At 44.7% G+C, this 1,153,433-nt stretch overlaps 1 protein-coding gene across 2 annotated transcripts; it reads right to left on the bottom strand.

Annotated features, from left to right (window-relative positions):
* Positions 1–204,925: 204,925 nt before the first annotated feature.
* On the bottom strand, positions 204,926–1,066,085 carry KCNQ4 (potassium voltage-gated channel subfamily Q member 4). 2 transcript variants are annotated; one of them, XM_069223287.1, is made up of 15 exons: positions 1,064,075–1,066,085; positions 640,876–640,966; positions 504,068–504,194; positions 470,726–470,901; positions 469,868–469,993; positions 468,477–468,587; positions 410,731–410,826; positions 381,551–381,639; positions 377,537–377,698; positions 373,077–373,124; positions 295,190–295,407; positions 286,117–286,219; positions 231,450–231,581; positions 210,963–211,101; positions 204,926–209,921 (listed from the first exon to the last, which is right to left on the bottom strand). In XM_069223287.1, exons 1-15 carry the CDS (start codon positions 1,064,371–1,064,373, stop codon positions 209,703–209,705), a joined length of 2,136 nt encoding a protein of 711 aa, XP_069079388.1. In that variant the 5' UTR covers positions 1,064,374–1,066,085; the 3' UTR covers positions 204,926–209,702. The 2 variants fall into 2 exon arrangements, with proteins under 2 accessions (XP_069079388.1, XP_069079389.1); XM_069223288.1 differs by lacking the exon at positions 373,077–373,124 and having other exon boundaries at positions 1,064,075–1,066,083.
* Positions 1,066,086–1,153,433: the final 87,348 nt, after the last annotated feature.

The following is a 1,153,433-nucleotide window of genomic DNA, read 5'->3' as shown; positions in this document are numbered from 1 at the left end:
CACATACACACCTTTCATTATGGTGTCAATATTCTTTGCCAAATGAATACTGGCACCACAATGACAGTACATTTACATTTGTCAACTGTGCTGATGTGTGCACATTGCAAGGGAACCTGTACCTGTCAAATTGTGGTTGTTTGAGTTGTGTGTGTGAGTCAGTACATGTATGTGTGCGTGCAATGTGATGGGCAGTGTGAGTTGGAGAGAGGTGTAGTGGGTGATGTGGTTGTGTCAGTATGTGTGCCACTTTCATATGGCATGGATGTTGTTGTGTATGTTGTGTTGTCTGTTATGTTAGTGCGTGCAGAATTCAGGTGCATGTTGTGTGGTGGTTGCTGTCATGATGTGTGTAGTTGTGCTTGTGTGTGCAAGTGTTTGTGTAGATGAGTGTGTAGTTGTGTTGGTTGTGTCATGTGTGGATGCAGTGTCACTAGTGTGTGTTTGTTGTGTCATGGATGTACATGTATTTACGTTTGCAGCATGTACTTGTTGAGTTAGAATGCCAATGTATATTGGTGTGTATTTAGTGTGTTGTGTCGTGTGTGATGCAGGGGGTGCATATGGCAAGGGATGAGTGCGTGTGTGTGTGTGACTTACCTCTAATCTACAGCCATTGTCTGATGTCCATTGGGGCCAGTGATATGCTCCCTCTGTCAGCAAACCACCGCCAGTACACTGCCTGCAGGACTGTAACATCTAAATACGGGCAGCAGGAACCTGCCGGCCTGACAGCTAGGAAGAGCACTCAGCAGCTCAGCCATAATAGATATAAATAAAGTGGCAGAAGACCGTCTCCTTGACGGTCTTTTCGGGTCTGCCGCTGACATGGATTGGCAGTAAGGCCGCCAAGATCTAAATCAGGACATACTGTTTGTAGATGTGGAAGCAACTAAGGATTGGTCTGATTTTAGCTTGTTGCACATCAAGGTCTGTGATGCACAAAGTGCATGATTTAAAGGAACTACAAAATGAGTGAAGTATGTATTTGTTCATGTTATTTATTTGTAGCTTCGAGAAAGCTCTGGGCGCTACTCGATATGGTTGAAACACGTTTTACTTACAAACATGCTTCTCGAGTTACGAGAAAATAGACAGAGATAAAAATAAATAGAAATTTACAACACAAGCATTAAAGATTCACTATTACCAGATATAAGGTTATTGAAAGTGAAATAGGAGAGTGCTAGCTGCTTAATTACTGCATCCACATGCTAGACCAGTTGATACCAGCCTTTCCTCTGCCCTTCCAGTTGGCCTTTCTGGCACTTGCAGAACTCTCAGAAAGAAATCTTGGGAAGATACATTATGCCTGAATTAGAGGAAAGTTGAAACTAAGAAAGCCTGGAAAATTGTGGATTTTGGCTTCTATTAGTGCACCCAAGCAGAATAAATACGAGGTCATCCAGTTAGCAGCATTATCAGCTTAGTGGTTACTAATTTAGAGTGCATCAGTGAATAAAATGACAGTGCCCATTGCTGATTGTGTCCAGTAACCAGTGATTGTGCCTGGACCCTTAGAGAAGGCATCTTGTGTGCAATGAATTTTCAAAAGACAATAATATAAAGTTGTTAGAAATAGGGTCTCTAGTTGGTGGTCGGTTTTCACCCTGTCCCAGTAGGGCCCCTCACTCTAGTCAGGGTAAGGGAATCATACTCTTAGGATAATCCCTGCTCACCACTTTGGTAGCTTGGCTTGAGCAGTCAGGCTTTCCTCATAGGCAATGTGATTAGTATCTGTACCCACACACACAGTAACACCATGAAAACACTACAAATAGACACCACATCAGTTTAGAAAAATAGCCAATATTTATCTAAGTAAAACAAGACCAAAATGACACAAATTCAACATACATAAGCAAAGATATGTATTTTTAAAGATGAAATCCCAATATAGCCCTTAGAAACACAATAGCTCCAACTGGTGCTGTCACAGCTTTGTGAAGGGGTCGTTCCCAAGAGTCCGACAGCACTGGAGAGGGAGTGCAGCACCAGTCATGGAGTTGCACGTAGGACAAACAATGTGTGGCACCTCTCTTATCAAATATAAAACTTTAGAGTAGTTATTAGAGAAACACACAATCAATTTTAATACAAGTTTAAATTGTCCAAACTAAGCACCAATTAAAGATTTACAGCACCTTGAAATCCATCCGTAGTAATACAGTTGTGGTCTGATGATACAATTTCAGCCAACACGTGTTTCGTCATGGGAAATTTCCTTTCTTAATATTCCCGAACGACTTCTTCGGGGCTTATTATTTAAACATGTCACCGAAAATTCATCGTCGTTGAATCAAAAAGGACAAAAGCGTATTCTCATTACATGGTAAGCTGACTCGATCTGACATCCAGTGGTCAAATGGTCATGTGTATCCGTCTTTTATATCTGACTCATATTATTGGAATCTCTGCATGCCGGCGTTGCCTGAGAATGGAGACGCCGCGACATGAGACGCACACATAGAAAGGGGAAAATACCTCTTGTGATTGTTTTTGAAAAACAATCATCCCCACAATGCATGCACCCTTGCACCATTGTATAAGGGTGTCTGGGTTGGTGCTAAGCAGCCATTTGTGGAGCAGCGCAGGGGCAGAGGACAGAAAACAGAAATGTGCCATGCCTTGTAGATAACTCACATTTCTGCCCTTTCCCAGGGCTGGAGGGTGGAGCAGCAAGGCACTTTCTGAGCCGCCCTGCACCACGAGCCTTGTAAATTAGGCCCTCAGTGCGCTACAGATAGGACAGCAATCAACGCAAGTCTTCTCCTGGGTCATAAACATGTACGCACCCCTCACTAAAGAAATTCCAGTGACAAAGCAAGGGTTTTAAAAGGATCCAATATTAGTAGGTTGAATGTCCAAGGTTGGGTACTAAAGGATAGCTATAACTGGGAGGCAGTGGGCCCCTCACGTTGCTAAGCCCTAGCTCCCTTCTCTCTGCTCCAGATTGTACAGCTACCCCCTGATATTTCCCAAGGCTCCACAAAGTCAGCAAAGGAAACCCCAGGAATTCCAAAGCACTGTAATTCTTAAGGACAAACATTTCTAACCCACAACCATTTCCAACTTGCAGTAATTTTCTGAGTTGTTGTCCTGAACACCAACATCACTGGCATTCAAGGGCAATTCTCAGTTCATCAACCTTTCTTAACTCTCAGACTCACCCAACCCCTCGCATCCCTATTACCACTGATATTCAACTCCCTACCATGCAGAGCCCTCACAACTCAAAACTCTCATAAAAACTACATCCACTAGTCATTCTCAAACACTGAATAATCGATTCACCAGGCTTTCCAAACTCCTCTGCTATTTCCACGTCAAATCCACCCACAGACCATAACCAGCCACCTGGTCATCCCTTACTTCCAGCTATTGCAAACTCATCCTCAGCTATTCCCACCCCTCTAGCAATTCCTAATGCCCAGCAATTCCATGCAGTTTTCCTTAGCCACCTCATAGTCCTAGCCTTAGCTTTACCAGGATCGCAGCTACATCTTTTACTACCAGCAGAAGGTTTCATAACCTGTTTCTCTCATCTAAAATGGCTCTCGCCCCAGAAGATATTCTTGGAACATATCTATCCCAACCCTTAGCCGTTCCCAACTGCTCGTCATTCTGAAGACCCACTTGTTTCCAATATCTTTAGATATGTACCGGGCTCTGAGTATTCCCTCTTCCAAATCTTTGAACCCCAGGTATTCTCGGCTCATCATCCACTCTACACCCACAAATCTTGCTCCTCTTATTGTATTGTGTCGCTCTTCTATTTCCGTAGTGTTTCACATATGTGATGTGGCACGCATCACATAGATGATGGGAAACACGTTCCTCCCTTGAGTGTGCTTGATTATAAGGGTGTTGATTCGCACTGTGGTCTTTGTGAAAGGGATTATAGTCTTGCACATGACACTGAGTTGTGCTCTTATTGTGTCATATGTTGCTGTATTTTGGCTTCGTGATGGACAGAAAGCAATTGTGAAGTTTGACACTTAGCCTTCCAATACATTATCGTGTTTAGTTACAAGAGTGTTGAAATGCATAGTTGACTATACAATAGTGTTTTGGTGTTGTGTGTAATTGGTGAAAGCTGCTGAGGCTATGTAATTGGTCATGTGCAGCTGATCTTATGAGTGCAGTGGGTCGGAAGAGAGACCAAATAGCTACTAATTTAATTATTTTCAGCACCTATGAGGGAGAATTGGTCCCAGCTCCAGGGATGATGTGCCTTCAGTTCTGTGGCACCACCCTTTCATGTGGTGGTGAACTATGATGTCTATTAGCAGGATTTATCTATTATCGAAGAGCCAGGTTTTTACATGCTCTGCCCAGCCATTCCTACTCCAATGCCCAGCTCAGAGAGAAATGAGACAAGCACATGAAAAATCCATATTTGTAAAGAAAGGACCTGTGCGGTAGCTCTGCCAGACGTGCCTGTAAGGCCTGTGAAAGCTTGTTGTGTAAGAAGACTGCACCTTCATCATCACTGCCCCAGGCTGTTATTTGGTGGATCACAGTGGGAGGTGAGACTAACACAGGGAAGTGATAAAACTGTTATCATTAGGAATGCATTCTTTTGTAATCTCTCAGTTACACTCCTTCCACTTAAAATGTATCTCTAACCTCCATCAAATCTTGTCTAATCAGCCAATAAATTATTTCATCACTATGGTCAACAAGAATTGCATCACACAATTACAAATAAAATAAATAACATGTTCCATGTAAAATGCAATATATGACTGTGATAAATTATTTCATCACCATCAAAAAGATCTTTGGAGTATAATTTTCTTTCAATGTATATTCATAAACAATAGCAGAGGTACTCAACCATTATTTCACTTTGCAGAGTGTGATAACAAATTCTAGCACTGTAGCGTGTTTACCGCAGTTAATTGTTCACAAGGGTCACAATATGGAGAAAGGGTAATGTCAGCTGTACATGTCTGGCAGCATGTGGGACTTTTATTAGAATAATTCTCAACCCGCACCAGAGTAAAACACCCACCGGCCCTGTATCCTTCATGTCTCTGCTTGAGTCTTTCACTAGACTTACAATGAAGGCAAATATCAGTGCTTGAGTCATTGTTATTAGTTGAGTTAAATTTAGCTTTTCATACTGTTTGCTGGTTTTACTAGATTCGCCTTTGAATAATGAAACATTTGCTTTTTTTTCCTCACACAAAAGACCTTCAAATAAAACATTTGTAAGCGTTCCGAGGGCATTATAGCCTCAAACAGTTACCTACCTCATTACTAGATCAATGACCATTAAATATTCACTACATTTATGTCCTGTCTCATTGAATCGACCTTTTATTTTGTGCCACAAGAAAATAAACAGAAAACACAGTAGATGACCAAGCAGAAAGCAGAAAAGGAAAGACACCGACTGAAAGAGAATTTCCTTGCAGCTATGGATGTCTAGATCCATCCTTCCAGCCATTTTTACTGTTTCCGAGAAGCAGTCCCGTGTGATCTTCCGCTTCTCCATCTAACGAGAGAGAAATCTGCAAGATTCTCCTTTCGTGGTAGGCCATCCAATGAAGACTATGAAAACGCTCACTGGAAAATACACAAGGTTTACTACTGTACCCCTGGGGAAGAAATGGCTCAAGCTGCCGAAACTTAGGGCCATATGCACGAACACATTTTCCCATAGACACAGAATGGGCAAAACTGCTTGCTACATCTGGCCCTTATTTACTGTTTTGCGGGTGTGCTTGAGTGGCGCAAATTGCGAGGTCTGCTGAAATTCTTGGACCACCAAAAATGTACCTCCACAGAACGCCCACGGATTGATGAATCAGAGATGGTTTCAAACCTGAATTTCATTACGCAATATGTCCCTGAAGTAAGACACCTTCTAGCACATCAACATATCAGAATTACAGTCAAGTAATTAAAAGGCCCATCCAATACCTGACCTCTTGATCAATGGAATACATTTAAGGATTTAGGGCCAGATGTAGGACGATGGCAAATTGCGACTTGCAATTTGCGAGTCCGAGCGACTCGCAAATTGCAACTCGCAATTTGCTATGCAGAACGGTGTCTCAGACACCGTCTGCGAGTCGCTATGGGGTCGCAAAGACCCACCTCATTAATATTAATGAGGTGGGTCGCAAATTGCGGCCCCATAGCGACTCAGGGCACTCACGGGTATGGAGGCCTGCTGTAGTCAGCAGACCTCCATGTCCGTGACTGCTTTTAAATAAAGCAGTTTTTTTTTTTCAAAGTGTAGCCCGTTTTCCTTAAAGGAAAACGAGCTGCACTTAGAAAAAAAACCTGAAACCTTTTGTTTCGGATTTTTTCAGGGCAGATAGTGGTCCCATGGACCACTACCTGCTCGGAAAAAATAATTTGGGGTCCAGTCACAAAGGGGAAGGGCTCCCATGGGACCCCTTCCCGTTTGCGAGTGGGTTACCATCCACATTAAGTGGATGGTAACTGCGACTCCATTTGCCACCGCGTACTGGAGTTGCATACCACTGAGACTCGCAAATAGGAAGGGAACACCCCTTCCTATTTGCGACTCTGAAATGCATTTTGCGATTCGGTTCCGACTCGCAAAATGCATTTCTGCATAGCAAACACACGTTTGCGACTCGCAAACGGCGATTTTCGCCGTTTGCGACTCGCAAACAGTTTGCTACATCTGGCCCTTAATTACAAAATTCAAAAGATGCGGTAGGGAATAATTGCTCTTAGCATGAAGGCTTTTAGCAAAAGGGCATTCAGAATAAGTACAAAATCAAAATAACTATGTCACAAGTGAACAGCAAAATTCATAGAGAAAGGGATAGCAGCCCTAGTAGAACTGGAACATCTTCTGACTCAGCCCCAAAATCAGAGACATTGGAAATCTTCTTGTAGGACAGAAAGTGCAAATTTATAACAGTGTGAACAAGTGTATCATCTTATTAGCAAATCAGAACACAGTTTTGTTAAACATCATATTGCCTTAGCACCTCAGCACTAGCTCACTACATGAATATTGATTCTGCTCACGCAATGCTAATATCATCCGGAATTGGTAGAAGAAAGCAGATACATGAAGAACAGCAAACTATTATGAATGAATAGGGTACAGTGAGGTAAAGGGAGTTTCTTGAAATACAATACAGTTTTGTCATCAAGCTAGGAAGATTGCTTCATGAACAGCAAGAACAATGCCAGTAGTAATAAACAAACATGACTCTGCTTTCTGTATGCTGCAAAAATAATGAACAGTGAAATGTGAAGGGGGAAGGCATCCATTTTGGAAAACATGGTTGCCAGGCCTAATTTGAGGACTAGTTAAAACAGGTCTGAAAAACACACTTCTATATGTCATAGAAAATCTGCTTAAAAACAATAGCACAATATCAGTTGGCTACATTCTGCAAGTTGTTAATGTTGAATAAAAATGCACAAAAATCTTCAACACAAAATACCACAAAATGATGCAAAGTAGCTCAAGGCACTTTTCTTGGCCTGCGGCTGTAGAGAACATACTTATACAAGTAAGTTTCTGAATGAAAGTTAGCTTTATTTATGATAACATTGTAAGGCATCTGTACAGATGGAAGTGCAGGAAGGTGGCAGAACACATTTTGGAAAGAACTTAGAAGCAGAACATCAACAACTTGAACAATGCAGAGCAACACTACACACAATCTTTGTTAGAAATGGGGACTCTAGTTGGCAGTCGGTTTGAACCCTGTCCATGTAGGGACCCGCTCTCTAGTCAGGATACGGGTGATACTCGCTCAGATAACCCCTGCTCACCCCTTGATAGCTTTGTACGAGCAGTCAGGCTTATCTCAGAAGCAATGTGTAAAGCATTTGCACTTAACACACAGTAACACAGTGAACACACTACAATAGGAAACCACACCAGTTTTAGAAAAATAGACAATATTTATCTGTGTAAAACAAGATCAAAATGAGAAAAATATAACATACAGTGCTAAAGATATGAATTTTGTAAGATTTACTTTAAAAATACAATTCCTTGGAGTCCATAGCATCACCTGGGGATTTCACAACGTTGTGATCAACAAAACCAGCAGTTCAGGCGGGACACGAAGTCCTGGCACAACTACGGCATTGGGAAGACCCGCAAGCAGTACCTTGGATTTGCAGGGCGTCGCAATCCTCACAGTGAGCTCAGGAGAGCGGCCTCGCGGTGTCGGTTCCAGAGTCGGTGCAGGGGTCGTTGGGCTCTTAAAATCACACGCATTGCGGATCGAACTCCGGGCTGATAAAGTAAGGAGCGCTGGTCTGGATGGTGTCAGGGCTGCAGTGCGAAGTGGGACGATGCGACGTACAGTGCCCACTGTTCACGGTGCAGGCTGCAGCTCGGTGAAGCGTCCGATTACAGCATAGGTGAGACCATGGTCACGGAGCGAAGCGGGGCAATGAGACTCCGTGTGATGTCGGCAGGTCACGGTGGAGGCCAGCAGCTTTGTTGGCGGCGTCATGGTGGTTTCTCCTCTTGAACAGCAAAAAACACACAGTGCTGAAGGACGAGGAAACTGAAGTCTTTGGTGTCCCTGAGACTTCCAACAGGAGGCAAGCTCTACTCCAAGCCCTTGTATAACTTTCTCAAGCAGGACACACAGCAAAGATCACCCTTTGCACTCTTTTCAGCAGAAGCAGCAACTGCAGGCCAGTCCAGCAAAGTAACACAGCAAAGGGACAGTACTCCTCCTCCGGGGCTTCAGCTCTTCTTCTTGGCAAGGTTCCTCTTGATTCCAGAAAGATCCTAATATCCCTTTCTGCCTTTGAAGTTAGCAAACTTCAAAGCAAAGTCTCAAGTGTTTGCAATATCCTTCCTTGTCCATGCCAGGCCCCAGATGCACACCAGGGGGTTGGAGACTGCATTGTGTGAGGGCAGGCACAGTCCTTTCAGGTGTAAGTGACCACTCCTCCCTCCAGTCCAGCTCAGATGGCCCATCAGGATATGCAGGTTACAACCCAGACTCCTTTGTGTCTAGAGGGAATACACAACGGCCCAACTGTCAAACAAACCCAGACGGGGAATCCACGAACAGACAGTCACAGAATGGTATAAGCAAGAAAATGCCTACTTTCTAAAAGTGGCATTTTGAAACTCACAATCTGAAAACCAACTTCACTAAAAGATATATTTTTCAATTGTGAGTTCAGAGACCCCAAACTCGAATTTGGCAGTATTTCACTGTTAGGACATGTAAAACACACCAATACATGCCCTACCTTTCACATACACTGCACCCTGCCCATGGGGCTACCTAGGGCATACCTTAGGGGTGCCTTACATGTACAAAAAGGGAAGGTTGAGGCCTGGCAAGTGAGTACACTTACCAAGTTGAATTGGTAGTGGCAGGTCTGAGACGTGATTACAGGGCTACTAATGTGGGTGGCACAACCAGTGCTGGAGGCCTATTAGTAGCATATGATTTACAGACCCTGGGCACCTCTAGAGCACGTTACTAGGGACTTACCAGTAAATCAAATATGCCAATTGTGGATAAACCAATCAACAGTACAATTTACACAGGGAGCACTTGCACTTTAGCACTGGTCAGCAGTGGTAAAGTATGCAGAGACAATAAACCAGCAAAAACAGAGTCCAGTAAACCATAAAAACAGGGGATCAGAAGGCAAAAAGACAGGGGAGACACACCAAAAAGCTGCCAGGTCTAACACATGTCCCCTCCAGCTGAGAGTAGGGGGAACAACCCAACCCCTGGTAGGGAGTCCTCACTAAGGTGCAAGAACCTGGACAGACCATCCGCGTTTGTGTGTTCTGTGCCAGGATAGTGATCCACTGCAAAGTCTATCCCCTGTAGGGAAATGGACCACCTCAAAAGTTTTGGGTTCTCACCTCTCATCTGCATTAACCATCTGTGGGGCCTGTGGTCGGTCTGAACTCGGAAGTGAGAATCAAACAAGTAGGGTCTTAGCTGCTTCAGTGAACAGACAACAGCGAAAGCTTCCCTTTCAATTGCACTCTAACTCTGTTCCCTGGGAATAGTCTCCTGCTAAGGAAGACTACAGGCTGGTCTAGGCCCTCTTCATTCAGCTGCGGAAGTACTGCCCGACACCATGCTCTGAAGCATCTGTCTATACCACAAACTCTGTGGAGAAGTCTGGGGCCAGCAGCACAAGCACCGTGCACATGGCCTTCTTCAGGGTGTCAAACTCAATCTGGCACGCCTCGGTCCAGATCACCTGTCTTGGCTGCTTCTTAGAAGTCAGCTCTGTCAAGGGGGCAACAATAGTGCCATATCCCTTGACAAATCTCCTGTAGTACCTGGGGAGGCCTAAGAAGGCTCTCACCTCTGTCTGGGCCTTAGGGGGGTGCCCAAGCCCAAATGGCATCAATTTTGGGTTGTAGGGGTGCCACCTGGCCACTCCCTACCTGCTGTCCCAAGTACACCACCAACCCCTGCCATATCTGGCACTTACTGGCCTCGATATTGAGGCCTGCGGCTTGCAGCGCCTTCAACACTTCCCAGAGGTGGTGCAAGTGGTCCTCCCAACTGAAGCTGAACACAGCAATGTCGTCAAGGTAGGCAGTACTGAAGTGTTCAAGACAAGCCAGGACCTGATCGACCAACCTCTGGTAGGTGGCAGGGGTGTTCTTTAACCCGAAGGGTATCGCCCGGAACTGGAAGTGCCCCTCTGGTGTTGAGAACACTGACCTCTCCTTGTCCCCCTCGGTCAAGGCAAACTGTCAGTACCCATATATTAAATCAAATGTGCTGAGGAACTTGGCTGTCCTCAAACAATCTATGAGTTCATCAGCTGTGAGGATGGGGCGGGCATCCGTTTTGGTGACGGCATTGAGCCCCCGGTAGTCCACAGAGAACCGAAGCTCTGGTGTGGCACCAGGTGCAGCAGCCTTAGGGACCAAAACCACTGGGCTGGTGAAATCAGGATCGCTGGCATGGATGGTGTCTGGGCTGCGGTGCGAAGCAGGATGGTGCGATGTGTGGTGCCCACAGGTCACAGTGCAGGCAGCGGCTCGGTGACAACATCCGGCGGTGTCGGTGAGACCAGGGCTGAGGCGTGAAGTGGGGCGGTGGGATATGCAGTGTCCCAAGGTCACGGTGCAGGCAGTCGTTGTTGTTGCTAAAGTGCTGTCGTTGGTAGTCCCAAACTAGCGGTGTGGGATGGGACGGTGCTTCGTGACCTTCACAAGCGGTGTCCACAGGCCACAGTGAGGCAGGATGCCCGGTGACGACACTGGAGTCGATGATGCTGGCGTTGGCGGACCAGGGCTGTGGTGCGGGATGGTGCTTTGTGTACCCCACTGGTCACGGTGCGAGCAGCGGCTCGGTGAAGTCGTCCGATGACAGCGTTGGTGGGACCAGGGTCGTGGTGCGAAGCGGGGCAATGTGACTCCGTGCGGCGTCAGCAGGTCATGGTGCAGGCCAGCATCTTTGTTTGTATCGTTGCGGTGGATCTCCTGTTGAACAGCACAGAACACACAGTTACCAGTGCTGCAGGTCGAGGAAACTATAGTCTTTGGTGTCCCTGAGACTTCAAACAGGAGGCAAGCTCTACTCCAAGCCCTTGGAGAACTTTCTCAAGCAGGACACACAGCAAAGTTCACCCTTTGCACTTTTTCAGGCAGAAGCAGCAACTGCAGGCCATTCCAGCAAAGCAACACAGCAAAGGGACAGTACTCCTTCTCCAGTTCTACAGCTCTTCTACATGGCAGAGGTTCCTCTTGATTCTAGAAAAATTCTAAAAGTTTGGGGTTTTGGGTCTTATTCCCCTTTCTACCTTTGATGTTGGCAAACTTCAAAGCAAAGTCTCAAGTGTTTGCAAGATCCTTCCTTGTCCAGGCCAGGTCCCAGACGCACACCAGGGTTGGAGACTGCATTATGTGAGGGCAGGCACAGACCTTCCAGGTGTAAGTGACCACTCCTCCCTTCACTTTAGTTCAGATCGCCCATCTGGATATGCAGGCTACATCCCAGACCCCTAAGGGTCACTGTCTAGAGGGAATTCACAACGTCCCAACTGTCAAACTAACCCAGACGGGGAATCCACAAACATTCACATATTGGTTTAAGCAAGAAAAAGCCTACTTTTTAAAAGTGGCATTTTCAAACTCACAGTCTAAAAACCAACTTCACTAAAAGATGTATTTTTCAATTGTGAGTTCAGAGACCCCAAGCTCCATATTTCTATCCGCCCTCAAAGGGAATCTGCACTTAAAGTTATTTAAAGACAGCCCCCATGTTAGCCTATGAGGGAGATAGGCCTTGCAACAGTGAAACCCGAATTTGGTAGTATTTCACTGTTAGGACATGTAAAACGCACCAGTACATGTCCAACCTTTCTAATACACTGCACCTTCCCCATGGGGCTATCTAGGGCCTACCTTATGGGTGCCTTACATGTACAAAAAGCGAAGATTGAGGCCTGGCAAGTGAGTACACTTACCAAGTCGAATTGACAGTTTAAAACTGCACACAAAGACTCTGCAGTGGCAGGTCTGAGCCACGCTTACAGGGCTACTAATGTGGGTGGCACAACTAGTGCTGCAGGCCCATTAGTAGCATTTGATTTACAGGCCCTGGGCACTTCTGGTGCACTTTACTAGGGACTTACCAATAAATCAGATATGCCAATCATGGATAAACCAATCAACAGTACAATTTACAGAGGGAGCACTTGCGCTTTAGCACTGGTCAGCAGTGGTAAACTGTGCAGAGACAATAAACCAGCAAAAACAGAGTCCAGTAAACCATAAAACAGGAGGTCAGAAGGCAAAAAGACAGGGGAAACACACCAAAAAGCTGCCAATCAATCAATCGATTAATTTGTAAAGCGCGCTACATACCCGTGAGGGTTTCAAGGCGCTGGGGGGGTGGGTGCTGCTACTGCTCGAAGAGCCAAGTCTTGAGCAGTTTTCTTAAGGAAAGAAGGTCCTGGGTCTGTCGTAGATCCGGCGGGGGGGTGTTTCAGGTCTTGGCGGCGAGGCACGAGAATAATCTGCCGCCGGAAGATTTGCGTCGGATGCGGGGGACGGAGGCGAGGGCGAGGTTAGCGGAGTGGAGATGCTGGGTGGGGGTGTAGAAGCTGAGTCTGTTGTTCAGGTATGATGGTCCGGTGTTGTGGAGTGCCTTGTGTGCGTGGGTGAGGAGCTTGAAGGTGATCCTTTTGTTGACGGGGAGCCAGTGAAGGTCTCTTAGGTGGGGGTTGATGTGGCAGTGGTGAGGGATGTTGAGGATGAGTCGGGCGGAGGCGTTTTGGATGCGTTGGAGGCGTTGGAGGAGTTTGGATCAGATACCGGTGTAGAGGGCATTGCCGTAGTCGAGTCTGCTGCTGACGAGGGCCTGGGTTACTGTTTTTCTTGTTTCTGTTGGGATCCATTTGTAAATTCTGCGAAGCATGCGGAGGGTGTTGTAGCAGGAGGAGGAGATGGTGCTGACCTGCTTTGACATGGAGAGTGAGGAGTCGAGGGTGAAGCCAAGGTTTCGTGCGCTATCGGTGGGCGTCGATGGGGGACCCAGCGTGGACGGCCACCATGAGTTGTCCCAGGCGGATGGGGTGCACCCAAGGATGAGGACCTCTGTTTTATCCGAGTTCAGTTTTAGCCGGCTGTCTCTCATCCAGTCGGCGATGGCTTTTAGTCCCTCGTGGAGGTTAGTTTTGGCGGTGTGCGGGTCCTTGGTGAGGGAGAGGATGAGTTGGGTGTCGTCGGCGTAGGAGATGATGTTGAGGTTGTGCTGACGGGCCACTTGTGCGAGGGGGGCCATGTAGATGTTGAACAGCGTCGGGCTGAGCCCTGGGGTACGCCGCAGATGATGTTGAAGGCTTTGGATTGGTACGGGGGAGGCGGACTCTTTGGGCTCTGCCGGCGAGGAAGTATGCGGTCCATTCGAGAGCCTGGTCCTGGATTCCTGCTGCGTGGAGGTGGGATTTTAGGGTGTGGTGACATACGGTGTCAAAGGCGGCTGATAGGTCTAGGAGGATGAGGGCTGATGTTTCTCCGTTGTCAAGGTGGCTTTGGATGTCGTCTGTGGCGGCAAAGGAGGGCGGTTTCGGTGCTGTGGTTGCGTCTAAAGCCGGACTGGGAGGGGTCGAGGATGTTGTTGTCTTCGAGGTACCGAGTGAGCTGAGTGTTGGCGATTTTCTCGATGACCTTCGCCGGGAACGGGAGCAGAGAGATGGGCCAGAAGTTTTTCAGGTCCTTGGGGTCTGCCTTTGGTTTCTTGAGAAGGTTGGCCAGGTCTAACAATCCCCCTTTTAGCACAAATACAACAAATACACAAACTATGGAAAGCAAGCTGTTACAGGATTGGAGCTACAAAATAAAAGAGAGAATGCATCCAAGATATAGCACAGATAATTCAATCAATCAATAGTTTATTCGGTCCAAGTTTGGGCCATTTGAGAAATTAAAAAATAGTCATACATACAGAAGGATAAAAACCATAGACCATCGAATAAAAAAAAGAGACGTTTAGCAATTAGTACACTGCTTATATAGAAAAAAGGTTCATAAAACTGCATAAAAAAGTTTCATAAATAATTAAGACAAGACTCTTAAAATAGTGTCTGAATCTTACCCTATACAAGACGCTAAATGCTAAAATAATACGAATCAATTGTTAAAAACGTGTAAACTATTCTAAGACAGATTTATACATAAAATAAAACATAAAAAACTACATACAATAGCTCCTATTTGCAAAAGTTAGAAGTCAACCAGTGGGAAATGGAGCCCTAAGTTAGTGAGTTCTCTTAAATAAGTTGATCAGATACATTGCATCTTGCCATTTGTAAAATTATATGTGCTAGGGAGCTATGAATCACTTCAATTGGGGTGCCCCACTAGACAACATGCTCAGAAATTGTGGGGGTGATTTTAACCTTGGCGGACGGCGGAGGCCGTCCGCCAAGGTACCGCCGCCAAATGACCGCACCGCGGTCAAAAGACCGCGGCGGCCATTCAAACATTTCCTCTGGGCCGGCGGGCGCTCTCCAAAAGAGCGCCCGCCGGCCCAGAGGAAATGCCTCTGCAACGAGGACGGCGGCTCAGAATTGAGCCGGCGTAGTTGCAGGGGTGCGACGGGTGCAGTTGCACCCGTCGCGTATTTCAGTGTCTGCAAAGCAGACACTGAAATACTTTTTGGGGCCCTCTTACAGGGGCCCCTGCAGTGCCCATGCCATTGGCATGGGCACTGCAGGGGCCCCCAGGGGCCCCGCGGCACCCCCTACCGCCATCCTGTCCATGGCGGGTTTCCCGCCATGAACAGGATGGCGGTAGGGGGTGTCTGAATCCTCATGGCGCGCCATGGAGGATTCACTGGGGCAGCGGTAAACCGGCGGTCAGAATGCCCTCGGGAGCACCGCCAGCCTGTTGGCGGTGCTCCCGTGGTCGGTGACCCTGGCGGTCACCGGCCGCCAGGGTCAGAATGACCCCCATAGTCTTATATCCTCAATAGATCGCACTAATGATTTTGTTTAAAATCCCAGACTATTGTGACAGGGTGCTAGTTCGCTAACTTCTAGACCGTCCTTCAACCGGTGGATTAAGATCTGTAATGGTTCTACTGTGGATTTTCCATGCTGCTGCCAAAAATTTTGAAACAGAACTCACTATCAGCATGGAAGTGTCATATTTACACATTCTATATACACTGTTTCGGTTTTGTATTGGCAGTGTTTTACACAGAGGAATAATCCACTTCCCTCGAGGGCATTTGTACAAAGGACAGAAAAATAGGACATGCTCAGAAGTTTCCTTGCATAGATGGCAGTTTATGCATTTGTCAGATAAAGGACTATTAGTCGACCAGCAAGCTGTAAAGCTGTTAACTGCCAATGTTCCATAACTGAACTGAAGTAGTAAAGAGCGGGCACGGGCTGGTATAGGGAGATCCAGGAAGCTTTCAGGCAGAGGTTCGTGCTTGACCAGCAGAAACTCTGCTGTCAGCCGACCTAACTCAATTGAGCCGAGCGATTCCTCATGAATTTTTTCCCAATATCGGTCTTTGATCAGGCGTCTAGCGTTACCAGGAATCATCTCGGGATTCTCCCAATAATGGGATAAATTCAGTTTAACCCAAGCCGCTTTCATCTCCCTTAGCCACCGTACTTTTTCCCATTCGTAGCAAGGTGGCAATAGTTCTTTAACTGCTGACCTGAAGGGTTCGAGTTCTTCCGTTTTCCATAGTCTAGCCCAGTACAGAAGTGGTCTTAAGTATGCTGTATCTTTAATACTATTTAGACCCAGGTCCAGTCTCAGGGGGAGCATCGGCGTGCCCTTCCCTAGTCTGGATATGTGTCTAAGGAAATTATTTTCTTTGCTTTGAAGAGTGTCCAGTTGTCTGTGAGATCCCCAAAGTTCCGCTCCATATAGGGCCGCGGCACGGATTTGGGCTTTATAAATTTCAGAGATAAGGGTCAGAGGGGGGCTTATTGCAGTGCAAGCCTTACGTCCTATCACTCCACATCTTTGGCTGATGGTTAGTGCCCCTTTCCTTATGGCTGCATCCCAGCTGCCCTTATCACATAGTCTGATGCCCAGGTAATCGTATTCCATTACCCTCTCCAGGTCAATTGAATCCATCTTTATGTTTGCTCTAAGCTTCTTGTTCGGGGCACTGTATATCATGAGTTTGGTTTTCTTAACATTTATATCTAACCTGTAATCTCTGCAGAATACCCCAAACTGGTTAACCAGATTCTGGATTCCCATGGATGATTTAGACAGGAGGATAGTGTCATCTGCATAAAGTAGGCATGGAACTTTGATCCCGGCCAGCTTTGGGGAATCATTAGTGCAATTTACTAAATACTTAATACAATTATTTATGTATAGAAGAAAAAGAGTAGGCGCCAAAACACACCCCTGTCTGACTCCCCTCTCAATAGCCACTGCTTCTGTTAGATCACCATCCTTACCGCTCCTGATTTGTGCATAAGTATTCTCGTGTAGTCGGGCGATAAGTTTCAGGAGACCGTGTGGGATACCCATATTGGCTAGTGTCAGCCATAGCTGGTTTCTGGGGACCAAATCAAACGCGGCTCTGAGATCAATAAAAACTATAAAAAGGTTGCCCCCTCCTACTTCCACAGTCTTCCATTTTATTGTTAAAAATCTTAGCACCTGATCTATGGTGCTAACTGCTGGCCTAAACCCTGCTTGTAGATCAGAAATGGCATTGGTTTCCAGAATCCATTCTTCTAGACGGGACAGAATTTGCTTTGCAAAAAGTTTTTGGAAGTTGTCAAGTAAGGAGATTGGGCGGTAGTTGACAGGGTTAGAGGGGTTACCTTTCTTAAAGATGGGAACTATCTCTGCTCCCATCCAGGAACTCGGGACAGGTGCTCCTGCAGTTACCGCATTGGAAATTAGGTTCAGATATGGGGCCCATATATCTGGGTTTGTCTTGTATAGATCGCCTGGTATTTTGTCAAGGCCGGGGGCCTTTCCCCATTTCAGTGAAGCGATCGCAGCCTTGGTTTCAGCCAAGGTAAATTCAATTTTGAGGGTCTCGGTAATCATGATATGGCTCACTTCCCTGGTAGTAACACCGGTGATCCCAGAATATAATCGGGAAAAGTGATCTGTCCACTCTACAGGGAGTATTGAAGCACCAGGCGAACGATTAGGTTCTTCACTGGCACCAGCCACCAATTTCCAAAATTTCGAGGTGTCGCTTATTTTAGCAGACTCCAGGAGGGAAACCCATCTAGATTCACCCCATCTCCTATGGGCTCTACTTTGTTCCTGTTTATAATCTTTCCTTTCTTCCCTTATATGATCTAACTGGCCTCCTCTTAAAGCTTTCAGCAGTTTGTGCTGTGCTTCCCTGCATGCAGCGTTAAACCACCTTGCGTTGCACTTCTTTTTAACTTCTTTTGCAGACTCTTTAGTAAAAAGATTTTTTAGAGAATTAAAGAATTGTGTGTGGGCTGCTATAAGCCCACCGCTATCTTCTAAAGGCTGAGATATGCGAACCATGTGATCAGCCAACTGCCTGTACACAGATGCCAAGATGGCTGTGTCGGTGCTCAGGGATTCCCATCTAACATTTCGTCTATTGTTGGTCAGTGCGAGCTGTTGTTCGTGAGTCTTGTGACAGGAGACTTCAAGTAGGGGTAGTAAATTCCTAAGAGATAAAATCAATGGCTCATGGTCGCTTTCCTCATGTTCTACAATATTAATGTCCACCATATAGCCCCACAAGCGAATGTCAAGCAAAATATAATCTATCTGGCTCTTCTGTGTCCCGCGCCTGAATGTAGGGGGAACAACCATTGCAGGCCCGCAGGCCATGTGCCAGTGTAATATCCACAACCTGATGTGTTAATCTATTTATTTTTGGTCTTTTGCTTGATACCAGTTGGGGGATACCCCAGTAGGCGTCTTCATCTTTATATAGTTCCTGGGCCAGCAAATAGGGTTCAAAAGTGACATTAAAATCTCCTGCAATAAGAATAAAGTGGGAAGGTGATTTACAAGAGAGAAAGCTGTCCAAAATAGTCAGTGTGTCGGACTCATATTTGCTACCCAGGCTCCTATTATAAATATTGATTATTAAAAGTGGTTTCTCACTAAGGGATGGTATTGATAAACCCATCAAATCGGGGCAGCCCAAGTCAATTGTTTCAATCCGACATTTAAGGGAACAGCTAAGCCATATAAGCAGCCCACCTGAGGGTCTCCCTGAATTCACCTTCGTTGCTGGAACCCAGTAACTTTTATAACCAATTCTGTATTTGGGCTCCAGTGCCCACGTTTCTTGAAAAAGACATATTTTATGTTTGTCTATAAATTTGCCCCATTCAGGGTTGTTCATTTTATTCTCCAACCCTGCAATATTCCAACTAAGAATGGTATCTAGGCCATCTGTTTTGTCTTGGGGAGGTTCAGCCACAAGGTTCTCTCTTGCAAATGGAGTGCCGTGGGGAGGTTTTATACCCTTTTCAGGCATATATATACCAGTCACGTTTGGATTTCCCGCTACAGTATCGCCCAAGATATTTCTTGCACCATCTAAATCGGGGGGTGGCGTGAGCAGTTCGAATATCTGAGATGGTGGTGAATATCCATGCTTACTGGGGTCTATTAAATCCGTGGCTAAATTGGTCTCAATCACCTTGCCCTCCTTATTTGCACCCCCAATACAAATTTCAGAACTCTGGACACAGGAGGAAAGCCAGATACTAATTTCCATCTTAGAAAGATCTGGCTGAACAAGTGCGGAAATCGGCGTAGTGTCTCTGGTGTCTGAAGTAGTGGTTTGTTCGACCCCAAAATTACCTTGCCCTATTTCGTGTGTTTCAATGTTTCCAACTATAGGGCACTTCTTAACCCAATTTTTTTAACCTTGAGGCTGAAATGAACTATTCATAGTGCTGGCTTTTAGTCAATCAATTTCAGAGAGCGAGAGCGAAAGGGGGCTGCGCCTCAGCTGGGGGTCAGGCTGCATCTGCACCCTAGTGGGACCTCTGAGTGGCATTGTTGCCCCCTTAGTGGCTGGTACAGCTTTATGAGGGTAGAAAGCCTGGAGCCTACATAGAGAGGTTACTCCCCCTAGAGGGTTAGATTGGCACACATTCAAGGAAAGCTGTTGGACAAGGGAAGGCGCATCGAAGTTAATAACAATACAGTCCCCTGTACCAGGGTTTTTGAGGGGACCCACCCAACCCACCCTCCTCACCATTAGTATTGAGGGTATCATATGAAAAGCAAATCTAGCGTATCTATGTAGCCAGTGGATGATTAACAAAGCTGAAATATCAAAACGAAAGAAGGGATACAACAAATACAACAATGACAACTTTATCATACAAAACGCTCATTTATTTTTTTAGGATGCTTTATTGATAGCCCTTATCTTGTCAAGCGTTCGAGCAACATCTCTCTCTTCACTCGTTTTGACATCACTCATTCTGCCAGCTTCTCACTCCCGCATTTGCATTCCCTACAAACACTGGAAGTCATTAGCATAGTTTCAAAATTTCTAGAGTGTGAACTATTTGTACTTGTGAAACTACTGGATGACCCGCAGAAGGACACTTTATTACAAAATTATCCGCTCTATTGATAAACATCTCAGTCAAACATGCACATCTGTTGGACTGGGCACTTTCATAGGGCTATTGAAATCCTCGAGGTAAAACTCGTAAAACACTGCATTTAGACACCCTACTAAAATTCCAAACCTTCCCATTGCTCAGTCTCGCAGAATTAGTCATGACTTCCACAACTCAATAAAGGCTAATAAAACTTACTTCCACCCTTACAAGGGTTGGTTAGCTGCTCAACATTTACCCATTACCCACAATTAACTTCACCACACTGATTCCACGTTTCTGACCATAGTATTCCTTGTACACTTCTTGTGCACTTCTAACGTTGTTTTGAACTCTGGCTGGAGATCAATCTCTTTGCATTTTAGATGTAATCAAGCACAATTTATCTTTAGTAGTCTTCCTCTCTAGGATCTTGAAAGGAATACAGCCTATAAATGTTGTGGTTATGCAATATTCCCAAACCATTCTCATCAATTCATTCATTTATCCTTTGGCAAACTCTTCTTCATGGAAATTTGATCACTATCCATAATGATGCTGTAGAAGCTTTCTAAACCACCATTACCTTCGAGATGTTAGAATGAAGTGACTTTATGTTTGATACCATTCCTTTTTTCCAATCACTTTTGAAGAAAACTGAAGACCATTGTCACGTGAGATAAATTTAGGAAGTCTTTAAATGTTACCTTTTGGCCATTTCGAGAATATGTCCAATAAAACAATAACATATTTTGTACCATCATCCAAGTCCTGTAGGAGTTCAAGGATATCGATTGGTAAAGCTTCCAACAGTGTCTGTAATACCAATGGGACACAGTGGAAGAGGAAGAGACTTGTTTGGGTCGTCTGTGGTAGATCAATCAACACTTTCTCACAAATGTTCAATGCAAGAGTGTATTTCATGCCACCAATAATGCTCCTTGATCCTACTCTTTCTCTTCAACATCCCTAGGCACCCTTTGTGATTGATCTTTAAAATGTTTTCCCTTAATAATGCAGGTCAATCAAGTCTGCAACTTTCTATAATGAACTCCACATCATCCATGAAAAATTCTCTTCTCACATCCTAATTTATTACATTTTCACTCAAACATTTTGCCCCTTCACAATACTAAAATGTATTCCTTCACATCTCTCAATAGTTCATCCTTGCTATATGCTTCAGAGCACTCATCCGTAGTAATGGGATCCATGTCAGAAACTATGCGGGCCATAGTGAAGTCACTCCAGTTCCCAATCGGACATTCTTTCAAAGATAAAAGCACTCTGATACCCACACAAACAGCCAGAAAATAAGCCTCACATGTAAACAAGCCAATATTTCCTGTTCAATGAATGAGGAAAATTCCTCAGACAATGTAAAGGATGCAAAGGCAAATGTGACTTCCTTCTTATTGATTTGAGATAAAACAGATCCTAAGTCTTTATTGCTCGCATCAGTAGTTATGAAACTTTTGTCAGAAGGATCAAAACCTTGTAGTGAAGTGGCTTTGCAAATATCATTTTTAATTGTCACAGAACTATCTTGTAACCCTAAGATCCATTTACAAAACTGTGTTTTTTAACAACTGATAAATATCATAATCTTGATTAGAAATATGTATACATATTTCTTTTTAACAAGTTCTGAATTAAAGTCTGCTAAACCTAGAACGGGACTCTCCTCATCCATATTAGTAGGGAAAGGAGCATTCATGATGGCTTCTATTCATTTAGTTTAAGGCAAAATACCTCTTTCACATACAAGATGCTCTAAATATGTTATTCATTGCACTTCAACTTTGCATTTAGAAAACTCACCTAATAAGCCTTTCTTTTCTGAAACTCTGAGAAATGTTCTTAACCTTTTGTCTTGTTCTTTCTTATTTTTTTCCAAAAACCAAAATATCATCCTGGAAGAAGACAACGCCATGCATGCCAATGAAAATCCTGTACATTAGCCATTGGAAAACTGCTATAGCAGAGGCTACAAACTGGTAATAATCAAAATGAGTAAATAAGACAGTGAAACATTTACTTTTTGGGTGTAGGAATACCAGATGGCAGGCAAATATTACATCTAATGTGATAACTACTTGGTCATGGCAAGTAAGTCACTAATCGTAGGTAACAGAACTTTGTCAACCGAGATTTTGTAAATGTAATGAAGATCTATGCACAATCCATTGGTGCATCTGGAGATGACCAATGGTACCATCCACTGTGAGGCCTCCACACTTTCAATATCTTCAATGATGCCAGCTTTTTTTGTTTGATCAACTCTGTTTACACTTCATTCTTGACTCTTAGGAGAATATTCACAGCTTTGTGTGACACCTATGCAGCATTCTATGTAAGAATCGTTCTATGTGAAAACTATTAGAGTTCATCCATAGTCCCCGAGAATACATTAGGAAGCTCTGATTTTAGGTTCCTGGTAAAACCATCCTCCACGTTTGTATGAGCTTTTTTGGGCTGCTGCGGGTCTATTTTAAGCCGCATGATTTTTCCCTTAAGTTTTTCTTCCTTTTAACTTGAAAGTCAAAGGCCTGAACCCTGCCATGGGATAGTTTCAGCTGTGAAACTTTCAGGGTGTATATTCGTAGGTTGTAGCACATTGTCAATGATCCCTTTAAAAATGTCCTTTCGGATTTATGTGTTCACAGTGGTGTAAGGTGAATCCGAATATGCAACTATGTTAATAGGGACACCACCAAGGGCTGTCGCATACACAGGGTTGCTTCTTGTATTAAGACATATTTCTAAAATATTAGATTTAACATTCAAAACACATTCACTAGCATTATTACTCGCACAACCAGAGAAGAGAACCCCACACTATAATTTTCTACTACACATTTAACTTTGGAAGACATTATTTTTTTCCTACATTCATAGTGACCAAGTATACTCTAATTAGAAGATCTTGCTTGACAGTAGGCCAAGAACAATAATGAGCTAAATGGTCCTTGCTGTCAAATCTACTGCATTTTGTCCATTGTCTTTAGATTTTTATGTCCTTCCTTTTTTCTTCATTTAAGTGTTTTCTTCACTATTGAGTGAGTTCCATTCCTTCTTCAATGACAGAGGATTTTTCTTATGCGAGACCTGCATACTACATTGTTGTTGCCTCTGCTATTTGAAGCAGCTTATGGATAGTTCAGCTTTCTTGATGATTGTAGTCACATCCATTAAATCAGAATCTCAATTAAGCCAAAAACTTTCCTAAAGTTGAGCATTGTTAGTATACATAATAACTTAATTGGGAAGATTGCTGAATTTGCAAGTAATTGTCATTTTTTGAGAGTGAAGCCACAAAGTTCCCAACAGATTAATTCAGTGCTTGCTTCATTGAAAGACATTTAACCTGTCTGTGGTCACACAGACTGGTGACATAAACTGTGAATCTAAATCTTCAAGAACTTTTTCCTACGTATCGAGTTCTAATTTTTTTCCCATCTGATTGGAATTGTGGAACCTTTTGTCCACAATGTGTGTAGTCATTTCTTCCCCTCATAGGAGTAATAGCTTTATGATCTTTATCTTCTAGATTTGATATGTAACAAGAAAAATACTCCATCCATTCTTGCCACCTCATTATTAGTTCGACAGGAGCAGGCAGGGAGGCTTGTGAAGGAGTCAGTAAAGACGTTTGTGAAGCACACAGATATGAATAATAATTGTACAAACACGGCATGTACTCCCAATGTATTGTGACTGTGGAAATATGACTTAAAGTTATCGCAAAAAAAAACTTTCCTTAGTACATTTTGGATGTATAAAAGAAATCTGAGGGAACCAAACAACTAAGCTACAATTGAGTTGAGCAATAAAATGCCATACTTTAAGGATATCATATTTTTCCTTGTGTCACATGTTGGTGAAGCTGTTTGTTGAAAATGTGATGCAAATACTGAAAAATGTACATAAACATTTTAATCTATCTATCTATCTATCTATCTATCTATCTATCTATCTATCTATCTATCTATCTATCTATCTATCTGTCTATTACCTAGGTAGCTATAGTTAGCACCTAGTTTCCATAGGAAAAGCATTTTTTGTTTTGCCTAAAACTTTGCCACAGTTTGATGAAAATTCAGGAAATTTTGAAAACTAGTTTGCCACTCACTTCTGCTGTGGAAAGTTTCAGGGTGATTTGTTAAGCAGGAGTAAAAAAAGGGGAGAGCCCAAAACATGTTTTCCCAATGCAATTTCCTGTAGGGATTTTAGACACGACTGCAGCCCAAACCATTGGATGGAATTACACCAAATTTGACAGAAAGCTACATCTTGGTCACAGAAAGCATGCTTTTTGTAAATTAGTCTGTTCAGTAGTTTTGGAGTTATTAAAGGATTTTTTTTTTGTATATTTAGGGACTCAGATCGTTTGCGAATCTACTCGTAGAGGATCTGTGGATATGGGGGAAAAGCAAGGACATGACTGGCTGGCCACAATCTGAGCCGAAAGTTGCAGCTGCCATGTTCTTTTGTACATCAAACAGGGGGACAAAAAGCAGTAGAAAACAGAGATAAGCCATCATATATATTTGTGCTCTTGACTGCAGTGCCAGAGCGTATTCCACAGTGGACATTGTAATGGGGTAGGTAGTTGCTAATTTCATGATATGTTTAGGAATTTATTTTCATTGATGGACTGTATGCATAAGATGTTCTCCTATTTTGGCCCACTAAGGTATCAGTTAGATCTTTGTATCTGCTTGATACTGTTTTGTTATATATTAGTAGGATCAGTTGAAAGTACAAAATAGCTGCCACAGATCCTTTTCTGGCTTGGTTCATGTTTGTCCTTTCTTTATGTTGATATTATGTTTGTTTTAAAAGTTTTACAAGTCTATGTCAAGTCACCCATGATCAAGGCGCTGGATTCACCGAAACATGTTAGGTGTTTTCTTGGTTGCTATCAGTATGAAGCTGTAATAAATTCTGGTGTGCATAGTCAGCCAGAGTGCATGTCATCATTACTGGGAAGCGGTGAAATGTGTTGACCCAGTGTTTGCTGCAATATTTATGCGAGACGCCTTGCCAGGACGTGCACCGCCATCGTGGCTGTCTTGGAAGTCTTCAAAAGGCTCACATTTCACTTGTACGAAACCAGTGAAACTCAGCAGTTATATTTGCTTGAGCTATCTATAACTTACGCCTCACAATGCACTGCTTATGACCTCACATATTACATCTCTCATGACATGGTCAGTGACATAACCAATGACATCATTGATGACTTCTCAAATGAGGTCATAAGTTGAGCATTGCAGGGCCATAAGTTAAAGTTAGCTCAGGTAACTATAACTGCTGAATTTCACTGGTTTTGTCTGAGTGAAATGTGAGCCTAACTATAACGTCCCTCTAACCTTTGGTTTTTCAGTGACTTTATAAGGTCTTTTTTCTAATTCTATTTTCTAACTATAATGTTCCGGTAACCTTTATTTTTTTAAGTGAATTTCTAAGGTTTTTTTTTAATTTATTTCCTAAATGTAACCACTAACCTTTGACAGTGAGTGCATAAGCGTCTCAGGAGGTCTGTGAATGGGTGTGACAGTGTTTGAGTGGGCCTGTCAGTGGGCATGTCTGAGTAGGTCTGTGAGTGGGTGGCTGAGTCTCTGAGTGGGTATGTGAGTGGGTGTGTGAGTGCCTAAGTGGGTCTGTGAGTGCATGCATGAGCCTAAATGGGTCTGTGAGTGGATGCATGAATGTTAGTGGGTCTCTGAGTGGGTGCGTGAATGTCCAAGTGGGTCTCTAAGTGGCTGTATGAGTGACTGAGTGAGTGTCTGAGTGTGTCTGTCAGTGGGTGTGTGAGTGTCTGAGTGGGGTTGTCAGTAGCTGTGTGAGTGGCTCAGCCACACATAAGCCTCACCTGCCCTTTTATTCAACAAGAGTCCATAGCCGAGCACAAGTACACTTCTTTCTGCCTCCTTAGGTAAATGTCCAGCATGTATTCTACACTTCAGTTGTATAATGGAGCACAATGAAATGTCACCAGTGACCTTGTGTGCATTTTGACAACATGATGGTTCCTGTTGCCTTCTTCTGTGATAACGTGAATCCTCTTATAGAGAGGGCAACAAGTCTATAAAGATGAAAATCTTCACCAAACAAGGGTCTTTCCTCTTAGCTATATGACGTAAGTGCTTCGTGGTTTGGTGGAGATATTCTTATATTCCTCGGTATCAAGAACACACCATCAAAATTGGTGGTAGGCACACTAGGGGGCCCTTTGCTGAGCTGTCCACCATCCTGTTAGAATGTGGGTAGACTTTTGCATTCTACTAAGTTGGACAGTGCGGGGCCAAGCGGAAGCAGCTTCCAGGTGATTTCCATGTTTATATAAACATTACATATATACATAAACATTATATAAATAACAAATTACAATTTACAATTCATGCTGATGGGGATCCGATGAAGTTCTGATAAGTTTCCAAAACTTGCAATATATTCCCCTTTGGGTCACTCAGCATGACCTCCACAATGACGTGCTCTGTGCGGAAGATGTTGGCAAAAGAGTAGAGAACATCAGAGCTGATACAAGGTAGCTTCCTCCTTGAAATGCGGTGAAAAAATGCATGAAGAGTGTGCAAGACTCAGAAGGCCACAAGAAAATGTGCTGTTAGATAAAACACAATAAGGCACCGAAATGTCACTAAAATGCTTCCTTTATCGTAATCAGCAATTATATCTGTAGTTGAATCACACTTTCCGACAGTCCCCAAACTGGCTTGATGAGCTGTTTGATGGCTCTACTTAGTGCAGTAATAATGGAGATGCATGGGCTAAATGTCCGGGGCTGCCAGCTCATTGCAATCATAGAGAAGGTACTTTCACTGCTAAGTCTTAAAATGACAGCTTTATTTGTGACAACTGTTAAATGTAGATGAAAACACAGGTAGGTACCTAAAACAAAAAGAAACATGCAGCAGAAAGTATTCAGGTAGGAACTGAGGGGCATATTTATGAAAGGGTGGCATCGCCGGTGAGTCACTTTGTGTGTTGCAGGAACGATGCAAACCTCTCACCCATATGTATGAGGCCACCCTAAAGCCTCTTTGCGTGGCTTTGAATAGCCTCATAGATATTGAGTAAGGCAAGTCAGCAAAAGTCGCTGTGTTGCCTTACTCTGCACCAGGGAGGTGTTCCCTGAGTGTTGCGTGGGTTTTCCCACCTGAGACACCCATGGATTTTGACCCTGCCCCAGATTTACAAAATCACGTAAACATGGAGAAGCCCCAAAACTTTATGCCTTCTGAGGTGAGGTGTAACGAGGAAAACACCTCTCTGAATTGTTTTTGTACAGGAAGGTAGCTCTTCCTGCACAAAAACAATCCTGCATGCAACGGAGGCACCTTTGCACCATAGTGCAAGGGTGCCTGCATTGGCACCAAGCTGCCGAATGGCACCAGTGCAGGCGGAAAGGACATTGAATAAATATGGTGCATTCCTGCCCTTTCACTTTGGCATAGGGCAACGCAGCGAGCTGCCCTACACCAAATCCCCATAAGTATGTCCCTTAGAATCCAAATACCAACAGTTTAAGTCCTAAAACATAAAAATACCTTCAAGTCACCCAAGTATCCCTTAATTATGAGTGCCTAAGGTATAATAAAATCATTGCATGGTTTGTGTTTCATGTTTTCTGTCCTGACTTATAGTGATAGGACCGTATGACCATAGAATCACCAGAATTACCCAGTGCAAATCCTGATGAAAGCCCTGTACCGTTAGAGGACACTCATAAAGAAGGTGAAACATGTTGACTAATTTGAAGGTGTTGGCACTCAAACTGATAGCTTCTTTTCTCTCCGGAAGAGCACAACGTGTCAGGATCACACCTTTTACATCAGAACCCAAGATCCTCATCTGCAGAGTCCTGCAGGGCTCATCACTCAGCCCCACACTTTCAATATATACATGACTCCTGTGGTTAACGTCATCAGATTCAATGGAATCACTATCATCTATGCTGAAGACACCCAGCTCATTTTTTCCCTCTCAGATGACACAGTCACCACCAAGACAAAGTTCAAACAAAGTATCACCAGCATGGCCAATTAAATGAAAGCGTAGTGCCTCAACTTCACACGAACATAACTGATGTGCTGATCTTTGGGAACAGGAGGTCCCCTTGGGACTCTATCTGGGGGCCCGCAGAACTCAGACCAACACCCACCCCAAATACCAATGTTAGGAACCTAGGCCTCATCGTGGACAACAACCTCACCATGAAGAGCCAGGTCAAAGTTGTCACCTCTGCATGCTTCCACATTCTCTGCATGTTACGTAAAATATTTAAGTGGCCCTAATTGAGCAGTAGACATACTACCACGCAGGCCCTAATCATAAGCAGCTTAGGCTACGGCAAGGCACTTTACACCAGCATCCCAACCCATCTTCTTCACAGCCTTCAAATCATCCAAGACACCACCTCCTGCTTCGATCCCAAACCACACCTCAAAGAGCTCCACTGGCTCCCCATCCAAAAGCTCTACCAGTTTAGAATTCTCACACATGCATTCAATTCACTACACAAGGGACCCACATACCTCAATCACCATCTTCACTTCCACCAACCCACCAGACGCCTTTGCTCATCATTAATCTCACTCACACACACCCTGCATCCATAGAAGTGGAACCGGAGGTCAATCATGCTCCCACCAAGTCACTAAATCCTGGAACAACCTCCTTCAAAACACATCAGGGCTCCTCCTCACTAGTTAAATTCTAGAAGAGGCTGAGACCTGGTTTTCCAATTCTTCTTCTTACTGGGCCATCAAGACTTCCTGTTCTCAAGCCCAGCCTCGCCACACTTCTACACTCTCCTACTCAGCACTTGAAAACCCTCACAGGTGAAAAGCAGTGCTATACAAATCCACCTTATATTACATTACATTACAGGGACACTATATCCGACACACACACACACAATATACGTTTACTATATTAAAGGCTCCCACAATAAAGGAAGGGATAACTAGGTGACCTGAGTGTATTTTTATCTTTTAGAAGTTCATTAGAAAACATCCAAAAGTGCTTGCTGGAATGTGGTTGAAATGAAATAACATTTGTAGGACACTGAAACAGTCACAGGGCCAACCTGGCCTTATCAAGTCCAAAGATTTTTGTAGATCTATGGACAAGAGACCTGGGAAATGTAGTTGTTTCCCATTGTGCAGAGTATGAATTTAACATTATGAGGAGCCTATTAATAAATTGGATCAATGATGAAGGGTAGAAAAGTATGTAGGTATTGAAGTCTATCTGGTGGACATCATTTGTAATAAAGGAGAAAAGTCTATGAGCAGTGACTTTATTTAAAAGAAGGGTATAAATTAAAATAATTACTTTCAAGATAAAGATGCTGCTATAGGGAAGATATGGGAAAAGATGGTCAAAATGTTCTGGATTTCATCCAACTCATTAAAACCTGAAACAATTGTGTTTCATTTATGGCAAGAGCTTCCTTTTTAATCAAATGATGATTGACATCTCCTCTTTTTGGTCGTTATACCACTTCCTGGATAGGCCACTTTAAATCTTGTTGTGGGAAAATAGTTGTAAGTGTATCATCTGTTGGAAGAAATTGCATTGGGGGCTAGTACCCACCTCAAATAATAATAACAGATCTTGCCCGGGCGAACTCTTAAAGTCTCTAAATTAAACAGAGCTCAACCCCCTGGTAGCTATGGCATAGATCTGACAGTCTTAAGATAGAGGTTGTGCATTTATGCAGTACTAAAACAGTAATAAAATTGAAATACAATACAATAAAACATCCCAGAACTATTTAAAATATAGAATAAAATGTAATTTAAAACGTTGCAGAAAACAAATAAACAGAACTAAAGATATACATTTTTAAGGTTTTAATAAATAATACCAAAAAGCACGAAGTGCCAGTGATAGTCAATGGTCACAGTAGAATAGGGAGTAGGCACAATTTCACACTGACAACGATGGAGTGCTGGTTGGTTACACTAACCAGGTTTGTCCAAGTCAAAGACTATACCTTATCGCTTTAGTCCCCTAAGTCCCAATTTTACATTTTAATCCACCACATGAGCACACTTCTAAAGACCCCAGGACATCAGGGGAGGCAGTTAAACAACCACACGGTTGCTGACAGAGGCCACCAGGAGGATCCAGTCGAAGTCCAGTAATTGCAGGTCAGCTGAGCAGTTGCAGAAAAAGGCTTCGTGTAGCCTGTTGTGTCCTTTTAGCTTTAACAGAAGTTCAAGCTTATGACCCTTAGAGTTGACTTCTTTGCCCTGGATAGAAGAGCAAGAGTCGGTCCAATCCTGTAGGGATCTTCTCAGCCTGCAGACAGCAGGTTCTTTCCTCTTCTGATCTTCCTCAGGTCCAGGAGTGTTCTGAAGAGGGGGGCTGGAGATGCCTCATTAATGCCTTGCACAATTTTGTGGGTGGGAATGACATCTGGGGATGCCTTGACCAATGTGATAAAAGTTCACATGATTAATCCTATCCACTATGTACATTTTCACCATAGCTAAAGTCTTTGTCCACTTTAGACTTGGGCTGTTAGGGCTGGGGTTGTGTGTGTGCGGAGTGTACTTTGGTCACATGTGCACTCACATGTAATCTTAAAATCCAGTTTTAGGCAGTCCCTGTACTCCCAACAACCTCAAAGACAAAAGTCTGACAGAACAAAGCTGACCTCTCAGTAACCAGGCGGTGGATGCAAGCACATTTTTTTCACTTTCTGGTTGCCTTGTTTAGAGTGCGCCCCAAAAGTCTTATGTAAAACCCCAGCAGACCTGTTAAGCACATCTTGACACTCCTACAAGATCTGACACTGTGGTGTGAACAAGAGGCCCTTTGTGATGGAGGCCAATCTAGCTGGGGAGAAGTGGGAAGAAGGGTGCATACTTGGGTGTTAGTTGCACATGCAGTAACAGAGTTGGCTTCATTGAAGTTAATCAAGTCCTTGGACCCAGCCAATAGACCATCCTATCAAGGGCACAACAAAACCTTCCAACAACCAAGGCCAATTGTCCCTGTACTGGGAGAAAGTTTATACCTCATTCAAACCTATTGAAATGCTAATTGCTGGCTGGCAGAAGTGGGAGAACAAAATACAGATTTATCTTCAAGGGATTTCAGGCAGGGCAAACGTAACCTTAAACATCATTGTTCCAAAATATTCATAACAAATGTGACTTCATCGGTAATTTCAGCTTTTAAGAAATATTTCAAAAAGTCAAAAAAATTACATTTGTAGCTGTTTCCTTGTTGGGGATAATATTTATTAAACTTAGGGCCTGAGGTAAAATATGGCAGACGGGTTACTCCATCACAACGGTGACGGATAGCCCATCTGCTGAAATCTAAATCCCATTATATACTATGAGTTTTAGATTTCGGCAAATGGGATGAGTTCTAAATCGGGCCCTTAATATTGTTTTCCAGTGCTTTCCTATGGAACAGCCAACCTTGCTACAGTGAAAATAGCTTTTAGGGCTTTCTCACTGTGAGGATATGTTTAACATTAAACATCTGAATATTACAATAGACGTCTACACGTCTCTGTGAAACAAATATGATGAATCCATTATTGTCACGTCAAACACTTCTCCGGGTGCACCAGGGTATCATCCTCTGATCATGGGAGTAAATCAAAACTACAAGCTTAGCTTTCCTCCTGGTGAGGAGAGAACTCCCCTGAATGCACTCTCTTTGATACAGTGACAGTCCATCACACACAGTAGATCAAGCTGTTCTGTGATTCATCAAATCAGTATACAACTTCTCAAAACTGAGTCTCACATGAAAGTTATATTTATTCTTTAATCATAGTGTCATCATCTTGTTTCAAACAAATGCAGTAGAACATTGTTACAATGGGTTAGTTGAAGCTCCTGACCAGATCATTCCATGCATTCCTTTGTCCTAATGTATTTTGGGCTTAGCCCTTCATCAGGGGAATATTTCCTGAAATATGATTTAAAATCATAAGGTTTACAGAAATAGGATCCCACCCTACCATCCAAAATAAAGCACTTAAATATATATCCTTCATTTCAGTTGCAAGGTGTTAATTGTGCCTGGTAGAGCAAACTACATAACTGGTATTGTGAACAATGCTTCTCATTATGCCTGGTTTAAGCTTGGTGTGATGCATGCTATATTAAGTCAGCCATTACTTAGAGTTATAAGGATTTATACAAATCGTGTCATGCAATCACGTGCAGCGTAACAATGGTGATAAAACCGGTAAGCAAGTATTAGTTGTATTTGAGGACGCCAACCGGGCCCGATAAGTGAGATTAGTGAGCATAATTATCATGTTGTTAGCATACTTCCTTGTAGACTATGATGAATGGGTTAATTTGGAAGTAACTACTGGGGCTATCGTACTGTAGTGAGAGCTCATAGTACCTGACGGTCAGGTAATCACAACCAGTATAAATGGGATGAAGTGGTGAAGCTAGTGTGCGTTCAAGAACAGAAATCAACCAACGCGTTTCTTGTGGTGTTAGTAACGTATCTGCAACAATATGCATTATTGTATCCCGTTCACTAATCCAAGATAAGTATGATGGATGTTCCCTTACCTAAAGGAACAATGCTCCCACTTATGTGATCCTGTTGGGTGTCCAACATGGTCGCTGTCTTGTCTTCCTTATTAACCCGGGGGGTAAACATAAAGAACAGACACTCCATGACGTCATGAGCGCCATCTTGGAACAGAATAAATGTGGCCTAATATACAAGTCATGTGCCTGAAATTTAGCAAAAGCCGAAATTCATCCACTATAAACAATATCGATATAGAGTTATCATGACAGATTTTGATCTAAAAAATGTAGTACAATGTAATGCAGTGTAATGCACATGTTATGCCACTCCATTAGAGACTTATGACTAAACTTTACGTTTGCACATCCAACCACTTACTATACCTAAGAGAATTTACAAAAACTGTGCATGTTGTAGTCCGCTGATGATCAACTGTGCAATAAAATATGGCATTAGTGAACATGTTCAAAGCATGTCATAGTTAAAATGTGCAAATAAACAATGACCAACCGTGCAATCAAGCTTGTTATTTGCAAATCAATGAAAGCAAACAGCTAAAATGTCTTCAAAGATAACACCTAAACTCAATATGGTCATTTAAAACTTTGGGAATGACAGTATCAAGTTTTTTACTCCAATACAGTTCCATTTTAAGGGAGTTCTTTGTATTATCACAGTCACCTTGGATTGGTACAGTTTCAAGGACAGGAAATCTTACTTAGCTGACGTTATGGCCATGAGCATTGAAGTGTATATCTACTGTGGACTTGTCATTTCTGTTGCAAATGTTGATCTTGTGTTGTGTCAACCTGGTCTTGATCTTCCATTCCATTTTTCCCACATAAACGAGCCCACATGGGCATTCAAGGAGATAAATGACGTTCTTAGAGTCACAAGTAGCGTTGGTATGCAACTTGATCTTGGTTCCTTGGGATGGATGAGTTATCATGCCGCCTTTTATAATCTTATTGCAGCTGCTGCAGTTAAGACAAGCTGTGGTCCCTTAATGTCTTGTGTTATCATTAGGAGCATCTTTGCTATCTAACATTTCTTTGATTTTCTTAGTTCTTTGCTAAGCGAATAAGGGAGGCAGATTGAAAAGTCCTCAAAAATCGTTTTCAGTCTGGAGCATGGACCAGCATTTCAAAAAACTACTTTTGGATCTTGCAGACCTAGTTGAATATTTAGATACAAATACAATTCTTCCTGAATCCTTTTAAGTGGTATTGGATTTAAGAAGCTTAATCCTGTCCTTGGTGTCAACGTGTTCAATAGCTTCCTGAATAACCCTATCAGGGTAACCTCATTGCTTAAATTTGGTCACCATCATATCCTTTCCAATGTTGTAAAGTCTGGGGTTAGACGTGACTCGCTTAATTCTTAGTAAGTGAGAATAAGGGAGCTTTTCATTGTGATTTTTAATGAAAAATATTGAAGTGCAACAAATTGTTACTATCTGTAGGTTTGACATGTATGTTAGTTTTCAAGAAGTGTCCCTTTCTTTTCATAGTCACATACAAAAAGGTGATTTCACTCTCAATGAGGGTTTATGTGATCATCAATAGTATTGACTTGCTCAATAGCTGCTATCAATTTAGCTTTAGGGCCCCTCTACATTAGGAAAAGCTAATCAATGTATCTCCACTATGTAAGTAAATGATGCAGCCATTCATGGTTGCTGATGATGTTGTTGAGTTCAAACTTGTGCATGAACAAATATGCATAGCACGGGCCACACAGTTTCCCATGGAAGTTCCATTCTTTTGTAGGTAGTATTTATTATTCCATGAGAAATAATTGTGGTATAGTGTGAAATGTAACAGATCAAGTAAAAGGATTTTGAGGTCTTCATGCATGTCGGAATTCATTAAGCATGACTTGCCCACCTCTAGCCCCAAATTGTGTGGGGTGGAGGTGTATAAAGATGTTACGTCCACAGTTCACAAAAAAGAACTCTCATTTTAATCAAACTGCATTGGAGCAATCTTATTCAGACATTCTGTCATGTCTTTTATGTAAGTACTCAGGCTGAGTACAAAAAGGTTGTAGATGGCGGTCTAAGTATTTCCCAAAGGGTTCATGTGTGGAATTCCATGTCGACACTATAGGTCTGAATGGTGGACTGTGAAGAATCTTGTGAATTTTAGGTAGCATATATAACCTTGGAGTTTGGAATTACTTTATGTTAGATATCTCTTGTCATCCTCAGTGATCGTACCCATGTTGGTAGCCCTGTTAAGAATATCAGATAGCACCTTGAAAAATGCATTTGTGGTATTTGATTTCAATTTCGTGTTAAACATTTGCACGTCCTCCTTTTGAAATACCATGCATCCGGCCTTATGGGCAAAGAGGCTTACTTATGGGTTGCTTAAAATATTCAAAAGGAAGGTTTAAGCCTAGCAAAAGGGGCTATTTGACAGGTAGAATTTCCAGTTAAACCCTATACAGCCAGGCTACTGGTGGTAGGCCTGAAGTCATGTTTACATTGTCACTGTAGTGGATTACAAAATGGGGCAGTCTACTTGTGACATTTAACTTAGAGACCATGGGTACACCTTAGTGTTGAGACTTATAAGTAAGTTACGTTTGCCAATCAGGAGTATATCAATTTTACCATGATGAAAGGAGGAGCATAGCAATTTGCCACTTGTTATCAGAGGTAAAGTACTCAGAATTCTAAAAAGGCAAAAGAAATTGGAGTGACCCTGAAGAAAGGACACATGTCCAAAGTTCTACATTATTTTATGAAATTTATGCTTGCATATTCTTTTCTATATTTCTTGGTTAGATTTGACAAAGTAGAGAGTTTACCTCATGGACAAACAATGTCATGTACAACATTGTTGTATTGCAATAAGAAAAGGTTCTGTGAACTATTGTCTTTCTAGAATACCTGAAATCTGTGCCTTCTAACATCTGGGAGCAAATAGAGCATTCACCACATATTCAATGCTCTTCAGTAGGACTAAGATTTCCAAAAAATTTAAATTGTTGTTTTGGCACCACTAATGACCTCTGTGTTAGCCCTGATTAAGTGATCTCTTATGTTCTTCTTTCTTTACAGTGCAAAGGACACTGCTGGGTTGAAGCTGTCAGATCTGAGTAGGCAGATATGGACAGTTTGTTAATAGCATGGTAAACAAGTGTCTTTCTTCAGCATATATCGTGACAGCAAGGGAATTGACTTTTTTGTATCATATGTCATGTTGAATATGATGTTTGTCTCAGGAATGGTTTTAAGAAGAAATCAACATACTTTGAGAGTGGTTCCACGATGGAACCAGGTCCTGACACAATAGTTCTCTCCAGTGATGTATTTGAATTCTTGTGCATTCTATATACAAGGCACAGTACTAGTGTCCCAGATGTTTTATTAAGTAACACGATGTGGGAAACTGGCACTTGTTGCAGTTACCCCCCACACTTTCTGCCTGATATTGAGGCTGACTTGACTCAGAGTGTGCTGGGGTCCTGCTAACCAGACCCCAGCACCAGTGTTCTTTCCCCTAAAAATGTACCATTGTTTCCACAATTGGCACACCTCTGGCACACAGATAAGTCCCTTATAAAAGGTACCAGTGGTACCAAGGATCCTGTGACCAGGGAGGGTCCCTAAGGGCTGCAGCATGTGTTGTGCCACTCTAAGAGACCCCTCACCAAACACATGCACACTGCCATTGCAGATTGTGTGTGTTGGTGGGGAGAAAAAGGCAAAGTCGACATGGCATCCCCCTCAGGGTGCCATGCCCACAAAACAATGCCTGTGGCATAGGTAAGTCACCACTCTAGCAGGCCTTCCAGCCCTAAGGCAGGGTGTACTATGCTTCATGTGAGGGCATAGCTGCAGGGGCAATATGCACTTACAGTGTCTAAGTCCATTCTTAGACATTGTAAGTGCAGTGTGGCCAAATTAAGTATATGGTCTGGGAGATTGTCATTATGAACTCCACAGTTCCATAATAGCTTCTCTGAATACTGGGAAGTTTGGTATTAAACTTCTCAGCACAATAAACCCACAATGATACCAGTGTTGGATTTATTCTAAAAAGCACATAGAAGGCATCTTAGAGATGCCCCCTGTGTTTTACCCAATCCTCTAATGTAGGACTGACTGGTCTGTGCCAGCCTGCCACTACCAGACACATTTCTGACCCCATGGGGTGAGGGCCTTTGTGCTCTCCGAGGCAAGAAACAAATCCATCTCTGGATGGAGGTGCTTCACACCTCCCCCTGCAGGAACTGTAACACCTGGCAGTGAGCCTCAAAGGCTCAGGCCTCATGTTACAGTGCCCCAGCACACTCCACCTAGTGGAGATGCCCGCCCCGTACAAAGCCCTACTTTTGGTGGCAAGTTGGGTGGGAAACATAGGAACAACAAGGAGAAGTGACCATTTCAGTTGGAACTACCCCTAAGGTGTCCAGAGCTAAAGTGACCCCCTCCCTGCAGAATCCTCCATCTTGGTTTGGGTGGCAGAGGCCAATAGGGATAGGAATGTGCCCCCCCAACAAAAGTAATGGACACAAGGAGGGTGTAGCCACCCTTAGGGACAGTAGCCAGGCTTCCCTGACCCCAGCTCACCAGGTTCCTGGTGACCTAACAAGAAGAAGGACTGCTTAGCTGAAATCCCAGCAGAGAATAAGGAAGACGATAACTGATTTGGCCCCACCCTATCGGCCTGTCTCCTGCTTCAAAGAACCTGCAAAAGAACAGAAACGCATCCAGTGGGACCAGCAACCTCTGCCAAGCTCCATAGGACTGACCTGCACCCACAAGGACTAAGAACTCCTGTGGACAGCGGCCCTGTCCAAGAAGAAACCAACAACTAAATACTCCAACCTCACTTCGAAACCGTGAGTCCTAACCACTCTGCACCCGACCCCTTTTGCTCGGGTCCAGGTGTCCCAGCCAGCTAGAGAGCACCCCCAGACAATTCCAAGCAAGTTCCCACTCTCATGACGACGCCTGCAGAGGGAATCCCGAGGACCCACCTGACCACGAAAGCTCCAGATGGAGATATCTGATGCCTAAAAACCCACTGCACCCGCAGCCCCCAGGCCTTGGAGAAACAGACCCCCGGTGCAGAAATGTTCAGCAATGTTCAGCAGGTGGCCATCCTCCCTGTCCAACCTGTGGTTTGCTCGAGACGACCCCCTGGACCTCGCCTGCAGCCTCTGAGTGACCCCCGTGGGTCCCCTCATAGAGAATAATTGGAGACTCGACATCTTGTTTGCACCCTGCACCCGGCCACCCTAGTGCCGCTGAGAGTGTATGTTTGGTGCCTACTTGTGCCCCCCCCAGTGCTCCTCTAAACCCCTCAGGTCTGCCCTCCGAAGTCAGGGGTACGTACCTGCCTGCAAATCTGAAACCAAGTGCCCCCAGTCTCCATAGGCACCCATGTTAATTTTGCCTACGCTTTAACCTCTGCACCCGGCCGGTACCATGTTGCTGGTGGTGGGTGTTTGGGGTTAACTTGACCTCCAACCTGTGGTCTTCCTAACCCCCAGAGACTGGAACTGTAAGTTGGTACTTACCTGTAAAACTATCTAACTTTTCTCCCCCACTGGAACTGTTTCTGAAAATTACAATGTCCATTTTTAAAACAGATTATTGCCAATATTTCCAAAACTGTATGACTTATCGATTTCAAACAAAGTACTGTTGGTACATGTGTGAAATGAAAATATATTCAAGTACTTACCTGCAACTTGAATCTTTTGGTTCTAAAAATAAATTAAGAAAATATATTTTTGCTGTAATAAAAACCATTGGTCTGGAGCTGAGTCTTTGAGTGTGTGCTTCTTCTATTGTCTGTGTCTGTACAACGAAAGCTTTGCACTACCCTCTGATAAGCCTAACTGCTTGACCACACTACCACAAAAGAGAGCATTAGTATTATCTACTTTAAACTCTGTTAAGCCTCTCGGGAACCCCTGGACTCTGTGCACAATAAATCTCACTTTTAAATAATATATACAGAGCCAGCTTCCTACAGAAGACAATCTCTTTGTTGCCAACCAATCCACCTCTTTTTGTCATGTGATGTAATTTTCTCCCTGAGCTTTTTAATGGGGTCCCTTAACAATCTACTTGAGTCTGACACTTGTGATTATCCTCCATTGATATAGTCATTTCTGTTGGGGATGACAATGGCACCATCTCTGTCAGCTGGCTGGATAATAAAGCACCATTTTCTTTCAGTTCAGTCAGAGTTTGTACTCGTGGTTTGGATAAATTGGAATTAAAGTACTTCTTCTAGGTTTCTAATTGTCCAATGGCTGACAATCTTTTCGAATGTTAGTACTGGTTTATACATCTCAGAATTTGGTGGGATTAAGGTAGATGTTTTTTGTATAGTCCTGTAGTTTCTTCTTGAGTGGAAAGTTCTTTGTAATCAACATACTCGTGCCGTCTGTTTTTGCAGAAGAAATTGGAGGTTTCTATTTTTAAACTGTACAAACTCTTCTGGTCCTGAAGAAATGTAAGACATGACTTTTGAGAGAAGGAAGTACCTATTTGGTCATCAAGGGTGTGCCAAAGATGTTGTGGATGGGACTGGAATTTAGGTTCTGTTAATTCACCTCCTGGCTTTGAGCGATGTCACACATGAGCACTGATGCACAGTGTAGGTACGGCTAGTGCTTGTAGCCACTCTGCCCTCTGTCCCCTCCCTTTTGCATGTGTTGTGTTCGGCACCTTTTGTAGGAGGCTGGACTGGCTTGTAGTGAGTACCAAGGGGTACTTGCACCTTGCACAAGGACCAGTTATCCCTTATTAGTGTATAGGGTGTCTAGCAGCATAGGCTGATAGATAATGGTAGCTTAGCAGAGCAGCTTAGGCTGAACTAGGAGACGAGTGAAGCTCCTACAGTACCACTTAGTGTCATATGCACAATATCATAAGAAAACACAATACACGGATATACTAAAAATAAAGGTACTTTATTTTTATGACAATATGCCAAAAGTATCTCAGTGAGTACCCTCAGTATGAGGATAGGAAATATACACAAGATATATATACACAATACAAAAATATGCAGTAATAGTCTTAGAAAACAGTGCAAACAATGTATAGTTACAATAGGATGCAATGGCGACACATAGAGATAGGGGCAACACAAACCATATACTCCAAAAGTGGAACGCAAACCACGAATGGACCCCAAACCTATGTGACCTTGTAGAGGGTCGCTGGGACTATTAGAAAATAGTAAGGGTTAGAAAAATAGCCCACCCCAAGACCCTGAAAAGTGAGTGCAAAGTGCGCTAAAGTTCCCCAAAGGACAAAGAAGTCGTGATAGGGGAATAAGGCAGGAAAGACACCAACCAACAATGCAACAGCGATGGATTTCCAGTCGAGGGTACCTGTGGAACAAGGGGACCAAGTCCAAAAGTCACAAGCAAGTCGGAGATGGGCAGATGCCCAGGAAATGCCAGCTGCGGGTGCAAAGAAGCTTCTACTGGACAGAAGAAGCTGAGGTTTCTGCAGGAACAAAAAGGGCTAGAGACTTCCCCTTTGGTGGACGGATCCTTCTCGCCGTGGAGAGTTGTGCAGAAGTGTTTTCCCGCCAAAAGACCGCCAACAAGCCTTGCTAGCTGCAAATCATGCGGTAAGCGTTTTTGGATGCTGCTGTGGCCCAGGAGGGACCAGGATGTCGCAAATTGCGTCAGGAGAGAGAGGAGACGTCGAGCAAGACAAGGAGCCCTCTCAGCAGCAGGTAACACCTGGAGAAGTGCCAGAAACAGACACTACAAGGATGCGTGAAATGGTGCTCACTCGAAGTCGCACAAAGAAGTCCCACGTCGCCGGAGAACAACTTAGGAGGTCGTGCAATGCAGGTTAGAGTGCCGTGGACCCAGGCTTGGCTGTGCACAAAGGATTTCCGCCGGAAGTGCACAGTGGCCAGAGTAGCTGCAAAAGTCACGGTTCCCAGCAATGCAGTCTGGCGTGGGGAGGCAAGGACTTACCTCCACCAAACTTGGACTGAAGAGTCACTGGACTGTGCGGGTCACTTGGACACAGTTGCTGGATTCGAGGGACCTTGCTCGTCATGCTGAGAGGAGACCCAAGGGACCGGTAATGCAGCTTTTTGGTGCCTGCGGTTGCAGGGGGACGATTCCGTCGACCCACAGGAGATTTCTTCGGAGCTTCTAGTGCAGAGAGGAGGCAGACTACCCCCACAGCATGCACCACCAGGAAAACAGTCGAGAAGGCGGCAGGATCAGCGTTACAGAGTTGCAGTAGTCGTCTTTGCTACTATGTTGCAGTTTTGCAGGCTTCCTAGCGCGGTCAGCAGTCGATTCCTTGGCAGAAGGTGAAGAGAGAGATGCAGAGGAACTCGGATGAGCTCTTGCATTCGTTATCTAAGGAATCCCAAGAGACAGAGACCCTAAATAGCCAGAAAAGAGGGTTTGGCTCCCTAGGAGAGAGGATAGGCTAGCAACACCTGAAGGAGCCTATCACAAGGAGTCTCTGACGTCACCTGGTGGCACTGGCCACTCAGAGCAGTCCAGTGTGCCAGCAGCACCTCTGTTTCCAAGATGGCAGAGGTCTGGAGCACACTGGAGGAGCTCTGGGCACCTCCCAGGGGAGGTACAGGTCAGGGGAGTGGTCACTCCCCTTTCCTTTGTCCAGTTTCGCGGCAGAGCAGGGCTAAGGGGTCCCCTGAACCGGTGTAGACTGGCTTATGCAGAATTGGGCACATCTGTGCCCAAGAAAGCATTTCCAGAGGCTGGGGGAGGCTACTCCTCCCCTGCCTTCACACCATTTTCCAAAGGGAGAGGGTGTAACACCCTCTCTCAGAGGAAGTCCTTTGTTCTGCCATCCTGGGCCAGGCCTGGCTGGACCCCAGGAGGGCAGATGCCTGTCTGAGGGGTTGGCAGCAGCAGCAGCTGCAGTGAAACCCCGGGAAAGGCAGTTTGGCAGTACCAGGGTCTGTGCTACAGACCACTGGGATCATGGGATTGTGCCAACTATGCCAGGATGGTATAGAGGGGGCAATTCCATGATCATAGACATATTACATGGCCATGTTCGGAGTTACCATTGTGAAGCTACATATAGTTATTGACCTTTATGTAGTGCACGCGTGTAATGGTGTCCCCGCACTCACAAAGTCCGGGGAATTGGCCCTGAACAATGTGGGGGCACCTTGGCTAGTGCCAGGGTACCCTCACAGTAATTAACTTAGCTCCCAACCTTTACCAAGTAAAGGTTAGACATATAGGTGACTTATAAGTTACTTAAGTGCAGTGTAAAATGGCTGTGAAATAACGTGGACGTTATTTCACTCAGGCTGCAGTGGCAGGCCTGTGTAAGAATTGGCAGAGCTCCCTATGGGTGGCAAAAGAAATGCTGCAGCCCATAGGGATCTCCTGGAACCCCAATACCCTGGGTACCTCAGTACCATATACTAGGGAATTATTAGGGTGTTCCAGTAAGCCAATGTAAATTGGTAAAATTGGTCACTAGCCTGTTAGTGACAATTTGAAAGAAATGAGAGAGCATAACCACTGAGGTTCTGATTAGCAGAGCCTCAGTGAGACAGTTAGTCACTACACAGGTAACACATTCAGGCACACTTATGAGCACTGGGGCCCTGGGTGACAGGGTCCCAGTGACACATACAACTAAAACAGTTCATGCTTCGAACTGAGTTACCTATAGGTGCCAAGGCGAGTTCAGGTTTTGGGTGGTTGTTCTTCAGTGGGTTACGAATTATAGTTCTGAAGTTAATGCAGAAAGCAGTGTAAGTTTCTCTTTGGCTTCTTTGCAGTCTGCACAGAGTGAAAGTCACATGTGTGCTAATTGTGGGAAATGGTGGGCTATGTAGTTGGAGGACCTCAGAAAGACATGGAGAAAAAAATACTGGGGCCTATTTATACTCTGTTTGCGCCAAATGTGCATAAAAAAGTTTGACACACATTCGGCACAAACTTTTTCCCATATTTAAACTCTGACGCCCGACCCCGCGGACGTTAAAATTCCACTGTGTGCGTCATTTTTGGATGCGGGAAACTGCCTTGCGTTAATGACATGCAAGGTAGGCGTTCCAGCCCAAAAAATGACTTTAAGGCCTGTGCGCCTTATTTATACTCCTGTGTCATTTTGATGCACAGGAGGGGGTGGGGCCTAGAAAATGGTGCACAGCCTGATGAGCACCGTTTTTTAATGCCTGGGTCAGGACAAGTGTTAAGGGACCTGTGGGCTCGGTAGGAGTCCAGAGGTGCCCTCCCCTGCCCCCAGGGACACCCCTGCCACCCTCGCCCACCCCTGGAGGACACCCATGGATGGGGGGGACCCATCCCAGGTAAGTACAGGTAAGTTGAGGTAAGTATTTTTTTTTATTTTTTTAAAGTGGCATAGGGGGGCCTAATTTGGGCCCCCCCTTCATGCCACTGTGCCCAATGACCATGCCCAGGGGACAAGAGTCCCCTGGGCATTGCCATTGGGCAAGGGGGCATGACTCTTGTCTTTGCTAAGACAGGAGTCATTTCAATGATGGTTGTGCGTCAAAAAATGGCGCAAGTCTGGTTTGAGGCATGATTTTTGCCTCAAACCTGATTTGCACCATTTTTTTACGCACAACCCCCTTTTTTCCCTACGCCGGTGCTGCCTGGTTTGAGTCTTTTTTTTTTACTCAGACCAGTCCGCTTCGCCGGCTAGCGTCATTCCTTAAATAAGGCGCCCGCATGGCGCGTAGGAATGGGGTTAGCTGGCGGTAACATTTTTGGCGCAAACCAGCGCTGGCGCTGGTTTGCGTAAAAAATATAAATATGGGTCAATGTGTCTAACAGAGTGAGAGGCTGCAGAAGAAAGTGATGTGAAGAGGGGAAGCGGAAAGTCTGAGACATTCAAAAAGCCACTACCCCTCCCAAAGACCTCAGTAATGTTTAATTCACAGTCTCATATTTTCAGAATTGAAAGATTTTAATTCTAATTATTCATGAGAAAAATGTTGTTATTCATTCATCTGATACAGCTAACAAGCAGTGTCAAAGCCAATAGGTCTGGATTTTTTTAGATGTAGGTTTTGGGTACTTTGTGTCATGTCTGAATGCAATAAGAGAAAACTCACAGAAAAGCTGCAACATACTGGTTGACTGGCACACTGTGAAGCACAGGGTTTTTGTTAACATGTTTTAAGCCACACAATTATGAAAGCCACACCATTTCGGAAGAATTCCTAGTTATGCTTCTTTGGCCATGGTCTTTATGGGCAGGGCCACTGAAGTTATACGATTGCACCTTTTCAGAGTTTTCTGCATACGTATGGATTCGCTGTAGTTTGTGGTGACCTGTTCAAGGGCGTTTGATAACTTCCTCAGGCCTCTTTTAGGATATGTCACATAATTCATCATCTGCAGCATATTTTTCAGATTTTAACAAAAATATGTGTTTCTATCCCAAACAGTTCAAAATGTAATAGAATTGTTGTGAAATATGTTGCCATGCAGTCGAAGGCACAATGCAAAAGTTGAATGGTCATCTCTGAGTTGGTTATTACTGTATTTGGATGCTAAGCTGGTAGTAACGAGATGAACCTTTGTGCAGACAGTGTTAACGTGTAAAAAGGACAACATTATGAAATAATACTATCATAAAATGTGCAGCATTAAGTAGCACAATTTGCCTTTCTTGATGCATAATGTAGTCACTCCTGTCACATAATAAGGTCCTCTACTGCTGCATAATCCAGTGGCAATTCTTATAGGGATCACACTCCCCCACACTTTTTCCTTCCACTTAATACAGTGCCATTAAGGTCAATACCTTTAAGGAAGCAGTGCCACCGGAGAGACTGTGGCATAAATCTACATGCAATTATCATTGTCCAGTTTCTATTTCCAGTCTTATTTCTAGGGGTGGGCTAAGAATTCCGCTCCACCAGTGGAGTTTGCAGAGCTTTCTCTACTCCACTCTCCTCACCGAGCTCCACAAAAACTCCACAGAGTGATGTGGAGCGGATTTTGTTCTCTCTTGATTGGACTCACCAACCTTAAGTTGGCGAGAGCAAGTGAGAGAAATCTCGAAGTTGGCGAGTGACATTTCTGAACACGAGCAGTTGCGGTATGCCATGACCACTCGCGATAAGAAAGCTGCCACTCATGTTGAGGAAGCTGACACTCGGGTAGAAAGTCTACTTGAGCAGCAGAAAGAAGTTAGTGACCAATGGCGCCCCGCGTGATGCAGTTTGCAGAGATTTTACAGCTTGGGAGAAACTCCTGGTGCTGAAAATCAGCAGGAACAGCGCAATTTACCTAATCTTCACCGCTCTTGGAACTGTGTAGCACAGCGGAGTTTTGCCGCCACTTCACAGTTCCCCATCGCAGAACTCCGTGAACTCCACCCAGGCCTACTTATTTCCCTGTGTTGTGTGTATCTACTTTTGAATTGTGTTGGCTAAAACCACTTCATTCATTTCTATTGGATACACCCACCCAGGGCCAGCCTTTAGCATGGGCGAGTTGGAACCATGCCCAGGGTGCCGATCTTAAGAAGGGCGCCTGAGCAGCCTGCAGCAGTCTCCCTCCAAACTGGCTCTAAAGAAATGTGTGTTAACTATTGTTACGAGGTCTGTTTTCTTCTTTCCCGTTTTCCCTCACCTGTCACGTACCTCTCCCATTTTCCTAACAATGACAATTAAAGATGACGAGTGGTAAGGAAGCGCAATATTGTGTTCTGCCCAGTGCGCTCTCTGAGCAAAGGCCTGTTCTGCATCCACCCTTGGAACAGCCGCACTTGTGGTGCTCCTGCCACTGGCCTGGAGGCTGTTACACATGCTACTGTCATAGTTACGGACCGAATCCTGCACTTACCTTTCATAGTTTCGGACAGAATCCTGCGGTAACCTTTCAACTATTTGTCCAGATGTATCTAGTGCATTTTAGAGAAAAATTTAAATATGACCAACATTCCAACTGTGACAGGTTGACAGATATGCACGCTGTGGTGTATCTGTAATGATTTGCTGCTGTCCTCACAGCAGGTGGCGCAGGCCCTCCTGGAGTCTGTGTAACACTCCCATGCCCTGACCCAGTTCTTTCCATTTGACCCCGTTGTTCATGCTTGGCCCTGCGCTGCTCAGGACTCCCTTCGACTCTTCTCCTTTCCACACAGACCCCCCTGCGACCCCTTTCCTATCGTGCAGACGTATTCACCTGGCTTCACTTACAAACAACACAGATGCATTGCATTAGAGGTAACAGTTGGTATTGCCAATGCTTGCTTGCTTCCATTGAGTCTAAGGTGGCTACAGTGTAGTTAATCCCTTTAGAGAACACCAGTGATGTACTAAATTTTGTCAGACAATGCAAAAGAAAAACATTTCTGTAGACAACACAGAGGCAAGTCTTATACAATTCCTTTTCACCATGCAGCAGCACATAACTTCATACCAGTACACACACAGCCACAATATGGAAGCGTTTTGCATGCTTCGACATAGCCCTTTCAGACAGTGCATCTCTTTAATCTCCTAAACATTTAATTACATTTTAGCTTTCCAGGGTCTGCCTCTTCGACAATCATTGTAATTGATCAGCCCTGTGTGCAAAAAAGCAGCACAAATATGCCTGAATACTTATTTTTTAATTCCACCACAAACAGTGTTATTTTTTAAACGTGCTATTCATATTTAGTCATCACGATGTAAAAAACGTATTCAGAAACTTCGGTAAAAGTTTGATAGACATAAATAAAATATTTTTTTGTTTAGCACGCAGAGAAAGACTGTTGGAGCTTTACTCCAAAGAATGGCCTGATTAGTTACCAGGGTGTTCGGACAAAACACCGATTTAAAAAGACTGAGTTACAGAAATATCGAGTTTTTAATATCGTGTGCAAAATATCCTTGACACAAATGTCAATGTTTTAAGGTCAGAAATATTGTTTTTAAGTTTATGTGTGTGTTTAAATAATATTTTGAATGTCTATGTTTTATATTGTTTGTGTAATTATTGTTAGTGTTTTTAAATATAGTTTGTAATTGTAAGTTATTTATGTTTTTTATTTAATTGTAAATTAATAATTTACAATGATCTAGTAGGTTTTGAGGTTTGTAGGGGTACAGAGTGGGAAGTTAATTATGTATGATTAATCTATAAATTAGTTAATTATTAATAATTATTTGTTTTATTATAAATTATATAATTTATGTAAATAACAATTTTTAAGTCTTATTTTAAGTGTAGGGTGTTGAGTTAATAGGGGTATGGGATGGGAATTAAATGATAATTTATTAATTATTCATATATTATTAATTAGGTCATTGTTAGTTAATTATGTATCTTGTGTAATTATTATAAATTTTAATTTGCATTTTAGGCATAGGTTGTTGGATTTGTAGGAGGACAGGGTTGTGAGTTAATTAAATAATAATGTATTCATTATAAATTATTTACTTATAATTAATTGTTAAATAATTATGTAAATTGTGTATATATTATGATTTTTTAAATGTAGATATATATTTAATGTGCGACTATAGTGTGGCAAGATAATGAAATAATTATTTAATAACATTTTTTTCTTATATGAAATATTTAAAAGATTTATAATCCTTTTAATTGTTTAATGATTTCTTTATTGTATATATTTAATTTTATGTTAATAGTTTGATAATTTTATGAAATGAATACTTGTATTAAAATAAGGTATGTATTCAAAGTGAAGTACTTTCCCTACTGTTTCACAGACTGGAGTGGGAATAGTAAAATCTACCCCACCTGAGTCCATCACTTTCCCTACTGTTGCACTGACTGGAGTGAGAATAGTAAATTTTTCCCTTTCAGAGCCCAACACTTCCTTTACTGTTGCATCAACTGGAGTATGCATAGTAAATATTACCCCTCCTGAGTCTAACTCTTTCCCTACTGTTACACAGACTGGAGTGGGAATAGTAAATTATACTTCTCCTGAGTTCAACTCTCTTCCTACTGTAGCACAGGCTGACGTGGGAATAGTAAATCTTACCCCTCCTGAGTTCAGGGCTTTCCCTATTGTTGCACTGACTGGAGTGGGAATAGAAAACTTAACCCATCCTCACAATGTTTTCTCTACTGTTGCACAGACTGGAGTGGGAATATTACCTTTTATCCGCCGAGTCCAACACGTTCCCTACTGCTGCACAGACTGGAGTGGGAATAGTACATTTTCTCTCTCCCGAGTCCAACACTTTCCCTACTGTTGCACAGAGTGCAGTCAGATTATTATATGTGTTATCCCTAAAACATATAGGCCCTCATTACAACCCTGGGGTAAATTCCGCTTACCGCCTTGCTGACGGCCGCCAACATACCGTGACCATGGCGGTATTCCGCCACGGGTATTGTGACCCTCACTGAGAATTCCGCCACTATACAGACACGCACACAAGGCCGCCACACCAAAGGTCAGTGATAAACTGGTGATAGCTAAACCCACACCGTTACGCCAACAGAAATATGACCCACGAATCACCGCAGCGGTCTTTCAATCACGGTAAACCATTGGCGGTACACACCGCCACGCTCAAAATACACACACATTTACAAAACAACACCACATTGGACAATTCAAACTACACACACCTGACACACATACACACACCACACCCACACACTCACACCGCTATAAAACACACACCCACAACCCTTTACAGTGAAAAAATAGACATCAGGCAGAGAGAGACAAGCCAGGAGCACCCACTCAATCAGAGCCACAGAACACTATCACCCATACACATTCACGCACATCAAAACATACCCCCCAACGTATCACCCCACACATCACCCCACACATCCTCACACATATCACACACACCACATCCATGGCACCCCAAGGACACCCCAGGTTTTCTGAGGAGGAGCTAAGGGTCATGGTGGAGGAAATCACCCGGGTAGAGCCACAGCTCTTCGGATCACAGGTGCAGCAGACATCCATTGCAAGGAAGATGGCGCTATGGCGGAGAATCATCGACAGGCTCAACGCTATGGGACAGCACCCAAGAACCAGGGATGACATCAGGAAGAGGTGGAACGACCTACAGGGGAAGGTGCTGTGGTTCTGTGGTTGCAAGACACCAGGTAGCAGTACAGAGGACTGGTGGTGGACCCCCACCTCCTCCCCCACAACTAACAGCATGGGAGGAGCAAGTCTTGGCGATCATGCATCCTGAAGGCCTCGCAGGAGTAGCAGGAGGACTGGATTCTGGTAAGTCAAATCTTAACTACTTTATCTCCCCCCATCCTACCTGCATGCCATCACAAACTCATACCCCTACACTCACCCCATCACTCCACCACCTCACATATACCCCGCCATCACAACCCACCCATCCCAATACCAAGCCCTGAATGCAACAACAATGCATGGACACCCATCACAGACCTGCATGGACATCCTCCACCGCAGCATGCCCATTGGAGAGAATCACCTAGCCCACAAAATCACCACTCACACAAGGCCAAGATGACAGGGAAATCACAATCATACAGGGAAACTCACCCATGCACAAGATGGCACATGCAGATACATTAACAATGCATTTGCATTCCCACAGGACCCATACTCCACGTCACTGGAGAGGAGGTGCCAGCCACATCCAGTCCCCCACCTGAAGAGGCCCACAGTGATGACAGAAGCTCTACACGCATGGATCAGGATGACCAACCTGGCCCATCCGGAACCTCCGGATAGTCGGTTCCCCTGCCACAGTCCCAACCCACCACAGACCCTCCCCCTCAGGAAACACCAGCATAGCACCCACCCAGTGGGCCCAGGACACGTCAATCAGCAGTGTGTCCACCACTACAGGGACCCCAGGCAACCCCACAAACCCTAGACAATCAGGGACATGGGGACAGTGGCAGTGGGCACACAGTTGAGGGGACAGAGGCACAGGGCAACAGGGAAGCTGGGAGCATTGCTGTGTGACAGGGGGACGACAGGCCCAGGGAAACAACTCTCCACGAGGCACTCTCCAACATTTTGGGAGCATACCACCATTCCCAGGAGACCATGGGCCAGATACTGGCCAAGTTGCAGGAGACCCAGCGGCTGCAGGAGGGACAGTGCCAGGGGATCAGGGAGGACCTAAAAAAAATATACACAATCCTGGTCACCATTGCAGGGGTGCTGGCTCACATGGGCAAGACCATGAGGGAGGCAGTGGCACAACAACGGCTGCCTGACACTAGCCGAACCGAGGAACAGCCTTCAACCTCCGCCGGTGCTAGTGGACAGGAGTACCCGCCACTAGAGCAACAGGCCACCAGCAGCCCACCCCATGCAGAAGGAGAACCACCCCGCAAATGGTCCCTGCAAAACGGGCAGAAGCCAGAGAACATTGCCAAGACCCCCACCAGGAAATAGGACTCTCCCGATTGTCACCCTTCTGTCCCACTCTGTTACCCAATCCACCTTGAACTGCCATTGCTCCCCTTCCTATCCCCCATTGGACAATGCACCTGTGATAACAAGAGACTGGACTCTACCCTGGACTTTCCTCCACCATCACCCCAGCCCCTTGCACATCCCCCTATACTTATGAGCACCTAAATAAACACCCTTGGAACAAATACCAATCTGGAGTCTGTATAATGATTCACATATGTATTAGTACAACATTAGCAAAGCATTGCAACGCAAATGTACAGTGAAATATACTTTAGGATGACCTTTGGTGGGCAGCAGTACACATAGCAGGAGCCAGATTGGGGCACAGAGATCTGAAAATAGGGATTCCAGAGGAAACAGTCAGTGGCCATAGACATAGGGAAAGAGGCTGCCTTGTACACAATGTCCAACAGATAACTCAAATGTGTCACTGGAAGTACTGCTGTATTATATTTGTTCTGTTGTCCACATCTTCTTCCTCTGCCTCCTCTTCCTCACTGTCCACAGGCTCCACTGCTGCCACAAGACCATCTCCAGGCACATCCTCCTGCAGAAAAGGCACCTGCCGCCTCAAGGCCAGGTTGTGCAACATGCAACGGTGATCTGGCACACCTTCTTGGGGGAGTAGTACAGGGATCCACCAGTCAGATGGAGTCACCGGAACCTGGCCTTCAGGAGGCCGAAGGTCCTTTCAATGATCCTCCTCGTACGCTCATGTGCCTCATTGTAACGTTCCTCTGCCCTTGTCCTGGGGTTCCTCACTGGGGTCAGTAGCCATGAGAGGTTGGGGTAACCAGAGTCACCTGCAAATATCGAGGGATACCTGTTAACCACACACTCAACCTTAGGGACAACCCCATCCCCATTCCCAAATTCATACTGGGTGGGGACCTTTGGCTCACCTATTAGCCACACCCGGTGCCTCTGGAGTTGGCCCATCACATATGGGATGCTGCCATTCCTCAAGATAAAGGCGTCATACACAGACCCAGGATATTTGCCATTCACATGGGAGATGTACTGGTCTGCCAAACACACCATCTGCACATTCATCAAGTGATAGCTTTTTCTATTCCTGTAACCCTGTTCATTTCTCCGGGGGGGGGGGGCAAATGCCACATGTGTACCATCAATGGCACCAATGATGTTGGAGATATGTCCCAGGGCATAAAAGTCAGCTTTCACTGTGGCCAAATCCTCCACCTGGGGGAACACGATGTAGCTGCACATGTGTTTCAGCAGGGCGGACAACACTCTGGTCAACACGTTACAGAACATTGGCTGAGACATCCCTGATGCCATGGCCACTGTTGTTTGGAAAGAACCACTTGCCAGGAAATGGAGCACTAACAGGACCTGCACTGGAGCGGGGATACCTGTGGGCTGGCGAATAACTGACATGCCGTCTGGCTCCAACTGGGCACACAGTTCTTGGATTGTGGCACGATCAAGTCTGTAGGTAATGATAATGTGTCTGTCCTCCATAGTCACAAGGTCCACCAGGGGCCTGTACACCGTAGGATGCCGCCATCTCATATTCTGCCTCAGCGGTTGAAGCCTATGGAAGAGAACGGTGAGCAGAGGGTCATATTCCCACATCTATTGCACTAATGATGATTTGTTTACTTTACAGAAACAAGATGTGAACTCGAGAGTCAGTTTATGTGCCAATGTCTGCTGTGATACAGTTAGGGGCCATGCCCTGTGCCCCCCTGAAATGGCAGCTGCCTCACCTGTGAGGAAGGACAAGTGGAAATGAGGTAATTGCGCTGGCATTGTGCGCCGTCGCGGAAGGCAGTCGATGACCGTGGCACAACTTCGCATTGGTTAAAATTGGGCCCTATGGGTTCCAGGAGCCAATGGCGATGTACGACAGCGGTGACTCTACGCACCGCTGCAGACGTGACAGCCATTTTCTATCACTTCACTCACTTGCTACCCGACCTTCAACAGGAGAGGACCTACACTGCAAGTGCTGCTGTGACCTGTGTCTGGAAGTGACAATGGCTCATGTGCCTGGGGAAAGGGCTCCTGCCTTCATTGCGGAGGAGTTGGAGAAACTGGTGGATGGGGTCCTACCCCAGTACACATTACTTTACAGTCCTCCAGACAAACAGGTGAGTACACTGTGAGCATGATGTGTGGGCCATGAATGTATGGAGTACTGTGTATGTAAGCCACATGTTGGGGGGTGCCTAGGCGTCCTGGCCACAGTGCAGCATGTAAGGTGGTCAATGTATGTGCATCAGGGGATGGGTGGGAACTAGTGGGCAATGAGTCTGACGGTCCGGACGGGTGAATAATTCCCTTTTTCACTGTCTTTCCCCTCCAGGTCAGTGCCCACCAGAAAAAGGGTTTTTGGAGTGCCATCGCCACGGAGGTGCGGACCCTGAGGGTCTTTGACAGGTGGAGCACCCACTGCCGCAAGAGATGGGAGGGCCTGCGCCACTGGGCAAAGAAGATGGTGGAGGCCCAGCTGGGGCTGGCCTCCCAACCAGGAAGGGGTGCCCATCGCTCCATGACCCCCTGGTGTTCCGCATCCTGGCGGTGGCCTATCCGGAGTTGGGTGGGCACTTGAAGGCATCACAGCAGCCACAAGGGGGTGAGTACAGATTCTAAAAGCTGACTTTGCGTGCGTTAGGAGGTATCTGGGTGGAGGATGTGGGCCATGGGTGCCCCTAGGCCAGGGCAAACATGGCAGGGTAGGTCCCTTGTTGGGCAGGCTTTGGAGCACTCCTACCCCAACAGTGTAAGTGGCCATCTATTACTGGGCAGGGTCCTGTGGGTTTCTGGTGTGCAGATGATGCGTTAGGCAATGTACCCCATGGGTTGGTGACTGTCTTAGTAAATGGTTAGGCATGGCCTAGTGCATAGGGCTGCTCCATGTGTGTTGTGCACGCCAACGGTAGTGGTGTTGCTGGCATTGACCAATTGTTTCCCTGTCTCTTCCCCCCCCCTTTTGTTTTGTCACCTTGTCCTTATGTGCACTAGCATCATCTGGCGGAGGAGCAGTGGCACCGGCGATGGAGGGAGCTGCATCCCACATGGGCCTGGAGGCCGAATCCATCGAGGGTGAGGGCACCAGTGGGATGGAGGGCGATGGGAGCACCACAACGGGGACAGGAGGGGAGACCGCAGACAGCGACTCCTCCTCCGATGGAAGCTCCCTGGCGGTGGCGGGCACCTTTGTGCCTACACCAACAACAAGTACAGCCGCCACACCCTGTACCAGCACCACCTTCCCAGCAGCCCCTCAACCTGTTTCCCGTGCCCGCTCATCCAGGAGGGTGGCATCTCCTTCGCCCAGGCACCTCAGGCCCTGCCCCAGTCAGCCCAGCTGCCCTCAGTGAGGAGGCTATTGACCTCCTGAGATCCCTCTCTGTTGGGCAGTCAACCATACTGAATGCCATCCAGGGTGTAGAAGGTCATTTGCAACAAACAAATGCATACCTGGAGGGCATTCACTCTGGTGTGGCGGCCCAACAGAGAGCATTTGAGGCTCTGGCCTCAGCACTGATGGCAGCCCTTGTCCCTGTGTCTAGCCTTCCCCCTCCAACTTCCTCTACCCAGACCCAATCCCCTCAAGCCCAGCCTATCCCAAGCACACCTTCAGACCAGCATTCACCCAAATCACCACACAAAAGTGGCTCAGGCAAACATAAGCACCACACTTCATCTCACAGGCACTCACACAAGCACCATACCCATGCAAACACACCAACATCCAATGCCTCCACTGTGTCCCCCTCCTCCTCATCGTCCACCTCCCTCCCAGTAGCATCTACACTCACACCTGCATGCACTACATCTTCATCCACTACCTCCATCACCAGCACGCCCATAACAACATGCCCCACATGAGCAGTCACCACAACGACAGCCATGCACATGTCCCCTGTGTCCTCTCCCAGTGTGTCTGTGACCCCTCCTCCCAAAGTACACAAACGCAAGCACCCACCCACCCAACAGTCATCCACCTCACAACAGCATCCAGCCCATGCACCTTCACCCAAACTCAGCAGACAGACACCTCCTACAATCACTCCCTCTTCTTCCACTCCCAAACCCTCTCCATCTTCCCATCCCAGTGTGTCTAAAAATGTTTCCTGGCAAACATTGACCTGTTCCTTATCCCTGCCCCCCATCCTTCCCCTCGGGCCAGGGTGTCCAGATCCCAGGACAGCACCTCAGCCACCAAGTCGGTGTCCGGTGTGGTACCTGCAACTCCCAGAGAATCCACCGACCCCTGCAAAGGACCAAACCATTCCACCACCTGCCAAGGTGAAGAAGGGGACAGCATGCAGCAAGGGCAAGGAGCACGACCCACCCAGCAAGGCCTCCTCCAAAACTCCTGCTGCCAGAGCCAAGGTCCAAGCAGCATCTGCCAAGGTGAGGAAGGGGCAGAAAAAGCAAGCCAAGGCACTTCAGGCCTCGGAGGCTCCAGGTGAGGGCCTGGTGCCCAGCATCAGAACCGACAGCCCGCCACTTGTACCGCGGTCAGCACCGCTAGCACTCCCCAGGACCAAGCAGTGGGCAAACCACCCACTTGAGAGACTTGAGAGACTGTGGATTTGCACTCCCCAGGACCTAGCAGTGGACGTGGAGCCCCCTCGAGGAGCAGTGGCATTATTCCATCTTCCGGCTGAGGTGCCCTCCCCCTTCTCCATCTCCCTGAGGTGCCTGTGTGTTTTTGACCTGATGCCCCTGCAGTGTTCTCTCCGTATTGAGGCAGTAGTCAAGTGTGGGTTTGGCCCATGATTTTTGGCCCAGTGGGCCACGGACATTTGAATAGGACAATATACGGCCTTCTGTACATATTGTAAATATTTGTATATACTGTTTTTCTATTTGTTACGTATATCTGCCTATTTCAAAAATATCACTGATTTCACTCAATTCCTTATGTCCTTGCGTTCTTCCAGGGGGTTACGGGGTGTAAATGTACTGTTGTTGCATGTGTGTGTGTGTATGGTGTTGTGGGTGAAGGTGGGTGTGTTGCGTGTTGCGTGTGTGTGGCACTCTCTTTTTCCTTCCCCCCTCCCCTGTGTGCTAGGTGCAGTAATCACTGTGGTCGTCGCCGCCGCCTTTGATATTCCTGCTGTATGAGGAGGTAGACCATCATGGGCAGGACCTGTGACTCGGGCTCCATTGCGTCCTGGTTCTTCGTTGAGTGTCGAGAGGTGAGTGGTTTCCTTTCCAAACACTGTTTCCGCCGTACTTTTGATGGTGTTGGTGCCGTCACGAAAAAGCTGGCGGATTGGTGGGTTGTAATGGGGTGGGTGGGACATTGACTTCCGCCTGTCTGTTGGCGGTGACCGCTGCGGTGTTTGTTCCTACCGCCGTGGTGGTCAGAGTGTTAAAGTGGCTGGCTGTGTTGGCGGTTTCCGCCGTGGTCGTGATCCTATTTTTTTTACCGCCGGCCTGTTGGCGGTATTACCGCCGCTTTAACACCGACCACAAGGGTTGTAATGAGGGCCATAGTTTTGTTTATGTTTTTCAAAATTATATTATTATTATGTTTCAGTGTATTTTTTTTTTTTAAATTAGTAACGTTTGTAATATATATTTTTAGTAAAATGTATTTTTATATAGTTTACTTTTTTATGTGTATTTAAATTGGCATGGTTTTTAATTCTTTACCAGTTTATTTGTTATGAGTTTAATTTACCTTTAAACAAATGTTAAATTATAATATAAATTAAAATTATTATTTCAATAATAGATTTACATTATATATGTATAAACAGACAGATATATATATATTTATATATATACGTGTGTGACTATATATACTTTTTATGTTGTTTACATGTTAATAATTTTAATTTTTACTATTTTTAATTATATCTACTTTAAATAGACTATATTTTAGTCTATATTTTACGATATTTTTGTAAAACGATTTAAAAAAATATTTCTATATTTTCAGTTATAAGTATAGGAAAACAATATTTTTGTGTGCGATATTTTTGACATAATATTTCTGTATCACGATATTTCGGATTTCGATATTTTGTCAGTGAACCAATTACCAGTAATCCTCATTTACACTCATTTATAAGACAGCACAAGAGGTTTGAGAGTGGGAAAACAGGACTGGTTGAGGAAGACCTGGACTAGTAGTACTAGTAGTAAAGTTATGTATTGTTCCTCTTGAAGTTCATGAGGAAGGAGGAGGTTCTCAGGTGTTTTGGGTGGTTGTTCCAGTTCTTGAATGCAACATATGAGCAGGAGCATCCTCCTCTTCTTCTCTTCTTGGTGTGAGGGAGGTGTGCTAGTGCTTAGAACATAGATCTAAGGTGTCTGGTGGGTTGGTAGAAGTTCAGGAGGAGGCTGAGGTACGCTGGACTACTTGTAAGTAATCAGGGTGCTGTACACCCCTCTCTTATCTTCCTCTTCCAAGTCTTAAGTAGCTGAGGATGTACAAAGCTTTCAATGTTATACAGTTTATCTTTTTAGCAGATAAACAGTGTAAGAGTGGGAAAACTGGAAACTGACTAGGGTGATTTGGACTAGGAGGTGTAATGAAGATTGGCAGTAAATAATCAGACCCTATTCTGTCTTCCTCATCCTAAGTAGCTGAAGACATATCAAGCGTTCAATGTTATGCAGTTTATCGGTAAGCATATAAAAGATGTAAAAGTGGGGAAACTGGAATGGGACATGGAAGATTTAGACTAGGAGTACGAATAATGAAGATGAACAACAAATAATGAGGCCCTTGCTATCCATTCCATCTTCATAGTCACAGTCTTAGGTAGCCGAGGATATACCAAGCTTTTAATGTTATGCTGTTTATCCTTAATTAAAACAATAAATGTACTTGTTTATTAAGGTGTTATTACAAAGGATGAAAGAAATAGAAAAGAAAAAAAAACGTATCTAAAAAAATCACTGCTTTGCTAAAGTCTTTCAAGAATCAAACGTAATACCCAATTCATAATATTAAACAAATGTCTACTGTGAGAGCCTTGTAGAATATCTACATGTCTCTCTTTTGGCCCCTTCGTATGTAGCTTCTACTCCTCTGCGTGGTCTATCACTTTTTCTTTCTCTATTGGACTCAATCTATTCATCCCTTATTTTTACAATGTGTTCATTTGTATATGTCTGTGTTCTTTCTTTCTTTAGGTGTCCCACTTTATCTGTTTTGTCCTGATGAGACCCTGTATTGTTTTAAAGTGTCGAAAAATCATCAACTGTGCTCACAACAAACCTAATAACGTGACTCTTTGGAATTGATGAATTAATAGGGTCAGGAGCATGGACTTCAATTTTCATAGGTCATTTCGGCTGTGTTTGGAAACCTCTTTCATGGTGTAATGTGTAATGTGTTATTGTGTGGGTCATTTGAATATCACAGTTCCACAATTGTTTTTGGAGCTTACAATATTCATATATGAACTCTGCGCAAATATATTGATGTTTAGATTGGAGTTTGTAGACTCATTATTATTATTATTTTTTGTGATAATTGAGGCTGTCCATCTATTCACTTCTTCTTACTTTTACAATGTCAATATGATTGTGTTTTTTTATCTATCATATATCCATTTATATTCCTATATGAACCACTGTATTTTAGAATTTATTGTTACAGCCTAGGTTCTTGTTAGGTAGGGCTGCCTTTGTTGCATCATAGGAAATATAGAACAATATCACCTCTACCAATCCAAATAAACAGAACATGTACAAATAAAACAACATGCATTACAAATATTTCATATAAAACTTACAGCAATGAGCTAAACAATCTATCAAGACTTTAAGTTTTGTAAATTGCAGAGCTACAACAATTGTTAGGCAATCCAATTTAGGATTTGAACATTTCTTTCAAGGAAATGTAGGTTCAACACAATCTGTTTCCCTGCTCGCCCCGAATGAAAGGTACAACCCAACAAAAACACTATTTTGCATTAAAACCAATTACAGATGTCAGTCCATGTCTCTTGCTCCTTTCTGCTCCGACCAGCCTCCCCTTCCAAAAAGTGCCCCACCATCTTTAATATCTATCTCCTCTCCTTATTCCTTTTTGCCCTTTTGGGATAGACATTTCTTTTCTGTGCCGATGGTACCCAACTTACCATTTCAATCTTCAATAATGAATATGACATTCAAACTAGATTTTATGAATAAGAAAGCAATCATAACTAGGATGTCTAGCAACTGTCATGAGCTGAACAGAGAAAAGACAGAATAATTTTTCTTGGTACAAGTCAGTGCCCTGGTCTTTCAGCTGGTGTCTAGTTTATCTCTGGTAATTCCCTGTACCCTCATTATCACCAAAGTATGTAAGGTATTGGTTTGATGATAACTTTTTTTTCCACCCAGATTTCCAAAATGTCTGCTACATCCTTTGGCCTGCTTCAGTACATCCAGAAAGTTCAGCCTGTAAATTCACAGATTCTTCATGATATCTCACCTGGAGTATGGAGGTGCCTTATACCTTGGTTTGAATAAATTAATCTTAAACCACTTCAAGACCATTCAGAATGCTGCTGTGAGGCTCCTTCCTTACATATCCATCATCATTTCATCACTCCATTAAAGGTCTTCAAACTGTGCTTTACGTGCTGTGTTACACCGGTTGGCCATCCTGAAACGATCGAACTTCAAAGAGCTCTCTCTAATGCATAGAGCCTTTCAGAACAGATAACTCAGGTACCTCTGCAGACTCCCCTGTCCCTATCTGCCCCCTGGGAATCTTAGTTCTGCCAGGGGAAGGCTAGCTACTATTCCCTCTTTTAAAAAGGCCGGACAATGTGGTTGGTCTTTCATTATTCTTGCATCTACACTCTACAACAAACTTCCAACAGCGATATGCCTGTCTTCTTCTGAGCTCACATTTAGGAAAAGCATAAGACCTGACTTTTCTTTGTGTAGCTCCTTTTCTCTCCCTCACTTTCTTTTTGTGATTTAGCACCAGGATGCCCCTTCATGTGCAACAGCGCGCTCTATAGAACATAAAAATTATTACATAACCCAAATTAGCTAGATTTAAAAATACCTTTCCCATCCAGCATCTTGTCTGTCTATTAAAAGGATGTGAACATCAATCAACAAAACATTTTTGGGTCAACTTTATATAACGTGAAAGTACTGATCTCAATGAAAATGGAGTGGTCAGTACATCTAAGTGGGTATGCGCCCCATATTTCAGAAATAGTGGATCTTCTTTCACTCTTGCAGAAAAAAGGCAATGCTAAACAAGATGGGCAGTATTATACTTAAGCCCTTATTCACAAATACAGCTTCATCCATATCTCCGTTTTACTCCCCAAATGTTTTTAGAACACACAGGTCAGAAACCAAAAGAGGCAAACTTTGCTCACTGTTTCAGGGTGTAGTAACTGAAAATGAAGTACAAACTCAGAGACATCAATTGATGTTTCACACTTCACCAACAAAGCTTATCATGATGCGACCCTGGGGCCCAGGTTTACTAAGTGGTTGCGATGACCTTGTGTCACGCAAGGTGATGCAAAGGCAGAGCATGTCCTTCCAATTGATTTACTAATTCACACACAAACACAGTTGGCTTAGTAAATTTAGGGTAACATAAGGCAGCGCAAGTTGCTGCCTTGCATCACTCTGTGTTGAACAGGCGATCTGTGGGTGGAGTGTTGGCATTCCCATGCATTCACCCATGGATTTTGGTGCAATCCCTGATTTACTAATAATAGTAAGCCTGGGAATGCATCAAAATGATATGCCTTCTCAACACAGGCATAACGAAGAAAAATATGTTTATTTCTCCTCATTATTTCCTCTTTCTGCAAGTGCTGCATTCAGCAGCATACATGGAAAAAATAAATTGCCTCAGAGGATTGTTTTTGTGCAGAAAGGTGTTCCTTCAAGCACAAAAAACACTCTTGCCTGTAAAGTAGGCCCTAGTTACACCATGGTGCAAGGGGGCCTGTCTTGGTGCTAGTCTGCAAGCAGTGTACAGGTGCAGGGAGAGAGTATAGCAGTTATGTGTCATATCTTAGTAGATATGGCACATTCCTGCTCTCTCCCTGTCACACAGCACATCACGTTGTCTTGCTGTGTTGGGTTGTGTCACATTCTAGTAAATCTGAGCCTCAGTCTCTGAAATAAATTTAGGAAAATCAGGTAAAAAGGAACTAGATAAAAGTGGCACTGGAAACCACCCTCATTTCAGACCATTCTGTACACAGACCCTGGGTGTCAAGGTGCCACTACAATTGAGGTCTTTCTGGACCCAGTTTTGTAAGTGAAGCAACATTAACACTGTGAGATGGCCTGTTATGATATCATATGTGAAAACTTTATTCCAGAGCAAATTCTGATCAGCAAGGTCAAAAGCTGCCCGGTGATCGCAATAGACCTCCTGGATAACAGCAATGCCTAGGAAGTGGTCTGTAGTAGAATGGTTCTCACTGACTCCTTGGTGTTTACGGACTAATATCTATAGCACTAGACCATCTTTCTAGATGATTTAGTTATAACAAATATCTTAGCAGTAGTATCTAATAGAGGTATTAATCTGTAATTCTGAGCCCATTGTGACAAAGACCAAAGATTATATGACCTACGAATCTCAAATGAGGTATTAATGACTTCAGGGCACCACAAAATGTCCAATGTCTAAGCCCGATATGCCTCCTGATCACTGTAATGGCACTGTAATGGCTCTGTTGCCACAGGATGTAATCTACTCAGGTGTCCAACAGGAAAGCAGCCATTAATTTAATAGTTGCCAACATGAAAAATACGCCCCATATGTTGTTGTGCAGATTGAAAAATGTGCTTTTTAGATCTCGCCTTCAACAGTGCATGAACTGCATGCACTCTGACTTGGGAGAGGTATTGTTTACAATGAAGCTCTTGGAGCCCTCCCTTTTCTTACCATTCATTGACTTAATTGTTACTCTTCTTTTCTACCTCGAAATTGGCCAGAGTGTGCACTTTTTTTTGTTTCCAGGAAGCATGGACTAAGCACAGATTGATTTAACTTACTTAATTGAGGTGATGTCCCACCAAGCATATTACAGTGCACCTGCTGGGCTGAGCGGTGGGAATATTGTAATATGAAGTTCCCTCCGGACTGCTTGGTGGGAGCAGGCAGCCCAGATTGTGCACTGTCTGCAAGGCAGAACACATTCCGAGGGTGCTGGGCAGGGCCTCCCCCTGTGGGCCACAGAACTGGCTTTCCGCCAGTCTTTCCATGGTGGGGTCCCTGCCATGAAAAAACTGTCTGAAAGCTGAGTTGGAATCAGCCAGGCAGCACTGAGTTCAGTGCCGCCTGGCTGAGTACCACTCAGGCTGCTGCCACCATGTCGGGAACCATGCTCCTGGTGGGGAAGGCAGTCTTTAGGCAGGTCCGCCCACGAGGGTTGTAATGTGGCAGTCGGACCACCTCGAGTGTGGCGGTCTGACTGTCACTACGAATATGACGGTCCTTGGACCTCCACTCTCGTAATGAGGGCCTTAGTGTTTGTTTGTAATTCACACTGTGATTGAGGTACAGGTTTCAGGACACTTCCACTGTTTCCAGTTCTTGTGCTGCTTTCTCCATTTGCTCTGTTTTCAAATGCATTTTTGGACATTGTTTTTGCTGCTTTTGGCTTACGCATACAACTTAAATAAAATGACATTTCATGTGAGCTGGATTAAGCTGCTACAATTTAGAAATGCTCACTAACAACACATTTACAGCTTCATGATTCATGTTGCTGCATTCCTATTTTTGTTGCCTTTCATCTTTTCATCCCCTTCATTCCTCATACATTTGTGTTGATTTCAAGTTTAATTCCTTGTTTAAGTTGCTTACGCCCACAACTGTACTACTCTATGACACTCATTATGACCCTGACGGTCCAAAGACTGCCAGGACCGCGGAAGACTGCCAGGACCGCGGTGGCGGTCTCACCGCCGACGGGCTAGGGGTGAAGACCGCCACATTATAAGTGTGGCAGTTTGGCCTCTGCCAAACCATCACATCCCCACTTGTACCGCCAGGGCGATTGGACAGCCGGGCCAGAGATCATCATCTCTGACCCGGTGGTCCACTGAAGACTGCCAGTGATATCATGAGTTGGCTTTCCACCAGGGTTTCCGCAACAGTAGCACCACCACACGAAAACCCTTGCAGAAAGGCTACCGGTGACAGGAATTTTTTTTCCTGTCACCGGCAGATGACTCACCCAACCCCCTCCTGAAATTTCAAAACCCCTTCAACCCCCTTCCATACGAGCATCCCCCAATCCACTCCACTTCCATACCAGCTCCTCCTCCCCACATACACGCACACACACCCACACACATCCCGCATACATACAACGCATACATACACTCATTCACCAACACTTACATTCATGCATTCACTCAGACACATACATACATGCATTCACTCACACACATTCACACAAACATTCCACCACGCACTCACTTCAACAATCATACATGCATTCACACACCCATACACACACGCATACACACACTTATTCTTCCACCTCCAGCAGCGCCCTGCAGTCAGGACACCACCAAGCCATATTACAGGTTGTAATATGGCTGGCGGAGTCCTTTTGGCAGGGCGGGGACAATGGCGGAACCTCCCTGTGCCTCTGATCGCCAGCATGACTACTGGAGGATTTCCACTCAAATTGTGGTGGAAATCCTTCAGTACTCGTAATATGGTGGTCGTAAGACTATCAGCACTGGTGGTCTTCTGGCACTCGTGGCTTCGGTGGTCTTGAGAAAAGACAGCCGAAGTCATAATGAGGGCCTATGCCCCTCTACTCTATGTTACTCCACTCAATGACACGCCACTCCACTCCACGCCACTCCACGCCCCTCTACCCAACTCTATGCTAATCTGTGCCATTATATTCTACTTTATTCTATGCCACTCAAATATACTCCACTCCTTTCTACTCTACACCACTCAACTCCACTCCTTTCTACTCTACACCACTCAACTCCACTCCACTCTATCCCACTCTGTGCCACTCCACTCCATTCTATTCCACTCCACCACTCTACTCCACAAAATGCCTCTCTATGGCACTATGGGGGTCATTCTGACCTCGGCGGTAAAAGGCCCTTACCGCCGGTCAGAAGACCGCCATAACACCGCCGCGGCCGCGGTTAACCGCCACGGTCATTCTGACCCACAACGGCCAAACCTCCAAAATTCCGTCCTCTACTGCAGCCCGCCACATCAGCGGGCAGCGATAAACTGGAGATGACCAAACCTCCACCGTCACGGCAACAGAAATACGCCCATGCCATTACGACCCACGAATCCACACGGCGGTCATTCAAACGCGGTATTCCATTGGCGGTACACACCGCGGCGGTCAGAATACACACACATCACCAAAACACAGCCACATTGGACAATTTGAAATACACACACCTGATACACATACACACACCACTCCCACACAATCAACCAACTATAAAACACACACCCACATCACCCACAAACCCCTGCGACCATAATTACTGAGAGAAGGAGAGAGAGACACAGCAGACAATCGAAAGCAAGACACACTGAGGCACACTACACCATCACACACACCACATAGTAGCACAAAGCACCACTCACCAACATACTCATCATCACATACACCACCCCACACCTCACCCACACCACCCCATGGCACCCCAAAGGCACCCACGCTTTTCGGACCAAGAACTCCGGGTCATGGTGGAGGAAATCCTAAGAGTGGAACCCCAGCTCTTCGGCTCGCAGGTGCAGCACACCAGTATAGCTAGGAAGGCGGAGCTATGGCAGCGGATCGTGGACAGGGTCAACGCGGTGGGACAGCATCCCAGGAATAGGGAGGACATACGCAAAAGATGGAACGACCTACGAGGGAAGGTCCGATCGATGGTCTCCAGGCACAACATCGCGGTCCAGAAGACTGGCGGCGGACCCCCACCCACCCCTCCCGAATTCACATCGTGGGAGCAAGACGTCTTGAACATCCTGCATCCTCAGGGCCTCGCAGGAGTAGCCGGAGGAATGGACTCTGGTAAGTCCAATCTCAACTACTATATCCCCCCCACCCCACCAGCATGCCAACCCACACCCCCACCCTCACCCCCAACCCCCCAGCACACATCCTCCCTGACAATGTCTCACCAGCACAACCCACCCATCCCAACACCAACTCCTGCATGCCAACACAAATCATGGGCAACCATCACCTAAGCATGACCACTGCACTAACCCCCCCCCCCACTAACTACCCTCACAACACCTCCCTCAAGGGAATGCCTGCACTGGGGGACAAGGGCACCCATAACACGCACGCTATTGTACACACAGAAACAATAACCAAACTCTCTTACCCCATGCAGGACCCAAACGACAACACACCAGCCAGGAGGGTCCAGAAGTGTCCATCCCACCACCGGAACAGGCCCACACTGAGGATAGCAGCTCTGTCGACAGTGAACCTGATGACCAGCCCGGACCATCGGGGACCTCTGGGCAGTCGGTTCCCCTCAGGCAGCCACAGGCCACACCAGACCCGACCCCCTCTGCCAACACCAGCACAGCTCCCACCCAGCGGGCCCATGCCTCTGTCTCTAGGACAGCTCAATCAGCGGTGTGTCTGCCACTACAGGGCACCCAGGCTAACCCAACACCCCAACAACAACAGGGACCTGGGGGCAGTGGTAGCGGGCACACCGTCCAGGGGACAGAGGCCGGGGAAAACCGGGCAGCTCGGAGGGCTGCTGTGCGACAGGGGGGGGAGGAGAGGCCCAGGGAACCCACTCTCCAAGAGGCCCTCACCACCATCATGGGGGCATACCACCACTCCCAAGAAACAATGGCGACGGTACTGGCCAGGTTCACTGAGATCCAGGCACAGCAGGAGGAACGCTACATGGGGTTCAGGGAGGAGCTGAGAATCATCGGGACCGCAATGGGGACCATCGTCCTGGCCCTCCACAGGATAGAGGACGCGTTGCGGGACCATGGTGCACCACACAGGGCCCCTGTCACTTGCCCGGACCAGGAACAGCCTACCACCTCCGCCGGCGCTAGTGGACAGGAGGTCCCAACACCTCGACAGCCCCCCAGAACCCCACCTCCTGCTGAAGAACAACCACCCCGTAAGAGGAGCCTGAGACCAAAAAAAAAGACAGAGTAGGATGTCAAGACCCCCGCCAGCAGGACATACCCCCTCAAGTCTTCCCACTGTCCCACATTGCCACCCTGTCCAACCATGAACTGCCTATGCTCCATCCTTCCACAGGCAAAAGGACAATGCACCTGTGAGACTGAGAACTGGACTCTGCCATGGATATTCCTCAACCCCCACCCATCACCCTTAGAATCACATGTACCGATATCTAGCACTGTAAATAAACCACATTTTGCACACAAATCTGTTTTGAGTCATGCTGTATTATTGACAAATGTATTACATATTACTGTTCGATTTCTGTTCTGTCAATTAGTCATGACAACATACCAATGTCAATACGCTGTATTTCATGGGCGAACCAAGCAGAAGTCAGGTACTGAGTCAGACAGCACTGAGAAGGGAAGGGAAAGGCAAAAATTAATGAAAAACATCTGTGGGGAACTACAGAAAGTACAGATGCAGGAGGCTATAAGCAATTGTGAAATGGCGTGGGTGATTCTTACCTGTGTGTTACTGGAAATACTGTTGTATCACTCTGTCCCTATTGTCTGTGTCGTCCTCAGAGTCTTCCTCCTCTTCACTCTCCACAGGCTCCACGGCTTCTACAACACCACCGTCTGGACCATCCTCCTGCAGGAAAGGCACCTGGCGTCGCAAAGCCAGGTTGTGGAGCATACAGCACGCCACGATGATATGGCACACCTTCTTTGGTGAGTACATTAGGGATCCACCTGTCATATGCACGCACCTAAACCTGGCCTTCAGGAGCCCAAAGGTTCGCTCAATCACCCTCCTAGTACGCCCATGGGCCTCATTGTACCGTTCCTCTGCCCTGGTCCTGGGATTCCTCACTGGGGTCAATAGCCACGGCAGGTTGGGGTAACCAGAGTCACCTATTAGCCACACACGCTGTCTCTGTAGCTGTTCCATCACATAGGGAATGCTGCTATTTCGCATAACATACGCGTCATGCACTGACCCTGGGAACTTGGCATTTACATGGGAGATGTACTGGTCAGCCAAACAGACCACCTGGATATTCATTGAATGGTAATTCTTCCTGTTCCTGTACACCTGTTCATCGTCATTTGGGGGGACTAAAGCCACATGGGTCCCATCAATTGCACCAATGATGTTGGGGATGTGTCCAAGGGCATAGAAATCAGCTTTCACTGTAGGCAAATCACCCTCCTCTGGGAAAATGATGTAGCTCCGCATGAGTTTCATCAGGGCAGACAACACTCTGGATAAGATCTTGGAAAACATAGGCTGAGACATCCCAGATGACATGGCCACTGTTGTCTGGAATGAGCCAGTTGCAAAGAAATGGAGGACAGACAGAACCTGCACTAGAGGGGGAATTCCTGTGGGTTGGTGGATGGGGGACATCAGGGCTGGCTCCAGCTGGGCACACAGTTCATGGATGGAGGCTCGGTCAAGTCGGTATCGTAGTATTATGTTGCGTTCTTCCATTGTGGACAGGTCCACCAGCGGCCGGTACACGCGAGGATTCCTCCTTCTCATCGCTAGTCCCAGCGGACGGTGCCTAGGAAGGAGAATATGGAGTACAGAGTCAATCCACTCACAGGTACGTACAACACAGCTTGCACAGTACAGGTAAATGTATGGTTTGATATGTTTGTATGTGTGCCATTGCAAGGCCTAGGCCTGTGTGACGCATTAGAAATTAAGCCATGTGGGCCCTTGAAATGGCCGATGCCTGACCTGTGAAGTGGGACAATGGGATGTGAGGTCACTGCGCTGGCGGGGCACACCGTGGCGGTAGGCGGTCGAAGACCGCTGTGCGAAGACGCATTGGTTAACATTGAAGCCTATGGGTTTCAGGAGCCAATGACGATGTGCGCCGGCGGTCGCGGGACGCACCGCCGCGGGCGTGACCGCCATTTTCTATCTGCTTAATCATTCGAGACCTGATCATCCACAGGAGAGGACCTAAACTGCAAGTGCTGCTGTGAACTCGGTCTGGAAGTGACAATGGCTGCTGCTACTGGTGAAAGGGCCCCCGCCTTCAGTTCAGAAGAGTTGGAGAAGCTCGTGGACCGGGTCCTCCCTCAGTATACGCAACTCTACGGTCCTCCAGACCAACAGGTGAGTACACTCAGTGCACATTGAATGGGTTATGCCTGTGTGGAGGGGGGGGATGTAAGTTGGTGGGGTGTGGAGGGAATGGGGAGTGCAACGCACGACAGATGAGAGAATGGGAACCATGACAAGGTTGGGGAGGGGGGGGCATGTACTCCAAACATGCAGATATGTGACGGTTTCTCTTTCCCACCCTGTACATGTCAAACAGGTGAGCGCCCACCAGAAAATCGATATTTGGCGTGCCATCGCCGAGGAAGTCCGGAACTTGGGGGTCCACAACAGACGGGGCACCCACTGCCGTAAGAGGTGGGAGGACATCCGCCGCGGAACGAGGAAGACCGCAGAAACACTGCTGGGGATGGCCTCCCGACCTAGGAGGGGTGCCAGTCGCACCATGACCCCCCTGATGTCCCGGATCCTGGCGGTGGCCTACCCTAATTTGGATGGGCGCTTGAGGACAGCACAGCAGACACAAGGGGGTGAGTATCCGCACATTCTCCTATCTGTATGCGCATTGGAGGCGTCTGGGTGGGGGAGGAGGGCTGTGGGTGACATTAGGCCCGGGCGCTCTCTGTAGTGTAGTCCGCTCCCTTAGGCATGGCCCTGTGCCCCCGCCCCCCACCTCTGTAGGGTGCCAAGTGCAGCTACCCATGCTCCAGCATCACACGTGCGCGTGTGTTGTCCCTAGACCTGTTTGCCTAGTCAGAAGTACTGAGTAGTGTACCCCAAGTTCGCGACTTAGTGCACGAGGCACCTTTGTCTGTCCTCTCCGCAAAGGGTATTGCTAAGGCATGCACTCAACTTTGTTTAATTTCTCCCCCCACCCTAAATCTTTGTCTTCTTGTGTTTTAGCATCATCAGGCGGAGGAGATTTGGCGTCGGAGCAGGAGCGAGCTGCAGGTCACCAGGCCCCGGTGGGCACTGACACAGACACCGAGGGCACCAGTGATCCGGAGGGCGAGGGGAGCACCACAACGGGGGCCGGTGGAGACACCAGCGACACGGACACGTCCTCGTTTGGGAGCTCCCTAGCGGGGGCGGCACCATCTGTGCCCCCCGCAACAACAGGTACAGCCGCCACCCAGCGCACCAGCACCGCCCTCCCAGCAGCCCCTCAGTCTTCGCTCCGTGGCCGCTCGGCCAGGAAGGCGCGCGTCTCCTTCGCCCCAGGCACCTCAGCCCCTGCCTCTGTTACCCCTGCTGCCCTCAGTGCGGAGCTCATTGACCTGGTGAGGACGCTCATTGTTGGGCAGACTACCCTTCTGAATGCCATCCAGGGGGTGGAAAGGGAGGTGCATCGGAGCAATGCCTACCTGGAGGGCATTCATTCGGGTCAGGCTGCCCATCAACGAGCGTTCACTGCTCTGGCCTCAGCACTGACGGCAGCCATTGTCCCTGTCTCCAGTCTCCCTCTTCTATCTGCCTCCACCCTTTCTCTGTCTCCTGTACCTCAACCTATCCCATCCACACCATCAGACCAGCCTGCACACACCTCAACACCCAAGGCCAGCTCATCCAAACATAAGCACCACAGAAAACACAAGCATTCACCCAAGCAACACACAGATGCAGACATATCAACAGTCACTACCACCTCTGTGTCCCCGTCCTCCTCGTCTCCCTTCTCCCTCCCTGTGACGTCTACACTCACACCTGCATGCACCCCAACATCAGCTAGTTCTTCCACCACCAGCAAACCCTCCACTACAGTCCGCACACCTGCAGTCACCACCCCCACTGGCATTTACACGTCCCCTGTGTCCTCTCCCACTGTGTCTGTCACCCCCTCTTCCAAGACACATAAACGCAGGCAGACACCCAAACAACAGCCAACCACCTCACCACAGCCTACGTCCCAGTCACCTGCACCCAAGGACAGCACACCTGGCTCTCATGCAACCACATCCTCTTCCTCCACTTCTCTCACCACTACTCCTACCCCTTACCTTGGTCCCAAGAAAAATTACCTCTCCAGTTTTGACCTCTTTCCCTCCCCCGACCCACCCCCTCCAACTGGGAAAAGTCCCAAGGGCACCTCAGCCACCACCAGCCCAACTACTACAGTGCAAGTGGTGCATGGCATGTGGAGTCCACCCTTTGGCGGCAGTAACACTTCGGTGAGCAGCAAGGGGACAGCCAGCCCCCCCCAGGCAAGAGGACCCGGAAATTGAAGGGCCGCCGTGAGCGGACAGAGACGGCTGCCCCCAAGGTGGTGACTCCGGCCACTTCACCGGCCACAGCAGCCAGGGGAGGCGAGGGCCCGGGAGCCCCATCTAAGGAGCGGAAGGACAGCAGGGCGGAGAGGACAACCACCAGGAGCGCGGAGCAGGAGGGCCCCACAAGCCCCATCCCGGCTGCAAGGGACGACACCAAAGGGCCCAGGACTCACTCCCCGAAGGGGCCTGACACAGCATGGTCGGAGGGCGACTGAGCAGGGTGTCCAGGCCAGGTATGACTCCCTTGACATACTGCAAGAGCACCGCTGAACAGGGCCCCGCCGTGAAGACAGGTACCGCTGAACAGGGCCCCGCCGTGAAGACAGGTACCGCTGAACAGGGCCCCGCCGTGCAGAGGAGCACCGCTGAACAGGGCCCCGCCGTGAAGACAGGTACCGCTGAACAAGGCCCCGCCGTGAAGACAGGTACCGCTGAACAGGGCCCCGCCGTCTCAAGCACCGCTCCGCTGGGCCCTTCCTGTCAAGCACCGCTCCGCTGGGCCCTTCCTGTCAAGCACCGCTCCGCTGGGCCCTTCCTGTCAAGCACCGCTCCGCTGGGCCCCGCCGTCTCAAGCCCCACTCCGCTGGGCCCCGCCGTCTCAAGCACCGCTCCGCTGGGCCCTTCCTGTCAAGCACCGCTCCGCTGGGCCCCGCCGTCTCAAGCCCCGCTCCGCTGGGCCCCGCCGTCTCAAGCACCGCTCCGCTGGGCCCTTCCTGTCAAGCACCGCTCCGCTGGGCCCTTCCTGTCAAGCACCGCTCCGCTGGGCCCCGCCGTCTCAAGCACCGCTCCGCTGGGCCCCGCCGTCTCAAGCACCGCTCCGCTGGGCCCTTCCTGTCAAGCACCGCTCCGCTGGGCCCTTCCTGTCAAGCACCGCTCCGCTGGGCCCCGCCGTCTCAAGCACCGCTCCGCTGGGCCCTTCCTGTCAAGCACCGCTCCGCTGGGCCCTTCCTGTCAAGCACCGCTCCGCTGGGCCCCGCCGTCTCAAGCACCGCTCCGCTGGGCCCCGCCGTCTCAAGCACCGCTCCGCTGGGCCCCGCCGTCTCAAGCACCGCTCTGCTGGACATCGCCATGTCATGCACCGCTGCGCTGGGTCCCGCCGTCTCAGGCACTGTTTAGTTCACTGTGCCCACCATGCCTCCTCCTTGACCAGTGGACTCTGTAATCCACCTGAGAGACTGTGGCTTTGCACTCCCCAGGATGGTCCAGTGGGCAATCCACCCACTGTAGAGACTTGAGAGACTGTGGCTTTGCACTCCCCAGGATGGCACAGTGGGCAACCCACCCACTGCAGAGACTTGAGAGACTGTGGCTTTGCACTCCCCAGGATGGTACAGTGGGCATGGTGGCTCCTCGTGGATCTGGCGTCGTGGACTCATGTGGCTGTGGTGGCTCCCCCTTCCCTTCCCCCTGAGGTGCCTGTAGTTTTGACATCGGATGCCCCTGCAGTGTTCTCTCCAAAGGACTCAGGTCTCGTGTGTGGGCTTTGCCCTTGTTTCGCAGAACCTTGGCCCACGGACATGTTAGATTCGTAGGATGTGCAGGACTTGTTACTTCAGTGATACACTGATGTGTATATCTTTTTGGTTTTTGTAAATATTTTTCACGGTTGCTCAATTATTTCCAGGTGCTTTTTTTGTACATGAAAATTTATTCCAAATTTGGTTGTGTCATTGTATTTTTAAAGGGTCTTTGTGTGGTGTCACTGAGACTTCCTGCTCTGCATTGGTGTGTACATATTGGGGGGGTGGGGAGGTCGCATATGTGTATGCCCATAACCTTTCTTCCTCCCCCCTCCCGTGTGTCGTAGGTGCAGTACTCACCGTTGACGTCTGCGCCGGAGTTCGTACTCGTGGTAGATGAGCAGGTAGACGAGAGCAGGTATGATGTTCAATTCGGGTTACATGCTGTCCGGATTCCGCGTGGAGTGTGTCGAGGTGAGCGTTTTCCATTGAAAATGTCTGTTTCCGCCGTGTTTTTATCGGCGGGGCTCCCGTCCCGGAAAAGGTGGCGGATTGGTGGGTCGTGATAGGGTGGGCGGTACATTGTCTGCCGCCTGGCTGTTGGCGGTGACCGCCGCGCTGTTTGTTTGTTCCGCCGTGGCGGTCGGAGTGTTAATGCGGCGGGCTGTGTTGGCGGTTCCCGCCAGGGTCAGAATTGCATTTTTTTGACCGCCGGCCTGTTGGCGGGTTCGCCGCCGCTTTATCACCGACCGCCAGGGTCAGAATGACCCCCTATATGTCACTCCACCCACATAGACACTCTACTCTATGCTACTCCACTCTCCACCATACCACCCAATTTTGTGCCTCTCTACTCTACGCCACTCCATGCCAGCCCACTTCATGCCACTGTACAGTGACACAATACAAATATCAAGGGGACTCTAGTGATTAGTTTTCCTGCTGGAGAGAGATGTATCTTTGGCTAGTGGCAGTGTTGACTTATTATAAAGTAGCACAGTGGGTTAATATGCCTGCTGCAAAGAACGTGTACCATGTAAATCACAGAACTGTATTTTTGTGGATAGCTCAGTTGGTTACTACTTTTGTCACAGAGATCCTTTTGGTGCTTGCAGTTCATAAATTAAAATCCTAATACAGCACAGTGACCTATGAACTGCTGTTAAAGAGCTGTTTGCAAACTTCATAGAATGGATTAAAACTTTTTTTTTTCCCGGTTTTCCATTATCCTAATGTTGCTACAAAGGGTTTGTTTGGGTGGAAATAGAGTCTTATCAGTAAAGCTAACCCCAACCACTGGGACCAATCCCAACCACTGGTGTACGTTTTAAATCCTGAGTTTGTGCTCCTCCAGGCCAAAAATTCTTAAAATATACTGCCTAAAAGTATCGATAACATATGATTCCAATATCATTTAATCTTCATTGTTTAATGTTTCATTTCCAATAGACTGATTTAAATGCATATGATTCATTGTCTCTGTATAATGTGTGTGTGATGTAAAGTGCTCTGACACCTTACTCTGGTATGAGTAGTGCTATACAAATCAAATCAAAAATGCTTTCTTCGACTTAATATAAAATCATAAAAGCAGGATACAATACAGCATAAATATGTGATAAAATCGTACTGCAGATATGTAAACATAACAAACCACTGTACGTAATAACAATTAATTAAACACAACACAAAAAAGTGTAATCAGCACTCACATGCATGAAATGATTTAAACCATGCAAATAAAAGTAAAGCCATATAAACAATATTGCACATGACTGAAATGTTTTCCTTGCATTAATCACCACCCACATAAATCTTGACATACAGCAACATATGTCCAATGAGGGTAAAGTTTGTAAAAAATAAAAAAAAAGATTTGTGGCAGTTTACTAAAGTTTGAGACCAATTGTTCACTATTGGAAAACTGGTTAAACAATTAAAAATCCCCATTCTTAACAAACCTATGCCTAGGATTTAGCATAAACTTAAGATGAGGCTGCATATCATATGTGATGAAAGTAGGTTGATTTTTCAGTAGACTAGATTTCGGCAGTGCTATACAACAATTGAAAGGTGTGTGAGAGAGGGACAAATGAGAGACAAAGGACTCTGTTGGAGGGTGGTAGTGAGGGAATCCATGGGGAAGGAGGTCATTGGAGGGTTGCCAAAAAAGATCATCAGATGTGTGCCATCACAGGTGCGATGGAAGTAGTGTGTTTTTTAAACAAAACATATGCTTTTTTATTTAAAGCTGAATAACTGTTTTTATCTCTATGTAAACTTCTCACTGTACTTTGCGAATGATCCAGACTGGGCCCTGCACTTCTTCCGTGAAACATAGAAAGTAAAGAAAAAGGGAAGGAAAGAAAGAAGGCAAAAGCAATAGGTAACAAGAGTTGATGGAAAAGGATTGAAAGAGACATTTGGAAGATTATTAGGGCAACACTAGATACATTAGTTCAATGGGTTAATCTCCTAGGGAATGAAATTCATTATTACAGTGGCTTCGCACATGATTGCTGGGTAAGAGCTGTCATCCAAGGGGGGTCGGGTGTTTTTTTTGTACTTGCGTTTTCACAATAGGTGACCCATGCAAACTACTAATGGCAGGTCTGCTATTTCCGACTGCCAGAGCGGTGCAAACTGCTCGAGTTTAACTGTGCCCTCACCATGAGTGGCACAGCCCCATGCACCGCCTTGCATGTATGTCAGACACCCCTAAGGAAGGCCTCTGCAGCCCAGGAGGCAGGGCACATTATATTTAAGGTGCAGGCATGTAAGCATGAGCTAATATGTCTCTATAGTTTCCTTTCCATTAAAGTACACTATTTTTACTATTAGTGCAGGCTGGTACATAGGATATTATGGGACTTAAGCCGAGGCAGACCTGGGATGCTGCCTCCATTAAGGTAGCATCTAGATATGTCGAGTCTTGTGTCAAACAACTTGCTTTCTCTCCCACAGCACACATCTGGTGTTGAGGGACAGCTGGCATGCACCCAGGTGACATACTAGAGGTTGCCCACCAGTTTGTCCCACTTCTTTGTGCTCTGGCCAGTCAGCCCATCCCTTTCTCCTGAGCTTGCTGCCACCAAGACAGGTTTCTGATCTTCAGCCAGGCAGCGTGGATGCTCCCATGAGTCAGAGACAAAGGCTGAGATCACACCTCCCGCCCTAAAACTAGGCTAGTGAATTGAGCCATCAGGGTGGTGACCTTCAAAGGTTTCACCACCCCTGATACCATCTTTGCTGTCACCCCGCAGAGGAAACAGCCCTCCCTCTGCCCCCAGGCCCATTTGCTGGTGGACAGGTGCAGTACTGCGCACACTCCCAGCAGGCTGACCATACCTCTAGGGTGAGCAGCCCAGGTCTGTGCACCAAATATTAACTTCTGCCATCTTAGGAGTGTCAGAAAAGAGGGTTCTGTATAGCTCAAGGTGACCTGTCCAACCAGATGCAGTCACATCAGGGGCTGATTAGCTGCAGGAGCAAGCTGTCCATTGGCCACTAGTCTCCAGATCCCTAACTCCCCTAAAACCACTCTACTCAACCCTACCCTACACCACTCCACTTTATGCCACACCACTCCACCCACCTCTATGCCACTCCACTCTCCTCTACGCCACTCTATGCGACTCCACGCTACTCTGCAACACTCCACTCCACTCGACACCACTCCACTCTCCGCCACTCTACTCTATGCCACTCCACAATACTCCAATCAATCAATCAGGCGCTTGTAAAGCGTGACTTATCACCCATGGGGTCTCAAGACTCTGTTGTAGGAATGTTGATCACTCGAAGAGCCAGGTCTTGAGATCCTTCCTGAACTGCTTCAGCGAGGTGGCCTGTCTGAGGTTGAGAGGGAGTGTGTTCCATGTCTGGGCTGCGAGGTAAGAGAACGATCTGCCTCCTGCTGTGCTCTTCGTGATTCTGGGGATGGTGGCGAGGGTGAGTTGGGAGGATTGGAGTTGCCTGGTGGGGGTGTAGAAGGTCAGACGGTGGTTCAGGTAGTCTGGTTCGATGTTGTGAAGTGCCTTGCAGGTGTGTGTCAATATCTTGAAATTGATGCATTTGTCGACCAGGAGCCAGTGAAGGTCTCTGAGGTGGGCAGAGATGTAGCTGTGGCGAGGAAAACCCAGAATGAGCCTGGCTGCTGCATTCTGGATTCTCTGTATTATTGCTTATAGTTTCTTTGTGATGGCATCATAGAGTGTGTTGTCATGTTCCAGTTTGCTACTCCACCCAACTCTACCCCACTCTACCCCAAGTTTCACTACTCTGTGCCACTATATTCTATACCACTGTACTCAACACCACTCCACTCTCCCTCACTCCACTCTCCACCACTCCACTCTATGCCACTTCACTCTATGCCACTCTGCTCTTCTTCAGTCTATTCTACACCTCTGCATTCTACTCTACTCCACTCCACTCTACACCACTCCACTCTATGCCACTCCACTCCACTATATGCACTCTACTCTATGCCACTCAACTCTATGCCACTCCACTCCACTCTGTGCCACTTTACTCTACACCACTTTACTCTATGCCATTCCACTCTACTTTGTGCCACTCCACTCAACTCTGCGCCACTCTATTGTATGCCACTCAATTTAACATCACTCCACTCAACTCTATTCTATGCCACTCACTTCACCAATTCACTCTACGCCAATCTACTTTGCTCCCCTCCACTCTATGGCACTCAATTCCACTCTGTGCCACTCTATACAACTCCAATCCACTCCACCACTCAACTCTACTCTACACACTCAATTCTTTGCCACACTACTCCACTCTACGCTGCTCTACACCACTCTACACTATTACACTAATATTAGAAATGGTAAGCGGCAACCACGCTCTTGAACAGTCACAATTTATTAACTTTGCCAGTGCTTGTTTGAAACTTCAATCGTTTGGTCTACTGGATCTGAAGGTACAGAATCCTTAATGTCAAAAGAAGAAAGAAGATGACCTGCAGCACATAATTAGCTTACACTAATGTAGAAATTCCTTATTAAAATTCACAAGTGGGTAGCGATACATGCAAATAGGTAGCAACAACTGAAAGCCCGTCTTTTTGGCCTTATTTCCATTCTCTTAGGAGGGTGTTAACACATCACAGAGATGTAAAGTGCCCAAATTTCTAGAACCACAGTACTGGTATAACTCATCATAGTCATCCTCTTGTTCAGTGATGTTAAATGGAAGCTTTTCTTCAGTAAGAGTTATTACATCCTCAAGCACAAGTCCCTGGACCAATTTACCCCTATGGGGCTTCGGCTGTGGGTCCTCATCACTAGATTGGTCCAATATAGGCTGGTTTGGTTGTTTCTGTAGAGGAGCTTGGGTTGGCGACATTTGCTGATTTTTAGCCCAACCCTAAATTGCTACAATAGTTTATTTATTCTTTTGGTTGGCTAGAGATAGAACGGGGGCTCATGGGTGCCCAAGAGACCTCAATAATACAGGGGTGACCCACAAGAAAAATGGCTAACACTATAGTGGTACGAAATGTATATGTTAGAGACAAATACATTTCTCAATTGATCAGGTTCTTTGCATTTTCAGTGGGTTTATTGTCCTGTCTGTCGGTAGGGTAGAGAGGCTCATAAAATACTAAGGTGCACACAGTTGTGTTACTGAATGAGCACTCAATCCAGGAATCGCAATTGTTACTTTACAAACTTTAGCCTGAAAGAATGATAATGGACATGAAATTTCTCGATCATATCCATGACAGTTAAGGTTCAATGAACAAAGATGAGGTCCCAAAGTAGTAACTGTCTTTTGAACAGCGACTGCTTTGCAATCCGACTTCAGTTTTGCAATGCGACTGATATTCAAATTTGCTACAGCACCAATGATCACTGACAAAGAATCGCAAAACTCCTGAATCATTAATGTGCTGAATCCTTTTGTGGCTCATTTTAAAAGGCACTGAATGCAGGCTTGGAGGCCAGTGAGGGATAGCTGACTTTCTTCCCTACATTCATATTCATAGAAAGCCCAATTTATAAGGTCTCACCTATTAGAAAGCAAATGTTCTGTCTGCCGCGAGATGTATTGCGAAGTTACAGTGCACTTAGATCCCTCTCATTGCTTACCATTGGTTGGATTTACTGTCACTCTCATCTGTGTGCTTCTTATTTGTCAGTTTAGGGGCTTTCTTTATCTTCTTGTGTTTGTCCCTCCCTTGGAGCATGGATGCGGTACTGGTGTCTTTCCACTGTGTCCTTTCCAATCACTACTTATTTCTTTTACTTTAGGCACTCCATGAGAGTTCCTGTGTTTTATTGATGTTTCTCTCATATGCTTCTTTCTCTGCTGCACACTTTGGGCCAGATGTAGCAAGCGTTTTGCATGGTGCAAACAGCAAATTTTGCTGTTTGTGCCATGCAAAACGCACATCGCGATGCACATTTCCATTTTGCGAGTCGGTAACCTGGTTACCGACTCGCAAAATGGGAATGCGACTTGCAAGTAGCAAGGGGTGTTCCCCTTCCTATTTGCGATTCGCATCACAATGTAGAATTGCTTTGTGACCGCGAACGCAGTTGCAAAGGAATTTGCAGTTAGCACCCATTTCAAATGGGTGCTAACCCATTCGCAAAAGAGAAGGGGTCCCCATGGGACCCCTTCCCCTTTGTGAATGTCTCGGAACACATTTTTTCAGAGCAGGCAGTGGTCCTATGGTCCTATGGACCACTGCCTACTCTGAAAAAATGAAACAAAAACATTTCATTTTTTCGTGTGTATTGCAACTCGTTTTCCTTTAAGGAAAACGGGCTGCAATACAAAAAAAAAAAAAAACTGCTTTATTAAAAAGCAGTCACAGACATGGTGGTCTGCTGTCTCCAGCAGGCCACCATCCCTGTGAGTGCTGCGAATCGCAAGGGGGTCGCAAATTGCGACCCACCTCATTAATAGTAATGCGGTGGGTCTTTGTGACCCCCTTGCGATTCGCAGATGGTGTCAGGGACACCATCCGGCATCCTGGTTTGCGAGTCGCAAATTGCGAGTCGCTCAGACTCGCAATTTGCGAGTCGCAAACCCGGACTTTCCTACATCTGGCCCTTTGTTCCTTGCCTTGCTATTTTGCATTTCTCCCACCTATGCCTTCTTTGTTTCTTTCGCCTCCCGTCCTTTATGTTGCTTAACCCCCATCTGCATCATCCATGTTTCTTCCATTACCCAACTGTGCCTTCTGTGTTACTTCTGCCTCCCTGCCTACTGTATTGCTTCCCTACCCACCCACGCTGTACATGTTGCTTCTGCTCCCACCTGTGCCCCGTATTGCAACACGGATCTCACCCATCAATGTGCAATACAGTAAACACCTGTGCAGTGTGTTTTATTCATGTACAACACTGGGAACAATTCTTCAAATAGTAAGATTTATTCTTACAGTGCTCAAACCCCTGGAACCAGCCCTGATCCAACCGCTCAGCTCGCGTTTTCTTCCCTACTGACCACATAACATTGTACTCCTCTGTGTCATACAATCTGTGACTGAACACATGCTAAGATCTGAACATTCCATGCCTTAAAGCTAACTATTGAACATCATAGAAAATAAACATAGCATGCTTGTTGTACAATATAACATATAATGCATAATATTTAACGAAGTGCAAAACCAGTATCCCACCCTTTAAGGAAGATTACAAGTAAACTTTTTTTTTTTAAATGTTTTTTATTCGATTGTGAAAAGACAATACAAACGGGCACCAACTCGTACCCATATCATCTGGGACTATAAGAGAACTTAAACTAAACAAACATACTATAAAGAATGGGACATATGATAGCATACATTTTCAGAACAAGGATCAAATTGATACATATGATAAAATAAGGGAGATTAGATTACAATTCCTAAAAACATTAAAATTCATTCCACTGTATTTGTTATTGCTGCAAAATCATCATAACATCTGGGTTTCACATTTAACCTTCCTTATCTAGTTATTTTCTGTATGCTCTCATCTATAGTATTAGTGTTTCTTCCGTTCTCATCTCTGGTCATTTCACATGCAGTGCTGTTGTATACATCTAGACCTATTTCTTTCCTCAGTGTTTGTGTATTTTCTTTACTATGAATGTCACTGTCATATCTCTTCTTAGGCACTTCATCAATCCACTCATAATTTCCAGATTCCTTCATGTTCTTATTCTCTAAGTCGCCTCTCTTGTATTCTCCAACAGTGCCAAGCTTTTAGCATGCCATACCTTTCCATCACTTAGCAATGCAGAATTACACAAGATTTTGACCACTATCAAAGTTTCTGAATATTTACTCTTGCCTTTTATTACTAGTCTTCCTCTTGACTTTTACATCTCCTACTATGAAACTCACTTTCTTCACTCCATTCAAAGTATCATATCTTTGTTTATATTTCCTTTGTCCTATCTCCATGCGATTTTTCACCTCAGCAGAAGACCTTTCAACCATTCTATTGTTTTTTAACCATCCAATAGTATCCTTAGTGTGAGGGACCCTTCACCTCATCAATTCAAATGGGCTATGTCCAGTCACATCGCAAAGTGCTACTGTATAGGCACTTATGGTCTTTCATATTTCACTTTCCCAGTTCACACCATTACTATTGGATAGTTCAACTATACAGTTTAGTACACTATTGAACCACTCTACATTACCGTTCCTTTCAGGATGGTACACAGTACTGGTTTTATGGCGTATCCCCACATTTTCCATTAATGTTTAAATTACTTATGAGATTAATTGTCCACCATTGTCACTAACTACAATTTTAGGTATCACTTCTCTGGAAAATTCTTCCTCCAGAAAACACACAAAGGTCTCGCAATCGGCTTTGCCTGCCACTTTAATCTCAGGCAGTTTGTAAAAAAGGTCCACCACCATAAATAAGTTTAGAAATACCATTCACACACTTCACAGGACTGAAAATGCCCACTCCTATCCTTTACCATGATCCTTGTGGAATTGTAGCTGAGCATAATGGTGGTTTTAATATGATCAAGGTTTTATTAGAACTGAGACACTTATTACAATCTCCTACTACCTTCTTGATCTCTCTGTTTATAACTGGCTACCACTAAGACATTTTGACCCTGCTCTGAGCTTTTAGGATGCCTAGATGGCCTTCATGACACTAATTAATAATGCTGGCACATAAATTCTCAGGTGGTATCAATCTAGCATCAGTGGTATCAAAACACTTGCATCTTGGGTCAACTCCTTTCAGTGCTGGAGCTTTACATATGCCATTCTTAATATTTTCAAAACTTTTGTTACATTCTTCTGATCATATGTATTTTAAGCCTTTCTTTAGCAATTACCTAATGTGGTACATTTTACTTGAGAAATTGTTTACACATTTAGCATAAAATGTTGCTATCCCCAAAAATGATTGTATTTCATCTTTGTTCTGTGGAGTTGGTTCTTTCAGTATAGCATGCACAAGTTCTGGCTTAGGTATAATGCCTCTGTGGTTGATTTTGTGTCCTAAGTATGTTACACTTGCAACACAGTACTTGGTTTCCTCAGCTGTTAATCCATACTGTTCCAAAGTTTTTAGTACAAGTTTTTAGTACATCATATTCCCCTTTATCCTAAACCCATAATTAGGATGTCATCTTGAAAAAAATGACCCTAGTCTATGTTGGGTCAATTGGTACATGAGACGTTGGAACACTGCAGCCGCTGAGGCTAAGCTGAAAGGAATGCTTTTAAATTGATAACGCCCAATACCCGAAACCCTATAGGTGTAATGAAAGCTGTAAAGTATTTACTACTATGACGCAAAGGCACATGATGACAGGCCAATGTGAGGTCTATTGTGGAAAACCACTTCACACCTTTTGTAGCTGATAACTTGTTTATTCGTGGTAAGTGAAATATATCCACAAAAATATTCTTATTTATTTCCCCCAAGTCCACACCAAACGGATGTGCCTATTTGTTTTTCTTGCTACTATGAGGGGGACTATCCAACCCCTCTGCCTGTTGCAAGCCACACTAAATGTGAAGAATAAAATGGCTGGTTAACAGCATGAGAGCAGCACCAGGATTGCTAAGGGAAGGTTCAGGAAGGTTCAGATCCTAACTTTGTGTGAAGTGGTTTTATCCATGTTTCTTCATTAATATTAGTGTAGGGTGAGCCTGAGTCAGCTGCTACAATTACTTGGACACCTCCAACCACTATTTCCCAACAGGTTTTTTCCTGTCCTGACTATTCACATCCATTAGATATTGTTGTACGCACACCACTTCGTGACTATCTGTTTCAGAACTGGTTTGATCATTCTCCTGTTCTCCCTCATCCACAACACATTTATTAACCATTGATTTCCGAAACACCATTGAATGTTGTCCTTTAATACCACATTTGACACACGTTTGTCCAACATCTGAACATTTTTTATTGTGTGCTAAATGAGACAAGTTACCACATCGGTAACATTTGCCTTTTAAGTCATCAACCCTTGTATTCGCTCTTTGTTTCCCTGAACTACTTATCAGTTTTTTCCACGTTCCTGAAGATTCCTTGTTTGATTTTATTTTGTTAACCATTTTAACCCAACTTCACTCTTACTGGTATACTACAGCTGTAACATACCTATCATTAGTTATGATTTAGTTATTATTGCAGTAATTTCTTGTAAGCTGGATTTGCTGTGTATCAACAATCTGTCCTGTAAGCTGGGCTTATTGCAATGCATAATTACTTTGTCTTGTAATAACTCATTAACTAACCCTCCAAATTTACATGACAAGCTAAACACACAGTGCTAAGTTCAGGGCTGGCTTTGGGGTGGTGCGACCCATGCATCCTCACCCGGCACTATGTTTAGAAATAACAAGAATATAAGCATTTGCTGCAGAGTTCCTCCTGTGTCCAGCAGTTTTCAGGAAACAACAAATGTCAAAATAAATCTATTGATTACTGTTCCTGTTGGAGAGAGATTGGAAGTTTATTTAGTGGCAGTTTTGACCAGGAGCGGCTCACGGGGCTTTGTTGGGGCGGGGTGGCACGGGGATGGGGAGGTTGTGTAGGGATTTCAGGGGGAGGGCAAATTAATTTTAAAATGTTTTAAAATAATCACTTACCTGCTTGTCTGCTGCAGCTGCTGCACCACCGTCTCCTGCACTACAGGCACAGGCTCCCACCCTGCTCTGCAGCCAATCCTGACGCTGCTCAAAGCAGTTCGGTTTGGCTGGGAGCGCCCAGCCAGGGTGCTCCCAGGCAGACTGGGAGCCTGTCCTTTTTCTCCCCAGCCCAGCGACTCTATTGCTGGGCTGGAGAGAGCCTACTGAGTATGTATGTTTGGTCGGCCCGAGACGACCGGCCAAACATACATGCGCACTGAGGGGGAATTTATTATCATTTTGCAGTAAAGTTTTGCAGCTGCTGATGCTGGTGGGGGGTGACGCTCCTCCGCCATAGCTGAGGAGCCACACCTGGTTTTGACTCATCATAAAGTAGCACACAAAGTTAATGTGTCTGCTGCAATGAATATGTACCATGCAGATTACAGAACTGAGAATGAATGAGTAGTGCTAAAAAAATTAAAATGCATGTCAGAGAGGAGCTATGGAGAGATGAGGGGCACTGTTGGAGGGTGGTAGTAAGGGAATTCGTGGAGATGAAGGTCAGAGGACAGGGGGGGTGCCAAAAAAGACTATCACACAGGGCATCACCAGCGCTAAAGCCGGCGCTCCCTGGAGTTGTACCCTTATGGTTTTCCTACTCTGTCACCTATTTCCCTTCTTTCTCTAAGTGTTTCTCCCACTTGTTCCATCACATTTATACTGTCTCTCCACTGGGTTTGGTACTCTATTCTCTCCAATTTTGCTAGCACTTGTTTGACTCTTAGCATGTTAGGCCACTCTTCTTCGTTCTACCTGTGCTCCTTTCCTAAGTGTCGCACCATGATTTTATTTAGTTATACATGCTGGCATCTCTATATGGATAGCTAAGTGGGTTACTGCTTTTGTCACAGAGATCCTTCTGTTATTTACAGTTCAAAAGTTACAATTCTTATATAGTACAGTGACCTATACACTGGCATCAAAGAGCTGCATGCAAATTGCATGGTATAGGTTAGAATTTTATGTTTTTTCAAGTCTTTTTTTACCTTAAGGTTGCTAAAAAGTGTGTGTTTGGGTGAAATATGCTATTATTAAGAAAGTCAACCCCAACTGCTGTGGTACGTTTTAAATTCTGGGTATATGGGGCCAGATGTAGCAAAAATAAAAATTGCGACTCGCATTTTGCGAGTTGATGCGACTCGCAAAATGCGAGTCGCAAAGTGGAATGCCAGAAAAAAAAGCGATCCGATTTTGCGACTCGCAGCCGGACTCGCAACGCTGTGTGCGAGTCCGCAGTTTGCGAGGTCGCTGTTTGCGAGTGTGCAAAAACGAACTCGCAATTAGCGAGTGGGTGTCGCAAATTGCGAATACCTTCAAAATTGCTTGCAGATGCAGCAGAACACTCCAGAAAGCATACCAGAACACCCTGGAAACACTTCCTGGCACATGATGATGACATCACAGCCAGGAAGTTAACAAATACACCTGGGAGGAGGGCTCAACAATGAGCAGTGTCTCTGCCACTCACAGTAGGGTGCTGAGGAGTGGTAGGCACAGCACCATGGACGCAGCAGGGACCAGCCAGGCTGGCAGGAGGGGCAGGAGATCATAGATAACAGCCAGGACAGATTCATGTGGCACATGGCGTTAATGTGCCACATGACTGGTTGGCATTTTCCTGCCCATGGACAATTTCAACTTGTATATAGTTTCTTCATGACATTAATAAAACAGTTATTTTTGTTCCACTTAACAAATGGTTAATAGGTGAGTATGGTGGGAGTTGACACGTACCGTCCAGAATATTGCGTTGCAATGTGGTCCCGTCTCAGTCTGCCTTGATTAGCTAGACTCCTATCCCCATGATGGCCATGTGGTTGTTCTTGCTCTTCATCATCAGGATCTGGGTCTGCAGGGGTGAGAGGTAGCCCACGTCGGGTGGCTATGTTGTGGAGGATGGCGCATGCGACCACAATTTTGAAAGCGGTAATGGGGGTGTATTGGAGGGCGCCTCCGCTGCGGTGGAGGCATCGGAATCTTGCCTTCAGGAGTCCGAAGGTGCGCTCTATGAGGTTCCTGGTCCTCTTATGCGCACTGTTGTATTGCCTCTCTGAATCATTGCTGGGTGTTAAAAATGGAGTCATGATCCATGGCCTTAGAGCATATGCACTGTCACCTGTTGGGCACAAAAGTACACTGTTAGTAAGTCCAGATAGTCGTGCACAGTGACCTGTGTGTATGTCTGCAAGGTGTATGCAGCTCTACCTAGGAGGTATCCGTCTCCAAACTCCCCACGTTCCAGGCGTTGATGTATCCCACTATGTCTAAAAATGTATGAGTCATGGGTACTGCCTGGAAACTTAGCTACAATGTCCGTGATGACGTAATGGGCATCACAAACAACCTGTATGTTGAGTGAGTGGGTACACTTTCTGTTGCGGAAAATATGTTCCAGATTAGCGGGGGGCATATTTGAATGTGTGTCCCATCTACACATCCAATGACATGGGGGAAGTGGGCAATGCCGTAAAAGTCCAGCTTCGTGCTGTTAATTTCTGCCTCATTCCTTGGTAAGTATATGAACTGAGACCTGTGCGCTACTAAGGCATCTAGGAATGCCCTGAGGAACCTTGACACTGCACTTTGGGATACCCCACCTGCCACGGCAATGACCCCCTGATAGCTCCCTGAGGACAAGAGGTGCAGTGCGCATAGTACTTGCACATGCGTAGGGATGGCGCAGCCACGCAGAGTCTTGTGTTCTAGCTGTGGTTTTAGTAAATCTATTAATTCTAGAATGGCAGCGCTGCTAAGGCAGTATTTATCATAGATCTCCTCTTCAGTTTGCTGGAAAAGGGTCTGCCTTGTTCTATATATCTTCTCCTGTCTGTGGCCCCTCCTCCTCCTCTGCTGGGCTGCGTAGACTCTCCTCCTCACTGCTATCAGGTATATGTCCGCCATCTTGAGTGACCCAGATGCCTTCTGGGTCTCCTTTTATACTTTGGTAATGGTTACCACCTGCTCTGAGTTAGTGGTAAATGCGAGTTGCAAACTGGGCTTTTTGCGACTAGTCGCAATTTGCGAGTTGCAATTGCATAAGGTTTGCGACTCGCAAATTGCGACTTGCAATTTGCGGGTCGCAAAATGGGGTCGCAACGGATGCGACTCGCAAACGGGTCCCATCGCTTTTTGCGAGTCGGAAATGGGCTTTTTGCATCCCATTTCCGATTTTGCACTGTCGCAAATTGCGAATCGGCCCGTTTGCGAGTCGCAAACGTTTGCTACATGTGGCCCATGATTCTCTGGACCCACTATCAAAATGTACTACCTACCAGTATGGATGGCATGCGGTGATGTGATTCCTACGCCTTGTAGTCCTCATTGTCTTAGGCACCGTCTCTTTTGGACTGATTTACAGATGTGTGATCCATTATTTCTGTAAAATATGTGTGTGATGTAAAGTGCTATGACGCCCTGCATTGGTATAAGTAGCACTATAAAACAAATTAAGTGAATGTGTGAGAAGAGCTATGAAGAGATGAGGGGCACTGTTGGAGGGTGGTAGTGAGGGAATTTGTAGAGAAGGAGATCATGGGGTGGTTCCGAAAAAGACTGTTGCACTAGTTGCCCACTAAGCTAAAACCGCCCCTGGCTAAGTGAAAAAGTTTGGGGAAAAGTGCTGACTATGTTTAGGGGGAAAAACCACAACGGGTCGATTTGTCACAAGAAGGGTAATTTGTTTCTGCAATCATGGACAAGAAATATCTTAGATTTTAATCAATCAAAAGATTTTATCAAGGTTTAGCTCCGGTGATTCATGTTGGGTGGAAAACTATCAAGCAAAACTGTAATTATTTTGAGGCTTTACTGTATCCCTCGGATACCCAATGACAGGGATAATTCTGCTCCATTATTGTTTCACGTTCTCAAACACTTGCCATTGAGGGAACAAGAAGGAGTATTCCATAAAAGTCACCTCACAGAAAAGGTTCGCCTTTGCCTGACACATATGATCGCTCATGACAAGCACATATAGTTGGCTGAAAGAAAGAGAAGAACAAATTAAAGAATTGCAGAAGACAACGAAAAATAGTTTACAAAGTTCACCTCATGCATTGTATCCTATTAGCATTTATAAAGTGTTTTCTAACCATAACGAGGCAACCTAAAGGGGTGGGCAAAATTTAGCTGTTGAAGAGCGCACCCAAGAGCTGCACCATATGCATGTTTTATGTAAGGGAAGGCTGTGTTTGTTTCAGGATTGACCAATTCTCCAAACAAAGAATTATCCAGAGGTTTAAGATTCAACAAAGGCTCTAGGGGCTGAGCGAACAGGATTGCATTAGCCGTGTTACTTCAGCCTGTACGGGTATAATTGAATCAGCGAAGAGTGACTATACAGGATAGCATGGTGTAACATTGTGTCCAATTGCGAATTCCAGAGAGTGTCACCATTATCAGTGACACACTCGTGAAAGGATGGAAATAAAAGGACCTTTGTAGAAAACATATTGTGGAAAAAATGCCCACTGTCTTATGCTTGCATTTCAAAAATAAGTTTTTATAATACGTTGAGACCGGAAGAAAAAGAGTGTAACACTTGAAAAAAACATGAAACCAACAATTCAGAGTGCAGACACAGAAAATGTACTGTTTTGTCTGATTGGAAAAGAGACTTACAAGTAGATAAAACACACGTTTCTGTCAGTGAATTACATGGGCAGTAGCAATTGGTGTAGTGTGTGGTCTTTAAATACACATGGGAGTCAACGTTTGCCATCATTACTGTCTAGCAAGAGACCGACTGCGTGCCTTGATGCCCTCACCTGACAGAAATCTGCCTGTTGGGAGAGAAATTATCACATGAACTGCCATTCTTAAATTACTGTAAATTCCCCTTCTGAAACTTGTCTATGGTTAACCCTTGTCACCCTTTGAAATATTTTTCTCAGTATATAAAACCACAAATACAATAGCAAATAAGTACATACATGCAATTTTTAAAGTGTCAAAATGTACATCTTAATTTTTTCAGTCTCATTCTGTTGTGAAGTTTTGTCTCCATTTTATAGACTATCTTTTGATGGTAAAATTCCCTGTAAAGGGCAATCTTAATTTGCATCTTGTCTTCCTCCTCAGGCCCTGCATGACCTCGATTATTAGCCTCCCCAACTTGTGAGGGTAAAACGTTTATTTAATTGCTGCTGAGCTCATTTCAGTATCCAGAAAAGTCAGTGTTGTTCCCGGGCCTTCATCTTCACTGGTGCAATCAACACACAGAATCTTCTGTTAAATCTTCGAAACCAATCACTCTCATTCATACGGTGATAGTGCGCACTACAAATGATTGTTAACGTAACTTAACTTAGCATAACTTGCTCTGGCCCTACTTTCCTCTTCTTCATCTAGTTTAGAAGAGTGATGAATTTTCAAAAACTACACTTGCCACAGCATCTCGAATAGGCATGGCCTTTCGTTTCATGCCAGCCCCGCACTGTATTTCTAAGAGATCAATGTACTCTGGATGCACTATAAGTAGCTGGAAGGCTGATTTTATGTCACATTTTACTAATTCTGCACCTACTACTTTTCTCACAGTTCAGCTGCCCTCTTCAGGTTGATGGACGTCACTCAGCACTCCTTGCCTTGAAAGTGATTGTTCGCTGATGAACCCTTGGGAAACAATACAATGGGCAGCAATACAACGTGTATGAGCCTACAATCTCCCAAAACCTACTTTGGCACTATGACCAAAGAGAAAATAAACATAGCTCTATTTAGGACTATGTATCTATCATAGAAGATTTCGCAATACAAAGCTTCACACTCACAGGAAAGCCTCTTGGAGCTATGGACCTTGAACAGAAGATGTCCCCAACTAATTCAATGAAGGACAGATGTGAAATACCCATGTTCTTATCTTTTTACTGAAACTGTGATGGTGCTGTCCTCCCTCAAGTCCAGAGATAAAGCTTTCCATAGCTCAGTGCCCTGAGCTCTAAATGGCCTGTTAGAAATGTTGCCTGCATGAGTTTAGATGTGGGCAAAAGCAATCTTTTTGTAGATTGAAGATTTTGTAAGAGTGCTAATTTAACATTTCAGATGCTGCCTTAGTGGTAGCTAGCAAGGCAGTCCCACCAATGGAAGGCCAGAGAGTGTAAATTGTTAATCTTCAATAGAGCACTATAACCATAAACACTGAAGATATACTCTTGACAGGCTGTGAAAATCTGCTAGTCCATTGCATATCCACAGCAACGTATTTCTCTGCTTTTCTAGTTATTTATAGACCACTGCCAAGCACTGTAATTTTCACAGATATCATCTTGCCACCAACTCAGACCGTCTCCTAAACCATAACAGCCTCCGCATCCTGGGTGACATGAACATCTGGTTTGATAACCCTCCCCCTACACACATAATAAAGAAACATTACCACAAACCTGAAAGCTCTCAACATTTTCTTAGCAAGTGGCTGGGGCTACACACACACACACACATTCAACTCGATCTTTGCCTTGCACGGACTCATCCTGATCATAGCGAACAAACCTGTGCCTCAAGGAATCACCACATTATCTCAGTCAATTTAAACATTCCCTCGGGAAAAAATGCTACCACGCCGACAGCACCCACATACCTGAATTCACATCTCAACCTGAGTCATTCTCATCTCATCATGCAACCAAATAAAAGATGACAATCAGCTATACAACTGGCTCTCCAAAGCCATTGGCAAACTCATCCCTCTCAAGACAGCAAAGCGTGCTAAAAATAAAATTCCATGAAATAATGGTGACATAAAAAAAAAATCACAAATGACTGTACTTCAGCACCAAAGGAAGGAATGCAGGAGCATGCTCAACAAATTAAGCAAAAGCCTACAAAGTCTGCATTAAGAAAAGCAAAAAGAGTACAATACTCAATCAGGATTTTCAAGACCAGGTACCTCACTAAGGATCCTTACAGAATTCTGTAACCCGAAGTGCACAAATGTCAAAACCTGTCAGTCTAAAAAAATCTGGATTTCCATTACAGATCACTTTATGGGCAAAACAATGCTGGAACTTAATATTGACAAGAAGACAGGAAGCCTGTCCATCTGGAACCAAAAATAAAGAAAAGTACATCAATCAACAGACATCTAACACTTACTTCCTTTAAGCATGTTTCAGCTTTAGAACTCCAAAACCTAAACAAGACTAGAGAACCTGTTAGTTCCCCTTCCAAGCCCCCTCCCCCTCAAACTGACTATAAAAAACTCCAGCAACTCCAGCAAAGAGCGTCGTCAACAGCTTCCTTTCAGTGGGTATCCCTGCACTACATCTTGACACCCTGCATGTCATTAACTTAAACAACATTGGCCCAGTAGACCTGGTCAGCTACAGCCCAATTCTAAATGGGCCAATCCTAAGAAAACTGACAGAAAGAGCAGCACTCACTCAGTTTTACTTAAAAAGTTCAACAAACTGGATTGATCTGAGACCAGCAAACAGGCTCCACCGAAGCAGAGGCATGGAGTTCACTATAATCATTATCTGCGGCATCTTGAGGGCAATAATGGGCATAAATGCCCCCTTTGTATATTGGATCTGTTGGCTGCATTCGACAAAGCTGAACACTGCTCTCTTCTGCAAGAATTCAGCATAAATGGGATTCCCCTTGACTGGTTTTGATTGTACTTCTCCCACAGGGCAAGCTTGATCATGCTTCCTTGTATTTCAGCATGAAGGAAAATGTAGCCCAATCCTCCACTAACAGATAAGATCAAATTCTTCAGCCTGACATGCTACATTCTGACATTCAGATTCCTGAAACTGTAAAAACCCAAATGACCAAGATGCATCAGGACTTGACTAATATTGTCACGCTCTTTCAAATGGATTATAGTTATATACATTTAAAAATAAAGATCTTGAAGTGAGGAAATTTGTAGAACTATAATCCCTCATCAGTCTCCCCCAGGGAACCTGGGGCACCACCGACAATATTGGTAGAAGTGAGAAACCTGGGCTGATTATAAAGTTCATCTTACTCCTAGTTGTGCAGTAAGCTAGGTCACAAGAAGCACCTGCACCATGTGTACCTTATAAATGGTTTTCCCAAATCTAGGATCCCTGTAGAAGCAACAGGAAATCGCCTTCCTCTTAATACCACGTATTGACTAGCTACCCTATAATTCCTGTAGCTCCTAGCAACCACGAGATGTTGCCCAGTCCCTTCCCTCACTAACAAAATCCAAGCTTTCTACCAAGTAAACCTCAAAGACATTTGTAGATCAGTACATTCTTCTCCAGCATGGCACAGGACTAGAACTTGCCTATATAATAGAAGAAATACATTGGTAGTATCACCTGTCCTATATTAGTGGCTGATCTCTGGAACTATCTTTTGATTGAAATATAAGACCTGCAGCAACCCACCTGGAAGTGAAGATCTGACCCTAGTACCATTGGTGATGTTAAAAGTGCCACACTACTCCTTTGCACTAGATCTGGGTGAAATGTACATATTTCCCTTTGTAGAAATTACGAAAAATGGGCAAACCATTATGCAATATCAGGCAAAATATCTGTCTTCTGCATTTTCTGCTATTTGTTTAACTCAAAATGTGACCTCTTGTGCAAGTTTGGCATGAGGACGCATTGTGTGCAAAAAAACATTCCTCAAATCAAATGTGACACAAACAACAACCTCTCCTGTTTGGTTTGTTCCCATTCTTCCTGTGCTCCAGTGATAGCATGTTATCCAAATAACATTTCAATTATATGATGTGGCATAATGGCATAATCTAAGGTATGTCACAAAAAATTGTATCATGAAATATCAGAAATTTCATGTGATTACCCTGGTGTTAACAAAATGTGGCCCAGGTCTATACATCATTTAATTTGTTAAATTCTCTCTAAAATAATTCATTATGTTCATGCTTATGTTAACAGGCATCTGACAGGATACTGCCTCTCTACAAGAGGAAATACAAGTTGTTCATACTCTGGAATTGTTTTCTGTCAAAGATGGGTACTGTTAAAAATGACCTGGAACTGAGGAAGACTGTGGGAACCTCACACGGTATAAAAACCACCAAGGGTGTAAAATGGAAGTTTTTGCCAGAATGCAATAACCTAAATTCCAGATCTAACAGGAGCAATGTATATTCTGAACCTGGTTAGCAGTAAACCTATAAAAAGAGCAAATGGAGTGAGAAATGAAAACAGAGGCACTGGATATCAGTACTCTGACTCATCACTCTGGTGGAGTCTGTCTTCTATTCAGGTTTTAGTGGAGCATCTAAAAACAAGATTACACCTGTAAAACCATGTCTCTCAGAATACTTATAGAACAGTCCATAAAAAAATACTTCTAGTGCTCAGATTCTCAGGAATATTGGTGAACTCTAGTTATTTCTTGCAGTGAAACATAGACAATATCTATGGGTCGGTATAACTTGTATTTCAATAATAACCACTCTCTTTTCTCTGATAATGCTTCTACCTTATGTTCTTGATCACATTCTATCTGGCTGCTTATGCACATTCTCAAACTGTAATGCAAACATACATTCAGTAGGATTGGGTACTTTATAATCATGTTAAACAATCATTCGTCTAAGAAAACTCCCACTAATTTAGATAGAAATATGTACATCACAAAGTATGGAAATATGTTGAGGACACTTTCCTTTCCTCAAGTAGCTACACAATCCAAATGGAAAAAGAAGAATGTTGAACTTGGTCCTTTCTGCAGGGTCATCCCCTAACTTTTTGCCTTCACTCTCCTGTTTTCTGAACATGTTTGTGTTGGCTTTTAGGACTCTGCATAATGTATCACTGCTTAACTAGAGCTAAAGTTATTTTGCTCTCTACTCTAAACATGATTAAGCTGACTTACACGTAAAATAAATAGACCGATTGGCTGTAATTCCCTAGTAAAGTAGTATTACCTGTACTCAGGGCCTGTAAATTAAAATGTTCCTAGTGGGCCTGCAGCACCTATTGTAACCCACTTAAGTACCTCTATAAACATGTCTCAGTTCTGTCATTGTAGCCTGTGTGTGCAGTTTGACATTGTCATTTTGACCTGGCATGATAAACCTCTGACCAAACCTCCATTTTTAATAAATGTGTCATCCCTAGAGTAGGCCCTACAAAGCCCCGAGGGCAGAGTGCGGTGTATTTATGAATTCGGGCATGAATGTTTACATTTTACATGTCATGGTAGTTAAGAACTCCTAAATTCATTTTTCACTACTGTAAGGCCTACCTCTCCCATAGGATAAATTGGGTTCCCTTATTACACTTCATAAGTAGTAACTTTCAATTGGGAACAGATAGGAAAATTGAGTCTAAATAATTGTAATTTAAAATCCTCTTTAATGTGAAAGCTAGTTGGTGAGAGAAAAGGGTAATATGTGTTGGCAGGTTGGGCCATCTCTGACTAGATGAGAAAGAGGAGCTGTCACATACCACACTTGCACATCACAAAGGGTCTGCCCAGCACACTCACAAATGGTTTTGACACTAGTCATTTCTGTCCCCAGACAATCTGGAGCCATGGCAGGGAGGCAGGAAGTTTGACGCATGTCTGGGGCTAGTGGCTTCTAGAAATATCTCCTACTTCAGAGTGGGCATCTGGTATAAATAATGGCCTTCAGACCCAAATCTTCGGTACACCTCTGGACCTGTGTATACTACAGAAGAAGGACTGCTGTGCTGCTGTGCTGCCAGAAGGACTGGTACCCTGCTGCCCTGCTGGCTGCTGGCCTGATTGCTGAGAAGTAAAACTGGACCTCCGCTCTTCATCCCAGGCTGAAGTAACTCCAAAGGTCAGCTGACTGACTTTCTGTTCTGAGCTACAAGGACAGACAAAGCTCCAGAGGCCTCCCTGCATCTGTCCAGCTGACCTGCTGTGTGGACCTGCAACTGGACCTACAACTGAACATGCTTGAGCTTGGCTGGGCTCTGCTGGAGTGAGTTCCTGATCCTTGAGCAATGAATCTCCCGTCCTGGACCTTTGGTGTGGCATCAGTGGAGCTCTTCCTCAAAGAACAGGAAAAATCCTGAAGTTTTTGGCTCCTCATGATTACAGATGGGCTTGTTTATGCCAAGATCTTGCTTCTCGCACCTCAAGCCAATGCAAAATTCCAGTCAACTCAACTCTTTGCAACAGCGACCACCAGAGACGACCAGCAACGCAAGATCTTCTTCACTTTGCGCTACACCATCAACAGCCTGCGGTGACACCCAAATCGAAAATCCACCATTGACCATCCACAATGCATGACAGGATTTTTCCGCTACATCGATGACCATCTGCGATGTCCAGTCTGCACTTCGTGCTACATCAATGCCCATCTGGGATGTTCTCTCTACTTCACATGTCCCCTCCACTCTGAATGGGGATCTTCACACTTGGCTTTTAAAGGTAACTTTTTCAGCAGGACTAAACTGCTTAATGTATGCAGCCCACACTCCATCGAGGTCAAACTGAATTTTTAACTTTTTTCTGGTCTTGCATGACCAGATAATCTTGAGTGGCAATTTGTGATCTTAGGCACTATACTTTCCCAAAATACGTAAAACTGCATACCTCTGGTTCTACTGACTGGATTTTTTATGCTTTGATCTCAAATAATTTATAAGATTGTTGTTAGAAATGGGGTCTTTGGTTGGCAGTCAGGTTACCCCCTGTCCAAGCAAGGACCCTCACCCTCACTCTAGTCAAGGTAATAGAGAATCACCCTCAGCTAACCCCTGCTTACCCTCTTGGTAGCATGGCACGAGCAGTAGGCTTAACTTCAGAGTGCTAGGTGTAAAGTATTTGTACCAACACACACAGTAACTTAATGAAATCACTACAAAATGACACAACACAGGTTTAGAAAAATAGGAAATATTTATCTAAACAAAACAAGACCAAAACGACAAAAATCCACAATACACGATTCAAGTTATCAATTAAAAAGAAAAAAGAGAATACATGTAGTTTTAAACACACACTAACACTGTTAGTTTGAAAATGTACCATGGGTGCGTCAAAAATAACTGCGCACGGGCGAGTGTGCATCAAAAAGGGCTTGCAATGCGCTGATTTCACTCATGAGCGAGACCTTGCATTGTTTCTCCTTTCGTCGGGTCGGGGCACATCGTTTCTTCTCTCCGCAGGAGAGCAATGCGTTGATCCGGTCAGCACTCTCGGGTCCTAGCGGTACTTGCGTCGGAAATCCAGCCGCACGATGATCCAAAAACCACGCAGTGCGGGTTGCAATCTCACCAGCCTCCGTCAGCGATGCTGCACATCGTTTCCCCAGCTCCGCACGTCGATCTTCTAGTTGCGTTGCAGGCGAACATCGATTTTCAGCCGCGAAGCCGACGGCACGTCGATTTTTCAGCCGCAGATCGGAGTTGCGTCAATCTTATCCCCGCATGGCATTCTGTGAGGGATTTCTTCCTCATAGCTGCCAGCTTCTCCTTTCAGGGTGTCAGGAACTGGATGGGCACCACAGGGCAGAGTAGGAATCTCTCCAGAGACTCCAGGTGCTGGCAGAGAGAAGTGTTTGCTGTCCCTGAGACTTCAAACAACAAGAGGCAAGCTTTAAATCAAGTCATTGGAGATCTTCAATCAATCAATCAATCAGCATATTTATAAAGTGCACTACATACCCGTTAGGGTTTCAAGGCGCTGAGGGGGGGGGGTTGCTGCTACTGGTCAAAGAGCCAGATCTTGAGGAGCCTTCTAAAGGTGAGTAGGTCCTGGGTTTGTCGAAGGTTGGTAGGGAGATTGTTCCATGTCTTGGCGGCGAGGTGAGAGAAGGATCTGCCGCCGGATGTCTTTCGCTGGATGCGGGGGACACCGGCGAGGGTGAGGTCTGCGGAGCAGAGCTGTCGGGTGGGGGTGTAGAAGCTGAGTCTGTTGTTAAGATAGGCAGGTCCGGTGTTGTGGAGTGCTTTGTGTGCGTGGGTAAGGAGCTTGAATGTGATCCTCTTGTCAACGGGGAGCCAGTGAAGGTCTCTTTAAGTGGGGTGTGATGTGGCTGCGGCGGGGTACGTTGAGGATCAGTCGGGCGGAGGCGTTTCGGATGGTTGGAGGCGTCGCAGGTGTTTTGCGGGGATGCCTGTGTAGAGTGCGTTGCCGTAGTCTAGCCTGCTGCTGACGAGGGCCTGTGTCACTGTTTTTCTTGTTTCTGTCGGGATCCACTTGTAGGTCCTGCGGAGCATGCGGAGGGTGTTGTAGCAAGAGGAGAAGACTGCGTTGACCTGTTTTGACATGGAGAGGGAGGAGTCGAGGATGAAGCCCAGATTGCGTCCGTGGTTGGTCGGTATTGGTGGGGTTCCTAGGGATGTTGCCCACCAAAAGTCATCCCAGGCGAAGGGGTTGGGTTCGAGGATGAGGACCTCCGTTTTGTCTGAGTTCAGTTTTACCCGGCTGATTCTCATCCATTCGGCGAAGGCCTTCATTCCCTCGTGGAGGTTGGTTTTGGCGGTGCGTGGGTCCTTGGTGAGGGAGAGGATGAGCTGGGTGTCGTTGAGGTTGAGGTCATGTTGGTGGGCTACTTGTGCGAGGGGGGCCATGTAGATGTTGAATAATGTTGGGCTGAGCCCTGGGGTACGCCACAGATGATGTTGGTGGCTTTGTAACGGAAGGGAGGGAGGCGGACTTTCTGGGTTCTGCCAGAGAGGAAGGATGTGGTCCATTCGAGGGCTTTCTCTTGTATTCCGGCTTCGAGGAGGCGTGTTCTTAGAGTGCAATGGCATACCGTGTCGAAGGCGGCTGATAGGTCCAGGAGGATGAGGGCTGATGTTTCGCCATTGTCCATTTGGCGTCTGATGTCGTCTGTGGCGGCGAGAGGAGCGGTATCGGTGCTGTGGTTTTGTCTGAAGCCAGACTGGGAGGGGTCCAGGATGTCGTTGTCTTTGAGGTGGCGGGTCAGTTGTGTGTTGACGATTTTCTCGATGACCCCCGCCTGGAACGGGAGTAGGGAGATGGGTCGGAAGTTCTTGAGGTGATGGGGGTCTGCTTTGGGCTTCTTAAGGAGGGCGTTGATTTTGGCGTGTTTCCAGCTTTCCGGGAATGTTGCTGTTTCGAAGGAGATGTTAATGACCTTCCGTAGTTGGGGAGCGATGGCTGCGTCGGCTTTGTTGTACACGTGGTGAGGGCATGGGTCTGACGGTGATCCATCGTGGATGGAGTTCATGAACTTTCGTGTCTCGGTGTCGATGACATTGGCCCAGGAGTTCAGGCGGTTGGTGCGGGTGGTGTTTGTGGGGGTGGTGCCTGGCATGGTGCGGGCAGCTGTGGTGTTGAAGCTGTCGTGGATGTCGGTGATCTTTGGGTGGAAGAAGGTGGCCAGTGAGTCGCAGAGCTCTTGAGAGGGTGGAATGTCGTTGACAATGGTGCTGGGGTTGGAGAGTTCTTTCACGATGCTGAAGAGCTCTTTGCTATCGTGTGCGTTGTTATCTAGGCGTTCTTTGAAGGAGGATCTCTTGGCTAGTCTGATTAGTTGGTGGTGTCTGTGGGTGGCGTCCTTGTGGGCCGGGAGGCTGTCAGGTGTGTGTTCGGTGAGCCATTTATTCTTATGTTTCCGGCAGTTGCGCTTGGAGGTCTGGAGCTCTTCAGTGAACCAGGTGGCTTTCTTGGTGGCTTGGTTGTTGGTGGTCTTCTTGAGTGGTGCGAGGGAGTTGGCGCAGTCGTTGATCCACTGTCTGAGGTTGTGGGCGGCAGTGTCTGGGTCGGTGGGGTCGGTAGGTGGGTTCTGGGCAAGGGCGCTAGTCAGCTGGTCTTTGGTGACTTTGCTCCAGTGGCGGCGTGGTGGCTGTAGGGTGCGATGGTGCTTGACCTGTTTCTGGAAGGTGAAATGGATGCAGTGGTGGTCGGTCCAGTGGAGTTAGGTGGTGTGGTTACAGGTGACTTGGGCGCTTGTGGAGAAGATGAGGTCAAGCGTGTGGCCGGCTGCATGGGTGGGTGTGATGACGAGTTGTCTGAGGCCGAGGTTGGCGAGGTTGTCGATCAGGGTGGTGGAGATGGCATTGTTGTTGTTCTCGAGGTGGAAGTTAAGGTCCCCGAGGAGGATGTAGTCCGTAGAGGTGAGTGCGTGGGTGCTGGCGAGGTCAGAGATGGAGTCGCTGAAAGGTGCCCGTGGTCCAGGGGGTCTGTAGACGAGCATTCCTCTGAGGGTGGTGTTGGGGTTGGTGTGTATTTGGAAGTGCAGATGTTCGGCGGTCTTGAGGGAGTCGTCCGTGTGGGTGTGGACCTTGAGGGTGCACTCGTGGGCGATGGCTATTCCTCCTCTGATTCCGTTTGTGCGATCCCTGCGGGTGATCTTGTAGCCCTCTGGGATGGCTATGGCAATGTCGGGTGCCGAGGAGTCGTTCCACCAGGTTTCGGTAAGGAAGGCTTCATCCGGGGCGGAGGTGTCGAGCAGGTCCCAGAGCTCGATGGCGTGCTTGCGTGTGGAGCGAGTGTTAAGTAGTATGCAGTTGAGGTGGTTGGTTCTGGTCTTTGGAGGTTTGGTGGTTCTGTCGCAGGTGAATCTGCAGTTGTGGCAGGAGAAGGGTCTGTGGGTGTTCCTCGGTGAGGACTGGAATCATGCTGCGGAGCGGCCAGGGTTGAGGGCGTTGAGGTCGCTGGCAGTGTAGTGGCATCTGGAGGTGCGGGGGTTCCTTGGACCGGGGGGGTGGCGCTGGGCGCAGTCCAGGCGCGGACGGGCGCAGACAGGCTTGCCTCTGGCATGCCAGCGGCACGCCCGCTGAGCGCGCCAGCAGGGCACTCACGCAGCGACCGCCATTAAAAAGGGGAGGATGGAGGAGCAGCTGGGAGGCAGGAGGCGTGAACGAATGGGGGCTCGAGGGGGGCGGGGCCGCTGGCACGCAGCAGCGGTAAAAGGAGACGGCTCGGGGGAACCGAGGCGCTGGAGGGGGGCAAGGGGTCACACAGAGCGGCAGAAAAAGTAAAAGGAACAGGCGCAGCAAGAACGGTAAACAAGGTAAACAAGGCAACACAGCAAATACAGAAAAGACAAGGTAAACACGGCAATCACAGACAAGACAAAGTAAACACAGTGATTACGAAGTAGGCGCTTACCACTAGACAGTCCAGGGATGACCAGTAGGGAGCAGCGAGGGCGGGGAGGGGAGGACACGGGGACAGCTGTGTGTCGCTGTACACGTGGGGGAGTGATCCAGAGGCCACACAGGTCAAAGGTCACTCTCCGTAGCACGCAGCGACCGCCATTAAGAAAGGGAGGAGGGAGGGAGGAGCTGCTGGGAGGCGGGAGGCATAAACGAATGAGGGCTCGAGGGGGGCGGGGCCACAGGGATGCAGCGGCGGGAAAAGGAGACGGCTCGCGGGAGCCGAGGCGCTGGGGGGGCAAGGTGTCACACAGTGCGGCAGAAAAAGTAAAAGGAACAGGCGCAGCAAGAAGGTAAACAAGGTAACCAAGGCAACACAGCAAATACAGACAAGACAAGGTAAACACAGCAATCACAGACAAGACAAGGTAAACACAGTGTTTACGAAGTAGGCGCTTACCACTAGACACCAGGGATGACCAGCATGAAGCAGGGAGCAGCGAGGGTGGGGAGGGGAGGACACGGTGACAGCTGGGTGTCGCTGTACACGTGGGGGAGTGATCCAGTGGCCACACAGGTCAAAGGTCACTCTCCGTAGCGCGCATCGACCGCAATTAAGAAGGGGAGGAGAAAGGGAGGAGCAGCTGGGAGGTGTGAACGAATGGGGGCTCGAGGGGGGCGGGGACACAGGGACGCAGCGGTGGGAAAAGGAGACGGCTCGGGGGAGCCGAGGAGCTGGGGGGGGCCAAGGTGTCACATAGAGCGGCAGAAAAAGTAAAAGGAACAGGTGCAGCAAGAACGGTAAACAAGGCAACACAGCAAATACAGACAAGACAAGGTAAACACGGCAATCACAGACAAGACAAGGTAAACACAGTGATTACGAAGTAGGCGCTTACCACTAGACACCAGGGATGACCAGCAGGGAGCAGCGAGGGCGGGGAGGGGAGGACACGGGGACAGCTGGGTGTCCCTGTACGCGGGGGGAGTGATCCAGTGGCCACACAGGTCAAAGGTCACTTCACAAGATGGAAGGCACACAATGTCCAGTCTTTTACTCAGACAGAAGCAGCAACTGCAGGATAGCGCCACAAAGCACAGTCACTGGCAGGGCAGCTCTTCTTCCTCAGCTCTTCAGCTCTTCTCCAGGCAGAGGTTCCTTTTGGTTTCCAGAAGTGTTCTAAAGTCTGTGGTTTTGGGTGCCCTTCTCATACCCATTTTCTCCTTTGAAGTAGGCCTACTCCATGCACAGATGGCTCATCAGAAAATGCAGACTACAACCCAGCTCCCTTTGTGTCACTGTCTAATGTGAGGTGCAACCAGCCCAACTGTCAAACTGAACCAGACAGGGAATCCACGAACAGGCAGAGTCACAGAAATGGTATAAGCAATAAAATGCTCACTTTCTAAAAGTGGCATTTTCAAACACACAGGGGGTCATTCTGACTCCCGCCGGCCGCGGTAACCGCAGTGCCGGCGGGAGCCGCCAGAATACCGCTGCGCGGTCAGAAGACCGCCGCGGTTATTCTGTGTTTCCCACTGGGCGGGCGACCGCCAGAAGGCTGCCCGCCCGCCCAGCGGGAAACCCCTTTCCACGAGGATGCAGGCTCCGAATGGAGCCGGCGGAGTGGAAAGGGTGCGACGGGTGCAGTTGCACCCGTCGTGAATTTCAGTGTCTGCTATGCAGACACGGAAATTCTCAGTGGGGCCCTCTTATGGGGGCCCCTGCAGTGCCCATGCCATTGGCATGGGCACTGCAGGGGCCCCCAGGGGCCCCACGACACCCCATACCGCCATCCTGTTCCTGGCGGCCAAAACCGCCAGGAACAGGATGGCGGTATGGGGGTCGGAATCCCCACGGCGGCGCAGCAAGCTGTGCCGCCATGGAGGATTCCCCTGGGCAGCGGAAAACCGGCGGTACACCGCCGGTTTTCTGTTTCTGACCGCGGCTGTACCGCCGCAGTCAGAATGCCCAAGGGAGGACCGCCAGCTTGTTGGCGGTGCTCCCGCGGTCCCCGGCCCTGGCGGTCCATGACCACCAGGTTCGGAATGACCCCGACAATGTTAAAATCAACTTTACTAAAAGATGTATTTTTAAATTGTGGTCTCAGAGACCCCAAACCCCACATGTCTATCCCACATGTCTATCCGCTCCCAAAGGGAATCTACACTTTACCAGATTTAAAGGTAACCCCCATGTTCACCTATGAGAGGAACAGGTTTTGCAACAGTGAAAAACGAATTTAGCAATATTTCATTGTCAGGACATATAAAACATATTACTGTGGGGGTCATTCTGACTCCCGCCGGCCGCGGTAACCGCGGTGCCGGCGGGAGCCGCCAGAATACCGCTGCGCGGTCAGAAGACCACCGCAGTTATTCTGTGTTTCCCGCTGGGCGGGCGGGCGACCGCCAGAAGGCCGCCCGCCCGCCCAGCGGGAAATCCCTTTCCACGAGGGTGCCGGCTCCGAATGGAGCCGGCGGAGTGGAAAGGGTGCGACGGGTGCAGTTGCACCCGTCGCGAATTTCAGTGTCTGCTATGCAGACACTGAAATTCTCAGTGGGGCCCTCTTACCGGGGCCCCTGCAGTGCCCATGCCACTGGCATGGGCACTGCAGGGGCCCTCAGGGGCCCCACGACACCCCATACCGCCATCCTGTTCCTGGCGGGCAAAACCGCCAGGAACAGGATGGCGGTATGGGGGTCGGAATCCCCATCCCCTGGGCAGCGGAAAACCGGCGGTACACCGCCGGTTTTCCGTTTCTGACCGCGGCTGTACCGCTGCGGTCAGAATGCCCAAGGGAGCACCGCCAGCCTGTTGGCGGTGCTCCCGCGGTTCCCGGTCCTGGCGGTCCATGACCGCCAGGGTCGGAATGACCCCCTATATGTCCTACCTTAACCATTCATACCATAGAAGCTTCAAACTTCATTGACATGTGTGAGAAACTGGGGCTGATTGCAGAGGCCCCCTAACTTTTTGCCCCCATTTTCCACTTTATGCTGGTGTTTTCCTGACTCTGATGGTGCCCTGGGTACTGCTAACCAGTCCCAGGGCCTGTGCTCTGTGTAAAATGGATATGCAAATTAGGCTAATTATAATTGGCTAAGTTAACCTACCTATAAGTCCCTAGTATATGGTAGGGCATGTAGGTTTAGGGACCACAGCATAGGTGGTGCACACCTAGGTGCATTGCTGAGGTGCCCAGTGTCATTTTAAAAGCAAGCCTGCCTTGCTGGCTGCTTTTAAATTAAAGTTATATGCAAATTCGACTTTGGAATTAAAGGTACTTCCAAAGTCTTAAACTACCTTATTTTTACATATAAGTCACCCCTAAGGTGTGCCCTATGTGCCCCTAGGGCTGGGTGCCATGTAACTATAAGCAGGGACTTTATAAAAATAGATTTATAAGCCCTGGTGAGGTAAAAACAGCCAAATTCGTTTTTCCCTCATTGAAGTAAATGGCCTTCATAGGCTAGAATGGGCAGACTTTATTTTAAATTTTAAAGTCTCCTTAAATGTTACATACCAAGAATTTGGTATCAAATTGATTGTTGTAATAAATCCCACAACTTCCAGTTGTTGGATTTAATATAACTAGTGCAGGTAAAAAGTTTAGACTTTACCTAAAAAGTTGCCAATTTCAGCTCTGCATTGTTTTTGCTGCTGTGCTCTGATTGGCCAGCCTGCAGCAGCTTCTGCCAGGCTACTTTGATGAGGTGTGAAGTGGCCTGACTTCACACAAAGGAATGTGCTTGGGGGAGAGAATCTCCCCTCAGCAGATGGTGAGGCAGGAAGGGGGAGGGCTGCCAAACTGGTCTTCAAAGGCAGAGAAGGACATCTGGAGCACCCAGCAACACCCCCACATCCTGCAACCCCAGACAGCTAGGTGCCCCCTTGATTAGATTAGGAGAGGGCAGGAGAGGGGTGTGTTTATGATTTTTAGCCACACCAGTGGGTGGGCTCAGCCAGATCTCTCCTCTAAAAATCAGATTCATCCATTTTGGATTTTTAGAGACTGTTGCCTTCTGGGATGGATTTTTGCCACACTTCCCAGAAAGTGGTCATCACAGGGGGACGACCCTGTCCCTGATTGGAGGACCAGGGCCCCCCTGCTTTTCACCCAGGAGCAAGGATAAAACTGGCAGACCTGCACCCACGCCTCAGATCCCTACCAGATTTCAACAAGAAAGGAACTTAAGGAGAAGAAGGACTGCCCTGCTGGACCCCTGGCCTGCACCTGGACCCTGCACTCAGAAAGACTGCACCAGCTGCACACTTGGGCTTCACCACAAGAAGGACTTTGCCTGGCTTCAACTGGTTCAAGGAGGGACTCCCTGTTTGCTACAGGTGAAAAGTTGCTAACCAGAGTCCCCTGCACCAACTCCTGAAAGAAGCGACCAGCTGACCACTGTCCAGTGGCCAAAAAGGAGTTTGCGCCAGGTGCACTCTGGGAGTTGAAGTCCGCACCCCCAAGGACCATCACAGAACTCCTGGACCCTTGGGGTGAGCTGTGGACCCCAAAAGAACCTTAAAAGAACATCTGGGTGAAGCCCCAGAAGTTTGGAAAAGATTGGAGAAATTTTAGAAAAAAGCTCCATAAAGTGACCGACTCGACGCGGAAATTCTAGCCGGCTTGCCTCAACCGCGACCCGGCCTGACTTCGTGGTTCGTCCCGGTCAAGAAAAACATCCGAAAAAAAGACTAAGTCCGAACGTAAAAAGTTGACCGGGACCTTCCAGCCATCGTATCCGAGAAGGGCTCCACGGACGTCGGATCAAGATCCAGGTTTACCCCGGTCGAAGGATTTTCATCTCGAAAAAACGACTAAGTCCGAAGGTAAAAATCACCACCGAGGAAACCGACTTCGCGTATCCGGACAAGGGCTCCAGGAGGTCGGATCCAACTGGCAGGTTCGTCCCGGGGAAGAAAAACATCGAAAAAGAGACTAAGTCAGAAGGTAACTTTTTAACCGAGGCCTCCCGCGACTTGTAGCCGAGCAGGGCTCCATCGCGGTCGGCCTGAAAGTTTGACTTTGCCCCGGTCCTGGTGCAACCAGATGACCCGATTGGCGCTTTTCGTTTCTGAGCGCTAGAAAATAATAATACTTTAAAAATTCATATCTCCGGTTCCCCTGAACCGATTTTAATCGTTTTTGTGTCATTTTAAAGATAAAAATATAAGCTATTTTTATAAATTGGTTTTGGATTTTTAAACTGTTTCCTGTGTTTTATTTAATTACTGTTTTGTGATATTTGAATGCTTTACACTTTGTCTCCTAAGTTAAGCCTTGACGCTCGATGCTAAGCTACCAAGGGTAGAGCTGGGATTAATTTACTGAGACCTAACTGTACTTTTGTGGAGGTTTGTGGCTTGTTGCTAGGTGTAGGTACCTACCTGCCCTATCAATAACCCATTTTCCAACATAATTGGAAGCAGCGACGGGATCCTGTACTTGTGTTCAATATCACGTTACAGTTTTAGATAAAACAAATTAAAAATCCTTTAAATTGTCCTAGTGCAAAAATTGTTTTTAATTTTTAATTTTTTTTTTTTTTATTAATTTGGATTAATTTAAATTATTGATTTTTTGTAATTTTTCTAAATTCTTGTTTCCAATTTTTGCAAAAAGTTTTTGTTGACACAAAACTAGGGAACCATGGAGCTTGATCTGGCTAGCCTACCCACACTGACAGTAGTCCAGCTTAGGGGGTTGTGTATTGAGAGGGGGTTGCCTGCAACCACTAATCTCAGGAAGGAAATCCTGATTAAATCCCTGACAGCATGGGCTGAGGCACAAGAGGTAGAGACAGAGGAAGCTCCAGAGGAGGAAGAAAAAGAGGAAGATGCTAACTCTAACCACTCAGGGGAGGGAAGGCATCAGACCCCAAGTGAGGAAGAGGAGGAACGGTCCTCACTAGATACAATCACTAGGGGCAGACCCAAAGCTAGTGGTAGGAAGAGGGTCCTTTCAGGAGGAGAGAACCCATCCATCAGGGAAAGAGAGCTGGAAGCCCAGCTAGCCTACATAGCTTTGGAAGCAGAGAAGCTGGCCCTAGAAAAGAAAAAGTGGGCATACAAAGAGAAAAAAGATGGAAGCAGCGATAAAGAAGCTGAGGTGTCCATGGGTGGGGGAGTTTGCCCCAGATTACCCAAGGGGGTAGTTCCTGCTTATGTAGAGGGGGATGACATAGATAAGTGGCTGGAGGCCTTTGAGAGGGCACTCCAAATGAGAAGGGTTAGGCCTCAATACTGGGGTTCCCTTTTGTGGGAGTTGGTCCCCAACTCAGGGAGGGATAGGCTTCTGACCTTAAGGGGGGAGGAGGCAGATTCATACCCTAGTATGAAAAGGTGCTTAGCCAAGAAGTTTGGTCTGACCCCAGAGCAATATAGAATGAAGTTCAGGGACACCCAGAAGGTCAGTACCCAGTCTTGGGTTGACTTTGTAGACACCTCACTAAAAGCACTGGAGGGCTGGATTATTGGCAACAAAGTTAATACTTATGAGGGGTTATACAATCTGATCATGAGAGAGCACATCTTGACCAATTGTATCCAAGAAAGGTTACGCCAGCATCTAGTGGACTCTAAGCTGACCAACCCTAGAGAACTAGGGGAGGCAGCTGATGAGTGGTTGAGAACCAGGGTGGTTGTCAAGTCCCAGGGGGGAGACTCCAAGAAGGGGGGGACAGGTCCCCAAAAACCTAAGGAGGGAGGTGGTAAGCCCACCACAGAGACTCCCTCTGTACCCCAGAACCCTAAGAAGGAGGAGAGTAAATCCCACTCCCACTCTGACATGCAGAGACAGGGAGACCCCGGGTTAAAAAAGCTCTTGGACAGTAGGGCTTGCTTTGACTGTCAGCAGACAGGTCACTTCAGAGGAGATGCAGCCTGTCCAAAGAAGGTGGTTAGCACTGGGCTGTCCAGTGTAGCCATAGAGGAGGATTCCTCAGATGATGAAATCCTCCTAGCATTGTGCTGGGAGACAGGACCAGATGGTAAGCTGGTGATCCCTGAGGGTGGGAGTAGGCACTTCCACCACATTCAAGTGAATGGGATCCCTACCACTGGCCTGAGAGACACCTGTGCCAGTCACACTGTAGTGAGTGACCGGTTAGTGACCCCAGACATGTATGTCCCAGGAAAGACAAAGAAAGTCAGGATAGCCACAGGGGAGGTCACCTCCAAACCTGTAGCCATAGTGCCCCTAGAGAGGGAGGGTATCCTTGACTGGATTAGGGTGGTAGTCAGTGCTGACCTTCCCCTAGATTGTATCCTGGGCAATGACCTCCCAGAGGTGAGTCTGGTCACAGATGGGGTGGTCGCCCAGGGCGCCCCCCCTACCCAAAGTCCTGGGGAGTCAGTCCCTACAGTTAGGAGACAGGGGTCCCCAAGAAAAGGAAAAAAGAAAAGGAAGGGTAGGCCACTCTTAAAGAGAGTTCCAGGGAGCCAAAGGCCTTCTGCCCCAGTAAGGGGGGAGCCCAGAGTTGGCACTGGTGAGGCCTCACCTGACCCCAAGGAAGTCCTGAGTAGTCAGGCAGCTGTCCAGATGCAAGGTGTTGCCCCTGCACTGACAGAAGGGAGAGTGGAAGAAGGGTGTCTGCCACAGGAGGTGGTAGCCCCCCACTCTAGACAGCAAGAGGGGTGCCAGGACCCCAAAGATGCCCCTAAAACAGCTCAGCCACCTGTCAGTGGAGAGCTTAGGGTGTGGTTCAGGGTACTGACAGCTGTCAGTAGCCTCTGCTGGGTGCTAGCCTTCCAGGCAGCACTGTACTTGGCCTGGGAGGCAGACCCCAAGGCCAATAGCAAAATAGGCCCCCTGACCCTATTGGTCATGGTGGGGTTGCTCAAGTGTTGGGTGACCTCTTTGGGTAAGCTAGGTGTTGCCCTAGCAAAGTTTGGAGTAGGGGAGGTGGGCACCTCACTACCCAAGTTGGCAGAGAGAGAGGAGGAAGAACCCCCTAGAGGGAAGTTTCAGTTTGAGTTGGGTCCTTTTACTGTTGGGATGGCTTCACTACCCAGAGGGAGTGACCCTGACAGGAGGATATAAGGCAGAGTAGGCCCTGCAAAGGGACAGCCAGTTTTCTTCACTGTCTTCCTCGCCTAACAAGCCAGGAAGACTCTCCCAGGGTTGGGCTGAGTCTCCTGGGCGTGTGGGCTGGGGGGGGGTTGTGTGAGAAACTGGGGCTGATTGCAGAGGCCCCCTAACTTTTTGCCCCCATTTTCCACTTTATGCTGGTGTTTTCCTGACTCTGATGGTGCCCTGGGTACTGCTAACCAGTCCCAGGGCCTGTGCTCTGTGTAAAATGGATATGCAAATTAGGCTAATTATAATTGGCTAAGTTAACCTACCTATAAGTCCCTAGTATATGGTAGGGCATGTAGGTTTAGGGACCACAGCATAGGTGTGCACACCTAGGTGCATTGCTGAGGTGCCCAGTGTCATTTTAAAAGCAAGCCTGCCTTGCTGGCTGCTTTTAAATTAAAGTTATATGCAAATTCGACTTTGGAATTAAAGGTACTTCCAAAGTCTTAAACTACCTTATTTTTACATATAAGTCACCCCTAAGGTGTGCCCTATGTGCCCCTAGGGCTGGGTGCCATGTAACTATAAGCAGGGACTTTATAAAAATAGATTTATAAGCCCTGGTGAGGTAAAAACAGCCAAATTCGTTTTTCCCTCATTGAAGTAAATGGCCTTCATAGGCTAGAATGGGCAGACTTTATTTTAAATTTTAAAGTCTCCTTAAATGTTACATACCAAGAATTTGGTATCAAATTGATTGTTGTAATAAATCCCACAACTTCCAGTTGTTGGATTTAATATAACTAGTGCAGGTAAAAAGTTTAGACTTTACCTAAAAAGTTGCCAATTTCAGCTCTGCATTGTTTTTGCTGCTGTGCTCTGATTGGCCAGCCTGCAGCAGCTTCTGCCAGGCTACTTTGATGAGGTGTGAAGTGGCCTGACTTCACACAAAGGAATGTGCTTGGGGGAGAGAATCTCCCCTCAGCAGATGGTGAGGCAGGAAGGGGGAGGGCTGCCAAACTGGTCTTCAAAGGCAGAGAAGGACATCTGGAGCACCCAGCAACACCCCCACATCCTGCAACCCCAGACAGCTAGGTGCCCCCTTGATTAGATTAGGAGAGGGCAGGAGAGGGGTGTGTTTATGATTTTTAGCCACACCAGTGGGTGGGCTCAGCCAGATCTCTCCTCTAAAAATCAGATTCATCCATTTTGGATTTTTAGAGACTGTTGCCTTCTGGGATGGATTTTTGCCACACTTCCCAGGAAGTGGTCATCACAGGGGGACGACCCTGTCCCTGATTGGAGGACCAGGGCCCCCCTGCTTTTCACCCAGGAGCAAGGATAAAACTGGCAGACCTGCACCCACGCCTCAGATCCCTACCAGATTTCAACAAGAAAGGAACTTAAGGAGAAGAAGGACTGCCCTGCTGGACCCCTGGCCTGCACCTGGACCCTGCACTCAGAAAGACTGCACCAGCTGCACACTTGGGCTTCACCACAAGAAGGACTTTGCCTGGCTTCAACTGGTTCAAGGAGGGACTCCCTGTTTGCTACAGGTGAAAAGTTGCTAACCAGAGTCCCCTGCACCAACTCCTGAAAGAAGCGACCAGCTGACCACTGTCCAGTGGCCAAAAAGGAGTTTGCGCCAGGTGCACTCTGGGAGTTGAAGTCCGCACCCCCAAGGACCATCACAGAACTCCTGGAACCTTGGGGTGAGCTGTGGACCCCAAAAGAACCTTAAAAGAACATCTGGGTGAAGCCCCAGAAGTTTGGAAAAGATTGGAGAAATTTTAGAAAAAAGCTCCATAAAGTGACCGACTCGACGCGGAAATTCTAGCCGGCTTGCCTCAACCGCGACCCGGCCTGACTTCGTGGTTCGTCCCGGTCAAGAAAAACATCCGAAAAAAAGACTAAGTCCGAACGTAAAAAGTTGACCGGGACCTTCCAGCCATCGTATCCGAGAAGGGCTCCACGGACGTCGGATCAAGATCCAGGTTTACCCCGGTCGAAGGATTTTCATCTCGAAAAAACGACTAAGTCCGAAGGTAAAAATCACCACCGAGGAAACCGACTTCGCGTATCCGGACAAGGGCTCCAGGAGGTCGGATCCAACTGGCAGGTTCGTCCCGGGGAAGAAAAACATCGAAAAAGAGACTAAGTCAGAAGGTAACTTTTTAACCGAGGCCTCCCGCGACTTGTAGCCGAGCAGGGCTCCATCGCGGTCGGCCTGAAAGTTTGACTTTGCCCCGGTCCTGGTGCAACCAGATGACCCGATTGGCGCTTTTCGTTTCTGAGCGCTAGAAAATAATAATACTTTAAAAATTCATATCTCCGGTTCCCCTGAACCGATTTTAATCGTTTTTGTGTCATTTTAAAGATAAAAATATAAGCTATTTTTATAAATTGGTTTTGGATTTTTAAACTGTTTCCTGTGTTTTATTTAATTACTGTTTTGTGATATTTGAATGCTTTACACTTTGTCTCCTAAGTTAAGCCTTGACGCTCGATGCTAAGCTACCAAGGGTAGAGCTGGGATTAATTTACTGAGACCTAACTGTACTTTTGTGGAGGTTTGTGGCTTGTTGCTAGGTGTAGGTACCTACCTGCCCTATCAATAACCCATTTTCCAACAACATGGCAACAGCTCCAGGAATAAAGAAGGCAAACAGATCAGCTTGGTCTCTCTGGCATAGCTGGTGTATGGGAAAACACGCTGATCCCTTTACAGCAGATGTTACTATGATTATCAACTTTCTGGCGGCAGAAGCCAGCAAAGGTACGTCCTTTCACACTATCAATTTATATAGATCCACAATTTCTTCTGCACACCCTTACATCCAGGGAAAACCAGTTGGAGAGCATCCTTTGGTCTGCCGACTTCTAAAGGGAGTAAAATTTTCCAATCCTCCGCAGCCTAAATACAGTTCTTTATGGGATGTTAATGCTGTGTTAAATTTGTTTGTTTCCTGGCCTGACAATATTTTGTTATCGTTAAAACAGCTCTCTGCTAAACTCACCATGCTTTTATGCTTAGTTTCTTTCAAACGTTTATCGGATGTTAAAACACTGGATATTACTGCTCGTCATTTTACACCCTCTGGAGTTATGTTTAATGTGTTCAGGCGTACTAAGACTAACCTTTCTTCAGTTTTTTATCCCTTTTTTCCTGATCACCCTAAGCTATGTGTTGACCAATGCTTAAATGTTTATGAACAACAGACAGCCGGTTTGAGAAGTTCCTCCTCTTCCCAACTCCTCATTTCTTTCAGAAAACTTTTCAACCCTGTGTCCTCCCCTACCTTAGCTCATTGGGTTCGTTGGATTATGTCCCTTGCTGGCATTGATACCTCTTCCTTTGGTGCCCATTCAGCTAGAGGAGCCATGGCGTCCAAAGCTTTTTGGGACGGTTCCTGCTTGTAGGTTATTCTCAGATCTACTGACTGGTCTCCAGCTGTCTCTTGGTAACCTAAGACCTTTTGGTACTAAGAGATAATTTCGATGTAGGATCCCGTCAGACAATGCAGAATTAGTCTGGTGTGGAGCATGGCCCGATGATGATGCATGAGGGCATGTGCTTCTGTAAGCGTGTATGCCGGTGTTGAGAGGTTACAATAACCTCCACCTGTTTGGAACTGTGCACTCATTATCTTTTCATCACAGATCATGGGCAGACTGAAGGCAGAGTCGTTCACATATCAGAGCAAGCCTGGGCACAGTTGAGTTGGCTACATGCAGGCCCATTGATGGAGTCACTCACATTTCAGGCATAGCCAAACAGCAGTCACTCACACTTCAGGAGTAGAGCCATTGTATGTGAGGCACAGCCTGAAGGCAAAAGTGCTCACATCTAAGGCACACCATGAAGGGAGGCTGAGGTAGTCGGAGACAGAGACAGTCAAATGCAAGGGACAGTCCCAAAAAACAGTGCAGACTAATTAACATAGGGAATGAGAATATTTGTCATGTGTGGGGACACTACAGGAAGTGGCATCTCTTTCCTAACATATCACTCACTTTAATGGAAATGGGGCTATTTTACAGTAAAGATGAGATGCAATCTTTTCTATGCTCACATCAATGGTCAAGGAGACGCGTGCAATTGCATTTTTCCCAATAAGATAGAGAGTCAAAATCTATATCCATTTCATTGAGTTCTTACCTAATGTACAGAGTAGGCTGCTGACTGTCCAGGGAAAGCACTTTGAAGCCTCTTCATGAATACGAGGCACTAAATAAATACAATTGGAAGTCAAGCAATGAAATGCAAAATATGATATATGTATATAAATATGCAAAATAATGCATATGAAAATATCTCAAAATACAAGGTAATGTAAAAAAAAGTATTTGTTTAGCACACCACCACCAAAGTGTCTTTGTGCTCTTACACCTGATCAGAGAGATGATGGCTAGAAGTCAATCAACTAGACATATGTAGATTGTGGACGTTTTCAACAGGAAGATTTTCAGGAATTCCTAACACACAACAGCTGATTTCTTGAATGAAAGAGCAGAGCATTTCTCCATTTGGAGCAGAAATTCGTTCTTGTATGGCAGTTATTTATATATTGTGTACTAAGAGATTTTTTTCTCAGGAACAGTCTTTTTTAAAAAAACTTGATTTTATTTGCAATTTTGGGTAAAAGCTTTAAACATATTTTTTTTCCACAGCTAACCAGTGTAAAACTTTGAGGGCAGGAGAGATACAGTCATATTTATTGAGGTTATCTAAACCACAAATACAAATACATCTACTTGGTATCAGCTAATGCTTAACATTGAATATTTTGGCAGTACATTCATATTTAAAAAATAATGCGAGCATTAATAAAAATGTTCTTTACTCAGATCCGCAAAAAAGTGATGTAATTATCTGCATGGAGAATTAACAATACCATACTATGCAGTTTTCCCCAGTGCAGTATTACCAGTGCTTAATTTGTGCTTGTTTTTTTTCGGTGCGGATCACCAGCACTTATTTTTGAGAGCCTGCACTTATTTTTCTGCTTCAAGCATTTACTGAGAGCAAAAGACACACATGGCAAAGACAAGGGGTGAGAAAGACGGAAAAGTGTCAAAATGGGAGAAAGCAGAAAGCTGCAAGATTGAGCTGAGGGGGCAGGGAGTGGCTGTAAATGAATTACAGTGACTTCAGATGGCTTCAGGATTACGTTGCCTGAGTATGCCGTGTATGCACATTTAATTGCAGCAGCCGTGTGTTTAAGAGGAGGGATTTGGGCACTGGCACGTTTTTATTTACAAATTAAGCACTGAGTATTACCATAAGTTTATGATTTGGGGAGGCTAAGAATGAGGTATACAATGAGCTATCAGAAATTGTATTTACACGTGTGACATTGTGCAACAAGGAGGTGAGGCATGCACATGCATATCAAATCAATCCAATCAATCAAACATTTGTAAAGCACGCTACTCACCTGCCTGGGTCTCAAGGTGCTGAAAGGAGGGGTGGGAAGATCAGCTACTGCTCGAATAACCAGGTCTTGAGGCGTTTCCTGAAGGTCAGGAGGTCCTGGGTCTGTCGTAGGTGGCCGTGGAGGGTGTTCCAGGTCTTGGTGGCGAGGTGGGAAAAGGAGCTGCTGCTGGCTATAGTTCGATGGATGAGAGGGGCGGCGGCGAGTGCAAGCTTGGCGGAGTGGAGCTGGCGGGTGGGAGCGCGGAGGTGAGTCTCTCGTTGAGGTGGGCAGAGCCCATGTTGTAAAGAGCTTTCTGGGCGTGGATGAGGAGTTTGAAGGTGATCCTCTTGGTGACTGGAAGCCAGTGTAGGTCTTCGATGTGGGCTGAGATGTGGTCGCAGCATGGGATGTTGAGGATGAGGTGTGCGGAGGCGTTCTGTATACGTTGAAGTTTCTTCTGGAGCTTGGCTGAGGTTCCTGCATAGAGCGCGTTGCCGTAGTCCAGTCTGCTGCTGACTTGGGAATGGGTGACAGTCCTTTTTGTTCTGATGGGGATCCATCTGAATATCTTGCAAAGCATGCGGAGGGTGTTGAAGCAGGAAGATGAAACGGCACTGACTTGATGGGTCATGGTGAACGATGAGGTCAGGATGAAGCCTAGATTGTGTGCGTGGGTGGTGGGTGTAGGTGCGGTTCCTAGGGTGGCTGGCCACCAGGAGTCGTCCCATGCAGAGCGGCTGGAGCCGAGGATGAGGATCTCTGTCTTGTCCGAGGTAAGTTTGAGGCGGCTCTTTTCCATCCAGTTGGCGATGGCATGTAGTCCGTCGTGGAGGTTGGTTTTGGCGGTGGCGGGGTCCTTGGTGAGTGAGAGGATCAGCTGGGTATCGTCAGTTCAGGAGACGATGTTGAGATTGTGGGATCGGACGATGTTGGCGAGCGGTGCCATTTAGATGTTAAAAAGAGTTGGGCTGAGGGATGTCCCTTGGGAAACGCCGCAGATGATCTTGCTGGCTTCCAACAGCAAGGGAGGGAGGCGGACTCTCTGAGTTTTGCCAGAGAGGAAGGATCTGATCCAGTCCAGGGCCTTGACATGAACCCCGGCATCTTCATGATACAGGCACTCATATGTCCACGTTCTCGAAATTTTGCCTTTTTTTTCTTTCTTTCTTTTTTCCAGTGTTTCACAGCATACTCAAAAAGCATTAACAAAGACATTAGGTGGAAAAGAAGCAACCTCTTGACTTTGCCAAGTGCTTCTTGTAATTATTTGCACTTTCTGCCTTCAACAGCACCAAAACCTAAAAGTAATACTTTTCCACATTGTTAAGGGAGGAAAGGTTCAATGGTGGACAGTTCCCCCATCTCCAAAGTAAAGCCCCTTTTGATCCACGCTGAAGGATAAGGATGTTGCTTGTGAGGGGATATAACAGCCCACGAGTCCACGTTTCAAATGCATACAATGGTCTGGCACATGCGAACAGCCAAGGCGAGGTATTTAAGCACATGGGTGCAGATATCAGTAACTCAGCAGGATCAGTTGCACCATGGCCTAGGGTCAAAGGGGCCAAATGCTTAATATCTGCTTTTTTTACCACCATACCAAAGTACACATTTTTTAGATCTCAGCTGGATAGCCCATTTACTGTTTCAAAGAGTCATGTAGTGTTCAATCTGTGGGCTTCAGTCTGTCCATAGGCTTTCCTTCTGATTGCTTTGTCGTTGGTCTCAAATTCTTTGTCCCCATTTGTCTATTGCATGAATGACTCATGCCTCTCCTGTGTTTGGCCCTCTCTCCAGAGAATGGACCAAGTACTTGTAAACATCCACTGATCCCATTTTGGGAACCACTTTTTCTCTTTGAAGCACTCCTTACATTGGTCGTGTTTTCAGTTCACTCGCTCCGTTCTCCACCTCTTTTTTTTATTTTGATTGCAGTTTTATATAGCAGAAGGATCACCCGAATGTATTATTAGAGCGCTTTACGTGAACGCCAGTTACCTGACACAAGTACAGATTTGTTTTTGTAGGAACAGGGAGATTAAAATCACAGGATGTTGTGCTCACGCCAAAACTGAAACCTGGTTTCCCAGCTCCACAGTCGGCAGCTCTGGCCATAATGCCACTTCATCTCCTCCTGGTCTGCACCTCAGACTGCAGAGGCTCTTTGCACTTTTGAATTTTGTTTTAAAAAACTATCACTTTGAACAAGTAGTTCTCAGTGTCGTGCCATAATGTGCTGTATTAATATCAAAGTTTCCACGCGTTAAAGAAATACACTGTTCTAGTATTTTATAAATCCTATCATATTTATGTGATTTGTGTTGCACGTTCTACATTGCAACCACTTTCAGAGCTTTGCGCTGGTGTTGTCTCTCCCATCTCTCACCATGGTAACTACAGGTCCCACTGTTTAGAGCACCTATCTCCACAGTAACTCGTCTTAACCTGGCCAATGGAAGGTGCAGTCAGTGGAATGCAGCACATCTGCTTCCCCACAAGGTATGGCAGTGCAAGCGTGATCCAGAGTGATTAGCCACTGGATCTGAACTCAGGAGTTGGGACTCAGCAAGCATTATTAACTGCGACACAGAGCATTGTTATGCCACAATTTGAGGATTTTCCCTATGAAAATATTTACCAACAGCAGGCAGCGAATGTGCTGACCTGCCTGCCTATTTCATGGGCTGATGGCATGTGATAAGACCCTTATTTATTTATTCCACTACCGAAATCAACTGAATTACGAGATGTATCAAGTGTTGACACTGAGCTGGATATTCCAAGCCGCCACCTGTCCTAGATGGTCAGCTCTAAGGGTTGCAGAGCAGCGCCTCATCTGTCTTTGTGAAACTTGACACTCTGAAGTTTGGGTTTCGTTTGGACTCCTGTAAAGAACTTCAGTAGCTTCGAGGCACTAAAATAACTAAAATAAATGAGACACAAGAAGCAGACGTATGAACCCCATCTTGCCTCATCGCTGTTCTTTAAAAGCTGTTGTTTCAGACTCTCCTCCCGCTGTCACCTGCTCCCTCCCACACACCAGTGGTGGCTTGCCCTGTACCTCTCCCACTGTCATGGGTGTTGTTTGATACTTCCCTCCTGCTGCCGTCATCTTGGTTATCCCTGCAATTATCTGTTTTTCCACTAATTGTCTGATCGTCAGCCACCTATTGTGATGCGTTCCAGTTGTGTTTTTTTATAATCTACTGCTTGAACTACCATCCGTGATGCACATTTCAACCTTCCCTCCGTCAGAACACCCGGCTCTTCCCTGTTGTGCATCTTTGCTGCGGGCTGTAGGTAATGGCATACAATCAATGAAAGCAGGCCATAATTGCTGTCCAACATTCCCTGTAAAGCCAAGTTCACAATCACAACACTGGCTGTGAGGGTTCTACAGTGGCGAGTCTCTCCTCGTCCAGAAACACCCCCCCATGCTTTTCACAACAAAGCTTTGCATCCGTCTCCATCAGTACAGCCCTAGCGGAGGAGGCGCGTCTGCACCATTCTACAACAGGTCTCGGTATTCCGCAAAATGGTATGAAAGTGTGTATTGGAATTTAAAAAAACGCTCCGGTAAAAAAAGACAGCGACAGAAAGGAATTCCAGTGACAAGCATACAAGATTGGGACACTGATGGTTACTTGTACAGATGTTAAAGCCTTTTAAAATGTTTTTCAACTCCACATAATTAAACTCTAATCAATACCACATAAATACATCCAACAGAAATTCATTCTATGCCCCATGGCAAAATTTCACATAAATACACTTCACACAATGCCAAATAAATCTCCTTAACATAATTTCCCTCAACCCCACATAGTGCCACCCCACTCAATTCAACTTCACACATTTTCTTTCCACACATGATCCACAACAAACCACGATTCCACTGCATGAAAAATTCCACCTACATCCAATTCACGCCACAGCATTCCACATCATGCCACAAAATTCAATGCAACCCCAAATAAGTCCACTCCACTGCATGCCATTCCACAACACACAATACCACTCCACATAATTACAGTACATGACACATAATACCACTCCACATAATTCCAGCACATTCAATACCATATCAATCAATCAAAAAAACGTATAGAGCGCGCTACTCACCTGTGAGGGTTTCAAGGCGCTGCGGGGGGAGGATCAAGGAGGCGCAGGGAGGGTTACTGTTCGAACAACCATGTCTTGAGGTTCTTTCAGAAGAGCAGGAGGTCTTTGGTTTTGCGAAGGTTGGTGGGGAGGGAGTTCCAGGTTTTGGGGGCGAGTAGGAGAAAGACCTGCCTCCTGTGGTGGTGCGTTGGATGCGGGGGACTGTGGCTAGGGCGAGGTCGGCTGATCGGAGGTTGCGTGTGGGAGTGTGGAAGGTCACTCTTTCGTTGAGGTAGGTTGGGCCGGTGTTATGGAGGGATTTGTGAGCGTGGATGAGGATCTTGAATGTGATTCTCTTGTCTATGGGGAGCCAGTGCAGTGATTTGAGTTGTGGTGAGATTCGTTTGTGGCAGGGGAGGCCAAGGATGAGGCGTGCGGCTGTGTTCTGGATTCTCTGGAGTTTGCGTTTGAGTTTGAGTGTGGTACCGGCGTAGAGGGCGTTGCCGTAGTCTAGTCTGCTGCTAATAAGTGCATGGGTGACTGTCTTCCTGGTTTCTGGGGGAATCCATTTGAAGGATTTTTTTTAGAGTGCGGAGTTTGTGGAAGCAGGAGGAGGTTAGAGCACTGATTTGCTGTGTCATGGAGAGGGAGGGGTCCAGGATGATGCCTAGGTTGCATGCGTGGTTTGCGGGGGTGGGTGCGGGGCCTAGGGCAGTGGGCCACCAGGAGTCGTCCCATGTGGTTTTGTTGGGGCCGAAGATGATGATCTCGGTTTTGTTGGAGTTGAGCTTGAGGTGGTAAGCGATCATCCAGTTGGCGGTGTCGAGGAGAGCAGCGTGTAGGTTGGTTTTGGTAGTGGTGGGGTTGCGGGTGAGGGAGAGGATGAGTTGGGTGTCATCTGCGTAGGAGAGGATAGTGATTCTGTGTGCTCAGAGGATTTTGGCTAGGGGGATCATGTAGATGTTGAAGAGTGTGGGGCTGAGGGAGGACCCTTGGCGGACTCCGCAGATGATCTTGGTAGTGGTGGAGTGGAAGGTTGGAAGGCGGACTCTCTGGGTCCAGTCTGGGAGGAAGGAGGTGAGCCTGTCTAAGGCTTTGTGGTGAATTCCTATGTTGTGGAGGCGTGTGCGGAGTGTGTGGTGGCAGACGGTGTCAAAGGCTGCAGAGAGTTCTAGGAGGATGAGTGCGACGGTCTCGCCATTGTCGACTTTGGTACTGATGTCGTCCGTGCATGCAATGAGAGCGGTTTCTGTGCTGTGGTTCTTGCGGAACCCGGATTGTGAGGGGTCAAGAGTGTTGTTTGCTTCGAGGAAGTGGGATAGGCGGGCGTTGACTAGTTTCTCGGCAACCTTGGCGGGGAAAGGGAGGTAGGAGATGGGGCGGTAGTTGGAGAGGATCTCCGGGTCGGCTTTTGTCTTTTTTAGGAGAGCAGTGATTTCTGCGTGCTTCCAGGGGTCTGGGTAGGTGGCGGAGTCGAAAGAGGAGTTGATTATGTTGCGGGTGGATGGTTGGGCTGACTTTGTTGTAGATGCGATGTGGGCAGGGGTCAGAGGGGGATCCGGAGTGGATGGAGTTCAAGGTTTTTTTGGTTTCTTCGTGTGTGGTGGGGGCCCAGGTGGTGAGTGTGGTGGGGGGGTTGTGAATGGGGGTTGGGTGAGTGAGGGGTGTGTGTGGTGGGTGTGTGTGGTATGAAGCTGTTGTGGATGTCCAGGATTTTGTGGAGTAAGTGGTTGGAAAGGGCGTCACATAGGGGCTGTGTGTGTGAGGGCTGTGTGTGTTTGGGTTTGGCAAGTTCATTAAGATGGTGAAGAGTTCTTTGCTGTTTTGAGAGTTGTTGTCAAGGCATGTCTTGTAGTGATCTCTTTTGGCGTTGCGTATGAGTTGGTGATGGGTGCGAATGGTGGTTTTGAGGGTGGGGAAGTTGGTTGTAGAGGGTTCTAGTCGCCATATTTTCTCAGCTTGGCGGCATTTGCGCTTTCAGTTCAGGGGTGAACCATGGGGTGTTCTTGATGTTGCGGGTCGCAATGTGTTTTCTGAGGGGGGCTAGTGTGTCTGCGCAGGTGGTGATCCATTTCGAGATGTTGTGTGCTCCTGTGTTGGGGTCGTTGGCGTGGGGGAGGGTGAGCCAGTTGGGAGTTTAGTCGTTCTGTGGGGATCTTGTCCCACATGCGGTAGGGTGTGGTGTTTTGATGGTGGTGTGTGGGGGTTTGGTGAAGGAGAAGTGGACGCAGTGGTAGTCGGTTCAGAGGAGTTCAGTGGTGTGGGTGTAGGCTATATGTTGGCTTGAGGTGAAAATTGCGTCAAGCATGTGTCCTGCTGAGTGGGTGGGTGCGGTGACCAGTTATTTGAGTCCAAGGTTGGTGAGGTTGTCTATGAGGGAGGTAGAGTTGTGGTCTTGTGGGTTTTCCAAGTGAAAGTTGAAGTCACCGAGGAGGATGTAGTCTGTGAAGGTGAGGGTTTGCAAACTGATGGTGTCGGCGATGGTGTCGCAGAAGGCGGGGCGTGGTCCTGGTGGTCTGTAGATTAATGTTCCTCTGAGGGTGGAGTTGTTGTTAATGTGGATCAGGAAGTGCATGTGTTCTGTGTTGTCCATAGTGTCTTGGGAGCTGGTGGTGACTTTGATGGTGTCCCTGTGTAGGATGGCGATGTCACCACCTGGCCTGTTCAGGAGGTCTTTGCGTTGGAGTTTGAATCCCTTGGGGATAGGGATGGCTATGTCGGGTTCTGAGGAGGGGTCGGTCCAGGTTTCCATGAGGAAGGCGATGTCAGGTGATTGTGATGAGGTCCCAGAGTTCTATGGCATGTTTGTGAAGGGAGCGGGTGTTGAGGAGCAGGCAGTTGAGGTGGTTGTGGTGGGTGGTATTGGGTGTGGTGCATGAGGGTGTTGTTGCAAGGTGTGTTCTGGTTGTGGGCTGGTGTGTGGCGGGGTTGGTTGGTGGGGGTGGGGGCAGAGCAGGTGACTATTGCGTTGGGGGTGTTGTGTTTTTTGAAGGTGGTGTTGCTGTCGTTGGTGTGTGGTGTGAGGGATGAGGAGCAGGAGAAATGAAAGGTGTGGCAGGTGAAGGGGCCGTAAGTGTGTGTGGGGCTAGAAGGGGGTCACGTGGGGTGGGGGCCTGGGTTGAGTAAGTGGAGGGTGAGGGGGGAGTAAGTTTGTCTGAGAGGGCCAGGGGAACTGGCGCTGGGCGCGGTCTTGGCACAGACGGGCACAGATGGGCTTGCCTTTGGCACGTGGCCACTGCGCGGCTGCCATAAACGGAGGGGAGGGTGGGAGTGGCAGCTGGGAGGAGGGAGGGCTGGTCGAATGGGAAGGCTGGGGAGGAGGGGCCTCAGGGGAAGCAGCAGTGGGGAAACTGGAAAAGCAAATGGTGAGGAGGAGGAGGGGGTAGGTGGGAGAGGCCGCAGGGGACGAAGCGGCGGGGAAACCGGGAAAGCAAAAGACAGTGAGGAGGAGGAGGGGTGAGGTGGGATGGGCCGCATGGGACGCAGCGGTGGGGAAACTGGGAAAGCAAAAGACGGTGAGGAGGAGGAGGGGGAGGTGGGAGGGGGCGCAGAGAACGCAACGGCGGGGAAACTGGGAAAGAAAAAGATGGTGAGGAGGTGGCGTGGGTGGTGGAGCGGGGAGCAACCTGCCTGCAGAAGCAGGGTCAATGGTTGCTCCCTGTTTCCGTGCCGCGGCTGCCATAAAAGGAGGGGAGGGTGGGAGTGGCAGCTGGGGGGAGGGAGGGCTGGTCGAATGGGAAGGCTGGGGGAGAGGGGCCACAGGGGACGCAGCGGCGGGGAAACTGGAAAAGCAAAAGACGGTGAGGAGGAGGAGGGGGGAGGTGGGAGGGGCCGCAGGGGATGCAGTGGCGGGGAAACTGGGAAAGCAAAAAAAGGTGAGGAGGAGGAGGGGGGGAGGCGGGAGGGGCCACAGGGGATGCAGCAGCGGGGAAACTGGGAAAGAAAAAGATGGTGAGGGGGTGGCGGAGCGGGGAGCGACCTGCCTGCAGAAGAAGGGTCAAGGGTTGCTCCCTGTTACTGCGCCGCGGCTGCCATAAAAGGAGGGGAGGGTTGGAAAGGCAGCTGGGAGGAGGGAGGGCTGGTCGAATAGGAGCGGGGAGTGACCTGCCTGCAGAATATAATTACTATCTGCATTTTTCCATTGCACACCACGCCACATAATTCCATTACATATAACTCCACTCAACACCACACAATTCTACACCACACTATTAATCCACAACAAAAAAATCCAATGCAACTCACATAATTCCACTCCATGCCACGAACATCCACTCCACTCCTTAATAACACATAGCTAAAAGACACTGTCATTGACAACATCAATAGCTCTCGGATTGCCAAGAACTATTTGCTTTGCCAACGCTCACATTTATGTCACCGCTAAGGTAGGCCCTAGGTAGCACATAGAGCAGGGTGATGTGTAATTAAAAGGAAGAACATGTACTTTTAAGTTTTACATTTCGTAGTAGTAAAAAATCCCAAATTGTTTTTTCACTACTGTAAGGCCAACCTCTCTCATAGGCTAATATTGGGCTTCCTAATTACATTTAAGAAGCTGTAACTCCTGATTGAGAGGAGGTACACCTGTTATGTTTAGTATCTCTGGAATTGTAATGATAAATTCTCTTTGATGGCAAAGTCAGATTTATTGTTACAATATTTAAAATTACACTTGTAGGAAAAATGGGCTAATTGCAATTGCCCCCCCCCCCCAAATATGGCCCCTATTTTGGACTACTAGATGCAGGTTTTCAACTCTGACAGTACACTGGAGTCTGCTGACCAGACCCCAGTGTTTGTGCTCATTCCCCAAAACTATACATTTGTAACCCCAACTGGCAAGGACTTTGCCCCCTTACATGTCCCTAGTACATGGTACCTTGGTGTAGGAGGCTGGACTGGCTTGTAGTGAGTACCAAGGGGTACTTGCACCTTGCACCAGGCCCAGTTATCCCTTATTAGTGTATAGGGTGTCTAGCAGCATAGGCTGATAGATAATGGTAGCTTAGCAGAGCAGCTTAGGCTGAACTAGGAGACGAGTGAAGCTCCTACAGTACCACTAGTGTCACTTGCACAATATCATAAGAAAACACAATACACAGTTATACTAAAAATAAAGGTACTTATTTTTATGACAATATGCCAAAGTATCTCGGAGTGTACCCTCAGTGAGAGGATAAGAAATATACACAAGATATATATACACAATACCAAAAATATGCAGTATAGTCTTAGAAAACAGTGCAAACAATGTATAGTTACAATAGGATGCAATGGGGACACATAGGGATAGGGGCAACACAAACCATATACTCCAAAAGTGGAGTGCGAACCACAAATGGACCCCAAACCTATGTGACCTTGTAGAGGGTCGCTGGGACTATTAGAAAATAGTGAGGGTTAGAAAAATAGCCCACCCCAAGACCCTGAAAAGTGAGTGCAAAGTGCACTAAAGTTCCCCAAAGGACAAAGAAGTCGTGATAGGGGAATACTGCAGGAAAGACACAAACCAGCAATGCAACAATGATGGATTTCCAGTCGAGGGTACCTGTGGAACAAGGGGACCAAGTCCAAAAGTCACAAGCAAGTCGGAGATGGGCAGATGCCCAGGAAATGCCAGCTGTGGGTGCAAAGAAGCTTCTACTGGACAGGAGAAGCTCAGGTTTCTGCAGGAACGACAAGGGCTAGAGACTTCTCCTTTGGAGGACGGATCCCTCACGCCGTGGAGAGTTGTGCAGAAGTATTTTCCCGCCAAAAGACTACCAACAAGCCTTGCTAGCTGCAAATCATGTGGTTAGTGTTTTTGGACGCTGCTGTGGCCCAGGAGGGACCAGGATGTCGCAAATTGCGCCAGGAGACAGAGGGGATGTCAAGCAAGACAAGGAGCCCTCTCAGCAGCAGGTAGCACCTAGAGAAGTGCCAGAAACAGGCACTACAAGGATGCGTGAAACGGTGCTCACCCGAAGTTGCACAAAGGAGTCCCACGTCGCCGGAGACCAACTTAGAAAGTCGTGCAATGGAGGTTAGAGTGCCGTGGACCCAGGCTTGGCTGTGCACAAAGGATTTCCGCCGGAAGTGCACAGGGGCCGGAGTAGCTGCAAAAGTCGCGGTTCCCAGCAATGCAGTCTGGCGTGGGGAGGCAAGGACTTACCTCCACCAAACTTGGACTGAAGAGTCACTGGACTGTGCGGGTCACTTGGACACAGTTGATGGATTCGAGGGACCTCGCTCGTTGTGCTGAGAGGAGACCCAAGGGACCGGTGATGCAGTTCTTTGGTGCCTGCGGTTGCAGGGGGACGATTCCGTCGACCCACGGGAGATTTCTTCGGAGCTTCTAGGGCAGAGAGGAGGCAGACTACCCCCACAGCATGCACCACCAGGAAAACAGTCGAGAAGGCGGCAGGATCAGCGTTACAGAGTTGCAGTAATCGTCTTTGCTACTATGTTGCAGTTTTGCAGGCTTCCAGCGCGGTCAGCAGTCGATTCCTTGGCAGAAGGTGAAGAGAGAGATGCAGAGGAACTCGGATGAGCTCTTGCATTCGTTATCTAAAGTTTCCCCAGAGACCCTAAATAGCCAGAAAAGAGGGTTTGGCTACCTAGGAGCGAGGATAGGCTAGCAATACCTGAAGGAGCCTATCAGAAGGAGTCTCTGACGTCACCTGGTGGCACTGGCCACTCAGAGCAGTCCAGTGTGCCAGCAGCACCTCTGTTTCCAAGATGGCAGAGGTCTGGAGCACACTGGAGGAGCTCTGGACACCTCCCAGGGGAGGTGCAGGTCAGGGGAGTGGTCACTCCCCTTTCCTTTGTCCAGTTTCACGCCAGAGCAGGGCTAAGGGGTCCCTGAACTGGTGTAGACTGGCTTATGCAGAAATGGGCACCAAAAGTGCCCATGAAAGCATTTCCAGAGGCTGGGGGAGGCTACTCCTCCCCTGCCTTCACACCATTTTCCAAAGGGAGAGGGTGTAACACCCTCTCTCAGAGGAAGTCCTTTGTTCTGTCATCCTGGGACAAGCCTGGCTTGACCCCAGGAGTGCAGAAACCTGTCTGAGGGGTTGGCAGCAGCAGCAGCTGCAGTGAAACCCCAAGAAAGGCAGTTTGGCAGTACCAGAGTCTGTGCTACAGACCACTGGGATCATGGGATTGTGCCAACTATGCCAGGATGGCATAGAGGGGGCAATTCCATGATCATAGACATGTTACATGGCCGTATTCGGAGTTACCATAGTGAAGCTACATATAGGTAGTGACCTATATGTAGTGCACGCGTGTAATGGTGTCCCCGCACTCACAAAGTCAGGGAAATTGGCCCTGAACAATGTGGGGGCACCTTGGCTAGTGCCAGGGTGCCCTCACACTAAGTAACTTTGCACCTAACCTTTACCAGGTAAAGGTTAGACATATAGGTGACTTATAAGTTACTTAAGTGCAGTGTAAAATGGCTGTGAAATAACGTGGACGTTATTTCACTCAGGCTGCAGTGGCAGGCCTGTGTAAGAATTGTCAGAGCTCCCTATGGGTGGCAAAAGAAATGCTGCAGCCCATAGGGATCTCCTGGAACCCCAATACCCTGGGTACCTCAGTACCATATACTAGGGAATTATAAGGGTGTTCCAGTAAGCCAATGTAAATTGGTAAAATTGGTCACTAGCCTGTTAGTGACAATTTGAAAGAAATGAGAGAGCATAACCACTGAGTTTCTGGATAGCAGAGCCTCAGTGAGACAGTTACTCACTACACAGGTAACACATTCAGGCACACTTATGAGCACTGGGGCCCTGGATGACAGGGTCCCAGTGACACATACAACTAAAACAACATATATACAGTGAAAAATGGGGGTAAAATGCCAGGCAAGATGGTACTTTCCTACACTTGGGTACCAAGGGCATAGGTGATAAAGGGATCCCCATGGCCACCGCATGGTTTTGTGCCTCTCAGGAGGACTCAGGCAATTCACTGACAGCAGACCTGCTATTGCACACTGCACGAGCAGTGCGAACTGCTTGAACTTGACTTACCCAGGAGGCAGGGTGCGGTATATTAAGAGTGTAGCTTGTTACAATTAAAGTACACTATAAGTGATAGCAGGTCCATGGGATAACATGGGACTTGCACCTGGGCAGATTCGGGTTGCTGCCTCCCTTATGGTACCACCTAGATATGTCATGTTTGGTATCAAACAACATGCCTTCTCTTCCCTGACACGAATCTGGTGTTGAGGAAAGTCTGGCATGCACCCAGGTGGTACCTTGAAGGTTGCCCACCTGGTTACCACAGTTTTACTGTGCTCTGGCTGATCAGCCCACTCTTTCCCACACCTGCTGCCATCAATGACAGTATTATGACCTCTTGTCAGGCAGTGTGACAGTCCCAGGAGTCAGGGCAATGGCCTGGATGGGAGGGAGGTCACACCTCCTTCCTTCACAGGAAGGCTAGTGAATTGGCATATCAAGGCAGTGAGTTTCAAAGGGCACATTGCCTTGGATATGCAAGCAGGATGTCCCCAGTGGAAGACAAAGCTGCACCCCTGCCCCTAGCCACATTTGCACCCGGGCAGGTGGGAAAGTTAGTTAGTCAGGGGGCATACACCCCCAGAAGGCTAGTCTGTACATCTGAGGAAATCTTCTGCCATTTTGGAAAGAGAAAGAATAGAGGGCTCTGGGTAGAAAAGAAGTCACAGCCCACTGGATTTCACCTCAGGGGTGGATTAGCCTCTGGGGCAGTAGCCCATTGGCTACTTACACTCACAATTCCTAATGCCCCTAAATCTAGGATTGAAGGGGCTCCACTGGCACCAAACCCCCAGATCTGTGCTAACTTGCATCAAAAGGACAAAAGAAGACCCACATCAACGACAACAGGAACCTGCACTAACTAAAGGCATAATACATTTAACCTGTGGCTAACCTCCAGAACTGCTTGACTGTGGCTTGTCCTCGACCAAAGACTCCTTCCCCCATCAAAAGGAACCTTTTGTGAGCCAAATGCAAGACCAGACTTCCTTGAGCTAGTGGCACAAGTCCCCTGCCCACTGCAGGTAAAAATTACTCACCGGATCCGAAGAAGTGCTGGCCATCGCGCACTCAGCTTGGTCATTGCCACCTTTACTTGTTGCTATAATTCAAGGGCACATTGCAATACCTTCATCCGAGGTCACCAGTGGCTCCTTTGCCAGGTTTTTGCATCCGTTTCCTCACCCACACTGTCTCAGTGGTAAAACCAGCAACCTCAGCTCCCATTCAGCTCCAAGGAAGCCAAGCACACCTCTGGAGGAGTTGTCCTGCCTGGTGCATCTTGGTCTAGGGGCTCACACAAGCTTAGCCCCCAGTGGGCTCCCATTAACTCGACCAGCAAGTGACCAAGTGTCACAAGTACTATTTTTCAGCACCTGATGCTCCTGCGTTCAACACCAAGAAAACCGAGGACACCTCTGCAACCAGGCCCCATAAGCCTGCTCTATTTGTATAAATTGGTGCTGGATTTCTTTTTTTGTCCATGTTGGTACTCTGAAATGCTTAACACATGTTCCTCTATTAAAGCCTAACTGTTCTTTGCAGGACTACCAGGTTTGTGCTAAGGATTTAATACTGTGAATCCAAGGGACAATCTTTGGGGTATTGTGGGAGTGTTACATAGTGAAGCCTTACCAGCCTCTCTGCATAATACTCCACTTTCCGACATCACTTTTATAAAGTTGGTCCTCCTAGCCCTGTATGCCTGCAGCCAGTCTCTGATCACTTTTCTTGGGTGGGTGACAGCTGGACTTGGTGTATTCCTTCAAGAGAGCCGCACACAATGGGAGCTTAGAATTGATTAAATTGTCCCTGATGGGTCATCTGGACAGTATGGGAGAGAGGACTTGGCAACAGCCTGACTAGGCTGTTTCCTGTTGCAACAAAGGGCGGCATACCTCCCTGGAGTGAGTTTGGAGCCAGGGCAGGAAGGGAGGACCTCTGTGCACTTCAAAGACTCCTTTTAAGTCTCTGCCCCTTCAAAGGCACCACTAGTTATAGGAACTGGACCTCAAACCCAACCTCTTAAATACACTTCTGGACCTGTGTATACCCTGCCAGGAAGGACTGCTGTGCAGCTACAAGGACTTCAGATCTGCTGGACTGCTGCTCTGGAAGAACTGCTGCCTAGCTGTGCTGACCGGCTGCCCTTCTGACCTGGGTGAGGAGGACTGCACCTACATCTCTTCAACCGAGAACCCAGAGAGACTCCAAGGGTCAGCCTACTGGTCCCTGTTTTGAAGTCTCAGGGACATAAAAGACTTCCAACCCAAATGGACTCTTCCAGTTGTGAGACTCACCTCCTAAGTGTGCCACCCCAGTCCTGGACACTGGAGCTAAATTGGCAGGTGCTGTTCCAGCAGAACTAGCAAATCTCTGCCATTGCGTAGAAAGAACAAGTGCATCTCTGTCTTTGCATTGATGAAAATGATGCATTGCTTTCCGAACCAGCACTGCAGCATTTTTTTCAGTGCAAGGCTTTCCAGTTGACAACACCCTTGAAGATGATGCCGAACTCTGGATTACAGGCGAGCGCTCATAGGAATCCGCAAGTCACCTCGATGTCAGCGGGGCCAGCTCCTCCACACAAACTCCATTGAATCTTGGCTCTGATGCATTGCCCCCGTTGCGTGGTGCACTTCGATGCAACTCTTTGACTTCGTGGAGCAAATCAACATATCTCCCCAACAGCATGGTTCGGGACCATGTAACGCTCTCATATGAGGATTTTGAGGTACTTTGGTTCAGCAGGCCCACCTGGGTCCCTGTAGTGGGCCCACGCTCCATCACGGTAGGCTAGAACTTTTCAATTTGTCCCGCTCCAGCACAACCGATAGCCCTGGTAGGCGATACTTACTTCTAAGTGCTTTTCTATAGTTTATTCTTTAAAAAATCATAACTCAAGATCTATTTTTTAAATTTTTGTTGTTTTGTCATTTTGGTCTTCATTTATTTATTAAAATATATTTATCTAACCAGGTGTGGTATCTTTTTGTGCAGTATTTTCACTGTTTTCTGGTTGAAGTGTTGCATAAATACTTTACATATTGCCTCTTGAGTTAGGACTGATTGCTCTGTGCCAAGCTACCAGAGGGTGAGAACAGGTTAATTTAAGGCGTGTTTGTGACTTACCCTGACTGGGATTGCAGTTCCTGCTTGATCATGGTACATACCTCTGTCAACCAGAAACCCAATTTCTAACAGGGTATCAATCTTTTACATATACCTTGACCTTTATAGCTTCTGTATTTTCTTGACTTGTGTAGCAATCTTTTCACTTGCCAGTTTTGTTTGACAGGTTTCCTTCTTATTGGGTGCTGTTAAACAATTTACAACAATTTAAAACTCTTGGACATGTTCCTCACTGTCTACCTTTAACCTCTGTATTAGTCATGCACATTGACCACAAATTTACAAGCCTTCTACAGGCCTTTGTCGTCATTACTGTCCTTGATTGTTGAGGGACATCTTGTCCATGTCTCCTGGGTCCTATATCACCCAACATCTGGGCCCCTTTTCTCTTGATGGGAGGAAAAATGTAGCAAAGCGTGGATCCTTTGGGGTTATTTGCATTACTTGGTTAAAAGCACATACCAAGCAAACTTAGTTGATGGTTCAACAATATATAATAGAGAAAGCAATATTTATTACATAAAGTTGTCTTTTTGCAAACAAATATGTACGTTAAAAAAGTGAATAGGTAGCAGCGAGTGCTCAGGTGATCAACATATGCAAAAAGAGGGAAGGAGTAAGCACATGGTAAAAGCACTTCATTAGCTAATACGTTTGAGGGCTCAGTAGCAGATAAGAAAAAGTTAGTCCTTTCCTCAGGCTTCCCTTTTTTATGGTTATTTTGAGTGTATGCCAAAACTGAGGGGTTTTCTACATGGTTTGCATCAGTTTAAGGTGTTGTCATCAAGACAATAAAAGTAACTAGCAGCATCCCCATAGGAAAAAAAATACGGAACTGTAAGAACTGAAGGCTTTGAGAGAGATGATAACAATATGAATTGTTTGTGAAATAAATTTTTAGAAAACAGCTTACCTATATCTTAGGTGGGAATATAACATAAGGGAAAAGTCAATCTGTTCAAGAAATAAATCAGGCAGATAGAACTTTTCCACGTATAATTAATCCAGATTAATTGTTTAAAGAAGCTAGAAAGTAAGCTTCACATTCCTACAACTGTAGACAGCAAGCATTTGCAAAGCAATGGGTCTTGCGTTTGCTTGCGTTAGAGCTTTTAATGTTGTAAATTCCAAACTGAACTTTTCTTACCACATAATTTGAAAATGAAAAGTAAAACAGTTGACATAAGCAAGCCTATTTAAAGTGCCTCGGCCAGCATGAGCACGAAAGAGAGACACAAAAGGAAAAAGAAGTTTGCTTGAAGTCAAACGTTTCGGCAAATGTGCAATTATCCATTTAACAGTGTTGATGACCAAGGCGGTAACAGAACTGCCCCAAGGAGGGACAAATGTAAAGCATTTACCAATGATAAAAAAGGATTTTTGAAAGGCAAGCCCATTAGCAAGTGATAGTGATGGGCGTGTAGTGGGCATGATTGAAAGCTCTCAGAAAGATTACACAGGCCTGAGTGCATGCACGCTCGATCTAAAAATGAGTTTTAATATGCTCTGGAGAGATGAACGCAGTCCTGGCTCACTACATACAAAAATAAGACTGAGAAATTACAAATTGGTGAAGTCACTTAAAAGCCACATGCAGTATCATGAGATGGTGCAAGCCTTTCTTTTAACGGTTGGAACAACTAGAATTAAAGATAGTGGTGTTGTGGTGCAGCAATCTAAAATGACTGATATGGGGCAACAAAACATATAAAACGTACTAAACTAATATTTAAGTGGAATGAAAAATATGAGAATATGCTCTCAACGTCAGCAACAACCTCTAAACTAGATGATACAGAGTTCTTGCTGGGTTAACTTTTGTTCAGGCAGAGGAAGTGGGCAAATGTCTTAGTCTCTCTCAAGATTACTTAATGCTATTCATCACCTTTTAGAGAAATCATATGAACTGTGTTTCTGAGTATTACACAAATTAAATTGAAACTCAATACGTGCACCAGATAGACATCGCAGAGATGGCCATCTAAGTGCTATATATACCGATTTACGTTGTCACAGTTAGTGGTGAGACTAGTAAACTGGACAAGACTGCCACTCAAAAGATTACATTACATCTTTATTTATGGATCCCAGCCAGTAATGTTTCCGTTTTGAGCAATATAAATACTCCCTAGCCAAATCTGTATCTTGTAGGACAACTGCAAAGTACGAATTAGTACACTACCCGCAGACAGCACAAAAACATAAGCGTTCTGAATGTGTAAGTGATACACTCCTCACAACTCTTAATAAATAAAATATAAAGCAACAGTCAAAATGCCTGAGACACTGGGTATCTTTTATAAACCTTAGCTTGCTCCTTCATGGAAAGAACAGATAAAAAGCTCAGAATGTCGCCTCCCAAGGCCCTTTAGTTGGGGTCAAAATCTACTTCTCCAATCCTTTAATGTCTCACAAAATTCCAGTTTCTTTTTAGGAAAATAAGCAAGCCCTTCGCCCGCTCGCACAGCTCAAGAATGTTTAAATTGAATGCATTTGCTAATGTCCCTCAGTTTGTTACATACAGCAACAGCAATGAGATGTCTGAACCGCATTAGACTGGACTTTCAACAGGGTCAGCGGAAAGATGTGATAGAGTCAGCTGGTGGGACCAGATCAATAACAAGCCATAACCAACTTGCAATGTTGAAATAAAAGGTAGCAGTGCTGTCATTGAGTTGCTAAAGTAAAGTAGGAAATGAAAAATGAGAATCAAGTCAGTAGAAACAGTCGACATCCCATTCTGGGCTGACAGTCATAAATTGTCCCACTAGGAAACAGTTCCACCCTTACAACTTTGATGCTGGGCCACAAATATGGAGCATCCTTCACACACTTCTTTGAGCAGAGAGTAGACAAATTCTAAACAAAGTAAGTCTGATTCAGCTGCTCCAGCAATGGCCTCCCCTGGTGAAGTGATATCCTTAGCTTGCCTACATGATCTTCCAGTGCCAAACGACAAAGCTCAAACTGGTGAGTCCTACTCTTCACACCTCATCAATGCAGCCTGGCCAGGCTGCCAGAGGCTGGCCAATCAGAGCAAAGCAGCAAAAACACTGCAGGGCTGAAGTTGGCAACTTTTCAGGGAAAGTTTAAAACTCCTTACCTGAACAAGTTATAGTTGTGGGATTTATTATAACAATTAATTTGATACCAAACATGTTGTATCTGTTACTTAAGGAGACTTTTTACAATTAAAATAAAGTCTCCCCATTCTAGCTTATGGAGGCCATTCACTACAATAAGGAAAACACAAATTTGGCTGTTTTACCTCACCAGGGCTTATAAAACTATTTTTATAAGGTCCATGCCTATAGTTACATTGCACCCAGCCCTATGGGCACATAGGGGTGACTTATATGTAAAAATAAGGTATTTTAAGGCTTTGGAACTACTTTTAATTCCAAAGTCGAATTTGAATGTAACTTTAATTTAAAAGCAGCCAGCAAGGCAGGCCTGCCTTTGAAATAACACTGGGCACCTCAGCAGTGCACCTATGGGTGCACTACCTATGCTGGGGTCCCTAAACCTACATGCCCTACCATATACTAGGGGCTTATAGGTAGGTTGACTTAGACAATTATAATTAGCCTTATTTGCATACTGATTTTACACAGAGCACAGGCCATGGGACTGGTTAGCAGTACCTGGGGCACCATCAGAGTCAGGAAAAGACCAACAAAAAGTGAAAAATGGGGGCAAAAAGTTAGGGGGCCTCTGCAATCAGCCCTGTTTTCTCACATCATCCTTAACACAGGACTACAAGAGGGAATTTCTCTGGCAGGTATCCAATTCTGACCACTACCTTAAATTACATATTTCTGACATTGCAGGTGCCATTATTCTTCTCACAACCAAGAGGAGAAATGCAAGCTTTCTGAATAATCAGGAATTTCTGCATTCCGTAATAAGGCCAAAGCACGTATTACATCCCCAATGATAGCTGTTCTACCCAGGATACATAAGGATCTGAATAAGTTCAGGGTGTGGCTCCGTTATTGAACCTTTCTGTCAATAGCTAGATCCCTTTATAAAACCTTATGTAGCACACACAAGCAGGGGCATAGCTTGCTCAGTTTGGGGGGGTGGTGAGCTTTAGATTTCTCAATAATCACAATGACACAGCATTAAAAAACATTATGGCCCGTATTTATACTTTTTTTAGCGCAGCATTTGCGCTGCTTTTTGACGCAAAACGGCGCAAACCTACAAAATACAATGGTATTTTGCAAGTTTGCGCCGTTTTTGCGTCAAAAAACGACGCAAATGCGGCGATAAAAAAGTATAAATACGGGCCTATATGACTAGCTGGGCGCACGAGAGGGGTTAAACATGCAGTGGAAAGGGAGAAAAATGCACATTAGTTAGGGGTACTAAGTGAGAGAAAACACAAAACTTTGTGAAATGACCAACATTTTTTAAGTCTTTCCCAAAAAAGAGAGGTAAAGACTGTGTGCGTGCGTTTTTGTCTGTGTGCAAAAACTCCAGGTGAAATCCAACAGATACCACATCATACCCGACTGAAAGTACTTGTACCCAACTCTTTATCAGGAAATAATTTTTTGGGAGGGGTGTAACACCCCAAGCACCCCCTACCCTACCTACGCTCCTGCTCAAAAGAGCCTATCTTAGGGGCAGAGTGGACTTCAGCCACAGTGTTAACTTCACCTTTGCCTCTAACACACTTGCTGCATAAAAATATACAGTGCTTTGAACAAACATCTTCATTCTGAAGTCATTCGGGTGCTTACCAATGTTCTCATCTCTGCCCATCACCTACCTCTGTGCCTACCCAAGTCGTAATTCCCCACTTCTAAGTCGCACTCCTAAAAAACGTTTTGGGATGCCAAAACCATTACTATTTTCACTAAAAAGATGGGTTTTAGACCCAATCTGTCTAATCTCCATGGGTTTTGGACCCAAGCTGTCTAATCTCCATGTGGATAACTAAGGAACTAACCATATTGTCCACATCAATAACTACAACATATTTGTGAATTAAAAAAGGTGAAATAACAGATTTAGCAAGATTTCTACGCTGTCTTTTGAAACATTCTCTTCCCAGCGACTTCCGATAATCATCCTTGAGCTTACAGTTCAAAGTGCAGAGGCTACGTTATCCGCAAGCCTGTGCAAGAAACCCACCGAGAGGAATACCAGTCTGGCCACGTGTAGCCATCACCCACGAAGCCTCAGGGACCATCTACCTCAGCTCTCACTCTGAAGACTCAACTTGTTATAAAGAAGTAATTTTTTCACAGTCCGTCTCAGGCCTCCTGATAACTAGACTGATGGAGAGGGGATATCTCATGCAACTGCGTCCGAAGACGAGGAAACCTGCCAGCTTCTACCATAGGACGCTTTGCTCACATCTAAACAGAGACACCCCAAGACTGCAGGTTAACTTGCGTGACTGAAAACACTGTCTCGAGCAATAAACTCAAGAGGGTTATTATTAGAGACCCGTCTGTCTTGAGTTTCCAAGACGGATGTTTAGAAAAACCATTGTTTTCTTTCAAGAGGTAAAATCATTCTTGACCATCTGGTCAAGGCGTGTACTCCCATTTCTCCATCACATTGATGCGGGTATTGACTCCAGTCACTGGACACCTTAAGTGGGGTTCCTTCCTGTATGGCCGGTAAATAGGATACTGCTACAGAGTGCCTTACACGTAATAATACCAAGAATACTTTAATAGTGCATGGAAACTATAATTCAGCTGACATTATTTAGGCGCTAGAAGTTGCCCGTAAACGAAACTTGAAAATACAAATTTACGAACCAGAGGACTTTGCAAATTCACATACATGCAGTTCTGGAACTGAAAAAAAACAGTGTGGGAAATCATAAATTGCGAGTCTAAGTGTGGAAAAGGAAATGGGATGGAGTCACGAGGTGGGAGGGAAGCTTGAAAAGCAGAGTCTGACAGTCAACATACAGAATTATTTAAAAAAAAACTGCAGCAAAGATGTTGGCAACAAGGGCATATGTGGCAATAAATCTGTTCTATCTTATTTAATTGGCAACAAAGAGCTTCTTTTTAACATAATTTAGATGGTTAAGGCATCTGCTACAGAGCTTTTTGTGTGCCCAACAATTTTCAGGAGATTACAATAGTGTAAGGGAACTCTAGTTCTCTGCTTATCGCAGTTCGGAGACAGCTACGGGCCAGATTTATGGAAAGTGGTGCTGCACCGAGTACAGCACCACTTTCCCTGCACCCCTTAGCGCCCCCCTACCGCCACCATGTGTGCGTCGTATTTATAATACGGCGCACCATGGCGCAGGGTAGGGGGCAATAGCGCCATTTTTCATAACGCTATTGATGTACTCTGCAGAGTACATAGGGGCCCATTCTAAACAACGGAAGCCCTTTTTTAACGCCTGCTCTGAGCAGGCGTTAAAAGTGTGTACAAAATGGCACAAGGAAATCTCATAGATTTCCTTGCTCCTTTCTTACAGCCCCCCTAACAGGGTAACGCCTCCTTTGCATACATTATGCCTGGCGCAGGTATAATGTAGCTCAAAGGGTTACAGAGTGGCGCAACGCATGCATTGCGCCACTCTGTAAATACGGCACAGGTGATTTCGGCCTCGTGGGCCACATTAAAGTAAAAAATAATGAAGCTAATGTGGCGCAAGGTGGCGCTAGGGGACTATTAATATGCCCCTATGTGTTTTGTCCAGTTACAGTTTTGACTCATAAAGTAGCTTAGAAGGCTAATGTGCCTGCTGCAAAGCATTTCATGTGACAAGAATATCACAGATTTGTATTTAATAAGGTAAGTAAATGGGTTACAGCTTTTGACACTGAGATCATTTTGTTACTTGTAGTTCATAAGGTGTAATCCTTCTAATAGAGCACATTTGTTCTATTTACCAGCATCAAGGAGCTGCATGTAAACTGTAAGTCATAGGTTTAGATCATTATTTATTTTTTCTCAATCTGTTGTTATTCTAAGATTGCAAAGAAAGGTTGCTTGGGGAGTAATCATGTTAGTACAGACAACCTCAATAATTGCATTGTGTTTGATATCCTGACTTTGATTTTATCTCAACTGTCCACTCTTAACATATAGTCCTTCATCACTACCCTGTCAGTCAACAGACTGCCAGGGCCGAAGTGGCGGTCGGACTGCCGCCAATGTGGCCGTCCGACAGACACATTATGACCGTGGCAGTACTGCCATGGTCGGACCGCCAGCACCGCCACTTTTCAGCCATCCGACAGCCTTGCGGTGCTGGCTGTTCCAATCGGGCAGGGCAGCACTGCAGGCACAACTGGGCTGGGGATTACGACCCCCATCTCTGCCGGCGTTTACATGGCAGTTGCCCACCATGTAAAGGTTGGCGGAGACGGGATGCAGGGAGCCCATGAGGGCCCCTGCACTGCCCATGCACTTGGCCATAGGCCCTCATTACAACCCTGGCGGTTGGTGATAAAGCGGTGGTAATACCGCCAATAGGCCGGCGCTAATAAATATGAAATTATGAACTCGGCGGAAACCGCTCAGACAGAAAGCCACTTTAACACATCGTCCGCCAGGGCGAAATCAACAGGCACCACATCGGTAACCACCTACAGCCAGGCAGAATCAATGTTCCACCCACTGTATTATGAGACACCAATCCACCACCTTTTCCAGGGTGGTACCAACAACATCAAAAGCCTGGCAGAAACAATTCACAGAAGGGAAACGATTCACCTCTGGACACTCAAGGAAGAACCACACCGCCATGGAGCCCGAGTTGCATGTGTCCCCTATAATCTTCTACCTTCTGCTCCACTATGAACACCAACGCCAGTGAAGACGGCCACAGTGAGTATTGCCGCTTAGCACACAGGGGAGGGGGGAGGAAAAAGAGAGTGACACACACATGCAACACGCAACACCCCCACCCCCAACACCATACACACAAGCAGATGCACAAATATTACATATTCACCCTGTACCCTTCAGGAATAATGCAAGGACAAAATGAATTGATTAAAGTGAGTGTAACAAGATAAATATAGTAGCAATACATGCATCCAAATAAACAAGTATATACATATTTACAAATGTACGGACACTGCCCAGTCCTCAATGTCCGTGGGCCACAAGGCCACATCACATAGTCCGAGGCCCCACCTCACTCCTGCAACAACACAGAGAGAACACTGCAGGGGCATCAGTTTGAAAATAGCCAGGCACCTCATGGGAACGGGGAATGGGGATGCACCTCAGCCGGAAGATGGTACAACGCCACTGGTCCTGGAGGGGGCAACATGACCATCACTCTGTCCTGGGGAGTGCAAGGCCACAGTCTCTCAAGTAGGTGACTTGCCTACTGGCTCTGGAGGGGGCAACATGCCCTGTGCTTGGTCCTGGGGAGTGCAAGGCCACAGCCTCTCAAGTGGGTGACTTGCCCACATGCTCTGGAGGGGGCAACATGCCCACTGTTCTTTGTCCTGGGGAGTGCAAGGACACAGCCTCTCAAGTGGGTGACATGCCCACTGCTTGTTCCTGGGGAGTTCAAGGCCACAGTCTCTCAAGTATATTGCTTCTCCACTGGCTCTGGAGGGGGCAACATGCCCTGTGCTTGGTCCTGGGGAGTGCAAGGCCACAGTCTCTCAAGTGGGTGACTTGCCCACTGTTTGGCCCTGGGGAGTGAAAGGCCACAGTCTCTCAAGTGGATGGCTTCTCCACTCGCTCTGGAGGGGGCATTGTGCCCAGTGAGCTTCATCCTGTGGAGGATGGGGTGAGTGGATGGCTTCTTCCACTGGTTCTGGAGGGGGCATTGTGCCCAGTGAGCTTCATCCTGGGGAGGATTGGGTGAATGGATGGCTTCTCCACTGGTTCTGGAGGGGGCATTGTGCCCAGTGAGCTTCATCCGGTGGAGGATGGGGTGAGTGGATGGCTTCTTCCACTGGTTCTGGAGGGGGCATTGAGGATGGGGTGAATGGATAGCTTCCTTTACTGGTTCTGGAGGGGGCATTGTGCCCAGTGAGCTTCATCCTGTGGAGGATGGGGTAGATGGATGATGGGGGCATTGTGCCCAGTGAGCTTCATTTTGTGGAGGATGGGGTGAGTGGATGGCTTCTTTTTACTGGTTCTGGAGGGGGCACTGTGCCCAGTGAGCTTCATCCTGGGGAGGATTTGGTGAGTGGATGGCTTCTCCACTGATTCTGGAGGGGGCATTGTACCCAGTGAGCTTCATCCTGTGGAGGATGGGGTGAGTGGATGGCTTCTTCCACTGGTTCTGGAGGGGACATCGTGCCCAATGATGGTCACAGTCTCTCAGCTGGGTGTCAGACCTACAGGATTTGCTGGGGCCAGGCCGCACAACAGCCCATGGATGCAGGACTTCACACTGTCCACCTGTGGTGATGGCATCCCAGTGGTGGTAGTGGTGGTGCTGCTGGTGGAGCTGGCAGTGGTGGGGGGAGGCTCCAGCCCTTCCCCTGCAGCCTCGGATGGCCGCCCACTGGAGCTGCTGCTGCTGGCAGTGGTGCTGGTGGCAGTGCAGGTGGCTGTGCTGGCAGTGGTGGGTAGAGGCTCCAGGCCTTCCCCTTCAGCCTCGGCGGCAACCCACTGGCCCTGCTGCTGCTGGCATTGGTGCTGGTGGCGGTGCAGGTGGCGGTGCTCGCAGTGGTGGGGGAGGCTCCAGCCCTTCCCCTGCAGCCTGTGACAGCTGCCCAATGGGGCTGCTGCTGCTGGCAGTGGTGCTGGTGGCAGTGCAGGTGGCAGTGCTGGCAGTGGTGGAGGGAGGCTCCAGCCCTTCCCCTGCAGCTTCAGACAGCTGCACCACCATGGTTGGTAGTGAGGGCTCCGACTGAGTGCCTGCACCAAGCCCCCAGTCCTTCCTGACTGCTGTTGCAGGCCCCTTGCCCTTCCGTCCTGCAGCTGAGGCTGACTCCTTGCCCTTCCGTCCTGCAGCTGGGGCTGACTCCTTGTCCTTCCGCCCTGCAGCTGGTGCTGCCTCCTTGCCCTTCCGTCCTCGATGCACTTGGGGCTGGCACCCTGTCCATCTGCCTGCCTGGTGGCCGGGATCCTTTCCCACCTGGAGTAGTTGGGGACACTAATGTGCCTGTGGACTGGTGGCTGAGGTGCTTGCCTGGGATTTGACCACCCTGGCCTGACGTGAGGGACAGGGGGAGGGGTAGGGAAGAGGTCAATGGTGCAGAGGAAAAGCTTCTTCGGGACATTGGGGCGGGAAGAGGGAGATGAGTTGGAAGTGGAGGAAGAGAGAGTGGTGGTAGGAGGTGTCTGTCTGCTGTGTTTGGGTGCAGGTGCATGGGCTGGATGCTGTTGTGAGGTGGATGGCAGTTGGGTGTCTGAGTGCTTGCGTTTGTGTACTTTGGGAGGAGGGGGCACAGACACAGTGGGAGAGGGCACAGGTGACGTGTGCATGAAAGTGGGGGTGGTGATTGCTAGTGAGGTGTGTGTGCTGTTAGGTGTGCTGGTGATGCGGGTAGTGGATGAGGATGTAGAACATGCAGGTGTGAGTGGAGACGAAACTGGAAGGGAGGTGGACGAGGAGGAGGAGGGGTCCACAGTGGGGCAAGTGGATGTTGGTATGTGTGATTCTGGATGGTGTTTGTGTGAGTGCCTGTGGGATGAAGTGTGGCGCTTGTGTTTGCCATGTCCACTCTTGTGTGTTGACCTGGGTGCATGCTGGTCTGACTGTGTGCTTGGGATAGGTTGGGGTTGAGGGAAATAGGATTGGGTAGAGGAAGTTGGAGGGGGAGGCTGGAAACAGGGACAATGGCTGCCATCAGAGAGGAGGCCAGAGCCTGGATTGATCTATGTTGGGCCGCCATGCCAGTGTGAATGCCCTCTAGGAATGCATTTGTCTGTTGCATTTGGGCTGCCAGCCCCTGGATGGCATTCACAATGGTTGACTGCCCAACAGAGATGAATCGCAGGAGGTCAATAGCCTCCTCACTCAGGGCAGCAAGGCTAACTTGGGCAGGGCATGAGGTGCCTGGGGCGAAGGAGATGCCCTCCCTCCTGGGTGAGCAGGCACGGGAAACTCGCTGAGGGGCTGCTGGGAGGGCAGTGCTGGTATGGGGGTGGTGGCTGGACCTGTAGCTGGGGTGGGCACAGAAGTGTCCGCAACCACCAGGGAGCTCCCATCAGAGGAGGTATCCGTGTCCGAACTGTCCCCTCCTGTCTCCGTCGTGGTGCTCCCCTCGCCCTCCATCCCACAGGTGCCCTCACCATCAGTGGATTCAGCCTCCTGGGCCCTGTGGAATGCAGCTCCCTCCATCGCCGGTGCCTCTGCTCTTCCGCCAGATGATGCTAATGCACATAAGGACAGGGTGACAAAACAAAAAGGGGGGGTGAGACGCAAAGGATACACTTGGTCAATGGTGCCAACAACACCACTGTTGGTGTACACAACACAATCACACACAGGGAACAGCCCTACACACTAGGCAATGCACTACCAGTCACAATGCTAGTCACCAGGCCATGGATAGGGACACCTAACGCCAATTGCAGCATAACTAAGACCCACAGACCCCTGCCCAGTAGTGGATGCCTACTAGCTTGGTTGTAGTACTTTCGCATCAGAACCCTGGCCAACATGGGACCACCCCTGCAATACCAGGCCTGGCCTAGGGGCACCCACAGGGCCCACCCCACCTGGCGCAAGTTGTATATTGGGTCACTGTACTCACCCCCTTGTGGCTCCTGTGATGCACCCAAGGGCCCATCCTGCCCCGGATAGGCCACTGCCAGTACGCTGGCCATCAGGGGGGGTCAGGGTTCGACAGACACCCCTTCCTCGTTGAGAGTCCCTCCCCAACTGGGCCTCCGCAGTCTTCTGTGCCCATTGTCTCAGGTCCTCCCACTGTTTCCCACAGTGGGTGCTCCCCCTGTCGTAGACCCCCAGGGTCCACACGTCCTTGGCGATGGCATGCCATATACACTTCTTTTGAGGGCGCTGACCTGCAGGGAAATGGACACAGGGAAAGGGATTAGTCTGATTGTCCTGCCTGTTACACTCATGGCCCACCATGCCCCTTCCCATCCCCATTAGCACAGACATGGCCCATCAGACATGGTGCACGCTGCCCAGGGCCCATCCACCACCCACCCCCTACGTGAGGCCTTCACAACACACAGCACTCCATGTATTCACGCACCATGCATCGTACTCACGGTGTACTCACCTGTTGGTCCGTAGGCCCATACAGCATTCAGTACTTGGGTAGGACCCCATCCACCAGTCTCTCTAACTCCGCCTAGGTGAAGGTAGGGACCCTTTCCGCAGTTACATGAGCCATGGTCAGTTCCAGACACAGCTCACAGCAGCACATGCAGTGTAGGTCCTCTCCTGTTGAAGGCCAGGTAGCAAGTGAGTGAACAGATAGAAAATGTCGGTGACATCCACGGTAGTGCATATCGTCACCGGCATACGTCACCATTGGCCACTGTACCCCATAGGGGCTAATGTTAACCAATGAGGAGTTGCACAGCGATTTTCGACCGCCTCCCGCAATGGTGCACAACATCAGCGCAATTACCTCATTTCCAGCTGTCCCTCCATACAGGACAGGCGGAAGCCATTTCGGGGAGAGAGAGAGGGGCAGGCCATGGATTCTAACTGCGTCACAGTACACAAATGTACCATTTGGACATCTCCAACAAAATACTGTTACAATCACAAAATGCATTGAGCTGTAGTGGTTGGAATGTTGAGATAATGACCAGCTGCTCACTATTTTACCCTATAGTTTGCAACTGCTGCGGATGAATAGGAGGTGGAGACATCCCTGTGTACAGACCCTTGGTGGACTTCGCAACAATGGAGGACAGGCACATTATCCTCACCTATAGACTTGACAGGGCTACAATCACAGAGCTGTGTGCCCTTTTTGAGCCTGATCTAATCACTGCTATCCGTCACCCACCGGGATGCCCCATCTTGTGCAAGTGCTATCAGTGCTCCATTTCCTGGCAACTGGCTCCTTCCAAGTGACAGCGGGCTTGGCAGCAGGAATGTCTCAGCCAATGTTATCAATAGTGCTGACCAGAGTGTTGTCAGCCCTGATTAAACACATGTGCAACTACATCGTTTTCCCCCAGGTGGAGGATTTGCCCACAGTGAAAGCTGATTTCTATGCAATGGGACATATCCCCAACATTATTTGGGGCTGTTGATGGAACACATATTGCATTTGTCCGCCTCCCCCCCGGCGAAATGAACAGGTGTTCAGAAATCAAAAGAGCTTTTACTCCATGAACGTGCATATGGTGTGCCTGGCGGACCAGTACATCTCCCATGTCAATACAAAGTATCCTGGGTCTGTGCATGATGCCTTTATCCTGAGGAATAACATTATCCCAAATGTGATGGCTCAACTCCAGAGGACAGGGTGTGGCTAATAGGTGAGCCCTAGTTCCCGCCTAGTATATGTTGGTGTATGGGTATGGTGTGGGCTCTAATGGTTATTGTGTGGCTAACAGTTGTCCCTCGATATTTGCAGGTGACTCAGGTTACCCCAACTTCTCATGGCTACTGACCCCTGTGAGGAATCCCAGGACAAGGGCAGATGAACTTTACAATGAGGCACATGGGCGAACAAGAAGAATTATAGAGAGGACCTTTGGCCTCCTGAAGGGCAGGTTTTGTTGCCTCCATCTAACAGGCGGATCCCTTTGAGACTCACCTAAGAAGATCTGCCAGATAATCTTGGCATGCTGTATGTTGCACAACCTTGCCTTGCGTCGCCAGGTGCCTTTTCTGCAGGAGGAGGAGGCTGGAGATGACCGTATGGCAGCAGTAGACCCTGTGGACAGTGAAGATGAGGAAGCAGAGGATGAGGATGAAGACAACAGAAATTCAATAATTCGTCAGTACTTCCAATGACACACAGGTCAGACAGTGTAACTTCACATTTCATTGACAGTTTTGTGTTTGACATTGTCTCTGGCAGGCTGTTTTTCCCACTTCTATGGCCACTCACTGTACTCTTTGGTATCTCTATTTGCAGATATGTGTGCCCCACTATCGCTCCTGGTGTGTTGACTGCAGCCAACTACAGGTCTTTCCATAGTATACATTACTGTACAGTTGAATTGCAATGTTTAAACCTGGATAAACAAATACATACTTAAATCATTTGACATACTCCATACTTGTATTTTTTCAAAGGGTGTTAATTTAAGTACTAAGAAGTAGAGGGGGTAGTGGAATGGGCTGGGTTGATGATGGAGGAAAGTCCAGAATAGAATCCAGTCTATTTGTCTCACAGATGCATTGTCCAAGGGGGCATAGGAAGCGGAGCAATGGCAGTTCAAGGTGGACAGGGTGACAGAGTGGGTCGCAAGGGTGACAATCAGGAGAGTCTTATTTCCTGGTGGGGGTCTTGCCAGTAGTCTCTGGCGTCTGCCTGGATCAATCAATCAATCAATCAAACATTTGTAAAGCGCACTACTCACCTGCTAGGGTATCAAGGCGTGGGGGGGACTGCTACTGCTTGAATAACCAGGTATTGAGGCATTTTCTGAAGGTCAGGAGGTCCTGGGTCTGTCAAAGGTGGACGAGGAGGGTGTTCCAGGTCTTGGCGGCGAGGTGGGAGAAGGATCTGCCGCCAGCTGTAGTTCGATGGATGCGAGGGACGGCGGCGAGGGCTAGGTTGGCGGAGCGGTGTTGGCGGGTGGGAGTGTGGAAGGTGGGTTGCTCATTGAGGTAGGCCAAGCCTGTGTTGTGAAGGGCTTTGTGAGCGTGGATGAGGAGTTTGAAGGTGATCCTCTTGGTGACAGGGAGCCAGTGCAGGTCTCTGAGGTGGGCTGAGATGTAGTCACGGCGAGGGATGTTGAGGATAAGGTGTGCGGAGGCGTTCTATATCTGTTGTAGTTTCTTCTGGAGCTGTGGTCCCTGCGTAGATCTACTGCTGACAAGAGCATGGGTGACTGCCCTTCTTGTTTCAGTGGGGATCCAGCTGAAGATCTTGCGAAGCATGTGGAGGGTGTTAAAGCAGGAAGATGAGACGGCATTGACTTGCTGGGTCATGGTGAGCGATGAGTCTAGGATGAAGCCTCGGTTGCATGAGTGGGTGGTGGGTGTTGGTGTGGTTCCTAGGGTGTCTGGCCATCAGGAGTTGTCCCATGTGGGGACGTTGGAGCCGAGGATGAGGACCTCTGTCTTGTCTGAGTGAGGCGGCTCTTCTCCATCCAGGTGGCAATGGAGTGCAGTCGCCGTGGAGGTTGGTTTTGGCGGTGGCAGGGTCCTTGGTGAGTGAGAGGATCAGCTGGGTATCGCCGGCGTAGGAGACGATGTTGAGGTTGTGGGATCGGACGATGTTGGCGAGCGGTGCCATGTAGATGTTAAAAAGAGTTGGGCTGAGAGAATATACTTGGGGAATGCTGCAGATGGTTTTGGTGGCCCCCAACAAGAAGGGAGGAAGGTGGACTCTCTGCGTTTGGCCGGAGAGGAAGGACGTGATCCAGTCAAGAGCTTTGTGGCAGATCCCTGCATCGTAGAGGCGAGTGCAGAGGGTGTGGTGGCAGACGGTGTCAAAAGCAGCCGAGAGGTCCAAGAGGATGAGGGCTGTGGTTTTGCCCTTGTCAAGCATGGTCCTAATGTCGTCGGTTGCGGCGATAAGGGCGGTCTCGGTGCTGTGGTTCCTACGGAACCCTGATTGGGAGATGTCCAGTGTGTTGTTGTCTTCCAGGAAGCAGGTCAGTTGGCCGTTGATGATCTTCTCAATGACCTTTGCCGGGAAGGGGTGGAGGGAGATGGGTCGGTAATTCTTGAGGTCTTTGGGGTACGCTTTGGGTTTCTTAAGAAGGGCGTTGACTTCTGCGTTCGTCTAGCTCTCTGGGAAGGTGGCGGTTTCGAAGGAGCTATTGATGATCATATGGAGTTGGGGACAGGGGTCGGAGTGAGAGCCGGAGTGGATGGTGCTCATTGTTTTGATGGTGTCCTCGTCGTTGATCTGGGTCCAGGAGAGCAAGAGGTTGGTGTGGCTGGGAGTGTCAGGGTTGGTGGTGGCCATGGTGGTGATGGGGGGTGAAGAGTTGAAGCTGTCATGGATTTCCGTGATCTTGCGATGGAAAAAAGTAGCAAGGGAGTCAAAGAGGTCTCGCGAAGGAGGGGGGGGTCTATGTAGCATGACCTGCGGTTGGTGAGTTCTTTGACGATGCTGAAGAGCTCTTTGCTGTCGTGGGCGTTGCTGTCGATGAGGTCTTTGTAGAAGGATCTTTTGGTGGTCCGGATGAGCTGGTGGTGATTGTGGGTGGCTGTCTTGAGGGCGGCGTGGTTGCTCTCTGTTGGTTTGTGGTGCCACTTCTTCTCGATTTTCTGGTATTTTTGCTTGGAGGACAGAAGGTCGGCGGTGAACCATATGGCCTTGGCGCTGGTGTGGTTGTTTGGGGATTTTCTGAGCAGAGCTAGGGTGTTGGCGCAGTCGCCTAGCCATTGTCTGAGGTTAAGGGTGGGTGTGTTGGGGTCGGTGGTGCTAGGTAGTGGGGCCCGGGGAAGGGTGGAGATCAGTTGGTCTTCCGAGATCTTGTTCCAGCTGCGGCTGGGGATCTGTTGTGGGAGGTGGTGAGTGGTGGGTTTCTGGAAGGTGAAATGGACGCAGCGGTGGTCGGTCCAGTTAAGTTCGGTGGTATGGCTGAAGGAGAAGTGGCTGCTGGCGGAGAAGACAGGGTCTACCGTATCAGCGGCGGAGTTGGTGAGCATCATGACCAGTTGTTTGATGCCGAGGTTGGCGAGGTTGGCGATCTGTGCGGTGGAGTTGCTCTTGTTGGCGTTCTCAAGGTGAAAATTCAAGTTGCTGAGGAGAATGTAGTCTGTGGAGGTAAGGGCCTGGGTGCTGATTAAGTCGGTGATGGAGTCACTGAACTGTGGGTGGGGGCTTGGAGGCCTGTAGATGAGGGTTCCTCTGAGGGTGGTGTTGGTGTTGATGTGAATCTGGAAATGTAGGTGTTCGGAGGTGTCGAGGATGTCATTGGTGTTAGTTGAGATTCTGATGGTGTTCTTGTGGACTGTGGCGATCCCTCTATCTGGTCTGTTGGTGCGTCTCTGCGGGTGATCTTATAAGCTTCTGGGATGGCTATGGCGATGTCTGGATTCGAGGAGGGGTTCATCCAGGTTTCGGGGAGGAAGGCAACATCAGGGGATGATGAGGTGAGAAGGTCCCAGAGTTCGACCGCGTCCTTTTGGATGGAGTGGGTGTTGAGGAGGATGCAGCTGAGGTGGTTGTGTGTGGTTCTGGCGTGGTGCTTGGTGGCTTGGGGGCAGGTGAATTTGAAGGACCAGCAGGAGAAGGGTCCGTGTGTGTGCCTCTGGGTGGCTTGGACGCAGGCGGTGGGGTGGCTTGGGTTGAGGGCATGGAGTTCGTCACTGTAGCAGTGACAGGTGGCGTGGGGAGAGTGCGGGCCAGGGGGTCTGGCACGGGGCACGATCCAAGCCTGGATGTGAGCAGACGGGCTTGTCTATGGCGCGGCCGCAGAGCTGCCGCCATTAAGAAGGGGAGATCGGAGGGAGGAGCAGCTGGGATGTGGGAGCGGGGAGCGAACGGGTGCGGCTGCGGGGCGTGAGGGGGCGGGGCCGCAGAGACGCAGCGGCGGAAAGGATCAGCTGAAAGCCGAAAACGGGCAGGAAACACTTGAAAAAAGCAGCGATACAGGCACACCGAGAAAAAGGCACAAAAGCACAGAAATGGCAAAACCAAAGAACAAATGGCACAGATGGCACACAAAAAAAAACAGAGACAGATACAGTAACAAACACACAATGCTCACAGAACCCACTAGACACCAGGGATGAGGCACAGACGAGTGCCTGCGGGTGGTGGAAGGCCTCGAACTTGTGGCAGTAGCAAGGGCGGGTTGAAGGGCAAGGGCACAGTTAGGTGGAGCTGTGCTGCATGTGGAGCGAGCTCCTGGCCTTAAAGCCGGCCAGGGGTCACTCATGGCACTGCGCAGTGGCCGCCATTAAGAAGGAGAGGTGGGAGGGAGGAGCAGCTGGGAGGCGGGAGCGGGGAGCGAATGGGAGCAGCTGGTGGCGTGAGGGTGCAGGGACGCAGCGGCGGGAAGGAGTGACTGAAAGCCGAAAACAGGCGTGAAACGCTCGAAAAAAGCAGCAATACCGGCACACAGAGAAAAAGGCACAAAAGCACAGAAATGGCACAACCAAAGAACAAATGGCCAGATGGCACACAAAAAAACAGAGACAGATACAGTAACAAACACACAATACTCACAGAACCCACTAGACACCAGGGATGAGGCACAGGCTGGTGCCTGCGGGTGGTGGAAGGCCTCGAACTTGCAGCAGTAGCAAGGGCGGGGTGAAGGGCACGGGCACAGTTAGGTGGAGATGTGCGGTGTTTGGAGTGAGCTCCTGGCCTTAAAGCGGGTCATGGGTCACTCAGAGCACTGCGCAGCGGCCGCCATTAAGAAGGGGAGGTGGGCGGGAGGAGCAGCAGGGAGGCAGGAGCGGGGAGCGAATGGTAGCGACTGGGGCCGTGAGGGGGGCGGTGCCGCAGGGACACAGCGATGGGAAGGAACTGCTGAAAGCTGAAAATGGGTGGGAAACGTTCGAAAAAAGCAGCGATACAGGCACAGACGGGTGCCTGCGGGTGGTGGAAGGCCTCGAACTCGTGGCAGTAGCGAGGGCGGAGTGAAGGGCACGGGCACAGTTAGGTGGATCTGTGCGGCATGTGGAGCGAGCTCCTGGCCTTAAAGCAGGCCAGGGGTCACTCAGAGCACTGCGCAGTGGCCGCCATTAAGAAGGGGAGGTGGGAGGCAGGAAGAGCTGGGAGGCGGGAGCGGGGAGAGAATGGGAGCAGCTGGGGGCGTGAGGGGGCAGGGCCGTAGGGACACAGCGGCGGGAAGGAGTGACTGAAAGCCGAAAACAGGCGTGAAACGCTCGAAAAAAGCAGCAATACTGGCACACAGAGAAAACGGCACAAAATCACAGAGATGGCACAACCAAAGAACAAATGGCACAGATGGCACACACAAAAAACAGAGACAGATACAGTAACAAGGTGGAGCTGCGCGGTGTGTGGAGCGAGCTCCTGGCCTTAAAGCAGGTCAGGGGTCACATGGATAGCAGGGAACGATTGTGGATGGTTCCCTCCTGCAGGGGGAGGTGTGCTAGTGGCTTGTTGGTCCTATGGCAGGGCCTCCTGTCCACTAGCGGCAGTGGAGGTGGAGGGCTGTTCATCGGTTTGGGTAGTGTCAGGGGCCCAGTGGTGTGCCACTGCCTCCCTCATAGTGATGGCCATATCTGCCAGCACTCCTGCAATGGAGACCAGGGTGGTGCTGATGTCCTTCAAGTCCTCCCTGATCCCCAGGTACTGTCCCTCCTGCAGCCGCATGTTCTCCTGCAACTTGTCCAGTATCTGGCCCAGCATATCCTGGGAATGTTGGTATACTCCCAGGATCGTGGTGAGTGCCTCCTGGATAGTTGGTTCCCTCGGCCTGTCCTCCCCCTGGCGCACAGCAGTCCCCCGAGCTTCCCTGTTGTCCAGTGCCTCTGTCCCCTGAACCATGTACCCACTGCCACTGACCCCAGGTCCTTGATCGTCCTGTGTTTGTGGGGTGGCCTTGGTGGAGCCCTGTAGTGGTGCTAATTGAGAGGTATGGGCTAGCTTGGTGGGTGCTATGGTGGTGTTTCCTGAGGGGAGAGGCTCTGTGGTGGTGTGTGACTGTGCCTGGGTAACCGACTGTCCAGAGATCCCTGATGGGCCAGGTTGGTCTTCCAGAACCAGGCAAACAGAGCTGCTGTCATCACTGTGGGCCTCTTCTGGGGGGGACTGGATGTTGCTGGTACCTCTTCTCCGGTGACATTGGCTGGGCTACCTGTGGAAATTTGAATGTAGTGTTATTGTTTCTGCGTGTGACATATTGTGCATGGGTGTGTTGTCCTCTATGGTTGTTGTTGCCCTGGCAGATTTGCCTTTGTGTGAGTTGCTATTTGGTGGGCTAGGTGATTCTCTCCAGTGTGCATGCAGTGGTGATAGGTGTCCATGCAGGTCTGTGAGGGATGTTGATGCATTGGTGTTGCATGCAAGGCTTGGTTTTGGGATGGGTGGGTTATGATGGTGGGGTATGGGGGAGGTGGTGAAGTGATGGGAGTGAGGATAAGAGGGGGGGTTTGTGATGGAATGCAGGTAGTAGGGGTCATAGTAATAGAGATTTGACTTACCAGAGTCCAGCCCTCCTCCTACTCCTGCCAGGCCCTCAGAATGCATGATTGCCAAGACTTGCTCCTCCCGTGTTGTTAGTTGTGGGGGAGGAGGTGGGGGTCCACCGCCAGTCATCTGTACAGCTAGTTGGTGTCTTGCTGCCACAGAACGCACCTTCCCCCGTAGTTCGTTCCACCTCTTCCTGATCTCATCCCTTGTTCTGGGGAGATGTCACACGGCGTTGACCGTGTCCACGATTCTCTGCCATAGCTCCATCTTCCTAGCAATGGATGTCTGCTGCAACTGTGATCCAAATAGATGTGTCTCTACCTGGATGATTTCCTCCACCATGACCCTTAGCTCTTCTTCTGAGAACCTGGGGTGTTATTGTGGTGCCATGGGTGTAGTATGAGTGGTGTGGGTGAGGGTGTGTGGGGTCATGTTTTGGGATGTGAGATGTCAGGTGTGTGGATGGTGTATAGGTGATGGTGTTATGTGGCTCTGGTTGTATGGGTGCTCTTGCTGTATCTCTCTCTTGTGGCAATTATTTCTAGTCGTAAAGGGATGTGGGTAGTGTGGGTGTGTGTTTTATAGTGGTGTGGGTGTGGTGTGTTTATGGGTGTCAGGTGTGTGTAGTTTGAATTGTCCAATTTGGTGTAGTTTTGTTTGAGCGTTTGTAGTTTGAGCGTGGGGTATGTACTGCCAATGGTTTACCGCCATTGAATGTCTGCTGCGGTGATTCGTTGGTCATAATGTGATGGCCGTGTGATGTAATGGTGTGGGTTTGGATACCGCCAGTTTATCACTGACATTTGGGCTGGCGGACTTGTGTGTGTGGCTGTATAGTGACAGATTGGCATGTGTGTGTCATAATATGGTTGGCGGTTATCTGCCGTGGCGGCGTTATGTTGGCGGAAGTCGGCATGGCGGTAAGTGGGATTTACTGCCAATGTCATAATGAGGGTTATAATGTCTACAAGTATGGATGATAAGTGATTCCTAACCGTTCCCACCCTCATTGTTGTTTGTAACGTTTCCTGTGCTGATTTACACAAATGTATGGTTTATTGTCTCTGTGTGTGTGTGATGTAAAGCTCTTTAAAGCATTCTGATATCCTACACTGGGATGAGTAGCACTGTAAAAGAATTGAATAAAAAACAGAAGGTGCCAATAAATTCATGACTTGTGTAATTACTGATCCACACAGATAAATGCTGCTTTTTTTTTTTTTTTACAGTGAGTGCACATTTCTTTCATGGGGGGATAGGGCATTAAACAAATTCAAAATCATGTCTCTAAGTCATTGTTTCTCTAAATTACTTGCAAAGTGATGAGCTGTATGCCTATTTTTCCTCTTGTTGCAATGACATCTCAGTGTTAGACTCCAGGTGGCTCTCAGCCAGGGTGACACTTAAACAAAAGAAGGGGTGACAGTCATTTGAATCAGGCACTTGTTTTATTCCTGTCTGGAAGAGAAATAAAGAAGTCCTCCTCGCAGCATGCAGGTTGCTGCTTCCAGTTGAATACATACAATGTGCATGTCCTGCTGAATTATGTCCCAGTGTTGGAAGAGGACACGAGTACAAATTCAGCATGTTTCCCTAGGTCAGCCAGATTCTAGATCACAGCCCAGAAATAGAAATCAGGTGGGTCATCCCCTCCACCACTTTCCAGCACTGCATACATAGGCCCAGATTTGTGTGGGCTTAGCGCCGTTCCAACGCCACATTAACGTCATTTTTTATGCTAGTGTGGCGTTGGAAGGCTAAAAACACCATGCCAAATGTACAAAGTGGCACAATGCTTGTATTACATCACTTTGTAAACCCTCATGTCACATTCTGCCTGCGCCAGCCATAATGTATGCAAGGGGGCGTTCCAGCGTTAGGGGGGGGCAAAAAACATGGCTCAAAGAAATCTATGAGATGTCTTTGTGTCAAATTGAATCCACATTTTTAACGCCTGCTATGAGCAGGCATTAAAAAGAGGCTCCCATTGTGTTTAATGAGCATCTGGGTGCTTTGCAGGATTAGAGTCATAATTAGTCCCCCTGACTACCGTCATGGTGCACCATATTTTAAATATGGCACACACATGGTGGCATTAGGGGGCCGCTAAGAGGCACAAGAAAAGTGGCGCTGCTTTTCATACATCTGCCCCATAGTTCAAACCAGAACTTTTCCACTTCGGCTTAAACTGCTTTGCCTTGCTCCAGTTCAGTTAACAATAACTGATAATGATAACAATAATAATAATAAATAATTGAACACTTAGAAACAGATAAAATTTTAATAAGCACTCCATACAAAAATGTTAGCATTTATTATGTAGCCAAGTAGCTTCTAGAAGAAACATTCGAACATACAATTTGGTAGAAAATTGACTTACAATGCTTTTTCATCACTTATTGAACTATGCAGGAGCTGCCCTTGTCTGTACACGAAATTAACATAATGAATATCGTCATAGCTATCTATGGTTGTGTGAAATTGTGAAAGTGTTTTGTGACATTTTGCAAACTTCCCAAAAACATTTGTGAAATTATGCTTTTAGAATCGAGGGCCACATGTACGTACCATTTTGCATGTCGCAAATGGCGAATCGGGCCATTTACGACGTGCAAAATGCACTTTGACATGTACCAAACAATTTTTGCGATTCGGTAAACTATTTACCGAATCGCAAAAAGGGATTACGAGTTGCAGTTAAGAAGGGGTGTTCTCTTCCTAATTGCGACTCGCAGTCCCATATATGATTGTTTTGGGACCGCGAATGCGGTCCCAAAACAATCGCAGTTAGCACCAGTGTCACACTGGTGCTAACCCATTCGCAAACGGGAGGGGTCCCTTTGGGACCCCTTTCCCTTTGTGAATGGCAGTAAAAACATTTTTTCAGAGCAGGTAGTGGACCACTGCCTGCTCTGAAAAAATGAACCAAAAACGTTGAATTTTTTGTTTTTGAAATGCATCTCGTTTTCTTTAAAGGAAAAAGGTCTGCATTTAAAACAAAACAACTGCTTTATTTAAAAGCAGTCACAGACATGATGGTCTGCTGTCTCCAGCAGGCCACCATCCCTGTAAGGGCCACCATTCCCAAGGGGGTCACAAATTGCGACCTACCTCATAAATAGTCATGAGGTAGGCACTTGCGACCCCCTTGCGAGTCGCGAATAGTGTCAGTGACACTATACAACATTCGGTTTTGCGACTCGCAAATTGTGAGTTGCAAAACCAATGTTTGATGCATGTAGCCTGAAATGTGGTGCATTGTGTGAGTTTTTTTTTCATGCATGGCATGCGTTGCATGAAAAAGTCTTGCGAGATACTGGCAGGGGACTGATTTGAGCAGAAAATGTCTCTCAGCAAGATCTTTTCTGTGAAAATGAAAATACAGTGTGAAAAGGTATGCATCATTTGCGTAGTGTGAAATTTCAAGAAATATTGCGCATTTGGTGTAACACAAAATTCGGGAACTATGTAAAGCTCGACAGGGTGATTAGAATGTCCCCAAGACATAATTAAGGCAGGCACAGAGGCATGTGGGATACTTCATATTCCATTGAGTCTCAGGCCAGTTTACATAATTTTGAAACAGTGGGTTCGGAATTGTAGAGAGCTACTCAGGCTCTCCTATACTTTGTTGCCCGCTCCGTGGCATAGTATGGAGTCTAGAATGAGGGCTGTATAGTAAATCAGGCCTGGACCCTCATGGTCTTTTGGCAGTGGGAGTGAAACTCTCACACCTAGTGTCCGTGTTGCCTGTGCACGCGCTCACGCAAATTAGGTAGCGCCGTGAAGCTGTCACCCACTAGCATTTGGCGACGAGAACGGTGCCCATGTGCTGCCCACCACACGATGGCTACACCTCCCTACCTGAGAGGCGCACCCGCAGATGCTCCTCGATGAGGTAGAACGGCCATCTCCATCTCCGGCAGGCCTCCCATTGCCTTGGAGGTCCACATCTGATGCCCGCTGCACAAGACATTGACTCCCGGCCCAGGCGCACCACGCGAACGACGGAAAGGTGCTCTATTCTGCCTGCCGACCTGCCACTGAGTTGGTGCCCATGGCAGTCCTGTGTATAGGGCTGTTTGCACGTGCAGGAGCTTGAGGACCCCTGGGGCTGCACCGCCACTGCCTGTGGAGACGCGCAGCCTCGGCTGCCAGCGAAGGAGAACAGCACAACTTCTAGGAGAACCAAAGGTGTGTCCCAATAGGGCCATCAACCAGGGGGAAGGCCTTGAGTTCCCCAGTGTGCACTAGCCCCTCTCCAAAGGCCTGCTGACAGGACTACAGTGATGGAAGCTACATCCCCTTTGCAGCCTATAGCCCTAAAACAATCTTTTGAAGTGAAATTAAATAAAGAAAAAAAAAAAGAGTTATCACACAAACGAACATCTATCATGCCCAGCCCTCTCAGCATTGGGGTAGGGATGGTGGCTTGCCCCCAAGCACCCAGTAAACTAGATACACTTTAATCGGCAACTAAAGCAGCATTCTGTGCAAGGGAAGGCTGTTGAGCTACAGAGGGCAGGAAAGTCAGTTCTCAAGCAGGATAATGAGCTCTCCTCAGGACACAAGACACTGCTCACCAATGCCCAGTGCACAATTAGGGGTCACAGTTGTCTGTCACCGCGCTACCTCCGTTCAGCCAATTGGCGGATCCCGCCACGGCTGCGCCACGATGGCGCCATTGGCTCGGCAGGCCGAGACACTACTTTCGAGCCACACAAGAGACTGATGGAGCGGTGCAAAGGTCACTAATGTTACATTTCAGGGGCGATGAGCTCTCTGATTTGTTTGAGACACCGCCAAACATGGGCAATGATGACGACTATGCGGTGGAAGCCCTAAACAGGTTTTTCGACCCGCAGCCCAATCCAGACTACGAAAAGTTCAAACTGCAGCAGGCCCAGAAAACCGACACAGAGTCGTGGACATGTTTTACGTGCGCCTACGCAAGCTAGCAAGCTCCTGCACAGGCATCAATTACCATGACAAAATCAGAGTGCAGATAATACAAGGATGCCGCTCCAAAGTGCTGCGCAAGGTGATTCTGCGGTAACCAGGCATTTCCCTTGATGACATACTCGTCCTGGTGAGATCACATGAACTTTCCAACAGCTGTGCCAAGGACATGGCCGCCACCCTTGAACGGTCATCCATTGTGCCATGCCCAGCAAAACCAAGCCTCATAAAAGACGAACAGGTTGACGCCTTCTACGGATGTCAGAACCCGCAACGCATAGCTCGGCCACCCAGAATGGAGGAAAAGGGAGGAGGAAACTGCAGCAGTGAACACCATAAACCTGGTGTGTGCCCAGGGAAAGGCAAGAACTGCTCCAAATGTGGCAACCCTAACCACTTTGCCAAGGTCTGCTGAGGTGGGTGGCCTCGAACCCGAACAACTTATGTGAGAAGAGCAGTGGTAAATCAGGTGACGCTAGATGAAGAAGCAGGGGCAGGTGCTGTAGGCCCGAATCCAGGCACCACCTCATACAAAGACAACGAAGATGAGGAAATATTTGTTGTCTCCTTTGCCAACAGACTGGATCAGAGGCAGTGGCCTCCACCCATATACACCATAACGATCAACGAAATGCCAGTATCTGCACTCATTGACATGGGGGCGTCAGTAAATGTCATGGACGTCGAACAGTGCAACAAGCTATCTCCCCCACCAGAGCTCAAGCCGTGCCGCACCACGATATATGTGTATGGAGGTGTAGAACCGCTTCCCCTCAGAGGGGCGATAGAGGTCACAGTTGGCAGCGACCAACACTCTACAGGCGCCAAGTTCCACGTGGCGGAAGGGAAGAAAGGAACACTTTTACGGAGCCATGCGGCAGAAGATCTGGAATTGGTGTTCTTCACCCGACAAGTGCACGACTCTCATGCTGAAGCAGTGCTGGAGGAGTTTCCGGAGATATTCCGTGGACTGGGGCAGCTAAAAATCAAGCAGTTTCACCTGCACGTTGACCCTACAGTACATCCTACTCCTTTGAGACACCGGAGCGTGCCGTTACACCTGAAGCCCCAGGTGGAGCAAGAACTACGGACTCTTGTGGAGCAGGGGGTAATAGAGAAAGTGACCGGGATGACGCCCTGGGTCTCCCCTCTCGTCATCACCCCAAAACCTGGAGCCATCCGTCTCTGTGTGGATATGCTCCTCCCCAACAGTCCCATAAAGTGGGAGTGCCACATCACACCCACTATGGAAGATATTATCACAGACCTTAATGGGACTCAATGGTTCTCCAAGTTGGACTTGAACTCGGGGTTACACCACCTGGAGCTAACCCCTGCGAGCCGCAATGTCACCACGTTCTCGACACATGTGGGACTGCGTTACTACAGATGACTAAGCTTTGGGGTTTCCTCGGCGGCGGGGATTTTCCAGAACGTGATACGATAAAACACTATTGGGCTTGGCTGGCGTCATCAATCTAAGTGATGATGTTTAGATTTTTTACAACACCTTGGAAGGACATCACAAACACCTGCGAGACACCATGCAGGGCTATCGGAGGCTGGACTAACGTTACACCGAAAGAAATGCTCTTTCTATCGCAACTCTATTGATTTCTTTGGCTAAATTTTTTCGAGGGAAGGACTGAAGGTTGACCCCAAGAAAGTAGAGGCCATCAAGGGGGCGTCGGTACCTCGCAATGCCACTGAGGTCAGGAGCTTCCTTGGGATGGCAACGTATTGCGGGAGGTTCATCCCTAATCTAGCCACGCTCGCTGATACACTCAGACGGCTCACAAAATTCAATACTCCGTAGGTGTTGGACACAGAGGAGGACAAAGAATTCCAGGCCATGAAAAACGCCCTCTTGGACACAGCAGTTATGGCTTATTTCCACCCACGGAAAAGAACTGAAGTAGTGGTGGACGCCAGCCCCGTTGAGCTAGGAGCTGTGCTACTGCAAGAGCATAGTCACGAGCTGTGGACGTCTGTGGCCTACGCCAGCCGAGCCCTCTCAGCAACCGAGGCCCGGTACGCACAAATTGAGAGGGAGGTGCTGGCCATTAGGTGGGCTTGGCAGCATTTCCACTTGTATCTGTGTGGAAACGAATTCAGGATGGTCACCGATCACAAGCAGTTAGTGTCCCTCTTTGGGGGCACTGCCAGGCTTGCCCCTCTAAGGATTGAAAGGTAGGCCGTACTCCTCCAGCCTTATCAGCTTCAAGTTGTCTGCCAACCAGGGGTCAACAATCCGGCAGATTATTTGTCACACCATCCCCTGCCACCACGCTCAGAGGAAGAAGTAAAGGAGGAGGATGGACGAATGGAGAGCTTTGTAAGCATTATCATGAGCATGGCGTGCCCCACAGCTCTCACGGTGGCTGAAATCTCTGACGCCTAGGGCAGGGATGCCATCATCGGCCAAGCGAAAGAGGCATTACACCACTTATCCTGGAAATAAATTATCAACAAAACACCAGTGTTTGACACCGAAGATTGTTGAGCAATGCAGCAGATATGGAATGTGAGGTTGGAGCTCTTGGTGAGTCCCGAAGGCCTCCTGCTAAGAGGGCAATGTTTGGTGATACCTTGGAGTCTGCAGGGCCGAGTGGTGGAGTTAGCACACCAGGGTCATGAAGGATCTGCGAAGACTGAAGCACGCTTACGAGGCAAGGCATGGTTCCTGGGGATGAACACCATGATAGACGACCTGATACACAGATGCAATCCATGTGCCATCACCTCTCAGGATCCTGTCCCCGCTCCTGTCGTGACTGAACCACCCAGCAGTCGACCTTGGTCTCGGATACGTTTGGACTTCTGCAGCTTTCCAGATGGTCGGCTTACAGTCGTCATGATTGACTTGTGCACTTGGTTTCCGATGGAGGAGCTGGTGGTGTCCACGGCTTTTGAGCACATCCGTCCAGGTCTTGAGAAGACATTCGCTCTCCTGGGTCTGCCAGACTAGATAAAGACAGACAATGGTCCCCCATTCCGTGGCCAGGAGTTCCAAAACTACCTGCGCTCGCTGGCCATAACCCAGCGGCGAATCACCCCTCAGTGGCCCCAGGTTAACGGAGATGTACAGCAATTCATGAGGACGGTGAATTGCGCTCTGCGCTTTGGGGGGAGTCAAGAAGAGGATGCTAAACTCTGCCTCATACATTCTTGAGGGCCTATCGGCAGACTCAGTTCTCCACCCAGAGACTGTGTACCAGCGGATGGCCACTGGCAACCCGTTGCCCTGGATGTGTCCAAGACGTAAGAGAAGTGAGCACAAACCAATGCGAAAGCCAGCAAGAGGAGGAGAGCAAAAAATCCTGATCTGCAAATGGGAGAATCAGTCATCCTAAAGGATCGTCATCCAGGTTGGAAGTTCTGCACCCCCTTCGAGCCAGGTGTCTGAATAATAGAGAAAATTGAAGGGACCATGGTGACCGCAGGCAGAGAAAGATGAAGGGTGACGCGGAACGTGTTGTGGTTTCAGAAGGTGGTGTCTTGTGAGGGCGATGCAGAAGCGGGATGAGCGGACGATGATGGTGAAGAGTTCGAAAGGGGTAGCATTTCACAACCAGGCTCTCCTCATGAATGTTCACAGAGCGACTGGGTTGGGTCCAACCGGGATCCGGAGAGGTCCAGTTCCCCTGACCTGAGGTCCACGAGCGGGTCTGAAACCCGAGGCAGGAGTGCACAGTACCACCTGTGGCCCAACTCTAACCCCAGCCAACAGCAGAAAGATTTCCTGTGCTAGAAGGAACTGATGTGTCGATTGAAATCTCTCTCTCTCTGTCTCTTTCTCTCTCTTTTCTCTCTCATTGGTAAATATCACCTATTTTGAATGTTTACAATGCTGTATTAAAAGCAGGGGGCGGATGTAGAGAGTCACTCGGGCTCTCCTATACTTTGTTGCCCGCTCCGTGACGTAGTACGGTGTCCGGAGTGAGAGCTATATAATAAATCAGGGCGGGACCCTAATGGTCTTTTGGCCGTGAGAGTGAAACCCTCACACCTAGTGTCCGTGTTGTCTGTGCGTGCTCTCGCGCAAACTAGGTAGCGCCGCAAAGCTGTCACCCGCTAGCACTCCCTCTACAGGAATATACAGATTCTTTATACTACTGACATGTATAGTGAACAGCATTGTGGCATTGCATAGCGTTTGCACAAATAGGCCTAGTAATCTTTATAGTATTAAATGCTTTATACTTGTCCATAAATGGATGTCGTTGCTGAGACGTATATTAGGAGATTTTCTATCATGTCAGTGACCCTGAAAAGCTGTTTGAGTTTGCGCAGTGTTCGGCACGTGCCAAACTCAGGTGTCAAATCTCTTAGAAGGCTAATCGCTCTAAAACAGTTGTCCTTTCAGTAGTGAGTCATCTTTCTTCACCATAATATTATCATTCTAGGAGCTTGGAGACAGGTCTCCAGCACATTAGAGGACTGATGGCTCTCAACATTTTGAACAGGTGCAGCACTATGGCTGAGATTGCATAGTGCCTGGTGCACGAGGTTTAAAAACCTTTTGAGGAGGTTGGTACCAGTGTGCTTGTTTAGAGCATGGTTATTCGGGATGTGGCTGGCTGCTCAAAATAACAATGACCTGCAGGGTTATGGCTACTTCTCAATACGTGGAAAACCACTAGTAAAGACCAATTGTAGCCCACCCTTTCAATTTTAATATAGGTCTAACAATTTAACGAAGGGTGAACATAAATTCTGACATGAGAGGACATAGGGCCAGATGTATCAAAGGATTTTACCCATTCTGTGTCTATGGGAAAAAATCTTTAGTACATTTGGCCCATAATCTCACTCAAACTAAGGAATTTATAACTCAAATAATTTCCAACCACTGGCCTGTAGTACTTTTTGATGCTTCCCAGTGCTAGAAGTGGAACACACTGATGTAGCATAACACTAGGTATGTGAAGTTTCATCTTCATAAGTGAGTTAATGAATGAATGGTAGATTGATCAACGGTTTGCTGCTTCTTCCAGGAGTTTTGTACCCCTATATTTATATCTGTTTACGGAGAGCACACAGGAATCCTTTAAATCTTCTCACTCCAGCTTAAGTGTTTCAGCCATTTGTGTTGAACCTGTCCTGCATGCGTGAGAAAACTTCGTGAAATTCATCCTGCTTTTGCCATCTGTCCTTTACTTACTATTTGTTTTAGGGAAGTTTGCGTTGCTGCAGTCCATGTTATATCTTTGCTGTGTTGTAGACCTTGGTATAAAACCTTCCACTACACAAAAGAAAACGCGATTTGCGCCACCGCTGCAGTTTTTAAAATTGACTAGACATTTTTTGTAAATTGTTAAGACGGAGGTGACCTGTAGCTCTGTGTTATGTATAACATCTTTTGCACATTCTGGCATTTAGCTAACATCACTTTGCTCCATGTTACAAATACAACACCTCCAGTCCATTCTGGCGTTTTAGCTAACATCACTTTGCTCCGTGTTACATATATAACACCTCCAGTCCATTCTGGCGTTTTTATCAGCTTCACTTTGAACCAATATTGAAACAGTTAAAAGAAAACCCACAAGCCCCACAGTGCAAGATGCTGTTGCTGAAAATCCAGGAATGACTGTTGGTATCCTATGGCATGGTGCCATTTGGCAGGCTTGTGAAATGCAAAGTAAAATTTAGCTCCAGGCGTACTGCCTTTTTGATTGTAGGCAACGAAAAGTTAAAAAGCCCTGTAGGTAAGAAGGAAAAGAGGGTCTATCAAAAGCAAATGCAAACATGTCATTGGTAATCATCTACTCCTTGGAAAAATAAACTGCTTGCTAAAGAAGAAATTATTTATTACAACAGTGCGAGCAGCAAAGGGTGAACCAGGTTTAAGAGACACTGAGAAAGGACAAGCAATGTGCCGGAGCACCTCTTTCCGAGCCAGTGCTGGGCCTAGAGTCTGGTGTGATTCAGATGGAGCTCCTCTAACACCAATGTGATGTGCCTTCCTAAAACAAGTGCAGCAGAGCTGCATGCGCTTCCATGTGAGGGTCACCAGTGAACAGTAGAACGTTTAGAGTAGTAGATGTTTTTGTCAAGTCAACCACCTCACTTCCACACGATTGAAAGATTTTTAAATCGGGTCCACCCTCCAACCTTTAGACTCAGGAGAAAGGATTGTGAACAGCCAGAAGGGAGTCTTTTTAAATCAACAGTATTCTGCTCCTTCCATTTGAAAAAAACAGCATGTGCAAAAAACCCAAACGTAACCTGTTGCCCCAACAGCCGTCAGCCAGATCTCTTGGTGTAACGAATGTACAGAAACTTTTCGCTGTTGCCACAACAGCCTTAGCACCAGATTGCCTTGGCCAAAGCCCTTGCTAAGGTTTCCCTAATTTCCAATAAATAGGGCTCATTCCCCATGAAGGAAAGATGAACCCTGTCCTGCCTAAAAAACATAGCATCTTCTTTCTTGATGTCCCTATGTTCTACCCAACCAAATTCCTTAGCCTTGCAGAACCTATGCATTTCCCTATTAACTTTCCTCCATATCCTCTCAATTGCCGAGTCCTTCAATGTACCCCGCCGTACCCGCCAGGGAACTAATGAGGTCCTGAAAACATGTGTGCCCGACAATGATCTCCCGATCAGCTCCAAATCCTGTTTCATTTGCTTCAAAATGCCCAAACCCAAGTCTTGCATCAAATCATTCTCTCCCAGATAAAGAAGCAACACATCTGGACATGGACATTGTTGTACCAAAACCAAATTAGACAAACATGGAAGCAATTGCCTCCATTTAATCCCCACCACCCCTTCACTGTATGTGCACATTGTCAAAACGAAAGTACAAGTTCTTCCCACAGGACCTCCCTTCTGCTTGCTTAGCCGACCACATAATGAAGGCGTGAGCTGCAATCCAAATTGACAGGGCAATCATAGCCAGACATGACACACAACCTAAAAAGAAAAAAAACACAGTTTAACAAGTTTCTAATGTATTTCAGACAACAATCTGAAGACCACCTGCCCAAATGTCTCACCTTTCTCTTAATGAGAAATCCAACCTGGCTGCTTCTGATGCTGCAGTAGACCTCTTCACAAAGATCTTCACTGCCCCACCCTCGGCCACCACACTTTCCACCTTCTTGCTTGTGCCTAAAAGTTCAGAACCCCTGAAAGCTAAAAAAAAAAACAACCACACCATACAAAACCTGAACAACAACACTTCAAGCACAGAATAACAGACTCCCCCAAACTTCTATTAATTGATATCATTTTGTGATATTGATCACCTCGTGAGCTGTCCCCTCATTATTTACTTCAACCAACCTGATTAAATTCTCCTACCAAACTCACCTGCAGAAGGTTTGTAGCACCAAAGGAATTTTCCATAGAAGCAAATACCAGCCAATTTTCCTGCAAAAAGCTCATTCGATGTCACATTTAGCTAGCTCAGCTCCAGGGCCCATCTTCCTTATCACAGCAATCGTTACTTCCAGCGATGCCAACTGAATCGCTGTATCTCCCATGCAATGACTGCATTTGTGGAAAGCCATTCTCTGGATACGAAAGATGGTGAATCAACCTGAATACCCCCCTCAGTCTTTTTAGGGACACTCTCAGCAGTGGAACCAAGTCTGGCAAAGGCCATGACTGGAAGGGACATGCCATTCTCCCCTCTTTAATCGCTTTCTCAAGTTTTTCTTGCACAACCTCGGGTGTTCTTTGGCTGATTTCAGGTTGTCTGCAAACCTTCTTGATCTGGGACCTTGATAGTCTCAATAAAAAACAGTTTCAAAACCCCATTTTAATAGCAATGCTTCTGTTTTTTTTTAAATGTTCTTTATTGAGGTTTCTTAGGATACAACATGATGATATAATCAACATTAAGGTGCAGACCGTTTGTAGAATGCTGTTTTCAATAATAACAGATCAGCAATTCTCTGAAAATCCCTCCCTCCCACCCCACCCACTGCTCTCGTGCTAGGTCACATAAGTAAAAATGGATAATTGATTGTGGATGGATAGTAAAAGGGAAAAAGGCAGGGTTATACACTCCTACTCTGTGGTGGCACTAACAAGGGCCCAGGGAACATCTTGCCAATTATTCCCCTGGAGGGGCACCATCCTGGGGTGCCATCAAATCAGGTAGTGTGGCCACCTATGCCCTTATTTTGTCTTCTAGTCTGTCATATCTGCAGATGTGTTTTATGTGAATCTCCACAGCAGCCGCCTATTCAGTAACATCTCTGAGCCAGTCATAGTGCTTCAGAGGGTCTGAACTAATCCATCTAGTAACTATTTAATATTTTGCAAATGTTGAAAATCAATCTGTATCCCCTTGCCATGCCCAACAGTGTCACCAGAGTATCAGAAGGAAGCAGCACATCTAGGAATGATGGTCACTGTTCTCGAGTGGTCACCTAGATCTTTGCGTATTGTAGGTATTGGCCCAGTCCTAGTGCGAAAAAGTCCATAACGTCAATCCATGAGATAAATCATCCGGCAGGATAAAGGTCTTCTAGGGTGTGACAGCCCCTGTCCTTCCACTTCTGGGTGGACATGGAGTCTTGAGGGTTGAAGGTACCATAATGACATGCTTGGGACATACGGTGCTCTATGCAATACTTGCATGACTGCCTCCTCCCCTAAGTCACAGGCCAAGCATAGCAGGTAAGGAGTGTCTGGTGGCATGCTTCTACCTCCCATCAATAGGACAGGAGAGTTTCATCCCTGTGTGAGCCATGGAGGAGTTTATTCTCCAATTTATCCTCTAGGTTCATCCAGTAGACTGCATGCTGCAAATGTGCGGCCATTTAATACAGTTCCATCTGGGGGACCTCAAGGTCCCCATGCCTCCAAGTTTGTTTAAGAGTTGTGAGGCCAACAGGTTTCCGTTTATTGGCCCACAGTAGTTCCACCATTAAGCTGTCTAGGGTTTTAAAGTAATGCTGGGGAATCAGGTAGAGAGTTAACTGGAGGACATAGAGACATCTAAGAAGAACAATAATTTTGGTGATGGTAACCCTGCCCATTAAGGAGAGCAGTAGTTCTTTCCAGAAACAAACTGAGGACCTTAGGCCATCAATTACACTCCCAAATTGAGATCTAGAAAGGTTTGAGCTGTATTGGCTAACTTGATCCGTAAGTATTTCACACCTCAGATTCCCAGGGGAGTCCTGTCCTAGAAAGTGCCTCCAACAGGATATCTGCCATGACTCCCAGTGGAACAGAGTGGATTTTGTGGGATTAACATGGAGGCCTGACAAGTAACCACATTCCTGCATCGTATTTAAGAGTATCGGGACTGAGTATACTGGTTGTGTCAAATAAACTAGGGCACTGTCAGCATATAAGGAAATCACATGGGTGGTCCATCCATCATGATCCCCCTGGGATGTAGTGTCCTGTGTAGCCCCTCCACCATGGGTTCCATTGTGAGTGCAAAGAGGAGGAGTGACAATAGGCACACTGCTTTGTTCCTCTAAGTAGCAAAAAGGCTTCCGATATCTCCCTCCCGGATCACACCCTGGTGCAAGGGACCTTGTATAATAGGTGACCCATTTAATATATTTAGGGCCCATTCCCATCCTCAGGAGCACCTGGTACAAGTAGGGCTAGTCTAATGAATTGAATGCCTGTTTGAGAGCTAAGGCACTGGAGACTTCTGGAAACTGTGGGGGCATGGAACACCAGCAAGAGCAGACGTAGATTATGGAGGTTACTCCATTGAGGAATAAACCCTGACTAGTCCAGGTGAATTAGGACTGGAAGATGAGGGAGCAGGCATGTTGCTATATTAATAGGAGTTTGAGATCTACCTTCAACAATGATATTGAGCGATAGGAGGAAGCCTCCATGGGGTGCTTCCCTGTTTTTTGTATAATTATTATTAGGGCCTCATGTATTGTTTGTGGGAGGGTCCTGATCTGGAGAGTCTCTTGGTATACCTCTAATACTTTAGCACCCCTTTGGCCCGCATATTAATGGTAAATTTCCACAGGTAGCCCATCACTGACAGGGGACTTCGCCTTCACAGAATTCATGTTTCGAATCGCTACTAGAATCCCTTCCCAGGTAATGGGTGTATCTAAGTGGGCAGAGTCAGTGGGGTCTAATGATGGAAGTGGTATTTCCACCAGATATTACTAAATGCCTGCCTCCAACTCCTCTCCCTGTCTCGTGGAAGTCTTGCTTAGATGAAGCATAAATACTTGGTTAATGGCACTTTGAGTGCACACCAGGGATCCACAAGCTGTTCAGATGAACAGTATCGAACCCTGCTGGGCTTTCTGTCTAGTCAGTCTGGCTAACATCCCTCCAGTCTTGTCACCCTCTGCATGGTGCCGCTGACAATGAGCCGTATAAACATGCTTCTCAAGGTGGAGCCAGTCATCAAGCAGCACTCTCCGACTCGCACACCATATGTCTAGTTCTTTTGAGTGAGTATGTATTTCTTTCTCACTGACATCAAGATCACCTTCATGTTGTTGGATGTTTCTTTCTAGTTGTTGTCACACACCGTATGTGGTTTTTAAACATACCCCATAAAGTAAAAATTTGATTGCCTCCCAGTCTAGGTCTCGGGTACTAGTACTGCCCCAGTTTTTTGCAAATTAATGAGATAGTGACTCCTGAATAGTGGTCTGGAATAGGGGGTCCGACAACACCTTCGCTCTCAGTCTCCACAGGATCGCAGACCAGCACCACTCGCCCGCAATGCTTACAAGAACCGGGGAGTGGTCTGAGAAGTAATAGGTGAGGTAGGAAATATCCTGAACCTCTAGTGCCTGGCTGCTTGAGACTAAGCAGTAGTCTAGTTGTCTGTGAGTTGCTGTAGATGGCCTATAACAGTAGTGTGCTTTTTCCAACAGGTGTCTCTTCTACCACACATCCAAGAGGCAGAGGCCCTGCATTAACTAGTCATGGGCTTAGTGTGGTGTCTGGGTGGGTCTCTGTCAAGCATCCCATCAAGAATGCAATTACAGTCACTGGCTAGTTTGATATCTGCATCAAGGTATTGCGATGCAGCCATGGTCAATGTGGCATAAAAGTCTGGAGAATCAATGTTGGGGGTGTAAACATGTATGAAACACAGTTCATGGCCATTTAAATCACCATGTAAGACAACATATCTACCTTCTGGATCAAGGACATGGGCTCTTTAGTGAAATGGGTCTCCCCGGGCCACCCATATTAATGCACCTCCAGCAAACCAGGATAGGATGTGGCGTAGAGATGTCCTCTCTACCTTTTGTGAAGGTAAGGAATACAGTCCCCCATGCATGTATTTCTTGTAGAAATGCTATTGACACTTTATAGTGCTTAAAATATGCGTCCACCCTGCAGCGTTTTTCATATCCAGCAATACCTCTGACATTCCATGACATGAATTTAAAGGTTTGCTCCGCTATTTCCAGTTCTAATCTGATGACCCTTAAACCAGTGGCAATCCCCATCACCCAACACCAATTCAGGACCCCAGAGTAAAAAAATGTGGACAACATTATACGAACACAGCATGTAATTCCTGAACTCTTCAGACTGTTAAAAAACTTGTATATCCCGACTCCTCCCTACTCATTGGCAGCTCCACCTTCGTGACCAATGCGGCAACAGGCCAACCAGTAATCTGCCTTCACTGCCTCATTCCCAAAACCATATATCAATATATAAACAGACTTTGAAGTAAAACAAAGCAAAACTTTTGCACTGCCCAAGAGAGCAGACCCCAACGGAGGTATGAGGCTCGAGCACTCAAGCTCCACCACTCTGTCTAAGCACCTCTTAGCAGGGACCTTCTGCCAGCACAAGCATGGGAATAAACACTGTTAGCCCCATTGAATACAGTGAGCCACCTCGCTCCACAGCCATCAAACAGGCCACTTCAACCACCCCACATCCGAATGTTCATAGTGCGTGCCATTTCCATCGGATTAAAAGTCCTTGACATAGGGCATCCCAATTTACTTGCCAGCCTCCTCATCCCACAGGGATATCAGTACTTTAGTAAATAAAGTTCAAGAGGTACCCAAATCCATGCTGTCGCTAGCTGTACCTGGATTGCTCTGATGTCTCTGGAAAGAGTCTCTTGAATCAGGAATGATGTCAGAGTTTCGCAAATTGCCATCAGGGCACGGCATGTTTCTTCCCGGTGAGCTTGATCCGATTAGACTTCTTTTGCAGATATTTCATCAACGGATGCAGGCAGATTCCCTTCGTGTGCTCAGTGTTGCACCCCTCCACTGGAGGTCTGATTTGCGTTGCAGTCCAGAGTGTTCATCCACTCACAGGTCTCTCCAGGGTTAAAGAAAAAGAGTACTCTCTCCTCGTGGATAACAAGTATCTAATTTGGTTTTTCACTGCTAGGAAAGTTTTGCGTCGGTCCTGGACTTTTTGTGTATAGTCAGAGAAAATTGAAATGGGTGCCTCTTCAAACAGTGATGACCCCTTATACGGACATGGTGGCGAATACATCTCAATCCCGAAAATGAAGAGGGAGGTGATCATAGCCCTTGGAGAGGCACCAGGTTTCGGCTAGGGCTGGGGCTAAGGCTCTGTGAGCCCTCTCTATGATGAAAACATTAGGCAGTTTCTAGAGGCATAGGGTGTTGGAAATCCAGTCTTCGAGGAATAATTCAGCGGACTGCCCATCGGCTTTCTCGGGGAACCACACAAATCTTAAGTTCTTTCTGTGGGATCTACCCTTTGCATCTTCCACTTTTTCATTGAGATGTGTGGTTTGTTTTTTGGAGGGCGGAGACTTATCATGAAAGGTCCGGACCTCTTGCTTCAGGGCTTCCGCTGTTTGCTCCACAGTGGTGACCCTATCTGTAACCTTTTGGAGATCAGAGCAAAGTAAGTGACCTTGATTGCAACTGAGTCAATTTTGATAGCCAGTTCAGCTCTGGAGTTCTGTATCTCTGTCATTAGGTCCATTTGTGTGAGGGCAAGAGTTGCCATTGCTTTTCTCCACCTACCGGTACCCTCTCCACACTGTTCCTGGGTGGACATTAAGGTGCATAGTGTAGGAGGCTGGTTCAGTATATAGCACCCTGCACAGAGTCCAGGCAACCCTTAGTGATAGTGAAAGTGGTTTCAGATAGCCAAAGCCCTCAAAGGGTAGCTGTGGAGAGCAGCTAATGCTTATCCAGGAGGGTCTAAAGCAATTGCAAATACCACATAGATCAGTCAGTGATGTACACATCAGAAAGGACCATACTAGTGTTAGAAAAATAATGTATTATTTATTATAACACAGGCACTAAACTAACTTTGGTATATCTCCTAACAGGAGAAATATACACACACAAAAATATACTTAGGAACAGGTAAGTAAAGGCATAAAATAACATGGGACCCCTATAGGGGACAAAACCATATGCTAAAAAAATGGAATGTGAAAGTCACCACCAACCAATACTACCTATCCAAGGACCCTTGGGACTGGGGAAACACTAAAACGCCAAAGGTAAGTAGCTAGGATTCCCCAGGCAACCGTGTGCAGAGTTGACATCCCGGATCAGTGTTTATAGGATAACATGGGGAAGTGGCAGCTGGAATTTTTGTGTTCTAGGACCCTTCCCAGAGGACCCCAGGAAACTAATTGGATAAGAGAGGTTCAAGAGTTCCCCCACTCGTGGATACCCCGAGAAGTGGAGTACCTACACTGGGGAGCCCAGGTGCATAGGGGTAAAGTTGCGTCGGAACCTCCCGTTGAAGTTAATGGGGATCTCGGCTTTCCAGCTGCTGTCAAGACCTGTGGCATGGATTCCGGATGAAGAGGACCTAAGGGAAGAGGGGACAAGGTCCAGACCACCTGGGGATGCCAGGGGGTACAGTAGAGCAATGTCCAGCCTTCCAGGAGATGCTTTCCTGAGGGACATTTGTCATAGAAGTGCAGCTGTGGTGTCTAGGTGATGCCACAGATCAGTGGTCAGCAGGACTATCAACAAGCTTTGGCAAATGCAAGAAACTTGCACAAAGTGTTACAGGATTTGGGGACTAGCAAGGTCCAAGGGACTTAACCTTTGTAGGTTAGTTGGGGCCGTCCCTCTTCAAGCAGGAGAGCCAGATGGAATCATTAGTGACCCCAGGAGGACCCACTGGCAGCAGGCACAGGAAGTCACAGAGAGGCCTCAGCAGCACAGCAAAGATGGATGCCCATGTCGCAGAGGTTGCAGGGAGGATGTTGTTCTTGAAGTGGAGTGATGCTGGAGGCTAGGGCTTCTTGGAGATCGGAGGCCTTCAGACTGAAGAGCCAACAAGGCTTGGCAACAGTAAACAGACGTGGAGCAGAGGGGTTCTGGCCAAGCAGCTCCAACGAAGGACCACTGTCTTCTCAGTTGCAAAGAAGACAGGTCAGACCACGGGAGAGCGGCAGAACCACCACCTGTGCTGTAGAACCTTAAATAGTCCATGGGACAGCAGGATCCACAAACTGGTCATCATCGTTGAGGTACCTGCGGATGCAGAGGAGTGACTCAATCACTCCAAGGGAGATTCCTTCTTGCTGTCCTAAGTGCAGGCAGAGTACTTGTGATGCTGGAGGATGCAGAGCCACAGAGGTTGCAGAGTCCAATGCGGAGGGACAAAGTTTCAGTAGGAGCCTTCCTACTAGTTGCAGTCTTGTCTTGGTTCCCGGCAAAGTCCAGCAGCACTTCCAGTGCCCAGGTGGCAGAAGTGTCTTACAGAAGAGACTTGCAGACGAATCTAGGGGCCCACTCTTGGGGGAAACTTAAGTAACCCAGGAAGGGGGTTGGGCAGCTTCTGCAGTGACCCACCTATCAATAGAGTCAGGGAAACTAACCTGGTGGGCTGACCAGTCAGATGCTCTCAGGGGCCTCTGCTCATCACATTTCCAAGATGGCAGAATCAAGTGCCTTTCTGGCAGAGCTCTGGGCACTTCCTTAGGGGAGGAGCTGGACAGAAGGTGGTCACTCCCTTGTCCTTTGTGTGGTTTCGAGCCAGAGCAGGAGCCAGCAGTTCCTGCACTGGAGCAAACCGGTTCATGCAAGGAGGGCACCAAATGTGCCATTCAAAGCAATCTGGTGGCACTCAGGAGCACCCCCACCCTATCCCAGAGACACCTATTTCTAAAAGAGAGGTGGTAATACCTCTCCTCTACAGGCCATTCTTTGCTCTGCCTTACCCTGCCCGTGTTAAGCTCAGTAGCAGGATGAAAGAACAGTGTCCGGGGTCGGCAGCAGCACTGGCTTGCATGCAGACCCTGCAAGGTTGCACAGGCATACATGGGAGGACATTGTGAGGAGCGCTCACAGAACATGATATCAAGCCCTCACAGAACATGGTATCAAGCAACTAACACTGGAGTCAGTGTAGTTGCATAATTCCAGCATGTTTAATAACAACATAGCTAGGTTTGGTGAAGCCACTATGTAGCTGGAAATCTCATGTTGACCAGTGTCCACTACCTACCTGAAGATGGCTTCCCTGCACTTGCACAGACCAGAAAATGTGGTCTGAGGTTTGCTGGGTCCCACTGCTCATGCAGGGAACCCTAACACTTGGGACCATGCACTCTGCCCTTGGTCTGAAGAGCCTGCCTTAGGGGTGCCTTATAGGTCAGACTGCAGTGCCCATGAAATGAGGGGAACCTTATATTTGGGGTGAAAGGTGCATTCACCGTTTCACACAGGCTGCAGTGGAATGCCTGTAGTCACAGTTTGCATGGGCTCCCAAAGGTGGCATAATACATGCTGCAGACCCTTGGGGTCCCTTGGGGTCCCTTGGGGTCCCTTGGTGTACCAATGCCCTGGGTACCTAAGTACCATGCACTAGGGACTTACAGGGGTACACCAGGATGCCAATTGTGGTGTGTAAAAGTTGCTTACTAATTAAATTTAGGGGAGAGAACACTGACATGGGGTTCCTGGTTAATAGGATAACAGGGTACTACAGTCAAAACACATTAACACCAGGCAAAAAGGGGGTGTAACTATATCGTAAAGATCCTGCTTTCCTACACATAGTATGGGTTTAGTTCACAGTCTTGTTGGATTGCGCTGGCTTGAGTACATTGTCTTTCCCCATGGCATCAGAAGAGTCAAACTTTGATTGTGAGGCCGCCCACCAGACTTCAAAGGCCCGTCTTCCACTTTCCTTTGACCAGGAGGCTTTTGCGAGGGGTGAAGCTAACTTCCGCTGACCAGTTTTAACACTGAGCACGTTCAGGGGCAGAGTGTCAGGGGCAGTCTTTGGGTGATTCCCCTGTTACTCGGGTATAGGGCACACTACACTTTCACCACAATTTACCACTGGGGCCCTTGGCAACGTTAATGAGCAGTGAGGTCAGAGTGCTGCTCAGGAGGAGCCAGCCACCAGCCCTAATTCAGTCCTACAGTGCTTCTGTTGCGGTTCAGGTGATCCACCTGGCAGAGTAGCAGAAACGATGGTGACCAGCATGCCACATCAGCACTAGGTTGCCCTCTTTAAGCTGTTGCCCCACATGCCAGTCAACAAGGGGGTAGTGGCTGCAGTCTCAGGCATCAGCGGGGGCCAGGGTGCATGTCCCTTGGTGTGCCAGTCGAGTGGAAATACACCCTACTGCACTTCAAAAATAAATCCAGGGGCACAATAGAATTGAACTCACTGTGTCTACAGTTCACAGATCGGATCCCTGGGGGGTGGTAATGGTATATGCAGTCAGTGGGGTGCAGAGTGTAAGTTCCTGGATGGGAGGCCACATCCAGGGCAATACAGCTGGGCAGGAAGAACCCCTGCGCCATCGCAGGCCAGTGAGTGATGTGGGTTTTTTGGGCTATGATACCCACAGCACTGGAGAAGGCCCAACAGCAGTCAGCAGGACACCAGGCCTGTTGTGAAGGAGGGAACATGCATCTTGTATGTCCCTGGCAGCTAACTCCCACAGTCTGAGTAAGTTTGTAGGGGCTCTGGATCTGTTGACCACCGCAGGTGGGCTGATCCATGGGAAAGGGCACTGATTGTTCTACAGGGAGGTCCTAGCAAGCACCACACTCATGCCAAGACCCTCCAAGGATCGGCTCAGGAGTGTGTCCAATGCAGCTTCAAGGGTGGGTACGCAGGCAGCAAACCCACCTGGGGGGTGGTCATCTCTGCTCACGAGGGGACACAGGGTGACCGCCCAGCCTGTGCCCAGCACACTCGGACCTCAGATCACTAGGCTGCACACTCCTCAGACCTCGAGTAAGGCCCTGATACAGACCCACACAAAGGGCTCAATAGAAGCTGCAGGAAAAGCCCATGACCTGCGGCGGCCCACACTCCAGGAGCAGTGGCGCTGTGATGGCAAATCTCATGGTGGGGCCATGTCGGTACTCCAACACCAGGCAGGAACACTTTGTGGCCTACAGTAGGGTGCTGTGGCCCATTGCTGTTAAAGTCTTCCCTTGGGAGTATTGTGCAATTAGGGCAGCACGGTGGTTTTCATGGTTGAAGGTGAAAGCTAAGCATTTTTGGCAGCATTATGATGCTGGGTGGGATAAACGTGGCTCCCGATGGGCAAAGATCTATGCAGGATATTCTTTATGCCGGAGGGAGTGCTACCAAAGAGCACCTATTCAGCCATGATACCTGGCCAGATCCCTGCCCCGAAAGCAACGCTTTGTCTATAAAGAACCGGTAACTGAATTGGAGTAAAAGTCTTTGTTTCCAGCTGGGTAAAACTCTCTTTCCTTGCCCGACCCCTCCACTGAGGTTACTTTGCTCCCCAAAGCATTGCAGCACCATGTCTGCCTTCGCTTTTTGCACACTCCTGCTTGTCTCTATAGGTTCCTATGGCAAAATCTCCTGTTGAAATGCCAACATGCCCCTCTGTTCGTTTTCTGACCTCTTCTGCAGTTTCCCAACCCCCCACAGCATGGGCTGGTCACAAAAAGGCTGGTACCTCATTGCCAGACCACTTGTCGTATGTGGAGTTCGGTGCAGTTTATGATCTACATCCACTGCACCCACAGTTCATCATCCACCTCCCCTCATGGCCTATCCAGCATCAGAACAATTCTTGCCCTGAACTCCTCATAATAAAGTAACCAAGCAAAAACCCAAATGCCATATGAGCTTTGCGGATAGTATCTATGTACTTGAAAATTGAAACAGATCATTCTGGATATTTCTCACAATAAAATGGCATAAATAAAAAAATGGTGATGTACATGTGTCAAATGTAATTGGAACCCTTGATCGCTGCCAGTTCCCACGCTTCTTCCCTTGACTCCTCTTTTGGCTATATTTCCCTGTGCAGGAAACTCCCCTTTCCAAATCTTTTCTTTCATCAAGTTAGATAAATGCACCTCCAGCAGCATATAGACTCCCATTTAAGGTAAGCATTCAAAACCTTGCCCTTAGCTGTTCTCATCTGTTTCCCCCGTTGTCTTACCATTTCCAATTTACTGTCCCCTTGTTCTTTTTTGCTCCTCAGTTCACCTCCCATCAATCCGGTGTGATCGCCTTTGTACTTGTGCACTTACAGTTACGACCTGTGCTTCAATAGCCACACCTTTATTTTCTGTGTTTGTCTGCACCCCTATATCCATGAGCACTGTTTCTTATGCATTACCCCAATCCTAAGCACCCACCACTTTTTCACACCTGGTCTTAGCCTTGACGCCGCTCCTGTCATCTTCCTACGCTTGTTTGGTCCTCTCTGTTGCTTCCTATTCCTTGCATACTCCTCTGCAGATGGCTGTTCTGACCCCACCTGGAATACATTGCTAGTCAGAGGGATATTAGTAGACCCCCTTGTCCCCTTTTTCTCTAGCATCTCCGCCTTAGCATCCTGCTAATGGGGAATTTCACCCCCTTCAAGTTCCTCTTTCTCCTCAAGATAATCCAGTTCACATTCACATCCCGACAGCCACTCTCATCAGGCCTTTTCCCATTCCCCTCACCACAATCAAAGTTTCTCAGAGAAATTGTCTTTGCCACCGCTTGGTATCCATTCCGCGTTGTCAGGATGGATGCACCACGCCTCTCCCTCTGTTCGGTCAGGGTCTTCCAGGTTGCTCCAGACCTGGCAGGGTCTTGCTCATCACAGCTGCTGTAATCCTGTAGTGTTCTCCCATGGATGCCCTGCATGTCACCCTAACCTGTGGCATCTGTGGTCCTGGACCCTACCCTGCCTACTGAACACTTCCCCTGACTACTGGCCACTTGGTCTTCAACCCACACCCATTTACCTGTCTGCGCCTGGGCTTGATGCAGGGGCTGACTTCTGTGTACTGCTGCTCTAAAAATTCCATGCATACCAAAGTTTTGCTATTTTGCACACTACTGTCTAATACCTGGACTTTGCTAAACTCTGTACCTGATCCCCATAAAGTGCTGCTGTTGCCATCATCATTAATCTTCTTTGTGTGAAAGTGCTTATTTCCCCAATCTCTGCTGATGTAGACTCTGCTGCTTTAATTTGAAAGGCACCACCGTGCCCAAAATGCAGCCTTTTCCCCCAACAGACCTTCTTCCTTACCCTCAAAACATTGGATAATAGCGTCACGCTGCTCACGCGTGAGCGCTCCACTGTCCCCTACTGTGGAAATTGCTCTGCCGCATGAGATTTTGCTCTGCTAATGCTACTCTTGCCTTCCCTGAGGCCCGCAGTGATGAAGCCGGCCACCGCGCACTGACTGGGCACTCCGGGGTGCCACGGAGGCACGCCCGACCTCTTCCCAGCACACTCCCCGCATCCTTTACCTCCCGGGTAGGTCCTGACGCAGCACATTCACGTGACGCTTCTATAGACATATCCTAGGCCTCATCTTCAAAATGTGCATTGCATGTTTTTGGCGTAGTTTTTGGCAACAAACATGCCAACACTGCAGCTGTGACACCACTCGCAGCAGAACGATTGGGCCTACCGAGACTTACCCACGCCTGAGGCAACACTCCAGGCTGAATCAAGTCATTGCTCTCAGCGTTACCGAGCACCTTGAGTGCTTTGTGAGACGCAGCAGCTTTATCTGCCAACATAAAATTTAATGTTCCTGTGAAAGCAGCAGTGGCTGGTACCCTTTGAAAGTGGTGGGGCAAGTGAAGTGACCCACTATTTTGCAAAAAAATAAATAAACACCACCTCCCTCCAAAATCCTAAAGTAAACTACTGCTCCCTGCAAAAGCCCAAACCATAACACTAAGTACAAAAAATAACACAACCACTCCACTTACATGTATTACACTCATGCATGCAATACACACATACATGCATTACACATACACTACACACTTAAAATAAAAAACTGCACTTGCCCACGGACTGTGTCCTCCTTGGTGCTCTTCTCCTTTGTCGATGCTGGAAGAGCTGCTGTAACCAATCCAGATGCTTCTGCCATGCTGTCAACCAGCATGCGAGCAGTGCCTGAATTGGATGAAGCAACCTGGCTGTACGTTCCTACCCAACTGAAAACTCCTGCTAGCCTGGAGTGTACCACCCGTCTGAAGAATCCCGGGGGAAGACATCCTTCAGGTGCCCCCATTTTCTGGCATAAGTGAATATGCGACCACATTTGTTATCATTATCATCTCTCACTATTGTCTTGAGTTTTTTTTATCTTTAAGATAAATTTGGTGAGAGTCCAGCATGTCTTCATAATTGCTGCGTTAGGGCTACATGACCTTTTCCTTTTCTTCTTTGTAATTATTCAAGGACCCCTCACAGCACACAGATATAAGCTGGGGAGTGGACCCACTTATAGGTCACCTTAGTATATTATTTATTTTAATTATTTTCACCATTTCAAAATTATGCGTAGACCTCAAGATCTTGTTACTGTAAGATCATCACTCTACTTTCCAGCACAACTTACAACCGTTCTTGTGAATTACAACCATGTCACAACACATTACTCACAGCAGTACACAACCCTTTGCAACAAGCACTGCACCGTTACTCTTCACATTATGTATATCTCCCATCTTAACATAGCTAACTTTTAACCCCTTCGCTGCCAGGCCTTTTCCCACTCCTGTGCCAGGCCTTTTTTTGCCTATTTGGGGCAGTTCGCTCTTAGGCCCTCATAACTTTTTGTCCACATAAGCTAGCCAAGCAAAATTTGCGTCCTTTTTTTCCAACATCCTAGTGATTCTAGAGGTACCCAGACTTTGTGGGTTCCCCTGAAGGAGGCCAAGAAATTAGCCAAAATACAGTGAACATTTCGTTTTTTTCAAAAAAATTGGAAAAAGGGGCTGCAGAAGAAGGCTTGTGGTTTTTTCCCTGAAAATGGCATCAACAAAGGGGTTCTAGTGCTAAAATCACCATCTTCCTACCTTTCAGGAACGGGCAGACTTGAATCAGAAAAACAAATTTTTCAATGCAATTTTGGCATTTTACTGGGACATACCCCATTTTTACATTTTTTTGTGCTTTCAGCCTCCTTCCAGTCAGTGTCAGAAATGGGTGTGAAACCAATGCTGGATCCCAGAAACCTAAACACTTCTGAAAAGTAGACACAATTCTGAATTCAGCAAGGGGTCATTTGTGTAGATCCTACAAGAGTTTCCTACAGAAAATAACAACTGGAAAAGAAAAATATTGAAATTGAGGTGAAAAAACCAGCAATTTTTCTCTACGTTTTACTCTGCAACTTTTTCCTGCAATGTCAGATTTTCAAAAGCAATATACCGTTACATCTGCTGGACTCATCTGGTTTCGGGGATATATAGGGCTTGTAGGTTCATCAAGAACCCAAAGTACCCAGAGCCAATAAATGAGCTGCACCCTGCAGTGCGCTTTCATTCTATACCGGGTATACAGCAATTAATTTGCTGAAATATAAAGAGTCAAAAATAGCTATCAACAAAACCTTTGTATTTCCAAAATGGGCACAAGATAAGGTGTTGAGTAGCAGTGGTTATTTGCACATCTCTGAATTCCGGGGTGACCATACTAGCATGTGAATTACAGGGCATTTCTCAAATAGATGTCTTTTTTACACACTCTCTTATATTTGGAAGGAAAAAATGTAGAGAAAGACAAGAGGCAATAACACTTGTTTTCCTAATCTATGTTCCCCAAGTCTCCCGATAAAAATGATACCTCACTTGTGTGGATAGGCCTAGCGCCCGCGACAGGAAACGCCCCAAAACGCAACGTGCACACATCACATTTTTTTAAAGAAAACAGAGGTGTTTTTTGCAAAGTGCCTACCTGTAGATTTTGGCCTCTAGCTCAGCCGGCACCTAGGGAAACCTACAAAACCTATGCATTTTTGGAAACTAGAGACTTAGGGGAATCCAAGATGGGGTGACTTGTGGGGCTCTGACCAGGTTCTGTTACCCAAAATCCTTTGCAAACCTCAAAATGTGGCTAAAAAAACACATTTTCCTCACATTTTGGTGACAGAAAGTTCTGGAATCACAGAGGAGCCACAAATGTCCTTCCACCCAGCGTTCCCCCAAGTCTCCCGATAAAAATGATACCTCACTTGTGTGGGTAGGCCTAGCGCCCGCGACAGGAAATGCCCCAAACCGCAACGTGCACACATCACATTTTTTGAAAGAAAACAGAGGTGTTTTTTGCAAAGTGCCTACCTGTAGATTTTGGCCTCTAGCTCAGCCGGCACCTAGGGAAACCTACCAAACCTATGCATTTTTGAAAACTAGAGACCTAGGGGAATCCAAGATGGGGTGACTTGTGGGGCTCTTACCAGGTTCTGTTACCCAGAATCCTTTGCAAACCTCAAAATGTGGCTAAAAAAACACATTTTCCTCACATTTTGGTGACAGAAAGTTCTGGAATCAGAGAGGAGCCACAAATTTCCTTCCACCCAGCGTTCCCCCAAGTCTCCCGATAAAAATTATACCTCACTTGTGTGGGTAGGACTAGCGCCCACAAAAGGAAATGGCCCAAAACACAACATGGACACATCACATTTTTTCATAGAAAACAGTGCCTACCTGTGGAATTTGGCCTGTAGCTCAGCCGGCACCTGGGGAAACCTAGCAAACCAGCGCATTTTTGAAAACTAGAAACCCAGGGTAATCCAAGATGGGGTGACTTGCCGGGCTCTGACCAGGTTCTGTTACCCAGAATCCTTTGTAAACATCAAAATTTGGCTAAAAAAAACACTTTTTCCTCTCATTTCAGTGACAGAAAGTTCTGGAATCTGAGAGGAGCCACATATTTCCTTCCACCCAGCGTTCCCCTAAGTCTCTCGATAAAAATGGTACCTCACTTCTGTGGGTAGGCCTAGCGCCCACAAAAGGAAATGGCCCAAAACACAACGTGGACACAACACATTTTTTCACAGAAAACAGAGGTGTTTTTTGCAAAGTGCCTACCTGTGGATTTTGGCCTCTAGCTCAGCCAGCCCCACGGGGGGCAGAAATGGCCTAAAATAAATTTGCCCTGGCGCCTAGAGGTTTCTGCCCCCTTAATAATAGGCCCATCTTCCCCCAGGGGGGGGCAGAAATGGCCTAAAATAAATGTGCCCCCCCAACCCCCACCCCCCCCCCGGGAGCGACCCTTGCCTACAGGGTCGCTCCCCCTGCGTGACATTGGCGCAAAAAAACAAATCCCGGTGCCTAGTGCTTTCTGCCCCCTTGGGGGCAGATTGACCTAAAATCGGCCAATCTGACCCCAAGGGGGGCAGAAATGGTCTCAATACAATTTGCCCCCCAGGGGAGCGACCCTTGCCTAATGGGTCGCTCCCCATCTCTAAAAAAACAAAACAAAAAAAATGTTTTTCCCTGGCGCCTAGATGTTTCTGCCCTGGGGGGGCAGAAATGGCCTAAAATAAATTTGCCCCCCCAACCCCCACCCCCACCCCCGGGAGCGACCCTTGCCTACGGGGTCGCTCCCCCTGCGTGACATTGGCGACAAAAAAAAAATCCCTGGTGCCTAGTGGTTTCTGCCCCCTTGGGGGCAGATTGACCTAAAATCGGCCAATCTGCCCCCAAGGGGGGCAGAAATGGTCTAAATACAATTTGCCCCCCAGGGGAGCGACCCTTGCCTAATGGGTCGCTCCCCATCTCTAAAAAAACAAACAAACAAACAAAAAAACACCCCAAAAAAAATTGCCCTGGCTCCTAGAGGTTTCTGCCCCCCCCTGGGGCAGATCGGCCTAATAATAGGCTGATCTGCCCCCAGGGGGGGCAGAAATGGCCTAAAATAAATTTGCCTAAGGGGTCGCTCCCCTTGCGTGAAATTTACGAAAACAAAAAAAACTCCCTGGTGTCTAGTGGTTTCTGCCCCCCTTGGGGGCAGATTGGCCTCATCAAAATAGGCCAATCTGCCCCCAAGGGGGGCATAAATGGCCAAATATAATTTGCCCCCTAGGGGAGCGACCCTTGCCTAAGGGGTCACTCCCCACCTAAAAAAAAAAAAAATTGATCCCTGGTGCCCTAGAGGTTTCTCGGCCTAATAATAGGCCGATCTGCCCCCAGGGGGGGCAGAAAAGGCCTTCCCAAAAAAATGCCCCCACCTGGGACCGACCCTTGCCCAAGGGGTCGCTCCCTTATGTCACTTTCAGAAAAAAAAAAGGTCTTCCCCTTCCATCCCCTCCTTGGGGGGGTTGAGGGGGGTGCATAGGGGGGGCGCGCTAGCGCTCCCCCAAGTTCCTGTGCCTTGGATGAGGTGACCTCGTCCAAGGCACACAGGAACTGAAGCCTTGAACGAGGTCACCTCGTCCAAGGCACAGAAGCGGTTAATAAGGGAATTCTGCTCCTTTTTCTACTTTTGCAAACCTGCATTAGCTACTTCCTTCTGATAAGTTGTTGTTAGTAGACAAAATATAGCCTCTGCTGCACTACTGTCTCCTGTCTCTTATTGCATGCACCTGGTGGGAAATGGTAACATCACGTTTGCAGCACTTCTTTTGTCCAAAGTGTTGTTTTTAGGGTTGAGCATGCAAGCACTCTGGCCTGCTGTAATCTCTCTGTGGGCTTTTAACCACGCCCATCAGTTTCATTAGTTCATGGGCTTGCCTTTTAAAATTCACTTGATTTCATTAGTGAAAGGCATGCATACGTCATACCTTTTCTGATGTTTAGCCTTTCCGCAAATTCACCGACAGACTAGGGAAAACATACGAGGCTCCATGTTTTCTGCATGGCTAGTGGACTACATTTTCTTTTCATTTCCTGTGCCACGTGAACCCCGCTGGGCAGCAGTCGAGCACTTTGCATGACACCGACCTTATACCATGTATAACTGCATAACTGCTGAGCAAACTTCTGTTTCCTTTTCTGTCTCTCCTTCGCGCTTCATACTCATGCGTGGCGCTTTGAATCGGCTCGCTTATGTGAAACTGTTTTACTTTTCATTTTCAGTTTATGTGGCAAGAAAAGTCCGGTTAGGACTTTACAATGCTAATAGCTCTAAGTCGAGCAAATGCGAGACCCATTGCATTGCAATGCTTGTTTCCTATGGTACAACTACCTGGGTGATTCTCACTCGGACACACTATTCTAGTCTTTGAGCTTCAGCTACTTTCACAGACTCTTTCTATGTCTATATTGGTTACAGTGAATCTCCCTTAACAAATCGTCACTGTTTAGCACGTCTTTGTATCTTTTGTATGAAACTTTGCAAACTGATGATCACCCCTCTCCTCCTTCATCTTATCTACAAAAGTATGTTCATTACAATATTTGCATATGTATTACACAGACCTGGAAAGGTCTATGCGACAAAACATAAGCCTGCTCTATCCATACCTACCAAAGTGGTCTTCAACAACTACTGTACCAACATCAGGTTCTCATCTGTGACACTGGTGGTTCTGTCATCACACAGACTTTATTGCATATGGTTAACTCTTGTGAAATTGGAAATATAAACCTCTGCAAACCTAAGAGGGAAACAATCGCCACATCTAGAAACTGTGATAAATTGCACCTTTAGTCCACTTTATCTATTATGGTCTGTTCACATTGTACTTAATATCACTGATGCATATATTTACTCTTCTTGTGTGCTCCAGACTATTTCCTAGTGTCAGTGAGTGAAACATTTCTCCGCACTCAAGTTCCACCCTTCTGGTAGGAGAGGTTCAGTATTATGTGATATCCTTGTACACGCATGTCTGTACTTCTATTGTCTGCATACTCTTTCTCATAGCCTTTATAGTAGTTTGAATATGCTGGTACCCCTTTTAACAGTGAGGGACACAGTAGCAGGCACAGGGCCTGGCTGCAGGCTAGGCATTGTGCAAAGAGGTTGCAATGCGTGGACAAATGGCACGTGCAGCTAGTTCAGTAGGATGAGCCTCTATGAAGGGCCTGGCTAAGGCGACGGCCTGCACCCAGACCAAGCTGCATACAGCCAAATGCCATCGACAACTGGTTTGATAAGACCGGCCTGCGCATAGGGCCTGTTCTTTGGACAGATACTGCATCCAGAGATTGCTAAAACATCAATGTGTAATGCAGTGAGTGTTCACAAACCCCTATATGGACATAAATTACTGCACATAGGCCCGCCTCCCAGATCACAAGCTGATATGGCTACGTTCGCTGGGCCTTTAACTGTATGTAGCAGTTGTTGAGTGAATGTCATGCCCTCTGGCGAGGTATTGTATTGTAATTGTATTGTAATCATATTTATATAGCGCTTACTACCCCTGACGAGGCGTCAAAGCTCTTTTCGGTGAGTAGCACGCTACTCTGGAACCCAACAATGATTAGTGATGGATTAGTATCGGGAAATAATGAGTACAGTTTTAGTATTAATATGAGTTAATTTGAGCCGCGGATATGAGAGTTTGTTAGCTAGATTGACTGGAGTAATGGAGGGGTGGAGGAGGAAAGAAATCCAGAAGTGTTAATTGGGAGTATATCCTTAATTTACTCAACCCAAAGGCTTGGGATGAGTAAAGGGGGATGGAGGAGGGAAGAGTATGTGGAAGGGTTAGGGAGAGCATAGTAGCAGGGTGAGATAAATGGGGAGAATTTAATAGGGTTGTGTGGGAGGTCACGGTAGTAGAGTGAGGTTTGGTGAGTTAGATGTGGAAGCGGAGGGAAGACCTTAGGCAGAGTTATTTAGGAGATGAAAGAAGTAGTAGAAAGGATTTGGGATGAGTCAGAGTGAGAATGGAGGATAGTTTGATAGAGACATGACATATGATGATGGGTAGATAAGTGTGATAAGATAAGAGCAGGAATTCATAGATATCTAGTATAACAACCCACCTAGGAGCCATGCAATGACCCACGAACATGCCAAGCACAGAAACAACATATACACATACATATATATATATATATATATATACATACATACACACACACATGAATACACAAACATATGCACATACAATACATAATTAGAACCATGGGTAAAATATACTTAGTCAAACAGGTACTGCACTTAGGGCCAGATGTACCAAAGGATTTTACCCATTCTGTGTCTATGGGAAAAAGCTTTCGTACATATGGCCCTATGTCCATGTGTGAACATCGCTTATTGCACATACCCTTCAATTTTTCACAGCAGAATTTTGCCCGGCTCTGTGCCCGCTTCCGTGTTCTTGGGCGACACAACCCACTGCACAAGTGCAACGGGATAATGCCCCAAATTGACGAGACAACAGAACTGACTGGATATGTTCTTTAGCAGGGACCACTTGGGGCAGTGGTTCCCAATCTGTGCGCCGCGGCTCCCTGGTGCGCCGTCAAAACTAGCCAAGGGCGCCGCACACAGTCTGGAAACCACTCGGAGGTGCTTTGAATCGGTAGCTTTTCATCGTGGTATTGTAAACAGAACACCCTGCATTAATTGCTGTGACCAGCGGAGGGCGCCAAAGTACCATTAATAATATCCCTATGACAAAAGAACAAAAATAGTTTCCAATAAATGATTTTCAGCAACCTGAACGATAGAATAAAGAAGACAAACTGTAAATAGTGTAGGTACAGGGAAATAGAGACAGACATGAGACTCCAGAGCGCCCAGCCTCTGTGACAAATCTGAATGTGGGAACAATGAAACCAGAGTTCATTTCTCTGGCACTGACAAAGCAAGACGGATACCAGAAAGACATAATGTATGAAGGTGTCTGAGAAGAAAAGAGAATATCCAAGAAAAACTGAAAAATAATAACTGACCCATTCTAGCACAGGAAGGAGATGTCAGAAGCAGCCTCCAGATGGGTTACATCCTTTCACCAGTTTTGTCAAAGGAGGAGATGTGGCCTAGCAGTTAGAGCTGTTGACTTTAGAACTGGGGAACCAGGCTGGAGTCCTGGCATCAGCTCCCATCCTTTGATTCTGTGCAAATTACTTAATCTCATCAGTGCTCATTTAAAAATAAAGCCTGACCCTATGTAGTGTCATCTGGTGCTCTTCTAAAGCTCTCTAATGCCCTCATCAGTTTCATCCCAATTATTTTCCAGGCTAAAAATGGTAGTACTCCCGAGGCTGGGATTACGTTCCCCCACCCGCCAAAAAAAGTAACATAATGAGGAGCCGTGGCCAACACGGCCAATAGGTCAAAGGAGCCGGGGATCGAAAAAGTTTGGGAACCACTGACTTGGGGGCTGGGCCAGGGTGTGTGTTCTTAACCCACTTCTTCCAAAACATTAGTAAATGCTGATATCACTTGAGATTTCATTAGTGATGCTATCAATGATATCTGCAATGTCATAAGTGATGTTATTTATGAAACTAACAGGGATGCAATGTGTGAAGTCACGGGCAGCATAAGGCGGTGTGTGTCAGTTTACGCAGCTTGCAATATTTCTCATATTAAAAATATGTTTAACTTTAAAAAGTTTTTACTGCATACATGCATCACACATATACAAAACGTGTATGTGCAAATGTAACAAGTGTATTTTTGATAAGCTTTTTTATAGTTTCTTAAAGCGACTTGCCTCGCATGTTTGTTGCTTCAGAGGCATGTTATGGGAACAGCAAATGGAAGGGACTAGCGTGAACTCTATAAGCCGGTCTCTGCTGCCACCTCGTGATCACAAAATGGTCGTACGCAGCAGAATGCTACCATACAATGTTAAAATAATCCGGACGGTCAATATTTTCGGCTAAGCAATATGCCTAAGAGTACGTTTGTGCTGTGAAGTGCACATAGTGTATAACGTGTCATTAAAGGCTGGAAATGTATTCAGGATTAACCAAACCTGTCGAAATGGGTAAAATCTGAGTACAGAGGAATGAGTAGATAACATCTCCCACCCAGTTCTGTGTTTTAGCCGGGGAGCCGCAGTGTAAGGGTCACACACAACAAGTTCTATAGTTGATGTGTGATGGGCTACGCTGGAGATGGGATGCCAATGACAGCCTCTTATAAAGTAGTTCGCAGGTTATCCAGAGGTTGAAGTACATAAGAAAAAGTATCCCAGGAACTGTGATCCTGAGTACAATGGGGACAGGGACAAGGATTTTGGGGGTGTGGACGGAGATGAGGCTAAAAAGAACAAAATATTCGGCAGCCATTTCGTTGACCTTTCACCTTCAAGTAAATGCGTTTAAAATTTAACGCATGCGCCTGAAATGAAAAATAAATGCAAGGTGAAGTGATCAGTGGGAAATGATTTATTCTATGTGATGAAAGCTTAATTGATAAATGGAACATTGCGAATGTCTCCGTATGTAACAAGACAGCCTCAGAACTGAATCCTAGTTGGTCCACTGGTGAATAGTGACGGGTATTTATGGTGCACTGAGGTTCCAGTTTACGACAGAAAGCACTGTGTATATGCAAGGCATTATTTTAAAATTGTGTTACGCAAAGTTTAAGTTATACTGCTGCAAAATCTGCTAAGAGATTTGGGGCCAGATGTACAAAGCATTTAAGGGTTGAAAACTCTCTAATTGGAATTTGGAACCATTGAATTGCTTTTTCATATGTACTAAACCGTTTTTGTGAGTCTGCTCTACTTAGAGATTAACACTTGCATGGCCGGGTTTACTGGGCTGTGAGGGCAGCTGCCACAGAGGCTCTAAGGGGCATATTTAAGAGCCCCAAGTGCCACTGGAGCATCACTTTACATGACGCTCCAGTGGCTCTAACCTCTGCTCATATTTACAAAGAGGTGTAACGCCACTTTTTATGATGTTACGCCGCCTTGTAAATATGGGCCCCTCCGATGCAGTTTTCTGTGTCAGAGGGTCGTGCAATGGGTGTTGCTGTGGGTGTTCCACAGCAACACCCATTGCATTTTGCTGCTTCCTCAGATTTACGAGATTTTGTAAACCTGAAGCAGCGCCAAAATCTAAGGCCAAGGCGCAACGAGGTGGAATACTTTTATTCCTCCTCGTCTTTTGCTTTTTCTATGAGTTCTGCAGCACGCATAGAAAGAGCAAAATACCAGAAATGACTGTTTATGTGCGGGAAGATCTCCCTTCCTGCACATAAACAATAATTTCAAAATAACGCTTTGGCACTTCTGTTTGTGCCCTATTCTGCAGCACATACAGAAGTGCTAAATCGCCAGTAGTGATTGTTTATGTGCCGGGAGGGATACCTTCCCGCACATAAACAATCACACCCTTCAACGCAGACATCTTTGCACGATAGTGCAAGGCTGCCTGTGTTGTCGCTGACAGCTAAATTTAGCACCAGCGCAGGGACAACACAGAGGTGCACCGTATTCAATTCAATATGGCGCATCACTGTGTTGTGAAAATGAGTGCGGCACTGCCAATTTTGGCACAGCATTGCGCTCCATCATTTTCGTATAAATATGGGCCCACGTTTCTCAGTACAGATGGCCTGACATGCAGCGAGAGAGCTTTATCTTAGGGTGTGTGTGTGTGTGTGTGTGTAAGGGGGGTCATTCTACATGTTCCCTGTCTGCACCTACGTTCCCATGGCTGTGTTATTCTCTCTCTCCTTTGTTGCTTCTTTTATTAGGATTGTACTTCATCTTCACCTGTGAAAAGATAATGATTCTATGTTTAGGAAGGCTCTTAAAAGCAACCTATGTAATAGATCATTTTCATATCTTTTTTAATGTTGCTAGTCAGCCAGGTCAGACTGGGACATAAAATAAGCCTGGGCACCAAAATTAAAGTGGTCCCCATTAGCAAAGCAGATAGCTAAAAAGTGCTAGTATCAGTTATAACAACAGTAAACATCAGCGTACCTGGCCATAAAACCAGCCCACAATTTTTAAAGAACCAGTCTTGGTGCTAATCTGTCAGACTAGCCTTTTGGTGTCTGCCTGATTGCCCTCTCGGCCAGTCCAACCCTGCTAGTCAGTTCTGCTCTAGGATGCATTTAGACGTTTGTTGCACTTTATAAGTAACAACTCAACTCATATTTTGCATGTATAGATTTTCAATATATTTAGTGGTGCCACCAGGCACTAAACATAGGCCCAGTGGCAATTATTGAGGAAATTGAGAAGAAATCACAGGTTATGGCTCTTGTCTTTTGGTGAAGGAACACTGTCACCTGATGGATAACTCAGGTGTGTGAAACCTGGACATATAATTTATGTCTAAGCAGAGACATACCTCTGCTGCCTAAATCAAAAACATCTATGACCAGTTTCTCAAAATGCAGTGTCAGACAGATGTAGAATTGGCATTAAAGTATACCTTGTGTGTTTTTTCTACCAGATGGGGTCTATACAGAGGCAGTACACCAGCATTTCACTTGTGTGATGTTGCATCACTGTGTCCTGCCTCATAAAACTAGTGTTGGTTGGCAGCAGAATGCTTATGAAAGCTTATTCTGCTGTCAAACTAAGCATGGGTCTGTCTAAAGCAACATAACTCTGATAATCGGGTACCAATGCAAAAGCTTTGCACAATGATAAACACTACTTTCTGCTCTATTTTTCCACTGTTACAATGACAAACAGGTCACAATGTTGTCTGCCTTTTGTGTCTCTCATGCCCCACTCAAGTCTGTCCCTTTCTCTAACTACACCAGGACCAGGCTAATTACTATAATTAATCAGTAGCGGCTCCCTTCGGTCACAAGGGGTGGGGCAGGTGCGGTGCGCAGGGTTGGGAGGGGGATGGGAGAAGGTAAAATGTATTTTAAAATTTATTTTTTAAAATACCTCTTGCTCCCGTAATTGCAGGCAGGCATAGGCTCCCAGCCTGTCCTGCAGCCAATCCTGATGCTGCGCAGAGCAGCATCAGGATTGGCTGGGGGTGCCCAGCCAGGGTGCTCCCATGCAGATTGGGAAGCTCTCTCTAGCCTGACAACTGTGTTGCTGGGCTGGAGAGAGCCAACTGCGCGTGTGTGCTTGGCCGAACCGAGACGGCCGGCCACCAAACATACATGCACACTGAGGTGAGTGCACAGTGCACTCCACTCACTGCTCGTCACCTCCGTGGCCCCGCCCCTTTAACAAACGAAACGATAATAAACATGGTTTATTATTTTTTTGTTTGTTAAAGGTTTTGCAGCTTCTGCTGCCGCCCTAATAGAGGAGCCGCCCCTGTAATTAATAGATACATTTAGAAACAATCATTATAGAGAATATGGTAATTCTTTTCAAAGGGATTTAGGAGACATTTCTAACACATGTTGAATTTTATAATGCACAGTGCCTGCGCAGGATTGTTATTTAAGTGTATTTGACTGTTGTGGGCTTCAAAACAGAATTGAAAGCATGGTTGTTCTTATAACATATGTTATTAAGAGTCACAATTACTGTTTCTGTTGGAGGTGACTTCCATGCAGGAAATTGCCCAACTGACACACATTGTTTGTGTTTTGGAGATTGAAGGAATACTTGCATGCTTTGCAAGCTAGAACACCATTTGTTTCAAAATTTCAAGGCAACTACCCTTTGCCGGTTCTTTAAGCCTGTTAGCTTCCTGCATGGATGTAGCTCAGTCATATCATATGGGAACTGCTCAATGTGGGGTGCTAACAGCAACTATTTTATTTTCATTTAGGAAAGCACAGATTCATAGCAGAATAATTAACAGGGGGTAATATTGCCAACTGATTGTCACTCACCTATTCGACCTCAAGAGTAATTGAAAAGCCATTAGGAATCCCACCTGTAAATTGCCAGTCACACATCCTGAAATCAGGTGTCTTAACCCACAAAGCTAGTAATATCATAGAATTACATAAGGCAACAGCACACACAGAAACAGGCAGGCAACACCTTGAAAAATCCACCAAAAATGTCCTGACCATACAAGACCTTTTTTAATGAGCACCATTTCACATCAGACCACAACTATGCTACCAGATCTAATGCTAATAGGACCAGCTGCAGTCCTTCCAAATCACCTGACCCGCATACGCACTCACTTCTAGTACAAAAACACAACACATTAAGGGCACACACAGGAGTGATGAATAATGGGAAGGGTTACAGATTTCTTTCAAAGGAAAATAAAGACATATATAACAGATGCACCATCATGCACCATCCTTCTGCATGACATATACAGCATAAAAGATGAACAGCACCAGCATTGTTAATGAAAGCCATAAACTCACATAAACAGTATATCCCAGGATCATCCACACTCTAAGTTAACAATATTAGACCTTCTGGCACTACAAACAACCCTAAACCACCACATCCTATGTGGCACTTACACAATGACAGTCATAAACGTACCACAAAAATAAAACATATGATCCTTACCACAGCAGAAATGATGTAGAAAACATTTTAAGAAAAACATGAGTTGCCCAGCCAATATTGCCATTGTGTTTTTAATGTTATTGAGGGAGAACGTCTCAATCCAGAGCACGTGGGGGGTCAGGGATACCAACGAAACACAAATGGCAGGCTTACAATGTGAGACAAACTGCAAAAGGAACTTAAACAAATGTTTTGCAGCCAGTTAGATTCACTCTCCAAAATAAAATGCCTGCTAAATTTGAAAAAGTCCTACAGAGAGCAGATGTATCTTGGAGAACGCAGCAATCATGTCAGCCATTACGCTCAGTGCATGACCAAGAACCTTTAGGCCTAAAATGTGAACTACTGTGTCTCACCACCTGGCAGCAATGTAGCAGTGATGGACGAAGACAAGGACGGGGCAGAGATTGATGGAATAGCCTCAGGCAGATTTTGGGATAAAGAAAAACATACTTTCATGGTCAGAATTGCAGAGCGCATCATCAAAGCATGGTATGATAACCAATATCGGGCATCAAATGCTAACGAGAATGCCTTAAGCACAGTTAAAAAATTACAACAGCAGGTCAGTGGATGGGGAGCAGTACCAGCGTCTGTCTTTAAATCTGTATACTATACAGATTTAGGGGGTCATTCTGACCCTGGCGGTAAAACCCGCCAGGGCCAACGACCGCGGGAGCACCGCCAACAGGCTGGCGGTGCTCCCTTGGGCATTCTGACCGCGGCGGTACAGCCGCGGTCAGAAACGGAAAACCGGCGGTGTACCGCTGGTTTTCCGCTGCCCTGGGGAATCCTCCATGGCGGCGCAGCTTGCTGCGCCGCCATGGGGATTCCGACCCCCATACCGCCATCCTGTTCCTGGCGGTTTTGGCCACCAGGCAGAGGATGGCGGTATGGGGTGTCGTGGCATGGGCACTGCAGGGGCCCCCGTAACAGGGCCCCACGAAGATTTTCAGTGTCTGCCATGCAGACACTGAAAATTGCGACGGGTGCAACTGCACCCGTCGCACCCCTTCCACTCCGCCGGCTCCATTCGGAGCCGGCATCCTCATGGAAGGGTGTTTCCCGCTGGGCTGGCGGGCGGCCTTCTGGCGGTCGCCCGCCAGCCCAGCGGGAAACCCAGAATACCCGCAGCAGGCTTTTGACCGCGCAGCGGTATTCTGGCGGTCCCAGCCAGGGACCCCCTTAATGACCCCCTTAATGTTCTTTACCGCACTGAAACTGTGCCATATCTCCCCCCCCCCCTCAGTGTTATTCGAAATATCTTCTTTACGAGCGGATCACTGGGATCGAGCACAGTATAAATGCCTCTTTACAAGGGATGAAGTCATATGGTTGCTAGATTCTGATGCAACAAAAACAATGGTAACACATGATCATGCCCAACAACCATTAACACCATGATGTTGCAAGGCACTTAAGGCCTACCGCACAAATCATCCATCAAAACCCTGACAATTGTATTGGGAACCAAATTACAATCTCATGTGAAAGTGGTAACAAGGGAGGACACAAAATTTGCTAGGTGCAAAATATATGAAATATCACAATATTGTTGAAAATATGTCCAATAGGATCCAATAGAGGTGGCCACAAGGAACACAGACAGACCAACTCACATTGCCATCACAACCTCAGATACCAATGATTGCATCCACCCAACCCATTCCTACAACCACTACAGATCAGACGTTTCTAAACATCATCACGACATACATCCCCTTTATGAGTACAAACAAACTGAGTGTAGTCAGGGTCAAAGTACAGGCAGATTAATATAATGAGAGATCCAGTGCAAAAAAGTACCCCTTTCCAAGAGACGCCACACCCAACATTGAGTCAGGAGCTGTTGCAGCACAATGGGATTGTGCCCGTAGCTGCACAGATAAGATTCTCCACCAACTGCTGACCAACATCAAAAAAGACAAACACCAATTGGATAACAGGATTACGACGTATGTGTGGATTTATGGAAACTAAATAAAGTTCTAGCCTCTGTGGGCACAGATAGTGGCCACTTTCCCAAAACGCATTCCAAGACCAGCCCGAAGGCCAAAACTATTCTTAACTTGATTTGAAAGTTGGGCGTTGCAATTGTCCCCACATGGAGACTAGCAGAGATAATACCACTTCCACGTCTGCGGTAATAAGTATGTCTGGAATATGCTTCCCTAGGGACTGAAAGCATCGCCAACCATTTTGCACAGGGTAGTAGTAGAAATATTTGCTAATAACACCTGCCAGAAAAGGTCTTTCAGTATGTGAATGGCATTCTGATTGTCAGTGAAAATGTAGTGCAACACCTGTCTGATATTGCTAAGGTATGCCATAAATTACAACAGAGTGGGCTCTTATAAATAAAGTAACATTGACAGTGGCAAACCACTCAGTATAGTTTTTAAGTACCACGATACACTAGAAAAGGAGGTCCATTTCCCAGCAAAGGTTGCAAAGTATAAGGAGGCTGCCCCTAGCCACATGTGTTAGTGACGTTTGGTTCCTGTTAGGAGTATTAGATTTTGCACACTATGCAAATCCCAATGTATGACATGTTACCTGCCAAGGTATGAATGTGGATACAACATACTGATAAAGATGCTAAATTAAAACATTATTTATGAGATCCACTTGCATTATCCAGCATTAACCCTAAACTTCCATATTATCTATGGTCCATTTCAACAACAGACACTATGGTGGTGATATCACAGCTGATGAGAGATAAACATGTTACTAATGGGTTTGCATCTCAGATATTATCCCCAGTAGAACAGCAATTCACCAGCTGTGAGTAGAGTACTTTAACTGTGAATTGGGCTCAGCTCAAAGTTCACTATATTATTGGGAACCAAAAAACAAATATTAAGACCCACCCACCCCACTGAAAGTTCTATTAGCAAGGAACTTGCATCTAGAACATTTCGTCAGAGTATCTAAATGGGCAGGTACTTGACAGAGCAGAATCATCGAGTGTGTTCCAGTCACCCCTTACCATCCAGACTGGTGTCTCATTACAGGGCACTCTTCACCAATGCACCCCACAACTCACTAATGTGTCTCAACTTGGCCCGGGAGGAATTGGAGAATTCTGGTGACTCTTGTAACATGGAGTTTGTGCCAAATTCCACAAATCGCCATGTGGCAGCATTTATTCCCCGTTCAGGCAACACAAGGACAACGGGAATAATGTGAGGCTTCAGAATGTGAGCTGGCAACTAAGATTGGTGTCCTCTAGTGTGATTTTCAGTAACTAGGAAGACGTCCTGAAAGATGTTAGAACATGGGCAGATGTTGTCAGAGGGCTGCTTCCTGAGAAGATTTTCTACTCGAAAGGCAGAAAAATCAACTAAAAAAAGAGCACAGTTCCATTCACGCTGATTTTTCAGAGCAGAACGTGCTATCATCACCAAACTTGGAGCATGAGGCGCGCATCACACATTTCCACCTTTTGCGCAACTCCGCCGAATCTGAAAGACTGGGCCACTTGAGGATACTTGTTGCCCAGATGCAGTGCTTGTCAAATATGAAAATCTGTGGAGAATAGCAGATGAAACAGTATTCCTCTATTACAGGACTAATGTAACAAAAACAAAAATGACTCTAATAAGAACCATTTGCTGCAGTGAATGGAAGGGCAGATAGCCTCACTAAAGAAGGATCTAGGTGAGGCACAGCATTTTCACATGACAAAAGTCTCAGAAATGCACCTTCGATTCACACCATCACGCAGACAAATAAACAGCAAATGACAGGAGAAGAAAAGCTTCAAATGTTAAGAAACTTGCAGAGGAAAAATGTTGAACTCACAAACATCCTAGGGAAAGGACATACAACATGCACAGGACAATGAAATCCTATTTCTCCGATGGTGGGGTATAGTGGCACCCAAACACTACACAGAATACACAGGAAGAGAATCAGAATGTGGTCACACAAGCAGATCAGTTCAGTAACGTATACTTTGTAGTACACATTCAAATACAGAAAATGACTTTACATGTGTTGTGTGAATTATAGTTTCCCCAAGGGACAAAACGCTAAAGATATGTTACTCAACTTTGGGTGGTGGCTTTCATGGGGTAAGGATCTACAGAGTCATAATGACATTTGTTTGTTTCCTTAAGACATTATCAAACACAGGGGGAAAGGTACACAGCAACCACCAGCGGAGGGACTATGGCGAGTAATATTTATGTAGACCACTTAGGTCATTTACCAAGAAGTAAGACAGGCAAAAGGTACATCTTAGTTATACTAGACAGTTTGTCTAGGTGGCCAGAGGCTATGCTAGTGATGACTGCTCAGCACTCACAACATGCAAGGTACTGCCAAAGAATATATTTTGTAGGTTCGGATTGCATCTTTACGTTTTGGCTGACAACAGATCCCATTTCAACTCCAGAACGAATGCAATGCTGTTTAAAATGTTGGGGACAGAGCTGGGATTTCACATCCCCTATAGACTGCAGAGTTCGGGGAAAGTAGGAAGACTGAATTCCAAAGTAAAGACATGCATAAAAAAACAGATCGCTCAGTAGGGAGCGCCTTGAGATCCTCACGGGTGAGTAGTGTGCTTTACAAATTCCTGATTGATTGGTTGACTAGGCACTTCATGGGAGGAAAAACTCCAACATGTCCTGAGTCAACTGTGCAGACAAAAACACTCAGCTAGAAGAGTGAACCCATGTGAAGCACTGTTTGGAAGAACCATGTCAGCGTGGAATTATTGCCATATGCCACCCCAAAACACTACAGACAAGGAGAATGAGCAGGCTTCAGATGGGTATATTAAGGAACTAATGCAAATGATACAAGAGATACATGTGCACACAGTGTAGTCGAAGGTAAGTCAGCGAACCATAAGAAAGCAATACTTTGATAAGCACTGTAGCAGGAAGAAATGAAGGTTGGTGAGCTCCATATGATCTACAGACCAGAGCAGCACCTCCCCTTCCCAAAAGTTGCCTTGGAGAGTCCTCTCATAATTGAAGATAAAGCATCCGCTGTAGTGTATCAGGTACACGTCCCAGAACTGGAATACGGATGGGTCCATATCAAAGACGTCACAGCATCTCAACCTTATAGGCAGGTCACACAGGAGGAAAGGCAGCAGGGCAGATAGATAAGCAGGACAAAAACAGAAAAGGCTTAAAAATGAAATGCTATTGATAGGTGGTGTAGACCCCCCCCCCCCCCTCAAAAAAGATCTTATTTTTCACAGGATTTGGCCAGTAACACAATCTGAGGGTACCACAATGGCCAAATATCAAAACTAATCATCGGTGACCAGCACAGGCATCATAGATAGTAGCAACACCCTTAGACTACAAGATAATGCCAGGACAAAGCTATAGGACAAACCAAAGGAATATGTTGCAGCATCAGCACACACCTAAAAAATTATGGTTTACACATTGATGTTGTTTCTTGTATATCTTGCATATTCCACTGATACTTTCTATGTTTTTGCCAATCAGGAACTACTGAGGAGAGGGAAGTATGACTCTTTGGGTGGAAAGTGTTGGTCTTTGGCCCAGACCCGTATAATTGTAAAGGGGGTGAACATTGAACAGACATCCTTGTTAAACGATGGGCCACTGCAACCATTTGCAAGGATCCAGTAGTAGTAGTAGATGGTTGTAGCCCCACCCTCAGCTGGTTCCACACAAACTCACAGGAGGGCACATTTTTCAGATGTCAGGTGAGTGAGTATGCATGGCCACGGAAAAGGTTGGCAGGTATGACCAGTTCTATGAAAAAACATGTTGATAATTATAACAAGGAAGGGTACATACCAATAACATTTACAGTTCGACAACTGACAGATAGTGAACAAGACCTACCTGTGTTTGAAAAAATGTGTTGTGAGCTGCCTTGGATCAGTTCCACCACCGAGTGAAGGGAATGAGACGATGGCAACACAAGCTAATGGCGCTAATGGCACATACATTTGAAGGATGGCCAGAGAATGACAGAGTCAGTGTAAGGGAGCAGTCACTTGTGTATTGTAACATTGGTAATCTAAATGTCTAATGCACTGGGTAACATTCAGTGTTTCTAAGTATACTACGCCTGAGAAATGCTGGCATTTACAAGGAGTAAGGGAGGAATAGCAGCAGGCATATGTACACCAAATACCTGCACCACAAATTGAAACTGGGAGAAAAAGAGAGTTATGGAATGTACTCAGTACAGGAAGGGTAACTAGCAACTCATTCGGTCTCGTTAGTAGGAACGAAAGAATAAAACAATGTGCAGGTAGTATTTAACACAGTAGACCATCAGCTGTCTGCTAACAATCTGTAGTTGAATCAACAACAAACAACTGTGAATAGGTTTCATGAAACATGAGACAACACAATACAAATACAAAAAAGCATAGTCAGGAAGGACAGTAGCAACATTAACAGAGAAATGAACTACCCTTTGGCACTTCTTCATATTGCAAAATGGGGGAGTACAAAGGTGAGGAGGATTGCTTTGGGCAGAAGTCATGCCATCACCATTGTCGTCACCTTGCATCACATAGGCACACCAATAAATGTTGACCAATTACAATCAGCTACTATCTATTTATTCCAATTTGAATCAGGCAGCTGATTGATCACTGCCACTCTAGCAGTCTCTGTATGGGAAATGATGACCATACCTTTAAGCACTCAAAATCCTAAAGAGTTTGGTCACGGTGAGCAACACATTGTATATACAAGGATACGCGGCAGCAAATGTCAGCTTGGAGGCAAGGGAAGGGAAAGAGAACATCATCTTACGCCCGGAGAAAAATGTGATTAGAGAAGACAGTTCAATGCGGCTGAATACTGACGTTTTGTGAGGTGTACGGCATATCCAGAATCGCTATAATGAGAATGAAAACCATCAGCCACTGTAGAATGCATTCACAGAGAATTTGTTTGAGCCAATCCTAAAGGATAAGTTACATATACCATGAGAGACATAAATAAGCAGTAATTATGCCACCTATACCACAAGAGACATAAGTAAGCAGTAATTTGATCACTCGCGCCATCTTGAGCCAGACATTTATGACATCACTATCCATGAAACATCCAAAAAATGGTCTGATTTGTTTTCAAAATCCTTCACTTTGCCATACCTCATAAAAATTGCTAATCTATATTTCAGTGGAGTGCATATCTGTGCTGTTGTACTATGTCTTTTTACCTTAGTAACGGTGATAAGAAGCAGATAAACGAGAAAAGTTTGGAAGAGAAGAATGATAATGAAAAATGTATTGTTGGGGAAAGAATATCACAGTAGAATGGTAATTGGAAATATAGATGCATATTCTCAACAAACATTGGAAATACCAATAGGTTTCACCAATGTTAAATCTATTGGCTTTGTCAATGTTGTTAAACATGTTGCACAGCATTTGACCGGCTGAGCAACATGGCCAAATAACATTTTTAAAAAATGAATAAGAGATATGACGTCGCTTTGACATTACAGAGTTTTTGCAATGGACATTTGCCTCAGTTCTCTTGTCTGTTGAAAATGTGTGGCTATTCACAGTTGCCATTGGTGAGCACAGAGAAGTACAGCGTTTGCGTTTGGGGAGGGTGAAGGGGTTAGTTTGGGGTTAGTTCTGAAGAAGTCTGCTGCTGCAGTAGAAAAAAGTGCTCAACAGAAGTGTGTCCTTTGTGAGCGCTGACTTGAATGGTGTGCAGATCCCCAGCACTTGTGGCATCACTGGCCACGCATTAAAAGGGTCTCTCGGAGCACTGAATGGCAATTTATTTGGCTATGAGGTTGAAAATGGAGCTCGGGGAGCAGATGGGTTCTGTGGGGTGTAGGTTCAAGTCTTGGCATTGGCTCAACATCCTGTGATCCTAGGCAAATCACTTAATACCCCATGGGCAAACAAAAAGATAAAATGTGTGTTTGAGTAACATAATGGTCTTATGTAATACACTCTTCCTTCGGGGACATGAGTGAGAGTGCAGGAGGTAGTGGAAAACAGAGTAGTGAGGAGGATGTGGTGGGTTAAAAGCAGGGGTGGGGGATTGTTCAAAACAACAGCAGCAGGCGCAGGGTGGGTTGGTGAGTTAAAATGACAGGAGGAAAAAAGACGGCATTGGAAGGAGAGAAGAAGGCGTGCAAAAAATACATAAATAAAGTGTTTAAGGGTCATGCAAATGGTGCTCATGTAAAGCAATCCAATACATTTGAGGACCCGAGTGAGGGGGCAGGAGGTGGCTTAAGGAGGGGGGTGGGTAAAACATCAGTGAGCGGGGAGGAGGACATGGTGGTTTAAATTAGATGAAGAGTAGTAAAAAACAATGGTGGGGAGTTCAACATGCTGGGGAGAAGAAGACCTACAGATGCATTCAAATGTCATGCTTGATAATAAATCAAATAAAAAAGTACCTCCATACAGTGACCACAGTAGCTTGTGTAAGGACACTGGCCAGTAGCCAATTGCAGTGACCGAAAGGAGTACTTGGTCCTAATTGCACACAATGCCATGGAGGACAGGATGGCAAAGCAGCAGAGAGCAGGAAGTGAAAGCAGACGATGTGCTGGCCAGTCAAAAGCACATAAATTAGGGCGACATTGGACTAAGCCAATGGTAAATTCAGGTAAGTAAGGGACAGGCTTTAAGTCCCTTTAAAGATTTCATTTTTAATTTACCAAAAATTTCACAAGCATAGCGCGAGAGTGAGCAAGCAGGCGAAACCTAAAATGGGCCAATGTGAATGTAATTAAAAAAATAATGTCAGCATGTGTAAAGGCAAAGGGAAGGTGCACTATAAACAAGCTAGGGGGCGCAACTTCCATGTTTATCGTTCTCTATTTTCACAGTAGTTTGTCTATTCTGAATGTCAAATGCTGTAACAGCAAATTCAGAAGATGTACCTCTCCCACGCAGTAGCTCAAATAATGTACTCTTGGTTCTCCAGATGTTGCAAAGGTTACCAGGTCAATTGTCATCTGTGCCTGCCAAACCCCTGCCAGTCTGTAAATACACTCACCCTGCCCAACCTGAAGCTACAAATCTGACAAGAACACAGAGTTGACTGATACAGATACTCCAGGCTGAATGGTCAGCAACATCTCTTGTACACAGAAGACAAAGCAGGGAAAAATATGGGGCTTTTAGAATAAACTCTGGCAACATTTGCAGATTGGTTGCCTTTCCTAATAGGGTAGCACTTTTGTTTCATGGAGCCTGGAAACAGAGGCAGACTCATAAGGTGAGTGAGGGGTGCTAAGAGGTTGTCCTTCCTTTACATGTTTCTAAAGTTATTGTTTGGAGATATATATATATATATATATATATACATAGAGAGAGAGAGAGAGAGAGAGAGAGAGAGAGAGATTTTCTTAACACTTGCTATACATCAGTGATGCTTCAATTCAACTTGATATGGATACTTTAAACCTCTGAGAGTGTATATCTTCATTTAGGAAGCAGTGCCTAGTGTGCTGCACATTATCGTAAGGTGCTGACTTATAGTCAAGTCTGATGTTTGCAACAGCTAAACTCACTCCTCAGGCTGTTGGATTCGGATCTTGGGCACATCCTATGCGGGCATTTAAAAAAAAAAGTGTTATGAGAGACCAGAATTGATGAGTGGCAAAAACAGTTGTCGCCTTGAAATGGCTTTGTGAAAACTAAGTGCTTCATATTGAAATATGTACAAGCTGCTTTTTAGTTGTGAAATCATTAATTCCCCTTTTCTTTAAAGATCTGTCAGTATCCTATAAACATTTTCAAATCCACTAAAAATGTTTGTTGCAATTGTATTAGGTTTGACCATATGTTTCAATTACACAATTTATCACTCTAGGTTCTTGCATTGGCTCTTCCCCGTTACAGTCTGTGCCACTGTTTGAAGTGTTGGCCTCATCTCCATTGATTGACATACTACCCCCCACAAAGATTGGGTATTGTTGTACCCATCCACGTGTGTGTGTTAATAAATGTAAACAATGTGTTTGCACAAACATTTACATAAATCTTGCTCATACGTGGGACCCCATTAGTTTATTTGATAAAAAGTGTGAGCACCTAGTTGGGTTATTGCTAGAAAAACGAAAAATCAATGTTGCCACTGTACTAAAAACATCTTTTTATTCGGGTCTTTTTTAGGAGAAAGCTGGCAGAACAGACACTTAATCAGATGTCAGAAAAGATGTGTGAAATGTGCATAAGGGAGTAGGTATGTTTTTTTTATTTTATTTTATTTTCATAGTGTTTTCACCAAAGGACATTAACAAATACAAATTTAAAGTGGTTCAATAATTATGTCAAAAACTGACAGAAAATTATATACATTAGTAGGGCCATTGCCTGCCCCGCCAGATGGTTTCCCAAACTGTAAACTTTTTTTTTTCTTGAAAGCAGTTTTCCTTTAAGGAACATGGATTGCTGTAACAAATAAGTTTCCAGTTAGGGAACACAAACCCACGGGTCCATGAATAATGGTCTGCTTTTCCTTGCATGCTACTGTCCCTGTATTTGTAACTAATCTCCGTGGGTCGAAAGTAGTGAGCAAATCTTCTCCACTTGGCTGTGTAACATCCTTGTGTAGTAGGTCTACAGGCCTCATGCAAGATGTCCATGCATTCTTGTGGGAGACATAGCTAACCAAACTCTAAGACCCCTCTACTAGATCACTAAATTGGGCTGCTTGGGTCTGAATGCCTGAAACGGCATTGGTTCCTGCTGCAAAGGTCCATCCTGCTGGTGAATTTCTCATGAGGACTAATGGACATTTCTATAAATGCGACTACCGGATCTGTCTGGCCCAGGTGGGGACTACGAGAATGAATACCTTGGATGGGGTAACAAAGGGGACTCGTGACATTGATGGTGAACCTGAGACTGTGGAGGGGGTGATGGTACCCTCCTTGTGGGATAAGCACTGAGGCTTGCTTGTGCTATTGATCCAGCAATCGTGCAGGTAGGGTAAGACTTGTTTGCCTTCCCTCCTTAAATGTGCAGTGACCACTACAAGGCATTTGGGGAAGAACCTTGGGGCAGTGATCACTCCAAATGTAAACACTTTGAACTGATAATGACAGCCACGTATCACAAAATGTAGGTAGCAGTGGTGGACAGGATGGATGGGAATGTGGAAGTAGGCATTCTTGAGGTCTAACGCTTTCATAATGTGACTTGCTGCAGCAGAGAAATGACATCCTCTAAGGTTACCATGTGGAAGTGCTCTTGACAGGATGTACCAATAGAGTGGCCTAGGGTACAGGATGAGCATGAAGGAGCAGTCTTTGATGGGGATGAGGAAGTAGAGAGAGTAAACCCCCTTTGCCCTAATAATGAGGGTTGGAGTAGTTCTATTGCCCCTTTTTTGAAGTAGCGTTTGGACCTTTTCCTCCAGGAGACTGAGATGCTCTCTGCTGAGGCTGTGTTTGCGGGCTGGGATGTTGGGTGTGGGTGTGAGAAGTTCTAGGCAGCAGCCAAGGCAAACCACTGCTAAGACCCACTTGTCGGATCTGGTTTCCTGCCAGTGTGGGAGCAAATGCTGTAGTCTATCCACGACAGGTGGCATGTGATCAGAGAGGAGCAGGAGTTAATGAATAATGATGGAGGCTTCCATGCCAGAGCCCCCATTGCACCCACATCTGGTGATATTATCCCTGTTGGCACCCTTGTTGTACCTTCTGTTGCTTTTTCTCATAGGAAGAGGAAGGCTTGGGAGAGGTTGTTTTGGAACCAGTCCTGAAATGGTGAAAGGAGCCTCTAAGGACAAACATTTGGATGACATCCATGGCCTTTGAGGTGTCAGTTTTTTAAAAGAATTCTTTAGTATTTAGTCAACCTGGGGCCTGATAGGGGTTTCCCATCGAAGGGCAGATTGAGGAAATGCAGCTGAACTTTGGGATTAAAACCCAAAATGTTGAGCCACCTGTGATGCTGGATTAAGTCACTAATGTTGACACACTTTGCAGCAGTATCCACAGGATCCTGGGTGCCATTTGATATGCTTCTACCCTATGACACTAACTCCCCTTCATAAACTCAGGCAATGTTTTATGAGATCCTTCGCATTCCAGTGTGCTCTGTCACACCCGAAGTGTAAGCCAACACAGTTGGGGATTCTTCAGTGAGTGGTGACCACACTTTTCACTGCAACATCAAGTTATTTACTCTTTCTATTGACAGGGGAGCATCGCCTGTGCCCTGAAATTTAGTGTTCTTAAGCATGCAATGGTGCCCCAGAGAATCTGGTCTGACCTGATCTCTCATATGGGATGATTAATGGAGGAGGATTTATACTCTTTATCGACCCTACGTGTAACCACCCTGGACTTGATGGGTTACTTGAATGTGTCTGTGGCCAATGTAAATATCCCCTTGAGCATGGGCAGGAATTGTACTGTCCACTATGATTTGGATAAGGTTTCCATAAGGAAATCATTGTCCTCATTGAGAATGTCCATATTTACTTTGTGGAAAGTGGCAGCCCTTTGGATGACCTCATGGTAGGCGGCTGTGAATTCTAGAGGTGCAAACATAACTGCATAATAAGCAAAATCTGTACCCCCACCCTGGGGAATCAACATCATAGATGTCCTATAAGTCATCAGTGGGTACTGGGTCAAAGGGTGTGTCATCAGGGTCAGCTGCGGGAAGGGGGCTGCCCTGTTCGTAACAGGGATGAGGGGAATCCTCTGGTGAATATGAAAGTGTTAAATTGTGGGGTGAGAGACTAAGGGGTGGTGGAGGAGAGGGCCCAAATGGGATAGGGCTAGTGTCCCTATCCTTGTGTTTGTTGTGTTTTGGCACTGGGTGAGCCTCCTCAAAGGTAGGCCTTCATTTGTGAGACAAAGGCCCTCATTCTGACCTTGGCGGGCGGCGGAGGCCGACCGCCAAAGTCCCGCCGTCAGGTTACCGTTCCGCGGTCGAAAGACCGCGGCGGTAATTCTGACTTTCCCGCTGGGCTGGCGGGCGGTCGCCTTCAGACCGCCAGCCAGCCCAGCGGGAAAGAGGCTTCCACGATGAAGCCGGCTCGGAATCGAGCCGGCGGAGTGGAAGCTGTGCGACGGGTGCAGTTGCACCCGTCGCGTATTTCACTGTCTGCGCAGCAGACAGTGAAATACATTTAGGGGCCCTCTTACGGGGGCCCCTGCAATGCCCATGCCAGTGGCATGGGCACTGCAGGGGCCCCCAGGGGCCCCGCGACCCCCCCTACCGCCATCCGGATCTCGGCGGTCCGACCGCCGGGATCTGGATGGCGGTAGGGGGGGTCGGAATCCCCGCGGCGGTGCAGCAAGCTGCGCCGCCGCGGAGGATTCAATGGGGCCGCGGTACACTGGCGGGACCCCGCCAGTGGTGCCGGTCCGACCGCGGCTTTACCGCCACGGTCGGAATCCCCATTGGAGCACCGCCGGCCTGTCGGCGGTGCTCCCGCGGTCCTCCGCCCTGGCGGTCAAAGACCGCCAGGGTCAGAATGACCACCAAAGTCTCTACCAGAGTTGGAGGCAGTCTTGTGGAAATCTTGCCAGTGCAGGGATAAAGATAAATTTCTGTCTTGCATCCATTTCCTCCTGGAGCTGTTGAAGAATAGGCCGAGTTGTCAGAGCCATGCACCAAGGATGTCTTTGGTGCAGATTGCTTGGTTGTCAATGCTGGTCTCGGATCTAATAGTGCCTTTGATGTGGATGCCTTGTGACCTAAAGGAGTTTTTGGATCCAAAGGTGCTTTGGGCACTGATGAAATTATCAGCACTGATGTCAGTGTCAAAGTGGAGGCTGGCTTCAGCACCGGCTTCAAGAGGATCTTCAGCCTCTGAAGCACTTTTGAGATCAACATGGTAATGCTCCTGGGCAGGTTCAACATTGACTCCGAGGTTTTTCATCAAGGCCAACCAGTGCCAGGGAGCCTTGGGGTCCCAGATGACCAAGTCTTTGTCGAAGCGCTCAATTCTGACCCCTCCTTCAGGGCAGTGCTTGGCCTCAACTCAGGGGCTTTTTTGATTCCCGATGTGTGATTCAAATTCAGCCGTACTCATGCTTTGCACCGAAGTATTCATTTGGGGTCCCCAAGGCATGGAGTTACTAGGAGCTTAGTGGTATTTGGGCTTGGAAGAGAAGATGGCTGCTTGACTAGATGATGGTTAATGAAGAGGAAGGCCAGAGGAAGGACGAACAGAAGGTCAAACAGGACTGGCATATGACATTATGGTCAGGGGACCCTGAAACCAGTCCCAGGATGCTTGTTTCTGGTCCAGGTAGGACCTGGCCTTGCAGTAAGTGCTGGACTGTTCCCATGAGGAACAGGGTCAGGACTGATTTGCATATGACTGGGTTCTAAATGGGGCAGCATGGTAAGCAAAAAAACAATGGATTAAACCCCAATCTGTAACTGGAGGTGAGTGTTTGAAAAAGTTCAGTGCTTCATCCATCATCCTAAAGCTAAAATTGCCCTAAATGGAAAGGGTATGCCCAGACGTGGATCCCGTACTCATTGTGTCTCTGGATTCAAGCTAGCGTGGTTGATGAAGGGTTATACCCTGAAACTGGTCCAAGGATGCTTGTTGCTGGTCCAGTGAGGACCGGGACTGGCAGTTTTGGCTAATCTGTTCCCAAGAGGAACCGGGTCAAGACTGATTTGTAAATAGCTGGGCCTAAACTGGGGTGGCATGGTGAACAAAAGACCAATAGACTAAACCCAGACCTGTGACTGGGGGTGAATATTTGAAAAGTGTCAGCACTCCGTCCATCATCCCTTTGTGTTGCTAAGGTTGGGGAGGGTATACACAGAAGTGGGTCCCATGCTCACTGTGCCACTGGATTCAAGCTAGCCTGGCTGATGAAGCATGATAACCTGAAACAAGTCCCAAGATGCTTGTGTCCAGTCCAGGGAGGCCCTGGTCTGGCAGGTCGGGTTTGACTGTTCCCATGGTGAACAGGGTCAATACTGATTTGCATATGGCTGTGTCCAAACTGGGGTGGCATGGTGAGCAAAAGAACAATTGATTAAACCCAGATTTGTGACTGGGGGTAAGTGTTTGAAAAGTTTCAGTGCTCCAACCATCTTCCTTTTGTGTTGCTAAAGTTGCCCTAAGAGGGGTGGGTATACACAGATGTGGGACATGTGCTCACTGTGCCACTGGATTCAAGCTGGCCTGGCTGATGAAATGTGATATCCTGAAACTGGTCCCGGGATGCTTGTTTCTGTTGCAGAGAGGACCTGGTCTGACAGTTTGGGCTTGACTATTCCCATCGGGGAACAGGGTCAAGACTGATTTATAAATGGCTGTGTCCAAACTGGGGTTGCGTGGTGAGCAAAAAAACAATGGATTAAACCCAGATTTGTGACTTGAGGTGAGTGTTTGAAACGTTTTAGTGCTCCATCCATCATCTTTTTGGGTTGCTGAAGTTGCCCTAAGAGGGATGGGTAAACCAAGATGTGAGTCCTGTGCTCACTGTGCCACTGGATTCAAGCTAGCCTGGCTGATGAGGGGTGGTATCCTGAAACAAGTCCCAAGATGCTTGTATCCAATCCAGGAAGACCTAGTCTGGCAGTTTGGGCTTGACTCATTTGCATAGGGCTGTGTCCAAACTGGGGTGTCATGGTGAGCAAAAGAGCAATGGATTAAACCCAGATTTGTGACTGGGGGTCAGTGAAAAGTGTCAGCACTCCATCCATCATCCTTTTGTGTTGCTAAAGTTGCCCTAAGTGAGAAGGGTATGGCCAAACAGGGGTACTGTGCTCACTGTGCTGCTGGATTCATGCTAGCATGGCTGATGAAGGGTGATACTCAGAAACTGGTCCCAGGATGCTTTTTTCTGGTCCAGGGAGGACCTGGCGTTGCAGATTGGGCCAGACTGTTCCTATGGGAACAATGTCAAGATTGAGTTGCATGTGGTGGGGTCCAAATTGGGGTGGCATGGCGAGCACAAAAAGTTGTCAATTAAACCCAGATCTGTAACTGGGGGTGAGTGTTTGAAAAGTTTCAGCACTCCAATACATCATCCTTTTGTGTTGCTAAAGTTGCCCTAAGTGGAAGGTTATGACTAGGCATGGGTCCTGTGCTCACTGTGCCACTGAATTCGAGATAGCCTGGTTGATGAAGAGTGATACCCTAAAACCAGTCCCAGAATGTTTGTTTCCGATCCAGGGAGTACCTGGCTTGGCAATTTGGGATGGACCGTTCCCGTGGGAAACAGGGTCAAGAATGATTTGCAGATGACTGGGCACAAACTGGGGTGGGATGGTGAGAAAAAAAACAATGGATTAAACCCGAGACCTGTTACTGGGGGTGAGTGATTGAATATTTCCAGCACTCTGTCCACCATTCTTTTTTGTTGCTAAAGTTGCCCTAAGTGGGAAGGGTATGCCGAGACATGGGTACTGTGCTCACTGTGCCACTGGATTCATGCTAGCCTGGCCGCTAAAGGGTGATACCCTGAAACAAGTCCCAGGATTCAGAGTTGAGGAAAAGACCGGCTGGGCCTAAACAGAAGCAAAGAAATCTGTGGAAATCAGAGCCTCAGCCGTGCACGTCCGAGTCTGATGGTGGAAAATAATTATCTGACATGGAGTTGGTGCACATGGACTTTGTCAGTTAAGGGAGGAGTCACTATATACCTTATGACTCAAAATATTTGTTTTAAGAAAAACAACTTGCAAATGTCCAAACCCAACACTAGATGGCAGGAATATGCAGAGCATGTGTATATATACAGCAATTCATGCTACAAACATTTATTTCTTGCATTTTCTTTAAGGGCACAACCCTGAAGGCTTATGTCTCTAAAATAACTGACTTGGTGATGAAAATAGAGAATTATCATAATGTAGATTAAAATAAATTCCAGTTTATTAATAAGAATTATGTGTCACAATACTAAGAAGGCATAATGCCCTCATTTAAGATTGGGAACCAGAACTAAGCATATGACTCCAGTGCATCTGGGTAAATATATGAAACTGATAAATGCTGTTTATCAGTAAGCGTTTATGGGAAACAGTGATAAAGCAGGGTATTCCAAAGAGCTTGCAGTGATAAAGCAGGGTATTCCAAAGAGCTTGCTGAGATTAATTCAAGAATTGCACACAAATAATCAAGCCCAAGTTATTACAGATGTGGAGGGAACCCTAAAGCAAACATTTCTAATCAACAATGGGTTGTGACAGGGCTGTTTTGGTCTCGTTACTTTTTTCATTGTTTATTGCTGACTTGTCAGCAGCACTGGTTGTGAAAAAGGGCGCTAGCCCGAAAAAGGATGAGAATCATGTGGGCATGTATTTTGTATGCCAATGATCTTGTGATTACAGATCAAATGGAGTTAGATCTGCAAAGAAAGCTGGATGCAGTTGCAAAATATTACCAAGCAAAGAAACTTGTGGTGAATTGGGAGAAGACTAAAGTGTTGTGTTTTTGTTTTAAGAAAACCTCTAGATTTAGGGGCATATTTATACTTGTTTTGCACTGAATTAGCATCATTTTTTTTAACGCAAATTCAGTGCAAAACTAACTCAATAATTATACTTTGGCGCTAGACCCATTTGACGCCAAATTTATGGCGTTAAAGTCATTTTTTGGACGTGGAAACCTACTTTGCGCCAATGAGATGCAAAGTAGGCGTTCCCATGCAAAAAATGACTCTATAGCCTTAGCGCCATATTTATCAACCCATGCTAAAATCACGCACTGGCGTTGGGGACCTGTGGGCCTATTTCCATGGTGGAACACCATGAAATAATCCCACAGGTGCCCTCCCTAGACCCCAGGGACACCCCAACCAACACCAGAGGGACAGCAGAAGATGGGGGACCCAATCACAGCTAAGTATGGGTAAGTACAGGTAAATATTTTTTTTTAAGTGCCCTTGGGGCCCCTGAATTGGGACCCCCTTCCTGGCACTAGGTGCAAAGGCCATGCCCGGGGGACCCTGGTCCTCTGTGCTGGATACTGGGGTGGTGGGTATGACTCCTGTCTTTTTTAAGACAGGAATCATGTGGTATGAATGGTTTTGAGTCAGAAAATGACACTAGGCTGGTTAGAGTAATTTTTTTTTCCTCTAACCTGCCTAAGATCATTTTTTGGTGCAAACCCCCTTCTACCATACCGCCAGCCCAACACGGCTAACGTCATTTTTTTTTTTTACACTAGCCTACCCTTTGCACCGGCTTGCATCATTCTATAAATATGATGCCCGGCTGGTGCTCAGAAATGGTGCAAGCCGGTGCTCAACTTTTTGGTGAAAAACCGTGTTAGTGCAGTTTTGCACCAAAAAGTTTAAATCAGGGCCTTAGTTCGTAGTTAGGCTTTAAAAAGTTGGATCAGCTAATGGAATACAAGTATTTAGGGGTCTGGTTCGAGGCATCCTTAAGATGGGTTGTGAATAATGAATCAGCAAAGGCTTTTGCCCTTGCCTCGGTAAGCGATCTCAAAAAATGTAATAGAGACTTTGGTGAGATGTCCTATAGACCAATGTTAAAAGCCTATGCCGCTATGATACCCTCACAATTTCTATATGGTGCTAAGTTGTAGTGTGTCAATGGTAAAAACGATTGTGACAGGGAGGAGGGGAAATGTTTAAAAAACCTGTTGTGCCACCGGCATCAGCTATGATACAGGCTCAAGGTATATTGCAAAGAGCTGTCTAGAGATTACGATTGGTAATACCTTCGGGGCAAAAAACTCTGTTCAATTTATGACTATGGCATAACTATGGCATGAAAAAATGAAGAACGGTTCTCTTACTTGGATGGGTTGCCCAACCGAAGACTGAGGCATGGATTATTAAGGATAAGAGTGGGGACTCACCCCTGGTATGGGAATTTAGAGAGAAAAAGGGATATGATGGATGTCGCCGGCAGATGTACTTGTGGCCTGAGAACTAAATGCGCCATTTTGCACATTATAATGTATTGTCTAATAATTTTGCACCTCCAGAGAACTATTCTACAACCTATCTTTATAAAATATGGTATTTGGTATCGAGCAGAAGCTATACCATATTTAACTGATATGTGCTTCTTGTACACTGCAGGCGCCATCGGAGGATTTGTGATTGCTGTGAAAAAGTTTTTTAGGGGCACCTGAAAGTGCTTCTTTTCTCTATATATGGGTTTTAACTTCTGTTTTTTTAGATATTTTAGTTATTATATGCAGTCAAGGGATAAACAAGGGAGTGTAGAGTAATGACTGCAGGTTTTAATATGGGAGGATAAAGGCCTTTTGGGTGGTTATTTATTGCATGTAACAGATGGGATGTTTTTTAAGAAGGAGTTTTATGTTGTTTAAAGACTTGTGGTCTGAATAAACATTTATTGACTGATTTAAATGCTATTAATCTGTAATCATGATTTAAAATACGGAAGCACAAAGTTACTTGTTTCAGGAATACTGGACCAAAATTAGCCTATGAATTAACTGCATCTCTCTCTCTCCTCACCTTGGACATTCCTTCTATTATTTCTTGGTGCGTAAGTCATTGACATAGAAGGCTAGGGAACTCCAACAGTTTATCCTTTGACCGTTCTTCAGTTCCATCTTCAGCTTGCATAAGTACACCAGTCAAAGAAAACATTAGTATGCCATGTGTTGACACTTTTTCTCACTTCCACTCACACCAACATATAATCCGAGAAAACCAAAAACGAAGCTGAGTCGTTCAACCTTCTACTGAAAATTTTATTGAAACCAATAAGTTAATAAGTTAATAAAGTTATTAAAGTGAGGTACTGGACTGACAATATCAGAAACATGTTGCATCATTAATCAAGTTTAGAGTTTTTAGGTTTTGTTTTTGTTCTTTCTCAGCTTGGTGAAGGCATTCCCTGCCTTCGCTCAAGACACAGGTAAGACATGGCAGACGGAACCTGGACGGAAGACTTGGTTAGTGAGTTACCTCCTACGATGCATTCAGTGCAAAATGGGGGACTTAGGGGCCTACAAGTAAGGGCACTGTTGGATGCATAATGTGCGTGGTCCATGCATAGAGCATGCAAGACATTTCCATATGGCAGGCGGGCATGGCTCCCACAAGGCATGCAATAACCTGGACGTGAGGTACCAGGCAAGCAGGGTGGGACAAAGGGTCATCAGTTCTACTCCATCCCACCCTCTTAAGACGTCATTACGTTGCGCCTTCAATAAGTGAGATGAGGAAAAGTAAATGAGGGTTGTCCGTTGTTTGATCTCTAAGTCTTCACCGGAGTGGTGATCATAGATAAAGGCTCTTACAGTGTTTACCTCCCTGAAACGGGTCTCCACTTTGAATTGCAGAGGTCAGATGTGACTGTCAGTGTGGTCAGTCAAAGAGCATAGAAGGCTTCCAGAAAAGTGAACAGGCAGAAGAGTTACAATGAATTGAGCAGGATGGAATGATTGAAAAGATGTGATTCAACTGGTGAGATTCACAGATTTGCACCAGAGTACACCAGAGTTCTCAGTCCCCCTTGTTACTCCTATTCTGACTTAAGAGCAGTTATATCCAGGACAAGGTTGGGGTTTTAAGCTGTGAGCAACATGAGTTATCTGGTTGGTCTGTAGTCCAGAAGATAATGGATGGTTTGGCTGTTGGCCAACCCACCTGTTGTAAGATTCAGAGGGTGTGGGTCAGTTTGCATCTAGGGAGATATTTGTCAGTCCACAATTCGTTTGGATTCCAAATGACTAATGATTACCGATAATTCAATTGGCTTTCATTCTTTTTACTATTGCTAATCATGCTGTCTGGGATAAACCTATCTACGAACGTCTGATACTCATATAGGGACTAAGTCAAAGAGTTTAAGAGTTGATTGTTCGAACGGAGTAATGAGAATATCCGAGAATTGACTAAATAAATCCAAAGTTTAAACCTGGGGCCTTCAATATGCTACTATCACACAAGGCTTTCTAGTCATGGCCTTAAGAATACTTAGCCATTCCAAAAGGAATTACAAGACATCTCTGACCATGGAGTCCCATTATCATCCCTTGACGAGTCACAGGGTTGTAACTGGAGGTTAGGAGTCTGTAGAAGATTCCAGTGGTTTCGTCTGCAAAACTGTGCCCACCTCCGGGTTGCAACTCTTCTCCTGAGCTTCAATAGAGAAGTCCACCTCTAGAGCAGTAACTTGTGTCTAGAGCTGAATCTGGTTGGAATGCTGCAGCCTATTTTCCAAAGTACAGTGATGTCCCCCAAAGCTGTAGTCTATCTCAAAAGCAGCAGTCATTCTGTCCAGGTGCTGTCTGTCTTCAGACCAACAGCCTGTGTCTTGACACCAGAATTGCTGACTGCCTTTTCTTATATGGTGCTAGATCAAAAGCCTTGCAGGAACCTTTAGCAGAGAAGCTGTCAAACACCTCTGACCTTGGAGGATACTGCATCTCATGCAGAGCAATAGGAGATGCCTGTGATAGATGATGTCTATAGTCTATATTAGATTTACAGTATTGCCTGCGACATTGTATGCTGGGGAACTGGTAGAGGCCACATGTGTGGTCAGATTCTCAAAGCAATTAAGATTTGATGATGTTGAATCCGACAACAAACTGAACTGTTGACAAATAGAGATTGGGACTCACCCTGTACCATGCTCTTACAAATAGGAATAATGTTTCATAAATCGACTGGCCTATTGTTATGCCATTTGGGCATAAGCTACACTGGATGCAAGGGAATAGCTTTTACACCATCTACAAGTCCCTTGCTGTGGAACTGCGGTCCCCAAATTCACTCGACTAAATCCCAAGGCCCACTTCAGAGGTCGGTTTGGCTGTTTGTATGTCCAAGACAGTACGGACACTGGGATGCTGAGCTAGCTTGCCACTTGGTAATATGCACCAGATACCACATTGTGGGTAGGAGGTTTAAGAGGACATGGAAGGGTTCCATTTAACAGATGAATGAATCAAACTGAATGTGATATCATTTCCTTATCAATTTGTTTTCCATCACTGTCACTTCTGGTCCCTCTGGTTGGCAGTTCCTTTCAATCTGCTTTCAGTTTCAATATCCCTTCCTGCCCATATGAGTACAATGATACTTACTCAAATTGATTTATGTGTTTTTTTTAGTCATTTTGATTTCAGTGATCATTTCAAATCTTCTCAATTTGATTTAAACAATTATGTCACTTTCTATAGGGTTGTTTCCATTTATCAGATTTTTTCATTTTATGTAAATGTTTTCAATGATTGGCATTTCGTTTCAACTAGATTTCAGTGAGCATGCCACTTCATGCCTTTCTGGGTTTGTAGAGTTGCCATTTTTAGGTGCCTTTGGCTATGATTTTGATTCATTAGCATCTACTTTGTTCGATCTGACTTATTTGTTTGTGGTGCTGTTTCCATGGCATTCTGAGGTACAATGATATATTTTCATATTTTGCCTAGTCAATGGAGGACACGAGGAGGGCTAAATCGCAGGGTGATGTATTTGGGGGAGCTAGTAGCTTTGGCAAGGGGTGAGGAACTAGACAGTGGGTGAGTACTCGTCTGCAAATAGTTTCCCTGGTAGACTCAAGACTTTTTAGTGAAATTGTCCTCAGAATAAAATGTCTGGGACCTTCAGAACACTGTAAAACCTAAAAGGATGGTACACAGCAGTAAAAGATGCAATTGCAAAACGAATAGTTTTTTCCAGAATTACTGGGTCTTTTGAATTGACATGAGATCCAGGACAGTGTCAATCAAATCTCGTTCATGACCAGGGATGCATTGAACAATTTTAAAAGCCTTTTTGATCAGTCTTCTAAAATGAAGAAGCCTCTTAATTTTATTCTATTTGGGAAGATTGCGGCACTTAGAATTATCATGCATTTTATGAGACTTCTGGAGAGGTTGAGTCATAGTCTTGTTTTGAATGACCTGCAGACGAAGAAATCTTGATGGTTTACATTTTTAAATCTGATATGTTGAAGATGAATCTGTAAAATCAATTATGAACAGTTTATATGGAACCAGGAAAGTTACCGGAATCAGTGTTATGTAAGACTGGCTAGACTCCTTCTACTGATAATCCTCCTCGACATAGTGTTTTGAATTTTGTAAAGGAACATTTGTTTCGTTCGCATGATTACAGCATTAAACATTTCATTTTTTTTGCGCTTAACACGTCACGTTGAGTTTTGCAAAGGTTTGTCTTCTAGCACGTGGACTTGGTCAGAACGCCTGCTTTCATTTATAGTATCCCACCTAAAGTGCCATAAACCCACATCATTAAGGTTATTCCTTCTCAGCCTTTCACCCTCCTGTCCCCAGACCACCTTGAGGTTTGAAACATGGATGATGAATATACACACATAGACAGAGACAGGAGGCCACCTGCTTAGCAAGGCACACCTCAGAACTATGAAAACACATTCATTTTTGTTGCAATGCCCCTTGGTTTTGCTTTGGGGGTAAAACTTGCATAGCTAAGGATCTCAGCTCTAGTTCCCCTGCGCCCCAATTCACACTGGGTATAGAGCTTATGGCTGCTCCTGAGTGCATAGTGCAGTGGACGTACAGGTACTTTGGGGAGAAACAGTAATCATTTGCATTCCCCCCAACCACAGTACAATGTGCTTCTCCCATGCCCAATTTCTCCCTCTCCCCCCACAAAATCATCACTATTTGTGCTATTTTCAACACAGATTTCCAGATGCGCTAGTTGCGGCTGCCGAGCAGTCAGCAAGTGCACCTGCCCGCAGGACACAGAAAAAGCAAGCAGACAAAAGGGAAAATTCCACAAATCTCTCACATCTATTCCCTGTTTCGTGCAATAAGAAACCTTGTCGTGCACAAACGCCACAGAGATGAACTTGCATCAGCAGATTCTCTGATACTCGAGAACCAATAGTTCACTTTTTTTAGGCACTTTCAAAGCGGCTTTCAACAGAGTAGAGTGGGTCATGCGCAGAGCTTCTGCTCACTTCTGTTCAATAACTTTGTGTCTTTTCAAGTACTGGTTTTTACTGCTCTGCTTTGCAGAGAGCGATGTGCACATACTGTACATTTTGTGCAGAGACGTTTTGTTCAATTGACTACCAAGGAGAGTTCTCTAGGTTGCATGCCACTCTGTTCTTCAGCTTAGAGTGAACATCTTAGAAAATTTCCATGAATTTTCTTATTTTCTTCTGAGGAGCCCCCTCAAACCTCTGTAATTTCTGGAAGATGCATAAAGTAACATAGCCTGAAGACATCATACTCTAAGGAATCCCCATAAGGAAAGTTTCCTCACCCAGTGCCAACATCTGACAGGCATGCCATCTGGATTTGTAGATTTCCTTCAATGTTTTATGGGTGTTCAGTAATGTTCCTTTTTTTTCAATAAATATACCCTTCACTTATTATTTCGATCAGGCAGATGTGTTCATTTTCTCCTGAGTGAAGAAGTGTTAGGGGAGCGAGGGGCCGGACTACTATCTGTTAGCAGTTTTGAGTCATTTCAACTGTCCTTCACTCTTATACTTAGCTGGACACTTCAGTCCATGTTTGCACTGGTCGAGCGTGAGAAGTTTAAGGTTTGGGCTGACATGGAGATATCAGCATGGTCTACAGGGCTATGGTAGTCTGAGGTGAGGTCTTGATCAATCAGTGGTATCTGAAGCGTTGCTAGTGTGAAAGAGCTGACAGATCCTTTTCGTAAGCACTGGCTATAGAATCCCAGTAACAGGTCCAGCTTTTGTTCTATGGACTGCACCTGCAGGGAGAAAAATGAGAAATGTTTACAAATAGATACAAGTCTGCAAGGCTAACACATCAGACATAAAATGTGGATATCTTTTCTAATGTGCCCATCATTTTAACCTTGCATGTGCTCTTTTGGGGCAAGGGTACAGGCTACCTACACAATCCACACCCTACTACACTTCCCACTGAATGTGCCAGGCCAAGTCATGATGTAATTATACATTAAGCATACTTTAAATATATGAAATATGGAGGCTCAGAGTCAGTAGTACTCTACAATACACTTGCCCTCTCCTTTTTCTAATAAACATAAGTACCTTCTCTTGAGGCAACCCCAGAAAACTGCCTTGGCAACATAAGCATTAAAACCACTATCAAACTAGCAGGACAAACACTGTGAAGGGTACTCATTCCACCAGAGAGAGAGAGAGACAGTTCCATCTAATATTACCAGTTGCCCTATGACCTTATGAGTCATTTATATGACCTATTAGGATTTGGAGTATCAGAGTAACGATTTCATTTATTCAGAATTTGCTCTGCCTTGGGTACAGGACCACTTAGTGTAAATTAATAAGTTTCTATAATTACTCCCCCGCCTCTTGTTCCCTGGGGAATGGGAGGTTTGACTCTCTGTCATTTTTGTATGATACGCATGCACCATCTGCTCACCAGCAGCCTCAGGACAGGAAAAGGAAGGTGAAAACATGACGTCATTAAGGGCAAGAAGGTGGAAGAGCAGGCCATTACTGGCAGTGATAGGTAGGCGAATGAGTTAGCAAGAGAAGCAGTTAGGAGAGGAAGCCCTTAAAGAAAAGCCAAGGGCAGGGTCAAAGATGACATAGAAAGCCAGGCATGCAGTGCAGGAGCAGTAAGAAAGGCAATGACGAGAGATGCATGAAGATCACTTGTGTGAGGTGGCTCAGAGTGTACACCTGATTGTGTGAGGAGAGGGCAGAAGGACATAAAAAGCTCAAATGAGGGGTCTTGTCTTTCTCCCCATGTGACGCGTGTGATGGCACCGATTCCATTGACATCACCTCATACTCACTTGCTTCTCCACTTTCACCACTCGCCCCATCATGCTCAACTCATCGGCACCATCCACATCTGTTGGTGCAGCCTTATCGCCTTTTTCACGTGACTTCTTATCTATTGCAATTGGTCCTCTTCCGATGATCTGATCCACTCTAAACAATGCAAGAAAAAAGCAACTCATTACGTGAATTGATCCATTAATTAATTACATAGTTATAGTGCACATTAGAGAATGCCTCTTGGCACTGATGACACAGTGGTGCTGAATGGTACCTGTTTTGTAGAATGAAGAGAATGAAAGACAGACGTGGTCCCTGTCAGAAGTCCATCCTTTGACTTGCATGATAAACACTTCTTGGCAGCAGGTACTAACACTGAATATCTATGCTAATTTATCTCGTCAACCTCCATAATTAATGTTTTGTCTGGGGCAATTTGATGAGATATCACTAAATTTAGCAAAGTTATTTGTAAGACAAAGACATTCACATTGCACATGTATGTCTCCTACTTGTACAACACTCTTCAGCACAAGTTAATAAATAATAAATCTTCTCGAGTTAACCTTTTTACGAGCCGTACTAATTTTTCTCATGTCCTCCAAGTCACGGCTCGCAACTCTTATAAGGAGCAGGCGGGGGCAGCGCTATGGGGAGGGGGGGATAGGGGGCGAAGGGGAGCGGGGGATACATGAAAATATTTTAAAATAAAAACTTACCTGAACGCAGGCCGTGCTGCTCCTCCGTCTCTGCTGCAGCTGGTTGCAGGCACAGGCTCCCAGCCTGCCCTGTGCCAATCCTGATGCTGCTCAGAGCTGTGTCAGGATTGGCTGGGAGCGCCCAGCCAGGGCACTCCCAGGTAGACTGGGAGCCTGTGCAGGCTATCTTCAGCCCGGCAACTGGCTGACGGGCCGGAGACAGCCTACTGCGCATGTGTGTTTGGCCGGCCTGACACGGCCGGCCAAACACACATGCGCTCTGAGGGAGAGTGCTTTCCCTCAGTACACGTCACACCCATGGCCACGCCCCTTTCAGAACGAAAGGATAATAAACATATTTTATTATCCTTTCGTTCTGAAAGATTTGCATCTTCTGATGCTGACGGGGGCGAAGCTCCTCTCCCCTTATGGAGGAGCCACCCCTGTGTCCTCCTCTTTTTTCACTGAAGAAGGCACTCGGCTTTCCAGTACTGAAGAAATATTTATTAGAGGCTGACAGGTGCAGCATAGCTAGCTAGTCTCCAAAATTACTATTTTGGGTAAGATTGTGGAGATCACTGCTATGACCAATATACTATTACCCTCTGTATATTAAAATATCAAATAGATGCAAGTCTTGATTCCAATCATTTATTGCACTGAAATCATGTCTTCTTTTTTTATGGGCGAGCGCAAAGCGATCCGTCCATAAAGTAATCTCTCTTTGGGCTTCAAACTACGCACAAGTCATGTCAGTCTCTTTCATTGGTTCCTGGGCTTGCTCTTTAAAATCTGCTTGCTTTCATTTGTGAAAGGCATGCATACGTCATGCCTTTTCCGGTGTTTAGCCCACCTACACAGCACCGGTAAACTACTAGAAACATATGAGGCTCGATGTTTTGAGCCTGGTTTCTGGACTACTTTATCAATTAATTTTCCCCGCAGTTCGATCGCGCTGGGGTTTACATAGCGCGATCGCGCTCCGTTTTTTCATTTTCAATTTCAGCGTGATCGCGCTGCATTTTACATAGCACGATTGCGCTGTGTTTTTATTCTTTTAATTTGTGTGGCAAGAAAAGTTAGGTTAGGAGTTTACAACACAAATAGCTCCAACTCGAGCAAATGCGAGCCCCGTTGCATTGAACATGCTTGTTATTGATAGGCTACACTCAGCATTACTGTGGCTTGGTTAGTTTCTACTGTTAACCACTTTTGACACCATTATTCATGCCAAAGTTTTAAAATAGGGTACAGGTCAAGGGGCAGAGGCTTTGAGATGGGCCTGCTTCGTTTTTCAGAGCAACACTTAGATAGTAGTTATAAAGAATTACACATTAATTGCTACAAGCCCCCACCAAGTTCAGCTACCTCCCCTTAACTTCATAAATTGTTTGTCTCATTGCAAGGAAGAGGGAAAGATCAGTCCTGAAGTACGTGGAGAACATGCATTTTAGGGACAAATGACAACTAATATAGACTGTAGTTTTTTTTTACCTGTTTGACTCAAAGCCAGTCAGAATTGCAGATTCACCAAACGACTGTGTATGAATGGTGCAAGAATGTAGGAATTGTCGACAGGTGCAAACTCTGCATATTTTTAATTTTTAGGTAATTTTAGAGCAATATTTGATTTCCTTTCTGGCTTCTTCCTCTCAGGCTAAAGATGTAAATGGGATGCAATGCCAACTTGCATGTGCTGGAAATTACTACCAAAGAGCATGTGCGATCTAAACTGGATACTGCCGTTCAGTTTATGCCGGGTGGAGTGTCTAAACCATCTTTACTTGTCTTGCTTGTTTTGGCAAGTCCTGTCTAAACAATAAAAATAAAAGGCCATTATTCCTCTTCAGGGGCTCTTCTTGATTGTAGGTTATTTTAAATACTTTCACGACTGCATGAGTCATCCTTACCGGGTGTTTTCAGCACGAGTCATGAAACCATCTCTCTTGGGCTCACCCTCAGGTCCTTGGAGTAAGTGAGCCTCCTTTTGATCTCTCTATGATGTCTATATTTAGATTTGTCAGTGCACCTATACTACGACGCCCGACCTTGTGGACGTCAAAATTCTGCCGTGTGCGTCATTTTTGGGATGCGGGAAACCGCCTTGCGTTAATGACATGCAAGGTAGGCGTTCCCGCCCCAAAAATGACTTTAAGGCCTGTGCGCCTTATTTATACTCCAGCGTCATTTTGACGCACAGGAGGGGGCGGGCCTTAAAAAACTGCACACAGCCTGATGTGCGCCGTTTTTTAACACCTGTGTCAGGGCAGGCATTAAGGGACCTGTGGGCTCACTTCCATGGTCTCTGACCATGGAAGCAGTCCAGAGGTGCCCTTACCTGCCCCCAGGGACACCCCCTGCCACCCTCGCCCACCCCTGGAGGACAACCATGGATGGGGGGACCCATCCCAGGTAGGTACAGGTAAGTTGAGGTAAGTATTATTATTATTTTTTTTTAAGTGGCATAGGGGGGCCTAGTTCAGGCCCCCCTACATGCCACTGTGCCCAATGGCCATGCCCAGAGGACAGAAGTCCCCTGGGCATGGCCATTGGGCAAGGGGGCATGACTCCTGTCTTTGCTAAGACAGGAGTCACTTCAATGGGGGTTGTGCATCAAAAAATGGCGCAAGTCCGGTTTGAGCCATGATTTTTGACTCATACCTGACTTGCACCATTTTTTGACGCACAGTCCCCATTTTTCCCTACGCCGGTGCTGCCTGGTTTGAGTCTTTTTTTTTTACTCTGACCAGCCCACAGCACCTGCTAACGCCAATCCTTAAATATGGCGCTTGCGTTAGCCGGGGGTGAATTTTTTGCCGGCGCTGGTTTGTGTCAAAAAGTATAAATATGGGCCCATGTTTCTGGAATTTCCTACAGTCCAGTCGCTCAGCTATAAGTGTCTAAAATATTTTTTCTTTTGTTTTGGGTATGAATTCATCAGTTACGGAGAAGATGTTAGGTACCTATAGTCCTGTTTCTGTATCGCAGGAACATTGACTGAAGTCATTCATGCTTGAATATTCTCTGCAGACCTACAAACACCTTTTGCCATAGTTTTCTTCATTGAAAACAACAGTAAATTTTGCCCCTGTCCATGGACGTAATAATGGAAACGTGTAATAGAATGGTGTCCGAGGCATCCTTTCTTCCTGAATGTAGATATACAATTGTCATGTAGGTGAAATAAGACTGCTTTGCAGCATCCAACATGCAAGACCTCTTACTACCAAAGAGTTCACGAGGATAAAAATGTACCCAGACAGGCAAACATTGCAGGTAGACTGAAAAGGAGCATATTTCTTTAAGAACCTTGTAGGCACATGTTCTTACATTGCCTTGTACTGGCAGTTGCCTCTCAGATTCAGTTCCTTTTAAGAATAGAAGGTTAAATGATTGCAGATTATCATACTGCCCACAGAATTGAACAGTACAGAAGCAGGTGGGTTGTTTATGACGTCAATAAAGAATCCTACAATGGCAAATCAGGACTAATGGAATGCAACCTTTTTTTCAGCATCACAGGATCTTCATCAATAGTCAAAAACATTTGAAAAGAGTAGCAAGGTACTTAATTTATCTTGTGGCTGTTGGGCAGAAAGTAATTATCAAATATTTGCAGATCGCATGAATGTGTATTACTGAGTAAATCACTTGAAAAGATTCCTAGGCCTTCTAGGCCTACCTTGGCTTCGGCTAGAGAATCAGACTCGATAGTGTATAGTGAATGTGTGGACTGAACTCCATGTAGCAGCTCTGGAGATATCAGAGATGGGTAAATTTCTAATCCAAACCGTAGTAGTTGCTTTTCTTCTAGTGGAATGGGCCTTGGGTTTACCAGGTAAGAGCCTATTTGCTAGTTGACTTTACATGCCACTGTCCGTCTCGCAATTCATTGTTTTGAAGTAGCTAGACCTTGTCTGATTTGTTCGTAAATAACTGTTTTGTTTTATGATTCTCTTATTTTCTTTCACGTAATATCTTAACACTCAGCTAACATCTAATGAGTGCTGTCTTCTCTCTGCCACAGTAGACGAGTTCGGAAAAAAACGTCAGGAGAGTAATAATTTGATTGATGTGGAAGTCATACACTATGCTTGGTTAAAAAAAGAGTGTTGAGAACCCTATCAGACAGAAAAACAGTACAAGCGCCTTCTGCTGACAAAACAAGTAATTCAGTAAGCCATCTTGCAGCCAATCAAAGCAACTGAAATAAAAAAAGCAGTGTTCCATGAAAAATGCTGCAATGCAGCTTTACATTTAGGTTCAAATGGTGGGCCCATTAATATACACAGTACTAACTAGAGTTGCCAAGGCAGAATGGTCTTTTTACTGTTAAACATACTTTTGTAAGTCCTTCTAGAAAATCTTTAATTATTAAAATTTAGAAGGAATACGTCTGTTGGGTCGACTTCCTGTAGACTGTTAAAGCAGCAAAATGGACCTTATAGAGGGGCTCCATAATTTGAATTTTGCTAGAAAAATTAAATAGGTTAAAATCACTAATCACTTCTTTGTTACGTGCTAGTGTTCTGGCCTTTGTCAATGCACCAAATACAGAACCTTTTCCATTGTTCAGGCAAAGAAAGATCATGTAGAGTTGTGTTTGCTTACCGTTAGAATTTCCATACATTCGGGAAGGAGGTTCATATATCCATACTATCTGACATCTGGAGCCATGCAGCCAAAATTCAAGGACTCTAGGCTCGGGTGCTGGATTTGCCCTAGTACCACCATTGTCTGGGCTAATCTGGTTTTATTCAAGTTCATCCTCAATCTGCACAGTTTCACTATCAAAAGAGTAGCCAGAAAATTGAAACAGCTCCTACTTTGAACTAAAGTGCTGATGCCACCAAGAAAGTGAGCCAAACCCTCCATACAACAGCTTCCTTGTCTCTTCCATCCATGTATTTACGCATTCATCCTTTCATCCATCCATCTACTGATATCTTCTATTTCACCTTTACATTATGTCATCCATTCATTTTTCATTCATCAGTCGATCTTTCCACATTGCATCCATCCATCCAATCTACCATCCATCTGCTCCGCCTTCCATCCACCAATCGAAACATCCACTCTTCCATCCATCCATCTACTCTGCCATCCATCAATCCATCCACTCTGCCATTCCTCCAATCACACTGCCATCTGTTCATCCACTCTACTAGCCATCCAACTTCTCTGCCATCCGTTCAACCCTACACATCCATCCATCCATCCATCTATCCATCTTCCTTGTTGTTGAAAATGATGAAACATGGATCACAGAAGTATGAAATCTGGTCCTTTATTGGAGCATCCCATCCACAGCCAACTACAGCCAACTACACTCTTCTCCTCTCAGCTCTGCTCTGTTCAAACCTTTCTAACATTCCATATTCTACATGATGTCAGACTATGACATCAGCCTGAGAGCAGAGCAAAGAGAACAATCTACATTGATTTTACAATTGATTATATACCACACTTGTTTTCCCCCTACCTTCCAAAATCTCTTCTATCTTTCCCCATTCTATTTACCCAGATGTCAATTTTCCTTACTTCTGCTTCCTCTTCTATTGATGCTGTATTCCAGCATTAATGATGACTTATTGTCTGTCGAGTTGCAGACAGACGAGGCATATAAAAGACCCCACAATACCCCTGTTCACAATTGCCAATAGTATCAATGGGATTGGAGGAAAAACATAAACAAATGATGTTGACCACTGCATCAAAATGGCATTGACCATTTGTAAGACACTGGGGTCCAGATTTATACTTGCTTTGCACCGAATTTGCGTCATTTTTTAACGCACGTTTGTCACAAACCTAACTCCTAACTTATACTTTCTAGCGCCAACGTTTTGGAGTTAAAGTCATTATTTGCTTGTGGGAAACTACCTTGCATCAATGAGATGCAAGGTAGGCGTTCCAGTGCAAAAAAAGATAATATGGCCTTAGCGCCATATTTATCACCCATTGCTAAAATTTGGCACGGGGGAAGTGGGCCTTAAATAATGGTGCTAAGCTTGCTTAGAGCCATTATTTAACGCCTGGGTCAGGGCACACGTTAGGGGACCTGTGGGCCAATTTCCATGGTCAGAGACCATGGAATGGGCCCACAGGTGCCCTTCGCTAGCCCCAGGGACACCCCATCCACACCAGAGGGACACCACCAGATGAGGGGACCCCATCCCAGGTAAGTAAGGTAAGTACAGTTACGTTTTTTATATTTTATTAGAAAGTCCCATGGGGGGGGCCTAACGTGGGCCCCCCCTACATGGCACTGGGCCAATGGCCATGCCCAGGAACATATGTCCCCTGGGCATGGCCACTGGGGTGGTGGGCATGACTCCTGTCTTTACTAAGACAAGAGTCATGTCCATGGGGGTTTTATGACAAAAAAATGACGCTAGTCTGGTTAGAGGCATTTTTATGCCTCTGGCCATACTTGCGTCATCCTTTGACGCACAACCACCTGTTCCCCCTACCCTTCTCCACCTGGCTAGCATCCTTTTTCATAACACTAGACAGCCTTACCGTCAACTACCGTCATTCCATTAATATGATGCCCAGGCGGCATCTTAGAATGGCGTTAGTACAGTTTTGTGTGAAAAAGTATAAATCTGGGCCTGGGTTATTAGTTGAGGGGGGTGAAACTCTTCTCAAGCAGAAACCACATTTCTTCTCAGGGTGAAATCACAAGCAAACCCATAATTAACCTTCGCTCAACACTTGGGTAACTTGACACAGAGCAGTCAGGTTTAAATCAGAGGGAACTTGTAAAGTATTTGGGGACTACAGTCAAAACACATCATAAAAGAGCCAAACAACAGAGTTAGAAAAATAGAGTATTTTTTAACTTAATAAAACAAGACCAAAATGGCAAAAATCCAATTAGTAGAACCGGAGAGAATACATTTTATAGATTTTAGTGAAAATAGTACCTGAAGGTAAAAAGCACCAACTATGGATATCTGGTAGCACCGGACCGGGATAACGCCACAAGCTCAGGTCAACCACTGTGGAGAGTGGGCCAGCTACAGGGACCCAGTTAGGCCCGCTAAACAGAGTGCCTTAAATCCTGGTTTGTAGAGCATTGCAAGGATCCGCATCAAAGATGCATTATGCACCCGAAAACATTTGTCAGTTCTGAGTTGCGGCAAGGCTGTGGTGCGAGGTCCTGCATCATCATCGACGATCCCGTTGACCAGGGCTTCTGTCCCTGAGGCTCAAGTCAGGAGGCCAGCTAACCAGCCCTCTGAGTCACTCTGGGGCTCTGGGTTCAAGAGATACAGGTCTAGCCCTTTTCACCCAGGTAAAAGGGCCTGTTATCAGCAGGTCAGCACAGCAAGGCAGCAGCACAGCAAGGCAGTAGTCCAACAGTGCAGCAGTCTGGCTGAGTGGCAGCCCTTCAGCAGCTCATCTGTTCTTCCTGACAGAGCATCCATAGGTTCAGAAGGCTACTGAAATGGTGGTGTCTAAGGTCCAGAATTTATAAACAGATGTGCCTTTGAAGCTGCTATAGGTTTGCCTTTGGAGTCCCCAGAAATCCTGCCTCCCCTGTTCTGGCTCGGGATTAACTACAGGGTATATGCAGCTCTTTGTTTGGAGGCAGGACACAGCCTATTCATGTGTAATGGGGTTGTGCCCAGATGTGCCTGGATGGGCCATCTTGCCAGTGATGGCTCATCCAGACACACCTAGGCACTCTACTGTGTGGGTGTCTAGGAGAAATACACAAAGTTCAGCTGTCAGCTACACCCAGTCATGTGACTGAGGTACAGGGTGCAGGCACCAAATGGCTAAGGCAGGAAAACACCAACTTTCTAAAAGAAGCATTTTCAAAACTGTTATTAAAAATCCAACTTCACCGTAAATTAGGATTTTTCATTACAATTCCAAAAACACCAAACATGAACTGGTTACTTACTCCAATTTGGAAATGACAGTTTATTAAATGATATAAGGTAACTCCAATGTTAGTCTATGGGAGAGGTAGACATAGTGAGAAACTAATTCAAGGGTTTTTCACTAAGAGAACATATGAAGCTAAAATGACATGTATTTTTTTTAAAAATACACGACCTGCCCTCTAGGCTGGCCAGGGGTGACACATGTATAAAAAAGGAAAGTCTGGGCCTGGTAAAGGTTTATTTAACAAGGTCAAAATGGTAGTTCAAAATTGCACACACAGGCTGCAATGGCAGCCTGAGACAGGTATAAGGGGCTACTTAAGTGAGTGCTAAAGGCTATTAGTAGCATTTAATTTACAGGCACTAGGCACCTGTGGTACCACTTTACTAGGGAATTACAAGTAAAATAAGTATGTCATTTTGGTGTAAGCCAATTCTACCATGTTTTAAGGAGAGAGCACAAGCACTTTAGCACTGGCTAGCAGTGGTAAAGTGCACAGAGTTCTAAGGCCAGCAAAAACAAATTCAGCAAAAAGTGGAGGGTAAAGGCAAAAAGTTTGGGGTGACCCTCCAGAGAGGGCCAGGTCCAACACCACTGAATTCTGTTATGGAGCCCAGAATGTGAGTTATTTGCAATATCATTTTTTGATGCTGGAAATAGTTCAATGGATGGTATTTCCTGTTCCCTGAAAATATCTTCTACCATTTCGTCATTCGGGACCTAACAGTCCTTTTCAGTATGTCTGCTGAGGAAATCTGTTTTCTGGTTCAGAGTTCCCAGAATGTGTATGGCAGTCAGTATGACTCCTCTGGCTAGATCCTAAACCCAGACCAATTGTGAATGCAGGGAATAGTCTTGACTCCCTCCTTGTTGTGGATTGTGGCGGCAAGTCAAAGTTATCAGTGGAATGAACACTTTCAAAGCCAGATGTATGGCTTTCACTTCTACAAAATTGATGTGGTATGTGTCCCTTTGTGTGTCCAATGGCCTTGAATTTTCAGATGGTTTAAATGGACTTCCAAACCAGACAATTATGCATCTGTTACTGTGATCAGTATTAGACTATTCTTTTCAAAATGAACTCCTTTCAAGGGATTTTTCCTGTCATATAACCATGTTAGGGACGGTGAGGCCATTGTCGTTTTTGAAGACTAGCCTCCCAATTACCTCTGTTTGGTGACCACTGGTCCGCAAGACACTGTTGTAGAGGTTTCATGAACAGATGGATAGTCAGGACTAGGTATGTGCACAATGTCATGAATCAGGGGAGTCACGCATCCTGGTAAACTGATGATTTGGGAGTACTTCTTAAATGATGACATCTTTCTAGAAAAGATGATACTCCCTCCTCTAAAGGGCACACACTTTTTTTTAAGTCTACTTTGGCTCCCAAGTATGTGAGGAACGGGCTGGCTTCTGTATTGATTTGTCCATCTTGATTTGTAAGCCTAACTTTCTTAGTAGATTTGCAGTAGTTTGAAGATCCTCTTTTGCTTGTATTTGAGTACATGGCGAAAGGCCATTCATCGAGATATGGGTAAGCGAACATCTTTATTTTCCTTAGTTGGGCTTCAACAGCTGCCATATATTTTGAAGCCGTTTGGAAAGCTGACTTCAGCTCAAACAGAAGGACAGTGTACTGGTAATGACTTTCTCCCATTCTGAATCTTAGAAACCATCTGTGATGAGTTGAGAAAAAAATTGAAAATAGGTATCCTGGAGGTCTGTTGAACAATGTCAATCATTCTTTTTTATGTGCAGGAATATTTGGTGTAATGTGAGCACCCGGAATTTTTCTTTGAGGCTGAGATTGTTCATCAACAAGAAGTTTAGAATCCGTCCCCATTGACCTGTCCGACTGACCTTTCTTTAGTACCAAGAAGTATCTTGAGTACCCGCCTTTGTTTTGTCAATTAAAAGGGACTTTTCTATTTCATGCTTTGTAGTCCTTTCTTAATGTTGGCAGGTGATGACCTAGCGAAGGTTTCGGTGTGATAGGCAGTTGAATTTCCGTTAATCATATACAGTATCCCTTCAATATAATTTTGATGATCCATTTGTGTGTGATGATTAGCTTTTACTCTTTCAGGTGAGACATCACCATTTCTCCTGCGGAAGTGGGTATCTCTAGTAGGGGTGTTGGAGCCTCAATATCAGTTTCCATAGGAATAACTTCTTCTGGAATGATACTTTTTGGGAGAATGTGATTGGTACGTCTCATGCTACTGCTGTGTTTGACCCTTCTTTTGATATTGTTTAGACTAGTATGACCATTTTGGGGACTGTACTCTCTGATAGACGTATCACTGCAGTCTGGGTCTATATTGTTGCTTAAAGAACATTTTTATTGTTCTAGGCCAACAGCTTTTATTTTATCGACTTCATTCCTTAGGTGCAACATCTCTTCTTAAGTGTGTTGTCCGAGAGAGACACCGGAAAAGGGCAGGTTTGTTATTTTCTGTTGCATATCTGGTTTCATGTATGATAATTGAAGCCATGAATTCCTCCTCAAAGTGATACCATGGCAATATCCTATAGTGGCTAATTCTGCAGAGTGCTCTGCAGCAGTTATTACTTGGTTTGAGATCTAGAAGCCTTCCTTCAACATTTCTATCAAGACTCGCTGCTGATGTTTTGGCACATGAGGAAGGAAAGACTGCATGTCAACCCATATTTCTCTGTGGTATCTCTTGTGTAGTGCTGTTTCAGTGGCATTTTTAAATAAGCAGATGCAGTGCCACTCTCAAATGGGATCTATCTCTTAATGCCCCTTTCTGGTGTTGCAGATGTATCCGGGGCAGATCTATATCTTTTTTCAGACCGCTGTAATAATGACTGAATCCAGAGTCAGATTTGCTTTCAAGAAATCCGGATCTTGTTGAGGAGGTCTGTCCTTTTTCAGTGGGCATGGTGCTACTGCCTTAACTGTAGTGGGTGTTAAACATTTTTCCTCTACTATTTCTTAAAGGCCTCGTACTAAAGGTAACAGAGGTTTTGGAGTTATGGAGGGTTTTAAGTATAACAGAGATCGATGGCTGAAGATTCTCTAATAGAATATTAAGTTTAACAGCTCCTCTTGCAAGTACTTTATGAAAAGTCAGGATGTTGTTCATTGGTTATGCTCTGATTGGAGACTGAGGAGGTGACTTAGATGTGTAAGATGCATGGGACATCTATGAAAGAATTATATCAGAATACTGATTAATCACAGAGGCACCAATTTGGTTCTAAGCGTTACAGTGGTTGAAATCGGACTTTCTACTCAGTATTTAAGCAGTGCAGTGCCACAGATGAGCAGAGGCTTGGAATGCTGACACCAGGAGCAGCTCACAGCACGTTTAGGGGGTGGTGCATGGTGGGTGGAGGGGTTGGGGGGGGGGTCAGAAAAAACATAATAAAATAAAAACCACTTACCTTCGCCGCCACCACCACTGTGCCACTCCTCTTGCCTTCACTGCAGCCCCAGGCACAGGCTCCCAGCCTGCACTGCAGCCAATCTGAACGATGCTGTCATGCTGCTGGCAGGATGACAGCAGCATTCGGATTGGTCAAAGCACTGAGCCAGGGCGCTCCCAGGCAGACTGGGAGCCTGTGCCTGCTCTCTCCAGCCCGGCGAGAGCCTAGTGCACATGTGTGTTTGGCCGGCCCGAGATGGGTGGCCAAACATGCATGCGCATGTAGGGGGAGTGCTGTGCACTCCACCTCAGTCCCTTTCGTCGCCGTGACCCCGCCTCTTTTACAAGAAAACAAAAATAAACCTAGTTTATTATTGTTTTCTTGTAAAGGTTTTGCAGCTGCTGCTGCTAGCGGGGGTGGGAGAGCGACACTCCTCTCCCTTAGGGGAGGAGCCGCACCTGGCTGACACTGTTTTTTGGCTCAATTTTGTTTGTGGTGGGTGTGGTCAGCTAATCATTTTTATGTTGCTTTTTAAATGAAGGGGACTTTTAAGACTGTGTTTTCATCTTGTGCTTTTACATCGTTTTTGGGCACTTCCTAGTTCCTCCTGATTTTACCACAGAGGTGCCATTTTGCTTTGACACGCCATAGTGGTTTGAATCTGGCTTTCTACTGTGTATTTAAGCAGTGCAATGCTGCAGATGCACAGTGAGCATGCATCTGGCAAGCAGAATGTGTGCTAAAGGCAAGCCCATCTGCGCCCATCCAAATCTGGATCACGTTGAGCGTCAGCCATGCTGATGGTTTGCTTAGCAGACTACCAAGTGTAGTGCGCCTTCCCTTTGTGTGTTCATAATTTTAATCTTGGCGAGCATTATAGTAAGGCTGGCTTTTGAAGTGTTTGGCCTGTGGCTTGGCCTTGACTGCCTCTGATGGCTGGCTACAGGGTGAGACTCCACTGCCCATCACTCAGGAAGGGTGAAGTACTTTCAGGGCTGCAGGATTTAATATTTTCAGCAGAATTGCAGGCCTATTCCTAAACACACGTTTGACATTTATTATCTGCTTGATAACAACAAGTTTGACTTTTTAGATCTTACAGAAACGTGGCTCAGGGACTCTTCCTTACCGGACATACCTTTAGCCATTCCAGTTGGGTTCTTTATTTACCACACTGAAAAGGCAGATCAGAGGAAAGGAGGTCTGCCAGTAGTGTATCAAGACACTTTTTCGTGTACGACACCAGAGCTGTTAAATTTGGGCTCATCGAAGTTCTCTCTTTTTTCTGTTATGGTCGATCCATCTTTTACGTTGTCAGGGGTGCTAATTTATAGATTCCAATGAGTCCCTGGGTTTACTTACGGATTTGCTTGGCCAACTTTCTATTCTTTGACCAAACTTCCTAGTGCTGGTCTACTTTAACCGACACATTGATGAACCTAGTTGCTCCACTGCCAGGCAGTTTGTGAGCATGTTAGAAGGTTTTATTTTGGAACAACATGTAAATATCCTCACCCACATGCCTGGTCATACTTTGAACCTCATTGTTTACCATTCGCTGAAGGTTCTTATGAATATGGTCTGCAAGTTGATTTGGTCCGACCACTTTCTGCTTCCTTTTAAGATTGCTACCAACCGGCCCAAATCTCATCTGGCCCACTTCAGAAAATTTCCAGAATTTGGTGACAGATATCGGAACCTCTTTTTTCTGAGGCTCCACAAGAGTAGAGTAGGTAGACAACTGGCTATCCAGAACCTTATATCTCATTGCTCGGGTGAGAACGATCTCTCAGAACCGAAGTAGACCATCTGCTCCTTGACGTTCAAAAACTTTAAGAGAGGAGAGGGTTTATTGTAAATGGCTTCATCATAAGTGGTGGAAGTCCTATGATAAGTCTGCAAAATTGGTGTACAAAAAAGTCCTGATTAGTTTCTGTAAATCCTCCTGAAAGGCTCTGTAATGATATTGGTGTTTTGACCACTGACTCCACGTTGCACTTAGACTAGCAGCACACCGCCACATTAGTGACCACCAACTTAATTTTGCCTATTGACTTTATTTTAGCATTAGCCACTGCCATCTTAGATGTGCAGATCTTAGAAATGCAGAGGCCTCAAGAATGTTTCCATGCCCACGTTATGCAATGTGCTTTTTGCTCATGTTTTTATTCTACGTGTCTGTCGGTTCTTTCTCACCAGAGGTTTAGGAAGATAAGAATGTGCTAGGATGATATTTATGGTATGGCAGGGAACGGTTTTGTTTTGAGAGAGGGCACCTTGGGATCTTGGCCAGTTCTGACTTGTTCCTTTCAAAACTGACCTGAAGTAGCCAGCATTTTTGAATAACCAATTGCTGAGCAAGGTGGGGTTTTCTAGAAGTCTCCTCACTGGCTTGTTTAAGGTATATAAGAGACGCAGGATTGGCGGTAGGGAGATTCAGAGACTTCAATCAGGATTGAGATGACAGTGCCTGACATCCCGTGAGAGTAGATCTCTCTTTCTCCTTCCAGCCGATCTTAGGGGTCTACGGCTTGAATCTACTGAGAGAAAGATGAAGGAGCAACTGTGCCCCATGGTGATTCATTTTTACTAATTATTTGCTTTGCATTGTGTATGGATATATATATAAATATAGGTATCTGTATCTTTGCATGTATATATTTGCTGTTTATAGATTGAAGGTTCTTGGTTCATGTTTTTGTCTTATTGCTGCACAAATTTAAATGTGCACTTTTGGTTGTACTGACCTTCCTTTACGAGCCTTGCAGAGTGATGTAATAAAGGTCTTCTCTAGACTAAGAGGTGCATTCCAGATCAGTGTGTGTGTATTTCAGTTCAGTCAGCAGTAAAGCAAAACAGGCTCCCAAGAAATGTATCACCTCTGCCATTAATGCTGCTTAAAACAAGCCTTGTGAGCTACTCAAGATTGTTAGCTCTTTCTTATCACCCTGGGTTATTCAAAATCATATTAGCCTTTCTGCTCACCTATACCAGGAGTTTGCTGACTTCTTTTCTAACAAAATTAAAATGATTTACGATCAGTACCATAAGGAGGGTATGCCTTCAGCGATCACAGGTAGGGCCTTCTCTATTGGCCCTGCGTTGTCTGAGTTTGAACCTATCTCACCAGAGGCCTCTGTGCTGTTGCTGGCCAATTGTAAACCTGGCTCTCCCCTTGATTGCTGCCCTCATGATATTTTCAAACTAGTCACATTCCTTGTTAATCCGATTCTGAACAAGCTGATGAATTTTTGGAGTCTGCCATAGTACCAAGTGATTGGAAACAGGCCCCATTGTTACCCTTGCTTGAAAAAATTAATGCTGATCCCACGATACTGAGCAACTTCAGACCAATTTCACCTTTACCTACAGTAGCTAAAATGGTGGAAAAGGTGGTTAATAGAAAACATACCCTTTATCTAGAATCAAATTCTCTCCTTCATGATGAACAGTCTGACTACTGAGCAGTGTACAGCACAGAGCCAGTCTTGGTGGAGGTCTCCAAATTAATTACGAGTAATCTTGATCAGGATGCGGTGGCGATGGTAGTACTCTTGGATTTGTCATCAGCATTTGACACATTTTATGAACCTATCTTTTTGAATAGGCTGAAGAATATTGGACTCTAAGGGCAGGCTTGGGCCTGGATTAAATCTTATATTGAAGACAAATCTCAAGCAGTATTTATCACCCCTTTTAAATCTGCAATGATGACTCTTAATTGAGGGGTACCCCAGGGGTCTGCCTTGAGCCTTACCCTTTTTTATGTTCACTTGGAACCTTTGGCAAACCTTGTAGATTCTTGGGGCATGAAGGTGGGTTCTTATGCTGATGACACCCAGCTCCTCCTGTCCTTCCAGGACAAAGTGGCAGAGAAATTCATTTCTTTCAAGCTGTGCCAGAAGTAAGTTGGCGACTGAAAAAGTGACAGTTAAATTGAATTCTGACAAAATGGAAATCTTCTTTTTTGGCACTAGTCAGTACCCTGATTCATTTAGCTGGTGGCCCTCGGAGCTGTTTGCACCTCTTGTTCCATCCTCCTGAGTGTGAAGCCTTAGCTTAAAATGTTATACCGCTTTGTCTTTTGAATCAAATGTGAAAGTGGTTTCCGCGAGCTGCTTTACAACTATGAAGTCTCTCAGGAGGATGCTGCACCTGGTTCCAGTGGGAAATGGCCTTTAGAATGCGGGCTGAGCCACACATGCTGTTTCAATGCAAGTAGAACAACGCTTGGCTAAACCACTCATCTGCCTTAAACACACATATGCGTGGTTAAGGCAGACAGCATATGGATGGTTAAGGCAGACAGCGGTCTAGCTGTGCGTCTGGGTGGGGAGAGGAACAAGAAGGATCGGGAGAGGAAACTCGAGATGCTGCCAGGTAAGTGGGGCTGGGGCCAGGTTGGGGAGGTCGGTTTTTAGGGATGGGGGCAGTTTTAGCGCTCAGGGCGGAGGGGGGTCGGGTAGAATTTTTGGGCAGGTTTTAGGGCTCAGGGCGGGGTCAGGGTAGTTTTAAGGGCTGGGTTTTAGGGCCCAGGGCGGGGGGGAGGGGCAGTTTTTAGGGGTGGGTGTTCAGTTTTAGGGCTCGGAGGGGGGCTGGGGATTGCAGTAGTTTTTGGCGGGGCAGGGCTTTAGGCCTCGGGCTATGGGAGGGAAAGGGAGGGAAAGGGGTAGTTTTAAGGGCAGGGCGTGGTCAGTTTAAAGGCTCAGGGCAGGGAGGGTCAGGGTAGTTTTAAGGGTAGAGCAGGGTCAGGTTTAGGGCTGAGGGTGGGGGAGTTGGGGGAGTTTTAATGGCTAGGGTTGGGTTTAAGGGCTCAGGGCAGGAGGGAAGGGGCAGTTTTCAGGGGTGGGGACAGTGTTATGGCTCAGGGCAGGGGGCCTTGGGGTAGTTCTTGGCAGGGGAACGAGGTTTTAGACCTCAGAGCGGGGGGAGTTTTAAGGGCAGGGCATGGTCGGTGTTAGGGCTCCAGGCGGGCAGGGTCAGGGTAGTTTTAAGGGTAGTGCGGGGTCTGTTTTAGGGCTTAGGGCATGGTGGTTGGTGTAGTTTTAAGGGTTGGGTTGGGTTTTAAGCTCAGGACAGGGAGGAAGGGGCAGTTTTCGGGGGTTGGGCAGTTTTATGGCTCAGGGTGGGTGCCTGGGGTCAGGGTAGTTTTTGGCAGGGGGCAGGGTTTTAGGCCTCAGGGTGGGGTCAGGGGAAGGAGTAGTTTTAAGGGCAGGGTGTGTTTTAGGGCTTAGGGCAGGGGGTCAATGTAGTTTTAAGGTGAGGGCAGGGTCGATTTTAGGGCTCAGGGCGGTGGGGTCAGGTAGTTTTAAGGGTTGCGGTTGGGTTTTAGGGCGCAGGGCAGGGAGGAAGGGGCTGTTTTCGGGGATGGGGCAGTTTTATGGCTCAGGGTGGGTGCCTGGGGGTCAGGGTAGTTTTTTGCAAGGGGCAGGGTTTTAGGCCTCAGGGCAGGGGCAGGGGCAGGGGTAGTTTTAAGGGCAGGACAGGGTGGGTTTTAGGGTTTAGGGCAGGTGTTCAAGTTAGTTTTAAGGGCGGTGTCGATTTTCAGGCTCAGAGCGGTGGGGTCAGGTAGTTTTAAGGGCTGGGGCCAGGTTTTAGAGCTCAGGGTAGTGGAGGAAAGGGCAGTATTTAGAGGTGGGGGGCAGTTTTAGGGCTCAAGTTTGGGGGGGCTGGGGTTTAGGCCTCAGGGCGGGGGTGGGGAAGGGGTAGTTTTAGGGGTTGGGGCCAGGATTTAGGGCTCAGTGTGTTGGGGTGAGAGGCAGTTTTAAAGGCTGGGGCGGGGAGGATTGCAGGGCTAAGGTATCAGGTTTTAGGGTGCAGGGCAAGGGGGCTTCGGAGTGCAATTTACCACGCATGTTCTTTTAGCAATCATGCTTTTACAATGAAATTTGTTGTAAAGACATGCATGGTAAAGGCATGCATGGTAAAGAAATGGTCGTGGTTCAGACCATGTTGTTTAGGCATGCATGGTTTAGGCATGTGTAGCTGTATCATAGAACTGGTTCCATTAGCTGCTCAGAAGATCATTGTCCTTTCTTTGGTCACCTCAAAGTTAAACTATGTGAATGAATAGTCTATATCTGGGTCTGCCACCCAATCTACTGCACCATCTGCAGATCATTCAAAATGCGGCTGAGCATCTTATCCTTAAAGTTTCAGCGCACCATTCAGTATCTGCCTATCTAAGCCAGCTGCCTTGGCTGTCTATTGCTAGTGGCATCAAATTCAAAGCACTCTTTTTCGCCTACGTGGCCTTGAAACAGAAAGGCCCTTGGTACTTAAGAAGAATGCTTAAGGCCTACTACCATGGTAGATCCTTGAGATCTAGCAGCTTAAAACTCTTGTATACCCCAAAGATCCGCAAGGCCAGAAGAGGTGGAAGAGCTTTGTGTTTTTAATGGCGAAGCTATGGAACTCTCTTCTAACTGCACTTCACTTTGCCCTATCTGAAAACTGCTTTCAGGAGAAGTCTGAATACTTATCTTTTTAATGCCTGGCCTGTTGTCCATGGGTTTGGATGCTTGTCTGTCTGGAATTCATTCTGCTAGCTCTGGGGTGCTTCCTCAGAAGAAGTGCATGCTTTATAAATTCCCTCGTATTTTATCTGGTGTATGATCTTGCTTGCCTACCGACAGGAGTTTAGTGAGGAGAGTTAGTTTTGCTCCTTGTAGACTCTTGTGGGGAAGTAGGCTTCCATTTTCTAATTGGAGACATGAAAGTTGCTTTTGATGATTTCCTTGGTGGAGAAAAATCAAGGGACATTAAAGAGGTCCGAACCAGACCAAAAGGTTTGATTGGCTGTAATGGTTGATAAGGTAAAGAAGCTGAATCAGGGGGTGTAGCCATTTGCAAATGACGAGAAGAGGAATAAGTCTCCTCTCTCTTATGTTTTGGTGAAGGCTAAAGATGTTTATTTGTAGTTCGAGGAAGGAAATAAAGACCAGACTGCGGGTGACTCAGGTGGAGAAAAGGTCTTTTTTTGTGTCTTCGACATTGACTGTGAGGTGGTCGATATCAATCTTGGTCTTTTCAACAGTGTTGGTACGAGTGTCATCATCGAGTCTGGCGGTTTTACTGTGAATATGACACTCTTGAAAGAGGTCTTATCGCAGACACTAGAGATTTTGTCACTAATGGTGTGACGGACGATGATTAAGGCCGATGCTTACATCTCAACAAAGATGATGGGTTTTGCAACACTGATCTTGAGTGTCTAGATGTCAACTATCGATGGTTACGATGATTAGCCAAGCCTTGAGTGTCTAGATGTCAACTATCGATGGTGACGATAATTAGCCAAGCTTTGAGTGTCTAGATGTCAACTATCGATGGTGATGATGATTCTTTTTTCTGTGACGGTGAGAATGGTGGTGGCATCTTTCTCTGCCGCGTGATTTTCTCTCACTGGATCTTCCCCAATGAGAGCCCTTGTCAGGAGGAGGCAGACTGGTTGAAGTAGGCTGGGAGGCTTATCTTTCTAGATTTCATTTTTCTTTCCTTCCTGTGCTTCCAAGTTATAAACAATGCCTCTCAGCCTAATACCTTCTCTTTCTTTTAAAATTCCTTTTGCCATGTTTTAGCAAATGTCAAATCCCTTGACAGAGTGTGATGAGGGAAGGCAGACTGCACAAAGCTTATGAAAATGGTAGATACAATGAGACATCGAGTGAAACAGTATAAATGAATTTTCTGAAAGGGAGAAAAGATGATTTGAAGTGTGACATCCATACCGATGTCCAGAGATCCTTCTCTCACAAGTCAGGAAAAGGAACTGGCTCTAGGAGGCAACTACCACTCCAAGACATTGTGGCAAGGGATGCCTCACAGGTTCTTACAGAAAACGGATCCTATTTTCTCTACCTGCATTGTAAGTCTATATGCCTGCATTTGTACTCCCAGGCATACATTGTTAATAGCTCGTATTGTATTTTTGGATCCTGCAATGCAGTGTTATTTAACTTATATGCCAACTTAATGAGCATATTCAGGAAAATAATATGCCTCTGATAGGCTTCCACTACATTTACACTATTAAATCTATGGGCATAGACATTATTTACTGCTGTTTCCATAGAAGACAACTACGCAAAAAGGTGTTCCACGGTTCACATGAAACAGAGGAGAATATTCAAGCATTCATGACTATCAATGATGCTCCTACACACAGAACCGTTCAATATCTTTGGGATTTCATCACCTAATGTTTACCTGGTTGTTAAAATATATTTGATTGTTTTACTTTGTGTCATTGTGCAGTCTTTCTACATGTACATTGTGAGGACAATGAAAAGAGTAGTACACGATTCCTAAAATAATTGTTATCAATAAATAAAATAATCTACAGCAGAAAAGGTTCTATTCCTTTCTTCACCTAGTAATTAAAGTGGTTCCTCCCTGAAGAGAAACAGTATGTCAAGTGAAAAGCAGATGGGTCCAGGGACACTTTGTTCCCACAAGGATGGCCTTGGGAAAACCCCTTCTCTCACCATCCTTCTACTGAACACTCACCGGCACTGCAGACTTTTAATTCGCCCCAGCATGTCCAAGTGTCCAGCGGAGTACTGCTCGATCACATCCTTCACATCATAGGGTCGCAAGGTCTCCTTAAACTTCCGCTTCGCCACCAGGAACTTGAGGATCCTACAGGAACAGAAGAGCTCTTTATAGGAGGCTGTAGTCATATACTTGAAACAGTAAGATAGAAGTCAAAACACTGTGGCCCTCATTCTGACCTTGGCGGGCGGCGGAGGCCGCCCGCCAAAGTCCCGCCGTCAGGTTACCGTTCCGCGGTCGAAAGACCGCGGCGGTAATTCTGACTTTCCCGCTGGGCTGGCGGGCGGTCGCCTTCAGACCGCCAGCCAGCCCAGCGGGAAAGAGGCTTCCACGATGAAGCCGGCTCGGAATCGAGCCGGCGGAGTGGAAGCTGTGCGACGGGTGCAGTTGCACCCGTCGCGTATTTCACTGTCTGCACAGCAGACAGTGAAATACATGTAGGGGCCCTCTTACGGGGGCCCCTGCAATGCCCATGCCAGTGGCATGGGCACTGCAGGGGCCCCCAGGGGCCCCGCGACCCCCCCTACCGCCATCCGGATCTCGGCGGTCCGACCGCCGGGATCTGGATGGCGGTAGGGGGGGTCGGAATCCCCGCGGCGGTGCAGCAAGCTGCGCCGCCGCGGAGGATTCAATGGGGCCGCGGTACACTGGCGGGACCCCGCCAGTGGTGCCGGTCCGACCGCGGCTTTACCGCCGCGGTCGGAATCCCCATTGGAGCACCGCCGGCCTGTCGGCGGTGCTCCCGCGGTCCTCCGCCCTGGCGGTCAAAGACCGCCAGGGTCAGAATGACCACCTGTATCTGTAACTGTGTATACCCATGAATGACATATCCACTAATATTGTGCAGGCAATGCAGCATATAGTACTGGATGTTTGTGCTGCTGCTCAGCATGACCATGCAGAATGTTGTACGGTTGACGCAACATTGCATCTCAACACAGAAAATCTGTGTGTCTACTGAACATGGCCATTCTGTACATCTGTGCTGCTTCAAATGCACTTGTCCATGCAGGCTTGCCGTTTGACTTCTACTACTGGATATGAAAGAGAGAGAACGCCCTTTATGCTCTTATTGTTGCTGCTTAGATTTCAGTCTGTATCTGAAGACACATTGCTCTCTATAATGACATTGTTAAATTTCTGAGATACATTAGTAAGAAAAAGAGACATGATGACGTACCCACGACCTATGCTATCTATAGTGTTTAACTAAGATTTTCTCTTCGGATGGTCAGTTCCATATTCCGCAGCCGGAGCCCTGCTGAGGCTGGGTGATTTGCTATTAGATAGCATGCTTAAAGATGTAACCCCAGTGGTAATTTCAGGTTAACTCAGTTGCTGCACTGGGCCAAATTCGATGGAACATTGAAGGAGGAGCTAAGGCGAACACACAAAGGGCCAGATGTATCAAAAAAGCCTTTTGAGATTAGGTAATAGCGATTTTTAAGAAATCACTTTTTCTGATTGGCAAAATGCTATGTATCATATTTGCGATTCAGTAATAGCGATTTCTTAAAAATCGCAAATGCTATTACCGAATCGCAAATTGTGATACCGGCCCCATTCGCACCTATGGGCCTGTAGGCTCATATTTGCATTTTTTTTTTCATTTCCCAAATTGCAAATTCCTAACTGGAATTAGCAAATTTGGGAAATGCAAACCCCAGGGTGCTGGGGGCCTAAGGCCCCCTCTGCTGCACCCCAAGATTTTTTTTAAGGACATGTAAGGCGCACACATGTCAAAGGGGCATATGTGCGTTACATGTCAATTTTAAAAATTCATTTTTAAAATTTGCACATGGTTACCACCAAGTTCAACTTGGTGGTAATAGCAATTCCTTAATGCCCAATTTGCAGTAGGGAATTGCTTGTTACATGTGGATTAGAAATAGGAAATAAGGATTCCTTATTTGCGATTTCATATCAAGAGAATCGCAATTTGCGATTCTCTAAACAGGCTCGCAATTTTAAGGCATCGCTATTTTAGCGATTCCTTAAATTTGCATTGCGAATGCCTTTCATAAATACTGAAAGGCATTTTTGCACCATTTGCGAATGCAAAAATGGATGATACATCTGGCCCAAAAAGAGGAGTTTTTCTCAGGCATCTCATGGGCAATGTGACCATCTAAAAATAGACTCAAAGCACATGCGTAGACATAATATATGACAGAATGGGAGAAAGAACTTAACCTGGGCAGAAAGCACGTGCTCTATACATGGGTCAAGGCTGCAAAAATCTCAACATTTTCACAACACTCACAAAATGCATACAAAATACTAATGAGGTGGCACTTTACACTGATTATATTAGAAGCCGTTGTTAGAACGCCTGAGAGTAATTGAAGGAGTTGTGAAGAACGAGGCACCACGACACAAATGGGGTAGACTGGCCCAAAGAAACAACACTGGTACAGAGAAGTCTACACAACATGATATGAAAATCTCACCGTGATGCAACACATTAATAGTGCTGTTTGGATATCCAGACGAGGACAATTCCTACCCACTTTATATGTGCCTATGACACATTTTCGACTGGCAACTAGATTGTTGATAGCCCAATTCTGGAAGGCAGAGGTGCCCCTGGCTCTACCATGGGTTTAAAATATGGAGATTGTATGCAAAGGAAAAACCTACAGTGAATAAATAGTCTGAGACAAAATGCATGCATTTGATAAAATGAGGAGCCTACAAAACATATGTCCAGACACAGAAATACTAGAACACGTTAACAGCATTTATGACAACAATGATAAGATTATTAAATGTATGTGCACGCTCTTCTACGATCTCTGACAGTGAACAATGAAGTCTCTGTTCAGGAACGTTACTTCTCCCCTGACTAGCTAGTAGCGCCCTCCCAACTGATTTATTCGGACACTGGGGATCTTTCGCTGTATAAAACATGCACGCTTTATGTCAAGACAGTAGAGTTGTGCTTTGGATTGGATCTATTAGTCTCTATGACGACAAAAATTGTACCACCGTGCATCGATTACAAAGTTTAGAAAATACAAATGAGAAAAAAAGAAATAATGATTGTACTCGGGAAGGATGTTCCCCTCATAAGTATGTTGGCAATGTGGGCAACACGTGCGAACTCAAGGTTAGATGGTTATACTGTCTACTCCTTTCTGAGTTATATTTTTGGGTGAATTAATGAATTGTGGGCTTTATTTATTAACTCTTTTACAGGAGGCTTACTTATGAGCGAGGAGTCCCTGCTCACATGCCTCTCGTGATGCCCACAGGAGGGAAGGTCCCCGGGCTCGTCCTCCTCCTTCTACATTCAGGTGGGTCACTCAGGTCGGGACTTTGCACCATGAACAGAGTTCTTGTTTTTAGTATTATTCAACTAGCATAAATAGTATGGCATACCTGTATTCAGAAGCAGGCATTTAGCTTCCAGTATATAGTTTACAGCTACTCACGCACACTGGTCTGCTAAACGTGTAAGGATACCTCTGGCAAAGCAGGGGTGAGCTTAGACCTTTTTCTATAAGCTGGGGGTTGAGTTCTCATCTTTGTATAATGAGATGTTTGAACAACGAATAACAGTAATCGCGCCCTGCCTTTTCCCCTTGACACATTTCTATAGGTCCAGCTTTATTGAAATTTATTCGGTCAAATGGTCTGGAAAAAAGCAAAATATGTTAAATCCGGTGCATTAAATACAATCCCTTTTGTTATACCCCATTTCCAAGTGAAAAGATCGGGAATAGGAAGTATTTAATGCACGGGGTAACAACATCGACGCCTTAACGTGTTTTAACTGAGTTCTGGCAGCAGAAAACAAATCTATTTGTAAACATAAGTGATGAACCGATTTGAATTCAATTTCTACTCCAGTGATTTCTTCGTTTTTGGTAGCCTTGCACAAACTCAAAACGTAAATGTGCCAGTCGCGTAACAATAGCCCCCGCAGCCCTCACGGTGCGGGGGGGACCCCCTCAGCACACCACACTTTGCACAGGCGGCAGGCCCCAGACTGGGTCCAGCGGGGAGGGAGCCTCCTCCAGGGACTTTGCAGTGGGGCCCTCCAAGTTTCGTTATGCCACTGAAAGCTGCTGGGAGAGGCAAGAGAAAAACAAGCATTTGCAATGCAACGGGTCTCGCATTTCTCCGAGTTAGAGCTATTAGCAGTTGTGAACTCCCAACCGGACTTTACTTGCCTCATTAAATGGAAAAAAAACGAGTGCAATTTAAACAAGCAAGATTGCGCTGTGAAAAAAAGAGAAAAAGTAGTCCACAAACGGGATGGAAAACAGCGAGCCTTGTATGTTTTCAGTACTTGGTTGCTGCGCTCGAGGAGGGCTAACCACCGGAAAAGGCAAGCAGATTTTAAAAGGCAAGCCTGCGAGCCAATGAAAGACACTGCGGGGCTCTGAGCCCTTTCCTAACTACTACAGCGTCTCCCAAGCGATACGCATGCGCAAGTGCATGCTAGCAGGCTTGACCCTAAAAAAACAAGCACAACACAGCCAAGAGATAAACAATGACAGCGTAGGCAATAGTAAGTATAAAAAATGAAAACTATATCAGCCAATTACCACTAAACGTGCCAAGGTTCAAAATTAGAGCAGCCAGGATAAAAAATAAAAAAAAACACAACTAAACCATTGATCAAAAATGCATACAAATCGAAAACATCACAAAAACGCCACTCTAGATAAAAATCCTTTGCCGTTTACCGAATAATCAAGAAGAATACCAGAGGAAGGCTCATCAAAAAAGAGCCTTGAAAAAAGATGAAGTCCCTAAATACAATTCAACCACTAACTCTGATTTAGGTGAAAACTCCTCTTTAGAAACCTGGTGAAAACTGTGCTTGATGTGCAAAGCTCACCCAATCATCAATCAGGTATTTATAAAATGCGGCTTATGAACCAGAGTTTCTCAAGGCACTGGGGGAAGGGAAAGGATGTGGATCAGTCAAAGAGCCAGGTCTTGAGGTCCTTCCTGAACATGATCAGAGGGATTGCCTGAGGTGGAGAGGCAGCATGTTCCAGGTCTGCGCAGCGAGATAGGAGAAGGACCTTCCTCCAGCCAATTTTTTACAGGTCCTTGGGGCGGTGGTGAGGGCCAGCTGGACGGAGCGGAGGTGTATGGTAGGTGTGTAGGAGAGGCAATGGTTGAGGAGGTAGGTGGGTCTAATGTTGTGTAGGGCCTTGTATGCATGTGTAAGAAGCTTGAAGGTGATTTTTTTGATGATCGGTAGCCAGTGGAGGTCCTCAGGTGTGCAGTGATATGGTTGTGGCGGGGGAGTCTAGCTGCAGCATTCTGGATTCTCTGGAGTCTTGTTTGGAGTTTCTTGATGATGACGGCATAGAGTGCATTGCAGTAGTCAGGCTTGCTGCTGATGAGTGCCTGGGTGACTGTTCTGATTGCTTTGATGGGGATCCATTTGAAAATCTTTCAGAGTAGGTGAAGCTCATGGAAACATGATGATGAGACAGCGTTGACGTGGCGTGCCATTGAGAGCCAAGGGGCCCGAGAGCTGTGCTCCACCAGGAGTCATCCCAGGCAGAGGGGATGGAGCCTAGGATGAGGACCTCCATCTTGTCGGAGTTGAGCTTGAGACAGTTGTCTTTCATCCAGGTGGCGACTGCCTTCATTCCATTGTGGAAGTTGTTCTTGGCTGTGGATGGTTGATGATTTGTCCTCTGTCCTGCAGGTCACAGGCCAAATTTATCAACATTTTGCATGACCTTTGCACCACACAAGGTGACAGAAAACCTAGATTCAGAATTACCAAGACATGTAAGGCCATCCTGCATGGACCTGCTTGGCTTGATAAATCTGGTGTAATACAAGGGAGAGCAAGTTACTAACTTGCATTACACTGCATGGTGGGGGTGTTACATGGGTGGAGCGTGGGTGTTCTCAAGCATCTACCCAAGTATTTTGATGCATTTCCAAATTTTCCAACACTGGTAGACCTGGGAATGTATCAGAATTGTACACCTTCCCACCAGAGGTGCCACAAGGAGAAACACCTTTATTTCTCTTCATTGTTTTATCTTTCTAAGTATGACGCATCTGCCTCTGAGGATTGTCTTTGTGCAGGAATGTGCAGTGTAAAGAGAGAAATAAGTTTGGGGGAAGCTAACCCCTAGAAGGGAAGGTTTTATTTTTCTTTTTTTAAAAGAAACATCCCCCAGTCACAGGCCGATGAGGGGTAGGGTAGTTAAGGGGAAAAGGCTAATCCTTGTAAAAACAATAAATAAAAAAATAATACTGAAAACCGAATTTCAGGACAGTTTTATAACTTAAAAAGCATGCATAAGCTAATTTTGTAAAAAACAAAACATAAACTTTATATGAAGTGTTTTCCACACAATAATTAATGTCAGTGTTCTTCTGTGAAATTACATACACCCATATGGTGGGCAAAGATGCCTTAGTACTCAGTAAAACAACAACTGAAACAGCTGACCATCTATTCTTATGGGAACCACTGTAAGTAGGACTGCTATATGAAATGTTTCTCACAACAAATCTCTTAACCATATTTATTATGTTTGAAAATAATTTTAAAGAAACCTCCATCCTAGTATTACCATAAACATATTATTAATGTTGCAATCAGTTGTAATTGCTTGTTATAACATATTTAAAATATTCCTCGAACTATAAAGAACCAATTATATTCAATATATTACAATGTTTTACTCAATCAACTTCTCTTGTAAAGCACTTCAGTTATTTCCGATAGAACCCTATGCTGTTCCAGTTCTGAGATGCCCTCGCAGGTCTACCACTGAACCTCAAACTTTACTTACAGCACCATTTGAATCAACAATCTTCTCCTCTGATGTACCTCAATTCTGACTTTCCCCACCCACTGATAATCTAGTATTAGGACCCACACACAGCTCTGTCCGTGCACTTCATTGTAGAATTGCAGCACCTGCTTCTAATTCAGCGCTGGAACACACACACAGATCCAGCAATGCACCTCAATCCTTACCTGGAGCAATGGCTGCCAATCCATTACTTGGACCCACTCACAGTTCTGCCAATGCATATCAATACTATCCTGCACCACCCACTGCTAATACAATGTTGTAAATGCACCTCCGTCCTGGCCTGCAGTACACACTGCACTCTGCCAATGCAACTCAAAACTGTTCTTTTCAACCCACTGCTAATACAATGTTGTCAATGCACTTCAGTCCTAACCAGCAGTATCGAATGAACTGTGCTAATGATTCACAATACTGTCCTGCACCACCCACTGCTAATACAATGTTGTCAATGCACCTCCGTCCCAACCAGCAGTATCCAATGAACTGTGCTAATGATTCACAATACTGTTCTGCATCACCCACTGCTAATTCAATACTGTCAATGCACATCAATCCTGACCTGCAACATTCACTGGTCATAGAGTACTGGGACGCATGCAGGGCTCTGCCAATGCACCTCAATCCTGACCTGCAACATTCTCTGGTCATAGAGTACTGGGACGCACGCAGGGCTCTGCCAATGCACATCAATCCTGACCTGCAACATTCTCTGGTCATAGAGTACTGGGACGCACGCAGGGCTCTGCCAATGCACCTCAATCCTGACCTGCAACATTCACTGGTCATAGAGTACTGGGACGCACGCAGGGCTCTGCCAATGCACATCAATCCTGACCTGCAACATTCACTGGTCATAGAGTACTGGGACCCACGCAGGGCTCTGCCAATGCACATCAATCCTGACCTGCAACATTCTCTGGTCATAGAGTACTGGGACGCATGCAGGGCTCTGCCAATGCACATCAATCCTGACCTGCAACATTCTCTGGTCATAGAGTACTGGGACGCATGCAGGGCTCTGCCAATGCACATCAATCCTGACCTGCAACATTCACTGGTCATAGAGTACTGGGACGCATGCAGGGCTCTGCCAATGCACATAAATCCTGACCTGCAACATTCTCTGGTCATAGAGTACTGGGACGCATGCAGGGCTCTGCCAATGCACATCAATCCTGACCTGCAACATTCACTGGTCATAGAGTACTGGGACGCATGCAGGGCTCTGCCAATGCACATCAATCCTGACCTGCAACATTCACTGGTCATAGAGTACTGGGACCCACGCAGGGCTCTGCCAATGCACCTCAATCCTGACCTGCAACATTCACTGGTCATAGAGTACTGGGACGCATGCAGGGCTCTGCCAATGCACATCAATCCTGACCTGCAACATTCTCTGGTCATAGAGTACTGGGACGCATGCAGGGCTCTGCCAATGCACCTCAATCCTGACCTGCAACATTCACTGGTCATAGAGTACTGGGACCCACGCAGGGCTCTGCCAATGCACATCAATCCTGAGCTGCAGCATCCGATATTAATACAGTATTCAAACCCACACATAGCGTGAAAATGCGCAGCCATTCTGATTTGCAGCTCCTGTTACTTGTCCAGTATTGTCGCCACCAAACTCATTCACACACACAGACCTGATAGACCACATCAGTGCTACTAATTCCCTTATCTCTCAGTAGAAAGGCCCCAATGCGCATTGTGTGCACTGGTGCTGTCATTGGCTGCCACTGCAGGGAGAGGGGTGACTATAATTAGTTTTGCATCACCAGCTTGTGTCTAGTAATTAGCCTTGTGCTAGCAGGACAAGGGGGCGTGGGGAGGCAGCTCATTATGGCGTCACAGCGCACAATGATGGATAGCCTCCAGGCGCCTCGTCAGCAAAGTCAAACACAGCAAAAAAGATGTCCTTTGTTGCAGGAAATGCTATCTGAGTCGAGCAGGCTTCGGAGGTCCGTCAGGGAATTCCACGCACCTCTCCCCTGTTCCCTCGCGGAGTTTTAGCTCATGTTAAGTGGCAGTAATTAGCCATGCAAAAACCAACTTGCTGACACGGCGCTCTGCCAGCAGTAGACGCATGTTTCCCTCGAACACACAACTGGCACCAAATTGCCTGCGTCTCCAAGGAGACCTAAGATTAAAGGGCACAAATCTGCACTCCATTCCCACCTTAATTATTACTGGACAGTGTATGGTGACGGTACTGTGGGCAAGAGTGACGTGTGCAGTGTAAGGAGCCAGCAAAGGCCTGCAGAGTGAGGAACTGGCTCAGGAGAAAAGGGTGGGAAGCTGACATGGGTGGGTAGCTTAAAACATTGCACTGATAGCAGTTTGAGGAGCGGCACTGGTGGACAGTGTACTGTGCCAGAATGGATGTGTCGTGTACGGAGCTGCCTACCACTGATGCATGTCTGAGAAGCTACCGGAACTGGGCATTGTGAGAATATTACATAGGTGTGCAATAGCACAATGCATTGTACTGCAGAATATATATAGTCCTTCATACGCTGTGGGGCAATAAAGCGCATTTTCAGATGGGTAGCCGCGACACCACATAGGAGTGGGTGTTTTGGAAGCCTGCTGTGTTTGTTGTGATCTTGAGTGGGAAACATGTTGGTGTCATTTACAAGTGATAAGACAGATACTCTTATTTTTCCTTGGGGTGTAGCACTACCAGTGTGATGGAGAGGGAGGTTTAATAGGCAGGTGTGGAAGATATCACTGTATTTACCTAGCGGTTATCAGTTATTCTGCAGGTCCCATGTTATGTTTCACAGTTTCTATGACGCTGAAGGCAGGGGAAATAAATGTATTTGGTCTGTGTTAAAAGTGGCCCCGTTTGGGACAGAGCATGGAAAAACTGTATAGATGGCTACACAGCATCAACATAGCCAGAGGGGAAGCGGGTGCTGTATGTGAGTAAACCAAAAAAAGAGGGCTAATCTGAGAAGTTTGAGTAATCCCTGTAACAATATGCACAAGGCAGAGAAGCTGTTAAATAATTAAAATGATGCTATGAACGGAAGGTGGTGACATGAGCAGTTGCCACTGACCAGATTTGCCTTGCAGTGTAACCAAGAATAGTCAAAGTGACCAAAGGCCTGAACTTTGGTATACCCTGAAGAAGTAGCAAGAGAAGCAACAGTCAAAACCGTCACTTTCTGCTGGAGCGGAACCTCAAGATTCAACAAACTGTATTCATATATTCACGTATGACATTCTCTCATCAAATTTGACACAAACAGCCCTCCATATGCCTCCTTCCACTTATTCTCTTGAAGGGTTACTACATCTCTAAAGTCTATGGGCTCTGTTCCGACGAAAACCCTCTAAAAAAGAATCCTTAAATCGGGACATCAATAATTAACTCAATTGACTCACTTCATAGTCACCATTTAGGGATTTACCTTAGGCTTTATTCCTAAATTCATCTATAGTCCTGTGAAGTATGAAATTGTGGCAGCCACTTGCCTTTTTCTGTATTCCATGTGGTACTTTCGTACATTCAGGGACTTATTTACAAGAAAGTGACGCATCTTCATTGATGTGTCAGATTTCTTCCAACTGCTGCACATCCCCTAATGACGCCAAAGATGCCATGTATTTACAATACAGAGCACTATGGTGCACGTTTTCACAGATGCATCAGAAGCTCTGATGCATTTGTTGGCGCTAAAGGGAAGTATTCCTGGAGTTGCATTGTTAAACTGACGCAACTCCAGCAATGCGAGGAGAGTCACATTGGAAAACGTCCTGCGTCAATTTTACTCCTGGTCTGCAAAATTTTGACATTGTGAAGTCACAGAGTGATGCAGTGAAATGTTTTAAATTTCACTGCGTCAATTCTACATGTCTTTTCCATGGAAATGCCTACCCTGTATACATTTTACCTGGTACAGGTATATTGTGACGCAGGGCTTTACAAACTGACGCATTGGGCCCAATGCATCAGTTTGTAAATATGGAGCAGCGCAGTGCACTGCTAGCGACTCCGCTGTAGAAGAAAAAATTGCACAGCAGCAGCGCAAGGGGCTTGTAAATGAGGCCCTCAGTTCTGTACATCTGACAGACCTGAGCACTGCATCTTCACCTACTCTTTCATACATGTGGCACCTTCTTACATACTATTTTCTGATTTGGAGAAATATATAAAATGTATGTTCGGTGTCATTTTTTGAACCTTTACATATTCTTTTATTTTGATTTGTAATTTTTCTAGCCACAAGTTATGTTGTCCTGGCAAATGCTCATATGGTATAAACAAATCTAATGGGGCCATTTTGTTCATTCACATTACATTACCCAGGATCGTGGGGATATTGGATGACCCTTCCAGATGAAGTCTCAACAGAGGTGTTAATTATAGTGACTGATGTAACCAGTTTTATAAAACTTACCAAATACCACAACGGGCATTCTGGTGGTAACGGGAGAAATTGCAGCCAGGAAAGAAGAGGAGCTAGTGGAAGAGTCAGGTTTTAACTTTTTTCCTGAACAAAACTGGGTAAGGAGTTGACTTAGGAGAGGTGGGAAGTGAGTTTCAAAGTTAAGCAGCTAAAAAGGAGAAAGAATGACCAACCATCCTGGATCTTTTTTACATATACATGTGGGACTGACACGAGCTTCGTAGAAGAAGAGCATAAAACACAAATCGGGAGACATGTTTAGAATTAATCTTGAAAAATATGGGTTCAGAGTAGAAAAAAGGCACTGAATTTGAACCCAGGACGCTTTTTGATAGGAGGCAAATTAAGGTCATTCAAAACACCTAGAACATTTGAGGTGAATAAATGTTTTAGAAGCTTCAGGACCAAATGAGCTGCAGCATTTGTAACTAACTGAAATCAATGCATGAGTTAATGAGGAAATCCAAAATAAAGAGAATATTTCCGTAGCTTAGCTATAAAGTAATGAGGTAGTGGGCTGTGTTTTTCTTGCTGAAAAGGGAGAAAGGGATGTTTTTTTACTGAGCATTCTCAAAAGAGACAAGCAGAAATATGTGACTTGATTAACTCGTTTAGAAGAGGAAAGGTTGTGGGCAATAATGAAGCCCACCCGATTTTTGGCTGATTTGACTGCCATCGGGTTGAGTCCCAGCTTGAGAAGCCACCTAGAGGATGTGCATTCAACTGATTGATGTCCAAAAAACACTACCTTCCTTTTGTCGCTATTAAGTCCAGGGCAGTTTAGTTTAAGACTTCTCTTTATATCTGGGTGTACCTCTCTCTTTGCGTTGCCCAGTTTATTATAAAGAGGTTTATGCTGTGTTTCGCCTGTCTCAGGTGTCACTAATGGCGGTTGTCAGTGCTTAACTTGAGCCAATTGTTGCAGGTGAAGCCCACCTTCAGTCTTTTTGGGCACCAGCACTTATTTGTCCTTATCAGACTATGACCCGAGGAAGTGAGAGAAAAACACACATGGGGGGATGAATGAGGAAAAGAAAGAAAAACAGTGACAAAGAAAGAAAGCAGAGAAGTAAAAAAAAAAGAAAGAGTGAGATAAAGCTGTAGGGAGAATCTGGTGGTAGGTGAAATAGGACTGAGTCGTATTCAAGACTACGCAGACTTGGTATTCGATTCCCCCCACCCCCGACATTAGCACTGGCAGGGGTTCTGAGAAAAAAGTTGAACCAAGCACTTATTCTTTTACAAATTAAGCACTGTTTTTTGGTATAGCAAATGAGGACAGGGAGAAAAAAACATTTTTTTTCTTGTGTCTCACGGACATGCTAAGCAAAGGGGCTATCCATCATTAAAATTCTGCGGTCCTGAATGCACAGTCAACAATTTACCCATTAAACTACATATTTTATTTTTCCCTATGACCCACAAATTTTTTATGCCCATCTGCTTGCTGTTGGTTAAGAGCCACTTTATTTTCCACTGTTCTACTGTGACTACCTTTCACTTCCTCCTGGTTTGGTGGTGAGCATTTCAAAAGCCAGTGCCATCTAACCCTTGGTCGTGTGCCCTCTACACCATGACCTTTTGAGTTGACCTCCTAAAGCTTGTGAACTTCTGTTCTTCATTCCTTGTCTCTTTTAGTTCAATGCCCTGAATCCTGTGGATTTCCACACTCACTAGCTTTTCCTTTAGGGAACAACCTCTGCACCTCAGACATCCTCCAATCATCTTAGTGTGCCCCCAGATCTTGAAGAACATTGTAAAATGTTAAAGTGTGTGTGTGTGTGTGTGTGAAGTGCATCCTATGCCAGCATCTACAGATCACACTACAGGTTTAAGATATTTTTTGCACCTGGAATATTTTGCGAAGTCTCCAACTTTTGACTTTGTGAAAAGTTCAAAGATTCCCAATTTTTCTTCACACATGCAATGATTTTTCAAAGAGAAAGTTAGTAAAGTATAACCTAGCCAAGCCAAGCATTATTCACTGTATTTGACTTGTGCTACATGAGTACAATGGGCATACTTAGATGCTGGTAAATGTATGCATGCTTTTTCTCTGGAAGTTTACATTTTTAGAGCTTTTCCATCGGCAATGCAGAGAAAAAAAGAAAACAAAGGCCTCATGTAACTAGGCCAGAATGTTGGTGCAGGACTCAACTTTAAAATAGGACAAATTTTGTCTTTAGGTCTGTGTTTTGACAGCCCAACTGTCTACTGAGCTACTGCTACCAATATACAAAGACTGAACTTTGAGCCTGCCACTTTCTACCATTGGCTTGCTTCATCAGCTTCTTTCAGCCACTGGCTTGAGAATTTGTAAATCTCGTTTTGGCTCAGCCCAGTGGAATATTCATCTTTCACCTAATCATATTTGCTGTGTGGATGTACCCTTCGACCTCCTCTTGAGTAATTACGTTGAACCCCTCAAAGGACAATGTTACACTCACAGCCCTCTCTGTCCACTCCAGCTGCCTTTAACATTCTTATGCCGCATGTATTATTATATGAAACCCATGCCTAATGGCTTTGTCAATGCTTGTTTCTTCAGTGCATTATTCCTCTCTCCGTTTAATTTCTTCATTGAGGAATAGGAATAGCACAGTTAGACCGCATGTTGTTCTCCGATATAAGCTATTAAACTCGAAAAATTGATTATTTTTCGCTCACAAATATTTCACCAAATTTTACCTGGTGCAGTCTGTGCTGAAAAAATCACTTTATGTGTGCTGTATTTTCACACAATGTGTAATCTCGATCAATGTAAGAGTCCTTTTTAGGCAACAGCATTCCTCTGCAGAACAACATTTTCAGTGTTGAAAAATTATAGATGAATTGTATACGGATGAAAAAAAGATGCCCTGGACGTAAAACTTTGCAAACCACGTGAAATTGCAGTTTTCCGAAGACCTTCCAGAAAAGGGCAGAAAACACCTTTGCACACCCCTAATTTTTACCAACCATTCAAAGCCTATGTCAGTAACTGTACTGCAATTAGTCACCTCGATGTCCAGTTAAGAGGACATAACCTGAAATTGGCTCGTATGCCCTCACAATAATTACTGTACACATCTATTTTCGCACAGGAGGTGAAGAACACTTAGAGCGGGCGCTTGGATAAGCACCTATGGTGGCGATAGAGAGTCAATCTCCCTTCCATAAAGGTTCTTCAAGTGACGTCAAGCAGAACACCGGTGCTGCTTACTCTCCCAACAAACAGGAGAACTTGATAAATAGAAGCCAAGCACGTGCTGCTAGCCTCACGCCGCGCTTCCAGGTGTGATGGATACTCTAGGGGGATTTTAGGCCCTCTCTCTGCGTCAGCTCCCTGGGAACAGGAAGGCAAGTCTGCAAGGCCAGCTTTTTCTTTTCTTCTGTGCAATATAGGTATACAGAGCTGCCAAATGTTTCACCGTGTTAGAAGGGGGCGGGGGATTGGAGGGGCAGGGTTTAGTAGCCAGCATAGCCTGATGCTCCCAGCTCCCGAGCCATAGGAAAAGCTACCAGCTCCCATTCCAAAACAAAAGCTAACTCTGCCGCGAATATCCTACGAAGGTTTCACATCCTTATTCGACATCGGCTGGAATGGGCCGTCAAGTAAGAGTTGGAAATTCATTCTGCGAAGTGGTTTCTACCTAATATTTTGTGCTACCTTGCGATATCGTCTATTCACTGGAGCCCAGTGTGAAGGAAGCCGCTATGGGTGACATCCAGTGGCATTGTGTGAGTTGGCAGGTGTGCATTAAAGCTAGGTAAGGCATGTGCTTAGTACACCTGAGTCATTCTGAAAAAATGGCACCAGTGCCACTATTTGGTTACATAATGATAATAACACCCAAACATTCTGAATCCATTTTGTAGGGTTTGGGCCACCTCAACTAAAAAGAAGACGACACTGTCAGAGGTTTCAAGCAGGTGTGTGTTCTCGATTTTCTAATGTCACACTAAAATGTGCAGAGCTCTGCAGTGTGCTTCACTGTGACCTCCGTACCAAGAACATTGGTACCCTGTGCAATGCGTATAGTGGGCCTGGGGCTTTGAGGGATCCGCACATCCCAGGTACAGCTGTCTTTTACTACCTAAAAAGGGACAGGGGAGACATTTTACTTTTTTGCTTTTATCATCATCATCACAGCATATTTCTAAAGCGTGCAGCTACTCCAAAGAGTGTCCTGGCATTTAGAGAGCAGATTCCCATACTGACCATAATCAAAAGATAGCAGAATGCAGTAAGATATTGTAGTAAAGTGCCTCTTTTTGACATGGTTAAACCCCCCCCGCACTTTTTGCCTGGTATCTGATGTGATTTCAACTGAAAGTGCACTAACCAGGTCCCCAGTGCCAGATCTCTTTCCCTAAACTGTACAATTGTTTCCCCAATCAGCAAATCCTTTGGCACCGTCCATAAGTCCCACCTAAATTGTATCCCTGGTAACTAGAGCCTGAAGTGCTAAAAAGGGTCCCTAATGGCTGCAGCACGAATTTTGACACCCTAAGAGACCCCTCACCGAGCACGACAGGCAGCCATTGAAGGTTGTGTGTCTTGGGTCAGACAAAAGTGAAAACACAACATGGCACACAGCCTGTGTGCCATGTCCCCTAACACCACATGAAATATATGTAAGTCACCCCTACACCATGCCACAAGGCAGGGTACATTATATTACATGTGAGGGCATATCTGTAAAAGCAGATTTGCCATTGCTATGTCTTTGTCAATTCACAGACATAATAAGTGGCCAGGGAAGCCATTTATATGCATGTGCTGGACCCTGGTCAATACGAGATCCCCAGCTACATGATGGCTTCACTGAAGATAGGGATGTTTGGTATCAAACATCTCATATTGATAAGCCCACATTGATTCTGATGATGGACTTATCAATACATGCACCTAGAGGGCACCTTAGAGGTGCTCCCTGAAAACCTGCCAGTCTCTGATGTGCTTACTGACAGGTTTCTGCCAGCCTGCCACCCAAGACACTGTTCTGGGCCCCTAGGGCAAGAGCCTTCTGCTCTTGTCCAGAACAAAAGCCTGCTCAGGAAGAGGGTGTATCACCCTCTCCCACAGGATGGCCTGCTGATTAGTCTTCCTAAGGCAGAAAGCCTCAAAGAGCTGCTGTCTTTGAAATGTGAATCTGGCTCCACTCACAGGAGAAAAAGCCCCCCACCGTCCAGAGTCACTTGGCACCTGGACAGGTGGGAAAATTAGCTGGTCAGGTAGGCGTACCACCTCCAGGCTAGTACCACCCCTAAGGTGGGCTAAGCCCAGGTAAACACAATTTTCAGAGGTAGCCATCTTTGAGATGGCATACCTAGGAATTCTGGGACAGGGTTATGCCCACTTTCTACAGGAAGTGATCATATAGGTGGTGTAGTGACCCTAAGGATCAGTAGCCTATTAGGTATGACCGTACACACCCCTAATGCCCCTAGATTCAGTATTTAGGGGAGCCCCTGGCACCAGAGAAGCAGATCTTGATAACCTAAGAAGACCAAGGACCCTGAAGAGCAGCAAAAGCGAACGAAAATAAAAGAAGCAGCTGACCTGGTACCAACCCCGCTGGCCTGTCTCCATCCCTTGTCGAAAATCTTCACCAAAGTTGCCTCATCCTGCAGCTGTGTCTCCAGAAACCTGGGAGGACTGCCTGCCTTCATAAAAGGCTCAAGACCTCCAGTGATCAGCGGACCGGTTTTCCATCAAACTCCAAAGAAGGGACTCTGAAGCCTCTGGAACCACCAAAATCTAGACACCTGAAGTCACTACTGCACCCGCCATCTCTGGCTGAGTTGAACTGGACCACTAGTGCCAACAAGGTTCTCCAGCCCTCCAGAGTTCGATTGCATCGTAGTTTCACCCCTCCTGGACTGTCTGACGATGCCTGCAGCTTCTATACGCAGCCCCCCTCTAGCACGAATGCTCCTGTAAGAAAAACCTGACACCTGAAGACACATTTGCACCCGTCGCCCCTGAGAAGAGGACCAAATCTGCTTATCTGTCCCTAAGCATCATGAGGCCTGAGCCCCGCTGTTGGTTCAACACGACTGGCCTCCTGGCCAGAGCCTGCAGCCTCTTTCCGCAGTGGCCGATCTCCATTGAAACACTTTGAGCAGCCAAAGCTGTTTTGTACCCTGCACCCAGCTGCCCCCATGCCACTGGTGATGTACTACAGGTGCTGCCTTGGACCTTGCTCACCTTAACTCCTGAAGACTGGCCTTGTTAGTCGCTGTACTCTTCCTGTTTATAGAACTTTTTTTTCCTCCCATAGGATAACATTGCAGAATTCAGAAATTGCACTGTGTCCACTTTTTAAAGTGAAAAGCATTCCTATTTAAACAAACTTAGCTAAATGATTTTTCTCTGATGCCTAAACATATATAAAGATACTTGCTATTTTAATAAATTGGTATGGATCTTCTTTTTGAGTCGTGTGTCTCGTTCATTGACTATTGTGTGTATTTGTGGATGTCTTACACTCCTCTGTGATAAGCCTACAGCTACCCGACCACCCTACCTCCAAATAGAGCACTTTGGGATTGCACAGCAACCCTGTCCACTCATTGGGGAACCCCTGGACTCTTTACACTTATTGACATACCACATAATGGGCCAGCTTCCTACAGCTACCAACACAGCCAAGCTTTGAGAGCTTTTCAAAACTGATGCTCATTTTCAGTCCTACAGAGCTGCACAGTGAGGTGGTTCCAAGCATGAGCTACCAAGATAGAAAAGTAGAAACCACTCCTCTTCTTGCACTTCATTTTGGGCATAAGAAGGAGCCCCTCATCAGTCTCCGCAGAGCAAAGGGCCAGAGTTGTCCAATAAGTGCTCCACCTCAGAGGGCTTAGCTTTCTTCCATGTAAAATAGGATACCAATTTCTTTGGAGGCTCCCTCCGCTTCAGGACATTATCTCAACCCCAAGAAAAAGGTACTCTAGAGTTGTGGGACCAGATAAAAGCCCTATGATCCCAGACCAATCAAATGCTTTTGAGAAAATAGGGTCAAAGATCAGTCCCACCTGATAAGTTGGGGCGGTGACACACTGAAGCAGATTAAATGAGGCCAACGTCTCCAGTAAAGCTAATGCCTGAGAGTCGGATGTATTATCAGTATAAATATTAAAATCTCCTACAAGAGTAAATTAGAAAATTAGAGGCTAAACTGGGCTATGGCCTACACTGAAGAGTTGAGAAAGTTGCCAGCATATCTCTGATAACTGTGAGGACGTAGCGTCACAAAATCGCAAGGCTTCAGCTCCTTTCAGATAAGGTAACACAAAAGTCATTGTAACCCTTGCCCCCCCTCCAGGACTTTAAGTGGGATGAAAAAAGGGCAGGTGTCTTTATAAGGAATGAGGCCTGAGAATTGTAATTAGGAATTCCTTCTAAGAGGTGTGCCTATGTAAAGAAGGGTGTGACTTAAAACATTTCAACCTAAAATCTTGTGCTCCTCAAATTGTGCCACCTGGCCAATACTTTGGTGCTTCTCTGTGAGCTTTCTGTTACTGGATCCAGACATGTCAAACAATAGCAGACATTGGAATTATACAAGGCAGACCTATTGGCTTTCCCAGTTCTTATTAGGAGTATCAGACACATGAGTAACTATTTTATTGTGAATTATTAGAATTTAAAATGTTCAAATTCTGTGAATTTCATGTTGCTAATGTTTGTGGAAGGATTAGTGGTCTTTAGTGTGTCTCAGTCACTCACATTGTTCCCTTTGCTGTCTCTTCCTATGTTAAAAACCAACACCATTTTCTCCCGCACATCTTTCTGAAATCCTCCATCAGCATATCTCACACCTCATCTCTTTCATCTTTGGCACAGCCTTTCCATTCTCTCCTGCATGTACCGTCTTGCATTGCCTTCACTTGACCATCCCCTACACCTCCACTCACTTGTAAGAATGATTGAATGAACTGCAATTTGAACCGCGCAACAGCTGCTTCCAGTAGAAGCGTCTCAGTGCCACTCAGCAACAGCTAACATTCCAAGTGCTACAATGCGCAGAAGAAGAGTCTTTAACTCTTTATCTAATGTGCCTTCTGAATTGATCTGTAAATGTTGTGTTTTCTTTTACTTGAGCCTGCTCCATATTTTGACAGTTTTGTTCCTCCTCCACACACTTTCACATAGAATCACAATAAGGATTCCACACTGTTGCTTTGTGTGCTCTGCAGAGTTGCCAAAGATTGGTTTAGCATGTGTTCCAAATACCTGTGACCCGAAGACAGCCACTGTGAGAAACTTATGCTGCCTTCAGTCTCAACCCAAGATGTCTCAATCGTGGCCCATTTTAAACACCCATCCACAGCCTGAATTCATACAGATGCCTAGAGGCGACCATATGCTGTTTGAAACAAATGACACAACATTCCATAAAAACCAAACACTCAAATAAAGCAAGATAAAGCATCACTGCCATGGATTACCTTTACATTTTTTACAGTCGTCGTTCAGAAATCGGTCAGTGTTTTTCTTGTAAAACCAGAGACATGAATATAGTGCCAAAAAGGGACTTGTTTCAAGGTCAGGTTTTAATTATTGCTGCGACTGTGACGTGAAGCAACCCACCCCACTTAAAGACCTGCCCTCCACTGCATTTAGGATACAGGATGTAGGATCACACCTTATACGTCGTCTATGGTTTATTGTTGTGTCCTCAGGTCTCATAGTAGGAAATATGCATTTCTCACATATGGAACCAGTGGGCATGCATTCTTTGTGATATGTGCATGACACACTCCCTGTGCAAACTTGATTGATGTCACAAGATGGGCGAAGAGGCGTTGAGGGGAGGCTGGCAAATGATCAACAAGGAACGTTGAATTATTAGGACCAACTAGTTCCAAGTGGAAGGCGGAGTCACTCTCGACATGACTTAGTTAGCCAAAGTAAGATGTTCAATAACCAAAACTGTATAATGCAAAGACTGACGCTTGTCAATATGTTGATGATGCTGTGCTTTGACACTGACAAACTGAAGGGGTGAACGCCTTTGACAAAAGGTTTCAGGAGCAAGCTTGCTATACTGGGCGATATTAGCGAAGCACAGTACATTGGCCTCTTAGCTGTCTCTGTTTTGATAATTTTTTGATTTCTGTGTACCAGTATGGGGGTTCTTGTCTTACTGCTTTCATGTCTTGATATGTTGATGTACCAGCATTTGTAATATCTGTGTCCTTTTGTCTTTGTGCCAAAATCCATTCTTTCTGTTCCACTGTCTCTGTACTTCAGTCCTGGTGTCAGTGTCTCCATACCCACATGAAAGGGCATAGAAGACATGGTCTGGCTTGATTCTAAGGCCCATATTTATAAATGTTTAGCGCCGCATTTGCATCATTCTTTGACGCAAAAACAGTGCAAACGTACAAAATACAATTGTATTTTGCAAGTTTGTGCCATTTTTGAGTAAAAAAATTACGCAAATGCGGCGCTAAAAAAGTATAAATATGGGCCTAAGTGTCAAAGCACAAACCGAGCAACAAATGTATTGAAAACATATGATAAAGACTAAAATGAAAACAAAAATACTTTTCAATATTTCGTATTGTTTTAATTACATATGTTATGGAATGGATCTGGAGAACCAGCCAAGGGTAAGTAGAAAATGATGCTTTCAAAGACGCCCTGAGAAGGTACTACGAGCAAATCACAGAAACCAAAAGAAAGGCCCTAGTCAAACGAATAAACATCAGCTCTGACAGCAGCAAACATATCTTCACAACAGTCAAGGATTTCACCACTCCCATAGCAGCCAAAGGCAACATCTGCTCAACTTAGAATCTCTGCAACAACCTCTCAAATTCTTTTGCAGCAAGATCACAACCAAATGAAGCAACTTCACCCCACAACCGGACCCTATGACTCTTACTAGCAGTCTCCCAGGGTGAACAAATACAACATAATAACCACATGAGGCACCATAAGCACAGAGGAAACCACAGCAATCATGAAAAGCATACATTTGCGGCCCTGATTGACACCTTTCCCCATTCAAAAAAGGAGCAAACTCCATCAGTCAGGCCCTTACCCCATCCTCAACATCTCTATCAGTACAGCCAACATGCAGCCGTCAACGCCTCCCTAAAGGAGCCCCCACCAAATTTACAAAATACAGACTGACATCCCTACTTCCCTAACCAGCCATTAACAATTGCCTCTCCAACCACCTCACCAATCACTGGCTTCTAAACCCCACACAATAAGGATTTAGACATTAACATGGAAATCACCCTCGCAGCAGCTATGGAGAACATCCGGATGATCCTCGACAGAGGGAAACCACAGCCCTCATCTTCCTAGACTTATCAGCAGTCAAAAGTTGTATCATGTTCAGTTGAAATAAAGGTTTCATGTGGAATTGCATTACTGGGGAGAAAAGGGACTCACGGTAAGAAATCAATACCACTGTCTCAAAAATGATTGCCTTAGAATACTAGTATTGTACCTTTTACCAAAAGTAAACAAATATGGAAAATGTTACTTACCCAGGAGACATCTGTTTGTGGCATGTAGTGCTGTAGATTCACATGCTTTGTATAAGTCCGCCATCTAGTGTTGGGCTTGGAGTGTTACAAGTTGTTTTTTCTTCGAAGAAGGTTTTCAAGTCACTGGATCAAGTCCCTTCTTCTCTCGGTAATACTGCGCATGGGCATTGAGTCTTTTGTTAGATTGTTTTCCCCCAGGCGGGGGGGGGGATCAAGTAAAAAGTGTATAAATATATATGTAGATATATATTAAAGAAATGAGATGTCTATGCAATGAATATATATATATATATATATATTTTTTTTACAATATATTGTACTACAATGGCTACAGGCTCCCGGGGAGGAGGGAGGGCGCATGTGAATCTACAGCACTACATGCCACGAACAGATGCCTACTGGGTAAGTAACATTTTCCATTCGATGGCATGTGTAGATGTATATACACATGCTTTGCATAGACTGTAAAGGACTCCCCCCCAAAGTAAGCGGTAGTTAGCCTGTAAGAATTGGAGTAGCTTGAAATTGTTTTCTATTTATAATGTGGCAGCTTTAAAAGTGTCTGCCATTGGTATGTTCCCTAAGAATGCCATTAAAGCTCCTTTTTCCTAGTGGAATGTGCTTTAGGAGTTACTGGTAACTGTCTTTTAGCTTTAGGATAGCAAGTTTGAATACACTTAACTATCCATCTGGCTAAGACCATTTTTTGAAATAGGATTTCCTTTGTGAGGGTCTAACAATGGCACAAAGAAATGTTTGGATTACCTAAAATCTTTTGTTCTGTCTATATAGTGCATGAGAACTCTTTTAACATCAAGGATGTGCAGAGCTCTTTCAGCAACTGAATCTGGCTGTGGAAAGAAGATTGGCAATTCCACTGACTGATTGATATGAAAAGGTGGAACTACCTTTGGTAGGAATTTTGCATTTGTTCTAAGATCTAATTTGTCTTTATGGATTTGAAAGAAAGTTTCTTCTAAAGTGAACTCTTGAATTTCGCTTACTCTCCTTAAAGTATTGATCGCTACTAAGAAAGAAACCTTCCATGATAGAAACTATAGAGTACAAGAATGCACAGGCTCAAATCGTGGCCCCATAAGTCTTGTGAGTACAATATTAAGATTCCACACAGGGGCTGGAGGAACCCTAGGTGAAATAACTCTTTTAAGATCCTCCATAAAGGCTTTTATAACAGGAATCGTAAATAGAGAAATATGTTGTCTGTTTTGTAGATAAGCAGCTATAGCTGTTAAATGAATTCTAATAGATGAATATGCCAGATTTGCTTTTTGTAAGTGTTTCAAATAGCAGACAAAATCCTGTACTGAAGCTTTAAGTGGATCAATATTTTGGGGTTGACAATAGTAGACAAAATGTTTCCATTTAGCCGCATAGCATTGTCTAGTTGTGGGTTTGTGTACTTCCTTTAGAATATCCATACACTCAGATGGAAGTTGTAGATAGCCAAACTCTATGACTTCAGGAGCCAAATTGACAGCTTGAGTGTGCTGGGATCTGGGTGTATGATTTGGCCTCTTCTTTGAGTCAACAAATCTGGTCTGTTTGGCAACTTGTGGTGTGGTACTACAGATAGGTTGAATAGTGCTGTGTGCCAATGTTGACATGCCCATGTGGGAGCTTTGAGTATCATAGTGAGTGAGGTTTGTTTCATCTTTATTATCAGAAATGGAATGAGTGGGAGAGGTGGAAAAGCGTAAGAAAATATCCCTGACCAATTAATTCATAGAGCATTGCCCTTGGATTGAGGGTGTGGGTACCTGGATGCAAAGATTTGGCATTTTGAGTTTTCTTTTGTGGCAAAAAGGTCTATGACTGAGGTGCCCCACATTTAGAAGTATTGTTGAATCACTTGTGGGTGAATTTCCCATTTGTGGTCTTGTTGCTGCGTCCTGCTTAATAGGTCCGCTAGTTGATTGCATATCCCTGGGAGATACTTTGCCAACAATTGAATGTGAATCGCCCACTTCCAAATTGCCTGTGTTAAAAAAGACAATTGAGATGAGTGTGCCCCCCCTGTTTTTGCAGATAATACATTGTTGTCATATTGTCTGTCCGTATTAACACTATCTTGTGTGCGATTTGTGTCAGAAAAGCTTTGAGTGCTAGGAATACTGCTAGTAATTCCAAGTAGTTTATATGATAAATCTGTTGGATTGAGTCCCATTCCCCTTGCATAGTGAGGTTTTTGAGATGAGCTCCCCAACCTATCAGTGGTGTATCTGTTGTAATAGTGGTCTGAGGCACAGGGTTCTGAAAGGGACGCCCCTTTGATAGGTTAGTGTAATTCCACTATTGCAGAGAACAGTGAGTCTGGCGGTCCAACAACACTAGATCCTGAATTTGACCCTGTGACTGAGACCACTGTTTAGAAAGGCACTGCGGTAGTGTTCACATGTGCAGTCTTGCATTTGAGACTATGGCTATACATGAATCCATCATTCCCAATAGTTTAATCACTAACTTTACTGTATAAGTGTGGTTGCATTGTAGTTGGGGTATTAGATTGTGAAATGCTTGAATCCTCACTGGGTTTGGATATGCTAACCCTGACTAAGTCTTCAGAATTGCTCCCAGATACGGTTGTATCTGTGATGGTTGCAGGTAAGATTTGTGGTATTTGATTGTGTATCCTAAACTGCGTAGGATATCTATGGTATATAGAGTGTATTGTTGACAAATTTGGATTGTACTGGCTTTTATAAGCCAGTCGTCTAGATATGGGAAGACATGTATGTGTTGTCTTCTGAGGAATGCTGCAACCCCCACTAAGCACTTGTTGAACACTCTTGGTGCTGTTGTTACTCCAAATAGTAGCACTTTTAACTGGTAGTGCTTCCCTGCTATGACAAATCTTAGATATTTGTGATGGGCTGGATGTGCTGGGTGTATGGGAATGTGGAAATAGGCATCTTTGAGGTCTAATGCTGCCATGTAATCCTGTTTTTGTAGTAGGGGAGTGAGTATTGTAGAGATACCATATGAAAGTGTTCTGAAAGGATGTAAAGACTGAGGGGTCTGTGATCTAAAATTGGTCTTAGAGTAATGTCTTTCTTTGGTATCAGGAAGTATAGTGAATATATTCTGGATCCCTGTTGGGATATAGGTACTATCTCTATGGCTCCTTTGAGTAGTAGTGATTGTACCTCCTGTTTTACCAGAGTGAGATGTTCCTGAGTAAGTCTATGTGAATGGGGGTATGTGTTTGGTGGAGTGGAAATGAGTTCTAAACAATAACCATGTTGGATAATGGACAGAACCCACTGGCCTGTAGTGATGTTGTGCCATTGTGGAAATAAATTTACCAGTCTTCCTCCCACAGGAGATGTGTGCTCTGTGGAAATGGTGAGAAAGTCGCTGTTTATTTGAGGTGGATGAACCTCTGGAAGTGGATGGTTTACCTCTTCCTCTAGTGTTGGAACCACTGTAGGAACCTGTAAATGATTCTATTGTGTAGAAGTGTGAGGATTGTTTTTGTTGGGAAGTTGCTGTTTCTGTGGCTGATGCTTTGAAACCCCCTCTAAACTGTGGTCTACACAAATATTATCTGTAGTGGGTGTGGTGTAAAATGCACCCATAGCCTCAGCAGTTTCAGAATCTTTTTTTAGTTTGTCTATATTTGTATCAACTTCTGGGCCAAAAAGATGTTCCTTGTCAAAGGGCATATTTAAAACAGCTTTCTATTTTTCAGGTTTGTACACTGGTGTTGATTGTTCTGGCTGCTGTATCAGCTGCATCTGTAGCAGATCTAACAGCATTATTAGATATTGCTCGCCCTTCTGTTACTATTTACTGTCTACTTTTTTGGTGCTCTGGTGGAAGGTACTGCAATGGTTGTTCCATCTTGTCCCAGTGGGCCCTATCATATCTAGCTGAGAGAGCCTGTGAGTGGGATATCCTCCAGTGATTTGCAGCTTGTGAAGCTACCCTTATACCTGCTGCATCTATTTTCTTGCTCTCTTTGTTTGGAGGAGGAACATCTCCTGTGGACTGTTGGCCCTTTTCCTTGCTGCACCAGCCAAAATTGAGTCAGGTGGTAACTGAGTTTTGATAACCATTAGGTCTGAGGGTGCTGGTTTATATTTGTTATTCACTCTAGGAGTGATAATTCTGGCCTTCACTGGTTCTTTTAAAATGTCAGATGGATGTCTGAGCATTCCTGGAAGCTTTCAGAGACACTGAAATTCTTTGTGTGTAGATGCCAATATGTTTAAGAGGAAATCTTGCTCTATATGATCTGTATGCATTTGCACATTATGATAGGCAGCATATCTGGCTATAACTTGGTTATATGCAGGAGTGTCTTCTGGTGGGGAAGGTCTAGCAGGATACAAGTCTGGATCATTTGGAAGAATGAGATAAGTATCCATGGATCCACATCCCGCTGGTCATCACTAAGATCATCCCTGTGTGTTGAGAGTGAGGATGTCTCTGGTGAAAACTGCTGTTTCATATGTGGGTGATGGTGGTGGTGTAGAAGGAAGAACAGGAGAATGTAGTGATGAAGGCTGTTTTTCTTTTGCAGCCTCTTCCTGCTCTTTGGCTTTTGAGATGTTTTTTGGTACACGTGCATCCTTTAAGGTCTCTTGAAAAGCTAATTTTCTCTTGAAGGGTATTGGAGGAGAAGCAACTATTCTTCCTGTGTCCTTTTGAATGTGCAATTTTCGCTGTTTAGCGTCCATCACCTCTAAAATAGGTTGCATGTCCAATGATTCTTGGGTAGAAGTAGTATGTTTACTACTTGTGGCTTTTGACTCTGAAGGTTTAGACGCAGAGTGTTTAACTCGAACCAAAAATGTCGGCTCTGAAGTTGTTGCTGGTTTTTTTGGCTCCAAAGATGTCCCTCCAATTTTTTGGCTCAGTACAGAGACAGCTGCAACAGTCTGTTTTGTCGATGCAGAGTGCACTTAAGTCTTTGTTCTCGGTGTGGAACCCGAAGGATGGTCATCCAACTTGCTTTTGGGATCCGACCATGGCCCAAAGGCAGTGGAGGACCAACGACCAGTGCTGGAGTCTTTTTTTGTGTCTTTGTGTGGTGTAATGGGGCAGTTGTACTCACGTACTGCGCAGAAGGTATGTCGTAGCTATCATCATCGGAGTATTGATCGGAGTCTCCAAATCTTGGATGCAAAATGCTACCCCTTGTCGAACTTCTTCCTGCACGTGTTCTTCACCGAAAATATCAGGTGTGTCTTCTGTGGACTTTTAAACGCCATACGGTCGAGGAGAGTCTTTTTAGATCTAAATGATGTGCAGGCATTGTAAGTCTCACCTTGATGATTGGGAGATAGACAGAGATTACACACAGAATGTTGGTCGGTGTATAGGATTTTAGCGTGACACCGAGGACAGAATCGAAACTGAGTTTGTTTCACCAGCTCGACATTGAAGTAGGCCCTAAAAGGGCGAGGCCCCTTTTAAGGGTGAGAATTCGACCCCAACGGTCTAAATCGGATCGACTATAGATGGGAAACTAGATCGAAACAGTACCAACGGTATTATAGAAAGGTAAAGTTCAGAAGTATCGAACCGAGGTACACCAGAGCGAGAGGAAACACGTCCGAACCCGACGGCGGAAAGAAAACAATCTAACACAGAACTCGATGCCCATGCGCAGTATTACTGAAAGGAGGAGTCACTTGATCCAGTGACTCAAAAACCTTCTTTGAAGAAAAACAACTTGTAACACTTTGAGTCCAACACTAGATGGCAGACTTATGCAAATCATGTGTACCTACAGCTACACATGCCATCGAACATAATGCTACCTCCATGCACATCAATAATCTCTACAAATGGAAGTCTATTTGAAAAAAATCATCTTATATTGATCATTTGAGGTGCCCTTTTGTAGAGACATTACCAATCTACATCCTAGATTTGAAAGACTTTCTCAGCCAAATCTTTGATCTACGTAGGGACCCTGGATATGTACTGGTCACTGTGGACATGACAACTCTACATGCCAGTTTTTGCATGAGGAAGGCTTAAAAGCATGACAACATTTTGTTAGAGCAAGACCAACCAGAATGTAAGCATGTACGATTATGTTACTAAAACTACTGCAACTTAGGGCGACTGACATGGTTATGCAAACTGACATATGGACTGGTGGGAGAAGTAAGTACTCAGTGGACCAACCATGGAAGAATATATGGAGAACATTCGACAGACAATGTATTTTTTAACGGGAATGGCAGATAGGTTGAAGTGGCAAAATTTGGGGGGATTTTAAATAAAAACAATTTGAATCTTGAACTTACATGTCACATAAGTAGGGAACAAGTGATTGTTTTGGAGATTTGTGCTGAAGTTGAAGATGATGAGATTGTAACAATTATGTAGAGAAAAACCACATCAGTAAATACTGTCCTACATACTTAAAGCTTCCATCCAGCTTCACAGAAATGGAATATACCTCTCAAGGAATTGTTGAGAGCAAAAGAAACCTCAAGTACAGAAGGGAGATTTGAAATAGAGGCTAACACTATTTTAACCAGATTCACAGATAGAGGGTGCCCACAAGAGAAAATATAGAAATTGGTGCACAAAGGTAAAAAAATAAAATGAGAGGATTTACTATTTGATTCCACTAAGAGATAGAACAACAACTCATAATACAGGAGAGATCTGATTTATAACATTTATAACAACTTATAGTTCAGAACATCAGAAAGTTAAGACCTATTCTGGATAGGCATTGGAAAACAGGCAGCACAGATCCCATTATTGCGAAGACTTTACCAGAGAGAAGCATGATCAATTTTAGAAGAGTACGATCTCAAAGTGATAATCTGGTTAAAAGTGAATACTCTGAAAGTAGACTGGTTACTATGATACCCAAGAAGAATGGATTTACAGCATGCAAAAAGTGTAAGGCATGCCAGTATGACATTACACTGGGTAATTTTGGGAATCCTTTTCAAGGCAAGAAATGTATTTTAAAAAATCAATAATGTGTACGTTAAGCTATGTAATATAGATGCTAGACTCAGTAATATGTAGAAAGTACCATAGTACAAGTACATAAGAGAATTTTCAACACTGTCCACCATAGCCAACAAGGATATTTCCATTGCAGTCCCGAAACATTTCCAGAAGGAACCCAAGAGGGCTGTAAAGTATTTCAAATATTTTGCTAATGACACAGTGCCACACAAAAAGGGGAGAGGGGTGTAATAAAAAATGTATTGTAACCTGGTTGGAAGAAAGGTGTATTGTGGAGATCAATTCCCTTGTAGCAATGGTAGTGAATATGGATGAAGAATTACATGTATTTTTGGTAAATTGATGTGCTGTCATTTGTAATCACGTTCCAATTTTCTTCTTGTGTAACAGCAGAATGTTTTAATAGGATTTTATGGAGTATTGCCTACATCTGTTTTTCTGTTTTCGTTTTTCCTTTCTTTTTCTGCCATTTCTCTTCTCTTCTTCCTTCAAATACAATAGAGGCGAATGAAGGGGAAGGTAAAGAGACTGCAAGAAGGCTAACAATCTGGTAATTTTATATTTAAATGTCTAAGGATCTCATATCTGCGAAATATAGCATGCCCACTAGGCTAGATACTAGATTTAATGATTGAGGAATCAGAATGATATACAAGTATGAAATAGAATAAAATTGATGTGAGTGTCAATGGCAGCTGCCACTTTTGTTATGAAGGACAGAGCAATATGATTCTACATAGACAGAATATGTGGATGGAAGTGACATGATATCCTAATTGATGATTTATTCAATTTGAATTCTGAATAGCAGAACTTTGGAAACCTCAACATGTATTATTTATACTGGCATGAAATGTAGACTTAAAGATGGCCACTACCTACCGAAAATATGTTGTACTCAAAATGCATCCCTGTGACATGATGTGCACATACTGTTCAAACAGTATGCGTAACAACATGACAACCAATGTAAACAAGATTGATTTCCCTAATGAAACTCATTGTCCATCTATTGTATGTGGCTAATACATTAGACCAGTGGTTCCCAAACAGTGTGCTTTGGCACCCTGGTGCACCGTCAAAACCAGCCAGGGGTGCTGTGGCCGCAGTTGCTGAGTGGAATCAGTGGTCTGCGCCACTCGTCAAGTCAGTATGTTCTCCAGGGCTGTCAATACTGTGCACATTGTTGTTTAGCGGTGAAGCTAGGTTTGGTGGATTGTTTCTGCAGACTGCAGTTCTCGTGGTGGCCACTGGGTGTCAGTATGTGCACACACCTCAGGACTTGCTTCCGGTACTCAAGCACAATGGCCCATATTTATACTTTTTTAGCGCTACATTTGCACCGCTTTTTGACGCAAAAGCGGCGCAAACTAACAAAATTTGGGGCATATTTATACTCCGTTTGCGCCGAAATTGCGTAGTTTTTTTGACGCAATTTCGACGCAAAGCTAACTCCATATTTATACTTTGGCGTTAGATGCGTCTAGCGCCAAAGTCAATGGAGTTAGCTTCATTTTTTAGCGTGGACACCTACTTTGCGTTAATTATATGCAAGGTAGGCGTTCCCGTCTAAAAAATCGACTCCGAGGCATGTGCGTGGGATTTATACTCCCGGGCAAAAATCACGCCCAGGAGTGGGCGGGTCAAAAAAAATGACGTACGGCCGCTTTTGCGCCGTTTTTTAGCGCCTGCAAAAGGCAGGCGTTAAGGGACCTGTGGGCTCTGAAGGAGCCCAGAGGTGCCCTCCCATGCCCCCAGGGACACCCCCTGTCACCCATGCCCACCCCAGGAGGACACCCAAGGCTGGAGGGACCCATCCCAGGGACATTAAGGTAAGTTCAGGTAAGTTTTTATTTTTTATTTTTTTGTGGCATAGGGGGCCTGATTTGTGCCCCCCTACATGCCACTATGCCCAATGACCATGCCCAGGGGACAGAAGTCCCCTGGGCATGGCAATTGTGCAAGGGGGCATGACTCCTGTCTTTGCTAAGACAGGAGTCATTTCTATGGGGGTTGGGAGTGAAAAAAAATGGCGCAAATCGGGTTGAGGCGCAAAAATTGCCTCAACCTGACTTGCCCCATTTCTTGAAGCCCAAGCTCCATATCCCCCAACGCCGGCGCTGCCTGGTGTACGTCGTTTTTTTTAACGCACACCAGACGGCGCCGGCGGCTAACGCCGGCTAACGTCATTCAATAAATACGGCGCCCGCATGGCGCTTCAGAATGGCGTTAGCCGGCGCTAATTTTTTTGACGCAAAACTGTGTTGGCGCAGTTTTGCGTCAAAAAGTATAAATATGGGCCTTTGTATTTTGTACGTTTGCGCCGCTTTTCCGTCAAAAAGCGGCGCAAATGTGGCGCTAAAAAAGTATAAATATGGGCCAATGTTTTTGATGCCAGAATGTTCACTGCATTTAGGAGGTAGTTGAAATTCTATGTAGATCAGGGGCCAGGTGTTTTCCCAGCCAGGCCAGTGGGCAGAGGGTGCTGATCGCAAGAGCTGTTTTGTTCCTTCTGGACTGCCCCAAAAATACATTTTAGAAGGCTGGGACCCTGGGGATGGGGTCCCAAGGGACGAGATCTGCCTGGGGAGAGAGGCCGCGCGGCCCTCCCCTCAAAACAAAAGAAGAATGTTTATGCCGGGCCCTGGGGAATGGGGTCCCCGGGGCCAAGGTCAGCCCTGGAGTGGGGGGGGACATGGCCCCCTACCACCAAAAAAATAATAATTAGGCTGGGCCCTGAGGGATGGGATCCTCAAGGTGATCGCCCTGGGGATTGGGGCTGTGCAGCCCCTCACCCCCAAAAAATGTTTGTGCCAGGCCCTAGGAGATGGGGGCCCCGGGGCTGAGAGTGGCCTGGGGAGGAGAGGCCTTGCAGGGATTGCTTGATATAGGGGTTGGCCCTGCGTATAACCTCCAGCTGTGCACAGCACAGGATTGGGTGGTTATAGAGGGGTGTATAGTAGACTGAGTTGAAAATTCTGAATCTCATGCATAAGAGTTACTGTTTTAAAGAGGCCCTTGGAGGGAACCTGAACAAATAAATCAAACTACATTACAGTGGTTCATTCCTTGGCTTTCTTCTCCATCACGAAAAACTCGAATATCAGATCACAAACCATACTTATAGTAGAACTGATTCAATGGCCTAATTCTGCAGGAATGTAAGAAGCCCTTCTACAAAGGTCTTCTGGATGGCAGCAAGGGGACACTTTTTGAAGAAATTAAATAATTAACGTTGTTATATTAGCTGCAGGTCATACGGGTCCAAAGTCACTCCCTTCCACTCCTTCTGAAAGTGAGACATCTGCACCCCATCAGGGAACAATGGTGTCATTTGCACCACCTAAGATGCTGTCCAGCAGAAGCCCTTGACAGTGTTCCAGCTGGCTGTTTGTCATTCAGCCACATCCCCCACATCAACTGCTGTTCCCAGAGAGTACACAATGTAATTAAGAGTCCAGAGTGAAAGGTAGACACTTGCTCGTATACACCAATGCATATGTTGAGGTAAGTAGGGTGTAGAATGTTGTGCAGGTTCTCACAGCACCTTTACCAACTTGTTTACCAGGCAGGCCACAAGAATAGTGCACAGGTCCATGTTACCTAGTGAAGATTTTACTGGTCAAGGTATTTTGCCTTTTGACTCCAAGTTGGGGTGCACTGAAAGCGAGGTATCTCTTTTTTTTGGCTGAGAAAGGCGGAACCACTAAAGTAGGATGTGCGTTTTCCATCCAGAGAGATCTTCCAGAGACAGGAGCTTCATTAGATGCACAAGAGTTCTTGAAGCACAGTTAGCTTGCAAGTGTGAGAACACAGTACAAAGACATGCATTATGGGAAAGCACACATAATTGTGGAAGAAGGAATCAATATCCGGGGCAGAGAGATAGCAGAGAAGGAGGACATGTAGCAGAGTGGAATTTATCTTTCAAGCGAGCACTGAGTTAACAAAGAAGCACAAGTACAGGCTGACTAATTAGACACAAGTCTGACACCCTGAAATACAGCAGTGCGCTCCCGGGGTGAGAGTTTTGTTTCTTGGAGCACCGTCTCATTCTTGGACATTTCCAGTAACTTTTAGCAGACTTTTAACAATCGTATTAACAGGGACTTTAGTACACGGACTTATTTACTATTTATTGAAAGTCCATAAGAAATATATGTTAAAAGTGACACCCTGGTCACTGCACCTCCTTCATGCCAGTTGTCAGACCATCCCAAAGAATGGGCAGCGGAGCCACAATGAAACACCGGAAAGTAGCGACTGAGTGCACGCTGGGTCTTAGGTGTGGGAGAAATGCATGATTTTCCTTCATAATACGTGCAATTTTCGTAAACCTTGTATATTGCATGAAGGGCATTAGGCTGGTCATCTGCATGACAACCAGATGCAATGGCACGTCTCTTGCACAAAAGCCATGTGGAATTCAAGCAGATGTCAGATTCATGTAACAATTGTCTTTAGGCAACAACACATCAATTTTACAGGCCCCACGCGCAATTCTCCTTTTAAACAAGTCTCTTGATGGTGACAATCATGCAAAAAAAACAATAAAATTTATGAAAAACACAAAGCACATAACCCAGAATTATGCAAACTTAGCATCATAAAAATGTCATTTGATTCTAATTAATGTCTACATGCACTTTGGAAGCGAAGCTGATACGCGACTCAAAATAAAATTTATACCAACAATTCAACATGTTATAGACGTGCAATTCATTATATGTCACTCTAATCAGCAGTTGTACAGTTTTAAATATTTGGGGCTTGTTACGGAATGTAAGTATGTCACGTTCCAGTGATGTTTCGCCTCATTGAGTTCTGAAGAGAATGGTATGAGTGGTATTGGTAACTGGAACCCGGCCAGTAGAGGATGACTGGGAGGGTTCTCCCGGAGCATGTACATGAATAAACCTACATTCAACATCTATTGTTGTGAAGACCCTTCTGTATCCGAAGAATCCTCCTCTTTAATACTGGTGATGAGGATGACTTTGGTGATTGGAAAGGAGGAAAGTGGGAGAACGGGAGAAATCATCTCAACATCAAGAGTGTTCTTTGCTGGAAACTATGAGCAATGGACGGAGCAGAGACATCGTGATAGAGTGAGTGGTGGAGATGTTGTGATCCCATGGATACTGGCTCCACAGAAGATGAGGTAAGAAAAATCCATTTGTCCCACCTCGTGCCCCAACTACTACTGTGCTGTCTCGTGGGTGGCCGGCCAGCGCTGTCCTTCAAGCTTGCAGCGCCTGTGACAGTTGCGGTTTCCCCACGCTGCCATCTTTGGGATTCCCATGTAGTAGATTTGTGAGTGCTGGTGACAGTGCGTTCATGGAAAGTACAGTCTCCTAAAGCTGGAGGGTTGTTGGTGTCCCCGTGTGTGACAGCATCTGGGTAGAAAGAGACCTACTCTCCTCACAAAAGAGAGACTGCATGCTAAAGCATCAGTTCCAGAGAACTAGGCCAACTTCCTGTAGAAATTATGCTAGACACATTGTGGCAACCATTTTTGGAGTTCGGTAAGCCTGGCATAGTAGGATAGTAAATTCACCTCGTTGGGATTATTGGCTATGTCTATAGACACGCCTTTACTATTTATGCCTGAATATTTACATTGTTAACTGAGATAGGCATGCCTTGAAGTGCCTATGTGCATGAATTATATTATTAACCACAATAGGCACGCTTTGGTTTATTTACCTGTTTGGCATGAAAGGAAGCTCTTGTCACAAGTAAGAAAGAAGCTGTCGTGGTGATTGGCACACCTTCAAGCCCAGTGCCTAGCTGGTCTACACATGTCTTGTAAGTCACCAGTCATGCACAGTTATCAGTGAAAGGCACACCGCTGAAGGAGGAATTGACTTTCAAACAAGTAACCAATATCTTAGAAGGTACTATAATTACACTAGTGATAGTTGAAAAGTAAAGTTAACATTATGAGGTTGTTATTAGGTAAACTGCTTCAAAGTTGGTCGAGTAAAATAGTGTATTGAGTGACAGTCATGCAGAATGTCGCGGCACCCCCAATTTCTTACTATCACGAGGGGAACCCAATATTGAGTGGAATAAATGGAAGAAGGTTTTTCAGAGGCATGCCACGGTTTGTGGATTGTCATTAAGCTGAATGTAAAACTGCTTTACTGTTGCATTGTTTGGTGCCTAAAGGGCAGAAAGTGTTTGATTATCTTCCTGAGGTATCTGACAGTGATGCATTGTTTGAATGAGTACGAATGGTGGATAAGAAAATTGTACAATCACTATTTGCCAAAAGTCAGTACCATACTTAAACGGCACCTCTTTAGAAGGGTATATTTGTTGGCAAGAACTCCGGGGGGAACCTGAGATCAAGGCCTGCCCCCTGCACCACCCAACACGCACCCGAGGCGCATTTAACTCAGCACGACTCCCGCTGTGCGGGATACTTTTGTTGACAAGGACACTGGGGGAGCTTGAGATCGGGCCGACTAGAGGGCCCAGACCACAACGTGGCTAGGAGGCCCGCCCCCCACACCACTCCAAATGCACCCGGAGTCGCATTTAACTCAGTGCGACTCCCGCTGCATGGGATACTTTTGTTGGCAAGGACTCCGTGGGAGCCTGGGATCAGGGCCGACTATGGGGCTAAGACCACAATGCGGCCAGGAGGCCTGCGCCCTACACCACGCCATACGCGCCCGAAGGTGCATTTAACTCAGCACGACTCCCACTGCATGGGATACTTTTGTCGGCAAGGACTCCAGGGGGAGCCTAAGATAGGGCCAACTATGGGGCCCAGACCACAATGTGGCCAGGAGACCCATCCCCTGCACCATGACACATGGGCCTGGAGGCGCTTTTAACTCAGCGCAACTCCCACTGCATGGAACGTGCCCAGGCATGTGCCCGGTCGAAGAACGGACCCATTTATGCCTGTCTGCGACCAGAGGAGGTTGGGCTGGGCCACCCGCTTTGATTGTGCTGGCAGATTTTGGAAAGGTTTAAACTTTGTTTTTCAGCTGCAACCTGTTTGGTGCTCAGCCTGTGCTCTATATTTTAAGCGCTTTAAATAGTCTTTGTCAAATATGTCTAAACTGCAAACAAGGAAGCGCAAGATATTGCCGGCACTTTACCAGCCCTTCAGAGAACGAGTGTTGACAATTTTTTAACACGTGTGGTGGGTATAATAGATAAGAAAATTGAGTTGGCTGAACTCCGCCTCTCAACCCAGCTCCCTTTCCCCAGAGACTAACCAATGACATATCAGACAGCCCTCATATGGACATATGTCCACCATCCATCTCCCTGCCCTCATCATCTCCCCAAGAAGTGTAAAGCCAACAACAAACCAATGGAAAGAACCCTAGCCCCCCACAAATCTGCCAGTGTTCTATTACTTTGGACCCAGAGATTCTGATAGCTCACTCGGGGAACGAAGAAAAATCTGTGGGAGGAAAGAAAAAGAGACAGGAACCAGTTAAGACCTCTAAGCTCTCAAAGGCTAACATGACCCAAATTTCAAAGCTGAAAATCTCCCTTAAGGGAAGTGACCAATGGTTGGATTCATTGCAAGAAAGAATGAGGGACATGATAAAGAAGAAAGCCCCGCTTACATGAAGTGCTACCCTGTTAACCTCTGATAGGAGATCACAGGGGGAGGTGCTTTTGAAATAATCTTGTGCAATGTAGCTGGTCTGCACACTAAGTTAGAGAAGCCAGACTGGGTAGGTTTAGTGTACACTATCACGTCATTTGCTGCCAAGAGACTTGGTTGTCCGAGCCCCCATTTCTAGATGGATTTATTACATACCATGTGGCAGCCATTCCATCTACTTCAGGGCGTGCTCGATGGGGTCTGGTGACATTTATTGCTTTTGGCTTAGCAGAATTCAAAGTTACCGAATCGGCAATCTCTCCATATTACCAGATTTTGCACATGACACTTAGTAAAGCCCTTTGACCTTCTGGTGGTTAATTATTATTATAACATTATAAAAGAGGCCCAGCTAAAAGAACTACCACACGATGTATAGGAAAAAGGATTTTCATGTTAGAAGAACCCTCACCCACCAGGGTTACCCCTTGGTGGCATGCTTCATCATTGGGTTTCTTCCTGCTCCGCTATGGATTGGGTGTGCTACAACCCACAGGATACATGCAAGCACTGATGTAGTCTTGTCAATGTGAATCACAAGGAGGGATAGGAGTGGTGGGGTCCTGGATGAGTTAAAAATACATGTCTCCTAGTTATTCCAATGATTTAATGGATATCTTGGAGACAGTATGATTAAAAAGGGGGCTGCGGAAGTGGGGGATGTAATGCACTTGACTTCCTGGTCTACATATTTAAGAGCCTTACCCCTAGGCTCCTCTTCAGGACCAAGGTGGACTCCCTGGTGCCACTCCTAGCTTGACTACCTCTAATGAAAGCATAAATAATACATGCTCGGTGATAAGGTGCAATTCACCTAACTAATGGGGTTAGTTAAAGGTTAAAGGAGGACAGACCAAGCCCCACAACCTCCTTCCCCCTCTTTGTTGTTGTAATTATTATTATTACATCTTTGACCAGGCAGTAACAAATATAGTAGAGGGGTGGAGGATATCCTTTGTAAAATTGTGACCAACTTAAGGAGGGAGGCACTGATTATATGGGTGTGGGATTTTAACATTGAACCTTGTGAGAACTGCACCAATACAATTTGTGGTACTTGTGATGACTTTGACAACCCACTGATACATTTTAAACACCCACCCCATGGAGAGGCTTTAAATCGATTACTTTGTTCAAGTAATCTGGTATTTTCTCAATACCAGGGGCAGAGGGAGGGGCCTCTGTTGCCCTCATTAACTGGTTCAGGAACAGGCTCTTTTATAGATCACGTTCTGATCTCAAAGGAATTGGTACCAGCTTTGTTAGAATGTAAAACGCTTACTTCCTGTATTAGCGATCACAATCCCCTAATTTTGGTGTGTCACAATTTGTTTCCAGCTAAGGCCACTGGGGAAATTCAGCGACTCCACATCTCTCTTAAGATGGAACATGGATCTTGATAAGAGAGACTGGGAGTTGAAAAGGGAAAGTGTGCTAGAAGACATAGAGGGCATAGAGTGGTTGACTCCTGCAGTCACAGCAACAAAGAGTAATGGAGAGTTGAGATTAGGCATAGATCTGAGGGAGTTGAACAAAGGTGTTGTTGTTAACAAATATCCCATTCCTAGAATAGCGGACATGATGGTATCAGTGCGTGGTTCTAAAGTTTTTATTTCCATAGATCTAAAGTCGGCATATCACCACATAGAGCTGGACGAGGATTCCAAAGATGTCACTGCCTTTGTAATACCGTTTACGACCTTTAGGTATAGTAGGATGCCATTCGGGCTCGTCTTAGCAGCTTCAGTTCTCTGGAGGGCAATGGAAAGGGTTCTAAAAAGATTGTGATGAGTCAAAATATACCAGGATGATGTGTTTATATTTGGGTTAGGTGTGGAAGAATAGGATGAGTGGTTGAGGGCTGTCCTCAGGAAGCCAGAAGGGGTGAATTTGGCAATAAAAGGAGAAACGTGTTAATTTAAACAATCTCACATAGACTATCTTGGGTATGAGATTTGTGCTAGAGGTCAAAAACCTAAAGCCAGCTTGGTTGGAACGATTGATGATTGACATCACCTGAAAGTAAGGAGAAACTCTTCAACTTCTTAGGTATGGCTGAGTATTACAGCAAATTCATACCAAACTTTGTCATGAAGAATGAGTGGATGAGAGGATTTTTTGAGGAAGGGTGTGAATTTTGTGTGGGACTAGGAATGTGAATGTGAGTTCAAATTGATAAAGCTGGAATTAGCTGCAGCCCCCAAACTGAGAAGTTTTGATCCCAGCAGGAAGTCCTGATAACTGATTTCAGTGTGAAAGGGTTGGGCACAGTGTTGGTACAAGGTGAGGTAGGCAAGGAGAAAACCATAATGTTGGCTTCATGCAGCCTAAAGTGGCCTGAGTCACAGTACTCTGTGATTTAAACAGAGGATTTGGCCATATACTTTGCAGCGAGGAAAATGAGAACATTCTTGTGAGGTTGTGAATTCACAGTTAAAACTGACCACAGGCAACTAAGAGAGATTTTTTGCAAAAATGCATTGATGCAGTGTCTGCCAGAATCACCAAATGGATAGTGGTATAACAGGAAAAAAGCTTTGTTGTTGAGTACATTCTGGGAGCGAGTAATGTGGTAGTGGATGCTTTTTCTAGGTTGGCTTCACATGGGCATGAAGTGTCAAGTGGAGATGAGTACCTGGAGGAGAAAGTCAGTATGTGAATCAAGGAAGGCAAAACAATTTCAGAGAAAGCATGAAGAGAGGCTACTGCAACTGATGAATTGATTCAGGAAGTGTTCAAGTTGGTAAGGGGTGGATGATGCAAGAGTGTTGGAGGCTGTTAAAGATGTCAGAAATTATGGAATGTGAGGGAGTAATTGCTGGAGAAGACTGTTGTTTAGATGGACAAGGTTAGTTCCTCCAGTGGCTGTGTGGTACTCATTATTGAAGTTAGCCCATGGAAGGCATCAGGGTGTTTCCAAAACCAAGGAGAGATTGAGAACCTTGTACTCGTGGCCAGGATTGCACTTGGAAAGAGAAAGGCTTGATAGAGAGTGTGTGCAGTGCATGATGAGTGAAAAGATACTGAAACCAAGAGTCTAACCCATAGTTGTTAGAAAGTTGAACACTGGGCATGGGAAGAGGTAGCCCTTGACATCCAGAATGGTGGAACGCTTCAACAGAGTCTTGAAGGAGATATTTGAATGGCCAAAAGCAATGCATTGGAATGGAGAGAAGTGAGAAAGAAAGATGAGATATATTGCCTTACTCTGCATTCAGTTACTGGATAATCTCCCTTTCAATTATTCAGAAGAAAACCCAATAGTGTGATGTCACCATCTTGGGGAAAAGTCAAGTGTGAGAAAAACAGTGCAATAAGTGAGGACTGGTGTGAGAATGAAGTGAGAAAAATGGAGGAGAGAAAGAGATGGTTTGATACCAAGAAAGATGTGAAGGTTACTAGAGTGCTGCTTGGAGATTAGGTAAGGTGTTAAATTTTCCAGACCCATATGTGTTGGGAAATTATTGAGGAATGCACTCAAGACTGCTGATACATCGATTTTAGTGGAATGGTTGTTGTGAGTAGTAGTGATGAGAAGAAGACTGGTAATGAAGAGAATGAGAGGAAAACCAAGGTGGGAATTTATTCAGAAGTGAGGACAAGCCAAAGAAATGTAAAAGCATCCAAATACTTACATGATTATGGAACGGGTGTGTGAAGAACAGCTGTGAAGAATGGTCTACACCATTGTCAGCACACAAACTGGTCTGCATCTCGCTTTTGCTCTCCATGTTGTATCTCCTATTTTAGGTGTGACTTGCAGAACGTGTTTTCTATTGTGGCAATTGTAATCCAGGGAAAACTTATAGACTCACCACTGTGGTGTCTTTGCCTCTACTTATCCACTCTTAGCTGGACCACACATACAGGCCATTCAGAAATTGCATTTTGTAGCATTTAAAGTAGTAGTTCTACAGTAATGCTATTGCTCACATAGTACAAAAAGCCAGTCAGAAACCTATATGCGGAGACCTTTGCGTCTTCTACCTTTTCAATGCAGAGATTGCAGCCAAAGTTGTGGGGATCTCACACGTAAGCCTACGATTTAGGTGTAAATGTCAGAGTGAATAGGAGGAGTGGCTGCAAAATGGGGAAAACTTGCTAATAAATGGAGATGTGTACGCAGAAGGGGTTTATTGATGCATAGGTAAGTAGGGCTTTAAAGACGGACATGATAATACAAATACCTACCCCTAAAATATTAAGGCAATTGCTAATCACAAACCACACTCATGAAGTTAGTAGAGCCCAAAAGGTCACAAAACAGTAGTAAATGTACTCCAGCCTGGCCTTGAATAAGTGCAGAACAAGACATTGTCACTCACAGGTACTGCAACACACTCTCATAGAAATTAATGGAGGCAGAAAGTTAATACGTACATACATAAATATATATACACAAGCATATGTTTAGATCTGATATAGATATATGATTTTTGAACTAATTAAAAATTTAGATTTGATCAAAAATAAAATTCTGTATTTTATAATTTTAAGGATAATTAACTTATTTTTAAAATATAAGTAAATTAAAACTTTCATTAAAAAATAAACTAACTTAAATTAACACACCTTTTAACTAAATTTCCTACATATGAATTAAATATTACAATTTTAGAAAGGGTGCTTTTTAATAATTTTGTATCACAAATAATATTTCTAAATGTAAGTAATGCATAATATATATTTAATTATCTTTTAAAAAAATCATTTGATGAGTTAATGTGCTGTATCATTTTAATATATTAGTTCTAGGTTAATAATTATTTTAAATTCATTTGCATTTTATTTTTTGCATTAAAATATTTTTAATACTTTTTTAAGGATAAATCAACTTTATTGTTTTTCCCATGCTTTACAATGGAGAGATCACCCTGTGACTAAGATCGCTGCCTACTTGTAATAAGTTACTAGTAATAACTTTAAATTAATAAATTCAGTCGTATATATATCTCCACACATTGAACTGCAGGAATGGAGACGTGTAGTTCTACACTTAAGTGTAAATCTACACTTGAAGAAGTGGACAGTGAAAAGGGTAGACATAGACTTGCATTCAGGTGGAGGAGAAGATTTGCATTTGAGTAAATCTACACCTGCAAATTTACCTTTGTAAAAAGAGCACACTGTGTGTCATCTGTGCTGGTTGGACACCATCATTGATTTGTGATTCTGGAAGCTATATGCAGGTGGAATCACACAGTACAGCACAAGATGAAGATATCTGGTATCTCAAAGCTAGATTTGGCTGCACAATTACACAGCTCATCATAAAATCTCTCTCTGTGCTACTGTGCTCCTGCACGTGTAAGCTCTTTTTACCTGAGTACCATCACAACAGCTCCCGTGCCTTTACTGGAAAATATCTATTTTAAAGTTATTTTAAATACCAAACCAAACTGTCACAAACAGCTGATGCAGAAAAGAGCTGACCTTTCCACCATCAAATAAAGCAATGAAGGCTGCAGGAATCAGATTAATACAACTTAATGGTAAGCCAATCTAATTTTGCAATGTTTGCCACTGGAACATGACACAAAGAAAAAACTGACTTGTTTAAAATCATAACAAGACATGAAATCCATTCCTTCCATAAGGACACCCCCCTCCCTGAAATAAGCCAACACTAGACAAAATAAAGATTGCTTTGACACCAGGAGCCTTAGAGGAGCTACATCTCCTGACAACCATATCTAATGAAAATATGGTTACCAGTAAAAAAAAAAAAAAAAATTAAGGCCAGACCCAATTTATTCCATGGGCAGTATGTATAAGCCTAAATCTATATTCACACTCAATATTATCCACTTGTATCACTATTGATTTTTTCTACAAACCTGCAGCACATGAATTTGACAGTAACTTTGAAAGCCATAGCAGAACAGTTCCTCAAATGCAATATGACTAAAGCTCAAATTCATAGTGATTTAATCCCTACTTAAGGATCCCAACCTACCCATAAAAGAAGCTAATATATGGGAAAATACTGCCCGACTTGAGCCCGATGACTATATAACAAATGCTTTAAGGCATTTGAATGACATTGATTACAACAGCCTGGACACTTTCAACTTACTCACTAAATCACATAAGGGAGGTTTATAGAAGTGCAATATTCTCACAAATGTGTTCCATGGTGGGAATATAACAACTCTACATATGACAATTTCTGAAAGGACAATCATGTTGTATCAGGGACACAAAGGATATTCTGTCCAAGCCACAATACATCCAATGGCAATCTATCTCCTGGCTACAATTGATATAGTCAGCCTCTATACCGTAATCAAAAAAAGAGATTGATTGGAAGCAACATGAAAGGCCTTAACAACTAGAATGTAAATTATATTTAGACCAACAAAATGATCATGGAAATGTTACATTTCTGCCTCATGATTAACATCTTCTCCGTCAACTAGTAAATCTATCTTCAAATACAACAGACACTTTATGGGAGTATAATTTGCATCTAAGTATGTTTGTGTCTTCATGGGACAGGCACAGGGAATCTAGGTCTAGGATGAAAAATTCCAAGAATATACATCACACATCTCCATGTGGTCTAGACACACTGATTGTATATTTCTAATTTGTCAAAATAAATATGTTTCTTTCATAGAGGATCTCCATTGATTGTAATAGGCACTGAATAGTCCCGCTGAAGTGTTTCTTTACAATATCTCTTCTTAGGTGTAATGTTTGCCGTTCTTCAGGCAGGCTTGCAGAGTCACTTAAGAGAGAAAAGTATTATGCAGCCTATAGGAGTAGGCAACTGTTGGACCTGGCCCTTTTTGCAGGGTTTTGCCTTCTTCCTCCTATTATTTTCTGGCCTGTTTTTGTTGGCTTTAGAACTCCGGGCACTTTACCACAGCTAAGCAGTGCTAACGTGCTTATGCTCTGTGTGTAAAATGTATTGGCGAATGGATTATCCATGATTGGCATATCTGATTTACTAGTGAGTCCCTTTAAAGTGCACTATGTGTGCCTAGAGCTTATATATCTAATGCTACTAGTAGGGCTGCAGCACTGATTGTGCCACCTACACGAAGAGCCCTGAAAACATGCCTAAGTCCTGCCACTGCAGTGTCTGTGTGTGCAGTTTTTAACTGCCATTTTGACCTGACAAGTGCACCCACTTGCCAGGCCCAAACCTTCCATTTTACTACATGTAAGGTACCCTTGAGGTAGGCCCAAGGCAGCCCCATGTGCAGGGTGTGGTGTATTTAAAGGTAGGGCATGGACTGTGTGCTTTACATGTCCTGATAGTGAAATACTGTTAAATTCAGTTTTCACTATTGCAGGGCCTATCGCTCTGATAAGATAACATGTGAATTGCCTTGAAATATCTTTGAAGTATAATTTCCCATTAGGAGCACAGAGAGATATGGAGGAGTTTGGTGTCTCTGAACTCACAATGTAAAAGTACATCTTTTGGTGAAATTGGTTTTTGAATTGTGAGACTGAAAATGCCACTTTTAGAAAGCGGGCATTTTCTTGCTTAACCATTCTGTGCCTCTGCCTCTCTGCTGAATACACATCTGAGTCAGGGGGACAGTTGGGATGTTTGTGTATTCATACAGTCACACAAAGGGAGATGAGGTGTGCCCTACATATTCTGATGGCCCATCACCAGGCTGATGGGACTTCCTGAGTTAGAGTGGTAGAAGGAGCTCAAACCTGTTCCTAAATAAGGCTGAATAAGCAGTATCAAACCCCCAAGAGTTTGTCTGGGGCCAGAAGAGGGAAAGGCAGGGTCTGAGCAGTATAAATATTTCTCTTTGAAGATTGCCTACTGCCAATACAGAAATCGGTATAAGTACTGGACCTCTGACACCACATAGTTAGAGTCCTTCTGGACTGAGCACACTTTGCCAGGAAGAAGAACTGGAAGCTGTAGGAGGGTCTGAAACTCTGCCTGTTGCTTTGCTGTACTGGCCTGCTGCTTGTGGCTTCTGTCCTAAGAGTGAAAGGTCTTGGCTTTGCTTTCTATATCATGCTTCCAAAAGGCTTGGACTGAGCTTGCCTCCTGTCAAAAAGTCTCAGGGAGATGAAAGACATCACCTACCAGGACCAAGGTTCTCTTCCTGAGAATCCTGACTGGCCAAGTGGTGCCAAATCCAATTCCTGGGCCCTTGGAAGTGAGTTCTGATGCAACCAAGAAGAAACCAAACACAACGACTCCAGAGTGACTTCAGAACCCGTGCTGCTGTCTGACTCCATGCCGCTGCCTGCACCGGAGCCATGGTCCCTGCTGAGTGCAAGAACCATAACAGACGATGCAGGCCTGATGCCACTGCAGCGCCTCCGAAGTCCTGCCACAGCATAAGTCCAGAGCGCAGTGTCACCAAAGTCAGTGGAACCTGGCTCTGACTCCGCCGCAACACCTGTGGCCCCATGTTTCGTTACGACACCCCAATGTCGATGCCTTGCATCTTGACCTGCTGGATTCTAACAAGGAACCTACACCTCACCACTGAAGCTGCATTACCTCCCTGGAACCGATGCCTCACCTCCTCTGTAGCAGTAAGAAACCAATGCCGCACAAGCTCCAGCAACGCCTCACCTCCCTGACTCCATGCAATGTCTTTGTTTCCTCATTGTTTCCCAAGGTACTGTACCTGGGGTGTGTGCGACTCTGATCAGACCATACATGCTCAGCAGGTGACAGTTGCTTCAATTCTTTTTTCCGGCTTCTGCTGACAAGATCCTGGAGGACTTAGCTCTGCCATTTTTAGCCTTTTTCTCATCACAATAGTCCAATAAAATTTGGTGACAACACCTTAGTTCGACAGTTTTCATCTCTCCCTGACTTTTTCTGATTTTTCCCAGACAGAAAAGTGAGGTACTTTGTCAAATAATATGCTTTGTTATTTGACAAGTACCCGGCCTATGGGAGAAAGAAGGTCAAAACAGAACCTCATGAAGTCTGCATCATCTGCCTTCCAGACTCTCATGTTCCTGACTCATGTCATCACTGAAGAAACTTTCGTGACACACTTTATGTGAAAGAGAGAAGATTTGTCTCCATGGGAATTAAGAGTGATAGAGGCAGCAACAGCAGGCTAGAGGTGGGACTTCTGGACAAGGGGAAGGTCAGTTCCCACCAGAACTCTTCCATCAACCTCGGATGGATGTTGGAGGTCTAAAAAGAGGTTTTCTGTGAAGAAACAACATTGGTCCCGGTCGGTGTTGAGAGGGTCGATGTCGAGGCAAGGTCCGGCTCCTACCTGTTCGCCGACAAAAGCTGGGTCGACATCAAGAAAGCAATGTCACTCAATAATAAGGCAACACCAGTTGACATCGAGGACCCATACATCATTGATGCGCAGGCTGCGGTCGATGTCGAAGAGGGTCTCAACATAATGAGGGAGTATATCAACATTGAGGCATCAGCGGAGGTCAACATCGAGGAGCAGATCAACGCCGAGGCATCGCAGTATAATGTCGGCATCAAGGGGACACCAGGAGACAAGGAAGAAGAGAATAATCAATTCACCTCCAGATTCTCAATATTTGAGAATTTATTCACCTTCTCACATTGTAGTGCCATCCTCATCTCGGTCTCCACAACCTATGCCCCCTGCTCCTCTTCCATCTCCACCAGATCTGTCGCTGTCACAACCACCGATGTTGCCTCCTACACCACCGCCACCACAACCGACATCAACTCCTCTGCCAGCACCTCCATGACAGCGCCTCTTTCTGCAGGGACAATTCCACCTGTGGAGAGTCTTGTGACGGTTCTTTCTACTTTATATTGTTAAGACTGCATATATAAAAGTCTTTGGAGAAGATGTTCTTATATTAACTTACTTTTGGTCCTGATGAAGCGTTGTGGGATCCGTTTGGACGGCTAGACGTGAAACATGTCGACCTTTGACTAGAATCCCTAGATTTTGGAATTTTCTAGTATTTTTGTTGAAAGTAATCAAGCATTGTCACTCTTTATACTTTCCTCTGTTTTTAATCTTGGTCTACATCTTATTTAGACTGATTAAATATATGACGTTGGTTTAAGGTGGATAACCAATTTTATTCCTATATCATTCTCTCCTGTGTATTTTGGATCCTTAAATACCATTAATATTCACTCCCTCCGGATCCACTCGCTACCTAGAGAGCTATATAGGTAAGAGCTCCCACAGGGAGCCCACCAGGCATTGCAGCACCAGCCTGGTGTAGAGCGTTCCCAATGATGAAGCCAGTCATCCATTGAGATGCTTGAGGGTACAACGCTCTTAGTCACTCCTGGTCGTCTTGTTGGCTAATTTTGGAACAGTGTACACTTGTTGTATTAGCATGTAAAAAGCACCACTCCACTTCTCTTTCTTCATCTGTTCCTTTGGATAAGAAAAGTAAGAAGCTGGACTCGGCAGGCCGCAAAGTCTACAGCACTGCTGCAACATCCATGAAGGTACCCTGTGCTACTGCATTCTTGGGCAGATATGGCAGATACCTCTGGGACTCCCATCAACATTTCATGGAACATTTTCCCAAAGACAAAAGAGTATTTAATGGAAATTGTCAATGAGGGTGCAGTGGTCTCCAATCAAGTAATCAGTGCAGTAGCAGATTCTTCCCTTTTAGCAGCACATGAATACTGTCAGAGAGTGGCTTTAAGGAGATATGCATGGCTACGCTTAACATCACTCAAACTGGCTTCTCAGCAACGGATCCAGAACCTCCCATTCTTAGGTTCCACTCTCTTCAGAAGTCACACCAATGATAAGACAGCCCGAATGAAAATGGAAATGGAAACCCTTAAAGCGGTGGGTTTAGAGAGACCAAAAGAGCAGCAAAAATCTTTCAGACCCTACCAAAGCTGTTTTTACCCCTGAGAGGGTTCCAACCAATCAGTGGTACTCAGGTCAATCTCAGCAACAACACCAAAGACCTTACCAAGAGTCACAAAAGCAGACAAGAGGACACTCTAAAAAACAGCCTGCTCAAGTGGGTAAAGAGGCAACAACATCCAAGCCATAAGTCCTCCCTCCTCCCTCTTCTGTTACCCACTCCGATAGGGGGAAGCATTTTTCATTATTTGGCAGGGTGACAAAACATCACACAAGACACCTGGATTCTGAATATTGTGCAAAATGGGTATTGTCTCAGGTTCACAAGCCAGCCAGTGTCCATAGCTCCAAAACCATCCAATCGCCATCTCCCATTCCACAGTCAGAAGTCAACATCTTCTCACAGAAGAAGGCAGTGAAAGCTGTTCCTTGCAAACAACAGGGAACATGCATTCACCACAGGTGCTTCCAGGGGAAAAAGAAAGAGGAAAGTGAATTCAGACCCATAGTTGACCTCAAAGTAGCCAACAAGTGGATTCATCAAGAACATTTATGGCATTAAATCAAATCTATTCCCAATTAAACCAGGGAGATTGGCTTTACTTCATCGACCTTCAAGATGCATATTTTTATATTCCGTTCACCAAAAAGTATAGATAGTTTTTGTGGTTCGTTGTGGAGCAGGACTATTACCAATGCACAGTACTCCCATTTGGCCTAAAGTCAGCACTCAGAACATTCTCAAGGTGCATGGCAGTACTGGTGGCCCATCATAGGAAGCACTGAATCTTCATCTACCCATCTCTAGACGACTAGCTCATAAAGGCATCATCTTCTCAAGAAGCCCAACGTCATTTCAACTGGACCCGCGATCTCCTTCAACAATTGGGGCTTCATGTAAACCACAGCAAGTCCACTTCCATTCTGGTTCAGAATTTACATTACTTGGGAGCCTCCATAGATACCGTGCAGGCAAAAGTGTTTCCTTCAGAGGAGACACGCATATCGATCCTTCAGAAATGTCACTCTCTCATGAAGGTATCTCAGCCAACAGTGTCGGCAGTGTCCTCTCTTCTCTGTTTGATGCCTCCTACATCTTCCTACTTCCAATCCTTTGCTTCCACATTTGGAGTCCCAAAGAATGCCTTGAGGACAAGTCAGACCAATAAAGGGACAACTAGAAGGACACGATCAAGCTGTCCCTTCACGTCAATCAGTCCCTGAAATGGTGCTGCTGTCCAGCCAATCTCCTGGAAGGAGTGCCGTTCCACCAACAAGACCCATCTCAAACCATAGTGAGGGATGCATCACTACTAGGATGGGGAGCTCACATGGATCACCTCCAGATTCAGGGCATGTGGTCTCAGAGAGAGATGACCTGTCACATCAATCTCCTCAAGCTCCCTGCAGTTCATCTATCGCTCAAGGCCTTACACCTGTCATTCATGATCCAGACCGTGCTTCTTCAGACGGACAATACAACCACCATGTGCTACCTCAACAAGCAGGGGGGAACCAGGTCCAGGCCCTTGTCACATGAGGCCCAGGCGATTTGTAAGTAGTTCATAACCAGGAACCCCAACACCAATGCAACTCACCTCCCAGGAGTCCAAAATGCTCAAGCAGACACTCTCAGCAGAGTTCTGGAAAAAAAGTCACAACTGAGTCTTGCACAACAAGGTTGCGCAAATCATATTCCCACTGTGGGGCACTCCAACCATCGACTTGTTTGCCACTGGGAAAAAAAAAAATGCTGTCGCTTCACCTTGAGGTACTTCCAACCAGGGAACACTGGGGTATGCCCTATGGATCGACTGATCCGGCAAATTTCTTTACGCCTTTCCACTGATTCCCCTGATACCGGCAGTCCTCATCAAGACAGTTGCTAGAGCAGATGTTCAAATAGGGCAGGCCTCACTTAAAAATGTGTTTGCTTAGATTGGACTAGCTATCTCATTCCTCGGTCTTCACCACCATTTTCAGTAGGGATGGCTGGCTAATCAATTCACTGCTTTTGACTATCAATGGAGATCCCCTATAAGAGAAAGAACAGTTTCTTACCTGTAGCTCCAGGTCTCTCATAGAGGAATCTCCATTGAAGCCATAAGCAACCCTCCCTCCTCCCCAGTGGAGTGGACAGAGGTACATATATCCCATACCTACATTCTAGCATCGCCTCATAAAGAACTGAAGCAACTGTCACCTGCTGAGCATGATAGGATACTGGTGGTCTCTGGGCCCTTAAATGCACAGTCTCTTATTCATATACTGACAGCCTATGGGGCTACACTGTCCTGCTTTACTTAATCTCTCTAATCCTTCAAAAAAGTGTTTTAGAAAAGTGTGTATGCTGTTTTACCATGAAATTATGTATATATAAAATTCTCTTGGCCCCTTTTTTGACTCTAAGATGAATAATTGGGCCATTGTAGCCTACTCCTGTAGGTTGCATTATTATTTTCTCTCCTAAGTGACTCTGCAGGCCTTCCCGAAGAATGGTGAACATTATACTCAAGAATAAATATTGTGAAGAAATGCTCTAGGGTACCCACACATGAGCGAGACTATTCAGTGCTTCTGACTTCAATGGAGATTCCCCTATGAGAGAACTGGAGTTACAGGTAAGAAACTATTCCTTATTTTTCTTTGCTATTTCCTACCTGTACGTGTTGCATTTTGCAGTACATGTAGAAAGAGGAAAATGCCTATGACGATTATTTTGTCCCTTCATGCAGAAAAACAATCCTCACTGTAATGCAGGCACCCTTTCACCATAGCGCAGGGGTGTCTGTGTTGGCGCTAAGCTGCACTCAGTGAGCCAGCACAGAGGGGAGAGCAAGGATGCACTATATCTTAGTAAATATGGCACATTCCTGCCTTCTCCTTTTAACAAAGCACTGAAAGTAGTCTTGCTGCATTGTGCTGTGTCAAATGTTAGTAAATCTAGACCCATGTTTGTTAGGGTCAATGAGAAGCAACTGAGTAACATCCAGCATTTGCTTTGTAGATCTACCAGGAGCACCCCACTGCATGCACTGGTTACAGGCAGCCAGATTAATCATTTTATAGGGACCTCCCAGGGGTGCCAGTAGAGCAGCTCACAGGCAAGTGCCAGTTACAGCAGCCAGGAGAAATCATCTATACTCTATACACTCTGCCTAGGAGCATCACAGGAGCAGCCCCAAGGACATACTTAAGTAATTATCGGACAAGCTAAATAGGGTCCACTCTGGAGCGACCAACAACCAGCCAGCGGTATGCACTAATTTCCTAGAGCCATTATAAATACCTTTTAGCGCCCCTCCCCCTCTCAAACTCTTCAGTTGCAATAAGAAAAGGACTCATGGGGATTCACTGGATACAGGCAACCAGGATAAATGCTATATACGTTATAGTGTCTGCCCAGGAGCATCATATGAGCAGCCCAAGAGTACACCTTGGTAATTATCAGAAAGGCTAAATATCCTCCACCCGGTGCAATAGACAACCCTCCAGCCGTATTCACTGATTCCCTACCGCGATAATAAATGGCTTTTACTTTCCACCTATTGGCAAAAAGATAAGGGCTCATGGGGACACACTGGAAATAGGTAGCCAGGATAAAGTGACTTACACAGTTAACTCTTGAGCTACAAAAAAAAATAAAAACCCTTGCCTTGAAAAATGTACAGCCAGCCAGGGTAAGTGGCCCCTGGGTTAATCCATTTGATTTGGTGACCACAAAATAGTAGACATCTTGTGCACCTGGTACTAGTAGCAGCAGTGAGGGAATGCTGTGAAAAGAATGTGATTGGAAGGTTAAGTGATTGAAGATATGAAGAGAGAGGGAAAGACTAGTATGGCATAGCTCTTAAATAGCCTCATGCCCAAGCCCCTCTCCAGAGGCTGCACTCCCGGTCCTGATGCTCTGGGAGGAGAGATTGAGACAGTCAGGAGCAGGAAGAGGAAGATGCAAAGGTCCCTGGATGATGTTCCACTGTCTCTGTCTCATCTAAAGACTGTCTCTCATCCGAAGGTGGTGAGGTCGTCTGTGATAGAAGGGTGACCCACTCTATTACATTATCGCGTCTGTGCTCTCAAATCACAGGATGTCTCACACAGTGCCAACACTCATAGCCGTATTCACCATGTCCCCATCATGCAAAACCTGTTAAAGAAGTCTCGCCTAAAATCCCTGTATAGTCAGATGGGCATAATCATATCGATCATATCAATTATGCATAACCCTAATAGAGCTCCGCATTCTGCATATTATAAAAAAAATGTTTCATAGACAGCTTCAATGAGTATCCGCCGCAAAGCAATAAATAATACACATCTGCATACACTGGCTTCTGTCGTCTCTCTTAAGAGTCCTGTAGAGACTACCTCGAGGACTCAGTTGAGCAGCCAACGGCATGAAGAAACTCTAATTATGTTACACAAATACCCTACATGATTCATCCTTATATGGCAGAGGAGGTACTGGCCAATACAGACAGTACACTTAGGTGTGTCACCAGAACCAGCATTTACAAAGAAGGAACCCACGTAATGCCCAAGGAGTGAGATAGGAGTAGACCATTGTGTACACTGGTTAGGTTTTCTATATAGTGTAGTCTTGAGTAAGTTGTCTTCAGTAGATAGTGTCAGGTCAAAAAATCAACCTTTGCTTTTTAAATATGGGAGGTGAGTTCGATGTTGAAGTTGCTTTGTTCATATTTTCTATGTATTGTTCAAGGAGTATTCAGTTCTCTTTGTTATGCCTCTGTTGGGATGGCACAGCATGTTGAGCCAATCCCAGGTTTACTTACCTTGGAAAATCTGGGATTGTGCCAATATCTATGGGTCGATGTGTGGGAATGCCCACAATCCACCCATGGATCGCTTCCCCAATGCAAAGTAACACAAGGCAGCAATTTGCGCTGCCTTGATTTACTCTGGATTCACTAAGCCACACAAAGCACACAAGGTATATCTGCGTGACTTAGTAAATTGGACTTGTGTTGTCTTGCATCGCCTTGCGTGATGCAAGGGAAACACAAAGGCTTGATAAATTGGACCCATGGTGTACAGTCTGCTAACACAGATAATCCTCCATGAAGAAGATTTGAATATTGCACTGTAGGAGTAGGTGGAGCTTCAAGCCGGGGCTTGATTGATTTAGGATTGTCACATTTGTTTGTCTCATTTTGCTTAGAGTCGTTGTGGGTATACACACCTGATTGTGACCTTGGCAGCCGCCATCCAGTACATGCCTGCGGATTTCCCTTTATTATTCCTGGGTAGACTCCAAACATTTGCTATTTATTTATTTATACATTTCTGAAGCACGCTGCTATCCCATGGGAGGATCTGGCACTGAGGGCTCGGGATGAAGCTGACTGTCATGGAAATTTTATGACTGACTGAAACAAATAGGTTTTAATCTGATGATGCAATGATAGATAATAAAAAAATAAAGTGCAGGGAAAAGGCTAGGCATTCCAATAGTTAGCAGTCAGTAAGGAAAAACTTGTCCTTCCCCTACGAGCTCAATAGATGTGAGGACACTTAAGTGGAAAGGAGTTGCTGGAACGCAGCAGTCTGTTGGAAACAGGGTACACCAGCCTCTCATGGAGAGAGGAGCAGCCAGCTCCATGAAGTGAAGGGTGGTAGATGCAGAATGCCACGGACAGAATAGCCTTAGTAGTGGGAAGCCAATGTATGATGTCGAGATGATAAGAGTTGGGAGTGGTTACAGAAAGATTGACAATAAAACAGCTGCAGAATGTTGGATCAGTTGAATATGTTGAAGAATGAAGATCAAGGGCCTAGAAGGAGGGAGTTGCAGTAACATGGCTGAAAAAATATGAAACGTGACCTCTTGATGGAGAATGATAGGAAGAAAATAAAGGACATTCCTGAGTACTTTGATGATAAAGAAGCAGGCTGGCCTAATTTTACTGGCGTGGTTGTTGAAGGAACTGGAAAAATAAAACAAAAATGCCTAGATTATATCTTGATGTGGCAGGAGTGGGTGGGTGCCCAGTTCTGAAAGTCACCAACTAGAACTCCAGATGTTGAGCTCGCTACGAAGGACTTCAGATATTTTGCCATTCAGCTTCACTGAGTTAACATTCAACCAAGTGAATAACACACTCGTACAAACCCGGAGTTTGATTTGAGCCTAGATAAGGTTGTCCTCGAAGGTGACTGCTAGCTGGGTGTTGTCTGCCTAAGCCATGAATGAGAACATTAATAAATGAATGTATAGGGCAAGACGGAGCATTAGTAGACTGCAGAGGGCAGGGCTTAGTGCTGAGCTCTGTGGGAGGTCACAAGACAAAATGAAGAAAGAAAAGAGGGATGGCGAACAACCTGAGAAGGACTGGTAAAGAAATATAGACGCTAGGGCAGGGATGAATTGCAGGTATCTAGTTGGGACAAATGGCCAATCAGTGTGTAATGCGTGTCCATGTCAAAGGCCGCACTGAGACTGAGAAGACGAGTGTCCTCTGTGACGGCCAGAAGAGCAGACTCTGTTTCATGTAAATGAAGAAAACCTGATTGCGCTTCATGAAGTATGTGGTTGCTTTCAATGAAATGTGAAAGCTACTTGTTGGCCACGAATTCAAACATTTCACTAGGGAAATGAGAGGTTTCATGCATTTCGGAGGGGGGGCGGTTTGAGATGCAGCCATTGCAATTTCAGAATTTTAAATGTATTTTTGCCCTTATATATTTGGGTTATTCGTTTTAAAATCCTAACCATTGGTCGCAGCTAATTATGTATTCATTTCAAATCTATGTGGTGGTCTTATCTAATATTGTTATTTATCTCGGGTGTTTTGTGATGCAGTAGTTTGTTTTCGCTGTTTATTATTACACATTCCTCTTAGTTCTGACCTGTTTGGAAAAGACTGGTCCTGGTGCTTCCGGCACGAAGCTGTGTCAGTAGCTCCCTCGTACTATAATTCTACAGCACCACTGAAATGGAGAAGTCTTAATAATTTGCATCTCTGCCTAATATGATCAATTGAGCCAACTGGTTGTTCTGTGCTTTGTAGAACATTTTACTGGACAAGCATGAATCAAATTGTTTTAACTCTCACTGTGACGGTCTTTCCACAGGTATAATGGCTAGCAGCGCTGCTCTAGGGTCTGCTGTCACGCCTGCATGGAGGCATGCACCATACTCTGCTTACGCTGTTGACGTCGACCTCACCAGCGCGAAGGAAAAAGAGTGAAATGTAGTCGAAGTGCTTCTGTGAGATTCTGAGCATGTGTAGCGTGGCTGAGGTAAGACACTATGCGCGACAGGTGCTGTGCCCTTATTCCAACCATTCATGCCTGCTAGGAATGTAAATAATGGAACACTTCCATTTAGATAGCGTTTAATGCACTGCAAATGTGACAGAGCAGCCATTTTGAATCAGTCATTGTGTATTCACGTGGGTTATTTATTTCTTGTAGCAAAAGGAATTGATAATGTAAGATATATTATACTGACTTTCCTTTGTATTGATATGATGTGGCACTCACCTCACAGCTCGGATGAGAGTTTTCACTGCAGGCATGATGTCTTCCACGGTGAGGTCACTGTGGTACCCCTTTTCATCCACACTGTCTTCTCCAGTGCCCTCAACTAATCACAGAAAAAAAGAGTTAGGATACCCTCTCAGAGAAAGAAATATTCATTAGCCCTCTCCCAAGCGAAGGTGTGATTCTGTGGTTAACACGGAAACAGTAAAAACACAAGGATATCTCCCTGACAAAAGGTGTGATCCTGAGCGAATCGGCTCACCTATTTTTGCCCGAGTTCACTTTTCAAATACAAAAGTTTCATGGGACAAAATAGCATGACATTGGCATTGTGTACTCACCACAACCACAGCTAAAGTTGCTTGGACTTTTGGGTAAAGACTATATGGTTAGAGTTGTGAAATCTGTGGGCAGTGGTGTAGACAGGCCCATGTGCAAGTTAAGAAATGGATTTCCTGGTGCTGTTTGCACTGTGAAATACAGAAATAATTAGGGTTCAGTGGGCCCGTGCCACCGCACCTGCTGCACCAATGGAAGCTACGCCCCTGTCGGTGGTATGGGTTCTGATGGTCACGAGCTACACGCTCTGCTCTAAATTCATAGGCCCAATGGCATAAAGCACGCCCCTGCAGACCCTGCGGCGTTTTGGGGGGTACTCTTCAGGCCGCCCCCACTGAGCCCAAAACCAATGAATATCTGTGAGATAAGGGACACTCAGGGGTACCTCATCACAGTCTGCATGGGATGGCGGGGGGTGAGGTGGGCATTTTCTGTGTTGGTCTTGGGCGGCCCAAACATTCTTAGTTTTTGCTGCGAAGGCTGCCTTCGTCACAAATGTATAAAAATCAGCTAAGTGAGAACCGTTCAAGAAATATGTTTCTGTGCAAAAGTGTGAGGTGCTAAACGGCTTCATCGTCATTTATACGGGCTCAGGTGTACATCTCCGTGCATATGTACCAATGTAAGAGTCTGGACGTTTTTTACGCATTATAGTTGTGTGTGAGATATGCCTCTGTCTGTGAGTTGTGTTACTGGGAACGTTACTATGTCAGCGTGGTGTGCGTTGGAGTAGAGATAGCTATAGGGATCTGATGTAATATAGCTGCCGGTGGGTGTACAAATATGTCTCTTAATATATTCCCAAATCGATGGGTCTGTGTCTTCGTGCACGTGTGTCAGTGGTTATGTTCTGCTGTCTGCGGGTAGCTGTTTATGACTGTACATCATTGCATTTGTATGCAACGGCGGGTGTGCGCTCGTGGGTGGACCTACGATTACATGCATAAACGTATGAGAATGGAACAGAAAGTGTCACACAAACTAGTGCTTCTTCAAAACCAGACGAATATTGCTAACAGGAACTACATTCAATCAAAATCAAAATAAATAGCAAATGACTGACAGATAACTCGGGATTGCTCCCTGCCACCCCGCTGCTTTCTTGACATGTCCGTCCAGCGGAGACAGCAGCACCGAACCACCAGGGGGAGCTCTAGCATTGTTAATGTCTTGCCCGACGAAGGGACTTAGATCAAAAACAGACCTCAAAACAAATGAGTAAGTGGCGCAAAGGAATTATATATGTGAAGAAAAAATCATATTTTTAAGTTATATTTTATTTGCCTGAACAGAGTCCCATCAAGAATGCGAAATACTATTTTTAAACATTTGCAAAACATTATACTTCCAACTTTCAAAAGTAGGATGTAAAATACTTCCACTTGAAAATCTTAAACTGAGGGATGTGCCAGTGGATATTCATCTTTTTAGATAGGTATTTACCCACATCGGTGGATATGTTCTTATTTGTTCGAGTACCTACTGTGCACGTGTGTATATGGGGCTATGTACTTGTTTTTGAATGTGCGAGTATTTGGGTGTATGTCTGAGCTAATGGACGTGTACCAGTGCGTGAACGTAAAACCCCAGTGTGCTGCTTTGTACGTCTGGTGTCCATTCTTGTGGTTGAAACTATAAACGCATATAAAACTATGTAGTGGAATGCGGTCCACCTACTCCACCGATTACCTTTTATTCTGCGTACGAAATAATCACCGTATTGTTTCAAGTCTAAAATGCTGCATAATATTTTTTGTTCAGACCTCTTCAACAGGGGATTTAAGAGGCAGAAGGAGTTTGAGGCTAAGAACAAAAAAACAGCGTACACATTTTTTTTGCCAATCAGTCTTTAAATAGAAGTATTGGGAACACACCCCTCCCTCCACCCTCTTCACGCTATGCAGATGTAAGGTCCGTGTGTTGCTATAGCATGGGCCCAGCCTTTCAGATCTAAGGTTCATTGACCAATGTACATCTGAATGGCAGCAGCTGGATCTACAGGAAGTGGAAGCCGCAGGATTGCAGGATACGAGGGCAGGAGACACAGCAGTGAAAACAGGTTTCCAAGCGACAGCAGCTGGACTTTCAGGATACTGATGTGGAGTATCACTTAAGTGTGAATGGTGCCAGAACTCAGAGCCACCTATATATTACCGTGAGTAAAGCACCTGCTCCAGAGATCTATCAGTAACCCAGATGTCGCTCATGTGATAACTAAGCAATGAAATGCTGTACTAGTCTGCCCTGCTGACTCTGTTCTGCTGGGAACGGAAGATTGTGCTTACTGCCTTCTGTGAGTGATGGAAGCTTGCTTTTCTAGTGCCAGGCGGAATTTATTGAGGAAGCAAAGACTGCCCTACCTCTGCATGAGTTGTATGTGATGGGACAGAGACTGTCCTCTGAATGCAGGACGCTGTTTCTACCCCAGGTGTTTTATTAAGAAACTGAGTTTCCATTGCTGTTGCTCCATCATATGAAAAAACAATGGATGTTTTGAACGCATTAGAGATTATATTTCCTGTGAGCCAGGGATCTTTTAAAAATGTTTGATACAAGATACTGAAACTGAGGAAGGTGTCTTATCTCTGTGGGCAATGTTAAAGTGCCAAAACATGTTGATGGAAAACATAAGCATTGTGCATTGCTTGAACTTTCTGTTTTTAATTCCGTGGTATGGAGACACCAGTCAATACATTTTTACCAAGACACAATTTTAATATAGGGTTAGAAGTTTAATAAAGAGAGAACGTAGATGTTGATATAACAGACATAACCTCACCCAAACAATGGAAACCATAACTAGAAAACTATACAACCTGTGAACTATCGTACTCACTGATGCTTCCGTCATCTAGGTGTGGAACCCGTTGATGAAAATAACTTATTAGTAATAAGGTGCCCACCCGTCCGTAATGTTAATGGACTGTCCGTAAATTAGCCCTGACGTCCGTTGTCCGTTATTGATGTCTTAACGGACGGCATTGGTCGGTTATTTTCGCCTCTTAGCTAAATGGCAAGAGATAATTCCCACACTAGATTCCCCAGCAGAAGTGGAGGGAGTCTCCTGTGTTGTGTCCTGGAGGGAAAGGCAGGCAACTAAAAAGAAATAAGCCTTCTTGCCAGGGTGTCTGTTTCCCCAAAGAAATGCAAATGTGTCCAACTGGTAAATGTAAAAGCTGCTTGGGAGGCGTTAATTGGTGGAGTCACTTGAAGCTTCCCGATGACAAGATATTTTCTTTTGAGAGGGTACTGTAAAGGTGTTCCAAGCTGAGCTATGGAGTGTGCGCTACTAATGGACAGTTATAAAAAATGTTTGCACTGGGAATACTCTGCTTATCACTGAAATCTATACCTTAGAAGCACTTTTATCTTTAACCTAAATTTATATGTACATTTAGAGGGAGCCTATATTATACAGTGTATAATGCATGTTTATAATAAAGACAAACATTGGTGGAGCATTCAGGGACCACCTAGCACTAAAAATACACGTCACTTTTCCCTGCTGCACCAAACAAGATTAAATTCTGTGGGCCTCTGGTTGCACACATATACGTCTGTAGTGATTGCATTAGCCAAAGGATGTTTCATAACATAAAACAGTGCACTTTGCACGGATTAGTTTAACTTTTATTTATTTTTCAGTTAAGGTGTGTATTATTTTATATGTCGTTACCTGACGGTGAGAGATCAACAATATAGTTACAGAGTATTTTTCTCTTTTTAGCCACGCCTTTGATTCCGCCTCTGTGCTTACTGACACTGCCCACATGACAGTATTCATCCTTTTTTTTAATGCACTTCAACTGCTGCATTGATTTAGCTCTGAGGTGGGTGAGCCAACACATTAACAAGTAGAGCCGATCCAAGGGTCTGCCTCAGATCTTAGAGCCGTGCACAAGTAAAGCCCTGATATGTTTGCTATATAAATATTACAACAAACATTATGTAAAATATAATAGCATTCAAGAGAAGTGTATTTCTTTAACACGTGAAGCACTGACATTAATCTGTCACATTTAAGTCTATTAAATCTAACACAATCTGTTGCTTTACAACTAGTATTCAGAACTCACATATTTGAAATTGCTTTCATACACATTAATGAAGAAAAAATAGTTTTGGTGAAGTTAAATATTTGCCTACGATCACAAAATTTAAGCATGGACCCGCAATTTGTCCCTGCTTTCTAATTTAACCTTGTACAAATCAGCCAGGAAATGGGTATTTCTCTTTTCTTATGCTAACGCTATGTTTTTACTTCTTTGTGCATTTTTCAGCAGTTTTTATATTGCATGAACTCGACCCAAAGGCATTATAGCACTTTTAATGAACCCCCCCCCCCCCATTACATTACACAAGGTCACATTCATGGTTTACAGGCATGGAGAGATTAAGTGCTTTGCCCAGAATCACAGGATGTTGAGCCGATGCAGAGACTCAAACCTGGTTTCCCAGTTCCAAGGATGGCAGCCCTGGCCCTAACACTATATCCTGGGGAGAGGGAAGGCAGTACGCTGAATCCACATGAAAGCTCAACTACATATGGGCTTTAGATTCCAACAAAACCTCAAGCTGAGTCAGAGCCAGGCTTCAAGCTGAAGCCAGGCTCAAGCTTTCAGTGGCTCGCCCACCTCTAGAATAGGTATATAATGTCTAAAACATCAGTGATATTAGTATATGATGTCCTGTCTTCCCTTACCTTCATTATTTTGTGAGTCCCGCATCATGCAACTGATGAACTTGCCCTGCGTGAAACCGTCTTATCCGAATGGGGAGGCCTAGCAAATGTATTGCAGAAGCATACAGTTTCTATATGTTAGTGAGTTTGAGGGTTCTAGTAAGGTAAGAGAAAGTCAGGTGGAATAACTCTGGGTGGCACTGGCTAGAATGGTCTGTAGGACACAATGAGTAGTGCAGTAAGCCCTCCTTAAAGTCTTTACAGGTAAAACCCATTTTATGCAGGAGGCAGCCAGACAGCCAGTGAAACATTAATTGGAGCTGTGTAGCTAAATAATGGCATTCTAAGTCCAGACGGGCTAATCCACCCACAGTCATGGATGGCTTTAGAGTGGAAAAAGCTATCAGGTGGTGCCCCAGCCCCCAAATCATACATGAAACATGTTGAGGCATCTGAAGAAGGAACAAGGACTGAGCAGGTGGATGTTTGGAAAATAATGTAACAACTGGGGTAGCACCACCATCTACACTAGTGCCACGTGTCCCATTACTGAAAGTGGAAGAGAAGACCCAAAAGCAAACTGGGCTTGAAGGGACCGAGTCAATCCGCCCAGATTTCCATCCTGCAAATCAGTGGGTTAATGGTGGATATTAATCCCTGGGTATTGAAATGTAACTGATTCCCAGTTTGATCTGGGCTCTAATTGTATATAAAGGGGGGGATACACTCCCATATGTTAATAAAACACTTCTTACATTATAAAACCTTTATCATATTTTTACATTTTGATTGTGTAATTTACATCCCAAAATGTTGATGAGTCTGCATGTGCTTTGGCCCTTAGGGATGAACCAGATCACTGGTTCAGCCTTGGCTTGGCTGCAGAACTATTTTGAGACCTGGGCAGAGTGGACAATTTCCTAGCACACCTTCGAAAGAGTCTGGCGCCTGCTGAATCCTTCATAAGCACGACCAGCTGACATTTGTACCAGCAGAGTTTCCCAGGGTGGGTGGATACTGATTGTTCAACCACTTGATAAGGCCTCTTCTGTTTCTCTCTTCTCTGCTGAGAAAAATCCCCAAGTACACAATAATTTCTGATACTCATGGTGAGCCCATCGTGTCTGATTTTAGGAATTGTCCCACCTTGTTCTTCTCATCCTCATTTGTACAACTCTGAGCAACAACCCTTTAAATCGGTTGCTGTGGGTCTCCCATCCGATCTCGATTTCATCTTGCTCTTTAATTCTATTTGTCTGGTATTCTGGGCTCCTGGTTCCGAGTTAAATGTAGAGTTCTGGAAGCACACTCTAGTGCTGTGAGACTACAGACAAGTTGTGGGTACCTCACATCCTGTCACTAGGTTGGAAACTGTCAACCACACGATCTGCTCTGTCTAATTAATATTTTTAGATTTAACTTTGAGTGGAGCTTGCTTGAGGTGAGCCAGATGTTTTTGTTCCACCTGTCTAGACTAGCAGATTTCACTTACCTTAATGTTTCCCAAACGGTTTGCCATAGGTTTTAAAATGTTTAGAAACATAATCAAAAATTTGCTGTGGCTTTCTGTTCAGGAAAGTTTTGGCAAATCTGGTTAGGGGTCATGCCCCTGACAACATGCTCAAAGGCATTAATTTACTATCACTAATTTACTATTGACAAGGACATAATGTGCCACTTGAATGTAGCATACCTAGAGGCAATTACATAAAGACCATAGTGAATAAATAATACTATGTAGAAAATAGTAAATAAATGCACTGATAACGTATTGGCATATGCCTCTTCTTGGATGCATACATAAACGTGAACTTTATCCCCAAGTTTTTGTCCTGAAATTCTATACTCTGTCCTGAAATTCTGTCCTGAATTTTTACACTTTGTCCTGAATTTTTTAAAGTCCTGTCCAGAATTTGCCTTCAAGTAAGGTGATCACCCTAATTAGGAGGGCGAGAGTTTGTCATCTTATGTGAGTGTACGTGAATGCATGTTCATTTTATGAGACTAGTTGTTCCTTCCAGGGTTGTCGAACTCCCTGTATGTTAATGTATGTTTACGGATAGGATAAAACAGTCTTTTAATTCCTCTCACTCCCCCCTTACTGTTAGAGCCTGTGTTGTACCTACTCTATTTCTGCAAAAAAACATGTGATATTATTGCTGCATCTGCCATCTCTCCTTTACTCATTCTTTGTTTTAGGGAAGGTTGTACTGCTGCTGTTCCTTGTTTTACCTTTGTAACAAAGCTTAGTATAATTCTTTCCAATACACAACATAGAAAACGAATTGCATCGCCAATGCTTTTTCAATGCAAGATGTGAATGAAAGAGTGAACTCTCACAAAACATTTGAGAAGAGTTTCCTTTGTGTTTTATGTGTGAAAAAAGCTGTTTGGCTAAATGGACTTTATGACTTAGTAAAACATTAAAACCTAGTTGACAAGTTGTTTTGTGTCACATATGACACCTTTAGCCAACTCTGGCGTTTTAGACAACAACACTTCTGGCATTTTAGCCAACAGCACTTTGCATGGTGTTTTTTGAGCCTATAATGACTGTGGTAAAAGCAAAACTACAAGCTCTACAATGCAACGTGCTGTTGACTGAAATGCCAGGGATGGTTGATGGTATCATATGTCATAGTGCAATCTGGCAGATTTGTGAAATGTAAAATTAAATTTAGTTCATGACTTTGTGTTTTTCCTAGTAGGCGATCGAAAGGTAAACACCCAGTTAGTGAGAGGGCAAAAGCATCCTTTCATATTCAGATACATGCAAATGAATTGTGTCACTGCTAATGAGCTAAAAGTAATTGTAAAAACAAACCTACATGCTAACATTTTTATACCAGAACAATGTGAGCAGCAGCAGCCAAATATGTACTGCTCTCCTTTTTTCTGGTGTTTTTTAAAATGGATCAACTTTCAGCTGTGGCCTCCACCCTTCTAAAGTCTTGGGGTGAGTGAAGTACGCCACAACTTCGCAAAAAAACAAAACAAAAAAACACATACCCTCCCTCCAAAATTCTAACGAAAACTACCCCTCCCACCAATAGCCCAAATAACACTAACTAAAACACAAACACTAACCTTACATGCACTACAAATTTACATACATTAAACACATGGATTAAACACACATGCATCACACAGAAAAAAAAGGTACTTACCCATGGGCTGTGCATCCTGCTCTTGTGGCCTCTGTTCTCCAAAAGAGGAAGAGCTCCCCTAACCAATCTTGATGCTGCTATCATGCTGTTAACCAGAATGAAAGAAGCACCTAGATTGGATGGAGTGTCCTGGCTGGACGCTCCATCAGGCCCAGGAGGCCTGTGCCTGTTCTCCACCCAGCTGTCTTAAGACAGCTGGGTGGAGAGCTTCAAAGTGCGCATGTCACTTTGGCCAATGCAAAGCAGCCGGCCAAAGTAATATGTGCACTTTGGAGCATCCAGTCCAGGCACTGCTCCAGCCCTCTGCAGCCAGAAGCAGAGGCAGTCCTCTTCTACCTCTGCTTCCAGCAGCAGAGGGCACGCCCATCGTGACTCTGGCCTGGTGCGCGCTGCGTAGGAAGAAATAGAATGGCAATGAAATCTTTTCATTACCATTCTATTTCTTCCTGCTCAGCTCGCAGAGTGCAGTGGGGGGGGGGGGGTGCAATGCTCCCCCACCCTCGAAGAGAAACTGCCACTCGAACCTTTAAATACACTGTTGATGTGCCCTGTATTGAACAGGTGTAGTGCTGCAAGCGCTAAACCACAAGGGATGCCAGTATTGAAAAGTTTGTGGGGTGGTCGTATTTCTGTACAGGGAGGATGTGACGCAGAAGTTCGGGAGCTGGACTTCCACTTTTAGATTATGGACAAGACTGACTTGCACGTAATTAGTCCCTGACTGGAGCGGTCAGGTAAGCAAAAAAATAATGAACACATATGAGACCCATAGTTTGCAAGTGGCTGGGATTAATTCATACAACGGACCTATTATTTTTCGTTCTTATTAGGTACATGGCACCATGCTTGAACAGACATATTCTGATCTCTCCCTTGCAGGTCTCACCATCTACTTGGGGCCGTGGCTTGAGCCGAAGGGAAGCCCGGAACCGGGTCCGGTCATTGAAACTCCAGCTCTTCTGCACCTTGGTGGAGTTGGTGGCCTCGGTCATATTCTCGGCGGTGGGAGATTGGCGTACATTTGGTGCCAGGTACTGCTTCCCGCGGATCCCCTGCCTCTGCGAGCTGCTCATCCGGATCCGGCCCTTCAGGCCGATCTTACTGCTAGCGGAAGGTCAGAAAGAGACAGGTAAGTATCAAGGGTGGAGGGATTTGGGGAGCAGAAAGTGTAGTGGGGCAGAGATAAAGAAAGAAGAAAAAGACATAGACATGACTTGACACATCACAAAAACGACACAGGTGCTGGGGTCTTGCCTGTCCTATAAGAAAGAAGCTCTCCGGGACTGAAGAACGGGTCGCCTTTCTGGGACTTTATTACTTCCAAAATTAAAAAGAAGAAAAAAGGTAACATGCTGTTGCCTAAACATGGTTGCCTTAAGCCTGTAATAAAAAAAATTAAATTAAAAAAAATGAACCTTCACATTTAATTCTAATCAAACACAGTGAGGGTATTTCCTATTTGGCAGGAGGTTTTTTTACAAGAGGAAGAGAAACCTTTTTTTAATTTTAATACACATCTGAGTAAAATGTAATTCTTCCATGTGCAAAGAAAATATACTCTTAGTTTTGAATTACTGTAACCTGAAGACATAATCTAAAAACTCATTTAAAAACACAAAGATGGCTAAAAAAAATGTAAAAGTGAAAATAAGTTGTCCTACTAGCGCTAGATCGGAAGCTCACTTCTTCAGTGCACGTGTGATCGAGAAAATGCAGTCTGTTTAAATGTCATTCACATTTTCCTTCCTCCCACAAAAGCATACAGCTTCGGCAGTGGGTCAACCTGCTTCAGCTGTTGGCTCTCTTGCAAAGAGGAATGGGAGGAGCTCAGATATTCCAGAGGCCCGCCCAGCACCCACACACAGTAAGCTCTCACCTCCCCAGGCACAGCAGCGATTATGGAATACACATGGCTCACAACAGGACCAAAGCAGCCTAAGAAGTTACACTCTTCTACAGGAAGCAGCTGATTTTATACACACCTAACCCAATAAGTGTCTCTGATGGGATTTCCTTTGCGCTAAGGTAAGAACGTCATCCTACAACAGCCTCTTGTGCGATATCCCACAGTAGTATTTTCACCTGATTTACTTAAGGGCGATTTTTAATCCTATGGACATTCTTCTGGGGGTCATTCCAAGTTTGGCGGGCGGCGGTTGCCGCCCGCCAAACTTCCCCCGTCAAAAGACCGCGGGGGCCATTTCGACTTTCCTGCTGGGCTGGCGGGCGCCCGCCAAGGGAGCGCCCGCCAGCCCAGCGGGAAAGGCCCTGCAACACAGGAGCCGGCTCCAAATGGAGCCGGCGGTGTTGCAGGGGTGCGACGGGTGCAGTTGCACCCGTCGCGATTTTCACTGTCTGCTAAGGAGACAGTGAAAATCATACTGGGGCCCTGTTAGGGGGCCCCTGCACTGCCCATGCCAGTGGCATGGGCAGTGCAGGGGCCCCCAGGGGCCCCACGACACCCGTTCCCGCCATCCTGTTCCTGGCGGTAAAAACCGCCAGAAACAGGATGGCGGGAAGGGGGGCAGAATCTCGATGGCGGCGCTGCAAGCAGCACTGCCATGGAGATTCAGCCCAGCCAGGGGTAATCCGGCGGGAAACCACCGGATCCCCTTTTCTGACCGCAGCTTTACCGCCGCGGTCAGAATGGGCAGGAAAGCACCGCCAGCCTGTTGGCGGTGCTTTCCGTCGGTCACGGCCCTGGCGGTTTTTACCGCCAGGGTCGGAATGACCCCCACTGTGTCTTCTCCCACTCAAGAAATGGTTGTGAGATCTCTCATACTAAAAAGGTCTATAATCCTAGGAATGACTTTTGAGATTTATTTTAGCCTGAGCATCCAACAGGTATCAGACCACCAAATACCCCACACCAAACCACCAGACTTAAATTACACATGCCCGAAAGGGTTCCCACGGGGTTGTGAATTTAATCAAAATACATTTATCTGCATTAGTGGACCAAGACATCTGCACTCATTTATGTTCATCAACAATGTACCCTCTTTAAACATACTGATATTTATTATTTAAATACAGTGCTTTGTTATTTAAGTTTGACATTCAGACTAGGGACATAGTTAAAAATCTGCCTCCAATAGAGCAACATTTTTATGATCAATATTTAGGCCACATTATTGATGTAAGAAGATATTTTTGTTGTTGTTGCTATTCTGGTGTACAAACGTTTTAAGTGTGCATGTGGGTCACATAAAAGGGCCTCAGTGGAATACATGCAGAAATTGTCATGTATTTTCTGGTACATGTAAACCGTTGGTAGACAACATTCATACAACATTACCCCCTCTTCGTTTAAGAGCTCTTTTTGGGATTTGTTTTATCTTTCCCTATTGCATCATAAAATATGTATTATTCAATGGGTGTAACATTTGAGCCCAAAGTACCTACATGGATCACCGATGCAATTTTTGCACAGCATCTTGAGTGTGACAAGAGATTATTTTTGCACGACTATAAAGGAACATTCATCACAGTGCAAACATGGTATACAGTAAGACTTGCGGGATTTTATTAAGGTAGACATTCTATTTACAAATACCTATGATCGCCTGCAAATGCAGGATTGAAACCCTCTGAGACACAGCAGACCTCCATCTCTCCATTCATATTCGCAGAGTGTCAAATTGGCAACCCCTGTCTCTTAAATGGGTAGTAGCAGCAATGTTTATTAAAATCAAGCATGGTGTTACTGTACATCATGAGGGGGCTCACAGCTGTTCCTCATGCAATATCACCCCCCTTTGAAGAGTTGGTATTCATGCATCTTCTTTGCAAATCACGAGGAGTTTCCATGTCTACTTTACAAGTTGCTAAGAGTCCTGTGACTCATAATGTACCTTTTGTATATTGAGAGGCATGTTTTTATGGTTGCAAAGGCTTCAGTTTCTAAATCGAGGCTTTGTGACAGCAAAAACCTTTAGTACATCTGACCCTATAGTATTTTATTCCATACAAGCGTTTATCAAGATGTTTTTATGGTGAAATCTGTCATCCAAGAATGTCTAAGTGAGGTTCTCAAGTTATAGGAATTGCCTCAAATGAGAAGTTGATTATCTTCTCAATCTCTTATAGCCGACAATATTTATTATTTTTATGCAACCAGTATTAGGGCAACAGGTGGGTGAAGTGAAATGGAAAAGTTGGCCCTTCTTGAAGGAAACCAAAGTTTTCAGTGTTCAGCCGAGACAAAGTTTCACTTTACCAGACCTATTCCTTGCAGCTGGATGTCCCACTGAAGATGGAGAGAATGAAGAGAACCGTGTTTCCCTCTGGCTCTTAGTGCCACTCTAGTCTTGAGTAGCTTTGGAAACACACACCAGCTGCTGCTGTGAAGCGGTTTACCTTTCATTATCCCGGGACACACAGCAGCAGGGAACTGAGACGTAAACTTGTTGGCAGATGGTAGACAGCTGTCTAGTGGTCTGCGACGACCCTGTTCAAATGTTGATACCACTATGGTTTGTCCCAGGTTTATTTAATCTTTGCTAGATTTGCAAACCTGGTGAAGATAAAAAGCATTTTTGGCACATCCCTGGTGATGACATTCTCCTCTAGGGTGTATCCTTTTAGGACTGTCTATCACACAATGTCTCTAATCCTGAAAGTGTCTACTGATAGTTGTCTCTTAGTTTGTGACTATGTTCTTTAGAGATTTCCCATCTGAAATACCTCCATTAACAATCTTTATAGAAAGGTGCCTCTTCTGACACTGTGAGAGTCCTCACACACGACTAGGTGCCTCATGTTGGATCTATGATGGTTTGTCATTATGAGTCACCTATAAAAGTGTCTCCACAGTGGGCGGTGGAATTTGCTTTCCACCAGCAGAATTGGTGAAATTCGTTGACTCTGTGTTATTCTTGTAATGCATAGTTCTGGCCAAATTCCACCATTTGCTGCATGGTAGATTTTTGTTTTCCTGCAAGGCTTCAGAAATACGAGTTGGTGAGCGAGATTTGGTGTCTCTAATATGATTTTCTAACGTGGGCAGTCATGATAGGTTGCAGTTAATAGGTTGCTTCTCGAGAAGATTTGCTGGCACGTCAAGTAGATTTTCCACGTGAGCTGCTGCAGCAAAATGAACTCGAATGGCCGCACATTCTTCTGCAACGCATGGTGCTGTTCTTGGTGATTTTTCTACAGTGCTCACTCTTCCACTACCAAATTGCAGCTCAATGTGCTTAATTTCTGCCTGTTGGGGGAACTCTGTGGAATCATGCAGAGTTTTTACGCAACTCCACAAGTTAGACCAACCCCTGGTCTCCTCATCCCTTCCTTGATACATGAAGTCACCGCTAACAGGATGGTGCTTATTTTGCAGTTATCTTCCATTGCCTAAGGCATCAAGTGCCAACAGAGAGACCACCTGTCACTGTGCCTCTGGTCAGACAGGCTGTCTCATGAAATTCCTCTGTCTGTGAAAACGCCTCTGCTCTTGTTCTAGTTGGGTAACTCCTGATTGCTCTCTGAACATAGAAATATTCCATCTGATGAGAGAGTTCCAGCTATGATACTTCAAGAGTGAATCAGCTCAAACCATGAAGCACCAGTTTCCCTTGTATTAATGTCTTAAACGTGTGTAAGCTAAATAAATGTTGAAGGCCCCCCCCTCTCCAACTCCAAGGCTTTTTTCAACCATTATTGTTGTCAGGGTGAAAGCAGCATGCCTATTTTCTGATATCTGACCCTTTCACAATAGGCAGGGTCTCCTGAGAGGAAGGCTGTACTTGCGAAGAGTTAGATGCATAACAGGCAGGATTTCAAATGGACTCTGACTCCAAATCACCACCTACCTGTCTAACAAAGGCCACAGCCTGTTGCGAAATTTCAAAATGTCATTATTGGTCAAACTATCTTTTATCCAAGACTTTAAAATGCCGCTCTAATCCCGGGGCAGGTGCTTGACCCCTGTTTTCGTAAACGTCATCAGGCTGGAGAAACAGTTTTGTCTTGTTATGACAGTATTTCCTGTCTGTTAGGCTGAGGCACTGCGATGTCTGGGAACCGAACCCACTGGTTAAGCAGAAAATGCACCCTACCCAGTTACTTCCTTTTCTATTACACGAATAATTCATACGTTTAAAATGTAATAGGGCTCGCTTTAATAAACTTACACAAGCATGCCAACATGTTGTTCGCATGTGTGTGCAATTAAAGCCAGCCCTTTTGGTTTTGGCATTGCTTGTTTTTCAGACGCCTTTATCGGGTAATCAATCATAAAGTGCGCCAAGGAAAAGAACGTGCACCCTTTCAAACACAAACTCGCATCTCTCACTCAAAGACTTTGGGAACTGCTCATTCGTGCACAGAGCTGTCACACACAGTGGAATGCGCGTGTCCATTAACACACACATGCCACTATATGTTGTTGTAGTGTGTAAAGATTAATCTATTAATGTGCATTAATGTGATTTCTTCTTCACTCATTCAATTCGTGCAATAAAAATCACACCCGTGCATGCTTAGCCACATTGCCTTACTTGACACTTAACATAAATGTGCATGTGCTTATGTACGCTATGCGTACACATGCACAGATAGGAGGGCAGCTCACACGTTGACATTAACATAATCAACAAAGCGGCGAGGTGTGTACATGAGCATACACGCACTACCTGCAGGATGTCTACTGTGACACAGAGATTCAACCTATTCCTGCGCGCGCGCACACACACACACACACACATATAACCAAATGGTAAACTATACCATGTACACTTGCATGAAGAAACAACATAAACACACATTCTAAGATCAGAGATGAAGTGTACACTTTCAAGCAGTCACAAGTACACACACGTACACATAGATAGTCAACAAGTATACAGACAATCCATATACATGTTCTTGCAGCCACAACATATGTGCACACACATCAGAGGGCACTGTACACTTGTATACAATCACAAAAACCAGAATGTACCAACAAATATATGCATGGATAATGAACACAGACAATTATAACTTTTTATAAGAGACATCTCCTCCCAGCACACAGCTAGAAGGAGAAAATTAATTTTACCTCTTGAATAATCTCTAATTAAGTGTACTGCTTAAATATATGAAACGCGGCATAAATGCAAATATAAATATAAAATACAGATAAGTGTCCAGCATAAAAGGAGGTATTGGGCTTCAACTGCTTCTTTGCAAAACAACAGTCGGACAACCAACGTAGGCACCCAATGTACCACTCCTCACTAGACCAAATGACAGGAACCCTCTCGAAACTGTATATGCATTCTCACCCAGTGATAATGCTACAAAATGCTGCTTTATTTGTTCTAAAAAGTTTTTTTTTTTTTTAAAGACAGACATGACCGGATATGTGGCTAAGACAGTTGGACATATCTTGTGAGAAGAGACACGGTTGGCCAATAACAGTCATAGTAGGCGGTCCATAATAGAATTTAAAAAGAGCCTACTAGGTAACTGGATATAACCCCCAACATACAGTATTAGAACAATAGTAGAAATAGATATAGAAAGAGGTTAAGTAGGCAGCTCTGACTAAGGCACAGGATGGAAAGAAGAGAGGAAAGGGGAGCTAAGGAATGGGAGACAGGAGGAGGGAACAACACCGTATGACCGCAAAGCGAAAAATAGGGATTTGAAAGGAGGTGGAGCTCACATCCTCATGTAATACAAGGTAGCAGCGCAGGCCTTATTTGGTGGCCATAAATTTGTCAAGCGTATGTCAGATTGATTGTGTTGTGCTGTATTTGCAGAAGATTTGGCCAGGTTACTTTGCGTACTTCTAAGGTAGGTAATCTATGCTCACCAGGTGTGATAAGATATGTTATTAAGTGCCTTCCATTCCAATAGAAGTATTTTGATTCCCACTGTGATTAGGTGGTCTAGGAGAGCCATATTTTTGTGCATTAGCCCCAACAGGAAATTGGTGGCATATGGGCCTAACAGTATGAGGGGGAAGCTTAAGGGAATGTTCAGTTTGAAAGTTGCCTTGAGTTGTTTACCTACGTCCTTCCAAAAAAAGGGGAGGACCATTTACATGAGAAGAAAATATGTTCCGAGTCGCCGAGTGATTCACCTCAGGACCAGCATCAGACTCTTAGAAATTCAGTTTAAAGAGCTTGGCTGGCATCAGCATCAGACTCAATGAAATTCAAATAGAAGATCTTGGATGGGGTCCAATGCAGTATATTTGAGACAAAAAACATAGGCCCTCATTCCGACCCTGGCGGTTTCAAACCGCCAGGGTGGAGGACCGCGGGAGCACCGCCGACAGGCCGGCGGTGCTCCAATGGGCATTCCGACCGCGGCGGTAAAGCCGCGGTCGGACGGGCAACACTGGCGGTCTCCCGCCAGTGTACCGCCGCCCATAGGAATCCTCCAAGGCGGCGCAGCTAGCTGCGCCGCCGAGGGGATTCCGACCCCCCCTACCGCCATCCAGTTCCCGGCGGTTCTCCCGCCGGGAACCGGATGGCGGTAGGGGGGGTCGCGGGGCCCCTGGGGGCCCCTGCAGTGCCCATGCCACTGGCATGGGCACTGCAGGGGCCCCCGTAAGAGGGCCCCTAAATGTATTTCACTGTCTGCTTCGCAGACAGTGAAATACGCGACGGGTGCAACTGCACCCGTCGCACAGCTTCCACTCCGCCGGCTCGATTCCGAGCCGGCTTCATCGTGGAAGCCTCTTTCCCGCTGGGCTGGCGGGCGGCCTGAAGGCGGCCGCCCGCCAGCCCAGCGGGAAAGTCAGAATCACCGCCGCGGTCTTTCGACCGCGGAACGGTATTCTGGCAGCCCCCGACAGGCCGGCGGCGACCGCCGCCGGCCAATGTCGGAATGAGGGCCATAGTTTGGAAGAGAGTACAGATCACGCTGTTTCTAAGTAATCCAATTGAGATGTTGGGCCAGCCTTAACAAGGCAGAGGAGGCATGTCTTTGTGATGAATGTGTTTGTACCACAATTTTTGGATGGGTGGTATCGAGTTAGATTGGTGATTATGTAAATATTTGTATATCTTAAATGCTTTGTGGCCTCTTCTTATTGAAACAGATTTGCAGATTGGAAAGGCCCCAATTTTGAAAGTTGTAACTTTTAGGAAGTCATAAACAAATCTATGTTTCCAGGGAGTGCTTCTCCTTCAAAAATGCAAAGGAACAGGGTTAACTAAGCTCAGATACCATGTTGATGCCCTTTGCTGCTCCCATACGGGGCCTATGGCTGACAAATTCACTGTTTCAGTTTTGTTCATTATTCCAAAGCAACAGGGCCAGAGGTTTCTCTATACTGGAAAAGAGGTGTTGGTCGACTAATTGTAAGAAATGAAACGTGTCATCGACATTAAGTCTAGAGTGGGGTAACATTAGTTTATACATTGTTAAAGTCACAGGTAATGAGTAAGGTGAAATAAGCTGGGGTTCGATTAGTTGCCAAGGGACGTGTGATTGGGAGACCAAGTCCAGCTAGCATACGCCATGGGCCATCAGGAATGCAGTCTAGTAATCATACCAGTTTAGTAAGTTGCATCCTCCATTCGTATATAGTAAACAAAGCTTTTTGAGGGCCTCTGTGGGTTTCTTTGAGGACCAGAGAAATTCTGAGGTCACTCTATCCACATCAGTAAAGAACTGGTTGGAAAGACGCTCTGGGGGCATACTTGATAGAAAGTTCACTAAAGAAGTTATCATCATTTTAAAGGTCTCCATTCTGCCCCACCATGTAATGTGTTTGGGTGACCCTGTGGAGAGTAGACCGTTAATTTTGTTTACTGTCTTCTGCTGATTATATGAAACTGATTCAGATAAATGATTAAAAACCATACATTCAAATATTTAGTTGGCTTGGGCTGCCACTGGAGACCCATATGCCCAACACAAGAAGGAAGACAGTGAATAGTGACAAAACTTCTGTCTTTTCTTTATTTGGCGAAAAATCAGAGAATCCTAAATCAGCCTGTATTGGAGATATGATAGCAGATATCATAGCCTCAGGGTCCTCCAATAAGATTAGTATATCATTTGCATAAGCAGCCATTTTAAATACGAAGGGAACTCCCTTCATCTCTGGATCGACGCTGATCATAACTAGGAGAGGGTGTACTTCTAACAGGAAAGGAAGGGGTCAAAATGGGGCAACCCTGTTGTGTACCTTGGTGTAGGGCCAATGGAGTAGAAGTTGCACCACTGATCTGAATTCCTGCCACGGGTGCAGCATATAATCCCATTACCATTGTGTAGAAGGCGTTGCCTAGGTTGTATTCAGTAACGACGCATCTAAAAGGGGCAAAAAGACCTTTTGAATGTTTTTTGCGGCATCCAAAGCAATTGCAAATGTAGCCGTTGGCTGGGAAAAGGAAGCCTTTTCACTTATATAGCAAAAACAAGTGGGCGTTGTCACTAGCTAACCTGCCCTTGATAAATCCAGAATTGGGAGGGTGAATTAATTCCGGAATGAGTGGTTACAATCGTTTTGCTAATATTTTCACACATATTTTCACTCCCATGATTAGCAATGAGATAGGTCTGAAATTTTTTGGGTCTAACTGATCTTTCCCCTCTTTGGGGATGACTACAATGGTCACTTCAGCCATTATACATGGTCGCTTGAGCTGCTCAGTTGGTTACTTTACAGTAAATAGAGAGATGTTTAAAAAGGGTTTTCATAGGCAGCAAAATCGTAGTCAAAAAGGTTATATAAACATTGAGGAGGAGGCAATCTGGACCAGGATCTTTGACTACTGGAATGATCTTAATTGCCTTTATGAGCTTATCCCAATCAATTGGCCTGTAAAGGGACAGCTTCCCTGACTCAGCAGATAGCATATTCAATGGAATGGATTGAAGAAAATCGAGACATGGCTCATTACTCACCGTAACATTAGGGATATAAAGTGAGGCGTAGAAGATCTTAAAGACTTCCAGAGTAATAGGGGTTCTGGATTTATGCACCTCCGGTCGATCTCCATTAGCAATGATAAGGGAGCTATTATGTTTGAGTTTGATATAAGCTGCTAGGGACTTTCTGGCCTTATTTAGATAAAAGAGCGTTTTACCCTTTTTAGCCTGAACCATTAGATGAGCTCTTTTGCTGATATCTGTATTATATTCATACTTAAGACATTTGATCTCCAGCATCAATGAAGTTTTATTGAATTGTCTATAGAGTGTTGTTTTATCGTTCATCTCTGTCTCTAGTTTAGAGTGAGTCCTTGCTATCTTTGTTTTTATTGGACATGCAGCTAATACAAACACCTCCTGAGGCTCACTTTAGCGCATTCCAGAGGTTAACAGGAGGGAAAAACAAATTCATGTTTTGCTGGAGGAAAAGATTTACTTCCTTACCCAGCCATTGCTTTTCTTCTCCAGACTCCAGGAGTTCGGAATTCATGCACCATGGAATTCTTATTGGGTGGGGAGTTGGAGAAATATTGATAGACACAGTGATTGATGCATAGTCTGCGACAAGGATCAGCTCAATGGAGGGGGCAAAGGGGTACTGGATAAGATGTGCAGAAACTAGTAAATAATCAATTCCCAAGAAAGCATTGTGAGGAGGGGAGAAAAAGTGAAATCACAGCCTGTCAGGTTACAGAGTCTCCAGATATCAGTGAGTCTTTGCACTGAACAGTGGTTAAGCATCGATTTATGGGCTTTGGGGGGGTCTATATTTGAAAGCCAACTACCCATCCAAGATGACATCCTCTGGGAGGCTAAAATCGCCCCCAAGAAGATCCTAGCTGACTGGGGTAGAGTGTTGCACTCTGGCTATGAGCCATCTACCCACTTCGTCCTGCTCAACTGCAATTATCTTAAGGCCTGAGTGTTTAGTAATAAGTGTAATTACTCCATTTTCTTTGGAAACTGCAGGAGAGCAGGCCAAGTCAGAAATCCGTGGAAAGGGCATTCTTGTAACCAATTTTAGTCTCTGGGGAAAATGTCACATCTCTCTTAAGGCTGTTACAGTATTTGAAAATCTTTTTGCGTTTTACTGGGTGGTTACGGCCCTCCATATTAAGTGAAACCACTGTCAATGCAGCCATAATGGAGGAGCCTGTGGAAATGGTAAACATACTGATAATTGTATATCAAGGAATGTCCTAGGTAGATTAAGCTTACAATAACCTGGTAACATGAGGCGAGTAGAACAGGGGTGCACCATAGGGAAGGAAGAAAGGAAGAGTACCCAAGAAACAAAAAGGTCCACTCTTAAAGGGGAGGGAAGGGAAGCAAACAGGCAGGGGAGGGAGTTCACTGCACTACCATAATTCATGAATATCTGAGTAGTAAAACCAATGTATAATAAACAGGATATTATCAAGCTGAAGGAACATATCAGAAAGGAAATCATGAACCTAAATGTTGCTGTGGGTCACAGTTCTAACAGTGGCTTCTTAGAAAGCATGCTACAGAGAACCAACTGCCCGAATAGGGTCATGCAAAAGTACAAAGGCAAAGTGACATGTATGACAAGGTCTATTTCCATAAATAGAGTGTAGCATGCACACATATGTCCTAAGCAGAGCAACAAGGATGCAATTGAAGGCCTGCTGATTGCAGCTGTAGATTAAGGTTGTAAATTCAGGCTAAGAAACCTGAGTGCAGCTGGCTGCAGGGCAATTGTACAGAAAAAAGGTATTAGAGTTATTGCTTTAGATTATTTTAGGGAAAAGCAAAATAGTCAGAGCTGATTTAAATCTCCCCTTAAAGGGTATCAAGGGGGAGGATGTCAAGAGGAGGATGCACAGGGATGAGATGAGTTCCCCAATCACGCGTGTCCTCTTTCATACTAGTCTTGGAGGAGTTATCCATAAAGATCCAAATGTCAGAAGGCTTGTGAAAGAGTTGTGTCTTGCCTTAAAAATGTATTTTAAATTTGTATGGACCAACAAAAGAATATTGAACAGATCTGTAACCGAGTCTCTTCCTGGAGCCAGAAAGCCTTTTCTTCGGGCTACCGTGTCCCTAGCAAAGTCTGGAGATATGGCTATCCTCGATCCTTGCCAGGAAATTGACTTGGACTTCTGCATAAGGGCTAGAATGAGCTTAGGATGTTGGTGCCAAAATGGTTTATAGATTACTGGGTGCAGAGTTGAGGCATACCTAGGTTTGAAAGTAGGGACTCAGTGGGCTCGATCAAGTTTGAGAAACTTATGAAAAGTGGTGTTAATTCTGATGGGGATCCAGGATTCCAGAAAATCAATCCTTGTGGTAGCAAGGTCCTCTTCTTCCTCTGGGAGACCAAAGATTCTTAAATTGCTTCTCCTATTGCGGTCCTCCAAGTCTGTAATTTTGCGTCAGAGGGAAGTGATCAGGTGTTCCAAGTTATGAAGTTGTTTTGTCTGCTCATTGTTGTGATCTTCAATGTTACTTATAATGCATGTGTGAGACTGATACTCAGATATTTCAAGTCCTTGCTAATCCCCACTATTTCTACTTGCAGGAGGTCCATATTCATTTTGGTGGATTGCGCTATATCATGGACAGCGTTTCTTTTCTTCACAATAGCTTCTAGCATTGAGGGTCTTATCTGCCTCCTCTTTAAAAGGTGAGCCGGGTAGTGGTGGATATAATTTGGACTTCTTTAGCTTCCCTTTGGTGTCTTTGTCTTTGATGCCTTTGATCTCTGCCATTTCAACTGGGGTAATGCCTCACAAGGACGACACCCCCAGTCCGATAGATGTGGCAATGAGTGGGTAGGAGCAAAAGACACCTGAACCTCCCAGAGCAGACCATTGTAGTGAAATTCAGGTAGATCCTCTGAGTTGTGCTCAGGAAGGCCACCCTTATTGGGTCGTAATAGCAGGAATTACATCAGCCTGACAGACTGCTGATCCAAGTACCCTATCACCTGATCCTGTGAGGTGAACTGTTTCATGATATTCAATGGTCCAAGAAGCTGGACAACCTAGGACAGACACCACCAAGGCAATAGTACTGAATTGCTGGATTGTTTCTTTCACCACCCCTATACTCCTCATGCTGCCACCAAGATGTAACAGAGGGTGCTTTCTTAATTCTTGGCTCTGGGGATGAGTAAAGAACAGAACATCGTAGGCTCACCAGAGGTGCTACAAGTAGGATGGGAGCCTGCAGCAGAGAGGAGTCAATCAGCCATAGCATGAAATTGGGAGGATGGCCCCTCAGGAGGCCCACTGACACACGCTCTGAGGAGACAGTGTCACACCAGAGGGGAGGCCGGCAAAACAGGCATGTTTTTCAGGACCCCCAGGCATCTATTGATCACTGTTAGTAGTTTTCTGGTAGGGGCATGAAGAATACTGCATGGATTACTAGAGCACACATGCGCCGTCAACTTGGGAACTGCGCTATCCAGAGGTAATGGAGAAAAAAGCTGCTGTAAATGGGGCACATAGGTCAGATCCAGCTCCAGTAAAAAAATCATAGGCTCGATGAGTTTGCCACTTTCACCCTGATGGTATTGCCATAGAAGGATTTAGGGCAATGGACTAGCCGGAGCTCAGGGAAGAGCTGCCATTCCATGCAAAGACCAAGGCACACTCTCATGAGGCTCTTTTTTTTAAGCTGATGTCACTAGTGCAAGAAATAAAATTACAGTTGTTTCCAGTATTTCTAGAAGTCTCAAGTGTCTAATTCATTGAGGCCTCACTATGCCCCTTAGCAGTGTGCTAGGAGGAATTACCTTTTCAATGACCAACTAAGCATGATATTTGAGACAAGAGAAATCCCACAAACATATGTGTTCAGATAATGTGGACATTGGAGAGGTGCAAGGGAACTAAGGGCCAGATGTAGCAAAGGGTTTTACCCATTCTGTGTCTATGGGAAAATGTGTTCGTACATATGGCCCTAAGTCTGTTGAGGAGAAACAGCTCTTTGTTTAGAGGAAAATATATTTATGCCACTTCCATCTCCATGTCTTCAGTGCTCTCTCAAAGGTGGATGTGAGAGAGCCCATTGCAAGAACAAGAGTCACCATCCGAAAGTAGTCCTCAGCAGTAGTCTGAATCTATCAGTACACACTTGCCTTGAGAGGATTTGCCTCAACTATGTGTACTATGGGGTTTTGGAGCAAATAAGGAGGTTGGCATCAGCAAGTAAAGGGACTAATGATTCATGATCAGGTCTTAAATAGATGGCTTTATGAAGTTGAAATGTTTTGTGGCCCATAGTGAGAAGGAAACAGCAGAAACATTGGAAACAGTAGAAAAAGTAGTTTGGTGAAGGAGCTGGAGTCTGAAAAACAGGGTTCAATAAAGAAGACCGATAAAGATTTATAGGGCATTGTATAAGTGCAGCAGGGAGAGGCAGGGACAGGTTAAAGTTTCCAAGAGATGAGTTGTTTGTAGCAGGCCTTCAAACTATGTTAAACAAGGGGAATCCCCTTATCTGAGACATTGACAAGGAATTAATCATAGAAGAGGGGATTCTCCTTGGAATCCAATGAGGTTTCCAGCAGCACCATGTCAACAAGAAGTGCACGGCAACTTCAGCACTGTATCTTTCACAACTAGCTTTTGTGGAGCGCCATATCGCTCCTGTTAGAGAGCCAGGAAGCACTGCATTGTCTGTGATGTCTGAGAAAGGACTACTTTGTCTCCAGTCACCAATGCAAAATGCAAAAGTAAAGATGTAAAGAGCTGCAAAATGACATGGGTGGATTCAGAATGTGAATGGCACATCAGACAAGCAATGGTGGATGAGGCTTTAGCCAAGCAAGTCAATGAATGAAAAAGGCTGACTCCAACCCCATGTTATGTATCTATTTTCTTGTTACTTTGAGCTGATGACATGTGGTCTGGCACACAGCATCCGCTGTCTGTAGCCATACCTAAAGCCAGGGGCATGGCCTCAGTGGGGGGCCTTGTTGGGGAGGGTTGTATGTTGTGTGACACTCCACAAATACATTAATTTATGACTTGATACTTCGGTCTGCAGACCCTGAGATGGGGCTGCTATGTCTGGGTCATTTTTTTTTATCTTCCTGATTTCACAAAGAAGTTCAAACTTCATTTTTTGAATCCAGAATTGAAACATACATAGTGACCAATTTAAAACAATTAGCAAATCTGCGCCCATTGAATTAATATTAGAATGCATGTACGTTTACCACTTTTTAGCATTCACAAACATTGCCAGTAGTTGGCTTGAAAAGCTGCACCATTGTTAGGTTTCCAGGCACTTTACTCGCAATCAAATACCCAAAAGGTGATGGGACAAATTCCTGCAAGGAGTCTAACCACTGGCAATACCTCTGGAAAGCATTCCAACACACTGGTTTTCACCCTCTGTGCCACTCTAGACAGAGGGCCTGATTTAGGCATTGGCAGATGGAGTAAAGGCAAAATGGGTGTTGGAGGATTTTGCTTCAGCCACCCTGCCTTTATTCTGCCCTCCAAATATATAGATGTTCGCTGACCCATGGAAATCTCCATACATTGGACAGTACAGCCATCCTGACGGTTCCTATCAACGTAGAAAACGTTTGCCTGACAGCACCATCAAACATGACAGCTGGCCATCAAAATTTATCTAAGTCTTTTATTTTTCATAAACAAATTCCCAAAGGGGGAGTTTGTTTTTGAAAATTTTGAAAAATAAAAGAACTCATGACCCCCCACACCATGGAATTCACTCCCATGGTGTGGGAGCCATTTTTAGGGTTGAGCGCAAAGCGCTCTGTCCCTGGTGTAATCTCTCTGTGGGCTTTTAACCACGCCCATCAGTTTGGTTGGTTCGTGGGCTTGCCTTTTAAAATTCACTTGATTTAATTAGTTAAAGACATGCCTACGTCATGCCTTTTCCGGTGTTTAACCCGCCTAAAGTGCACCGGCCAACTACTGAAAACATACAAGGCTCCATGTTTTCGGTATGGTTTCTGGACTACTTTTCCTCTTTATTTCGTAGGCAGTGCGATCTCGCTGGGCAGTAGTTGAGTGCTTTGCATGACATCAGACCTGTTACATGAATATTTGCACTTTTGCCGGTTGCCAGGATAAGCAGCGCGATCTCGCTGGGCAGTGGTTGAGTGCTTTGCATGACATCAACCCTGTTACATGGACATTTGAACTTCTGCAGGTTACATGGATAATTGCACTTTTGCCGATACGTTTTACTGCGAGCGAACTTCTGTTTCCTTTTGTGTGTCTACTTTGCGCTCATGGCGGCTGTCGGCTCACTTATTTGAAATAGTTTTACTTTTCATTTTCACTTTATGTGGCAAGAAAAGTCTGGGTAGTTATGTGAAACTATTTTACTTTTCAATTTCTGGCAATGTGGCAAGAAACGTTTGGTTAGGAGTTCACAACGCTTATAGCTTTAACTTGTTTATCATGCTCTTACAGAATGGTTCTAAAACAAGATTAGCTTTGGCTGGATACAACTAAAACATGCAGCTTCTTTGTAAAGCATAGTGTATCCAAGCAGCATGACATTGCCTTTTTCATGGGCTATGCTTCTCTGTTATTTCATACTAATATGACACACTTGGGCAGCTCTCAGCTGCTCCCTCCTGGCCTAGGCTCTTGGCAGTGACAACCTCAATGATTATTTCACCAAAACACTCCTGCACGAGTAGGTAGAAAACCTGTACACTTCTTTTAAAGTGCAAGTGATTAACGAAAATCACGTTGCTCTAACCAAGTTTTTCTAAACAGATATCTGATGCAGTGCTGAAAATGCGGAGGATCCACCCAGATCCAGGATCTGGTATTTAATACTGAGCCGGATCCGGGATCCTGCCAGCCCCAGTAAAATGTGAGCACTTTGTCCTTGTGCCATCACCAGGACACGTTCAGCAGCACGGCACTGCATGTGCTTTTCGTTAGGCGCTTCCTTTTCTCCTGCTACACCTAACATAAATGCCTCAGTTGAAGGGCCATCAGCACTCCTTTTGTCCCAGCCTTGATTCTGATTTGGGCATAAGGCAGCGCTCCCAAATTTTTTAAAACCACACCCCAATTTGTAGAACGACAAATGTTAGCAACCCACCTAGATTTAAAGGACATGGCGCTGGTGATTTTTAGGGTAGAAAGTGTAAGCTCTCTAGCCTGCTGTAATCTCTCTGTGGGCTTTTAACCATGCCTACCACACACCCATCAGTTTCGTTGGTTCGTGGGCTTGCTTTTAAAAAATCGTTATGTCTTTTCCGGTGTTTGGCCCTACTAGAACGCACCAGCCAACTACTGAAAACGTGCAAGGCTCCATGTTTTCAGCACGGTTTCTGGACTACTATTTATTTTTATTTCCAACGTAGCATAATCTTGCTGCACATTTGCCAATACGTTTGACTACGAGCAAACTTCTGTTTCAATTTGTGTGCTCCTTCACGCTTAAACCGTGGTGCTTTAAATCGTCTCACTTATGTAAAACTGTATCACTTTTCATTTTCATTTGATGTGGCAATAAAAGTCCGGTTAGGACTTTACAACGCTAATAGCTGTAAGTCAAGCAAATGCAAGACCCATTGCATTGCAAATGCTTGTTATTCTTTTACTGTCCCTCACTGCCAAGATGTAACTGGCGGTGAGGGATAGTAAAAAAAAGCCCTACAGCTGTCCATTCTAAATAGTGGAGATGGTTGGATTCATTACCTCTGACTGCACCTACTCCACTGGAGAAAGTTTGACACTGACGGAGTAAATTTTACTCCTTAGGAGTAAAATTGGAATTTCCCTGACTCAAAGTAAGGTGGGCATACCTTGAGTTTGGCAGACAGGATGCTCTGTTGCTGTTGCAATGGAGTAACTGTCTGCCAAACTCTAAATCAGCCCCGGAGGACCACCTAATGCAAATCTGTACTGACCGTGCACCTCATGGGAACAGCCCATCCCAAACCTTGGTCATATCATCCATTTATCTTGAGGCCCACTGTTTTTTTTTAGTTTGAAAATTTGAGAGTCACAACCCTCATATCGAACTGACTAAGCTACACCCCTGCCTAAAGAATCAATTTGTTCAATTTACTGTCTAATGCAGAATGTCCTGTAAGAAGAAACTTTACATTTTCCAGTTTTTCCACTGGTGGTCTAATATTGTGGCTAACTCTATCAGGTAAGATGTAAAGTTATAGGAAAGGATTAAAGTCTGAAAGGAGTCAGTGAATACGCACAATTCATCAATAAAAGTGAAAAGATAGAGCTAAGGCATATAGGATTTGAAAAGGATCAGGAAGAAGGAACGTGGGAGGGAATTCAGAAATGGACTAGGAGGCACAGGCATGACAGTATGAGATGAATAGACAAAGCTATGGACAGAGCACGAACTGGGGATGAGTCAATAACCTCTCTATAAGGTCAAATTAACAAATGCAGCACCTCCAGCAACAATAAAAAAATCGTAAAACCTTGCAACTCGGAACTTTGCTCCGCTGAATTCCCCAGAACTAACGTGGGAAGACATGTTACCCTATGTGCAAAAAGGTAGAGAGACTTACCACCTAATATACAATGTACAAATAATTGCAATAGGACCTGTATAGCCATCACCGACAGGAAATGTTTTTAAGCCATCTTTAGAAGGATGAAAATCCAAACCCACTTTAAAGGGAGAGGTCTGAGGGAAAAAGCCATATCTGATTTCTTGACAACACACTGCGCGCAGATTCATACAAAATATAATTGTATGATACAGAAAAGTGAAATATATGCATGTTCACGCAACTCTAATGTAATATTGACCAAATCGGGCACACAGGCAGTGTCCTAAATCTCACTGAAAGTGATATTGGGAAGAAGGTATACAGTGTCTTTAGAGGAATATAAGGACTCATGTACAAAAAGTATATTTTCCAATTCCTAAATAGTGAATATTACCGATTAATTATTTAGAAATCGCAAAATGTTATGTACTATGATTCCAATGTCTTAAACTGTGATTTCTAAGAATATGCTCTTTGAGAATATCGGTCCTCCTGCACGAGGGATGCATTTTGTAAAAGCCGGTTAGCATTACACTTCTCTTGGAGACCCATAAACCTGCTCCCTGGGCTACAAGCGAGGACCAAATGAACTGAATCCTGCGGAGGGTAAACTAGGCCTTCGCAGGTGTTTCCCTTTACATTCTTGCGCGTCCTTAATCTTCCTACATAGTGTTCGAACTTTCCCGAGTAAAAAGCATTAAAAAAATAAACCATGCTGTTTACAGGATTGAAACCATTGCATTCAGTGGCAATTTTTGAGATACTATAAGAGATGTGTTTGCCCTTTCTCCAGTATTTTGAAAAGATTTGTTTTTCTTTTTCCTTTTCTAAACAATACTTTGCAGACAAACATTGGCAAAGCCAACACCTTGGCACTTACTTTATAAAGAGGAGACTTATAGGAGTTACCAATTCTTTTTTTGAAGTAGAAACAAGAGTAAAATGAGAGAAGATCCTAAACAAGGGTTCCTGCTGAGAGAGGAATGAAGGGCTTCTCAGAACTGCCTAGACCTGCCCTCGGCAGTGTCTCTTGCTCAGACATGGACCACGGACAGTGCTCCATGATGGTCTGTCATCTCCTTACTTGTCACTGCTCTGAGTTTGGTACCCATTGGTAAAGGCACCCTTGAGAGTGAAGAAGATGGTGAGAAAAGGGCATGGTTGGGGAGGATGGGTTGAGGGGAAGAGACGAGAGACAGATAAGCAGGGGAGAAGAAAGAAGGGAACAAATGAGAGAAGTAGGAAAGAGAGAAGTGAGTGGAGGCAGGCAAGGTGGGTAGAGGCAGAAGAAATAACAGAAGATCGAGGAAGTAGAGTGGCAGAGAGAAAGTGTGAGGAGGGGATGGGTAATGTTCTAGAGGGACAGGGACTCGGGTGTTCAGAGGGAGAAACAGAGTGGGGGTTGTGGAGAAGTAACTCAAAGGATAATGTTATAGAAAGAAGGCTAAGAAGGGCAAGAGAGAAACAAATATTTGGACCCTGTTCACGAGTACAGGTGATATTTATCATTCCTAAAAAAACAATAATACCATGGGGTAATTTATTTATTGGGTGCAATAAATTTTACCTATTATGAGTTTGTGTGGAATAACTTGCCAATTGTGGTGTTAATGCACCAAAATCCAGATGATACAGTAAATACCATATGCTTTTCTTCTGATAAATTTTGAGATGTCTACCTGCTGAAAGTTAAGAAAAGTTGACCCATTTAACACATACAGTGATTATTGGATCTGTTAAATAAAACCAAACTCGTAATTCCGACCCTTTGTAAACAACAGGGACCAACTTGCAATCTGGCTCTATGGGTTTTGTTTTTGCTTATACACAGAAATGTACAAGCAGCATGCTGGTAGGCGTATCAGCAGAAAATTTAAGTACTGACTTGTCAAGTACTCTAGAGTTCTTTGTCACCATTGCGAGTAGGGCTGATGTACGCTAGGGTAGTGTGAGAGGCAACCACTCTCGGGCCGTGGCATCATCGAGAAAAGATCTCCGGCAAAGAGCCCCCCTTTGGGGTGTGTCCATCAGACATTGCAGCCCCGGTCTGATGAGGAGCAACGCCGATGATGAAGCATGACACCCATTTGGGTGTGTGAGGTTTTTGCTCCTAAATATTAGGACTCCTTTGCTCTCGTTCTCCTGTCTTTTTTCTTTTTTGGAACAGTGTACCTTGATTTTTGTTTCAGAGTATCTAGTTAGGGAGACTCTACACTGGACCATTATCTCTCCCTATCCCCCCATTTTTTGTTTCTAGTGTGAGGGTCAGGCATCAGCAGGCAGCTTGAGAAACTAGCACTGTTGGGCTGTATGAGACAAGGTCTTCAGTCTGAGTTGATGGCACCAAAAGGCAGTGTGAAAAGTAGCCACTTGTGGGCAGACTAACTAGAAGGGGCTGGTGGAAATGTGAAAAGATGGCACTAATGTTAAGTGTGAGGAGTGAACATTTGTGGGTATTGTGGGATTGCCATCGACTATGAAACATTCGAGGGAGTGTGATGAGTGAACTTTGGTGAGGAGTGTGAAGAGCTGGCATTCGTCAGCAGTGTGAGTAAATAATAACAGCGTACAGTGGGAATTTCAAGTAGTGATGTGCAGTGTGAGAAACTAGCCCCAGTGAACAATGTAGGAAACAGGCACTGATGATAACAGTGAGCAGCAGACAGTATTAGGCAATGTGAGGAGGTGGAACTGGAGGAACTGAGAGAAATCAACATTAGAAAGCAGCATGAAGAATTGGCAATGTAATGTGCTTGAACTGATGGGCAGAGAGAAGACGCTGCCTCGGCAGGCATTGTGAGGATTTTACATAGGATAGTAGTGGAAAAAGATAGCACAGATGGAGAGTGTGAGAAACCGGCAACACTCAGAAGCAGTCACCAATGATAACAGTGAGCAGCAGATGTTGTTGGGCAGTTGACACTAGTAAACAGTGAAAAAAGGAACAGATATCCTGGATGGAGATAAAACACTGGTACACTGATAGGAGGTTGACAATCGCGGGTAATCTGAGAAGGAGGGACTTGAGGGCAGAATAATGAGGAGCAGCATGGCCGGGCAGTTTGAAGAGCTAGCGCTAGTGGTAAGTGCGAGAAGCTTTCGCTGGAGGGCAGTGTGCTGTTCTGTGACAGGCAGGATGTGTGAGGTGTTGGCCCTCTTGATTAGTGTGAGGAGCTGGTCCTGGCAGGCAGTTTGAATAGTCCACACTGGTGTGGCTTCATGCTCTAGCAATGTCAAACAGGCATCTTCAAAGCACAAAAGTCCCTTCCAATTTTCACACTAATGATGTGCTGTTCTACAAAATAAGACTAGAATAAATCACATAACTGGATTTAATTATTATACTTGTCACAGAACAACACTAACCAGCACTCCACGTCTTGTGCTCAGCATCACTTTAGTGGGAACTTGATGCCAGTTTGTGTTTTACAGACTTTGATCTTTTGACACCGGTTTCAATAAATCCCCTCCTCTAGCTTTCACGTTCGTCTAGGTTGCTTCTCTCATCTCAATATAGGCAGACCTGGTCTTCTGATTTTGGATAGTTGATTTCTAATATTTCGTTCCCAAAAGCAGTGGACTTATACACTTTTGTATACTTTATGTACACTTTCGAATTGGTGGTGGACAATTAACTATAAATCCCTAAAGAGAGCATTTTCCCAAATAATTGTATAGAGGCTCTGCACAGCCGATGTCCATTACAGCATAGGAAACCTCACCAAGACATCGCGACAGACTCAGGAGGTTTGCTGATTTTTGTGAGGGAGCAGCAAGGAGGTGAATTAAAGTACCTCAGGCTGTTTTCAGCACAAAGTCTTTCTACTCCAAGGCCCTGCTAGCTCCTTACACAATGAAAATGTTCACACTTTTACCCGGGTGGATGTGAGCACCTTGGGGGAATAGCAAATACAGCAGTTGGTAGCGGTAAATGAACACTCCAGGCCATGTCACTGTAGCTCGGGTCCCAAGTACATCCAAGGGTACAGGACACTAGCTCGACAGAAATTAGTAAAATTATAGAAAACTGGTTGCAACATTCAAGATCTATGTCAGGAAAAGCAACACCTCTCTGGTTGAAACTATGACAAGTCAAGAAAGGAGGTAAAATACTATCCTGGTAACTCAGGAAGATCTTCACATACCAAAGGATGAGAATCTGCATGGTCATAAAATACCAGAAACATGGTACTTGGATGTCCAATCGAAAGTAGATAAATAAAGACAACCTACCGGGAAATTCAAATACAGTCACAAAGCAAAATGAAACCTGGGCCGTGTAGAAACGAGTGGCATGTCCTCATTTACCACCCCGAATATGAAGACACAGTAAGGGGTGACAATGGGGAAATGTATGCGGGGCAGGGACTTCTCAACGCCTGGAGGTGATCATAGGAGCGCATAGAAAATCCAGAATTTGCAGAAAAGGCAGCAGAAGCCTATAAGCAAGAGACATTTAAAAACTCATATGTAAAATCGTTGGCTATGTTGGCATGATGGCTTAGTAATGCTCAGCGCTGATATTTGCAGTGCTCTGAAGGTCATGATAAATCCCTGCAAGGCTGACTTAGCCTACCATCCTTCCAAGGTCAGTACATTGAGTATCATTAAATGGGGCTACAGTAACCTCTGTCACTTACAGTGCTTAGAAACAGCAGAAGAGTTATTTAAAACATCTGAGGACCTATTAAACTTTGACAAAAAATGGGGTGTAATTAAAGGATGCAATAGGGTGAGGGAGGTGGGGAAGAGTGCATGGAGTTTAGACATGTACTATGAACGTACTGGAGTGGAGTAAAAGGCAATCTCTAACACCGCCAAAGCCGTAATCTTTCCTCGCAGCGCCCCTAGGTTTGCATAGAGCCAAAGCAAAAAAAAATACAACAATCAGTGTGTCCAACGAGCAATCAGGCGACATGTATTTGTGTCACTGGGGTTGTGAGGCTGTATTATTGCACCGCTGCCACCGCTCCACCCTCCCGCACACACAGCTTCCCTTTCCCCAGAGGGTTTACAGAAACAACCTCCCGCTCAGCCTTTCCCTTTTTTGCCAGGGATGCAGTTTTCCCCAAGTCCCGTCCAGTTAAATAGTGCCCGGAGGCACCCGCTTCCCACACTCTGGCTCTGCTTCCTTCTCAGAGAAAAAACAACAATTGCAGCCCAAAATGAGCCAATTTCACATCATTAACAGCCGCTCATTTGCTTTTTTGTAGACGTTTATTTTGACAGCGTCAGCGCTCCGTTACTGGGCAGGAGGACGGAGTATTTTCATACAGACACACACATACAGATACTAGGAGGGAGAGGGAGTGGGTGCGCCCGGCCACGCGGTCTGTTGGTTTACTGACAACTACTCCTCGTCTTGGGCCAATAAAGATCAACATCTTGGACGCAAGGATGTCACCCGCCGGGCCTGAGCCGGAATCCCCTCCCTAGAACCAGGCTGCATGATAAACCTTCACACCTTAGGACCTCCCCACACCTGCATAAGACAGAAGCACCACAAATCACGTCTATCATCCTCCAGTACCCCTACCATTCCACCACAACTAACCACGTCACTCCACATGGTCAGGCACCTAACGACTGACGAGATGTGCCACATACAGGTGGCCACCGAAGGGTGCTAGCTGAGTCCACCTGAAGGACCCGACTAGCTACATGCTCCGATCATTACTATATCACCTATTGTAGGAGGCTGGACTGGCTTGTAGTGAGTACCAAGGGGTATTTGCACCTTGCACCAGGCCCAGGTATCCCTTATTAGTGTATAGGGTGTCTAGCAGCTTAGGCTGATAGATAATGGTAGCTTAGCAAAGCAGCTCAGGCTGAACTAGGAGACGTGTGAAGCTACTACAGTACCACTTAGTGTCATATGCACAATATCATAAGAAAACACAATACACAGTTATACTAAAAATAAAGGTACTTTATTTTTATGACAATATGCCAAAGTATCTTAGAGTGTACCCTCAGTGAGAGGATAGGAAATATACACAAGATATATATACACAATAGCAAAAATATGCAGTATAGTCTTAGAAAACAGTGCAAACAATGTATAGTTACAATAGGATGCAATGGGGAAACATAGGGAAAGGGGCAACACAAACCATATACTCCAAAAGTGGAATGTGAACCACGAATGGACCCCAAACCTATGTGACCTTGTAGAGGGTCGCTGGGACTATCAGAAAATAGTGAGAGTTAGAAAAATAACCCTCCCCAAGACCCTGAAAAGTGATTGCAAAGTGCACCAAAGTTCCCCTAAGGACAAAATAGTCGTGTTAGAGGGAAAATGCAAGGAAAACACAAATCAGCAATGCAACAACGATGGATTCCTGACTGAGGGTACCTGTGGAACAAGGGGACCAAGTCCAAAAGTCACAAGCAGCTCGGAGATGGGCAGATGCCCAAGAAATGCCAGCGGTTGGTGCAAAGAAGCTCTTACTAGGCTGAAGAACTGTGAATACTGCAGGAACGACAAGGGCTAGAGAGTTCCCCTTTGGAGGATGGATCCCCCACGCCTTGGAGAGTCGTGCAGAAGTGTTTTCCCGCCAGATGGACGCCAACAAGCCTTGCTACACGCAAATCGTGCGTTTGGCGTTTTTGGACGCTGCTGGGGCCCAGGAGGGACCAGGAGGTCGCAAATTGGACCTGCAGAGAGAGGGGACGTCGAGCAAGACAAAGAGCCCTCACTGAAGCAGGTAGCACCCGGAGAAGTGCCAGAAACAGGCACTACGAGGATGCGTGAAACGGTGCTCGCCGAAGTTGCACAAAGGAGTCCCACGTCGCCGGAGACCAACTTAGAAAGTCGTGCAATGCAGGTTAGAGTGCCGTGGACCCAGGCTTGGCTGTGCATGAAGGATTTCCGCCGGAAGTGCACAGGGGCCGGAGTAGCTTGCAAAGTCGCGGTTCCCAGCAATGCAGCCCAGCGAGGTGAGGCAAGGACTTACCTCCACCAAACTTGGGCTGAAGAGTCACTGGACTGTGGGGGTCACTTGGACGGTGTCGCTGGATTCGAGGGACCTCGCTCGTCGTGCTGAGAGGAGACCCAAGGGACCGGTAATGCAGCTTTTTGGTGCCTGCGGTTGCAGGGGGAAGATTCAGTCGACCCACGGGAGATTTCTTCGGAGCTTCTGGTGCAGAGAGGAGGCAGGCTACCCCCACAGCATGCACAAGCAGGAAAACAGTCGAGAAGGCGGCAGGATCAGCGTTACAGAGTTGCAGTAGTCGTCTTTGCTACTATGTTGCAGGTTTGCAGGCTTCCAGCGCGGTCAGCGGTCGATTCCTTATCAGAAGGTGAAGAGAGAGATGCAGAGGAACTCAGCTGAGCTCATGCATTCGTTATCTGAAGTTTCCCCAGAGACAGAGACCCTAAATAGCCAGAAAAGAGGGTTTGGCTACCTAGGAGAGAGGAAAGGCTACTAACACCTGAAGGAGCCTATCAGCAGGAGTCTCTGACGTCACCTGGTGGCACTGGCCACTCAGAGCAGTCCAGTGTGCCAGCAGCACCTCGGTTTCCAAGATGGCAGAGGTCTGGAGCACACTGGAGGAGCTCTGGACACCTCCCAGGGGAGGTGCAGGTCAGGGGAGTGGTCACTCCCCTTTCCTTTGTCCAGTTTCGCGCCAGAGCAGGGGCTAAGGGGTCCCTGAACCGGTGTAGACTGGCTTATGCAGAATTGGGCACATCTGTGCCCAACAAAGCATTTCCAGAGGCTGGGGGAGGCTACTCCTCCCCTGCCTTCACACCATTTTCCAAAGGGAGAGGGTGTCACACCCTCTCTCAGAGGAAGTTCTTTGTTCTGCCATCCTGGGCCAGGCCTGGCTGGACCCCAGGAGGGTAGCTGCCTGTCTGAGGGGTTGGCAGCAGCAGCAGCTGCAGAGAAACCCCAGGAAGGGCAGTCTGGCAGTACCAGGGTCTGTGCTACAGTCCACTGGGATCATGGGATTGTGCCAACTATGCTAGGATGGCATAGAGGGGGCAATTCCATGATCATAGACATGTTACATGGCCATATTCGGAGTTACCATTGTGAAGCTACATATAGGTAGTGACCTATATGTAGTGCACGCGTGTAATGGTGTCCCCGCACTCACAAAGTTCGGTGAATTGGCTCTGAACAATGTGGGGGCACCTTGGCTAGTGCCAGGGTGCCCTCACACTAAGTAACTTTGCACCTAACCTTTACCAGGTAAAGGTTAGACATATAGGTGACTTATAAGTTACTTAAGTGCAGTGTAAAATGGCTGTGAAATAACGTGGACGTTATTTCACTCAGGCTGCAGTGGCAGGCCTGTGTAAGAATTGTCAGAGCTCCCTATGGGTGGCAAAAGAAATGCTGCAGCCCATAGGGATCTCCTGGAACCCCAATACCCTGGGTACCTCAGTACCATATACTAGGGAATTATAAGGGTGTTCCAGTAAGCCAATGTAAATTGGTAAAAATGGTCACTAGCCTGTCAGTGACAATTTGGAAGTAATGAGAGAGCATAACCACTGAGGTTCTGGTTAGCAGAGCCTCAGTGAGACAGTTAGGCACCACACAGGGAACATATACATGCACACCTATGAGCACTGGGGCCCTGTGTGACAGGGTCCCAGTGACACATACATATAGGCCACAAACCTATGAGCACTGGGGTCCTGACCAGCAGGATCCCAGTGACACATAACAACCATACTGAAAACATAGTGTTTTCACTATGAGCACTGAGGCCTGGCTATCAGGATCCCAGTGAGACAGTGAAAACAGTGACAAACATCCTGACATACACTCACAAACAGGCCAAAAGTGGGGGTAACAAGGCTAGAAAGAGGCTACCTTCTCACACAACCCCCCCCCAAACGAAGGACAATAAGGCTAACCTTGGCCAGTTGAGACTTTATTGTCTAAGTGGTGATAAGTAGAGAGTAGCTCTGCAATAGACTGGTTACTCCCTTTATCATCCACTATATGGTTACTTCCCTGTGGGGATGTAAACCACCCTGTTTGAAGTTTTTTAGCTAAGCAACAATGTGAAGATGTATTTTCAGAGTTTCTATCAGTAAGTTTTAGTTTAGAGCAGTGGGAATTGTCCACTGAACCTATTTGTAGTGATGGAAATGCCAGACAGGGATGCTGTCTCAGAAAAGCCATAGCTGGGCAAAAACTTTGTCCATCTGGCTGGAAGAGAGAACAGGGATGCTGTTTCTCTTGAGTTGGAGCAGGGCAGGGATGCTGTCCTATGAGCTCCACACTAGGGCAGGGATGCTGTCCTAAGTGTTGTGAGGCAGTACAGGGTTTCTGCACTAAAGTTTCTCTGGGAGGGTTGGAGGGATGCTCCATGTTAACTAAAATGGTGTTCTTTTTGTCACCAATGTTAGTTATCCCACAGAGAGGTACTTCTACCTCAGGGAGTCCAGCTATGCCAGCTGATGATTCCCTTGGAACAGGTGCCACCCCAGGAGAGGTTTCTCCCACCACAGGAATGGTATCCTGAATGGTAGGGTGGTTAGGGGATACTGTGATACCCTTTTTACCTGTTGATGGAGAGGGATCCTGAGTTTTCAGGCCTTCTCTCCTTTGCTTTTTCATTTCAGTAGAAATGAGAGGGAACAATTCCTCAGGGATGCCCAGCATGGCTGCATGGGCATAAAACTCTACATCAGCCCAACCTGAGGCCTCTAGGTCATTACCTAAGAGACAGTCTACAGGTAAGCTAGGTGATACCACCACCTGCTTAGGGCCAGTAACTCCACCCCAACTAAACTGAATTATAGCTAAGGGAAGAAACTTAGTGGAGTTATGGACATCAATAATCTTATACTGTTGTCCAATGATGTGTTGTTCAGGAGGCACTAGGTTTTCAGTCACCAAAGTGAAACTGGCACCTGTGTCCCTGTAGGCCAAGGCCTCAACACCATTTATTGCAACTGTCTGCCTGTACTTATCCATTGTAAGGGGACAAGCAGCCAGTGTGGCAAGGCCAGTGCCACTAGGTGTGACAGAAACTGTCTTGGGACTGATTACATCAGTTTCCACTATGGACCCATAAGTGAACCCAACTACACCCTTTGCTTGACTGTTGCCAGCAGTCCCACCACTAGTACCACTACTGCTAGGGGCACTAGAGCTTGATGTATTAGTGGTGGTAGGCTCAGGGGGTTTACCTGGACAGGACTTATCCCCTGGCCTATGGCCTCTGTTTTTACACACAAAGCACCAAGGCTTTTTAATGTGTGCAGGTTGGGAAGAAGAGGAAGACTTTGTTTTATCCCCACCCTCTGAAGAGTGTTTAAGATTTGAAGTGGGATCTTTGGTTTTACCCTTATCCCCATGCTTATCTTGAGATTTTTCACCATCTTTCTTCTTATTGCCATCTTTGTCACCCCCTGTATGAACTTTTCTGTTCACTCTTGTTCTGACCCATTTGTCTGCCTTCTTTCCCAATTCTTGGGGAGAGGTCAGATCAGAGTCCACCAAGTACTGGTGCAACAAATCAGACACACAATTATTAAGAATATGCTCTCTCAGGATCAAGTTATACAGGCTGTCATAATCAGTAACTTTACTGCCATGTAACCACCCCTCCAAGGCCTTCACTGCCTGGTCAATGAAATCAACCCAGTCTTGTGAAGACTCCTTTTTGGTATCTCTGAACTTTATCCTGTACTGTTCAGTGGTTAAGCCATAACCATCCAGGAGTGCATTCTTAAGAACTTGGAAATTGTTAGCATCATTTTCTTTTACAGTAAGGAGCCTATCCCTACCTTTTCCAGTAAATGATAGCCATAGGATAGCAGCCCACTGCTTTTGAGGGACATCCTGTACAACACAGGCCCTCTCAAGTGCAGCAAACCACTTGTTAATGTCATCCCCCTCCTTATAAGGGGGAACTATCTTGTGCAGATTCCTGGAATCATGCTCTTTTGCAGGATGACTATGGGGAATACTGCTGCTGCCACCATGGGTATCTAAACCCAACTTCTGTCTTTCCTTCTCTAATTCTAAAGACTGTCTATCCAAATCCAGCTGTTGCTTCTTGAGCTTCAGTCTGGTTTGTTCCACTCTCAATCTATTGAGCTCCCTTTCTAACAATCTGTCATCAGGGTGGGTGGGAGGGACATTTCTAGATACAGAGGTATGATGGGAATGAACAGAAGGAGACCTGTCTCTTACAGAGGGCACCCTAACAGCTTGGCTAACAGTATAATGTGAGAGCACACCATCAGTATGGTGTGATTCAACCTCTGTACCAACTATGCTAGACTGTCTAGTAATGGGCAGGCTGATAAGTTTCTTTCCTGAACCTTTTCCTGGGGGAGTCCCTGGATCAGATTGAGAACCATTAGCTACTTTTTCTACAGATTGGGCACTTATGGCCTTATCCTGTACTCTAAGCATATTAATTAACAGTTCTAAGGAAGGATTCTTCCCTACACTCAAACCTCTCTCTATGCAGAGACTCCTTGCTCCTTTCCAGCTAAGGTGATCATATGCAAGTTTGGACAGTTCAACTTTTTGGCCTGTGCCAGACATTTTTAGAGAGAGTTAAAGTGATAGACAAAGAGAAAAAAGTTTTCAGAACTTTTTGGAAAGACAGAAAAAACTTTTTAAACTTTTAAGAACTTTTTGAAAGTTTAGAAGTACTTTTCAGCACTTAGAAAAGAGTGAAAAGAGGAAATGCAAAACTTTTTGGCTATGTGTATATACACTGACCTTGTTTTGTATATTTTTCTCTCATGAAAAGTACAATGACAAGAGTGGTAAGTAGTCTCAAAGCACTTATCCCACCGCTGCACAACCAATGTAGGAGGCTGGACTGGCTTGTAGTGAGTACCAAGGGGTATTTGCACCTTGCACCAGGCCCAGGTATCCCTTATTAGTGTATAGGGTGTCTAGCAGCTTAGGCTGATAGATAATGGTAGCTTAGCAAAGCAGCTCAGGCTGAACTAGGAGACGTGTGAAGCTACTACAGTACCACTTAGTGTCATATGCACAATATCATAAGAAAACACAATACACAGTTATACTAAAAATAAAGGTACTTTATTTTTATGACAATATGCCAAAGTATCTTAGAGTGTACCCTCAGTGAGAGGATAGGAAATATACACAAGATATATATACACAATAGCAAAAATATGCAGTATAGTCTTAGAAAACAGTGCAAACAATGTATAGTTACAATAGGATGCAATGGGGAAACATAGGGATAGGGGCAACACAAACCATATACTCCAAAAGTGGAATGTGAACCACGAATGGACCCCAAACCTATGTGACCTTGTAGAGGGTCGCTGGGACTATCAGAAAATAGTGAGAGTTAGAAAAATAACCCTCCCCAAGACCCTGAAAAGTGAGTGCAAAGTGCACCAAAGTTCCCCTAAGGACAAAATAGTCGTGTTAGAGGGAAAATGCAAGGAAAACACAAATCAGCAATGCAACAACGATGGATTCCTGACTGAGGGTACCTGTGGAACAAGGGGACCAAGTCCAAAAGTCACAAGCAGCTCGGAGATGGGCAGATGCCCAAGAAATGCCAGCGGTTGGTGCAAAGAAGCTCTTACTAGGCTGAAGAACTGTGAATACTGCAGGAACGACAAGGGCTAGAGAGTTCCCCTTTGGAGGATGGATCCCCCACGCCTTGGAGAGTCGTGCAGAAGTGTTTTCCCGCCAGATGGACGCCAACAAGCCTTGCTACACGCAAATCGTGCGTTTGGCGTTTTTGGACGCTGCTGGGGCCCAGGAGGGACCAGGAGGTCGCAAATTGGACCTGCAGAGAGAGGGGACGTCGAGCAAGACAAAGAGCCCTCACTGAAGCAGGTAGCACCCGGAGAAGTGCCAGAAACAGGCACTACGAGGATGCGTGAAACGGTGCTCGCCGAAGTTGCACAAAGGAGTCCCACGTCGCCGGAGACCAACTTAGAAAGTCGTGCAATGCAGGTTAGAGTGCCGTGGACCCAGGCTTGGCTGTGCATGAAGGATTTCCGCCGGAAGTGCACAGGGGCCGGAGTAGCTTGCAAAGTCGCGGTTCCCAGCAATGCAGCCCAGCGAGGTGAGGCAAGGACTTACCTCCACCAAACTTGGGCTGAAGAGTCACTGGACTGTGGGGGTCACTTGGACGGTGTCGCTGGATTCGAGGGACCTCGCTCGTCGTGCTGAGAGGAGACCCAAGGGACCGGTAATGCAGCTTTTTGGTGCCTGCGGTTGCAGGGGGAAGATTCCGTCGACCCACGGGAGATTTCTTCGGAGCTTCTGGTGCAGAGAGGAGGCAGGCTACCCCCACAGCATGCACAAGCAGGAAAACAGTCGAGAAGGCGGCAGGATCAGCGTTACAGAGTTGCAGTAGTCGTCTTTGCTACTATGTTGCAGGTTTGCAGGCTTCCAGCGCGGTCAGCGGTCGATTCCTTATCAGAAGGTGAAGAGAGAGATGCAGAGGAACTCAGCTGAGCTCATGCATTCGTTATCTGAAGTTTCCCCAGAGACAGAGACCCTAAATAGCCAGAAAAGAGGGTTTGGCTACCTAGGAGAGAGGAAAGGCTACTAACACCTGAAGGAGCCTATCAGCAGGAGTCTCTGACGTCACCTGGTGGCACTGGCCACTCAGAGCAGTCCAGTGTGCCAGCAGCACCTCGGTTTCCAAGATGGCAGAGGTCTGGAGCACACTGGAGGAGCTATGGACACCTCCCAGGGGAGGTGCAGGTCAGGGGAGTGGTCACTCCCCTTTCCTTTGTCCAGTTTCGCGCCAGAGCAGGGGCTAAGGGGTCCCTGAACCGGTGTAGACTGGCTTATGCAGAATTGGGCACATCTGTGCCCAACAAAGCATTTCCAGAGGCTGGGGGAGGCTACTCCTCCCCTGCCTTCACACCATTTTCCAAAGGGAGAGGGTGTCACACCCTCTCTCAGAGGAAGTTCTTTGTTCTGCCATCCTGGGCCAGGCCTGGCTGGACCCCAGGAGGGTAGCTGCCTGTCTGAGGGGTTGGCAGCAGCAGCAGCTGCAGAGAAACCCCAGGAAGGGCAGTCTGGCAGTACCAGGGTCTGTGCTACAGTCCACTGGGATCATGGGATTGTGCCAACTATGCTAGGATGGCATAGAGGGGGCAATTCCATGATCATAGACATGTTACATGGCCATATTCGGAGTTACCATTGTGAAGCTACATATAGGTAGTGACCTATATGTAGTGCACGCGTGTAATGGTGTCCCCGCACTCACAAAGTTCGGTGAATTGGCTCTGAACAATGTGGGGGCACCTTGGCTAGTGCCAGGGTGCCCTCACACTAAGTAACTTTGCACCTAACCTTTACCAGGTAAAGGTTAGACATATAGGTGACTTATAAGTTACTTAAGTGCAGTGTAAAATGGCTGTGAAATAACGTGGACGTTATTTCACTCAGGCTGCAGTGGCAGGCCTGTGTAAGAATTGTCAGAGCTCCCTATGGGTGGCAAAAGAAATGCTGCAGCCCATAGGGATCTCCTGGAACCCCAATACCCTGGGTACCTCAGTACCATATACTAGGGAATTATAAGGGTGTTCCAGTAAGCCAATGTAAATTGGTAAAAATGGTCACTAGCCTGTCAGTGACAATTTGGAAGTAATGAGAGAGCATAACCACTGAGGTTCTGGTTAGCAGAGCCTCAGTGAGACAGTTAGGCACCACACAGGGAACATATACATGCACACCTATGAGCACTGGGGCCCTGTGTGACAGGGTCCCAGTGACACATACATATAGGCCACAAACCTATGAGCACTGGGGTCCTGACCAGCAGGATCCCAGTGACACATAACAACCATACTGAAAACATAGTGTTTTCACTATGAGCACTGAGGCCTGGCTATCAGGATCCCAGTGAGACAGTGAAAACAGTGACAAACATCCTGACATACACTCACAAACAGGCCAAAAGTGGGGGTAACAAGGCTAGAAAGAGGCTACCTTCTCACACCTATAATGACTGCCGAAGAAGGGATGACAATACCACAGTTCATTCTAACAGATCTCTCACCTTTCTGTCCCTCTCATAAGATCTGCGAGTGGTTGATCCTGTGCTGCAGGAAATGATAATCATGAAGGGACCTGCACAGCAGATCAAACATGAAGGCATACCGTAAAGTATTACTGCACGTCGGTCTCTCAAACTAGTAATAACAGCGCCCCTGGGTGGTCATCACACATGACATGGAAACACTTTACACAGAGGCTCAGAAATAAGACAGCAGACACCCTTCCAACCACACACTGCACAGCCAGATGCTGTGAGGAAGAGGGAACGGATGTAGAAGGACTGAGAGAGGAGCAGTGAACAGGTAAGATAGCAAATAAATGGGAAGGCAATGTGAGTGGTGGTGAGAGACAGTGGTGGGGTAGCGAGAGATCAAACAGTGAGAGAGATGTCAGAAAGGGAGAAATGAGAGATGAGGAAAGAATGGTAAAGTGAAAAAATAGCTGAGGGGGTAAGGTATAGTGAGATGAGAGTGACAAAGCGGTGAAGTAAATAGAGAGAGGATGTTGAGAGAGGTGAATCAAATCAAATCAAAACATTTATAAAGCGCGCTACTCACCCGTGAGGTTCTCAAGGCGCTAGGGGAAGGGAGTTACTGCTGCTCGAAGAGCCAGGTCTTGAGCTGCCTCCGGAATGCAAGGTGGTCCTGGGTGGTCCTGAGGTTGGCGGGGAGGGAATTCCATGTCTTGGCCGCCAGGTAGGAGAAGGATTTCCCACCTGCCGTGGTGCGGCAGATGCGAGGGACGGCGGCGAGTGCGAGGTTGGCGGAGCGAAATTGACGGGTGGGCATGTAGAAACTGAGGCGACGGTTGAGGTATTCGGGTCCCTTGTTGTGGAGGGCTGTTTGTGCGTGGGTGAGGAGCCGTAAGGTGATCCTTTTGTTGACGGGAAGCCAGTGCAGGTGTCTCAGGTGGGCGGAGATGTGGCTGTTGCGGGGTATGTCGAGGACGAGGCGGGAGGAGGCGTTTTGTATTCGCTGCAGACGTTTCTGGAGTTTAGCGGTGGTTCCTGCGTATAGGGTGTTTCCGTAGTCTAGGCGGCTTGTGACGAGGGGGTGGGTCACAGTTTTTCTGGTGTTGGCGGGGATCCAGCAGAAGATCTTTCGGAGCATGCGGAGAGTGAGGAAGCAGGAAGATGATACGGCGTTGACTTGTTTGGTCATGGTGAGAAGTGGGTCCAGGATGAAACCGAGGTTGCGTGCATGGTCTGAGGGGGTTGGTGCGGTGCCTAGGGCCATGGGCCACCAAGAGTCGTCCCAGGTGGACGGGGTGTTTCCGAGGAAGAGGACTTCCGTTTTTTCTGAGTTCAATTTCAGACGGCTGAGTTTCATCCATTCTGCAACGTCTTTCATTCCATCTTGCAGGATGGTCTTGGCGCCAGTGGGGTCCTTGGTGAGGGAAAGTATCAGCTGAGTGTCGTCGGAGTAGGAGGTGATGATGATGTTGTTTTTGCGTACGATGTGAAGAAGGTGTAGGAGAGATTCAGGAAATTAAGAATGAAAACAGCTTTGAGGTAGAGAGCGAGCGGTGTGTTAAGGAAAAGTTGAGGAAAAGAGAGGGAGCAGAGAGAACAATACAGATGTAGGCAGAGAGGTCAGAGAGAGTAAAAGAGAAAGGTACAAGGTAGACTTGGTGCTTCAAAGAGAGAGAATCATGCCACAGAAAATGTACTTTTTAATCTAACTGCTATACATTTTATGTCCTGAGAGTGGGAGGGCTAGGTATAGGAGGCTAATCATGCATGCTACGTTCCCTTATAATTATGTCAAGTAGTCAAATTTAAAAAAAGTCGCTTTTTATGCAGATCATTGTTAAGGCAAGACTTTTTACTCTGAGAACCTATGCGACATTCCTTTTTTAAGTGCTACCTGTTAGTTTTCCTAACTGTGAACTTAAAATGATGTTGCTATATGTTAAGTTGTGCTATATATTCTGGGTGCTATGAGTCAAGGTTTATGTGTAAACAGTACATACATGTACAGTACGCTCCTGTGCACTGGGTCATCCTAAGAACAGTTGTGCACTCAAAGGCTTTGTAACATGTGCAATGAACATTACTGAGGATGTCTCTCTGAGTTACTACAATTCTATACATACATATGTAGAGACAGCTGGTAAACCAACACAAGGCTTAACAAACGGTACAAATCAGCTAAGTGGACTATTGTAGTCTTATTGTGGAACTGTTGCAAAGGACCACTAAGCTTCAGCTATATATAGACTGTGAAAGCTGGCCGTGTTGGTGTGAAGTTCAAATAATTTACAAAGAAGGCCCATGAGTGCAAAACGTAACAAAGAGTGTAGGAGTGCACTGTATATTGAAGGATTTATAACTTTCCCACTCACTTTAGCAAGGGACCCCTTGGAATGTGGGTCTCTAGACCATCGCCCACGTTGCCCATGCCCTTAAACGTCTCTAACACACCCTACACGGAGTAGCGCGCTGCCCATGTGGGCATGGGTTTTAATTCCCACATCACATTGTTGTAGTAAGTGCTATATAAATACGACAATACAATGCCAGCAACCATTCCATGACCTCGCTCACTTTGCTAGGCCTTTCCCTGAGCCTACCTGTAGGAAGTTGGCTCTGTATGTGCTATTTCAAAGTAAGGAATAGCATGCACAGAGTCCAAGGGTTCCCCTTAGAGGTAAAATAGTGGTAAAAATAGATAATACTAATGCTCTATTTTGTGGTAGTGTGGTCGAGCAGTAGGCTTATCCAAGGAGTAGTGTTAAGCATTTGTTGTACATACACATAGACAATAAATGAGGTACACACACTCAGAGACAAATCCAGCCAATAGGTTTTGTATAGAAAAATATATTTTCTTAGTTTATTTTAAGAACCACAGGTTCAAATTTAACATGTAATATCTTGTTTGAAAGGTATTGCAGGTAAGTACATTAGGAACTTTGAATCATTTCAATTGCATGTATACTTTTCAAGTTATTCACAAATAGCTATTTTAAAAGTGGACACAGTGCAATTTTCACAGTTCCTGGGGGAGGTAAGTTTTTGTTAGTTTTACCAGGTAAGTAAGACACTTACAGGGTTCAGTTCTTGGTCCAAGGTAGCCCACCGTTGGGGGTTCAGAGCAACCCCAAAGTTACCACACCAGCAGCTCAGGGCCGGTCAGGTGCAGAGTTCAAAGTGGTGCCCAAAACGCATAGGCTTCAATGGAGAGAAGGGGGTGCCCCGGTTCCAGTCTGCCAGCAGGTAAGTACCCGCGTCTTCGGAGGGCAGACCAGGGGGGTTTTGTAGGGCACCGGGGGGGACACAAGCCCACACAGAAATGTCACCCTCAGCGGCGCGGGGGCGGCCGGGTGCAGTGTTAGAACAAGCGTCGGGTTCGCAATGGAAGTCAATAAGAGATCAAGGGATCTCTTCAGCGCTGCAGGCAGGCAAGGGGGGGCTTCCTCGGGGAAACCTCCACTTGGGCAAGGGAGAGGGACTCCTGGGGGTCACTTCTGCAGTGAAAGTCCGGTCCTTCAGGTCCTGGGGGCTGCAGGTGAAGGGTCTTTTCCAGGCGTCGGGACTTAGGTTTCAGAGAGTCGCGGTCAGGGGAAGCCTCGGGATTCCCTCTGCAGGCGGCGCTGTGGGGGCTCAGGGGGGACAGGTTTTGGTACTCACAGTCGTAGAGTAGTCCGGGGGTCCTCCCTGAGGTGTTGGTTCTCCACCAGCCGAGTCGGGGTCGCCGGGTGCAGTGTTGCAAGTCTCACGCTTCTTGCGGGGAGATTGCAGGGTTCTTTAAAGCTGCTCCTTTGGATAAAGTTGCAGTCTTTTTGGAGCAGGTCCGCTGTCCTCGGGAGTTTCTTGTCGTCGTTGAAGCAGGGCAGTCCTCAGAGGATTCAGAGGTCGCTGGTCCCTTTGGAAGGCGTCGCTGGAGCAGAGTTCTTTGGAAGGCAGGAGACAGGCCGGTGAGTTTCTGGAGCCAAGGCAGTTGTTGTCTTCTGGTCTTCCTCTGCAGGGGTTTTCAGCTAGGCAGTCCTTCTTGTTGTTGTTGCAGGAATCTAACTCTTTAGGTTCAGGGAAGCCCTTAAATACTAAATTTAAGGGCGTGTTTAGGTCTGGGGGGTTAGTAGCCAATGGCTACTAGCCCTGAGGGTGGGTACACCCTCTTTGTGCCTCCTCCCAAGGGGAGGGGGTCACATCCCTAATCCTATTGGGGGAATCCTCCTTCTACAAGATGGAGGATTTCTAAAAGTCAGAGTCACCTCAGCTCAGGACACCTTAGGGGCTGTCCTGACTGGCCAGTGACTCCTCCTTGTTTTTCTCATTATCTCTCCTGGACTTGCCGCCAAAAGTGGGGGCTGGGTCCAGGGGGCGGGCATCTCCACTAGCTGGAGTGCCCTGGGGAATTGTAACACGAAGCTTGAGCCTTTGAAGCTCACTGCTAGGTGTTACAGTTCCTGCAGGGAGGAGGTGTGAAGCACCTCCACCCAGAGCAGGCTTTGTTTCTGTCCTCAGAGAGCACAAAGGCTCTCACCGCATGAGGTCAGACGCTCGTCTCTCAGCAGCAGGCTGGCACAGACCAGTCAGTCCTGCACTGAACAATTGGGTAAAATACAGGGGGTATCTCTAAGATGCCCTCTGTGTGCATTTTTTAATAAATCCAACACTGGCATCAGTGTGGGTTTATTATTCTGAGAAGTTTGATACCAAACTTCCCAGTATTCAGTGTAGCCATTATGGAGCTGTGGAGTTCGTTTTTGACAGACTCCCAGCCCATATACTCTTATGGCTACCCTGCACTTACAATGTCTAAGGTTTTGCTTAGACACTGTAGGGGCATAGTGCTCATGCACATATGCCCTCACCTGTGGTATAGTGCACCCTGCCTTAGGGCTGTAAGGCCTGCTAGAGGGGTGACTTACCTATGCCACAGGTAGTGTGAGGTTGGCATGGCACCCTGAGGGGAGTGCCATGTCGACTTACTCATTTTCTCCCCACCAGCACACACAAGCTGGCAAGCAGTGTGTCTGTGCTGAGTGAGGGGTCCCTAGGGTGGCATAAGACATGCTGCAGCCCTTAGAGACCTTCCCTGGCATCAGGGCCCTTGGTACCAGGGGTACCAGTTACAAGGGACTTACCTGGGTGCCAGGGTTGTGCCAATTGTGGAGACAATGGTACATTTTAGGTGAAAGAACACTGGTGCTGGGGCCTGGTTAGCAGGGTCCCAGCACACTTCTCAGTCAAGTCAGCATCAGCATCAGGCAAAAAGTGGGGGGTAACTGCAACAGGGAGCCATTTCTTTACACAAGCCCCCCCCCAGCCCACAGGCCAGGAGACTCAGCCAAAGCTGGGAGAGTCTTCCTAGTCTGTCAGGCGAGGAAGAGTAGAGGAAATAGGCTGGTTTGTTGCAGGGCCTACTCTGCCTTACATCCTCCTGGTCAGGTCATTCCCTCTGGGGAACTGACCCACTTCCACAGTGATAGGACCTAGTCTGAATTGCCTCTTGTCTGTGCTTTTAATGTCTTCACCCATTCTCTCTATTTTGGGGTTAGAGGTATCCACCTCTGCTAATCTTATCTTAGCCAGGGTCACCCCTAGCTTACCCAAAGAGGTTACCCAGAGCTGGAGTAACCCCACCATGACCAATAGGGTCAGGGGGCCTAACTTGCTATTTGGCATGGGGTCAGACCACCATGCCAAGGATAGTGCAGCCATAAAGGCTAACACCCAGCAGAGGCCACTGACAGCTGTCAGTGCCCAGAACCACACCTTTAGCTCTTCACCTACAAGGGAAGGGGCTAAGTTACAGGCTTCTTTGGGTTCAGGGTGCCTGTCTGCTGTATTAGAGTGGGGGGTTACCACATCTGGTAGTAAATACCCTTCTTCCACTCTTTCTTCTGTTAGCTGAGGAGCCACACACTCAGGCTTAACAGTTGCCTGACTAGCCAGGACTTCTTGTGAGTCAGGTTGGACTGTACCAGTGCCACTTTTGGAGTTCTCCCCTACTGGAGTAGAATCTCCTTGGCTTGCTGGAACCTTGGCTAAAGGTTGCCCACCTTTCCTAGTCTGTTTTCTTTTCTTTTTCTTCTGGGGCCTACTTGCAGTTACTGCAGGGGCAGGACCTCCAGAATCCTTGGGAGAGGACTGGCACTGGACCAGTTCCTCTCTTGGGCTCTGACTAACCTCTGGGTAGTCATTTCCAAGGAGACAATCAAGGGGGAGGTCTGTACTGACTACCACCCTTCTCCAGCTAAAAGTCCCACCCACTTCTATGGGCACAAAAGCCACAGGCCTATCAGTGACCCTGTCTGGGCTAACTCTTACTCTGGCCATCTCACCTGGGATGTACTGGTTTGAGAACACCAGCCTGTCATGCACAATAGTGTGATTGGCACAAGTGTCTCTCAGGGCAGTGGCTGGGATTCCATTCACCAGTAGGTGGTGGAAGTGTCTACTTCCCTCTGGAATCTCCAACTCACCTGTTGGGCCCTTTTTCCAGTTGAAGGCTATGAAGACCTCCTCATCTGAGGAGTCATCCCCAATGGCTACACTGGTCACCCCTGGGATTTTGCTAGGGGGTTTGTTTTTGGGACAAGAAGTGTCCTTGGTGTGGTGCCCTGTCTGTCTACAGTTATGGCACCATGCCTTAGTGGCATCCCAGTTCTTACCCTGGTACCCACCTTTGTTTTGGGTTGTGTCTTGGGGCCCACCCACCTGTTCTGGTTTTTGGGGGCCTACAGAGGACTCTTTTTCTTTGTTTCTAGTGTCACCCACTTTCTCCTGGGGAGTCTTTGTAACCCCTTTCTTTTGGTCACCCCCAGTGGAAGTTTTGGTTACCCTAGTCTTGACCCAGTGGTCTGCCTTCTTTCCCAATTCTTGGGGAGAAATTGGACCTAGGTCTACCAGATACTGATGCAACTTTTCATTGAAGCAGTTACTTAAAATGTGTTCTTTCATAAACAAATTATAAAGCCCAACATAGTCATGCACTTCATTTCCAGTTACCCAACCATCCAGTGTTTTCACTGAGTAGTCCACAAAATCAACCCAGGTCTGGCTCGAGGATTTTTGAGCCCCCCTGAATCTAATTCTATACTCCTCAGTGGAGAATCCAAAGCCCTCAATCAGGGTTCCCTTCATGAGGTCATAAGATTCTGCATCTTTTTTAGAGAGTGTGAGGAGTCTATCCCTACACTTTCCTGTGAACATTTCCCAAAGGAGAGCACCCCAGTGAGATTTGTTCACTTTTCTGGTTTCACAAGCCCTCTCAAAAGCTGTGAACCATTTGGTGATGTCATCACCATCTTCATATTTAGTTACAATCCCTTTGGGGATTTTCAACATGTCAGGAGAATCTCTGACCCTAGTTATGTTGCTGCCACCATTGATGGGTCCTAGGCCCATCTCTTGTCTTTCCCTTTCTATGGCTAGGATCTGTCTTTCCAAAGCCAATCTTTTGGCCATCCTGGCTAACTGGATGTCCTCTTCACTGGAGTTATCCTCAGTGATTTCAGAGAGGCTGGACCCTCCTGTGAGGGAACCAGTATCTCTGACTATTATTTTTGGAGTCAGGGATTGAGAAGCCCTGTTCTCCCTAGATAGGACTGGTGGGGGGGAATCACCCTCCAAGTCACTATCATCTTCATCTGTGTTGCCATCCACAGAGGGGTTGGCTCTGTCATACTCTGCCAACAGCTCCTGGAGCTGTAGTTTGGTAGGTTTGGAGCCCATTGCTATTTTCTTTAGTTTACAGAGTGACCTTAGCTCTCTCATCTGTAGATGGAGGTAAGGTGTGGTGTCGAGTTCCACCACATTCACATCTGTATTAGACATTATGCTTCTAAAAGTTGGAATACTTTTTAAGAAACTAAAACTAGTTCTAGAATCTAATTCAAACTTTTAACAAACTTTTAAACTCTAAAAGAAATGCTAACAGGGACTAACACAAGGCCCTAGCAGGACTTTAAAGAATTTAGAAAACTTTTCAAATTGCAAAAATCAATTTCTAATGACAATTTTGGAATTTGTCGTGTGATCAGGTATTGGCTGAGTAGTCCAGCAAATGCAAAGTCTTGTACCCCACTGCTGATCCACCAATGTAGGAAGTTGGCTCTGTATGTGCTATTTCAAAGTAAGGAATAGCATGCACAGAGTCCAAGGGTTCCCCTTAGAGGTAAAATAGTGGTAAAAATAGATAATACTAATGCTCTATTTTGTGGTAGTGTGGTCGAGCAGTAGGCTTATCCAAGGAGTAGTGTTAAGCATTTGTTGTACATACACATAGACAATAAATGAGGTACACACACTCAGAGACAAATCCAGCCAATAGGTTTTGTATAGAAAAATATATTTTCTTAGTTTATTTTAAGAACCACAGGTTCAAATTTAACATGTAATATCTTGTTTGAAAGGTATTGCAGGTAAGTATATTAGGAACTTTTAATCATTTCAATTGCATGTATACTTTTCAAGTTATTCACAAATAGCTATTTTAAAAGTGGACACAGTGCAATTTTCACAGTTCCTGGGGGAGGTAAGTTTTTGTTAGTTTTACCAGGTAAGTAAGACACTTACAGGGTTCAGTTCTTGGTCCAAGGTAGCCCACCGTTGGGGGTTCAGAGCAACCCCAAAGTTACCACACCAGCAGCTCAGGGCCGGTCAGGTGCAGAGTTCAAAGTGGTGCCCAAAACGCATAGGCTTCAATGGAGAGAAGGGGGTGCCCCGGTTCCAGTCTGCCAGCAGGTAAGTACCCGCGTCTTCGGAGGGCAGACTAGGGGGGTTTTGTAGGGCACCGGGGGGGACACAAGCCCACACAGAAATTTCACCCTCAGCGACGCGGGGGCGGCCGGGTGCAGTGTTAGAACAAGCGTCGGGTTCGCAATGGAAGTCAATGAGAGATCAAGGGATCTCTTCAGCGCTGCAGGCAGGCAAGGGGGGGGCTTCCTCGGGGAAACCTCCACTTGGGCAAGGGAGAGGGACTCCTGGGGGTCACTTCTGCAGTGAAAGTCCGGTCCTTCAGGTCCTGGGGGCTGCGGGTGCAGGGTCTTTTCCAGGCGTCGGGACTTAGGTTTCAGAGAGTCGCGGTCAGGGGAAGCCTCGGGATTCCCTCTGCAGGCGGCGCTGTGGGGGCTCAGGGGGGACAGGTTTTGGTACTCACAGTCGTAGAGTAGTCCGGGGGTCCTCCCTGAGGTGTTGGTTCTCCACCAGCCGAGTCGGGGTCGCCGGGTGCAGTGTTGCAAGTCTCACGCTTCTTGCGGGGAGATTGCAGGGTTCTTTAAAGCTGCTCCTTTGGATAAAGTTGCAGTCTTTTTGGAGCAGGTCCGCTGTCCTCAGGAGTTTCTTGTCGTCGTTGAAGCAGGGCAGTCCTCAGAGGATTCAGAGGTCGCTGGTCCCTTTGGAAGGCGTCGCTGGAGCAGAGTTCTTTGGAAGGCAGGAGACAGGCCGGTGAGTTTCTGGAGCCAAGGCAGTTGTTGTCTTCTGGTCTTCCTCTGCAGGGGTTTTCAGCTAGGCAGTCCTTCTTCTTGTTGTTGCATGAATCTAAATCTTTAGGTTCAGGGAAGCCCTTAAATACTAAATTTAAGGGCGTGTTTAGGTCTGGGGGGTTAGTAGCCAATGGCTACTAGCCCTGAGGGTGGGTACACCCTCTTTGTGCCTCCTCCCAAGGGGAGGGGGTCACATCCCTAATCCTATTGGGGGAATCCTCCTTCTACAAGATGGAGGATTTCTAAAAGTCAGAGTCACCTCAGCTCAGGACACCTTAGGGGCTGTCCTGACTGGCCAGTGACTCCTCCTTGTTTTTCTCATTATCTCTCCTGGACTTGCCGCCAAAAGTGGGGGCTGGGTCCAGGGGGCGGGCATCTCCACTAGCTGGAGTGCCCTGGGGCATTGTAACACGAAGCTTGAGCCTTTGAAGCTCACTGCTAGGTGTTACAGTTCCTGCAGGGGGGAGGTGTGAAGCACCTCCACCCAGAGCAGGCTTTGTTTCTGTCCTCAGAGAGCACAAAGGCTCTCACCGCATGAGGTCAGACACTCGTCTCTCAGCAGCAGGCTGGCACAGACCAGTCAGTCCTGCACTGAACAATTGGGTAAAATACAGGGGGTATCTCTAAGATGCCCTCTGTGTGCATTTTTTAATAAATCCAACACTGGCATCAGTGTGGGTTTATTATTCTGAGAAGTTTGATACCAAACTTCCCAGTATTCAGTGTAGTCATTATGGAGCTGTGGAGTTCGTTTTTGACAGACTCCCAGCCCATATACTCTTATGGCTACCCTGCACTTACAATGTCTAAGGTTTTGCTTAGACACTGTAGGGGCATAGTGCTCATGCACATATGCCCTCACCTGTGGTATAGTGCACCCTGCCTTAGGGCTGTAAGGCCTGCTAGAGGGGTGACTTACCTATGCCACAGGTAGTGTGAGGTTGGCATGGCACCCTGAGGGGAGTGCCATGTCGACTTACTCATTTTCTCCCCACCAGCACACACAAGCTGGCAAGCAGTGTGTCTGTGCTGAGTGAGGGGTCCCTAGGGTGGCATAAGACATGCTGCAGCCCTTAGAGACCTTCCCTGGCATCAGGGCCCTTGGTACCAGGGGTACCAGTTACAAGGGACTTACCTGGGTGCCAGGGTTGTGCCAATTGTGGAGACAATGGTACATTTTAGGTGAAAGAACACTGGTGCTGGGGCCTGGTTAGCAGGGTCCCAGCACACTTCTCAGTCAAGTCAGCATCAGCATCAGGCAAAAAGTGAGGGGTAACTGCAACAGGGAGCCATTTCTTTACACTACCTCACCGCTGGGTGCTGTTCCCTGATTAGACCTATGGTTAAGGCTTTTCCTCACATCAGCATTATTGTACAACCGACGAGTATGCACTGGACTCTTCCACGCATCAGCCACCAGTATAGGTGCCGGAAGTGTTCATCTAATAACTGTGCTGGGGCTATTCCAAAGATCAATCCCCTGTCCTGTTCTGTGGCTGTGCCATGTCTCCATTACCTCTGCTGGGGCTTTACGACCAACATCCCCCTCACACAGAGAGCAACTGTGCTATAAGGAATTAGAGGTGCATCGTGAAGGAGCAAAGAAGGAGTCTGTGCTATGAGGAGTTAGAGCGGAAGGAGTCTGAGGTAGCACGGGGGGCATCTGGGCAACAAGGGAGAGTAGAAGGCATCTATGAAAGGAAGAGTTAGAGCAGAGGGAGTCCCAGCTATGAGAGAGCACAGAGGAAGTCTCCTTTGAAGAGTGAGAAAGTTTGGCCAGTGAGGGAGCATAGACTGTGTCTGCGCTGTGAGGGAGCAGAAGCCGTTTGTGCTATGAGAAGTTAGAGGAGAGATGGTCTGTGCTATAAGGGAGCCTAGGGTGAGACTGTGCAATGAGGAGTTAGAGCAAAGAGTCTGCTATGAGGGAATGCTGAGGGCATCTGCTTTTTGAGGCATTAGAGCAAAAGGAGTTTGTGCTATGAGGGAGCATACAGGGAGTCTGTGCGATGAGGGAATACAAATAGAGACTGTGCTATAATGAACCAGAGCAGAAAAAGTCTATACTATAGGAGGTTTAGAAAGAACATGTGCCATGAGGAATTACATCAGAGAGAGTCTGCTATCAGGAGTTAGAGCAGAGGGAGTTTGTGCTATGGGTGAGCATACAGGGAGTCTGTGGAATGAGGGAATGCAGAGAGAAACTGTGCTATGATGAATCAGAGCAGAGAAAGTCTATACTGTAGGAGGTGTAGAAAGAGCATGTGCTATGAGGAGCTACATCAGAGAGAGTCTGCTATCAGGAGTTAGAGCAGGGGAAGTTAGTTTGTGCTGTGAGTGAGCATACAGGGAGTCTGTGGAATGAGGGAATGCAGAGAGAGACTGTGCTATGATGAATCAGAGCAGAGAGAGTTGATAGTTTGAGGGGCGCTGGAGGAGTGTGTGCTGGGAGGAGTTAGATCAGAGAGTCTGCTTTTGAAAGTTTAAGCAGAGGGAGTGTGTGCTGTGAGTGAGCTCAGAGGGAGCCTGTGCTATGAGGGAGTGCAGAGGAAGTCCGTGCTACATTGAGTTACAGCAGAGGTAGAGTATACTATGAGGGACCGTGTGCTATAAGGAGCTAGAGAAAGCAGGTCTTTAATATGAGGTGCGAGAGCAGAGAGAGCTTGTGCTATGAGGAGTTAGATCCACGATAGTCTGTGCTATGAAGGAGCACAGAAGGCATCAGTGCTATCTCTGTACCAATGCAGACCACTTACTGAACTTCAACACCACACCAGGATCTTTTCCTCTTTCCGTCCTGGGTCAAACTGTATCAAAAAATATTGTCCTCAAAAACAAGTAACTACTATTCACAAATTAGGTGATAGGCCTGGCTGTACACTGCAGGGTGGGGATAAAAAAAAAATCAGGGAAGATGTAAGCTGAACATAAAAGCAAAAGAAGAACCGTCTTTCCTCTGGAGTATAGTTTAAAAAGGACTAATGTACTTGATGATAAACACCATGCCTCTTAAACATCAGAGAGAATTGCACTGTGCCACTGTGGACAAAAGAAAGTTACTATGAATTGCATTACGCGGAGGCTACAGCCCAAACAGGCATGCAATTCAAGATTACCAACCAGAGGGAGCGCAGAAATAGTGTCATGGGGCCTTCAAAGACCTCCTAATGTTCTTTGACAATAAGACTGCAGTGATCCAATAGTCGATTTGAGCTACTCTACAAAATTTCCCCCACTTACCCATCAGCCACCACCTCATGCAGGACTTAGTTAATTTCCTGGGAAACCATGAGCAATTTACTCTTCTTTACTCCATTAATGGAATAAAAACAAGAATATTACAAAGACCCATAACACTCCACTCACATACAGAATGTGAACTTCACGTCTCACAAACATGCTTCTGCAATACCACTCTTTAAAAGGCCAAGGATAGATACAACATTAATAAATTACTAGCCATTTCTCACTTACTGAAGACCGAAAAGGCAAATCATGAGAACTGTATCTGTCGCATCCCAACAATCACGATTCTCTAGTCAACCAACCAGGCTCCAAACAGAGTTTAATCAAAGGAAATGTTGTCCTACCGAAACATGAGCTTAACATGGAACAAAACATATGATCTGGTAAATCATTGAATGGCACTGTAAACCACCCTCATCTGCAAATACCTGCCACCAACACATGTATCTTCCCATATCTGTAGATCATGTGCCCAAGGATTCTGAAATGCAATAGTCCCTAGTTGTGAAGACCCCGTAAAAAAGAAACAGCTCGATAAAGCATGTGACATAACGGAGGTTTGTGGCACTGATGCCAAAGTCATTGCGTCCAGCACTACCACAAAGACATAAGCTACGGCCAATTGCCTGCAATTTTGGTGAAGAGTGAAGACTATCCTTTTTCAACATGAACTAAGTAGAAATATTTGAGAAATGCCACTCTGATAGCCACCACAAAGACGGGAACCATTCTGTCCTATCTAATTTAAGCAAAGAGCATACACCACTCACAATTAGTCCAAACACCATCACGCCATCATCAAACAGATAAAATATAAAAACAATTGGGATGTTATTATTGATTCCTTACACCCTGTATTACATGGCCTCCGTATGTCATTTGTAAAAAAACAAAGTTACTTCAGAAATGTGCATGATCTACATAATTCACATGAATATCTCTTCTCACTTTCAGCAAACTGCACTCTCGCAGGCACAAATCTACACATCTTTAAATGTACTTTACTCAATAGACCAACAATGCTACATTATATATTACATTCTATAAGCAAAGTCCAGCTCCACGAACAAAGAAGTAAAATGTTGCAAAACTAACATGACAACTTGACTAAAAACTTGATGGCAATTAATAGTCCTTGTGTGTGACATCATCACTAATATTTAGATACACCCAATAATTTTAGTAAATGAAAATGAACATCACACATGGAATCTGCACAATATTTTAATAACAGCCATGAGAATATCATTAATACATGGCACTGTGTGAAACAGCATGAAACATTTGTGTGGACTAGATGACTGTCTCACCTGAATAAAGGCTTGAGTTAGAATTTGGAGGACAGGTTACTCCATCTCAAACGTGACAAATATCCTGTCTGCCTTTAACAAGTGCATTATATCATTTGACACTCGTAATTAGGCAGACAGAATCTAGTCATATTTGTGAGGGCTAACTCATAAGCCAAATTTGAAATCAGGCCCTAGACCACCAACACTGTGCCCCCACCGAGTAGCATGCTACACTTCCAAAAGCACTTCAGATACTTGTCTGCTATAGGGTCTGCATAAGCACCAGTACCACAATACCACAATGTCACACCAAACACCAAAAAAACAGGTTAGCAAGCTGTTCTGATTTTCCTTGATCTCTCCCAGAAGCTTACAACACCATTAGACATGCCGCTAGTTAAAATCAACAAAGCATTCAAGCATTCATGATTTCTAGAAGTACTTTAAACTGAAATAGTTTCTTTTTCTGGGGCAAATTAAAAATGTTTATGTGCAGCATTCATGATTACACTGTAGTGCTTCCCTGGGTTCTTCCCTCTCTCCCCTACCGGGATTGTTTAATTATTACATGCTCCTCATATCTCAGTTGCAAGTTCAATGAAACATCCATCTCCAGATGAGAGATGATAGCACTCAAATCTATATCCATGGAGAAAGTAACTGAGTGTCTGTTCTTTATCTTCATCCGCCGGTGTGCATCCAGCACTGGATGAGAGAAAGCTTCCTTTGCCAAAACAGAGACAGATCTGGAACTCTAGACTTGGGAGATCATTACACCACTTCACATGTTTTCAGCTGCCCAGCAAGACAATAAGTCAATTCCTCCACTACTCTGAAAGTTAAAAACTTGGCCATTATCTTTGATTTGGTCTTCTCATTCACCCCTAAAATCAAAGCTGTGGTTAAGAGTGTCACCATGCAACTCTCCTTACTCCCCAAAATTCCCACTCACTTGCCAAATGTCCATCTGATTGAGCTAACAAGATGCCTTATCACGGGATGCCTAAACTGCAGCAATATGATTTGAAATATCAGTGATGTATCATCTGTAATACTAAGGCCCTTAAGATTTTGGGAATGTTAAGGGTGAGAAGGGGTCGAGAAGATTTTTGTGTATACACACACTCACACACACACTTCATCTCTTCAACTTTTACTCTCCACCCACTCCCACCCCTGCCATTCTCCCACCCTTTAAATTAATTCACACAAACATTTATGTGTCGGAAAATCCATTTGCTACTGCAAAACCAACTTCTCTAAAGTAGGAAATTAATTTCGCATTTGTAAATAAGACTATCTGCATGCAACGTACTTAAATTTACTACAACTAGGAACAATTTGAAGATCTTTTTGTTTGGCAATTTCTTTCTTCCTTACTTGTTTTTACTATGATTGCTATGTTTTACTCAACTGCGGCGTACTGTAAATTGTTGTTTTGTGCTCCATGAGCCCGCAGCAAGATTTGCACAACGCAAAATTAAAAACAATGAATAAATGAATACAAATACACTTGAGATTTGGACGGCTGCGTAGAGATTAAGAAGTCTGTGTACACTGGTTGGGAACAGACACTACCAGGCTCCTAAAACATGCTGCAATCACTGCACACAACAAAAGTAATTCTGTAAAACACCAAGACTGATTATCTCCAAGCAGCCCTCTTGTGATTTACATGCAGATACCCAGTGCGCACCAGAAAATGCCCCCGTTTCCATGAGGCCAAGACAGTTTGGCATCAGATTCTGGGCAGACTGTGAGAAGGCCAGGGATGGTAGACAACAAACAGTCATTTTATTTTACCGAGCCTGCTCCAGATCTGCTGAAGACCTCTTTTGAGACTCATTCACTGCTCACTGGTAACTGGCGTTTTGCGTGCATGGCAGCTGCATTTCTGACCTGCGGCCTCGCCTAAAAGTATTTCTGTGGTGAGAGACAATGTTCTCGTTTGTTATCAATTACCTGGTTGCTGTACAGTGTCAGGGAGCTGGCGGCAGAGTAGCGAAGGCTGGAGGATTACAGCAGACACAGCAACCACCCACGGCTTCCAGCTCGAGGGCATTGTGCTTCCTGGGTAACATACCCTGCTCTCGTGCGCCCTGGGTGCACATTAGCAGGTCCCCCCTTAGCAGCCGCTCTGTCAAACGGGAGGGATCCCCGGTAAACAGCTCGCAAGAGGTGCCAAGTGACATCTAAGAATAGGGTGACCAGACGTCCCGGGTTCCCCCGGACAGTCCCGATTTTAAAAGGACTGTCCCGCTGTCCCAACGCTTCTCTTAATTTAAAATAAATGTCCCGTTTTGGGGACAAAGGTCAGATTATCTAGGGAAGCACAAGTTAAAGAGACCTACAAAGTATGACATTATTAAAGTATTTTATCTGTTACTGTCAGGCTACACAGTCCCCTGTCTGCTCCTAGGAGAGAGATTGGGGAGCAGAGAGAGGTGGGTGGGGGCAGGTTGGGGGTGTAGGGTGAGAAGTCAAGCCATACCTAATATTATATACTAGTCTTGTAAATGTGTGTGTGTGTATGTGTGTGTACACACACACACACACTCTCTCTCCCAAAGCTACACATAAAAACGGAACAGGCCAGATATAAAAGTGAGAGTAATGTCTTTAGTCCTTTTTTTATGTCTAACCTGTACCGGTTTTTGCTCCTCAAAATCTGGTCACCCTATCTAAGAAGCCTATCCTGAGCGCCTTCGACCATATGTTTGTTAGTGATAGGAAAACAGGAAGGAGTGCTTTGAAGACATGTGATGATGTATCTACAATGATTTCTCGAAAATGAAATAGTTTAATTATCATTACTCGAGCTTCATCACCCCCGGGAACTACTCAAATCGGGTACATTTTTTAAAATGACACCGAGGTCCATGAAATCGACATTGATCAACAAATAATAAGATCTCTTCTAGGCATGTGTGTGTGTGTTTTTGTTATGCTGGTGTTTTTCAGAAAATTCCCGGTTTTTGCATTACGTAAAAAGTGCAACATTTTCACATTTTGCATTACATAACATGTCATGTGATATCTGCCCTTGGAAGACTACTTTAGAGCATGCATGGTCGAAATTTTAAGTAAGCCAGAATAATTGGAGAAAAAACATTAATTTCAGTTTACTCTTGTGATGCAAAATTACAGAAAAATACGCGGTTACTGCCATTAGCATAATTTGGAGTAGTTTAAGGCAAATGCCTACCCAAAAGCAAAGGAACAGAGCAGCTGCTGTTGTTCCTGTTCTGCTGCATTTATGGCTATTTTCTTTGAGCAAAATGCATCCTCAGGTTACCTTTGGACGCAATTGTGCATTTTGTGCTAAGAACATAACAGTGAATGCAGGGTTGTGTTCCTTGTGTAATTCCAAATAATCTTGTGTAATTTTGCAACAGTTTTGCGGAATTACGCTACCACAGCCAATTACGCAAGTTATGTCCACAACTACTTTAAACTAGAAAATAGCTCAATAGGTAATATTGTAATGAAAGTTTTTCTGCTCGAATCAGTGTCCTGACATTAAGTGAAAGGAAGGTTTGGTTGGGCTGATGGCAGTGGGTAAGGGGCAGTGCAGTCTATAGATGGATGAATAAACAATGGATTTTATAAATGCTTACTATCTCATTGGGGTCTGCTGGAGATGGTCTTAAGGGGGTCTAGAACAGACAAGGCTTCAGAGCTGCCTTGAAGCTGGAGGAGGGTCCAGTTTTAAGATGATAGATTAGAGTGTTCACAACAAAGAAGGAGCGCAAGATCCTGACCATGCAAATTACAACTTGGGACATGAGGCTTGATTATCTGATATAAAGAGTATGGGCCCAAGCGATGATAGCAGCTAAACATCTCACTAATGGCTTCTAAACTGAGTCAAAGTGATCAGTTACGATATTTCACAGGCCCTTAAAAAGCTGATGTAGTTGAGGAAGAATGAGCCACATTTCAGGCAGCTGATGGTGACTCTGTGAGGCTAGGGGCCTAGCCTGACATGTTAATAGGCGTGTACTGGCTATAGGGCCCTTCGGTGGGCTGGCAGGCTTCTAAATAAACAAAAACAAATGGTTTTAAAGTGTGCTGAAGATGTACGTTAAAACTATTTGTTGGTACACTATTTAGAACCAAACGCCCGTAGCCAGTTCGGTGACGCTCATTAAATAGACTGCACTATTACTACAGTCTAGTGACGTACAGGGGGCGCTGCTGAGTATGGGAAGTTTCACTTTCACCTCACAGTGTGGTATCAGAATGTTCTAGTCAGAAAATCACATTATAAAGGTGTTGTGTCATAAATATCATTTACAATAATAATTCCTTATAGGAGTTAATAGAAAATGTATACCCAATGTGACTAATTTTATGTCCCTGATATTATTTATGCCAGTCGATGTTTCTGAAGACAATATTGTGACACAAAACCTTTGTTATTCATGTCTGCCTCTCTGTTTTTTATTAATTTTGTTGACGAACAAGAGAAATTACACATTTCCTTAATTACATATTTTTGAATCATTGCATACACAAGAAAGAAAGGTATACCAACATTTGTATGGCTAGCTAAAAAAACTGACGCAGATGTACCTATGCTGGCTCACAGAAAGATAAGAGGAAGCTGTAAACAAAAATTATCTGTGTCTCTGCTTCTATCGCCACATTATTCAAATAGTTAAAGGCAGCCACAACATCCAAACGTGCAGAATTTTCCCTTTTCTAATCAATAAACACATTTGAAGGGCCTATAACACAAAGTGTTCTGCTCTGAAAATATGAATATTTAAAAGCCTTCAGCAATCCAGGGGCAGAGTCAACCCACTAGTGTTAGCATTAAGAACTCCTTAAAACCACCTAGGAAAAAACGTATTATATAAAATAATTCTCAAACACAGACCGTTACTGTGGCATGCTTCGTCATAGAGCTCTCCCCCATACTTAACTGTATCAGGGCCTGCTTACAACCTCGACCTTGAGGGAGCACTTGCATGATGAGAGGGACCTTGAAATATAAGATTGTCTGCACAGTACCAGTGTCTCGAAATTCAATATGGGTCCGTGAAGCAAGATTAAAAGCAAGAAGTGATGCCTTCGACGATCTATTACTTGATAATCTATTTAGGTTCATATGTTAAAGCCACCTCTTTTGCCAACTCAAGTTGCTTTCCTCTGGACCCGTTCAGAGCCCCAGACTCTTTATGTAGTCTTTTATCTTACCAAACACATGGACTTCTACATATTGGGATAAGTATCACTCTGTCTCTACTTAGGTGGCCGTAGTTGGGCGAACCTTGTAGTCACACATTTATTAAAGGATCACACACTCTGGTCCACCTACTTTTCTTCTCCAACCTGATCAGTTTACTCCCTCGCTTGATTTCTGATGTAACATTGAAAAGCTGCTCCGGGTCATAACTTGGCATAAGCCAAAGTGTCCGCACACTGAAAGAGCTCCATAGTGGCAGCCTTTAAAGACCCCTAAATACGACCCAATCTCCGGAACTTGAGGCAATTGGAGATCTGCACAGTATGCTGTGACAACAGGTGTAGATGTCCAGCAGTTCGTGTGCCCCGGCGGCGGTGAGGGAGTGGCCAAACTGGACAACCCACAAGAGACAAGGACCAATGAAGGAGTGGAGACTGAGGGCCGTGCTGGGGAATGACTGTGCCCCCCCCTACACTTTCTGGACTACTGGCTGAAGCACTGAAAAGGAGGCGGACCCCCTGAGGAGGAGGGCACATGGATGTTACTGCAGCGAAGCTCTACTGTCATGGTGATCTGTGATCCCTCTTACCTGGGAAAGGTCTGAGGCCCGCAGAGTCGGAAACTGGTGGTGGCCGTAGAGGCCTGTGTAAGTAGGTCACAGCACTGGAGGTGCTGCCTGGGGGAGGTTTCCCCATGCCTCTCTTAACGTTTCACCTCATCCGCCGGGTCGCCTGCAGCCCAGCAGAAGTGAGAAGCCAGGGAGAGGATGCACTGGGCTTACTGTGGGCGGGCAGCGGGTGAGCCCTGTCAGCGTGGTGAAATGCGATGCCTGCGGTGAATGGGATCTGTGGCCCCTTGGCTGTGTAAACACTGGCCAGTGAGTACCCTTGACTCAATGGCCCCACTAGGTGCACTAGTGGGGATGCAAGGCTTAGAGCACAGGCCTGCAACTAGCCCCCCTTGCTATGTCCCCCTCAATATGGTGGCGCATTATGGGCTCAACTGCGGCTTAAAAGTGGGGCCTCTTGACTATTGATTTTTCTTGCCTGATATGGAACTGGTGGTTTAAAGCCCCCACCTCCCCCCTCTGTCCCCCTCTGGGCCCAACCTGGAATGGACCTGAACGGCAGTTCATCCTGCATGATATGACATGATCCTGAATTACTCCTAGAGGGGTGGGCACTGTGTATATCACTACCGGTCAAGCCACACTAAACTTACTTCCTATCACCGCCAGTGCAAAGGACCTGGTCTTGGTGCTCCAGTAAGACGGTGAGGAGAGATCCTAGCTACTATCCCCTGACAGTGGTGCCCCCTCGCAAAGGAACTTATCATGGTGAAATTTAAGGGGAACGCTGCGCCCAAACTAATAAAATGGATAACTACGCAATCCCTAGGGGTCAGGCAGAAAAAGCGGAGGTGGGGAGCAGAGTCTGCACCTGCTGGTGAGCCCTCACTGGGGGCCATCATGGCAGCGACCCAAGACCTCAAAGGTACACTGGAACCTAAGCTAGACACAGTGACGATCGATGTTGCCCTCCTGCGAGCCTACATTCAGAAAGTACGTGAAAAAGTGACAACAGCAGAATCACACATTATGCATCTTCAGTCTACCACTGAGAGACTTGAGTACCAGGTACAATCTCTCATGAAGCAGGCCACAGCTATGGCAGGGAGGAACAAGGATTAGGAGGCATTTTCTACCACCAGAGAAGACTTGGGAGTGGTTGGAGAGCAAGTGTGCGACTGGACAATGGAATGGCCGGGGAGCCAAAGCGGTACGGTGGTGTGGACACTCGGAATAATATGCTGAAGATGCTCTAGACCTCAAGACTGCAGAGCAAACTGAAAAAGATGCATGAACCATAAATCACTCTCTGCAACTAACTAGCCTACAGGCTTGGACGTTGGCAGAGGGTGTGGGGACTCTCCTTCTTAGATGAGGGAAACTGTACATAGTGAGCCCGGGGTCGAAGCCAGACAATGATGGGCTCAATTGAGGGCCTGCCTCCGTTATGGCAGGTGAAATGTTTTGAATTTGCAAAGATGCTTCAGATATAGTATTTCTGATTAAACTGGATAAAGGGTTGCAATAATATGGTCCAAATGAGAATCCTTTGGGCGGCTGAGGTGATGCCGACCACCTCCCCTGTCTGTTTGTTTGGTTGTTCTTTGTATAATGCAGTTTGGGCAACAGGCACTCTGCAGATTGGGGAGGCAGGCTTTTTGGAGCCTGCATTGGAGGGTTTCAGGATGGGAGGACTGTCTTAGTTGGGAATTAACGGTTTTCGCTGCTAAAATTGTTCTCTGTTTTTCTCATGCTCAATTGCAGTACAGCTCAACTAAATTGCCTCTTTGGGGTCTGGGCACGGGAGGAGGTGGACATGGGTCCACAGGGGGCACAACAGGGGACATACAGCCGTACAGGCATTTTATACAACTACAAATGGGACCCCAACCCCAATGGAGTAATACTTAGAAAATATGGACATGGAACGTCAACAGACTTGATAGCAAGATTAAGTGCACCATAGTGCTCCAACACCTGGGCAGGAATGCCCAGATAAGAGTCTCCTACAGGAAACACATCTTAAAGGAAATCACCATAAGGTATTGGATAGGTTTGGGTACACTTTTAATTGGCGCACGCCGACTACTCGACAGACTCCAGGGGAGTGGGTATTCTATGCAAAATATCTGTGGGCCTGATTACAACTTTGGAGGAGGTGTTAATCCGTCCCAAATGTGATGGATATACCACCAGCCGTATTACGAGTTCCATAGGATATAATGGACTCGTAATACGGCTGTTGGTATATACGTCACTTTACCGTCACTTTTGGGACGGATTAACACCTCCTCCAAAGTTTTAATCAGGCCCTGTGTCTTTTATCTCTAGCCAGGTGCGGACAGATCCCCTTGGTAGATATGTAGCACTGACAGGGAGATGGGAGAGCCTCACCTTGAACATATGCGCTCTCTAAATACCCCCTAGATTGCATACACTGACGCATACACTCGTGGTGTTGGATACCACGCTCCTTGAACTCCAGACTGGGCTGCTGATTCTGGGGGGAGACATGAATGATGTGTTAGACCCGATCATAGAATGATTCCTCAGACAGTGACAATGAGTGCTGTGGGCCCAGTGAAGGATTTTGTAACAGCTATGGGACTGACTGGCATTTGGTGGGCACACAATCCAATGGTGCAACAATATACACACCTATTTGCAGCTCATTGAAGTCTGGCACGGCTGGATGACTTCTTGACCCACACAATGCATGTTGGCCACTTCGGTGCTGCAACACTGAAAGCGTGGGGGATATCTGACCACTCACCCATAGAGGTGGTGCTTACTGCCCCCAGTAGGAACCAAATCTTACTCACTAGGGTCAATCCCTAGAACCTAAAAGATAAGACATTCAGAATGAAAGTACGTGACAGGGTGGATCAAAACGTTCAGGATAATGCAGGATCAGTAGATTCTGCCTGTGCGCTGTGGGCAGCTTTTAAGGCAGTCCTACGTGGTCATGTACAGTCCTTGATTGAGGGTCTGTGAAAGGAACAAAAGTTGAAATGTGAGACTTTGGAACATTACTGAGCTTTGATTGGGGGTCTGTGAAAGGAACAAAAGTTGAAATACGAGACTCTGGAACATTACTGAGCTTGCTTAGAGGCCCATCTTGTTGCTGGAGAATCTGTTTCTCCCCTGCTGCATCACCAGCTAGGTCTAAAGCAGCATGAATTGAGGGAGTAGGCAGATGACAGAGAGGGTGCTCATGCGCTGGCAACCGAACGCCATCTGTAGGACACTGGGGATAAAGCTAACAAGTTGCTTCCATTGCTGGAGCGGCAAGACAAAGGCCATTACTGGGTCCTTGAGCTCCTTGAGCATGAGGGGACACCACAGACAATAGGTGATGCTATAGCTGAAACTTTTGCTGCATACTACGAGGCTTTGTATGCCTCCTCCTCTGCTATGAGGAGTGAGGACTGCAGCGACTTTCTAAGAGACCTTACCATTCCGACACTTATGGCCGAAGACCAAACTGCACTAGATCAAGACCTTACGGTGGAAGAAATAACCAGGGCAGCATGAGCCCTGCAGTCTGGGAAAGCCGAATGGCCTCCCAGTAGAATTGTATAAATGTATAACAGACAAAATCGGGGAGCACCTCTTGCATATGTTTCAGACAGCCAGAAAAGAAGGGAGCCTCCCAGAGGACCAGAAAATTGCCACTGTGGTTGTTATTAGCAGGGCAAACTGGCAAATAAATGTGGGTCATACAACCCCATCTCCATGCCTAATTTTGAAGCTAAGGTCCTAGCAAAGGACTTGGTGACTAGGCTGCGGACGATGATCTCCACGGTGGTCTGCCCAGACCAGTCTGGGTTAATGTCACACAGAGGGATGTGACCAAACCTCAGTCGACTCTACGGTATCTTGCACATAACTAAAGACTCCTCCCAGGAACAGGCCACACTTTTATCACTGGACGGCAAGATGGCGTTTGACAGTGCTGAATGGACCTACCTATTTGCTGCACTGGAAAGGATAGGCTTGGCCCTTAATTTCTTGGCTGGGTCAGACTCCTATATAAGGATTCACTGGCCCGGGTGCAGGTTAACAATACTGTGTCACAGATTTTTACCCTTCAAAAGGGCATGAGGCAAGGATGTCCATTGTCCCCGATGATCTTTGAGTTTGCTCTCGAGCCCCTGGCTGCTTGGGTTCGGCACGACCCCCTGATATGAGGCAATCCAGTAGGTCAGGAGTGTGATGAAAGAATATCCCTTTATGCAGATGATATCCTGCTATACGTGACACGGCTGGAACTCTCAATTGATCGGCTCCTGCAAATTTTTCGATTGTTTGGAGACTACTCTGGTACTGCATTAACTGGGAGAAGTCTCTCATATTCCCGCTGGCAGTGGGAGGGGGGAGCCAGGGGAGGCCTGCCAACAAGGTGTATGGCCTTGTGGTGTTAAACAGCTTCAAATACTTGGGCATTTATATTACAAGGGAACCCCAAGAATTTCTAGATAGGAACTTGCTCCCACAACTAGAAGAATTTCGCCATGATGCCCCTCACTGGCAGAAACTCTCGCTTTCTGTAATGAGACACGCAGCCCTTTTTAAAATGATGACCTTCCCATGATTACACCTTACAGGATCCCCTCAGATTTTGTTTCGAAAAACTAAACCAGGAACTATGTCAATCGCTCTGGGACAGAGGTACCTCATGTACAGCTCTGCATAAAGTGCAGAGAGGAGTATAGGAGGGAGGATGAGTGGTCCCGGACATATTGCAGCACTATTGGGCCTCCCAATTGGTGTTGATCAATAACTGGGCATTTACTGAACCTGCCTGCAACATAGATTGAATGGCTGTGGGACCTGGAGGCTACCTGCCTGCCATTTACCGGAAAGGGTTGGAAGGGACTGTGCCCTTTCACACCCAGTAGGTAGTGAGAATGTGGAGAAAGGATACCAACACCTGGGCTGGGAGGGCAGGTAAACAAAACTAACCCCGCTATGGGTCTGTGATATGCTAAGAGAGGTGGGAAGTCTCAGAGGCTTTACAAAATGGGCATTGATTGGTCTCAGGCACTTGTGCGATGTATTGAGAGGCAAGGCATTTATAACATTCAAGACTGTACAAGCAGAGTTTGAAATGAGAGATTCCGAGAGGTCTGGAACTTGCAACGGGGGCACGCTCTGAGATGCCACATCCCAGAGGGAGAGCAATTGCCTCCAAGAGTCGCATTGCAGGACTGCTTGATACCCGATCCCCTGACGGAAAAGCCATCTGCCTTATCTATAGGAAACTGATGTGTAATTCTCCGGACCCACTGGTAAACCTGAGGGTCGCATTGGAACACGACGTAGGAACACCTGAAGATGAGGACTGGAGTGAGTAAATGCAGTGTCCCAGAAAAGTTGCCACATGAAGCCACTTTAGATTAGTCCAATTAAAGATTCGACATAGAACATACTATTCCTAAATACTTCTACATTGAATGGGAAGAGCAGCTATCTCTCGATGCCTAAGGGAGTGCAAGCAGGAAGGATCTTACTTTTATATATTATGGGATGGGTCCCAAAATCCAAAACTTCTGGAAGGTGTTGGTACACATTAAGGCCTAGGCCAGAGGATTAGAGGTCCCTTTGGAGGCTAAATGGATCCTCCTCAATGGGATGGGTCCCAAAATCCACTTCTGGAAGGTGTTGGTACACATTAAGGCCTAGGCCAGAGGATTAGAGGTCCCTTTGGAGGCTAAATGGATCCTCCTCAATGAGGAGTGAGGTGCAGAGACCCAGGTACCAGAGGATCTGGCTGGTGCTAGCGTTTCATTGCAAAACATAGCATTGCAAAGGCATGGGATGCCCCATTCCTTCTGCACGTGGATGAGTGGGAGGTGGATTGTGATCGGTGCCAAAGGGCTGGACATGCAGTATAGGAGGGGCTACCTGCACAAATAGGAAAAGATCTTGGGGGGATGGAACAGTTCCCAGGACATGTGAAGAAGGGAAAGACTGTGACTGTTCAAATGTGTTTGACATGTACCTCTGGGTTGTCTGGGGAAAACTGTGTGCCAAGAGACTGTATATACCATGTTTCGATGTCTACACCGATTGTACAAATGGTGTCACCTATGCCATAAGATGAACACTATCTTGTAGTGTTTGCAGCTTTACTACTCATGATTGAGCAATTTTTTTATAAAAATAGTTTTAAAGAAAAACATTAAAAAGCTGAAACAACCCATATCAATACACATTTTGCAACTCCCCTAAATAGATTTGGCTTAGTCTATTTAGAAGCCCTCCTTTAGGTCACTAAACACCAAAGCTTAACCCTCACATTTTCTGCTGTTTGTTGCTCGAGATTTGTGGAGGAGCTCTAAAGATTCAGCTGCCATAGCAGAACACTTCCTTTACGGAGCTTATATATTTTCAGCTTTTTCACTTATAAACACTATTTTTACAAGGTGATTCGGATTTCTGCACCTCCTGAAAAGGTATGTGTTGTGTTATAAAGAAAGAGGAAATCTTGCACAGTTGTTTGCAAGTTTGTATACACATAAATCCTCAATGCCATTTTATTCTTGGATCTAACACCCTTGATAAAAGGTAAAAGACTGTATGTACAAGAGTAAGGATTTTGTGGCAACACAGAAGGCTAGCATTATGCATTCAAATTTTAATACACCCTTCTGAGCAGCAAATCTTAAAAGTTCTCACAATCAGAACTCAGAACTACTTCACGAAGAATTGAACTCTCAAGTCCTCTTAAATCTCCCTGTCCTCCATTTTCTTCCCCTTTCGTTTGCTGCTTCTGAGTAGATAAATATCATACATAACAAGATTATTTTATTAAGTATTTAACATAACTCTTTGATTTACAGTGATTTAAGAGTGTTTAATCTTTAAATTATAGTGATTTATGAGTGTTTAGTAACCCCATGGGTGCAAATGGCATTTGTAAATAATACTTACTTTGGGTTAGAAATCTAGGAAAGTAAGTTTGTTTATGTGTATAGTTTGAGATAAATCATAACTTTATTTTTACAGTTTGCCAATTGTAAAGTAAATGCAAATGTAAGATATTTGATTAATGTGAGGTACAATAATAAGGCTCTGATTATATTCAAAATGTGGGAAACGGTACAGTGTTGAGCGCATGACTCTGAACGTTATTCTCACAAAATAGGGCATATTCGGCCTCTGTGATGCAGTCGCCATCTTTGGCGTGGGCAACGAATCGGGAATGACGTATTTCATCATTACACATTGCTTCCTAGGGGAATTAGGGTACATTTTAGCAACGGTGTGCTTAATGTATCTAGTTGCTTAACAACACGCTTTCCTAGGCGTCCATTGTGGAGATCGTTGTGTAGTTTGCCTGTAGCATAAAGACAATGCAACAGTTGAGGCAAATGAAAGGGAAGAAAGTATATTGCAGTGAAAAAATAATACATTTACAGGAAAATTTTGGTTTACCCTAGGAAAAGTGGGAGAAAGGTTACATTTTTTGTGGATCAATAGGAAAACATAACGAAGGATCCATGGGTATTGACAACAATAAAAGGTTATCTAATAGATTTTGATTCAGAACAAATCCAAATGAAAGAGCCCAAAGAGTTGATTTTTCAAAAAGATCTAGAAGAAAATTGTAACAGAAGAGGTAACCTGAATGCTGACAAACAAATGTGATAATAAGGATAAGGGAAGACCGGGCAGGTTATGTCAGTACGCAGTTTCTAGTATGAAAGAAAGAGAAAGTTTGGAGATCAGTTATAAATGTAAGAGATTTAAATCATTTTGTAATGTGCAGACATTTCAAGTTGGGAGGTATTCATCTCGAGTGATATGTTACAGTAAACGGACAGGTTAGTGAAAATGGATCTCAGAGAAGTCAGAGATTTTTACAATTCAGGTGGGAGGGCCTTTTATACAATTTTCAATGTCTCCCCTTCAGTTTGTCATCAGCTCCATAGTGTTTTACAAAGGGTTTGAGACCAGTATTTGGGTTTTTGAGAGAAAGGGGTGAAAGATTGATTGTTTATTTGGACGACATTTTGATAATGATTCAGAGTTGAGAAATCATTTATTTTTTGTAACAGAATTATTAGTATCTCCAGGGTTCATTGTGAATGTAGAGAAATCAGTATTAATTCCAAATCAAAGTTTAAAATTTTTAGGAATTGTGGTGGATACTGTGAGAAGTCAGTTTCAGCTTCCAGTGAAAAAAGTAAGGAAGATAAGAGAGGAGGTGAAGAATTTGATGAGAAAAGAAGAAATTAAGTTGAGGGATTTAGCATGTGTGATCGGCCTACTTTAATTCTCAATACAGGCTGTATTTCTAGGTCCTTTATACTACAGTGCATTACAGTGCATTATAACACCTCTAGAAAGTTGGATTAGCAAAGGGATTATGGTATGGGGACAGAATAAGAATGACTATGGAAGCAAAGGAGGAGTCGAAATGGTGGATGGAAGTCACAAATTTGGGATTTTGTCTCAGAGCACAAAATTGGATTGAAAGTAGAGTATTTACCTACGGTACACAACGTAGTGGTAGATTGGAATTTGAGACTTCTGACAGATTACAGTGATTGGAGCTGGAGAAAAAGTAATTCAAGAAGATTTGGGATTATATGGGCCCATTGGGGTAGATCTGTTGCTTCGAGGTTAACCTTTCAGATGAGACGTTAAACCAGATGGAGACCAGATCCAGATGTGATTGCAATAGATGCATTCATGCAGGATTGGACAAGAATCAAAGGGTATGCATTTCCAACCGTTGCCATGATTCAGAGGGTGGTATTACAGTGCAGAAACCGAAATGTCAAACAGTGTTAGTGACACCATTCAGAAAAACTCGAGCTTGGTTTCCAATGGTGTTGGAAATAGTTTTGGGGAGTATCCTTTAGTAGAGTTGAGTTTGACCAACCTTCTAGTTTGGAAAATTACAGGGAATCAGGAAGTTCACAGAACTTTCAGAAGCAGCTTCAGGGTTACTCAATGAATCTTGGGCCTCTGGAACCAAGAAAAGAAATATAAGTGCATGGGAAATATGGTTACATTGGTACTTGGCAAGGAATTTGGATCCCATGGAAGCTGATGAGGTGATTTTTTTAGCAGAGCTATTTGGCATTCATCTTACAGAACAGTCAGTTGTTATCGATCAGCTGTGGTAGCAGGATAGCCTTTAATTCAGGGAATTTCTGTTGTAAGGAGTTCATTAATTTGTAAAGTAATTAAAAGAATTAGGTTAAAAAGACCACCAAGACCCAGATATCAATCACTTTAGGATGGGAATTTAGTTTAAAGGTTGTTTCAGGAATGGCCTAGTAATAAATACTTAGGGTAAGAGAATTGTCATGGAAATTAGCAACTTTGTTGTGTTTGCTTTCATTCAGAAGGCTGTCAGACATTAATGCATTAGATATGTCAAATAGATGTTTTCAACCTTCTGGGGTATTATTAAAAATTTGGAAGAGAACAATGACAATGTCAACTTCTGTGTTTTACCCAAGTTTAGATAATTCATTGAAATTATGTGTGGTAAAATGTAAAAAAGGAATATGATGCTAGGGTGATGGTAAAAAGGTGCACTTGAGTAGATCCGTTACTGATTTCTTATGTAAAATCTTTGAAAGGCATCATAAATGCAAGCACTGGCAGGTGAGTGGAGTCCTTAATGAAAGAGGCAGGTATTAATAGGACTGAGTTTAAGACGCATTCTGTCAGGGGTGCTATGGCAAATAAGGCATTTATGTCCGGAGGGATGTTGGCAGAAATGTTTAAAGCAGCAGATTGGTCAAATGCAGATACATTTAGGGAATGTTATTTTAGACCTGTAGATCATGTTTCACTCTGTGCTTTGAGAAACGTTAAACATGTATAATGCTAGCCTCTTACCTTTCCATAAAATGATTCTTTAAGGTTAATTGTATAAAGAATCACAATTTTATTAAAGACAGATCAGCTCGTATTATTCCACCACACCCTTCCCAGTTTTTGTAGAAGGTATGTAGTATAAGTGATATAAAATATAGATTTAAGGATGTTTAAATAAGAGATGTAGAAAGATAATTAAAATATTGGGACTTCTGAAGTTAATTGTTGTTAAGAAAGTAGAAATATTATGTTTTTAACTTTTCAGATCAGTGAAAGTTACATGATGAGAATAAGAATACGAGGAAGTGCATATTAAGAAGAGAAAGATAAGAGGAATAAAATGGAGGACAGGGTGATTTAAGAGGACATGTGAGTTCTAATCTTTGTGAAGTAGTTCCGAGTTCTGATTCTGAAAACGTTTAGCTTTTGTTGCTGCTCCGAAGAGTGAATAAAAGTTTTAATAAAACTGCGATTCTTTATACAATCAACCTTTAAGAATCATCATCATCATTTTTGACTAGCTACAGGGCAGAAAGAAATGTTACTTACCTGTAAAACCGAACTTTCAGCTTGATATCTGTGATGTGTGTGCATTTAAAAGTTAGTTTCACATTCGTCTAGGAAAGCCTTTAAAAATAAATTTAGCATTTCTACACACTGTGCCACCATTAGGTTATTAGGTCAAGTTATCACGCAATCATACTAACAATTAGCTTTTCATTTTGGAGCTTGAATCATGAATGCATTTATATAAGCTGTGAAGAGTGACTAATAATTTGTTTAAGGCGCTCAGCGGTAAAACACCCCTGAATAGCTTTCATAAATACTGATTGTGCTACAAGTGCTTCCTATTTAGCAAGTCAGTCAAGACAGCAGTATGTAGTAACCACATTGCGACTTAACATATTTTCTAGAATGGCATATTACCCATTCCAGCTGCTGTAACAGACTTTCCCTTTGTGTCATGTGCTTTGGCATGCTCGGGAACTGGATTTTAGGAGTTAATAATAAGACAAGAATGTATGACACAATACAAATGTTTTCATTTGGCTTTTGTAATAGCCTTAACCTGAAATGCCAGCGTCAAGATTTTTAAAGTCTTCCGTTCTGACATTGTTGTATCATCTGCTCCATTTAGCATCCAAGGGAAATTAACTCTTTCCTCAAGTGTTTTGAGATATCTGCTGTTCTCAAACCCCAAATCCATTTATTTTACACATCTAAGGCCCATATTTATACTTTTTTAGCACCGCATTTGCGTCATTTTTTTATGCTAAACCGGCATAAACTTACAAAATACAATTGTATTTTGTAAGTGTGCACCTGTTTTACGTCAAAAAATGATGCAAATGCGGCGCTAAAAAGTATAAATATGGGCCTAGGTTTTTCAGGGCTACTTTATCTTTGGATCAACTATGATAGTTGTCAAATGAATATGAATATGACTTCTGTTTGAGGGTTAGTAACATGTCATTCCTCAAAGGTGTTTTGATTTCTCTTGATTTGAGTAGACATACTCCATGGGGCATTATTTGCTTTTAGGGAGAACTTTTATAACTAATTCCGAATGGCATGACTGTGAAGAACATAATAATACAATAGAATTGGACTAATAAAAAACACTGCAGGGTATGCATGCCTATGTGAAAATGTATAGCTCAAACATGGTTACAAAAACAAGTTGCATTTACAAAACCAGCAGTGCTGGAAGAAGACAACATTTTCTTCCCCAGGTCAGTCCCTGGGAACATGCAACATCCTCATGACTGTGCCTGCAGGTGAGATAGTGTTTGTATGACAGTCTGCTCAAAATTCCCTAAGGACGGGAGGCAGGTTTTTCACATGGAGGTTGTGAAAGTCAGTTAAAATAAAAATCAGTTTAAAGGGTGTGCTATCATTTGGTGATTGAGGCACACAGTGAAAGGGTAGATACTAGACGAAAAAATCTAAATGAGGCGATAGATGGCAGAAAGAAGGCTGTCAGGCACACATTATCTCAACCACACAGTTTTAAGAATCGGTGACCTTGTAATTTCCAATAAATAAACACTTTCATGGTAAGGAAGGAACCATTGCTATTTGTACTTGAATTGCAGGGATAATTTAATAATGATAAAAATGCACTACTAGAACTCCCAAATAGAGTCAAATCTCTGATGACATCATACTTTGTGTCACATGAAGGGGAACCTGCTGGGGAGAATCAGCACTAGTCTTAATTTTTGAATCCACAGCTTTTTGTAAATTAGAGGCTAAGGTCCTTAAGCTAACAAATGTATAGTTCCACAAATTAGACAAAAGGGCATCTGCGACTTACTCGAGACAACAACCACTGCCTCTCAGTCGAGAACTACAGCTCGCAGTGACAGCTCCTTGCACATAGGTTGGAGCCATGCCACCTTTGAAACTGTGATATCACAGGTGTTTTAGGATACGATATGCAGAACTGCAAACTATGATGTCACCATAGAGGGTTTGCTAAATATTTCAGGGTCTTGAGAGATACATAGGGAGGAACAGCCAAAACAAGATATTTCCAATAGTATTACAATTTTTGACACTGCAGGCTGTTCAAAGTTCAGCTGTTCAAGCACTTGAGCCGGCTTAACAGTGATAGGGTTTTCCACACAAGATCAACTCATTTCTTGGAGTGGACCACTGTTATTCACAGGAGTTTATTCTCATGTGGTACAATAAGAAAATGGAGTGAGCCACAAGTTAGGAGTGTGAGCTGCAATCCAATTTGCCACTGGTACCACTCTGAAAACGGACTCTTGCCAGCTGGAGAGCAAGCAATTCTCCAGAAAACCCAGATTGATCCGAGACAAGCCTGATCCCAGAAGGGCAAGGCATGCAGCCCCCAACATTTTGTGCAAGATCCCAGTGTGCTATACCTTGGTCTCCAGCCGGCGTGAATCCGAAAGAAATTCCGCTTACCATTAAAAATCTGGCTAAAAGAAGCCAAGAGCAAGATACAAAGAGGTTAGTGCCACAGGCGGTCACAACATTTTGCATTATCTTAGCAGTGACTCTTTTCTTACACTTGATCAAAATTCAAGAGCGATGTACAAGAGCTGCTGAAATGTGGTGGAAGTCACCGGCTGCTGGGAAGGCAGATTAGGCAACGAACTGTATGTAATGGAGGTGGAATGGAGCTGAGAGATCATCACATTTAAAAGGCCAGAGTTTACTATCCCCACCGTAGTCAGTCAAATAACATGGAAATGCTGGAGCTCAATGGAGTTGGGGAATTGGTATCTATAGATATTAAATGCATGTGGGAAATTACTTTTATGGGCTCCCATCACTTTTCAGCAGTTAGAACAATACTGAATTTATGCTCTGTAAATTTCTGTCTCCAGAGCTGTGTTACAGTGTATTTAGAGTTCTGCAAGGACTAACAATCTTGTGAGCAGGACTCCTTGATAACAAACAAAATGGTGGGATTGTTTGGGTAGGAAATGAGGTAGAAAGAGGAGGAGGGATGAATCAGTGAGATGGAATGAAGATGGTGCATCGTGAATAGAAAGAGCGTCTTTAAAACCAGCTTACCAGACCAGGTCTTTGAGTGTGAGAGTATAACAGATGACCAAGATTAAAAATTTGGTTGGGTAGATGGGAAAGGGGGAGCAGGAGCGACAAATTGGGGCTTGGCAGGCTAGGATGTATTGAGAAGGCCATGAAGAATGTACTGGGAGGGGGCAGGAAATTAGACGGGGGAGTACCTGTGTAAGAAATTAAAGCTTGGCAGAGATTAAGAAATTGAGGTAGCTTGAGGGGGTAAAACCAAGGTAGCCTGCAAGAGAGTCTCTAGGTGGGGGTACGGGACTGACATCTATCATCGGACATGAAAGATTTTCTGCACTCTGATCTGTTAACCTGCTGCATTACACTGATTGATACATTTACCTGCTAGACCAATAAGCTGAAGAGAGAGTTGGCAAAAATTAGAATGGGGATTCATACTTACATTGCACTTCATTTCCCTATTGTGTGAGAGGTGTGTGTGATTCCAGAGAAGTAGGAGGCTATCAGTCACCTCTGGAAGCGTCAGCACTCACACCCATAACCAGCTGCCTCTCCCTGATCAAACATATACAACTGGGGTAAAGGGGCATCTAGATGAAGAGGGAGTTATTGGGAGAGAGAGTGACCGCCAGTGGAATTGGGCTAGTATGGCGCTGAAAAATCATGGAACTCTGCTGGAGGGATTCAAAGCCCACCTAACCCTTCGACAGTTTCTACTCTTAGACCTCATCCAGCTCCCTCTATCTGATCAATACATTTGTCTGCGGGGTCCACCAGCTAAACGCAGAGGGTCTGTTTGACAAAGGATCACCACACTCGTAGCAGAGGCCCCACGGTCGTGCAGGAGTCTCCTCACTCGGGGCAAAATCTCCTCAGTGAGAATTCTCATTACGGAAAGTTTGCCCCGAGTACAGAGACTCCCCCAAGACTGCAGGGCATCCGCCACAGGTCCTGTGTGAATCAGGTTTAGAGAGGCCAAGAGTTAAGGGCTCACATGCCTAGCTACTTTCTCCCTTTATTTCCCCTGATGTTCTGAACTCTCTGAAGGTGGAAGTTTCAGAATTGAGTTAAAGTGAATTTATGAAAGAAATAGAATACTATAGCAGTCATTCTCTTGCCACTAGATATTGTATATTTGCGTTGTTTGCAGACAGTGAGATGAGTGCAGTACCCAGCACTTCTAATGTTGTACATCACGCTTTCCCGTAAAATTGGTGATAAAGAACCGACATTGTGCAAGACTGAGACACACCATGCCCTGTTCTTTGTTCCTCATTGCAAACATCAATTGCATAACAACACTCTGGAGATCAGGCATTAATGTTCCTATCAACACTTTGCCTTTACAATAGGGATGTGAGAAAAGATGTTCTCTTTCAAGTCAAAGGTTTTTGTCGGAGAAGTTATCTATATTCCCTCTCTCGGATGCGGTGGAGCTGCCACTGCAAGTTCTGCCTCCCAACCAAGAACAAAGAGCTGTTATGTTATATATATATATAAATAAATAAATAAATATATATATATATATATATATATATATATATATATATGTTAAGTGTCCTCCGATGTCCTATGCTATACTACTAAGCTACAGAAAAATGCGTTGCCTCCTAATGTGGGCTCAAACTCTATCCTCAACAGAATTCCTTCACTGCATCCCTTCACCTCCGACAGCATAATGCAATGCTGAAACTTTATCATCCTTTACGCCATGTAACTCTGTTGGGATTCTGGCGTCCGTGCAGAAATTCAGTACAATATCCTGCTTGTGCAGAGCGTGGATCATATCCCATACACCCCAGACTCCGTTTGGCTACACATATAAAACTCAGAGTCAAAAGAGTTTCTGCCCGTTAGTGCAACATAGTATTCACCAAGCAATTTTACAAACTTTGGTTAAAAGTGATGTGCAGCTGTCTTTAATTCATTTCTCTGAGCTCATAAAATGTCACTTGTTTTTTATTCAATAGACAAGCAAGTTGCATGGTTTGAAGGCTGCAATATCAAAGTCAATAGGCTCTCTCCGCCAACATATTACAAAGCAAAGGAAATGGATCCTCTCCAGTATGAATTATTCCATCATGACACGTCTGAAGTATGACATTTGCGATGCTCCTACAGTGATTCTGAGATCACATCTGCCTTAGAATAACCCATCTCGAAATGCCTCTTCAATTAAACCGTGTACTTATTCAACTATTTTACTGTGTGCAATTGCATTTCCTTAATGCATTTCTTCTTATTAATAAAACAATGCCAGCCTCATTTGTACTTCTCCCTGAGTGCAACCAAGATTGACAACTATTCATCTTCTGTTATTACGTTGTGCACGGGCGTTGTTCTTTTATTTCTTACTTTCTTACTTATTTCTTATGTGCCCACATTTTTTCTTATGAAAAACAAAATGCCACCCTTTTTATTATTTACCAATATTAACTAAAAACTATTTAATTAAATATCCACAAAGTTAAATTTATAAATAACAGAATTCCAACCTCATAAAGTGTGTTTGTACTCCCACTTGGCATTATTATTAGGTCAGTTCTTCCAAATCCGAAGCCACCTATCTTCTGAAAATTAATGAGATAGATCACGAATACCCACTGAGAGGCCTTCACAGGAATTGTGGCTTACCACGGCCAGCAGACCATCATTTCTCTGACAGCCTTTCAGTAAAGCAAACTTTTATTCTTAATAATAAATAAATAAAAATAAATAAACGCAAACGATTCCAGCTTTAAAAAGAAAGGTTTTCTTTTTTTGTTTGTTTAGGCAGTGGTCACAAGGCCACTGCCCACTATTCAACAAACTTTTTTTTTACATTCAGAACGGGGAAGGGATTTGCAAAAGGCTTACTTTGAGGTTGCAAAACATCGATACATTACTTACCAGTTCAGTATTTAGAAGGGATGCCTAAAACATGCCCCTTCCAGATACCAAATCAGTATCCATATGCAGTCCTAATTTAGGAGTCGGAAAAACTTTTTTGACTCCTACAAATGGACTAATACATAAGAAAAAGCATTTTAATGGTTACAAACTCCGAATTAGAGGATTTGCGACCGTTAAAATGCTTAAAGTGCTTAGTACATCTGTCCCTAGATCACTTTCGTTCAAATACCTTACTGTACACTCTGTCATCTTATTATTAGCACAATTAATTCACCCTCATAATTAGCTTTAAGTAAATGCTGGTAAACTGAACAAGTTATCACTCAGCTATTCAGCTTATTTTAGTTTGTTAATTTAAATGCTCTATTTTATTCCTGTTAGTAAAATAATTTGGCTTCTTTGTTTTTTTGTTTCTTTTAAGTGCCGAAGGTAAAAAAAGGGTTGTTTGATTTTTCTAAACATCATTTATCTTAGCTCATTGAAGGAATGACCTGGGTTCTTCTCTAGTGAGTAAGTTTGAGAGCACTTATCTGAGACTTTTGTCTACTTAGAATAAAATACTATGAATAAAGCAAACTGCACTGTATCTGATTACAAAACCACCGTTTTTTTAAACTGTGCATGTGAAATAAAGTGGAAAATGTCCATTATTGTGGACGCAATATTGCAGCCTAATCTCAGAGGTCCTCTCTTGCAAATTACTTAATTGGTTTCTGAGATGTAAATTGCTTGTTAATCCAGGATCTGATGGCATGATGAGACATCATGAGAGCTCTTTAAATCAGGTGCCTGGAGTCTGAGGGGACCACTTATGGGCAACCACATCCTGATGGGGTTGCGGGGAGCCGCCATGACCGCCGGCGCTTACTTGACTGCCAAACCCGCTGAAAGCAGCAGAGACTATACGCACCAAAAGCACATAGTGAAGAATCACACCCAAAGTCAAACCAGTTCACAGGCCTTGGAAACTGTTCCAAATGTAGCCCGCTCTTGCAGTTTAGCCGGTGCAGACTGAAGGGTGACAATCACACCCTGGCATCTGTGTGGCAAGGTGTGATTGCTTCTAGGAACAGTTACTTATCAAAGGAAACCCACTCTATTCATTCTTCCAAAATGTTTTTTGCACCAACATAGCCCAAATTCAGGATAAAAAGACCTATAACTTCAGTGTCTGTTTTTGTGGATGATTTGTAATGCACTGTAGATAATAAATCAGAATCCTATATTTTTTAGATGCTCTCCAAGCTGAAGTATCTACTGGCAAAGTTGCACTTGTCGATAAGCTGTCTGCCACTGTGCTGTTCCTTGTGAGGGAGGACCACTCAAGCTGCACTAACATACTGAAAGTATAGACAAAGCACAAGTTTAGAAAACATGAATGGAATGCTAAAGATCTAAAGGAACAGGCAGAAAACGGGAATACACCTTTTATTTCAGTTATCACCTAAACATGTAGGAATATTTAGGATTTCACCACATGTAATAGAGTGACACTGTTGTGACTTAAAGGGAGACTAAACATAGGTAATGAAAAATGCTCTTAAATTGTCGCCAGGTTATTTTCGACAGTACCTTCTTAGTTACTTCTATGACAAGCAATGGACTGGGCGAACAAACCTCTAGGGAAAGTGAGAGGTTTCCCAGCAGGTTGTGGACTTACATGACAGAAAGGAAGGGGTAGCGTTGATCATATTTGGGTATGTATGCGAGAATACTAGCAAATCGCCTGATATCACAGGTGGCTGCTTGCCACTGGAAAGTAGAAAAATCAAAGTCTATGTCACCATAAACAACTGAGAATCACCTATGGGTTGGTTGCCTAAGCAATGTGCCACGAAATCCTACCTTTCTCCGTCAGCCAACGTGGCATCCATTTCAAGAGGGCTGCTTCTCAGATCGACCAACACAAAACAACATGGCAGACATGATACCCTTCTACATTCATGTGAGTGTGGACGAGTATTTGATTCTCATTGAATACTAATAAAAAAGTCATAAATGTTACTTAAGGACTTTGAGCCGTGACCTGACCCTCCATGGAGACAGGAGTGTGCTGCTGAGCTCTGAATGAATGCGGGGCCCCAGAGCCATTCATCCTGCCAAATAGACGGTCTTCTGGCCGGAGAGTCATGAGGAACCGACACTCGGAGGCTGGAGACGAACGGATGCTGGTGGACGAGGCCCTGTGCTATGAAATAAGGTGGCGATGAAGTTGTACTGAACAGGCATTTTGTCGGGCAGAGGGCCGTGGCATCACTTCGAGTGGCGAGAGAGTGGGAAGCAGGCTGAAAGCATGGTGACCAACACTCTGGCAGGCTGCAAGGCGGTGAGCATTGAGGAGTGCAGTGAGGTCTGGTGAGGGCACTCCTCTTGTTCCTGAGTGTGGAGACCGCTGAGTCTGCGTGGACTCTGCCCGAGTGCTGTACATGGAAGTGAGTACACGCCCTGGTGCAGCTGAAGAGCGGGGCGCAGGGAGTGATAGGAGTGATGCGGCCGATACTACGCTGCAGGGTAACCTGTCGCATTTCCTCTTAGTAGAGAGGGAGCACAGAATAATGGCTCAGGCTCCAGCACTGAGAGTGAGCCCCCTACTGATCATAGCTTAGCGGATGAACTATAGACACCAGGATAATAACATGCAAACAACACGTTAACATGGTCCATGGAGCAAAGAAGGGCATGAGATTAATATTTACCCAGACTACACCATCTAGGTTCAAAGGTAGAGAGGGGCATTTGTACCAGTGAAAAAAGTGTTGAGACAGCTGGGACTGAAATAAGTGCTTATTATCCTGGCAAAGCTGTACGTCATTTACAAGAAAAAATCCCACTTCCTGCTACTGGTGCAGAAGACCTGGAGTTGGCTTGAACACCAAGAACTGTGGTCAGGCCTGTTGGCTGGTCTGTGAAACAACTTCAAATGGCAACTGAGGCCCGAGAAATGCGATGACCCCAGTTTTAAAAGCTTGTTGTTGTGATGTAAACAAGAAATAGACACATGCAATAGTTGGATGCTTATTTTCAGGGGTGGGTGTAATTTGCGTAATTCTGTGTAGCATAATCAAGCGGAATTACCAAAGAATTCCACACTATTATGCTTGAATTACGTAAGAAGAGTGACTCTGTGTTCTTAGTGCAAAAATGTTCCATTGCTTCTCAAATACACTTGAGGGTGCATTTTTGCTCTAAGTGCAACAAAATAGCATCTGCTCGCTCTTGCTAAATGTCTTTCTGGGGATTCACCCCCAATTTACTACTGCTATTTAGTGAGGATGTATTTTGCACTAAGAAACAGGTCTAAATAAAGGACCTCGCTTTTTCTAAATGTGCTTTCAGTGTAGGATTATTTACCCCAAATTATTCTTAATTACGCAGTAATCTCCTAATTATCAGTAATTCTCCATCAAAACGTCGCCAACAAAAATGCATGAGAGCAGAGCAAGTGAACATAGTAATGGAGGCTAAACACTGTAGTAGCATTCTCGACAACAACAAATGGCGAGCATTGGTCTTTAAGGAGGAAGCCAAGTGGTCCGAGGTCACGGGGCTGGAGCCAGATACGGAAGAGGAACGGATACAAAAGGTCACAAAGGTCACTCCGATGACGGCAGAGAACATTATCTAGAAGGTTGCCCTTCATAAGAGAGGTACTGTTATCTTATGTTGCATACAAATAAGTAGTCCCTGGGGGAGCCCACTGAGATCCTGCTGGACTAGACTGAACTGGCAGTATGCTGTAGGGCGCCAGATAGGCTCATGAGAGGATGCAGCAACCAAAGTGCTGAATGGAGAGGCTCAGAGACACTAACTGTAGCGCCAATAGTGCCTGGAAACCACGCACAAGTGAGAGTGACACACACAGTTGTAATGTTGTAACAGTTTTGGTAATGCACATAACATGAATTTTATGGGTTGTCAGTTCTAGGATGACAGCAGTTTAAGGTAGGGTAGGGGCAGTTTACAGGGAAATTCAAGGCATGCACAGACACCAAGACATGGGGGTAGCGACTACATCAATTCTTACTGGCACATGGAGGGTGCAAGGGGGAGGAGAGCAATGGACTACATGGCCTGGTATGAGGGATCATGGACCACTCCCCCTACACATTACACTGACCACTAGTAGGTCATAGGAACCACGGGAATGGCAGATGTCTACATGGTGCCCCATGACCAGAACGGTGGTGCAGAGCATTGATAAAGCCACAAGACTACTTTCAGGAAATAAGGGTATGGTCAGCAGCGTTGTTACGTTGTGGGAGGCCTACAAGGCCACAATCAGGAGCGTAGTCATCTCAGGGGAGGTAGGAGAGAAGACAGAGAGGCTAAAACCCTAACCACCTTAAAGCAGGAATTGGTACAGTTGGAGAGTCAATATAGTCCATCTTCTACACCCAGCTGAAGCACGGACTTGAGTAGAAAAGGGAGGAATATAATATATATAATAAAATACACCTACCTCGCTAAGCAGAAACAAATTTATGAGGGCGGGGACAAAGTGGGGAAGCTGCTGGCATGGATTGGTGGTATAAAGAGAGAGGGGATGCACATCAGAGAGCTCACAATAGAGATGGGGGAACAGTGAGAACAGAGTAAGCAGATCGCTGGGGCATTCATTGAGTTCATGGCAAATTTCTATAAGTCAAGGTTGACAGCCTCTGTAGAGGAAGTAAGAGACTTTGTGAAGGAATGCCCCAAAGAACAATTATGCCAGAACCAGAGACAGGCACTAGGAGCTGAGCTATCAGTGGCAGAACTGACATTGTCCATCACACAAATGCCGATCGAGAAGGCTCTGGGTCCGCATGGGCTTCCTTTAGAAAAATGTACAGAAGGGCGGTGGGCCCGCTGCACGCTATGTTTGTGGAGGTGTTCTGAACTGGGGACCTTCCAGTGGACATGCGGACGATGACTGTTGTTCTCATTCCGAAGGCCAGAATGTACAGGGATAAATTTGACTCCTACAGACCAATCTCCCTGCTTCACACAGACACTAAAGAATGGGTGAAAATACTAGCAAATAGGTTGTGTGCGGTAGTGACCCATTTGAAACACCCAGATCAAACCGGATTCATGCTGTACCACTCAACTAGACTGAACCTGCGATGGTTGCATAAGACCCTAGTCTAGGTGAAGGCATATATGGATCCATGGGCCATTGTACCATTAGATGCCAACAAGGCTTGTGAACAGGTAGAGTGGCCCATTTTCTTCACGATATTGGCAAGAATAGGCTTTGGACCACGGTATATCTGGTGGCTAAAACTGCTGCATTGAAGGCTACAAGCTAGAGTGGAACTCAATGGTTGTCTCTCTTATGAATTTTGCATTGAGAGGGGTACCAGGAAGAGATTCCCCTTGTCACTGATGCTGTTCACACTGGTGGTGGAAGCAATGGTAGAGCTGGTGCGAGTAGACACCCAGGTCTGGGGGTGGATGGGAGACATCGGCTGGGAGGAGCAAATATCACTTTACACAGATGATATCCTGATGTATTTAACCAAAACGGAGCAAACGCTTGTCCAACTGCAGAATGTCTTCCGGATATATAGTGAATATTCTGACTTTGTGATAAAATGGGAAAAGTCCCTACTGATCCCCCTGGAGGGATGGGTGCATGATGGAGACTTAGCATTGCTACTTAGGATAGAACCCTACAAATGTAAATACCTAGGCCTATGGATCACCAGGGAGGCTGCTTCCCCCTATTAGGCAAGTCTGTTGCCACTGATCAAGGGGATGGAAAGAGATGGGAAATATTGGAGTGCACTGCAGCTCTCTATCCTGGGTAAAGCGGCAGTGTTCAAAACGATAGCACTTCCCAATTTACTTGATATTCTTCAGAACAAGCCATGTAAGTTCCCGGATGCCTTCCTCACAAGGGTTGATACGCTAGTGAGAACACTCCTCAGGATGGTGGGGCAACCCTGAATTGGAATGAAAGTCCAACAATGTTCCAAATATGATGGTGGCATAATGCTCCCGAACATTAGGAAGTATTATGAGGCATCCAAGGTTAGTGCTGTGAACGACTGGGCCTATATGGCCTGGGATGACCCAGCCTTCCAGATACACAGATGGGGATTGGGTCCCCAGAGCTACATGAATGCACTATATAGGGGGGACATTGAGTCCCTTGGTGAGGCCAGCAACAGTCTTAGCAGTTTGGCACAGGTTGCAGAAGGAGATGCAGTGAGACAAGCGAGCTAGAGCCATATGTACAAACACATTTTCCCATAGACACAAAATGGGTAAAACCCTTTGATACATCTGACCCATACTCATAAAATGCCTTTATGGTAAGGGACTAGATGGAGGCCGGTGGTGGAGCTGGAAGGCTTTCGTGGGTGGGACAAAAATGGCTTATCCATGCTGGTAAATGCCTGGGATGCCACTGTCATTGTATCATTTGAACATCTGAGGAGAGAATATCAGATGCCCGAAGCACAGTGGCTGAGGTACGGCCAACGGAGGCTGACACTCCAGGGGTGTATAGCTGTGGATGAGGAGGTCCAAGAGTATTCCTCCTTGGAGGGGAGACTGCTGGATGGACATGTTCACAAAAAGCTATTTTCGTTGACATATGGGAAGTTAAGGAGGAACACACAGGGACCACTGACTCAACTGCAGGGACAATGGGAGCAAGACGTGGAGGACCTGGATGAGGAGGACAAGCAAACAGAGCTTGGTTTCCCTATAGAGGTTGTGATCAAGAAAAGTTATTGGTTGAGTCAATTAAAAGTCATTTATAGAATGTATTACACAAGAACCTTGTTGTATAAAATAGGGAAGGAAGGATGCATGCCATGCGTGATTGAATGCACATTTATGCATACGCTGTGGCTGTGTCCGTGGCTGTGCCCCTTCTGGGATGCGGTCACCAAATTTTTGGAGGAATCTGTTGAAGATCGAATAGAACTTCAGCACAGCTTGCAATACTTCTGATATGGGGGTCATCAGATCTCTTGTGTGATCAGGAAATTCTAGTAAATATGCGAAATATGCTGGCAAAGAGGGATATTGCCCAGAAATGTGGTAGCGGGATCACTCTCAGTTTCAGGGCTGGAAGACTGGCATGGAAAAATTTGCAGATACTGGAGCTCAGATAGCACAGAATAGAACAGATTGGAGTGTGGGAGGAGGTACATCAAGAGGGGAGTGAGCCGCTGAGATCACCCTGGCACAGAGCGAGAAGGTGGTTGGGTATGGTATACTTTTTTCCAAACACCGTACAGTATAACCAGAGTGACTCAGTTATAATTCTTTCTGTATTGTGTTTTTGATCTCAAACAATAAAATATTGTTTTAAAAACATTATTTAAGGGCATAGATTTCTGGGTGGGGGCTTCTTAAAATTGAAGCTATAAGGAACAGCTGCGTGTGCAGAAAATAAACTCCTGTTAAAAAAAGCTATGGTTCAAAAGCAATAAACCTTGGAAAAGAGTAAAGTAAGAAAAACCTGCACATATATAGCACATAGTTTTGAAATTTCGGCTAAACGAATTTTAATCTCAAAATTTGCTCTTTCCCTAATTTTATTCAGGGGTTGATGGAACTCACGTAGTTACATGAAAACGCCATGAGATTCCACGGCTTCTGTGAATGGCGGAAATAGGCATGTTGCGCTGCTTGTGCTGATCTTTAGCACTGGGAGCCCGTTCAGTGCTGGAAAGTCAGCACAAACCGCACCACATGGCGCGCCCAGCAGGCGTTGTTTCGCGAGTTGATTTTGCTACAGCTCGAGTAGATTTTCCACTTGAACAGCAGCTTTGTGGACATGAACAGTTGCAAATGATCATGACCACCCACACTGGAGAAATCTTGTTGGGTACCCTGCTAGCGACTGAAAATCAAGAGTAACGTGGAGTGGCAAAAATTCCACCAACTCTGCTAATGGAGCAGAATCTATCACTCATGTCTAATTTTTTCTCTTGCGATGACTGCTGTTTCTCTTTAATATTTTTGGAAACTTTGTAGAACATAAATGTCTGTGTCTCATCTAAATACTGTATTTCTTTCTATCACAAGTGTACTAGTAAGGTCAAGGTGCTTGCTTCTCCAGGACATTGTCCCAAGTCTGCTACAGCAATATCACAGATCAAAGAGAGTGAGTTTTGACACAATAAATCTTCATGGAGAAGCCAGAGTTTTCACGATTTAAACATATGAACGGTCTAATATTGAAAACAAAACTACTTACAGCATCTAAACATATAATACAGTACAACAAACCATTAAGAAACAATAGCACAGATGAGAAAAACAGAAAAGACCAGATTTGGACTGGGCTAAACAAAACTAGCCGTTAAGAGATTATCTAAGAGGCCATGCCCTCTCTGTGCTTTGGATCAGCTATAGATTGGCAATGGGTCAAGGAAAGGTGATAGATGTGCAAATGAGGGGTTACCTGAGACGCAGCCAGCGGTCGGAGGCATCTTCCTTCTCTCGCCGGTTTCTGGTGCACAAGTGCAAATGTGGTGAAGGGTGACCAACGCATGGAAAGGATGGAAGGAGATGTAGGAGCCAATAGAGAGAAAAAGAAGCAGATGACAGCAATGAAAATGGTGAGTGAAGTGGGCATCAATGCATGAAAAGGAGTGAAGAGAAACATGCTCTTTATAAAGCTTGATTTCACGATGTGTGACCCCAAACTGAAGGCAGAAAAGGAAACCTCCTCAGATTCAATTCACTTTGAGAATGTATTAAAAGTTATATTTTTCGACATCTACTTCCTGCCATGAATGTCACCAATCCACTTTTCCTTAAAATACATCAACACGACCAGTGCTGTTTTAGGAGCTTGTTGTGCTGATGTCAAAATAAAATAGACACAGACACATGCAATAGTTGGATGCTTATTTTCAGGGGTGGGTTTAACTTGCACAATTCTGTGTAGTGTAATGATGCAGAATTACCAAAGATTTCCATAAGATTTTGCGTGAATTACGTGAGAAGAGTAATTCTGCGTTCTTAGCTCAAAAATGTCCCCTCGATTCCCAAATAGAGGTGAGGGTGCAGTTTTGTACTAAGTGCAGCGGAATAGCAGGGTAGGATTGTCCCCCAACTGACTACCGCTATTTAGCGAGGATGTATTTTGCACTAAGAAACAGGCCTAAATGAAGGACCTTTTGCTTGATAAATGGGCTCTCGCTGTAGGCTTATTTACCCCAAATTCTTCTTAGTTACGCAATCAGGAGTAATATCGTAATTATCGGTAATTCTGCATCAAAACATAACGCAAAATTACCAGAATTACTACGATTACTCTGGCATAGTCGAAATTCTGCCCAGGCCTGGTTATTTTCTCCCTACAAATATTCGGCGAAACCATGATGTGGTGGTATGTTTGGTACACAGTGAGAAAACACGTTTTAAGATCTTTGAAAACGTGTTCAACTACAGGCTCAAATAACTCATTGACTGAAAAAAGGGCAACATAGTGGCCAGCTTTATCTAGATGTCAAATGCATTAGTTATTAGAACAGTTAGGTTGAATGAAGGATTTTACATTTTCTAAATAAAAGTCGTGTGAATTTCGGAATGGTCGGTGAAAATAAATGTGCGTGCTTTCCTATAGCTTCAAAGAAAGAACAGTTTCTCCTTCCTTCCGAAGAGCCCTCAGTGTGAGGGAAGAAGAAAGGACATATTTGTAAGAGATGCAAGCACATTTTTGACTAGAAGCCAATCAAGATAATTGAGTGAGTAGATCAAAGTAGACTTCCTTTGGAGGAGTCCATAAACTGCAGTCTTAAGAAGAATTTCACTGCAAAGGCTCTTGAGGTGACAATTCTGAAGCTATCTAAAATCTCTTCCACCAATGTTTCTGAAGTGATGTTCCGTGTGCGACATCCCCCTTCTTTTATAAGCAACATTTGCCTCTTTCAAGGTGTTTGTGGTGCAAAATGTCAAAGGGAGTGGCAGACTAACTAAGGATCTAGTAAACATAGCTCATGACTAAAAATCCTGTTCATTTTATTTCCTTTGAAGAAGATTTGGAATGGCAAATACTTAAAAGGTTTCAGTTGCTGCTCTTCTAAGTTGTATTAGAAAAGCTGACCGCTTTGGTGACCAAGGTAATGTTATCTACAGCATTGCCCTTTTGGAGACCTGGCTCTCAAACACACCAGTGCTATAACTTTACTTTTTCTACTATGATTAAGAAGATATGTTCCCATTTCGAGAATTCATCAGAGTTTTTCTTAAAGTGATTTTAAATATTGTGGTCTATTTTCCGTTTCTTCAGTACTGCTTTCCCTCTTATATCACTTGTAAGTGATTTATTTTCTTAATGGTAAAAACATGACATATGTGAGTGGACTGACATCAGTACCAAGCACAGACTATGAAAATTACACATTTAGAAATTACAAGCAGTTTCTTCTGTTTAGTATTGCCAATGTGTGTCACATATGCCGAGTACTTTTTCGTGGATCCACAGTTGTATCCTCCTGATAATTATTTAGCTATTTACACCCCAAAAAAATGTCATAGCATAGGAGCAAGAAGACATTTTCTCCACACTCTGTACAAACCAAAGCAACTGAAGTTTAAAAATGTTGGTTTGCTAACCCTACCTGGAGCTTGTTCTGATATTTGGAATCACCGCCTTCTTTTAACCATTAGCTGAAAAGTTATCAACTTCAAAGGCAGCGTGACCTAGACAGTAATGGGGAATGCACGAGGGACCTGGCAAAGGCTCGAGGCCTAACTCTGCTCTTTACATTCAAGCAGATCGGTTGGTAGAGAAGGAAGCTGTTTGACCTGTCTATCCATCGATTAAAAATTTCACTAGTGCTCTCTTAATTAGAACATTATTCATTGGCACTTGATTGAATAGGGAGACAATGTATATATAGTTCGATGATCTGAATGATGCCACCATGACGAATTCAAAACCCATTCATTAGAGGCTCATCAGACGTAGGTTCTCATAGGATCCTTCAAAAGTCCAGCCGCCTTGGTCTAGAACTCCTTTACTTTGCTATTCCTAGGTGGCTTGACCACATTATGCCCAGATAATGCTTGTGTTTTCATAGTGTGAATGTAATGAAGTATTTGTCTAACAGCAAGGAGCATGTAATGATCCTCCAAGTTGTTTCTTAGCTAATACGGATCTCATTTCCATTGCTTCTTTGGCATAAGCCGGAGCACCTTGGAATAGGTCACTACACAGAATGTGAGACATTCACTGTGGGCCCACTGTGTTTGGTGTTCTGCTTGTTTTCCTACTTCAGATGAGAACAACCAAAAGTCACACCAATTAGAAGTGCTGACCACCTGACTCCTATAGGGTGCGTCTCCATTGGACTACAGAATGTAAAGCAATCCACCAAAGACATAACCACTTGCTTCACCCTTGACAAGAGTATGTAACGTACTGGTCATTTCAAAATCTGACATAATTTTACTAAATCTTCTTTTGCTAGAAGGAAACTGTGTTTCAAATGTGTTATCACTATAAAGCTAGGGAGAAGTGTTAATGGTGGCGAATACACAGATGCTAATTAGTGATGATATATTAAATATTTGCTAATCTCTCATTTGTTTCCAGTCGATTTCAGAAAAAAAAACATAAAAATAAAAACTGAAATTAAATTATATTCAATTGGAAGCAAAAATTATATAAACACAAAATAGGATGATATATTACATCAAAATGATTCTAATAAGGTCAGAGTCAAAATTATTCCTATGAATATGTAGGTTTAGGTTCAGAATTTTAGTAAAGATTAGGGTCAACTATCAGGTTAGGTAAGAGTAAAAGGGGGTAAGGGGGTGAACCAAAGGTCGGGCTGATGTTAGAGTAAGCATAAGCATCATTGTATGGGCTTGTTACAATTAGGGTTTGTTACAGATCAGAAACAAGGTTTTGTTAAAGTTGGAGTTAGGTTAGTGGTTGGAAGAAGGTTAGGATTACAAACATGTTTTGAGAGCGGTAAGGGTTAGGCATAGAACTAGTGTGAAAGGTTTGGCTAGGATTTGGTGCACAGGTGGGTTTTCAGGTATATAGACACACACTTGAGAAAAATATAAAGAACATTTTTAAGGAGAGAGGAAGAATCATTGAAAATCAATAATGTTTTTATTTCACTAAAGTATCTATTTAAACTCAAGTTAATACAAAATCTGACTTTTTAATGAAAGTATTTTTCAATATAATTGTTTCTCCAAAATGTAATTTATCAGAAAAGTACTGAGATGAAATGACATACAGGTGCTGATTTTCAAGTTTGTGTGAATGGAACATGGGAATGATGGTCTATGTTAGGCCTGCAAGACTGAAAAACAGTGACAGCAATATGATGTTCATTGAAGTAGGCTGATGGTCCAGGACCAACTGTTTACCAGGGAAACGTCTGGCAGAATAGGGATATATACAGGTGGATTGAGAAGGCCAGCATCCTAATCAAATAAGCCGGTGCAGAGTCTACATTCTATAATATATTGATTGAAGGAGAAGTTGAGCACTGCATTTTGTGAAACCCCAAAAAGAAAAAGGAAATCCAACATTCTCTGACATAGATGGACAAAGGAGAAGACAAAGTACTCAGTGGACTACAAGTTGTGCACTTAAGGAAGCTTGTGATTCCCAACAAGGGACATACTTTGAAATGAGAGAGACAGGGAGTTTGAGGTACACTGACTTTTATTCAGAGGAAACAAGACTGCCTGGAAGACCATGACACACTACAGATACACAAAGAGAGTCAGGAGGCCATGACACAGGCAGAAGGGCACAATACAGGACTTATACAGACACAGTACTAGAAGTTTGAGGCAGGAGAAGGGTGGTAGGGTGTAGAGGGGTCCAGCGGCCAATGCCAAGGTAGGGCTAACACTCACAACAGAGCAACGGGAATGCCCTACCTTTCCCCCACACCGGGTGCAGGGGCACCAGGCCTCTGGGTGGAGGAGAGCGAGTGATAATGCGGAGGCGCCTCGTTCATTCTCCTCACCTCGCAGTTCCTAAGCCCCCCGTTGCGTGCACGGCTCGTAGCATGCACAGACTCAAACAGCAGCACCAGCTCTCTAGATGGGATTCAAATACATGCACAGAAATTAAACCTCCAAAGTAATGTCTGGAATGAGAAATAAAACCACACAGATGTGCATTATGGGTAGCTGTTTAAAGACACAGTATTCCACAGAGCTTCAACCAAGCTAGTAGTCAAGAGGACAAGTGCTTCAGGTCCCTCCCAACATCCTGGATATTTTATCTATCACTCGCTAAATTAATGATGAGGCAGTACCACAATATGGGAGCAATCGAAGAGCATTTTTGGGGGTCCTTCTTAGGCGGGTTTCTAGTTTTCATTTTTGAGCGTTTTTCGTGTTTCTCCTATTGTATGTATTTTAGAAGAAACAAGACCTGCATCTTTTATTCTGCAAAGTTTCTTGGTACCTGAAAATATAATTTTTCTGAGGCTGCCCTGAAAGTGATATGGCTATGACACCCTTCTAAAGATTTCGAACTGTAGCGATACAGTTTCTGAATGAAAAATCACAGTACTATGCAATATTAAGCCTATTATGCTTTAAACAGACTTTATTTTGAAAATATATGATCCTCGATAATGTATCTCACTATGTACTTGGGGAAGACAGAGTGACTGGCCCCAATCATACCCTAGTGTTGTACTATTGTGAGTACTCTGTGATTTCGCATTATGCTGGACACAATGAGTTTTTGTGTCAACTATCTTATACTCCTCAGTGTATACAGGACTCAGCAGGGGAGGCTCCTCCATTAGGGTGGAGGTGCGTTGCCACCCACCTCCACCAGCACGGCAGCTGCAAAACCTTTAACAGAAAACGCTAATAAACTTTGTTTATTATTGCTTTCTTTTAAAGGGGTGGGGCCACGGGGGTGACAAGCAGTGAGGGGAAGTGCACAGCACCCCCTCACTGCGCATATATGTTTGGCTGGCCGTCTCGGGGTGGCCAAACACACATGCGCAATGTGCTCTTTCCAGCCCAGCAACACAGTTGCCAGGATGAGGAGAGGCTGCACAGGCTCCCAGTCTACCTGGGAGCACCCTGGCTGCCCCTCCCAGTTAATCCTGATGCTGCTCTGAGCAGTTTCAGGATTGGCCACAGGGCAGGCTGGGAGCCTGTGCCTGCAGCCTGGAGTGACGAGGGACAGAGGGGCGGCGCAGCGGCTGAGAAGGTTAAGTGTTTTTTTTTACTTAATAAATTTGTTTATTTGTCCCCACTTACCCTCTCCCCTGTGCACCACCCCGCCACGCCCCTTCTGCATCATGCAAGGCGCTCCTGGGACTCAGCTCATCTTCACGCATGAGCCAAGCTAATGCAATGGGAATACTTTGGATGAAGGTCTCTCAAGGAGCAGAGATACGATCCCAGGAGATTGGTAATAGGAATTAAATTCACGTGGAAATCAAGGAGAAGATACCCCAAAGTAGAGGATATGTCTTCCACTGACAGACTCTTTCCTCACCGTGACCTCTTTTGGAAGCAAATGTAACTATCTGTGAAAAGGTTTATAAATGTGACCTGACTTTGTGGACTTGATGTGTTAAGGTGATTGATTTTTAACAAATGTGTAGTGTAGGGAAACTATGCCTCCGACCACTTCGATTCGTGGCTGAGTTGCTGAATGGGAGAGACTGCAGTTTACCTAAATTCAATCAGAGTACTAGACTTGGATTCTTGACTTCTGCATCTTGAGCAGAAGGACCTCCTCTCGCCTGGGGATGGGTTGTATTGACATCTCCCAAGGGGCACAAATTTACCAGTGTCAGGCATTGCTATCTTTTTCTGCCTGGTCCCATCAAACACAGATGCTATCAAGGACGAGGTGAGGCATGAGCGAGTCATTCCAACTTTTGGATTCGCACTGACCTTGTACAATCAGTATTCCCTGTTCTCTTGTCACAGAGCACGCATGCTTGCCTTTTCGTCTTGCATGGGTGATTCAGTCTTATCTTTTCTCACTGAGGACGCAGTTCTTGTCACACACAGTACTGCTTGTGAAATACTTTCCTTTAACTGTATGACCTACCATTTATTTTTCTTAACATGCATTTCACCACTTTAGAACCTACCACAGTGTCAATCTGATATGACCACCTACTGGCAAAGCATTTCTACTTTAGGTTGCATAAAACACATATCTGACAAATCTATGCCACTCCAACTTTAAAACTATCCTGCGCAGCTTACCGCGCGTTATCCTGCACAGCCTGCTATCGTTGAAATGTGATCTCAGCAAAGTTTATCTACTAATCTATACTCGGTTCCTAGGTGGCAGTCACAAACTGTGCAACACACAACCACGACTGGAATACTGTTTCTTTAAAATAAACACCCAACAGGGCAAGCTGCAAATAAATACACAAGAACGCAGCACAAAATGTAAAGAGTAAACGATGAAGGGCATTTGGTATATGTTGGAATCACACAGTGCGATTGAAGAACCAGCCTTGAAACACGCATAAGCATTACTCAGTTCCTTGGGCCCAAGAATGGGCAAAGCTACAGTTTAGGCAAACGGATCCTATTGTGGAGAAGGTGATGGGGTGGGACTTTACTTCAGGGCAACCCAGGATACTGGCTATTGCTTGATGATATAGGAATAGTTCAAATAATATAACGGATATTTTCATGAAATGTATAGAAAAATGTAATGCATAGGAAAATATCACTTGTTGAGGACAACATGACAAAAAATAAGTAAGAAAAAAATGAGGCTAAATATTTGAGAAAATGTTCAGCAATTGTCAGGAAGGCATCATGCAATAAACAACTTAGGAGAAAATATCAAGCAAAATATGAAAGGAATTCCCACAGTGTTTGGGAAATTCTTGCAATGTATGAGAAAATTTACATAAAATGTAGGTGCATGGCATGTAATAGATGCGATGATGTCAAATGATGCTCGGCGTACTATGTCAGAGAAATGCAGTAAAAAAAACAGAAACATTCCAAGAAAACGTATTTTTTTGTAGCGGAAATGTCCAAATACTGTATTGGAAAATGTTATTTCTTGTCTTGTATAGGAAAATATAATCTTTCTTATGGAAAAGCAAAAAATATAGAGCAATTATCTTAGCCTGCCACAATATCAATAATGTGAAGCTATATCATGTCCACTGAAATGATAACAATTTTTTTTTTTTAATGCATTCCAAATTGTGTGATAAAGCATATCTACATTTAATTGTTTTGTATTTCAAATGTGTAAGAAAACTATCAAGCACTACAAATGTTTACAAACATATAGGGAAGTGTGAATTAATATGCAGCAACAATAACTCTAATTCATTACATTTGATATGACTTCATGAAACATATAAGAAAAATAGCATGTGGAAACGGAAGAATATCACTGAATCAAGATTGGTTTTCACTCTGTGTCAACCCAGAGAGGCAGTTTGCAAATCCAGATAATTTAATGGTCAGCAATTCTTTTGGCTAGAAAAATCCTCAGATTCAATTTCACAGCACAAGAATCTGGTCACTGAATGAGCTTAAGGAATGGGATTGTGTTTCGGCAATCGGTGACTTAAATCGCACTGTGGTTCACCAGGGGTGGATCCGTCCCCAAGTCCATGTTGTTTCCATAGCAAAATCATGAATGAGGAAGGATTTGCAATGGCATGGATCACAGGGAGGGAGTAGCATATGGTGATGTAGGGTACCAATCAGATTTTATTTCGGTAAATCTTTTTCATCCTGACCCAAAGAAGAAATTCAAGTCTAAGGCAGCAAGCTTCTGTGGGTATGATGGAAGAAGTATCCATCAAGAGTGGGTAGCATGGAGGAAGCCTTGTTAGGTCATTCCCCAGAACCTTTGGTAAGTGCTACATTTCCCCACCTTAGGTCTGTTCTCACAAGCTTGTGGCCTGGCAGAACACTTACCTGAAGGATGGTAGGATGCTGTCATAGTAGTACCATGTAGCGGTCAGATAGGCTCGACTAACATCTGTTGAGTACAAGCGCCAGGCAGCCTGCCAAAAAAGAAGAAGGCGGGGACAGGGGTCAACAAGGGAAGATATCAAATACATTTCTAAATAATTTTTTGTATTCAAACACTGAACTAGTTTCAAAAATAGAAGTGATACACATGCAACCAGGAAGAGAGATTTCAACCCTAACTTTATTTTACGAGAGGTGGACGTCCCGAGCCAGCGTTAACAAGACTCAAACGCATAATAAATAAATAAATAACAACGCCTGAAATCCCCTCCTCCTATATCCCAGCCATCATCTTGTGCACCAGGTTTCCTTCCAAAATCATCTGCAGCATTTCACTTTATAGCCCTTATTTCAGCCTGGACTATTTCATGCTCTTTGAGGACATTTTCTCCCTCTCACTGGTGCTTCACTATTGGCTTCTCAAAATACCCTTAGCCATGTAGAGCAAGTGATTTCCCAATTCCCTGAGACCACACACATGTGGAATATGTTTTTATGATGTCTACTCTATTTAGTCTTACAAGGCCCAATAACCCAGGTAGATGCTGACATCTATGTATTCCCTGTTAGTCAGAGATTCAATATCTGTTAGAATGAGCACAATTAGTCTAGGCAAAACAAACAGCTGCTACTTGTAATGCCACAAAAATGGCAAACGTGGTAGCAAAGGGCATATAGAAAATAAGTTGTTGATTATTATTACTAGTTTTACTATTATTATTACTCCAGGAGAAAAACATATTTCTCTTGAGAGGCGGATCCAAATAAATAAAGTACAAGATACCGGCCCCTATTTGGACTGTAACAGGAGCAAGAGGTCACCTCCAGACTCCAGATCAGTGGCAACTCGCCTCGTCAGGAGTCAGCAGTGCCTCAAAAGTTCTCTTCCTGTCTACCGGAATGGCCGACAGCGAAGGACTTACCTGGCAGGGGAGATACAGCTTAGCTGGTCTGCCAGCAAGGGCAGGCATCCCTACAGCAAACACCTGAATACAGGAAAGGAGAGGAGTCTTCCTACCAACACAAGGGCGGCATGAGACTAAATACCCATGCTAATCACTTCCAGAGGACAGAGGTCATGTCGGGGTAGAAATCACAACACTTTAGGAGACAGAACGTGAGCTATGGGCAGGGCCACGTGAGTTATGAAAGCCTATGTCTGTGGCAGTGGCGTAGCGTGGGTTGTCAGCACCCGGGGCAAGGCAAGTAATTTGCGCCCCCTAACCTGGGGCAAGGCAAGTAATTTGCGCCCCCTAACCCGTGGATTTAGTCTCTTCCAAGATGTTGCGCCCAGTGCAGCCGGCCCCCCCTGCACCCTCCACGCTACGCCACTGGTCTGTGGCATTTTACACATAATTTGATATTTACTGCTCTCACTACATACTCCACCATCTTCTTCACAATTTGTACAATTTGCAAATTGCATGAAAAGCATTGGCTTCCATGTCAAATGGTTCAAACGTTACTAAAGGAAAGTGCCACACATAGTGCAGTGCAGTTTCAGAGCTGTTGCAGATATTAACTCGTCACCTTCCAGTTGCCTACTGTTGTCTCTAGTCAGTGGCTTAATGAAACTGGAGGGGGCCCCACTGCATTGAACATGAACCCCTCCTCCTTCCGGACTCACACAGGCCAGGTGCTGTGCGGAGGGGTGCCCTGGAGCTTGCCCCACTTCCCGACGCACATAACGTGTTAGAGAGGGGGCTGTGATCTGGGTCTCTCCGGTGGCGGAGCTGAGCAGATGTGGATGTCAGGAGAACTGCGTAGAGCACTGAGAGATGGTTACAAAGGCCCCATGTGATAGCCAGGGCCGGACTGGTCAAATAGGTATTTTACTTTCCCCGAGTTGGAGACAGGATAAGTAAGTGACTGCTTCCAAAGCTAAACAGGCTTCCACGGCCCTGGCTTCACAGCGCTTAGCACATATATTTGAAGAATTATGTTGTAATATACAGAATTTAGACCCATTACTTCCTAAAGCTATCCTTCGGGGGAACATACCATTATTCTCTGGGGAGGGCGAGGTTCACATTCAACATTCTCTCGCACAGTTCTATGAGGGATGATTTGAAGCAGGCTGGCTCTGTCCTGCAGGCATCTGTCAGCGTTTTACAGAAGGGGTAGATGAAAAGATGGTTGTGAGACTGGGTGAGGGGGGACTGAAAGCAGGGTACAGAGCGGCCAAATGGACTTGCGACTTTAAGCCGAGCAGAAAGATGGACAGAGAAGAGGAAGCTGTGAGGGGAGGTTGCAGACAGAACGGTGGACAAGCAAAGTGTGATTTGTCCTTAGAGAAACTATCCTTCCTCTTAAACGGGAAGCGGAAGGGTCATTAATTGGCAACGGTTTATCTGGAAGAGGCCACCAACAGGACACCCGTGCCTCCTTCCAAAAACATCCATTAGAGTCCTCCTTCGCGGGCTGGAGGTTTCTTCCAGGCAGATCTGCTCGCCTCCTCAATATACACACACCCATCAGATCCAGAAAAGCTCCCTTTCTCATCAATAAAACGGGGCCTAACTTGAAGCAGGGAGTGATAAATTGGCAGCCACTACTGGTGTTTGGGAACGAAAACAAACACTGTCCCATGGCAACCTGATGGAGCGTCTTCCGTGCCCATACACTGCGCCCCTCAGCCTACTGCTCCACCTGTCAGTGAAGTAGCACACGCGAATAATAATAACAAAAGAGTATTTATACAGTGCTTACGTAGTGCTGCATACTCAAAGCTCTGAAGCGCTTTCAGAAAGTGGTGGTGGTAAACACATTTCTCTTAAGGCTCTTCTCTAATTTAGTTTGTGTTTAAACACACACTCTAGATTTCCCTGCTTGGAAATACAGTTTATGTGACATGAAATATGAACTACTCCATGAATTACATAACAGAACAAAATACAGGGGAACATGTGTTGGAACTAGGGTGACGTCACCACATCATAATGTTGACTTCTTATGAGTCCTTGCCTACCGTCAGAATATACGGTCTTTTATAAGGGGACCCCGAACAATTTCACAGGCTGCATTCTCATTATATGGGCTCTGAAAAAGTGTCAATTGCAATTTTAACCTTAAATATAAAATTTCAAAACCTCTGTTAACTAGGACGAATCGTCCACTGTCAAACGGTGATGACATAGAGACCCCTAGGATATTGTGACATAGATCAGCAAAGTTAGCGGCACAAAAATTGATATTTAGTCTCAGTTTATTTTGCTACAGTTACACATTGCCTCCAAGCTGAACCTGTCTGCTCTGTACCATAGCTACCAGAAGGTTGAGCTCAGTTTTAATTAGTTTCTTTAGTCGCTCATCTTGACAAAGATTGTGATTATTACTTGAGGTGGGTGTGAGAAAGCAGCCTCTTTCTAGCCTTATTACCCCCACTTTTGGCCTGTTTGTGAGTGTATGTCAGGGTGTTTTCACTGTCTCACTGGGATCCTGCTAGCCAGGGCCCAGTGCTCATAGTGAAAACCCTATGTTTTCAGTATGTTTGTTATGTGTCACTGGGACCCTGCTAGTCAGGACCCCAGTGCTCATAAGGTTGTGGCCTATATGTGTGTGTTCCCTGTGTAGTGCCTAACTGTCTCACTGAGGCTCTGCTAACCAGAACCTCAGTGGTCATGCTCTCTCATTTCTTTCCAAATTGTCACTAACAGGCTAGTGACCATTTTTACCAATTTACATTGGCTTACTGGAACACCCTTATAATTCCCTAGTATATGGTACTGAGGTACCCAGGGTATTGGGGTTCCAGGAGATCCCTATGGGCTGCAGCATTTCTTTTGCCACCCATAGGGAGCTCTGACAATTCTTACACAGGCCTGCCACTGCAGCCTGAGTGAAATAACATCCACGTTATTTCACAGCCATTTTACACTGCACTTAAGTAACTTATAAGTCACCTATATGTCTAACCTTTACCTGGTAAAGGTTAGGTGCAAAGTTACTTAGTGTGAGGGCACCCTGGCACTAGCCAAGGTGCCCCCACATTGTTCAGAGCCAATTCCCTGAACTTTGTGAGTGCGGGGACACCATTACACGCGTGCACTACATATAGGTCACTACCTATATGTAGCTTCACAATGGTAACTCCGAATATGGCCATGTAACATGTCTATGATCATGGATTTGCCCCCTCTATGCCATCCTGGCATGGTTGGCACAATCCCATGATCCCAGTGGTCTGTAGCACAGACCCTGGTACTGCCAAACTGCCCTTCCTGGGGTTTCACTGCAGCTGCTGCTGCTGCCAACCCCTCAGACAGGCATCTGCCCTCCTGGGGTCCAGCCAGGCCTGGCCCAGGATGGCAGAACAAAGAACTTCCTCTGAGAGAGGGTGTTACACCCTCTCCCTTTGGAAAATGGTGTGAAGGCAGGGGAGGAGTAGCCTCCCCCAGCCTATGGAAATGCTTTGTTGGGCACAGATGTGCCCAATTCTGCATAAGCCAGTCTACACCGGTTCAGGGGACCCCTTAGCCCTGCTCTGGCGTGAAACTGGACAAAGGAAAGGGGAGTGACCACTCCCCTGACCTGCACCTCCCCTGGGAGGTGTCCAGAGCTCCTCCAGTGTGCTCCAGACCTCTGCCATCTTGGAAACAGAGGTGCTGCTGGCACACTGGACTGCTCTGAGTGGCCAGTGCCACCAGGTGACGTCAGAGACTCCTTCTGATAGGCTCCTTCAGGTGTTAGTAGCCTATCCTCTCTCCTAGGTAGCCAAACCCTCTTTTCTGGCTATTTAGGGTCTCTGTCTCTGGGGAAACTTTAGATAACGAATGCATGAGCTCAGCCGAGTTCCTCTGCATCTCTCTCTTCACCTTCTGATAAGGAATCGACTGCTGACTGCGCTGGAAGCCTGCAAAACTGCAACATAGTAGCAAAGACGACTACTGTAACTCTGTAACGCTGATCCTGCCGCCTTCTCGACTGTTTTCCTGCTTGTGCATGCTGTGGGGGTAGTCTGCCTCCTCTCTGCACCAGAAGCTCCGAAGAAATCTCCCGTGGGTCGACGGAATCTTCCCCCTGCAACCGCAGGCACCAAAAAGCTGCATTACCGGTCCCTTGGGTCTCCTCTCAGCACGACGAGCGAGGTCCCTCGAATCCAGCGACTCTGTCCAAGTGACCCCCACAGTCCAGTGACTCTTCAGTCCAAGTTTGGTGGAGGTAAGTCCTTGCCTCACCTCGCTGGGCTGCATTGCTGGGAACCGCGACTTTTGGAGCTACTCCGGCCCCTGTGCACTTCCGGCGGAAATCCTTTGTGCACAGCCAAGCCTGGGTCCACGGCACTCTAACCTGCATTGCACGACTTTCTAAGTTGGTCTCCGGCGACGTGGGACTCCTTTGTGCAACTTCGGGTGAGCACCGTTTCACGCATCCTCGTAGTGCCTGTTTCTGGCACTTCTCCAGGTGCTACCTGCTACTGAGAGGGCTCCTTGTCTTGCTCGACGTCCCCTCTCTCTCCTGGTCCAATTTGCGACCTTCTGGTCCCTCCAGGGCCACAGCAGCATCCAAAAACGCTAAAAGCACGATTTGCAGCTAGCAAGGCTTGTTGGCGTTCTTTTGGCGGGAAAACATTTCTGCACGACTCTCCACGGCGAGAGGGATCCGTTCACCAAAGGGGAAGTCTCTAGCCCTTTTCGTTCCTGCAGAAACCTCAGCTTCTTCTGTCCAGTAGAAGCTTCTTTGCACCCGTAGCTGGCATTTCCTGGGCATCTGCCCATCTCCGACTTGCTTGTGACTTTTGGACTTGGTCCCCTTGTTCCACAGGTACCCTAGATTGGAAATCCACAGTTGTTGCATTGTTGGTTGGTGTCTTTCCTGCATTATTCCTCTAACACAACTTCTTTGTCCTTAGGGGAACTTTAGTGCACTTTGCACTCACTTTTCAGGGTCTTGGGGAGGGTTATTTTTCTAACTCTCACTATTTTCTAATAGTCCCAGCGACCCTCTACAAGGTCACATAGGTTTGGGGTCCATTCGTGGTTCGCATTCCACTTTTGGAGTATATGGTTTGTGTTGCCCCTATCCCTATGTTTCCCCATTGCATCCTATTGTAACTATACATTGTTTGCACTGTTTTCTAAGACTATACTGCATATTTTTGCTATTGTGTATATATATTTTGTGTATATTTCCTATCCTCTCACTGAGGGTACACTCTAAGATACTTTGGCATATTGTCATTAAAATAAAGTACCTTTATTTTTAGTATAACTGTGTATTGTGTTTTCTTATGATATTGTGCATATGACACTAAGTGGTACTGTAGTAGCTTCACACGTCTCCTAGTTCAGCCTAAGCTGCTCTGCTAAGCTACCATTATCTATCAGCCTAAGCTGCTAGACACCCTATACACTAATAAGGGATAACTGGGCCTGGTGCAAGGTGCAAGTACCCCTTGGTACTCACTACAAGCCAGTCCAGCCTCCTACATTGGTTGTGCAGCGGTGGGATAAGTGCTTTGAGACTGCTTACAACTCTTGTCATTGTACTTTTCATAAGAGAAAAATATACAAAACAAGGTCAGTGTATATACACATAGCCAAAAAGTTTTGCATTTCCTCTTTTCACTCTTTTCTAAGTGCTGAAAAGTACTTCTAAACTTTCAAAAAGTTCTTAAAAGTTTAAAAAGTTTTTTTTTTCTGTCTTTCTAAAAAGTTCTGAAAACTTTTTTCTCTTTTTCTATCACTTTAACTCTCTCTAAAAAATGTCTGGCACAGGCCAAAATGTTGATCTGTCCAAACTTGCATATGACCACCTTAGCTGGAAAGGAGCAAGGAGTCTCTGTGTAGAGAGAGGTTTGAGTGTAGGGAAGAATCCTTCTTTGGAATTATTGCTTAACATGCTTAGAGAACAAGATAAGGCCATAGGGGCCACATCTGTTGAAAAAGTAGCAAATGGTTCCCAATCTGATCCAGGGACTCCCCCAGGAAAAGATTCAGGAAAGAAACTTCTCAGCCTGCCCATTACTAGACAGTCTAGCATAGTTGGTACAGAGGTTGAATCACACCATACTGATGGTGTGCTCTCACATTATACTGTTAGCCAAGCTGTTAGGGTGCCCTCTGTAAGGGACAGGTCTCCTTCTGTCCATTCTCACCATACTTCTGTTTCAAGGCATGTCCCTCCCACCCACCCTGATGACAGACTGTTAGAAAGGGAACTCAATAGATTGAGAGTGGAACAAACCAGACTGAAGCTCTAGAAGCAACAGCTGGATTTGGATAGACAGTCTTTAGAATTAGAGAAGGAAAGACAGAAGTTGGGTTTAGAAACCCATGGTGGCAGCAGCAGTATTCCCCATAGTCATCCTGCAAAAGAGCATGATTCCAGGAATCTGCATAAGATAGTTCCCCCTTATAAGGAGGGGGATGACATTAACAAGTGGTTTGCTGCACTTGAGAGGGCCTGTGTTGTACAGGATGTCCCTCAAAGGCAGTGGGCTGCTATCCTATGGCTATCATTTAGTGGAAAAGGTAGGGATAGGCTCCTTACTGTGAAAGAAAATGATGCTAATAATTTCCAAGTTCTTAAGAATGCACTCCTGGATGGTTATGGCTTAACCACTGAACAATACAGGATAAAGTTCAGAGAGACCAAAAAGGAGTCTTCACAAGACTGGGTTGATTTAATTGACCATTCAGTGAAGGCCTTGGAGGGGTGGTTACATGGCAGTAAAGTTACTGATTATGACAGCCTGTATAACTTGATCCTGAGAGAGCATATTCTTAATAATTGTGTGTCTGATTTGTTGCACCAGTACCTGGTAGACTCTGATCTGACCTTCCCCAAGAATTGGGAAAGAAGGCAGACAAATGGGTCAGAACAAGGGTGAACAGAAAAGTTCATACAGGGGGTGACAAAGATGGCAATAAGAAGAAAGATGGTGAAAAATCTCAAGATAAGCATGGGGATAAGGGTAAAACCAAAGATCCCACTTCAAATCTTAAACACTCTTCAGAAGGTGGGGATAAAACAAATTCTTCCTCTTCTTCTCAACCTGCACACATTAAAAAGCCTTGGTGCTTTGTGTGTAAAAACAGAGGCCATAGGCCAGGGGATAAGTCCTGTCCAGGTAAACCCCCTGAGCCTACCACCACTAATACATCAAGCTCTAGTGCCCCTAGCAGTAGTGGTACTAGTGGTGGGACTGCTGGCAACAGTCAAGCAAAGGGTGTAGTTGGGTTCACTTATGGGTCCATCATAGAAACTGGGGTAGTCAGTCCCAAGACAGTTTCTGTCACACCTAGTGGCATTGGCCTTGCCACACTGGCTGCTTGTCCCCTTACAATGGATAAGTACAAGCAGACAGTTGCAATAAATGGTGTTGAGGCCTTGGCCTACAGGGACACAGGTGCCAGTATCACTTTGGTGACTGAAAACCTAGTGCCTCCTGAACAACACATCATTGGACAACAGTATAAGATTATTGATGTCCATAACTCCACTAAGTTTCTTCCCTTAGCTATAATTCAGTTTAGTTGGGGTGGAGTTTCTGGCCCTAAGCAGGTGGTGGTATCACCTAGCTTACCTGTAGACTGTCTCTTAGGTAATGACCTAGAGGCCTCAGGTTGGGCTGATGTAGAGTTTTATGCCCATGCAGCCATGCTGGGCATCCCAGAGGAATTGTTCCCTCTCATTTCTACTGAAATGAAAAAGCAAAGGAGAGAAGGCCTGAAAACTCAGGATCCCTCTCCATCAACAGGTAAAAAGGGTATCACAGTATCCCCTAACCACCCTGCCATTCAGGATACCATTCCTGTGGTGGGAGAAACCTCTCCTGGGGTGGCACCTGTTCCAAGGGAAGCATCAGCTGGCAAAGCTGTACTCCCTGAGGTAGAAGTACCTCTCTGTGGGATAACTAACATTGGTGACAAAAAGAGCACCATTTTAGTTAACATGGAGCATCCCTCCAACCCTCCCAGAGAAACTTTAGTGCAGAAACTCTGCACTGCCTCACAACACTTAGGACAGCATCCCTGCCCTAGTGTGGAGCTCATAGGACAGCATCCCTGCCCTGCTCCAACCCAAGAGAAACAGCATCCCTGTTCTCTCTTCCAGCCATATGGACAAAGTTTTTGCCCAGCTATGGCTTTTCTGAGACAGCATCCCTGTCTGGCATTTCCATCAATACAAATAGGTTTAGTGGACAATTCCCACTGCTCTAAACTAAAACTTACTGATAGAAACTCTGAAAATACATCTTCACATTGTTGCTTAGCTAAAAAACTTCAAACAGGGTGGTTTACATCCCCACAGGGAAGTAACCATATAGTGGATGATAAAGGGAGTAACCAGTCTATTGCAGAGCTACTCTCTACTTATCACCACTTAGACAATAAAGTCTCAACTGGCCAAGGTTAGCCGTATTGTCCTTCGTTTGGGGGGGGGTTGTGTGAGAAAGTAGCCTCTTTCTAGCCTTGTTACCCCCACTTTTGGCCTGTTTGTGAGTGTATGTCAGGGTGTTTTCACTGTCTCACTGGGATCCTGCTAGCCAGGGCCCAGTGCTCATAGTGAAAACCCTATGTTTTCAGTATGTTTGTTATGTGTCACTGGGACCCTGCTAGTCAGGACCCCAGTGCTCATAAGGTTGTGGCCTATATGTGTGTGTTCCCTGTGTAGTGCCTAACTGTCTCACTGAGGCTCTGCTAACCAGAACCTCAGTGGTTATGCTCTCTCATTTCTTTCCAAATTGTCACTAACAGGCTAGTGACCATTTTTACCAATTTACATTGGCTTACTGGAACACCCTTATAATTCCCTAGTATATGGTACTGAGGTACCCAGGGTATTGGGGTTCCAGGAGATCCCTATGGGCTGCAGCATTTCTTTTGCCACCCATAGGGAGCTCTGACAATTCTTACACAGGCCTGCCACTGCAGCCTGAGTGAAATAACGTCCACGTTATTTCACAGCCATTTTACACTGCACTTAAGTAACTTATAAGTCACCTATATGTCTAACCTTTACCTGGTAAAGGTTAGGTGCAAAGTTACTTAGTGTGAGGGCACCCTGGCACTAGCCAAGGTGCCCCCACATTGTTCAGAGCCAATTCCCTGAACTTTGTGAGTGCGGGGACACCATTACACGCATGCACTACATATAGGTCACTACCTATATGTAGCTTCACAATGGTAACTCCGAATATGGCCATGTAACATGTCTATGATCATGGAATTGCCCCTCTATGCCATCCTGGCATGGTTGGCACAATCCCATGATCCCAGTGGTCTGTAGCACAGACCCTGGTACTGCCAAACTGCCCTTCCTGGGGTTTCACTGCAGCTGCTGCTGCTGCCAACCCCTCAGACAGGCATCTGCCCTCCTGGGGTCCAGCCAGGCCTGGCCCAGGATGGCAGAACAAAGAACTTCCTCTGAGAGAGGGTGTTACACCCTCTCCCTTTGGAAAATGGTGTGAAGGCAGGGGAGGAATAGCCTCCACCAGCCTCTGGAAATGCTTTGTTGGGCACAGATGTGCCCAATTCTGCATAAGCCAGTCTACACCGGTTCAGGGGACCCCTTAGCCCTGCTCTGGCGCGAAACTGGACAAAGGAAAGGGGAGTGACCACTCCCCTGACCTGCACCTCCCCTGGGAGGTGTCCAGAGCTCCTCCAGTGTGCTCCAGACCTCTGCCATCTTGGAAACAGAGGTGCTGCCGGCACACTGGACTGCTCTGAGTGGCCAGTACCACCAGGTGACGTCAGAGACTCCTTCTGATAGGCTCCTTCAGGTGTTAGTAGCCTATCCTCTCTCCTAGGTAGCCAAACCCTCTTTTGTGGCTATTTAGGGTCTCTGTCTCTGGGGAAACTTTAGATAACGAATGCATGAGCTCAGCCGAGTTCCTCTGCATCTCTCTCTTCACCTTCTGATAAGGAATTGACTGCTGACCGCGCTGGAAGCCTGCAAAACTGCAACATAGTAGCAAAGACGACTACTGCAACTCTGTAACGCTGATCCTGCCGCCTTCTCGACTGTTTTCCTGCTTGTGCATGCTGTGGGGGTAGTCTGCCTCCTCTCTGCACCAGAAGCTCCGAAGAAATCTCCCGTGGGTCGACGGAATCTTCCCCCTGCAACCGCAGGCACCAAAAAGCTGCATTACCGGTCCCTTGGGTCTCCTCTCAGCACGACGAGCGAGGTCCCTCGAATCCAGCGACTCTGTCCAAGTGACCCCCACAGTCCAGTGACTCTTCAGTCCAAGTTTGGTGGAGGTAAGTCCTTGCCTCACCTCGCTGGGCTGCATTGCTGGGAACCGCAACTTTTGCAGCTACTCCGGCCCCTGTGCACTTCCGGTGGAAATCCTTTGTGCACAGCCAAGCCTGGGTCCACGGCACTCTAACCTGCATTGCACGACTTTCTAAGTTGGTCTCCGGCGACGTGGGACTCCTTTGTGCGACTTCGGGTGAGCATCACGCATCCTCGTAGTGCCTGTTTCTGGCACTTCTCTGGGTGCTACCTGCTACTGAGAGGGCTCCTTGTCTTGCTCGACGTCCCCTCTCTCTCCTGGTCCAATTTGCGACCTTCTGGTCCCTCCAGGGCCACAGCAGCGTCCAAAAACGCTAAAAGCACGATTTGCAGCTAGCAAGGCTTGTTGGCGTTCTTTCGGCGGGAAAACACTTCTGCACGACTCTCCACGGCGAGAGGGATCCGTCCACCAAAGGGGAAGTCTCTAGCCCTTTTTGTTCCTGCAGAAACTTCAGCTTCTTCTGTCCAGTAGAAGCTTCTTTGCACCCGCAGCTGGCATTTCCTGGGCATCTGCCCATCTCCGACTTGCTTGTGACTTTTGGACTTGGTCCCCTTGTTCCACAGGTACCCTAGATTGGAAATCCACAGTTGTTGCATTGTTGGTTGGTGTCTTTCCTGCATTATTCCTCTAACACGACTTCTTTGTCCTTAGGGGAACTTTAGTGCACTTTGCACTCACTTTTCAGGGTCTTGGGGAGGGTTATTTTTCTAACTCTCACTATTTTCTAATAGTCCCAGCGACCCTCTACAAGGTCACATAGGTTTGGGGTCCATTCGTGGTTCGTATTCCACTTTTGGAGTATATGGTTTGTGTTGCCCCTATCCCTATGTTTCCCCATTGCATCCTATTGTAACTATACATTGTTTGCACTGTTTTCTAAGACTATACTGCATATTTTTGCTATTGTGTATATATATCTTGTGTATATTTCCTATCCTCTCACTGAGGGTACACTCTAAGATACTTTGGCATATTGTCATAAAAATAAAGTACCTTTATTTTTAGTATAACTGTTTATTGTGTTTTCTTATGATATTGTGCATATGACACTAAGTGGTACTGTAGTAGCTTCACACGTCTCCTAGTTCAGCCTAAGCTGCTCTGCTAAGCTACCATTATCTATCATCCTAAGCTGCTAGACACCCTATACACTAATAAGGGATAACTGGGCCTGGTGCAAGGTGCAAGTACCCCTTGGTACTCACTACAAGCCAGTCCAGCCTCCTACAGTGGGCACTTACCCTCTTCAACTAATACTCCAGTTTCTTGCAATCCTGTTTGGGGTGTAGGCTCGCAGGAAGGGGATATTGTTTTGGATGGTGGTAGTGTGATGGAGGGAACACTGTAGCCTTGGGTGGGTGAGACAGGATGGGGGGGCCTGCTGCAGGCCTCACTTCGTTTGGGGTGACATTGGGGTGTAGGGTCTTAGGTGGGGGAGTGTTGACCAGGGACCACTGTGACCCAAACACTTTTGGCAGGTGGTTGTGGGCTGGAAGGGGTACTAATGCCTTGGGTGGGATGAAGGTGGGGTGAAGTGACTAAACACAGAAAGCAACATGGCTTCTGAAACCTGCTCACATCTTAAACACAGAAACAAGTCATATACATCCTTCCCACACCTTAAATACTGAAAGAAAGAAGGCCTCTTTAATCTACCCAAACATAAAACAAAGAATTTGGGCTAGTGAGACCTGTACATTCATTTTCATTGAATGAGGAAATAAAATCCTCACCTTTCCACCTCAAGTTCTTACTTGTGTTTTTTCCCCAATAGATTTGTATTTTAAGAGCAAATGACAAGCACCAATGACAGTCTTGAGGTTTGAGGAGGTTTCTTGTTTCCCATAACAAGTGTCCATGCCTCCATTTTATTTAGTTATTGATCCTCATCAAAACTCTGCAAACTAACTTCAGAAAAGCGGTTTCCAGCGTCAAAATGATTTTAGTAAGAGAACTCATTTCTGACCAAACTCCCCATACTGATCCTAAAATATTCGAACACTGAGGCGATTACATTGTATCTACTACTAATGCGAGCAGGCCCGAGCACTACATGCATTGGTCCTTAGATATATTTTTATATTTTTTTTCTTCAAAATCCGATATGGAAGAGACTGGCGCTCCGCTTTTGGTTTCATAAAAGCCACCATTGAAGGCCTAGGGAGGGACAGAATAACATTCACAAATAAAATATGTCAGTGAGGGACCAAAACATTCTGCATTTACTGGTACGTTTCTTCAGATATAAGCTGTTCAGAGAACCTAGAACTCAACTATTGAACAGAGATGCCGTGAATGTATAATTTAATCATCAAGTGCACTCAGTATTGTCTATTATTGTCTAAAGAAAAGGAGAGAACCCAAGCATGAGGACAGGATGTGGTGTAACAGACAGAGGAGCTGACTTTGGAACTGGGGAACCATGTTTGAGTCTCGGTGTCGGCACAACAAACATCTTGTGATTCTAGGCAAATCCCTTAGGGCCTGATTTAGAGTTTGGTAGAGGGGTTGTTACTCTGTAACAAATGTAACGGATATCACGGGGGCGTGGCCAGCAGCCGATGAAGCCGCACGCGTGAGAGCGGAGCTCCGGAGCCGAGAACGGGGCCCAGGAAGAATCCTGTCTTAAACAAAGCCCAAAACTTAACTAAAAGCAGCCCCAACAATTGGGGACCCCTGTGTAGAAGTCTGAGAGGTGCCATGGCCCAAGAACAGTCGTACGGAAAGGAAAAGAGTTACGAGCTACACCACGCACAGATCTCAAAATGGCGGCCGCCCCGAGAAACTAACATTGCACCAACTCCCCGGCTGAAGAAGGAAAGGTGGTTTGACTCGGGGAATAATAGAAACGGCAACAGAAGAATTACGGAACGACTATGAAATCCAGGTGAGAGCGCAGAGTCGGGCAGATCGGGAGCCAGAAGCAAGGGGGAAAAGAGCTTGAACGCCGGGGCGGAGAGTCGCGCTGCAAACAACTAGCCCAGCGAAAGCACTAACCAAGAACACTTACCCCCGTCAGTGCCTTGACATAGTCAAACGCCCTCCACAACGCACACAAGGAGCCACATCAGAGAAACTAAAGCGTGAACCCTTCCCTCGCACATACCCGCCCGCCAAACTTCGCCAATCAACCTGGGGCAGGAAAGACGTAGCGACCATCACCCCCGGACCTCCGGTGACTCACACACAGAGGCCCTCCGCGAGCAAGAACCAAGTTAACGCGCAAACACCAACAATTAACTAGAGACCAGGGGGACGCAGCGATCATCGCCCACTGGACCACTGGAGACTCACGCGCAGAAAGCTATCCTCCTCTAGAGGCCTGCACTGTGCCAGAACACGGCAAAGATCACAGCGGCGAAGAACGAGATGCAGAGCGCCCCCCATGCCATAGATTGAAATCATTGACCAATAGTCCCTGGCCTTGAACTACACCACAATTGAATCAGCTGGCAGCAGCACCCATTCACCTGTGTTCTGGACAGCTGCATTGACCGGGGGCCTTTCCTTTTTTCTCCTCCCACACGCCGCCCAACGATAAGGAAAGGTGGCTCGACTCGGGGAATAATAGAAACGGCGAAAGAAGAATTCCGGAACAACTATGAAATCCAGGTGAGAGCGCAGAATCAGGCAGATCGGGAGCCAGAAGCAAGGGGGAAAAGAGCTTGAACGCCGGGGCGGAGATGCGCACTGCGAACAACTAGCACAGCGAAAGCACTAACCAAGAACACTTACCCCCGTCAATGCCCTGACATAATCAAACGCCCTCCATAACGCACACAAGGAGCCACATCAGGGAAACTTAAGCGTGAACCCTACCCCACACATACCCACCCGCCAAGCTTCGCCAATCAACCCGGGGCAGGATAGACGTAGCGACCATCACCCCCGGGCCACCGGAGACTCACACACAGAGGCCTTCCACGAGCAAGAACCAAGTTAACGCGCAAACACCAACAATCAACTAGAGACCAGAGGGACGCAGCGACCATCGCCCACTGGACCACTGGAGACTCACGCGCAGAAAGCTATCCTCTACCAGAGGACTGCACTGTGCCTGAACACGGCAAAGATTACAGCGGCAAGGAACGGGATGCAGAACGCTCTCCCCGACATAGATTGAAATCATTGACCTATAGTCCCTGGCCTAAAACCACACCACAACTGAATCACCTGGCAGCAGCAACCATTCACCTGGGTCCTGGACAGTTGCACTGACCGGGGACCTTTCTTTTTTTCTCTTCCCACACGCCACCCAATGATAAAGACAGCAAAATGGGCAAACCCAAAAAAGGAGAGGGACAAGGCCAAGAGGAGCTGATGTCCAATAAGACGCCCAGACAACCTCTTCATCCGGATCCCAAGACCACACCAACTCAACAAGAAACAACCTTGGACACGCTCCTGCTGGCCATAAGAGAATCTCGTGAAGCCCTCGAACAAAAAATAGATAATCTAACCGTGGACTTATCACTACTACGAGACGACCATCGCAAACTAACAGAAAGGGTAGGAACTGCAGAGAAAACACTAAAATTGGTGACGTCAACTCAAAAAACATCAACCATAGAGACGGTCGAGCTCACAGCTAGAATCAAAACACTGGAGACCAGAGCAGAGGATGCGGAAAACCGTTCCCGCAGGAACAACCTGAGGCTAATCGGAGTACCGGAGGGATCGGAGTCTTCCACAGCAAACATGGAAATTTTCTTAGAAAACTGGCTCAAAGACACCATCCCTTCTGAAGGCTTATCACCTTTTTTTGCAGTCGAAAGAGCCCACAGGGTCCCAGGCAGACCCCCTCCACCAGGAACCAGACCTCGCCCAATCATAGCCAAACTACTGCACTTTAAAGACAGGGACTATATCCTCTCGCAAGCCCGCGAAATAGGGGAAATCACACTAAATAATCAGCGCATAATGATATTCCCCGACTTCACCAGGGAAACCCTGTCCCTAAGGGCCTCATATAATGACTTTAAACGCACCCTGCGCGAAAAAGGCATTAAATATGCAATGCTATTCCCTGCTAAACTGAGAGTCGAACACAAAGGCAAGACACACTTTTTCTCAACCCCTCAGCTAGCAGGAGACTGGATGGAAACTCTTAACTTCACACCATCAAGCACACAGAGTAAGCCCTCCCGCGCAGCCAGCAAGAGACGAGGAAGGTCCTCCAATAGAGTATTGGTTACAACACCCCCCAGACACCAATCCTTACAGGAAATGCGTGAGGTGATAGACATAGCAGCAACCCTGAGCAAAAAAAAAACACTTGACTCACAAGCATCAGCAGACGCCTCAGACCACGACTCAAGCTGTGGGAGCTTCTCTGTCTCTTCACAAGACACCTGCACTAACCTCCCAAAAGTCACCCCCAGAACAGCAGAAGAAATCATCTAGTAACTCTTGAATTGGTCACAGAACTTTTAATCTACCACTTGATCTTCAATAGCAAACGGCATTATCCGAGAAGAACTTGTCACGCAACCATAAGTAAATAATAAACTTTGAACAATCCACCAAAGGCTACAGATATACCTCTACCGGGCCCCGGGACCGACCTAGAGTGTAAGCTCTCGGCTCTGGCGCACCTCCCACCACCAATAGGTGATAAGACAAGTTAAATGGTTTGGACGGGGAAAGTTTTAATAACCGGTCCTGGGGAGAGGGAGTTGGGGAAAGTTTTTGTTATTATCGGGGAGGAAATAACTCATGCACACACAACCACAATAGTTAGAGGAACTCAAACCAAACATAGGCCACTAAACATGATCTTACATTCTGCAGAGCACACATCTAACCCTGTCAAAGTAACACAGATCAATCTAGCCGATGTCGACACAGTATAAAATAATAACCTGGAATGTAAGAGGTCTAAATAACATGTCCAAACGTTACAAAGTTCACAACTACCTCAAGCGTAGAGGACTCCACATAGCCCTGCTACAAGAAACCCACCACACCGAACAAGAAGTCAAAGCCCTTAACAAAAGATGGAGGGGCCAAATAATAGCCACTAACTATTCCGCTTACGCTAGGGGGGCACTGATATGGATCCGCCCTGGAGTTCCCATGCAAATACTTCACAAGAGCATTGACAAAGAGGGAAGGTATGCGGTGATAAAGGGGAGAATAGGGGGAAGAGAAATAACTATAGGAAGTATATACGTGCCAAACTATGACCAAAGTAAATTTTTGGACAGACTGTCACTAGAAACAGGCCCCCTACTGGCTGGCAAAAATATAATAGGGGGGGGACTTCAACTGCATAACTAACAACTCCTTAGACAGATCACACCCTCCAATATCACAATCCCAATCACTGAAAACTGCAAAGCATTTCGTAGAATGGCAGCAACACTGGCAATTAATAGATAGCTGGAGAACAACTAACCCTCAGTCAAGGGATTACTCATACTACTCACCAGTACACGACCTACACGTTAGACTCGACACCATTTTGGTGTCTCCTGAAATAAAGAGCGACATGACTGCAGCCGAATACCTTAGTAGAACTATATCAGACCACAACCCCCTGTTAACCACTCTATCCTGGGGCAGAGAAAAGCCCACAATACCAACATGGCGCCTTAGAGCAGAAATGCTCGAAGACGAAGCGTTTAAAAACACACTACATACAGCCATAGGAGAATTTTTTTTAATCAATGAAGGAACCGCATCTACTAGATCTATCGAATGGGAGACTTTTAAAATAGTGATCCGGGGCATGTGCATTGTCGAAAACATAGGCATCTGAAAATCAATAGAAAGAGAACTTTTGCAATTGGAAGAATCTCTTAGAGACCTAGAAAGAAGGTGCCCCACACAACCCGACCTACACCCCACGCTGGTGACAACCAGGACAAAAATCTGCGCAGCAGGTACCAAACTTGCTCGCTTTGACTACAAACAATATCTAACTAGACAACACGCAGAAGGGGACAAAGCTAGCGCTCTACTAGCCTGGCTTGCGCAAACCCCCAAAAAACAAACCACCATAGTCGAAATTGAAAATTCACATGGCACACAGATATATACCCAAAAAGAGATAAATGCCGTCTTCCATGATTACTATGCCAATCTCTATGCAGCCCCCTTAGAAACATTGACCACCACCCAATTACACGAATTGGAAGCCCTCTCTGCCCCCAGCCTAACTCCAGAAATAAAGTCTTCCCTAGCGCTACATATAACAATCTCCGAAATAAAAGCAGCCATCCAAAGCATGGCAAGGGGCAAAGTTCCAGGCGCAGATGGACTTCCATTAGAATTTTCCTGCCAGTATCAAGACCTGCTAGCCCCCCACCTCTGCAGACTATATGCAGAAGCATGGAATAGCAATACCCTACCTCAATCGACTAACCTAGCCATTATGATCCCATTGCTGAAACCAGACAGACCCGCTAATGACGTCCGTTCCTACCGCCCCTTATCCATGCTTAACATAGACTACAAAATACTTAACCATATCTTAGCAGACAGACTGCTCCCACACATGACCTCATTGATACATCAAGACCAATCGGGCTTTATACCCAAACGCAGCACATCCCAGAATATTAGACGACTAACATCAATACTTCACTCCTTGCCCCCAAACATACCTAAAGCAGCAATCATTTCGGTTGATATAGAGAAAGCATTCGATAGTCTGAGGTGGGACTACTTAGAACAAGTCATGCTGAAAATGGTACTAGGGGAAGGGTTCGTAAAATGGACCAAACTACTATATACTAATCCCACTGCAAGAGTAAGAACCTGCAACTATATATCCCCCCCACTACAGGTTGGAAGGGGTACTAGGCAAGGGTGCCCACTGTCCCCCCTTCTCTTTGCAATTGCAATAGAACCACTAGCTGAAATGGCCAGAACCGGCTCCTATTATAAAGGTATCCAAATTAACAACTGGACCCATTACATCGCTCTATACGTAGACGACATGCTACTCTTCCTAGAAAACTTAGAGACAGAACAACAAGGGGCCATGAGTATGCTAGATAATTACGGAGCTGCCTCCGGACTCCGGATTAACTGGAGGAAGTCAGCCATCTTTCCACTGCACGCTAACACCTCAGAACCCACCAACACAAGAGGTCGTCCATGGTCCCCCAACACCTTTAAATATCTAGGAGTAAGGATCTATCACTCAGTAAACGACCTACTAGAAGGGAACATACAGAGAGCTCTTGGAGGGATTAGATCTAGCATGCGCTTCTGGGAAACACTGCCATTAACAGTCACAGGCAGAATTGCCCTCCTCAAAATGATAGTGTTGCCTAGGTTATTATACTATTTCTCAACAATCCCACTTATAATCCCGAAATCAACATTCAAAGAAATAGAGACCATGTCAACCACCTTCATATGGGGCCAGAGCAGACATAGAATAGCAATACAAACTCTCCAAAGACCCACAGCTGAGGGTGGCTTAGCAGCCCCGACATGGAAATGTACTACTGGGCAGGCCAACTACAATGGATTGCAAAACTGCTATGCAACCCCCCAAACACCACCGAACTGAGCATCCCTCTAAACTGCCCTATAGACAAAATAATGGGAATTCTATTGAACCCCTGGAAATCCAAATCCAAAGATAAACTACTGATGGAATGGGAGTCGTCCAAACACTGCTGGTCCCAATACCTAAAACACGCACACATCAAAACTCCATATACACCGGAAATCCCACTGTCTTGCTTGTCTAATATTTCAGGGAAACAAGTTATCCCAGGTCTCAACAAATTGATGTCTAATAACATTACTAAATTGGGAGACCTATACAATGAGGGGAAAATGCTCACCTACGCTGAATTACAGAACCAATACAACCTTCCCCCTGGCTTATTCATCACCCACAATGCCATCATTCAAATTGCCCACAAAGCTTGGAAAACAGGGACCCTCGAACCCCCCGCCCATAACAGTTGTAAAATCATTTGTACAATAGGGGACCAAAAAGGAGTAGTATCAGGAATATATAAAACATTACAAGCTAGCACGCGCCTACCATTAGTAAAACTTAAATCCAAGTGGCAAACAGATCTAGGTATCATGTGGGATGAAACTCAATGGGACCAGATCATATCAAGCATCTACCCAGTATCCAGAAATGGCAGGTTCAAATTAATAAATCTGTACATCTTCCACAGAGCTTATTTAACACCACAAATGATCTTTAAAATCTATGGTACAGATAACGCAAAATGCCCTAGATGCGCTGAACCTACAGCAGGCTTTCTACACATGCTCTGGAACTGCACTCACCTAAATGCATTCTGGGAAGGGATCTTTGCAAAAATATCGGCCTGCACTGAAAGATCACTGCATAATTCTCCAACTGCGGCCTTATTGGGGGATTTCCCAAGGACATCAGCTTTTAAAATATCCAACAAGTTCATAGATCTAGCCCTAATTCTAGCCAGACGTGAAATCACCTCAAACTGGGAGTCCCCAGCGGGTCCACAACTAATCAGTTGGAAAAACACAGTCGAGAAATGGGCGGAGGTGGAAGGATCAGTTCTAATGCGCGAAGCAATCCGAGAACAAAGACCTAGGGAAGACACCATACAATGGGACTCAATTCTGGAGAAATTAAAATCACCAGAAACATCCACCATAGAAGCAACTGTAACTACCTCGGACGCCGACACAGACTCAAATGCAGAACCCGAACAGTAAAGCTCTGCGAATGATAAGAAAGGGAAAAAGGGAAAAAAAAAAAAAAAAAAGAATACAGCAGCCGAAACCACTGAGACTCGCCAACAGAGAACTATATCACAAAATTAGAATTGCATGAGGGGATGGAGGGGGGTTTAGTTATATAAGTAGAGTAATCAATATATCATTTTTACTGTTATGTTGTAAACTAATAAAATATTATTTAAAAAAAAAAATGTTTAATAAAAATATGAAAACAAATAATAATAATGTAACGGATATCCCGTCCACTGTATTACTATCCCATAATAGCCAATGGAGATCATAATACGGAGGACAGGATATCCGTCATGTTTGTGACGGAGTAATCAATCCAACAAACTCTAAAGCAGGCTCTTAATATCCCTGTGCCTAAAAACAAAGTAAATGTGTCCTTGTGTAATGTAACTGGTGGTCCTGTAAAAAGTGCCAGTACCTCGCCAAAAAAATATACAGTCTGATTAAGATATCATGTTAAAACTGACTCCTAAACCATCATCATGGGTAAAACGTAGTAAGGATAAGGCCATATAAGAGCTAGTGAGTGTGCAAAACTTCGAAGGATTTATTCCTGAAGACAGGGGGAAGAGAAAAAAATGTACTTATGAAACTGTATTTCATTTCTGGATACCTTTTATTAGGTACTCAAAGTATCTCAAGTTGATGAAGTGAGCATTCACTGTATGCTGGTTATATGTCATCCCACATATACTACTCAAATACAACTGCATTTGTTGATTTGTAAAGAATATTCATATTATTGAACTGATACATGTGAGTACTGCAAGTGACAGGACGGGTGAAAGTAAAGGCTAATACAATACCTGATATATTTTATCTAATGAAGATTTGTTTTGTAATGACTGGCAACCTTAAGTAACTTAAGAGACCCTGCACCCACCTCCACCAGCCTTTTCATGGCAAGGTTACCACCATGAAATCGCTGGCAGAGAAGGGGGTCATAATCCCTAGTGTAGTGCTGCTTGCAGCGCTGCCCTGGCAGATAAGGACCGCCGGCACCGCCAGCACCGCCAGCCCGTCGTGTAGATGAAATCTGGCCGTGCTGGCTGTAGCGCTGCGGTCATAATATGCGCTCGGCGGTCATTAGGCCCATAGTATTCAAGCTTTAGAGTAACGTCTGCTGTCTCGGAAGCATGAAGATAGTAGAGAAGTAATGAGATAAAGAAGAAGAAGGCCGATGGGCAAAAAGTATGGAATTAACAGACAGAACTAAACAGGGGGAAACATGAGTGGTGGGAAGGAGGGTAGAAATTAAGCAAAAGGGAGTAGGAAGGTTAGGACGGTACAAATGGAAAATGGAGAGGGGTAGTGAAGTCAAGAACCTGAGAAGAGATGAATGACGGAAAGGAGATGTGAAAGGTGAACAAAGGTGTATTTTCTCTGGCCTCAAAGTTATCCTTGTCATTCTCTAAGAGTCTCAAATGATTACAAAAGACTGGGGAAATACATCTTTCGCAATGGGGATAATAATGTTTTCACAAACAATGGTGTCTTGCTCTGGAAAAAGTACACTGATGCTAATTTAGTTTACTATGTTCCTTCATTAACCCTCTTTTAGCACTAGGCTTCTGAAGCTCTCATACATTGTTGCGCTCATGCCGTGTCAATTCCTGGGTCAAAAGAGAAGAAAGGCAGTCTCAATGCACTGTCACAGAAACCGAGGCACTTGTATAATCCTGAATAGCACCATCTCAGCTCGAGCTTCACTCAGCTCCTTCTGTCACTCCCTAGCACTAGCAAAGTCCCCTTGCACTTCTACATGTTCAACTGGCAGGGAAATGTCGAAGGCTGGTGTCTAACTTAGCACAAGAAGAGGTTGTGGCGTAAGGGCCAGAGCTGCCGGCTTTGGAACTGGGGGACCAGATTTGAGTCTCGGAATCAGCTCAACAAACATCCTGTAAATCTGTGCAAATAACTTACTCTCCCTATGTCTAAAAACAAATCAAATGTGTCCTTGTGTAATGTAACTCGTGCCTATGTAAAGTGCTCCTATAGCTTTGGGTCGAGGACGCGCTATAGAAAGAAAACTCTAATTTTGCAGGCAGTTCTGTAAAAATTGTTTTTTTTTTACAAAAGTGACAATTTCGTGATTTTTGGCAAATCGCCATATTGTGTGGGGTCTGATTAAAGCCCACCCATTATTCCTGTCTTAGCGTTGTGATATAAAGAATTAATTATAATTAGTTCCCGTATAAAACAGCAGTTGTGCCATGTTTTTAAATTTACTATTTGCTTTTCCCTTGCTATTTTTTAAATCTTTTTTTATTCTTAATGTTTTACTGTGAGCTTTGCAATTGGTCATGTTTCCTTTCCCGTGAAGCACCAAGTTTGCTTTTTATGATGCCTTGTTATATACCTTCGATTCTGGCAGGTGCTCACCACCCTCACACAGGACGGCTTTCTTGTTATGTTACTCCAGAAACACTAAGGTTTGTGCCATAGAGAAGCCTGGTCTTTTTTCGTGTGGCATTTATGTTAGAAATACAGGGCCCGATTCACAGAGGTAATCTTAGACCAAAAGTCTAAGTTTAGACCAAAAGTCTAAGTTTAGACCTAAAGTCTAACTTTACTCACAGTAGAGTTAAACGTTTGGTCAACGTTTACACTTTAGGTCTTAATTTAAACCAAAAGTTTAAACTTAGACCAAAAGTCTAACTATACTGGTAGTAAAGTTAGACTTTTGGTTTAGTCTAAACCTAGACTAAAAGTCTAAACTTAGACCAAAAGTCTAACTTTACTGTTGGTAAAGCTTCAGGCCTAATCTCTTGCACCATCCAAAAAGTTCCTTAGTCACTTAAGAATTGTGCCCTCCCCCTAGTGCTGGTTGTCTTCAACCATATAATTTAAAACCACACAAAACATAGAGGCACTAACGAACACGATTCATATGTTTAAAGCACATTAATCTGTGGTAGTCCAATATATAATTGAAGAAGAATACTCCTTCACAAATAAATTATATCCATACAAACTTTATTTGCTTACCAGGGTTAGACTAGGACAAAAAATAGTCGCGGACATCAAAATCAAAGTGGCCCTTGTTAGCAAACCAGACAGCTAATAAAGTAGCCCACATTTGGAAATCAGACCAGTTCTGGACTAGTAAAGACCTGCTGTATGGATATTCTGTAAATTAATGGAGAATGCATGCATGTGTTTACTGCAGGAAATACTTGAGGCAATATCGGGGAAATCAATATTGGAAAAACTCGCCCAGTTGGTCATAAAATCAGCCCCTCAACTGTTAAAACGTTGGCCCACAGACCGATCTGTCAGACCAGCCTATTAGGCTCTGCCCTATTAGCTAGTCCGACCCAGTTGCTTATTCAATAAAAGAATATTCACAAGGACTTTACAGCCAATGCATTTTGTCCTTCAACTAAGCCATTATCAACAACTACAAATAAAGTTCACATGGATATTACTTATTTGTGAAGAAGCATTCTTCTTGAATTACATATTGGATTACAACTGATGAACTTACCTTAAACATGTGAGTTCTTTTGGATGGTGCCTGTCTGACTTGTGTTTGTAAAATATGAATCATATAAAAAAAAATAAAGAAAACATACAATAAAAGAACAGATTGGCTTACCAGCCTTGGCATTGAAGTGGACTACTTTTTAGGCAGACGTGCAAATGTGCAAGGCAAAATGCTGTCACTCACAGTGAAGAAAGACAATAGCTGAAGTGGGTTGACCCATCGTCTCAAGTTTTATGCTGTGGTGGGTGGAGGAAAAGTGTCAAGGACCCAACAACAGATTATTAGTTGAAGAGCCAAGGCCTACAGCCTCTCTCATGTAAAATTCATGCAGTGCCTGTAATGTAAACACAGCGTGCCTGCTAAAACGAGTGCATGGGGGGAAAAATCTGCCCTTTAGAAAAGGTTGCACACCTGAATTAGTCGGTGTGTCTTTCCCTCAAACTATCGTCCCTGTAGCTTTGTACACTGGCTCTCCCTGCCTGACCCGGTAGGAGAAATATACAAAATCTCTTATCCAATCGCATTTCTGCAAAACGTGTGGTAAGAAGTCAGTGAAGATGTCCTGTCAGAGGAAAGAATGAACACTCTATAAGGGAGTACTGTTTTCATTCATGCCTGACCTCCCAAGGTGGAATATTTGGAAGTAATATTTGGGGTGAATCTTCAAAGGCACTAAATTAACCTTCTCTCAACCCCAAGGTAGCTATGGCACAAAGAATACAGGCTCAACCTAGGGCAGTATGTAAAGTATTCATGTAGTACCAAAATAGTAGTAAAGGCATGACAAATGCAAAACAATAAAAATCACATCCTGAATTAGCAAAATAGGGTAAATATTAATAAACTAAATGACACCAAAATGACAAAAATCCAATAAGGGGAACCAAAGACCATTTTTAAAGTTTTACTGTTGAGTAGAAATAGCGTAAAAAATCACTAAGTGCCAATTATAGTCAATAGTCATAGTTGACAGGGACCGAGGTGCAACTTAAGGCTGACCATGATGGAGCACAGGTTAGAATTGTTACTTTCTGACTTAGGGCAAGATTTAGAATTTGGCGGATGGGAATTCACTCTTTCAGGGTGATGTCGTAAAGTACACTGTTGCCCTGAGAGAATACCCAAACCCCTATGTTAGAGATGTTTGCTGGCCCAGCGGACATCTCCAGCATTTACAGGAACCACAGTTCTGTAACTGCTTTGAAAATTTGAAATTCGGCTCCATCAACATGATGGAGTCAAACGTCAAACTTTCAAATCTGTCTTTTAATATTCAAAAGCAAAGTTGCAGAGGAGGATTTTGTTTTTGAAAATAAAAAGATGAATGACTCCTCGCCATGGAAGTTTTATCCCATGGTGTGGGGGTCATTTTATAGGGTTCATTGTCCTTTACCATCAGGTTTTAGCTGGCGGTGATGGACAGTGGACACTAGACACATGTTCGGCCACTCTAAAGAGGGCAGGTGGATACATGGCCACACTTCGTCAGGCCATTGGAGGTGGAGCCACCATCTACATACTGAAGTTCTGTCCAACTCAAAATGTGGCGCACAGAATTTCACTTTGGTAAGGAGGGTACTAAATTGCCATTGTAATTGTACCCTCACCACAAAAAGTCGAAATCAGGCCCTTAGTGTTTCAAGTCCCAGTCCACCACAGAAGTACACTTCTAGAGCCCACCAGGACCTAAGGGGAGGCCCTTATTAACACACAGGGTGTCAGACAGAGCCAATAGAGGGGTCCAATCCAAGTCCACTTTACCCTACAGTGGAAGGCCTCTTGCAGTTTGGTAATGCCCTGTGGCCACACAGGAAGTCAACCAACTGACCCTTGGAGTCCATTTCTTTGACCTGGTACAAAAGGGAGCAGGTCCAGTGCTTTAGGGCTCCTCTTAGGTTACAGCTAGTAGGTCCAGTCTGCTTCTGATTTTTCGCAGGTCCGGATAGTGTTCTGAAGTGGGTGCCTGGAGGTGCTAAATTTAACTCTGGCTCTAGCTAGTGTGTGGGATTGCCTCCTGGGCACGCTCTACCCAATGGTATAAAAGCATCCATGGATAACCCCACCCACTTTTGCAGCCCTTCCTGTTTGCCTTACTGCAAATAGCCCAAACATTCCATGTGTCAGCGTACATTCAAGATGGCAAAAGTCTTTAGCCACACTAAACTTCAGGTCTGAAGGCTGGGTGTATGTGTGTAGGGAGGGTACTATGATAATCTCAGTGTCTTTCGGCATCTAAGACCAAAACCCAGTTCGGAGTAGGTACTATTTACTCAACATCCCAGAGATAGAACTCTGGTAGGACAAAAGCAGGATTCTGCAGCAACCACACAGGGGATCCACAAGAATTGTTTTGGCATCCAGTTCTCTCCCTTTCAAGTGCACCCCAAGCACTACAAATGTCTTAACAGACCTGCCCAGCATGGTTTGACACTGCCCTGTAAAAAGGAGGCCCACAGCCCCACTCTGCATAAACTTCTGAACTCAGAGGAGTCATTGCTGTCCTTTCAGGTCAGCCTATTGTTTGCTCCTTGGAGACATTTCTCAATTTTTCACACCTATTCAAGGCTCATCAATGTCTAGGAGAAACTGGAGAACGAATGCAAATGAACTTCCAGGAATGCCAGAGAGTGAAAGGTAACTTTCTAAAGGTTCACAATTGAGCTGGATTTTTTAAAATAGGTGTTTAATTATTTTTCCACCTACTCCCATTACTGAGGTACAGTATTAGTATTTTAATTTACACTCTCCTCTCTTACAAAGTGACTGTACATTTGTGACAGTGGAGCCGTCAACTTAGCCATAAGGTATGGATTTCCTGAATTTGCCAGACATTTAGCAGTACCCAACCCCTATTTCTTTCTGTCAGATGTCCTGCCCAAGACTTATAAGACTTTAGGATGCATGGGAAAGGCTACTCAGTTCATGGGTAATACACAACAGCCAGATATCAGCATTGCTGTAGTTCAGGTTTTTTATGTAAATAAATTGGTGCAGTCACTACTAAGAAAGTGAAACACCCCTTTCTCTGAGTAACTCTTGGTGAAGAAAGAATTTAAGCTTGCTGTCTATTTTATTGTATTAATTATTTATTTAATGCTTCTATACTCTTGCAAGGCCTAAAATGCTTTTCAGAAAGCTCTGCGCTTTGTGATGGGTTTAGTTATATTACAGTAGTGCTACTACGCATGTTCTAGAAATTGCCATAAGCAAACATAAATGTGAAGAGTTATGCCTCTATCATTTTTAATGAAAAAATACAATTGAGAAAACAAATACTTTCTAATAAAATTTACTGAATAATAAGAATGAAAATAAGGGTCGTTTTAAAAAAAAAACAATATTCTAAATAATAGTTATACATTGATTACTTGTAGAACATTTCATTTAATGAATTAATGTACTGTACCATTTATTTTTATTTCCAAGTTAATATCAATTATTTTAAGTTAATTTAGAATGTTATTTTATGCTAAATATTTATTTTGTATTCTTTTTTAAATAATTGGACTTTATTTTTCCCTATGAAACAGGGAGATCCCTGTTGTTGTGGCAGAGATCTCTACCTACGTGTGAAAAGTTACTTGTAGGATCTTTACACTTGCACATTCTATTCTAGCAGGTCCCAAACCTGGTTCCCATAATTTCAGATTTAAGGGATGGAGACATGTAAGTCTGCACCTAGTATTAAACTTACAATTGGAAAATGTGAATGGAAAAAAGTGTAAAGTTACTACTAAGTATAGTCTTACCTTTACACTTGAGAAAGTCTATACAATTACATTTACCTTTCTGGCTATGTCTCTTAGTATTTAAGGCACTCCCCAGTTCTGCCTCAATTAATCTATAAAGAATAGTAAAGGAGTAAAGAAATCACAATCTCACATTAACCTTCTTGTTTCCACTAAAGCATCCTATGGTCCTTCAGCCTACATGTTGCAAGGACCCACTTATTGCAGCTCCCTTCCTACTCACCTGCTAGTCATCACTTCTTGAGCATTATTCTAGAAAAGCATTAATCTGCACCTGATGAAGATCAAATACCTAATGAACTCTACTCTCTCTTCTTCCTTAGCCTGACTTCCATTCACCCAGTTCCACACCAGGGAATATGTATTTAGCATAAATGTAAATCTGGCATTTACTGTATGTCTTGTTGTTTTATTCGTCCGGATCATCTCGGTTATCTACCTTTGGATGAAACAATCCACCTATGTTGGTACCTGCCTTTTCTTACTAAGCAGAACATTAAGATGAATGTCAACCATCATCACCCTGACTTCAGTTACTAACGTCAAGTCACTGTGGTCCAGAGGGCCCTTGTTCAGCGTTTCTGAAGCTCATCACTGCATGCCTATGATGTGCAATGCATTTACATTCCTGCATATGCACTTGGCTTACCAGTTACATTAATGGAATCTGTGTCAAGCATGTTCTCTCATAGCTTCTAAAACTGGAGGTAAAATACTAGCTGGACAGACTCAGAATACGTTGTGGGAATGTAGTGGCAAGACAGCATAAAGTAGTGACATTGTTGTTACCCTATGATCTGTTTTTTGCCAGTTTTCAATCCTGTTGAAGATAAACCAGCCAGGTATCTCAGACAGACAGAAATATTTGAAACTTGTCACCTTCTGCCATCTGAAAAAGGCAGCTCTTGACATTCTTACTCTCTTCACGTACCTGGATTAGATTAGCGGCCGGAGTTCTCCTCTTCTCAAAGTGTTTCTGCCGGTGCTGTTCCTGTACCTTCAGGGCAAAGCCAGAACCCAGAATTCCCTAAAACAGGTAGAAGAGAGACTCAGGGTTAGCTGGTGCTTGATGTGTGGTGGTGCTTTTTGCGGAGAATGAGCCCAATCAAGGCATCCTGCTTTATCCTGACTTGGAATTTACTAAATGCTCAAAATATTTTTTAACTTTTCATAATTAATATGGACGTAAACGTAAAAAGTAACCATGTTCCCATCTCAAGTGAAAATGTGGTCAAGTTCACAACTGGCAAATCTGGGGAAAGAAGTACTGCAAAGCAATACCAACTACACACAGTTACTGGCTATCAGCCACTTCCTCAATGCTACAGATGTAGAACCATGGGCTTCACATTGTCTTCGGGAAGGCATTCACCTTCATACTTTACAGTTCCTTTCCTGCGCAGGTCTCAGACATTTCTTTTTTTTTAACATATTATATTAATTTTGCATGTACTTTCTCAATATAGTCAACATGGCCCAAACAGTCAAATAATAACAAAAGGGCAATCACATAATGCAACAAAAAAAAGATCCAGAAAATGTAATAAATATTACTGCTTTGCCCTACCCAAGCCATCCCCTCAACCCCGCTCCAGAGACTCCTGGCGACTATAAATCAATAGTGCCAAAACAGAAAAAATAATAAGTCTGATAGTCATCATGGGTGTCCCCTGTCGCTCCAGGATGCCGTCATTTCCACAACCAGGAAATGTCATATTGGGTGAATGGGCACTAGGTCTATGGCCCTGTAGTCTGCCCAATCTTGCAAGACCATAGGGTGTTTCTGAGGGCAGGCCTGCAGCCCCGTGCCTTATACACTGCTACTTCTAGGCCCACACAGAAATCTATACCCTTTTTCCAAGCTGCTAATGACAGAAGGGTTGCTGCTTTCCAGACCGTTGCGATGTCTCGTTTGGCCAGTGTCAGTCCCACATAAAGGAGAGACAATTTGTGCCTGTTGTCATCAAAATCTTCCATTAAATTGAGAATTAGAAGCCTCAGGTTTTGATGGTCTGCCATGATATGACTCCACTAAGACATGTGAACACTCTTCGGCAAAATCTGTTTAGGGTCGAGCAGTTTCATATTGTGTGAATGAAGATGCCCTCTTCTGTCCCACACCGAAGACAGGTCAGAGAAGCTATTACACCCATCTGCCAAAGTTTGTATTGCGTGAAGTCCTGTGTAAGTATTTAAATTGAAGCAGTCGAAGTCTGACTGCTATGGCAGCCTCCCATGGAGAACCCAGTATATCAGCCCAATCTTAATTTTCCAGCTCACCTATATTGGCTTCCCAGGCTGTTAGTAAAGTAGTGAACCTATCTGGTAGGTTTAATAAACGCATTTGATAAAGTCTTGCAACCTTATGATCCCAAAAGCCTCCCATGAGAAGTGTACTTTCCAGGGGGGTGAATTCATGGAGATCTGACAGTGTAGTAATGGAGGGAGTGAAGGCATGTCTGAGTTGGAGGTACTTGTAAAATTGGAAACGATGTCATTGAAATTTCTGGCTGAGGATCCTGAAATGAATTAAGTACTGTGCCTTGCAAAACATCTCCCAATGAGGAGATCCCGATGAGAGCCCAGTGTTTGAATACCGATAACCGGGCTACTAGTGGAAGGAAGTTTTCATACCAGAGTGGTGTCTGCTCTGTCGGTCTGCCCCAGCACTTCTGTCGCCGGGAGTGACAACCGCCAGACATTAAGGACAGTTATAGTCACGGGGGAAGGTCAGTTGTATGCCCAGTCCCATATAAGTAGGCTGTCAGTGGGGTGGTACCCATCGCTAGTTTGTCTAACGCATATGGTGGGTTGGCCTGAGTATCACACCACCAGTCATGAACGACCAATAAGTGGGACGCCATGTAATAAAATTCTACATCTGCCACTGCTATACCTCCACAATATGTGGATTGGAAACATTTGGCAAGGGCAACTCAAGGAGAATTCAATTTACAAAACCACTTTTGGGGGACTGTGAATGGGAAATTCTGGAGTTGATATAAAAACGTAGGTAGGGAGACCATTTTTCAGGATTGCAGAGCAACCTAACAATGACAATGGGAGAACTGACCAAATCTTGATATCCTCTTTGAAATGAGTAAAAACTGATTCAACGTTTGCATTCCATACAGCTGTGGCAACTGGGGATATATAAACGTCTGAATATTTGAACCCTTGATTAGCATGTTTCAGTCCCACGGCCCATCTGAGGTCATTGGGTCCGTGGCCCCAAGACTAAATTGTAGACTTTGAGGAATTGATATATAAGCCTGAGGCTTCACCAAATGAGTGAAGGATCTGTAACAGTCTAGGACCAGTCACGGGCAGTGATGTAATAGAGAAGAGGACATCATTGTCATATAGCACAATGCGATCTGTCAAGCCATTACCCCATTGTAAACCCCAAACTTGTGTATCCATCCTCACACACATCTCCAGTGGATCCATGATAAGGGCAAAAAACAGGGGGTACAGAGATAACCATGACGTGTCCCTCAAGGTATGGAAAAGGGTTCAGAACGTGTTCCCTCAATCTGTATAGTGACTGGTAAGTCAGTGTATAATAAGTGAAAATAAGAAAGGAACTGCAGGCCAAAGTTAAGGCATTGAAGTGGGATAAATAGATAAGTCGAATTGACTGAGTCAAAGGCGTTATCAATATTGGCTAAGAGGAGCATTGTTGACTCCCCCACCCTTCCAGCCATTGCAATCACATTGTGGACACTGCGAATATATTGGCAGTTCTCCCAGTGAGACATAAATCCAGACTGATCTGGATATACCAGATCTGATGTGAGTAATGAATCTATTTGCAAGCGCCTTACCTAGTATTTTAGCTTCTAGGTTAAAAAAAGAAATGGGGCAATATGATGTTGGATCGTTAGGGGGGTGTCCCGGTTTTGGGAAGACCCCAATTTCAGCATGACACCAGTCAGGTGGGAAAATTGCCACATTAGAGGAAGACAAAATTGCTTCCGGAAGGTGGTCGATAGGTTTGGGCATGTAAACTTTGAAGAATTTGCAGGGGAACGCATTTGGTGCTGGTTCTTTACCCAAATTCATATCAGCCACATCAGTAGTGAGTTCTTCCTTAGTGAATTCTGCATCTAGAAAGTCATGGGCCATGTTCGAAGGGTCTGAAGTGAGGGAACCTCCAAGAACTCAAAATCTAGGCACTGGATACTACCTCCCTCTTGGTGTAAACTTCTCTGGAATGAGAGGCAAATCTATCCATTATGCGTTCCAGGTCTGCAAGCAAAACACCCAATTAATCTGTGATCAATGGAAGGGGGGTGTCTTGTGGACATCTTGACAGTTTATGGAGCATCTGACTAGACTTGTATCCCCATTGGTCTATTTTGCTGTGAGATGCTCTCCATGTGAGTTTTGCCTCATCCATCAAGACTTGGAGGTACTGCTTTTGAGCTAAACCAAGTTGTCTACAAGCACACTGGCCATCATCTTGACTGCCTCTGAGGTCTAGGTCTAAGATATCTTTCTCTAAGTCTACTATATGGAGTAGTCTATGACATTACTCCCCTGTGCAATAACTAATGTCTGTTCCTCTAATTGTGGGCTTCAAGGCTTACCAGAGTATCTCTGTTATGGGCAAAGTAGTAATTGATGGCATTTTCTATGTGTTTGCGATATACAGGGCAGTGGAGGTGCCACAGTGACATACATCAGCAAAATGGTTGGTGTCAGGGACCTACCCAGATATCTGGGGCCACAAGTGGACGATCTGATAACTGGGGAGAACTGTAATATCTGTGATTCTGTGTAGGCAGGGGTGAGGAATCAAGAAATAGTCAAGTCAAAAGTAGGAACCATGTGCTGATGAAAAGAACGTATATGCCTTCCACACACCCACAAGGTTTAATGCAGGAGGACAGGGGTGTCAACCTCATCACTGAGGACAAATCTTGAGGACACCATCTGTTCAGATCTGGGTCTGCGAATCCGTTCCAGTATCATCCTATGGTTATGAAGCCGTTAGGTAATTCACTCAGAGCCCTGTCAACAATTCAATAAGGGAATGTCTGAGGGGAGGGAACAAATATATTCAATAATGTAAGAGGCTCTACATACAGGGTTCCCATTACTGCTGTGTATCTGCAATATTTATCCAAGTAAGCCTGAAAGTGGGAAAACGTAATTGTCTGTCGATTCAGGATACCCATGCACCGAGCGCCACATGTAAATCCTGAATGGTAGGCCTTGCTATACCCCCATCCCATGAAGCATGGGAACTTATTCCCAAGAAGGTGTCTCTCTTGTAATAACAGGAAAAATCGCTTGGCCTGCTTCAGGACAGCCCCAGTTTCACTTTATCTAATAGGCCTTTCACATTCCAGGACACTATGGGGGTCATTCTGACCCTGGCGCCCGGTGGCCGCCAGGGCCACCGACCACGGGAGCACCGCCAACAGGCTGGCGGTGCTCCCACGAGCATTCTGACCGCGGCGGTTCAGCCGCGGTCAGAAGCGGCAAGTCGGCGGGCTCCCGCCGACTTACCGCTGCTCGGGGGAATCCTTCATGGCGGCGGAGCGCGCTCCGCCGCCATGAGGATTCTGAAAAAGAGATATGAACAGGATGGCGGTAGGGGGTGCCGCCGGGCCCCTGGGGGCCCCTGCCGTGCCCATGCCAATGGCATGGGCACGGCAGGGGCCCCCGTAAGAGGGCCCCGCAAAGTATTTCAGTGTCTGCCTTGCAGACACTGAAATACGCGACGGGTGCAACTGCACCCGTCGCACCCCTGCAACTACGCCGGCTCAATTCTGAGCCGGCGTCCTCGTTGCAGGGGCATTTCCTCTGGGCCGGCGGGCGCTCTTTTGGAGAGCGCCCGCCGGCCCAGAGGAAATGTCTGACTGGCCGCCGCGGTCTTTTGACCGCGGTGCGGTCATTTGGCGGCGGTACTATGGCGGACGGCCTCCGCCGTCCGCCATAGTCAGAATCACCCCCTATATGTAGGTGGCCTACACGGGATACGTGTGGTGTGGAACCCATATCAGTAAAGCGTATGAATGCCTATGCTGAGTGTAGGGCTGCTGGTAGATACCAGGTGGGCAGAAGCGACAGAAAACAAGATATACAAAAGGAAAAAAAAAAAACAATAATAATAATATGAAAGATTGCACATTATATAGAAACACCCAATCATCAAACCCAAAAGACTGTAACACCCACCACCTCATACTTCGAAAACATAAAGCATCTGTCGCGGAAATAGCTCACAGTAGATCCCAACAGAGGGTCTAGGTCAACATATTCCAATGGATCCCCTCAAGAACTATTTAACTATATAAAATGAGGGGTAAGTGCAACTGTCTAGAACGTTGCTTGGCCACCTAATGCATAATATATACAATGGATCAAATAAAAAGGAGGTTTTGATGTGTAATATATGAATGACCAAGTGTCACATAGGAGAGTTTGCAACAGATGCCTGGGAGCTCTTGGTCCCCGCTCCAGCAGCCTGGATGGCTGTTGAACAGTAGGAGCACCTCCAGTTGGAACAAGCCCTGTTGCATCCAGTTCCGTGAGCCTAAGCGAGCATGTCTAGTTTGTCACTTTGGGATGAATCAGGATGCAGAGGGGAGTGTGGTTTCAAGTGAACCTGTTCATCCACCCACTGAAATCCTGCTTCCGGAGTATCAAAGAAGCGGGATTGTGACTGATACAGAACCTCACGTCGGGCAGAGAATTGGAGCATATAACGGATGTTCATCGATTGAAAGTGCTGCTTGTCCACTTGAAAGGACTGGCGCTGCTTTAGAAGCCTGGTAAAATCTGGAAAACCCATGATTATGCATGACTGATAGACTAGCTTCCACTGAAGGTGAGCCTGTTCAAGGATGGTATCTCTATCCCTGTAATTTAGGAGTTTAGCCATGACTGGGCGAGGATTTACGCCCAGGGGTGGACGGCGGATGTGGACAAAGGAAGCTAGCAGTATGCATAAATCTTTTATTCACTCTTCACAGCAGCTCCTTTTAAGCAAGTCAAGTAGAACCTTGAAAACATCACAATGAATAGAACTTTCAGTCCATCAAAAACAGTCTCTCCTCCATTTTATTCCTCTTTTGTTTGATCTTCTACATATTCATCATTTTTGAAACCCTCATCTTCAGTAACACATCGTCCTAATTCTCTATACAAACGCAAAACAACATTTGATCATCAAATATTTCATTTAAAAAATATATAAACTAGAATCACCTGCAAAAAAAAAACCAAATTAAACAAAGTCTTACTTCCTACTTAATAAATCAATAGACATTTAAATTCAAAATATATATAATATCCATTCACCAACCACCTACCAATCTGGGAAGGGATGGAGGAATAGTGCTAGCCTCCTTTGTCTTTAACTAAATCTCAATTCCTTATTCAGTTAACCTATTTGAATCATAATTTTATGCCAAGACAGGAGGGTAACATTTTGCGTGTTCAAAGCTCTTTAAGGCATAACTTGAAACATGATCTACTGATATAAAATAGAACTTTCGAAAAGTGTCAACATTTGACCAATCCGCCGCTTTCAATATATCCTCCAGTCGTCCTCCTGACATACTAACCTCGCTTGTCATAGCACCCCTAGTGGAATGGGCTCTAAACCCATCTAAGTCTATACCTGCCTCTTTCATTACTGACTTCACCCATCGAGCAATAGTAGCACTCAAGATTTCATTGAATGGTTTAACATAAGAAATAAGCAAATGCCCATCTACTGCCCATCTTTTTTCCAACATCCTAGTTTCATATTGTTTCAAACATCGTCCCACACACAATTTCGGAGTGGAATCAAAGTAAGGATAGATGATTGAACCAGACATAGTTTTAGTTCTTCCACAAATTTCAAACAATACCCCTTGAGGCTGATAAAATCTTTTTGAAATTTCTAAAGCTCTAACATCAGAAACTCTTCTAAAAGATATTAGGCATAGTAAAGTTGCCAATTTCCAAGTAAGCTCTTGAATTTCTAAATATTTATTACTCAGCCAACTTAGAAAAAGTCTAAGTACCACATCAATATCCCACAAACTTTGATATTTGGATGTCGGAGGACTTTTAAGTCTAATTCCTTTCATCACTCTGCAAACTAAAGAATTTTTACCAATAGAAATTCCTTGTACCAGACAATGTCCTGCAACAATTGCCGATCTATAGCAATTAACTGTTTTATATGACAAACGATCCTGAAAAAGTCCAACCAAAAAATTAGCCACTTCTACCTCATCCGCATGTATGGGATCCAAATCCCTTTCCATGGCCAACCTAGCCAGACTTGCAGAGCACCATTGTATTTTTTCCTGGTAACTGTTGCCCATGATTCATTGAGTAACTATGAAGCTGTTCTCGAAAGGCCTGATAATCTTCCTGATCTCCTGATATATTCCATGTTAGAAGGTTGAGTAAACCCTACTGAACTAAAGGAGGCTCGTTTATGTCTACCCTTTTTAAGAGACCTATGCATGATGGAATCAAATATGGAAATCTACTGCCATCTCCAACACTGTTGGGAACCAACGCTGAGCATTCCGAAAGGGGTCAACAAACAATACAACATCTCTGTCTGTTTCATCACCTAAATCAACACTCTCTGAATCATTGTGAAGGGAGGGAAATCATAACCCTACAGATCCCTCCAATTTTGCATGAAAGCATCTATTGCTATTGCCACCAGGTCTGGCCTCCAACTCATGTACTTCTGGATCTGAACAGTCAGTCTGGATGCAAAAAAGATCCACTCTGAATGGATCCCAGATCTCTTGAATCTTCTGAAACACCTCTTTTATCAAATTCCAATTGCCAAAATCTGTTAAATGTCTCAAGTTCCAATCTGCCAATCTCCTTCTTGAAGTAGATCCCTTAATACATTTATCCCTTCCATTTTGAATTTTCAGTAAACCACGAACTGATTCAAACTTCTTAAATTTCTAACTGGTCTCCACCCCTTGTCCTTCTTTTCCACCAAGAAAATCGTAGCACAAAACCTTTTTCTTCACAATTTGATATTTTCCTGACTGCACCCTTCTCTATTAATAATCTCATCTCTTCCATGACTATAACAACCAACTCTGTATTGAAAACCAACTCTTTTGGTTCATTCTCTTGCCAAGGATAACTCATGAACTCTATTTGATATCCCCCTACAGTCTCTAGCACCCAAGGATCCCTTGAAATTTCCATCCAACTTTAAAACAATCAATCTTGCCCCCCCCCAAATTGTAAGGGGATAGAACCAGAATCTGTCTTCGTACTCACCCTGACTTGAGTTGGAAGATTGTCCTCTTCCTTTATTGCTTCTAAATTGTCCAGACCTTCCCCTTAAGGGATAGAATCCTCCTTGGTTTCCTCTGATTTTATAAGCTCCCCCGGAGTTATATCCTGAATTTTCTAACTTGAAATTTGCTCAGAGGAAATGGTGCCTCTCGTTTTGGCCCGTTCATAAATAACTGCTCTTGTAAAACACCCTCTTCATATTAAAATGAGCCTTATCTAAACCTGTAAAGGTCTGGTCATACTTGCCCAAGGATTTAACCATACAATCACCAAATAAGAGTCCTTTTGCGTTCTTAGAAAATTCTCTCTTTGCAAGGTCAGCCAACTTAGGGCTAATTCGCATTTAAACTGCTCTCCTTCTCTCTGCACTAGTCTCTCAACAATTCAATTATGAGATCCATTCCCTTTAGATAAGCATCTTCTATTAAGTCAAACATTCTGGCCAATGGCCCAAACTCATCCAACAGTTTGTCTTGGCATTGTTTAAGGGCTCTTTCTAAACCCATTCAGGGATCTCTTCCCATTTTAAATATGTAAGTAATTAATTCTGGACCAAGAATTGGAGTCATAGTGACCTTTTCATTTATTATTAGAACACTCTGAGTGCACGATGTTACATTCTTCTCTCTCCAAGGGTCTCCTTATCGAATGTTTCACATTGCCTGCAACTTGCTCTAAAGGCCATCAGTTTTTACGCCTCTGATGTCTTATATCACTAGGGTTAAACAAAATTTCACCCTTTGGATCCTTTAAAGTTGTACTTGACTTGGATTTTTTGCCCAAATAACTACCAAACTCTTCATCGATATTTGCATCATAGGATAAATCTAAAATATATTCACCCAAATCTGAATTTTTATCTTTTCCATCATAATCATCTGATGGGTTAACTATTACAGTGTTAAACTGCCTTTCATGTGTGTCGCTTCGGACACCTTCTCTATTTGAATAACGCAGGTTTCCTTTCCTTTGTGCAGACCCTTCCAAATGTCTTCTCTTTTTCAAACATTTACCACCAGGGCCTCTACACCCCTCTTCATCTTCTGAAATTGAAAAAAAAATCCTCTTCGTCATGATTAATTAAACTTCTTTTGGTCAATAACGCTTCTTTAACAGAAACTTGCTCTACACTGGCCAATCCCTCTGATATTATTTTGCCTATCAGGGACTCTTGAGTGTGTTCAGCAGAGCCCGGCACCTCCATTAACTTAGAAATAAGGTAATAACCACTTTTCTAAAATCAAACTAATTAATCAAAGTGTCACTAATATAGAGATTACCGTTTTATCTTTTATATCCACTGTTGAAAAGCCGAGGCTAAAGAAAAAAAGATCGTCTGAAATCCCCAGAAAAAAATGCTACCATGTCTCCATTGCTAGGCAATGATGAAATCATAGTGTTTTCCTCAGAAGAACCTTCTAGGAAGCAACCGCCTGTTAAAAACTACGTACTCCATCTATGTTGCTCGGTGACGTTCACACACAAGCCAATAACACTTTCTATGACGTTGCTGAACGTGTCACTGCTGCTAGCGCCGCACTCCACCAAGGTAACGTGAAGCGCATGGTGCGTTCAGAAACGACTCAACGGACCTCTCAGTTACCGTGAAGGCTCCCAGATACTTTAATTAATAGCCAATGTTTTTTAGAATTGAACTTAAGCAGAGTTCAATTCCGAACCATAACAAATCACAACAAATCACACAAAAAATACATAAATGAGTTTGAATATTCAAAACTCAAACAAAACAACACAAATTGTATCACGCCAAAAAAATACATATAGGATAAAGGTACTTTTCTGCTCAGAAGCAGCAAACAAAAGAGGAATAAAATGGAGGAGAGGCTGTTTTTGATGGACTGAAAGTTTAACTCATTGTGATGTTTTTCAAAGTTCTATTTGACTTGCTTTAAAGGAGCGGCTCAGAAAAGTGAATAAAAGATTTATGCATAATGTCAGCTTCCTGTTTTGACATAAAATCCCCCGTCCCCAGAGGACCTTCCAGGCCCCAGTCGTGTTGGCTATGGTGTCGCTCCATCCACTCTACTCCCACCAGATGTGGGGGATTCCCAGAATAAAGCACGGCCAGAACGAGCCCTCACTGGAGTACAGCTAGACAACACTAGCCCCAAATGAGCCGGAGTGCATACCCTCTCCCAGGCAGGGCATGGGCAGCGTTCACAGCTGGTCATCTCCCCCAGTCTCCCCCAGTCTCCTCCGACACCCGCGCCCAGATCAACGCACTTCAGTCTCCCACCACCAACACAGATCGGGCCCACGGCCACCGCCCTGCCACACACCACAGGGCCCAGTCAAGGGACCCACTCTGGCATGACAGTCCCGACTCCTGGCCACAACCCAAGACGGGGACTAGATATCCAGAGAGGAGGCTGGCTGCAACGCCACCGCTCTGATCGCTCTAGAGGTCGTCGTAGAGACAATGGAAACAATCACCAAAATGGCCCAGGGCTCACTTCAGGCTCTGGTAACCTCTGGCGTGGTGTGTGCAAATCCCAGAGCGTCTGCCAGGCCACAGCCCCTGTCAGCTCCATCTTCTGAGGCACAAGGGGAGTGGGATGTGACAAAAACTCCACACAGTCCCTGGGTGTTGCATTAGGTTCCCAAAAGAGAGAGTAGCTAGTCTGTCCTAGGCGTATCTTGGCAGGATATGGTCCAATGGCAGTGGTCGCATGGAGCTGCAGTAAAACGTGGCTGCCATGTTTGGTGGTCAAACAACGCCCCCATTCTCAGGCATTTCTGATACAATCTGAACAAAACAATAGATGTAATCAGTCTCCAACAAATCATTAACTGGAGTCTCATTGCTCAGAACACTTTTCCTGGGATGCGACATCTCTTCTTAACATGCCCCCTCATAAATAGACTAATAAAAGCACTGAATTCAGAATCTACTAAATAGGCTAAAATAGAAGGAGAATGTGTCAAATCACCGAGCTATAACACCCATCCTCAATGCACATTTTGGATTGATTGTCTTCAAATTCGTAGTGTGTGAAGGACGTTTGCAAATCTAAGACTGCAAAATTATTTCTTACTATTTCAAAATCAGAAGGCAAGGTGAGAGGGGAGGAATGAAGGCTGGGAAGAAATGTGGGATAGGGAAAGAAAGGAAGGAGGTAAAAGTACTTAGGCAGGAATGGCGAAAACGTGGGAAGAAAGGTGAGGGTGAGACTAAGAGGGTGCAAAACAAGAGGAAGGGCAGCAGAAGAGTAGGAGACCAAAAATTGGCAATACTGATAGGCCCGATTCCTACTGAAAATGCCTTTTCAAGTCACTGATAATTTTAGGCACTCAATAAGTCTTCATGCACACACACTCTCGCCATCCTTATGCTCAGACATCAATTGATCCAACCAGTGGCTCATTCTTGCATTCACCAAATTATCTATACAGATTGAAATGGACACACCAATCTTAAAAGTATATGGAATATATATTAAAAGATGAAAACTAAAAATGATGTAAACCTAAACGTGGTTAATATGTTTGCAATAAAAAGAATAAATGAAACATTGCATTGTGTATTGCTGCTGTAAAGTTTCAACACAGCTGCAATGATCAGAAGCAATGTGCTCTCCATCTTGTAGCAGTAAAACCAATGATATATTATGAAGTATCCTGCTCCAAGATGGACGCTCTGAAAACTTTGTTGGCCATCTTCAAATGCTAAAGCATGCAGTGTGTCAGTGTTGTAATGTTTCTAAATTTTATACCTTCTAAATATTGTGACTTCTCTATAATCATAAACTACAGACAATACCACTCAAAATTGGCTGCGCAGTTTAGAAATACTGGCCGCAAAAGAAGCCACACACTTCAGATAAAAGGAGCAGAAAGTTGAAAAGGCACTTAGAAAAAAAATAAACAGAAGGAAAATGTTGAAAGGAGGCATATAAAAGGCAAAGATGGAAAGGAAAAAAAAAACACCAGATTAGAAAATGAATTACACTAATTTTCAAGTGGCTTTGCAGATTAATAGGCAAAGTCCTACACCTCACAGAGCAACAAAGACAAAGGCAGAAAAGGCTGAGCCCATTTCCCAAAGCAGTATGCTGTCATTCAGAGAACCAGTATGTGATTGGCGCTCCAACAAACAGACTACAGCTGAATGAAAGACAGTGAAATACATTTACGGGGGCCCCTGCAATGCCCATGCCAGTGGCATGGGCACTGCAGGGGCCCCCAGGGGCCCCGCGACCCCCCCTACATGTGTATATGCATGTACAGCTTTTTTTAAAGTTGTTTTATGAAAAGTACCTGGCAGACAATTACACTGACCAGGTCCCCTTAAGAGTGTCTAGCAATGATTATCAAATTGCAAATCATCCTTCCAGTGGGTTTCTCAAAGAAAGTAACCGACATCAAAACCCTTGATTGCTAGAGTAATCTATGTGATTTCATATAATAAAATGCCTGTCTACCGGCATTAACACAGAGTAATATCAATCATAAAAAATAAGTCAATCTTGCTGTCTTTGTAATTTTTCATAGTGAACAGATCGGACCTACATCATCTAACATAACTTTTCCCAATGAATCAATTAAGCCCATAACCATTATCAACGGGTTCATCTCCATAAACAACTCTGGCTTATTATAATGTGCACAAGCTCTTTCTACAAGTCAACAATATCAAGTATAAAGTCATACAATCAGAAATATGTCTACAGTTCATGTTGCCAATACAATATACAACCACTACTAAGAGAGCCTCACAAGGATTCGCTTAATATATATCTCCACAAGCAGGGTTTTGCCAAAGAAGAAACCAACACCAGATCCTATGCCTTTTATAGTAATATATGAGAATCCATGTGATCCAACACTGGTCTACAGGCTTTAACGTGGTGTGAAAACAATCCACCCTTAAAGGCATATTAGCTTTTTACAAAACTTTTTTACGCTTGAATGACATACAGCACTAACAGTTTTGAGGTAGAGTATATTACTTTTGACTTTCTCAATAAAGGCATGCTCAGCACTGCTGCACTTAACAAACCCAACACAATATAACAAACAAGGCATAGCTGATGTCAGGTCCCTGTATAATTAAACATCCAAGGAGAAGCATTCAATTTGTGTATATCATGCTAACTATTGAGTGCCTCCAAGTAGATATTGATAATCTTTGGTGGTATGGCAACAGAGTTGGAGCCCCATTGGTTGCTGGAAGACGTGTGACTCATCTGTCGTCAAAGTCAGAAAATAGATAAACGAATAGCACACAGCCAATCTCTGCATAATCTTGTAGAAGTGCTAAAGTGAGAGTCTATGCATGTATTATATGCTAAATTCGAGGCAGTTTTTCGCAGTACTATTTTGGCGACCTAAGAGTGTCTGTAATCTGTTTTGGTTTTAGGTGCTACAATCATTGCATCCCCATTGAGAGATTCACTTCAAAAGGCCGTCGATGGCGCCAAAGTTGATTTCCAGGACATAACCACCTGTTTCTTAGCAAAAAGCAATGCTAAGTCTGGATTTGCAGCCTTATCTCTTTTATATAGTCCCGATATATTCACTTCTAGTGAATGAGAAAAACTTCTGCCAGTCATTTTGTGTACTTTGTTCTGAAGCGACTTCCAGAATGGTGTAAGTTCCGGGCAACTCCAGAAAAATAGCTATATCAACTCCGGTCTGATGGACTCTAGGCCAGTCTCGGAAGACAGCAGGATATTTTCTGTGCAATTTATGATGTGTTAGGAATGCTGTGCAAGGTATTTTAAATTGGATCACTTTGATCATACATTGCTCAAGAGCTTTGGTGGATATTAGAGTTTGCTCATTCTTTAGGTGCCAGTTGACTGTTCAAGTCATGTTATCACAGTTCCCTTAAATGAGAGATGTCTATGTTAGATTGTTGTATAATACAATGATTAAGAATGTAACAGCTTTTCTGGCTCTGCAGTATGTTAGCATGCGTTGCAGTGTCTAGCGTGGGTGGTGCTGCATTCCCCTACTTTCAGATAGATTTTATTTGTTAGGTTAACGCACCCTAATTTAAAAACTGACCTACCAGCACCTGTATGTTCTGTTGTAGTTAATCAAACATTAGTCATTTATCATTATCATACAAGCCATCATGTGGGTTTATTTCTGCACAGTTCCAGCCCTGTCTGCCTAATGTCACTGCTATGTTACGTAACCTGAGGTGTATCCACAAGGGAAGTTCAGGGGAGTATGCTGTTTTTGTTTCGGTTCGAAAAATGATTTTTTTCCAGCAGTATCTGGCAATGTCAAGTAACCTATATCATTGTTGTGACTTGATTATATTCTGCATTACTACAGGTAGGTGTTTCTAAAATTCCAGAGAGTCCCATGCATACTAGCTCTTCCAGTTGCGTATTCCCCATTCCACCGACTGCCCACTGCAACTACGCACTCAGATAGTAAGTTCCATAGTGGGGGGCAGCCATCACCCCACAGCAATCTGTTTCCCTCAAGATCCTGCCAGGCAACACACTGGGACATTTGCACAGAGGTTTGAGAGACAAGGCAGGATGACCATTTGGAGGTAGAGTATGGTCTTTTTTAATGTTCTACACCCTCCACAGACGTCCAGCTACAGTGACAATTGCACAGTACATATGCTCTTAGTGCTCTTCCTTATATCTGCCTTTTGGGTAGGAACATTTTATGATGGTAAGCCACAATCTACAGCCACTAGGTTTTATAATGAACATGAGCTGACCCTACAAGTACTTACATTCGTATTACTAAAGTCTGCAATGCATATTTCCCAGAGGTCCAGTGTATATATGCAGATCAGTTTATAGCTGGACCGGGCAACACCAATATATTCAGGATACAATGTCATCTGCTTATAGATATCACTTTTGGCACTATGGGGTCATCAATCTCAGTTTCCTCCTCATCTGTTCCCAGCTGTTCTGTCAGGGTTCAAGTCAGAGTCCTGAATAGGTGATTGCACCAGGTCCCACTGACTAACAGCATTTAGTACTTATTGTTCTGCCGCTACAGTCTGTTTTACTGTTGGTCTGGAGAACTTCAGCTGTTGATCTTTTTTCTTCTTGTTGACCTTTGTGGACTCTGGGTGTCAGAAATGGGGTCTCTAGTTGGCAGTTGGTTTGCACCCTGTCCAAGTAGGGACCCTCACTCTAGTCAGGATAAGGAAGATACCCGCTCAGATAACGTTTGCTGAAAAATGCCAGGGCACACCAAAGCAGTCCACAGAAGTCTGTGTAAGTATTAGAATGTAGTCCTGAACGCATCTTGTGATTGATTAAGATTTAGTCTTTTCAAAGTACGATGCTCAGATAACCCCTACGCACCGCACCCCCTTGGTGGTTTGGCATGAGCAGTCAGGCTTATCTCAGAAGCAATGTGTAAAGCATTTGCACATAACACACAATAACACAGTGAAAACACTACAAAAGGACACCACACCAGTTTTTGAAAAATAGCCAATATTTATTCATATTTATATAAGACAAGACCAAAACGAGAAAAATCCAACGTACCATAATAAAGATAAGAATTTTGCAAGAATGATTTAAAAGTACAGTTCCTTGAAATCGGTCGCTCCACCTGAGGCTATCATGGCATCATGATCAACAAAACCAATAGTTCAGGCCAGACGCAGAGTCACAGGCCAACTACGGTGTAGGAAAGACCCGCAAACAGTACCTTGGAAATGCAAAGTGTTGTGATCCTCGCTATGAGTCTGGAGAGTGATGACGCTGGCTTTGCAGTGCTGGTTCTGGAGATCGGTGCGGGTCGTCAGGCCCTTGAAGTCACACGTGCTGAAAATCGAACTCCGGCCTGATGAAATCAGGAGCGCTGGCTTGGATGGTGTTGGGGCTGCTGTGCGAAGGGGGACATTGTAACGTGCCGTGCCCCAAGTTCACGGTGCAGGCAGCGGCCCGCTGATGGTGTCCAGCGGCGTCAGTGAGACCAGGGTTGTGGTGTGAAGCAGGATGGTGAGACCTGCGGTGTCACCAGGTCACGGTGCAGGCAGCGGCATCATCATTGCTGAAGGGCTGTCACCGGTGCAGCGCGGGACGGGCTCTGTGCTAACAGGGATGCCTGGTGACTACACTGGAGTTGATGGTGCTGGCATCGGTGGACTGAGGCTGCGTTGCAGGACATGATGGTGCTTCGTGTACCTCACGAGCAGTGTCCACAGGCCACAGTGCAGGTAGCAGTGCCGGTGTCAGAAGGAGCTGTGTCGTCGGGGATGTCCAGGCTGTGGTGTGAGCAAGGCGATGCCAGAGTGTGGGGCGCACAGGTCACGTTGCAAGCAGCGGCTCGGTGGCGGCGTCAGATTGTGGCATCGGTGACACCAGTGTTGTGGTCTGAAGCAGGGCGCTGCTGCTCCGTGCAGCATCAGCAGGTCACGGTGCAGGCCAGCGGCGTAGTTGGCGGTATCACAGTGTTTTTTCTTTATGAACAGCACAAAATACACAGTACCCAGTGCTGTAGGCAGATTAAACTGAAGTCTTTGTTGTCCCTGAGACTTTCAACAGGAGGCAAGCTCTACTCCAAGCCTTTGGAGAACTGTCTAAAGCAGGATACACAGCAAAGTTCACCCTTTGCTCATTTTAAGGCAGAAGCAGCACCTGCAGGCCAACCCAACAAAGCAACACAGCAAAGGGGCAGTACTCTTCCTCCAGCTCTTCTACTTGGCAGAGGTTCCTCTTGATCCAGAAAGATTCTAAAAGTCTGGGGTTTTGGGTTCAATACTTATATCCCTTTCTGCATTTGAAGTAGGCATACTTCAAAGGAAAGTCTTTGTTATTGACAAGATCCTGCCTTGCCCAGGCCTGGCCCCAGACACACACCAGGGGGTCAGAGACTGCATTGTGTGAGGGCAGGTACTGCCCTTTTAGGTGTAAGTGACCACTCCTCCCTCCACTCTAGCCCAGATGTCCCATCAGGATATGCAGGCTACACCCCAGCTCCCATTGTGTCACTGTCCAGAGGGAATTCACAACAGCCCAACTGTCAGTCTAACCCAGATGTGGAATACACAAGCAGGCAGAGGCACAGAATGGTTTAAGAAAGAAAATGCCCACTTTCTGAAAGTGGCATTTTCAAACTGACAATCTAAAAACCAACTTTACCAAAAGGTATCTTTTTAAATTGTGAGTTTAGAGACCCCGAACTCCTGATTTCTATCTGCTCTCAAAGGGAAACCGCACTTTAAGAATATTTAAAGGCAGCCACCATGTTAACCTATAAGAGAGACAGGCCTTGCAACAGTGCAAACCAAATTTGGCAGTACCTCACTGTTAGAACATGTAAAACACACCAGTACATATCCTACCTTTAACATACACTGCACCCTGCCCTGCACCCTAGGGGTGCCATGCAAGTAGTGAAAGGGAAGGTTTAGGCCTGGCAAGTGGGTAAATTTGCCAAGTCGAACTGGCAGTTTAAAACTGCACACACAGACACTGCAGTGGCAGGTCTGAGACATGTTCACAGGGCTACTCATGTGGGTGGCACAACCAGTGCTGCAGGCCCACTAGTAGCATTTGATTTACAGTCCCTGGGCACCTCTAGTGCTCTTTACTAGGGACTTACGAGTCGATCCACAATTCATATATTTTTGGGGTGGCATCACCTCTCCCCATCTTGAAGGACTAGTGGCTTTAACATATTTTCACAATAAATAAGTCAGACCTACAGTTTTTGTCATAAGTCTTCATAATAAGCAGATCAGACCTACAGGATCTGACATGAAGTTTCCCAAAAGAACCAATCAGTGATGTTTGAGAAGACGTCAGTTATTGGGCTGACATCAGGCAAGCCTTGGCAGCGGTAATAGTAGTCCATGATTACTTTGTCGACTGCAGGTTGTCCAGAAGTGGGTAGAGGGAGGAAACTTGGTGAGAGCCTCACTGTCACGCCTGGGGTGCAGATCACCAACTTTCTTTGGGCTCACTCAAGAGGGGCCCGACGAGTTGCACTTTTGGGGATGCAGTACGATGATTCTTCTGCAGGTTGCAGGTGTTTGGTACCAACAGACAGGAGAGTCTGCTTTAGTTTGTGGCATCCACTGGATTCCCTCTTGCTGGAAGGAATGAGTTTTCAACACGGGCACATGTGGCTCACACAGTTCCAGTATATGGTATCCTCAGGGCACTTAAGTATCCTCGATTTGTGCTGCAGCGGAGTCCTATTGTCGGTGACGGTGTCTTCTCTGTGCCTCTTATTGGATTCAAAGTCAGAACGGAGGTTCTGGGGCCAGGTGAGCCCCTTAAATACTGGTTTAGGGGGCATTAAGGGTATGGGGGACATTGGCAATGGGCTGCTGTCCCTGTGGCTAGCCCACCCTGATATGATGACTTCCTGGAGGAATGCATCACTTTCCTACCCAGAACCCACTATTACTAAGGTTTGCAAACATTACAGAACCTTCCCTCGGCTGGACAGACCACCTAGCCCACCTTAAAGATGTGGCTAGCTTTTTGGGGGTGTGCGCCTCATCAATAGCTAATTCTCCCACTTGTCAGCTTGGTCAGGACTTTGTCCTAGAGTGGGGGACAGAGTTTAGATATCAAGGGTGGTGAAGCTTTTCAGGCTCACTGCTTTAATTACTATAAACACTAGCCATCCTGGAAAGAAGGAGGTGTGACCTACTTCCTGCCCAGGTCCTTTGTCTCCATCCTTGGGGCAGTGTTAGTATGACCAGCAGGAGGGCAGACTCTTGTCTTGGCGGCAAATGGCTCAGGAGAACCCACCAAGGTAGGGGAAAGCTGGTATTTTGGTGAGCATCCGCTAAGGACGCCACCAGGGTACATGCTAACTAATCCTGGGCACAAGAATCTTGCTCAGGGTTAAAAAGCACAGTGTTTGATATCATTTAAAAGCTATCACAGGGTCATACATTCTTGTGCATATAAGTAAACACTCATAACCTCAAGGGTTATAGGAGACCTGCCTTAGGGGTGACTGGCCTGTGCTATGGGCAGTGAAGGGTCTCTGCCTGCACTTGGTGTGGGCAGAATTGAACTTGAGCAGACAAGTGCTTGTGTAGGCTGACATGGCAGCTCTGCAGGCCTGGCCTTTATTTGGGTCACAAGGGTGGCACAATCAGTGCTGCAGCCCTGGTGACCCCTTTACCATCCCTGCCTTGGGTACCACAGGTACCATTTACTAGGGCCGTACATGGGTGGTAAAGTATTTGCCAATTGAGTTTTCAAAATCTCAGTACAATTTAAGGGAAAAGGCACTGGTACTGAAGTCTGGTAAGAAGGTCTCAGTACACTTTCAGGTCAAAAGCAATGGCATCCAGGAGCAAAGAGCGGAGTGTGACCATCCAAAAAGGGGAACTTACAGCAGGAAAGCAATATACACCCCGTCTGAAAAAGCCCTATCAAGAATTATCCCACTTTAAATAGTCCTGTAAATTTGGAAGTGAATTTTGAAGGTTTTGCCTGGAAGTGATAGAAATTTCATGGACTTCTTGATTCCTTGGGAGGCCTGTCGATGTTGATTTGCCATTTTCTTTTAAACTGTCTTGGTGGTCATAAAATGGCAATAATTAGATTGCTTGATGTGTCTAATGTTTTTGAATACATGACAGACTGAGATAACCTTAGCCGGGTTTATGCAACGAGGAAGCATATGGTGGTGAAATTCAAAAGTACCAAAGAGAAGAAAGTTGTTATAAGCAGATCAGCCATCAATTAGATGATCCACAAGGAAACATCTGAAGTATTGTTCAATTGACTGATTCAGTCTCTCCATTTGTATCAGTCCCAGGATGGCAATTTTCAAATTTTAAGTGAACAATCCCTGCTTGATTCATCAGCTTTCTCCACAAGGTGCCTTAAGCTGTGTACCACTGTCTTTAAAGATAGTAATTAGGAGTACACAAAGTCTGAATATGTTTTCCAAAAACAAATGTTAATATGTATAAAGCAGTAGGCTGTGGCATATAAGGGAGGAAATTACATAATTTCCTATCATAATCTACCTCTATTAAAAAAATGTAAATCCAGAAGAATCAGGAAACTCCAAAAGCATGGCTTTGGTTGCTGAGGAGTGGGTAATGGTTGTCGAAGGACTACAAGCATTGTGTGGGAATTCTTGGACTAGATTCAGATGGTACATTGCACTACATAGTTTTTGATGGTTGTCATAATCTAAGGCCACCAAATCTATTGGGTCACATGAGCCCACATCGTCCCTTGTCCTGGTTCCCATTCCACGGGAGTCCTATAACTTCCATTCAATGCCTGTTGCTGTAAATCCTCTCTTGGAACATGTAAAGCATTTCCTGAAACAGAAAGGTGTCAACTCACTGTTTCTAAATGGGTTCCTTCTTTATCCATGCCTATTGATCCATATTCTGAAAACTCTTTCTGATCTTGGTAGGGAAAGTATTGAGTACTTGATCCAGTGAACCAGAGATTTCTAGGATGCTGGGGGGGGTGTTTCTGAATGTGATATGATCTTCTAGAGTTCAGGACTATGCATCTGCCATGCTATAGATTTTTTGGTTGACAGTTGACCTTATTGTGAAAATGAGATAAAATAGGAGCCATCACACATATCTTACCTTGGTATATTTCATGATGTCAGGCAAACTTGATTATTGTGGTCCATCCAATTATTAGTATTTCTTCCTCAAGATAATGCCACCAATGTGACAATCCCTCTATAAGGTCAAGACCTATTGGTCATGTATCATGCAGTCTTTCTCAGTGTTGTCAGAGTTTTAGAGCAGAAGACCACTGGGTGAATAACTTCGGGTTCCGGGTGTCTGCGAGAACACTGCTCCTACTGCATATGAGAAGTAGGTTCAGGTGAAATTTAAATTATGCTGATGTAATTCCCATAATTTTGGGAATTTCACTAATGCTTGTTATCATCATGTTGTGTACTGATCAGCTAAATGCTCCTCGAAGAATTAGTTCTGAAAAGATCTTGGATGTTTCAATCTAGTCTAAAAAAACAAAATGATGGGGGAAGGGTAGATATTTCTGATAGAGATTTAAATGTAACTCTTAAAAGTCAATATAGGGGAGCTATTCGCCTGAGGCCTTTCAGATAAAAAAGATGGGGGTTCCTACGGATACAGAAAAATGTGTTCTGAATCCCTTTTCCATGTTCTCCTGTAAGTACATTCAGATCATTTTATCTACCTGTACTATCAAAGGATATATTTGAAACAGATAGATATAGCTAGATAGCTAGATAGAAACATAGATAGATAGATAGATAGATAGATAGATAGATAGATAGATAGATAGATAGATAGATAGATAGATAGATAGATAGATAGATAGATAGATAGATAGATAGATAGATAGATAGATGGGGATCCTGGAATTATGGCACAATCATCCTACTGCTAAGGAGGCAAAGTAACAGATCCTGTTTTACTAACCAAACCAGAGCAGTCTCTGTACAGTGCAAGAAGATTGATTATTTTGCTGGTTCCTCTTTTCTTGTAACATGAGAGGACTTGGGTCTGGAAGTGGAACAGAAAGACACATCAGTGGTTGACTTATCTCCTTCCGCTGCCTCAGATAACATGTCTAAGAGCAGTAACTTGATGCAAAGGCACAGGAAGAAACACTCCAATTAATCATTGGATTATGTCTTCTTAGCCAGGATATTCCGAGCACAATAGTGAAATCTGGAGCCGCAATGAAATAGAACTGCATTACTTCCAGATGGCCCGCTTCAGTTGCTATCAGTAATAATAGTATCTTTCATTTTATCAACCCAAAAGTAATGGTGTTCAATTTATCCTTTTAGAGACCTTCAGTCTGTCTTTACTTTGAACAGTAACTTGTAAACTTTATTGAAACGTCTGATCCATGAAGTGTCCCGAAATCCCAGAGTCCACCATATCTATTATGTATTTTGAGGGCCTTTCTGGATCATTATAGGTAGACTGGGGTAGAATTAAGTGTTGCTCAAGACAATACATCTGCAGGCATAAAATTCATAGATGGAATCACTCGTGCTCTGTTGTTCATGAAAGGGCTACCCCATTTCTCATGTTCTTAGAACAACACTTTACAAACTGACCCTTCTTTCCACAATAAAGATGGAAAACCTCCTTCTTTTGTCATTTCTTTTTTAATGAGGTAGAGACCCTCTGACATCCCTCACCTGCATTGCTACTTCACTTGGATCATTTTCAGTTCTCCACTGAAAGGTGGAAGAGATGGGAAGCTTCACTCAGCTGTAAGCCTAGACACATTCTTTTTCTAAGGAAACTGACTCACGTGTACTACGCAGCCAGTTGCTACTGGGTAGTTACAGTTAGGACTGTGTTTCCACAGGAAATGCATTTTGTGTTTTAATAACTTTGGTGCTACATGATTAATCTCTACAAAACTTTCAGAAAAGTGATACTTTTTGACTAGTTTTCACATGGAAAGTTTCCAGGTGATCTTTGAAGTGGGGGCTGAGAAAAAAGAGGGGCCCCCTCCCTGAGTCATTCTAAGCCCTGTGGAGCCTACCCCCTGGGGCAGAAATATCCCAGAAAGGGTAGGACGGGGTTGCATGGCTCCCCTCCCTGAGCCTCTAAAGGTTTGTGGACCCAATCCCCTGGGATCACTAGATGAATTAAAAGGATGGGGGCATGCACCCCCCCCCCACACACACTACAGGCCATCCCCTGAGGCCAGCTCACTAGCTTTGTCCCTAGGAGTCCACCTCGGCGCAGGCAGGAGAACCTTTGTTTGTTCCCATCTGGAAGGAGCATTTCTGAATCTCCTGCCATGCAGGAGCAAATACAAAGTCTGTTCCCAGGAGGCGGGAGGTTTAAAAATGCTCCCACCAGCTGGGAGCAGACTTGAGATCTGTTTCCCTGCCTCCAGTGATGCAGCACCCACTATACACTTTGTTTAGGGCTGCAGGGGGAGTCCCAGGGCCGCTGCAGAGCCAGACAGCTCACCACATGCAGTAGGAGCTGGCAATACTCCCATCCACAGGAAGCAGCTACTTATGCTGTTTCCCTGCCTGCAGTAATGCCAGCTTCAAATAATGAAGACCATAGGGAATGGCTGCATCGCCCCCTCCCTTTTATGTGAATCTGTGGCCTGAAGCAGTGGGGTCCCAAAGGCCTAATAAGACTTAGAGAGGAGGAGGGGCCTTGCCCTCTCTGCAGGGTCAACCCCAATGTCTTTTTGCCTTTTACCATCCACTTTTGGCTGGATTTTTGTTCTTGCTGGCCTTAGCACTCCATGCATTTTACCAATACTAACCAATGCAAAAGTGCTTGTGCTCTCTCCCTAAAACATAGTTTAACTGGTTTATACTCGATTGGCATATTTAATTTACTTGTATGTCCTTTGTAGAGTAGTATAACATATATCCAGGGCCTGTAAATTAAATCCTACTAGTTGACCCCCAGAGCTTATTGTGCCACCAACCTAAGTAGCACTCTAAAAGTTGTCCCAAGCCTGATATTGCAGCCTGAACGCAGGGCCACACTGCCATGTCGACTTGGCATTTAAACCCCATTGCCAAGCCTTAAACTCCCCTTTTATTACATATGAGCAACCCCTAAGGTAGGCCTTAGGTAGCTTATAGGACAGGGTGCTTCGTAATTAAACGGAAGGACATGTACTTTTAAGTTTTACATGTCATGGTAGTGAAAAACTCCCAAATTAATTTTTCACTAATGTGAGGCCTACCCCTCCTATAGGATAACATTGGGAATTCCTTAATACATTTATTTGGCTGGAATTCCTAAATGAAAGGAAGTAGATTTATCATGTTTGGTGCCTATGGACTTCTAATGATAACTCATCTTTAATGGTAAATTCAGATTTATCATTACAATTTTGAAATTGCTACTTTTAGAAAGTTACAATTTTTCTGCCCTTTGTGCCGGCAACTTGTCTTGGGTCACATGACTTGGTGCAGCTGACAATTAGAAGTTTGTGAATTACTTCCAGACAGTCACATAATAGTGAGATTAGCAGAACGTGAATGGCCCATCAACTAGCAGGTTAGAGGGGAGGGTGGAGCTGAGCACAACCCCACTTGCACCTGAATAGGCTGTGTGCTGTCTCCTCACAAAAGGCCTAATGACCCTGTACTCTCAATGCAGCCAATTTGGAGCCAGGGGAGGCAGGAAACTCCCTGAACATCAAAGAATCCTTCCAGAATCTTCTCACACCTTCTAGTAGCAGGGCACCAGAGTATAAAAATAGGGCTCTCAGACCCACTTTTCAGCTCACTAATGGACCTGTTGAAGGACTCTTGGAGGACTGCCGGCTACTGTGACCTGCTATGCACTCTTCCAGACTGCTGCTCAACCTGGAAGGACTGTATTGCTGCCTATAACCTGCTGTGAACCCTCAAAGACCAGGCCTGCTGTTGAGCTCTGCATCTTCACCTGCACCCAGGACTTCCAGAAATGACTCCAAGGGCTGGCCTCCTGTTCAGAGCCACAGGGACTTAACAGGCTCCCACCATCTTGAATCCGCACCTCGACCCAGCCTGGGTGAGTCCTGAACCCCCAAGACATCTCCATCCACTCCTGGACCCTTGGTTGTGGTGCTAAAGGTGCCAAGATAGCCAAATTTCAAAACTGAGGACTTGGGCAGAAAGTGCTCTTCTATGCAGGAGGAGACCAGGACCAACCTGCTCGCCTGTCAACCCAAGGTGCATCACAAGTCAGATTGACTTTGTGGCTTCTCCCGCTATTGTCTCTTATGCAGCAGCAAATCTGTTTCAGTGGTCCTTCGCCAGAAGGGTATCCAACCTCGTGGAATTGTTTTTGGCTACAGCCTTCTGCTTCATCCCGCTTGAGATTTTCGACTTCCATTTTGGCAAATGTTTGAAGGTAAAACTTTTCACTGCGGCTCAGCTCCATGACTATCCAACAATGACGTTCCCTCCTTGGACACTGCTGCAGCCTTGCCCCAGTGAACTTCTACCTTCTTAGGTATTTTTTATTTAAAAATGTACTAAGTCCGAAGGTATGCTGACCGGGTCCAATCCACTTCTTGTATACGAACCACGCTCCATCACAGTCGGCCTTGACTTTTGACTTTGCCCAGGTCTAGTGTGACGAGATGTTCATGGCGTTTTTGAATTTTAGGCACTATTTTGATCTACAACTTTAAAAATTCATAGAAAAACAGAAAATTTTAATAAATCATTTGACATCAAAATGACAAACTCCAATCAGTAGAACCGGAGATATGCAATTTTAAGATTTGAGTGAAAATAGTGCCTAAAAGCACAAAAGGCCAATGGTGGTTATGTCGTTGTGCCATACCTGGACAAAGTCACAAGTTCAAGCTGATTGCAATGGAGCACAGGCAGGATATAGGGACCACATTAGGCTTGCTGAACAAAGGACCTTAAATCCTAGTTGCCGAGCATTGCTAGATGCCGCATCGAGGATGCGTTGCACAGAGGTAGTTCTGAAGGTCCGTGGGTGGTGATTTGAGGTCCTGCATCTGAGAAGCATTGTGCAGTGGTGGTTCTGATAGAGCCATTGGCGGGGCTTTTGATGCAAGGTCCTGCGCTGTCATCGAGGATGCCATCCATACAGGCTTTCTATGTGAAATCCTGCATCAGGGATGCGTCACACAGCAGCAGTTCTGAGAAGCTGTGGTCTGCGATGCGAGGTCATGAGTCAGAGATGCATTCTGCAATGGTGATTCTGGATTCAGATGTGTGAGCAAATGTGTTGTGCTGCATCTGTTCTGCCCAAAAGAACCCAGCTCGACTGGCAAAGCACCTTCAGGCCCACATCCAAGGGTGGAGGAGTTGGGTGGCTCAGCTTGGGGGAGGTGGTGCAAGACTCAAAGCAGACAGAGTTTAGGTGCTGGGTTCAAAGTGGTTGGAGTCTTTTCTGTCCCTGAGGCTCTGATCAGACTGGCAGCCAACTAGTCCTTGAAATTACTCTGGTGGTCTTGGGTTCAAGATGCAGGTCCAATTCTTTTGACTTTGGCAGCACGGCAGTAGACCTCATGGCAGCAGAGTAGCAGGACAGCAGAGTTGCAGTCCCTCTTGCAGCAGAGCAGCTCAGCAGCAAGTGTACTAACGAGTTGGGACTGTGGGTCCACTAGTTATACTTCATGCTAAGTTTGAAGTAGGAAAAGGTTCTAAAGCTTTCCACCTCAAACATTTTGGAATTTCCTGACTCCAGGTTGTTTGGGGACACAAAAAACTAGTGTAAAACCTTTTGTGAGTGTGCTGAGGCCGAGCCTTTGTGATGTCTAAGTAAGGTAGGTGACAACCCCTCCCCCTATCAAGCCAGAGGTGGCCCGTCCTGCAAACAACTCTTGTCTCATAGTCTAGGAGTAATACACATAGGCCAACTGCTAGGTACATCTAGGCATGTGACCCACAGTACAGGATCCAAGGACCAAATGGTTGGGACAAGAAAATGTCAACTTTCTAAAACTGGCATTTTCAGAACTGTGACTTAGAATTCAACCTTAGCATTAAAGAGGGTTTTTAATTAGAATTATTTAAACACCAAGCTCAACATTCCTATCTGCTCCCAATTTAAAGATACCATGTATTAAATGTAATGAGGTAAAACAAGGTTATTCTGTGGGAGAGTTGGGCCTTGCAGTAGTGAAAAATGTACTTAGGAGTTTTTCACTACCAGGACATGTAAAAGTTAAAAGTATATGTCCAATGTATTTAATACACTACACCCTGCCCTATGGGCTATTTAGGGCTGATCCTATGGGTGACTTATACATATTTAAAAGGGAAGGTTTGGGCTTGCAAAAGGTTTAGTTTGCCAGGTCGTAAGGGAAGTTTAAAACTGCATACACTGTCTGCAATGCCAGGCCTCAGAGATGTGCAAAGGACTCTTGAAGAGGGTGGCACAATGAGTGCTGCAGGCCCACCTGTAGCTTTTGGTTTACTGTAAAGGGCTCTTGAAGTGGGTGGCACATGCAGTGCCACTTTACTAGGGACTTATAAGTGAATTAAATGTGCCAATTGGGTGTAAATCAATGTTACCATGTTTTCTGGAGTGAGCACAAGCACACGGAAGTCCTAAGGTCAATAAAAGTGAGATTAGCAAATAAATGGAGGAGTAAGGCAAAATGTTTTGGAGAAGACCACCCTAAGGCTGAAAGGTCTAGCGTCCTCCTGAAATGGCATAACAAGGATTCTCAAAGTTCAAATCTTCTGGGGTTTGTCCCGGTTGAAAACAACACCAAAACACTTATGGTAATCTTGTAACAGAATACCCGTCTATAACCTTTAAGTGTAATAAAAACCCACCCTTAAAAGCCTCCAGGCTTTCACATAAGTTTTGCATAGTAAATGTCAGGCCTACTGCGTTTGTCATACCTTTTCATATTAAACAGATGAGACCTATAGCCTTGCTCAGTGGAGTGTCATCATAATCAATTCAGTCCCGCTGTATTGCCATAAGCTGTCGCACAAGGTAAAAAGTGCAACAGAATCACAGTTTGACAGCAAAACCACACAATTTCTGCGAAATCAAAATCTACACCCACAGTAATCAACTTCTGGGTGGATCCAAAGCTCCTGTCTGAGTAGTGTATCTTACATGTGTTTTCTGTTGATCCCATAAGGTACGGAGACCACTGCACTGTGAAGCTAGGACGAAGCAAGATGCAGGAACTAATGGCCTGATTTATATCTTGGCAGTTAGAATACTCCGTCACAACAGTGACAAAGTATACATATTGCCAAGATAAAGGACCCCGACCCTAATTAGATGCAGGTGGACTATAGGTTTAATCACGGCAGACACTACTCTGTTTCCGCCCTGATTAAACCCCTTTGACAGCCTGACAGAGTAAGAGGTGTCAGGGGCAGATCTCCAACTCTATGGTCGTAATTAAAGTTTAGTTTCCACTGCCTGCCACCCCCAGGATAGCCCCTGGTGGTAAGGGTCCGTAAAAACTGCTAATTGCTCCCCTCGTCATGGTAAAGGACGCTGCTTTAGGATTTTCTTTTTTTTTAATAAAATCGCAATAAGTTTGCTGTAGGGCTCTGTCACATTGATGGGCCGTGCACCAACCGCCAAAAAGCATTGGCAGGAAACTACAGTTCCTGCAAAGGCGTTAAGATGTGACCGCCTGATTGGCAGTCATTTCTCAGTTTTGCTGGTGGCCCCTCGGTCTGGGTGACGGAATCATTTATTCCATATCCTTGACGAAGAAAGGGGCTGCCCGCCAGCATCTAAATCAGCCCCAATGGGTGGAAAAAAGACAGAGCAAGAGGGGGATAATCTGAAGTGAGAAGGAAGGTAGGGATGAAGCAAAAAACACCTGTCTCTTTCCTGTCCCATATATTCCTATGTGGCTCCTAACTTCTCTGCCTACAAAATTTGCTAACACTGAAAAAATGCTTGTGGGACACACATCTGAGTGTGTCCTTTCTATGGAAATCAAGCCAGTCACTAATGCAGACAGTCCTTCTGCTCCTCATAAAACTGTCTGAATGAGATGTAACTATAGCACTCTCACAATAGGACATAGGGTTAAACGAGCAGCACTCCTAAAAGTTGAGTTGGCACTAAGTGGCAATAGAGATCTAAATAATACAGAGGGAAATTGGTACAGAGATCACAGATACAATTAGCACTGATACGGCCCGCTGAATTGCCATAAATCGAACATTTCCCTCTCTTGTGGAATTCTGCGAAACAGCCTCACCAGTTTGGAATTTCTGAGGCGATAAAAAATAATAGATATGATGTAATTTCAGACTTTATTTCTGGAAACAACGTACTGAAGTTTACAAAAATAACATGAGGTCTCTGAAATATGTCACTTAATTCCTGAAACGGTGCCTGAAATGTCACAAACTGACCCGTGCAGCCCATGTTTTCTCTAATACTTTTCTCTCTTGGGCTCTCTCCAACGCTGACATGGAGAGGTATCACTGGCTTTCTAAGACCATCTGTATCCTCCCTTAAAAGCATAAGCTCTCTTCTTTCACACAAGCTCATAGGTTCTTTCTCCTACACTCACAAACAGTGACACACACAGACACACAAGGGCAGAGACTGTTGTATTTTTCAGGCACATGCTCCTCTATCACAAACACTGTGTTCACTCTGACGAGCATTACACACGCCAGATACCAGACGTGTTAACCTTACACTTGTTTACTGTGCTCCCTCTTGTTTGTTTCTCACAAAACACTGAGCCCCTTCCATACAATCACACACAGTGAGCGCTTACAGACACTCTGGCATGCTTAGGGTACCCGTTCACCTCGTAATGGTACACTCCATCTTCTCTTTAAATCCCACTGCACTCTCAGAAACACATAATCAGTCTCTTACAAACACACGTTGAAACGGCGCTCTCTTTCATGCTTGTCTAAAGTTTCCCTCTTCTTTCCCTCACGCTCTCTCTCTCCATTTCATTCACATGTACATGCGCTCTGTTCTTGTGTGAAACAAGGCTCTCACTTTTACACAGGGGTGGGCGAGGAGAGCCAACAGAGTGACAGGGAGAGCCGAGCAAAAGCGGAGCCAAGGGTTGCTCTTAGAGTCTGTGCACCAGCCGAGCCATGAACATGTTCGCAAAGTAAATCAGACAAATATCACGTAAAACATGATAATGGGGGTTATTACAACTTTGGAGGAGGTGTTAATCTGTCCCAAATGTGACGGATATACCACCAGCCGTATTACGAGTTCCATAGGATATAATGGACTCGTAATACGGCTGGTGGTATATCCGTCACTTTACTGTCAATTTTGGGATGGATTAACACCTCCTCCAAAGTTGTAATAACCCCCAATGTCTCTTCAAAGTAAAAAAAAAAGTTTGTTTAACACATGGAAGCTTTGATGTTAAAACGTCACATTATAGCACTGCACTGAGAAGTACTTACTAAAAGTGATAGTTTTTAAACATGAACCATTAGTGAAGTATGGCAGTTATCATCTAAACCATGTAAGTGGCCAAGAATATAATTGAGCAACACTGTCTATTAAACCAAACAATAGATTTTTATAAACGTTATTCACATAGTTGACTCTGCTCCCATATGCGATATTGAATCGAAAGGAGTTTTGGTGAAAACATATTTGCCAAACATCACACAGTGTAGGCTGAGACCACGATTTATCAGGTTTACTGGTTTCTCTTTCTACAAATGACCCTCTATAAGGGTATCTATTTGTATTTCCTTTTCTTATGCTAACGCTTTGTTTTTATCTCTCCCATCATTTTTCTGCAGTTTTTATCTAGCACAAACTCAACCGGAAGGTATTGGAGCGTTTTATGTGTGTAGCAGGTATATTTCACACGGTCATACCATGTTTTTGTAGGCACAGGGAGAATAAGTGATTTGCCCAGAATCACAGGATGTTAAGCCAACGCCGAGACTTGAACCTGGTTCCAAGTTCCAAAGTCGACAGCTCTGGTCATAACTCATAACGGCACATCTTGGGTACAGGGAGAGTGGCAGGCAGAAGCCACATGAATCCTCGGCTCGTTATGTACTCTTAGTTCTAACAGGACCTCAAGCTGAGCCAGGGACAACTTTCAGACTAGAGTCTGGCTCGAGCTTTCAGTGGCTCACCCACCTCTACTTAAAATACTTTTTTTTTAAAGCAGGCACTGTGTTCTCAAAGGTGTGCTTGCCCTTTCACTCATAAAGATGGGGTTCTGTTTTTTCAATAGCACACTTGCACATGGTATTTTGCCACAAGCACAAGTTCCTTTGGTTTTTCGGGTACCATACTGTTAGAAATGGGGTTTTTGTTTGGCAGTCAGGTTGCCCTCTGTCCAAGCAAGAACCCTCACTCTAGTCAGGGTATGTCACACACAATCCAAAATTATCCTGTGTCCACCCTCTGGTAGCTTGGCACGAGCAGTCAGGCTTAACTTAGAAGGCAATGTGTAAAGCATTTGTGCAATAAATCATACAATAACCTAATATAGCACCACAAAAATACACCACAGAGTGTTTAGAAAAATATATAATATTTATCTGGGTATTTGAAGGTTAAAACGATCAAAGATGCAATATGAATTTGTAAAGATATCACTAAAAAGTGATATGAAGCGTCTTAAGTCTTTAAAAAGCAAACAAAGTCTCTTTCAAGCACAAATTACCTGGTTTGGAGTGGAAAATCTCTGAAAAGGGCTGCAGAAGAAGAGATACGTGGAAAAATTGTGTGTGCGTCGATTTCTCCTCCGCTCACAGGGACTTGCGTCTTTATTTTTCACACAGGGAAGTCGTGCGTTGTTTTCCGGCACGCGGACAGTCTCTTTCTGTGGGTCGCAGGATTACCAGATGTCCCGGGTCTGTGCGTGGATTCTTTGGCTTGTTTTCCGGCTGCGTGTCGTTCCGCGAGGCTGTGCGTCGAAGTTTCATTCTCACAGCAGGCGTCGTGTCGATTTTCCCTCTGGAAGTCGGGCGGCGTTGTCCTTGCGTCGTGTCGATCAGCGTCGGTGTGCGGCAATTTTCTCGCCGCAAAGCATGCTGTGCGTCAAAATTTTCGACGCACGAAGAGTCCAAATGAAAAAGATAAGTATTTTTGGTCCTGAGACTTCAGGGAACAGGAGGCAAGCTCTATCCAAGCCCTTGGAGAGCACTTTTACAGCCAGACAAGAGTTCAGCAAGGCAGCAGGCCAACAGCAAGGCAGCAGTCCTTTGGAGAAAGCAGACAGGTGAGTCCTTTGAGCAGCCAGGCAGTTATTCTTGGCAGGATGTAGTTTCTGGTTCAGGTTTCTTCTCCAGCAAGTGTCTGATGAGGTAGGGCAGAGGCCCTGTTTTATACTAAATTGTGCCTTTGAAGTGGGGGTGACTTCAAAGAGTGTCTAAGAAATGCACCAGGTCCCTTTCAGTTCAATCCTGTCTGCCAGGGTCCCAGTAGGGGGTGTGGCAGTCCTTCGTGTGAGGGCAGGCCCTCCACCCTCCCAGCCCAGGAAGACCCATTCAAAATGCAGATGTATGCAAGTGAGGCTGAGTACCCTGTGTTTGGGGTGTGTCTGAGTGAATGCACAAGGAGCTGTCAACTAAACCTAGCAAGACGTGGATTGTAAGGCACAGAAAGATTTAAGTGCAAAGAAATGCTCACTTTCTAAAAGTGGCATTTCTAGAATAGTAATATTAAATCCGACTTCACCAGTTAGCAGGATTTTGTATTACCATTCTGGCCATTCTAAATATGACCTTCCTGCTCCTTTCAGATCAGCAGCTGCCACTTCAACAATGTATGAGGGCAGCCCCAATGTTAGCCTATGAAGGGAGCAGGCCTCACAGTAGTGTAAAAATGAATTTAGGAGTTTTACACTACCAGGACATATGAACTACACAGGTACATGTCCTGCCTTTTACCCACACAGCACCCTGCTCTAGGGGTTACCTAGGGCACACATTAGGGGTGACTTATATGTAGAAAAAGGGGAGTTTTAGGCTTGGCAAGTATTTTTAAATGCCAAGTCGAAGTGGCAGTGAAACTGCACACACAGGCTTTGCAATGGCAGGCCTGAGACAAGGTTAAGGGGCTACTGAAGTGGGTGGCACAACCAGTGCTGCAGGCCCACTAGTAGCATTTAATTTACAGGCCCTAGGCACATATAGTGCATTCTACTAGGGTCTTACAAGTAAATCAAATAGCCAATCATGGATAAACCAATCAATAGTACAATGTACACAGAGAGCATATGCACTTTAGCACTGGTTAGCAGTGGTAAAGTGCCCAGAGGTCAAAAGCCAACAACAACAGGTCAGAAAAAATAGGAGGAAGGAGGCAAAACGTTTGGGGATGACCCTGTCAAAAAGCCAGGTCCAACATGACCCCCTACCAGCCTAAAGCCAGGGGAGAACAATCACTATCCTGATGTACTTCCCTGTTTGAGGCGACAGAACAAGGACCCAGGCCCACAACAGCAGGGGCATGCTCCAGTTCTTCACCTTCCTGACTCCAATTGGAACCCTCTGTCCATACTCTCAGGGTCCACTAAGCCAACCCATGGGGAACCTTTCTCCTTACCTGCGGATACCATCTGTGCAGCACCTAACCTTACTTTGCTCACAGATGTATCACAGGAGTAGGATAGTACCACCAGGGCCAACACAGTGGTGTTGCCCACTCTACCCCTGGGGTGTGACACTTGTCCCCTCCCCAGGGGTAACTCTGTCCACCCGGACAGCAAGCCACAGTGGTTACTGACAGCTGTCAGTGATGAGAGCCAGGCCCCAGGCCTCTCAAATCTCTCCCACCACTGTGGCTGTGGAGAGTGGGGGGCGGTAGCCCGAGGTGCTGGGCACCCTTTAACCACTCTCCCTTCCACCAGGTCAGGGATGACAGTCTGAACCTGGTCCTCCCCTCTGTGGCTCTGTACCCTTCCTGCTGGAGCGGGACCCCCAGAGTCCAACATGGTCAGGGTGCTTATAGAAGTTGCCCTGTACCATTCCTCCACCAGCGCAGGGCTGTTAACCTGCAACTGGCCCTCCAACCTAGGGTCTGTACCTTCAGGTTGGACTAGGGCCCGGGGTGAGGCTTCCCTCCCCCTGCCCTCCCTTCTGGGGTCCAGCACCCTCCAACTAGGAGTGGCCTCCTCAGAAGACAACATGGTAGGGGCACTGTTATCAGTAGCCCCTCCCTCCATGTCCGGGGGGACACCCTGAACCTGGTCTTCCAGCCCAGGGTTTGTACCCTCATACTGGATCACTGCCTGGCAAACCAGGACTTTCTGGGGGGCATGCCCCCACCAGGTCAGAGTTTAACCTCTGAACCTGGCCATCCAACTCAGAGTCACTACCCTGAGGTTGAACAATTGCCTGGCACCCCAGGACTTTCTGGGGGGCACACCTACCCCCCACCAGCTCAGAGTTTAACCTCTGAACCTGGTTATCCAACCCAGAGTCACCACCCTGAGGTTGGACAATTGCCTGGCACACCAGGACTTTCTGGGGGGCACACCTACCCCCCACCAGGTCAGAGTTTAACCTCTGAACCTGGTTATCCAACCCAGAGTCACCACCCTGAGGTTGGACAATTGCCTGGCACACCAGGACTTTCTGGGGGGCACACCTACCCCCGCCAGGTCAGAGTTTAACCCCTGAACCTGGTCATCCAACCCAGAGTCACCACCCTGAGGTTGAACAATTGCCTGGCATGCCAGGAGTTCCTGGGGGGCACACTCACCCCCCACAAGGGACATACCGTCCCCAAGGGCCACACAAGAGTCTGGTTGGCGCAGGTCTCCCGACCTCTGCCCATCCGGCAGAGTCTGGATCTCCCCCAAACCAGAAACGGTTTCACCTGGGTCATTCCTGGGGGGCTCTGCTTTCAGAGCTGACCCCTGACTCTCCAGGACCTCCACTGGGGTACGCAACCCCCTCTCAACTCTCTGTCTGGACCTCTGCACCCCCTCACTAGGAGTGGTACTGCCAGACACCAGAACTGGTGGGATGCTGGCTACAGTCACCCCCCAAGTTCTTCTGACACTGCGGGGCCTCCCTCAACAGGTGTCCCTACGATAAAGGCTTCCCTCCTGGCGTTCCCTCATGGAACCCTCTAGGACCTGGGACCTACCTGGGACACTATAATCCTCTCCCACCTCACTTGGTTGAGAAACACCTAGATCACTCCCTTCAGGAGCACCCCCAAATGACTCTTCAGACTCTCTGGTATTCACCCAGAAGTCTGAATCCATTGTAAGCTCCCTGGGGTCAGAAAACTCACACTCCACCTGGCGTTGGCGTGGCTCTGGAAAAAAGGACGAGACGTATGCGCTCCAGCAATTACATCACTCTCCCCTTCACATGTATTAACCACAGTACCCTTCACCCAACCATCCAGTCACTCAGCCTTGAAAAAGCACTCTACATCACCCTCCTGAGACTGGTGGGACAGTATCTGACTGTCCCCGACACTCAACCCATATTCTTCTGGGATGTCTCCACACTCTATATCCAGGACGTCCACCAGGGCTGAACCCTTTTCCCTGTCACTCTCTTCTAGAGCCAGTAAAGTGTCCCTACCCCCAGTAGGAATATGACTCCCTGTGCCAGTTCCCCAATCCTTCTCAGGGTCCCTGTGCATAACGGGAACTACCTCATACCCTTGAACCGCCTGGGGTGTGTCAACTCCCTTCTTCAAGTTGGGCACCACATCTCTGGGCTTGTGCGCTTCTTCAGCAGTACTGGATGCAAGATTGTTGCTGCCACCATCTGAACTGGACTCTGCCTTTCCGGCCTCCAGTTTCAGCTCTTCCCAGCTCAGCTCCTGAGATGCAATCCTTTCTTTTTCCAGGGCTAAGAGTCTTGCTGCTTCAGCCCTTTCAATAAAGTCATCTGGCTCCTCCAGCTCCCGCTCTCGAGCTAGGAGATATTCATCTCTCACTGGTTCTCTTTCCTCATCTGAGTAGTCTTCCTCCCCATCTGAGCAGTCCTCCTCCTCATCTGAGGAGTACTTAGTCATTTGTTTTTTTTGCTGCCTCTTCCTCTGCCCATCTTTCTTCCCCCAGGTTATGTAGATATCTAGCAGTTCCATCTTAGTGGAGCTCCTTGATATAGGAAGTCCCCATTTTCTGCAAAGCCTCCTTAGGTCAGCCTTAGTGAGGGATTCAGTAGGCACAACGTGTGACACACAGTAGATACCCATTCTCAAACTGATAAGGTATCACAGGCAAAAACACAAAATCCAAAGTCCAAAATATCAATAATATATCCAGGAGGACATCAGAGAACCAAAAAGAAAAAAGATGAAAAATCAAGTTGACCTTCAACTGTGGGTAGGTAGTGAAATACTTAGCTACTGTATGTCACTGCACAAACACAAGTCCTATCCTCACCGCTGATCACCAATGTTAGAAATGGGATTTTTGGTTGGCAGTCAGGTTGCCCTCTGTCCAAGCAAGAACCCTCACTCTAGTCAGGGTAAGTCACACACAATCCAAAATTATCCTGTGCCCACCCTCTGGTAGCTTGGCACGAGCAGTCAGGCTTAACTTAGAAGGCAATGTGTAAAGCATTTGTGCAATAAATCATACAATAACCTATATAGGATAATATAGCACCACAAAAATACACCACACAGTGTTTAGAAAAATATATAATATTTATCTGGGTATTTGCAGGTCAAAACAATCAAAGATGCAATATGAATTTGTAAAGGTATCACTAAACAGTGATATGAAGTCTCTTAAGTCTTTAAAAAGCAAACAAAGTCTCTTTCAAGCACAAAGTACCTGGTTTGGAGTGGAAAATCTCCGCAAAGGGCCGCAGAAGAAGAGATACGTGGAAAAATGGTGTGTGCATCGATTTCTCCTCTGCCCACACGGACTTGCGTCGTTATTTTTCACACGGGGAAGTCGTGCATCGTTTTCCGGCGCGCCGACAGTCTCTTTCTGTGGGTCATGGGATTACCAGATGTCCCGGGGTCTGTGCGTGGATTCTTCGGCTTGTTTTCCGGCTGCGCGTCGTTCCGCGAGGCTGTGCGTTGAAGTTTCGTTCTCGCGGCAGGCGTCGCGTCGATTTCCCCTCTGGAAGTCGGGCGGCGTTGTCCTTGCGAGGCCGTGCGTCGAAGTTCTGGTCATCCCGAAGGCGTCGCGTCGATCAGCGTCCGTGTGCAGCGATTTTCTTCGCCACGGAGCAAGCTGTGCGTCGAAATTTCAGCGCACGAAGAGTCCAAATGAAAAAGAGAAGTCTTTTTGGTCCTGAGACTTCAGGGAACAGGAGGCAAGCTCTATCCAAGCCCTTGGAGAGCACTTTTACAGCCAGACAAGAGTTCAGCAAGGCAGCAGGCCAACAGCAAGGCAGCAGTCCTTTGGAGAAAGCAGACAGGTGAGTCCTTTGAGCAGCCAGGCAGTTCTTCTTGGCAGGATGTAGTTTCTGGTTCAGGTTTCTTCTCCAGCAAGTGTCTGATGAGGTAGGGCAGAGGCCCTGTTTTATACTAAATTGTGCCTTTGAAGTGGGGGTGACTTCAAAGAGTGTCTAAGAAATGCACCAGGTCCCCTTTCAGTTCAATCCTGTCTGCCAGGGTCCCAGTAGGGGGGTGTGGCAGTCCTTTGTGTAAGGACAGGCCCTCCACCCTCCCAGCCCAGGAAGACCCATTCAAAATGCAGATGTATGCAAGTGAGGCTGAGTACCCTGTGTTTGGGGTGTGTCTGAGTGAATGCACAAGGAGCTGCCAACTAAACCTAGCAAGACGTGGATTGTAAGGCACAGAAAGATTTAAGTGCAAAGAAATGCTCACTTTCTAAAAGTGGCATTTCTAGAATAGTAATATTAAATCCGACTTCACCAGTTAGCAGGATTTTGTATTACCATTCTGGCCATACTAAATATGACCTTCCTGCTCCTTTCAGATCAGCAGCTGCCACTTCAACAATGTATGAGGGCAGCCCCAATATTAGCCTATGAAGGGAGCAGGCCTCACAGTAGTGTAAAAACGAATTTAGGAGTTTTACATCACCAGGACATATAAACTACACAGGTACATGTCCTGCCTTTTACCCACACAGCACCCTGCTTTAGGGGTTACCTAGGGCACACTTTAGGGGTGACTTATATGTAGAAAAAGGGGAGTTTTAGGCTTGGCAAGTACTTTTAAATTCCAAGTCGAAGTGGCAGTGAAACTGCACACACAGGCCTTGCAATGGCAGGCCTGAGACAAGGTTAAGGGGCTACTGAAGTGGGTGGCACAACAAGTGCTGCAGGCCCACTAGTAGCATTTAATTTATAGGCCCTAGGCACATATAGTGCCTTCTACTAGGGTCTTACAAGTAAATCAAATAGCCAATCATGGATAAACCAATCAATAGTACAATGTACACAGAGAGCATATGCACTTTAGCACTGGTTAGCAGTGGTAAAGTGCCCAGAGGTCAAAATCCAACAACAACAGGTCAGAAAAAATAGGAGGAAGGAGGCAAACAGTTTGGGGATGACCGTGTCAAAAAGCCAGGTCCAACACATACTATTTCTCTAGCTCAGACATACTGTGCTCTCTCTCTCATATAAATACTGTTTTCTCTCTTATACACAGTGCCTTAAACGGGCCAGTACTAACCGGTACTGAGTACCAACACTTGATAATGTTCTTCGTATGAGTATCAGAACTTTTATGCTGCACAAACTGCTGCTACTCAGTGGGGCAGCAGGGCAGGTTCAGTGGAGTTAGAATGTTCACCAGGTGCGCTCAACTGCTACTGATGAGGTTGAGAGACTGGAATGTTTATGTGAAACACTAACAACTGAGCACCAGTGCAGCCCTACAGACACTAATTACACACACATCTTATCTGCCACTCTCCCTCTGCTGGTGCCAATCTTCCCCCACTCCACAGTACTGGTCATTAGCGGAGCCAAAACGGGACAGCGAATTGCTTTTCCAGCATGCACTAATGATACCGAAAGCGCATCAGCACAATAAAATGCACTACATGCTTATCCGTTACAGCTGTGGTTCACAAACTGTGCGCCGCAGCACCATGGTACTCTGTCAAAACCACCCCGGGATGCCGCGGTCACAGTTGCTGAGCGGAGACCGCGGTCTGCGAGACTCATCAAGTCAGTGTGTTCTGCAGCGCTATGTTTGTTGTTGTTTAGCTGTGAAGCTAGGTTTGGTGGATCATTTCAGAAGACTGCAGTTCTTGTGGTGGGCACTGGATGCCAGTATGGGCAAGCACCTTAGGACTTGCTTCCTGTCCTCACATCCCATGTTTTTGATGCCGGAATGTTCATTGCATTTCAGAGGTAGCTGAAATTCTATGCAGGTCAGGAGCCAGGTGCATTTCCAGTCAGGCCTGTGGGTGCTGATCAGAAGAGCCGTTTTGTTGCTTCTGGACTGCCTGAGTAGTCTAGGTTGGAGATGCTGGATTTTGTGCATTTGGAAACAAGGGGGCAGTGATGGGCAGTGCGCAAACAAGGGAAAAATGTGGGGTTTTCTGGGTGTGTGCTTTGTGGCCGTGAAATTTATTTGTATGTTTTGTGAGGGCATTGCAAGGAACATTGCAGACATCAAATGTGGCAATTGTGACAATTTGGTTTGAAGCCGACTCGTTTGTTGTTTCCTTCTGGTATGTTTTGTATCTGTATCACTGTGCAACCAATGCAGGCTTGTTTGTGTCTTTGAACATGGTTCACACACGTTCTCAGTTGCATTTTTCGGCTTCCAATGCTGGCTTTCCCAGAATGTATATATTTAATCTGGAAAGTGTTTTGTAGCATGCTGTCGGGCATTGGTGGTGTATCAGATGCGGGATGTTTTCTGAGTTCAGTGTTCACCCTTGAACAGTGTGGTGATCTGTGTGTCATGGGTTCATGCCCAGTGTGGGTGGCTTAGCTTTCCATTCTTCAAGAGTAGGTGGGTTGAGTACTTTGGAGTCTTCGGTCACGTGGAAGAGCATCTGGTCTACTGTAGTGTGGTGGGGACCAAGTGGGCATTGTGGCCTTCACCAGTTTGGGGAAACAGTTATGAAGGGGTGTTCTGCCTCGGTTGGTCATGCTCAAACATGTATTGACTGGTGGTATCCGTCTCCCTGGGTCAATTGTCACTGAGACTCATAGACAGGCGAGGGCTTGGCGGGGGAGGCATCCTCCATCGACGTGTGGGCCTCTGAGAGATGTTGCATACTTATTCAATGATGGTTTAGCACGGTGGTTCCCAGGATGTGCGTTGCAGCACCCTGATGCCCCTGGCAGATATTGGCTGGGCGCGCACAAGCAGCAAACAGATGCGGTCACTACATGGCCCAAGGCTGCACAAATGTTGTGAAAAGAGAGAGTAGACATATCCTGGCTTTGTATGTCTACTAAGAAGAGAGGTGGGTTGGTGTGGGTTGCTACTAGGTACCCCACCTACTGAATTGCAAATAAAATAAAAAAAGCCATGCACTGGGCTCACTTTCCCCTCTCTGATTACTACAGCTCAGGGCAATAGCAGAACTATACAGGTCGCACTGGCTGAAAGGTTAATCAGCAGTGCAAGGAGAGCTGGTATTTCAGGTCAGTGTGTGGAATGTCTTTTCAGCTGTTTGTGAGAGGCCTGCTTTAGAGTCTGGTGGGATGTTTTTTACTGTTGATTTTTCTGATATAATAAACTTTGCCTGCAGCAACCACCAATGCATGCAGTCCACCACACCTTACAAAACACCTACACTGCATTTCTGTACAAGTTCAAAACTGTCCCAACTCGAAAAGGTGGGCCACTTTCTTAGATATCTAATTAATTATGGAGGTTGCCTTTATTTTGGTGCCTAGACCCATTTTCTATCCAAGTTAGACCCTGAGACCTTCCTAAGATCCAGACCACAGAAATTTCTTCTTGGCTGAGGACAGAATCATCCACCTGTAAAGTATTGTGTAGGGACCCTTTCCCGTCTGCACTGCAATTTCAAAAGCCTTGATGGTCCTTGGCCTGTACTGTATGTGTAAGCCATCCCATTCTTGGGAAAGGAAAGGCAATTAAGACAGGTAAACAGATGAGCACTGTGAGGTATGAAGAGAAAGCAGAGGGGGAAGTCTGAGGAGGCCCAGTTGGTGAGAGGAGACCAGGAACTGACAACTAATTAGGCTGGGACTGGTGGTCACTGACTGTCAAGGAAAACCGCTGAGGATGTTAGAGCATTTCTGGACTGGGTCCCTGTCTGAAGGGGCCCCTCAGACAGATGTAGGCTGTACCTGGTAATCTCTGACACCTCAGAGGAGGCTGGAGGTGGTGTGGTGTGATGGACCGGGTGCAGAGAGCTGTTTGGTCTGCCGGCTTGGGGGCCGCACTCTGATCCTACACTAGCACTGCCCCGAAGAGGAGTTTGTGGAGTGCACTTGCTGACTAAATGCTGAGAGGATGGTAAGTGGGGCCCCTGGAGTGTTTAGGGCTTTCACCGCAGAGGGAGCCTGTTGGTATCGACTCTTATCCCTGGGGGCTGCAGTGGGCCTGAGTGAAGGAGGAGTCAATGTAAATCCCCCAGTAAGCCTTAAGACTTGAGAATCATCAAAAAGCAGCAGGAAGGAGGGGGTGTGCGGCCTCTATCCTCCTCCTTCTCTGGAGTACCTCGAACAGTAGGTGTTACACACCATAGCACAAGTGCCTCATAGGAGGCCTCATTGGAGGTGGAGAGAAATGGAGGATGGCATAGCTGGGTTGACTGACTGACCAATTGGCTTGCCTTTCGGGCTGCCAGAGTAGTTTCTAGACCTGGGCGGAACTCGCAGAGTATCACTCTGTGAAATTCGATGGAGTTACATCAAGTGGGCGGAATTCAGGCACACTGCGCTGATTGCATTGATTTTCAGTGCTCGGAGCTTGTTCTGCATTGTAAAATCAGCGCAAATGGTAGAGAGCGCTGCTTCTTTTTGCCATGATAGTAGATTTTCTATTCGAGCAGCAGCTTTCTCAACGCAAACGGTCGTGACCTGCGCAACTGCTCGTGCTGAGAAATCTCCCTGAGAGGTGTTGTAGCGCTTGAAAATCACGCTAATGGGCACAAATTCTCATTGCGCATGCCAACTTAACATTGGCGCGCTGCAGTGAGAAAAAACTCCACCTTGGTGGATGGTGGAGTTTTGCCAGAAACCTGTGCTCCAAGCAGAGCACAGAGTGGGAAAAACTCTGCGAACTCCACCGGCAGAGCCAACTTTTTCACCCACCCATAGTAGTTTCAAAATGAATACCTGTGACCAAGCCAAGTGCCCAAGCAAGTGAGGTGACAGATGTGAGAACAGCAAAAGGCTGAAGGGTCAGGGTGAGGCACTAAATCTGTCCCCTTCCCCAATAGCACGCAGCTGTGCCTAGCTCCCAGTCAAAATTTGTCTATAGTTTCTGCGGAGGTGATGAAGAATCACAGGCTTTAACTTTAACATGGTGGGGGGGGGAAGGGGCAAGATGATCCAGAAAAATACAATGGACAAATATGCAGCCTCTGCAGCATCCTTGCAGGAACAGAGAATGCCCCTCAGTACCCTAAGTCAGATTCAAATGTACTGACCTTCTCAGGGACTTGCCAATTGCAACTCTATCAGATGAGGGCACGGCCACTCTGAAACAAGACTTGACAGTTAAAGAGAAAGCCAGGGCCATCCGAGATTTGCAATTAGGGAAAGCGGTGAGACCCAATGGGCCCGTGTCCGTCACATTTTTTGTTCGATGATGGGGCGGTTGACAACAGGGTGTCCACTATCGTATTGGCAATGGATGCCTCCAAGGCCTTTGATACACTTGAATGGGATTGCATGTTTGAAGTACCGGAGAGGCTGGCAACGGACCTAACTTCATAAGATAAATCTGTCTTTTTTTATCAAGGCCCAGATGCCCAGATCAGGGTGAATGGGGTGGTGTCTCAGACCTTTGACCTACAAAGAGGAACCAGGCAGGGCTGCCCAATTTCCACAATGATTTTCACCCTGGGTCTTGAGCGTCTTGCTGTGTGGGTCAGGGGTGATCCCTCAGTACGGGGAATTAGCTGGGGTGAGACCTGGGAGGACAGTATTACCCTATAAACAGATGATATTCTGTTCTATGTCACAACCCCCGCCCCCCCCTGGACTATATCTAGATTTATGTAGATCCTCAAAATATTTTGGATTAGTCTGGATACCCCATTAATTGGGACAAGACTCTCATGCATCTGATAATGAAACCCATGCCCCATCAGTGGGAGATTGTACCCATGTTAAAGGTCGAGCAGGGGTTTAAGTACTTGGGGATATAGGTTACGAAAGACCCTCAACTTTTTTACTGTTGAAACCTAACCCCCTATATTAGATCAGTTCGCAGCTGACATACAACATTGACAATCCTTGCTGCTCTTAATGTTAGGTAGAGCAGCAGTGTTCAAAATAATGGCACTTCTGAGACTGATCTATGCCCTCCAGAATGCCTCCTTTCTGGTCCTTAGAACAAAGACATTACTCAAGCTCCTTCTCTGGACACAAATACCTCTCTAGAAATTGACACGTGGAAGATGCTTTCCTTACCCTCCCTCTGACGTCATGCTTACCCTCCCCTGACGCCATGCTCGTGCCCCCCCTTAGGCATCACACGCCAAAGGAAAGCCACAGGGAAGGACGTAGCTGCTGGTTCCTGCTGCTTGTTAGTGAAAGACTTCAGCTATTCAACCTAATTAAACCTGAGGCCGCCTCTTTTTCCAGTTGAATAAGCTTGTGACTGTCTGCCCACTGCTTCATTTTTGGCTCTACTGTGGTAGATTTTGCTTGATTCTTCTGTTGCCTGCCCAACGCTGCAGCTACTGCGGCTACTGCTGATACCACTGTCTCTGTCTCTGTCTCTGCCTGCCGTCACTGTACCCGGCTCACTCGTGGAAATGGGTGTGCACAGGTGTACAACAGGGTGTCAGAGGTTGGCAGAGCGGTGAAGCAGTAGAGCGGTAGGTGTGCTGCTTGTAGCCATGGCTGCGTGTCACAGAGCTGTTGCAGCAGCTTGTGGGAGTTGCAGAGTCGTGGAGGGTAAAGCCTTAATCGGTTGTTTACAAACTAGGCTTCTGACTCCTTGGCTATAGTTCCATCTGTTTCGCTATGGACGGGTCATCAGTGCAGTGTTATGTGTAGAACCCTGATGAGCCTCACTGTGCACCATTTGCATCTGTCATTTGTCATCCTTCACAGTTCTACAGTCTGGACAGCTGGTCAGTTGGACAGTTTGGAGTGGTGGTGTGTTGAGGCGGCAGCTCCAGCAAGACTACGGGGAAGGGCAAGTGACCACTATTGCTATACTCATGCATTGCTTAAATTAATACTGTTGGTACCATCATTAATTTAGACTATTTAGTTCCAAAGAGAGTTCTAGCTTTCTGTTGATACCTTTCTCTTAAGTCTGATTGTGTGACTGTGTGAACTGGTGGGTGCCACGGGGAAATGTAGAATCCCTCCTGGTATGACAAAGCCTTCATCGTGCACTACTATGTAAGCCTTCTTACAAAATGCTTTAGGGGTTATAGAGAAGAAGATTTTGCTTCCCCAGCTTTGGATTCTGGGTCTGCTCTTTCACACATGTCAAATGTGGCTTGTGTGTGTCAGCCTCTTGACTCACCTTCCCCCCGTCTCTCCGTTGCCCTCCTGTTTAATTTTGGTGCCGAAATTCGGGTGGATGTCACTGCAGAGGATGGAGTGGGAGATCAGAGGAATTGAATCTGTTGTACGGAATAAGACCTCTGGCACAGGAGGGAAAAGGAAGTCTCCTGAGGTTGTGACCAAATGATTCCATTTCCAGGGATAAGGATTTGCTGGAAAGCATGCTGGACTCCTTGTATGCAAAGCCCATTGCTGTTCTGGACAGCAAATTAGAAACAGTCAGCTCACGTCTAGCCAGAATTCAAACTTAACCAGTGTCAACAATCCCTCTCTAACCCTGCTACTCCCACCAATCCTTCTAACATTAATTGTTTGCAGCCTGGTCAAATCTTAAGGGGCATAAACATTCATACTACTAAGATAAATACTGAATCTACATCATCTAGTTCACCTGTTCACCATATTGAGAAGGCCAGTCCTCTTGTCACCATTTCTGGAACTGGTTTAACAACTTCTCTTACGGTCCCAGTGGTGAATGGGGAGTTTAGGGTTGGGACTGTTCAATTGATCAGTCAATCACAGGGCGCCTGCCCTAACTGCAATACTGGACAAGAGCCTCCACCCTCTTGGCCTAACTCTACTGTACTTTAATTTACAACTGGATGCTACTCCCTATGTTGTTTTGTTGGGGGCTGTTCCTCCTCTAAAGCCTTTGGAAAATGTTACCCAACTAAATAACAAGGCATTACATTTGCTATATCTTAATTCATAATTTGGGCTCAGGGTAGGTGGATGGATTATATGGTCTGCTGGGTCAGCTGGCTGGGGAAAGATGTGAAACCCTTCAGACTGTTTGTGCCTGGGAAAATTCTCGCCTCAGTCAGGCACTGTTAAGTCAGCAGCACACTCTCCTCCATTTTGGTTCTACCCCTTGGTTTTTTCTATAGACCTGTTTCTGTGGGTTGTACCCCTCAGTTAAATGGGTAGGAGTTTCCAAGACGTACTGCCAACCCCAGAAGGAGTCTTCATGCTTTATGTGAAGTGGGTCACTCTAAAAGATAGGAACCCTTATTACTTTTGGATGACTGTGATTGACTAGTGGATTCTGATCACATGGGTACACATTTGATTTCAAATATATTTTGAAATGTGGTGGAAACTCAAGTAAGGTGAACAACATCGACTGGTGTAATATAATTAACTACTTTAACATTGTCTGCTTGCAGGAAATCTTGAGCAGGTATATAGTGCAGATTGACAGGTGTTTCTCAGTCCATACCCCAGCAGAACATTCTAGAGGCGGTCATATTAAAGGTGGCCTCTTAACTTTAATTTAAACTTTCTTTCAAAAGAGGATCGTTAAAACTTATTTGGGGTCACCTTATTTTCAGACTATGTTTATAAGGTTTGAACCGAAGTTGGTCCTTGTGGTCAGACATTTTTACTGCAACAATTCCGACTCAAGTGTGTATTGCACGCTCCCTTGAACAGACATTAAGTTACCTTCTTGACAATTTTAGTTCAGACTATTTTTTAATTGGAGGAGGTGATTTTAATTGTGGACTGTGCCATATAACAGATACGGTAGTTTGCGGTCAGTCGGGGTGGGATACTGAGGTATCTTTTCATTTTGAACAAACCCCTTGCGGGGAAATCTTCAATTCAATACTGCGCAAGCTGTCCCTGTACCTAACAGTAGAGCTTGATAGTGATATCAACAATGAGCTTATTTCCTTTCCAGGAAGTGACAAAAGGTTGTCTTATAGATTTCATAGCACTGACACAGTCTTATAACCCAAAGAAGATTGCTTTTGCAATCTCTCCAAATTGCCTAAGTGATCAATACCCCCTCTATTTGTATATTGACATTGGTAAGGATAATCAACCCCTACTGTTCTTAACATCCCTTTAGCATATAATCCAAAGAAGGAGGTCTTATACAAATGGGCTATGATGGACTCTCACCATACCCCTGAGAAACTCTTAAAAGCAAACAAGGGCCCAGTGCTAACTTGTTTGGATGATGAGTTGAAACCTAAGATTATGCTAAAGCCGTTCAGGGAAATCTGCAAGTCAATTGCTAACCGCCTTACAACTTAATGCAGGAAGGAGGAAGGAAGCAGGCTCCATAGATGGTTCAATAGAAATTGTTCCTAAGCACGCAGAATCCTTTTGCTTGCTTTAAAACAAACCCAGAGAGACCAGGTCTGGGTGAGACAGGGCAGAAATAAGTATAAATAAGATATTGTACAAAGAATGATCTCAGAGGTGAAGCTTGGAGTAAACTATATGAAGCCAGTGCAAAGAAGGACTCTTGTCTCTTCTGGAAGACTATAAATGATCACCTCCTTAGAGATGTCCCTAATACACAGATAGACGTTGTCATCCGCCCTCCAAGCTCCCCTCTAACAAAGGCTTGTACATTTCTCTAAGCTATGCAGCTGTAAAGATGGAGCTGATAGCTACCCTGAATGAGGTCTTCCTACATTGTTAGGTGGTAGTGTAAAGATCCTCCCGCCTAGTTACAGCCAGTTTGCCCATACTTTACACAGCACTTAGAGAAATAAGGCCCCTGGTTTTTTAGATAACCCGGATCTGTGGGTCCAGCTATTGACTAACATTTAGAGAAGTGGGGAGATTGAGGGTTCTCCAAAATCTTGGCTCAGTTCCCCTCTTTAAAAAAGGCAATTGGTCTGACCCTGTTGCTACCGCCTCATCTCTTTAATAGATGCTACCAGCAAGCTCACAGTGAGAATCCTTCTTGAATGTCTCAAAGCATAGGTAACTGAGAAGGGCTGTTTATCTCAAATCTACTATAGGTTGAGACAAGGTTTGGGCACCTTTAAGCAATGCCTCCATCTCTAACTGATTGTTTTTAAATATATCATGGCCAAGAACGATTCAATCCACCTTGGCCTCATGGACTTAACCTCTGAATTTGACTGGGTGGACAGATGGAAACTCTAGGCCAGATGTTGAATTTGGGTCTTGATCATGCTTTGGTTTGTTTTTTCGCCTTAATGCATGATTGAATGATGGGTCGTGTGAGGTATGGGAAGAATGGTGAACTTAGTGAGCCAATTGAAATTAATCGGGGTGTAAGGCAGGGGTGCATACTGGCCCTTTTTTATTTTTTATTTACATAAACGATCTTGAGGATTTTGTTAATGCAGATGAGGTCGATGTTCCAAAGGTTGGCTCTAGGAAGCTACCTGCTCACCTATACCCTGACAACTGTGTTTTAACTGCAAGAACGGGAATAACCTTACAAAAACTGCTTAATAGGTTTTATCTTTTTATGAATAACTTGGGCCTAAAGACTAATACTACAAAATCCAATGTTATGGTTATGAGGAAACCTGCTCTGATCTTATGCCCCAATATATTAATGGTGAAAATCTTTCATATGTTTCTTTTTTCTCATATTTTGGTGTTCCCTTTGTGATCAATACCAGGAAACGAAGACTCAAACAATCTACTGAAGCAGTTTTCAGATTTGTGCGGAAACTAAGCAATATAACCCTGACTTCCATGATTAATATGTATATTGCATGATGCCTTGCCTTGGCAATATTTGGAGCAGAGGTCTGGGGCTACTGAAATGTGGACGCCCTTCAGGTGTCAGAAAATGTATTTTGACATAGACTATTGTCTGTCCCTAATAGTCTTCCTATATATCTTTGCCATGCAGAATTGTGACTTGTTCTGTTAGTAGATGATGTTAAAGTAGATCCCTTATTATTATAGAGATCGATATGGGTTAAGTAAGAAACTCTCTTTAATCAGGCCCTAATCAATTATTGTAAGTCTCTAGACAAAGTAAAGAACCTTCCTTAGTTATCCTATGTAAAGGAGCAGTTGGTCCTGTTGGGCAGAGAAGACTGTTACTGCACTCCACTCTTAATAGCTTCCATTCCAAAACAAGCAGTTCAAACATGACCTGCTTGCTATATTCTCCCAATAAAGGCTAAAGAGTGAGTCCAAAAAGAAGCGGGTAATGGAATTTTTAACTCTTGCTACCACTGTGTCAATGGAGCCATACTTATTTGACCAGATTTAGGTTTGGTATGGCTCATTTATTGGTTTCTTATACTAGTTCTGCATTCCACATTGCACACTTGGACCTTTGTCCTTGTGATTCAGTATTGGCCCAGTATCTTTTAGATTTTTATTTTTTTGTAAATTATATACCGTCCTTCTAAAACAGTTCCTGATTCCTTTATTGAGGCATCTGAATATTAGAAGTTGTACATCTGTGTACTGTTATCTACAGCTTCTTTAGTCGGAGTTCATTTGCCTTATAGTTTATACATTTTTATCTATTGCCTTTCGTCTGATGAAGCTAGTGAGGAAGTATATAACTGCATTTTGGTATTTCCCACTGCTGTAGCTGTTTAATAAGGACAGGTGGCACTTTGTTGTTTGAGCAAAGCGTACTCCTTGATGTTTGTATCTGCATTAAGCAAGTTTTTGTATGTTTTTTTTTTTTGATTGGGGATTACTCTAGTATACATTTTACGGTGCTTATTAACAGGAATTGTATGTCCTTTGTCTATGTATAAAATGATGAATTTAGATTGTGATTTTTTAATGATTTTAATGATTTTAACACATATATCAATGTATGCTTTTATGGTTATACTATTTTTGTATACCGAACAAAGATTATCTGATCTGATGTGTGGAATATATGCTGAAGGTACTGGTCTACCAGACATACGAAAACATTAATGCGCCAAGCAACTAACAGTAATTGATGACTGGGTATTTGCAGCATGGATGAACCTGCGGTGAGACTGGAGAGACTTGCTTGTGGCAGGATGGCTTATTGGGGGTGTTGTATCAGGCAAGGAACTCGTGGCTGCTGCTGGCGCAATCAAAATCAGTGGTACATACCTGGAAGCAGGCTATCGCCAATTTGGGAAGGAAGCAAAGGCCAAATGAAATGACCCACCCTCTGGGTGAGTTATATACTAGCTGATGTGGGGAAACTCCAGGGTTTTCAGCATTGGATCTTACTGGAACATCCAAACTAGGACACGTCTGGAAAGGGGATGCCTTACTTAGGCTGGCTAAAATGCAACAGCAGTATAAATAAGCAAAGTCTGAGGCATTCCAATTCCAGCATGCACCGACGGCACACATCACAAGGGGCACAGTGCTTGAGAACTCCTCACCACTGGAGAAACGAGGAGGCAGAGACCACTGCAGCATTCAAAGAAATTGCTATTAAGATGGGGTTTTCGCTAGTTCAACTTTATATACTGCTTCGATCATACTGCTTCTGTACCCCCTTCCATGTCATGTGTAAGTGCCCCATGAAGTTCTGGGTGACGGGGTGCAGGAGGATGGTACCTTCTTTCACGTGGTGTGGAGCTGTCCAAGGCTACAGCCATATTAGACGTACTGAGAGAGATAATGAGAGACACAACTGGCTGCCTGATACCTGATACAACTAAATGCTGCTTGTTGAACATTTGGGGAGATGAGTCCCCAACTGGGTACTGCAACCTGTGATTGCCCCTTGAATTAGGAGTAGCTAAATGGAATATAGCTAGAAATTGGTGTGGGTCACGCCCCAGAGATGTATGAATGGAAGAGAAATATGGACTGGTGCATGTTGGCAGAAAAAACGATCTACCAAAACAAACGATGCCCCAAAAAATGGGGAAATAGTTGGTCCCTATGGCGGGATTATAGAGGACTGATGTGAAGGGTCTTTATACAAGGGCCCTACTACCGTGATGGAAGGTGTAAAGGGTGGTGCACTGCATTCATTATCTAGTGTTTCCAACTGACTGTCTTGGTTGAGCACAAGTTCTAGTAGCAACTGTAATATGATTTGTTACCTGATGACTGTTATGTTTTGTTTCATGTTTTGTTTTTGAAGACAATGAAAAATAAATTTAAAAAAAGACAAAGCTATTGAAAGGAAGAAGAGAAAGAGAATCGAGAGACTAGGGAATGAGTCTGAGGTGTAAGGAAGGAAAACGGGAGAGGAGAGGGTAGAACAGGACGAGACAAAGGCAGCTACGAAAAAGAAACAACGGATAAGGAAGTAGTGACTAGAAAAGAGGTGAAACAAGGGCAAAACAACAGAGACTTTTGAAGGAGAGGGGAGAGAGAAACAAAGAGAAAGGGAAAGAAGAAAGTGGCACGAGAGAAAAGGGGAAATAAAGAGGGGATTAGTGGAGAGAAATATATGGAGGGGTAAAAAAACAAAAGAAACGGAACAGGAACAATATAGATCTCTGAGAAAAAAGAGTGAAAGGCGAAAGCATTAGCGGAATGGGACAGAAATCATGATTTATTATCAAAGGATGTGAAGGGGAGGACTGAGAGATAAGATTCATTAAAACCTTGTCTCCTCGACCTGCCAATTGCCCAGTGCTTAATTTGAGCTAGTGGTTTCCGGTGGGAGGCACCAGCACTAATTTTTGAATTCTGGAACTTATTTTTCAGCCTTAAGCATGTACTCCGAGCAAAAAGACATATGTGAAAGACGAAGGAAGAGAAAAACAAAAAAAGGGTCACAAAAAAAAAGCAGAAAGCTGCAAAAGTGAACTGAAGGGGCAGGAAGTGGAAGTAACTGATGAAAGAGGCCCGAGGTGGCTTTAGGATTATGCTGCCCCAGTATTCCGTGCTCGCACATTTAATTGCAGCAGCCCCGTGTTTCAGAGAAGAGCTTTGGGCACTTATTTTTATTTACTTTTATTTAATTAAGCACTGTACTGGCCTCACCTCCAGTCCATAGATCAGTAAGGTGAGTATCAACATGTATTTTTCTCCATTTAAGGCGCTGCTTATTGAAGAGAAGAACGGTGTCTCTCTCACGTGCACAAAGAGAGACGAATGTTTTTGGGCAGACATTCCTACCGCAGACCAGCTCGGCGCATGCAGCGGCAGTAAATGTGTACCCACAGAAACACGTTCTCACATGCAGTCTATTCATGGACTGCTTTATCTTGGATAAATAAGTCCGATGTCCTTGGTGGGACACCATAGTCTGTTGCCATGGAAATGCTTGAGAAGTCTCAGGGTGAGGGATGAGGTACAATATTTCTGTGGAATGGTAACGTCCGTAGAGGCAGCTGGCCCAGCCTGAACAAGGTACCGCTCTCAATGCACCGGCTCTCCTGAAATAGGCAATCCCAGCTGAGAAAACACCGTAAAAGCTATGTTTCCGTCCCTGTGTTTATTTTTGGATGTCGGCGCCTGCACGTGCAGTTAGTCTTTTCCTTATATATACTAATATGTGTTTTAGGCGAGGACCAGCGTTGATTCAGGAGTCGAAGCCCGTGAGCGAAGGGAGACAGGCGGGCACGGACCAGTGAAGTGGAGAGCGGTGATCCCCGGGGACAAGTGCCCACATGTGGGGGAGGGAGGATTCTGCACTGGTATCAGTCACTGAGTGATCCTGGCATACAGAAGTTATCAGGACCACATATGAAGAAGTGAGACACCAGTAAATGTCCCGAAAGAAAAATGAGAGGTAGCGAGATACAGTTAAGTGCTCCTGAGAACGGACAGCGCCTTGGACCGGAGAGTGAGTCCTCACTGGGTCACTTAGGAGAGCTGACACCCAGCGTGCCCGAGGCCAAATGTGGAGGCAGCTACATAACTCCAGTGGCTTTGAGCAGATTAAAGGCACATGGACCAGTAGGCGTCCCTGGGGTACAGCGGGAGATGGTGGAAAGAGACGGCTCCTGTATAGCACTAATAGGCAGTGTCCTGGTACAGTTCGAGAAAGGAGAGAGCAGACGACGCTATTGGGTCAAAGAAAGGAGACAGATGACAAACATGCCAGTGACCTTAGCCACAGGTAGGGCATCTGGACCAGTGAGTGTGTACCTGAACTATTAGAAGGACGCTGTTACACCACCAATACCTCCGGATTACGGTCGGAGGCAGGCAACAAACCAGTCAGTGCTCCTGTCCAAAGAGTAGGTAACTGAGATACCGACAGTGCTAGGGGTTGCGGGAACGCTCAGTATTCCTGTTCCGGCGGGTATTATTGCCCGGGAACGGGCTCTTGGGTGGTGCCAGGGGCTCCCCCGCCTCAGGCCTGATACAGACACAGGGGCTGTCCTCCGCAAATGCAGGTGCTCTTCCCCGCCGTTGGTGTGCTGCATCGTTAGCTGAAGGTGCTAATAGTAACACGATTACTTTCCTTTCAATCTGGGCTGGGCTCTCCGCATCTGCATAGTTCACAAGTAATTCCTTTCAAGACGTAGTCTCCGGGCTTGGTGCAGCCAAGACAAATTGGACTGTTTATCTGTTAATCTGCCAAGGGATAAACTTATGTTTTAGTGTAGTGTTTTTTCTTACGTTTGGTTGTTTCCACTTCTATTCACGTTTATGTCCAGTATGCATATTTATGTTAGGCAAAGTGATGTTTTTTTTAGTTTTTTTTGTATATTGTGGTCTATATAAGACACACAAAATATGCCAGTACAAGCTTTCTTTTGGAGCAGAGTTTATAACAATAATTATTATGTACTTGCAGAGATTAAACTTTATGTGGCCTACCACTTACTCTGCCTTGCCTGACTCTGTCCCCTTTATCCCTACCTCCGTAGTGTCAAATTCAAGGTTCCTACAGGTACTGTTTTCTGATTCCAGCACTGGATACCAGTCAGTGACCTAAGCAGATACAGGGGGTCATTCTGACCGCGGCGGTCGCCGCCCACCTGGCGGTCACCGCCATTTGGCCGCTCCGCGGTCAAAAGACCGCGGAGGCCATTCTGGCTTTCCCGCTGGGCCGGCGGGCGCCTGCCAAAGGAGCGCCCGCCGGCCCAGCGGGAAAGGCCCTGCAACATAGAAACCGGCTCCGAATGGAGCCGGCGGTGTTGCAGGGGTGCGACGGGTGCAGTTGCACCTGTCGCGATTTTCACTGTCTGCTAAGCAGACAGTGAAAATCATGCTGGGGCCCTGTTAGGGGGCCCCTGCACTGCCCACGCCAGTGGCATGGGCAGTGCAGGGGCCCCCAGGGGCCCCACGACACCCGTTCCCGCCATCCTGTTCCTGGCGGTAAAAACCGCCAGAAACAGGGTGGCGGGAAGGGGGTCGGAATCTCCATGGCGGCACTACTTGCAGCGCCGCCATGGAGATTCAGCCCAGACAGGGGAAATCCAGCAGGAAACCGCCGGATCCCCTTTTCTGACCGCGGCTTTACAGCCGCGGTCAGAATGGGCAGGGAAGCACCGCCAGCCTGTTGGCGGTGCTTCCGTGGTCCTCCACCCTGGCGGTCGATGACCGCCAGGGTTGGAATGACCCCCACAGTGTACATGGTGGACCCGTGATTGTGTCCCTGAGCCACGAAGGGAGAGCCGCTTTACAGACCAATGTCCCTAGGCCAAAAATCTACAAACCTACCAGTCAGCGTCCTTAGACCTGCAAGGCAAAGTTGTAGTTCTAGAAAAGTTTGCTTTTGGCAGAGATGGGAGGGATAAGGCACCGTAAGGGCAAGAGGGAGATGCCCTGAAATCATCCAGTGTTTGCTACAGAACTGTCTAAGGCATAGAAAAGAAGTAACATAAAATGTATATCATGTAAAAAAAGATGTAAAAAAGTGGTAGTATGTACAACTGCTTCTTTTCATGGTATCATATGAATGGGCCGTGACTGACTCTGAGACGTAACGTCTCTGAATGACATCGGTAGTAAAGTCGTGGTCAACAAAGTGCCATTCGTTCGGCATGGGAACACAGAACAATGATCCTGGGTGGAGTGGTTCAAGAAAAGTAAGGGCAGGAGACAATGAAAATGGAATAGCATGAACCTAGGGATATACTGTTACTCTTGGCCACCTAGGAGACAGCCACGCTCCTCTGTGGTCTTCCCAGTCCAATTACATGGGAAGGGACTGTGGCATCACAAAGTGTAGCACGGTACTGTACTTCAATAGAAGTTCAATTTACCAGTTAAGCATGTAAAAGGTACTTCAATATCAGAGCTGGTCTTTGCTTGGATAACGCCCTAGGCAGGAATAAATCTGGCATCTACATTGCTGTCGATGAATAAAATGAGGCAGCAGGGTTGTTCCTTTTGTTTTTATGAGTGAGGGGTTATTGCTGTTTGCATAACCATAACGCAACACTCCATGAACCCCTCTGAGGACTGACACCCTAGGCCTGAGTCTAGCTTGCCCACTGCAAAAGCAAGCCCGGTTTCATGTATATCACAACAAGGAAATGTTACTGTACAGCTACTGAACATCAGTTCACCCACAAAGCATGTAATTGTCACATCAACGTGCAACACAACAAGGGAATTTTGCTGTACAGCTACCAAATATCAATTTACCTGTGAAGCACACAAAAGTGCCAAGGACATGCCCCAACGTGGGTCCTGTGTTCAGTGTGCCACTGGAACCAAGCTGCACCTGACTTGACCAGAGAGGGCGAAATAGGTTGAAATTGTCTTGCGTTGCTTCTGTTTTGGTTCAGAGAGAACCTGGTTTGAAAGTTGGGGCAGGATACGTTTCTGTTGGAGCAGGACCAAGGGTGATTTGCATATGAGTGGGTCTAAGATTGGGTGGCATGTCAGGTAAACAGTGATGGGTTGGAATGCTGCCCTGAGTGATTGCCAATGGTTAGACAATTTCAGTCATTGCTCCCAATAACTTTTGTGTGTTTGCACGTGCAAGTCAGCACAGCACAACAAACACACATTTCTGTAATGCCACTAAACGTCAATTTGCCTGTGGAACATGCATTGGAAAAAAGGTGATATAAGTTGGTGGTAGGATCCCTGTAGTATTTGAACAAATGACAAAATGACAAAGATCATAAGTTGTTACGTCAACTTGAACTGACCCACATTGGTTGCACCACAAACCACTCTTTTAACAAGCATGCTACCCATCCACTGTTGCACCTCGCTAGAGTCATAAGCTCAATATCAATGCAATGACCAGGCAACATTCTATTTCTTTGAAGCCTAGGGCAAACATGGAGATGAAACATAACACTTTCTCAGGAGTCACAAGTGTTTTCACCAAGGTTGGATGCTTGTTGCTATAGAACGGCCTCTTGGAACTTTAACAATAGCAATGACCACCATTCTTTTTTCACTTGTTCTATATCTAGTGACACCTTGACGATATGACAATTTCCCAAGGTGAGGGACCTCTGAGGTTGAGTCGGGGTGACATCTGTGTACATAGACTAAACCAACCCCATGCTCTGCCACTTCATAGCATTCAGTAATAAAGTAGACCGAGAGCACCAAACCAGGTTTTGAGAATTAAACATTCTCAGACCATATTTATTTTCCAAAAAAAAAAAAGCAAAATTGCTTGATACTGACACACTTCAAAATATTTACAGCATGTACACTGAATATCCATATCTATACAGGACTAGATATACAATTTCCTATCTGAAATTTCTCAAAATGCTGGTAAACCACTGGGCTGGTCCTTCAAGCACCACCCCTTGAAAGTATGACCTGCCCTCCCTGGCCTAGAATCCCCAGAAGAATCCTTACTTAGTTCTTGACAAGGCAAACACAGCATTTCCTATACATTGGGGCATCTGGTAAGTTTGAAGTGGAAGCATGCCAGAGCCACCGAAAATGGGATCCCTCAGGACGCATTAGAAGAGGGACCTGAGGTAACCAGGCTACACATTGGTGTAAGTACCATCTCCCAAATTCACCCCCTGGCAGTGTGAAAAGAGCACCTGTGAAGAGCCAGGGGGCAGTTGCAGTAGCTTCCAAATGCCAGCCTGCAGTTTCACTACTCATCCTTAGTGAACTAATTAGGTCCACATCTGGAATTCTCCTGAGTTTATAGGGTCAAATGCCAAGGTGTCTACCTGCCCTGTGACCAGCCATCACTTTTTCCCCACAAATACGACAAAAACAGTGCAGAAGTATCAAAAAATGAACACTTAAATGCAGCAAAAGCCCAGTTAAAGGGATGGGCTGGTGGCCAGTGAAAACAAAGAGGTCATTGTCCAGCCGAGGACCCAAACAGGAAGATAACAGGCAAGCAATCAGAGTATGAGAGGCAGCAAAAGGCAGAAGTTCACCAGTAGACCAGGGAATGTGACCCAGATTCCGAACTCCCAGCTCAAATACTGTTTGCCTCAGTCTCTACTGCTGCCCATCTTACAACCAATCAGGCAAGACCTAGTTTTTTGCGGGCCTTCCCACCAGATGCCATCCATCACCCATTCCCCTAGAGCTCCCACTGAAAGATAGAATTTTCACGCTCAATGTCAAGACCTGTCATTGGCCACCACCAGCCTCCTGCTGCTGGCCCCCGCCTATCACCAGTAGCTCCAGCATGCAACATGGAGACAACTTTATTCATCTCTAGGATAAAATCTTGACATTCTTCCTAGGAATTAGTGAGAAACAGAAAGAGAGAGATAGAGGGAGAGAGAGAGAAATATGGTGGGTGATAGAAGCAAATAGAGAGAGCAGACAAATAACAGACAGAAATTAGAGAAAGATGAGGCAGAGAACTAGAGAAAGACATACAAAAAAGAGGAGAAAGGAAGAGAAATACAGAGGAGCAAGAGTAGAAGAAAGGGCAGTGTGGTGATCTAGATATCACGTGATGATTCCACACATCCCCCATCTTATTTAGTTGACATTTTTATCAATAATGTCGAACACTTCTGAAAACTATTCCGCTTGGATTCGCAAAGCACAGTTTTATGTGTCATGATGCCTCAACATGAATGCACAGTGCTGAGTGGCACCACAAGAGACAGCATAGAGCCGGTGCCATACGGATGGCGTCAGGGCCTGGAGTCTTACTTAACCGTCAGACAGAACTTCCATGTGTGAGAATCATCTTTGGAGGCTGCTGCACAAGCCTACATGTCAGAGCATTATCAGACACCGAAAGGAGATGAACTCCCATGGCCAGTGGGGTGTGGGATCAGTCTGATGACAAATGTAGTGGGGTATTTTTTCAGGTTCTTCACCCTCTTCGGAGATGAACCAATCGTGGGGAAACGTCATGGTTGTTTACTTTATCCAGCTAAATACTAACTTTCTCCCCTGATGATGTTTACAATTTTCACTAGGTTTGAGGGTCCTGCACGAAGAAGCTATGGTTTTTTTTTTCAGTGCTTGTAATCTTGTTCTGCACAAATAGAGAAAATGATACTCTTGCATCTGGACAGCCAAGCATTAAGTTTTAATGTATGAATATGGGGTTGCGCTATCCTTTGAGCTATTTGCCATCAGCCTATCTCGACTGTACCACATTGTGGCTCCCTAGTTACCATGGGAATACCGGTAACTAGCGAATCAAATAAGCTACTAACCAGTGGATCAATGATCAGTAAAGGCTAACAGGGCAGCCTGTGACAGATACTGTAACCTGGCGTTGAAGCCTAGTTCAACAAGAGCCAGACACTTGTGCTCAGATCCCCAAGAGGGCCAGCAGCCAGACGTCAATGGCCTATTGCTTGGGTACATTTCACAGCAGTAGTAACTGTTAGTTATACTCACGGCAGGAAGAGCAAAGAAAGAAATGCCCAGAAGGGCAAAGCCAGCCGCTAGTACTCTGCCCAGCCATGTCCGAGGGGTCTTGTCACCGTACCCAATAGTGGTCAACGTGATCTGCCGTGTGAGACAAAAGAGCAGTGAGCCAAGTCCTCCCCACCAAGAACAACCACACAAAACAGCAGTACTCCCTGGAAGCTAAAAATCATGGCAAAACTTTAATCTGTCCATAGGTCGGATTGGTGACCTTCAACTGTGTGGATTTAAACATGCCCTGAACTTTTCAAATAGTTCTAAAGCCACTGTAAGTTAAGGAGAAACGCGGCTTCCACCTCCTACCACAGAAAGCACAACTACTGGTATCATTTGCTGTTTGTGTCTGAGTGCTTTGTACCTGCAGCAATGCTGTAATTGTCATTGTAATTATATAATACCATACTACCCTGATGAGGCATCAAAGCGCTTTGTGGCGAGTAGCATACTACTTTGTAACCCCAAAAGGGTTAGTGGTGTATTAGTGTAGGGAAATATGAGTTAAGTTGAGTGGTGGACATGCGAGCCTGCTAGTTGGATAGAATAGGATAACGGAGGGATACAAAGGGAAGAGCCCAGAAAGTGCTATTTGGGAGATCATAGTAGTAAGGTAAGGTTTGGGATGAGTAAAAAGAAAGATGCAGGAGGGCTACATGAGGGAAGATTTTAGAAAGGTTTTTTGGGAGATTATAGTAATAAAATGAAGTTTGGGATGATCCAAGGAAGGGTCTAGAAAGGGTTACTTTGGAGATCATATTAGGAGAATGGGGTTTGGGATGAGTCAGAGAGTGGAGGTAGAGGATAGAGGATATATTGAGAGAGGTATAGGGTGAGACATAGAGAAGTGCATTGGAGAAAGTCAAAGTTTTTTTTTAATTAAAGCATCAACTCAGACTCAAAGAGCTTCATGTGCCTTCACTTCACTTCCAGATTTCAGATGGAACAAGTATGAATTTGATTGGGAAAGCACCTCAAGAAACGTATATACCATACTTTTTTCATTTTGCTTTGTGTTTGCTTTCTATGGACCCTAAGTCTTGCAGAAGAATATCTCCCTACTCTTTCCAGGGAGTACTGCTGATTCAACAAGAGAGCAGGATGCCAAGTGCGCCTGTACAAGAAAGAAGGCAACGCAACAGTACAGCACATAAAGTGATGTGTAGAGCCAAGCCTAGAGCCATGGGTTGCTGCACTAAAGCACAAGGGCATGATGACAAAGGTGAACATTAAGACAGTGGCATGGTGGAGTGCGCTGTAAAGTTCGGCACTGGTGGTCGTGCTAAATTGTGATGGGGTAGCATGCATCTACTCTGAGCAAAGCAAAGCATCCAGTTGTGAGAATAATGGCCAAAATGTGAACTTACTGTACCCCACCACAGTGAGTCCGCGTAGGTGGCGAAATCTGTATTGGCATCCTTTTCTGCCAGGTAGACGAGGAAGGAGGCAAAGATGAGCACCAGGAAGCCGATATACCAAGCTGTGATTAACTCCTGCAGGGAGCAAAGGGCAGAGGTTGCAGCAAGAGGAGGGGTGTAGCTCAGAGTTTGTGATTCTATAGATGAACATCGCAGGAAGCAGGGCTGCTAAAGTTACACCACAACCCATTATCACCAAGTGAGTGACAAGACAGCCTAAAGGGTCCTGTCCGTGCTGCATGACCACTGGGATTCCCTATTGTACTGCTGACTGCCTCCACCTTGGAATATTTCAGCAAGAGCAATGCTCTGATTAGTGCAATCTTCTGATTTGCTTCTTTACAATTGTCTTCCAGCTGGTCTCCTGTACCCCCATAAATGCTTAGGCGATTCGTTTTCCCCCCACTCTTAACCCATTCCGCCCTACCACACATTTGGACATGTTTTTACACTCTGGCTAGCCACTAAGTCAGTGCTTCACTAGTGCCTGTGATTTGACGACTCTTAAACAATCCAGTACCTAGAATGTCGCTAGATGTTGAACGCTGATTTCCCACCAGGGGACATATTGTGGATATGGCATGATGTCATGCTCTGCGCAATGGCGCACACTTAAGTGTTGCTCCTCCGCCAAGCCCAGCTGCCTCTGACAGACTAATCATTTATTTATGCTCAAAGCTCAATATTAACCCCGGGTGGTGACTCTGACAGGACCAGCAGTGAATATCCATGCCCCCTTCCCTCTCCCCCATGTTGTGTAGTGGAAAGAGAGCGGCAGCGTGAACATGTAACGGCCCCAGCCCTCACCTTACTGTGCGCATAGACCACAGAGCCGAGCAGTTTCCAGGTGCCACCTCGCCTGTCCATGCGCACCATGCGCAGGATCTGTAAAAACCGCATGCTCCGGAGGGCTGACGTGGCGAAGATGTTCCCCTGCGTACCAGCCGCAATGACCGCTAGCGAGGCTATGAAGACTATGAAGTCTGAAAGGAGAGAAGAACGAGGTTAAGGGTTCATTCGTTGGCATAAAAGCAGAACGGCCGAGGAAGTGATGCACAGTGAGGGAATAAGTGAAAGAATTGGTGGATTGATGGGTTAGCGAGTGAAGTGTGAATTACGTGAGTGAGCAGGCAACCATCCATTTGCCTGGCATAGTTGAACCAATACGTTCGTGTGTGATAACTTTCTTACACCATATCTGATTTTTGCTGAAGTAACCTTAGCAAGTCAGGTGCACGAAGGGGGAATCTTGGTTATCCAATCAGAGCGCAAAACTGCCTGAGGTCATGGGATGCCAGCGCTAAATGACATTAACTACTGATACTGCCCAATTATCACTACTACACGAGGATCCAGGAGTAAAAAAACCCACAAGAGGCAAACATGAGAGCAAAATATTCAAAACTGGTAGCTGACATTTCAGAGCAGTGTCTCTAAAGCACCTAAGGTTTCATTTAGGAGAGGCATGCTACACTGATGGGTCTGTGGAAGCCCTCACCCCTGTCTTCCTAGAGGAAGACCACCACGTAAACATCACTAATAGTAAATGAGGTGGGGGAACTCAGCGTTTGGGATGGGAAAGGGCAAGATGCCCATAGATTTGTGGAACATCAAAAAAGTGTAGTTGTGGGCATGGATAATTCCTTTGAAAATATTTTGTTTCTCGTGCCAGTTTTCATCGCAATTTTTTTTAATTATGTAATTTAATGATGGGAAGGTGAATCTATGGGAATGATGCCTAAACTTTGAGGTACATGAATGATTTGCACAGTGTGTATTGCGGACAATCTGAATTGTTCACATTTGTGAGATAGAAGTTTATGGATATTCTCCAGGCTCGGCTCCTCCGCTTGCGCGGAGGAGCGTCGCCCCCCCACCAGCAGCTGCAGCAGCTGCAAACCTTTTATCAAAAACAATATTAAACTATGTTTATTATTGTTTTTTGGTACAATGGGGTGGGGCCACAGGCTGTGACGTGCACTTAGAGGGAGTGCACAGCACTCCCCGTCACTGTGCATATATGTTTGGCTGGCCAAACACACATGCGCAGTGTGCTGTCTCTAGGCCAGCACCGTGCTGTCGCGGTGGAGAGATCAGGCACAGGTTCCCAGTCTGCCTGGGAGCACCGTGGCTGGGAGCTCCCAGCTAATCCTAATGCTGCTCTGAGCAGCATCAGGATTGGCCGCAGAGGTGACGGTGGCGCCCCCGACGTTTCAGGTAATTTTTCTTTTGTATTATTATTTATTCCCCCACACCTCCCCACCCGCACACATGTGCCGCCCCTAATTAGACCGGCAAGCCGCTCCTGATATTCTCAAAACTTTACAGGTTGTTTACCACAATAAAACAAACATATGTACATGGACTATAAACATTTCCATGGTGAGAGAATTTAGAAAAAGTGGCCATTTTTGCAAGAGGGTTTGGTAGAACCAGTTTCTATACGGTATAAAATATTTTTCCTGTTGAAGGAAAACAAGAAAAAACACGTTTTTTGTCTAGTTACACAAATCTACCAAACCTCTTCAGAATGGAAGACTTGCAGACAATCCAAGTAACAGTTGAGGGTATTAAGGAGGACATACAAACAAAAGGTGTGGAAGGCAAAGATGACCTACCAACAGGATTTATGGAACAGGCTACTTGGCATATCAAAGTCAAACAACACCAAGGCTTTTTGGAGAATAATTATTGAACTGGATAATGGTGGTAATAGGGCTTGTAGTGCTTATAATGGATTGTGATTGGGCTGATTTTTTAACCAATTTGTATGGTCCTCATGCTGTTGCTTCCATGGAGAACGGTTCCTCTTTAAACCATATGAATCATGAGCCATGCCGTAAAGCAAGGGTTAATGAAGTTGAAACATATGTACCTTCTGAAATGAATCGATTTAGCCAAATGACTTTGCCAACATTTACAAGACAAGTCTGGAACAAGTAGATGAAGAAGAAGCAGCGCCCTTCATTCGCCTGTTTACACCAAATGGAGCCCCAGGCATAGATGGTGTATGGAACGCTATATTCAGAGCCAATCCTGAATTATGGGCAAGGGTATTGACTCCTTTATATAACGAGGTTCTACTGGAGCATGCAGTTCCTGAATAATGGTAAGGAAGTATTCTCCAACCTATCTATAAAAATGGCCCACCAGAAATTCCAACAAACTATCGGCTAATAGCTTGAACTAATGTTGATGCAAAAGTCTTTGCCTCCCGACTGCTGGAGGACACAGAAGACTGGTCAATGGCTCAGCGTTTAATACCAATTAATCAATCAGGATTTTGTAAAGGGCAATCTACAATTACCAACCTATTGACCCTTACCTTGCTGGCAGACCAGCCTATCCTGAAAAAGAAAAATGTATACATCTGTTTTGTGCACCTAAAAGCAACATTTGATTTGGTCCCCCAAGCTATGTTTTGGGAAAAACTTGCAGGCTGGGGTATTTCCCGCAAATTGCTAGATCAAATTATCCTCTTAGACACAAATACTTGGGTCCAGGTTAAGGTAGGGGACAGTTTCAATCTGACTTGGTGAATCAAAACCTGTAATGGTCTAATGCAAGGATGTGTGTTTCTACTTGTTTATTTAATCTTTTTATGTCAGATCAGTGTCAGCATTTGCATAATGTCAATGTCTACCGTCTGAAATTTGCAAACTGCAACTTAAAATATCTGCAATATGCAGATGATACAATACTTCTTATTCAGACCCCTACAGGCCTACAACAATTAATTGAGTCATTGGAGGAATATACTTTATGTAATTGTCTGGAATTAAACATTAAGAAAACTAAGATAAAGATAACAGGACCGAGGAACACTAAACTTCATGCCTGGTATGGAAGGCGAGAGTCTGTCAAAGTTGTACAATATTGTAAGTACTTGGGAATCTTATTTGATGAGAATCTTTCTTTTAAATGTCACTTTAATACCTTAAGAGCTAACACAGCCTCTTCAATTTATGCGTTTAACTTATAACATGATAAATTACGGTACCAATCATATGATCACTTGCTCAAAATTATGGGAACCAAGTTGACCCTTGCTCTTGCTTATCGCTCAGTCATTTTCAAAGGGAAGGATGCTAAGTTACTTTACTTGTTGTTAATTAAGGCATGTAAGTCTGTTTTTAGAATTCCAAAAGACATTGGCCAAGCAGAAATTTGAATGGAATTTAGACTTTGAAAACAAGTTTTAGTGAGACAGGTGACTTTTCTTAAAGCTATGCATTCCTTATCCCTATCCAATTTAGGCTCTTGAGCATAAATATGCTGGCAGCAAAAGTAATAACTCTATGTAGGCTGGTGCCTGGAGATCCTATTTGACAAAGTCTGACAAAGTGTTGCACTGCAGTTGGGGTTTCCAGAAATGAACATAATTTGTTTGGAAAAGTTTTAAACAGTTTTTATATCGAAAGATAAAGGTACTGTCATACTTAGTGGATAAGGATACAATAGCAGCGAAGAAGCATGCTTGGACTGTGACACATTCTTATGATAAACTAGAGATCCAGTCCTACTGGACTACTTATTTTCCACCAAGTATGAGGGATGTATTTTTGAAATTATGATTTGGCAGTTATCCAACAAAAGACGACACTCCAAAATAGTCAAAACAATGGGCATGTAATTGTTGTAGTCTGTGTAGCTACACTCAGGAAACCTTAATGCCTATGATATGTGTGTGTCCCAACTTGATTGATGCGCACCACATTTTTCTAAAACCACTGTTCATAGAAGCAGAAGTGAGAATATGTCGAAAAGCATTCATGTTATGTTATTTGGGCAAATCAGTACAATTGATTTGCCGGGTTGTGAATTTCTTGAATGTATAGAAAATAAGGTTTGCATAGTTATTATAAGCACTTTGCACTTTGATATTGCACCTTGAAATCTGCAGTTGCCAAAACTTGTAGGACTTAAACATATTGTTTGGATGGTAGCAGAAATAATGTTTACATCTATATTTGTTTCTGCTAACTGCATAATTGATCAGCACTTTTTCAGTATGGCACTTAAATATATTATTGGATGGCAGTGGAAAGGATGTTTACAACTATGTTCTGCTAGCCACATTTTTAATTTGATTTGTAAGCACTTTTTTAGGATGGTGGTAACAAGCATGTTACATCATTTGAGAACATGCTGGCAATTTATTCCGTCTATCTCTGTGTTATTCCAGTGCTTTCCTTTTATTATTCTGGTGGGAAGTTATGAATATTAATTTACTCATTTGTATCCAATTACCTTAGTAATTGTCTAATTGTTTTTATGTACAAAAGTATAGTTGCATATTTTATTGTGAGCGATCTGTAATGATTTTTATTGATCAGACAATAAATCTTAAACATTAAACACTTGTGTACATTTAGAGTATAAGGTGTGCATTAGGAAATGTATAACATCTCCCAAAACAGTGATTTGTTCTCAGAGTAGGCAGATTTCTGACGTTTTTGCAAACCTTTGTGAAGCAGGCATTTGTCTCTTGATGGAAAACACAATACTCTGAACTAATAACCATATTTAGAACGGTTGTACATCATCCTACTTCTTGTAAAAAGCATAGGGGCATATTTACAAGAAAGTGACGCATCAGTCCTGATGCGCCACTTTTCTTGCATCCCCCCCACCCCACCTAACAACACCATGGTTGCACTGTATTTACAATACGGCGCACCATGGCGGTCGTTAGGACAATAACATCAACATTTTTGACACTATTTTTGACGCTATTGTGACGCTTTGCTGCGCTAGTGTAAAAAATGTTGCTGTTAGTGCAGCAAAGCACCGGGAGGCCCATTGATTAAATGGCTGCGTCATTTTAACACCTGCTCTGAGCAGGTGTTAAAAATGACAGATATAGTGGCGCAGTGAAATGTAAGTTTCACTGCACCATTTTTTCAGGCCTCCCTGTGTCGGAACGCCCCACTTGCATACATTATGTCTGGCGCAGGCATAATGTGGCGCAAGGGTTTACAAAGTGGTGCAATGTAAGTATTGCAGCACTTTTAAATCACAACGTGGGAGAAAGCCCCCCTTAACGCTGCCTTAGCGTAAAAAAAAAAAATTAAGCTAGGGCAGCGCAAGGTGGTGCTAGGTGCTTGTTAATATGTCCCATAGTTTCCGGTTTTGGATAATGTGGCTAGGTTTCATATTGAAGAATGTTTACAACGTGTCCGTCCATCCATTCTGGTATGTGGGGTTTTGTTATAGTACATTATCTCATGTTTTTCAGATTGATAGAAAACTATGTACTCTGATGTATAGAACAATTAACTTGATTGAATCTTTGTCATAAACCGCCTGTGACAATAATTTCAAGGTACATTTTTGTTTTAATTGTGCTCTTAATATTTTCACCCATCTGTTACCTAACTCAATGATGCACTTCTCCAGTGGCATGCCAGGCTGCTACTGCCATATTCCAATATCAGTGTTTGGTTACATCGCGAGATTTCTGCTTTATTTAGCAATATGTTGTCTTTTCTGTGCCACATTCTAGCAAGTCAACTGTATGAAGCACTTGTAAAACATTGATAATTCGAGTATTTTTGTCATTTGGTATTTTACCACTTCCTTGTTTACGTAAGTATTTTGACTGCCAGCGCTAGCAATAACATAAATCCCACATAAAGACAGCGGAAATAATGCACAACAAATGCCACATGTGTTGATACTTCACTGCACGATGGTTGCATCAAATCCTACTGTGATTCCAACGAATGTTTTATGATTATCTTTAAAAAAATAATTCCTACATTTTCTGTATAAGGGGGGCTGATGAGAACATATTGAATGTAAATTATGTGGCCGACAGCTTAGAGTTAAGTAAAGTTAAGTAACGGGGACGTATACTGGGAAAAGAAAGTAACGTGGAGTGGGTGGGAGAGAAGTAAATAGGTGAAAAACCAACAAGATGGGAAGTACAAGAGGACGAGCACAACATCTGGGGGGCAGGGGGAGCACATGGATGACAGAGAGCAACACAGAGTGCAGGGGGGAGTAAAGTACACAAGGGAGATAGCTGGAAAACAGATGCAATCACATGGAGTGCTTAATCAAAAAAAGAAAAGCAAAAAGTGGAAGCTTAGAAACCGGACAATCAAAAGAGATGGTAAAGAGACTTTGCTCTTTGGGAGGGGAAAAACAAGACTGAGAAGATGGAACACAAATAAGAAGCAGGCAAATGAGAGTTACAGGAATGACAACCAATGATTAACAGTGAGCGGCCTCCAAGCCCCTGTATGCTATTGCAAATCCACAATTTATTTCGCAAGAGACTGGGAATATCCTGTCTAGTAGTCAAAATCTAAAAACGAATTAGTTCTGCCTGCATAGTTCTCCAACCATACCTTGTGAGTTGCTGGAAATAGTAATTTAACAATGTACCACGCAGATTCATGGAGGCAAGTATGGAAACACAGGAACGCTGAATAGATGATCTGTGTGGAACAACTAGTATGACTCTCTAAGTAGAAAAAGTATGTATGTAGGTACATATGTTAAAAAATAATGAGCAAGAAGCGCAAAAGCCTACACATACAATTCCAATACCTCTTCACGGGTGGAAACATCATTTATCACAGCTGCGATCATTAGCCAGAATAGTTTAGATAGGAGTACCTGTAACAGACAGTGTGCGAGAATTCCAAACTGCAAAGTGTGTGCCCCAGAATATGATGCACTTTGGTACTACGAATTAACACACGGAGCCCCTAATTTCGAGTTGGTCAGGAACTGTGCATTGTAAAACAGTCGGGAACAATGATCACCACCTATTGCTGCAGGCAGAATAAATGGGAGGTTACAATGGCGTGGGTCAGAATTGAGCATAACTAGTAATTTCAGTTGTACCAAATGGTTAACACGTGTTTTATAACTTTTCATCATTGCTTCCCCACAAAAATTGCTGTGCTGAAAAATTGCTGGTTCGAGAGCAATTTGCGCTCAACTCAAAATGTAAAATCAGGTGTAAATAAATACGGTCATTTAGAGTGGCACTTGGAATGACAACTGAGCAATGTTTACAGAGATTACCAAATAGCGATTTTGTGCAAATCGATATTTGGTAATCGCAATTACCAAAGTGCAATGGGGTTACTTAGCCCCTATTCCCTAAATAGCGATTCATAGTGCGTCACCAATAGACCTACATCATGAATAATAATGAGGTAGGTAGAAATTTGTGATCCATTAGAATTCGCTACCATCACAGGAATGGTGCCTGCTGGGGTCAGCAGACCTCTATGTCTGTGATTGTTTTTAAATACAGCAATCCTTTTTTTTTTTTTAATGCATCCCATCTTCCCTAAAGTACAACTGGATGCATTTAAAAAAAAAAAAAAATGAAAAGTTTCATTTTTCATTTTTTACCCTTAAAAATATTTACTCAACCATTCTTAAAGGGGAATGGGTCCCAAAATGACCGCTTCCAATTTGAGTTATCGGTCAAGTGAGAATGCTTCGCAACCGCATTTCGGTCACAAAACATTCATACATACCAATATGAATCAGTAGTTGGAAGGGATGCTCCAAACATGCCCTTTTCAAATACTGATTTGCAAACCCAAATTGCTATTTTGTAACAGGTTATCGAATCACAATTTGGGTGATGTACATCTGAAAAGAAATTTTTGGGATTCTGAGAATCGGGCCATTTTTTAACGCAAAAATGCTTCACACATCGAGCCGTAGGTAATGGAATAGACTGCCATTAAGTGTAATTAAGGCCCTCTACAGGCTAGTCAAGGCTGATTCTCTGATTTCTTTTCACTGGTATGATAGCGGTTGGAGGCGGGCACGTACGGCACTTTTAGCTGCACTACAGAAACAATCATGTGTTAGGGAGGAGGTTAGATAGTTTAGAACTGCATATGGAACGGCAATCAATTCTAGGAAGTTGGAATTAAAAAAAGAGCTGTGAGAGGATCTGCGACAGACCAGTCACCAGAAAGCAAGTTCTTTATTTTGGAAAGTGGTCAACCACCCCTTTTTAAAGAGAGATGAGACGGTGGCCCATGCAGCATTAGTTCCTGCCCAGGCCTGGGAGTCTCATTTCTCAGACAAGGGTTATGAGTCTATTTCCTCTCTTACCAGCCTAGTCTAGGCTGCAAAAATTATTTGATCATGGGAGAAAGTAAGAGATGCTATTATTTTGCTTCCTTGGGGGATGACACCTGGAACAAATGGTGTTACTGGAGATCTTTTTAAATATTTTATTGATCTCTGGGCCCCTCTTCTTACTCCTCATCTAAACTCTGCTATTGGCCATTCTATTCCTTTCTTGTGGCATCACTCTGTTATTGTTCCTGTGTATAAGAAAGGGTACAGGAATGATCCTTCCTGTTATAGGCCAATTTCGCTTATTGAGGTGGAGATCAAGATAATAGGTAGAATATTATTGAACAGGTTGACCGACTGAATGGAGGAACATAACATCTTATCTGACATCCAATATGGGTTCCCGCTCTGGACGAGGTACAGTCGAGCAGAATCTTAACCTCCATCTCATTTTAGATCAAAACACATGTGCTGGGTATGGACCTTTGCACCTTTTCTTCATGGACCTCAGCTCAGCCTTCAAAAAGGATAATAGAAAGAAATTCTGGGATCCAAGGGGGTTGATGAGGTTCTAGTTAATGTTTTGAGGGACCTTCACTGGGGGCTGATGACCTCAGTGCGTTATGCGAGCAATGGAGAATGTATTGGGAGTTTCCCCCCTGGGAGCAGAGTTTGACAGGGTTGTACCTTGGCCCCTTTATATTATGTATATCAACCGATTGGAGCATGCACTTTTGAAACCTGGTATTTGTGTACCTAATGCCGGAAGCAGATTGCTCCTGGCTCTTTTATACACAGATGATGCAGTTCTCATTGCCCGCACAGCCAGAATTCTGAAACGATTTTTAGGAATTTTTGTCTAGTATATGTCCAGTTTGAATTTACTTACAAATTTCAATAAATCCCATGTGATGGTTGTGGGGCCAAGAAATATGAAAAGTATTTCCCTCTCAGTCCAAGGACAGTTCCTGAGCAAGGTTGAAAACTTCTCCTATTTAGGAATCCTTGTAGACTCTGGTCTGAGTTGGGAACCCCTGATTAAAAAGGATACATGTAATCTTAAAAGGGCTTGTGCTGGAGTCTTTGATTTTTCATACAAGCTGTGTTATAAGCTCCTGAAATCCATGTTCGAGATTTATAAAGCTAAATGCATACCAATATCAACCTTTGATTGTGAGGTCTGGGGGTTTGTGAAGATAGATCCTATTGGAGTGATTGGGAACAAATTTTTCAGGAGCCTACTGGGCGTTGGTCATAGCATTCCTTCTGAGATGATTCATGAAGAGTTAGGATGGGATATATTACAGATTTTATTCAACTAAGGCCACTGTTACTGTGATGTGCCATTTAGTTGAAAGAAGAACTGAGCCTCAACAGGTTAATTATCCAAGAATCTGTATGACGGGAGGACATGTTTCAAATACCATGGTTGGTATATATTAGGGAGAATTTTAGAGCTCTTGGGAGTTTGGAGTTATTCCTGAATCCTCAAGGTATTATTAAATAGGATGTAGCCTGGCTTAAGAAGATGTTTTGCGCAGATCTGCAGCTGAGAGGGAAGCCTCAGCCCCGACAAAGTCATATTATTTCAGATTTGTCATGGCATAAACTGTCCCTTTGATACAGCCTGTTAGACCTGAAAGCCGTAGGGTCGTCACCCCTAAGGTTTTGCCTGCCTCCATCTACTTATTGACACAGATTTGGCTGGTTTTAGGACTCTGCGCACTTTACCACTGCTAACCAGTGCTAAAGAGCATATGCTCTCTCCCTTCAAACATGGTGACATTGGCTCATACCCAATTGGCTTATTTTATTTACTTATAAGTCCCTAGTAATGTGCACTACATGTGCCCATGGCCTTTAGATGAAATGCTACTAGTGGGCCTGCAGCACTGATTGTACCACCCACATAAGTAGCCCCTTAACCATGTCTCAGGGCTGCCACTGCAAGGCCTGTGTGTGCAGTTTCACTGCCAATTCGACTTGGCATTTAAAAGTAGTTACCAAGCCTTAAAACTGCCCCTTGTGTCTACACATAAGTCACCCCTAAGGTAGGCCCTAGGTAACCCATAGGGCAGGGTGCTATGTAGGTAAAAGGCAGGACATGAACATATGTGTTCGATATGTCCTGGTAGAGTAAAACTCCTAAATTCGTTTTAAACTGCTGTGAGGCCTGCTCCTTTCATAGGCTAACACTAAGGCTACCCTCATAAACTGTTTGAGTGGTAGACTCTGATTAGAAAAGGGTAAATACGTCATATTTAGTATGGCCAGAATGGTAATACAAAATCCTGCTGACTGGTGAAGTTGGATTTTATATTACTATTTTAGAAATGCCACTTTTAGAAATTGAGCATTTCTCTGTACTTAAAACCTTCTGTGCCTTACAATCCACTTCTGGGTTGGGCTGATTGACAGCTCCCTTGTGCATTTCAGCCAGACAACCAAAAACACAGGATGCACCTGAACACATCTGCATACCAAATGGGTCTACCTGGGTTTAAAGTGTGAGAAGGGCTGACACTTACATTTCAAAGGACAGTGGCCTGCCCTCACTCAATGGACTGCCAAACCCTCTACTGGGACCCTGGCAGACAGGAGTGTACTGAAAGGGGACTTTGGGAACTTCAAAGCCACTCTTTGGAGTCGCCCTCACTTCAAAGGCACATTTGGGTAAATAAACTGGGTCCCTGACACTACCAACTTAGACACTTCTTGTCAAGATTCCTCCTGGAGAGGAAACCTGAACCAGAACCTGCAACCTGCTAAGAGAAGCTGCCTGGTTGCCCAAAGTACTCACCTGATTGCTTTGTTGTAAAGGACTGCTTCCTTGCTGTTACCCTGCTGCCTTACTGCCCTCTGGCTCTGCTGAGAAGTGCTCTCCAAGGGCTTGGATTGAGTTTGCCTCCTGTTTCCTGAAGTCTCAGGGCCAAAAAGACTTAGGCCCATATTTATACTTTTTTAGCACCGCATTTGCACCGCTTTTGAACGCAAAAGCGGCACAAACTTACAAAATACAATTGTATTTTGTAAGTTTGCGACGCTTTTGCGTAAAAAAATGACGCTAATACGATGCTAAAAAAGTATAAAATGTGGGCCTTAATCTCTGCAAATAACTCCTTGTGCGGCGAAAATTGAAAGACAGCCTGCCACAATCGACACACAGCCTGCCCTGTGGTGAGAAAATCACTGCATCGCCGAACCGGAACTACGCAGCCCGGCTCCCCGAGTGGAGATCGACACAGTGCCAGCACTGCCACCGGAACTTCGACGTACGTCCCACCGGATTGATGCATCGTCAAGCCGGAACGATGCAGCCCGACTTCCTGCGAGAGAAATTGATGCAGCGTTTGCTGTGCGGCAGAAATTTCCCTGCATTTCCCACCGGATTGACGCAGCTCCTGTGACTTTGTCCTGTATGCCCAGGATTTCTCTGCATTGTCCCCAGGGCATCCAAATACCCCGCAACACAAAGAGGATCGAAGGCTGCACGCTGGAACTCAACGCAAAGCCCTTTCTGCGTGGCAAAACATTGACACATCGTCTGTGTGTGCCTGGAGGAACCACAGCACACCTCCCTGTTTTCCACGCATCTCCTCCTCTGCGGTCCTGTGCGGATAATTTAGATGCAAACCAGGTACTTTGTGCTTGCAAGAGACACTTATTGCTTTTTAAGAACTAAAGACTCTATTTATCACTACAAAAGTGATATCTCAACTTGTATTTATATAATCTTGATCGTTTTGACCTTAATCTACTCAGATAAATATTCTATATTTTTCTAAACCTATGTGGTGTATTTTTGTGGTGTATAATGTGTTATTGCATGATTTATTGCACAAATACGTTACACATTGCCTTCTAAGTTAACCCTGACTGCTCAGTGCCAAGCTACCAGAGGGTGGGCACAGGATAATTTAGATTGTGTGTGACTTACCCTGACTAGAGTAAGGGTCCTTGCTTGGACTGCCAACCAAAGACCCCCTCTCTAACAGAGCAATATCTGCTCCTTGAAATGCCACCAGCATCACTTACTTACCTATTTTAGGTTGGTCAGGTTTCATCAGCTGGTATTTTCTGAGAACAATTGGTATAAGTCTTCAGATTTACCCACATGTACTTGCAATATAGCTTCCACCTGTGATACTTTGCACATCACACTGATGTGTTCCTTTTCTATCACTCTACAGCACAAGTTTTTAAAACCCCTTTTATCAAGCCAGGGCTTCTCTCAGGTTAGACCTACTTTTTTATATCTTCATCTTTTAGCAACTGAACAAGTTAGTTTTTATGTGTCTAAGTTTCTTATGGGGATTGTTTATGCTGCACATCGGATATGATTTATGTGTACTTAATAATGGCACTATGCACTTTATTAATGTTGTAATGATCTGTATTTGGGTTTTTTAAGAGTATTGTTATAAGTTATTTTTTGTATATTCTGTGTGTCTTTTATGGCATAGATTGCCAAAATAAAGCTAATTTGATTTGAGTTGAACATGACTGCCGCTATGCATAAGAATTGTTGAGAATCATTATATTTTAGGAAAGCAGTGAAAAACTATGTTTAATTGATTTTGCTAGCGTTATGGATAGTAAGCCTTGGTTTACTGCTTTTGTTGACGCTTTGAGAGCCAGGAAGTCAAAGATAACTGGACACAATGAAGATCTTTTCAGTTTCCTTGTCCGTTGCATGAGGAATAGATCTAGACACCCAGTAACCAGATTGCCATTCTGCACTCTATCACACTTGTGAATGGATTCCTGTGCCTCCTTCGGAGGGTCCCAATTAGGAGGTAAAAATACCTCAGGAAACCGATAATGCTTGATTGTATAAGTAGATTTAATTTGCAGACGACAACACAGGCATCAAACTCCCCATGACATCAGTGATGGAGGAACAGGCCAAACAACATAAAGAATCAAAATGGAATCCTGCTGCACAAAGTAAAAATCAGGGACAAACATAAAGAACAAGTGAGTGACAAGCAAGCCAAAGGACAGGGAATGAAAATTTTGCAATGCATCTTCTTTATGTGACTGCCTCCTTTATATGATTCCTATAGGAACAGATATCACAGGAAAGACTCATACTTCATCTTGAGTTGGGATGCATTAGCATGATCCAGGTCGTGAGGCCACACAGTTACCTATGGGGCACAGTGTCTGGCAACATGCTATCTGGGTGTAGCACCCAGTCCTCCTCAGAGCACACAGCTTCCAGTAATCCCTCAGCACAGATGTAACAGTATACCCCATCATGATGCTCCCGGTTTATCAGGATGCTTTTCAAAGAAATTGACAACCAGCAAAAGAGCATGAACATAAAGAGCATCTTCTGTCAACTGCACACTAGATGGATCATCTTTCCAAGAAATCAAGAATTGAATACGACCTCTGAAAAACCAAGACTCACAAATTGCTAGAACGTTATCTTCTGGTTATCCTTATGCTTTAATTGATGGAGGTTCAGATGGAAGCCGATTATAAAGATCTTGAATGCATGGCTTCAATTGAGGTGAATGAAAGACACAATGAATCTTCCAAGTGCAAGGCAACTTCATTTCCAAGGCCACAGAATTCGTTGGTGAGAGATAACAAATGGGAGAAAACATTCTAGTCAATTTTTTATTGGAAATATATGAACTGGACAAAAGAAGACAGCTAAATCTTTCCTCCAGGAATCAAAAGAGAGAATCGTCATCTTAGCTTATCATTATGGTCCTTCACCTTCATCTATCAAAAGTTTAAACTTTCAAAAACAGGTTTTCTAGATTTCCGTAACTGATTCACATAATCTGTAGCTGTTGGAACCAAAATGTAAATCTGAGGGGATGAAGTTGCATTATTGTAGAAAAATTCCACAATGGGCAGGAGACCCAATTACATTGACTTATATTAAAATTACATTGTAAATCGTCATTCCAGACTATGTTTAGCTTGCTCTTTTTAGTCACTTGACTGAGGATGATAACCAGAAGAAAAAAGCTTGTTCAATTTCTAAGGCTTTAGAAAGAGCCTTCTAAAAGGAGAGAAATATTGAGTATTTCTACCAGAAATAATGATATGATGTAGCCCATGAAGACTAACATACCCATGAAAAAACATTGAGCCATTTTCTCTATTCTAAGTAACTTCGACAAAGGAGAGAAATGAGCAAATTTTAGAAACGTATCTAGAGGACCATTATTGCTTGACATCCTTCAGAGGTAGACTTACAAAGAATGTAGACATTGTATGCCAAGACTGAGGAGTCAGAGGTAGTGGTTTTAATTATATAACCAGTCTAGAGTGTACTAACATGTGTTGGGCACAAATGGGACATGAAAGAACATATTTTTTTACATCAGAATTAACAGTTGGCAGCAAAAAAGATAATAATATCATATCCAACAAAGTATTAACTTCTTTTAAGCCAGAAGTTGCAGAATCATTACACATTTAATTACATCCAAATATAGTTACTTAGCAAGAACCAAAATGCTCTTTTGACTGATGTTATCCTTGGCATCCTTGGGGAGATTTTAACCCACGTCTTGCCTTCCAGTCTCCTGTTTTTGCTGACTCCATTTTTTCAGGCCTTAGGACTCTGCACACTTTACCACTGCTAAACAGTGCTTAAAAGCTTGTGCTGTCCTCTTTAAACATGGTAACATTGGCTTACATGCAATTGGCACATTGAATTTACTTGTAAATCCCTAGTACAGTGGTACTACATGTACCCAGATCCTGTACATTAAAAGCTACTAGTGGACCTGTAGCGCGTATTGTGCCCCCCTCTAAATTAAGTAGCCTTTCAAACATGTCTCAGGCCTGTCATTGCAGCCTGTGGTTGCAGTTTTAAACTGCCATTTTTACCTGGCAAAAATAAACATTTTGCCAGTCCTAAACCTTCCTTTTTAATACATATAAGTCATGTCTAGGGTAGGCCTTAAACAGCCCAAAGGGGAGGGTGAAGTGCATTTAAAAAGCTGGCTATGTACTTTTATGTTTTACATATACTTGTAGTGAAAAACTCTTAAATTCTTTTTTCACTACTGCAAGGCCTACCTTTCCCATGGGATAACATTTCATAAGGGCAAACTTTTAATTGGGGGCAAAATGCCATTTTAAAGAAGTTGGCATTTTCTTGTCCCAACCATTTGTTGCTCACAGCCTGTATCTGGGATCACATGGCTAGGTGTAGCTTGCAGTTGGTCTTTGTGTATTTCTCCCAGAGAGTGAGACAAAGCAGGACTATAGATGTTGGCAGGATGAGCCATCTCTGACTTGATAGGGAGAGGAGATGTCATCTACAACACTTGCAAATCACAAAGCCTCTGCCTGGGCACACTCAGAAACAGTTTGAAACAAGTATTTTGTGCCCCAGACAAGCTGGGGCCAAGGCAGGGGGGCATGAAATTCCAAGCATCTGTGTGGGTGGAAATCTCCTGAACATTCTCCTACTTCAGAGATGGCACCAGGTATAAATAATGGACCATCAGACCCAACTCTTCAGTACATCTATGGACCTGTGGAAGACTCGGAAGGACTGCTGTGTTGCTCTGCTGCAAGAAGGACTGTATTCTGCTGCCCTGCTACCCTGCTACCCTGCTGCCTGAGTGAATGACTGGACCTGCATCTTCAACCCAGGACCACCAGCGTTACTCTGGGTGCTAGTTAGCTGGCATCCTGATCAGAGCATCAGGGACAGAAAAGGCTCTAAAGCCCTAGACCCTGGCGGAACGTGGAGCTCACAATGCTTCATAAACCAAGAATTAAGGTACTTTCTTTAATGGGCATAACTAGATCCCTGTAACCAGCCCAAGCTCCATTGTAGTTGATCCAAACCTTTGTCTTTTTGGTCTCAAATAATTGAATACATTTTACTCTATTTTTCTAAATTGTTGTGGGATTTTTCTTGTGTTATGTTTTCATTTTATTACTGTTTGAAGTGCTGCATAAATACTTTATGTTTTGCCCCTAAATAAATCCAAACTGCTTTGTGTCACATGGCCAGAGAGGTAATCACATGTTAATTTGGGGGTTTGCTTGTGTTTCACCCTGACAAGAATTGTGGTTGCTCATTGAGTAGGATTTCACCCCGCCCCAACCCCCACCCCAACGCCTTAACCAGTATTCAATTTCCTACAACTGAAATGCAAATCATTTTGTTAAACCAAGCCTTGAGATTAAAATCTTCTAGTTCCTTTGGCTCAATATGTTCTTGAGCCATTTTAATTCTACTTAAAAAGAATGAACAATTGCAACCAGCCTATGCGAAGGAACTACAGATTAGTCATGAATAAGAGCTGTCACAGGATATTGACTGGCCCAAAAAATCTTTGAGACACTAATAAAAGAGACTATGAATTAGGACTGTGCAAAGAAAAATGCCAATCTGCCTCTTCAAATATTTCTACAGTCATGATTTATCAAACACTGCACATTCAGATAATTAGATTGAAATTTCAAATGGTTGTCTAGTGACCATCAAAGGATGTCTGTACGCAGTGCAACCATCTTCATTGTAAAAGTTTTCTTTCAAGACTGAATAATTCCATCTGATAAAACATTTGATAAGAAAAAGATAGGATGTTCAAATCCATCTTTATCTCTTTTAGAGGCATCTGCTTCCAAAATGAACTTCTTAGAACCAGGGTGGGATAAAATTGGTGCTTGAGTAAAAATCATTTTAAGTCTCTCAAAAGCTTCTTAAACGTGATTATCACAGTAAAAACTCTTTCACATATTTTCCATTTTCAAACCACGAGCAATGTCATTAAGTATTTCATCAAAATTCTTAATAAATTGACTATTCCAATTTTCAAGTCTATGGAAATTTTGAGTCTCTTTGGAATCAATATTTGAAGGCCATTCCCAATTTTCTGCAACCTTCTTTGGATCTATGGAAACACTAAGGGCATTCAATCTGACTTCTGGATACTCCACGTTATTTTTCCTAAATTCAGAGGTTTCTGGATTACAGAATAATTTATGGTTCTGCATTCTGGACTGCACCAAACTTAGATATTTTTGGTGTTCCACCAGAGCCTAAGACAACACTAGAATGTCATTCAGCTAGGGTAAAATAAACTGGTTCAAACGATTAGGAAATCCATAACATGCTGGAAAATGGTAAGGGTTTTGCACAACTCAAATAGCATTACACAATATTAAAAATACTCAATTGGGCTGCAAAAGCCATCTTTCACTCATCACGCTCCTCTAAAGAGAAAAGATGAGAAGCATCTTTCAAATCAAGTTTCCTAAAGACACATGTTCTTTGCGTAGACACCAATATATCCTTAATTAGAGACAAAAGATGTTGGTGTCTAATTTCAATTTCATTTAAACCTCTTTAATAAATGCAAGGATGATCTTTCTTGGGTACAAAAAACAAAGGTGTCCGAACTACTGAAGACGATGTTAGAATTAACACATTTTGCAAGTTTTCATACAAATAAGTTTTAAATATCTCCTTCTTTTTTCTGTTAAGTAATAAGCATGTCCAAAACTAACCATAGCACCAGATTAATTCGGAATGGTGCACTAATATTTCCTACAAGGGAAGTGAGATGACTTGCTGAAGATGTGAAGACAGGTAAGTAACTCTGTCAGTGTATGATCTGAGTGTGGAAGAGCTGGGGTTGCAGGACCTAATCCATTGCCTACCAACTTTTTGGTCACTGGAAAGTAATTTACCTTGCAATTAGAGTTGGTCTGTGTGGGTTCCCGCACTTATAATTCTGAACAAAATAGCTACACTTAAAATCACCTAAAAACTGATTTCCCTGCTAGACCAGGAGGAAATGGTGGAAGGAGCGGAGTATGTCAGGATTCATAATCTAGACATAGCCTAAAATCTTCACTGAATATTTCCTGATAGTTGTTCGAGTTAAAATACGCTGTTTTTTATTCAGACAAAATGTCCTGTTTAAACAGATACATTTACATGAGCGGGTGATCTTAGTAATTCCAACAATGCTTATTCTTTGATGTCCTTGGACAGTTTTTATGCATCAGAAGTTCATTGTCAGTTTGTGACATTCCTTGCTTGTAGTGAAGACCAGGGTCATCATTTTCGAAACATTAAAGGGGTTAGTGCTTAAAGGATTAAAGGGTTAATGCTTCCTCTGTTTTTTCTCAGTACTCCGCAGGGTAATGCCACTATCTAAGTTCACACTGTGAATAACAGGGAATGTTCCAGGAGTTTATGCTGTTGATTAAAAGCAACCCACCAGACCATAAGTGGACATGTCATGTGTGCAGTGATGGCAGCTTAAGGTAACTGGGATGAGAAGAGAAGCACAATGCTCAAAAGCAGTGTTTAAGAGAGAACACTAAAACCCGAATCAACACTGAACACCCCCCCGAATTTCACTGACTAAGCCACGACCCTGGTGGTAGTCATATTAAGTATTTCTGCCCAGAACTTCCTGGGCATACCGGCCGTCTCTACTGGCCGCTTAACTGTTGTTCAGACACAATGAAGAGGCCCTACTAGGCATTAAAATGAGATGGTGCGATCATTCTCTGGGCTTCAGCACCCGACCCTTCTTACATCGGGCCCCCGCGGCTGCTGTTTGCCAGGACTGCCACATTGTCACTCACTTCTGCAGCCAGTGACTCCCTTACTCCAGTCTGGCAGCCTCTCAAAGCTCATCTCCTTCTTCCACTGTTGCAGGACCTCTGGAGGAGCAAGCAGCTAGGACTAGAGCCCCGCCCTCTTGTCTTTCAGCTGCGGGTGCACGATTCTGGCACCATCTTCTTTACTCACTGACTCGCTGCATCACTCTTTGATCCAGTAAAATTTCTCGATGTCAGCACTCCATGTGAAATCTCCAATCACCCAACCTGTAAACCTGCAACAAGCATTTAAGCAGTGGCGGCTCCTCCCCTTGGGCGGAGGAGCTTCACCCCCTCCCCCCGCCAGCAGTAGAAGCTGCAAATGTTTCACAAGAAAGGGACAATATGTTTATTGTTCCTTCCTAGTGAAAGGGGTGAGGCCATGGGGTGACGAGCAGAGAGGGGAGTGCACTGTGCACTCTCCTCACTGCGCATATATGTTTGGCTGGCGTTGACGGCCGGCCAAACATACATGCACAGTAGGTTCTCTCAAGCCCAGAAACACCCAGTCAGCCACAGAGCGCCCAGCCAGAGCGCTCCCAGCCAATCCTGACGCTGCTCTGTGCAGTGTCAGGATCGGCCGCAGGGCAGGCTGGGAGGCTGTGCCTGCCTGCAGCCTGAGGAGGCGGAAGAGAGGAGAGGAGAGTAGGTAAGTTTATTTTTAAGTTTTTTTCATTTTTAATTTATTAAGCCCCAACCCCTGTAACCATGGTGAGCTGCGACTGCATTTAAGATGCTATCCTCACAGACCTCAAACTTTTTAATTCTTGGAGAGTAGGAGACAGCTTCAAATCTTTATAATTTTCTTCCAAAATACTGGATAATGTCATTATGTGGGAATAGATTCAGCTATTTTCTACTTTATCTAGATGGTTCATTGTAGGAGGCTGGACTGGCTTGTAGTGAGTACCAAGGGGTACTTGCACCTTGCACCAGGCCCAGTTATCCCTTATTAGTGTATAGGGTGCCTAGCAGCTTAGGCTGATAGATAATGGTAGCTTAGCAGAGCAGCTTAGGCTGAACTAGGAGACGGGTGAAGCTACTACAGTACCACTTAGTGTCATATGCACAATATCATAAGAAAACACAATACACAGTTATACTAAAAATAAAGGTACTTTATTTTTATGACAATATGCCAAAGTATCTTAGAGTGTACCCTCAGTGAGAGGATAGGAAATATACACAAGATATATATACACAATAGCAAAAATATGCAGTATAGTCTTAGAAAACAGTGCAAACAATGTATAGTTACAATAGGATGCAATGGGGAAACATAGGGATAGGGGCAACACAAACCATATACTCCAAAAGTGGAATGCGAACCACGAATGGACCCCAAACCTATGTGACCTTGTAGAGGGTCGCTGGGACTATTAGAAAATAGTGAGAGTTAGAAAAATAACCCTCCCCAAGACCCTGAAAAGTGAGTGCAAAGTGCACTAAAGTTCCCCTAAGGACAAAGAAGTTGTGTTAGAGGAATAATGCAGGAAAGACACAAACCAACAATGCAACAACGCTGGATTTCCAATCTGGGGTACCTGTGGAACAAGGGGACCAAGTCCAAAAGTCACAAGCAAGTCGGAGATGGGCAGATGCCCAGGAAATGCCAGCTGCGGGTGCAAAGAAGCTTCCACTGGACAGAAGAAGCTGCGGTTTCTGCAGGAACGCAAAGGGCTAGAGACTTACCCTTTGGAGGACGAATCCCTCTTGCCTTGTAGAGTCGTGCAGAAGTGTTTTCCCGCCGAAAGAACGCCAACAAGCCTTGCTAGCTGCAAATCATGCGGTTAGCGTTTTTGGACGCTGCTGTGGCCCAGGAGGGACCAGGAGGTCGCAAATTGGACCAGGAGAGAGAGGGGACGTCGTGCAAGACAAGGAGTCCTCTCAGCAGCAGGTAGCACCCGGAGAAGTGCCAGAAACAGGCACTACGAGGATGCGTGAAACGGTGCTCACCCGAAGTTACACAAAGGAGTCCCACGTCGCCGGAGACCAACTTAGAAAGTCGTGCAATGCAGGTTAGAGTGCCGTGGACCCAGGCTTGGCTGTGCACAAAGGATTTCCGCCGGAAGTGCACAGGGGCCGGAGTAGCTGCAAAAGTCGCGGTTCCCAGCAATACAGTCTAGTGAGGTGAGGCAAGGACTTACCTCCACCAAACTTGGACTGAAGAGTCACTGGACTGTGGGGGCCACTTGGAGAGAGTTGCTGGATTCGAGGGACCTCGCTCGTCGTGCTGAGAGGAGACCCAAGGGACCGGTAATGCAGCTTTTTGGTGCCTGCGGTTGCAGGGGGAAGATTCCGTCGACCCACGGAGATTTCTTCGGAGCTTCTAGTGCAGAGAGGAGGCAGACTACCCCCACAGCATGCACCACCAGGAAAACAGTCGAAAAGGCGGCAGGATCAGCGTTACAGAGTTGCAGTAGTCGTCTTTGCTACTTTGTTGCAGTGTTGCAGGCTTCCAGCGCGGTCAGCAGTCGATTCCTTGGCAGAAGGTGAAGAGAGAGATGCAGAGGAACTCTGATGAGCTCTTGCATTCGTTATCTAAAGTTTCCCCAGAGACCCTAAATAGCCAGAAAAGAGGGTTTGGCTACCTAGGAGAGAGGATAGGCTACTATCACCTGAAGGAGCCTATCAGAAGGAGTCTCTGACGTCACCTGGTGGCACTGGCCACTCAGAGCAGTCCAGTGTGCCAGCAGCACCTCTGTTTCCAAGATGGCAGAGGTCTGGAGCACACTGGAGGAGCTCTGGGCACCTCCCAGGGGAGGTGCAGGTCAGGGGAGTGGTCACTCCCCTTTCCTTTGTCCAGTTTCGCGCCAGAGCAGGGCTAAGGGGTCCCTTGAACCGGTGTAGACTGGCTTATGCAGAATTGGGCACATCTGTGCCCAACAAAGCATTTCCAGAGGCTGGGGGAGGCTACTCCTCCCCTGCCTTCACACCATTTTCCAAAGGGAGAGGGTGTCACACCCTCTCTCAGAGGAAGTTCTTTGTTCTGCCATCCTGGGCCAGGCCTGGCTGGACCCCAGGAGGGCAGATGCCTGTCTGAGGGGTTGGCAGCAGCAGCAGCTGCAGTGAAACCCCAGGAAGGGCAGTTTGGCAGTACCAGGGTCTGTGCTACAGACCACTGGGATCATGGAATTGTGCCAACAATGCCAGGATGTCATAGAGGGGGCAATTCCATGATCTTAGACATGTTACATTGCCATATTCGGAGTTACCATTGTGAAGCTACATATAGGTAGTGACCTATATGTAGTGCACGCGTGTAATGGTATCCCCGCACTCACAAAGTTCAGGGAATTGGCTCTGAACAATGTGGGGGCACCTTGGCTAGTGACAGGGTGCCCTCACACTAAGTAACTTTGCACCTAACCTTTACCAGGTAAAGGTTAGACATATAGGTGACTTATAAGTTACTTAAATGCAGTGTAAAATGGCTGTGAAATAACATGGACGTTATTTCACTCAGGCTGCAGTGGCAGGCCTGTGTAAGAATTGTCAGAGCTCCCTATGGGTGGCAAGAGAAATGCTGCAGCCCATAGGGATCTCCTGGAACCCCAATACCCTGGGTACCTCAGTACCATATACTAAGGAATTATAAGGGTGTTCCAGTAAGCCAATGTAAATTGGTAAAAATAGTCACTAGCCTGTTAGTGACAATTTGGAAAGAAATGAGAGAGCATAACCACTGAGGTTCTGATTAGCAGAGCCTCAGTGAGACAGTTAGTCACTACACAGGTAACACATTCAGGCAAACTTATGAGCACTGGGGCCCTGGTGAACAGGGTCCCAGTGACACATACATCTAAAACAACATATATACAGTGAAAAATGGGGGTAACATGCCAGGCAAGATGGTACTTTCCTACATTCATTGTTTGTGGCTTCTTGCTTGCATTTGCCTTTGCCTCGTTGCTAGTTAGGTGCACACAGTCATTTTCACAGTTGCCCACCTTAGGAAAAGTTAATGCTAAATGATAAGTGAGTGAAAAACAAAAACAAATATGTGAAACCCCTGTCACTATAATGAGGGATAATGTGAAATGTATCTTGCTTAAAAGAATCGGTCAGGCCTTCTATTAACCCATGACTCCCTACAATCTTTAAGCAAATCCTACTCTAATAGAGGAAGACGTTCCGCCCTAAGGAGCAAACGTGCATCTTTTGTTTTCTGTTTTAGTCTTCCCTTCAGATGGCATTCTTTTATATAATGGTGTCATAATTACACTGTTTCTATTAGAAGTTTTTAAATCACTGCTTCTAGGTAAAATTTTTATGATCAGTAAACGTATAATCCCACCCCTGTCCTCGGGTTCTGCGCACATAACACCAACATATATTGCATTCTTGTTCACATACAGATTTTGTAATTAGTATGTTATGTTATGCTTTGGTGTGCTATGTTATGCTAGCACACTTTGTACATTATAGCGTCGTATGCATGCCACGGGCTGCTTCAGGGCACATGAATAAAAACCGCATGGTGTTATCTCTCAGAGAGGCAGGGCCTTCTCGGGGAGAAGTGTTTCTTACCGTAAGCGCACGATGCGTGGGCTGCCACTCTTACAGCTCCACACCAGAATCTGCTGGGAAGTCGCATCGTCACCTTAAGGGACATCCTGCTGTTGGTGGGGCAAGTCCAGTGCTATCTGGTGGCATCACCGTACCTCTACGGGAGGGTACGGAAGGCAGCGAGATACACCCCTCCCGCCATGAGAAGTGTGCTCCCTAGGGAGAAGAACTCGGAAGTTGCTGAAATGCCTGTTTTTTTGTGTTTTCTCCCCAAGCAGGTTTAATACAGATAATTCATTACTCTGACAGCACCGGCTCCACAATGTGCGCATGTCGCCCCCACCAACAAACATTGCCCTGCCTCAAACATGCCCCCCCCCCCTTCCCACACTGATGCAAGACAGAGGGGAATGGTTGCTTTACACACCTGGTATGGCTGGAAGGGGTGGAGAAAGAGGGGGCTGGATGATGGACTCGCTAGGGGAGGAAATGAGGGTCTCAGAGGACACACGCATCTGTCTGCATCATCCACAGCTACAGTAAGCACTTCTGAAGAATAGAAATTTAGAGCGGGGAGAAGGCACTCTGGAGGGGGTTGGAAGGGGGCAAAGAAGAGGTGGGGCAAAGAATGAAGGATTTGGAGAGTGAGAGAGAAGGAGGCACACAGAGAATGAGGTGGAGCGAGAGAAATGGGTGGGATGAATGAACGGGGAGAGGCAGGATGAAGAGAGAGCATGGAATATGAGGGAGAAAGGAAACTTGGAAATATGGATTTAGATAGAGAAAGATGTGGAAAGCACCACACACACATACACACACACACACACACACACATATATATATATATATATATATATATATATATATATATATATATATATATATACACAGAGAGAGAGAGAGAGAGAGAGAGAGAGACAAAAGGGAAAAGCAGAGACATAATAGAGTAAGAAAGTAGGTACATAGGAGTCTGGATGCTCAAGGCACAGGGAAAGCTCTAAAGGTCTGATTTAATTTTAGATGATGAAAACGCTTGTCAGAGTCTATATGGAGCTGCACGCCGTGTTAAGTTATAAAAAAATAAGGGCCAGATGTTCCAACATTAGGAATATTGATTTCTCAGTTGTGATTCTGAATCACAGTTAGAAACTAGGTATTCCTAATATATGAAACTCTTTTGAGTTTCATTAGCGATTCCTAGTGGGTCTCAAATAGACCTACCTCATGTATTTTAATGAGGTGGGTCACAATTAGCGACCCGTTGGGAATCACAGCCATCACACGGATGGTGGCCTGCTGAGGTCAGCAGACCACAATGTCTGTGACTGCTTTTTTGATAAATAAATCTTTTTTTTAAATGCAGCCCATTTTCCTTGAAGAAAAATGGGATGCATTTAAAAAGAAAAATCAAAACTGTGCAGTTTCATTTTTTAAGAGTAGGCAGTCATCCGTGGGAACACTGCCTGCTCTTAATTTTTTTTATTACATTCTGAAAGGGGAGGGGGTCCAATTGGTAATCACCAGTTTTAAACTGGTGGTCAAATATTACGGTTTTGCAACAGGAATTCAGTCACAAAACACTAATACATAACACATCGATTCAGTCTTTGGAAGGGACCCCCTAAACATGTTCCTACCAAATAACAAATCATAAATGCAAAATGCAATTTGATAACAAGTTACCCAATTGCATTGATCACTTTGTACATTATAAAAAGCATTTTTCCGGTCGCAAACAGCCCGCTTCTGAAAATCCAGTCATTTGCGGCCTGAAAAATACTTTGAACATCTGTCCCTTAATGCCACAGAATTTTTCAGCTTGTACCACTCATTGCCCCTGCCTGCACTGCCACCACAACCAGCACATCTACTAACCATCACACTCTTACAAGTGTGACAGTTTAGACTATTGCAGGCATTCAAAGCTAGAAGAATGGCATGGACAGTAGGTATTTTTCATTTTACTGCAAATTGAAATATTAAACACTGCATTGTGCTCGTCTCAAAATAGGAAAAACAGTGCCACTGTTTGGTGGACTTCATAGATGCCTGTCTTGAGAACTAAGTGCCACTGCTGAGCACTGGAAACCACCTTCTCAAATTAAGCATTGCCTGCACCTGCAAGCCCCAGAGACAACTGGAAGGACCCCTCTAGTCTTATTTCTGTAGACCAAGCACTGTCCAGACCTATTTCAGTGAAAAGTGTATCTATGCAACCAGTCTTTAGAATAAGAGACCACAGAAGTAACCTCAGTTCCCCTTGCCATTTAGAAACCTATCATCATTCCATATGTATTATGATAGACCTATAGAGCCATCTGCCCATAGACATAAAGTTGTGGGGATGTCCTTCTCGTACAGGTACTGCATCAGGTGTGTCCTATCAATACAATCAGAACTGAAGGTCTGTCCTTTACATAGAGATAGGCGCTTTAAAAATAGGATTATTATCTTCTATCCATAGAGACAGAGCTGTGGCGCTGTACTATCCATATATTTAAGTTAGAAAGGGTCTTTGACATACATATGAGATGATGATAGGTCTCTAAATGACACAGCGAATTGTATAATATTAGGGATTATGTTGTATCCATTCACTTGTTCTTGTAACAACAAATGCTAATTATCTTGTTGTAAGGCTTCCTTTATGAAGCACATCTATTGTGTTCGCATGAGAGCAGTGTTAGGATCAGCCGGAGCGCCCTGGCTTGGTGCTCTAAGGCAGAGTGGGAGCCTCTACCTGCTCTCTCCAACCTGGCAACACAGTGCTGAGTTGTACAGAGCCTAGTGCACCTGTGTGTTTGGACGGCCAAACATACATGCTTAGCGTAGGAAAGTACCATCTTGCCTGGCATGTTACCCCCATATTTCACTGTATATATGTTGTTTTAGTGGTATGTGTCACTGGGACCCTGCCAGCCAGGGCCCCAGTGCTCATAAGTGTGCCCTGTATGTGTTACCTGTGTTATGACTAACTGTCTCACTGAGGCTCTGCTATCCACAACCTCAGTGGTTATGCTCTCTCGTTTCTTTCCAAATTGTCACTAACAGGCTAGTGACCAATTTCACCAATTTACATTGGCATACTGGAACACCCTTATAATTCCCTAGTATATGGTACTGAGGTACCCAGGGTATTGGGGTTCCAGGAGATCCCTATGGGCTGCAGCATTTCTTATGCCACCCATAGGGAGATCTGACAATTCTTACACAGACCTGCCAGTGCAGCCTGAGTGAAATATCGTCCACGTTATTTCACAGCCATTTACCACTGCACTTAAGTAACTTATAAGTCACCTATATGTCTAACCTTTACCTGGTAAAGGTTGGGTGCTAAGTTACTTAGTGTGTGGGCTCCCTGGCACTAGCCAAGGTGCTCCCACATTGTTCAGGGCAAATTCCCCGGACTTTGTGAGTGCGGGGACACATTACACGCGTGCACTATACATATGTCACGACATATGTGTGGCGTCACAATGGTAACTCCGAACATGGCCATGTAACATGTCTAGGATCATGGAATTGTCACCCCAATGCCATTCTGGCATTGGGGAGACAATTCCATGATCCCCCGAGTCTCTAGCTCAGACCCGGGTACTGCCAAACTACCTTTCCCGGGGTTTCACTGCAGCTGCTGCTGCCAACCCCTCAGATAGGTTTCTGCCCTCCTGGGGTCCAGCCAGGCTTGGCCCAGGAAGGCAGAACAAAGGACTTCCTCAGAGAGAGGGTGTTACACCCTCTCCCTTTGGAAAAAGGTGTCAGGGCTGGGGAGGAGTAGCCTCCCCCAGCCTCTGGAAATGCTTTGATGGGCACAGATGGTGCCCATCTCTGCATAAGCCAGTCTGCACCGGTTCAGGGATCCCTCAGCCCTGCTCTGGCGCGAAACTGGACAAAGGAAAGGGGAGTGACCACTCCCCTGACCTGCACCTCCCATGGGAGGTGCCCAGAGCTCCTCCAGTGTGCTTCAGACCTCTGCCATCTTGGAAACAGAGGTGCTGCTGGCACATTGGACTGCTCTGAGTGGCCAGTGCCAGCAGGTGACGTCAGAGACTCCTTCTGATAGGCTCCTTCAGGTGTTGCTAGCCTATCCTCTCTCCTAGGTAGCCAAACCTCCTTTTCTGGCTATTTAGGGTCTCTGCTTTGGGGAATTCCTTAGATAAGGAATGCAAGAGCTCATCAGAGTTCCTCTGCATCTCTCTCTTCACCTTCTGCCAAGGAATCAACTGCTGACCGCGCTGGAAGCCTGCAAAACTGCAACAAAGTAGCAAAGACGAATACTGCGACCTTGTAACGCTGATCCTGCTGCCTTCTCGACTGTTTTCCTGGTGGTGCATGCTGTGGGGGTAGTCTGCCTCCTCTCTGCACTAGAAGCTCCGTAGAAATCTCCCGTGGGTCGACGGAATCTTCCCCCTGCAACCGCAGGCACCAAAGAACTGCATCACCAGTCCTCTGGGTCTCCTCTCAGCACGACGAGCGAGGTCCCTTGAACTCAGCAACTCTGTCCAAGTGACTCCCACAGTTCAGTGACTCTTCAGTCCAAGTTTGGTGGAGGTAAGTCCTTGCCTCCCCACGCTAGACTGCATTGCTGGGAACCGCATGTTTTGCAACTACTCCGGCTCCTGTGCACTCTCAGAGGATTTCCTTTGTGCACAGCCAACCCTGAGTCCCCGGCACTCTAACCTGCATTGCACAACCTCCTGAGTTGTCCTCCGGCGTCGTGGGACTCTCTTGTGCAACTTCGGGTGAGCACCGATTCACTCCACTTCGTAGTGCCTGTTCCGGTACTTCTGCGGGTGCTGCTTGCTTCTGACTGGGCTCTTTGTCTTGCTGGACACCCCCTCTGTCTCCTCACGCAATTGGTGACATCCTGGTCCCTCCTGGGCCACAGCAGCATCCAAAAACCGTAATCGCAAACTTTGCCGCTAGCAAGGCTTATTGCGGTCTTTCTGCGGGAAAGCACTTCTGCACGACTCTTCACAACGTGGGACATCCATCCTCCAAAGGGGAAGTTTCTAGCCCTTGTCGTTCTTGCAGAATCCTCATCTTCTACTATCCAGTGGCAGCTTCTTTGCGCCCACAGCTGGCATTTCCTGGGCATCTGCCCACTCCCGACTTGATCGTGACTTTTGGACTTGGTCCCCTTGTTCCACAGGTACTCTCGTGTGGAAATCCATCGTTGTTGCATTGCTGGTATTGGTCTTTCCTGCAGAATTCCCCTATCACGCCTTCTGTGCTCTTTGGGGAACTTAGGTGCACTTTGCACCCACTTTTCAGGGTCTTGGGGTGGGCTATTTTTCTAACCCTCACTGTTTCTTTACAGTCCCAGCGACCCTCTACAAGGTCACATAGGTTTGGGGTCCATTCGTGGTTCGCATTCCACTTCTAGAGTATATGGTTTGTGTTGCCCCTATCCCTATGTGCCCCCATTGCACTCTATTGTGACTAGACATTGTTTGCACTGTTTTATATTGCTATTACTGCATACTTTGATATTGTGTACATATATCTTGTGTATATTTGCTATCCTCATACTGAGGGTACTCACTGAGATACTTTGGCATATTGTCATAAAAATAACGTACCTTTATTTTAAGTATATCTGTGTATTGTGTTTTCTTATGATATTGTGCATATGACACTAGTGGTACTTTAGGAGCTTCACTCGTCTCCTAGTTCAGCCTAAGCTGCTCTGCTAAGCTACCTCTTCTATCAGCCTAAGCTGCTAGACACCCCTCTACACTAATAAGGGATACCTGGGCCTGGTGCAAGGTGTAAGTACCCCTTCATACTCACTAAAAGCCAGTCCAGCCTCCTACACTTAGTGAGGGGAGTGCTGTATACTGCCCCTCCGTCCCTGTCATCACCCAAGGCCCGCCTCCCTGAAAAATAAAAATGATAATAAACACTGTTTAGTATTGTTTTTATTTTTCATTTTTGCAGCTCCTGCTTCTGCCAGTGGGGGATATTACGTTTCACCACTATTAATGCAGTATTGCAGAAGAGTAGGAAACTGTAGAGTAGAGTAGGGACTGCTCACCCCAGATCCCCAGGGCAATCAGTTGGAGGATCAACTCCAATGTCAAATCAAATCAGGGTTTATAGGGCACAACTACTCATCTCTAAGGGTCTCAAGGTGCTAAGGGGGTTTGTCCTCTGAGCTTCAGTCAAGGAGCCAGATTTTAAGGTCCTTCCTGAATTGGGGTAGCGATAGTGGCTGTCTGAGGTGCAGGGGCAGGGTGTTCCAGCTCTAGGCGAAGGATCTCTCACCAGCCGAGGTCTTCCATATGCGGGGTACGGTGGCTAGTGCTTGTTGAGCGGGCGGAGAGGTCTGGTGGGGGAGTAGAAGGTATTGTGGTGGTTGAGGTAGGTGGGTCCTAGGTTGTGGAGGACCTTGTAAGCCTGGACAAGGAGCTTGAAGTTAATTCTCTTCTTGATAGGGAGCCAGTGGTGATCTCTTAGGTGATTGGAGATATGTTCATAGCAGGTAATGTCGAGGATGAGTCTGGCGGAGGCATTTTGGATATGCTGTAATTTCTTGAGGTTCTTCTGCGTGGTACCGACATAGAGGGCATTGCCATAGTCGAGCCTGCTGGTAACCAGGGCATGGATTACGGTTTTGCGGCAATCCATTTGTAGATCTTCCGGAGAAGTTGGAGTGTCTAAAAGCGGGAGGATGTGACTGAGTTGACTTGGCGGGTCATAGTGAGCGACTAGTCCAGGATGACGCAGAGATTGTGAGTGTGGTTTGTTGGGGTCGAGGGGTGCGAGAGTCTATGACCACCAGGAGTCATCTCCAGGCTGATGTGAATGGTCCAAGGATGAGGATCTCGGTCTTGTCAGAGTTGAGCTTGAGGCGGCTGTCCTTCATAAAGGCGGTGAAGGCTTCCATCTCATTGTGGAAATTCTTCTTGGCAGCAGTGGGGCTTTCGGTCAGTGATATTATCAGCTGGGAACCATTGGCATAGGAGACGATCTTTAGCCCGTGGTTCCTGATGATGGATGCAAAAGAGACCATGTAGATGTTGAGGAGTGTGTTATGCTCAGAGAGGAGTCCTGTGGGACTTCGTAGTTGACCTCCATGGGTTCTGCAAGGTAAGGCAGGAGTCTGACTCTCTATGTATGGCCAGATAGGAAGGAGCGTATCCATTGTAGGGCTTTTCCGTGGATGCTGGCTGCATGGAGCCTGGAGCTGAGGGTGAAGTGTGAGACCATGCTGAAGGCAGACGATAGGTCCAGTAGAATGAGGGCTGCTGTATGGCAGCAGTCGAGGAGCGACTGGATGTCATCTGTGGCGGAAAGGCTGTGATTTCTCTTGAAGCCTGATTGGGAGGTGTCCAGGTTGTTGTTGTCCTCGATGTGCTTACGGAACTGAGCAATGATGGCCTTTCTCAATCACCTTGGCTGGGAAAGGCAGTAGAGAGATGGTACAGTAACTCTTGAGGTCCAGGAGGGTGGCCATGGGTCATTTGTTGAGGGGACTGCAAGCTGTTGAAGACTGTGGCAATCCACCTCTCAACTCTGCCCAGTACCCCTGAAGTTTGGAACATCCCTATATGGTATGCAGTAGAGTGCCTTTCTGCCTGCACGCATCAGATACAGGTCTGGTGAAGCACTCCCCATTTGAAACAGTCTGGTTCTAATGAAGTAGGCCCGGTGGAGGAGCTTCAGGTTGGATCAGTTGGAACTCAGGCCGTATGGCCACCTCTCAGGGGTATTTGCAGACAGCTACCCAAGCATCGTCCCCCAGCCTACCCAAGTCTTCTTCCCATTGTCCCCGGAGACAACCAAGAGGGGGGGTGCTATTATGGCGGATTGTCAAACATAATTTGGCCACTGCATATGTGGTAAGGGGAGCCCCGAGGACTCGATATTTATGGGGTGATTTATCTGGGGCTTCACCAAGAGCCTCCAGGTGTGGCTAGAGGAGATATCTCAGTTGTTGATAGCAGAGATATTAACCCCAGGACAGCTCATGAAACTGTACCATCTTCTGGCCTCTCCACACGTCCACTAATTTAGTATGGCCTTCGACAGCCCACAGTCCACCCAACCGGTCGGAGGACCACATTCGGGTTTCCAACATTAGTCTATACCTCCACCCCAGACAGGGCAACATTCAGAGCAAATACGTTCAAATGAGTTCGGGAAGTAACTATTTTGGAAGAGAACAGACTTTGCCACAGTATTTCTGAGGAGGCAGCGAAACTTGCTATGTGGGAGAGAATCCAAATTGTAGATAATTTTGCCTTTGATAGGTCAGAAAAAAAGATCCAGAGATATTCATTTGTCCACTTGCAGATAGGTGACACTTAAACTGTAGCAGAATAAGCCACGAGTCATCATCAGGACTGGGGTAGAGTTGGTACAAAATTGGGAATGTAGCCAGTCACCATCCATGTTAATTTCTGAATGAGGCTTAATTTAGATTCTAGCATGGACAGGAATGGTGATGCTGCTAACGTTATTGGACTCGACTTGGCATAAAGGGTTCTGATCAGTATATACTTGTTTGGCCAAGTTGGTGCTTTATCTTTGTCACAAGATTTGTATGCATTTATGTCATATGTATAGTATCTTATATCTGATAACTGTTTTTGTGTGTCCAGTGTTTCTGAATCTTGTTTTGATATTTCCTGAAAAAGTATATTGGTGAACCAAATATGTGAAAATTTAACCTATATGAGATTTCAAATATTGGATTTCTGTATGTGTCAATGAAGTGGAACCATTGTTCATTGTTATATCCAATGTACCTTCCCATAATCACGCTTGTCCTCAGGTTTTTATGTTAAACAGTACTCTTCACAGTGGTTTCCTGTTCAGCCTTTGCCTCTTCTAGGAGACTTAATCAGATGATGCCTGGAGGTGATTACTGAAGAGGAGTTAGCTTAAAGAAAGTTTCTAAGTGTAAAGGAAACTTTTTACAAGGGTCACATCTTGAATTTCTTTAATTATTTATATGTTATTTATTTTACATTTTCTGTAGTGCTGCTAGACCAAGAAGTGTCACCGAGCTTCATGCTAAAGAAAACTGTGGAGTCGGACGTTACTAGTTGCAGTGAAATACATCATGTGACTGAAGTCTCTGAGATAATTACCTAACACTGAACAAGTTTGTTATGACACAGTGTATGGTACTAACTCATCAGTATTAGTAATTGGTATTGGCCTATGCTGACTCAGTGTGACAACCTCATTGCCTAAAGAGTTAACCTAATTGTTTATCAAGATCCCACTTAGAGGACGTATAGCAACATTTAGAAGACTATCTTGTTTTCCTAACGTTTCCAATGCATTTGCTTCGGCACCAATGAACATATGTGTTAATGAACAAAGCTACTATATAAGTTACATATTTACTATCCACTTTACATTTTCTCATTTTTCCCAACTGTTTGTGGTATATAGCTAATATATTTTGGTCCTTTCTTTTAATTGTATTTCTTTTTGAATGGTTGAGCTACAAAATCCCCCCTTGACAGGCCACCATGGGATATCCCTAAGTGTAAATCCAGTAGTGTGTTCCACAAAATTGAATTTTTAGGCAACTAATATTACCCTGCTTTTCCTCTATGAAGCCTTCAAAGAAGGGGTGTTGTGTAGGCAGTTATAGCATGTACAAAAGTCTATTCCGCCAGTTAGGTTTCTTAGATATCTTGTGATTTGATTCACCACATACTAGAAACTGGTAATATAAAATGTTTCACATGCAAAAATGAGCCTCTGTCTTTTTATGCAACACAGGGTAAAACTAAAATCCTGCCTGTATGATGCAGAGGAGAACTTGTGCTGTCCTTCTCAAGAAGGTACCAGGACATCAACGTGTTCTGGAGAGAGCCTGAAGGTGAACATACCTACACTTAGGGACTGAAATTCATGTTGGATCCCTCCTGCCATCAAAAAGGCTGAAAGACAAGCAAGAGACCACTGCAATTTACCTTCTACGTAGTTGCTTTCAGGCTGTCTTACCTATAACACAGAATGGTTTCCTGGCAAACCGGAGGCGGCCCTGCCAACCTCTGTACCGGCAACAGCAACCAGCAGCCCACACACGAATGATGTACTCCATGCCGAAGACCACAATCATGACAAACTCCTGTTACAAAAAAAGCAGAGGGAAAGTTAGCAAAGTTAGGGCAAATTTAAAAAAATGTACTCTAGTTTAGTTGAGCATAGTCAGTTCTGAGATACAAACAACTAGGTATAAGTGGTTTCAAACGTACAGGCCCTACATTATGGTATTCCAAGCAAAGCTGAATAGTAGAGATTGGCAACGTTTGGGGCTAGATAGAGACCAGCTGCTAGTGAGTCCCATTGTTTTTTTGGGGAAAGTCCAGGGAAGTACTCCCCACATTTGTTACTTTCTGAATTCCTAGCAGCTTTTTGGTTGCCAAAAGCTCACATTATTAATATTATGTTTGTGCTGAAGTAAATGTTGATATTTTTCCCCACACAGCTGTGAAGTTACAGTTTACGACTTGAAAATGGTTGTGTTCATGAGTCCCCAGCATGGGGACACTGTGTTTGCGTCAAACTTGAAGCTTGTAATGGAATTTAAAAGGAAAGTGTCAGCTGCACTATATTTAGGTGTGAGCACCTGCCTTTAAAATGCTCAGGAAACTACCATAGTAAATTCAACAAGAAAGGATTACCACCTATTCCACTGCAAAAGATCTCTCGTGGGGACGTATTTGAACTCTCACGCAGATAATGTAGCTTAAATAATTGTGCCCTTTCACTTTATTTTTAATGTGAGCCTCAGGCAAAATTTGTTGTCGAAAATAAATCTTGACAATAAAATTAAACAAGCATTTGCAATGCAATGGGTCACTCGTATGCTCGAGTTAGAGCTATTAGCGTTGTAAATTCCTAACTGGACTTTTCTTGCCACATAAATTAAAAATGAAAAGTGAAACAGTTGACATAAGCAAGTCAGTGCAAAGTGCCATAGCCGCCATGAGCGTGAGTGCGACAGTTATCTAGACACAATTAATTCTGTCCAGAATTTGAGTGGCTACAGGAAGCTTTCAATATTCTAATATCACTCAGAAAAAAACTAAACAGGAGAAAAGAAAACCAACATCTTGGAAAAACACAGAACTTAAAAAGATAAAGCAACAAATCAGAAGGCTACAACAGACCTGGCTCGAAACAAACAACATTCAAGACAAACTTCAACTACACAAACTTAACAGAATATAGTAATCATCAGTTAAAAAGCTAAAAAAGGTACTACTCAGACAGATTTCTAAATGCTAACTCTGCAACCAAAGAATTTTATAAAAGTCTCAATTAATTTCAAAAACCTAAATGCATTGAAGGAAGTCATCATTAAGATTTCATAAACAAACTGGCAACTCATTACACAACCAAGGCAGACACATTGGACTCCTATTTAAAACAGAAGAAAACCATCAGCACCAACCACTTTCCTAAAGTCCCCTCCTAGAATAAACCAACTCAGCCTCTGCGCTCCTTCAAACAAATATGACAAGGTGAATTTATGGATTTCTTTTATCTTCTTCTGCTGTCACCCCTGTAAGAAGAATCATCAATAACTCTTTAACTACAGAACTTGTCCTGAAGAACTGAAAAAGGCATACATATGTCTGTTATTAAAGAAAACAAACGTAGACACACAAGACCCCAACAACTACAAACCAATCACAAATGGACCTTTCCTGGGCAAAGTGACAGAAAAAGCAGCATTCGCCCAGATGTCACAATTAATTAAAAACAATTCCATACTTTCAGACTATAAAACTGGATTCCACCCAGGAAGAGGTACTGAATCAGCACTCATAGCAACCTGGGATGATCTTAAAAACACAGTTGACCGCAATGGACTTGCTGCACTACTTCTCTTGGACCTCTTAGCTGCCTTTGATACTGTTGACCATGACACCCTAATTTAAAGACTCCACAAGGTCGACATAGAAGGGACTGCTCTCAACTGGATTACATCCTACCTTCAAAACAGAACTAATATTATCTATTCTCTTCCCTTCTCGTCCAAACCTCACCTCACAAAAGCAGGAGTCTCCCAAAGAGAAATCATCTCACCTTTTCTTTTCAACATATACATGATGTCATCACCAGATTTGATCAATGATTTTCAACTCGCATGCTGCAATTATGCAGATGACACACAAAAAATACTTACATTGGAATTTCTAAAAGACATTAAAAACTCACAAATCTTCAGTTGCGTTCACGCCGTTGATCAGTGGATGACTTGGAGCCATCTCAAACTAAATGCTTCCAAAATGGAAAGACTCACATAGTGACTGGAAAAATGGTAACCCACTGTGCACCTGACGATTTCAGACCACCTCCTTAGGTATCCAAGGAAGTTAAAAACCTTGGAATTACCATGGACTCCAAGTTAATAATAAATGCCCAAGTGGACAAATTAGCACAATCAAGCTTCATCACCTTGAAGACTCTGCAATGCATCTTCCCCCACCTTGGATTTCCACACAAGGTGCAGGATACTATCTCACTTGTACTATCCAAACTGGATTATGCCAATGGCCTCTACCATGGATCATCTCTATCTATTATGAAAAAAAACTACAACGTATTCAGAACTCTGCTGACAGGCTACTATTACATGTAAAGCCACAAACCCACATCTCCCCTGCCTTGAGAGCACTACACTGGTTACCCGTTGACAGAAGATCAAACTTCAAGCTGCTTTCTATCACCTACAAAGCTATACATGGAACAGGACCGCTTTTTATCAGAAACAAAATAACCAAATACATTACAAAGAAACCTCCACTCAAGATTGGCACCTCACCTTAGAACACCACCATACAAGAAAAAGACAATAGGTGGGACATCCTTCTCCGTCCAAACAGCCAAACTATGGAAATCATTACCCCCAAAAATAAGATCAACGGATGAATATATTGCCTTCAGAAGACTACTCAAGAATTGGCTCTTTCCCTCATAACCACCATATCCAAACAGCAATGGACTGCTTTTGCCTGTGCTGCTAAATAGTTATCATCTGTGTGAGTCTGTGCGTGTGTGCGCATGTGTATATATATATATATATATATATATGTATATATATATATATATATATATATATATACATATATATATATATATATATGTATATATGTATATATATATATATATATATATATATATATATATATATATATGTATATGTATATATATATGTATATTATTCTGTGCTTAACATGTCCATAGATCATTGAATAGCTCCTAGCTAAGTTTTTATATTAGATACTTATGAATCCCTGCTTTCTTTTTTATATCACAATAAGCAAATATTATTTTAATTATTTTAACAACAAGCATTTCGCTATTGAAAAATTGAGGAAAGATAAATGAATGTTAGAAAAGAACACTTATTAATTAACATCAAATATTACACATCTTGAAAGTCTGTGTTTTTACAATACTACCTACTTTTCATATTATACCCATTATTATATTCCATGCACATATATTCCCTTACTATGTATTTACATATCTATGTATTTATTAATCTAGTTCTACTGTACTAGAGAAAAAAAATAAACATAAATAAAATTAAATCTATCAATAAAATTAAACATATTAAAAATTAAATTAACATATATATATATATATATATATATATATATATATATATATATATATATAATATAATATAATATATAAAATAATAAATACAAATGATATAAATTTTACTCTCTCTCATAAGCTTTACCCTGTCTCCCCATCTCCCCGTGTCTCTATCGATCTATCCTCTATTCCCACTCTGACTCATCCCAAACCCATTCTACTACTTTGATCTCCAAAATGACCCTGCCTAAGTTCTTCCATCCTCTACCACATCTAGCTCACCCCAAACCTCAGTTTACTACTATGATCTCCCAAACAACCCTACTAAATTCTCCCTCATTTATCTCACCTTTGACTCATCCAAAACACCTCCTTCTACTATGATCTCCCTAACCCCTTTCCACAGACACTTCCTTCTTCCATCTCTCCTTTACTCATCCCATGCCTCATCCTAGTACTATAAACTCCCAATTAACACTTCTTCCCTCTATTACTCTAGTCAATCTAACTAACAAACTCACATATCCTCTGCTCAAATTAATGCATAATAATACTAATAATGCACTCATATCTCCCTATACTAATTCACAACTAATTCCTCTTGGGTTCCGGAGTAGCATGCTACTCGCCAAAAAAGCAGTTTGACGCCTCGTCAGGGGTAGTAAGCACTATATAAATACAATTACAATACAAAATTATTGGCTCCCTGCATGAATGTCTAGAAAGGATCACGGCTGGGATGAAAGTCAAACAGAAACCAGAGGAGGGGCCATGCTGTAACAGGAGGAAACATGACGTAGTGTGATGGCCAACAAAAATGTTCACTTAGTGAAATTGCCTGGGAGGGAACTCTGCACACAAAGGAGGGACATTCCACAAAATGCAGCAATAAAAATTAAGCATTTAAGACAAGCACAACAGACACTGAATAGCAAGAGTAGGTGTGGTTAAAAGCCCAAAGAGAGATTACAACAGCCCAGAGCACTTGCACGCTTGACCCTTAAAGGAAAGCATGAACCTGAGCTTCGGACATCAGTGGAAGATGGAACTCAACAATGGGCATGACCTTTGACTTGATCTGTATTCTGAGAGCCTCTATCCAGCCCATTTGATCTAGTCCACGCAAGCTAGGGATGGGTCGGAGCTGGAGAAGAAAGACCATCCTGCAAGAGCAAGAATGCATGAAAGGAGTGATCTAGAGCGGAGAGACCAGCCTGCAAGGGTAACTTTAAAGAGCAAGAATGCATGGAAAGGAGTGAGCTAGAGAGGCCAGCCAGCAAGGGTAAGCTCATAGAGGAAGAATGAATTGAAGGAGTTAGTAAGAGAAGCGAGACCAGCCAACAAGGGTATGTTCATATGGCAAGAATGCATGAAATGAGTGAGCTAGAGAACAGTGACCAGCCAGCAGGGGTAAGTTCATAGGAAAGAATGGATGAAAGGTGTGAGCTAGAGAAGAGAGATCAGCCTGCAATGGTGAGTTAACCGGGAAAGACTGCGCGAAAGGTGTTTCCCAGAAAAAGAGAGACCAGCCAGAAAGGGTACGTTCATATGTCAACAATACATGAAAAGAGGCTTCTAGAGTACAAAGGCCAGTCACCCAGGGTGAGTTCATAGGGAAGTATTTATGAAAGGAGTGAGCTAGAGAAGACAGACCAGTCCGCAAGGGACAGATCACAGGGCAAGAATCCATGAAAGGAGTGATGCTTTTGTACCTTTGTGTACTTACCGGTGCACTAATCTTTCAGTTAACAATCTAACAAGATAGCTACATAGTAAAATGTTAGCATTTTTTTGCATTTATACTTATGTACATCTGTGTGTCTGTGGGGTTGTATGTTTATCAGAGTGCTATGGAAAATGATGGCTTTCGTGAGCATATGGCTGGTACCAATAATATCTGGCAGCCATATCTGGCATAGGATGGCATGTGTGTGATGTAGCTGGCATTTGAATGCAATGCTTGTAATATTGTGGCCTGCCTTGATATATGATGCCATTCCTAGCATATAAATTGCTTTCCGGATTTCTGGTGGGCATTAGTAACATCTGATAGCGTTCCCTAACTTGTGGGGGCCACACTTGGCAAGAGATGCTGATTCATGGCATCTGGTGGTCATGTCTGGCATAGAGAACTAGATGGACATCTCAAGCACCAATTGGCATATGTTGATAAAACTAGTGTATTTTCTGGAAAAAAACAAAGGTACATTTAAGGGGATGATAGATATGTTTTCAGAAAACACAGCTTTTTAAGATACATAATGAGTGTTTTTCCCAAAAATGTTTAATGATAACATTTAAGTGATAATTCATTCTGGGTTGGAGACATGCAATGACATAAATTGCTTAGTGCCAGAGTGCAAGGACTTGCGACTGGTGAGTAAATAAGTAACAAACACTTGTTAGAGCATAAACGTTCACCTGGACATGTATCTTGGAGCTGTAGAATCCTTGCAAGGTACATACAGTGCAGTATCTGCCACTTTAGCATCCCTACACAAGGGGAGGGGGAAGAATTCAAGGCCTACCTCCTATTTCGAAAAGTCAGGTTTTTTTAATTTTTCCAGAAACTCAAAAGACTCAAACTGTCTCTAAAGGAAACTGGAAGACAATTCCACAATTGCATTGCCTTTCCTCGGAATGTTCTCCCTCCCGATCTTACTTTCTTAAATTTTGGAATGCCAACCCAATTAGCAGAAGCAGATCGCAAGTGTCTCTGAAGTCAGTGGCATCCAGAGAGTTTTTGCAACACAAGTGGATCTTGCCTGTTTAAGGCCTTATAGACAATAACCATAGATCTGAACAATACCCCCTATTTAAAAGGGAGTCAATTAAGTTATCTCAGAGCTACAGAGCATGAGTCATTTACTAAATGCCAGTTTTGCAGCTATTGTTTTAACCGAATATAACCTTCTGATTAGGGTTTCAAGGAAAAGCGCATAACAATAATCGATTCTGCTTAGAATCGCATACTGAACCACTAGTTTCCTTGCAGATTGGGGTAATAGTGGGACAATCTTCCTGAGACTCCGGAGGAGACCAAACCAGGTGCTTGATGTTCTATTAATGTGTGCTTCGATGATGAGCTTGTCATCCATGTAAACCCCCAAGTTACGCACAACCCAAGCTACTTTCAAAGTCTCAGTGCTCGTCCAGGGCCAAAAGTCTTGCAGAGGCATTGGGGCACTTTGGGAGGGAAGCAACACAGAAATTCCGTCTTGCCTTCTTTGAACTTTAAAGAATTCAGTTTCTGCCAATTTGCCATCTCCCTAAGGAGATGGCAACCCTTCTAGTGGGGCATGATTTTCTGTGTGCAAGGTTAGAATGAGCTGTGTATCATCTGTATAGTTCACAAATGTGAGACCAAATGCTCTAATAAGTAGCAGCAACAGTGGCCGTAAATAGATGTTAAATAATTTGGGGCTCAAAGCCCATTCTTGTGGGACACCATGCTCAATCCTCTTAAACTCTGAGTGGAATGGTGGAAGTTATATAGCTTGGGACCTGTCGGTCAGATAGGAGTCAATCCAGTCTAATAGTGTCCTCTTTATTCCACTCTCCCTCAGTCTAAGCGTAAGGGTGTGGTGGTTGATTGTGTCAAACACAGCTGACAAATCTAGTAAAATCAGAACTGTCTGATGTTCTAAAAAGCAGGCAAGCTTTCCACTAATATATTTCTCTAGTATTTTTACCGGATAGGCGAGTTGTCATATCGGCCTATAGCTATTAAGGTCATTTTTGTCTGCCGATGGCTTCTTTAGTAATAGAGTGACTAGAATTTTCTTCCATTTAAGGGGTACAATTCCTGTCCTCTGGGACTGGCTACAGATTTTTTGTAGGCTTGGAAATAACATATCTGCTCTTTCTTTCCAAATGTGTGATGGTAAGGGGTCAATCAGGGACCCAAAAGAAATTGCCAAAGTAAGGGGATGGAAATTCTCCTCTTCCCTTCCTTACACTCCTCCTAGCTTGATCTGCCTCTCTCTGGAACCCTCCTTCACTGGAGGTAAATTTCACCCTGTGGGGGCATTCTGCCCCATGGTATCATTATTTATATCTTGTAGGATACCCTCAATGTTTTAATTAAAGAACTCTGACTGGGTGTCACAGAGCGCCTGAGTAGAGGTTTTATTTTGCTTTGTACAATCGGGTTTGACTAGGTCCCTTGCTATATCGAATATTTCCTTAGATGTATTTGATGCCCCTGTAATAGTTACCAGGTAATACTTTCCTTACAAAACAAAATAAAATGATGGATGGAGTGTTGAAACGTTTCAAGCACTCACCTGTTATTTTGCTTGCCACGTCACCCCAGTTTGGACCCAGTCATATGCAAATCAGTATTGACTCTGTTCCCTATGGGAACAGTCCAGCCCGAACTGCTAGGCAGGTCCTACCTGGACAGGAAACAAGCATCCTGGGTCCGGTTTCAGGGTACCACCCTCCAATCCTGTCCAGTATTAAATCCTACTATACAGTACTCACTGAGACCTGCACACAGCAGTCATTGTTAGTCATGAATCTCCGACCCTCCTACACTAAAACCAGCACACATATGAGCTAATGCAAAGCTACATTAATCTTAAGCAATCCCTACTTTTTCAGTACTGGGTCCCACACACATGTGGCAGAGCAGCTCAGCCCGCAACCCCTGCCTCACCTCCACTGCTCTAGCACTAGGAACCACACACTGCTGAGCCATAGCAAAGGTATAGTCATCTTTTGGATCCCATGCTATGATCTTATTAGATCTCACACAGCTCTCTTTCATCTCAGCTATCATCTGCGTTAATGACTACTATTTTAGTGCTGGGACCACCACACAGAAATACAAAAGTACCACAATCTTGGCAAAATTTGTCTCCAACTCTTCAAGAGGTTCATCCCACATGCAGTTCTCCTAAAGCAACTCAACCCTAATCTTCAGAACTCCCTTCTTTTCTAGTATTTGGCGCTACACATAGATCAGTCAATGCACGTCAGTCTTGACATACAGTATGTCACACTGGTGTCACAGGTAGCTCTGACAATACACCTCAACGTTGTCATGGAATATCATCAGTTATTCTGGCACTGTGGTCTACATATAGTTTTATCAATGCACTTCACTCCAGCTCTGTAGAACCGTATGCTTCTCTGCTAATGTGCAGCTCTGCCACTGTACCTCGACCTTTAACACCCTGCTCCCACCGAATAAATGGCAGGCACCATTCGCATTACCTTCCTGGCTGAAATCTTTTGTTAACAGAGAGAAGGTAATCTGATCAGGGCCTTCATAGTCCCTCAGATATTCGAGTTAGCCTCTGAATATCAGGTTTCGCTCGACTTGCAGTAATTTCTTCAATCAATAATGTCACGTTTATTAAATCTGAAATAATGTGTTTACTGTGCAGTCTGCAAAAGAAATACAACAGGCCTGGCTTGTCACCGTGACAGCATTTAACACCACAGGATGAGTGAGCGAGGGCCGTTGTGGGTGATGATTATATACCATCTGCACTGTGAAATCAAAACAATATTAAACAAACACATAGGAGGGAGCAGGATGGTACTGGCCTGTGGGGCAACCTGGGAGTGCTCAAAAGGCTGGTCTAACAGGTTAGTGTGTGTGTTTTTAGGTTGAGCATAGTAGGGTGCAAACGCTGCTCTTCCGACCTGTTGTAATGTATTTGTGGGGTTTCACCAAGCCCACCTCACGCCCATCCCCTTCATTCGTTCTTAGGCTTCCCTTGCAAAAATCCCTTGATGTGATTGGTAAACGCTTTCTGTTTGTCCCGCCTTGCGGCTTTTTTGCTACCCTTGCAGACTGACCCTGTTACATGAATAGTTGCACCATTGCCGATATTCTTTAGTGTGGGGCACTACTTTTCTTTTGTCTCTCCCCCTTGCGCTCCATGGAGCTTTGAAATTTCATACAGCTTGAACTCGATCAGCAGGAACTTTGGGAACCAGCCTTCCTTCCCACAGTGAAAAACAGACGCGCAGCATGCGATTTGTTGTTCAAATTAAAGTTTTGTGACCATTAGTAGAGCGAGCAGTAGAGATGACATCTTAAAGATATGCTTAAAAGGCGCATACACCTTGGAGTAACCGAGATTAGGTACGATCCTATATATACTTTGTAATTACATTTGTCATGCAATGCAGTTGTGATGCAGAATACTGTGTCCGCATATTTCACTGTTTTGAAGGAAAGCACTTGGGTCATACGTGCAAGCTGCTCGCTTATAAGCGCTATAATATAATGAAAAATCAAAAACCCATAAACGAAACGCTCGTCGTGGTGTTGATCAGAGGTAGAAGGAGGTACTAACAGTGAACAGTGGCGCCAGAGTCAATGTAGCCGCTACTAATGACATAAGATGCGACCAGATACGTTTTGGTAAAACTCACATTCAGAAAAAAAGTTTTGAGTGCTGGAAAGAGTGGACATTTGTCTCGCCACAGTCCCATATTACTGAAAATGAAAGCTCAATAAAATCCGCATTTAGAAATAATTAGCAGACAGCTTTGTGGTGAACAGGATCTCGTGACGCGGAGCAGACTCGCAGCGGTGTGCGCTCAAGTGTGAAAGAGACCTTCCTCACGCCTGCCCGGAATGTCACATCCTTCACCCTGCAGATAATGTGACATCCAAAAGGCGGCACTCTTACCCGCTCAGAAAGATGAAAACTCCGTCAGATATATTAATCAGAAGCAGGAGCTTTTTATATGTTTAAAAGCAGCTTTGTAGCAGATAAACTATGAATCAATCCCAGGTCCTGCGAAGACAACAGTGTCTCGGTATTGCAGGAAAAGTGGCAGTTTTACGGCTCTATCATTAACATTCTTTAGTGCCTGGAAAGCTAAGGTATCAGTGAATTCTACAGCACCCCACAACATTATTATGCTTCTTTTTCACAACTATCTGTGAAAAGCCCATGATTCTTTTTGAAATCCTGGATGAATTTATTTGTACAGTCCTGCACAAGGTTCGCTCCAAAGACACTATCAGCAGGGCCTTTAATCTAGACATGTTACTGCATTGAGAAACCAAGCTTAGTTTATAAAGCTCCAAGTATGTGAAAACAGGGTGGTGAAAGTGGTATTCTGTTGTAATCCGCATAGATTTAAATTAGGATGCTAAATGGCAACATTTTTATTTTTTGCTGCAGAAAGAGGAAGAAGGTAAATGGAAGTGATTTAGTTATACGTAGGGCCACTGGAATTATGTGGCATGAAATACCCAAATTATAAAGGAGGGATCACCAATTTATGTGGCAAGAAAAGTCCAATTATGCATTTACAACACCAATAGCTCTAACCCTCGCAAATGCAACAGCTTTTGCATTACAAATGCCTGTTTTCTGCTTGTGATTCTATTTTATGGACAGGTTTTTACTGTTGATATCCCTCCCTGATTTTAAAACGAACATTGACTGCAGCAAGCGCAAATGCATCCAGTTTTCCATACCTTGCAAAAACACTTATGTAGCACGTCTTTTACAAGTTTAAAACTGCCCCAGTTTGGAAACATGGACCACTTTTTTAGCTTAGCTTTTTAATTCGCTTATGAGGACCACCTATATTTTAGTGCCTGGGCCTATTGTCTGACCCAGTCCGAACCTGGAAGAGAGGGATTATTAGTATTCACTATGGAATAACTGTGGTAAAAGAGCATAATGTGACACCACGGGGCATAGAGATGGAAGAGTCCCCTCCTTCCAGATGTTAAACTTTCCACTTGTATCCACCATTGATTTATGCTCTGTCAGTATAAACTTAAAGGTGATTATTTTCAGCTAAGGAGTAAAGTAGACCTTTTTCTGGGACATCTGTGTTCCAATTTTGGGGGTGAAGCAGCTCTTGATAGACAGGGTTGTGGTTTCACCAAGGGCTGAATATAGAACATGAGTCGAAAAAGTATCAGGTTGGTAGGGTTGTCATGCAAAAACAAACACTGTTAAAGCCAACATGGCATGCCTTTGTGACCTATTGTCCTTACCAATGATTTTCACAATGCTCAACAGCATTGTTAAAAAGCGATGTGTTTTGCCAGTGCTGTTTAGCATTGGCAATAAAACAAACAAACAAAAGGTGCAATGATGTGGATGCTGTTGGCAGTCGTGTCTTTCTGTAGGCACACACATGTGCCATCACCCATGCAGAGACATACAAATTGATATGTGCACCGTTTTCTTGATTGATCAAACTAAGATGGAGGGCTTAACCAAAACATTTAAATTAGTACCCTGAAAGTGAGCAGTGGGAGAGCACAAGCCAAGCATCGATAGGATGGTGAAAAGGATGTGCTCTGGGCAATCAAGAGGATGGTAAAAAGGCTGTGCTCCAGGAGAGGGACAGAAACAAGAGGGACAAGGATAGTCCATAGAGGTGGGTGAGCTTACAAATTAACATGGAGAGCCAAGCCACAGTGAAGCCCGGGGTCTGTCTCGGATCTTAGAGCCCGTGCACGAGCCCAGTCATGAAAATATGGGTTATTTGAACAATACAACAAACCATGTAAAATATGATAAAGTAACTTCAAACTTCAAAAGTGAATCTCTTAACATAGAAGCTTTGACATTAATATAGCACATTATAGCACTGCACTGAGACGTATTTAATAAAAATGATAGTTTCGTACAACTGGTAGACTGAACTATTATATTCTAAAGTGCTTTCATACATGATAATGAAGAAAAAAGAGTTTTGGTGAAATAAAATATTTTCCTAAAATCATTCAATTTAAGCAGGGAAGCCATGATTAAACCAAATTTTCTGGTTTCACTCTATACAAATTAGTCATTAAATCGGTATCTATCGGTCTTTCCTCATGCTCAGACTTTGTTTTCACTTCTTAGTGCATACTTCTGCAGTTTTTAAAATAAAGGGCAAACTCGACCTGAAGATATAGGAGCACTTTACATGTGTGCCAGTAACATTACACATGGTCACAGGCATGGGGGATTAAGTGATTTGCCCAGAACCCCATAGTCCCTATGCAAGGATCATCAAACAACTCTTCAAGAGACTACAGACTATACAGAACCGGCAGTCAAACTCATTGGACCCCTATTACACCATCTCATAAAGCTCAACTGGCTCCCCGTACAGCAGAAATACCAGTTCAAGATGTTGACCTAAGCCTACAAAACCCTCCACATCAAGGACCCGACTACATCAACCACTGACTGATTTTCCACCTCCCGTCCAGACACCTGCGCTCTGCCTCCCTCTTCCTCGCCCCCATATGTCACAGCACAGCGCAAAGACAATCTTTGACCTACCTGGCCGCGAAATCCTGAATCAATCTCCGACCTCACATATGGACCTCACCCTCCCCGTTGGAATTCAGAAGAGAATTCAAGTCTTGGCTGTTCGAGTGAGCCCCAGCAGCAACAGATACCAGAGCCTGAATACCCTCACGGGGATTAGCCACCCTTAACAAATCCAACTGGAATAAAACATGATGTTGAGCCTATGTCGATACTCGGACCTGGTTCCCAAGTTCCATAGTGGCAGCTCTGGCTGTAACACCACACCTCGGGTAGAGTACAGGAGACAGATGCCACATCAAAACTCTGCTTGTTATAAGCCTGAGGTTGCAGGCTTTGGGCGCAAGCTTGTCTCAATCTTTCAGTGGCTCACACACTTCTAGAGAGCCATGAAATAAGAGGCAAGCAAATGTGTTTGATAATAAACCCAGCAATAGGCAGGCTCTAAGTCCTAGTAAGCTCACACATGGTCTTTTGAAACAAGACAGCACAGACCTAAAAAAGAAAAGGAAAACTCAGCAAAAGCCAGCAAAAGCCAGCATTTCCCCATTAGAATTAAAAGATTAAAGCAGACGTGTTGATTATTGCAGGGGTGTAACAAGGGTGCAGCCACTGAGGTGCCAAGGGGCCCGGACACTTCAGGGGATCCTCTACCCTTGAAGAGGGGGGAGGGCATTCAGCCCAAGACCAATTAATAGGGGTGAGATATGGGAGCCTCATTGCCCCTCTTCACATTCTGTATGGGAACCCCATGATTTTTCTTTTCACCACTGGACTATTGCCACATGAAAAAAAATACATAACATTTTACACAGTCTTACCAAATTAGCAGCTATTGGCCCTTCTGTCATCAATATCTTAATAAAATGGCCCTTCTATAATATCAAAACATAAGCAATTTGCCAGTAATGTTCTCAGAGAAACACTGTATGGTGCCACTATATAAAACAGAAGTAGAAAATCAGTTACATAGCAAAAAACTCACTGCAAGTCAGAGAAACTCTACCCTAATTCTGGGTTGAATATGAAAGACTGCTTTAAGTGTCATTCTCACCCCAAGGCCTGGTCCCGATGCTCTGTAGATCAATATGCACCATAAGAAAAAACAAGCATTTACAATGCAATGGGTCTCCTGTTTGCCCGAGTTAAAGCTGTTAGCGTTGTTAACTCCTAACTGGACTTTCTTGCCACATAAACTGAAAATGAAAAGTAAAACAGTTACACATAACTAACAGGACTTTTCTTGCCACATAAACTGAAAATGAAAAGTGAAAGTTTCACATAAGTGAGCTGAGGGCTGTCATGAGCAGAAAGCAGACACAGAAAAGGAAATAGAAGTTTGCTCGCAGTGAAACGTTTGGGCAAAAGTGCAATTATCCATGTAACCGGCAAAAGTGCAAATATACATGTAACAGGGTCAATGTCATGCAAAGCACTTGACTACTGCCCAGCGAGATCACCCTGCCTACGAAAAAAAGAGAAAAAGTAGTCCTGAAACCTTATGGAAAACATGGAGCCTCATATGTTTTCAGTAGTTGGCCGGTGCGCTCGAGGCAGGCTAAACACTGGAAAAGGCATGACATATGCATGCCAATCACTAATTAAATCAAGCGAATTTTAAACTGCAAGCCGTGAACCAACCAAACTGATGGGCGTGGTTAAAAGCTCACAGAGATATTACAGCAGGGACAGAGTGCTATGCGCTCGACCGTAAAAAACTATTCTGGGTTCGGACGCCAGGAATGAGGGGTTGGAGACCATAGAAGCATCCCCCTGAAAAGTAGATGGAGTGACTCCCCTCCGAACTCACTCAGTAGCTCTAAGGCCATTGTGCTGAGAGGGGGGCTATTGTGCTGGGAGGGGGGTGAAAGTGGGGGTCTGGAGCTCGGGCCCCCCGACAGCGCCACGGGGGCTGATGGGGCCTTTGTTACCCCACTGCTGGAGACGAGTGCAGAATGCAAATTCTTTCTTACACACGCGGTTTCGCTCCGTGCTCGTGGTGTACCTTCTTAGATAACTGATGATGCTGCCTTTCTTGCCGTCCTCCCAGTGGGATAGTCGCGGCGTTCAATGGCGGGGGCTGCTTGTGTGAGGGGACTTTAATTGAAGTGTATGCTCATTAGCGGAGACTTTGAGCGATGGTGATTGACGTAATCAAGTTTGTTTTTTTGGTCGATATTGTTTGTTTTTTAAGTTGCTTGATTGCTGGTGTCGCGCTCACGCGATGTGTACGATTTTGTCCCTCGAAGCTGACGGGTTCTATGCGCATGCGCAGTAAAGCGTCTTGTCATTAGCTGCTGAGGCATTCTGCCACGCGCTTCTGCTGACTCCGCGAGTGTGGCTTTAGCGGGCTTGTGCTCCAGCTCTGTCACACCTGAGAGCATGAGCCACTAACGAGGCGTCCGTAGGGTGTACCCCATGCTTCATGACTGTGTTAGGCTTGGAGGGCGGGCATACCACCCTCCGAGGCGAAGTTTAAGGGTTGTAAAATCTCTTTCTAAGATGAGCACGTGCCCAAAAATCAGTATTACCGATGTATGAATACATTTAAACACATTCTGCTAAAGGAAAAGATGGGCAGTAATATTGTTACCGTGAGGGATTAACATATAGTTGAAGGTTTTGCGTAAAATATCTGTAGTAAACAACAGTAATTAATGCAACGCGTGCAAGGCATTAACATTAAATATAAGGTGTATATCATACAGTAAAATCCCCTCTAGGTGCTTTATTTACACTCTGCGGTGAGAGCATGAACCTAGGCTATGGTGCACAAAAACACATGCTTTTGGGGTTCGTAGTTTGTCAAGTGGGTAGACCTGAAGTAGCTTTTCCCTATCTGCTCACTGTGACTCTGAGCAGATGCTATTAACCCGAAGCTGCATTATCCAACAGTCATGGTGACATTTTGGCTAAAGCCACGACATCAAACCCTCATGACTACAGGAGGCTCCAGCTAACCTGTAAATGGCAACACACTGGTTGGTTTGTTACAAAGGTTCACTACAAACCCGTGAAACTTGAAAGACCGTGAGGCAACCGACAGCTCCTGGCAGCTGTACAGTGCAGGTCATGTAGAATGGTGAAGTGGGGAAAGGGAATGATTGGTCCACAGATCAAATACCACATTAATACCCCCAACATCTAGGAACGATGAAGAAATATATGTATGAAGACGTGTGTGAAGCAACAAAAGTTTGTACATTTTTACCCTGGACTTCTGTGAGACATATATGTCCACTTGTTGTAGCCAGTGCTTTAAATGGGTAGGTACTTCCCGGTTGTCAGTACCTGCACTTCTTTAATTTGAAAGGGAGAGTACCTACACTTTTTTAGCACTATTGCGATACTTTTAATAGGAGAGTACTGGCACTTATATTTCCATTTAAAGCACCAATTATAGACCGAACGACAAAGGCATAAGGCAGGCGCGGCCCGTCCTTTAAGGCAAAGCGGCCACGCCCCCCCACCTTTTGTCTCTCATGAAGTGTGCCTGTCAGGCTGAGCAAAGGTCAGCCTGACAGACACTCTTCATGTTCAGTTCAGGCAGCCAGGAGCGAGACATGCACAATTTGCGCAGACTCCTGGCTGCCTGAGCTGAATTTTGCTGGGCTGAAGAGGTCACAGCTCCTATGGGCGTGACCTCCTCGGCTCAGCAAAGGTGCCTCGAGGCCCTCCCCCTCGGTGATGAGGGGAAGCGTCACTCATTGACTCAGACCTGGGTGCTTCAGGTTTAAGCCCTGAATCGCCCAGGGCGAGTGTCAATCAGTGACACCTCGTCACTGAGTGGGGTGGGATCAGCAGTCCTACTGACCCCATCCCACTCTGTGACGAAGTTGGGACTGCTGCCTTCCCTCATTGGCTGACCTAAGGTCAACCAGTGAGGGAAGGCAGCAGTCCCAACCCCCCTGCAACCTCCGAGCTGATGGTAAGTGTGTGTGTGTGTTTTTTTTTTTAAATGAATGTTTGGTGCATGTGTCTATGTTTGAATGTTGATGAGTGTTGGGAATGGATGTGCACGTGTGTGTGAATATGAGTGTGTGTGCTTCCCCTCCCGCCCCCCTCCCTCCTAAAATTGCAAGCCACCACTGGCATAAGGCAAAATGATAGAACCCGCAGCGGAATGTGTGAGGGGTACCTGCCACTTTTATGTTTTACAGATATTTTTGGACTCGAACTGAATGAGAGGACCCTTGCAGAGTTTCAAAGGTTTGCGTTAAATCACTGCAAATTGCCGGGTGCAGTTGAAACTCAATCATGTTTGCTAAAGGCAAAGGAATGATCACAGTGAGAGAGATGAAGCCACAGACTGTGCACAGGATAACCAACAAAAGAACATCAGAGAGGAGAGTAGCCAGCCACAGGATCATAACTCACAAAGGGCACAAATGCAGGGCACCACATTGCACCAAGTCCTCTCCACATTGTGAGAAATGCATGGACCACCAGGAGTAACAAGGGAGTTAGTGAGAGGTTAACTAGAGCACACCTTGGATTAACAGAGTGGGGCCTGTAACCACCTCGTGTCCCCACTAGGAAGGCGCGCAACGACCACTGGGCTGAGAGGCTTCATCACCCCCGACCGTCAGGTTCCCTAGCTGGGCTCGCTGAGGATGCAGGCATCACCTTCAGCTATGTCTAAAGTATTGTTTACAGTGAAGGTTAAAACCCTGGGGGCAGATTTACAAAAGTGGTGCTGCACTAAGTGCAGCGCCACTTTCCCTGCGCCCCTTAGCACCCCCCTACTGTCACCATGTGTGCGCTGTATTCAAAATACGGTGCACCATGTCGCAGGGTAGGGGGCAATAGCATCATTTCTCATGACGCTATTGATGTACTCTGCAGGAGTAGTGCCAAAATATTGGTGCTACTCCTGCAGAGTACATAGGGCCCCATTCTAAAGAGCGGAAGACCCCTTTTAATGCCTGCTCTTGAGCAGGCGTTAAAAGTGCCGTACAACATGGCGCAAGAAAGTCTCATAGATTTTCTTACGCCATTTTTCCTGCTCCCCTAATGGGGAAACATCCCCTTTGCATACATTATGCCTGGTGCAGGCATAATGTAGTGCAAAGGGTTACAGAGTTGCGCAATGCATGCATTGTGCCACCCTGTAAATACGGCGCAGGGATTTCGGCCTAATTGAACCACATTAATGTGAAAAATAATGACGTAAATGTGGCACAAGGTGGCGACAGGGCATTATAAGTATGCCCCAGGGTGTTTTTATTGCTTTCGAAAATCGCTGCTGCCTTCCTGTCTCATATTTTATAATATCATTGTTTCAATGCCATAACAAAAAGCAATGACCTACCCTATTTAATGAAGCTAGGAGTAAACCATCAGGGGTCAAAAATGCCATTGTCACATCCCACACCCCTATGCCAGAAGAATGTTGCCTTCCTAAGAAAAAGTCCATATTAGCCCAGCGTATTGAATTATTCCATACATCTTAATGGAATTTTGCTTATTTATTGGCGCTGTGAAGTGATATTGCACAGCACTATACATAGTAAAATGCACAAAAGAAAAATTTTATTTTGACATAAAATAGAAAAGAACCTTCCATCTATAAACCTACTTACTGCTCATTATATGCAGATGGGTGTATGTAGGTAGTTGTATATGCCACTTTGTGCCATGTACAGAGATCTATACACATACAATTTTTACAAAAGTACTGGCAGACAGCCTGGGGGGCATCCTAGGTAGTCTTATACAGGAGGATCAACCTGAAGAGATTTTGAATTCCCTATCTGCTCATTGTGACTCTGAGCAGATGCTATTAACCCGAAGCTGCATTATCCAACAGTCATGGTGACATTTTGGCTAAAGCCACGACATCAAACCCTCATGGCTATAGGACGCTCCAGCTAACGCTGTAAATGACAACACGCTGGTTGGTTTGTTACAAAGGTTCACTACAAACCCGTGAAACTGCAAAGACCGTGAGGCAACCGACAGCTCCTGACAGCTGTACAGTGCAGGTCATGTAGAATGGTGGAGTGGGGAAAGGGAATGATTGGTCCACAGATCAAATACCACATCAATACCCCCAGCATCTAGGAACGATGAAGAAATATCTGTAAGAAGACGTGTGTGAAGCAACAAAAGTTTGTACATTTTTACCGTGGACTTCTGTGAGACATATATGTCCGCTTGTTGTAGCCAGTGCTTTGAATGGGTAGGTACTGCCCGGTTGTCAGTACCTGCACTTCTTTAATTTGAAAGGGAGAGTACCTACACTTTTTTAGCACTATTGCGATACATTTAATAGGAGAGTACCAGCACTTCTCAGGAACATACAGTGAGTACTTGCACTTTTATATTTCCATTTAAAGCACCGATTATAGACCCATCGACAAAGGCAAAAGGCAGGCGCGGCCCGTCCTTTAAGGCAAAGGGGCCACGCCCCCCCACCTTTTGTCTCTCATGAAGTGTGCCTGTCAGGCTGAGCAAAGGTAAGCCTGACAGACACTCTTCATCTTCAGTTCAGGCAGCCAGGAGCGAGCCATGCGCAATTTGCGCAGACTCCTGGCTGCCTGAGTTGAATTTTGCTGGGCTGAAGAGGTCACAGCTCCTATGGGCGTGACCTCCTCGGCTCAGCAAAGGTGCCTCGAGGCCCTCCCCCTCGGTGATGAGGCGAAGCGTCACCCATTGACTCCGACCTGGGTGCTTCAGGTTTAAGCCCTGAATCACCCAGGGCGAGTGTCAATCAGTGACACCTCATCACTGAGTGGGGAGGGATCAGCAGTCTCACTGACCCCATCCCACTCTGTGAGAAAGTTGGGACTGCTGCCTTCCCTCATTGGCTGACCTAAGGTCAACCAGTGAGGGAAGGCAGCAGTCCCAACCCTCCTTTAACCTCCGAGCTGAAGGTAAGTGTGTGTGTGTTGTTTTTTTTTTAATGAATGTTTGGTGCGTGTGTCTATATTTGAATGTTGACAAGTGTTGTGAATGGATGTGCATGTGTGTGTGAATATATGAGCGTGTGAGCTTCCTCTCCCGCCCCCTCCCTCCTAAAATTGCCAGCCACCACTGGCCTAAGGCAAAATGATAGAACCCGCAGCGGAATGTGTGAGGGGTGCCTGCCACTCTTATGTTTTACAGATATTTATTGGCCTCGGACTGAATGAGAGGGCCCTTGCAGAGTTTCAAAGGTTTGCGTTAAATACCTGCAAATTGCTAGGTGCAGTTGAAACTCAATCATGTTTGCTAAAGGCAAAGGAATGATCACAGTGAGAGAGATGAAGGCACGGACTGTGCACAGGATAACCAAGACAAGAACATCAGAGAGGAGAGGAGCCAGCCACAGGATCATAACTCACAAAGGGCACAAATGCAGGGCACCACATTGCACCAAGTCCTCTCCACATTGTAAGAAATGCATGCACCACCATGAGTAACAAGGGAGTTAGTGAGAGGTTAACTAGAGCACACCTTGGATTAACAGAGTGGGACCTGTAACCACCTCGTATCCCCACTATTTATTGGCGCTGTGAAGTGATATTGCACAGCACTATACATAGTAAAATGCACAAAAGAAAAATTGTATTTTGACATAAAATAGAAAAGAACCTTCCATCTATAAACCTACTTACTGCTCATTATATGCAGATGGGTGCATGTAGGTAGTTGTATATGCCACTTTGTGCCATGTACAGAGATCTATACACATACAATTTTTACAAAAGTCCTGGCAGACAGCCTGGGGGGCATTATAGGTAGTCTTATACAGGAGGATCAACCTGAAGAGAGTTTGAATTTAAGCAGGGGTGTCCAACATTTTATCTTTCAGAGGCTGATAAAATGTATATCACCTAGTTAAGAATCGAACAAGTCAAATACAGTTATGCAAAAATTGGAGCAAGATGAAGGCTAATTTGCATATGGCTGGTTCCTGTCAGAGGTGGCATGGTGGCCAAACAAATGATGGACTGGAATGCAGCTTCAATCAGTTACCAGTGGTAGAGAGTAATTCAAGCTTTCCACCCATTGCTTTTTTTAGCTTTCTTCAGAGCCATGTTCAAAGAGTCCAGACCTGGATCCTTTGCACTCTACATCACAGGACTCAGTCACCCGACAGATCAAGCCAAATAGGAAACCAGTTTAGGGTTGCTTGTGCTCTTGTTCAGAGAGGCCCAGGCCTGGCAGTCTCAGCTGGACTATTCCTCTTGGAGCAAGATCTAGACTGATTTGCTCATTTCTGTTTGGGGTGTCATGAAGGGCAAGACAATCATGCACTGGAATGTGGTCCTAAATAATTACCACTGAATGAGAATAATAATTCAGATATTCCACACAGCACATTTCTGCTTTTTGCAAAATCTGCTATAGCAATTACTATGTAGAACACAACATTATAGATTTGTTAAGTGACAAAGGTTCCATGTATTATGCTGGAGTTTGCACCCTGGCCTTCCAGGTGCATTTGTGACTATCATGACATTCTAGCCTTTTACATGTTCTGGCCTGTTTTTCCAGTCCTAAAACATAGTGAGAAGTGCATGATGATTGTAGAGTATTTACCATCTGCTATGGGCTGGGTGTTTTAGCTCCTACCTTTTTGGTTTGTCTGAGCCTTGCTACCCTCGTACCATTACAGTCTTTACCACCGTGACTATCTACCATCTGATAATCTTCCTTTGATTTTGTGTGCTGGGATTTGCCATTGCACCTCCCAGATGTCTCATGGACTTCTAGTGGCCAGAATAAAGAAATGTAATCGGCTGGTTGGTTTGCAGATCAGCACTGAGGAGACAGAGGAGTTCAGGGTGATGACAAAGGGGTCAGTCAGGGTCCCCTGAATAACACTCAGACCTTGCATCTACCCCTACTCTCCCCTTCTGCATTTATTGCTGGGGACCTCAAAGCAGACTTCTGCATTAATCCTAACTTCAAATACTGACTTTAATGCAGGGATAATCCCCATAGCATAACTCAGTCTCTTAGACCAGCCTTCATACCATGTTGGTGTCAGGAGGCCCCTATGCTCCACCTTTCTGCAGCCCATTCTGTGAGGTAAGAGTGTACTGATGTTGTGTGGGAGAAAAACATGCATACATGGTACTTAGGTTGTGCCTGTTTAGTGTATTCTTGGGAAGGTGCATTACTGTGGCTGTCTTTGAAGTTAATTTTCATGTCTGGAAGGTGAAGTGGGGTAATGTACCACATACTATTGTAGTTGTACTACTGCCTTTGATTTTAGACTCAACTGCTGGCAGGTGGCATGGTGACCACCTGGCAACATGCAGTCACTCTAGCTGGGTTGTCCAAAATCTTGCCTTTGTGCTGTTCGATGCCAATATCACTTGCAGCCCACCTGAGAAAAACCTTCTCCCAGGATGCTTAGTGGCAGGCCCACCAGGCCAATGTGGTGAGGTCTGAGGGAGAATTTGAGGAAGAGAGCACAGTGACTTTTGCAGTGGAGAAAATTAAGAAGTGAGATGAGTACAGGGTACTGTGGCGGAGAAAGGAAAAATTATGTAGTTTGCAAGAATGAAGATACTGATGGGATGAGAATCACTAAGACTAAGTAGGCCAATGGATAAGTGGAGTTTGGAAAATGGAGACGAATTCTTAAGTGGTTGTGGATGGTGGACACAGGAGTGCCTCAGGGAAGCGTGAGTGGGAGAGAGAGAATGATAGAAAGAGAGAGAATGAGAGACTGAAAAAGTTCCAAAAAAGAGAGTTCCAGGAGAACAACAAAAATCTAGAAAAAGTGTAAGACCATAAAAAAGATTCCCAGAGAGAGCGAGAAAGAGAGAGAGGGAGAATGTGGTTGAAAAGTACAAAAAATTGTTAACTTAGAATATTAGTGCAAAGAGACTTTAGATTACATCTATGGTTGCCTTTGGATGTTATTTTGCTTATGTGTCTCTGATTGTCTTAATATGATGTTTTGCTTTTCTTTGTAGCTTTTTAAGCTATCATAGGATCGCCTCAAAGCACAAAGGGAGTGTGAGAGAGAACATTTTGGCAAGGAGAGACAAAGAAAGAACAAAAGGCAGAGAGAATGAACCTTGTACATGAAGTGGGTATTCACTAAGACATTGGTCTGTCACCAGCCAGCAGTGCTTTTTGTGGAACCATCTTTAAGCATCTGACTAACAGCTATGCAGTGCAGAAAACTAGAAACAATGAGTGGCAGGAGGGATCAGCAACGTGAAGGATATTATTGGGTTGTTGGGGTGCCAGTGAGTAGAATCAGATGCTGACACAGCTTTGTAAGTCAAAAAGATATATAAAAGGTAGTTCAGATAGCGTTCAACCGAGTCAGGAAATTGTCCAGCTGCTCCATAATATCTAAAGTCCAACCTTTCATGGGATTCCTACTAATAGTTACATTTCGCTGTATGCCCACTGCTGAACAAGTGTTGGAGGAAGAATTGACTTGGGAGGACATAGGCAAGGATGGACTAGCCTTACCGGGCATAGGGCATTTCTCCAGGAAGCTGGAAGGGTGGGGGGCTGCCTTTGTTACTGTGAGGCCGGTTTGGTAACAGTGCAGTCCTTTTAAAAGCACTGTAGAGTTCCTTTTATACCAAACAGTTTTCAGGCAACAATAAAAGTGCCTAGATAATTCTGGTGATTAATCTAGCACAGCGAGCTATGAACTGCCCCCAAAGAGCTGCAAGCAAACTGCATGGCACAGGTTAGGTTATGTTTCTTTCCCAGTCCTTGATTATCCTATTTTTCTTTAAACATGGTTTGTTTTGGTAGAAATAAATTGTTATTAGTAAAGTCAACACTAACCAGTGTGTTACATTCTGATTCTTAAGTTTATGCTTCGCTACACCAAGCACTCTTAACCCCCAAATTCCATTGTGGTGGTCAGACTTGCTTGTTATACACTGTATAGGGGTTGATCTGGCAAAATTTGCTAGTGCTGCTTTGGGTTCCCAGTCTGGCTCTGGACATAGGCCATTACCTTTGGAGATTTCAGGTCTTTAATAGTTTTTTATGAGTTAGGAGGAAGCAGGATACGTTTGCAAGAGGGGCAACGCAAATTGCTCCAAAACCTATTTTCTAGTTATTCTGATTTAAACACATCACTACTGTAAGAGGCAATACTACTCTTGTTTCTAGAAGTACATTGTTATGCTTTTAATGAACATTACCTCAAGAAGTCACATTTCATAATCCTTTTGCTCCCACTAAGGGTTTTGAACTAAATATATACACACCACACCATGTGTAAAAACATTGTGTAGAAATTCCACAAACTTGAGCCTGTAGAATTGCCTCTTCCTGCACTGTTACTATTTTCAGAAATCATTACTATTTATTACTATTCTGCTACTAATGTTCATATACGTGATGCATGCCTGGAAGTGGACATTACATACCCTTTGAACATAAATGACAATACCTGGTTAATCATGTGTACCACCTTGAGCCTCTCAGCCCTCCTATGGATTGATCAGTGCAGGACCTTTAGAGCTATGTTTAGTTTCTGATCCCCGCAGTTGCCCTGACAAACCCCAAAAGCAACCAGGGCTAGCAAATGTCCTGACAGCTGTAGAAGCTGATACCGCTGGATAATTCTACTTTTTGTACTCTACGTGCATTATGGATAATCATACTTTCTGCTCAGGTTCTGTGCTTTATCATGTGCTGTTAGCACCAACATATTTACAAACATGAGTTGTTTTCAAGAGGATGGGGTACTTGGAAGCTGGAATTCCAGGTTACCATGTAGTACCACTGACTACAGCTTGGACATTCTGTGTGTAATAGTGCTGTCCAAATTATGTATCATACCACAACAGTAAAGAGAGCTTCCACCAGTCATTGAGACCTCTGAAGATGGATATACAACCGCTGATCAAAGCATGAGCCCCCCCGAACTCGGAGTCTAGTTGCGGCCCTGCCACTAGGTCCACATGTACTTGACTAGATTGTTTAGTTATTCATGACACCTGCTGCGTGGGAACTATGTTTTATGCGGTGGCCAAATCTAATCATCCCTAGTATTACACACAAACATTAAGAAGCATATAAAATACTAAAACAGCAGTAAAATGTAAGAGCTGCAAAACTAAAACTACTTAATAGTTATTTGATATATTGTCTATTTGATATATCAAAGTTGTTTGTTATTCACCTTAATCTGCACAAATGATTACATTTCCTGGGTTACATTAAGCTACATATGATGTATGTGTTAATTAAATAGCGCAAACCTATCCAAAAAGCAGTTGGGTGCTTTACACTTACACATGAAAGGCAATCATAAAGTCAACTAGTAATAGGAGAGGAAGGTGTGTTGTGGACGGTTAATGCATTGTGATGTAGCATTCTAAAATATGGGCACAAATATTTTTTTGTAGTGCACAAATGTTGTCCATGACAACACCTTTGTCTTGCATAACCCAAGGCAGTGCCCTCTCGAGGTGGAAGTGTAATCCCTTAGACATTTGAAACTTGTAGTACACTACCTCGAAAACTCAGGAACACATAACCATTCAAAAGTATAATTGTCCAGGAGAAAAGTGAAAACACCAGTCTACTGTAGGTTAAATAATGGGCATATTATGTGTAATTTCCCTAGCTTAAAGAAAGTCAGAGGTTTTATGACAACATTAAATAGTTACAAATTGGTAGTTTGAGCGGCTAATACAGGTTATTTTGTATTGAGAATATATCCTTTCCTTGGTTTATTTCCATCGCCTACTTTTTACTGTTACTAACAAGCTTTCAAAAAAAATATTTTCCTTTATCCGCATCTAGGAAAAACGTCACGCACGCAGAAACATAAATCAAACACTTTTCAAAGCAACCATCAAGCACAGAAAAAAATCAGGGGTCCACAGGGGTCGTAGTTGCGACCCGTGGCACTGACTTTGCACTAATAGTGAGTAATATTATATTATTCTGTATTAATGTAATAAAACATGTAGCACACTTAGCTGGCACGAAACCTTTGATGAGAGCTGTAGTAAGTAAAAATATTTTTAAATGTCGTGTGTATGTGAGTGTGTGTGTGTGTGTGTGTGTGCGCTTATGGGTGAGAGTATGTTTATGTGAGATAAGAGTGTGCGTATGTGTAAGCACGTGTCTGCATGTGTGAGCGAACATGAGTGAGAGTCAATGGCAGGTAGTGAGATTGTGTGAAATTGAGGCCAAATTTTCATTTCCTTGACGCAAAGCATCACTCACCAAAGATGCTGTGATGTATTGCATCAAAGGGAGAGAAATAAATCACCATATCTATTAAGATATGGTGCATTGTTTCTCCCTGTTCACTGGTGCACTTTTAGCAGCCATGCACCAACACACACACCCATGTGCCATTGTGTAAGGGTGTGTGCGTTCTCTGAAGCATACGTTTTGCACTTGAAGGGGTACATTTCAGTCAAAAAACTATGCTTTAAAGCTTGTTACACTTTGTATGTGTGATGTACAATGCAGCACAAACACAAAGTTGGAAAAATGAGGAGAACTGACTCAAGCAGTCATAAGATTTTGACGTAAATTTCTATCTACCAATGTTTGTAGTTAGGGGATTATGTCAAAACCCAATAGATGATTGCATGGGAATGCCCAGGTACTATCCATGGAACGCCCCCTTGATGCAAAATAACGTAAAGCAGTGCACAGAGCAATTTCGTGTTACTTTTGGATACTATTCAGCGCAAATAAGGATTTGCATTGGGCAGTAAATCCCACCCTAACATTTTGCACCAAGTTTGCATCATAAAGGTGATGCAAACATGGTACACAGTGTGGGCCTTAGTGTCAGTAAATATGAGTGAGATTAAGAGTAAATGAAAGTGAATAATACTGAATAACAATGAGTGTAAGGGGGTATAAGAGTGTGAGTGTGATTTTGGGATTATGTGACATACCTTATTGGAAACAAGGGTTGCTTGATGTCTCTTCCTGTGATGTCATTAAAGTCAAAGTGCATGTGATATCACTTTTGCTACCAGTGGCATTTTTAGAAATCGACGCCTATGGGCATGGGCGTCATTTAGGCGTAGCCAGAGGTCGCAGCTGTGATCGCTGGCTTGCCCTTTGCCACCCATCACTTCAAAGGTGTCAAATTCAGTGCCCGGAACACAGTGGCACCTCGTCCTTATTTCCGCCAGTTGGGACTCCACTCTCTTTGTTTTCTGTCAATCTCTTATTACACTAATAGTGAATAATAATAATAAAATATTTACTATTAGTGTAATAAAACGAGAATGCGCCCTTCCATGGCAGCTGAGGTAAGTAAAAATGTTTTAAAATATATTGTGTGTGTATGCTTGCAGGTGAGAGTGTGTTTATGTGAGAGAGTGTGTGTGTAAGTGTAAATTTGTATGTGTGTGTAAGTATGTCTCTGTGTATTTTGGTGAATTGACATTCATGAGCAAGAGGACAAACATATACATATCATATCATATACAATAAAATTACATTTGGTATTTAGATACTTTCAAATTTAGCTTTTAACTTCCATCAGCAGCTTTGGGCTTATATTATACTTCTTAAATTATATTTGCAAGAATCACATGGCTTACGTTTTGACAGAGTTGTGTGTTTTGTTCTTGCTCGTTTGATTTGATTTGTTATAGTGTATAACACAATGAAAGTGATTGCTAGACTTGTTTGTAGCAATAAATGTTATTACCAAACACACAAGTTCTCATCGTATTAACCCATGTAGGCAAAACAGAGACAATGAGTGCAGCTTCAACCCAGATGAGTTTCTTAGCGTCGTTGACAGATAACCATTATTTATTGCTACCCAACATAATAGCACTCATTTTATCAACCAAAAAAGGGTGAAAGTCTGAGTGGGACAACTGTGATCTGAACCTGTGACCATGAGGTCAAATATAAGTCCCTGGAGTGGACCCACTAGTTCAATCAGCCTTCAGACCCAGTTTAGTAGTCACAGGACGCACTAAGCCATTCCATCTAAATACCACAATGTCACCACTGTTTAGCACAGACGTTGTAATCCCCTAGTCAAGGTTCCTCCTCCTGCCTTTCAGATGCGTTTGTCCTCGCCAGCAAAGTCTGCATTGAATATGGAAGCAATGAGGGGAAAGTGGTGCTATTTCCAGAAACGACTGAGTGAAGAGAAAGAAAATCGGTATGTGTGGTCGCGAATTAGAAGTGATTATATTACTATATCTTTTTGCTGGGGGAGAGACACTTTATTTCTGCAATGCTTGGTTGTTAATTTTTATTCCGGATATTTCAGATCACATTATCGTGTAGTTTGTTCAACCACTATCTGCTTGGCCTGGGGCACATTAAGAAGCGGCAGGGTTTTTAAGGCTTGTTCACTTCTGTGGAATATAATGCTCGGGATGCTTCGTTTCTTATTTAATCTCCACCCTTTTAGATACCACAGTGGAAGCGCGAGGCGAGAGAGAAGGCATTTGTCAAGAATCACTATTTTAAAGGGGAGGCTCCTCCGTTAGGATTGAGGAGCGTCGCCCCACCAAATGAAATGCCCCCAAAATCATAGAGATTAAAAATAAAGTGATGATAACGTTTATTTATTACCATTTTAATTTTCATCTACCTGTCCTGAGCTGAGTGTGAGGACGGGATGGGGCCTGCTGAGTGGCGAGGCAGGGAGAAGGGTGGGCCACCTCGGCACTTAATTCCAAACTGCACACGTCCCTTTGGCCGGCCATCTTGTAACAGCTAGCCTTACATGCACACTTTGAAACCTCTATAACTCAGCTATCTTAAAACAGCTGGGTTAGAGCAAGCACAGGCCTGCCCTCGCGAGCACCAAGAGAGGCAGCTCTCTCCAATCATGACACTGCTCTCATGCTAATTAAGAGCATGAGAGCAGCGCAAGAATAGTTAAGGGAGTTGGCTGGGGCCCGTGCTCAAAACCAGGCTGCAGAGGAGGAGGACGTGCAGCAAGGTTGAGAGCGTATGTTTAAGTTAAGCATTTTTATATATTATTTTGCTTGCAGCCTTCTGTACACAGCATGATAGTACATGCCACTACCCACCACCCAGTGCTTAATTTGTAAATAAAAACGTGCCGGTGCTCAAAGCCCTCCTCATAAACATGCGGCTGCTGCAAAAACTGAGGCAGCGTAATCCCAAAGCCATCTCAGGCCTCTTCAATCCATTTAAAGTCCCTCCCTGACCCTTCAGCTCACTCTTGCAGCTTTCTGCTTTCTCCCATTGTGAAGCTTTTTCGTGTTTCTCTTCCTCCGTCTTTCCCAAATGTGTCCTTTGCTCGCTGTAAATGCTTGAGGTAGAACAATAAGCGCAGGCCCTCAAAAATAAGTGCCAGTGCTCAGCACCGGTTTCAACGAGCCCAAATTAAGCACTGCCACCACCCATTTGCCCACCCACCACTTCCCACAGATGCCAGCTGCCACTGCTATTTTTATTTCTTCTATTATATTGAAGCTCTGGCGGCATAACTATTTGCAGTATTCGACCCCGTGTGGACAGTGTCCTCTCCTCTTGAGGAACATAGCAGTAATTAGGCACAGCATGTGCTCATATTCAGCCTACCTGAAGCCCACACTCAGAAGTAGACATGTACGTTCTGCCAATTCTTTACCCAAGATTGGAGGCTTGGAACTCTAGTTAACACATTTTCCACTTATATCACAGAGTGCTTGCCATAATCTCCAAAACTGAAAATTAAAAACCATGTTTTCAATATGTACCGAATTTCTTGCAGTCTGGCCGACTCCACAGTTTTCTGCTGAGATCATCGATAGAGCAATTGGTTGGATGTTGGAGAACATAATAAAGGTGCCACATGCAACAAGACATTGGCAAGATTAAACATAAAGTGTCAATCTTATAACAAATCAATCCTTCGAAATGTCGAAAGGACCAAAAAGGCTTTAAAAAAAGGCTAAAATGCATTTGTGTATTCTCAACTCATGAGGTTTCCTGTTAGATTTGCGCTCTGTAAGCCTCTCCATTCATTCTTCGTTTTATAATACCACCCTTAGGTGAGGGCACACAGGCGCCGCAAGCCCGCCCTGCCGTACTACCAAGACACAGCACCGCAAGTGCTCCGCAGTCAATAACACAAGCATTCCAATGCAGTTCCTTCTAGGCAGCTCACACTGCCTGACATGGCCGAATATGTCCAGTCTCTCAAAGTGTCTGTTTTTCTAGGGCTCTGCACCATAAGAGATCTATAGCATCTAACAGGCAGCAGCGAGAACAGGACATTACTGACATTTCTGGAATTTTAAAGGAAATCGATAATTGGGCAGTAAAATGTGTTTTCTGCTCATCAAGTCCATAGGCTAAATTCAGATTTTTATGATCAGCTGTGTGTACGAGTTGTAAAGAGATAACAACGAACTGGAAAACTCTGCTGAGGGACAAGGACATCAGCGGTTTCTCAAACTCCAAAAGAATGACTAATTTTTCCACGGGCTAAACCCCGGCTTCATGTCTCAAGGACTCAGAAGACAAATATCAAAGAGAAATTTGTGTGGCCTGGATAATCCCAAAGGCGTCGGATTGACAGAACAAATAGCTAAACCTGAAGGTGGCCTCAGATCATGGGTCTCCAGACAACATCCTGTCGAAAACGTCCCCCTGTGTACTGCCTGGCGGCTGTGGCGAGTGCCGTGGGGGAACAAAGAACCGATAGGCTCTTTCAAAACAGCTCGCTTTGTACCCTTCATCCAAAAGGCACCACCTTCTTAGCCCGTGGGAGCCTAGAGCTCTAGACCTGGGCCAGTTTTGAGGATGACAATCTCTTGAATCACCTGCAATGACCCCACCTGCAGAGACCTCAGGACGTCCGTACTAGTCTCTGGATTGGCAGAGACTTCCTGCAACCATTCATCTAATCTCTTTAGGTTTGTGGTGGGCTTTTCCTGCCCTGGTCAAGCTCAACATGTGACCTCGAAATGGTGCAAAATGGGGCTACTTGTCCAGTTTCAGCTGGGAAAGCAGACTTTAACCACTTTTTCCTCCACACTAACTTCTTGTCCATTCCAGAACACAAATGTGTGTATCCATTTTCTGTCACTATCTGAATCAAGCTAATTAGGTCCAAAGGTAACAAAAAGCTATGCTTAAGGAAACAGATACTGCAATAGCCAGTTCTTAAATAGTGAGTACTAATAGGGTTTAGAGTGTTTCTGAAATCTTACCATTTTGGAAAAGATCAGAACTAAACCAAAAAAAACGCATGATTTGGCCAAGATCACACATTTAGGTGAAGTGGAAAAATCAGGATTAGAACCCAGTTATCTGGATTCAGCAGTTTCACACCAAGGTTATGTCCACTTATTTTTTAAGACAATATTAATGCAAACCAGAAAACGATCTACCGGGCAAAACAATGTAACCTTTCCAGTATCATGGTAAACACATGATCATAACATGACTTTCAACAGCAGGTGCAAATCATTAAGAGGCTATGCATTTTTTGACGTGACAGGAATGTCAGACGTTACAACGCATGTCTTTGATCTATCTATCTATCTATCCATCTATCTACCGCCAGGCCCTGCGGCCAACCCCCTTGCACCCAATCCCATGACGTGCATGGTGGGTGTCTTTTTTCATTGTTTTTTGGATCCACGGAACCTTCTCAAGTTTACAATGGGGGTCGTGCTGAGTGCCGCAATGGGTCCACAGATCAGCCCAAAATAAAAAAAATGGCCAATTGTCTTACAATCAGGGGTCCCTCAGAGACCTCCCCATCTCTCCTATGGGGTCAGGATACCTGTATCGTGACCCCTTATGTCAGTTTTGGATTCTTCGCTCTCCAGGTCCTAAACCCCGGCCTGAGGCGAGAAAGACAATGACAGCTGCAACTTTCATCTCAGGTTGCGCCAGTCATTCAGGTCCTTGATTTTCCTCTGAATCAACAGATCATCAGCCAGTGGATCTGTGAAGGTTCCACATATGTAGATCTCTATATTTCTTTTTCCTTTAATAACTCCAAAACTACGGAGTGGATTTACACCAAAGTAACAAAAAGGGCTCTTACTGGACCAAGAGCTAGATTTCTCCCAAATTTGGTGAGATTATGTCCAGGGGAATGGGCTATAGTTGTGTCTAAAATCCCTATGGAAAATTGCATGGATAAAACATGTTTTGGGACCCCACTTTTTCTCGGCCTCTACATGATAGCACCCTCTAAATGATCTACAGAGCTGAAAAAGAGAAGTGAAGCTTACATGTAGGGAAAGCGTGCCCCTTAAGGAATATATATATCACAAACATGACTTGGCAGTCTTTAGAGGACTCTGGGGCATGGACCTGATTGAAATGCATTAGATGATCACTTTGTCCAGACAATATTAACCTGTGCAAAAATGGCAAAATAAGCAAACAATACTATGACAAAATGTGCAGCATAATTTGCCTTTTTTGCCACATAATTTAGTCTACATTGTTACAGAAATTGGTCCTCCCCAGCCACATAATTCCTTTGGCCCTGACTATAAGGAAATAGGAATGTTGCACTCCTCTGTGTAACCTATCACTTTCCAAATATGGGAGAATCCTTTGTGGTGCATGGTGTTTGTAGGTCTATGAGTGAAGAAAAATCGAAGTGTGCACTTTAATGGGAACTATGCCCAACACTAAAACCCTACAATCACAATTATGTCCCTTTACACTACTCACACTTTAGACCTTAAATCACCCCTTTAGCTAAGTTCACCAATAACCTATTTTCCTCTACCCACCCTTAAATCCTAAAATAAATCATAGCCTTAAATGACGTATCCCCCAAACCTCTACTCGCACCTTTATCTGCGGGGTAAATTATAGCATGGTAAAGGACGTTTCGTAAAGGTAAAAACCCATAGGGAATCACTTATTTGCATGGTACTTATCTATGTTGTGAAGAGTGCGGGGTAAGTTTTAGATACCATTCGATAGTGATATGTTTAAACTTTTGGCTCGTTTAGTCCCTACTGCCCAGACGTATGTCAGGCATCACAATATATTTACCAGTGCCGATAAACGAGGGCTGATAAAAGTGTGAATGGCACCTAAAATTCCAGCGACCCTGAGGAGCTGCCAACATCCCCGTCTGTGTGAATTATAATAGGTTTTGGAAGAACCTGCCAGCATGCCCGCCTTTGCTGATTTTTGTATATTTTTCGTTGTGTTCTCATTGTGTACGTCAGCAATGTTTCTATAATTTGATATTTAAAGAGATTAACAAAAGATAAAAAGTCAAAAAAGCAAACGGTTGATATTTATTATTAGTAATGATAAAATATTGACGGTTTACACTGCGCACGATCAACTGACAACTTGGGAATAAAAATAGGTATAATATGCAAAATCACTCAAAGTGCTGAAATGTATATTAACCGTTGGCCATGTTTTTTCCACTGCCAGCCCTGTACAGCCCGGTACATTGGTATGATGTATATATATTTATTGGTGATGAACTAAAATTATTACAAAAAAGAAACAAACACGCAAGAGCATAGATTCTATAAAACGCATTTAAAATTGCCTTTTTCAGGTGCTAAGGGAGCTTAAGCCCAGAGTCAACAGAAGTGATTAGTAGCATGAAGCTCCCAAAGATTGTTGGTACTGTAGAGCACCTGTGCCAGATGATGTATTGATATCGTAATGAGGTTGCTCTCCGGAAACTGTTAAAGTGAGTTTGATGCTTGAAGCAAACAATTGCTAAGCAACCCAGAAGCTGAGTCTGGCTGCTGTGCATACATATGGCTATGGTGATGCTGGAGCTTTGCACCTGCAGTTCGCAGGACATGGGCCACAACCAGATTTGCGTTAGTCTTCTAATCCATGTAAAGTACACACTACACATGCTAGAGCTCCTTGGTACCACATCCTGCTGTTGCCGCTGGAGACCCCCAGGCCTTCCTGAATCATCTGATGGAAGTTAACAGAACATAACCCAGATCATTTCTTATCTGTTTGTTTTTTATTACAAGAGGCAGGTAGTACGGATATGGAGCCACTGACAGGTTTGTAGATGTGATATATTTTGACACTTTCTTAGGGTTGAATTCTTTTAAGTACTCAATATGGAGTCTTATTTGTGCATTGAAGGACGCTTGAAAGAGTCCACATGTATCTATTGTTTCCCATGTTAAGGTCAATTGATTGTAGAGCAGATAATGATTTTTCATAGAAGTCATTCCAAATATTGATCTAATCAGGGTAAGGTCTAACTATTTTCTTCCTTACTAGAACCTTCAGGCAAACATTCAGGAACTGGCACGATTGCAAGGAATATTCTATTGTAACAGCAAATCCTGAATGCATGTGTGAGAAAATTTCGGACCTAACAAAACCTGGATACACCCCAATACATTTGTGGCACAGGTGATGCAGTACCTATCTGATAAATACTGTTCCAGTCGAAGAAACTCCCATCATTAGACATGTCAGAAGACATAGCATCAGTGTAAAATACCATACATGCTGTGCAACACGCTAATAGCCAACGGCATTTATATGACACCATTAATTTGGCTATTCAGTGCAGACTGCTGCCAATAATAGCACGGCGCTGATCAAATACTACATTGCCCAGTGTATCTGCTAACATAAAAGATTAATATGCCAGCATCGAGGAGATCATGATCTCCTTTGCCAACAATGCTCAATGTGCCAGAATGCTCCTCAGATAGATCAGAGAAGCAGGGAGCCCAGGGACATGCCAGATCCAGCTTGCAGCAACTCTGAGACACACTAAAGGGCCAACTAAAAGACTTGCAAGGGGTGCATAACTGGGCATGTCAGACTGGACGAGAAAACTGGGGGTATGAGAACATCACATAATTTGCTTGTGCTGAGTTATGCGTAATTGTACAAAATGCCAAACCAGCAATTGGTGGGTTATTTAAGCATGAAATGTATCGTAGTGTCCATTTCAGGTGTTCTGTGCTAAAATAAATGCAACAAGCATTTACAAAGCAAGAGGTCTCACATATTTCGAACAAGTTAATTGTTATCTGTTGACAACAGCGCCCACGAGCAAAAACTAAAGAAAACATGAGAAGAAACAGGGAAAATACGACTTGGCAAAATAATATAATACAGTTAGCTTCAAAAAATAAAAAAAATTGTACCTGCTAGGCACGTTTTTGTAAGTCACAAGTCTTCTGTTTGCGGGGCACTGGAAGTTAAAAAGAACAAATAGTACCTCGATCACGTTGGGAGCAGGGGACGGGCACGAATTTAGTTGTATCAATTAGTGATTGATCCCTGCTTCACACAGAGAAGCAGAAGTGATGCCAGGTGTGCCTTCACAAATTACAAGGCTATAAAGAAGAGTGCCACACAAACCAACAAATGGTAACCGACAGGCGGGCTCCAAGCCCTTTACTGAACACAACAGAGTCTTGCAAGCGAGACGCATGCGCTAGTGCATGCACTTGTAGATTCATCCCTACTAAGCACAAGTGCTGCAAAAAGCAGCCGCTAGCGTTCTGGTTGTTCACATGTGCTTTCACTACATTTTTTCCATAAACAGTGTAAAATTAAAAAAGTTGACATAGTAGTGAAATTTCAAATAACAAGCGTAACGTCAAATTACTGAAATTACACAAGATTACACTGGTGTAACAGAAATGTCAATGGGACCTGGATAAAATCCTCTTAGTTTCAAGGGTGATTTCAGACGGTCATCGAATAAATAATGGGCAAAAACAGAGAAAGTCCTTCATTCTCAGTCCTGTTCCCCTCATCACCAGCGACTGCTAAGTTATTGTAGCAAAAATATTGATGAGCAAAATATTGAGAAAGTGGATGTACAAGGTGAGTATAGATTTCTAACGGGGTCATTTGTAATCCTGTTGAATACAACAATCCATAATTACTATATCCCTGGTGTATGTAATATCAAGTGCAGTCTTATCACCTCACAAAAACCTTTGTGCTTTGAGATAGTGGGACCTATCCCCAAAACACCTCTTACCCGTATTGATTTGTTTGTAATTCATAATGTAATGTAAGTGTTGTAATGTCTTATTTTGTTTTATTCTGTGTTGCAGGGGGAGTTACAGGGTGATCTAAAGGAGTTTGGTGTGAAAAGCAACCACAAGAAAGCTCCATAGGGTGTCTTTATGCTAGCACCCGGGAAGACAGGGCCCCTTGACGAAAGCGGCAGTGCTTCATTATTCCCAGCGGCTGGTGTAAGCCTGAGCAAGGGGGGGCTTGCCTGGCAACACTCACCTCTGCGAATGAGTTCTTTTCCTGGACAATCGGGTCCAGGTGTGGGCTGTACCCCCAAAGGTTCAGCGCCAGGTGTGTATTCGTGGTCCTCATTGACAAATCAGGTGGGCAGCAACCGTAGGTCATTTCATCAGCGGCTGCCCTCAGATCACCCATAAATTAACCCATTACCATATCAAATAAACCTGCCACATAACCTTCTCAAAACAAACTGGTGGGGTCTCCAGCATTCACTTGTGTAGTTTTCCTTTGCTTGAACTTGCTTTGTGTAATTAAGTGTGTGTGCCTGGCTATCGGATATCTGTGCTATGTCATCTGTATCTGTCTGAGTAACTACACAAATACACATTTAAATAGCACTTACTACTTTTTATCTTCTTTCATTGCACTACTCATCCTATTTTGGATGTCAGAGCACTTTACATCATGCAAACACATAATAAACAGAGATAAAGCATACAAAGTTGTAAATCAATGTACATGTAATGTCACATAAGACGATAAGGGTTGCAGACAGTTACATATCAGCCATACTGGTAAAAGCAAATGTAAAGAGTGTATTGTTTGGAGAAACAAAAAGTCAGGATTTAAAATGTAACAAAAAGGTTTGGGGTTGTCTGTATAATCATATGCTATTGATAACCAAAAAGAACCTGTTTTAGAAACCTTAGAATAATGCATTTTTTGAGGAAAATAGCAAGGATCTAAACCAATACATGCAGTTCCTTTAATGGCAGTTCATAGCTCACTGTGCTATGTTAGGATTCCAATTTATGAACTCCAGTCATAATGACAAAAGCAGTAACCCACTCAGCTATCTACGTGAAATCCACATTTATTATCTGCATTTTAAACATTGTTCTTTGCAGCCGACACGTTACTACTCTATGCTACTTTATCATGGGTCAAAAAAATGACTAGACAAAACTCACATTTCTGCCAAGTGCATTAACGTCAAGAGTTATCCTACTGTTATTATCATTCCCTGAATATTGCTGGGCACATAAAGATCTCTGCAGCATGGGCTTGAACCTCGTAAGATATTTAAAAATGAAGCCTACTTATGGGCAATTATGTTGGCCAAAGACGATTTACTGTCACGTTTGGTCTTGTTGCCAATTCCTTTTCTAAAGTGACAAATTAACAAGTTAACTCTCAGACTCCACAGTTCATGACTCACTCCTCATGACTCTATCCACTTTATGCATCCACAGTTTGCCACTCCCTAGTATTTTGGCTCCCAGAGTAAATGTTTTCAATTTCCTGCACTCGGGTGGGCAGTAGTGGTTTTCCCATCAGATCTACCATCAGGGAAAAACCACATGGGAGGGCAATCTCAGGCATCCTGAGGCATATATGGTGTCAGAAGACCATCCCCTTTAGAGTAGGACTTTTGACCCACCGTCTTCTGTTTTTTTCCTGCTAGAGACTGCCATGCTCTTGCTAACCTGAAGTTAAGTCTGTATGTCACGAGTTCTCTCTGTAGTTTGCTGAAATTCTGCACTGTTCTTATAGTGGACAGCCATGGAAGGCGGTGCTTAATAAGCTTGAAAACATTCACCTGTGTCAGGTGATCTGACCTGCATAGAAACATAGTATTTTAATGCTGATGTAATTGACTGTAGAGCCACGAGACCGGAATCCCAAATGCTCTGCATGCCGGTGCCATTGGATAAAATGTAGAGGTGAGCGAGCAATTGAAGGCTCAAGTCAGGCTTCAGTCAAAAATGCTTAGTTCTGCCGGAGGTCCTCTTGAAACCTTGAGTTCAAAACGAGCCTTCAAATGGCTTCTGCTTGCCCTGCTGTGCATGTTCTTACATCATTGCTCAAACCTGCCTTTCCAACCTTCTTCACCCACTTGGTGCAGAGGAACTGCCTCTGTCCACACCCACCCAGGGAATGCAGAAAGCTTTCACAGTGCAAGCACTGTCATGAAAGTCTAATAGCTGATTTGTTCAGTGTGAATCAGGAAACCAGTGATCAGGGCCGTCTTTAGCACTGGTACCGCCCTGTATGACAGTATTTTTTGGCGCCTCAACCCCGTTACCAATTCATCAGATTCCCTGACTACTACCTGGCAAATGTGCGCCTCAACTCGCCATAGCCCTCTTTTCACATATATTCATTTGTTTTAAAACGCTTCTAAAGGCTGGCTTTACTAACTCACTCAGCTATCCACATAAAATATAGTACTGTTCTTTGCAGCAGGCATATTAACCCTCTACACTACTTGATGGCGAGTCAAATCTGCCACTCGACAAAACTCCCACCTTTCTCCCTAGCACGAACATTAATGACAAGAGGTATCTTGACATTTTAATTGGTATCCGAAGGCTGGACGCACAAGGAACTTTACAGCAGGTGCTTTTAAATCGCAAGTTTCGTAACCTATTTCTACAAAAAGCACCCTCTGAGGTTAGCGTCCCGCAATACAGGCCAGCACCCGGTGCGGCCACACCCCTCACACCGCCCTAAAGCCGGCCCTGCAAGTGATCAATCCCATCTTCCTCAATTCAGTTAACAAACTGTGTGATCCTAGATAATTATTATATTTAACTGTGCTTTTTTTCCCTTCAACAGCACAACTGATAGCACCTTGAACTACATCCCTTCAGGATATGCTTTGTATAAAATTCTCTCTTATATGTGAGCTACATATAGGAGGCAGACGGCACCTGACTTGCCACTTGGTAGGCTGCTGGCATCGTTGTTAGGGTGGGAGGGTTTGGTGACAAGAATATTCCAAAGTTCATTTTAAGAAAATATAATTTCTAGCAAATTTACTCTCAGTTCAGCAATTTAAACTAATATACTAAAGACAAACGCTCTCACGTTACAAGGAGAAACCTTTTGAAAAGTAAAACATCTTTGTTTTGTATTTACATGATGTTTGCTGGCTCAGATCCTTCTCGGGGACATACAGCCCAGCCTGACCCCTGGCTCAGCTATGGCTTCTACCTCTAGAAACCAAGCACTGATAAAGCCAGTCGGTCTGGCCTTTCACATAGCGACAGTAACTCAAGGAATTATTAGATGCGCTTTTTGAGTCAAAAGAAACAGTGTGAAGTCTTTAACGAGACTTTAGCACTTCATATCTTTGCTAAATTTCCTTTGGAAGTTAGAAGGAACTGCTTAACAAGTCAAAGCTGCAATAAGTCATGTTGTTACTAAATGTCCCTGTTGAGTAAGATTCAAATGCCCTCCACAAGGTCTAAGGGGGTTGGATTCAATATAAATATGAACTTTTTCTAGTCTAAAAAATTGTGCTTGATTTGATAGGTCACATAAATAGGGCAATGCTAGGGTGTGGACAAGATGGCTTAACGGAGCTCCGCATCAAGCCCTAACAATTATCTTAAATAATCCTTGCCATCTGGCCCCACCTGTATCCCTAATGAGCCTCATTGGATGGGGACTAGGGGGCCTAAGTAGAAGCAAACAGCGACGGGACAGATCAGGGCACAACGACCCATGCGGCCCGTCACAAGGGACACCGGCCTCGATTGGCTACGGAGCCCTGCTCGAAGTGGGCACCTCCTCCCCCTTTCTAGTTGCAGGAATGCAGAGGAACCTCATAGGACAACGTTAAACAAGTGTTCTGCAAAAGGCAAAGGACCGCCCCAGAGGAGCTGCTTCAGGAGCGCATAAGACAGGCGTCAAAAGGGAAACAATTATAAGGTGAGAGCGGACGGATATAGATGGTGGAGTGGACCACTTATACACAGAGAGAAAGACGTTCAGCACCACATCCATATCCCTTCCCCTGAACGCTATTGTACACCTCTGACACAGTAGTAGACAGTGGGCCATCACTGCATATATAACCACACCCAAAGGCATGAGACACTGGGAAGGAAAGCAGCACTTATCCCACCACAGCGCTACACAGGGCCCCAAACATAGGGATCGCCTGCCACCTCAGTACCCCTGAACCTCAGTGGCATCCCAATGGCCCATCTAGGATTCTTTGAACACTAACTGCTGCGCGAAACTGAAGCTCCCAGATCGCTGGCAACATTAATGAAACATAATGTGGAAACGCATGTAATTATCACGTATTCCAGCAATTGAAGCACGTTGCAGGGAGCTGCCCCAGGTATTTGCACCATTCCTAATAATGCTCGGGCCCGTAAGATGGTCACGCACCTCGCACAGCTAGTACTGCTGAGAATGCAATAGGAGAGAGACAGTACTAACAATTCTTATTTTTCCCCAACCTCCTGAAGAAACTCAGCTCTCCTTGGGGAAGCCACATCCAGCACAGACCATGCAGGGACCACGTGGCGATCTCCCTGAGCACATTGCCGGCAACGAGGCCCTTTTGCCACGTGTACTGCCAAAGCACAATACAGTCCACAATAACTGCCCTCAACAACTGAGAACTTCGAGCATAAGGAAAAAGCCCACTGATTTTGTGCATACCAGAAAAATATTGTTACTGTGAAAGCTACATCTGGCCTATCAGCATCACTACTTATGCTGCCTGCACGAGGATTGTCTCTCTACCCAGAGACCTGTCCACCAGGCCTATTGTAGGATCATTTTACTCCCAAGAAAACCCAGGAGGTCAGAGGATTTAAACGCCATTTAATGACCCATAGACACCATCCATTAACTTTGGGGAACCATTCAATTGGATTGGCAGGAAGCGTCTCACCTCACTACAATATCTTGTAACAAACATGTGGCACTCTTACTGAGCAGCTTTGGGTATTATTAAGAGCCTCTGCATTAAGCTAGCCACTGGAAAGCCCACAGTGGATCCTACAGTACTTACCTAAGGCTCCAAGGATCCTTTAATGGAGATGGACTACTGATCCTGACTAGCACTGAACACTCACTGATGCTGTAAGGGAATGTGTACTCTGTTCAGTGGTGCACCCCATGCACGGTGTATAGAGGACATGTACCTGAGTATACTTGGCACGCTCGCTGAAATCGGGCCTCTCTGGCTACCCCTTACCCACCTCTGGGAGCACCAGAATTAGATTATAGAGATGGGAAAGCTCAAAGCCACCACATCTCTCCCTACTAGCAACTCGGACACCATGATGCTTTCAACATCCATGGACAAGACCCTTGATAGTCCCCATCAACTTGAGTCAACCCTACAGACTCACTCTGCCCAATTTGATAAAGTACTTCAGGTCATCATGGACACTAAAACCTTCCTAGAAGCTAGCATTGATACCATTTTTATTAGACATAAATCTGTTGTGAGCTGATGACCACAAATTATCTAAAAGAGTGGAAGAAGCAGAATCCATCCTGGCCTCATTGCGACCTTCAGTGCAAATCTGACTGACTCACATTTAAGGGGCGGTCACTAACCTACATCGCCAGGCAGATTTATGGGAGGACCAATCTAGGCAAAATAACATGTGCTATCTGGGTTTCCCTGAATGCACGGAGAGGCCTAGAGTGGAATTGTTCCTAAAAAAATGGTTGACGACCACAGTCCTTGGGAATAAAGTGCCAACATTCTTTTCCATTGAACGCTCACAAAGAACGCCAGGGAAACCCCTTTCCCAATGCCCCACCATGGCCCATCATGGCTCGCCTCCTCAACTATCGAGACCTGTTGTTGCAATGATTCAGCATCAAAGGCCCCTGGCGCTATGAAACACCCTGAACGCATGATGGATGTAAATGCCAAGGTGAAGCAGCACCTCCTTGAATGGGAATTTAAATATGCTGTCCTACATTGGATGAAACTCAAGGTAATTGAGGTGATAAGACCCATATGTTCCTCTCGACGGAATTTGTATGGACTTGGCTGCATGCTAAAGACCTGGTACACCTGCTACCTGAGAATTCGACTATTGGAAACTGGCTAGCACCTAATACAAGATGTCACCCTATGTTCAGCAGACGACCTGTGAATCAGATTATGTTAATTACAAAGTAAATGAACTGGCACACTTGGTACTCCATCGGCTTGGTTAATCCCCTAAAGGTAAGCCACACGATCTAAGGGATCTGGACAGTAGATTACCTGATATGGGCTAATCTGTGGACACATTGAACATTGACTCATCAACACCTCGCACGCCTGCACTTAACTGTGTAGACCGCATGGATATGACTTTGTTGCAGGAATCTAACAGGTGCCAGTTACATTGTTTGTGGGGCTGTGACATGGCGCCAGAAGGCACTCAGGCCTGGGTTAGGGGATCTGTTATTGCAGAATTTCTGATTGTTCTTTATTTCCTGGATGGTTGAATGGGTCGCAGAGGCAATGGGAGAGATGGAGGGATGGAGAGAAGGGGGAGTAGTGACATTTGATTTGTACTGTAAATGTAACTTTTAATGCACTGACTTGGAACATCTGTGGCATGGCGACTCCTGCCAGGTGATACAGGGTATATGCTTACTTGTGACATAGACATATACATGTTGCCTGCCTACAAGAAACTCATTTAACCATGAGAAGCTCAACAAAGTTGCTAAATGGTGGAGTGGACAGATCTATGGCACCGTATACTCTATGCCTATGCCAGAGGAGTCCTTATCTGGGTCACCCCAGAGGTACCGTTTGCTAAGACCAGAGTCCTGATAGACAAGTAGGGGTGTTTCGTGATTCTGGAAGATACACTAAATGGGTATTGTTTCCACTGTGTCACTTTATGCACCAATACCTCAAAAGACACATTCCTGGATACACTGTCCCTGACCATGTTATTTGACCCCCAGGCACCAGGACTATGGGTAGGGAACTTTAATTGCATAGATTACACTGACTTAGACCGATTTATATCCCCACTCCCAAGCACGCTGGGTTTTCAAGCAATTTAAAATTTCCAGCAATGGCCACAGTCATCCAGCTTACATGACATCTGGCACTTAGTGCACCCTCAGGAGGCGGCGGAATATTCTTATTATGCACCAGGACATCAGGTGCACACCTGGCTGGATTACTGTTTTTTGTAACGTAGACTGCTGGCCCCTTGTGCGCATTTCTGAGTACTTGGGCAGGGCCCTCTCAGACCACAATCCACTCCGGGTCACCTTCCAATGGGGAAGCATAAGGACCGCTGTTCCAACATTGCGAACAGAAGACCTAAAGGACGCAGTATACAGAGACACTATCACCACAAATATCTACTGATACTTTGAAGAAAACACTGGTTCAGTAGACTCACGGGGCCTTGAGTAGGATGACTTGAAGGTGGTCATAAGGGGACATTGCATTGCCTAATCATGGAGGGTCAGATCAACTCTCACCCACAGTGTGCAGACGTTAGAGATCCATATATGAGCAGCAGAGGTAAAAGCAGTGTCGATACCTGAAGCTTGCCACCTCTTAGTGGCCCTTGACTGCCATTATCAAGAGGAAGTGAACCATTGTTTGTGTTCTTGATTGCAAAACATACATAGCTCGACAGCACACAGATGGGGACAAGCCGAGGCGCACATTGGCATGGTTGTTGCTGACTGAGATCCCTAGAACTTTAATGGGAGCTATACACGACAACAATGGCTGCGTACTGACTACTCAAACAGATAATAACAAGGTATTTTCACAATATTATGAGCAGTTATACTCTTCCTCGTGGGACTATCCGTAGCACAAATACAGTACTACATACCTAAAGCAACCCCTCCAGATAGAGCTCAACCTAGTGATTTTCCAAATGGCACGGGGTAAGGCCTCGAACATGCAAAAGTCCTAGCTTAGGATCCTAGCACAGAGATCCTATGAAATGACCGTGTCATTACGACATCGAAGTATGGAAGAGCAAGTAAGGTCATGGATTAAAATCTTAATATCCAGCTCATTCTTGTAAAGAAGATCTTGGGCAGGAACTTGAGCAGAGGTGTGAGGAGGGGACAGCTTATGGAAGAAAGGGAGATTGGAAGTGAAAGCCAACTAGAGCAGTTTCAGCTCGGATACAGGTCCTATGACATTTAGGAGGAGTGGTGGGGAGTAGGAGAGATGTTCAAGTATTGCAGTTGGCTCTCTGATAGGAAGGTGTCAAGTGAACTGAACATCAGCTATGCAAGCTCTGTTTGAATGCCGGTTTGGGGGCAGCCAGCGAGAGTTCAATGGCAAGGGTGTTTTATATTTTCTAGGTAAAGCTTGTGTCAGGGGGTATTGTTTCTTAACACCTGGTGACTCTAGGCACAGTAGTTTTGCACTACAGAGGAATCTCAGACATACAGTGATGTTTAGTGTCTATACCATTTATCTGGCAGACTCATTATTTACGTTATGTAGGCATATTTGTAGACAGTTTCTAGTATCATGGAGAGCGACTGAAGGGATAACATGACAAGGGTAATACCAATGGCCATTGACAAGCTGAGACCATGTGGGATGCGGAAGAGTGTTCCCTGGGGGAGCTGGTCAGATCTTTGGTGAACCTGAGAGAAGAGCTATCCCACAAACCTCTCTTGAAAAGGCCACAGCCATAATGGACAGTTTGCATTCTGTCTCAGGGATGAGGAAGTTGATGCCATCCAACAGTGTAACTCAGTACCAGGCATTTTTAAATTACTCAACAGGTGCAGAAAGAGCTGTGTCACATTCAGTATGAAATGTAAGGATGTAGCACTATCAATGATTGACAAAACAAAGTAGAGAGCTGTGAAGATAATCAGCCAGCACTCAATCTATGAGTTGATGGTGCCTAAGAGATAGCTTGAGATACTCCATTTTCTCAAGATTTGTATTTTTTCTATGGCAAGTGATAGTGAATAATGATGACTCACAAAACCTTTAAATACACAAACAGAGCTGAGTGCTGAAGGCTTGTAGATAACTAATGGCTTCATATAAACGTTGGAAAGAGTGGCAGCAAGGATGGAACCTTGGTGCTGCCTTGATGAGGCAGCAGAGAAAGGTTTATGAGTTAGTCATTGTTCTTCACTACTAGGTGAGCACTTGCCCTCAATGGAACACAATAAAGGTATATTTTATGTAGATCCTCCTGATAGCTCGAAAATTAGTAAGACACAGGTGGTGTCATTTGATTTTAATTGAACTTACTCTTTTTCATCCTTGTTGAACTCTAAACAGAACCATGGGCAGATTTCTTTGGTGTCTCTTGGTTTCTTTTTTTTTTCATTTTAAAGGTTGAATGGTCAATGGATCATACCGGGTGAGGGATAAAATGACATTTATTTGGGGAATATGGATAGGGAAATCATAACACAAATTATAAAGGTAGCCGGACTGAATCAATATTGTCAATATATCGTAACCAAATTGTTCACATTTGGGTTGACCAGTCAGTAACTTTCTTCTAGGCTGAAGAGATGAAGGTATTTCAGGGTGGTCTGACTAGTAGACACTGATGGGATCATCTACCTGGAATGTTCAGTTATTAGAGATTTTAACAAAAAGAAGAGAGACTTTGATATGTGAAGATATATGGTTGAAAGCATCTATCACAGATCTCATGTGCCCTCCTGCTCCTGATGTCAACAGTCTGACACATCTAGTAGATTTTATCACACATGTGATCTGTGCCACTAGTTCTTTGGTAGATGTGCCATAGGATTTTTGTCTTTCTCCTGGCAAAGTTCTAGAATCTACTGCATGATAGACGCTGAGCCAAAATGTAACACCGTTGGGTGACTACCATCCCTATGTCCAGGTCATGATATGACAAAGACGTATTAGGAACATCTTTAGGAGTCCTGGGGCAATCAGGTGTTACAGGGCTCATATTGTGATATTCAGAGACTTTCACTTCTGACGTTCTGGAGCTTAGCCTTAGTAAAGAGCTAAAAAAAATGATGACCAAGCACACTCCTTTAGCACTTGACTCACATAGTAGTGAAGTAACTCAGTCCAGGGCATTGAGGTGGTGTGGGGTTAGAGACTTAGGGTCTGATTGAAAAAGGTAAATGTTTGTGTAAGTTTACGCTTTTTCAGTATTCACAAAACTGCTTTTTAATAGTAAGTTTACCAGTGCAGAGACTCTGCAGTCCAGGGGAAGAACTTTGCACATAAAAACATAGGCCTGTCCTAACTTTTTATGCGTGGAGTTCTCCACCCCGACTGCAGAGTCAACACACTCTTAAACTTACTTTTAAAATGCAATTAAAATGCAATTGTGTTAATACTACACTTGTAAATTTACCTTTGTGAACTCTGCCCTTCCAGAAGTTTAATTTGTAAAATAAAATTAACCTGATGCTAAAAAAAATGCATTTACTTCACATAATCATCAGAAGGCATTGTAAGCAATATACCAATTGTATTTTAGCAATCACAGTAATCTGCCGAACAATCTAACTGCTCTCTATGAACAGGTAGTCTAGAATTATGCTCTCTGATCTTTTGTCCTCTATGGGGAATCACAGGGAAGCAGTCTGTGGGATGATCCTATGCTTATGTTTGCTCTTCTGCGCAAAAGTTCAAATTTCAAGTCTCAAGAATGCCATAATTCCTCCCCACTTTTGAGATCACAATGACACAATATATTTTTGTCCTTGACAGTGGTTTACCCAAGCTCGGCCAGCAGCTTATCATTGGTCAACAGCCTCCCAGCTCCAGGTGACATGTGCCATGTAAGGACTTGCTTATTCTTCAACCCAGAGCAATCGACATTGGTTATGGTCCATTGTAGGTGTGTCAGTAATACTCAGCCAGGGGAATGGAGGCAGTGCCAGTACCAGCATTGAAGAAGCTGAGTGGCAATTGTGCAGCTTGCAGCTGGGCAAGTCTTGCTCCTCTGGTTTTTCCTCCAGCCCGATAATAGCTCCAATCCAAACAAGGCTTGGACCTCATATCATTTGCAATGGCAAGTCAAGCAGCATCCTGTGTCCTTTTTTGTGAACAGGAGTGCCACCTTCCTTTATGACACAGCTCAGTTCAGTGCAACCATTGACTGCTCTAATGAACACCTCTTGCATCTAGGCACTAGCTTCTAATGGTGCTTTTGCCTGTTAAGTCCATTAAACACTTCATTAAATGATTCTTCAAGAAGGCTCCTGGACCTCAGGCACTTCCACAGGAGAGCTATAGGTGCACTTGGGTCACCTGGACCACACTCATTGTGAGGTTCTTCCGAGGGCTCCCGCGGGAATCACAGTTCACCACCTCCTCATCTACTTTAGTGTTCTTCTGCAAGGGCACATTCATTGTTCTTCCTCAGCAGCTGTTCTGATCCTATCTTCAAGGTAAGCTCCCAAAGCTGCTCCTAACAGAATGTCAAACTTCCCCAGGTTGTGGATCTGAACTTGACAAATGGAGTCAGTGATGGATACACCAACCTTGGAGCATAAAACTGTTTTACTGTTGGCACTGGTGTGGGGCCCTGGATTCAGGTAGAGAAATGTTGGCATACCAGCGGGAAGTTTCTGCTCTATCTTTATAGTAAAGTATATAAGAACAGTAAGCTTTGAGGCAAGTTCTGGGAAGTTCTGGCTTTTTGCTTATTACACTCTGAATCCACCCTCCAAGGTGATTGTCACAAAGTGAGACCAGAAAGGTGGGGTGGAACAGGGAGTCCTGTGTCAGGAGACTCGGGAAGCAAAGGTACAAAAGAAAGTGAGGCTGTCCAATTTAACTTCCTATTAACCTGTAGTGGGTAGCCTTTCCAGTAAGCAGTGGGTCAGGAAAAAGGAGCGGAACCCTCTCTCCTCACCTCAACTCCCAAAAGTCTGATCCAATGAAAAGGATTCCTGGAATGTCTTGGAGAACCCCTGGAATTTATATCTGCTGTCTGGGCTCTAATCCCATATCTTCATTACCAACATTGATTCAAGTGTGACTTCAGCTAGCGGTGTCACATATGCTGCATAAATGCATCTTCTATGTAGATGGATATACACATGCACTATTGATGTCCTACATATATGGATAGGCAGGGGAGGCTCCTTCACAATGGTGAAGGAGCGTCACTCCCCAGCTACGCCAGCAGCTGAAAAATAAAACAACAGTTTACTACCTTTTTATTTTTCAGCTGCTGGCTTGATTGGCAGCATGTGCAGGGAGGGGCGGGCTGGACCATGGGGCGGAGGTGAGGAGGCAACATGGAGTGCACCTAAGTGCGCATGTGTGTTTGGCCAGCCGTCCTATGCTGGCCAAACACACATGCTCACTTAAGTTTCTCCAACCCAGCGATAATGCACAGCCGGGTAGGAGAAACTGCACAGACTCCCATGAAGTGTCTGAGTGGCAGACCAAGCCATTCAGACCAATCCTGACACTGCTCTAATGCTATGCATAGTATGAGAGCAGCACCAGGATGACATGGGGATTCTGTGCTGGTGTCCCAGGGACTGCTGGGACGCAGAAGGGCAGAGGAGCAAGGCGGTAGCGCCGAGACAGGTATTTATTTTTTATTTTTTTATTTCATCCGTCAAACATCAAACAGATTAGAAGTAGTCCTGGGTGAAATTTAACTTAAATCCACATAATTTGCGTAATTTCAGGAATTTTGTGTTATGCTTATTACGTGAAATTCACAAAATTATGCAACTTTCCTCCTTCGTGGAATTTAGCGCAAAATGACAGACTTGCATTTTGCAGAGGTATGTGTAACTTCTGATAATTTTGCCAACATTGTGTGTAATTAAGTAAAAATAAATTGACACAAACTTCACCCTCCCCTAATCACAAGTTACTAAACAACTGTCATGGATGTGATTGCTCAGCTGAAGACCTTTTGCAAAGATTAACTGGTAATCTTTCAGTTGCTGATTGCTCTGTGTAGGTGTAAGACTGATTCTAATTAGGTATATCTTGCCCAGATAGTGTTCATGTGTCTGAAAAAAAAAATAATAATCAGGGCAACTGAAATTTAGCAATTATTCGGTCATGACCTTTACCTGCATTGTTACAGAGATGCTGCATTTGACGCGTAATTCACCACCTGCTGCATCAATTGCATATTTTAACAAAAATAATTGTGTTTCTAGCTCACACAGATCACATCCTTCCAAAGGAGGAGAATTATTTTGTTTGTGTTCTACTTTCCTAGATTAGGCCTGTTCCAGCAGGTCTGCCTACTCTATCTATTTGTATATAAAGCTCCTTCACCAGGGTGGTGTCACTGATGCCTTGTAAAATCATTTAGTGAGTCATTTGAGTACGGAGAATGGCAGTAATTACAGCGTGCTGAGTTACTATGGGAGAGTTTTGAGTACATTTTTGAAGGTGGACAGACAGCACGTTAGTCGGAGAGGGGAGGGCGTAGGGGTGTTGTGAAGAATTTCAGAAATGGAAGAATGTAACTGAAAGAACGGCTTTAAGTTTAATTAGGTTTGCGTCTGGGGTCATAGAATGGTAGATGATCACAAAGTACTTTAGTAGCTGGTAAAGGTGAGGGAGTTTACTTAGTGTACATGGGTTGCAGATTTTCCAGAATGGAGGTGTTTGTGACGGCGCACGCGGATTAAAACGGAGGTGAGATTTCATAAGAAGCCACGTTGGTTGGAAGAAGGCAAGGAAGACATGACTCATGTGCGTGAGCTGTTGACTGGTATGGCTGCGTTGTTGGGGGTCAGCCCTAGCGTTTGAAGGTCAGAGTTTCTGAGAATGGGGAAGAGAGCTTTACAGTAGTTCAGTTTCAGAGTGCAAGGGCCTGTGGGGCAGTCCTGACATTGTTCCAGGAGGAAGAAAGATTTAGTTTACTCAGCGACTTTGATGCGCTGCAAGAGTGTTCTTCTCTGCAGGTCAGACTGGCCCAGAGGACTATCTGGCAGGTTAGTGTGTAGACCGATTTTTTCGTTGTTTGTGGGCCTGCTTTACAGCCTGGAGGGGCCTTTTTCACTGTAGTTTTACCTCATATTAGCACAAGCATTATCTGCAACAGGCACACATCCATGCACTCTCTGTATCTGTAAAACACACATTTAGCGTCTCTGCACGTGGGCCACTTGTTTAGCTATCAGATTTGCTAATGGGGACACTTTTATTTTGGGGCTATATTTTGTCCCAGTCCATGAAGGAAAGTTAAGTTTTAAAGAGAACACACTAGGAACCGGCCTGCTGACATATTTTAATGGGAGAAGGTAGTGAAAGAAGCTTTTGCTGCAGTAATCGTGTTGCATGAACCAATCACTAGAAATATTCTTAAGCCATTAAGACATAGGCAGTCACAGGACACCTGTGGTTGAGTGTATTTTAGTAAAGAAGTCAACGACTCCAAGTCTTCGGAGCACTGAACTAGGGACTACCAACTAGAGGCGGGACTACCAACTAGAGTGGGATGCCTAGATGATCTGCCCCATCAAAGCAGGTGCTGAAGGAGGAATGGGGGTTATCATGGAACATACTGAACATAGGCTTCTGAACTCCACTGGCTCAAGCATAGGTTTTTAGAGGAGTGGTAACTGAATCTATCCAAGAAAATAACCTAGATATATGCAAATAAGGGCAGTCGTCATACGAAACTGCCCAGACAATCATTCAACAGAAGGGCAGCCACAGAGGGCTGTATGAAGACAGGCTAAGAAGGCCACGCTCTGCATCCAACTCGCCTCCAACTGCACAAACATCTTGATCATTACCAATTTCCTGCTGACTGGAGTGCACTAAAGTTTCTAGATATAAGCATGTGTTCCTACTACGAACCCCTCAAATTAATACATTTAGCTTTGTTGGAAGGATGAAAGAAGCCAATGAGTTGTTGGGAATCACTGGGGCACAGGATCAGATTCTGAACTATTGTTCAGCTGCTGGGACATGTCCAAGCTCATAAGAGGTGGTTTTAATGAACAAGATCTGCTTGGCTCTGTGGTGGGTAGACTATGGGTGTGAAGTGCATAATGATGGAGGATGTTTACTGTTAGTGATTAATGGGTCACATTAGTTGGAGGACGGGATTTTGGAATGGATTGTGGAGATCTTTGAGAAGAGGAGGTGTGGCACAGCAAGGTCAATGAATACACTAATTACGTTGTTCTGATATTAACCTTTGGTTCAGTTTATGTAAATAAGGAACCAGCATTAAGGTTGATTTCTGACCACTACTATCTTGCAGGAAATGATTAATTTTATTTCTTATGCTTGTATTATTTTATAATGTTGCACTATAATATAGTGTTGTATTTAAGGTGTAGATTACAACTGCACTTGACTGTGAAGGTTTTAAGAAATCTACAGCATAGATATTTATAAACTTATATGACTTTATGACACCATCAATAAAGTCATTGAAAATGCCATACGTGATGCCATTAATTATGTAATTTGTGATTTCATACGTGAGATCAGTGAGCATTAGGGGTGTGGGGGAAGTGGTGCATCTAAGTTTAACTGTAAAACTCTATGGTTTTGGATGAAAACTATATAAACCCTAAAACATTTTGGTGAGATGATTTTAGCACAGAACTATAATATTCTTGAATGGAACTATAATATTCTTGAATGGAAATCTTCGTAGTGAATCTCTTGAATTTTATCTTTAACAAATATTTTAGATATCCTAAAGCCGTGGCTTGAGGGCATTTTCCAAAGGGTACTACACAGTGAGCATGGCCATGCGCTGTACCTGTGCTCAGAATATCAGAAGAATATGCAAGCTGGTGGCCACAGACTCTGAATGGGCACGATGACCTGAGAATGATCTTTTGCATGGCCTGTTGACAATACTCCTGTTTACAAAATCTAGACAGCATTGCCTACAGAAACAACCAATACCTGGTGCTCAGTGCCCCAGTCCACAATACCTGCATGCTTTGCATATGGCCATGCTTATAGGGCACTGGGTAAGGGACCTCAACCTTGGCTTTGCCTTGTGTGCAGTACCTTTGCTTGTACTACCCCTAACTCCACTCATCGTAGGCAAAACCTTGTGGTAAAGCCCTTTGGGTATTGAATGCAACAAAGAACGTGGGCAAATGTTTTGGCCACCTTTAGTGCATGAAGATGGCCAATAAATTGCATATTTGTTCACAGGCCTCAAGCTTCGATTTTTATCAAACGTTGCTCTATCTGAGATACTAAGAGACAGTTTTCTTACTCCCCTTAGTGCCCCCTAGCGCCAACATTGTACGGCCCCCCTAGCGCCGGAACGCCCCCTCTTGCATATATTATGTCGGACGCAGGCATAATGTGGCACTTTGTAAATATGGCGTGGCCTTTTTCACCTTTTAACGCCACATTAGCATAACTAATGTGGCATTGGAATGGCGCAAGGGCTCCATAAGTCTGGCCCTAACTGTATTCCAAAGCTCTAAAGTGAGCCATAGTCTTATTCAAGGGTGCCATATGCTCCTTCAGGATACAGGCAAAAGACCTCTTCTTCTGAAAGATATGGTATTGGAAACTCTAAAAGTAGAAGTGGAACAAAAATATTTTATTCCTTGGAACCAATCAGCTAATCATTCGTTTGTTTAAACATCAAATAAACTTTCTCTATGGAAGTTTGAAGAGGAAATACAGATTTTCTACCTTCTAATGTTACCTGTGACAAAACTTGAGGAAAACTTTCTGCTTAAGCTTAGGTAAATGGTCAAATATATTTGTAACGTTTAGTGTAGATTAGTGAAACAGTGTTAAAGTTACAGGCAATCTAAGAAATGCTCTTTTGATGGAAAAGAGTGCACCATAATTACAGCATTGTGTCTAAAGTTACAGATTAGTTACACTTTATACTAAAAGAAAGTTTCTTTGTTAGCTCATAATCTTGGTTTCAGTTGACAATTCTACATGAAACATTACCAATAGAATGGGTTTGTCGTTCTCTGAAAGAAAACAAATCACATATAAGCATGGTAATTTACAGCACTCTGTCACCTTTTGGCCAGGTTTGCGCTATAGAAATACCATGCATACATACAGCTATTCAAATGTTTTGCTGAATGTTCCTGCGACCTAGATATGCAGATGACATTAGAAACAGCTAAATCAATAGCATCACTAATTACATTATTTATCGCATCACCATTCACATCACTGATGAAGTCACTAATACTGCAAATGATTACCTTTATCCCAGTGGAAACATAGACATCTACCGTGCTGTACATCCAGAGTTTGTCTGGTCAGCTAAAGGCAGTGATTTATAAGCTATGGCGCAGGGGACTAAGAACAGGGTGAGCCTGAAGGTCAAACACTGTGACCAGAGCAACCTGGATACAGAGCAAATGGAAGTACCAGGTGTACTCTTCGCACAGAGGAATGGGAATGGTGTAATTCCTGCAGTATTTGTCTGTGAGGCATGGTAAAATGCCATTTTCAACTGAGCACTGGTCGGTGGGCTGGGCTGAAAACCAAACCTATGTCCAGAACCAACTATGAATGTTGAATGCTGAGCCCTAGGGTCTCTGAATGCAGGTGGAATAGGCACTGAAGGTGGCCAAAGTATATTTTTTATTTTTGTTTTACCTTTTGTGGCTTGAAGAATGCTTGCCCAGATGTTAATGCAAGCAGAAAAAAGTTATACCCAGCAGGCCCAGAAATACTGGGTACAATTCATAGCCAAAGGATACACCATCGACTCAATGTCTACTGTGTAACAGTCCTTTGTGCAGGTGAGCTAGATACAGTGTGTGTCTAAAAGCCATCTACTGTCACTAGAGTGCACTGGGCATGTGACTTGTGTGTTCTCTTAACTCGTGCCCCTGGCTCTCTTCAGGAATGTGGAGTTCTGTAAAGGGACATTTCATGACAAGTGAGAAGGGGTGCAGTGAAGTAAAGATTGTTGGTTTTTCTTCTGCTTCTTCTTGGGCAGTCACCTGCTAATTTTGGATTTAAATTGAATTCATCAGTTCACTTTGCCTCCTGTGCATCTTTCTTTGCATTAACACTGGCCACTGTCCAATCTTATTCCTTTGCCAAAGCAATATTGTCAGCGCCCATCTGCCTGCCTCTAAATGGTCTCTGTAGTCAAAATTCTACATGCCATCTCGGATCCTCTCCATATTCTGTTTCAGTGCACAGAGTGTAATGTGTACACACATTCGTCAGGAGTCATTTTGAGAATTGCCTGACTCTGTCTCACTTGAACTTCAGGCATATCGTACTCGTCTGCTATCAACAAGTTCTCTACTTTCAAAGTGAATGTGCTGGCATGCAAGCATCTGTACAATGAAATAAACATTACATTTTAATATATTTCATATTTATGTTATATTATAATATGAACTTAGCTTTTTTGTCACCTTCAAAAACTGTGTTTAAAAAAAAATACCTTGATCATTGCAAGTTCCATACTTCTCTCCATTGAGTTCATTGTAGTTTTAATATTGTTTCCAGAATGCAGGCTATCAAACCTCCACCATCGTTCTTGCAAACACCTGGTAACCCACCCATAGCTCGGAAGAAGTAGTTCAGAGAATTTAATGCATTTATTGGAGCCATTGCAGGATTTAGCTTTAAACTAGGGAAGAATGTATGGTTGTTAGAATGTTCTTTAGTTTTGGAAGGCAAATACTTTTTTGCATATATACCTACTCTAATAACAGAGAAGGAAGACGAAGAAATAGATGAGTATGAGGAAGCGCTAGAAAGACTAGAAAAGCAGTTCTGCAAACCTCCTGACATAGTTGGGAGAAGACACAAATTTGTCTCTAGAGAAAAGACTGCAACAGAAAAGGAGATATATGTGTAGCATTGTTATGTGTTCTGGCAGCCAATTGTGAGCTTTAAAACTGTACTGAGAAGCCCATAAAAGAAAAGGTGGTTACCAGTTGCTACAATAAAAAGATCGAAGAAAGATTGCTTTTCTGCAAATATCCACCTCTCAAAAAGTAATAGACATAGTCACCAGTATTCAAGATTCAAACGAATCAGCCAAGGAACTCAACAAGAACACTGACAAAATTGTTCTCACTGTCAAAGTGAACAAGAATACTGAAACTAAACATGTTAACAAGAAGAAATTTGCTAATGGGAACACTCTCTTTTTTTCATTGTGGATCAAAAAGTCCATATTTTTTCACTCAAACAATGCCATGCTCTTGAAATGCAATGGTTCATATAACTTTAAGGAAAAACAGTGCAAATGTTGTTCACAAAGCTATAAAACAAAACACTAACCCAAAAAAATGGATACACTGCTTTTATGCTTCAGAATGCATGAAAATGACTCCTCAAAATCTAAAGACTTCATTGAAAATGTCACCATTGGTGAAGGAGAAACTCCTTTACTATCTGATTCCTGTTCCACGATCACTATCATGTCAAGAGATATATTTACGAACAGAAATCTTGACATGATTTTATCACCTCCCGACATTACACCCCAAGGGTATAATGGGGAGAAATTGACTTGGGCAGTTGCTAGGAAACAGTTTTAAAATTTAAAGGGCAGGAGGTATAAGATTAAGTTTATGTTTCACGAGGTGGAACAGATATTCTTGGTTGGCATCACCAAAGTTGTTTAGGGCTTGTTCTCAAACTGAGATGTGAAATTGAATGATTTGAGCACTGTATTAAAAAAATATGAAACTATGTTTGAAGAGATACTTGGTTAAGTATCAGAGGTGGATTAGAAAAGTTACTCTTCCAGCTTTGCAGTGAACAAGTAATTGCACCTATGTAGTCCGCCTTGTGGTTATCTCACATAGTTGTGGCAGTAAAAGATATGATTAGTTAATAATGTGCATAGATTGCAGGCATTAAACTACGGCCATTTGAGATGATGGACAACCCCTGTAAAAAAAACTTAAGAAATAATTGTTACACTAACAGGTGCATTTATATTTTCAAAACTTGAAGTGGGGTCTGCTTCTTACCAAGTAGTTTTAGCCAAAGAGTTGAGATATTTTAATGCTTTTTTTTAGCTCCATGTGTTTTGATTTTGTAGTATATCTTTTGGACTTGTATATGATGCAGCTGTTTTTCAGCAGGGCACACGTGATGTCTTGAAAGGACTCAAAGTTGTGCTTGTCTTCCAGGATGACATTTTAGTGTATGGCACAGATTATAATGAAAATGTTGTTAGAGATGGAAGTGATACTTCTGGCCTCGGAGGGGAAAGGATTGAGGTTAGGGAAAGATAAATGCAAATTTGGAATGCATGAAGTAGAATATCTTGGACATGTTCTTTCAGGCAAAGGCATTTCCCCTTGCCCAGGATGGCTCAAGACAGTTGACGAGGTGCCTACTCCAGAAAAGCAGGAACAATTGCAAGCTTTTCAAGGCATTTATGAATTTTATGTTAAATTCCTTCAGAATGTTGCTACAAAAGCAGAGCCCCATCTTGCATTGTTAAAGACAAAATAAACTTTGTATGGAGTCATTTGCAAGAGATAGCTTTTAAATAAATTAAGAGAGAACGTTTCAATTTTCCCTTGCTCTGCCCACATATAGAAGGGGAATCTTTAGCTATTGCTGTTGATGCCAGTAGTATTGGTTTGGGGGGGGTACATTTGTCCCAAGAAAAGGGTATATCTGAATGCATTGTTGAATTTGCTTCACGTACTCTCAGGCCACAAGAACAGCCATGTGCAGTTACTGAATGTAAAATGCTTGCATGTACATGGGCAGTTGAACGTTTTAAGGTTTATGTGTAGGGGCAAAGTTTCTTTTAAGTATTGACTGTAAAACATTGGTACCTATCTTAAGTGATGCAAATATTCATTCCATTAATTTCTCTGCTAGGTTGATATGGTTCTTGTGAAATTACTGGGATAGAATTTGTGGAATACTTTCTTGGCAGCATAACCAATGTGGCAGATTGTCTTTCTCATTATCCATAGTCAGGTGATGGCGATAAGAGTACGATAGATGAAAAGCAAGATGTGGACTGTCTTGTAGCAAATATAGGCCCTCATCACAACCTTGGCGGTCTTCCCTAGAAGACCGCCGAGGCTACGGGTGTCAGAATACCACCATTGCTGGCGGTATGTCTGGCTCCCTATTTTGACTTTTCCACTGGGCCAGCGGATGGTAACATTGTTACCATCCGCTGGCCCAGTGGAAAAGTCACATCAACATTGCTGCCGGCTCGTAATAGAGCCGGTGGCAATGCTGATGTGCAGCGGGTGCAGTAGCACCTGTCGCGCATTTTACTGCCTGAAATTCGGGCAGTGAAATGCGTGATGGGGCAATGCCTGGGGGCCCCTGCACTTCCCATGCCAAGTGCATGGGCGGTGCAGGGGCCCCAAGGGGCACCCCTAGTCTCCTTACCTCCAACCTGTTCAGCCTGTTGGTGGTACTATCGCCACTATAGCCCTGGCGGTCCCTGACCGCCAGGGTTATAATGAGGGCCATAGTCTGGAATGGGGAAAATGTATCAGTGAAAGTGAATGAGAAATGCTCTTGCTCAGGATATTGCATTGTCAAGAGTCATAGAGTACATGAAAAATATACAGCCTAGAGATGGGAATCTTTCTGTAGCGCTCAAATCCTTTAGCTGAGTGAGTTATCAGTTGAGGCAGGGTTGTTCTTTAGACCAGACAAGATAATTCCTCAAGGTCGCATCAAAGATGAATTGCTATTTACTTATCTTAAAAAAGTCATAGTAGTCATCAAGGTATGACTCTCAATAAGAAGAGACTAAGGAAGACATATTGTGGACTAGGAATAGATAGAGACATAGAGAGGTTTAATGACTGGTGTGTGACCTGTGAGTGCAATGATTAAGGTCTTAAATATATCTCATCAACAATAAAGTAGGTAGGCCAGAGAGAGCGAGGGGCAAGGTCTATTCAGATGTTTTGGGGCAATTTCATATTCTTCATAATATTTAGCAGATTGCTATTGCCCTGATTGATCACCTATCCAAGTAGTTAAAGGTAGAATTTGTGCACAAGACTAAGGCTAAGTGGTATAGTTTTGTGAGTGCATATGTTTCAGTTCATGTATGGTACATAGATTTGCATGGGGTATATAGTTTCATAGGCTGATGACATACTGATGACATAGTTGTATTCTAAAAGGGAATCTTGGACACAGATAGCCAGAGGAGCAGTCGGGAACTGGTTGTGACTTCTGGGCTCTGCATATCTTTTATCTATGATTATGATGTAATAAACCTGTTCTGGATGACTACTGGAAAATTGGTACCTTTTTTACTACAATTTTGGCAATGAGTGGCAAAACCTTGCATGGATGCACCTGCATTATTCTACTTGTTTCATTGAGGAATTTGAGCTCAGGAGATGTAGATGGAAGGAGAGCACCTGGAATGGACTTGTATGCTGTGTTAATACTGCAAGTGGCAAAAACCTTGGCTTGTCAGTAATGTTGTGTTTCTGTTACTAAACGTACTGCTGTGTGGCGGTTTGGTTTGTTGAGCAGTCAAGGGCATAATATTGAGCTCTGTTGACGAGCTCTATCAATCTAAGTGTGTCATGTGCCACAAGCTGATTGTAGATTCTGGCATGAGCATAGGAGTTTTCACAGGATCAAGTGCATCTACAGGAACTTTACAGCAAAGTGAGTCTGCCTGGAATGTACAACATCACAGAATCACAGCTTTGGTAGTCACTGTACTGTTTTGATTTACCTGTTTTTTGTGTGCTGTATGTTCTGTGGCCACTGTGGAAAGTAACTCCTGAAATGTAATATTACCAATGAGAGGTTAATTCATGGCAGCTTCTCTGTCTAGTATTTTTGTGTAGAAACGGCGCGATCTATTGACTTCACCTTGGAATGCACAGCAGTGTTGGGCACTTGTTTAACACTCTCTTCCTTCAATGGCATTTGGCACGCTTTGGCGTCAACATTTCTACATCGATCAGCATGCCTATTTGTTTATCAATCTGAGTGCTGGCAATCATGGGACTCTTTTTTTAACATTTAACGTACTGTATTTTCAGTGGTTTGCACAATATTGATATATTTTTTCTTTTTTCTTTCAGAAATGTGTTCAGGTCCTGTGTATTGATCTACGTTAGGTTAAATATCATTATTTTAATCTTTGCTTGTTTTTTTCATTTTTACTTTTTATTATCATAGTATGAGCAGTTTAGAGTTTAGGGGTACCATGATGCAAACAGTGACACCTCCAGCTCTTTTTCCTCAAGAACCTGAGGAGCCTCTGTTGAAGTGGAAAGTTTGGATTAGGTATTTAATGCTTATCTATGAGCAATTGACAGTCAGACGTTTAGACCTGACAGAAAAAGGAATTTATTGTACTATAATCTAGGCATAGAAGGGCAGAATATTTGTGATAATTTACCTGACTCTAACCCTTATGAGGATGAGAAACTGAATGAATATATAAGTGCCAGTAAGCAATTGTAAGATAACCTACTGGTATGAAGGAATAAGGGTTTTACTAGAACTCAAGGGCCTTCAGAGACTGTGGATTGTTACATTACTGCTCTACAAATTCTGGGGTCTTATTGCAATTTTGAAACCTTACGTCTCAGTTTATAAGGGATCAACTAGTATTGAGGTGCAATTCTAAGAAAACCTAACAGCGTTTAGTGGCATGTAAGAACCCAATGTTAGATGAGGTGACAGACTTAGCTAAAAATATAGAGTAGGAAGGATTCTAAGTTATTTGACTGTAGTATCCAGCAAAAAGCTGTAGCCAATTAAGGGCCTAATAAAGATCAGCAGTTTAGTCATAAAAAGCAACAACATTCTTGTCCACCTCTGTACCGAAGGAGTGGTAAACACTAAGGGCCGGATTCACAAATCTGTGCCCTGAGTGCAGATAGGACACTCCAGGTGCAGAGAATACACTCTGCACCCGGAGTGAAATCTCTGCCCAAGTGCAAACATAAAGATACCACTCATAAATGCCCTTTATGTATACCAAAAGTAATAAACTTAGACTTTTGGTCTGTCTAAGTTTACATTTGTGAATCGGGCTCTAAATGTTTTAGGTATGCTACCCTTTTCCATGTATCCAACTTTGAGAATTGTCCTGCAATTTTGCAGGAATGTTGGAGGTGTAACTAAGTAAGTCATTTTGGCAAATGGTGTAGAGGGGGTAAATTTCCTGGAAGCAATAAACCTACATTAAGTGGCACAGCTGTTCGTGTGGTACAAAGTCATGATGCCATGGACGGGTTACATTGGTTTGAGAATACGTTTGAAGAACTAATTCTTGCTGTTGATGATATTGATGCCGAAGACATTCTGCGTTCCAAATGTTTCAGTGACCCTTTGGTTTAATTTATCATCGATAGACATACGGTTTCCTTGTTAGTGGATTCTGGACCAAGGATCACCAATATTGATATCACTAAATTTAATGAATCTTGGAGTGACAAAATCTTGTTGCCCGCAATGTTATCACCACAGCTTTTAAGGGGAACAGGATGGACCTGCTAGGGTACTTTTGGGCTACCATTGTTATTTCTACCAAGTCAATTAAAGGTAGAGGTAAAAGTAAAGTCTATGTGGCCAAGAAGGGAATCATTTTTCATTTTCTGTCTGCTCTCAACTCACTGTACATGTTAAGCAAGGCAGATATGTATCCTACCACTCATCATTAGTCATCAACTCCCTGCCTATTGCCTTTAGTCACCCATGCCATGACCTAACTGCAGCATAGTTCAATTCGACAGTACAATAGTGCTGCCTGTGCAGTATGCATCTACTTCAGTTAATGCAGTATTTACAACGTTTTCAGTGCATTGCAAACCACAAACAAGGTGTGTTTTCCTTCCCTCACAGTGCTTACTCAGTCACCTCCTAACACTCAAGTCCTTTGTTCTTTCCTAAGTTCTGTCCCAGCCACCCAAAAAATTCAAAGGTCCTTTCTGGCATGTGCCACATTTTTCTGGACAAGTGAGTCATATATTTAATTGGTTTTATGATGGATTCATGCCTGTTCAAATGTATCCCTTTTGACATTTGTCAACTACAGAGAGGCATGTGTAGGTAAGAAAATGGCAGTGTGACTCATAATCAGTCACATCAAATTTCCCTAGGGGAGAAGCAATGTACTTCCACTGTGCCACTCTAATTGTAACCAAGATTTGCAAAGAGCACTGTACAATTTGTCTTTTTTTTGTTTCTTTCATGATATAGCTCCTCCTGGTGGACCACAAACATGCCAAAAGATAGCAGCCCGACTGCAGCAGCAGAACCGGGAGGCCGTCCGTTTGAAGTACCAGTGGCTGGTGGCTCTGCAGGAGGAGGAGGAGGAGGAGGAGGGAGAGACAACTGCCTTACCTGCATGCTCCAGTTCCTCCAGCCAGCCACCAGAGAATCCAACCTCCCAGCAGCAACAACATTGGCATCACTGCCACCAACTAGCAACCTTCATCCATGTCAGACCACTGCTGCCTCCCCTCCTACTCAGACCACACATTCTAGCACCGCGCCCTGCAGCATCTGGAGTACCTAGACCGCAGGGTGGCACACGTTGAGGGAATCCTCGAAGATCTTGGGTGCTGTGTGGAGAACACCCTGTTTTAACCATTTTAAAATTTTTGTTTTGGTGGGATGGACATTTGTTGTGGGTGGGAGAAAGGGAGTGGGACTAGAGTTTGGGCTAGTTTGAACACTTAAGTTTTCTTTGGGGGGTTGGTTGGGGATGGGGTGATGTGTCTGGGGAGAGGGGTGGGCCTGTTGAGAGTGGAAAGCATGGATTTTATATATGTTAAAAATGATATTTTAGTTTATTTAACTTTATACCTCAAATATTTATTTTAGTGTTTTACTTTGCACTGCTGTCTTTTAGCATAGCCTGTTTTTTAAATCTGCTGAAACAAAGTGTATGCCAGTTAGTTATACCCTTGTCCTAATACCCTCTGTAAATATATTTACCACTTGGGGAATTGCCATTACCTGAATTGTCTTAAAAAATGTAGGTACACACAAACAACATCGTCAATAGAAGTTAGATATTAACTAAACTATTTCACTTCACTCCATAGTTTTGTTATCTGAATAGATGAAGCGAGGGCTGCTACGTCTCTCAGACTGCTTTCAGCAGGATTTCCCAAGGTGCCATCTTATGATGGTAGTAGCTAACAGGGAAGACATCACAAGTGAGGTTCCACTCCCACTTAGGTGAACTCCAACTGTAGGATTAATCAAAGGATTATTCATCACAGGCAACTAGTTTGAATGAAAAAACAGTTAGTGGGTTATATTATTTATATCATACATTTAGAAAGACTGAGACCACATTACCACCATTTCAGCCCGTCTCCCTATAGCCACACTCAGTGTTGTTACTTTCACCCACCCCCTTCTGCATTGTTTGCTTTCTAGAATTTCAAAAAGTTTTTTTTTAGGTCACACCTACTAAACAGCACATGCTCTCTCTGTTGAGATACTTAGCGGTAGATTTTAAAGCCCCTAGCGCCTCATTGCACCACATTATCGCTAACTTTGTACGCTAATGTGGCCAAACAAGACCAAAATGCAGTGTCAAATTTACAAAGTGCTGCAATACATGATTTGGACCACTTTGTAACCCTTTGCACTACATTATGCCTGTCCCAGGCATAATGTGTGTAACTGGAGCATTCTCCCATTAGGGGGGGCAAACAAATGGAATACAGTGCACACATTGGTGGCATGTGAGGAGTGTTAAGGGGCGCAAGAGGCGCTGCACTGGCTGCAGCTCCACTTTTCTTAAATCTGGCCCTTATTGTCAAGTTAAAGTGGGCTTAGAGTCTGCTCATCTTTTGGTTGACTTTATTATCAGTCTCATTTGCTCACGGTTACTTCCTCTTCTGGTGTTTTACTGTCCCCTAGAGCATGGCCAAACTACTTGTTGCCCTTCCACTCCTCACTTTTGGAGCACAACTTTTTATCCTTTTTGTGTTAAGCACTCTGCAAGATTAATTGCATTTTCCAACATTCTCCCTTGTGTTCTTTTCTGCTTCTGTGTCCCTTTATATTTGTCATGCTGCTTTCATGCATCTATGGTCTTCTGTGCCCTCGCTGCTGTCCTGCATGTTGTGCTCTTAGCTGTGTCCTTCTCTGAACCATGCATTGCCTCAACCCCACCCGGTAATACTTTAATTGTGTATTGTGCACTCTTTTGAGTTTTAATGCCAATCAATCAAATCACATATATCAATCAGAGATTTGTAGAGCATGGCTAATCACCCATAGGGTCTCAAGGCGCTGTTTCTAGGCGTGCTGCTCAGTCGAAGAGCCGGGTCTTGAGGTCCTTCTTGAACCGCTTTAATGATGTGGTCTGCCTGAGCTTGAGAGGTAGCGTACTTTTGTACGCCAGGGTACCCTTGATATTATCTTAAGAGCTGCAGATGATTTAACAATGGTGCTAGGGAAGGACGCTATGCTGGTAAAGACAAGGCTTTTAAATATGCAGCCTTGCTGCATTGGCTTCGGTCTCCTTTTCCGTTTTGCAATATCAGCTGAAATGGTATGTGGCATTCTAAATTTGAATGGCCATGGTGTTAGCTTTCTTTCCTGCCAACCTTGACTGTTACACTTTCGTTTTAAGAATGTAACTTCCTTGATCGGTTACACACTGTTTCTCTTAAAGGAGTACTCCACCCATAGCAAGATTGCTCCAGTTGAGTGCTCAGGGCTAAAAATAAAATAAAAAAATAGACAGTCATGAGCCAAAATCACACGGGGACAGGCAAGAAGAGCTGGAAACCACTGAAAAGTGTGGATTTCCAGTTTCTCTTTGAAGGGTGTAAGTAGCCAATGTCCATTAAGAGATTTGAAAACGCCACAGGACATCAGCTGTAGCCCCAGCAATCGTTGAGTTTGTGTTTTCTTGGAGGATGAAGGAAGTGATGAGGGCCAGGCCTGGTGGCAGATGGGCCTCAAAGGTAGTTCTCAGCCTAAAGCCCTGTCCCCTCCAAGGCAACACCCCTTTCTCACACAGCAAATCCTTTTTTCAAGTTGGCACATCTGCTTGTGAGTGCCGCTGTTAGCAAACAAATGTTCTGAGTACCCTTGTTGCCAAACAAACTGAGGTCTCAGTGTCTGGCTCAAAATAGATTTGGGTGATGAAGCTGTTTTGACGGTTTTTCTTTGGAAGCTTATTAACTTCATAAATAACATTCCTACGAAACATTTTACGAGTTCTAGTCATAGCATTTTTTTCTACGGTCAACCATGCTGCGGTGCTGATGTACAACATGGCAAAAAAAACAAAAACGAAATCGATTGGCTTTCCAATGCTTGTTTTCTTTTATTTGAATGGCTGGGTTGATGGATGAATGGACGGATGGACAGTGGAAAATGTGAAGGAGAGATTAAAAGATACAGAGAAAAGCAGACGGGTTTGGTTTCCTGAGTGTCAGCACAGTGTTTTTCCTGCATTGTAACTTTACACAAACAAGTCTCTTTTTGCTTACTGGCTGAAAAGTCACTGGCATCTCTTAATTTAGTCTTTTTTTCTCCTGACGTCGGCCGTTTCTGGCAGATCTCGAGCACACTGTATTTTTTTTTGGTTAATGTGTTAAGGCTTATTTTCTTGATTTTAAGAGAGGTTGTCCAGACTTCAAAATATCAACTATCCAAATACCGTAAATCCTAATTTTAAAAATGGGGTTTGTACACACTTTTTTTTTTTAATCTGGCTTTCATGTTTGATACAGGAGAGGTCTAACATCAGTACTACTCGTACTGTCAAATGCAAGCAGATTGAGGAGTTGTATATAGCAAATAGTTTCTAAACTAATTGGAAGTGTAGGAACAAGGCAGAGTAAGCATAAAAGGTATATAAAGGTAACAATTCACTAGCCATAGCCAACAGAGCAGGAAAGTAAGATCAAGACAGTAAAAGCAAGAAAGTACCATCCTACACATATTTCACACAGCTTCATTAACGTGACCTCTGTCCAGGGTCGGATTGGTCATTCCACCAAGGTCGAAAGGCTGCTGACTAGAGTCAGCTATGTGCCGGTATTTAATTAATGGGCCATTTTTGACTTTGTGCGGCCTTAACTGCACGGGTGTCTACAGGGGGACAAGTAGGGTCCATGCCCCAGCTCTGTCTTGACCCCCAGTTCAGCCCCACCACCACAGCTGCTGAAAGTGCCAGGAGGTGGCACAGAAAAACAGATATCACCTTGCTATGCACATTCATTCGTCAAGATACCTTACACTGCAGTGCTATTTGGTTAAAATGTCTTAAGCTCTACCTTGTATGGATGCGTGTTCCTAGCTTTTTCTGGGTACACATTTAAAAATGCTCATATAAGCACATACATAGTAAGATTTAAACATTTTAAGGACAAGCACAGAGATACACACACATATATTTACTTAGAGAAACAAGGTTAGAGGGACGTTAGAGTTAGGTAAAAATGGCAGTTAAAATATACTGTCTAAAATTAACAAGAATGCTGAAATTCACCAGTTATAGTTAGCTCACGCAACTATAACTCGTACGGTAACACTACGATAACTCGTGCCCTCGCAGGCACTTTGTCAATGGGTCAAAATATAAAAATTTGGCCTATTGGCTTTATGAAAGGTTCAACATATCAACATATATATAGCACACCTATTGTCTGTCATAAAAAGCAAAGTCAAATGTATGTGTTAATAATTGACACAATGCGATAATAAATACAAGTAGCCGTCAAAAAAAGTAATAAAGTTTTATTTAAAAAAATCAACATGTCCTTGGCTCTTTTTTTAAACAATTTTCAAGCTACAAGGTGCAGCTGTAGAACCAACCACAAGAGTGCTCAGCACTCCAGCTGAAAATAATACTGCTCCAGCTAGAAGTGCCTTAAAAAAGTACAGTAAGTTCCCTAGTAGTCATGAATTTAATGACTCAGGAGAGTTAGGGCCTGATTTAGATATTGGAGGATGGTTTACTCTGTCACAACGATGACAGATATCTGTCTGCCAATATCTAAATCACATAGGAAATAATGGGTATGTAATTTTGGCGGACAGGATATCCGTCACCGTTATAACGGAGTAACCCATCCCCAAATATCTAAATCAGGCCCTTTATTTATTTTTGCTTTTTGTTTCTGGGGGGTTGCTGCACTTCCTCTCCCCCCCCCCCCACAAAATTAAAAAACAAATGATTGGTGCAGGCAAAATGAATGATTTCTGGCACCACCACAGATCAAAAATAGCAATGTAAAGCCCCTGCAGGGCGTTATGGGGCATTCCTCTGACAGAAGGAGTGAATATGAAATGAGAAGCTATGGCTCATTTCATATTCACTGCTATGCCCTGCTCCACTGTCCCTCTCTTATTTTTAATATAGTAACTCAAGGATCCCACTCCCATGCTGCCATGTTCTTTTTTAAACTATTGGTAGTGCGGAGGCTCACTCTTGAGTTGCCTGTTTTTTTAAAAATTTTGCTATGTGCAGTGTAAGCAACCCACTTCCATTCTGCCTTTTTCATTTCGATCGGCAGAATGAGGGGACCACTCCTGCGCTGCCTAACCTGCCCTTTCATATTTTGTTGGGCAGCATGGGGAGCCTTCTCCTGTGCTGCCATAGGAGCAGCAGGAAAGGATAATGGCCCCCACAGCCCTGGAATCTCCTCTGCTAGTACACATGTTGGTGCTGGCAGGAGTCAGCCATTCTAGTTTGCAACCTGGTGGGAACAGCTTTCCTGTCTGCTCCTGCCAGGGGAGCAAATGTGTTCCCCCTCCACCCAGTGGGGGCTTTTCTGCTCCTGCCAGAAGGGAGCAGTTCACTCTCCCTGACCATTCTCTAGTGGGCAGGGAGCAAACAGTGTTCCAGGGGTAGGCTGCCCAGGACAGTGTAAAATGTTACTGGCCTTGGGGAATGGGGCCTGAGGCCTGAAATCAAAATGCAGAGGAGAGCCACATGCCCCTCCCCTTTAAGAATAAATAACAGGATGCCTCAGGGGATGGGTGTCAGAGGCCGTATTCAGCTCGGGGAGGGGGGAGCAAGCCGTCCTCCTCTATGTATATATAGTTGCTTTGGGGGATGGTGTACAAGAGACAACATTTTGCACGGGGAGAGAGGGCCCATGAACGCACCCGACCCAAAATGTATTCCCACGGGAGAACAGCTGGTTTGCAGCAAAACACTTTTCTTTACGTTTGGCCTCTGAGGGAGGCTCTGAGGCCCTCCTACAAGGGCTAGTGGAGCAGAGTATCCCTACCTTGTCCCCTTAGATTTCTTATTTAAACTTTTACAGGGAGGGGGAGTAAGTACCAGAGTCCAATAATGGCTGCTGCAACATTTCTTATGCTGCAGCCATCCAATCAGATCACTCACTCTGAGAAAGCCCCCTCAGCCAATGAAATGGCTTGAATTTTTGAATTTTGACCAAACGTCCTGCTATACGTATATTTTTAACTTCAATTTCTCAAAAAGAACTGAACAAATTTACATCAAATAAAAAAAGTGCACTTTAAGGACAAAGATCTAGCTCCCTGCAAACTTAGTGTGATTCCTTTCAGTCCTTTTAGGCTGTAGCGTCTTCAAAAAATCCCTATGCAAACTGCATGGAAAATTTGCATTTTGAGAGATCTCCTTTTTTCTCTGCCCACTCTTGACAGATCACCCTGAAACTTTCTAGGAAGGAGCTGAAAAAAAGAGCACTTTTTTTGGAAAGTTTCATGAAGAATCGTCAAAAAGCACCAAAGTTATTAGCAAACAAAAGAATGTCAATTACCATGGAAACAATATATTAACTATAACTACCCAGTGCCAGCTTTCTAAGTGGCACCGGCACTTCTTTTTTTCTGTGGCCATTTGTGTACACTAAAAGAAAGTCTACTACCTTTCTGCCTGTACCGATTCAGCAGGCCCAAGGAGATAAAGCCTCATAAAGGAAAGCAACTTATGGTGCGGCAATAAAAGAGAAGCAAGCTCTCTGTCCTGTATAAGGGTGGGCAGTAAACTCCACTTTGCAGGTGGAGTTCACAGAGTTTTGACCAATCCCCACTGCGCCTGGAGTACAGAATACCAGAAATCTCTGCCAACCACCCTGGGGCAGAGTTTTTCTCATGTGCAGCTCGCCAACATTAAGGAGCGCTAGGAAAGGTCGGGCAGTCATGGCAGGTATTGACCAATCGCTTTAAGAAAGCTGCCTCTTGCGTTGAGAAAGCTGGCACTCGAATAAAAAATCTACTCGAACATCAGGAAGAAGGAGCACTCTGGCGTGCTGCCGTGTGCGCTGAATTTATAGAGTGGGACAAGTTCCCAGTGCTAAAAATCAGGACCAGCAGCAACACATACTGAAATTCTGCCACACCTGGAACTTTGCAGAATCTCACTGAGTTTTTAGGTAATTTTGCAGAATTCTGCAGAGTGGAAGTCTGCAAGTTTGTCTAGGCCTACTCGTGTACAAAACAATGAGAATGAGCCGGCCAGGGCAGGCATCAAGCTCTCCTCTTGGTGGTCTCCCTCCTTCAAAGAGAGGCCTTGGGAGCTGATGACATCTCGATTAACAAATAACCCCTTGCTGGGGGAGGTGGATAGTGTGGCCCAAAACAGCCGCCAAACCCACCTCAACACACACTCAATCTTTTTCTCTCCACCCAGGCCCATTAAAAGAAATCCGGTAGCAGCCAGGAACACTCCTTACCCCTTAGAGTGCAGCCCAGTCAGAGCTGATCATGACATATGTATTTGTAAAGCACACCTTCACCTTGAAGGGTATTTTCTTGGCACTGCAAAGCAAATATTGTTACCCAACTAGTGCTACAAATAGAGAACATTTATTCTAGGATCCTATAAATTTGAGGTCGAGTTATGACTGCAGGATGGGGGTGCAGTCACGAGGGGCGTAGTCTTGAAAGCGAAGTCTGACAGTCAACTTATACATTCATTTTTTTTAAAAACTCTGCCAGAAAGAAATTGACAACAAAGGCAAATGTGAAAGTACATATGTCCTAGCTTACTTAATTGGTCATAAACAGACTGAATTTTAAAATATCTTTTGAGGTTTATGGGCATGCTGCAGATATCTTAGTGTGCCCAGTAATTTTCAGGTGACAAAGATATCTCTGATTGTTAATTCACTTGCTGGAGAGATCTATGTTTTGTCTAGTCACGGTTTTGACTAATAAGAGCATGCAGATCACAGATTTGTATGTTACGTAGAAAGCTCAGTTTGTTATTGCTTTTGTGAAAGAGTTTTATGTTTTGTGCTGAGTTTATAAGTTACAATCCTTTTAATATGGGACAGTGAGCTATAGACCAACTTCAACAAGTTACAGTGGAAGGCATATGTTCAGAACCTTATGTTTTTTTCTCAATACTTCATTATTCTAAGGTTGCTAGCATGTTTCTTTGGCTAGTGATAAAGTTGTATTAAGATAGACAACCTAAATCTTTGCCTTACGTATTAAATGTTGATTGTGATTCTCCAGCACTGTTAATATATAATGCCTTTTAATATGGAAGATTTGTGACTTGTACGCCTTTAAATCCTGATTGTTTTATGTAACATTCCTACACACTGACTTCCACATTTGTATGTGTACAATATGTGTGTGAAGTGCTATAAAAGAAAGTAGACTGTTGTGTTTATCCTTAAATTCTGTTCCATAGTGAAATGTTCGAATACATGTTTGCAATAGTTGTCAATGAGTAGTTGGACATTCTAGGGTGTCAATTTCTCCCTGAAAGCTGTTGCGGTCATTCATGCTGGCCCTTCCTTTTATACATTAAACTTTCTCCACTACTACCGGGCTCTTGTACTTACTACAATTTTGGCGACCAGCTGTCTTCGTACCTGTACAACGTGTATCACGAAGTAAAGTTGTTCGGAGTCTTTCCGATCGTCATACATGATCTACGGATGCTGAAAGTGGTGAGTGGGCCAGCAGCGACTTACAAATTATTGAACTGGCTAGTCAGCAGCGGCTTGCACAATGAAAGTAAGCGACTAGTGATTTACATATCGCACGATTTGCATCGCAAATGAAAGTATTACGGAGGCAGTTGGACGTGCGAGCACCTTCTCTACAGCGCGTTTTATCGGCACATAGCCTAGGCAAGCATAAGCCAGTCTCATAATGAGGCATTTAGGGCCTGATTCTAACTTTGGAGGACGGTGTTAAACCGTCCCAAAAGTGGCGGATATACCACCTACCGTATTACGAGTCCATTATATCCTATGGAACTCGTAATACGGTAGGTGGTATATCCGCCACTTTTGGGACGGTTTAACACCGTCCTCCAAAGTTGGAATCAGGCCCTTAGTCTCCCTTATTCTCTCACACTCATTCTTTTTCAAGTTGCCCATGAGAAAGTGTCTTTGCACTTGTACAAGTGATTTTTTAAACAACAGCCGCAGCAAAATATTTTTACTCCGGAAAAAAAGGATTCCCTGACATCCTCTGCTAGTTTGTGAATGTTTAACCCACTTTACTCCATGAAAAGAGATTTACTTTTGCCCTTGTCAGGAATACATTTAGAACTATTTTCAGTGCGGAAGGTGTCAGAGAGCAGTTGTGAACATACAAATATATCTGTAGATTAGTACAAACCTACAAGGCACTCCATTTGTAGATTTTTGTGGGTTTATATATTTGTACATTAATAGCAATATACAGAATGTGCTCTTACACTAGATTATACGTGCACAAACTGATAAAGTATCATTGCTTTTGAAACACATTTTCCATGATATGTTGAAGTGTGATATCCTGCTATTTGTTAGCTAGGCCTCGAATTTGTACCAAATGCCATTTTTATTTATACGGAGGTCATCTCTATCACTCCTGTACTTTTCCCTCATCTCCCCACTTCTCTCGTTGCAAATTTTGCAGCACACAGTCAAGCTGCGATGTGTTGGTTTATTTGTGTTGATATTGTTATTCTGCTCTTAATGAACTTTCCTCAGCTCAGTCACAATCAGCAACATTTCCAAGGTCCTTCTGTTGGTTCACTGCATCATAGTTGTTAGAAATGGGGTCTTTGGTTGGCAGTTAGGTTACCCCCTGTCCAACCAAGGACCCTCACTCTGGTCAATGTAAAGGAGAATCACTCTTGCTTAACCCCCGCTCTCCTCTTGGAGCTTGGCATGAGCAGGCAGGCTTAACTTCAGAAGCAATGTGTAAAGTATTTGTAACAACACAAACAGTAACTCAGTAAAAACACTACAAAATGACACAACACAGTTTTAGAAAAATAGGTAATATTTATCTAAACAAAACAAGACCAAAACGACAAACATCCACCATACACAAGTCAAGTTATGAATTAAAAAGCAAAAAGAGTCTTAAGTCCTTTAGAAAACAGTGCTAACACTGTTAGCATGCAAAAGTACCTGGGTAGCGTCAAAATAACACCGCACAGGTGAGTGTGCATCAGAAAAGGCCAGCGATGCATCCATTTCTCATTCGCAAGCGAGATTGCACGTTGTTCCTCCTCCGGCCAGGTCGGCGTGCATAATTTTTCCTCTCCGCAAGAGAGCGATGTGTTGATCCAGACAGGCACCTCGGGTCCGGGCAGGCTTTGCTTTGGTTTTCCGCGTCCAGCGAGGTTTGCATTGAAAATCCCATCGCACAGTATAAAAAAAAAACACACTATGTGGGGTTGCGATGTTAACAGCCTACGTCGGTGGGTGTTGTGCGTCATTTCTCCAGCTGCGTTGCATCCATCTTCCAGCCGTGATGTAGGTGGAGCGTAGATTTCAGCTACGAAGCCGGCGGAACGTTGTTTCTCAGCCATGTCTCGGAAGGTGCGTCAAAAATTTCCCTGCAGGGCAGTCTGTGCATGGATTTTCAGTCTTGGTCTGCCAGCTTCACCTTTCAAGGGCCCAGGAACTGGATGGGGCACAACTTGGCAGGGCAGGAGTCTCAGCAGAGAGTCCAGGTGCTGGCATGGGAAGTCTTTGATGGCCCTGAGACTTCAACAACAGGAGGCAAGCTCAGGTCAAGCCCTTGGAGATTTCTTCACAAGCAGGAATGCAGAACAAAGTCCAGTCTTTGTCCTCTTTCACAGGCAGAAGCAGCAACTACAGGATAGCTTCACAAAACACAGTCACAGGCAGGGCAGCACTTCTCCTCAGCTCTTCTCCTTGCAGAGGTTCCTCTTGATTTCCAGAAGGGATCTAATTTTCAGGGGTTTGGTTGCCCTTCTTATACCCAGTTCTGCCTTTGAAGTAGGCCTTCTTGTTTGTGAGATCCTGCCTCGCCCAGGCCAGGCCCCAGACACACACCAGGGGGTTGGAGACTGCATTGTCTGAGGGCAGTCACAGCCCTTTCAGGTGTAAGTCACCAATTCTACCCTCACAGAATGGTTTAAGCAAGAAAATGACCACTTTCTAAAAGGGGCATTTTCAAACACACAATCTCAAAACCGACTTCACTAAAAGATGTATTTTTAAATTGTGAGTCCAGAGACCCCAAACTCCACATGTCTATCTGCTCCCAAAGGGAATCTACGCTTTAATCATATTTGAAGGCAGCTCCCATGTTAACCTATGAGGGAGATAGTCCTTGCAACAGTGAAAACTGACTTTAGCAATATTTCACTGTGAGGACATATAAAACACATTAGTCTATGTCCTGCCTTGCACCCTGCCCATGGGGCTACCTAGGGCCTACCTTAGGGGTGTCTGACATGTAGGAAAAGGGAAGGTTTAGGCCTTGCAAGTGGGTACGCTTGCCAAGTCGAATTGGCAGTTTAAAACCGCACACACAAACACTGTAGTGGCAGGTCTGAGACATGATTACAGGCCACTAATATTGGTGGCACAACCAGTGCTACAGGCCCACTAGTAGCATTTGATTTACAGGCCCTGGGCACCTCTAGTGCACTGTATTAGGGACTTACCAGTAAATCAAATATGCCAATGATGAAAAAACAATTACATAAACATTTTATATAGGAGACTTGCACTTTAGCACAGGATAGCAGTGGTAAAGTGACCAGAGTAACAAAAACAGCAAAAACAGAGTCCACCACACATCAGCAACCTGGGAAACAGAGGCAAAACGTTAGGAGAGACCACGCCAAGGATGCCAAGTCTAACAATAGTCATTTGTATAACATGTTATTGTTAATGTATACAGCTTGTACAAGTGTTTCCAGATGACATTAGCACTGTGGGTGCTGAGATACGTCATTGATGTTAAGAAATGTGGCTTTTACTTTTCATGTGCTCTTATTTCCTGATGAAATGTTACATTTGTTCACACAACAGTGAGTCTGCAAATCCTGTAATTTCATAAGGAAAAATAATGTATAAAAACCCTTGATTTTGGAGGTGCGCCAGAGGAGATTGTCTTGCATTACTAAGAATGTTGCCTCTAAGGCTCTCCAGTTTGTTGCTCACTTGGGACTTAGAATAATTTTTAATTTTGCATTCTCTGTATACATTTTACATTGAGAGACTTTATGGCATTGGCTCTATATTGCTTATTTTGTTGAATTTGTAATGCAACCATTTTAGCTTTTATTTGATCAAGAACTCAGTTATTGAGTGGACCCATTTACTTATAATGTTATTTTTGAACTTTGATGCTTTGGGAGATGCATTAAGGCTTGTTGACTCTTGTGCTGAGAGATGTGTTGTTATGATGTTTGTGATGCATCTGGATATGAAATGTTGATTTGGGGTTCAATTGGTGGTTTTATCACTGTTAATTTGATGTTGTATTTGTAATATGTATTCAAGGTTTTATTTAGTATTTTTGGTTTGGCTAAAGAATTCATTGAAATCCAAGAATTTCTAGATACTGTAGTTTTACTTCTCTGCACAGTGTGTATTGTGAGGTGCTGCATGCACAGAAATAAGGTTTTCTCAATCAACAAAATTTCCTTTCTAGGTGTTTGTGTGTCTAATCTAGGTTGATGTTGTTCGCTCCTGAGTACATAGGAGGAAGTACATTCATCGAAGGTGGACTGCCACTAGACAGGGCCTGTTTAGTGTAAATTGTTCTTAACTAGTGCCACAAGGGTACTGCTCTTGTTCTGCTGTTTGTGAGATTCACCTTTTTCTAATTTTCTGACTTCTTCCTACTTAGGTTGAGCAGAGAAGGCTTTATTTTCGTTTATTTAGTGTAAGTTCATTGAGAAGGGCTATGTAATTGTTTTCTTTAGTCACTGAGAAGTTGTACTCTGATTGGTTAGTCTGCTGAGAAGCTGAAAAGGACTGGTGAGACGTTACCACAGAGATGTGTTGTCATTGGCTGTTTGCTGACAGAGCCAAGCTGTGATTGGCTGACCTTTGGCATAGATGCTGTGGGATTAGTTGTTGTTCGCTAACTTATTCTGTGTGACTTTCAGACTGTTTTCAGCAAAAATATTGGGTGCTTTGTTGAAAAAACCTAAAGCCTCTAGTTATCTTCCACTGATGGTCAGAAATTACCTGCTGAGGGAGTGCCTGCATATAAGATTATGACGGACATTGGTTTTTATCTGGGGTAGGTGGAATGTTTCATTCTGTTCATGACATGGCAGAATTTGGTGACTCTGCATTACTTTTGTAATGTGGAGTTCCAGCCAAATTCCACTGAGCACCGCGTGGCAGAATGTTTTTCCCGTGAGGCTCCAGAAATGCAAGCTGGCAATGATGAGTGAGATTTGGCATTCCCTAGCACCATCTTCTAATGTGGGAAGTCACGGGCATTCACAAGCAGTCGAGGGCAGAGGGCTGTTCGTTGAGTAGATTTCTTTCACTTGAGTGGCAGTAAAATCAACTTAAATGACCCTGCGCTCTACTGTTAGTCCTGATTTTTCAATGCTTCCTGTTCTACTGGTGCTAAATTGCAGTGCGAGAAGCATGGCAAGCATGTTTTCCACCCATTGGCTGAGTGAAACTCTTTGATTTCTGCCCTAATTTTTATACATCTATGTTGTAAAAGGCCCTTTTTGCAGGGTTATCCCCAAACATTTTGCCTCTGACCTCCTGTTTTTGACTGTGTGCTGCATTTCGTTTTTGCTGGCTTTAGGCCTCTGGGCACTTTACCACTGCTGACCAGTGCTAAGGTGCAAGTTCTCTCTTTCTATACTGTATTGGTGACTGGTTTATCCATGATTGCATATCTGATTTACTAGTAAGTCCCTAGTATAGAGCACCATGTGTGCCCAGGGCCTGTAAATCAATTGCTACTAGTGGGCCCGCAGCACTGATTGTGGCAAACACATGAGTAGCCGTGTACACATGTCTGAGACCTGCCACTGCAGTGTCTATGTGGGCAGTTTTAAACTGTAATTTCAACCTGGCAAGTGCACCACTTGCCAGGCCCAAACCTTCCCTTTTACAACATGTAAGGCACCCCTAAAGTAGTCCCAAGGCAGCCTCATGGGCAGGGTGCCGTATATTTAAAAGGTAGGACATGTAATGTGGTTTACATTTCCTGATAGTGAAATACTGATAAATTAGTTTTTCACTATTGCAAGACCTGATTCTCCCACAAGGTAACATGGAGAGTGCCTTGAAATACCTTCTAAGTGTAATTTCACATTGGGAGCAGATAGAGATGTGGAGTTTGGGGTCTCTGAACTCACAATTTAAAAATACATCTTTTGGTGAATTTGGTTTTTGAATTGTAGGTTTGAAAATGCCACCTTTAGAAAGTGGACATTTTCTTCCTTAACCATTCTGTGCCTGTGCCTGTCTGTGGAATAAAAGTCTGGTTCAGAATAGCATTTGGGCTGTTTGTGAATTCACTCTAGACCCGAGGTCTTCAAACTGGGGGGCGGGCCCCCCTAGGGGGGCCTCAAGTGATCCCAGGGGGGGCACCAAACTCTGGCCAAAAGAAATATTATACAGATAACATGACTTTGTTTTCAGCAGAATCATGTTATTGCAGTTTTAAAAAGGTAACAGTACTTAACTGCAATGTTTAAATAGGTTTAGACATATTTAAACATTGCCATCTTCCTAAAATAATTGTGAAAAATTCTGAGGGGGGGCCCAAAGATTTTTATTTTTCAACTGGGGGTGCCCAGGATTAAAAAGTTTGAAGACCACTGCTCTAGACAGTCACACAAAGGGAGCTAAGGTGTGTCCTGCATTTCCTGATGGGTCTTCCTGAGCTAGAATAAGAAGAGGAGCTGACACTTGCACTTGAATAGGCCTGTCCTTACACAAAGCAGTCTCCAACTCCCAGAGTGTGTCTGGGGCCAGGGCAGGAAAGGCAGGGTCTTGTGCACTACAAAAAGTTCTCTTTGAAGTTGCCTACGTCTAAGACAGAAATAGGTATATGTACTGGACTTCTGGCACCACAATTAGAACACTTCTGGACTGAGGACATTCTACCAGGAAGAAGAAATGGATGCTGTAGGAGGGACTGAAACTCTTCCTGTTGCTTTATTGTGCTGGCCTGCTGCTTGCTACTTCAGCCCTGGGTATGAAAGGACTGGATTTGACTTTTTACATCCAGCTTTCCAAGGTTTTCCAAGGGCATGAACTGACCTTGCCTCCTGTTAAGAAGTCACAGGGAAATCCAACACATCATCTGACAGTGTCTGGGCTCTTCTGCTGAGAGTCCTGACTTGCCAGTGGTGCTAACTCCAGTCTATGGGCCCTTGGAAGTGTAATGCGGTGACCTGAAGGAGGAAATCCATGCACCAACGTGCCACAGCTGAAAAATCAATGCTGTGCCTGCCAAATCGACGCAGCGCCTGTTTCACCACATTTCCATCATCACAGAGCGTCTGGATGTTCCATGCATCATCCCTGGGCATCAGTTTCCCATCTAGCCCACATCGTAATAAGGAACCAACACTGTGGGGGTTATTACAACTTTGGAGGAGGTGTTAATCCGTCCCAAAAGTGACGGTAAAGCGACGGATATACCACCAGCCGTATTACGAGTCCATTATATCCTATGGAACTCATAATACGGCTGGTGGTATATCCGTCACTTTACCGTCACTTTTGGGACGGATTAACACTTCCTCCAAAGTTGTAATAACCCCCTGTGTGTCTGGAAATCAATGCATCTCCTTTCCTGCATAAAAAGACTCAGTGCATCACCTCCCCTGCGCTGTAAGGAATCAAAGCATCACTTTGCTTTTTTGGCACCTCACCTCCCCTGCTGTAAGCATCATTATTTTTGATGCATCTCAGGCACTTTGTACTAAAAAGATACAACCATTGATTCCTATGGACTAAGACTCATTAAAGCATTTAAAAAGTGATATCTTTAGTTGTGTATGTTGTTTTACTCAGATAAATATTGCCTATTTTTCTATACCTGTGTGGAGTACTTTTGTGGTATCTTCATTTTGTTACTGTATGTGTATACAAATACTTTACACATTGCCTCTGAGATAAGCCTGGCTGCTTGAGCCAAGCTACCATGGGGTGAGCAGGGGTAATCCAAGCCATGTGACTCCCTTACCCTGACTAGAGTGAGGGCCCCTACTTGGACCGGGTGCAAACCACTGCCAGGTACAGACCCCATTTCTACAATTGGTGGCAGCAGTGTGATAGAACGTGTATTTGTACCTGACATACAGTGCATGGTGTACACTACTTTCATATCGCAGACCATTATGTGACCACATGCTGTTTTTCCTTTTTCTTTTTCTGTATTTTTGCCTTCTTGAAACTTTGGAACTTTTAAGTATTATTCACAATCATGTTTCGGTCTGGTGAGCCATCAGTTGGAGCTTCACATTTGGGTGTTTGATCAGGAGAGAGTGGAGACCTATTCGGTGACTCAGCTCAAAAAGTTCTTCAAGGAGCTCAAATATCATATTAAAGGCCTCACTAGGAAGGTGACTCCCTTGCCCTGATTAGAGTGAGGGTCCCAGTTGGTCATGGTGCAAATCACTGCCAACTAGAGACCCCATTTTTAACAGTGTGCCTGGATTTCTGCATGGCATGAATATACTGATTCTGACAAAGACTTAGGGCCCGATTTCGATTTCGATGGATGGGTTAATCCATCACAATGGTGGTGGATAGCCTGTCTGCCAAAATCTGAATCCCATTAAATCCTATGGGATTTAGATTTCAGCAGAAAGGCTATCCATCACCATTGTGTCAGTGTAACCCGTCTGCCAAAATCAGGCCTTTAGATTCCTTTAAAGGCCCCCTTTAACATTGAAAAGCTAGATTTCTTGATACAAACTATCAAGGGTAGAAAGCCATTACCTAGACTTACTAACAGTTTGAGGCATTGAATAAGTAGGATTGGATAGCTAAAGAAAAGGAAAGAAAGTGTTCAAGCAGTTGAAGAGTTACTTTATACAATGGCTTGAAGACAAGTGCAAGGAACAGGAGAAATGATGGAGGGAGCAAGAGTTTACCCAACAATAGTCAAAGAGACGACAGACAATAGTAAAACTAATCAGGGAGATAGAGAGAAACAAAATCAAGATTTGGATGATGAAGATCATTTTTAAATCATCTTTGAATTCCAGACCTCCTCCACAAACTGTTGAAGTACAGAAACAGGGACCTGGTTCTGCTGCAGTGCCAGATTTGGGTGCAGCTGGAGATAGTGTGGGTGTACAAGCACCGGGAGATTACATCTGTGGCTGTGAGTACAATAGTAAGTGCCCCAAATGAAATTGCAATGGCAGGATTGCCAGGTAGTAAGGGAGATAGTAGAGCTGTTTCTCTAGATCCAATTTTAATCTGCCTGATGCTACTGCTGTTAATGAAGAACCGTCAATGGAGAGATTTATTAATGTTTGGCTCTTTTCAGAGACATTCTACACCTGAACAGGTATATGTTGATAAATTGAGATATTTGTTTGAAAAAGCATCAAAATGTGCTAATGAAGCACATGACAAACTTGAAGAATTTGTTGATGAGTGTAAAGTAGATTTCAGTAAAATTGAAAAAGTGAGGAGAAATTATAAGATGGATCTTGCAAAAAAAATGAAATAAGAATTAGGTTTTGTAATCTTAGGAGTTCACATTGAGAATTTAGTTGAAAAACAATGGAATTGAGTGATTTAAAGAACTTCAGAGAAAGGTATAAAGGAGGAATCACTAATAAAAAGAAATCTTCAGAGACAGGAAAGAAAGCGAAGGGGTCAATTTGAGATTAAGAAATAGGGACAGTTTCAAAATTCCCATTAAGAGAAGTACATGGAGGGAATTAAGTGCATATGCGCTGGGCAAGAAGTGACCTTTATGCTGTTACAAAATTGCTAGAGGAACCTGAAAAGTGATACAGGAGGTTCATAGATTGAGTAATATTTTGAAAATGTTCTGGACTTATTTGAATTCATTTTTTCAGGTTATAGTTGAGTGTATGGTTGCTGTTGCTTGGCTAACCGAAGAACCTGCTGGGGTTGTGTCTAAAAATGCACCTCCTGATGTGGATGATGACATATACAAGGAGGTGATAGAGCATTTGAAAAAGAAGGTGCCAGAGAAAGGCAATGGTTGGGCAAAGATTTTACGATTTTCACAAGAGCCGAAGGAGCCAGTGCATGCCTATTATGAAAAGACTCATGCAGATTATTCAGAAGCCCAGTGGTGTTGACCAAGATTGGGCTAGCTGTTCCTTTTTTGGATTTGGGAGGGGTTTGATTCCGGAGCTCAGTTCTCATATACAGCAAAATATGATGTGCTGGCAGACAGAGAGTATAATGAAATTTTGAAATTTGTCAACTACATTAGTGACTGGTTTCATGTGAAGTAGAAACAAATCAAAGAACATCAGACAAAGCAGTTTAAGAGGACTACTAGAAATCTGTTGGAGGGCTCTGATTTGGGTTATATGCCATCTGACAATGCATGAATGAATATGATGCCCGCAATACAAGGTGTGAAAATGGGGAATTAGATTATGTTGATACAGGGTCATGGAAGGGGGATTGAGGACAATTCTGGAACAAATAGAAATATTGACATGTTGAAGAAGAGCAGTGCTTGTCATTTCTTTGGTAAAATTGGGCATTGGAAGCGGGCATGTAGACAAAATTCAGACTGAATCCAGACTGATTTTTTCCCCAGATGTAGGGAAATGTGAAACAAACTCACATAAGTCATTGTCCCCAGCCCAACCAGCTCCTGTGCAGAACCTGCATGAGCAGAGACAGATTCATATGACTGTGCCTGCAGCCCTACTGTTGCAGACATATATGAAAAACAAAATGCCAAATAATCCAGGGTACCAACAGAATTAATTAATTCTGAGTAGTGATTTTCCTGAGTTTTCTGTAGAGAATCATTCTCAATGATGGTGCCTAAGGAGGGGTGAGGACTGTATACTTCGAGCAGTGAGGAGGTAGACAAGAGTGACCCATCTATTGATGATGACATCAATGGCTACCCTGTTTCTTTCTAGATACATATGGTGTCAGTGAAGAGGCATTTGAGTTCTCTGGTAAAGAGATGGGATTCATAAAAAAGTACAAAGACTGTCAGGATAAACATTAAACCCAATGCTATTTTATCCAGAATGAAACAAAAGAGCAGCAGAGGAAGGAAAGAAGCTTGTTACTGAAAAAAATTATTGAACAGTGGATTCTTCATGAGGTGATTGGGAATCCTTGCAACTCTTCTGTGGTGAAAATTAAAAATAAACAAGTGGTAAATGGAGAACAGTGTAGGATTTAAGAAAAACCAATAAAATAGTGAGCCCCTAATTTGTCCAGTGATGCCGAAATTCAGCAGTAATTTTATTCAGATACAGAATAGTATAGAATTATTGACACATGCAAATCATTTTTCTCCATTACCCACCATGAAGACATCCAGTAATTATTCACAATTCAATTTAATATTAAAGTTATTTTTTGATAGTGAGTCCCACAGTGGTATACTGAAAGTCCTCTAATGTTTAGTCAAATCCTAAAATGAGACCTATAACATTTAGAGTTGTTCTGTAATTAGCTTGATGCAATATATTAATGATTTACTAGTTGCTTCTATGACATTGTCAATTTGACACAATTGCTATTTTAAATCATTAACTGAAAATGGTGACACATTTTCCCCTACAAAAATGCAGTATTATCTAAAAGCAAGTGGTTTATCTTGGTCAGCACATTGAGAACAGAATAAGGAAAGTCTGAAAATAACCTGATTCTGTAATTCTGTAAATGAATCCTCCTTCCATCCAGAGGGAGGTGAGGATGTTCCTAGGAATTGTTGGTTACTGTTGTCAGTGAATTCCAAACTTTTCCTTGATTGCAAAGCCTTTTGTAAAACTAAACTATGGTGATATCAAAGATCTGGTAACATTTGATGATGAATGTTTACAGTCCTTTCATGTGTTGAGAGAAGGTTTTTGTAATGCACCTACCCTTGCAATGCTGGACTATAATTTGGAGTTTGACCTTTTCTGTAACAAAACAGGTGGGTGTGTTCTTGCAATATTAACACAAAAACATGGAGGAATCATGCAGCCAGTGGCCTATTTATCAGCCGTGTTCGTGTCATGAGGACTCTTTTAGTACCGGGGCTGGGCACCCCTTTTTTATCTCAGTTTTACTGTTTGTGTTTTATGCACATTTTATACATGATTTTTTCTTGTTAGCAAGACTGCTTTCTACTGATGGCTGTTACACATTTTATCAGTTGCTTTATTCTAGGAAAGCAAGGAACGTGCTGCTCATTTAATTAGCCTTTGCATTACAATCAGTACTTTTTGTCCAAGGCTGTGAAATGCAGCACACTATGTGCTAACTTTTGTTTTTAGTCCAGGAGCCAACTTCTTTATTCAGGACACACCATTATATCAGAACTGTTGCCACAATGTGTCAGGGTTTATTATATAAACCACATACTGACCCAAGGAAGGCAGAGAGCATTACGGTCATGCCCATCCTAGGATGCATACTGCATAACAGGCAGTTTTGCTGGTGTTGAACTTCCATCTTCCCAAGAGGATTGCCATCTACACAGCAAGCTGGTGGCATGGTCTAAACGGATATAGCAATGTGCACTTAGTTGTGACATCTGCCAACTAATTAAAGGTTCCACCATCAACTGCCCACAGCAGGCCCCCCTCGTAGTGTACAACAAGCCTATGCAGTGTGTGTACCTGGACCATTGTGGTCCTTCAAATTCTGATGGTGCACACAAATACATTCTACTAGTAGTAGACTCTTGCGCCAGATTCCTTTGGGTGTAGTCACAACAATCGGCTGACGCTAGTACTGCTATTAACATTAGTCTTTATCGGGACATATGAAATTGCTGCATTCCATTCAGACCAGGGCCCTTTAAGGCTTACAGGGATATCATGGGAACATTGGGTGTAGCAGTGCCTTATTCTTCCCCCTATCATGGTGAGGGAAATTCAATAGAGGAAAGTAAAAACTGAGCCTTAAAGCAATCCTTAATAGCTAGCGCATTGGGTTCAGGTTGTAAGTGGATCCATCACCTTCATGGGGGTCCACAGAGCATGAAATAATCTACCTAGAAGATCTTTGAAAGGCTGTACCCCATATGAAGTCCTGGCATTCTGATGTTTGACCCAGTTCTTCACGGTCCTGACACAATGGAGGCAGAAATGCCTTTTGACATAAATAAATGTCTCACTGTCTTACGGTATTGTAGCAGCTCTGAGATGAACATTCTATCACACACGCCACACTTTGGGAATGAGTGATTCACCAACATCTACAGGGAGGATTCCAAATGTAGGGGATCTGGTTTGTGAAAAGATTGCTGTGAAAAAAGTGTTCAGCCCATCATACTGAGCACCAATGTTGGTTCAGAACTATGATTATACCATCGCTTGCTGGTTGTAAGGACAAACGTATTATCTCTATTGATCAAGTAAAATTGCATCATGTGGCTGATTCTGCACAGTAGACCTAGAGGATTCCTGGGTAGTTCCCCATCCCCTCTCACTACCATACAGGAGATAGCTCTTCAAGCATTAAACAACATGGAAATTGATTCCCCTAAGTCAGGGAGGGCAGAGAATGATTTTTTGTTGATTCCAGTTACTGATGCACCCACAAGAGATGTACCAGACATAAATCTACGGTCCTCTACTACATCATAAACCATGAGTTGTTTATGATGAACCACCATTAGACGTTTCCACCAGTTCTCTTTTGCCTGCACTGGCTCGTGTCTTTCACCAGACTGCTCCTGGATATGTTGCTGACATTTTCCTCAGCTTGAATTACCACTTCTGTTTGTTGTTGGATTTGCATCATGGGGATGAGACTGTTGGATTTGGGCAGCAGCACTACTGTGTGTTAGGATAATAAAACACAACACTATTATCATTGTGACGAAAAATGAGAAACTGATAAAAGTCCCAACATTCTCTCACCACAGTGAATCTAAAATCCCTACCTGCACTACTAAAAATGTTCATGAGACCAATAACAGGGTTAGCCCTAATCTCCCCATGCTTGGCCTCTGCAAGGAAGACCAATCCCCATACCTGGATAATGACCTGTTGCCTGTTGGTGGGCTGGCAGTCCTCCCAGGTGTTTGGAATGGCGAGGCCAAGTCTAGCAGCAATGCAAAGACAATGTACAGCATAGGATGGCTGGCTGGCTGGAACATTCCTAACCTGATTATAGGAAGTCTGTTGCTTTATAATAAAACATGTTGTTGTTTTCAGAACTGTCCTGACATGATAAAACGTATTTCTTGTTTAGGGTAGTTATTGTAGTCTTTGGACTGGCAATGCTCAGTAAATTATCATGTAGAGCTTCATTCAATCATGGGCTTAACACAAGATGAAATGCCATGCAAAAGTATTAATAACAAATTCTGCATGGAAAGGCAACTGTAAAAATAATAAAATAGCGCCGCTAAAATTAAGCTTTTGCTAAAGTAATAAAAGGAATAAAATGAATTGCAAATAATTGAAAGGGCTAAGGCCTCAGGCCCAGAGCTAAAATAAATTTGACCATGCAGAGTGCTAAAATAACCCCCAGCATGGTCATGGTATGCGTAAGCTTTTCAACTGGCTTAAATGTACCTATTTGATCTGCCCATTGACTTACCTGAAGATTACTCTGGCATTCCTTACTTTCTTCCTGTGGATTGGATTTGTCATTGTCTTCTTTTTGCTTATAAATGAACATTATCTTCCTGAACATTCTGCTGCTGAAACCGTAGATAAGGTTTTAAACCCATATTTGTCTTCTCACAAAGTGTGAAGAGGCTTGTCCCTTGTGTAGGAAAGTCCCATCTTGCCTGGCATGTTACCCCCATATTCCACTGTATATATGTTGTTTTAGTGTATGTGTCACTGGGACCCTGCCAGTCAGGGCCCCAGTGCTCATAAGTGTGCCCTGTATATGTTCCCTGTGTGATGACTAACTGTCTCACTGAGGCTAAGCTAACCAGAACCTCAGTGGTTATGTTCTCTCTGCTTTCCAAATTGGCACTAACAGGCTAGTGACCAATTTCACCAATTCACATTGGCATACTGGAACACCCTTATAATTCCCTAGTATATGGTACTGAGGTACCCAGGGTATTGGGGTTCCAGGAGATCCCTATGGGCTGCAGCATTTCTTTTGCCACCCATAGGGAGCTCTGACAATTCTTACACAGGCCTGCCACTGCAGCCTGAGTGAAATAACGTCCACGTTATTTCACAGCCATTTACCACTGCACTTAAGTAACTTATAAGTCACCTATGTGTCTAACCTTCACCTGGTGAAGGTTGGGTGCAAAGTTACTTAGTGTGTGGGCACCCTGGCTCTAGCCAAGGTGCCCCCACATCGTTCAGGGCAAATTCCCCGGACTTTGTGAGTGCGGGGACACCATTTCACGCGTGCACTACACATAGGTCACTACCTATGTATAGCGTCACAATGGTAACTCCGAACATGGCCATGTAACATGTCTAAGATCATGGAATTGTCACCCCAATGCCATTCTGGAATTGGGGAGGCAACTCCATGATCCCCCGAGTCTGTAGCACAGACCCGGGTACTGCCAAACTGCATTTCCCGGGGTTTCACTGCAGCTGCTGCTGCTGCCAACCCCTCAGACAGGTTTCTGCCTTCCTGGGGTCCAGCCAGGCCTGGCTCAGGAAGGCAGAACAAAGGACTTCCTCAGAGAGAGGGTGTTACACCCTCTCCCTTTGGAAAAAGGTGTCAGGGCTGGGGAGGAGTAGCCTCTCCCAGCCTCTGGAAATGCTTTGATGGACACAGATGGTGCCCATCTCTGCATAAGCCAGTCTACACCTGTTCAGGGATCCCCAAGCCCTGCTCTGGCGCGAAACTGGACAAAGGAAAAGGGCGTGACCACTCCCCTGACCTGCACCTCCCAGTGGAGGTGCCCAGAGCTCCTCCAGCGTGCCCCAGACCTCTGCCATCTTGGATTCAGAGGTGTGCTGGCACACTGGACTGCTCTGAGTGGCCAGGGCCAGCAGGTGACGTCAGAGACTCCTTCTGATAGGCTCTTACCTTTCTTACTAGCCTATCCTCCTTCCTAGGTAGCCAAACCTCCTTTTCTGGATATTTAGGGTCTCTGCTTTGGGGAATTCTTTAGATACCGAATGCAAGAGCTCACCAGAGTTCCTCTGCATCTCCCTCTTCACCTTTTGCCAAAGGATCGACCGCTGACTGCTCAGGACGCCTGCAAAACTGCAACAAAGTAGCAAAGACGACTACTGCAACCTTGTATTGCTTCATCCTGCCGGCTTTCTCGCCTGTTTCCTGGTGGTGCATGCTCTGGGGGTAGCCTGCCTCCTTCTTGCACCAGGAGCTCTGAAGAAATCTCCTGTGGGTCGACGGAATCTTCCCCCTGAAACCACAGGCAACAAAAGACTGCATCACCGGTCCTCAGGGTCCGCTCTCAGCACGACGAGCGTGGTCCCTGGAACTCAGCAACTCTGTCCAAGTGACTCCCACAGTCCAGTGACTCCTCAGTCCAAGTTTGGTGGAGGTAACTCCTTGCCTCCCCACGCTAGACTGCATTGCTAGGTACCACGTGATTTGCAGCTGCTCCGGCTCCTGTGCACTCTTCCAGGATTTCCTTCGTGCACGGCCAAGCCTTGGTCCCGACACTCTAACCTGCAGTGCACAACCTTCTGAGTTGTCCTCCGGCGTCGTGGGACTCCCTTTTCTGACTTCGGGTGGACTCCGGTTCACTCCTCTTCCAAGTGCCTGTTTCGGTACTTCTGCGGGTGCTGCCTGCTTCTGTGAGGGCTCCCTGACTTGCTGGGTGCCCCTTCTGTCTCCTCATCCAACTGGCGACATCCTGGTCTCTCCTGGGCCACAGCAGCATCCAAAAACTCCCTAACCGCGACCCTTGCAGCTAGCAAGGCTTGTTTGCGGTCTTTCTGCGTGGGAACACCTCTGAAAGCTTCTTCACGACGTGGGACATCCATCCTCCAAAGGGGAAGTTCCTAGTCCTCTTCGTTCTTGCAGAACACAAAGTTTCTTCCATCCGGTGGCAGCCTCCTTGCACCCTCAGCTGGCATTTCCTGGGCATCTGCCCACTCTCGACACTGTCGCGACTCTTGGACTTGGTCCCCTTGTTTCACAGGTACTCAGGTCCGGAAATCCACTGTTGTTGCTTTGCTGGTGTTGGTTTTCCTTGCAGAATCCCCCTATCACGACTTCTGTGCTCTCTGGGGGTTGCAGGTGCACTTTACACCTACCTTTCAGGGTCTTGGGGTGGGCTATTTTTCTAACCCTCACTATTTTCTTATAGTCCCAGCGACCCTCTACAAGCTCACATAGGTTTGGGGTCCATTCGTGGTTCGCATTCCACTTTTGGAGTATATGGTTTGTGTTGCCCCTATACCTATGTGCTCCTATTGCAATCTACTGTAACTTTACACTGCTTGCTTTACTTCCTTTTGCTATTACTGCATAATTTTGGTATTGTGCACATATATCTTGTGTATATTTGGCATCCTCATACTGAGGGCACTCACTCAGATACTTTTGGCATATTGTCATAAAAATAAAGTACCTTTATTTTTAGTATATCTGTGTATTGTGTTTTCTTATGATATTGTGCATATGACACCAGTGGTATAGTAGGAGCTTTGCATGTCTCCTAGTTCAGCCTAAGCTGCTCTGCTATAGCTTCCTTCTATCAGCCTAAGTTGCTAGAAACACCTCTTCTACACTAATAAGGGATAACTGGACCTGGTACAAAGTGTAAGTACCCCTTGGTACCCACTACAAGCCAGGCCAGCCTCCTACATTGGTTGTGCAGCGGTGGGATAAGTACTTGCAACTACTTACCACTTTGTCATTGTGTACTTTTCATAACAGAATAATACACAAAACAAGTTCAGTGTATGTACACCTAACCAAAAATTTTTGCTTTTCTTCTCTTACACTATCTGCTAAGTGCTGAAAAGTACCTCTAAACTTTCTAAAAGTTTCAAAAAGTTTGAAAACATTGTTTTCTGTTCTTTAAAAAGTCCTGAAACTTTTTCTCTCTTCTCTCTGTCCCTAAACCTTCTTATATCATGTCTGATGTAGGAACTTCTGTTAAAATGGTCAATACAGCATATGCCAATATTAACTTTAAGAGCCTAAGGAGTCTCTGCATTGATAGAGGTTTAGTGGTGGGAAAGAATCCCTCTATAGAATTTTTGTCTAACATGCTTGTTGAGAATGATAAGGCCCAGGGTGGCACATCATCTGAAAAGTTAGTAGACAGCTCACACTCTGACTCAGGGGAGCCCCTTGAGGGAGTGGAACAGGGTTCTCTTCCTAATCTGCCCCTTAGCTGGCCACCTAGCATTACTGGTAGTAATAGAAGCTCCCATCACAGTAGGGTTGTTTTTGTTCCTGAAGGCCAGGTTGTTAGAGTGCAAGGTGTTAGAGGCAGGTCTCCCTCTGTTGAATCCAATATTTCTTCTGTGTCCAAGCATTACCAACCCACCCACACTCAAGACAAAGAGTTAGAAAGGGCACTTAATAAGTTGAGAGTGGAAGAGACCAGACTGAAGCTTAAACAGCAACAGCTGGCTCTAGACAGGGAATCTCTAGAACTGGAGAAGGAGAGACAGAGGTTGGGGTTTGGACCCCATGGTGGCAGCAGCAATATTCCTGATAGCAATCCTGTGAAAGAGCATGATTCCAGGAATCTGCACAAGATAGTTCCCCCTTACAAGGAGGGGGATGACATTAACAAGTGGTTTGCTGCACTTGAGGGGGTCCCTCAAAGGCAGTGGGCTGCTATCCTATGGCTATCTTTCAATGGAAAGGGTAGGGATAGGCTCCTTACTGTTAAAGAAAGTGATGCCAATAATTTTACAGTTTTGAAGGATGCAATCTTGGATGGATTTGGCTTACCACTGAGCAATACAGGATTAAGTTCAGAGAAACCAGAAAAGAGTCCTCACAAGATCGGTAGACTTTGTTGACTATTCAGTGAAGGCCTTGGAGGAGTGGTTACATGGCAGTAAAGTTTCTGACTATGAAAGCCTGTACAATCTAATCCTGAGAGAGCATATTCTGAATAACTGTGTGTCTGATTTGTTACACCAATATCTAGTGGACTCAGATCTGACCTCTCCTCAAGAATTGGGAAAGAAGGCAGACAAATGGGTCAGAACAAGAGTGAACAGAAAAGTTCATACAGGGGGTGACAAGGATGGCAAGAAGAAGGATGATAAGTCTTCAGACAATGGTGGGAACAAATCTAAAAATGAGTCTTCCTCAGGCCCACAAAACCACTCTGGTGGGGGTGGTGGGTCCAAATCCTCTTCTAATCAAGTAAAAAAGCCTTGGTGCTATTTATGTAAAGTAAAAGGCCATTAGACGACTGATGCCAGTTGTCCAAAGAAAAGCACCAAACCTCCCACTACCACAACCCCTACTGCAACCTCTAGTGCCCCTAGTAATATCAGTGGTGGTGGGAGCAAACCTACTAAAAGCCAATCTAAGGGAGTAGCTGGGCTCACTTTTGGTAATTTAGTTGGGGTTGGTCTTGTTAGGGAGACCACAGAGGCTGTGCTAGTCTCTGATGGTACCATTGATTTGGCCTTCTTGGTTGCTTGTCCCCTTAATATGGATCAGTACAAGCAACTTCCCCTAATCAATGGTGTTGAGGTTCAGGCCTACAGGGACACAGGTGCCAGTGTTACCATGGTAATAGAGAAACTGGTACACCCTGAACAACACCTTCTTGGTCACCAGTACCAAGTGACAGACGCTCATAACAACACTCTTAGCCACCTCATGGCTGTTCTGAATCTCAACTGGGGGGGGGGGGTACTGGTCCAAAGAAAGTTGTGGTTGCTTCAGATTTACCTGTAGACTGTCTACTCGGAAATGATTTAGAGACATCAGCTTGGGCAGAAGTGGAGTTGGAGGCTCATGCAGCAATGCTGGGCATTCCTGGACTTATTTTTGCTTTGACAAGGCTCAGGCCAAAAAGCAAAAAGGACAGGGTGACTTGGATCCTGGAACAATGGACCAAGTGCTCCCTAAAGCTAGGGTTAATAAGGATAAATCCCTACCCACTATATCTCCCTCTACAGATGATTCAACTTCTGAGGAAGAAGAATTTCCCCCCTGTGCAGAACCTTCACCAGAGGAGCTGGCAGCAGACACTGCTGAGCTTTTGGGTGGAGGGGGGCCTGCCAGGGAGGAGCTGAGTGTGGCACAGCAAACCTGTCCCACATTAGAGGGTCTCAGACAGCAAGCTGTCAAACAGCAAAATGGGGATGTCAGTGACTCACATAGAGTTTACTGGGAGGACAACCTCTTGTACACAGAGGCAAGGGATCCAAAACCTGGAGCAGCCAGGAGATTGGTCATTCCCCTGCAGTACAGAGAGTTCCTCCTAACTCTGGCACACGACATTCCCTTGGCTGGACATTTGGGTCAGATTAAAACATGGGAAAGGCTTGTCCCCCTGTTTCACTGGCCTAGGATGCCAGAGGACACAAAAGATTTTTGTAAGTCTTGCGTGACCTGCCAAGCCAGTGGCAAGACTGGTGGCACTCCAAAGGCTCCCCTTATTCCACTGCCTGTGGTTGGGGTTCCCTTTGAAAGGGTAGGGGTTGACATAGTTGGCCCCCTTGACCCTCCTACTGCTTCAGACAATAGGCTTATCTTGGTGGTAGTGGACCATGCCACAAGATACCTTGAAGCTATTCCTCTAAGGACCACTACAGCACCTGCAGTGGCAAAAGCCCTCCTGGGAATCTTTTCCAGGGTGCGTTTACCAAAAGAGGTTGTATCAGACAGGGGTAGCAACTTTATGTCTGCATACTTGAAGGTCATGTGGAAGGAATGTGGTGTAACATACAAATTCACCACACTTTATCATCCACAAACAAATGGACTGGTAGAGAGGTTTAATAAAACTCTCAAAGGAATGATAATGGGACTCCCTGAAAAACTCAGTAGGAGATGGGATGTCCTGTTACCTTGCCTCCTTTTTGCTTACAGGGAGGTACCCCAGAAAGGAGTGGGCTTCAGCCACTTTGAACTCCTATTTGGGCACCCTGTAAGAGGTCCTCTAACACTTGTGAATGAGGGTTGGGAACAACCTTTAAAAGCTCCTAAGCAAGATATAGTGGACTATGTACTTGGCCTAAGATCCAGAATGGCTGAGTATATGAAAAAGGCCAGTAAAAACCTTCAGGCCAGCCAAGAGCTCCAAAAGCAATGGCATGACCAGTAGGCTGTTCTGATTCAGTACCAACCAGGACAGAAGGTGTGGGTATTGGAGCCTGTGGCCCCAAGAGCACTCCAAGACAAATGGAGTGGACCTAATCTCATTGTTGAAAAGAAGGGCGAGGTCACCTACTTGGTTGACCTGGGCACTGCCAGGAGTCCCCTTAGGGTGCTCCATGTCAATCGCCTAAAACCCTACTATGACAGGGCTGATCTCACCCTGCTCATGGCAACAGATGAAGGACAGGAAGAAGAGAGTGACCCTCTCCCTGATCTCTTCTCTTCCACAGAAGAGGATGCTCTAGTGGAAGGTGTAGTTTTAGCAGACTGTCTTACTGCTGAGCAGAAAGATAACTGCATAAATCTCCTAGGTCAGTTTTCTGAGCTTTTCTCAACTGTGCCAGGCACCACATCTTGGTGTGAACACACAATTGATACTGGAGACAGCATGCCTGTCAAAAGTAAAATCTATAGGCAGCCTGACCATGTCAGAGACTGCATAAAACAAGAAGTTCAGAAAATGCTTGAACTAGGAGTGGTTGAACATTCTGAAAGCCCATGGGCCTCTCCTGTGGTGCTTGTACCAAAGCCTCACTCAAAAGATGGGAAAAGAGAGATGAGGTTTTGTGTAGATTACAGAGGTCTCAACCAGGTAACAAAAACTGATGCTCACCCTATACCCAGGGCAGATGAGCTCATAGATACACTGGCATCTGCCAAATATCTAAGCACCTTTGATTTGACTGCAGGGTATTGGCAGATCAAGTTATCAGAGGATGCTAAAGCAAAAACTGCATTGGTTTGAAAAATGCACCTGCCACTTTTCAGAGGTTGGTGAATACAGTCCTGCAAGGGTTGGAGGCTTTTAGTGCAGCATATCTGGACGATATAGCTGTATTTAGCTCCACCTGGGATGATCACCTGGTACACCTGTGGAACGTTTTGGAGGCCCTGCAGGAGGCAGGCCTCACTATCAAGGCTTCAAAGTGCCAGATAGGGCAGGGGAAAGTGGTTTATCTGGGACACCTGGTAGGTGGAGAACAGATGGCACCACTTCAGGGGGAAATCCAAACAATCATGGATTGGGTTCCCCCTACAACTCAGACCCAGGTGAGAGCCTTCTTAGGCCTCACTGGGTATTACAGGAGATTCATTCAAAACTATGGCTCGATTACAGCCCCAATTAATGATCTCACTTCCAAGAAGATGCCTAAAAAGGTATTGTGGACAGATAGCTGTCAGAAAGCTTTTGAGGAGCTCAAACATGCCATGTGCACTGCACCTGTCCTAAAAAGCCCATGTTACTCCAAGAAATTCATTGTTCAAACTGATGCATCTGAATTAGGGGTAGGGGCAGTCTTATCACAACTCAATTCTGAGGGCAAGGATCAACCTGTTGCTTTTATCAGCAGGAGGTTGACCCCTAGAGAAAAGTGTTGGTCTGCCATAGAGAGGGAGGCCTTTGCTGTAGCCTGGGCACTGAAGAAGTTGAGGCCATACCTGTTTGGCACTCACTTCATTGTTCAGGCAGACCGCAGACCACAGACCTCTACTTTGGCTAAAACAAATGAAAGGTGAAAACCCTAAATTGTTGAGGTGGTCCATATCTCTACAGGGAATGGACTATACAGTGGAACATAGACCTGGGAGTACCCACTCCAATGCAGATGGACTCTCCAGATATTTCCACTTAGACAATGAAGACTCATCAGGTCATGGCTAGTCTTATTGTCCTACGTTTTTGGGGGGGGGGGGGGTGTAGGAAAGTACCATCTTGCCTGGCATGTCACCCCCATTTTTCACTGTATATATGTTGTTTTAGTGTATGTGTCACTGGGACCCTGCCAGTCAGGGCCCCAGTGCTCATAAGTGTGCCCTGTATGTGTTCCCTGTGTGATGACTAACTGTCTCACTGAGGCTCTGCTAACCAGAACCTCAGTGGTTATGCTCTCTCTGCTTTCCAAATTGGCAATAACAGGCTAGTGACCAATTTCACCAATTCACATTGGCATACTGGAACACCCTTATAATTCCCTAGTATATGGTACTGAGGTACCCAGGGTATTGGGGTTCCAGGAGATCCCAATGGGCTGCAGCATTTCTTTTACCACCCATAGGGAGCTCTGACAATTCATACACAGGCCTGCCACTGCAGCCTGAGTGAAATAACGTCCACGTTATTTCACAGCCATTTACCACTGCAGTTAAGTAACTTATAAGTCACCTCTATGTCTAACCTTCACCTGGTGAAGGGTGGGTGCAAAGTTACTTAGTGTGTGGGCACCCTGGCACTAGCCAAAGTGCCACCACATCGTTTAGGGCAAATTCTCCGGACTTTGTGAGTGCGGGGACACCATTTCACGCGTGCACTATACATAGGTCACTACCTATGTATAGCGTCACAATGGTAACTCCGAACATGGCCATGTAACATGTCTAAGATCATGGAATTGTCTCCCCAATGCCATTGTGGCATTGGGGAGACAATTCCATGATCCCCCGAGTCTCTAGCACAGACCCGGGTACTGCCAAACTGCCTTTCCCGGGGTTTCACTGCAGCTGCTGCTGCTGCCAACCCCTCAGACAGGTTTCTGCCCTCCTGGGGTCCAGCCAGGCCTGGCCCAGGAAGGCAGAACAAAGGACTTCCTCAGAGAGAGGGTGTTACACCCTCTCCCTTTGGAAAAAGGTGTCAGGGCTGGGGAGGAGTAGCCTCCCCCAGCCTCTGGAAATGCTTTGATGGGCACAGATGGTGCCCATCTCTGCATAAGCCAGTCTACACCAGTTCAGGGATCCCCCAGTCCTGCTCTGGCGTGAAACTGGACAAAGGGAAGGGGAGTGACCACTCCTCTGACCTGCACCTCCCAGGGGAGGTGCCCAGAGCTCCTCCAGCATGCCCCACACTTCTGCCATCTTGGATTCAGAGGTGTGCTGGCACACTGGACTGCTCTGAGTGGCCAGGGCCAGCAGGTGACTTCAGAGACTCCTTCTGATAGGCTCTTACCTTTCTTACTAGCGTATCCTCCTTCCTAGGTAGCCAAACCTCCTTTTCTGGCTATTTAGGGTCTCTGCTTTGGGGAATTCTTTAGATACTGAATGCAAGAGCTCACCAGAGTTCCTCTGCATCTCCCTCTTCACCTTCTGCCAAAGGATCGACCGCTGACTGCTCAGGACGCCTGCAAAACCGCAACAAAGTAGCAAAGATAAACTACTGCAACCTTATATCGCTTCATCCTGCCAGATTTCTCAACTGTTTCCTGGTGGTGCATGCTCTGGGGGTAGCCTGCCTCCTTCTTGCACCAGGAGCTCTGAAGAAATTTCCCATGGGTAGACGGAATCTTCCCCCTGCAACTGCAGGCAACAAAAGACTGCATCACCGGTCCTCTGGGTCCCCTCTCAGCACGACGAGTGTGGTCCCTGGAACTCAGCAACTCTGTCCAAGTGACTCCCACAGTCCAGTGACTCTTTAGTCCAAGTTTGGTGGAGGTAAGTATTTGCCTCCCCACGCTAGACTGCATTGCTGGGTAACGCATGATTTGCAGCTGCTCCTGCTCCTGTGCACTCTTCCAGGATTTCCTTTGTGCACAGCCAAGCCTGGGTCCCTGACACTCTAACCTGCTGTGCACACCTTCTGAGTTGTCCTCCGGCATCGTGGGACTCCCTTTTCTGACTTCGGGTGGACTCCGCTTCACTCCTCTCCCAAGTGCCTGTTTTGGTACTTCTGCGGGTGCTGCCTGCTTCTGTGAGGGCTCCTTGACTTGCTGGGTGCCCCCTCTGACTCCTCATCCAAGTGGCAACATCCTGGTCCCTCCTGGGCCACAGCAGCATCCAAAAACCCTAACCGCAACCCTTGCAGCTAGCAAGGCTTGTTTGCGGTCTTTCTGCGTGGGAACACCTCTGCAAGCTTCTTCATGACGTGGGACATGACGTGGGACATCCATCCTCCAAAGGGGAAGTTCCTAGTCCTCTTCGTTCTTGCAGAACACAAAGCTTCTTCCATCCGGGTGCCATTCCTTGCACCCTCAGCTGGCATTTCCTGGGCATCTGCCCACTCTCGACACTGTCGCGACTCTTGGGCTTGGTCCCCTTGTTTCACAGGTACTCAGGTCCAGAAATCCACTGTTGTTGCTTTGCTGGTGTGTGGTTTTCCTTGCAGAATCCCCCTATAACGACTTCTGTGCTCTCTGGGGGTTGTAGGTGCACTTTACACCTACCTTTCAGGGTCTTGGGGTGGGCTATTTTTGTAACCCTCACTGTTTTCTTACAGTCCCAGTGACCCTCTACAAGCTCACATAGGTTTGGGGTCCATTCGTGGTTCGATTTCCACTTTTGGAGTATATGTTTTTTGTTGCCCTTATACCTATGTGCTCCTATTGCAATCTACTGTAACTTTACACTGCTTGCATTACTTCCTTTTGCTATTACTGCATAATTTTGGTATTGTGTACATATATCTTGTGTATATTTGGTATCCTCATACTGAGGGTACTCACTGAGATACTTTTGGAATATTGTCATAAAAATAAAGTACCTTTATTTTTAGTATATCTGTGTATTGTGTTTTCTTATGATATTGTGCATATGACACCAGTGGTATAGTAGGAGCTTTGCATGTCTCCTAGTTCAGCCCAAGCTGCTCTGCTATAGCTACCTTCTATCAGCCTAAGCTGCTAGAAACACCTCTTCTATACTAATAAGGGATAACTGGACCTGGTACAAAGTGTAAGTACCCCTTGGTACCCACTACAAGCCAGGCCAGCCTCCTACACCTTGTGAACATTTCTACTGTTCCAGTTCCTGATAGGATTGTTTGGGTTAAAGTTCAATATGCTATATTTGGCCCTAATGAAACAATTCAAATTGCGTATGTTTTAAACATTTCTATAAATTATATAATTCTACCTGGTATTGGGTCTGATGTCTGGGATATGAAAATAGTTGATTCAGTGCTCTCTAATCTCGAATATTATACTGTAGTTGAAAGTAAAGATATGTACTTGAACTCTGCAAACTATGGTGAAATGTCCTGTTGTCATAATTATGGACACCATTAAACATACAGAGCTAGTATACCACATAGAGTTTTTAATTATACACAATGAAAACCTGTTGGACTTCCAAAACATATGTAGACAAATTCACATATTTTTCTGGGCATGATGTTACAGATCCTGAGTCATATTATTTAAAATTACAAAAGCAAGGAAAACTGTGTTAACCGATACTAACTTAATTTATTTCAAATTAGTTTGTTTCCCAATTGGCTATACAGGGCTATGAATATTGGAAGAAAACAACTGATTTAAAACCTGTTTGGAGTATGAAACATTGATAAGTACCGGGCATACATGCCTTAGTTAGAGCATGTTTAATACCATAGCAAATGATTTTTCTGAATAATACTGTTGAACAAACAATTTGTTTTGGGCTTGCAAAATTCAAAGATATGAATTTGGCCAGTATTCCCACTATAAAGGAGTTTGACAATTAACAAACGTTTGTGAAATTTACAGCAAAACAGCTCATTGGTATAGTTAAGAGTGGTTTAATTCTTCACTTTCAGGTCCAAACGGGTGGTTATTGTGGCCAATGGACACAAATGGTTGTCATGCATGGTTGATTCACTCTACCTAGAGACTTAAAAGCAAGCAGACCAGACCCTCATTATGTCAATACAAAACATGCAGGGATAGTCACCACATACAGCGTGGGAAAGTTATGTCAGCAACGGTTGCAACATTCCACTTTGACATCTGTTAAAGAACACCTCTCACTCCTCTCTGAAGACATACATTTGTAAGATTTCTTGTTGGTCCTAGGTAACCATGCTCGAAAACATTCTTATATGCAATATACAGCAGAACATGGAAGCTTTCACAAATGGATGCTGCTGCTCATTTAAGGCAAATAAATCAGGCAAGCTTAGAGAAAGCATTAGCCATTGTTGATAATGGAAAGAACACATTGTCCACTCACATTTATACATGAAACAACATTGTGAAATCTGCTATAGACATCATACAAAATCTCATGTCACAGAGCTAACTTAGTTTCATTATGCAGTTCAACTGGACTTTGCAGGTTTTAAAATTTAACTTCATGCCTTGGAAGCACATCAACTTGAAAGAGTTATTTGCACCATACAACCTAACATGGAAACAACAGATAATGATGAATAAATATGCCGCATATACCATGCTTATCATTGAAAAGGTTCCTTTTACAGTGATCAAAACACCATCATCAGTCTGGATAGCACATGGAGTGATATCCCTGCCGATATCGACTTCAACTCACTTCATGTTTGGAACATTTTCCAGGAGGCAAGTGTGAGAGTCTAGGTGAGAGTTTCATTCATGAGGTGTGGGAAGTGCCTTTCTATTACAAGTGTATGAGTGGGGAAAATAAAGTTTTTCTTAGCAGTAGTGACTGTAAAACTTCTGTAAACCATTCAATGATTTGTAAACAGGTGGCATTGCACGGCGTATGTAATGTGTGGTCGGCTAATGTAACCTGCTATTCCCATCCCTATGATTCACCCGGTGTTTCAGTTACTTTGAATGGAAGTTACGTGATGATGAGTGATCAAGGCGATCAAGGGATGCGAGCAGTTGTCCCATATGTGATTTCTGTTTCTCAAATAGTGACCTGCTGTGAAAATGTGTTATTTTCTCCCACACATGAGATTAAAGTAGTAAATTTGTGGCCACACATTGCTCCTTTCAATGTCAGCTTTGACAAGCTGAGCAAGCTTAAAGCACAATTGCGTTCACACCTGATCATGAAACCTATATGACGTACAAGTAGGAAGGTCATCAATGAGAGATACAATCCCTCTTAAATACCAACTTCCAAGTCACTTCTGTGATCTTGTACATTGCATCTTTTATTGCTTCCAATACCGCAGGGGTTGTACACTTTTTTAAGGCAACAGGGTCTGGGTTTGTAATTACATTCCAGGCGGTCTTTGGTGTAGTACCATCAGCCATTCACTTAATTGTTTGAGTGTTTTTTCAGACATACTACTCGCATTGGAATTCATTAATGGTATACTACTGTTGTTCACTTTGCCCCGCAATGTATGCCACATCTCAAAGCCTAAAAGTGATGGAGCTACCATCGACCCAGCTGTGCTGTGATCACATGATGCAGTATTTTTGCGTATCATTGTTGAAGGAATTGAACGGAGGCTGGTCATAGTTCTTTCGGCCAGTACTTTACTGTGTGCAGCCTTTTTCCAATGCTTATGGTGCTCTTTTGAGAGTGCACCTAAAGTGTGTCTTGTTGAGCAACTGGTACTGTTTATGGACATGAATCTGCTGATGTTTCTGTTGAGGGTTTATTCCAGAGTTGTCCTATGAGAATAATGTTGCTTTGTGATGCCTCATATGAGCCACCTTACATGGGCAAGGATGCTACGGCTCCAAGAGTCCTTTCTTCTGGTGTGGCATGGAATGCTGCCTCCTCAGAAACATCTAAAACCTCATATCATGTTTGTTCCATTGACCTTTTGGATGAGGCTTTGGTGGAAGTATCATCTGCAGAAGCGGGTCCCTCTTGGATTCCATTTCAACTGATATTTTTGATGATCTTATGCAAACTTCAGATTACTTTTAAATTCAGGCCTGTTTTGAAAGGATGACTTTAAATTAGCCACCTTTGTTCGACATGCTCTGTTTTTCGGCCTGGACATTTTTAGAGATATTATTAGAGTATTTTGGTATTTTGAGTACTCTTTTCTAGGCATTTTTAGAATCGGCATCCCATTACTGCCAGGGCGAGGGTGACACGAGGACCCTTTTAATATCCAGGATGAGCACCCCTGTTTTAGCTTGGTTTTACAAATTGTGTTTTATCCACTGATTAGACATGTTTTATTCATGTTAGCAAGATTGCTTTTTAGCGATGCCTTGTACACTTTTTATCATTTGCCTTATTCTAGGAAAGCAAGGAACACTCTGCTCAATTAATCAGCCTTTGCACTACATATAATCAGTACTCTGCCCAAGGCAGTAAAGTGTGGCACACAATATGCTAACTTGTGTTGCCAGTTCAGGAGCCAGGTTTTATCTTCAAGACACAGCATTACATTATAAACTACATACTGACTCAAGGAGGGTAGAGGACATTCCAATCATGACCATCCTGAGACAACAGGCAGTTTTGCTGAGACTGAATTTCCACCTTCCCAAGAGGAATGCCATCTACAAGACAGGCTGATTTCTTATATTCTGGTATGGGGCTAGGGCTGATCCCTTAAATTGGGCAAGGCAGAGGGTTACAGCCACTGTGCCATCAGATGTAGACATAGGGTTAGGTAGGAATCTTTAGAAGTGCTAGAACAACTAGAACCACATACATCACGGTGGGGTTGTTTATCTTCTTTACCCTGATCGTAATGTTAATTACTTTGTTTTGTTTCATCTGCCTAATTATCACAGCACATGCCTTTTATACTAGATTATGATTGTTTCAAATAATGTTTTGAAAACTTATCTCTCATATTTGTGTCTCACTTTGGCAGGTGTGGGTTGCCATAATCACCTTTCACCTTGGTAGGTTTGAGGCTTGGGTGAGGCACCATGAACTAGCCAGGTGCTAGGCTGACAGCTAATAATGGTGTGTGTTTCACTCACTCTCCCACACTCTGCAGTGCTGCCGTGCTAAACATGCAGTCCTATTACCAAACACATAGCATTGGATTCAATAGCTATTAGTCTTCCTGGTTGAAATTGAACAAAGTGAAGTGATTGTGATGGGACTTAAGCAAACTAAGCACATGACAATCGACTGGCAAGATATAAACAAGTCATGCTGGCAGCTCAAAACATCTCAATCAGAAGGTGTAATTTCTCAAACCCTGCAACATTGCTTCCTTTCCTAACACAAAACTGTGCTGACATAAACATAAGTGATGATGATGATGAAGAAAAAGAGCATAACTGCAACAGTGTTACAGAATTATTTACCAAAACAAAACCATATATTAGAAAAATCCTCTTGAAATGGCTGATCGAGCTTTGGTTGTGATGGTTTCTGCTTAAGTGAACATTACCGAGCACTGAAGCCTGCTTCTGCAGTATCTTCCATTTCTGAAATCCTTGAAGCATCACACCTGCTGAATACAATAGCTGAACAAATGGTAGAGTTGATTGCAATGACAAGAGCTTGTTGCCTGTCAGAAAATGTAAATGTGACATCTACACAGACAGCCAGTATAGTTTTGGAGTGGTACAAGATTTTGGACAACTGTGGTCATAAAGGGGATTTATGACATCCTCGTATTAGGAACAGTCTCTGTATAGCAAGTGTGCTGTCCAAAAGGCTAGAGATTATATGGTCACTTCAAGTAATGAATATGCTGATCAAGTGGCAAGATAATGTGCACTTGAGAATGAAACAGTGATTCAAGGAACAGAACAAGATGAATCAAGAGAAATTTCAATGGTGGGCACAGATGATGCCAGTTGTTTCTTATCAGGCCTGGTTTAGGCTTTTTTAATTGAATTGGGAGACCTCCAGGAAACATACTCCTGAGTATAAATATGTATTGCCTGGCATAATGCTACATCGTATGGCCAGTCATTTGCACAATCAATCACCTTTAGGGAGGGGTACAATGGTACATTTACTATGGTCACTTACTAATTAGGGCAAATACAATGTTTAGAAATGTTGCAGAAGACTTGTGCAGTCATTGTTTGATCTGCCTGAAAAATAATCAAGCCAGAAAAACTAATGTTCTTCTGAGTCATATTGGCAAATCAAAGGGGCCATTTACAAGACTTCAGACAAACTTTGTTCAAATGCCAGTATACAATGGCCTTAATTACAATCTTATGATTGTCTGATTATTCTCTAAATTCCGAGATTTGGCCTCCCAACTTCTACTGAGGTATACTAGTAACTATTACTGTTGTGAAGTGTGTTGGAATTCTGCAGTGGAACCATGCCACTCACAAGTAAAGAGTGAAGGCGGTGAATGAACAAGTGGTGAAAACAACCACTGATTCACAGAGTCAAGCTCAAGTTTGGAGCATGGACCCAGAGTCTGGTGAAAAATCTGAAAATTAATCTGGTGAAGACAATGAAATTGAAGTTTTTGTTGATGAAAGTGAACAACCTTGTGAAGGTCCTGGTAGCCAGTTTCAAAGCAAGTGTCAGAGTGGAAAATGTGTTGCCATGTCAAAATCAAAGGCATCGGTGGGGGCAAGAAAGGTAGTCTCTGATCCAAACAGTAAAATCACCAGTTGAAATTTAAAATTTCAAGTGCATCAGTGAGTGGAAAAGATTCAAGGGTAGTCACAAGTGAAGACAAGGGCTGAAGCAACCATGTCATTGACTAGAGCTTGCAAAAGAAAGCACTGACAGAATGGAAAACTAAATCCAATCAATGAAGAATCTGAAGTAATTGAAACAGACTCAGAAAATAGTACAGTGAAGCATCAGCTGCGAAAAGACTAACAAGAAAAATAATTTCAAACAGAAAGTATGTTTCACCTGAATTGATGCATCTAGCATACGTCTCTCAAGAAGAAGAAGAAAAGTCAGAACCAGAGATCTACATTCCAAAAAACTGTTGGCAATAATTTTTTAAAGGAAACCATAAAAGTGAAATACCTTTTGAGTGCATGAACTGAAAATAAGAAAAAAAGAAACCTTTTTGAAGATTAGTTTGATTTCTGATTCTTGTTTTTTACAAAATAAGATAAGAAGAAAAGTTTATACTTGATTTAAAGAATTGTTTTAACTTTTGGAGTTCCTCAAAAAAATCTCTTTTTCTGGATTCAATAGAAAATGGCATATAGCAAATGTTGCAAATGTATTAGTCTGATCACCTTGTTAATGATACTAATGATCCTAATTGGCCTCCTGTTGTGACTCCTTTCTCCAGTGGGCTATGAATCCACAAAGGGTGAATTAACTACAGTACATCACAAAGTTAAACATAGCACATTGACACAAAGGGAAAACTTGTCTAGTGGCTTTGAAGATAATATCTTTACTAAAATGTCGAAATTAAGGGAGTTAAAGATTGCTTTGTGTTTACTTTTCTTCCCTCTTCTGCAGATGAAGGTGCTACCATATTGCAATTACTAATGTCTTATAATATTTCAGGCAATGTATTTCCTAGTATTTTGAACAAACATGAATTATTATCTTTTTATTTGTTGGATTGTAATGTTTCACTGGAAGATGTACTTATCGTTGAAAATAAAAATGCTAATGAGTGTCTTAACTATGGTAAATTTCTAAATATAATTTACACAATGAAACAGAAAATGAAAAGTAGTATGTGTGCAGCTTAAGTAATGAGGAGTGTTGATATGTTAAAGAATAAAAAGGCAGAAGGGCTCACATTGTGAAAGATTGGAGAGATGAGAAGGAGATAAGATGACAAATGTCATCCAAGATTGAGAATCAAACATGAGAGAAAGGGTGAGATGTCTATAGGATATTATGAACATACAAGCATTATGGCAATTGAGTATTTTGGTGAAAGTGAGAGTGAAAGGAGTTATCTTAGAACCGGCGATTTTCTGACTGGTGAAGAACTGATTCTGAGAGGAATTTATTATGTGTGTGGTATAAGACTGCTTATTTCATTCTGCTTCCTAATTGGATTTTATCATGTGATCTTGCTTTAGTTTTCCATGGGGTCTACCAGATGAGTGGAGTGAATGATGCAGTTAGTTTGAGGGGAGAGAAACATGGACTGGACTGATAGTATTAGATTTCAGGAACTATTATTCCACCTATAGGACTGGCTTTGAATGATGTGAAAATCAGATGTTTGTCTACACTTGTGGTGTGGACTTGCTTGCTTCTAACATGGCTGGAGCCTTAACAAAAATTAATTCTGAGTTAATTAAAATGCGGATAATGATTTTGTAAAACGTCTTAGCGTTAGATATCCTTCTTGTGATGGAAGGTGGTGTTTACAAAGGTATAGACTGTAAAGGAATTCTGTACCATCATACGTAATAACATCAGGGTTATTAATGCATATGCACAAAATATTACTAACATTTCTTGTGAAGTCCAAGCTTTAGGAAAGCATGGCTTGTGGGAAACTGTAGGTTCTTGAGTTAGTGAGATAGGGAAGGGTTTTAGCAAGATTGGCGAATGGCTTGATAGTTTGCGAGGGGGAATGCCAAATCTAAACCTAACTCTTTTAATAACTGTAATGATTTGTGAAATTTTCCTTATTTCTTTTGTTTACATTTCCTGGGTATCTGTTTCTAAATTAAGTTATTAAAATAAAAAAGAGAAAAAGAGTTTAAGACGGTTGACGTCAAAGATCGTGTTTACAACCAGCTAAAGTTGTAAGATTAATAAACCTGAAATAAACAAAAAAAGTGATGCAGACTGTATTGTAATTTTTGTATAGCTTAAACCTTATTAATTTTGTGCTTATTGATTATGAAATAATAATTAGAGAGGGGCTATGATGTAGAAGGTTTTTGTGGTTTATATTTTTGTGAGTTACAAACATGCAAACCGTATTTTTGCACTTGATTACATATGAACACATGGATACCGTATTTTTGCTTTTCAAACAACTTCTCCATGAAACACAGAAGTGTAATTTCCTGCCATGTGTTAACTAAGCCACAAATTAGGTACAAAAGCCATGTTTTATAAAATCGAAGTCATCTCTGTCATTCAGGTGCTTTTTCCCTCCTGTGCCCACGTTTTACCTCACAAACTATGGAGCACACAGTCAAGATAAACTGGTTTATTTCCATTGTCATTGCTATGCTGCTCTTGATAAACTTTACCCAGCTCTGGCACAACCTGCAGTCCTAGTCATTCATATAAGAAGTTACAGATAATGTATCTATTTTGTCCAAACATCCCTGGACGACACTACCATAGAGGGTGTTAAATAATTATTTATGTAGTGGGATAGTGCCTAGTATTAAGGAAATGTGACATATATTTTTCATGTGCTCTGATTTGCTGATGAAATGCTACACTTGCTCACGCCACAGTTAGTCTGCAGAACCTGTAACTGCATATGCAAAAATAATGTTTTCTAAAACTCTCGATTTTGGGGGCCGTCAGGGGAAGTCTTTCATGTTCTAATAGAAAGCTATCTGTCGTGCTCTTGATTTTGCTCCCCACTTGGAACCTAGAATCATTTCAGAATGCGCATTCTCTGTATAACTTTTACATTAAAAGCTTTCATAGCATTGACTTTGGATTGCTTTTTTTAAACAAATGTAATGAGATCTTTTAACTCCTATTTGATCTAGAACTCAGGTATTGAGTGTGGGTACTTACTTAAAATTATATTTTTGTATTGTCATTCCTTGGGGGTGCCTTAACGTGGGGACACATAGCCCTGTGAAATTGAGGCTCAAAACCATCTCCTATCCAACGAAATGTGGGAATTTTGATTGACGTAAATTGTGGAGGTATCTGAAGTATTGCTGCACCCTGTGCCCACACAGCCAGCCGCTTCTTCTGTTTACTCTCCACTGCCTTGAGTAGATGTACTTACAAAACAAATTGTATGCACTTGTGCTATTTGGGCATATGAGCCAAACTCACATGTGCAAAAAGATTTGTGAATCTGGGTCCACATGTACAATGCTTTTTTCCAGTCGCAAATGGGCCGATTCGCAGAATCAGCCCATTTGCAGATGCAAAAAAGGCTTTTTGGGATGCACAAAGCTCTGTTTGCGATTTGGTAACCTGTTACAGAATCACAAATTGTGTTTGAGATTCAGTATTAGGAAGGGGAATGTTTATGGTATTCCTTCCTAATACCGAATTGCAGTGGTGTGTATGAATTTATCACTGAAATGCAGTCGGAAACAATTTTCATTTTACTGCCAACTTCAAGTTGGTGTTAACTCATTTGAAAATGGGACCTACTGCCTACTCTTAACAAATGAAAAGAAAATGTTTCATCTTTTTTTAAAAGCATTACATTTTCCTTTAAGGAAAACGGGCTGCATTAAAAAAAAAGATTGCTTTATTTAAAAGCAATCACAGACATGGTGGTCTGCTCACACTAGCAGGCCACCATCCCTATGATTTTAATGACTCCCAATAGGATGCAAACCGAATCCTACCTCAATATTATTCATGAGGTAGGTCTATTTGCGAAACTCTGGGAATCACAGAATGTGTCAAGGAACATTTATACATTGGTGTTTGCAATTACCAAATAGCAAATTGCTAAGTATGCCGAGCTATCAGGAACCACACATCTAGCTCCATATGAAATGGGAGGAAACAAAGGCTCACAGCTTGTTATTACTTCCTAGACACTTAAGAGAGACATGCTTTTGACTTTGTTCAGTCCCACTATATAAGACATTTGCATGCACTGATGTGATGGTCTGTCCCAGTATTTACGCAAATAACAATTTCAATACCAGTATTTTGTTTTATTTCTTTTACAGCACTCCTCATTCCAATCCAGAGTGTTGGAGTGCTTTACATCACATATACACATTATACATTGACAATAAATCCTATGTGTGTAATTCAATGTACAGGACGTGTTATACAAGACCATGAAGGTTACAAGGTGTAGGAGCCAAAGGTCCTTCATAGTTCACTGTGCGATATTAGAGGGATTACAGTTTATGAGCTGCAAGTAACAAAATGATCTGTGTTAAAAGCAGTAACCCTCTTGCCTATCTACATAAAAAAAAATCTTTCATCTGTGTGTCACATGATGTGCTTTGCAGGAGGCATAATAACCGCCTATGCTACTTTGATTCATATCTGGGTCTAGACAAAAACACAAATCGCTCCAGCAAGTGCATTAACCTTTAGAGTTATCTTACCATTATTATTATTCCCTGAGATTAAATGGGCAAAAAATGATTTATGCAGCAGGTGTCTTAACGCCATCAGATATTTTAAAATGCAACCAATTAAGCAAAACAGATTTACTGCCATGGTTCTCCTTGCTGCCAGTTTGTTTGTAGTAGAGTTTAAAAAAATAAATGTATAAGTTAAGGCACCGATTTTGCGTCAGGGTTGTGTCATGTTTTTGGCACAACTCAGATGCAAAATTGTATTTGTTAAATATTGTAATGTGCTGAATTGTAAACATAATAGACCTTCTAAACATATGTGTTAGGTCCTAAGATCTGATGCTACTTCTTGTGATGTCACTTCCAGTGAGGTCATGGGTTATGATGCTACTTCCTGTGATGCCACATACAATGTCATGTTACGTAATGTAATGCGCTGTGATTTTATGTGTCATGTTACTTGCATACTGCCTAACTTGGTTAGTGCCCGACTTCTTTTTTTAGGACTTGTGCCCTCCCCTGCTCAATATGCCAACTAGCAGAAATCTTTATTTTATTAATAGATATAGGATTTATATAAAGGATTCATATTGGAAAACTGTACAAAAACTCATTTTGATTCCCAAAAAATTTATGAATACTGCTTTTAATTAGAATAATTCCAAATGCAACATTTATATAAATTATGAAAAGCACCATAGTTACTATGAGGAAAACTCTGCAAATTCTAATATGTGCTGTGAATTTTTCAAAAGCCTTATTTAGTAAAACAATAGTGCAAAAAATTGATAACTTTCCAACTTTTTATTTCAGTCTCTCTCATTCTTCTTCTTTTTTTCTACACAAAAACCTATTTTGCAAAGTTTTCTCAATAGGTTCTAAAAAGATAGGTCAATTTAATGCAAGGGGGGCATGGCCAACATGGCGATCGCAGCTCCGCTCCCTGCCTACTAAATCATCCTGTTCACGGCACCTATCACTCTTCCCGAGTGAGGCGCTGTCTGCCCAGCCGCCCAGGACCTCTACCTGAGGCAGCGGCTTCACTCCGGATGCCGTTGCTGCCTTCTGCGTTGTTGGAGGACTGTCGTGCTACGTGGCCGACACCTGCGGCCTCGGGCTGGGTTGAGCGTTGCCCGACGCCGTGAGCCGGCTCTGCCTATGCTCTGCTGTGATGCGGAGCTGCCCTGAGAGACCGCGCCTGGATTTACCGCGGCGCTTGAGAAGTCCGCGCCCCGGAGCCCGCTCACTGCCAATCTCCTCCGAAGAGGTGTTGTTGCTGCAGCGTCGGGCTGACGTGGTGCCGCGCCCCGCCCACCGCTGAAGGTTGCCGCTGCCTGCGGCCCTCGCGTAGCAGAGCTGCCTGCCGGCTTGGGCCCCAACTCCCCTTACTAAAGGGGAGAGCTTTATCAACACTGGATCGGACCCCAAAGTGCCTGGGCGCCGCGTCTTGCCTGGGGGCCTGAAGACTCCACACACGGTCTGGCAACAAGATGTTCGATGTTGCCAGCAGGATAACACAGGCCTGACACTTCATTCAGTTGTCCCCCTGCCTGGCCCCAAGAGCCCACACAGGATCAGCGCTGTGACAGATGGCGCACCCTACGGCGACACATATCGAGTTGCGGTGAGTACACAGGACACTGATTTTCCCCCAGGCCAGCTCATGCTGAGCAGTCTTTGTCCCTAAAAAGGAGTAAGAGCTACTGCCCCTGTCCAACCTGGCCCTATATATAATTTCTTACAGGTGCAATCAACCTAAAGGTGGGCAGGGCACCAGCACTGCTCCATGCTCTCACCTGTCTTCTTACTGCTGGCCTGCTGTTGCCCCGAGTGACCCCAGCACCCACGGCGAACTGAACTATTGTACTAGTGCGCTCCCTAATTCAGCGGCATGCAGTTCTCCTCACACCCCTGCCACACTGGCGCCCCTTCTTCTTTTTTTCTACACAAAAACCTATTTTGCAAAGTTTTCTCAATAGGTTCTAAAAAGATAGGTCAATTTAATGCAAGGGGGGCGTGGCCAACATGGCGATCGCAGCTCCGCTCCCTGCCTACTAAATCATCCTGTTCACGGCACCTATCACTCTTCCCGAGTGAGGCGCTGTCTGCCCAGCCGCCCAGGACCTCTACCTGAGGCAGCGGCTTCACTCCGGATGCCGTTGCTGCCTTCTGCGTTGTTGGAGGACTGTCGTGCTACGTGGCCGACGCCTGCGGCCTCGGGCTGGGTTGAGCGTTGCCCGACGCCGTGAGCCGGCTCCGCCTATGCTCTGCTGTGATGCGGAGCTGCCCTGAGAGACCGCGCCTGGATTTACCGCGGCGCTTGAGAAGTTCGCGCCCCGGAGCCCGCTCACTGCCAATCTCCTCCGAAGAGGTGTTGTCGCTGCAGCGTCGGGCCGACGTGGTGCCGCGCCCCGCCCACCGCTGAAGGTTGCCGCTGCCTGCGGCCCTCGCGTAGCAGAGCTGCCTGCCGGCTTGGGCCCCAACTCCCCTTACTAAAGGGGAGAGCTTTATCAACACTGGATCGGACCCCGAAGTGCCTGGGCGCCGCGTCTTGCCTGGGGGCCTGAAGACTCCACAAGGAGTAAGAGCTACCGCCCCTGTCCAACCTGGCCCTATATATAATTTCTTACAGGTGCAATCAACCTAAAGGTGGGCAGGGCACCAGCACTGCTCCATGCTCTCACCTGTCTTCTTACTGCTGGCCTGCTGTTGCCCCGAGTGACCCCAGCACCCACGGCGAACTGAACTATTGTACTAGTGCGCTCCCTAATTCAGCGGCATGCAGTTCTCCTCACACCCCTGCCACACTGGCGCCCCTGCGCTGTGTCTGACACCGCGGTTTGGCAAGACTTAAGGCGCACAGCACATTCGGCCCTTCTGCTGGTTGTGGCCTGGAGGCACGGCGTGGGCACGGCGCAGTGGTAAAATACACTGCCAATGACCAGGAACTGGACTGAATGTTCCGCTAACATTAATATCTGCATCTGGCCCTGAGGCGGCTGGTGAAAAAATTTCCGAGCCTTTGCAAGACACTCAACCAACTCTGGTTCTGCACCTTTGCCCTTCGTTTGGTTCTCACAGCCCTCTGGCGGGTACTGAGTCACCACAGCGCCATAGATCCTTAATAAGGCCGCTCCATTTATGATACCCCTAGCCGAATTCTCTTCACTAGTGACCACACGGAGCTGCAGACATCAAATGGGTAAACCAAAAACTTCATGTGCGCCCCCAGGAGACATGGACTCCAGCACCCCTCCCTCCTCCGAGGCCCACTCCACCACGCAACTTGCTCTGCAGAAGATGGAACTCACTTTACAGTCACACACAACACAGTTCAAAAAGATATTGCAAGCCATTCTTGACACAAAATCCACCCTGGAAGCCAAAATAGGTTCAGTGGCAGAAGATGTCAACGTATTGCGAACTGACCAACACGCACTGGCTGACAGGGTGGCGTAAATGGAAAAAGACACCGTATCATTTCCCTTGACTACGAAGGACCTCCAATCGCAGTTGACTCAACTGACAGCCGAAGTGGACGACTTAAAACGCAGAGCTGAGGATGCAGAGGGAAGGTCACGTCGCAATAACATCCGACTAGTGGGATTCCCTGAGCGCGCCGAAGGCCCTTGCACAGAATTATTTGTAGAACAATGGCTCACAGGAACAATTCACGAAGTTCTTCTCAAAAGAGCGCGCCCAAAGGGTCCCGGGCAGACCCCCTTCACCTGGTGTGCAACCTCGCCTGCTGATAGCAAGACTCCTTAACTACCGCGTTAGAGACCTCATCCTACAGCTATTCCGCAAATCAGGTCCTATATGATTTGAAAACACAGAGATTACAACTTACCCAGACTTCACAGCGGAAGTGCAGAAGAAATGCAGCTCTTTCTACCGGGTTAAAGAACGCCTCCGTGAGCACAACATCAAGTATGCGCTGTTGTTTCCGGCTAGACCCCGCGTACAAGACGACTCACGTGCACTCTTCATTACCACACCAGAGGATGCTTGGACCTGGCTACACGCTAAGGGCCTGGCTGACCCAGTGGACACAAGCAACCCACAGGAAAAATGGTCCTCTCCCAAGGCAAAATGCAGGCAACGCAAAAAACAAGTAAGTAAACCCACACCTGAAAAGTCTCAAACGGAGCGTTCCCTTCTCCTGCAAGCTACATCCCGATTTGTTAATACATTGGCAACAACCCTGTCCACTCAAACCAACGGGGAACCAGACCATAACGCAAACTCTGATTCTACGGATTCTGTTCAAGGCCCTACCCCCACGCCACGAATGGCAGACAACATTTGTTAAAGAATCAAGTGCTACTCACCTCGGGGCCCCACGTCGGGCCGACTCCATAATGACACGGCCCGCCTCGTTCAGTTGCCTTGGCCCTGACTGGTAGTACAATAGGTCCTTTAATATAGCATTCCAGTCATTTATGGTCCTGGGCGGCAGATCCAACATCAAGAGCAACTTGGGATGGGTAACCCAATGTCTCGGAACCAACGCCCTTCGAAACCCCAGCTCCATATGGACTGTTCTTCCAAACTGGCAACCGCTAGAATTCCTCTCGCCTTGCCACGACCTCTGTTAATGTTATATATAGTTATTGCTTGTATTCCCACCCAATGGTTATGTCCCATGTTGTTTAGTAGGGTCCACCCTCACAATAGTCAGCGTCACATTTGTCTTACCAATAAGATTATGCTTGTCGACACCAACGGCACTAACTGGCTAGCCTCGGAGGGTAATCAGCACATCACTACCACGAGTGGGGTGGGGGCCATGCACCACCCTCACTTTGCTCAACCTATAAACTCCTCATGACCTCTCAAACTCAGCAATATATCTCAAAATATAAGATACTCACATGGAATACAAGAGGTATGGCAGCACCGTGCAAGAGACAACGGATTTATTCATTTCTCAGGAGACATCAGGCACATATAGCCCTACTACAAGAGACACACCTATCTAAAGCCACACTAGAAAGCACACGCTCGAAATGGAAAGGGCAATTGTATGGCACCACATCTTCGTCATTTGCCCAGGGGTGGCGATCTGGATTGCCCCTGGGGTCCCATTTGTCATGTCTCGGACACAATGCGACCCAAATGGCAGGTATGTGATACTAGAAGGCGACCTTGATGGCTCCCCCCTAGCACTGGTAGCGCTATACACCCCGAACACAAATCAACGCGACTTCTTGAGCACACTCACTACTGGTAACCTTAGTGACCCTACATTAGATTGCATATGGGGGGTGACTTTAATTGAGTCTTAGACACTCAAATAGACCACTCATTTCCCCCGCTCCACACAGCTCCGTCCAATCGTGCCTCAATCGACCTGGTAAACTGGGTCTCTACTTATGGCTTAAGAGACATCTGGACATCTGGACACCCCACTCACCGTGAATGCTCCTACTACTCCTCAGTGCACAAGCTACACACCAGAATAGAAAAATTGGGAGAGATAATGGTCCAGTGCATAATCTCCCTCAATTAATACAATGAAAAAATCTCGATACACTGTTCCAAAAAGAAAGGGACAAGAAGAAAAAATACAAAGGAGTCCTAATATTTAGGAGCAGAAACCTCACACACCCAAATGGGTGTTGTGCTTCATTATCGGAGTTGCTCCTCGTCAGACCGGCGCTGCAATGTCTGACCGGCGCCCCCGAGGGGGGGCACTTTGCCGGAGATCTTTTCTCGATAATGCCCAGACCCCAATAGTGAGTTTGGAGAAAAAAAGGGAAAAGAGGAGAGAAATAATATAAGATAAAATTGACTCTGAACCCTAACTGAAGAGTAACGAATTTATTAGTCCATGTAGGGTAGAGGCCAAGTTTAAAATCAGTAGGGAGAGTGCACCTGAAATAATGGTCAGGTACTCTCAGTCACACTTATTGAGGCAGAGGAGGTGCAGAATTACCAAACCTTCCCTGAAAAAAAGGTCTACATGTTTGCGTCTCTATGGTCCAGCCGGATCCCATGACGCTTCTTCAGGACCGAAATCACATATACTTCTCCTATCACAAATAATAATGCTGAAAAGACTCCTATAACCTGCAACTGTCAGTTATAATGTCTCCAGTCACTTACACATTATCTGGTGTAACTTGAATGTACTAATCCTACGTGTCGCCCTGAAAAACAAATGGACACAGGTCACTTGTGATCTGGAAAAATGATAGTATCATTTCATTAGTGAAATTAAAACACAAAAGTGTTGATCCGTGAGCAAACAAGTGATGGTGCAAAAAGTGGCATACAAGTGTATGTAGGTCAAAGAAAGCTGCTTACCCTCCCCATTTGAGGAACGTACTTCATGGGACAGCATAAGCCACTGGCCAGACGTCAAAATTACTAATAGTCAGGTAAACAGATAATAACAAAAGGCCATTAGTACGGCAGTTCTCAAAAGAGGATGGTCGTAGTAAAAATGGAGACACAAACAACCACCCATAGGGTATAAATTAAAAATGAAACATTGGATATATTAATCCTCCTATTCAACCACTCAGTCGAGGCTGCATACATCCAAAAGTACACTATAGTTCAATTTTTTTTTGTGCTAACAGGTCCAGAAAATACAGGAGGAAAACAGACCAATATGTATTCCTCCCTTACATATAAAAGAATCTCATGTTTAGTTGCGGAACTCCGCCTGAAATAAACATAACGTTGAGTGCAGTAAAACAATCACATTACAGAAAACTGCTGTCATTCTGTACAAAATGTCTCTAAATTGATAGTCTTATGATTCAAAAGAACGATAGGGAAATAAAAAGAAGGCGAACACAAATCCAGATAAAGGTCAAGAGACAGACCCCCAAAGGTGCTCAAATGAACGTTGTTTGCTTTAGGTAAAGTCAGAGTACATTAATTTTGAACCCGCGCGACCGTGTCAAAAACGATCTGAAGTCAGACAAATTGCTCGGAAAGAGCATCAAACGAACTGTCTCGTATAACTTACTTGAAATATTCCGAACCCCATGGGGTGACCTACCCCTGGCTGTGCTCCCGTATGCATAAGGGAGGCCGCGGTTCTTGGGATAAAAAGACGGCAACCCCGAAGTCAATGCGTTGGATTGACGATCGTGTTGCTTGGTTACGAGACCTGGCGCGTGTAAGCCTGGGAATCGGACTGAATAGAAAATAGATTGTCATAGAAATAGGACACAGTTCCTAAAGGGGAGTGACGCGAGTAATTGTGGTGCAAGGCACAATAGCCTTTAAAATAAAGATGTCTATATTAATGACATGAAGGCCTAATCACGGAGCCATGGGAATAGTGAGGGAAAGTTCCTATGTAGTTGGCAAGGAAATACATAAAAGGGTGTTCATTTTTAGGCACTTGATAAAAGGTTGTCACAGCAGTACTGATCAGTTTAAAAACAGATCAAGTGCAGAGTAGGTAAATTATCCTTACTATTCTGATTGGATGTTGAAAAAAAATAATAATAATTAAAAAGTAATCTCAATCAGTCATTGTAGGAGGCTGGACTGGCTTGTAGTGAGTACCAAGGGGTACTTGCACCTTGCACCAGGCCCAGTTATCCCTTATTAGTGTATAGGGTGTCTAGCAGCTTAGGCTGATAGATAATGGTAGCTTAGCAGAGCAGCTTAGGCTGAACTAGGAGACGTGTGAAGCTACTACAGTACCACTTAGTGTCATATGCACAATATCATAAGAAAACACAATACACAGTTATACTAAAAATAAAGGTACTTTATTTTTATGACAATATGCCAAAGTATCTTAGAGTGTACCCTCAGTGAGAGGATAGGAAATATACACAAGATATATATACACAATAGCAAAAATATGCAGTATAGTCTTAGAAAACAGTGCAAACAATGTATAGTTACAATAGGATGCAATGGGGAAACATAGGGATAGGGGCAACACAAACCATATACTCCAGAAGTGGAATGCGAACCACGAATGGACCCCAAACCTATGTGACCTTGTAGAGGGTCGCTGGGACTATTAGAAAATAGTGAGAGTTAGAAAAATAACCCTCCCCAAGACCCTGAAAAGTGAGTGCAAAGTGCACTAAAGTTCCCCTAAGGACAAAATAGTCGTGTTAGAGGGAGAATGCAAGGAAAACACAAATCAGCAATGCAACAACGATGGATTCCTGTCTGAAGGTACCTGTGGAACAAGGGGACCAAGTCCAAAAGTCACAAGCAGCTCGGAGATGGGCAGATGCCCAAGAAATGCCAGCGGTTGGTGCAAAGAAGCTCTTTCTAGGCTGAAGAACTGTGAATACTGCAGGAACGACAAGGGCTAGAGACTTCCCCTTTGGAGGATGGATCCCCCACACCTTGGAGAGTCGTGCAGAAGTGTTTTCCCGCCGGATGGACGCCAACAAGCCTTGCTACACGCAAATCGTGCATTTGGCGTTTTTGGATGCTGCTGGGGCCCAGGAGGGACCAGAAGGTCGCAAATTGGACCTGCAGAGAGAGGGGACGTCGAGCAAGACAAAGAGCCCTCACTGAAGCAGGTAGCACCCGTAGAAGTGCCAGAAACAGGCACTACGAGGATGCGTGAAACGGTGCTCGCCGAAGTTGCACAAAGGAGTCCCACGTCGCCGGAGACCAACTTAGAAAGTCGTGCAATGCAGGTTAGAGTGCCGTGGACCCAGGCTTGGCTGTGCACACAGGATTTCCGCCGGAAGTGCACAGGGGCCGGAGAAGCTTGCAAAGTCGCGGTTCCCAGCAATGCAGCCCAGCGAGGTGAGGCAAGGACTTACCTCCACCAAACTTGGGCTGAAGAGTCACTGGACTGTGGGGGTCACTTGGACGGTGTTGCTGGATTCGAGGGACCTCGCTCGTCGTGCTGAGAGGAGACCCAAGGGACCGGAGATGCAGCTTTTTTGGTGCCTGCGGTTGCAGGGGGAAGATTCCGTCGACCCACGGGAGATTTCTTCGGAGCTTCTGGTGCAGAGAGGAGGCAGACTACCCCCACAGCATGCACAAGCAGGAAAACAGTCGAGAAGGAGGCAGGATCAGCGTTACAGAGTTGCAGTAGTCGTCTTTGCTACTATGTTGCAGGTTTGCAGGCTTCCAGCGCGGTCAGCGGTCGATTCCTTATCAGAAGGTGAAGAGGGAGATGCAGAGGAACTCGGCTGAGCTCATGCATTCGTTATCTAAAGTTTCCCCAGAGACAGAGACCCTAAATAGCCAGAAAAGAGGGTTTGGCTACCTAGGAGAGAGGAAAGGCTACTAACACCTGAAGGAGCCTATCACAAGGAGTCTCTGACGTCACCTGGTGGCACTGGCCACTCAGAGCAGTCCAGTGTGCCAGCAGCACCTCTGTTTCCAAGATGGCAGAGGTCTGGAGCACACTGGAGGAGCTCTGGACACCTCCCAGGGGAGGTGCAGGTCAGGGGAGTGGTCACTCCCCTTTCCTTTGTCCAGTTTCGCGCCAGAGCAGGGGCTAAGGGGTCCCTGAACCGGTGTAGACTGGCTTATGCAGAATTGGGCACATCTGTGCCCAACAAAGCATTTCCAGAGGCTGGGGGAGGCTACTCCTCCCCTGCCTTCACACCATTTTCCAAAGGGAGAGGGTGTCACACCCTCTCTCAGAGGAAGTTCTTTGTTCTGCCATCCTGGGCCAGGCCTGGCTGGACCCCAGGAGGGCAGCTGCCTGTCTGAGGGGTTGGCAGCAGCAGCAGCTGCAGAGAAACCCCAGGAAGGGCAGTCTGGCAGTACCAGGGTCTGTGCTACAGACCACTGGGATCATGGAATTGTACCAACAATGCCAGGATGGCATAGAGGGGGCAATTCCATGATCATAGACATGTTACATGGCCATATTCGGAGTTACCATGGTGAAGCTACATATAGGTAGTGACCTATATGTAGTGCACGCGTGTAATGGTGTCCCCGCACTCACAAAGTTCAGTGAATTGGCTCTGAACAATGTGGGGGCACCTTGGCTAGTGCCAGGGTGCCCTCACACTAAGTAACTTTGCACCTAACCTTTACCAGGTAAAGGTTAGACATATAGGTGACTTATAAGTTACTTAAGTGCAGTGTAAAATGGCTGTGAAATAACGTGGACGTTATTTCACTCAGGCTGCAGTGGCAGGCCTGTGTAAGAATTGTCAGAGCTCCCTATGGGTGGCAAAAGAAATGCTGCAGCCCATAGGGATCTCCTGGAACCCCAATACCCTGGGTACCTCAGTACCATATACTAGGGAATTATAAGGGTGTTCCAGTAAGCCAATGTAAATTGGTAAAAATGGTCACTAGCCTGTCAGTGACAATTTGGAAAGAAATGAGAGAGCATAACCACTGAGGTTCTGATTAGCAGAGCCTCAGTGAGACAGTTAGTCACTACACAGGTAACACATTCAGGCACACTTATGAGCACTGGGGCCCTGGGTTACCAGGGTCCCAGTGACACATACAACTAAAACAACATATATACAGTGAAAAATGGGGGTAACATGCCAGGCAAGATGGTACTTTCCTACACAACCCCCCCCAAACGAAGGACAATAAGACTAGCCATTACCTGATGAGTCTTCATTGTCTAAGTGGAAATATCTGGAGAGTCCATCTGCATTGGAGTGGCTACTCCCAGGTCTATGTTCCACTGTATAGTCCATTCCCTGTAGGGATATGGACCACCTCAACAATTTAGGATTTTCACCTTTCATTTGTTTCAGTCAAAGTAGAGGTTTGTGGTCTGTCTGAACAATGAAGTGAGTGCCAAACAGGTATGGCCTCAACTTCTTCAGAGCCCAGACCACAGCAAAGGCCTCCCTCTCAATGGCAGACCAACGCTTTTCTCTAGGGGTCAACCTTCTACTAATAAAAGCAACAGGTTGATCCTGGCCCTCAGAATTAAGTTGTGATAGGACTGCCCCTACTCCTAATTCAGATGCATCAGTTTGGACATAGAATTTTTTAGAGTAACAAGGGCTTTTCAGGACAGGTGCAGAGCACATGGCCTGCTTCAGCTCCTCAAAAGCTTTCTGACAGTTTGCTGTCCATAATACCTTTTTAGGCATTTTCTTGGATGTGAGGTCATTAAGAGGGGCTGCAATGGAGCCATAGTTCTTAATGAACCTCCTGTAATACCCAGTGAGGCCTAGGAAGGCTCTCACCTGAGTCTGAGTGGTAGGGGGAACCCAATCAATAATAGTTTGGATTTTCCCCTGAAGTGGTGCAATCTGTTCCCCACCAACAAGGTGTCCCAGATAAACCACCTTACCCTGCCCTATCTGGCACTTTGAAGCCTTGATAGTGAGGCCTGCCTTTTGCAGGGCCTCCAAAACTTTCCAAAGGTGGACCAGGTGATCATCCCAGCTGGAGCTAAAGACAGCTATATCGTCCAAATATGCTGCACTGAAAGCTTCCAGCCCTTGCAGGACTGTGTTCACCAACCTCTGAAAAGTGGCAGGTGCATTTTTCAAACCAAAAGGCATTACAGTAAACTGGTAATGTCCTCCAATGGTAGAAAATGCAGTCTTAGGTTTAGCATCTTCTGACATTTTGATCTGCCAATACCCTGCAGTCAAATCAAAAGTGCTTAGATACTTGGCAGATGCCAGTGTATCTATTAGCTCATCTGCCCTGGGTATAGGGTGAGCATCTGTTTTGGTTACCAAGTTGAGACCTCTATAGTCTACACAAAACCTCATTTCCTTCTTTCCATCTTTAGAATTGGGTTTTGGTACCAGTACCACAGGAGAAGCCCATGGACTGTCAGAGTGCTCAACCACTCCTAGTTCCAACATTTTCTGAACCTCTTGCTTTATGCAGTCCCTGACATGGTCAGGCTGCCTATAGATCTTACTTTTGACAGGTAAACTGTCTCCAGTATCTATAGTGTGCTCACACCAAGAAATGGTGCCTGGCACAATGGAGAAGAGTTCTGAAAATTGTCCTAGGAGATTTATGCAATTATCTTTCTGCTCAGCAGTAAGACAATCAGCCAAAACTACACCTTCCACAAGAGCATCTTGTTCTGTGGAAGAGAAGAGATCAGGTAGAGGATCACTGTCTTCTTCCTGTCCCTCATCTGTTGCCATGAGCAGGGTGAGATCAGCCCTGTCATAGTAGGGTTTCAGGCGGTTGACATGGAGCACCCTAAGGGGACTCCTGGCAGTGCCTAAGTCAACCAAGTAGGTGACTTCACCCTTCTTTTCAACAATTGTGTGTGGTCCACTCCATTTATCTTGGAGTGCTCTTGGGGCCACAGGCTCCAAGACCCACACTTTCTGCCCTGGTTGGTACTGAACCAAAACAGCCTTCTGATCATGCCATTGCTTCTGGAGCTCTTGGCTGGCCTGAAGGTTTTTACTGGCCTTTTTCATGTACTCAGCCATCCTTGATCTGAGGCCAAGTACATAATCCACAATATCCTGCTTAGGAGCTTTTAAAGGTTGTTCCCAACCCTCCTTTACAAGTGTGAGTGGACCCCTAACAGGGTGTCCAAAAAGAAGTTCAAAGGGGCTGAAGCCCACTCCTTTCTGGGGTACCTCCCTGTAGGCAAAAAGGAGGCATGGTAGAAGGATATCCCATCTCCTGCGGAGTTTTTCAGGGAGTCCCATAATCATGCCTTTGAGAGTTTTATTAAATCTCTCCACCAGTCCATTTGTTTGTGGATGATAGGGTGTTGTGAACTTGTAAGTTACACCACACTCCTTCCACATGGCCTTTAAGTATGCAGACATGAAATTGCTTCCTCTGTCTGATACTACTTCCTTTGGGAAGCCCACCCTGGAAAATATTCCCAGGAGGGCCTTTGCCACTGCAGGAGCTGTAGTGGTCCTTAAAGGAATAGCTTCAGGATATCTTGTGGCATGGTCCACTACCACCAAGATAAACCTATTGCCTGAAGCAGTAGGAGGGTCAAGGGGGCCAACTATGTCAACCCCTACCCTTTCAAAGGGAACCCCAACCACAGGCAGTGGGATAAGGGGTGCCTTTGGAGTGCCACCTGTCTTGCCACTGGCTTGACAGGTTTCACAGGACTTACAAAATTCTTTTGTGTCCTCAGACATCCTAGGCCAATGAAACAGTGGTACCAATCTGTCCCAAGTTTTCATTTGACCCAGGTGCCCAGCTAAGGGAATGTCATGTGCCAGTGTTAGGAGGGACTTTCTGTACTCCTGAGGGATCACTAATCTCCTGGCAGCTCCAGGTTTAGGATCCCTATGCTCAGTGTACAAGAGGTTGTCCTCCCAGTAAACTCTGTGTGAGTCACTGACATCCCCATTAGCCTGTTTGACAGCTTGCTGTCTGAGACCCTCTAATGTGGGACAGGTTTGCTGTGCCACACTCAGCTCCTCTCTGGCAGGCCCCCCTTCACCCAAAAGCTCAGCAGTGTCTGCTTCCAGCTCCTCTGGTGTAGGTTCTGCACAGGGAGGGAATTCTTCTTCCTCAGAAGTAGAATCCACTGTAGAGGGAGGGATAGTAGGAAGTGGTTTGCTTCTACTAGCCCTAGCTTTAGGGAGCACTTGGTCCATTGTTCCAGGATCCAAGCTTCCCTGTCCTTTTTGCTTTTTGGCCTGAGCCCTTGTCAAAGCAAAAATATGCCCTGGGATGCCCAGCATTGCTGCATGGGCCTCCAACTCCACATCTGACCAAGCTGATGTCTCCATATCGTTCCCTAATAGACAGTCTACAGGTAAATCTGAAGCTACCACAACTTTCTTTGGACCAGATACCCAGTTGAGATTTACAACAGCCATGGGGTGGCTTTGTGTTATGTTGTGAGCATCGGTTACTTGGTACTGGTGTCCAAGTATGTGTTGTTCAGGGTGCACCAGTTTCTCAATCACCATTGTGACACTGGCACCTGTGTCCCTGTAGGCCTGGACCTCAACACCATTTATTAGGGTTAGTTGCTTGTACTTCTCCAAGTTATGGGGGCAAGCAACCAAAGTGGCTAAGTCAATAGCCCCTTCAGAGACTAAAGTAGCCTCTGTGGTCTCCCTAATCAGACCAACCCCAACTAAATTACCAAAAGTGAGCCCAGCTACTCCCTTGGATTGGCTATTAGTAGGTTTGCTCCCACCACCACTGCTATTAGTAGGGACACTAGGTGTAGCAGTAGGGGTTGTAGTGGTAGGAGCTGTGGTGCCTTTCTTTGGACAACTGGGATCTGTTGTCCAATGGCCTTTTATTTTACATAAATAGCACCATGGTTTCTTTTCCTTGTTCTCATTAAAGGAGGATTTGGGCCCACCACCCCCACCAGAGTGTTTTTGTGGGCCTGATGAAGACTCATTTTTAGATTTGTCCCCACCCTTGTCAGAAGACTTACCATCCTTCTTTTTGTTGCCATCTTTGTCACCCCCTGTATGAACTTTTCTGTTCACTCTTGTTCTGACCCATTTGTCTGCCTTCTTTCCCAATTCTTGGGGAGAGGTCAGATCAGAGTCCACCAAGTACTGGTGCAACAAATCAGACACACAATTATTAAGAATATGCTCTCTCAGGATCAAGTTATACAGGCTGTCATAATCAGTAACTTTACTGCCATGTAACCACCCCTCCAAGGCCTTCACTGCCTGGTCAATGAAATCAACCCAGTCTTGTGAAGACTCCTTTTTGGTATCTCTGAACTTTATCCTGTACTGTTCAGTGGTTAAGCCATAACCATCCAGGAGTGCATTCTTAAGAACTTGGAAATTGTTAGCATCATTTTCTTTTACAGTAAGGAGCCTATCCCTACCTTTTCCAGTAAATGATAGCCATAGGATAGCAGCCCACTGCTTTTGAGGGACATCCTGTACAGCACAGGCCCTCTCAAGTGCAGCAAACCACTTGTTAATGTCATCCCCCTCCTTGTAAGGGGGAACTATCTTATGCAGATTCCTGGAATCATGCTCTTTTGCAGGATGACTATGGGGAATACTGCTGCTGCCACCATGGGTATCTAAACCCATCTTCTGTCTTTCCCTCTCTATTTCTAAAGACTGTCTATCCAAATCCAGCTGTTGCTTCTTGAGCTTCAGTCTGGTTTGCTCCACTCTCAATCTATTGAGCTCCCTTTCTAACAATCTGTCATCAGGGTGGGTGGGAGGGACATTTCTAGATACAGAGGTATGATGGGAATGAACAGAAGGAGACCTGTCCCTTACAGAGGGCACCCTAACAGCTTGGCTACCAGTATAATGTGAGAGCACACCATCAGTATGGTGTGATTCAACCTCTGTACCAACTATGCTAGACTGTCTAGTAATGGGCAGGCTGAGAAGTTTCTTTCCTGAACCTTTTCCTGGGGGAGTCCCTGGATCAGATTGAGAACCATTAGCTACTTTTTCTACAGATTGGGCACTTATGGCCTTATCCTGTACTCTAAGCATATTAATTAACAGTTCTAAAGAAGGATTCTTCCCTACACTCAAACCTCTCTCTATGCAGAGACTCCTTGCTCCTTTCCAGCTAAGGTGATCATATGCAAGTTTGGACAGTTCAACTTTTTGGCCTGTGCCAGACATTTTTTAGAGAGAGTTAAAGTGATAGACAAAGAGAAAAAAGTTTTCAGAACTTTTTGGAAAGACAGAAAAAACTTTTTAAACTTTTAAGAACTTTTTGAAAGTTTTAGAAGTACTTTTCAGCACTTAGAAAAGAGTGAAAAGAGGAAATGCAAAACTTTTTGGCTATGTGTATATACACTGACCTTGTTTTGTATATTTTTCTCTTATGAAAAGTACAATGACAAGAGTGGTAAGTAGTCTCAAAGCACTTATCCCACCGCTGCACAACCAATGTAGGAGGCTGGACTGGCTTGTAGTGAGTACCAAGGGGTACTTGCACCTTGCACCAGGCCCAGTTATCCCTTATTAGTGTATAGGGTGTCTAGCAGCTTAGGCTGATAGATAATGGTAGCTTAGCAGAGCAGCTTAGGCTGAACTAGGAGACGTGTGAAGCTACTACAGTACCACTTAGTGTCATATGCACAATATCATAAGAAAACACAATACACAGTTATACTAAAAATAAAGGTACTTTATTTTTATGACAATATGCCAAAGTATCTTAGAGTGTACCCTCAGTGAGAGGATAGGAAATATACACAAGATATATATACACAATAGCAAAAATATGCAGTATAGTCTTAGAAAACAGTGCAAACAATGTATAGTTACAATAGGATGCAATGGGGAAACATAGGGATAGGGGCAACACAAACCATATACTCCAGAAGTAGAATGCGAACCACGAATGGACCCCAAACCTATGTGACCTTGTAGAGGGTCGCTGGGACTATTAGAAAATAGTGAGAGTTAGAAAAATAACCCTCCCCAAGACCCTGAAAAGTGAGTGCAAAGTGCACTAAAGTTCCCCTAAGGACAAAATAGTCGTGTTAGAGGGAGAATGCAAGGAAAACACAAATCAGCAATGCAACAACGATGGATTCCTGTCTGAAGGTACCTGTGGAACAAGGGGACCAAGTCCAAAAGTCACAAGCAGCTCGGAGATGGGCAGATGCCCAAGAAATGCCAGCGGTTGGTGCAAAGAAGCTCTTTCTAGGCTGAAGAACTGTGAATACTGCAGGAACGACAAGGGCTAGAGACTTCCCCTTTGGAGGATAGATCCCCCACACCTTGGAGAGTCGTGCAAAAGTGTTTTCCCGCCGGATGGACGCCAACAAGCCTTGCTACACGCAAATCGTGCGTTTGGCGTTTTTGGACGCTGCTGGGGCCCAGGAGGGACCAGAAGGTCGCAAATTGGACCTGCAGAGAGAGGGGACGTCGAGCAAGACAAAGAGCCCTCACTGAAGCAGGTAGCACCCGGAGAAGTGCCAGAAACAGGCACTACGAGGATGCGTGAAACGGTGCTCGCCGAAGTTGCACAAAGGAGTCCCACGTCGCCGGAGACCAACTTAGAAAGTCGTGCAATGCAGGTTAGAGTGCCGTGGACCCAGGCTTGGCTGTGCACACAGGATTTCCGCCGGAAGTGCACAGGGGCCGGAGAAGCTTGCAAAGTCGCGGTTCCCAGCAATGCAGCCCAGCGAGGTGAGGCAAGGACTTACCTCCACCAAACTTGGGCTGAAGAGTCACTGGACTGTGGGGGTCACTTGGACGGTGTCGCTGGATTCGAGGGACCTCGCTCGTCGTGCTGAGAGGAGACCCAAGGGACCGGAGATGCAGCTTTTTTGGTGCCTGCGGTTGCAGGGGGAAGATTCCGTCGACCCACGGGAGATTTCTTCGGAGCTTCTGGTGCAGAGAGGAGGCAGACTACCCCCACAGCATGCACAAGCAGGAAAACAGTTGAGAAGGCGGCAGGATCAGCGTTACAGAGTTGCAGTAGTCGTCTTTGCTACTATGTTGCAGGTTTGCAGGCTTCCAGCGCGGTCAGCGGTCGATTCCTTATCAGAAGGTGAAGAGGGAGATGCAGAGGAACTCGGCTGAGCTCATGCATTCGTTATCTAAAGTTTCCCCAGAGACAGAGACCCTAAATAGCCAGAAAAGAGGGTTTGGCTACCTAGGAGAGAGGAAAGGCTACTAACACCTGAAGGAGCCTATCACAAGGAGTCTCTGACGTCACCTGGTGGCACTGGCCACTCAGAGCAGTCCAGTGTGCCAGCAGCACCTCTGTTTCCAAGATGGCAGAGGTCTGGAGCACACTGGAGGAGCTCTGGACACCTCCCAGGGGAGGTGCAGGTCAGGGGAGTGGTCACTCCCCTTTCCTTTGTCCAGTTTCGCGCCAGAGCAGGGGCTAAGGGGTCCCTGAACCGGTGTAGACTGGCTTATGCAGAATTGGGCACATCTGTGCCCAACAAAGCATTTCCAGAGGCTGGGGGAGGCTACTCCTCCCCTGCCTTCACACCATTTTCCAAAGGGAGAGGGTGTCACACCCTCTCTCAGAGGAAGTTCTTTGTTCTGCCATCCTGGGCCAGGCCTGGCTGGACCCCAGGAGGGCAGCTGCCTGTCTGAGGGGTTGGCAGCAGCAGCAGCTGCAGAGAAACCCCAGGAAGGGCAGTCTGGCAGTACCAGGGTCTGTGCTACAGACCACTGGGATCATGGAATTGTACCAACAATGCCAGGATGGCATAGAGGGGGCAATTCCATGATCATAGACATGTTACATGGCCATATTCGGAGTTACCATGGTGAAGCTACATATAGGTAGTGACCTATATGTAGTGCACGCGTGTAATGGTGTCCCCGCACTCACAAAGTTCAGTGAATTGGCTCTGAACAATGTGGGGGCACCTTGGCTAGTGCCAGGGTGCCCTCACACTAAGTAACTTTGCACCTAACCTTTACCAGGTAAAGGTTAGACATATAGGTGACTTATAAGTTACTTAAGTGCAGTGTAAAATGGCTGTGAAATAACGTGGACGTTATTTCACTCAGGCTGCAGTGGCAGGCCTGTGTAAGAATTGTCAGAGCTCCCTATGGGTGGCAAAAGAAATGCTGCAGCCCATAGGGATCTCCTGGAACCCCAATACCCTGGGTACCTCAGTACCATATACTAGGGAATTATAAGGGTGTTCCAGTAAGCCAATGTAAATTGGTAAAAATGGTCACTAGCCTGTCAGTGACAATTTGGAAAGAAATGAGAGAGCATAACCACTGAGGTTCTGATTAGCAGAGCCTCAGTGAGACAGTTAGTCACTACACAGGTAACACATTCAGGCACACTTATGAGCACTGGGGCCCTGGGTTACCAGGGTCCCAGTGACACATACAACTAAAACAACATATATACAGTGAAAAATGGGGGTAACATGCCAGGCAAGATGGTACTTTCCTACAGTCATCAGTAGTATAAAGTGGGCAATATGGACATAAGGAGGTCAGAAGTCTACCTATAACTTGTAAGGACAGAACCAGTCTGGATGTAAAAACCGGACTGGTACCTGATTGTCCAGTTTTGTCAAGTCATAGAAATGACTATCTCTGCGATAGGCTAATCCAGGGGATGTCATCATTAAGACCCCGTATATGGGTATTTAATCTATACACCCAACGTTGTTCAAGGTCAATAAGAGATCTAGTACCACTCGATGAACCGGTCTGCAGAACCACCCACCACATATCATCTGGACTGTGCTTAACATCGATGTAATGTATGCTAAGTTTGGTGGTGGCCCGACCACATCTGATATTACTACGATGCTTGTTGATACGAAGTTTTACTACTCTAGTAGTCATTCCTACATAACGTAGCTTACAGGTGCATGTGGTTAGGTAGATACAGTTGCGAGTATTACAGTTGGTATGTCTCAGTAGTCGCCATGTACCTATTGGTTCAAGTTCAAGAGTGTCCATGCGTTTCGTTAAAGTACACACATTACAGCCTCCACATGGGAAGTGACCCACAATGGGAGGGAGGTCCCAAAGGGGTCGTTGACTAGGGCGTACGGTGGAGATTCGTGGGCGTGTGTGGACTAACATATCTTTAATGTTAGTAGTCCTTTTGAAAGCAAAAAGAGGTTTAGAAATGTCCTCTCCTCCGCTGCACAGAATAGGCCATCGTTTGTTGACCACTTTCTTGATAGTGTTGGACAGAGGAGTAAATGTGGATACACAAGTCAATTTAGTGTCTGTGGGTCGAGAGCCCGACGTGAGTAATGCCTCCCTATCACAATATTTAGCTCGTTTGTAAGCTGTGCTAACCACACGAGCTGGGTAATGGCGTTCACTTAATTTGTTGGAGAGATCCTTGGCTTGAGATTCAAATGAGTGGATATTACTACAATTTCGGCATAGCCGGAGGAATTGACCATAGGGCAGATTATCTCGTAATGCTCGTGGATGATGACTGTCAAAGAGTAACAAATTATTCCGGTCAGTGGGTTTGTGGTACCTACAGGTTTTGAGTTTACTATCATCTATGTTAATCAATAGATCCAGAAAAGGGATCTGAGTGGTGGAAACCGAGGAGGTGAAACTCAAAAAGGGATCTAAACTATTAATCCATGAGGTGAAAACATCTACCTCAGAGAGCGGACCATGCCAGATGATCAGGATATCATCTATAAGCCGTCGCCACAATTTGATGTTACCATACAACGGGTTAGTGTGCGGCAGTATAAATTGCTTCTCAAAGTCATACATGTATAAACAGGCTAAACTAGGGGCAAAGGTACTCCCCATCGATGTACCTCGAATCTGATGGAAAGTAAGTTCTTCGAATTGAAAATAATTTTCTTTCATGGCAAGATTGGCACAGTGCATTATAAAGTGAACAGGAGTGACTGCCTCAGAACTAGTAGAAAGAAGGGCCATCTCTACTACTTTCAGTGTAGCCTCTTGTGGAATTTTAGTGTATAGTGCTTCCACATCCAAAGTGAGTAGAGCATGTTCATACACAGGAGAGTTGATCGAATCTATCAGCTTGAGGACATCTTTAGTATCCTTCAGGTAAGTAGCTGACTCTCATACAATTGGTTGCAGAAAATGGTCGCAAAAAATAGACAAGGGTTCAAGAACAGAACCAATCCCCAACACTATTGGGCGACCAGGGGGAGGAAACCTCCCTTTATGGATCTTGGGGAGGCAGTAAAAGTAAGGAATACAGGGATCCTTGGTAACCAAGAAGTCTGCTTCTTTTTGAGAGATCCATGCGTTGCTGGAAGCCTCTTCTATCATCCCTCGTATCTCAGATTGTAATCTCTCAGTAGGATCTCGAGTGATCTGAACATAATAGGTGGGATCTCCTAGTAGACGTAAACATTCTTGTCTATAATATACTGTATTCATCACAACTATTGCACCTCCCTTATCTGCTGATTTGATCACGTTAGTATCTACCCCTAGCACTCTGTCCATCGAACAAATACATGATACAGCACTTATCGTTTCTCTAGCAGAGAGAGATGAAGATCCGGGTATTTTGTCAAGGATGCTACAAGATCTGGACATTGATTCGGACATGAGTGTTCCTAGTGGCTTTAAGAAAAGATCGGGCTGGACACCTAGGTCATGGAGCTTGAATTGCTTTGATAAATTCTTTGACTCGGTCTGTCAGGATTTCGACAAGTACTTAGCTAAGATAAACTATAGTCAATTTGCGAAGAGTCTCAACTTTGAGGAGTCAACTGCACTGACAATGTTGAAGCGGAATAAAGATATTATTATAAGGCAGGCAGATAAAGGGGGGAATGTGGTTCTTATGAACAAAACTGATTATGACAATGAAATTCTATCACAACTCAATGATGCAATTTGTTTTGAGAAGGTATGTGGGAATCCTATTCCTAATCTGACTCACATAATAAACAAGAAATTGGTGACCTGGCGGGAGAAGGGGCTTCTGAATAAAGAGGAATATATGTATTTGAGAGTGGATCATCCCAGGTATCCGTGTCTTTATACGCTACCCAAAGTACATAAGGGTTTGCCTTTTCCACCGGGCAGACCTATTGTCTCAGGTATTTCAGGTCCTACTGAGAAACTCTCTGAATTTGTAGATTGTTTTTTGCAACCATTAGTATGTAACTTACCATCCTTCATCAAAGATACCACACATATTCTGAGTATTTTGAATGATGTTGAGTGGGACAGTGACATGATGTTGGTAACACTGGATGTAGTGTCATTACATACATGCATTAACCATGAATTAGGACAAGAAGCCATCCGTTTCTTTCTACATAAAAGATCGGCTAGCTATTGGGAGCATACTGATATGTTTATTGAAATGATGAACCTTATTTTGACCAATAATTTGTTTCTGTTTAACAGAGATTGGTTCCGACAAAAGCAGGGTGTGGCCATGGGTTCCAAATTCTCCCTCTCGTACGCAAATCTTTTTATGGGGTGGTTTGAACATAAATGGATTTGGGGCCCAGGTGCAAGCGAATGGCAGACTTATATATTATTCTGGGGAAGAGATATAGATGATTGCTTTTTGATTTGGACAGGTGGTGAAAAGAAACTATTGGAATTCTGTGAATTTTTGAATTCCAATAATATGAACGTGAAATTCACACATCAATATAGTTTGACGAGTATTGAATTTCTCGATGTCGAAATTTTCATTGCTGAAGGTAAGATTCAGAGTAGACTATTTCTCAAAGCCACAGCCTGTAATTCCATACTTCATGCTGATAGTTCACACCCCAGGCATCAAATAGAATCTATCCCTTATGCAGAATTTGTGAGGGCTAGACGCAATTGTAGTCTGGATGAAGAGTTCTTCCATGAGTTAGATGATATGGGTAGAAGATTCCTAGCACGGGGCTACTCGAATAAGATGGTTAAGAAGGCCCATCGCAAAGCTAAATGCTTAAAGAGATGTGACACACTAAAGAAGGACAACACTACTAAGAGGACTGATCAACCTAATACAGTTCGATTCATTACAGATTTTAATGATGCTTCATTGATTCTACAAAAATGCATGAATAAACATTGGAGTTAATTGTCCCAACACGAATCACTGAGAGATATGTTACCAGAAAGAATACCAGTAGCATTTCGGAGGGGCAGAAACTTAAAAAGCATATTGAGTCCCAGTTTTACTGCCAATCCTCCTGAGACAACATGGCTCTCTACAAAAATGGTCGTTTTTTTAGATGCGGAGCCTGTGGAGTATGCCGCTGGGCTTGTCACAATATGAAAGAATTCTCGGATGTGAGAATACAATTTAAGATTTGTTCAATGATTAACTGTAACACTACCTTTGTTGTATATATCATACGGTGCAAATGCCTGAAGATTTATGTTGGTAGTACAATTCGTGCACTCAAGATCAGAATTAGTGAACATGTGAGAGCGCTTAACAATGTTGACATGAAATATCCAATACATGTAGTGACACACATAATGAACTGTAACTCACAGACCAATCATAAGAGTTTTGAATTTTTGGGGCTAGAACACATCCCCAAAGATCCAAGGGGCGGCAATAGAGAACTAGCCCTGCGCCAAAGAGAGGCACTCTGGATCATGAGATTGAGGACCGTGGAATCTGGTCTCAACTCTGACAGGGAGTTGAAATTCTTTCTTGTAGATTAAAGAGGTTGCCTATGTATCAATGATATTTCAGGTTAACTTAACCATTCATTATTACTGTCATCTGTTTTCTTTGTCCAAATAGGAGGTGTTGAATGGTTTATATCTGTCTCCCATTTCCAATGGGGTTTCAACATTGAGTTATGAATCAAAATCCTTCAACAAAGTCGGGAGGGTTTTTATTATACTTTGTCTAATCTTATACAGTTGGGATAAGTTGGATACTATCTTATTCTGGTTCCAACATCAGAAGAATATATCTTTTGGTTTCTTCAAATTTTAGAGCACTGACCCGATGAAGAGGGACCATTTATGTGTTGGTTTGATTTTATTTGTTGATTTAGCCCAATTGCCCTTTGTACAGGGACATTAGGGTTTGGATGGTTATACATAAAATAACGAGTTTAGGATGAATGGAGCTATGGTTGTTGTTTTCAGAATCCCAGTTCAGAGCCTAGGTTGGCTTCCCTAATGTGGGTTTATTGTGTATTTTCCACTCGTAGGGGCGCTTTGGATTGTCATCTTGCTTAAACTTTATATTTCTTAAGAAATGGCTTTCATTTAAGTGCACTTTGTTATTATATTTTTTTGGCTTTTTAGATTCCTTAGTTATGGTCTAACCATGTTAGCACAGCCGGTAAATAATAGTGTTCTCCCCTGCCTTATTATGAGGTGACTCCGATTTTTACAATCAATGAAAGTCTGTTTTTCAATTTTATGTTGTTGCTTGCGTGTTTTCCGTTAGTCCATTTTCCATTTTCATGATATCCTGTACATCTCGACTTCCGGGTCCCAGACGCTAGACTCAGGAGTTGCGTACTCGCGTGTTTCTGTATCTTACCGCGTTGGGAGTTGCGTACTCGCATCTCTCTGTTTCCTTTCATGTTGATTTGTGGAGCGTATTTTGGTTCCATTTCGGATGCGGTGAGTACCGGTGTTTCTGTGGTTATTGCATTAAGATATTTGTTTTGTATGATGGAAGACCCGTTTTTTGGTCCTGTATTGTTTTTGATAAGGATTTTCTTCGGCAGCCTAATAGCCTTTACTTATGATTTAGTTCAAGTGATGTTTCAACACTTAGGATGTGCTTTTTATACGTATTTAGACCAGAATTCAGTATTATGAGATATTTGGAGATCGTTCTTGGTTCAACATTATTTCTTAACGTGGTGTTCAGACTACTGTAAGATGTTTGCTATGTATTTGTATTTATTTTGTTTGATTTCACACTAGATCTGGAGGTCTAACAAAGGCTGGTGTACCTGATATTCACTGATTCATGGATCCGATACCTGTATTGATATGTGAAATCGTACCTTGGAGGACATAAACCTTGTGATAATAGGTAATTTTAAATGTAGCATTGTAAACTCACTTTTACCTTGAGCATTTCTTGAGCAAGGAGGCATTAATAGCATTATTCTTTGTTTTTTTCATGTCGCATTATTTAGTCTTGAACGTGTGCATACACTGACTATAGGATCCCAGTCCACTACTTACTTACCAGTTCGTATCTCATGGACTTTGTTTGATGACGGTTGAAGTGGGTCAACCTTTTGAGGATTGGGAGGTATGACTTCCATAGTTTGTTGCATGATAATATACACAGTGGTGTTCTCTCACATGAATATTTGAGCTTGTGGCTAGTGCACGCTAGTGTTTGTTATTCTATCGACCATATAGTTTGTTTTTCAGCTTTATACACACGTTTTATGTACCTGCGGGTAGCTAAACCTATTTCTATTTCCTCGGTTCTCATTCCACCCTTTTTTTGGGATATTTCTGTAAGACACGAGACACTATGCAGTTAAAACTTCGGCCATTTTGTTTGGGCTCTAATTGGAGTTTTGTACTAAATCTCTCTTTTGATACTTTCAAAGACTAAGATCTAGTATTTTGGTTACTAACTCAATGAATATATTTACAATTTTAGCCCTGAAGAAGTCGTTTGGGATTGGATGGAGGTTTTCCCATGACGAAACACGTGTTGGCTTGAGTTGTACCATTATGGAGGTGTTGTCAAACACGGCTTGAGTTGTACCATTATGGAGACATGTGTACACCTATGAGTAATAACTATTCAAAGCACTGAATAAGAATGGACTTTTCAAACATACATTAAAAGTTGATGCTTGACTCTTTCTAATCACCTACTGATTATTTATAACAAGTTTATGTTAGGTGTGCCGCACTATGTACCTTTGAGTTTACCATCATCTATGGTAATCAATAGATCCAGAAAAGGGATCTGAGCGGTGGAAACCGAGGAGGTGAAACTCAAAAAGGGATCTAAACTATTAATCCATGAGGTGAAAACGTCTACCTCAGAGAGCGGACCATGCCAGATGATCAGGATATCATCTATAAGCCGTCGCCACAATTTGATGTTACCAAAGAACGGGTTAGGGTGCGGCAGTATAAATTGCTTCTCAAAGTCATACATGTATAAACAGGCTAAACTAGGGGCAAAGGTACTCCCCATCGATGTACCTCGAATCTGATGGAAAGTAAGTTCTTCGAATTGAAAATAATTTTCTTTCATGGCAAGATTGGCACAGTGCATTATAAAGTGAACAGGAGTGACTGCCTCAGAACTAGTAGAAAGAAGGGCCATCTCTACTACTTTCAGTGTAGCCTCTTGGGGAATTTTAGTGTATAGTGCTTACACATCCAAAGTGAGTAGAGCATGTTCATACACAGGAGAGTTGATCGAATCTATCAGCTTGAGGACATCTTTAGTATCCTTCAGGTAAGTAGCTGACTCTCGTACAATTGGTTGCAGAAAATGGACGCAAAAAATAGACAAGGGTTCAAGAACAGAACCAATCCCCAACACTATTGGGCGACCAGGGGGAGGAAACCTCCCTTTATGGATCTTGGGGAGGCAGTAAAAGTAAGGAATACGGGGATCCTTGGTAACCAAGAAGTCTGCTTCTTTTTGAGAGATCCATGCGTTGCTGGAAGCCTCTTCTATCATCCCTCGTATCTCAGATTGTAATCTCTCAGTAGGATCTCGAGTGATCTGAACATAATAGGTGGGATCTCCTAGTAGACGTAAACATTCTTGTCTATAATATACTGTATTCATCACAACTATTGCGCCTCCCTTATCTGCTGATTTGATCACAATGTTAGTATCGAGTGCCAATGATTTAAGGGCGTCCCTTTCTCTATTGGGTATATTAACAAAGCTCCGTCTTGGTTGAAGTTTAGAAAGATCACTCAACACCGCTTTCTCAAATGCCAAGACTTCGCAAGGCATTGACGTAGCAGGGGGCATAAACTTTGGCGGTTTTTTTAGGCCTAAATCCTCAGGTTGATTGTCAATGGGTCCGTCCTTAAAGAAAAACTGGAGTCTGATTTTTCTGAAAAATTGAGGCATCTCGCAATGGAGGCGAAAGAAATCCTCTTTGGGAGTGGGTACAAAGCCCAAGCCTCTATTGAGGGCCCTAGTCTCATCGAGACTAAGGCCCTCATTCCGACCCTGGCGGTTTCAAACCGCCAGGGTGGAGGGCAGAGGAAGCACCGCCAACAGGCTGGTGGTGCTTCCCGGGCCATTCTGACCGCAGCGGTAAAGCCGCGGTCAGAAAAGGGGAACTGGCGGTTTCCCGCCAGTTTTCCCCTGGCCCAGGGAATCCTCCATGGTGGCGCTGCTTACAGCGCCGCCATGGGGATTACGACCCCCTTCCCACCAGCCTGTTCCTGGCGGTTTACACCGCCAGGAAGAGGCTGGCGGGAACGGGTGTCGTGGGGCCCCTGGGGGCCCCTGCACTGCCCATGCCAGCAGCATGGGCAGTGCAGGGGCCCCCTAACAGGGCCCCATGAAGATTTTCAATGTCTGCTTTGCAGACACTGAAAATCGCGACGGGTGCCACTGCACCCGTCGCACCCCTGCAAATCCGCCGGCTCCATTCGGAGCCAGCTTCCTCTTTGCAGGGGCTTTCCCGCTGGGCTGGCGGGCGATCTTTTGGAGATCGCCCGCCGGCCCAGCGAGAAAGTTGTAATGACCCCCGCGGTCATTTGACCGCGGTGCGGTCTTTTGGCGGTTTCCGCCCGGCGGGCGGTGCCTGTCGCACGCCGGGGTCGGAATGACCCCCTAAGTGTTCTGGATGACAAGTTTACTACTGGGTCCGAGTTGGTAGGTTCTTCCCTTGGCTTCGTGTCACCATCTGGGGTTCTTCTTGAGCCCAGTGTTTTGGAACAGTGTATCGAGATTTTTTCATTACACACCAGAATAGACATGTTTTTAGCATCCACAGCCATAATCCAGAAAGTAAGCACAACCGAGTATCTAGCCCGCTCTATCTCTGACCAAAACCCACTGTACACTACCTTGGATTGGGGCCGCACACACACTCGCATTCCAACATGGCAACTACAGATAGAAGCTCTCACAGACCCCCTTCCATGCGGAATTGTCTAAGTGCCTGTCAGACTATTTCTCCTTGAATAAAAACACAACCTCATCTCGCGCTATTGAGTGGGACACCCACAAGGTAATGATACGTGGATACTGCCTCGCAGCCACAGTAGGAGTAAGAAAGACACTCACCAAAGAGCTACAAGCACTGGAGATTAAACTTTGTAAAGTGGAGGTAGAGGTCTCCAGGAATGAGCCTACATTAGCGCAACTAAACTCACTAAGAGCTGAATACAGGGAGGCAGACACCACGCTATGTAAGCACAATTACAGACACTACATGGCTCAACAACATGCTGAGGGAGATAGGTCAGGCAGGCTGTTAGCATGGCTGATTTGCCAACCTACGCAACCCTCGCCTATATGTGTGATATGGTTGAATTCATGTAACATTACCAACACCCAGGTGGGAATTAACAAGGCCTTTTTTACATATTATCGAACCTTATACATGCCTCCTCCCCCCAACCGATCAGCAACTATCTGAAATTCTGTCATTAGTTCCCCAAAACCAACCCATTATTGACAATGCAGACACACTAGACGGCCCCATTACTTTAGAAGAACTACGCCTAGCTCTATCACAAATGGCACGCAGCAAAACCCCTGGCTCGGACAGCTTACCGGTAGAGTATTTTAACTCCCATGCTATTCATCTCCTACAACCACTTATAGTGGTGTTCAATGAAATGCGTAATAAACTACAATTGCCTGACTCCATGCGCGAAGCCCTGATAGTCGTTCTCCCAAAGTCGGGCTGTGACCCTCTTGATGTTTAATCATATAGACCTCTCTTCCTACTGAATTCAGTCTGCAAACTACTAGAAAAACATTTGGCTAATAGGTTACTCCCCTACCTATCAAATTTAATACACCCTGATCAGTCTGGATTCATCCCGCGGAGAAGTACCTTTTTAAATATCAGAAGATTAATCCATATGATGCATAACGTTACAGAGGCAGAAGCGGTGGCCATCTCCCTAGACATAGAAAGAGCGTTTGACATGCTGAGCTGGGACTTCCTCATGCGCACACTCAAAGCGCTTGGCTTTGGACACGGCTTCATCAATTAGATTAAAATGCTTTATTCCAAACCCACAGCTCGAGTCAAAACAGGACAAGTTATTTCTGATGCACTCCATATAGGCAGAGGCACCAGACAAGGGTGTTCACTATCCCCCTTACTATTCACAATAGCCATTGGAACCATTAGCAATCAAGCTCCGCAGCTACGCCCACACATGGGGCATCTCGGAATTCAACACACATCACATCCTATCCTTATATGCAGATGATGCCCTTATATACCTGCGCAACCACACCACTTCCATGGCAGAGCTGATGTCAATACTGGACTCCTTCGCACTCGTCTCTGGTTTACGTATTAACTGGTCCAAATCAAGTATCTTCCCTCTCACTCCCATACCAAACAAATCTCACATGCATTGCCGCAATATCAGCTACCATGGACACACACAACTTTTAAATACCTAGGCCTACAAATTTACCACTCCATAGCTGACCTGAAAGAGGGCAACTTCGACAGAGTACTCAGATCCACCTGAAGCTCGTTGGCGTTCTGGAGCTCACTTCCCCTATCCCCTATGGGTCGGGTAGCCATTGCCAAAATGCTCATCCTCCGTAGGTACCTATACTATTTCACCGCCCTCCCGTTACTCCTGCCATGCTCATTCTTTCACAAGCTGCACTCACTACTGACCGACCTGCTCTGGGGCAAAGACAGGCGCAGAGTAGCACTATCGATAACACAATACCCGCAAGAAGCTGGTGGATTGGGCATGCCAAACTTCAAACTATACTACGCTGCGGCTAAGTTGCTCTGGCTAACTACATGGTTAAGCGAACCTCCATCTCCAGAAAGCAAAGCGCTGCATGCATACACAGCACCACAAACAATCCTAACGTCACTACTCCCTGGTCCTCTCTGCCTGCCGATAAAGCCCATACTTCTGGAACCAGCCAGATTCTGCTGGCGCAGATACGTTCAAGGCAAGTCCCCCTCACCTCCTTACTCTCCCTTGTTGCCACTGACCCAATTACCGGGAATCCAAGCACTCTCACTACATCACGATATGCGCAACATAAGTACATTAAACGTGGCAGATTATTACTCAAGCTCCACTATGCGCACCTTCGTAGAACTTGTGGCCACAGGGATCATGCACCCAGGGGCCTTTTTGACATACAGTGCCACTAAAAGGCTCCTTAACAATTTATGGAGGCTCGGCAGCGTTGAGCCACGTGTATCCCTTCTGCTCACTGCAATCCTTACCAGAGGAAACACAAAAAAATATATCCGAACACAAACCCAGTATGCCCTAGATGTGCCACCCCAGCAGCAGACTTTTACCACATGGTCTGGAGTTGCCACTCAATAAACACGGCTTGGAAACGAAATACTGATACTACAGCAGACATCGCAACCCACACTCTTACACCCACTCCGGAATCCTGTTTACTCAGCATATGTCATCGTGCTAAGGATGACAAACATCTTCACAGATTCATAGAACTAGCATTTGTTGTCTTCAAGCACCTGATCGCCACGCACTGGAAGGCCCCACATGCTCCCCCACACACTGCCTGGCTCCGCGACCTGCACCGCAGCTCGCAAGCTGAGGCCCAGATGCTGCACCAATTACAACTCAAGGGTCTGATACAGGGCGGTGCTGAATTCTGGGATATCTTTATGGTAGGCATAGAAGCCAGGGACGACACATAACCCCCTGAGCTAGTTGGTGCCAGTGTGCTATCCCCCCGTTAAATCTCTACACCATGCAGCCCCTCACTGTTCTCCACTCACTTAGCTTTGAGACCCTTGTACCCTCCCACAGCGCAACAACGTAATTCTTAAAGGTGCTTCTCCCACTACAGCGGCCCCATGGAACTTTTATCTTGATTCGCTCGCCACACTGCGGCACTACGCGCCCCTCCGCCCCCCAACCTCGGCCCTGGCTCCACAGCTTGCATGCATGACAGATGTGCCTCCCCTCCCCCCCTGCCCTCCGGCAGGAGTAGCCCGCACTATTATCGATACCAGCATACACAATTAGGTACTCAAATGTGACTTTAACCGCTAGTTGCACAGTTTTATGTTGTATTTCAGCACGTCACTATGCAATGGCACTGTACAAGAGGGGAATAATCCATTACAAATGTGACATATATCCCGTCTGCCATATTACGATCCCATTATATTCTATAGAGATTATAATATGGTGGATGGGATTATCTGTCACGTTCGTGATGGCCTATTTCATCCGTCAAGATCTAAATCAGGCCCTTTAGAGAGGGTTCCCTCCGGAACAACCAATAACAAGTGGGCAAGAAAAATAAACTTGCTTTCAATAAGGAGTAAACCCTTGGGAAAGTGTGCAATCAGTGCATTGCGTGAAAGTGTCATGTTCCCTACCCGATTCCTGCTCCCACAGCACAGTAGTCTAGTGGAGGACTTGTCTGTCTACAGGCCAGAAGGTTTGGCAAAATGTCTGTCGGATATAAGGCTTTCTCTCACCTCAGGCTCACTGTCCCAGCCACAACAGCTTTACAAAGGGGCAGCCAGGATGTCCTAGGGTCAGGTCCTCCTGTGGAATTGAAGAGTTCTTGCCAAGCAGTTTTGGACAGATTCTTGGACAGTGTTTGGGTCTGGAGAATATTTGAGATTTGTTTTTCAATTCTCTATAAATGTTGAGACCAACTTTGGCCCAGGAGCACCAAATCCATGCCAGATGCTCAGCCTATTGAGGTAGAGTGAAGCTAAACAAGATAATCATTGCCAATGCCAATAGGTCTGGCACTGAAGGAATATTGATGGTAATGTGGAAAGTTAGAAGTACATAGCAAGGGAATGGATCTGTATTTGTGTTGAAGCGAAGAACTGTAGGAGAATACTGGTGTAGGTTAAAAGGTCGGGATAGTTGAACTGTCAAGGCAGACCTAAAAACCCATGAAGGTTAGTGACTGCCCTCCTCCCGTCTGTGCTGCTGTCAGAGGAAAACACCATAAATTATCTAGCTATCTGAGACACTTTTGTAAGTTTCAATGTCATGTGTGTGCCCCTGAAAGTTCGAGCTCAGGCAGCTGGCTAAATAAGCAAAGTGATCCAAGCTGTGTGGAAGGCAAGCAATTTAGGTCCAATCAAAACATGTACTCCTGGGTCTCAACATGTGGGCAGAGCCAAAGCCCCTCTCTGTGATTTTCACATAATTGCCTGGCGAAAACTGCACTGTCACACCAGACCATAATGATTCTAATCATACTGGTTATCTCAAAGGTCTGTCAGGAGTCTTGAACTCCTGGACCTACACTAAACGATCCTACTCTATGACCACCTCCATTGGGTATGTGTGTAGTCCAACCTTGGTTTTGTGTAATGGACTCCAAGGAGCAACAGACACACCTCCTTCCTCTGTGCCAGGTGGTGTTCAGGTTTTCATGTGTGTGGATGGGCGATAATGAACACAAATTAACCATTCTTCCTTACCAGTATGAAGAGTCCCTCGTTGGCCAGGTTTTGATGTTCTGGGATGGTGGAGAATACGGACAGCACCAGGCAACTGAAGACCAAGATGAATCTGAGGAGGAAAAAGGAAAGGAAAGGTTAGATTAGGAGAAAGAAACTTGTGGAATGCTCTGTGGCCAGAGAAGGCCGTGACCTAAAGTCAGGGTCATCCAAGTACATGCATCCTGAGATCCCGCAATCAGGTGTGAACTCTGTGGCTAATGGGTGACCTCATGTTAGAGTCATCAATGCACAAGGATCGTGTGATCAAGCCTGGACTCCTTTGCCAAGGGTGACCTCATGTCAGAATTTTCCAAACAGAAATACCCCAGAATTCTGCCACCAAATTAGGCCTTTGTCCTGCCGGGCTAGTCTCTGAAGTTAGCTGGAGTTAAGGGATAAGCAAAACTATATTCCATTCCCTTTGACACCCGGCAGTTGTGTGGACCCTCTCGGATGTGACCAGCTTGGCATTATACTGTGTTGCTACTGAGCAACCTGCACGTAGCAATGTGTAACTATGAGGTCATGTTTGGAACAAGACAAGACTCGTCATAGAAGCCGTGTCAGTGACATAGAGGTAGGACTAAAGGGGGTCATGAGCAGGAGATATTGGTACATTCTCCACCTACTTCAACCAGTACCTAGTGACATGAAGATACTTCATCTCATGTCCAAAGGTTAAAAAACGATCCACATTCAGAGACGCATGGATTTAATGCCATGTGAAAACCAGGTGCTGCTGCTCACAGTAATACAGGAGATTTGAAATGGCTTTTCCTTAGTGTTTTGGGTGTGTGCTCTGCCTGATCCCATTAACTCCAGGACACTGAGTTACTTTATCATGATTCATAAAGCTGAAATGCCTATCCATACCTATGGACACCTGGGTATTATGATGTCACAGGGAAACATAATGGAGACATACGGTGGTTTTGGTGTGTTAGAGAGCATACTATGCAGTGGCCTAACTTTCACTAGTGCAGCAGGCTCAGTGGCACCAGGGCAATGTATGTGAAACTACGCGCAATTATGTGTGAAATACAAATCTTTATTCAGTGCAAAATTAACTCTTGCATTATTTTTTAACTCTAAGAGACATTACCTGCTAAAAAATAGCACGTATAAAAAACACACATGGCGCAAACAACAGCTGCTTGTATTTAGAGCTGCAATTTGAATACACAGCAACAATCAGGGTTTAATGGGCAGGATCTACATTAAGGTTGTCATAGGCAGCAACTTAACATTATTATCACAAATAAACAGGAGGGGGTGCAAAACTGCAACACATAGCCTAAAACGCCTTGTTATTATGAGAAATACTACGACAAAAGGTACAATGTGAATTTGCTTAAGGCTCTGAAAATGCTTGCATCACAGCAGATTTGTTGAATCCAAACTACCGTCGGTTAAAAACCCAGGACTCAAAGAGATAAGACTCAACTGGGGTCTCTTGCCAGCAAAGTGCATGCCACTTGATCATCAGCATTTACTAATTAAGACCACTTTATTTGTTTCAGCTTATTTTCATTTAACAGTTACTTTTTGTCTACCATCAGTATGTTCCTCTGACTCCTAGAAAGGTTCTCAGCAAAGACATCATCCATCACCTAGAACATGAGGACAGAGATGACTCCATAATTTAACCTTTTGATGCACCCACAATTCTTATAACCGGAGTGACTCCAGGGCTGCAATCTGAAAGAACCAGCGCAGGGTTAAGTTTCTGAATATTACATCCTGAGTCTCTAATATTCCTTTTCTTTCTGGTGGTGTTTAAACCCACCAACGTTTCCTTAACCCTTCACTGTTTCAAATCCTACGTGTGTGTTTTTTTCTCTGGGAGCGTGAATTCCTTTTCAGTGAGAGTGTGTGTACGAGTGCCTTTCTATGAGTCAAAACTCAATTTATAATTGGCGTTGGTAAATAAAAAATAAATAAAAAAAGTAGATAGAGAATGTGGGGAATTAAGAAATTATCCGGCAGAATTTTTTTTAAACTTACCTGCGAGTATTTTCAGAGGTCTAGATGTAAAAGTAACCAGCAAGGACTCCAAAAGTCACAGGCAAGGAAGGTGAAAGACAGAGAAGAAGCACAACTTTGCCTGCAAAGCAGTATATGTTTTCAAACTTCATTTTTTATGGAAGTATAATTCTCTGGCAATTCTTGCCTTTATGCTGCTGTTTCTCCGGTTGGAGGTACATCAGATATTACACTTCCCATGGGGCGCGGGGCCAAGACTGATTTGCATAAGGCTGGGTCGAAATTGGGATGGCATTGTGAGCAAAAAACAATGGATTTCACTCATATTTGTGACTGGGGGAAAATGTTTGATTTGTTTAGCATTCCTTCGTCCATCAACTGTTCTTTTTACTTTTAGACAGTAAACAGATAGGACAGAGAAAACATGCATTTGTATATTTCCATTTCAAGCACAGAGATCGAGCATCTTCTCACAGACAATATGCTTCTCTCCCTGTCCAGCACCTTTTTAGTATTACCTTATGAGAAGGCACGTGCTCATGCCCTGCTGCACAAATAAGAGTTAAACGCTACAAGATGTTTCTCATTTCAGCACCTCCAGTGGGAAAAGCCTCTGAGATGAGCGCAGTAATATTAATGATGACTGCGCACCACTGGGGGGGCCCTGGGGTACGCTGCCGCAGGGAGTCTCATCACCTGACAGAAAAATGCTGTGCAGAGGCCTTTTGCACGTGGTCAGCTTTGGGGGAGGGGATCAATGGAGCTGCTCAGGTTAGTAACAGATAGGGATGGCGTGCGGCTTCTTGGAAAACAGATTTGGCCAACTTCGGCCTTAGAACCTTTGACAACAGCTCCAAGGGTCAGAACTAGGCCTGGCTCAATTTAAAGTACCTGTTATTGTGCGTCACGTTCTACGCAACCTGAAACCCGGAAGTATACATACCCAACACCCTAAATATGTTAAATAAATAAGTAAATAAATACTTTTATTTATTTGTGGTTTTACAGTGGTCAAAAGCTTACCGGTGATAATGCCTTCATCAACCAAACAGTATGTCGCTCTGTTCATTAACGTCGGAATGGTAAAAAGCAAAGCTAGTCCTGCCAAATTTAAATATGTGACCTACAGATGTGACACTATTCTCTGGCATTTTTTTTATCCCAAACAGTTTCATCACACCATTCAATTACACGATGAGAACCAAAAGTAAAATATAATTAAAATTAAAGCCATTACAATGTAAGCCATTCTAAAACCAAAAGACTTCCATCAGTCTTGTACTTTGAAATGCAGCATCGATCCCGCTCACAAAGCACACGTCACCCCGCAAAGCCATGCTGCCTTAAACCACAAGAATGCTATTTCGATACAAAAAAAAGTTGGACAACATCGTTCCTGTGGCGAAAGAGCTCCAGTGGTTTTCAATTGATGCTCAAATAAAATTCAGATTGGTTGTCTCGTTTCCAAGGCGATTCATCTTAAGCACGCCACGGATCACCCAAGAGGATCTCTGGCCAATGAACCAAGTGAGGAGTGACTATCATTTGGGAGTAGACAAAAATAAATTAAGGCCCATATTTATACTTTTTAGTGCCGCATTTGCGTCATTTTTGGATGCAAAAGCAGCGCAAACTTACAAAATGCAATTGTATTTTGTAAATTTACGCCAATTTTGCGTCAAAAAACGACTAAAATGCGGCGCTAAAAACGTATAAGTATGAGGCTAAGTTTTTCATCCAGTCTCATCACAAACTTTTCAGGGGCGAAACGAACGCTGTGGAACTCCCTTTTCAAAGAGCTCAAGTGTAGAGGAAATCTGTTTTAAAATAACAGAAAACTCTCCTGTTCATTCACTTTCTTGCACAAATAATCACAAGGCACGTGTGGTTCACGTGTAAGGTGACCAGATCTTAAGAACCTAAAACCTGGACATTTTGCAAAAATAGAAGATGGACTACAATTTTACATCAACACACAGGCGTGGAATGACACCTCTCATCAATATAGGAACACAGAAGTGGCAGTAAGAAAATAAATAAATGCAATTTTTAAAACCAGCATCATACCAGGTAATTATTATAACAGCTGCTTTTAGAACGCCTAAAAAAGTGCCTCTCTGTTTGCAGTCGACTGCCTCTAAAAACCAGCATATGAGCCAAATTTGCTGAAATATGTCGGGACAGCTGGTGAAAAACCAGGACTATCCTGACAAATGCGGGAAGCCTGGTCACCCTATTCACGTGACACTTTTCCTTCACCTTGTGAGCCTTAAGATTCACTAGACTGAAATTCTGACTGTTCAAATTATTCTTTCTTAGTTTCTTCTGTCCCTTCCTGAACCCTCTTCTTTTTTACCGTTTCCCATCCATGTAATTGAAATGTTCTTGGTATGGTGGAGGGAAACTAGTTTCTATATTGCTGTTATCATGTAAAACTCACTAACTCTCTTGTTGGGCTAGGATGCAGTATATAAAAGTAAACTCAATAAAGCAAATGCCCAAGACAGTGTGCTGTGTTTGCAGTTTACATAAAGCAGTTTGTAGTAGCTTAGGGCCTGATTACGAGTTAGGCGGGCACTATTCTGCAGTCGAGTTTTCAGCGGTCAGATCACTGCCTCCTTGGCAGTCCGACAGCCCAATCAGAAGCTAGGTGGTGACATCGCTTCAGGACCGCGGCCACCGCCAACATTACTGCTACTGCAGCGGTGGTGGCAGCAGAGGCGGCCCATGGAGGCGGGCCCACATCAACCACCTCTGGACTGATCAGGACCTGCCTTACCACTGACATTCACCTAGCAGGGTCCCCACCGGTTGAAGGTCAATGGTAAGGCAGAGAAAGGGGCATAACAATTGCCTTGGGTTACTGTACCCTCCCGAAAAGTGAGCTGCAGCTCATTAGATGCCCCCTCCCCCAAAGTGCCGGCTGGTTGAGTGCATGCACTGTGTCACTTGCTAGGAACACAGTGCGCCCGACTGGCTGTCGACACCCACCACAGCATGGCTGGCATTGGCTTCAGGCTTTTACTGGAGCCAAAACATGCCACCGCCAGGACTGCGACACCAACACACCACCAGCCCGCAGGAACATCAGAATCCAGCGGTCGGGATGCCGCCGCAGTGGCGGTCTGTTAACAGCCGCCGTGGGGTGGCTGTGTGCCTACCTAACTTGTAATCGGTTGTAAAGTGAGTTTCAATGTCTACCAAATCGGATTGACCTGGCAGTAAAGACTCAGCCTTTCATTCTGCTCAATTAGATAAAAAGAGCACCAGGGAATAGAGTATTAGCAAAAATGGTTATTTTTAGGTCTATTACATGACAAAAACTACTATTGTAGCTACCATGTTTGCTGAAGTATTTTTACAACCAGTCAATAGAAAGATTTGGCCAAAGCATAGATTTAACCATCAGGTAGCGCATCCCTGACAAGTGCGGTCAGCAGTGATAGAAAATGATACGGTGGGGTTAAACCGAAAACACAGACAGAATCCTGTAAGGTTATATTTAGATTGAATTTATAGTTTTTTAGCAAATATACAGAAATCAGCTGTATTGAAATCCATGCAGAAACTCTGCTGTGTCACGAGCCCTATGTTGCACACGTGCAGGGTTGTAGTAAGACGTTAATGTTTAAGTACCACAGGGCTGGCATCTAGGAATCGACACATCACGCGATGCACATCTGACAGATGATAAAGTACAAAATACGCCGGGGCGGAGAGCGAATAGGTTGTCTCAGAAAAATGAAACAAAGTCATTGAGCACACTTACAAACTGTGCAGAAAAAGATTAGTGTAATTCTGACACAGAGTCCCAAGAACCAACCTCCTTTGCTCGCTTTGGTCCTCGGTATTGAAATCCAGGTAGGAAACTAATAGTGCGCGAGCCGCGGCTCACCCATAGTCAGGTGTGTTATTCCAAAGCAGAAGCTATGAACATCACAGAAGCAATTAGTGGAAAATGGGTAAAGTGTTGAAAGCCTGGCTTGTGCCATTTTTTTGTAGAAAACAGCAGGTGTTAGGTAGGCTAGGGCAAAATGTCCTTTGTGCTGGTGTAATATCGTGCAATTGCAGTAACTTTGCGTTATGATTATTGCGTGAAATGCCTCAGATCATGCCTTTATGCCACATTGCGTAATTTTGCACGGTTCAAATCAAAAGTCTTGCATGGGCACATGGGAGCAATGCCATTGGCCAGAACGCAAACGACTGGTGCTTGGTCGCCTGTGTTTTTGTGCTATTTTTTAGTTCGAAATAGATCCTCGTATCCAAAATGCAAGTGAGAATTCATTGGTCACTCAATTATAGTAACAAATGCTGATTTTGCAAATCAAATAATTAAGAGTAATTGTCCTCAAATTTCGCATAGTTAATCAAATGGAAATTATGTAAACTTTGCACACAGCTAGTACTGAGCTGCTACAACATGAGTACCACTGTCCATTCACTCCAGCGGTGCAAGTTGCACAGAGCCAGTACCAGGCCCATCCCAGGGGAGAAGAATAGCCAGGACTTTTTGACTGAGGCCCATCTCTTCTGATTAAATAAATATTTTTTAAAATATATATATTGAACCTTCACCTGGTCCTTTAGAGTGCAGAAAAAAGTGACAACACCAGTAGGTGGCGCTACATATAATTTTTTCACTATTCCCAGCGCATGATTTAAGATGTCAAAGAGAGATCCTCAAAAGTTGTTGCTTCCCAGCACCACAACAGATTACGGTATGCCTGGTCTGTACGGTCCCCATCGGCAGGGGCGCTTGTGCCCCAATGCGAAACAAAATTTGGTGTCCCCCTTCCTTCTTGTGAGCATTGATTGTTGGGAAAATGGGAGGGGAAATTAATTTGAGGGGGGCAAGAGAAAGTAGAAAAACAGACTTCAAAACATTGTTTAGTAAACTTTTCTTTAGTTCTTTAGAGCCAGGTTGGAGGGAGACAGCTGCAGGACCCTCTGATAGTTGGCGCCCTTAGTGCAGGCACGGGGCCAGCTCATCCATACTAAAGGCCAGCCTTGCCTTTCAGAATTACAAATAAACTCTAAAATGGTGAAAGGCTGTAGCTCACCGGTACGAGGCAGTAGTGTAGCAAGGGATCACTGACTCAATACTGAGGTAAACAACATCACATGACACAAATATCATGTCAAAAATATAATTTACACAATCATCCAAAACATACAAACTATTTTATCTATCTATAAATATTTAAGATACACTAACTATATGCATGTATATATATTTATAGATATAGTTTAAAATAATACATCTCAAATGTTATCATATATAGTTATATAAATTTAATATATTTTAAAATACATAAATTCCACTAATAATAATGTAATATACTATTTATAAATAGAAATATATACTTATATAAACACACACATTTATATAAATATATATATAGTGTATATATATATATATATATATATATATATATATATATATATGTATATGTATATATTATATACATATATATATATATATATATATATATATATATATATATATATATATATATATATATATATATATATATATATATATATATATATATATATAAATACAAATGCTCGATAATAGAACTCGATCGGCCCAAGAGGGGTGGTGCGAGAACCGGCACGAGCAAGCCAGTAATCCATAAATCACAGAACAAAGTCAAACAAATAATGCTCGCACACTCTGGAATCAAGGAGAAGCAAAATAAATTTTAATCCAAACACAACGCGTTTCGGCTGACACAGCAGCCTTGGTCACGTGACAGCACCACCAGGCCGTCGGATGGCCAAAAAGTGGCGGTGCTGGCAGTCCGACAGAGGCGCAACTGCCACGGTCGTAATGTGGCTGTCGTAATGACCGGCAAAGTCTGGCATCCCCATTTGCCTTTCTAGTCATGACCACTGGAGGCACCCATTCAGTCGCCTCCATTTCTTAAATCACTCCACTGTCTAATTATTTCTTCATTGCTTCTCTAACCATTAGAGGTACACTCCTTACTTTTCCTGCCTTGGGGATTACTCCCAATTTAAGTTTTATGTGGTGTGAGCAGTTCCTGAGATGGTCTAATTATTTTTTAAATACCTCAGGGAAGCGTGCTTCATAGTATACAGGTGTGTGTGCACTTTGTACCTCTAAGACCACAAGACTCTGTTTTTTGCACCCCAGCCACCTCTTAATTTCACTGAAAGTGTTTCATTTGGATATAAAAATACAGGTAAATGTCTCTGGTGAAACCTACTAATTAAGGAATCCCCCTTGTAAGGCGCATATATTTTAACTGGAATTATTCTGCAGTAAAACTCAATTGTTACCCAAACGTAACCTATCAGCTTGATGGGCTGCCCATCATATGCTTTGAGCTTGATATCTGGTTTCGTCAGTGTCACTGAATTCTTTAGACACTCTTCAAACAATTTCCTGGAAATTAAACTTATTTTCACCCCAGAATCGAAAAGTATCTTTACAGAGGAATCATTGACCTGCACCCTGTCCTTCTCACTCTCCGTACCCTATTTGCAGAGCTATTTCTTCACACTTTGGGTCAGAATCACTTCCCTCACTTTATCAAACTTTTAGCCGACCTGCAGCAAGATGTAAAGTGACCCTTCTTATCACCTCTTGCATGTGGCTTTTCATATAAGACATTCCTTGAAGTTTGCCACATGTCCAGTATTGACACTTTTAAAACATTTGATTAAAGGTTTCTTCACCACTTTTCCTTCCTGCTTACCAGAAGTGGCAAGAAAACTCACTGATCTCCCTACCTGTACTGCTTCTTTTTTTTCCATCACTAGACTTTTGGTTTCTTGTGATCTCAACACACACCAGGGAATGCTCATTCCTGTGACTCAGTATGTAATGCTATCTCATTGTATGCTGATGTTAGGTCTAATAAAGTGAAGAGTTTGACACCACCTAGAAAGCATAACATGTCTGTTATTGTGGGTAAGGGATAGCAATCTGCTACTATTACCTTGTTCAACTCTCTCATAGCCACACAGAGGGGCATACTTCATACTTACAAGAAAGAGGCACACCATTGCAGATGTGCCACTTTTCTTGCATGGACCTGCACCCCCCTAATGTCACCATAGTAAAGTTATATTTACTATACAGCGCATCATGGTGCATGTAAGCAAATAGCACCATAATTTATGATGCTATTTTGGTGCCTTGCTGGATTAACACCATAAATTATGGCGCTAATCCCACAATCCACAGACAGGCCCATAGTTTACTATGGAAGCGTCACTTTAACGTCTGCCCTGAGCAGGTGTTAAAAATGACGGAAAAATGGCACAGTGAATTTCACTGTGCCATTTATTTGGGCCTCCCTGTGTGGGAACGTCCCCCTTGCATACGTTATAACTGACACAGGTATATTGTGGCGCGAGGAGTTAGAAGGTGGTGCAATGCATGCATTGCGCCACTTTGTAAATATGGCGCATGGTGGGGGCTTCGCTAATGCCTCCTTAATGTAAACAAAATGAGACTAGGGTGATGCAAGGAGGCCCATGGGGCTTGTAAATATGCCCCAAATTCTGGCAACTGGAGCCAGGGCCCCTGCACCTGAAGTAGCATTGATAGGTATGCTCCTACTGAGAGGGTGAGAGAAGGTGAGATGGGAAGGCTTAGCGTTGTTGGAATGAGTAGGGCTTGGCACAATGCAATATCCTTCAGTGCAGCACAAGTGCAGTTTGCAGCTTGTATTGGAGGAGGAAAGGTTTTTGTAGATTTTTACAGCCTCAGAGGTTTAACATGAGGAAAGCTACTGAACACAGAGAAGGGAGCCAACTAGCATACACAACAGCAGCTCAAGCAAGAGGAACAAATAACAACTCATTGGTTCTAATGTGCCTCCCTGAATGAAGAGGGCAGCAACTCCTGTCCCATTTATTAGGTACAGTCGTCGCCCTGTCTGTAGCATCCAGTCCAATCTGTAGAAGGCAGCACCTCCCATTCCATCACCGTAGTCCATGGGGTTCAAACTTTTAATGGCACTTCCCCCTAATTTCAAATAATTTCATCTAAGCGACCCGACTGAAATGGCAAATATATTGTATCACAATATTTCATTTATGTGTTAAATACTCACAGCAAGCTAAACTTGTTTATTGTGCTTGGGCAAGCCAAAGTAGTATGGGGTGCGTGGGTTCTAAAATATAGACAATACTGTTTTTTAAGGTGAGCGTTTCAATCTCTCGCACTAAATTTATGCACGTTAAAACAAAACAAGCATGTCAACATTTCAAAGGAAATCTCAGCTAAGAGTTCAAATGCAATGTTCTATGTTGTTTTTTTCTTACAATAAATCATATTTGCAAATTAAATATATATTGTAAGTATAGTATCCAAAACATGTAAGGGACCTTGGAGAGGTTTGACAAAAATTGATGTATATTCCTGCCTTTTATTTTGCCATATTACCATGTCTTGCTGGCAACTGCCTCAATGCCATATGTGACACGTTCAGCCAGTCCTGTTTTTTTACTCAAAAGTAACTTTGAGTGCTGGAATTTGTGAGCAATCATCACAATGCTAAATGAAAAGCAAAGCACTATTGGCTAAATTACCAGGAATGGCTGAAGGTGTTTCAAATGAAATGGTCCAGTTGTCAGCTTTGAGCACAATTAGCAATGTGAATTTCACAATTTAATTTAAGCTATCCCTTATAAAAGTGAAGTCAAATGCCTAATTAATAACACATACATGGCATGGGTGTCATCGAAAAGAGTCCAAATTTTGAATCTTGATCGGAAATGAGGGGATGAGATGTGAGGAGTTATTTGGACCTCCCCTTCACAACTACTCCATGCCAGGACATGGCTGACAAAGAACTGTTAATGACGGCTCATTACAGAGTCTCGCGTTCCACTTTGCTTCCTTTCACTACAACTGCTTCACTTTTCAGCATGATGTTTTTCTTTAAACTCCAAGAGCACAGCAAATTGATGCCGAGCCTGGTGCACCCCTGGCATCAACTAACAACACCCCTTGTCCTTTAAAGGAGGCCTTCCCACCAGTGGCGTAGCGTGGGTTGTCAGCACCCAGGGCAAGGCAAGTAATTTGCGCCCCCTAACCCGTGGATTTTAGCACTCGCGAGTGCGAGCGTGCCCCCCCCCAGATGTTGCGCCCGGTGCGGCCGCCCCCCCCTGCACCCTCCACGCTACGCCACTGCTTCCCACAGATCTAAGGCCTGGTCCCTGCTGTTTGAGAGGCGAAGTCTGCCCCACTTCCTCCACACAGCTCACGGTAGAAGGACACCTGCCTCAGTCCCCTTCATCCAGTGTGCAGGAGCATCGGTGACCCTCTTTCTGGCTATAAGCTTTGGGATCCAAGAACTTAAGGAAAGGAACAGCTGTGCTCCCTGGCACCCAGAAGACTTCTGCCTGTGGCGAGGAGACACTGTGCTGTGTCTTGTGGGAGGGAGTGCTTGCTTGCCAGGACCCCGTGCACAGGTTCAGTAGGGAGACTTGAGGGAGCTGTTTTGGGACTGTGCCAGCTCCAGAGTATGAGGTCCTTCCTGCCTAATTGCTTGAGGGCACCACTCAACTTCATCTGACTGCATTCCCTTAGCTCACAAGTAGCTCACAAGAAAATCCATCACTGATTACTCTTTGCTGGCCCTATTCTATCACTGGTCCTTTCCTTGCTGCTAGGTAAGGAGTGTTCCCCCTGTAGGAGCCTCTTGAGCCTCGCAGGTCACATGGGTTCCCATCACTGGACTATGGACTTAGAGAAGTAACTGAGACAGATCATGCTGAGTCCCGATGACTGTTTAAAAATCCATTAAGCAGCTACAAAAATAATCGAATATCAATCCCGTCTATTATCTCAAGCTTTGTCACACGTAGAGAGTGCTGCAAGAGTCCCAGCTCCTGGGTGTGTGGGCACCCATGGCACCATAAAACTCCTGCCACAACAGGAAGAGGTATTGGGTCTCTTAAATATCTTGTGCGGAAACCATCTGTAGTTCCTCATCTGTAAACTTGTGCCGAAGCGATTGACATCTGGTACCAGACTGTGCTCCCACCACTCTTCAGTTGCCCTACTAGTATGTACTCTTAAGAGGGCTGTCCTGCTCATTTTAGGAAGATGAGTGTGTGTCAGCGTTTGAAGTGTAGCATCCTGACTGGTGGTCTCTTGAGTTGTATAAAGTAGAAGAATGACAGAGTGCTTTGTCCTTTGTCTACTAGGGTACGTGCTTGCCAGCATGTCAGTGATATCTGTACCTCACAAAGGCGGCAACTGATTGCAATTAGACTAATATTTGCCAAACATTCCGATGCTAGATGAAAATATATCGATTAGTGCAATAATAATGATTAGGGTGGATATGTAGCAGGACGGAGCTAGAGAATTCTGTTTTTCTTCAGGCCTGTGAATAACTCACACAAGATGTGTGCCAATTCATGACATTTCCAGAAAATTTAGCAACATTTTACAGAAGAAAATAATCAATTTTTGCACAATCATAACTGTCGCTCTGTAGTCATATTTAAAGTGTAGTTTCAGTTTATATGTATTCATGTACTTTTAGTTTTAGCTCTACCTGCATTTATCCATACTTATTTAAGTGTTTTGAGTGTCTAAAACTCATCATCTCCTTTAGTAAATTTGGACTGTTCTGCCCTGTTTGTATTGATAGTAATGTGCTAATAGGGAGTTCATGGTAAGTGGTAAATGACTATTATTGTCACAGTTGGAGCCCATTAACCCTTACCAGTCGTTGGACCAGCGGAAGTTTTATACAGCACTTGGAATGTGGGTCTTAATGCATACTGGAACATGGAGCAGTAAAACTGTTGAAATAAGCAATACGTTATTAACAAATGGTTATTGCCCCAGAAGCCAGCTACCAATGCAAAGTACAAATACCCCCTTTAACTCAAAACCATACAATTGCCTAATGAATGGCACACCCCTCTTTTACTGCTTACAGCCAGGCTTCAGACCAGGCTGCTGCAGCACACAGACAGCAACAAATAAAAGATTTAGACAACACAATTATGACAGGTAATAGCAACCTTTCCCTTCTGATCCTACTTGACCCATGAAGGGTATTTGATCCAATCAATGGCCGGACACTTCTGAACATTTTGCCCACTAGGATGGGATTCTGTGGTTCCCTATGCTAGAAATTCTCATCACTCCTATCCAGCCTCCAGCATTGTGTCTTGTTGTATCCATTTAATCCTAAGAGTGGAGTAGCCTACAAATTCATCCTCTCACAATAGCTTTTGAGCTCTACAAGGAGCCTTCAGACCTTGGAGTAATGATTCCTCAATACATCAACAACACACAAATACATCCTAACATCTCCATAAAAGCTGACATCAGCTGAATCAAGTTATGCCTCATTCTCATTCTGTCATTGTTTACTGAGTGCATCCTCGTCACCGACAGCACTAAAAGCCCAGATGCACTATAGGATGTAAAGAATACCCACAATGACTACATCTCTATGCTTTATCATAGACTAAAATCCACCCTTCAGGACTCACATCACCAAAGTATTCGCAAATTGCATGGCACCAGAGCTGACCCCTATTAAATAAATGAAACCATACCTCTCTGAAGCAAACTTGTTGGAAACATCATGGTCACCTGGCTCCCCAAGTTTCCCCTAGATCTAAATAACCAAATCCCCCACACCGCCACCTAACTGATTTAAGGCCTGAAAGAAAATGATTGTTTCACCCTAAACCTGACAGAACTCTAGTGGCCACATATACAAACCTGAATTCACGCCAAAACTTGGTGCATCATCTGCAAAGTAGCGACAACCAGAATAACATACTGAAGAGATGGAAAGCACTACTGTATATATAAGAAAGCAAATGTAGAACATAACTTCATGACACTGTCAGATTAGAAATCAAAAGGGGAAATAGGCATGCAAAACAAAATAACTAGCCTTGTGAAGCTATGTACCCAAGATCCGGAATCACATCCTGTCCTAGATCAAGCTTGCTACTTCCCTCCTTCACTGAAGGAAAAAGCCAAACGCCCACTAATTCGAGTAACATCCCATCCACTGTTGTTAAAGACATTCAGGCTCCTCCCAGCCCTTGGGCTCAGCAGGAAGGGAAGCCCTTCTCAAAGTATTCTATCCTGTCTCTTCTCCCTCACTACCACATATTCTACTCTGCCGTTTATAACCATACAGTCACTTTAGAATACAGAAAGAAGGGATCCGACTTAGTTTGAGACGTGTTGTGTCAGCACCGAATTCTGAAGAAGCATTGCTGTAAAAGGCTTGAATACCAATCACTGTTCTTCCAAAGCCTACTCACAGTAATGATGTGTGCAGCATTCTTGCATGTCAGTATCATCTAGGAAGTTCTTACCATGGTTGTGGTTGTATGTCCATGGTGACTGGTAATCCTAGTTCCATAGTGTTTACTCTCTTAATGTAGGGATGATGAGGAATTGCTTCTGTTGAGAGAGAGGACACCATGGAAACTTTATTTTGAATAGATTTAATTTATTAGGGAAAGTGCTGAGTGAAAACATAGTCGCGTTGAGCCTTGGAGTGCACCGTGGTTTGAGTGGGTTTCTGGTAGTATGAGGGGTGACAGTTATAGGTTGACGTAGTGGGGACTGAAGGGATGACAATGAGACATGGGGATAAACTACCCCATCAAACCAATGTTATGACCGTTAAATAGGACACTGACATTTTTGCCCCACAAAGAAAATCTAAATTATTTTCCAATAGCAAGCAGACCTTATGCTTCTAATGAAAAATCCAAAATATGCCCTCAGTATGAAAATAAATGCACGACCCCATTTGGAAAGTCAAAATAGGTGCCCCTCTTCAGAGTTAGCATTATCTAAAAAAATTACAAACTGCAAAGTAAGGGAGATATTAACCTAAACATTGAGTGAGCTAGACATTACGTTGCTTAAATGTCTGTACTTCCATCAGTGGCCTCAAACAGACGTCACCAGAGCTGCCTGCCCCTATGTCAGATCTCTGTAATTCAAATAACAACAAGTTTCTGTTCAGTAATCCCCACTGAAAGCCACCCGGGAGGATCCCTTACGCTGTATTGCTGAGCACAAACAAAAATTAAGACCAGTCTCTGCTTGCCAGCCCAGTAAACTTCCAAAGTTGGGCAATATTTTAAATATTTAATGAAGAGACACACAGCCGGCTCCCATGAGGGAAATGCTGAGAGAATGAGACGGACCATGACGCTGGGGACTGTATTATCACTCTAATTGGGGGAAGGGGGCTGAGACATTGGGACTGCCTGAGTTGAAGCAATAATGATGGGGAGACACTGGGGAACTAGGTCTGTGAAGCCCACATAGTGGCATAATGATTGAAGGGAGTGAGACACTGGGAAAATTAAGGTCTGTCTTATGACCCTAGTGAAATGGAGGACTTGCAGAACAGACTTAGACGCTGGGAAAGTTTGAGACTGTGTTAAAGTCATAAAGATGGGGGAGGAAATAGTATAGATAGGAAGAAGGAAGATGGGATGAAAAAGAGGAATAATGGAAATATGCTGGCACAATCTCACATAATTTCCACCATCTCTTTTTATGATTGTTAGAAAAATGTCTGAGATTTTGGGGCTCATTATGAGTTTGGCATTCGTGAGACTGCCAAACTCGTGGTGGATCACTCGTGGTGGATCACTGCGGCTTTGGCGGTCCAACCGCCAAATATAGTCTTTGGCAGTCGGATCGCCAAAGGACTGCTGCCTCCCGGGAACACAGTTCCCGACTTTATGACAGTGGTCAGGCTTGCAACCAGCCATGGCGGTGCTGAACTCAGTGCTGCCTGGCTGATTACAGCCCCTTTTTCCACCAGCCTCTTCATGACGTGGAGCCTGCCATGAAAAGGCTGGCAGAAAGGAAGTACTTGGGGCCACAAAGGGGGCCCTGCACTAACCATAATGCTGTGGGCAGTTCAGGGGCCCTCCTGCCCAGCACAGCCAGAACACACACTGTCTACTTGCAAACAGTGTGCATTCCGAGGGTGCTGGAGTGTTAGGATACTGGCCCCAACTCTCAACATCATAACACTATTCCAGCAGGTCAGCCTGGTGGGAACACGTATTACAACATTCATGCCGGTCAGCCTGGCGGGAACATTGTAATACGCTTGGGGGAAAAATTCACTGCAATGACAGTGGTGTCCTTCCCGTTAGTTCGGCGGTTCCATAATAGGAGTGGCAAACTCATAATGAGGCACTATGACTTTATGACACATTGCATATTTGAGACTTCAATGAGGTAAAAAAAGGATGGACACACAGGAAAACGCAAATTAACTGAATGCCAGATTTTTCATTATTTTTTTAGAACAAAATGCGTTCTTTGAACAAAAATGTACTCAACAATGCATTTTGCTCTAAAAAATAGTGCAAAATGGCAAAATTGGCATTTGTTGTAATAATGCACCATTTCACATTATTTTTTGGGCATTTTGTTTGATTTCCGTAAAGAAAATTATGCAAATTTTTCCCAGGCCAAAGACGGAGAACTGAGGAAGAGAGCACAATAGGACAACAGAGGACAACAAAGAGATGTGAGAGGCATGAATGTATGAAACTCTGAGAAGGGACTGGGAGGCGATGGAAAATATGAGATAAAGAAAGATAGTCAGAAGAAAAGTTAGTGAAAAACGAATCATAGGAAAAGTAATACAAAAGGAGCAGAAGGTGATGTTGAAGAATTATTAGAGAAAGAGACAAGAAAAACTGGATGATAATAAAAGAAATAAAGGAACAAACTAGGAAGATAAACAGGAGAGGAAGGTAAGACGAGAGTAGGTAAGAGAGAAAGAGAGATTGAGAGCTAGAACAACAAAATGATAGCACATATTTAAGAAAGAGATTAACAGAAAGTGACACGAACTTGGATAAAAAGAAGGGCAGAGGCATTAGAAGGTGTATCATTCAGGACCTCGCACATAGTCGCAAAACAAATGAAGAGAGTTTCAGGGATCTCATAACTCCATGACTATTAAACTCTGGATCAAAAACTTCAGAAAGTCCTCTCCTTTAATACTTTGGTGAGCTCAATCAAGAACCCATCATGCAGACGTTATGTCAGAAACATCACACTCACAACCCTCACAAATAAGTTTTCACTACAAAATATTCAGAAAAACAAAAAAGGATGAAGACAAGATAGCAGTTATGGATATTGATTTTAAGGTTCCTTCTGAGATGACTACATTATGGCCCTGATTACGTGTCTGGCAGACACTAGACCAACAGAATCGCGGTGTTGGTCGGACCACCGCCAATGCGGCTGCTCGAGCGCCTTACTAAGACCATAGTGGTGGCACCATGGTGGAAACGCCAGCACTGCCAGGATCGGAAATCCTGGCGGTTGCAGCAGTCCTAATCCTCCTGGACAGCACTGCAAGGAGCACTGCCCTGGGGATTACGACCTTGTTCTCTGCCAGTGATTTCATGACAGTAGCACTGCCATGAAAAGGCTAGCGGAGAACAGGTGCAGGGGGCCCTAGAGGGGGCCCTGCACTGCCCATTCACTTGGTCCCCCAGCCAGCACAATCACAATGTTCAGTGTCTGTTTTGCAGATAGTGAACATTGCGATGGTGCTGGTGCACCCTGCATCCTACAGCATTACCACCAGCTCCATTACGAGCCAGAGACCATGCTGTGTGGTGTATCCAGCTAGGCCAGCGCGCAGAAACTCAGATTTCTGCCCGCTCGCTTAGTGGGAATCTCTTAATGGGCCCGCTAGGGAGGTAGCCACTAAGACGGCAACCTCCACATCGGAAGTCCGGAAGACAGTCTAAACCGTCCGGCAAACTCGCAATGAGGCCCTATGTCTTTCAAAAATGCAACAAAAATCTGAACTTTTCAGCAGGACTAAAACAATCAAATGCATCACTCACTGGGTATCGCCCAGAGTTTTCAGCTTCATAAAATGAACTTTAAAATGAAATCCCTTCATGTCAAAGCTTATGTATATAACATCGCTCTGGAGAAAACACCTTTCATAAACATAGGTAAATCACAATTTCTAATCACACCAAAAGTTAATTTTTTCTCCCTACTGTCTTCTCTTATTTAAAAGACTCACAAAATGTTCATTTTGCAGCTTTCTCAAAAGTAGAAATGTTTACTTTGTACTTTTAACAATTATTCTCTGTGTAATTGTAATTAATTTATACAACATCATTCAGCATATTGCACTCTTCCCACGGGGGCCTGTGTATAATGTCCCTTGCTAAGAATGTTCATCTGATTTTTGCTAAATGATTGACTTTCTAAACTATGTCTATATAATTAAATAAGTAATGACTATGGGTAACTCGAAGTTCAATTTGTACCTTAGAGGCCCTTATAGCATATATTGGTCCTACGAGACATGAAGGACCTCATGACATGTGACTCTTCCATCCAGGTGGCTGCTATAACCAGGAGAGGACTTGGGCTCTATTTTGGGCATAGGCCATCAAAGCATACCAGCGACGAAGCTGGGAATGCATTACCACCTTTGTATGTGCACGCATGTGACTCTTTTTTCCACTCCTGTTCGAGCACCTTCATATGCTTTCGTTAATTACTGTCCTATAAAATAAAATAATAACCTTGAGCCAATGAGCGGCCCTCTTGAGCACAATAGCCCAGATCACTTAATTTGCAAAGCTAACTGATTCACATTGAGACACCGTTTGACAACGCAGATCCTGTGAGGTTGTACAAGTTTCTCCCTCGAATTACACAGGTTCTAAAATTAGAGTTATTTTCCATTAGGATGCACTTTTCCTACCTAGATACCACTCCAGCCCTTTACCCATCACATGCCACTGCAAAGCCTGACAGTCAGCCACAGACACTTTGATATGCACTGAGGTAAGTCACCTTCTCTTTACCTCCTACCTCATAAACATTATTCCCATTCTCTCTTACCACACCAGTTAAGGCTTTGTCGAAGCATTGCAGCTCACTAGTCACCACTTTCAGTAATTCAGCCAAGTGTATACTTTTTGTACCACGCACTCGTGAGTTGTGCAATGCCACAATTGCATAAACACTAGGGAAGACTTTCTCTTTGTTGGAGATTCTTCACCAATTCAGTGTTTTTTGACTCACAAACACACATCTATCGCTAAAAATACTAAAATACCTCAAGCTACAAAAGGATTTCTAGCAGGTGTAAAGGGTTATTCGGCTGCAGATATTTAGGAGACATCTACACAACATATGTGCTGTGCTGCGAGTTTGTTATGGCTTCAGTTCACAGGACTTACAACCCACCCACACCATACCATTAGTTGTTTTCGTTGTCACTCCCATTTGCAATCATTAGATTGTCTAACTCCTGTAGGCTTCCCTTCAATTCTTGTGTTAGCTCCTCTCTGGAGCATTCACCATGTACATGTGTTCATCTTCACCTTTGTTCTTACTTGCCTTTTTTGCAACACACTATTTTTGTGTTTCTGTATTATCCCTGGGAGTGCAATTTGCATTCCTACTTTTAACACAAACATTCAACTTCTTATTTATGTTGCTTTCATCCTATCTACTGTCTCTATTGACACCTAAATTACTTAGACCAACAACTGTACTACTCGATGCCACTCAACTCTAAGCTACTCCACTCTACATCACTCCACTCTCTACCACTCTCCTCTAAGCTACTGCATTCTACTATACGCCACTCAACCCCCACTCCACTCTACACCATCACACTCTATGATATTCCACTCCACTCCACTCTATGTGTCGCCACTCCATGCGATTCCACTCTACACCACTTTATGCCACTCCACTCTACTGTATGCCACATCACTCTATTCCACTCAACGTCACTCTACTTCACCAAACCTCACTATATGCCACTCTCCTCTACACCACTCCACTCTAATCTACCCCTCTCCACTTTATGCCACTCTAGTCTACTCTACACCACTCCACTCCACACAATGACACTCTATGGCATTCTATGCCATCTCTATGCCACTCTTCTCTGTGCCGCTTGACTCTATACCACTTCACTCTATGCCACTTCACTCCATGCCACTCTACGCTTCTCCATTCTATGTTACTCTACAATAAGCCACTCTCCTTGACCCCACTCTACTTCACCTACTCTTTGCCACTCCACTCTATGCCACTCTACTCCATGCCATGCAATTCTACAGCAATGTACTTTTTGCTATACCCAGCCACTCCATTCCTCACAATGTTACTCTAGGCAACTCCACACTACTTTAGTCTCCTCCATGCTACTCTACTCTCTGCCCCTCTACTCTACACCACTTTAGACCATTACACTCTATTCTGTGCCACTCTATGCAATGCCACTCTGTCCCACACCACACCATGCCACTCTTCTCCACTCTACCCCACTCTATGCTACTATACTCTACACCATGCTACTCAATGGCACTTTACTCTATACCCCTTTATTCTCTGCCACTCTACTCTACACTAATCTACTCTATGCCACTCTATGCTATTCCACTCCAGGCTACTCTACTCTACACCACTCTACTCTGCACAATGTCATTCTATGTCATTCTATGCCACCATACTTTTTGTCACTCTACCCTATCAGTCTATGCCACTCCATTTTACTCCACTCCATTCCACTCTACATCTCTGTACATTACTTTACTCTATGCCAGTCTGATTTACACCACTCTACTTTACGCAACTCAACTCTATACCACTCCACTATATGCCACTCCACTCTATGCCACTTTACTCTATGACACTTTACGATATGCCACTATACTCTCCATCACTCTACTCAAGCCACTTTTATCTATGCTACTGTACTGTACATCACTCCCCTCAACCGCAGTCTACTTTGTGCTGGTCAACGTCAATCCACTCTACATCACTCTACTCTACGCCAGTCCACTCTGTGCCACTCAACTCCACTTTCCTCTACACAACCTTTATCTATGCCACTCTAGTCTATGTCACACAACTAACATTTGGCCACGCTGAACATCAGCCACACTGCTTACATCGCAAAAAACATTGGGAAAGGCGATAGCTTTCAAATAGGTGAGTCCTATTGGCCTTCACAATGCTTGTTCCTTCAGGATTGTAGAGAAATCTACTGTAGTAGATCTCAGGTAAAGGAGTAGGAATTTGGTGGGGTGTACGATTAATAATGCCACAAACTCATATGTTTGTGGGCCTTCTTGGACTCTGATCTGACCTATTTGTAGCGTTCAAATAGTGAGAGATTTAGTCAAACAAATGGCTAGAGAAGCTCATCTTTAGATGGGAATGGGTCACCCTTAGATTTTGTGGGACACAGGAGAAGGGATTTCTCCACAGGGAAACTGTTTTCCCTAGCAGAGAAAGGAATCAAAAAATGTGCATTTGTAGAGCAGACTCTAGTCTCCTTATACGTAATTCTACACTGTGTACAGTTATGCACAATAGCAACCCAGAGCAGATATCTCATAACATTCTCAGTAGCACGCCTGAATATTTGTGCTTAGGTCCAGATTTACTATGATTTTGTGCCAGTGTTGCAGCACTTTTGTGGCACAGCCCAGACACAAAATCGTTTTAGGCATTTACTCAGCCAACAAAGCCACTTTACGTTGTTTTGCATTGTTTAGTAAATATAAAGTAATGCAAGGTTGAACTGCCTTGCATTACTTTGCATCAGGTAGGTGTTACATGGGTGGAGCATCGGCATACCCATGCATCCACATCTGCTTTTACACAAACCCTGGCTTACAAAGACTTGTAAACCTGATTTTGTGACAAAATGGTGCACCTACATCTCAGACGTAGGGAGAAGGATTCTCATTATTTCTCCGTGTTACTTCCTCTTTCCATTCTGCAGCACACAATGAAAGAGGAATACGTCTCTAAGGATTGTTTATGTGCAGGAACATGTCCCTTCCTGCGCATAAACAATGCTGCCTATAATGCATGCACCTTGCAATCTGATGCAAGGGTGACTCGTTGGAGCTACACTGTGCCACAGCGCAAGGAGAGAGCAGAAATGCTCCATATCTTTGTAAATTTGGAGCATGTCTTCCCTCCCCTTTTCTTGCAATGCAGCACAGAATGTTGGATGCACCGCTGTGTAGGTATATCTTTACAGATTAAAATGTACTATTTCCTTTGTTAATAATTTTTAAAAGGGCAAGAAAATACACATACAATAATATGATTTTTCCTCCTGAAGCAGTGGCCGGCGTGATGCATTAATAATTTTTTCAACTTCCTATTCCAGTTTAAATCCAGTTCACCTTTGGAAAGTGCTGCGAAATTACATTTTTTTTCGGTGAGGGTTGGGCTTGCCTGCTGCGACCAGTTTCCAGTACAAACGTCTGACCAGAGCGCACAAGAACGACAAAGAGAATTGGAGGTCGATTCAGCCCTCGATTTCCTAATGAATCGTATTGCTACACTTCCTTGTTTTCTTATTTCTCATCAAACACAACTCAAAACTGTTATCAAGGCAACTTCAAGCTGCCTAAAAAATAATCAATAAAACATAAACTGCAAAAAGTAAACATGTAGAGTAAAATTCAATGAGACTGAAATTCTTATATACTTTAAACAGTGAAGAGGATGAAACAAAGGGTAATTCTGAAGAGTTCCTGCCAAAAGGTACCTCTTTTGCTGCTTTTTAAACCTGAAAGGGATGCATGTGCTTTGAAACTGGAACAACCCTCGTTGTTCAATCATTGCCTATACATTAACTCTCTGCCCCAGTCTCCAGTGTATTCAAAGTTCACCGCCTGTGCTCTAGGCGGGTGGAGAGTTGTCCACAATCAACAAGAGAAACCGCATGTCCACCCCACCCTCGGGTACTCTGATGGGGATTGAGTGGAATATGATTTCAGAGATACCCCGTTGCTCTCACGTTTAGACAAATATTGAGGTACCCACAATGCATCATAGTATATGTCAAGTTAGGACTGGGCTGGGGCACTCCCCCGAACGTTTGAAGCATCTTGAACGGATATATATGTATTTGTGAACTTGCTCTGTGGCATTTTTTCCTTCTCGAAATACATTCTGAAATAAACACAAATTAAAGTGTACTGAATATAAATATACGGCATATAAAGGGTCGATTTAAAAAGAACACAGAGCATCTATTTTAATGACACCAGTGCTTGTTCACGGACGCTGGAGGATACCCAGACAGACTGGTGCCTTTGAGAGATTGCTAGGTCTGTGGGGAGCCAATGATATGTCAGCAGTCTACTGTCTGACCAACCCCTCCCCCCATTCCCTAGCAACACTACTGGCTTTTGAGAATTCATCTGTATCATAATGTACTCATTGGTCTTTTGCATCTGGGAGAGGCCGGTCAGTCATTAGCAAAAGAGTGGAAGGATATGAGGTGGAGGTAGCCCTGCCAGAATGTTTTGATCACCATGTGGCACACGCAGTACGAGCTAAACTCTCTGAACTTTCTGTCCAAGGAAGAGCTATAATTTCAGCAGTGAGGCCACTCAATCGAGTTCTCGGCATTTATGGAGATGGATATTAGCCTAATGGTGCTTGCTCGCTTTCAGTCCCAAAACAGGGACATAAGGGATGAACCACTGCCACCCCCACCAACCACCAGCAGGTTGGAGGAATTTCATTTGGTGTGGCTTATCTCACCCTAGTTAACCTGTCAACCAACCGAGTATCGAGTACAGCTACTAGGGGTGAGGGTGCATTTCAACAGCAGTGACAAATAGGCGTCTGTGAGGACAACGGAGGTGAATAGAAGCTTCTGATTTAAAATAGATCTCTGAGAGTAGGGAGAGGTCAATACACATCTGTGGTGCATCGCGAGTTTCTGAGAGGCTCTGACACTCACCAGTATTCATACACCAACCAATTACCACACTGCTGTAGGCCTACAGCCAAACATAACTAGAGGGTGGACCTAATTTTGTATTGATTCCTCTTTCTCGTTAGAATTGAATTTGAATTAAAAAAGAAAACAAAATCAAAATGACAACCAGATAAAGGAGATTTTTGTGCCAGGCAAGTCTGACATCCAAGATGTTTCAATTAGACTTGTAGGCTTGTTCATGAATATATACTCTAAGCATTAGCTATCCAAAGAACCTCAAGGCACAAATCCTTCATAGAAAAGACAATACAGCCTTCAGTCTGGTTTCAAGTGATCACACAAAGAGGAACAGATCCAAAAGAGAGGGAAAGGTCAGCAACTTGGCTAGGAAAGGTAGCAGCCTTGGAACGTAGTCAGGGGGAAAACAGAAAGCCTGTAACACTGTCCGAGAGTGCCCGCAAAGCCTGAAACCTTGTTGATGACAGACCATGGAATTTGGAAGCTGGTCAGTAAGAAACCTCAGTTACTGGAGTTTGTTGAAAAGCCCACATCCTGGCCAGAAGGACACCATGGATTCTGCAATCTGATTAGGAGAGGAGCAATGAGTCTGGAACCTGGTAACAAAAGAGCAGAAAGCCTGGAACCTGATCAGAAAATGACTACAACTCCCAGAACAGATAACCAATATAAGGTTTGGTGAGGTGGGTGAAGCAGGCCTTAGAGAAGTAAGAGTTTGGTGGACAGGTAGTATTTAAAAACATTTAAAATTGACAGTATTTCACATTCATTTAGTCCCTGTGATGAAGGGAGTCAGGAAGCATTTCTGTCTTTCAGGGGACACCAAAGTGGTCCCCTTAGAAGGTTATGTTTGGGCCAGAATGGCTCAGTAGATGTTGGAGTGGTTAGAGGGAAAGAGTGAAACTACCCTACATAGGCGATTGAGCAAATTGATCATTGCATTTAACTTCTGAAAGAGGGCAATCAAGTTCTCCTAATGAAGCTCCTTCCGCTTAATGTGAGAGGTCGACATTCTCCCAACCAGTGGCATAGGTTATGGATCAGAAATCAAGACTTCTGTAAGTTTCCTTCAGGAAACACACAATGCGAAAGGGCGAACTCCATGTAAGGTTCTTTATGATTCAAGATATTTGAACTAAAAAGTAGCAAAATAATTCTGTCTGAAGGCGGTTGGGATTCCGGAGAATAGGAAGCTGACAGCTAATGCGACAGGCTACTAGTCTAGTGAGTTAGAGTTTCTTTGATTTCTGCTTTTGGGTATGTCCTAGTACATCTGCACAAAAAGTAAGTAATTAATTTCTCACTGCCTTGCAACTATGCGATTTCCTGTGATTTTCCACTGCTTCTTAAAGTTTGCCACCAGGCAGTGCTTAATTTGTGCTTGCTGTTTCCGGTGCTGAGCCCCGGCACTTATTTTTCAGGGCCGGCACTTATTCTTCTGCCTCAAGCATTTACTGCAACAAAAGACACACATAGGAAAGACGGAGGAAAAGAAAAACGAAAAAGCGTCACAAAGACAGAAAGCTGCCAGAGTGAGCTGAAGGAGCAGGGAGCGGCTGCAAATGGATTGAAGAGGCCCGAGATGGCTTCAGGATTACACTTCCCTGCTCGCACATTTAAATGCAGTAGCTGCGCGTTTAAGAGGAGAGCTGTGGGCACCGGCACGTTTTTATTTACAAATTAAGCACTGCCACCAGGCCTTTTCGTCCTACATATGTTTTGTTTTCCCTATGCGTGTTCCTCAGTTCCCTATTTCGCCCGTGTAGTAAGACAGGCTTTGTGCCTTTCTTCTATCTCCACCTTTTCCCTCTGCTCTTATTGGCACTTGTACCTGTTGCTTTTGCCTGGTTGCTGGTTGTCTTCTGCAGTGATAATCACAGCTTATGGTGGAAGTAGCAAGAAGCGGGAAATTGTGTTGCTACTACTATTTCCTCATCATGTGTAGCATTCATATGTGATTATCACCTGTGTTTTGTGGTTTCTGCTTTACATACACAACACATTTACCCCTTGAACACCATCCACCATTATTCGACATATAGAAACAGTAGAGCAACTGTGTTTTCTTTTTCTCTCCCTTCCCAATCTCACTTTGCTTCCCTTTGTGTGAAGTAAAATGTTCATAACAATCACATAGAGCCCTAGGAGCAAGCCCCATCTTGTACTGGTGTCACTACTTTAAATCAATTGGTGTCTGCCAAGGCTGAGTCCAGGCGAAGTAAAACATGCATTGGCAAAACAACTAGGTATAGGCTTGATGTATTAATACATGCATCACTATTTTATTAGAGCCAGACACATAAAAGGAAGCCAACTAGTGACAGAATTGAGGGTAACAGTTGTCAAGTATTCCCTTGTGCAGTTCAATGCAAGCACTGAAGTGGGAGGGGACAAAGGATACACCCAAACAGACAATAGCATTAGAGAGGGGATAAAGTACTCCTCAGGGTTGAGCCGAGACTTGATTGACAAAGTCTCAAGGCAATGGCTAATGAGGCTGACTGAAGAAAGTAAGTGCTGAATTGGGTGGACCCAAAGCTCATGACTGTATATTGTTAGCAAGAGATCTGGTTTAACAGCTTCGCTGTCAAAATCCAAACCTAAACAAGCATTGGCAAATCCAATTAGTCTCACCTTTGTAACCTATTGGCTTTGCCAACAGTATTTGGCCACACTGCTACATATCATCTGGGATGCTGTGCAGCATGGCTAAGTTAAAAAAAAAAATACAAAAGCCTTTGACGTGGCCATCCATGTCATTTTGTAGCTGCCAAACCATGCATGCACATGCCTACAAAATGATGCAGGAGCATTGTTTTCGTTACTTTTCCGAGTTGGATTAGTAACTAAAAAGAAAATAAAGCACCCAAAAGTGTGTTTTTGTTTTTAAGTTAGGAGGGCAGGAGGAGCAGAAGCAACTAGGGAGGAGAATGGAAAAAAAGGTGAAGCAACATAGGAGATTGTAGGGGGTGAGCACTGAAGCAACATGGGAAGAGATACAAAAGCAAACAGGGGAGGACTAGAGGAGAAACAAAAGCAACATAGTGATAGGACAGTTTGAGGACATGGGGGCTGGAAGAAAGCAACACTGGGAGCATGGATGGGGAAACAATGGGGAGATGTACACAGGCAAGAGGGAGAGGGTGGGAAGACGAAGGCAGGCAACAGTGAGCAGCATGAAGTAAATGCGGAGAGATTTCACGAGTACTAGGAAAGCACCTCAAAGTACACAAACTCTAAAGCAGTGCTTAACACACAAAAAAGTAGTATTTGAAAAGCAAGCAGCAGAAGCAGCAGTGTCAGCCAAGTAAAGATATTGTAAATAGGCAATGCTCCATGAGAGGGACAAACAAAATTAACAAGTATTATGATGTAAAGTTGTACCCGTTCTAGATTATGAGGTGACAACAGTTACTTGGTAGTCAGTGGACCTTTGGCTCTCAGGAAGGATCGACACCACGTTGTGTGCTTAATAAAGTATTAAGCTGAAACAAGGTTATGACACTCTGATCTTCTTTCATTTGTCACAACAAAATTTGGTGACGAGTGGTAGAGGCATTCTGAAAGAATTTACTGTGGCACACAACTTGGGTGGTCCGATTTTTTGCAGCAGAGAAGATTACTAGGCTGTCCATCGAAAGTGGGACTGTGGTTTACAAGACTATGGTGGAAGATAATATTTTGCTTGAAGTCGGATGTAGAAGTCATTGCAAATTCCCAGATGGCAGTAATGCTGACAGAAATAATGAGGAAAATGAAAGCCTCTAGGGCTGCTGGCCCGATGTACTCCCATCCATGATCTTTAAGAAAGATCTTAGGAAATGGGTAATGCTTACAGGCACCTTACGAGATTCATGGAAAGGTTCCATAGTGAAGGCAATCCATAAAATAAGGTAAATCGGACCAGCCTCCCAATTACTATTTGATTTCCCTCCTTGACAACCCCCCTAAACTTCATGCTCAAACTTTATTCAAATACCTGGCCGTCTGGGTTCTTGATACTGGATTGATCCCTATAGAGCAAGGAGGTTTGAAACCAGAGCATTCTATGATGGACCACTGTTTCACTCTGTGGGGTGTTGCACGGAAGTCAATGGAGTCAGTAGGTGGCCTCTGCTGTTGCTTCATTGACTTCTGATCGACTTTCGACAGGGTGGACAGAGGTATGCTCTGTCCAAAACTACAGCAGTGGAATGTGTCTGGAGCCCTGCTAGACCTTGTGATGAAACTCCATAGTGAAAATCTGGATAGGCTGTGCAATCTATCAAGGAAAATCTTGGAAGAGAACGGCTTACGACAGGGGTGCATTTTAGCCCCTCTGCTGCTTAGTCTGTTCATCGTGGACATCCACCAGATCTTAAGTAGTACTCATAGTTACTCTCCAAAGGTTGGGGGTAGGCATATCAGCTGTCTTATGTACGGGGACAATCTGGTGGTGATAGACCTTATGCCTATAGGGCTACAATGAAAACTAAATGCCCTAAAGTCCTGGTTTCCTGCAAAGAAGCTAACAATAAAAGTTGACAAGACAAAAACACTGTTTTTTTCTAGTAAGAAAAATACATGTGCCTGGTTTTTGGGGAAGGTGCGGCTGGAGCAAGTTAGTGAATATAAGTATCTGGGCATGATTTTTTAAAGAGGATTTAAGGTGTGATAAACATATGGCCTCTCGGAGACTAGTGTTGTCAGCAGAGGGGAATGGTTTACAAAGGTTTGAGCACAAATACGGAAGTTATTCTTTTGACCCACTTAATAGGGTTATACATGGTAAATTTATTCATCAGGCTCTTTATGGAGCAGAGGTGCTGGCAATGGACAGACGGGTCCCATGGGAAGGCCATGAAGGTAGTGTCTTGAAGTTGCTTCTTGACTCACTCAAAAACATAATGATCCAAGCTGTAAGGCAGGAGTTGAGAACCATTGCATGGAGTGCACTGGTGGATGCCAGAGCCTGTGTTTTTATTTTGCATCCAAGAATGGGGTCCCTGGCTATGAACTGTCAGTGTTGATTTTGCCTGAGATTCCTTCACCTCTACCTAGTAAGAGAAACCCTGTGATATTAATGCTGAAGTGTTTGGGAGTCCCGACATGTATTCAGAAGGAGGTGAGGCAGTTAAAGTTAGCCAAATAAAAACTACCCTTAGGCAATGTGATATTGAAACTAGCTGCAAGGAGGACCTTCAGTATCTTAAGGACAAAAGTCTAGTTGCCCCTTCTTGGCTTCCCAGGAGAGTATGGACTTTTTTCTGTTCCTATACGAAATCCCATATAAGTCTCTTCATAATGAAATCCTGCAATTGAGGGTGGGAATTGACCCAGGTTGGCGGATACCAGGGTTAAAGCCCAAAATAGCTGAGTATGATGGTCAATGGCCCTGTAAACGGGGTGGGAAATACTCAGTGAGCCATTTGTTGATGGACTGTGTTCTCTTCCTCAAGGAAATTAAGAAGATTCTCCACCATGTCTTCAAAAAGTATGGGATACTGTCAAGAGTAATAGGTTTAAATTTAATATGTGGCCTTAGATATGGAGATGTGGCCATTGCTCTAGGTCAATATCTGTGTAAAATCATAATCTCTCAAGACAGGCTCTCCCGCCTCTAGGTTTTGAAGTTCTCGGTTGGTACCTCACTGATGGTGGTGGCGTGGAGTCCCCAACAGGAAAGCAAAGTTGACTGTATCAATGGAACGTTTTGGCAATTCCGGACGATTTCAATTACACAGTAAGGACGACCGAGTAGCCACCTGTGATCATGTCAAGTGGTGAGGTACATTGCACTTTACAAATGTTTTATCATGACAGAGTGAGTTGTATGCTGCTATTCAATTTATCACTTTTATCACAATTTATCCGCTCCACCGGGATCCAAGGCCAGGCCCTGGACTGGATCGCCTCCTTCCTCTCCAACCGCTCTCAAAGAGTGTACCTCCCACCTTTTTGCTCAGACCCCACCAAGATCATCTGCGGCGTCCCTCAAGGCTCCTCGCTCAGCCCGACACTCTTCAATGTCTACATGAGCCCCCTCGCCGACATCGTACGCAAGCACAACATCATCATCACCTCCTACGCCGACGACACTCAACTTATACTTTCCCTCACCAAGGACCCCGCCAGCGCTAAGACCAACATAGAAGATGGCATGAAGGACGTCGCAGATTGGATGAGGCTCAGCCGGCTAAAACTGAACTCTGACAAAACGGAAGTCCTCATCCTCGGCAACACCCCGACCGCATGGGACGACTCCTGGTGGCCCACGGCCCTTGGCACCGCACCAACCCCCTCAGACCACGCCCGCAACCTCAGCTTCATCTTGGACCCTCTGCTCACCATGACCAAACAAGTCAACACCGTGTCCTCCTCCTGCTTCCTCACCCTCCGCATGCTCCGCAAGATCTTCCGCTGGATCCACACTGACACCAGAAAAACCGTGACCCACGCCCTAGTCACTAGCCGCCTGGACTACGGCAACACCCTTTATGCTGGGACCACCGCAAAACTCCAAAAACGTCTGCAACGTATTCAAAACGCCTCCCCCGCCTCATCCTCAACGTACCCCGCAACAGCCACATCTCCGCACACCTGAGACACCTGCATTGGCTCCCAGTTAGCAAAAGGATCACCTTCCGACTTCTCGCCCACGCACACAAAGCCCTCCACGACAAGGGACCTGAATACCTCAACAGACGCCTCAGCTTCTACGCCCCCACCCGTCTCCTCCGTTCCACCGGCCTCGCGCTCGCTGCCGTCCCTCGCATCCGCCGCTCCACGGCGGGTGGGAGGTCTTTCTCCTACCTGGCAGCCAAGACCTGGAACACCCTCCCCACCAGCCTCAGGACCACCCAGGACCACTCCGCATTCCGGAGACTCCTCAAGACCTGGCTCTTCGAGCAGCAGTAACCCCCCTTCCACCTAGTGCCTTGAGACCCGCACGGGTGAGTAGCGCGCTTTATAAATGTTAATGATTTGATTTGATTTGATTTTTCTAATGTTGTAATGGATGTGAGACTCTGGTCTGTGGGCTTTTATTGAACTTTGGTGCAGCAAAATGTTAAATGTTTATTTTGTTGTGTTCTTTTCTTATTTAAAGGTTCAGGCTATGCATGGCGGAATTGTTTTAAAAGTGTGCTGTGCAGTATAGTTTGCTGTGCAATATCTGTAATTGTTCTTATTCTTGAATTGGGCAATGTGAAATATTTCTGGAAGAAGTTATTTCTTGGACATGAAGTATTTTGAATTGAATTGAATTGAATTGGAAGGGTACTCTGCTGGTACAAGGTACAGTAGACATTTTAGAGTGGTTTGTGAGGATCCATATCTTATTCTTAAAGTCATACAGCAGGCACGACCCTGATCTCACAGGACATGCTGCCGTAGGTCAGCTGTAGACAGCACAGACTCACCTTGTTGTTCAACTTGTGTCAGGAAGTGCATGACACAGTGCATATAACATGGTACCATCATTGTTTTAGGAAAAGGTGCTGCAGTGATAACTCTTCATGGCAATCTGCATACCGATGCCATGTTGTGCAGTTAGCGACATCATTCGTTTCGAAAGAGTGCTTTGTGTTAAAATACTTTGTGGTGCTTTGCACACCTCTAATACAGTGTGCAGAGCATTTTCAGAGTGTTTTGGTTCAAAGTGAGCTGCACACCACACTACATACAGTGCAGACTGAACATTATTAGACGGTGATTTTTACACCTACACATCTAAGTGTAGAACTAATATTTTGTTTAAGGTCTTCAGTACCACATTGTATTGGTTGATGGATCTGCCCACCAATCAGTGCAGATTGCGCAGAGCATGTTGTTGAACAATGATCTGCACACCTTCACATATTTGTACAGGATAGACAAATTCACTACATTTCACAGCGATCTGCACATCTGCACAGTGAATATGTTACAGCACAGTATTTTGTGTATCGGAGATTCTATTAACATTGCTTAAGTGATGTTATTCTTCAATTTTCATTAGGTAGTCATTATTTATATTAACAGTTATACAAATGTTTGAACTAATGATGTTATCACAAAGTATTTTCAGTCTCCCCCCTTTTTCTGATCTCAACCAGGAGTACCTATGATAATTTGGGAAGACTGGATTGAAATGTTTGAAAATGACATTATAGCTTTAGATGGACAAACGTTTTCGCGAGCTAGGAAAAAAGCCCTTTTATTAAATGCACTGGATAGTGAAGGTCAGCTGATATTTAAATACTTACATTGTGGCAGTGGGACCCAATGGTGAGCCTATGGATAATGTGTACAAGGAGGCACTTAAGAGGTTATTGACGAGGTTTACGAAAGAAATTATTCTGGTCATGACACAATACAAATTTTACACTCAACCACAATCGGAACATAAATCCATAGATGGGTTTGCGGCCAGACTTAGGGAATTGTCAGTTTAATGTCATTTTGGAAGCATGACAGACGATTAGATTTTCGATCAACTCATTGTTCAATGCAAGGGTAAAATAATAAAGGAAAGGTTATGGGATGCTAAGGATCCGTCACTTGAAGATGCAATACAAATGGCCGAGAAAATAGAGGAGTCACAGCTGTGAATGAAATAATCAAGAAAAAGAGACAAAAACAATGGAGAAGTCGCAGTCTTAGGGAGCGACAGATATCGTCCAGGGACGGAGGGCAATGCAGATTCTAGAAACAGTAATAAAGTAGGTGCTGTGGGAATGTCGAATAGTACTAAAATTAAAGTAAAGGAATGTAGTGAATGTGGGAGCAACATATCATGCTTCAGATTCAAAAACATGTTTTGCTGCAAACCAAGACTGCAGGAAGTGTGGTTGCAAGTGTCACTTTACGAGAATGTACAGGGAAAGCAACCAACAAAGCAAAGAAAATTCCAAATCCAGACTGAATGTAGTAGAAGAAGGTGATGATATTGGTTGTAGTGACAGAACGTTGGTGGTAAAGAAGAGGGAGGAAAAAAAAGAATTGGGTGGAGACAAAAATGACGAGACCAACAGCTGAATTTGGAGTATGTGGGTGTACAATAGCATTGATGATAGATTAAGGGTCCAGGATATTATCCCGGAAAATGTATTCAGGATACATTGGAGAAACGTTAAACTTATCATTCCCTAAGTAATGGAATAGCTGCGAGGACCAATAGATTGATTAAAGGAACCATTCAGATTGCATTAGCTAGTTATTGTAATGTGAGGAGAATGATATAATGATATGGTGTGGGCATATTGTAGAATTACCTACAGCGTCACTCAGAAATGTCCATTTTAAGAAATGAGAGGATGGCCACTGGATTCCAATTTGACTTCTGCATGGTTGAAGGATTGGGTAACTTCAAGAGGTAGGAATGGATGGGAAAAACATGGGAGTCTGGATGTCAAAGTAGAGAAAGGTGATTGGGTCAATTTCAAGTCGGAACGTATAAAGGGTGGTCTTTCCAAATTCCAGGGCCCTTTGCATGTGGCACGGGTCAGTACATTTTTTGTGATAGTGGAAGAAGGTGAGAGGTGGAATTTGGGAAATGTGGAAATATATCAGAAAGGGGAGAGCATGCAAAAAAGGAAGATGGAAGAAAAGAGGGTAGATGTTCAGGAGCTATGCTTATGAGAGATGATGAGATGAATAATAAGGCTGTAGGAAAATCAGATATTGATAACTGTATTGATAGCTGTGATCCCTCTAGAGTTATCAAAGAGAGTAGGGTTTACAAATCACCTTCTTATCTTAATGAATATGTAAGATCATTGATTTTTGAGTATACGTTGATACAGTTTTGAATGATATATTAAACCAATCAATCAGATTTCTTTTCATCTTTATAGCAGTTCCTGGTCTTTCTATTAACTTATTTTCTGGTTTATGTTATTTCATGTTAATTACTACAATTTCGTAAAAGGAAGGGGATGTGTTACGATGTAAACTTGTACATTTTCCAGATTGTAAGGTAATGAGAGCTCCACAGGAGTCAGTTGCCCACTGGCTTTCGGGAAGGATCGACTCCCCATGTTGTGTGCTGAAGTATTAAGCTGAAAAGAGTTTTGGCACCCTGGTCTTCTTTCATGTGTCTCAACAACAAGCAGGGACATGATTAAGAAGCAAGCAAATGAGAGTGACAAGAACGCCAACTAACAACAAAACATAGTGGGCTTCATGTCCCTCAATATGCATGGCGGGTGACACCTTATATGCCTCTAATCTGCTTGAACTAAAAAAGGTCATCGAAGTAGAATATTGTGGGAACAATATTTCTGTCCGTCCCTGGATGAAGAAAAAAATGTATCTACCTGGCTGTTGCACACTGGAGCCACAACACAATGTAAATGAAAATTGTCAATGTGACACTATGGTTTCTGTTGTTTTACCACTGGTATCTTAAAGCCTACGATACCATTTCATTCCAAACGAATAACCAAGTTATCTACGTTCGTCTTACACATGACTCTGCAAGAGTAGGTATTGTAAGGTCCTGCTTCCTTTAAAACGTGTGTTATCAATCCTTGTCTTGGTCGTGGTCAAAGATAATGGTGCTATGTGAAGCTGTTAAATAAATAACTTCTTGTGCCACGCCACTATTAACGCCCCCACCTTTCTCATCTCACTGTGTCACGAAAGAACGTAAACGTACGGACGTGGTGGCAGGGTGTGTACCTCGTAGCAAGGTACAGATATCTAGTTTGCTGTACTCTGAACTAGCGCCAAGCTACAGAACCGCCGTACGCAGATAGTGAAGCCTGCTTTCTTACGCAAGCATTTCCGTAGGGAAAGGCAAATAAATGAAAATAAACCCACCTGAAACCTAGCTCCAAGTGTCCTAAAATACCTTTCTTTCGCCTGACGCAGCAGGTCTAAATATGGAATGTCCCGGCTCGTGCGGTGCGGTCATGTGATCCCAGGCAAAGGGCCAGCCATCCATCTAGTGCCAAGCTCTCCCGCATGGGGGTGCCGGAGTTAAAGCACCGCACAGCTCTATTTCTGCGGTCGTAGCGTTGCGAGGAGCCCGGCCCTCACACCTGGGGGAACAGCCATCTCTCTGGATTCTTCTATAAAGCGGGAGATATTTCTCATTATCCATCATTCCATTTCCTTCCTTCTCATTATTCTAGCGACTTCTCTTGTGTACTCCCGCATGATTCCATCAAGCTCTGTATCCTCTCTCGTTACTCCTTTTTTTGTCTCTCTTGGTACTTCAGCTATCTTCCCTTTTTCTCCCATCACCGCACCCTTTCCTCTCTCTCTCTTTACGCCATCTCTCTCTCCCCATCATTTCTTTCAGTAATCTATCGGACCTTTTGGCTCTTAGTCCTTCATCCATCTCACCTTTCGATTCTCCCTCAGTATTCCCTGGATTTCTCTCCTCCACTCTGTCATTAGACCAATTATTATTACTCTCACCTCCTGCCACCCTCTTTCTTACTATTCACCTTTCTCTCTCTCAGTAGTCCAACAATCCCCCTCTCATTACTTCATCCTTCGGTAATCAATCTATTTTTTTCTCATAGTTCCACCTATCTAATCCTCTTCTTTCTCTGATTACGTCATTCATCTCTCCTCTTTCCTTCTGACCCATTTGCCCCCTTCCCTCATCACTACATGAATCTCTTCCTTTCGCTCTCATTATTCTGTCCATCTCCCCCTCCTCCACTGCCTAATCGGTGCCCGTTCTTTCATCACTTCCCTTCATCTTTCCCCCTCTCTCTCCTTTCTCCTCACTCCTATTACACTATCATTCCACCTAGCTGTCCTCCTCTCTTTCATACACCTGAGTGACTCACTGGCCTCTATATTTGTGGCAGTGGCTGGTGGGTGGGCGGGGCAGAGAAGGGTGCTACCACCACCATTCCTTCCAGTGGCTCATTCCGCCACCATCCATTCTTTCAGCCCGCCAGTGTTCACCACTATCCTTCTCTTCCACCTTCCAGTGAAGACATAACATTTCCCTATCCATGTCTCAAACCCCTCTCCGACCAGGAGGAGCCCAGGGACCCTCCAACAGCCTTGTAGTGAGATGGGATTTGTTAAAGAGCTCTCGGTACAGCCCACACCCTTTCTCATTGATGCGAATAAAAGTGATTAAAGACCACTCCCCATGAAAACATAAAGAAACACTGCAGCAAATGGCCGCAGAAGAATCCCACCCCCATAGATGTAGCCCCCATCACAGAATAAGGCTCGGAGAAAAAGTGCAAGTATGCATATGTTCAGTTGGAAATGTCTAGTTGCCGTGTGCCTGTGAACCTGGTCAGTGCACTTGCAGTACGTTCGTCCCTTTGGTTTGGCTCTGTTTCTGATGGATAGATCCTGTGCTCTGACCACTGAACAGAGCTCGGAATCAGACGCTCCCCCTCCGCCATGACCACATCCCCATGGACCAGGCCATTTCGAAGTTCACACCCACTTCAAGTGTGTGGACCTCTGCAAAGCAGTATTTATCCACAGGTCAAGTGCAACCATAAGTGTCAAGGGAAGGCACTGCAAAAGCAGACAATTAGCAGTTGTCCTCTGGCCAAGCTAACCAGTGATCATCAAGTTTGAAACTTGCAAATATTTATTTAAACTGTGGCAGACTCCAGCTACACTATATGGTGAGCACAATTGGCTTTTTAAATATAACTTGTAGCTTAGGTAAACATTTTAATATAACATCTTATTAAAAGAAAGTTTTGTTCAGTATCATTCTAAGGGAAGTGAATTGTGACTGTCAGTAAAAAGTACAAATTAATACTGACTTGCTTTGTTTGATTTCCCCAACAGAGCAGACATTGACAGTGTAAATTTAACTACACTGGACAACAGCAGCTATATCCATTTGTATAATTTAGGTTCTGCTTCTAGATTCATCAGTCACCGGAGCCAGTCCAGGAGCCTGCACATGGCGTCTGCCTAAGAGTGTCTTTAATGGTAACCAAATTAAAAGAAGAACCTCAGAGAACGATATGCATCACAACAATTTCTTCGGTCTTTAACATTGTTACAAAAAGTACTAAAAATCACTGGCATGTCCTAAGTCCATGGGTCGCTGCATTGGAGCCACCAATGTTTGCCTTCAAAAAAGGAAAAATCTTGGAAGACCATATGGTTTCAGCTGCCACCATGAAACAAGTAGGATTGGGCAAAACTCACAGAGTTACAAAAAAAATTGAATATGACATGACAATTTTACAAGCAATGTCTTTTCTTTTTGTATTATGCTTTTTAACTGTTCTCTTTGTTGTTGTGTCTCCTCCCCCTAAACCGACTCTACACCAACAATGGCGTCTTCATTAAATTTCTTATTGTTTAAGTTAATCAAACACTGTTTTTATTAGAATGCACACTGTATTGTGGCTCAAAGTCAAAAAAGTACATCAATAAATAAAATCAACTACAATGCATACAATTCTTTTCAATCCTAAAAAAATCAAATACACATATCATTAAAAAATTAGTAAAAGAATAAAATGCAGAGACAGGAAAATCTCTCCTGCCCATAAAGATCGACTACATGCACCTTTTACAAATGCACCAAACCATCAACACGTACCTTGAGACATCAAAAACAATTGGTTGCTGAAGATTGTTTTTCAAAATTCTAAGCACCTCTAGATGTTGTATAATGCCTAGGTTTCTACATAATGCGACCATTTAGACCATGGGTGCTTATAGGCTTTGCAAACTGAAAAAAAGGTGAGCCTAGGTCTTGTCAGCCAGACCGCATGTGGAGCAGAGCATGCTCGAGCTATTGCCTCCTTTCCCCCACTCGCTAGTCAGCGTATGAAGGGGCAGAGATCCATGTCTGAGCTGTAGATACAGCTTTCTCGCTAACACCAGCTGCACCTCATTTAAAATGGATTCAAAGCCATGGTAATCCTTAAAGGCTAAAAATCTAAGAGTCATAAAATCATACTTGGAGTTTGTCAAAAGTACAGACAAATTAAAGTTCTTATAGGACATGGGTAAATCTCTCTTAGAAATTGTTTGGCAAGCCAACTCAGGCTGCTCCCACAAACCATACCTGCCAATGCTTTTAATAGTATCCCTAATGTGCCAAAGCCACTGCAGTTTTCTTGTGCCTAAAGAGCCAATAATCTCCTCCAGCCCCATTATGAGACATTAATTCAAGGGAAACCCATATTCTTCTCCAGAAGAGGAGAGGCCTCAGAACCAATTCCTCTGCAATCAGCCTGACACCCAGATCAAGCCTCAGGGGTACTACTGGAGTACTAGGGGGAAGATTTAATTGTTGTCTAAAATACATTCTCCACCTTTGAAATACTGCTAGCCATTTTATGCCCTCACAATTCTGCCCCATACATAACCACCCCCAAGGCTTGCAACCTATGTAGTTCGCACACCGCATTGACTGGCTTAAAGTACGAGTCCTTAAAGGCTCTCACCAGACCACTGGTGAACTGAGCCCATCTAAATTTTTGTTTGTCCATGTGCAATAGCCAGCCAGTCCATATGCTCATTTAACGAAATCCCCAAATAATCAAACACCTTAACCCTCTCCAAAGGTACCCCGTTCAGTTTGGTGCCTGGCCTGCAGGATGGTGAGAGGCTGAAGACCATGTACTTAGTTTTTGCCACATTGATTTCCAACCCCCCCACCCTACAAAAGTCATCAAATCTATCTAGAATCCTTTGTAGGCCCATCAGGGACTTTGACAAGAGCAAAGTGTCATCTGAGAACATTAACACGGGAACCTTAAGTGAGGCTAATCTAGGGGTGTCGCTGGTAACATTAATCAAAGCTTTGATCAACCCATTGATGTAATGCAAAAATAATGTATGGGCCAAAACGCAACTCTGTCTGACACCCTTTCTGACAGGAAAGGGTTCAGTAAGTTCTCCCAATTTACCAAACTGAACATGGGCAAAATTCCCCTCATGGAGTCCCTGTATTATGCTACACAATATGTAAGGATGCCCATGTTGACCGAAACCTGCCATAGAGTGTCTCTTGGAACCAGATCAAATGCTGCCCGTTGATCCACGAATATTATATAGAGACTGGCACACTCCAACACCACAATTTTCAAGTAAATAAGTTGGAGACAAAAAAATTGGTCAATGGTGGAGATACATTGCCTAAACATAGCCTGAAGGGAACTAAGAACATTATTTGCTTCCATCCAAGCTGAAGTCTCCCTAAAATCATTTGTGCAAACAGCTTTTGCATATTATCAATTAAGCTGATTGGTCTATAGATAACAGGGAGTAATGGGGATCCTTTTTTTTAATAGATAGGTATTATTTCAGCACGAACCCACGATGGTGAAATGGGCACCCCTTCCAAAATGGTGTTAAAAACAACCCAAAGATAAGGTGCCCAAATTTCAGGTGTAGAACAATATAAATACCTCCGAATTTTATCTAAGCCAGGAGCCTTGCCAGGAGTAATTCTAGTAATGGAGTTATGCACCTCCTCAACACTAAATCAAAGGACAGGCCTCTAGCTTTTCAGGGGTGGTGCTTCACCTACACTTTTACCCAAGAAATCATCACCATCGGATTGGAGGTCATACAAGGACCGAAAGTGCTCAGACCACTGTTCTGCAGAGATGTTGCTCTCAATGAAGCTCCTGGAACCTTGATTCCCTGAGGCAACAATCCTCCAAAATGTTTTGAAGTCCTTATTCCTCACAACAAAGTGCATAGACTCCCATCTTTGAGTTTCCCGCCCTCTCTTTCCAGAGCCTAAGTTACTTTTATAGTGGCTTCAGGCAGTTTGTATTAACCCAGAGTCTTTCACTCTAATAGCCTTTAAAATATCGATTTTTCCCCTTTGGCACTGCTTGTTAAACCATGTGGCAGGAGGTTCCCTAGTGCTACCCTCCTGGGATTCAGCAAAAGACAAATGTCTAAGCCCCCAACTAACTCTCTGTGTATGGATGTTACACTGCACCACTGATTAGTGCTCACCTGCACATCTAAGATCTTACCCAACTTTTCCAAGGCCAAGCCAATAGCAGCATAAAGCTGGCTAGAGGATTTAGGGGAGCGGGCAATTTCATTCCACTTAATTCTACTCCTGTTAGGTGCCAACATAAGCCTGGCATCCAATCCAGATGTCCCTTCAGCCTCATCCCTCTGACATGGGATCCCAGTTCAAGTGAAAGTCATCTGTACCTGGGTACCAGGCATCGGAAATGGCCAAAATCTGTCTTCAGCAAATACAAAGTTGTCTACATAGACACTAAGAGGCTCAAAGTGACTGTTAAAATCCCCTCCAATCAATTTAAAAGCTCTCCCTGGAAGTAGGGATAACACGTCAGACAAACTCTTCACCACCAAGGACCCTAGGCCAGCACTTACTGGCCTAGAATAAACATTGATCACAAAGAAATCAATGGTTCTCAAAGAAGTGAGCGAGAGACATAAAACATCCTTAATGGCTGTCTCCACAATCCTGGCTGAGCAGTTCAGGAGAGAGGCTACCCATACATGGACAGTCCTCCTGATGACCTCCCTTTGTCCCCCCTACTTCCAGCCTTAGAATATGTAGCAAAACCTGGATATTGACTATCCTCATTAGTCCATGTTTCTTGGAATAAGCAGATATCATACTGGTTTATAAATGAAACCCAGTCAGCATTGTCCAGTTTTCCCTGTAGACCAGCTATATTCCAAGAAAGCACTTTGACTGGACTGGGAGACCTTGCCTGACAATTAAGGGCCTCCGTACACTCGCTTCCAATCACCTCTCAGTCAGCCCTATGCCCTCTTGTATTCCAAGAAAGCACTTTGACTGGACTAGGGGAATTCAACTGACAATTAAGGGCCTCAATACACTTGCTTCCATTCACCTTCCAGTTAACCATAACCTCTCTTGTACCCTTGCCATTCTCCGTAACTAAAACTGTCAAGTTAGAGGTTCTTGGGGTCATCTCAATCATGCTAATAAATATTGGACATGGGCCCTACAATCGTTTCCATTGGATCCCTCGCTGCTTTGTTTACAGAGAACATCCCATTAGAGAGAAATGTACTATTAAATTGACTAGCCGTATCTTGCTCAAGAGAAAAATAATTCCTCAAAGCCATGCCATGCAACACTTCTGGTGTATCTATTATCGAATAAACCCTTGAATCCAAATATACCACACTCAAAGTGGACCTGGTTAATAGGACTGCATAAGCTGCTCCGTATCCAAGAATCATTAAGCCTCAATGCTTGCCCATTACTACAGGGTCTGAGAAGGGATTGGATAACCCGTGAGCTTCATGGTCCCCAACAGCCCTACATCAATCCACCTCCTACAAAGTATAGGAGGTATTAGCAATAGTTGTCCTAACCCTGTGACCATTATAGTCCTGTGTCACAGCGTTATGATAGTGGGTGGTAGAATTCCACATATTAGGGGCCTGTCTTCCGGGTGTTACAAAGTGGGAAGGTTTGTAAAAGTAGCCCAGTAGTAAAATCATTATACGCGAGAAGACACTTTGGGCATAACATTGTCTTTCCAAGGGGATGTGAGCTATTTGGGGATTCCTAAAATTAACAACCACACAATTGCATGAATGATCTTTTGGGCTTTTGCCTAGTCACCTTAACTTCTGGTAAGAAGTATATTACCTTCCAAGCTGGGGAGAGGATGCCTATTGCTCAAAAACTAGTGTAAGCATTTGTTGGATAGTTCTTCCTAGGATTCTCTCTGTCCCAACTTGAGCTCAGAACCCTAGAAGCACTTAAGGACATGAGATGGGGGTAAGTTAATCACAGGATACTTGAAGCAATCATCGGTGACAGAAACTGAAACGTCCCCTCCCTCACTAAGTGGACAATTTATCCTCCCCGGAATCTCACTCGAACTTGGTCCATCCCTGTGCAACCCTGTTGACCTAAAACACAGGGTCCGCCCCTCCGCTATGGCGGAGGAGTGCCCCCCCCCGCTGAAAGGAGGAAGCAGGAGAGCAGAAAAAGAAAATGATAATAAAAGCATTTTTATTCTCATTTTATTTTTCTGCTTAGGAAGTTGCTTAAACAACCATCATTCTTAACTTGACCATTCTCTCTTCCAGTGGGGGTAACATCAGTGTGCATTTGGATATTGCTAGGCTGTGTCCAGTGACCTAGTTCGGTCTGGGCTCCTCTTGACATCACCCTCTTTGTCACCATATGGTCAGGGCTCGGAACATCCCTACAGACTTGTTCCAGTTGTTCCAAGAGCTCTACCAGGGGAGACAGTTCTGCCACCAGTGCAGGAATCAACACATTTTGATTTCAACCACAAGATCTTTATCTGGCGGGATTATCCCGGTGGAATAAGTGTTCTCCAAACTGGATTGTGAAGCAAGGGCATTAGCCTTAGGGTTACTAAATCCGGTAGCCTCCTCTCCCCTATTGCCCTTATTATTTTGTACTGGCTTGGATTTAATCTTCTTCAATTAATTGGTGTCTACACTCCTATACTTGGACCTACAGTCACTGCATAGTAAAGTCTGACTTTTATTAGCAACCCCAATGTCCCCTGAGCAGTTAGGTCCCCTGCATTGAGTCACAATTAGGGCCCTCTAGACCTCCAGTAGTAGCGGGATGGGTTTCCACAGTGGGACTGGAGAGATCACAGCTTATAGATAGCCATCCCTCAGTTAATTCCATCTCAGTGGCTACAACCCCAATCGCTTTTTGTAGCATCTTATCTATCGTGGTGGACTTCGGGGAGGCAACAGGCAATTGATCCTTGTACAGACCCTTGTGCTTCCCCATGTTCAACGAGAGATCTGAAATTTGGCAATGCCCTTGGGCCGGTGGCAGACTTGCTCCAAGTTTCCAAATATGCTAAAGCCACAATAAGCACAAAAAGGTTACCACTCTCCCCAATAGATGCTGCTAATGGTGGAAACAGGAGAGCCAATCCCTCAGAAAAGACCAAAGCACAGAGAGAGGGCCCAGCCCAGCCTCGTTCAGGCACGGACGGGCACAGATGGGTCTGTTCTCCGCCCAGTCAACACCCGGGCAAAGCCCAGGCACATCCGCTGTGCATCCTGTGCAGTTGGTGTGGGAAAATCCTTAAGTGGGCCTCCTGGTGCAAAAAGTGATCTGGCTACCTCCTCCGGCCTCAGGCCCACTGGGAACTGTAGTTTAGGGCCCTCCAGCAGCAGCACAGAGCCCCATGTAGCAGGTGAGGGTAAAACCTTAAGTGTGCCTCCTGGTGCGGAAAATGATTTGGTGACCTCCTTCAGCCTCAGGCGCACCGGGAACTGTAGCCCACACAGCTTCTGCACAGCGTCCCGCACAGCGGGTACATGGAAATCTTTAAGTGTGCCTCCTGGTGCATATTGTGATCAGGCGACCGGTCTCAGGCCCGCCGGGAACTGTAGTTTAGGGCTCCCCAGAAGCAACACAGCATCCCACGCAGTGGGTGCAGGGAAATCCCCAAATGTGCCTCCTGGCATGAAATGTGATCATGTGATCTCCTCTGTCCTCAGGCCCACCGGGAACTGCAGTTTAGGGGCCTCCAACATTTTAATACCAGTAAAGTCTCTTTCTGAAGTGGGACTTTTTCGAACTTTTTGATTTCCAGACCTTCACCTGGATCAGTCCACTTAGTGTATCCAAATGGGGCTCAATCACAGTCAGCCTGTAATTGCACCTTGATAGCAGTCCATCACAATATTGGACATGGATCTCTATGCAGAGTCACCCCAGACTTTTTGCCTTCACCCCCTGCTTTGCTGAAAGCTTTTTTATTGGCTTTTAGGACTTTATTCACTTTACTACTACGAGTGCTAAAGTGATTATGCTCTCAGCCTAAAACAAGGTAAAATTAACCCTCAAAGATTGGCACATTTAATGTACTTGTAAGGCCTTAGTGTATGGTACTACTTGTACCCAGGGTCTGTAAATTAAATTCTATTAGTGAGCTTGCATTACTCTTTGTGCCACCCACTAAGGTAGTGCTTTAAAACCTGTCTCGGGTCTGTCATTGCAGCCTGTAGTGCAATTTAACCTTCTTTTCTTAATACTTATAAGTCACCCCAAAGGTCGGCCCTAAAAGCCATAAGTAAGGGTGCATGGCATTTAAAATACTTTTTCCATGTCCTGGTGGTGAAAAACTCCTAAATTTGTTTTCCACTACTGTAATTGCTATTTCTCCCATAGGCTAACACTGGGTTACCTTATTTCAATTAATATGTGCAAACATTCGATTTGGAGCAAATAGAAATATACTGTTTACACTCAGATGACTTATAATTTGAATCCTCTTTAATGTAAGATCATATTTTACATTACAATTGTGAAAATGTCACTTTTAGAAATTTGGCATTTTCCTACCCAATAATTTCTGAGGGTTTCTAGGAGTTTCCAGCTGCTTGGGCATATAAATGGCTCCCCCATTAGGAATATGTATTGGACCCAGATACTGAACAATAAGACCTGGTGTAGCTTTCCTGACCAGATGGTTGGAGCGGAGCAATACCCTGTCCCACTTCCACATCAAATGACTTTGACTCAAGCCAATCAAACGAACATGACACCAGGCCTGGACTGCCTTTTTTCACCTCCAGTATTTTGGAGCTCTGACCAGGGAGGGGAAGAACATTCTACAACCAGTGTCCCTACACAGAGGCTGGAACCAGGTATAAAATAGGACCTTCAGGAACATTCTTCAGAACACTCCTGGACCTGTGGAAATTACAAGAGGATGGCCCTGCTGCCAGAGGACTGCCCTCCTACATGAAGGTCTGCCTGGACGTCTGAGAAGGCTACAGAGAGTAACTTCAAGGGTTAATTGGCTGACATTCTGTGTGAACTATATGGACACACTGTGCTTCAGAAGTTTCCTATAACTACCCAGCTAGCGCGATGCAACTGGACCTGCCTGGCCCCTGCTCCTGGCCTCTGCTAGAGTAAGTCCTGGTCCCCAAGAGGTGCCTCTCAGGTCCTGGACCTTTGGCGGCCATCAGAGAACAATCCTCCTTGCCTGACTGGAGCTTCCATCAAATGCAGGGCAGAACGATGCAAATGCCCGCAAAGCATCACTGTTTAGTTGACAGCTTCAATGGAATTAATGCAAAGCATTGCAAAGCCTCACCACCCAGCTGACACCTTCATCAGAAATGACTTTGAGCGATGCAAACCCCATCTCAAAGCCTTGCCACACAGCTTGGAAATTCATCGAAACCAGTGCAGAGGGACATGAAGCCCCACAAAGTCTCAATGCACAGCTGAAAGCGTCATCAGAACCAACAGAGAGATGCCAAGCCTTGCAAAACAATGTTGTGCAGACCTCTCATCAAGGGCATAAGATACAAAGCCAAACTCCATCCTATGCCTGACGTACACTCCATTTCAGTCAGCCTGAACTTGTGACTTTGTCTCTGTCCAGTGTGACTACATACCCACAGTTGGCCCTTTCTGCTTCTTGACACTATTTTTACTAAATATTTTTACAAATCATTACTCTGGTTCTTGTGATTGTATTCAATTTGAATCAGTGTAATCTTATTCATTAAAATGTACTCTATTTTTTTAATTGGTGTGAGGTTTATCTTGTGCTGTGCTTTCATTTCATTACTGTTTATGTTCTGCATAAATACTTTACACATTGCATCTAAGTTAAGCTTCACAGCATTTGTGCCAAGCTACCGAAGGGTTAAGTACAGTGTAATGTAAAGCCTATTTGTGGTTCACCCTGACAAGGATTGTGGTTTCTGATTGTATAAGGTTCCCACCCTTCTCAACTAATAACTCAATCTCTTGCACATGACTATTGGCTTACGTTAGGCACTTTAGTTTCCATGGAGCTTTTTCTCTTTATTGGTTTAAAAATTCATATCTCTGGATCTCCTTATTGGCGTTTTTACTTTTTTGTCTCATGTTCCACATAAAATAGTTTTCTTTATTTTAACTTTGGCGGTGCAGTTTTATTTTGCTTGAGTTTTCTACTGCTTATGCACTACCTACATTATTTGCACATTGCCTTTGATTTAAGCCTGACTGCCTTGTGTTACATTACCAGTAATTTTGCCTACACTTAGCAAACACTCCAGTAAATGCATCGGCAGGTCGTTCATGGCAGCAACCCTCTTCACCTTGATAGGCAGCTCTTGACAGATCTCTGCACCGGTCAGCGGAAGAACCCCTGTCTCCTTTGGCAGGAATTCATCTCAGCAGAACGTGATACTTATCCTCGCCTTGCGGTTTAGGTAAAAAAAAAACATGAGGAAAATGTTAATAGGTGCACATTTGTGAAGTGCACTGCCATTTCCAAGAACACAAGAGAAACCGAAAAGTGTCCTCACTACTAAAGCTCATGGCACACAGGCAGGATTGAATGATACGCTGCTTGAACTAATGTAGCACACACTTCAAACTTCATTACCTTTTCAGTAATTCATGACATTAACTATCAATTAACCAAATTGTCCTTATTTTCAAAAAAATAAAAGAACAAATGGCGTAGTCGCTCAGCAGTCAGCCCTAACCGTGATGAATCATCTTAAAAATAAAAGGCACCAAGAGTGGTAGTCTACCCTCTCTTGCCACCAAAAAAGCACTATTAATAACTCAAACTTTGATCGAAGTGCTTCCGTCCCAAAGACTGAAGCTTCCTTGGAACCTGTAGATTAAGTATACAGGCCTAGAACAGCTCTGTAAACACAATCCAAAGTGGAGATGTTCTCAGTTTATTACAGAAGGCTGCCATCTTGATTACACCTTTCCTGATCTCTCCTCTTAAACACAATTGCTGCAATCAGTCTTTCATCACACTTTAATGACTTTGAATAATCCCTCAGAACGTCCATGTCATTGTATGGTCACTAAATGCTTCCATCACGTTTTATCACACTATGTGTAATCTCATCTTTCAATAACAGCTTCAACTATGTCCTTTAATCGCAGAGAATTCCCATCCCCGCACTTCCTTCTTCCATTACATCATACAGTTGTTCAAAAATTCAAGTATTCTGTGCTTCTTCTGTCCCTGTGCATTTGTATGCAGGGGCCTAGCTTTGAGAGGGGTTTACAGTGCTATGGTGCTACACCCCGCAAATAAAGACATTATTGGCTTGTTAGTTGGGTCTGGTTGCCCTGAGTCCATTCTGCTGTGTCTGTGTTGGTTTACTTGTCATCCTGAATTCACTAAGACGTTTTAACTTGTTAATTTTTTGGATCAGGAACTCAAATATATTTAGGCCCGGATTTACAATGATTTTGCATTTGTGTAATGTCACTTTTTTGAGGCAGCACAAATGTCTGCATTGTGTTACTTTGCATCAAGTAGGCGTTCCCCGGGTGGTGCATGGGCGTTCCCATGCATCCACCCATTGATTTTCATGCAAATCCATATCTACATTGACATGGGTTTGTGCCAAAATGGTGCGATTCACTCCTCCAATCTCACCGACTAAGATACGCCCCTGCTTGTGCGTTCATGTGTCCGTGCCCAAACGTCTGTGCACATATATTTCCTTGTATATGTATGAATGCCAGCACATCTGCACCCATGTTCATGCCTCGCTATACCTATTGATGATTGTTCAGATCGCATGTCGCCCATCATAATAACAATATATCGAGGAATTACTCCCCTTCATATATGCCCCATCAATTATTGACCGCAATTCCACGAGGTCCTTCTTTTAATATTTGATTGTGTGCCATTGTCTCTCACAGCAAACTTACTGTTTTTTTTTATTTTGTAAAAAAAAAAAAGACCAAAACAATTAGATTTTGGATCAAATATACCTAAAGCGAAATGTGGTTTGTATCTATTTTCCGTGATGTTTTTGAAGGACGAGTGCACTTTAGGTAAAAATGTCTCTGATGCCAACAGCCAGGAGACTAGTTTGAGAAGAAAATGTCTCTTCGTGAGATGTTTTCTGCCCAAAGGAATCCTTTCCGTGTAAAACATACACACAAATGTTTAATTTTAAATTGCAAGTCATTTTGGGAATTTTGTGCATCATAAAATTTAGGAATAACATGACTCATTCCCGCGTAATTAAAATTTCTCGCAGACCTACAGGCAACTCACTCAGAAGCGAGTGGGTGTCTACATTTCTGGTGTGGCTGTTTACGCAGAGCTTTGAATCAGTGAAATCATAAAGTTTGCCTTAAATGTTGAAATAGAGGAGTGCTATGTTTTACATGCCCCTGCTTAAGTGAAATGCGACTTCTTTGTGCACTACACCAGATACCTACATAGTGGAAGCATTTGATTCTGCCCTTAGAACACGTGTAACTTCATCTCCTCTACAGAAACTGGTCCCAACGAGGGGATGCACTACAGCTTGTTCATCCAGGAACTGGATTCTAGCGCCCCTAAGTATAGGCTACCAGCGAGAAAAGTCCACTTTTAGATCTAAAGTGAAACACTAACCTTTAGCTGCACAGAAGGCCTTACTTAAATCCTTCCATCAGAATAGTTGAACACCTCCACGGTTTCCTACCAGGCTACAGTACCGAATGCACAACGACAAAGAGAACATAGGTTCATAAAAATGAAAATTACTTCAAAAACTACAGTCACTCATAACTCTTGCACAGAGGAGAGAGATCTCCCCTACTTTATTCTGCATTAACTATGCACTGTTTAGTCCGTGGCTAACTGAACTTAAATCTCTTGAGGGATTTGAGGTTCTTCAGTCTTTCAGTCTATTTTTTTTATTTGAATTTGAGATGGTTTGACTGACCCCTTCCGTTTTTTCTTTCAAGATAATGAGTAAACAACTTTTTGTTACAGGCACTGTTTAAAAGGCAGTTTTAACACTAACACTGCATTGATTCCTCTTAAATGATATTATATTACGTGTGGATCCAACTTTAAAGGCTTTATCCATAGGTCTAGCATATTACATGCCAATAGAGGAAGAAGAGGAGCTGGAAGATGAACAAGAGGAAGAAGGAGTGGTGGAAGCGGAGGAAGAAGAAAAACAAGAAAAAGAAAGGGAAGGGGAGGGGAGGAGGAAGAACAAAAATGAGAGGAAGAGGAAGAAGAGGGAAAATAGAAGGCATAGGAAGAAGAGGTAGAGGAGGAGCACCACACAGAGATCTCTTGACCCCTAGGTTATGAACCGAACCTCCATTGAAACAACCTGACCTCATCTGCACTATAACCCCATGGAAATCAATCTTGCTATTGTACCTCCCATTTCCTGTGTCCACTTCATAAATAAAAACTGAGGTTTTAATCTGTCTCACATCACCCCAGGAGTGGCCCACGGCAAGCAGAAGGGGTGGGGTAACTCCGCTCCTCTGTCTCCTCACTGCAGGCACAGACTCCCAGCCTGCCATGCGGCCAAGCTTGACACTGCACAGAGCAGCATCAGGATTGGCTGGGAGCGCCCAGCCAGTGTACTCCCAGGCAGACTGGAGCCTCTGCAGGCTCTTTCCAGCCCAGCAACTTTGTTGCTGGGCTTGAGAGAGCATACTGAGCATGTGTGTTTGGCCGGCCCGAGATGGCTGTCCAAACGTACATGCGCAGTGAGGGGGAGTGCTGTGCACTCCCCCTCACTGTTCGTCACCCTTGTGGCCCGCCCATTTAAAAGAAAACGGTAATAAACAAAGTTTATCGTTTTCTTTTAAAGGTTTTGCAGCTGCCGCTTCTGGTGGGGGACAACACTCCTCCACCCTAATGGAGGAGCTCCCCCTGCATCCCCCTCTCTATCATTCACTGCATGTATAACACATAGGTATTTTAATGTCTCTGTCACACCTGTTCTCTCCTCTGCAGTTTTAAAAACACTTGATTATTTAAATATCTATCTCATATCTTCTCTAGTGCTCTACCACAATATTTAAATTGCTGGAGAACTTGAACACTCACTCGTCTATTCTGTTTATACCACCGGGTATTCGGTCGTTGCTCTGTTATCACCTGTCTTACCTTTTACTTCAGTTATAGAACTGGGGTATTGAAATGCGCCTCTAACATGCCCTCCTCCAGTAATCAACTGTGTTCATAGCACCGTGGTATGTACACCTCTCATATTGCATATTGTGCTTCTGTACTACATTGCTGAACTTGGATACTCAAAGGGCTGGTTCAAATCCCTCTATGACTCATCTACAGAGTTTATGTCTCTGGGTATAATGACGGTCTCTCTCTCTTGTTATCTCCTTACCAAACAAACAATATAGCTCCCTTTTACAAAAAATTGTCTTGGAATACTTATATATCTATTTAGGCTTCACCAGTCTCACACTGTATACTACCCAACACATCACTGTCAATCACATAATATATATTAGTACAATCATTCTTAATTATACAAGTAATAATTACTAACATATCATAACACGTTTGACATTGCATAAAAAGATACTCTATATTGCACTTTACTTCAAGTACATCACAACTTTCCTTACGCCACAGACTACCAGTTTTTTCCTCAACAAAATTTAATTTACATAAATAAATTGCATATAATATAATTAAATGGAAGGAGAGTTGTGATGTTGTACTCAATTGGAAGTGATCTTCAATATGGAGTATAGGTTTTATGTAATTTCATACATATAATGATATCTTGGAAACTATTTTGAAGTTTATCAGAGGATGGTTTTATATATATATATATATATATATATATATATATAGATATATTCAACACAGAATGTTCCTGAAATATCGAGGGTCTATGTAGCGGTCTTGGCACGAGATCGGGAGTCCCATTAAATTACATACTATATTTCCTTATCCCATTTGAAGGAAAAAACCAAGACACCTTCGGTAGTTGCAAAAAATATATTAACAGAACAAGGCTATGGCTGAAACGCGTTGGTAGGAAGTCTTTTTGTGCTTCTGTTAATATATTTTTTGCAACTACCGAAGGTGTCTTCGTTTTTTCCTTCAAATGGGATAAGGAAATATAGGATGTAATATTGTAATGTATATATCTATATATTTATATATATATATATATACATATCTCCACATATAGAGGATCTTAGGCTCCACCAGTTTAACACTGCCCGCATACTACCCAATATATATTAGCATCCAATATATATATTTAAATACAGAGGTTGTCAATAGTATGTTGGGTAGTATGCTGTGTGAAACTGGTGGAGCCTAAGAGCCTAAATATATGTAAGTATTAGAAAAACAAATTTCAAACTGGAAATCTATTCTTTGTTTGGTTATAGAAAACCGTGTCCCCTTCTTTATATGAGAGGGGTCGCTACCTCTTTTGAAGTAAATGCTTTCTACCTCCTATACTGAATTTTCAATTGTTTTACTCTTATGCCTGGCTCACTTTCTGCTTTCATACCACTGGTGTTTTTAAATGTCGTCCTCACATCACTGCTCTTATCCAAGTACTGCATATACAAACTGGGTATTAATATATCTCACTCCTTTATTGTATTTACACCACCGAGGTTTTTAAACGTTTCTCAAAATCCTTCCTATGCTTCTCCACTGCATTTATTCCACTTTGATATTTAACACTCTATCTCACGCCCATCTCTCAGTCTTCTGTTGTAGTTATTCCGCCGCTTCTCCTATTCCCCCTCCCTTGTCTATCTACTGCTTTTATGCCACTGAGGAAGAGTGCATTTTATTTTTTCAGTTATTTAAAACCATAGAAATTTACCAAACACATAGAAAAAACATAATGCGTTTTCATCATAAAAGGGTCAAAATACAGCTATTTTATATAACCATGCAGACTAAATTGTGATGTTCAATAACACACAATACAGGTGATGCGTTTGAAATTGATGAGTTCCTAAGATACTTTCTCTAAGGAACGTTTTGCTCGCCCGCTGCCACTCAGTGTTAGCCACACAACATACATTTAGTAAGGACTTGCAATAATTGTACCACATGAATATCTAAACATGAGATAAAGCGGCGGCATCTTTTAAAAGAAAGAAATTTAATGCCACTGGGGTATTGAAATGGCTTCCTTATAGCTCCTCTCTGTCTCTTTACATCATTTATCTCTCTAATATTCCCTCCTTCATTCATCTACTGCGTCTACAACACGAGGAAACCCCTCTCATATCTCCATTCATACTTCTCTACTGCATTTATTCGACTGAGCTATTCAAAGATCTGTCACATATCCCCTTCTCCTCTATTGCCTTTATTTCACTGGGGGATTTAAATATCACTACTACTGCATTCCTTATCTCACTCCATCATTGCACACATACCCTTGGGGTTGCTCTCCCTTCTCTTCAGCATTTATACAACTAAGGTATTTAAATCCCCTCGCTCACTATAGTATGTATATCACATTTAGATTTTTAAATGTCTTTCTCATAGCCATTTTTTCCTCAAGCATGTATTTATAGTATAGGGTAATTTTACTAAAAGTCCTTTAGTGTATTTATACCACTGGGGTATTTAAACATCTTTCTGATTTCCTTTCCTTAGCTCCTTTATAGAACTTAAACCTCTCTCTTTAATTCCCCTTTTCTTGCTACTCCAGTATTTTATATCACTGAGGTATTTACAGGTCTCTCTCACAGCTGCTGTCTTGCTCCTTTACTTACATTCATAAAACAGGATTTTTTTTTTAGGTATTTTTGTTTCTCACAGTACCTCCAATATAATTATACTGTACAATTCGTGCATTTAAACGCCCATTTCGAATCGTCTCTCCCCAGCCCTTCCACTGCATATTCACTACTAAGGTTTTGAAATGGATCTACAATAACTCTCGCCAGCCTGCTGCATTTCGTATTTTTATCACTCTGGGATTTAACATGCCCAGTTATAACACTGCTATATTGCCTATACTGTATTTACTCACTTTCTGTTTTCAAAAGTTCATCTTATATCTTCCTTCTTCTTTTTCTTGCACAGTCCTTGCCTTTCCCCATTAGCTTTCATGTCTTGCACCATCTTGGGAGCTCTCTCAGGACAGTCACCAAACTGCCTTCACTTGCCTGAAGATGTGGCCTCCACTGGTGGGTACAGTACTCTAGTTGAGGCTGCATTAATGAGTTATACAGTGGGTAGGCAACTTCCTTATGTGGTTTGTTAAAACGTTGCCTGTTCTCATAAATGCTCCACTGGCTCCTTGGCTGTCTTTTTACTCTGTGAACATTGAGGTCAGAAAATCTGGGAAACCCCTGGTATTTCTAATGTGTAATGGTGGTCAGGGGCGACTCCTCCACAATTGCAGACGAGCGCCGCCCCACTTGGCCAAGAGCCAGGAGATGAAAAACAAATTAATAGCTGCACTATTGTTTTATTTTACATCTGCTGGCTCAGCCAGCAGTGCAGGGATGGGTGGGCCTGGGCCACAGTAGGTGGAAGGGGTGAGGAGGAGAGAGTGCACCTAAGTGAGCATGCGTGTTTGGCCCGCCATCTTATGCCGGCCAAACACACATGCGCACTTAGGTTTCTGCAGTCCGGCTGGGTTTGACAGCCGGGCTGGAGAAACTGCACAGACCGAAAAAGTTGTGTCTGAGCAACAGTCCAAGCCACTCATGCCAATCCTGGTTCTGCTTTCAAGCTAGGGTTAGCATGAAAGCAGTGCCAGGATTTCTGGGGAGCCTTTTCTGATTTCCCAGTGAATGCTGGGGCACCACAAGAAGAAGAGTGATGAACAAGGTGGCAGGAGTCGGCAGGAATGGCAGGAAAGATAAGATTGTATCTTTTTTTATTGTTTTCCCCTGTCCTCATCATCCTCCCCCACGCACCCCTTCATATTTGCAACAGCGGCCGCTGATGGCGGCCAATAGTCTTCCTCTACCTTGACAGTCTGCCAATGTGCAACATGCACGGTTAGAAATATGGAACACTTTAACTGTAAGTTGTCGGCGTAGTAAATCCTACAATTAATTTTGTCAGACGTCAAAGCTATATTTTATGTTTAAAACGTCACTATTGATTGATCAATAATGTATAGTTGTCACTCTTAATGGGCTTCCCAATTATGTATTTTTCACTATGCCTGTTTACTACCAGCATTGTATCTAAGGCTTGTAATAGACATAACCATGCCAAATCATAACAATACTTAAAATCAGTCAAAGTTGTCTTGCATCCTATACAAGCTCAAAACATATAGTTTATAGAAACGTATAACTTCTGTCTTGTCTTTGACACACTCAGTCCTCCCATCATATCCTAAGGCCACTTGCATATTTCATAACCACTTTATCTGTCACTTTTAATCAATAATCAGCTCCACAACATCTCAAAATCAAATACAACTTCCATCTCACTGTTCGATCGCTAATTTTATAAGCTATAATCATGTCCACCAAATCTTGCTGTCGCTAGGGGTGTTCAAATTTTCTAATTACATAATTGCACGATTTTTAGGAAAAATGCTCGAAATTATGCTTAACTATGTAAAATGCAAAACTGCAATTTGTTGCTATATTCTAGCACAAAATGCATCTTCATGTCCAGTTTGGAGGTGAGAATGCATTTAATGCTGAACACAGTGCAAAAAAAGTGCAACGAACAACAATCGCTTGCTCGCTGTTGTTTAATGGTGTTCCTGTTCCACTGGGTTCTCAATAAATGTTTATCACTAAATCTATCACTAAATTATATAATGTGTCATAAAACGTTAATGTTGTTAATGCAAAATTATGCTAATGGTGTCGGCTTTATGCAAATTTTGCCCGGGCCTTCTAATCACTCACTTCTTTCATGTCATATTGCAATTATTATAAATACCTTACACATTTTGTGAATAATAGTTCATTTCATCAGCATTTTTGAATTATTCAATGCTTCTTTCATATCATATAATCACTCTAACATCAGTCATACATTACAATCCGATAACTCTTTCATATAATCATATCATTTTGTACCTGTAAACCTTTATTTTACATTAATGGGTGTCAATTGAGAGAAATCAGATCTATCCTATCAGATGCTGCTATTGGCTTGTCCATTGTTACATGCCCTTGCTTCCCTTGTCTAAGTGGTCATGAGAGCAATAATATGCAAAGAAGATAAACAGACCATGAACAGTTCTTTTTAACGGCTTTGTTTCACTAGACTTTACTTCATACCCTTCTCCTCATCCCCCTGAGCTACAAACAGGAGGCTCTTGGGAGATTAAGGGTGGGACAATGGAGCAATGTTGTGATATGCTGTGGGTCAAAGGCATGTGTGAAGTCAAGTCTGCTTTTTCCGGCATGACAGTGAATCAGCTTCTAAGGCGGTGCATTAATATAACTGAACACTATAGTCACATTGTACAATCGTTATAATACTTTGTTTCAGTGCACAGTGGCCCAGTTCTTCCTTGGCCTCTTGCCAGCTCTGTCAGCTAACTTCTCCTTATATAATCATTCAGCCTCTCTTTCCTACCTTATTCCCACTCCACTGTTATTTTACACTATTACCTTATAGCACCTCCATTAATAATTGAATTGTCACTTTGAACATTACATGAGTGTGATGCTGACATAAAAACATTTGTAGATATCACTCCCCATTTAACATCACAATGCAGTAATGGAACTCTTGAGCTCTAAGAAAAGACCCCTCCAATCACACATTGACTCTAGTGATATATATTTTTTGTATTTGTAAGTGAATGCACAACTGAATATCGACCCCAGTATATCATGGTACAATAATATCATGGACAGAATACCAAGGGCCACAATATCAAAAGGTAACTTCATGTAGGGAAATATAGATTTACTATTCTTAATTCCACATCTTCATACCTTGAAGATACACATACCATCAAGGTACATATATATGGAATTGGGTATAGGATATGTAGACTTACTTACCTGTTGATATTTTTATTTTAATATTTTGTCCTCAATATTCTGTGTGTCCCACCGATATTCTGGTGTCAGTATACAAGGTGCACTCCTTTGTAAATTTATTAAGTTCACATACACCAACATTTTTTGGCACTGTCTGTGTCTTAACCTTTCAGCCTATCCAGCGCTCCCCTGCCTCTCAGCCTTCCCAGTGCTTTACAAATGCCAAATACACACTGAAAATAATTTACAGCTTTAGTCAGTCAGTCAATCCATCTTTATTCAGCAATTTGCCATAAAAGCACATAAAACATCCATATACATAAAAACAATTGTGTTCTATGTGTTCTATTTTACTAATGAAAAGAACACTGCACATAAAGGAATATAAGAACATTAATTGTTTCCCCAGCATTAAAAGACGTTCTTCCATATCATTCTGAAAACTGCACTTCATCTTAGTATAAAAATAATCTTCACTGCTTTATACTTAATTTTTGTTTTTATAACATCTTTAAAAGGTGACTAATTCATAACACTTTTTAATTTGTAGCAAGCACCTAATAAAATGTAAAACTGAGAAACAGATTTCTATTGCAAAAAGTATTTGTAAGAATTCCATTGCTACTAAATGTTGTCTGATTCCTGTTCGACACAACAATGGTTTCATTGAGAGGAAGCTCTTATGCCAAAATATAAAGAACAGAATAAGATAACATGGCAAGTGCTCTGTTTACTACAATTTTTGCAGTGGTTTGGAGGTACTTCTTGCTCCCAAACACATTGTTTTTGGAAACAACTTTAAAATGGATTAAATTAAATCTAAGATATGTTAAATAAGCTCGGTAGGTTGGGTTCGCTATCCATAATAAGTGTGGTTCAATATTTTTTACTGTTACTATTTGTAAATAAAAGTCAACCTTTTTTATGGGATTCACAAATATCACAATGAATACTCATGAAAATGTGTGAAAGTCATAAGTAGAGCTGTCATGAGCATCCATTTTCTCTAAAAATAAAAAATGTCTTCCTTGTGAGAAATTCTTCCTACCGCCATTTAATATGGGGAGGGGACCTAGAGGGGGTACCCCTTTCCTATTCCCAAGCTACTGCCAAATGTACTGCTTTTTGCAGCAGCTTTCCACTAACCCCACAGCACACAACTCCACTCTTTTTCTCTCCTCAACAAGGCATACTTTTTCAAAGTAGAAAGTGTTCTTTTCCACATTAAGTAGGTTTTCCCTTGCCAGATCTTCAAGTATTTTTTTGTTATCAGAATTTTCATTTTTTAGAAAGGCAGCTCAACTGTTTGAGTGCATATGTTAGACTCAATTGTACAAAATATTTAGCAAATTACACCCACAAAACGTCCATCTCATTTTGTAATTAATTATTGCTTGCATTGTGTTTTGCCACTCAAATTTAGGCCCTGATTACGAGTGGACTGTTGACAAGGTGCTATTTATCGCACCTCATGAATAACAATTACCCCAGGATATGATATTTGCTGGGTGCAGAATGAGTTCCTGGGAAATAACATGCACATTGTACTGTTTTATGCACCAGAACACAAATGATACAGAAAATACTAATTACTTTCCCCTTTTTAGATTTTCACCGGTCAAATCTGCAGAAATGTAACTACGATTGATGTATTTAACACAGATGCCTTAAATACAATCAAAATCGTAATTCTGACCCACTCGTAATCTGGCCCTCATTATCAATTGCATCTTATAAATGGGAATGTGAGGAATTTGTGCTTGCGTTTACATAATTACGCACAATTTCAGGAAAATTACACAAAATTATACACAACTACATGAAAATCAAATTAATCTTTTAGACCCATATAATAGCACGAAACGTCCCTGCAACTTCATGCTAAAAGTATTTAAATTTGCACCAAAGGCTACGTAAAACGAATCAAAGTATGTGTTATGCTGGCGGATGCAGCACATTCTCACAACTTTGGAATACCTATCTGACCAGAGAAGACAGGACAGCCAGGTTATGACGGCTTAAGTATATTGTGTGTTTTAGCTAAAAAACACAAACACACGATCTCTCTCCCTCTCTCTCTCTCTCCGAAGAAACAGCATGTGCAGCCCATGCAGAAACACTGCACCCACTGGACACGAGGCTAGCAGAGATACTGTGCCTCTCAGATAGCAGGCTAGCAGAGATGCTGTGCCTCTCAGATAGCAGGCTAGCAGAGATACTGTGCCTCTCAGATAGCAGGCTAGCAGAGATGCTGTCCCTCTCAGATAGCAGGCTAGCAGAGATACTGTACCTCTCAGATAGCAGGCTAGCAGAGATACTGTGCCTCTCAGATAGCAGGCTAGCAGAGATGGTGTGCCCACCAGACAGCAGGCCATCAGAAACATCGGCCCCCGGACAGCAGGCCAGCAAAGGCATTGTGCCAACCTGACAGGAGGCCATCTGAGACACCGAGGCTTTCAGATTATAAGTCAACAGAGACCCTGTGCCCAATGGGCAGGACGCCAGCAGACACACTGACACCACCGGACATCAGGCCAGCAGAAACACTGCACTTCCCAGATAGCAGGATAGCAGACATGCTGTGCCCACCCGACAGAAGTCCAGCAGAGACACTGTCCCCAGCAAACAACAGACTAGTAGAGACATTGTGCTTACAAGATAACAGACTAGCAGATACACTGTACCTACCAAACAGTAGGACAGCAGAGACAGAAGTGGAAATGAGTGGGATCGAAGGGGAACAACATGCCCATACTTTTTTGATGTATGAAAATCCTCTCCCCTACTTTTCATAAAAAGACAACCGTCCTGGGACGGTTAATTCCATAGTTTAAATGCTTCAGTTGGGGTGTCTTTTAGTGAGTCTCCTGAGCTGAGAAAACCAAAGCCAATCAGACAAAGCCTTCCTGTGAATGTGCCGGCTTGCTGGAAAGAAATGAAAATATGAGCTATGAGCTGATCTGCAAATGTAAAGGGTAATCTGCAAATGTAGGGTACTTGGGATCCAGTATCGGCTTTAATTGATTAAATCACTCAAAGCTTTGTGATGACAAAGGTTTATTCTTTTTGAGTCGTAGTGCAAAGGGTTACCAGCGGAGCTGTGAAGTGCGTGTTTTTAATTGTGCTTTTATTAATAAATGGCTTCGTACCCTTGATAGGGTGTTGAAGGGACAGTGCATTACGCACTGTCTGGGTGTTACTAAAATCTATATTTTGGAAGAACCATTTTTTCGTAAACTTCTTTGCACATTTTGTAGCAGTTTATCTTATAATGTGTGTAATGTAAGTTTAAAATAATGACTTACATATTCACAGTGTTTTCTGTCACATGCTGTGATCTCATAGCACTGAAAATACACATCATTATTCTCCACTGTACCAACCAAGATTGAATTCTGTGGCTCTCTGGTTCCAAACAGGCCTCTGCAGCGCTTTACCTAATCGATATTTCATAATGTACTACAGTGCATTTCCCACCAAGTAATTTTTTTTATTTAAGCTGTGCATTATTTTATATGTACCTACATGATGGTGGAATATCAAAAAAATGTACAGGATTTTCGTTTTTTAGCCAGACCTTTGATCCCACCCCCACTGACCCCACACCCATTGCATGCAGCATCACAGCTCCCATTGTTTTGTTTCATGCACTTCCACCGCTGAGCAGAGACACTGGGGTCGATTACGACTTCGGCAGATGGAAAAGCCCATCCTAACCAAGACTGTGCCCAATAAATAACAGACTAGCAGAAGCACTGTGCCTAACTTGTGTTTTAGTGTACAACTCTTTTATCATGATTGTTTCCTTTTACAGATTTAATTTAATCTTTAACATTCTTAAGTCCTTCTACTCTCTTCTATGAAGACGTGTAATATTGCATTAAGAACAGTGCTTTAAATGGGCCAGTACTGTCCATTACTGAGTTCCGGCACTTTTTTAGTTTCTAAAAAAAAAGTAATACTTTTAATTGGAAAGTTCTGGCACTTCTCAGAAACAAGCAGGTACTCTGGTTCAGAGTACCAGCACTTCTGTGTTTCCATTTCAAGCACTGATTAAGAAGCTGGCTTGAGCAGCCTTGTGTGAGGCCTAAGCCTGAGAAACTCTTTACAGCGCTCTCCCTCTGCAGCTGGGCAGACACACCATCAAGAGTGTTCTTCTTCACCCTTGTCACCAGTGCGGGTGACAGAATCGCATGAGCTTCGTGGTGACCGGAAAGAGAATGCCCTCCCTCAAAGGGGACCCTGTCCTTCAACAGCCGGTATGATCTTAGGGTCTTAGCTGGCACCATCTTCTCCCAGTCTCCTTGTCTTGCTGCGACTCCTGCTGCACGTACTCCTTTCTTTGGACTTTTCCCAAAATGTCCCGGTGGTGAGCACTTTCTTCTATTCACGACTTGAATTTTGCATTTTGGTTTATCTTGGACTCTGCCAAATCTACCGCTAGATGGCAGGAAGTCCTTTTTGGCGGAGAGAAGTTGATGACGTTTGCGTCAAAATCAGGGAGCTGCTCTGGCTGCTAGGAGCAGATTTAATTACAAATTCTTCTTTTATGCATTCCCTATTCTACCCAGCTTCTCTTCCATTTGTGGCTGATAAAGTTCAAAAGCATTTGCCCCCTGTACAATATTTAGTTTGATTTTGTCCAAACCTAATGTGAGAAGGCAAAATACTGAGGCTGGTACTAGCTCTGGAGAACAGGGAGGAGTTTTATTCTCGCTGCTTCACAATAAAGATCATACCCACCCAATAATATTTAACATGATTCTATAGCACCACAAGATCTTCTTGCAGGGTGTGCGCTTTATAAACACAGACAGGCGGATAGATAGATAGATAGATAGATAGATAGATAGATAGATAGATAGATAGATAGATAGATAGATAGATAGATAGATAGATCCTCATGAAGTGTGACAGGCTTAGCAGCAAGCAGACAATCTAGCTTTTTCCAGAACTCTGCTGGAGCAAGGCCGTTGTCTAACTGCGCAGGCACCAGCTGTTGTGTAAATGTCCCATTGCAAGAAGATGAGTGTGTGTTTATTGCAAGCACAAACACTGCTTATGCACCTTAAGTGGGCCCAGCTCACTATAAACAATAGTTTGCAATAAAGTAACATTTCTACTGTTGCTGGAGCGCTCTGCAGCTGGCTTTCTTTCATAGTGTTTCCGCCACAAAGGGCAGCCTAACATGCTTTGGGCGGTTGGTGAGGGTTGCATGCAGCAGTGAGGCAGTAGTCAATGCCATACATTGGCATTTGTGGTTGGTTGCGACACACACTCTCCATTTCCACAGCAAAGAAAACCACTTATACAACGTGATCCAGTATATACAAGCCTGTGTATGTTATCCACAGAAGAAGAGGTGGTCTCTAGCAAGAGGTCTATTAGGGAAGAGACGCCTTATAGCTCTGTGGAGGTGTTCTCGAATAAATATGTGTTCTACAGAGGAGAAGGTGATGTCATTACATAATGAAAATGTAGTTTAATGATGAGTAAAATTGATATTTATAGGAGGCAGTATGCTCTACCGTGAGAGGTGATCTAGTGTGGAGTAAGTGTTGAACTACTGGATATTGTGGTCGAATGTTGGTGCATATCTGGTGAAGATTTAGTAGTTTATGGGAGGTGAGCTGGTCTATCAGAAGTTGTGATACACTGGGGAGTCATTGAGGCGTTTCTAAGCGGCAGTGAGGTCTATTGTAGGTGGCAATCTAGTTAGCAGTATAAGTAGCTGAATACGGTATATTCTACTCAAGGTGGTTTTCTAGTGAGGAATAAGTCTGGTATTTCAGAGAGGGGGTGTGTTGTTCGAAGGGATGTGATCTAAGGAGTAGGAGTGTGGCACTCTTGTGAAGTGATGTGGTGTACAAGAGAAAGTAGTCTACTGAGGAATAAGTGTGCTATTGCTCACAGCAGTCTTAATTTCTGGGATGATAATATAGTTAGAAGTAATTGTGGTGTTCGTGGAAGGCTATGTGGTGTAGTGGAAGTTGTGTTTTTTTTTTAGCAGTAAAAGTATTATTAGAAAGCAGTGTGATTACTGGAGGTGGTGATGTAATTAAAAGTGTGGCATTGCTGGCAGGTAGTGTGATTTACTAGAATTGGAAACCTTGTGACGAGTAAGTCTGGCTATGCTGGAGAGTATTTTGGTCTGATGAAAGTGGAGTTTCTGTGAGAAGTAAGTATGATACTGCTGGCTGGTGGTGTGATCTACTGGAGGTAGACATAAAGTGAGTACTAATAGCAACATTGCTGGGAGGTGGGATAGTGTGCTGGAGGTGATGACCTAGTAAGAAGAGTAGCATTTCTGGGAAGTGGTGTTGTTGTATAGTGGTGGCGCTTTAGTGAGAATTAGGTAGAGCATTGGCTGAATAGTGGTATTTGAACTGGAGCCACTGATCTAGTGAGGAGTTACTGAGCTGTTGATAAGTGTGGTCTGGTCTTTTCGAGGTGGTGAAGTAGTGTAGCATTGCTGGGAGATGGTATAGTGTACTTGCTGTGTTGATCCACTGAGAAGCATGGCATTGCTGGATGGTGGTGTGGTGAACTGGAACTGGTGAACTAGTGAAGAGTAAATATGGCATTTCGGTTACCTGGCATAGTCTGATGGAAGTGGAGATTTAGTGTAAACAGCATGGCATTGCCAAGCGGTCGTGTGATGTGCTGGAAGTGATGATCTAGTGAGGAGTTACAGTGCTGAAAGATGATGTGGCCTGGGAAGGTGGGGAATTGGAGGTGGCAGTCTAGTAAGGAGTAAATATGGCATTGTTGGGAAACAGTGTGGTCTACTGGAAGTGGTAGTCTATGGAGAAATGCAGTAATACAGACAAATACTGAATTCTACTGGAATTAGTGCCCTAGTAAATATTAAGTGAGTCACTTCCAGGGGATGGAGTGGATACAAGAGGTGGTATTCTGCTGAGGACTAGGAGTGGTACTGCTGAGAGATGGTGCAATTTACTAGAGGTGTTGATTTAGGGCCAGTTGCACTATCACAGGTTGAAATAAGAAGTTGCAAATTATGTACCCAGTTTTAGTGACCAATTTATAATTTTGTGACCCAACCTTTGTGCTAAAAAGTTGCAATGCAAAATCTCTAGGCCCCAGGGGCAGCAGAATGACATGTCTAATGAATGTCACTTAGGCAGGTCATGATTTGGGACCCCCTAGATTGGCTGCCAACATGATGGTGGTCTGCAAGGATTTTCTGTGTTTGCATTCACAAACAGGAAACCTTTTCCCATGTGGTGTTCCTTAAAGGAATGTACGAGGATGGCTGAGTTATGACTCCGGAATGCAAGATTTTGGTTTCAGAGAACTGTCTTTTATTGTTCTTGAAACAGTATAAACGGTAAGTATTAGGGAAAAAACTATTGAGAACAGGTTGGTTGTGATGATATCCTCTTGCTTGACATCTTAGCTCGTCTTCTTCTCTTCTTTCTTCCAGGACCTCGCGGGGAGCGTGGAAAAACAAAAGAGAATAGATACGGTAAGTGGGGGAAGAGGTTTAGGTTCTGTTATTCTTTCTCGCCTCTTTTCCTTTTCTTCTTTCCTTCCTTGTCCCTATCTCTTCTTTCCACTTTACTCTTGTATTTCTTTCCCTTGCTCTTTCTCTTCTGCTGCTCTCCTGGCTGGCTTCTTTCCTTCCTTTCCCTCTTTGTTTCCTGATTAGGACTTCTTTGATCTTGTATGCGGTTTTCCGTCTCTCTCTCTCTTATTCGTTTCTACAATATCTTAAGTAGGTGGACTTCTCTGCTGTCTTGATCCCTCTTCTCTCTCTTGAGTCTGGTCTGTCATCTTGCTGCCCCTTTTTTTTCTGTCTTTGATTTTTCTCTCTATACCTGTGTTTAATAATGCTTCTTACTCCGTGTCCCTGTTGCCTTACCCCTTCAAACCAGTGCTTCCCCAAAGTGCTTGTTTCCTTTCCCTCCCTTCCCCACTCTTCTTCACCTCCCGCCTCCCGCTTCCCCCCTCCTTTCCCCGCCTGCGTCTCCGTACCTGGAGTGGCCACGCTTCTCCTGAAGCGTGGCGGCTCAAGCGTAGGCTCCCCGGGGCCAGCGGTCTTCAGTTACTCTCTGGGATTCCTCCGCTCCAGACTGCCCCGTCGTCACGCTCGTCCTGATGGCGGTTTCCGTGACACCTTGCTCCGCGTCCTCTCGATCCGTCCAGTCTTCCGATTTCACCAGCTCCGGGTTGTTCCAGCTTCCGCTCACGACCTCCTCTCCGGGAAAAGGAGGAATCTCTCTTTTAATCCACGTCAGTTCCCGCGGTGGCAGCAACCGACCAACGAGAACGCCGGTCTCTCCATTAGCCTCCAGGTGAAGCGTGGCAGTGTAAGCACAAGCAAGAGAATTGTGTGGGTTGGGTCGGAGTGACCCATCACAAGGAATCAGTGCTGCTTTAAAAAAAAAGGGCCTAGTTTGTGAAAACTTTTGGGGGAAGCAGGCAGTAGTTCTATGGACCACTACTTAGTCTCTTGGAAATCAACCACCACCATTCACAGAGAGAACAGAATTTCAAGGGTAATACTTATCCTCTGTGAATCTATTACCACCTCCTTTTAAGTTTCAGTAACTGATCGATAAGTGACAACCACAATGAGTGTTGTGAACCATTATACATGCCATACTGAAGTGCAATCAGGAAAGGGCACACATTTTATACCTTTTCCTAATTGTGATTTTTTATTGGTCACTAAACCCACATAGCAAGTCTGAAAAGATTCTCCAACTTGCAAAATAAGTTTAATTCATACATAAAAACAATTTTATGGTTGCAAAACCTGTTATTTGGGGAATTGTAGAGCTTGTGATCACATAATCACTTTGTACTTTGGGCCTCTATTGAGGAATAAGTGTAGATTTGCTTTGAAGTGGCGTGGGGTCTTGGATGTGATGGTCTGGGAGAAAAAGGAGGAGTAAGCGTGGCATTCTTGAAATATGGCATAGTCTAATGGTGTTGTAATCCTGTGAGGAGTAGTTGAGGGTAGAGTGTGATCTAAGGGAGGTTGTGATCTAGTGAGGAGTAAGAATGGCATTGTTGGGAGATAATGTTGCCTGTGAGAGGTTACTATTTAGTGAGGAATAAATGTGGCATTGTTAGGTGAGCTATGCTGTTATAGAAAAATCAATGACTTTGGAAATCATAGATATGAAGTCTACAAATCGCAGTATTTTCACTTGCAGCAACGTATTTTCATGTGGTATATCATTATTTTGTGGGATCTCACCTTCCAAAACCTATTAAATTTGTAGGATCATGGAAACAACCTGCCACTAGTTTAACTCCCCGCTAAATACCAGTGTAAGGTACTGTATAAATAAATAATGAAGTATTTATTTTGGACCGTTAACCTGGACCTCAATTGAACAGAACATTTGTTTACAGCTTTCAACAGCTCAAGTTATTGGGAGAAAAATGGTTGTGATTCTAAATCACTGATCCTTTCAAATGGAAATTATCCCATTTATTCATTATATCTTTTAAATAGTTGAGAAAAGTAGGATGATCTGTACTTCTGAAGGCCCTTAAGGTACACAAATTGTTAGACCTGACAGCCCTAGGGTGATCTTCCCCCCCAACTGAGGCCTGAATCCCTTCATTTATAACCTAGTTTTTGCTGGTTTTAGGAATTTACCTTACTGCTACTTTGACTTTGCATTTAAATCAATTTACCAAGCCTTAAACTCCCCGTTTATTACACATGTCACCCCTAAGGTAGGCCTTAGGTTGCCCACAGGGCAGATGCTGTATTAGTAAAAAGTAGGACTACTGTGCTACTTAACAACTGCTGCCCTCCTGGATCCTGCCTTGCTGAGCTGCCCTGCTGCCTGCTGCTCCCCTGCCTTGCATGTGAAGGACTGGACCTGCATCACTTGAACCCAGAGTGACTCCAAGAGCTTGCCTCCTCTTTTCTGAAGTCTCAGGGATACAGAAGACTTTCAACAGTCTTGCTACAGGCTGTGGAATCTGCCAATCATGAGTTCTGCCCTACCCACCTGCGCCAACCCAGTCCTGGGCCCTATGAAGTAGGTTTTTCTAGCTGCTCCTGTAAAGAACTGCACAACAACCTCACGGTGCTGATCAGAAGTGATGCATCACCCTCGCTGTCAACGCTTCACTCCTGCATTGCTGCTGCTGCGTGGATTGAGCACACCGCATCACCTTTGTCGACAAGGTATGGCTGCTGCAAGCATCGAAGCACCCACTGCCATCTGTGCGATGCATGATCCCCTCTGCGTGGCCCAGAATCATGGCTTCCGGTTCAACACGATTCATCGCTTCACTGCTTTCTTCAGCATGGACCCAGAACTGGTGCATCAACATTGTTGCACTGAACGGAACCAATGCATCTCAAGGAGAAAGGTACTCTTTCTCAGCGGTCCCTGTATGTCTTGTAGCCGGCCTGTGCTCCATCGTGATCAGCCTGAAATTATGATTTTGGTCTGGCCTAGTGCGACCAGATCGGCCTGGTTAGCACTTTCTGTTTCTAAGCACTACAGTTTCATTTATTCTTTAAAAATTAATATCTCAACTTCTATGTATTGGATTTTCGATGTTTTGGTCGTGTTTCATTCATAAACATATATTTTACTTTTCTAACCTTGTGTGGAGTGTTTCTGTGGTGTCTTTCCACTGTTACTGCTTACACATTGCCTCTTAAGTCAAGCCGGACTTCTCTATGCCAAGCTACCACAGGATGAGCACAGGATAATATAGAGTGTGTTGTGACTTATCCTAACTAGGATTGCGATCCCTACTTGGACAGAGTACGTACCTCTGCCAACTAGAGACACCATTTCTAACACGAACCAGCCCATTGTATAGTAACCAAGATAGCATCTACATCACAGGGACTTTCAAATGGAGGTGCAATCTGAGATCACTTGCTTTGTGGTAATCATTGTGCGCTCTACCACTGAATGTCATTCAAAAAGAGGTGACGTCATCAACGTTTGCTTAATGACCTTAACAATATGGTCTCCACCTGGCAGAGTCCTTCAGGTCCAGGAGCGGATGTCATATCAATCTGCTTATGATAACCAATGTAGTGTTTATCAGGCAATATCTTTTGGAAGGTAATGGACAGATTCTCACCATCAGTTATCTGATTTTCAGGGTTTGGCCTTTAAGGTGTCACCCTTTCAGGAGAGAGTAGAATCTTAGTCTGTAGCCTAGGCTGGGAACCTGGTTGGACTGGGCTGGATGCATATTTGAACCATGAGTCAAACTGAGGAAGACTGCTCCTTATGTGGAGCTACAAAATTGTAATGGAGAGGCAGAATCATTAGCTTCCTCCTTCCCTTTTAGCAGACAGTTCAGCGAGAGGGAAATTATATGATATTCTCCAAACAGAGGAAAAAGTCATCAAAGGTAGATAAGGTGAGAGGGACGTCTTTATTGGTAGGCAATCATGAAATTTACATACATGCCTTCTGTAAAGTTAACATTCATACCTGGACACACATTGCTTTCAGTCACTCGTAGGGAAGGTAAAACAGGTTCCCAGTTACATGTGACTGCGGGATTTCACATGGTGGTCAAAGCTGCTAAGTTTTCTTGTGGTTCAGCCATGACACAAGAAATACGTGCCTCCAACCAGTAGCATCTGCAAAGGCAGAACTGGGGAAAGGGCCAACCCTTTGGCGAAATCATTAGGGCAATATGTGTGGTCACACTACTTTTAGTAGTATCACAGAGCTATGATGATGGAGGAACACTGGAGTCAGTATCCCGGTTGTACTTTAGTTTTAGGGACCACTGCAGATTTTAAACAGATAGTGAGTAAACTAGTAGCAGGGTGGGAGAGTCAGTAGAGACAGAAGTGGACTTTCAGCAGCACACCATTAAGACTCTGCTACAGAGGATGGGAGGAGTGTCTAAGTCTGGAGACATTTGAATTGGGCTCTTCTCCCTCCTCCACTAAGGCACCAAAACCTTGCAGAGTTTGTAACCGGGAGGATGTGGAGGTTTCATCTAGAGAGAGCACAGAAAGCTGAGCTCTAAATGAAGGTTGGAAAATCTGAAAAACTCACCTTTCTTCTCCAAATGAGGTCCTGGGGACAAATGCCAACAAGAAGGAAGCAGGAAGATTAGTGGATCAGACGCACATCTCCGCCAAAGGCAGGTCCCAAAAGAATAGGTTGTTTAACACACGATTCTTCCTCAAAAGCAACATTGTGAACCAAGCTGTCGAGGGAGATGGATTTCAATCTAGGTTATTTAAGCAACCTTTCTCGAGGCAAGCTAGCCCCGACACTTAGGGGGTCATTCCTACCCTGGTAGGGGACAGAGGAAGCACCGCCAACAGGCTGGCGGTGCTTCTGGGGCTATTCTGACCGCGGCGGTGAAGCCGCGGTCAGAAAAAGGAAGCCGGCGGTTTCCCGCCGGTTTCCCGCTGCCCCAGGGAATCCTCCACGGCGGCGCTGCAAGCAGCGCCGCCATGGGGATTCCGACCCCCTTCCTGCCAGCCTGGTTCTGGCGGTTTTCACCGCCAGCCTGGTTCTGGCGGTTTTCACCGCCAGCCTGGTTCTGGCGGTTTTCACCGCCAGAACCAGGCTGGCGGGAACGGGTGTCGTGGGGCCCCTGGGGGCCCCACATTGATTTTCAGTGTCTGCTTCGCAGACACTGAAAATCGCGACTGGACCCGTCGCACACCAGCAACTCCGCCGGCTCCATTCGGAGCCGGCTTCCTCGTTGCTGGTGCTTTCCCGCTGGGCGGGCGGGCGGCCTTTTGGCGGTCGCCCGCCCGCCCAGCGGGAAAGTCAGAATTACTGCGGCAGTCATTTGACCGCGCTGCGGTATTCTGGCGGGGGAACTTTGGCGGGCGGCCTCTGCCGCCCGCCGAAGTTAGAATGACCCCCTTAATGTTATAGATTATTTATAGAGTTCACATAAAAAACTGCGTTGCCATGTGACTCTTATATGATAGGTATTGTTATTGCCAAATGGCATTATATTATCATTAAATAATAGGCATTGTTACATCCCATTTCAAGAACACTGTGATTAAATAATAGGTATTATTAGATCCCATTTCAATAATACTATGAATAATTAATAGGTATTGTTATTGCCCAGTACATTAACACTATCCTTAACCACAGATGATAAAAAGCTAAACGAGTCTTGTCATGGTATGAACATGTGACTTGTAGGTCACGCCCAGAGGACTTTAATTTCTGAAGCCATTGAGCTACTGCACTGGTAAGTGTAGGCGCCGGGCATACTGCAAACTCTGCTCTGAGCAAGAACTCTTGACAGCGGTGAGCTATTTGTCTGATAAATAAGCCTTGGTGCGTTCAATTGGGCACTTGAGGGCTTTAAATAAAAACGTTATTAGTGTCTCTCTGTTGAGCAAGCAAAAAGAATAAATAAAAAGCTCAGATAATCTTTTCCAGGAAGAACAGATTTTTGCCAGAAGCCGCTGACACCTACCCAATGACTACTACACTTAAAGTACTGAAAACTCAGCTGTAGAGATAACTATTCTCAGTGACATCATTTCACAACATAACGTCTGAAGAAAATCACAGGAAAAGTAAAATAGACATACTTTTTGATTTGTGTGTGCATTGCACTTTTTTGATGCTACAAAGCAGCCTGACTTCTAGATACTGAATCAAGAAAAACATAACATTCTAGATCATTGTGCATCGAATTACATACATTCTATTTGGCTCTCCTAGGACACACCTATATTTTCCACAAAAGACATGCCATTGCATTGCACATATTACATGGGTTATTAGATACTATGTTGCATTTTGGGGAAACAGCAAAATGTATGGTGACTTATTGCTTGTTTTAAGCATAAACTTATGTATTTATGTGAACCTACATGGACTCTTTGGATTTGCTACATTTAGCACTGCCCTTCTGTTTTCCAAATACCCCAATGTTTGTCACGAAAGATAAAGACAATTTGAGACTTTTGTCCAATGTGCCCATTAGGCTGGATATATGTACATCAAAGATAAAAACATATATATTTTGATATCATATTTAAGGTCTTTAAAGAGGAATGTCTTATCTTATTAACTATATGACATGAGGAAGCCTATCGAGAGTATTTAGAATTATGCTAATACGTTCCAGTCCTTGATTTTTTAAAGTACAATCTTTACTGCTAATCCCGTCTATGGAAAAAATAATTGAGTACTGCAATGTGCCCAAGACACAATGTACATAAATGGATATGATCACAATTTATAGATCTCTTTGTTCCTAATAGAAACCTGTTTTCCGCATTATATACCTCAATATATTTAAAACAATTCCCCCCCCCCATGACTACTCCCTTACATTGATCTCCAGACTCGTCATGCAGAGGAGGTCAAATAGCAGAACTTTATAAATGGTCCCATTTATTAACATAACTCCCACTCTCTAAACATCATCAAGTTTCCTGAATATTATCTGTTCCCAATAGGCTACATCAAACTATAGTCAATAATGTCACATCAGTTTCGACCAAACTAGATTTTATATTTTACAGCGAATAGGCACCATTTTCAAGGCTCAGACCAACCTAGAGTGAAGTGGTCACCAACTCACCCTATTCTCTATGACATATGAAATTCACACTATTTTGAAACTTCATTCAAGATTCACTATTTAGGGTGGAAGCAGAAGGTAATTCCCAGAAATTAAATCCTCCTCTTACAATATTTTAAATAGTCTATGACTGCCTTGTTGACCATGCTCATCATAACCTGATCACCGGCCACACATCATTGGTGCAATACCCAGCAATCTAGATACTTATCATAATGTTAATGAGACCAAGTAGGACAGGGTAGAAGTTGTGGAATCCTGCAGTTACATAAAAATTCTGCAAGATTCCACAGACTTCTGACAACGGGCAGAAGTATGCATGTTACGCTGGTCGCACTGTGATTTAGCACCGGTAGCACTCAGAGCTGAAATATCAGTGCACACGGGACCACACAGTGCACCAGAGGGAGAAGCTACTTGAGTTGTTTTTGCTGGCACTCGAGTAGTAGATTTTTTACTCGAGCAGCAGCCTTCTGAGTACAAATGGTCGCAACTGCCCATGTTATAAAATTCTTGCTGGATGTTTTATCAACCGGAAATCACACTAGGGAATACCAAATCTTGCTTGTGCTTTCCAACTTACAGTTCTGGAGTCAGATGGGAGGAAAAATTCCCCCATGCGTTGTTTGGAGGAAGTTGGCTAGAATATTCCATCGACCCCTAATTAAAAGCTAGTGCTTGGATGATTTTCAGAACGTTTAATGCTCTGAAAAAGCTTTAGATCGAACAGACAAAGTACAATTACACTGAATGGTTATTAAAACGAACTGTTCATAGACAACACACATATAGCTTTATCAACACCTCACGATCTCCCTCAGCTCCATATTTCTGATGTCCCTATTTTCTGTGCCTGAGTTAGACATCTTTAAGTTCATAACTAACGGAATCTTTCCACCCTCATCAGAAAGTTCTTCTGGCACCTAGGCACCTATTACTGTTCAATCCCACCACCAAACACTTAATTTTACACATTCTCTTTACATGTCAATATGGGGTCAAAAGTGGCCACAACACCATGACTGCCTTGATTATGGCCACTCAAGAGATCAGTGAAGCCATTGATCAAGGAGGAAGTGCAGCCATTCTATTATTAGATCTATCAGCAGCTTTCAATACTGTCAACCACAAACTCCTGATCATCCGCCTCCAAAACATCGGAATAGAAGAACTTGCTCTTGCCCTCCACAGCTCCTTTCTTCTTGGTCGAAAACAATCAGTAGCACTTAACAAACATGCTTCCAAATCATTTTCCTTTCCTTGTGGGATTCCCCACGGCTCCTTGCTGAGCCCCATGTTGTTTAACATCTATGTTACACCCTTGGCAGATCTTAATAGATCTTTTGGTTTCTCACTCACATCTTATGCTAACGACACTTGGATAGTGGTCTCCTTAACCAAGAATGAGAAGAACACAGGAACCAGATTTCATGACTGCATGCAGGCAGTCAGTGTTTGGATGGCTCAAAATTGCCTGAAACCAAACACTGGGAAAATAAAGGTCATTCTATTTGCCAAACAAACTTTTTTCTGGTCCCCTTTACAGTGGCCTAAAGAACTAGGGATCCTTCTGATTCAAGAGAGGAGAGACCGCAACCTGGGAGTTTTAATGGATGATAAACCTACCTTTGGAGCCCAAGTAAATGCAGTTACTTCATCTTCCTTCTTTAATCTGAGGTCCTTAACGAAGATCCTTCTATACATTCCATCTGAGCTTCAGAAAATATTAGTCACATCCATGGTGCTTTCGATAATTGACTACTGCAACACTAACATGCAACAGCGACATATTAAAAAAATGTCAAATTCTGCAGAATACAGCTGCACAAATGCTGCCAGGAATTTCCAAGCTTATATCAGCTTCATTGTCACTTAAACCACTGCACCGGTTACCGGTTAGACAGTGAATACATTGTTAAGGCTCTTTATATCACCTTTACATCCCTGCACGGAACAGGACCCAACTACCTCAAAGAAATTCAAATCGTACCTACCTTCCAGTATGCTGCACTTGTCCTTAGCCGAAAATGTGAGGGTCTCAAAATTCTAATTTGCTTCCTGGGGGGGGAATACGTTTTGTGACCTCTGCAGCTAAAATATGTAACGCTTTACCATTCCAATCCTTGAATATTCTGCTCCCTTTTAGGAAAGCTCTCAAAACACTACTTTATAGGTCAATGTGAGATCTAATTATCAGGTTCAGCTGAGCTAGTGCCGAGACACCTCCAGGTATACATGCAATTTAGAAATAAATTTCACATAACTCAACATCTTATAGGACTTCTGTATTCCACTCTCTTCCAGGTCCTAGAATACAGTACCAGCATGATTGCGTATAAATGGTCTAACTTGATAAAGGTGGATTACAGACATTTGAGTAGATGATCTCTTGAGTAATGTATTAGCCCTTCTCATATGTTACTTAAATGAATGAAGAAGCATTTCAGAATCTTAAGAACAGCATTTGTCACACCTACTTTGAGACAAGCCTGCATTATACTTTAGGCTTTAAATACTGCCACAAACACAACTTCTCCATCCTTGACAACATAATAGAAAAAAAAGTCTCAGAACTTCAAACAATGCAATTGTAAACCAGACTGAGCCAAGTGATGACACAGTCTCAGTCTCCTAGTTTTTTTTGCATTAATGAACACATAGATGTGAATAAAGGTTAGTTCATGGAGCCCATTCTCCTCATCCCATCAGGCACATAGCCAATGTTTTCAAACTTGAATATTCAGACTCAGTGGCCTTCACTTTTGACCTTTACCATATTGTTATGAGCTCTATCAAAATAGCCTTAAATGCAATTACAGCCAAGGCCTACAATTTTCTCCTATGAACAGAGCAAGCATATAATGGTAAGTCTCTTACAAACTAAATAGATGTACGTGGCAGCAGAACTTCAGTATCAGGAAAAAGAAGACAAAAAAAATGGGCATGAGAACAGATGCAAGAAGGCCATGGAGACAAGAGCACGTGCTAAGGGGAACAAGGCACTCAGGAAGACATGTAGAAGTAGGTAATGATAAGTTGAGATCCATTGGTTTATCTGAAAGTGATTCATGGTCATTATAAAAGCACATTGGCACATATGAATCTAAAGATTTTGGTAGAGACATGCAGAGAAGTGGAAAAAACAGTCAAGATTGCAGATAAAGGTAAAGGGAAAAGGAGTTCTGAAATTTTTGAAGGAGAAATAGGGTTAACAAGATAAGAGAGGAATGTAATTTCTAGATTCAAGGGTAAGAAAAAGTGGTCATGTTTCACATAAGACAAAAGAGAAATGTGTGGAGAAAAAGAAAAAGTAGGATCATACATCATGCCAAGATGGGTGGTGCAAGTAGCAGACACAATTAAACAGGGGTGACAAGAAACATGCAAACCATCAGAGGAGGAGTACAAGAACAAGAGGAAAGAGTTTGAAAGTTGAAAGGGTAGAGCAAAAGTCCAAATGCATCCTGAATAAGAGGAAGATATGGGCTAATGCATGGATCAAAAGACTATCAAACAATGAAAAATATGAAAATCTGCGAATCATCTATAATGAGGTTATAGTACAAACTAAAAAAGACACAGATTTGTCCTGCAAAGATGCGTAGGGGAAAGAATACACACGAACAGACCACGAGGACTGTGAGTCAGACCTTGCCCTCTGAACACATAAATGACTTAAATATTTCTGATGGTCATCATGCCTGGAATACATGTAATTTTACAATGCCGAACTAAAATAAATGCATTGAGCATCTGAAATGTCCAGAGCAAAATATATTGAAAATGATACAGAAAAATAAATGGTTATAATAATAATAATAACAACAATGATAATTATGATGGCGGATAATGACGAAGAAAATGATGATGAAAATAATAAGATAGCACTCAGTACTGAAGTTCGATGTTTCTGAGCACTATAGCTAAATTCTGTTAACATTGTCTAATGTAATTGTATTCATTGTATCCACCGTGTAATGTCAAAGCAGCTCAGTTGTCTCAGCATAATTCGAGCTTGCATCCAACAGATCGGGTGTCCAAAGTAAGCTATTAGCTCCCAGGAACATCACTTTTAATTGACTCGATTATTATAACTTCTCATACCTACATCTCTAACATTATTATGACACAGTACAAGAAAATATAAAAGGTCACAGACTGGTGGCCAACAAAAGACACCTTCATTACCAGTTGCTCAGGATCATTACATCATTTAATAGATAAGGGCAAGGAAAAAAAAAACTTCAAACTGCGGCACGAGATCAGGCTCAGTGGACCACCCCAAAATCAGTGATTTTTGTGGTTTGGGCTTGTGTTTGACTTCCGTAGAATTAGCAGAATCTCGGGCTCCATGCAAATGGGACTGTGCTTGCTTTGGCTTTCAGAACTGTAAAATATAACAATGCTCAGGAATGTGGTTTGGGCTTTATTCTGGATTTTCTTTGCTATAAATGATGCATACAACCCCCGCCCCCCACCACCATCATCTAGACCCCTATATGAATATTTGTAGTGATTCTAGGATACTTGTGTCGCATTAACTCTGGCGTTACGCAACTGGTGGGGGCCCTCATGCAAGGCACTTGAAGAGGCCCCCTTCCGGACTCCGACAGGAGCTGTCAGTCAAGGGTACTCGGCTGAGGTGGCCCCTGGAGCTTGTTATTTGATGAATTTTCAATGTCAGGGTAATATTTGACAAGGATAACACACCTACAAGAAAATCTTAGGCCTCTGAAAGACCAACATACTGACACAGAGAGTGGTGGAAAGTAAACTCTGTTCATAGCACCAATGAGGATGGGCAGCTGATTTAATAAGGAGCGTGGGGCTTGGCATACATATATGTAATTGTAATTGTATTTATATTGCCCTTACTACTCCTTACAATACGTTGAAGCACTTTTTGGCAAGTAGCATGCTACTGCAGAACCCAAAGAGAATCAATGTTGGATTATTATAGGGAAATGTAAGTTGTTAATTTAAGTGGTGGACATGTGAGTCTGTTAATTTGGGCATTAATGGCGAGGACCGAAAAAACACAGGGTGGGATAATGCCACATGAACATATTTACCATTATCTAAGTAATAGTCATACATACCACACATTTAAATAACCAATTTTGCATTTTGTTAACTATCATATGCCCCTGTGAGAAAAATGCCCCTTACCACCCCAAGGAATATATGATGCTGATAGGAGCTTCATAATCTTGAATCACACAAAGCAATCCCTGGTGATCACCTACGACTCCTAACTCTCCTTTCTTCTCCAAAACACCAAAATAAGTCACTGGCTCCTGTTCTGCAACAACTGGAACCTTCAGCCTCGGATCCCTGTAATCTGATGTCCTAGCCATCTGGCAAGGTTTGAGTTTTGCTTTTCACTGTTATGGACCGCATTGTCAGTAGACATCTCTCAATATAAATATCTCAAGTTAAAAGCAGGATCTTCCCATCAGTTTTACAGGGATTTCTACAGACTGCACCTTACATTATGGTAAGAAACAAGTTTCTCCAATTTCAGGATCTTACCCCGTGGCGACCTGCAAACACTCACTGTTATTATCTAAAAGTTGTCAGCTAATTCAGGGCCCATTTTACCATGCCTAAGACTGAAGACACACCCTCACCATAAAGTAACATGGCTGGAAATCAAAAATCAGGGCATAACCCAAGCAACATGAAGACAAATTACTAGTCTATTTCCCCTCTTTTGATATTTAAAGTTCCAACTTTTTATCCCTCAACATAAAGGCACCTCTATGCTGTTGCAATCCTTACTCATAACCCAAATACCTGTATTGCCACAGACACAACCTCAAAGACACGTACCTCCCTAAAGAGACTGGACAACCTCTCCATTCAGTCATTCAAAATTGTGATTGAAGCTGACTTTGAATACTTTCCTGTCATAGAATCCATGAACTTTTGAAAACCCCGAATGAATAATAGTGCAAATAAAAGTGAACGTCTGGGATACATTAATCAGAAATACAGAAGTATTTCAACTCAAATTATGAAGTTACGAATACCCAAAACATGCATTTCCTTTTCCAGAGTTACTAATGCTGCAATATTGCTGAAAAACATACTTTCCAGCCAACTCATAATGGTGTCCATACTACGAGCATTTGAGTTTAGCAGCTAGAATCTAGACCTCATAATCATACCATTACCCTTTTTCTTTCATTACTGAGAGGGCTATCTGACAAATATTCATCAATGACATGGTCCTGTAGACCACAATAACCTTATGATGGCAATCCTAACCCCGAATGTGATGTATAATTCACCCAAGAAAAATTAAGAAAATTACTGCAAGTAATAGAAAAATCATATTCTAACAACAAAACATTCAAGCTTTTTAATGTGTTGGTCCAACCCATTTACGAAGACTCCCCTGTATAACTTGATAGTAAAAGAGGTATTCTATAACCCATTCAAACACCCTGGCAAATGACCCCCAATTTCTCCTTCACCATGATTATCCATAAGAGATCATATGCAGAACTACATTTAAGTGATGAACATTCTGAAGAACACTACAACATTCAAGACTAAACTAATTTCAGTAAGTCATAAAAAATCTGATTCTATCATTAAAAACACCCGGGACCATATTACAGAAGTGCCCCACGGGCAAATTCACAATTGTGCCCACTGTGCATCCCTTGATGTTTGTGCGCCCCCTTCTGTAATACAGACAGCACTGGTGCAAATATAGTGCCAGCGCTATTATTAGATGGCATCTCCTCATTTGCATCGGGGAGTGGCCACATGCAATTGAGGGAATCAATTTACCTCTGCATCCATGCCGTATTACAGATGTGGGAACAGACACAAACATGCCTTTAGAAGGTGCTGTACCTCTGCACCCATGCCAAATTACCGATGTGGGAACAGACGCAAACATGCCTTTAGAAGGTGCACTGAAAGTGAGCCACAAAAAGTGTGCCTTCTAAAGGCATCCCTCTGGAGGGATAAGAAGAGGTCACATGGACCCCTAGCCATCCCCTTGCAGGAGGGTGCAGCCACTCACAGCACCCGCATGCAAGGGGATCTCGGAAAAGTGCAAGTGGGTTTCTCCTTGCACAAAGAAACAGGGAGCATATTTTAAACAGCTGCTCCCTGTTTCTCCTGAATGCGCTGACATGGAGGCAGCACGAGTTCACTGCTGCCCTGAAGGCAGTGCATTCTGCCTAATAGGGCACATTTTCCCTGTTTGCACGTGGCCCAGGCCATGGCACAACCAGGGAAAGTGCACCCTATAGGTAATACGGGTCCTGATCCCCTCACCTTGAGATTACAGAGCAAGCTGTTAATATTTTCATTTCTTTCTTTATACGACTACCCATACTAAACTACCCCCTAATACAAAGTAGGATTTACCTGCTTTGTTTAACTGTACAGCAATGTTACTAATGCTCAGTGAATGATACTTCCCATTGCCTGTCTACCACAGGACAGACTATTTACGTCACACTCATATGAGGCTCCTCTGGTTTGGAGGACAGCTAGTAGATAGGTCATCGATACAAATATCACTAAAACTAATCAGTTAGTACCTCATAAACAGTCAATACCAGAAGCCTCAAAATTCTGATATGCTATCTTTCTCTTTCAGCTGACATTTAACAGCACCTGCTGATCAATATTTATCCCATTTATCATCATTTGACTTACACCTACCAATGGCCAGTCTCAGACAGCAATCTGTTAACAGACCCCTTCCACCTTCATGCACAAGAAGAAGTCATACAGTTGGCAAAGAACTTCTAAAACAACAACACTGTAGCAGCTAAAGGTGATCAGAACTGCAGTTCACACTATGCAGGCTTCCAAATCATCAAACTCCACAGAGAAAGAGAATCACAAACCCAGTACTGCTGATGGTTTCCTTGGCTTTTAAATACTGGCTTAGCTCCAGAATGTTATCTTGCATGCAGTTAAGAGTGCTCTTGCATGTATCAAATCACTTCAGTGTGCGGAAAACGTCCAAGTGAACCACAGCAGAACTTGTGGGATATCCTGGTGGGATTTTGCTCAGTATGTTCAGCACTTCCAGATCGGCACAGGGTGAAGGTGGTTAGTTGTTGAAAGAGTGAGGAAACTGTAGTTAAAAAAGTTGAATTATCAATTCCAACTTGTTCTGTTTTGGTACACTGTGAGGCTGAAGTTTGGCGTCAATTGGTCAAAGATGGCAACATTATTAAGAGCATACAATGGGGTTGGAGTGAATGTCAACTTGGATTCCAATAACGTGATGCTTATTATGAAACTGAATACACGATCAGCCTTGAGCTATATTTTGAATTTATGAGAATTTGTGAGATTGTTTTAACGACATAATAGATAAAGAAGATGGACGTATATTAAAACCCATGAGTTGGTGAATTTGGTTATAGAGAAAAGACTATTGGCTTTAGTCATAGGTACAAGATAACCGGATAGTACTTTTGCAATGTAGCTTGGTATTTTATTGATAAGCTGAGTTATAGAAAGCAGTAAAGAGAATTCAAGAAGAGAGATAGAAGAAATCTAGCTGACTTTTATTTGCTTACAATCTCTGATGACATATGTTTGGACATAATAGAACACTGAAAATATGTGAAATGTTGTTATTGGTGTTTCCAAAGTGAAACATGCTTTCAGCGTGGACAACAAAATAGAAACCTGGGTGCCCCATACGTAACAGTTATATGAGCTATGAAGAAGTCAAACCCAGCTAGTGAGAAAGGATTAATGGGACTTATAATAATTTACACTTCTTACAGGTTTGGACACTATTTGATTTACATCCTGAAAAGAATAGGGAGATTCTGCATTGAATATTTAAAATACAGAGAGCCAAACTAGTGAACTGGGTAAGTATTCAGCTTTAAAAACTTGAGTACAAAATTTGTAATTTAATGGGGCCACTAGTAGTTGATGAGGCATCATGTCATTACGTTCATAGATCCACATAAAAAGTGAATTTTCTTAGCTTAACCAGAAAAAATATATTACCACTAGAAAAATCTGAATACAAGCAAAGCAAAACAAGAACGTATGACAAAGCTATTGTGTGGTATTGTTGTAATGACAGATCAAGAAGCACTTTTCTTTATGATAGGTTTTACGTATGGATTTCATGAAAGCTATAAATATGTTTTCCAGTTATGTGAGTCTGTATTTGATGGTTATCGATTGAAGACAATATAGGCCTTCATTACAAACATGGCAGTTCAGACCGCCATGCCGGTGGTGGCAGAAAATACTGCCACCGGCAAGGCGGTGTGAACCGCCATTTTATGAACAAGGGAGGGCCGCCACAGATGGCCCTCCGCCACCGCCGGGCTACCGCCGCCAGGCAGCCTGATGATGGCGGATGGCGCTGCCCTGCGGATAAGGAACCCTTGTTCCTCCAGCCAAGGAAAGGCTGGCTTGAAGGGGTGCTCTGAGGCCCCCGTGGGGGCCTCTGAACTCCACATGCACTTGGAATGGGCATTGCAGGGGCCCCTGTGCAGTGCCCCGTCGCACAGATCACTGCCCGATTTACGGGGAGTGATCTGCGCGAAGGGTGCTGATGCACCCGCCGCACAGCAACATTGACGACGGCTCCATGTGGAGCCATCGGCAATGTCCCGGCTCTGCATTCTGCTGGGCCGGCGGGCAGACACACTGGGGGGTGGCAGTCTTTGAAAAGACCACTAGCATGACCCCATAGTCTGTGGTGTTACTGTAAAGCCATATATTGGTCTGTGTTGCAACTGAAGGTACATTAAAGCGTTTCTGATGAAGACTCATATGAGAATGCACATACATAGAACACTAGTGTATTCATTATTTTATTACTTGTTAGAAAGAGGACTCTTCTGAGGTTTTTAATTGCTACTATTAAGTATGATATGATATTTGAAAAAATGTTGTTTCTATGGGCTGCAGGCAGAATAATTCATAAATTAAGGGTTGGTAAATAATAGTGAGAGTATCCAAGTAGAACACTCAGATCATACTGCACGTGTTTTGAGGGAATTAGTGTGTCATGGCGCTAAACCACACCACTGAAGAACGAACCATAGGCACATAAACTTGATTAATTACAGTGCTTTGGCTAATTTGTTTAATCATAATATGAGAGTGCATTTCTTGTTGGTGGAAATTAACAAAACTGATGTTTCAACCTCAGTTTGCGTGCAGAGGTGCTACTCATTCTGGGTCTAACCAATGAGAACATAACCCAGTGACCCTCCACAAAATGTATACAAAACACAAAGCCCCAGATTTAAATTGTAGAATTCTATTACTAGACATCATAATGTAGACTATGCTATAGCAAACGGTACTGTATAGTAGCATACAATCCAATGCTTTTGAAAGAGTTCGGACTTTAGAAAGGGAGACGACTGCAAGATCACATTGCCGAGAGCAATTGTCAAACAGCTGACCATATGGGTTCTTCTAAGAGCATATATATATCAAATCATAATCAGGGCCAACGAAAAACATAATTTCGTGGCACCGCATTTTTCAAGCAATTATGAATTTACCATAGCCTTCACATTTACCACCGTCCACCGCACAATTTTCTGATCTGAATAGAAAAAAGTTTATAGCTTAAAAGAATTCAAATTTCCTAAAGGTATCATGCCACACTTTGTGTAGCACCATGACAGAAACTTTGCAATGGTTAACCAGTCACCTTTAAGTAGCTGTCTGCTGCATTAATGTACTAAAGCATGTTAATAATGTGAAATGTTTTTCCTGTCTGTAATAATGACTCATTTGAAAGACGGGGTTTGTTTCTTGTTTGCATCCGAGAGAAAATACTGATGTACTGAAATGTAAATCAGATAGGACGAAAATAATGATTCCTTTGTTGTGATGAAATGGCTAGCTTTGTTATTTATGCAAATTCGTGCTATACAATAGACGCCATTCCCAAGAAATCACTTATTCCAAGAGAGCACTCAGAGTAGAAACATATCAAGCATTTCAATTCTGTTTTTAAGGACTGATACCTTGAATCATACAGTGCCACCTAGCAACACATATACACAATGCTCAAGGAATGCAGAATCAAATAGTGTATTCTAATGCAAAACATTTTTTTTTTCTAGAAATTAGTTTTACTCTGCTAGTTAGAAAGGGAAATGTTATTAGAATTACACCCCGTGCTTCTTCCAAGCAAGAAAAAAACAGTGCTGTCGAATAACATGTTTAGTAAGATCTACTGAACCTGTATTCCTTTCTTTCTCAGGACACATTTGTGTGGTATTCCTTTCTGTCAATATGTGTTAACATGGCAGCATGGTGAGAGAATACTGCATCAGAATATGCTGCACAATGCTACATTATTTTTCTTTTCTTGCCGCATGATTAACTTAACTCAGCCACATACTTTGGTACTACTTTGGTGAATAGTTCCAGCAGCCATTTTATACTTTTCTAAAATGCTATGGTTGGTGTACTGCCCTCACCTCTGTGAATAGCGAAGGCATTTCACAGAGGTGAGGCCATCCTTTTTACGAAAATGTCAGAAATGAGATACATTTGATGAATTTTCCACTACAGACCTAACAACATATCACAGGGCGTTGGTTAATAATCTAGTATTTAAAATCCGCTACTGTAGCGAGAATAGATACCGAGTGTGCATTAATACAATGGGAGCTTTGCCATGAAATACCATATCTAAAGTCATCAGTACCTTAAAGGAATCAATTTTGTATTGTAAATCAGTGATCAGCTCCTCATCTTGATATTATGTGTAGGCACCCTCTCATTGTACCAAAAGGGAGGTGTAATTCTGCATTTATACATTAAAATACTACCACGATACTCAAATTAAATCACTTTTTATTATAAACTTTAAATATTACATAAGAACCACAAAACGCTAAAAAAAATAATTGTGTCCTGTGCTCTCTCGTTCTGTCACCTCTGTCTTAATCTATCTCACTCTCTGTCTTTCGCTCTGTTAAAATATACATATTCACTGAAATGAATCTGTAAAAAAATTACTTATGTTTCTGATTGGCATGTAGAAAAACACTGAGGTTTGCATTTATGGTTACCAATGCACCAACCGTCACGTTGTACTCTGGCTCTTGTTCTCTTTTTCTCTCTTCTCTTCATTTCTATACTGCTTGCAGAACGGTGTTTTGAGTATGGCAGTCGGTGCAAACTATGCCATTGTTGAGTGCATTGAGAGTGAATGTTGGTGGTTGTTTGTCAGTGAATTTCATTGCTTTTTTTATGATGTACTTATTTTTCCAGCAAAATGCCATACTCAGAGTGGGATGGCCACAGGCTTGTGTCAAGGCCTTCCGCCAAACAGCTTGCCCTCCGTCAGTCCCTGCAATGCACGACTTTTGGCTATGAACAGCACGGGTTGACTAAGAGGATTGCAGCTAGGTCCTATGCCAATCAGGCCTTCAGCCACGAGCAGCAAGAGTTTGGCAACAGGTCTGCATCCTACTGCCTTCTGTGCATAGCCTTCAACCCTGTACATCGAGGGCTGACTGCTCCTGCACACCTTTGCTATGCAGGGCCTTCTGGTGTGCACCAGAGCTTTGCACACAAGGGCTTGGGCTCTTCCCTGGGGTGAGACACTTGTTATAGTGTTTATTGCTGCTTTTGTACTTTTTAACTAAACTAGAAATTGTGTGTAAGAATTGATTTGCAAGTCAATTGCAAAATGACGGTCAATTTTGGGCACCTAAATGGTAGCTTTCTGGCTTGCGTTCCGTTCGTAACTTCTTTGTCACATGTCATTTTCTCTGCTATTTTCTTGGCGCAGGGCTTGAGTTTTCTAAGCCTTTGGGTGACTTTGAACTTTCCCCTTTAGCCAGGAACCTCGCAGGATGGCACGCAGGGCTAAGCAATTTTTGTTTTCTACAGCTGCTGGTAATTCATGAGCTTCAAGATGGCAGAAAAACTATTTTAGAGCCCATCTTCAGCCAATCACGTTTGTCAAAGATTTCACTCCCACCACTTAAACTTTTTTCCCCTGAACAGATCTTCACAAATCATGGTATGCCAAAACTTAGCTGAATAATCTAATGATCCACAAAATCTTAAGCAAACCCTTCTAAGAGGCCAAAAGTTACAAGCAAATTAAGAAATTGCACTTTAATGCAAATTGCAACTAAACAGTAATTACACAATGACAACTGCCACTGTGTAACATAGTATTACACAGGCGCACAGAGTGTAATATGTTATGTTTCACTGTTGTTGAGAGTAGGGAGAGCCATTAGTCACAAGAAACGAATATTCAAGTGAGTCATGATGGCCTAATAGTGGTAATAAATGGCATGTTACCTTTTACGCATCTGCATACATGGTTTATGCTTTGCCATTTTTTCATATGTATTTGTTTTAACCAAAACCAGGATCCAAGGAGTGAAATTTGTGGAGTAAGGTAAAATCGCATTGAAGCGGCCTTGTTACTATTAGGAGAATTGGTTATCTATGTAGAGTAATGGTTAGATGCAATCTGTGTGACAGTAAACATCGTTTTTCAAATTACACTTTTGCTTTACTGTGGTAATAAAGTCAATTTCAGTTTTCCACTTCCTCTACAGCTCAAGAAGCTGGTGATCAAGTGCAATCTTGCAGAGTAGGTTCATCAGCACCTGAAGTTGGAGGCTAAACAAATCAATTGATTTATATAATCAGCATAAAAATTACAAAGGTTCCCCGTCATGTTTTAAACTCTCTGGCCTCTTTCATGAAACTGATTAGTCCTTTGTCCATTATCTTTCTTTATATGCAGTCATTAACGCAAGCGTTTTGCTTATCAACCCAGATATATTGTGAGTTCTGCAATTTTCTAAGCTCTCGCTCTCATTGCATGTATCGTTTTTTACTTGAACATTGTTTTTCAACCGTTAAGATCACCATTTTCTTTCATTTTTTTATAAATTCACACTGTCACTCTTTTGGGTGTTATATTTTACTTTCATTCTTCAGAGTCTATTTTTACTAAATTTGGCTTTACATCACATACAGCACAGTCTTTTGGATAGTATTTGCCCTGTGTTTGTTACTCTTAATCCTTCTGCCAGGTGAAAAAGATTAATAATTTCATTAAGCCATTATCTATTAATTTTTCTAATGTACGAATGTAACTAATTGGTGTGGCCTGCTGATTAACTAAACTAGAGGGAAGCAAAAATAAAAAAAATAAACCTGCTGCAGCCAAAGCGTAGGGCCATATACTTATAATAAAAATGCAAAATAAAAACAAAATTAACCACCACAAAATTGTAGGGGCACTTTTCGAAAAGCAGGCACAGAAACCCTTTTTAATTGTAATGCCTATCACAGGGAAAGGCTATTCATATTGTTGCGAAAAATATATTATCATCTTCGAATTACTATAGCATTCTGAGACAATTTAGATACAAACGAATTACTGAAAACTAAAAAAGTAAAAATGAAAGGTCAAATTAAATTATTGGTCCTCTAGCCAGAGTGCAGATTCAATCTTCTTTTTGGGCAGTTGTGCATATGTGATCAAGAAAAATGCTGTCATTAACAAGGCAAGAGAGCCTATGGCTCAAGTGGGCTTACCAAATGACAAACTCTGTATGTTTTGATGGAAGGAAACAATTGTGAATGAGATTTGAGCAGACCACTGGACTGTAGTGGCCTGACTCAAACCTTCTCAATGTGTTTAAATATATGTATTTTTATGTATTTTTTTTAATACATGAGTGGGTGAAACAGCTAAAGCTGTTACTAGACCAGACCTTAAAAAAGTCAGGTTGAATCTCAAAAGTTAAAATAGCACATAAAGGAATTATTTTTTTTAAACAAGAGCATAGGTCAGAAAACCAAAGAACATGAATTAAATGTATTTGGTGAAATTTAAATTTACCTGTGTAATTTGTGTAATTTCTGGAATTTTGAATTATTTTTTTCACGCGAGATTCCGAAAAATGATGCCATTATGACACTTCATGTAAGTATCAGCCATATGCTGTAGAAGTTTACCATTAAAAAATTACCACGAATGCACATGAACAACACAGCAAGTGCAGCTGTTGTTTGTGGTGCTCTTCATTTTGACTATATTTTAGTGCAAATGCATCCATATTTCAAAAAGTCACATAAGGACACATTTTGTTTCAAAATATAATGCAAAATGACAGACTTGTATTTTGCGCACTTTTGAGTACTTTTGTATATAAAAACTCGTAATTACACAAAAGCAAATTACATGAATTTTGCACAGCCCATAAATGGCCATGAATATTGTTTAGCAGGGAATAGATTCCCAACAGCTTCAGAAATTTAAATAATAAGGAAAAAAAATATGGCACAGGGAGTCTCAAAGATGTTGCTCTTAGGTCACAGGCTGTCAAAGAAACACATCGGTGAAGTGCTTCTAAGCTGCAGATTCTATATAAAGTTTAATTGTCAGCCTGTAAGCTGTTATGCTAGCGGACGATGTTCAATCATACCCACACATTTTTGATTGGTCTTATGCCTGTGTACAGCACACAATACAGCTGTCATTCTCAAGAATCTAATGTCTGCTTTCAAAATTGCATTAGGGCTGAGCCAGTTGGAACAAAGCCATACATTCCTGGACTGGCTTCAACTTGGTTTATCAGCCCCAGGGGACAAAGGACCAACTTAAGCTTGACCCTTGACCTGATCCAGGTTTGAGCCATTTTGGTTCACTAACTAGTAGTCTGAATAGTGTCTATACAGATGTACACATGAGACTTTGAGAAAGTAAACCCGACTAGAAAGCACATTTTTACTGTACAAGAGTGGGCTGTACAATTTCATTACAAGGAGACATGAAGGATATACATGGTTCTAAGGCTGACGTGAGAGGAGTGGGAATAATATGGGCTATGTGGGGTTTTTAAATAGACAGGAGGTAAGGTGGAATGGTCAAGGGGGAAGAGCTCTCCTCATATGCGGGCTGGACGAGACAGTTGTGCTGTGACAAAATCTCACATGAATGGGTTAGTGCATACGCATTCATTTTAGGCCGGAGAGAAATGTTAATTATGACGGAGTAATCAGTGTAATTTCTGCAATTAGACATTACTCTTGCGAAGTAAAAGTACCAAACTTTCACAACTATGCAGCTCGAGAAATTAAGAGTAATTCGGGGCAAATGCCCTGCCACAGGACCACAGGAACAATGATTTTAGAGAGAGGGCTTGGCTGCTGCCTATTGCTGTTGATTACTTGTAGCATTTTGTGCTACATTTTTTTGCACAAAATGACGCCTCTGGCCCATTTTGGATGCAAGGGTGCATTTTGCACTAAACATATGGTGCTAAATGATGGACTGTGTTTCTCACATGATTGCATATAATTATGAGTAATTATGAGGTAGTTACGAATAATGATAGAGAGAATTATGCTAGTTACCCCCAACCACATTCATTTCTTTTCACAAAAGACAAGTCAGATTGAAGTCAAGCGTCTATGGAAATACTCTAGACTCTTATCCGTTGCTCCTACTTCTGCTATCACCTCAGACTTCACCTGTTTCCTCAAGTTCTGTCCCAGCGAGCAAAAGCTTGGGTACCGAAGAATGGTGGACACAAACGGAGAGAGTGCAGCAGAAGGTGGTGGGGTAATAGAGGATGGAGTACGGTGATTAGTCACATAGGAAGAATCTACATAAGGAGATAAGTAGTAATCATAACTCATAACTGAATGTCACTACTGTCAAAACAGTGACCTACCAGCCCCAGATAGTATTCCACCATGTTTTCACAAGTGTGGTCGTCGACATGAAAACTGCATAGCAGATATGTCCCCATATGCAAGATGTGTGAAAAATCAGGGTTTTGTGTGACAATACACTTGATTTTCTATAAAATTGACCCCCCTCAAGCTATGCTAACAACCTCAAACAGGCCAAAACTGTTGGATTGATGAGCTTCTTGAAGCGTTAACATCATATTTGAAATGTGACTGATTTATTTATAGCATTAGCATTTGATAAAATATTGCTTAGAATCAATAAAGCTGAAAAACTGCGTCTCTCCTGTTGGAACTTTCCTACCCCTGGATTCTGCTTGCACCTTCATTCTAAGGTGATGTAAAATTGTGTATTAAGGGACCATAAGCAGGCACATTCCAAATTTGCAGTGCAGAACTTTCCCTGGAAAATGTTAATGGATTATTCATCGCAGATTTCCTAGGTCCCTGCATACTCAGTACATTACACAAAATGTCTGCAATGTAGGACGTTTTAGAAATGATACCAATAGTTCTAGCATCTGCATGAATTTCCAAGCAGGGAGGAAGGGAATCATAGCATCAGAAAAAGAGGAAGGATTTGACTGGGGCCAGGAAAGTAGAGGCACAGCAACAGCTAGTGACATAGACTAGTAGCAGGTTAGGCGCTGACTGACCAATTTAATTCTTTGATAACAGCAGCTCAGCGGTATTTCAGGCTGTGCTGAGCTGTGACTAGAATAGTGAGTCTTTGCTAGGAGATTTGTGGGCCAAAACCACTCAATCACCTGTGACTCCTTTGTCACTTCTATCTGCTGCAACTGCATGCAGCATGCAGGTTTTCTTGACAGCTTTTACAAAATTCTATGAAAATGTAACGTACCTATGCTTTCACAGCAAAATGTGGTTTGCAGTATCTCGCGTGTGAGTTATAAGCGAATGTGCACCTTGTGTAAAAACAAACTTCGCGAAATCCCAGCAGAAGACAGACTGCAGCAGAAATTGGCCCTCAGCGATAGATTTTATGTACAAACCAGTCTCACACTGGTATCTCGCAAGACATTTTTTTATGTGAGGTGAGTGCTATCCTAAAGCAAAAGTTATGTGAAATCAAATCCAAAGGCAAATGCAAACGTTTAAGAAATGTCACAAAATTCGTTTCAGAAATGTTGCCAATGTAATGAAAGTATTGTTCAGATCTACATGCAAGGAGCTGTTAAGAGGTCAGAACATGCAAAAGAGGCTGAGAAACTTATGTAGCACTGTTAATACTCTGGCATTGGGACACAGAAATGATGCCCACAAATGTACCTTTCTCTTTATTTGTAGCAGAGATTTAAGAAACATTAAAATGATTTCTACTTTCATTTTCACAGATTTTTTCACCGTTTCCCACAGAAATGTTAAAACATTTCCCTGTTCACATATTTCCCCCCTCTCTAGTAACATGGGACTTTGTGTAGTGCACATTGTCGCCGGAAAATTGTTCCATTGTTCTGCGTTTGTCACCTAAAATGTCTGGTGCTATTTATCCGGTGTCTAACCATGCGAACTGCCTTCAACAGAACAAAATCCACTGGTGATTGTTTAACACCTTTGCGAGTTGGCAGGAGGTGATTGGCAGTCATGTTTACATTGAAACTGCTTTTAGATTATTCTGATCCTTGTTTAGCATCAAAGAGCAACTGGAAACCAACAACTTTAACTTCAGCGGGAGCCATAGACTAGCCATAGATTTATACCCTGTATGGCTGCTGATGTTATTGGGAAATCCATGCAGAATTTTCTGTAGAAAGCACCACTGAGGTGTTCATGTAACTAGTAATTTCAACCATGCCACAGAGTCGAGTGCAAGGATGCTCACAACTGAGGGTAACATTGTATTTTTCTGTCTGGGCACTCCTATACCCCTAGGAGTAAGGTAATATTTAGTCCTTGTGTGTGAAGCTTGCACCCTCTGGTTTTTGGTGTGCTGCTCTAAGGCAGCTGACTACAATGAGTGTAATGTAACTGGCTCCTTGAGCCACTGCTACCTTCAGAAAACTACCCCATATGACCATCCTTCCAAGTGGTGGTGTGTGCTTCCCCTGACATCCATGTTCTGATCCTTCCCCATTGCCATGGAGAGCGACCCCTCTGCGTCCCTGAGAGGTTGTGAGTTCAGAACTCCACACCGGAGAGGGAAAGCTGCTGATTATCTTACTACAAAATGTGCTTCTTGGCGCCCAGCCCAGCAGTGCAAAGTGCTTCATTAAGAAAGCGTTCAGGAGCACCTGATGGCTAATTAAATTTGTAATTGCTTAATACATGCACTGAGTGTGTACAAATTCTTTGCAAAATGCCGGATGTGCTTTGTTCAATTCAAGCGAGGCCTACTGAGTTCCACCCAAAGGAACAGATTACTCCCACCTCGAGTGAAGGCTTTGTGGAGCCCCAGGCAAAATAATCTGTTGCCATTTGAAAAACTCCTTTCTGCAATATGCAATTGATGAGCTGCAGAGGGGAAGAGGTGCACAATATTGAAATTATGCACAAGACGGAGAGAGTAGTAATTTGTGCGAATTCGAGGAGGGAAGCAGCATATCAGAGAGAGAGTGAAAATGCATATGCACTCCTATCGAATGCTAAAAGCAAAAGAAACATGTAGTTCCCTGAATGAGATCAGTGGAAGAATACAAGACGTACAACCAAAGAATGGTAAAGAAGGTGTGCTCAAGGGCAGTGCTTAATCTGTGCCGGCATGGGCAGTACTAGGCACTGGCAGTTAATTGCTAACACTGGCATTAACTTACAACCGTCCACCACATAGTGGCGCTGTCTATTGTTTAGGGGAGCACATCAGATTTAGCAATTAAATATACTTTAAAAAATATTTCTAGTGCATCCAAACCAATCTTACTGCTTTAGCAGGTCTGAACTTTCCAAACGGTCACATTTATAAGAGTGTGATGTTTAGCAGGGAGGGTTTATACTGGCATGTGGCAGTTCCAGTCGGTTGTGCAAGCTGCGTTGGCCTCCTGAGTAGTACCTTGGAGTTGGCACTTGTTTATTTATAAATTAGGCAGTGCTCCGGGGAAACGTTATAACAAGAAGAGAAAGTAAAGCCTTCAAATAAGAAACAGGCAAATTAGAATTGCTAGAAAGCCAGCCTATGGTGAGCAATGGGTTCGCCCAAAGCTAACTGCATTACTATTGTACATAGATGGTCTTTGACAACAGACAGCTAATATCTACCTTTAGGTGAGAACTTAAGCATTGCCAGCGTCAACTAAACAGGCAATGCCCACCATGTCTAGTGGCAAAACAGTCACATATGACCATAGATCTCTGGCACCAAGGAGGGAGTGACAGGTGTAATGCCCCTTGCCACCTTGGCTATGACTAGGGACGCAGTGATGACTCTCAACGCTGCATGCCCTGTAAGAAGTGGTTGTCACCTGCTCATGGATGTGATTATCAGAATCAGGGACTGCAAACAAGAAGACTGGGTAGACAACCATATGTATGATGTGAAGGGATGTATGTAATATGGAGAGATTATTGGGGAACAGAGAAAATGAGAAATGTAAAGGTGGGGATCATCAGAGAAAATGTGTAGTGTGAAGCGGGAACACTGGGACATCCACACACAGGGCATGGATGTAAACTGACAGTGGGGGCTACAGAGAATGAGAGTGAATGGACATTCTGGAAACAGGCACAAATGGCACAGTCATAGAGAGCACACAGGAAATAAAGTGGATGTAGACAGATGCAACTAGTGTTCAATGAAACAGCAACAGTCTGCTCTGACTTCATTGGCCAGGAATGAAAAAATGAATGCTGGAACAACTTAGCCTCACACACCTCAGTTTAACTAATGAAACTCACACCTACATACACGAAGTGAAAGGGCTTTAGTCCTTTTGGAATGGCCTTCCAGGATACAAAAATAATATCTGTGTGACCGATGCAAGTGAGGGTCCGTAAGTCCCAAGTCTCAATGCAAAACACACCTTGGGGAAACCCTTGAAATGTGTTATAAGGACATAAGATTGATTCAAAGGTTGTGAGATTCCCTCCCAGGAGCACCACTGTGGAAGAAACCCCACACTGTCCACACCATGACATTCAAGCTCTCTCGAGTCAGGAACCATTGAACGATAAATGAAGAAAATGTATGTGCATTTGGAGAATGATATTAAAGAATATCCAAGACGCAAAAATAATTTCAAGTAACAGGCAAGTGATGTTTAAGACACTTCGAAGCATGGCTTCCTTTAATTTCCATCTTCAAGGAGCAATGATGCAGTCCCCTTCCGAGAGATGATGGAAAGATCATAAGCAAACATCATGTGTCCGACTGTACACTCATAACTTCCTGACCTGAAAGTCGCTGGGTAAAAATGAAAATCTATGGTATAGATGAACAACCAATTGTATCTCCCACCTCACTACACAAATACAATCAGGATAGCTGTCAGAATGTCAGAATGGATACACTGTTCTCCAATCAAGGAGTCTGGTTTGCCATCACTTGTAATCAAGCAGCAGTCAGACTAGTACCCAACCTCCAATGCGGAACACACATCACATCACTCCTTAGGGAATTCCACTGGCTCCTGATACACAACCCTGTATACTTTAAACTCCTCATCTACACTTACAAAGCTCTGCACAACACTGGCCCTTCCTAACTAAACAGCCACATTTACTTCTAATACCCTTGCCTCCTCTCTGTCAGTCTCTCACTAGCACACACACCTCGCATGCACAAAAGCAGAGCATGGAGCGAGCCTTCTTGTATGTGGCCCCTAAAACCTGGAACAACCTCCCACAACATATCAGAGCCTCCTTCTTTATTCTTGACTTTCACTGGAAGCTACAAACTTGGCTTTTCTAGTAAGCACCCAGAGCTGGCATCACACACTTGCCTTCACGGGTGAATAGCTCGCTATCAAACACTGATACATACCATAACATAACATAACATAACATAACATAACATAACATAACATAACATAAGATTTGGACATGACATGTAATGGCTCTTGCTTGCTTGAGGGCCCATGAATTGTGTAAACGGGGGAGAGGGGAGGAGGGGTGGAAGGCAGTTAGGCGCCTGTACCTTTATTCACACTTAGCAGCAGAGACTGTTTGCATCAATAGCACTGGCTGGCCACCTGCTCCTTATAATAGGATGGTGCCTGGCATTTGCATATAAGAAGCCAGGCTCATCAGATTACGACACACAGGATATTTGCGCCTGGTGATGCAATGGGACATCCCAATTCCTCTAAAAGGTCTGCCTCTGCAACTGTGGATCGTCCTCCTCTCAAAGTGGATAGACCACAACAGTAGTTCACACTTCAAAGGTACATTTTTCAAAGCTTTCAGGAGGACCGTGGAGTCTACTTGAGAATGCAGATGATTGAAAAACACCCGGATTCTTAGAACAAAAAACCAAGCATTGGAAATCCAATAGGTCTCACTTACGAGACCTATTTGATTTACCAGTTTTTTTAGCTATGCTGCACAGAATCTCAGCTGCTGTGCAGCATGGCTTAATTAAAGCTGCAGCATCATTTTGTAGGCATGTGCATGCGTTCAACACAGAGGTGTATGTCTACAAAATGACAAATGAAAATTGTAAACTATATGGTAGTATAACATAGACTGCACCACATGCTACAAAATGACACACATGATCATTCTAAGCTGTATGGTAGCTTAATATAGACTTCATCACTGTTAACAGCTCATCGTCCCAAATGTGTGAACTCATCGGTCTTAAATAATCCCATTGCAACTCAGGCTCCTGGAACTAGAGCTGTATTAATTTAAGTTTTTTTGTCCAGAATAACACCAAATTCAAGAAGAACTTTGATGGTTTTGGGGATTGATTCAGCATTAGAAAAATTATAGGGTACAAAAACAGGTTGAGGATCTAGAGGGAATGATGAATGGCCATTGAAAATGCCGTACTTGCCCTAGACAATCAACTATGAATTATTTCATCAACTGTGTTAAAAACTAGAGAAAATGCAAACTGATTCTTTCAGGCATAACAAAGATATAGTATAAACCTACCTGCGAAATGGCTTCTTTACAGCATATAACCCAAACTACCAGAACAGAGAAACTAATATGAGGGTGGGTTAAGAAACAGTAATAGTCTCAGATTCTTCAGTCATTTCAAATGACCAGAACCAACCAAGCACTAGAACTGGTGATGCTCAATGTACACCCCCTACACAACGTATTGTAGGGCACAGCACACAGGGAGGAAGAGGACGATCGAGAGAGAGAGGTTGGGAGAAAGAACAGTATCAGGTGAGGGAGAGAAAATCGAAAACAAATGTTACTTATTGTAACTAGGCGCATTCCCAGACTACACAATCATCCTTGTCAATACATCAACTTACATATTCAACCAAAACAAGACTAACACTCTCAGTAAAGGGTTCAGGTTTTGTGATCACAGAAAATCCAACACCTATAGTATTAAGACAGAACTGTATCAGTTCTTCAGGAAGATTAAGCTTGGACATTTTTCAATGATAACCACCAGACAATAAGAATAGAAGACATAGAACTTCACGAAGGGACCTCCTATTCTTCTTCTTCCCATCGCATGCCAACAGAAATCCTGGCATTTGCAAATATGACCCTTAAATAGGTGAATGGGCTAGAAAAGCAAAATACCTATACAGCTTGCAACACTGCAAAATCAGAGAAAACGGTGTTATTGGCTCTATGGAACAATGCAGAGATCACCATAAAACCAGCAGATAAGGGGCTAGCAATAGTGACATAAAGTTCACATATGGATAAGAATAAAATACTGTGCCTTTTAAGAAATGAGGCACATTAACAGAACATGATATGAACTACACTACAGGATGAGATTCACAACATCACAGGTAGAGGGCTGGGTATAAGATATTTAGGTGAAAAGAATATGAGTCTAATAGGTTATGACCCAGAACACTTCTGATATGTACTCTCCTAGGAGTAGTCATTACCTGGCAGGGAGACCAATCATCCACTGGGTTGCGGTTCAGTCCTGGAGCCTCTTTCTAAATATGTTAATTTTTTCCTGAAACCACATGTCCCAAAAATTCTATCATATATTAAGAATAGTATAGACTTTATAAGATGCAAAGAGGGAGTCATACTTAGTGAGGATGGCAATGTTTTGATTACTTCTGACAGAGTCATAATGCACAAACATCTCCCAAAGTCCAGCTTGAGAAACGATTTGCAGAACCCTAAAATCCTACAGAACAGATAACAGGATTTGTAAGGGGGACTCCTATAGATTTAATTTTACAGCTATCGGAACTGGCCTTTACCAAGAACTAATTTATGTTCAAGTATGACATATTCTTACAAACCAAAGGAATCTCTGTTTGTGCATGTTTTGCCCTGAACCAAACAAATCTCTTTGTGGCAGAATTCGAGATTAACACTATAATACGTGGTGCCCATCCATGTAGATAAATCATTTATAAGGGAGGCAGATACATATATACTGTTTTTATGGTGTGACATGTCAGCACAAATGAGTTACAGGAACTCATTTATTGGTTAAATAATCAGAGTATGAATCCCAAGTTTACATGTAGTTACAATAAAACTGACTATCAGGACATTTTGGTTAGACATGAGAAGAGTATACTATATACTACTTTTTACCTTTACCTGACACCATAAACCGACAGACAGAAACTCACTGTTAATTAATAGCATCCATCACCCTAGACCACTTAGAGATAATCTACCTCATGGCCAGTGTTGGACTTTTGCTTATGCAGGGTCATCCCCAGTCTTTTTTGCCTCCTGCCTCCTAATTTTTTCGGACCTGTTGCTGTTGGCTTTTCAACTCTGAGCACTTTACCACTGCTAACCAGTGCTAAAGTGCATATGCTCTCCTGTTTAAATTGTATGTAAGTGGTTTATCCATGATTGGCATATTTGATTTACTAGTAAGTCCCTAGTAAGGGGCACTAGAGGTGCCAGGGCCTGTAAATCAAATGCTACTAGTGGGCCTGCAGCACTGGTTGTGCCACCCACATAAGTAGCTCTGTAATCATGTCTCAGACGAACGAGTTACTTACCTTCGGTAACGACTTTTCTGGTGGATACATTAGCTACCTGTGGATTCCTCACCTGATGAATACTCCCATGGCGCCAGCATTTGACGGAAATCTTCTTACTAGTCTCTGCACGTCGACGAGGACGTCACTCTAACCCACGCGACGCCGTCTGACGTCATACAGGCAATAAGAAGTCCTCGCCGACGTGCCGATGACAGTACCAACATTTTTTACGTGCATGAGAATAATAATAATAACCCAATGCAATGAAAGAGCAAAGCAACATCTCTTAATATTGTAAATCACACAACATTGCAATAAAATAGCTGTAGATTTAATATAACCTTTTTTTTTTTTTTTTTTTTTAAACAAATAAATATATTTATACATACGAATCATGTATATACCCAATATATATATAGATTTATATATAAATATACACATATATACAAATATCATACATGCAAAATGTATTGCAACTTTGAATACCAAAAGGAGCACACTCAAGGATTGCTTGGAGAGACCAAAAAGGCAACGGGGAGGCGGGTGGGACCGTGAGGAATCCACAGGTAGCTAATGTATCCACCAGAAAAGTCGTTACCGAAGGTAAGTAACTCGTTCTTCTGATGGATACAACTACCTGTGGATTCCTCACCTGATGAATAGAGTCCCAAAGCAGTACCACGCCCGGCGGTGGGTGACTAAATGGTCAAACCAAGAAATCCTGCAGCACTGACCGTGCAAAATGACCGTCCCTTCTGACCTCAGAGTCCAAACAGTAATGTTTCACAAAAGTGTGAAGGGACGACCAAGTTGCGGCCTTGCAGATGTCAACCACAGGAACACCCCTGGCCAAGGCCGAAGAGGCCGACTTAGCTCTGGTGGAGTGAGCTCTAATGCCCTCAGGCGGATCCTTCTTTGCCAAAGAGTAACAGATTTTAATGCAAAGAACAACCCACCTGGAGAGTGTTCTCTTGTGGACTGCCTTTCCTCTCCTCTTGCCCACGTATCCGACAAACAGCTGATCCTCCAGCCTGATATCCTTCATTCTGTCGATATAGAAGCTCAACGCCCTTTTTGGGTCCAGGCGATGTAGTCTTTCTTCCTCCTTTGAAGGATGAGGCAGAGGATAAAACGTGGACAAAGTGATTGTCTGAGCCAAATGGAAGGGTGAAACAACCTTCGGAAGGAAAGCAGCCTTGGTCCTCAACACCACCTTATCCCCATAAAACGTTATATAAGGGGGTTTAACCGATAAGGCCTGCAACTCACTCACTCTCCTTGCAGATGTTATAGCTACCAGGAATACTGTTTTAATAACCAAATACCTTAAGGGGCAAGAATGCATAGGCTCAAAAGGGGACCCCATAAGGAAAGTCAGGACCAAGGACAAATCCCATTGAGGCATAACGAATGGTTTTGGAGGATATTGATTCAGAAGACCTTTCAAGAACCTGAGAACAATAGGGGATTTAAATAACGATGGTTGGTCTGGAAGACAAATGAAGGCTGACAAGGCCGACAAATAACCCTTAATGGTAGCTACTGCACAACCTTTCTGCGCTAGAGACAGTGCAAAAGACAAAACATGTGACAGATGAGCATGTAAGGGATCAATCTGTCTCTCTCCACACCACATAATAAATTTAGACCACCTATTAGCGTAGATAGATTTAGTGGAGTGTCGCCTGGCCGCTAAGATAACATCCACTACATCAGGCGGGAGAGAGAAGGAACTCAGGTTGCCCCGTTCAATCTCCAAGCATGTAGGTGCAGACTCTGGAGGTTGGGGTGTAAAACCTGCCCCTGCGACTGCGAGAGGAGGTCTGCCCTGAGAGGGAGACGGAGCGGAGGGCACAGTGAGAGTTGGAAAAGGTCGGAGTACCATACCCTCCTTGGCCAATCCGGAGCTATTAAGATGACTTGGGCCCGGTCTTGGCGAATTTTCCTCAACACTCGAGGAATCAAGGGTATGGGGGGAAACGCGTAAAGCAACTGGTCGCACCAGGTTATCTGAAACGCGTCCCCCAACGCTCCCTGCATCGGATACTGGAGGCTGCAGAATAACGGGCAATGCGCGTTCTCCCGAGTGGCAAACAGATCTATCCGAGGAAACCCCCACATCTGGAAGATTAAACAGACTTGATCTGGATGGAGACGCCACTCGTGGTCTGCCGAGAATTGGCGACTGAGACTGTCCGCACGTACATTCAAGACCCCGGCCAGATGATTTGCCACCAAGCAAATCTGATGGTCCTTTGCCCAGGACCATAGCCGAAGAGCTTCTCTGCAGAGAAGGTACGACCCTACTCCTCCCTGTTTGTTTATGTACCACATTGTGGTAGTATTGTCCGTCAGGACCTGTACCGACTGACCACGAAGGGATGGGAGGAAGGCCTTGAGAGCCAAACGTACAGCCCGTAACTCCAACAGATTGATATGAAACACCTGTTCCTCTGGAGACCAAAGCCCTTTGATCTCCAGATCCCCCAGATGAGCTCCCCATCCTAGGGTGGAGGCATCCGTTATTACCGTGGCCACTGGTGGCGACTGCGCGAACGGCTTCCCCTGTGAAAGATTGTTGCCCGCAATCCACCACTTCAATTCCACAGCAGCATCTCTGGAGATCTTGACAGTACCTTCTAAATCTCCCTTGTGTTGAGACCACTGCCTTCGGAGGCACCACTGAAGAGCCCTCATGTGCCAGCGAGCATGCGTGACCAACAGAATGCAGGAGGCGAACAGACCGAGCAGACGAAGGACCTTGAGGACTGGAACTACCGCTCCATTTCGAAACATTGGAACCAATTCCTGAATATCTTGAATCCGCTGAGGCGGAGGAAAGGCTCGACTCAATGTTGTATCCAGTACTGCCCCTATGAACAGGAGGCGCTGAGAGGGCTCCAGGTGAGATTTGGGCACGTTCACCGAAAAGCCCAGGTCGAACAACAACTGGGTTGTTGACTGCAGATGATGCGACACAAGCTCCGGGGACTTGGCTTTGATCAACCAGTCGTCCAAGTAAGGGAATACTGCTATCCCCTTCCTTCTGAGCTCCGCCGCAACCACTGACATCACCTTTGTGAAGACTCGAGGTGCTGAAGTAAGACCAAACGGGAGGACCGCAAACTGATAGTGCTGCGACCCTACCACAAACCGGAGATACTTCCTGTGCGACTTGAGTATCGGGATATGAAAGTAAGCATCCTGCAAGTCGACAGACACCATCCAATCTTCCTTGTTCAACGCCAAAAGCACCTGTGCTAGGGTCAGCATCTTGAACTTTTCCTGTTTGAGGAACCAATTCAAGATCCTCAGATCCAGGATTGGTCTCAACTGACCATCCTTTTTGGGAATCAGGAAGTATCTTGAGTAACAACCTCGACCCTTTTCCTGCTCTGGGACCAACTCTACCGCGCCCTTTGAAAGGAGGACTTGAACCTCCTGTTCTAGCAACAGGAGGTGTTCTTCTGAACAATAAGATGGGCGGGGCGGGATGAGGGGCGGGAACTCCCGAAAGGGAAGGGCGTAGCCTTTTCCCACAATGCCGAGAACCCAAGTGTCCGTTGTGATAGACTTCCACTTGTGGAGAAAACGCTGTAATCTTCCCCCTACAGGAGAGGAGTGAGTGGGAAACGGTGGAAGCCTAAGGCTGCTTCCCCTGCTGCACCCCTCCAGAGGACGAGGAAGAGGCAGAGTGCTGTTGAGAGGCTCCTCTGGTACGGACCCCACCCCTCCCCCTCCCTCTAAATGACCTATAGGGGAGGGAAGAGGCGGGTTGCTGGAACCTCCCCCGAAAGGAAGAGGAATAAGAGCCACGCCCAAATCCCCGAAACCTCCTGAAAATTCTAGAAGAGGCAGAGGAAGAAGGAGCTTGCAGTCCTAACGATTTGGCTGTGGCTCTGCTCTCCTTAAATCGTTCCAAGGCTGAATCTGCCTTGGCTCCAAACAGTCTGTCCCCATCAAACGGGAGGTCCAGTAGGGTCGACTGCACATCCGCAGAGAACCCTGAGTTTCGGAGCCAGGCCTGTCTTCTTGCCACCACAGTCGTGCCCATCGCCCTGGCCACCGAGTCGGTCGTGTCCAGCCCAGACTGGATAATCTGGGTCGCGGCAGCCTGGGCGTCCGAGACCACATCCAAAAGACCCTGGGGAAGCTCCGTGAATGAAGACGAAATATCATCCATCAGCGCATGGATGTACCTCCCCAGAATGCACGTGGCGTTGGTGGCCTTCAACGCCAAACTGCATGACGAAAATATTTTCTTGGACTGCGCATCCAGTTTTTTGGAGTCTCTGTCTCCAGGCACCGTCGGGAAGGAACCAGGCGCTGACTTTGAGGAACAGGAGGCTTGCACCACCAAGCTCTCCGGCGTAGGGTGTCTAGAGAGAAAGCCAGGGTCAGATGGTGCAGCTCGATACCTCCTGGCCACAGCCCTATGAACGGCCGAGGAAGACACCGGCTTCTTCCACACCTCCAACACCGGATCCAGCAAAGCCTCATTAAATGGCAAGAGAGGCTCAGCTGCAGCAGAGGCCGGATGCAATACCTCTGTCAGCAAATTCTGCTTTGCCTCTGCCACCGGCAAAGGCAGGTCCAAAAAGCTCGCTGCCTTCCTCACCACAGCATGAAAGGAAGCAGCCTCCTCCGTATATTCCCCTGGAGATGAAAGGTCCCACTCAGGGGAAGTGTCCAGCCCACTGGCTGTATCCAGACCATGCAGTCCGTCTCCAGAGTCCTCAATCTCTCCCTCCTCTAGGACTCGCTGGTACTCTTGCTCTTCTAAAAGACGGAGAGCACGCCTCCTCGAATGAAGTCTCTCCTCGATACGCGGAGTCGACATGGCCTCCGCCGACGTCGAAGAACGGCGCCGATCTCCAGAAGCATCTGACGCCGCGTCCGGCGCCACAGGCAGCTTCGGCGCCGAGGCAGGAGCCGGAGGACGAGGTCTTGGAGCCGATGGACCAACCGGAGTCACAGGGCAAAATCCTGACTTCGACGGAGGGGCAACCTCCGGGGCCGAAACATCCGAAGCCACCGGAGCGGCCACCGACGCCGGCACCGGCGCCGAGCCCACATTCCCAAAAGGGAGAAAGGGCATAAAGGGTGCCGGCCGAAGAGGCGCAGGATCACCCAACGAAAAGGCCAAGGGCCCCGAAGGACCAGCCGGAGCAGCTCCTGGAGCCATCTGCTGAAAGATGGTATACATCGCATTAAGAAACGCGGTACTATCGGCTCCAGGAGTGGGAAAAGCCGGATACTGGGGTGCCTGGATCGAGGGCGACCCCGACGCCGGCCTCGACGTCTGCGACGCCGGAGAAAACACAAGAGGCTGCACCACCTCAATCACTGACGCCTGACCAGGTGAAGTCGGTGACGCCGGAGAGGGCAACGGCGTCGATGGATGCGGCGTGACCGTGGGGCTGACCTCCCAAGTCCTCCGACGCCGAGCCGAAGGTGACCTCGAACGAGACTCCTTGCTGGAGTGACGTCGTGAGTCTCTACGGCGCCGGGAGTCTCGATGACGCCGGTGAGACCTTGGCGAAGAAGACTTCTTATGATGTTTCTCCTTCTTCTTTGACTTTGCCATGAATAACTTGGCCTCGCGCTCTTTGAGGGCCTTCGGATTCATGTGTTGACATGAATCGCAAGTCGAGACGTCGTGGTCGGAGCTCAAACACCATAGACAGTCGGAGTGAGGATCTGTAACTGACATCTTGCCCCCACACTCTCGACAGGGCTTGAAACCCGACTTCCTCTGAGACATTGTTACCACAGAGAAGACTACGCAGCAGACAATACACTGTAACCACGAAGGTAACAGTAACTCCCTCGAAGATAACCGTTTCGAATGCACGGAAAAAAGGGAACTGTCATCGGCACGTCGGCGAGGACTTCTTATTGCCTGTATGACGTCAGACGGCGTCGCGTGGGTTAGAGTGACGTCCTCGTCGACGTGCAGAGACTAGTAAGAAGATTTCCGTCAAATGCTGGCGCCATGGGAGTATTCATCAGGTGAGGAATCCACAGGTAGTTGTATCCATCAGAACTGCCACTGCAGTGTCTGTATGTGTAATTTTACACTGTAAATTCGACTTGGCAAGTGTACCCACTTGCCAGGTCTAAACCTTCCCTTTCCTTACCTGTAAGGCACCCCTAAGGTAGGCCCTAGGTAGCCCCAAGGGCAGGGTGCAGTGTATGGATAAGGTAGGACATATAGTAATGTGGTTTATATGTCCTAACAGTGAAATACTGCCAATTTCGTTTTCACTGTTGCAAGGTCTGTCTCTCTCATAGGATAATATGGGGGCTACCTTTAAATATGATTAAAGTGTAGATTCCCCTAGAGAGTAGATGGACATGTGGAGTTTGGGATCCCTGAACTCACAATTTAAAAATACATCTTTTAGTAAAGTTGATTTTAAGATTGTGAGTTTGGAAATGCCACTTTTAGAAAGTGAGCATTTTCTTGCTTAAACCATTCTGTGACTCTGCCTTGTTTGTGGATTCCCTGTCTGGGTCAGTTTGACAGTTGGGTTGTTTTTCACCTCACACCAGACAGTGACACAAAGGGAGCTGGGGTGTAATCTGCATTTCCTGATTAGCCATCTCTGCTAGGAGGGAGGGGTGGAGTGGTCACTCTCATCTGAAAGGACTGTGCCTGCCTCTGACAATGCTGTCTCGAACCCCCTGGTGTGTGTCTGAGGCCTTGCCTGGGCAAGGCAGGATTTCACAAGAAGGTGTGAGTCCCCTTTGAAGGAAGGTGACTTCAAAGACTAAAATGGGTATAAGAAGGGCACCCAAACTTACAAACTTCAGAAACACTTCTGGAACCAAGAGGAACCTCTGCCTGGAGAAGAGCTGATAGCTGAGGAAAACGTGCTGCCCTGCCTGTGACTGTGCTTTGTGGAGCTTTCCTGCAGTGCTGCTTCTGCCAGAGTAAGAGGGCAAAGACTGGACTTTGTGTGCCTTCCATCTTGAAGAAGAAATCTCCAAGGGCTTGATGTAGAGCTTGCCTCCTGTTGTTGAAGTCTCAGGGATAGCAAAGACTTCTTCCTGCCAGCACCTGGAGTCTCTGGAGAGACCCCTACTCTGCTCTGTGGTGCCCTTCCAGTTCCTGGGACCCTGAAAGGAGAGGCTGGCAGCCTAAGGACAAAAATACACGCACCGAGCGCCGTGCGGAGAAAAGATCGACGCGAATCCGATCGCGGCTGAGAAAACGACGCGACGCCGGCTCCGCAGCTGAGAAACGACGCCGCAGGAAACGCGACCGGAGAATCGACGCCCGGAGCAGGAGAAACGACGCGCAGCATCGCTGACGAAGGCTGAGAGATCGCAACCTGCGCCGCGGGACTTTCGGACCGTCGCGTGGCTGGCTTTTTCGACGCGCATCGCCGTGCCGAGTTGTTTTCGACGCATATAACCGTGCAGGGTTATTTTCGACGCACACCGCCCGTGCGGGGTTATTTTTGACGCAAACCAGGTACATTTACACGCTAGCAGCGCTAGTGTGTTGTTACAACTACCTAAAGACTCTTTTTATTTTAAACCTTTAAAAAATCATAACTTGACTTGTGTATGTTGGATTTTTGTCGTTTTGGTCTTGTTTTGTCTAGATAAATATTTCCTATTTTTCTAAACTGGTGTTGTGTCATTTTGTAGTGTTTTCATTAAGTTACTGTGTGTGTTGGTACAAATACTTTGCGCCCAGCACTCTGAGGTTAAGCCTACTGCTCTGCCAAGCTACCAAGGGGGTAAGCAGGGGTTAGCTGAGGGTGATTCTCTTTTATCCTAACTAGAGTGAGGGTCCTTGCTTGAACAGGGGGTAACCTGACTGTCAAACAAAGACCCCATTTCTAACATTGGTGACCAGCGGTCGGGATTGGACTTGAATTTGTACTTGACATACAGTAATTAAGTGTACACTACTGTTTTGATCTCAGACCACTACGTGACCACATACTACTTGTTTGGTGATCTTTTGATTTTTCTCTTAAGGACTCTTTTTATTCTACTTCCATGATTTTGCTGATCCCTTGACTGATTCTTTTTACTTCATTGGGAAATTATTTTTTTCTGCCTTTGGAACTTTGCACTTGTGACCATCATGTCTCAATCTGGAGATGCAACAGCTGGAGCTGTGTTTGAAATGGAGAAACTGAAGGAGTACTCAGTTGCTCAATTGAAACAGTTCCTTAAAGATCTTGACTGTCCCACTGAGAGCTCCACCAGGGAGGGGGAGCTGCAACAGGCACAGAGGGCTTGGGTGACAATCAAGAAGGCTGGAGGGCACACAGAGGAGGAGAATATGGGTGGGGAAGTGCAGAGGATACACAGTGGTGTAGTGGAGGAACCTGTTACGCCTGGGGGGAGGGTCCCCAGGAGGGATGGCAGGGTGTCACCCAAGGGTCTGACTCCTGAAGAGTTACAGGACAGACAGGCAGAGAGGGAGTACCAATGGGAGCTGAAAAAGCTCGATTGGGAGTTGGAAGAAAGGAGGAGGAACTTAGAGATTAAAAAAATGATTTATGCTTACGAGCTTAAATTGAAAGAGCTGGAAGTCATGAGGGCTGAGTCCAGCTGGAATGGTGGCAGCAACAATTGTATATCCAGTGATGCTGCAGAAGTGCACATGCCCAGAGAGGTGGTGCCCTACTTGAAGGAGGGAGTTAACACACGCCAGGAGGTTCAGGGGTATGAGGTAGCTCCAGTGATGCACAGGGTCCCTGAGGTGGATTGGGGAACTGGCATGGGGAGTCATATTCCTACTGGTGGGAGGGACACTCTACTGACTCTAGTTGAGAGTGACAGGGAGAGGGGTTCCCCCCAGGTAAAAGTCCTGGTTATGGAGTGTGAAAACATCCCAGAAGAGTGTGGGTTGAGTGTCAGGGACAGTCAGGTACTGTCTCACCAGTCTCAGGAGGGTGATGTGGGGTGCTTTGTCAAAGCAGAGTCACTGGATGGTTGGGTGAAGGGTACTTTGGTTAATTCATGTGAGGGGCTGAGTGATGTAATTGCTGGAGAGCATATGTCTAGTCCTTATTTTCCAGAGCTATGCCAACACCAGGTGGAGTGTGAGTTCTCTGACCCCAGGGAGCTTACAATGGAGGCAGACTTCTGGGTGAGTACCAGAGAGTCTGAAGAGGCATTTGGGGGTGCTCCTGAGAGGAGTGGTCTAGGTAGTTCCCAACCAGGTGAGGTAGGGAAGGATTGTAGTGTCCCAGGTAGGTCCCAGTGTAGTGGGATGGGTGAGGGACCCCATGTCCAGTCTCAGAGGAGAGGGAATGGGGATGGGTTGAGGCCCAAGGTGCCCGAGATCCGGTCCCAGGTCCAGGAGGGTTCCCTGCGGGAACACCAGGAGGGGAGCCTAGCCTGTACCATAGGGCCATCTGTTGAGGGAGACCCCACAGTGTCAGGAGAACTTAGGGGGGCGGCTGTAGCCAGCGTCCCACCAGTTCTGGTGTCTGGCAGTACCACTCCTAGTGAGGGGGTGCAGAAGTCCAGACAGAGGGTTGAGAGGGGGTTGCGGACCCCAGTGGAGAACCTGGAGGGTCAGGGGTCAGCTCTGAGAGCAGAGCCCCCCATGAATGACCTTGGTGAGACCATTTCTGGGTTGGGGGGAATCCAGACTCTGTCAGATGGGCAGAGGTCAGGAGACCTGCGCCAGCCAGACTCTTGTGTGGCCCTTCGGGACAGTGTGTCCCTTGAGGGGGGTAAGTGTGCCCCCCGGGAAGTCCTGGTGTGCCAGGCAGTGGTTCAACCGCAGGGTGGTGACCCTGGGTTGGATGACCAGGTTCAGAGGGTAAACTCTGACCTGGTGGGGGGTAGGTATGCCCCCCAGGAAGCCCTGGTTTGCCAGGCAGTGATCCAGTCTGTGGGTACAGACCCTGGATTGGGAGGCCAGGTTAAGGGTGTCCCCCCTGACCTGGAGGAAGGGGCTACTGTTAACAGTGCCCCTACCATGTTGTCTTCTGGGGGGGCCACTCCTAGTTGGGTGGTTCAGGACCCCAGAAGAGAGGGCAGGGGGAGGGAAGCCTCACCCCTGGCCCTGGTCCAACCTGAAGGTACAGACCCCAGGTTGGAGGATCAGTTGCAGGTTAACATCCCTGCACTGATGGAAGAATTGTGCAGGACTGCTTCTACAAGCACCCTGACAGTTTTTGACTCTGGGGGTGCCGCTTCTGCAGGGAGGGTACAGAGCCCCAGAGGGGAGGACCAGGGTCAGGTTGTCATCCCTGACCTGGTGGAAGAGAGAGTGGTCAAAGGGTGCCAGGCACCTGGGGCTACCACCCCCCACTCTCCACAGTCACAGTGGTTAGAGAGGCCTGAGGTCGGGCTCTCATCCCTGACAGTTGTCTGGGGCCACTGTGGCTTGCTGTCCTGGTGGACAGAGTTGCCCCTGGGGGGGGGAGGACGAGAGTCACACCCCGGGGGTGGAGTGGGCAACACCACTGTGTTGGCCCTGGTGGTACTATCTGCCCATTGCAATACACCTGTGAGCAAAGTAAAGTTAGGTGTTGCACAGATGGTGTCTGTAGATGTGGAGAAGGGTTCCCCATGGGTTAGCTTAGTGGGCCCTGAGAGTATGGACAGAGGGATCCAACTGGAGTCAGGAAGGCGTAGAACTGGAACATGCCCCTGCTGTTGTGGGCCTGGGCCCCTGTTCTATCGCCCCAATCAGGAAAGTACATCAAGGTATTGATTGTTCTCCCCTGGCTTTAGGCTGGTAGGGGGTCGTGTTGGACTTTTGCTTATGCAGGGTCATCCCCAGTCTTTTTTGCCTCCTGCCTCCTAATTTTTTCGGACCTGTTGCTGTTGGCTTTTCAACTCTGAGCACTTTACCACTGCTAACCAGTGCTAAAGTGCATATGCTCTCCTGTTTAAATTGTATGTAAGTGGTTTATCCATGATTAGCATATTTGATTTACTAGTAAGTCCCTAGTAAGGGGCACTAGAGGTGCCAGGGCCTGTAAATCAAATGCTACTAGTGGGCCTGCAGCACTGGTTGTGCCACCCACATAAGTAGCTCTGTAATCATGTCTCAGACCTGCCACTGCAGTGTCTGTATGTGTAATTTTACACTGTAAATTCGACTTGGCAAGTGTACCCACTTGCCAGGTCTAAACCTTCCCTTTCCTTACCTGTAAGGCACCCCTAAGGTAGGCCCTAGGTAGCCCCAAGGGCAGGGTGCAGTGTATGGATAAGGTAGGACATATAGTAATGTGGTTTATATGTCCTAACAGTGAAATACTGCCAATTTCGTTTTCACTGTTGCAAGGTCTGTCTCTCTCATAGGATAATATGGGGGCTACCTTTAAATATGATTAAAGTGTAGATTCCCCTAGAGAGTAGATGGACATGTGGAGTTTGGGATCCCTGAACTCACAATTTAAAAATACATCTTTTAGTAAAGTTGATTTTAAGATTGTGAGTTTGGAAATGCCACTTTTAGAAAGTGAGCATTTTCTTGCTTAAACCATTCTGTGACTCTGCCTTGTTTGTGGATTCCCTGTCTGGGTCAGTTTGACAGTTGGGTTGTTTTTCACCTCACACCAGACAGTGACACAAAGGGAGCTGGGGTGTAATCTGCATTTCCTGATTAGCCATCTCTGCTAGGAGGGAGGGGTGGAGTGGTCACTCTCATCTGAAAGGACTGTGCCTGCCTCTGACAATGCTGTCTCCAACCCCCTGGTGTGTGTCTGAGGCCTTGCCTGGGCAAGGCAGGATTTCACAAGAAGGTGTGAGTCCCCTTTGAAGGAAGGTGACTTCAAAGACTAAAATGGGTATAAAAAGGGCACCCAAACTTACAAACTTCAGAAACACTTCTGGAACCAAGAGGAACCTCTGCCTGGAGAAGAGCTGATAGCTGAGGAAAACGTGCTGCCCTGCCTGTGACTGTGCTTTGTGGAGCTTTCCTGCAGTGCTGCTTCTGCCAGAGTAAGAGGGCAAAGACTGGACTTTGTGTGCCTTCCATCTTGAAGAAGAAATCTCCAAGGGCTTGATGTAGAGCTTGCCTCCTGTTGTTGAAGTCTCAGGGATAGCAAAGACTTCTTCCTGCCAGCACCTGGAGTCTCTGGAGAGACCCCTACTCTGCTCTGTGGTGCCCTTCCAGTTCCTGGGACCCTGAAAGGAGAGGCTGGCAGCCTAAGGACAAAAATACACGCACCGAGCGCCGTGCGGAGAAAAGATCGACGCGAATCCGATCGCGGCTGAGAAAACGACGCGACGCCGGCTCCGCAGCTGAGAAACGACGCCGCAGGAAACGCGACCGGAGAATCGACGCCCGGAGCAGGAGAAACGACGCGCAGCATCGCTGACGAAGGCTGAGAGATCGCAACCTGCGCCGCGGGACTTTCGGACCGTCGCGTGGCTGGCTTTTTCGACGCGCATCGCCGTGCCGAGTTGTTTTCGACGCATATAACCGTGCAGGGTTATTTTCGACGCACACCGCCCGTGCGGGGTTATTTTTGACGCAAACCAGGTACATTTACACGCTAGCAGCGCTAGTGTGTTGTTACAACTACCTAAAGACTCTTTTTATTTTAAACCTTTAAAAAATCATAACTTGACTTGTGTATGTTGGATTTTTGTCGTTTTGGTCTTGTTTTGTCTAGATAAATATTTCCTATTTTTCTAAACTGGTGTTGTGTCATTTTGTAGTGTTTTCATTAAGTTACTGTGTGTGTTGGTACAAATACTTTGCGCCCAGCACTCTGAGGTTAAGCCTACTGCTCTGCCAAGCTACCAACGGGGTAAGCAGGGGTTAGCTGAGGGTGATTCTCTTTTATCCTAACTAGAGTGAGGGTCCTTGCTTGAACAGGGGGTAACCTGACTGTCAACCAAAGACCCCATTTCTAACAGCCAGTAACTGGATATCCACCTTTGCTGCAGTAACAAGACTGACTACTTTAAGGAGGCTGAGAGTCTCCTCAAGAAATTGCTGCACAGGTGATATCCCAGGAGAATAGTGTGCAGGATCCTGAAGAGAGCATGGTGTTGCCATAGGGAGTCCTTGTTGATAGTGACACCAGAAGATAAGAAAAATGAGACAGACTGGATGACTATGGTACCAACATTTAATCCCATGAGCATCTCCATCAAAACAATTGTGGAAGGACACTGGACATTCATTAAGAAGGCGAACAAAACCCACTGTGTAAAAGATTTTGCTATTAAGACATATAGATAACACCCCAATTGTCTGAGACTATAGTTAAGAAGCCTACATTTTCCCTATGTCATAAGTTATGAGTACTCCCTGTTGATATTAGGGAGATGTAGCATTAGAGTGCCATGGAAATACACAATGTGAGCCATTCTCCATCAAATCTTGATGGAGTTATAGATAGCTAATGAAACTATGGGGGTCATTCTGACCCCGGCGGGCGGCGGTCGCCGCCCGCCTGGCGGGAACCGCCATTTGGCCGCTCTGTGGTCAAAAGACCGCTGCAGCCATTCCAACCTTCCCGCTGGGCCAGCGGACGCTAACATTGTTAGCGACCGCCGGCCCAGCGGGAAGGGGGCCTGCAACACTAAAGCAGGCTCCGAATGGAGCCGGCGGTGTTGCAGGTGTGCGACGGGTGCAGTTGCACCCGTCGCGCTTTTCACTGTCTGCTATGCAGACAGTGAAAAGCAGGCTGGGGCCCTGTTAGGGGGCCCCTGCACTGCCCATGACAGTGGCATGGGCAGTGCAGGGGCCCCAAGGGGCCCCTCGACACCCGTTACCAGCCAGCCTCTTCCTGGCGGTGTAAACCACCAGAAACAGGCTGGCGGTAAGGGGGTCAGAATCCCCATGGCGGCGCTGCTTGCAGCGCCGCCATGGCGGATTCGCCCAGTTGGGGGAAATCCGGCGGGAAACCGCCGGACCCGGTTTTCTGATGGGCAGGGAAGCACCGCCAGCCTGTAGGCGGTGCTTCCGTCATTCGCGGAAAGACCGCCAGGGTCGGAATGACCCCCTATATTTTGATAACACCCTTATGGTCCTTAACTTACACCTTGCAGGCACTTGGATTTTATGATACATATATCTTCTACAACTCATCTATTGATATTGTGTAGCATTAGGTTGACATGTTAGTACACAATGCAGAGTGCTTTATTCAGTATTATGTGGTGCATTTGTACTGGAAGGATAATGTAGTATAGCCACATATACATGTATGCAAACTTTGGTATACAAATAATTTGTGGTCTTAAAAAGAGAGCAGGAGCAATAATTATATTCACACATCACGTTACAGACATCCAACCTGGCCACCTCATGTACGGTGCTACATTCTAGTGGCCCGAGCATAGAGATATTTTGTATCAAGCAGGACGCAGGGCAATGAAGTAGCATTAGCCCCCGCAGCCCTTGTAGTGTGGGGTGGCCTCTGAGTTCCAGGGGGCCCCCTCAGCCAAGTACCCTGGCCTGAAAACTCCTGACAGAGTCCAGAAGATGGCCCCTCCATGTACTTTGCAGGGGGCTCCCCTCAAGTTTTGTTACGCTACTTACGCAAGGGCACATCATTTAGGGCCAGCTGTAGAAAGCTTTTTGCACGTCGCAAACAGCGAATTTCGCTGTTTACGATGTGCAAAAAGCACTTTGCAATGCACAAAGGTCGTTTTGTGATTCGGTAACCTGGTTACTGAATCGCAAAACGGGTTTGCGAGTCGCAATTAGGAAAGGGTGTTCCCTTCCTAAATGCGAGTCTCAGTGCAATGCAGGATTGCTTTGTGACCCCGAACGCGGTCGCAAACCAATCACAGTTTGCACCCTTTTGTAATGGGTGGTAACCCATTCGCAAAAGGGAAGGGGTTCCCATGGGACACCTTCCCCGTTGTGAATGGCACTGCAAACATTTTTTCAGAGCAGGCAGTGGTCCTATGGACCACTGCCTGCTCTGAAAAATTGAAACGAAAACGTTTCATTTTTCGTTTTGTAATGCATCTCGTTTTCCTTTAAGGAAAACGGGCTGCATTACAAAAAGAAAACTGCTTTATTAAAAAGCAGTCACAGACATGGTGGTCTGCTGTCCGCAGCAGGCCACCATCCCTGTTAATGCCGCCCCTCGCAAAGGGGTTGCAAATTGTGACCCACCTCATGATTATTCATTAGGTGGGCCTTTGCCACTCCCTTGCGAGTCGCAGATGGTGTCAGGGACACTATCCAACATTCTGTATTGCGACTCGCAATTTGCGGGTCGCAATTCAGAATCTTCCTACATCTGGCCCTCAATGTTTTGCACTCAGTTCGGAATGCTTGAATATTCTGCAGCCAGCAGTGACCATCACCAGAAGAAGGATTACGAAGCAAGTTAAACTAACAAACATAGGTAAGACTGGAAAGATATAGAGGTACATAACAGCATTATGACAATTTGGAAACACACAACTATAATAGTATCCATTGAGTTAAATAGGTTATTTCTACACACATCATGGAAGGAAAGATTACGGAGCCATTTAACTGAACCACTAAGTGTAAGGGAAAGTGGACAGAGATAAATTCATCTGAATTGTGATGACTTGGAGCACACGTTTATATTACTTTACTATAGTTGAGTCATTATATGCTCATAGTGCATATATCAAACGCCACTGATATCATACCAGATTTTGCTGACCACATGAATCTGTTACTGTCTCTGACTCACAATCACAATTTCAATAAGTGGAGTAGGAATAGTGTACATCTAGTCAGTCATCTCCATACAAGTACATTGGAACTTAAATTGGTGCAATTCTAGTTCCAGAAGTCTAATTTGCATCACATGGATAAATTAAGAAGACTTAGGCGGTCATTCTGACTGCCATGCGGTCACCGCCATTTGGCCGCTCCGCGGTCAAAAGACCGCGGAGGTCATTCTGGCTTTCCCGCTGGGCCGGCGGGCGCCCGCCAAAGGAGCACCCGCCGGCCCAGCGGGAAAGGCCCTGCAACATGGAAGCCGGCTCCGAATGGAGCCGGCGGTGTTGCAGGGGTGCGACGGGTGCAGTTGCACCTGTCGCGATTTTACAGACAGTGAAAATCATGCTGGGGCCCTGTTAGGGGGCCCCTGCACTGCCCATGCCAGTGGCATGGGCAGTGCAGGGGCCCCCAGAGGCCCCACGACACCCGTTCCCGCCATCCTGTTCCTGGCGGTAAACACCGCCAGAAACAGGGTGGCGGGAAGGGGGTCGGAATCTCAGCAGCGCCGCCATGGAGATTCAGCCCAGACAGGGGAAATCCGACGGGAAACCGCCGGATCCCCTTTTCCTGACCGCGGCTTTACCGCCGCGGTCAGAATGGGCATGGAAGCACCGCCAGCCTGTTGGCGGTGCTTCCGTCATTCGTGGCCCTGGCGGTCTTTGACCGCCAGGGTCGGAATGACCCCCTTAGTCCACACAATTTGGTGGTGGAGAAGCCTGTATAAGGCTACCATACAGTTTGTTATTTTCCTGTGGGTCCTTCTATATTTGCGTACTCAGCATAGGTCAAGAGGGTTTTTTAGGCATGGGTCTTACAAAATAACCACATTTTTTCACAAGGGTGTGAACACAGGAGCAAAAGGAGAGGCACAAGGATGAAAGGGAGCACACAGGTGAGAAAGCAATATGAGTGCATGTGGTAGGTGAGAAGCAAATGGTGAGAGCGAGCACAACTGGGGGAGAAATGCATATGAGCAAGATGGCTGGAAAACACATGCATTCTTATGAAGTACTTAAAGGAAAAAAAAAAAAAAAGTTCCCTAAAAGTGAGTAGTGGAAGCAAAGAAGCCCGACAATAATGTACCACTAAAGAGGCTATGTTTCATGAGAGGGACAAACACAAGACTGACAAGCTAGGACACGTAAAGCCATTGAATAAGATGTCAAATAGGAGTGATGGTAAAGCCAACCAATGGTAAATAATGGGCATGTTGCAACCTCCTTTGTGTTTCTGGTAAGCCCACAATATGTCCTATACAATTAGACGATTTGCAATCTCTGGAAGTCTAATGCTAAAAAGTTGATTAGTGGATTGCTTGAAATAGTCTCAGCTACTCTGGGCTGCATCCCAGTCTATTGAAAATATGTGTACAGTGTAAAATAAAATGAGTACTGTCTGCTGGCCACATGGTCAGATAGAAGCTGGGATGACTTAGCCTTTCATCCTTCTCAATGAGTACATTCGACTGGCTGGAGATAACACCTATTACTTAAGCGCCCAGAGAAAATTCACTTTCTTACGCGTGCTGTACAATGGCTCGTGTTTCATCACCAATGCTTCCTTTCAGGGCGAGTACTGGGCCCCCCAGAAGCATGCTGCAGTCAGGTCCTCACTTCCCCAGGGCCCTCTGTTTTACCCACTCCTTCCAGAGGCCTCATAAACCCGCTCCGCTGGCTAGGACGAGGGGATCCGAGGGCCGTGAGAACCCAGTGAAAATATGAATCAGAAGGGCAGCAAAAGATGTAATCTGTTAAACCACATCACCCGCTAGGAATTAAAAGAGGACAATCTCCAGAATAGGAGGCCCTTCTCACCAACACCGTCTAATCGCCTCTTGGGGGGGCCGAGCTCTGCCAAACAAGATTATTTGTTAATGGGGACCGGGATTTATGTTCGTAGGGAATTAAAAGTGTAAAAGAGCCTGGGAGACTTCAGCTTAATGACAGGAAATGGGACTGTGTGGGCAAAACAGAGAACAATGTACGATAGAGAAGCGAGCAGGGGGAGCTGCACAAGTACCTTTGAAGTTTGACTGCCACCGGCTTCCTTACTGCATTGTCGTGGAGGTGGGGTAGTGTAGATCTGCTGCGCGCTGCCTGTTTATAACATAGGTGCCATCCCGGGAAGGATCCAATGTGACACTACAAATGAGTGACTGTGGAATCTCACTTGCATGTCAGGCGAGGATGTATTGTGAGGCAACTATACTGACTGGGAAATCCATCGAAAAATCCATCTTTGTTACATGCTAGTCAAAGCAGGATACATTGTGACACTGGGCACATTGAATGTTGTATGGTAGACAAGGAAACCTGTATATGGATTAAAATACCCCCTGCTGTATATTATAAGAATATTACAAGTCACAGAAGTACTCTGTGTCCATATAGAGGATCAAAACCTAAGCCCAAGTTCTTTATAAGGTCATGGAACTCTGAGGTGACTTGCAATATCCGTATTCTATATGGCAGGGGTACTTTATGCATTACAATAGATCAGTGGTTCCCAACCTGTGGGCCGGGGACCACTGGGGGTCTGCGAAGACTCCTCAGGGGGTCCGTGACTGCTCAGAAAATGTAATAATATTAGGTTTCAACTATCAGTAATGACTCAGTGAGGGTCCCCGGATTCCAATAATGATCCAGTGAGGGTCCCCGGGCTCCAGTATTGATAAAATGGGGGTCCACAGAAGTCAAAAGGTTGGGAACAACTGCAATAGATGGTTACAGTTCCACCCTTTCCACAAATCACTTAAATCCTTGGAGAGCTGCTCTTTCATATGCAAGAGATAGAATGTTTGCAAAAGTTGCTTATTTTATGTAAAATATTTAGTACAAAACGGAACACAGCAAAGAGCATTAGATATTTTTTCCAAAAAGATATCAAAATGAGTTTAATCAAAGTCAGGTTTTAGAAAAGAAAATTGTAGCTCATAATGTGCAGAAACAGAGAGATTCTATATGTCTATATTTTTCTAGAGTGCAAAAAGTAAACATGTTACCATGAATATATCCTTTGTGTTTATCACTTCTGGTGTAGAAAAAGAAGACCAAAAGAAGGAAAAGCCAGGTTTTGCTTTCAGTTTTTAAACTGCAGCTTTAATTATGATCCATGGCTTGCTTTTCTCCTCCACTGTTGGCTCTGGCAGCAGGCTGTGGTGCCAGAACTCAACTGTAATAAGTTATTACAGCAGAGTGGCTATGTTACTTCTTTATTACAGCACCTAGGTGCGGCACAGGTCGTCGGTGATAAGGAAATAAGAGGCGCTTTCACACTTGGATTGCAGGATCCTATGTCTTGAATTGTTATACCATTGCACCACTGTGACTGTAATATGCGAGGTAGGGAAGGTTAAATTGTTAAATTACAGCGCTGTGAACTTTGTCATTTTGTAGACAAGGGTACATTGTTACACGGCAGCACTCTGAATTTGGTATATGACAGAGTGGGAAAGCTACACTGTTATGCCACATCACTGTCACTATTTGATGCTTGAACTAAAGGCTACTTTGTTACAAAACTGTAATGTGAATATCTATAGCATGTCAGATAGGGAAACCACATCTCTTTAACGCAGCCCTGTGACTGTAAGATACAAGAAAGCTACATTGTGAATGTTTCAAATATGCTAAACAAGAAAGAGTACCTTGTTCTTCTTTGTAGGGATCGGGCATCAAGAGCTTCAGCTCGCAGCAGCCCTTGTGCAATACAAGGAGAGACGTCTGACTAATTGGACCCTCTCAGGCATGCTGAAGACATTGGGTCATGCTAGGAACAGACCTACCCTCCTGTATGTATTTATCTTGGGTACATAGGTGTGCAGTCCTTGTAACGCATCGAGGAATAGCAGCTAGGGACTCTGGGGGTGATTCTGACCCCGGCGGTCTGAGACCGCCGGGGCCAGGGTCGGCGGGAGCACCGCCGACAGACCGGTGGAGCCTCGCAGGGCATTCTGACCGCGGTGGTTTGGCCGCGGTCAGATGCGGGAAACCGGCGGTCTCCCGCCGGTTTCCCGCTGCCCTGCAGAATCCTCCATGGCGGCGGAGCGCGCTCCGCCGCCATGGGGATTCTGACACCCCCTACCGCCATCCTGTTCCTGGCGGGACTCCCGCCAGGAACAGGATGGCGGTAGGGGGTGCCGCGGGGCCCCTGGGGGCCCCTGCAGTGCCCATGCCAATGGCATGGGCACTGCAGGGGCCCCCATAAGAGGGCCCCACAAAGTATTTCAGTGTCTGCTATGCAGACACTGAAATACGCGACGGGTGCCACTGCACCTGTCGCACCTTCCCACTCCGCCGGCTCAATTCTGAGCTGGCGTCCTCGTGGGAAGGCTGATTTGCCCTGGGCTGGCGGGCGGCCTTTTGGCGGCCGCCCACCAGCCCAGGGCAAATCCCAAAATACCCTCAGCGGTCTTTCGACCGCGGAGCGGTATTTTGGTGGGGGAACTTCTCCAGCCGAAGTTAGAATCACCCCCTCTGTGTCTTTAACTGGCATATACTGCAAGGGACCATGTGTCTTTAGCAATATGTACTGCAAGGGACCATGTGTCTTTAGCAATATGTACTGCAAGTGACTTTGCGTAGTTAGCTGACATGTACTATAAGGGACTCTTTGCCTTTAGCTGACATTTACTGCAGACTCCTGCCAGCCATGGCATCCCTCTGCCTGTACGTTTTCAGCATTTGAGAGCTGTATTGCTCCAAGCTTTCCAGGCTCCACTCATTGTTTTGGTATTGCGACACATACTCATAGCTCTCCTAACCAAACCTTTTGCAAACTTTACTTCCTTTGCTTGCTCTTTACGTGGATTACTTTTGAACAGTAGGTCCACAAATAGGCACCTGCAAGGACTGCATGACCTAAAGTGAGAGAAACAACCTAGTATTTGCTGTTTGGTAGAAACCTGGCTAAACCCTCAGTACTGGATTGGCTGTTTCCAACTTCGCCCATAATCAATCCACACAGGGATGGGGAGCACTGGTGCCAATTTCTAAAAAAATATCGTTTCTTTCACAACACCATTCTTACAAGACTTTGAGAAAGATTGTGAATGCCCCATCTATAACATCACAGGCTCCCCTAAGCAGACCTCCTCTTGGCTGCTGTGCTAACATTTAGGCAAGCGATCAAAACTCACTGAGTAGTGTATTTATCAATAACATACTCATCCCTGGAACTTTTAAGGTATTTTATCCTTAGAAGGGGTCACAGGCACTCTAATAATTTTCAAACTGCACTATATGATATGTGGTTAGTTTTTTAATTAGTTAAGGAACCCACATACTTTAAGGGGTATACCCTGTATTTACTATTCCCCAGAAATGCCAATGTTTCCATCTAGCGCACCCTTCCTAACTTTTGGCCTAACAATTACATTATTTTTTATCAACTCTCATTGAATGCTGACCCACCTGCCCTATCTAGGCCCAAAGTACTTATTCTCAAAACAATGCATAATGTGATCACTGAAGAAATGAATCACCATATTAAGGCATTGCAGTCTGAAATGGAGAGTCATGATGGAGCATATAACACTATCTTTAAGATCTTTGCTTCGCTTTTGAACCGGTTTATAATGTATTCAACCAACCTGCCTATACCCTGGGTACAAACACATTATGAACCCTAGCTTATATGTCATTTGAAATCAGTGAAATTGTGTGGTACCAAAATTAAGAAAACACAATATCATCTGATGGAAATATTGTGTCTGAATATGTTTAACAAAAGAGAATTGTCCCAATGGGAGTTGATAATAGAAAATCTACTACCCCTGTAGTGATATTTTTGTAAATTGTACATACACCAAGTATTTTTGATATCAATATTATGATATACAACACAATGGAAAGAATAAACAAATAAAATGTAGTTTACAGAGTGGGGGAAGCACCAGTGTTCTGCTGAAAGTTCTTCTATACTAAAGCTATAAGAATTCACAGAGGCACCATCAATGAAGAAAAAACAACAATTGGGCTAATTTTATATCAAAGGCAGAAAGGAAAAAAATACCACTTACATTTCTCATCCACTATTTCCTCTTTACATTGTTTTACTGAGATAGCCCCTTCTTAAAAACGTTGTAGTGACAGACTATTTTTTTATTGATCCAATGCAATAGATAAAGCTCTGGCTCCCACCCACGCATTGTTTTGTCTTTTAATTTACATACCACCATCCCACTAGATGGAAAAGTCATGTGGAAAACCCTCTAAACCAACATAGTTTATGAGCTATCCAGCTCCAGGATCTATGCTAAGTAACTAGGGTCCAAGCCTTTAGACCCCATTTATGCCAATTGGTAAATTGGGTTATCCAAGAGGGATTCAACCCAGTCCAGCTGAAGAGAATGATAATATCCCTAACTTTAAGAAAACAAATTTGTGACTTTTCACTCCTCACACATTTTCCTGTTATAGCTAAGTTTCTGAGGGGGCTTAGAGGGGTACTGCAACTCATCTCTAACAATATCTGGAATACGATCATGTCTATCATCAGTACAGCTGGGTCTAAGTCCAAAACTTGGAATTGAACACATGCCTAAGGCTTTTGGAACAATGTCCTCAAGATGATGGACCAGGAACCAGGATGCCTACTGTTAATGCTGGATCTAAAAGTCTCATTTAACACAATGGGCCAATCCGCCTGCTCAATATGCTGTCTACAGTTGTCCATGCTGAAGCAGACTCCATATAGTGGTTGTAATCCTTCCTCACCACAAGACAGAAAAGGTATGGGTCTCTTCATTTCAGAAGAAATCTCACCATCCTGTTGTGCCCCTCAAGGGTCATCTCTTTCATCTGGTCCTCTTTTGCAACATCTTCTTAGCTCCATGTTATGACAGTCACAGAACAGTCATGCACTTAAGATACATAGCCATATCTGAAACTTTTTTTTTTAAACTCTATTGAAAATGTATTGAACTTTTTATGGTAAAATATCAAAGATTGGATGAGTAATTATTCTCTCCAGTGGAGCAGCCTAGTGCCTGAAGACAATACATTCTCGCATCAAAGAAGATGAAGTCTGACTTTCATTCCCATACCTAGCATTTTCAACCACAATCAAGGGATTACCCAAAGAGCCAGTTGGACCCTGAATAAACATATAGGCACTGTTGTATGAACCTGCTTCTATCAAATTGCCAAGCTAAGACCTTTAATACCACTGATGTCTACTGCTGATAATGCTAACTGCAGTAAATACAAGGCCTGACAGTGGCATATGCTGCTATATATGTGACTGCAGGACTCTTGGTTAAAACATTTGCAAAGACTCTAGATTTCCGCAATCACACTCACTCCTGGATTAAGACAGAGAGCTCATGGGACACCAGCCAGGAAAGCTATTAGTATTAGAGTGCCTGTGACCACTTCTAAGGATAAAATACCTTAAAACCTCCAAGGATGAATATGTTATTGAGTATGTTATTGATAAATACACTACTCAGTGAGTTTTGATCGTTTGCCTAAATGTTAGCACAGCAACCGAGAGGAGGTCTGCTTAGGGGAGTCTCTGATGTGGTTTTCCTTTGCATTCTGGTACTCCTAGTCTTGCATTTCAATTACAAATGCCAAAATGCAAAGAAATCAGGATTGGCTATGCTAGTCACTCCTAATGTAGGGCAGTTTGAAATTTTCAATGGAAAACAGCCACACAGAACACCAAACTGCGAAGAGGTAGAAGAAAGTTACTGAATAATACAAAAGATAGAGCTGACATCGAAAAAACTTGAAATCGTTGAAGAAAGAGGATGGGGAACAAGAGTGGACATGAAAACCATGAGGGATTGGATAGCAGATGAACAGACTGAGTAAGGAAAGCTAAGGGAGGAAGAAGGAAGGATAGGGAGAGGCCAGATGGTGTTGAGAGAGATGGAATGGAATTAGCTAGTTGAATAGACTAATAAAGGGAGGGAAGGAATGAGATTGATAGACATAGAAGGTACAAAAGAGGAGGTAATATGTCAGAATGTCAACCACATAATTATTGTGCTACAGGGCATCGACTGCCAAAATATATTGAAGTTTTTACATAGGTAAGTATAGATTTACTGTTGATAGTTCCATATCTATGTACCTTGAAACACCCATGCTCCCACCCCAAAGTTCTCCTCTCACAGTTTTGCTTTGGTTACTCCGCTCATACAGTCTAACTCAGAATTTGGTGTTATGCTCCACCACTTTCAAAGTTCACCAGCTGCCACTGTCGATTAGCTTCCTATCAAAGATCTAGTGCATTTTAAACTGGGCTGTTGGATAGTCAAATACATTCACAACTAAGCAGCTTGTCAGAATTTGGTCGACCAGATCAAAGTAAGAAGCCTAGACAAACACTTTCTAAGTGGCCCACTAGTAAAATGCTATCTGAAAAGGGACTGAGCTTTCTTGGTCCAGAGTCCGTATTTGTGAAGTGCACTTCTACCACGTCTACCACACTTGAGATGTATGCCAACTTAACCAACTTTAGGAAATGACTCAAAATGCACCACTTCTCAAGGAATCCCTATTAAAAACAACTCCAAGAGACGTGTCAGTAGTATGCACAATATAGATAAATAAATTAAGTAACCAATCTACAGCACTGGGAAAGTTTGAAATACTAATCCACACAGATTATGTGGTTGCACGACAACACTGTGACCATTTGTTAATTTCTTGCCAGGCATGGATACTTTATGACATTAGAGAACGTGTGGCTCTCTGTTATGTGGTGATCATGGAAGGCCACATGTTTGCACTACAGCACCCGAGTTTTGGGGACATGCTAGGCTAGCCAGGCAAAAATACAATGCAGCACTCCAACACTGACTTAGATCATTTTAGACATGAAAGATGAAATTTTAACGACCTGGTACTCTGTGACTGATTGGTTTTTGATAGTCTGTTGTCATTGTAAAACAACAGTTCTTTGACTAGTACGTGCAAAGTCATATAAAATACATTGTGACACAGTGAACTTGCAATTGATTTGTATGCGCTTGTCAAAGATGGATGCATCGTGACACTACAAAAAGTGACTGTTGTATTGGAGCCAGAAAAAGGATGTATTGTAACCCTTCAGCTCTGTGATAGTTTGTAACACTCTACTCAGAGAGAAGTAAAATTATGACTCTACAGCACAATAACTTTTATTTATTTATCAGTCAGGATACAGTGTGATACTGCAGAACTGTGACTTGTTGCCACAGGCTAGTCAGGGAAAGTTACATGTTTACACAACCTTAATGTGATTTCCATGTGCTTATGGGAACATAACAATATGAACCTTCACGTTCATTCTCAAAATACAGTCTAAACAAACCGTTTTTGATTAAGACAAATGTTGATTGAAAGCAACAAAGCAACCAAGTCCAACAGATTCACCAAAAAGGTGGTGGTGGGGGGTTATCGAGGTTATAAATGAGAACTAGACTTCTGAATCATGGCCAGCAAGGGTATCGCCCATTCAAAGCCTAACTGGATCCCAAAACCAGCTCATCCTCCACCTCCATGCATAATTCTCGTTCAAAGTCATCTTCAGCTTACATTTGCTTGAGAAATCCTGCCACGAATTCCAGGGATCAGGGGCCCCACTTGAGAGCAGCCAGAAGCATGACAAAACCAGCTTCCCCAAAGAAATTGAGAAGAAATGTAAGCCAGCCTGGGGTTGAGGAGTAACCAAAAAGAGCAGATGATGGATGGAATGCTGAACAATGCAAACATTCACCCCAGTTACACATCTGGGTTTTTTGCCCACCTTGCCACCCCAGTTTAGACCCAGCCATATGAAAATCAGTCTTGACCCTTGTCCCCTTGGGGACAGTCCAGTCCGAACTGCCAGGCCGTTTACGGGGTATCACCCCTCATCAGCCAGACTAGCTTGAATCCAGTGGCACAGTGAGCATGGGACGTGGAGTGGTGGGCAAAAAAACAATGGATTAAACCATTGGAGGTGAATGTTTGCATTGTTCAGCATTCCATCCATCAGCTTTTGTTTTTGCCTTTGAGAAATAACCATGTGATGTAGTAAAAATGATTCATGCATTTAATAGGATGGACCTTAATATATGAGATGTTCATGACCATCTGTGCAAGGAGATTATTAATCTGCAAAGCCCCACCCATTACCTCAAATTTCAGGAGCTTGCTCCATTTGGCCGCCATCTCCTCAAAAGGATCGCCAGCACGGGCACTTGAAAAAAAAAACTACGGACCAAGCCAGTATTCCTCTTCACTGGAGCGGTCATTACCGGCTCTAATTGGGGACTGTTAGAGCAGCTGATCTCATCCTTATTAACACTAAAAATAAAATGTTGTACTTGCAAATACCTGAGGAAGATTGTATGATGAAATGAATACTGCTGCTGAAGATTCTCAAAGAAACTTCCCCTCAAACAGCTGACCCATAGTAAGAGTCCTAACCTTCTCCCAGTGTGCCCAAAAGCACTCATTGACACACAGGGGCAGATTCGGATTATGCCCTAAATATACCATAAATATATGAACTGGTTGAGCAGGGCAGCATTTGGGAACATATGCTTAAAAGAACCCCAGATAAGGTGAAAAACCTTTAGGGTCTTTACCTATGTTCTAATAAAATACACAGTGTCCACTATTCTGACCCCAGAAGCAATTGTTTCCCCTAAAGACAAGAAGTCACCAAACATACACCCCACCTCCCACACCCATCAGTCCAGAACCAAACGTAACCATGAAAAGAATGTGGCAAGATAATAAAACTGCAGGAGTGGGAGAGAGACCCAACTATACAACTTAGGCTGCTGAAGAAACTGTATCTTAGAGTGAGGCTTCCTATAACACTAGAGAAACTCTTGCTATGAAGACTCTATCTTATCAAAAAATGTTGCAGGAAGTAAAAGAGGAATGCAACAAAATAGATACAACTATCTTGGAAAAAACAGCATTTCAATAATGTTGCATCGAGCAACCAAGCCCAGATGAAGGCGATTCCACTTTGGGAAAACACTGACCGTTTGTTGGTATAGCTTCCCATAGTTATTTCCAACCACCTCCGACAGCTTTAACCCCAAACAAACAGCCAACTGAACCCATCTGTTGCTCTGAGCGGGGGAGTGATGCTAAACAAAACCTGAGTTTTATCTGAATTAAACTTATAGCTGGAAACATCCCCGAATGAGTGGGTGACTTCCTCCACTGCCCTTTAGGCTTTAACTAGGGAAAGGGTTACTTCTGCCACATCGTCTGCAAGACCATAACATTGTCTAATGAAACCCAACTTCACCTTTATCAGAAAGAAAAGAAACAATTGTTTAGCAGAATAGTCATGACACCGTTGCACTGGACAGTTTCAGATTACCCTGTACTAAATGAGATTTGCTGTTTTCCTTTTCCTATTTTCATATAAAAACATAACCACTTTGCTTTTACTCTTTTATGTTTTATTTTTTAAATTATCAGATTTATGCATCACATCCAATCATTCCAACCTAGGACAGCCTCCACCTATAAACTCCATTGAAGCCAATGAAGGGGCTCAGGGCTTCTAATGGCTGGCTTAGGAATGATCTGATAGCCTTACAGCTCTTCTGTCAGATGCTATACAAGCTGTAAAAAGCTCTATCCTTCATCATAGGGCCTCGCCTGTGACTTGGAACTATAACTCAGGACCAGGACCTTTAACAACTGTTATAGCTCTCAGCAGTGATAACATTTTGCTTCACTTTAGAATCCGGGTTCTAGCTTGAAATATTCCTTATCACTGTTTGGTACGTGGGTTCTGGATAATATCTGTCCCACTGTGTATATGTTTTAGCTTTAAATACGTGGCTTAATGTTTGTATGTGTATTTGAACCCTTAATTTTCTGTCTCACTGTCTGTATGTGGACTATAGTTCTAAATACTCTTCCACTGTTTTTATGTTTATGTGGGTTATAGCTTGTAATATTTTGTCTCACTTTATGTGTATTTCAGCTTTGAATTTTCTGTCTCTAATTATGTGTGCATGTGTGTCTCTTGCCTCGATTTTAGCCCTTGAATCCTCTTCCATTTCACTTTAAATAATATTCTATTTGTAGCTCATAAACCCACTTCAGCGTTCCTCAAATTCACAACATGCAATAGGTCAAAGCTTAAAATCAGTATTAAATGATTTGAAACTATATTAAAATAAGATGTGGGATAATCTAAAATATATATTTCTAATGAAAGGTAATCAAAAAAAGGTTACTTCAAAGTGTCAAAGGAGATTAATACTAAGACCAGGAAATAAGTTTAAATTTGCAATAAGTGCAGGTAGGTGCACAATATGTGAATTAATGTTTGAAAAGCTAAACCAGGACCTAAATAACTATTAATTACTGGAATAGGAATTTTAGAGACTAGGCCCTATCACTTCTCCTACCTAAGAGAACGCCCACCTACCTTTTTTTTTTATTCTCAGTCAAAGACACCACAGCCCTCATTACAAGAGGTGTGTTAAATTCTGGACTTTGAGCAAACCTTTGATTGCAGAGTGTAATAAAGTCCAATCCTTGGAACAGCATTTTGTCAATTGTTGATGCAAGGATAGATTTTCCAATTAATATTTTGCCCACAATATTTTAACTAACTTTTGTTGAGATAAATAAACTTTTTTTTTGTTTCTATATTCTTTCCATAAGAAAACTGTAGTGTCGGGGTAGACATGCACCTATGGTAATCTATAGGGAAAATTTTGAAAAGTTTATAAACTTTATAATAAATGTTATGATAAATATTATTGAAAATTAAATTTACATATTTATTGTAAATTTAGAATAAAAGAGAAAAATGCTACAGCACTGGCAACTTAATTTGAATGAAATCTTTAATTAATGTAAATATCTTAAACTATAAATCTTTTTAAAGTTTAAATTATAAACTACCTCCTAAACCAAAAAAAATGAAAAGGTTTTTATTATGCATTAATATTTATTTGTTTTCGCTAATATTTCCACTTTTTATTTTTTCTATTTTAAAATAACAAAACAAACAATGTGGCCTCATCAGAGCTAACACAGTGTATAACAGTACAGCAGGTTTAGCACATCAATTTCACAGAATTTTGACAAGTACAACAATCACTTTTGCTCCATTTTTCCCTGTGGAGAGGGTGGAGGGAAGGGAAGCGTGAGTCCACCATCATCTTAGTAGCCTCCACCCTTGGGGGAATGGAGGGAACAGCAAGTGAGGTAGGGAAGGGAAGGGAAGCACATATGTCAGCTCATGGAGAAAACAAGGCCTCTAGTATCAGTGCGACATGAGTGTCTACCGGTCAAGGGGGGAGGCTAGCATGGTGGGGTGTAGAATCTTGCCCTTATTACAGGGTCATACCTAAACATTTTGCCTTCTTCCTCCTATTTATTTGACCTCTTTTTGTTGGCTTTAGGACTCGGAGCACTTTATCACTGTTGATCAGTGCTAAAGTGCATGTACTGCCCCTTCTAAACTTTGGATAGTTGGCTTACACCTGATTTGCACATTTAATTGACCTATAAGTCCCTTGTACAGTGGTATCCTTATACCCAGGGCATGTAAATTAAATGCTACTAGTGAGCATGTAGCGCAGCTTGCGCCACCCACAAAAGTAACCTTTCAAATGTGTCTCAGGGCTGCCACTGTGGGGCCTGCGTGCACAGTTTATTGTCACAGGGATGTGCATCTAAATTTACTTGGCAACATAGCTTGGAGGATGGGGAGTAAAACTTTTTTGGAGGTCCTGTGCCTGCCAAGCCCCTTTCTGTTGACATCTGCTATTATACTTGGGGCACAGAAGCTCCTACATTAACTGAGGTGGGCTTTTGCACAACATACCCCTTAATAGGAGCACAAGAGCTCTTGGATTGGACCAGGTGTAACTGTCTACTGCCCTTCGCTTAGAGAAAGCACAGATGTGCAGGAACCTCCATGTAGTTGTAGCAGTCCCAACAGACAATGCTGCTCTACGTGCTCCACTATAGCTGCTGTCGATCTATTTACCACTTGTACAACCTCAGCCTAGAAGGGCTGGAGCGTTTTGCATTCCTAGGCAGCATGGGCAAACGAGGTCGAGGACACGCCGCAGCGTGTGCATATGTCAGGACGTGTCGGGTATTTTCTATTGAGCCACTGTGGTGTCAGATACACCCTGTGTAGGTAGTAGAAGTGTGTTAATTTAAACCTGGCATTGCTGGGCACATCTTGCACTAATGATTGTGCCTTGGTCCATTCCCTGTCAGTGAGCGGGGTTTCGAGATGTGCATCCCAGGCTTCTCGTGCTGATGACATGCTTGTGTGCCTGTCCTGTTTTAGAGCAGCCTATGTATGAGTGTGGATGCCCTTGATTGAGCCGGAGTCCAACAGAGTCCGTAATAGGTTAGATTCTACAGGTTCCTCCAGGAAGGACACCAAAATTTACTACGATGTTCGCAATATGCTGGCATACCTTATGAATTGTCCCCTATTGACTCCAAATGGGGTCTCAGCTATATCCAGTGTCACAAAGGTGCCATTCTGGTACAGGTCACCTGCCCATCAACAGACTCCTGCCTGCCAGCCTGAAACATCCATGGAGTCCGCTATGCTCGCTAAAGGGCATAGCCACCAGATAGGGAGGAGTCGGGCATAAGGTGCTCGGGGTAGCACCCATGTGACCGCCTGTTCCCACATCTGAGCCACCTGTCTAACAATGAAGGGGTGCCTGCAGGGAGTCAGGAGTCTCAAATAAGCAATTTCGGAAGCTCAGCTATTCTTACTTAGCCTGTCAGTAGCCTTTTCTCCCAGTTCGGGCTGTCCTCACACCACAGTGCTGCACATTAGAGCAGACCTGCCATAAAGTATAACTGGGGCTCCGGGAGGCCTAATATTCCATCGGCTAGATCTAGCTTCAAGACCGCTAGGTGAACTCTGCAACGCTTTTCCGCCCAGACCAGGGTTACCAACAGTTGGTCTAGTCAGCAACAAAGAGACAGTAGTAATGCACAGAACAAATTCTGCTTCATATAGAGGCAGCAGGGAAGCAAGATCATCTTATTCAGGGCTAACCTTCCCATGACTGAGAGTGGCAGTGCAGTCCAAAACTGGAGAGAGGCTGAGAGGTTACTGAGCACTCAGCCCATATTTAGGTTGCGTTGTAAGTGGGGAGTGTGTGCCACCTGCATTCCAATGTATCTGAAAGCACTGCTTTCCCAGGTTAATTCAACCTCTGGGAGATCGGAAGCTGCGCGTCCAGCCAGGCATGCCAAGAGGAAGAGGACTGTCTTATGCTGATTAACCTGAAGTCCAGAGACCTCTCCAAACCTGGCCATGTGGAGCAGAAGAAGAGGCACTGAACATTCTGGGTCTGACACATATATGAGAGTGTCATCAGTGTACATGGACACGATGTGTGTTGTGGCGCCCCGTGGTATGCCCCAGTCCTGAAGCTCCATCCTGAGGTGTATCGCCAGGGGCTCCATGGAAAGTGCAAACAGGAGTGGTGGCAGCCCTGCTTTGTACCACGTTTTATGCACAAGATGCATTAATAATTATTAAAAGCAAGGTCTAGAATTAGTTTTAAAAAAAAAAATGTTTTTTAATAAAAATAATGTAACAATTATTTATACATTAAAAAAATGTTGAAATACTTTATAATTAAATATTTGCTACCATGAAATTATATTTATTTACATTTTAAACTACGTTAATTGAATTTAACATTATTTCCTACTGAGTTTTATTTTAAGACCCTGTTTCCCTTATTTTCTATGGGAGGGTGTTGCACTATCAATGGTTTGCAACATTTGGTGCTGGACCTTCTTCTTTTTGGCAACAGTAACGTACACTTGTAAATTTCGCTCAACACCCCTTTTCAGTGCGTGGAGACATGTAACTCGACCTGTTTTTAGCAACTTTACACTTAGATTTTGTGACTAGCAAAAGTAGCAAAATTACTTAAAAGCGTAGAGTAATTTAAATGCGTAGTGTAAATTACCTTTGAGAATAACCCTGTAGGCCCTGTAGGCCTGTAAGCAAGTCCTAAAAATACTATGCAAAGTTTAAATTGGAAAGGCTTTGCAACCGACGAAACGCCTAGCACAAACAAGGGCAAAGGTCAGTAGAGCAAAAGTTACTGCTTTTGTAATTCCAAAAGCACCACTGCAGTGAGCACCAATTGTCTGCGTGACGGCGTCATGCGATGACGATGAGCAGCTATTTATAGAGTGTGCTGCAGCCAAAAAGGATTTCCTCTCGCTAAACACAGACATGACGAGACTATTCTGTAATACCATTCTGAAAAGGAGGCCCTGCCAAGTCCCTTTGAGTTGAAAGGTCATTTGAGCACACAAGTCACGTGATTCCTCTGTAAGCCGCTCCAACTGAAACACATATGTACGTTTTTCAGGAAAGGCAAGCAATATAGGCTAAATATAGGACTGCAACACTGGTTCAGGAATGACCTCAAAGCACAGAGATTACTCGTGGGCCTCACAGTGTTTTGTGTTGGAAAGAAACGCGTTACTGTGCAAGAAACAAGCTCCCTTTAGGTCTGAATGCTCTTTGGCACCATAGACGCCAGCACAGCACCTGAGCAAGCACAAAGCTCAGACTGCTCGGGCGGCACCATGAAACGTGCGAGGAGGCTGCAAAACTGCCCAAGTGGCACACGACTTAAGGCTGGCAAGTCTGCCAGTCCTGGGGGAGCAGCTGTGACTGAGGATTTCCTCTTGAGCTGTTTTGTCTCAATCGTCTCAATAATGGCGGATCTAAAGAAGAGAACTCTTCGTGTCCAAGATGCAATATGGTAAAGTCCGGCATCAATTGAATTACTTTTTGGCATCTAGTGATGCAAGCGCCACGGTGTGATATGTGGAAGTGATGTTTCAAGGAAATGAAGCAAGATGCGTGGAACTGACAAAGCTCATCACCACACTCTCCCAACACTGCTGCAAACGAGTGCTGCTATGCAGAGTTGTGCAAGCGTGTCAGAGGGTCTAGTGCTGTAAGTATAGGGAATGCATCGAGTAGCATCCATCCTGCAAATAAGTGTTGCTGTGCTGGGGATGGAACTCACCGTATCTACTTCTCTAAGCAATTGGCAGCACTCATCATGCAAAAGAGTACTCCTGGGGCTTTATTGTGGAAACATGTCACACTTGCTACTGTTGTAACTTGTGAGGAAGCACTGTGCAGCATCCATCCTGCAAACAAGTGCTACTATTGCATTGTTGAGAATGCATGTCATGGTACTTACGACTGTAAGGTTGGAGAATACTTGATGAAGCATCCATTCATTTTCATCTTTTTTATTCAAGTGCACGCTTCGTCCTAGTCTTGACACAGAATCAACTGCGTTACTGAACACCAATGTGATGAATGACTTGTTGCATCGTAGTCCTTCCTTATTATCAAGGGCTACTGCTCATATCACCTGAAGCCTAGCAGCAGAGTGCAGAGGCGAATAAAGTGAATATAACTAGTGCATGGAGTCCGCCAGGGTTAAAGATGAGTGAACCATGTGGGATGAAAAGGGAGACTCATCTGAAAAAACTCACCAATTAAAGACAGTGATATGCACCTGGCTCCATCATCCAACTCTCCACCCACTGGTAGACTTTGATACCCATTCGTACTCAAATATGACATTTATTTTAGAGCCAACCTGCCCGGGACTCGTATTAAATGTGTGTGTGTTTGTATGAATGTATGTGTACATGTGTATGCATATATGTGGTATTTCAATACTACAAGCTTAGCCAAAAGGCATTGGCACACCATAGATGGTCAAAAACAAGCATAAACTCGACAAGAGATAGAAGAGGCAACTGGATTGTGGACGGTTAGTACACTCTGATGAAGTGTCCTTCAAAGAGGTGAGTCTTCAACCCCTTCCTAAATTCGAGCAGCGTTGAGTGGTCCTGATGGATATGAGGGTGTTGTTTTAGATCCTGGGTGAATACATATAAAGAGCCAGTTTTCTTCTTTTTTTCCATACTTCTTAGTCTGCAGCCCGATGATGTCCTAGCTGCAGGTGTGCTGAGATCCACCAAAGATGGTGAGCTTGTCTGCAGGATAAGCAGAGGGTGCTGGTTGTGACGGCTCCCTAAATTGTGTTTAAGCTTTCCAGTGTTTTTCGGAAAGTTGTCAAAGACATGTGTGAATTTTGGATTCCACCCACCTAAATCAGTAACCTTCAGCCTTTATGAATATAGGACGTTTTCCAGCTTCACAAGACAAGGATTTTATTTGCCCTGTGCTGTTTCACATAGTTTAATGCCCCTAATGCCCCATGAGAAATGGTACTGTGGGAAATCATTACCCAGTTCTGAGTGGCAGTGAGGAAAATTCAAGGGCAAGCACATTGAGCCACCTACTTCTTCTTCCCATGCCACTCCCCTGATTTTACATAGCAGCGGTAACTGTCATAAGTCAATTTTAATCCCCATCCCACTATCCTCCTGCGCTCTCAGGTCTGTATAGATGGTCTATAAACTTGCAAAGCTTGGAATAACAGACATGTAATCCTACCTGATCAGCTTGCTGACTATTCACTAAGTAGGAAAGATAAAGCACGTGAGAGAAACCAGCACAATTATTTTACATAGGTCTTATTAAGTTCTGAGAGTCAAACATTACTTACTACCACCCCTGTGTTTATGAGCCTTTACATTAGTAATAATGACAACGTATACTACATATTGTTATTATAAGGCTAGCCCAAACAATAGCAGCTCTTCCACTAAGGTGGAGGAGCGACGCCCCACTGGATTGTGGGGAAAGGAAAAATAAAATGATAATAATGCAATATTATTTCATTTTATTTTTCCTGTGAGTAAGGGGTGGGGCTGTGCTGGATAGAGGGGGCCGGAGAAGAGCTATAGGAGAGTTTATGCAGCACAAAGAGCGCTTGTATGTTTGACCAGTCATGTTGGGCCGGCCAAACAGACATGCGCACTTTGTATGGTCTCTACCCAGCTGTATTGCACAGCCGAGTGGAGAACATGCCCAGGCTCCCACTCCCAGTCTGAGTGGCGAAGCAGGCCGCTCAGACCAATCACCATGCTGCTGTCATGCTGGTGACAGCAGCGTTGTGATAGGCTGGGAGCCTGTAAGCAGCCGAGAACAGGACGAGGACAGAGGAGAGACAAAAGTGTTTTTTAAAAACAAAAAATTCATACACCCCTCACCCCGTCCTGCCCCACCACCCCTGTTGAATGGCAGCCACCATTGCCAAACAAACTTTAATAAGAATAGGTAAAGATAATGCTTCTGGATTTATTGTACTTATGAAAGTAAACACAGGCATTCACAAATGCTGTTTACATGTGTTGCATCCACAAAAGTTGTTTCTCACATCACTGCCTACCCCATTGACTTCCACAGTGCTGGGAAATAAAGCTGAAAAACTATTTCTCCCAATACAGACCTCATATAGGAAACAGTGCGACGACCAAATGTACTTTTCAGATGTAAAATAGTTATTTGTGTATTCCAGTAAAATCACTTTCCAGACAGTGGTTTGGTAAATCAAACTGCTAATATCATGTGGAAGAGAGTAATGTTCATCTGGGTGGAGCCAAAGCCCATTCTATGTATTTTCTAAATGTTAGGCAACAATGTGCTTGCAGACAGCTCTGCTGTCATACCAGCCTACAAAGGATAAGGCAAAATCGAAACTTGATATCAGTATCCAGCACTGCCCTCATGCTTTAACTTTAGAGCTAACGTGTTACTCTAACATTCTCTAAAATGAGGAAGAGTTGCTCTGTCCAAAGTATCTGTGAACTATATGCTTCTGCCGAGCACTGCAATCTAGAAACGTGTGAATCTTTTCAGGTTTCAGTTTTTCAAATCTCTTAAAGCAATGGCTGGTGAAAAGGCTCAATCTCTCCTTCTCTCCTCTCTGTCTTCTTTTCTCCCAGACTAACCAGGATGGTGACTTTTGCATACTCTTTTACTAAAAAGCCTCTGGCCCGAAACATAAATATTCATTCACATTGGTCAGAACTAATAGCTGCTGCTCATTAACTGAAACATTATCCTAAAGATATAACAACTAATAAGCACCTACTCATTAACTAGAAAAATAAATTGTTATAAAAGTCTGAGAATTAATAGCTGCTGCCCATTAACCAGAAAAAACAAATTCTTCGAAAAGTGTAAGAACAAATATTTATCATGTGTCCTTTGTTGAAGGTAATTTACTTGGCAAAAAACTGAAAAACTACTCAAATCCGTTTATAGAAAGCATAGTAAAACCATGGATACCTTTACCTGAGGTAAATCAGGCAAATTTACACAAAACTGCCATTTGGTGCTGTATTTTAGTCGATAGTGTGTCCTTGCACCCACTTTGGATGCAAGGATGCATTTTGCGCTAGAAGAATAGTGCAAAAAAAAAAAAAAGCAACACGAACAACAGCCCCAAAGTGCTTTTGTTTGTGTTGTTCCAAAACGTTTGGGGTAAATTTTTACTCGAATGGCATGTAATCACAAGATGTGGCATAGTATTTTCAGGAATTGTATGCAACAAAAGTAACACGAAATTACTACAAGCACTCTAATTATGCAGCATAACACAAATTCCGATCATCATGTAAATGACCAAGGTCTAAGATCAATAGTCAAGAGCACAAGAGGTCAAGGGTTGTGACACAAAGTTCCCTTGGCAGTGCAGGTGTCCTTTTTTCTGTTTTTTTTCAAACTCATCAGTTGCACGGTTTGCAAAGCTGACAAATATTTGTAAATGTTACTCAAAGTGCGTGGGAAGTGCAGGGGCCCTCCGACAACCTTTTTATGGAGGTGTTACTGCCATGAAATTGCTAGCGGAGAAGGGGATCATAATCCCCCGGGCAGCACTTCTTGCAGAGCTGACCTGGAGGATTAGGACCGTCAGCACTGCCATACCGTCGTGAAGTCAAAATCTGGCAGTGCTGGCGGTCCGACCATGGCGCTACCTCGGCGGTCATAATATGGTCATTAGACCGCCAGGGTCATAGTGAGGCCCCTAGTCTCTATCTGCTCTCTGGTCTTATCGGATGGAAATTAAGGTGGCTGAGGCCAGAGATCATATCTAGTACACCCCAAGCATGACCTCTCCTGGTAGGAGCTTGAAATGCTTGGCTTAAAGCAGTTGCCACCTATGCATAGATGCTCACAACCCTGAGACTGAAAACTTGACCACAACCAAATTCCGGTGGTCAAACCGACATATTTCATGAAAAATCACATGCACACATCCACCATCTATTCATTAATCATTCACCATTCTTCAAGTCGTGAAGTACATTCCCACATCAATCCATTACTACACCCAATCACATAGAAATGAAGACATCCACCCACCTTTCATACACACAAACACTTATTCGTCCATTCATTCACACATCTACTCAACATAAGCCCACTCTCGCTCATTTACACCCACCCACTCGATATTAAGGCCCTGGCGAGACCTCTAGAACTGAACCCAGTACTCCAGATGTGTGATGAGTATATTCTAAAGAGGTAGCTAAGTTTCCATTTTCTTCTAATTAAAGCTCTCTCTTTGCTCCTGCAAACGCCATGTTGTTCTTCTTGCCACCTTGTCATAAATAAAGCTTACACTCCAGCTGATGTACTGCACCAGTACTAAAAGGGGGAAGGAAGCTCACCCTGTTCCTGTACATGAAGCATCAGGTCTGTGCTCACGAATTAAGGTTATACTTCTGTTGGCCATGTGAAACCAGCTTAGCATCTCCTTAAAGGTTAAAAATTCCTTTCAAAAGTCAGAATCAAATTGTATTGATTCTGCAGTTCTTATTGACACTCCCCATTCACCCTATGTTTATTTTTTTCTGTAGCCAAGCTATAGTGCAGCAGGCTGGGGCATCTATAGCGCAAAATGCTAGTCACACGAAAAACAATTTAGAAACTACCTTTGATGGCAGAGCCACAGCTCCCTCAACTTTCTGGAAAAATATTTTTACAAAAACTGGACATAATGTGTGGTTCTGCCCTCTAGTTTAAGGGAACTATAAAATGAATGAAGTAGTTAGAGCACCAGCTTCCAACCAACTGTTCATATGCTATATTCTACCACTCATAGGGGCTTGCCATTCAGTGGAGTTGACAAAGCACTGCTACTGGCACAGAGAGCGCAAAATTAACCTGCCAGGCTCAGCTCGATCTGGGAAGATGCAGTCACACAAAACCCACCTTGGAAGCCCCTAAGAGGCTCTCAGTGAAGGTAAGAATCAAACTCCCCTGCACTAGTCGAAAGGCCTACTGTGGTACAAACCAAGTCTGCTTATGGAAAGTGAATCTACACACCCACACAAAAAGTGGTCTAGTTTCAAACAGCTGAAGTAGCCAATGGATCAGGCCACGTCAACTGGGAGTGAAATGGGAAGTGATATTCAGTGCTCAGACTTCGAAAACAGTACCAAACTACCTATTACTCAAAACTTTGTACGAGACTTCAACTAAAGTGAATTGATGTAGAACCCAGTCTGCACAGAATCAAACAGGACCCCCCCCCTCCGTCATTCCTGTTAAGAGGAGAGCAGCAGCCCAAGAGGAAATATCTGTGTTCGTCGAAATCGCAGCTGAGATGATACTCTACAGGTAATAATGAAAAAGGAAAGGGATACAACCATATATTACTAGCTGAAAGATGGGAAGCTCACTACTGCAAATTTCCCTAATCGAACACAATGAAGACCATTTAGATATTTATATGTTTTTCAAATTGCTAAAGGGGTTTATAAATGGATACCAAATCACACTTTTGAAAGGGTGAGTTAAGAGCATCCCTTCTAGATTGCGATTTAGTACCCTATGTTGCAATGCATCAGGGAATTAAGGCAAGCGATAGATGGTGCACAGTACTACAGAACACCAGTCATAAGGGTGGGCACAGAGAATAAGAGGAGGAGTGGTTCATATGGGTGTGGAAAGCAGAGCATTGGCATGGTTGACTAGGGGAAAGTACCTATGCCCCAGGGGTGGCTCCTCCGCTATGCAGAGAAGTGTCGCCCCCCGCCAGCAGCAGCTGCAAAAGTTTTACTATAATACAATAATAAACAAGTTTATTATCGTTTTATAGTAAAAGGGGCGGGGCCATGGAACTGTGACAGAGACAAGGGGGAGTGCCCAGCACTCCCCTTCAGTGCGCATGTATGTTTTACTGGCTGTCTTGGGCCGGCAGAACACACATGCGCACTGGGCTCTCTCCAATTGGAGACAGCAGGCAGAGACTCACTCTGCCACGGAGTGCTCTGCCTGGGCACTCCATCCAATCCTAACCCTGCTTTCATGCTGCCAACATCATGCTGCCAGCAGCATAAAAGCAGCGTTAGGTCTGGACGCAGGGTAGGCTACGAGACTGTGCCTGCAGTCCAGTCCAGGAGTGTATGGGAGCGGCGAAGCACTGCGCAAAATAGTACGTTTTTAAAAATTATATATATTTATTTTTTGTTGTGTTCCCGCCCAGTCTCCCCCTCCCCCTCACCCGGACACGCGCCGCTCTGCTAATTTTCCCTCCTGCAAGCTGCTACTGCTATGCCCGGGCAAAATTAAAATCATGCTTGCCTAGTTTGGCGAATTCCACATTTCACTTGTTAAGCAAAATTCGCTGTTATGCCATGTTGCGTAATTACGCACCGTTCAGCGTGAATTTTATTATGAGGGCATTGGAAGAATGAGAAGAATCAATACAAGAGTGGCTGTTACTCGTGTCACTTGTGCTTTTCATGCTATTTTTATTGTGAAATGTGCCCTCAAGTAAAAAATTGACGAAAGGAAGCATTCCGCATTAAAATATAGCACTAAATAACAGATCCGCATTTTGCACAATTACATGTAGTTTGGCACACCCCGACAAGTACTGATATAAGTGGGCTGGTATATGTGTAGATAGGGCAGTAGAAAGGAAGGATACATTTGTTTTCTCTTTTTGTGTGTGGCAATGGAATGTTGACGTGCACACTTTTTTTTTTTGCTGTGTGCAGTAGCAGTAAGTGAGGTTGTAAACTTTAACAATGCTAGTAAATAGTACCGTAGTTTGTGGAGTGTTCTCTGCATGGGTTTTCACATTAGGATCTCGACTTTCACATCCCTTTTACGTATGAGTGAGCATAACTGGCATAATTCTTTCTAGCATAATGAATTGTGATTACACCAAATTACTCATAATTGTGTGAGACGCATAATTTGAATGAAGGGAGAGGTGAAAGAACTTGACTCCTTAGAAGATGAGTATTTATTCCGCAGACAGTTTTTAAGGTCTGCTACTAACAAAGCTACTTCACCCTAATGCGTTCTTCTGCTTCCTAGTGGATACCTCAGACTAACTTGCGCCAGGTCAGCCGGCCTCCACAGCACCGGCCGACTGGGACCCCACTCTCGAACAAACACAAGGGTCACTAATTCATATTGTCCTTTCCCCTCCGAAAAGCAAATGAAGAAATGGGCCTGCGAGTGCTCTGAAGCATCACAAACACTCAGTAAAACAACCCTAGTTAATCCATCACTTTATTAAACATTCCACATTTCCCATCATGTCATCTGCACTTGTATTCTGTAACTCTCATGACTACCAATACTTATATTAAATTTAATAAAAATGCACACAAGCTCCAGGTTTGTGTTTCAGTCTTTTCTTTCCTAATGTGCTGTGTGCGATGCTTCCATTTATTAGAACGTCTACCACATGTGGTGCTTGCTGTTATTTCAAGTATACACTCAGCTTTACTAAAAGTGCCTTCTTTGGTTTCAGTGGTTTTTAGTAGTCGACTTCCATGCCAAGTCAGCTTACTGCGCCCTGAATTCACCGGGCCTGAAACGCTACTTAATTTCCAATTATGTGTTTCTGCCCTTGTAAAGCCGACATTGAAAATCCTTCAGCGGCTGGCAAAAGAAGAGAGAATCAAGTTTAAATGTTTCTGGACAGTGCATACTGGAAGAAAGGCTCAGATGCATGTAAAATCTTGCTGTCTACCCCCACCCCCTCAGATCCCAGCATATAGGTGGTCATTCTGACCCTGGCGGTCTTTGACCGCCAGGGCGGAGGACCGCGGGAGCACCGCCGACAGGCCGGCGGTGCTCCAATGGGGATTCCGACCGCGGCGGTAAAGCCGCGGTCGGACCGGCACCACTGGCGGGGTCCCGCCAGTGTACCGCCGCCCCATTGAATCCTCCACGGCGGCGCAGCTTGCTGCACCGCCGCGGGGATTCCGACCCCCCCTACCGCCATCCAGATCCCGGCGGTCGGACCGCCGAGATCCGGATGGCGGTAGGGGGGGTCGCGGGGCCCCTGGGGGCCCCTGCAGTGCCCATGCCACTGGCATGGGCATTGCAGGGGCCCCCGTAAGAGGGCCCCTACATGTATTTCACTGTCTGCTGCGCAGACAGTGAAATACGCGACGGGTGCAACTGCACCCGTCGCACAGCTTCCACTCCGCCGGCTCGATTCCGAGCCGGCTTCATCGTGGAAGCCTCTTTCCCGCTGGGCTGGCTGGCGGTCTGAAGGCGACCGCCCGCCAGCCCAGCGGGAAAGTCAGAATTACCGCCGCGGTCTTTCGACCGCGGAACGGTAACCTGACGGCGGGACTTTGGCGGGCGGCCTCCGCCGCCCGCCAAGGTCAGAATGAGGGCCATAGTCTCCAGTTTGCATTGCACTTGATCATTCAATGTACAATCAAGATGATACAACATAGATACAGAATCCCAGGCGTTCAACATAGTAAATGTGACCTTTAGGCAGAACACAACTATCTGTATTACAGATTACAGGAAACTCCTAAAATAAGAATCATTCTTAATAATATTGGAGTATACCTTAGGAAATATGGTAGTGACTGGGATACCTGAGAGTAGTCATGTCCAGCAGACAACTGGAATTCTGCTACTCCACAATCTGGACGTTTAATGCAAACTACATGGCTCTCAAAGTATACTTGAGGCAAGATAGATCATCAAACATCCAATTAAATACGTACATAAATACATTAAAAATGAATACATAAATGGATAAATAAATATATTAAATAAACAACTAAGTAAATAAGTAGAAAAGCATTTTGCTCCCTACAAAAATAGAAATCCTAACCTGTTTCTCATGCACTGGTCAGCTGTGATATTAAAGACTTTGTGTATCATCAATACTCTTGTATTATACACTCAATTCCGGACTGGCTGCATCGAGCATCGGTCATTTTCTTGGGAGGAGGGCAGTATTGTTACTGGGAGCTGGTTTTGTAGCAGTGCAGCAGTTTTAAAAGCACTGCAGAGTTCCTTCTATATCCAACAGTTTTCAGGTAACAATAAAGGTGCCAAGATAACTCTGGTGATTAAAGTGTCTGCTGGAGAGAGATCAGAATTTTGTCTAGTAGCAGTTTTGCCTCATCTAAGGTAGCACAGAGGGTTAATATATTTTATGTGTAGTGTTCAGTGGGATACTGATTTTGTCACAGAGATCCTTGTGTTACTGCGTAGTTCATATGTTACAATCATAATACAGCACAGTGAGCGATGAACTGCCATCAAATAGCTGTATTCAAGCTGCATGGTACAGATTCCAAAGTTACGTTTATTTCCCAAACTTTGATTATCCTAATTTTGGTAAAAAGGGGTTGTTTGGGTAGAAATAACCACTTTATAATGTTTTGAATCCTGAGTTTATACTTCCTCAGACAAGCATTCTTAAAAACACACCTACCATTATAGATGACATGTGAATCCTACACTAGCGGTGGGTTGTAAACTCCTCTCCACCAGTGGAGTTCACAGAGCTTTGCCACTCCGCGCTCCAAGGTGCGGAGTATGGAAAAAACTCTGATACCTCTGTGTGGAAGAGTATACCGGTGCCCAAACGCATTTTATTACTCCCACGAAGTCAGCAATGAAGTTGCATGCATTTTTTTACACATTTTTAGGGAAGAGTCTTGGGCTGCCTGTGGATCCCCTGCTACCGCTAGAGATAATTTCACTTGTACCGCTGGAACACCAAGGAGGCCCCAGCTGCGTGCTAAATGAAGCACACTCCACTGATGTGCCAGTTGGAGTGCTTTCACTGGGGGCTGGACCTCCAAACTGGTGTGTCCTCCGAAGCCCCTTCTCACCGCCACATCTGCTGGATTCCCCAGTTGCTGTTGTTAGAGGAATCCCTTTCTCCCCCCATGGGAAGCACATGGAGCAGCTCCACCGCGCTCTGGAGTGGAGAGCAGACATCATGAGGCATTGAGGCACCCTATGGCCGCGCTTCTGAGGATGGAGGACAACAAGGAGTTGGTGCTGTGCATTGATGGGGTGGTGCAACCCTGAGGCTGGAAGGGGAGCAGACTGCGTTGTGCGCTGAGGGGCTCCAAGCCCTCAGACAATGAACAATGGCCAGCACAACAACAGCCAAGGTGAGCTTACGGGTCAGTGTGGATCCCATGTGAATACAGCAGGGCAGTATGTCTAGGGGGTGCTGAGGAGCACCTGCACAAAGCATTAGAATTTGGGGGGTGGGAGGTGTGTCTGTGCAGGCCCGAGTTGCTGGGAACATCTGCACAGGGCATTACATCTGAAAATGCCACTGTCGGAGTAAAGGAGGCGGGGCAATGTTTAGCCGTTAAAAGTGGATTTATAAAATCAAAGCTAGACCCTGGGTGTATAACAGGGCACCACATGGCATCACACAGGCCAGCTAGCTAGAGCGCCTATTGCTGTACATTGATATATTTGTGCAGGGCTCAGTGATGAGTTTTAGTGCTTCGAGTACTACTAATCAAAGATGTCATTGTTGAGACAGGTGCTATAGTGTTGCACACATGTAGCCTTTGGTGCGGGTTCCTGGCTGCCCCCACAAAGTTTCAGCCTCACATCAAATACAGCCTGTGTGCTGGAGATGGTCTTCCACCGAGGCATAGTGGAGCCCTGAGAAGTTTGCATGCTGAGGAACCCAAGAGGGCCAAGAGGCCATTTCAAATGACAAATGCTAAACTTTTAAAAACATTGTAAGGGATAAGATAAAGGCAAGCCTACCACGTGAACAAGTGCACTTCATGACTTCGTGGACCCTAGAAGAAAGGCATCTAAGTCCCTATACTCATTTCCTCCTTGAACAAACTGTGTTTTCTTGCCCAAACCACTTTATCTTTTTGTGGCTGAGTCCACTTATTCAACAAAAACAGTGGCTTTTGGTTAGAAACATTCCAAATATTGGCATTAAGGAGTGTATCAACTGCATTTTGTACTTGTTCTCACGAATGGTCTAATTTTCATGTTCTTGTGTTCACATTGCGACAGACCAGCACGTTTCAATTCCACACAATACAAGCAGGTTCCTTTCCATTTCTGTTGTCCTGAAAGTGGCGCAGCATTTTAGAGCTGAAGGGTTGAGCTCTCAGAGCCACAATCACACTCGACTCATGATGCTATCCATTGGATGTCTGCTTGGAAGTACAATGAGCCTTTGCATTTGTCGCATTCTTGTAGTATTGTGTTTCCTTACAGTGCAGATTTCATGGCTTCGGCTAGGGATAAGTGGAAATCCACAGAATCTGGCAGAGTTTTTATGTAACTCAGGGAATTCCACTGAGTCAAACTCTGCAACCTCTGCCCACCCATATCCTATATCTTGCAGCCTTCTTTGCTTTATGTAACATATTTTATACACTGATTACACGTGTATGATTCATTGTCTCTGTATGTGAATGTGATGTAAGGTGCTCTAACACCCTATGCTGATAAGAGAGTTGCTCTAAGACAACTGAAATACATGTGATAGAGGGGCTATGTCGAGATAAGAGGCACTGTTAGAGGGTGATGGTGAGGGAATCATCAAAGAGCCCCAAGAAGATTGCTCGTGCACTGTAAGGTCATACTTTAGTGTGCTTTAAAAACTAATACAATTAAAATTATAATGAAAAATGTGTTGTAGAATGCATCAATTTTCCCCCAAATTTTCTTGGAGGGGGAGAACTCCCCCTGCCCCAAGCCCCAGTGCAGTGGTCAGTCTCCCTCGCTATGCAACCTATGGGGACTAGTCCGATAAAAGTTGCCAGGGCTGCTTTGGTTTTCCAGTCTGGCCCTGTATACACTGGTCCGTGTCTCAGACCTGCATCTGTGGCAGGTGCTGCTGGCAAAGCACGTGGGCAAGTAATTTGTTTACTACTGATGAGTGTGATATGCAGGACAGGAGTTTGGATCCTGGGAAGGACTACTAAGTATTTTATCCTTTCTAAGTCAATAACTTGAGTACCGTTATATGGGCTGGTGAAAGTTTCATTTGTTAATAGATTACATAAATGTGAAAAATGTGGTACTAAAAACTAAAAAGAAACAAGCTTTACCTTTCTAAATGTCATATACTGCCTGACCTCTATTTGCTAATTTTTTTTAGCAGTGGGTCTTTTGTCAGTCTTTGAAGTGTCCTCCATTTTTAAGAGTCACTCAATGGATCTTGAAGTAGGTGGTTAAAACTGCCTGCATCACATCATCCTTGCAGACAAGACCAGTGAGTGTTTAAGGCAAGGTAAGGAGTCATACCTAGGCCATCGCATATCGGGGCTCAAACTAGAAGACCAAACTGGAAAACAGATTATTATTTTTTTTTCATTAAGCAACAGGAAGGCACCCCAACGGCAAAATGCTATTTTGCAGCATCTGGACGGAAGTCCCCAAATTCCCTGATCGTTCATGCTTGCAGAGATCCCACATTACTGTAAGTCTACACGTGCACGGTGCCTTTTCTGGGAAAACTGCTCCTCCCTTTCTATTACTTTTATTCTTTAATATTCGGTTCTTAATTGCCAAGGTTTGTGTCAGGCATTTGGAAGAGGGCCTTTATGTCCCCGCTTCTAAAAACAATGATGAAAAAGCTGTCAGTTTTTCCTGGTCAGAGGCTGACATTGTTTGACACCCACATTGAGTTTCCTAACACGAAGCAAATGTGCCACCTGACACCGAATACTGCTGTGGACAGCCTGAGCCCTGAATGGTGAAACAGCCCTGTCCATCAGACCAGGGGCTGTCCCACTTCCTACCCTGTCCCTTCCCCTTCCTCTGAGGCCTTGCTTTTCAGACAGTCACCCACAGGTGAGATGGTGGTTTATAATAAATACTTCAACCTGGACCATACTTGAGTTGCATCCAGAAAGGAAAAGGGGTAAATGGAATTCACACAAGCAGAGCAGGTAGCAACTGCCCACCGCACAGCTCAACAAGTACCGGAAGTACATCCATATTGCCACCGATGCGAATCCGGCCACCGAGGGGAGCTGTAGGAACTCTTGGGAGGTTCCACCCACAGCGGCTCCGGGGACGTGGCCCTCTCCCCCACCTCTGTCACGCCGAAGGGGAGAGAGAGAGTAGTAGAGTAGTGGATAAGTAGGAAAAAGGATTACATGTAGAGAGGGGCAAGAAGGGTTGGGGGATGAGAAAGAAGGGAACGTGCTCCGTGCGATGGAAAGTGCAACCGTGTCTAAATTAATCTTCATTAGGGCTGTCGAGCTACAACAACCATATGCCGCTGTCTGCCCCACGTTACTGCCAGCCAGAGGTACAATTAGGCTGAGATGTGCGGCAGAGAAAGGAGGCAAGTGAGGGATGCACAGCTGCTGTGAGTGTGGAGGGGAGATAAGGGGCGCTGGCGGTAGGTAGGGGTGTGGACAGCAGAGACTAGGGTCATGGCTGGGCAGTGTTAACATATGTGGCTTAGTATAAGTGCAGACCTCGGGGCTGGCAGTGAGGGTAGCTGCCCAGGGCCCCACAGTCAGCCATCCAACATGGGCCCGCACCAGTGTGACATAGCCAGGCCAGGGCACACTGGTCCTCTTGTGCCCCCTGCCGATCCAATAGAGAGAAAGGTGTCTTGTTGCTATTGGGCCCACAGGAGGGGGCCAACGTACAGAGGCACATGGGAAACCCTGTGTACCGAAGTTTAGCTCCCTCGGGTGAGAAGGAAATCTCACACCTTCAGTCCTTTGAGTTGTAAAAAAAAAGGTGCTTGTAGGTGGCTGAGAGGAAGGGCAAACATCTCAAGAGGGGACTGCACAAGGCAGCTTCAAGAGTAGGACTATTTTGTGAGATACAAACAGACCTGAATGTGTCCTGCTGCATAGAAATTAGAGGGGCCTTGCAAATTCCCTCTCTGGCTGAGGAAGCAAAACCATAAACCATCCCTTGTGGAATGTTGGTATGTGCGCTTTTCTTTCTGTGCGCCACAGCAGTGAGTGAAGTTTCACACTTTATATGAAATTTTAGGGGCATATTTATAAGATTCTGACACAGTGCAGCAGGTCACCTTGCTGCGCTGCATCAAAGGAAAAAAAGCAGGAATGGCCTGTATTTAAAATAATATGCAGGGGTGGCTCCTCCGTAATAGCAAAGGAGTGTCGCCCCCTGCTTGGTCAGTCAGGCAGTGACAAATAAACGGATAACTAAATAACTTTATTTTCATTTTATTTGTCACAGTCTGCCAGCACGTCTAGGACAGGCGGGCCGGGCCATAGAGAGGAGGAGTGGTGGGCACTGTAAAGTGCACATGTTGGTTTGACCGGCCATCTTAGGACTGCCAAACCAAAATGCACACTTACATTTCTCCAACCCAATGTGTTATACAGCCGGGTTGGAGAATTGGCAGAGGTGCCTGTGTCTGAGCGAGCATCAAACGAGTCCACTCAGGTAAATCCCGGCGCTGCTCTCATTCTTGGTATACTTTGAAAGCTGGATTGGGAGCCTGTGCCCCAGCGACCTCCTGGAAGAGAGGAGCGACGGAGGCTGCCGGGATCAGGAGCGGCAGCAAGGTGTGTTTTTTTTTAAATTATGTTCAAACCCCTCCACCCTATAGTAATCCCCTACACACTACCCTTGATTGGCAGCAGCTGCCACTGACAATACAGTGCATTTCTATCTTTGTCCCTGCACTGTTACCGTTTTGGCTGCCTAGCGCCAATGCAGCCACCCTTGAACAATGGTGCAAGGGTGCCTGCATTGTAAGGAGGATTGTTTTTGTGTGGAAGGGGCACCTTCTGGCAAAAGAGCAATCCACTGAGGCATTTTCCACTTTCTATGTGTGCTCCAGACTGCAGCACGCAGCACACATAGACAGAGCAAGTAAGGAGAAGAAATAAAGATATTTCTCCTTGCTAAGCCTCACCTGGGAAGGAATAGCATTTTGGTACATTCCCAGGCCTACCACTTCTGGTAAAAATGGGATTGTGTTAAAATCCATGAGTTTTGCATGGGAACACCACGCAAGACTCATGGAATGCCTCCCTGGGGCAGAGTAATGCAACAAAGCAATTTGCACTGAGTTGCATTACTCCAGATTTATGAAGCCACTCAGGGCTACGCAGGGTGGCCTTGCCTGGCTTCACAAAGGGCATTTTGGGATTGCGTCATGCACACTGCATTGCGTGGTGCAAGAGCAATACAACCTCAGTTATAAATATGCTCCCTAGTGACTACTGCTTGTTGTTTGTTGTCTGTGTGTGTTTGTCAACTAAAATCCAGATTTTCACATCTGTTTTAAGCAGAGAAAAAAGATCACAAAATCTCATCCAATTTAAAAGCCATGTGGAAAACATTTCTAAATTTAACTCATGATAAAATGGCATACCTATGTTTAGCGCCTAATTCACTTGGGAGGAAATATTGCTAGTCTGCAGGGAAATTTATACCACAACATGAACCTAGGGTAGGTGGGAATCTGTGCAAACTATGCATGGGCTAACATTCAGGATCCATGCTAGGGTTGGCTCACATAATTTAGAGTTTGTTTACCTTCCTTGTTGAGGCGAGCCCCTGCTAGAGGCACTTCTTTGAGCGGATTACATAAACTGTTGCTTTATAGAACTTTACAGGAAATTCTACATTTTAAACATTTAAACAGAATTTTCCAGCTCTGTCAGATGTAAAGCCATAGGTTTTTATAGATAGCCCTGAAAGCGGTTTCGTAATATCACCCAACTCTTCAGCATTTGGCACAACACTCAGAGGCATCAGCTATGTCCAGCAGTAACATAAGTAGAGAGCATTGCCAGATGCACTGCAGAACCTGTTTGTGTCACCACAGAAACTACGTCCACTGGAAAAAATACGTCTTCACACATCAACCTGGCTCTCGAGAAAAACGAAATCAATCTCGTTACTTTTTCTGGTCTGAGAGATGATGTTCTTGGCATTACCTATGCCAGTTAAGTACTATCAGAAGAGGTGTGGCATGAAAATATGTCCACTAGGATTACCGCACCATTGAATTTGTTTGACTATTGTGGTGATCAGTTAATGTTCGCACAACAAGGGGGGGAAGAGGTAACGGAGCCTGTCTTTCAGTTCTCCCTGCCCACTTGAAATAGTGGGAATGTCCTCTGGGAAAATCAAGGCCCTCTCTCACAACTAGTGGCTGTGGGCGAGAGCCTTGCTTTTCCCACCACCCACGATAATTCGTCTAGAGGGAATACAATTGTATATAACGGAAACAATTCTTCTTTTGTAATGCCAATGATCAGTTAGTGTGCATACAGGGCATGCATTCTAGCTACCAAGGGCCGGAAGTAAAAAAAGTATTTTAGTGTTGGCAAATCCATCAACTCGGTGAATTAAATGGCGTGCTAACACTAATACCTTGTTTCTAATATACTAAAACCAATTAGAGATCGGGGAACGTTTTTTGAATATCTAAATGGTTTTAGACATGGATACCCGATCATAATTTGGAGGGGTATGGTTAGGCCACCCCTTGCAAATTCTGAGTCAATACCCATTGAATCACTAATTTGCAACTGTAATTCCCATTGAAACCATTGACAAGTCCCACGCTGGGTTGGTAATTAATTTGATTAAAAAAGTGATGGAGTCCACTTTGGACTATTTCCGTTTATGAATTGCGGTTATTATTTCAGAAGAAGAAAGTTACCAAGAGGACCATTGCAACTCTCATAGATTATTATTTTTTTTAAGTGTTTTTTTTTTTTTTTTTAAGCTGTCTGTTTACTTTAAGGAAACTGGGACTGATTTTTTTTCAAGTTTTCTTTATTTTGCAATAATAATATGGCGGTGTACTGACCCTTACAGGCCACCACCCCTGTGAGTGTGACCAATAAGAGTGAATCACAATTTGTGATCCACCTACTCAATATTAATACTATATTGAGTCGGATTGCGACTCCCTCCTATTCCTTCTTTCACAAACCAACATATTAACATATAGGTTGGTACGCAAAATATGTTATTTATTGCAAAAAGGCGGTGCACAATTTATGACCATTTTTAGTACACCTGCCCATCAGTGAATTTGCTGGTTGTAACAGAAGACCTGCCCAAAAGTAACTTTCCCACAAAAGCCTGCCATTCATTTGCTGTGCCGAACATGATCAGACTAGTAATCTGTGGTGTACACCTGAAACTAGGTCTCCGCTTCCCATTTTCCATTTTAATGCTCTGGCATAACAGTGCAGCTGTCGCCAGACAATTATGTGAGCATTACTAGAGAGTAGCTTAGGCTTCACCCACATGTTTAAAGCCAGGACTACATGTTTTGATTGGGCTGAAGTTAGGGAGTGAAAGTATTTGCCCTATAGCAATTGTAAGCATTTTGTTTATTTATTCAACAGCCTCAGACTGAACTTTCAGGGGCATACACATGACATTGTAAGTTTGTTAAAGTGTCTTAGATAAGAAGACAATTCATGTTGTTTTTCTCTGGCAGGAGCACAGATGGGAGGAGGGCAGTCATTAACAAGCATGGACTTTTAGGCCTTGCTTGACAGTGCAACTTCCCCTGACCTTTTAACTCACACCAATATTATTCTACAGTTTTGTGCTTCCACGCAAATACATATTAATTCCAATGCTATTTTCTTGTAGTATTGTTCATTGCAATTCAACATTTTTTTAAAGCCAGACCTTCTGGCATTGCCAATGCTTGTTACTGTTTGGTACTATTAAATATAGACAACCACCAGGGAAAGGTAAAAAAAATACTATAAATCTGTGATCCCTAATTAACACTTCACAAATTCATGCATAGTGCATCAGTTATTCTGTTACTCCATGCCTATCCTCTATATTCTGCTCTCATTCTACTCCATGTGTTGCTTTTTCTTCCTCTTTTCACCATGGCTATAACTATGCCATCAATGACACACACACCTTCAATAACCTTTCCAAATTAGAATGAGAGGCCCCGAAGACATTGGGATGTAAGTATGATCTCATAATAAACCACCGACAATGGGGGAGCCATTGTGACACAAACAAAGGAGATGTACCAGACTGAATGTTTAAGAATACTTTCTGAGCATACTAACTACGAGGTCCTCACAGAGGACCCTACTAGCAGATTGTTAGGTCCATCAAAGATATGGTGGAATATGGGGTGACATCGAACTGGATCACTAATCAGCAATCAAAATTCCTCACACCTTACTTCTACACACTACCAAAATACATACACAACAAAGACTACATCCTGGCAGACCCACTTTTTCTGGGGTTGTCTCTGTGTTAGAGCCATTGTCCAGGTTTTGTGATCAGCTTCTTCATCCCATTCTAAATACTAGGCCTTCAAAATTGAACGATACCAAGGATCTTCTCATTCATTTACCTGACCTGACTTTTAACTCCAACATTTAATCCTGGTAGTAATTGACAATTAAATACTGTATACAAGTATCCCAGAGGAATACACTTTACAGGTAATCAAATCTATATTTATAGATATAATTTGTGACTACGTAACTTGAAGACATTTTGTGATGGAGTGTGCGAAATTGACCCTCACCATAAAGTTCTTTGAACATGAAGGCACATATTCCTTACTTCTACACACTACCAAAATGCATACACAACAGAGACCACATCCTGGCAGACCCACCACGCCAGGGATTGGCTCTGTGATTGGTTTCTTCATAATACTGTAAGTACTATGCCTTCATAATTGAAGGATACCAAGGATGTTCTCATTCACTTACTTGACCTGACTTTGACTCCAACACTGAAATCCTGTAAGAATTGACAATGAAAAGCCTTACACAAGTATTCCACAGGAATAAACTTTACAGGCGATCCTATCTATATTTATAGATATCAATTGTGACAACATAACTTGAAGACATTTTGTGATGAGTGTGAAAAATTGACCCTCACCATGAAGTTCGTGAAGGCACTATATACCATCAGATGCAGGCACTCCATGTGCAGCTCATTTACCTCTATTGTGGCAAATTTATATGTAAGTTTGAAAACAACATCATCTACTCTGATGATAATTCACATAAACCACTTATCAAGCTGTGGTGTAACTGCATTGATAACATTCTGACACGGTCTGAAAATGTGTCTCAAGACTGATTTTCTGCTCTAACCTGTGCCCCACAAGACATTTTCTGCTCAAGTCAGTCCCATGCTATAAAAGTGTGCGAAATTCTGTGCTGACCTAATATGAAAATGAGCCAATTACAAAAATTATGGCAGTGTAACGAAAATGTTTCCACTGGTGTACCCCAGATACCCAAAAGTCCAAACAGCCCCCTGATAGAAAAGCATTCTCTCTAATTCCGATCTTGACCTCAAACTTTGAACCTCACATCAGAGAATCAAATCTCACTAAAATGTTTATGGTGACCAACAACGTCCCTAAAATGAATTCAATTATCCTTAATCCCCTTGAAATCAATACATAAAATGAGAATGGAAATGTTGTCTACCACGAATAATTGCTGTACACTCGGGGTGATGTGCACATAGTTGTGATGGCGAAGAGAGGCAATGGGAGAAATGGACTCCCAGTCCCTGCTGTGCTGCAGATAATTAGGTTTTTGCCTCTCTTTCAGCACTTTCTATAGAAGCAATTACTCCTCAGCTCCTTTGTGGGCATTTCTATGTGCTAAGATTTGACAGTCCCAGGTTCCAGAGGCCTGAAATGCCAAGTAATTAAGGATGCTGTAATTAACCTGCATCATCATTTAGCAATCAGCACCGTTCAGGGGTCTGTCAAGAATGCATGTACCATCTAGCACCCTGTGTCCCTCCACGGCAGAATAGTGGATGGTGCTGGTGTATCCCTCGTTGACCTTTTCAGGCAGGAATATGTCTCAAGTGGAATCAGAGGTACCCTGGCTACCAAGAGCATAGATGAAAGATTGGATGGACATGACCACACAAATGAAATTGGAGAAAGTAACCAAGGGGTTCAGAACCATGGCGACCGCGTCACAAAACTATTTACTGTCATAAAAGTACGGTAGACAATTGCTGGTTCTTCACCTAAAAGGCATTTATAAAAGATGACTTTTTCAGGCTTGGATATATTTACTCCTGTTTAATTTTAGCCCATGTTTGTGTAATTTTATGCTAGATTAAATGCCGCACAAGCTGTGGGGAGGGGACCAATAAAACATGGTTGCCTTGAGAGATTGACAGTGCCCACAAACATGCCAGTAAGGGATGTGCAAAATTCACATCATTTCCATTTGTGTAATTGCACAACATTTTGGAACAATTATGTGAAATACAAATCTATCATTTAGCACTAAATATATTGTGAAAAACAAAATTGCCACAAACAACAACTCGAATTTTGGATGTTCACGATGTTCCTGCCCTCCTCCACTACATTTTTATCACAAACAGCAGCGTAATTCTGCAACTGGCATAATGACATACATTTGAGCATTTTGCGTTGGAAGCGTAATGTAAAATTCCCAGCACTACATGAATTAGGGTGGAAGAATTTAAATCTCACCTGGGTTCGGGAGCATTTTTGAGAAGTGAGTATGGAGTTTGTAACCATTCATAATCCCCTTTTGATCCTTTCCCACCCTGTGAAAAGTCAGAAATAATCACCAATTAAGTGCTGGAGTAAATCTCTTTTCTGGGTTGGAATGGAACACACCTGTGTTTTGTAAGCGTGTAGGAAAAGGGTCAGCTCGAAAGGCAAAAATGTTTTCCACAAGTAGCAAAGAAAAAGAAAACAAAAATGTCACATGCCCAACTGCACTTTTTTTCCTCCATGGGCAACTATAGTATACATCTGATCTGCGTTAGAGAAAGGCCTGCACTCAGAACAGCCACATGACTTTCCCAGAGGTATGCCCGGAGGCCTGTGGCTGGCACAGTTTTCCAGTCATACTATAGTAAATGTTTTGTGAATACTTAAAAGTGGTAAATCTACAGCTGTACGTAGGAGTTCAAATGCATGTTATCATTTTCCTTCATGAACGAGGTCCAAACAACTGACCTTAAAAACGATCTGGTCGCGATATCATAAGGCGTTTTCCTAATGCTATGTCTAACCCTCGGAGATAATTTGGATAAGGTGTCATTGTTTTCTGTGTAAACTACTTTGCTGTTTATGTTTATTTCTCTGTCTTTTATTAATGCTATTTTGAACTATTGCAATCAGAAATATACTTATGTGTCATACGTTTTTTTATTTTTATTTTTTTTAATCTCTTATAAAATACTTCTCCAAAAATTGCTTCTAGAGTCACTTCCCTGAAGTAGTTTCGCTTCTGCGCGGGCTGGCTGATAGCTTAGAGTCATGTGAATACCAATTGGCCAGCAATGGCTTTTATTCTGCAAATCATAGTAAGTAGGGGTTCAAATGAAGTGATCCAATCCTGCAACTCCCAGACCCCATTAAATAGTCAAATGATAGTCCACAACCAGTGCTGGGAATTGACTAAATATGCCCTGTGAACTCATGGCAGGTGACTTGGGTCTTGAATGGCATAAACGAAGCTGAACTAAAATAAAAGGGTGCCTTGCAGCTAATGGGGTGCCTAGCCGAAAAGTACCCCAAAATACCCAAAACATGTCAACACTACAAACAGTCAAGGGACATCTGATTATGCTTGCCATAGTTTTAATGCTCTATTACTCACTGATTTTCTAGTGACGGTTAGGACTGTATGTCATTTGTTTTATTATGAATGCGTAATTTCACAGACATCCCAAATATTTGGTTACTCGTAGTTTGTGTAATTTCCTCTTTCCCCTACGCTTATGCCGACTGAGCAGTTTTCTCTTGCATGAAAAGAGTCTTGAGCAGTAATGCGTTGTCAGAACTGTAAAACCAGAAGTTTGGCAAGTTAACTACACTAACATTTTTCACTAGAAACTGACTACAGAGAAAAAAGATATGCAACATGAATTATGCTCACAAACATTGTGAAACTAGAGATCACATTGAAAATATTGTAAGAGTCACTATTAGCCCGACAGACACCCCCAAACTAGTGCAAAATCAGTCTTGGGTTCATTGTGCTCCAGTTGCGAGGGGACCTGGTCTGGCTGTTTGTGGGTGGACTGTTCCTATTGGAGCAGGATCAAGCCTGATTGCGTACGAGTGAGTCTTCTCTGTAGAGGCATTGTGGGGAAAAATAAACAATGAACTGGGATGCGGCACAGAGTAATTATTAGTGGCTGAGACTAATTCAAGCATCCCACTTATTACTCTTTTGTATTCTTCGGTAGGCCGTGTATGTTCTGCAGCATCTCTCTGTTCTCCAGAGCCTCCAACCATGTCTGCATGCTGCCCACCCAGCTGGGAGACAGAGAGAGAGAACAAGAGAAACATTCAGGGAGGGAGCAGTAGGTGGTAATGAGTCCCGGTCCCCAAAAGTGAGCGCTGGTGGTCAACACTAGCATCCACTGGCACAAACTAACTACTGCGTAGTGCACAGTACTGCAATAATCTTGGTTGGACAGTCCCAGCCTTTGAAGTCTCACCAATCAAAATCACAGACCCTTCACCAATCAAGATGGATGGAGAGGACCTAGCAATGGCTGAATAGCTCACCTACCTATCAGTACTATCAGACATAATGGAGGGGCAAGCAGTGACATCAGACTGAACAAGGCCAAAAGTGCCTTCAAGATGCTGAACAATGTGTGGAGTTAATCTCAGTACAACACCAACACTAAGCTGAGGCTTTACCAGAGCTGAATTCTGTCCCTACTCTTTCATGGATCGAATGCTGATGAATAATGAAAATACTTCACCACTCTGTCAGCCGTCTGCACCAGCAACCTGAAATGAATCTTGCAAATTTGCTGGCCCTAAACTATCTCCAACCAGGCTGCTTACCAGATGCAAGCAAGTGAGCATAGACACCATCATGATAAAAAGATGGAGATGGATAGGCCCACTGTCAGACGAGAACAAGACTCCATCACAAGAAAAAGCCCTCCACTGGACCCATGAAGGCAAACAGAAAAGAGAAAGGCCACAAAACGCCTGGATGAACTGTGGAAATGATATGAGAACCACGATCCACACCTAGGGCACTGTACAGAAACCTGCCCAAGACAGACAGAAATAGAGGTACTTCGTTGCTGCCCTACATGTCAGTTGGCATAATGGGCAGTAAGTATTTAAGTTAGTACCACCCCTTGTCAGCATTTCTTTGGATTTTTACTAGGACAGTTCCAGCACTTCTTAGTAAGTCTTTCAATGAAGCAGTCAGTGTCCTTTACTGGAGAAAGCTAATATTTATGGCATTTGTAATTGCATTCTCTCTCCCTTGTTTTATCTTTTTTTTAAATCAAAGAAACAACGATGATACAAACAGTGAAATGTTGCATATCACAGCTCAGTATGTGGGACAGAAGAGATTGAATGTAGAAAGCCACCTTTTCAAAATCAAATTAAATGTGTTCCTTACTAATATTAAACCAGGGATCGTCAATATAAAGCATCAGTGAGCACCCCACATCCGCCTATGCCCATCCCCGTGCACAAATGTTTTAAGGAAATCTACTTTAAAAGTTCAGCCTGCCAATCCCAATAAGTGGTTGTACAGCCTCCGTCCTGGGCACGGTCTCCTTCAGTGCTAATAATTATTAAACATCTATTGATGGACAAATGTGCATTTGTCAATTGACATTTTTGTGTGACAACAGTTCTAAGGCCAAGAGATGGCCGCGTGACCCTTTAGCCCTCCCTGCAAGAAAACTGAGCTCATGCCAAGCTATGTTTTAGGAGGTCCCTCTTCTCTTCCCCTATTTGCCAGCTAGTGCTGTGCGCGGCATCTCTTAATCCACTGTTCTGTCACATTACCAGACCCATCCATCTTTATTAAGGTGACAAGGAACACTGCTAAACAGGCCAACTATTGTGCAGAAAAATATTATTCTTTTCACGTCATTTTTAACAATCTCAGAAAATAGACATTTGTTAAAATGATCCTTTGATGCTGTGATCGTGGTCTGTTTAAAGGCAGACGAATTGAGCTGGAGCCATATTCCAAGGCATTCCATCCCAGTGACAATGCTGCCCATGCATGGAAGTATGCTGGCCTGCCTACATGGAGAAAAACATTAGGCTGGGAGAAAAAGAGGCCTTGAACAAGCAGATAATAAAAACTCCTACAGACGTCAATTGTAATAGGAACCTGAAGACACAAGAACCAAGGAAATCTAGAGAACAACTCACTAGAACAGGATTAGGGCAGGCAGAGCACACCCAATTAAAGAAGTTGGCCTCTAGCCATTCACATCCGTGTCTCACCAGATTCTGGGCCAGGAATTAAGTTATCGAGCAAGGTGCAACTCAAATCCTACACTTATTACATTTATGCAGTTCACATGAAAGAACTCCAATACTTTTGTACACAGGTCAACCAGGACCCTTATAATCAGTGCTATTCCTCCTTAGGTGACTTGAGACAGGATAGAGGAAAGTAGGGCATCAACACCCACTGTCAATCATCATGCTGAAACAACTCAAGATGTAGTCTACGTGTGGGTTATGTTGGAAGGATAACCCTTGTCATCTAATCCACACTACTGATGCTTATCCAGGCTTGGGGACAATGAAATGTTATCCCCTCACAGAGATTGTCTATTGAGTGAACCCACCTTAGAAGGAGTATGCACACCCCACTGAAACATCAAGAGGACGAGAAACTGACAATTGATACAGATAAAAACAGCGTGAAAATAACATATGGCAACCCAGGCCATGCATTATACTCACCCCATCAATTAATGAGAATGTAAAGGGTTATATAGGGCGCTTTTAGCATCTTGGTCAGGGTTCAGATCAAATGTAATAAATATCATGCCCAGGGTAGTTAGTCAATGTCTTGCTTTCCTAAGCAGAAGGCACACATGGAAGACATCTCCAAGGACAACCAACCATGGATTGGGCAGAAATACACCCAGAGTTATACAGCAAATAGGGACTGTGAGCAAAGCCACCCACTGCAACACCACCACACACACACCCATGCACTGGCACAGGGCAATAAATGAATCAAAGAGATGGGCAGGACTATGAGTATAGCCACTTGACTGGAAAGTGCAGCAATTAACAGTAGGCTCGTGAACAAATAAATACAAGCTCTGCGCCAAGACTAGAAGTACATCCATCCACTGGAACAGAACCACAAGTGATCTGGCATAGAACTTTAAGTACATCTATGCTCTGAGACAGGGCCACAGGTATAAAAATGGACATACACAAACAAATCTGTTCACTTGGCCAGGACCAAAGCACATCCATGCACTGAGAGAGGAACACAAACACATGCATGCCCTGAAAGAGGACCGCAAACACATCCATGGAAAGAAAGGGGACCACAAACACATGCATGCACTAGGACAGGACCACAAACAACTTGATGCACTGGAACAAGCTACAAGTACATCCATGCATTGGGGGCAGAGCAACAAGTAAATCAACGCACTGACTGGTCTACAAATGAATCCAGCCCATTGAAGGAGGACTGTAAGTAACGAATGCACTGGAACAGGAATGCTGATAGTCCATTTATCTGTGAGTTATTTACAAACCCTACCCATGAGTATGATGTAAGGATTTGTACCAGAGATATCTTTCATTCCCCCATACTTTCTGTGTTATGGGCCACATGCTACGTTTTCTGGAAGAGCATTCCGAGACAAACATCCTGAATTATTGAGAGGCAGGCATTTATTTAAATGTCTGAATTTGATTCAAGGGAATGGAAATGGGTTAGAGAAATCTAATTGTAGTCCTTAATTTGAGCAGTTGTAAAACGTATTTTAGAGCACTAGAACTTAACTGAGGTGCTTGTGTTCTTCACTGCACTAACAGTGACATATCAAGGCAATCATACATTCTGCATGAATGAATCACCACTGAAAGAATAGCATTGCTAATTCTGAGTGACACGCACTCTCTTTTTTCAATATTAGAACCACTGCCACAACAAAACGGTAGTGGCACCCTTGCCCCTTGAAGCCCTTTCAAACACCCCTTCCGCCGACAGTGAAAACCAGTTATCCACTTCTGGTAGGCTGATTGCAGCCTCAGTGGGTCACGCGGGGCTGATTCTAACAAGAGGTTAGTTGAAGCACAATTTTAACGTTGTAGTTTGCACTGTGAGGGATGCCAAAGTCCTCGCAGTGCAAACACATGTTTTGCTAAGGTATGCAAACGTTCTGCTTTGTGAAGTTTAATGCGGCACTAATTGCTTTGGGGCTCTGAGTGAAAATTGCTTATGATGAGACGGGTGCCCGTTTTTTGGTGCCAAATGAAGGGATTCTATAACTTTGTTATTTTCTTGAATTAGAGGCCAAGCACCCTTGCTGGGCCACTGCTGACAGCTGTCTGTGGGACTGAAGCCTGCTCCTTTTGAAGTTATGATGTTCCAGCCCACATAAGCACGGTTAGGCTGCCAAATATGAACAGCTTACACTTGGAGAATGCTTAGCGCCTAATGTTGGCAGCCCTTAACCATTCCATGCTTTGCGATCATAAAAACTTTCTCTTTTTGTTCCGCAAAAGAGGGTACATTTCCTCTTGCCTCTCCTTTTCCATAGTAATTTGTAAGGGTTTTCAACGTGTGCTTTGTTTGGTGAATCCTAACGTGTTAGTGAGCCCTGCATTTTCACACTTTTCGTTCGCCATTTGCCATAGAATCATTAGATCTATAGATAAATGCAGAATGCCACTTATTTGAAACAAATAGCAGAACTCCTGGTCCTGTAGTCCTTTTCCAGTTCAGTACTTGTGGAGATAACCATCTTCGTGACAGAAAAAGAAAGTAAGAAGTGCCATCCCCTTTCGCCACCCCCTCCCCTGGGAATATATAACTCGGACTTACCCAGCATTCCTTCTGAACTAGCCAAGCAAAAAATGAAGGCCGGACCTGTAGCGGGGAGGGGTGTAATGAAAGGGACAAGGACTAAGAGTAATGAAGATTACTGGTAAGTAATAGGACATTACTCCCAGATCCCTCCAGTCCTCGTCTCATTCATTACTTGTGGAAAATACCAAAGCCAGCAGCACCAGCCTTCCCCAATATGCACAGGAATAACAAAAAAAGGACACCAACCCAGCAAATGCCAGCATCCACAGAGTGTGTTTTATTCCAAAGCACAGGGAAAGAAAGAACAACACACAAACAGGTCAAGAGCAAACTGCATGAAGAACCTGTACACTAAAATTAGTATCATCCCCCAAAACATTCTGGAGACAATAGTGTTGAACAAACGCATTGGTGGAAGCCCATGTAGCAGCACGGCAAATTTCATCAATGGGCATACCCCACAACTTAGCTCAGGAAGCAGAAACCCCATGGTGGAACAGCTTTGTACCCCAACCGGAGGCGGAACCCCAGAAGCAGAATAGGCCAGGGCAATAACACGTTTCAGCCACTAGCTGATGGACAATGAAGAAGCATTCTCACCCCTAGAAGATGCACCAAAGGACACAAACAGAGACTCCGACTTCCAGAACTGCTTGGTCCTCTTCAAGTAAACCAGCAAGGCATAGGAATTATCCTATAAAGACCAATCTAGATCACCAACCTGCCCCGCCCCCACTCATCTATGAAGGAATGGTGGCAAAACCAGCACCTGGGAATGATGAAACTTGGAAGCCACCGTCAGGACAAAAGAAGAATCCACTCGCAAAGCCACCCCAGCAACAGGAAAGGACAAAAAAGGCTCATGAGTCATAAGGGCACCCAACTCTCCAATCCTCCTGGCAGAAGTGATCGCAACCAAAAAAAACACCTTCAAAGTAACAAACTTAATATCCAACAACCCCATTGGCTCTAAAGGGGAAATCACCAAAGCCTTCAAGACCTATGGCAAATCCCAGAAAGGAAAAAGGGGCTGGTTGAGTGAGGGAAAAGCTACACAGCAGACAAGAGACCAGATCATCACATCCACCAATTCCCCCAAGGCAATGGAAAGCATTATTGGCAGCCCAATGGGCCCAGAGAGTCGAGACTGACAGACATTTCTCATGACCCTCTCCAAAACTGCAGGACATCTACCAGAGAACAATCCAAAGGAGACAAACCCCCAGGAGAGCACCATTTCAGAAAGTTCCCTCAGTGTCGCTTATCAGATTTCAAGATAGCAGGAATGTTGAATGGACAAAGCTAAATAAGGGTGGAGACCTGAGCGCTGCAACCCCCTTCTCTCAACTTCCGAAACCAACAACTGCAGGCACCGGAGATCCAGAGGGGGCACTGACCAAAGAGAGGATGAAAGGCACGGGATCAGCCACTGTGCTTGAATAGCCAACCTCTGAAGAGTAGGGAACCAAGACTTCAGAGGCCAGAATAAAACCACCAGAATCACTACTCAGGATTCCCTCGATGGGAAGGCATACAACAGATGATTTGGCCAAGGGACCATCAAAGCAGCCTACCCGTAGGCTCCCTCCTGTCAAAAACGGGTACTTTACTCACAATTCATGAGACAATTGAAGGTTTATTTACAGAACAAACTAAAACATTTTCGTGCTGGGAAACAGAGCCGGTAGTCGCTACAAAAAAAAAAAAAAGTCTGCTTAAACCATACACGTTGTGAGCTTCTATGATGCAGGGTCATAACGAAATCAGGAGATGAAATGTGTGAGTTAATTGGAACTCCCATTGTTGACTTACTGGTTAGGTGACTAGCCCAATAACATGACGTGTGGTAGGTTTCTGTTTAAGGGGCACTAGACATTGGCACTCACCAAAGCAACCAGTCACTTCTATGTACATGAGATCATTACTGAATGTATAACAGATGACAATCAGAGTTTTTGGCCCAGTGAGCCGCTTTGAGACTTTACAAAAATATTTCTAGTTTGCATAATTCTCCTGAGAGCTACCTGCTTTGCGCATGTTATTAAGGGAAGTTGTCTGGGTGAAAATTGGGGCTTTTGCAATGCTTTTCATCCAGAGAACCCCTTTTCTCACCAGCTGTTTCCAAGAATAAATTATCTTGTTTACTGTCCATCACAGTTGTCTGCTTAAGTCAACTTTCCTGTAAAAACTGCCCAGGACATATTGTCAAGGTACGTAGATGTAGAGGTACGACTGGTAAATCTGCACTTATCCCTAAGTACTTATCTTCATAAAATGTTGTAGCGGATACCTATGCTATGATACTTTGCAGCATAAGATATACAATACCATATTATTGTACAATACCTCCAGAAAAGATATGGCACTGCAATGCTTTCGGTAATCCATGGAGTCTGTGAAAATACATTGGACATGAAAACATGTATGGAAACAGAAGCCAACTAAAGGTCATTTTTGAGACATCTTTACTGGGTCTGTCCAACGGCTAGAATTGGAAATGAAAACCTGAACATGGCTTGAGTCCCTGGTTAAAGAGTAACATGATGTGAACTGTTTATATTAAAAGTACTACGTATACAGGGTCTTTCTGTAAACCGGTTTTCTTCTTTTCCAGAGGAAATTTATACGTTTTCTTTTCTTTATCTTTTTTTTTTGTTTCAATCTGCTCTTTTATCTAACTAGTATATTTGCTGATGTATTGAAATGAGCACAATGTTTGCATTTAGTAAACCTCCCAATTTTTTAATCCTTAATTATTCCCCGTGATAATATGTAAAACAAACCTGCTAGTAAAGTTCTTTCAGTCTCCTGTAGAGTGCAGTGATAAAGACTGGCAATAGTGTGTTCACTACTGACACACTACAGGGATGTTGTGACTCCCATTGAGGCAATGAATGCCCTTAGGAGGGAGATGGGAATAGTCCAGGCCACTAGACCTTCACACAAAGAGATCATACAAGAGCACAGGTGAGTACAGATGTGAGTGGCAGGATTTAAGGGATATCCAAAGTATGTAAATTAAATGCTTCAAAATCTCAGGGAGAAGATGCAAAGTCTGAGGCAAATATAAAGCAAAGTTTTACAGTAGTTGGGGTTTTTTGGTTTCTGCTTCAGAACAAGAAAGACCACTGCATGTTATGTTATGTTACAGCTTGCTTATAAAGCACACATACACCAAAAAGGTTTCATGGCACTGAGGCACAGAGGCAGTTAAGACATAAGAACTTATCACATCATCCTTACATTAAAGTAATTACCACAGATCTTCAGCAGTGAATGCAATAAAAACATATGTTTCTTAAATGGATACAATTACCCCAATTCTCCACTCTTATTAAATCTCTCTTGCATGGGTATAATTGCATTAATTTCTTCCCCACCTGGATATATGGATTTTAAATCTTTCTTCCAGAGATGCAATTTTCCTAAATCACTCTACCACAGATGTACTCGTCCTAAATATCCCTGAATGGAAGAGATCAAATATATATTTCAGAAACATTCACCTCAGACTAGTCACATATCACTGATTTAGATCCATGTTAAGAAAATAAAAATAAATGTATACTATTCTCTCCCAGTTTCTGCAGAGTAGATTAAACAACTTCACCTGTTCCTGGAATAGATCAGTGACCACAAAGAATACTGAAATTGTTGCATAGTGATACAATCATACCAAAATTGATAAAATCAACCGTTATCTTTCTGATTATTCTCAAATGTCACTTACCTGGATACAAAAAGCCAAACTACCCCGTCATGATAAAGTTATTCCCATGTCTCATTGAAACAGAAATCTTGTATGAGAGTCATTCTGGAAGATGCAATTTTACCTATCAAGTAACCAGCAATAATTCTTACTACGTGCTGGGAACAGGACTGTTCACAGTGTGCACCTATTGAATAACCAAAAGTATCATTGTAGTGTTCTTGTCGGACAAAAGACACCACAGCAGTGGAGCTCTGCTTCATGGAAAGATTTAAGGTCCAATGATCTAATTCCTATGGGGGAATTTGGGAAATTTCCAACAAGTATGTCTGGCATATAACTGACTCTTCCCCAGTCTTATGGGCTTTTTTAGCTGGTCATTCGCCTCTGTGAGTTATCTATGTTTGCCTAGAAGGTAGCCAGCATCTGAGTTAAACTATTATCTTTGATAACAGGCGCTTGCAGGGTCAGACAGTCTCTCCGCCTCAATCTCCCCAGTGAAGTTTCCCAGCACCTTCCAATGCTGTTTTTGGCACGAAGACTGCTCATGTAACCAATATGGACTCAAATAACATTCCTGGCCTGACCCACGCAGTTTTTCATCATGAAAAGGCACAAACATGGCAGGAAGACAAGGACAGTTTCTAGTTCGAGGACTATTTTAACCAGGAATGCATTACTCTACGGGATTACTTGCAAACTTTTTAATACCAGTTCGTGCCTCATACGAGAGGGTGGGTGTAATGAGAGGGTGGTGTGGAGTGCTTGTATTCACAGTAAGGAACGTTCTGGTCAGCTTTGAGGCGCACCAGCAGATCTACTTACTGGAATGTAAAGTCATCTATCTGTACATTGGAGACACTCCCCCAACTACAGCTACCACAAACAATCATTACAAAATATACTGCTACTTTACCCCCTCTGCATCATACTGTGAATGTCTGGTAACTCTCATGAACACCGTGAGTACTGCCTTTCTGCTGTAGTTTATAAAGTTATCTGCACTTGCAGATTGCAGTTTAAAATCAGCACTTTGGTGTCTCGTTTAGGCGGGTTAAAGAAAAAGCAAGCATTGGCGAAGCCAATCGGTCTCACATTAGTGAACTATTGGCTTTACCAATGGTTTTGAGTGATGCTGTGCAACATCTGGATGCTGTGCTACATGGCTAAAGATGAATAAAAACATGTCTATGACACAACATGGAAGGCGTAGGTAAGGGGAAGCAACATTGAGGGCATAGGTGGGGGTGCAGAAAAGCAAATGGGCAAAAGAGAGAGCCACGTGGAGCACGAGGGAAGAAAAGGTGAGAGAGAGAAAAGTAGAAACTGGGGTGGAGACCCACACTGGGGAGAAAGCAACATTGGGGTGAGAAGCATATGCAAGCAATTGCATCACAGAGGGGGTGAGGAGAACTACACAGGCAAGAGGGAACAACACAGAGTTCAGAGGGGGAAGGGAAGCACACTAAGGAGACTGCTCAAAAACATGTGCACTCTTTTGGAGCGCTTAAGACAAAAGAAAAGAGACAAAGAAATAAGTAGTTACCTAAACGTACACTTTTCAAACTAAAGGTAAGCTGTTATTCAGAAATTATGTGTATTTTCACTTGTGTAATAAAAACATCACACACGCCTAACTGAACTTGCACCTAGTGAGCCTTACATACAACATTGCCTACTTTGTGTACGAGTTTCAGGCAGATGACTTCCCTTGCATAATGCATCAAATTTAGTAATTCTGATAAGAATTACATATATTACTCAAATAAGTACTGTACAGTTTTGCCTACTTCCACGTACAGTCATTTCCCACACATTTCTGTTGTATCCAGGGCCACTCTTCAGGAGTAAGCCAAAAACACATCGGATGTGCTCCCGCCACGTGGAGGGCAGTTTTGAGTGTGGCACCTGGAGACCTGGAAAATGTCTTTTTTGGTGATTCTACTCCACTTACAATTCATAGCTTAGACTTGAGAGTGGAGGCTCGCTTTAAATCTCAAGCTCTGCAAAGGAAGTCAGCGAGCACCATGCTTGCAGTGTAATGTCGATTTACAGCACATTCTGAAAGTGACTAGATTATCACCTGACCATATCAGGTGACATGATCTTTAATCCTTTCTCTCCCGATTCATTAAAATATGTGGTCCTGGATTTGTCACTTTGTCTCACTGTGCTTTAGGTTACATAGTTGCTAAAAATGTGATGCTTTTGGAACTAGGCTCAATGGCAGACGTAATGTATAAAGAAACTGTCTCCAGCACAGTGATGCTAGGGCTCCCTTTATACAGCTTCTCTTTGAACAAAACCAGTGGTCTTATTCCAGACAAAGCAATGTATGCTGTATTGTCACTGCCTCTCCATTTGTAATCCTCGCTCATTATATTTTCAGTATTATTCTGCACAGACACAACGCAATACCAGAAATAGCCTCCACGTTCCTTGTGGGGATCATTTGCACATCTTTGAACCCTTGGATAATAATGACATGGATACAGATACATATCTTTCCCATTTTTTATGCAAGTTTCCTATAAACACTGAAGTTCTGTAAACGTTCTTCACTTGCTCCACGGAACGAGATGAATGCAGTCAGCCTTTGTCCACCTGACACGTAGCGTAGATGTGAATTTTGACTTGAAGGGGATTTATTTTACTGTTTGCCTCATCATGAGAAAAATGTTCTTAGAGAAATAGCAGTCCTTTGATTAACTTGAAGAACAAATCACCTGGAAAAACCATTAATCAGGAATTCAACTCAAACAATCACATAATTGCTCAGTTTTTCCTGCTTTTTACAGAATGGATGGTAGGACTTCGACAAACTGCCAAAATTCATAGTAAAATATGCTTTGGCTGAACACATCCTAAACATCTGAAGAACCACTTCATAGTAGCAAGAGGGAAGATTTTTGAAAGTCAGAGATGCAAAATCAGTTCCCCTTGTAACATATATTTACAAGCTGCATGTGCATTGAAATTATTTTGTGTTTCCTGTGGCCATAATGATGAAGATTTGTTTTATTAACTGTGCAATGTTGTTTTTAAAATCTAGCATTTACTAATGTGATAAGGCTGCAGTGTGGCAAGGGGACACTATAAAAACAGTTGAATTAATAAATAGCCAAAACACAGTTTTGGAAAAAAAAATATTTTTTTGCTTAATTACATCTTTTAATTTAATTGGCAGGTATCACGTGGCAGGCATAGCTGCTGGGTCCCGATGATGATGGTTGAGGTTGTTTGCCACCGGTATCCTAGTGCTGTCCTACTATGGCTCTGCAATGAAAACATGACCAAGTACACCTTCCCGCACTTGACTCTCAGAGAAGCAAGCGCAAGTAGTCATAGGAATCTCAGGGTGTAGTGTGGGGGGCAAAGACCTGGAAACCAACAATTAACTAATGGACCTTACAAATCACTGCCCAATCCAGTGCTTGTCTTTGTAGAAAATAAAGGGCCAGATGTATCAAGCTCCCGGTTTGCATTTCTTAAATAGTGAATTTTAAGAAATCGCTATTTGAGAAATGCAAAATGGGATGTATGAAAATTGCGATTTGGTAATAGCGATTTCTTAAAAATCGCAATCGTTATTAGCGAATCGCAATTAGGGAATGTGAATACATTCATCCCTATGGGTCTGTAGGCCATAGGTGCAAATGGTTTTGCATTTCCGAATTTGCGAATTCCTGTTAGGAATTCACAAATTAGGTAATACAAATCCCAGGTTGCGGGGGGCCTAAGGCCCCCTTTGATGCACCCCAATAAAATATTTGTGGACATGTAAAGCGCACTTGTGTGCGCTACATGTCATTTAAAAAAATGCATTTTTTAAAATTGCACGTGCTCACCACTAAACTTCAATTTGTGATAATTGCATTTCCTAAATGCCAAATTCGCATTTAGAAAATGCATGATACATGTGCACTGGAAATCACAAATAGGTATTCCCTATTTGCGGTTACCAATTTAGGGAATCGCAATTTGCGATTCCCTAAATGGAGTCGCAATTTCAGGGAATCACTATTTTAGCTATTCCTAGAAATTGCACAGTGAATGCCTTTCATACACTCTGAAAGGCATTTTTGCATTCGCAAACGGTGGAATTTTGCGATTCGCACTGCTTGCGAATGAAAAAAGATTTGATACATCTGTCCCAAAGTGCTTTTAGTATATAGTTTTGCAGAATATGGCACAATTCGATAGACATCAGATTTGGTGTTAAACTATCTCACACCCTAAGCTTATAATTAAATCTTGCACCTGCCCCTATGCCCTCCTCCTCTCTGCTGTATGGTGTTCTCTCTGGGTCTGGGTCTATGATGGTTCCTTCCTTTACATCGATTTAGGCAAAATTAGGCACAGGTGCAAGATACCCTAAGCGGTTACCCATGGGCAACTGGTGGATCAGTTCAGACAGTTTTTTAACACAAAAACGTCTTCCTGATAAGGATTCATTTTTGTTGTGGTTTGCTTTGTTCGTATTTACAGTCCCTCAGTCTCTGAAGGCAATGCCTTGCTCTTGCCTGCTTAGCAAAGAACTAGGCCTGATAGTTGTTGTGTGCATAAATCTATATTGGTTTGTGTCTTTAATGATATCTCTTCATCCATAAAGGCGATCGTACTTCTCTCTCACATGGACCACGTAATGCAGCATCGTGTCTGTACTGCCGTAGGGTGCAGTGGCGTAGCGTGGGTTGTCAGCACCCGGGGCAAGGCAAGTAATTTGCGCCCCCTAACCCGTGGATTTAGTCTCTTCCAAGATGTTGCACCCAGTGCGGCCGGCCCCACCTGCACCCCTCACGCTACGCCACTGGTAGGGTGTCCTCTTGGAGAAGTGGCCTTTGGGCCAGGCTTTCATGGTGGGTGCAGCCTCTGAGCGAGGGCAGACTTCCTGCTTCATCTGCTGACTGCCCGTTGTTGTTGAACTGTATAGTGGCAGCAGTAGCAGCAGTTTTCTGAGTGTAGAAGTGCTGGTTAGCAGACTTTAGAGTGCCAATAGGTCACACTATTTTCTAACGCAGAGAAAACGGTCTAGACAGAACTATTAATTGACAAAAAACAGTACATTGCCACCTTTATCTCAACAATCCTTGACATAGAGAGGAGTCCCAAGGTGGGCCTCTCCAGGTCACAGATCAATTACTCGATCTCGGCTTTACCATAGACAGGCCTACCCACAGGCACATGGTAGATTAGTGTGATAGGTGGGCTGGTAAAAATATGAATACCAGATTCACACGCAGTTGGGTAACTCAGAGTAGGAGGAAATGCCTTTATAGCATGCAGGAGATATTCATGTTCCAACAGCAGGTGTTTATATTTTATTAGGCAGAGTATTGAGTTCAGTCATTTGCCAAAACAGCACCAATTAAAACGTTTTTGATCATGGTTAGGAGCTGGTGAAGTTAAATCTCTGGCTATGAAGTTCAGCAGCATCAGGAAATGTTGCTTCAGAGAAAGCAGATTAATGTTTCGAACTTTGCCTGACTTTACTTTAAGCCCTCTTGATGTGGCATAACTTCTTGACATAGGATGTCCCATGGCTGAGCAGTGCAGTGGAGAGGTCAAGTGACTCTGGAGAGGGGGAGGCACGAGCCACAGCAGTGAGCGAGTCTCTGGATGTTTGGCTGGGGAGGTCATGTTGACTAAGGGATGGAGGGACTCATGTCGAGCTGCACTAGTCTAGCCATTGCTCTGTTCTGCTTGTGAATCTGGTATTCATATTTTTACCTTTCCTGCGAAAGCAATGGCTTGCATCTTTAGCTAACTTCCAGTAAAGATGCCCCTCTTTTTTAAATGTTTCAAGCATCACACGTCACAAGGCTGATGAAGTTTTAAAAAATAAATAGCAAATTAATAAGTACTCGACTTTGCACATTTTTATGCTCCTAACATGATTCAAATGGCCCTGGTGATGAGTCCAGTGTAAAGATTTATTTATGTATTTGTGAGTTTTGTAAAGCGCTGGTTGGCATCTTGCAATGCGTTTGCAGCATTGAACCAGGTTGCAATATTGTAACACATATAGCCCACATCAAGCAACAGTTAAATCTGCATCACTCAACCCACCCAAGACAGAATTCCTGTTGTTTGCCAAGAACATTAAACAAGATACAGTACAAACATGACCCAATGGTATGAACCTTAACAACTTTGAACCCCAACAGCTGCTGAAAGTGGCAAGTCACTTGGATTCACCCTGGACACCAACCTCATCCTCAAAGAACACACTGCCAAAACAACCAACTCTCTCTTCTAAAAAAAGGGAAACTGTTTCTTCCAGAAAGTGACTTCAAAACTGATCTTCAAGCCATTGTACGTTAGCATATGAATGGTGGTAATACCCTCCCAGATTCCACAATAGCTGCAGCACGTCACATTCACGGATTGAAGAAATGTGATGACATCTACCCCATCCTAATGGAGCTCCATTGGCTCTCATTACCCCTGACCCACACCATCTTCATCACCAGCTGCATCATTTAAATTGCCATCACCATCAGCACCCCTGAGTAATCTGCAAACATGCTCACCATCATGGTGGCTCTTGGCACACCCGTAGCCTGAACACCACTAGACTACAGACTAAGAAGTGTAAAAGAAAAACAAGAAAGCTGGCCTTTTCTACCTATACTTCCAGGATTTGGAACAACACGCCTCTATTCATCTGGACTTTCATGATGCTGCTCCAATTTAGGAAAACGTTAAAGCCTCACTTCTTTTAAGAATTCTAGATCACAATGCATTAACTGTCCACAAACCAGATACGTTTCATCCCTTTATGCTTGTCTTTGGCTGAGCCCAAGCATTAGAAACACCACATAAATAGATATATGGGGTCTCCTCATTGGTGTAATGCATGGCCCAGCTCTGAAAAAAATAACTCAGTGCAGGCCCAGCCGCGCACTCAGACGCTTTCATTGAATTCTGCAAATGCAGCGCCTGCTGACTGGTAATTAGTGTTTGGCATGCAACACAGAGATTTAACCGGCTAATAAAACAGAACAGAAAAGACCACGGTTTGCAGAATACAAAAGGAACTGAAACAAATGGAGCATTGAGATAGTGGAGCAAAGGAGGATAGCAGCAAGATGGTGGCCTAGCACCAACAGGTGCCGCACAAGCCCTAGATCCTTCAAAGGTGGAGGAGGAGGCGGGAGGAAAGGCTTCCCCTAGTCTGGTCCTTTCTGGTTGTGGAAATTCCAGCTTTTCCTTGTATGTTCACTGACCAGTGTTCTGCCCTGCGTCTTTAGTGACCCTTGCTGGTATAATGCCAGGGGGTTCTCACCAACTGTGACTGACACTGGTTCCTTACCTGCAGTTTCCAAATATACCAGTCATCTCTAAATACTGGACCTCCAGTGTGACCATGGACGTCATACCGAACCTCTCACCCTCTGCTGTTCCAGTGATGGTGCCCACACATCTCTGTCAGTACAACCCTCAGCTGACCTTCAAGTCCCTCTACCATTTCAGCACTAGTGCCCACGTACAACTCTATCAATGCCTCTCACTGCAGGCCTGCAGCTCTCTCTCTGTAGCACTCTCTTATACTGCAGTGGAAGGATCCACCCAAGGCTGTGCCAGTGCACCTTAATCCTGATGCACCTCTGCCAAGTGTAGGGGTTCGGGTGCAGCTGCCTGTTCATATCTGTCAGTCCGTACAGCTGACTTTGTTAGTTCAGAGAAGGGACAAACACAAAGCTCTGCCAGTGCACCTATCCCATGGCTTCATGGTGCCTCTGCTAGTCTACTTCCACTCATATCCCCGTCACTAAACCTTATTTCTGACCTGCAAATCCATTTGCTGTTCTGGTGCTGATGCCCACACACAGCGCTAATGATGTACCCCAATCCAGCATTATCAGCACTTAATACCACTCCAATATTGGGATGCAACCACGTCTCTGCAGGGGACCTCACACTGACCTGCTGCTGGTCCTGCATTTCTGTTGCTGTGATTCAATTGCCAATGGACCTTACTCCTAACCAACAGCTCCCCTTCTACCTCGGTTCTGGGATCCATACACAGATTAGTCATAGTGTCTCACCCCTTACCTGCCTCAGGCTCTGATAGACTAGTGTTGGGATCCACACAGATTTCTAGTGCATTGTTAGCACATCTCAGTAGAGGCATACAATCTATCCACTGTTGGTACCCACACTTCTCTCAGAGACTGCACACCTCTTCCAACGTGTAGCTCTATCCAGGTGACTCAATCCTGATTCACAGCTCCCTCTGTGTTCATAGTACTGGGCTACCCATACAGCTCTGTCATTGCACTTCACTCTGATCCTGCAGCAACCCCTGCTGGCCCAGTGCTGAAGCCCAGGCACAGCTCTGTTGAAGCACCTCCCTCCTGGTCTGCAGCTCGTCTTCTGGCCCACTGTTTAAAACCACCCTCAGCTCAGTCGAAGCACCTCACTCCTGGCCTGCAGCTCGCCTTCTAGTCCACTGCTTATACTCACACACACCGATGTCGATGAATCTCACTCCTGGCCAGCAGCTCATCTCCTACTCATGTGCCGATACCCACACACAGCTCTGTCGATGCACCTCACTCCTGGCCTGCAGTTTGCCTTCTAGACCAGTATTATACCCACCCACAGCTCTGTCAAAACACCTACCTCCTGCCCTGCAGCTCCTTTTCTAGTCCAGTGCCGATACCCACACACAGCTCTGTCGATGCACCTCACTCCTGGCCTGCAGTTTGCCTTCTAGACCAGTGCTTATGCTCACCCACAGCTCTGTCAAAGCACCTCACTCCTGGCCTGCAGCTCCTCTTCTAGTCCAGTATTATACCCACCCACAGCTCTGTCAAAACACCTACCTCCTGGCCTGCAGCTCCTCTTCTAGCCCAGTGCTGATACCTACACACAGCTCTGTCATGCACCTCACCCCTGGCCTGCAGCTCCTTTTCTAGTCCAGTGCTGATACCTACACACAGCTCTGTCATGCAGCTCACCCCTGAACTGCAGCTCGTTTTCTAGTCCAGTGCTTATATCCACCCACAGCTCTGTCGGTGCACCTCACTCCTGGCCTGCAGCTCATCATCTAGTCCTGTGCCGATACCCACACACAGCTCTGTCAAAGCATCTGACTCCTAGCTTGCAGCTCCTCCACTAGTCTAGTGCTTATACCCACCCACAGCTCTGAGAAAGCACCTCATTCCTGGCCTGCAGCTCGTCTTGTAGTCCAGTGTTATACATACCCACAGCTCTGTCCATAAACCCACCTCCTGGCCTGCAGCTCCTTTTTTAGTCCAGTGCTGCTACGTACACACAGCTCTGTCATGCACCTCACTCCTGGCCTGCAGCTCGTTTTCTGGTCCTTTGCCGATACCCACACACAGCTCTGTCGAAGCATCTGACTCCTGGTCTGCGCTGCATCCTCAAGTCCAGTGCTTATATCCACCTACAGCTCTGTCAAAGCACCTTACTTATGGCCTACAGCTCCTCTTCTAGTCCTGTGCCGATACCAGAGTCAAACTGAGATCATAATTAAACCTGGGCAGTGCCAAAAAAGTGTCCCACATTTCTGGATGACGATCATCCAGGAAACACTATTTGCTTAGTGTCATTGGAATTATTTTTTGAGACTTTAAAAAAAAAATAAGCATCTTAAGGAGCAAGTAACATTGGCGTAAACTAGAATCACTGTATTTTGGCTGGGTGGAAGAGGTGAAAAAAGAGCCCGAACAGCCACAACACCTGATGTGTCTAAGGCTGCCACATGTCGACATGGTAGGAAAATACAGAAAACCATCCAAAGCCAGGATTTTTTCTTCTGATCACTGTGTACTTTAAACAGTGGACATAAGGCAGAGGCACTCAAACATGTGTTCTAAAGTTGCCTTATGACTAATAGTTGATCTAAACAAAGGCATAAAATCCATGCTATAAAGAACTACAGATGCTTTTGAGTGCCCTCTTTAGTGAATAGGAGTCAGAACAACGCATGCTGGAACCACGCATGCCTAAACAACGCGGTCGGAACAATGATTGTGTTGTTACCACAAATGTGTTTACACAAATACCTGTACAACGATTTTTTGCTGTAAAGGCATTCCTGGTAAAGGCATGCGTGAACGGCATGCGTGGTTCCAGCATGCGACTCCCCCCACCCCAACCCCTCACCCCTAACACAATCGTCCCCCAACCCCCCACCCCCACCCTTAAAACTTAAACTACTCTGACCCCCCACCCCACCCCCTAAAACTACCACAACCCTCATCCCCCCTAAAATCTAAACTACCTGATCCCTCCACCCACCCCTAAAACTACCACTACCCCTACCCATCCTAAACTACCCCAACCCCCCACTCCGCCCCTAAAAATGAAAAATACCCGACCCCCCACCCCACCCCTAAACCTAAACTATCCGAGCCCCCACCACCAAAAACTAAAAATACCCGATCCCACCCCTAAGCTACCACGACCCCTCACCCCCAAAACCAAAACTACCCGACCCCCCTCCCCACCCCTAAAACTACTGTGACCCCCCACCCTCTAACACCTAAACTGCCCGACTCCTTACCCCACCCCTAAAACTACCCCGACTCCCCACCCCATTAAAACCTAAACTACCCCGACCCCCCACCCCCGCCCCTAAAAACAAAAAATACCCCGACACCCCCACCCCGCCCCTAAAACTAAAAATGCCCGACCCCTAACCCCCACCTCTAAACCTAAACCACCCTGACCTCCACCCTCAAAAACAAAAAATACCCAGACCCTCCACCCCGTCACTAAAACTAAAAATGTCCCAACAATCCCAGAGACGGGTTTAATTGCGTTATCATCAGTAATTCTGTGTCAAAGAGTAACATAGAATTACCAATATTACTCAAATTACTTCAAAGTAATTAAAATGGCTCCCAGGCCTACTCACAACACTTTCACTAACACAGTGAAACACAAAGTAATTACCCGGCTGATCCTTAGCAGTCCACATACAGAGCAGCACTCTCGCCTGACTGTGTCAACTGGGTCTTAGTCAGTGTTGGCATTTGAACATGTGAGGATAAGTATAAAGGTTGGTGCAAACTCCTGATGTCAGAAGGTGAACTTAACAAGACAGCCACTTACCAACTCACAAAGCCAGCTCCCTCCCAAGTGACCTGGGACACGTTATGTTAGTTAATGTAACTATGTATGGTACTATGGGTAATTGAACTTGTAATATTTATTTAATTATTATAATGGGACCTAAATAGGGTGATAAAAACCTTAGAGCGGATTTAACTGTTGCTCTGGATAATAACACCCCAATTTAATATTAATGGATACAAATGAGGCATGACGTGCAGTAACACAGTGAGTGGCTTTTCACATTTACATCTGTGCAGTCAGACTCGTTGTGTTGCTGGTGGTAATGTGACATACCGTTTGCTTGCTCTGACATAGTGATGCAATTTACTGTGAAACTGCATTCCAAAAGCTAGCTTACCTCTATACTTATGCTATGATTTTTATTAGAATGCTTTCCTTACCCCTTACGAGGAGGCGTAGAATGTAATCAAATGCCCAGACATTAAGGTTTGCTTGATTATAATTTTTCCATATATTTATGTTTGCACTGCTTTAACCAAGGGCCACTGTGCAACACAAACGAGTTGTGTGCCCATAATACACCAGGCCTCCATTTCCGAGCCCCCAAATCAGTGATTTATGTGAGTTTGCTATTTTGATTTGAAATCAAAATAAAGCATATTTAAAGTTTTTAAATAGTTGACCACAGGGATAAAATTAATATGTCATGGTTCAACTAAAGGATTAAGAGGCCATGCACATCGTTTGTTTATACTCATTCGTTGATACATTTTGGTGTTCACAAAATAAGCATTTGTTTTATTTACGTGTCTCATGAATACGTTTCCACAACGTAGTCTTCTCACTGCACACATTCTCATGCACCAGAGGAAGGGCATCTGTGTTCACGTTTTAAAATGTGCTTTCTTTATATTCAGAGAAATGAAGAGTAAACAAACACGGCTGTGTCAGAAGAATTTGCAGTAATTTATTTTATGAAGTTGGGCGATGCCCGACCTTCTGTCTTTCAGCAAGTGGTTGAAACACTTCAATAGCAATTGGATGGTGATTCATCTTCTTGACTCCTCAAATAATGTTTGGAGATGCCTCAGCTACTCCTACATCTTTGGTCCAGCACCTCTGGCAAAGTGTGCTTAATATACTATCCCTATAGGGGTGATCATTGATGATCAACTAGGCCAGGGCTGCTAGTTGTGCCTAGCACCTGTACTAGTGGCTGTTTTGAAAGGATAATGTTGATCCTCCTGGTGCTATGTTTGCTCATAGTTACTTCTTGCCTTGAACACTGATGTGCCCAGGTCCTTGGAGTTTTGAGCATCATTTGTTTCCCTTTACAAATAATCAGCAGTGTATTATGCACTATTTCACAAAAAGTCTCCAGCTAATAACGCGTTTAAAATGCTATGTACCGAGTGCATGTCTGCTGCTGCTACTCATCACCTCTCAGATACTGATTGCTGCATTCAAGCATTAAAGTGGTACTCATTTTGCCCAAAGGATATTGATATCACCAAATAATGGACGAGGCAAAGAGATTTTGTTTGCAGCCAGAAACAAGCAAATGGTTGCACGATCATTGTGAAGGAAATACTTTGTTTCACTATGTATTTAGACGTGTGATGTTTACACAGCTCAGTATAATCCGAAACAGTTTATATTACTTTCGAATTTCTCTTGTCTTTAATCTTAAGTACCTTCTAGTAAGAATGTACATAAAACATATTTAATATATAACATTGTTCGGCAACATCATCTGTCAATGGAAAGATGTGCTTCTAGAGAAATTATAGCATGGACGTCAATTTACCAAAATGCTAGGGGTATAGGAAGAGACATCATATACCCGGTGATTTTAATGATGTCACAGGAAGTGATATCATATGACCTTTGACTGGGATGTCATATGGTCTTAATCCTGATGACATCACAATAATTAACACTGGTGAAGGTCTATGATAACTTCATGATTAATATAATATAAACAGATGTATACTTGTGGATATCATCTATGTAAGGGTGCAGATATAATATTTTTAAGGAACAGTTACCTGAATTGTTGTAATCAAGCAAAGTGAGTCTGATGTCTTCTTGTGGAGACTGGATGGTGGGGGCTTCCCTCCCCTGGTAAATTTTGAAAACATATGCTCTAATAGCGCATTTCAAGTCCTTTCATTGTGTGTCAAGTTACTGAAATCTGACAGTCTGAATGGGTTGACCCAATTATGTTTTTAAAATGTTGTATGTGTATCCTATATGTTAAAAATTACCTGCATTGCTAGGGCCAGCTTTTTAATTGGGTCCCCTTTTGCCAAAGCATTACATACAATGTGCCAGTGCCAGCATTTTGTTAAAACTGCTCCATATACTGTGGGTGGGCTTTATGTAAAACGTTATGTCTATTATGTTGAGAACCACATTTTGTAATGCATGGCCCCTGACATAAGCCAATAATTTATTCCCGGGTGCCAGCTTCAGCAATTTGCCACAGGTGACAACTATGCCAAGAATGTTTACCAGTATGCCAGCACTAACATTTTTCAGTAAGTGCCCCATGCCAAAACTGACCTATAGTGTGGCAGCTCTAGCAATTTGCTGTGGGTATCCCATATGCAAGTATTGCCTCCAGTATGCCAGTGCCAGCATTCTAACAAAGGTGTTTCTATAAGTCAAGAAGCATGCCGGGGCCAACATCAGACTTGCAAGCATAACACATTCTTCTCACTTATACTTACTTACATTCAATTACACTCAAGTCTTGCTCAAACTCTGTCTTGCTGAGTGCTCACTTACTCTTCTTCATTTTCACTCTTTCTCTTTCACTCTCCCTTAACCTGACTCACTCATTCACATTCTCTCACTGACTCTTACTCACTTAGATCTACTCACTCATGCACACACATGATCTCACATACAAACATAAAAAGCTCACACATATACACTGTCACTCAGACAAATTTACTCCCACCCACATTGTAGGGTGTAGTGCATTATACATTACAGGGCTGACAGGCCTACTGCAAGGATATTACAAACAAGGCCCTTAAAACATTAAAATACTCTCACCTGTAAAACAAAAGTTCCAGCCATGAGAGAGCTTAAAAGACACTGAATGGTGGAAGGGGTTATTATTTTGGGGCCCCCACTAACTTAGTGTGGGGATCCAAACATTACCTGGACAGAAAGAGTGATTTGTGCTGACCATTTTGGTGGTGGCCCCATTGTCCTAAGACCACCACAGGCTGAGTTATGGGCAAAAATGTTTTGTAAAAGCTTGCAAAGCATTATGCGGTGAGTTTTCCTGAGTGCAGTGAATATTGTCGTATCGGATCTCCCGCTGTGACAGGAGAGCTGCTTTGAGTATTTCTGTGTTTTTTACGTAAAGTATTTATAAATTACAAGTGTTTTTGTAAAAGCTATGGAGGGTGAAGATGACAGCCAAAAGAAATGACTCTGATTAAGCAACAGTGTGAACAATGTGACCAGCACTTCAATACCACCGATGGAATTTGCACTGCTGTTCTGTGCTGTGAGTGCCATGGCTGCCATGGAGCATGAAGGGGAGAGTCAAAAGAAAAAAAATGGTTCCCCCATGCTGAAGAATATAGGCAATTGTGCAATAATCCATGTAACAGGGTCAGTCTGTAACAAAACCTCCCAAGGCGGGACAAACATAAAACATTTACCATTGACATCAAGGAATTTTTGAAAGGCAAACCCATGAATGAGTGAAAGTGATGGGCGTGAGATGGGTGTGTTTAAAAGCCCACAGAATGCTTACAACAGGTCAAGAAGCACATGCACGCTCGACCTAATAATAGACCATTGTTTCCTATTAATGTAATAAAAAATCAGCAGCTGGAAATGAGTTATACTCCTGTACCCTTGGCACTGATTTTGCCACCTCTGAGGCCAGGGGTCACAAATGCAGTGTAAGGGGTCGCAGCTGCAACCCCTGGTGACCCTAATTGAATTCCATGCATTATAGTGTGACTTCAAAGTAAACAAAGCTATGAAACTTGGTTTTGAAACATAACTGGGATGAATAGAACAAAAAAGGCATGCCAGTCATGGACGATCTGCCTAGAACCAGCCTCCCCACCTAGATTCATCCTCCTGATTGTCTCTCTGCCTGTGAGGGTCGGATAATTTTAAGGACTGGATAACGAGCAATGTAGGAACCGCATTTACGCTCTGGGTGATCGGATGACATGTGGTGTTTTAATGGAGGCTGAGGCATTCGCGGGCCAGAAGATTGCATGGACTGGATGACCAGCAGTGTTGTTTCACAGATACCCCACCCATGTATCAGATGGTTGCATCGACTGGATGGCGAAAATTGTTGTATGATAGGTATTTGATGTACTCTCAGGGTGATTGGACTGAATCATGAGCGGTGTTGTATCATAGGAATGATTGCTTGAAGTGGATGATGGCTAATGTTGCGTCAGCAGCAGTCCAACTCACTGGGGACATGAGTGCATGGATCGTGTAACCACGGTATATCAAAGGAAAGCCCTTTCGTTTGGATGCATGTTTGTTAGGTGGTGATCTTCATGCATGGGTGGATGACAACCATTCTTATAATGAACACCTCCCTCTCTGGGCAGGACTAGAGCCGGTGTTTGTGCCTCATGCATAAGCTGGGGAACAGCTGCTTTTGGAACAGGGCTTTTCCCATACATAGGTTGCATGGCAGGCGCTCTAGTAACTTTTCTGGGCTTTACCAGGCTGACCTTTCCAGAATAAAAAAATCCCTAATAAAAGGAAGGCTGGCTGCCTGGCTCACGAGATATAAATACATGAGCCTGCAGGCTTTGTTTTCGCCTGTTACCATGGGGAGGGTCCCCTCACTGTTTATATTCAGAGCTTTCTTGTAACTCCACTCGGAGCGGAGTACACAGAACACTCTCTTCTCTCCTCCACAAATTACAACTCTTAGGGCCAGTGATGGGACACGGCAGCGTGCGCGATCGTGTGTCTGCTGTCAACGAACCATCTTTCAGCTGCGTCTCTTTAAATCTTCTCCAATAGTCCCCCTTCTCACGTCTAGTGCACCTTCCTCTTCACCATACATCACAGTCCTCGCACTCAAATGTTCCATTTCGCACAAAAAATGCCCCCTTTCCAGATTCAAGTATCCTCTTTCTTACCGTTAAATGCTCAATTTCATATCGTAAAAGGCTATTTTCTCACCAATAAATACAATATTTTTTTCTTTTGTGTTATAGTTTTCACCCATGAATATACTATTTTACTTCATCGAATTCAAAGTTTTTCACCTGCTTGTGCATCCAGTGTCTCACACTCAGATTTTCCATTTACCACTTTCACGTGTTCTTCTTCTGAGACAAGAGGCTAATACATTTGAGTATACACTAATAAATAGTCATTTGTAAAGTGAATCAAGAGAGCTGTTTCTGTCAGTGCCCCCAAACTTTGTAGCTCAGGACAATGCAGTAAAGTGACGAAGACTTTGCACAGGTTCACAAAATTTAGGGCCAGATTTAAAGAAAAGTGGCGCAGCACGGTGTTGCACCAAAATTGGCAGCGCCGTGCTGCGTCACTTTAGAAACGCAGGGATGCGCCGTATTTAAGGGAATATGGTGCACCTCTGTGTTTCTCCCTGCGTTGGCACTAAATTTAACTGCCAGTGCCAACACAGGCATGCTTACACCATCGTACAAGGATGTCTGTGTTTAGGGGTGTGACTGTTTATGTGCGGGAAGGTGTCCCTTCCTGCACATAAACAAAAACTAATGGCACTTTGCACTTATGTGTGGGCTGCACAATGTCTTACACACAGAAGTGCCAAAGCGTCATTTTCAAATGATTGTTTATGTGCGGGAAGGAACACCTTCCCGCACATAAACAATCATTTCTGCCATTTTTCTGTTTCTATGCGTGCGGCAGAATGCAGCACGCATGGAAAAGGCAAAAAACGAGTAGGAATAAAACTATTCCTCCTTGTTGCGCCCTGCTAACACCATCCCTGGGGGTGGCGATAGATTTTGGCTCTGCCTCAGGTTAACGTGATTCATAAATCTGAGGCAGGGTCAAAACTCACAGTGCTGTGTGGGAAGGGGCCATATTTACAAGGTGGCGTTAAGCCACAAAAAGTGATTTAACCCCACCTTGCAAATACGGCGATGTGCTAAGCGTAACGCTAAAAGTAACGCTCCTATGGCACTAGGGGCCATAAATACGGTCCTTAGTCTACTTTAGGTTTCGGCAGAGAGGGCAGAACTCCATAAACTGGCTGTTCTCCTACCGAGCCAGACCTGTGGGTCCCCCGCCCTACATAGAGCCAGGGAAACTGTCAGATTACTTTAAGCAAATCTCTGGCTTTGTTAATTTAACTCCTGACCCAGTGCTCCTTCCACTATAGGACCACTAAGTCACAGTGTTGGGCATCCCAACCTGATGAGGGCGTGGCTACACCATTTTTCCCACCCCAGCTGCAATGCCTCAAAAATGTTAATTTGCCACCTCACACTGAGAGAAACTCCCTGCCCATTGGGCCATTTATGTTTTGTTTAAAGAAAACAAACTCCCAACAAAAGGTTTGCCTAGCAGGCACTTTAAACATGGCGCTCACTCGGCAAACCCTCAGTACTATGAAGAGTGGCCATGGCAGTGGCTCCATTCAGACATAGCGATGACGCCAGGCAGGAGGGGACCGCTAAATATGGCGGAAGGTGCTGAACTGAACAAAGCTGGTTGCATTGCTTTTGAAGAAGACAAACTGTCATATAACTCTTGTGTTTGTTGTACATTAAAACCGTAAGGGGTATATGGCCACAATCTAAAATTAACACGCTATATTCAGCAACAAATGAGTTAATTAAAGAGTGACAAACTACCGTTTGGCATTGCCACACAACTGATATTACTCATTTGTTATATCGGCTAGTTTATGTACAGTGCACGCTCTCCTTTCTACTGGTCCTTTAGCACCCAATACAAGCCCTCGATTCTCCTCTACTGTCCCAAGAGAATGACCGAGACCAGAAAGAGTTCACCAAAAGTACAGAGATTGAGACCTCATACTTCTGCGAGCAAGGCACACGGGCCCTCAAGCACTTGAGAGCACTACTATCATGAGTTCTCCAGGCAGCTGCCAGTCTTCAGCAGGAGAGCAATTTGTACTGCACAGTAAAACGTCGATTCAGGGAGCTGGGTATTAAGTAAATGTTTCTCTTTTCAGCCAAAACTAAAGGATAGAGAAACTAGAAACCCTCATTTCTTTACTGAGGCCACTTCTGATTAGGAATGGGTGAATGTTAAGCAAGAAGGACCACAAATTACATAGCAGTGGCCAAAGAAACACCTCGGACCATATTATAGAAGTGCCCTTGTGGGTGCAACAGGCGTTTGTACCCACTTTGTGCACCCCCCAGGCATTTTGGTACTACGTAAGGGGTCGCAGACGCTTGTGAGGCCCCTTCTGTAATACAGATCGCTCTGGCGCACATGTAGCATTAGCGTTATTGAGAGAGTGTGTTCTCTCATTTGCATGGGGGTGTGATTCCAGGTAAATGAGGAAATCACTTTGCCTTTGCCACCGCGCCATATTGGCCTATTTACATGGGCTCAGAGGCAAACATGCCCTTGGGAGGCACACTGAAAGTGCACCACAAAAAGGTAGTTCACTGTCAGTGATTCCCTTAGGGCAGCTCTCTGAATTGATGAAAGGGGGGTCCCATGGACCCCTATACATCCCCCTGCAGGAGGGCGGAGTTGGTGACTGCACCTGCCTGCCAGGAGATCTCTAATCCCTTTTGAAAGTGCAGATGGGTTGCTGACTGCACAGAGAAACACAGCAGCGTTTAAAGTGCTGCTCCATATTTCTCTTGAATGTGCCTCCCCCAGGGTAGTGCAAGTTCGCAGCTTCCCTGAGGGCAGCATATTCTTTCGAAAAGGATGCACTGTCCTTGTTTGCACCCGGTGCACCTGCTTTAAGGTGCACCATGCTGCAAACAGGGAAAATGCACCCTATCTTTGACAGGACCCCACAGGCAAGAACATAGCAGAAGGTAAAGCTCGCAGGCACCAGGGGGCAGAGCAGCGGCGGCGGTGGAACAGGTGAGTGATGCGCAGTCGCAGCTAGCAACCGGGAAAATCACTAACTCGAATATGAAGTTCACAAAAACCGATTCTCCTAGGAAGGATTCTATGTTCAAATAAAAAGGTCATGTACATAAGATAATGAAAGGGTTTGTAACAGTGACTTATAGGGATGGGAAGCTCTAACTGATGATTCCTCTATTCCCCATTAGAACTTGTTCTAGCTCTGTCCCAAAATGTTTCAAAACGTTTCTGGGAACTGCTGGGCGAAACTCGTGATAGAATTTCCCAGCAGACTGTAATGTTTCAGCCCCGGGTACAACCTATATAAGGTGGCTTGAACTAACAGATGGTCTTAAAGACATAGCAGGTATGTTGTGATTGATTATATATGCCAGAACATTATACTAAAATTATGGAAATTGTTTAAGATCTTGCAGGAATGAACACCACATTGACATGGCAGAGCACACAATAAAGGTTCCTCACTTGAACCTTAAGAGGTATGGAAGTCATGAAAAAACAGAATAAAATAGACATTTACATGCAAGGCACAGGGCACACTTTGCACTTGCACAAGAAACACATTTTGGAGTCAGAGAGACACAAAAACTTCAGAAAAGATCAAGGGGTTAGGCTTAATACACAAAATTAATCTCCAAGGTCAGAAGGACGCTTACATGAGTTAAATGCAGAGTTCCACGCCAATGCATCAGTATAATTGTTGTCCAGGAAATACGACACATCATAGAACAGTGCAAACTAGGTGGCAGCCATCTCACTCTGATTTGTGTTTACATTCCAAAGTTGATGCCCATGGTTGCAAAGACCAAATGTATCACTACACTGTATACAAAATCACTGACATCTATGATACGGGCAGGCACTGATGTCGCACTGGACCGATCTTTTCCTCCACTCCAAGGGTTGCTTGTAGTCAGATTGGAACAGGGTTTAAAAGTAGTGGAGGAATAGATAAGGCCTACGTGTTAAATGGAGAGACTCTCATCCTTCTGAAAGAGGATCATTCTTCTGTTCATCTCTGTGTTGCTGACTCTGGAGACTAGACTTTTTTAGTACGAAACAGCTTGTGGGATGGTCCTGCAATGTAGAATATGGAGCCAGGACCTTGGTGTGACAATTCTCGCTTGCTGCTGCGAGAGGGCTGGAGCAGGTCCCCTGCTAGTACACTATTACAAAAGTTGCAACCTGTTGCATTAAAAGACACAGTATTCAAAGATATTACTCGACATACCATTGTGAATTATTTTGAAGAGAATGCTGGATTGGTTGATGACATTGTTAATGAGTAGAAGGGCTTTAAGGGGAGTGAGAATCTTGTTGGTGTGTGTGAGAGCAACCTTCACAAAAGAGATCCTGGCTCAATACCAAAGCCTAAAGGAACTTGAGATTAGTGCATGATCGAACCCTAGCACACACCCTGCTAGAGAATAGATAGAAATAGGCCATCTTATTGTAGAAGCTGAGATTTTTTATCCTTTTTTATTGCCATTTAACAGTGATAGACAGTAAGGCATGAATAAATATATGTGTTATATCACACCTCCTATAGATATCACAATAAGAACATTCCATAGCACAGAACTATAGGAGGCATCTACAGGGAGTGCAGAATTATTAGGCAAGTTGTATTTTTGAGGATTAATTTTATTATTGAACAACAACCATGTTCTCAATGAACCCAAAAAACTCATTAATATCAAAGCTGAATATTTTTGGAAGTAGTTTTTAGTTTGTTTTTAGTTTCAGCTATGTTAGGGGGATATCTGTGTGTGCAGGTGACTATTACTGTGCATAATTATTAGGCAACTTAACAAAAAAATATATATACCCATTTCAATTATTTATTATTACCAGTGAAACCAATATAACATCTCAACATTCACAAATATACATTTCTGACATTCAAAAACAAAACAAAAACAAATCAGTGACCAATATAGCCACCTTTCTTTGCAAGGACACTCAAAAGCCTGCCATCCATGGATTCTGTCAGTGTTTTGATCTGTTCACCATCACCATTGCGTGCAGCAGCAACCACAGCCTCCCAGACACTGTTCAGAGAGGTGTACTGTTTTCCCTCCTTGTAAATCTCACATTTGATGATGGACCACAGGTTCTCAATGAGGTTCAGATCAGGTGAACAAGGAGGCCATGTCATTAGATTTCCTTCTTTTATACCCTTTCTTGCCAGCCACGCTGTGGAGTACTTGGACGCGTGTGATGGAGCATTGTCCTGCATGAGAATCATGTTTTTCTTGAAGGATGCAGACTTCTTCCTGTACCACTGCTTGAAGAAGGTGTCTTCCAGGAACTGGCAGTAGGACTGGGAGTTGAGCTTGACTCCATCCTCAACCCGAAAAGGCCCCACAAGCTCATCTTTGATGATACCAGCCCAAACCAGTACTCCACCTCCACCTTGCTGGCGTCTGAGTCGGACTGGAGCTCTCTGCCCTTTACCAATCCAGCCACGGGCCCATCCATCTGGCCCATCAAGACTCACTCTCATTTCATCAGTCCATAAAACCTTAGAAAAATCAGTCTTGAGATATTTCTTGGCCCAGTCTTGACGTTTCAGCTTGTGTGTCTTGTTCAGTGGTGGTCGTCTTTCAGCCTTTCTTACCTTGGCCATGTCTCTGAGTATTGCACACCTTGTGCTTTTGGGCACTCCAGTGATGTTGCAGCTCTGAAATATGGCCAAACTGGTGGCAAGTGGCATCGTGGCAGCTGCATGCTTGACTTTTCTCAGTTCATGAGCAGTTATTTTGCGCCTTGGTTTTTCCACACGCTTCTTGCGACCCTGTTGACTATTTTGAATGAAACGCTTGATTGTTCGATGATCACGCTTCAGAAGCTTTGCAATTTTAAGAGTGCTGCATCCCTCTGCAAGATATCTCACTATTTTGGACTTTTCTGAGCCTGTCAAGTCCTTCTTTTGACCCATTTTGCCAAAGGAAAGGAAGTTGCCTAATAATTATGCACACCTGATATAGGGTGTTGATGTCATTAGACCACACCCCTTCTCATTACAGAGATGCACATCACCTAATATGCTTAATTGGTAGTAGGCTTTCGAGCCTATATAGCTTGGAGTAAGACAACATGCATAAAGAGGATGATGTGGTCAAAATACTCATTTGCCTAATAATTCTGCACTCCCTGTATAATGTAAGTGTCACACTAATAATCGTCACCCGTCTACGTCCAATCCTAGTTATCAGAAAAAAAAAAACAATGTCAGTCAGGCTTATAGACAAATTGAAAGGCAAAGGTAACTGTCTGCATCGAGTAATCAAACATGAAGAGAGAGAAAGATCAATAGCATTTGAAGAACTATAACAAAACCTTTGTCAAAAGGAGATGCGAGATCAAATGTAGGGAGGTATGTATGCTTTCCATCGACAGGTGTAAGAGGGTGAGGGGGGTGAGGTCATACGAAAGACAAATTAGGTCACTATAGCTTTCATGAATTAAAGCCAGGAGCAAACCAGGACGCAACACCCCGTGGGCTCAGAGCAGCGAAGACAGGGGGATCAAACCATCATGCATTACGTAAGAGCCTCCCGTTTTTCCTGTACCCTGAGAACATAAACGTCCCATATTGTGGCCGCTCCCGCCCTCCCCGTGCACTGTGCATCACAGTCCATAGCATCTGCTTCTGTGGCAGCACATTTATATGTTACCCGTAACCAGCAGGCAATTGAGGGAGGTTGTGCTGCCATCAGGACATCGCAATGTGGCGCTTATAAAGGGCCACTGCAAGGTCAACGAGCCTCGGATAGACTCTGGTCTGCTTCAATCTCTTAGTGATTCCCAATAGGCATGTCAGGAGGTCTGGTTGGATCTGTACATCTATCCCATCCGAAATGTGCCCCATGACTCGTACCCACTCCGGCGCTAGTGCCGTGCAACCTCATACCATATGCGCCAGGGTGGCCACAACGTGGACATACAAGTGGTCACTGCTGGGAACATTCTATGTAAGCTAAGGGTTGTAAGGTATGTATGTTGCAAATAATTGAACTGTGTAAACTTAAGCTGTGCATTACGCAATACCCATTGTACCTGCTCCAGTGCCATAGCCCGTTGTTTAGAAGTTAGCACTGTTCCCAAGCAGTCATTCCATCTGCATCTGCTGGGTGCCCCTCTGCTCTCTGGAGGACTATGTATAAGGAAGTAATTGCCTTGCTGCCCATACCGTGTGTCAGGATGTATTGCAAACCGTGATGCAGGGGTGGCTCCTCCCGCGCCATATTCCAAGTGTGCCTGAGCTCTAAGAAAAATGCTTTGTAAGTCACAAATGATCCTGCTCTTAACCCAGAGGTATCATGTAGATTTTGAAAAGAACAGAGGACCTTGTAGAGGTTGCCCAATGTAAGTATAGCCACATCACGCCAAGGAGTCAGGTCATGGGTTCTTTCAAGGTCTGTCATCCCGGTCACACTCCACATCAACAATTGTGGCGCTTAGTGCAATGTTTTCTGTTTGGACAGTAAATATTTTTTCCAACATGTCTTTGCGGCCCATGCCTAAATGTCCAGGCCCCAACATGGGTTGTCCTGAGAGAGTAATCAGTTTATGACAGCCATCCCATTCAACTGTGCCTCAACATCTCCCCTTTCCCCCATTGGGTCTCCCGCCTCCACCGCATGGGCCATTGCAGTTGTGCAGCCGCAAAGTAAAGTTCAAGATCAGGAACCTCCAAATCCCCCTCTAGTATCAGATGCTTTAGCATCTGAATAGAAACCCTCTTACAATCCTCACCCCGTACCAAGCCAGACACCAACCTGTGGGGGTCATGAAAAAAAGCCCTGGGCGAGACCAGTGGTATCGCTGTAAAAATGTATAATAGGCACAGGAGTAGAATCATCTTAGCTACAGAGGTTCTTCCCATCGAGGTAAGGGGCAAATGTGTCCAGAAGTCCAGAGACTGATGCGCCGAGGTCAGGACCCTCCCATGATTCCCATCAAGGAGGTCCTGATTGCTATAATATAAATTAATGCCCAGATACCAGAATGTCTCCCAGTGCCACAGGATGTGATCACCTCCTGGCACCTCCTCCTTCCCTTGTTGTAGCCTACATAGGGAAAAGATGCAGGACTTATCCCAGTTTACCCGTAATTCCGATATATCGCCAAAGAGATCGAGTAGATGGAACAACTCTGACAGCACCCGCCCAGGATCCCGTAAATATCTCGGGACATCACTTGCCTACAGGGATATTGTATGCCATGTCAGACTTGACACAATACCCAAGTAGTAGCCTTTTGCGCATAGTAGGGCAGCAAGAGACTCCAAAAATCATGGGGGAAAAGGAGCAACCCTGATGGGTGCCTTTATCAATACTTATCAGGTGAGATATCTGTGGCCTGTCTGGACTCTGGCCGTAGGCATGTTATCTAATCCATCATAGGAAAGTCAGTCCATCCCAAGGGCCTCAAGCACCTGGTGCAGAAACGGCCATCCCAAGATGTTGAAGGCCTTCTCAAAGTGCAAGGAGACCACTAGAGGTAGGCCTGCTGTCCCGCTAACTGTACTCATAAAGTGGCATAGGCATCAGGTGTTATAAAAAGTTGCCCTGCAAGGGATGAACCCACACTTATCAGAGTGTACTAATGCCGGGAGCAGAGGAGGCAACCAATTAGCTAATACCTTGCTCAATATCTTGTGTTAATGTTGAGCATTGATAAAAGGCGATAGGAGCTCAAGATTAAGGGTTACCTGCCCGGCTTAAGTAATACTACATTAAAGGCTTCTGACAGAGATTCCGGTAGTATCTACCTTTGGTACACTTCTTGATAGACCCTCAGCAGTCTAGGTGCCAGGGCTGCCCTGTAAGCGGCATAGAATTCCACACGGAATCCGTACCAGGAACCTTATTTCAAGCCATTTGTTGGTTCACTAGCTGCACCTCTTCTAACTGCAAGGGATTTTCCAACTCTTGAAGCTGCAAGGGAGTTAGCTGAGTGAGTGTAGCACTCTGGACATCATTTCTCAACTGCTCTGGGGGTGGTGCCACAGGGGCGAATAGAGAGCCTCCTAATATTGAGGGAAAAATGTGTTTATTTCAGCCTGTATATTAACAATGTCTCCTTGAGGAGTATGAATTGCACCTATCATGGTCCTAGACTGTGTCGAACACAATAGGCCAGAGAGTGTCCAGGCTTATCACCCTCTCTATAGCGACGTGCAACTGAGGCCTGGTAGTCTATGTTACTGAGGCGACGCACTTCTTCCGTATGTTGTGCACGTAGATATGTCAGGCATGAACACAAAGCCAGTACTGTGACCGCTCTAATTTTGGTTCTACAAAGCTGTGCCTCGAGGTCCAACACACTGCGGATCAATGACATTTCCACCCTTCAAGTGGTCTCGATATAATGTCCCCGCATAACCACTTTCATTGCATCCAAATCTAAACCCCTGGATCCAACTGAGTCCACATTTTTGTTGAAGTATTGTTGTAGATGTGTGCCTATGTCATCTCGAAATAGTGGATTATGCAGTGCCTCTATGCAGCTCCTCCAGTTGGGGATATGTGGCCTGTCGATGCCCCACCGGAAGGTAACCTTGAGGGGCTATGATCAGACAATGTCCTACCTAGATACTCAGAGCTCTACACCTGAGGTCAAAAATCTATGTTACGTAGAATATAGTCAAGCCTCGTATAGATCTGGTGGCCTGGGGCATAATAAGAGTATTCTGCGTCTCCTGGATGACCCAGTCACGAAACATTGTTTACCTGTGTGTCTGTCATCCATGCTCTAAAGTGTTTGTTTGCCTGAAGCACCACAGTACCTGGGAGTCAAGGCACGGAACGGTCCATATATGAATCGTATATACAATTGAAATCTTCCCCCCAAATAGATGGTGATTGAGAATGTAGAAGAGTACGTGACAAAATACGAAGAAATTCACCCTTGAGAGTGATAGGTGCACAAAGCACTGCAATTGACAAAGGTCTACCATCTGAGGTCCCCTCCAAAATTGTATCCCCTCAGCATCAACTGTCGTTTTAGTTAGCACATATGGTACTCCCGGCATTATCCACACCAGGACCCCCCCCCCCAAATAACTGGACCAAACAGCTCCTACTCCATTGTTTAGTAATCTTCTCTAGTTCTCTAGTTCTGAGGCACTCAAATGCATCTCCTGGAGACACTCAATGTAAATGTGTCTGCAATGAAGGTAGGCGTATATCACATGTCGCCGCATTGGTGTCGCCATGTCCCTGATGTTCCAGGTCAAGATGCTGCAAGTGAGGGCTGTTGTCTCGTCAAGATCAACTGGTCTCACCACCCAAATATCGTCCTCCCCACTCACGCCAACCACACAGTAAGGCATTAATGCCAACTCACTCAGAATTAACAAGAAATAAACAAGTAAACCAATCAATATCTCTCACATTCCCAGCTTGGACTAAGCACTCTGTGCTGAACACTTGTATATAAAGTATTGCTCCTTACGGTAGTCTGTTGGGGGGCTAAGCCAAGTGTTGTGTGTCTAGGGCTGAAATCCAAAGTCAGCTGTCATTACCTTTCACGCCCACGCAATAAAGAACAGCTGGGAGGGGGACTCATTAAGAGCACCTAGGGCTCTAGCTGACCCAACCTGTCCCACTCCTCAGTCATCACCACCCTCAGTGTGTAGATTTTCTAGAGTCTCAAGTCACGTGCCCCGAGCCTCCACTCGGAGTGATCTTATCGAGCCAGTCTCAGACTCGCTCTCTGACAGTGCTGAATCAGTGGTGCCTGTCTTCGAGTCATGAGTGTTCTCCTGAGTGAGGGCTTGAAATCTATTGATGTGCAATGAGACCTCTGCTCTGGGGCCTTCCATCCCTTTGTGGAAGCCCATCAGTTTGACATTGTTATGCCTGGAGCATCCTTGAGCATCTTCTGCTCTCACCTTAAGTTCTTGCACTTCAGTTTGTAGGGCAGTCACTTGTTCCTGCAGGATGATCAGCGAGGGATGAAGCTATGTCAGAGAGGACTCTACCACATCCACTCTCTCTAGGAACTTGGTCTGGTCAGCCCTCAGTAGGCTCCCTTCAATTTGAATGGACCCATACTGAGTCTCCAAGGCTGCCTTAAAGTCCTGAAAAGTCTGCAACACCCTGCCGAACATTCCAGTGGGCTTTTCCAATGTGCACTCCAGTTGCAGGATCGGGTCCAGGGGCACAGTGCGAGTCACCAGAATGTCCACAATGGTTTTTTGTGGAAGCAGTTTAGGCATCTTCAGTTTCACCATGCTCCGACCACCACCACTCATGGCGGTCATAGCGATCGTGGAAATCAAGACGGGTAGGTGGGGCAAGTAGGAAACAACAGATGGAGTGTGAGCTATCCCACTGTCCTGGTGTGATATAGAGTCTTAAAGGAGGATTGCCCAGTTGAAAAGGGTTGGAGCAAGCCCCCAGTAATGCCCACACCCTCCAATACCAGGGCCTCCAAAGCAACCACCAGAGGCAGCACCAGGCATTCACCTACAGATGATCAAACAAGCGGGGAGAGGACTGAAGCTCAGCTCAGGCGTTCAGTGACAGGCAGGAAACTCAGGCGTGTAAAGGAGCAGGCACAAGCCAAGGACCATGATCTTCACACGGCTTTCACCCAGAAAAAACAGTTGAACAGAATAAGGGCAGAAAGGCAGGCCCACCCAGCCTCAGTCTTGTGAGTCATGTAGGGCACGTTATGATACTGGAGGAGTGGCGCGGTTCCAGCACTGCTTGTGGTCACTACTCATATAATCTCTGAACAGCTGATCCGTCTGGTGCAATATGACCTCAGCAGCAGCAGTCTTATACAGGTATTCCTGTAAATAAAGTGTCACTGCATTCACCACGCAGGGGGGCCCTTTTGTCTCGTCCCCACAAGGAAGCCTCAGGAGCAGTCCAATTTTGCCAGAGTAATGAGTCACAGGTGTGGTGTTGCAGCCTCCGCAGCCCTACTCTCCCTCCACTCCCGACCGCTGTCACAGGTGTGCTGATCCGCGCTAGTCAAGGCTTTCCCGGACTTCACTCATCAGCGTGGGCAGCGCAAATCCAGGTGCTTAGGCTGAGTGCAGCATCAGCCTCTGCAGTGACATCTGTGCCTGCCACTTGCCTGTTCAGAAGGGAGACCAAGCCGACCTCAGGCCCGCCAGATCATAACTAACGCTGCTCTCCAATTCCACCAAGTGCCTCAGCTTTTCTTCTGGTTCTTGTGGTGGGTGACGGGGGGGTCAAGCCAGGAGCACCAGGGAGTCTGCCCCTCCTACCCCTGTTTTAATGCAGGATACTGGTCGATTGGCCTGTATGGACACAAAGCCTCACGGAAAAGCTGCTGCTCCTGTCTCTATCTTGGCCACGCACCCATGGAAAAGCTCAGATTCATAGATTTTAGGACATACGTAGCAGGAGTGCACAAGGAAGGAGACAGATCTGGCTGACTGCCTGCTCACATGTATGGAGCAGAAAATTAAGCCCAGGTGATAACAGCTTAGAACAAGAAGTTGCTGCCCTCAGGCCTCCTCCAGAGGTCTTTCATGTTGCATTGGAAATGGGTACACTTCTTCCAATGGCAAGAGAAGGCATGGTGATGCGGATTCAGGAACTTGACTGAAATCTTCTAGAAAAAAACACTGTACCAGGTTCTATCAGTGCTAACTATTGTGGAGTAAATCTAAACAAAGAGCTACAGAGAATTACTTATAGAATCGATATTCTTTCCAGTACCATGTCAATGTACATATTAATGACTATAATTTTGAATGTCATAAGCAATAACAACTCTAAGATACATAGTTTAGGCTAAGCAACAGACTACAGAAATGGATAGAATTTTTAATCGACAAAATATAAATTTATTAAATTCATTTACAGAATAAGAGATTCATAAAACCAAATACAAAAAAGCAATAACATAGACCTAACTCAATCATGCCTCATTCACACCAGACTCAATCATAAAGAATAGAAAATACAAAAATTACAAGTCCAATTAACTTGAGTGGTCCTAATATAATACAATAAGAGTAAAGGCAAAAATAACTACAAAACAATACATTATGTGATACCGTCTAAAGGAACTTTAGTTGATACAAATCTAACAGTGTTGATACTACAATCTTGTACTTTTATACAGTACAGATCTATGGCTAAGAGGAATGATAATAATACTATAATCTCAAATGAGATACAAAAGGAACCAATCGCCTACGCGTGTTTCGATATTCCTCTATTACTGAGGCCACCTTCTTCAGGGCAGTTCCCAGTGTAATAGTCCGTTGCTGGTACAAGCCCAACAGTCGAACATTCTGATTGTTTCTTGTGCCATATTCTGGATGGATAACAAACGAATACGCGATATCTGTTATATGGATCTAGTGTAGTTACTAATATAGAGATTTTCCATTTTCACACATGCTAGAGAGGATATCCTTTGCTATCAAGAAAGGTTTACCGTTCTGCATAGAAACGGCTGGTAATCAACTGAAGTCCAAATGGAGAGTACTGTTAGGAAGTTCTATTTGAGAGTCTTCAAATTGGCCTCATACTCATAATGGTCTGAGTGCTGTGTGGATTTGCATTAAGTCCCTAGTGCCCAGGTGATAACAGCTTAGAACAAGAAGTTGCTGCCCTCAGGCCCCCTCCAGAGGTCTTTCATGTTGCAGTGGAAATGGGTACACTTCTTCCAATGGCAAGAGAAGGCATGGTGAGGCGGATTCCGGAACTTGACTGAAATCTCCTAGAAAAAAACACTGTACAAGGTTCTATCAGTGCTAACATCTGACTATAAAGTTCCTGCAAAAAGTAACAGAAAACAGATTTGCCACAGTTCATTCATGTTCTGTACATTCCCACAAGAGTGGATTTATCCCAACTCCAACTTCAGGACATTAATCCATGTTGTCTATGGCGTTCCAAAGAAGAGCCTGACAGTCTCTATGGCCTTGTTGGAAACTTAAGATTCTATTGATGTACTGGAATAGGTCTACCTTTATGTTATGCTATGGACCATGAAATTTGGACTGGGCATTGTATACTGGATACAATTGTCATATGTTGAATTAATGGACAGGACCAGTACACCAAGAATAATATTGAGGAGTCAACAATTGCAGTGGGATAACAGATATGGTGGCCTTTGTTACCCCTTCTGTTTTCTCTCACTGTAAAACCTATAGCTAGCTTAAAGTTCTTGGAGGCTGATATGAGGACGATGGTAATCTCTTAAATGCTACACGTTATCTCTCTTGACTCACATGATGTTCTTCTACAGATGACTGACTCTTTATGTGACTTATCCATGATGATTGCAATATTAGAAGATTTATGAGTTGTTTGGGCCTGCCGATTAAATATAGCAACCTTGTGGGTACCCACTAATACACAACAGAGGTGGGCTAAGGACACAGTCAAATACCTGCATGTCGAATGACTTCGTATGGATGCAGATGTTTACGGAAGCAACTTGTTGAGATCCAGATCATCCTTTGAGGGATGTATGGCTTTCAAAGAGATTCCTTACACTTTCAATAATGCACCGCACTTTAAAAAAGGGTGATGCTGTTGTACTATTATATTACTTTTCAAGCCTGTCAGTGGTTCCACAAGTGTACCTGCTCCGAACATTGCAGAGTTTGCACCTTGGCCTTATATGGAGAAGTACAAAAAGGAGAGTCGCTCTCTCAGAATTTGTGCTTCTGCTGATTAAGGGAGTGCTCAGAGTTCCAAACCTGGAGCTCTATTTATTGACATTGCAGTTGCAGTGTCTAGTGTAATGGTTAGACTCAGAAAGGGGTGAAGAGAGACAAAATATACAGAATAGGCACTAACACCACACACTATTGCAACTTATGTTTGCAATGAAAAAACAGCAACTGGGTCATCCATAAGCTGGTACAGACGGCTCTTGAATGCCAGCAAAGGAGTGTATTGCTTCTGAAAGTGGATAGACCTTATTTTCCAGGGTTAAACCTATGGTGCCCAATTGCTGGGTGAAAATGCCACGCATGAACTGTGGACAGATGAAAAAAAAAATCTTAATCTTTAGAAACATTTTGAGGCCAACCTCATACTGACGTTTGAGTTGATTACTCAAAAGTAAACCTTCCTCATAGTACAATTTTTAATGCATGTCCGTCTTATAAAGAAGACACACTACACTTGGAAATGTGGAAACTCTGCCCTCACGCGTGAGGTATTACGAGAGATCCTTTCTCTGTGTAAAAGCTGTAACACATTATACAAAGCCCTATGAAATATAGACCATGCAGCACTGGATGGGGTTGAGGTGAAGTGGGAGACGGAAAAAGGTTGCAACCGATCAGAATGTGATAGCACAAGTGTTGAGTAGCTTACTGTCTCGCAATGCACGCTTAAAACTTTTGCGATTCAGTTACCTTCACCAAAGGTACATGAAAGGTTTGGAACAATAAAACAGGAGATGCTCTTACTGCCACATCTAGTTGTCCCTGATTGAGGAGAAACAAAACAAGCTTCTATCAGATGGGATGAAGCGTCCAGATATCGTGGTGACTGAATTAACAGGGAGACAAAGATTGTCTGCACTCTCTCGAAACCTTCCTCCTTGGTATTAAGGTGGGCACAAAGATACATTGTTGAATGTATTAACTTTTCCACAGCATCATCTAAGTGCAAGATGGAAATGGCTTGGAAGTTCAGTACAGCCCCAACTGTAGAGAGCCGGGAAAAAAAACAAATGCCCATATGGTAAGAAGGTGAAGGGAAAACGAGTAGACTTCAGAGAGGCAAATAATGGAAAAGGGGCATATCGCAGGCCCAGGGCCGTTTGCTGATGATGAAGCGGATGAAACACAACAACGTTCCCCAATAGCTGACATTCCGGCTTAATGAATAAGCTCTCACTCGAGATGCAGAACGTCCCACACACACTGACGTCATGAGTTGAATGTTCCGCAAATTTGATATACGTGATTCCCACAAACAGATGCTTTGACAAACAAGATAAACAAGTAATTAATGAGCTAGGGTATGTATTTATACAGTATCAGAAAGGCTGATGTAACCTCACCAGGAAATTGTGCAGGTTATATAAGAAAGCGGATGGTTGGACACAGGACCACTGCACACTATCAACGTTGTTGTTTATGTATACTCCCGTGGTATGTTTTATTATTTCTGCTTCTTGTTCTTTCATTCCTGTTTGAAAGGGAAATATTCTATGATTTTGCACCACAGGAGTGAAAGAAAACCAGATGCCCATGTGTCATTTATAGACATCTCTTACGCTTTTTATGAAAAAAAGAGAAACCAATAAAAATATATTTTTTAAAAGATGCAGGATTGGCAGCATTTTCTAACTTCGGCACTGAGATCCTGCCTCGGGGTAACTACTGTGTACTTAGTTCTGTTCCGTCATTCTTCACTTATACCACTACAATGGTAGTTCTGTGGCTAGGTTCCAGATTTACCTCATCCAAAATCAAGACACAAGGGGAAATGTCTGATACCTGAGAGAACCCACAGAAATAGCCTCAACCCCCACTGACTGAGAGTAAATCCCGGAACATGTAATGAAACATAATCTAATGCACTTTTTATATAGAGCATGTTGCCAAATACATTTCTCTTTTGGGAACTTATTTTCAGACCTTTGTGCCTGAGATTATCGGTATTTTCCCCAAACTGACATGCGCACTTACATTTCCCCAACCTGGCTGTGTTTGACAGCCAGATTGGATAAACTGCACAGATTCCATTGCAGTGTCTGAGCAGCAGACCAATCCACTCAGACCAATCCTGATGCTGCTTTCATGCTAGATATAGCACAAGAGCAGTGCCAGGATTGCATGGGGAGCCTGTGCTGGTGCCCCAGGGATTGCTGGGACACCAACACCAATGGAAGAGGAGCCAGGAGGCCGGCGAGGGAAGGAACAAGTACGTGTTTATTTTTGAATTATTATTTTATTCCCACCCCCCTTAACGACCTCACCCCAACCCGCACTCCCTTTGAGATTTGCGGTGGGCACCACTGATGTTCTTGTTGATGTATATCCTTGCATCATCGTAGATATCAGCCTGTGCAGAGTACCACTATACTTGTTTAGGATGTTAGTGTGAGTGGCTGTTTGAAGTGTAAATGTGTGATTGCATTGTTAAGATATTTATATTGGTTATAAGGTCAGGCTGCTCTTGTAGTTAGATTTGCTCAGGGCAATGCTGTCCTAATGTACCTCTCCAGTGTCTTCTGTTCCAATGTATCCCCACAATTGTGCCTGTACTAGTGCCAGGTCCCTCGTCCGAGGGCCATTGCAGGTTGAACCACCCACTGCCCCACTAGCACTGCCAATGACAGTACCATTATAACTAACCATCACACCCATACAAGTGGGAAAAATCCAGTCTTTAAATATACATTAAAATGATTGATACATGCCGTCCAAGCTATTCTTATAGCTTTGGGTGGCAGGTATTAGTGATTTTACTGTATTTTTAATTATTAAACAACCGTGGTTGCGCTGCTCACAAAATTAGAGATAAACAGCGCCACCATGTGGCAGGCTGTTATAAGACACAGTGTTGACAATAAAGTGCCAGTGCCAAGCACCGGAAACCACCGGCTCAAATTAAGCACTGGTCTGTACCTTGTTATCCATAGTCAACTTTCCCAGAGCATATGTGTTTCTTATGTGCTTCTGATTTCAATGTTCATTCGGCCCGACTTCTTTATGCAGTTGTTGGCTGTCATATTCAATAAATGGTTTGGATGTTTCTCCTCTTTTTGAGTGGTTACAGCAGTAGCCAGTACAATAACACCGATACCATCGGCACTGCACACATAACACTCAGAAAATCTTCAATGTCACTTGTTTGTGTCATCCCAATTTTACCAGTGATAAATTCACATATCTATCAATGCCAAACACAAAATGTTTCAAAATGCCTCCATTTTCAGACATGATGTCTTATATTTGTCAATGTTATAAAACAAAAAATGCATTTGTATATTTAATTTCCGATTGGTGGATCTCGAAGGTCACTGAGCAGGGCTTTCCCAAAAGCTGCATCACGATTGCAGGTCATCCTTTTCTGTCTAAAATTCTATGATGAGCATACCTCATCAATAACACGACAAATCTACCCCCACGGGACCGCTGGAGGTATATGAACAGCACAGGCACAGCCCAAATCGGCCTCTACGCTGCCCAGAAAATGGCCCACAGCTGCAACTCAGACATCAGCCCATCACCCATTGACCGAGTGCCCACTTTACCAATCTGACCCTCCTGATGCATCATCATCAATTGCTACCAATTTATAAGCTGCCAACCTTTCATCAATTATCATTAAGCAGCTTTTATCTTCAGCTGCCAACACTACATCACTGCATACTGACATTTTATGTCCATCTGCCAAAACATAATCACCGGCTGCCAATACTTCACGGGCAGCTGACATGATTTCAAAATCTTCTGACAGCACTTCATGACCAGCTGACAACACTTCATCAACAACTGTTAACACTTCATGGCCAGCTGAGAGTATTTCAAGACTGTCTGACAGCACTGTAGTGAATTCTGTAATCTGATGGGAGGTGTGAAGGTGTAGTTATGAAAGTTATGACACAATGCGCGCAGTGCATTAAAGTATGTTGTGGAATAAATTCGTCTGTTATGGAGCTCCATGTGTGGCATACTCATTTGCATGCTCCCGGGCTGGGGAAGACGGTACAAGCACTTCATGAACGTCTGACAGGCTGACAACATTTCACCACCAGCTGTCAACACTTCATGTCTGTCCTACAACACTTCATGACCAGCAGGCAACACTTCATGACCGGCTGACAACTCTTCATCACAGGCTGACAACATTTCACCACCAGCTGTCAACACTTCATGTTTGTCCTACAACACTTCATGACCAGCAGGCAGCACTTCATGACTGTCTGACAACACTTCATGAGCAACTGGTAGTACTTCATGACTTTCTGACAACACTTCATGACCAGAAGGCAACACTTCATGGCCGGCTGACAACTCTTTATCACAGGCTGACAACATTTCACCACCAGCTGCCAACACTTCATGACTGTCCTACAACACTTCATGACCAGCAGGCAGCACTTCATGACTGTCTGACAACACTTCATGACCAGCAGGCAGCACTTCATGACTCTCTCACAACACTTCATGACCAGCAGACAACACTTCATGAGTGGCTGCCAATGTTTCGTGAGCTGCTGACAACACTTCATGACTTGCTGACAACACTTTATCACCAGAAAGCTCTATCATTGTTTGTAAGAGTTCATTTTTGGCTGAATTAGCCCCAACAGACAAAAAACGACAGAATGGAGTGTCACTAGTATACTGAACAGTGGTTGTAAACGGTTCAAGTATTTTCATCCATCAACTATACACTGTATACGAATGTTGTCTTTAGTGTGTCTGATGCTCCCATAAGTGGATACCGTTTTCCGTGGAACAATAATTCAATCTGAACCTCACTCTTGTGCCACGATTTAGATAAAATACTTATTTGGTTGTTTCCGTTTAAGTTCAGAGAGGATGTGCCCCAGCGGTTCAGGTGACATGGTCTCCTTTTTGGGGCTGAGCGAAGGCTAATATGCAAATTAGTTACTTGATTGTGAAATGGAAAGCACACCGTCGTTGTCTGATTTATTTATGTTCATATATTAGTTCTTTATTGACACCATTCTTTAAGCCTGACATCAGACTGTCAGAACACTTATAACACTCAACATCAGACTGTGAAAGCACACCAACAGCCCGACAGATGATTACATCCCTTTAGAAACTCACCTGCGTTTACTACCACTCAAAGAATAGTGTGGCAGATTTATGAAAAGTGGCACTGCACGTAGTGCAACGCCACTTTTCTTGCGCCCCTTAGCCCCGCCCTAATGCCACCATGGTAGCGCCGTATTTAAAATACGGTGCACCATGGCGGTAGTTAGGGTGACTAGCATCATAATTTTTTGTGCTAGTCCGGTGCTTTGCAGGATTAGTGTAAAGGATTATGACGCAAATCCTGCAAAGCACCCAGTGGCCCATTTTAATTAATGGGAGCCTCTGTTTAACACCTGAACTTAGCAGGCATTAAAAAATGCAGATAAAAATGGCACAAAAGATTTTCATAGATTCCTTTGCACCATTTTAATGGCCCACGTAGCGGAAGATCGCCACCCTTCAATACATTATGCATGGTGCAGGCATAATGTGGCGAGAGGGGTTACAAAGTGGCGCAATGCTAGCATTGTGCCTCTTTGTAAATATGACGCAACATTTTTCCCCTTCCAACGCCACATTAGCGTCAAAAATATGATGCTAATTTGGTGTTGGAACGGCGCAAGGCCAGCATAAATCTGGCCCTGAATGTCAGAATTGTCTCTCAAGCCAAACACCATATCTGAAAGTATCAACACAGAGTCGCTTAATCTAGAATCTTCCCAGAAATTGACATCAGAATGTGACGCGGTCCCACAAACATGTATCAGGATGTGAATTCATTACACGAACCAGCTATCATGTGATCCCCTCATATAATACCAGTGACTCTCAAAGTGAATGTTTTTGAAGAATAAAGTAATTTTGATATGACAATTTAAACTCGTAGTGTCCAAAAAACGTTTTGGAAAAGGCGAAGTCTGACGGCCTGAATGTACAAAAGTAGGGAATACAGAGATAAAGCGATAACGAGTTTATGAGAGAATAAAAAATCAGACTAGGCTATTTCAGAAGTATTGTGAAGTATTTTTCTGGGTTCTCCAGCCTTGCATCACATGAAGCCAGATGGTGCAGTGGATGGATATTTCCTGAGTCCTCTGCTGACGTACTTAGGTTTGCTCTCACCATAGTTGTCTTTTACTTCCCACTGAATAAAGAAACGTCCAAGTAACCCGTAGTAAGCCTAGACAGGGCTACAGGAGAAACACAGTTGCTTTAATATGACTTTCCTGCCCACAGCAGTAAAGTTATCACTGCACATGGGCTGCAGTACAGAAGTGTATGCTCTGCAATAGTTAACTTGTTATCGTTCAGCTCGTGAAAGCTGTATTTAGGTTATTAAAGAGGTGCTAATGTTTTTTTTTTTTTCTGCAGCAGGATCCACAAAGCTCAAATATCATTCAAATAAGAACGGAGTAACAACTCGTTTTTTGCAATGAACATACAGCCTTTAATTATTCAAACACATTAATGTTTACATCACAGATTTTGTTCTTAAAGCAGAAGTCATTTCTGACACTATTCTCAAAGGAGCAACCATTTCAAAAGAGCACTTGGACTTCAAAATATTCTTGAAAATGTTGCATCTTTTCAAGACCTATGTCTTGAATCCTAAAGTACTCCAAGCAGATATTGTAGATTATAAATGTGAATGTGCTATGCACCTTCCTCAAGGGTGTATATCCTTTCACAGAAAACAGATGCCTGCAGAGGGCCTGAAGTGAGAACACACAGTGAAGCCGAAACTGATTGCATGTTTTAGAACATAACAGGAATATATTGAATAAAAGACAACCATCTTTTATTATAAGGAGTGTGTATTTTGTTCAATGTTATATATATTTTACACAATCTGTTTTTCTTTGGTTGGGTAGAAAGAGGTGTTACTATAATGTGTTCCCGTATTTCCAGGCAAAAGAAAATGATTACTAGTTACTAAATAATATTGCAAATAAGATCTGCTGAAGGCGTATGCAAGTTTCTAAGCACCATATGCACTTTCAATCAATCAATCAAGTTGTATTTATGTATCACAGCTTATCACCCACAAGGGTACCCATGCGCTTTGTTGCAGGTCTCATTCAAAGAGCCTAGTCTTTAACCACTTTCTGTCATCGGTCAGCAAGGGCGAGGTGTGGAGGTGGAGGGGGAGGGTGTTCCAGGATTTGGTGGTGAGATGGGAAAAGGAGCGTCCTTCAATGCAGCTGTGGCGTGTGGGTGGGATCTGTGTGAGGACAAGGTGTGCAGAGAAGAGGATCCTAGAGGGGTGGTAGAAGTGTAGCCAGTGGTTATGGTGCCAGGAGGGCTTGGTAGGCATGGGTCAGGAGCTTGAATTGGCATCACTTCTGGACCAGGAGCCAGTGGAGTTCTTTCAGGTGCTGGATGATTGGGTAGGTTGAGGATCAGTCTGGTGGTTGCATTCTGTATCGACTGGAGTCTTTGCAGGAGTTTGGTGGAGGTGTCTGCATACAATGTGTTGCCGTAGTCCAGTCGGTTGGGGATGAGGGCATGCGTCACTGTCTTCCTGGAGTCTATGGGGAGCCACTTGAAGATTTTGTGGAGCATGCAGAGTGTGTAAAAGCAGGCTGAGGATACAATGTTGACCTGTCATTTTATGGAGAGCTTGATGTCTAGGATGATGCCAAGGATGCCGGTGTGGTCTTTCGGTTTGGCCTGGGGTCTGAGTTGCAATGGCCACCAGGAGTCATTCCAGAGGGTTGTGTGTTTGCTGACGATGAGGAATTCTGTCTTGTCGGTGTTGAGTTTTAGGAAGTTGTCCCTGATCCATGCTGAGATATCCGTCATGCAGCTGTGAAAGTTAACCTTCATTGTGGAGGGGTCAGCAGAGAGCGATAGGACTATCTGTGTGTCATCGGCGTAGGAGATGATGTTGATGTAGTGTGCTCTGACGATGTCTGTGAAAGGAGTCATGTAGATGTTGAAGAGTGTGGGGCTGATGAATGAGCCTTGGGGGACGCTGCATATGATGTGCTTGCGATGTGAAGGGGGAGACAGACTTTCTGGGTGCGTCCAATGAGAAAGGAAGACGTTCATCTGAGCGAGTTGTCTCTTATTACAATCTGTCATAGGCGTTTGATGAGAGTGTGGTGGGAGACCATGTCAAAGGTGGTTGAGAAGTCGAGAAGGATCAGGGTGGCTGATTCTCTGTCAAGTAGGGTGTGGATGTCGTCAGTTCTGGCGATCAGAACTGTCTCTTTGCTGTGATTGGTTCTGAATCCTGATTGGGATGGGACTAGCAAGTTATTTCTTTCCAGGTGATCGATGAGTTGTAGGTTGATGATCTTTTCCAGTACCTTGGTGGGGAAGGGAAGCAGAGAGATGGGATGGTAGTTCTGGAGTTCTCTGCAGTATGCCAAGGGTTTCTTGAGGAGGGACCTAACCTCTGCATATTCCCAGGCATCGGCGAAGGTGGCAGTGGTAAGCGAGGCATTGATGATGGCAGTGAGTTGGGGGATGATCTAATCTTTTGCTAGGTTGAAGAGCTGATGTGGGCAGGGGTTGGTAGGTGTCCCCGAGAGGCTGGAGTTCAGAAGGATGGCTGTATCTTGTATGCTGAGCTGTCCCCACCCATGTGTTGAGTGTGAAGTCATATCAACACTAAAGGTGTGGGGTAGTGGGAAAAGGGGTGGGCCTAGGTTGATTAACCCAGTGCACCGTGTTGGAGTCGCTTAAGACTCTGAAGTGGGGAAGTCATGGTGGGAAAGAATCCACGTAGGGGGGTGCTATGTAGTTGTACAAGGGGACGGGGGAGTTCCCTTACGGACTAGGTGGTCTCACACACATAATAGTGTCTTGCTTCATCATTTGACCACCTAGCCCCACCCAAGTAAGATGATACTACTTGGGCGGACTCGACCTCTTGGTTAAAAGAACCAGAGGGAGTGCTAAAATTAGACTTACTGGATAATTACAGAGATCCAGATGGGGTGAGAAATAAAATTACCAAGCAAGTCACCAGGGGAACCTACATGACCAGAGCGTCCTGGCTCCGGCATGTAGGTACCCCCCCATGGTATTCCCTTTGGAGTGAGTGTGACTACAAGGGAAAACCTCCCCCGGCATTAGCCAGACCAGAGGCAAATCGCCCCTAACTACGGGCCATTTTAGACCTACCCCACTATGAACTACCTGTTCAGGTAGGCCCTATATTTATTTTTCACTTTGAGCACCCCACTTATTACGTGTGCTCTGACCCTGACGAATGCCCCTGACCAACCAGCACTTAGTGAGGGCAGAAACATGTTGGTCATACGTATTTCTTTTTAGACTCTAAGAGACATTATCCTCTAATGAGCCGTCTGTTCCCCTATATTCTTAACCTTACCAGCAGACACCCCCATTAAAACTAGCAGTAGTAATTGGTGACTTGCTTGGTAATTTTATTTCTCACCCCATCTGGATCTCTGTAATTATCCAGTAAGTCTAATTTTAGCACTCCCTCTGGTTCTTTTAACCAAGAGGTCGAGTCCGCCCAAGTAGTATCATCTTACTTGGGTGGGGCTAGGTGGTCAAATGATGAAGCAAGACACTATTATGTGTGTGAGACCACCTAGTCCGTAAGGGAACTCCCCCGTCCCCTTGTACAACTACATAGCACCCCCCTACGTGGATTCTTTCCCACCATGACTTCCCCACTTCAGAGTCTTAAGCGACTCCAACACGGTGCACTGGGTTAATCGACCTAGGCCCACCCCTTTTCCCACTACCCCACACCTTTAGTGTTGATATAGTTTCCTTTGGGAGTCGGTGTGGGCTAGCAACACTCCCAGTGCTCTCCTTTTGTGTGTTATTGAGTGTGAAGTCGGCAGTGGTGGTCGTCGGAGGCTTGCTGGGTTGGAGGGTTGGACATGAAAGTTCTTGTAGATGGCTGCTATCTTGTTGTAGAAGTGGTCGGCAAGGGCATTGCACATTGTATTTTCTGTGGCTACTGGGCAGGTGAACTCTGACAATGGTCAGTTGGTTGGTTTGGTTTGCGCTGGTGTTGAGGGCTTCTCTCTTTGCTGCTTTGATCTGACAATAGTATTCGTTAAGGGCTGATTTGAAGGTGGCATTGTCGGTACGGTTTTGCTGTTACGCCATCTTCTCTCAAACTGTTTACACTTGCGTTTTGATGTGCTGAGTTGCGGGGTGTACAAGTTGGCTTGTTTGTTGGGTCTGTGTGTTTTTGCTGATTTGGTGAGGAAGACTTGGTTTGCGGTGTTGGTGATCCAATCAGTGAAGTACTGACATGCAAGGATCAGGTTGGTGGTTCTTACAGGCTGTGTGCTGCTGAGGGCATGCATCCATTGCTGCTGCGTAACCTTGGACTAGCTGCGGAAGGAGGTGCTGAGTTGTTTGGGGGCGGTGCAGGAGTGTCTGGCGATGATAAAGTGTATGAATGAATCGTCCGACCAGGTGAGTTCCGAGGTGTGGCTGTATCAGATTCTGTTGCTAGATGTGGAGATGGGATCCAGTGTGGGTTCTGCTATGTGAGTGGCATCGGTGACTAGTTGCTTGAGGTTGATGTTGCCCAGTCTCGGTCAGTGGAGTTGGTGTCGGTGATGTTGTCTAAGTGAAAGTTGAGGTCTCCCAGGAAAATGTAGTGTTCGGATTCGATGGTGAGCAGGGTGATGAAATCGGATATGGCATTGCTTTGTCTGGTGCATGGTCTTGGTGGTCTGTAGGCAAGGGTGCCTTTGATAGTAATGTTGCAGTCAGTGCTGAGGTGGAAGTTCATGTGTTTCCTGATTGGTGTGGTTTTGTCGTCAGTGATACTGCAGGTGATTGTGTCCTTGTGCATGATGGCTATGTCGCCTCCATGTCTCTTTGTGCGGTTGTGGTGTTTCATCTTACAGCCACTGGTGTTTCCATGGCGATGTTCAGGGCCGATGCTGGGGTGAGCCACATCTCCGTGATGACGGTTACATCGGGGATGATGGTGGAGATGGTGTACCAGATTTCAATGGCATGTTTGCAGAGTTAACTGGTGTTGAGCAGGAGGCATCTGAGGTGGTTGGTGGGGTCTGTGTCAGTGTTGTTGATGCAGGAAGTGCCTTGTGGGGTCCAGCAGAGGTGGTCAGTTTTGGCGTGAAGCTGAGGCGGCAGTGGGGACAGGTGAAAGGACTTGTTGTGAGGTGGGGCGATGCAAGGGAGCAGTTGTTATTGCGGAGGGGACCAGGGAGCGTAGAATGGCGGCGGAGTACCTGTGAGTGTCCGGAGGGCCAGGGTTCCTGGTGCTGGGTGCGATCCAGGTGTGGCGGGTGCAGACGGGCTTGCTTTTGATACACCTCTGGCTCACCAGTGGCACGTCCCCTGCTCACTAGTGCTGCGACCTCCATGAAATAGGCCAGGGAGGTGTGTAGGGTATAGGGGAAGCAGGAAGCACATGAGCTGGAAAGCAGGACTGAGCCCTGGGGAAAGTGGGGCAGAGTCGGCCCTGAGGAACAGGAACCTGTGCCTCAGTGTGCACTGGCGGGGGCTGTCAAAATGTAGCAAGAAGGCTGGCAGTGAGACTGGCAGCAGTGGGTGGAGCTGGAGAAACCTGCTCACAGGGGCTGTGCTGTGGCCTCCATGATATAGGCTTGGGAGGGGGGCAGGGCCTAGGGGAGGCAGGAAGCGTGAGAGGTGGGAAGCGGGACTGGGCCGTGGGGAACCCAGGGCAGGAGGCGCCCCTGGGGAACAGGAACCTGGGCCTTAGAGTGCGCTGGCGGGGGAGGTCAAAATGCAGCAGGAGCAAGAAGGTTGGCCGTGAGGCTGGCAACAGTTGAGGGGGATGGATGAACCTGCTTCCCCCTTCACTTTGTAGCAATGCAGTCCTTACTGTATTTGTTAAAATGTCAGAATAGTTAGGCAATAATTCTAGACAATGTGTTGCATAATTTGTCTGTAATCAACTAATATGTATATAAATTTGCATATCCTTGACACATAATTTGCCTTTAATCAATAATCAATGAAGTCACCCCTCCCTTGTAAATTGGCTCTGCAGTGCCCCTATATTCCAGTGATCCTGCCTTTAATGCAACTTCTACATCTATAAATCCAGCATTGGCATACAGGAAGCAATGGCTGTGACTCCACAGACCCATTACAACCATCTGAGCTGACACCATCCACATGAGATATTGTGTGTGCCAGACGTGACATATCTATGATGGAGCTAATAAGGAAGGTTCATTAGCCAGTGGCCCATTATTGAAGTTCAAGATGCCAAAAACTAAGGCTTCATAGATTTGATTCCACCTCATGCCTGAAGCTTCTTTTTCATCCCTGCTTTCTACTTTTGTCTGTCTTCTTCCTTTTGTTTTTTTCTCTCTCTCTAGCTCTGGATCGAATTTTGTTGAGAAAAATAATTGCCGGTCCCCAAAAATGAGTGATGAGGAGTCCCACCCACAACCAAGGCCATCGCTTCTGGGGTGGTGGGGCGTTTTGGGTTTGACATCCTCTAAATAAAGATTAAGGGCCAGATGAACCAAAGGATTTTACCCATTCTGTGTCTATTGGAAAATGCTTTAGTACATATGGCCCTAAGTTCCTTACGTTTGGGTGCCTGAGTTAGGTCTGCTATGTCTGTATTGGGTTTTTTGGTGGACTGATTTCACTCAGGAGTTTTAACTTGCTTGTTCTTTTGGTCAGGAACTTAAAAATATACTGTTACTGGTTTATTAAAAAGTTTCAAATCTGCACTAATAGAAACATACTTGTTGGAATTCACAAGCATTGGCAGTTGAAGGCTTGAGAGTTGTGCCAGTATCAGGATTCCAATGCATAAACAACAAATGATGGATGGAATGCAGAACAAATCAAACATTCACCCCCAGTCACAGATCTGGGTTTAATCCATCAGTTTTTTTGGTTGCCATGCCACTCCATTTTAGGCCCCGCCATATGCAAATCAGACTTGACTCTGTTCCCCATTGGAACAGTCCACCCTGAACTACTAGGCCAGATACTCCCTGGACCAGAAACAAGCATCCTGGGACCGGTTTCAGGGTATCACCCATCATCTGCCAGGCTAGCTTGAATCTGGTGGCATATCAAGCAAGCACAGGACCTATGTCTGGGCATACCCTTCCCACTTACGGCGACAAATGCAAAAACAACAAATGATGGACGGAATGCAGAACAAATCAAACATTCACCCCCAGTGACAGATCAGGATTCCAGGCATACTACTGGCAATTAAACATCAAAAGAGTGATGGGACTAACGCTTAGAAATAGTCTAACCACTGTCAATCACTTGAGGTGGCATTCTGAGCCATCTTTTCTCGCCCACTGGCAGTACTAGACAGAGGGCCTGATTTAGAGTTTGCCAGACGGAGTAAATTCAAACATGGTGGTGGAGGATTTTACATCTGCAACCCTGCCTGTACTCCGCCTGCCAAATTTAGAGATGTCCGCAGACTCAGTGAACATTTCTATGCATTGTCAGGAACCACCGTCATAGTGATTCTTGTCAATGTAGAAAAAGTGTGATGGTCAGTTCTGTCAAATATGATGGCCAGCTGTCAAACATTTTCAAAGTTTTTTTATTTTTCTAAACCATACTTACAAATCAGGAGTTTGGTTTTGAAAAATAAGAAAAAACTGATGAGCCTCGCACCATGGGAGTTTTCTTCCATGATATGGAGGCCATTTTCAGGTCAATCGCAAGCGCTCTGGCCTGTTGTAATCCTACTCTGGACTACGAACCACGCCCACTGCAAGGCCATCAAAATCACTCGTTCATAGGCTTGCTATTTAAAAATCCTTTGTTATAATTGGTAAATGCTATATGTCTGTCCCTCCTTGGGGCAGTTATGTTATCGCCTTGGCCATCAAGCCTGTTACGTGAATAATTGCACTTTTGCCAATACATTTGACTGCAAGTGAGCTTCTTTTTCCTTATGCGTCTCTCCTTCTCGCTCATGCTCATGGCCGCCCTGTCACTTTGAATCGCCTTGCTTATGTCAACTGTTTTACTTTCATTTTTAATTGATGTGGGAAGAAAAGTACAGTTAGGAATTTACTATGCTAATAGCTCTAACGCAAGCAAACGCAAGACCCATTGCACTGCAAATGCTTGTTCTTTTTTCACTATCCCTCACGGCCAGGATATACAAGGAGGTGGTGGACAATACAAAAAAGCCATCCAACCATGCACTCTAAATAGGACAGATGTTCAGAAGGCTTACCTCTGATAGCCCTCCATTGGGCCATCAGAGGAAGTTTTACACCTTTGTTAGCATAAAACTCTCAGGTCGCCCAACTCAAAATCGGGTGTGTGGTCCTTGAGTTTGGTGTATAAGGTACTCAGTTGTCACTGCAATGGAATACCTACCCACCAAACTCAATCAATATCAGCCCAATGGGCTCACCAAATGCAAATAAGAACTGACTCCGCAGCCCACTACTTTTTTTGTTTGTAAAATTTTAAATTCACCCCACATCTCCCCCAAATCTTACTAACTAAGCCAGCCCCCTGTCTAAAAAAGTCAGCTCAATTAAAAGTTTGTTTAAGGGCTCACAATATTTGATTGTGTGGGGAGGGGCAGGTAGGTGGTTTCTCAAGAATTACAATGGAATATTTCCTTTCAAAGAAAGAGTTGGGTAAAGACTTGTTGCAGACGTCCAGGAGATGTAGTAGGAGATAACAAATCGATGTTGTCAAAAGCCATGAGAAACACAGAGGGAAGACCTAGCACTGAGTAAACAAGGGGAAAGGTCGGAAGCCATGTAAGGCTTGTGAGCTGGAAATAAGCAAACCCCACGAGCACCATCAAAGTTTTTGACTAACCTTGTCCCTAACTCCTGTAGAACACTGTGTTCTGGTGCTTTTTGCAGTCCAATGACTGTATGGTTGGATTATTTTCAGAACCTCATCAGGCAGAAAGCTTTTTTGCTAGTCAGTGATGATTTCTTCTGCCGTGCTGTAACACTTAGAGCTTTGGCTAACTTGCCTTTTCACAGCAGGGTTTCTATCCTTATGCAAGTCTCTCCTAAGCAGTGCTTTAAGTACAAACCCAGAACTGCATGTACTCTCCATCCCAGAGTACCTGTATGCTCCTGTGGAGTGCAAGCGCCCTCCCATTAAATTCATTGTACCAGAGCTGAGCATTGCAGGTACTTTCCCCTTCAAATTAAAGAGTGCAGGTACTGAGTACTGGACAGTACTTGCTCACATACTGCAGTGTTCACAGGATAACTGGTCTCTGCAAGATAAGGTAATTGTTAGACCTGACAGCCTTAAGATGGTCATCCCTCAACCTTTTGCCTGCCTCCTTCTACTTTTCTGACATGGCTTGTGCTGGTTTTAAGACTCTGCGCACTTTACCACTGCTCACTAGTGCTAAAGTGCGTATGCTCTCTCCCCCCTTAAACATGGTAACATTGGTTCATTCACAATTGGTATATTTGATTTATGTGTAAAGTCCTTAGTAAAGTGCACTACATGTGCCCAGGGCCTGTAAATTGAATGCTACTCGTGGGCCTGCAGCACTGATTGTGCCACCCATACAAGTAGCCCCTTAACCATGTCCCAGGCCCGTCAATGCAAGGCCTGTGTGTGCAGTTTCACTGCCACTTTGACTTGGCATTTATAAGTACTTGCCAAACCTTAAACTCCCCTTTTTCTACATATGTCACCCCTGAGGTACGCAGTAGGTAACCCATATGGCAGGGTGCTATGTAGGTAAAAGGCAGGACATGTAGATGTGTGTTTTATATGTCCTGGTAGTGGAGAACTCCTAAATTTGTTTTCCACTACTGTGAGGCCTGCTCCTTTCATATGATAGCATTCGTACTATGCTCATATACTGTTGGAGTGGTAGATCCTGATCAGAAATGGGTAACCAGGTCATACTTAGTATGGACAGAATGGTAATAGAAAATCCTGCTTATTGGTGAGGTTAGATTTTATATTATTATTTTAGAAATGCCACTTTTAGAAAGTGAGGATTTCTCTGCACTTAAAATCCATCTGTGCCTTACAGCATGTCTCAAATCAATGTCTGGGCTGGGCTGGTTGACAGCTGCCTGCACTCATCTGCATGCTGAATACGTCTTCCGGGGCTGGAAGGGTGGAGGGCCTGAAACTTACATTCAAAGCTAGTGGCCTGCCCTCACACAATAAGCTGCCAAACCCCCTGCGGGGACCCTGGGACACCGACCTGTACTGAAAGGGGAACCTGTGCACTTCAAAACTACTTTTTGAAGTCTCCCCCACTTCTAAGGCATTTTTGGGTATATAAACTGAGTCTCTGACCCCACCAACTCAAACACTTCTTGACTTGAAACTGCAATCTGTCAAGAGGAACTGCCTGGCTGCCCAAAGGACTCATCTGAACTGCTTTGCCGAGAAAGACTGCTGCCCTGCTGTTGCCCTGCTGCCCTGCTGACCTCTGACTTTGCTGAAAAGTACTCTCTAAGGATTGGATTGAGCTTGCCTCCTGTTTTCTGAAATCTCAGGGCCAAAAGGACTTCATCTATTCAGGTAACTCCTTGTGCACCTAAAATCAATGCACAGCCTGCCAGAAATGACGCCCAGCCTACCTTGTGACTGAGAAATCGCTGCAGAGCCAAACCGGAATGATGCAGCCTGACTTCCAGAGTGGAAATTCGACACAGTGCATGCATTGTGACAGAAAATTTGATGCACAGCCATACCGGATCTATGCACAGCCGATTCCCCGAGTGGAAAATCGGTGCTGCACCTGCCGTGCGACAGAAACTTTGACGCATCGCCTTACCGAACCGAAGCAATGCCTGTGACTTCTTCCAGCGCACCCAGGATTTCGCCGCATCGTCCCAGGGCATCAAAAAGATCCCCGTATCACAGTGAGGAACCAAGACTGCATGCTGAAAAACGACGCAAGTCCCTTGCAGCATGGAAATAAATGACCCACCATGTGTGCTGCATCGGAAAATCTGACGCGCACCTTATTTTTCCAGGCATCTCCTCCTATGCATTCTCCGTGCGTATTATTTTTGACGCAAACCAGGTACTTTGTGTAATCAAGAGACAACTGTTGATTTCTAAGATTTGAGACTCTTTAAATTTGCAAAATTGATATTTCAATTTGTGCTTATTGAAATCTTTATCGTTTTGACCTTATTTTAACTAGATAAATATTATCTATTTTTCTAATCCTGTGTGGTGTATTTTTGTGGTGTTTTCACTGTGTTACTGTATGATGTTTTGCACAAACACATTGCCTTCTAAGTTAAGCCTGACTTAAGTGCCAAGCTACCAGAGGGTGGGCACAGGGGAATTTGGATTGTGTGTGACTTACCCTGACTAAAATTGTGGTCCCTACTTGGATCTGCCAATTAGGTGCACCATTTCTAACAGTAATGATGTCCGTACATGTGCCCTAAACAGAAATCAATGGGACTGAGAATGGTTATGGCATGCTATGAGAAATCCCAGGATTTCCAAATATAATTGGTAAATACTTAATGATGTGCGCAGTTACAAAGCATATTTTTTGCAAACTTTGCAACCTTCATGAAGGATGAAAATGTTTGCACTTTACCACATGTACATGAAGATCATATGGCCATATCATAATAAACTGTATTGTCTAAGCGCAGGACCAAGCATCTGTTTTTTTTTTGTAAATAGAACGAGACGGAAATGGAAAGCAATCTCTGGTCGCCCTTCATGGACGTCATTTAGGGGTCGCCAGGGGTAGCAGCTGTGACCCCTGGTGCTGCCTTTGTGACCCCTCGTGTCAGAGGTGGCAAATTCAGAGCCAGGAACACAGAGGCAGCTCCTGCTTATGGAAGCCAGTTGGGACTCCCTCTCTTTGTTTTCTGTCAATTTTTTATTACACTAATGGTGAATAGTAATATATTACTCACTAGTAGTATAATAAAAACGTGAGTATGCCCTTTCATGTAAGCTCAGGTAAGCATAAATGCTTTAAAATGTATGTTGTGTGCATGCTTGCGGGTGAGAGTGTGTATGGCAGCTCAAGTAAGTAAAAATGCTTTAAAATGTATGTTGTGTGTGTGCTTGCGGGTGAGAGTGTGTATAGCTGAGAGAGTGTGTGAGTAAGTGAGAATTTGTGTGTATGTGTAAGTACATGTCTATGAGTGAAAGTGGAGTTCAAAGGGCACGTGATGTCATTTCCGCTACCCCTGGCATTTTAGTGAATTGACGTCCATGTCGCCATTCCTAACTACTTCTGCCTAGAGTTCATTCTGTGCTGAGCAACTGCACCGAGGGCCGGCTTTTGGGTAGTGCGAATGGTGCAACCGCATCGGGCGCTGACCTCAGGGGGTGCAGTGAAACTTGAGATCTAAAAGCACCTGCCGAAAAGTTCCTTGTGAATTTAGCCTTCAAGAAACAAAATGTCAAGATAACTCTTGTGATTAATGTTCCTGCTAGAGAGAGAGATGGGAGTTTTGCCTAGTGGCAGCTTTGACTCAACATAAAGTAGCATAGAGGGTTAATATGCCTGCTGCAGAGGACAGAACTATGGGGCATATTTAATTAAAGTGGCGCTGCACACAGTGCTGCGCCACTTTTCTTGCACCCCTTAGCGCCCCCTAACACCACCATGTGTGCGTCATATTGAATATATACTACACCATGGCGGTAGTTAGGGGACTAGCGTCAGAATCTTTTACGCTAGTCCGGTGCTTTGCAGGATTAGCATAAAAAATGTTGACCCTAATCCTGCAAAACACTAAGAGACCCATTGTAACTAAGAGACACTAAGAGACCCAATGTAAGCCTCCTTTTAATACCTGCTGTGAGCAGGCATTAAAAGTGCTGGAAAAAAATTACGCAAATAAATCTGTCAGATTCCTTTGTGACATTTTTTTGGCCCCCCTAACGGGTTAGGGATGCCACTTTGCATACATTATACCAGGCACTGGCCTAATGTAGAGCAAAAGGTTACAAAGTGGTGCAATGCATGCATTGTGCCACATTGTAAATGTAGCGCAGCATTTTTTGGCCTTCTAACACCACATTAGCTTAAACAAATGACACTAATGTGGCTTCGAATGGCACTAAATGCTCTTAAATATGCCCCTATGGGGCACATATGAAAAAAGTGGCGCTCCACACAGTGCTGCGTCACTTTTCTTGCTCCCCTTAGCACTCCCTCAATGCCACCATGTGTGCGCTGTATTTAAAATATGGCGTAACATGGCGGTAGTTAGGGGACTAGTGTCACAGTTTTTTACGCTAGTTCGGCGCTTTGCAGGATCAGCGTAAAAAATGTTGATGCAAATCCTGCAAAGCACCCAGAGGCACATTGTAACCAACAGATGCTTCCTTTTAACGCCTGCTCTGAGCAGGCATTAAAAGTACCAGAAAAATATAGCGCAAAGAAATCTGTCAGATTTCTTTGCTCCGTTTTTTGGCCCTCCCTAACGGTGGAATGCCACCTTTGCATACATTATGCCTGGCACAGGCATAATGTAGAGCAAAGGGATACAAAGTGGCACAATGCATGCACTGCACCACTTTGTAAATATGGCACGGCATTTTTGGCCTTCTAATGCCACATTAGCGTAAAAAAAAATGATGCTAACGTGGCTTTAGAATGGCGCTAGGGGCTCTTAAATATGCCCCTATATTTTATGTGGCTAGCTGAGTGGATTAGTAAAGCCAGCCTTTACAAGTGCTTTAACACACATGAATGTATGTGTAAGGGGAGCAATGGAGAGGTGAGCGGCGTATTTGCCGGGTGGTAGTGAGTGAAAATGAGGAGGAGGTCATGGGGTTGGGGGGTACCACAATAAAATGTTGCACAGGGCACCACCAGTCCTAAAGCCGGCCCTGTCTGCACCTATGACCATATCATGATCCCGTTCTTTGTGCTGTGATGGCACGGAAGAGACCTATGTGCTTCTTTTTGGCATCTTTTGTGCACACTTTAACATGAAATATCTCCAAGTTATTACATGTTTTTCTGACAGGGGAACTTGGAAACACAAAGGGCCATATTTATACTCCGTTTGCGCAGGATTAGCGTCGTTTTTTTTTACGCAAATTCGACGCAAAACAAACTCCATATTTATACTCTGGCGTTAGACGCGTCTAGCGCCAAAGTCCATGGAGTTTGCGTAATTTTTTAGCGTGGACACCTACTTTGCGTTAATGATATGCAAGGTAGGCGTTCCCGTCTAAAAAATTAACTCCGAGGCATGTGCGCCGTATTTACACTCCCGGGCAAAAATGATGCCCGGGAGTGGGCGGGTCAAAAAAAATGACATCCAGCCGTTTTAGCGTTGTTATTTAGTGCCTGGTCAGGGCAGGCGTTAAGGGACCTGTGGGCTCGGAAGGAGACCAGAGGTGCCCTCCCATGCCCCCAGGGACCCCCCCTGTCACCCTTGCCCACCCCAGGAGGACGCCTAAGGATGGAGGGACCCATCCCAGGGAACTTAAGGTAAGTTCAGGTAAGTATTTTTTTTTTTTGTGGCATATGGGGGCCTGATTTGTGCCCCCCTACATGCCACTATGCCCAATGACCATGCCCAGGGGACAGAAGTTCCCTGGGAATGGCCATTGGGCAAGGGGGCATGACTCCTGTCTTTGCTAAGACAGGAGTCATTTCAATGGGGGTTGGGAGTAAAAAAAAATGGCGCAAATCGGGTTGAGGCGAAAATTTTGCCTCAGCCTGACTTGCCCCATTTTTTGGCGCCCAAGCTCCATATTCCCCTACGCCGGCGCTGCCTGGTGTACGTCATTTGTTTTCACGCACCCCAGGCTGCTCCGCCGGCTAACGCCGGCTAACGTCATTGAATAAATACGGTGCCCGCATGGCGCTTCAGAATGCCGTTAGCCGGCGTTTAATTTTTTGACGCACAACTGCGTTGGAGCAGTTGTGCGTCGAAAAGTATAAATATGGCCCAAAGAGACAACTACCGTTTGTTTCCCACGCAAACTTGAAGATGTTTCATATGCCCAAAAAAAGTGCACAGATCACTTACACCATGACGCAGCGCAGAAATTGCATCATAATACCGCCCATGACTTTTGAAAAACATTATCTTGCAAAAAGAAAACTTGCCCAGTAAAACGTTTGCGTGCATTTCACACGATGCAAAGAAAAACCCTGTGAAGTGTAAAAATACTGAGAAAAAAAAACTTTCCATGAATTGTCATCATCACTGACATGGATGAGATTGAAAATGACATTGCCAAACATGAAATGAGCTTGCAAAGTGCACAGAAACTATACAAGTATGAAGATGAAATTTTCAAAGTTCATGAAGAGTACAAATGGAAAATTTCACCGGCAAAATAAATTTAACACCCGAGAAATACCTTTAAGTAGGATCAATGGTGGATCCTAAACTGCAATGTTAATAGACTGGAGAAAGCATGGAGAGAACATACTGTTCCCCATCTCTTGCTTGATGACCATTGGAATGGACAACAGAAGTAACCGACCTGATCATAGCCATATCTGCCAGCAATGCCTGAATGCAGTTAGTGGTCATTGTAAATCAAAAGATGGAGCAAGGCCCCACTTATTGCTGTGCTACGACCCAAGCCAAGGGCTGGCTCTAGGTATTAAAAAGAGGGTTCTTAATTTAAGTACATTACGTTTTGCTAAGCTCTTTTTAAGTTACTTTCAGTTCACCAAACGCTTAACAGTCTCTTTAGCAATTTTCCCTAACAATGAAGAATTTCTCAAAATGGGACCCTACAGAGTTTAAACCCTTTGACTCTAAGGAAAATGCTTGCAGAGCGTTATTGCGTTCATGGTTACAGTCCCAGGCTAGAACAAAAGGCACTGGGGATATAAATTCCATTTACACTGGTAGCTGCAAGAAATGTGCTTTAAAATATGGTAATTAGATTGGAAGACTGCTGAATATTTCTCCAAACGTGAGTGTCCAAGCCAGACACTGGTTCAGTTAGTTTCTCAGTATGTATTTCTAAACCTGCCCTTACAATTCTACTCAGACTTAACTTGGTTTCTCACGGAAACAACCCCTGGTTTGCCAAATCCATACTTTGTCAATTCTACTGCTTCTCTTGGGTGGAGAATAAAAAGAAAACTGGCAAAGTGTGTATGGCAGACCAATGGTGGAGGATCAACACGTCGACCCTTTTAGTGAAGCTGGAAACCTTTGATCCTATCAACACCGTAGTTCAGCTATGATAGAACTCTAGATCAAGAATTAACACAAAGTTCATATTTTTTCTAGACAAATAATCACGGATAACATTTACGAGTGTTACCATCCAATTTTCTCATTATTGGGATGATGTCACTTTGTACTAAAAAAGGTGAGGATACATCAGATGCCAACAATCAATTAATAGTTTGAAATCTACCTACATTTTATCATAAATTGTCAAGCTGGGTGTAATTCAATTTGTATCGTCACTGAGCTATTTCCCATCACGATACAAAAATCTGACCTTCTTGTTTGCTGTCCAGAAGAGCCAAGGGCGGCTCCTCCTTTAGGGCAGAGGAGTGTTGCCCCACCTCGCCTGAAGCAGCAGAAACTGCAAACCTTTAGAAACAAAACGACAATAAACACTGTTCATTGTCATTTTATTTCTAAAGGGGCGGGCCATGGGGGTGACGAGCATGGAGGGGAGTGCACAGAGTACTCCTCTCAGTGCGCGTGCATGTTTGGCCAACTGTCTCGGGCCGGCCAAACACACATGTGCACAAGAGCCCTCTCCAACCCGGCACTGTATAGCCAAGTTGGAGAGTACCGGTACAGGCTCCCATTCTGCGTTGGAGCGCCCAGCCAGGGTGCTCCAGCCAATCATAACTGCTCTGAGCAGCCTCATGATTGGTGCAAGGCAGGCTGGGAGCCTGTGCCTGGAGTGCAAGGCGGTGACGTGGCAGCAGCCTGGCGACGAGGTAAGTATATAAATATTTTTTTATATATATCTATATTTTTGTATATTTTGCCTCCCCTGCCTCTTCCCCACCACTATGCCGAGTCGCCAGCCACAACTGCAGAAGACTGCTTACTACGGCTGAAGTAGTCAGTCTCTAATTTGACCCCGAGGTGACTAGGACACCCAACTTTTTCAGAGACCTCAGTCCTGCCTTGGTTCTGTATAGGGTCTGAAGGCCTTCATGAGAGTGTATCATAGCTAATTACAAGAGGAACTGATTGGTTGAAAGTGCTATATTTTCATTGACTGCATAGAAGAGTGATCTTCGCATTTACTGCTGAGGTAACCCAGTGGAATGCTCTGTAACTTTGTTATCCAATATCCAGTTATGAAAACATGTATGGTGCCACATTTTAAGAGAATGAAGTTCACAGGCTCTGAGGTTGTAGTTAAGAAATACTGCTAAAATACTTTTTATTTACAAAACTCCATCAAAAGTACCCGACTAAAGCTACACCCAGCAAAGAAGGGAACTTTCTGGAAAAGAAGGAACCAATGCGGTTATCTCAATTATTCCCTCACAGACTTAGCTGTTCTTGCACATCAGAAACGATGCTTAAGTTATGAAGTTGAATGCAGATGATGGACACAAACACTCAGTTTTTACGACGAGGACGTATTTTTCATCATCAGACTTTCACCCAAACTAGAAAGGAAGAAAAGGGAAAAAGGAGAAAGAGAAAGATGGGAAAATCAATGAAAAAATGACAAAGCAGAGTTGAAAAAGATTTTGCAAGAGTATCCTAAAGTGGGAGTCTGGTAGATGATGTGTTTTTTTTGTATGTAACTCGTGTGGATCTGCAAAGAAAACTAAATGCTTGCCACAAAAACAAACTTATTTTTAATTTGGAAAAAATGAATACCTTAGTATTTGGGAAGAGTTTCAAGCAGTTCAACTGGAAATTAGAAGGAATTACCGTAAAGGAATGCTCCTCAGAAATATCTGGAGTAACATTTAATAGTAAGTTGCAGCGGAACCCGCACTTTGAAACCTTGAAAACTCGGGCGTTAACCAGGGTGGGTGACCTGAAGAAATGTAAAAGGGATTTTGGAGGCTCCTACGAGGAGCTCAACCTTACAGCTTACAAAGCGATGGTACCCCAACCATTGTTGTATGGAGCTGGGCATAGTTGGGAAAAATTGAAAGGAGCGTGCTTAAAAAAATCCTAGCCCTTCCTTTAAGCTCCATGGTCCAAGCGATCAGGACGGAAGCTAAATTGGATTCATGGAATACCACCATTGTTGTTCTTTGTCTGCGGTTTCGGCAACATTGTAATATTTGGAAATAATGCAAATGATTTGCCTCTATGTGCCAAGGAAATATGTGGCAGTGATTTAGGCTTGGTGAGAATGGTAAGAAATCAGCTGGTGATGCTGGCACTTTTCTCTAAAAATGCAGAGTTGCAACACTGATGCTCCTCTATAAGTATTGAAACGGAAACTGAGGGATAGAGGGGCTTGTAATCCAGTAACGGACATCTGGATTACTTAAGCACAAATAAAAGTTCCATTTATTTAAGGGAATGTTGGGCCCAAGCTTTGTCTTTCCCATGTTTATTCAGTCTACCCCACGCGGCAACGTGTTTGTTGGCAGTTTTTGGACTCTGGGTGGGACTCAACCCAGTTTATTCTGGGCATGTGGGGGAAATGGGTTACAGGAGGGGGAGGGGGTTTGTAACTGTGGGAAAGAAATCTCTGCTTATCTGTGCATATTTTAATGGACTTTACATATTTTTTATCCTAAAGACATTGTTTTAAATACCTGTTTTTAGAAAATATGGATTTTGAGTAAGGGCTGACGCAGTAAGACTTGTCTTTGAAATTGAATCTTTGGATGTAACAAGCAGTGGGAAGGTTTTTATTAGCACTAAAGAGGGGTGTTGAATTGTAATTGTTTTTCATGCCTTTGTCTTTTAACTTCATGTTAGAGTTTAACAAACCGTTATGTTCAACTACTTCTGCTGCAGTGGAATCAGGAGTAGGAAACATTGGTATTTCACAACCCATGCATCGAGCAGCGCAAACATGAGGCTCATAAGAAAAACTTTGAGTCCTAAACGTATTTCTTTTATTGTTATATTTTTTTTTTTTTTTTTTACAAATGAACTGTGGCTCAGAATTATTTGACGGAGAACTCTTGCTGTGGCCCTCCAAAAAGGACTATACGGCCTGCACGAATTTGGCTATTGTGGAAATCATAGAACTAAGTGAGAAATGTAACTTCAGCAACCATACAACCCCTTAGCCAGCTGTGCCACCCTCGAGCATTTCTTCATCCAAAAAGTTGCATCCTCCCCTTGCCTGTGACTCTCCCCAAGACTAGCCAAGGTAGCAGACTTCCACTTAGCTAGCACCCGTCCAAAGCTCCACAGCAAGAACAATGATGGAAAGCAATTTTTGTAACTGAATCAGACCTACTGCCATAGGCCCATCACGTTCACTCAAAGTCCGCCTTCTTTCTGGTCCCTGCCCCACTTTATTACATTGTTATATTTTTGTCCCACTTACTTTTTCCATAATCATTAATAGTCCATCAGATATTTCTTGCTGCCTCTAGTATAAAATAATTAAAGACTATTTTTAACATTTACTCCATTTCTGTTTCCCAACGTTTAGTGCATTTTAGCTACTGGGTTACATTTTACTTTAAAACATGGTTTTGAATGTAAGTGCTCGAACTGACTTCCAGTTGTGATGTTCGAATTCTGCCTCCTAGGGCACCTCAGACAGAGTAAAGGCTTTGACCTCAATGGGGTCACTATTGTTGAGCTGAGGACTTGCACATATCTGTAACTCTCTGGATCTGGGTATTGCAGAAGCTCAGTTAATGAATGTTAAACCTCTCTCTCTCTCTCTCTCTCTCTCTCTCTCTCTCTCTCTCTCTCTCTCTCTCTCTCACTCTCTCTCTCTCTCTCTCTCTCTCTCTCTCTCTCTCATTTTTTGCAGAATTTGGCAGAGTTACATAAAGACTCCACAAGATTTGCTACTTGTGCTCTAATTTAGTGCCGAGAGTGTGTTTCACACTGAAAAATCAGTGTGAATGGCATAACGTGGTATGCCAAAGGAAACAGCTACTCAAGTTGGTTTTACTGCTGCTCGAGTAGATTTTCTCCTTGAGTGGTTGCCTTCTAGGCGCGAGTGGTCGGGACTGGCCATAATTGCATGCATTGGAAAAATCTTGCCAGCTATCCTCCTAGCAACCAAAAATTGTGTTGGGGATGCCAAGACTCCCTCACCAACTTACCATTATGAGCCACATGCGAGAAAAAGTTCTGCCACACGGCTATTGGCAGAATTATGCTGGACTTCACGTTACAAGCATAACATAGAGTCAGTAAAAGACCGCCAATTCCACAGGCGGAACAGAATATTTGACCTACTGATAAAACACACATGTATATGAAACCAGTGTAATTTATTATATATTTCACACAGTATAGTGTACAAGGTCAACACTGTGTAGTCATAGGTAAGTATTTCCATTGGAATAGTGTTGTTTGTTTTATTGAAAACCTTGACAAATCTTCCCAAAACATTCCAAGAAAATAGTTTATCCACCTCAACTCCTTCCTGTAAACTGTTAGGGTGGTCCATCAAGTGAGGGTTGAGAAAAAGGGGGTTTCAAAACATTGTTTTCCCAGTTAATTCCCCTAGGACATTTTGAAAACCATACAGAAGAAACAGTTGAATGCAATTAAATAACATTTGGCAGAAAGATAGAACTTACTCACAATATCCATATCATAATTTGGTGCAAATTCATTCAGGTGCTCAGGGTGGTCATGAAATGGATAAAATAATAAGTATATCTGGACAGTTGGTCCACCAGGAGTCTCATGACAATGGGAATTTAAAAACTAAGGATTTCTGATTGGCTGAGAGAGCTTTATTTCTCACCCCCCCCTGCCATCCAAAGTGTTGTCATCAATGATGTAATTTCAGATGTAATCAATGATGTTATCAATGATGTCACAGGGAATGTCATGAGTGATGTAGTATGTGAAGTTACAAGCAGTGCATGGTGAGGGTGCAAGTTATAATTACTTCGGCTAACTATAACCGGTGAATTTCAGTGTGTTTTTTAATGTAAAGTAAGACATTATTACCAGACCTAACTGTAACGTCACCTTAAACTTTTTCAGTGAATTTCTGATGTTTTGTAGTAAAAAGTAACAGTATAAAGCAATATAACAATACCATTTTAAGTAGGACAGACACACTGGCTTTGTCAAAGGGCCAGAGTAGCAAAACATTGGAGACTGGCCTATTGGCTGTAGCAAAGGGTCAGGACATCAACCTATATAAAGCAGACTGTAAGGAAATGCCTCCTTGACATGGTTACACCCTGACTTTTTGCCTTTTGTTGATGCCAGTTATGATTGAAAGTGTGCTGGGACCCTGCTAACTAGGCCCCAGCACCAGTGTTCTTTCCCTAAACTGTACCTTTGTTCCCACAATTGTCACAGCCTGGTACCCAGATAAATCTCTTGTAAATGGCTCCCTTGGTACCCAGGGCCCTGATGCCAGGGAAGGTCTCTAAGGTCTGCAGCATGTCTTATGCCACCCTGGGGACCCCTCACTCAGCACATGCCCACTGCCTCACAGCTTGTGTATGCTGGTGGGGAGAAAATGACTAAGTCAACATGGCACTCCTCTCAGAGTGCCATGCCCACCTCACACTGCCTCTGGCATTGGTAAGTCACCCCTCTAGCAGGCCTTACAGCCCTAAAGTAGGGTGCACTATACCACAGGTGAGAGCATATGTGAAAGAGCACTATGCCCCTACATTGTCTACACAAAACCTTAGACATTGTAAGTACAGGGTAGCCATTAAGAGTATATTGTCTGGGAGTTTGTCAAATACGAGCTCCACAGTTCTGTAATGGCTACACTGAAATCTGGGAAGTTTGGTATCAAACTTCTCAGCATAATAAATGCACACTGATGCCAGTGTGGAATTGATTGTAAAATGCACCCAGAGGGCAACTTAGAGATGCCCCCTGAATACCAGTCTGACTCCTGATGCTAGGCTGACCAGTTTCTGACAGCCTGCCACAACCAGCCGAGTTTCTGGCCACATGGGGAGAGTGCCTTTGTCACTCTGTGGCCAGGAACAAAGCCTGTACTGGGTGGAGATGCTTCTCACCTCCCCCTGCAGGAACTGTAACCCCTGGCGTGAGCCTCAAAGGCTCAGGCCTTTTGTTACAGCACCCCAGGGCATCCCAGCTAGTGGAGATGCCCGCCCCTCCGGCCACTGCCCCCACTTTTTACGGCAAGGCTGGAGGAGATAATGAAAAAAACAAGGAGGAGTCACCCACCAGTCAGGACAGCCCCTAAGGTGTCCTGAGCTGAGGTGTGAGGTGACCCCTGCCTTTAGAAATCCTCCATCTTGTTACGTCCTTGTAACCTTTGTTTTTTTTTTGTGAATTTCGATGTGTTTTTTAACGTAAAGTAATTTTCACTACTATTTATCAATCCTACCACTGCCTCGCATGGCCTTTGTATGTATATACATATATCTTGAGTTTATTGTGCACTTTTCGGAGCACAAAATACAGCCTTTGGATCAACCACAAGGTGCCCTTGTACTGCAGGTATAGGGCATGTAGCTCCAGCTCAGATCAGTTTAAAAATATGGTCAGCTCTATTGGAGCATGTATTTAATGACCTAGTAGATGTATTAAAGGTTAGAGGGACGTTATAGTTAAGTTTAGATTTTACAAGCACAAACCATACAAATTCAACAGTTACAGTTATACTTATCTGAAGTCACTATAACTCATGCTCTATAACTTGCAACCCACCATGCATAGTTTTCAAATCAAATGTTTTATTGCAAATCTAGTCCCCCAGCTGGGTGACGGGACATCACCCAGGCAATCCAAGACCACCTGCCCTGGAGCCTGGAGCACCAGCACCTAGCTGCTTGCCAAGACCAGTATGCCCCATGAGGAAGGGGAGAGTGCTGGTGGGAGCGAGATCCATTGGGGGAATCCCGAAGAGTGGATCCTCGATCAAGGTGTGCGAAGATGGCTGTTACACAGATAGGGTAATTGCCAGTGTGGAGGGAAAACTCACCAACCCTCAAATGCCAGAGGAGAGCCACCATGAAATGAGCCATGGCCTTTGCTTCATTGATCGGGTCACTGTAGGTGCATAGTGTTATGTCCGCAACCCCGTATTCCAGATGGGGCCACTGTCTCAGTCCTTATACGGTATGCGCAGAGGAGGAGGAGTGACCCTGTATGCCAGAGGGGTCATCACGACCAAACAAGAAGCATGGCCTGGTTGAGACCATTGACAGAGGAATGAGGCCACTGTGATGACCCTAGTGGGCCAACGTTCTGACGGAGGACCAGTACTGGGACTATTTCACCCCCCCCCCCCCACTTACCTATGGGAGAAAACAAAAAACCTACCAGGCATCGCAGCAACAAGACCCCACAGTCTCTGCCATTGCAGGACACTGTGTGAGGAACTCAGGGACAGCCAACCGCAGCCCCACTGGGCTGCACGTGAAAGACTTACCGGAGACAGCCACTGCAGCTACTGCACACAGAAAGGGAGTGTGTTAAGAGACCGTGGCCACTCCAATCCTGCTGTTGCATGTACGATTGATTTCGAGCCAGAGAGCGAAGGGGAAATTTGCTTACCAGCAACCACTTTGGCTCTGGAACACTTAATTAAGAGTTGGAGTAGGTCTCCTGAGGCTTGAACGACTAGTTGGCCTTATTTAATGTTGCCTATAGACAGTGGGGAATAACCACTCCCACTAGCTTGAGGAGAGTATGATTTAGCAACCCACCTATGCACCAATAGAGCCCTGACCTCAGGGGACTAATTGGCTTTGCCAATGCTTTCTTCAGCGGCAGCTGATGTAGTAAAAAAATAAACTGAACTCAATTTGAAGCCAGCAAGCGGGTGACATTAGGTAATGCATCAAAGCAACAGAGAGAGCAACACATCCTCAAAGCCACTTAGCATAAAATGTGGTGAAAGGTTTGGGAAATGAAGTATCTTTGTATCTTCAAAAGAAGCCAGCCATATGATTTGATGGCAAAAACGTATTTTTGACAAGAATCCCACCAAATGTATTTGTGTCTCAACCCATTACTCTGATAAAGCAATAGAGGTGTAGCATGCATGATAAAAGCTAAACACACACAGCACAAGATAGACATACAGCACGGATCCAAATTAAACCAAGCATTGCCAAAGCCAATAGTCTTTCCTTATTGACCTTTTGGTTTTGCAGATGTCTTTTACCAATGCTCTGCAGCATCAGCAACAAAAAAGAAAAAAAGGTGCAGTGCTGTCACTGCTGATGCTGGCTATGGCATGGGGATGGGAAAGAAAGGAGGAGTGGGCTAAGGTGGTCAGGGAGCAGCGCAGGCTCTTGAAAGCACTTTGTGCAATGTGTAGTGACCCAGTAGCAAATGACAGCTTCTGAGCCCTCACAAAAAAATTGCAGCAAAACAATTGACTGCGAGGATAGGTGAGAAATGAAGAACCAGACTTAGGAGTGGATGAAGTGGAAGCAGCAGACAGTGGGGCAAGTATGTGAGGTTTGGGGGAAGCAGCACACATGAAAGAGCAAGGCAACAAATGCACTCTGATAGAGTGATTAGTGAAAAAGATCAAAGTAGTTCCCTAAATACGAGCAGAGGAATGATACAACTTAACCATTCATAACAATGATAAGGGGTTATGTGTGACAGACATCAAGTCAGCGAATAAAAAGCAGGCAAGTGAGAGTGACATTAATGCTAACCAATGGTAAGCAATGGATGGAGTCTAAGGCTGTGTACGTTTTTGCTATGATCTTTGACGGGTCCTTCAGAAACAGACAGCTCAAAGTTGTCTGGGAGGCAAAATTTAACAAGCATTTGCAATGCAATGGGTTACGCATATTTCAAACCAGTTAAATGTCATCTTTTCACAGCGCCCATGAACAACATTGTCTCGCATGAGAAAAAACAATTGGAGATGGGGCAAGTATTAGCGGAATAGTAGAGAGGGGGCCTGGGTAAGTACAAAGACCAGGCAAGGTAGGAGGTCTGAGGAGGAGGGGCAACAGGCAAGCAAGGACGCAGGAGGTGGCACAAGAAATGCACAAACTACAGGACAATGGAGCAAGCTGCATCAATGACAGGAGAAGAAAAAAATTATGCAGGTCCTCTCTTTTATCCTTTTTATTTTCTAATATGAGTTAACAAATGGTTCACAACAAGTCTACAGCTCGAGATCAGGGACACTGGAATTATGAGAATCTGCAGCGTTTTTCACGTAATTTTGGATTCACCATGCAATCTATCATCTGCTGCATACCCTGCATATTTAAAATTTTCTAGCTCAAACGGATCAAACATTACAAAAATATACGCACCGAAATGCTTGTCGCAGAAATTGGCTGGTCACCTTTAAGTTGCTTATTGCTGCATTTGGGTGTTAAATTGTGGAGAGGAGAGGTAGACCCTGCTTAAATGCAGTTGGCACAAGCAAGTTACGCAGAAAGGGTACGTGCGTTTAACTTTCTTCTTGGCCGAGAAGTACCTCAAGGGCAGGGCTGCAATTTACAGTACAAAAGACACAGCTGGTGCCCATGTGAGCAGTGTTGTTGCATCAGGCACAGATATAAGCAAAGGCACTAGGCTGGCATCCCTCTACATATGTGAACACGTAAGGCCCAAACTCCAGCTCTTTACAGCAACGCAGCACCAGTGCGTCAGGCTTCAAGGCGCTTCTCTGCGTTGAGTCATTTTAGACAGACGTTTAAGATCTTGAACAGAACAGAAGAGAGTACACAAGGCTGCATCTTTTAAGGAAAGAGACGTCCCTACAAAAAGAAGTGAGAGACTGGAGGGGCAGTTTTGGGGTGGTGGGAAATATTTATTCACCCAAAAGAAAGGAGTGCGTGGGTCACTCTCCCTGCACAAGGACAGCTGGGGTGAAGTTGGTGGCCTTGTAGTTTGACGTGCAGCCAGAGATGGGAAGAGGGGGAGAGGGGGAGCAGGGGCCCCTGTCTGCTGCCAAAGCCCCAACTTCTCTTGCTCAATGCAACCTCTCAAGAAAGAGTGAAAAGAAAAGCAAGGCATATCCTTTGCTGCACGTTTCATGTGCCAAAGGATGACGTCACTCTGAGTGCAGATGATCTGTAACTTCTGAGTCACATACAGACACACAAACACACATAAATGCATGCACAAAAAGATAAAGGGGTGTTCACAAACACACAAAACATGCATACATGCTTAAACAAACACACACCAGATACACAAATATGTACAGACAAACACACATACTTACATACCGACGGGTGCACAAACACACACACATACATATACACAGACACACGCACATACATACATAAAGGCACATGCGCAAACACACAAACACGCTCAGAACAAAGCACACAAACACGCACCAGACGCTCAAACAAATACAGACAAGCAACCACACACAAAAGCCAATAGGTCTCAAATGCGAGAGATCATATTCATTTTTTAGATTACCTCGTCGCCCCCATTTTTTCCATCCCACTTAAAGCCCTAGGGCCTGGCCAACATTTCTGTGACAAAACACTATAATTACAGCTACTTTTCATGAGGAGTATGCTAAACTTCTAGAAAACTGTAGTCATAAGACAAACTTTGAATCCCTATAAATATAATGAGACTAATGAAGAAGCAAAGAAAGAAAATCTGTGTATCAAAAATCCTCATAGTCCGAATTTCTTTGCCTGAAATAAAATTGCAGTTGATCAATCACACCCTCCTTGTTATTCTACAATATATGTTACCTTGATACCTCACGAGCCACTACTTCAAAACATCCCTTACATCTGCTTGTCTGTAATATCACAGTCTCGCACAATGGAATTAAATATGGACTATTATAGAAAAGCTACACTCTGTGGAAGCGGAACCTACACTGTGCATTTGATTATTGGGACGGGTAAAAAGCTTTAAACGAATTTCACAACTACATGCTGTCGGACTCAAAGCTGGAGCCAATCTCATAATTGTTCATCGAATCTTTTATGACAATGATAAAAGAAAATGTGATGGCTTGAAACTGAAAATCTAGAAAATCTTCCCATTTAATCTATTTTCATAATAAAATGCTTTTAGGGTAACAAATATGTGAATGTATATAATCATGAAAATGTATTTATAAACCATATCAAAGAAACATCTCAAATACGGCTGCCAGTTTTAACAGATTGAGCCGGGAGATTAGAACACCTCTTTTGTTTGTTGTCTATGTTGTCTGTTTGGTATTGTTTTGGTTCCCATAAAAAAATAAGGACCAGGCAAGCGAGAGTACGACCCACCGGGTGGAGGAGTCCATGCTAAAAAAGTAGAACAACATGACAACATGACGAGTGCCGTGCAGCCCTTGCCCTTGGTGTCCCGCACCACGGTGCACCAGCCCCCAGGTTCCGTCAGCTCTAGGCAGGTGGCACTCAGCTTAAGTGCCCAGCCTGCACTTTAGGCCGCCACCACCATTAGGTAGTAGCTGGACAGGAAGATGATGGGCTGCTCGACTTTTAGACGATGTTGACACACAGCAGGATGAAGATGGGCTGGCAAAAGCCGTGGTCTGGCATAGAGAGGCCTTTCTTGCCGTGGTAAGGCTGGGTGGTGTGGGTGGGGAGCCCCAGTGCTAAAAGCAGCAGCAGGGCAGGGGGAGGCGCCCTCCCCTGTGAGAGTTTTGCCGGCCTCTAGGTAATTCCAACAAATTCGACTCTGTCTTCTCAGCAGGGAACAACATCACCATTCCTCACACCTCCGAACACCATTGGCCCGGCCACAAGTTATTCCACTTCACTTTCAAGAAGAACACTGCAAGACACTATACCCTCCACCCCCTTGGCAGATGCACAGTCCCAGAAGTGCAACTCACCAATACACTCAACCACTTCCCCCACCGGACGCAGGAAACGTAAATGAATCTGCACGTAATCTACACTGCTGGATATCGGAATGTGCTAATAGTGTAGCCCCCTTCAGGAAACCCACAGGAAACTGACAAAGTAAAACACCTAGATGGTTCAACACAGACCCAAAAGAGTCCAAACGCTCCTGCAGGTGACTGGAACAGAAATGGAGGAGCAGCAAATAAACCGAAGACCGCATTGCCTATAAGAACGCAGTCACCATGCATCACCACAACATAAGAGCCACCAAAAAAGCTGCCATTTAAGAGCAGCTCAGCACCAGAGCTCACAACAGCAAGGAGCTCTTTGCCATTGTCAAAGAGCTCACGAACTTTGGGACAGACACCTCATCCATCCCTCCCTCCCTCTCAAGACCTCTGCAACAACCTTGCGACCTTCTTCCACTGAAAAAGGCTTCAAGAACCAAAACTCACCCTCACAGCCCACAAACATCACCACGGACCCAGCACCACACCAGATCCTGAACTCTTGGACCACATCACCATAGAGGATACCCAAAAACTCATGAACTCCAACCACTTGGGACCACCCTCGGATCTGAGCCCTCATCACATCTTCAACCTGGCTAGCGCCACCATAGCACCTGAGCTCTGCCGGACTATCAACTGATCATTTGAGACCACCACCTTACCATCAGACTAGAAGCACACCAAGATTAACTCACTACTCAAGAAACCTACTGCCGACTCAAGGGAGCTGAAAAACTACAGACCCATCTCTCTGCTCCCTTTCCCAGCCAAATTAATGGAAAAGGCTGTCAACTAGAAACTCATCAAATTCCTCGAGACACACCAGATTCTAGACCCTTTCAAATCCAGATTCAGGAGCAACCCCGTCACTGAAACTGCACTCCTACCAGCCACTGATGACATAGGTGCCATACTAGACCATGGAGACACAGCCGCACTCATCCTCCTCGACCTCTCCGCCGCATTCGAAACAGTCTCCCACTCCACACTTTGCACCAGACTCCACGATGCCGGCATCCACAATGAAGCACTGGAATGGATCAGATCCTTCCTCACCGGAAGAACGCAGAGTGTTAGACTACCAACGTTCACATCAGAACCCAAAGAAACATACTCCGGTATGCCCCAAGGATCATCACTCAGCCTGACGCTTTTCAACATCTACATGGCCCCGCTTGCCAAGATCATCAAACAGCATGGACTAAACATTGTCTCCTACTCCCCCACTCCCACTGACCCCACAAGCAATCTGGGCATCATCCTGGACTCCTCTCTGTCCATAACCCACCAAGTCAACTCTGTCTTGTCTTCATGCTTCCACACACTTCGACTACTTCAAAAGATCTTCAAGTAGAACCCCACCAACACGAGGAGGACAGTCACCCATGCACTAGTCAGTAGCAAACTGGACCACAGCACCACACTCTATGCCGGCATTGCAGAGAAACTGCAATCAAGACTACTAGGAATCCAGAATGCTGTAGCCAGGCTCATCCTGGACAGCCCCTGACACAGGAACATCTCCTCCCACCTCAGAGACCTACACTGGCTCCCAGTCAAGAAGCGCATCACATACAAACTACTGATTCACACCTACAAGGCACTACACAACATAGGACCAGCCTACCTCAACCACAGATTCACTTTCTACGTCCCTAACAGACAACTCCCTTCTTCCGGGCTCAACCTCGCAGCCATTCCCAAGATCCAAAAAAGCACACCAGGAGGAAAATCCTTCTCCTACCTCACAGCCTGGACATGGAACATCCTACCTCTCAAACTCAGATAGACCGTATCACTGAAGCAGTTCAGGAAGGACCTTAAGACCTGGCTTTTTGATTGAGCAGCACGCCTGCAAACATTGCTTTGAGACCACACTGGTGATTAGCCTAGATGAACTGAATGATTGATTGATTGAAGTTTATGGCAGTCCATGGAGGATCAGGGGAAAAGTAATATGCAATCCTTGCAGAGCCAAGCAGATGTAGGAGGGATAAATAGTGCAATAAAATTCAAGCAGCTACAGCTGAACACGCACCCAGAGTCTAACAGAAGCAGAAAAAAAATAAAAGACTTCTCTAAAGGAAGAGATAACCTGCCAAAGTGTAAAGATATAACACTTGGTGCCTGGGAGGAAATGAAAGACAAACGGAGGGACAAAGAGGAAGGATTAACCACTAGCAAGCAGAGGGCGCGCTGTAAGCCAACAAAGACGTATATAGTAAAGTATAAACAACAGATCTTCAAAGCTTGACCTACAAAGGGAATTAGGAGACCTACATTCAACTCTAGAGCCCTTCAGCAACACTAAACTACTGAAACACAGTTGCCAGACTCAGCCACAACAGAAAGTGCATAGAAAGTGGTCTTCCACTGTGGCAGTGTTTTAACTGAGCTGTAGAAGTTCTCATCAAGTGGATCACACAGGTCCACAAAGCAGACAGTAGCTAGTAACCAGGGCCATCAGTGAAACAAGAAAAGAATCAATATCACTCACATTTTATAAGATTTGCACTGCTCAACAATCTAAGCACCAATTACCTGTAGACTGCTCGCCCCACACTGAAAAGTATCTTGAAAGACTTCGAACGCAATAGATCAAGAAGAGAACATCACACTGCAACCTAAAAAATAACCTACATCTCAATATCTATATCATTCTTCAAATACCAAAAAATAAGTTAATATGTCAAAAATAAAACTGAGTTAACACTCAATTCCAAATTTAAAAGCAAAACAATGAATCTACACTCCAGCTTGTGGTCTCTTTATCAAATACCCAAAAAAATTAACCACACTTGGAGGTTCATTTTGTTATATGTCAAAACTAAACCTAAGAGCTGACATCCAAAGTAAAATACAAAAAAAGCTGCACTCCAACACTCATGCACTCTTCATAATGCCAGGCAATCACCTGAAGCTCGAAAAATGATTTTCCTACACTCAGACCCTTCTTCCAAATACCAGTGTAATCAACTCTCATTTCACTGCCCACGCTATTGTAAAATACCAAGAAAACCTTTGCTCACACAAAACAGACATTTGTTTAAATAAAATAAAAATAGGTCTGGCACAGAGACGTCTTTCAAATACCAAAAACAAACCAATACAATCCTACAGCCAGACCCACAAACAATTCGATACCGAGACCTTCATCAAATAGTAAAAACAGCCCTGCAATCCCAATGATCAGGCCTTCGTTCAAATATAAAACACCAACCAAAAGCCAAACACCCAGACCTTCAAATGCAAAGAATAAAGTAACATCTAAACCCAGACTCTTCAAATATAAAAAAAAGAGTAACTATTTCATCGTAAACAACAAAAAGACTATAGTTAGGCTATGTGATACGAAACATAAATTCTTGTGCTCTCGGATACTTGGTAAATGAACAACTAGAGAATTGGTAACTTACAACTATGTAGGTGTTTGGCCAAGCAATCTTGACCCTGCACATTATCCTCCGGCCTAACTAAAAAGCATGACTTTCTAATCCTGATGCTCTGTAGATTGAATGCTACAGATCGCCCCTCAGCCATGGCCATAGTGAAGGTAATTAAGATAAAGCATCCTCATTCATTAAACTATGAGCTGTGTGCTTCCCTGGGGACACTAGATGCATGGCTCGAGAAAGGTCAGTGCTAGATTAGTCTCAAAGTCTTCAAGCACAACTCTGTCTACACTTTGGACTATTAAGGCAAGAATTGGCTGCCATCACCTCCTTCCTAAATCTCTGCTATGAGCTGAGGCTAGAAGGGTGTACACAAGCAGACGGCTTTTAATCACACATTTGGACCTATATGAATCAAGATGCAGATGATTATTTATGTCCATTGCTAAATATGTAAACACAGACGAGGAACTGCTGAAGCAAGTGAGATCTGGGATAGTATGCAGACACTGATGGGCTGAAAAGTTGCATAAGATCACACAAACATAAATCCTGCAGGCTTGCCCTGTTTTGTCCTGCAACTGTGATGCACATAATCTGCAGGTGTAAACCACTAGAATTTGAAAGAAGATTTTGTTGAAAATCAATACTTCTTAATGTTAGTCTTAGATCTTGCAGCAGAAGCAGCGTATTGTTGCAAGAGTGGTCAGATTTTCCTCTTTTTTGGCAGCTTTTAAAACAATTTTAGAGTCTTGGAGGGACGGCGCTGTCAAATACCAACTGCAACTACCCAATAATTTTGCTTTTAACACCATCTTTCCCGTTTTAGTATTTGTGTGGCCGGGATGGTTGAAACGGGTTAAAATAAATATACATGTTTGCATTCAATAAGGCAATCTGAACTGCTATATAAAGCCACTCGTGACATAAGAGGAGAAAATAAGGAATGGCAGCATACCACCTGGATTAACATCGATTTTACATTGTGTGATGAGAGCCGGTAGAGACTAAAAGAGTGTGGCTCAAGAAAACAGGTTTGTATATTTGTATGCTGTATATACATAAAATGAGTTAAATTCATTTAAAACACAAAAAAGTTTCACTATTCACTTTCACATTGCATTATTCATTGTGTGTTTTGCTGCTCCTTTTATCACTCGACATTGGACATAGCTATCCCCTAGTGCTACTTATCAGATGTCCTGAGAAGCAGGGAGTCGCCCCAACAGTTTCACTTTTCATAAACCAGTACCAGTATCGTCTCAACACTTTTTGGTGGCCTGGGCAAGACATATTGGGAGGGACCCTCCTGTTTGGAAAAAGGTTGAATTTGATTACACATGTTCTATTAATTCAAACCTGCATGATGTCAATATTGAATTATACTTAAACTTTCAGAAATGGAATCCTATAATATATGAAGTATGCCCTGCCCAGGGCCCCAATATTCCTTAGGTTAACACTGGATAGAGATAGTGAAAGGTGCACATAGGCGGAGAGGGGAGAGAGTCTGAGATGGAGAATTAGACAGAGATGGGTCAGTGGGAGAGAAAGGACACTTTTCCAGGGGACTTCTTCGAATGTGAGTGGCCTGGGTAATTGTCCACTTTGACCAAACCTTAAAAGATCTCAGGATAGAACAACCTCCCCGTCTGCCCTGAATGTGCTCCACTTCCATTGACTAATGCCCTATGACTGCCGGGTCTCCTGACTTCCTTGGCTCAGCCTCTAACACAAACACCTTCCTCAAGCCACTTTGTGGTGATGATGGCTATCTTCGTGCTCTTTGTGTTGAAACGATGTCTGTGGAAATTGGCATTTGAGTAACTGGATGTACAGCAGCTATTGGGCAACAGGTTTTATATTGAATCCTCATGTGACTGTTTGAATTAATGTTGTGATATTCCCTAAATACACCATTTCTTTTGTTTTCGCCTATCAAGAGCATAAAATGCATTAAATGTATTCATTATAGTTATCCATCACTGGGAGCCCAAGCATCAATTACTCCATCACATAGGTAAAATGTCCTGTTAACTTTTCTTCTAGTTTGTAAATGATTCCTCCTGGGAACTATTTTGTGTGCTCATCCATTTAACTTGCACTTCTCACAGCAGACAGCAAGACTGTTCCACCAAAGCACGGATATTAGCTGTATTGGCAGAGCGCGGACCTAGTAAAAAAAACAGAGACCACCTGGCGGACATGGGGATGGGGGGCACATGGGGAGTGAGGAGTGAAAGGAATAAAAAATGAGGAAAAAGGCATCGTACTAACAACACTCAGGAGCTGATACCCTAGTGTGCCAGTCCTCAAAGCTCAGCTTTGTTAGGTGGTGGGGACTTGTTTTTCAGAAGGAAGTTAGTCTCTTCCTTGGGAGAGATCTGAAAGGAAAGGACTTCCTGTCTTGCAAACCTGAGAGACGCACATACATTCACACCACCTAGTATCTCTCCACCATGCTTTACTTATCATAAAAGTATCCTCAGTATCTCACGTTCCACACGTACACTACGTCTAACACACTGCACTCTCACTACCACTGTACCCTAGTCACCCCTACCAGTTCCTTACCACTTCCTTTCCATCCCCCTTTCTTTTTCATCATAGCCCCTTTCTCAGGCTCGTCTACCCCTACACTGCCTCGAACACTGGGCTCTCCTCTACTTTCCACCAATCAAATTTCAGCACTTAGCCCTGCTATACCCTGCATTAAATAGAAGCTAAAATGCCTTGTTCAACTGCACCATCTCTCCACCTAACTCCACCCGTAACACCACTCTCCACTGAGGAGAACACTTTGGGCATCTGAGGTAGCCATTTCTACTCAGGGCCCCCCACCCCTGATAATTCAACCAGGACATTTCAGGGGGTCACCTCATAACAGGTGACCCCCTGAAATGTCCTGGTTGAGTTATCGGTGGTGGGGGGTGGTTGTTGCTGGAGATTACAAGTGGGGCAGTGAGGATGACCTTAAAAATGTGGATTTATGGTGTAATCATTAATTTCACCGTGGTTTTAAATCGTAATTCCTGATATTTCCTTATTTTTACTCAGGAACCCCACAGATCCGCGGAAGTACCAACATTGGTTCGGCAGTAACCTTTTATTTTTCGACCAAAGACCTCGTAACGAGGAATTCTTGATTCAAACAGACACTGGACCGCTCAGAAGTCTTTCTGCGATGTCAGGAGCGGTGTTAACATATGTGATGTCATGTGGAGCCCGCCTACAATTAAGCTGATGAATTAATGATGAATGAATGCCATTGCGCTCCATCCAGCTACCACAGTTCCCTTCTCTATCCCAACAGTCCCTACCCACTGCTCGTAAACGACCACTAAGTGGCAAACTGCGCGCTCTCTAGTGAACCAGCTGTAACAAGCCAGCTCCCAGACAATAAACCTTAACTCGTTCCAACTTTTCACTTCCCAGATAGGGAAGCTGGCGCCGGCCCCTGTACCTGCCAGTGAGGCGGGCGGGGTGGGCGGGAGTGAGTGCCAGGCCGGCACTTTCAATTGTCAGGGGTGACCCCACATAGCAATTTAGGGGTGGTGTCGCGTTCCGCAAGAGAGGGAAGCATAAGCATTTGGAAAAATAAATCAGAAAAATGGATTGGTTTCCAGTAGAATGCATCCCAAAGGAAATGAGAAATTAGCCAGTATCAATCATGTCTGTAAAGCCTGGAGCGGGTCTCTGTGCGGGACCCCCCATCGGGCGCGGTATTGGCAGGTGCAGGCAGCGATACCACGCCGTTGTAGCCGGCAGCCCTTGGACTGCGTGAGTCTAATTGGGGCGGGGCTTGGGGAGCGGCTACAGTGGAGACACCAGGGAAGTGGCAGTGCCGGTGGCTACTGGGCCACGGTGAACGAGACCACTAAAGCCCTTGCGCCCCACCTCACGTAGTAGGTAGCTGGGAATGATAGCTCCACACCTCTGGGACTCCATGGTTCCGATCCTGGTCGCTCCCTATAGAAACCGCATTACCCAGAAGTTATAAACTGGTATCATAGTTAATTACGACTTTAACAAATTTAATCTGGGATTATTCATCTATAAAATATACTTAGTATTCAATGGCTCGAGCTGGCGAAAGATAACACTGACGTTCTATCCAGGGGCGGCTCCTTTGGCTAAGCCAGGAGCTGAAAGCTAAAAGGATACTTCTTTATCCTTTAATTTTGCAGCTGCTGTCTCAGTCACCAGCATGTGAAGGGAGAGGTGGGGCTGGGCTGTGGGAGGGGGGAGGAGGAGAGAGTGCACCTAAGTGCGCATGTGTGTTTGGCTGGCCTTCTCAGGCTGGCAAAAACATATGCGCACTTAGGTTTCTCCAGCCCAGCTGTGTTGAACAGCTGGACTGGAGAAACTGCTTAGACCCCAGGGTTGTGTCTGAGCAGCAGTACAAGCCCCTCAGACCAATCCTGATGCTGCTTCCTTGCTAGGTGTAGCATGAAAGCAGCACCAGGATTGCTGGGGAGCCTGTGTTGGTGTCACAGTGAATGCTGGGACACCAGAAGAGGATCAAGGAGGCAGGTGGTGGCGACAGGAAGAGGTAAGTTTTGTTTCTACTATTTTTCATTCCTCCCCCCGTACCTTCTGCTGCCCGCCCATCCTCTTGAAATTTGCGACAGTCACTGCTGGTTGTATCTCAAGTTACATTTGGAGCAAAAAAAAATAAAAAATCACATGACAGATTTTCAAGCGATGACTAGAGAGGAAAGCATTTTCAACTTTCTCAGTTTTGCCTAAGACTATGGGGAGGTGGAAGTGTCTTTGTCTGATAAGTTTGCAATTTACTAATTTTTTGACTGGATTTGACCAGGAACAAGTTCACAGACATAATGTGGTCTCTAACGAATCCCCCTCCCCATGCCCCCAGAGAATGCCATAATGACCCACCCCCCACATCTCTGGATTTCCCCAAAGTAACCATTTGTGTATCTGATTAGCAAACACCTGAGAGAAGCAGACATGGCATCAGGGAAGGAAGCCAATCATAAGACTAATCAGCAGTTGTGGGTGAATAAACCCCGTATTGAGTGCTGAGATTGGCTGAGACTGACTCGCAATATGAGAATGGGCCTAACAGGGGTAGCGTCCGCATGGACGTCGATCCCCTGGGTTTTCGGACAGGTGAAGCAATCCAGACCAGTGCAGCGTCTGTGACTGGTTAGTTTAGAAGGGTGGGAGAAGTTAGTTTAGGACATGAGCTTTACCTCAGGTGATAGGTTTTAGTCACGATAAGCATGCTGTGGTCCTGTCAGGCAGGGAATTTATAGGGAGTATTAGCAGCATTTATGACATGTTGGCCGGTATAAAGTAGACTTTGTCTGTTGTGGACAAAGTAGTTATGTCTAGTGATAACATAGCAGTGTGAACAGCATTGAAAACATTAATGCTCGAAGATGTGATTTGCCCTGGGGACTTGTCCGAGGAATGGGTGGGACTTAGAGGTTCATGTAGGGAAGCGTCAGGAGGCATTGCGTTGGCTGTCATAGCCTACTTGCCACCAGGTGAAAAGCTTTTAAGGTAAAGGCAGAAAAAATTAGCATGAGGTTGGAGAGCACCACTTCTTAGAAAGAAGCGCTGCCTAACATTGTAAATTTACCTGAGGAGAAGAAGAAGGCTGTGAGAGCGTCTCTGCGAGTACACACTCGTAAACTTGCACCGGTGGCAGCTGAAGCAACGTCTGAGAAACACGTAGTGAGTGAAGGAGTGGCTTTCTGTACACGCCCCCGGTGGAGTCAGAGCCTGGGAAAAGATTGGTTGGTCTGAGGAAGGACCATATGAGGGCGGTCACTAGGTATGAATCGTCTGAAGTTTTTTCCATTAAGGGGTCAACTCGCTTCCAGGGAGAGTAGTCTGGCACATAGCAGAAAAGCTGTACAGAAGGTGCAGTTTAAAAAGGGACCAAGAAAAGGTCTTTTGAAAGATGGGAAAGATACAAAAAACACATTACGGGCTGAATTAGATGTTACAGGTGCACAGGCTGAAGCAAAAGCTTTAACTGATTTGGACACAAATGACCAGATAGAGTTGGATACCAATGTAACTAATACAGTGCTAAAGTATGAGACAGAAAGGATGTCTGTGGGGCAGCAGTCTGATGTGAATAGGGCTAGTAGGGATATTGGAAAATGGATTTGGGTGCCGGGGAAAAGGTTAGGTCAGGGGACAACAGCAGGGACAGCACAGAGGATCACAGTTCTTTCTGAGTCAAGTGACCTGAAAAGCGACGAGAGGAGGATGCTGGTTCTGCTGGCCAAGCTAAAAATGCAGACTCCAGTCAGGCATGAAGTGGCCTGTCAGCACCGGGCTGAAGAGAGGGAGAGATTTGGTGTACCTGTCCTGACGTCAAGTGAAATTGCAAGCTCAAAACATGGTTTCAATAGTAAAAGAATTTGATGGTGGTGTTGGTGATGGTGAAAGGCCAAGTTGAAGTAAAGTCACAGAATTTTAGTGGAATGCTGAGTTTGAGTTGGATTATGAAAAGGATGAAAAAGAATTGGAGGAGTATGAAATTCCACTTTGGCAACAGGTGGAGTGTCCAGAAAGAGCAATATCTAAGGGAAGGGGGGGGACTGGTTAATGCGTCCGCACAGACTTCTGTCTTGAAGGTAGCACGGCCCCATGGAAATCAGCCAATTCAAGAGCAAATCAGAAGAAAAAAGAAAGTGAAAATGGGTTAAGGAGATCAGGCAACAGATGGAGCACAACAAAAATATCAAGCAGGCGTACTAGACGAAATGTTGGGTTATAGGATGCAAATTTAAAAAGATTGTGGTCAAAAGTGTCGGGATGGGAATGGTGGACAAGTGTGTGGGGTGGAGGGGAATTTGGACTAACAACATCGAGAAAACAGTAAAGTTAGTACAAAAGAAGGCCAAACAGCTGGTAAGGAAAATGCATCATGAAGGTGAAAGGTAGTGAGCTACAAACAAAAAGGGATGAGGGGTCCTCTATTTCAGGGTTTTTTAAGTGATTGCCATTCATGGGTTTGGGCATGCCTTTAGATGCACACTTGTCAACAAAGACCAAATATAAAATATGGAAAGGTGAATTTGTAGATGTTTTTAAACTTTTTCTCAGAAAAATACAAGCTAAACAGGGTTCTAAATAAGAGTTTTGGGAGTTAGCTAAATGTCCAAGAGTGAAAATATCTAGATACATCTGTTTCAATATTTAAATACATGGATATCATAAGAAAAGCTAACATGGATTTTGGGGGTTACTCCTGGCTCCACTATGATGAGGAGTTCAGGGCTAGGTTATGTTTACACGCAGAGGAGCCATGGGGTGAGGTAGATAATCAGTTGTGTGTCCAATGGATGTACCAGGTGCGTCCCCCTCTGACATTGCATATGGCCAGTGGTCTAGCAGTTCACTATGGCCTCTTTCTTAACAAACCCACTTCTGGGAGGCTGGGTTCCTGGTATAAGCCATACATGAAAAGTTCGGGAGCCTGTTGTAGTTTTACCAGGGGTTATTGCCCCAAAAACCCTTGCAAATACAAGCATGAATGTGCAAAATGTGGTGGAAAGCATGCAGTCCTCCAGTGTTTTAGGGAACAGGCCCATAGATAATTCACAGGCCAACGGAGGGGTAGAGGAAGTTACCACCAACCTAGTCAAAAGGGCTTTTACTTCAATTAATTTAGATGCTTTAAGTGGGTGATTAGATTTCTACCCAAACTGGCAAGATGCAGTAATGTTGGAGTAGGGATTTTTTTTTGGGATAAAGTAATTTTTTATTGTTTTGTAAGCAAATAAAATAATGATGTTACAAACATTTAAACATGGTACCAACGGGCACCCAACCTTGGTCAAATCCCTTGTTCCAGCGACACATTCTAGACAATAAAGAAAAGAAAGGAAAAGTTGCACGCAAATCTGTTAGACTGACCTAAGTAAATTATGAATTAATCTGTTAGGAGGGAATAGTAGGGGGATCTGGTTCACCCCTCCGTGGTGCGGTGACTTTCGGTGATGCAGGAGAGGCACTTGTAGCGGCTTCCCACTTCCCCCATATCTTATTGTATTTATTCGGGCAACCTCTAGCCTCATATACCAGTTTTTCCCGTATCGCGCACCAATCCACCCCACGTCTCCATTTAGTCAGGGCCGGGGCCCCCCTGGCTTTCCAGTTCGCCATTATATCCCTCTTGGCTACCAAACATGCCACCCCAAGGAAGATCCGGTCCGGTCTTCTCAGCCCAATGTCTCCCATTATCCCTAGCAGGGAAGACAATGGTGCCTTCTCTATATCTACTTGCAGGACATCAGAGACATCATTCAGAACCGCTCTCCAGTAAGTCGCTACCGGACATGACCAAACCATATGAAAGAGGTCGGCATCGGGATTTGAACACTGAGGGCAGTCCGCTGTGGGTCGGAGGCCCGCTCTGTGTAGTTTAGTAGGTGTTAGGTATGCTACGTGAAGGTAGTAGGTCTGTATTTGTCGGAAGCGGGAGGCCATCGTTAGGGAGCGGGGTGCCATCAGTGCCTCGCCCCAGTCCGCCTCTTCTATGGGGCCCACCCATCCCTCCCACTTTTGACGGAGCCTCTCCAGGGAGCAGGCTGTGTTGGTGACCAGGGCGCAGTATATCTGGGAGACACCTCCTTTGCCCAGACTCCCCATTAGTGCCTTTGCCTCCATCGTGCTATGCTCCGGTATGGTGTCTCCTGCCTGCACGTGTGATTGTAGGGCGTGGCGGAGCTGGAGATATTTATGAAATTGTGTCTTGTTTAGTGAAAATAGTTTCTGGAGATCCTCAAAGGATCGCATATGTGTCCCGTACCAAACGTCGCCTGGTTTAGCTATGCCAATGTTGTCCCATTTTTGGAATCCCTCTAGGCCCGCAACTTCTGCCAACTGTTTCCCATACCACAGCGGGTCTGGTGAGTGAGGCGTCCCCACCATCCTGACACCTTTTGAGCCGCCCGCCATCCCACCAGGACCACCTTGGTTACGTCTGGGACATGTCGGGAGATCGGGCCCCCGTACAGGGCATCAAAGATCCGCGGGTAACTCAATGTTTGGAGTTCTAGATGGTATGCCGGGTCCGACCATCCACCCCCCATCCAATCGTTAATCACGTGTAGGTGCATTGCAAGGTGGTAATAGTAGATATTGGACATGCCCAATCCCCCGTCATAGACATCCCTTGGCAGGTGACGAGCGCCAGTCGTGGACGGGCATCGTTCCAAATAAACTGGCGTGCTAACGCGTCCAGCTCCCGAAACCATCTCAATGGGATTGGGTGTGGGAAGTTCTGCAATAGATAAAGAAGTCTGGGGAGGACCATAATCTTATAAAGCGCTATTCTACCTAGGAGGTTGAGGGGGAGTGTTCTCCAGCGTTGGAGGTCAGTTCTGATTCTCCTGATTGAAGGTGTAATATTGAGTTCCCAGGTTAGTTCCGGGAGTAGCGAGACGTATATTCCTAGATATTTAAAGCTGTTTCTTTTCACTGGGATGGCATGTTGCCAATCCACACAGTCTCGGGAGCGGTGGAGGGGGACCAGCAAGGATTTACTGGTGTTTAGAGTCAGTCCTGAAGCCTCCACGAAGAGATCCAATATGTGTAGAACGCGGGGACCGCTCGTGCCTGGGTTGGAGATGTATAACAGGACATCATCCGCATAAAGCGCCACCCGGTCCTCTGCGCAAGTGGGCCAGGGCCAACCCTCAATCAAAGGATCTCCGCGTATCAATATCGCCAAAGGTTCAATCATTAAAGCAAAGAGCAGGGGGGATAGCGGGCACCCTTGTCGAGTGCCACGGCTAATGGGGAACAGATCAGAAACCACCCCGTTCACTTGTACTCGGGCCGTCGGGTTAGAGTAAAGCAATTTTACCAGGCCACGGAATTTAGCCCCGAGTCCATTTCTTTGCAGAACCTGATCAAGGTAGGACCAATCTACTGTATCGAAGGCTTTTTCAAAGTCAAGTAAAAGTAACGCCAAGGCATTACGTGACAGAGTCACGCGATGTGCTAGGGCCAGGTGCAGCCGTCTGATACAGTGCCTGGTGCTACGGGTGGGCATAAAGCCGCATTGGTCAGGGTGCACCAAAGAGGGCATCGCCTCTTTCAGTCTAGAGGCCAGGATTGAGGACAGTACTTTGATCTCTATATTTAGAAGAGAGATGGGCCGGTATGCCGAAAAGTGTCTTGACGGAGGTTGCGTCTTAGGGATCACCACAATTGTGGCTTGGTCAATCCCATCAGGAAAGCTGCCCTGCTTTTCGGCTTCCGTGTACATTTCAAGTAGGTGGGGGCTTAGGATATCACCGCATTTGCTATACAGCTCTGCCGGGAGCCCATCCGGCCGTGGGGTCTTGCCCGATGCCAGAGAGGTGATTGCGTTAGTAATTTCGGTAAGATTAAGGGCTTTGTCTAGCCTATTCCTTGTCTCAGGAGAAACTCTGGGTAGGGTTATTTCGTTTAGGAGCAGGGACTCTTTCTCGGAAATGGGCCGAGGGTGTTCTGCGTATAGTCTGGTATAGTAGGAAGCAAAGCTTCGTGCGATTTCGGCGGGTGTTTTAGACAGGGAGCCTGAATCCTCCATGATTTCGGGAATGACTCTATTGGCTAGAGGGCGAGTCGCCAGCCAATGTAAGAGTTTCCCATTCTTATCCCCCCAGCCATACACTCGGGCGGCAGAGGCCCTCCAAATATGTTTTGCTGACTCTAGCACGAGGTGCTTAATTTCATCTCTAACCATGATGAGGTGCCTCAGACTGGAGGCTGACTTAGAGATCCCATATGGTGCTCCAAGCGTAACGCCTTAGCCTCCAGAGCAGACATTTGCGAGTTTCGGGCGTGTTCGCGGATACGAAGAAGATGTTTAGCGTGACCTCTGAGAGTTGCCTTACATGCGGCCCATAATGTGCCTGAGGATCGGACTGATCCCAGATTCATTTAAAAATATTGAGTGAGATGGTTCCTAACCTCGAGAGTGTAGTCGTTGTCTTGCAAATACCATGCATTTAGTCGCCACACCGGGCGCCTGGAGGGATCCACTCCCCCCAGTCAGACCCTTACTGGTGTGTGGTCGGAGATTCCACGAGGTAGTATATCCGTTCCTGTGACGCTAGTGACGTCAAGGGCGGGCATAAATACAAGGTCAATTCTGGATTGTGTCGGGTGGGTGGCCGATGTGTGTGTGTATTGACGCTCCCCAGGGTGCCAAACTCTCCATAAGTCGCAGAGACCCAGGCTCTCAGCCCAGCCCGTAAGACTCGAAGCCCGGTTGGATCTGCTAGTGGTAGTCTCGTCTGATACGTCTAGAGTGGGGTCGAGGACGGCATTGAAATCTCCCCCATTATGGTGGCTCCCTGAGGGAGCCCAGCAGTTACCTGGCGGAGTGAAGTTAGAAAAGCTTCAAGCCCTGCCGGAGGGGCGTATGCGCTCACCAGGTTTAGTGGTGACCCATGAAGTACTCCTGTGACTACTACGAATCTGCCTTGCGAGTCAGATTGCGTGGCTGTAATTACCATAAGTAGTGAGCGGTGGAGTAGGATAGCCACCCCTCTAGAGCCTCTGGAAAAGCCTGCGTGGTAGACTCTATCGTATCCTCCCCGTGAGAGCATGGGGCATCTAGTTCCAAGGAGGTGGGTTTCTTGTAGTAAAACCACGGAAGGGGAATATCTGCGGAGGGTACTGAATACCGTGGATCTCTTGATCTTATCTAGCAGGTCATTTACATTCCATGAGATGACCTGAGTCAGTGAGGGCCAGTCGTGGGATGCGTGCTTGCTATATTTTGTTGGGTGCCAGCCTGTGGATCTGGGGATGACCATTTTTAATTGCAACAGTGAAATATTAAGATAACAAAGTAAACTTATCAACACATTACTATCTAAACCTGTGTCAAACTCTGTACCCCTCAACCACCCCCCAACCCATACTCCCACCCCGGAAGCATCTGTCGCCCAATTACCCAATTGGAGCAAAACAGCCAGAAGGACTGCTGTTGGAGTGGAGTGGTAGACCCCTCCCTTTAGTCGGATCAAATGCAGTTAACGGCCTTTAAGTAAGTCACACAAAGCGTGTATTAAGGAGGTAGTGAGCCCTCCGTGGTGTCACCTCCAGTGGCCGCGTGCCCAAGGGGGGTTATCTCAGCCATCCCGGCCCGCCCCGTCAGAAGTTGCCTGTTCCACCTCAGCCAAGTACCGGGGACTGGCTCAGGTTGGCGTCGTCCGTGGCCTGGGCTGGTTCCTGAGGCCCCGGCGACCCGCCGGTGGCCCCCCCCTCCTGCACACCAGAGCCCGGGGGTGTCTCACTGGTCGCGGGGGCGTCTGAGTCTTTTCGCCTTCCCTTTCTGGATCTGGTTTGTTGCCTGCTTCTCTGGGGTCCTCCCAGCCCCAGCGCCCTCTTCAGTCAGCCAGTCCCATGCATCCTCCGGGGACTCGAAGAAGTAGGCCTTTCCGGCCATTAGGACCTTGAGTCTAGCAGGAAATAGGAGCATGTAAGAGAGTTGCATTGCTCTAAGCTTTTGTTTGACATGCTCATAAGACCGGCGGCGAATCTGCACTTCACGGGTGTAGTCTGGGAATATTAAGACCTTATAGTTCTCCCATTGAAGGTCTTCGGAACGCGTAGCTTCCTTAAGGATATTGTCTCGGTCCTTGAAATTAAAGAAGCGTGCAATCATCGGGCGCCTGGTGCCGCCCGGCGGGGGTCGCAGAGCGAGGGCCCTGTGAGCTCGTTCGATCGCGAACCAAGGCGAAAGAGTTTGATCTGGGATCCAGGTCTTGATCCAGTGCTCCAGAAATTCAGAAGCTTTATCCTCTTACGCGCCTTCTGGAAATCCGACAAAGCGCAGGTTATTGCGTCTTGAGCGATTTTCTGCATCTTCCGCACAGCGGTGCAGTTCGCTAGTTCGAGTTTGGAGCTGGGCCACCTTGATTCTGAGATCGGATAGTTCGTCTTCGGTCTGAGAGACCTGGCTTTCTACCTCGGTAATTCGGCCCACAGCATTTCTGAGATCCTGCCTGATTAGGCCCATGTCCTCTCGAACCTCTCCAATCTTGGTCTCCACGGCTGCGAAGATTGAATCGCCTGTAGGATGGCATTCACTCCGTCAGGGGCCGGGCCTCCACTGGCTGCATCTCCGTCTCTCCGCGGACCCGCCGGCGCTGTGAACTGGTCAATCTTTTGCTGGGAGGCCGGAGGTTGTTTGTTTGTTTTGTCTCTTCCCATCTTGTTGCTTGTGGTGTCTCTTGTGGAGCTCTCCCTCGGGTCTCAGCGTACGTGAAGGTCCTCGCATCCAGGGACCGAGAGGGGGCACCCCCACGAGACCGCAGGGGCCCCCGACGATGCGGGCCGGATTATGCAGGTACTTTTCTTTATTTGGGGCTCAGCAGCCCAAGGTCCACCTCCTCTTCTGGCCAGGCCAACTCAGCAGGCGAAGAGGGGTGGTCCCGGGCGTTGTGTCCCGGCGGTTAGTGTCGGAACTTTGCGGGGCCACTAGACTGGGGCCTACCTCCTGGCACCTTCGTATCCTCTCGGGATCCAGGGGGACCCCGAACACCCGGGGGGCCACTCCCCCGCACTCCCGGGCAGCAGCACCTCGGTGGTGTGGCTAAACTCATCCAGCCCGGTCGCTGGCATCTGTCATTGGGGCCGGCAAGTGCGTGCTGCTTGTGCTGCGGTCTCATGCACTCGCATGGGTCCGGGAAGTCTCTCCTCTCTCCACCTAGTCTTTGTCTGGCTCCAGTCCTTGTGGAAATCGGGGGAAGGTCCCACTGGCTCAGAGCCCCGGGGGTTTTGGCTCGAGTCGCCCGGCTCCTCACACTATCCCCTTCCTTCTCTCCACTGGAGCGGGAGTGCCCTTCTTCCGCGTGTGGTTCTGGGGTTTTTCCCAGGCTCTGTGGCCCTCATCCAGGCCCACAGCGTGGGTCTCGCTGCGCCGGGCCGCCCTCTCAGAGGCCGCCCGCGTCTTCGGCTCCTCTGGGATCTCTGAGCGCCGCTCACTCTACTCAGTGCGCTGGGATCCTCGATCGGCGGCGCGTGCTCTCCCCACTCCAAGGGGCGCCTCACCGCGTGGCCTGCAGCACCTCCGCCTCTCCTATACCATCCACTGCGGTCTCTTACCGCTATTACTTCCGGTGAGGGCGCGACGGCGATCTGGCTCGGCCGGCGCCTTCCCCCAGTCGGTGTTCCGACGCCTCTCGGAGCCCGTGTCAGGAGCGCGGCTCCAATCCTTTCATTGGTCTCAGTGGGGGCTCTGTTTCAGAGTGGCTGCGTCTGGAGTCCCGGGCTTCAACCTCGCCAAGGCGGCCCGGACCCGGTCGCCATTTTGTTTTGGTTTAGACGAATTACGGGACGGGCACGGGGGCCGTTTTGGATCACTTCTTCACATCAAATTGGTCCCCAAGGGGTAGGGAATCCAATGGAGCGCTCAAGGCAGCGCCGCTAGCACCACAGATCGCGGCATATTTGGGCGGATGATGGAGGGGTCCAGAGCACTCTCAGAGTGCGACCGCCATCTTGACGCCCGAAGCCACGCCCCCGGAGTGGGGATTTAAGACAGGCTTCAGACTGGATTATCAAAGTCCTAGGCAATGCAGATTTGCAGACAATTCGAAATCAGGTAAAGAATTTCCCTTGGTGATTCGTGACAAACTGCATAAAGAAGTAGCGGAAGGATTTTAGTTACTGCCCATAACAGGATCTCATGATTTCTCTGTTGGGGATTGTATCTAAGAAAACCCCTGGGAAATACAGAATGATTCATCATTTATTATGGCCAGAATGCCAGTCTGTGAATGATTTTATTGCTGGAGAGGGTGCAATGGTACAATTTGCTTCTGTCCATGTAGCCATACAATTGTTCATAAAATGTGGCCAGACTCTGAAGTGGTGAAATGTGATGTGAAACCAGCATTTCATCTCCTTCCGGTACATCCCCTATATTTCTCACTGCTAGCTATGCAATACGATGGCCAAATATGAGTGCATAAAGTCATACTAATGGGCTGTGCAGTTTCATGCAGATTGTTTGAATATTTTAGTAGATTCCTGCAGTGGTGTTTCACAGACAAGATGAAATTTGAACAGATAGCTCACTATCTAGATGATTTTTTGTTTGTGAGTTCTGCAGGATCTGAGCAATGCAGTTGGGCGTTCCAGTAACTTCAAGGATTGGGATCAGAGCTAGGGATACCTTTAGCATTGGTATTTCTAGGAATTTAACTTGATACAGTCAAAATTGAAGCTTGATTGCACCAGACTAAATATGGAGAGCTACTTCAGTTATTAGATGAAGCAATTTAAAAACCTGAACTACGGTTGAGAGGAATTCAAAAGGTTGTTGGGTCATCTCAACTTTGCGTGCAAAGTGGTTTGTTCTGGTAGATTCTTTTGTAGGTGACTTGGTTTTGTATGGCGGGAACCAAGCTACCACACAAAGGATCGGGATATCTGCTGCAATACGAGCAGACTTGGAGGTATGACAGATGTTTCTACAGAGTTTTCAATGACATAACCATATGGTAAGCTGCTGAACACTTCCATCGGCATATTGAAATATTTTCTGATGCAGCAGGTGGGGATGGTTTTGGTCTGTTTTGGGGACTTGGTTCTCAGAAAGATGGCCAACCCATTAAATTCAACAGGGTAGAAACATCACATTCTTAGAGTTTTTTCCTCTTTTGGTGGCATTAATCGTATGAGGGAGAGAAATGTTGCAAGAAACAGTAACCTTCCACGTTGAAAACATTTTAGTAGTATCCCTAGTGAAGGTCAAAAAGCAGGAGACAAAAAATTATTAAGACTCCGACAGTGATTCATGTTAGGCTTTCTCATGTTTAATATTGTGTTCAGAGTGCAGCATATTCCAGAAAAGTCTAACTCAATCGCTGAGCAGCTCGGCAGAAAACAGAGGAACCAAAAGAGATATGGGAAGTTGGAGATTGAGGATCTTCAGTTTACTTGAAAATTATCTGGCTTAGAGTACCAGGTCTTCATATAGACAGGCGTGGGTAGAATTCCAGAACAGTAGAGCTGTTAGCAGGGATCAGGATCTCTGGGATTTGGAAAAGAGGCATTAAGATGTTATCTATTTTATCATTATCAATACGGATCATGGGATTTCTCTCACTACTATCGCTGGGAAGCTAGCAGGAATATAACTTTATGGGAAATTCGTTTGGGGCTATGAACCATCTGTGGGAGAAATGGGGTGTCATATTCTGCAAGGATGGGCAAAAGACATTAATATATGGCTCCCCAGAAAGAGGGACCCTATAATGTTTAAGAGGTTAATTGAGTTGGTGAGAGCACAGGGTGATTTGTATTAGTCAGAATTCGAATCACAGCTGTTAAAGCTATGCATGTTATGGCTGTTCTTTGGTGCATTTTGCATTTCAGAGTTATTGGGGAAAAGTACTAACCAAGGTATAAAAGTAGAAGATGTAAAAGATAGCAATGATCATTTATGTCTGAGTATTCCAAAGTCCAAGACAGACCAGGTAGGAAAAGGGGAAATTATTCATCATTCTAAAATATCTAATAGCAGCTGCCCCATGGAGGCTTGAAGAAAATGTAAAGAAACGAGGTGCGGCAACTTGATTTTTGGATGACAGAGTGGTTGATGCATTGAAGCATGCTTGCAATCGGAACTGTTATTGATGCAGTCCTTGATATGCTGATACACACTTGTGGTTCGGTCAGTGATCGTTGATATATTGATACAGTATTCTGCCAGTATATTCTTACCTAGTTCCAAGAGGGGGCTCACCCTATGCTTGGTACTTTGTGAGGGCCACCACTCATTTTCTAGTGAGGCCTGCTTTGACAGCACACCGTGGAATGATACAGCTTGGCACTGGTAGATTGGTACTAGCCCATAATAGGGTGATCTGAAGCTGGGCAGCCCAGGCTGGTAAGAAAGAATCAGGCAAGGGGCGTTCAATTATTTTATTCAGATATGTAGAGTGCACTATCACCCTGGAGGGTATCCTGATGCTGAGCAGGTGTTAGTCTACGCATACCTAGGATCTAGTGGGGCCAGTCAAAAAGCATCTGGGAAGGTTGTGTAAGAACAGGAGCCATTCGGAATGGGTGTGAGTATGGCGCAGATAGGTTGTAGGCCTCTGGAGCAGGCGTGGTGGGGACAGGGGTCCAAAGCGGCCCTGAGTGGATGGACTTCATGGTGGCAGAGGTTTCTTCTGGGATGATGATGGGCCATGTGGATAACATTGGCCCTTTGGATAAGATGGGAAGGCATTTGGAGATGTCTTTTGGTTCCAATTGCAGGCTGAAGTTGCTGCAAATGGCAGTAATTTTATTGCTGAAGACTTGAGTGAGATTGTTGCAGAGGTCCTGTGAGGGGGTGATTGAGTTTGAGACAGCTGGTGGCCAGGTGGAATCTTTCAAAATGGTGAAGATTTCTGTTGGTTTTGCTATCAAAGCAGTCTACTAGAGCAGGCACTTTTGGTGGTCCAGATCATTTAGTGGTTACATCTCAGGGCAGATTTGTACATGCTCCTGTCTGCATTGTCCTGGCTCATTCCCATTCCAGTTGTTTGCATGTGCATTTCATCGATCTGAGAGACCAACTGGTCTGGGGTTTGAATTTTGTTGTATCGTGTTTTAGGGGAGCTTGGGAGTAAGCTGAGAAGTGATCCAATTGTTGAAATTCAAGATGACTTTGGGGAGGTTCTTGCTATGTTCAGGTCAGTGGGTTTTAGGAGCAGTGTTCCAGTTCTGGTCAGTGATGCTGTTCCAGCATCGATGGGCTTTTCTGGCAGTGGTGCATGTGCATTTGACCTGGACAGGGATGCTGAACTTGTCTGTGAGCCCACTCTTCACCCACTCTGATGCCCCCTTCTATTCCTTGTAGTCCTCTCAGAACCAGTCTAGCACACCAAACACAACACAACATATTTAACATAAAAGACCAATCAAGTTCCTTGGTTGCCATATCCACAGTCCTGAAGAGAAACTTCAGTGCTTTGAAGAAGCCTTAGAGAGATGTAAGCACTCTAAGTGAGTGGAGAGGGAGGGATTTAAGGTGAGTTGAAAGATGGACCTCTGAAATTCTTATCCAGAGGAAGGAGATTACCAATGGTGCAGCAAGGGTGTCAAGTGCCCTAATTAAACCATGAGGAATGGGGCCTTCTTTTGCCATGCTGAGAAGAAAAATAATTCCTAGTCATGGTGCCCTATAAAAATATAACTTTGGATCTGGCGCCACTACTCCTTCTGCTGCTTTGATTCCTATGCTCCTGGACAGCACTGCAGCATCACACTCCGGCAAGGAAAGTGGACCCCAACGTCCTTCTAGTTGATGTCCTAAGTATGTTAGGTTATGTATCAAAGGTCTTTGTGACATTGCTGCTGTGTATGTTCTGCTAATTTCCTGCTGCTTGTTATAATATGTTGATACTGTCTACGTTATGTTATCATGTGTAGCCACTGGCTCCGTAACATGCAGCTGTTGTTATGTTATGCTATTCAGCTGTCTATATTATGCAATGCAGTCACTGTCTGTTGAGTTATACTATATAATATGAAGCTTCTGTCTGCTATGTCGTTCATTTGTTTTTTTTGTTACATTATGTAGCTGCTCTTTTATGAAGATGTAGCTGATATATTTTGTTACATTGCTGCTGTCTATTTTATAATCTTGTTCATGTTATGTTATGTAACCTCTCGCTTTCTGTTATGTATCTGCTGTTTATGTTGCTTCTTTCTGTGTTATGCAACTACACATTTTGTTTAGTTGTACATACACTTAGCACATATTTCCACTGCTCGGTAAGTTTGTGTATATATCTCACTCTCTTTCCCCCTGCTCTGTGAGTGCATATCTCCCCCTCTCCCAGTGCTCTGTGAGTGTATGATCTCCCTTTCTGTCACTGCTCTCTGAGTGTATGCATGTCACCCGGCAGGGTATCCTGATGCTGAGCAGATGTGAGTCTAGACACAACCACGGCCTAGTGCAGAGGTCTTCAAACTGGGGGGCGGGCCCCCTAGGGGGTTCTCAAGTGATACCGGGGGGGGGGGGGGCAGACTCTGGCCAAAATAAATATTATACAGATAACAGAAGCATGTTATTGCAGTTTTAAAAAGGTAACCGTACTTAACTGCAATGTTTAAATAGGTTTAGACATATTTAAACATCGCCATGTTTATAAAATAATTGTGAAAAATTCTAAGGGGGGGCCAATGATTTTTATTTTTGGGACCACTCAAAAAGCCAGGTCTTCAACTTCTTTTGCAAAATTCCCAGTGTTCTGTGAGTATGTGCACATCTTCCTCTCTCTCAGTGCTCTGTGGGAGTGTGCATATCTCCCTCTCTCTCAGTGCTCCGTGGGTGTGTGCATGACTCCCTCTGCTCTGTGGTTGTGTGCATAAATCGCTCTCTCCCAGTGCTTTGTGGATGTGCACATATCTTCTTCTCTCTCAGTGTTTTTTAGTTGCGTGCATAGCTCCCTGTTCTCTTCGACTGTGTGCACATCTCCCTCTCAGTGCTCTGTGAGTGTGTGCACATCTCCCTCTCGTGTTCTGTAGAAATGTGCATATCTCCTTGTGCTCTGAGTGTGTGTGCATATATTCCTCTCTCCAACTGCTCTGTGGGTGTGTGCATAACTCTCTCAGTGCTTTGTGGGTGTGTGCATAGCTCCTTCGCTCTCAGTGCTGTGTGGGAGGGAGCTAATCTCCTTGTGCTCTCTTATTGTGAGCACATATCCTGTTCTCTCAGTGTTCTCCGAGTGTGTGCACATCTCCTTCTCTCCCAGTGCTCTGTGGATGTGTGCATATCTCCCTCTCTCTAAGTGTTCTGTAGGTGTGTGCATAACTCCGTGTGCTTTGTGACTGTGTGCATATCTCCCTCTCTCACAGTGCTCTGTGGGTGTGCACATGTCTCCCTCTCTCACAGTGCTCTGTTGGTTTGTGCATATCTTCCTGTGCTCTGCAATTGTGTGTACATCTCCCTCTCTCCCAGTGCTCTATGTGTGCATATCTCCCTCACTTCTATCATTCTCTGGGCGTGTTCACACTTCCCTCTCTCAGTGTTCTGTTATTGTGTGCATATCTTGCTCTCTCCCAGTGCTCTGTGGATGTGTGTGTACCTCCCTCTCTCTCGGTGCTCTGTTGATGTGTTCACAACTGTCTGTGCTCTGTGGGTGTGTGCATAGCTCCCTCTCTCCCAGTTCTTTGTGTGTGCACATATCTCCCTCTCTCAGTACTCTGTGGATGGTTGCATAACTCCCAGTGCTCTGTGGGTGTGTGCATATCTCCCTCTCTCCCAGTGCTCTATGGGTGTGTGCATGTCTCTCTCTCAGTGCTCTGAGGGTGTGTGCATATCTTCCTGTGCTCTGCAGTTGTGTTCACATATCCCTCTCTCCCAGTGCTCTGTGGGAGTGTGAATATCGCTCTGTGACAATGTGCATGCCTTCCTCTCTCCAAGCGCTCTGTGGGTGTACGCATATCTCTTTGTGCTCTGCGATTGTGTGCATGTATCCATATTTCTCAGTGCTCTGTGAGTATGTGCACATCTCCCTCTCTCCCAGTGCTCTCTGCATGTGCATATATCCCCCCTCAGTGCTCTGCAGTTGTGTGCATAATTCTCTCTCCTCTGTGGGTGCATGCACATCTCCCTCTCTCTCAGAGCTCTCTGTGTGTGTGCATCCCTCCCTCTCTTCTAGTGTTCTCTGGGTGTGTTCACACATCCTTCTCTCTCAGTGCTCTGTTATTGTGTGTACATCTCCCTCTCTCCCAGTGCTCTGCAGGAGTGTGCATAGCTCACTGTGCTCTGTGGGTGTGTGCATATCTCACTTTCTCTCAGTGCTCTGTCAATGTGTCCATAACTCTCTGTGCTCTGTGGGTGTGTGCATAGCTCCTTCTCTCCCAGTATTCTCTGTGTGTTCACTTATCTCCCTCTCTCTCAGTGCTCTGTGGATGTGTGCATAACTCCCAGTGATCTGTGGGTGTGGGCATATCTCCCTCTCTCCCAGTGCTCTACGGGTGTACGCATATCTTTCTCTCTCAGTGCTCTGTGGGTGGGTGCATATCTCCCTCTCTCAGTGCTCGGTGGATGTGTTCATAACTCGTTGTGCTTTGTGGGTGTGTCCATAGCTCCCTCTCTCCCAGTACTCTGTGTGTGTGCACATATCTCCCGCTCTCTCAGTGTTCTGTGGATGTGTGCATAACTCCCTGTGCTCTGTGGGTGTGTGCATATCTCTCTCTCTATCTCTCTCAGTGCTCTGTGGGTGTGTGCATATCTTCCTGTGCTCTGCAGTTGTGTGCACATTTCCCTCCTCCCAGTGCACTGTGGGAGTGTGAATATCTCTCTGTGCTCTGTGAGCATGGGCATGTCTTCCTCTCTCCAAGTGCTCCGTAGGTGTATGCATATCTCCTTGTGCTCTGCGTTTGTGTGCACATCTCCCTCACTCCCAGAGCTCTGTGGGTGTGCACATATCTCCCTCTCTCTCAGTGCTCTGTGGATATGTGCATAATTCCCTCTGCTCTGTGAGTACGTGCACATCTCCCCCTCTCTCAGTGCTCTCTGCGCTTGTGCATATCTCCCTCTCTCTCAAAGCTGAGTGTGTGTACATCTCCCTCACTCCCAGTGCTCTGTGTGTGCATATCTCTCTCTAGCCTAGTGTTTTCTGGGTGTGTTCACATTTCCCTATCTCTAAGTGCTCTGTAAGTGTGTGCACATCTCCCCTCTCTCAGTGCTTTGCTACTGAGTGCATATCTCACTCTCACCCAGTGCTCTGTGAGTGTGTTCACATCTCTCTTTTCCCCAAGTGCTCTGTGGGTGTGTGCATAGCTCCCTGTACTCTGTGGGTGGGTGCATATCCCCCTCTCTTCCAGTGTTCTGTAAGTGTGTGTGCATAGCTCCCTGTACTCTGTGAGTGTGTTCACATCTCCCTCTCCCAGTACTCTGTGAGTGTGCATATGTCTCCCTCTCTCTCAGTGCTCTGTGGGTGTGTGCATATCTTCCTGTGTTCTGTGATTGTGTGCACATCTCCCTCTCTGTCAGTGCTCTGTGAGTGTGTGCACATCTCCCTCTCTCTCGGTGCTCTGTGGCAGTGTGCATTTCTCCCTGTGCTCTGTAAGCGTGTGCATATTTTCCTCGATCCAAATGCTCTTCCTGTGTGAGCATATCTCCCTCTCTTTCAGTGCTCTGTGGGCGCGTGTATATCTCCCTGTGCTTTGCGATTGTATGCACACATCCCTCTCGCTCAGTGCTTTGTGGATGTGTGCACATTTCCCTCTCTCCCAGTGTTCTGTGGGCTTGTGCCTATTTCCTTGTGATCTATGGGTGTGTGCATATCTCCCTCTCTCTCAGTGTTCTGTGTGTGTGTGCATATCTCCCTGTGCGCTGTGATTGTGTGCACATCTCCCCCTCTCTCACTAGTCTGTGAGTGTGTGCACATCTCCCTCGCTCCCAGTGATCTGTGTGTGCATATCTCGCTTGCTCCTAGTATTCTGTAGGTGTGTGCACATTTCCCACACTCTCAGTGCTCTGTGAGTGTGTGCATATCTCCCTCTCTCTCAGAGCAGAGTGTGTGTCCCCAGGCACTTTGTGAGCATATCTTCTTCGTTCCTAGCGTTCTGGGTGTGTGCACATTTTCCTCTCTCTCAGTTATGTGTTTGTGTGTGTGCATATCTCCCTCAAAGCGTAGTGTGTGTCCCAAGGCACTTTGCAAGCATATCTTCCTCGCTCCTTGCGTTCTCTGGGTGTGTGCACATTTTCCTGTATCTCAGTTCTGTGTTTGTGTGCATATCTCCCTCTTTATCAGTGCTCTGTTATTTTGTGCACATCTTGCTCTCTCCCAGTGCTCTGTGGGTGTGTGCATATCTCCCTCTTTCTCAGTGCGCTGTTAGTGTGTGCATATCTCCCTTGCTCTCAGTGCGCTGTTAGTGTGTGCATATCTCCCTTTCGCTTCTCTGTTAGTGTGTGCATATCTCCCTGTGCTCTGTGGGTGTGTGCATATCTCCCTCTCTCCCAGTGCTCTGTGGGTGTGTGCATATCTCCCTCGCTCTCAGTGCGCTGTTAGTGTGTGCATATCTCCCTTTCGCTTCTCTGTTAGTGTGTGCATATCTCCCTGTGCTCTGTGGGTGTGTGCATATCTCCCTCTCACCCAGTGCTCTGTGGGTGTGTGTATATCTCCCTCTCTCTCAGTGCGATGTCAGTGTGCGTGTATATCCCTCTCTCCCTGTGCTCTGCGGGTGTGTGCACATCTCCCTGTGCTCTTTGAGGTTGCGCATATCTCCCGCTACCTCTGCATGTGTGTGCTACTTGCTCCGCCCCCATGGGCTGGACTCAGATGTCTCTATCCCTGTCAGCGGCTGAGTGATGACAAGTGTTCTGTAGAGGCCAAGGAGCCATCCTTCAGGTACTCCTGGCACCAGTGCTTAATTTGTGCTTGTTGTTTCCGGTGCTGAGCACGGGCACTTATTTTTGAGGGCGGGGTTTATTCTTCTGCCTCAAGAATTTGCTGCGAACAAAAGACACATATGGGAAAGACAAAGGAAGGGAAAAACGAAAAAGTGTCACAAAGGGAGAAAGTAGAAAGCTGCTTTTGTGAGCTGAAGGGACAGGGAGTGGCTTTATATGGATTGAAGAGGCCCAAGATGGCTTCAGGATTATGCTGCCTCAGTATTCCGTGTCCCAACATTTAATGGCAGCAGCTGCGTGTTTAAGAGGAGGGCTTTGGGCACGAGCACGTTTTTATTTACAAATTAACCACTGCCTGGCACTCTGTGTCACGTGTGATCTCATTATTTCTACCAGTCACTGTCTACTGGAGCACATCCCTTAAACACGATTTGGAACTTCAGGCAGCACAATACACTGAGCTACACACAAGTTAAAGCAACCTATCAGGGCTTCCGATTTCACACAGGGAATGTCTTCAGATTGGGCAGGGACCAAACTGTTTCTGCTTTCCAGGCTCTGCGGCCAGCAACTTTACGTCTGTACTCAAGAGTTTTATTTCCAAGTATCCTGCCTGTCCCTGCTCCAGCTGAACTGCAGCCTCAGCCTAATGAGCTGCAGCCCAGTGAACTGCAGGCTTTGCCTTATGCCAACATTAAAAAGCTGGCCAAACAAACTGAAAATACCCACAGCCTTACATGAAGATATTTTCTATGTCAATGTCATTGAAAGGTGACCCCGGAGGCCTGGGGTGAAATATCGGTTTCCCCACTCGGCCGCCTCGTGCGATCCATGGCACTGTCACTTGCCAAGTCAGTTGCTAAAAGGGAAGCACTCCTAAATAGAACAAAACGGAAGAGTAGTAAACCAACACATTGCAGACATAATATGCGCGTGTGAGAAGTTCCGATGTTATTTTATACATAAGGAACGTCCAGAAAGGACACATTACCACTTTTTAAATAGGCACTTTTTCAGCTTTTATGGATTGCTAACACTAACTCATTTTTTATTTTTTTGAGGCACTAAAAATGCACGAACGATTTAAAAGAAGGTTTAGTCCTCCCTTGGTTGTCTTGCACAAAAAAACACACATTGAGGTCCTCATTATGACCCACGCGGTCTTCTGGCGCCTGGATCTTTGGCTCTCTTGGATAAAGACTGCCAAAGTCGTAATGAGGGCCTAAATGTTGCTTAGGAATTTAGAGGCAAGTGTACGTACCATTTTTCTTGTCGCAAACGGCCTGATTTACAGAATTGGGCCATTTACGACAAGAAAAAAGCATTTTGGTAATCTATTTACCGAATCGCAAAATAGGTTTGCAAGTCGCAATTAGGAAAGAGCGTTCCCTTCCTAATTGCGAGTCGCAGTGCAATGTAGGATTGCTTTGTGCCCATGAATGCGGTCAGAAAACATTTGCAGTTAGCACCAGTTTCAAATTGGTGCTAACCCGTTCACAAATGGGAGGACCCCCTTGTGAATGGTAGGGAAAATATTTATTTAGAGCAGGCACACTTTTCATTTTTGTTTTTGAAATGCATTCCGTTTTCCTTTAAGGAAAATGGGCTGCATTAAAAAAAAAAAACTAAAAAAAAAACTCCTTTATTTAAAAGCAGTCACAGGCATGGTGGTCTGCTGTCCCCAGCAGTCCATCATCCGTGTGAGGGCGGCCATTCCCAATGGGGTTGAAAATTGCGACCTACCTCATGCATATTTATAAGGGAGGTCATTTGTGACCCCATTGGAAATCGCAAACAGTGTCATGACACTGTTGTATATCAGGTTTTGTGAGTCGCAAATTGCGAGTCACAAAACCTAATATTCCTACATGTGGCCCTAATTTCCTAACTCTTACATTTTTGCTAAGGTAAATGGTGAATTTTTTAGGCCTGTATAACACTACAGCTTTACTAAAAGTAATGTCTCACAAAGTCTGTGAACACTGGGGCTTCACACTTCAAGCGCAGCCTCTTTTGTTGGGCCGTGTATGCTGCTGAGAAGAAAGGGTAATTTCAAGTTTCTAGAAACGTAATTCAATCACACACATTTCTAGTCACAAAACTGGAGCTTACTTTTATGGAAATTACCACAAACCAAATTTTAATGAGGCACCAGTTTCACAAATTTGCATCATCAAGTTTTCTGTGAAAGAATTTGGTCAGCAGATCTCTTTACATTTTATACTCAAGCATTTATATTTTTTCGGTGTTTCTATTTTTCTGTTTGAGCAAAACGTGCAATTTCTTGATGTCCCAGCGCATTTTAGGGGATTCCCCTTCATCAGAGGTAATCACTCTGTGAAACAAACAGAACTATGGAATAGCTACATTCATCAAACAAGAGTATATTTGGTTATTGATGGATACTTGTTGATATGTGAGGTCAAGGAAGTAATTTCCCTTGTAGGGTTAAAAAGCAAACATAGGTGTACGTGGATATAATGAAGGGTGTGCGAGATACTGAATCATTAGTTTTTGGGGTACTTTTATAGTAATGTCATGCCCACATAACAGGAGGCATCAACATCTAGAGTAAACCTGAATACAAGTAGTGGTGCATATAACTGGTTATATGTCGGAACCACAGGGGCTCAACAACGAGGTCAGAACAACGACCTCGTTCTAACCACTAATGCCTTTACCACGAATGCGTTTACAACTATTTTACCGTTGTAAATGCATTCCTGGTAAAGGCATTAGTGATCAGCATGCACGATCCATCATGCTTCCCTCCTAGCCCCCCACCCCCAAAAATGTCCACGACCCCCCATCCTCACAACTACTCCAACCCCCACCCCCAAAATTACCAGAACCCCAACCCACCTCCCTTAAAAACTAAACCACCCCAGCCCCCACCCCACCCCTTAAACCTAAACCCTGCCCCCCTTTCCCCCTAAACCCTAATCACCCCCAGCCCCCACCCCACCCCAAAAACTAAAAATACCCTGAGTCCCCAAACCGCCCCTAAAACCTAAACACTCCAACCCACCCCTTAAACCTAAACCCTACCCCCTAAACCCTAATCACCCCAAGCCCCCCACCCCCGACCCCCCAAAAAAAACAGCCCCAGTCCCAGCGCAACTTACCTCCTCCTTCACCGCTTCGACTCTGACTCCCTTCTGTACTTTAACCACGCATGTACGTTGTTCAGACATGCATGGTTAAGGTAACAAAATCAGGAAGTCGTGGAAAACGAAAGCGTTGTTTCACTTTCGTTTTTCACGACTTTGTGGTTTCGGAGTCGTTGTTCCGGGTGTTTCCCTATATAACCTGCAGGTACCATAAAATACCAAAGACAAGCCATAATATATAAGAGAATTTTACAAGAACCACGGGGAATATAGAAGATTGTGCTAAGTCTCACCCTGATCAGATGGAATTTGAAAAATATGGGTAGAGTTGACACGCAGACCGTCCACTATGGAGAAAGACCTCTGCTGGACAAGAAAATACAAGGCTCAGTGCAGCACAGTCATCTTACATTGCCCCTTGTCAGGTATGAGCAGCTCATTAAGTTGTCATCTGCTTTGTGCCTTTTGATCATACAGTTTTTCTTTTGCCACTATAAATGCTTGACAACATACCCTAGAATGCAAAAAAAAAAAAAAAGACAGCTGGACGATTTACTCAGCTGTGAAAAGCCATTCTATATAGTGCATCAGTTGGGACAAAAACTATAGAGCAGTCTCTCCCAGAGGCCAAGAGTGGAGCCGGAGAGTCACTCCACGTCAACATCCGATTACAAAAAATGATTACACTATTTACTTCATCCTGCATAAAACCTGAGAACAAATTAATACTCATCACTTAACCACAAGTTACATTACAAAAGGGTATAACAAGGACCAATTTACTCCATATCAGATTACACAAAGATATTTTAATTATTATTTAATCTTCAGAGTAATGAGATTATTTCGATTATATTAACCCCTAACTTGCATTTGCGCAGAGTGATCAAATTAGCTGGTCCACAAATATCACCAGGTTCCAAGTCTGACGCTATTAGTGTATACGTTTTAATACAGTTTTTCTGCATGAACAAGTCCTAAATCTAAGCAGATAAGTCACATTACCTCAGCTCTCAAAGCATTACTCTGGCTACCTATGGGTAGCAACATATCTGTCAAAGTCATTGCATTGCACACAGATTAACCAACTGAATGGGATCAAATTTCCTTCAATCCAATCTGAGTCTATGCAACCATAAGGAGAAACTTAAACCAAAGCCGCACTCCTGAAAATTCGTTTTTTCAAACAACAGAGTAGGAGAAGCTCATTCTGAGACATGCAAGCTGTGGAACAGACTTTCATGGACAATACATACAATCATTAACCAGCCAGAATTCAGAAAAGAAATAGAGACATATCAGTTCTCAAACTCAGGATCCAAGTGGGTTTTATGTATACATTTCTAGACGCCATAAGCGGTCGCAAATTGCACAGTTACTTTTTGCAAATGGTTAATAATTCTGCAAACCAACTGATGTACTTATGGGTAAGTTAATAAAAGTTAAAATTGACTGGGTTACAAAGTAACCTATCTCATTGATATTCATGAGGCAGATTGCAAATTGTGGCTCGCTATGATTGGATGTCATCACAGGTATGGTGGCTTGCAAGGGTCAGTACCGCACCATATCCGTGATTGCATTTTAAATAAATATTGAACTAGTTTTCTCTATGAAAGCCAGGACCACTGTTCCCTATTCAGGAATTTCATGCTTTACATGTCGGTTCCTGAAAGAGTAATCAATGCACCGTCATTCCACCCTATAAAGAATAGAGTGTCTGCCACTGGACACCTAGCAGCTCTGTGGTGGATTGAGCCACCAGTTTAAACATTTCCAACACAGGAGCTAGCTGAGTCTCAGCCATCAGAAACATGTCTTTTCCCCCAAACCTGAAATAGGGAAGGCTGGTGGAGGTCCCACTCTCATTTCAATCTCAATTTACATACCCTTGTCATGACCTCCCCGAGTGTCACAAATTTGTATGTTTGTATTCAGAAAGTGTATGCACACCAATCTAATATGTTGAATTTAGCTCACCGATATCCTTTAAAATGGTTAGAGTGCCTGGACAAATTACAAATATTACTTCATAGACTATCGATAATATTTGACCAACAAATGTCTCCCTATTATGGCTCGTGATGCCAATGCATGTGCTGCTAAACCTAACCTAACAGTGTCACGTCACCAAAGGGATTACTATGCCATGTCGAAAGATTAGCAAAGGCAGCACACCACATAACTAAAGTACATGGCCAAGACACATCTACATTTCACAACCATATCTCACAGATCTATTCTTTTAATGACTTGTCACATAATGCTTCTGTTCACTAGATTCTCGTTTCAGTACTACAAACCATAACTTACGTTGAATCAGATGATATCCTGCAAGCAGGAAAACAGTAGGCCTGGAAGAAAGTTAAATTACACCAGCATAATTCACGTAACCTCTGGAACTTCACATTACACGTATTAGCAAAACTCCCAAAATTAAACCATTACGCTACTTTAGGTAATTGAGCACCATGTGCAGTAAATATTTACAGTGAACCTGCAATTTGCTGTAAAAATGTACTGAAAACACACAGGCACAACACAACATGAGCAGCTGTTGTTCGCAATACTTTTGCTTAAATGCATCTACGCCCCAAAATTGACATAAGTTTGCATTTTATGCTAAAATATAGACAGGTTCATTGGAATTATGCGGTTGTGCGGCAGCGGCAATTTTCTCATGATTATAAATTAGCCACATTAGCCACACAATCCATCATCTGCCACATAATCTGCTGACTGTAACAAAAAAAAACTTTTTCCAGCTCAAACGGTTCAAAAGTTACTTAAAATGCAGCAACATGTGTTGCTGCACTGTGGAAGGCCCTTTACAAAGTCAAACTGATCACCTTTCTGTTGCTTAATGCTATATTTTGGTGTTAAGCTGATACTAATAAGGTGCAACTAATAGCCAGACAATGGTACCAAGTTTAAAAATGATGAAATAATGATGTAATACCATGCCAAAATGCGCCCCAATATGCCACATAATTTGTCTTTTCTTGCTGCACAATTTACTTAACCCTGCTGCATAATTTGGCCCTCTCCTGTTGCATAATTCCAGTGGCCCTGAATATAGAGCTAAATGATGGATTTGTATTTCAAACAATTATGAGGATCACCTGTGATTTTGTCATCATTGTGTGTAGGTATGCAAAAGTAAATTACATGACTTTTATGCAACACAGGAATTTAGCTGTCTGTCATCCATCAGCCAGATAACTCTCTTGCACCTTAGTCTGCAATGCACTGTGTGACCGTCTACATTACAGTATCACCTGAAAGTTAGATATGCCTGTTTGTGATTTAACATATTGCTTAAGAGTTGGGTGACATCTACCTCTTTATGTCAGATGTCAACAGCTACACTGTGTCTAACTCATAGGCTTCTTCATTTTCCATTTGACAGTTGCTCTTTCGCAGTCTACATGTCAACAATCCTTTTTCTCACTGTGAAAGGGGAGCTAACATCTCGAGGTCTATCCAGAAATGAAGTATCTGTGGGAGTGGTAGGCAAAACATTACGAATATCTCCTACATCAGCGCCCATCTGTGCCTGGACTACGCCCAGTGCCAAGACCTCTGGTTTTCCTGCTACTCATAGATACAGTGCCACCAAGCTCTGAGCACTAGACCCCAGACTCCACAACAAGTGCTGCTGCACTTCTCTGTGATCAATGGTAGGACTTCTCACGTGTCTACAGTGTCTCTTCTCCTGCAATACTGGAGCACCCGCTCAGACAAAGACCACCAACATGCCAACCATGCCTACCATGACTACTTCAGAACCACTCCAATGCCTCAAACCACAATCACTCTCCAAGCATATCACTGAGATCTAGGACGCCATCACCTCCATCACCCCTGACTTCATCTTCCTCACCAAACCTGACTGAACCCCACAGTTGCACCTGACATCTCCTCACCAACACCAGGCCTCTACAAGATAGCACACCAGGACTGCATCAACAAACAGAGGTGGAAACACCATCATCCACAAAGAAACCATGCCCTGCACCACTGCCAAAGACAATACCACCCCAATCGTGGAACACCTCAATTTCCAACTCACAATCAATGGCAAAACCACCATCCGAGGCACCCTTACCTACAGACCTCTAGGTCCACTCCCCAGTTTCTGCGACACCATCACTAAATTCATCACCCTACTCGCCATCGACTCCAAACCCTACATCTTTCTCAGAGACCTCAATTTCCACCACGATGACCTCAATGCCCCAACTTCCTCAAAAGCATGAATAACATTGGCCTCACCCAACTAGTCACCGACCCCGCACACAATGCAGGACACATGCTCGGCCCCATCTTCAGGGTCAGTGGCAGAGTCAAGTACAGGCATGTCACTGAGCTCACCTGACAGACTAGGCCATTGTCCATTTCACCATCACAAGATCCCCTGATACCACCACCGAGCCACCCAGTGCTTCACACCACTGCTCGAACAAAGTATCAGAGAGCCAGTGAACCGATGTCCTCAACATCTCCCGCCCCAACACCGTAACCAACTTGGAACATGGTATCAAGAATTTCTCTGCCTGGATCACTGATTGTGCCAACAGAGTCTCCCAGTCAAGCACAGCAAACTCAAGAGACCCTACAAAAAGGCTAGCTGGTACACCACAGAACTGAGAACCATGAAACACAACTGCAAGCAATTAAAAAGGAGATGGCACACAATCATTGAGCTCACAAATGGAGTCACCTTTAAGTCATCCCTCAACCAATACCACCAACTACTGAAAGAGATGAAAAGGAGCGCCATAGTTGGCTACATTTAAGTCAGCTCTAACCACAGCAACAAACTCTTCAGCATCGTCAGATAGTTTTGCAGCCCCTCAGCCACTAAAAACATCATCACCTCTTCTCAGGAACTCTGTGACACCCTGTCGGACTTCTTCCCTGACAAGCTCTCCACCATCTACAAAAACTTCAAACCCAAACCCACAGCCGCTGACACCCTCAGCCTCCTCGCTCCCACGGTTGCAAACTCCAATGCAATCTCCAACCACCTGCTCATGGCCTGGGACCAGCTCACCACACAAAACACCACAGCAATCATGAACTCTGTCCACACAGGAGCACCCATGGACCTCTGTCCCCACCATATTTTCAAACTCGGGAGCAAGATGATCAGCAATGAGCTCACCATCATTTCCAACACATCCATAACCATGGCCACCTTCTCCAAAGTATGGAAACACGCAGAAGTCAAACCCTTCTCAAAAAAAACTCCACTGACCCCAGCGAACTCAAGAAGCACAGTCCCATCTCACTGCTCCCTTTTCCCACCAAAATCCTTGAAAAAGCCATCCAACGCCAACTCATAGAAAACCTGAAGATCAACAATCTTCTGGACCCCTTCCAATCTGGATTCCACACCAACAACAGCACCAAAACTGCCCTGATCACTACCATTGACGACATCAGAACCCTCCTCAATGGCTGCTCTGATTCTCCTCGACCTCTCAGCAGCATTCAACACTGTGTTCCACCACACACTTATCAAGAGGCTTCATCACATTGGAATCCAAAGAGATGCCCTCAAAAGGATCGCCTCCTTCCTCACTAGAAGAACCCAGTGAATCCGCCTACCACATTTCAACTTGGAACCCAAGAACATCATCTGTGGTGTCCCTCAAGGCTCATCCACCAGCTTAAACGTCTACATGACCCTGCTGGCCAACATCATCAGAACCCATGGAATAAACATTATATCCTATGCAGACAACACCCAGCTCATCCTCTCACTATCAAAAGACCCCTACACCATGAGGGCCAACTTCTGCAGGTGCATGGCGGGCATTGCCGACTGGATGAAAAATAGCTGCCTAAAACTCGACACAAAATGGAAGTGATGATTATCAGCAACAACACCTCACCATGGAATGACACCTGGTGGCCTTCCAAACTAGGACCAACACCCACTCTGACAGACCATGCATGCAACCTTGGCATCATCCTGCATAGCAAGCTCACTATGAAAAAACAGATCAACCCAGTCTTTTTCACCTGCTTTCTCACTCTTCACATGCTGCATAAGATCTTCCAATGGCTCCCCGTCAGTATCAGATGAACCATCACTCAAGCCCTAGTCTCCAGCAGGCTGGACTACGGCAATGCACTGTACGTGGAAATCATCACACACCTCCTGAAGAGAGTACAAACCATACAGAATTCAGCGGCAAGACTCGTCCTTGACCTCCCTAAATGGACCCACACCAGCCCCACCTCAAGAAGCTCCACTGGCTCCCCATTTAGAAAATATGTCAATTCAAGATGCTGGTCCACACCTACAAGGCCTTTCACAATCAAGGGCTAGCATACATCAGCCACCACCTGAACTTTCACCAACCCTACAGACACCTGTGATTCGCTTCCCTCTCCCTCGCACTACCCCCTGCATCACTCGGAGCAATATTGGAGGACACTTTTTCTCCTATCTCGCTACAAAATCCTGGAACAACCTCCCCTTCACCTACAGAACTCATCCTCTCTTCTGGAATTCAGGAAAGGACTCAAGACCTGGCTGTTCAATTGAACCCCCTTAGTAGCCTTGTTCTCGGCACCTGGAAACCCTCACAAATGATTTGCCATGCTCTATAAATCCTGATTGATTGATTGAATACAAAAACCATGTTCATAAACACTTGGTCTGCATGTTGAAGGTTGTGTGCCTGTGTCTCAACTGCATCACCAAAATCATGAAATGTAATGTATATTAGGTATGAATCTATTCTTATCCCCACTATAACACAAGTTCTTGGACTAATAAGAATCTCCTTCGCATTCACAGCACCTGATTCAGAAATACCATTCCCGTCATGAGCATAGACGGATGTGCAGTTGTAAAAGGAAACCTCCTGATACTGCAGGCTCTCATCATCACATCTAAGAGGACACGAAGACTGTTTGCCCTGATCAGGAAGATCCAACTACCACCATGTAGGTGCCAGTCATCACTTTGGGAAATATTCTGGACCGCAAACCCTCAAGAACTAGGAGCAAGGCAAGGGATGCTTGCCTGGCTACTCAAGGCTCACCTACCATCACCCATCCACTCTGCAGTCAGTCACCCGAATTGAATTTCTTGGGAGGTGCAACTCCAGTGTTTTTTCCATCAGTCCACTGACTGGAGATACCCAGATGAGCAATGGGTCTCTTCAGTTTGACAACTGAATTGCACTCCATCAAAGTCAAACATCCATGTCCAGTTCTTCCGGGTGGCCGAGTAAAGTGATCATGGCCCACTCTATTGGAGCAGGACTTCCTTGTCCAGTCAGACTCTGCACAATGTGGTCTTGACAAAATGGAGTGATCCATGCGCTCTATGTTCCCTTACCTGAAGGCCATGAATAACCACTTGTGGGACCATACATAAGGGAGAGGCACAACCAGCTTATGGAAAACAAAAAAAGACTGCTTAGAGACATCATTGGAATGTCCCTGGCAGCAGAGTGGAGAACACCAGGTGACATAATTAGGTCCTGAAACTCATCCAGGCTCTGGCTAAAAGGTTCCCCAGCCAATCCAGCAGAGCCATGCAATGCTTCTGCTATATCTAGTGAGCAACACGTGTCTAAAGGACCCTCCCAATGACATCCCCTCATGTGCCCCTCTCTGCTCATCTCACTGTATAGCATTAAAAGTTATATTAACAACATGATCCAGTGTACAACACATTGCATAACACTATAGTGCTTAGCATGCATTTCGATGCACTCTGCAATGAGAGGAAATGTACTCATCCCCATCAGGAAGCTGTTCGTGAGCCTGTGGCTGGCCATGGAGGTCTGGACAGGCCTTCTCCAAGACCCCCATATGGGGTGAGTCAGGACTGATGTTTGCTGTATTTCTGATTTACCTTATACCGGACATTCTTTATCCCTAACAAGTGGAGGAAGCCTTTCCTTGGTTGGGGTGAGCCCTTTGCAGTTCGTTTGTGATCCCCAGAGCAGTGCACTTCCTGGCCCAGCAGCCAAACAGCTGAGGATGCCCCACTGTGTTCACATGTAACATTTAAAAATGGTAGACTGTGTGAAACAAAGCAAGGAACGGGCAATATTGAATGATTTCCAGGAATGCCATACAGGAGGCACTATACTCAACTAACGCTAGTTTCACACATTTATTATCTGAGTCAGACTTAAAGTGAGTGCATGGACATACATGAACGTAAGGTGTATTATTCAGCACAAAGAACACTGGAACCAAATGTTAGACGAAAATATACATGACATACCTTATGCATGCTACCTTTCTCTTTTCTAAAGTGTGTTCACGAGACAATGAATAGCTAGAACATAACAAGTACACATGTAACAATGGTGTTTCAAGGCGCCACATGCGATAATATTTAGATTTCATCATTAACTGATCACTGTCCTAACACAATGATGGACCTTCCAAACATGTAGCTCAGCTAAGGCATGAAGCCATAGGGTTGTTGCACATATGCAGATCTTGATATCAGAGCATTGGGCTAACTGTGGATCATGAATGCAGCAGTAGTAATGCTGGGAGTGTTATGTGTATGCACGCTTGCAAGACAATAGTATGCAACAAGCAAAGCTGATCTTGCACACTACTTCAGAGAAGTACAGAAGAACTGCCCTATGTGACGGAGACATCGAACTCACGACCAGTGGATGTCAAATGTGAGCTCTATGATGACTTGAGCCTATATGTGGGTGCTCTGTTATATCTCTATTGAGACAATGGTTGGATACCGGAAGGGAGTGACGAGGCTTCCTGCAAAGCAGACATCGCTAAGTGGGGTGGAGTTCCTGTACATACGCTCATTTACACATTCTTTTCGTGCATACATTATCACCTTTCATCAGGGGTGATTTTGGGAGGGTAACATGATTTCATCCCCATGTGTATTTCGTTAGTCAACAAGCAGTCAAATGTTTCAACGTGGCCAACTATCGATATGGAATTAATGGTTGGTGGAAGAGTAGGTTGTCAACTCTTACACCATGACAAACAGCGCACAACTGGATAAAGGAGCCCCCAGTGTCACTGACAAAGGGCACATTCATGATGTGTGCAATCGACAGCTAGAAGGACGTGAAGGAAATGGGCTATGGCACAAAATCCCTGTGCCCACCATTACAGTGACTGTTATATGGCAAACTACTGCCTCAGACCAGTGGCGATGCATGCCTGTGAAATGCCAGCTACCACCCTGCTGTCCTTCTGCAATAATCCAGTGGCCAGGAAGTGGAGAGCGAGGGCAGAGGTGGCCTGGGGAGACGGGGCTGATGGTGAAGTTAGGTCCTGCTCCCATTCTGCAACCATATCCAGGATCACGCATGAGAGAAGAGGTATTCCCAAACTACCACAGACATACAGAACCGAGTGAGCTTCTGACTGCAAATCATCTTTATCTTCCTCATGTAGTTATTCCTCAGGATAATGGGAAGTGCAACAGACACAAACATGGTGGAAGAGTTGTTCTGCCAGTGACTCCATAACAGCGGCTGTTTTTTCCATTAACAAGAGATTAAGAGTGACTGTATGTTTCCGAATGGCTCTTCCTGAGTTGCCATTGATTGGACCATGCAGCAGTAATGTTGTAGGTGAAGAACTGCTCCTCGTGGTGGGGAAAGGCTTTATGAATCAAGCCCTGTACCTATCCAAGTAAGTGATTCTACAAATACTGCATTGATAAGGTAAAGCAAAGAACGATCACCCTCAAAAACATTTCCATCCAAACGTCCAACACAGTTTTACCAGTATGTCAATAATATAGAACGCTCTGTCAACAAATACTAAATAAACGTCCCAGGCAAATGATATTATATGTACCATTACAATTATTACCACTGTTCATATAAACAGGTGTTTAGGCACTATTTGACACAGAACGTTGCACTTTCCGTGTATGTGATTGTTTGTAGTTGGAGTATTAAATAAAAGTCAACTTTTCAATATGGTTGCTTAATTCAAAATAGTATATCAGCCCTTCGCTGGGAGGTAACATCGATCTGCATTAAAAAGGATCAGTGTGCCATATTCCATCACATTATACCCTCTTTGAGCCCAGGGGGATAATAGAAAGTGTTATTTATTTGAATGCACAGAGATCTTCTCCTGTAATACCACCTCAACAATCTTCCCCTGTTGCACTACACCAAAACACAATAGCACTCAACTCTCCTGCGGTTAGCATTGCGATTAACTAGGCCTAGGGACTCTCTGACTGGGGTGATGCTGGGCCAAAGCACCAAGCGGGTCGGTTCAGGGGGTTGACAACACGCTGAACAAAGGTGAGCACAGTTTGCTAACTAAAGGTTCAAACCTGCCGGGACTGTGTCACTCTCTTCCAAGTCAGCAGCTCATGCATTATTAGGTTGAGTGATATCAACGTGTGGTGGGTGCAATACACAGACCCAATCGGCGCCACTGAAAGCATTGTATTCTTATGGTCACTTATGGCACCTCTCACCATCTCCTGATGCATTCTCTAGGAAGAAAGTTATCTCACAGCAATCGACAGCCAGGATCCAAGCACCTGCGGTGAATAGAGAGTGGCAGAGATCAGGGCTCATCTCTATCTAACCCTCCTCGCTTTTACCCACTCCTGCACTCCTATGAAATGCCACCTGCTGGTGCTGGGTAGCGGCTCAGGAAACAAGACAACCAGAGAGCTCCCTTGTATCACCTCAACCCCCTCCTCACGCACAGAGAAGGGGAGCCGGCGGGTTGTGGGACCCGGCAGCAGATACCTGTTTCACTGTGTTGCCACTTCCAGCTGTTCCTTGATGAAGGCCACCGGCGCGTAGAGGGGGCGGGGGAGAGACCAGAGCCCCCTCGTAGGGCTTTGCTGCCTCCTCCTTTCCGCTGTTCGTGTGAAGCGCACCTGCGGAGCAGACCTGAACACTGCCGACTCTGCACTTTCCTCTGAAGGTACAAACAGAACTGGACAACTTTGGCTCGACACACGAGGCGGGCACCGCTGGAGGTGCATAGGAAGGTGGGCAGACAGAGTGGTCCGAGGCTCAGGAGCCACCTCTACACAAAGGAATTCAGTACTCTGGGAATCTCGACATTGTGTCCACGACCCTCCCCGAGGACCCCAAAATGAACTCATCGTCCATCTGCTGTCTAAATGCCACCCGCATCGTACTTACAGGCAACTATTTGCATTCGCTTTTGCAGCAATCGTTTAACATGTTTGCCGCACAAATCAAAACCATGCAATTGGACCAAAACATTTAGCAACCAAAACCGCTACTATAGCAATACTCCACGATATTGCAGGGCATAAACACTGGGAAGAATAAGGTTGGTATAGGTAACCCACCTGCAGTATTATTAATATACCACTTCAAATAGTGTATTGCTTAAGACCTCTCCCCCAAACTGCACCACAACCACATATGGCCTGTACACACTGTCTGCCCCAACCCCATATCTGCCCCCTTAAATACAAACTCCCACAATGTCCCATGTAGACATCTGTCGACTAAATAGCACCTGCAATGGGCATGTCCTTTCATACCAGCAGCACCAGCCACAATGCACTTCCCCTAAAATGGACCTCTACACACCACTTGCAACACCCACAATGCCCCATTTCCAGACCTGTCTGGAACAGGTCAACTACACCCAGTGTTGCACAGATCATCTTTCATTTACACACCACTTGCAACACCCACAATGCCCCACCTTCAGACCAGTCTGGAATAGGTCAACTCCACTCAGGGTTCCACCCCAACATATTTCCCCTACACGCTACCAGCACCAGTCACCAGGCTTCTCTTGCACATCTGCCCTCTGCACTAGGAGTCTATGAACTTGTGAAGTCCAGAGATTTGCAACTTTATGCAAGCTACTTTAAACTCCTGAAGCTTCATACAGCCTGAGGCTCCTTATTTGAAAACAATGAGAGGCAGCAGGAAACTGGTCCTGTGTCCACGAGGTACCATCAAGGAAAGGTAGGGACCTCGTGCCGGTCAGCAGCCACCGCCAGTCTAAGCTATGTAGAATGGTTCCTTCCTCAAGCCCCCACCACCGCTAGCCAAAGTGCACGAACCATGTGCAGCCCACCCGCCCATATCCCACACAACTGACCCCAAGAATTCACCCTGCTGCTACCCACCCCAGCACCTACTGTTGATCACGGAACGGTGCCTTTTGCGTACCCACTATTCTCTGCCAAAGGATGTCCCTGTTAGGGGCATCCGGGACCTGGAAATAGGCATCTGTGTATATATATATATATATATATATATATATATACATAATGGATGCCTCAACCTGAACCGATGCACTCTACTGTTCTATTTGCAGCTCCTCATGTTTAGGATGCTGCTGCTAGAATAAAAACATTATATTTCAATTGGTTAGGTCCTACGCCATATTAAATTCCTAAAATAAAAAAGGAGTATAGTATGGCACTGAAACTTAATGACCTCGAGACACTATACATTCACCAGAGAGTGCGCGGAGGTTTGTAGAAACTTGAGTTTTGACTTTTGTATGCAATTTTGAAAGGGGTGGCTGTTGAAGGTACATTGAGTATTGCTCAGATTCACTTAAGCATGATAGGCAAGTGGCAAGGAGGGGCTATAGCGAGTTTATGTTGCGGGAGAAGAAGCCCAGAGCTTTTTTTTCTGTTTGGGTGTTAATGCTGTGCCATACTGGGAAAGGTAGCAGTAAAAACAATGGAGGGTCGAAAACATAGGTCTTATAGAAGGGGTTGCCATTGGAGGATATATAAACAGTATGGCCATGATTCCGTGTTAGGTGGAATCCTAAACAGAGATTCCCAGCAACCAGAATTACAGTCACTGGCCACCTATACCAGTGGCGTAACAAAACCTTAAGGAGCCCCCCTGCAAAGTACCTGTAGGGGGCCCCTTCACTCTGGACCCAATCAGGGGCTTGCTGCTCGTGCCAGTGCCAGTGCACTGTGCTGAAGACGCCCCTGGAGCTCACCCCCGCATTCCCCTGGAACGCGGGGGCTGCGGGTTCCTTTGTTACACCCCTGACCTTCACTGATTTAAACCCCTTGGAATGGAAATAAATATGGACATAGAATTACCATGCAGTATTCTACACAGCATTCCCTTTATTGAGGAGAACTGCTCTCAGCAGGTGGTAATTGTGTGCGGGTTCTTCTGTGTGGGTCAGGGGTAGAGGGACGAGGGTAGCGAAGGGGAAAGGATAGTTCTGGCAGAAGGGAGCATTGCATATTCCCCCTGGCCAGTGCTTGAAATGGAAAAAAAGAAGTGGAGGTACTCTGCATCAGAGTACCTGTTTGTCTCTGAGAAGTACCGGTACTCTTAAATGAAAAGTATTACGTCTTTCTTCAGAAGTGCCGGTACTCTCCCTCTCAAAATAAAAAGGTTCCGGTACTCAGTACCGGAGAGTACCGGTCCATTTAAAACACTGCCCCAGGCCAGATAAAAGCGCTGTCAGGGGCTGAGGGATGAAAGCCTCGTGCCATTTTACTGCAGCCAATAAACTCAGATTCGGGACACTTGCACGTGACAAAAAAGATGCCGAAGAACTAGGCCTGTGGTAATCAGGTGGGAGCAGTATTACATCCTGGGATACCTCTTCGCCTGAGTCATAATCAAGCGTCATATGGTGAAGAGCTCTGGCAACAAGAGGGACCTTCTCACAAGATGTGGCAGTAGTTAGGAAGAAACCGACCCAATTTAACTAATGGATATTTGCAAAAATCAGGATGAACCCAACGGGGCATGGAATGCTCCCAGAAATGTAGTGCCTGTTCGAGCGATTTTCAAACACTAACACAAGCATTGGCACAGACAACAGGTGTCGCCTTTTAGACCTATCGGTTTTCCCAATGCTACACAGCTGCGGCGATATGTTGATGCTGCACAGTATGAACAGAAGGAGGAAAAATAGAAATGAGCAATGAGACAGCCGCTGGCAGTCCCGTCATTTTGAAAATGGGCATCTCTATGATGACATATACTTGTGTAGGAGTCATCATGCAAGGGAGTGTGCTTGAGCAGGCATGTGAGTGCCTCCAAAATAAAGTAATCGCCCTTTTTAATTATTTACTAATGAAATCGATCAGTACATTTTTAAAAAGAAACTCGAACATGTTTTTTTAGGCACAAAAAAGTAATAAAAATAGGACTGCAGAGGCTGGGGGCCAATAAATAAGTGTGCACTGGTGGGAAGCAACCAAGAATGGGCAGAGGAGGTGGAAAGCAACCCACAAGGGAGAGCAACATGGAGGAAGTGGGAGGGAAATGAAGCACACATATGAGAGAGAACGACACAGAGCATGGGTGGAGAGAAGCAAATGAGGGAAACATCTGGAAAACACATCCACTCTCATAGAGTAATTCCTTAAACATGAGCAGAGGCAGGACACAAGTTAAGAGGTTATGCTCCAGGGGATGGACAATGCAAATCATCGAACAAGAAGTAAACAGTTAGGAGTAACAATAAATATGATTAATGGTAAGCAAATGGTGTACTTTAAGCCTACTATAATTTTTGTGATGCTGACAGTATGCCTTTTTAAACCAGAAAGCTGTGATGTCTAGTATGCATGACCTAAAACTTCAGCACTTATGTAGCAATGTGACTGTCAAAGTTGTCACCTCAAATCCGCTGTCTTACCCTGCCTTATGGAAGTGCTGGCCCTTTGACAATAAAGGTCTCACGCAACCCTTGAAATGTAATGGAGAGGGATCTCAAGGAGCCTGGTGTTGTAGGATGCACTCTGGTCAAGAAGCACAAGCAGGGGTGTGAATCCTTAGTTGGCCCCATTGATGTGTCATTCCAGAATTTTAGCTGTATATATGTTTATACATGTTACCGAAGGAGAGATAGTCCATTAAAAATTGGATTTTGGACATGGGCGTCAATTCACCAAAATGCCAGGGTTAGCGGAAGTGACATTATGCACGCTTTGGCCTTAATGAAATCACAGGAAGTGATATCACATTACCCTCACACAATGACATCATAATAATTACACTCACTCTTATCTTGACTCACTCCCTCTCTCACTCACCATTACAGTGACTCACTTATTCATTCTCACTGACAATTTCACACACACTATCCCACATACTAACAAACATCCTCACACAAACACAAGCCATCGCACCCAAACTCTCTCTAGCCGACATGCGCCCATATAACATACATGGAAGAGCTTCGTACCTAAGGTCCAGTTCCAGATCCTGCTGCTCCACTTTTTATTAAATTAATCAAGAATATTAGATTATTACTGACAATGAAAGTAATAAAAGTAAGCAGAAAAAGAAATTGGAGTCGGACACTGGTAAGGTGAGACACCCCTGTGTTCGTGGCGTTAATTTTGCCATCTCTGAGGGCATGGGTCAGAAAAGCAGTGCCAGGGGTAGCAAGTGGCAAGCCAGGGGTCACAATTGCGACCCCTGTCAACCCCTAAATGACGTCTATGCTGTTAGGACAGCTTGCAAACAGAAATTAGCACTTCTCTAAAACTGATGTTATAAGTATACTTTTGCTTTATTTATTATTCTACTATTTACTACTAAAATCATGAGAGAAGGTAATATCTATCTAAGCACGACATCCCTAATTTTCGTATTGCTTTACTCTGACGTCAGATAGCACGAGACCAGCCAAAATAAACGTATTTTACTACTCTATTGTAATAGCTTATTACAAGTCAGTAGTGATGTATGAGCAGACGAGAGTTGCATGCTGCTGAATAAAGGACACTGTTCTTTCTACTCTTTGACTTCCCGGGCAGATGGAGTGAGACTGTGGACTCAGTATGTTATGTGTGTGGCTACAACGTGCATGTCAGCGCCACAGTCACATCTCGTTGTTTTTATTGACCTACAGCATCCTTATAATGTACAGTTTGGAGTACATTAACCCTGTTGTGAGTATTAATCTAATTATGAGTAGTAGTAGTCTTTAATGAACTTACTATCAGGACATGCATGCATGGAGTACTGCTCACTTGTACTCCAAGAGTACTGTATCCCTTTTTACAATGACAGTTTCCTACTATCCCAATTTGATGGTAGATGATTACACTAAAGGGTGAGCTGTGGTGCAAGGAGACGGGTACACATCATGGTGAAGACACAGAAAGAGAGCAGTCAGGAGCTGGAGGTGCTGAATAGGATCTGGGGTCCTGTGTGAAGTGCTTAGCATCATGCATGCTAGGACCAAACATGTATCACGAAGGTGTGCAGGAGTCACTGTCATAGTGGAACACGCCGCAGGGGTTGCACTGCAGATGGACAATGAAGATGCAAAAGGGAAACGTAATTCCACGGGCTCAGTGTGGTGTGTGAGTTCACCACGAGTACCTATCCACTTACTTATTAAGTGAACAAATCTGCATGCTTCCCTCAAGGACAGTGCTTAATTTGAAAAATAAGTGAAAGGGCCCTTTTGAGGAGACCATTACCTCTTACACGACCCATTGCCCCTGCTAGTGCTGCCATTGAAAGTATCAACACAATTACTAACCATCATCCTCCTACAAGTGTGACCGCTCTGACTCTTCCTAGCCCGACAAAAGCTATAAGAATGGCATGCGTGTCAGGTATTAGTCATTTTTAAAGCATATTGAATCAATAAACAACTGTTATGTGATCACCTATAAATTAAACACAAAGCGCCACCATGTGGCAGACTGTTATAAGTGCCAGTCTACACAATTAAGTGCTGGTGCCGAGCTCCGGAAACCACAGGCTTAAATTAAGCACTGCCCAAGGACACCCAGATCTGTGAAGTCTACACATTTTCCTATAGGATAAGGCCACCCAGAGTCCGTCGAGTCCGCACATTTCAGTGGAGGATAAGGATATGCAGATCCATTAAATCTGCACTTTTCCCTGATGTATATCCTTTAAGTGAAAACACACTTTCTTATAGAATAAGGACATCCAAGCCTAATAATTTTGCACGGTACAGTGATGTAAGGGCCCATGAAGGTTGCATGTCACGCAGGTTAGGGACACATGGTCCCTCTGTGATGTATTTTTGCCTTTAATAAAACGACTCAAGGTTACTCTGTATGTCCACATTTCCATTTACGGTAAGGACTTCAGGCTCCTCAAGTATGCACATTTCAATTTAGCATAAGGGCCCCTGGATTCCTGCCTTCTAAGCCCCAATAGACTCCACATTTTGTCTGAATTTCAAATAATTTACTAAGACTATGTGTTCCTTACTCTCTCCTACCTGTGAAGTTCCAGGAGTAAGATGCAAGATGTAAGAAGATTGGAGAAATTACTGTGAGTCGACCCCACAGCATCCAAATAGTTAGCTTCTCTGTATTACGACTCCCACTCCCCTTTATCCGTCTTAACTCTTCCTGAGTTATGTTACTGGTATTGCCCCAGTTTTCTGCTGAAAGGTGTTTCTGGGATCGCATGTCACAATTATTATTACAATATCAAAAGCTTGATATTATGACGCGTGTTATCAAGCTTTTGTAGATTGTACCCGAGGTAGACGAAGCCTAGTCACGGCGAATGGGAGATCAGATTGAAGGGCTTGGGCAGAAAGTGATACTCACGATCCTTCAACGCGAACACCCTCCTGAGCCCCCCTGAGCTCCTGGCAAATCTACTTTTCAAGTGGGATCAAAACATTCAACAACAGATTAGGCGATATGTCCGTGCCCTTCGGGGCTGTAGCTTTGTCGTTTACGGTTACTCCAGGAATAGAAGCGGCGTGGAAGGCAAATCCTTCATTAGGACAACGAGAGCTGGAGCATGTTACCATAAGAGATCTGAAGCACGAAAGGGATCAAAGCTTCAGATGCCCAAGCTAAAGCAAGGCATGGGGGGAATGAAAGACACGGAGAAAACATCGGAAGGGCAGTCAGGATAACACATTTCACAAAGTGGCGGAAGTACTGCAAGATCATCTGGTTATAATGTCATCGGAAACACGTGGAGGTCTCATGGGGACATGGCTCTCCTGAATGTCTAATACCTGCCCAGAAGCCCACTCACTCTGCAGGCTACCACTGACAGACACATGAGTTGCTAAAACTGGCCTCTCCTGCCCCAACTCGCCTCGACATCTGGATTCTAGACATGGTCTTGTAAGGAGGGAGCCCCCTGTGTTCTGTACTACGTGAAATTGTGTTTCTCTATATGCGCAGGGCAGTGAAACATTTTACAACAACATTGTTTGCTACTGTGGGAGTTTGTAGCACATGATATGCAATATGTAGAATAGAATGTCGATCTTGTTGACAGTACTTAATTTGTAAAAATACATAAGTACCAAGGTCCACGTCAAGAGGTTACTGCATCTTGCACAACCCTTTGCCTCTGACAGTGCTGCCTGTGACACTACAAACACAGCTACTGCCACCAGACGCCTACAAGTGTGACCAGACTATTCCAGACCCCAAAAACCATAAGAATAGCTTGGGCGACACATATCAGTCATTTTTAATGCATAATGAATGAACAGCTGTTGTCGTTCTACTCTCTAACGGAGACAAACAGTGCCACCACATGGCAGACTGTCATAAGTACCGGTGTTGCCAATTAAATGTCTGTGTCGAGCACCAGAAACCACCGGCTCAAATTAAGCACTGCGTCATTCAGACCAGATCACAGAAACCTGAATGTGATATTGATATTTAAAGAGAGGATGTAATTGGACAAGTACTAGACACACAAAGTACCACTTGTTTTTAGTCAGTGTGGGCATAATTAAAATTTAACTTTCAAAGTTTGCCTTTCGTGAAGTTTTGTCAGGCCTGGAAACCTTGCTGGGTGGCAGAAATTCCTACAAAAATCGCTTTAAAGATATAGGGGGTGATTCTAACTTCGGCGGGCGGCGGAGGCCGCCCACCAAAGTTCCCCCACCAAAATACCGCTCCGCGGTCGAAAGACCGCTGAGGGTATTTTGGGATTTGCCCTGGGCTGGCGGGCGGCCGCCAAAAGGCCACCCGCCAGCCCAGGGCAAATCAACCTTCCCACGAGGACGCCGGCTCAGACCCGGCGGAGTGGGAAGGTGCGACGGGTGCTGTTGCACCCGTCGCGTATTTCAGTGTCTGCATAGTAGACACTGAAATACTTTGTGGGGCCCTCTTACGGGGGACCCTGCAGTGCCCATGCCATCGGCATGGGCACTGCAGGGGCCCCCAGGGGCCCCGCGGCACCCCCTACCGCCATCCTGTTCCGAACAGGATGGCGGTAGGGGGTGTCAGAATCCCCATGGCGGTGGAGCACGCTCCGCCGCCATGGAGGATTCTGCAGGGCAGCGGGAAACCGGCGGGAAACCGGCGGGAGACCACCGGTTTCCCGCATCTGACCGCGGCCGAACCGCCGCGGTCAGAATGCCCTGCGGGGCACCGCCGGTCTGTCGGCGGTGCTCCCGCCGACCCTGCCGCCGGGGTCAGAATGACCCCCATAATCCCCTCCCTGTTTTAAAGTGGGGTTTTCCTCTGAAACTTACTTCTGCAAAATGTTTTCCAGCAATTTCTAATTGTTACAACTTCACAGCCTGTGTACCTCGTAAAGGTGTGAAGTTGTGCGAAAAACTTTCAAACATTTCTTGGGGAAAATCTTTGCAACTTTGCCCACAACCTGCTTTTATATACTTACGTTACAAGCATGTAAAATATGAGGCACGAGGACATAAAGGGGATTGGTTTTAGTCAAGTGATGAAGCTGGGAAGAACTGAGGTCTCCAGGTACCAGGGTCAACAATATAAAAGACAACGTCTCCTTCCACCCCGTGCCACTACTTTCAATAACGCACCACATTAGAGAATGCTGTGAAAGGATTGAATGGAAAGTAGGAGTCTCATTTACACAACTATGTACATTTGTATGCCTCAAACCCCAGAGCTGTTAGGCAATCTTCGGAATACTTCACAATTTTTCTGGGTAGGGAGGAAAAGTAGCAGACCTTTTGCCACAGGCTTGAAAAGAATACACAACACAAATGTGAATTATTTGATAACCTTATCATGTAATATACACAGAGGAGAGAGCAGAGGCTAGTGTTTGCACATAGACAAGAAGGTACGACTGGGAAGTGTATAGTGATGACAGTCCGGGTAAGCACATTCTCTCTACACAAAGGCTTCGTTGTTAAATGTCCCTCCAGTCACCAGCCATAAAGCCCGCTCTCATTGTCTATATGAGACTCAATCAGAGGCTACAACAACCACCAGCCTCGGTGTGCAACAGACTCTACTTGATGCTACAACACATGGTGTGTACAAGACAGATCTAATGGCACAGCACCCTAACATCTTGATGTGCAGACTCAACGCATGAGGCAACAGTAATCGACTGTCATGGTAGATGAACTGACTGGGAATTCTGGTGACCTAGAAGTAAGTGTAGTGGTTCACATGATGACATTATCTCTCTGTGACATGATTCCGAGTCACAGGGCCTAAGAATACATCCAGCAGGCAGAGAGGATAGAAGCAGGGTGCTTTGGTAAAGATTTGGGAGAGGTCACCTGCAATCACTGCAGCGAGGAAAGAGGGAATGCGAACTGAGCCCGGATGAGTATTATGCTGCTTTTCACCTCTTTTGGTGCAAAATATTGGCCTTCACTGACCCTAATTTGCTATCCAGTTCCTCCTCACCTGTCCTTCGCGTTTTTCCAGCCATCTTCAGCTCCCCCGAACGTCTCTCATGGACGGAAAAGACACAAAAGTCCCCTGATTCAATCACATTTCAAAATGATTAGCCTGCCTCCTGACTTCTCTGAATATTTCATAGGAAACATTTTGGCTGAGGTATTGCTTAGTGCCAGTGCATCAATCACTGAGGATTACCTGCTCAAGTTTCTTCTCTAGAGGAGAATTTGCCTTTCTCCACTACTGAGGGTAAGGATCCGGAACGCACAATTGTGTAATGGACATTAAAAAGATGTGTCCTGTCCACAAGGTCACAAATCATCAAAAAGATGCTTCATCCACTCAATGCAGAGGAAAGGGAACTTAGACCTACTACAAATAATACCTTGGGTAGAGACCTAGAGATAACAGGGAAGAAAAACGTTGTGATAAACACTGGGGAAAATGAAACACCGCAGACATTGCTGCAAAGCAGCACAGTGTCAGGGGTCTCAATTTAGGGCAGTTATGGCTTTTTAGATAGAGTATGTTGCATTCTGGGACTTGTGGTTTCGCTTTTAGTATTGTAGGTATGGGCACAAAATCCCAGCATGCAAAGTTCATTGGCTAAAATGTCTGAAGGTGTTACACATAACCTGGGGACAGCTAGCAGCAGCATGCAAAGAGCTGGTGGGGCCCAGTGCCACAGTGAACAGTGAAGGCAGACTTTCATGGAGAGAAATGTGAGGGCACATTCAATGCAGGGAATATGGAGTCTGAATCCGCTACACTCAACGACGGAGTCAATGTCACTGCAGGGTACTGAGAAGCCAACCTCCACTAGAGAACAGGAAGAGGCAATCCTACTGTGGAAAACAGCACAAGCCATACAACGAAAATAGGTAGGCCATCCTCAACAAAGTGAATACATAGAGGTCAAACAACACTGCAGAGAACATGGAGGTCAAACTATACTGCAGAGAAGAAGGAGGGTAAGTCCTACTGCAGATAAAGGAAAAGCTGTGCCCACTGCAACCTCACTCCATAAAACATACGGGCATAACCACCTGCAGAGAAGACTGGATAAAACCTGCAAGGAGGCAGGGAGCCAAAACGAGAGCAGGGATTATGAATGCTAGTTCCAACTGCAATGAAGAGGAAGACCAATTGAAAGAGCATGGAACCTAAACATACTGAAGAGAAAAAGGGTTATAAACCACACTATAGAGAATATAAAGTTGCCCAACCCACACTACAGAGAACAGAAAGACAAAATTCTGCCAGAGCAAACTGGGAAGCCAACACCACTGCAGAGAACAGAAAACCAGAAGGCCGAAACTCTGTGCAAGGAACAGGGAAGCACACAAACTCCACTGAAAGGGGACATGAAGGCAAAACCTGGCGGAAGTGAAAAACTAGATGGAGATAAATCCCCAATGAATAGAAAATGGAATCTAGTACATTACAAAGGATATTTATGCCAAAATAATCTGAAGAGTGCATGGGGTATATTCCACTGCAAAAAACAGGGAGGTCAACTGTACCGTCTTTGGGGAAAATGAAGGACAAACAGAGCTCAAAGAATATAAGACCATCTCCACTATTGACTTTAGAGGAGCAAATCCTTCTGATTAGAAGAGGGGAACTAAACATTAAAGCAGGAAACAAGGGGGACAAAATCCCATGTATAGAGAGAAGGGGCTAAACCTTATTGAAGGAAGCAGAGAGGCCAAATTCTACAGCACAGATTAGAAGGTCCAACCCACATTTCGTGGCCTTAACTTGGGTCACTACAAAGAATAAATAAGTCAAACTCCGCTGCAGGGAGGGGAAATGCTTCTAGGAACAATGAAGCTAGACCCCATTGTAGTGAAGGGGAAGCATAGAATCCATTGCTGAGAGAGAGAGACCAAACCCCACAAAATGTGGATCCACTAAAGAAAGCCATGGTATAAGACACCCAGGTGCTAAATCCATTGCAAAGATAATGAGGAGTTGGGGTAATACCCAATTGCATAGAACAGGGAGGGGGCATTCTATGAAACAAAGGTCGAACTCTTATGCAAACACCTGGGGCAAGGCAACCTTTAAGAAGGAACACCGCTGATGACATTAGGAGACCAATGTATAAGAAATGAGAAAAACATGGCACTTACCGACAATAGTGACGACTTAAAGGGCCTGATTTCGAGGTTGACAGACCGAGTAAAGGCAGTCACGGTTTAGGTGGGCTTTATGTCCACCACCTTGCCTTTACTTTGCTTTGTAGAGTTCACTGCCGGCCCACAAGTGACCTCTATGGGTTTGTATAAATGAACAGTCACCACAGTGGTTCATACAAAGCCATTTAAATGGTGACATACGCTTACACCAAACATTTTAAAGTTTTTAGTTGCCCAAAAAAAGTCCCAAAATGCGTGCTTTTGCTTTTGGGAAAGTTAAAACTAATGGCCCAGCCACTTAGAAGCTTTCCCCCATGGCATTAGGGTCTTTTTTCACTTTTAGTCTCCCTCACCGTCAGGATTTTCCTTTTGGTGACAGACAGTAAAAAACATAACAAAGCCATTCCACTGTACACTCTAAATGGGGCTTACTCTCTCAGGCTATCAAAAAAAGATTTACGCAAACAGAGAAAATTTTCTCCATCATTGTAAACTTGTCAGTCCGCCCAACTCAAAATTGCTCAGGCAGACTGTGAGTGAGACCGGGCACTATTGTGATGGAGTGCCCTGACTACCAAACTCTAAATTGTCCCCTATAACAAGAATATGGCCAATGTAAAGAGTATGAGAGAGTCACAGGATGCAGTGATCAGTGTACATATAATGAAGAACTGCAGAGTTTAGTGGCCACAAAAGAGGGATAGAGTTCACTGACCAACCACAGTACAGAGGATGAAGCCCCTGGGGTGTTCAGTGATTATAGTGCAGGGACCAGAAGAACAACAGATTTAATGGACCACCTTAGAGAGAGTGAGTTAAACACCAGAATTAACACCCATGCAAAAGAGTCTGACAGAAGTACAGTGACCAGTGTAAACAGAAGGAGAGACCCACAGGATTCAGTAAGCCGAGCATAGAGAATGAGGGAACAGCAGTTAGTGGCCACAAAAGAGATACAGTTCTGTAACCACAGTACTGGGGATGAGGAAGTGACCACATTTGCAAGTCGAGTGGTAACCACAGGATTCATTGACTACCTTACAAGGAGTGAAGCAACCACAAGATTTAGTGGCCATAGTAACGAGACCGAAGAATCACATACTCCACTGACAGAGGCACAGGAGTCAGTGGTCAGAGTACAGAAACTGGAGCACAGCAGGATCCAGAAACCACAAACCGGACTCTGAAATCAAAGGCTTCAGTGATCACCACAGGGGGCGAGAGAGCAGCAGTGTTGGAGGACCATGCTAAAACGGATGACTGACCAGAGCAGAAAGCAGAGTCATGGAGAGTCAGTCCGGTGAATTATTGAAGGGTATTGTCAGAAGGCCTAGTCTCTAAGTGATGAATATTTCATGGCCCATTTGTTTCCGATGCAGATGCTTTATGTAAACTCCCTCATGGAGTGGCTCCAAAAATAGGAGTCACTTTACCACAGCTGAACACGAGCCACGAGGGCCCGAACCGAGCGGGAGATGTAGAAACCTCAAGGCCAGAAGCCCAAGGGTGGCACTTGGAATTATCAGGAAAATGGCAAAGGAACCCCTCTAACTTTGGCTATGATTCCTTTGTGTTTCATGGACGCACAGCAGCTAACTTGAACCATCACACTACACAAGGCGCATTGCCCTGTAGGGAAATTTGGAGGTTCACTCACATCAGGCCTCTATTTGGAAAAGCTATTAGTGTTTGGCTCTGACAGACACTATCAGGTTTTGTCTGACATGAGGCTGGCGATGCCCCAACCCTATCTGCCTGTCAAAGGCGTGATTGCCATGTCAACGTCGCTATAATTGTAGTTTTTATTCATATAAGAGAGAAACAAGTCGAATCTATGCATAGTTATGTTTTTGAGATTCATGTTCCCAAATTACATAGCACAAAATGATGCCGCCCCCTGCCCCCTTTCCCCTCTGCCCAACCCCCCCAGTTCTGTCCCCCAACCCTGCAGAATGTCATGAGAGGCCCCTGAGTCCCCCATTTTTCAGATATTCATTGGACATGGGCTGAATGGGGACCCCCTGAAGGGTTGGGGGCCACCTTGCGCCGCAGGGGGATCGGGGGGGCTGCATTACTCCCCTGCTTGTCCCCCAGCTAGTCCATCATCACTGTCACAGAGAGGGCATAGCACACAAAACGCTGACAATTTATTAGGAAAAGATTTCAACAAACATTACTGAACAGCAAGGTCAAGTCCGGTCCTTCAATTCTTCAATCACAGTGGAAGGAGTTTCTACACAGCTGCAAACTGAAATGGTTCGCAAATGTCCAATTTTACGAGTATTGCAAAGTGCAAACCTTGCATAGTTAAAAGAAAGAAGGGTGGCTTCAGTCAGTGGTCCTTCGCAGCTGAAATCTTCTCTACTGATGACACAGGTTTCAGGTGGCAATGGGTAGACTGGAGCAAGTCGACAGCCATCACCCATGAGTGGTCTCCATGGGCCGCTCTCTAACTCACCGCCACACCAGTGCTTAAATGAAATTGTTGGCCAAAAGCTTTGCTCAGAAGCCTGAAACGGGTACTATTAAATGTCAGCGAACCAAATACCAAGACTGCAGAGACTTCAATCCACCACAGGCCTCTTTAATCCATCACCAAACACTGCCTTCCCCTTTATCTCACTTTCCAGTCCCTACATTCTCCCTTTGTGACAGTTTGTCCATCTAATCTCTTCCTCCTTCTTTCCTGTTGGCGTGTTTTTCCTCTCTTACTAACACTCAATGTTTGAACAGGAAAAATAGTGCTAATCCCCTCAAATGAGTGAAGGTGGCCCTCCACTGGCAATCACTAGCTCAAATTAAGCTCTGCTTCATCTCTTCCCACCAAGCACTTGCACATAAGGCTGCCTCCTTAGAAAGGCCTCTTTTCTGCGTTATTGCTCTCGGGTGCTCTCCTGGGGCTATAACGCTATTGCTCTCGGTGCTCTCCTGGGGCTATAGCTCACCTACTTACACTTTTGTCTCTGTTTTCAACCCCACCTTATAGGGTGCCACTTCAGCCATGTCCCACTCATAGAATGTGCCACCTTTCATGATCTCTTACCACAGGAAAGAAGTCAAGTTTAACAGGCCACAGACAGGTAAGCTTCGCATCAAGGACCTACGTTTTCATTCGATTTGTCAATGTGAAGGTGCAGAATTCGCCTGACTCTGCAGTGCATGGTTTATCTTATTCTGCTTCTAGAAAAAAAAAACTAGGTGGAAACACTTTTGCATCCTAGTGGTGAACAATTGAAATGTTCCTCTTCCACATCCCCTAAACATAGAACAGCCTGGATTTCAGAAAAAGCCTTAGAACCTGGCTCTTCTCTTCGGCGATCCGACACGACCAATCTATGCTCGATTCCAACACAACTAACAGGCAGGGTGGGACTGCCATAAAAAAAAGACCATGGTCCCAAAATAAACACCCCTCCCCCACACAAATACACACAATTAGAGACATAGATAGCAAGAACTGAGGTCCACAATCTTCAAATCGGAGCAGCTTTGAACTTGTAAACACATACTGTAAAGGTGTTTTGCAATCTATGGCGTACATTTGTGCTTGCCTCAGGCAATGTTTGCGCTAATATCAAGGAAAACAGTAAAAACCTTCCCACCGAACCATTAAACAGGTCCACAAACAGACAAAAAACTGCCCACGCACTGACCTGTCAAACCAGTCCGGGCAGTGCCAGATTGCCCCATAGGCCAATCTGACCGGGGTAGCTGGACAAGGTTATAATTTACCTGAAACATCTGAAAGTTAAACTCAGGAGAAATATTAAAACAATAACTGTTGCACTTAAAAAAATGGAATCACTTGCAGCCCCAAGATATAATAATAAAAACATAATTTTAAGCAACACTCAGACAGGAAGGTAAAAAGGTAGAAAAGTAGAGCAAACACCAAATCAGGTGTGGTTTCTGCATACTTAAATGTGCTCGTGAATGAACTATAAACATGCGCAAGTACAAAATTCAGTCTAGTGTTGGTGTCCTCTATTTTTGACTCATTTCTGTAGCCCATGACACTGTAAAACAGCCTTTCCCTCCATTTTCCACCCAGGCTTTAGTTTCTCGAATCGCACTCTGTATCCTCTGCCTCTACATAGCTATCTACAATTGAAATCAACATGACTCAGCAATTCTTCCCCCTCATTTCCTACTACTTTTCTCATCCCTGCATCCTTCCACCTGCTTTTAGCCCTCTGACAATCCTCCTCACCAGTCTCCCTATACCATAGGCCCAGCCACCCTAATATTCCCCCACACTTCTACCATTCCTATTACCAATCAGTTTTTCCACCACTTTTCCACACACCGTTTTTGCCCCACTCTCTCCTGCATTACCACCTTTTCCCAGTTCTCCCTCCTGACATCAAGCTCCTCCATCGTCTGCTCACCACCAGTGCCCCTTAGTTTCCACCCTCACTATCAACCTACACCATCCCCACCATCACTACACATCTCTCTTCTTCCCGGCATTGCCTACATCTATCCTGTTCTTCCTATGCACCAATGCCCATCTCTGGTCAGTTCTCCTCCTCCCCAACACCATGTCCCACCCATTTCTTCTTCCCCTAGAAATCTGCTCTCCCTATTTCCTCTTTTCTATGTCTCCTTCCACTAACCACACTACCATGACTGCCCATGGATACCACCTCTCACCAATCCCACCTCTCCCAGTTCTCCCACCACGTTTACCCTCACATCATACCCATTTCCCTAACGGTCCCCGATTCTCCCTCACACAGTCCCTTTCAACCTGGGGAACTCCCCCAAGGGAAATGAAGGAAAGCAGAGAGAAGGTGAACAGATGAAAGTGATGAGTGGAGACCACTTGCATGGATTAAAAGGCACATCTCTACAGAATCCCACACACACAACACAGCCCTGTAGATCACAACACCAGAGTTAGAAAGAGCTTTAGAAATTCAACAATATAAACAAGGCAATGGTAAGACTGGTAAAATTAAAATCCCCTATCGCCCCACCCACAGAACACCAGGCATATTTGTTGTTGCGTTATTCTAGTTGTAAGGACACCAATATATATTTATATATTGTTATAATTAATAATTTACAATGAGCAACAATCGGAACAAATGTGATGACTGGCTTATCGAGAAAAATAATAGAAGTATATTATTTCCTCACTTTTAAATACTCATATTGTTTGTAACGGATGCCGTCCACGCTGGCTCACCATATAAAAATAACTAAAAAAATCAATTATTTCTACAAGGTTCAATCTTCTTTAATTTGCTCCTGTCCTATGTTGCCCCGATAATGGCATCTCCCCGTTGGGAGGTGGATTTTTCGCTGAGCAGGGCTTTTGACGTTCGCTGGGGTTTAGTCGACGCCGGAGAGAGCGAGTCTGATTGGGACATGGGAACACGCCTGATGAAACCTTTATTAGACGAAAACAAGGACCCCTGCGCAGAGAGAGGACTCCCACAGGTAAGGAGGCCCAGGACTATTAACGTCTGAACAAAATGCGAGGGAATGCAAATGGATTCCTTTTCCCACTACCCGCTGGCACCTGGGCGCGAAGTAGCCATGCAAGGCTTGTGGTCTGTGGACCTAGCTTCTTCAAACCCCCTCCAGGCCAGAAGAAAATGTAAACAACTCTGTCACATGGAAATGCATTGCAACTTATTTACGACACCCTAGTCTTGGAAATGAATGTACAAAAACTGCAGAAGTTTCAATTCGAGGTTAGTGAGCATCAGTTTTTCTACGAGTAACGGTGCCACAATAAACAATCACTGGTAAAATCAATAAATCTGTTGTTAGTTAACTTGGCTTATGACTTTGTCAATGCTTGTTGTGTTCTGTCATGGTTTTTAAAAGAAAAATTTGTTTCGGCTTTTCGCCATGAAAGAGTGACACATTAATATTTTAAACAGTACACAATACATATAATAAAACATACACTCTTTACAACATTTAAAACACTCAGGTTAAAATGAGTTACCCCTAGCCTGCATGACTTTGAGTTAAAATACGCCACCCTCTGTTCATTCGTACATTTCGTAATAGGCTGTAGTTGGGAGTCATTCGGAACCAGCTAATTTACCCAAATCTTTGAAAAGTTTGTGGCTACTGCCTTTCAATGCAGAGAACGTATAACCTGCACCAAGGTATTTCAGTCAGCAGTAGATTTCATCTATCTACATCTGACCTAACATATTTGCGCCTGATACACCACACTGTGAATACGTGCTTTGCAACTGGAAAGACTGTGTTCCTCCTAGTGTCTGTTATGAGGATTCCATGCACCTCCAGGAGGTGGAGAGTCCCTAGGTTTCTACAGATCGGGATTAGCCAATTAACCTTAGCCTTGCTGTACACCGGACAGAAGAATAGAGCATGGACTTCAGTGCCTTCACCCAGGCCGCAGGACTGCTCGCACTGCCCAACCTTGTAAAAGTTGATTATTATGAGAGCTGACAATCTCTCACCAATATGAGCAAAAAAATTGGCTAAAACCAAACATATTTTGGTCTCAGCAAGTGCACATTGCCTTAGTGGATAGTTCCATGGTTCTTAAGGGAACTATTTTGTTTCTGGCTGAGCTTCTTGTGAAAGGGTAGAATGCCATCACTCACACTGTAGTTAGCCAGTAGTCGAAGTAGGCTAACCCATCACCCTCCGCTGTATGCCGCAGTGGGCAGAAGAAAAATGTAAATGGCATAATAACAGACCACTAGATGTGGAGGACTAACTGAAAGTCACTATTGTTAAGTGTATTATACACATATTCTTAGTAAAACCAAAAGGTCTTGGCTAATGCCAGCAGAAGAACTCACCTGGGAGCACTGCAGACAATAATCGCATTACAACATATTGTGTTTATGTGCCTGTATTGCCTGTAAGATGCCATTTGGGGACAGTTTCTGGGCAATTGTTTTTTTAGTTTATTAATTAATTTAATATGGTTCCACAGAATACTAATAAAAAAAAAAAAAAAAAATCATCTTATCGAATACAATCTGAAAACATTTGAAAGGTTTAATTTACAGACTCTGGTTTGTATAATAAAAAAAATCCACCTGAGATGAAATACGAATTTACTTTAACAAACACAAAAAACATTAAATGATGATATTTTAGCATCAGTTAAAGCTGGATACATGAAGATGATATAAACTATATCTTGTAAAGGACAACTATATGAAGAGCATTGATTTCTGTTGACTCCTCTAGGTTTGCCAAACAAATCATTTTTAGAGTTGGCAACAGATACATCCTGACTTTGAGTAAAAGATCTTAGCTTCAAATTCCAGGCTTGTTCGCATATAGAATTTGATTTTTCCTGGAGGGGAATTGGAAGGGACAAGAATCATCCAGGAAGCCTTACAACAATGGGGACGCTACTCTGCTGACTGCGAGGGAGAGGGACTCCATCTACAATCAGCCTCTGGGCCCCAGGAGGCGGTCCCATAGCGCACCTGTCACAGCGCTACCTAAGGCGCCTTACCACCTGGCTGTGCGGGATGCTAGTCTGTTGCCTTCAAGGGAGAAGGACTCCATCTACTATCGGACTCTGGGCCCCAGGAGGCGGTCCCAGAGCGCTCCTGTCACAGCACCACATAAGATGACACACCACCCAGCTGCGCAGGACGCTAGTCTGTTGACTTTGAGGGAGAGGGACTCTACCGTCAAGCTCTGGGCCCCAGAAGGTGGTCCCAGAGTGCACCTGTCATAGGGCTACATAAGACGCCTCACCAACCGGCTGCGCTGGATGCTAGTCTGTTGGCTAGAGAACACGGTCTTAGGGCTGCTAATGGCTGTACAACATCTGACAGCAAGGGAGTTCACACCTGCACTAAACCCTTCCTTACAAGCAGGATTGATTACTTTCAAATGACGTAAGGCTTTGGTCCACTGTTATTGATATAGTGGTAGTTGAGCATTCGGAGAATGGTAATAATCCTCTCTCTTTAAGTCTCACACCCTTGCTTTCACTTTTACCTTTGGTATCTGGACCGTCATTGATTTAAAGGGAAATAGCAGTGTCTTCTGACAGGCGGCACCTTAAGTGGCAGCAGCCAAGAAATTGTCCAGACTTTGTATCTAATCTTAATTCTGACCTTGCTGGAGCTGTGGCACCTCTAGACTCGGATGAAGTAGGGGTATTTCACCTTGGCAGGTCTACAAGAGTTCACAAGGCTTTGAATGGGTTGCAGGATACTTCACTGTTCTGGCTAAATGTAAAGGACACTGGTCTGGTAGAAGTAATCCATGGTGCAATAAAGAGTGTAAGGACTCGCAGTGCACCCTGGTTCGTGCTATTTGACTTGGAGAGTCTAGAGCAATCACTTTAGCAGGAAGAACTATAAATCCTCTTTGCTTTCTGCCAAGAGGAACTGGGATTCCCAGAGATGGATTGCCCTTTACGAGGCTTGTGTAAGTAGGGATTCAACCCAGTTCTGGCATATTTTAACGCACAAATATAGTTAGGTCCATAGTGAACCTATTAATAACGTTGCTCCCTGTGTTTGGGTTGCTCATTTTTCCAATCTTTATTCAGAGAATCTAATGTCCAATGTTAGTGTTCTTCATTACCTCTTCCTTGTCTAACATGCTGAGTGTCACTATTTGACATCATGGATGAGACTAAGGGCCAGATGTCCAAAACTTTTTGCACATCGCAAACTGCGAATTTCGCTGTTTGTGACGTGCAAAAAGCACACTGCGATGACCCATCCCCGTTTTGCGAGTCGGTAACCTGGTTACCGACTCTCAAAATGGGACTGCGAGTCGCAATTAGGAAGGGGTGTTCCCCTTCCTAACTGCGAGTCGCAGCGCAATGCTGTATTGTTTTGTGACCGCGAAAGCGGTCGCAAAGCAATCGCAGTTACCACCAGTGTCACACTGGTGGTAACCCATTCGCAAAAGGGAAGGGTTCTCCAGGGGACCCCTTCCCCTTTGTGAATGGCATGAAAAACATTTTTTCAGAGCAGGCAGTGGTCCTATGGACCACTGCCTGCTCTGACAAAATGAAACGAAAAGTTTCATGTTTTTGTTTTCTAATGCATCTCGTTTTCCTTTAAGGAAAACGGGCTGCATTACAAAAAAAAAAAAACTGCTTTATTTAAAAGCAGTCACAGACATGGTGGTCTGCTGTCTCCAGTGGCCACCATCCCTGTGAGTGCCGCCACTCGCATGGGGGTCGCAAATTGCGAACCACCTCATTAATATTAATGAGGTGGGCCTTTGCAGTCCCCTTTCGAGTCTCAGATGGTGTCAGGGCCACCATCCTACATTCTGCATTGCGACTCGCAAATTGCGAGTCGCAAACCAGATTTTTAGTACATCTGTCCCTAAATCCCTCTGAGCTGTTGCTCAAGGCAAGGCTGCAGGGCTGGATGGTTTTCCCAGACAATGTTTTCCTATCCAGTATAGACTCATGGGTGCTACATTCCTATAATTGCTAATTCTATAGGTGAGGGGGCAGATGTTCCAAAATCCTGGAAAACAGCTGTTGTTGTTCCTGTTTATAAAAAAGGGGACAGAACACTTCCTAGCAATTACAGGCCTATTAGTCTGATCGAATTATTTAAAAAAGTAGTATCTCAATGCCTGTTGGCCAAGATTCATGAATGGATAATTGATGGTGACATCATCAGCTCTTATCAAGCCACTTTTCACACCAGGATTTCTACCTTCGAACAGGTGCTCTATTCCTTATTGATTTACTGGTGCATTGTTACTATAGGCAAAGATCCCTGTATGCTGCATTCGTGGATCTTTGATCCGCCTTTGATCTAGTCCCAAGGTCCACTCTCTGGTGGGTGTTACATAAAATGAAGATGCCACCAGAACTTTTGTCCTTGCTAAGACATATACACAATGGAGACACAGTACAAGTTAGAAGGGGAACCAGGGACAAATAACAGAGGAAATTCAGGTCTTGCTTGGTGTACGCCATGGTTGTGTTCTGGCTCCCACGCTCTTCTCATTATATGTCAACGATATTGTCTCTGTTTTTAGCATTGATTGACGCAGATGCACCCTTGATGGCTGGAAATAAAGTTCACATATTATTTTTTGCAGACAACACCCTTTTGATCTCCAAGATCCCGAACGGTTTGCAGAAGTTTCTTCAATGTTTCGAGGAGTTCTGCTCCGCTCGGGTCCTGAGGTCAATACAGATAAACCTAAGGTGATGTTTAATCCCCACAAGTCTTTCAAGGGAAGAATGGCAATGGAGGGGAGTCCCCTTGAGACAGTGGATAGCTTTTCTTATCTGGGAATTATGATTTCCAAATCCATGTCTTGGAAACATCATCTTGGTAAAGCCACTTTGAAGTTTAGCCAAATTACTGGTGTCTTTCTTAGGAAGTTTTGTTCTTCCCATTCCAAGCAAATCTACAGATACTCTGTATATACGAAGTTAAAGCCTTGGCCACCATGATTTAAGGGGCAGAATTATGGACCTGTTCCAATCTTGACCCCTTCTCATCTGCGGAGAACAAATTTATTCACAATCTGGCCTTTCTTACGTTTAGTACTCTTCTGCATCCATTTCGCTGTGATATGGGTTTGAAAGGTTTTGAGGGCAAAGCCAGGTTATGACTATTGTTGTTCTGGAGGTGGCTGTGGACTACTCTTGGATTGGCCCATTATGTACTGGCATTGTAGGATGTCATGGATGCAGATCAATTCCATACTGTACATGGGTTTGGTGTATTAGAGATTTGCTCAAAACTCTTGGCCTAGCAGTTTTATGGGATTATCCAGCGACAACCTCTTTTACATCCAAGAATGTTCTGAAGGCCCTTTATTGGGATAGTGTGGAGGAAGATTTTTTCAGGAAGTTCGCTTCATCCAGATTAGCTGAAGAATTTTATAATTTTAAGTCTTTGACTGCTGTTGAATCTTTCTGGGTTCTGATCACAGAGCCTCTTGACCGGAATCTGTATTTCCAGTTTAGAGTGGGCACCCTGCCCCTTAAAACCTTTACAGTTGGTTGGTCCACTGAGGCAACGGATATTTGTTTGGCCTGCACCTTGTCAAGGGAAAGTGTTGCTCATGTCCTCTTTGCTTGCCCGTACTACACCCGTCCCCACAGTATTTGGTTGGCTCCTATTTGCAGACTACTGGTTGTGAGTAGTCATCTTGTGACTTTGCACATTTTAAGATCAGATCCCAATTCTTGGTTTGTAGTCCATTTGGTCAAATTCTTGGGCATTATGTGGAATCTTCACAGGAGGGTCTGTTAACCTTTCTAATGTGATATTTGAACTAATGATCATTATTACATTTTGGTTGTATATATTTATTTGCATCAGTGTTTTAAAGATTATGTTTTGTTGTAATTATGTTATATTTTTATATATTTATTAGATGTGTATTTTTGTATATTTTTATAAATTTAAGAGTTAGCAAAATCAGATGATAATTCCTTATAAAGTATCTTATTTGCTATCTCAATTTAAACATTCTAAAGGTAAGACCAATAACAATTTATTTGCAAATGCTGAATTACAATCCCACCAATCCTATATCTAATCCAATCCCGGAACATTCGCCAAACACCTGCAATTAAACTCTTCATGTCATATATAAGCAGGTATTTTTGCATGACAGGTTCTATACATTTCCCAGCGGACAAAAAATGTTTCATGCCCAAGCCTATGGAAGTTAGATATGATTTGCAAAAGCCATGCTGCTGCCAAAATACACCTCTAAATTGTTGGAAATATTTTACTGTTTAAAATTATTACTACACTAAGATCATGCTAACACTTTACCATGTGCTGCAAAGGCTATTGTTTAAACCATATTGAGATTAATCTCGAGCCTTTATGAAAATGCCTAAGTAAAAAGAGCAATGAACTGCCTTTGAATGCCAAAAGGGGTTAAATCAAACAAACGTCTAATCCAGGATGCACTGACCCAGACTCCTCACACCCATACCATCAACTGTAATATTCCCTCCAAAGAAACATGGGTGGGGGAAGTTCCCTGCCCCTGAAAAGAAGAGGAAATTTCCCCTGGCACAAGCATGGAGAAATTTCTACATGCTCTCCATCTTCTTCAACAACAAACTACAATTAAAAAAAAAACAACAAGGAAGAATAATGTGCTTCTGCTCTGCCACCAGGGCTTCTGTCATTCCTCATCAACGATTAATTTCAGGTCAATAAAGAATAATGGACCTAAACGAGAGACTGGCTTTGGACAAAGGATCTTTCACCCAGTCCCTACCCTACCCCTAAACAGCCTCAACATGGTGCATTACAACTTGCCCCTCATACAGTGACTGGGTAGGACTCCTCCTAGATGGCAGGAAATAGAAGTGAGAACAGTGCAATAGATGAGCCGATGACCATAACCCCTAAGCCGTGCAGGGGTCTACTGTAAGGCTCAGCCTAATTACGCTGCTTCACAGTTTGGGAGCTTGCTTGCAGAAGCGGCATATAAAGTTTTAGAAAGTGGGGATTTGTACCAGGTCAATTGTTTTCAAAGATTGTGGTAGAGTTAATCACCAGTCAGAAAACTGAATCTCTTGAATATGACTGATAGGTAACCAGCCCTTTTACTATTTTTAGATGCACAGGCCTCTTAGAATATCCAAAGACTTAACCAAGGCCAGATCCCCTATGGAGCTTTCAACTTAAGTGATAATATTGTTGGTATAATTGTTATACATTTTTTAAAATGTAGTTTGCAATTTTAAGTGATTTAGCATTTTGTTAATGTTATTAGTAAATGATAATGTTGTAGCACATTGTTGGAGTTTGCAGGGTGATAGGGGATGTTGTTTAAATGAAAAACATTTTAACTTAATTAAAAAATTAATTACAATGTTTTTGTTAATTATGTTTTCATTTGGTTATTAATTATGTAATGTTTTAAATGTTATATTAAAATTTAAATTTAAAATAGAAATGTTAATGTTATTTTTGTCTTATTATTAGTAATAGTAAGTTATAATTTAGTAGGTGGTTGTTGGGTTTACAAGGATATAAGGCAGGAAGTTAATTAAGTTGTAAAAAATTAAAACTTTTTGTTAATTCGTGTTTAATTGTTAATTAATTCTATAATTGATTGCTAACTCTGTTAGTAGTTTAATGCAGATTTTTTAAAGTTATATTTTAGTTCAGTTTGCTGGGTTTGTAGGGGAATAGGGTGGGCATTTATATTAAATTACATGTATTTTAATGTATTGCTATGTTTTATTTATTTTTATGTACTAATTGAAATTAAGTAGTTATTTCATAATTGTTTTGCTAGTTAGGGAAGTTGATATTATTATATGCCACATTAGTTTTCCCTTTCTTTAAGTTATACATTAAGATTGTTTTGATATTTGTTTATGTATATACATATTACCTACTGACGTTTGACAGTAGGTAGTTATAGTTAGGACCATGTTTGCATAGAAAAAGAGCTTTTTTTGACTTGCCTATATCTTTGGCATCGTTTGCTGAATCTTCACAAAATTTCCAAAAAAAGTGGCCCAGGTATTCTTTTTGTGCACATGATCTCGCGGGGTGATCTGTCAGATCTGTCAAGCGGGGCAGAGAAAAAGGGGGCTCAAAAAACATTGTGTTTCCCATGTCAAATTCCATAGAACCTGTCAGCATGCCTATGGTCCAAACCACTGGAAGAAATTACACCGTATTTGGCAGAAAGCTAGCTGCTGGTACGCAGAATGTGTTTTTTTTTGTTATTTGGTGTATATCCATTCAGTAGTCTAAGAGATATGTTAAGGGCAAATACATTTGTAGAACTTTGGCTGTGAATAAATCACAAAATTCACTAATTTTCACGAATACGCTGTGAAAAGAAGCATTGCAATTGGCTGACCATATTGTGGCTAGAAAGTTGTGACCACCATTTATTTTCATGGGGCACTGTCCTCGGGTTGAAAATTCAAATTGAAAGTGGCACAAGGGGTCAGGGTGTTTTAGGGGCACATTATAGGTTTAACATAATTCGGCGTCACAGCACGCAGTATTCACAAAAAATCACAACTGTTTGCAAATTTCTGTGAATAATTTGCAAAGTATTCACAATTATTGAAAAAATTGAAAGAAAAAAACACAAACTCATTCATACACTAATTCATTCACTCACACATGCACTCAGAGGCTCAGGCACTCACTTACATGTCCACTCAGACACTCATGCACCCACTCAGACCCAGTCATAGTCTCACACATCCACTTTCAGACCCACACAGACACTCATCCACGCACTCACTCATCTACTGACAGAGATAGGCCCTGTGGCCAACCTGCACGGTGCATTGCCGAAGTCTATGTTTGTCACGGGGTTAGGTGGTTATAAGGGCTTGGCTGCAAGGGAGTTGGAATAATGTATAGTAATTAAAATACTTAATGTTAAAAAAACATAGAAAATAACTAAAAAAAAACAAAGGTTACAGGGACGTTATAGTTAGGTTCTGAATTAACATGTAGAAAGCCATATAAATTCAGCAGTTATAGTTAGAGTTCATTCAAGTAACTATAATTTGTACCCTAAGTTAACTATAACTCATGCCTTCTCCATGCACAGCTACTTACTCCACATATTATGTCACAGATGAGATCTTGTATGGCATCTTTGATTTCACTGCAACGTTTGCAATAACATTATTGATAAGAAAACTGTGTATGGCAAGAGTGCAAGTTATAAATATATAAAGGTTACAGGGATGTTATAGTTAAGAAATACAATAAAAAAAAAAACATATAAATTCACTTAAAAAAAACAATGGTTACAGGGACATTATAGTTAAGCTCACATTTTAAACGTACCAAACCATAGAAATTCACCTGCTATAGTTAGTGTTATCTCAAGTAACTCACACCCCCACCACGCACAGTTTTTTCATCAAACAATTTACTGCAAATATTAAATTGATATTATCAGTAATGTTATCAAAGATGGCATGAGTGCCGTAATTATTTGAGTAATTAGCAGTGCATGGCAAGGGCACGAGTTATAGCTACCTTAGGGCATGGATGCACATGGCAAGTCCATTTCTAATGATCAATATTGGCCTCGAACCCTCATTTGGTGAGGAATAGGCTGTCTTCCGGGACCAGCATACAAATGTAGCAAACCCAAGATGGGAAGGATTTTTCTATTCTCTGTAGAACACCAGGATACTGGATTCGAGGACTACAGTGGTTATCTAGGACTCCTTTAGTGCAGCTTTGGTCAACTAATCGAGGACTGCTCAAAAGATTTGGTGCGAAGGTAGTCACCAACTGTAATTTACACTGCTTCTTATAATCAATATAGGCCTAATTTCAGTCAGGGGCATTTCTTTTAAAATTAACACATATCTTATTTCCATCTGGGGCAACAAAGTAGTTAAAATGTGAAAAATTGTGAAAACTAGGAACTCTCTTGCAGTTATGGGAGCAGGCTCACAAACCAGAGGCTGGTGCAACTAGGCACGCCTTGATGGCATACAACTGCATTGCCTGGGGACAAAGGACATTTGTCGCGCAGATGTCAGTTCACTTCTATCCATGGCAGCTACTTCCAGGTCATTATTGAGTGGGTCGGAAGTTCTTAGCTCAGATTTCGGTTGCTGAGTGAGGTGCAGGCTATAAAGGCCTCTGTCTCAGCTAGTCTTCCTCTTTTCCAACCCACCCTTCTCCCCTGGGATGAGAGCTGCACATAAATGCTGCTCACAAAAACGTTTTTCCCACCCACCAATTCCTTTTTACTTGTTTGATTGGTGAGGTGTGTTTTATATTAGGTAGGAACAGAAATGAATGTTAATCCCTTTGCCCTTCCTCTTTTTCCTCTTCTTTGGTCATACTAGTGAAGATAAACGAGTGAGTATTTGAATCTTGACATAATATGTTCCTATGTGTGGTTTTGGGGGGTACACTCTACTTTTAATGACATGATACTCTTGCTCAATAGCTCGTTGAAAGCAACCTTTTCAGTCCTTGGAATGGGGGTGCAGCTGGGATAGTGTGTCTTGGATGGTTTCCAGTGATCGCCTTCAAAAATGGATTTTTAGAGTGGTCCTCTTCAGCATGAATGTTAGGATGCAGTTGTTGTCTTCCGTGTGGCCTTGTTCTAACTATTATCTTCAATATTATCCAATGTTCTTGAAAATGTCTCCACGCTAACCCTCCACTTGAACTGATGCTTTCTGTATTTAATTGTAATGCACTTGTTTATAGTTACGGCCCAGTGTCTATTCACATACGAGTTGTGTGTGTATGCTCCAGTCGGGAAGGAGGTACAAAGCCTTGTCAGCTACTTAGTCTGGCTCTCCATATATGACCATGAACACTTTGACATAACTTTACAAATCAAGATGGCAGCTATCAATTTAATGGGGCTATGTTAACTAGAGGGTAGGCATTGCAAAACGTAAGAGACACTTGGCTACCAATTATCTGCAGGTTTCTAGTACTTACTAATGGTAGACAGTCAGTTTTGTATTTGGTAGACAGTATTGCTAAGAGAAGAGGCGTAGTAGACAGTACAGCTAAGAGAAGAGGCAAAATATAGAAGGTGAAATTCATGGTGTGGACTATGGTTTTTATAAGTTCCTTGTGATTAGAAGTGAAGCTAAGAAGGCAATGATTTTGCTGGTAACATGACGGAGCTGGTGCAAATAAAAAAAATGTTGTTATATGACATTCCGATCAAATCTTTTTAATATCCACTATTGCACTGGACCAATGGCTTGGTTTGTGGTCAAAGTAGAGGGCTTGTGTCTGTCAAAAATCACAAGTGACAGCTGAGTTTTCCTTGCATCCCTGGTATGCCCAGCAAAGTCTTGCAAGGATTTGGGGGTCATGGGCCAATGCACAAGCTTGCACTCAGAAGCTATATGTTGCTATGGAGATTTTCAGCTGCCCCAGTGTCATTTTAGTCATTGCAACCTTAAAATTAAGAACACTAGGCACTCTTTAAATGAACCTGTTTCAAAACGTATCAGCCATGATAGCACTTTTTAGTGGCAGGCCCATACTGCCTGAGCCATACTCTAGTCCTTCTACTGGTAATGGCACTTTGAATTTCAATATGAGGTAGGCAGAGTTCCTTATCACTAGGGAAGAGATTAGAAAAAGATCACAACAGCCACTGGATACTTGCAACACCAGTAAGACATACAATACTGTACTCAACACCACACAGAAGGTAAAAGTACTCTGCAGTAAAAGAGAGAAAGCATAGAAGGTTAAGGTTGTTGGGGCAAAATGGGTATCTTCACCAGGCACAGTGACTAATCAGGACTGCCACATACACTTGACATTGTTGTCTTCACTAAATCTATTTTTGTACCAGGGTTCAGTTGTTCCTCACAGGAGCAGTTCAGGGTCCTACGTAAGGCAGGCAAGGTCATTTGGGGCCCGGCCAATATACACCTTTGGTTTAGGAATGGTTCCAAGCCAAAGACAAGCACACCAGACCTGTGGAGAGGAGACCACCACAAAGCTGGCAGGCTCCTCCCTGGCCCCCGTACAAGGTTTCCACTGGGCTGACCAGTAAGAAACCTCTGAAATATGAGGTTTACGCCTATCAGCCCAGTGGAAACCGTGTGTCTGAATTGGCGTTGGCTCCTCATGGAGCCAAGGCCAATGCCGTCGCACAGAGGGGGCTCCAAGCACTCTCAGAATACACACTGTCTGCTGTTACAGAGTGTGCATTCCAAGAGTGCTGGGCAAGGGGGCCCTGCACGGCCCAAAACAAGGTCGTGGGAAGTGCAGGGGCCCCCGTGGCCCCAGCACTGGCTTTCCGCCAGCCTTTCCATGACAGAGACCCTGCCATGGAAAGGCTGGTGGAAAGTGAAGCTGTGATCAGCACAGTGGTGCTGCTTTAAGCACTGCCGTGGCTGACCATGACGTAAACCGCCGCCTACCCATCAGGATCTATGATCCTGGCGGTGGTGGCAGTCCCCTGGCAGTCGTACCACCAAGGTCATAATATGGCAGTCAGAACACCTGGCGTGCAGCAGTCCCACCGCCACCGTGGGTATGGCAGTCCCTGGACCACCAAATTCATAATGAGGCCATAAGTCAAAATACAAGGAGGCAAAACTTCACAGATATTTGGTATAGATAGAAGGAAATTAGCAGCACAGCACTCCAACATCCAGAAAGCACTATTCAGGCTGACAGAGGATCTTCAGATAGTAGATCTTCAAAGTCCTTGTGCAGGCGGGGAAAGAGGTACAAGTATCCATCTCCCAATCAGTAAAGAGTTTCATTTGAAAATCTAGTTGGCTGGTAACATTTAGAAAGGGTTACTTTCATTGGCCGCTGTGCATAGTAAATGGCAAGAAATTGGATTGGGATGGCAGGATGTGTATTGAAGCCCAAAGTCAGACATCTCAGCCAGACAGATCCTTATATGGTCACATACAATGCTGGCAGTGGCTCCATAGGTAATAGAGGTATCAGGTCGATAAGGCTGATTAGTGAAGCATGACAATACTCTAAAGTAGCATCAGTTGAGTAAATGTCATTAATGAAGCCATTCTTACCACACATTTGAGTGGAGAGGAAGGTTTAATTATAGAGAACTGAAGCCATTTTATACAGTAGTAGCAGGGTTTGGAATAACTCTTCTTATGGAGCACCACAAAAAATCATTACAAAATGCAGTAGGCATGCATGCCAACTGACAACTCCCCCCACTGCAAGTAGAGGCTGCCCACTGTGGAGTGTAACAGTGGGGCACTTGCACTTTGTAAACACACCTAGGTCAATTAGAATCTAATCTCTGCATGGGAGCAGACACAACTAACACTTGAGGGTCCCTGTCATTGGCAAAGGCAATAGATCTTTCACTTTGGCTTTTTCAAAGTTTGACAAGAAAAAATGGTTAATTCTGTTGATGTACGGCAATGGAAAAATAAAAAAGCCACGGTCTGATGATGTACTTGGGCGCTTGAATGTGTGCGTCATGACACTATACCGGAAGTAGCGTGATGATAGACACATTAATGAATGATCATGCAAGCACAAGAATGTGTGAAGATGCTCCTGTGGCCATTGTTTTTTTAATAACCTGTTCTAAAAAATGTCATCTTGTAACAGTAAAATAAAAACATAAACTAGAAGAGGTGTGCAAAAGTGCATTATTTAGAGAACAAATGTAAAAAAAGGACTTTGCCATGAGGGATCGGCAGCAATAATGAAGCATTTGGAAGTTGGGGAGAGCAAGTAGCCACTAGTGGCGAGAGCAATGGGAAGTGATGGATGGGGTGCAACAGAGGAGCTGGGTGAGAGGGGTAACTTTAATTAAGACATAAAAAGTCTGCAAAAATCAAAGCAGATTGTAGCTAGCAGAGAAGCAACAGATACTTTATTCACAGGGAGCAAAATGTAGAGCACATAGTGGCAGGAGGAAAGGTGAGAGAAAGATAAGGGAAAAAGCAAGTAAAGAGATGCACTAACACAGAGATAGGAAATACTGAAAGAGTTCCTTGATGTGGAGCTATCAAAGGATGTTATAAAAGCTATGTCCTGGGGAGGAACAAAGAAGAGGAAGAAAAGCCATGAATTAAAAAGCAAGCAAATGAGATCGACAAGGAAGTCAGTCAATGGTAATTAATGAGTAGATCCAAATCCCATTTTAAGTATTGGTGTTGGTCTTAACTGGTCTTTTAAATCAAAAGCTAAGATTTCAAAAAGTGGATACCTTCAGGAGAAAAATCAAGAAAAGCAATATAAAGCATGAGTATCAAACATAGGTTGCGGCTAGTAGTAACAATCCCAGTCCTACCTCTAGCCCGGGAAGTATGAGAGAGATAACTAGAAATGCAGACCCACTCCAGGGCCCTCTGATACAGTCTGTTAACATGAAGCCAATGTTATACTGAGATCAAATTCCTTCTTTTGTGATAGTCTTTATTTTTCACCTGCACTTCTCCTCATCAGCTCTTCACACACTGTCTTCTCTTCACAGCTTCCTCCCAACATTCCAATATCAACTCCAGTCAATAACTGTCAGAACATTCCATCCTAAGGGAAGGGAAGTGGGAAAGGAACATACTATTCCTACATAAATCTTTACACATAAATCTTTCTAATTCTCCCTTAACCAACGAATAACTATATATAAAACTCCTTATATTATTTATACTCTATACTATTTTACACTACTACAGTTATATTACAACACATCTTCCCTTCCACACATAACAAATTTTACAAAACGTTCATATATACATATCTTCCAACGAGGGTTCAGCATATAATACAACATTATGTTGTATAACTTATACCCCAGTAGCAATTTCATAGTCTTTATGCTAAACAGGAGGTATAATTTGTCTGCCATAGGTCCTTTTGCTGTATCCTTCCTCCGTACCAACATCTCGATTCTGCTGAGCTTCCTTACACCCATCATCTTCATCCAAATTTACATCACTCTTCTCAAGAGCTGGTGGTTGACGGACGATCCTATCCATACTCCAACACTGACCATTTTCCAATATAATTACATTGTTTTTTACTTTAGCAATACCAAAAGGACCCATAAATTTAGTGTCTCTCATATGGGGACTTAAACCCCTTACAGGACTTTTGACATACACTTTATCCCCTACTTTCCACTGTTGTTGACTCTCTTTTTTTGTATTCATTTTGATGTAATGCTACACTAAGCCTGAACTGTGGTGTTATAGGTTCACTTTTCTCTCCTCCTCCTCCTAACCATGAAGGGAAGAACTTAGTACTCGGTTTCCTTCCTTTTAGAGCTGAAAACAGAGACATTTTTGTAACTGAGTTTGGAGTTGTGTGGTATGCCCATAACATGTCTCGAATAGCATTCTCCACATTTATTTGGTTGCACTAGCTAACTGGATACACTCTTTAATCATACGGTTGGTTCTTTCAACTAGACCATTTGCCCTGGGGCAATACAGAGCTGTAGTAAGGTGGTTTATTCTTAAAGAACCAAGAAAATCCTTCATTGTTGACGAAGTTAGTTGGACTCCCTTATCGGTAATCAGGGTAGCGGGTATGCCTTCAATAGCAAATACATCTTTGAGGAATTCAATGACCGATTCTGTGGTAATTTGGTTAACCATTTTCACAAGCGTTTGACTACTCCCTTTATGTTGATTGGCCCTATGATATCTAACCCCAATTTAGTCCAAGGTTTGTCCGGTATGACCACTGGGGATATTGGCGATTTACGAACCAGTTTAGTTTTGTCACTGTGTGCACATTTATTGCAGTCTTTAACTTCTGCTTCAACCATTGAGTCCATATTAGGGAACCAATATCATTCCCTAACACGAGATTTAGTAAGGTTCCTGCCCAAATGGCCCTCATGAGCCAGACTGATAATTTTGTGTTTCAAGCTTGCTGGGGGTATTATCTTATCATTTCTAAATACACAATTTCCATTTTTATTTATTTCGTATCTCACTTCCCGATAGCTTTTTAATGTTTCATCCAGATCCCTCCTGGATTCAAGCCATCCTTACTTGGCAACCTTTTTTAGTAAGGATAAGGATTCATTCTTTTGACATGCAGTTCTCCATTCTTCCTTACTGATTGAAGGTGTACAAACCAACATCACTGGGTACTCAGGGGTTTCATAATCTGCTTTTATGTGTAAGGGGACTCTCGATAGGAAGTCTGCTGCAGAATTTTTATTGCCAGGGAGATACTCAACTTTAAAACAAAAATGTTCAAGACCTAAAACCCACCTTGCCATTCTTGGGGTGCAGCTACTGGAACCTTTTGTGGAAAAAAGATAGACTAACGGTTTGTGGTCTGTGCGTATAATAAATTGAGTACCCCCAAAGGAACAATTTAAAAGGGTTTATAGCCCAAAAACAAGCCAGAGCTTCTCTTTCAATGACAGAATAGTTGGATTCTGCCATACTTAGAGCTCTTGAAGCAAAGGCAACAATTCTCTCCTTTCCATTGACAACTTGAGATAGGGTTGCTCCCAATCCTAACTTACTGGCGTCTGTAGTGAGAATAGTTTTCCCTTTGTGATTAAAAGTACATAGAAAAGGTGCAGCTAGTATGGCCTGTTTAATGTTTCTGAATTCAGATTCATGGCATTCCATCCAATTGTAAGGGACATGGTTTTTTAGTAACTCTCTGAGATCATATGATATCTCTGAGAACCTCTTAACGTACTTTGTCATATATTCAGCGAGACCTAGGAAAGACTTAAGTTCTTACTTATTCTTGGGTGCCTCTGCCTTTCTAACTGCTTCCTCTAGGGAAGTTTGGGGTTTAACCCATCTTTTGAAATGGTATGCTCTACATAATCTACAGAGTCTACTCCAATTTGACATTTTTCTTTCTTTAATGTCAGATCAGCAGCTTTGAGTCTGTTAAGGACTTTTCTCAAGTTTGCGTTATGTTCCTCTACGGTGGCGCCGTATATTAAAATGACATCTTGAAAACACAAAGGGGGTCATTCTGACCTCGGCGGTAAAAGGCCCTTACCGCCGGTCAGAAGACCGCCATAACACCGCCTCGGCCGCGGTTAACCGCCACGGTCATTCTGACCCACAACGGCCAAACCTCCAAAATTCCGTCCTCCACTGCAGCCCGCCACATCAGCGGGCAGCGATAAACTGGAGATGACCAAACCTCCACCGTCACGCCAACAGAAATACGCCCATGCCATTACGACCCACGAATCCACACGGCGGTCATTCAAACGCGGTATTCCATTGGCGGTACACACCGCGGCGGTCAGAATACACACACATCACCAAAACACAGCCACATTGGACAACTTGAAATACACACACCTGATACACATACACACACCACTCCCACACAATCAACCAACTATAAAACACACACCCACATCACCCACAAACCCCTGCAACCATAATTACTGAGAGAAGGAGAGAGAGACACAGCAGACAATCCAAAGCAAGACACACTGAGGCACACTACACCATCACACACACCACATAGTAGCACAAAGCACCACTCACCAACATACTCATCATCACATACACCACCCCACACCTCACCCACACCACCCCATGGCACCCAAAAGGCACCCACGCTTTTCGGACCAAGAACTCCGGGTCATGGTGGAGGAAATCCTAAGAGTGGAACCCCAGCTCTTCGGCTCGCAGGTGCAGCACACCAGTATAGCTAGGAAGGCGGAGCTATGGCAGCGGATCGTGGACAGGGTCAACGCGGTGGGACAGCATCCCAGGAATAGGGAGGACATACGCAAAAGATGGAACGACCTACGGGGGAAGGTCCGATCGATGGTCTCCAGGCACAACATCGCGGTCCAGAAGAGTGGCGGCGGACCCCCACCCACCCCTCCCGAATTCACATCGTGGGAGCAAGACGTCTTGAACATCCTGCATCCTCAGGGCCTCGCAGGAGTAGCCGGAGGAATGGACTCTGGTAAGTCCAATCTCAACTACTATATCCCCCCCACCCCACCAGCATGTCAACCCACACCCCCACCCTCACCCCCAACCCCCCAGCACACATCCTCCCTGATAATGTCTCACCAGCACAACCCACCCATCCCAACACCAACTCCTGCATGCCAACACAAATCATGGGCACCCATCCCCTAAGCATGACCACTGCACTAACCTCCCCCCCCCACTAACTACCCTCACAACACCTCCCTCAAGGGAATGCCTGCACTGGGGGACAAGGGCACCCATAACACGCACGCTATTGTACACACAGAAACAATAACCAAACTCTCTTACCCCATGCAGGACCCGAACGACAACACACCAGCCAGGAGGGTCCAGAAGTGTCCATCCCACCACCGGAACAGGCCCACACTGAGGATAGCAGCTCTGTCGACAGTGAACCTGATGACCAGCCCGGACCATCGGGGACCTCTGGGCAGTCGGTTCCCCTCAGGCAGCCACAGGCCACACCAGACCCGACCCCCTCTGCCAACACCAGCACAGCTCCCACCCAGCGGGCCCATGCCTCTGTCTCTAGGACAGCTCAATCAGCAGTGTGTCTGCCACTACAGGGCACCCAGGCTAACCCAACACCCCAACAACAACAGGGACCTGGGGGCAGTGGTAGCGGGCACACCGTCCAGGGGACAGAGGCCGGGGGAAACTGGGCAGCTCGGAGGGCTGCTGTGCGACAGGGGGGGGAGGAGAGGCCCAGGGAACCCACTCTCCAAGAGGCCCTCACCACCATCATGGGGGCATACCACCACTCCCAAGAAACAATGGCGACGGTACTGGCCAGGTTCACTGAGATCCAGGCACAGCAGGAGGAACGCTACATGGGGTTCAGGGAGGAGCTGAGAATCATCGGGACCGCAATGGGGACCATCGTCCTGGCCCTCCACAGGATAGAGGACGCGTTGCGGGACCATGGTGCACCACACAGGGCCCCTGTCACTAGCCCGGACCAGGAACAGCCTACCACCTCCGCCGGCGCTAGTGGACAGGAGGTCCCAACACCTCGACAGCCCCCCAGAACCCCACCTCCTGCTGAAGAACAACCACCCCGTAAGAGGAGCCTGAGACCAAAAAAAAAGACAGAGTAGGATGTCAAGACCCCCGCCTGCAGGACATACCCCCTCAAGTCTTCCCACTGTCCCACATTGCCACCCTGTCCAACCATGAACTGCCTATGCTCCATCCTTCCACAGGCAAAAGGACAATGCACCTGTGAGACTGAGAACTGGACTCTGCCATGGATATTCCTCCACCCCCACCCATCACCCTTAGAATCACATGTACCGATATCTAGCACTGTAAATAAATCACATTTTGCACACAAATCTGTTTTGAGTCATGCTGTATTATTGACAAATGTATTACATATTACTGTTCGATTTCTGTTCTGTCAATTAGTCATGACAACATACCAATGTCAATACGCTGTATTTCATGGGCGAACCAAGCAGAAGTCAGGTACTGAGTCAGACAGCACTGAGAAGGGAAGGGAAAGGCAAAAATTAATGAAAAACATCTGTGGGGAACTACAGAAAGTACAGATGCAGGAGGCCATAAGCAATTGTGAAATGGCGTGGGTGATTCTTACCTGTGTGTTACTGGAAATACTGTTGTATCACTCTGTCCCTATTGTCTGTGTCGTCCTCAGAGTCTTCCTCCTCTTCACTCTCCACAGGCTCCACGGCTTCCACAACACCACCATCTGGACCATCCTCCTGCAGGAAAGGCACCTGGCGTCGCAAAGCCAGGTTGTGGAGCATACAGCACGCCACGATGATATGGCACACCTTCTTTGGTGAGTACATTAGGGATCCACCTGTCATATGCAGGCACCTAAACCTGGCCTTCAGTAACCCAAAGGTTCGCTCAATCACCCTCCTAGTATGCCCATGGGCCTCCTTGTACCGTTCCTCTGCCCTTCTCCTGGGATTCCTCACTGGGGTCAATAGCCACGGCAGGTTGGGGTAACCAGAGTCACCTATTAGCCACACACGCTGTCTCTGTAGCTGGTCCATCACATAGGGAATGCTGCTATTTCGCATAACATACGCGTCATGCACTGACCCTGGGAACTTGGCATTTACATGGGAGATGTACTGGTCAGCCAAACAGACCACCTGGATATTCATTGAATGGTAATTCTTCCTGTTCCTTTACACCTGTTCATCGTCATTTGGGGGGACTAAAGCCACATGGGTCCCATCAATTGCACCAATGATGTTGGGGATGTGTCCAAGGGCATAGAAATCAGCTTTCACTGTAGGCAAATCACCCTCCTCTGGGAAAATGATGTAGCTCCGCATGAGTATCATCAGGGCAGACAACACTCTGGATAAGATCTTGGAAAACATAGGCTGAGACATCCCAGATGACATGGCCACTGTTGTCTGGAATGAGCCAGTTGCAAAGAAATGGAGGACAGACAGAACCTGCACTAGAGGGGGAATTCCTGTGGGTTGGCGGATGGGGGACATCAGGGCTGGCTCCAGCTGGGCACACAGTTCATGGATGGAGGCTCGGTCAAGTCAGTATCGTAGTATTATGTTGCGTTCTTCCATTGTGGACAGGTCCACCAGCGCCCGGTACACGCGAGGATTCCTCCTTCTCATCGCTAGTCCCAGCGGACGGTGCCTAGGAAGGAGAATATGGAGTACAGAGTCAATCCACTCACAGGTACGTACAACACAGCTTGCACAGTACAGGTAAATGTATGGTTTGATATGTGTTTATGTGTGCCATTGCAAGGCCTAGGCCTGTGTGACGCATTAGAAATTAAGCCATGTGGGCCCTTGAAATGGCCGATGCCTGACCAGTGAAGTGGGACAATGGGATGTGAGGTCACTGCGCTGGCGGGGCGCACCGTGGCGGTAGGCGGTCGAAGACCGCTGTGCGAAGACGCATTGGTTAACATTGAAGCCTATGGGTTTCAGGAGCCAATGACGATGTGCGCCGGCGGTCGCGGGACGCACCGCCGCGGTACGCACCGCCGCGGGCGTGACCGCCATTTTCTATCTGCTTAATCATTCGAGACCTGATCATCCACAGGAGAGGACCTATACTGCAAGTGCTGCTGTGAACTCGGTCTGGAAGTGACAATGGCTGCTGCTACTGGTGAAAGGGCCCCCGCCTTCAGTTCAGAAGAGTTGGAGAAGCTCGTGGACGGGGTCCTCCCCCAGTATGCGCAACTCTACGGTCCTCCAGACCAACAGGTGAGTACATTCAGTGCACATTGAATGGGTTATGCCTGTGTGGAGGGGGGGGGATGTAAGTTGGTGGGGTGTGGAGGGAATGGGGAGTGCAACGCACGACAGATGAGAGAATGGGAACCATGACAAGGTTGGGGAGGGGGGGGCATGTACTCCAAACATGCAGATATGTGACGGTTTCTCTTTCCCACCCTGTACATGTCAAACAGGTGAGCGCCCACCAGAAAATCGATATTTGGCGTGCCATCGCCGAGGAAGTCCGGAACTTGGGGATCCACAACAGACGGGGCACCCACTGCCGCAAGAGGTGGGAGGACATCCGCCGCAGAACGAGGAAGACCGCAGAAACACTGCTGGGGATGGCCTCCCGACCTAGGAGGGGTGCCAGTCGCACCATGACCCCCCTGATGTCCCGGATCCTGGCGGTGGCCTACCCTAATTTGGATGGGCGCTTGAGGACAGCACAGCAGACACAAGGGGGTGAGTATCCGCACATTCTCCTATCTGTATGCGCATTGGAGGCGTCTGGGTGGGGGAGGAGGGCTGTGGGTGACATTAGGCCCGGGCGCTCTCTGTAGTGTAGTCCGCTCCCTTAGGCATGGCCCTGTGCCCCCGCCCCCCACCTCTGTAGGGTGCCAAGTGCCGCTACCCATGCTCCAGCATCACACATGTGCACGTGTGTTGTCCCTAGACCTGTTTGCCTAGTCAGAAGTACTGAGTAGTGTACCCCAAGTTCGCGACTTAGTGCACGAGGCACCTGTGTCTGTCCTCTCCGCAAAGGGTATTGCTAAGGCATGCACTCAACTTTGTTGAATTTCTCCCCCCACCCTAAATCTTTGTCTTCTTGTGTTTTAGCATCATCAGGCGGAGGAGATTTGGCGTCGGAGCAGGAGGGAGCTGCAGGTCACCAGGCCCCGGTGGGCACTGACACAGACACCGAGGGCACCAGTGATCCGGAGGGCGAGGGGAGCACCACAACGGGGGCCGGTGGAGACACCAGCGACACGGACACGTCCTCGTTTGGGAGCTCCCTAGCGGGGGCGGCACCATCTGTGCCCCCCGCAACAACAGGTACAGCCGCCACCCAGAGCACCAGCACCGCCCTCCCAGCAGCCCCTCAGTCTTCGCTCCGTGGCCGCTCGGCCAGGAAGGCGCGCGTCTCCATCGCCCCAGGCACCTCAGCCCCTGCCTCTGTTACCCCTGCTGCCCTCAGTGCAGAGCTCATTGACCTGGTGAGGACGCTCATTGTTGGGCAGACTACCCTTCTGAATGCCATCCAGGGGGTGGAAAGGGAGGTGCATCGGAGCAATGCCTACCTGGAGGGCATTCATTCGGGTCAGGCTGCCCATCAACGAGCGTTCACTGCTCTGGCCTCAGCACTGACGGCAGCCATTGTCCCTGTCTCCAGTCTCCCTCTTCTATCTGCCTCCACCCTTTCTCTGTCTCCTGTACCTCAACCTAACCCATCCACACCATCAGACCAGCCTGCACACACATCAACACCCAAGGCCAGCTCATCCAAACATAAGCACCACAGAAAACACAAGCATTCACCCAAGCAACACACAGATGCAGACATATCAACAGTCACTACCACCTCTGTGTCCCTGTCCTCCTCGTCTCCCTCCTCCCTCCCTGTGACGTCTACACTCACACCTGCATGCACCCCAACATCAGCTAGTTCTTCCACCACCAGCAAACCCTCCCCTACAGTCCGCACACCTGCAGTCACCACCCCCACTGGCATTTACACGTCCCCTGTGTCCTCTCCCACTGTGTCTGTCACCCCCTCTTCCAAGACACATAAACGCAGGCAGACACCCAAACAACAGCCAACCACCTCACCACAGCCTACGTCCCAGTCACCTGCACCCAAGGACAGCACACCTGGCTCTCATACAACCACATCCTCTTCCTCCACTTCTCTCACCACTACTCCTACCCCTTACCTTGGTCCCAAGAAAAATTACCTCTCCAGTTTTTACCTCTTTCCCTCCCCCGACCCACCCCCTCCAACTGGGAAAAGTCCCAAGGGCACCTCAGCCACCACCAGCCCAACTACTACAGTGCAAGTGGTGCATGGCATGTGGAGTCCACCCTTTGGCGGCAGTAACACTTCGGTGAGCAGCAAGGGGACAGCCAGCCCCCCCCCAGGCAAGAGGACCCGGAAATTGAAGGGCCGCCGTGAGCGGACAGAGACGGCTGCCCCCAAGGAGGTGACTCCGGCCACTTCACCGGCCACAGCAGCCAGGGGAGGCAAGGGCCCGAGAGCCCCATCTAAGGAGCGGAAGGACAGCAGGGCGGAGAGGACAACCACCAGGAGCGCGGAGCAGGAGGGCCCCACAAGCCCCATCCCGGCTGCAAGGGACGACACCAAAGGGCCCAGGACTCACTCCCCGAAGGGGCCTGACACAGCACGGTCGGAGGGCGACTGAGCAGGGTATCCAGGCCAGGTATGACTCCCTTGACATACTGCAAGAGCACCGCTGAACAGGGCCCCGCCATGAAGACAGGTACCGCTGAACAGGGCCCCGCCGTGAAGACAGGTACCGCTGAACAGGGCCCCGCCGTGCAGAAGAGCACCGCTGAACAGGGCCCCGCCGTGCAGAGGAGCACCGCTGAACAGGGCCCCGCCGTGAAGACAGGTACCACTGAACAGGGCCCCGCCGTGCAGAAGAGCACCGCTGAACAGGGCCCCGCCGTGCAGAGGAGCACCGCTGAACAGGGCCCCGCCGTGAAGACAGGTACCACTGAACAGGGCCCCGCAATGCAGAAGAGCACCGCTGAAAAGGGCCCCGCCGTGAAGACAGGTACCGCTGAACAGGGCCCCGCCGTGAAGACAGGTACCGCTGAACAGGGCCCCACCGTGAAGACAGGTACCGCTGAACAGGGCCCCTTCCTGTCAAGCACCGCTCCGCTGGGCCCTTCCTGTCAAGCACCGCTCCGCTGGGCCCTTCCTGTCAAGCACCGCTCCGCTGGGCCCCGCCGTCTCAAGCACCGCTCCGCTGGGCCCCGCCGTCTCAAGCACCGCTCCGCTGGGCCCTTCCTGTCAAGCACCGCTCCGCTGGGCCCTTCCTGTCAAGCACCGCTCCGCTGGGCCCCGCCGTCTCAAGCACCGCTCCGCTGGGCCCTTCCTGTCAAGCACCGCTCCGCTGGGCCCCGCCGTCTCAAGCACCGCTCCGCTGGGCCCCGCCGTCTCAAGCACCGCTCCGCTGGGCCCTTCCTGTCAAGCACCGCTCCGCTGGGCCCTTCCTGTCAAGCACCGCTCCGCTGGGCCCCGCCGTCTCAAGCACCGCTCCGCTGGGCCCCGCCGTCTCAAGCACCGCTCCGCTGGGCCCTTCCTGTCAAGCACCGCTCCGCTGGGCCCTTCCTGTCAAGCACCGCTCCGCTGGGCCCTTCCTGTCAAGCACCGCTCCGCTGGGCCCCGCCGTCTCAAGCACCGCTCCGCTGGGCCCTTCCTGTCAAGCACCGCTCCGCTGGGCCCTTCCTGTCAAGCACCGCTCCGCTGGGCCCCGCCGTCTCAAGCACCGCTCCGCTGGGCCCCGCCGTCTCAAGCACCGCTCCGCTGGACATCGCCATGTCATGCACCGCTGCGCTGGGTCCCGCCGTCTCAGGCACTGTTTATGGTTCACTGTGCCCACCATGCCTCCTCCTTGACCAGTGGACTCTGTAATCCACCTGAGAGACTGTGGCTTTGCACTCCCCAGGATGGTCCAGTGGGCAATCCACCCACTGTAGAGACTTGAGAGACTGTGGCTTTGCACTCCCCAGGATGGTCCAGTGGGCAACCCACCCACTGCAGAGACTTGAGAGACTGTGGCTTTGCACTCCCCAGGATGGCACAGTGGGCAACCCACCCACTGCAGAGACTTGAGAGACTGTGGCTTTGCACTCCCCAGGATGGTACAGTGGGCATGATGGCTCCTCGTGAATCTGGCGTCGTGGACTCATGTGGCTGTGGTGGCCCCCCCTTCCCTTCCCCCTGAGGTGCCTGTAGTTTTGACATCGGATGCCCCTGCAGTGTTCTCTCCAAAGGACTCAGGTCTCGTGTGTGGGCTTTGCCCTTGTTTCGCAGAACCTTGGCCCACGGACATGTTAGATTCGTAGGATGTGCAGGACTTGTTACTTCAGTGATATACTGATGTGTATATCTTTTTGGTTTTTGTAAATATTTTTCACGGTTGCTCAATTATTTCCAGGTGCTTTTTTTGTACATGAAAATTTATTCCAAATTTGGTTGTGTCATTGTATTTTTAAAGGGTCTTTGTGTGGTGTCACTGTGACTTCCTGCTCTGCATTGGTGTATACATATTGGGGGGGTGGGAGGGTCGCATATGTGTATGCCCATAACCTTTCTTCCTCCCCCCTCCCGTGTGTCGTAGGTGCAGTACTCACCGTTGACGTCTGCGCCGGAGTTCGTACTCGTGGTAGATGAGCAGGTAGACGAGAGCAGGTATGATGTTCAATTCGGGTTCCATGCTGTCCGGATTCCGCGTGGAGTGTGTCGAGGTGAGCGTTTTCCATTGAAAATGTCTGTTTCCGCCGTGTTTTTATCGGCGGGGCTCCCGCCTCCGGAAAAGGTGGCGGATTGGTGGGTCGTGATAGGGTGGGCGGTACATTGTCTGCCGACTGGCTGTTGGCGGTGACCGCCGCGCTGTTTGTTTGTTCCGCCGTGGCGGTCGGAGTGTTAATGCGGCGGGCTGTGTTGGCGGTTCCCGCCAGGGTCAGAATTGCATTTTTTTGACCGCCGGCCTGTTGGCGGGTTGGCCGCCGCTTTATCACCGACCGCCAGGGTCAGAATGACCCCCAAAGTCTTTGGAGAATCTTCCAAAATGTGTTGCATGATTTTCTGAAACGCAGCAGGGGCTAATGCCGGCCCGAAAGGCATCCTATTAAACATATATGAACCTAAAGGCGTGGTAAAAGCCATGAGCCATTTAGAATCTGGGTGTAGCTCAACTTGATGGTACGCACTGGAGAGATCCAGCACCGAAAAACATGCCGCCTCACCCATAGTGCTCAATATATCGTGAATTATAGGCACAGGATGTCTTTTCACCCAAATGTTTTTGTTCAAGTCTCTTAAGTCTATGCATACCCTAATATCATTGCAATTATTTATTTTAGGAATCACAATGGGAGATAACCACTCTGAACTTACAATCTGTTGGATAATTCCAAGTGATTCTAGTCTCTCAACTTCTTTTTTAAGAGGATCTTTAAGTAGATGAGGTATCTGTCTTGTTTTATATACCACAGATTTGGCTTTGGGTTTTAGCTTAATTTTATGTTGGAAACCAACCAGTAAACCTAACTTTTCACTGAAAACTTCTGGAAATTCCTGAAAAACCACTTCATTAGAGTAGGGTTTGTCAATAAATAAAACTTGCTCCGGGTTGTTTGGATCCAATTTGATTACCAACTCTTTCTGATGTTGCCAACCCAATGAACTGGATCCCTCCTCTACCACATAAACTTTTCCAACGGTGGTACAGCTTTTGAATGAAATCAGGGCCTTGAACATGCCTTCAAGAGGAATAGGGTCCTTGTTATATCCCTTGGGATTAATGTCTGGCTCCGATAACATGACTGTTTTCTCTTCACTAATTTTCCTAAAGTTCAAAGCATTTATGATTGTAAAGAGTGAGCAAGAGTCAGCTAAAACTTTTATTGGGTTGCCATCAATGGAAATATTACATTCTGGATTTTGGGGAAGATTGTTCTCTTCATTTTTAATCTGTAGTATGATCGTTTTAACCTCTTGGGAGTCATCCAATTTTTTACATTCATGTGGTCTTTCAAATTTAAAGACATCCCTACACACTCTAGCAAAATGGCCTTTTGTATTACATTTTCTACATATGGCTGTCCTGGCTTGACAGGAGGTTGAATTTGCTAAATGATTGCTGCTTCCACAACAATAGCACTTCAGACCTGCATTCGAGACATTACTTTTTAGAAGTTGTTTACCCCCATTTTTAGTCTTCAAAACTTTTTCTTCCTCTATGTTTTCTTTAATTTCAGCAACTAGATCGGAAGTAGATGGAGATCTAATTTCTTGTAAGCAGAGTGCTGTGTGCTCAATAGATTTCGCAATTTCAATTGCTTCTTACAGATCTGGCTGTCTTTGTAATAGTTGTTCTTGAATTTTTATATTATTTGTACAACAAACTAATTGATCCCAAATAAGGGAGTCATTAAGATCCCCAAAATTACATAGGGTGCTTAGTCCCCTTAAAGCAGCAACATAGTTAATTACACTTTCCTGTTTACCTTGAGAATGGCTGAAACATTTATGACGTTCTAATACAACATTAACCCTATCCCCAAATTGTTTTTCTAACTTAGTGTAAGTGGTGATGTAATCATCCTGCACTTGGCCTTCTGGAAAATCAGGTTCAGGTAAAGAATCTACCATGCGTTCCTAAATTATGTAATAATATATGTTGTTTTCTAATTGGGTTAAATTTATCTCCCCCAGTGGCAATTAGGTAAGACTCAAATATTTTGAACCACTCTTTCCATGGAATATTGGGTTCTCCAGTTTCATTTAAAAATGGAACTGGTTGGGACATGCCCGCTGCAGCCATTTTACAACGTGTAAATATAAATAGAATCTATCAGCAATAATATTGACCTATATATATTGAGTAGCAGTTACAATGTGCTAAGACTTGTACTATAACAAATAAAACTTCTGTGTGGAATTATGGTAACATTAATATAAAAGTACAGTCTAGTGTTTGTAGTAAATTAAAGGAAAGAACCTGACTAAACAAGTAAAATTTCCAACAAGGCTAACTGAATCAGGAAGATACTGTGCCAGTGAGTATTACCATTAATAAGCTGTACAGATACAGTACTAGTAATTGTCTGAAGAAACTCTTTATAAGCTGTACCTGTCAGCGTTTCACCACAGGCCGTATGAACTGCGACGATATAATCAACAATCACCCAGTTTCAGACCTTTCGCTTCAACATCCGGTAAGGCTTTAAACTTGACTGGTAAAGGTACTTAAATGTGAGAAAGACGTGTCCGTATCACAGCAAGATCAGTGCTGGCTAAAGAAAAATGTGTCTGAAATTCAGACGCACTCCTTACCGATTGAATGCCAACAGTTGCTTGTGAAGAAAAACAAAACGAAACAACTAGCCGTGCGTCGTCGCGCACTTCGGTTGCTGCAACGCGGCTGAGGTTCGGTGTCGTGCTCCTCACAGAGTAAGCTTCACAATAGGTCTGATAAAAACAAGATGCGGAAGTCGCAGGTCTCCATGGGCTATAAAACAACAGACGCGCTTAGTTGCGCACCTTGGCTGACCTGATCAGTTCTCAGCAAAATCCTTATGGGGATTGTGAAAATTACGTCTCTGTCGCGCTTCCGTTGAGTTAACAGAATGCTGATGTTAAAATAAAAATATACGTTCAGCTGAGTTGACTCTCCTTAAAGAATTACCCTCCTTAGCTGCCTCTGATGACATAAATCACTGTAAATAGACACGGTTGACTGGATATAACCATCTGTTTAGTTACTTCTATTCAGCTTAAATAATAAGAATACTCAGCTGACTGAAAGACTTATCCATAATGCAAAAATAGAAATAACAGTACCTTATAGTAACAAATGTCCAATAGATGAGGAGGCACCAATAAGGGGTAGAGATGAAAGTGCCCCCTTAAGCACTAAGCTCGTCACCAGTGTTATAATGAGTTCAAATTCCTTCTTTTGTGATAGTCTTTATTTTTCACCTCCACTTCTCCTCATCAGCTCTTCACACATCGTCTTCTCTTCACAGCTTCCTCCCAGCATTCCAATGTCAACTCCAGGCCCTAACTGACAGAACATTCCATCCTAAGGGAAGGGAAGGGGAAAGGAACATACTATTCCTACATAAATCTTTATATATAAATCTTTCTAATTCTCTGTTAACCAACTAATAACTACATATAAAACTCCTTACATTATTTATACTCTATACTATTTTACACTACTACAGCTATATTACAACAACCAAATAATGGGAGTATGTCCCAACCTGTGGTGGTGGTTTGACAGAAGGGCTTTTACTGCAGCAGGCCTCAGGTGGGCACTCACATTTTGAGATGTTCATTGTTTTTTTTTGTTGGTTGAATGAATGTTTGCTTGTGAACTATTTTTTTTAAATACTATGGCCCTCATTCTGACCCTGGCGGTTTGTAACCGCCAGGGCAGAGGGCAGAGGAAGCACCGCCAACAGGCTGGCGGTGCTTCCGGGGCAATACCGCCGCGGTCAGAAAAGGGGAACCGTCAGTTTCCCGCCGGTTTTCCCCTGCCCCAGGGAATCCTCCATGGCGGCGCTGCATGCAGTGCCGCCATGGGGATTCCGACCCCCTTCCCGCCAGCCTGTTCCTGACAGTTTACACTGCCAGGAAGAGGCGGGCGGGAACGGGTGTTGTGGGGCCCCGTAACAGGGCCCCATTAAGATTTCCAGTGTCTGTAGAGCAGACACTGAAAATCGCGACGGGTGCCACTGCACCCGTCGCACCCCAGCAAGGGGCTTTCCCGCTGGGCCGGCGGGCTATCTGCTTGAGATCGCCCGCCGGCCCAGCGGGAAAGTTGTGATCACCGCCGCAGTCATTTGACCGCGGTGCGGTGTTTGGGCGGTTTCCTCCCGGCGGGCGGCGCCCGCCGGGGTCGGAATGACCCCCTATATTTCTTATGTTTTCACTAACTTTATTAAAATAGTACTAACTCCCTTTAACACTAAGGGGCTTATTTACAAGCCATGTGGTGCACGGCAGTGTAGCAAGTGACCTTGCTGAGATGCCCTGTCCCAGAGGGAAAGGACAGAAATGCGCTCTATATACAAGATACAGCACATTTCCATGCTCTCCCTCTGCGCTGGCGCACAAAGGGCTGCTTAGCACCGGCGCAGTCGCACTTACACCAACGTGAAAGGATGCCTGTGTCAGAGACAGAATTGTTTCTGTGCAGGAAGGGACACATTCCTGAACAAAAACAATCCATTGAGGCTTTTTTCTATTTCTATGTGTGCTGCAGAATTATAAAAAGAGGCAAAAAACAGAAATAAAGAGATTTCCCCTCAGGTGTGTCATAAAAAGTGATGCACCAGAGGTGCACAGGGCTTGTAAATTAGCCCCCAAATATGTATTCTAACTGACAGTAAAAAATAAATCTTCCAAAAACACACAGAACACATACTGCAATGGTAGCAACAGTGCACACCACGGACAAGAAGGGCAGCAGCAGAGAAAGATTCTGAGACATAGAAGGTGGAAAGGAGGGATCAGAGAGGAGGGCTAGAGAGGAGAGAGAGACAAAATATATATAGCTGGGAAGAAGTGGAGCTCTGAACAATGGAGGACGATTTATTCGAGTAGTACATGAGAAAAAAAATGTTTTAACTCATGTTATTTTTTTTCTAAAGCTAAACTAAACACCCCCTTGCCTACTCTCAGCGTCCGTCACCTGGGTAACGCCACTGTCATCAGACTACCCACTCCTTAATCTTTAAACCTCCCTGACCCCATCCGCATGCGGCTCTCCTCCCCTGCTGTCACCTGCTACAACCTAAGGTATCCCTCCTTCTTCGTCTGGCTACTTGCCTTACAAACCCAGCTCTGTTTGTCTTTGCGCCTCTCTGTCTTCCCTTTTCACTAACCACAGCCTTATATCGCTGTTATACTCACTGACACTGTGAGGTAAAGTAGCACTTTTTCAAAACTCACATATAAGGTCACTAAAAAGTGTCTTCAGCTTCTTTCTGAATAGCAGGTGGGTCTTAACAGTTCTTTCATTAACAAGGATCAGTTCCTGTGCGTAGACTGTGAAAGTATTTTTTTTCCCTGTTACCATCTATTTTACTTTCACTACATGCTCTCAGAAGCACCTCCTCAGAGTGACTCTCTAGAGATGTTTCAGTTCCTTATATAGTCAAAATCTGAAGTCATCATACCATAATGTATATGAGAAAGTTCTGCTTTAATAGGCAACGATTTTTAACGTGGACATGTACCACTTTCATTATTAAAATGTTTCCTTCATTACTACTAAATGGGTCGAATTCTGTCAGGTTTATACATCGAAACCACATTTTCCGTACATGCTGGCTAGTTCCAATTAGGCTGGCCTCCATTTTAATAACTATCTTCAGATTTTAATGTGCTAAATCGGACAGTGAAATGTTCAAATCTAGGAGCAGTACTCCAAAACAAATCAGCTTTAAACGTCGAAACATATTTGCCTGGCAAACCAGGCGTAATTATAAAGAAAAGCATTTTGGAGGTAGTGTGACCGAGTCTTTTTAGCATCTGTGACTGCTGCTTTATGCTGAGCTTCCAGTGCTGATCGGTAATGCCAATCACGAAATGGCTCATTGATGGATTTTGAGGCTGGTGTGTCGATTGGCGGATGCCAGAATAAAGGCGGGCTACACTGGCGGCAGCTCAGACAGTGGGCGGCGGGGCGCTGCCAATGCCACTACGGTATTTTCGTGCTATCATTACAAAATCCACCTAGTCAGAGGGCTCTGCGCTTCTAAGACGCGAACTATCTCAGCTCAATGAAAATAACCGCCGAAGGACTTTAAACGCAGGCGGTATGGTACCGGCAGAGGCTCTCCCTCTGAGATCTGAGTGCCAGTCTCGGTTTACAGGGTCTGAGCTCCCAGCCCGCAGTCAAGGAAGGACCGTGCCTCTAAGAAAAAGTCTGCAACAGCCAGTACCCCAGCCAGAATAAACGTAAGGGCATCCTGTGACCTGGAATAAAGCTTACAGACACTACTGCCCACTAAAACACTAAGCGTCCATGCACCTGCGCCGCTGCCCTAGAATGACGCCGAGAGGCACCTACAGTTTGAGATGGAGCTTTGGGTGGAGTCATGGGTACCACGCTGTGACCCCGACTGACGTTTACAGGCACCTATATCGTAGAGTTGAAGCTCACACGCACATCTCCCTATGTTTTCAGGCACCCTTGCAGGTTTCCATTGATGAAGCTCGCAGTCACCCGAAGTTTGGAGTTTACACGGACACTGTGCCCTTAGACACTGTGCAATAAGATTACAGGCACCTGTACCCTGGAAGCACCCGTGACATTGATGAAAACTATAGCCACGTCAGTGACGTAGCGCAAAAACATCCCCCCCCCCCTTGCAGAATGTGTGATGCGATCTTTCACCTCTCACAGACACGCATTGCTCAATAGGGACCCCCTGCAGGGTCTGTGGCCTGCATTAAGCCACTGGCACATGGGCCTTAGAATGAAGCGTACTTTGGAGTGTAGCTTTGAAACACCCCGTGGCCTGGAGTCAGGTTAGCTTGCAGGTATCTGTGCCTTGAACTGAAGCATAGCTTATCTAGAATAAAGCTTATCTGTACTCTAGTGTGAAACTTACAGGCACCCTACACCCTGAAGTAAAATTTCAAGGCCCCGTTCCCTAGAATTGATCGTATAAGTGCTTGAGGCTTGCTTTGAGGCTTTTAGGTCCTCTAGAGTGAAGCTTTCAGGCAGCTATGGCACCATTTTCTACAACTTGACACCAAACAGTGACTCCTGTCTTTCTGAAAGTAAGCGTGGTGCCCTCACCTGCCTCCCAATCCCTGCCACTGTCGCATGAAAGTGGGGGACCAGGTGGCTGTGGCCAGAATAACCCAGTTAAGGGAATAACGGCATATTCTGATGAGTCGCAGTCCCCGTGCAGCACAGGAAGCAGGTGCTCTGTAATTTATGATTGGGCGTTTAACGGCCGAACTCATGAGCTACACATGGCTCGTGCGTTCAGGCGATCAGTGCTCAATTTCAGCCGGTGGTTTCCGGTGTTCGGACCGGCACTTAATTGTCAACACCGGTATTTATGATAGTCTACATCAAATTTAGAGATGAGCACAAAAAGAGTTGTTAGTAATTTTTAAAGTATATTGGATTAACAAATATCTGTCTCCAAAGCCATTCTTACAGATTTGGGGGCCTAGAATAGTCTGAACTATTACTCTTGTGGGAGTGTGATCGTTAGTAGTTTTGTTGGCACTGTCATTGGCAGGGGAAATGAGTAGTGAAAGCTGCAGTGGCCTTCTGGCAATGACCCCAGCACTTATTTTTTTCACAAATTTAGCACTGCAGACGATCAACACACAATTACAAGTAGCAACCACCGGGAGGTTGTTGGTTGAGATGCCATGGCCAGCGTTACACGATGCACTGCTTTCCATCAACGTCGCAACTGAGCATCCAGAGGTAAAGACGGCGCTGAGGTCTGGGCTGGATGGGTAGCGAATGATTTTTCTCTTCAATTCCCTGCACTCTACTCTCCCCTAGCACCAACCAAAGACCATTTACCAGCATTTCACACAGTGGTGGTACGGGAAAGAAAATTACACTGGGGACCCATAAATTAGGGGTAAAATTGTGCAGAGAAAAAGGGGTGGAGTAATAAGGGGTGAAGCTTGGAATGCAGAATCTGGCAGTAAACTACAACATTTTCTTTTTTAATCTGCTGCAAATAAATTTGCATCAAGGACATATGTGACATCAAATATGTTCTAGTTTACTTCATTGGATACAAAGAAGCTAGCTGCTTTTTAAAATATCCATCAAGGTTAAGACACATGCTACAGAGATATTTGTTTGCTCAGCAATTTCAAGGGGATTATAATAGTGGTAAAATAACTCTAGTGGTAATGCAGTTCTGTAGTTTTGCCTCATAAATTGATTGTAGGGAGTTAATGTGACTGCTGCAAAGCACATTGTGTAACATGCAGGTCACAGATTTATATTTTACGTAGATAGGTAAGTGGGCTACTGCTTTTGACACTAAAAATATTTTGTTACTTCCAGTTCATATGTTTCATTCCTTCTAATATAGAATAATGCAGGCAGAGGGGCCACGCCCCCCACCCATCTTTTGCCCCTCATAAAGAGTGCCTCTCAGGCTGAGGAAGAGGTCAGCCTGACAGACACTCTTCATGTACAGCTCAGGCAGGCAGAAGCAAGACATGTGCTATTTGCACAGACTCCTGGCTGCCTGAGCTGAACTTTGCTGGGCTGCAGAGGTCACAGCTCCTATGGGTGTGGCCTCCTTAGCTCAGCAAAGGTGCCTCGAGGCCCTCCCCCACGGTGACGAGGGTAAGCGTCACTGAGTGACTCCGACCTGGGTGCTTCAGGTTTAAGCCCTGAAGCACCCAGGGCAAGTGTCAATCAGTGACACCTCTCACAGAGAGGCAAGGGGTCAGAAGTCTCACTGACCCCATCCCACTCTGTAACAAAGTTGTGACGGCTGCCTTCCCTAGCCAATGAGGGAAGGCAGCAGTCCTAACCCTCCTGGGACCTCCGAGCTGAAGGTAAGTGTGTGTGTGTGTTTTTTAAATGAATGTTTGGTGCATGCGTGTATGTTTGAATGTTGATGAGTGTTGTGAATGGATGTACATGCATGTGTGAATGAATAAGTGTGAGTGTGCTTTCCGCCCACCCCCTCCCTCCTAAAAGTACCGTCCGCCACTGGAATAGTGGTCTATTTAACGGAATCAATGGGCTGCATGCAAATTGTAAGTCACAAGTTTGAAATCTATAATTTTTTTCCCTCAATATGTTATTATTCCAAGATTGCAAACAAGGGTTCCTTTGTGAAGTAATATATTCTTGTTAGTACAAACAACCACAATCACTCTGTTGCATTTTATGTCCTGACTTTGTGTTTCTCCCAAATATTCATTCTTAACATATAGGGTCTCATTATGAGTTTGACGGCTGACAAAGCCCGTCTGCCAAATTCCCAACAGGGTGGCCACCACCTTCATGATGACCACCCCACCGGTGGTCGCCACCCCTATTAGGAGTTTCCCTCCACCCACTGGCCTAGTGGGAAACTGGCTATTGCGTTGTCTCGTAATCGAGCCAGAGGCGATGCTGTAGCCCGAAGGGTGCACCAAGGCAGACAGTTAAAATTGCAACGGTGCTTGCATGGGCACCCCTGCACTGCCCCTGCCAATGCATGGGCAGTGCAGGGCCACCCATGTGCCCCCCTGCACCTGTTCTGTGCCAGCCTTATCATGGGGGTGATACCGCCATAAAAAGGCTGGCAGAGGACGAGGTCGTAATCCGCAGGGCAGCGCCACATTCAGCGCTGCCCTGGCGGATTACTATCTCTGCCACCACCACGCCATCGGGATCGTGGATCCTGGTGGTGCTGGCGGAACCCTGGATGTCTGACCGCCGGGTCTTTATGCAGCGGCTATCGTGACCGCTACAGCGAGGCTGGCAGTCTGAAGACAGCCAGCCTTGTAATGAGGCCCCTAATGTGTATAATTATGGAAAATAAGTGATTCGTACCCTGTATACCCCTCATTGTCTTATGTAAGATTTTGTGTTAATTGATTTTCACACTTTTGTGATTTATTTTACTCTTCAATGAGATGTAAAAAGCTCTGACACCCTACTCTTTGTTGAATTGCACTGTAAAATAATTACGTTAAAAAAACTAGTAGATGCCATTTAAATCCTTAGTTGTGTATTTGCTCATTGTTAGAAATTGGGTCTTTGGTTGACAGTCAGGTTACCCCCTGTTCAAGCAAGGACCCTCACTCTAGTCAGGGTAAAAGAGAATCACCCTCAGCTAACCCCTGCTTACCCCCTTGGTAGTTTGGCAGAGCAGTAGGCTTCACTTCAGAACGCTAGGTGTAAAGTATTTGTACACACAGTAACTTAATGAAAACACTACAATATGACACAACACCGGTTTAGAAAAATAGGGAATATTTATCTAAACAAAACAAGACCACAACAACAAAAAACCGACGTACACAAGTCAAGTTATGAATTTTTAAAGATTAAACTCAAAAATAGCGCTTAGAAAAAAAATGCTTTGATGAGATGTTAACACGGCGTCGTGACGGAGTCGTTCCCAACAAGCCGACACCAGCGGCGCCGGACACGGAGTCGTGGACTTCAGCTGGGCTGCAGCGGCGTCGGGCCTGCGAAGAGCGTCGCGTTCCAGCGAAGGTCACGGCGTCGGGTGCAGGCGGCGTTACCGGATTCAGCAGCGGCGTCGGTCCGGAGTCATCCGAAGTCGATTTCCTTGGATTAACACCAGCTTTCCTTTCAAGGGCTCAGGAACTGGATAGGGCACCACTTGTCAGGGCAGGAGTCTCTCCAGAGACTCCAGGTGCTGGCAGAGAGAAGTCTTTGCTGTCCCTGAGACTTCAAACAACAGGAGGCAAGCTCTAACTCAAGCCCTTGGAGATTTCTTCACAAGATGGAAGGCACACAAAGTCCAGTCTTTGCCCTCTTACTCTGGCAGAAGTAGCACTGCAGGAAATCTCCACAAAGCACAGTCAAAGGCAGGGCAGCACTTCTTCCTCAGCTATCAGCTCTTCTCCAGGCAGAGGTTCCTCTTGGTTCCAGAAGTGTTTCTAAAGTCTGTAGATTTGGGTGCCCTTCTTATACCCATTTTAGTCTTTGAAGTCACCTTTCTTCAAAGGGGACTCACACCTACTTGTGAAATCCTGCCTTGCCCAGGCAAGGCCTCAGACACACACCAGGGGGTTGGAGCCGGCATTGTCAGAGGCAGGCACAGTCCTTTCAGATGAGAGTGACCACTCCACCCCTCCCTCCTAGCAGAGATGGCTAATCAGGAAATGCAGGTTACACCCCAGCCCCCTTTGTGTCACTGTCTAGTGCGAGGTGAAAAACAACCCAACTGTCAAACTGACCCAGACAGGGAATCCACAAACAAGGCAGAGTCACAGAATAGTTTAAGCAAGAAAATGCTCACTTTCTAAAAGTGGCATTTTAAAACGCACAATCTTAAAATCAACTTTACTACAAGATTTATTTTTAAATTGTGAGTTCACATGTCCATCTACTCTCTAGGGTAATCTACACTTTAATCATATTTAAAGGTAGCCCCCATGTTATCCTATGAAAGAGACAGGCCTTGCAACAGTGAAAAACGAAATTGGCAGAATTTCACTGTCAGGACACATAAACCACATTACTATATGTCCTACCTTATCCATACACTGCACCCTGCCTAGGGCCTACCTTAGGGGTGCCTTACATGTAAGAAAAGGGAATATTTAGGCCTGGCAAGTGGGTACACTTGCCAAGTCGAATTTACAGTGTAAAAATACACACACAGACACTGCAGTGGCAGGTCTGAGACATGATTACAGGGTTACTTGTGTGGGTGGCACAACCAGTGGTGCAGGCCCACTAGTAACATTTGGTTTACAGGCCCTGGGCACCTCTAGTGCACTTTACTAGGGACTTAACAGTAAAACAAATATGCCAATCATGGAGAACCAATTACGTACACATTTTAAACAGGAGCACTTGCACTTTAGCACTGGTTAGCAGCGGTAAAGTGCCCAGAGTAACAAAAACAGTAAAATCAGAGTCCAGCACACATCAACAACCTGGGGAACAGAGGCAAAAAGTTAAGGGAGACCACGCCAAGGATGAAAAGTCTAACACTCATACACACAGATACAGCTTGCATTTTTATAGTGCATGTAAGTTGCTTACATAGGGGGTTGAACTAAGCCAAAAACCTGTCTTAAATCACAGTTTCTCTGATGTACTTGTGAAGTGGTAAGCTGTGGTCCCTTGCTTCTTTTTATTGCATTAGCATTTATGTAATAAGCCATACATAGCACAAAGCCAGGATGATATTTGAACAAAAAGAGGGCTGATGACCATTAAAACAATGCCATGTTTTGAGGCGGGTTTGAAGTGAAAACTAGAAAGCCCCCTCGCTACTTGCAGATTGTTCCCCAAATGGAATGAAGACATCGTGCAGTTGCAGCTAAATTGTATCTCCTGTCGGAAAATGACACTAGGACAAGTTCAGCATGTTTCCCTGGGTCGGCTGGTACCCAGATCCAGCCCAAAAATGTCTGCCAGAACCGGGATAGAGTTGGAGCCCCTTACGTTCCAGCACTGATTCCAAGTGACTTCCAGCCCTGTGGGCCTTATCTGCACCTCTGCTCCGCTCTGTCCGCTCTGTCCCCAGGATCCTATCCTTCCAATCGTGGGCCCCTTCTTCCCCTTTCTTGCACCCAGACTGATTTTCATTGAAGTACATTTGTTACAAATATGTTTATTATGTATATGATGAATTAGGCATTCAAGGTCACGTAGGTCAGTTAATTGGTTATTCATGATGATTTTGTTGTTGCTTAAAAGTATCTGTTACCACACAAGGATGCCAGACACATAAGCTTACCATTTGTGTAATCCCTTGTCTAAGTCTCATTTGATATGGAGCATTAAAATGGAAGGGAGGACTGATGTAAATCACAGTGAACAAGAATGACATGCGGAAACATGTCTGTCAATGCCATAGGTGTATTAAAAGCACTTTTTAGGATTTGTCTGAGACCGTAAATGTGCTGTTGCATGCAGCAATCTATTATGTGAAACAAACCTTTGAAAAGAGGCTTTTAGACGGCCAATTACTTGCCATTGGTTGGATTCACTGACAATCTTATTTTCCTCCTTTTCAATGGTGAGCACATGTTAGCACCTTCCGAATTCACTTTGTCTCTATGTGTTGTTTTTCTTCCCTGGTGCATAGACCACGTACCTATTGATTTCGTGATTCTTCTTCTTCCATGCTGCTTGCACTCAGATTGTGGTACATATTCTTCTGCTTTTGCTTAAAAGACAACTTGAAACTGTTAAAGTTGAAGTTGGGGCTTCCCAGCTTTTCCAAGAGCTGAATGAAAACAACTACAAATAACGAAACTTTGTGACATGTGACCAGTTACCAAAATATACATTTCGGCTCCCTGTCGCATTTATTGATGATGAAGCTGTAAAAATACTTACTTCGTTTAAGGCTGTTGTCATGCAGTATTTGTTTTTCTGAATTAACATTTGCTTCTGTATTATATTTGCTTATTTGTTGGTTACCTCTTTTAGAATTTAGAGGATGTTTTATTCATCATCAAACATGCAGTGATTGCAAAAAGTTTGTTACATGTTTACCTAAATCCAAACCTAACCCCAAAAATCACCCCTACCTTCATTTTCCTCTACTCACCCCGCAACCATAAAATTACTCTTACTTCCCTTTACCTCTACCCGTCTCTGAGCCCTAAATACACACCAACTCCCTTTACCTCTTCCCACCCCAAACCCTAAATTCACCTTTACCTCATTTTATCTCTAAGCACTCTGACCCTTCAAGTCACCCTCACTTCCCTTTAACTCTACCCACCCCTGAATCCTCAAGTCACACACACCAGTCAGCCTCACCTCCCTTTATCTCAGTCCACTCCTGAGCCCTCAAGTTGCTTTCACAGTCACTCCCATTTGGTTCTACCCACCCCTGAATCCTCAAGTCACCATCACTTCCCTTTACCTATCCCTCTACTTCGTCCTACCCTTGAACCCTTGTTACCCTCCCATCTCTCTATCTTTACTCACTACCTTGAGCCCTCAAGTGTCCCTTACCTCCCTTTACTTCTACCCAACCCTAAGCCGGAAAGCTACCCTCACTTCACCTCCCTTTACCTTTACCCATCCCATAACCCTAAAGTCTCCCTCACCTCCCATTTGCCTCTACCCATCCCATAACTCTAAAATCGTGATAAGCGTGGTAAGGTACTGTTTGGTAAAGGTTCAAATACTTACCAGTGTGGTACTTACCTGCTTGGTTAAAACTGTGTGGTAAAGGTCCTGCACGATAAGGGCTGCATGGTAAAGGCTGCTTCCCGTCAGGCAGGACACATGTCCACCCCTTACTTAAAAACTCGCCTGCCTTCTTCATAGTGCCCCTAATTGTTTTGGGGGCACTATTGTTTGTTTTATGCCCTTCAGTAGGTTTAGTGGGCACCTACTTGATAGTGTGACCCCTCCATCCCCCTGCACACTGTATATTTTATATTTCTCCTCAGACAGCACATTTGTTGTTTCGTGCAAGACATTTAGTGTACTTAAAGGGAACTTAGAACTCAAAAATGTCTTACCAGTGGATGGCTTCATCATCACTCTCATTTCCACACTTCACTTTCATCAGCAAGTGACAGCTCCACTTCCTCTTTGTGTGTTTGTCCTTACCCTGGAGCATGGCCCAAGTACTGCTTCCCTTGCCCAGACTCTTTCCACTGCTTGGCACTTTAAGAAGTACTTTTTTCCCTTTTACTTGAATCCCTTTCTCCCTTAGTTTATATAAGGGTTGTTAATTAATTATGTTTTATTAGATATTGTTACTTATTGGGATACATATTTGAGGTCATTAGTATTGCATTTGATGTGTGAATTAGAGTTTGTATGCCTGTTGTGTGTGTTATCGACTTTCATTTTTTTGTTTTGCCGAAAACTTGCCAACTCATAAAGGTGTGTGGTTCTCGGCATGGGTGACACATGTGCCCAGTAAGGGCTGCACATCTAACCCCACTGATCATGGCCTTTGACCATGCGCAGTGGAGGGTGCTCACTCATGATGGGGCGGACACAGCACATACATGCCACATCTTGTGACCAGTCTCTATGGCCATGTGCAGCATGGGTTGGAAAATAATACAACATAAAAAATGAAATGTGTTGAAAAAACCTACAGTTAAAAAGTGAGAAATAGTTTCCAATCAAACATTCAAAATCAATCAACTATGAAGATAACAACATGAAGGGTGGTGCACGTTTTGACATGCATTGTGTGAGCTGATAACAATAACTGGTGAATTTCAGTGCTTTTACATGTTTAAGCAAGAACCGTAACTCACTTTGTTGACATATATACATTAAAAAAAAAGAAAAAGTTTACAGGGACATTATAGTTAGGTTCGGAATTTACTCACACAAAATCATGGAAATTAAGCAATTATAGTTAGCGCAAGTAACTATAACATGCGTCCAAAGGTAACTATATATATACAGAGTAGTTATGGTTCAACAACACTTTCCATTAAAATCGCAATTTTTCATATGCCTGCAACTGTGGTCCACATGGAGTGATCTGTAATGAATCGGACACTTACTTAGCATTTCAGCTAAGGCTGTCATGCTAAATTTCACCCAATCCACTCAATCTAAGTAAATACACTAAAGGGTATGCATTGACAATGTGTTTAGCAGGTCTGGATGAAATTTAAATTACACTGACATCATTCAGATAATTTGGGAATTTTGCATAATGCTTGTTGACTTATTTTCATATAAATATGCGCCTGTTATGCTAAAAATGTACAGCAACTGTGTCATTTGTGGTAGAAATATACAGCAAACACATGGGAAGAACAGAATGCACGTAGTTGATGTTCGCAGTGCTTTCCTTTTTTGCACTATTTTTAGCATTAAATGCACCCTTGTATCAAAAGTTGGTGCACAAATGCATTTCACACTATAATATACCATGAAAGAACAGATTTGCATTTCACATAATAACGTATAATTTTGTCAAAAGTTTGTGTAATTCGCAGAAGCAAAAAGCACACACCCCAAGTGTTTTCCCATTTTAGCTCCAATAGGACAATATGTTCGTGCTACAGCAAGTGCTGATAAACGGATTTAATCCACACATATTGTACAGCTCTACAATTACCTTTCTTGGTTTGGTGTAAAGCCATTCTCTAGTTTAAAAAAAAAAAAGATTTTAGCATTTAAGAAAGGTGCTGAGTGGCCTTAAAAGCTATACATGTGTGTATATTGTGGCTGTTTACAGCTGTGACTTTTGAAATAGCGATTTTTTTGGTCAAAGATTACGATTTTATTATTGCAGGTTAAAAAATTCACAGCTATGGGGATGTAGACAAAACAAAAGGTAGCTAAGGCCCAATACACCACACCACCTATGAGTCCCCCAGTATCTTCACTTGCTGCCCACCTCTATAGGTTAGCTACCCTGTCACCTAACATAAAGATAATGTTTGTACATCAGAGAGGCAACACATAAAATAAAGCATACAAATAATCAGATTTACAAAACTGATCAGAAAATGTCTTGTTGTTTACATTCTTCATTCTTCTTCGTGAACAGGAGTGAAGCCAATGTGTTTTCCCCAAATAGAGCTTTGTCAGGGCATAGAATCTAAGAATGGTCCATATTATGAAAAGTCCAGACGGAATCAATGTAGTAGCAGTGAACGGAACAGCAGTCTCTAATTAACCCACTCAGGGACAATCATGAAGTATGTTGACCATTTTAGGTCTAGTGTTCAATGGTCACAAATGGTCCACTCAACACCTCCCTATTTCGATGCAGTATCAGTAGTCTAAGCCTAAGCATTCACCCTCAAATATATCATATGGCCTCAAATATACCATATGGTATATTTGAGGGCAGATGCTTTTGCCGAATATGGCTTAGATTACTGACTCTGCAAACTCATTACAAGTTTATTCAGATTAAGGACGTTGTGCAGGCACCATTTGTTCATAGTGTTGTGACCGTTGAACACTAAACCTAACACGGTCCACATACGTCAGGAGTATCCCTGAGTGGTTTAAATGGATGGTTTCTGTTCTGTGTATGACAACTACATTGATTCTGTCTGCACGTTTTGTGATATGGGCCATTCTAAGATTCTATGCCCTGATGAAGCTCTATTTTTGGGAAAATTACATTGGCTGCTATCCTGTTCATGAAGAAGAATAAAGAATCTAAACAAAAATGCATTTTCTGTTCGATTTTGCAAATCTGATTTTTGTACACTTTATTTTCCGTGTTGCCTCTCTAATGTACAGCTATGGGGATGTACTATGACAGGTGACAGACACCAAGAGAGTGCTGGGGGCAGTCAGAGGTTTAGAAAATAAGGTAAAAACAGCAAAAAGATGACATTTTTGCCTTTGAAAAAATAATCAGATAATTGCAATGATTAAACCACCACATCATGTTTAGAAACAGGCACCATATACTGTGATTGTCTTAACAAATCACATTTCTTATATTTTATATATATTAAAGAAAGGTATGGTGCACAATGTGGGTTGCCTGCCTGTGGGTGTTTGGTGAATACGATGGGCTTAGGCATGCCTAATATGTTCAACTAGGCCTTAAGACCAACCGTTGCTAAAGGTCATGCATTGCGTGGGATATGTATATAAAGGTTTATACATCCAAATGTAAAGTTTAGTTATTGTTGAGCGAACACAAACCCCAAAAATCCATGACATTCGCTAATTAACCTTTAACTGTGACAATAGAGAGCCAGACAGAAAGATAGATATTACAGAGTGGAAGTTGCTACTGTAAAGTTGTGTCTCAGCTACACTTGGCATTGAAAAGACATTTATTTGATTTGCCTATGACTTTGTTCCACCAGGATAGACTGGCACCAAACATAGTACTTCATTATTATATGTAGCTGCAGGCTAGCATGACAAATTGTGTGCAGTTATGCCCATTAGAGAAAATGTTTAGGCAGTGGTAAAAAAATGCAGTGATTTCCAATGTTAGCTCTCACAGGATATTGTACTCACTTCTACAGTAAATATCATAGAAGACCTTCTACAAACTTTGCTTGACGGCAGAACTTACTTCACTCAGAAACCATGCTTTTTATGGTTTGGTGCAAAGTTGTTCTGTATTCTTTGAGAAATTAGCATTTGAAAAAGCTGCTATGTGGGATTAAAAGTAAAATGGGCGTAGCTCTTGTAATTTGCTGTATTGTAATTATGTGAAGTTACAGCAAAATTACTCATGTTTACGTGCAATTATGAGAGGAGCATAGCCTAGCATTTAGCAATATTTTACTGGTGCAGAATGCACCCTGTCATACAATATGTACCTGAGGATGCATTGTGAACTAACAAAAATGCAGCTGAACATAAACGACAGCAGCCAGCTGACTCTTACTAAGAAAGTTTTTCCTGTGTGCCTGCAGTAGAATTTTTGTGCCAAATTACTCATACTTATGCGAATGTCAAAAAAGCAAACAACATTACTCTGATTACTGCAGCATACTTAAAACTTTTTCCTAGGCGTACCTAAAAGGGGTAGTACTTCCACATATATTCTAAATATCTTGGTTGTTTAAAACCGCGATTTCCAAAATCATGATTTCTCTCAATAAATTTTGAATATTTCAAGGAATGTGACTGGTTGATGAAGCGAACCTATTTTCTTTCTCCATCTTGAAAGTTGTGATTTTGATTAATATCCAATTTTAGGGTCATGAAATTGATTTCACCGCAAGGTGGAGGCACTGTGGGAAGTGCTTTACCCCTAGGAGTGTTCAAAATCAAAGTAAAAAAATGGATTGTTAAACAAAAAGTAAAACACTCAACGCTATGTCTGGATGAAGGTCTGATAGGGTGCATGGGTGGACTGGGACTAGGCTGCAACCAGTGCAGAATTGGTACATGGCAGGTGAATCCACTACATAAAAATGAGAAGTTCACTGAAAAAGACGCCGTACAGAAACCTGAAAAAAAACCTGAAATTTTCCAGGTATGATATTCAATGAGCAACACACTTCGCCACCTGCATGCACACTAGTACTACATCAGTTTGCCAATGGCATGAGAAAAAAAGCCTGCCTACCAAAAGCAATACAAGACAGGCATGTCGGGAAATGTGTGAAACGACCTCAACGTAAATGAACATTTCCAGGCCCCACTGCGCATGTGAGGGAAGCGGACAGTCATACTGCTGGCATTGCAAGTTTCTGTTCTGTACTGGAGTGGTTTCCGTGTAAGGTAAGAGAACACTACTGCTGACTGTGGATGTATGTGCTGTCGATGTGAGGGAAGCTGGCACTCAACCTGCTGGCCCGGCTATTTTCTGTTCTCTGCTGGAGCGGTTTCTGTGTGAAGGAAAAGTGCACAGCTGCTGCAGATAGTGTAAAGTAGCAGTTCTTAACCATTGGTCCAGGGACCCCTGGGGGTACATAATGCATGCTCAGGAGGTCTGCAACTGCCCAGAAAATTAAACATCATTACCAAGCTAACATAGTGTGTACAAATAAAGAGGAAAACTGAAAACTGAAAAAATGTAAACGTTTGTTAAATGTGACAGAACTTGAAATTGGAGGCTAAAAATGTATTGGTATCCTCAGACTATGGTATGATTCATGACAGCAGTGCATCAAACATAATGTAGTGTGGCTGATAGGCGGCCTCATTAGAATTTAGAAAAGCTCCAACCTTTCCATTTAAATTAGAATGTTGATATTTTTTTATTTATTTGTGAATTAAACAAAATATTTAATAATTTGTGCATTTATTTGATGAATGCTGGTTTCTGCAGCTCAAATATTTGAAAATGTTTGAGCTGGGGGTCCCCGTTTTCAAGTAGTGATTGAGTCGGAGTCCACAAAGTCGAAATGTTAAGAAATACGGGTGGACAGTTTCTGTATTTGACTCTCTAAAGGAAACTTTGTTCTGTATCTGAGTAAGGGAAGCTTGTTCGAAGTGACCTATGCAGCACAAGTTCTGTGAATACACGATTTGCTTTCGGATGTAAAGTATAGCAAATTCTACATGCAAAACGATTTCAAACAAAATTAAATTTGTGTATTTTAATTCAGAACTTTCACCAGCACAAAAAATTAACCCCTCACAACTACAGCCCTTAAAAACTTGACATCCTGTCTTCTGCCCTTCCTATCAGTGGTCTGTCCAACTCCTGCTCTCTGTGGACTGTGCGTCCATTTGGGTATGTTCCGTATTCTCTGTTCCTTTGATCTCACCTCACTTCCAAGTGAGCTTTTTCTTTAGTTCACTGCCTGAGTTCTATTCCCATTTTCCAGGCAAACATCATCAATAAAATCTTTGAAAGTAGGCGTAAAAAAGAGTCTGGCGTCTGAGGGCAGTGAACAACTACACAACACTTCCACCATGTGCACAGGGAGGCCAGAGACTGACCCGGCAGAACTGGGGGGAAGGCACAACGGATGTTTGTGCCTACTTTGTCCACTCTTGGTGCACTTTGGTGTTACAGAAGGGGCTGCAAATGTTTGTGAGGCCTCTTCTATAGCGCCAGTTCCTTAATTTGAGTGGCCCCATGCAAATGAGGGAATTTCTTTGCCTCTGCACCCACGCTGTATTACCAACTTGGGCACAGAGGCAACCATGCCTTTAGGCGGCGCACTGAAAGTGACTCCCCAGACATCCCCTTGCAAGCAAGTGCCATCACTACACCCGCCTTCAAGGGGAACTCTAATCTGTCTTGAAAGTGAAGGCGGGTTGCCACCTGCACAGAGAAACATGGAGCAGCTTTTACACAGCTGCTCCAAATTTCTCTTGAATGCGCTGACTTGGGTAGGCGCGAGTTCAGGGCCATCTTGAGGGCAACACATTCAACAACGGGTGCAAACAGGAAAAGTGCACTCCATCTGTAATGGGGCCACAGAACTTCTAAATCTAAGAAGATGAGGAGGAATTTCACCCAATCACTACTTTTCAGCTCAATTTCCCTCCCCCACTCTTTACCTTCTGACCTTCCTCTCCTTCAACCCTACAAGGATCTTTAGGCCTTTTTGCTTTTCCCAAGAAAGATACAGGTCTATCAAGCAAGCACTAGTAAAGTCAATAGGTCTTACCTTTCGGAGCTATTGGTTATGCCAATGCCTTTTAGCCATGAAGTACAGAAAGCATGGAAAGGACTGGAGTGGCATTAAGTGTAGTAGAGTGGCAAGGCATTAAGTGGATTAAAGTGGCAAGGCATAGAGTGCCATAGAGTGTCATAGAGAGGAGTGTTGTGTAGTAGTGTGGAGTGCTGTGGAGTGGTGTAGAGTGGCATAGAATGGAGGTGGGTAGAATGTAGAGGCGTAGAGTGGAAAGGTGTATAGTGAAGTGGAGTAGAGTGTCACAGAATGGAGGAGTGTAGAGTGGAAGGGTGTAGAATGGAGCAGCACAGAGTTGAGGGCAGAGAGTGGTGTAGACTGCCATAGAGTAGAGTGGTATAGAGTAGTGTAGAGTGGCATAGAGTAGAGTAAAGGGGCAATTATTGGAGTAGAGTGTCGTAGAGTGGAGGAGCATTGAATAGAGGGATGTGCAGTTAAGGGGCATTGAGTTGAGGAGCGTGGAGTAGATTGTTGTAGAGTAGAGTGGCGTATTGTAGAGTTGAGTGGCATAGAGTAGAGTAGAGTAGAGTAGAGTAGAGTGGAGGGTTGTAGAGTAGAGTGGTGTACAGTGAAGTTAATTGGAGTAGAGTAGAATAGAGCGAAGTGGGATAGAGTAAAGTGATGTAGAGTGTTGTGGAGTGGAGTAGAGTGTTGTAGAATGGACTGGTGCACAGTGGCATAGAGTGGAGTGTCATCCAGTAAAGTGTCATCAATTAGAGTAGGATAAAGTGTTGGAGAGTGTCATGGAGGATCATAGGGTGGAGGGTCATTGAGTGGAGTGGTGTGGAGTAGTGTACCGTTGCATAGAGTGGAGTTGAGTGGCGCAGAATGGTGCAGAGTGGAGTAGAGTGGCATAGATTGGAGTGGAGTAGAGTGGAGCATCGTAGAGTGTCATAGTGTAGAGTAGAGGTGCTTAGAGTGGAGGGGCATAGAATAGAGAAGAGTGTAGTATTGTAGAGCAGAATGTCAGAGTGGATGACATAGAGGGGAGGGAAGTAGAGTGGATTAAAGTGTCAGAGTGGACTGGTGTAGAGTGGTGTAGAATGTCATAGACTGGAGTGGCATAGTGTAGAGTGGAGTAAGGTGCAGTAAAGTGTCAGATTTGAGTTCAGTAGAGAGGAGTGGCATGGCATAGAGTGGAATAGAATGGAGTGGTGGAGCGTAGAGAGGAGTAAAGTGTCATAGAGTAGAGTGACATAGCATGGAGTGGTGGCGTGGAGAGTGGCATACAGTGTCTTAGAGTGGTTTGCTAGAGAGTGTCATGGCGTGTCAAAGTGGAGTGGCATAGGATGGAGTGGCAGAGAGTGGAGTGTTGTGGCCTAGAGTCATAGAATGAAGTGGCATAGAGTGGAGTGGAATAGAATGGCACAGAGTGGCGTAGGGTGGTGTACAGTGGATTAGAGTGTTGTAGAGTGGAATCGTGTATTGTCACAAAATGGAGTATCGTGGAGTGTTGTCGAGTGAAGTGCCATAGAATGGAGAGGGGAGGAGTGGAGTGGTGTAGAGTAGCCTAAGGTGAATTGGCATAGAGTAGCATAGAGTTCTGTGAAGTGGCATGGAGTGGAGTAGAGTGTCTTGGAGTGAAGTAGAATGTTGTAGAGTGGACTGGCGTAGAGTGGACGTGCATGTAGTGGGGTGGAGAAGAGTGTAGTGGAGTTATTTAGAGTGGAGTAGAGTGGTGTAAAATGGAGTAGACTGGCATAGAGTGGAGTAGAGTGGCATGGAGCTGAGTGATGTAGAGTGGAGTAGAGTGGCATAGAGTGGAACAGACTTTTGTAGAATGGAGTACCATGTTATAGAATGGAATAGTGTAGAGTAGAATGTCATAGAGTAAAGTGTCAGAGTGGATTGTCATAGAGTATCATAGAGTGGAGTGTCATAGAGAGGAGTGTCAAACAATGGAGAATTGTATAGTGGAGGGTCTTAGAGTTGAGTAAAGTGGTGTAGAGTGGAGTTGAGTGGCATAGTGAAGTAGAGTGGAGTCGAGTAGTGTAGTGGAGTAGAGTGGTGTAGAGTGGAGTAGAGTAGCATAGAGTGGAGAGATCTGGCGTCAAGTGGCATACAATGGCATGGAGTAGAGTGGAGTGCTGTAGAATAGAGTGTCAGAGTGGAGGGTCATAGAGTGGAGAAGAGTGGCATAGAATGGTGTAAAGTGGAGTGGAGTGGAGTGTCATAGAGTGAAGTGACGTAGATTGGTTAAAGTGGAGTATGTAGAGTAAAGTGTTGCAGAGTGGAGTGTCTTAGAGTGCTGTGGAGGGTTGTAGAGTAGAGGGTCATTGAGTGGAGTGGAGTGTTGTGCAGTGGCATAGAGTTGCATAGACAAGAGTAGAGTGGTATCAGTGGAGTAGAGTGGCATGAAGTGGAGTAGTGTGAAGTAGAGTGCCATAGAGTGGCATAGACTGGAGTGTCATAGACTGGAGTAGAGTGGCATAGAGTAGAGTAGAGTAGGTTGGCATAGAGTTGAGATAAGGGGAGTGGAGGGGCATAGAGTGGAGGGGTGTAGAGTTGACTGGAGTGTCAGAGTGGAGCAGTGCAGAGCTGGGTAAAGTGTTATAGAGTAGTGGAGTGATGTAGAGGATTGTAGAGGGTGTAGAGTGGAGTGGCATATCATTGAGTGGAGTAAAGAGTCCTAGACTGGAGTCAAGAGCCATTGAGTGAAGTGCTGTAGAGCTAAGTTGATTGCTGTAGAGTGGAGTGGTGTAGCATAGAGTGAAGTGTCAAAGAGTGGAGTGGTGAGGAGTGGTGCAGCGTGGAGTGGTGTGGATTGGTGTGGAGAGTCATAGAGTGAAGTAAAGTGACATGGAATGGCGTAGAGAGGAGTAAAGTGGTGTAGAGTGGAGTGGCATAGAGTGGTTTAGAGTGTTGCAGAGTGTCATAGAGTTGAGTGTCATAGTGTGGACTGTCAGAGTGGAGTGTTGTAGGATGGAGTGGCACAGAGTGGAGTAGAGTGACTTAGAGTGAAGTGACATGGAGTAGCATGAAATGGAGTGGCGTACAGTGGTGCAGAGTGCAGTAGAGTGTTGTAGAGTAGAGTGGCACAAGTGGAGCAGAGTGTCATAGAGTGGAAAGGAGCAGAGTAGCCTGTCATAAAGTGGAGCATCATGGAGTGCTGTGGAGTGCAGTGAATTGGAGCGGAGTGTCGTAGAGTGTAATGTTGTACAGTCAAGTGTCAAAGAATGGAGTAAAGTGGTCTAGATTGAAGTCACAAAGAGTGGCATAAAGTGGAGTGGAGTACAGTGTAATTAAGTGGAATGGCACAGAGAGTAGTGGCATAAAGCTGAGTGGCATATTGTGTAGTGGACTAAGATAGAGTGGAGCAGATTGGGTAGAGTGGGGAAGATTAGAGTGGAGCGACAGAGTGGAGTTGAGTGTCATGGAGTGGTGTAGAGTGGCATTGAGTAATGTAGAGTGGCATAAAGTAGAGAAGTAGAGTTGCGTAGCGTAGAAGTGAGTGGAGTGGGGTAAGTGGGGTGGAGAACATGGTAGCACAAGCCTTTACAGACAACACATTTTCAGTTGAAATAATCATTACATTTACTTAGGTATACAGTGTTACTGACAAACCTATACAGCACCCAACCACAACCAATAATGTGTGGAAATTGCATCACCTAGTGTATTGTTTTATTTTGATTGTATTAAAATATTTGTTTCCACCACACTTCTTCTTTAGTGCTTTACTAATTCTGATATATTATGAAACATTTGCACAGTTCTTTACAGACATTTAAAATGTTGTGAGTGCTATAGAAGATAACATTGTACAGCCTTCCTCCAGCACCGCCCCAGAATCCAATATGATTGTCACATAAAGCCTCTCACTTTGAAGTCAGAGAAGGAAAATCAGCATTTGACCTCTGCTGCAGCAAATGTGACAAGATAAGAACTAAATCTAAAAGCCTATTTACAGAAAGCAAGCACTAAGTGAAGAATACAATAAACAGGCGATGCTCCACAGGGGGGACAATGACATACTGGACAGCCTAAATCAATAAAGCCAGCAAATAGAAAGCGAGCAACTGTGAGTTACAAACCAAAAGGCCATGGGTGGAATATATTCCTGGGTAAGTTTTCCAAATGGCCCTAAGAAGTCTTTGCAAACCAGACTTCATAGTAGGCTTCAACCTAAAAAGTAGTTCCTTAAATGTAAGCAGTGATAGAACACAAGAACTAAGATTATGTTTCGGGAGTGGACAAACAAAAAAGCACGGAAAGCACATACAAGCCAATGAACAAAAAGTAAGCACATCAGATTGACAATAATTCCAACCAATGGGTGTACTTGAAGCCAACTGTAAGATGACAATAGGTTTATTAGGAAATCAAACAGCTTGCACTGTCTGGTAGGCGAGACTGAAAAATGTGCGCCCTGTTTACAGATCCTGATGCCTTCTTCTTAATAAATGAAAATAGTCCTATAAAGAGGCAACACTTCAAGTAAAGATTTGGAACTTACTAGAAAGAGATGGGCCTTTGGTTATGTCAATGTAGGCTTATTGCTCATTCTATTGTTTTGTAGCTTGGTTAATGTTAGGCGTGGGCTGAGCTCCATGAATATGACTTTGCAGAACTCTGTAAAGTTCTCAGTTCTCAGAGTTACACAAAAACTCAGCAAAATTCCGTTGAGTTCCGCCAAGGGAAAAAAATAGGCATCTTGGGCTGTTTGACCTGTGATTTAGCACTGGAAATTCAGCAGACACAGCACCACATGGGACGCCAGAGGGCACAGATACTCAAGTTGATTTTGATACTGGAGCATCAACTTTCTGACTGCGAACAGTCATGACCACCTGCATTAGAAAATTATTGCCGGATGTCCATCTAGTAAATGGAAATTGCACTGGGGACATCAAATCTCACTTGCGCTTGTCAACTTTCTGCTCTGGAGTCTGGTGCAAGAAACAATTCTGCCATACTGTGATTAGCAGATTTGGGCCTGAACTCCACATGACAAGAGCAACACAGAGTCACCAACATTCTTCAGGCACAATGGAATATTCCACCCACGCCTAGTTACTATAGTGCTTCATAACCCTGATTGGATAGCAAAACACATCAGGGAATGGGTAGAGCATGCTACACTTTAGGATTTGGGTTTGGGTGGATGAGTCCTGAATCCCAATGTGGTGTTTAATGGTATGAAGAGGATGTGAACAATAGAAAGCATGGAGTTTACTTTCATTTATTGCTGTGCCTTCATTCCATGAGTCTCTATAGAATCTACACAGCACCAGTAATCATGGCAGATGCTCTATATATTCCTTCCATTGCAAACAGGTGATTATTTTTCAAACATGCATTCTCTGCAGGCTGCATTAGAAGTGAATCCTTATCATACTCACAATAGATATTACCTAGGAAAAGGAACAAAGTAAGCTACGGCAATGCAGCTTGTGTAGACGACCATGGTTAAGCTCTATTGGATTCACTGCATGCAATTGCTGGGTACAGGAAGGCATGGTGAGTGAGTCTAACCAGAAGCAAGGAGAGACCCAATGGCCTGCACTGGAGTATAGTGGCCTTAGAGACTACCCAATAGCGGCAGAGTAGTGACACAAAGGAGTGCACTGGTAACAGCCAGCCAGAGTAGATTTTGTGCATTGCACCCCTCCCCAAGACCATCAAGAAAGTAGTCCACAGGTTTTTTCTATAAACAGGCAGTCACTGTAAATGGCCTAAAGGGTTCATCCACAAGCAGTGACGAGTACCCAACTATGATGTACCTAACAATAGCTATAACAAATGCTATTCAGGTACTACATTACAGCGACCGGGGCAAAGTCCAAAGGCATACATTGGTTACAGTCTGAGACTGGGCAGTGGGAATTTACCTAAGCCAGTGGAAACATCTATTCTCCTAAGTGAATGGGTTAGCCATTTTGGAAGCTTGCATACATATTCGCAGGAAAATAACTTTCATTTATAGAGCAGCGAGGGAGACTTTGTTTGTCCTCCAGAGTCTACTCTTCCACCAGTTGTTTTTGTTTTTACCCTAGCTGAGACTGGTGCAGTGGTCTCCTCTCAGAAGTCAGACAAGGCACTGGGCCTGAATAAGATCCCATTCAAGCGTTTTAACTCTGATCTAAGTATCTGGGTTCCCTATATAAACACTTTTTCCAATGTTGTGCTGGCCGGTGCAGTGATTCCTGCCTTGTGGAAGGGGACAGAAATTGGTCCTGTATTAAAAAAGGAATCCCTAATATTTTGTCTAATTACCACCCAATCAGTTTCCTGGGCAATTTACAAAAGATTTTTTGTGAACAGGTTCAGGAGAGATTCTTAGACTGGATTGAGGATAATCATATTTTCCCTTTCTCACCTCCAGCCAGGATTCAGGTCAAAAAAGCAATTTTTAGGACCTGGTCTTCTGCTTTTTTGATGACTAAGTGAAAGACTCTGGATGCTGGGGGAAGAGCTCTTTTTGTGGAGTTTTTTGATTTTAGAGTTGCTTTCGACCTGGTCCCCAAGAATAATTTCAGGAATCCCTGACAATTTGTTAGACATCATTGTGCGCCTCCCCGAGGGGAACTATGCCAGGGTTCATTGTGGTATGAATGGCATATTTACTCAGAAAATTGCTATCAATAAGAGTGTTCACCAAGGCTATGTTTTAGCCCTCTACTCTTTTTCTTTTGTATATTAACTGTGTTACCTTCCTGAGCAATTGTGCCAATGATTCCCCTATGTTAGGAGGGTGGAAAATTCCCGCCTCTTCTTTGTGGACAATACCCTTCTTCATACTAAAACTAGGGCTAGTTTTGCAAGCCACTGTAGAAAGATTTATCAAGTCTTGAAATGATTGCACTAAAAACCAAGCAGATGCCTTATGGCAAAAGGAAGACGGTGATGGGAATCATTAACCTGGGGCATGAAGTGTTGGAAAGGGTTAAGGAATTTGATTACCTGGGAATTCGTTTGGCTGACTCCAAATCATAGGCCTCACATATTTTGAAAAGTTCACTCTTGTTAACCCACAGAGCTGCAGTCATTGTTAGACTTGCAAAAAGGCATCCTGGGATCTAATTCTTCCAGTTATTGATAGTTATAAAATCCAACTTAGGAGTGCAGCTATGTGTGGTGCAGAATTATAGGGTCACTGTCCTAGGGATTCCTTGGGGACCAGTAAGAATAATGTTAAAAGAGCTTTGCAGGTGTGGGAATAGGCACCCCTTTAGTTCACCTTAGATTGAACCTTGATTCTAGACCTGTTATTATGTTGGCTTCATTGAAGCCTTTGCTTTAATGGTCCATGTATGGGTGGTTGAGGATTTTCCGTCCTGCAGAGAGTGCCTTACTGATATTCTCAACCTATGCTGTACTAATAAGATCAAGTGGCAAGCCTATGTTAAGAAACCACTTTATAATCTAGATTTAGGTCAAGTTTGGGAAGAACCTTCCTTCAATAAGCTTACTGCAGGGAATGTTGTTGAAACAAGATACTGGGAAAGAGCTATTGCCCAGAATTAATCGCTTAGTTCTACATGCAGTTGCACAAGGCTATTTTTACTACATAACAGTATTCCTAAGGCTGAGAAATTTCTTACCTGAATATTTCCATTGTGTGCATGCACACTTTGCCGACAATTGTGTTTTTAGCAAAGTGGCCTCCCCTACAGGCAAAGTCCACTTTGTACTCGACATACATGCTTTTTGATTAAACTGAAAAGCATCTGCTCTTTTTTGCCAATATTATACTAGATCTATGCCCAGGTCGATTGTTCCTTTCTGTCATCTTTCAGGGATGTCACATCTCACTTATGTGTTAAGAATTTGTAGAAGTGATTCCACCAGCTTGGTAGTGACAGCAGTATCTACATTTCTTTTTTCTGTGTGATCAATTAAACTTAAAGTGGCTGCTCAATTATGATCAATACAGCCAAAGAGCTTATCTGCATTTTGCAATGGTTTGAAATGGTTTTCATAAATCACATTGCGATGAGAGAGAGCAGTGACTTGTTAGTCAAATGATACCAAACAATATTTTATTGTTTTAAACTTATGTAGGTTTTTTAACTTGTTATAGCATATTTGTAATTAAATTTGCTTTATTTACTTATGGTATATATTGATACATTTTGGACGTTGAAACATGATGTTCGATCTGTCAGTAAAACTTCAACCTGAACAAAAGAGCTATCCGTCATAATAAACAAACTAAACAGACGCAGGCCAGGCGGAGTTATACCTCAGAGTTTAGACTCAAAATCTAGGTTGCAGCATGATTCCTTGTGGGTACACAGATTCTACAGACTCGACTTAAAATCAGAGCTATACACAAATCCTATTGGTTCAGCTCTCTGAATGTTGAGTATACCCCTAAAACACACAAATCCTATATGCTCAATTCTTAAATGCCTTTAGGAAGAAGGTCACATACATTACACAAGCCCAGATTTTAAAATATAAAGCTAAACCACGAGATGTTCAACAGGCCCAAATCTTGAAATACAGTGGATTTCTTAGATGCACATAAATGCTACAGGCTTAGATCTTTAAAAAATAGAGGTACCTCTCGTGGCACAATACGTCTACAAGGCTCAACATTTAGAAAGTAGTACAACACCCTCAGGATAAGCAGACTGTATAAGGTGTCTTAAAAAATCCAAGAGATGTACTTCAGGTTGCCCATACTTTTCTGTGAACAGTTTGCTGATCATACAGTACGATTGCACTGAATTAAATATTTTACTGCTCAGTATAGTAGAATATATTTAATCATATTTAGGTTGTTCTGAATTATGTTTATCTCTTAAAGTTTCCAACCAATTAAATATATTTTATTTTAAAAGTGGAAATCATCGTAGCTGTTCTCATGAGTCTTTTATAATTATTTTTATTTGCACATCTGTGAGATTAACACGAGGAAGCTAGGAAATTAACACTGTCAACACTTATCTATTTCACTTTAATCTGTAAAATGTGCATTTGTAAACTATGTGATATTTTTCTTTGTTTCAACATTTAAGGACCACTCTATTTAATGCATCCTTTTAAACTGCTGCTAAAAATAAAAGGATTAGTATGTGAGCATTTGCCGAAAATGAGCTGAATCATTATTCGTAGCCAAACCTCAGTACAACTTTCAGAGTTACTGTAACAAGGCAATTTGCACAGAGTGCGACATTAAATATGGAAGGAAATGTAACAAACACTGGCAACGCAAACAGGTCTGGTTAATGAATGAATGAAAAATCTATTTGTGTCACTTGATGGGTTAAGGCACACAGTAAATATTCATATAGGCTCTCTGTCACTCATTGTTGCAGGCTTGAATCCATTCATCAATCCCCTGACTCCTTGTTGCTTTCACCCTCTGTCACAACCACAACAAAACACACTCACTTCACAACAAAAATGTAAAATAAATCAAAGGAATAGAATTAGAAAAAAGAAAATGTGCTTTCATCAAAAAAACACAAAAGAAATGGGCAACTCAATAACCCCTCGGGAGCCTGGATATCAGTAATCAGTACAGCAAAATGCTAGCAAGAGGACCATTTACAGAATATCCGTGCATAAATTAGCTAGTTGTCAAACACAATTAATCTGACATACACATGAACATGATTCAACAACTGAATTTGTCAAGACAAAGGAAAGGGAAAAACAGAAATACACAAAGAGATTCAACCAAACTACTTCTATTGTTGGGTGCAGCAATAATCGCAAACCCGACATTCATTGATCATGTATATTGAATAAGAAATCCAGTGTCTTAGATTAATGCAAGTAATAGTACACTCTCATAGTAACTGGAATCAGTCCTCTGTTTGAATAAATCAATCCAGGGCTTCAATCTTTATCATAGCAGCAGTGGCAAAGGATCCACATTTTTTTGTCTGGTGTCACAAGTCCGTGAGTTCATCATCAGGACTGAGAGTATTAATGGGCATTCATTGCAACCCACACTGGGATATATAAAGTTGGTGCTAGATATGTTATACAATTGGCTCAAAGTAAACAGAGTAAGTGAATCAGGTTAGGTCAAACTTAATAAATTATTACACTCGTGATTGAGAAGTTACTTATTGTGGTTACTTATAGTAGGCTCTGCTGAAATATCTAGTGCTATCATTTTGCTGTGACATTGCGTACAGACAAACGGAATGTTTACTGCTACGTTTTCAATGGTCCTGATGTCACCCATCCCTCAGCTTCACAAGAGCAGAGTCATATGGGCAGTGCAGACTGTTTCTTTCTTTAGTGAACACTCCTCCCAGTCCTCCCAGAAGTCAAGGAATGGGGAGAGACTTCTCGGCCCAAGTCTTTCTATGATGTCTCCATTTATCATAAAACTCCATCTGGTTTCTTGAGGATAGTGCAAGTGTGCAGTTAGAACTCTTGTACACGCAGCTCAGGACACATCTCATTTTCAGCAGACAGGGAGTTTTGACTAAGGAAAGCTAGACTTTATACTGTATACTAGATAGGCTCTCCATAAATTGACCACCATCTGAGTGCAGTTGACACATAGATGTTTGACCTTCAAAAACTTTGAGACTATCAACCTTTAACCATCTGTGTTAGACCTGGCATCCTTGGCATGGTCTCCCCTGTCTTTTTTTGCCTCTGCTTCCCATATTTGGACTGTGTGCTGGATTCGGTTTTTGCTGTTTTTGGTACTCTACTTTTCCATGATTGGCATATTTGATTTACTTGCAAGTCCCTAGTAAAGTTCACTAGAGGTGCCCAGGGCCTGTAAATCAAATGCTACTAGTGGGCCTGCAGCAGTGGTTGTGCCACCTACATAAGTAGCCCTGTAAACTTGGCTCGGACCTGCCACTGCAGTGTGTGTGTGTGTGTGTGCAGTTTTAACGTGCCAATTCGACCTGGCAAGTGTACCCACTTGCCAAGCCTAAACCTTCCCTTCTTATACATGTAAGGCATCCTTAAGGTAGGCCCTAGGAAGCCCTATGGGCAGGGTGCAGTGTATGTTAAAGGTGGGACATGTACTGATGTGTTTTATATGTCCTAACAGTAAAATACTGCTAAATTCGGTTTTCACTGTTGCAAGGCCTATTTCTTTCATAGGTTAACACGGGGGCTGCCTTTGAATATTTTTAAAGGACAGTTTCCCTTTGAGAGCAGATTGAAGTATGGGGTTTGGTGTCTCTAAACTCACAATTTAAAAATACATCTTTTGGTAAAGTTGGTTCTTAAACTGTTAGTTTGAAAATGCCACTTTTAAAAAGTAGGCATTTACTTGCTTTAACCATTCTGTGACTCTGCCTGTTTATGGGTTCCTTGTCTGGGTCAGACTGACAGTTGGGCTGTTTGTGACTCTCCTCTAGACGGTGACACAAAAGGAGCTGGGGTGTAGCCTGCATATCCTGATGAGCCATCTGAGCTAGAGTGGAGGAAGGAGTGGTCACTTACACCTGAATGGGATGTGCCTGCCCTCACATAATACAGTCTCCAACACCCTGGTGTGTGTCTGGGGCCAGCCTGGGCAAGATAGGATCTTGTGAACAACAGAGACTTTCCTTTGAAGTTTGCCTACTTCAAAGGCAGAAAGGGGTATAAGTAGTAGACCCAAAACCCCAGACTTTAGATCTTTCTGGAAACAAGAGGAACCTCTGCCGAGGAGAAGAGCTGAGGGAAAGTGCTGCCCCTGCCTGTGACTGTGCTTTTTTGCGCTATCCTGCAGTTGCTGCTTCTGCCTGTGAAAGGGGACAAACTTTGTTGTGCATTCCTGCTTGAAGAAGAATCTCTAAGGGCTTGAACTGAGCTTGCCTCCTGTTTTGAAGTCTCAGGGCCAAAGACTTCCTCTGCCAGCACCTAAACTATCGGCTGAGACTCCTGCCCTGCCAAGTGGTGCTCTATCCAGTCCCTGGGCCCTTGAAAGGTGAATTCGGCAGAAGAAGGGCTGAAATCCTTGCAAAGAACGCCATGCGGGAAAAATATTTACGCACTACCTGCGACGCGGTTGAAAAATGACACGCCGCCCGCTTCGCGGTAAGAATCGACGCTCCACCTGCATCACTACTGGGAGATCAATGCATTGCGGCTGGAGAAATGATGCAGTAGCCGCTTGCAGCTGCTGATAATGATGCAAACCCTACACAGTGCGGTTTTCTTACACTGTGCGACTGTATTTCTCACGCATTGTCCCTGGGCATCAAAGTCATCATGAACCTGCACAGATCTGAGGTGCCCTGTCCGGAAATCAATGCATCGCTCTCAATAAAAACAATAGAAGAAACAATGCAAGGCCTCACTTGCGAGTAAGGAATCGATGCATCACTGACTTTTCCGATGCACACTAGCCCGTGCGGCTTTATTTTTGATGCAACCCAGGTACTTGGAGTAAAATCAATGTTTGAATTCTTTTCTATGGAGTAAGACTTATTCTTTTGAAAATTCATATTTTGACTTGTGTATGTTGGATTTTTGTCATTTTGGTCTTGTTTGATTTAGATAAATATTACCTATTTTTCTAAACGGGTGTGGTGTCCATTTTGTAGGGTTTTTACTGTATTACTTTGTGTGTTGCTACAAATACTTTACACATTGCTTCTGGGTTAAGCCTTTCTGCTTGTGCCAAGCTACCAAGGGGATGAGTGGGAGTTAACCAGGTGTGTTTCTCCTTTGCCCTAGCTAGAGTCAGGGTCCTTTCTTGGACAGGGGTAACCGGACTGCCAACCAAAGACCCCATTTCTGAGGGTCTGAAACTAGAGACCCCCACTATCATCATTATCTCTGAGAGTCCATGAACTGCAACCGTTCCCTGATTTTGCAGATGAATAGAGTGACAAGAAACCCCATCTGAACAATGCATGTCTCCAGATATATCATCGATCACATAAGCTATCAACAAAAAGTACAAGCTACTCCCACCCTCCTCATGGCATGAGTAAACAATGCAAATGGTCTCTGGCTATTGGCTCCACTCTTTCTACTTTGTGAATTTTAAAGGGTCAAAAACACTGCAGCAAAATAGCTCCTGCATATTTGTTCAGTATTCCATGGATTTCACTGACTCCTTCTTGCAAGGTGCATTCACTTCTAGGCACCCTGCATTGACCATGAAGCTATCCAACACTAAGCCCAAGTGTTCATGCAAGCTAAATTTCAAAGGTGCACATAATTCAGAAAACTGTAGTCTCCACTAGCTCCACCGTTGTTAGCACTACTCTGCAAAAAAGAGCATTATTGGTGGAACTGTGTTCTATGTACAAGTGGAAAAATTAAAAAGACCACTCCCACTAAAAACAAGAAATATTTAACACCATCTGAAATACAAAAAGTCCTGGCTCTTCCCTAATGATACAGAATCATGTGGACTGCTTTGCCCTCTACGTGTTATTTATCTGTGGAACTTCATTCCAACAGTGTCAGGAAATATACTAAATAACTGGATTTTGGACTACTACTTTGTGATTTCCCTTTACATAACGTATCCACCTGCTGTGGGCTATCTCACATGTTCATAAATTCATGCTATTAAGCATGAGCTGTGGATGTCTTTAACTAGCACTTGCCCTGGACTGCCTGTCAGTCTGAGGCGTACGCTAACAAACAAACCATGAAATATGGCTGGACAATGCTTATTCTTAATGACAATGGTCTGAATGTTATTTGTAGGAGCTAGACATCGTGACCCAGATTTGTGACCTATCACACTGGCCTTTCTTCTTCTATCTAGATTCTATTGTCAGCCTGCATGCTTGACTTTGAACTTTTCCATCTGTAACCACTAAGATTATTAGCAGAAGCTTCTACGAGATGTTCCCATCAATTCATTTCCCAATTTGCTTTGGCTTGCCTTATAACAGACCGATATAGTATTCTACAGTCCCTAATCTCATGTCTATCTCCTTTCTTTAGAGCTCTAAGAAGGCAGTTATTTGCCTCTCTACAATGATGAGAGAACCACCCAGCCTTGTTAGCCTTTTTAGAAACGTCCTAAATGATTTGAGGAAGAAGTTTTTAAGACCCAAAAACAGTTTGATGTGGTCAGAGACAATCATATTATTACTTCCTCAAGTATTAAGCATTGTTGCCATAAGAAGAGCAACATCAGTGTACATACTTGCTAACACCTCAGGAGAAGACCACACAACTTCCCCTCTCACATTCCTACAGTTAGTGGCCTCCAGAATTTGGCTGTGAGTCTGAGAAAGAATGTTTTTTCATAGGGAATTAGATCCTTCACAGTAAGGACCAAGGGATTATGATCTCTGTGTTCCCTCTCTTGAACTTCCACGTCTACCATCAGCCTGATATCCTGCCACTGCATGCTGCAACCTCTCTGTGCCATGCTCCCAACCACATAATTTATAAATTCAAAGCCCTCTTGCCTTACCTGGGTTACTCCACTCTCGACTCCCACCTCCCCAGAAGTCCGACACTGTTTTATCCAGACAAACTGGGCGGGTTGTGGTGTTTTTTCCTGGCTGTGGTTGTCATGCTTGGGATAGTGATAAAAGTGGTGCTGGTTGTTTTAAAGGCCTTCCATAGCACTTTGGAGAGTCCTTGCAGTCTTAGCCAGCCACTTGTACTCCTCCATCAGTGCACCCAGCAGGGAACTCCATCAAATAGCCCAGGTCCTGCATTGCCACCACCATGCTTCCGGGAATGGGGTGTGGCCCCACTGAAAGTCCCTCATGGGTCTTTCTCAAGTTTGCTCCAGTGGACCCTCTTTTGTCTGTGAAAGGAGTCTTTAAAATCTATGTAATCTGAGAACTAGCAATGCTAGGTAACGTTTCATCATGAAATATCAATGTCTGAGAATGGCTCTGGTAGCCTAGACATGGCTGTGAGCTTTACTTACTATCTAATATTAAAGCCATGCTGTCTGTAACTATAATGAGAGTGCATCTAACTCTTCATCAATAGCTCTATGAAAAAGTAGCAAGTAATTTACAGCATCTGAGCCCTATAACAATACAGCTTAAATCAATCGTCTGCGGTTCTTTGGGAGATTTCACTATGTTGAGGGCTGCCAGGAAAAATGGCTAGCTATATAGTCTATGGCCATAGAGAGCATCTTTGCCCTGACAAGCTCACTTAATGACTCCGGCCAAAGTTCCAGATGTGGCCACGGAACAGTAACATTTATGGACTACAGCAGCTGCATTGGAGCTTCTACCAAGACCGCTGAACCATGCACTGCAGTTACAACGCAGCCGATACATTGACTGCATCTTTACCACGCATTCCTTGAACAATCATGGTGTTACAAAAACACGCCTTAGGGAAAACAGCATTGGACTTTAAACTCCAACGCTTTCCCTACTGTTGTGTGGACTGGAGTAGGAATAGTAACTTATACCACTCCAAAGTCCAGCACCTTCCCTAAGGCATGTCGTTGTAAAGATATGCGTGGTAAAGTAATGCATGGTAAAGATGCATTTGTTGTAAAGACCTGGAGTAATGACATGTGTAGTAAAAGCTTGCGTTGTTCCGACATACAACTCAGCAACTGAGCTTGGATTAAATGAAGATCTGCTGATGCGTAAGGGCTCACTTGACTGGACACAATTCCAGGGTTCCATTCATTGCCCATTTGTAATTCGACTTAAAGCACCCAAGGCAACAGCCCAACATTTTATTAAAGCTCATAATGCTACACTGAATGAGATGAAAAGAGCTCCCCACCTCCTTTTCTTGCAAGAGAAGCAGATTCATTAAGCGGCTGCAAACTGTATTTCCTTCTGGACAACGGAAGATATTTTAGGTGCTCACAAATGCCATTGTCTCTTTAATAATGGATCAATTCACAGTTTGCAGACACGACTACTCTCTTGTGTGGATGCGGTCTTGTCCACAGTACCATGCCAGAGCCACAGGGAACTAATGCAATATTTATATACGGTTACCAGGAATTAGTTACCAGACTTCAAAAGATTGAATGTATATTAGCAAAACAGCATGGTGGGAAGATAAACCTCTGCTGGTCCTCCCTATTTCTCTTACTTATGGTTACATCAAAAGGCAACCGGAAATAGTGGATCTATACAGTTACCTTAATTACCTACAGTGGAAAGCATCATTGGTTACAGCCTCGCCATAAGATGGTCTGTAGCACAAAGGTAGCATAGGAGGCCTTTGGAGACTCTCGGCCATGCTGCCCCAAAGGACAGTGAATTTCTCTCTACTACTCTTCAACTGGGACAGGCAGCATCCATTGTTATAGAGCAGCTTGAACTCCAATTTGTAATGCTAATATGAGCATGCATTAGACATGCTAAAAATGACATGAATGGCAGTGCAGGTGCCCCCATGGGCCCAAGCCACTCTACTCCACTATTGTCTGTACCTATCCTTTAGTACTCCTGTTTCCATAAAGCACTTTATCCTGTCATTCAGTGCACTTTCAGAGTTTTGGAACATCGGAGTCCAACTTCATAGAGCATGTGCTCTGGTGAGTGCTGTGGCATGCACATGAGTGCCTGCCATTACTTAGGTGATGGATGGCTGTTGTGAATGCTCCTGCTTATTCCCATTATGTGACAAATCTAGATACAGTTTGGTGGAGGAGGGAGGACAACTATTAGTCTTCCCTGTCAATGGGCGTTGGGGTGGTGAGTGACCTGTGGACTGTTAATTCACCCTAGTGACTTGGGGTGCTGTTACTGTTAAGTTCTCTAGCAAGCCAATGTGTGGCTTCCTGTTTATTTACCCTAGCAACACAGAGTGAGGCTTGATGTTAATTTATTCCATAAACTGGGGTGGGAGGATTGATAGACTGTGTGGGCACAGCTTTAGCACATGATTGGCCAAGTAAATGGATAGCCTGGTTTAATGAATGTCAAATGATGCTGAGCAAGTGTCCCAGAAGAGGGATCATCTAGGGTGCTTTGCACTTCTAGGAGTACTATTCTGGGGGCTATGCCTGGAATTGGCTTCAGGAACAGGACTGAGGTGCTCATTATGAGATTTGCGGTCCTGGGACTGCCAGACTCGTGGTTGCGGTTGTACCGTCGCCAAAGCAGAGGTCTGACCTCCACATTTTGAACATGGCAGAGTCGCCACAGTCAAATTGCCGCCACTGCCAGGTGCCGCCAGTCGACAGCCTGGCGGTGATAGCGGTCATAACCCACCAGGGCAGCGCTGCAAGCAGTGCTGCCCTAGGGATTATGACTCCCTGACTGCCGGCTTTTGCATGGCAGTCCCACCGCGATGCAAAGGCTGGTGGAGACAGGGTGCCGGGGGCCCCATGGGGCCACCTGCACTGCCTATGTACGTGGCATGGGCAGTGCAGGGGCCCCCATGGACAGCCATGTTGCGCTTTTCACTGCCCAAATTATGGGCTTGACAATACTTTTTGCCGATGCTGTGCAGCGTTGTCAAAAAGAAAGAAAAACAGGTGTAATGACATAACTGAAGCTGGTGGCTACTCCATCCTGCTGGTGCCTACAGGCATGATGATAAATGTATAAGTAGGCAACACCATGCATTCATAAGCCTACGGTTGATGCAGCCACTACTTTATTTCCTTTTTTTAAATTTACTGGTCCAAGATGGCAATCATTTTTTAAAAGTGAAATTTTGTTTGTGCAAAATTGCTTTTTGGCTAGCAGTTCGTGGGTAATGGTAGCTGCCGGGCTTTCTAAAAAAAAAAAAATGTAAAATTAAAGCAGGATGAGCAACAAAGGAGTTTGTGAGAGAAGATGAAGAAGTAGCAGTGGGGACACGTACTAGATATGGTGAAAGTAGCATACGAGAGAGCAATAGGACATATGCACTCTTATGGAGTGTTTAACGAAAAATAAAAAAGTAGTTCTCTAAATGAGAGCAGTGGAAGGATTTAAGTCAACCAGTCAAAAGGATGGTAAAGAGAATATACTCCAGGATAGGACAAACATAAATAAGAGAAAGAGAAGCAAATGAGAGGGAAAATAAAGACAACCAATGCATCTCAGATCACTGTCAGCTTTTGGTATGGTCCACAAGAGGTATTTCACAAACAGACAGATAAAAGCTGTCTGTAGGCTAGACCTAAAAAATAACCATCAAATAGGCACCACTTTGAACCAGCACTGGACATATTCCTCCCACTCTCACAAATGTTCATTACCATTTGACTCTCTCTCAAAGGTACTAACAGGTCATACCACCTTTACCCTTCATTTCTTAGATGTATGCCTTTAGGTTTGACTACCTGCAGGGACTAGGAAATTAGGAGGTAATACATGACCACATTATGCAGCAGAAGTGACTAAATTATCCAGAAAAACCTGCAATATACAGCATTTTATGTGATAAAGACAAATTATATAACACATTGTGTGGCAGTGTTGTCTAGATTTCATAAGACATTGATACAAAAGTATTGTTACTGCTATAAAAAAAATAGACTTCTTAAGCTTGTAAACTATATTGTTGCTGCACATCCTATTGAGAATGTTATTTGGCAACAGCAAATAGTTTTAGTCTTGCACAGGAGAATAGGAACAACACTTTGTTACCACTGTCCTTTCTGTATCTTAGAGCAAATTAGACTGAGTAAAGCATACACAGTGTTGCACTTAGCCGAAAACAAGTCCACATGTCCGGACTTTTTTAAACAAAGGGTGTTCCTCAATTTATTCCATGCATCCTACTTTTGTTCTAAATTTGCTTCCATGCATCCTACTTATTACTTGAGCGCTGATCGCACCTTAAATGAGTGGGAATAAATCTTTGATTCTCAGTCACACCATGAGTAAGATGAGCAAGGGGGCATAACTGTTTCAGCACTCGTCACACCGTAACTGAGTTGTGCAAAAATTCTTGCGTGCCTAGGACACCCGAGTGAGGTGGACGGGCGCCTAATACTTCAGGACTACCTATAGCAGAGAAAGCGCCATGCTAGGCTTTCTTTTAGTATCTACCTGTCAATCAGTTCTGTCATGAGGTGCTGAATCCCACCTGCCAACATAATAGACTAGTTTCGCCTGTCAACCTGCTTAAAACTTTACATCTAAATTAAGGACCCAATACTAATCCGGCACTAAAATGAGGCAATTGGTTGAGATTTATCACTTGAAATATTAAAACAGGATAATTGACACCATAAACTTGATATTGATAATGTCTGAGAGACACCTCTCCTTTGATTCTAGCACTGCATGACTGGTTTGACTCCACAGGAGAGCATTAAGGGGCACACGCGTACCTCCTCACTAGAATACACTACCTTTTTTTAACAAAACAAAGGTGATAAGTGCTGTCCATATTGAAAATGGCGCTTGATGTTTCTTCTTCATGAGTGTGACATCATCAAGGAGGTCCAGGTGCTTCTGAGGTGCGTGGCACAAGACTAGACACCCCTGAAAACGCGACAGCCAATGAACACAACCGATTTTGTGTGTGTTCATTGCCTTTTCCCGGCGTGGACGCAGGATATTAGGAATAATCTGGTTGCTCGAATCGCCACTAATGTTCGGTGTGTCTGTAATCAGATTGACCCAAACATAGTGTCATGGTACAACGGGCAATGGCAGATGGAAAACCAGGTGTTCCATACCAGGATGTAAACCACATCCTCGTGGGGGTTAGCCCCATGAGTCAAACTGTTTACGGACGTTTACATATCAATATGGTCCAAGAACCTTTGAAATCATCAACTTATTTAAAACAAAAAAAGTTGCCTCAACTGTTATTCCTGTTGGAGTTCTACTTTTGTTTTTTTAGAAGGAACGTTGCTTCTCAAATTCGATGCAATTTTAAAATCAATTCTTCTACTCACATTACGTCACTTAGCACTGTCACATGTCTACAACAGGAGCCTTTGCACCATCAGTGGACAGAGAACACATTCAGTACAAATAAACCAACACAACAGAGAGATTAACTCTCATTCCAGTTTACCACTAAGTGCTTTTACAATTCAACCACATCATTAGCTCAAGGGGTGATATGAACATAACTTATGAATCCCTATAAACAGCCACCAGATCTTCCAGATGTGCTATCTAGAAGCACATTTCCACTGAACAGAAACTACCAGACTGGCACATACCGCTGCACTGGCAATAATACCAAAACTTCCAACACTCGTGCAAAAACTTGCCATTCCACCTCCATAGTAACAATACACACACATTCAAGGTCATACAGCTGCAAATCAGCCATTATGCAAAAGCTCATACTTGAATGAACCTCCTGTAGGGCCAATATTTAGGGGACACACAAAAGGAGAAGACCGCAGTCAGCATCTGCTCTGCCTCGTCATCTCTAGCTCTACCTACACTCCACTGGGACAATCTTTTCCACAACAAGGGCATACACTTGCCAGGCGCTGGGCTTATAAATCAAGCCACAGACCTCTGCAATCAGAGATAAGGAGAAGCAGAGGCACCAGCCTAGTTCAGTGTGGCTCTGGCAGCGCACTGTTGTGTATGTTATAGGTTTGATTATAGAAGTTTGGGGTTATGCTGGTCGCAGACTACGGAGGGGAGCCAGGTGTGTTTTGGTTTAGTATGATGTGTGCCAAGTCTTTCTTGACCCCAGAGCCGTTTACAAATACTAGAAAATAGTAGTTCGAACAAACCAGTATATTACATTTCAAAGGATTGGACAAGGAAACAAACGTTACTGTACCTCATAATATGCACAATTATTTGTTTTGAGTTAGTTACTAAAGGAGTCAAAGATCTAGCTGTATGCAGATTAGGGATACACCCACTAATCTCATTGATATAATCCATGTGTAGGGTCTTGTGGTACTCCGAGAGCTGGTCTAAGATTCCCAGCCGTGGAGGTTGTTTACGTATGGTGAAAGGAAAGACATGACAGATAGGGAAAGTCAATCTCAGTGGAAGCAGCCTGCAAAGGCAATGTGCAAATCTCTATTAAATGGATCAATTTAGTTACCTTATGAACGTGTTTGGTATCGCTTGTTTAAGATGTCACGCCAAGAAGCATTGTTTTCTCTCATTCTATTGCAAAACCAGGTTCACCCACAGCTCTACCATCAGCCCTCTAGTAATAAAACCCAGGTCCAGTAAATCGTTACTCTTGTCAATATCCCCAAATAATATCTTGAGCTCCCCCTCCCCCCACACTCTCTGCTCGTCCAAACACAAGCGCAATAGTTCTACAACCAGGCCAAATAAGTCTGCGTGCTCGAAGAATAGTGCACATTTTCTAGACCAATTCTGCATATTTCCTGAAGAAATATGTATTTTGACAGTCTTGTTTTAAGAACTCTGGAAACGTTCTAATATCTCTGTGTATTGTGGTAAGAATTGTCCTCAACAAGAACAGTGTGAATTTCATTATTTAAAAAGCTAGATAAGGAAATCTGTGCGTTTCACTTTAAAAAAATCGGAATACTCATTAAATGAATTGCATATACTTTAAAAAAATATTCTTGTACTAACTTTCGTGAACATCGAAACTCTCCATCTCCGTGCAAAGAAAGTAGTGCAATTCTGCAACGCGCTAAAAAACCATAACTATTCCGAGGCACGTTTCTGCAGGAAAAGTCTTGTCAAGAATAAGAAGTGACCTGCTCTGGAGAGGCCAAAGAGGTGGGGTCGCCGTGTTTCTCACGCACTAGTAGATTTTACTTCTGGAAGTTTTTGGAACCGTATTCAGAAACTATTCTTCATTCATAGTGACCATCACAGAGGTCTGGTAACGCATTCAAAGCACAACAGAGCGCCTCGGAATCTCAATTGTAGAGAAGAAACAGCGCCTAAGAGGATGGGCACCGACATATTGCCTCTCAAGTGATAACTGCTTTATCTTAGTGATTATATCCACTTCTGCGCGGAGCAACAGCACATTCAGGAACAGGGTTCACCTGTATCAAGCAGTGTGGTAAACCTTTCTGGGGAGTTGTAGACACGGGTTTTATAACACTTGGTTTCAGCCTCACAGCTGCTTGGTTCATCTTTAGTGCTCAGAACGGATTCACTACTTCTCCTATTCCAGCCACTCGTCCCTGCCGCCTTTAACGTTGCACTGGTGACCCCAAATTCTGCCAGAATGCAGGCTATGATTAGGGCTCTGAAGGTGAACTGACATCCTTTTCTGAAGTGAGTTTGCTGTTATATGAGCATCCGTTCGTTTTGACACGGAAATGTAATGTGTATCATCAGTTAAATACCATTCACGTGTTTGCTTTCCACTAATAAAACTACTAGTAAGACAAAAAACTATTTTATTTTATTTTATTTTATAAAACTATTAAAATCTGCGTTTTCGGTACAGGACACAAATTCAGTGCAAAAGGCGAATTCTACAAAACGTTGCACATCCCAGAGTATCTATGAACATTTTTTTTTTAATTTGAAATGTAAAAGTTGTCCTATTTTCTAGCGAGAAAGGAGGTCATGATGTTTCACCAACTGCATTTTCAATATTCCGTCCCTGTGCAAACAGATGGCTTCTCCCATGGAAGTGTCCACGTGAACTCATTCTTTTTAAGTCTGAGATCTTGGACTCTATGATTGTCCTGACATTACTTATGCTGATGGTCAGCAAGTGCTACTTTCAGTGGGGTCACCTGTCCCTTTCATATAATGCCGGACCTGGAGAGCCTTGGCAGATTCTGCCCTGCGCAGTGTGCAGAGGGAGGCTGGTAGTGATGGAGAGGATGAATTTTGAGTGATATCACACCTCTCTAGCATAGAAAATGCCATACTGGCAATGCACTGATATACCTCTTAATCAACAGAGGTTGGTGAGTGCTACAGAATACTCATACCTGAGGAGCAACGCAGGAGAAAGAGGCCGGAGCATGAAGAAAAGGTGCAGCAAGGCGTGTGTTGTGTGGAGTCTGAGGGAGCTGGTTCACAGTTGTGCATAGGCAGAGAACCGCATGCTGCTGATGGACACCGAGGGGTCAAGTGAGAAAATGCACGGAGTTCAGAACTGAGAAGACCATGTAGGGTGCTTTGAAAACAGACACATGGACCACAAAATGGCGGCTGTTTCTGCACAATGAAACAGAATCTGTGCCCTAAAGGGAAAGGCAAAAGTGCTGGATCCAATGAAGCAATGCGAGACGCTGTTTAAATGACTCGCTTCCTAAGGCCATATAAAGCACAAGCTATCAATGGTGCAGCCAGTGCAGTGGCACCGGGGCCCACTACACCCTACGTTTTTTTTACTAGCACACTGGGGTGGAGGGTGTTTTATTTTCTTTGATTAGGGCCCATGGCATCCTTGCTATGCCACTGAAGTCTGTAGGTACCCCGGAATGGAAACTCACCATCTGATCCACTGGTCTGTATTTCTGGCCATGGCAGCTAAATATGTTTTTTGATGCTGTCCTAGTGACGAGAAGGGCATTAGTGGTTTGGGCGTTGCATACAACATTAAAGGTTTTCATCTTGCTAGGCAATCTCTGGGGATTTATTATCTGATAATGTAATATTTACATCAGATCATTACACGTTTACAGCAACTTACAGGCACCTTCTTTCATTCTCCAAGTATTTGATGTGCTCTGCATTATTCATGCTCGAGACCAGGTTAGTAATACTGTAGTGATGCATCTTGCAGAAAATGACCCCTAAAGGACCTACTCCCTATATGTCAAGGTCAGCCCCTTCCAGCCAGTCTCCCTCTCCTGGGATGGGTCCTGCCTATCTTTCGGTTGTCCTATCAGCTTCTTTTTGACCAAAGCCCAGAAAGAAAGTGACAGACCAGGCCGATTTATTTTTGCCAGAACTGCTTTTGGATTCCAATCGGCCTTCAACAGCAACACCTTTTATTTAAAGTGCTTCAAAGCTACAAGCAAGCATGAATAAACACTACTCACATGCAATTTTATACAAGGAATAGTAATATATCCTCCACAGTTTCTGATCATAAAACCATCGTATCAGGTAGGTTCTGGTGATAGAAGTGCCCAGAAATTGGTGGCAATTGGCATTTAAATACAACTTCATTCTGACAGTGCCCACGACCAGAGTCAACAGTTTCTTGACATAATCCCTTCAGAACAATAACAATTGGAAGGAAAAAGAAGTATGGGGCACCCCTAGAGCACAACAGATTCTTGGAGTGCCTGTCTATGTCCACAGGAGAGAGTACCAGAGGAAATTCACCATGAGCAGTAAAACCAAAGAGGTTTCTGCTCTTTACTGAAGTAAAGCAAATAGCTTTCGAGCCTCATAGCGAACGGGCAATTTATTCCAGGTCGTCAGACCTTCACCGTGAAAGCTTCTACTTTCTAAACTAACCACGTTAATTTTGGGAGTCAAGAGGAGGCTTTGGTTGATGGTCTGAAACTTTTGCTACAGACATATTACTTAGGCTACGGGTGTGCAAAATATGTCCAGGAGGGCCAGATTAGCAGGGCAACTAATGGCTGTGTAAGCGTGTTCCATGTAGAGTAATTGAATGTGAATTTACTTCATATGGAAATCATGAAACTATGACACGGATCAGACACTTTAGATATATACATGTATGTATATATATATATATATGTATATATATATGTATATATATACATATATATATAAGTATATATATATATATGTGTGTATATATATATATATATATATATATATATATATATATATATATATATATATATATATGCCACATGCTGTCTCAGAGAATAGTAATTGTAACTATATTTACAACTATTACCGTACTCTGAGACAGCATGTGGCATGAACAAGGCAGGCAATTTAAAAGGAAATTCGGCTGTCCTAAGAGAGCAGTACATCTCCCTGTTTATGTCTTGCCATCACTCACGCAAGCTGCACGACAAAATTTTAACTAAATGCAGCTTATGTACGACCTTATTGTAAAGGCCATTAAGCAGCACATTACAACAGAGACCCAATTAACAATGCTTGTTCCTTCTCAGGCGATGCAAACATTATATAGTGTTTAGCAGATTTTTCTCGAGCAATGCGGTTGTAAATAAGATCCATTAATGAAGATGTGTGTAACTAGGGTCAGTTTTGTAACTAGTCAATCATTAGGCCTTTAACTTTTCTTATTCTAATGAAGGGTTTTCTCAAAAAGGTGCAATGGCTCAAAACAAAAGAGACAGAATAGATTAAAATATAAAAGATTCTGTGGTGGCCAACTCTCATCAACTCCTCAATAAGAATGACATGGGAATGGTGGACTGGGAGAGGGAGAAGGGCATAGAAGAGCTGGACAGTGAGAGTGAAGAGGACACAGGAGTCTCAGACTGGGAGAGTAAGAAGGTCACAGGAGTGGTGGAATGGGAGATGGAGGAGGGCAAAGGAGTGGTGGTTGGGAGAGTGAGGACGACACAGAAGTGGGGGACTGGGAGAGCGAGGACACTGGCTTGGTGGACTGGGAGAATGAGGAGGACACCTGAGTGGTGGCTGGGAGAGTAGGAAGGACACAAGGGTGGCTGAATAGGGAGAGCAAGGACACTGGAGTGATGGCCTGGGAGAACGAGGTGGACACAGGAGTGGCACACTGGGAGAGTGAGGTGGACACAGAAGTGGCGGATTGGGAGAGCAAGGGAGAGACATGACTGGTGGAGTGGAAGAGCAAGGAGGACACAGGATTGTTGGACTGGGGAGCGAAGACACTGGAGAGGCGAGAATCCTTCACATTTAAGACACAGGACAGTAACCAGATTAATAGTGAGTATTGGGTGAACCTCATGTTTCCTCTCCAAACATGTAATTTAACCATTTAAATGACAAAGGGTACTCTTTTTACCAACCTTATGTTTTACATTTACATCAGACAAAGTGAAACTACATCATAAGGGTGAATATCCCTTCATGAGACTTTGTTCTAACAGATCATAGTTGTTAGTTGATGATAAGGGTTGTGCACAGTTTTTATAACGTATGCTAGATTTTACGACACTCTCAATTACCGGCCTTTGGGTACTTTGTGAAGTCTCTCGATTTCCCTTCTACTTTGCTTACACATTTTTCCCTTGCCCTTAGCATAAATATGCTTCCTGTTGGAACGTAATGGATGAAATTTTCTCTTCTATAGAGGCCAGACGTTTTGAAGATGAAACTTGATGTGGTTAATATTTTCTTGGGACCTTTTGTATGGCGTTGAAAGTAAATTTGCCCTATCTCGCAGCTTTGCTATAAAATCGAACATTTGATAAGTTTTCCTCAAACTTTGTGAAAGTGGAGAGCATGCAAGATTAAAAGCAACCCAAAAGGGGGAGGGCTTTGCGCAGACTGGGATGACCTCCTTTTACAAAGCTCTGTGACAGCCGTGGTGGAAAGACGAACCACATTCTTCTACAACTGGCCTTCTCATGCTGGCTTGTAATAACTCAACATGGAAATCCATTGGCATACAGTAGGTTTTGCCAGCAGCCTCTTTCGTGACCCTCTTCATGCACATTTTTATAATATAGGGCGGGTGCGCTGAGATGTAAGTTGCACCCACCGTTTAGTTTTTTTCCTCATGTTAGCACAGATAGGCTCTGTACTTTAGTACCTCAATAAATTGTCGCTTTTGCAAGAAAGTTATAAAGAGGCTTTTAATCATTAATTTTCCTCCTTTGCCTGCCACCTGTTTCTAATTGTTGTCCTTTTTTCCTTATTGATTGCTTCACTAACATATGGGCAGAACAAGGAACCTGCAGCTGAACTCTATTAAACCCTCTAATACTAAGACTCTCTCGAACAGTTTTGTCCGACCCTTTTTCTATACTAATAAATGTGGAAGACATTGGAGATGCTTGCCATAACTCTACTTCTAATATGACAGAGGCTTATCCCACCTCTTTGACTAAATTACCATCCAAGCTACATACAACGTCTAATGCATCAATCCATAAATGAGTGAAAAAAGAACCTCCCTCTCCAATAAAATCCACTATTACAGTTTCAATGGAACTATTACTTGGAGAAATTCAGGCACTCAAACCTTACATGGAGGACACTAATAAGAAATTGCAAAATGTAGATGAAAAATGGTCTTATGTGGATGATAGGGTTACTCAGATGGAATGAAGGGTTGAGGTGATTGAAGTTACGGTGCTAACAGTACAGTCATTGCAATCTGAAATCTTGTCTTTATAAAACATGCTGAAGACATAGAAAATCAAAACAGGAGAAACAATTTGCACATTTATGGTCTTGCTGAAGGAATGGAAGTCCCTGATTCCACAACGTTTTTCCAAACTTCTCTTCCCAAGGTTTTAGATTTACCTAATTCCCCTTCCTTGAATATTAAAAGGGCTCACAGACTCTCCCCGGTCTGCCTCAACTTCACAGAAAGCTAGAGGAGTAATAGTTTTACTTTTTGGATTATGTGGATCTTCTTAAAGTCATCAGGATGGTTAAAGCCATGGTTTGATTCCAATGTATTTTTTGTGCAGGATTTTGCCAAGGCCACAGCAGGCAGAATGAAAAGGTTTCTGGTTATGAGACCAGCTGTCCTTTCTTTCAACGGTAGAGCTGGTTTATTCACCCCGTGTTTATTCAAAGTAACATATAATAACAAGACCACTACTTATGAAGGTCCTTTCCTGTTGCAAACATTTATTGCCAACTGCAAAGGAGAGGTGATGGACACATCTAGACTTACTACTACTTAAATTATGGTTTCCACTGTTTTGCTGTTATTGTCTTAGACATCAGTTTCTCTGCTTATATCACTTAATATATCTTATGGTTAATATTTTCCCACATATGCCTAATTCAAATTAATATTTTATTATATCTTTATCTTTTCTTTCATTTATATCCCATGTCTCGTCAAGATTTCACAGCTACCATTTTCATGTTGTGCGACCTCCCCTCCTTCTGTTAACCATTTTGGAGTTCAGTTGTGTCATTCCCTCCTAATGGTTCCACCACCCTCAACTTTTTATTGGTGGTGTTTTTTTCTTATTTTTTGTGTTTATTAGATCTTTACTTTCTGCTTTCTATCTCTTTTTCTATCTCAACCTTTGCTTTTTCTTCATATAGGTATATCTTTTTATGTTCTCTAGTTTATTACGTTCATACTTTTCTTTCCCCAGTTCTTTTTCTATCCTTCCCTTTTCTTCAGCTACTTTTTTTTTCTCTCCTCATCATTACACCCCAATTTTTGTATACTATTCCCTTTTTCTGTTATTTCATTGCATTTTGATTTACTTCATCACATATTTGTTGTTATTGCATTTTTATTGTGATCATTACTTTTTCAAGGTTTTAAAGTTTTAATTGGTTTTAGATGACTTTAAGAATTGCTTCACGGAACGTTAAAAGTTTAGGGTTGCCTGTAAAACATCAGAGGGTTTAAACTCATATTTCCAAGCGCAAAGGTGATATAGTATTGTTGCAATAAACTAATGTACCCACCAAAGAAATATCTAATCTTAAGAATCAGTGGGTTGGCCATATCTTTGCTTCCCCAGGGACAGGGGAATGCAATGGAGTGGCTATTTTATGTCATAAACATTTAGATAGCCATGTCCTTGCCTAAGATTCAGACGCTGTGGGAAGATGGGTTTCCACCTCCATAACTATTAATAAAATACCTATGACCATTTTAAATATCTGTGCACCCACTACCCCAGATAAATCTTTCTTGCCTGAGATATTATCTAAATTAATGTCTTTCAATGACAAATATTTAATCATAGGTGGGGACTGCACTATGGTTTTTGACCCATTTATCGATCATCACTCTAAATCTAAATGTATCCTACCACACATGAATCCCCAATTCACATCTACTATACAACAAAGGTCCCTCATTGATGCTTGAAGACTATGGGCCTGAAGTAGATGTCAGCAGAGGGGAATACTCCATCAAAAATGTGACAGATATTCCACCTGCCATATGACAATCCCATTATCTCCTTTGGGGTTTGTAATACAGAGGAAAAGATATCCGTCACGTTTGTGATGGAGTATTCCATCCGCCGACATCTAAATCAGGCCTTATGTAATCCTACCTTATAAGAGTTCACTTTTTTCTCCTCTATACATTCTTCTCAATCTCAAACGGATTATTTGTTTATCTCCAAATCACATGCACAGTATATTATACATTCATATATCATCTCCATATTAATGTCCGATCACGCTCCTGTCTCTCTAGACTAAGGGCCTGATTAAGAGTGTGGCAGTCAGACCCCCAGACCTTCAAAACAGCCATGGGGAGGCTGCTGCCAAGCTGGTGGCCTCACCACCGCCATATTAGGATGTTTCTGCCAGCCTGGCTGGCAGAAACAGTGCAGCGACATTGGCTTTGGCTCGCAAAGAGAGCCAAGGCCAATGTGTTACACAGAGAGTGCCCCCAGCACCCTTGGAATGCGCACTGGCTGCCATGACAGACACTGCACATTCCGAGGGTGCTGACAGGGGTGCCCCAGCACTGACCACGACATGGTCTTGGTCAGTGCAGGGGCCCTCATGTGGCCCCATCTCTGCCTTTCTGCCAGCCTTTTCATGGCAGTGACTCTGTCATGAAAAGGCTGGCGGAAGGGCAAGTTGTGATCAGCATGGCAGTGCCCCAGTGGCACTGCTGTCCTTGACCACGACTTGCACCACTGCTGATCCATTGGAATCCATGATCCTCGTGATGGTGAGGGTCTCCAGGTGGTCTGCCCACCAGCATCTTAATCTGGTGGTCAGAGCGCCAATGATCTGGAGGTTGGAGTGCATTAGATGCAGCGGTCAGACTGCTACAGCGGGTATGGCAGACCTCTGTACTCATAATCAGGCCCTTAGATCTTCTTCTAGCACTCCTGGTACCAAACAATGGAGATTCAATAACTCCCTTCTTCTGGATCCCAAATGTACACACAATTTTGAACATTTTGTTAGCACCTTTTTTCTAGAGAATGAAAATCCAGATATTTCCCGTCAGATTATATGTTCTAGAGATGTCATTTGTAGACCATAAAAATACATCTTCCTCCAATAAATTAAATTTAATTATGACATGAATTAAACAATTGGAACACTCATATTACCTCACTAATTCGAAAACTTCTCTAGCTGAGTTAATAAAAAACAAATTTGCCTTTCATAAAATTTCCACAGAGAACGTCAACTTCTATTTGCTTAAATCCTCCACCAAATATTGTGGCGATCAAAATAAGGCTGGTACACTTCTTGCTTATTATCTCAAAATTAAAAAGTACCGTATCAAAATTGACTCTCTCTTGACCTCTAACAACCGTACTGTCCATAAAAATGAAGACATACTTTTTGAATATATGAATTTCTTACAGACTCTCTACATTTCAGAATCCCATAATAATCAGGAAGATATCCATCACTATTTCTCTTCTATTAAACCTCCCTCTGATTCTAACATGGATTTTTCTTCCTTAGATGACGATATTCATAACAAAGACATTCTTATTGCTATTTGCCCATCAAAATGGAAAGAGTTTTATTCACATTTATCCAAAATCCTTATACCCAAATTACATCAGCTTTTTACTTATTTTATATCTTCTAATCATTTTTGGGGCTCCTGCCGAGGTGCTTTAATATGTCTTATCCCTAAGGAAAACAAAGACTAAGGGGGTTATTACAACTTTGGAGGAGGTGTTAATCTGTCCCAAAAGTGACGGTAAAGTGACGGATATACCACCAGCCGTATTACGAGTTCGATAGGATATAATGGACTCGTAATACGGCTGGTGGTATATCCGTCTCTTTACCATCACTTTTGGGACGCATTAACACCACCTCCAAAGTTGTAATAACCCCCCAAATGTTATGTAAAAACTATAGACCCATTTCACTTATTATTTTAGATTATAACATTTTTGCAAAAATACTTGTCCTTCTTCTAGACCCCCATTACCTCTGTTAATTAGAACAGAAAATGCGTTTTTTTAAAGGTATACATATTTTGGCCAACACTAGATTGTTTTTCAATGTTTTAAGTAATCCATACCAAAGAAAAATTATTTACCAGCTATTTCTTTGGATGCTGAAAAGGTGTTTGATAGAGTTAGCTGACCACGTATTTATTTTTTACTTTTTCTTGGTCCGGCTTTTGTTAGAAATTTATTAATTTTGTCTCCCTGTTACATTATTCTCCCATAGCATCCATCATGGCCGGAGGGCTTATCTCTACATCATTTTCACTTCACTCTGGTGTTCGGCAAGGCTATCCTCTTTCTCCCCTATTGTTCATTTTTTGCCCTAGAGCTCCTTTTTACTAAAAAAATCATTTAAACTCAGAAATTAAAGGCTTCCAATATGGGAACAAACAGTTAAAACTTTCAGTTTTTGCTTATGGTATACTGCTTTTCACCTCACATCCGCAAACCTCTTCTCCAGCTTTCTTAACTGAAGTTGAACATTTTACATCTATATCAGGTTATATGTTAAATGCTGTTACATGTGAAATTATCCCTTTATATAAATTGTGTTTTCATGTGGATTTCATTTGTTCTTCCTTTCACTGGAATCTGGATAAAATCAAATATCTTGGGCTTTGGTTTAAAGCCTCAATCAAAGAAACTGTATCCCTGAACATGAAGGAAGTACATACAAGGCTAACAACTTTAACATCTTGGTGGAGCCCTTTGTCCCTACCTTTGTGGGGATGCTTAGATACAATAAAGATGATGTTAGTTCCCTTAATATTGTTTTATCTTTTTAACCTCCTCTCAACATTTCCAATTTTCATTATAAAAGAATATATTTTTATCTTATCTAAATTTTTATGGAATAACAAAAAATCTTGGATGTCCTTTTTAGAAGCGTAAATGACCTAAACATAGGGGGGTGTTCATTTTCCTGATTTCCACTTGTACCATACAGCATTTGTTCTTAAACAGATATCCTTCATGCTGCTTGAGGATGACTCTATAATCCTCCACTCATGGGTTGACATTGAAAGTTTTTTTTTCAAAGAATTCTTATCCTTTACTCACAGACCCATATCCTTATCTCTCCCCGTGTAGAATCCTCTAAAGCAAATAACTTTATTTTTATATACAATAGGCTATTTTTATATACAATAGGCACAAAGCTACATAAAATTAACCCTACACTTTCCTGTTGTTCGTGCATTTATACTTCTGCTGACCTTAAAAATGTTTATTCAAATGTCCCTATGCTCACCAATTTTGGTTACAAGTCTGGCAGCAGATAACTGATATCTTACACACACAAGTGACATTTATTTTTTCCAATATTTTTCTAGGAAGTATTTCAGATGATTGGTCTTTCCACTCATATTTTATTTGTGTACTTGACTTACTCCTTGCAGTTGCATTTCAGCAGATTACAAAGGCATGGAAGGTTTCTTCTAACATCTTTTCAGGCTTGGTGGTAGGGTGTCTGCTGCAATCGCAGACTTGACAGAGCATAGGTCAATCCAATTGTTCTTGCCATCAAAAGAGATTTCTTTGGTTTCCTCTGCAAAAAATGCATGTTTACATAGCCCTCGGAATGAAGAAAAACTTAAACCTCTGTGAGTTTTTACTATCACCATTTGATAATTTATATAATCTACTGTTTTTTGTCATATTTTGACACTTAAGTTTCACCAATGATATTATACAATTGTAACTTTATCCTGATAGCATACGGTTATGGTATTTTTCGCTCTTTTCTTCTCTCTGTTTTTCTATCTTTCTACTCTATAAATACTTTCTAAAGTTTAATAAGATTTTTCATACTTCACACATTATATTATATTTGCATGCTTCTATTTTTATTCATTGTACTTGCTCACTTACCAAATAAAAGTTATTTCTTTTAAACTTAAAATAATAAAAACCCAAAAGCCTTACTGCTAGACCTTACGACTTTGGAACTGAGGAGCTAGGTTCGAGTCTCGGCTTCTGGCCATCATCCTGAGATTCTGGGCAAGTCAGTTAATCTCCCCATGCTTATAAACAATGAATATAACTGCTGCTTATGTAAAGCACTCCAAGTTTGCACTATATAAAAACTGCACAAAAATGCAGAGAAGTAAGAACAAAACTTTAACATGAAGAAAGACAAATAGATAACCTTAACTGGCGTATTTGCACAAAGTGAATCCAGAAAACCTGATATATTGTGGCTTCCCCACTTAAATTTTGTGATTTTAGGCAAATCTTTTATTTCACCGAAACTTTTTTTTCATCATCCCGTATAATCCACTTTCAAATATGTGAGTTCAGTATACCAGTTGTACAAAAATATATTGTGTTTATTTCAATATACTATCATGTTGCTCTATAATAACCTGGTCCATATACATGGTTTACAAGACAGAAATTTCCATCTCACCTTGCTCTTCACCATGTGACATCTGCTCAGTAGCGGATGACCATGTGAACAGCCTCAATATCCTGTGACACATGGCACTGCGCGAGTTAGGAGGTTTGCTAGTAACGCAACGGTCACTGCCTTTGCTCTTCTGGGTTACAGGGCTTCCTGACATTGGAATGGTTCTCCCCAGCCCCACTGACCTCCCAGAGGCAGCAGGATGCCACAGTTTCCCTCAGGCTAGTTAACACTCCATGCAGTCTCACACCAGGATAACATCAGTGAAACAATGGATTCGGGGAATCGCTGCTATGATCTGAGTAGATAGCTCTGCTGTCCCATGCTCCATACCCTTAATAGCGGTGCAGGCAGAACCCCTAAACAGAAACCCAGTTCCCCCACAACACAGGAAAGTGAAAGAGGCGTTTTCAGACTTGGGATCTTTGTGGCAAGCTTTGACCGCCAGCCGGAGTGTTTACATTGCACTGTCTGGCCTTGTGTCACTGACAGGGAAAGCCTCACTGACACTAGGCAGGGCTGCCTGTCTCTGGTATCACAGACAGACAGTGGAATGTAAACTGCCCGCCCCATCAGTCACATGTACAAACAAGAGCAAGCCTATTGCGCTCCCCCGTCCTGCCTTCCTGCAGCCGGTCCACGGGACCACTGGGACATAACGCGGCAAAACACGTCTATAATATCCGACTGCCCTGGAGAAACGAAAGTGCCAGCGCCGTAGACATGTAATATATTTCTGAGCTACTATTTCCTATTTTCTTCTGTAGGGAATGCGCAGACTTGTATTTATTTGTGCTTCTAAACTGCCTATTCATTATTTCTTAAAGCAGAAACGTGAACGATCTCTAGAAGGCAGGCGAGAAAGGTGGGGCAGGAGAAAAAACAAAAAGTTGGATTTAGTCCACTCCATATGCATGATGGGGAAAGCAGGTTTTGAAGCTTCTGCAAAATGTTCTGCTCTATGTCACCGATGAATGACCAGGGGGTTCAGTAGGGTTGTGTCTAGGGGGTGCAGGATCTCAGGAATCTTGTTGGGAGCAGCAATAAGTAACTCAGGGCGGTCCATATCTATGTGCATTGCTTCTAGACGGGAGTTCCGTGATAAAAGGTTCAGTGAAGGCTCACTAGAATGCATAACCTGGGGCTCGTCCTTTCCTCCACACATTACATTTGTGGCCATTATTCCACATATCCACTCATTTGCTTCCACACAGTACACCATTTTAGGAATGTTTTGTACATTTGAACCGAAAAATGTCTAACTAGCTCAATCTGACGAAAAGTTATTAAAACAAATCTGTTTAGTAACAGTGTTACAAAAGAGAGCTGGTCACCTTTCTGTTGTTAATAGTTCGACTTGGGTATTTGAAAAGTTGACAACTGTGACCATCTGGTGCTAATAATCCCACATTTTCAAATGAGGAAGGACTTTTATTTACAGCTGGAAAGAATGGTTCATTTGTGCCTGGAATTTTGTTCCACTATTCATGCAAATTCATGTTTACATAACAGACCGTTGGCCCAATTTGCAAAGGTAAACCTAGACTTTTGGTCTAAGTTTAGACCAAAAAGTATAAGTTTACGACTTTTCGGTATTCACAAAGGTAAGTAAAAAGTAGTATCTTCACATCCGTAATGTGGGCGGAATCTCCATCCCAACTGCAGAGATTCCACTCTGTACCTGGAGTGTAATCTCCACACCTGGAGTGTAATCTCCACACCTGGAGTGTACTCTCTGCACCTGGAGTGGAATCTCAGCACTCGGGCTGGATCTCCACCCGAGCGCGGAGATTCTGCTCTGTGTGCGGATGTAAAGATACTACTCGTAACTTACCTTTGTGAATACCGAAAAGTTGCAAACATAGGGCCTCATACAAGTGTGGCAGTCCGAGGACCACCACACTCGCATTGATGGGCAGACCGCAGCAAATTTGGGAGTCCGACCGCCCAATTACAACCCTGGCAGGTGGACCTGCCAGGAGACTGCCATCCCAGCCAAGACATGGTTCCTGATGGCATGACAGAGGGCAGGCTTGTAACCAGCCAGGGCGGCGCTGAACTCAGCCCCGCCTGGCTGATTACAACCCCTCTGTCTGCCACCCTTTTCATGGCAGGGACCCCACCATGAAAAGGCTGGTGGAAAGGCAGTGCAGGGAGCCACGGGGTCCCTGTACTGCCCATGCCCATGGAATGGACAGGGCCCCCCATGCTCAGCACCTTCAGAATGCGCACTGACTGCTCTGCAGACAGTGCACATGGTCATTTTAACGGTAGTAGGGTGATAGGTTATTGGCCTCAGCTCCCTTAATGGAGCCGAGACCAATATCCTAATACTGTTCCCACCGGTCAGCCCGTTGAGAGCGCGTATTACAATGTCCCCACTAGTCAGCCCGGCAGCGACATTGTAATACACTCTGGGGGAATGTCACCTCTATGATGGTGATGTCCTCCCCTTGAGTTTGGTGGTCCCGTGGTGGGACTGCCAAACTCATAATGAGGCCCTTAAACTTTTCTCTAAGTTTACCTTTGTGAATCAGTGCCTTTGTTCTTAAAGCTGAGGCTATTTCACGAGAGCACTTAGAATTTAGAAGGATCCCAAACATTTTGCATCTCTTTTTCAGGTCAAATGTCGTGAATCCTAAACTGCCACCTAAAGAGTCACATATACAGTTAACATGAAGCTTACAGTACTCTTATGGAAACTGGAGAGATACACTTCCAGTGGCACTACCTACTGTATCAAACGCAGTTTGATAATTTAACTGGGAAGTGCAACGCATAAGGTTTACATCTTTCACTACAAGAGGAAGAGACAAGCGAGGTTATTATTTTCAGATGGGTACAGCACTCTATACATGTTGCCCAACCTCCTTCACTCTACAATGTAGAAAGAAAATCATAGTTTATTAATATTTGTTCCTGCGTTTGCATGCTGTACCAAATAATTAAATGTTGTCGAATTACATTTTGGTGAAGTTATCCAGTTTTATTTCTTAATAAACATATCTCTTTTCAGTTGAACTGGAATATCTGTTTTGCATCAATTTGTGTTGAAATATCATAAAGGCTACTTAATAGGCGAACATAATTTGCTGCATAATTTGCCTCGCATTATGGCATATCTTAGTTATACTTGACACATAGCGTGGTCCTTCGTTGCAATATAAGTTCAGTGGTCTTGGGTTTAGATGATGGTTTATAAGTCATTATTTACTCGCTATTTATCAAAGGTTGGTTGAGTTCAGCTTCCCTCTTTTGTGAGTTATGACTCACAAAACATGCCTGATACATCACACACAAGGGTGTGCCTTGAGACTGTGTTTGTAGTGACAGCAACTGATGTACATTATAAGTAAGGTTTCCAAAGTTTCTACTTGTTGCAGGTTTCACATGAATGCAGTCGTAAAACAATTTGTTTTTGTGTCTGTATTTATTTTCAAATATTGAAAACACAGAACTAATCTCTTTCGAGCATCTCAACAAGCTGTCGTGTTACTGCCTGGTCAATAGTTGTGGATAGTGACAATACAGAGAGCTGAAAATAAATTGTTTAGGTAGCTGAGGAATCCCAAACATCTGCAGATATGCACTTTTGCTAGCACTATAATGCTAATTATTTGGGGAAAATGTATTAATTTACTATGTCATGTGACGTAGTGCAATAAAGTCTTACAATGTGTGGTTGTACACTTATCAGTAAAATAAGTGAATAAAGTCACTAACCTCTATTTCATCTATTACACAACGAATATTAAACATGAATAAATAAATATGGCTAAAAACAGACAGAAATGTCCAAAACAAATACTTTAAATCAGAAGATCTTGATATACGTGACAAAGGCGTCAGCAGGTGCGGAGGAAGCTGATTGGCTGAACTCAGTCAAACCTGTCATTTGCGTGGAATGGGGAATGAAGGAAACAACAGGAGTCAACAGGAATCACTCTGATATATCCTACTGAGGTCTAAATGTTAATGCTCTGGAAACACTGACTGCAGCCAGGAGAAACGACTAGGGGAAAGGATGAGGCATTAGGGTTAGAGCTGCAAACTTTGAAATGGAGGAATCGGGTTTGAGCTCAACGTCCTAGTATTCTGAGAAATTCAATTGATCTCCATGTGCCAAAAAAATAAATGTGACCTAGTGTAATTTAACAGATACTCATGTAAAGTGCTCCAATACTTTCCCGTAGAGTTTGTGCTATGAAAAAACTGCAAAAAAATACCATCTGTAGTTAGCAAGACTTTTTTTATATAGAACAAACACTGCCCCAGAGCACCAAATTACATTATATGAGTTCAAATACATTCTATTTTAAGTTAAGCACAGGAGATTAGCAAATTTCCCCAGCGTCAACAAAAGGACTTGAACTAAGTTCCCCAGATCCAAAGTCGGCAGATCAGGCAGTTAGGCACATCCATATTTTTCAATTTATGTGTTAAAGTCACACACAAGTGGGATTATTGGGTATGACTATGTATGATTATGTATATTGAGCATATCCTCTGTTGAAATGGAAACAACAAAGCAAAAAATACTGTTCAACTGGAGCCTTGCTTAAGAATATTTGCAAGTGTTTGTTTGCAAACTGGACTTAGAAACACAGCTGAGCACCTTTGCACCAGTGGTGCTGGAATAACTTTCAGAGAGGGGGTGCTGACATCAATATTACATCACTGAAGTCATAGGGATTGTGAAAAAGTCTAATTTCAGACAAAGGGTAGCAAATGTATTCAGTAGGAGAGTGGTAAGGGTGTACGATATAAGTGGTGGTATATTTTGGAACATACTGTACTGTTGCAAACATATTACTAAAATATTGTGCAGTAGAACTTTTTCTTTACAGAAAGAACATTTTCCAATGAAATGAGCACTACATTTCCACAAATATACAGTTATACTGGTAAGAATTAGTAACACACAATTGATAATTTGTGGAAAATCAGGTTTCAGGGAATATTTATCATTTGAGGATCACTGAGTAAAAGTGTCTTGACTGGTTTTGATCCTATTAAAATCTCCATTTCCATCACACAGAAGAACAAAAAAGTGCTTCAATTTTGCTTCATTAGCTGCTGATATATTCTGAAATATCTGTAGAGTTCGCTCATGGGTATTTCAATTTTGTGTTACAAAACATTTCATCCTTCAGCCTTTCCTTTCACACTCCTTGTACTCCAGCAATATGTTACATAATTCACTTTAAAAACTCCTCTCATATTGCAGTCAAAGAAAGAAAAGTAAACACCAATCCAAAACTTAAAAGAACGAACAGCAATTTGTCAGAAGGCGTAGCCTACACTTGAACTCTGTCTCGGAAGCACAGCCAATGTGACAAGCTAATTACAAAGTGTAAAGCCATCTCTATTTGCTGCTCTTTCATGACCCACCAGAAAAACTCTATTTTTCCTTGCAATTCTGTCATGCAAACTACAGGAATATGCAGGGATCCACAAAATTCCTACCACCCGGCATTTCCCCACTTGTCCTGATAAAAATGCTCCCCCACTTGTGTGCCTGTGCCTAGTGCCTGCGTCAGAAGTGAATCACCCCAGGGTCAACAGTAGCCCTCATGAAGGACTACCATTGACTCTTGTGTGATCCATTCCTCTCACGGGTAGTAAGCCCAGGCACACCAGTGGGGAACAAGTCAGGACAAGTGGGAAACGCTGAGTGGTAAGCAGTTTGTGGATCCCTGCTTATTCCTTTACATCACAGAAATGCAGGGAAAAATAGTGTTTTTATTCAATGATTTACCTTTGCAGGGCATTCTGAGTGGAAAAAACTTTGGGAAATCCTCACAAGCCATATCTCCTTGGACTACCCTTGATGTCTACTTTTCAGAAATATCTGGGTTTGCTAGGTTTCCCTATGTGCCGGTTGAGCTAGATCACAAAATCCATAGCTAGACACTTTGCAAAAAACACGTCCATTTTTAATTGGAAAAATGTGATGCGCCCACATAGTGTTTTTGGGAGTTTCCTGTCACGGCCACTAAGCCATGTACCATTTTTATCGGGTGACTTGGGGGAATTCTGGGTGGAAGTAAGTTTGCGGCTCCCCCAGATTCCGGAACTTTGCAGTGCTGAAATGTTAGGAAAAAATGTTTTTTAGCCAAATATTGAGGTTTGTAAAGGATTTTGGGTGACAGAACCTGATGAGAGCCCCACAAGTCACCCCATTCTGGATTCCCTTAGGTGTCTAGCTTTAGAAAATATAAAGGTTTGCTAGGTTTCGCTATGTGCCGGCTGAGCTACAGCCCAAAATCCACAGGTAGGCAATTGGAGAAAAACACGTCCATTTTCATTTAAAAAATGTGATGTGTCCACGTAGTGTTTTGGGGCGTTTGCTGTCACCTACACTAGGCCTACCCACGCAAGTGAGGTACCATTTTTATCAGAAGACTTGGGGGAATGCTTGGTGGAACTAAGTTTATGGCTCCCCTCAGATTCCAGAACTTTGCAGGGATGAAATGTGAGGGAAATGTGTTTTTATACACCTTTTGAGGTTTGTAAAGGTTTCTGGGTGACAGAAGCTAGTGAGAGGCCCACAAGTCACCTCATTCTGGATTTCCCTTGGTGTCTAGTTTTAAAAAATGTAAAGGTTTGCTAGGTTTCCCTAGGTGCCGGCTGAGCTAGAGGCCAAACTCCACAGCCAGGCATTTTGCTAAAAACGCATCGGTTTTCATTAGAAATATGTGATGTGTTCACGTTGTGTTGTGGGGCATTTGCTGTTGCGGGTCCTAGGCCTATCCACACAAGTGAGGTACCATTTTTATCCGAATACTTGGGAAAAAGCTGGGTGGGAGGGCATTTTTGGCTTCCCTCAGATTCCAGAACTTTGCAGCACATACATGTGAGGAAAAAGTGTTTTTTGTTTTTAAATTTTGAGGTTTGCAAAGGATTCTGGGTAACAGAACCTGGTGAGAGCCCCACAAGTCACCCTAACTTGGATTCCCTTAGGTGTCTAGTTTTGAATAATGTACAGGTTTAGTAGGTTTCCATAAGTGCCGGCTTAGCTACAGCCCAAAATCCACAGCTAGGCACTTTCCAAAAAACAAGTTTTTAATGGAAAAATGTAATGTGTCCATGTTGTGTTTTGGAGTGTTTCCTGTACCGGGCACTAAGCCTACCCACACAAGTGGAGTACCATTTTTATAAGAAGACTTGGGGGAACACAGAATAGAAGAACCAGTGTTATTGCAAATTTTCTTTCTCTACACTTTTGGCTTCTAAATGTAACACAGTGTGTAAGAAAGAAGTCAATTTGCGAAATGCCCTGTAATTCACATGTTAGTGCTGGGACCCCCGAGTTCAGAGATGTGCAAATAACCACTGCTTCTAAACTCCTTATCTTGTGCCCGTTTTGGAAATACATAGGTTTCCTTGATACCTATTTTTCACTCTTTATATTTTACCAAATTATCTGATGTATACACGATATACAATAAAAACCCATTGCAAGGTGCAGTTCATTTATTGACTCTGGGTACCTTAGGTTCTTGATTAACCTACAAGCTCTATATATCCCTGCAACCAGAAGGGTCCAGCAGACGTAACGGTATATTGTTTTAAAAAATCTGCCATAGCTGGGAAAAGTTACAGAAGAAAGCGTAGATAGGAATGGCTATTTTTTTCAACTCAATTTCAACTGTTACTTTCTATAGGATAACCTTAAAGGACCTACACAAATGATCCCTTGCCGATTTAGTCTACTTTTCAGAAATGTTTTAAAGGCCAGGGCCCACATTTGGTTTCATACCCATTTCTGCCACTAACTGGAAGGATATAAGGATAGGGATATCCTCTGGACACTGAAGGTCGTATGTGAAGTAAAGCTAACGGCGGGCATATTTAAAGGATTATTTTGGAGAGAGTTGGTGAAATGATAATGGAAAGAGGATATCCCTATCTGACTCAGATGTGAGGCGAGGTGAAGTGATGTTGAAGAAGATTGTTGCCTCAAGAGAGAGATTGCACTAAGTTGATCCCCAATCGTTTTAGTCCTGATGAAGACCCGTGTGTGAGCCCGGAATTAGCCCGAGAGCCAGAGGGGGTCGAAACGTCAACGATGATGGTTGAGCCTGGATGTGTTTTCTCTTTTTTATAATGAAGGAAGGACTCTAATGGGGATTTAATACTTTTGTAATTATATTAATGATTCAATGTGGAAAAGGTTTAACCAACAGGCATTTCTACTAAATCTTTTTTTTTACTGGATAGGTGTGAGATTTATACTTTTCTTTTCTTCTAATCACAAGCACTTGTTCTTTTGGCACTTTTTCTTGTCCTTCTATTTTGTTTTTTTGATAGGGGATTTGATATGAAAGTGTTTTTTTATGTGAATATGTAATATATTTTTGTATATAAAAAAACAATGTTTCTCAAATAAGTATCTAATTATGCTGCATGTAAACTACAGGATTTATGTATGTTGTTAGACTTGGTTCCAGAGTGGGCAACCAGAAGGGTCCAGCAGACGTAACGGTATATTGTTTTAAAAAAATCTGCCATAGCTGGGAAAAGTTACAGAAGAAAGCATAGATAGGAATGGCTATTTTTTTCAACTCAATTTCAACTGTTACTTTCTATACGATTACCTTAAAGGACCTACACAAATGATCCCTTTCCGATTTAGTCTACTTTTCAGAAATGTTTTAAAGGCCAGGGCCCACCTTTGGTTTCATACCCATTTCTGCCACTAACTGGAAGGATATAAGGATAGGGATATCCTCTGGACACTGAAGGTCGTATGTGAAGTAAAGCTAATGGCGGGTATATTTAAAGGATTATTTTGGAGAGAGTTGGTGAAATTATAATGGAAAGAGGATATCCCTATCTGACTCGGATGTGAGGCGAGGTGAAGTGATGTTGAAGAAGATTGTTGCCTCAAGAGAGAGATTGCCCTAAGTTGATCCCCTATCCTTTTAGTCCTGATGAAGACCCGTGTGTGAGCCCGGAATTAGCCCGAGAGCCAGAGGGGGTCGAAACGTCAACGATGATGGTTGAGCCTGGATGTGTTTTCTCTTGTTTTATAATGAAGGAAGGACTCTAATGGGGATTTAATACTTTTGTAATTATATTAATGATTCAATGTGGAAAAGGTTTAACCAACAGGCATTTCTACTAAATCTTTTTTTTTTACTGGCTAGGTGTGAGATTTATACTTTTCCTTTTCTTCTAATCACAAGCACTTGTTCTTTTGGCACTTTTTCTTGTCCTTCTATTTTGGTGTTTTGATAGGGGATTTGATATGAAAGTGTTTTTTTATGTGAATATGTAATATATTTTTGTATATAAAAAAACAATGTTTCTCAAATAAGTATCTAATTATGCTGCATGTAAACTATAGGATTTATGTATGTTGTTAGACTTGGTTCCAGAGTGGGCAACCAGAAGGGTCCAGCAGACGTAAGGGTATATTGTTTTAAAAAATCTGCCACACCTGGGAAAAGTTACAGAAGAAAGCGTAGATAGGAATGGCTATTTTTTTCAACTCAATTTCAACTGTTACTTTCTATACGATTACCTTAAAGGACCTACACAAATGATCCCTTGCCGATTTAGTCTACTTTTCAGAAATGTTTTAAGGGCCAAGGCCCACCTTTGGTTTCATACCCATTTCTGCCACTAACTGGAAGGATATAAGGATAGGGATATCCTCTGGACACTGAAGGTCGTATGTGAAGTAAAGCTAACGGCGGGCATATTTAAAGGATTATTTTGGAGAGAGTTGGTGAAATTATAATGGAAAGAGGATATCCCTATCTGACTCGGATGTGAGGCGAGCTGAAGTAATGTTGAAGAAGATTGTTGCCTCAAGAGAGAGATTGCACTAAGTTGATCCCCTATCGTTTTAGTCCTGATGAAGACCCGTGTGTGAGCCCGGAATTAGCCCGAGAGCCAGAGGGGGTCGAAACGTCAATGATAATGGTTGAGCCTGGATGTGTTTTCTCTTTTTTTATAATTAAGGAAGGACTCTAATGGGGATGTAATACTTTTGTAATTATATTAATGATTCAATGTGGAAAAGGTTTAACCAACAGGCATTTCTACTAAATCTTTTTTTTTACTGGATAGGTGTGAGATTTATACTTCTCCTTTTCTTCTAATCACAAGAACTTGTTCTTTTTGCACTTTTTCTTGTCCTTCTATTTTGGTGTTTTGATAGGGGATTTGATATGAAACTGTTTTTTTTATGTGAATATGTAATATATTTTTGTATATAAAAAAAGGATGTTTCTCAAATAAGTATCTAATTATGCTGCATGTAAACTATAGGATTTATGTATGTTGTTAGACTTGGTTCCAGAGTCGGCATTGTAGACTCTTAATAATTTCTACCCAGCCCCTCTTGGGTTAGGCAGGGTTACCCTCTGTGGTTTGTAATATACTAACTGGAAGGAGGCTGAAAGCACCGAAAATAGTAAAAATGGGGAATGTCCCAGTAAAATGCCAAAACTGTGTTGAAATTTATTTTTCTGATTCAAGCCTGTCTGTTACTGAAAGTTGGGAAGATGGTGATTTTATCACCATAAGCCCTTTGTTGATCCCATTTGCAGGGGAAAGAAACAGATGATTTCTTCTGAAGCAATTTATTCAAAATTTTCCCAAGAAACCCACCTTTTAGCTGTATTTGGCTAATTTCTCCGTCGCCTCCAGGGGATCTCACAAACTCTGGGTACATTTAGAATCCCCAGGATGTTGGCAAAAAGGACGCAAATTTGGTGCAGATAGCTTATGTGGACAAAAAGTTTGAACTACCCCAAATAGCCAAAAAAAGTGCTCATGCGGAGGTGAAGGGGGCCAGCAGCTAAGGGGTTAATATTATATATTTTTTAAAAGACATATTATGGAATTTGTGTCATTTGATGTTTTTAAATTAATTTGTAATGTATAATAAAGTAGCATGTTGTTCACTTTGTACTGGAATAGGGTTGAAAGTTAATTGAATTGTAATCTTTTGATTTTTAATGTTGAGTAACTTTTTATCTTAATTAAATATTTAAAATTGTATGAATAATGAAAATTGATTGTCATTTTGTTTATTTAATTTTAGTTTATTAATAGTTTATTAATGTTATTGTATTTTTTATAGGTTCATTAGTCATTTAGATTTTATTAGTTGGTTGTTGGGTTTGTATGGAGAAAAGGTAGGAAAGTCCTCTTTGAATTCAAACCCTTTCCCTACTGTTGCTTAGAGCAGAAATAGTAAGTTATCCCCTCTGAAGTACAACACTTTCCCCACTGTTGGTTAGACTCAAATGAGAACAGTAAATGTAATTCCTACCAAGCCCAACACATTCCATACTGTTAATTCGACTGGAGTGGGAATAATAAATCTAGTCCTTCCGAAGTGCATAACAAGAGCGGAAATAGTAAATCTAACACCTCTACCCAACATTTTCTGGCTGTTCCTTATACTGTAGAAGGAATAGTGAACCTAACCATTCTGATGTACAGTCCTTCTCCTCCTGTTGCTTAAACTGGAGCAGGACTAGTAAATTTAACCCCTCCATTCAACTCTTCTTGGTTGTTGCTTAGACTGTAATAGGAATAGTAAATCCAACTCATCCAAAGTCCAGCACCTTCCCTACTAATACTTAGGTTGGAGTGGGAAAAGTAGATCGAACTCCTCCACCCAACACTTTCCCTACTGCTTCTTAGACTGGAGTAGGAATAGTAAAATTACCTTCCAACACTTTCACTGTTTTTGCCTAAATTGGAGTAGGAATTGTAAATGTAATGCATGCAAGGTGTAACCTTCATTATTTTTGTTTAAATTGGAGTTTTATAAGTTATTTTAGCTATAGTTGTTTATTTTTAAATATTTGTATGTTTATTATTTTGTAATGTTCATATTAGTTTTTAAATGCATTTTTCTTCAAAATTATTGTTTTATGTTAGGTTTATTGATGTAATTGTTATATATGTTTACTGTTTTTTTTTATTTTAGTTTATTAGTTACTGTTAATATTTGTGTAACTTTTTGTAACTTAAAATATAGTTGTAACTTGTTTAAAATATACAAATATATTTGTTTATATATATGTTATTTATATACTTAGTTTAAAGTGTTAAGTAATACTATTTTTATATGTTAATTGTATTATTTAAATAAGGTTTAAAATACATATATGTACATGCATATATATAAGTGTGTGTTTGTTAATTTTAGGTTATTGTTAACTCTGTAAGTTTGAAAGTTTGATGTATTTAAAACAAGTTTAATAAATGTTTTTAACTTTTAAAAAATGTCTGTACATACATTTTAATATAATATAACAATAAATATAATATATTACAATTTAGTTTATAATTTAATAAACCTATTTTTTTAATTATATTGTCATATGTGATATTGTTATTTACTAATATTTATTTTTTAAATACATGACTTAAATTTCAATACATTATTTTTAAAAACAGTGTTCTTACCTTTTTTGGTGATATTCTGTTTGTGATATTTGACACAATATTTCTTAAGTTCACATACAAAGTATGTAAACTCAATATTTTGTACACAGTATTTTTTAACAATGCTTCTGTAATCTGATACTATTTTTCATCCAGACCCATTTTTTCAAGGCGCCTGCTGTCTCATGTCTGCTGATCTTTATGTATTAAAGGGCTATCAGTAACTGCATACACTGCTCTTTTTGCCCAATGCTTCATACCACTCTCCTGTAACTGTTACGCACTGCAATAAAACAGGTGTTGCTAAGGCTAAGACCCTGGTTAGCTGTACTTGGCTTTGTTGCTCACATCTGATGTCAGCAGACACTATTTAACATGATAAGCCACAGCTGTTTTAATAGAGAAAATGCAGCATAACCATATGGCTGATGGATTCATGAACTCATGCGGAAACAGCAACATGATGAATATCAAGTTGTGAACCCAACTGGTCAAATGAAAGATTTGGTGAAAATGAAAAATGAACAAAAGTGTTAAATGTCAAAATGTATAGATGTAGTAGTGCTTCTGATATAGCACAAACCTAGTGCACTTCACTGGAGTAGTGTACACTGATTGGAGTTTAAGGGAGTAGAGGGCCTGGAACATGATACTGCCTGTGTGCATCAGTTGGAGATTTACACATTTGAATTACATAATGAAATTTCATTTTACTCCTCTTAGAAGATTAATCATACCCAACCTCTAGGAGCTGCAAGCGTGAACCCCCACCCCATTGCATTTTACACCTTTGGATTGTCTTACATTTCACACATTTGAAGGGTTTTAGGGACAGGGAGAGTAAGCGATTAGCCCACAATCACACTATTGTCATTCAAGTGCCAAAACTGGCAGTTTAACCTCTAGACTACATGGTGATTTAAATGTGAACGAAAATCACAACGGGTCATCCAAAACACCCATGAGACCAGAGCCTCTACACAAGGTCAAGGTCAGAAAGGCTGATGAAAAAAAAAGTATACAGGAGCCTAATGGAGACTGGAAAGAAGAGCAAGAAAAGGAAAAAAATGAGAGGGTCCTTCCTCATTTGGTATACAGCTAAACGAGGAAATAGCCACAGGAGAAAGGGGATTGGGTGACTAGGGGTTTAATAGAAAGGAAAACATCAGTTTGATCTATATGGAAAAATCACTCTGTGAAAACGGGATCGTGGTTTCTCCTCCTGGTACTTATCCCCCAGGGTCAGTCCCAGAGCCTTGCCCTGATATTCTGGATTCAGCCACAAAGCCTTGACCTGACAACCCACTTCAACAGCAGAACCTTGTCCTAACCTTCTCACTTCAGCATTAGACTTCTCCTGGTGCTCCAGGCTCTAATCCAGGACTGTGCCCTGATCTTCTAGGCTCATCCCTGGAAGCACTAGGGTCCTCAGTCTAGGTTCTCCAGTATAATGATATGGGAAAAGCATGCATAAAATTACAGATACCATTGAAATGATGTTCCCCCATGTGCGATACTACCTCATCATTATAATGATGCTGATTAAAATAGGCGATGCAACATGTCCAGCAACTTCCAAGCTGAAAAAGGAGTCTTGCAATTTTTCTCTGCATCAATTTTGCCCTATTTTACCTATTAGCATGTGAAAAGGGTAAATCACTAAGGCTGTGCGTTTTTTGTACAACTGAATTGGAATACACTCCTATTTGCTCCAGAAACAGGATTCCCAGGACAGTCAGAATTATAGTCTTAGTTGTTTTTCATAATTTTTTATTTTTACAGTTTATTTTTAACAACTGCTTTTTGGCTTTTAAGGCTGCCCAAACATGTTTATCCTATCATCCAAACATTCTTGTTGAATAGTTATTTATTTTGGATACAGGAAGGGGAATGATAGGCTTATTTTCACTACATTAATTTGTTTAATACATTCGTTCTATTTTTCTGTTCTGTATGGACTTTATGTTCTTTAATTCAAAGTGAATTGGGTCTCTTTGGGCCTCACGCCCCTATATACCTATAAGAATGACTTTCAATTTACCCATGTCACCCAATGGGGCTCCATGAGAAACTTTAGACAGCAGAGTTCTGTTTTAAGAGTCTCACTATAATGTGAAAGTTTAGAAATACATTATGCACTTCTGTTCCCTCTCCCATACCTAAAGGATTTTAAAAAAAGTCCTTACAGTGTGATTCTTTCATGTAATATGGGTTTCCTCATTGCAAGCATCATTGCCAGTATCATCAATTGACCACTGCGGAAATGCAATTGAGTAGATTAGTGCTACCTCCAAAGAGATGCTTTGTCTTTGTCATAGCACTGCTCTGAGCGTGAATGAAATGTGTCATCAAAATATGACTGAAAGATACATTATACAATGCTGAAATGGTTACATACACCTTATAAAAACATTTTAGATAACGTAAATCAGTGGTTCCCAACCTGTGGGCCGGGGACCCCTGGGGTTCCGCGAAGCCTCCTCAGGGGGTCCGCGACTGCTTAGAAAATGTAATAATATTAGGTTCCATCTATCAGTAATGACTCAGTGGGGGTCCCCGGATTCCAATAATGATTCTGTGGGGGTCCCCGGGCTCCAGTATTGATAAAATGGGGGTCCACAGAAGTCAAAAGGTTGGGAACCACTGACGTAAATAAAGCAGAAATAAAAATGTTGCACACCGAAGGCATGCTACCATCCAAAAGAGTTTACAGGATTAAAATCAATAGTTAGCGGGAGTGGCCAACCAACAACTAAGATGGACGATCACTGAAGGGGCTCTGCTGCCCAAACTTGTGACTCCCCCTTCATTCGACACATAGGGGCTCATTCTGAGCTCGGCGGGCGGCGGGAGCCGCCCGCCTGGAGGGAGCTGCCAAATGGCCGCTCCGCGGTCGAAAGACCGCGGAGGCCATTCTGGCTTTCCCGCTGGGCTGGCGGGCGACCGCCAGAGGGCCGCCCGCCAGCCCAGCGGGAAACCCCTCCCCACGAGGAAGCCGGCTCCGAATGGAGCCGGCGGAGTGGGTATGTGCGACGGGTGCAGTGGCACCCGTCGCGTATTTCAGTGTCTGCAAAGCAGACACTGAAATACAAAGTGGGGCCCTCTTACGGGGGCCCCTGCAGTGCCCATGCCATTGGCATGGGCACTGCAGGGGCCCCCAGGGGCCCCACGACACCCCTCACCGCCATCCTGTTCCTGGCGGTCGGAGCCGCCAGGAACAGGATGGCGGTGAGGGGGTCGGAATCCCCCATGGCGGCGCAGCAAGCTGCGCCGCCATGGGGGATTCCCTGGGCAGCGGAAAACCGGCAGGAGACCACCGGTTTTCCTTGTCTGACCGCGGCCAAACCGCCGCGGTCAGAATGCCCTGCGGGGCACCGCCAGCCTGTTGTCGGTGCTCCCGCATCCCCGGCCCCGGTTGTCCTTGACCGCCGGGGTCGGAATGACCCCCATAATCTGTGTCCCCTGCTCTGCCCTCAGTTAAAATTGCTTTGTTGAGAAGATCAAAGAGGAAGAAGAAGAAGTGCAGAGTGGGTCCGGGGTAATTCTGGGGGCAGGGCCTGCCTCTGCGTGTGATCTGTTGCCTGGAGTCTAGGGAAGAGGAGACTGAGACAGAGTCACAACAGCCAAAATGGAAGGCGCAGGACCCCGTGAGAGACATGATTGCCCAGCTTAGGGCGCAAGTTCACCTGTTGAAGGGGAGCCCATGGGCTGGAGGGGAGCTGCCATAGTGCCAGCAACATTCAAGCTCTGCAAAACAATGGCGCGGAGATGGAGAGGAGACCCACCTCAGGCGTGCTGGCCCGGACTCCAGGAGGCCATAAGGAGGAGAGATCGGAGCAGTGCCAGACTCCACTGGGCATTGGAGCAGCTGGGAGGTGAAATACACGCATCTGCCTACCCCAGGGAGTGGTGGCTCACCCAGCCGGGAGTGCTCTAAACAGCAAAGACCTGGCCTAGATCATAGTAAAGAGTTGGGAGACAGTACCATAGGCTCAACGAAAGCAGAATCTGGGAGACCTGCTCTTTGCAGTATAATTTCTTGAGCCAGCCAACAAAGGACAGCCAAAGGTGGATGAGTACTGGAGAGGACCACTTGCTTCTGACCTCCCTTGTCTGGGAGCCTCAGAGAGATGACACTGGTGACACAGTGAATGTTGCTCGCCTGGAGCCACTTGCTCCCAATTGGAGGTGGGAAACCTGGGAGGCCGCAAGATGAGCTCCAGTGGAGTAAGCAGCCTTGGCAGGCGGCAGTAATTACCACCATTATACCTGGTGAAGTCCTTAACAGGTGAGAAAAAGACAAAGACTGGTGGTAAAGTGGGCAAGGGGCTTGCAGCAAACAAAGTTGGACAGGTAAGCCCTTCCTAAAGAAGTGACTGGGGAAGCAGCTGCAAAGGGTTCTTTAGGGCTGGAGGGTCCCCATCCCATGGAGGCGATTCACTGACCTTGAAAAAAATTATGGAGGCGATAAAGGGGTCCGGAGTTATCTATTGGAAAAAATTGATTCAGTCACCACAGATGTCACACTCATCCAGGCAGATCTACACAAAATGGGGGAGAGAGTTAAGAAGATCGAAGAGTCGATCAGAACATGTGCAGGGATGCAGACCCTCAGGGACCATGTCTTCTGGCTCCAGGCAGACACCATACTGACAAGGGCCAAACTGGAAGATATTGAGAGCCGTTCCAGATGAAACAATATCAGGGTGGCGGGGGTCCTAAAAAAAGCAGAGGGCTCAAGTATCGACCTCTTTCTGGAGGACTTCATCATGAACACGCTGCAGCCGAAGTGCCTCTCTAAATTTTTCTCGATCGAATTGGCACATAGGGTCCCTGACCCTCCGCCGAGACTGGGTGCCCCTCCACACCATGATTGCCCACATCTTCAATCAGAGAGATCCAAATGTGATACTGCAGGCTGCCCATCAGGGGCTGCCCCATTGATACGAAAATGCCAACTTAATACCTTTCCTGACTTTATACTTAAGGTCCAGAACCTCTGCCCCACTTTTGATGAGATGAAACGGACCTCAAATATTTCATGATGTTTCAGGCAAAGTTGAGGGTGGCAGCAGAGGGCAAGGCTGGGCACTTTGGGACCCCAGATGTGGCATGGAATTGGATTGAGGTGTGGAGACCAGTGGGAGGGATAATTGGCATGGCGACCCTCTAAGATGCCCCAAAATAAATCAACAGGCTTGGAGCAAGATTAGTCAGAGGTACATGGTGATAATGAGCAATAGTCTCAGTTAAGAGAGGAGGACTGACAGTCATTTTTGCTTAGGAACACACAGGAGGTCTAGATTGAGGCCCCACCACTGATGACCTGAACAATCAGTTTTTGAATGGGGCATGCACTGGAGTGAAGCAAAAGAGGTGTACAAACAATGGGCAGCGAGACCTGCGCCGGAGGACACTCACACAATACATTGCCTCCTGAAGGACAGCAATATACAGTAAGGTGAGGGGGGTTAGAAAGCGTGGGACTTCACTACTTGACACTACTGTTATGCACTACTGGTGGGGTGACAGGAGCTCGGCAATGTTGGAGGTTGGGCAGTTTTATTCCTGCCTTGCAGGGATGCAAAGAGGGATGCAAAGAGGTGGGATTTGTTGGGGGAGTTACTTTGATTTTATGGTAATGTATGGTTTGTGTTAGTGCGCTATCAGCTTGCATTGGGAATGTATGCCCTCTAGGTCTGACCTGACATCTAGATTTGAGGCTGAGAGAGCCTTTGGCCTATGGGCCAACTACTAATATGGTTGGAGGGAGCTCCTTGAAATTAATGTCCTGGAAAACTAATTGGCTAAGGGACAAAGTGAAGAGGGAGTTGGTCCTCCAATACTTTAAGCGCCACACTCCCAACATTGTTCTATTACAGGAAACACCCATGGGGCAACACATACAGAGCTTTAGACAAATGGGAATATAACTACAGGGTGGGGTGCTAATAAAGAAATGACTCCACTTTATTGTCCAATAGACATGGTTGGATCCCCAGGGGAGATGTGTGGCATTAATGGGGCAATGGAAAGGCCTCCCATTTACTATCTGCTCCCTATTAATACCGCCAATACTACACTCCTCCGCTCTGCTTGACTTGGGTTCCCTGCTCTTACAAATGCCAGACAGGGTGTTGCTTCTGGGGGCGACTTTAATATGGTACATAATGAGGGCTGCTACTGCTGGCAGCTTCAGCAGACTGGGAGTATGTTAGGTCCATTCCAATAATTTTTGTCTGCTTTGGGGGTGGTCGATGTATGGCAAACACACAGCCCAGGAAACTGACAGTACACTTTCCACTTACGCGCACATGGGTGCCTCTCCTGCATTGATTACCTTCTCACATGACACCAATGGGTGCACTAGTACTTTGGCATTTGACACTAGGGCAGTGGCATCTCTGATCTCACCCCAGTTTGGGCGGTGTTCAACATGCAGCCTGTGGCCAGTAGGGCAGTATAGCAACTAAACCCAGGGTTCCTGAAGTGATGCGAGATAAGGGAGGGCTGGACTGAATGCATAGTTCACAATTTCAAAGACAAATTCACTTTCATAGACTTGGCACTCACTATATGGGAGGCAAATAAAATGGTAGTTAGGGGCCAGGCATCTCTTGACTTAAGAGGGACTGGAGGGCCCGACTTGACGAGCTTGAGGAGGACATTCTGGAACAGAAGTGAATCTTCATGATGGAGATGGTACCAGGAGCTCAACATTCTTTAGACTTGAAAAATCTGAAATACACTGATCTGGCCACTGAGGGTATTCGGGTGGTGCATTGTGCTATGGCTTGCCACTGATATGACACCAGTGGCTAAACTAGTAAAGAAATGGCTCCTGAAGATTCAGACAGGAGAACTACTCAGGGAGGGGGACCGCATAGCAGAGGCATTCACAGCTAATTATGCCCAGAGCTACTCCCCAGCAGTGTCCATAACAGCCAAGGATGCACATGCCTTTCTTCAAGCGTTGTAACATTCGTGGTTGTCAGCCAGGAGCTAGAACTCCTAGAGGCTGATTTTGATTAGGGGGAGTTGGAGGCAGCAGTGAGGGAGCCGAAGTCTTGGAAACCCACAGGACTGAACGGTCTACTAGTCAAGCTTTACAAGATGATGTCCACTAAGCTTGCTCCAGACCTCCTCACTATGTACATGGAGAGTAAACAGCAGGGAAGTCTGCCTCAGGACCAAAGGATTGCCACTATAGTAGTAATACATAAAGAGGGGAAGCCACTAGAGGATTGTGCCTCTTATAGGCCCAGTTAACCCCACCGGAGCACCAGGTTTAATCTTAGGCACCTATGTGATGTTCTAGATCAGAGGGCCAACTTAAAGGAAAATGCTCTAATCCTGCCCCTAGATGCCAAAATGGCATTCAGTACGGTGGCAGCAGCTCATTGGCCTGTGTCAAGATGAACGGGAAATATTCCCAGAACTTTAGACTCCAGTGGGGTACCAGACAGGGCTGCCCGATGTCCCCAATGATTTTTGCTCTGGCACTAGAACCTCTGGTGGTGTAGATGCACCAGGACCCGCTGGTCTACAAATTACAATTGGGAGCATGTGGAAAGATAGAATATCACTGTAAGCAAATGCCGTGCTCCTGTACATCACTGACCCAGAACTGATGGTAGCCAGAATAATGCAGATCATTACTTACTTTGATAAATATTTCAGCTATGCTATCAAATGCCACAGGTCTTTAATTTACCTGTTGTGGGTTGAGGTTCTGCAGCTACCACCAGACTGTGAGGTGGTGGTGGCATGGACTGGCTTCCGCTACTTGGGGATATACATCATGCTTGATAAGGATCATTTTAACTTGATAAACTGAAAAGGGATGTGAGGCCCTGCGGATCCTGTAGCTTTTACTATTTGGAAGAGTGGCGCTATTCACAATGATGTCGCCCCCTACGAGGTCTCTACGGTATATTTAATGGCGACTGAGGCAGAAGTCCGCTCACTGTTCTGGGATGGAGGCCCTGCAAGAAATGTAATGCCCAAACTTAACAGAGGTTGGTATGATGAAGGCATTGCTCTGCTGGACATTAAAAAGTACTACTGGGAGGCAAAATTGAGTACATTGAATAACTGGGCATATCTGTCACAGGCTGAATGAGCGCCCTAAAAGAACAGATATGTAATGGATGATTGGAGGTACCTAAAAGCCTTTTATGGCTGCAGGAGGTGGGCTGAGTTGCTTGATCCCACCAGGGTGGTGGTCGAACTTTGGACAGAAGTTACAGCATATCTGGGGTGGAAGAACACAGTGATGCTATCAACTCCACTTCGTGACACAGAGCTATTGGGTACCTTGTGGTGGCTACCGGGATTCACCAAATGGGACCTCATTGGAATTCTACAGTGAGAGACATGTGGATTCAAGGAGACATCATCCACATGCCTGACTTAATACAAGAGTACCAATAGACACCATCCAAGACACATCAATACTTGCAACTCCCCATTGCAATCCCAACTGCATTACAGAGTGGAACTGAGCTTGCAAACTGCTCCATGTTGCAGAACGGCTATTGGGGTATTCAATGCCTCGGAAGGCCACATAGCTGGCTTTTAAAAAGACTGTAAATCACATCCCTGATGCCCTGCAACACCTGAGGGGACAATGGGACAGGGACTTGGACACTCTTGATGACAGCGAATGGGAGAAGGCCCTTGGTGCCCCTAGAAAGGTGGCCATATGATCAGCCTTCAAGCTGGTGCAGCTGCATATCCACCATCGCTCATACTATTCTCGACTGATCATGGTTAAGATGGGGAGGGCTACCACTGACCTGAGCCTACAGGATTGTAGGCGGACTGGAACCTTCTTTTATATTTTTGGGAAATGCACTATGATAAGAGAATTCTGATCTAGTGTGAAGGAATGTCTGGTGGGGGAGGGAGACTGATGGTCTTGGCCAAACAATGTGTTCTTAATATCTGGGGAGAATCAGAGGTAGGCAGGGGACAGTGGACCTGGATGACAGTGGGCTTGAGGGTGGCAAAGAGGAATGTAGCAAAGACCTGGGTTGCCAGGCAGGCTCCTGAGCTTGAGGCCTGGTAGCAAGATATGGACCGGTGCATGATAGCCAATAAAACTGTATATGAGGCCAGGGGATGCCCAAGAAAATGGGACATAATATGGAGCACTGGAACTCATGTAGAGGACTGATCCAGAGGGGCTCCAAGTTTCTGAGATGGAGGGTGTTGGATCCTCAGAGAGGTGCAAGGAACTAATAATACAAGGGGATATGCCGAGGGTGGGTGTGGGGCCTATAGACAATTATTAAATGTGCATATGGCAATATTAATACTAACTGTTAGTACTGTTGTTAAATGATTTTCAATAAAAATATATATACATAACAAAATCAGTAGTTAGCTATAGGCCATGTCAATTTGAGTTTCTTTTCCACATAGACTCCACACTAGGCCTAGGTGAAATCTTAATTATGGCAGAGTAATCAGAGTAATTTCACTAATTAGACATTACTCTTGTGATGTGCAACTATACAATTATGCCAGTTTTAGTAATTGCAAGTAATACAGGGCAAAAATGCTACCACAGGTGCACAGGAACAATGAGCTTAGGACCATATTTAGAACCTGGGTTGTGCTGCTTTTGCGCAACTCAATTTGGTACATGCATGATGCTAACCTAAAGTGAGATTTATGATGCCACACAAGGCCACCTTGCATTGCCCTGAGTGGCTTCATAAATCTTGAGTAATGCAATGCAGTGCAAATCGATCCACTGCATTACTCTGTGTCAGGTAAGTGTTCCAATGCAACACACATGGAATTTGATGCATTCCCAGATTTACCAGAAGTGGTAGACCTGGGAATGTGTCAAAAATCTACACTGCGCCCCCTAGATGATGCATACAGAGGAGAAATATATTTTTTTCCTCATTTTTCTCCTCTTTCTATGTGCTGAACTCTGCTAGGCAGCCCATTGTGTGCCAGTGCAGGGGAAAGGACAAGAATGTGCCATACTACCTTAAATACTGTGCACTCCTCCCTTTCCCTGAGACGCAGCACAGAGCAGCAAGGTGACTTGCAGCACTGTCCCACAATTTCATAAATATGCCCCTGAGACAGAAGGAACTTCTGCATACCACTGCTGTTCGTGCAAGTAGCATTTGGTACTATTTTAGCTCAACATGCATCTTCTGGCCCATTTTGAATGCTAGGGTGCTAGGGTGCATTTTGAACTAAGAAAATAGGGCTAAATGCTAGATTACTCTTTTCACTTAATTATACATAATTATGAGTAATTTTGTGGCATTTATGAGTCATTATGCTAGAGAGAATTACTCCAGTTACGCCCAGCCTTCCCCCACACATTATTGAAGAATTGTAGCAAACAGGCTTGTCTCTCTGAGAACCAATATAACAGTTCTTGTATTATATTCTAGAAAGTTTGTGCTAAAGACTTTTTTGAGTCTACAATGCATGTCATGGCAAAGAAGATCTTTGATAGACGTCTTGTTTTTATGTCACCTCTTAAAAGTACTAAACACCTACAGCTGATGTGATTCCTAGACCCAGGGAAGACGGAACAGAGTTGCAAGAAGTCTATCTGATCACTTAGAGAACTTAACACAGAGCTGTGCATTATGGTATGCATATTTGCCTGCCTGTTTTCTTGTCCTCAAAGTGCTTTATTATCTTATATGCACACAGATGTCTGTGATGTCTGCAATTTAGGGTTATCCGATAAGAATATTGCTTGGTGTGAACAGGGTGAGGGCTAGTGAGGTGTGGCCATTAATTCTTCCCCTGGACCAAGTAAATGAGGCAGATGTACTTTGTAGGTTGGAAATTTTCCCTGTGGTTGAGTTTCCTCTGGGGTCATAAATCTTATTGCCTTCTGGCCTACCCCAAGCTATGATTTTTTCCAGGGTGTGTCCTGCAGAGGAAGGTGGAGGGGTCTTGTTTCATGTATTCGGACCCTTTACATAAATAGTGTTACCCATGGTAATGCTGCTGTAAGGAGGGCACAGGGGCATAGCTATCTATAATGAAGCAGCTTCAGCAGCACTAGTTTGAGGGGTTAACTGCACCGCAGTTGTGCTATACAACCCTCTGGGTGAGATAGGTGCACATTTCTCTATTATATCATACTTTTGTGGGGTGACGGATCTTGTGAATTTCTAAAAAACCTGAGTGGTTGTTTGTCAGAGTCTTCACAGCACAATGTATTTTGTTTTTTGTCCAGGGTATCCACTTTGCTGATCTAGATTCTAATGGCCATATGTGGCCTTGAGTTCTTATTCCTTCCTACCTGTAGATGTGATAGATCGATCTCTTTCTTACCCTGTTTCTAGTGCTCTTAAGTCCCTTATTCATGTTTCCTTTAATTAGATGTTCCCTTGTCCAATATCACTGTGCGTATGAGTCTGTTTGTCTACATGCCCCCTGTACCTGTGTCTCTTTAGCCCCTTGGAGTCCCTGTACCATCACAGTTATCATCTATGAAGTTCCTGTGTTATGTTAAGCAGATTTGTAGAACACCAATCACCCAGGAGATTATCCTGGCAATGAGCAGGTATGAGACTAGCCAAACCTATGGCCTAGTGGGACTACTAAAAAAACTAGGTCCAAAGCTTCCTGCAAAATTCAAGAAGTGAGGAGGCTCTTATGTGTAGTGGAAGAGTGTTCCTTGCATTAGGAGCAAAGTAGGAGGAGTCTTGACCACAGGATCTGGTTTTCCATATTCATGGAATGTGTGCAAAGAAGAGACCAGATGAGCAGAGGTGTCTGGAAAGTTTGTGAAAGTAGATGCAATTGTTGAGGTATGCTGGGCCAGTGTTATGCGGTGCCTTGAAAGAGTGGGTGAGAAGTTTAAATTGTGCCTGTTAGTGTATGTGGAGCCAGTGGAGCTCCTTCAGGTGTGGTGTGGTGTGAGTGCAGCGTGGGAGGTTGAGAGTGATTCTGGCTGCTGAGTTCTGAATGATCTGCAGACTTCTGGTGAGTTTTGTTGAACATGGCATAGAGGAGGTTCCCACAGTCCAGTTTTCTTATTACCAGGGTGAGTGTGACAGATTTACGGGTACTGATTGGACCCATTTGAAAATCTTCCTCAACATCTTCGGGGTATGGAAGCATGAGACAGTGACAGCATTGACAGAGGCAGTCATATTGAGATTGCTGTCAATGACGATACAGAGGTTCTTGTGGTAGGTGGTGGGGGTGGGTGTCAGCCTTAGATCTGTTGGCCACAAAGTGGAGCCCCAGGGTCAAGTGCTCTTTCTGGAGATCACAATTTTGGTCTTGTTGGTGTTCAGCTTCAGACTTGGTGATTTCAGTCATGCAGGCATTGAACTTGATCTGTAATGGGTGTCTTGTCCGTGAGGCTCCTTGTTCCGGCAGCCATCCATTAATGGGAGAGGTATGTGTGTTCATGCAGATGGTTGGTGGGATTAGTTGATGGGTTAGATGAGTTGAGGTATTGCAAGGTTGTAGGGTATGACTATCAAAGTGGGATAGGTTGTGATCTTTGAGCTGAGGTGTGGGTAATTTGTAGGGGTGGGCGGAGCTCACTGAGTTCTACTCCAATGAAATTCCACTGAGTTGCCTAAAAACTACATGGAGTTCTGCGGGCAGCGAATGCTGCCCGGTCACATCTTGCATACAACGTTAAACAGCCATTCTTCTTTAGACTTCCAGTCGTGAAGAGCAGGTGGCAGCATTTGCTACATTCACGACACTCTGACATGGAGACATGTTTGCAGAGACATCTCTGAAATGTAACCTGGCAGTGCGCGAGGAGCGGAGGGGCTGGCTTGCATCTCTGATGTCAGTATCAATATAGCAAAAATTATACTCATGGACTCACCTATTATACCAGGAGTTTTTCCAGCACTGAGTGTAAAAAAAAAAACTTTCAACCTGAGTCATTACAATGGCCTTTACTGCAGGCTGTCTTCAAACCTAAATCTCTTTCTCTTGTTGACGCTGTGTGTTTGGTACTGTGTTTGAATATTAAAAATATGTTAATGTAAAGAGCAGCCCTTCCTGCCTTAGCCTGAAGGACAATGCAATACAAAGTAGTTTATTTACATGATCAAATCAAACAAGTTTTGACAAAGCAAATAAGTTTAGTATATAAAGCATCGCAGGCTGAGTAGGAGTTTCAGGCTATTTTGAGGCCGACTTTGTTTTAGAACGCATCGAGTAATACTTTCCACAAACAGGTAGTTGTGCCACTAGGTAACAACGGTCAGCTCAACACTTTAGTTCCTTTTCCCTCCTAATGTCCACCTCGCTTACCAACCCGCTTCTATATCTGTCTTTAAGACAAATATCACAGTTGACTTTATAAGCAGTGGACACGTTTACTACACAGAACTCAGTGGCTCCCTTGGCAATATGGAACACAGCGATATTGTTGGTTTCTTCCTTTCTGCCTGACATTACTACTCTGCTGGGGAAAGCATAATGATTATAACCTCATCTTGGTGTGCCTTTGTATATCTGATCATTACAGACGTATGGCTAGGAAGTGCATTGATGAAAGGGAACGACCTTCTAACAGCCAGGGACAGGCGCAGGGGCTAGGCACAGAACTGTAATGGAGGGCACAGGAATAAACCCAGGGTGTTACTCCGTAGTGTATAGAATGAACCTGGTATGGCTAGGAATAACAATACAAATCACAGTCAAGTGAGAAATCCCAGCTGTGCCCCATAGGGAATCAATAACCCACAGAGGCCTGGAGGAACCAATCTTGGGCAGTGTCTAAAAGAACAAGGAATGTTGCCCCAGCAGGATCTCAAGGAGGCCATGGACCGAACTTGGGGGGAGATATGTATGTATTTCTAACTCACCCTGTGAGGTATCCTCAGGATAAACTCTTCTTTCCATATGTCTCAATGATACAATTCTAGCCGCAGAATCTGACCCTTTTCTCTTGGCTTATGTCATGCCATTTTCTTTTATTTGCCCTGAGAGATGCCATCTTCGATATGAAGTGCTTCCATTTCCAACTTGCTCCACCTCCCAACCTTGAGCATAAGAAAGCCCTTATTTTCGTTAATTCTTGGTCCTGGGTGCACAGTTGGATTATAAGGGAAAATAATGTACAAGCTTTGAGTGGGCCGCCTGGGTTTATTTCCCTTTTAGAACACGATGTTACCCTCGTCGCTTTATACTATAAGCTTTTTGTAAAGCACCTAAAACCATCAGTATGACACCATGCATTTCCTAGTCTAGACAACTTCTTCTTAAGGTTGTAGGATTTCCATCAATTCGTTTTGCATGTTTGATTGATCATACTTACTTGTGTTGTGTATGATAAGTAAACAGTAGTTAAACACCTAGTTAGGTAATGGTTCTTGTTGGTTCATGTGAAAAAATCAATTTGATCTGCTAACGATCATTATATTTTGTTGGGTGTATGAACGAGGTGCGATGAAGACTTTTGCTAGTATTCGTTTACCTGGTTGGTTGGGCGTCCTCTGCCCGGCTAGTAAAGATTGAGTTTTAGAGAGCATTGCTAGGCAAGTTATTGGCAGTGATGCAATGTTGTCCCTGTAAACGTGTAGTTTGTTTAGGCTAAAATTGTCTGAATCGTTCACGGGTGTTTGTTGGTGTATAGCATGGAGAGTGGTGGTATACAGGCAGCGTTTTGTCAGATATGTGGCTTTGGAGCAGTGTTGTCCATGTTACCATTATACTTCTCTGCGTATTACATTGCTCCCCTATTTGTCGATTTCCCCGTGGTTTCGTTTCTCGGGGGCAGACTCATGTCTGTAATTTTGGTTTTACCTGAGCACGGCCCTCAGCGGGAGGTGGGATAGTATCCAACTGGATGTTGGCCAGAGTAAATATGGGTGATGTGGTTTGTGACTTCCTGGTTCTGTAAATATAGCAGGTGTCATCATCAACTACATGACACACTCCTCTCCTTCAGTGTAATGGAAGTGCATGTTGTAGAAAGACGTCTGCAAGTGCATGAGACTTCTGCGCTAGCCCATCAGTTTCTCCGTTGCTGTTGCCTTTCAGGATGACAAAGCTCTACTTTGTGTTCGGTGTTAGACCTTGATATGTTGCCTTCAGAGCTTGCCTTGGACCAGCTGCCAGGATGATGTCAGATTGTGGACGCTTTGGGCGACGGCTGAGCAGACAGTGACATCACCACGCGCAGCTGATGCTCGTCTGCCACAGCAGACCAAAGACCACGAGGGAACATGAATCGTTCCAACAATAGATAACAAAAGTCAGATTCTTTACAGGCACTTAAATGAACGACCCCACATCAAAACATTAACAATAAACGAGAAAAATACAGAAGGAAACGGAGGGGTGGGAGTATAGTACAAAGGTAACCAGTATAGACAAGCACAAGCGCCCATATAGCTTTCATCTTCGAGTAAGCAATATATGTAAAACATAATGTGACTTTTAGTGGCTAAATGTCTGATTTATATCTTGGGAGAGAGGGAATGTCAGTTGCAATGGACTCCCCTCCAGTACTTAATTTGTAAATAAAAACGTGCCGGTGGCCAAAGCCCTCCTCTTAAACTCGGAGCTGCTGCTTTTAATGTGCGAGCACGGAATACTGAGGCAGCGTAATCCTGAAGCCATCTCGGGCCTCTTCAATCCATTTAAAGCCACTTCCTGCCCCTTCAGCTCACATCTGCAGCTTTCTACCTTTGTGGCGCTCTTTCATTTTTCTCTTCCTCCGTCTTTCCCATACATGTCTTTTGCTCGTAGCAAATGCTTGAGGCAGAAGAATAAGCGCCGGCCCTTAAAAATAAGTGTGGGTGCTCAGCACGGGAAACAATAAGCACAAATTAAGCACTGTTCCCCTCCCCATAAGACTATGGTCTGCCCCACGATTCAAAGTTGCGCAGACCATAGTTTGACAAGAATGCGTCTCTGCGTCTCTGCCGTGGTCAAAGTCGTCCGACTCCCCGACAGGGTACGGGCTGTCGGAGGTTTGGCAGTATGTCCACCTACCTAATTTAAATGGGTGGACATATAGCTATCTTCCAATGCCCGTCACCACTAGGAAAAAGCCTGGCGGTAAGGGACACTAAAAAGTGCTCCATGGCACCCGGGCCACGGCCATTTATTATTTTCAAAAAGACAATCCCACTTTAAGATTTCCTTTTTGAAAATAAAAAGAAATATATAACTTTGGCGTGTGGCTCCGTCCGGAAAATAAATATATAACTGGCGTGTGGCTCCGTCCCGCAAAGGTACAATGCATTGCCAGGAAGGTATGACAGCACTTCCGGTCAGTGCTTGAAACGTCCGATAGACCAGTGGACATGTCATAATTTGGCGGGCGACACCTCCTCCAGGGCGACGGAGTAATTTAGTCCGTCGCTCTGGCAGAGTACAAGCTCTATAAATTAGCCCTAAATCCTTTCCTGCTGAAAAAGCAGTGGTGTCCCTAGCTGCTAATAGTGCTACATGAATAATAAATGGCTTGCGAACATCACACAGACTACAAGCCCAGCCAACGTCACCATGCCCTACAGTACTGATAAGGCACCATGGTACAACATAACAATCATTCTCTCCAGTAGCCTCACTATTAAAAGTGATTTTAGCGCATTGAAGATACCTTTGAACGTTATAAGCGCTATGCCGATAATCTATACCATATTAACCCTTCTTGTTCCTAACGCGTCACATCGTTTGCAGACTATAACATGTAACTAGTGAAGCAGAACAAGTGGTATGTTGCCTTTTAACGTGTTTCAATCTGCACGTGCAGGTTAGTTATTAAGGCCTTTCATTTATCCAGTGAAAGGAGCAGAAGTCATTCCATTTTCATGCTTATGGTTTAGAATTCATAAGAACCACTGGGCGCGGTGAACGATTAGGGAGCACTTGGGGGGTGCTTTACCTTGTATATTATTGATTATTAAAGTGCGCAGACCCAATAATGTGTAAACATTTGAAAACAGTTTAATGTGTCAGTGATGCGCTAAAACCACTCTGCCTTTCAGTAAAACCACTCGCCCTCCCTGATGCATTGGGAGACCGGTGCAACATCGCCCTCGGAGGTCATGGAGCCCTCTGCAGAGTGCAAGCCCACTTAACTCAAAACATTTTGTGAAGCTAAGTTTGCACGCGGTAAAATGCAGTAGCTCCATGGGTTGAGTATGCATCGAGGAGGACTGGGCACAACCTGTAGGTCACACATTTCTGAGATCGATAAAATGACTACCACATACCGTAGGCTGTTTTACCATGAGTACACAAAACTAATGACGACAATACCCCATAAATAATGGATAATCATGTCTTAGAGCTGTGGCTCTCACTAACTAATTAGTTCCAGTTAATTTCCTGCTCGCCGATCAATTAATCCCCTTTGTTCCCTTGGAGTAAACATGAAGTCCAACAATCAATGTGATATGAAACTCAAAACGTGAAGAGGGAAAACATACCTACGTTATCAAAAGGCTTCCCTAACCTTTTAAATAATAATATCCTTTCACTTCAGGACATAGTAGCCGAAGCCACAATTCTAGTTCACTTAGCCCCTTAATTCTGGATTCTTGTGCATTGCCTCAGAGAATCCCGCAGGTTACCCGCATCTATCCTGCATCGCTCACTTCCGGCTAGCAGCAAAACATAGAAAGACACCATCCATCTCATACCAACGGCTCAGTACTCCATCTTTGCCTTGGTTAACATCTTATAGAAGTGTGAGTGGGTACTTACTAAAACCCAGACGCATTTAGAACAGTCAACCCCACATCAGACCACCAGAAGGGACAGAAAGATTGATAGATAGATAGATAAATAGATAGTCCTCCAATGGCAGAGGCTCTTTTGACATAAACCACGAGGCATAAGGCAGAGCACTTAAAAAAATATATCACAAAAAAAACAAAATAGCAATGAAGGACCATATGGCACCTTATTATTCTTTATTCATTTTTTTAAACATATGTTTATTGGCATTTCTGATATGGAAAGTAATAGTACAGGCATTTTTCAACATATTCTTCACATATTGTTGAAAATTGAACATTGCAGTGATGAGAAATGGATAATACAGTCTTCTGTAACTTATGCTGTCTTATACAATTACCCCCCCCCCCCACCTTCGCAGCCCAAGTATCATACCTTGTATTCTTGGCAACAACCGTATCATTCATGGAGCCCGACCTGGGATACTATTCCCAGGATTCATAAGGTATTACAGTGGCCTTAGAAGCTGTGTCAGAATCACCATCTTACCAATATCTGTCCAATAATTCTTGTATGGGTCAGTTTTACATTCAGTTCAATGCATTGATCATGTTAATACCCAGTAGCTATGGTGTGGGGGTCTATAATGGCCAATACAAAGAGAATAAGCAAACAAGAAAAAAAGGTTTAAACAAACTCAAACTTTCTAAGGGGTCTGGTGTCAGCACACGTGGTCAAATCACAGAAACTCAAAAGGAGTGACCCATGGGCATGATCGGCGGTCCCCAGTGTGTGTGTGGAGTGAAGGCCACCTGCGGGCATCCCCACTGTGCCGTACCTGGATGTATGTCCAGTGGGGGGGGTCTGTACTGAGTCCAAGAGGTAGGAGGTCAGGCATCCACATAGTTGCTATTCCAGACCCCAAGGGAAGCCCGTAGTGTCTCTAGGTGGTGTAACCATTCGTTCTGTGTCTTTTTAAAATGGGTTCTACCACCACTTCTTCTGCAGACTCTTCTCCTGACTCGCCTGTCAGGACAAATCACTATTCCATGTCACTCCCTGTACCTTCCCTAGGGTTTTCCCAGGAGTCTAGTATTTCAGTCCACAGGCCTGCTAATGGGTGTCTGCGTATACCCTGGGCGTCTTTCCTACCAGGGAGCCACCCTCGGGGCTGTAGCAGATTTCCATGCTAAAGCTATGCCACTCTTGGCCAGAGCCAATGCAGGTCTATGAATCTATGTCCCACCTTCCTCATCCGAGATCCAAAAACAGTCCCAGGAAACATGTGTAGGAAGCTGGCTTTTTATAAGATATATCAAAATGATATATATTCTGCAAAGAGACTAGGGGTTACCTTACTAGTGGACTAGGGCTTACACTAGCAATCCCAAGTGGTCTTTTAGGGGGTAGTGTCATCGAGCAGCCTTAGGGCTATCAGAGAGGAGTGTGCGACATCTGCAAATGCACACAGTCAATAAATGAGAAACACAACTCAAGAAGGAGACCCACACAAATTTACAAAAATAGCAAGTATCTTTATATATTTTTTGCCACTAGAATCCATTTGATCAGACGTTTTGCAAGAAAAATCTTTACAGTTTTGAAAAGCCGACTGTGCAATTTTTGGAACCTGCAATGTTATGCCACGGAGGAAAAACAAAGACTGCATTCAGGTATAGTACAGCGACTTGCGGGACCAATCTCCTGGACTTAAGGTGAGTATTGGGCAAGGTTCAGGACCACACTAACAGATCACACCGGGCGGCACTGGGGCGGCCGGGTGCAGAGGTGTAGTATGGTGTTGGGTGCCCAATGTTAGTCAATGGAGATTGATCCAGTCAAAAAGACGCTGCGGTTGAGGACTGGGGATCCAGTCAGGGGGAACCAACAAGTGGGTTCCAATCTTCGGATGTCTGGGGACGTGGGGACATCTCGAGTCCTCTTCTCCAAGGGCCTAGTGCGACAGACGCAGAGGTGTTTTGAGGCATCAGGTTTTCTCCGCCTGAGCACTCGCGGTTGAGGGAGCCTACATGAAGAGGCTGCAGGTGACATCTGGGGGTCCACAATGGGCAAGTTCAGAGAAGGCTTCATCTCTGGCTAGGGAACTAAGCTGGCACTGTTGGTCCACGTGAACTAAGGCTGTGCAGCACGGGTGCAGTGGTGCTTTCAGGTGTCGGGTTTTAGGTGGTCTGGAGGCCTCGCAGTTTGTATTGGGGTGCATGCAAGATACAGGGAAGCAGCTCCCTGCTCCATAGGAGTTCCTGGGTCTTTGAAGTAGGTAGGCAGGCCTCCCAGGTATTTGGAGGCACGGCAGCTTGCAGGAAGTGTCGACTTTAGTGCAAATCAGTGGGAACAGCAGACAGGCTGGCATTGCTGGGGTCAAGCCAGGTGCTTCTTCCTCGGGCGTTGGTTTTGCGCCCTGGGGCAGGGGGGCAGTATCTCTCCTGTGAGAAAAACCAGATTTGCATCCCAAGGGCAGAGGGCCTCTTTGAAGTCCCCGCCTTGGAATATAGATTTTCAGTCATCCTGTTTGGTGGGGTGTGTAACTCTTTTCCCAGAGCAGGATTTGTGACTGACCCACCTGAGAGCAAAGGCTCTCATCCTAGGAGGTAAAACTTGTGTCTGGTGGTGGCAGGTTGGCTAAAACTAGTCAGTTGCACAACCCAGTAGTTTGTAGTTTTCCAGGGGGTACCTCTAAGGTGCCCGCTAGTGCATGTATGAGTAATTCCATCACTGGCATCAGTGAGGGTTTATTCATGTGAGATGTTTGATACCAAACATCCCTTGTTTCAGTGAAGCCATGATGTAGCTGGGGAACTTGTAGTGACCAGTGTCCAGCACATGTACTGAAAATGACTTCTCCATTCATTCACTATGCCTAAAAATTGACAAAGATATAGCAGGGGCATATCTACTCAGACAAATATGTCCTCACTTGCCTTGTAATGCACTCTGCCTTAGGGCTGGAATGCCTGCTGTAGAGATAACCTAAATATATCGCACACAGTGTTAGGGGACATGGCACACAGCCAGATGCCACTTTTAGCTGCACTAAGACACACACAACCTGCAATGGTAGTCTGTGTGCTAGGTGAGGGGGTCCCTGAGGGTGGAACAACACATGCTCCGGCCCTTGCAGACACTCTTTGGTACTCATGTCCTAGGTACCACGGGTACCATTTACTAGGGACTTACAGGGGGACCAAAAGTATTGCCAATCGGGGAACAATTGTACAGTTTTAGGGAAAGAGATCTGGCACTGGGGACCTGGTTAGCAGGAACAAGTGTACTTTCGGTCAAAATTGCATTGAATACCATGCAAAAAGTAGGGTTGACCATGTCAAAAAGGGTCACTCTCTTACAACATGTCTCCAGATTACATTACATTCAGTCTACAGTAGCACTAAGGGTCTGTGTCACGTCTCACAGTAGGACCACAGACTGGAGCAGTTCCAGGTCATATGTCCCAAGTCTGCATTCAGAAAGGCACATCTAGGGCATGGTTTAGGCTCGCCTCCATGAATCACCCAAAGTCTGTGGGGTGTCAGATATGTCATGTGTACATAGTTATATTGTGTGGATTTCAGTCTCATATTCCTATAAATGCACTTGGGGTAGGCCAGTATTTTGCACTGCTTTCGATCCGTAATTTCTCTCCCCAGGAGTACCTCCCATCATCCCTTGATATCCAGCAATGGTTTCTGTACTATGTCTGACAGTGCTTTATATATGCACTTCACCAGATGCCTCGCCTTTCCCATTGATACAAGTAGTTGTAACATTGCATGGGTTTCTGGCTCTTCCCTGTCTCCCGTCAACAGATATTTGAAGGTTCGCACTAGTGCTTTATAAATTAGAAATTGGCCCAGGGGAAATTCGTAAATTATTACTAGTTCATCTAGCAGTATCACCACACCTGTCTGATAACAGTCTCCCACAGTCACTAATCCAGCTGCTGTCCAGGCAGCTAGCTGCCCCTCTGCCAAATGGGAGACAAGGTCTCCATGCAGAAGCCTCACCAGAGGAAGTGCCTTGGCATAAAGAGGTGTCCCCGCGGTCCTCTGCAAGCAGTGTCTCCAGCATTTTACGGTGACTGCTAGCAGGATCCCTGGCCGTGGGATCTCCACATTTTGGCAAAGTAATTTTCCCAATAGAGTGCCTTGGCGGTCAGATAATCCCAGCTCCTAATTACTCCTGGTGTGCATCACTAAGCCACAAAGTGACTCACTGGAGCTGCACCACCAGAAACAACAATTCAAACTCAGGGGCCCCCAAGTCCCCTTCATCTGGAGAACGCCGAAAGATTTCCAAAGAAACACTGTGTCGCTCATCATCCCATATCAGTTCCCATAGCAGGGTGTCCAGTTGTTTGATCCAGGAGCCTGTAACCCTAACCAGAAGATTGACAAAAAAATACAATAATCTTCGAAGCGTGACCATCTTGGACACTGAGATGCGTGCTGTGATGGGCAACTTCAATGAGTACCAAAATGGGATGCAAGATTTTAGGAAGTGAAGCACCTTCCCTAGATTACTCTCGCGAAGATCCACCAAGGATTGGAACACCCAAATCCGCAGATACCGAAAAGCTGTTGGTGATCAGGTCAAGCCCTGAGGTATATCCCCAGGCCTCTATGTCTCTGATGTCATAGGGAATAGGCATGTCTTTGACCTAATAATTTGGAGGCCTGAGTCACAAATTCATCCAGAAGGGTCATTGCATGCTCAGCTCCTGCTGAGCCCTCATCTAGATATAGCAGCAGGTTTTCTGCATATAGAGATATTATATGTTCCCTGTCATCTATCATCACTGCAAAGCCTCTTCACTCTGTGTGAAAAAGTTCAGTCAGTGGTTCAATGTTCAGGGCAAACAGGAGTGGGAATTCGACATACAGCTTTTCTAGTCAGGGGCCAAGGTCCCGCAAAGCTGGCTTAGAACTCTGTGGGAAGGCCATCTGGGCCCTGTGTCTTTCAGGACACCATTGCTTTGATGGCAGTTCTAATTTCCTGAATTGTTACTGGGACACCCAGAGCCTTACGGGCTCTAGTGTATAGTATTTGCAAAGGAAGACAGTCCAGGAAGACATGTAGTGGCTCAGGTCACCAATACAGTGATTCATAAGATTCCCAGAACTAAGTATTAGTTGCTCTAGGGGAATAGAGTGGCATAACAGTGTCAATCAGGATTTGTGTGATAGGTCCCCTTGGGATTCTGGCCTAATCAGCTGGGCTAGAACTCTGCTCGGTCAGCCTTCTTCACTGTGTGCCATGGCAATATATTCCTTATAGGTATGGCAAGGAGGGTGCTCAAGGGTGGTATTATAATGTTCCTTAGCCTCCTGGATCTGGGCCTGCACTTCCGTGTCCATTCCCAGTGCGTAATCCAGTTCATGGAGTTTAGTATCTAGTGAACGGCGTTCCCCATTTAGTTCTCTACATACCCCAACACAGTGCCCCGAGCAGTGGCCACGAACCACTACTTTGAATGCCTTGCACTCCAGGAGACCGGATGACGCAATGCCCTGATAATGAGTAAAGTAGTCGGTTATGGCAGTGCCTAGCAAGTCCCTGAAGCATGCATCCTCCAACAACAAGGGATTGAGACGCTATGTGGGAAACTCTGAACGCTCCTCAATAAGTCTAAAATTCAATAATAGTGGGCTATGATTGGATAAAGTGCATCCCAGGTACTCTGTGTGGGTTACATACTGGACGAGTTTGCTAGAACAGACAAACATATCAGTCCTGGTGTGCAGTTGGTTGGTAGTAATATGAATACTTTTGTGTTTGTATTTGCTGGACCCTCCAAACGTCTGACAACTCCCAGGGTTCCAGCCAGTCCCTGAAGCCTTCTGAAGTCCTATGTGCTGTCACTCCCGGTAAAGGGGGGAGTAGAGCGATCACTGGTAACATCATTAACAGAATTCAAATCTCCTCCCAAGAGTAGGTCGTCAGCTGCTCTAGGGGCCAGTGCGGCATACAGTGTCTGAACAAAGGCTACTTGATCCTGATTGGGGGCATATACACTCCCTAAAGTAACATCTTTGCCTATCAACTTACCCCCAAGCAGCACATACTATCCTTCTTTATGAATAGCTGAGTGAGTGAGTGCGAAAGGTGTCCCCACCTGAATCCAGAAAAGGGTGCCTCTGGCAAACGGCAGAGTAGGATGTAGCATATCGGTGTCCTCTACATCTACTCCTCAATTGGTCAGCTCTTCTCCCCTGCAATGCAGGTCCCCTGTAGCATGGCCACCTGCAGCCCCTCCTCCTCAGGTACCTGAGGATGTTATGGCGGTTAGTGGTGGATCCCATGCCCCTAATAGTCCAGGACCTAAATGTGAGGGTAAACCATGGGTCCATCACATCAGTGATCAATGCCATCAGTCCTCCAAGTTCTTCCTGTTTCTCCCCCTCCATGACCACCTGTCAAACCCTGAGATCTGCAAACTGTACTCTAACTACAAACTACCCAACCCAAGAACAGCCCAGCAAAGGCTGGCCACCCAGACCTGAAAAGCAAAAAGAACATTAGTAGAATGTAACCTCCAGACACATAGCAGGGGCTGATCTGGGAGGGGTAGGCAAGGAAATGTACACCCCATCAATGCTGAGCCAGCCCATGTATCAATATTTCTGCCCTGGGCCCTTAATCTGTTTTGTATGTAGCCATCAATTAGTACGCTCACCAGGGACGTTCAGTAAGTCAACATAGTTGTCCTAGTGAGGTACTCCGTTCGTGAGAACCCATATAGCTAGCCAGGCTTACCCTCTCCCACAATGGACAGACTCATTTCATGTAGAGCTACAAATCTTGGCATCCTCCTTCCAGTCACTCAGACCACGTCATCCACAGATGGTGGAGTCACCTTCGGTTATTGTTCCTTGTTGAGCATAGACGCATCCAATTCCAAAGCTATGGATGTATGGTCTGAAGGCGTGTCAGTTTTGACATTCATCTTTGAAGTTATCACTGTTTTGGCCGCAGCAACCAGGGCTGCCACTTGTCCTTGCTTCATGTTACATGGAGCCAGCTTTGTAATGAATTTGTTGCAGGACGCAGCCTGTTTTAATTTCTTGGGTCTCTACCGAGATTGCATTGCCCTGGGTCATGCCTTGGGAAGTGTCGTCCCGGCCCTATATGCTTCCAGCAATTCCCACACTGTGGGCGGATCCTCACAGAAGTGATATCTCCATCAAAGATTATCTTGAGCTTGGCAGGGAACATCAGAGTATATTGGAGTCCTTCTTCCCAAAGGACCCTCTTGACCTCCAGGAACAAGGTCCTTTGCGCTTAAAGGGATGCTGTAAAGTCCAGGCACACAGATATCTTTCCACTGGTCACCACCCTTGGTTTGGGCTCTCTGGAGGATTATGTTCCTGTCCCTATAGCGGAGTGACTAGGCAACCACTGGGCGGGGCAGGCTGGCAGCGGGTGGGTTGTCACCCTATGGGCTCATTCTAGAGTGAAAAAAAAGTGAGGTAAGTCGATGCAACGTCCATTTTGAGGCAATGCTCCAGATAGGACACCATGTCCTTACCCTCTGAACCTCCGGGGAGGCTCACCACTCTGATGTTGTAGTGCCGATTTTACCCTTTCACATCCTCTGTATGTCTCTCCAGGGTGCCCATCCGCTGCATCAAGGCCTCTACTTTGTATGTCAGAGCGTTGTGTTTGGGTTGAAATTCCCCCACCAAAGTTTCCACTTCTTTGATCCAGTCAGCCAGCTTACCCTGTTCTGCTCTCAGCAGGCCCAAGCTTTTGGATACCATGCTGTTGTCATGCTGGAGGATGATTTTTGTATCTGTGAATGAAACAAGGACTTTGTCCAGATGCATGTGGAGAGAGAAATCGGAGGATTCCTGATCTTTAGTTTCTCCAAGCTGTGGTGGGGTGGGCTCCCCCACACCGGGTGATGCCCCTGTCTGACTGGCCATCAGCTTCCCCATAGTGACTATGAGCACTGGTCTCATCTCCACGTGTGACCCCTTCCGTGCTCAGAGTACCGGACAGGTCACAATAGCCCACTCCCCAGCACCTCCAGCTACCGGTGTCTGAGGGGGGGGGGGGGTTCAGCAAGTCTCCCAGGTAGGAGGTCAAAACTGCCAGGTCCCTCATCCCATGGCAGGTTGCCCCCTGCCCACTTCAAGGGTGTCAGTGACAGTACCACACAGCGGGGGCTGGTTTCAACCAGACTTAGCCCCACTCCCTGTTCTTCAGGGTACTGACTTCCACTTCAGGGGCCCAGTCTCTCACTCTCTATAAATCCCTCCAGTCTCCGCATCAGGCGTGGTGGGGTGGGGGGGGGGGGGAGAGGAACATCCAGGCAATGTAGGAGTGTCCCCAGACCCGTGCCTGCACTAGACCCCAACTCAGGTCCCAAGTAGTTCTAAATGTCCCAGTGGTACTTTGATGCATTTGTCACTCTCCCCTCTGCGGGCCCCTACAGCCCATTTCTGCATCCTCATCATCCAGGGAGGCTCCATTCACTCGTCCTATGGAGCCAACCGAACACTTTCAGCCCTGCTAAGCAGACAGCCACTTTGGTCAAAGGTCTCTCCAGAAGGCAGCCCTCAATAAGCCTCCCAGCCATCACTGGGGTAATTGATGCTGGGAACACATTATTAAAAACAGGAAGTGAAATACTGGATTACATTGCTTTGTTGTGGATAGAAAACAATGAAAAAATATACCAATGTAGGTGATATTACTCTTTACAAATGAACATGACATGACATAATATAAAAAATAACATTCTGGCTGTAGAAGGGATAGACTGTTGAAGTTGCTCTCTGTAATGTTCAGCTGATAGCTGCACAGAGTCATCGAAAAAGCAGTCAACAGCCAACTCAACACATTTATAGAAGACCACAACATCCTCAACATCTCCCAATCTGGATTCAGGAAAGACCATAGCACCGAAACAGCCCTCCTGGCCACCACAGATGACATCCGCTCCCTGCTGGACAAGGAAGAGACGGCGGCACTCATCCTACTAGACCTCTCTACGGTTTTTGACACAGTTTCCCATCACACCCTGATAAGAAGACTCCACGAAGCTGGCATCAGAGACAAGGCCCTCGACTGGATCCAATCCTTCCTCTCCGGCAGAACTCAATGAGTGAGACTCGCCCCCTTCCTCGCAGATCCCCCCTCACCTATGGAATTCCCCAGGGATCCTCCCTCAGCCCCACGTTGTTTAATGTCTACCGGCCTCGCTAGCCACCCTCATCAGAAGCTACGGAATAAACATCATCTCCTACGCCGATGACACCCAATCCATTCTCTCCCTTTCCAACTAGCCCGACAAAGCCAGATACAACTTCCATGAAGGCATGGAAGCAGTTGCCAACTGGAAGAGAAACAGTTGCCTTCAACTAAATGCAAACAAGACAGAATTACTCATCATGAGCCCTCAACACAATGCGTGGAACAACTCCTGGTGGCCACCCACCCTCGGAAAACTGCCCACCCCCTCCAGCCAAGCCTGCAACCTTGGAATCATCCTAGACTCTGACCTCAGCATGAACCATCAAATTAACTCAGTCACCTTCACCTGCTTTTGCAACCTCGGCCTCCTTCGCAAGTCCCTCAAGTGGATCCCCCTTGAACACAGAAGAACCGTCACACACGCCCTCATCACCAGCAGACTGGTCTACGCAATGCACCCTACACCGGAATCAACAAAAAACTCACCCACAAACTAGAAAACATCCAGAACGCCGCCGCCAGACTGGTACTTGACCTACCTCGACACTGCCACATCTCACAACACCTGCACACACTGCACTAGCTCCCCACAGAGAAAAGAATCACTTTTGAGATCCTCACACAAAGCTATCCACAACACCAGACCAGCCTATCTGAACCAGGCACTCAACTTCCACATACCCCACAGGGCCCTACGCTCAGCCCAGCTCTCTCTTGCCTGGAACACCCTACCCATCCACAACAGACAAACCACCTCCCTCCTCAGCTTCACGAAGGAACTGAAGACATGGCTTTTTTAAGACCCACCTCACCAGTAAGCACTACAATTCCCCCCCCCCCAAGTGCCTTGAGACCCTAACAGGTGAGTAGTTGCGCTTTACAAGCACGGATTGATTGATTGATTAGTATTAGAATGTTCAGGCTTTGTTTACCTATCATAATCCCAAAGATTATAAAACATTGGGTGGGCATCAGTAAATGTGTGGAAAGTTATTTGGGGGCTGTTGCTAGTATGATGAAACCCATATTTCACAGGTACCTATGACATATGTTCCACATTTCACAAAGACTGATGAAATATGTTCAATTTTTCTCAGGGATTGAAGAAATATTTCCCATATTTGAAAACACCAATATATATATATATGTATATATACACACACTGAAAAAAAAACAAAGGTTACGGGGAGATTATAGTTAGAAACCGTAGAAATTCAGCTTTTATAGTTATTTAAAGTAGCTACAACTCATGCCCCAAGATAATTGGTAACTATAACTCTCTCCCTTGCCATTTTTTTTTATGCAGTTAGGGATTGGCCACAGGGCTTGGCCTGCATATTCATCCTGTCCCACCCTTCACACAACCTTTAGACATGCGCAGCAGGTGGTTGGATGCAGGACCTGGCCTCAGCCCCAATGTGCTGCCAGCCTCATGCTACACATGGCTTTGGCCATGTGCAATGGGGGATTAGCTGAAGGGCCAGACCTGTGGCCATGCCCTACAGCCAACCTCCTACATGCTGCCAACCCCACACTGGGTTGGTTGAGTGTGTGTTTTATTTTTTTCCGTTGGGCTCCGGGTCTATGGACTGTTGCAGATTTACACCGGGGGTCATGCTGAGACCCGCTGTGGATCCGCTATCAACTCAAAAAAAATTGGAGCAATTTTTGCCCATGAGGGGCTTCTCAATCTGTCCTATGGAGTCAATACACAAAATGGCGGCTGCAACTTTTCTCTTAGGTTGCAGCCAGACAATCAGGGCTTGCTTTTCCCCGGGATCTACAGATCCGCCATCCCAAGATATGTATTTTTTTTTAACTTTAAATATCTCCGAAACTACTAAACAGATTTACACCAAATGACAAAAAAGGAGCTTTCTGGACCAAGATCTAGCTTTCTGCCAAATTTGGTGTAATTTCATGAAGCAGTTTGGCCTGCAAAAATGCTTATGGAAATTGCATGAGGAAAAAGCAGTTTGGGACTCCCCCATCTTTCTTGACCCCTGCTTCACAAATCACCCTGATACTTTTAAGACAGCAGTTGAAGTGAGTTGCAAACTACTTTTTGTGAGGCTTCCATAAACGCCGCAAAGGTTTTTGGCAAATCAAAAAAACGCTTTTCCGATGGAAACTACGTCTCTAACATGCTGGCCAGTGGGTTATATATGTATATATATATATGTACATATATATATATTTATATAACTAGTAACATTTATTTAAGTGACAAAAAAGGCCATTGAAATTTGACATAGTTTACTTGGCTAACTGTAACTTATGTCTTCGCCATGCACTGTTTATGACCTCCTATAATATATTCTCATGAGATGGGTCCCATGAGACCAATTATCCAAATACACATAACTTTTTGATCCCTTTAAGCCCAGCCAAGCCCCTGTTTAAAAAGTAATTTCCTAAGGGAATTAATTGGGAAATCAATATTTTGGGACATACCTTTTTCCTTGCAGTTGATAGATCAGCATGAATGTTTCCATGAAGGATCTGAGATGGATGAACTGATTCCTGGAAAATTTTGTGGCGGTTGGTCAAATAGTGACAAATAATTGGCAAAACAAAAATGCTCTTCCTATGGGAACTCTGATCTAGGTATAACTACACAGTGGTGTTACCTACCACCATTATTTTCTATGATAAGGTGTTGCAGAGCCAGTGGTTGGCCATGAGAGGTGATGGACTTATTCCATCACTGAGCTGGAGTACATTTACTGCTGTTTTGGGTCATTTTTGGATGTAGTAAATTTAGAAGAGTGGTTTGGGAATAGTAATAGTAATGGGCTTACTCTTGTGTGGGTCGGTGCACATCCCTCCCTAAACTCTCTATAAACATTTCATAACCCCTTCTTACTCCTCCCTAAACCCCACCTGTCCCTAAAAACCCCATTGTTCCACCACTCCAACAGCTCTACCCCTATATTTACTACTAAGTAGTAAACTTACATATGTGAGGATCTTTCCATAGAAAAGAGAGGAGAGGTGGAGTTAGAGATTTACACTTGTAGGTCTGTGAATAGCATTTTGTAGCACTTAGGTAGCACTATTTTATTACTACTAAACATACTACAAAATTCAGTTTGTGAATAGGGCTCAAAATCTTTAAATAATGACATAACTCCTTATAAACAAACAACACTCTATCCTCTTCACAATAATGTCATTGACAATATCAATGGTAATGTGATATGCAATGTCATCAATGGAGTCAACTTCATGCAACCCTGCATTTGTGTTGCATGGTTCTCATGTGTATGTGGACCATAGGCTTCTCCAATGAGTAGCTCGTGAGCAACTGGTAGCTCTCCAGCTACATGTGAGCCGCTCTTCTGTGTGCCGCACAGCCAACTAAACTGGAAGCTTTTGTTTGGTTGAATTAGTATATGTCTGTAAAAATTGAAATGTGTCTACGCGAGATAACAATGTGTGTTTTTCATAACCCATAATATCCAAAATGTATTTAAAGCATGCAACTTTAGGAGACATTATTAATATAATTAACTTGCTTCCAGAGGCATTGCAGCTGTAGATGTTATATATTACCCTTGTATAGGTGTTCCAGATTGGCATACACTTTTTATGTTGAGTTTAGGCATCACGCAAGCGCTGTCTCTCGACATATTCTAATCTACGTCTGTTGGCTTTAACCACGCCCATTTCACACCCATCCCTTACATTCGTTCCTTGGCCTGCCTTTCAAAATTCCCTTGATTTCATAGTAAAATGATTCATGTCTGTCCTGCCTTGAGGCTGCTTTGTTACTGCCTTGCAGACTGGCAGACTGACCCTGTTCTATGGATGACTGCACGATCGGCCATGTAGCTTAGTGTGGCACAGTATTATTTTCTTTTGCCTTGCCGCTTCTCTCTGTGTGGCCATGAGTTGTTTCTTCCTCTTCCTTGTCATGGGCATTCCGCTGTTTCTTTGTGGTGTCTGAATGCTTTACATGAGGACGTGAAGTTTCACATAGCCTAAACTCGATCAGAAGAGCCCTTTACATAACTACACACTTAGCGCAACATCAATTGAAAGAGCACTTTACATCATTACGTGAAGTTACATATAGCACAGCCCCGTAATTATTTTTAATTTCAAACAACATATTACTCTTGTCTCCCCTCCCTCGTATTCTGAATGCACAACGTAAAACTTTTATCAAAACGGGCACCGAGGTTCGTTTTTCAGTACTTGCCTGAAATTCACTGGGGATGTGTTGAATTGAACATTGCAGGGTGCAGTACCTTATGCGGCCAAAAGGGAGACCCTTGGTGTAGTATCTGCTTAATTCAGCCAGCCCAGTCTTGATAGGAGCGCCCTATGTCAGTTTGTGTTGTAAAAACATCATGGAGGCCACGCAGATCTCTTCTCGAACGGGACTTCTTTGACATTTCCTTTCAAATCCTTCATTCGTGTAAGTCACGGAAACATTTTATCAAACAACAACTTTCGCTGCTGCTAACATACACGAAAGCCACAAATATCGCTAGCACATATTATCACCCACATAGGAAGCTGTACCTGATACTTGTCTCTTTCAGGCTCCTGGGGGCACCTGGAGTGTTTCATACCCACAAGAGAGGGAGCATTGCCTTCGAACACACATACGCCTTGATGCATGACACTCTTTCCCCTCAAGTAGACTATCCTAATGGCAATATTTTTGTCGTTTTTTGGTGGTTACAGTTTCTCAAAATGCTCTGGCAACATTTTAGCATTATGAAAGAATTAAACAAACAATCCTTAAAACAGGAAGTAGTCCTTGGGTCTCACAGGTTCAGCAGATGTGTTAAACAGGGTATTTAAACAATATACTGAAGTTGTTCTTTCTAGCAAATATGCAGCACGCTTATTGAATGTTTTGAAAAATATTTGAGACATGGTTTTCGGGGGATAAGGTTCCATTAAGCAAGCTCTCATAAATGTTGCATCTTTAGAGGTAGAACATAATGTACAAAAGGCAAATGTACACACTGGCTTCTCGGCATATGATAACAGCAAATTATATTTAACATTGTGGGTAAGCCCTTTCCTAAATCCTTGTGTGTGAGAGATTTACAAAAAACACTGTGGGAGAAGATTGTTTTTGTAACATGGAAGCAATACACACATTGAGTCACATATTGCTGTACTGTGAAATGTTTAACTATTTGTGAACAATTTCTCCATTTATTTTGGAAGTATTCAGTCGGCATGAAGAATGATGAGTGAACTGTCTTCCGCATTCTAGAGCTTAGGCTTGTATTATATTTTAACACAAGTCTCTGTTAAATAGCGACGTCTACAAGGTTCTGGGAAGAGGTAAAAGAATGAAAGAAAGTTTGGGGTAAATTTTTTGTAAATGATGTGGATGATTACAATTTTTGGTACAGCTGTGAAATAAAGATGCACACATTGTAATGGTAGTTACTAACCACACTTCGCAATGGAAGCGCGTTTCAGCATTTTCCAGCTATGCATCTCGTTTGAATTCTCTTCCATCTGATGAGATTCTCAGGTAGGACATTTTCCATGCAATGACTGCACAAAGCCCTCGGGCTGAAATATATACAAGGAATGCTTGCCCCTGGGAAAGGACAATTTACAATGAATATACGTCAGTGTTCTTGGTAATTTTAATATTTGTCCTTATTTGATTAACAAGTAAAAGAGGGAAGCATGAGGTATGTTGCTTCCTCGTTATTAAGGTTATGTTCTACTTGGACTTTAATTGAACAATATGAGGAATTTGTCTTAATTCTGTTCCCTCCACTTTCACCTACCCTCTTTCCCATGGTGACCACCCCCGATCCCCAACTGCCAAGGTATCATAAATAAGAAAGTATCTGTCAATATTTGTTATAAAAGTATTTTCATGGATTGTACGAGTTTCTGATTTCCATAGAAAAAACTTTCAATGTAGCCATGTCATCTGAAACACTGCTCCAGAAGTCAATGTACAACATTATTCGAAGCCATTTTTACCTCAATCATTGCAAACTCTTTGACAATAATGATAGAGGTGATTGTTGTATGACCTGAGTAGCCACATATTGTTAATTATGTTCTGATATCTTAACAGGGTCAAACATCACAAGTTGGGGCCTTCGCTTTGAACTTCTTGTATGATACCCTGGGGCTCAGTGTGGTTTTGGGAAGATAGAAAAATCTCTCTGTTGAATCTTTTGGTTGCTACCAGGCCATAATAATGGATAATGGAGGACACACCTGATTAAAAATGTGCCATAGTTAGAAAATGTAAATTAGACAAAACAGAATATAGGATGTTCATCCAAAAATAAACAACATCCCCTGGTCTGCAAGGCACAGACAATCTTGAAGCAAAGCACTTTTTCATATAAATGTCTGAAGTTTAATTTAAAACAGCCTCAAGCACTCATGCCCTGGAAATGATCCAAGTATATGGACATTCTTGCCAGTCAAAAACCGATCACCTCCCCCTCTGAGTGAATTCAAAAGTAAACTAAAGTATCACTTTCTAACATTCTACCAATAACATTCTGCCATTGCAGATATGTCAACGTCTCTTGATGCTGTCAACTCCCATCCCCCCAGGATTGGAGGTTTTAGGCTCAGTCATCTGCTTTATGCCGACAATCTTGCATTATTTAGTTGCGCTAAGATCGGCCTTCAACAGCTGCTTAACCAACTTGCATCTTATACTTCTGTGAATCAATTGGAAGTTAATATGCTCAAAACAAAAGTGGTCTGCTTTGGGAGGAAAAAACATTCAGGCTCTAGTTGGTATTTTAAAAGTTGTAAACTTGTTTCCGACTAGTCTTACAAATATTTAGGGGTACACTTTGATTCCAAGGGAAGCTTTATTAAACATAAGAAGGAAATTGTGCTCAAAGCTATGGCACTGCAGGTCACTTTTTCTAAATCATCTAAAGTTTGAAAGGGACAGAAGCTCCTTCCCTTAATGGAAGTTATAAGAGCAAAGATTATCCCTTTGCTGACCTATGGTCAAGAAATTGTGTTGGGTAAAGGCTCCTGCCTATTAAATAGGCTGGTCAATCAAATCTACAAAAGAGTCCTTCACGTTCTGTGCTTGGCTTCACCCGCGCAGGTATGGTTGGAATTTGGGCTTCCGGATTTGGTGGCAGTTGGTGCTGGTGCTTTCTTGAAGCTTTGTTATAAATTGTGTCAGGCCACGGATGGTCACCTGGAGGCAGTCTTGTGGCAAGAAATTAGTGAGTCGAAATCGAAGGGTACTTATTCTTATTTTTTGGTTGAATGCAAACAGCGACTAGATCCTGGCGATCTTTGGGAAAGCAATCCCTCCTACTCTCTGTTTAAAATAGATGTAAAAGGCTTATTCAACTGTATTCGCACAACTCTGACTGTTCCCTCCTCGCTTAACGGAAGCATGCCTTTAAGCCAGATATGTCTTCTAGCTTTCTCTCCTGCTCTTATGGGTTTCGGTTGAAAAAGGCCATTATGGCCCGAAGGATGGGCAATTGGGGCTTTCTAAAACATTTACCACAATGGCAGCCATCCTCCGGGGAAGGAGTGACATGCAGAGGTTGTAGTAATGCGGACGAGACTATCGATCATGTGGTTTGCCTGTGCCCTGCTTTACTAAAGGAGCATAGATTCTTGCTTCGGAGCAAATGGAATGAACTGGGAATTCGCTCCTGTTGAGAGGCTATCATCCAGTCTTTGGACCCAGCCAATCCAACACTAAGGGGGTCATTCTGACCCTGGCGGTAAAAACCGCCAGGGCCAACGACCGCGGGAGCACCGCCAACAGGCTGGCGGTGCTCCCTTGGGCATTCTGACCACGGCGATACAGCCGCGGTCAGAAACGGAAAACCGGCGGTGTACCGCCGGTTCTCCGCTGCCCTGGGGAATCCTCCATGGGATTCCGAGCCCCATACCGCCATCCTGCTCCTGGCAGTTTTGGCCGCCAGGAAGAGGATGGCGGTATGGGGTGTCATGGGGCCCCTGGGGGCTCCTGCAGTGCCCATGCCAATGGCATGGGCACTTCAGGGGCCCCCGTAACAGGGCCCCACCAAGATTTTCAGTGTCTGCCATGCTACTGCACCCGTCGCACCCCTTCCACTCCGCCGGCTCCATTCGGAGCCGGCATCCTCATGGAAGGGTGTTTCCCGCTGGGCTGGCGGGCGGCCTTCTGGCGGTCGCCCGCCAGCCCAGCGGGAAACCCAGAATAACCGCGGCGGTCTTTTGACCGCACAGCGGTATTCTGCCGGCGGGACTTTGGCGGGCGGCCTCCGCCGCCCGCCAAAGTCAGAATGAGGGCCTAAATGTGTTATTGACTAAATTTATTAAAATTGCACATTCCAAATTTGGTGGCACTGTGAGCAATGAATAGGTATAATCGGAATTTCTTCTGCGCTCTTGCCACAATGCCCGTTATTGGTCAGGCCGTGGAGTTCCAGCGGCATATGGTTGGTATTTAATGTAATTACTATTTAAAGCACTACGCACTTTTAGGGCTGTGCCTTATGTATTTTGACTTTTTATGTATTATGTGGGGTTCTGGGCTGGGTGTCTGTTTAATTTTTATATTGTAGGATTGTCTCACATTTTTAGGCAGGAATGCAGTTTTTTAATGTGTTATGCGTGTTTAAATCAAAGTGTGTTTTTAGCATGAATTCCGTTTTTGATTGTATTTATTCTTGATTGCTTCTTTGCTCTCTTGTTTATTTGTATTGGATTTTATTATCTGTACAATAAATTATTTGTTCAATAACATCCAAAAGCGCTCCTATTTACACTTGAACACATAGCAGACTGATTCAGCCATGAACTATTTCCTAACCTAGTTTAAAAGGATAAGTGTTATTAAGTGCATGTGTTTCATAGGGTGCCAAGTGAGGGCTTACACTGGATCTTCACCTCTGTGCTCATTAAGCTGTAATAGTATACTCTGTCATGTGAATTGCCCTTACGCGTTGTATGGCTACATTATTTTCACTAAGTTTTCTAATATGGCGTTTGCCTCTGTTTGTCTGCTATTTTATTATATGCTTTTTGCCTTAAAATGTGTCTCCTGTTGTAAACTGTGCTGCTTCTCTAGATGGAGTCTAGCCTGTGATATAGAAAAACAACCCAAATTAAAAAATCACTAGGAATTCCCACCCTTCCTCTCGTAACGGTGGACTGTATAGTCCATAAAACAGAATTTGTTGAACCTCCAGCACAAAAGGATTTGTAACTGCAATCATCTAAAAGTAGACTTGGGTAGAGCCTTTTTACAATCACAATAGGCATGCCACTCAAGAAACTTCAGGGTGCAATCAGGCACAAGGACACGCCCACTTTTGATGTGCACTACACACATAAGCATGCGAAGAACTGATGCAAGGTTGTTTGCTGTACTACATGCACAACCACCAAATAAAAAAAAACTCCGGACCATTTGATGCACATCACGGCAGATTAAATAAATGGCATTTGTTCTTTGTAAATACAATGTTATGTCCTGAAAAAGGCTAGGTTTACCAGCTGATACCCAAGGCTGGAACATATGTCAACCTCTAATAACAAGCATGCAAGAGACCAATGCCCTTTTATTGACCAGTCAATCAGACAGGGTCCCGTCTAACAAAGGTTTGCAGTGGTGGAGTTTCAGCTAGTTCTGCCTTCAGAAATCTTTGATCGGAATGCCGTACAATAGAGGGCCACCCGTCTCTGTATAATGCGCTCGCAACCGTCACCTTTGTCTCTGTTTTCAGCTACTTCACAATACAAATTATTACTTACACTATGCCGATCCAGTGCTGCCTATAAAATCCTGCCTTTAATTTTAAATATGATGTTCACCTTTAAATCTTTAAAGAAAAATTATGTTTACACTCGTTTTTATGCTTTCCTATTCACATTTATCATGCCGTTATCTGCAACTGACAACTAACAGCAAACTCCCACTCTTCCTAAACAACCGGCCAAGATCGGTACAGTTCTTGGGAAGTAAATTCTCCTTCCTATGTCTAAAATAGTGACATCAGTAACTCGAGATAAGTTTACAGGTTGCCAGTCTGGCCTACTTAACTACATGATGCAAACTGAAAAGTGTTAGTGCTGTGTTAACAACAGCTGTTTCTGTTTGAACAATAATAGTGCAGTGTATGCAGCTTTTGTGGAAAAACACATAGCATTACACAAAAAGTGCAGTGTTTACAATCTATATAATCTAAGCGTCTGTTTGCATAAAATACATATAAAATAACATAGTATTCATAGTGTGCCTGTCCTCTTAATGTGGGGACTTTTTCTTTATCAAAAATGGCTATGACATATTAGTAGGGGTGGGCTGAAATCACAAAGCTTCTCTCCACAGACAAAATTCCGCAGTTATATAAAAACTCCCCGAAATTCCGTGGAGTTCTGCCAACGGCATAAATATGCACGTTGCAAGGCCCGTGCTGCAATTTAGTGCTAGTAGCGTGAACAGCACCTAAAAATCAGCACAAATGGAACTAGAGGTGGGCAGGAGCACGGCCATTCGAGCTGATTTTGCTGCCACTCGCATAGCAAATCTACTCAAGAAGCAGCCCTTTCACCTCAACTACTAACAACCCCCCACATTGGAAAATTGTGTTAGTGGATGCCAAATCCTGCTTGCATTTCTAGAGCCTCAGAGAAAAAAAATCTGCCATGCAGCGATTGACGGAATTTGGCTGGAACTCCATGTTACAAGAGTAACAAAGAGTCACCCAATTATGGCAATTCCGGGGACAGAATGAAACATTCCACCCACCCCTGCATATTAGTTTTCTCCCTCCCTATAGTGGGGGTAGAGTGAGGGCAGGGGTCATCTGTCAGGGAGACCAGCCATAATAAGGGCAAGCAGGCTTTCTGACATACATTGGCAGAGGATACTGGGCCCAACAGTCGTGACTGAAGTTATGTGGTGTCCTATGGTCCTACAGCTCTGTAAACTGGGCCATGCACAACCCTTTCTTTACTAGGCTCTCAAGGTATAGAGGGCGAGCAATCCAAGACTTCTCTGGGAGGTAGCATGGAGGTCAGAATTCAACAATCAACCAAGAGACGCAATAACGTGAACGTCCAGCCTAGTGCTTGTCTTTTGGTAAAAAAAAACAAAAACAAAAAAACAAGACTTTAATTATTCAAGAAAACTAAATACTATGCACTCTGATAATGAACACAGGGGAGAAACCACAGTTATATTTTTCAAATAATGATATTCCCTCTCACTCAAATATCCTTTCCCAAACCAGGGAATTTCTAGGGGCTATAGTATCCAACCAACACTGTCGGCAGAGCCACGAATTAAACAAAGGTGTAAATAATCACAATCATGTAACTCAGTGTAACTTTGTCTTACCATGATCTCCTTCATGTGGCAAGTCATCAATGTTGGACATGCACTGTCTTCAAGCATGCCTCCATTCAGTAACTCTGACTGCAGAGAGCAACACGTGCATGCTGGCTCCTGCAGGTTATGTGACAAACCAGATGCCCTACATGCTCACAGGGACTGCTGTCGAAAGGGTGAAGTGGAAGATAGCACTGACAGAAGGCAACAAAGGTCCATATGTCACAATAATGCCATGTACATGCAGGCTGTCTCTCCGACCGGACATTTGCTATTTAATGGTGTATCAATGTGGCATCTCAAGCCAATCATCAAATAGAGAGGTGCAGCTGTGGATTCCCAGGCAGATCAGACTTCCAACAGTAAGGTGATGTTGCATCCTCCCATGCCAATCCGCCATCTAAAAGCTAGGCACAGTTGTGGCCTCCACATCAATCAGGCAGTCAGCAGCAAGCTGCAGTTGTAGACTCCAGTGCCGATCAGGAATTCAACAGGGAGGTGCATCTGCTTCATATGGTTCATGGCCTCAGTGAATGGCAGGTAAGGCCTCATTGAGTTGGGAATAGTCTTTGGAACAGTTCTATGTCAAGAACCAGACAAAGAGACCAGCAGGAACCCCTCACAACACACGCCATTCCTGGATTCCCTCTGTGTGCTTCTCACTCTGGGAACACACTGGGGTTTCTCTCCTTGACAGTCTCAACCTGCGGGCCAGACACATTCCTTCACTCTCAGCGGGCAGACAGGTTTTCAAGACACTAGGGACACTCTCAGCTCCTCCAATAAAAAGCGAGGACTTGCACTGTCAGGCAGGCACCGCCCTTGGTTACAAAGGAGCTCTGCAGAGCACTTTGTGCCTTGGTCATGAAAGATTTGAAACTGGGACAAAGTGGGGTAGTTTTGATTCCACTTTTGTACACATTTCTATACCCGATGACCATGTCTAACTTTGGAACCATTTAGGGGTGGTTCTCTTTCAAGTGTCAGGCTGATTTTCATTTTAGTAAAGTGGTGCTTTTCAGAAGTAGTACTGGGGATGTTCCAAGCAGGAGCACCCAACACATGAGCACAATTAAGTGTGAAATTACTGTACATGGCTATCTTTGGAGTTTCTGGAGCAGCAATTTGGTCAAACAAAAGGACAGGCCTCACTGACAAACATCCGTCCTTACTTTTAACAACAGAAACTGCAGTCCCACTCTTTAACCATACCATCTACTAAATGGTACTGCTCAGGAAGAAGTCATCAATGGCCCCTTGTAACAAAGTTTTCATGGAATTTCTAATGGTAGTTCTTTCCACCTCACTTCAATTTCTGGTTTTCCATCCTCCAGACATGGCCGGAGTCATCCACCCTAGGCCAGAGTCATCCAAAATACATCCCACTTGTGTCATACTGAACCTGACATTTGCACATATGCCAGATTAGTGTGATGCAGAGCCAGAACCTTGCTCTCGCATTTTGTTTTCAGAATAGTTTCCAAAGTTGTTACCCTAGCCTCACAAAGTGTGTGGAAGCGATACCCCACAATTCTGCACAGCCTTTGGCAAAACAAACAGCAGAGCTTGCAGTGAGCTGGGTCAATTTAAAGTCAAGTAATTTTGTAAAAATAGTGTCATTTCAAGAAATCGCAAGCCCAACCCCTGTTTCCTAACTATGCAGTTTTAGAGTATATATTCTTCAATAGAATTGTAATTTCTCACCCTTTTCAATTAATGTATCTTTCTGTACCTGAAAACATAATATCTTATGAAAAATATTGGTCTCATTTTGATCTTAGAGCTCAGGACTTCTCTTTCATGACTTAATAAAAGTTCTGTCTTGCCACGCTACCTCTAAGAAAGAACATAGCAGACAAGAAAAAATACATTTACCTAACTATACCACAGTGCACTGAGCACGCCATTTGGTTCTCCTGGGTCATGCCAATTTAAAGTGGTGACCAAAGAGATGCTCTTATCTAGTCTTAGGACATAGCTTCTAGTACCGTAATAAGGAGGAGGCATAAACGATAGGTGCACTAATTATAGTTGGGAGTAAAACATGTAAGCAGGCAGTAAGTAACTGTGTACAGGAATAATAATCAATATGTCAACCAGTGGCGAAACGAAAAATGAGGGAGGCCCCCTCTGAAGTCACTCGGGTGCTCTCAGGCCAGAATACTGTTCTGAAGTGGCCTCCTGGAGCTTGCCCCCATCACCCAAACCGTGGGGGCTGCAGGGGCCTTTGTTATGCTCCTGATGTGAACACAAGACAGAGATGCTGTCAAATGAATAAAATAATGCCAAATGGTTAAAAACGGGATTTGATAACAGGAGAGGGGTAACCTTGCACCTTTTTCTAAAGGCAGAAATACTTCCTATCACTGCAAAATACACCTCATAAGCAACCAATCAAGTTCGCCAGCCAGATCAGGTACTGCACAATCTTTATTAAGCCCATCAACATTGCAGCCTAAATGTTCTCTGCAATATCTGAAGAAATGATGCTGACAAACAGGCATTTACCTGGAGAAAATCCAGTGTTTAACTATCAAGTAAATGAATATCAAAAAGAGTGACCCTACCCATCTTTAACAATGAACAATTATCCTGTAAACAAACCTCAATGTCTAGATCGTAACCAGAGTTTCAAAAAGCTTTGAAAACAGCAATACTTGCAACAAAAGTCATGTTGGTCTTGGGTGATGAAATATGTCTGAATTTGGATCAAAACCTCTTGATCTTTAAACTTTTTCAAAGTGTGGTTCGTCATCCAGTCGAATTAGAAACTACAGTAAAACTTTATGGCACCCCTGGATGATGGACCCTCATTGGCCAGTTCTGCTTTCAAACTGATGGAAGGAAATGGTCAACAGAGGGAAGTTTTATTTCCACTCCTCATCCGTCCCTCTTTCCTGTATGAAGAGTAGGGCTGATACCAGACTATTGTAACCATCATATCTTCTAGCAGAAATATTGTGTCCTAAAAACTGTTTACAAAAGTATTCTTCCACTGGAGTACAGAAAATGTTAATCAAATGGGACGATATTTTTGTAAATTCTATTTAGGGCACAATATTTCACACTCACATTATTTTTGTTAATAATAGTCCACCATAAGATAAAACCCTCTTCAGCTTTTTTTAAATACAACAGCATTTGCTAACCTTTCGTCAGGTGACCAATGAAGAACACACTTGTCCTGTACAGATTTACAATATAGTCATTATATCTAAGGAAACAACAAATTCTACGAAGTAATTCCAGAAGGGTGGGTTCTGATTTAGAGTTTAGTGCATTCAAAGGAACTCAGTTACATAGTGAGAGGTTATCCTGGATCTATGGCTTGGATCGAGCCCTGACTAACGATGCACCCCGACATGTGGTACGCTATTTCTCTAGGTTTATTAGACAGACTTTGGGGCAATCTAGGCAGCAGCATAGCTTGTTCAGTAGGATTTGGGGGGTAGTGGGGTTTGAGCTTCAGATTTCCGGCCAATCACTGTGGCATATAATGTTAAAATACACTATACAACAAGCAGGGTGCATGAAAGGGGCTTAAGGGGCTGGAGAAAGGGAAGGAAATGCAGATTGTTAGGAGTATCAAGTGAAAGAAACACAATATTTTGTAAAGTTATCAATATTTTTAGGAGTTTTAAAACAGAGATGAGAGAGAGGGTGTGTGTCTGTTTTTGTCAGTGGGTGCATGAAAAAATCCCAGGTGAAATCCGACAAACACCACACTATATCCAACAGAAAGCACCCAACTATTCACCAGAAAATACATTTATTAGGGGGTGTAACACCCCAAACATCACCCGCCCTCGAAGTTCCTGAACGAGGGTAGATGTGGAGTGTGGAATGAGAAACTACTACACCAGGTAAGTATTTTTTTTTTTTGGGGTGGCAGACAGGTAAATAAGTCAATAGTTGGCAAACTACCTATGTGGTTGAATTGCACTCCCTTTCTGTTGCACAGTTTATTTGCCAAATCCACTGAGACGTGCTTACTCGGTCGACAAACATACGGAACTGACAAGAAAATGAAAGGATAGCACTGCAGCAGGGAAAGCAATTGAAAATACGTGCGTCAAGTAAGAAAACAAAAAAGAACTGCCTCCCTCTGCAGAGAATTACAAAGTTTCCAAGCTTCCAAATTTCCCGGATCTAGAGAGAGTAGCTTATCCAGTCCAGCTTTTTTTCCTTTAAGTTCTGGGGTTTCTAGTCCTTTTTGTCCAGGTTCTAAACCCGGACAACATGCCCCACCATGCAAAGCATAACTTGGGTGGAGCGAACCAGTGACCTGAGACCTCTGACTTTAACTGTTTGGTTCCAGGGAAATCATGGGCTAAAATCCTGTAAACGCACAACGCAATAACCGTAAAGTGTAACCGTTCCATTTAAGGAACAAGTCAATGAGCTTCCTGAAAGGAGAGCTTGAAGCCATCCTTTCTGGGAGAATCAGCAATAGCTGCCTCGCGGCAGAGACGCCAGATATTGGAGAGTGCGCGGCATGTTCTGAAACCGCGATCCTACAATAAAACCCTGGAGACCGTCACGTGATGCAGCTCATTCCAACAACCTGGGAAGGGTTTTCCGAAAAAGAAAGATGCCATTCACCAGCGGCTGCAGGCCCGGAGCGCTTCACAGACCAGAGTCCTCTGCGCAGAGAAAGGCTCCAGGAGTCGGACACGAGGCGCGAAGAACAGCCATGACGAGCAAACTGTTTCTAAGGGCATATGAGCTCTTTGTACGAGAACCAGACTACAATATAGAAAGGCAGATTGTTTTTTCAATTTTTTGGACGGGGCGATGAAGTGATTTCCTCAGATCCCATAGATGCAGAGCAGACATCGGGACTCAAACGTAGTACCCCCGTTCCAAAGTCGGTAGCTCCCGCGGTTGTCACAACATTACTCTTACCAGCGTTGTATCAGTTGAAGAGGGACAGGCGGGGAAACGGGGCACAGGTGCCTTGTGACAAACCCAGGCCAGACCTGGAGGCGCAGAGTTCCCACATATTCCTGTTTCTTGACTCAGTAGCTCCTCCAGTCCAGGATCTGTGTACTAAACCCCCCTTCAATAAATGTATCATCTAGTAAGTAGTTGGGTACAGCCAGTGCTCTAAATGGGCCCGTACTGAGTGCTAAGTACCGACCCGTTTTTATTTTGAGAGTGAGAGTACCTGCACTTCTCAAGAAAAACGCAATACTTTTAATTGGAGAGTACCGGCACTTCTCAGAAACAAGAGGTACTCTGTTACAGAGTACCTGCACTTTTATTTTTCCATTTCAAGCACTGGGTACAGCGTATTTCATTTAGGTATGGTGCGGTGTATCGGATCTCACCTGAGATTTTTACATACAAAAAAAGACAAAAGCACACACATGCACTCACTCTCGTCCCTGTTTTGAAGTTCGTCAAAAGTATTGCTTATTTTGCAAAATATTGTGTTTCATATACCCTTACAATGTGCGCTCCCCACCCCTGACCCTTAATCCTCTTTCATTCTCTGCTTGCTTCTCCTATAATATATTTTGATACGATATGCTAGGATAATTATTGGGAAATCTGAAGCTGAACCACGTCCCCCCAATTTTACTGACTAAGCTATGCCCGTGTGGATCAGCTCCTTACGCTCATTATCTTGGGGGGCTCTATAAACACATGCAGAGAACAGACAATAAATAAGTACCCCATTCTTTCGTGCCTTCAGCATTATTACCAGGCTCCACCTTCAATCCTGTCGAGGTTACCAGGTCCATGCATTATGTGCTGCTCAAGTCCAGGGTTTTTCTTTGAATTCTGGGACTTACGCTCTTGTTTATTGTATTATAAAAGAAGACTACCAGTCCCATAATTCAAAGGAAAAAACCTGGACTGGAGAAGCACATCACACATAAACCTAGAAAACTTGGCAGCTATGCAACCTTTATAGTGCCCTGGAGCATGGAGAACAGTAAAGAATGGTCAAAGAATGAATGGGAAGAAATATATGGGACGCCTGATGACGGGAAAATAGAAATAAATAGAGGACAATAGGTGGTGGAGAATGGAGACGAGTGTAAGCAAAGATGTGGAGAGTAAAGTGGCAAGGGACTGGAATTGTAATAAGCAGCACTGATCAGGTGAAGCTGCGAAAGGAAGAATGGAAGTAAATATAGGGAGAATAAGTGAAGATGGGAAGGGAGGAATCTAAATAAAGATAAGAGAGGAAACAGGAAGGCAAAGAATGGTATTAAAGGGAGGTGAGCAAGTGAGGATGGACAAATAGAAATGGACATAAAGAGTGGAGCTCAAGTGGAGAATACAGGGAAGAATGGTAGCAAGTATAGAAATGAAGATAAAGTAACATGGGTGTGAAGAGTAGACGTAGTGATGGGAGAGAGAGAAGGAATGGAAGTAAATAATGATAAACTATTGAAGAGTGACCCAAAAGAGTGGAAGAAGTGATGGGGACACCAGAAAGGAATTAAAGGACATAAAGATGGGGAGAGAGAAATGGATGAAGAGGAATGTGGGTGAAGATGTGGAGGAATGGTAAAGAGGAATAGAGAGAGTAACAGAAGTAAGGCTACAGAGAAGGGCTTGGAGACTACAAGGGCAGCAATAGGCATAAGTATGCAGAGACTAGCTGGAGGGGCATATGGTAAGAAATCAAAGTAAATTTCCATAGAAATTTGTGTTATGCTTGTTATGAAAAATTCCGGAAAACATACCATTAAGTCACTTCAAGTAATTTTGCCTCACTAAGTGTAGAAATTAACCGCAAGTGTGCCACTCAAGGTAAAAATGTACCGCTAAAACACAGGAACAACAGAACGCAAGCGGCTATTGTTTGTGGTGCATTTTTTTGCACTGTTTTTTCAGTTTGAAATGTGTTCTTGCATCAAACATGTATGCTTGAGCAGTACTTCATGCTAAAATATAGCTCTAAAAGACAGATTTACATTTTCTCTAATTATGGTATTTTGTTTCATTTTGCCAAAATTTCGCATAATAGTGCAAAAGAAAATTACGTACATTTCTCACACTCTGAAAATAGAGGAAGAAATGGAAGTAATATGCAAAGAACTGGCTAATGGGTACAGAGGAAGGAATGAAAGTAGAAGGCAGAGAATGACCTGGGGTAGAGGGGAAGAAATTGAAGTAAAATACAGTGTGTGGAGGGGTAAAGAGGAAGAAATTGAAGTAGATATTAAATCTGAGTGAAAGTTTAAGGATGCCAGCGAATTTCAAAAATTTGCAGAATTTCACCTTATTCAATTTCATTACATTTTTTTTAAAAACAAGTGCGTGTATAGCATAAGAAAGGCTTGTGTGAGACCAGGGAATGACTCGTTCGCTAGAAAAATGTAACACCATGACACATTTTCTACCTGAATCAGCCTCTTACGTCTTGATGGGTCTTGCACAGCTAATTATTTTAGGTGCCCGCTTTCTTAAAAATACAAAATAAAAAAAGTTATGCAGGATACCAAAGAACCCTCTTAAGGTGTAATTTCAAGAAAGAAAATTCACAATTTTGCACACCCGGGAAAAATACAAAGAATACCGAGGGAGGTATGATAGTAAGAGTACAGTAAGTGTAAGGAGGGGCAAACTTGTGGGGAAAATGTCCATAACAAATCAGAGTGAGCAAAGAAAGTAACTGTGTATTCCTTCATTCATTTTTGCTTTGAACTAAGATGCAGCTTTTCAGCCACCCCAGAGCAGACTGGGAGTGTGAAATGATGTGGACACAATGACAATGACCAAATTCAAGAGATGCAGACGGTGCCTTCACTCAGTGGTCCTCGGGATGCTACAGTGGGAATAAGGCACACTCTTGCTGCCAGGGCAGACATCTCCAGCGCTCCATATAATGCTGCATTGAAGAGTCTCTGGAGACCCTAACTGCTGGGGATCAGGCGCACTTCACGGTGACCTGAGACACAGCAGCTGCTTGCAGAGCAGACCCTCAGGTTACCCTCGTGTTAAAGAGAGATGGACTCCTGACTGCCCAGGGTGCACTAGCTGCTCACAGTGGAGCAGTCTGGAGAGACATCCCTGCTGCCTGCAGCAGGGCACCCCTTTGGCACAGGTTACCTATTATGCATTGTTTACATTGCTTAAATAATTAAAGAGATTTGCCTCACGTTACTGTCATTGCACCACGAAAGGCCTCAGTGCAGCATTGACCTCTACGGTATTGTAGGCCTAGCGTAGGTGGGTAACGTGTAAGCACTTCTTAAAGCACTTATAAAAATATTGCTTTAGAATGTTTTGAAGCGGAAGGCATGCCAGTCTTAGAATGGATGCTGCTTTTGCAGGTACACTTGTGTTTCCCTGCACTGTGGCACTACTGTGGCACCTCTCTTACACACTTTTTGGAAGTCAACCCCAGATCACAATGTGGTGCCAAACCAATGCCAGTTTTGTGCTAGAAGATGACAAATAACAAATATTAATACGTATTGGATGACCATGTAACATGGCTTTTCCCTGCATTCAAGGGGTTCTGGTGACATCACAAAATACGATGGCAATCAGGTTGTAAATGTCACTAGAATCTGAGAATGGGATGTCTTCCGCCTTCCCCATTATTTAACTATTTATATTAGTTATGAAAACGATGATTTTTCAAACGAGGGACTGTTTATTGCAAACGGTAAACGAAATACTCGATCACATTGTTTTGTAGCTTGTGTTAAAAAGAAGGCAAGCAGTTAATTATGTAGTTAGGAATGCATAATTAAAAAAAAAAAAAAGTCTGATTTGGGGAAAGAAGCATTTTCTATCTGTAGAAGGGAGAGTCTGTTGAAGCTCTTCTCTGCAGGGTGCACGGAATAATGGCTACTAATTGAAACTAGTCTTCGAATTTTCTTTACCTTTCATGAATAGAAAGTTGTTTTAAAAATACACAACGGTAAACTCAGCAGAGTAGGCTGGGGCTGCCATCCTGATGATGAAATACACATTTCACAGGAAAACATCAAATGTTTTCCACATTTCAGGGGTTCCTTTGAAATATGGATTTTTACAGTACTGCAAAAAAAAGCACCCAGACCTGTTCATGTAATGAGCTACAACATGCTGTGCGTTGGTTAATGTTAAATACATCTGTTTGCAACTTCTATACATGAGAAAACAGCATAATGCAACTATGACCTACTCAAGATATCAGGCCGATGGAGGAATCGGAGAACCAGAAAAGACCTCCCCCTTAAAACAGCAGGATTCTGAACCTCTCGTGATCTACAACAATCCTTCTCTGTAGAGGCCTCCACCTTTAGGAACTGCTTGCCTACTTGTATCAGACCCGCTCCTCCCCCCCCCCCTTTCTTTCTGACCTCTGACCCAGCAATCCCCGTAGTGTACATTCAGGATCAGATCCGAGTCCCACCCCGCTCTCAGAACTGACCCATGTGACATACTTGCATCTTTCACCCTCCGTCCCTCTGCCCTCATCACACCCGTCTTCGCATTTACTCCACCCTCCCCATGCTGGTTCATTCCCTCCCTCACGCCCTCAATTATGCTAATACTACTCCCTCCTCTAGCCCCTCCCCCATCTCCTAGGTCACTTGCCTACTCTCATCCTGCATCCCACCTCGGTGCGCTCCTCCTCCATGAACGCCAGTTTATGTCACGACCTGTGTCGCTTTATTGTTTACTAATTACCAATTGCATGTCAGACTTTATGTCGCATTTATTGATAACACCTAATGCGCGACTGTACATCGGGTGACCATGTGCGACAGGAATCTGGAAAAAAAATAAATATAAAGTAGATCCGCAGAACTATACTATGTACTAACACCATTATTTGCCCTTGTTCGTAACGGCGCAAAATGTCCAAATCAACTTGTTTGTGCGGTGTATCTCAAATATTATTTGCAGAATTTGATTTAAAGGATTCCTTAAACTCCAATCGTTTGTGAATACGATGTAAAACGGGTGGCGGGAGCCTGGGAGCTCTGGGTTACTCCAGGCACTTCTCGCGTTACTTCTGGAGAACTCTTTGCTCACGCACTAGCAGACGGCAGGTGGGGGTCTGGGGCGCTTGGGGCATCTCCCATCGGGGCCATACCGGGGAACAAAAGCCTCTCTCCCTCCCGCACCCCAAAGATAGTGGCTCGCATTAGACCTCGTGTACCCTTCCGGTGCCCGGCCTTGTAGTGGAGCTGCTCTCAACACTCGCCGAAGCCGTCTCACGCGTTTATACCTGAACTGTGTAAAGACTGAGTTACGTATGTTGATTGTACAAAGAGTGACCCCCTGAGTTGAACTGTGTGAAGAGGTAGCTCCGTATGTGGACTGCATCAAGACTGAGCTCCTGAGATGAACTGTGTAAAGAGTGAGTTCCGTATCTGGACTGTGTCAAGAGTGAGCTCCTGAGCTGGAATGTGTAAAGAGTGAGCTCGTGCTCCGGACTGTGTAAAGCATGAACTCCCGAACTGGACTGTGTGAAGTGTGAGCTTCTAAGCTGGGCTGTTTAAAGAGTGAGCTCCATACGTGCACTGTATCAAGAGCTGGACTCTGCGAAGAGTGAGCTCCGTATGTAGACTGTGTTAAGAGTGAGCTCCTGAGCTGAAATGTGTAAATAGTGAGCTCAGTATCCGGACTGTGTAGAGCGTGAGCTCGTGCTCTGGACTGTGTAAAGCATGAACTCCTAAACTGGACTATGTCAAGTGTGAGCTCCCGAGCTGGACTGTGTGAAGAGTGAGCTCCTGAGCTGGACTGTGTAAAGAGTGAGCTCCATACGTGGACTGTGTAAAGAGTGAGCTCCCGGGCTGGACTCTGCGAAGAGTGAGCTTCGTATGTAAAGTGTGTCAACGGTGAGCTCCTGAGCTGGACTGTGTAAAGAGTGAACCCCGTATGTGGACTGTGTTAAGAGTGAACTCCTGAGCTGGACTGTATAACGAGTGAGCTCCGTATGTGGACTGTGTAAAGCTTGAGCTTCTAAGGTGAACTGTGTGAAGAGGGAGCTCCGTATGTGAACTGTATCAAGAGTGAGCTCCTGAACTGCACTGCGTGCAGGGGGAGCTCTGTATGTGGACTGCGTGAAGGGTGAGCTCCGAAAGTGGACTGCGTGAAGAGTGAGCTTCGTGTGTGTACAGTGCGAAGTGTCAGCTCCTGGGCTGGACTGTGTAAAGAGTGATCCCTTGATCCATGACAAGAGTCCGCCTATGCCCCACACGCTGTGGCAAGCTGGAAAGTGACTTTCACCCCAATATTCTGAGGGTTCACTAGACCTTAGCATACGCTAGAATTGTGCTGGTCCCATCCACAGCAAAGGGCGCAATGAGGCATGGCGGCACCCACGTGTGCCAAGCCTGGTGTATGCAGACCGCCCAAACAACCCACACATCTAACCCCTTCAAGCAGTTGGTACGAGAACTGGAAATGCCCTTTGTTACAGATTTAAGAATCAAGTTTCAGGTGCCAAGATGGCACTTGCTTCACATCAACAGGACCACATCCTCCCACAAATCTACCAATAACAGCAGTGAATAGTGTAGTATAGTGCAGCACACGTCTTCAAGACGTTAGCAGTTCCAAGCAGTGAGGTTCATGCAGGCCGCCTTCACGGTCGACAAAAAGTAAGTGTTTGAGGCATTACACGTCCCACCGAAACAAACACACGTCAGCGCAGGAGTAATTCATGACAGGTCCTGAAGTGTCCCTGCTACAAACACACAGGACCCGCCACGAGTGTGTCAGATATTCTGACGGCACCTGCCCACGATGGACAGTGGACAATTTGAGGTATAAGAACTAAACAATTGGGAGGGCGTGTTGTTTACCCCGAACTCTCAGCGCCCACGCGCTTATCAGTGTCACATATAGAGAACAGGTTCTCACAAATGCAGCCCCAACCATCCATCTAGGTCAGGGTCCGGTTAAGGCGTTCTGGATCTCTGTGCTTGTTCACCGGACCCTCTCGCCCCACCGTCACCGCACGCACGCGTCAAGACTTCGTGGCGCCGGATCATACCCACAGGACAATAAACTTCCATCATGCATGTTTCAAGCCAAAGATTTGGGGCGCCTGCCCATACTCACATGAAGGCGTGGTAGATAAAAGCCCAGCCCCGGGGTCGTTCCAGCACGTTGTACAAATAGTTCTGTAACCGCCGGTAGCGCTTGTTGGAGGCAGCGTTCCTGCCCCCCGATCCTGGGGGAGCTGGTAATGGGGTCCCCAGCAGACCCAGTCGCTTGGGGCTACCTGGGTCGCTGTGGACGGTGGTGAGGGCAACAAACTCCGCCCGGCTGTCCTGGCAAGAGGAGCTGGGGGCCAGAGAGAGTGTGGAGAGTCGCCCATTATCGGTCTGGGGTGATGAGGGGTCCTCCTCATTGATCATGATGAGGGGCACTTAGCGGGACCCAGGGGGCAGGCGGGCCGGAGAAGCAGGGGCCCCTGTGCTCATCCCCGCTAGGCAAATGTCTTTCCAGGCTGCCTTCAACCGAGTTTGCATTCAGGTGACGTCACTGTGGTGGGGGCGCCTAGAACCCCCACTCCTAAAGCAATAGCGAATGGGTAGAATAACAAATGGCAAACTTGCTTACTGTCCTAGCACTGATGTGGCACAATGCTTCTTATACTGGCACTGCTTGGACTACAATGTCTCCTCCCCTGGCACTGCTGCACTTTCTATTGCTTCCTTGGCACTTATAGGGCCAGAAAGCCCTTCCATGCCCTGTGATACCACCCAGTCTCTTCGTAGCCTTCTGCCCTGGCACTGATGGTATCACAGATGAAGTCCTGCTATTTGGCGCTGCTAAGTTCAGGGAACTATTTCTTCCTATCTTGGCACTGCTAACATTACTGGGCCTTCTCCTGAACCGGCAAACATTTCTGGACCGCCTTCTGCTGTTCCAGCATCAATTGGTCCCACGAAGTAATTCTGGTCTGCTGCCGCCAGTGCACCGCGGTAGTTAGCGCTCTGAGACTTGTGACTGGCATCAGAGAGCGTCCTGTTCCTCTTCTGGCACGTGGGGTGTCCCAGGTGCATTTCACTCACCCTGGAGTCACGCCGCCTGCCATGGCACAGTTGGGGCACCCTGCAGTCTTCGTCTGGTGGGTCACTTTTTGTGTCACGCAAAGCCTTGCTCTGGCATTTTTATGGTGACAGTGTTTTCACGCAAGCTCATGCCTCACAAAAGCTTCACCACTGATAATGTCAGGGCCCTGCCTTGCCTGGTACCTCTGGGAGCACAGATCCCTGACGTGCCACTTGCCGTCCCCTACCTTGGCACACAAGACAGTGCTCTCTCTCTCCTCCTTCCCTTTCTTTGCAAAGTTTCCCCTCCTTATCCTGGCATAGGTTGGTATCTTCACTTCTCCTCGCCTCTGCACTGGCGGGTGTGGTGTCTCGCCTTGGACTCTGTCAAATGTATGTCTTGACTTACTAGCCTTGGTTGAAGTTGGGTTCCGGCCCCATGCTTGTCGCTAGTTTGTATGGGGTCTATTTCTCCCTTCACACAGGATGCCTTAGTGGCTCTTGCTGCCCTGGAAAAGGTTGTGCTGTCTCCTAGTGCCCTGGCACAGGTAAACGAGTTATCTCTTCCTTTCTTTAGAAGGAGTTGTGTTGCCTTCTATTGTCCTGGCACGGGTGTGTGCGGGGTCTCTCTTCCTGTTCTGGCAAAAGTTGGCGTGGTGTCTCCCTCTGTCCTGGCAAGGGTTGGTGTCTTCTGTGGCCCTACCCTGGCAAAGGATGCAGCCTTGTTTCCTTCCGCCCTGTCACACCAGAGTTGCCTCTCGCGGCTCTGGCACAGTTACTACTGCATTTCTTGCACTGAAGCCCGTCGGTATTTTCTTATGCCAGCTCGCTGCCGTCTTTTGCTAGTCACTGCCGTCCTCTCGCGCTGTAGCCTGGTTGTCGTTACTTCTCCTTGCCCTGCCACTGTTCGAGGAGTTGTCTCGCCTCCTTTTGCTGAAGTCTTGGCCAGTTCTGCTAGCAGAAGGTCACCCCCGATGTCCCGTCTTGGAGCCCCTTCACTACAACAGCTGCTACCCCTCTGGTTTGCCCACAGCTGGCTGTCCGCTGCTGCCGGGCCCTGGGCGGGCACAGAGAACGACCAACCAGAGGGAGGGAGGGCTCCACGAACCGGCTGCTGAGGAGGCTCTCGCGGGGGAGGAGCTGGGGCTCATTCCCGACTCTACAGGACTTGGAACAGACATGGGAGGTCTGTGGAGCGTCAGGAGCCCGGCTCTGCCCCTGCCGCCATGTCCTGCCCCCTCGGGCGTTCTCTGAGTCTCTTCTGCCCCCACCCCGGATTTCAGCCGGAACCTCCTCCTTCTGCCCGTAGTATAGCCGGCTCTTTATTTCTGCCCCCTCCCCTTCAGGTGCCGCCCAGCTCGGAGCCTGCTCTATACTCACTCTCAGCATGCTGACTGTCCCACCTGCCTTCACCCCCCGCTTCTCCCTTCCCAGCCGCCCCCGACCCCCCTCTCCTCCCCACGCCCAGCCCCCCAGACTTGTATACACACACAGCGGGCTGACCCTCGCTTCTCTCCGTCTCGTTTCCCACTCACTCACCTTCTGACTCCCCACTCACCCCGCCTCTGCACCCGCTCTTCCTCACCCGCTTCCAAAAACCTTCCTCTCATTCCCCATCCTTCCCTCAATCCTCGTTCGTTGTTGCCTGTTTTCCTCCACTCTCCCTCTCTTTTCCGTAACATTTCCCCCCACTCTTTCTGCACCCACAATCTCCTCAATACCTCGCTCAAAACTCCCCGCCTCTCTCTTCCCTGCTCTACCCTCTCCTATCACCTTTGGGGGTCTCTGCGGTTCAGACCTGTCTATTCGCGTAACAGCCCCATTCTTTCTCCCCTAGCCCCGTACCAATCACCCTTACTTCCCTCTCCAGTTTCTCTGATGGCACGCCCTCTCTCCTACCACTCTCCCAGAGCTCACCTTGTCGCTAACCCTCTCTTTCTCTGGGCACCCCCTTCTTTCATCCATTCTTTCTTACATCCCATTCCTACTTAGTCCACCCTTCCTCACCATTCCGAGACACCGCCTCTTTTTCCACCTCTCTTAGCCTAACTTCGGTTCTCTTCCCTCGACCACCTCACCATCCCTCCTCCCCCAAGTGTCATATTACCACACACACTCGCTGAAATGCACCGAATACGTTTTCAGAACATTCGTCTCTCCCCTGAGATGCCCCCACACTCGCGCGTCTCTCCGAGGGACCGGCGAAAACTTTGCATCAGCATCATTCTATTTTTGAAGAAAAATCGGTGGAATACGAAATGATTAGTGCGGAGAGCAGCGCGGGACCCTTGTGTGTGCTGAGACAGCCTTTTCTTGTGGTAAAGCGCACGCACAGGAGGCCAAGCGCCTCTAGGCACTTGAGTGGATTTATAGGAGCATCGAGAGCTGGTGACGTGCTGATTGTCGCCGAATACTTCTCTGTCCCCACTGCCGACGACCTCCACGAAGTGAAGGATGAACGGTGTCTGGAAGTCCAGGCTAAACAGTTCAAAACTATCTAAGTTAGTGTCGCAGAGAGTTCCGTATCGCATCCTACTTCTTACTCAAGCTAACAAGCATTGGCAAAGCCGATAGGTCTCGCCTATAGAAGAGCTATTGGCTTTGGCAATGTTTTGCCATGCTGTACACTGTAGGAGGCTGGACTGGCTTGTAGTGAGTACCAAGGGGTACTTGCACCTTGCACCAGGCCCAGTTATCCCTTATTAGTGTATAGGGTGTCTAGCAGCTTAGGCTGATAGATAATGGTAGCTTAGCAGAGCAGCTTAGGCTGAACTAGGAGACGTGTGAAGCTACTACAGTACCACCTAGTGTCATATGCACAATATCATAAGAAAACACAATACACAGTTATACTAAAAATAAAGGTACTTTATTTTTATGACAATATGCCAAAGTATCTTAGAGTGTACCCTCAGTGAGAGGATAGGAAATATACACAAGATATATATACACAATAGCAAAAATATGCAGTATAGTCTTAGAAAACAGTGCAAACAATGTATAGTTACAATAGGATGCAATGGGGAAACATAGGGATAGGGGCAACACAAACCATATACTCCAAAAGTGGAATGCGAACCACGAATGGACCCCAAACCTATGTGACCTTGTAGAGGGTCGCTGGGACTATTAGAAAATAGTGAGAGTTAGAAAAATAACCCTCCCCAAGACCCTGAAAAGTGAGTGCAAAGTGCACTAAAGTTCCCCTAAGGACAAAGAAGTCGTGTTAGAGGAATAATGCAGGAAAGACACAAACCAACAATGCAACAACGCTGGATTTCCAATCTGGGGTACCTGTGGAACAAGGGGACCAAGTCCAAAAGTCACAAGCAAGTCGGAGATGGGCAGATGCCCAGGAAATGCCAGCTGCGGGTGCAAAGAAGCTTCTACTGGACAGAAGAAGCTGCGGTTTCTGCAGGAACGCAAAGGGCTAGAGACTTCCCCTTTGGAGGACGGATCCCTCTCGCCTTGTAGAGTCGTGCAGAAGTATTTTCCCGCCGAAAGAACACCAACAAGCCTTGCTAGCTGCAAATCGTGCGGTTAGCATTTTTGGATGCTGCTGTGGCCCTGGATGGACCAAGAGGTCGCAAATTGGACCAGAAGAGAGAGGGGACGTCGAGCAAGACAAGGAGCCCTCTCAGCAGCAGGTAGCACCCAGAGAAGTGCCAGAAACAGGCTCACCCGAAGTTACACAAAGGAGTCCCACGTCGCCGGAGAACAACTTAGGAGGTCGTGCAATGCAGGTTAGAGTGCCGTGGACCCAGGCTGGACTGTGCACAAAGGATTTCCGCCGGAAGTGCACGGAGGCCGGAGTAGCTGCAAAAGTCGCTGTTCCCAGCAATGCAGTCTAGCGAGGCGAGGCAAGGACTTACCTCCACCAAACTTGGACTGAAGAGTCACTGGACTGTGGGAGTCACTTGGACAGAGTTGCTGGATTTGAGGGACCTCGCTCGTCGTACTGAGAGGAGACCCAAGGGACCGGTAATGCAGCTTTTTGGTGCCTGCGGTTGCAGGGGGAAGATTCCGTCGACCCACGGGAGATTTCTTCAGAGCTTCTAGTGCAGAGAGGAGGCAGACTACCCCCACAGCATGCACCACCAGGAAAACAGTCGAGAAGGCGGCAGGATCAGCGTTACAGAGTTGCAGTAGTCGTCTTTGCTACTTTGTTGCAGTGTTGCAGGCTTCCAGCGCGGTCAGCAGTCGATTCTTTGGCAGAAGGTGAAGAGAGAGATGCAGAGGAAGTCGGATGAGCTCTTGCATTCGTTATCTAAAGTTTCCCCAGAGACAGAGACCCTAAATTGCCAGAAAAGAGGGTTTGGCTACCTAGGAGAGAGGATAGGCTAGCAACACCTGAAGGAGCCTATCAGAAGGAGTCTCTGACGTCACCTGGTGGCACTGGCCACTCAGAGCAGTCCAGTGTGCCAGCAGCACCTCTGTTTCCAAGATGGCAGAGGTCTGGAGCACACTGGAGGAGCTCTGGACACCTCCCAGGGGAGGTGCAGGTAAGGGGAGTGGTCACTCCCCTTTCCTTTGTCCAGTTTCGTGCCAGAGCAGGGCTAAGGGGTCCCCTGAACCGGTGTAGACTGGCTTATGCAGAATTGGGCACTTCTGTGCCCAAGAAAGCATTTCCAGAGGCTGGGGGAGGCTACTCCTCCCCTGCCTTCACACCATTTTCCAAAGGGAGAGGGTGTAACACCCTCTCTCAGAGGAAGTCCTGTGTTCTGCCATCCTGGGCCAGGCCTGGCTGGACCCCAGGAGGGCAGCTGCCTGTCTGAGGGGTTGGCAGCAGCAGCAGCTGCAGTGAAACCCCAGGAAAGGTAGTTTGGCAGTACCAGGGTCTGTGCTACAGACCACTGGGATCATGGGATTGTGCCAACTATGCCAGGATGGTATAGAGGGGGCAATTCCATGATCATAGACATGTTACATGGCCATATTCGGAGTTACCATTGTGAAGCTACATATAGGTAGTGAGCTATATGTAGTGCACGCGTGTAATGGTGTCCCCGCACTCACAAAGTCCGGGGAATTGGCCCTGAACAATGTGGGGGCACCTTGGCTAGTGCCAGGGTGCCCTCACACTAAGTAACTTTGCACCTAACTTTTACCAGGTAAAGGTTAGACATATAGGTGACTTATAAGTTACTTAAGTGCAGTGTAAAATGGCTGTGAAATAACGTGGACGTTATTTCACTCAGGCTGCAGTGGCAGGCCTGTGTAAGAATTGTCAGAGCTCCCTATGGGTGGCAAAAGAAATGCTGCAGCCCATAGGGATCTCCTGGAACCCCAATACCCTGGGTACCTCAGTACCATATACTAGGGAATTATAAGGGTGTTCCAGTAAGCCAATGTAAATTGGTAAAATTGGTCACTAGCCTGTTAGTGACAATTTGTACAGAGAGAGCATAACCACTGAGGTTCTGGTTAGCAGAGCCTCAGTGAGACAGTTAGGCATCACACAGGGAACACATACATATAGGCCACAAACTTATGAGCACTGGGGTCCTGGCTAGCAGGGTCCCAGTGACACATAACAAACATACTGAAAACATAGGGTTTTCACTATGAGCACTGGGCCCTGGCTGGCAGGATCCCAGTGAGACAGTGAAAACACCCTGACATACACTCACAAATAGGCCAAAAGTGGGGGTAACAAGGCTAGAAAGAGGCTACTTTCTCACACAACCCCCCCCCAAACGAAGGACAATAAGGCTAACCTTGGCCAGTTGAGACTTTATTGTCTAAGTGGTGATAAGTAGAGAGTAGCTCTGCAATAGACTGGTTACTCCCTTTATCATCCACTATATGGTTACTTCCCTGTGGGGATGTAAACCACCCTGTTTGAAGTTTTTTAGCTAAGCAACAATGTGAAGATGTATTTTCAGAGTTTCTATCAGTAAGTTTTACTTTAGAGCAGTGGGAATTGTCCACTGAACCTATTTGTAGTGATGGAAATGCCAGACAGGGATGCTGTCTCAGAAAAGCCATAGCTGGGCTAAAACTTTGTCCATATGGCTGGAAGAGAGAACAGGGATGCTGTTTCTCTTGAGTTGGAGCAGGGCAGGGATGCTGTCCTATGAGCTCCACACTAGGGCAGGGATGCTGTCCTAAGTGTTGTGAGGCAGTGCAGGGTTTCTGCACTAAAGTTTCTCTGGGAGGGTTGGAGGGATGCTCCATGTTAACTAAAATGGTGCTCTTTTTCTCACCAATGTTAGTTATCCCACAGAGAGGTACTTCCACCTCAGGGAGTACAGTTTTGCCAACTGATGATTCCCTTGGAACAGGTGCCACCCCAGGAGAGGTTTCTCCCACCACAGGAATGGTATCCTGAATGGTAGGGTGGTTAGGGGATACTGTGATACCCTTTTTACCTGTTGATGGAGAGGGATCCTGAGTTTTTAGGCCTTTTCTCCTTTGCTTTTTCATTTCTGTAGAAATGAGAGGGAACAATTCCTCAGGGATGCCCAGCATGGCTGCATGGGCATAAAACTCTACATCAGCCCAACCTGAGGCCTCTAGGTCATTACCTAAGAGACAGTCTACAGGTAAGCTAGGTGATACCACCACCTGCTTAGGGCCAGTAACTCCACCCCAACTAAACTGAATTATAGCTAAGGGAAGAAACTTAGTGGAGTTATGGACATCAATAATCTTATACTGTTGTCCAATGATGTGTTGATCAGGGTGCACTAGGTTTTCAGTCACCAAAGTGATACTGGCACCTGTGTCCCTGTAGGCTAAAGCCTCAACACCATTTATTGAAACTGCCTGCCTGTACTTATCCATGGTAAGGGGACAAGCAGCCAGTGTGGCAAGGCCAATGCCACTAGGTGTGACAGAAACTGTCTTAGGAGTGACTACCCCAGTTTCTACTATGGACCCATAAGTGAACCCAACTACACCCTTAACTTGACTGTTGCCAGCAGTCCCACCACTAGTACCACTACTGCTAGGGGCACTAGAGCTTGATGTATTAGTGGTGGTAGGCTCAGGGGGGTTACCTGGACAGGACTTATCCCCTGGCCTATGGCCTCTGTTTTTACACACAAAGCACCAAGGCTTTTTAAATTGTGTAGGTTGAGAAGAAGAGGAAGAATTTGTTTTATCTCCACCCCCTGAAGAGTGTTTAAGATTTGAAGTGGGATCTTTGGTTTTACCCTTATCCCCATGCTTATCTTGAGACTTTTCACCATCTTTCTTCTTAGTGTTCTCTTTGTCACCCCCTGTATGAACTTTTCTGTTCACCCTTGTTCTGACCCATTTGTCTGCCTTCTTTCCCAATTCTTGGGGAGAGGTCAGATCCGAATCCACCAAGTACTGGTGCAACAAATCAGACACACAATTATTAAGAATATGCTCTCTCAGGATCAAGTTATACAGGCTGTCATAATCAGTAACTTTACTGCCATGTAACCACCCCTCCAAGGCCTTCACTGAATGGTCAATGAAATCAACCCAGTCTTGTGAAGACTCCTTTTTGGTCTCTCTGAACTTTATCCTGTACTTTTCAGTGGTTAAGCCATAACCATCCAGGAGTGCATTCTTAAGAACTGTAAAATTATTGGCATCACTTTCTTTCACAGTAAGGAGCCTATCCCTACCTTTTCCACTAAATGATAGCCATAGGATAGCAGCCCACTGCCTTTGAGGGATATCCTGTACAACACAGGCCCTCTCAAGTGCAGCAAACCACTTGTTAATGTCATCCCCCTCCTTATAAGGGGGAACTATCTTATGCAGATTCCTGGAATCATGCTCTTTTGCAGGATGACTATGGGGAATACTGCTGCTGCCACCATGGGTTTCTAAACCCAGTTCCTGTCTCTCCTTCTCTACTTCTAAAGTCTGTCTATCCAAATCCAGTTGTTGCTTCTTGAGCTTCAGTCTGGTTTGTTCCACTCTCAATCTATTGAGCTCCCTTTCTAACAATCTGTCATCAGGGTGGGTGGGAGGGACATGCCTTGAAACAGAAGTATGGTGAGAATGGACAGAAGGAGACCTGTCCCTTACAGAGGGCACCCTAACAGCTTGGCTAACAGAAACATCAGTACCACTGTGGTGAGAATAAATGCTTTTGCTATGATGTGAGACAACACTATTTGTATGGTGTGGCTCTTCATCATTACCAACTATGCTAGACTATCTAGTAATGGGCAGGCTTTGAAGTTTCTTTCCTGAATCTTTTCCTGGGGGAGTCCCTGGATCAGATTGGGAACCATTAGCTACTTTTTCAACAGATGGGGCACTTCTTGCCTTATCTTGTTCTCTAAGCATGTTAAGTAACAATTCCAAGGAAGGATTCTTCCCTACACTCAAACCTCTCTCTATGCAGAGACTCCTTGCTCCTTTCCAGCTAAGGTGATCATATGCAAGTTTGGACAGATCAACATTTTGGCCTGTGCCAGACATTTTTAGAGAGAGTTAAAGTGATAGAAAAAGAGAAAAAAGTTAGTCAGAGCTTTTAGAAAGACAGAGAAAAAAACCTTTAAAACTTTTTAGAACTTTTTAGAAAGTTAGAAGTACTTTTCAGCACTTAGAAAAGAGTGAAAAGAGGAAATGCAAAACTTTTTGGCTATGTGTATATACACTGAACTTGTTTTGTATATTTTTCTCTTATGAAAAGTACAATAACAAGAGTGGTAAGTAGTCTCAAAGCACTTATCCCGCCGCTGCCACCAATGTAGGAGGCTGGACTGGCTTGTAGTGAGTACCAAGGGGTACTTGCACCTTGCACAAGGCCCAGTTATCCCTTATTAGTGTATAGGGTGTCTAGCAGCTTAGGCTGATAGATAATGGTAGCTTAGCAGAGCAGCTTAGGCTGAACTAGGAGACGTGTGAAGCTACTACAGTACCACCTAGTGTCATATGCATAATATCATAAGAAAACACAATACACAGTTATACTAAAAATAAAGGTACTTTATTTTTATGACAATATGCCAAAGTATCTTAGAGTGTACCCTCAGTGAGAGGATAGGAAATATACACAAGATATATATACACAATAGCACAAATATGCAGTATAGCCTTAGAAAACAGTGCAAACAACGTATAGTTACAATAGGATGCAATGGGGAAACATAGGGATAGGGGCAACACAAACCATATACTCCAAAAGTGGAATGCGAACCACGAATGGACCCCAAACCTATGTGACCTTGTAGAAGGTCGCTGGGACTATTAGAAAATAGTGAGAGTTAGAAAAATAACCCTCCCCAAGACCCTGAAAAGTGAGTGCAAAGTGCACTAAAGTTCCCCTAAGGACAAAGAAGTCGTGTTAGAGGAATAATGCAGGAAAGACACAAACCAACAATGCAACAACGCTGGATTTCCAATCTGGGGTACCTGTGGAACAAGGGGACCAAGTCCAAAAGTCACAAGCAAGTCGGAGATGGGCAGATGCCCAGGAAATGCCAGCTGCGGGTGCAAAGAAGCTTCTACTGGACAGAAGAAGCTGCGGTTTCTGCAGGAACGCAAAGGGCTAGAGACTTCGTCTTTGGAGGACGGATCCCTCTTGCCTTGTAGAGTCGTGCAGAAGTGTTTTCCCAACGAAAAAATGCCAACAAGCCTTGCTATCTGCAAATTGTGCGGTTAGCGTTTTTGGATGCTGCTGTGGCCCTGGAGGGACCAAGAGGTCGCAAATTGGACCAGGAGAGAGAGGGGACATCGAGCAAGACAAGGAGCCCTCTCATCAGCAGGTAGCACCCGAAGAAGTGCCAGAAACAGGCACTACGAGGATGTGTGAAACAGTGCTCACCCGAAGTTACACAAAGGAGTCCCACGTCGCCGGAGAACAACTTAGGAGGTCGTGCAAGGCAGGTTAGAGTGCCGTGGACCCAGGCTGGACTGTGCACAAAGGATTTCCGCCGGAAGTGCACGGAGGCCGGAGTAGCTGCAAAAGTTGCGGTTCCCAGCAATGCAGTCTAGCGAGGCGAGGCAAGGACTTACCTCCACCAAACTTGGACTGAAGAGTCACTGGACTGTGGGAGTCACTTGGACAGAGTTGCTGGATTTGAGGGACCTCGCTCGTCATGCTGAGAGGAGACCCAAGGGACCGGTAATGCAGCTTTTTGGTGCCTGCGGTTGCAGGGGGAAGATTCCGTCGACCCACGGGAGATTTCTTCGGAGCTTCTAGTGCAGAGAGGAGGCAGACTACCCCCACAGCATGCACCACCAGGAAAACAGTCGAGAAGGCGGCAGGATCAGCGTTACAGAGTTGCAGTAGTCGTCTTTGCTACTTTGTTGCAGTGTTGCAGGCTTCCAGCGCGGTCAGCAGTCGATTCCTTGGCAGAAGGTGAAGAGAGAGATGCAGAGGAACTCGGATGAGCTCTTGCATTCGTTATCTAAAGTTTCCCCAGAGACAGAGACCCTAAATAGCCAGAAAAGAGGGTTTGGCTACCTAGGAGAGAGGATAGGCTAGCAACACCTGAAGGAGCCTATCAGAAGGAGTCTCTGACGTCACCTGGTGGCACTGGCCACTCAGAGCAGTCCAGTGTGCCAGCAGCACCTCTGTTTCCAAGATGGCAGAGGTCTGGAGCACACTGGAGGAGCTCTGGACACCTCCCAGGGGAGGTGCAGGTCAGGGGAGTGGTCACTCCCCTTTCCTTTGTCCAGTTTCGCGCCAGAGCAGGGCTAAGGGGTCCCCTGAACCGGTGTAGACTGGCTTATGCAGAATTGGGCACTTCTGTGCCCAAGAAAGCATTTCCAGAGGCTGGGGGAGGCTACTCCTCCCCTGCCTTCACACCATTTTCCAAAGGGAGAGGGTGTAACACCCTCTCTCAGAGGAAGTCCTTTGTTCTGCCATCCTGGGCCAGGCCTGGCTGGACCCCAGGAGGGCAGCTGCCTGTCTGAGGGGTTGGCAGCAGCAGCAGCTGCAGTGAAACCCCAGGAAAGGTAGTTTGGCAGTACCAGGGTCTGTGCTACAGACCACTGGGATCATGGGATTGAGCCAACTATGCCAGGATGGTATAGAGGGGGCAATTCCATGATCATAGACATGTTACATGGCCATATTCGGAGTTACCATTGTGAAGCTACATATAGGTAGTGACCTATATATAGTGCACACGTGTAATGGTGTCCCCGCACTCACAAAGTCCGGGGAATTGGCCCTGAACAATGTGGGGGCACCTTGGCTAGTGCCAGGGTGCCCTCACACTAAGTAACTTTGCACCTAACTTTTACCAGGTAAAGGTTAGACATATAGGTGACTTATAAGTTACTTAAGTGCAGTGTAAAATGGCTGTGAAATAACGTGGACGTTATTTCACTCAGGCTGCAGTGGCAGGCCTGTGTAAGAATTGTCAGAGCTCCCTATGGGTGGCAAAAGAAATGCTGCAGCCCATAGGGATCTCCTGGAACCCCAATACCCTGGGTACCTCAGTACCATATACTAGGGAATTATAAGGGTGTTCCAGTAAGCCAATGTAAATTGGTAAAATTGGTCACTAGCCTGTTAGTGACAATTTGTACAGAGAGAGCATAACCACTGAGGTTCTGGTTAGCAGAGCCTCAGTGAGACAGTTAGGCATCACACAGGGAACACATTCATATAGGCCAAACTTATGAGCACTGGGGTCCTGGCTAGCAGGGTCCCAGTGACACATAACAAACATACTGAAAACATAGGGTTTTCACTATGAGCACTTGGCCCTGGCTGGCAGGATCCCAGTGAGACAGTGAAAACACCCTGACATACACTCACAAATAGGCCAAAAGTGGGGGTAACAAGGCTAGAAAGAGGCTACTTTCTCACATACACCAGTATGGCTGCTGTTCAGCATGGCTAATATTCACATGGAGTGCTGGACTGGAGTGGGGAAGTAGAGTGTCAGAGTGGATTTGATAGAGTATCTTAGAGTGGAGTAGGGGGAGTAGAGTGTCATAGAGTTCAATGGTTCAGCAGCACATAGTGTTATAGAGTGGGGTGAGATGGAATAGGGTGGAGTGGGTTAGAGTGGATTGAGGTAGTGGGGTGGATTGGACCAGGTAGAGTGGAGTGGATTGAGTGAAGTGGGGTAGATTGGTGTGGGGTGGATTGAAATGGGGTGAGATGGATTGGATTGGAGTGGATTTGAGTGGGTGGGTTAGATTTATTGCGGAGGGTGTTTGGATTAGAATGATAGGGCAGCGGTGGACTGGGGTGGGTTGGATTGGATTGGAGTGTGGTGGTGTGGGGTGGATTAGATTGCACTGGAGTGGGGTGGATGGGATTGGAGTAGGGTGGATTGGAATCACTGTATTGGACTGAGGTGGATTATACTGGAGTGGGATGAATTGGATTTGAGTGGGGTGTATTCGATTGGCGCAGGGTGAATTAGAATGGAGTGGGCTGGAGTAGACTGGAGTGGGGTGAATCGTTTTGGGGTGGATCGGATTGTAGTGGGGTGGTGTGTATTGGGGTGGATTGGATTTAGTGGGATGGATTGGATTGAGTGGGGTGGAATTATGGTGGGTTTGAATTGAGTGTGGTAGATTGGGTTGGATCGGATATGGGTGGGGTGAATTGGATTGGCGTCGAGTGGATTGATTGGAGTGGGGTGGATTAATGTGGACTGGATTGGACTGGAGTGGGTTGGATTAATGTGGATCGAATTGGAGTGGGATGGATTGGGGTGACGTGGGTAGATAAGAGTGGAGTGAATTGAATTGGATAGCAGTGGACTTGATTGGAGTGGGGTGGATAGGAGTCGGTGGATTGCATTGGAGTGGGTCAGGATGGATTGGAGTGGGGTGGGGTCGGGTGGGTGGAATGGAGAGGGTGGATTGGACTGGAGTGGGGTAGACTGAACTGGAGTGGGGTGGATTAGACTGGAGTGGATTGGGGTGGGTGAGGTGGATTGGATTGGGGTGAAGTGTATTGGATTGGAGTGGGGTAGATTGGACTGGGCTGTAGTGGGTGGATTGGATTGGTGTGGAGTGGATTGGAGTGGTGTGGGCTGGGCTGGATTGTAGTGGATTGGAATCAGGTGCATTTGGGTGAAAGTGAGTGGATTGGATTGGGGTAAAGTGGATTGGATTGGAGTGGGGCAGACTGTTTTGGATTGAAGGAGGTTGTTTGGGATTGGAGTGGAGCAGGGTGAAGTGGGGCAGGTTGGAGTGGGGCAAATTGTTTTGGATGAAAGTGGTCTGGGTACATTGACAATGTCTTCCTAATTTGGAGAGGCACTGTTACCGATTTACAAACCTTTCATACATGGCTCAATTCCATGTCTCGTGATATACAATTCACTATGGACTATAATAACAACAGTGTCCCATTCCTGGATTTAAAGATAGGGGTGGACCTGGTAAAATATTTGTGTCACTATATAGAAACCCCATGGAGAGGAATTCCCTACTGCATTATAGCAGTAGTCACCCCAGGAGTTTACATGATAACTTGCCCTTTGGCCAATTCTTAAGGATAAGCAGAAACTGTACTAGGCACATTGACTATTTAAAGGAATTATTTACACTCATAAGTAGATTGATCGAAAGAGGTTACCCAAAAAGGTTAGTCAAGCAGTCACGAAAAAGAGCATGGTACAATCAAAGAGAATTTCTCTTAGATCCCCAGAACAGGGATAAAACAATGGATAGGTTGGTTTGTGTCATGACTTTTGAACCCAAAAGCAATGAGATTGTCAAAATTGTGAAACAACACTGGGGCTTAGTGGAGGACCATCTTACAAAAAAAGAACTCCCCCTTTTCATATTTAAACATGGCAGGAACTTAAAAGATGCCCTAGTAAAAGCTTTGCTACCATGTTCCACTCCACCTATCTTATGTTTCTTATGGGGGCTCCCAGAGACTATGGGACACTTCAAATTTGGCCATTGCCAAGCTTGTAAATTTAGTTTCAACACAAGTAATTTTACCTTTGGTGAATATGTGATTGACATGAACTTTTTTAGTAATTGTAATACCAGCGATCACATCTATGTTATCTGGTGTCCATGTTTATTGATGTATGTTGGTCAAACAACACAGAAGGTGAAATGCAGAATCCTACAACACCTGAGCAGGATCAAATGTGGGACCACAGTGAAGATTTAAAGTGGCAAGTGATTGAGAAGGTTTCCCTTGGCCTAAGGGGAAGTGACGAGGTTAGCCTTCTGTGCCAACAAGAACTTTTCTGGAGAAATATGGCACTTTTACTGGTGGTCTGAATACACTGGAAGACTGGCAACCTGCTGCTCCTTTATGATTGACATCACATAGTATCATGATTGCTTTAGCACATCATACCATCTTTATGTATTGTGTCTTGTAATGCCACAAATGAGTATGTGCTGCGCTGTCAAGTTGGACACTTTATATGGGCCCTTGTGTGTTTATGATTGTGCAGGTTGGTGGACTGCATTGGTTGGGCCATTCTCGGGTTGGACATTCTTTGAGTGTTGTTTGATCTGTGATTTCACATTACAATTGCTTAAGCCCTTTTTTAGACCTGGTCCGGTATATGAATAATAGCGGTTTCATATTGTTTTTGACCAGTGATTTTAAATGAATATTGCTTAGCCCCCTTGGAGCTCTAGTTCGGTAGTCATCAAAACTATGGCCCATTATGTATCGTTGAATATGACCATTCTCTACGCACTTATGCCCCTAATATGTGGGGAAATTGTGATAACGGTCGTGGCCATTGGATTATTCCCTGGTGGATTTTAAGTTAGTCACAGTTAGAAGCTTTTTTTTTTAAATTCACTTGGTTTTGATGTATATTTATTTTCATTCTTTAATTCGGGCACCGCATGGCGTTTGGCACTAACAATGTACACATTGCATGTGTCTTATTTATTCTGATGGCCTGGACGCACTGGCATTTAGCTTTCTCGGCATCCAGGACATATGCAGAAGGAATGCAGTATCCAAGTGGAAGGGCTATAGTCTACTTTGGCATTTCTTTTATGGCAAGTGAGGTGATGTTGGGCTTCTTAAAGTTATGAGCATATTTTCTTTGTGTCAGGGGCAGGTTTTCTTTTGTATGATAAGGTTGTTGTTGTGTTTTGTTTTTTGGTACATAGGTTTTGTTTTCCTTATATTTGGGTAATATCATTTTTGTTGTTTAAACTCTGGATATCTGCTCTCTAGCATTGTAGAGTGACTTATGTTGACTATATAAGCTCTTTGGGGTGTTGTGTAGGGACATACCTCGTATTGGCTTTTACTCTGCGGCAATTGTCTCAGCAATTCCCACCACGCAGAGATTGTTCCTTTGGGGCCGGGCCTCTAGAACTTCGACCTTGGCCTGAAACACAGTAAGGTGGTCATTCTGACCTCGGCGGTAAAAGGCGCCTACCGCCGGTCAGAAATCCTCCATAATCCCGCCGCGGTCGCGGAAACCCGCCACGGTCATTCTGACCCGCAGAAGGCAAACCTCCGAAAATCCGACCGCCACAACAGACCGCCAGACCAGCGGTCGGCGGAAAGGTGGAGGTGACCAAACCTCCACCGCCACGCCAACAGAAATACGCCCATGCCATTACGACCCACGAATCCACGCGGCGGTCATTCAAACGCGCTATTCCATTGGCGGGACACACCGGCGCGGTCAGAATACACACAAACGAACAAAACTCACCCACATTGGACGATTTGAATCCCACACACCTGATACACATACACACACCACTCCCACACACACAATACTATATAAAACACCCACCCACATCACCCACAAACCCCTACGCTTAAAAATTCGTAAAGAAGGCAAGAGCGAGACACCAGCATCCAAAACATAACAGCCACAGCCACTCAACACCATCACCCACACACTATCCACACACAAAACAACACACACCACCACACTCAACTCACTTAAATACACATACTCCACCCCACACATCATACACACCACCCCATGGCACCCCAAAGACAACCCCGCTTCACAGACGAAGAACTCAGGGTTATGGTGGAGGAAATCGTTCGTGTAGAGCCCCAGCTGTTCGGCACACAGATACAATACACCAGCATTGCCCGGAGGACGGAGCTATGGCAGAGGATTGTCGACAGGGTGAACGCAGTGGGACAGCACCCCAGAAATCGGGAAGACATCAGGAAGCGATGGAACGACCTACGGGGGAAGGTGCGTTCCATGGTATCCAGGCACAACATCGCCGTGCAGAAGACTGGCGGAGGACCCCCACCTCAACCCCCACAATTCACATCATGGGAGGAGGAAGTCTTGAACATCCTGCATCCTGACGGCCTCGCTGGAGTCGGCGGAGGAATGGATACTGGTAAGTTGAAGCTTCAATACTGCTTCCCCCCCACCTGCATGCCAAATCAGACCCCAACCCTCACCCCCATCCTCGAACCCCACCCTCACCCCCACCCCCACCCTCACCCCCACCCTCACCCCCACCACCATCCTCACCCCCACCACCATCCTCACCCCCACCCCCAGCACACCTATTCCCCGCCAATGTCTCACCATCACAACCCACATCCCAAAACCTAGGCCTGCATGCGTCCACTAAGCATGGACACCCATCACCAAAGCATGCCCAATGCATATACACATCCCCCCCACAAGCCACCCTCACCAAAGCCCCCACACACGAATGCCAGCACTTGGGGACACGGGAACCCACAGATACACCCATATGCCACACATTGAAACTATAACCATACCTCCATACCCCTGCAGGACCCGACCGTCAACACACCGCGGCGGAGGGGCCAGAATTATCCACACCCCCCACCCAAGAGGCCGTCAGCGATGACAGCAGCTCTGTCGATCTGGACACCGATGACCAGCCCGGACCATCGGGGACCTCTGGACAGTCGGTTCCCCTCACACAGGCACAGGCCACTATAGACCCTAACCCCTCTGGGAACACCAGCACAGCTCCCACCCAGCGGGCCCATGCCTCTGTCTCCAGGGCGCGTCAATCTGCGGTGTGTCTACCACTACAGGGCACCCAGGATAACCCACCACCCCAACAACAACAGGGACCTGGGGGCAGTGGTAGTGGGCACACCGGCCAGGGGGCAGAGGCCCAGGGAAACAGGGCAACTCGGCGGGCAGCTGTGCGACAGGGGGGGGAGGAGAGGCCCAGGGAACCCACTCTCCACGAGGTCCTCACCACCATCATGGGAGCATACAACCGCTCCCAGGAGACGATGGCGACGGTACTGGCCCGGTTCCAGGAGATCCAGGTGCTGCAGGAGGAACACTATCGGGGGTACAGGGAGGACATCCGAGCCATCAACACCACCCTGGTTACCATGATAGGGCTGCTGCAGGACCTCGTAAACAGCAGGGCGGACACTGAACAACATCCGAGGGCCCCTGCCACTAGCCTGGACCAAGAACAGCCATCCACCTCCGCCGGCGCTAGTGGACAGGAGGCCCCCGCACAGCAGCAGCCCACCAGACCCCCACCTCCTGCAGGAGAAGAACCACCCCGCAAGAGGGCCCTGAGATCTCGCAAGACAGAGTAGGATGTCAAGACCCCCGCCAGCAATGGATACCACCTGATGTCATCCCACTGTCCCACATTGTCACCCTGTCCATCCTCGAACTGCCCATGCTCCATCTCTCCACAGGCCTCTGGACAATGCACCTGTGTGACTGTTACTCTGGACTCTGCCATGGACATTCCTTCACCATAGCCCCCACCCACTTGAAACCACCCATCCCATTTTGAGCACTTCAATAAACACCTATTTTGCACCAAAATATCAGGAGTCTGGCTGTGATTTCAATAGATTGTAATTGACATGACAGTGCAAATATGTCCTTGTACATGGTGAAGTCAACAAACAGCTGCCACAAAGCTGTAGTCCATGGGGAAACGAAGCACAGGACTCGTAGTGGGGACCCCAGATCTGAAATAGGGAGGGAAAAGCCAAAACTCAGTCATCATACACTGGGGCAAATAGACAGGCAGCAGAGATGCTGCAGAGTAGTTAACATTTACTAAATTATCTTTGAAATGTTACCTGTGTCCTATTGGAAGTACTGTTCAATGATTCTGTCCCTGTTGTCTGTTTCAGCCCCGTCGTCTTCCTCCTCGTCACTCTCCTCAGGTTCCACCGCTGCCACAACACCACCGTCTCGACCATCCTCCTGCAGGAAAGGCACCTGGCGGCGCAAAGCCAGGTTGTGAAGCATGCAGCAGGCCACGATGATGTGACACACCTTCTTAGGTGAGTACATTAGGGATCCACCGGTCATATGCAGGCAGCGAAACCTGGCCTTTAGGAGGCCAAAGGTGCGTTCGATCACCCTCCTAGTACGCCCATGGGCCTCATTGTACCGTTCCTCTGCCCTGGTCCGGGGATTCCTTACTGGGGTCAGTAGCCACGACAGGTTGGGGTACCCAGAGTCCCCCACTAGCCATACACGGTGTCTCTGTAGCTGTTCCATCACGTAAGGGATGCTGCTATTCCTGAGGATGTAGGCGTCATGCACTGACCCTGGGAATTTGGCATTTACATGCGAGATGTACTGGTCAGCCAAACACACCACCTGGATGTTCATTGAATGGTAACTTTTTCTGTTCCTGTACACCTGCTCCCTGTCTCTTGGGGGAACCAAAGCCACATGGGTCCCATCAATGGCACCAATTACGTTGGGAATATGTCCAAGGGCGTAGAAATCACCCTTCACTGTAGCCAATTCGCCCACCTCAGGGAAAATGATGTAGTTCCTCACGGATTTCATCAGGGCAGACAACACTCTGGATAACACCTTTGAAAACATGGGCTGAGACATCCCGGAAGCAATTCCCACGGTTGTCTGAAATGACCCACTTGCCAAGAAATGGAGTACTGACATGACCTGCACCAGAGGGGGAATCCCTGTGGGTTGGCGGATGGGGGACATCAGGTCGGGCTCCAGCCGGGCACACAGTTCATGGATAGTGGCACGGTTAAGACGGTAGGTCAGGATAATGTGGCGTTCTTCCATTGTCGACAGGTCCACCAGCGGTCGGTACACGGGAGGATTCATCCGTCTCCTCGCCCAACCCAGCGGACGGTGCCTAGGAAGGACAACATGGAGCACACAGTCAGGCAACCCACAGGTACGTACTCACAGCTAGCACAGTATACGATTCTCTATGCAGTGAATGGCGTGTCTGAGTGGCTATGCAAGGCCTAGGCCTGTGTGACGCAGTTGAAATTGAGCCATGTGGGCCCTGGAAATGGCGGCTGCCTGACCTGTGAAGTGTGACAATGGGATGTGAGGTCAATGCGCTGGCGTGGCACACCGCGGCGGGCGGCGGGCGAAGACCGCGGCGCGAAGCCGCATTGGTTAACATTGAAGCCTATGGGTTTCAGGAGCCAATGGCGAAGGGCGCCGGTGGTGGCGGGACGCACCGCCGCGGTACGCACCGCCGCGGACGTGACCGCCATTTTCTATCTACTTATCCACTTGCGACTTGAACTTTCACAGGAGAGGACCTATACTGCAAGTGTTGCTGTGACCTCGGTCTGGAAGGGACAATGGCTGCTGCGACTGGGGAAAGGGCCCCTGCCTTCACTGGAGAGGAGTTGGAGAAACTTGTGGATGGGGTCCTCCCCCAGTATGCGCTACTCTACGGTCCTCCAGACCAACAAGTGAGTTTAATTCTATCTGGATTTGGGGCCACTGGCTGGCTTGGGGGCCTGGCGGGGATGGGGGGCATGTTGGGCATGGCGGGGGGCCTGGCGGGGATGGGGGGCATGTTGGGCATGGCGGGGGGCCTGGCGGGGGGCCTGGCGGGGATGGGGGGCATGTTGGGCATGGCGGGGGCCTGGCGGGGGGCCTGGCGGGGATGGGGGGCATGTTGGGCCTGGCGGGGGGCCTGGCGGGGATGGGGGGCATGTTGGGCATGGCGGGGGGCCTGGCGGGGATGGGGGGCATGTTGGGCATGGCGGGGGGCCTGGCGGGGGGCCTGGCGGGGATGGGGGGCATGTTGGGGCTGGCGGGGGGCCTGGCGGGGGGCCTGGCGGGGATGGGGGGCATGTTGGGGCTGGCGGGGGGCCTGGCGGGGGCCTGGCGGGGATGGGGGGCATGTTGGGCATGGCGGGGGCCTGGCGGGGATGGGGGGCATGTTGGGCATGGCGGGGGGCCTGGCGGGGGGCCTGGCGGGGATGGGGGGCATGTTGGGCATGGCGGGGGGCCTGGCGGGGGGCCTGGCGGGGATGGGGGGCATGTTGGGCCTGGCGGGGGCCTGGCGGGGATGGGGGGCATGTTGGGCATGGCGGGGGGCCTGGCGGGGATGGGGGGCATGTTGGGCATGGCGGGGGGCCTGGCGGGGGGCCTGGCGGGGATGGGGGCATGTTGGGGCTGGCGGGGGGCCTGGCGGGGGGCCTGGCGGGGATGGGGGGCATGTTGGGCCTGGCGGGGGGCCTGGCGGGGATGGGGGGCGTTGGGCCACTGGAAAGGAAAATGCTGAGTAACTTGAACGTGGTATTTCTCCCTCCCTGTACGTGTCACATAGGTCCGCGCCCATGAGAAGATCGGGATTTGGCGTGCCATCGCCAAGGAAGTCCGGGCCCTGGGGGTCCACCATCGACGGGGCACCCACTGCCGCAAGAGGTGGGAGGACATCCGCTGCGGGACCAAGAAGACCGGCGAGTCTCTGCTGGGGATGGCCTCCCAACGTAGGCGGGGTGCCTGCCGTCAACTGAGCCCCCTGATGTTCCGGATCCTGGCGGTGGCCTACCCTGATTTGGATGGGCGCGTGAGGGCAGCACAGCAGACTCAAGGGGGTGAGTCCAAGCATTATCTACTCTGTTGTTGCGCAGTGGAGGTGTCTGGGTGGGGGAGGAGGGCTGTGGGTCCCCCTAGGCCAGGGCGATATCTGTAGGCTGGGCACCCCCGTAAGCCCCTGTGTCCCCAGCCACCACCCTCAGTAGTGTGTCAGTACAGCCATCCCTGGGCCGTGTCATCCATGGGTGCAGTTGTCAACTCTAGGCGTGTAGGGCATGTTCCACGGAATGCGTAGCGGACCCCAAGTGCGCAACTTAGTGCAGGGGGCATCTGTGTCTGTCATGTCCGCTAACTGTACCGGAGATCCATGTACTCAATATCCCTTTATTTCTCTCTCCCCCCCCCTTTTTGTTTGTCTTTCTGTGCTTGTGTGCATCAGCATCATCAGGCGGAGGAGAAGTGGCATCGGGGCAGGAGGGAGCTGCATCTCACATGGCCCAGGAGGGCCATGCCACAGAGTCAGACTGGACCAGTGAGACGGAGGGCGAGGGGAGCTCCACGACGGGGACGACTGGAGCCTGCAGCGACACGGACACGTCCTCGGAAGGGGGCTCCCTTGCGGGGGTGGCACCATCCGTGCCCCCCGCCATTACAGGTACAGCCGCCACCCAGCGCACCATCTCCGCCCTCCCAGCAGCCCCTCCGCGTTCGCCCCGTGCCCGCTCTGCCAGAAAGCCGGGCATCTCCTTCGCCCCAGGCACCTCAGGCCCTGCCCCTGTTACCCCCGCTGCCCTCAGTGAGGAGGTCATTGACCTCCTCCGAACGCTCATTGTTGGGCAGACTACCCTTTTGAATGCCATCCAGGGGGTGGAGAGGGAGGTTCATCGCAGCAATGCGTACCTGGAGGGCATTCATTCGGGTCAGGCTGCCCATCAGCGATCGTTCCAGGCTCTGGCCTCAGCACTGACGGCAGCCATTGTCCCTGTCTCCTGCCTGCCTCTACTAACTCCCTCCTCCCAGTCTCCTGTTCCTCTGCCTGTCCCACCCACACCATCAGACCAGCCTGCACACACCTCAACACCCAAGAGAAGCTCATCCAAACATAAGCACCACAGATCACGCAGACATTCACACACGCAACATTCCGATGCAGACATGCCAACAGTCACTACCACCTCTGTGACCCCCACCTCCTCGTCTCCCTCCTCCCTCCCTGTGACGTCTACACTCAGACCTCCATTCACCTCACCATCAGCCAGTGTTTCCATCACCAGCACACCCTCCACTCCAGTCCGCACACGTGCAGTCACCACCCCCACTGCCATTTACACGTCCCCTGTGTCCTCTCCCACTGTGTCTGTCACCCCCTCTTCCACACCACACAAACGCAGCCACCCACCCACCCAACAGCCATCCACCTCACGACAGCCTATCCCTCCTGCACCTGCACCCAAAGACAGCAAACGTGACTCACCTACAACCACATCCTCTCCCTCCACTCCCATTCCCACTGTACCTACCACTCTCCATTGTCCCAAGAAGCTCTTCCTCGCCACTACTAACTTCTTTCCTGACCCTGAGCCCCCCCTCCTTCTCGTCGGGGTAAGAAGAGCACCTCAGCCACCACCAGCCCTGCAGCCCCCTTGACAAGGGTGCAGGGGTATTGGAGCCCGCCAGCCCGCATGTCTGGATCTTCACCCAGCAGCAAGGGGACACCCAGCCCACCCCCTGGGAAGAGGAGCAGAAGGCGGAAGGGGTGCCGCAGGAGCCCGCCTTCTACATCCCCCCCGGACACCACCCAGAGACAGTCACCAGCCACAGCTCCAAAGGGAGGAAAGGGCCACAGGCCGACGACTAAGGAGGGCAAGGGCAGCAAGTTGGAGAGGTCAGGCAGCAGGCCTGCTGCCCAGGAGGAGCCCACAACCCCCATAGCCGCTGCCCCGGGAGGAACCGGCACAGCTGCCCCGGGAGAGCCCACCAGCCCCATAGCCGCTGCCCCGGGAGGAACCGGCACAGCTGCCCCGGGAGAGCCCACCAGCCCCATAGCCGCTGCCCAGGGAGGACCCAGCCCAGCTGGCCAGGAGGGCCCCACCACCCACAGCCCAGGTGGGCAGTGAAGGAGCACCATCCCCGCTGCCCAGGAGGGCACCACCAGGCATTTAGCAGTTGGCCATAGACCGTCCGCCGTCTCAAGAACCGCTGAACTGGGCCCTTCAAGGCAAGAACCGCTGAACTGGGCCCTTCAAGGCAAGAACCGCTGAACTGGGCCCCGCCGTCTCAAGAACCGCTGAACTGGGCCCTTCAAGGCAAGAACCGCTGAACTGGGCCCCGCCGTCTCAAGAACCGCTGAACTGGGCCCTTCAAGGCAAGAACCGCTGAACTGGGCCCTTCAAGGCAAGAACCGCTGAACTGGGCCCCGCCGTCTCAAGAACCGCTGAACTGGGCCCTTCAAGGCAAGAACCGCTGAACTGGGCCCTTCAAGGCAAGAACCGCTGAACTGGGCCCCGCCGTCTCAAGAACCGCTGAACTGGGCCCCGCCGTCTCAAGAACCGCTGAACTGGGCCCTTCAAGGCAAGAACCGCTGAACTGGGCCCCGCCGTCTCAAGAACCGCTGAACTGGGCCCCGCCGTCTCAAGAACCGCTGAACTGGGCCCTTCAAGGCAAGAACCGCTGAACTGGGCCCTTCAAGGCAAGAACCGCTGAACTGGGCCCCGCCGTCTCAAGAACCGCTGAACTGGGCCCCGCCGTCTCAAGAACCGCTGAACTGGGCCCTTCAAGGCAAGAACCGCTGAACTGGGCCCCGCCGTCTCAAGAACCGCTGAACTGGGCCCCGCCGTCTCAAGAACCGCTGAACTGGGCCCTTCAAGGCAAGAACCGCTGAACTGGGCCCCGCCGTCTCAAGAACCGCTGAACTGGGCCCTTCAAGGCAAGAACCGCTGAACTGGGCCCCGCCGTCTCAAGAACCGCTGAACTGGGCCCCGCCGTCTCAAGAACCGCTGAACTGGGCCCTTCAAGGCAAGAACCGCTGAACTGGGCCCCGCCGTCTCAAGAACCGCTGAACTGGGCCCTTCAAGGCAAGAACCGCTGAACTGGGCCCTTCAAGGCAAGAACCGCTGAACTGGGCCCCGCCGTCTCAAGAACCGCTGAACTGGGCCCTTCAAGGCAAGAACCGCTGAACTGGGCCCCGCCGTCTCAAGAACCGCTGAACTGGGCCCTTCAAGGCAAGAACCGCTGAACTGGGCCCTTCAAGGCAAGAACCGCTGAACTGGGCCCCGCCGTCTCAAGAACCGCTGAACTGGGCCCTTCAGGGCAAGAACCGCTGGCCCTTTGGCAGACGTGGCAGGGCAGGATCTATCTCGGGCAGGGCTGCAGGATGTCCTCTGGCCAACTTGCCTCCTCCAGTGGCAGTGGGGTCTGTTATGGACTGTATGGACTGTGGCTTTGCTCTCCCCAGGATGGCCCAGTGGGCAGGCCACCCACTGTATGGACTGTATGGACTGTGGCTTTGCTCTCCCCAGGATGGCCCAGTGGGCAGGCCACCCACTGTATGGACTGTTTGGACTGTGGCTTTGCTCTCCCCAGGATGGCCCAGTGGGCAGGCCACCCACTGTATGGACTGTATGGACTGTGGCTTTGCTCTCCCCAGGATGGCCCAGTGGGCAGGCCACCCACTGTATGGACTGTTTGGACTGTGGCTTTGCTCTCCCCAGGATGGCCCAGTGGGCAGGCCACCCACTGTATGGACTGTATGGACTGTGGCTTTGCTCTCCCCAGGATGGCCCAGTGGGCAGGCCACCCACTGTATGGACTGTATGGACTGTGGCTTTGCTCTCCCCAGGATGGCCCAGTGGGCAGGCCACCCACTGTATGGACTGTTTGGACTGTGGCTTTGCTCTCCCCAGGATGGCCCAGTGGGCAGGCCACCCACTGTATGGACTGTATGGACTGTGGCTTTGCTCTCCCCAGGATGGCCCAGTGGGCAGGCCACCCACTGTATGGACTGTGGCTTTGCTCTCCCCAGGATGGCCCAGTGGGCAGGCCACCCACTGTATGGACTGTTTGGACTGTGGCTTTGCTCTCCCCAGGATGGCCCAGTGGGCAGGCCACCCACTGTATGGACTGTATGGACTGTGGCTTTGCTCTCCCCAGGATGGCCCAGTGGTCATGGAGTCCCCTCGTGGATCTGGCGTCGTGTACTCAAGTGGCTGAGGTGCCCCCCCTTCCCTTCCCCCTGAGGTGCCTGTCCTATTTTCTTTCTGATGCCCCTGCAGTGTTCTCTCCGTGGAGTTCTTGTCGTGGGACTGGGCCTTGCCCCTTTGCACAGGACCCCTGTGATCCACGGACAGTGGTTGGACTACATTTAGTAGCTGTATATATTTTGTACATAGTTTATTTATTTTTTGGGATTAATGGCGTACATATTTCAATATATCTGCCCGTTTATGATCTCTTCTTTTGGTCTTTGCATTATTTCGGAGGGGGGTGGTTTGTGGGTTGTGACAGTGATCTGTGGGAATGCATTGATGTGTGTGTTGTAGTGGGTGTGGGTGGGTGGGTGTGTGCCGGTAATCTTTTCCCTCCCCTGTGTCGTAGGTGCAGTACTCACCGATGTCTTCCGCGCCGCCGGGCGTGGTCCTGGTATATGAGGAGGAATAGGAGTGCGGGGATGACCTGTAACTCTGGCTCCATACTGCCGGAATCTCGCGTGGAGTGCGTAGAGGTGAGCGTTTTCCCGTTCGTAGTCTGTTTCCGCCGTGTTCTTATCGGCGGTGCTCCCGCCCCGGAAAAGGTGGCAGATTGGTGGGTCGTAATAGGGTGGGCGGTACTTTGTCTGCCGCCGGGCTGTTGGCGGGAACCGCCGCGCTGTTTGTTTGTACCGCTGTGGCGGTCGGAGTGTTAAGTTGGCGGGCTGTGTTGGCGGTTCCCGCCAGGGTCAGAATTGCATATTTTAGACCGCCGGCCTGTTGGCGGCTTGGCCGCCGCTTTATCACCGACCGCCAGGGTCAGAATGAGGGCCTAAGTGTTTTGCTCATGGTGGATTGTGTCGCATTTATGGTGGCAAACTCATCCTCTATGTCAGAGATCCTGCTTTCGAGATCCTGTGTTTGGTCGTGTTGAGGCGCTCTGCATGTTTCTCAAGCCCCTCAGTCATTCTATTCATTATAAAAGACAATTAGTCTATTTTGGCCTCAGTTGTGGCGACTATCTTGCATCACTCTGAGTATCTGTTTATGATCATGCTCTGCTTCAGTGTCAGGATCTCCTGCATCAAGTCTTGTGTCATCAAGTCGCTCTTCAGGTGCTCTATGTGACCAGCGCTACTCAAAATGGAGCTATCCTGGGTCGTACCTCCTTTGCGCATGGCATTGGTCACGCGCTGCAATTCGGGGGCCATCAAGTGGTAAAGTCTAGTCAGAGAGAGCATGTTCTTATGCATCCAACAATCAGGCAGCTCTTGTGTCCCCCTCAGGTTCCAGCAATTAAACTACATGTGCTGTGCAATTTCATAGAGAAGTATCACCTACACCACTCTTAATGTACCAGAGAGCCCATGAGTAAGCAGTCTGGAGAAGTCATAAAGAGCAGGGGCCTGCTGTTGGTATGTAAGTTCCAGCATGTGGGCATCTAGCATCATGTGTTGCTAGAGCTTACTTGTACACTTACCTTACTGTCTCTGTATGAGGCTGCAGCGCACCTTCCAGTACAGTCCACCCTGGGGTAGCTGGTGAAGGCCCCCTTGGCACAACCCAGGTTTGGTACAGCGCAGGATCGGGTGTCAGGGCCATCAACCAGGAGGTGCCAAAGCACCCCCTCCTGAATCAATGAGGCACCTCAAATAAGTTAACTGTGGGCCCGCAGCTCCAATCTGCCTGTACATGCAGCTCACAGCCTCCTCTGCTGTGCCCCAGCCCAGCGCGACCTTGAAGGGCATAGAGGGCCACATCCACGTGGCCAGGCACACAAGTGGCCAATGCGTCCCAAAGGGTCCCCGGTGCCAGGTTTCCCTTCAGGCAGGTGCCACCTCCAAGTCAGCACAGCCAGCAGTCCCAGCGCGCCCCGGCCAACGTCACCAATCCCCAGGCACCCACAGGCCGTGGAAGCCACTCCCACAGGTCCGCCCCACACCTCGCACCCTCAGTCTGGCGATCTGGCCCCCCTGACTCCACCGAGCCCCTCCATCCTGGGCCTGCGAGTGTCAGGGAGGGTCCAAGGGCAGCAGCAAGGTTTTCAAAGCTCCAAGAGGCTACAGGATTGTAACGGATTGTCACCAGACACATCAAACTCAACAACATCCTGGACCCCTCGCAGACAGGTTTCCAGAGAAACCATAGCACTGAGACCGCCCTTCTTGCCGCCACAGACAACACCCACATCCTCCTAGACAGGGGTGAAACCACGGCTCTCATCTTCCTTGACCTGCCCACCGCCTTCAACACCATCTCCCACCTCACGCTACAGACTCATCTCCATGAAGCCAGCATCTGAGACAAAGCATTAGAATGGATCACCTCCTTCGTCTCCGACAGGACCCAAAAAGTCCGACTCCCCCCCTTCTACTCAGAGGCCACCAAGATCATTTGCGGCGTCCCACAAGGCTCTTCTCTGAGCCCCATTCTCTTCAACCTCTACATGGCCAGCATCTGAGACAAAGCATTAGAATGGATCACCTCCTTCGTCTCCGACAGGACCCAAAAAGTCTGACTCCCCCCCTTCTACTCAGAGGCCACCAAGATCATCTGCGGCGTCCCACAAGGCTCTTCTCTGAGCCCCATTCTCTTCAACCTCTACATGGCCCCCCTAGCCACCATCGCCAGACACCAAGCACTCAACATTGACTCATACATTGACGACACTCAGCTAATCATCTCCCTCACCAACGCCCCGCACACAGCCAAAACCAACTTCCACAACAGAATGAGGGCAGTTGCCGCCTGGATGAAGAAGAGCTGCCTCAAGCTTAATACCGACAAAACAGAAGTCCAGAAACTTTACTGCCATGTAACCACCCCTCCAAGGCCTTCACTGAATGGTCAACAAAGTCTACCCAGTCTTGTGAAGACTCCTTTTTGGTTTCTCTGAACTTGATCCTGTACTGTTCAGTGGTTAAGCCATAACCATCTAGGAGTGCATTCTTTAAATCTGTAAAATTATTGGCATCACTTTCCTTCACAGTAAGGAGCCTATCCCTACCCTTTCCACTGAAAGATAGCCATAGGATAGCAGCCACTGCCTTTGAGGGACCCCCTGTACAACACAGGCCCTCTCAAGTGCAGCAAACCACTTGTTAATGTCATCCCCATCCTTGTAAGGGGGAACTATCTTGTGCAGATTCCTAGAATCATGCTCTTTTACAGGATTACTATCTGTAATACTGCTGCTGCCACCATGGGGTCCAAACCCCAACCTCTGCCTTTCTTTTTCTAAGTCAAATGCTTCCCTGTCTAGATCGAGCTGTTGCTTTTTAAGCTTCAGCCTGGACTCTTCCACTCTCAATCTTTTGAGTTCCCTTTCTAACAATCTGTCTTCAGGGTGGGTGGGTTGGGCATGCCTTGACACAGAAGAATGGTGTGAATGAACAGAGGGAGACCTGTCCCTAACAGATGGCACTCTAACAGCCTGGCCTAAAGGAGTAATCTCTCTACTGTGATGAGAACTCACATCAGTACCAGCCCTGCTAGGTGGCCTGCTAAGGGGCAGGTTGGAAAGGTTCCCTTCTAACACTTTTACTGGGGGTGCCCCAGAATCAGAGTGTGAACCATCAGCTAATTTCTCACCAGATGTGCCAGCTATGGTCTTATCATGTTCAATGAGCATATTTACTAACAATTCTCTAGAGGGATTCTTCCCTACCCCTAAACCTCTATCAATACAGAGACTCCTTGCACTTTTCCAGCTAAGGTGGTCATAAGTAGTGCTGGTCAGATCCAGAGTTTGACCTGTACCAGACATGATAGAAAAAGGTTTAAGGGACAGAAAAAGAAAGAAAAAGTTTCAGAACTTTTTAAGGAACAGAAAAAAAAACTTTTAAAACTTTTAAGAATTGTTTTTGAACGTTTTAGAGGTACTTTTCAGCACTTAGCAAAGGAGTAAGAGAAGAAAAGCAAAACTTTTTGGTTAGGTGTACATACACTGAACATGTTTTGTATATTTTTCTGTTATGAAAAGTACAAAATGACAAAGTGGTAAGTAGTTGCAAGTACTTATCCCACCGCTGCACAACCAATGTAGGAGGCTGGCCTGGTTTGTAGTGGGTACCAAGGGGTACTTACACTCTGCACCAGGTCCAGTTATCCCTTATTAGTGTAGAAGAGGTGTCTAGCAGCTTAGGCTGATAGAAGAGGTAGCTTAGCAGAGCAGCTTAGGCTGAACTAGGAGACGTGTGAAGCTCCTACTGTACCACTGGAGTCATATGCACAGTATCATAAGAAAACACAATACACAGATATACTAAAAATAAAGGTACTTTTTTTTAATGACAATATGCCAAAGTATCTCAGTGAGTACCCTCAGTATGAGGATAGCAAATATACACAAGATATATGTACACAATACCAAAATTATGCAGTAATAGCAATAGAAAACAGTGCAAGCAATGTGCAGTCACAATAGATTGCAATGGGAGCACATAGGTATAGGGGCAACACAAACCATATACTCTTGAAGTGGAATGCGAACCACGAATGGACCCCAAAGCTATGTGAGCTTGTAGAGGGTCGCTGGGACTGTAAGAAAACAGTGAGGGTTAGAAAAATAGCCCACCCCAAGACCCTGAAAAGTGGGTGCAAAGTGCACCTAAGTTGCCCAGAGAAGTCGTGATAGGGGAATTCTGCAAGGAAGACCAACACCAGCAATGCAACAACAATGGATTTCCGGACGAGAGTACCTGTGGAACAAGGGGAGCAAGTCCAAGAGTCACGATCAAGTCGGGAGTGGGCAGATGCCCAGGAAATGCCAGCTGTTGGTGCAAAGAAGCTGCCACCGGATGGTAGAAGCTGTGGATTCTGCAAGAACGAAGAGGGCTAGAAACGTACCCTTTGGAGAATGGATGTCCCACATCGTGAAGAAGCTTGCAGGGGTGTTTCCGTGCAGAAACAAACAAGCCTTGCTAGCTACAAGGGTTGCAGTTAGGGTTTTTGGATGCTGCTGTGGCCCAGGAGGGACCAGGATGTCGCCAATTGCGCGAGGAGACAGAGGGGGCGTCCAGCAAGACAAAGAGCCCACTCAGAAGCAGGCAGCACCCGCAGAAGTGCCGGAACAGGCACTACGAAGAGGAGTGAACCGGAGCTCACCCGAAGTCACAAAAGAAGGTCCCACGACGCCGGAGGACAACTCAGGAGGTCGTGCACTGCAGGTTAGAGTGTCGGGGACCCAGGCTTGGCTGTGCACAAAGGAAATCCTGGAAGAGTGCACAGGAGCCGGAGCAGCTGCAAATCACGCGGTACTCAGCAATGCAGTTTAGTGTGGGGAGGGAAGGACTTACCTCCACCAAACTTGGACTGAAGAGTCACTGGACTGTGGGAGTCACTTGGACAGAGTTGCTGAGTTCCAGGGACCACGCTCGTCGCGCTGAGAGGGGACCCAGAGGACCGGTGTTGCAGTCTTTTGGTGCCTGCGGTTGCAGGGGGAAGATTCTGTCGACCCACGGGAGATTTCTTCAGAGCTTCTAGTGCAGAGAGGAGGCAGACTACCCCCACAGCATGCACCACCAGGAAAACATTCGAGAAGGCGGCCGGATCAGCGTTACAAGGTCACAGTAGTCGTCTTTGCTCCTTTGTTGCAGTTTTGCAGGTGTCCAGAGCAGTCAGCGGTCGATTCCTTGGCAGAAGGTGAAGATAGAGATGCAGAGGAACTCTGATGAGCTCTTGCATTCGTTATCTAAAGAATTCCCCAAAGCAGAGACCCTAAATAGACAGAAAAGGAGGTTTGGCTACTTAGGAAGGAGGATAGGCTAGCAACACAGGTAAGAGCCTATCAGAAGGAGTCTCTGACGTCACCTGCTGGCCCTGGCCACTCAGAGCAGTCCAGTGTGCCAGCAGCACCTCTGTTTTCAAGATGGCAGAGGTCTGGAGCACACCGGAGGAGCTCTGGGCACCTCCCAGGGGAGGTGCAGGTCAGGGGAGTGGTCACTCCCCTTTCCTTTGTCCAGTTTCGCACCAGAGCAGGGCTGGGGGATCCCTGAACCGGTGTAGACTGGCTTATGCAGAGATTGGCACCATCTGTGCCCATCAAAGCATTTCCAGAGGCTGGGGGAGGCTACTCCTCCCCTGCCCTGACACCTTTTTCCAAAGGGAGAGGGTGTAACACCCTCTCTCTGAGGAAGTCCTTTGTTCTGCCTTCCTGGGCCAAGCCTGGCTGGACCCCAGGAGGGCAGAAACCTGTCTGAGGGGTTGGCAGCAGCTGCAGTGATACCCCGGGAAAGGTAGTTTGTCAGTACCCGGGTCTGTGCTAGAGACTTGGGGGATCATGGAATTGTCTCCCCAATGCCAGAATGGCATTGGGGTGACAATTCCATGATTTTAGACATGTTACATGGCCATGTTCGGAGTTACCATTGTGACGCTATACATAGGTAGTGACCTATGTATAGTGCACGCGTGTAATGGTGTCCCCGCTCTCACAAAGTCTGGGGAATTTGCCCTGAACGATGTGGGGGCACCTTGGCTAGTGCCAGGGTGCCCACACACTAAGTAACTTAGCACCCAACCTTTACCAGGTAAAGGTTAGACATATAGGTGACTTATAAGTTACTTAAGTGCAGTGGTAAATGGCTGTGAAATAACGTGGACGTTATTTCACTCAGGCTGCAGTGGCAGGCCTGTGTAAGAATTGTCAGAGCTCCCTATGGGTGGCAAAAGAAATGCTGCAGCCCATAGGGATCTCCTGGAACCCCAATACCCTGGGTACCTCAGTACCATATACTAGGGAATTATAAGGGTGTTCTAGTATGCCAATGTGAATTGGTGAAATTGGTCACTAGCCTGTTAGTGACAATTTGGAAAGAGAGAGCATAACCACTGAGGTTCTGGTTAGCAGAGCCTCAGTGAGACAGTTAGGCATCACATAGGGAACACATACATATAGGCCACAAACTTATGAGCACTGGGGTCCTGGCTAGCAGGGTCCCAGTGACACATAACAAACATGCTGAAAACATAGGGTTTTCACTATGAGCACTGGGCCCTGGCTAGCAGGATCCCAGTGAGACAGTGAAAACACCCTGACATACACTCACAAACAGGCCAAAAGTGGGGGTAACAAGGCTAGAAAGAAGCTACTTTCTCACACTCGTCATCTGCAGCAACCCCTTTGTCTGGGACATCTCCTGGTGGCCCACTGCCCTCAGAAGCACCCCGTCCTCCACAGACCACACCCGCAACCTCGGCTTCATCCTGGGCTCAGCACTCTCGATGAACCATCAAGACAGCGCAGTCTCCTCTGCCTGCTTCAACACCATGCGCATGCTCCGGAAGATCTTCAAATGAATACCAACCGAATACAAAAGAACAGTTACCTAGGCCCTCGTCAGCAGCTGCCTAGACTACAGCAACGCACTTTACGCCGGAACCACCACCAAGGTACAGAAAAGACTGCAACGCATCCAGAACGCCTCTGCCCATCTCATCATGAACACCCCCAAACACAGCCACACCTCCGCTCTACTGAGAGACCTGCACTGGCTCCCAATAGACAAGAGAATCACATTGAAGCTTCTCACGCACGCCTACAAAGCCCTCCACTACACCTGACAAGAATACCTCAACCAAAGACTCCACTTCTACAAGCCCATCAGACAGCTCCGCTCCGCCGACCTTGCACTCGCTGCCATCCTACGCATCCGGAAGGCTACAGCCGGAGGAAGATACTTCTCCCCCTACACCAAGACCTGGAACTCCCTTCCCATCCACCTCAGAACATCTCCCACTCTATCACAATTCAGAAAGGACCTCAAAACTTGGCTCTTCACCCGATCATCGATGGCCTCTCACTTACTGCCCCCCCACCTAAGCGCCTTGAGACCATAGCAGGCGACTAGTCACGCTTTACAAGTATTATGATTGATTGTCAGCGGCTGACGGAGCTCGGTCAACCTGCGGCCCAGCAAGCCCTGCCCCCCTGAGCTTGGCACTTATAATGAAATTCAAGTATGGAAATTAATTTAGACAAAGATGAGAAGAAGAACAAATGCACACAATGACAACTAAATGAAACATTGAATATGGACAATGATTGGTGAGTACTCTAGAGAAAAACAAGTTGAACTTAAAGAAACTAAATTAGAACAATATAAAAAGGGGCTCAAGGATTAGCTTCTCCGAAATGGGAATTAAAACCCTTCTAAATTTTCACAGAAAATGAGAAGATCATTGATAAATTCCCATTGTCAAGACAACTGCAGCAAACCATTGGCTAACCAGGAAGCTGAAACGAAAACTAAAGTAAAGTAAACACTACCTTAACAGCAGAGCTATTGCTGATGAAACAGAGAGTGGATACCTTGGGAAATGTCAAAGGCCAGGATCCCAAAAAAGCCTGGGGAAATACCATCTGTACATAAGAGTTAATCTGCAGATTCTATCATAAATCAACAATATGAGCTGTGGTGCTCTGGCCTGGAGGACATGATGGGCTTCCTAGAAGGGACACCACTAATATGCAAATTACTGGATATCCCAGTGACATCTTATGGCCTAATGAAATACAGGTGGTCAAGGATCTAAGATAGATGAGAGTTGCAGAAGCTTCTGACCGAAAGGCCTTACAGCGATACTACTGAAATCTGACCCTTATTTCTGTACCCTTAGTCTCACTTTAGTGTTTTTCAAATGTTATTCATCGTACACAGTAGGATAACTGGAGGGGTTTGATACTGGTGCCAGTACATAGGGAGAGAAACAGACAGTTCGCCACAGATTACTAGATGCTTGAGTTGCTGGATATTGAGAGGAAGTGTTATGCAAGATTATTGAACAATGAATTGGAAACTTGGGCAAAAGATTAACAGCTGATCTCATGGTTTCAAACCCGGTTTCAGAGGAATAATAGCATTGAGGATAATCTACTAGCCATCACCTCCCTAATGGATGAGGACTTACTCCCTAAAGCACAAACCCTTAACACAGCCTGTATTGATTTTACAAATGCGTTTGACAATGTGCCAAGAGGCCGACTTTGGGCTAAGTTAAGCAGATGGGGAATCCCGCCTCGGCTCTTGAAGGATGTGGAGTCACTGTACACTAAAACATAGGTAAAGGTCAAGACAGCAGCTAACTGGGCTGAGTCAGAAATTATTTATATAAATAAAGAAAACACAAGGCTGTGTCCTTGCCCCCTGCTTTTTAATATTTATATATAGCAGATATGAAAAGTAACTTGGCCTCCCCCAGGATCTGCCTGACACACCTCGCAAGGAGGAAAATACAAATCTTTCAATATGCGGATGAAATGGTGAAATGGTCATTATATGTGTATGCCCCATATTGTGTAGAAAATTGCAAGGCCATTAATTTAACCAAGACGAAAACTATGATCTTTGGTTGGAAGTTAATGAAAGAAGCTGTTTGGCTTAATGGAGACTTTGGTATTTAAAGGGTAACACATTTTAAATATCTAGGTGTGATGCTCGACAAAAAAGGTGGCAAAAAGACATAGTTATGTACAATAAATACAACTGCCAAGCACTTGATATAGAAGATGGGACAATTAAGGAGGAACCTTGTCTGCCAAAACAACAAGGCCCTGTCAGAGGTGCTGCAAGCAAACTGTTACCAACAATTTCATATGGTCAATCATGTTTAAGGACCAACTATTTGCAGCTAGATAACCAGCCTGTTGCTGTTTGTCCTCCTAGATTGCGCCAGCAAAGCCCAGACTAAGCTGGAGTTCGACCTAACAAAACAAAATTTGGTTATGCCAGCAAGCTTTGTTTTGTACTGCCAAAAGTTGATAAAAGTGCCGAGGGACACATTGAAACTACTCCTTTGCGAGAAAATTCAGGAGTCACGCTCAACGTTGGGATACCTATTTGCAAACTTCATTTGCACGCTGAATGAGGAGGAGATACTACGCAGTAATCTACCAAGCAAATTGACAACAAAATTATTAATGAGAAACACAAAGATAATATCCGCTGAGCGTGACTTTCAGGACTTAAAGGCCAAAGCCCCTGGTAGCTGAGCAGTAGATTGTCACTCATCGGGGGCACTCCCGGGGTACCAGTGCTTTCCTCCTATCACGGCAAAGTATCATTTTATGAGATTGTACTTCGGTTTGAGTCTACTAAGGGGTCATTTGTACTATGGAAAAAAGTGTGAAAGTAACAGGATGTAGATGGTGCGACCAAGCCGAGGAGTCCCTTGCTCATGTGATCTTTATATGTGAAGGCCTAAAATCCCTGAGGGGACTACGGCTCCGATCAATGTTCCTGGTTTTAAATGTGAGGATCTACATGGCAGAGGCTCTTAGCTGTTTAAAAAGAGAATCATGCCAGGTAATACGCCGGTTTTTAAAAATTATGAAAGAAGCAGCAGCATTAAAAAAGGCAAGCTAAGGGCGTAGCTGTGCTGCCCTTTTCCTTCCTTATTTATAAGCAGTGCCTGAGATGGAAAAATAGAAGTGCAGGTGCTCTGTATCAGAGTACCTGGTTGTTTCTGAGAAGTGCCGGTACTCTCCAATGAAAAGTATTACGTTTATCTTGAGAAGTGCAGGTACTCTCACTCTCAAAATAACAAAGTGCCGGTACTCAGTACCAGACAGTACCGGCCCATTTAAAGCACTGTCTATAAGCAATAAACCACCACTAGGCTAGTCATTCCGAGGGGATTAGTAGATTGGAACCAAAGTGGTATACCGAGAGCCGACATCAGACGAGAAGCTTCGCTGATAAGGGAATGTAAAAACTTTTGGGACAGTATGTCAGGACCAAGTAGGAAGCCTGAGCGTCAATATCAGATGACAATTGCCTCTGACATGGCAGTGTCAGGACACAAAAGCACATTGCACTTTGGGCCCTTTTGACTGTTCATGAGAACGCTGTAGCAGGACCCAATAGTGCAGTGAATGGAACAAAGCCATATGCATAGTCCTTTTGCATGGAGCACTTTATTACACGTAACACTTTGTACCGCTCAGGAGAATAGAGGGTCTACGAGCATTATAGGTGTTGTTACGAAGTTGGCCTTATTAGTGGACAAAATAGTGTAGATTAGGTAACACCCAGAGGTATAGCTTTCTCTGCGAAGTACTTCAAGAATCAAGGAAGAAATGCATTTTTGGGGTTTGTTGGGAGAGTGCGGTAGAACATTTGGTTTTGTGATGTCCAGGTTTTGCTTGAGATAGATTTTGTAATCATATTTAATGTGTGTTTTGTGATATAATGATTTTAATTAAGTGAATATCATGTTTGAGTTTTGCTTGACGTAATCACTTTTAATTACAAATATGTGTGTTGTGATGTAATAAATCGAGAATCAATAAATATCTATCATGCGGAAGCGCCACTTTCAGAAACTAGAAGATACAAGTACCACCTGGCATTATCAAAAGTGAGCTTACCTTTGTTCTGTGATGACCAGAATGCAGGGTGCACATCCATCACCCTCCTATACTCTTCTGGATAGTATGGTCTATAAAGTGCGGAGTAGCTCATGGGAGGTGGAGTGAAGGTTTAGCCAGGTCAATGTAACTTAGTAATTGCGGTCACAATGCAGATAAAGTCCAAAACAGTCATGTCTTGAAAGAGAATAACTTTAATAAACACCTTCAAACTATATAAAAACACATTGACAAGAATGGAGGCGGACTGATGTTTCTAAGAAAAAACATTAATGTGTTAAAATCACTAGGGGCTTTTTGAGCAGCCCCTTAGTTTGCTGCTCATGAATTGTTTTTAGTTCACCTGTCATAGGAAAGAAGAGGACAATGCATTCTCACGGTGAATCAGCACTGTGGATACGATCAGAGCTGTCTGGAGCGCTGGCGTGAGTTAGCACAGGAGTCTAATCGCCCCTGGGGCACTTCATAGAAAGTACTCAGTTGTTGCTATTAAAAAGCGTCCGTGGAAAAACTTACAAAAAAAAATCTTCGTACATAACGTCTTGACGCCTTAAGTGTCCCTTTTATTAAATAAGCTTTAGTCTAAAACAGGAGTTTCAAAGTTAATTAAACTGCAGTCAAAAGGCACTGATAGTCCAGTTATCTTGATTTTTAGAGATTGCAGTGTGATTTGTAATGGTGTATTCGAGACCGGCACTTCTCTGGGGAAGAGATGGGATGACACTTTGTTGAGTGGTCACTTGTCATCACATCACACTACCCCACACCAACACCTATACACTTTTCATGAGGAACAGAGGAGTCCCAAGGCCTGGGAGGAGGTGGCACTGAACTTTAATTGGGGAGCCAGTAGGCCTCAGCTTTGAGGTGCACCAACAAAAGAAAATGTAGTGCCACTTACTAGGAGCCAACAGTAACGGGTTTTAGAGGGGATATTTCAGCTTACAAGCAAATGAAGGAAACACTTTGGAGTCTCTCCTGTCAAAAAGTGAACCAAGGATGTCCCTCGGGAGCCCTCGAGACCACTAAAGCACAGTTTAAAATGAAAAATGCAATTGAAGTTCTAGAGGCTACTAAAAATAATGGCACTATGGGACAGCCTGAGTAGATAGCACAGACTTGTGTGCGTGCTGGGAGGCTTGCCAAGAGTTGATCAGGCTTCTTTTTAATAATCATAATTTACATGAGTTGGTTGCTCGGCGCCTTTTATTTTGTAAACAGAGTAAAGATGTGTTGTATTGGAGGAAACACAATAATAAAGGAAAACATAATTCCAACACAAAACAGTACAGGACAGTATCTCATAACAGTCGTCTTTGTCGGTGTTACCAAAGGACATGCACAATCCATATATTTATAAGTAAACAATGTGTATCTTTAAGTTACATTATAATATGTTTATCCCAAACCTTTAGTACTAGGGTGTGTCTTCATCATGGCTGAAATCCCAATACTAGTCCTGACTAGGTTTATTGTTTGCTGCCTGCCAAGAAGTCCACTTCAGAAATGTCTATAGCATACCCTTTCAAATATGGCAAATATGGTAGCACTGACAGAAAGGTATTGTTAAATGTGGCATAATATCTTCCATTACCATGGCACTGCAGTATCTTTCGTTAGTTAGAGCTTTACTTTGAAAATGTTTCCACGCAGTTCATAGCCTGATTCAGTTCATACAGGTGTATTGGCGAGAATGCCAGTTTCAATGAGGTGTAGGTTTTTAAATGTGAGATGTTGGTGGGCTGACCAAATTGTTCACTTAGTTCATCGATTGGTATTGGTCCCCCGCTGCTTGGCAAATGTGCAAGTGTGGTAACTAGCTAATGGTACAAAGAGGTCTACAATGCCTTCATAGCCAGTTACTTGCATATTTGGGCTCAGGTGAGTGGAAATTCAAAGTTCTGTCTTACTGTGTGCTGTTTGATGGTGGTTTCTGGTATGTTTGTGGGAGTGCTGTTTTTGGCATATTGACACCCAACTACATGGTGTATCTGTGCTGTGCTATTCGTTTGCTCAGAATTCTACTTGCATTTTTATGCAGAAGATTGTGTGTTATTGTTGAGTGGTGTTGGTGTCCAATTACAGCTATTTAAGACATGTTTTAACAGTATTGGGGGTGTATACGGTAGTTACTGTTCTGAGTGTAGTGTTGGACTTACCTGTGTGTTTCGCCGATTTCTCCAAGATCAACTTAGGTATTCAACTCGTTAGAAATTATTTTAAATGTTCTCTTCCCCTTTCATTCTTTCCTCAACTTTTCTAAGATCTGGATGTCAATTTTCTCAAAGTGGTGCTGCATTTCCAAGCTTTTTACTCCACACGTTGAATCTTGGTTCCCTGAGCTTTCAAGAATTTTGAACTATTTGGTTTATGGGTCTTATTTTGTGCACCAGAGAGCATGCAATGCTCTTTTCGTTATCCATTTGTTGATATGTTTCCCTTAACATGTCAGTTGTTCATGTAATAAATCTTGAACTTTACATATGAAGTATACAGTCTGTATGCAGAATGTATTATTTATTTTTTTTGGCTTCCCTGCTACTTTTAATAGTATTGTGCTACAAGATATCACTAGGATGTTGGCCTTTATAACTTCATAACCACTTCATAACACCACTTGCAATAGCAAAAAAATTATATACACAGTCTACTACACATTGCTGTAAAATGTCATTACAATCCATTAATCAATTTTGCCGACACGTGAACTACTACATGAACAACTGAAAGATCCAATTATGGTCACATGCTACCATGCTAAAGGAAACCTATAAACACATTTATAATCAACAGAATACATCTTAATCTACATAGATTTTCTTAGCGCGCTCTCTGGATCACACAATAAAACTGTGACCAACGAGCCAAACAAAAACCATCTTCCTTATGTACTTCTGTGCAACAAAATGGAAAAGTGACCTAGCAGTGAATGTACACAAACTACAATATGAGGACAAGAAAATTGGCCACTGGGAAAAAAAATAATCTTAATTTTTATAGCAACAGTGTTTAGCTTTCTTGGTCTGTGCGTGGGCTTCATATGTAGCAAAATCCCACTAAAAGCAGCAAAGAATCCCAAAAAATAAACTAGACTGCACATGTAAAGTTTCTGATTTACTACATGAACAATTGCAAGACACATTTATGCTCACATGATTATGTAAACCAATATAGAAATACATAACAAAGACAATGGATAAAAAGAAAGAAATCACATTAAATCTAATTGCCACTCTGTTTTTATAGTTAGTGTTCCCAAAGATAGGAATTCATTGGATATTACTTCCCTAATAACTTTCTACCCATTTGACGAATCGCCATCAAACCTTCCAGACCTATAGCATTTTCTACATTGCTATTCCACTGTATGCAACTCCACTTTAATGGGGTGTAAAGATAAAAAGGGGTCCCAAAACACGTTTTTCCACCAATGCATTTTCCATTGGCTATTGTATTTGATGTAGTGTGAAAATGGCTGAATGGATATAGATACAATCTGGCAATTATGGTGCAGAGATAATGCTTTTTGGGTACTGCAGATGTGTATGTTTTTTTTAGTTATGAGGCATTTAAACTTAGTGATATCTGTCACTTCTGTACTTTCATGGAATTTCACAAAATGTTGTGACACTTCTGTGGCACATGGCCGTAAACGTATTGAAACATGTATACAAAGATAAATACATTTCCCTTCCTATTACCACTTTAATAAAGTAGTATTAGGTAGTGACCTACTACTTACTTATATCTAAGGCCCTAACACTGAACACAGCCAAAGTGTAGTGAAAGCAAAATGGCTTCCTGTTCATTCTGAAAAATAGTCATTACCCAATTATATACTGGCTTGTAATCGCCATGTACCACGGTATACTGAAAAGCTACCATAGTATACCATGGCTCGAAATATAACTAAGACTTAGCTATATTATTGGATTGTGGTACCCCTGCGTCACACATTGTGTCACACATGGGTAATGCAATACTTAAGTCAGGCTCACAAAGCAATGCAAGGCCCCCATGCATGGCCCTGCATTGACCTGTAAATGTCGAGAAATGAAAGACAGCACAATTTGATGTTTTGCTTTACTCTGGACATCATAATCTACATTGCTGCTAAATTTCACATGCATCCGTATTCCATGCCTCTTTAGCCACTCCACTGTACACTATTCCACATCACTCTACGCCTCTCCACTGTACAAGACTCCACTCTAAGCTACTTCACTTTATGCTATCAAACTGTACTCAACACCACTGTAAACCACTACACTCTATACTCTTACACTATACACACCTTCACCCTACGACACTCCAGTCTATGTCACTCCACTGTACTCCACTCCACTGGACTCTACTCCACTATATACTATTCTACTCTATGCCATTCTAGTATCTGCCATTCCACTCTACTCTATTCCACTGTATGCCACTTCATTCTACAACACTCCAGTGTATGTTATTCCACTGTATGCCACTCCACTGTATGCTACTCCACTCTGCATCACTCTAATGTATGGCATTCCACTCTATGCCACTTCATTCTATGATATTTGATTGAACCCCACTCCAATGTCGCCACTCTGCTGTATGCTACTACACTCCACCCCATGCTACTGTACACCACTCCCGTGTACACCACTCCATTAAATGCCACAACACTGTACGCTACTCCAGTAGGTTACTACACTATACGCTATTCCACTCTATGCCATTCCACTGTACACCACTCCACTCTACCCTATTCCACTCTTGCCACTCCACTGTACGCTACTCCACTCTACGCCACTGCAGTGTATGTCATTCCACTCTACACCACATCACTTTATGCTGTTCAATTGGACCCCACTCTAATCTATGCCAATGTATGTCACTCTGCCATATGCTATTGCACTCTACCCCATGCCACTCCATGCCTCTCCAGTCTACACCACTCCATTATATGCCACAACACTGTACACTACTCCACTGTACACTATTACACTCTGTGCCACTCCAATGTACAACACTCTGCTCTCCATCTCTCAGCTCTACACTATTACACTGTACAGAGTTCAACTCTACACCAGTCCACTCTATGCTATTACACTGAATGCAACTCCACTCTATATCACTTCAGTGTACGCCACTCCACTGTATGCCACTCCTCTATACACTATTCCAGTTTATGCTATTCCATTCCATGCCATTCAACAGTATGCTACTCTACTCTATGCTATTCCACTGTATGCAACCCCACTATAAGCTACTCCACTATATACCACTCCAGTGGATATCACTCCACTCTATGTCACTCGATTCTATGCTAGTTCATTGGACCATACTCCACTCTACGTCATTCCACTATATGCTATTTCACTCTACCCCTCTCCACTGTACACCACTCCAGTCAACACCACTCTACTGTATGTCACTTCATTCTATGCTATTCTACTCTACGCTATACCTCTCTACACTATTCTACTCAATGCTGCTCCATTGTACTCCACTGTATGCTATTACACTGTACACAACTTCAATCTTTGCCCCTCTATTGTATGATATTCCATTCTACCCCACTCCACTATAGGTCACTCCACTGTATGCTATTACACTCTACTCCACCCCGCAATACAACACTCCAGTTATACCACTTCACTATACACCATTCCATTGTACATTAATACATTTTGCATTTTTAAAATTTATGCCACTCTATTGTATGTTATTACATTATACATTATTACACACAATGCCACTCCAGTTTATGCTACTGCACTCTACGCTATTCCACTTTATGCCACTTCACTGTAAGCTTCTCTACACCACTCCTGCATACCCTCCACTGTCCAAATTTGCACTCAACTCTATGCCTGTACACTCTATTCCACTAGACAACAGTTTCCAACACTGTAAGACACAGAACTGAACTTTACTGTGTGAGATGCCACTCCAATTTATAACAGTTTCCTTTACTGCATGCTACGCCTCTTCACTGTATGCCACTCCACTCTTTGCTAATCCACTCTACCCTACTCTATGCCACTCCATTGAACACCACTCCACTCTACGCTAATCCACTCTCTGCCACTCCACTCTTCTGAACTATGCTGTACAGTATTCCAGTGTATGTTATTACACTGTGTGCTACTTTAATTTACTGTACTCCACTCAACACCATCACAATGCATGTTACTCCACTCTACATTGCTTCATTGTATGACACTCTACTCCATTCTATATAACAGTACTCTATAAAAGTCTACCACATTTCATGGCACTCTAAGACATTCTACTCTACTCTATTCCCATACACTCCACTGTCCAGCTCTGTACGCCACCCTATGCCTGTACACTCCAAAGTACAACATTCTATTCCACTGTACAACAATTTTCTACATGACATAGCACTAGACTCTACTGTACGAGACCCCACTCCAATTTTTTACATTTTACTACCTATGCTACGCAGTACACACCACTCTATGCTTCTCTACTCCACGATATACCAATACACTCTATTGTACTTTACTTCACACTACATTACGCTACTTTACTCCACTCTACTCCACTGTACAAGACTTTTCCTCACTGCATGCTACTTTACAACAAACCACTCTATATAGCTCCATTGTTTCACACAATTGTACTGTCTGCAACCCCACTCTGCAACACTCTGTTACACTATATGCCACTCTCCGACACTTTACTCCTGTCTACACTCCTTCACTCCACTGAACAACTCTATACTATACTATACTGTTGGCACTGTACAACACTCTACTTCACTCCACTGTTGTCAACTATACATAGGGCCCCTGGCATTATGCGGCAAGAGAGGGCCAAATTCTGCAGCAAGGTTGAGTAAATTATATGGCAAAAAAGCAAATTATGCAGCATAATGTGGCACATTTTGTGATAGTAATACTTAATTGTTTAATCATGTTTAAACTTACTGTATGCTGGGTCACTCACTTTACTTCACTCCACACCACTATAGTCTATGACATGCCACTCCACTCTGACACTTTACTCCTCTCTAGACTACCCATTCCACAGTTTACTCCACTCCACTCCACTATACTCCACTCTACTACACTTTATCCCACTCTTAGGGGCATATTTATAATGCCCTAGCACCACCTTGCGCCACATTAAAATCATTATTTTTTACATTAATGTGGCCCAACAAAGTTGAAATCCCCCCAGCACATGTATAGAGTGGCGCAATGCATTAATTGCACCACTCTGTAACTCTTTGAGCTACCTTAGGCCTGTGCCAGGCATAATGTATGCAAAGGGGGCGTTCCCCCGTTACGGGGGACCTAAAAAATGACGCTAGGAAATCTGTAGTATTTCCTTGTGCCTTTTTTTACAGCCCTTTTAATGCCTGCTCAGAGCAGGCATTAAAAGAGGGCTTCCATTCTTTAGAATAGGCCCCTATGTACTCTGCAAAAATAGCGCCAACAGTTTGGTGCTACTCCTGCAGAGTACATCAAGAGCATCAAAAATAATGATGCTATTGCCCCCTACCCTGCAGCATGGTGCACCATATTTTAAATATGGCGCACACATGATGGCGGTAGGGGGGGCGCTAAGGGGTGCAGGTAAAGTGGGCTACACTCGGTGCAGCATCACTTTCCATAAATATGCCCCTATGTCACTTTACTATACTCCTCTCTACGCCACTCCACTGTCCAACACTCTACTCCACTGTATGCAAAGGTAACTATAATTTGCACCCTCACCATGCGAAGCTAATTGCCAACATATAGTACATTATGACATCATTGATAATATCACTGCAACATTTGCAGTAAAATTATTGATGAGAAAACTGTGCATTGTGGGGGTGTGAGTTATAGTTACCTTAAGGCACGAGTTATAGTTTCTTGAGATAACTATAACTACTGAATTTTTATGGTTTTATAAGTGTAAAATCTGAACCCAACTTTAACGTCCCTGTAACCTTTGGTTGTTAACCTTCAGGTAATACACACACACATATATATATAAATATAACTACCCAGTAGCGACCGCCACTATAGCCTAGTGGCGGTCGCTACTAGGTATTTATATTTAGGACCTAGTCTCTATAGAAAGAGCACTGCTTACTTGCCTATATCGTTGACTCTGGTTGATGAATCTTCTGGAAATTGTTCCCAAAATTCGGCGGTCACTTCAGCTGCAGTCTGACAAGTTTTGGGGTGATCCATCAAGCAGGGGCCGAGGAAAATGGGGGATCTAAATATGGTTTCCCCATGTTAATTCCCATATGGTTTTTGAATTGGACTCCAGCCTGAACCGCTGGACGGAATTACACCAAATTTACCAGAAAGGTAACTCTTGGCCCAGAAAGTGCCCTTTTGTTATTGGGTGTAAATCCATTGAGTAGTTTTTGAGACATTAAAGAAAATTCAAATTTGTACATGTAGGGATGCGAAGGCTCCGCAAAGCCTCCCAGTCTCATGCTGAGGTCTTATTGGCTGCCAACACTTCAGCAAGGAAGTGTTGGCAGCCATCTTGGGACTCGGCCTTAGCTAAGTCTTTGTGAAAAAGATAAAAAATAAGCTCTGGTGCTGGGGTCCTTTTCACAGAGAGTCGCAGCAGATCTGTGGATCCAGTGAACATTTTCAAAAAACAATTGTGGCATGCTAGTATTTCGGAATAAGCTCCCTATTGGGCCAGGTCTCGGGGACATTGCTTAAAGAAAAATAGAGGGATGTATGGGGCCCCCCTCCTGAGGCTAATTGAGCCCCGGGGACAACCAATTCCAGGGGGCTAAATATTAGTAAGTGGAGAGGCTGCCCGCACCCCACAGGTCCCAGGATCGACCAGGTCCCTAGGGCCAAATAATTACTAATATGGGAGGCCTCACAGAGCCCCTTGTGCCCTGGGGACCACCACATCCCCAGGGCTATCTTAAAGTAATGGGGGGCCTCGCTGACCCCCAGAGGCACCAGGAACCCCCACCTCCTTCTGGCTAACATGCAGTAATGGGGGCCTTGCAGACCCCCTGTGCCCCGGCGACCACCACCTCCCTAGGGAAAAAATAACTTCTGAAAGTGGGAGAGGGGCTGGGCTGCCTCCCCTCCTGGTACATATATGGCCCAAGGGCCACCACGTCCCCGGAGCCGGCCTATGAGAACAGAAGGAGGGGGTCACGCGGCCCCCCTTCTGGAACAAAAATGGCCCTGAGGACCGCCATCCCCCAAAGCCAGCCCCGGGACATAATTGTTTGCTCTTACTCAGCAGGAGTTTTGAGAGCTCTCTCCAAGTCAGAGCAATTACAGCTCTTCTCCCAGGAAGTGAGAGCTGTCAAACAGCAGAGTTTTCATCTGTTGCCTTGCCCGCAGAGATGAGGACAGGGAAACAGACAAAAGGATTGCTTTCACAGACAGGGAGCTCTATTTTTAACAGCTCCCTGCCTGTGACAGCAATGCCGGCTCCTGAGGGAGGCAGGGAGTCAGCTGGGACCGTGGAGGCATGCAGGCTCCCCACAAGTTCCTGAAAACTGTGACATGGCTGGGCCCTGATAGATGGGATCTCCAGGGCCAAGTTTGGCCAGAGGCAGGACTTATAGTTAATAGGGGTGGGCGGTGAGCTCCATTTTGCTGGTGGAGTTTACAAAGTTTATGCCACGCTCCACTTGGAGTGCGGAGTTCAGCCAAAAACTCAGCTAGCCCTGGAAGAGGGACAGAGCTCATCGCATGCACACTGTAGCTCAGTTATGGGCCACACAGTGAAAGCGGAGTGTGTCTATGCTTGTGCTGTGTGGCCCATAACTGGGATGCAGTGAGAAGTAGGCCCAAAAACGTTGGAGGGGGCTGGGTGTGGCCGGGGAGCTGCAGCAAGGTGCTGCTGAGGTGCTGCACCGGCGCTAGCAATGGCACCAGCTCTGGATCCAGGCCTCCCTTCTTTCATTGTCCTCAGCAACCCAGGAACAGGTGGCAGAGGGAGGCTGAGAGCCAGGCTGCTGGCAATGTGGACACTGGAGGGACCCAGGTAAGACCCTCATTTTGCTTTCTCTTCTATGTGCACATGGGGGCCAGCACTTCGTATGGATAGTAATTGCACATGAGGGAATTCTGTGCTTCGAAAAAACAAAACTTGCAGTCAGAGCTCCACTTGAAAAGGACCTGTCTCCCCAGAGTCCCTGGGAAAGGAAGTATTGTTATAGGGTACGGTGCTGAGGCCGGAGGGAGAGCTAGAGACCGGGGGAGCCTCAGCTCCTGAGTGGTAGTCCAGCAGCCCCGCCAGATGGAGATGTTTGTGGCCTGAAAGAGTGCTTTAGAGCCAAGTGGCAAGCAAGACTAGGCACTTTGTGAAAATACCATGCTGCTAGTGGTTAGCTGGTTTGCTGCTGCAAGTGTTGGACCCTAAAGAAGGGGCGTTCTGAGGCTATGTGCAAGTGCAGACAAAGCAATGCAAGACAGGGGGTATGCTTGGCCCGCTGAAGCAAGATTGTGAAGGGGGGCAGTTGTTGAAGAGAAGTGTGCAGATGTGGTTGAGAGCACCAGGCTCTTCCAGGCAGGTGGGCTGTGTCAGCACAAGTGGCCTGAAACTGCATTTTTTGCTGATGTTTTGGCATACCCTGGTGTGAATGCACCCAATCTCGTAAGCGCTAAGCAGGGTCGGGCCTGATTACTACTACTAAGCACCAGGGTGGTAGAACAGAAGGTCTCCATGGAATTCCACAGAGTTGTTACCCAACTCTGCGGAATTCCGCAGAGTAGAACTCATGAGCTCCATCCCCCAACTAATAGTTACCTTAGGGCTTGAGTTATTGTTACTTGAGATGACTAACTATAACAGGTGAGTTTCTATGGTTTTGTACGTTTAAAATATGAGTCTAACTGTAACATCCCTGTAACCTTTGTTTTTTTCAGGGAATTTCAATTTATTTTAATTCTATTTCTTAACTATAAAGTCCCTGTAACTTTTGTTTTTTTCAGTGAATATATATATATATATAGGCACTATATACACATATTCTTAGCTTAATTATGCTTACCATACTTTGTAAAGGCATATGTGTGGTCAATATTTGCAAAGGAAGACTCAAGGGCCCTTCAGCTAAGAGTTGGTCATTGAAAGAATGTTCCTATTTGGCTGACTCCTGAGCTGTAGCTAATTTCTTTGTTCCTGAATTAGCACTGCTACCTTTATTTCTGGGCTGTACATAACGCTTTTTCCTAAACTAGCACTGCCTGCAGTGCTCCCTTTGAATTCTGAGCCAGCACTTTTCAGTGAACCTATGCTCTCTTCCGTTCAGTATATACCTTTTTCCTGTGCCTCCTTTCTTTCTTTCCCTTTCTTACACTTTCTAATTTGTTATCTTCCTGTTTCTGCTGCCTTAGCGTCTATTTTGCTTGTGTTGTTTGTACCTGCTTTCTGCCAATTGTGCCCTTCGTTTTTCTTTCTTTGGTGGTAAGCACTCCTCCTTGCTTGCTCCTTGCCCATTTGTGGCTGTATATTTAGTTCTACACCCTTTCTGTTACCACCTTGCGTAATCCTGTTTGATCACCAGGATCAATGGGCACATCTGACAACCTAGGTGGGGTTTCTTGTCCACTTTGAGTACTGTTGTTTCGTTACTTTATAACATTACCGTAGGTATCCTGTCTTTGCATGTATTTGCAGTAAGTTTCTGTAACAGCAATTCTGGGTGAGGAACTTACTGTGCAGCAGTCTTACACCGAGGAGCTCCTAAGTGCTTTACACCACCATTCCCTTTATTGTTAATGTTGGTCTAAATGCCAAATTGCCTCTTGAGTGGCTGTCTGTTCTGAGCTTTAACTCTCTTGTTCTCTTGTGCGTGGCTTCTCCACTGGATCCCCATTCCCCCTACTTTGACTTCCCTAACATCAGTCCTTGAGAGAGTTCCTGACAGTTAGTGGAACAGAACAACTCCCCACAGCCAAGGCCTTTGTCAGCTCTGTGAGCCAGCTCACACCTCTTTGAGGAGCTATTCGGCTTCTAGATGGCAGTTAAAATTTCATGCTAATGGGCTTTTATAGGCAGGAAAAGGGTGACTTTTAAATGTACCTTTTGTAAAAAATGTAGCACCAATGAATTGGGTTTCTAATAAATATTACAGTCTAAGAATGAACTTTGTAGCTGATTCCTAGGTGGAGATTATATCATTTCATTTTAATATTGTATGCCAATGTTTTCTAACAGAACAGCTAAGCCTGCCCTTGTGAAAATAGCTTTTGGGGCCTTGCCACTGCATGGACATGTTTTACTTTCACATGTCCTACTTTTAAATGCCCTGCACCCTGCCTTATCTGGCATTAAAGCATTCTTAGGGGTGACTTATTAACATTTAAAAGGAGGTTTTAGGCCTTTCAAAATCTGGTAGAATTTGAAGTTTTAAAACTGCATAAACAGGCTGCAGTAATATCCTCAGTCATGTTTTGCACATGTTTTGCAGTGTATGCTACAGTCCACTAGTGACATTCAACATACAGGCCCTGGATACATTTTGTTTCGTATACTAGGGACTTAAAGGTAAAGGAGAGCCAATTTAGATAGTTTTAAGGTTTAGAACCCATGCAGTGGGCACTTGACAGCAGTGTTGTGGTATGCAGAGTCCAAAAACCAGCAATAATGTTTAACTGAAAATGGGGTGACTATGCAAAAAGTGCATTTTCCTAAACTCTTCCTCAAAGAAACACTAGAACAACTGAAAACAAAAATTCTTGCTACCCAAATTCAGCCAAAACATAATATACTTCACATTTCCTTGAGTTCTGTCGGAAAGCTTGGCAGGTATTTTATTCATGCAAGTTTAAGAAACTTGAGTTCCCATCTACATGAAATAATGACAGAATCAAGTTTGGCGGTGCCAGCATGCACCTGTGCCCCTTGTTGAAAAAGTCTCTACCTTCCATATTATTTTTGAAGGTTTATTAATTATTATTCTAGACAAATTAAAAAATACAATTACATCACCATCAGTGCTTGTGCCATAGAATGTAACTCTTCAATAAAAAAAAATCTTAAAAAGATCTTGCTACAAATGAATTTGCAGGCTCTGAAAATCTGCCGCAAGCATTTAGCCTATGAAGATCAATCTTAAAGAAACTTAATTGCATAAAAAGCTTACATTATACACCCGCATTTCCCAAAAAACAGCAAAAAAAAAAAAGAGAAACTAAACCAGGCAAAACAAAATAGAACTTTATCTCTTCACTCATTCACCTCAAACCAACCTATAAATTGATTAACTTCTATCCAATCTTTAAAGGTGAGACAGAAGAGATAACAGTGTTGGAAAATCTGTTTTCACATTCAGCTTCTTCAGCGCAAATTGATAATTTGCCTTGCATTAGTGCTGAGCCACACTCTGTAATGTTGGAGTCGATAAAACGTAGCCTATTTTGACATCAAAAAAACATCCACCCATTGCTATTGCAAATCAGAATCCTCTGTTAATTACATTTAAGGCATGGATACTTACCAAATTAATGCACTGGATATGAAAGTATTGCAGCCTACCTACCATAATTCTCTGTCAACCTATTCCTCAGCTGTACAAATAGCAAACCACTTATTCGCCATACAGCCAAAGCCAGTCAAAATGAGTTGGTTACACCCATCCATTCTACTGGCGTCCATGTGAGTGACCTGATAAAGAGGCTCAGGGTGTTTCAACGACACAACTTTTGGTTTTTGGGATTCTATAGGATTCTATAGCAGAGCTCATCGTACCTGTTTGAGGCTTGTTTGCATAACCCAGCAGTAAAAAATAGCATTCATTAAGTCCTTGCATACCCACCAGAGTTATTAAGTAAGGTGATTAAGGTACCTCAGTCTTTAAAAATCTAGATGGCCATATGACTCAATCAAGGTAATATATTGAGAGCATGTCATTCCGCCCTCTTAAAACAGGCCATTACCTCTATTGAGATCAAAAATATATGGGACAGATTTATCAAAGGGTTGAGTTGCTTTTGCACCATGCAACGAGGTGTGAAAGTGACGCAAACCTTAAGTTTGATCAAGCCACAAAAAGCCACCTTGTGTGGCCCTGAGTGACTTCATAAGTCCAGAGTAACACAACACAGCGCAAATCGTTTTGTTGCATTACTCTACCCCAGGGATGCATTTTATTGGTGGTGCGCGGGTGCTCCCATGCAACACCCATTGATTTTGATGCATTCCCAAACTTACCATAAGTGGTAGACCTGGGAAAGCACCAAAACTGCTACTCCTCCCCAGGTGAGGCGTAACGATGAGAAATATGTTTATTTCTCCTAGTTAATTCCTCTTTCTATGTGTGCTGCATTGTGAAAATTCCCAAGGGGATTATTTGTGTGAAGGAAGGTTCCTCTTCCAGCGCAAAAACAATGCTGCTTACAACGTAGTTTCCCTTGCACCACAGTGCACTAGGCAGCACATTGTGCACCATTGCAGGGAAAATCCAGGAATGCGCCGTACAATGTTAAGTTTGGCACATTCCTGCCCTTTCCCTGTCACACAGCGCAGGAAGGTGACTTGCTGCTCTGCGTTGTGTCACTTTTTCATAGATCTGCCCCATAATTTTGTGCATTAACTAACTTCAGTTATAGAGAAGCTAGTAAAGTCTATTTCACCTCCACTATGGCCATTAGGGCCTGATTTAGAGTTTGGCAGAGGGAGTTACTCAGTCATAAATGTGACAGATATACTGTCAGCCGTGTTATAATTCCATTATAGCCTATGGGTATTGCAATATGGTAGACCAAACTCTAAATCAGGCACTGAAATGCCTGTGGGAAAATCAAAAACATTTTCCATGTAAAGGCCTTAAGCTGACTAAGATGTATCCCAGTCACTATCCAGATATGTTTGCTAGATCAGTCTCTCTGCTTCACAATACCTACGCCGCTTGATCACATAAACCACTTGCATTGAAAGGTGTGTAAGGCTTGCCATTTGCACATCATATTTTTTTGGACGATTCTTAGTTCCACCTGGTGATCAGTGTGATTTATTTCTTTGCCTCCCAGTCATTGACCTAAAATATACTATCAAGGAGGCGGGAATGATTGTTCTTTCCTACCTACTGCTCTCTCTGCACCAATTAATTTGGTGTCCCTCAAGACATTTTACTGAGCTCTTTAGGTTCACAGTCTAATGGCAGACATCTGAAAGCTAGCATTGCCCTAGGATGTGGCGGAATTGGCTAGATTAAGGGGATGGGTGTTAGCTATCTAATTGTCAAACTATGAAATCGTCTGCATAGGCAAAACCTGGCTACTTAGTTCAGTCCTGCTTCCAGGACACACAGAATTATATCTACTAAGATCCCGTGCCAAAGCAAATGGTCATACTAAGGGTGACTTGAGAATCGATCTTATGACATATGAGCAGTGCCTTACCTCACAAACTGAAGTATACAAAAAGTAAAGAGTGAAATGCTTGAATTAATCTCAAGCAACAAGTAACTCAGGACCGGTTTCACCCTAGATTGGGCCCATATCCATGTATAACTTGGTTCCAGAGGTACATTGTGCATGGGAACCACATCTGGCAATGCCCATCGCACTAGGGCTACACATTGAAGCATAAAAAAAGTGTTGGATGGAATAATTGAATTAATCTTAGCCACTGGTAATTACTCAGTCCGCATCCCAATCCATCATTATTTTGAACACTCATGCCACTGGAACCATGTTTTACCGAGCTGATGTGCTTTAATAAGAGAGATAAAGATAATAAAGATTCATTCAAGCATTCCATCGATTACTTTTTTGTATACTTCAGTACATCGCCCTAAGTGGGAAGGGTATGCCCAGGTGTGGGCCCCATGCACACTGTGGCACTGGAAGCAAGCTATACCTGACTGATCATCCCTTATTAGGGTGAAACCGGTTCTAGGTTGGTTGTATTCCAGTTCAGGAACGTCCTGACCTGGCAGTTTGGGCTAGATTGTTCCCATTGGCACAGGATAAAGACTGATTTGCATATGGCTGGGTCCAAACTGCAGTGCCATGGTGTGGAAAGTAACAATGGATTGGGGTGTGGCCTGTGTAGTTATCAGTGGCTGAGATTAAGTCAAGCATTTCGTCAATCACTTATTGTATAATTAATTGTGCTACTTCACAAATTGACACAAAAAGTGACATGGTCAAGCAGTTGAGATAAAAAAGCACAGGCCAGCTCCATATCACATACACTGCTGATTGATATTGTGCAAGTTATTCCCATTGCTAGGTTGAAACTAAGAAGCATTTACACACTTCCTTGCACTCACTCAATTTAAGGGCCCTGAATGACTTAGGGCCTGATTTAGAGTTTGGCAGGTGGGTTACCCCTTCACAGATGGATAGGACATTTCATCTGCCTTATTACCAGTGCATTGTTTCCTATGGGACTTGTAATAAGGGGAACAGTATAGCTGTCATCCTTGTGTAACCTGGTACCAAATTCTAAATCAGGCCCTTAGCCACAATTATCCTGCTAATGACATACACTTTTCGTATGCAAGAAACAGCGAATTGGACTATACATTGACAACAAGAATATCTGCCAGGTCTGGGAATGTAGGATCATTCACAGAATTCAGTGTAATCATGCAACTCAAAGCATGGTAGTAAACTGTAACATTTATGGTCTTATAACATTGCAAAGTCACCAGCAAGATTTCTACGTTGCAGGTCTTGAAAAGGATTAAAGAGGAACTGGCCACAGATGGAAGAAGTAGCGAAATGGAAGGACCAGCCTAAACCAAGAATCTTTTTAATGACCACACATCTACTTATCTTACCCCAGAAAAAAGTTAGCCTTACTTGTTAGATGACTATCAAAGATCTAAAGGGTAAAGGGTCATATTGCCTCTTCTGATACAGCAAAACATCTTTGACTAGAACCCATTGTAAACAATCCACACAGCCTAGGTTTTCCACTCTGTACCTAAAGCCAGATATAATATAAATAAAGAAACCAGGACATGTGGACTTAAGGGAATTCTTGCTACTCAGAGCACTATGGTTAAAATGCTTAACTAGAGAATAAAAGGATACTTTGGGAACAAAAAAGACCCCACGTTTAAAAACAATATGCTGATAAATGATCATTAATGTTTATAGCACTTGTAAAACTGATATTGGCAGGAAATGTTAGAAATTATCGATCATTGGGACAGCTCAAAAACTGAACATACAGGAAATGTCATACCTTCATAAGGATGGATTAAGCACATCAAAGAATTATATGTTGATCCATTGGGAGTTACACTTACATTGAGGAGAATATGAGTGTCTTGATTAAGAAACATGCTCAGGCCCAAATGGCATTCCAAGTAAGTGTGGGGAAATGCATTTTTCCCATCATTGGAAAGCAGATAAAAAATGGTAGGCAATTTCACCTTGTCCACACTTGTCCCCCGCAGATTGGATAAAGGGAGGAAAGCAGAAGTGCATTGGCAGGGAAATGGGGGGGGGGGGGCTTTTTTTTATCATCCTCAAGATGTAGAAAGAGGACGAGCTAACTGCATTCACCTGCTCATTAAAGGTGAGTTTGTTATCAATTACAACTACTAGGTTCCTGGCCTTACTAACAGGAATATACCTGGTTCCTACTTCCTCTGGCCACCAAAATGGTGTCCAGAGGGAGGGTTGTCTGTAAAATAAGATGACCTCAGTCTTCCTGGTATTAAGCTTTAGACAATTTCTGTTTATCCACTTACTGATGGCCAACATGCAGCCTTGAAATCTCACATCTGTGCTATTGTCATTGGTAGACCACAGATACCACAATTTGGGTATCTTTCGCGTAAGATGTTAATTCAAAACAAAAGGATCTGATCAGGGTTGCCTATACAACATTAGACTAAGTGAGGATCCCTGTGGGACCCCACGAGGTAGGCAGAAAGGATCAGAAACACATTGATTCTGGGCCACTGTTTTCTTTTGCCTTGAGAGAAAAGATCTTAACAGGGCAGTTCCATCCCCCTTGATCCCAACAGCCTGGAGATGGTCAATCAGCAAATTGTAATCAACCATATTAAAGGCTACCATTAGATCAAGTAAGACAAGGGCTGCATCCCCTCCTTGTCCAGGGTGGCCCTTATCTCATCAGTTGTTTTAATCAAGGCCGTTTCTGTGCTGTGGCCACTTCTGAATCCAAACTGGGTAGTGTCCAACAGCTAATTATTCTGCATAAAATGTGCAAGCTGCTGATTCATAGCCTTTTCTACAATCTTTGCAGGTAGCGGAAGGTGGGAAATAGTGGGGTAGTTGTTGGGGTCTGTCAGATTCAGGCGAGTTTTTTTTTTTATAAGAAGACGTTCCAAAGCTACCTTCCATTGATTGGGAAAATATCCTGCTTTAAACATGGAATTGAAGATACTGGTGAGATGAGTAGCAATGATCTTTGGAGCTAATTTGGTCACTCTAAGGGGACATGGGTCTATAGGAGAACCCGATTTAGCTTCTTAAATTTGTGTCAATACTTGATTAATAGTAATAGCAGGAAATTTAGTGAAGGTAGCCTGTCCATGCTCTGGATCACGCTGGTTGATTACTTCATGGATAATATCTTTATTTTGATCACACTTGTCATAAATCTGTTCTACTTTATCAAGGAAGAAACTGTCAAGAGTGCTGCAAAAGGCCTGGCTGCTGATTGTTACTCAGAACAGAAGATAGTTTCGACACTACCTGATATAATTTTTTTGAGGAATTTTTGGTGGATTCAATTTTTGGTGTGAAGTAAGCTGATTTTTCTACAGACAGTAAAGACTTGTAATCGGCCATACATTTTTTTATATTTTTCTTTTTCATCCCTGCAATACTCCTTTCTCCACTTCCATTCTTGTCTTCTGCAGCATTGTTTCTGCAGTCTAAGACTGTCTGTGTACCGAGGCGCAGATGGTTTACCACTAGGTGGATGGGATGTCCTGAGGGGAGTATAGAGGGAAATGTCTGAATTCACCCAATTAGGGTAGTTTAAAGTGGCTAAATCCAAATCCCCTGAATGGTCAGACTGAGCTAACGGAGGCATGAGACCTGCAAGAGTGTGCAGGTACGTTCCAGGCTGTGCACTGTTCTGTAGGTTAATATCAAACGTAACATCGTAATGATCTGTCTGGTGATCTGTCCATATCAAATGCAGAGAATCTTTTACTTCCAGCAAGGCATTATTGGGAAAAATCCCATCCAACGTATGACCAGCAAGATGTGTAGGGCAGTCTACTGTTTAGGACAGGCCAAAGCTAGGCATAGTCTCAATAAGGGCCTCCATCTCATCAGAGCTGGCACTGCAACTAACTTAATGGTGATCACATCAACTAAAGTACAATGGGTGACCCCTAACAGTGCTCTTCAAAGGAACTTCCCCTAAGGGGATCTTGAGCATGGCTCCTGTCTGCCAGGAGGACCTTGCAGGTTGGCACTGCACACAAACATCTCTGCTACGGGGAAGTTGCTTTCAAGGCCAGTGGCAGCAAGCATTAAGTTGATACATTGCCCCCCCTCAAGTTGCCCCTCCCCCCACACACTGGAACTCTGCCTCCCCTTTCACACCCACACACCTCTTTTTTGGCTTTCTGTTCCTTTGTGCTCTATAAAATGGACCTAGTGTGGAATAGACACTGTGCACACAGGCAGCATGACCCCTTATGTCTGTTCGCCTCCTTTCTTTCACATTCTTCTCTCTTATTTTTTGTTGCTTGTTTCTTGTAATGTCCCACTATTTCTTATGTTTTTGCAGCACCATGGAGTGTTCTAAGGGTCCCATTAAGAGCTATACAAAAATACAATATGATTTAGACTTTAATGGGTTGGTCATGAAAGGCTGCAGGGGTCACATATTAAGCCTTGGCTGCACATTTGGTGCCCATGATGGGCTTTAGGATTCACTGTAACATCTTGCTCTAAGAGGGTGTTTAACCCAGGCTTCAAAGCTCACCTAACTTTATTGGTGCCAAGCTCCACTGCGCAGTAAACCTTGCCTGGGCATCCCATGGAAAACGGTGCCCAAATCTGCATTCTATGGGCCAGATGTACATACATTGTATTTGCTAAAAGTGGTTGAAATTTGTGCATCAACTTTTAGCGAATCCAATGGTATTTTGCGAACCAACCTATGTACTAACAGGTTGGTTAATAAAACAATGAATTGCAATGAGTAGCAATTCTTTCAAACTCATGAATATTAAGGTGGGGTGTTGCAGATTGCGACCCTATACGATTCACTACCCTCACAGAGATGGTGGTTTGCTGGGATCAGCAGACAAGCATGTGTGTGATTGCATTCAAATAAAGCCTTTAAAAAAATGCAATATATTTTCCTTTAAGGAAAACAGGATGTGTTTACAAAAAAAAGATAAATGTTTGTAAAACCATTTTTAACAGTAGGCTGCTGTCTCATGGACCGCTCCCTACTCCTAAAAAATGTTTTGTGGTCCATTCAAAAAGAGAAAGTGGTCCCTTCCAGTTCATGAATGGGTAACCACCTCCTTTGAGATGACAGTAAAATATGAATGTTTTGCAACCACATTTCGTTACAGAAACATTGATACATACCATAAGGAATTGCTATTTGGAAGAGACACCCTAAACACACCCATTCCAAATAGCAATTCTTTATGATTTCCTAAACCCATATAGCGATTCAGTGACACATTACCGAATTGCTAAATTAATTTAGTATATTTGAAAAACACATTTTTTTTTGTTTTTGTCACACGGGGTTTGCAAAATGAAAATCTGTTAAAACATTTGGCTCCTGGTCACACATGGACACCCCACAGGAGTATTCAGATATCAAGCTTTCTCCAGGATTCCTTTAGATTTCCCATTGCCATAGAGGCACATAAGTCTGTGCCCATGAAATCCATGCCGCAGTAGTGTGCCTGCACTGGGTTAAAGGAGCCTTCTAACTATCCTGGTGCCTGGAGTGGTAAGGTAACAATGCAAGCCAACAAGCCAACAATGCCCAGAAAGGTTTTCGAATGCTCAGACTGGACCAAAGGCCATGCTTTGTATCCAGTGAAATGGTAGTGAGCCCAGGGCCAGCTTCAGGGAGGACTTGCCAACGTTTTCCACTTCTGCTTCCGAAGCCATGCCTGTGAACCTCCCTGGAGCAGCAGCGAGTCCACTTTAGGCTTCAGAGCTTGACTTGGCACGTGCTTACTCCTCACTGTAGACCGCACCCTCCCGGTGTCCTTTCCAATAGTCTGGTGTCATACCATGTTCCTTGCTGGTTTCATTAACTCAGTGCTCAATCTGCACTTCACCCATCCCCTGAGAGTAGCTATTCTTGCCCCCACACGCATGCACTGTCGCATGTTGCTGGTTGTATGTGCTGGACATCTTCATTCATCGGTGAAAATAATGACCTGCAAGTATGAGATAAATAAACAGGAAGGGTTGGGTGGTAGAAGAGAGAGCCATGAAGTGGAATCAAGACTAGGGAGGTTGCTATTCAGCAACCCCGACAGTCAGCGGTGACGGGTGCAAGATCCTAAGTAAAATTTAAACTTTAGGCTAGTAGTAGTTTTTAAAAAAAAATGTTTTTGTTAATAAAGACAGCTCTTAGCACCTCTAGGGTCTCTGGGGGTGACGCTGAGCTCCAGGTGGATGAGGTTCCCTTTTCCACTCTGTGTCTATTGAAGACTAATGGGCGCGCAGTTATTTTTAACCGCAGACTAGGCCTCCCAAATTACAAGTTCTTAAAGAACCCGCCACGGTCCGGAGAGAAGACCACGACAATGCGCGGTATCAGGTCTCTCAGGGCCGCAGCAGCAGTGAGCGCGGAGCTTCCCTGCCCCTTCACTTCTGAGCAGAGCGTGTCTGGAGATGTGCCTCCCAGCAGCTCTCCGCTGCCTCGGTGGTAGGCTATGAGGGAGTGAATACACCCTACAATAGCAGAAGTACTGGTGGGACTTGCAGTGGTAAAGCACTTCATTGGCGGTAGCTTGCTCTCCAGTACTTCCGGCTTCTTACCAGTGTCATAACAATAGTTGATTGCATCTCGCCCTGGATTAAAACCTCACCAATAACCCAATCTTTTTACATTCATGTGCCCATGAGGCTATTTGGCAGACAACAGTACGATTGGCGCCTAGAGAATGTCTTGACATTAAGTTGTTCTGCATACATCTTGTCACTTTTAGGGCCTTAACAGAGGTTGGCGGAGGGATACTCTGTAACGTTGCAAATATCCCGAACGCCATGTTACAAGTGTATTATAGTCTTGGACAGTGCTTAATTTGTAAATAAAAAGGCGCGGGTGCCCAAAGCTCTCCTCTTAAACACGCGGGTGCTGCAATTAAATGTGTGAAAACAGAATACTGAGACAGCATAATCCTGAAGCCACCTCCGGCCTCTTCAATCCGTATAAAGTCACTCCCTGTCCCTTCAGCTCACTCTAGCAGCTTTGTTCTTTCTCCCTTTGTGACGCGTTTTCGTTTTTCCCTTCATCCATCTTTCCCATATGTGTCCTTTGCTCGCAGCAAATGCTTGAGGCAGAAGAACAAGCCCTGGCCCTCAAAAATAAGTGCTGGTGCTCAGCACCGGAAACAACAAGCACAAATTAAGCACTGGTCTAGGACACTTGTAATTCAGGGTTCTGGATATCCGACACACTTTGACTGAGTATCCCGTCCGCCAAACTCCAAATAAAGCTGTTTCTTCTCATTAATAATACCCTGTCTTTAAAACTATTTGATGAAAGGCACAGTCGCTCAGGTGGGAGTTGAACCTGGAACTCAGAAGGTGCATGCATAGAGAATTCTACAGGAGGTGCCTTGAGCCACAGAGCTAGTAAAGCGCTATTAAAAATTAGACTATGCCTGGTGCCTCTTGGGATGATGGCAATCATCACAGTAGACCAAAGTGCACCAAGGCACGTCACTTAACAATCACAGAGATGAGTTGAAGGCTGTTAATAATGAAGAATGTGAGATTCGTAAGCAATCGACAGATGTAAAAAGGTACAGTGGCATAACGTTAAATGATGCCCCCTGCAGTATTTGTAGAGTGGCAACTGCGTCTCCAATATTTACATCCTTTTGAAGACAGAAAAGGGGTCTTAATGTATGGTGTAATCTTCTCAAAGTTTTATGCCTACGATGTATCAGTGATTGTTTGGGTGGAATCACAGCCTTCAATTTTGTCATGGTATTTTTTCTTTAACATGAAAAATTATAATTCATCACACCATAAACTGTTTAAAGCACTGAAGTCTGAAGAATTTTACATAAGTATTGGTATCTTCTCAAAATGAATATTACTTTACAGGATTTGATTCCACCGAAACCATCACCACACGACTGATACATCGCAGGGATGAAACTTTGAGAAACTCATGTCATTATTATCTGAGACAAATACCTCCTAAAACATGGCCGCCCACACAACCAAAGGGTTTATATATATGATGTATATGTAATGTTTGTTGCTTTGCAAGGAACTAGGTTTCCTTGTATCAGTACAATACAAATAGACAACATGTGATCACAAAATTCATTAGTTGTAATACCAAGTATGTTGTATATTGCATTGTCTGTGTATGTTGGCTCATTAATATAGAGAGTTTTATCAGGTCCCTTAAAGAGAGGATCCAGGTACATCTAAGGGCTATCAACAACAATATAAATTAGCCTATTCCAGTACATTACAATACTTGTCACCACCAATCTAAAGTGATTAATTTACCATTTAATGGCATTGAAATACTGGAACCAAGTCCTCATAGAAGCAAAAGAACACTGGCTCTCAGAAAACAGGGGAGTAGATGGATTATACAATTAAAAGCAGTTGACAAGAGTTTAAACACTAACAGGGAACTGCATGCTTTTTTGGTTGACTAAGTTGTATATAGATCGTACCTTCATATGGGTTCCTCTGTGATATACCTACAATGCATGTCCATGATTTAGCTGAAGGGATCCAACATTTTCTGAGAAGGACAAACTAACATCATTGACACCTTATGTGATTAAATTGGATCTCGGCTGTTGTTATCAAGGCGGTAGGTGATAATTTGCAGTATGTTTTGAGATTAGTATCTGTTAGAAATGGGGTCTTTGGTTGACAGTCAGGTTACCCCCTGTTCAAGCAAGGACCCTCACTCTAGTTAGGATAAAAGAGAATCACCCTCAGCTAACCCCTGCTTACCCCCTTGGTAGCTTGGCAGAGCAGTAGGCTTAATCTCCGAGTGCTGGGCGTAAAGTATTTGTACCAACACACACAGTAACTTAATGAAAACACTACAAAATGACACAACACCAGTTTAGAAAAATAGGAAATATTTATCTAGACAAAACAAGACCAAAACGACAAAAATCCAACATACACAAGTCAAGTTATGATTTTTTAAAGGTTTAAAATAAAAAGAGTCTTTAGGTAGTTGTAACAACACACTAGCGCTGCTAGCGTGAAAATGTACCTGGTTTGCGGCAAAAATAACCCCGCACGGGCGGTGCGCGTCGAAAATAACCCTGCACGGTTATATGCGTCGAAAACAACTCGGCACGGCGATGCGCGTCGAAACAGCTAGCCACGCGACGGTCCGAAAGTCCCGCGGCGCAGGTTGCGATCTCTCAGCCTTCGTCAGCGATGCTGCGCGTCGTTTCTCCTGCTCCGGGCGTCGATTCTCCGGTCGCGTTTCCTGCGGCGTCGTTTCTCAGCTGCGGAGCCGGCGTCGCGTCGTTTTCTCAGCCGCGATCGGATTCGCGTCGATCTTTTCTCCGCACGGCGCTCGGTGCGTGTATTTTTGTCCTTAGGCTGCCAGCCTCTCCTTTCAGGGTCCCAGGAACTGGAAGGGCACCACAGAGCAGAGTAGGGGTCTCTCCAGAGACTCCAGGTGCTGGCAGGAAGAAGTCTTTGCTATCCCTGAGACTTCAATAACAGGAGGCAAGCTCTACATCAAGCCCTTGGAGATTTCTTCTTCAAGATGGAAGGCACACAAAGTCCAGTCTTTGCCCTCTTACTCTGGCAGAAGCAGCACTGCAGGAAAGCTCCACAAAGCACAGTCACAGGCAGGGCAGCACTTGTTCCTCAGCGATCAGCTCTTCTCCAGGCAGAGGTTCCCCTTGATTCCAGAAGTGTTTCTAAAGTTTGTAAGTTTAGGTGCCCTTCTTATACCCATTTTAGCCTTTGAAGTCACCTTCCTTCAAAGGGGACTCACACCTTCTTGTGAAATCCTGCCTTGCCCAGGCAAGGCCTCAGACACACACCAGGGGGCTGGAGACAGCATTGTCAGAGGCAGGCACAGTCCTTTCAGATGAGAGTGACCACTCCACCCCTCCCTCCTAGCAGAGATGGCTAATCAGGAATGCAGATCACACCCCAGCTCCCTTTGTGTCACTGTCTGGTGTGAGGTGAAAAACAACCCAACTGTCAACTGACCCAGACAGGGAATCCACAAACAAGGCAGAGTCACAGAATGGTTTAAGCAAGAAAATGCTCACTTTCTAAAAGTGGCATTTCCAAACGCACAATCTTAAAATCAACTTTACTAAAAGATGTATTTTTAAATTGTGAGTTCAGGGATCCCAAACTCCACATGTCCATCTACTCTCTAGGGGAATCTACACTTTAATCATATTTAAAGGTAGCCCCCATATTATCCTATGAGAGAGAGACAGACCTTGCAACAGTGAAAACGAAATTGGTAGTATTTCACTGTTAGGACATATAAACCACATTACTATATGTCCTACCGTATCCATACACTGCACCCTGCCCTTGGGGCTACCTAGGGCCTACCTTAGGGGTGCCTTACATGTAAGGAAAGGGAAGGTTTAGGCCTGGCAAGTGGGTACACTTGCCAAGTCGAATTTACAGTGTAAAAATACACATACAGACACTGCAGTGGCAGGTCTGAGACATGATTACAGAACTACTTATGTGGGTGGCACAACCAGTGCTGCAGGCCCACTAGTAGTATTTGATTTACAGGCCCTGGCACCTCTAGTGCACATTACTAGGGACTTACTAGTAATTCAAATATGCCAATCATGGATGAACCACTTACATATAATTTAAACAGGAGCACTTGCACTTTAGCACTGGTTAGCAGTGGTAAAGTGCCCAGAGTAACAAAAACAGCAAAATCAGAGTCCAGCACACATCAACAACCTGGGGAACAGAGGCAAAAAGTTAAGGGAGACCACGCCAAGGATGAAAAGTCTAACACGTGTCCCCCCCAGCTAAAAGTGGGGAGCAACTACCCAACCTCATGGGAGTTCTCATCACTAAGGCGGAAGAACCTGGACAGACCATCAGCATTGGCGTGCTCTGTACCGGGTCGATGTTCCACCGTAAAGTCCATCCCCTGTAGGGAAATGGACCACCTCAACAGTTTTGGGTTCTCACCCCTCATCTGCATTAACCATCTGAGGGGTCTGTGGTCGGTCTGAACTCGGAAGTGAGTCCCAAACAAGTAGGGTCTTAGCTTCTTCAGTGCCCAGACCACAGCAAACGCTTCACGTTCTATGGCACTCCACCTACGTTCCCTGGGTAGTAACCTTCTGCTAATGAAGGCTACGGGTTGATCTAGGCCCTCTTCATTCAGCTGTGAGAGTACTGCTCCAATACCATGCTCTGAGGCGTCTGTCTGTACAACAAACTCCGTGGAGTAGTCAGGTGCCTTCAGCACCGGTGCTGTGCACATGGCAGCCTTCAGGGCATCAAAAGCGTTCTGGCAAGCCTCTGTCCAGATCACTTTCTTGGGTTGCTTCTTAGAAGTCAACTCAGTTAAGGGGGTAACAATGGTACCATATCCCTTAACGAACCTCCGATAGTATCCTGTGAGACCTAAAAAGGCTCTCACTTCAGTCTGGGTCTTGGGAGGCTCCCAAGCCAGAATCGTGTCAATCTTAGGCTGTAGGGGTGCCACCTGGCCACTCCCCACCTGGTGTCCTAAGTACACAACAGAACCCTGCCCTATTTGGCACTTGCTCGCCTTAATAGTGAGGCCTGCCTTCTGCAGGGCCTCTAACACTCTCCAGAGGTGTTGCAGGTGTTCCTCCCATGTGGAACTAAACACAGCAATGTCATCCAGGTAGGCGGCACTGAACTCATCCAGTCCTGCCAACACCGGGTTGACCAACCTCTGAAAGGTGGCAGGGGCATTCTTCATCCCAAAGGGCATCACATTGAAGTGGAAGTGCCCATCGGGGGTAGAGAATGCTGACCTCTCCTTTGCCCCTTCAGTTAAGGCAATCTGCCAGTACCCAGATGTTAAATCAAACGTACTGAGGTACTGGGCAGCTCCTAACCGATCAATGAGCTCATCAGCTCGGGGGATGGGGTGTGCGTCAGTCTTGCTGACCGCATTGAGACCCCGGTAGTCCACACAGAACCTAAGTTCTGGAGTGGCACCAGGAGCAGTAGCCTTTGGGACCAAGACCACTGGGCTGGCCCAAGGACTGCTGGAGTGCTCAATAACCCTTAGGGCTAACATTTTGGAGACTTCCTCCTTAATGCAAGCCCTCACCCTGTCAGTCACCCTGTAAACCTTATGTTTAACAGGTGTACTGTCCCCAGTGTCCACATCATGTGTGCACAGGTGTGTGACTCCTGGGATCAGGGAAAACAGTGAGGCGAACTGTCCCAGCACGTGGCGACAGTCCCTCTGCTGTTCCTCAGTCAGGGAGGGGGAGAGGATCACTCCCTCCACCGACCCATCTTTCTCTCCTGCAGACAGGAGGTCAGGAAGAGGCTCACTCTCTTCCTCCACCCCGTCATCTGTCGCTAGGAGCATGGATAGCTCAGTTCGCTCAAAGTGTGGTTTGAGGCGGTTGACATGTAGGACCCTCAAGGGGTTCCTGGGGGATTGCAAGTCTACCAGATAGGTGACCTCGCTCTTTCTTTCCACCACCTCAAAAGGCCCAGTCCACTTATCTTGGAGAGCCCTAGGCTCTACTGGTGCCATGACCCACACTTTTTGTCCAGGCTGAAACTCAACCAGAGTGGCATTCTGGTCGTACCACCGTTTCATGTCCTCCTGGCTTGCTTCCAGGTTCTCCTGAGCGAGACGCCTGAAGCGGGCAGTCTGGTTTCTTAGTGCCAGCATGTAGCTAAATACATCCTGGGGTGGTTTACTAGGAGCTTTCTCCAAAGCCTCCTTCACCAGACTGAGCGGTCCCCTCACAGGGTGGCCATAGATGAGCTCAAAGGGGCTAAAGCCAAGTCCCTTTTGAGGCACCTCCCTGTAAGCGAACAGAAGGCATGGCAAGAGGACGTCCCACTTACGCCTCAAGGGCTCTGACAGGCCCTGAATCATGCCTTTCAAGGTGCGGTTGAATCTCTCAACCAGACCATTACTTTGGGGGTGGTAAGGGGTGGTGAACTTGTAGGTTACCCCACACACCTTCCACAGAGACTTCATATAAGTGGATATGAAGTTTGTACCCCTATCAGATACTACCTCCTTGGGGAACCCCATGCGGGTAAAAACCCCCATCAAGGCACGTCCCACCACGGGGGCGGTGACCGTCCTTAGAGGAATAGCTTCTGGGTACCGTGTGGCATGGTCCACCAAGACCAGGATGAACCTGTTGCCCATGGCTGTCTTGGGATCCAGAGCCCCCACAATGTCAATTCCTACCCTTTCAAAGGGAGTACTGACTACCGGTAAAGGTTGGAGGGGAGCTTTGCATTTCCCCCCACTCTTGCCACTTGCCTGACAAGTCTGACAAGATCTACAATAAGCAGCTGACTGCTTGTTCATCAAGGGCCAGTAAAAGTGGGAGACAAGCCTCTTATAGGTCTTGTCCTGCCCTAGATGTCCTGCCAAAGGTACATCATGAGCCAAACCCAGTAGGAAGGCCCTGAAGCCCTGGGGTACCACCAGCATACGAGCTGACCCCGGCTCAGGAACCTTAGGCTCACTATACAGGAGGCCATCCTCCCAATAAATCAGGTGAGTACCTGGCGCCCCGCCAGCCGCCTGGGCTGCAGCCTGCTGCCGCAGTCCCTCAAGAGTAGGGCATTCCTTCTGCGCTGTGCAGAATACTTCCCTGGTGGGTCCCCCTTCCTGCTGCCACTGCGACAGCTCAGGGACCTCCCCCAGTTCAGCCACCTGTTCCCCTGTAGGTTCCGGGGCATCACCCTCAGGCTCTGCCTCCTCCCGGACCGTGGGAACTTCTGGGGCGGGTTTCCCGCGCCTCCTGCCTTTCCTCTTCTTGGCGGTCCCCTGGGCCACTGTTTCAGGCTCCAGGGGCTCTTGACTACCCTGATTGGCTGCCATAGACCGGGTGGATACGCATACCCACCCAGGCAGACCCAACATCTCCAAGTGAGACCTGTGTTCCACCTCCTTCCAAGGGGAATCTTCCAGGTCGTTGCCTAGCAAACAATCAACAGGCATGGTTGGACTCACAGCTACTTTCCAGGAACCTGAGACCCCCCCCCATTCAAAGGGAACCTGCGCCACTCTGCAGAGGCGCTCAGAGTTGTCTACTGCAACTACTTGGTGAAGTACCCGGGGATCAATCTGCTCTTCAGACACCAGGTGACTCCTCACTGTAGTCACACTGGCTCCTGTGTCTCTCAGAGCCTCCACCCTCTGTCCATTGATGGTCACCCATTGCCTGTACTTCTTAGTGTTATCAGGCACTAGGTTTCTCTGGACCATCTCACTGTCCCCTAGTGAGACAAGGGTCATTTCTGCTGGTTCCCACCCACCTGAAACCAACTCCTCCCCAAGCGCTACACTGGCCAAACCCTGGGACGGCGCACCAGTGGGTGCCGGTGTACTTTTGGGGCATTTGGGGTCCCCCCTCACATGACCCACCTGGTCACATGAATAGCACTTACGTAGGGGACCACCTGCCATTGGTTTCCCTTTGGAGAACCATGTCTTCTTTTCACTGGGGGGTTGGGAATCCTTACCCTGGGAATCAGTTTGGGGCCCTTTAGAGAACTCATCCTGTTTGCCCTTACCCCCCCCTTTCTTCTGAGAGGGACCCTGCCCACCCTTGGCGTGGTCTCCCCCATACCTCTTTTGGACCCTGGTGCTCTCCCAGCGGTCCGCTTCCTGTGCAAGCTTCCTGGGGTCAGTCAGCTTGCTGTCAATGAGGTGCTGGCGCAGCTCTGGAAAACATAAACTGTACAAGTGCTCCCAAGCAATTAAATTGTAAAGCCCCTCATACGTGTTTACCTTACTGCCCTTCACCCAACCATCCAGTGACCTGCAACAAGAATCAACACATTCCAACCATGTTTGGGATTCCTTTCTCTTGTAGGATCTAAACTTCTCTTTGTACTGCTCAGGGGTGAGACCATACCTGGTAAGTAAGGCCTCCTTCATGGCAGGGTAGGTGAGACTCTGAGCATCCCCTAAGGCCGTCAGTGTGTCCCTCCCCTCTGCCTCAAAATGCTTCCACAGGGCTGCCCCCCAATGAGCTTCAGGGACCAGGTTCATGTGGAGAGCTGACTCATAACCCTTGAACCACAAGTAGATATCATCCTCCCTCTTATAATCCCTCACAAGGTCTTTTGGGATGTGTACCCTTCTCTCAGGCTGCACTGTAGAATTGCTGCCACCATCCCTACTGGACTGGCTTCTATGATCTATCTCTTTCAAGCTAAGCTCATGAGCCATTGTTATCTTCTTCTCCTCAAGGGCTAGCCTTCTCTGCTCCAATTGGTACTCCCTTTCTGCCTGTCTGTCCTGTAACTCTTCAGGTGTCAGACCCTTGGAGGATACACTGCTACTTGCCCTAGAGATTCTCCCCTGAGACATAGCAGGCCCACCCACTACATCAGTGTGAGTGACTTGCAACTCCTCTTCCCCCTCTGGCTCCTCATCTGTGTGCCCCTCAGCTGCTTTGGCTGTCACCCAGGCCCTCAGCGCCTTTTGCAGCTCATCCTTCTTGGATGAGCTCTTAATGGGACAGCCAACATTACTACAGAACTGCTTCAACTGAGCCACCTTGTAGCTCTCCAATTTCTCCAAGTCAAAAGCAGCTTCAGCTAGGGCATCTCCAGACTGAGACATGATGAGAGGTTAAAAAAAATATGCACAGTTCCAAAAACAGAAAAGCAAGTTCTCAAATGAAGTTTCAGCAAAGTCAATCCCGGGATCAGCGAAAAAAAAAGAAACTGAATGCAGAGAAAAACAGTCCAAGTAAAAAAAAACAAAAATCACAAGACTAGTAGTATGTGGTCACGTAGTGGTCTGAGATCAAAACAGTAGTGTACACTTAATTACTGTATGTCAAGTACAAATACAAGTCCAAATCCCGACCGCTGGTCACCAATGTTAGAAATGGGGTCTTTGGTTGACAGTCAGGTTACCCCCTGTTCAAGCAAGGACCCTCACTCTAGTTAGGATAAAAGAGAATCACCCTCAGCTAACCCCTGCTTACCCCCTTGGTAGCTTGGCAGAGCAGTAGGCTTAACCTCCGAGTGCTGGGCGTAAAGTATTTGTACCAACACACACAGTAACTTAATGAAAACACTACAAAATGACACAACACCAGTTTAGAAAAATAGGAAATATTTATCTAGACAAAACAAGACCAAAACGACAAAAATCCAACATACACAAGTCAAGTTATGATTTTTTAAAGGTTTAAAATAAAAAGAGTCTTTAGGTAGTTGTAACAACACACTAGCGCTGCTAGCGTGAAAATGTACCTGGTTTGCGGCAAAAATAACCCCGCACGGGCGGTGCGCGTCGAAAATAACCCTGCACGGTTATATGCGTCGAAAACAACTCGGCACGGCGATGCGCGTCGAAACAGCTAGCCACGCGACGGTCCGAAAGTCCCGCGGCGCAGGTTGCGATCTCTCAGCCTTCGTCAGCGATGCTGCGCGTCGTTTCTCCTGCTCCGGGCGTCGATTCTCCGGTCGCGTTTCCTGCGGCGTCGTTTCTCAGCTGCGGAGCCGGCGTCGCGTCGTTTTCTCAGCCGCGATCGGATTCGCGTCGATCTTTTCTCCGCACGGCGCTCGGTGCGTGTATTTTTGTCCTTAGGCTGCCAGCCTCTCCTTTCAGGGTCCCAGGAACTGGAAGGGCACCACAGAGCAGAGTAGGGGTCTCTCCAGAGACTCCAGGTGCTGGCAGGAAGAAGTCTTTGCTATCCCTGAGACTTCAATAACAGGAGGCAAGCTCTACATCAAGCCCTTGGAGATTTCTTCTTCAAGATGGAAGGCACACAAAGTCCAGTCTTTGCCCTCTTACTCTGGCAGAAGCAGCACTGCAGGAAAGCTCCACAAAGCACAGTCACAGGCAGGGCAGCACTTGTTCCTCAGCGATCAGCTCTTCTCCAGGCAGAGGTTCCCCTTGATTCCAGAAGTGTTTCTAAAGTTTGTAAGTTTGGGTGCCCTTCTTATACCCATTTTAGCCTTTGAAGTCACCTTCCTTCAAAGGGGACTCACACCTTCTTGTGAAATCCTGCCTTGCCCAGGCAAGGCCTCAGACACACACCAGGGGGCTGGAGACAGCATTGTCAGAGGCAGGCACAGTCCTTTCAGATGAGAGTGACCACTCCACCCCTCCCTCCTAGCAGAGATGGCTAATCAGGAATGCAGATCACACCCCAGCTCCCTTTGTGTCACTGTCTGGTGTGAGGTGAAAAACAACCCAACTGTCAACTGACCCAGACAGGGAATCCACAAACAAGGCAGAGTCACAGAATGGTTTAAGCAAGAAAATGCTCACTTTCTAAAAGTGGCATTTCCAAACGCACAATCTTAAAATCAACTTTACTAAAAGATGTATTTTTAAATTGTGAGTTCAGGGATCCCAAACTCCACATGTCCATCTACTCTCTAGGGGAATCTACACTTTAATCATATTTAAAGGTAGCCCCCATATTATCCTATGAGAGAGAGACAGACCTTGCAACAGTGAAAACGAAATTGGTAGTATTTCACTGTTAGGACATATAAACCACATTACTATATGTCCTACCTTATCCATACACTGCACCCTGCCCTTGGGGCTACCTAGGGCCTACCTTAGGGGTGCCTTACATGTAAGGAAAGGGAAGGTTTAGGCCTGGCAAGTGGGTACACTTGCCAAGTCGAATTTACAGTGTAAAAATACACATACAGACACTGCAGTGGCAGGTCTGAGACATGATTACAGAACTACTTATGTGGGTGGCACAACCAGTGCTGCAGGCCCACTAGTAGTATTTGATTTACAGGCCCTGGCACCTCTAGTGCACATTACTAGGGACTTACTAGTAATTCAAATATGCCAATCATGGATGAACCACTTACATATAATTTAAACAGGAGCACTTGCACTTTAGCACTGGTTAGCAGTGGTAAAGTGCCCAGAGTAACAAAAACAGCAAAATCAGAGTCCAGCACACATCAACAACCTGGGGAACAGAGGCAAAAAGTTAAGGGAGACCACGCCAAGGATGAAAAGTCTAACAGTATCATTGGGTGATTTCACTTGAAATGTTTGGAGAGTATCCATTTTTATATTGTTTTATTTGAAACTTGTGGCAAGTAGGTTTGTCTTCTTTATGAGATGCTCATCACATTCATATTGATATATAAATGTAAGGATTGATATATTGACAATTCATTTTTGATCTCCCCCTCCATGAAATGTCTCTTGCTCTATAGTGATGGTCCTTTTCCAATACTGACATTTATACATTTATGTGGAGTTCTTGCTTCCAACGCTTAAAATGGTACCTTTTCTGGTTAGGACAAATTTTCTCTTTCCAACCACTATGGCGGCTCCTTTTCCTTTTTACAGTTTTTAAATTAAAAGTCTTACCTTTGTGCAAACCTCTTTTTTGTAATGTAGTGGTAGAATTTTTAGGTTGTACACCCATTTATTTATTTGTAAGGACACTTTTGGCTGTTATGTACAGAACTTCTGTTCATGATAGTATTATGAGGCATCATGCCAATAGCGGCTTGTTTACCAACATGGCGGCACGCTCTTTAATCTCAGAGAAACTTCAGTCCACTTTTTAATTTCTTTGTTAGCATTGATGTCAGTTACGGTATTTATAATCGCCGGTAGCACAGACATGCTTCTTGAGAAGCTTTACGCAAAAAAGCATAACATGCCAGGTGAGAATGCACACATTTAGATGAATGTTTCATATTTTATAGCATACTTGTTGTTTTGGGTATCGAACCTACCATATTTTGGTTGTTATGCTTATCATGGAACTGGCGTTGGCTCATTTACAATGATTATCCCTGATGTAGTTGGATCCCCATTTGTCAACAAATAGAAGTACTTGCCTTGACTCCTATATAGAGCACTTCTTATAATGGTAGGAGATTTTTGTACTTGTTTATCCTACAATTGATGAATTTCATTTTTTCAGGACATTTAGGGCTGTTACAAAGTAACATCTACCCGTCCTTATTAAATGATTTATATACAGGTAGGTATGTTTTCTTCATTATCTAGTGAGTTACTTACAGGATGGCCATTATTTGTATTACCCACATATGCTTCCAATACATAGAATCCGTTACGAGAAACTGATCATCCGTTTGATGAGCCCTAAGATTCTGCGTCTGTGAAGGACCCCGTGGAACTCTCTGTGGTAAACTGATTCGTGGAGAGTGAGACTGGGTGATTGTCTGGAGTGAAGAATGTGGATCTCTATGAAGGGCACTGCCAGCCCTTTTGAGATTTTTTTCATGTACATTTACCTTTTATCAGAACACATGTGAGAATATACATGATTACTGATCTTTCATGGAAATTCAGGTGCTACATTCCGTTGTGAGAGTTTTTTGGTGTATACTTGGTATTGTCTTAGGAAGCCATCTTTTGCATTTATGTTTTCCTTTTCACTGGTTAAGTGGGGCATTATTTAGCAATGTTCATCCTTTCGATTTTCATCATGTCATGTTCTAAATGTGTCCTTTCTGACCCAACTTCAGTGAATTAGTTTATGCTCACGTTGAGTGTAAAGATCTCTTTTGTGGGTAGAGTTCTGAATTATATTCTTTTTTATCTTTTTGGGTGCTTTTTAATACACATTTTTTACTTAATCTAGCTAGCCCTTGGGTGTCCTATCTTATGAGCAGGTGTTCTCTAAGGCCCTCTTTTGAGGATTATCCTCACTTCCTTTTGTCATCAAAAAATTCTTAATGATATATATATATATATATATCAGTATATATTGACTACAGCCTTGAAAAAGTCTCTAAGACAACACATGTGTTGAATGCCTTTGTATCTGTAATACATCCATTCATCTGTACAAAAAGGAACTGATGTAACACGGAACAAAATGGAAAATACAACGATTTTCAATTACTCTAACATATTAATATATGTTTTGAAGTTTCATTTTGTTTCATTTTGTTTGGGCTTTAATTATTTGTGTGGTTTCATATAATTATTTATAAAGCACTAAGGCCCATATTTATACCTTGTTTGTACTGAATTAGCATAATGTTTTGGAGTTGAAGTCATTTTTTGGATGCATGAACCCACCTTGTGTCAATGAGCTGCAGGGTGCGAGTTCCAATCCAAAAAATTACTCTAAAGCCCTAGCTCCTTGTTTATACTCCTGTGCAAAAATAGTACACGGTAGGGAGGCGGGCCTAAATAATGGCGCTAAGCCTGCTTAGCGCCATTATTTAATGCCTGGGTCTGGGCAGGTGTTCGGGGACCTGTGGACCCATTTCCATGGTCAAACACCATGGAAAGAGCCCACAGGTGCCCTCCCCATGCCCCAGGAACACCCCCACCCACACCAGAGTGACACCACAGGATGGGGGGCCCCATCTCAGGTTAGTATAGGTAAGTAGAGATAAGTATTTACATTTTTTTAAAGTGCCATTGGGGGCCCTGAAATGGGCCCTCCTACATGGCACTGGATGCAATGGCCATGCCCAGGGGACCCTTGTCCCCTGTGCTGGCCATTGGGGTGGTGGACATGACTCCTGTCTTTCATAAGACAGGAGTCAAGTGGTATGTTTTTTCTTGCATCAAGAAATTACGCTAGGCTTGTTAGAGTCATCTTTTTTTTACTCTAACCAGCCTAACGTCATTTTTTGGTGCAAAACCCCCTTCTCCCCTACCGCCACCCCCAAACGGTTAATGTAATATTCTTTTACTCTAGCCCACCCTTTGTCCTGGATTGTGCCATTCCATAAATTTGCCACCCGGCTGGGGACCTGCAATGGTGCAAGCCGGTGCTATGCTTTTTGACGCAAAACTGCATTTGTGCAGTTTTGCGTCAAAAAGTATAAATCTCAGCCTAAAGGTTTAGTCGGAACTGCCAGAATTCCCACCTGTGACTGCAGGTTACACACAGATATCTGCTCCATTCAGTAAACTGACTGAGCTAATATGCTGGTCCAGGAAGGACCTCTTTGAGAGATAGATGACATGAGCAGCGGTTCTCAATTCTTATCCTTCAGGGACCTCCCCTTCACTTTCATCCCTTGTTTTCCTCTTTGTCATCTCAATCAGTGCCCTCTCTGTCTTTTTGTACAACACACTCTCCTCCTTTATGTCCCTCTTAATGCCACCATTTTGTTTGTCTCACTTGCTTCACTCTCATTTGTCACAAGCCATGTCTTTCTTTTTTGGGCCAGATGTATGAAGATTAGGAATAGTGATTTCCTAATTGTGATTTCAAATGAATCACAATTAGGATATAGCTATTCACACTGTGTGAAACTCTTTTAAGTTTCATTAGTGATTCCTAATGTGTTGCAAATAGACCTACCTCATGCATATTAATGAGGTAGGTTGCAATTTGTGACCCACTGGTATTTGATGCATTTAAAAAGCAATCACAGATATGGTGGTCGCTGACCCCAGCCGGCCACCATCCCTGTGAAGGCTGCAATCCATAATGGGTCACAAACTGCAAACTACCTCATTAATGTTCACGAGGTAACTCAATTTGCGACCCAGTAGGAATCGCTAAATGAAATTCCATGAGTTTCATACATTAGGAATAGCGATTTCGTAATTGCGTATCACAAAAAAAAGAATTGGTAGACTAATTTCCTAAAATCTGTACCTTTGGCACTAAGATTGATATTTATACCCTACAGTTGTTAAGAATCAATACCTTGCATGTAGGGCACACCAACCCATTCTACCCTGTACCCATTCAAAGGGAGCTATGACAATCAAGCTCTGCGGTCCTACAAGTATAATACCAACACACAAATGTCTACATGTGGAATTCACCACTGAGATATTCATGTTAGTGATATTAGTTGCATCAGGCAACCAGGGAATGGACAGTGGTTGTTGCTCTAATTTGAAGAAAGCCCTTAAGGTGAAAAAGATGCAAAAAAGTGTAGTTTGCAAAAAAATATAAAAAAAATAAGAATATAATACCTATCTAAAAACTCGCTTTGACAATGCACTCTGGAACAACATCACCAAATTAAAATGTAGGGACCTCCCTATTCATGCTCCAATTAGGGAAAGAGGTCTTTAAGTAACACTACATCATGGATGAGTAACAGTCCCCTACTGCTGTCAGACACCACTCCAATCACTCACTGACTGTGGGCCTGATTTAGAGTTTGGCGGAGGGGATATCCTGTCAGCCATATTACAATCCCACTAATGCCTATGGAAATCTCAATACAAATTCTAAATCAGGCCCTGTATCGTTATCTTTTGACACTGTACAGGGCCCTTCTGACATAAGACCACATTTGTGCTATGCAATAACAACCTAGAGATGTAATGAATGTAACTATTTTCTTCAAATAAAAACATCTTTTCCCAAACCTCCAAAAATGTCAAATAAAATTATTGGAGCACAGCAGCTCCGTCCATTCAGTGCTTAATTTGTGCAGATGGTTACGGTGGGGGCCACTGTCACTCATATTTATGGACCGGCACTTATTTTTGCTCATCATACATTTCCCGAGAGCAACAGTGGAAAAAACACACAATGCAGAAATACAGAGGAAGAGAAGGACAGAAAAACTGTCACAAGGGGAGAAAGCAAGACATTGAAAAAGTGAGATAACAGGGTAGGGAGCATCTGGTAGTGGATTAAAGAGACACACGGAGGAATAAAGATTACACAGCCTTGGTAATCGGCACACTGGCATTTAATAGCACTGGCTTCTGAGCACAGCTTCAGGGACTGGCACTCATTTTCTCACAAATTATGCACTGGATCCCTTCATCTCCAAGGAGAATTGTTTCGAGCAGTTTGAACCAACAAACATTCTTGCATACATTTTGCCAACCCTTCTTACCTCAATATGTGGGCATTCCTCCAGATCCTATCACACGCAAAGAGTGTCGTTCAGAATCAGAATTGAAACTGACTGTTCTCTGTAGGATTGCTGCGGTCAACCAAGACTGGTTGTTGTGGTTGATCATTCAGTGCTTACTCAGAGGGGTAGCGCTGTAAAGATTGGTATGAAATTGAGCATAATAAGATGTTATCACAACCAACGTAAACAAACGTAAACCCCTCTCAGAGCTAAAACTCCAAAACCCTAATTAAGGTCTAGAGCAGTGATACTCAAAGTACGGTCCGGGGGCTGCATGTGGTCCTCATGACCTTTACTTGCAGTCCCCTGGTCAACATCAGCACTGGACTCAACTCACCCCAAACATTAAAACAATGTTAAATAAACAGGCAATCATTTAATTAAAGGTTAATTTAAGTTAAAGAAAGAAAGTAACTAGGGTGTCTTGCACTACTTAACATTTAGAAACACCTTCATTTTTAAAAACATCTTGCCCCAAAAGTGTACAAGTAGGATAAAGTCTGTTCAAAATTCGAAAAGTGTATATCATTAGCATGCAGAACCATTTCACCTTAGTACATCAGATTGTATCAGTGAATCAGGAAGTATTTTTAAGTGGAAGTTTTTAAACATGATTGAAGAAAAAGAAGGGAAAGTAAAATAACAATTGCCTGGGATCACACAATTCAGTTAAGTGAAGAAGCTGAAATTAATCCCAGGTTTTTGGTTTCACAATGTGCAATTCAAACACTAGATGTATATGCTTCACTTCTCCTGCGTGCAGCTTACTGCAAATTTACCCCCCCACCCTCGACGACCACCATGCTGGCATCAGTGTAGCCCTCAGTCATATCACAGACCAAACTTTGTGGCCCCTGGTAAAATGTTTGTGAGTACCCATGAGTAAGAGTGCAATTATAATAGTGAACAATTATAGGTCCAGTCCTATAGGGCCAGACTTAACATGGCATAACTTAACCAACAAGGTTCTGTGTTAACGTGCGGGACCTGGTCCACAAACCATCAGAAGCATGTGCATCAAAATGCCTACAAAGCCCTTAGGCATTAGTTCTTCATCCAAACTGCTGCTTTTGCTCAGTATTTGGCCAAGGGTCAAAGCACTAGAGGTACTAAAGGGAGGTAGGATGTATGGGTGGCAGATTCTTGCTCAAAGTAACAATGACGAGATTACTATCCTTGGAAGCCCCTTATGATTTCGTCAGTAGCAGAAGGGGAAGGGGATTATGAATGGTGTTCTTTTGCTCTGTGTGACCAGCCCCAGTTAAAGTTAGTGTAACTTCCCACTGTCAGATGAGGTCGGGAAAGTGGTTCAAGTGGACAAGTGTCTTCTGGCACTCTTGCAACAGAGATCAATAGAAAGTTTCCATTGCCTTGCATGTGTGGCTGGCAGGGCATAACAGAGGCCCCTGCAGTCCATGCACCTTAGGGAGGGGGAGGCAACCTTGTAGGGGCCCCTTTTCAGGTCAAGGTGAATGAATATCTCTGAGATATGGGGCCACTCTTCACATTTTGCAAAGGGGCAATGATTGACTCTTGTGTCAACAATTCCTCTCTCCTCAACAAACGTCAACACTTAGAGGCCCATACCGGATTAAGGAGCGTATTTATGAAAGGCTTGCACCAGTGGTGAGTCACTTTTTTTGATGTTCTGGAGGCGCAAGCCTATTAACTATATCTATGAGGCCAGGCGAGGCTTTGACTGGCCTTATAGATATGGAATAAGACATAGCAGCTCAATTTGCTGTGTTGCCTTACTCTGTGCAGACAGGTATTCAATGGGTGTTGCAGTGGATTTTCCCAGGCAACACCCATGGATTTTGATGCTGCCTCGGATTTACTTAATCACATAAACCTGGGGCAGCGCCAAAACCTTAAGCCTCCCCAAAGCAGGCGTAACCAGGAGAAATATTTGCATTTCTCCTCATTTTTTCCTCTTTCCATATGTTCTTTATTCTATAGCACACATAAAAAGAGGAAAATGCCTCTCTGGGTTGTTTTTGTGCAGGAAGGCGCCCCTTCTTGAACAAAAACAATCCTGCTTGTAAGTCAGGCACTGGTGCAAGGGTACCTGTGTTGGCGCTAGGCAGCCGAATGTGCGCCAAGACAGGGGGAAAGGACAGGAATGCACAATACTTCATAAATACGGTGCATTCCTGCACTTTCACATTAGCAAAGGGCAGTGCAGCAAGAAGGCTTGTGGCATTGCGCTTCACCAGATACCCATAAATATGGGCCAAAGTTCCCATGAACATAAGAAATACCTAGCTATGACACACCTAGAAGGAGATAAGTCAGCCAGGATTCTAGCCCAATCAACCCAATCTGCGAGTTCACCCACATCTATTACAGTTATTAGACATCCTCAGGGACATATTCTAGGGTCACAGCCCATTAATTCTGAATTTGGGGCCTATTACGAAAGGTTGTGTGCTATGAACTTGATTTTGAATCAAGATGGACAGGATATTGCATAGTAGAGCTGGTCAGCCTCTCTAAACTAGATGATGAAGGCTCCAGTGAACTGAAGGTTCCCCTCTCACTGCCTGAAATGAAAGTAGAAATCAGCCAATTCCATACAGGCAAGACACCTGGCAGTGATGTCTGTAGAATTTCATATCACATATCAATCTGCTCTGGCACTGCATTTGCCTAAACTCTTCTTGGCAGCGTATGACATAGTAGTACTTTCCCCACCACTAAACAGGCAATTATTACTATGCTACCAACACCAGGGAAAAGTCATCTGGACATGTCCTCCTATCGACCACTGTTTGTGTTGAACTTGGCCAACAGGACCCTGGGTAAAGTCCTTTCCAATAGGTTGCAGTTCATCATTCCACAATTTGTACAGAAAAATCAAAACGGGTTTATCCCAAAGCTCAACACTTCCACTGATCTCTGTAGACTTTTCCAGGCTTTGGACCAGACTCCTGAAAGAGAAACTTATGCAGTAGTGGTGTCTCTTGACAGAGAGAAGGCCTTTGAGTCTATTGATTAGAAATATTTTTTTCATGTGCTGTGATTGGTAGGAATAGATAATAAGTTCGTTTCATGGCCAGTGCTTAGTTTGTTAAAAAAATGAATGCTGGTGCCAAAACTCTGCTCAGAAACCTGGGCACAGCAGTATTCAATGCCAGTGTGACAATTGCCAACGCTGCGTAGTCTGTAATCCAGCTTCTGCCTCTTTGCTCCACTACCAGACTCCACCTTCCCCATTATCTCACTCCTGTAGGATCCTGCTATCTTCCCTTTGAGACAATTTTTCAGTCTTACTCTTCGTCGTTCTTTCCTGTGTGCATGTTTTCTCCTTCTGGGTGTTGGGAAATATCCGATCAAGAAAAATAAGTGCTGATCCCCAGAAATTGGTGCTGGTGGCTCCCACCGACAACCATTGGCTCAAATTAAACACAGCTCATGGGTGAAGCTTCTGTATAACACACCCATCTTATAAACAGGCGAACTGATTTCTCATCACATTCAGACAGCGATGGAGGCTTTTGCCAATCACATGAGACAAAGGAAGACCATATCGGCTTACACTTAAATGGATAATTGCACATCATCTCTTTGAAAGCTGACGCCGTACTACTATATATAATGGATGTGCACACGTGCCTTCTAGTGGCTTTGCGTGCACTTGAAACATTCAGCAGGCTGTCTGGTTTAGTGCTGAAGAAGTCTAAATCATATGTTTTCCCTTTAATGGACTCTGGGGCACATGAGTTTGCTAATCTGGAAACTGGTGGATCGAGGTGTCCAAATCCATATGATAAGTAGGGGTGAATATTTAAGAACTAAATCAGTGGGATACCACAAAAATCAGGTTTCTCAGTGGTCTGCTTAGCTGTTTTCTTAGCCAGCTGGTTTGCACAGAAAACCCTTCACAGTTTTTTTTATGCAGGTGTGTAGAAGCTTAAAAAACACGTTAAGCGAAATACCAGTCAACAAAGCTTGTCTATGAAAACACAACTACCGTGATTTTGTGGAATTTTCATGGATTTCCCAACATTTTTGAAGAATAAATTGTGCAATTTCATATTTTCTTAGAACCAGCTCACAGTGAGTGGAAGTTGCCTTCTCTTATTTCCAAGTTCCAAAAAAGAATCTTCACATGAAGAGCTTTTCTAATTTCAGTTTGGATGTGTGGTGGAATCACGCACTACAGCTCACATGCACACTTAACTGCTCACTAGCTCATTGCCCTTACTGTACAGGCAAACACACCAAGGGGATTAGTCAGTCCTTCAGCGGGTCTTAGAGGACAGACATGCTATTAGAAACTGGATAGCAACCTCTCAATGTGCAGAGTCCAAATACCAGCAGAAACTAACAGAGAAACATCAGGAGAACTGTGGGAACATCAGATTCTCTTTCCAAAAAGAAGGCATTTTCCTACAATGGATGAGCAGATTATGCAGGATCTCATTGTCGTCTATGGTATTCTTTTCTACGGGAGGATAGAGAGTGAAGGCTCAAGAGGAGATTCTGAATCCTCTTTCTGTAACCTTGCATACTACTGATACAGGCTTCATTCGCCAAACGCCAGACTCCACAGGACAGGTTTACAAGGAAACAGAGCATATAAAGAGGCCTTACCCATGCCACCAAGTATAAGTTGTTTCTGACTGTCAGTCTGTGCAGAGGCTTGTAAATCACAGTTGACGCTCTGCATGTGGGCGGTGGGGCACTAGAGTGTGCCCACTAGTCTAGGAGACTATAGGACTCTGCTGGGCGAAGGGTCATCTCAGGTCATGTAATACTCTTCCCAGAGGGCATAGTATTTAAGTCGACAGTGCAGGAAAACACCACGTCATACCAAACGAACACGTGGAAACCAGAGCAACACAGCTCAGAATATGATGAGAAACCTTCAACAAAACGGTACCATGCAGGTCCAGCATCCCGAATGCATGCTTCTGGCTCATGAAGGTTTTCATGGTGGTGTTATTCCAAGTACTTGCTTCAGAGGCCCAACAGAAGGGAGCTAAACAATTGCCCGACTCCCTAATGAGAACATTTTTTATTTTAAATTTGAGACACCCAGTTATTGAGAGAACAGCTTTCCTGAGAAACTAGCTAAGGCTGGCAATAAGTAAATAGCTACCACAGATAAAAGTCGTTACTCCTAATACTTCAGAACTGGTCCATAATAATCTTTTGCACAGATGGCAAATCAAAGGGAATAAAGACATTATAAACAGTGTTCACCAACGTCAGAGCAGGCACCATCACCCTCTGATGTTCCAGACTCCTAAAAGTTCAACAAAAATATGTTTAATGCTTGCTTTTATGTTTTTGTTACTTTAACAAATATGATGAAATTAGGCAAATAAGAGGTGTTTGAAATTCAATACAGGGCATTGAGACCTGATCAAGTTACCTTGAACTTTGAGTTCCGGCGGGAAGAAGGGCCTGTTAGAACTTGTGCATTTGGTTTACAGAGGGTCTCTTCGTGTGCCACTACGGTGTCTTATTTCTAGGGTGAAGAGAACTGGTCGTTTTTGACTCGTCCCTCGCGTCGGATGTGTCGGCCACCGGAAGTAAAACCAGCCAGGCCGCGGGTCTGCGAATATCCATGCCGACGGAGCTCAGGGACCAGGCAGGCTGCCAGTTCTTGGTCAGGGAAGCTCCAATTCTGCTATTCCAGGCAAGACCTTCTAGACATGGCACCTAGGGTGAGGTGTGGGGACGGGTGGGCATTTAAATCTGAGGTGGGAGGAAAGCTGGCGCGGCAACTGCTGCACCTGGACAGTCCTAAAGCTGGGGTACAATGGTCTCCTCACAGGGACTCTGCTCAGGGAGTCTGTGAAGGAGGTCATTTTAAGATTTAAACTGCTCATATGATAGAGGAAATTTTGATTGATCGTCCACCAGGACCGAGAAAGTATTTTTTGTTGCACTGACATCAAGCAGTAGAACCATTCATTTCCTGTAAATAGTTCACAGACCTGGGGGATTTCAGTTTACATTTGGATGATGACATGGATTGGCACACTAGGGCACACTAGTGCAGTTTGGGGTTTTATGACTTGCTTTGGCTGGAGCCAAGGGTTTAAAGTTGCAACGCATATAGCTGAGCACATAGTAGATGGGATTTTCTCTAGACAAGGGGATGTGATTTTTAATGGCTGTCAGGAGCTAAATTGGACTGACCATAGTCTAGTCTCCTTTGAGGTACAGTGGGTTGGAGCGTTGGAACTCAGCCAGACCACCACTAAGAGCAGCAGGAACTGGAGCACAATTGAAGGAAGGGATTTTGCATGAGTCCTAGATAAATGTATGGCGATTGAACTGAGGGGTCAATGCTCGCCTGCAGAGAATTTTAATAACTGGGTCAGGGCAGCTGTAGAAGACGCTCCTCCTTTGAGGAGTGAGAGGCCTAAATCTAAGAGGAAATATTCTGCCCCCGGTACACCGAAGAGCTCAAGGAGCTCCAAAGACAGTGTAGGTGGCAGGAACGGAAATGGAAACTGGACCAGGAACTGGAAGAGAAAGCCAATCACAGGGAACGACTGCTAAAATATAAGAAAACTATGAGACACCCTAAAATAGTTTTCTTTCCACAAAGGATCCGGTCCGCCATCAATGTCCATGAAGAACCTTTTAATGTATGCATATGGCATCACCCCCGACTCAGGAAGTTGAGAACTCGCAAACGTTTTGTGATAAGGTTGCTGTGTTCTTTAAAGATAAAATCCTGAAGATCTTCACAGGTTTTCCGGCCTTCACTGAGGAGTCTGCCAATTCTGGCATCCTGACAGTTGCAGGGGAGGATGGAAGATAATGGACCAGTTCTAACCAGGTTCCCATCTCAGCCTGCAGAAAAGATTAAGGGCCCGATGTACGATCTTCTGAAATAGCGACTCTCAATTTGGACCAAATTGCAACTCGCAAATTGCGAGTTACTATTTGAGATGTTCGGAAAGCTTGGGTCCTAAATTGTGACTCGCAAATGGGTCGACTCACAGTTACCAACAACGCAATTTGTGAAGCGGTAGCTGCTTGCAAAAAGCGAGCACCGCTCACAAATAGCGACCACTGGGTCGCAAATTGCAACAGTGAGTTGCAAATTGCGACCTAACATACAAGTAGGGGAAAAACTGTTCCGGTTGCACTAGTAGGACCCCTAAACAGGAAGTGGCTGTCCCTGGAGATCCCTGGACAGAAGGAGCAGCACAGGGTCCAGGTCAGCAGCACAGCCCCACATTGCAGACTCACCTCACTACATCAATAACAATGGCCAGCCAACAGGGGACAAAGGTGCTGAGGAACGCAAAAGGAAAGTGAAGTTCTCAGAGAGGGAACTGGACATCCTCACTGAGTCCTGCTGCAACCACCATGAGGAGTTGGTGTACTCGCGCTTAAACGAAAGCAGCGTCAATCCTAATTCGGAGATACACTTGTTTTATTAACTTTGAGTTTTCGCAGACCTAATCCATTCGAGTTATTAATGAAGAGGTACTCGGTCATTTGGATTATTTGGTTCAATAAGTACTCTCTGGAAGAGAGGTTTCTGGATAGTGGGATAGCAGCCGTTAGAAGCCCTGAGGAAGTCAATGGGGGGGGGGATTCAACCCAGATGAAACACATGTTGGCTTGGCTGGATCTGTCTGTGAAGAAACATTAAATAAGAAATTCATTGGATACTCATTTTGGGACTTTTCATCTGATATGATTTATTGTCATTATACTTTTTAATGAACAAGAGTGCTATTTGTTGATGCTCACCATGAGGAGTTGTTTGGGAGGTTGTCCCCAGACTGTCCCTGATGCAGACAAGAGAAAAATCTGGAAGGAAATACAGATCCAGATTAATGCCCTGGGAGTGGCCATCAGATCAGTGAAAGAAATCAGAAGGAGGTTGTACGACCCGTGCTCCAGGGCTAAGAAAAGGGTCATGGCCCAGCTCTGTGCCATGTAGGGAATAGGAGGAGGACCTTCCATTGTTGCTAAGGTGATGGTTGAAACAACTCTGGAGCCAGAGGCAGTCTGTGGATTTGGGTCCCTGGACACATCTGGACCACCAATAACCTCTGGTAAGTGCTAACTCCCTCATATCACCACCTGGCATCAACACCCATGCTCACAACAAGCATGCAACACACCCACACACATTTAATGCCTGTGAAGTCCATGTAAAGGAGGGAATCAGCACAACTGGTGCGTTATAGTACATGTAGTCTTGTACAGAAAAAGTTATGTCACTTAATGCAGTTTGTGTAACCACATCCAAACAAATGAGCCAGTGTCTCACATATATTTTTTAATTTGTTTCCAATTTCCCAAATAGATACACATTGTGAAACATAGGAAGGGGTATGTTTAGAGGGAGACGACCAGTCCCAGTCTCATCTGGAGGAAAGGCATGGTGAAGTCTCCGTGAGTCCACCCGGTACACTGCTGGGCCATTCAAGTGCAGCAGGCACACCATCCCATGCATCTGGAAGTGGGGACACTAATGATCCACAGCACTTCACCCCTCGAGGCCTCCCCGTGACCAGGGTACAAAGTGTTCACCCAGCACAAAGGGTTCAAAGGTGCCAACAGGCACTGCAGGCTGTACAAGCACAGGCAGGATTCAGGGAGCAGTCAGACCCAGGAAATGTTGAGCAGGCCATGATGAGGATTCAGCACCTGCAAAATCAACAGATGTGCATTATTGGGCAAAAAAATCACCCTGGGCTTTGACAACCTATCACAGCAGATTTCTGATAACCAGGCTGAGCTCAGCACAAAATTGGATGACATCAAAGGTTCCCTTGACCAGCATTGCAGGAAGATGGCAGAGGATAGACACCAGTTAAGTTGCCATGAGCACAGCTGTGCTAAAAGGACAGCTGCCCTCACCAGGGCAATAGGCAGGCTGGCCCAGGCCACTACACATCATAGTAGATGTACCCTCACTCTGCAGGTGGAGATGGGCAACTTCAGTGGTGATGTGGCCAGATGGCCTCATCAAATTACTGCAGCAGTTGAGGTAATACAAACTGCCAGTGTTACCAGTGGCGCGACAGGTGAGGCAGCAGACAGCAAGGTGTCTAGCCTGAGCAGTGTGTCTATTGCTGAGCCACGTGTCCCAAGAAGGAGCAGCAGCTGCCCATCTGCACCACCTACATCTGGCACCCCACATGCTGGATGAAGTGGTTGAAAAACACTGCAGACTGACATTGTACCTGTCTTGCCACATTTGGATGGTTCCCCGTGCGGTGATGTAACCGCTCAACATGTGCAGACACTATTTACTTTGCATTTATGATGGACCATTTGTCCAGGCCTCTTGTTGCCAACACTGTAATTAAAGTGTTGCCCATTGACATGCCCATTTAATTTGTCATTATTAGAGGTTATTGGGTACATGTGTATATCTTACCATGCAAAAAAATGTGTTGTTATGTGGTCTCTGTGCCTTCTCCCCTCTGCTGCTCTGCTCCCTTCAACTGGCTGCGTCCTCAGATTCAGATCTGGACACCCCTACGTGGAGGTCACACCTGCAGACTATGTTGTGCAATATTGCACAGCTTCCTACTGTCTTGCACACTGTTTCAGGGGCATACTGCAGGGCTCACCCACTCTTGTGTAGACCCCTGAAACGTGACTTCAGGAGGCCAAACTCACATTCAATTGTTGTCCTTGTGCACCTATGTGCCATGTTGTAGTCCCTTTCCTGGGGAGTGTTGGGAGTCAAGTAGGGTGTCATGATCCAAGGACCCAGGGCTTATGCACTGTAACCTGTAGAGACACATATATGGGTTAATAAGACATGTAGTTCAACGTATTTACGAGGAAACACTCCTATGCTCATCCATTCAATCACCTAATAGGAGTCCTTCATCAAAGTAATCTCTTTCTAGATGCTGGTATATGCCACTGTGCTTGAATATATATGAGTCATGTGTACTCTTTGGGTACTTTGCTACAAGATCTGTAATGATTTTCTGAGCATTACACACAACTAGTATGTTCATGGAATGTGTGCTCTTACAGTTCCAAAATATGTATTCAATACAGGATGGTGGACATATGGGCACATGGGTCCCATCTATGCAGCTAATGGCATGTGGAAATCCCGCAATCTGGTAAAACTGTGTTTTTGTATGCTGCATTTCCTGGTTGTCCCTGGGCATGTAGATGTGGTGACGTGTGTGCAGGAGCATGGTGTCTAGGAAGTTGTTGAAGAATTGCGACATGGCACTTTTCAATACCCCTCCAGCAATGCTGTGACATGCTGATAGCTACCACTGGCCAATAGTTGAAGGGAGCACAGGACCTGAACATGGGAGTGGATGGCATTTCTGTGCAGTATTGGGCTCTCGAGGTGTGGCTTAAAGGTGGCAATAAGCTCAAGGATCACTTTACTACTCAGCCTGTACTCAAATATCTCCTCCTCTGTCTTGTCAAACAGGGTCAGCCTGACCCTGAAGATCCTCTCCTGTCTCCGCCTCCTCTGCTACCGGCCATTATCCATCTCCTCCTCGCCATCAGGTACAGGGCAGCCATTGTGGGTGGTCACTGATTCATTCTGGGCCTTTTTTTATAGTTTGGTTTAAATTAACACCTATTTTGGATTGGTGCTAAATTGCATGTGCAAACAGCCCATTTTGCGACTACTCACAAACTGCGTCTCGTTTGTACATGCACTTTTGCGAGTCGTATTTACCGACTCGCTTTTTCCGATAGCATTTTTTGCGCCTCGCAAACCAGTTGCATCGCAATTTCAGGTTTGCGACTGCTTGTCGTACATCGCATACGACCAGTTTTGTATTTCCAAACCCGATTGCAACCGATTTGTGACTCGCAATCGGGCCCTTAGACCCTTCTTGCAGGGATCACTTCTGGCTACCTGGATGACCCCTGCCTGCCGAGGGTGTTACAGCTGGTGCCAGACCTTTTGGCAGGGGCACTTGAGATGATCTTTGCAGAGGTATCGGACTCCGGTGCATTCCCTCTGGGTCGGAAGAAGGCTATTGTTATACCTCTGATGAAGAAACCAGAGGGGGATCCTAGTGATTTGAAAAATCAATGACCGATCCCTCTGCTGCCCACCCCTGTGAAAATCCTTGAAAAGCATATTAACCAGGAACTAGCCAGCTATCTCCCTGCCCACAATTTCCTGGACCATTTGCAGAATGCGTTCTGGAAGTATCATAGCACCGAATCAGTACTTATTGCCACTTCAAATACCATTCCCAGACAGATGGATCAGACGTGAGCGACTATAATGGTGTTGTTGGATCTATCTGCAGCCTTCTACACCATTTCTCATCAAATGATGGTGCAGCTGATGCATCAGGTGGGCCTGAGGTATGCTGCGCTTGGGTTGCTGGAGTCCTTTCTGTGCGATAGATCTATCACAGTTAGTTGCGGAGATTACAGAGCAGCCCCCTTTCAGCTCCCATGTGGTGTCCCCAAGGAGACTTCCCTGAGCCCAACACTCTTTAACCAGAATGTCGCCGCTCTGACAAAACTGGTTCGCTCTTTTGTGTTCCATGTTTCATCGTATGCAGATGAAACCCAGATCATCGTCTCCATCTTGGATGACTGGGAAGAGGTGGCATACAAGCTTCGTGGCTGCATGAGGGAAGTCAGTAGATGGATGAGCCAGAACTGGCTTAAAAGGAATGGGGACAAAACTGAGATTATGGTATTTGGTGCAGACAGGTCTATTTGGATGGATTGTTGGTGGCCAGAGACGTGCAGCACTATCCCTACTCCAGTAGTTGCAGCCAAGAACCTAGGGGTGTTGTTTTATAATTTTATGACTTTTGACACTCAGGTTAACAGAACGGTTAGGACCTTCTTCTGGATGGCCAAGCATTCCTCAGTCAGGAAAGGTTTGAGATATCTTCAGTAGTTACCGATAAAGAAAGGAGTGTCTTTTGAGGCCCTCTGCCTGACTTTTATAAAGCCCTCCATTCTCGGGGGTCCGGGTATTTGCAGTCTGCTTTGAAGTGGTATACCCCCAGCCGATCCTTGAGATCTGCAGGTCTCTTTAAGGTAACTGTACTGCTCGGTAAGAAAGCAAGGTGGAGTGACTGGGCTTTCACAGCTGTGACAACCAGGCTATGGAATTCTCTTCCAGTTCACATCAGGAGTCTCAGTTTGTATTTACAATTCCGCAAACAAATTAAAATTTGGCTCTTCATGTTGTAGCTTTTTAGCAGTTTTTCTATCTGGTCTCATCTGCTCGCCAGTGCTTTGATGCTTGTGGGTTTAACGCACTACAGAAATGTTAAAAATCAAAATAGAACAAGTAGAAGGTCCACTTTTAGTAGTCATTTGTTCTACGTGATGTGATCTACACAGTGTTGCTACTTTGCTCTAGCTTTAGGCTGCTCCCAGCTTATGCCACTTCCTGTGCATATGAATGCTGGGAAATCCTTGATGATAGTGCACTCTGCAAATTTTCATAACATAACAAAACACAACACAACTGCACCTCCTCCCAGCTATGGTAGACAAGAGAAGCATCTCACACATGAAACCCCCATTTAATTTGAGGCCTTCAAGCTGAGACTGCAGTAATGGTGCTAATTGGTTTACGTTGTGACCAGGCTTTCAGTCGATTGGAACTGGTCTGCAATCAGATTTTCCAAATGCAAGGCGGAAATATGCTCTGATGATCACCACTTGTGGTGAGATCTGACCTGCAAACCGGGTCAAACACAAGTGTGGAAGCCAGTGGCTAACTCCAGAGCTACCCCGAGCCTCTAGTATATTCCACCTTAAGGGGAACATCCGGTGTACAGAAACAGTTCTCTTTACCCACTCCTGCATCCAGATCACCAATAGGCATTTTATAATGTTTGTGTGTTTAATTATGTCACCTCGGGTTTTTAGATCTCTTGTAACTTCATTCACTTGATGCCCCCCGTATAAGGCAATTGATAGTTCAGCTAAACAACAAACTAACAACAAGCAACATCTAAGCCTCCATCTTGCTTGTGGGTAGGTAGACTATTTGGGGTGACTGCACACCTTTTATAATGGTGCATTTGTATTTTATATCATCATGCATGTTCCTGGTCTCTTTTCTGATACTTCGTTTTGAATCCCACCATTTGCATCCTTCCTCCTCAGCCATTTTCACTCTCTTTGGATATTGTGAATTATCGTTTCCATCCAGTTTTTCAATTCAATCCACCAGGAACGCGTTTTTAATCTCTTTTCCAAAGCCTTTTTAAATCACTCTCTGACATTGTCTCTGCTTCAACTTTTTCTTTTACGTTTCCTTTTTTTACTGCTATTTTCTTTTTCTCTTTGTTTTGTTCATTTTGTTTTTTCATTTTAATTACTAATTGTTTGCATTTTTATTCCCATTTGTTCTCCCCCTGAATCTTTCTATATCGAGATTTTCGTCTTCGTCCTGGTATTATTATCTTCTTTTATTTTGGTCAATCCCAATACTTTCATTGAGGTTTTGGTCTGTCTATTTCATAACATTCCTAGGCATTCTTGTCACTCTCATTTGCTTGTTTTTATGTAATGGCTTACCTTACTCTTCTTACGTTTGTCCCCCCCGGGTCATAGCTTATTTAACATTGTGCACGGCACAGCCGGAAAACATTTTCCTCTTCTTGCTGATGCTGAAGTGCATCAGCAAAAAGCGTTGGCAAATACAATAAGCCTTCTTTGGCAGCCCAGCCAAAAGTTCGAGATCAATTGGCTTTGCCACTGTTTGTTGTTTTTGTCTGTTTTTTTTACTTTAACTATTTTTGTCTTATTGGCTTGCCTCTCTTTTCTATACTGGTTTTATTTTCCAATCTCCTCTGGTTATTACAGTGTACTTTTGCCTGCCCTTTTCCGAAAACCTTACCTAGTGTCTTTTCCCTGTCAGTCTGCCTTGCTTTTTCATTACACTTTCCAGCTACAGTTGCATTATCACATGTTTGGCGTTGCTGAATGGCTGATAAGGTACCAAAGTAGTGCTGGAACAATTTCCAGAGTGAGTGTCCTGCCATCAATGTTACTTCACTGAAGTCATAGGGGATGTAAAAAGTCCAAGCATTACAAGTAGAACAAGTGTAGCAAATGAGCCACCAGCAGGCGCGTGACAAGGGGTAGTATGCAGCTGGTGGTGCATTTTGTAGCACACTGTCCAACATATATTAAA

This window comes from Pleurodeles waltl, chromosome 3_1 (genome assembly GCF_031143425.1).
Source record: "Pleurodeles waltl isolate 20211129_DDA chromosome 3_1, aPleWal1.hap1.20221129, whole genome shotgun sequence".
In the NCBI taxonomy this organism is placed as follows: domain Eukaryota; kingdom Metazoa; phylum Chordata; class Amphibia; order Caudata; family Salamandridae; genus Pleurodeles; species Pleurodeles waltl.
The sequence above is the reverse complement of the archived record's forward strand: the minus strand, read 5'-3'. Positions and strand labels throughout refer to the sequence as shown.

Excerpts from the sequence above, each read along its gene's own strand:
- KCNQ4 (XM_069223287.1), bottom strand. The coding sequence starts at position 1,064,373 with ATGATCAATGAGGAGGACCCCTCATCACCCCAGACCGATAATGGGCGA. Across the intron at positions 640,967-1,064,074 it reads TTTATCTACCACGCCTTCAT|ATTCATCTTGGTCTTCAGTT; the intron begins GTGAGTATGGGC and ends TTTCCTCCTCAG. Across the intron at positions 286,220-295,189 it reads GCCACGGCCCCAAGTAGATG|TTGAGGGCACTGGAGAAGAC; the intron begins GTGAGACCTGCA and ends TTCTGTGATTAG.